Source organism: Bos indicus x Bos taurus, chromosome 11, assembly GCF_003369695.1.
Source record: "Bos indicus x Bos taurus breed Angus x Brahman F1 hybrid chromosome 11, Bos_hybrid_MaternalHap_v2.0, whole genome shotgun sequence".
Lineage (NCBI taxonomy): Eukaryota > Metazoa > Chordata > Mammalia > Artiodactyla > Bovidae > Bos > Bos indicus x Bos taurus.
This window is the reverse complement of record NC_040086.1, coordinates 70,928,696-72,064,457: the sequence shown is the minus strand read 5'-3', so window position 1 is coordinate 72,064,457 and position 1,135,762 is coordinate 70,928,696. Positions and strand designations below refer to the sequence as shown.

Genomic DNA, 1,135,762 nt, shown 5'->3' with positions numbered 1-1,135,762 from the left:
CAAACACTATTCTAGCGCTTTACAAATATTAACATTCTTTTTTTACTTACACTTACTCTTGGATGAACTCTTTAAATACATACCTCTGTGAAAAACAGGTCTAACCTAATGTATTCCCTTTTTTCCTTGCAAAATCATTTCCCCAAATTCTTCCCTATTGCAGTGAAGAAGGAAATCCTCTCATAACAGGTATTCAACTTAGACCATCTTCATCCCATTCCTGCCACGTTTCACTAATGACCTGCAGCCCTAGGCAAGTCAGTCGGTGCCCCAAGGCTCTAAGTTGAAAGGGTAGAGTTGGAAGTTCCCAGTGACATGCGGATTGCAAGTTGTTAGTGTAGCATCAGTGAAGTGAAGTGACAGTCACTCAGCCGTGTCAGACTCTTTGTGATCCCATGGACTGTAGCCTGACAGGTTTCTCTGTCCATGGAATTCTCCAGGCCAGAATACAGAATGGGTTGCCATTCCATTCAGGGGATCTTCCTAACTCAGGGATCAAACCTAGATCTCCCCCATTGCAAGCAGATTCTTTTCCATCTGAGTCACAGGGGAAGCCCATTGATACATGTCTGTAATTCTGTAACAACATCCTGTGGACTGTGGGGGACACTGCTGGTGATGGTGCAGGGCTGAGACGGAGTGCATTAGGAAGACTAGTCTGGAGGCAGCACCTGGAAGAGACGGGGGTAGGAGCCATTCCATCATCAGCGAGTCCAGTTAGGATGTGTTGCAGGATCTTGGGATTGGGAGAACAGGGATGGGTGTAGACAGGGAGCCAGCTTAGAGTGGGGACAGGTGAATTCTGCTCGGGCACAATACTGTTCAGCTGCTGTGGGACATCTGTATGGAGATGTCACGTCCGTAACAAAGCTGGGGAATTGGATCAAGTGCGACAGAGGTCACTTGTGTTATTTATACGTGATAACAACAGCAGGCTTCTCAGCTGGTGCAGTGGTAAAGAATTCACCTTCCAATGCAGGAGGAGCAAGAGCTGTAGGTTCAATCCCTGGGTCGGGAAGATTCCCTGGAGTAGGAAATGGCAACCCACTCTAGTATTCTTGCCTGGAAAATTCTAAGGACAGAAGAGCCTGGCAGGCTACAGTCCACAGGGTTGCAGAGTGGACATGACTGAGTGCGCACACATACGTGAGAACATGGATGTTACTAATATACCCCAAGCACCAAGCACCTAGTAAAGTATTGAGCACATAGTTGGTGCTTAAGTAACATTTGTTGATGACAGAATCATCAACATAAAGATAATGAAAACTCTTTAAATATGTGCCTCTGTATTAGTTCACCAAGAGAATGGGAGCAAAAGCAATCAGCTAAAACCTGAATCTCAGAAAGGGTGGAGAAGAACTCAGGAGAAAGCTCTCAGAGAGGCCCAGGATTTCAGGCATGTTAGGCATGCAGAGAGGTGTGGACAGATTCTGCAGGAGACCACAGAGAATGAAATCTGAGGCATGGACTTAATCACAAGAGTTATTACTCTGATGCTCTGTGGGAAGAAGGTGAGACACCAAGTTCGTGGGCTTAGTGAGTGACTGGCTTAGAAGCTGAGGTTGTTTGCCAAAGGATAAAAGATCTTGGGATTAGGACCTGAAAGTCTAGAAAAGGCTGGGAAAGTTGTGATGGATCCTCAGGAGATTAATTAATGGGTCATCACCTTGGGCTCGGGGAAGCTAGACACGATGAGTTTGTGGTAGGGTTGTGGGGACACAGTGTCCAGGCCGGGCCATGGCACCCCACCCACCCTGGACGACCCTTTCTAGAAATATCAATTACTTCCTTCTTGAAGGCACCTGATTAGTTGCCACCACAGGAGAAGGGGCAGATAAGGATTGTTTACCATCCTCTGCCACTCCCTTCTCTTCTCACCAAGGAGAAGGAGGTGGCAGAGGATGAGATGGTTGGTTGGCATCACCGACTCAATGGACATGAGTTTGAGCAAACTCCTGGAGATGGTGAAGGACCCGGAAGCCTGGCATGCTGCAGTCCATGGGGTTGCAAACAGTCAAACACGACTTAGCTATGGAACAACAACAAAATTGTGCTGCAAATTTATCCTGCGGAGTCAGCCTGTAAGGCACGGGCTTGCTGAGACAGGGATGGGGGCCTGCCTGAGGACTAAGAGGGCACTTTACTGGCTTTGTATTGACCCCACGCCCATTCCTTCCCCCTCCTTCCATCTATCAGTTCGGGTGCCAGGCCGTGAGCTTGGTGCTGGGGAGACGAACACGAGGAAAGCAGTGCCTTCCCTCAGGGGCTGTTATCAATCTACCAGGCAACCTCAGCCCCTTGCCACTCCTCTCAGAAATCCTGTGCAACCAGGTCCAGATCTCACCCTGCTCTGGTGCAGAGGTGGGCGAGATGCAAGGGAGCCAGGAGGTGATCTCTGGGCAGACTCCAAGGTCAGGGAAAGGCAAGTTTGCTGTTGTTAATGTCTGAAACCTGCTTATTTGGGGAAGTTCTAGCTGTCTTTTATTTCCTGGATTTGGTTCTCTTTCGTTCCTCCCTAGGCTTTTTGGCGACAGTCCTTTTAAAATTTTTAGCCTGTCTTGGTTGAGCCAAAGGGAATCAGAGAATGGAAATGGATGCTCTGACTGTTTGGGTTAGAGAAAGTCAGGCAGTAAACCCTGGGACCAGGTGCCATGAGCACGGTACCAGAGGAGAGAAGAAAACTCAAAAGGGGTGCACCTGGAGATCACCTACACAGAGCTTTCGTGTTCTAGTCCAGGAAGATTTTTTTTTTTTCCTTTAAGAAAGGAAACCCGTCCACACCCCGAGCCTACAGTCTCCCTCAGGAGCATAGCTCTAGATTAGGATGGCAGAGGCTGTCGCACTTGTCTCCAATTGTGAGGAGAATTAACTTAGGAATTAACCATAAAATCTTCCAGGAGGATCTGGGTTGTCATTTGCTTGTTTTAATTTTATTTTTTTTTAATTATTACCTTTGCTTCCGGGGCTTCCTGGGTAGCTCAAACTGTAAAGAATCTGTCTGCAATGCGGGATACCTGGGTTCAGCCCCTGGGTCCAGAAGATCCCCTGGAGAAGGGCACAGCAACCCACTCCAATATTCTTGCCTGGAGAATTCCATGGACAGAGAAGCCTGGTGGGCTACAGTCAATGGACTCACAAAGAGTCGGACACCACTGAGCGACTAATACACATATATTACCTTTGCTACAAATTAAGAAGGTTGCCTATAGCCTAAAATACACAGGATAGTCTCAAGGTTCTGATCTTTAAAGATTTTAACACTTTTCCATTCACACAGAGATAAAAAGTTGCAGAACAGAGAATAATATTTGTCTTGTTGGAGGTTTATAGGAACACTGTGACCAGAGCTACCTAAACAGCTGCCAAGAACAAAAGATTCCAGCACCAAGAAGTCTGTAACAACCAACCACGTGTCTTCCCCTTTTAGGACAGAAGAAGTCAGAGGGACTTCTCTGGCAGTCTAGTGGTCAACACAAGGGACAGGCGTGGGCCCTATCCCCAAGGAGCTCAGACCCCACACCCCATGTGGCACAGCCATAAACAGTAAACACGACCCAATTCTAACTCCAGTGTGATGGTTCCTTGGGACGCCAGCCCACCATCTTCTCAGTCTTCGACTTTCCAAGTAAAGTCGCTATTTCCTGACCCAGCAATTCATTGCTCAATTTTATTGGCCTGTTGTGCCGCGAGCAAGTAGGAGCTTGGTAACAGAGGGACTGGGAGTTCTAGCTCATGAGGAGAGGCCAGGAACAGCCCATGGGTGAGGTGTGAGGGTGGCCCAGGGTGGCCACCATGGCCTCTAGGTTGGTGCCAGGTGCAGAAGTTCAGCCCAAACAAGAGGAGATTTGTCCTCTGAGTGAGCACCACCCACACAAGGGGCTGCAGATGCTATAGCCAGAGGGCAGCGGGAGGAGGGCTGGGGCAGAGGGAGGGTGGGGAGTGCAGCTGCAGGCCTGGAACTCAGGCTCTGGCAGCCCTTGGCCCCTCCTCCTCCCCATGCTCCCCACCCAACTCTCTCTCACCTGTCCTGCCAACAGGACCCACTTTGCGGGAGCCTTTGAGATCAGGGCTGCATGTGTAGACCCGGGCTCTGCTCCACGGGCACTTGGGAACTGCCCAGCACCCTTTGGAAGGTGTTGATCAGGTGCTCATGGGGATGGTCTGGGGGTTCAGAGCTGGGACAGGGAGGCCCAGGGAGCTCTCACAGTTGGGGAGGAAAAGTCTTTCAAATATAAAAGAAATTCTCTAGGGAATTCCCTGTTTGGCCTAGTGATTAGGACTTGGCATTTTCACTACTGAGACCAGATTCCATTCTTGGTTAGGGAACTCAGATCCAGCAAACTGCATGGTGTGGCCCAAAAAAAAGAACAAACCCCCAAAATCCCCTAAAAAACCATAAAAGGAACTCCATAAGCAGTTCCCCACAGAGGTGGGGGAATCTGCCAGGAAGAGGGGCAGGGGTCTTCCCAGCGTGACTTGGGATCCTGCCAGTCCCTCCAGAATCTTCCGGCTGCCTGGGCTGCTACCACAGGCCACAGGGGGACGCTGCTCCCTCTTTTGTTACAGACAGCGTGGCTCAAGGCAGCCAGGGTGGGCCCACATCTTAGGGAAGTGCTGGAAGGGGCAGCAGGGTCGCCGGAGGGAGGAGAACACCCTTTATCACTCTGAGCTTGCTCTTGGCCACAGACAGGCTGCCCCCTGCTCCCTGAGTCCTCAGCCCTTGCCCCTCAGACAGGAAGGCCTGGTCCCGCCTGCGGCCAGCTGGTCCGGCTGCCCCCAGGTGAGCAGCTCTGTGAGGAGGACAGGGCCAGCCCAGCTGCCGCGATCCCGCCGCCCCCGACCCCCCCCACCACCACCCACCTCCCCCTCGTGTCTCCGAAGCATGAGGCCCTTCAACCCACCGCCTCCCCTCTGGTTTTTCCTTCTAGCTACTTGGCCTCTCTCGAATTCTCCTACAACGGCACTCTAACCCTCCGGTCCACCTCCTATTCCTCTGGTTCTCCCTTGTTCCTGGTCCCTCTGGGCCTCCAGAGGGGCCCTCTCCCCTCTCCTCCCCTGGTATTATTAACCAGCCGTGTAAAGAGCTGCCAGGGCTGGGCTGACGGATGGCCCCTCCTCTGCTTTGCTCTTCCTCAAGCCTCCCCTTGGTCCCCGCCCCTCCCCAGCCCTTTCTCCTCACCTCTTCCTCCACCATTCATTTTTATCATCAAGGAAGGACACCGAGAGGAATGGGCCTGCTGGGTAAGTGAGTGGAGAGGTGGGTTGGGGAGATAATCGGGAGGACAGGCAGCTCCTGCAGATAAGGATTTCCTGGACTCCCTTGGGAGTGCCCTACAAATGGGCAAATGCTCCTGATTGTCTGTCCTTCCCTGTCCCCGACAGAGCAATGCCTGGAGGAGGGGGGTGGAAAGGCAGGGTGGTGTGGAAAAGGGCTGGGCACTTAGTGCAGCCAGCACAGTCACTCTGACAGTGACTAGCTGCATGGGCAGGGTCAGCCTCAGTTTCTCCATCTATAAAGCACAGATCACACTTTCTGCCTTGCAGTGCCTGGCACCAAGGATAAGCTCAATAAATGCGGGCTCCTATCTCCGCTGTCAGGGTGCCAGGTCACCCTTTGCCCTGAAATCCTCCCCCTGATTCTCAGATTCCACACAAAAGATAATCTTTTCCTCCATGCCCTCTCTATACCAGACACACTCACACCCACAACGTCACGTCACCCCTCTTTCAGTAATTAGGAAAGCTGGAATGCAGCGGGGTTACCAGTGACCAGAGTATGAGCAGAAGGCGGAGGCAGAACCAAGGGGTCTGAACGCAGAGTGCCAGGATGGGCGAACTAGCAGCAGCAGGTTGCTGGGAGGGAGTGGGCAAGAGTTTTCCTGAGAAACTCAACTGGGTGAGAGCTTCCAAGGGCCTGGATGGGAGCGAGCGAGAGCCCAGGCTCTGCACCTGCCCCAGTCACTTGCTGGGTGACCTTTCTAAGTCCCATTCCCTCTCTGAGCCTCCGTTTTCTCTTCCTCTGTTTTGCAGGAGTGGATGGGTGAGGGGCTGAGATGGATTGCTTTCTGTGTGAGGTCTGTCCCCTCCCCTGCAAGGGGACTCAGCCTGGTACATATAGGGCAGGGCTGCTGTTTAAGGCTGTTCCTAGTGTAAAAATCTAGTCCTCATTTCCTCCGCTCTTCATTTCCTCCCTCTTCCCCACCCCCATCCTGTCACTTGGGGCCTATAGTCAATGAGTCGTAAAATGAGAAAGTATCAGGAACTAGCAAAGCATAGACTGCAGCTGGGGCAGCCTTGGCGCCAAGTGTGATGGACTGCCAGCCCATCCTCCCATGCTCGACTCAGGCTAGCCGGCCAGCAGTGAACAATTCACCCAGGCTGGTCCAAAGCCCGCAGCTGGAGAGCAGAGTGAAGAGGCCTATCTTCAATGGGTCCAAAGGCCACACCTTAAAATGAGTGATGAAATCTCTGTGTACTGACTTGGAAAGATGCACCCAGATGGACAGCTGAATCACAGAAGCAGGTTACATGTTCTCACTGTAAAGTAATCCTTTTATGTTCTTGTAGAAGATGAGAAAATGTGAGCAGACTCCAAACTCCAGACTCCATTCTCCCTGGGAGTAAGATTTTATGGGAAGCATTCACTGTATACATTTTCCTCTGATAGGTTTTGATTTTGGACTGGGTCACATGGATTGTGGGATCTTAGTTCCCCAGCCAGGGATGGAACCGGTGCACCTGCAGTGGACGTGCAGAGTCCTAACCACTGGACCGTCAGGGAAGTCCCTCTTTTGATAGGTTTTTAAAGCAAACGTGGATTGCTTTCCTGATTGTGAAAAATCAAGATAACTTAATAATAAAGATATTTCCATTGTGGGGGAGAAGCCTTTGAGAAATATACATGGGCTAATGAAATTGCTCCAGGTCTCAGCTGCAGGTTGGAATTTATATCAACCTAGGATGGGAAGGCTAGTGGACTCTTGCTCTAGATCAAAATCAAAGTATAGAGTTTGATTTTTTTTTTTTTTTAAAGAGAAAATGAACAATCCCTTAATGAGACTGACTTTTAAGGTCAAATCTTTCAAAATACGTGATTCTTAAGGCAAAGGAAGGGTAGTGATGAATGAGGTCCTTGGGGTCCCCAGCTTAAACCTGGACTCGAGTTGGTTGCTGGGAGTCAGAGTTAGGGCAGCCAGGACTGGGGGCTGCTCCCCAGCACCTCCCACAGCTTGAGCACACAGCCAGGTCAGCACTGTGGTCCAATCACTCCCCGACATGGCCACAGCTTCTGGCCCGCCAGCCTCCCCTGTCAGAATGACTCTCTGGGATCTCCTGGCCCTCGCCATCTGGCTTTCTCCTACAACCAAGCTCAGAATGTGTGGGTGTCCCCCTGTGTCAAGGACCCAGATTCCATGCTGCCAAGTAAGGGAAGGTAGTAAAGAGACTGGGGGGTTTTGGCCTACACGGCATTGCAACAGATCTTTGAGGGTGGAGGGGCTGGGAAGGGGGCGGGGGGCTGTGCAAGGTCACTCTGGACGAGGGATTCCCTCAGTTCCCAGATGACAGATTCTACGTCCCCCTCCCGAGGAGTCGGCACAGGGCTGAGAGGTGCAGTTGACACAAGTTTATTGGCGGAGCTTCGGCGGAGTCTCCCTCTCTCTGGGACAGCCGAGGGCACAGCACCAACAGAAGGATGGACAGACAGAATCCCACACAGACACACGGATGGTGCAGACTCATAAAGATCACAGCACAGCCACGCAAGGCACAGAGACACACAGGCCACAGCACCAAGAAACACACACAGACACAGAACCACAGGGCTAGAACACACGGACAAAGTGCGGGCTTTGGGGCTCCTGCATAGACAGAGCGAGGGCCACATGGGGAGGGGGCCCCTGCTGACCTCCCCCAGGCATAGGCACATGGACAGCACACAGACAGGCAGTTGCCCCCAGCCAGCCAGGCTGCCACGAAGACAAATGAACTGCACAGAAAGGACACTGGGGATTCCCCAGACCATGGGGAGTGGGAACCATAGGACTTCTACCCACCCCCACCACCACTGCACTGATTTCCCTGCTCAGCCTGACTCTGGCCTACTCCCTGACACACACACTTTGGTCTTGCCCACTGGGGCTGGGGGGGCAGGTGGTAGGTGGAAGCAGGGGAGAGGGGAAGGGTGCGGGCCAAGCTCTGTCTCTTCTCCGTGAGCAGGGAAGCAGGAGAGTCCAGGGCAGAGCCTGGGCCTGGCAGTGGGGTATGGCTGGGGCCGGGGCTCAGGCTTGGGGGGGCTCCTGGCAGCGCAGGCACTGGGCCATCTCAGGCTGGTATTGCTCGACCTGCAGGGTACAGCTGGAGAATCCAAACCGGGAGTGGAGCCGGGATGTAGCTTCAGCTAGGACAGCTTCGGGGTCGGCCGTGGAATCTGCGGGGGAGTGATAAGAAACAGCGAGCTCCCTGGGGAGTGGGGAGCCAGGCCAGGGTCCAGATAAGGATGGGTGAAGGGGAACCCAGGGGTTTTGCATGGCATGAAAGCCAGGATTGAATGGGACCTTTATTTTCTCTCTCTGTTGTACGAACAGTGTACAACTGTTCAAAGAAAAGCTTGGGGAGACTCATCCCTAACTGACTAGCCTAACACGCTAAACTGTTCTTATTTTGCTATTCGCTTCTTCTCTTTGGGTGTCTGTGTACAGCTGTGTATTTCAGCAGCCATACCACCCGATTTTTCACAACGATCCAGATGTCAAATATTCTGTTCCCATTGTCCCTCTAGAGTTACCATCAAATATCCTACAGAGTATAATATTTTTGGCATCCAAATTGCAAGTCTCTGATTGCTTCTTGCATCTGGAAGAAACTCAAAAATCCTTTGTCAGCTTGTGAGTCACCCTATATATTTTAAATAGTTGAATCATAATGTGGCTATAATTTTATATTCAGCTTTCTCTCTTAGCATTATACCATAAACATTTTTCCTAGTTGCCATACAGTCTTCATAATCATCATTTTTAAAAGTTACATGGAGTGAGAAGCCACAATTTACCTCTCTGTGCCCCACCACTTAGACCTGTGGGTACCAGTGATCTTTTAAAGGATTACTGGTGCCCTGTACTACTTTAAAGAGGGTGAAACTTTCCCCGGAACACCTTGTCTAGGGCGCCAACATGCATGAGAGAGAGAGAGATACAAAAACAGAGCTAGAGGTCGAGAAAGCCAGAGAGATGGGAACAGTCCCAGTAATTCAGACCAGCTTCCTGTGTTTGGAGGGTGGGAGGGGAAAGGACAAATGTTTCTGGGAAGTAACTGGCTGGGGCTAGCGTGGACTCACCAATGGCCAGGTGTGCGGAGGCGACGTAGTGCGTGAACGTCAGGGACCACAGGTGCAGCTCATGGATTGCCCGGACTCCCGGCACCGACAACAAGGTGTCCCGAACGGGTTCAAAGCTCACACTTCGGGGGGTCCCTGCAAGTAGCACCCACCACGTCTTACTGCCAAAGCTGCTCCTGCCCAGAGGTCAGGACCCCACCTCCCCCATCCTGTACCACTCACCCTGATCCCCACAGTTCACCCCATCCCTGAATCCTCCTTCCAGCAATAAGCCTTCTCTCCACACACTCTTCAGAGGAAAGAGGGGTGCCTAGTACTGGAGTGGGGTCAGGGAGGGCCCGGTGTGGGGGATGTAGGAAAGCGGCATCATCGGACTCACCTTCCATGAGGACACGGAGAACATCTCGCAGGGTGGGAGCTGTGGATCCAAGGGCACAGATGGAGAAGAGGAAGGTGCTGATGGGGTCAGCTGCTTTGTACTGAGGCTGCACAGAAAGAAAGCCCTAAGAGCCTGGGAACTGGGAACCTTTCAGGGGAAGATCTAGGGGCACCCTGGACAAACAGGACCTGAGAGGGGAAAGGGACCATAACCCTGGGCCAGGGGTCCTATGGAGCTGGGAGGTGGAGTAGGGTGGGGATGGGGACCCAGGGAAGGCAGGGCTGGGATGTAGAGAGGCGAGGGCAAGACTGGGCAGGCTTGCACACATGGTACCTTGAAGTAGATGAGGATGGAGGCAATCAGCACCCCAAGGCTCTGCAGGAGGTCTCCCAGCACGTGCACAAAGGCCGCCCGGACGCTGGTGTTCCCCAGAGGCAAGGGCTCCCCGGACCCCTCCTCCAGCGGTGCATACTCTGCCCCTCTAGACCCATGGCTGTGGGGGGGCCCAGCCTGGTGCAGCACAAAAGCCATTCTGAGGGGGAAGCAGAGCAGCTTAGCCCAGGTGGCCTGCTCCCAGCATCCTCCACCCACTTCCATGCCCCCTCCTCTCACCTCCCAGGAGCCCTTTCTCTACCTGTTTTCTCCCTATTTTCCCAGTCCTCAGAAGAAAGCAATGCTGTCCAAGAGAGACAAACAGAGCCACCTGGGGGGAGGAATACTTGGTACTAGAGATGTAGATTCAGATCTTGGCCCTGCTACTGAAATTGCTACATGTCCTGGGCAGGCAAGGCCCCTTGTCACCTCTCGTTATTTGTTTTGGCCACACCGGGTAGTTTGCAGAATCTCAGCACCCCGAACAGGGATCAAACTCCAGGCTCTCATCCATGAGAGCTGGAATCCTAACCACTCGACCATCTCTCATTAACTGAATGTCAGGGGTGACACTACCTACCTCGTAGGGGTGGTTGTGTGCTTTAAATGGACAACATTGATGATGGTCCCCAGCAGAGGGGCCAGTACCCAGCAGGCCTTTAACCAAGGTCTGTTGACCCTGAATTTTAGGTCTCCCCCCCAACCCCCTCTCAGACATCCCCAGGGCAGCAAGGCAAGAACTGTGTGCATGTGCTGCGGGTCTGCTGGGTGAATAGTCTGCTCTCCAAGCCTGCAGGAGGACCCCTCACCCCCACTCCGACATGGTGCCTGCTCCATACTGGAACGTACAGCAGATTGGCACAGACCGCAATGCTGGCGGTCAGCAGCATGGCACCCCCCTCGATGTGGTAGTCGCTGTGCAGCAGACGGATGAAGGCCAGGTACAGGAGGATGCCAGTGACCATCCAGAGGGAGACCACAGAGGCCAGAGCCCCCAGAGTCTCTGCAGGGGGAGACAAGCTGTTAGAGAGCGGCCCAGGACCCTGAGAGGTACCTTCTGGCCAGGTCGAAGGGTTCTCAGGCCATGCAGGCACCTTACCTGAGCGGTGCCAGCCAAAGGTCATGGTGCGGGTGGCTGGACGGGTAGAGAGCCAGAGGGAGAAGAGGCTGCCCATCATGCTGCCCACGTCCGCCAACAGGTGGGCCGCATCAGTCATAATGGCCAGGCTGTGCGCCAAGTACCCACCTGCAAGGGTGAAGTGACGTATCATCTGGTTCCATTAAGCAAATATCATGCTGTGCGTGTGGAGGCATGGAAAAGAGATTGGGGGGGACATATACCAAAATGTGAATGGTGGTTTTTCTCTGGTGATGGGATCACACATCTTCTTTTCACTCATTCGCGTTTTCTAGTTTTTCTACAATAACAGTTTCTTTTAAAACATTCAGCTGCACCAGGTCTTAATGGCAGCACGCAGGATCTTCCATCTTTGATGTGGCATGTGGGATCTTTAGCTGCAACATGTGGGCTCTGGTTCCCTGACAGGGATTGAACCCAGGCCCCCTGCACTGGGAGCGTGGAGTCTTAGCTACTGGACCACCAGGGAAGTCCCAACAATAACATGTTTTAATAAGCAATAGGGCTTTTAAAGGACCAGTTTGTACTGATAAGCCAGTCCTGAGTCCCCCTGGTACTGCCTGTCCCTCACCCTCTCCTACTTCCCGAGTCCTGGACACCCGGCTCCCCCGTCCCAGCCAACCCCATCTTGTCTGCATCTCCACCCAGGAACTTAGGCAGGCATCCTGCGGATGGAGTTGGAGGAGCTGCTCTCTAACTTACCAACCACCTCCCCGGCCATGAAGACGCAGCACACAGCACAGGCGGTGCACAGCTGCCTCTGCGCCTGCATCCTCTCCGGGGTGAGACCCGGCTGAGGCAGGGGGTCCCGGTGGCAGTGGTGGAAGGACATCTCCACAGGTTTGGGCTCCTCGGGGAGGGGCTCAGGAGCCTCTGTGAAGAGACTGAGGCAGGCAACACAGTTCAATCTGGGGCCTGGCTCAAGGGCTCGCCTGCTCCTTCCTCACTCCCAGGTCCTGGGTCCCCTAGATTAGCTTCAGCAGATGTCCCATCTCTCTCTCCTTTTCCCAGTCCTGGTCAAAACCAGGAGCCTTGTACACAGAGGGCCACAGGAGAGATGGGGGCTGAACGGACGACTCAGATCGCAGCCTCCCTTTTCCTTTCATATACAGAGCCGCAGAGTCTCACAACACAAAGGAAAGCACCTTAGAGATGAGCTAGTCTACCGCTTACTAAGGAATTAGACGGACAAGGCTCAGAGAGGGAGGGGACTTATGGAGGCGACACAGCTAGTTAGTGGTCGAGCTGAGATTCGACTCCAACCAAATCAAGTCATTATGACAGGCATCACAAGGAATACAAATGAACTGAGTATCCTTTCTAATCTCTTGGAGCCTTTGGTGAACAAGACAAATGTCTACCTAAGTACTGTGAGATGTTTTAGAAGGTAGCTATTGCCTTAGAGCTGGAGAAGGCAATGGCACCCCACTCCAGTACTCTTGCCTGGAGAATCCCATGGACGGAGGAGCCTGGTGGGCTGCAGTCCATGGGGTCGCTCAGAGTTGGACACAATTGAGCAACTTCACTTTCACTTTTCACTTTCATGCATTGGAGAAGGAAATGGCAACCCACTCCAGTGTTATTGCCTGGAGAATCCCAGGGATGGGGGAGCCTGGTGGGCTGCCGTCTATGGGGTCGAATAGAGTCGGACACGACTGAAGCGACTTAGCAGCAGCAGCAGCAGCAGCATTGCCTTAGAGCAGCGAAAACAAAGTGCTATCAGGGTTCAGATAGAGGGATACACTGACTCTAATGAAGACACCAGGGAAGGTCCGAAGGACCCGAAGGCCCAAGGACACTGAAGGAGGCCCCTGAGAAGGGCCTGGGCAGATAGAGAGGCTTTTGATAAAGAGGAGGTGCATGTGCCGGTGAAGGCAGTACGATGGGGAAGTGGTGTGAAAGTGCTGGGTGGGGCTCAGACCTGCCTCCTTCCTGGACCTACCTCCGGGTGCCTCCATTCCCGGTCCTTCCACTTCCCTCTCTAGACATGCAGCTGAATGTGGCCCTTTAAGAGAGGAGTAGAATGTGGGGACCCAAAAAGTCTGAAGTTCTTGGCACGGAGAATTACTGGCCAGATTCCAGAGCTGGGTTGTCATGGGGAGGAGACAGTGCAGACTGCTGTGGCTGGGGTGGCAGCAGCAAGAGCGCTGGGTTGGGAGTCTGTCATGCGTTAGTGGGACCAGTGGGACCATAAGCATCCAGCAGAGGCCGCCTTAACTGCACAGGACCGTAAGCCTCCCTAGACCAGTGAATGGGTCTGGGGGGCCTCACCTCTAGCATCACCTGGGGATGCGAGAGGCTGAGCTCAGACTGACTGAATTTTCAGTCCACTCTGCCCTAATTCTCGACCCTGATACCACCCAACCTAAAGTCTGAGGGGTGGCAGTGGCAGCGGGGGGGTGGGGGTGGGGGTGGGCGGGGAGAATAGAACCTTCCACAGCATAAAGGACCTAAGTAGAAAAGTACAGTCCTGGGAATTCTATGGAGGTGTGACAAGAAAAACCTTGAGAGAAGATGAAGGCTCCAGATGATAGAAAGGCAATCCCAGTAGTAAAGTGGGGAGGGGTGCCTGGGGGTCTTCTGGTTGAGGAAAGCTCTGCCAATGGGTGAATTTAGGTGGGAGGGAGGAGAGGGCACATTTGGTGCTTCTAGGGAAAACTGGCAGGTAGATTAACTTCTTGGAATCCCCTTCTAAGACTTAGAATCTAGATGGGTAGGATACAGGTGTGTTTCCAGAGGAGACAGGAGATGAGGGTGGCTTTGAAATCTGTCCTCATTCTTCAACAAGATATACCGGGCAGTGTAGCAGTGTACATGTACTGAAGCTCAGGCTGGTGGGAGACATGTGTCACAAATGACTTACTATGCAAGGAGAAGCTGGGGCTGGAAGGGTTATGAACAAAGGACTTCATCACAGGGGAAGGAGTGACCAACTCTAATGGGAATAAGGAGAACCTCACAGAGGTAAACAAAGGGGCTCCAGACATGTGGAATGACAATGACAAGATATGCAGCTTGGAGCGTAAGTGTGAGGAATCAAGGGAAGGACTGAGGAAGAAAGTGATGGGCTCAAAGGAACGTAAAGGGAGATGCGCTGATTGATTTGATCGTTCCTGAGCCGTGAGATGAATGACCTTGCTGATGCACTAGTCTGGGAGGAAGAGAGGAGAGGAGATGGAGTGGTCCAGAGCAGACCAGGCCAGAGGCTCCCTGCGCAGAATTTTAGAGGAGGGGCAGGCAGGTAGGGAAGAACCTCTTTCAGAAAATACTGCAGGATTTGGTGACTAATGGTCATATGAGAATGAGGCGAAACTAGGAGTCAGAGATCCGGGTCTGAAGAACAAACAGAGGGTAAGTGGCTTTGGGGCAGTGGGCAAGATGCCCTTCCTGGCCTGGGGAAGACACAGTGCAGCCAGGCATCAAGGTAGTCAGCCATCAACAGGCTGCTCCCTTTTGTTTGGCATTAATTGGGCACTAAAGAAGCCTCATTGTTGGTGTGTGGGTGTAGTGGGGCTACCTGCTGTTTAGAGAGAAAGAAAGACAATTCTCTCTCCCTGGCCCTCTGAAACCCCGGACTAACAACAAATAATATTGAGTGGGGTAGAGGGGACAGGTAGAGAGGGGAGACTGTCTTGAAGCAGAGTCAAAAGGGATGTGAAGACATGCTAGGGCCACGGCTGGAGCCCCCACAACTGTGGTCCTCCGTGGGAGGGATTCAGAGGGGGGTCTTCCCTCCCTTCTGCTCATCCACTCGCCCACCCATCCAGGTTTACGGCCTCCACCCAGAGAAGGAGCGAGAAATACACAGAGGCACCGCATCAGAGACAAAGGGACAGGGGTTGGGAGGGAAAAGGAGAGATGAGGAAAAAGAAAAAGCCGGAGACTCTGTCAAATTCCCGAGATAAACGGACGGTGGGCCAACAGACAAAAAGGCCGGCGGAGGTGACCAGGGAGGGCCCAGCGCGGCCGCTAGGAGGGACAAGGCGGACGAAGCCGGCGGGACGCGGAGGCGGTTCTCCGGCCGCCCCCGGCCCGCTGTCCCGACTGCTCGGCGCGCCTCATTTCACACCTCGCCGCCCCCGGCCCCGTCTGTGCGGAGCCGGGAATACCCCCGCCGCCCAGACCGCACCTGCTCCTTCCTTACCGCCCCCTCGCTTCCCCGCGGCCGCCCGCCACTCCAGGAGCCGACAAGACCCGCTGCGGAGCCCGGGCCCATCTTCGGCCTGGGTGTCCACAGCTGGAGGCTGCTCCCCGAACCCGGGCGCTCGGAGGGTAGGGCCGGGGGCCTGCAGATGGGACTCCGAGGGGCTCCCGGAGCAATGGGTACATCGGGGTTCCTGGAGCGGATTCCGGCCCGACGGAGGGGCAGTCGCTCGCGGGAAAGGTCGAGGGGCTTGGGGGGACGGGCCCGGGAGCAGTTTCTCGGGACCGGGAGGAGGGTGGCCGAGAGGAGCCAGAGCGGGGTGTCCGCCTGTAGGGGCCGGGGCTGGCTGTGCGAGCTGGGGGCGTCTGCGCGGCCAGAGAGGCAGAGCCCGGCCGCCACGAAGCCAAGGGGGTCGCGGTGCGCTGGGAAGGCCAGCCGGCCGAGAGAGACAACGAAATAGAAGGAAAGCAGAAGGGTAGCGCCCCTCCTCAGCCGAGGGCGGACCCAGATCCGTCCTACCTCTTCAAACGCAGGCCGCCACCAGCGCCGCCGCGGTCTCGGGGGCCCACCAGGCGAGTGGTCTCCGAGCCCCCCGTAGTGGGAGACGGCTCCATTTCTCCGCGGCCCCCGACCGTCTAGGCCCCACCGAGGGAGGGAGAGGCGTGGCGGGCCCCGCGCCAAGTCTGAACGACGGGCCGACCCCCAGACTCCCCGCAGGGCCGCGGGGCCACCAGAGTGAAGGCAACTGCGGCGGCTGTGGCGCTGGGAGTCCGAACTGCGGCTCCCGCGGCTGCCGGAGCCCAGCCCCGCGTGGGGAGAGCTCCCCAAGCCCCGCCTCTAGGCTCCCCAGCCTCTCCCCTCCACGCCTAAGCCCCGCCTCCGGGGCCCTGTCCCCATAGACGTGGCTCTATTCCCGGCGCCAGAGCCAGGTGAGGAGGTGGGAGCTCTCTAAGCCCCGACCCTGTTCTAGAGAATGCTAATCTCCATAGCCCCGCCCCTAGGCTGACTAGTCCCGCCCGTGGCCCCGTCCACCAGCCCTAAGCGGAGCTCCTCAAGCTTGGGGGGCTTCCCTGATGGCTCAGATACTAAAGAATCTGCCTGTAATGCGGGAGACCTGGGTTCGACCCCTTGGTTGGGAAGATTCCCCTGGAGGAGGGTACAGCTACTCACTCCAGTATTCTTGCCTGGAGAATCCCATGGACAGAGCAGTCAGGTAGGCTACAGTCCATGGGGTCACAAAGAGTCAGACACGACTGAGCGACTTTCACTTTCAAGTTTGGGGACCTCCCAACCAATCTTCTCCCAAGGAACACCGACTTGTGCAGGTCCACCCCAGGGCATCTCAACCCCTCTCCACTACCCGTCACCTCGTGGCCCCAGCTCCCCACACACTGAGGCAGAAACAGGTGTGGAGGAGAGAACCAGAAAAAGGACGTGGGGTGAGCAGTATGACAAATCAGGGAGAACTCCAGGGACTCTGGCCAGAAACCCCTCTGTGAAGCATGTGAGGTCGGAATTCACAAGCAAAGTCGGCTGCCAAACGCTGTACCGCTCATGATTATTTTTATACAGAGACATGGGGTGACAAAAAGTTTCCAACTCTCCTTCAATTATTATCCCTATTTTTTCAGATGAGTAAACTGAGCCCCAGAGGAAGAGGTGTCCAAAGTCATGCGACCAATGAATAAAGGACCGGGACTGGAACCCCATCCTCCCTCCCTCTCGGGTCAGGGCGCCGCACTGGCGACTGGACAGAGACTGGCCGCAGTTCTGTCCCTTAGAGGCTGGGGTAGCCGGAGGGAAGAGCGCGCCACCTCTCAGTGGTCACAAGCCCCACGTTCATGGAGGCAGCGCTCAGCTTGCCAGCAGGTGTATTCCTTACTTTCAAAGCTATAGCACCTTCCCAAGCATTACCTCATTTTGCCTCATTTAAACTAAAGGCCAGGGTAAGGAGTGGCTTACAGCGAAGTCGGTGGCTGAGCTGGGAGTTAAAACTTCAAATGCACACTGTTCCCTGCCCCTCACACCTGCCGCCAGTGTGGAATGAAAAGGGGATGGTGCTGGATTGTGCACTCCAAGCTGTGACATTCTCTGAAGAGGAGGGTTCGTCGGAGTGGGGGAAAGAGTGAGCATGGATGCGGAAGGTGGAGGGTAGGAGTGGTTAGTTAGCCCAGGCAAGAAACCCATCAGACGCACCCTTCGGAATACACCGGACTTGTGAACACCTGTCAGAATGAATTTAGGGTTCTGATGATAGACATCTAATCCCAATATTGTTTTTCCAGACAATGAGACTGCGTGTGCGCTTCCTAAAACAACAACAACAAAAAAAACTGGAGTACATGCCAGACTGAGTGGTTGGAAGTGATGGGGTTAACCCGGGAGAGCTTCGCGGAGGAGGTGAGGCTTGAACGGATTAGGCAAACTGGGCGGCGGGCTGGCTGTTCTGGCGGGGGAGAGTGCAGCTCGTGCCAAGGTTTGCGGGCGGCGAGCGCTGAGGGATTGTACAGCTCTGGGGAGCGGTGAGGAACGGAAGCACTAAAGGGTCTGCGCGCGCCCTGGGCGCCGCGCCTCCACCCACGCCCTGCGCGGGGCCCGCGCCAGCCTCTCCTCCACGCGCTCGCCTCTCCCCAGCTCTCCGCGCGAGACCCAGCCCACAGTCCACGCGCGTCAAGGGAGCGAGGGTGGGGTGGCTTTCTTCCCTCGATCTCTCCGAGAAGCATGGGGCCTCAGCTTCCTCTGTGAGTTATGGGGAGGCAAACTGAATCGGCGAGAGGGGAAGCCACCTGCCAAGGTCACCTTGTTCGTCTGTGTCATAATCAGGGTGCAGATCACGTCCTAGCTCAGGTCCCCGGGCAAGTCTCGCCTGGCACCGTCGGGGTTTTGTTGTTGTTGTTGTTTGTTTGTTTGTTTGTTTTTGAAGCTCCGCACCGGGCCTGGGACTTGGCCAACTCTGAGAGCCTTGGAGCAGAGACGCGGGGGCCACCGCTCCCTCCAGGGCTCGGATGCTGTAGCCTCGCCCGGAGCGGCCGGCTCCAGCGAGCTGGAAAATGGGCAGACACCGCGGGAGCCTGTGCGGGACAGGGGCCGCTAGGCACGCCTCAGCCAATGACGACAACAGGGGAATGTGATAACAACAATGGCTTCCTCCGGGATTTCCTTTCCTGGGCAGCCCCTGCTAGGCTCAGGGACAGCAGCCCCGGGTGCCCGGGAGGGGGCGCAGACGCTGGCATGTGCTCACCGGCCACCCGGCAGGGAGCGAGAAGGCTGGAAGGGAAAGGGGCGTCGGAGCAGATGGATCACTGGGCTGCCTTTCCCCTCAGCTCCCTGGCCTTAGAACATACTGCCTGGGGAAGCTGAGTGCAACGGGTTGGGAGAATACCAACAGTTTCTTTTGCTTGGAAATTTATGCAAGATAAGCTTGGCTTTGAAAAAGACAGCTTGCACCTGTTTCTCAAGAAACCATCAAGTGGCCCTGTGAAAATCTTTGCAAAGTGTCCTCTTGAATGCCAGGTCTGAGGAAGACATTCTGCACCTGGACAGGAGATGGGAAGACTGTGCAGGAGTTAGGACAGCTTAGGGCTGGTGCCCTGTATGGAACACTTCATTCAACCTTCACTGAACAGTAATTTCCTGCCATGCACCTTGCTCTCCCACCTGGGGATTCCTGGTGAAAAAGATGGACGTGTTTTCTCCCCTCCTAGCTTTGACTTGATTTCTCTTCTGCAGTTTTGGGTTACTGATGTACCCACTCTTGATGCTCTTCTTCCTCAGATACTAATTTTCCCTAAGGTGTGTCCTTAGGCTATTCTTAGTCCCAAAGGAGATGAGGCAGGGAGCCCTGGAGGTTCTCAAAAGAACAGGTCAGTGCCAGCTTCCAGAGCACACAGTGACAGAGCAGCTCAAAAGGGGGCTTCAGGGGGCCGGACCAGTTCACATTGGGAGAAAAGGGGAGCAAGGCCCAGTGCTGAGGTCAGCATGTAGGCTGAGCCAGAGATCTTGGGCAAGATTTGGAGTCCAAGCCTGTGGACAAGGGTTAATGTGTGAAAGGGCCATGTCAGGCTGAAGGGTACATACAGAAGTGTTACCCCCAGAAAGCCTTTCCTGATCCCGCCATCCCCTGTCCCAGGTGGGTTACCTGCTCTTCCCTGGTGATCTCAAGGTCCCACAGTGCTTAGGTGCTGGGACCACTCACCACACGATAACAAAATCATTTGTTTTTCTGTCTCTTCACTAGAGCAGGAGCTGCCTGAAGACAGGTGTTGTCTTTCTCACCACTGTGTCCCCAGCTTGATACACAATCCCCCGTAAAGCCATCCCAGAAAGGAAGACCTGATTGTCAGAGTGGAAGCAGGATGGAGGAAGCAGGATTTAGTTGGAGACATAGAGGAAGAAGGAAGGCTGCAGCTTAAACGTCACCTCCTCAAAGAAGCCTTCCCTGATTCCCCCAAACCAGGCTAGTGCAGGTTATACATTCTCATTGCACACTTCTTTTTCTTCCTTAGCACTTATCATACCATAATTAAATTATTATTCAGGGATTATTTATTTCTTCACTTGGCTTTCAGGATGCCATAATCTAGTTTTCCTCTTATGTCATTGACTGCTTATTTTCAGTCTTTGCTGGTTCCTCCTCATCTTCCCAACCTTTTAATGCTGGAATAGTCCAGGACTTGGTCACCCTCTTCTCTTACCTTTCTACACTCAGTCCCATGGAGATATCATCCAGTCTACAGGTTCTAAAGACTACCTGGAAACAGCAAGAAATGATTGTTGAAGCTGGGGTATAGGTACATGGAGGATCATTGGACTACTCTGTTTTTATATGTGTTTGAAACTTTCTATTAAGAAAAAACTTTAAAAAATAAGTGGCATCTTACATGACGATTCCCAGATCTCTCTCACTTGAACTCTGATCTCATATACCCAGATCAATTTGACTTCTCCTCTTTAATGTCTAAAAGCGTCTCAAGATTCATCTAAAACCAAGCTCCTGATCATCAACCCATCCCAAACATTCCCTTCTAGCAGTCCTCCTGGGGCAGAACATGGGAACTCCATCCTTCCACTTGCACAGACCAGAAACCTTAGAATCATCCTTGACTTCTCTATTTATACTCCACATCCAATCTGTCAGCAAATCCTGTTCCCATCCTTGTCCAAACCACCTTTGTCTGCCTTCTTGATTATTGCAGTAGCCTTCTAGTTGTCTTCCTTTTTCTGCTTTTGTTGCCCTGTCATCTAGCCTCAATCCAGGCTAGGCAACTAGACCTGTTTCCTCACTCTCCATCTCACTCAGTATCAGCCAAAGGGCTTCCACTGGCCCACAAAGCCCTATGCAGTCCAACTCCTCTGATCTCATTTCATACTACTCCCATCTCAATCCCCAGCCACCCTGGCCTTTGTGCATGTGGGTCCTACAGCACACCAGGTACACTCTGCCAGATGTCTTCACAACTCACCGGAGGACCTGCTTCAGGTCCTAACTTGAATATCACTTTTACAGGCCTTCTCTGTTTTTCTTTTTAAAAATTGTATTCTTCCCTCAAAAATTTTCCATCTCCATCCCCTGCTTTATGTTTCTCTATAGTGATGATTACCACCCAACATACTGAATATTTTACTTGTTTACTGTCTATCTCCTCTCACCAGAATTTAAGCTACATGATGTCAGAAATTTTTGTCCGTTTTGTATGCTGCTATATCCCCGGTACCTAGAAGAGTATCTGGCACCTGATAGCACCTAATAAATATTTGTTGAAGATATTAATGAATGTCTGTCTTCCATAATAAGCCATAATCTATGAGAACTGATTATCATTGTATCTAAGGTACTAGGCATAGAGCAATGCTAAATAGGTATTTGTTGAGTAAGTGAACTGACTAATTAAAAGGACAGTTCATGAGAGGAACTGGTGTGAGGGCAACGGTATAGAGGATAGAAAGAACAGGGAGGGAAAAAAGACTGATGGTTACAGAAGGTTTAGGGCCAATAGCACGCAATGCATTTGGATGGGCAACTTGGTAGCAAATCGAAGCGTTCATTGCCATAATTTATAGACTTCTGTATTTATTTATTTGGCTGCACTAGGTCTTAGTTGCAGTACAAAGAATCTTCATTGGGGCATGCAGGATCTTTTAGTTGTGGCAGGTAGGATCCAGTTCCCTGATCAGGCCTCTGCATTGGGAGCTCAGGGTCCTAGTGACTGGACCACCAGGGAAGTTCCCATTGTCATATTTAAAGGGTTGTTTTGCACCTTGTAGGCTACGAGCAAAGGAGTAGTAATGATGGAGGCACTGCTTTACAAAGATCTGGTAGCAGTATACACCATGAGACTGGCAGTAGCAAGAGCAGTTAGGAGGCTAGGACAGCAGTTAGTGTGACATGGAAACCCTCTAACTGAGGTGCTTCAGCATTGTGGAAGCTGAGAAGAAGAAAAAAACTAGAGCAATTTTGAAAAAAGAAATGATTAAGAACTGGGCTCCCCGGATGGCTCAATGATAAAGAATCCACCTGCCAATGCAGGAGACATGGGTTTGGTTCGTAGTTTGGGAAGATTCAACATGCTGCGGAGCAACTAAGCCTGTGGGCCACAGCTACTGAGCCTGTGCTCTAGAGCCTGGAAGCCACAACTCCTGAGCCCCTATACCACAGCTGCTGAAGCTCAAGGGCCCCAGAGCCGGGGCTCTACAGCAAGAGAAGCCTCTGCAACGAGAAGCCCTCACACTGCAACTAGAGAGTAGCCCTGCTTACTGTAACTAGAGAAAGGCCCACACAGGGATGAAGACCCAGCACAGCCAAAAATAAATAAATAAAAATTTTAAAACAAACAAAAAAAAGAAACGAGTAAGAATTTTTGGCCCGAATCTGGGGGAAATAATGGTCCACAGCCCACTGATGTTTGGGTTTTGAGCAGCATTGTTGGAAAGAGTCGTAACATTACTGCAAATGGAGAAAGCAAGAGGAACAACCAGTGTGGGGACAAGGTCATGAGCTCAGATTGCAGAGTGTGGTTTTGAGGCAATGGAAGACTTGTGTGTGGATGGCTCTAAGGTGAGCTAAAACGGAGCAGTGCCAGCTGAAGCCACACCCACAGACTGCATCTCTGAAGTAGAGAGGAAAGTGCAGAAGCAGGAGCTTAAGGACCGAACCATACAGAATACCCACAATCAGGAGATGAAGGAAGGGAGAGGAGCCAGCAAAGAGGACAGGAAACTTATTGGAGATGGAGGAGGAGACTCAGAACAACACAGAGCCCCAGAGTTGAAAAGACATGAAATTGGTAGAGTTGAACAGAAAGAAGTGATTTAAGGCCCAAAGTCACCTCCCAAAACATAGCCTGATATTTTTCACTTCATTCAGTCACACTGCCTGAAACTCTGCCAGTTATTCCTTTTGTGTTAATAAGAATTAAGGGGATGAGGTTCTAATAGTTGCTCTCACTGTAAGCTGAATTACAGGGTTTTAATCAAATTGCTTCCCACCTAACCCTTAGGGATGAGATCATTTTAGGGAGGTGATCGTTTTTATTAGAAACATTTAAAGGAGAGAAAATGAGAGGGGTAATTTTGGAGTTTTGACTGCTTGGGGAACACTGTGGCACTGTGGGGGATATTTTGGATAGCCAGAGGGCAATGGGTAGAGGAATGAGAAAATAGAGTTCTGAGAGGCTGAGAAAGGATGTAGAAAGGGAATGGAAGGATCCCAATGGCAATTTCCAAATCTTCTTAGAGGGAGGATCTTGATTTACCCCTTATTCCTAGAGACAGAATGAAAAGCAACTTCTCTCTTTACAAAATTGGGAGGAGACAGGAGAGAAAGTACCGCAGTGATGATGATGACAACGATGACATAGCACTTACCACGTGCCAAGCATTGTTCAAATTAAATGTTTAATCTTCCTAACAACCCAAAGAGGCAGACTATTATCTCCATTTTACAGGTAAGGCAGGTGTGCCCTGTTAGTGTGAAAGTGTTAGTCTCTCAGTCATCCAACTCTTTGCGACCCCGTGGACTGTAGCCCACCAGGCTCCTTTGTCCATGTGCCCTGTTAGCCGGCCCTTATGTCTGCAGAGCCTGAGGCTGCAGGGCAGAGAGGACAGGGGTATAAAGCAGCTTCTCCAGTTGGAAGCCCTCCACCTCCCACCATGAGATGTTGGGAGGATGGGCGATGGCCCTGGGGAGGACCAGCAAACAAACTGGGCCAAAGGTGTTTTCAGCCACATGTAGTACATGTGCCTTCAACTGGGGGGAGCGAAAGCAGGACATCACCTGCTTTAACATCATCATGAAAGCAAGTGAATATCAACTACAACTTTAGTCCGTTTCTACACCTAGATTTTAAAGTGGGGAGGGAGCTGGTGTGTATAAGGAGCCAACGTGGTATATGAACTGAACTTGGAGTCAGAAGACAGGTCTAGAACTCACAGATTGACCTTGTACAGGTTAATCCTCTCTGGGCCACACTTTTATTAAAAAATCTAGGCATTGGTTAAGAGTTAAGTCTCTGAGGTCCCTTCCAGCTCAAAATCTGTACAATTCTAGAACCTGGGAATTGGGTATGACAAATTACAATCTCTCTCTCCCACCACATATGTTCGAGAGCGTGATATTTTGGGTATAAATATGCCAATGTGTGCTGTCTGAATGAGTATATTCCAGCTATATGACTAAAACTTCAGTTGTTTGTGGGTAAATAAGGGATGCTTCTTGGTTTTCCCCAGGAAAGACCACATGGCTCTATGAGGTAGTAAATTTCTAAGATCATTGACTCAAGATATGGTGGGAGGGCAAATGATTTCAGAAAAAATTTGAGTCCATCATCATCCTTTAGCGGTTATTTAAATTGTTTCCATTACTTTTTACAACCAAATTTAACTTAAATTTAACTTAGTCTTGATCTCAACCCTGTGAAACAGCCCAGGACTTCACAGAAGTGGGAAGAGACTCAGAGATTAAGTGACTTGTCCAAGATCACACAGCCTTTTAGAGCCAGAGCCAAAACGAAGACCTAGGGCTTCAGACTCCTGGCTTGAGTGTTCTTCCTAGTTCTGTGCTGGGTGTTAGAAGAGACCCCGTACATAGAAAAGAGAGTCGGAAGGGCTCTGTTTCTAGGGGAGGGCCCCAGGCCAGAGAGTGCCAGGCCAGTCTGACTGCTCTGTTCCCATCTCTGCAGCCTGCTGGCTGCCATATCATCTCCTTGAGAGCAGAGGGCTTAAAGATAATGGCTATTTCAAGAGCCACAAACTATGATTAGAATTAATTAGAATGTCAGAGGGCAGTGATAAGAAGTAATAACATTCTGGAGCCTCTGACAAGATGTGAAAGTGTTTACTAACCCTTCTCCGAACATAATTTGTCCTCTTTCTCAGGCTCACTTCTATAAAGCAGGGATGTGATCACACCACCTCCCAGGGCTATGAGGATCAAAGGAGACAATAAGGTAAAAGTGCTTTGAAAAGGTACACAAGTGTGTTTGTTCATTCAATTTAACCAACATTTACTGAGCATCTACAATATTCCAGAAACTACGTTAAGAACTGGAGGAAAACTAAGACAAATGAGAAACAAGGAGCCCAGAATTGCCATTACTCTCTCCTAATGCTTCAGTCTCTTTACCCCTCATGTGTCTGTCTTCTTGTCTCAGGCTGTGTGAGGAAAGGCTGACTCTGAGTCCTGTCCAGTTCTCCAGCTAACCGTTTCTGTCCCAGGGATTTCTTGCTATGGCCCAAACTCTGGACCTCCATTGGACCAGCAGAGGGCTCCCTCTGCTATTGCTCATTCAGCAAATCATTAATTCACTTACTATGAGCAGGCATGGTTCCAGGTGTTGGGGACACAATGGTGAACAAACGGACAAGGTCCTGCCCTCGTGGAGTTCACTGTCTACTGGCGAAGGCAGACCTGAAATCAACATACAAATAAATATATATTCACAAATGATGGTGAGGGTGTTTTGATATGGGGAGAGAGAAGTGGAACTCAATTTAGAAGGACTCTCAGCCTTCTAAACTCAGCCATGCATGTAGCCTGGGGAGGAGTTCTCCACGCAGAGGAGGGGGAAGGAACACAGTGTCTTCAAAGAACTGACAGAAAAGTGGTGCGGCAGAGACCTGGGCAAGCAAGACAGTGGTACTCATGGAGCTGGAGGGAGAGGCAGGGGCCAGACCACACTGGGCCTGTAGACTGACAGGAGTTCGAGTAAGTACAGTGGACTTCCAGTGCCTTCTGCTCTCTTCCCAAGTGCTGGTGAAGAAACGACTTGGGCTGTTCCACTAGTTCTGTCATCCCATGATGGTGACAAAAAGCTGGAGGTTAGTTAGAGAACAAACCATCAAAAAATTGCCAACTTTATCAATGTTATGTGCCAGCCTGGATGGGAGGGGGACTTGGGAGAGAATGGATACATGTACATGTATGGCTGAGTCCCTCTGTTGTTCTCCTGAAACTACCACAACATTGTTAGTCAGCTATACCCCAATACAAAATGTTTTTGGTGTTAAAATTTTTTTAATTAAAAAAAATTACAACAGTAATAAAATAGAACAATATATTGAAGCAATATACTATAGTAAAAAAAAAAATTGTCAATTTTAGCTCCTTTACTTTGGGTGACTAACCTCTAAACTCATCTAACCCAGAACCTATGAACTGGTGCGTGATTCCAAAGGTTTTCATCCCCATGCCTACACTGATCACAGATCTACAGAAATAGATTAATCCAGTGTTCCTTGTGCATGTTGAACATGGGCTCTTAGTTTGCTCAGATGACTCACATCTTTGGCGTGCAACTGAATCCATGTGCAACCAGCACAATGACCACTGGATTAATATCTGTAGAAGAGGAGGTAAATGTGCATAAGTAACAGTAATAAAGGGAAGAGATAATAAAAGCCAAAAGACAGGTGACAGAGATAGTATTGAAACAATAAAGTTCTTTCAGTTACACATTACAGGTACCACTGGTGTTCCTTAGTTATGAAAACCAACATCATGAAGTAGTAAGCTTCATGCAAGCCTGGCGGAGATTACAGGAAGTGAGGCCAACCACCCATAGGTGCCCTCATGCCCTGCAAGTGGCATGCAACTTAGTTGAGGTAAATTGGTACTTTTGGTAACTTTCTAGAAAGAAAGTTAGTGATACGGATCAAAAGCCTCAAAACAAATTCGCTTTGACCCAATAATTCCATTTCCAGAAATCTACACTAAAGAAAAAAAAAGATTTTCTTAAAGATTAAAGATAATTTTCATAAGGTCATTATACTATTAATATGATTAGAAACAATTATCCCATCTGGATTATGTGATTATATTATGGTACATCTTCCTTATGTAATAGTATTTAAAGGGTTTCTGAAGAACAGGCAGGACTTTTGGAAATGTTCAAGACATCATTTTAAAGGAAGATGCAAGATAAATTACAATACGATAGGATAAATGCTTTTATAGAGGACGGTGGGAACAATTGAGGGAATGAAGGAAAGTTTCTTAGGAATACTGACATTTGATGTAGATCTTAAAGCATGTGTAGGAGTTTCCCGTGGACAGGAAAAGAAAAAAGACCAAGTGGCGACCTCTAAATTCTGTGAAAGAAGACTAGGAAGGTAATACACATCTTGAGAAAGGTTGGAAGCAACCATACAACGCATACAGCCACGGTCTGCAAGCCCTGTTATCTTTCCTTAATTGAGTCGATGGGTCAGGTCCCCGATCAGGATGAATGATTCCCCCTCCCACGGGAGAAGGGACGCCCCTGGAGGCTGCACCCGCGGCTGGGGCAGAAACTGACACCCCACAGCCTTTGGCCACGGGCACAGGCAGATCCCTACGCTCAGGCTTCCTGTGAGCAAAATAAGTCCCACCCCAGCCCCAACCAAGACCTACCGGCAGCGCCAAAAAGTGACCTGTAGTGTTGACGCAGTGCGCAGGCTCGGTTGGCCACTGGACCGCTGCCGTGTTAAGTTTCACACCTTCATGGAGATCGCGTGAGGCCTCCCGGCTGAATAGAGCGACTATGAGGTAGATGCCAGGCCGGATGAGGGGTCCACACAGAGCCAGAGGGGACCTGAGGAACCAGAGCACTCCCTTCTGAGCTGTTGCCTTGGTTCTCCCAGACCACGGCCTCCCAGGCTGTCTCCCACTCCCTGGGGTGCGGCTCCCTGCTCCCTCTCTGGTCAGCCCCAACAGCTCCGGTTTTCACTTCTTCCGTCATCCTTGAGTCATCTCCCTGTTCTCCCTGAGAGACAAGGGTGAGATGGTTTGAGAGGGCAGGCTAGGAGGGAGAAAGTGTCTGGCCTAGGTGCAGGCACTGCCTTCCGGCCTGGTTTCTAGACGCCTGGCTTCTCTTAGGCAGCTCACAGTTTGGTCTGACTTGTTCTTCCCTTGGAGATTGTGGACCGCCAGGATTCCCCACCCAGCCTGTTCTGAGACTGGGATCCTGTTGGGCTTTCAGACCCAACAAGGACTTGGACAGGCTCAGGGCTCCTTCTGTACAGTCCTTGTAGCTCTGGACAAAATGGATCTTTTTGCAGGGTTTAGACCTCCTCTTTGCCTCTGTAGAATGTGGGGTGTCTGAGCTCTGTGGATCTGGTGGGCGCTGGGGAAGCTGAGGAGAAGACGTTTCCTCTGTAAAATTTGAATTCAAATGTCTTGTCACCTGTGCTTTCCTGCTAGTCACAGGTGCCACTCACCATTGTCTGATATTTGTCCCATGGTAGCCCCTTTCCTGCCTCGCCCCTGAAGGTGATGAGTTTCCTGTCACTGGAAGTTCACTTCTCTGTGGCCCCCACCCGGGAAGTTCTCACAAACGCTTCCCTTCCTCCCACCCAGATCATGGCTCATGTGGACGAGGCCGCCCGCCAGTTGTCCAAGTCTGGGTCAACCCTCTATGCAGTGCTGGAGCTTAAGAAGGGTGCCTCACCTGAAGATGTCAAGAAGGCCTACAGGTTCAGACCTCAGCCCCTTATTAAATCTCGCAATTCTTCCCTTTAAACCCTTCTCCTCGTACCTTGCTTTCTCACCCCTTTTTTTTTTTAAATATTTATTTGGCTGCATCAGGTCTCTGTTGTGGTATGTAGGATCTTTCATTGTGGCATGCAGGCTCTAGAAGGCACTGGCTTAGTTGCCTAAGTGGGATCTAAGTTCCCTGACCAGGGATCAAACCCACGTCCTCTGCATTGGAAAGCAGATTCTTAACCACTGGATCACCAGGAAAGTCCCCTGACCCAATTTTTAAATACCCAGACCTCCACTTTGGGGCCAGATGGGGCCATCATCCTCTTCCGTGTGGAGGAATGCAGATGTGGGCTTCTTGCCTCCATCCTCTCATGCATTCTTTCTTCACCCTCTAGAGACTTATCCCTGTCATTCATCATAACCCTCTCACCCCTACCACTCCCATCCTCTGCCCACCCTTCTTTTGGGTATTGCCTGGCTAGGAGACTGGCCTTGAAGTATCATCCAGACAAGAATCCAGGGGACGCTCAAGCAGCAGAAATCTTCAAGGAGATCAACACAGCCCACGCCGTACTGAGTGACCCTAAGAAGCGGAAAATTTATGACCGGCATGGCTCATTGGGGATATATATATACGATCACTTTGGCGAAGAAGGCGTCACATACTATTTTACAATGAATAGTTGTTGGTTCAAGGTACACAGTTCTTTCTGGTCCCTTAAAAATAAGGAAGGAGGGGCAACCCTCCACTCTTAGGATGGCTGATTCTCCTCTCCTAGAACAAATGCTTCTATTGTCTCATACTGGGTGCTGGAAGAATTGAGGCTGGGTGGAGCTTGAATGGAAATACACAGTAACTGCTGGATTGAAGCCATTCTTTCCCACCTTGTAGACACTTGTCCTCCTGTGTGCTCTACTCACCTGTTGCTGTTGTTGCTGCTGCTGCTGCTTTTGCTGTGGAGCACTTAAGCCACCACCTGAGGAAATGGCTAACAAAAAAAATGCGTCAAATGTCCAGCATCAGCCTCCCAGGTCAGGTGAGAACCACAGGTAGGGACTGGGGTGAGAGCTGAATTAGGGTTGTGGGTGAAACCCTGAACTCTCAACTGTGAACCCCCAACTCTCAAGTCAGTATTGGGGCCAAGTGAACAAAGAGAAGAGGGTACGCTTGGTTTCTGAGGAGCTTATGCCCAAAACTGACAGTTTAAATGTAATGTTCGCTTTCCATGACTGTTAAGCTTAATGGATGGAGTGAGCATTAAGGTAGGGAATGGGGTGGGAGACTGTGCCTAGAAAAGGCAGTAGTTGAAGACAAGTTAGAGAATGCAGTTCTTTGCATTTACGCAAGAAAGGTAGTGTCTGAGATGATCCACTGAGGTGTGGGTTGACTGAAATTCACACCAGTGCCATCTAGTGACAGGAATACATAACTGCAAGGTAACCCTTTTCTCACCAGTGGACTAAAAAATGGGCTTCCCAGGTGGCTCAGTGGTAAAGAATCTGCCTGCTAAGGCAGGAGACTCAGGTTGATCCCTGGGTCAGGAAGATCCCCTGGAGAAGGAAATGGCAACCCACTACAGTATTCTTGCCTGGGAAATCTCAAGGGCAGAGGAACCTGGTGGGCTACAGTCCATGGGGTCGCAAAAGAGTCAGACATAACTTAGCAACTACACAACAGACCAAAAAATTGTTACCAGATGTCTACATATGTGTTTTTCAATCCATCATAGGACACAGAGAACATTTTAGAAGAGGGGAAGATGGTTCTAGTGATGATAATTAGTAAAAGATGAAGAGTGAGGTATGAAAACTGAAATGCGGCAATAACTAAAGGGTAAGGAAAAAATACACACTAAAAACAATTCAGCTGAGTCTTTAATGGAAAGTTATGTCTTTATAGTGTGGACTACAGGTATTGTATCCTTCCCTGTAGGGGGTTTGCTTTAAATTCTGCATGATCATTCGTTCTAGTTAATAAGATGCCATCTTCTTCTGCCCTTAGATGCTGAGCCAGTGAGGGTGACTTCTGCTGCCCAGGCCACTGGACTCGGAGAAGAGAGGAGCAAGTAGCCCTGTCCTGACATTGACCCTGATTTGCCCCTTCTGCGTGTAAGACTCCCGTCTTCACAAGCACTGATGGCCTCCATCCCAGTGAGGACCCCATCTTTGTCCTTGATGCTGTCACTGACCCTGGCCGTACAGGGTCACCCAGCTGTTCTTCCTTTTAGCTCTAGTCCCAATTTTAACCTGTTAGAGAGCAGCCCGCCTACCCAGCCCTTGTGAGGTCTTAGGCAGGGGTGACAGTCTTCCTGAACATTGTTTTTCCTGTGCCTTCCTTGGAACTTGAGCCAGTGTCAGCGGTAGTGTCAGCCACTTATGAGACTTCCTTCTGGATCCTGAACACCAAGCAGGATGGATCCTGTCCTGGAGCTGCTGTGTCAGGTGACCCGCCTTTGTTGCAACTCTGTGTGCCAAGAACTCTTCGTTCAGCCTCATTCCCCAGCGAGTTCATCTTTCTGGGAGCTGGTCTCATCATCTTCTGGTGCCCGTGCCCTTGGCATTGCCAGCCTCATCCCGTACCACCATGAGACAACTCAGGAAGAGCATAAGTGCGTTTGAGGCTTAGAGGCCGTTGTCCCGCCTTTCAGTTCTCCCTGGACTGCAGCTGCTAGCACAGCATCCATGAGCATGGGGCCTGTGGGTTGACCGAACAGCACAGAAGTGCCTGCCGGCTTCCATCCTTCTGGTCTCATGTTGTACAAGCTGATCACTATATGTTTTGCGCTTAAAGTAGGGGCATGAAAATGTGATAGGGTGAAGACTGAATGTGTCCAGGCCCTTTCCCCATGTGTGCTTCATTGCACTGTCTGTCTGGTATCCTCATCACACCATTCCCCATCTTCGCAGGGTCAGAACCTAGGAACTCCTCAAACTTCTCTCTCCTGACTGGGAGAAGGGCTAAGGAATATCAGTCAATAAAAGAGCTTTTTAAAATCCAAACCCAGTGCATATGTTGGGCTCCCAAAAGACAAATCATGCCTGGGACAGAGAAGAAGAAGGAGAAAAAGGTAGAGGACAGGTGGGCATATCTGAGACTAGCCTGCCTCAGGGAGCCAGAGATCAGGACATGTGTGGAGCTGGGGCAGAGGCTTCCCAGAGCCTTGTGATGATGACTTTGTCGGTGCTCTAAATTTCTCCTGGAGACCAATTTCCTCGGTGCCCAAAATAGGTCCCTGGCATCCAGGTCCTTTCTGCCCAACTCCACTTCTCTAGATTTCCTAACAAATCAAGAGATGTCCTTGGCGTGGCTCCAGTGATGTGTTCAGGGACCAGAATCCTGTGTTTTCTCAGGGATATGCTCATGAGGTCGTTTCAGGCCCTGGCGCACCTGCCAGCTCCAGCCTCCTGGGCTTCTTTTCCTAGGGCAGGGGGATATAAGAAAGATCTGGGCAAGTACAAAAAAAGAGCCTCTCTCTCATCTCTGGTGCTCTTGTTTTGAATCATAGGATTCAGAGGAAGATGGTCAGAATCACTGACTAAGCCTTGGAGGCAACAGATTTCATTGTCTCTATCTATAGGTCCAGCAGGATGTCTCCTTTCACCCAGGCCATGTATGGTGCCTGTCACACAGGCCAGTTGAGATTCTGTGCCGCTACCTGGAAGAGGCACCCAGGCCCAAGCATGGGGGTCGGGGGCTCACAGGAGCTTCTGAGTGAGAGCACCTCTGTTGCCCACCTCGGCTTCCACCACAGCAGTGAAGTTCACCCCACTCTTGCTCTGGGGAGTCACCCATTCCCGAATGAGTCAGGGTCACTCACTCGGTGACAGCTGTGGCTCGCCTTACAGGAGCTAAATCGGGAGTTGGAATGTCACACACACATGCCCCTTGTTCCCCACCCCCACGTTAAAAACTAATCTCCTCTCTGGGGAGTGAGAGACAAACAGCGCTGCCCACAGAGTGGACAAGAGGGGTTTGGGAAACAGAAGGAGAAGTTTCCAGGGACAGAGCCATTCAGGGAGAGAGGACGAGAAAAAGCTACGTGTGCCTGGCCAGGGTACAGAGCAGAAACTAAGGCGAGGCAGAGAAGTGTCTGAAAACAGCTATCTAAGGACAAGGCAAATTGTTTTGAGGAAGGGACAGGAGACGTAGAGCTGTTTCAGGAGTGAGCAACAGAAGGGAACACAAAGAGTCGGAAGACTGCCGAACATACACGAGGAAGGGTCCAGAGGCAGTGAGAGAAGGCCGAGACCAGGGCCGAGGCCAGGGCAGGCACAGTCGCCGAGGGGATGAACTTCACGGTGGGTTTCAAGCCGCTGCTAGGGGATGCACACAGCATGGACAACCTGGAGAAGCAGCTCATTTGCCCCATCTGCCTGGAGATGTTCTCCAAACCGGTGGTGATCCTACCCTGCCAGCACAACCTGTGCCGCAAGTGCGCCAACGATGTCTTCCAGGTGGGCCGGGGCAGGGCCGGGGCAGGGCGGGCTGGTGAGAGGCTTGTCAGGTCAGTGCCAAGCGCCCAGAAGGTGATGGGAGGAAGGCGCCCCAAGGAGGCTGGTGGTGGCTGTCCTGGCTGAAGGGCAGAAGGAGAGCCAGGGGTCCTAGCAGATCCCAAAGTAAGCATGAGTCAGCAGCCGCTCTGCAGGCTGATGAGCATACAGCCTGTGCATGGACAGCCCTGGGATGCTGGTCTCTACAGAGAAAAGGAGACCCACATGGAAACTGGACAGGGAAGTGATCCTCTAACCAGGCTGTGTGACAGTCTGTGCTGTGACTCTGCATTCCAGCTTGGAGTTGAGATTTCAAGAACAATATGGAAAATCTGGAGAAAATAGCAATGAGATAATGAAACATTAAAAAGTGGACTGTGAGAAAGGTCCATGATGACAGTGACATTATTTGTATTTAAAGCAAAAGACTGAGCGCATCCATCTTGGGACGGGGGCAGGCAAAGTTAGTGGACAGAACACTGGGAATTCACCCCCACTAGAGGTGACACTTGTGTCCTTCCCCAGATTGGTGAGTCAAGAGACCTGCTGGTTAAAAGGGATCGAGGTCACTTAAGCAGGGAGAAGGCAGAGAATACATTTTACTTCCTCCAAATGGAACCAATTTTGGCTTGTGTGTGGTCACAGAGCAAAGCATAGCTAATCAAATTCACAGATCTCATTTTAGCTCCTGGTTTCAGAACTAAAAGCAGCACGTATCAGAATGTTTTATATAAGTGGGCTTGCTTTCTTGCCCCATGCCCTGGTGTAGGTTCTAGTAATCTCTAAAATGTAACAAAGATCAGGGAGAGTGAGGGATAAAGGCGCGTGCACACACACACACACACACGCACACACACACACGTGTCCTTACCAATGAAGTAAAAGCTCAGAATAGACCAGAGCTGGCTGACTTAGTAGGCATGGCAGCGATAAGGAACATCATGAACATGCAGTCTTCATCTCTGTCAGAAATTATGGGGAAATGTGTTGAACACAGTGATATTAACCAAGAGAATGCTTCCCTTTTAAGTTCTTTAGGGGCAGCATGTTTGGGGGAAAATAGTGGGCTGGCTAATTCAGGTCATTCTACAGCTGCGCCCACAGCCCACTGTTTGTTGTCTGCTGTCTTCGCTGAGCTCCATGGTCTCTCCTGCCATCTTCCCATCGAGGCCTTTTGCCATCTCCCATTCCTGTCAGTGTTCAAACCTGTCATTATTTGGCTCCAGACAACCTCAGAGCCAGTGGTTTTCCCTCTCTAGGGTCTGATCATCCCAGGCATTCAGTCATGTGCAACCCACCATCTTGGGTTTTCCCTTGGTCTGATTAACTCTGAACATCCTTCAGGCTGAGATGCCCAGAGGGGAATGACAGAAAGGTTTTGCCATCCCTTCTCATGAATTTGTAGTTAAACATTCTTTCATTAGAGCCTGAAATATGTGAAAGCAAAGAAAACTTTTGAAAGTGAAGGTAACATGTTCTCTAAAAAAAAAAAAAAAAAAGTGGTCAGAATATTAAAGTGCATGGCACACAGTATCACTGGGCAGAGGGATGCAGGGAGAAGTCCTACATATGGAGGCTAGAAGATGTTCTTCCCTGGGTCTGGAAGATCCCCTGGAGACGGAAATGGCAACCCACTCCAGTATTCTTGCCTGGAAAATCCCATGGACAGAGGAGCCTGGTGGGCTACAGTCCATAGGGTTGCAAGAGTCAGACACGACTTATTAACTAAACCACAACCAGAAGATGTTCAAGTCAGTTTTCTGTATCCAGACACACTGTTTTGGTTCCCTGAAGGTCTGGAATACTGATCTGAGCCCAGAGAGACTTGGGAATTGTTTGGGTCGAACCCTGTGCAGAATATTTGGGAGATAACATGGTTCCCGGGGCTTCGGGATGGTTCTGTGGATCTGGACTAATGTGTGTCTTTTGAAGTACAGGGCACCCCTGGCCCTCCAAGGAGAGGAGTGAAGCAGTTCATTTCCTTGCTGCTTTATTTGGGATGGCCTGGTGGGAGGCTGACCCAGTTCTTTGGCTGCACTTATGTATATACATCTCAGCAGACCTCCCTCTGAAAGATGAGCATATTTAGTTTTTTCACACATTGCCTCCACATTTTGACAACTCGAGGCATAATCAGATTGTCTGTTTTCTAAGTATGGGGACGAGAATAGGACTTCTATATCTTGAAACTACTTAGGAAGAACACACTTAGAACATTGCCTAGAAAGTTAATAGGACTTAGAAAAGTGATACCAGTATATTACACACCCACACACATATTTTTTTCCAACACTATAAGAATTTATATTATGAAAAGTGAATCTTCACCTTGGGCCCTCTCTAATTCCCTTCTCCAGATGGAAGTAGCCATTACCAACTTTCTTGGGTACCCTTGCAGGAATTTTCCATAGTTAGGTACACGTTTGTGTGTGTGTGTGTATGTGTATGCACGCATTTAAATTTATCCTATACCTGCCTTGGTTTACTCTCTTGGCTGTCGTTCCATAGCCACACATTCCAACACGCACCTTCCTTTTTAATAGCTATATAGTGGTCCCTTGTCATGACTGAGCCACAGTCTATTTCACCCATGCTCTGAAACATTTAGATGATGCTCAGTGTTTTGCTGTCCTAAAAAAACTACTGTGATGGACAACAAAAAGGAATTTGGAAGGAGGAACTTCCCTGATGGTCCAGTGGCTAAGACTCGGCACTCCCAATGCAAGGAGCCTGCATTTGATCCCTGGTCAGGGAACAAGATCCCACATGCCACAACTAAGACCCATCACAACCAAATAATTTTTAAAATACTAAAAAAAAATTAGTATTTGGAGGGATTGTGATCTTAAAACATTAGGTTATAAGAACTGACTCATTTGAAGAGACCCCGCTGCTGGGAAAGATTGAAGGTGAGAGGAGAAGGGGATGACAGAGGATGAGATGGTTGGATGGCATCACTGACTCAATGGACATGAGTTTGAATAAACTCTGGGAGTTGGTGCTGTATAGGGAGGCCTGGCATGCTGCAGTCAATGGGGTCACAAAGAGTCGGATGCAACTGAGCAACTGAACTGAGCATCAGGTTAACAAAAGAGGAAACAAAATTTTTGAGGTAATTACTTGCCAGTCCAGTGGTTAGGACTCCACTCTTTCACTGTTGAGGGCCTGGGTTCAATCCTTGGCTGGGGAATTAAGATCCCATGGTGGGACCAAAAAAAAAATTTTTTTTCATTGAAAATGTTGACGAGTATTAAAGGTTTGGGAGGAAATCATCCATAATCTCACCTTCTCCAATGCAATTGTTTTCATGTTTGCATATTATGCTTGTCTCTATACATATTTTTACATAGTTGCCATCACAATTTAACTCATTTTCTTTAGAGCTGTGATACAGTTCTCTTTCTCTCTCCCTCTCTCTCTGAATTTAAACAGAATAAAACACCAAAACACCACATTAACCCCCTTTAATTTCTCTCTTTCTCTTTCCCCACACTTGCACCCACTCAGCAACCAAGCATTTTGGCTAGGGGAAAGCTGTCGGTGTGGGAATTTGACATAAACATCTTCCCATGTGTTTCTGAATTTGTAAACTCTATTCCTTCCTAAACTGCTTTAAAACAGCCTGTGGTTTATTTTTATACCTGCCCCCACTTCACTGTGGGCACTTGTTTATGAGCTGCAACCTGTTGTAATTTAACAGACAACTAGAAGGCCTTATGAGAAGGTTGTTCAGAAACAGCTTTTCTGGAGGGTGTCCATGTAGGGAGAGAGTTACAGAGATGGGAATAGCAAGAAAGGGACCTCCTCCTGTCATAAAGGGCAAACTGGGAAAGAAATGACCTCTTTTATTTCATCCCAAATTCAAGTTCCTTTTTTCTTTCTTTCTTTCTTTTTTTTTTAGTATTTAGGTTGCTTTGGATCTTAGTTGAAGCATGTGAGATCTTTCATTGTGGTGCACAGACTCCCCATTAGTGGTGCGCAGGCTCAGTGGTTGTGGTTTGCAGGGCTTAATTGCTCCATGGCGTGTGGGATCTTAGTTCCCTGACCAGGGATCAAACCCTTGACCCCTGCATCGCAAGGTGGATTCTTAACCACTGGACCACCAGGGAAGTCCCCCAAATTCCAGTTCTATACAGTCTAATTGTTAGGGCTGCTGCCATCAAGTACAGGCCAGCTGGTGAAAACCCTACACAGCCTTCCTCTTCAGCCACTTCCACCTGTCACTGAGGGCACTGAGATGTCCCTCCCCGGCCCAGACTTGGGCAGGTCTCTTTTATGGGAAATTGGTTGATTGAAATTTTATGAAGTATGTTAATCTTGTAGCTGGCTTAGGATCTTATTTGAGGAAAGAAACTGGATTTACTGGGAAACACAATCATAGACCGAGACTCAGCACTCCTGGGCTCTAGTCCTACCGGTTTCTTCCTTAATTGGCCATGACTGTAAAGCAGGTTGTTTCACTTCTTCAAGCCTGTTTACACACACATGGATAAAGAGGGGCTTTAAATTGCTGTTTAACATCCTTGTAATTCTAACAATCTGATTTCACAAATGGAAGAAACATCATCATATATTTCCATTCTTTCAGGACTTTGCATTCAGTTACTAGTTACTAGTGTCCTATCTTGGCTCACTCTTCTTTTTGTTTTGTTTCTTGTTTGTCCTGGCTGCACCACTGGCATGTGGGATCTAAGTTCCCCAACCAGGGATCAAACCCACGCCCCCTGTATTGGCAGCATGGCGTCTTAACTGCTGGACGGAGTAGGGAAGTCCCATGGCTCACTCTCCTGCTTACCAGTCCTCCTCTGAGCCAGCCTCTTTTCACAAATCCCTGTGTCATGCTCACTGCTAGGTTCTGTTGGGCAGAGCAAGCTCTCCCCTCAAAACCCCTCCCCCACCCACAACTCAGCTTTTGCTGCCTCCTGGATTCTTCTAAAGGTCTTCAACTTGCTTCAAATGTGTGGTCTTCTGGCCCGTTTTCCCACAGTTTCTCTAGTATATTCTGAGGTTCTGTCTCAGAGGACTTGCACGGTCCACTATTCATCATTGGCCAGGCCAACAGTTTAGGGGAGATAGCTGCCAACAACCCTCCTTACGTCCTGGGCAAGTATCCCAAATCAGCATCACTCTGGGTAGCCAGGAAAGAGGGAAAAGATTCTGAGAGAAGTGTAGATTCAATAGAGGAACTGCATTCACAGAGCATCTTTGTAGATGGAATGTTTCCATTGGAGGCTGCACACCATTACCAAAGAAATATAGCTTAAAAGAGAGACAGCTCATGGCTTTGGCAATGTTTCCCCCACCCAATTCCACACCCCACTTCCTACCTTCATAATAAAGGAAAGTGCTCAATTTCTAGATGTTAGTGAAAATAAAGATGTCATTTTTCCCATCAAGGTTCACAGAACCCTTGAATTCTACTCATCTGGGGAGCAGTGTCCCCCAGGTTTAAGTTCTGCAGCATCACAGGCACCAATGTCTTCCCAAGCACCAGCCTCGAAAGGTCTGAATTTTTTTTTACTCCCTCCTCTCGCTGGCAGCCCACTCACATCCACGCAATTGGCCAGATTCCACCTCTGGCATCCCTGGTCTTTGCAGGGTTTTCTGTTTCTGTCTGAGGGCAAGACGGTGACTTGCTTGTGACTTGCTTCTGATCTGTGTGTCTAGCCGGATGGAGGCGTGGGAGACCTTACTTCCCTGACCAAGGGCGCCCCCTGCAGTGGAAGCGCAGAGTCTTCACCACTGGACCACCAGGGAAGCCTGGGCCTTTACATCAGAAGCAATGGCCAGTCTTCTCTCCCGTTTATCCAAATCACTTCTGATTAATATTCACTCTGATTTTCTCTTGCAGTTTAGAAACTTGGCCTACAAAATTAAGTTCAGCTCTTTACCCTTGGATTAAAAACCCTCTAAGGTTTTACAATTTTTTTTTTTTAAAGCCCTTCATGGTAAAATCTACCTTTCAACTTCCCTCTGTCCCATGACTCCTCTATCTGTAATTTGAACTCCTCTAGTATCTTTGGTTTCCTAAAACTCTTTCTAATAACCATCTCCTGCTTCCTGTCTACCCTGTCTTCAAGTGGTATTTTCTTAAACACTTTCCTTAAACTAAGGGTTTTCCTTAAACTAAGGTGGTCCAGTGGTGAAGACTCTGCGCTTCCTCTGCAGGGGGCGCCCTTGGTCAGGGAAGTAAGATCTCCCACGCCTCCATCCGGCCAGATAGACACACAGTTCTTTTTTTTTTTTTTAGATAAACCCTTTTATTTATTTATGCTTCTCCAGTTTGTTTAAAACAACAAGAACAACCCTCTTAACATAACTGACAACCCTTCTCCCCTTACCCTTCCTTGGGCTGAAGGGTAGTTAATGGGGAAATGGCCCCCAGGGATGAGGCTGAACATAAGAACCCCTTAGGGAGGTAATGGAGTGATGGAGCCTGAATTCCCCGCCCAGGAGATAGGGCAGGAAATGGCAACCCAATCCAGTGTTCTTGCCTGAAGAATCCCAGGGACGGGGGAGCCTGGTGGGCTGTCGTCTATGGGGTCAGACTTAGCAGCAGCAGCAGTGTATGACCTAGGGAGTAAACTAACATAGGTCTGCTAAGTATCTTTTCTCCTGTTAATGCTTCTGGCACTCTAATACCCCCTGTTCATTCACAGCAGGATTGCGCATTGTATTTTTAAAAAGTAAACATTTATTTCCCCAAACACGAGGTCCTTGTACAAAATTTCAAAATTATATTTTTTTAAAAAAGAAGGAAGGAATCACCCACAATTCTATCACTCAGTGGAAATTATTGCAAAAAATATTTAGTTTTTATTTTATGCATTTTATAAAGTAATTCATGGTTTATACAAAGAAATTTGGGAAATGTAGATGAATACAAATAAGAAATTTTAAAATCCTATAACTCCCATCACCCATTTCAAAATCTGGATCCTACTGTCTATATAGACTTAGATCCTGCTTTTTTCATGAGTCTCTCCCCATGTTAAGAACATGTTAAAGATAGTTGCATTGTAATACCATTGTAACTCATTTAGTCTTTACTATTAAATAACCGGGCTTCCCTGGTGGCTCAGGTGGTAAAGAATCTTCAGGCAGTTCGGGAGACCTGGGTTCAATCCCTGGGTCGGGAAGATCCCCTGGAGGAGGGCATGACAACCCACTCCAGTATTCTTGCCTGGAGAATCCCCATGGACAGAGGAGCCTGGCAGGCTGCAGTCTGTGGAGTCAGACACAACCGAAGCAACTAAGCATCAGCATTAAATAACCAGCATGTTAACTATCTGAAAAAACAATTTTACTGTTTATTCTGGTTAAAAAAATAATACAGGTGTGTTGTGAATTTTTTTGTGTGGCTGCGCTGGGGCTTAGTTGCAGCATGTGGGATCTAGTACCCTGACCAGGGATGGAACCCAGGTCCCCTGCATTAGGATCTTGGAGTCTTAGCCACTGGACCACCAGGGAGCTCCTGTATTATGTAAATTTTAAGCCTCATAAATAATATAAAATTATAGAATGTATAAATCCATCTAAACACACTAGGGCTATTTCAGAGAAGATGGGATTTCAAGAACTTTTAATATCAAACAGGAAGAGAGCATTCGAGGGACAGCTAGAGGGAGGCACAAATGAGAGATAGTGGATTCAAAACAGGGACATGGTGACCTGCAAGATGTGAGAGGAGAAGGTTGCTATAAAAACTAACAACTCCCTTCCCCCACACTGGTCAGTGTTCTTACCATATACATATCCATTAAGGCTCATTGCTCAGAGAACATCAGCCTTTGAATGGAGCTACTGCTAAGTACAAATCCTCTTTTTAGATCTGAGGAAATGTGAGCCATAAGAGAAATTGTTTTCCCGAGGTCATAAATGGCAAATCCCAAACCACATCTTCAGATCACTGCTACTTTCCCTATATCATCTTGCATTAAATGCTCTCAATTAAAATACAGAGATGCTACCAAGAGTGGGGAACAATTTTATCTGCATGTCTAGTACAGATGACTTTCTCAAGGTAGCCGCTTCGCATTTGCAAACTGTTTAGGACAGAAGACATACAAGTTTTGATTAGGGGAGGGAGTTAGGAAAGGGTTAGAGCAAATGTCTCAAACTTCATTCTCTGTCATCTTCCTGATTTTTGCCAAAACTGTATACGCCATTTGTACTATGCTTAAGTATTTCTACTTAAAAGAACTCACTTTGGGGACTTCTGTGGTGATTCAGACCCAGGGCTCCCAATGCAGGGATTCCTTGGTCAGGGAACTATATCTTGCAGGTACCAAGAACCTGCATGCCCCAAACAAGATCTGGTACAGTCAAATAAATAACTCTGTAAAAAAGAACTCACCTTCAAAGATGAAATATTTATAATTCTAAATGACAAAATCCACAAAAAAGCACCAGTTTTATAGGCTGGTTATTTTTTTCTAATATAGATTAAGGTAAACACGTAAGAGGGCTTCCCTGGTGTCTCAGTGGTAAAGAATCTGCCTGCCATTGCAGGTTCAATCCCTGGGTTGGGAAGATCCCCTGGAGAAGGAAATGCCAACCCATTCCAGAATTCTTGCCTGAAAAATCCCATGGACAGAGGAGTCTGTTGGGCTACAGTCCATGGGGTCACAAAAGAGTCAGACACGACTTAGCGACTAAACAACAAACACCTAAGGAATTCATATGTCCATCCCTGTGCCTCCTGAAATCTTCATACCTGTCCTCAGTATGTACACCACATTTTGGGAAACAATGCACACTTGGGTAGCACAGTGAGGGAGTCTGAGCTACATAAGCTAGCAACATGTCATGCCATGAGCCAGAAGCCTCCAAAAATCCAAAAGAAAAACTTTACTGTTTATTAGTAGTCAAGTTTAGCTCTAGTACCCAAGGACACATATACACACGTATGTGTCTATATATATATATATATACACACACACATATACGCTTCAGGGTCTACTCTAGCAAAGGAAGTTGGATGTGGAGTTGGGTAGGGGAAACATTGCTGAAGCCATTACAAAAAGGAAGAGGTGCCCTCGAGGTTAGGTGGAAAGTCAACCGGAGGTAGAATATGGCAGGAGGAGTTGAGCTGTGGAAGAGGGGAGGACTCTGGGACCCAGGGATGAGTGGCAAATCTGGGCTCAGCTGTGGCATCTACTCCAGGGAGCAGCACCAGCCTGTGGCCAGAGAGGAGTAACCCTCCCCCTTGCCTGCCCTGCGTGCTCTCCAGCTTCCAAGAAAGGTGCTCTTCAAACAGGAGACTGAGGTTGACTGCTTAAGCATTAATTGCTTCTCAGAGCCCCTGGTCCTGGGAGAATGGTTTAGCCAGGATTAGCCAGTGGGATGAGCCACCAAGGAAATTTCTCTGGCAGGTGTGGAAGTGGTGATGAGGCACCATGCCTCGCCAGCCCACCTCAGGTCAATCTCTGGGGTGAGTCCTCACTGTGGGGAATCTGAAGTAGGACCCTTGACCAAGATAACCCAACAAGTCTTGATTACTTTTTCTTCTCTTTTGTAGCACTGTGGTAAAGTAAAATATTTACTGTCTTAACCATTCTTAAATGTGCAGTTCAGTGGCATTAAGAATATTCACGTTGTTGTTCAGCCATCACCACTATCCATCCCAGAACTCTCATCATCCCCCAAATGGAAACTCCGTACCTATTAAATAATAACTCCTCATTTCCCTTCCCCCAACCCCTGACAACCACCCTTCTATCTCTGTGAGTTTGACCGTTCTAGGTACCTCATATAAGAAGGGTCATACAGTATTTGTCCTTTTGTGACTGGTTCTTCTTTAATCAGGGAGACTATGCTTTCTTCTTAAGTGAACAGTGCAAAGAAATAGAGGGAAACAGTAGAATGGGAAAGACTAGAGATCTCTTCAAGAAAATTGGAGATACCAAGGGAACATTTCATGCAAAGATGGGCACAATAAAAGACAGAAACAGCAAGGACCTAGAAGAAGCAGAAGAGATTACGAAGAGACGGCAAGAATACACAGAAGAACTATACAAAAAAGGTCTTAATGCCCCGGATAACCACAATGGTTTGGTCACTCACCTAGAGCCAGACATCCTGGAGTGTGAAGTCAGGTGGGTCTTAGGAAGCATTACTATGAACAAAACTAGTAGAAGTGACGGAGTTCCAGCTAAGCAATTGAAAATCCTAAAATATGATGCTGTGAAAGTGCTGCACTCAATATGCCAGCAAGTTTGGAAAGTTAGCAGTGGCCACAGGACTAAAAAAGGTCAGTTTTAATTCCAGTCCCAAAGAAAGGTGATGCCAAAGAACGTTCCAAGAAGCGCACAGTTCTATTACTAGCAAGGTAGTGCTCAAAATCCTTCAAGCTAGGCTTCAACAGTACATGAACTGAGAACTTCCAGATGTACAAGCTGGATTTAGTAAAGGCAGAGGAACCAGAGATCAAATTGCCAACATCCACTGGACACAGTAAAAGCAAGGGAATTACAAAAAAACATCTACTTCTGCTTCATTGTCTACACTAAAGCCCTTGACTGTGTGGATCACAACAAACTATGGAAAATTCTTAAAGAGATGGGAATATAAGACCACCTTACCTGCCTCCTGAGAAATCTGTATGCAGGTCAAGAAGCAACAGTTAGAACTGGACATGGAACAATGGACTGGTTCAAAATTGGGAAAGGAGTACATCAAGGCTGTATATTGTCACCCTACTTATTTAACTTATATGCAGACTATATCATGTGAAATGCTGGACTGGATGAAGCACAAGCTGGAATCAAGATTGCTGGGGAAAATAGCAACAATCTCACATATGCAGATGATACCACACTAATGGCAGAAAGTGAAGAGGAACTAAACAGCCTCTTGATGAGGGTAAAAGAGGAGAGTGAAAAACCTGGCTTAAAACTCAACATTCGAAAAACAAAGATCATGGCATCCGGTCTCATAACTTCACGGCAAATAGATGGGTGGGAAATGGAAACAGTGACAGATTTTATTTTCTTAGGCTCCAAAATCACTGCAGATGGTAACTGCAGCCATGAAATTAAAAGACGCTTGCTTCTTGGAAGAAAAGCTATGACAAACCTAGACAGCATATTAAAAGCAGAGACATCACTTTGCTGACAAAGTTCTGTTTAGCCAAAGCTATGATTTTTCCACTAGTCATGTACGGATTTGAGAGTTGTTTTCATTTCTTTAATTGAAATTGAACTGTTTGTTGAAGCAGTTCTTCCAGAAGGTATCTTTGTCCCTTGATCATCATGCTTTCTTTTCCATTTCCTTTTTGGATTATCTTGGCTTGCATCTCCTGTTGCATCTCCTCTGTTTATCAGTCTTCTTTAAATAGGGGTAGCTTTATCTGGTACTGAGGGTAAATTCGTCACTCAGCCCTGTTGACCTTGGCTTCCTTCCAAAAGCAGACTGGCTCTCTGACTGTTGCCATTGGTTTGTAATCTCTGTTTACCTCTTTGGCTTCTTGGATGACTAGAGGGGTATGACCTGGATTAGTAGGCAGTTGAGTGTCTCAGTTTGGTTATGTTGCCTCAGAATATTTTTCACACGAGTCTGATGAATTATGATAAATTATCTACCATGGGGGCATGTGTAGCCATGGGAGGAGTTCTCCTGTGAGATTTGAACTATCTCTCCACAGACAAGAAGGCCACTCTGGTTGCCAGCTAGCACTCTGTGGCACACGGGGTTTTGGTATGATGAGTCATCTTCTGTTTATTTCTGTTGAAATAACTTCAATCCACAGTTGCACAGTTGACTTTTAGGCTGTCCTCTCTTTCCTATGTGAAAGGTTCCTATATGAAAGGATGATGCTTGGTCCTTCATGACTCTTTCACTAAAACACTTCACCTAAGGCTCAGAGAGAAAAATGTTAGCTTTGGGCATCATTCTTCAACGGACCTAAATTTTATTGTATCTGACAATGTAGTATAATGATTATTCTGAGTATAATGATTACTCTGACCCTGAGGTCAGAGTGCCTGAGTTCAGATATTGATTTTGCCACCAACTGGCTGATGACCATGTGGAAATTTATTAAACTTTTCTGGGCTACAATTTCCCATCTTTGAAATGGAGCTAATGATATGAAATGAATTGAATACAAATAAAAGGATTTAGAGCAAAGCCTGGCATAAACTAAGTGTTCAATAGGTGTTAGACTTGTATATTTCTTACAATATTTCTTGTAGTCCAGGTTAGAGGGTAAATGTTCATCTCCTCCACCATCTTTTTAAAAAAATATTTATTTATTTATTTGGCTGCTCTGAGTCTTAGCTGCAGCACACAGGATCATTCAATCTTTGCTGGGGCATGTGGGATCTAGTTCCCTGACCAGGGATGGAACCTGGGCCCTGCATTGGGAGCTCAGAGTCTTAGCCACTGGACCACCAGGGAAGTCCCTTTTCCACCATCTTTACAAGAAATTCTTGAGGGTTAAATTCAAGAATGTGTGGAAAACCCCTAGCACAGTGCTTGACATGTAATAGGTCCTCAAAACATGTGCTGACTGTTAAATAATGAGTATGGAGGAAGGGTGCATTGTGAGGGGCAGAGGTTAGCAGAAGCTTTAGGAGTCTGTCTTTGCTCTGGGCCAAGACTTTAGAATATGCCCCCTGGACTTCCCTGGTAGTCCAGTGGTTAAGAATCCACCTGCCAATGCAAGGGACACGAGTTGGATTCCTGGTCTGGGAAAATTCCACATGCCACAGGGCAACTAGGCCCATGCTCCACAACTATTGAGCCTGTGCCCTAGAGCCTTCGAGCTGCAACTACTGAAGCCATGCACATACAGCCTGTGCTCTGCAAGAGAAGCCACTGAAATGAGAAGACCACACCACAACCAAGAGTGCTCTGCCCTCCGCAACTAGAGAAAACCCAAGTGCAGCAGTGAAGACCGAGCACAGCCAAAAGTAAAATAAAATAATTTAATTATATACAAAATAATACGCCCCCTTTCCTCCCACTCAGACACCAAGCATATTTAAATGCTTGCCACCAGCAAATCAAAGAGAAGTAAGATTCCAGGAGTTTGCAGGTTTAGAGTTTTCCTAACACCACCTTGCTCACTTGGATTCTAAATACTGAAAGATAATTGTATCAAGCAAACAAAAGCCCAGCGATCTCACACTTTAACACAGTCTTTAAGCTAAACTTAACAATATTCATACAATTCCAGTTACTAAGAAGGATTTATGTTTATTTACCCAAACACAGCCTTGGGATAATCTCAAGCTAATCTTTTTTAGCTTTATGATGGGCTAAAGTGTTAACTTCTTATAATTTTCAAGAGATCCCACCAAGGGTTTCCCTCAAGGCTCAGTGGTAAAGAATCTGCTGGCCAATGCAGGAGACTCGGGTTCAATCCCTGGTCCAGGAAGATCTCACGTGCTTCTGAGCAACTAAGCCCATGCGCACAGCTACTGAGCCTGTGCTCTAGATCCCGGGAGCCACACCTACTGAAGCCCAAGCACTCTAGAGCCTGTGCTCTGCAACAAGAGAGGCTTCTGCAATGAGAAGCCTGTGCATTACAACTAGAGAGTAGCCCCTCTTGCCACAACTAGAGAAAAACCTGCACAGCAACAGAGACCCAGCAAACCCCAAAATAAATAGATATAAAAAAAAGAAATCCCGCCAAAATGTGATAAGGATTTGGAGAAGTTTATAGAACCCAACTGTGGGAAATACATGTAAACACACAAAGTCACAGATGAATACCCTCTCCATCACTCTCTAGGAGTGTTCTTCCAGTCAATTAGGATTAGGTTCAGCTGTAAAAGACAGAAAACCAAAAATAACAGTGACTTCAAGTAGGTAAAACTTTTTTTCTCTCCAGTGAAAGTGGGCAGTCCAGTTCTGCCTCATCAGAGACTCCTTTTATCTTGCCATTCTCAGCATGTGGCTACTGCATGGCTCTAGATGGCTGCTTCAGCATATGCCATTTCATCTTCATTCCAGTCAGCAGGAAGGAGAAAAGAGGAGAAGTAGGGCATGCCTTTCACATTGAAGATACTTCCTAGAAATTGCACAAAACATTTCTATCTATATCCCACTGGCCAGAACACAGTCACCTCGTCACACCCAGCTGGAAGGGAGGCTTTGTTGCATGGTCTTTATTCTGTGTGTCTTACTAAAAATCTAGGGTCTCTATTACTGAAGAAGAAGAAGTGAATATTGAGGAACAACAAGCAGTCTCCACCAGTCTTTCATCTCTACTTCTCCCCCCAGATCGATTCTTTCTCTTCCCTGAAGACCAGGCTTCTCTATTCACAGTGTCTGACCCCTCACAGTGCCCACTTGTACAGATTTCGGGATGGCCACAATGTCGGCTCTTAGCTCAACTCCACAGGTCTTTTTTCAGTTCAAAAGCTGCACCTGGTCTAGTCACCTCAGCCTCTGTGTCTCCATTCCGATTTCCTAGAGAGAAAAACTGATTGGTCCTATTGGGTCAGGTGATCGATCACGTCCTCAATTCTGAGCCAACCCTCTGTGGCCTCAGCCATGGCAGGGCTCTCCTTTTTAGGACGGGATGGAGCAGGTCCTCTCAGGGGTATAAATGGGAGGAACTGTTGATCCCATCTGGTGAGTCCTCCTTCCAAGCTTCCTCCTGTCGTAACACCCAGCCCACTGGATGGAGTTGTGAGTTTGCTCTTCCTGAGGGCAGGGATAGTCATCTTTTCCCCAGAGCCTAGCAATTACCTGGCACACTCAATATTTGTGGTAGAGTGAATAATCCAGTCTAGTCCTTAATTGTGCAGAGGCTGAATGCTTGCCCAGACATGCACAGTAGGGCACTACAGGAGCAGCATGAGAACCCAGGAGCCCTGCTTCCCTGTGCCTGGAGAGATTTCCCTGGATTATCTGGCTCTATGTGTCTGCTCTCTTGTTCAGCATTTGTCTCTGTGCCCCTGCCCGGGGTTGCAAAGAATCTCCCCCACACGTGGCCCACGAGAGCCCTAGGCTGGAGGCTATTGGCTGCACCACTCAGAGACCATTTCCCTTCTCGGTCTTCCTGCTGAGGTCAATGTCTCCCCACAGCCCCAAGCTGGGCCCCTTTGAGGAGGTCTTGTCCTGACAAGGCCTGATCAAGCTAGGCTCTGGATGCAGCGACACTCAAAGGGGTGGGCTGAGTAACGAGACAAATGTGGGAGAGATTTCCATGGCCACCCACCTGGGGCTGCTCTCAGAGGAGCGCCCAGCCGTAGAAAAGAGTGGGTGGGAACTTCCTTGGCGGTCCAGTGGTTAAGACTATGTGCTCCCAGTGCATGGGACACAGGTTCAATCCCTGCTTGGGGAACTAAGACCCCACATGCCATGCAGCACACCATGGCCAAAAAAAAAGAGCTGCTGCCTCCCCCTCCATCACTGTCCTACTCCCCAGCCCCTGTGACTTTCCCTCCCACCCCCTCCAGTTCCCCCATAACTCACTGGGCCCTCCTGTCATGCTCTCTGCACCCACAGGCCTCGAACCCTCTGTGGCAGTCCCGGAGCTCCACCACCGTGTCTTCGGGGGGCCGTTTCCGCTGCCCATCTTGCAGGCACGAGGTGGTCCTGGACCGACATGGCGTCTACGGCCTGCAGCGGAACCTGCTGGTGGAGAACATTATCGACATTTACAAGCAGGAGTCCTCCCGGTGAGCTGTTAGGGTCTCATTTCTCTAAAGTGCAGGGCCTGGGACATAGCCAGGGAGCCCATCAGGGCCAGCAGGGAGAAGCTGAAATAGTCAACCTGCCCCTTCAGTTTAGTGACGAGAGGAGTGGACCTGAGAGGAGGAGGGACTTGCCGCCAGCTCGGCAGGTTGCCAGCTCAGGTGGCCTCTGATTCCTGGCCAGCGCTTCCCCCTCTTCACCTGGGGGTGCTGGCCATCCATCAGCAAGGTCCTCGTCAACCCTCCATGACCTCCCTCCCTGTGGGACTTCCTGCCGCCTGGAGTAGAAACTACTCTTGGATCTAGGCCTCCTGTACCCTGTACATAGCTCTGTCCCTCAAGTGAAGAGGAAGTCACCCACCTGCCCAGCCACAGCAGCAGGTGTCGGGGCACAGAGGGTGGCAGGGGCTGGTGGAGGCTGAAGAAAAAGTGCTCAGGGGGCCTCACACACTTGCCCCCCCTGCCTGCTCCCACACTGCCCGCCTCCCCGCAGGCCACTGCATTCCAAGGCTGAGCAGCACCTCATGTGTGAGGAGCATGAAGATGAGAAGATCAATATCTACTGTCTGAGCTGTGAAGTGCCCACCTGCTCTCTCTGCAAGGTCTTTGGTGCCCACAAGGACTGTGAGGTGGCCCCACTGCCCACCATTTACAAACGCCAGAAGGTATCAAGCAGCAGAGGGAGCAAGCATGGGGGGGTGGGGTGGGGACACAGGATGGGATCTCAAACTGCAGCCTCTTACTCCACTTGACTTCAAAGGCAGGCAGATCAGGGCTGAAGTCCCAACTCAGTGTGTGACCTTGGGTAAGTCACTTGAGCTCTCTGACCCTGACATTCTTCCTCTCTTGTAAAATGGGGATGAAAATGCTTACACTTGAGAGTTATAAGGATCATACGAGAAATGGATGCAGTATGGTGAACTCTCAAGGCCATCTCACTGTCATATAAGTAGATTCTACATAAAACATTAAAAATGAAGGGACTCCTCTGGAGGTCTGGTGTTTAAGCTTCCAACGCAGGCGGCACTGGTTCAATCCCTGGTTGGGGAACCAAGATTCCACGTGCCATGCAGTATGGCCAAAAAAAGAAATTAATCAGTTAATTTTTAAAAAATAATTGAAAAAATAAAATAAAAATTAAATTGATAGACAGGTAGAAAGTAAAGGAAAGCTCCAAGTGTGGGTAGGGAGAGAAGGAGGGGGAGTGAGATGTGAACAGAACCCTGAATGATAAGCATGGGAAAGGCAGGATTTCCCACAGGGCAAATTATTACTGAACTAGACAGATGAGACTATGCCTACAAACTCCTGAAACTTGGGGGACCTACAACAAAGACCCCCAAGGACCACAGGATACACTGGAATCCCAGGAATCCCTAAAGTAATCAGTTGTGCCACCTGGCTTTTGACAAAAGCAAATGCAAATTCTGCCTGGTGGAAAAACCCTCAATTTAGGCCTTGGGTTTTTCTTAGATTAAGATCAACATAAGATGGGCTCACGATTGAAGATACACAAAGAAACGTACTCATGAGTGAAGTCAGCAGAAACAATATTTTCAGATTTAGACCCTCAAAAAATTAAGATACTAGAATTATTAAAGAATGTAAAGTCAGCTTTGTATAAAATGCTTTAAAAATGGAATTTAAAAATAAGCAATAATAGACTATCAAAAGTGCAGATTTGACGAAGAACTGAACAGAGCTTTTAGAAATGAAAATATAATTGTAGAAAACAAAACATTCAAGGGATGAATTAAATGACAACTTTCTCTCAGTAAGAGAGGACTAAGGATTCCCTGGCTGTCCAGTGGTTAGCACTCTGTGCTTTTGCTCTCGAGGGCCTGAGTTGGGGAACTAAGATGCCACAAGCCACACAGCATGGCCAGAAAAAAAAAATTTTTTTTCACATAAAAAAATTTTAAAAAGGAAAGAGAGGACTGAAAAAATAGCTTAGAATATAGCACTGGGAGATCAGGAGGTTGGGAATGAGAAGGTCTAACATATTAGATATATGATTAGATATATCTGATACTCTAGATATATTAGATACTCTGATTAGATATCAGAGTCCCAGAATGAGAGAATAAAGAGAATGGAGAAGAGGCAATATTATCTTAATGGATAATCCTGAAGACCTTTTCAAAATTGATGGAAGATAAAGCATGCAGCCCAGTGCCTGGCGTTTGGTGGATATTTGGTGATGTCTCTTCCTCACTTGGTGGTGGAGGACTTCCTCTCTCCACTTCCTTCCAGAATTTATAGAATGTGCTTCCAAACTTCTTGAATGGTTCCAAACTCTCTAGATCTCTGTCAGAGTTGCCCTGAGGATGCCCTGATGGTGGTAGTGGAGGGGACAGTCCTCTCCTGGGTAGCCCTGGCCAGGGAGGGAGGAGCTTAGCTCCAGACCAGGTCCTCCAGCCCTGAGTGCTAGCCTCTGTGTGTGGCAGAGTGAGCTCAGCGATGGCATCGCGATGCTGGTGGCCGGCAATGACCGTGTGCAAGCAGTGATCACACAGATGGAGGAGGTGTGCCAGACCATCGAGGTGAGCCTGGAAAGGGAGGGAGGGAAAGTTGCTGGGCTACTGGAGGTAAATCACAAATAGTAGAATGTGCTTACCCAGGCTGCTAGGTATGAATCCCAGCTCTGTCCTCCTCTGTGACTTTCGTCCAGTGACTTAAGTTCTCAGTGTTTGGGTTTGCTTGTTTTTAACTACGTAAAAGAGTGATGATGAGAATGATATGATGGCTACCTCCATGGATCTTTTTGAGAATTAAGTGAGATAATACAGATAAAAACCAGAGTCAGAGAATTCGGCAGCAGCGCTCATGAAACTTTAAATATATAGTGTTGTTTTCTGAGAGAGTAGATCTTAAAAGTTCCCATCACAGGGAAACATTTTTGTCCACTATGTATGGTGCTGGATGTTAACTAGACATATTGTGGTGATCAGTTCACAATATACACAAATATTGGATCATTATTGTGTACATCTGAAGCTAATATGTTATATTTCAATTAAACCTCAACAAAGTATATATCAGTATTATTACTGAAAAGATCTGGGAACCAACAGCCCTTGGGTGGAGTCTGGTCTCTGCCACTAATTTGTGGTTGTACTTGACAGGTCACATCTATTCTTGGTTCCTCGTGACGTCCATTAAGTGGGGAGTGGGACAAGGCTACAAGTAGCCTGGTACTCTCCCAGCTATGAGGTCTCATCCTTACTCCCGGTTTTTCAGGAAAACAGCCGGAGGCAGAAGCAGTTGCTGAATCAGAGGTTTGAGGGCCTGTGTGCAGTACTGGAGGAGCGGAAGGGTGAGCTGCTGCAGGCGCTGGCCCGGGAGCAGGAGGAGAAGCTGCAGCGAGTCAGGGGCCTCATCCGCCAGTACGGAGACCACCTGGAGGCCTCCTCTAAGCTGGTGGAGTCTGCCATCCAGTCCATGGAGGAGCCGCAGATGGCGCTCTACCTGCAGGTGGGCCCTGGGGGGAGGGGGGCGGGCAGTGGCAGGCCACCTAGTGGCTGGAGTGGGGGCCTTTGCACTGGGATCAGATCAGATCAGTCGCTCAGTCGTGTCCGACTCTTTGCGACCCCATGAATCGCAGCACGCCAGGCCTCCCTGTCCATCACCAACTCCCGGAGTTCACTCAGACTCACGTCCATCGAGTCAGCGATGCCATCCAGCCATCTCATCCTCTGTCTCCCCTTCTCCTCCTGCCCCCAATCCCTCCCAGCATCAGAGTCTTTTCCAATGAGTCAACTCTTCGCATGAGGTGGCCAAAGTACTGGAGTTTCAGCTTTAGCATCATTCCTTCCAAAGAAATCCCAGGGCTGATGGGAAGCCAGGTTCAAGTCTTACCTCTGGCTCCTACTTGCCCCATGGCTTTGGGCAAGTCACCCTCTCTATCCATTTTTTTCCTTAACAAACTGGGACATGCATCCCCCCCTAACCCGCAGGATAGTGGTGGGCATCAGAAATGGGATATTGCCGGAGGTTGGCACAGTGCTTAATCTCACCCTCCTTTCTTCCCTGCAGCAGGCCAAGGAGTTGATCAATAAGTGAGTAGGTGGAGCGGGGAGGGAGAGGAAGGGGTGGGCGGGGACTCCACTGGCAAGGGTGGGAAGCGGGGGCAGTGGTGCTGGGAGTCTCCAGCTGAGCCTCTGGGCTGCTGCAGGGTCGGGACGATGTCGAAGGTGGAGCTGGCTGGCCGGCCAGAGCCGGGCTATGAAAGAATGGATCAATTCACCGTGAGCGTGGAGCATGTGGCCGAAATGCTGAGGACCATCGACTTCCAGCCAGGTGAGGAAGCCAGGATCGGAGGGAGCGGCCGGCCACTAGGACTGGGCGTCCAGACCCTCTGGGTCGGGGAGGGATGGGGGTAAGACGGCCAGAGAATAAGGGACCCCAACTCACCCAGCCTTCTCCTGGCCTAGGCACTTCTGGGGAGGAAGAGGATGAGGAGGTCGCGGTAGAAGGGGAAGAGGGCAACGCAGGACCAGAGGAAGAGCGGACCGATGGGCGGGAAAGTGAGTGTGGACATCGGCGGGGCCTGGCGGGGACCCCCTTCCACCGTCGGGCCATTGTACTCTCAGGGGCATCAGGGATCGCTTGGAGCCCCTACTCCCAACCTCAACCAGGAGGGGCGCGCCCCCTAGCGCGCCGGCCGAAGTACAACTTTCTTTAACACTATCCGTCTCTCTGGGCTGGTGGGAGACCGGGTTAGGTGGGGAAGTGGATGAGAAACCCTCCTGCCTAGAGAAACAAGTGAGCTGGGCTTCGGAATTGCCTTGTTTCTTGGGAGCGCCCGCCCACTGAGCTTGCTTTCCCAGGCACAGGCCAGCACTGACTCGCTCCTGTTGCGGATCCTGCGCACCTGGGTCCTGGTGCTCGGATGGTAAACGACCTGAGCAGAGACCACCGTACCACCCAACCCGGCGCCCCGCCGCGGGGGAGGGGCTCAATAAAGAGCTAATGCGTCCCGACCCGCAGCTCCTTTCACTGCTCACTCTGAGTTTCTGCTTCAGAGACATAGCATCACCATCCATCCCGCTCTTCTCCAAATCTGGGACCTCTTGGGGCGGGAACGGGTGGGGGTGGGGGGTGAAGCGGAACGAACCCTTTTGGGGCACCTCCTTGATATTAGGCATGTATTCGCGAGCCCAGTGCCAAGAGAAGAGGGTCGGGGGTGGTGCGGCGACACTGGGTCTTGACTTCCTGGAGACTTGGAGACGATGGGGACCCCAGGACCCTGGCAGAAAGCGGTTCTCACGGAGCCCTCCCACAGCATTTGGTTCCCTCTCGCCGGCCTGGGAGACCCCACTTTCCCATGGGCTCACACCCTTCTGTGGCTCCCCGCGCCCCCATAACAGAGGCCAACTGCTCTTCAGCACTTTTATTAAAAACCGGTAACGCGGATCGTGCTCAGGGTATCCCTAGGCCGCTCTAGCCCTGTAGGACTTGGTCAGTTCCTGTCGCTCACGTCTCAACCCTGAGGTGGAGCATTGGGGGTCAAGATTCTCGGGGCCCCAGACCCGCTGATCACTTGCCCACCGAGTCGAATATGATGCGGTTCTGCTCGGCGCGCTCCCTCTGGCTCTGCGTCCGCGCGAGTTCCAGCAGGGTCCGTAGCAGGTGGAAGGTGAGGTCAATGGACAGGGGAGGGTCGTCCCGTCGCGGCCGCTCGCCTGCCGTCCCGGATCCCCATCGGCCCTGCTCCGCCCGGCGGCGCGGGAAGCGCTCTGCCAGCAGCAAGAGGAGCGCGCGGGCCCCGCCGCCGTGGTTCCGTGTCCCAGGGCTCCAGCGCAGCCTCGGATCTCGGACCCCGGCGGCCGCCGCCTCCTCCTCCGGGCTCCACTGGCTGCTTCCCGGGCGCAGCTGTGCCAGGAGCAGCAGCGCGGCCAGCAACGCCGCGCGTCCCGCCGTCTTCATGGTCCCGCCGGCCCTGGACACACAGGCGCAGCGCAGTGTGAGGTGCGCCTCGGGCAGTCTCAGGGGACGCCGCTCCCCTTCCCGAGCAAGTCCAGCGCCCCTGCCCGGCCCCTGCGACTGCCGTCCGGTGCTCACAGCCTTCCCACCAGCCCCAGCCGCTCCCAGTCCTGTGCCACCCTTTTCTCCCTCCCTGCCTCCCTCTTGGGGTGTCGCGTTGGGTGAGCTGAGCGCTGTCCTGGTGCTGAGGGAGTCTGGGCAGACGCGCAGAAGCCACTCACAGTTCGCAGGAGAGCAGAGCCTCTGCACCCTGCAGGATAGAGCTCCAGTCTCTGTCCCTCGGGGAGGGCTGAGGGCGCCTCGGGGAACACGGGGTCTGTCCCGGGACCTTCGCCAGCCTTATATAGCGCCAGAACAGCTCCGGCTGACGTCAGCGAGGAACATGCACTGATTGTAGAGCAATGACGGCCGCAACTCTGAGTCCGACCCTATGGCTGCGAGACCCCAGGAGCGCGCCAGAGGACACCAGACTTTGTGTCTCTGGAAATGACACCGGACTCAAGAGAAAGGGAAGCCTTCTTGGGCTTAAAGATTGTTCTGGGAGCCACGAGAGTCCTTCACTCACTTAGAACAGCCATCAGGGACTAGGGGGGGCGGCAAGTCCCCAGACTAGTCCAGATCTCCAGCCTTCTCTGGAACAGGAAAGGGAGGCAGGACTGTGGTGCTGTCCATGGTGCTGGCTTTGTGCTCAGCCTCTGAAAGGGGCCAGGGACCTTGGGGAAAATGCTGTGCTGCTCAGATCCAGTCCCTTGCCCCAGCTATCTGTTCTATAAATGAAGGCAATCAGGATGGCACTGCTGGCATTCAGCTACCACCATGGTACCCTACCCAAGAGACAGTTTGAGCTGCCAGGATTCTTGATCTTCTTCCCGCCCCAGGATCTAAATCCTAGGGCTGTTTGACTGACGCGCCAAAAACAGAGGGCCTCTTGAGTCGGGGTGCTTTCAGATAACAAAGGCTGGTCCATCTGCTTCTTGGTTTGCCTCAAAGCTGAAGTTTAGCCAAGTTAAATTTTCTCCTGGGAATCAAAGCAGCAATATTATTTTATCGCTGACCTCCAGGTTAAGATCACTGAGTAGGAAGTAAGAAAACTTGGTTTCTTAGTCTGTTTGAGCTGCTATAACAAAAATACCATAAGCTGGGTGGCTTATAAACGATAAGCATTTATTTCCTCACAGTTCTTGAGGCTGGGAAGTCCAAGATCACGGTGCCAGTAGGTTTACTGTCTGCTGAGGACCTGCTTCTTGCTGTCTCCTCAGGTGGCCTCTTTTGTAAGCATACAGATCCCACCAGGTCCCTACCCTCATGACCCAACCACTTCCCAAAGGTCTCACCTCTGATACCATCACCTTGGGCATTAGGTTTTCACCATATGAACTTGGGGAGATACAAACATTCAAATGATGATAGCACATGTTCGTGTTTCTACTCTGCTACTAACTCACACTGTGGACAGGTCACTTCACTTCTATGGACCTCAGTGTCCTCATCTGTAAAAGAAGATTGGGGTTTGGGGGTCTCCAGACTTCTTTCCAAACCCTGGAAAATGAGACTCCCCAGTCATTTTCTGCTGGGTCTTACTCATTGCCTCTGCAGCTTCCAGATTACCTACTTAGAAATATACTTACAGAGGCACCATATAAAGAGTTTGAGGGGATCTCCCCAAAATTGGAGCTGTACTGGGGCTGGGAAGGGTTAGGAAAACAGCTGTCTATGAAGAGTGGGAAAAAGTGGCATCTGCCAGGATGTGCGTATAATCTAAAGTTGACAAAATGATATGTTTCAACAAATATTTATGATGAATTTTTATGGTGGGTTTTAGCCATTTCAATAGGAGTCAGGTTACATTAAAGAGTCAAGTGGGCCATTTCAGGGTGCTAACCCCATTAAGTTCTGACCAGCCACCGAACCCTGGGAAGATCAATGTGCCCACTTTGAGGAGGTGGTCCAACCCTTCCAGGGTCAAGGTGCATCACTACAAGGCGGAAGTGATGGGGTGAAGCCGACTTAGAGCCGATGTGCCTTCCAGGACAGGTAGGAGTTCCAGATAACAGCAACACACTGGACCACAGCCAACCTAAGGAACAAGGACGGTGCCATGAAGAAGAGGAAGTATAAGGAGGAAGCCAAGGGGAGAGGAGGGAAAGGGCAGCAGACAAAGAGCGAATATCTCCAAGAGTGTCCAGATCTAGGTCTCCTTCCTTCAGCCCCATGGAGGGACGTGTGGCTCAGATGAGACGACAACCAGCTCAGGTGCTCGTGCTGGCCCAGAGCTCTGTCTCTTGGACAAGAGCCTCTAAGTTAACTGCCCCCAGCAGCCATCTTGCCGTGCATGGCTCCTTATCCATACTCCATCCAAGCTCCTTCTAAACACACGTTTGTCTTGTATAGCTGAGATCTCATCTTCCAAAAATGTGCTGCCTGCCATATAAAGCAGTACCTCCTTCTCTTTACTTTAAATATACTTCACTCTAGTTTCAAAGAGCATTTCCATGACTCTAAAGTTTGATTTGGTTCATAAGTCTGTATTCCTTTTAGTTATTCATGTCCATTCTGACCTTGTCTCCTCTGAAGAGTTTCATGATTTCCCCTGTTCCCAAAGCCCCCTCACCTCCAATAATTTTAATCACTCATCTTGTTTTCACTATATTTATTTTTACTGAGTTTTCAGCCACTACCCTGATTATTTAGGGTAAAACAATATTTTTCAGTGGGCTAACCTGACCATGTTCCTACTTGACTCTGGTCTACCTTTCTGCCTAACTTAGGCTGTAGTACTGTCCCTACAGTCAGGCCATCAAAGGTAGAGAGCCCAGGTGGGATGGAGATGAGGGCTGTGGAGCAAGATCCTCCCTAGGAAGATGAGAGGTCAGCAGGCAGATGCTCTGGGACGTTCTATAACATACGAGATTCTGAACAAAGTGCTCAGGAGTCTGAGGAGCTCTGACCAGGGCAGGGTGTTCTGGGTGGGGGCGGGGGGGGGGGTGTTCTAAGGTAGTTCAAGGTTAAAAATGAGGATCACTTTGTCTCCAACTGTTCATAATATGCATCTTCCTTGAAGGGTGGGATGGGGATTTGCCATACCTGTAATGAAGAGGAACCAGGTAGAAGTTGGCCAACTGCACGGCAGGCCAGAGCTACGAGAGAGAGAAGGGAAAGGTTGGGGGGCTGCCTCCATCACCCAACGCCAGACTCACGGCCTTGCCTGGTCTGACTCCAGCTTCTTCAGACAGAAACACATGGCACTGGGTGAGTGCTTCCCTGATTATGGTGCCCACATGGGCATGAGGGAGTAATCCCGATGGAGGGATTTGTGTCAGGAGAACCCCTGATCCCTGGGCATTTCTGGACTCAAGAAAGCAGAAGAGGCAGCTGAGGTGCCAACTCTTACATAGTAGTTGGTGATGAGAGCATCAGGAAAGTCCTGAGGAGACAAGAGAAGGAACAAGTGAACACCGGCACTTCCGGGCACCTCAGACCTCCTGGTGCCAACTGCCAACTGGCATGAGTATCACACACAGATTTCTGCTCAGAGAAGACACCACTGCACCACAGCCTCCCAGCTCCTCTCCTCCAGAGCTGGGCTCTGCCTGCATCTCCACCCTGCCCTGCATCATTCCCCCAGGTCTGCCGGTCCACCAGCCAGAAAGCATCCCCACACCGGGCCAGCTCACCCGCTGGAGTTTGGCCCAGTTGTCCTGGGCTGACAGTCCATTGAGGGTCCCAACCAGTGGGAGGAAACAGCCCAGAAAACACGGGGCAAAGCCCCCCTAGGGAAGAGAAATTAAAGTGCTGTGAGCTCCTAAATCCTCGCCCTCCTGCAACACAGCTCACCCTTCCCAAATCCCTTTGCCTTCCGCTCACCTGATCCAGCAGCATCTTCTTTAGTGCATCCACCTTGGTGGTGCCAGGAATGAGCCGGTCCAAAACTCTGTACCAGCCTCCTACCACAGGGCCCTGAAAGGAACTCCCAGAGAGGTGAACAGGGATGTGGAGGAGACACCAGGATTTTACATCACAAAGCTGCGCCCTCAAGTATTAGAAACCAACCCCCAGGGGGAGCAGACACTCAGGGCTGGCTTAGATGTGAGAGGGTCCAATGGAAACCAAAGGATGACAAGGAACTGAGACCACTGTCCAATCCACCGGCAGCCCTGCTGTTGGCAAAACTTACCACAAAGCCACAGCCCAAGGAGGCCATTGTCAGGGTCCGGCCAGCTTGGTGTGCCCGCAGACCTCGCCTCTCCACCAGCTGCTGTGAGATCACGTCACCCAGGCCCATCAGAGACCCTGTGCGGGGTACACAGGTGTCATCAGGACACCTCCCAGGGACAAGCTGCCATCCCAAGGAAGGAGGTAAGTCTACTGAATGAATGAGGCTCTGGCACTCGGAGGCCAAGGGCTTCAATCTGGGGGAAATGGCCAGTCCCTTCCCACTGCTTCTAGGATGGTGACACCTCCCCAAGGATGGTGACACTTCACATGTGTCCTGTTAGAAACTGGGATGAGCAGCCTGGAGCAGGCCAGGGCCAAGAACTCTGCAGTGAGCAGTGAAGGGAAGTTAGCCTCAGAAACCGCAGGTAGAGGAAGGAGAATCCGAGGTGCTGAGGGCTGAGAAGCACTGACTGTTGGAACTGGAAAAGCCTTCCAGATATTTTTGTGCAAACCCCTTATTCCAGAGGCTTGGAAATGAAGGCCTAGGAAGTGGCACATAGTAAGTGGCAGAGTCAAGAAGAACCAGGTGGCTTGATTTCCTAGATGGTATTCCTTCCAGAATGCTGTACTATGAACAGATCATGTGCAGAATGGTAAGGAATCCTGAGGATTTTTCTCCTCCACTGAAGGCAGGACCCTGGCCAATGTCCTTCATCTTGGTTTTGGGAGTTCTCTTTGTAGAGAATAGCAAGAATAACTCTTTCTAAAACTGAAGTACTCAAATGATCCCAGGGAGGGGATGACTGGCTGAGCTGCTAAGAGACCCTGCAAGGAAGGGTCTGGTCACCTCCCAGCACAGGCAGGTCGACCCAGACTTCCTATTCACAGGCTCAAACCGAGCTGCCAACAGGCACGAAGGCCATCTCTCCTCAGGTCTTTGCACCCACTTGCCCTCCCCTCACTTGCACAGACACCCAGCTCCAAGCAGCCCTAGTTGGACGCCTACACCCAGAAACCAAGACAGAAATCATCACTGTTTACAGAGCCCCCCCATCGGTGATGGTGGGTGATGGTTTATAGCAAACACACACTTCTAGGGCCACTTGCGAGCAACCGTATGACCTCCAGCTTGCCCGTCCATCTCACTGAGTAATGAGAGCCCCCTCCAGCCCCGCAGCCACCACTTTCCCTGTGCCCTCAATTAGCCTTGGGCAAACACATCCTCATCCTTCAACCCCACTCCTTGGCCCGGAGCTGGTGCTGACGTCTGTGCTGGCTGCATACTCACTGCTCCCCACCCCACGCACCCCCGGAACAGCCCTGCCCATGTAGCCTCGTCAGAGGCAGCTGAGTAAGGCTGAGAGCAGGGGCACCCACTGTGACCGAGGCTGCTGGCCTCAGCTGCTGGGACCCCAAGCATACCCATCAAGGCAGCCCTGCCTCTCCTCTCCCTGAAACTCCCGAAGTGGTAGAGGGTCTTCCCAAAACATGGCTAGCAGGGACAGAATCCTAGATGTGTTTGTTCTCTTATTCCTCACCACATCAAGCCTGGCAGGGACTCAGAAAATAGCCAAGGAGAAATGTCAAATGGACCACCCCAGACAACAGGACTGCCCTGGGAAGGACATGGAGAATGCTAAGTCTGGCCTGAAGGGTGCACAACAGCTCAAGGTGTGAGAAGCACTGGGGCTGAAGGTTTCTTCCCCTCCATGCAGTTAGCACTTAGCTCCCTGTCCCCTCTAACAACTTGGGGTCACCAGCTGAACACTAAGGGAGAGGAGGGAGCTGCTATGGCCACGTGACCCTGAAAAGGCCCAGGGAGGGTGGAACAGGAATAGAGTCGCTGCTTAAATAAAAGGACTAAAAGTTTGACATTCTACTCTGGCAAGATGTTTACAGTATACAAAGGACTCTCACACATTTAATCTTCACAAACGGTCTGGAAGATAGAGGTTACCTCTCCACTGAATGTCTTTGAGAGATGAGGCGACTTAGTAAGGAAGGGAGCTGGGGCCTGAACACAGGCCTCCTCTCAAGGGGAAATGGGAGGCCAGGAATTCCCAGCAGAGGCAGAGACCTGGGCTCAGATGCCAGTGGGCACAGAGAGGCTCCTGTGGCTTCGACTCACAGAAGCTTCCTGCCCAAACAAGGGCCCAAAGGCCCGCATATCAGACATTTCCTGGATTAACACACTTCCTGTCTGCTACTCCCCAGAATGTGATCACCTCCGCTTCTTGTCACCCTGTGGGGAGGGAAAGCAGCAATACCCTTGGGAAGGGAAGAGTCGCAAAGAGACATCCGTTTTCACTCTTTGTGGCTTACCACAGTCACACAACACGTTAAAGGCACAGCAGGAGTGAAAACCAAAGTCCCTGACTTGCAGCCAGGTCCCGGAAGCCTGCAGCCTTGGAGAGAAGTGGATTCCAGGCCCCCAAACCATGACCATCAGGCCTGAGATATTACCAAGTGAAAGGGCAGCAGCAGGAGTGAGGTGGTATAGAGCCTGTAGCCCTGTCTGTTCAGTCCATTTCAGACAGAACCATGCCCAGCTCCTTCTCTGCCTACAGATCATCAGGCCCCCTGGGCCAACAGCAGCTCTAGCACAGTCTAAGGCTCTGGTCTAAGCCTGCATTTCTGGTCCAAGTGATCGTGTGAGCAGGAAGGGCTGGCATTTCAGATTCCTCATCCCACCTTCCCCAACCCCAAACCCAAACAGACCCAAACCACCCTAGGCTCAGGGAGTCCTCTTGGACCCATTTGGTTGGTCTGGACCCTCCAGTGCTCTGGCTTCCCTTTCCTTGGATTTGTTTCAGGGGTATTGGAGCTGGAGGCCTGCAGAGACATAATGCCTGAGCCCCAATGGGGCAGGACAAGGGGCTGCCGGGCAGTGATGCCCCAGTGCCAGGCTGGGCGCAGAGCCCAGCAGGCAGACGCTGGCGCGGCTGTGACATCATGCCCCTGGGTAGGTGCCAGTTCTCATGCCGTCACTCACCACCAGATTCAGCAGGGTGAGGGGGTAGGGGTTGGGAGAGCCTGCCTCTGAGCACAGATCTATCTGGGACCACTCTCTGCCAGGGAGTGGAAAAGCCCCAACTTCCCATGCCCACTTCCTAGGCACAGGTGGGGGTAAATTATCTACTTCCCCTGTTTTGTTCCTTTCCTGGCTTTTGTGTGTAGAATCTTAGATGCAGGAAACTAAAGTATGAATGGAAAATGAAGAAACCGAGGGGCAGGAAGTTGGAATGAGGAGCAGGAAGCTGTCCTTGACTATGAGAGGCCTGGGTTGGCAGGTGGAGCTGCTGGCAGGGGGCCCGAGGGCCGTCTCACTTCTCTCCAGGAGTCTCCAACAATTAAATAGCTGCCTGGGGTAGGGGCTTGGTCTGGCAGAGCCCCGAGGGAGCTGAAGCCCAGCAGCGAGAGGCCTGAGCCCTTCTCACTGCTAGAAAATAAGATAACATGGAGAGTTCCACAGCTTCTCAGGTACCTAAGCCCAGACCAAGCAGGGTTAGTGCCCTGGGGGCGCCCTGCTTCTAATGGCAGCTCTACCACTGACCACAAACCTAAACGCATGTCACTCCTCTCTCATGCCTCAGTTTCTTTCTTGGTTTCAGGGGCCGGGCTGAATGGTCTCTAATGTCCGCTGAGCTCGCACATTCAGACTCCAGGGAAACCAGTGTCTGCAGAAGCTTCCATAGCAGCACTAGAGTGGCCTGAGATGGATGGAGCGGGGCCCTGGGCCCACTGGAGGCTGGAAGGGCCCTCAAAAAAGGAGGGGAGAAGGCTGATTCAGACTCTGCCCTGGCTGCCCTGTTCCTGACTCTGACTTGGCCCATACTGGGTGTATCAGACACTTCTTTTGAACCAACTCAGATCTTTTTGATTCAATCATCTGTTTCAGTCACCACTGCAGTTCACCTGATGGGTCCTTGTCCTGAGACAAGGGGCTCACATCTGAGACAAGCCCCATACTTCGGGCAGAGCTACTGCTGGGGATCATCATGCCTGGGCAGTGTGGTAGAGCACAGAACACGGGCATCCATACTCCATGTGGCAAACCTCTGGCCAATGCAGGATGGAGCTGGTGGGTAAAGGTTTCTCCTTGTTTCCAGAAAAGACTATTCACCCACAGACCCTAAGAGGCATTTCAAAAGAGCCTCTCAGTCAGTTTTAAGGGGGTGAGTAGCCATGGGCCCTAAGCAATGTCCATTTGATAAAGCATCCTTATATTGACTGTCCCTTTTTCCCTTCTCCTCCCATGGGATTATTTCCTACCAAACTACCTGCCCTGAAGCTGCAGACTCTACTTTCTGGAGAACCAAGGTAGATGGCTATCCAAGTCCAACTTTATGGCAAGTGGAACAAACCCAACCCAAACACCACTACAAAAAGAAGAGCTTGTTGTGCTTGGCTTGCCAACACTCATATATAAAGGCCCAACTCCTGGAACCTTTTAAGTTTCTTGAACACTTTTTGATTTCTAAAGCCTTTTCACAGAGATAATCCCTACACTGACTTTGTGAGGTCATATAACTTAATTCAAATTCTAAATGAGGAAACGAAGGCTCAGAGAGGTTTATCATCTTGTCTTGATTCACAAAGCTAAGAGTTATGGCTTGGAGATTCAAATCTTGGTCTTTGAGCTCCAAGTCTGAAATCTCTATTCTGTTTTCCAGTGTGATGAGCTATCCCAAGGGACCTTAGGAACTACTGTGTTGGGATCTAAAAACAGCTCAGTGAGCTAAATCCACCTCCCCCCTTTATTTGCAGTTTGATTTGAATACACTGAGCTGCAGCGAAGGAAGATTCTGAAAGGTTTGGGAAAGTCTGAGAAAAGTGTTAACTAGAGGTTGCTTCAGGTTGAGATGTTGGTACAGCCTCAGGAAGATTGGGAGTGTGGAGCCCCAGGGCTCCAGCACCAACCACCAGTTCCCCCAGCTCGGCTACATAGCTGCACTTGGACCTCTTGGAGCTCTAGCTCCTACCTTGATCCACTGCAGATCCCTTGGGGAGGGAAACACAAGGACGGTCCTTCCCCTCCCTATTCCTGATGGCCACGAGGGAGAGAGGGAGAACCTTCCTTCCAGCAGTTAGGGTCCCCAAGGGAATCTGAGGCTGGGCAAAGGGCCCAGCGTGTCAGTTCCCATCACAGCCACCCAGTCCAGCATGAGTCACCGCATGCGCAGCCAGGTGAGTCATGCCGGCTGACGGACACTCCGAGGACAGGATGGAGGGTAGCTGGGCACAGGAGGCTGGAGAGGGGCCCAGGGAGGGGCAAGACTCCTTGGCCAGTCACTCAATGAAGCTTCTAGTGCTGACATGGGGCTATTCCAGTAGAAGGATTACTGTTGTACTCTGGCTTTCAGTAGGCCTCCCATCCCTCACCACTTTTAACAATCTTCCTCTCAGAAGCCCACAGTCCTCATTAGAATCTTGTTCTCTTCCTCTAAACACAGGCAAGACCTCACCATAGCCTTGTGACCCTTGCACTGCCTCGACAGTCACAGGCCTTCCAATCCCTCTCACTATAAAACAAAGCTTTATGACATCTCCTCTCATGGCAGCTAATCTGCAAAATAAAGATGATAACAAATACAGGTAAATCACTGGGTTACCTTTGTGAGGTCGCTACTCAATCACTGGATTTAGAGCAATAATAAATCCTCGATTAGTATATTGTTTGAGGATACATCCATAGACAGTAAAACTATAAGACAAGCAAAAGAACGATATTAAACAAAATTCAGGAAAAGTAATTATCTCTTGGGTGTATGAATTAAGGACAGGCATTCAAGGGGTCTCAAAACTGGGTACAGATTCAGGAGTTTTCAGTTTAGTTTTATTTAAATGTTACACACATATATCTTCATCATTCTTTTGTGTGTTAAGATATATTTTCCAATAAGAACAATACTAACAAAAATAAACTGGGGTAAGAGTCTGATTCCAGCATTTATTAGGTGTGGGATCTAACATGGACTTAAGTAATCTTAACACACTGACTTTATGTGTGTTGAAAGTGCTTTGCACACTGTGAATTGTTAAAGGAGCCTTTGTTACTGTTCGTTTTCTAAGTTAAGGGCTCCTGGGGCCAATGCCTTTGTCCTAAAGGGATGACCCTTCAGGTTTGTGAGGGCTTTCAGATCCTATGTTATAGCGAGGTCACCTATGCCTACTCCTTTCCTTATAAACAGCCTTGGGGACCCTCCCTCCAAAACAGACTGGGGTGAGAGCCAATCTTTCAAGGACGTTGAATAGAAGCAAGAAATGAGGGGAGGGAGTGTGTGCAGCAAGCTTCTGCCTCCCAAATCAGCCTGCTCTGGTATCACCTAGGTCCCACAGGACACTCACCAGCTGTCAGGACCTGTACCTTCCACGGGTGAGCAGTCAGAGCCCGCTGGTAGGCCCGCCAAAGTGCCATTTCCTGCCAAGCCGAGAGGAGAGGGAGGTCACTCCCACTGCCCCTCCTCACAGTTAAAGAGACTTTTGTTTCTCCCTTGTGCCCACTCCTTCTCCTTCCCGCTCTAAAGGGGCAGAGGCTTCCTGGACAGCTTCCTGTCACAGGGGTCGCCTTTGACAATCGGCCAAGAGAAGAATCCCGGGGGCTGCCACCCTCCACCCCACCCCCATCCCTGGAGCAGAGCTATCTGTGGTCTCCGTCCGGACCACACAGGACACGTCTGCTCGGACTTTCACCCAGAGCCTTGTGGGTCCTCAGATTCAGACTTTTAGTTGGCACCAGCCCGCATCCTTCCAGAGCCTCGGCACCAGCCCGCATCCTTCCAGAGCCCAACTCCACGCCGGAAATAAACTCCCTGACTCCCTAAACCTGCAACGGTCCCACGCACCATGGGCGCTCGCGGGACACGTCTCTTTAAACCTGTGACCGAGGATCTGCAGCTACTCACCTGGGCGCGAGCGCGGCCTCTCCCACGTGACCCGAGTGCGCGGAGGGACTTCCGCCCCAAGTCCCGCCCTGTCCGCTCGGCTGACTGTTAGGCTTTCCCTGCGTCCAGGGCCAGAACAGGAGTGGACCCAGCCTCTGAAACCGCAGAAAGGGGTTCCTTCTGGTTCTGCGCCAGGTCTCGTTGCTGAGCCCGCTAGCCCACCAGGGTCCCTCTACCTCCTTCTGCCCCTTCTCTCCTCGGTGTCAGGGCCTCTTAACTTGAATTGACCCTCACCTTTCCCGTGTCCTGGAACTGGCCAAGGTTCAGACGTAGTTCTAGGTCTCAGGAATCAAGAGTTTGGAAACTTGCTAGCCGTAATTATATGTGCGTGTTACTTTTTGAAAAATGTAAGTTCTTCCTAGCCTCAACTGTGAGCTCCTGAATGGGTGGAACTGGGTCTTGTTTCGGGTTTGTCGTCCTCCTAGCCGACTAGTTCAATGTTTTGTCCACAATAGCCTTTAGAACGGAGAGGGCAATGGCAACCCACGCCAGTACTCTTGCCTGAAAAATCCCATGAACCGAGGAGCCTGGTAGGCTGCAGCCCATGGGGTCGCGAAGAGTCGGACAGGACTGAGCTACTTCACTTTCACTTTTCACTTTCATGCATTGGAGAAGGAAATGGCAACCCACTCCAGTGTTGTTGCCTGGAGAATCCCAGGGACGGCGGAGCCTGGTGGGCTGCCGTCTATGGGGTCGCACAGAATCGGACATGACTGAAGCGACTTAGCAGCAGCAGCAGCCTTTAGAAATGCTGCGTAAAGAGGACTCTTCCAGAACGTCAGGTTTAGGCGCTGGTTTCATAACTAAGCGGGCTTGCAGCCTTGGTCATCTCTAGACTTGAAGTTCCTCATCTGTGAAATGGTTTTCATACTGGGCTCCTCAGTTCAGTTCAGTTCAGTCGCTCAGTGGTGTCCGACTCTTTCCGACTCCATGGACTGCAGTACACCAGGCCTCCCTGTCCATCCACCAACTCCCAGAGTTTACTCAAACTTATGTCCATTGAGTTGGTGATGCTATCCAACCATCTCATCCTCTGTCAATCCGTTCTCCCGCCTTCAATCTTTCCCTGCATCAGGGTCTTTTCAAATGAATCAGCTCTTCGCATCAGGTGGCCAAAGTATTGGAGTTTCAGCTCAGCATCAGTCCTTCCAATGAATATTCAGGACTGGTTTCCTTTAGGATGGACTGCTTGGATCTCCTTGCAATACATGGGCTCCTCAGTTTTAGGGATTTATAGATGTTTGGGGAGAGGGTTATCACAAGCTGTTCTTCATCTCAACTTTTAAAAATATGTATATATTTCTAAGGGCTTTCCTGATAGTTCAGTTGGTAAAGAATCTGTCTGCAATGCAGGAGACCCCAGTTCGATTCCTGAGTTGGGAAGATCCGCTGGAGAAGGGATAGGCTACCCACTCCAGTATTCTTGGGCTTCCCTTGTGGCTCAGCTGGTAAAAGAATCTGCCTGCAATGCAGGAGAACTGACTGGGTCTAATCCCTGGGTTGGGAAGATCCCCTGGAGAAGGGAAAGGCTACCCACATAAAAATATGTATATATTTCTAGAAAAACCCACATTTAAATAAGGAGGCCCACAACTACAAGTGTTTGGAAACCAATAGATTAGGTGATTTCCTAATCCATTTCCAGCTCTAACATTTGTAACAGTTTGTGAATATACTGCAACATTCTTTCTAGGGTAGTGGAAACTTTTGCAAGATCCCTGGCAGATGTCAGCCTGGCACCCTTTGCTTAATTATCCCCAGGGAGCTCACACTTCAGGAGGCAGCCTTGTCTGACTCAGGCTCTTTATCTGACTAGTTCCAGCCCCCCATTTACACAATTCCTGTATGATTAAGGCAGGGAGAATCCTATAAGAGATACTGGAGAAATGCAGTTAGGAAGCAAGAGAATTTGATATCACAAACTTTTAACTAAAGGTTTCTATACACAAAACACCATGCTAGAGTAAATTTACACTAGTAAATGTAATAGGAGACCAAATGTGCCAAATTGGAAAGTTGTAGTTTGAAGTCAGACTACCACCACTCAGCAGTTCTATGACGTTCTTCAGAATGCTTAAACTCTCAGAATCTTTGTCAAGTAAATTGGGGCAATGTTGACTTTTTAGGGTTAAATTAAGTAATATGTTAAAGTTCTTGAAAGTGCCCAATATATATTCCTTTAGCCTCCTTTCCTTCCTCTTGGGAACACATGGGAGAGAATAGATTTTACTGGAGAAATCTGGGAAGCCCTTTGGTGAAGGTTAGAATTTGCGCTGGGACCTTGAACAATGAACAGTACTTAGGTGGAGATGGTGGAAAAGGACGTTCCAGGAGGAGGGACTAGTAAGAGCAAAGGCACAAAGGAAGAATCGCACAGGAACCCATGGACGAGGAATGGTTGGAGGGGAGTGGCCTGGGGAGTAAATGGTTTATGGGAGAGAAAGCAAGCAAGGGCTGACAGCATTTTCCTGATTTTCTTTTGGAGGCTGAGATGAGGGCAGAACGGGCAGCAGGGCCAGGGCTGCCAATACCAGCCTACAGCCTCAATGACATGGGTCCCCAGGCCCCATCTTTCTACCACTGAAAGTGGGATTTCATGATGCAGTGCCAAGGGGCTGCTGTGTAGAATGAGCAAAGCAACACTGCAATGGAAAGCACTTCCCTACCAACTGTCACAAAAACAAACTGGCACCATCTGAGCTAGCACAATAGGATGGTGCAATACTTGGCACTGACGTGAGTTGTGGTCCCTCTGCTGCTAATGGTCTGGGTTGCCTCCAGGTCTGTTTCCTCTTCTGCACAGGAAAGGAATTGAACTACTTGATTCCTTTCCCCTTAAAGGAAATTTTCTTGACATAAAATTCTCCACTGAAGAGGCAGAAAGTTCTTCCCAGATATTTGGCCAATCAGTCTAGAGTGCCAGCAGGTTTTGTTCCAAGAAGGCACTGAACTAATCTCCACTCCCTTCAATAGGAGCTGGCTGTGTGCTTTTCTCTACTTCCTGAAGTCATCTGACTCTTGCCCTGCTCCCCACAACCAAACCTCAGGTTATACTCATACATTTGAAGACTATTGTTTGCCTAGTTCTCCTTGGTGGCGGGGGTGGGGTGGGGTGGGAGGGTGGTCCATCCTTGCTTAACAGGCAATATTGCAGTCACTGTGAGTCTGCAACATCCCACAAGATGAGATATATTACTGTGCTTGGATTTTACATACCTCCTATACAGAGAATTGAAATAAAGTAGCTAAATATGTTTAATAAGTCAACAATGTGACAGAAGGATCAAAAATCATGACGTGTAAAAGAATGGTTAAAGTAATTGATGATATTTAATCTAGAGAAGAAAAGACTTGGGAAACACATGATAGCTATTTTTAAATACTTAAAAGAGCAATCACAGGGAAGAGTGACTAGATTTCCTAACACCCATGGTAAAATGTATAGAGGTACTCTTTGACTTGATATAAAGGAAGATTTTAAAAACATGACTGTCTAGGAGTGCTCAAGAAGGGTCAGATGACCAGTGATTGGGAATATTTCATAAGCAGGAGCAAGTAAGATCTGAGCCACTCTTCTGTTGGCAGGGCGTCTGTGGTGTGTTCCTTAGTTAAGGAAGTCCTATAAGCAGCTTCAGTCCAATGAGTTACCATCACCTGCTCGTGGGCCTGTGTGTTGGGTACTCTAAAGAGGAAGTTAGGAAGGCAGTAATATTGGATCCAGAACATAGTCAGACAGGAGCCTTCATGCAGATACCCTTTCCAGTTCTCCAAACACCCACTCACATGTGGTCTCAAAAACACCCAGTACCTTTACTTAGCTTTACCCACTTCACAATATGCTCAATATGAGCAATTTGACTCCCAAGCCTAGGACAGGCTGAGTGTTTCTTGTGAGTCATAGTTTTATGCTGAGACTTGAGAGTTTGTGGAGGGAGAACCCCCCTGCCCGCGGGGGGCCATGATGACAGGAGAAGTCTGTGGAAGGAGAGGGATCTAAGGGGTCCTGGGGAGGCAGGTCTAAAGATCCAGGCCTGGCAGCATCACTGTCCAGGAAGGCCCCAGTTCCTATGGCTGTGTGCTCGGAGCCAATTGTTCTCGGCAGACTTCATTCCAAGGGTCCTGTGGGGACCATGACTAGGGACCGGGCAGAAGGCAATGGCTGGTTGGAGGAAAGCCAGGCCCTGGAGAGGGGGAGGCCAGCTGGAACATAGCACTGAAATGGGCTCGGCTTTCAAGCTGCATACGGTGGCCCAGTGGACAGGTGAGTCCACGGACAAAATGGATCCGAACCAGCCCCGACTGCCCTCCAGAGACCAGCCATCCGTAAGAGTCCAGGTTTGGACTGAAACGTACCTGTGAAAAGAACAGAAAACAAAAGCGATGCTCAGAGTTGGTACTTCAGGGTGAGTCCTAGCCGTAAGAGCAAAAAGAAGGGCCGCAATCTGAAAGAACAGGACCATGATGGGGTGAGAATCAGGATGAGAAGACCATGAAGGAAGTGTCTGTCGTGCTCTGGAGGATGAGGGTGTGGAGCTATTTCCCCTCCTTTGCCATCTCTGTTACCTTTTCCTCTCCGATTTCATGGCTCACAGGCTCAGAGTTGGGAGGAGATGAGAGCAAGGATGGGAAGATGAGAGGTAAGGTTCCTACCTTATGAATAGCTTCCAGCTGCAGCCGGTCCAGGCAGAGCCGTGTTTGCCCCTCTCCCTCCTGCATGCGCAGCATCGGTTCTCTGTGGGGCAGACCGTGGAACGAACGCTGGGGAGGAGGGTATGAGAGGAGAGAGAAAGCGAGCAGATTCTTAGTTTTACATCTTTCTGCTGCAACTCCTCCAGATCCCCTGCTATACAAGGACTCACGTCGTCTACGTTTTCTAATGCTGCACCCATTCTCCTGGCCTCAATTTACCAAATCTGTGTCTTGAAACAGCAAGTAGTGATGGTTGACCGTTTCAGCATAAGTTCGAGCCTTGGGAGGGTTTGGGGCCCCAGATGAAGCAGAAGTGTGGTCTTGACCTTCAGGACTGTCCTGATATGGTATCAGATCTGCCTTATATATAGGCTAGAAAAAAGAATGAGATTACGACCTGTAATACTGAAGACCAAATAAAAGGAAAATAGAGAAAATTGGTTTGGAGCAGGAAAGACTTTAAGGTAGAAGAAAAGGGTATGTTTAAACCTATGTTCAGATACATGAAGGTAGGGGAAATTATGTACAACTCTATGCTAAGACTTCTAGGGAGAATACTGGGGTGGGGAGACTCTTCTGCTACTTGGCAGCACTAATTTGGGAGGTCAGGTAGATTAGGACCCAACAGATGGTGCTATTAAATATTCATATACGTACGAATCTTCGATCTAAAGGTCGCTTGACATTTGTTGGGTTCAGTGCCATATCAGGCAATATAGCTGCAATGAGCTCTCCAGATATATCTCCTGCAGCTATTGTCCCGAGCCAGTCAGATCCTGAAAGACTCTAATAGGAAGAGACAGATATTTGTCATTCACTCACTCACTCATTAATTCAGTTCTGTGAACTGGTAACAACTGCACAGTCTGAGGGGGGAGAGACATATTCACATAAACAAGCATAAATAAGTTTAACATAATCCATATCCTTGATGACAATTACCACACACCTATCTTCTCTTTCTTTCCAAACCTATGGCCTCTTTCTGACTACCACTAGGAACTGTTTGCCTGTGTACTGAAGGTTTGGAAGAGAGGGGCTCACCCAGACAGTGCCTTTTCGAGGAGCAGTGAAATAGGCCTTGAAACCAAGGTAACCAGCATCAATGTAGTGAATTCCACAGAGTCCATAACTGTAAGAGATAAAGAAAAGAAAATCTTCCTTTTTCTAAGATTAGACTCTTTTCTTCCCCCAGAATCCAGACTCCCAAAGTGAAACAACCCTCCTCTCCCCACAATAATCTGGCACAGTGCACCCCAACCCCGAGGGCCTGTCCCCAGAGCTCATCCTCTCTCCATCCTGCCGTACGAGGCATAGCAGTTGTCCTGAGCCACAGTGACACCATTGTAGGGGAGCAGCCAGGCCAGCTCTGTACTCAAGAAGCGCTTGATAGAGTTTATTGGTTCATAAGGTCGTCGAAGGTCCCAGAATTTGATTTTCCGGTCACTCCCTGCAGAGGCCAGGAAATGACTGTGGAAAGATGAGAGAAGAAGATCAAGTCTGAACAACTCTGGAAGAGTCAGCCTGTCCTCACCTCCCACCTCCACACCCCCCTGTTCAATACCTGTTAGCTTTGCACCACTGAAGAGTACGCACAGCCTGGTCATGGGCTAGGAAACACTGGAACGGGTAGAGCTTCAAGGAGCCATCAGAGAGCCGTATCCGCTGCAGGGGTGAGTTCGTGGGAAGGTTCCATAAAACCACCATGCCTGAGGGTCAGGAAAGAATGTGTAGGTGTTAAAGTCAGGTTATTGCTTCCCTGGTGGCTCAGTGGTAAAGAATCCACCTGCCAATGCAGAAGATGCAGGTGACATGGGTTTGATTCTCTGGAGGAGGAAAGGGCAACCCACTCGTCTTCTTGCCTGGAAAATCCCATGGACAGAGGAGCCTGGTGGGCTACAGTCCATAGGGTGGCAAAGAGTTGGACACGACTGAGCACAGCACATAGTAATCTCTTTTCCTTGCTCTAATTTCTTTCTCTGGCTCCTAGGACCTATGTCTTCTACTCTCAGATCAGATCCCTTATGAAAGACTGGAGGGATTATGATTAGCTAGCCAACATTCCGTCCATGGTTTAAAGACTCAACCTGATATTTTTAGTTCCAGTGCTCATCAACATAAAAGTAATAGCTTAGTTTGAGATCTATCATTGAAAGACAGGTTGAATGCACCCAGTAAATAAAAGTCAAGGGTATTTTTTTTTTTTTTTAAGGATAAACCCTTTAGGACAAGGGTTGGCAAACTATAGCCCGTGGGCCAAACACAGCTTGCTGCCTGTTTTGGTAAGTAAGTTTGACTGGAACACGACCACACCCATTTGTTTCCCTGAGGTCTGTGGCTGCTTTCTCTTTACAATGGCAGACGTGGATAGTTCCAACAATGGCCAAAGAGCCCACAAAGCATAAAATATCCACTGTCTGAACCTGAACAGAAATGTTTGCCAACTCTACTCTCAGGCCAAGAGAACAGGCAAAGAGCCAAAAGCAACATGTAGAGGAATAGAAAACAAATGGACAAATAAACTAACTGGGCTGATCCAAAGCAAGCTGACCAGCCTGGCAGAGGATGAGGTAATCACAAGTATAACTTTGATCAATGTAAAAGACATCCCCTTTTTATACAGAAACTCAGTAAATGTAACACTTATGAGCCTTTCTTGAAAAAACTTGACGGTGAATTACAGCTAAGCAATTTAAATAACAGAGCCACGGAGGGGGAGCCTGAGATGAAAGGTCTGGTGGAGACAGGCACTCTTTTCAATATAGAGTTAAGATTAGGTAATTCTGGGAATTAAGATGGCAAAACAGCATCAAGTATCACATACCTTGACAATGTAAGAATAAGACCACCAAAAGGGACACAGGAGATGGTGAGAGGGATGAGAAAAAGCAGGGTAAGAGCGCTAACTTCCTCATCCCCAGCAGAAAGTCTACTGGTGTGCCTAAAAGTGAAACTGTTATTTAAAACCAGTAACAACTGGGACTTGCCTGCTGGTTAAGGATTCACTTTGCAATGCTGGGGATTCAGGTTTGACCCCTGGTTGGGGAATTAAGATACCACAAGCCACAGAGCAACTTAGTTGGGCCCTCCTGGCACAACTAGAGAGTCCGTGCACCACAAGGAAGGATCCCACGTGATGCAACTAAGATCTAATTCAAACCAATAAAAAATTAAAAACAGTAACAACCTAATGATACCAATTAATGTTATTTACAACTTTTTATTCTTTTCCTTTTTAATCTTAAAAGGATCTTTATGATCCCATTTTTATAGAATTCTTTCTCTTTCCATCCAATCTTTTTATACATGCATAGAGAACAGCAAGAAATGATGTTTATCTATTCTTAATTTTTTTTTTCTGAGTGGAAAAAGTCTAGTGATATTTTTCTCTTCTCTATATTTTTTCTACAAGCACGAATTTTTATAACTCCATAATGTTGAACACTGAACCAAAAGGGAAACAACAACCAAAAAACAAGCACATATAAAAATTTAAAGAGCAATAGTTCCCTATGTTTTGTTTTTTACCATTGTAATATCCAGCAGCCAGGTGGTGGTGGGGCCGGGTGGGCATCCAAGCCAGGCTAAGGCACTGACCACACTCAGAGGGTTCTGAAGCTTGCATAGACCCTACCTGGAGGGTTGCCACACAGTGAACCTGCAGGGACAGAGAGACAAGACCAGGATTAGGCATAACTACTGTCTGGAATGAAGGCTCAAATCAGTGTTTAGTCAGCACGGGGTGGGAGATTTTCCAGAGGTGGAAGGAGACTCACTGTGGAATTGGTAAGGGAGGCTCTAGAAGATGGAGCCTTGGCTTAAGGGAGCAGGCTCCTCACTCACCTTATAGATGGCAGGCTTCACTGCATCTGTGAGGAAGAAGGGCAGAAACTGAAGTTCTAGATCCAGACGGCTGGGGTCCCAACCAGGCTGAGCTCGCAGACCAGCACCCCTGCCCTCTCAACAATGCCCCTCCCTCTCACTTTTCTCTTGCCACCATCAATGTGTGAACTTGCCTCTGCCTGCCCCCAGATCCTTCTTCCTGTTCTACTTGACTGTGCCCTTCCTCCTATGAGAATGCCTAATCTCTCCACTCTGCTCTCTTCTCAACTTCGCTTTCCTTGTCCAGAGCGTGGCTCATCTGATCACCCCTTCTGCACTCTCCACTTTCTCTCCTGCTATTGGGTCACTCGCAAGCATAGAAGTAAAACATGCACTCTTGTCTCTGGTTAATCAAGTGAACAGACCAAAGCCTTCCTTTACCCCTTATTTTGGCCACACCTTGTGGCATGTGAGACCTTAGTTCTCTGACCAGGGATTGAACCTGTGCCCCCTTGCATTGGAAGGGTGGCTTCTTAACCAGTGGGCTGCAAAGGAACCCTCCCCCTCTACCCTTCATTCACTTCCAGCCACCGACCTCTTTATTATGATCTCCTTCACAGACCAGCATCCTGAAAGAATTGTCTGTACACCTCTGTCCTAACTTCTTAATTCCCACTCCCTCCTCAATCCATGCCTAACACCAGAAACCACTAAATAGGGAATTTCTCAGGGTTTAAACCCAGGGGCCCTCTTCTTTAAACATGCAGTACTGTTGAAAAACAAGTAAATTTAATCAAATGGGAGCTGCCTTTCTCTGCTCCTTCCTCTTCATGCTCACCTTCAGCTCCATATTCTCCTTCCCTTCACAACAAAGAGAGCGTGTTCTCCTGTATGTTTGGTGGTGAGGGGAGGAGAGGTGAGGACAGGGTTGGGGGAGGAAGAGGAGTATGGCAGGAGACAAGCTCCAGGCACCAGCCTCAGCCTGTGGCAGCTCCTCACACAGACAGTTAACTGGGGCAGTGAGAGGGGGAAGACCTGAGAGCACAGGAGAGCATGGAAGTGGGGAGATCAAAGACAATGTGCTCAAAGAAGGCAGTTACAAGACTGAAAAAGAGAGAAGTAAAAGAATGGGGAAGAGTGAAGTCAGAATGGGAGGACTGACTGGGTAAGTAAGGCTCTGCACTGGAGACACTGGGCCTGGAGGAGTTTCGGGGTGCGGGGGGAGGGGGTGGACAGGCCCTTCTAAGCTCTGGCCACAACTCCAGCAGCCCCATCCTCCTTGCTGCAATACTCACCTAGGGGCTGCTGAGCCAGCAGGGCCTCGGGATGGGGCAGGCTGAACAGCAGCACCTTCCCATCTGAGCAGGCAAGAGCCAGGAGACCCAGTCGGGGCAGGAGAGGAGCCTAGAGGGTGACACCAGATCTGCACTGAGACTTGCTGCTGGAAGGAATGTCTCAGAAAATGCGTGAGCTTCTGGTCCCTGAAAATCTGATATGGAGCTGCTGGACAAACTCCACCTCCCACTCTCCAACTTCCCTTTCTCCAACTCTGGGAAGACCCAGGGCCCCTTTGTTCTGGCTGAGGCCAAAGGCCACCCCACAGTCAAGTGGGAAGTACCTTCCGAGGGGTGCCTGGAAGTTCCCATGCTCCACTGGGGCAGAACTTGAGGTCCCAGATGCAGCCGTGGTCACAAGCTATCCCGTAGACAAAGTGGGCTCTGTTGCCAAGACTGAGAGAGAGAGCATGTGCAGAGAATGGGTAGGAAGGAAGGGTCTAGAGCTTCCAGAGCCTGTGTTCCCCTTGTCTCAACCCAGTCTGAGCCTTCCCCTGCCCCCAGCCCAGACCCACCCTTCTTTCTTCCTCCACCACTCTCCCCTGGCAGTGTCCCAGCCCCACCTCACCAGCTTTCTTGCTGCAAGGTCCCAAGGTCCCAGAGCTGGAGCAGCCCAGGGCCCGAATACAGCTGGCTCAGTGAGTGTGTCTCATTCATGTCAGGGCTGGAGAAAAGAGCCACATACTGCGAGGCTGCTGACCCCTCTGGCACTGGGCACCAGTCCAGAGCCCAGAGTGGGCCCCCAGTGAAGAAAGACACATCCAAGCGCTCTGGGTGTGCAGTGATAGAGCTAAATCTATAGAAAAGGCAAAGATGAAAAAAAGAAGCTAGTAAAAGGCAGTAAGGACTTCAGTAGATGAATGGATCAACTGTGATACATCCAGACAATGGAATATTACTTGGCACTAAAAAGAAATGACCTATCAAGCCATGAAAAGGCATGAAGGAAACTTGAATGCACATTACTAAGTGAAAGAAGCCCACCTGAAAAGGCTACATACTGTATGATTCCAATTATAAGACATTCTGGAAAAGGTGAAACTATGGAAACAGTAAAAAGATCAGTGATAACCAGAGGCTGAGGAGGGGAGAGGTAGGGGATGAACAGGCAGAACACAGAGTATTTTTAGGGCAATGCAAATACTCTATATGATACCATAATGATGGATACCTGTCATTAAACCTTTAACCAAACCCATAAAGTGTACAACAGTAAGAGTGAACCCAAAGGTAAACTATGGACTTTGAGCGATTGTGATGTGTTGGTGCAGGTTCATCGATCGTAACAAATGCGCAAATGCGCCACTCTGGTGAGGGACTGTTGATAATGGGGAAGGCTGTGCGTGTCGGGGTCGGGGTGGAGCGGTGGTGGGGAGAGAGGGAGTATATGGGAACTCTCTCTACCTGCCTCTCAGTTTTGTTGTGAACCTAAAACTGCTCTTAAAAAAGAAAAAAAAAAGGAATGCAGACAGAATGGGAGTGCCACCTGGAGCTCCTGACCTAAGCAAGCACCAGAGCATCACTCACAGTCAACAAGCGAGACCAGTCCTAGCCACCATGTTATCTTCCTCCTTCCCTTCCCCAGGTCTGTCTAGCTCCAGGCTCACCTTCAAAGGTGACAGGCCATGCATTCTGATTCACTACAGTGTTCACTCTAGGGCCAGTCTGTCCACGTCTAGCTGAGTAGATGTGACCTTGAAAACTTGTTCCACCCTCAACCTCCCTAGGCTCCCTCAGTCTGGCCAGCAGAGAGAAGCACTGCAGATTAGAGGGGGCTGAGCAAATATAGGTAGCTCTCCTAGCCTTGGGACCAACTGGACCAGCATTCAGGGAAGAACAGGGCCAATCTCCCATCCCCTTTGACATCCATTTTTCCTACTTCTGTCTCCCAGAATCACAAAAAAGAGATGCGATCATCACCTGTTTATTCTGTAGAGGGTGCCATCTTCAGGAAGTCCTTCACGTTGTACAGAAAACAGCGGGGACTTCTCCTCCTGGGGCAGGTAGGGAGCTGCCTCACTGGGGGATGGCAAAGGGAACAAACAGTCTAAATGAGGAAAAGTTTCACCTATACTGGGATTCCCATGATCAATCTAGAGTCCTCAGTTACCCTTCTGCCTCCAGGGGTGTCACCCGCTCCTAGATTTCAAAGATGCCCCTTCAACTTACAGTTCAGATAACAAGCGCCACTTCCACGCTAAAGGAATCCATTCTGCAAACTCCCAGTATGAATGCTTCTGATCTCGGCTGGAGGAGCAGAAGTAGCATTAGTGAAGGAGAGATTCCAGAGCAGCACTGCCCCATAACTTTCTTTGAGGATGGGAGCAATCTGTTATCTGTGCTAATCTAACACACAAGCTGCAAGTAGCTATTGGGCACTTAAATGTGGCTAGAGCAACTGAGAAACTGGACTTTTAATTATATTTCATTAATTTTAAATGAAATTTAAATGGCTTCGTGCAGCTTGCAGCTACCAAATTGGACAGCACAGCTTGAGAGCTTCTGCCTTTGGAGCAGGACCTTTGAGTTACAAATGTCTTCCCCCTGTTCTACACTGCGGGTGCTTGCCCCTACTTCTCACGGCCCCACTGCTAGGCTGGGTCCTCGGCCTTCCTTTGTTCTCCACCCCTACCTTTCATCCCCAGCTCCCGTTCCCCAAGTCTCACATATCCTTGGTGAGATGAAGGCACTTCCAAACAGGGGCCATGATGTGATTTGGTAAGCCATTGTGAGCCATTCCCCGAACGTGTGGCTTCTGCTTCTGAGGATCAAATTGAAGAAAGTGTAAGTCAGAGAATTTTACAGGCTAGAGAAAGTCCCCAGGAGAGAGCTTTCCCAGCTTTTTCTTCTTCTGGTACTACTTGCTCTCTAATTTTTCTCCTATCGGCATCTTAAAAGATTTGTATCTTAACCATTACAATGACCTCTCCATCTTTTGCTCTTACTTCTCCAGCAAAACCTGCTCTCTATTTTCTGTTCATCTTCCTTGGTGTGTTTCTACAGCACTTAATTCAGAGCACTCCTATTTGCTTCCTGAAGCTCCTGCCCTGGGGGTAGCCTCCCTCCTTTGAGGGTTAGTCACTGAAGGTATTTCCTAGAGTTCCTGTGTCTTCTCAACCCTCAATACATGTACTCCTGGTAATCTCATCCTTTTGACTCATGGCTTTGACCCCCATTTTTATGCCTGACTGCATCTTAGCAAATGTAACCTTTACTCAGTCTCAACTTTTCTACAAATCTAGACTCATACAATGTGGTGCTGAGCCATATTAGAACTTGAGGCAAAAGTGAGTATCACTAGTATACTTCCTGCCTTTATTGAAAATTTTGTATTTTCTTCAACATAGATTTGTTGCATTAATTTTGATTTTTAAGATGTTGCATTGAGACATTTATCTTTACTAGAGGGTTCTGGTGCTCCCTTAAATGCCCCTGGGAGGAGTAAAGCACTGGTCCTATATATCTGACTGGCAACCAGACGTCTCCAGAAGGACGGCCCTTGACCCATTGGCCCCTCCAGCTCGACATGTCAGAAAGTAAACTCATCACTTCACCTGCCCACCTTCACCCTTCCTGCATCCCCCACCCTTTCTGTGTTCCCAAGTTCAGTGTATGAGAGCACCATCAAAGTTGGAAACTCCTGCCCTTTCCTCTCCTTCAACTCCCAACTGCTATTAATCCTCTTATGTATCTCTTATCTCTGTCTCCTGATCTTTTCTTCCTCCACTGCTTAGTTTAGGCCCTTACCACCTCTCACCTAGAGAAATGAAGCTGCCTTCTCATTGTCAACTGCAAATTAACCTATTTTCCTAACCGATCATGTTCTTTTCCTACCTAAAAACCATTGTTGTACAGAGTTTCTGTTTGGGATGACAAAAGTTTTAGAAATGGATAGTGGTGATGGTTACACTACACTGTGAATGCATTGAATGCCCCTGAATTGTACATTTTAAAACAGTAAATTTTGTTATATCTATTTTACCATAATTATACACGCACATACTCTATTGGCTCCTACCAGTTTCATTTCTTTCATCCTCTCTAGTCTAATCTTCCCCACGTTAACCCAGGCCCTATGCTGCAGCCATAACCAGTTTCTGGGAAATCATCCTCTCTGACAAACTTCAGTTCCTTTCTAGACCTAACTCAACGAGCATTTCTTTATAAAGTCTAAGCAGTTAACCACCCTTCCTCTATATGCCTAAAGCATTCTGTTCCCTCCTGGTGCAGCATTTATTATACTGTAAGCTTTGTACGGGAGGACCCTGTCTTATTCATGATTGTGCTTCCTAGCTCAGAGGAGATGCTCAATGTATGAACAAATAATCTTGTTTAGTTACACCCTCAGCTTCCAGAATCTCAACTGTGTTTGAAGTTGCTCTTTCTTAACTTTCCCCTGTTTTGGCCATCCTAGTTACTAGGCTAAAGCCTTCCTTCTGGGCACCCTGCTGATCCTCCCAATAATGCTCCTATTTCTCCCTCCATGGTCTTGTCCACTCAGGTTACCTGAGTAGATCCTCGGGTAGTGCTTCGGGGCGCTGCAGGCTCGGGGTCAGAAGAGTTCTCACTTGGGGCCTCGCTTTCTTCTGCTTCTTCAGCCTCAACCTGGAGAACAAAGTCTTCATCCCGTGCGGTGTTATCCCCTTCTCCACGGAGACAGGCTGCCTGCGGCTGGATTATCTTCGGCTGGGTAGGGCTGCTCACCTGGGGGCCCTCAGGACAGGACACTGGAGTAGGCAGCGCTGTTGAGAGCTCCTCCGCCAGTTCCTGAAGATACAGAAGTGCCCTGCAGGACAGGGCAGAGTCAGAGCCATAGCACAGCCACTTCACCCAGGGCCCACTCTGCCTGACGCTTGGCCAATTCTCATCTCACTAGATCCTCCCAGTGACCGTGTGAAATGGCTATTACTTTCCCTCCCCCTTTGATAGATGTAGAAACAGAAATCCAGGAAAGTTAGGTGACTTGGACAAGAGGATTCAGATCACATATGTGGAATCTGAACCCAGGTCTTCTGAGTCCAAGTCTGAAGCACTACCACAGTCAGAGATCATTGAGGGAAAATGGAAAGGATGGAAGGACATATATATGCTGACGTATACAGCACAGTAAAACTGCAGTGAAGACTTGGAGGAAATAGCGGAAAATGTGATAGGATGAGGTACAGAAAGAAACCGCCCACAGAATTTAACCAGACAGAAACTGCTGTTGAAGACCTAGAAGACTGCTCAAGTGCCCAGAAGCCAGCACCACCCCTGCTTACCTGACACCTCACCACAGTCCACTCATCTCTCCAGCATCTGCTCCACCCCCACCCCTTCACCCCAGCCCCCCTCCACCAAGCTGCGCCCCACAATCCTTACACTTGGGCAGCCCTTCGGCGGGGTCGTTCCCCAGGAGGGGTCTCAAAGTCCTCAGGGGGCATCTTTGGATGTGGAGACTCTGGCTGATCTAGGCCTTTGGACAACTTCAGCAGTAGCAGATCTGCCTTGGACTTTCGACCTCGTTTCTTAGGCATGGGGGTGGACAGAGGGTTGGATTGATCTAAGAGACCAGGAACCCGAGGGGCTGATGGAGAATTAGGCTGCTGGGGCCTTTTGGGGCCTTTCCGTGTCCTACCACCTCTCTTCGGGCCAGGCTTTGAGGCCCTAGGCTTTGGGACCTTTGACATCTCTGAAGAAAGATCTGTAGAGAAGAATATGGGTCTGTGAGATGGGACCAGAGCTCAAACCTTTTTGGAACAGATTACACCATACCCAGGTTGTAAAGTCCTATGAGCTTGACCTGCTCTCGTTCATCTTAAGCTGAGCATGCGGGGCTAAAAGGCTGAAAGATCAAGGGACACACCTTGCTGTTGCAGTCTGGAGAGGCTTTCCTGCTCTGGAAGGAGCCTCCTCTCATCCAGAGAATCCTCATATCCAGGGAAAGGGGTAGATAATGGCATCTCTATGGAAGCCTCCACACTGGTTGTTTCTGAGGAGGCCTTGACGTCAAGCTGGTTCAGCACCTCTTGTCCAGGAGAGTCTACCACAGTCATGTTCCCCACGGGGCCGGCCTCCTCCAGAGCCATATAGCCGACCCCGTAGGTATCCATTAGCACCCCCAAAAATGGCTGCCCCTGCATGCAAGAGACATACAAATGACGAGAAGGAAAAAGCTCTGGTAAGAGCTCAGATTTTTCCACCTCCTGTCTTTCTCTTCTCATCATTGTTCCTCCAACCACCCCCACCACCCCACCTTCCCAACCAACCAGAAACCCAAACTCTGGTCATTCATTCATTCAGCAGTAATTCCTAAGCATCTTCTATATAACAGGCACTATTCTAGGATCTGGTAACATGACAATAAGCAAGGCAGACAAGGTGCCTGATCTCATGGAACTGACAATGAACAAACAATAACAAGCTACCATTTAGTAAATGCTTACTACATGCCAACTACTATTCTAAGTGCTTTATTCAGATGATTTAAAGTGAATGAACAGTTATTTAACCCCTTTCCCTGAAACCTAATGAAATGAATCATTCCTCTCTTAAAAAAAATGAGAAAGAAAAAAAAAAAAATCACCTGTTATGAAGCAGGGAAAGGCCACAAGTTTCTAAAATAAACTATAAAGTATAGCTGCCAGATACTATACAATTTAGATCAAACTGAAGGAGAACAGGATGACTAGAGCTAACATCCATCTTTGTGAATATTAGTCAAGGTGCAGATTTATTTAAGGATAGGTAATTTCTAGTGTCCTGCTAGCAATCTTTCAGCTGGATGGGGAGGTGGTAGCCTATGAGACAATTAAGGAACATCCCACTGCATTAAGAAACTATTTAGACATTGAAGAATAGACTGAAAGTGTCACGGATCTTCATTTTCTTCAAACCCAAAAAGTCAGCTATGCAACTACGGACCAAAGAAAACTGACAATGATAAACAAAACAGTGACCGCCACACCAAAAACCTGAGCAACAGAGAACTGCAAGGGCCCAGTTTGCGACCAGAATAACCTACCTGTCTGTGACAAAAGGGAAGAAATAACTCAGATCCAAGGAGGAATCCCTCCATAGATCTGTATATGTCTTAAGGATGAAGAATTCATCAGCCTCAGTGGAAAGTGTGTTAATACAAATACCATAAGAAATATCATACAAATTAAAATTTCCTACTGTCTCTTTTCAAGAAGATATCCTTATGAACTATAACAACAGCCGACTCTCTAACTCAGGTGCTAAGGATACATTATAACACCATATGCTAAAGATACAACATAACAATATCAAGGTAAATAGAGGTCAATGAAACTCCACCTACATTGTTCTCTTTGTTGCTGTTTAGTTGCCAAGTGGTATCCTGTTCTTTGCAACCCCATGGACAGTAGCCTGGCTCCTCTGTCCCTGGGATTTCCCAGGAAAGAAGACCAGAGTGAGTTGCTATTTCCTTCTCCAGTGGATCTTCCTGACCCAGGGATTGAACCTCCATCTCTAGCACTGGCAGGTAGGTTCTTTACCACTGAGCCACCAGGGAAGCCCACATTGTTCTCTGGTAAACAGCAAACCCGGAGAGAACTACTCCATTCAAAATCAGGAATAAGCAAAAAGGATCCAATGGGACCTACGCCTAGTTGCTATAGAAAGAATAAAAAGGACTCAAATGAAAAAGGTGAAAAGTACTGTTTCAAAGAATGTCTCCAGAAAACAAGAAATTTTCCAACAAAAACTTCTATAGTTTCAAAAAAGCCAGAGACTGTGAAATCCAATAAGAGATCAAAGAAGAGATAAAACAATGGCAAGGCAAAAAAAGAGCTGGTAGTCATAAGGAAAGAAACTGAATAAAAGAATAAAATCAAAGAAATGAAAATCAGAGGAGAAGCAAAATGTTGAAACTACTGAAAAGACAATCAGTGGTATGAAAGGCATTTGAGAGAAACCATGCAGACTATAAAGAGATAACGGTGACTAGTGGGGAAGGCAATGGCACCCCACTCCAGTACTCTTGCTTGGAAACTCCCATGGATGGAGGAGCCTGGTAGGCTGCAGTCCATGGGGTCGCTAAGAGTCAGACACGACTGAGCGACTTCACTTTCACTTTTCACTTTCCTGCATTGAAGGAAATGGCAACCCACTCCAGTGTTCTTGCCTGGAGAATCCCAGGGATGGGGGAGCCTGGCAGGCTGCCATCTATGGGGTCGCACAGAGTCGGACACGATTGAAGCAACTTAGCAGCAGCAGCAGCAGTGAGAAGATGGTATGAGCGAAAAGAGAAAATGGGGAGCTAATATATGAATAATTGCTATTTCTAAAGAACAGAGAAGAAAAATGGGAACAGAAAAAATGTTCAAAGACCTAACAAAAGAAAATTTCCTGAAATGAAAAACAGAATGTGTACTTTCCTGAAGTAAAGGAAGATCTCAGCCTAAAGTTAAAAGGGCTTATCATATAAAAAGGACACAAAAATCAATAAAGACTCATTAAGAAATATCTGAATGAAGACTAAATTTCTCCTACAAATGGGGGTGGGAGGCAATCAGGTCAGCCTGGGAGTTCTTAGAAACATTTGATGCCAGAGGATAAAGAAACAAAAGGATCAAAAGAATTCTTAATTGTCATTCATGTAAAGGTAACAGGATGACATTCTAAATACAGAAACTTCTACAAGTTTCTAGAAATTACAGAAGTAATCCCCAGAATAGAGGAAGGGTTAGGGGGCAAAAAAGTTTAGGAATAAGTACTTATCAAACTGAGAAGTGGTTCATAGCTGCTGGTTCAAGAACCACCTGGCCTCTCCTCTGCCACGGTAGGGAGTCACAGCTGAACCAAGAAGCCCCTGCCATAGGTGATGGCTCCATAAACAAGCTGCCTCTGCAATAATCAGAAAGTGACCAACTGAGGCAGACTCTTCTCTGGCTTGCAGATCCAGAACTGTGTCACTGCCACAATCTGCAAAAGCAAAATGCATGCCCTCTGGCCTGCCTCCTCTCTAAACTGAAGTCTAAATTTGAGTTCTTCAAGAGCATATTCGATTTGTAAGACCTAAATCATATTCAGAATCTTGAATGGAAAAATTCCAGGAAATGAAGTTTCTAGCTTTCCAGGCTCTCAAGTGGAGGTTGCTCATTCTCTCGAATCCCACTTACCCCAGGGTAGAAAGTGGGATCAGTGTTTTCTCAGTTCTTCTCCAGTGCCAATTCTTGACCAAAAAGTCCTCCCCATCTTGTAAAACCTTGTTCCTTCCAAGCCCGTAACATTTGGCTAAATCACTGGTATCCACTCCACTGTCACACCCGGGATGCCAACATATAAAACCTTTTTTTAACCTCCAAAATCACTAAGACACCCACTGTCTGATCACGACCTCCCATCATTACAGCCAGGCTGCCCAACTATGATCACTGTATCTACTCTTCACCATGTTAATTACTCCACTATCCACTGATCACTCGAGTTTCTCCCTATGTCAGCCATATCCCATGTAGTTTAGACTCCTTTATTTTAATCAGATTCTTATTGATATTACAAACTTCCTTTCATCTTTTTGTTTCACAGGCCTGGCAAAACTCAAGTCCTGGATGAACCAATCCCCCATTGCAACCAGTACATCTAAGCTAGCTGGGCACTAAAGTCACACTTTCTTTCTGTCAGCTCCCACACCCTCTCCTTTAGTGTCTAATCCCATAGTCTTCAGCAAATGACTAAGTCTTAGATTTCTGAAACAAAAACTAAAAAACTAAAAACCAGTGGTCAAGAATTTGCCTTGCAATGCAGGGGCAGGTTCGATCCCTAGTCAAGGAACTAAGACTCTCGTGTCACAGAGCAACTGAGCCCCTGTGCCACAACTAGAGAATCTGTGCACCACAAAGAAGATTTTGTGTGCTACAACTAAGACCTGACACAGTCAAATAAATATTTAAAAAGAAAAAACCACCAAAAGCCATACTTCAATTTCTTGTCAAATAACTAACACTCCCTGCTTCTGAGTCCGTCGTCCACTCTGAAGTCAAGCTTTCCAGTTATGTTCTCGCTCCATGCCCCCTCTGGGCCCACCCAAGGGAACTGGTGATGCTTATCCTTTTCCTTTCCCTTGCCTCCTTCTAAACTGCAGCAAACGCCTTCTAAAATTTAACAATTCACTTGTTTCTTGTCTTTACACGTAGTTGGCAGCTTTTTGCTTATTTGCAAACTCACTGCTTTTGTCCTTCCATATTCAATTCAGTTTGCTTTTTCTTTTTTAGGTTTGTATAAAACCTTTAATTGATACAAAATACTTATAAATATGTGTAGAATGTAAATAACAATAAAACACCTGTGTATCTGCCATATTTCAACTCAGTTTTAATAGAAATGTAACTTGTACATACTCAATTTCCTTAAAATTTAAACATGTCACAAATATATAAATATAGTGACAAATCAATTGACATTAAAAATGATGGGAAACAATACAATAACTCTTGGCAAGCATTCAGATCAACTAGTGAGAGTAATCAGACCTACAGGAAAAAAACCTATAGGCTTCGAGAATTCAGTGTGCCATGGGCATCAGTTTGTATGCTTTATAGACGAAAAGGAGAATGTCAGTTAACAGAGGGAGTTAGTTAAATGAAGATCAGTTAAGAGAACTTCTGTATGTCTTGAAGATTTCTCCGTATCTGTACACATACATCCATCTCATTCTTCTGGGCTACTATGTGGTGTTCCATAGGATTATAGTTTATTTGGGTATTTCCCTTTTAATGAACAATTGGATTACAATACTATTACAAATACTACTGCAATGAATATTCAAGTATAGATCTCTTCAGTAATGAGAAATTATTTTTCTAGAATAATCAGCTGAAGTGAAATTACTGGATTAAAGCGTACACACATTTCAAAATTTGATACTTCCAAACAGGTCGCCAAGATGAAAATCAATTTATACTCCCATTAACTGTAAAAATGGGTATACGCATTTTACTACCCTTGTCAATCTTCGATTTTTGCCAGCCTGATGGGTGAAAAAATTCCTCCTTGTGTGTGCTTTTAGTCACTCAGTCATGTTGGACTCTTTGCGATCCCATGGACTATAACCTGCCAGGCTCCTCTGTCCATGTGGGTTCTCCAGGCAAGAATACTGGAGTGGGTTGCCATGCCTATCCTCAGGGGATTTTCCCGACCCAAGGACAACCCATTTGAAGTCTCCCTCATTGCAAGCAGATTCTTTACCCACCAGGGAAGCCCATTTATTTGCATTGTCCTGATAATAACTGAGGTTAGCAACTTCTTTTTTATATGTTGGACATCTATGTCTTTTATGAATTGCCCATTTCTGTAGGACAAATTGATCATTTTCTTATTGATCTGTGGAGTTATTTATGTTGTGAATATTTTCTCTCGGTATCTACCTTTTTTAACTTTGCTTATAATGTTTCTTGCAAAACTAAGGTTAAATTTTATGAGTTAAATTTCTCAGTCTTCTCCTTTATGGCTTCTGTGTCTTTGTGGCCACCCTGCCTCACATAGGATCTTAGCTGCAGACCAGGGATTGAACCCCTGCCTCCTGCAGTGGAAGTGGAGAGTCCTAACCACTAGACCACCAAGAAATTCCTGTGTCTTTAAAAAAGGTATTTCCTACCCCATTGATAATATCAGAATATAACATATCTTATTTTTTTCTAATGATTTTTCTAGTTTTAGATCTTACATGTAGCTGTTTAGTCCATCTGGAATTTTTTAATAAGAGATATGGATATTTACTTATTCCATAGTTATTTTCTTTATAAGTTTCATAAGATAGGGACCTTGTCTGATTCATTATTGTATCCAGAAACTAGTACATGGTAAGTGCAATAATTAACCTTTGTTGATTTAAGGACTAACTTCTCAAGGTACAAGAATCTCTATAAGGATTCACTTCTCAGAGAAGGCAGGAGCAGGGTGTAGTGGTTAATTTCCATTTTTGACTTTACAATACAAATTTTGGACACAAGCAAAAGAGGTTTAGTAAATTTGTACCAGGATTTATAAAATTTTAAATCTGCACCCCAAATTGTCTGGTTCCCATGCTGCTCCAAGGCCGCCAGCCTGATCTCCCCAACCACAGAAAATGATTAGGTAACACTGTTCTGCAGGTATGGAATTATTTTACACACACGGCATGGTCTAATACATTATTTCCAAAGTGTTCCCATGGTACAACTGGTGGTCTGCAAGATGACTTCTGATACAAAATTGAACAATTTTATTTGATTAATTATGTTTTTATTTTAACTTGTATTTAAAAAAACTGTAACTAGTCCATGAAATCCCTGGACTAGTTAGATCAAGACTAAAGCACTTAAACCTTAAAATTAAATCAATTTAAAGAAAACAATTAAGAAAGTACTACAGATGATAAGAAAGGGTGGCAAAAAGGAACGAAGGCACAGGAATGAGGTTTGTGTAACAATATGCCGCTGGGGCCCTCGGCTTGCACCCTGCACTTTTAACAAAGTGAGTTTCGCGGGTGAAGCTCAAGTCGCCACCTCTCCCTTTCGGAACAGAAAGCCAAGTTGCTGCGTGATAAAAGGACTAGATTGGGAAACATAACTGGCCCCTGGCTGCGCCAATGGGGTTGCAGCGCGCGGGGCACAACCCCCAGGGTTACAAGGACCTCGCCGAGGAAGAGGCTGAACACACTACAATGAGAAGACTGACCCGCCACCACCCTAGGGGTGACCGCTTGCTCTTTCTCAGTCCTGGGAGTGGGGTTAGCTTTCACCACTAGCCTGTTCGGGAAGTGAGCCGTGAGTTTCCTAAGGCTGAGGACTACAGTAGGTTCGCAGAGTTCGAGGTTTGCAATGTTCGCAGCGCCGGGGCCCGGACACAGGATAAGATGTTACGGACACCTCACTGGGAAAGAAGGCGAAACCCGAGGAGATCAGAGATAGGGGCTGCCACCGTGGGTTAGGGAGGTGGGGAGCACGGCGGTTTCCGTAGGAGCTCGGGGGCTGGAGGTCGCGATGCTGAGCAGAGGCGGAAAAGCGGAGCCGGAATTGGTTCCCAATGTCTTAGTGCTATCAAAAAAAGAAGGGGGGGTAGTAATCGTGGGGCCCCTCACACCCCGCTGCGGTACACTCACCCTCACCAAAGTCCTTCCGGAAGTCCAAGTTCGAAGATGGCGCCGCCTGTCTGGTCGCCGTTTTATGACGAAATCTAGTAGCTACTCTTCATTGACGTCCCCCCCCACCCCCAGTGCACAAGGTAAACACGTGGGCTTGGCCGGGAATTTGTGCCCCAGGACGTTTTCTATTAGACTATGTATTCCATAATGCAATGCGGCGAGCGTCCCCAAGCCCGTCGCAGCGGGCGCCGCTCCCGGGCCTCCGAGGCGCGGGGGACGAGGCACGGCCTTATGGGAATTGCAGTGTCCCGAAGGGAAGACTGACGCCTGCGCGTTGACGGCCGTCGCGCCCCCGCGGGTTCCCACGCGGCTTCTATGCGAGCCTCGAGAGTGCGGGCGCCCAGGCCCGAGTGTCGCTCCCGAGCGCTGAATCCTGGCTTTGTGTGGAGACTACTGGCCCGTGGCTGGCAGGGCCGGGCAGACCAGAGAGTACTTACCCGCAACCCCCGCGCCGTCGAGCGGAAGCCTGGGAGACAAAGGAATCCGTGCCTCGGGCCGCGGGGGAACGACTCCGGCTTCCGCCCCAAGGGCAGCCCCCAGCAGATCCAGCCACTAGTGTAAGCCAGGGATGGACCCGAGACCGAAACACAGTGAAGGGGAGGAGCAGAAGAAAAGCCTGGCTTGGAGACGCTCTACTCAAATGATCCTCAGGCTTGGACCCTCCCCTTGGTCGTAGGCCTCTCCCCACTCCCTCCCTGGGTGGTCGGTTGTGGTTGGAGAAAGAATGTAACAAACTTCTGCCGTTTCCTGAGGCATTTAAAGCTGTAAATCACACAGGTCTGCATATACCGAATAGGAGAGTTCAGGATATACAAAAATGGACAAGAAAGGATGGGGTAAACCAGTCTTTTCCCAGATAATCTCATCTATTAAATTCCCTTGGTTACCCAAAATATTTATGAAAAACAAGGGAGAAGCTGCTGCTGCTGCTGCTAATCGCTTCACGCTAGCCAGGATTTAAAAGCTAGAGCAAGGGGACTCCCATCCCATTCGTCTTAAGTGGCCTAAAACAAGCTAAGGCTGTGCTGTGGCTTAGGGCAGGCTTTGTGAGGGTGCTGAAGTGGGTGCAGTGGAGGCTGTGGTTCCTCTCAATTTCAAGCATTTCTCTCTTCATTAAAAAACTTGTTTCAAGCATTTATTTCTCTAATGAACAAACCTCTTTGCCATTCCTATTGCCTCAGATTATCTTTGACTTCAACTATTGCAAAATCTTTCTCATATTAATAATTGTATCTATTTGGGGGATAAGACATTCACATGATTCGAAATTCAAAAGATGCATAGGGTATAGTGAAGACTCTTTTCCACTTCTCTCTCCGGTCTCCCGGACCACATCTACCTAGGCAGTTTTTTGTTACAAGTCCAAGACATTTTCTGTATTTATACTCATGCAAATACATATATATCTTTCCCCATTTTAATTCAAACAGCATCTACATTGTCCTGCACTTTACTTTTAACTGAGTGTACCTTGGAGACTATTCCATTGCTATATATAAAAACCTTCCTTATTGTTAGATTTCTTGTGTGTGCTCAGTTGTTAAGTCATGTCCAACTCTTTGAGACCCCATAGACTGTAGTCCACCAGGCTCCTCTGTTCATGGGATTTCCCAGGCAAGAAATACTTGAATGGGGTTCCCATTTCCTTCCCTAGGGAATCTTCCTGACCCAGGGATAGAACCTGCAGTCTCCTGCACTGGTAGGCAGATTCTTTAACACAGAGTCACCTGGGAAGCCCCTATGACTGCTTAGTATGTAATTATATAAATGTAATGTTAGTTCTTATTACTGATGGGTATCTAGGTGGTTTCCAGTCTTTTGCTAATACAAACAATGCTGCTCTATGTGTTAGTGCAAGTTCATGTGCCTGATACACAATGAAGCCAAACAAACTGAAACGTGGGAGTTTGGAACAAAAAAAGGTTTACAGCAGGGCCATACAAGGAGCTGAGTGGCTCATGCCTAAAGGCCCTGAATGCCCCAAAAGGTTTCAGCTGTGTGCTCATGGTAGTTAACATCTTCCATCTGTTGGAGAGGGAAGATGTTTTACATCTGCAAAACAACTTGGGAAATGTGCATCAAATACTACTATTGAATTACCTGAGAGAGGAGCTAAAGCAGAGGATGCAGGGGAAAGCCTGTCTAGGAAGGTCCCATGGTGTCTTGCTCTGTTACATATGGACTTCCCTGTTGGTCCAGTGTTGAAGACTCCCTGCTTCCACTGTAGGGGGCACGCCTCACAGGGGCCAAAAAGGGTGAAAATAAGATGCTGCTGTAAATAACCTTGTATCTAAGTTACTTTATATGTATAAATTCCTAGAAGCAGAATTGCTGGACCAAAATTTAGGCGCACTTGTGATTTTGATTGATGGGCAATCTTTTTTTACTGATCTGTTTCTCCATCTCTAATCTCTACCAGTTAGCTTTCTAAAGCACAGAGCTGATCCTGTTGAACCTCTGCTTAATTTTGATGATTGAGTGGTATGCTCAATATAAAAAAAAAAAGAATTCATGATTTTTATAGAGAAAAAGCAAAAATTCAACAACTTCTCATTGCATGGCATTGGAAGTAACTAGTGATCAATGCCTGAAAATTGACAATTTAAAAAATTAAGCATTGATCTTGCCTTTCCAGCATGAATTAGTAATTCAGAATAGTAACTGATGACTAATGCCGAAGCTGAAGCTCCAATACTTTGGCCACTTGATGCAAAGAACTGACTCATTGGAAAAGACCCTGATGCTGGGAAAGATTGAAGGCAGGAGGAAAAGGGGACAACAGACAGAGGATGAGATGGTTGGATGGCATCACCAACTCGATGAATATGAGTTTGATCAAGTTCTGGAAGTTGGTGATGGACAGGGAAGCCTGGCATGCTGCAGTCCATGGGGTCACAAAGAGCTGGACACGACTTAGCAACTGAAATGAACTGATGAGAGACAGTTTTTTTATAGAAGATTATCAGCTACTAAGCGTGGAATGATGTAATTAGGGGAAAAATTTACCATGTTGCATCCTCTAATGAAATAATTCAGGCAACAATCAAAAACGGATCCATTCATCACTGAAAATAGACTAACCAACCTGATGTGAGGCAGTATGAAACACAATCAGCCTGGTTCCTGGAACAAGTTAAATGTCATGAGAAAAGAAGGCAGGCTGAGGAGACTGCTTTTGATTCAAAAAATTCAAGACATAATAACCACAGATAATGTATGGATCCTGATTCAACTGTAAAAAGCCACTTTTGAGACAATGAAGGAAATCTGATTATGGATTAGACAAAGATAAGCAAGAATTTAATAAGTGTAATAACATGGTAAGTTTCCATATTTTTTAGAGATATGCTGATGTTTGGAGGAGTAAAATGATATAATGACTGGGATTTGCTCTAATGCAACTTCTGCAAGGAAAAAAAAAGGAAACAGAAAGCATTCATGGGAAATCTTGATAATTACTGCATTTAGTGAGGGGGATTCTTTGAATAGTTCCCTGTACTTCTATGATGCTTGAAATTTTTCAATAAAACACACACATATACACACACAAAATGGATGACTCTTCTGTTTTTTAGGCTAACCATAATGGTCAGACTCTCACAATCTGAACCTAATCCAACCTATGTTAACAGCTTTATCACTAATTCTCCACACAAGCCTCCATTCTAGCTTTACCGCATGACTTGACACTTTGGAACTGGCTGATCATTTTAAGGCCTATTCTGTAGTCTAAATTATTCCCTCTGCCGATCTGCCTTCTCATCCTTTTTCCAATTGGGAAATTTCTTCTCCTTCAAGGCCTAGGTCAGATGTTAGCTGTGAAGTCTTGCTCAACCTCACTAGATCTCCTGAGTTGCTTCCAATGAACTCTGTTCATTACTACTAGTAGAATTTATCTCATACTGTAGACACTGTCTGTCTTCTTCCATCATGATGAGCACTCCCTAACAGCACACAGCATAAAAATTAAAGGCACAGACTCTAGACCCAGAATGCCTGAGATCGCATGCCAGTTTACTTAGCATTACATTGGGCAAGTAACGGCAACTCTCTGTGCCTCAGTTTTCTCATCTGTAAAACCTCACTTCATAGGATGGTATTAATCTCTGTAAATAAGAAAGGGCCAACAGTTTCCAACACATGTTAACTACTGAGTACTAAGAATATAAAATATTAATATATTAATTGTAACATTATTTAATACAAATACCACTGTATTTGTTTAACATTAATATAATAATAACACTAAATACTAAGGGTAGGACTCCTACTTGTCCTTATTGTACTGCTCCTTATATCTAGCTCAGTGTCTGGCACATAGATGCTCAATAAATGGTTGATGACTTGGGATAATTTTTGGTCTCCATACTGACCTTCACTTTGGCCCCAAAGCACTGGCATGGACCTAATCACCTGAGAACATTTCCATAAAGTTTTGTCTAGAGGTTCGCAGCAGGTGCTAAGAGGGACTGGGGAGTCTGGACTCCTAAGTGGTGGTGATGCTAAAAGAGATAACAGGCAGCAGAGTTGCTGAGTGTAGGGAGTATGTCATTTATTGACCCTGTGTTCCGCCACTCACTGGTCACTACTCTTGACTCGTAGGACAACAGGTACAGAACTGCAAGGGATCATCCCCAGCTCTGTGATCACCAGGTCTACCAGTTCTGGGGGGGTCACATCATAGACCAGATTCAACAACCGTAGCGACGAGTGGTTCTGCCAGTTAGCCAGGGCCACATGTTCTCCTCGCTCACACAGCAGATCATCAGGGTCATCTGCAATGGGAGGTACACCCTTTTATGTACTTTTAAAAAATAAGTTGTAGTTCAACCTCCCTTCTCCCTCCCAAATCTTCTCAGGTCCCCGGAACTTCCTCTTCTGCCCGCCTGGGCCTCCTTACCTAGCTCATTAGAAACAAAGGCATCAGTCTGCACACGCTCACAGAACTTGTATGTTTCACAGCAGACCAGCACTGGTACATTATGGGCCCGTGCCACCAGGGCCAGCTGTGCTGTCCCTACCCGGGACATCACAGACCCATTCGCCAGGAGAGCATGAGCTCCCAGTAGCACCTTAGAAACCTATTTTGAAGAGTAGAGAGAAGGAAAAAAAAAATCATGTGTGACCAATACAGAATAAGGTTTCCAACTCCTACCCAGGACAGCAACATTAAGACAATGAGTAACAAATCGAAATAATGGCCCTTGGAAAACACCTGACCACTGATTCACTGCACCACCCACAGGAAGACTAAACTCTGAAGTTACTTTTGTCTGGTTCCCTGGTGGTGGCTGCTAGTTTAATATAAGGTTCCTGTCATAGCTAGACATGCTGTGTACTGTGCTAGAGATGTTCTTCCTATTAGCTATCAACAAGGTTACAGAGTTTTAGGATTTCTAGGTAAGTGCAATGTTGGGAAGATGGGATTACATCTTTACTACTGCACCCTTTTACTCCACTTTGGAGTCCCTTTACTCTGCCCTCACCTCTGGGAGCACATAGGAAGCTGCAGGAATCAGCAGGTAGGAGGCAGGGACCCCAGCACGGACCAGAGAACGTAGTGTGTGCTTTGCCTCCAGCCGTGGCCGGCTGTCCACCACTACCACGCGAAATTGCCGGCCCTTAGCCCAAGCCTCCTGAAGAATGTGTGATACCAGAGATGAGCTGGAGCGAAGGGAGAGGAGGATTCAGTTATAAACGTCACTGACTGATGGTCAGCTCATTCCTAAAGGGCAAAGGGGCAGTCCCTTCTTCAGATCATTTCACTTCCCAGTTTTCTTGGTCGTAGGGTCTGGCCCATACCATCCATATACCAGGATCACATCTCCATTACTGATCTTCTTATAAGCAAAGCGTGAGATTGCCTGAGCTGCAAGCACAATCTTCTCTTTTATATATCGGTCAATAGCTGCTCGTAGTTCTGACTTGGCCTAATGGAGTAAGACACTTAAGGAACAAGAAATGGACATTTTTTTCCTTTGATTATCATGCCAGATACTTGAACATGTGTATAACAATGAGACTAAAGGGGGCCCAGGTTAGACAGTCCAACCACCTCCTTAACCCCTGCCCAGGCAGACCAGATAGCTGCCCTTCCTGGGAGTCCCAAATATGTTTCTAGCTCCATCCTCCCATGCATGCCTTGCTCATGCCTCATACTCATCACCTCCTCTTCCCGCTTAGAGCCGCTCACACCCGTGATCTCCTTGTTAAGGAACTTGATGGCGTTGTACATGCTGGCTGACAGGGGACGGCATTGAGTCAGGAAGCTACAACAACAACAACAACAACATCTTGCATCCATGCAACGCTTCACAGCTCACAAAGCTTTTATATTTCAAAACATCTTTTGAAAGAGAAGACAGAAAAATTAAAAACAGAGATAGAAGAGCAAGAAAAAGGGTTCAAGAAAAGGACGGAACAAGGTAAAGAGTGGGAGGAGACATGCAGTGGTCATCCTTACCTGAAGTAGGGCTTTAGTTTATTCACTAGGTCCCTTGACAATTCTTCACTGGGAGGTGTTGTGTAGTCCTGAATCACCTATAGGTACACAGGTTGATCAGTAAAAAGGCCCCCTGACAAGTCTCTGAAAGGGGAATAGGGTGAGCTTCTCTGAGGAGAGTCTTCTAGGATGGTGTCATTTCATCTTCCCCTAGAAATGACTCTGGCTGAGAGAAGCTGGGGTAGTGTTGGAGAAGGTGAGGCTAGGTCATAAGAGGGAATAAGATGGGACATACCTGCTGCAAGGCACGAAGCAGGGCGATGCACCGGGCATTGGAGCCACTGACCAGGCCCTGGGAGTACTGCAGGCCGAGCCGCACCATGGCTGGGTGGATCACAGAGGATGGGATGCTGATGGGATGGCGGTGTCACACACTTTGCAAGGGAACTTGAGCACCTACTGCCCACCTGCCTCTGATGAAAATGAACCTCCTTCACTAGCACAGACACCCCCATTTCCTCAAGAGTTCTGCCTTGTGTTCATACTTCTTTCCACAGATCCAACCTCCAGGTTCCAGTCATTTTGAAAACAGAATTACTAAAACTCCTCAGACTTAAAAGTTATGACAGTTTCATAAAATCCTACCTCATAAACTGGGTCAAAGAGTTTTGTCTGCTGTACTGGGGTAGGTGGGAGAAGAGACTGACTTTGGATCCATAATCCTTTCGTGTAGGAACCTTGACAAAACAAGGGGACAGGACCAAAGGCCCAGAGTTTAAAACTGTGGGATGATGCTGGGAAGGAAAAAGACAGTGAGCCCGCTTTGACCCAAATACTCATCATTTTCCAAGGTCTCACTTTGCCCCGAGCAACTTTCCTCCCTCTATTCCATCTCCCTAGGCTCTTTCTGGCCATACTCCAAACCCACTTCTTACCTGCTGTCGCTCTGGTTTTTTCACAAGCCTTCTCAGAAGTGTGGGGTCATCAACCTGACTATGCTCAGGCAGACGCTTCACTCCTAGAAGATAACAATCACGTCTTCAAGACACTGTAGGTGATAAAGAGAAATCTGCTTTCAGGGCATAAGGGACATCAAGAGAAATTTGAGGCAGGGTAGAAAACTGGAGAAAAAAGGTAGATGAAGAAACAGCGGTAGGAAGAGGCTGACGGGAGAACCGTGAACTCTGGGAACCAAGGTAAAAACCGGCAGCTGTTCTCTGGTGGGACAGCCTGAGCTAATATAGGCCTTTGAATCAATGGAGATCTTGAAATGAAGGGACAATACCTGAGGGGGTTTCTCCAGCTGTGCTGGGGCAGGCTTGAGGAGGTGGCCCTCCTTGGTCCCCTTTTCTTGCCTGCTTCAGGGCCCGTTCAGCCTCTTGCTTGGCCCGCCGTTCAGCTCGAAGTTCAGCTTTACTCCTACCTGCTGGAACTTTCTCCTTGGCAGTGCCCAACTGACTGTCCGGTCCTGCCAGGTGTTTGGCTGGGCCTACTAAAGGTAGAAGAGGCAGGTGCCCAAGCCTCTTGGGCAGGTAAGTAATAGCTATGCCCAACCAAAGCCTCTTTTCCTTTTCACTTGTTCAAATCAACTTTGTCCTGTCTCCCCCACTTTTTTCCCACCACATCCCTTTACCAGTTTCACACCCCAGCCCTTTGAAAAGCCCCCACACCTTGACACTGGGCTGCAGATACAGCGGAGCCAGTTTCTGTTTCTGTCCCCTTTTCCTCTTTCCGTTTCTTCTTCTGCTGTTTCTTTTCTTTCCGAAGCTGCAGCTTTTCTTCTTGGGTCATCTCCCTCCCCTCTGCCTAAGACACAGACACACAATACTGCTCTTCCCCAATAATTCCAAAAATGAATAAACACTACTGGATACTTACTAGACTCCCACACGGTCCCTAATCCTTCCTGAGTTTCACCAGCTCCTTGTTACAAGCTAAGAGCCTACAGAGATAGAAGTTTCTCCTTCAAGTCAGAGTCACACTACCATAAGGCTGACAAAACTCTGTAAAAATCTCCTGGCTTTACCAAAAAATAAAGTGGAACAAGGATGGAGGCTGGGATGGAATGAAGTTGATACAGGCTCCTGCGTACTGCCTGACAGGGTAGGTAGCTTGTGCGGGCACCCTCACTTACCCCAGGCCGAGGAGCAAGCTCCGCCTTCATCCCAGATCCCGAGTCTGCATCAGAAAACAGGGCACAAAGTGAACTAGAGAGGCTCCGGGAGGGTTTGGGGGGACTCGTACTCGGCACAGCTGGTTGCTGGCTCGGCATGACCAGAGCTCGGCTCCGCCACCAGGCGGGAGGTGAGCCTGGGATCCGCGTGGGGACGCAGTGCGCGGCCGGATCAAAGGGAAGCCGGGCGGGGGAAAGAAGCGAGCACGCACTCTTCCCGGAGAAACAAGCCGGTGCGCGGCGCAGAGTGTGTCCGAGGCACTGCCAGCCAGAGTCCGTCGTGGCGCGGGAACCAAATGACGGGGCCCAAAAGGACCCAGGGCCCAGCAATAGCCTTCTGGAGCCGTTGGCTCACGTACTTATTTGTGCGCCCGGCCCTTCACTCACCCTCGCGAACAGCCACAGCCGCGGTAGCCATCACCCTTCGTTCTAGGCTCCGCCCGCCGGGGTCACCGCGACTAGAGCGCCCCCTGGGTAGACAGCCGTGTCGCGCAGCTCCAGGCGGACTACAAACCCCTGCATGCACTGGGGCCCCGCCCCGGGCTACGGGTCGCGATAAGGGCCATCGCAATTTCAGGCTCCTAATCCCTTAGACTACAATTCCCAGAATGCCAGGCGGCGCTGCGTCCCAGAGCGGACGTTCCCAGCCCTTCCCATAGCCGATCTCGCGCCCACCCCCACCCCCCAAAATGGCGAGCGAGACTGCGGGGACGCGCTGAGAAGCGGAGGCGAGCGTGCAAAGCCGCTGCGGCCCTTATAGTCCGGAGCCCGGCCGGGCCCTGCTGCAGGGAATATGCACTTTTCCATTCCTGAAACCGAGTCCCGCAGCGGGGACAGCGGCGGCTCCGCCTACGTGGTGAGGAGCGGCCGGAGCCCAATCGGGCAGGGGCGGGGATAACGGGCCGGAGCCTCTCCGAGCGGCCTCCGAGGTCTGGCTGCCACCTTTCAGGCCTGGTCACAGGCCGCCGACTCCCGACGGCCTCGCTGGGAGCTTATATTACGTCTGAGATTCGTCCAGAGGTCGCCCCAGCTCCTGTAGGTCCTTTGTTCGGCCGCATCGCCTCCCTCGGCTGGGCCGCGGCTACTCTGGTGGGCGTCACTGGCCTCTTAGGGAAGAAGACTGCAGCCTGAGCGCTCGAGTTTGCCCCGACTGGCCCTTCTGCTTTGGGACCTGGCTCTGGGGGAGATGGACTGGCAATCCTCGGAAGATCTCGGCGCGTTCCTCAGCGCAGCTGTGCCAGGCCACTTCCGGCCAGGGTTCGCAAGGGGACCGCCCAGACCGCGACCCTAAAATGCTTGCCTGCTTTTGTGTCCTCAGGCCTATAACATTCACGTGAATGGAGTCCTGCACTGTCGGGTGCGCTACAGCCAGCTCCTGGGGCTGCACGAGCAGGTGGGACTGGCACCCCTGCCTTGAGGCAGCGTCAAGCCCTATCCTCCACCTGGGCACCAGCGTCTCCATTTCCCGCCTCGTCGCTTATCCGTAGGCTGTAGTTCCCTTTTAATCACAGCCGCAGGGGAGGATTTAGTGCTTTATCTGGTCGTGTGACATTTCCGGGGAACTCCCTAGGAAGCTTACTGTCTGCCACTCTAACCACCCCTGTCTATACTCACATTCTCCTTCCTGCTTCTCTGCCCCCGTCTTACACAGCCTGTACACTGCCTGTGCCTGTGCATGGAGAGATCGCCCACCCTTTCCCCTCGGCTGCCAAAGCACTTTCCTTCTGTCAGCTGAGCTGCAACTTGAAATTCTTTTCCCGGTTCATACAAACCATTCATCAGTTTGGGTCTGTGTTCCTTGATGCACCTGACTGGGTGTAGCTGTTCCAGTTATTCTGTGTCTGTGATGTAATGTTTCTGTTCTCACCAGATTGTGAGCTCTGTATTTAATTCAGTAGAGTCTTGATTATACTGATAACTAGTTGTGCAACTCTAAGCAAGCTGCCTGATTTCTTTGGGCCTTAGCTACTCCAATTGAAACATGGATTCATTGATCTGCAGTGTCCCTTTAAATCCTAAGATGCTTTGTGAATATACTTAGCTATTACTTGACTGTGCACATAAACTCTCCTTACAAAACCCTTTGCTTCCTGTAGGGGTTCAATGAATACAGCCTTGCTAGATAATCAAGGGGCTCACTAGGCCCTGGCCCTATATAAACCCTTCCCACCCTGTGAAGGGGCTGACTCACACACTGTAAGATTGAAAAGGACATATATCTAGGATAGAGGAATGGCTGCCCCTGCCAAAGGAATCATTTCCTGGGTGACCAGGGTCGGTAGGGGAGCAGTGATTGAGGAAAAGGAAGGGGAGCCCAAGAGAACATTATGAATGTGGATTGCCTCTTGTCACTTGTGATGTTTATGTAAAGAGTTGTATCTCTTTCTCCAAATAGCTTCGGAAGGAATATGGGGCAAATGTGCTTCCTGCGTTTCCCCCAAAGAAGCTTTTCTCTTTAACACCTGCTGAGGTGGAACAGAGGAGAGAGCAGTTAGAGAAGTACATGCAAGCTGGTGAGTGGCTCAAGGGAACAGAGGCTGACTCTGTTGAGGATTATGGGGAGAGTCAAAACAGCTGATTCTATAGAAGGCTCTGCTGGGAAGCCTCTTGTTTGATTTAATAAGCAAAAGTAAATAACATGCAAGGATGCTCTAGTATCTGGGTATCAGAAAAGCAGTTTTGGCCTTGACGTCTATAAGAAGTACTGATACGGCACTAAACAGTCTTAAAACATTTTCAGTTAATCGGGAGAACTTCATACTTCATTTGTGTCTGATGTGCTTTAGATGAACATTAAGTTCTATAGATAGTACTTAACTAGATGGTAGCTAAGGGTAGGGCAGGTGAGGAATTTATGCAGGGGACTTCCCTGGCAATACAATGGTTAAGACAGCACTTCCAAGGCTGAGGGTGCCAGTTTGATCCCTAGTCGGGAACCCAAGATCCCACATACTGCACGGTCAGCCAAAAAATAAAAATTAAGTTAAAAAATTATGCGAACAGTGAGTGGGGTGAGGCCAGCTGGGATATGTGATAGGCCACCATCAGCCAAGGAAAGGGAGCCTACCAAGAAGAGAACTGGAAGGAGCCAAGAGGAAACCATAAGTTACTAAAACATCATTCTCTTGTCCCCACAGTTCGGCAAGACCCATTGCTTGGGAGCAGTGAGACCTTCAATAGTTTCCTGCGTCGGGCACAGCAGGTAAGGCTTTGGGGGACCAAGATTTAAGGTTGAAGCACCTTCCTGTAGGGCCACGTCATTTTAATCAGGTCGGTACAGAGGAGTTATTCTGGCACCTTTTCATGGAAGGGGGCTTCTGCTGTACCAGTGAAATCACGGAAACACAGCTTATAATTAAGCAGCTGAGAATAAAGGCACTGGAGGGACCTAGAAATACATAGTTGGGAAGGGGTCAGAGCTGGACGCCGGGCATGTAGTTAACAAGGAGGTGCTCCCATTCCATTCCCATGTTTGTTCACAACCAGGAGACACAGCAGGTCCCCACAGAAGAGGTCTCTTTGGAAGTGCTACTCAGCAACGGGCAGAAAGTTCTGGTCAACGTGCTAACTTCAGATCAGACTGAGGATGTCCTGGAGGTGAGGCACTTGTTCTGCACTGGTCTTCCTTCCCCTGTGCCCCCTGCACTCCTTCCCAGGCTTAAGATGATTGGAACCACCCCATTTGAGGAGTTGTACTTCCTTCCTTGTCCCCAGGCTGTGGCTGCAAAGCTGGATCTTCCAGATGATTTGATTGGTTACTTCAGTCTCTTTCTAGTTCGAGAAAAAGAGGATGGAGCCTTTTCATGTGAGTTTCTCTGGACTTTACAACTTCCCTCTGTTTCGAGTAGTGAATTTGCCTCCCTGTCTCCCCCAAGAATGTGGCAGTCATTTCCCCAGGGCTTTCCCTGCCCTGAGTCTGACATTTTCATTTTTTTTTTAAACCCATAGTTGTACGGAAGTTGCAAGAGTTTGAGCTGCCTTATGTATCTGTTACCAGTCTTCGGAGTCAAGAGTATAAGATTGTGCTAAGGAAGAGGTCAGGGGTGGGCTGGGAGGAGGGAGAGTGCTGGGTTGGATTATGGGGCCATGTATTGAGACAGAGTGACCTGGGCAAGGGGGTAGTGTTGGGTTTTTCTACCAGGCCTCCCAAGCTTCCTCCGACTTTATCAGCCTTCACCCCATAGTTCCCGATTGCTCCTGTTTTGCCCCCCTTTCCTTTCTACCTCTTGCCTTCCCTCAGCTTAGCCCCATTACCCCTTTCCACCCCTTGGCCTCACAGTTATTGGGACTCTGCCTATGACGACGATGTCATGGAGAACCGGGTTGGCCTGAACCTGCTTTATGCTCAGGTGAGCTTGGAGCTGCCTCAGAACCCTTCCCCTGAAAATGGCTCTGGTGTCCCACTCTGCCGAAAAAACTCCTTTCGTGTCTTTACTGCCAGTTCACGGGGAAGTTCCTAGCATACTCTGAGGGCATCTGGCACAGCCTGTACTCTCCCTGCTTTGTAAGCTGATTGGTCAAGAAGACTCACTGCAAAGAGCTGGCTCAGATGTGGGGCTAGGGGTCAGGCTGGACAGAGGTAACTGGACATTTTCTTTGGACCCCTACCCCTCACACTATGTCTCCACTGTAGACGGTAGCAGACATTGAGCGTGGATGGATCCTGGTCACCAAGGAGCAGCACCGGCAGCTCAAATCACTGCAGGAGAAGGTCTCCAAGAAGGAGGTGAGCCTTGCCTCCCCATCTCCCTCCAAGGGGTTGCTTCCTCTGGGCTGTCCTGCTTCCCCTCCTGACTCGCCCACATGGTGACTGGGTTTCAGTTCCTGCGACTGGCCCAGACACTGCGGCATTACGGCTACTTGCGCTTCGATGCCTGTGTGGCTGACTTCCCAGAGAAGGACTGTCCGGTGGTGGTGAGCGCAGGCAACAGTGAGCTCAGCCTCCAGCTCCGCCTGCCTGGCCAGCAACTCCGTGAAGGCTCCTTCCGGGTCACCCGCATGCGGTGCTGGCGGGTCACCTCCTCTGTGAGTTGGGGTAGGAGGGGGGGCCTTTGGGATGGAGGCCTGGCAAGCCTTGAGCTTTGGGAATGGGCTGGAGTAGGTCAAGGCAAGAGGCACAGTCTCTTAGGCTGAGAACGAACTCAACCTGATCCCCCTTCTTCTCCAGGTGCCACTGCCCAGTGGAGGCACAAGCAGCCCCGGCCGGGGCCGGGGTGAGGTGCGCCTGGAACTGGCTTTTGAATACCTCATGAGCAAGGACCGGCTACAGTGGGTCACCATCACCAGCCCCCAGGTGTGAGCCCACCCTCAGGCCTCCTCTGGAGCCCATTGCACCGTCTCTCTTAGATACCCAAGTCTAGGGCTTCCAGGACTCCATGTGAGTGGGAGCCCTTGTCCTAGGGGTGCTGGGCTCAGGGTGACCACTCTAGTCAGGCTGAGCTCTCCCCTTGTCCTCAGGCTATCATGATGAGTATCTGCTTGCAGTCCATGGTAGATGAACTGATGGTGAAGAAATCTGGTGGCAGTATCAGGAAGGTACGCGGTGGCTGTGCTCTCCCTGCCTTTTGTCCTAGGGCTGACGCTTCTGAGAGGGAGGGAAAGGCTCAGGATTCCCATGGGAGTGATCCTGCCCTTACCGGCGCCTCACGTCTCCATCCCCAGATGCTGCGCCGGCGGGTGGGGGGCACCCTGAGACGCTCAGACAGCCAGCAAGCCGTGAAGTCACCACCGTTGCTTGTAAGTACTGCTCCCTGATCGGTGCCCCAGCCCCCAGCCCTTGCCTGACCTCCCCACAAGGTCTCTGATGCTGCTGCCTCCTCTTCCCCAGGAGTCACCGGACGCCAGCCGGGAGTCCATGGTCAAACTCTCAGTGAGTTTCCCACGAGGCTTGGTGAGGTTGGTGTATGTAGGGGATCTCAGGGAGGCTCAAGCCCTCTGACCCCCAACCCTCCCTTTATTCCAGAGCAAGCTGAGTGCTGTGAGCCTGCGGGGGATTGGCACTCCTGGTACAGATGCCAGTGCCAGTGACGTCCACGGCAATTTTGCCTTCGAGGGCATTGGAGACGAGGACCTGTGATCTCCAGCGCTTGGATGTCTGCCCTCTGCCCTGGGAGAATGTTCAGAAACTTGCCCTGTGCCTGTATCCCGCCCTGCCTCCCAAACTGGGGGCATTTTCCTTTTTCTTGTCTCCTTTTCTCCTCTCAGCCAGGGGCCTCCTAACCCACCTCTCCCTCCCCCTCCCCCCAATCCTGGGGCTGGCTATACAAAGGATCGCCTAGAGCTGGCCCTCAATGCCAAATTAGCATTTAGTATTTTGCACAAAGTCCACGGGACCATGGCTACCTGCCTGGGGAGGAACCACAGTTCCCTCCAGGCTGCTTCTGGCTTCTCAGGGCCATGAGCCAAGGGGATGGGCAGAGGTCTGTGTACGGTCTGGCCCAGCTCCCCATCATTAAACTCAGCCTGATTGCTGCCTACCTCTGGTTCCCTCTCTGCCCCTGCTCCCCCCATCACAGCATGCACTGCTGTGCTAAGGGTGAGCCTGAGCCGTGCTTGTCGCTGCCAACTCAGCATAGACATGGCTTTGTTAGTGTTTCCTTTATTATAAAGCACTGAAATAAGTTAAATAAACAGGTGTGAGGCTGGACAGTCCCCCAGCCAGTTCCTCCACTGCCCCTGGGAGCAGTGGAGATGAATACAGGGCCCTTCTCACTGAGCTGATGAAGTGCATCAGTCAAGGCAAGGCCCCCTGGTCCATATGGGTCCCCTGCCCATGGGGTTTGGGCTGGTCCATACAGTGCCTAGGTGAGTCAGTGTGGAGCCCCCTGGCCAGCGGGGGAGGAAGGAGAAGGTGGCTTCTGGTCCGTCTGTATAAAACACAGGAGGGTCAGGACTACTGCATGGAGCCCTGGGACAGAAGGACCTAGTTCAGGGTGAGTCTGTATGGAGAGCTCGGCTACTGGTGGCGCCCAGGGCTGTCGGGCCCCGAGAGCTCAAAACTGGGGGAGGACTGTGAGGTGGGGCCCAGCCCTCAGAAGCAGAGAGGCCAGGCCCTCCCGCCCCGCCATGGCCATGCACCTTCTGGTGGCGCTTGTAGTTGTCCCAGTGGCCCGTGGTATAGGCGCAGGTGGCACAGCGGAAGGGCTTCTCGCCTGTGTGCCGCAGCATGTGGCGTTTGAGGTTCATACTCTGATTGCAGCTGTAGTTGCAAAGGCTACACCGAAAAGGTTTGTCCCCAGAGTGGATCCGACCATGACGTTTGAGGTTGGCCAGGTTACCACAGGCATAGGGGCAGAGGGGGCACTTGTAGGGTTTCTCTCCCGTGTGGACGCGCTGGTGCCGTTTCAGGTTGTCCAGGTGAGCAGAGGCATAGGGACAACGGGCACAACGGAAGGGCTTCTCACCACTGTGCGTCTTCATGTGCCGAGCCAAGTGGTTGGGATAATGAGTGGCAAAGGGGCAGAGGCTGCAGGCGAAGCCTTTGTCACTGGGGCCCTGGGGTCCCCCACTGGCACTACCGCCAGTCTCTCCTCGCATGCAGCGCCCACACGTGGCTGCTCCCAGTCGACTGCCCTCCCCCTCCTCCAGCTCTTGCCCACAGTTCCGGCAGGTCCAAGGGAACAGCAGCTCTGGCAGTGGTTCTGACCCAGTCCCACACAGGCCTTCCCCTTCACCCCGCAGCTGCCCACAGTCCGGCAGGAAGCTGGCACCGCCTGGTGACACATGGAGGCTCAGATCTGGAAGCAGCAGGGCATCTGTGGGGACAGTGAGACCTGGGCTATGAACACAGGTACCCCCTAAGGCCACCCACCCGTGTCCCAGGTCCTTTAGTCCTGGCTTTTTACCTTCGGGTCGCCGAGGCACTGCCCCCTCCTGCTCTGTGGGACTGGGAGGCCGGGCAGGACGTGGAGCACAGCAGCGGAAGCCACAGGTTGGGCAGGGAGGGGTGGGGGGCCCTGCATGGGTGCGCTGATGCCGCCTCAGGTTGCCCAGGCTGCTGCAGGCAAAGGGGCAGTGGGGACAGCGGTAGGGCTTCTCGCCAGTGTGGGTGCGGGTGTGTCGTGTCAGGTTGACGAGCTGGGCTGAGGCGTAGGGGCAGCGGCCACAGCGGAACGGCTTCTCCCCGCTGTGTGTCTGCATGTGCCGCTTCAGGTGGCTCGAGTAGTGGGACACGAAGGCGCAGAGGCGGCATGAATACAGTAGACGTGGGGGCAGCGGGGGCCCCCCACCCGGTCCTGCCCCACAACACGGCCCCTCACCTGTGGGCCCCCCACACAGCTGGCAGGCTGGGCCTGGCCTCTCACCCCTGGCCTCCCCTGGACCCCTGGTTGGCTCCTCAACTTCACTCTCCGCACTTAGTGCGCGGCCGCCCCCAGACTCGTCGTCGCTCAGCCCGTAGGGAAGCCCAGGCCTGGCCCCCAGAGAGTCTCCTGGTGAGACAGACAGAAGAGACATCAACACAGGGCAGAACCAGACTCAAAACTCCCTTTTTCTCACTTGTAGCCTCACCACTTGCTGGGCTCCACCCTTCTCTTCAATTCAGTGACCCTAAACAATCAACATGAATTAGCTACCTCTGAGCCTGGACTAACCCAGTGATGACAGAGTTGTACATAGGTTCATGGAATGGAAGAAAATGTGTGCTTCACAGTGGACCACCGATTGAAATCAATCAACAAGTAATTCTTGGGATAAGAAAGCAAAAATACACAAGGCAAAGGCCTGAGACGTTTTTCTAATTCATCCATCAGTGAGGACTCAGTTTTTAATTTATAATCAGCTCCATACTACCTCAAGAGGCAAAATTTGGAGTGAAGAAGAAACAAAGTAATGCGTGTAATACTACTTCTAAGCCTAAAGGATGGATTCCCTTTTATGTGGATCCCTTCAATGACTTTCAAAAGCATCTTCCAGAAGTGACATTAAGTGGATAGATAAGTAGTGCAGCAACTTAGGATGGGGTGATGCTAAGATCACAGGGAAGACTGTGAAGGATATTTGAGGGTAGAGATTAAAACCTCAGTACAAAAGGAGTTTATGTTGCAGGTGAAATGGAGTCAGAAGTACCAGCATGAATGAGGTTGCTTCCCTAAACCTCTTAAACTCCTAATGAATGAATGGGCTAGGGAGCAAGACAAGGTTATTAAAAGGGCATTTACTTGTAGTCAGTCGCTCTTTGTGATTCCTCCACTGTACTATTCATAACATCTTTGAACCAGGCCCCAAAACTTCACATCAACAAAGTGAAGGACCATCAGACAAATGAAGAAATCTAGCTCAAATCTAAACTTACACTAAACCAGTCGCACTGGCAGGAATGCGTGTTTTGCTCACAAGCACTAAACCTAACCCACCTTCTAAAGGCTGGGGTTCCAGCGGTCACTTTCTTAAGTGCCCCCAAACCCACCTTCAGAGTCTCTCTCGAAGCCCATGAGCTGGTCGCTGTTGCGGTCACCTTCCTCCTCTTCCTCTTCCTCCTCTTCTTCAAACTCCAGATCCTGGCCTAGTAGCAAATCACTCTCCAATACCAGGGCCCCGGGTCCTTCGTCGAGGGAGTCTTCGGTATCCACTGAACAGGGGAGGGAGCTTGTAGATTCTCCCTCAGGAACCGAGCCCATCATCCGCACCCGGGCAGACAACCCTCACAGACCGTGCTTCCCGCACTCGCAGACCCTCTAGGGTACCTTGATGGGAAGCTAGGAGTCCAGATCGCCCACCCCATCCCTCAGGAGTCGCCCTCCACCCAGACCTAAACCCTCGCCACTGACCCCACCCCCGCTCTTCCCCACCTCACGGCCCCTGACCCCTGACCTTTGACCCCCTCGCATTTCACGGGCTGCGGGTGGCTTTGCTTCCTTCGGGGCATCGTGACCGGCTCCAGCCCGACGCGCCTCCGGCCTGCGGCCGCCCGGCCCCGCCCTCTAAATTCGTTCCGCCCGCCCTTCCTCTCAGGGCCCGCAGTCAGCCCCCATACAACGGCGCGGGCCCCGGGCAGCCCCCGGCCCTGGCCCCGGCGCCCAGCTCAGGCCGCTCCCGCCGCCGCCGCCGCGTCCATTCATGGAGCCCCCTACCCCCCTACGGAGACCAGCTGGTACCTCCGTACTCGCTTCCGCTTCCGCTGCCGCAGAGCCACACGGGACGCGTAGTCCGTGAAAAGTAGAAGCAGCTAAAGCGTCCACAGTGTGACCAGGAAGTGATTGTGACGAAAGCAAGCGGAAGAGCCAGTCAGGAATCAGGTGGAACCTGGCCGGCAAGGAGGGCAGGTCGAACCCAACCCCTAGCTTTAGACTTAAAGGCCACCAGCCTTTGACTCCTCGCAGGAGGAACAAGGAAATCATTCCTAACTCTAGGAGGGGGTGAGAAGAGCTGCGACAGCAGGCCAGCCTGTCAGCAGCTCAGGGAGTTAGAATACCCAGGCTGCTTCTCCCCAGCTTACACTACAGGCAGGCAGGCGCGCGCGCGTGCACACACACACACACGCACGCACGCACGCACGCACGCGCTAGCTGTTACTCTGGTGGGAATTAAGTACGGAGCCAGGGCACCCTGGGTGAGTGAAGATGGCAATAGAGAAAAAAAGGACACCATGGGCACGATTAGGTTTTGGCCTTTAGTCTGAAAAAGTTGATTGAAAGTGTACAACAGAGAGCAGGTGCAAGCGGCTAGGGGCCATGGAGCCGCCAATAAAAAAGAATGTCCTTAAATAAAGTTCACAGAGTAAAAACCAGAACCACCAGTCCTTCCCTCCAACACAACAGAGCACAGGCACAGAACCGGTGATGAGCCCCAAGGAGCAAGGAGGCTGGGGAGGACAGCAGAGGCTCCCAGGCTGCTGTGTGGAGGGAGAGCCCTCTTTGGAATGGGCTGAGCCAAGCCACCCAGCTCTCCCTGCACACCTGATAACCACTGCTAAGGCTAAAGGAAAAAGACAAAACTCAGTCTCAGTCTGGAGGGCTCAGAAAACAGTCTAGGTGGGCAGAGATCTGGACAACCGCTAGTCCCGCTTGGCCTTCTTCTTGTCACTGTTGCCATTTTCTTCAGCCCCCTCGGTAGACAGCACCTCCTCCAGTTTCCGCTTGCCACTCTCTGGCTGAGGCGCTGCTGTATTTCGGGGCTTGAAGCAAATGATGATGCAGGTCATGTTGTCACACCCTGTACCGTCCCCAGAAGTGTCTGGTGCCAGGCATTGATCCAGCAGCTACAAAAGGGAAGGGGCAGCTCAGCTGCAGGGTTTGAAAACTTTCTGGGAACCTAAAATCTTAGAGGGCTGGCCTTGCTGAGACAGGGTGGCAGAAGGAAGGGAACAGGCAACAGGTGCCACAAAACAGGCTACATGCTAGTCCATAAGGCATAAGGATAAGTCAGGGAAATGAGGGAAAGTGGATCTTTCTAGTCAGAGTTTAGTATGTCAGTAAATAGTGATATTCCCAGGCTCTGATTTTAACTCAGGCTAAAAGAGAAAATTTTGGATACACAAACCAGACACCCTCTTTCCACCCTGGGACTTACCTCTTCCACAATGGATGACAGTAACCGAAGCTCCCCATTTTCATCGCGCTGGCTGATCTTCGATTGAATAAAGTCTATAACTTCCTGGCTGCTCATCACATTCCTGGGGTCATAAACAACAGTAAGAATCTTTTTTAGTCCCACCAAGGCAGAGTAGAAGAATATGGATAGAGGTGACAAATGCCCCATGTGTGCGTGCTGAGTTGCTCAAGTGTGTCCAACTCTTATGGACCCACCAGGCTCCTCTGTCCATGGCATCCTCCAGGTAAGAATACTAGAGTGGGTTGCCAATATCTCTTCCAGGAGTATCTTCCCAAACAAGGGATTGAACCCGTCTCCTGCACTGACAGGTGTATTCTTGACCACTGCGCCACCTGGGAAGCCTGACAGATGCCCCAGGCCAATGTAAACACCCACAGAGACTGCTGTCAGCTCTGCCTTCTGCTTGGGGATCTTGACACCAAGTTGCCTATATAGGCTCTAATTTTAGAGCAATCCGAGAAAAAGGGCGGACTACAGTCATTAGTAAGAAGATAAAGAAGCTCAGAGCCCCACATGAGAAGTAACGCTGCAGGGAAAAAAGGGAATTTTAGGGTGTTCTGCCAGTGCTCACCATATGCCATCACAGGCAATGACCATAAACTCATGATCATCTGTGAGAGTCAGCACCTTGATGTCAGGAAGGGCCGAAATCATCTGTTCCTCTGGTGGCAAGTTCTTGTTTCTCTTGTAAAAGTGGTCTCCTGAAGTAATGGAATGGTTGGTTGATGAGTAAGTAGTCTGAGCACCTCCCACAGATTTGTGTTTGAGGCCAGTCAAACCCTGTCATTCATTTCTATTCTTTACAAAGTTCTATTATCTAGTGGCATGAAGTGAGTTCTAATTTTTCTGGTTTCAGGCCTGTCTTTAGGTCAGTCCCTAACCTGTCTTTTTCAATACCTATCTTACCTATTTCACAGAGATGTTTAAGGGACACAGACAGTAGATACAAAAGTAGTTTGAAAAATAAAAGAGCTATGAAGGTTAAAGTTTGCTATAGGCGTCTGGAACACAGAACAAGACCCCAGAAGTCTTTCCCATAGTTTCTTGGCACTTACCAATGGCTCTGGAGAGGTTGAGGCCACCGTTGACTCGCCCATCCATGGTAACCTTGCCCCCAGCATTCTTGATGCGTGCTAGCTCCACTTCATCCTCCGGTTTGTGGTCATAGGACATGTCTAAAGCTTTGCCGGCCTCAGACACCACACAGCGGGAGTCTCCTGCATTGGCTACAATCAACTGCTTCCCTCGTATCAGAGCCACCACTGCTGTTGTACCACTGTCAGAGCCAGGCTTAAAAGAAGAAAGGGAGCATCATAGGAGCTCCTGGATAACAGTTCTTATCATTCTCCTGTATTTTCTCCTCTCCCTAGGACCACCAAGAGGGGTTTAACAGACAGGAGGAGCATAGATTTAATCTTTCCAGAAACTACAGCATGCTCTCCCCCTTTTCTGAGACAATTCTACTCAAAAGACCTAGTTCCCCTTGTAGAGTAAATCCCCCCATGACCACTGACTTCAGTGCTAAGACAGAAAGGGGACCCTTCTCCCAAAATCTCAGAGAACTCACCACACCTAGCCTCTTGGCTTTCTCAGACTCACTGCACACCCTCTCCCCACACACCTCCTCTTTGCCTTCCATCCCAGGCACCATCATCTCTTCTTCTTCATCATCCTCTTCAGCCTCCTCAGTGTCATCCTCGTCTTCCTCATTCTCTGCCTCTTCACTGCTGTAGCCATCTTCTTCCTCACTGCATTCCTGCCAGAGGGACGACCCCAGGCTACTGAGGCTGGGGTGACCCCCTTGCCCCTCCCCCTAACACACTCAGAACCAAGAGGCCTTTACTGAACACAGATTCTCAAAACACTAGTAGATGCATATATATAAGATCCTGATGGAAAAATGTGGTGGAAGGGAGAGAGGGCTAGCATGGATATACTGGTTTCCTGAACTAGGTTCAGTGGTCACTAGCAGGAAACCTTGGACAAGGCCAGGGCTGCTAGCCAAATGCACCTTCCAGCAACATGACCAGAGAATAAGCTGCCCAGAAAAAAGAAACACCCAACTATCCAAAAGGAACACCATCTTGTTATCTCTCTAGGAGACAGACTCTGAAAGGCTAGAACTAAATCTATTTGTTACAATGTCAACAAAAGAAGAGGTAAGAGGGCGCTAATGGTACCTGTGTTAGCAGAGATAATGAATTTTTAAAAAGCTTAAACTATATTTGCCGGATGCTGTCAAAATAGGAGACAGAAAAGAGTAGAAAGCAATTATGCACGGCGATCAACCAGGCCCTCTCTGCAACTTCAGCATCTGTCTGACCCCATGGGCCCTTACCTCGCTGTCTTCCTCTTCCTCCTCCGCCTCATCTGACTCATCCTCACTGTCCTCAAAGAACTTGGACTTAGCAACTCGAGGCAGCTTGTCGGAGGCTGAAGAGCAGGAAGGCCCAGCCTCACCAGTGGGAGTGCCAGGCTCCCCACCTTGGCCTGCCTCAGTCCCACATTCCGAGTTGGAGGAAAGGCCTGTGTGAGCCTTGGCTGTGGGGCCATTTTCCTCTGCAGAAGTTTCCCTAGATGGGTCCTCAGGTCCTGCCTCCCCATTGAGGCCCTGGGACCCTGGTTCCTCGCCTGTCCCAGCTCCAGATTTGCTGTGGGGAGCACCCTTGTGACAGTTCTGCCCGTAGCGTGTCAGCAGCTCTTCAATAGTCATGGTAGCCTCTTCATGCAGCAGTGCAGCCTCCTCATTGTCCACTGCAGGGGAGATGCTACATCAGCGCCCCATGCCAGACTCCTCCGGGAAGCAGTCCCTTACTACCTCCACGGCCCTTGTGACCTGAGTTCCAACTTACTTGCCCACCACCTCCCCTTCTCAAGTAGCTCCTGTCTCTTATCACAACTCAGAAAAACAGCCCTTTGCTTCCTTTTCCTCAACCAACATTAGCCTCCAGATATTTCCTTTGGTCTTTGTGTTTCACTCCCTTCTTAGTCAAAGGAATACTAGTCACTGTATGTGTCACCTATCACCTCTCGTGTTTTATGGGTAAGCTGGAAACCCTATTCTGACTGAGGACCCAGGAAGTCCACAACGCCAGTCCAGGCCTAGGGCCCAGGCTTAATGACTGGCTGGTATGGCTAACAGCCGTTCCAATCTTAAAAGAAAAGATCACATAAACATTAAAGGAACCAGAAAGACCCCATCACAATGACAAAAGATAATGTATACAAAAATGCTTACAACTACAACACTATGAACTCAACAAAGGTTAATCCTCTCTCTCCTGTTCATTACCACCTGTAGTACAGGGGATTCTTTAACATACAGGGGATTTCCCAGTTCTCAAGGAAGCCATCTTCTCTCAGAGTTGACACGTAATTTATATGTATATTAAAGAACAGTTCTTTAATATGCCGATTTCCTCTCAAACAAAAGGTGCCACACTCACCATCATCTTCATCAGCAACTTTTTCTTTTTCATCCTCGTCTTCAGTGGGTCGCCCTGCAATCTGTGCCAGCTCCTTAATGACTTCCTCAGTGGTTAGCTTGGCATCAATAGCCAAGAAGGCATCTTCCAAAGCCTAAATATAACCAAAATAGTATAAAGCCAAGTGTAGAAAAACTATGCAGGTACAAAATGAATTGCCTATACACAATCCTGGGCACAAGAATGGGATGCAAATCAGAGTGATCCACCAAGCTGTGAGATAACTCAGAGACAAACAGTTCAGAGACTTGGGAATCAATACGACACTCTAAAAAGGACCAAGTGGGAATAAGCTCATTTTAGGCACAGAATTCTTTTAAGAAATTAGGTACAGAATTCTTTAAGAAATATAGTAAGAAGCAGCTGGGTAGCAATCAAAAAAGAAAAGCCAAGGATGGGGGGTGGGGGGGGAAGAAAAAGAGAAAGTCTGCAGAAGTGGACAAGGAACAGTGTGGGAAGACAGACCTTCTGTAGCTTGCCTTCTTTGTAGGCCTTCTGATCTTTGATGATATCAGGAAGATATTTGGCACAGTACAAGGCAACTTCCTCCCCTAGAAGAAAGGTAAAGTCACCCAGAGCACAGCTTTGCACACACAGAAAGTGATACAATATCAACACACCAGTGAATCCCAAAGCTTAAGGAGATGAATATCTTAGCACATCTGAAACCTATCTGAACGACAATGTTTTGGGATGTTCTGACCAAGAAAATGGATTTCACCATCACCTCTCTCCGGGCTATGTTAATACTGCCCATGTGTTTTCTCACCTGTATACTTAGTTTTCAGTGAAAAAGAGACAAATGTTAATATAGGGAAAGGCTTCTTGTATTAAAACAAGGCCTGGTGAGATTAAGAACAAATCAAATATCCTACTGGGAAGAAGGAATGGCAGAATAGAGAAAAACAGCACTAGGCAGGAAATGGTATCTGAGGACCAGAACTCTGGAAAAGAAAAGAACAAAGGACCTGGAACTGGGGTTCCCAGAATGTTACCAATACGATCTGCTAAAGTTACCTCCATGTCCATCATAGACAGAAAACATGGCTGTCTCACTGTCCAGCTCAGGAATACAGTTGTGAGCATCCTACGAAAAAGAGCATAATTAGCATTTCTTAAGGTCAAAGGATATTCTTCCTTGTGCATCTCAGGTCAGAAGGGCTGCCTTCACATCTTAATCTCACTAAACCCTTCCCTGGCTGACCTACATGGCCTAGAAACAAGAAAGGAAGATGGGATGATAAGAACAGCACAAGGGTGGGAGAAAGGAAGCGGGGAGGAAGGAGGGAAGGGAGGGAGAGAGCAAAAGGAAAGGAAGGCGAGAGGGAAGAAGGGAAGAGATGAATCAGGTCACTACCTCTGCAGTCTAGCAGCCTCAGCCTAGGAGATCTCAGTCTCAATGGCAGAATGTTTGGCTGCTGGAACTCTAGACCTGACCCTTTTGGATTTGTGGCAACTATGGGAAGAACCAGAATAAAGGATCTTTAAATTCACTTCCAGACCCATTCTATGACAGTGAACTTCAAGGAAGAAAATGATAGGGAGGACAGCAAAAAGTGACAAAGTGACCCGAGATCCTTACCTACTTGCAAAATTTCTAGGAGAAGCCTAAGACAGCCTGAGTGGAAGCATCCCCACCCCACTTCCCACCCCCAGAAAAGCACCATCAAAACAGATTACCCCACCAGGCTAGGTAGAGGATACAGTTACAAAAGAAAATCTTTCCAACAAATAGTTATTAAACTACACTGTATGCAGTACTTGTTCACTTTCCCAGGTGGCTCAGTGGTAAAGAATCCGCCTGCTGATTAAGGAGACGTGGGTTAGATCCCTGGGTCGGGAAGATCCCATGCAGAAGGAAATGGCAACCCACTGCAGTATTCTTGCCTAGATAATCCCATGGACAGAGGAACATAGAGGGCTATAGTCCATGGGGTCACTAAGAGTCGTCCCACCTCCCACCCCCAGCTGGAACTGAGACATCATTTAATTCTGAAGGCACAGCACATCTGAAAAGAAATTTGCAATGGTCTTATAGGTATATTCTCTACAGACAAAAAGGATGTAACTATTTATTCTGATTAATTAGTAAAGTTAATAGTTCTCCTTTGTCTTTCAGGTATTTAGTATTTACATTTTTAAAATTATATTGATAGAGGAAATCTGAGTGTATCAGTTCTGCTGTCCCTAAAATAAGACTATGCTGTCATTATACAAGTCTGCTAGAAAATTAAACTTAGGGTTTTAAGACAGGCAAATGAAAAGGAGGGACTCTTTTATTTCCCTCTGATTGTCTCCAGGAGAAAGGGCCCCAGAAGCTAATGGGCATCCTCAGAAGGCCTTTGATGACCTGTGTGGTCATCGACACAACTGCCTCTTAGCCTCATCCCTGAGATCTGGAGAACCCCACACCAAAGTCATCTTCCTCCTCTCCCCGACTTTACCAACGACTCTACCACCAGCCATGCTGACCTACCCATCCCTCTAAGCCAGGGTTTATCATACTGCCCCCTCCTCTCCTTTCACCAACATCTTTCTTGCCTTTTATGATTGTTTCTACAGTGGTTCTCAAACTTTAACGTGCCTAAGAATTCATTCATTCGTTCGTCCATTCATTCATTCAAATATTTGAGTATCCATTATGTGCCAAGATGTGCTGTGTCTGATTAGTTTCAGCAAAACAGCTGTGTCACATTAATGCTGATTTTAGTTCTGCTGATTTTGCAGTTTGGTTTGTTGGCATGGAATTTATGTCCAGGTCTATGTTTGTACACATTAAAGTAACAGTAAATTAAAATCATGTTAGTGAATACTGCTGCTGCTGCTGCTGCTAAGTCGCTTCAGTCGTGCCTGACTCTGTGCGACCCCATAGACGGCAGCCCATGAGGCTCCCCCATCCCTGGGATTCTCCAGGCAAGAACACTGGAGTGGGTTGCCGTTTCCTTCTCAAATGCATGAGAGTGAAAAGTGAAAGTCAGGTTGCTTAGTTGTGTCCGACTCCCAGCAACCCCATGGACTGCAGCACCAGGCTCCTCCGTCCATGGGATTTTCCAGGCAAGAGTACTGGAGTGGGGTGCCATTGCCTTCTCCAAGACCCACAAATACTGATTTCCTTAAAAAAAGAAAATCCATGGACAATCTCCAAGATATTTTGTTAAACAGAGCAAGCAAAGCATATAATAATGTATTTATTTAGTAAGCCGCTTTTTGTGTAAGAGGGAGTACAAGAATAGACATCTGTCTTCTCATACTTTAATACTACAAGGACACACAGAAAACTAATAAAAATAAACTGCATGAGGGTGCAAACAGATGAATGGGAGCAAGAGGGACCATGGGAATGTTCAGCTTTTCAAAAGTAAATTAAATGTCTTTTAATTGCACCTTTTTGGTAGAGGAGTTTAGCACTCTTCCTGTCTACTACTTCCCAGTGGACAAGAGAATCAACTGGTCTTTCTCTGTCCTGCAACACTATTCTAAATCACAACTGTATTGTCTCTTTTGAACCCACACCTCTATTTAAAAAATCTCTGACTTCTCATTGCTCCTCACAAGATCATGTGGTTTTGAAGCAGAAGATCTAGCTATCAGTGAACACTGGAAAAATAATTACCCTCTACAGTAATCAAATGGACATTAAAAAAAAAACAAGGAATTATCTTTTTGTGCAAATTAGAATGATGAAAAAGATTAACAGTATCCAGTAGTAATAAGAGTGAAGATAAAAACACATTCTCATACTCTGATCAATAGGAATATAAATTAGCAGTTTTCCTGGAAGGCAATTTGGTAATATGTATTAAAATGCACATGTCTTTTGATCTAGAAATTTGACTTCTAGATTTATGAGAGTACTAACAGAAGGATAAAAAGATACAAAGAATGCTCATTATAGCATTACTTACAGTAAAAAAAATAACCATCTAAATTTCCATGAATAGATCACAAATAGTACATCTCTCCAATGGAATATATGCAGTTGTTAGAAATGATGAATATGTGTTCATTTAGAAATGAGTTCACAACATATTAAGTGATAAAAAGCAAAACATAAATTATCTGTATGTAAGAAATCTGTAAGATTGCATACCAAACAGTGGAAAGTGAAATCTGGGTAATAATTATTTCTATAATATGGAATGAGAGTATCTGCATTATTCATATCCTCACAGGACAATCATGATGATGATGTAAAATGTGTAGAAATTCTTTGGAAACTGGGATGTAGTACTTAAGTATATACATGTATCCTGCTCTGAATGTTGTACCCGGTTCACATTTGTCTTCTCTCCTTTTGCTCAAAAAGGAATGCCCACAATAAAGATTCACTTCCTGCCTTAGGTTTGTTCTCCTCCACTTTTCAGTAAGGCTTTGGATCTCCATCACTTGGAACTGTTCTACCTTCTCTAATCACTTCAATTCCCCCCTTATATCTTCAACCATAGCCTCCCTATCTTTACCCTTGTCTTTCTGTCCCTTTCTGAGTCAGAGCTAAGCATTTCAACACTGTGTCTTAGCAATCTAGAAAAACTCATCCATCCTTGTATAACCCGACCAACTGCTTTCTTTACCCTTGAATCTGAGCCACTAAGTATTGCTAGTCATAAAAATGTCATGAAATCATGTTGACTGCAGTGACTACTTCCATTTAGAATTTTTTTCTCTATTCGCACTGACTCTTAAATATATGAACCACAGTTAGTCACAAACATTTTCCACACTACTCAAGTTCTCACGGATATTTTCTGTTCATTCTTAGCAGAAAATAGGTTTCCCTGGTGGCTCAGCAGTAAAGAATCTGCCTGCCAGTGAAGGAGACACAGGTTTGATCTCTAAGTAGGGAAGGTCCCCTGGAGAAGGAAATGGCAACCCACTCCAATATTCTTGCCCAGGAAATTCCACGGAGAGAGGAGCCTGGTGGGTGGGATACAGTCCATGGGGTTGCAAAGAATCAGATGGGACTTAGTGACAAAACAAGTTAGCAGATAAGCTAACCTCTTACTTTACTTAGATTGAGGTCTTATTTCAAGATATATCTCATCTTCCCTAGGAAGATTTCTAATTTCTCCATTGCAGTGTCTAACCTCTCCTTCATGTCTTCCTCAGAAGCAGTATTTCTTCTCTTTCTAGATTAACATTTCCTCTCAAACACAAACCCTTCTCCCTCAAGATCATATGTCACAGAACAGGCAATAACCATAACAGCAACCCAAACGGCCATTTTGCAGGCTTCATTCTCCCCAACCACTGTATGAAACTAAATAGTGCAAACCATGTCAGCTTTCTCAACAGTTCTCTTGGGTTCTGTGAAGAACTGTAATTCTATACCTCCAATTGTCTGTTTCCACAGGATGTCCCTTCTCCACCTCAAACTTAACATATGTAAACAGGAACTTAGCAGTCAGTCCCCCCCCCACACACAAAAATCACAGCTTCTCCTACATGTCTTATTCCTGTGGATGGAATCTTAACTCTCCTAGGCAACACCTAGTATCAGTCCTCCCTGACTTCCATCTGTCAACATCTATCACTGAGTCCTGCTAACTTCCCCCTCATAACTATGATCCTGGATTACTTTACTCAATATTTTAACTCCTTTCCTGTCTCTACTCTCTATCTCCTGTAATCCAGCCCACATACATCCAGTTGCCAGATTAATCTCCCTAATGTGACGTTTTACTGTCGGGCCCTTCAGTGAACCCTACTGCATTAGACTAATTCCATACAACTTACTGGCAATTAAAGGCACTCAATAATCGTTTCTATTCATCTCCATAACCTATAGTCTCTTTAACTCATGCTGCTGCTAAGTCGCTTCAGTCATGTCTGACTTTGTGCGACCCCAGAGACGGCAGCCCACCAGGCTCCCCCGTCCCTGGGATTCTCCAGGCAACAACACTGGAGTGGGTTGCCATTTCCTTCTCCAATGCATGAAAGTGAAAAGTGAAAGTGAAGTCGCTCAGTCCTGTCTGACTCTTAGGGACACCATGGACTACAGCCCACCAGGCCCTCTGTCCATGGGATTTTCCAGGCAAGAGTACCGGAGTCAGGTGCCACTGCCTTCTCCGTTTTAACTCATACCATTCCCCAAAAGAAACTACTCTTGACACTTTTGATACTATTACACTCTACCCTGGCATAGTAAGCATGCCTACCTCAATCTTTCCTCCTATCTCTTCTAATATTTTTCCTTCTCTCACTTTTCTCCTCCCCATTTGTTACCATTTATACTGTTTCCTAAAGGTCCAGTTAGTCTCACCACCTCCCAAGAGATCACACCAATACTCTGTGTGATCATTCCTCTTCTGAACTCTCTTTAATATTGACTGTATCAGTAATTTGGCATTCAGCATATATTATCTTGTATTGTTATCCAAATCCCATAGGGGAAAAGTGTTGTAGGTCCAAAACAGCATGAAAACAGGCTGTTTTACAAATATCTTAGGGATAACTCCTCCTTCGTTTACTATTCTAAACCTAGAGATGTGTCCTAACACGATAACCGAGATGATCTGAAAGAAATGATGTAGAATACACACAGGTCACCTGAATCAGGACTCTCAGGTCTTGCCTTATTAGATCATATATCACACAGCCCCTCTGACCATCTAGACAAACAATGGATCTGTTTTTAATAAACTCCTGCTTACCTTTCCTGTGGGCTTCCCTACTGGCTCAGACAGTAAAGAATCCACCTGCATGTGGGAGAGTTGGATTCGATCCCTGGGTTGGAAAGATCCCCTGGAGAAGGGAATAGCTACCCACTCCAGCAGAACTGCCTGGAGAATTCCATGGACAGAGGAGCCTGGCAGGCTACAGTCCACATGGTTGCATAGAGTCGGATACGACTGAGCAATTTTCACTTTCACTTTATTATTCTTAAGGTTACAAATACATCCATGAATGCTCCTTTGTTACTGGATCAACCATTTAGATTTCTGATACTTAAATTTATCTAAATCTTCGCAACTCAAGGAAAAAATTTTCAAAGTGGCTGGAAAGAGAACTACATTTTTTATTTTTAAAAGTCATGTATTACTGTCTGATTGTAAAAATCATATGCACGTATTACCACTGTGTTACAGACTGAATGTTTTATGTCCCCCCAACATTCATATATTGAAATTTCATTGGCAATGTGATGGTATTTAGAGGTGCAGACTTTGAGAGGCAATTAAGTCATGAGGAAGGAGTTCTCATGAATGAGATTAGTACTCTTATAATAAGAGACACCAGCTGAGTCCTTTGCCTTGTGAGGACACAGCTAAACACAGCCACTGTGAACTAGCACCAAGTGGGCCTTCTCCAGACAACTTGATCTTCATCTTCCCATTAGGGTCTCAAACAGGTATTGACACACCTATGTTCACAGCAGCTTTGTTCACAATAGCCCAAAAGTAGAAAAACTCACGTGTTCACCAACAGATGAATGAATTTAAAAAATGTGGTATATATGGGCCAAGGAATATCATTCAGCTTTAAAAAGGAAATTCTGACATATGCTACAACATGGATGAACCTTGAGGACATGATGCTAAGTGAAATAAGCCAGCCAGTACTTTGGTATCCAGAGCAGTGAAATTCATAGACAGAAAGTAGAATAGTAGTGGTTGCTAGGGGCTGGGGACGGGGGTGGGAGGGGGATGGGGAGTAGTTTAGTGGGTATAGAGTTTCAGTTTTGAAAGATGAAAAGAGTTCTGGAGACTGGTTGCACAACAAAGTGAATTTACTTAACACTACTGATCTGTATATTTTAAATGGTTAAGATGGCAAATTTCATGTTATGTGTATTTTACCAAACAAACTTCCTACCAAAAGCCCATGCTCAGATGGCATCACCAGTGAGCTCTACCAAATATTTAAAAAATTAGTATGAATTCTTCACAAACTCTTCCCAAAATAAAGAGGGGATAACACTTTCCAACTCATTCTATGAGGCCAATATTATTCTGATACCAAAACCAGACAGACATCACAAGAAAACTACAGGCTTAATACCATTAAGATAGTTCAGTCACTCAGTCGTATCCGACTCTTTGCAACCCGATGGACTGTGCTTCCCTGTCCATCACCAACTCCCGGAGCTTGCTCAAACTCATGTCCTCTGAGTTGGTGATGCCATCCAACCATCTTGTCCTCTGTCATCCCCTTCTCCTCCTGCCTTCAATCTTTCCCAGCATGAGGGTCTTTACTCATGAGTCAGTTCTTTGCATCAGGTGGCCAAAGTATTGGAGCTTCGGCTTCAGCATCATTCCCTCCAAAGAAATCCCAGGGCTGATCTCCTTCAGAATGGACTGGTTGGATCTCCTTGCAGTCCAAGGGACTCTCCAGAGTCTTCTCCAACACCTCAGTTCAAAAGCATAAATTCTTTGGCGCTCAACCTTCTTTATGCTCCAACTCTCACATCCATACAGGACTACCGGAAAAATCATAGCTTTGACTATACAGACTTTTGCCAGTAAAGTAATGTCTCTGCTTTTTAATATGCTGTCTGGGTTTGTCATAGTTTTTTTCCAAAGAGCCAAGCGTTTTTTAATTTCATGGCTGCAGTCACTATCTGCAGTGATTTTGGAGCCCAAGAAAATAAAGTCTGTCTCTGTTTCCATTGTTTCCCCATCTATTTGCCATGAAGTGATGGGACCAGATGTCATGATCTTAAGTTTTTTGAATGTTGAGTTTTAAGCCAGCTTTTTCACTCCCCTCTTTCACTTTCATCAAGAGGCTCTTTAGATAGCAATACTCATTAACTGATCTACAAATTCAGATTAAGCCCTATCAAAATCCCTGGTGCCTTCTGCAGTGAAACTGACAAACTGATCCTAAAGTTCATACAGATATACGAGGGACTCAAAAAGAAGAAATGAAAAAAAAATAGCTATAGTAACCAAGACAGTGTGGTACACAGATCAGTGGAATGGAATGAATAGTCCAGAAATAAACCCTTATACTTATGGTCAACTGTGCCTCTTGAGAAACCTGTATGCAGGTCAGGAAGCAACAGTTAGAACTGGACATGGAACAACAGACTGGTTCCAAATAGGAAAAGGAGTACGTCAAAGCTGTATATTGTCACCAGGCTTATTTAACTTCTATAAAGAGTACATCATGAGAAATGCTGGGCTGGAAGAAGCACAAGCTGGAATCAAGATTGCTGGGAGAAATATCAATAACCTCAGACATACAGATGATACCACCCTTATGGTAGAAAGTGAAGAGGAACTAAAAAGCCTCTTTATGAAGGTGAAAGTGGAGAGTGAAAAAGTTGGCTTAAAGCTCAACATTCAGAAAATGAAATTAAAAGACGCTTACTCCTTAGAAGCAAAGTTATGACCAACCTAGATAGCATATTAAAGAGCAGAGACATTACTTTGCCGACAAAGGTCTCTCTAGTCAAGGCTATGGTTTTTCCAGTGGTCATGTATGGATGTGAGAGTTGGACTGTGAAGAAAGCTGAGTGAGAAGGAACTGATGCTTTTGAACTGTGGTGTTGGAGAAGACTCTTGAGAGTCCCTTGGACTGCAAGGAGATCCAACCAGTCCATTCCAAAGGAGATCAGTCCTGGGTGTTCATTGGAAGGACTGATGTTGAAGCTGAAACTCCAATACTTTGGCCACCTCATTCGAAGAGTTGACTCACTGGAAAAGACCCTGATGCTGGGAGGGATTGGGGGCAGGAGGAGAAGGGGACGACAGAGGATGAGGTGGCTGGATGGCATCACCGACTCGATGGACATAAGTTTGAGTAAACTCCGGGAGTTGGTGATGGACAGGGAGGCCTGGTGTGCTGTGATTCGTGGAGTCACAAAGAGTTGGACACGACTGAGCAACTGAACTGAACTGAACTTAAACAATGATGCCAAGATAATTCAAAGAGGGAAAAGAATAGGATCCTAAATAAATGATGCTGGGACAAACACATATCCAGATGCAAAAGTATGAAGGTGTACCCCTTCTTTACACCATACACAAAAATTAACTCCAAATGGATCACCTAAATGGACTTCATCAAAATTTAAAACTCTGGTGCCTAAAAGGTCACCAACAGGGGCTTCCCTGGTGGTCCAGTGGTTAAGACTCTGCAGGCTTCCATGGGGCACAGGTTTGATACCCGGTTAGGGAACTAAGATCCTGAATGCCTGCATGCCACTAAGCATGGCAAAAAAAAAAAAAAAAAAGACAAAGGATATGAATAGACATTTCTCCAAGAATACCTAAATGGCCAATAAGCTCAAGGAAAGATGCCAAACATCATTAGCCATCACAGCAATACAATCAAAATCACAAAGGAATATCATTTCACATCCATAAGAATGGCTATAATCAGGAGAAAAAAGCGCAACAGGTATAAGGAGGAGGTAGAGAAACTGACACCCTCATATACTGCTGGTAGAAATGTAAACAGAACCACCACTTTGGAAAGTAGTTAGGCAGTTCCTCAAAATGTTAAACATGGGAGTTACTATGCTATGCTATGCTATGCTATGCTATGCTAAGTCACTTCAGTCATGTCTGACTCTGCGCGACCCCATAGACGGCAGCCCACCAGGCTCCCCTGTCCCTGGGATTCTCCAGGCAAGAACAATGGAGTGGGTTGCCATTTCCTTCTCCAATGCATGAAAGTGAAAAGTGAAAGTGAAGTCGCTCAGTCGTGTCTGACTCTCGTGTCCGACTCTTAGCGACCCCATGGACTGCAGCCTACCAGGCTCCTCCGCCCACGGGATTTTCCAAGCAAGAGTACTGGAGTGGGGTGCCATTGCCTTCATTGGGGAGTTACTATATGACCCAGCAATTCAACTCCTAGATATACACTCAAAAGAAATAAAACCTATTTCCACACAAGTTTGAACATGATTGTTCATTGCATCATTGTTCAAATAAGTCAAAATGTGAAAATCCCAATGTCCATCAACTGATGAATAAACAAAATGTGCATACAATGGAAGATGATTCAGCCATAAAAAGGAATGAAGTAGTGATTGACTCATGTACAACCTGGATGACCGTTGAAATGTATACTTTAAATGGACATGGCACAATAAAGTTGTTTAAAAAGAACCTGAATATACATTTTCAAGGATTACACGTGATTAAAGCTGATATACTCCATCTCTGAACTAGATCTAGAGGGAAACAGAAAACTCCACTGTAATTGGTACTGAGATGACAATGTGTCACTAAACATCAGAGATGTTATTAGTTCAGTTCGAAAGATCTGTGCTTCCAGACAGCACAAATTTAACAATAGCTAATAACAGCAAGAACTACTAATCCGATCTTATTTCTACACTCAAATTCAAGCTGTACAATTCTAAGTAGATAACCCAATAGAGGGTGGTCAGGGGTTGAGAGTGGTATTAATTGCCAGAGGACTGGGCAATAGAAATAATTTATGTAAAATATTCTTGAAATCTTGAAAAATACATTCTGACTTTAACTTACGGCTGTTTTGAAAACTTATAAAGGAATAGTAGGAAACAACTTCTCTGTACTCAAGGGCATACATTTGATATCATTTCATACTATCTTTGAATTGTGAAGAAAAGGTACTGCATGCTGATCAAATGAAAAGAATGCCCTTCTATGAAAGTTGCTTAACCATGTCCTAGACAAAGGAATTCTGATCTGGTTCAATAAGTAAAAAGTGCTTTAAGTCACAGAGATGAGACGCTAATCTGAGGATCAAACAATAAATGCTCCTCAGCTTCAGATGCCCGCTCTTCAGTGGAAGCCCACAGCCTGTGATATTTCACTTTATATTCCTCCTATTAATATAATGATTGAAACTGTCATGCATGTAGCTTAAGAACTTTCTGCTCAACATTACTGCTAAGTCTGCTAAGTCACTTCAGTCGTGTCCGACTCTGTGCAACCCCATGGACTGCAGCCCACCAGGCTCCTCCGCCCATGGGATTTTCCAAGCAAGAGTACTGAAGTGGGGTGCCATTGCCTCTCCGCTGCTCAACATTATGTACATTCAATTCTAGATGACCCACTCTGACCATTAATAAGCCAGCTTCTATATGGCAACAGCTATCCAACTCAAAATTATGTTATGCATTGATGCTGCCTTTAAAAGGGGGTAAATATAAGTGCTTATAATATACACATGCATACTATATATATATAAACATATACATCTTAACTTCCTAACTGGAAACAATCTTGTCACTTCAGAGACCCTCATAACCAAAAACTAAAATTACCCTAGTCTCTTTGACACCGGAAACTCAAGAGCCTTTCCATAAATATTTCTCAGGCACCCTTCCACAACATACCTGTTAACTCCCAAAATACAAGCTGGAATCAAGGTTGCAGAGAATAATATCAATAACCTCAGATATGCAGATAACACCACCCTTATGGCAGAAAGCGAAGAGGAATTAAAGAGCCTCTTGATGAAGGTGAAAGAGTGTGAAAAAGCTGGCTTAAAACTCAATATTCACCTTGGAGAAGGAAACAGTAACCCACTCCCAGTACTCTTGCCTGGAAAAGTCAATAGACAGAGGAGCCTGGAGGGCTACAGTCCATGGGGTTACATGGCTGAACATGCATGCATGAGGGTGGAGGGAGATGGGTTGGTAGCAATAAACTGGTAGAATTAAAAAAACAAAAAAACAAAAACTCAACATTCAAAAAACTAAGATCATGGTATCCGGTCTCGTCACTTCATGGCAAATAGATGGGGAAACAATGAAGACAGTGACAGACTTTCTTTTCTTGGGCTCCAAAATCACTGCGGACGGTGACTGCAGCCATGAAATTAAAAGACGCTTGCTTCTTGGAAGAAACCAATGACAAACCTAGACAGTATATTAAAAAGCAGAGATATTACTTTGCCACAAAGGTCTGTATAGTCAAAGCTATGACTTTTCCAGTTGTCATGTACAGATGTGAGAGCTGGACAATAAAAAAGGCTGAGTGCCAAAGGATTGATGCTTTCGAACCATGGTGCTGGAGAAGACTCTTGAGAGTCCCCTGGACAGCAAGAAGATCAAAACATTCAATCCTAAAGGAAATCAACCCTGAATATTCACTGGAAGGACTGATACTGAAGCTGATGGTCCAATACTTTGGCCACCTGATGCGAATGGCCGACTCACTGGAAAAGATTCTGATGCTGGGAAAGATTGAAAACAAGAGAGAAGGGGATGACAGATGATGAGATGGTTGGATGGCATCACCGACTCAATGGACATAAGTTTGAGCAAACTCCAGGAGATGATGAAGGACAGGAAAGCCTGGAGCGCTGCAGTCCATGCATGCAGTCGCAAAGAGTTGGATGCGACTGAACCACCACCACCACCACCAGCTTAAGGGTCCCTCCAAATCATGGAGAAGGAAGCAGGGAAGGGAACATCAACTGTAGTAATCTGATTACCCCTCCTCAAAACACCCTGGTTCCACAGAAAGAGGGGCTAGAGAGGGGCAGAAAGTATAAAATGCCAGCTACTGGTAGCTGCCATCTTGCCTCAAGAGAAGGGATAAACAGTACTCTCTAAGGCTGAATCTATGCATCAATCAGGATTTCAGTAACCTTTATTATGTGTGCCGCTATGATAAACTCACCTCAACTAAATCATTAGGACTAGGCAAATAAGGTTGATAGAATTAATAAACTGGTGGAATTAAGCCCCAAAGGTTAAGAGGAACAGGAGTATACTTTCTGAAAAGCTAAGAGGTAGCTCTTCACTCAAGAGGTTGAAGTCAAAGTTCTTTTCTTGCCATAGCAAAGAAACTATTATACTTTGAGAAAGGAAACAAAGCCAGAAGCAAATGTTATGGATGCAGCAGAACACGACCCCAAACAGGACATCAAGAGGATTTGATTAGGTATATTTAACTATTCAGACAAATGGAAATTCAGAACCAGCAAAATAAGATTTTAAAACCCTAAGTGGTTATCTCTCAGGAGGAAGATTAGGATTTAAGGAATAGTCTAGTAAGATTTCTACAAACCAAACAGCCTCTCATGAAACACTTATATTCCAATTACCAGAGAGAAACCAAAAATAAAAGGAAATGCCCTACAGAGAAGCAAACAGTACAGAATCATTGGACAAATGACTTGGAAAATTGAATATCCAAGCAACTCAATTCATGAAGAAAACTAGAAAGAATATCAGAGAAGTGGAAAAAAACCACAGCAGAGAGGAAAAGAGGAAAATACGGAATGAGAAACTCCAAGGAAAAGCCTTACTCTGAGACAGTCACCTCAAATCTTACAATATTAACAGAAAATGCCATAGAACTGGAACCCCAAATTACCAACTAACCCAAAAACAAGATTGACATTAAGCCTTTCCTTTCAAAGCTCCATCAAGACATTTCCACCAGCCAGATAATTACTTTTTTCCAAGCACCCAACTGAATTGGTAAGCTCCATACAGTGCACCACAGAGAAACATAAATGCTTTATTTCAGGTTGACACAGATGAGAACGTGTCAAACAATTTCCATCCTACAGATTCTTTCCACCAAGGCACAGCTATCCTAATCTCTTTGGGCCTCAATTTCTAAGTTGTAAAATCTGGGAGCCAAACTTGGTGAGACGAACTATAGGATCCTCTCTGTTTTTCAAGATTTTACACCTAATGATAAAGTCTGCTAGAGGTATAAAATTTGAGTCTGAGAACAAACCATTTAAGTTTATGTTGTCATTCCAGAGCTAACCACAGGGAGGAGCGAGGGATTTGAAGAAATTCCCAAGGGAGACAGTATTTGGCTGCTACCTGAAGCCCACCTGGTTTAAGTGGATAAACCCTCCATTCCAGACATAATTAGAGCATTTCCCCGGCTCCTCTGCCTAGACCTCACAATACTCTTCACAAAAACAGGTCTTAACCATGTCTTTCTCCCTTTCCCTCCTACTACAGTTTTCTCTGTTCTCCTTTGTAGTTTCGTATCCATTTGCCCAACACTATTCTTTTTAATCCAGAAATTTTCCATTTTATCAACAGTGCAATTTTCTATAAAAGGATGTTTTCTGTAGATTAAGATTAAAAAAAGTTTTTTATAGAAAATAAAGGAAATTATAAACTACAACAAGCACAGGCAAATGACAACTACTAAGCTGTAGAGGTATTCAGAGTAAGAAAAAAAATAATTAGGCATAATTTTTAAAAAAATTAGAGTGACTGACACAATTCAAGTTTTCCAAAGGCTAGAAAAGGCACTGAGGGAAAAAACAAACGAGTGACAATTCTTGGAGGTCAAGTCAAACCTCTGAAATTAACATGTGGTGCCCAGAACCAGGCAACTAGGTAATATGCATTTGAAACAGACCATTTGCCTGGCTTCCTTTCACTGTCAAACTCCTCGTCCAGAAAGAGCTCTCATACCACATTTTTTCCTGAAGTACAGTCATTCACATGTATCCGCCTCTCCCGAGCAAAAGTCAATGGATAAACAGTCCCTCTCTTCTTTACTCCTACACTAAACCTCACACCGTTTACGAGCCTGGAAAGCTGGGTTGGCACGAGACGATGGCGCGAAGGCATGGGGAGGTCGGTCAGTTGGCGGAAGGTGCCTCTCCCCACATGGCTGAGCGCTCGCCGCCAAGCTGGCCACCGTCACACGGTCCCCTAGCACCGCAGGTCGTTCTCGGCCCCGGCCCAGCTCTCGCTGTCGCCTCACAAACTGCCGCTGCGGCCACAGCCTCCCGTTTAGGACCCTCCCCCGGGGATGACCCCATCCCCCCGCTCCCTTTCTCCGTCGGGTTCCCGCCCTGCAGCCGCCAGCCTATGGGCCCCTCCCGCCTCACCTCCATGGAGACGCGCCAGCCTTGCATGGCGGAGAAGCCGTAGGGCAGCGGCAGGCGCGAAGCGCCGACCCCGTCTCCAGAGCACTTCACCGTGTTGGGCTGAGAGAGGTAGGCACCCATGGCGGCGGCTGACCGGCGGCCTCAGGGGCAGGCGAACGAAGCGCGACCCGTGCCGGCGCTGGAGCCGGGGCCCCGGGTGCGCGCGTGGCAAGAACTAGCTAAACTGCACGGCCGACGCAAGGTACCGGTGAAAAGGCGCGAGGCGGGCCAGGAGGCGGTAACGGGACGGGAGCAGAGAGGGAGCGGAAGCGGAAACGGCGCCGCTTCAGACCCCGCCCGGCCGGCGCGGCGCGGCGCGGCGCGGCGCTGCGGGCAGTCATTTCCTTAGCAACTCGCCCCGCCCGCGGGGACAACGGCCCGCCCAACCGCCGCTCCCGCGAGATTGGCGTAGTCACGCCCACCAACGGCCGCGGCCCGCCTGGGGCGGCCTGCTAGGTTGCTCCTAGCCAGGAGCTCTCACTAACTGTTCCCCGCTGTCCCCCGCCTCCGCACTCCTAGCCTGGCCTCTCGCGTTTTGTCTAAGGCTCTTTTGTGTGGAACTGGGCACTTCCGGTTCATCCTCTAAAGTGTCAGCTCTCTCTCCGCCGCGCCCTCGGACTCCCACAAATCCTCCCGATGCGGTTCAATTAGAGTTAACTAGTGATAATTTGTTCTGAGAGCATGAAGTACCCTTGTAAGGCCTATGCGATTAGGATGTGAGATAGTCTTTCTGACCAAAGAAAATGAAGACCTCTCTCTGTGACCCAGTCTGTGCGGGTGGAGAAGAAATGAAAAGGGAGTGGAAGAGCTATTGCTTGAGGTCCTCAGGATGCCCCAGACGTGCATTGTGCCCGGGGAGAAGGGAAAAATGTTATGGGGTTGCTGGGGTGAAGAAAGTGAACTGCTTTGGGGAGGGTTTTTGAGGAAGCTGCTTGCCTCGTTGGAGAGTGATTTTAAGTAGTAACATTAGATAGGATAGAGAATGGTCGTAAGTGCCAAAATGGGTGGCTTGGACTTCAGTATTATCCTGGTGGAGCCTTTGGAGTTTATTGGTCTAGTCTTTGTGCGCAGTGTGTTTGGAGAGAGAAGGCCAAAGGGCTTTAAAGGGCTCTTAATCTAAGCATGAGAAAGGCTGGGACTAAATTGGTGGCAATGGGAACAGAGATAAAAGAACAAATTAGACAAAAACAAATGGACAGGATTTAGTAATAGGCTGGATTCAGGGGATGGTAGAGAAAGGAAAAATTCTCGAAGGATAAACAGATTATTTTAAAATACAAAATTAATCATGGCTTCCTCCTGCTCTTCAGAAAGTTCTAATGCCTTAACATAGTTTCCCAGACCTTTCATATTCGATTCAATCACTGCATGTCTCTCCCACTTCCTCTGTTTCTGCCACCCAGTGCTCCAGCAATATGTTTTTGGGTTTCTCCATGCAATGGCACCCCACTCCAGTACTCTTGCCTGGAAAATCCCATGGACGGAGGAGCCTGGTAGGCTGCAGTCCATGGGGTCGCTAAGAGTCCGACACGACTGAGCGACTTCACTTTCACTTTTCACTTTCATACATTGGAGGAGGAAATGGCAACCCACTCCATTGTTCTTGCCTGGAGAATCCCAGGGACAGGGGAGCCTGGTGGGCTGCCGTCTATGGGGTCGCACAGAGTCGGACACAACTGAAGCGACTTAGCAGCAGCAGCAGCAGCATGCTTTCTCTTCCTATGCTTTCACCCATGGAATACACCTCCCCTCACCCACCCCCATCTTTTCTTCCTTTAGGAATTCTTCTCTAATATCCCTACATTGGTTTGGATCCCCACTTGTCTTTTCCTGATAGACTATAAGCCTTCAGGAAGGCAGAAACTCTTGTCAAACTTTTGACATTCTAGACCCCAGCATCCCTAGCACACTTATCTGTGCTCAAAAGCAATTAAATACTTGTTGAATGAATGAATATAACTAAGGTTTTGACCCTGGATGACAAAAATTGGTGCAGCCACTAACAGAAAATGGTGTGATGGGGAAGAAGGGTAGTGCTAATCTGGGGAGAAAATGGTTTGATTTAAGGTAATACTTTGCCAACAAAGGTCCGTCTAGTCAAGGCTATGGTTTTTCCAGTGGTCATGTATGGATGTGAGAGTTGGACTGTGAAGAAAGCTGAGTGCCAAAGAATTGATGCTTTTGAACTGTGGTGTTGAAGAAGACTCTTGAGAGTCCCTTGGACTGCAAGGAGATCCAACCAGTCCATTCTGAAAGAGATCAGCCCTGGGATTTCTTTGGAAGGAACGATGCTAAAGCTGAAACTCCAGTACTTTGGCCACCTCATGCGAAGAGTTGACTCATTGGAAAAGACTCTGATGCTGGGAGGGATTGGGGGCAAGAGGAGAAGGGGACGACAGAGGATGAGATGGCTGGATGGCATCACTGACTCAATGGACGTGAGTCTCAGTGAACCCCGGGAGTTGGTGATGCACAGGGAGGCCTGGCGTGCTGCGATTCATGGGGTCACAAAGAGTCGGACACGACTGAGTGATCGATCTGATCTGATCTGATCTGTATAGCACAGGGGACTCTAATTGATAAGAAGGCTGAGCGCCGAAGAATTGATGCTTTTGAACTGTGGTGTTGGAAAAGACTCTTGAGAGTCCCTTGGACTGCAAGGATATCCAACCAGTCCATTCTAAAGGAGATCAGCCCTGGGATTTCTTTGGCAGGAATGATGCTAAAGCTGAAACTCCAGTACTTTGGCCACCTCATGCGAAGAGTTGACTCATTGGAAAAGACTGATGCTGGGAGGGATTGGGGGCAGGAGGAGAAGGGGACGACAGAGGATGAGATGGTTGGATGGCATCACTGACTTGATGGACGTGAGTCTCAGTGAACCCCGGGAGTTGGTGATGGACAGGGAGGCCTGGCGTGCTGCGATTCATTGGGTAGCAAAGAGTCAGACATGACTGAGCGACTGATCTGATCTGATCTGAATGATCCATATGGGAAAATAATCTAAAAAAGAGCGGATGTATGTATAACTGATTCACTTTGCTGTACAGCAGAAACTAACACAATATTGTAAATCAACTATACTCCAATAAAAATTTTAAAAGAAAAAAAATAAAATTCTTGTAGAAGACTCAGAGTGCCTTGAAAATTCAAGACCCCCAGATGGTAACAGACCACAAATTGAGAAACCTAACCTGCATATGAAAGATGTTTAGTGAGGGGAGAATTAGAAAAAAGAAAGAAGTTGAGACATAAGTTCTCTCAGGCTAAGCCACATCCAGGCTTTTCTGGGGGATTCTAATTCTACTTTTGACTGTTCATGTACTTCCTTCACATCCAGTTTCTGATGACATTATACTATTGATAAAAGATTACCTTTGGAAGCTCAACAGATTTTATGCTACATTCCTTCCTATGTGTGATTTTTTAAAATTTTTAATTGGAGGATAATTGCTTTACAATGTTGTTTGTTTCTGCTATACAACAGTGCAAATCTCCCCTTTTTCTTGAGCTTCCCTCCCACTTCCCCCCATGTGGGATTAAATGTGAAAGATTGGTCCATGGAGGTGGAAAAAGGTGTGGGGGCAAGATTTAAGGCTAAGAAAAAAGAAACACAGATATTTTGAAGTTAGTAGAAAAGAGGAGAGAAGGAGTCCATTTCTGAGATCTGGTCCAGTCTATGCTCCTAATTGTACTCATAAATTTTAAAGGGTGACCAATAAATGAAACATTTTTTAAGGTCAGTTTTTAAAATTTCAGTTTCGTTTTCTATTTCTAGAAGGCAAGATGTAAATTCATTTTGAAGCAGTCTGCCTTTACTTAGGAAAATCACCAGGATGGGCCCACTACACATAATAAAGCAAATACTCACTTTTATCCTAAAGAAAATCATGAAATTACCATTAACCAAAATCCAGATATTTCAGACTGAGTTGCAGGGATTAATTTATTTGTGTTATAAATTATGTCTTTCACAGGATTGCACCCTTGTGGAGAGAGAAATCTGTTTCCCCCTAAATAAGAATATAAACTCGAATATTTCTTAAAATCCTTATTTGTTCTTAGGAGACCATTGTTTGTTTTTATCCAGTGTTTGCTCACAGGTAATCACAAAACTGGAGCCACCCTGAGGAGTGTGCCAGTCTTTTCTTTGTACCTCACACAGGACAGACTGGTCTGAACAACTGGTATCTTACAAAGTGGTGGTAGAGCTGGATTACCGAAGTCTGGAAAGTGTCCATGATTCCTGGGACTGTGTCAACCAGGCCAAAGTGGAGGTGAGTGTTTCCCCCTAAAGAAAAGGATAGTGCTTCAGTCAGACGTTCTAAAGTGAACATAAGCAGGCCTTGAACTGGAAAAGAAAGATTCTCTTCAGACTCGTGCCTCTTGCTGGCATGAAGACTCCAAGATGTGGCACAATCTAGAGATTCCTGTCGGGGAATATGGGTAGGCTGAGCTGGCTCTGCCTTATCGGGAATCTGAAGAATAGCCACTTCTAATGGCTTACTCCTTGGAAGGAAAGTTATGACCAACCTAGACAGCATATTAAAAAGTAGAGACATTACTTTGTCAACAAACGTCCGTCTAGTCAAGGCTATGGTTTTTCCAGTGGTCGTGTATGAATGTAAGAGTTGGACTATAAAGAAAGTTGAGTGCTGAAGAATTGATGCTTTTTAACCGTGGTGTTGGAGAAGACTCTTGAGGGTCCCTTGGACTGCAAAGAGATCCAACCAGTCCATCCTAAAGGAGATCAGTCCTGGGTGTTCATTGGAAGGACTGATGTTGAAACTGAAACTCCAATACTTTGGCCACCTGATCTGAAGAGCTGACTCACTTGAAAAGACACTGATGCTGGGAAAGATTGAGGGCAGGAGGAGAAGGGGATGACAGAGGATGAGATGGTTGGATGGCATCACCGACTCAATGGACGTGGGTTTGGGTGGACTCCGGGAGTTGGTGATGGACAGGGAGGCCTGGTGTGCTGTGGTTCATGGGGTTGCAGAGAGTCGAACACCACTGAGCAACTGAACTGATTGGCAGTCATGGACTACTCCTTGTGTTTTTTATCTGTGCCTCTGTGTCTGGACTAAACTGAGCTTTGAGGAATCAAGTGAGAAGATATGTATTCATTGGGATGGGGCCATGTGGGGAGACTGAAGAGGTGTGGTGGTAAAGTTCAAGAGCCACAGTGGTTTGGAGCAGGGACAGCTGGCAAAAGTGACAGTAATTTCCAGGGAGGATCTGTGTCACACTTAAACATTCCTTAGAGATTCCTCAGTATCCTTTAAAGAACTCCTTTGCTCTGTTGGCTACTGAGAACTGAGGACTTACAAGCTGAGTCTGACAGATTGGCCCAAGAGTACCAGAGTGTTACTTAGAAAAGTCCTGCTGGTTCTTGTAGTCACCGTGAGGACAGGAATTCTTAACTGAGACTCACAAGCAAAGTAACAAATGACCTCAATGTTTGTAATCTCTTGGTTCTATGATTTGCTAAGAGGCTTTCCAGGTAGCACAGTGGTAAAGAATTCACATGCCAATGACGCAAGAGATGTGGGTCTGATCCCTAGGTCAGGAAGATCCCCCCGAAGTAGGAAATGGCAACCCATTTCAGTATTCTTGCCTGGAAAATCCCATGGACAGAGAAGCCTCGTGTGGGCTACAGTCGCAGAGTAGGACATGACTGAGTGATTGAGCACACACACACATATACACCCAGTATTAATAGGAAACCTGCCAGCTGGAATCCTGCTACCCTCTCCACCAAAATGGCTTTCGCACCACTGGAAGATTCTTCCAACTCCTACTTTCAAATGATTCTTTCCTCAGCCTTGATAGTTTAATCTTGAGTATGTTTAGCCAAGATCTTGAGAGGCTCCTGCAGAGCTCCATAGTTCTCTCCGTGTTTATCTCCATGCTTTTAGGCTCAAGTACTTCCCTGAAAATGTTACCTACCTTGGCTTCCCTGAACTCCAGACATTCCCAATGCAGTGAGATTGTCAGGCTTTGTTTGGGTTTCCTTTTTCTACAAAGTGGCCTGAAGTGGGGTACCCATAGGATTCGTTTGATTTGTTTCCTTTCTCTCAGGGATCAGTGTCCTGTGCTGCCTGTTGTCCGATGTCTGAAAACTGCTGCTTCATATACTTTGTCCAGTTTTCTAGATGATTAAGGCAGGAGGGTAAATGTGGTCCCTGTAATACCATCATGGCCAGAAATGAGAGTTTCCCAAGCAGTTTTAAACTTCTGTTTAAAATCTTTTGGCTGTGCTGCACCACATGTGGGATCTTAGTTCCCCGGCCAGGGATTCAACCCACACCCCCTGCACTGGCAGCACAGAGTCCCAACCAGGGAAGTCCCCCAAGCAGTTTTATAAATTGTCATTTATAGTTTTCAGTGAGATTGCATGGGTGGTTTTAAATTTTCCTTAATTCTTTCTGGTATATCAAAATGTACTTTGCTCCCACTCTTTAATGATATCTTGTCTGGGGATAAAATTCTAAGTTTATAGGGAAGTTCTTTATCAGTCATTACTGTTGTTTCATAAGTAATCTGTTTTGTTTTGTTTTTTTCCCCTCTCTTTGGTAGCTTTTTATAATTTTCTCTTTATCTTTAATGTTGTATAAATATTCCTATAATGTGCCTCAGCATGTGTTTGTTTTATTAATACTAAACGCTTATTTTTAAAATTTGGTGACTGATGTCTTTCATCGATACTTAAAAATTTTATCTCTTATATTTTCAAACACTGTTTCACCATCATTCTGCTATTTTCTTCTAGAACTCTCAATATACATGTTGGGGCTTTTCATCTACCTGCCCTCTCTCTTAACTATATATCCTTGTGTCTGTGCTATATTCTGGGTAACTTATTTTCTATTCAATTATACCCAGTTTAGAGCTCTTTCTAACTTTTTATTTTCACTATCTTGTTTCTCTTAGTCCCAAACAAATGAAGCAAGGAGTCTCTTTGCCTGTTTTTGGAGAGTGTTTTGTCACTTTCTTTCCAAGCTTTCTCCAATAATAAACAAGTGTCCTTATCAGATTCTCTAGTCTTTTCATTTGCTCTCTGAAGAATGTTTCTCTTAAAGTCTCCTCTCTCTGAGATGTAAGAAATTTTGCAAAAACAAAGATTAAAATTCAAACTGAAAAGCCAGAGGTGATGTGAAGGGAAGAAAAATAACACCTATGTTGGAAATCTTTTATTCTTACTGCTAAAAAATGAGGCATATGTCACAAAACTCGGGGTGGAAAATCATAAATCTTACGGTCCAACTTCCTATCTTCTGAGACTGGAGAGTCAGATAAAAGGAGGGTTCAGTCTTCTTCAGACTGTTCTACCTTCTCTTTTTTTAAGATTGATGGCTGTACTAGGTCTTTGTTGTCTTGCATGGGCTTTCTCTATCGCAGAGAGCGGTATTTCTCTATTTCTCTTGTGCGGCAAAAGCTCTAGGTGCTCAGGCTTCAGTAGTTGCAGCGTGTGGGCTCAGTAGTTGTGGCACATGGGCTTAGCTGCTCCTTGGCATGTGGAATCTACCCAGACCAGGAGGCTGCATTGGCAGGTGGATTCTTATCCACTGCGCCACCTGGAAAGTCTCTCTTTCTTCTTTTAACATTCCTGTTCATCCTTTAAAACCCAGGTCAGGCAGACATCACTCTTGTTCTCTGGGAAAACTTATGTACTAGTTTCCTATGACAGCTAAAACAAGTTATCACAAACTTGGTGGCTTGAAACCCCACAAATTTATTCTCTTACAGTTCCGGAGGTCAGATGGTTGAAACTGGTTTCACTAGTTTAAAGTTAAGGTGTCAGCAGTCCCGGTTCCTTCTTAGGGCTCTAAGGAAGAATCTATTTCCTCTCCTTTCCTAGCTTTTGGAGGCTGCTTGCATTCCTTGGCATAATAACAATCTCTTGCTTCTGTGGTTACATATTTTTCTTTTCTGTAGTCAAATTTCCCCCTGCTGCCCTCTTTAATGGGCACTCGTGATTATATTTAAGAGCCTGTCCTGATAATCCAGGATAATCTCTCCATCTCAAAATGTTTCATTTAATTGCATCTAAAGTAAAATTTGCCTTATGAGGTGACATTCACAAATTCCAAGGATTAGGACCTTGGCATCTTTGGGGTCATTATTCAGCCTTCCACAACTTCCCCTGTATTTTCCTTCTGTGGAGTCAAGCAGGTCTTCTCTATTCAGCCTATGGAACTTTATACATACTTCTGTTGTACCTGTTAAGTAGTCACTTTTTTGTTTACACAGATATCTTCCTAAGTATATCTGAGCCCTTTAAGGATAGGAACTTTGTCTTATTCATTTGTCTGCCTCGGATGGCACCTGGCATGTACTGTTACAAGCCAATAGATATTTGCTTAGTTAAATTGAATTTTGTTCTTTGATTCCAGCCTAGTTGTGAGCTGTGAAATAATGAAATCTATTTTACTAGTGCTAAAAGGGATCTCCAAAGGTCTTTCCTTAAAGTCAATCTGTTTTTTCAGGAAATAATTTTAGATTTAGAAAAGTTCTCTCTATTGCTACAACAAAGGTAAATTAAGTGTATGAAAACAAACAAAAGGTTTACATTAAGAATTTTAGCCCAGAAAAAGCTATGGAATGACTTGATAATTATTTTAAACTCACAACATCCCTGTGAGATAAAATAGGTATTACCTTTAGGCCAGTAAATCATAGAGCAAAATAAATAATAAACTTGATTTGAACATAATTGAATATTAGTTGCAGACATCTTATAATCACAGATGAATTCTTAATTTAGATGAGCTGGGGTTTTTTCCTTTATTTCTCAGGGCCCTATGTTTATTTTAGAAGTTGACTCAATTTCTTATGACATGATGTGAAGGTGTAGAGCTAAATCATGTTTCCATTTCATAACTTAAATAATGAAGCTCAGAGGCCTAAGTTATGAGGCAATGTCTCCAGGAATCATTCCTGGACAGGAATAAACATGAGCTGGAATGATGGTTACCACCCTTTACCCTAGTGATGAGCCAGGCTACCTACATCAGAATCACCTGGGCAGATTCTTAGGTATACAGATACTCAAATCCTCCCTGTCCTCTGGATTCAGATTCAGTTGATTTAAGTAGGGTCTTGGGAAGGTGTATGTTTTAAACCACCTTGTGTGTGCTCAGTCTCTTCAGTGATGTCCAATTCTTTGCAACCCTATGGACTATAAGCCACCAGGCTCCTCTGTCTGTGGGATTCTCCAGGCAAGCATACTGGAGTGGGGTGCCATTCTCTTCTCCAGGGGATCTTCCCTAACCAGGGATCGAACCCGCATCTCCTGCGTCTCCTGCATTGAAGGTGGATTCTTTACCTGCTGAGCCACCTGGGAAGCCCTGCTTAAACCACCTTAGTTCAGTTCAGTTCAGTTCAGTCACTCAGTCATGTCCGAGTCTTTGCAACCCCATGAATCTCAGCACGCCAGGCCTCCCTGTCCATCACCAACTCCCAGAGTTCACTCAAACTCATGTCCTAAGTATAAACCACCTTAGGTCATTCACAATTATCACAAAATCTAGGTTTATAGTTAAGAGGTCCTACAGAAGTGTAAGTGCCAAGACTGAGGCAAAGGAACATTTCTATACCTTTGATTATGCCTTCATTTTGAAAGAGGCTCTTTTGGAAGAAAGAATCTACATCACATCCCCAGAAGAATGACCAGATTGGAAGTGTGACCAGTAAGTTGCACACTGAGGAAGAAAAGCTTTGAGCAGAAACCCAGCTGATTTTCTAATTGCCCTGATCTATGGAAACCAAGATCTGAAAGATTCTGGACAATTTTATTGAGTTACGATTTTCACATTTTAAGATTCACTCATTGTTAACTCAGTGATTTTTTTAGTAAATGTACAGAGTTGTGCAACCATTGTGTCACAATCCAAGCTATAGTCCACTTAGGAGATGAGGTTAGTAGGTCATTTGGGAAGCTTAGATATGGATAGTCTAGAGGCATTGTCTTTCTTTGTCCCACAATTATTTAATAAATTATTTGTTAAATATTCTTTTTTGAATAAAAAAGACATACATATGAGGATTTCCTTGGTGGTCCAGTGGTTAAGAATCCACTTGCTAATGTAGGGGACACGGGTTCAATCCCTGGTCCAGGAAGATTCCACATGCCGCAGGGCAGCTACCCCTGTGCGCCCCAACTACTGAAGTCCGTGTGTCCTAGAGCCCATGCTCTACAACAAGAGAAGTCGCCACAGTGAGAAGTCCACACACAGCAACAAAGACCCAGCGCAGCCAAAAATAAACTAAAAAAAAAGTACATATGGTGCAAAGTTCAAAGGCATAAATGATCATACAAGAAGTTTCCCTCCCACTCTGTCACCCAGCCATCTCGTTTCTACTCCTAATAAATTAGTTCTTGAGGTGGATTACTAACCTGAAATAAAAATCTTTAGTTAAGTCTTTAAGAGACAGTGGAGCATTCAATATTATCTTGGAGGTTGGGCACGATAACTGTCATCCTGGTTATATGTTAGAAGCTCATCAATGGACGTATTTTCTAAAGGATGGTGTAGAGAGAACAAAGAATATAACTTTGGACACACTGATAGGCACATTAATAGTTAACGAAGGGGGATTTCCTGGCAACCCAGTAGTTAGCACTTGGTGTGCCCACTGCCAGGACCCCAGGTTTGATCCCTGATCAGGGAACTAAGATCCCACAAGCCGCATGGTGTAGAATAAAGAAAAAAAAATAATAAAGTGGGAAGAATAGAAAATAAAGGAGAAAAAGAAGTTGAGAGAGAAATAAATTAGTATTATGAAAAGAGAGGCATTTTAAGAATGTGCTATTCAGTGGTCCAATATGCTAAAGAGGTCATGTGAGTGAAAGTCACTCGGTCCTGTCTGACTGAAATTCTCCAGAGCAGAATACTAGAGTGAGTAGCCTTTCCCTTCTCCAGGGGATCTTCCCAACCCAGGGATTGAACCCAGGTCTCCCACATTGCAGGTGGATTCTTTACCAGCTGAGCCACAAGGGAAGCCCAAAGAGGTCATGGAGAATGGGAAATAAGAAAGGGCTTTTCAAACACAAGTTTATAATAAACTGAGTGTAAAGTTTCAGTAGAGATAGAGAAAGGATGGGATTCACATTGTAGAAGATTGGGAAAACATTAGGATTTTCCTAATATACAAAGAGCTCTTAAAAGCCAATAAGAAAAAAATGACCAATGCAGTTAAAAATAACTATGCAAAGAACATATACAGGCAAGAAACTGAAAATGAAATGCTTTTGGGCCGTAAACACATGAAAACAATGGTATTGGAGCAACTGGACATCCACATACACACATGCAAAAAAGTGAATTTAGACCCAGGCTGTATATACGTCACAAAAATTAACTCACAGTGGATGACAGTCCTTAAGTGAATTATAAAACTATAAAACTCCTAGAATATAACATAGGAGAAAATCTAGATGATTGTGGGTGTGATGAGACCTTTTTTAGATGAATTGATAAGCTGAACTTCGGTAAAGTTAAAAATTCCTTCTCTGTGAAAGACAGTGTCACGAGAGTAAGGAGACAACACAAACAGGGAGAAGATATTACATGGTAAAGACACATATGATAAAGGACTGTTATCCAAAATAAACAAAGAACCCTTGGAATTCAACAATAAGAAAACAACTTAACTGAAAAATGGGCCAAAGATCTTAAGAGATATCTTAGCAAAGAAAATATACAGATGCCAATTAAGCACATGAAAAAGATACTCCACATCATATGTCACCAGGGAAATGAAAATTAAAACAAAGAGATACCACCAAACAACAACACAACAAAAACCAAGGCGATACTACTACACACCTACTGGAATGGCCAAAAACAGAACAAAAGACAAATGCTGGTGAGAATGTGGAGCAATGGGAACTCTCACACATTCCTGGTGAAAGTGCAAAATGGTGCAACCACTTTGGAAGACTGTTTGGTGGTTTCTTATAAAACTAAACACACTCTTAATGTATGATCCAGAAATTGCACTCCTTGGTATCTAAGGTAGATGAAAACTTATGCCCACACAAAAACCTGTATACAGATGTGTATAGAGAGCTTTATTCATAATTGCCAGAACTTAAAAGAAGCAACCAAGATGTCTTTCAATAGGTACATGGATAAACAAACTATGGTTCGTCCAGACAATAGAATATTATCTAGCACTAAAAAGGAATGTTCTATCAAGCCCTAAAAAGACATTGAGGAAACTTGAAGGTATATTACTAAGAGAAAGAAGCTATTCTGAAAAGACTGCATACTGTATGATTCCAACTCTATGACATTTTGGAAAAGGCAAAACTATGGAGACAAGATTAGTGGTTGCCAGGAATGGGTAGGCAGAGCACAGAGGACTAGGGCAGTAAAAACACTCTGTATGCCATTACACACTTGTCCAAATCCACAGAATGTACACCACCAAGAACCTTAAGGTTCTATGGGCTTGTGTGATTATGATGGATTCATCTTTGATACAACATATACCACTCTGGTGATTTGATAATGGGGAGGCTGTGCAAATGGATTGGGGGTATGTGGGCAGTCTCTGTACCTTCTTCTCAATTTTGTTGTAAAATTGTTCTAAAAAGTTTTTATAGACGAATGTTTAACTTCACTACTAATTAAGTATATGTGAATCAAAACAGTAAGGTATCTGTTTTTCCCTTAATCTATCACAAAGTCGAAAAGATCAGTAATACCCAATGTTGGTAAGGATGGTGGGAAGCAGGAACCCTAACATACTCTTGGTGGTATTATCATTTGATATCTTTCTGAAGGGCAACTTGGCAATATCTACTCAAAATGTTCTTAGTCTTTGACTTAGCAATTCCATTTTTAAGAATTCTGCTGCTGCTAAGTCGCTTCAGTCGTGCCCAACTCTGTGAGACCCCATAGGTGGCAGCCCATCAGACTCCTCTGTCCCTGGGATTCTCCAGGCAAAAATACTGGAGTGGGTTGCCATTTCCTTCTCCAATGCATGCATGTGTGCTAAGTTGCTTCAGTCGTGTCCAACTCTGTGCAAACCCATGGACAGCAGGCCACCAGGCTCCTCTGTCCATGGGACTCTCCAGGCAAGAATACTGGAGTGGGTTGCCATTTCCTTCTAAGAATGAATGAAATCATTTTCACAAGTAGGCAAACATGTATGTAGCAGAATATTCATTACAGCTTTATCTAAAATAAGTAATGTTGGAAATAATGTGAAAGTTCCCTGGTAGTTATGAATCAAACATGGCATATTTGGATAATGGAATACTCTACAATGGTTGAAAAATTAAAGTAATGCTATATGTGCTGCTGTGGGGAAAATAGTAAAAAGATTAAACTGAAAAAGATTATGTGGTATAAGCTTGCTTTTATTTTAAACTATATATATTAATATACACATAGGAAAATAAATATGGAGAAATATACATCAAAGTCTTTTAATTATTTTGGTGAAAATAAGAGGTTTTCACTTTCTATAGCAATTAATTCACAATATTCATAGGATAGTTGTATTAAATGATTTAATATGTCATAAGGAATTAAATGATATGTCATAGGACTTCCCTGGTGGCTCAGACGGTAAAGCGTCTGTCTACAATGCAGGAGACCCGGGTTCAATCCCTGGGTCGGGAAGATTCCCTGGAGAAGGAAATGGCAATCCACTCCAGTACTATTGCCTGGAAAATCCCATGGACAGGGGAGCCTGGTAGGCTACAGTCCATGGGGTTGCAAAGAGTTGGACACGACTGAGCGACTTCACTTTGCCTTTGCTGAGGAAGGAATTAAAAGACTGGAATATAGCACATACAAGCAACTATATAGTTACTTTACACTGTTATTTTTGAAACACTTTATTACAATAAGTACATATTATTTCTTTAAGCAGAAAAAAAGAGATAATAAAAAATAATGTGGTATAAACACGGGCAACATTTGACCATTTTTATTTTGGCAGCACGGCTGCAACACGATGGGAATCTTAGTTCCCTGACCAGGATTGAACACATGCCCCCTGCATTGGAAGGGCAGTTTTAACCCCTGGTCTGGCAGAGAAGCCTCCTGGGGCATTTTAAATATGAATGAAAATGGACTTCCCTGGCAATCCAGTGGTTAGTACTTCAACTTCCTCTGCAAGGGCAGTGGGGAATGCAGCTGGGCAAAAAAACAAAAAAACCAAGAATGAATGGTTAAAAACAAATAAGAGCTTGAGGATGCTTAGGTCCTTTATGCAGATTTGAAAGGAGCTAGTTGAAAGGTAAAGGTCAATGATACTAAGACCTAGACAGGAGACAACGGGAAACTGCAATAGTAGTATCAACTGATATTTAATGTTTACTGTGGGCCAGGTATTCCGTGCTTTGGAATTTACAAAGTGAAGAGATTAATCTGGATAGGAGGAGGAACATTCTTTCTTTGAGATGAGAACAGAGATTCTTAACCTCAACTCCCTGAAATTATATGCTAAATTTGGTGGGCAAATGCTTTCTTAAAATATCCAAAACAAGGTCCAGATTTCTAAGCGTGCTGGAGCCCTCTCTTTCAAAGATGAAAGCATCAAGGAACAAAGAGTGATTTTAAAAATTTTGAGGTGAAGAGATGGAAAATGAGAAGACTTTTGCCAGTCTTCTATCAGTTAAACAGGACTACAGATGTCCTTTAAGGATAGTGAAATTTGGTGATTATGACATTCCCAAGTACTGATTGATTCACCCTTCTCTCTCCGCAATACGTGTCTAAGAGCCGAGTTCACTTCTTTCCTTTGGGCTCTCTTCAATCTGAATTTTTTCCAAACATCTTTTCAAGGAAATCTGTGGTAAACCTTACTGTTTCGGATCCTAATTTAGTTCTTACCAACTTTCGGTGAATAGCTTAATGCCTCTGATTCAGTATTTTTCCATTTGACAACTACTGCTTAAAGAAATTTTCAATTTCTTATGAGGATCAAAAGAGATAACATCTGTGAAAATCTTTTGCGAAGTTTTGGCCAACGTCAGTACTATCCACTTACGAAGCGTTAACTATTAATTTTCAGTTTTAATGTACACAGTAATTCAAAGAAAGTTTTCTGAATAGGTGTCCTGCACAGTCTCACCCCCAAATACTGAAAGCGGGTGGGCGCTCCTCTCGGATTGTGGCTACGTCTTTCGCTCCTTTTGTTTTCAGTCGTACTAGAACTGTCATGGCGCCTTCAAGAAAAGGGGCAAGGCCTTCCTTTCGCCCAGCAGAATCATCCGGGGCACCAGGACCGGACCGAAGGGTAGACAGAGAGACGAGCCTCACTGAGACCGAAAATACCGAACCCTCCGAGAGGTCTCAGCCGGACAGACGCAGCGGGAGGAGACCCGGTTGAAGGCTACCTCTACGAGCGACTGTACACCCGGGGCACCGCCCACCCTGGCCGCCCTGTCCAATGGAAACCCAACGGCAGTGGGGCACCGCCCACTGTTGGTCAGGACGCCGCGAGGGCGGGGCCCGCAGTTCGGTTGCGCCGCGGAGCGCAGCTGTGAGCGAGTCTTTCTGATCCGGGGCCCCGGAACCCGAGCTGGAACTGAAGCGCAGGCTGCGGGGAGCGGAGTCAGGAGGTGAGTGCCTAGGGGAGGGAAGGTTTCAGCGAGAGGACTGAAGGATCGGCCTCTAGGGCCTGGATCTGGGACCCCAGCAGGCGAGTGTCTGGAGGAGGCCCTGCTCACTCGGTGGCCAAGGCCCGGCCCGCCGGAGCCGGGGGGCCGCCTCGGCCCCACATTTTCTGCCCGGCCCTCCCCGACTGCCCCCGAGTGGCGGCAGGGCGCCCGGAATTCTGCGGGCGCGGGGCGCCAGGCCCCGGCGTTCGTGTAGAACTCGGCCTGACGAGAGGCGGGGCCGGCGGCGGGGGCGGGGGCGGGGGCGGCGGTCGCAGGCCCGGAGGCCTGCGGAAGCGCAGCGTCGGGGCCGCGCCTGCTCCCGGGGCTGGCGCGCCGACTGCGCGGGGGCGTGGCCTGCGCCCCTGACGGCGCCGCGGGGCTGGCCTCTGGTGAGGTGGCCGCCGCTGGCTACAGGGCCTGCTTAGGGGCCCAACGCTCCCTCGCAGTCAGCGGGCTAGGCGACCTGTTGGAGTGCTAAATTCCTCCTCGAGTTTATATCTATCTGAATGGTCAGTCCTGCAGGTCTCAGGTCCTCTTCGGTCCGCTCAGGATGAGAGCGGGCGAGAGGCCTGTGTCCTGCGAGCTGTTGCTCAGGAGTTGAGATGCTGAGAAACTGAGATGCTGAGAAGCTGCAGTCGAAAAAATGAAAAACTTTGCAGGAAAAAACTTGGCAGTGTTTTACCTGCACGGCTCAGAAGTGAACACTGTGCATCTTGGGGTGGCTGGAGGCGGCGAGGAGATTCCCTTTTTCCGTCTGTGGTCTTATTTAAATTTCTGAACGACTGACCCTGAGACAAAACTCCCAGTGTGGCAAAGGTTTCTTCATCAGCAGGAGGGGTCCTGGGGATTCTTGGGCATTGCCATCATCTTGCCTACTGGGGAGAGATTGGGGAGGGAGAAGACAAGCACATTCGAAGAGCGTCTATGACTGATGAAGGTCTGGCATCTCCTGCCATACTGTGGATTACCTGTCTGTGCCCTAGGTCCAGAAGTTTCTTTAGAGCCCACTGGCCACAGGCTTCCTGTATTACAATTCCACTGATATTTCTTATAATGTAGCTGGGAACTTTCCTTAGCTGTTCAGATTCAGGATACATTCTACAAATACTCTAGAAAGTAATCCCTGTGAGCTTTTAGCTACTTTTCAGGAGAAGAAAAATGATCTGTAACTTGAATTTTCTGGTAGATTACTAAAACTGTTGATTGAAATCCATGATAGGCAAGGACTGAGAAAAAAAACAGATGAAAAAGCATCTTGCCAGATTTTCTCTGTAGTGCTTTGTTGCTCTCTGATATTTACTGGAACGTCATCTAATAAAAATCTCCTCCAAAATGAAAAAAATTTTTTAAAAAGTCCAGGGAAATCTCCTGACTTGAGTTAAACATAGTGCAGGTTGATGGCAGAGATGGGCAGAAGAGGGCATCTGAGTTCTAAAAAGAAATGAGAGCTTTTCAAAAGATCCTGATCAGAAGCTTCTGTATTTTGAACTGACTTACAGGAGCAAATCTACAGGATATTTTCATCCTGAGGAGCATCCCCTTTAGCCCAGCACACATAGGTTCCAACTTCTTCACAGCCTTCATTCTTAGAGATATGGAATAACATTCAGCGGTTTTCCTATGACTCTCTGAAGTTTGTGACATTTAGCTTTTAAGAATTCTTTTTTCCCAAGAAGCCATGTCCATGTATAATACTATACACTATTTAGTGTAATATAGTACTTTTCCTGTAATGGCTTTGTCTTGAATTATTTGTGCTTAAAAGGGATACCTGTGTCAGATCCAGTGCCTCAGAGGATGGAGCCTTTGAGCCATGTGAATGAAATGAAAACTGGAAGATTAAAATCTTAGCTGTGCCTTAAATTTAGGCTTTATGAGTGTTGGCATCTTATTTATATTGTTCACTATGGTATCTCAAGCACCTAGCTTAGTGCTTGGCCCACAATAGGCGCTTAATAAACATTTGTTGAATGAGTGAATAGAAAAAAAATGTTGCTAACCAGGACCCACCCATTTGCCACACTCACATCACAGGGAAGGTGAGGTCATCAGGAATGAAGTCACTAACCACTACCAGTTACCTGGCCCAAGGGTAGCCTCCTCTTGGACTGGCAGGCTTATTCTGTGCATAGGAGGGATGGAGAGTGGATGCCAGGGTTATTCCAAGTAGAATAAATCAGCTTAGGGTTTCAGTTGGACAAATTGGTTGAGAATACTACAGCTCTAACTCGAGCTGGTTCATTGGAACATTTGGGGATCTGGAGTCATCTGCCCTGCATAGTGCCCTTGAAGCTTGGTTCTTGAGCATAGTGCAGATGAGGTAGATGAGAATTCAAAGGGAAGGCTATTGGGTAGGTATTTGCTGAGAAAGAATGAGGGCCCTGATTTTGCTGTTCCATTTGGACCTTACTAAACATGAGTTGTACAACCATAAATCTTTTGTTTGCCAGTCTTGGGTGAATCATCTTTTTACATGATAAAATATGTTTATTAACATGTTTATGCATAGAAGCATATTCTTTAAGCTTGATGTGTACTTCAGTTGGTCACTGACCTGGGTGAGTCATCTTCAGCCGAGATAGCTCCCCTTCTCCAGACTAGGAGAGTAGTTAATGTTTAGGGTTCATACAGGACTAATTCTGATTTTGGACTTAAAGGAAACAAGGGAGCTGTATGTTTTATTTACTTTTAAACCCCAGATTAGGTTATTAGGATGGAATCTATAGAATCTATTCTAACCCTCTCTACCTTCTCCTTCACCCTTGCTCCAACCAGTGCAGGCCTGAGTGTTTGTTCCAGCATGTCGGAAGGCGAGCCCCAGACAGTACTCAGCAGTGGTTCGGACCCAAAGGTAGAATCCTCATCCTCAACTCCTGGCTTGACGTCAGTGTCACCTCCTGTGACCTCCACAACCTCGGCTGCTTCCCCAGAGGAAGAAGAAGAAAGCGAAGATGAGTCTGAGATCTTGGAAGAGTCACCCTGTGGGCGCTGGCAGAAGAGGCGAGAAGAGGTAAAGCAGTAGGAGTGTTTAGTGGGAGTGTTGTTTCCCTGGTAACTCATCTGGTAAAGAATCCGCCTACAAGGCAGGAGACCCCAGTTCGATTCCTGGGTCAGGAAGATCCCCTGGAGAAGGGATAGGCTACCCATTCCAGTATTCTTGGGCTTCCCTGCTGGCTCAGATGGTAAAGAATCTGCCTGCAATGTGGGAGACCTGGGTTTGCTTCCTGGGTTGGGAAGATCCCCTGGAGCAGGGCATGGCAACCCAGTCCAGTATTCTTGCCTGGAGAATCCCCATGGACAGAGGAGCCTGGCAGGCTACAGTCCATGGGGTTGCAAAGAATTGGACACGACTGAGCAACTAAGCACAGCACAGTGTGAGTGTTACTTCACAGTGAATTCTAAGAGGTGAGAAGTGGAGGGACAGAGTCTCAAAGGGGCAGACCAAACTTGAACAGGTCAGAGGCAGGGAGAAGATGATCGTATGGAGTATTACAACAGACAGTTCATGTGGTAACTTTAATTCCCTTTCATTTGAATTTCTTCTCAGGTGAATCAGCGGAATGTACCAGGTATTGACAGCGCATACCTGGCCATGGATACAGAGGAGGGTGTAGAGGTTGTGTGGAATGAGGTACAGTTCTCAGAGCGCAAGAACTACAAGCTGCAGGAGGTAAGCAATGGTGAAAGGATGCAGCCTGTGGGTTGTTAGAATGCTGGTGTTAAAGAGGAATTGATGTTGGGAAGCTACTAGGAGAAGAGTATGTTGGGGTTAGATCATTTCTAGTGGGGATAGGAAATGGCTTTTTAGGATGATAATGCTTTCTGAACATTGTAATCCCAACGTCTCTCCTGCTTCCAGGAAAAGGTCCGTGCTGTGTTTGATAATCTGATTCAGTTGGAACATCTCAACATTGTCAAGTTTCATAAGTATTGGGCTGACATTAAAGAGAACAAGGCCAGGGTAAGAACTTTTTCCTGAGCTTACTTGAAACAGACTAGCTACATTTATTGTTCTTTTTACATTCAGAAAAAGGTAGTATTGAAACAGAGCTGGAATCAGCTGGTGTTGAGTCAGTGATGCCATCCAGCCATCTCATCCTCTGTCACCTCCTTCTCTTGGCATCAGTCTTTCCCAGCATCAGGGTCTTTTCCAGTAAGTTAGCTCTTCACATCAGGTGGCCAAAGTGTTGGAGCTTCAGCTTCAGCACCAGCCCTTCCAGTGAATATTCAGGGTTGATTTCCTTTAGGATTGACTGGTTTCATCTTGCATTCCAAGGGTATGCCTATGACTATTACCTGTGCCTTTTGTCTGGTTATAGTCAGGGCAAAAATGAGTGAATTTTTGTTTCTTCCTTGCCATAACTCATATTGTTCAATAATTTTCATTGCCCTATTAAATCTAAGGAAGTAATACTAAGAACAAAAGAGAGAAACTTTATTAAAAATACAAGGCTTCCACACAGACACAGAGAGCAGACTGGTGGACACGGTAGGGGAAGGAGAGGGTGGGACAAATTGAGAGAGCAGCGTGGAAACATACACATTACCATATGTAAAACAGGTAGCCAGTGGGAATTTGCTGTGTGACACAGGGAGCCCAACCTGGCGCTCTGTGACAACCTAGAGGGGTGGGACGGGATGGGAGATGAAAAAAAGAAAAATACCAGGCTTCCAAATTTTATGTTTATGTCATATAAAAGTTACCCAGATAAGGGATCATTTCTGTTGTAAAGCTTTATTTGTGTGTTCTGCCTCTCCAGGTCATTTTTATCACAGAATATATGTCATCTGGGAGTCTTAAGCAATTTCTGAAGAAGACCAAAAAAAACCACAAGACTATGAATGAAAAGGTACAGAGAGAGAGCAGACAAAGCTTTAGGCTGGTTTGGAAGTTTAAAAAAGATTATGAAGCTGATCAGGAAAGGGATGGAGGGAACTGTGGAGGGTGAAGAGAGTGGATAACTGCTGACCCCTGGATCAAACTCTGTTCCAGGCTTGGAAGCGTTGGTGCACACAGATCCTCTCTGCCCTAAGGTAAGCAAGATCTGGTAGTGTCTTTTCCATATTTATTCCTGATTAGTTCCTCCAAACAAATTTCAGGGCACTACTCTGCTGTTCTTTTCTGCCCCACTTCTTTTCTTCCCCACTTTCTTTGAACCATATTCTCAAGATTAGGCCCCTATGGATCTTTTAAAGGGTTCATTCCAATGGCTTGACCATGATACTGTCTCCCACCTCTTTCTCCTAGTTCTTATCCAGCTATTTAACTCATCAGGCATAATGGAGATTCAGAGTGTGGGTATTACCTTTGTGATGACCAGCAGGAGACCAGGCCCTTGCTCTTCTTAACCCTTGGGTTCCCCCTGCCCTAATTTCCCACTGGCCCCTCTAACAGCCCAGTGCCCCCACAGCTACCTGCACTCGTGTGACCCCCCCATCATCCATGGGAACCTGACCTGTGACACCATCTTCATCCAGCACAACGGACTCATCAAGATTGGCTCTGGTGAGGGGAGGGAGAGATTCTGGGCAGGGGAGCCTCGGGAATTTGGGAACCATGGGGGTAAGATGAAAGGAATGGGGGAAAAGAGCAAAATTCTGAGGTGTGGGCTGGTGATAAGAGAAAGGACCTTACTAGGGGCAATTTATAGAGAGGCCAGTCAAGTAGTGGAAAAAGGGGTAGGGCCTAATCTTGAACCTTTTGGAGTGAATTTGGGGTTAATACAGAGATCTCAATAGAAGGTTGGGAAAGGGCAAGAGTTGGGTGTAAGGTCTGACTTGAGCCCCTGGGGCTGGACCTACCATCAGAGGTTCCAGGCTGTGCCTGCTGTGAGTGCTTTCATTTGCTGTGTACACGTGTGCAGTGTTTAACATTTTTGTGTGCCGTGTCTGTGTGTTGTTGTGTGTCCATTTGTCTGGGGCTTGGCTGCTCCATCGCTCACAACTTTTCTCTGTTTTCCTCCCTCCCGCTTACGGGCTGCTCTGTTCCCAACAGTCTTTCATAGGATTTTTGCTAATGGTGAGAGCTCCCTCTGCCCTGCGTGGGGCGCTGTTTGTGCTTCCCCTGCTCCCCTTTGCGGCTGCCCAGTGCATGCAGTCGTGGGAGCAAACCCTGTCCCGCTGCCTAATTATGCCTGCTTGGCTTCTGCCCTACCAACCCTTCGCCTGCTTGCCCTTCCATAACCCGCTTGTTTCCTGTGGATTCTGCCTGGCTGGCCACTTATGTCCTGGATTCTTACTCCCCCCTCATCATCAGGCTGGTTCCTTAAGTCATACTGTGCTCCCAGACCCTCTGTGACTTGTAGTCATTGTTTATGATCTGAGTGAGTCCAAACTGGGCCCGGCCCTGGTTCCTCGTTCAGCCCTGTGGCAGGCAGTGTTGAGGAATGAGAGGGTAGAGCAGGGGTCTAAAGTTTTTGGTGGATTCCAAGTGAAACTGATTTAAGGGTTTTGGTTTAATTTTGAGCTCGTTTTAAGTTTCAGTCAGTTAAGGTGGATAAGAAGGAGGCTATCCTTATGGTTGTATGTTAATCCTTCTTACCCATCTTCATCCAAGTTTCTGAGGTCTCTTAATTGTTCCAGGTTAGGAAGGGCTGCCAGTGTTTTTATGCTGTATGCAGGATGGGTGAAAGAACTAGACCAAACATTTTCATGAGATCAGGGGGTAGATGTACCTGGGCTTTGGGGCAAGTAAGCAGGTCACAAGTGAAAGTTTTTCCTTAGGCTGTGTTGTACCTTGCCAGCCCAAAGACCCTAGGTACCTGTTAGTTTAGTGTGGAACCTTTGTTGCTACTGAGTTAGGGACCTTAGATAAGAAGTGGTAGATTGAGAAAGGGGAGGCAGGTGGTGTTCATGTTTAGTTTGGACTTCCTGATGGGAAAGGGCTCAGTTTATGCCTGTTGAGGGTTAGAGACTTCAGGAGAGAATTTGTCTTTTGGGGGCCTCTCTCTGGAGCAAAGCTGTGCTTTGTTGACGGTGGTCAGATTGTGGGTATCTCCCCTACTCCCAGTGGCTCCTGACACTATCAACAATCATGTGAAGACTTGTCGGGAAGAGCAGAAGAACCTCCACTTCTTTGCACCAGAATATGGAGGTAAGGCATCCCAGTTTCTCTGCCCTGTGCCCATCCCCCAGATTCTCCAATTTATAACCTAAGGGTCAGCGGTAACATAACTGAAACTGCTGTCCTTCTCTACTGACATGTGCAAAGTTTTAAGACATCTCTGCCATGCCCTGCCCCACATCTCTGATTCACCAAAGCTGCTCTGTTTTCCCTAGAAGTCACTAATGTGACAACGGCAGTGGACATCTACTCCTTTGGCATGTGTGCACTGGAGGTGAGGAGACCAGAGGGGTGGGTAGTGGAAAGGGGTGAAATTAGAAGATAGAAGGGGAAATGGAGGGTTGGCAAGTGAGGTAACTGGTCTGGGGGAGTGATTGTGGAAACACTGAGGTTTCTTAGGTCTCTGTTTTTCCTTTTTATTCCCCCTCTCTGCAGATGGCAGTGTTGGAGATTCAGGGCAATGGAGAGTCCTCATATGTGCCACAGGAAGCCATCAGCAGTGCCATTCAGCTTCTAGAAGACCCATTACAAAGGGTGAGGATTCTTAGGATCACTTCTCCTTAACAGACTTTGAAATGTTTTTAGGTTCTTCTTCCTTCTAGCCACTGGGAGGGCTTCCCTTGTGGCTCAGCTGATAAAGAATCTGCCTGTACGCCTAAGACCTGGGTTCAATCCCTCAGTTGGGAAGATCCCCTGGAGAAGTAAAAAGCTACCCACTCTAGTATTCTGGCCTGGAGAATTCCATGGACTGTATAGTCCACAGGGTCGCAAAGAGTCAGACACGACTGAGCAACTTTCACTTCACCCACTGGGAATATGCTCTCTTCTAAGAGCAAGAGAATATAAAGCAGAAAGGCAAAGTAGCATTTCCCTAGGTGTTTTTGATACACACACACATTCTGTCTCTCTCAGGTCAGGGGTTTAAGATGGGTAATAAGGTTGAGTCTTACGGTTGCATGTTAACTTAGGTGTCTCTACATGAAGGCAGACTAATTTGATGGTTACCTCAGGTAATTGATACATACTCTTAAACAACCATCTTGATATTTTTAAACAAATTAATCAAGCCTTTGACTGTGTGGATCACAATAAACTGTGGACAATTCTGAAAGAGATGGGAATACCAGACCACCTGACCTGCCTCTTGAGAAACCTATATGCAGGTCAGGAAGCAACAGTTAGAACTGGACATGGAACAACAGACTGGTTCCAAATAGGAAAAGGAGTACGTCCAGGCTGTATATTGTCACCCTGCTTATTTAACTTATATGCAGAGTACATTATGAGAAACGCTGGGCTGGATGAAGCACAAGCTAGAATCAAGATTGCCAGGAAAAATATCAGTAACCTTAGATATGTAGATGACACCACCCTTATGGCAGAAAGTGAAGAGGAACTGAAGAGCCTCTTGATGAAAGTGAAAGAGGAGAGTCAAAAAGTTGGCTTAAAGCTCAACATTCAGAAAACGAAGATCATGGCATCTGGCCCCATCACTTCATGGGAAATGGGGAAACAATGGAAACAGTGTCAGACTTTATTTTTTGGGGCTCCAGAATCACTGCAGATGGTGATTGCAGCCATGAAATTAAAAGACGCTTACTTGTGGCTCAGAGGTTAAAGCGTCTGCCTCCAATGCGGGAGACCCGGGTTTGATCCCTGGGTCGGGAAGATCCCCTGGAGAAGGAAATGGTAACCCACTCCAGTATTCTTGCCTGGAGAATCCCATGGACAGAGAAGCCTGGTAGACGACAGTCCACGGGGTCGCAAAGAGTCGGACACAAGTGAGCGACTTCACTTTCTTTTCACTTTACTCCTTGGAAGGAAAGTTATGACCAACCTAGATAGCGTATTCAAAAGCAGAGACATTACTTTGCCAACAAAGGTCCATCTAGTCAAGCCTATGGTTTTTCCAGTGGTCATGTATGGATGTGAGAGTTGGACTGTAAAGAAAGCTGAGCGCCGAAGAATTGATGCTTTTGTACCATGGTGTTGGAGAAGACTCTTGAGAGTCCCTTGGACTGCAAGGAGATCCAACCAGTCCATTCTAAAGGAGATCAGTCCTGGGTGTTCATTGGAAGGACTGATGTTGAAGCTGAAACTCCAATACTTTGGCCACCTCATGTGAAGAGTTGACTCATTGGAAAAGACTCTGATGCTGGGAGGGATTGGAGGCAGGAGGAGAAGGGGATGACAGAGGATGAGATGGCTGGATGGCATCACCGACTTGATGGACATGAATTTGGGTGAACTCTAGGAGTTGGTGATGGACAGGGAGGCCTGGCGTGCTGCGATTCATGGGTTCGCAAAGAGTCGGGACGTGACTGAGCAACTGAACTGAACTGAACTGAATCAGTGTGAATTACTCAAACCAGTCATTTGGGGTTGTATATTCATATAGTTTTAGTTAGGGAAAGTGCCCTGAAATAAATGAGCTAAGATTGAAAGGATATAAGGGTTTTGAATCAGGTAATAAGATATGGTTAAGTAGAGTCTGGAAATAAAGAGGAGGTTAGTTTGTAAGTCATTACATGCATTTAAAAGGGACTGAAGGAGAAAAGAAGGAAGACTAGTGGGAATCTTGAGGGTACTGTGGAATAAGTTTCTAGTTCAGATTCAGGGTGCGATGTTCAAGTAAAAGATGAGGTATATGGCTTTTTGGCCTTCCACAGGGAAAGGAGGAAAGCAGGTTAATTGTCATGGGACCTAGGAGAGGTAAATAGGTAGGGGTTAGAGAAACAGAGGGAAATCCAGTGAATAAATGATGTAGTGGACAAAGAAAATTGTGATAGTAGGCTTGGGAAATAAAAAGATGGTGAATATTACTGTCCACAGTGGATGAGTTTGGGAAGAGAGAGGTAAATTTGGCAAGAATTGGAGAAGGTAGGCAGTGAGTGGGCTAATAAAGCAGAGAGATAGAAAATAAGGAAAAAGATATCATAACTTTGAACAGCAAAGGAAAGAGAAAGCTTGTGGCTAGGAAGCAAAAAAATAAAACAATGAAAGACAATGAATGATATTTCATATATAATACATTATAGTTTTCAAAGTCTTTTCAAATACATTTAGCAATCTGTTGCCTTAGCCATTGCTGAGCAATTAGTATGAACAAAGTCTTGTGCTGGATACAGTGAAAGAGATAAACACAGTGGGCTGCTTACCAGATGCCTGCTCCACTCCCTTGTTCCCTTTTCTAGGAGTTCATTCAAAAGTGCCTGCAGTCTGAGCCTGCTCGCAGACCAACAGCCAGAGAACTTCTGTTTCACCCAGCACTGTTTGAAGTGCCCTCGCTCAAACTCCTTGCTGCCCACTGCATTGTGGGACACCAGCGTGAGTCCTCTTGACCCTTCTAGAAATTTTTTTCCAGTCTGGAGCCTTGTAACTCTGACTGGTGTGTTCTCTTTCCTCTTCTACTTCCAAAAGGATTCTTTCCCACCCTCCCCCAGGACCCCTGTGCCCTCTATAATATTAATCTGAACTACCCTTCCATAACTTCCCATTCCATCTTGCCCTCTAGACATGATCCCAGAGAATGCTCTGGAGGAGATCACCAAAAATATGGATACCAGTGCTGTACTGGCTGAAATCCCTGCAGGACCAGGAAGAGAACCAGTTCAGACTCTGTGAGTAACTAACTGAGAGGTTCTGAAAGGGACAGAATGGTCACTCCCACCTGGAGGTTTCTGTCAACTGTCCTTTGGGAATGGTTGAACCTGCTGTTTCACTTCTTTCCTTCCATATTCTTTTTTTTTTTCCTCCAGGTACTCTCAGTCTCCAGCTCTGGAATTGGATAAATTCCTTGAAGATGTCAGGTGAGAGAAGAATAAGAAAAAAAACTTCCTTTAGGAGGTAGGGGTGGGTGTCTGAAGGCATCTAGAGCCCATCTGACCTGTCTGATCTCCATTTAGGAATGGGATATACCCCCTGACAGCCTTTGGGCTGCCTCGGCCCCAGCAGCCGCAGCAGGAGGAGGTGACATCACCTGTGGTGCCCCCATCTGTCAAAACTCCAACACCCGAGCCGGCTGAGGTGGAGACCCGCAAGGTATGGCTGGGTGGATGTAGCAGAGAGGGACATCTCAAATAAGGCTTTGTCCTGTAAAGACAGGAATGTGTGTCTGCTCCCTGGCACCCACGTCCTGTGGACTGGAAACCCCAGCTCTTGGGGGCTTTTTGCTCACTGGTCTCTACTCTTGTGACACTCTCTGCCTCCTCTCCCTAGGTAGTGCTGATGCAGTGCAACATTGAGTCGGTGGAGGAGGGAGTCAAACACCACGTAAGGCTCAGGGCCCAGGGCTGTGTAGCGCTGGGTGGCCAGAGGGTGGGGAAGGGGAGCCTCATTTTCTGACTGTCCTATTCTCCAGCTGACGCTTCTGCTGAAGCTGGAGGACAAACTGAACCGGCACCTGAGCTGTGACCTGATGCCAAGTGAGTCTCTCCTGTCCCTCAGAGGATGGAGAGTCTGTGAGCCTCACCTGTGAGGGACACTTTCAGGGGTGGGGAAGGTGACCTGGCAGCAACACGCGGACTCACTTAGAATGAGTATCTTCGCCCCTAAAACTGGAGGGTGGATCTGATTTGACAGTTTTGCTTGTGTCCCAGCCAGGGTCACCTGGCCGGGGCTGTTGGAAGGGTTCCCGTGACCCTCAGTCGCGCACTGTGCTCACCCTCTCCTGTTTCTCTGTCAGATGAGAACATCCCGGAGCTGGCGGCTGAGCTGGTGCAGCTGGGCTTCATTAGTGAGGTGAGGCATCTGCCTTCCGCCGCCCGAGGTAGGGCGGCTCCTCCGCTCTCTCGTCTAGGCCAGATCTCACTGAGCCCTTCCCCTCCAGGCTGACCAGAGCCGACTGACTTCTCTGCTGGAGGAGACCCTGAACAAGTTCAATTTTGCCAGGAACAGCACTCTCAACTCAGCCGCTGTCACCGTCTCCTCTTAGAGCCACTCGGCCCGGCCCCTCCTCCGCGCTGTGGCCTCCGGAGAGGCTGCGGCTCCCGCCCCGCCCCCCAGTCAGTATTACCCCGTGAAGCCGCGCTCTCCTGTTATTCAGGAGGGCTCTGGGCTCCCTGGTTCTGAGCATCACCCTCCCCAGCCCCCCCACCCCTTTCTCTTCCATCCCTCTGCACTTTGTTTACTTGTTTTGCACAGACGTGGGCCTGGGCCTTGGCCTTCTCAGCAGCCGCCTTTTAGTCGGGGGCTAGTAGCCGAATTGCAGCTCCCGCCCAGCCTGTGTGGAAGGAGGCTCACGGGCGCGGGGAGCTGAGTTCTACCATCCCGCTGGGGCGGACGGGGCGGGAGAGAAGGGTGGTGCTGCAGGGGTGGCCCCAGGGGGCCATTCGATTCGCCTCAGTTGCTGCTGTAATAAAAGTCTACTTTTTGCTACGCGCGTAGTGTGTGTGTGTGGTGTGTCCCGCTGTCCGCCAGGGGGCGCGGAGGCCGGACCGCAGGTGTGCCGGGCGGGCAGAGCCCGCCGGGGCGCGGGGGCGGAGCCAGGGCCGGCAGGTAAGAGCTGCCCCGCGGCGAGCGCCGACGGACGGGATGAGGTGCCGCCGCCTCTGCGCTTTCGGTAATTTCCGGCCCCTCCGGCCTTGTTTTCCCCCGAGGGCCCACCCTGGACCCGCCCTCGGGCCAGTGGCCGACCTGGGGTGGCCTCCGGCTCCTCAGCCGGCTCAGCGCGCCCCTCGCCTGTGCCTTGCAGACGCGGCCCGGGGCCCCCGGTGGCTCATGCGGGTGGGCCTGGCGCTGATCCTGGTGGGCCACGTGAACCTGTTGCTGGGGGCCGTGCTGCACGGCACCGTCCTGCGGCACGTGGCCAACCCCCGCGGCGCCGTCACCCCGGAGTACACCACCGCCAATGTCATCTCCGTGGGCTCAGGGCTGCTGGTGAGCGCGGCGGGGCGGGGCGAGCCGGGGCAGGGGCGCGGGCGGTGGGGGCCGCCGAGCGGTGCGGGCCTCAGGTTTCGTTTCTTCCAGAGCGTTTCCTTGGGACTTGTGGCCCTTTTGGCGTCCAGGAATCTTTTTCGCCCACGATTGGTGAGATTTCTGGAGCTTTAAGGAGGAGGCCTGGTGCCAGGGAAGCGGGCAGGGTGTGTGTGTGTGTGCCGGGGGTGGGGGGCGGGGGGAGGCGCCTGATTCAGCTTCGTCTTTAGTGGGAGAGCGAGCCCCAAATAAGAGTAACCGAGGTGTCTGGTCAGTGGGCGAGGCAGCCACCCCCCAGGCTGCTCACCCTGACCTCCTTCCCCTGCCAGCACTGGGCCCTGCTGGCGCTAGCGCTGGTGAACCTTCTCTTGTCTGCTGCCTGCTCCCTGGGCCTCCTCCTCGCTGTGTCCCTCACTGTGGCCAATGGCGGCCGTCGTCTTATTGCTGACTGCCACCCAGGACTGCTGGATCCTTTGGTACCGCTGGACCAGGGGTCTGGACATGCTGACTGCCCCTTTGACCCCACGAAAATCTATGTGAGTCCAATTCTCTCCTCAGCCTTTTTGCAGTCCACAGAGCCTGGGTCCTGCCCTTTAATCACCCGCACTTGCCACTCCTGCCTGACTTCCTCTCCTTGTCTCCCGCCCTTCCTTCACCTTTTAGGACACAGCCTTGGCTCTCTGGATCCCTTCTGTGTTCATGTCTGCAGCCGAGGCTGCTCTCTCTGGTTACTGCTGTGTGGCTGCACTCACCCTGCGTGGGGTAGGGCCCTGTAGGAAGGATGGGCTACAGGAGCAGGTAAGGAAGATGAACAGGAAGGGCTCATTCTACACAGATTGTGTTGAAGAGACGCTGGATTATATAACTGAGGGCTGGAGCACTAATCCCACCCTTTTGTGTAGCTGGAGGAGCTGACAGAGCTTGAATTTCCTAAACGTAAATGGCAGGAAAATGTGCAGCTACTGGACCAAACGCGAGAAATCCGGACCTCACAGAAAAGTTGGGTTTAGGGCCAGGTAATGGGCCAGGAGGACTGTGGCCTGGGAAAGGGCAGTGGTAGGGAGCACGCCTGGAACTGGGTTGAGTCCTTTGCTATGCTGCTGGCCCTCTGACCAGGCTCTCCCTTCTGTCAAGCAGGTGCAGGTCCGAAGGCTCCGTCCACAAGGGTTTTCCATTGACCCCTAGGATATGTTTATATAGTAACAGCTATAATAAAAGGACCTCTCTTCTACTTGATTATGTTTCCTTTTTGGGGAAAGGGGTGCTGGGCTAGTGTTGGGGGTGACCTTGTTCAAAGAATACAGTGGTCTCGGTTACTTACAAGACTTTAATGAAGGATGGAACCTACTGACTCTCCCAGTTACTGGAAAGAGAAGCTGGTGCTGGGCAGCCCCCCGCACCACTGACTGATGAACTTCAGCACATCTTGGCACATGGGGCTGTGGGAGGTCTGTGAGCAAACAAGAGCAGGAGAGGGACTCAGCAGTACTGGGAAGAACATTCCCGATAGAGGGAAAACCAGCTCCATCTCAGTGTGGGGAGCAGGCTGTGGGGCCTGCACCTGCCTTCTTGACAGTCCACCCCCAACACATACACACCACCCCAGTGGTTGGTGCTGGTTGGTCTTCAGTGTTCTCCCTGCCCTCAGCCCTCAAGCCTTCCTCTCTAACCTTGATAGCCATAAGGAACTTGTTCCAGTTCTTCTTGTTAGCTGCCTTCCCTGGCCGCTTAAATTCAATTTTGTTCCTCAGAATGGGGTATCCTGGGGGTTGGAGGGAGAAAAAAGATGAATTGGAGTGTGAGAGGGATTGAGAGGGAATAACAAAGAGCAAGTGAGGGGCAGAAAGTAGGATGTTCTTGTCTTCTGCATCCTTTACTGAATCACAGTAAAACAGGATCTTGATCCTGCTGTTTCCCCCTCCTTTCCACCCAGCACAGAATATGGTGCTCTAGGGTTCTGTACCTGTAATGAGGCAGGGCAGGGCCCGAACTCCAGTGCTGGCCGCCACCAGGGAAGCCTCGTAGGCCCCACGCTCATCCCGAGGTAGAACCTGCTCCAGCCGCTGGTCCATTGAGACTGTGAGAACCCAGTCTCGAACCTCTTCTCGCTGAGCCTCCTGGGAAGAACCGAGCAGCTTCACGCAGGGCAGGGCAAGTGGAGGGTGGTAAGGAAGGGGTTTGCTAAGCTGTCATCCCATGTACCATCTTTCACCCACGAATGAAACTCCTTGCACTGGCGGCCAATTGCAGCCTTAGCTTTTTCCTCTGCTTCTACTTTCACTGAAGGGATAGTGAGAGCTGGGGCCCCTCCAAAGACATCGCTGTCTGATGCCATCAGAGTGTTGGGAGGACCATCCTTAAGAGTGTCCTCCCTTCCAGTGCAGTCATGCTCGAGAGGCCTCCTGTTTCTGTGCCCTTACCGGGACGTGCTGCTTGGCTGGGAGTGGCACCTCAAAGGGAATGTCTGTGTCCTGAAAGTCAGAGTGGTCAAGGGCATCCAGGGTCCCTTCTTCAATTGCCTGTGGCAGAGCGGGCAGCCATGAGATGGGCACAGCTTGTGACAGGCCAAACCTTGCAACTTCTGGGCACAACTGCCCTACTCACATCAGTCAGATCCAAAAAGCGGTTGAGGAAGATGAAGGCCATGTTCTCCCAGCCAACTGCCTGTAACAGAGAAATGTCAGTAGGAGTGAGCAGCTGGCCTTGGCTGTTGTTTTTCCAGGATGCAGGGGGGAGAATCCAGGAAGATGGAGGAAAATGATATCCTCCACCACATCAGCCCACACTCAGCTCTGCTCTAACTTGAGCAGCTGGGACAGTCTACCTTCCAACTTTTCTTCCTTCTCTCCTCGGCCCCACCCTGGGTTGGCCCCGTTGCTCACCTTGGCAGCAGTGCCTGCTTCATAGAAGGCCTTATCTGCAGGTAGTAGTTGGGTGTGACGCAAGAGTGAAACAGAAAGCCTGGCAGCTACAGTTTCCTGTGGATTAAAGCATTATGATTCTGGCCCTATAGTGACTGAACTACCAGACTAATGATCTTATAACTAAAGCAGCCATAGAACCAGAAGATCAACGATCAATATTAAATTGCTCTGAGTCATGGTCTGAGCTTTTTTCATCTGCACAAGAGAACTAGGCCTAGGTTATTTCCTCCCACCTCTAGAATTCCATCATCCAACTACAGTAACTCAATATAGTATCATGAATAAGCTAAAAGTATGTATCTTTTATAAGAGGTCAATGTAGAAATCATGGAATTAGAATGTTTGAGCATAAGGAGGCTGGAGCTGTGTGGGCACAGAGCCCTAAGAAGGTCAAAGGGATGCAGAAAGGAAACCATCTCAGCAAGGGCTAAAGATTTCTTTAAATGGAAAAGAGACTAGGGGAGAAGTGGGCCAAGCTTGAGACTGTCCTGAACTTGCATTCATTCAGGTTCACGCATGTGAAGCTCAGTGCCCCTCCCTGCTCCATCTCACCAGCTCTTTGACGCTCTGGGCTGCAGAGCGGGTGGCGTAGTAGTGAGCAATCAACAGCATGGTCTCGAACTCCTCGTGGGCTGGAGAGTTGGCCTCACTGGACTTCACCAGGTTTTCACACTAGAGTGGGAAGAGCACACAGCCTGGGTCGGGGGTCAGAGGAGTGCCAGGGAGGGCCAGAGTGGTCAATGGATGGCTGCCCAGAGGAAGGCAGAGCTCAAGGGTGAGTCTGGGTGTGAAGGGAGAGACGAGGGCAGGGCCAGGTGGCCCGAGCAGCCCTCCAGCTCTGCTGCCCGCCTGGCTTCCTCACCAGGTTGAAGAGGACATCCCGGAGGTCAGCCCAGCTGTGATAGGCCTCAGCACTGTTGGTCCCAGGAGAGCTCACCATGTCAGTGAAGATCCTTTTGTAGATGTTGAAGTTCTGGAGGCGGAGAGGGTAGGGGAGCTGAGCGAGAGGAATACAACTACGAGAGAAAAGGGGAGTGGGGCCAAAGAAGAAAACCGGGCTGGAAATGGCATGTGGAGGAGCTGTGGGACGCTGCTGGAGAAAGTGCTGTGTTTCAGGGAAGAGAAAGAAGGAGGGTAAGAAAACACCCATCTCTTCCTAACTGGTGCTCTGTGGGTGTGGGCAGATGTGTGACTGTGAATGCACAGTCACAGTGTTAACGGCATAACACCCGGAGAGCTGTGCTGCTCAGACAGGAGAGGGGTGTTCACACTCTGGAGGAAGTTAGTCAGGCCCTCAAGGTGTGTGCAGGGCTCAGCTCTGAAAGACTGTTTCCTGTGTTAGCCTTCAGAGGGTAAATCCTCCAGAGAGGCTGTACAGTTCAGAAGAGCCTGGGCGGAGTCTCTAGGCACAATGCTCTCTAACGAAGGAATTCTTTGAGAAGACAGATCCTGAGTGGTGTGAGCAGCTGTCGAGGAGAAGGTAAGAATTTCTTTGGGGAAACATTCACTCTGAGGAGCAGGCTGGTACCTGTGGGTTAGCAGGGGCTCCATGCTGCACGTACAGGGCCAGTGCCTGGGCACAGCCACCCTCCCGGATCAGGTGAGTTGCATACAATGCCACGTATTTGTGCAGAATCTTGTAGTTCTGTTTGAGGGGTGCAGGAAAAGCAGGGGGAGGTTGGGGTCAGACCAGGCTGTGAGGGTGGGGTCCTGACTTGAGGCCATGGATTTGTTTAGGAGGCGAAGGGCATGTGCATGCCATGCTCTGACCTGATGTCAGAGCGTGAAGACTGAGCTCTCTGATGCTGATTAGGGATCTTTGGGGTTTGGCCTTTGGAGGAAGAGAGAGAGATACTCTCCAGGACAGGTTGGGAGTCAGAGGAAATACCCAGAGGGGCTGGCATGGGAGGAAGGGACCAGTACCTGCTTGGTGGCTGTTTCAATGCACTTGTCCCACTGGCCCTGCTCCACATAGAGGTCCAAAGCAGCCACCACGTCCACACCCACTAGCTACGGACCAGTTAAAAAGACAGTTACACGAGGGAAGAAGAGGGAAAGTCTCTGAGCCTCCCTGTGCTCGCCTCCTGCTGCCTCTGCCAGTCTCACCGAGTCCACTTTGCCCTGGCTCTTGAGGAACTCTTTATAACACTGGTCCACATAGTCTTCATACCTGTGAAGGCATGCAGAAAGCTCGCACATCAAAGCCCCAGAAGCACACCCTTCCCATGAGAACTTCCTCCCAGTCTTTACAAAAGGAAGTAAAATAATTTCTAGTGAGAAGGGGTCATGAGCTTACCGGGGATCTAGCTCCTTAGCTACACGCTTGGCCTTGTTCCATTCCTCACCCTCAATGAAAGCATCGATTGCTTCCTTGACGAGGTCCAGGTTCAGATAGAGCTCTGCAGCCTACACAGGGGAAAATCTGAGACTGGAGATGTCTCTCTCCCCTCCTTCCCGCCTCTCCCTCCTGGGAACTCTGGGGAAACAGAAATGCATGCCGAGCCTGCCAGGAGACCCCCCTCCCGACTTCACACGGCTTCTACCCATCTCTGTAGAATCTTTCTGTTCAGTCCCAGTGCCCTACTTACTGCGCTGTGCTTTCCAATTCCAATCAGCTGGGGTCCCACAGCCCGAACTACTTCCAGACTACGTGGGGGAGGTAGAAACTTGATGGAGAGTTCAGCTGCCTGAGGGTTGAGCAGAAGATGGAAGTGGGCTGAGAGACAAATACTGCCCGGGGGTCCTCGACCTGCTCTATTTTTACCTCCAGATGCCAACTTTCTTGCCTTCTCCCTCACTTTCCACCCTCTGGGGCAAATTCTGCCTCATGGTCCATCAGAGCTTTTACATGACCATCAGAGGACCTATCTGTTCCTTTCAGCTCTTCCTCTTTCAGACACTCACTGCTGCCTGAGAGCACTGCATTTGGTTCTGTCACCTTTCACAAACTGGTTTCTCAAGGTCTTTGTCACAAACAGAACCCTGGTGGCATGGTGTAGAGAAAAAACCCCTAAAGCAGGAGCCCAGGACATTCTGCAACTATTTGTGTTGGGCATTTCTTTTTTTTTTTTTTTAATTTTTTGCCCCCGCCGCCGCTCTCGGGGCCCGAGGCCGCGCGAACTCCCGGGCTGGGGAGGGGTGGCGCGCGGCGGGGAGGGGAGCCGTGCGGGGGAGGCGGGGGCGCCCGCGGTGGCAGCCTGTGTTGGGCATTTCTGAGTTTCAGTTTCTTCACCCATCAGAGTGATGGTTGGTCTAGATTCATACTGTCCAGAACAGCAGCCACGAGTCACATGTGGCTAGTCCTGAGATGTGCTGTAACCTCACATATTTCAAAGACTTAGTATGAAAAAAGGAATGTAGACGACCTTGATAGATTTTTATATTGATTTTGTGTTGAAATATTGATAATAGTTTTGGTATAATAGGTTAAGCAGAATATAATTATTTTCACCTTTTTCTTTACACTTATTTCAGTGTGGCTACTAGAAAATTTTAAGACTACATATATGACTTAGACCTTTGTGACCTGCATTGTATTTCTACTGGATGGTGTTGGTTTAGATGACTTTGGAGACCCCTTTCAACCATAAAACTCAGTAATTCTACAAATCCAAGTGTTCCATGAGCTCACTCTGTTTATGCTGTGATGCTGACATCCTCACCAGATTTTAACTTCCACAGAGTCTACTTCAGCTATAGTCTATGTGAATCCTCCTGGTCTTTCCCCACCTGTTCTTGCCTTTCTTCTTTACCTGCCAAACCCTTCAAGGCTTATAGTGCTCCCATCCAGAAAGCCCACCTAAAGAAGGTATAGTCATGCACAGACCTGGGTAAATAATGCCCTAGAGTAAGGTACAGCAGATGCTTCAGTTCAGTTCAGTCGCTCAGTCATGTCCGACTCTTTGCGACCTCATGAACTGCAGCATGCCAGGCTTCCCTGTTCTTCACCAACTCCCGGAGCTTGTTCAAACTCATGTACATCGAGTCACTGATGCCATCCAACCATCTCATCCTCTGTCATCCCCTTCTCCTCCCGCCTTCAATCTTTACCAGCATCAGGATCTTTTCAAATAAGTCAGTTCTTTACATCTGGTGGCCAAAGTATTGGAGTTTGAGCTTCAGCATCAGTCCTTCCAATGAATATTCACGACTGATTTCCTTTAGGATTGACTGCTTGGATCTCCTTGCAATCCAAAGGACTCTCAAGAGTCTTCTCCAACACCACAGTTCAAAAGCATCAAAGAAAGTTCAAAAGCTTTCTTTATAGTCCAACTCTCACATCCATACATGATTACTAGAAAAACCATAGCTTTGACTAGATGGGCCTTTGTTGGCAAAGTAATGTCTCTGCTTTTTAATATGCTGTCTAGGTTGGTCATAGCTTTTCTTCCAAGGAGCAAGCATCTTTTAATTTCATGGCTGCAGTGATTTTGGAGCCCCCCAAAATAAAGTCTGTCACTGTTTCCATTGTTTCCCCATCTATTTGCCATGATGTGATGGGACGGGATCCCATGATCTTAGTTTTCTGAATGTTGAGTGTTAGCCAGCTTTTTCACTCTCTTCTTTCACTTTCATCAAGAGGCTGTTTAGTTCTTCTTTGCTTTCTGCCATAAGGGTGGTGTCATCTGTATATCTGAGGTTATTGATATTTCTGCCAGCAATCTTGATTCCAGCTTGCAGATGCTTAATACCTGATAAAACTTGCTAAACTCTCAAAACCAACCTCAGTCCTTTCTACTTCCTTCCCTTCCAACTTCAAGGGACTATTCAATGACAAGGCCTCACAAACTTTTGGGAAATTCTGCAGGGGCATCTGCACAACATTTTCAGGGACTGATCAGTCTCACCCCTTCATAACTTCTAATACCCTATTTCTCTGCATCTGAGGCACATCATTAAAATATACATGTATCCCCATCACAAAGACCCTAAGAATCCATCTTAGAATTGATGAAACATACTAGCTTGGCTTAATCTGCCAGAGGCTTTTTTTCAGGAGTTGCTGAGTGGAGGAGGGGCCTCTGCTTTTCTCACAGCCTCCATCTGGCCCAGTTTCAGGGTCTGGATTTGCCCTTCCAACTCTGGCCCTAGGCCTACTCTTCCCTCACAAGGCCTTCCTGACCCCTCCAGGCCACAGAGATCTCGCTCTTCTCTGAACTCTACTTGAACTTCACTAGTGAACTTCCGTCTTCACTAAGTTGCAGTATTAACCAACTGAGCCATGTGTTAGTCTACCTTCCCCCAATGTCTGTCTCTCCGGGTTCTGTTTTATATCCCTTTTTATAGCCTTCATAGATTCTGGTCTAGTATCCATCAGGCACTCAGTAGACACCTGCTACCTGACTGAAAACAAAGACACGGGAGGAAAACGCTGAATGACTGAGAAGGAATGCTGGGTGTGAATGGAGGCGGGGAGCAGAGCCCGGCGGGTGTGGCACCTCACCTTCAGCCAGCACTTCTCCACCAGGCTGCTGCTTCCTGCGTCCCGCACTTTGAGGTAGCAGTCGACTGCACGGCTGTACTCTCCAGCCTGTTCCCACTGTCGAGCCTGTTCCACCAGACCCTCCATGCCCCTGTGTGGACGAGAGCCCTTGTGACCAGGACAGGGAAGGGGCAGTGTGGCTGAGCCTGTGTGCACCTTCTGACCCACCCTCAGTCCTGCCAACATTTCCTGGTCCCCTGGCTTCATACCTGGCCCCATTCTTTCCTGGAGCCCTGGCTTCATACCTGGCCCCTTTCTTGGTAGCTTCCCGTTCATACTCTTCCTGCAGTGCCTCCAGCTGGCCGGGCACGTAGTCCTTGCAAATCCGCAGGGCATCGCTCCATAGTCCGGCCTCCTGCTCAGATTTCCAGGTATCAGGATGGCATGACAGCTTCCCACTGCACACAGGCCCACCACTATAGCCCACTGGTCCCTGGGTCCTTGGACCTCTTTTCCTCCTTCCCTCTGCTCTTCCCCCTTCCCCAGGGTTAACCTTCTCAAACACAGGGTTCATTGTAGTGTGCTATGGGCTCTCCTACCTCTCACCCTTCCTCATGGGATTCCTCCCCTGAATCTGCTGCCCCACCTTATAGTAATTGAGGGCCAGGCCTGGTCTCTGGGCCCGAAGCAGCAGCCCTTCTGCTTTCTGGAAGTCCTTCTCCTCCAAGGCCCCCCGAGCCTGCCCCACGAGCACCTCGGCGACACTATCAGGGTCATGGGCCTCGGCCACACGCTGAGCTGCCTCCCAGTCCTGGTTATGGACAAACCTGTTTCCAGATGAGGACAGAGAGGAGGCTGCGTATAGGACTGAGGCCTCAATGATGAGAGGCAAACAACCGTGTCACTGAGGGGGGATAAGAGTTATTGGTACTAGGTTTAGATGAAGGTGAAAATGACAACGAGAGGCCCTGGGGCTGAGTCTGGGAGGACAGGATTAGGGAATTTGTGGGGTAACTCACATGAGGACTGCTTCCTTGGGTTTACCAGCCTTGATAAATTCAGCTTCAGCCTCTTCAAATTTTCCCTGGAGGGAGAGGGAAACAGCCATACACGATGAGGACGAGACTGGCACCCCAGGCAGCCGTGAGACAGGAGATCTGAATGCCTGGCAGGAGTGGACCAGGGCATGGGAAGGAGGGCTCTGTGGTCAGAGTCAAAAGCAATGGGGAAGAACCACATCCATACCTCATCCTCCAGGTACATAGCGTATCGGAGATGGATCTCAGGGGTTTTGTGCTTGAGGGCCAGCCGGGAGAGTTCAAAAGCAAATTCAAAGGAGCTGAAATGGGAGGTCCAAACAAGGTTTGTCTACACTATACTTCCTTTTATAAGAGAAGAGAAACGGAGGGCACAGATTGAGGGGAAGAAAAGGGGCAGATTTTTAAAAATCAACAAAATGATAAGAGAAGCACAGAGAGTGCAATACCAACAGGCAGGAAGGACCCCTGGTGCTTCCACCACCTCCCACAGAGCCACATCTGCACTAGCAGGAAAACAATCTTCCGGAAACAAGTAAAACCACCCAGAGCAATTTGACTCATTGCAGGATTCCTACTGGTGTTCTTAAAATTTGCTTAAGAAAACCTCGCTTTTGGGCAGAAGTCTTGAATAGATGTTTGCCAAAAGAGGATATACAGATTGCTAACATGAAAACATGAAAAGATGCTTAACAGCAATAATCATCAGAGAAATGCAAGTCAAAACCACAATGAGATAACAACTCACATCTGTCAGAATGGCTATCATCAAAAAAGATCTACAAATAACAAATGCTGGTGAGGATATGGAGAGAAGGGAACCCTTATGAAATGTTGGTGGGAATATAATTTGGTGTAGCCACTATGGAAAACAGTATGGAGGTTCCTCAAAAAACTGAAAAACAGAACTACCATAAGATCCAACAATTATACTCCTGGGTATATAGCTGAAGAAAACAAAAACACTACAGATACAGGAACCCCAATGTTCAGAGTAGCATTATTTGCAATAGCCAAGATATGGAAGCAACCAAGTGTCCATCAACAGATAAATTAATAAAGAAGATGTCTCACACACACACACACACACACACATGAATATTCAGTTCACTTCAGTTCAGTTCAGTCGCTCAGTCGTGTCCGACTCTGTCATAAAAAATGAAAATTTGCCATTTCCAACAACATGGATGGACTAGGAAGATATTATGCTTAGTAAAATAAGTCAGACAAAGACAAATACTATAGGTTATTACTTATATATGAAATCTAAAAAATGAAACAAACAAATGAAAATAACAAAACAGGAACAGACTCACCGATATAGAGAACAAACCAGTAGTTACCAGTGGGGAGAGGAAAAGGGGGAAGGGTAAGACGGATAAGGAGATTAAGAGGTACAAACTACTCGGTATAAATAAACTACAAGGATACATTACACAGCACAGGGAACACAGCCAATGTTTTATAATAACCTTAAATGGAGTATAATCTATACAAAATACTGAATCACCACGTGGGACACCTGAAACAAATATTGTAAATCAACTACACTTCAAAAAATTAATAATTTAACTTAATTAAAAAAAAGAAAAGCTCATTTTGCATTTAATGGAATCACATTTCCATTGTGTGTGTATTGCTTAGTTGCTCAGTCATGTCCAGCTCTTTCTGACCCTATAGACTGTGGCCCACCAGGCTCCTCTATCCATGGGATTCTCCAGGCAAGAATACTAGAGTAGGTTGCCATTTCCTTCTCCAGGGGAATCTTCCCAACTCAGGGATCAAAACCAAGTCTCCTGTATTGCAGGTAGATTCTTTACCATCTGAGCCACTGGAGAGACCTACACTTTACTCACATCACACATTACTCAGCAGTAAATTACAGGCTTAGAGCATTTTAGCTTTAAAAATTGTTCTCTTTCCTCCTTTCTCCTTAGAACAGCCAAAGATTAAACACCCTTCTGAGCCCCCAGGGGAACAGGAGCAGAATTACTAATTCATTCTTGCCTCTCTATCAAGCTCTTCCAAGGATCTCTCCTTACCACATTTCTTCACTCTTGCTTCAGCCTCTAGAAATGCTTTTAAGTTATACATCAATTTTCTTTCTCTATATAGAGGCTGTCTGGAATGGGGCCCCCAGAGAGAAGGCTTGGGGCCTCACCAGTTGTCAGCAGCATGGTCAATAGCAGCTTCCAGGAGTCCCAGCTTGTTGAGCAGTCTCACGGCAGCCTCTCCTCCTAGGCTTTTCGCCCACAGATAGGCCACGTGTTTGTGGGCATTAGCTCCTCCATGAGCCTTGGCCACCTGAAAAGCAAAGCCCCTTGGCAACCCTCCAACACAGGGGTACATGGCTGCTCCCTTGTCATCTCTGACTTGACCTCAGCTTGGAAAAAGATCAGGTACCTCTCCAGAGCAGTAGGAAGAGGGCTAAATTTCAGCTCTATTAACCTGATTAGGGTCCAAGGATGGATTTCAGGTCGTTCACAAACCATTAAAATTGTATGTGAAATTTTGTGTGTAGGTGTGGACTTTTTTCAAAGACACCCACGACCAGTTTAAAATTAGACAGTTACTTGAGCGTGGGAAAGCAGGTTGGAAGGACCCTGTACATCCTTACCCAGTAAGGTGAAGACCTCCTTACCCGGTAAGCCTCTTCCCAAAGCCCATTGGACCGGTACATGTTCACTGTCGCCTTCCACTCCTGGGCCTCAAGGTAGTGATACTCAGCCTCCTGGAGTCGGCCCTCGGCCTCCAGCTCCTGGGGAAGGAGAGGCAAGTCAGGATGGGGAGAAGGGCAGATGGAGCCTCTTTGGGGGAGAAATGGGCAGCAGCAGGAGAAGGGCTCACCTTGCCCAGATGCAGGTGTGTGTCACTGAGGAGGTCTGGGTGGTGCTTCCCTACTAAGCGGATCATATCATCATACAACTTGTGCTTTTTGAACATGGTGATGGCAAGATCAGGCTCTTCCACGGTCACATATAGCCTGGGGACAGGAGAAACACCTGTGGCCTCCTAGACCCAGATTCCTGCTGTAAGAGTCGTTCCTAAGGGATTCTGTCCCTGTCTTCTGGGCAGAGGGCATATATCTGCAGACCCCAGCCCTCAAGCCCCGTATCCCGCTACACCTCTCCTGGGGCCATGGCTCACCTTTCAGCCTCTCGGTACTTGCCCTGCTTCTCCATCTCCTGAGCCTGAGTGATGTACAGCACCGAGACATCTTCTGGTCTCATGCACTTCATGGCCAGCTGTGCAGACACAGAGGGTCAGGGCAGCCTCAGGCACTAATTCCCAAGGGAAGCAGAGGGCAACACAGAGTGGACAGGGAAGTGGGGTTTCTTCAAGGAAGTCTGTTTTCACAAGAACTCTGAACTTTCCCAATAAGCACAGGAGTTTGGTTATTGCCACTCTCCTACTCAGCTCAGGGATCCCGAGTCCATAAGGAGCAGAGTAAGAACTACATTCTGCTAAGGCAGGAGGGTCAGAGATGCCCTGTGCTGGGTGGGGGCACCCGATCCCACTAACTTACTCCTATTGCACCCACTGGGCTCTGGGAGCATGAACGAGAACAGTTACCAGTGTAACTAGAGCTCCAGCAGAGGTATTTCAGATTCCCAGCTCCCAAGGCCATCTGCTCTCTTCAGAATTGCAGGTTTGGGAACTAGAGCCTCTCACGATCCTTGCCTTTCCTTTTGGCTAGGCATCAGTTACCCAGACCGTACTCTGGTACTCTTCCTTGGCTTGCAGGGAGCCCAGTGAAGTGGGGAGATTAGCGACTAGGGGAAGGGACAACACAGCCATGAAGGTAGCATTCTCTTCTCATGAATGTCACCCATTGCCCACCTTGTGGGCTTGCTCCCAGCGGCCAGCCTGGGTGTACATGTCTATGGCGTCTTTCGTCCGGTCTCCCTTAGTGTAGAGCTCTTCCGCAATCTGCAGGTGAGACAGGGAGAGGCACAAGGTCAGAGTGACAGAGTGAAAGCAGCCTGGAGGAGGAAAGAACAAACTTCAGCTGGGAGGGAGCAGAGCCTGGAACTCCATTAGCGTACAGTCACAGAGAAGACAAGGTGACTGTAGGTGTCTCAGGCTTTCTTCTGTTTCGATAAAAGACCAGCCCCAAACAGTATGAGGACAATACAGTGGGAGTTTAAGATTACTTTGCTAACAAAGGTCTGTCTAGTCAAAGCTATGGTTTTTCCAGTAGTCATGTATGGATGTGAGAGTTGGAATATAAAGAAAGCTTTTGAACTTTCTTTGATGCTTTTGAACTGTGGTGTTGGAGAAGACTCTTGAGAGTCCCTTGGACTGCAAGGAGATCCAAGCAGTCAATCCTAAAAGAAATCAGTCGTGAATATTCATTGGAAGGACTGATGCTGAAGCTCAAACTCCAATACTTTGGCCACCTGATGCAAAGAACTGACTCACTGGAAAAGACCCTGATACTGGGAAAGATTGAAGGCAGGAGGAGAAGGAGATGAGATGGTTGGATGGCATTACCAACTTAATGGACATGAGTTTGAGTAAACTCCAGGAGTTGGTGATTGTCAGGGAGGCCTGGTGTGCTGCAGTCCGTGGGGTTGCAAAGAGTTGGACACAACTGAGTGGCTGAACTGAACTTAAGATGGCCTCATGTTTTTGCAGTCCATGATGATTCTATACTGTAAATATGTTGGTGATACTCTTTTTTTTTTAATTTAAAAAAATTTTATTGAGGTATAGTTAATTTACAATGTTGTGTTAACTTCCGCTTCAGTTTTATATATATATATACACACACACACATATATATATATATTCTTTTCCACTATGGTTTATTACAGGATATTGAATATAGTTCCCTGTGCTATACAATAGGACCTTGTTTATCCATCCTATATATAATAGTTTGCATCTGCTAATGTTGAAGTTATTCTTGAAGCATCTCTCATGCTAGAGACCTGCTTTATATGTCTGGGAGAGGGTTCTGTGTCATGTCAGAATGAAACGGTGGTGTGTTTCATTTAGGGTGGTGACACTGTTGGGCCCCAGTAAGAAGGATCTAGTGAGGTGGTCCTTCTGGGCTCTCTCCTCATCCTCCTGTACTATACTGCTTCATGCTGCAGAAAGGGGCTGTCCCTCACCTCATACTCCTGCAGCGATGCATAGTGTTGGGCCACACGAGGATAGTATTTGGACGCAGTGTTCCGGTCCTGCAGATCTAATATATAAATTGCCTTCTTCCACTGGCGGGCACCCAGGGCAGCCTCAATTGCTTTAATGGAGCACCTGGCATAGTTGGAAAAGGGATAAATGTATATGAGGAAAGAGGAAAATGGATGGAGGTAGAGATGCCTCAAGCATACACCAACCCACATTTGGGGATCTCCCTTGTTTTAGTGAGGCCTTGGTGCCCTTGCTGTCCCATCACCTCTCACCTCATGTCCAAATGCCCTCTGCACCCCTGGACCACCACACCTGGCTTCGATGTAATGATTAATGGCCGCATCAAGCTGCTTCTGCTGCACCAAGTGGTCCCCCCACGCCTCCTCTAGTCTCACCACTTCCACTGGGAATGCCAACCGAGCCAGCTCCACCGCTGCCGGAGACAGAGAGGGCATTCAGTGCAGGCTTCGGGTACCATGAGGCAGAGAAGTGAGGCGTGGAGTACAAGAGAGAAGTGGAGGGATGGGGGATCCCTGAAGCCAGGTGTCAGGGGACTGTTAAGGCAGGAGTCCGCAATACTGTGGACTGGCCAGTACCTTTCATGAATGCGCTGCCTTTACAGTAGCACTCCAGAGCCCGCTGTGGATTTCGAATCTTCTCAAAGAGATCACCTGCCTGTTAACACATCCCATGTTACTTCAAAGACACCCCTACTACACAAAAATCAACTGTCAGTCCCCAGCGTGGAGGATTCAGCCAGCACTCAGGGAGGGCTGTGCACTCCAAGACACCACTGCGTAGGAGAGGGCACTGAGCCCTGGGGGCTACGGGATGGGAACTGGAAGCCAGGGTACCCGTTCATACAGCTCGCCCTTGATCAGGGCAGCAGTGATGTGCTCCACCAGCTCCGTGTTGGCCAGCAGTTCCTCTCGGTTCAGCACCAGCCGAGCAGCCTTGGCGGGGAGCCCAGCTTTGAGGTAGAGGCTGATGGCTGCTAGCCCATCCCCTTGGCTCTCCTGAAGCTCGCCTGCCCGCTCCTCTTGCTGTGTGTCCATCAGCCACTGGTAGTAACCCCGACGCAGCTTCTCTAGGGCTGGGTGCCCCTGACATGCAGCAGAAGAGAACCAGGAGTCACGCCCCTCCTTCCTGCCCCGCTGCTTCCCATCATGTCCAATCCCACTGTAACAGCCGAAATCCTCCCAGTCACCAGCGGCCCAACTCCCCGCACTATGAGGTCCAGCCCCAACACTGTTCCAGCTCCTGCAGCCTCCTTGACAAGAAGGGGTTTCTGATACTGGTGGGCCCTAGTTCTGAACAACTGTGGGGAAGACAGAACCGGTACCTTGGCCTCAGCCACAGCGATACATTCATCCCAGCGGTGTAGCTCCTGGTACATGTCCATGGCCTCCTCAACGGCGTTCTAGGGGAGGCCGGGCAGAGGGAGGAGGGACACCAGGAAGACACGAGGATCAGAAATTAGCAAGCGCTCCTCAGCCTGGCTGAGATGCCAGTCTGTGTGGGTTGAAAGCTTCATCCTTAGTATGAAACTAAAAGAAGCATAAGCTTCAGGGCACCTTATTTGCACAGGCTCCTTCCAAAGCAACTTTTCTTAAAGAAGGCTTCTCAAACTGAATAAGCATTGGGCCTCACAAAATTGGGATCTATCTCCATGCACAAGAATTGTGGAGAACAAAGGGAGATGGTAGACTTTCTATGAAGTAAAGAAGTGATTGTCAGAATGAACCCAGAGGAGGAAATTATGGAGCAGTGAAATTCACTGTATAAACCTTTTTAAAGTTTCTCTCCAGGCCTCTGATAGCCCAGCTGACCAGTGCTCATTCTTCCTCTGAGTTTGCTTCACTTTTTTCCTCTCTGATTCCCTCTTCCATCCAGCTCCTCTGCTCCTATTACCTGTTCTAAGAAGATCATTTCCGCCAGCTTGTAGTTCTTCTCCAGCATGGCTAGTCGTGCTCGGACCTGATAAAAATCTGTTCCTTCTCCACCCTGTGGGAAAAAAGAAGGTTCTGGTTATTCTGTTGGTGCCCACGAACAATTCTGTCTGTGTAAGTGGAGACAGGAAGGTCAGAGAGATGTGGAGGCTAAAGGCTTAGGAAGCTGAAAAACTTGGGGCTTAGAGGCTTGAGGTTGGCAAACAACTCCAAAATGGCCTGACTTGAAGGTGGCGATGGGGAGGGCAGGGTAGAGGAAATTAGCCATGGCTGGAAAGCTAAGAGTCGTGGGTCTGAGTGCCAAGAGAAATCTCAGCTCAAAAAAGTGAACGAATCAGGAGAATACTTACATATTCCCGAGACACTTGATCTGCAATCTCATTGGTTTCATGGAGGAACCGAGCTTTTGCAACATGTCCCAGAGCAGAAAAGCACCTAAAGTATGGAAGCAATAACAATAACAATATTATTATAGAATCATAATTAATTCATTGGTTTAGCAGATATACGATGAGCATCGTTATATGCCAGGCACTTGTTCTTGCCACTGGGGACACAAAAACAAAGATGAGGGCCTGGCTCTCAGGGAACTTACTTTCTAGTGGAAACAGATAATTAGCAAACAAATAAACAAAGATTAATTGAAATAATGGAAAATGAAACTGAGGGGACTATTTAAGTTGGTTGTCAGAGAAGGCCTGTTCCAGGAGCTGTCATCTGAGCTGAGACCTGAATCCAAGAAAGAGCCCATCATGGCAAGATGGAGGAAAATTACTCCAGGCAGAGGGAGAAGCTAGTATAAAGGGCCCAAGGCAGGAGTGAGCTTGGTGTGCTCAAAGGGACAAAGGATGCCTGTGTGGCTGGAGACTAATGGGCAAGTACCTGATATGAGAAGGAAGCGGGGTCAAAGCTTGTGGGGCCTTAGGAGTTTGTGTTTTATACAAAGCACAAGCAAGAAAATGATCTAACTTATGTTTTTAAAAAATTCCCATAGCTGCTATGGTTCTAAGGATTGTAGGGGTCTAAGTAGCAGTTTCTAATTAATTAAGAGCCTAATTAAGAGGTTTTTGCACCACTGTATGCAGGAGATGGTGGTGGTCTGTTCTAGGGTGGAGACAGTAGGGTTGAACAACTAAGAGATTTGGGGTACGTTATAAAGACCCTGGCTTATTGTCCCTATGACTTGAAGTGAGTCTAGCTGTGGGGGGATGGGATAAAAGGGACCAAGGATGAATCTTTGCCAAAGCCACACAGCTGACATTTAATGAGCATTTCTGGTCTGTGCCCTTTGCACGGATCCTTTCATTGAGTCTCCCCTATCACTGCCACTCTGCCACTCTTCTTTACCATACTGCAAGGTGAATACTGTTATTATCCTCATAATGGAGAAGCCAAGGCTTGAGAAGGTTAAGTTAATCTCTCTAAAGTTACACAGTTGGTAAATGGAATCAAGATTTGAAACAGGAGAGTCTGGAGTCCCATGTTTTTCCTGTAAATTACACTCCTATAACATTATTGGAATATACACATCAACACATAGATTGTAGGGTAGGAGCGTTAAACACTTGGAAGCAGCACCTAGTTACAAGGTGGGGGAGTGAAAACAATAAAAGACATACTCTTATAGGAAGTCAGATAAAAACAAATATCATACAACATCGCTTATATTTGGAATCTAGAAAATGGTAGAGATGAACTTATTTGCAAAGCAGAAATAGTCTCAGTTGCAGAGAACAAACTTATGGTTGCCAAAGGAAGAAGAGGGGATGGGATGAAGTGGGAGATTGGGATTGACATATATACACTACGAATGTATCTAATCAAACAGATAACTAATGAGAGCCCACTGTACAGCACAGGGAACTCTACTCCGTGTTCTGTGGTGACCTATATGGGGAGGAAATCTATAAAAAGGGGATATATGTATATGTGTATGAATGCCTGATTCACTTTGTTGTTCAGCAAGAAATTAACACAACACTGTAAAGCAACTATAGACCAATAAAAATTTTAAAAAATAAATAAAAGCCATACTCTCATACTCTAGGATGGGAGGATGTTTGGAATAACTGCACTGTGGAAGGGTTCCATGACATCTGTTGGCATGGGAAGGCAAGAGGTGCCCCAACCCTGGGGAGGAGCAGCCCACAGGGAAGACACTGTGCGGCCATCTCTCCCTGTGAGCTGCCTGGCACCTGGGTTCCACAGCCCGGCTCACCTCTCAGCAATGTGTAGCTGCTTTGCTTCCAGTGACAGCTTACTCAAGGTTTTCCACATTGCTTCTGTTTCTGGGGTCATTTCCAGAGTTTCCAAGAAGGCTGTGGCCCTGCAGAGGGAAGGAAGCAAAGCACAAGGAATGAGTCCAAGGTCAGGAAGACACTAAGGAATATTGGCGATGGGGCAGCAAGAGGATGGGGGAGGCAATTATTTGCCCTTTTTGTCTAATCTCCCAGGACCACCAGGTCCTTTTCAGACATGGCTGGTTTTGCTGTCTACCTCAGGCAGGTCCTCAGACCCAGACTTCCCCACCACCGTGCTGGTTATCAGCCTCATGTCTCACCGGGTGTAGTTGCCGTCATCAATGGCTGTTCCAAACTCAATAAGGCCCTCATCCAGGGTGTAGGCAACTGTAGTCACACCTTCGGTCACCATCACCTCCGTCTTTCCCCCGCCTCGCTCCAGACCTACAACATCACCCTGTAAAAATTCAATCCCCCCACCCCACCAGAATTCCAGGTGAATGTTGACACAGGCTCAACTGCAGAAAAGACCCACCCTCATCCAACCCTACTGCTCACACTCTGAGGGAATGACAATACTCTGTTTTTCTGACACTTCCCTCAAGCATATAAAAATTCCCCATCTGTGGGGTTAAAGTACATCCTTGGGTTAAAGTACACCATAGCTATGATAGCACTAGTGGCTAGGGATAAGCTGACAAAGTGTGGCATCCACTTCTGCTGCCAGCAGTACCATGACTTGGTATTCATTTAGCTGGAGAACCTTGGTAAAGGTTCTCCAGCTAAAATTCAACTTGAACTTGGAACATCCTTTTTAATGTATTGCTGAGTTCAACTGAAGAAATCACTAGGAAAGCTTCCTGCTCCCTCTCCCACCCTTCCCCTCCACAAAAAGAAAGAAAGGTCAGTAAGTTAAAACCAAAAGAAAAAAAAAGAGAGCAGGAAAAAAATGTAAGGTGAGCAGATGGGAAAACTATAGTTACCCTAAGGCAAACACAGTATTAGGAGAGTAAACTTTGGGTCCTTCAGCAGAATGGGGAGGTCAAATCTGAGGATTTCTCATTAAACGTGGATCCTCTATTCAGTAAAGGAAACCAAAGGAGTATATAGATCATTAACATGCCTGATTCCTGCATAAGCAAATACAGATCATCCCTGGAGGAAAGCACGTCCAACTAAGGCCCTCAGGATTCCAAAAGATGACATTCAACGTAACATGAGCTCACAATTAAAAACTAGCAAAATACCACTTAACAAACCACTAGCAGGGAGTAAACAATAACTACAGACAAGTTTCAGACCTCCAGAGATCTGGGATATAAAAAATAACAGGAAAAAAGACAGTTATGGAATATAAAATAATTATGTGTGAAACATTAGAGACCCAAAAGATGAAATATTAAGACAGGAACAAGAGACTATCAAAAAATAGTCAGGCAGGTTGGAGAAAGAACCAAGTAAAGCCTTTAATTTTTGAAGTGGAAAAACAATACAATAGATGGTTTAAATAGTAGATTAGACAATGATGAAAGTGAACCGATGAACTGAAAGATGTATTTTAAGAAATTATCCAGAATGGGAGGCGAGTTTGGGGGAGAATGGATACTTATATATGTATGGCTTTGCTATACACCTGAAACAATCACAACATTGTTCATCCAATATAAATCCAATATGAAGTAAAAAGTTTTTTTAAAAAAGAAATTATCCAGAATTTACCATGGAGCTAAAAAAAATTTAGCATGAAAAGGCACAGAAGACAGGACAAGAAATCTAACATATGCCTAATTAGAGTTTTGATGGAGAGACTAGAGAATATGAGAGAAGAAGCAATGTTTAAATAGATTATGGTTGAGAAATTTCCAAGACTGATGGAAATATACTTACAAATATAGGAAGCACAATATACACCAAGCAAGATAAATAAAAAGAAGTTTATATCCAGACATATTGTAGTGAAATTTCAACACATCCAAAAAAAAAAAAAAGAGATTAAAAAAGAAAGATTTTTAAAGCAACCAGAGAGAAAAGACAGACCATCTATATAGAAGGGGCTATTTAGTAAACCTGCCAGAACAAAAGAGGTCATTCAATGGGAAAACATTTGTAAAAGGCTAAGAAAAATTAACTGTCAATCTAGAATTGGGTAGTGAGCCCAAGTATCTTTCAATAGCAAAGCTCTAAGTAAAAATAGTTTCAGATAATCAAAACCTGAGCATTTTATCATCAAAAGACTTTAAGGAATCTTCTAAATGTTACACTTCAAGAAGAGGAAGAAAAATAACTCCCGAGGGAAGATCAGCAGGTTAAAGGGAAAGGTGAATGGGGAAACTGGCACTATGATGGTAAGTCTAACCAAATTCTGTCTGTGTAAAACAGTAATGTCTAGCTTTGCGGATGACAGAAAGGAACAGAATACTAGACAACAGGGTCTTCCCTGGTGGTCCAGTGGCTAAGACTCCACATTCCCAATGCAGAGTGCCTGGTTTGATCCCTGGTCAGGGAACTAGATCCCACATGCCGTAACTAATAGTTCATACGCTGCAACTAAAAGATGCTGCAGCTAAGACCTGGCGCAGCCAAATAAGTAAATAAAATAAATATTACAAAGAACGACAACACTAAACAACAATGGCAAAGGGGAGGGAATCAAAGTTAAAGCCTTGTATGGTCCTTGTCTGCAGTGCAGTGGAGGGTGGGTGGATGCTGCTTAAATTCAGACTTTGTTAATTTAAATACATAATGAACTTTTAAGGGTAATTACTATAGAAACAGGATATTTAATCTTCAAACCAAAAAAAGGTATTTACAAAAGGACAAGCTCCCACCCCCACAATCAAACCTTAATCAGTCTAATATGAAGCAAAAAAGGAGGGGAAAAAAAAGAGATTGAGAAAAGAATAAAAAGAAAGCATCAAGTGCTCTATATACACCCGTGGCAGTCATCCTAGCCTAGCACACGGGCCTCTTTTCTGTTTCCATAGGCTCCTCCCATATTTGGGATATTACTGTGTGTATGAGGTTGTCATGGGGTAGGACAGAGGGTGTGATCAGCAGTCTGAAAAAAACAGAACTCTGAATGGCTTGTAACAGAGAATCAGCACATAAGGAGGTGTGATATGGAATTCCTCCTCGACTGGGGATCTTCCAGTCTAAGGGAACTCCACAATTCGACTTGGTGAATTCCCACTATAATAGGGACCAGTACTCTGAGGGTCTAATATAATGTCAGAAATTTGAACAAGGATGGCTCTGGGGCCCAGACCACTGTGGGAAGCAGTCTAAGTGTCACCTGCCAACTCCATCAGAGAGGTTATGGGTGGCAGGCAGAGAAACCAAGCAGCCTTCCCAGTTTCCTTGGGTTCCGATTAATCAGCCCGACACTATGTGTGAGGGTGCCCTGACGTGGACATACCCTGATAGACGACGTGGTGACCCTCTCGGGTGCCTCAATGTTGTACCACACACACAAGTTGTTTCGGTTCTGAGCCACCAGCACATCACTTCCTGGGACCCACTGCACGTAGGAGCAGAAGTTGAGGATCATCGTCTTAGAGCAGCTTTCAATATCGTATAGATGCAACTGGAGGAGGAAGAAGTAGATACACAATTAAGAAAAGATGTGGGTGTCTTCCCATCTGGACCATTTCCTAATGGGGAAATGTGGTGAGCTAGCCCACTAGTCAGGTACATGCTGAATTTCAAAGCTTACTGAACTTCGACCATAAACCCTTCAAGTTCATGCTCACTTGGTATATTCTGACACTGGCCAAATAAGAGATGACCAAAAGAGCAAAGGGCTACACCCTAGGAATTTAAGTTAGGTGAAGGTCAGACTTTCATTCCTAGAATAACTCTGGGCCAGAGTTATCAGTCTGGATTACAAAAATAAGGTCATGAGACAAATTAAATGGCCTGGAAATATGTGATGTGGCTTTTACATCACAGTGAAAATGAAATAAAAAATCACCAGGTAGTCCCCGAGGTCGAACTCACTGGCGATACCACACTGAGATCAGAATCAATAAAGGGCTGGGGGAGACTGTCCTCAAGTCAGCGTCAGTGCTAAGTGTGGCCGAAGAGCACTGGAGCAGTAGGTGTGGTAAAGGTCAGCTGGGCGGTGAGGAAGAGGAACGCAGGGGTGAGGGTGGTTCATGAAGTCACAGATTTGTGAATAGTAAGAGACACACCAACTCCCAAATTCCCCTCGTGATTTTGGTGCCTGCATGATACAATCTCTCAGGGTAAAATGGGATGCGTGGTGATATTAGATTTAGAAAATGTTGATCCTTCTGTGCTGTTCATTATGCTTATGGCATAGCCCCAAGAAATCACGTCCCATTCTGCCTCCCACTTCCCCTGGTGGCAGCTAGTACCACATCCTTTACGGACCAGTCAGTGGTTAAGGCCTTAGTAACCCTTCTCACACGAAGTTTCCGGTCCCTGAAGAGAAGCTTGTGCCCAGTCTCATTAAGTTCCAGCCAATCCACACGGCTCTCATGGCTGATGGTACCAATGTTGTAGCCGCCAATCAGGTCCACTAGAGAGTAAAGGAAACAGGGTGAAAAAGACAGATTCCACATAATTACGTACAAAGCATGAGGTGGCTTATGAAAGTTTGGTTTTAAGAATGTTGCATTAGTCTAGAGCACATCACTCAGGAGTACAAATGGTCAGTATAATATAGTTTTGCTAAGTTGTTTCAGATGCCGTGTTTCTTCTAAATTTACAGAGATTTCATTTAACTCCAGAGTTAAGTTAGAAGATCCAGATCCACCAAGAAATCTGATTCCTCTCTGGGACTCTGGGATTCGTCTCATAGCAGATCAGAACTGTGGCTTCTGTTACTCATGATAAGCCCCAGTTACAGCAAGCCTACCAATGACAGAAAGCTGATGAACGAAATGACCTCAGTGATCACAGGTGCTCCAAGGAGTTACCTGTACACCTGCGTAAAAACACAGAGGGTCCATCAGTGTTGAAGGTGCACAGACACAATAGGAGGAACCTCTGACTAAAGTTAGGTGGGTCAGTGTAGAGGATAAATATTAGCTGGGTCTGAATTTTGTAGATAACATTAAGAAACAATCATGTTTAGAACAGACCACTCAGGGTTGGCTAGGATGCTTTCAGGGAGTCTCCTGAAAAAAGCCCATTCACAGCTCCTATATATTATCTTATGCATTGTGATCCACACAGTCAAAGGCTTTGGCATAATCAATAAAGCAGAAATAGATGCTTTTCTGGAACTCTCTTGCTTTTTTGATGATCCAGCGGATGTTGGCAATTTGATCTCTGGTTCCTCTGCCTTTTCTAAAACCAGCTTGAACATCTGGAACTTCACGGTTCACGTATTGCTGAAGCCTGGCTTGGAGAATTTTAAGCATCACTTTACTAGCATGTGAGATGACTGCAATTGTGTGGTAGTTTGAGCATTCTTTGGCACTGCCTTTCTTTGAGATTGGAATGAAAACTGACCTTTTCCAGTCCTGTGGCCACTGCTGAGTTTTCCAAATTTGCTGGCATATTGAGTGCAACACTTTCACAGCATCATTTCTGCTTTACTGACTATGCCAAAGCCTTTGACTGTGTGGATCACAATAAATTGTGGACAATTCTGAAAGAGATGGGAATACCGGACCACCTGACCTGCCTCTTGAGAAACCTGTATGCAGGTCAGGAAGCAACAGTTAGAACTGGACATGGAACAACAGACTGGTTCCAAATAGAAAAAGGAGCACATCAAGGCTGTATATTGTCACCCTGCTTATTTAACTTATATGCAGAGTACATCATGAGAAACACTGGGCTGGAAGAAGCATGAGCTGGAATCAAGATTGCTGGGAGAATTATCAATAACTTCAGATATACAGATGACACCACCCTTACGGCAGCAAGTGAAGAGGAACTAAAGAGCCTCTTGATGAAAGTGAAAGTGGAGAGTGAAAAAGTTGCCTTAAAACTTAACATTGCTGGACATGGAACAACAGACTGGTTCCAACAGGAAAAGGAGTACGTCAAGGCTGTATATGGTCACCCTGCTTATTTAACTTCTATGCAGAGTACATCATGAGAAACGCTGGGCTGGAAGAAGCACGAGCTGGAATCAAGATTGCCGGGAGAAATATCAATAACCTCAGATATGCAGATGACACCACCCTTATGGCAGAAAGTGAAGAGGAACTAAAAAGCCTCTTGATGAAAGTGAAAGAGGAGAGTGAAAAAGTTGGCTTAAAACTCAACATTCAGAAAATGAAGATCATGGCATCTGGTCCCATCACTTCATGGCAAATAGATGGGGAAACAATGGAAACAGTGTCAGACTTTATTTTTCTGGGCTCCAAAATCACTGCAGATGGTGACTGCAGCCATGAAATTAAAAGACCCTTACTCCTCGGAAGGAAAGTTATGACCAACCTAGATAGCATATTCAAAAGCAGAGACATTACTTTGCCAACAAAGGTCCATCTAGTCAAGGCTATGGTTTTTCCAGTGGTCATGTATGGATGCGAGAGTTGGACTGTGAAGAAAGCTGAGCGCCGAAGAATTGATGCTTCTGAACTGTGGTGTTGGAGAAGACTCTTGAGAGTCCCTTGGACTGCAAGGAGATCCAACCAGTCCATTCTGAAGGAGATCAGCCCTGGGATTTCTTTGGAAAGAATGATGCTAAAGCTGCAACTCCAGTACTTTGGCCACCTCATGTGAAGAGCTGACTCATTGGAAAAGACTCTGATGCTGGGAAGGATTGGGGGCAGGAGGAGAAGGGGACGACATAGGATGAGATGGCTGGATGGCATCACAGACTTGATGGACGTGAGTTTGAGTGAACTCCGGGAGTTGGTGATGGACAGGGAGGCCTGGCATGCTGCGATTATTGGGGTCACAAAGAGTCGGACACGACTGAGCGACTGAACTGAACTGAACTGAACTGACTGAAGCTAAAAACCAAATGCCAGCTGATATCCACAACTGGGACGACCAACTTAAAAATGAATTTTTCTTTAATTCAAAAGCAAAATCAGTAAATCCATGTTTTAACGCCTCAATTATAAGTACAATTAGAAAGTGCTAAAGCTGTGGGGACCCTATTTCTATGAGCACCCTGAAATTACATACAAAATTATGTGTGTAGATATTTTTCTGGGAAAGGATTTATGCTTTTAATTAGACACTCAAAGGGGTTGGTGACCCAAAAAAGTTAAGAGATAAACTCTGTCAGTGTACATTGAAGATGAGACCTACAGAGTGAGGTGACTTGTCCAAAGTCATATGGCTCACTACTGCTATTAGAACTTAGGCCAGTGGACTGTGTTATTATTTGCATTATACTTATATTTCTGAGCTCAGAAACCTCATATGAAATATAAAACTCTAGAAATGTAAAAATATCTTAAGGACAGACCCATATGTATATGGAAACTTGATTTATGAGAGATGACATAATGTATTACTGGGTGAAGAATGGATTTTCAATAAATAGTTACACATATGGAAAAATAAAATTAGATTTCTACTTATATTATGCACAAAAATAAATTCCAGGTAAAAGGCAAAAATTTTAAGTGCCAAAATATAGGAGGGAGTAGAAAGGGATTTCCTAAATAAGACCTCAAAACCTACAAACTATTTATTAAAAAGTGATACACAACACTGTAAATCAACTATACTTCAATTTTTAAAAAGTGATGAAATGAACTACATTAAACTTAAAAATGTCTAAACACTAAGAGATGCTGAAAAGGAGAGAAAAGACAAGCCACAGGCGGAGACAAAATAACTGCAGCGCAAATAACCATCAAAGTCTATACCTGCACACACAAAGAACTCCTTCAAGTAAACAAGAAAGAAAGTGAAAGTCACTCAGTCATGTCAGACTCTTTGCGACCCCATGGACTACACAGTCCATGGAATTATCCAGGCCAGAATACTGGAGTGGGTACCCTTTCCCTTCTCCAGGGGATCTTCCCAACCCAGTGATTGAACCCAGGTCTCCCGCATCTCGGGTGGATTCTGTACCAGCTGAGCCACAAGGGAAGCCCAAACAAGAAAAAGACAATCTAATTTTAAAAAGAGGCAATGGATATAAACTGGCAACTCATGGAAGAAGAAATCCAAAATGCCAATAAACAAATGAACAAAAAATTAATACAATGAAATATATTTTCATATATTGAACACATCAAATTGAGCCAATTATGAAGTCAGGCAATTTCAAGCATTGGAGAGGATGTGGAACTGTAACTGCTGGTGGGACTGTAAACTGGTACAACCTCTTCAGAGAGCAATTTGGAAATATTTAGTGAAATTGAGGATGTACCTCTTTTATGATTCAGCAATTCCATGCTGGGTGTAAACCTTAGAGAACTGAAATACTGCAATAGGGAAAAACCAACAACTTAAATGTCCACCAATAAAAGAAGAGAGAAAAGATCCAAGGAAAATATAATGGAACGTTAAGGATTTGACAGAATTTGGTATGGGTATAGAGCTCTTCCCTGTCACTAAGTCATGTCTGACCCTTCTGTTACCCCATGGACTGTAGCCTGTCAGGCTCCTCTGTCCATGGGATTTTCCAAGCAAGAATACTGGAGTGGGTTGCCATTTCCTTCTCCAGGGAATCTTTCCAGCACAGGATTGAACCCCTGTCTCCTACGTCTCCTGCACTGCAGGCAGATTCTTTACCCACTCAGCCATCAGGGAAGCCCATGGGTATACAAGTAATAATAATAAGAAAAGCACTTAGACTACTGTTTGGTATATAGTAAGTATGTAACAAATGTTAGCTATTCATATAATATTATGGGTATACAAGTAATAATAATATTATTATTATCAATAGCTAACATTTATTACGCACTTATATACTAGGCACTAGTCTAAGTGCTTTTCATATGAAGTAGGTGCTATTTTTATCCCCACTTTGTAGATGAGGAAATTGAGATACAGAAAGGATAAGTAACTTACCTGAAGATCACACAGGTAGTAAGTAGACAAGTGGGGAGGTTTGACTCCAGAGCTCTGCTGTTAACAACTACACTACCTGGATATGTTATTCTCTAATAAGCTTTTTAGAGAATATCATGCTATTCTTTATACTCTTTCCCTATGCTTGGAACATTTCATGATACAAAATTAACTATTAATATATAAGTACGATTTATAAATGTGAACACTTGTGATATGTATATACAATGTGTCATCACTACTTATTAATGACAAACTATACAGAAAGTAAGTCCCCTTCCTAAGGGGACTTACCAGTTCTAAGAATCTGTGATCCTATGAAGTCTAAACAGGAAAATTCTTAAATTTTCTAATGGTTCTTCTCTACAATTCACAATTTCCCAGCCCTAAGATAAATGCCTACAGAACATGAATAATTATATGGGCAGGCCTATACACACCAAGGTATCTATATCTAGACTTCTAGACACAGACACACACGTGAATTTAAGCATTTCACATATCCACTGTAAGAATGCAGACGCACATTTACCTGCTGTCTCTGAGAGTCTTGGATTCTCCACTGCATACAATCCTGTGATATGGAAGTGCTTTATAAACATCAATTTTGTTATTACAATTATGAGGGAGTCTTACTCACCTATAGCAATAGTCTTGATATCAACAAGATAAGCCAATTTCTTATTATCCTCCATTCCTCGCTGACGCCTCTCATTAATACGGACACTGAAACATGAAAGGTCAGGTAAGGCAAAACGGGCTTAGGTAGCTAGGATGTTTAACAATAGCTCTGAAACAAGACATGGGATGAAGGTTTTAGATTAACTCGAGGATACAGGGGTTAGAAGTCAAAAAGGAAATCTTTTGGGTTTCAAAAATTTAGAGAACTAGGTGGGGTTACCTGATGAGATGGGGGTTCATGAATTCAGTACGTACAGAACCCAGGGTATCATTACTCCCATATTCCACAAGGGTGAGCTCTCCAGCATTGAAGATCATGCACACCTGGGGATGAATGGGATTGTTATATGGTGGAAAGATTGCATGAAGAAAGAGACAGTCGAGGGAGGTACATTGCGAGTTTATAGCAAAGTCCACTTTTCTCTTTATTCTGTTCCTCTATTTCACCTTCCCATTTTATCTGCTGTTTCCTCAACCCCTTACCACTTGCCATCCTATGACACAGAAGCTAAAAGAAGGTTTATGGTGAATCAAGCTCTACTCACATTTTCATTTTCAAAGAAATACTTCTCATTGCCACCAGATCCCTGCCAAGCTACCTGTTAAGGGGGAAGAAGACATAAGGAACCTGTGGATAACCACCTGAGGCAATGCTGCAAGAACAGCAGGGTGGGACGCAGAGAGATTGATCTGGGGAGGTCTGACATTGCACAAGAGAGATACTATGTCAGATTCTGCCTTGGACCCTGTGCTTCTGGGAGAAGGTGTTAACAAAGTCCAACAGCCGTGATTCATATTCCAGGATTCTAAACCTGGATCTCACTCCCTGAAACCAGGTCCCCAACACAGGAATGTTAGAGCATCCCATGGAGACCTTCCCCAGGGACCCTGCCTCATCTGGGCAACACCTCAGGATGCCCCATTCCCCACCTCTCCATGTTTGGTTCCTACCTCACTAAGGCGATTTGTGGTCAGGTCCCCCAGCAGCAGTGTGTCTGACGTGTGGGCCACCAGGTAGCGTTCCTTTCCCAGGATTTTCACTTCTTCCACCTCGTAGCCATAGTGTGACTTGAGTACCACTCGGGTCCCCGATGAGAGGTTCTTCACAATCACCTTGGTAAAAGAGGAGTCTCAGCTCCCCCAGTCCGAAAGTGGGGGGAATGGGCTGTGTCCTTTGCCTACCGCCACAGTGCTAAGCAAAAGCACATCTTGTTTCCTTGCCTGGCCTGGGATATTCTTAGTAAAAAGGACATCTCACATTTATAATGCTTTTACTATTTATAAAACGCTTTCATCTATTATCTCTTTCAATGCTTATAATACAAATGATTCTGAAAGTTCCACTGGGTTAAACTAATCACTCACCCTATGTTCCTGTAGCTCTCTCTACAAACTTTTATAACTTTACCATGTGTGCTATATTATTTTTTGATACATGTGTCTCCTTCACTAGAATGATCTCAATTAAGGGACAATGTATTACAGATAACCATCTTTGAATTCTCAATGCCTAACAGTGCTGACAGATAAAGAAAGGACAAATATTTCTGGAGAAACTGAAAGACTGAAGGAATCAATGAATAATAAATGAAGGAAAAGAGGGTAGAGGTAGAGAAAAGATAAAACTGGGTTCAGGACCTAAGGCATGAGCTTGCAACATCATATACAATGAGTTCAGAGGCCCTAAAACAAAGGAATTCAGAATTATAATCCTATTAATTTCCCCAGTTGACATCCTATAGGGAGTCAAGTTTTAAACCAGGAAGATGTAAATGGCAATCTCTGTACCCCTTAAACCTGGTATTTTTAATAAGAGAAGAGAAGAGAATAATCCTTCTCTTACAATAGGCTGGAAGACCTACTGTGGGAAAGTTGTCAGACATATTCTGTTCCTCAGAACAGCTCTGCCAGAGGTTAAATTTGAGTCTATGTTGTGGCCAGACCACAGGGTAGTACTGCAGGGATGAATGAGCCATGGCATGACCTCAGTGTGGTAGGCTATCAGCTGCTTACCTGGCTAGGTCCCACATAAGTCAATTCAAACTTATTCTTGTAAATGCTCCTTCGGAGGCAGCAGTCAAACTGTTCCACTCCACCACAGAGTGTGCCCTGGAAGGGAAAGTGGCAGCATAAAGGGTAACACACACAGCGTAGAGGCGTGAAGAGGGTATTTAGAGACACTCTCAAACCCTAGGTTCTAGAATCTACAGAAGAGTCGGCAGTGAAAGGGTTGGTAGGTTTTGGAAGTATCAGCAGGAAAGAGGTGCACTTGCAGGACTCAAGAGCATCACGTAGTTAGTGATGGGATATGAGGGAGAAACTAGCCCTGCCTATAAACTCTTGACCCATGTGACCCCCAATAAAGTATGGATTTCTCTTTCCTGCCTGCAACACTGGAGTTTTAGACTGCGATCAAAAGGGAAGAGGAGTTTCTCCAGTGTCAGGAGAGAGTGCTTTAAGATAGGTGGGATTTTTCTTAATTTGAAGAAGTCACCAAAGCAGAAAGGGGTTACTAGTTGCATACCGCACAGAGTCGTGAGCCATCCCGCTTCCAGGCCAAGGCAGTGATGGTGTATAAGTTGGCAATCTCCTTGGGCTTTGCCTCTTCCCAGATGTTTCTCCGAGGACTCCAGTTGAGCACCCGAAGTCTGAAATTAAGTATGTGGCTTTTAGAAGAGATGGAGGCTGAGAAAAAGTGAAAATGGGCTTGTAATGGAAGGAAATGAGTTTTGCTATATCAGAGAACAGAGGAAGTAAAAGAAAACAGACAAGGTGGCGGGAGGTGGGGGGTCTAGTAGGAGAGGACAAAAATGTTCGAGGGAAGTAAACTGGGAAAATCAAGTCAAAAGTAAAATAGAGTAAGAGAGATAGGAGTGAAAAAATAAAAAGGGACTGTGGATATTTAGAAAAATGAGCTGTTAGTATAGAGAAATACAGAAAACGAAAAGAGAATTGCTAGGAGTCAGAGAAGAAAGAAAGGAAGAGACATACATGAGACTGAAAGGGACAAAGACAGCACTGACAAAGCTGGGGTTAAAAGCACTCCAGGAAGAGATGGGACCTAGACTCCAGCTGTTTATGCACCGTCCCATCATTTATACATTCACAAACATCTGAGCACCTATGATATACTAGATGCTAATCTAGGCTCTGGAGACTTGAAAAAAAAAATAATAGAGGCTCTCTTCTTAAGGGCTCTTCAAATTAGCCCATTAGATACAAACACCAAAGGATAATACAGTGTGATAAACACAAAGCCAGTAGTCTGAAAAGGCGCAACGGGAATACAAAGAAAGTAGAGATAAAGTCTGCTGTGGAGTCCTGGGGAGAGACTGAGACACACGACCAGAGCATGGTGAATCTTGGAACTGATGGCATGCTAGTGGATGGTGGGAGCAGGAAGAGGAAAATGTGCATGAATTAAAACTTGAGAATCACTTGATTCTGACGCTCAACCAGTCTTCCACTCTGGTTGGGAAGCAAAACTGGGCTAAAGAAGAGTGTACACAGGGAAAGTAGGCAGAAGCCACAGCTGGACAGGGACCCACCTGTCATAGCTTCCCAGCACAACCGACTGGCCCCCAGGACTTGCTGCAGCTGTGGTGAACTCCCGCTCCAGAGGGTCACGGCTGTAGTCAAAAGTTTGTAGCACATGGCCTTCCTTTCCATAGGCCACAATCCTCCGGTCACAGCCTGCAGCCACAATGCTGTTGGTTGCCCACGCCAAGGCATAGGGTGGGCATGGATGGTTCACCAACTTTCCCTAAGAGTAGAAGAGGGTTTCTGTCACTCTGAGGACACCACCTCAGAAATTTCTCATTGCTAGCACCTGACACACTCCCTTGGACAATTCTACTCGAGGAAATCTTTTCCCCAACATTTTCCTGCCATAACACATCCTAATCTGAAGACTTCACAAATTATCTGTCTTTACCACACACTCATCTTCTATGACATTTTAATATATATGCATTTATCAATTTTATGTTCAAAGTGAAAGTCGCTCAGTCATGTCTGACTCTTTGCGACCCCATGAACTATGCAGTCCATGGAATTTTCCAGGCCAGAATACTGTAATGGGGAGCCTTTCCCTTCTCCAGGGGATCTTCCCAACCCAGGGGTCGAACCCAGGTCTCCTGCATTGCAGGCGGATTCTTTACCAGAGGAGCCCCAAGGGAAGCCCTTATGTTCAAAAGGAAACCTCAAAATACTTGTTTGGAGATCTTCAATACTCACCTAGTAAGGCTCCCAAAGGAAGCTGACCTACACATCAACCAACACTGTATAGGCCCACAGGGAATATACGACTTCTTTATTTTAGGAAGGGCACGTTTAATCATGATACAGATAATTCTTATTGTAAATGATTCAAACAATAGAGGATTAAAACATGAACCTTCCTTTATTCCTCTATATTTCCCTTTCCAAGCATAAACAACTCTTTTGTTCTTTGAATTTATAAATATATGTAAAACATTTTACATAAATGAGAATAATTTTTAATTTTCATTTCTCTCAGAGTCTTTATTTCCCTTCGCCTCAAGGTTCCTTCCACTTGATTCATCCTTTCCTATAACTATTAAGCTTTGGCCTCCTGAAAACAAATCCTCTTCTGCGGCCACATCCAGGTGTCTCTCTGCCTGAGGCCTCACCTTCCAGCCTCCTCCCTGAGCACCATAATCTAACTTTCTTAGATGTCCAACCTCCCCTAGGACAGTGCTTGGGATTTCCTTCTCCCCTTTCCCAGAGCACCCTTTATTCATACCTGTGACTCTCCTGAGCCTTCATCATCAAAGAAATACCTAACAATGGTGCCATCTGCATGACCTGAGAGAATTCCTTTCCCAGAGCAACTAAAAAAAGGAGAAAAGAAAGAAAGGAGAGACATAAAGGAAGCAGTTAGAACATCCTGTCTCCCCAAGAAAGTCCCCTTCCTCATCAGACTACTCTACCTGTGGTTCCCGCTCCCAGCCCTCCCCATCGTTCACACTATGGTCCCTCAAGCCAAGACTCGAGCTTTTCCTACCATTCCCAAGCTTCTGGGATACCATTCTTCCTTACTCACTTTGTTGTCAAGGACACCACATAAGAATCTGTCCCATAGATGGTAGATGATTTGTTAGTTTTGGTGTTTGCTAAACGAACCTGAAAATGGGAGAGTGGACAGAAGTCTGGTTAGGCTACTTTCAACTCTATCCAGGACCTAAGGGACAGAAATAAAAACACAAGAACTGTTCCCTGTGTGGTCTCCCCCCAATACGTAACTTGACCCTCAGGGAGAAGATTAACCATATACCTCTTTCCAGAACCATTATCCCCATCCACAGCCTCTCCTGTGCTTCTCTTCCCTCCTTTACCTTTCCTTCAGCCAGCCCAAAGACAATGATGTATTCTGCTGGCCACTGCAGGCAAGTAACAGCACTCTGGAAGAAAGCAAGAATGAAAAGGATAAGCCTATCTATGTATATGAGCACACAGATAGACAATCTAAACCTGAACAGCCTACCACATGCCACCACCCCAACCGCCGACAGGGAAGGAGAGGAGGGGACATGACTGGGCTCTAAGGAGGAAGGCACAGGCGGGTAAGCAGCCAGGCAGCACCATTCATGCAGCAGGAAAAGTCAGAGACAGATATTAACAAATGCCAACTTCTGGCTGTATTTATAAGCAGATATATTGATATATTTGTTCCTCCTGATCTCTCAGGGATTGGTAAGAACATTACCGTCTGGATGAACTTGTTACAAATGACTTTCTTGTCACCCCTGCCAAATAAAGGAGAGAAGCATATTAAAAACCACATCCATGAATAAATGCCACAAATGATGCTGGGGGAGGGGAAGGAGTTGCAGACACCATCCTTGGCCCACCAGTGTTGCCTGTCACTCCACGGAAGCCCTCGAGGAGGCATAAGAAGGAGCCAGAGTAGCTTTGGAAGAATAATAAAAACAGAACATCACTCCTGGCTCCCCAGGATCTCAGAGGGCCTCCTTGTTGATCTAAGACTGATTCCTCCAGGGATGGGATCACAGGAAACACAGTGCAGGCAAAGGGAAGGCAGCAACAGACTCCAGAAGGCCCCTGCCTTCCAAGCTCCAGCACGGCTCCTTATTTTCTCCATTCCCCCTTCCCAGGGAGGCATTTCTTCCTGCCTTTCCCTTCTTCTCTGGGACACCCCATCTCCCAATCTCTATCCTCACCAGTCTTCTCCAATCTTGTAGACATAGATGATGTTGTCAGTCTGTCCTATGGCAATCTTAGTGGAATCAGGAGAAAAAGCCATGCCCTTCACCATATAGCTCTTCCTGCCATACTAAGAGTCAAAAAAGAAAAAAAAAAAAATAAGAAAGAAAGAAAAGGACAGAAAAAAGAAGTAGTGAGTATACTGAAAAGAGAAGAACAAGTGCATATTGATGGTAGCGGGCTTGAGGGCTTTGTACTAAGAAAAGGAAGTGCAGGCCATTTCCTATGCCTGTGGCTAGGAAGCAGGTTAGGAAGCCTTCTAGGTTTATAAGGTCCCATCAACAGATTAAGGTACACGTGAGTATTCCCTTCACCTTCATGTCGGCTGGTTTGGTGGAGAATTTATCTCTTCGCTCCCCATGTTCATCATATAGTAAGACCACACGGTCCACTGTGCAGACAGCAAATTTGGCATTGTTCTGGGACCATGCCATGCAGGTGACCTTTGCAGCTCCATCCTGCAGAGGTAAAGGGGACAAAAATAATCCAGATGCTGGCGGAGAATGCTATTAGCATTTCTAGTTCCATTACTTCTAGTGTGACTTTGGTCAATTTTCCTTCTAGCACAGTCCTTAAAACAAAGAGATGCCCATGATCTATCCAGGTCTCTGAGGCCTCAGAGCCCTGGATGGTGGAATAAACTGCTTCTAGAAACCATAATGCAAACGCACTAGGAAGTGACACAATGAGTAAGTACCGGTGTGTCCCTACAGTGGCCTTCTTATTCCCTCATTCTGCTACTGAAATAAATGCAACTGGTCTGATTAAGTTTTGGTCTTTAGCCATTAATTCAATTAATGTTTTTGAGTACCATACTGAAAAAGGCACTTGGCCAAGGGCTGAGAGATAGAGACAAAGAGCAAAACGTGGTTCCTGCCCAAAGATCTAAAAATGGGAAAACTCCCATAAGGGAGGCACATACAAAGCACTATAACTGTTTGGAAAAGCCCGAGATAATTTTCCATTTAAATGATCAACGCTAAGCTTTGAAGAATGGAGACAGTTACGTAGGGAAATTCTCCGAGGTAGAAGAAATGGCATAACAAGTTCTGGTGAATAAACAGTCATTTAATTTAGCTGACACTACATTGTTAATAGCAGAACAGAAGGGGGAAGGCACGAAAAATAGATGGAAGCCAATTCAGGAAGGCTCTTTTAAGCTAGGCTGAGTTTGGACTTATTTGGGAGAAAAGGGAGAGACAGTAAAAGTTCTGGAATGGGAAGTAAAATAATTACAGTTGAGACTTAGGATTCAAAAAATGCCTTTGTTTTTTATTTTTATTTCTGTCGTTGTTGTTTTTTTTCCCTTAACAATCCACTTCACAGAGGCCCAAATTAGAAGTGATCAACTCCTGGTGAATTATTCTTGCTATGTCTGTCCCTTCCACCACCAGCCCTGGTGGTCTATGCAGCAGGTTCTGCACTAAGGATTTCCCTCCTAGAAATTGAAAAAAAAAAATCTAGTTTCTGCTCCGTTTGATTAACTACTTGGGCTGTAGAGCCCTGGCTTAAAACATTGTTAATTTTTACTTCTAACCTACCCACTTTCAACGTCAGAGGTAAAAAGGGCCTTTTTCCCATCAAAATCCTCAAACCAGAATCAGAAAATAGTCACCCCACCACCTTTAGCCTTCTCCAACTCTTGACTAAATTAGGTTAGGAGTGTTGAGGGCTCCTCATTAATTGTTGCTGACCATCTTCCTTCATCATTTTGCCCCATCCTGGGCACTCAGTCCTTTCCCGCATCTGACATCACCTTATTTTGAAAGATTGAAGGGAGATTTCATTTCCAATTATTCCATTAGGGTAAAGGAATTTTCAAAATACAGATTCAAAGCAATGAGTACACCTCTCTTTTGTTCTAGTTTCCTTCTATTTTCCTAAAGCCACATGCTCTGTGAAGCCTTCCTGATTCCCACAATCAATCAATTCTCCTTTCTCTACAATATGTACCTCACAGGACTGTTGTGAGGATTAAATGAGGTAGAGATAGAGGATAATAGCTAAGTTTTAACGAGCACTACAGATTAGGCACTTTGCTAAGTGTGTGATACACATTATATCACTTTATCTCATTACTGAGGTAGGTGCTACTCTTATTCATCTTTTCCAGATGGAGGCACAGATAGTCTAAGTAATTTGCTCAAGTTTACAAACACAGTTTAAGTGGCAGTATCAAGATTTAAATCCACGTGTACCTGATTCTATAATCCACAACCCCAACTTCTTTATTTATGCTGCCCTGGTACACATTAAACATTCAATTATGACAGATATTCTTGCTTTGTATTATTTTGTCCTTTGAATTTTGAATATCGTTCTCTCTTGTCTAACAGTTTTCATGCTGCTTTTTAGTTTACAAGGTTCTCTTGTGTATACTACTGCCTTTAACTCTTTCCCCTAATCCCCTAAAGCTGCGATTACTATTATTCCCATTTACCAAATGTAGAAGTTTGGATGAGTGCTTAAAGAGCCTGTGCGATAAAGGCTAAAGTCAGGGGTATCCGGTCATTTATTTAAAGTAGTGGTGACGCTAGGACTTGAATTCTGGTCTCCTAACTCCAAAACCCCGCCTTTCTTCAACATGTTCTACGGTTACATCCCTAGTGCCCAGCCTCTTCTGAATCTGAGATTTTTACCATCAAAACGAACGGTGTGGTCGCCTGCACTCCCTTCGGTGGGACATGCACCTAGAGCGCTCATTTAAGCGATGTAGATTATTGTTAGTTGTTTACACACGCGTTTCTTCCTCTAGTACGAGCCTCTCGAAAGCAAAGGCAACAACTGGGGAAGTTCTGGAGCCCCAGCATGGGACCTGGTACACAACTGATCCGTTAAATGAAATGAACGGAAAGCTACGGTGCTCAGCAGCCCCTCTCGCCTACTTCACACTCTATCGACGGAGCAGAGTCCGTATCACCGCTAAAGCCTTCGGTCTTCTGCACACAGTAGGCGTTCACCGTTTCCAAACTTCAATCCCCCACTTTCCTTGGAACACTAAGGCGGGCGAGGGAGCGAAGAGGCACGCGACTCCTCACCTGAGGGCTCAGCAGCGTCCTCAGGTGCTTCAACTGCATGACGAACACCTGTCTCTCAGATGCCTACAGACAGCGACAACTCCCGTGGTTACCTGGACAACCCGCCACGCAGCCGCAGCCACGGCCGCTGACGCACTAGCGACCTGAGCGCGACACGCGTCGCAAGGTCACCACGCAGTTTCGTAGCTTAGCAAACAGAGCGCGCGCAGGCGCGTTGAGATCTAGGGCGGGACCCTGAGAGGGTTTGCAGACTTCTCTTCTCGACCAATCCCGTCGCGGCATGCAAACCCAAACTCCAGCCACGCCCACAAGCCTTCCGCAAACTCCGGGGTTCTACGTAATCGTAGTCTCTCTCGGTGTTTGATGTACGTAAACGCGGCTGAGCGCTTTCTTTTAATCCTCACAACCCTGGAGGAAAGCAGGGCAGTTGCTCTTATAGGCCTTTTACAGTTGACAGAATTGAACCCAAATAGGTTATATAACTTGCACAGGATCACAAAGCTAATAATGAATACTCAGTATGTGTCTGCCAGGTACCGTGCGAAGTGTTGTACATGTCTCACTTAATCTCAAAGCCACCTTTTGACAGTGATAACATTATTAGTCCCACTTTACATAATAGGAGACTCAAGATTAGAGGGCTTACTTGTCTAACCTAACACAGAGGTTTAAGGACGAACTGGGATTCAAGCCAGAGCCTGGTACGTTTATACACCCTTTGAATTCCTTCTCAGTGTCTAGCTCCTTATTTCCGTGCCATGCTACTATATACCGTGTGACACTCTCATCCCCAGAAATGATGTATCCAGAGTCTGAGAGAAATGTGCTTTGGAACCAGTGGTCAGAGGGAGGTAAAGCACCCTACTTTTGAACTGAAAAACGGTGGGGTTAAGACTGCTGCTTAGATCAGGATGCTTTTATGGTTTAGGGCAGAGGGCAGACCAACCCTTGGCTCACCTAACAGATTTAGTCTTGTGATAACCGGGGTTGGAGCTTGGATAAGTATCAAAACTACTTCTTGACTTTGGATTGGGGTTCCTTTCAGAGGATGTAATTAATGTAACTTCTTATAACAAAGTAGAGTGATCAAGATGCAGAAAAGGGAAGTTATTCATAAGTTTCCACGGGAACTGGGAGGGTCATATGTTGACTGATCACATGAAGACGGTTACCTTCCAGACAGTGTAGCTTGTGCTGCCCAGAAAGATTCTGGGTTCTGAAGTCTTTCCCCCTTAGTGGTCACAGATGTCAACAGGTATTTCTTTCACTGGCACCAACCTCCCCTTGGAACTTGGGAAAAAGTGGAGGACAGTCCCTATTTTCACAGGAAACAAGTAGGCCCCAGAGCCCAAATTCTAATTCTTTTGACAGGAGAGTTCCAACCCCAGTTTTATTTCCAGAATGCTCCTCTGGATATAATGGCAGAGGGTAAATATAAACTCATTTATTCTTTATAATTATTATTGGCTTTGACTGAACGAACGGAGAAGGCAATGGCACCCCACTCCAGTACTCTTGCCTGGAAAATCCCATGGATGGAGGAGCCTGGTGGGCTGCAGTCCATGGGGTCGCTAAGAGTCGGACATGACTGAGCGACTTCCCTTTTACTTTTCACTTTCATGCATTGGAGAAGGAAATGGCAACCCACTCCAGTGTTCTTGCCTGGAGAATCCCAGGGATGGCAGAGCCTGGTGGGCTGACATCTATGCGGTCACACAGAGTCAGACACGATTGAAGTGACTTAGCAGCAGCAGCAGAACGAACAGAGAGACATACAGACAGACAAAAGGGAAAGCAAGGACAGGGAAAAATAGGCACAGAAATGCACAGGAGAGGAACACTTTGCCCCCCGGGGATCCATTAATCTTTCATTTGTTCCAAAACCCTGTTCAGTCCTTTACTGATTACTAGCTCAGGGTTGATGAAGTCAGTGGAATAAATGATGAAGAGTTGGGCTGCCAATGTGGGCAGTGAAGATAAAAAGGCTCCTGGCCCTCTCATGTAACATAACTTTATTTTCCACTGGTGCACAAAGAATTTATATCCTCCATTTTTGTTCCCTGCTCCTCCTTCTTACCCAATAAAGCAAAAGAATCGAGGGCCCTAGTTTTCTATGCCCCTTTCTGGCCCCTCTCCACCCATTCTAGACTGAAGAATCAAAGCAAACACCTTCAAATAAGAGTCTGCTCCTGTCAAGTTGGTAGTGGTGGTGTGAGAGGCCCTTGTGGTCAGGGGAGAGGCAGTGGAGAAGTGTCTTTCAGCATACTAGACAGTATTGCATACAGTCAGCTGCAGTTTGTCCAAGAACCTTTATTGGAAAAATGTCCAAGGGGTGAGACCACCAGCAGCTGGAGGGGCTGCCCGTGAGAGGGGGAGCACCTGAGGCTCCATGGAAGACGTTGGAGTAGTGCAGTGCAGCGTCTGCCTCCAGACCCAGACAGTTCTTTTTATTTTCTGGGGGAGGGGGAGTACCCACAGAAATACTGCTCTCTGAGACCCGGAGGCAAGATGTGGGGGCAGCTGGGGATGCCAAGGGTCCTGATGCAGGTGAAATGGGGGCCCCATTTGGGACCTAATGGGATAGGGTTGAACAAGTGACTCTCCTCTGGACCTGGGGGGTGGAAGGATATATCCCATCTGATATCCACTCCCCAGGTCCAGGGGCTCAGAGCCTAACAGACCTACCTTCTGGCCCTGCTCACAGTGGAAAGAGGATGGATACCAGGCCTGAGATTGTGGGAATGCGATTACCCTCTGGGAAACTGTGGGATCCTTCAGTCTTGGGCAGATCACCATCTTGGGCTCTCCCTGACCCCAGCCCCAGCCCCAGATTATTAGTGCATCCGTCTTCTGGTTCTGCTTCTTCTCTCATACGTCAATAGTATTGATGGATGGTGACTTTTTCTGTGAAAGAAGATGGCCTGAGTCTCTAATTTCAGGAAAGTGATAGTTTCCTCCATCCCAAATTTCCATTCTCCCTCTTCTCCTGCCCCTCTATGACCCTTCTCCCTTTCCCTCGATACTTCTAGACACAACCCCCAACCCCCTTCCCGCCCTCACTGGCCCCACATCACCTGTCTTGTCCCCACTGGCCTTCCCTGAGGACTCTGTTCCGGTCCCTTCCCCTTCTCCTTGGGGTTGTTGTTGGAGTCATTGTCCTTGATGATGTCATACTGACGGCAGAATAGCCCGATTACAGCTGAAACACAATCATACAATCTGAGCCTTGATCCTGACCTCCCCACTCATAGCCCTGAAGGGCAGTGACATACCCACTGTTTCTAGAAAATCAAAGAAGAAAATCTTTGAATTCCTGTTTCCCATGCACATTACATTCTTCATCATCCTCTCTGGGCTCCCAACAGCCTCCTCTCCCTTTCTTCAAACTTTTCCTGCTTATCTCCCCACACCGTTGTTCTCACCCTGTTTTTTCCTGACAACCTTCACCAACTCCCACCTTCACTCAGCCCCACTCAATCCACTATGCCCCATCCAGCTGCTTACTCACCAGCCCACATGAGCAACACCACCACAATGATGACCACCTCCCCCGTCTGCAGTGGTCGCTCTCCATCCAGACCCTCCACTGTGATGTCACCTGAGAAGGAAAAGAAGACAGACCCCAGGTTCTGGGGAGCAACTAGAGAGCTATGCCTGTGTAGACAGTTCAGGATGGAGATGCTGGGGATTAGAGCCAGTGTAGACCTGTCGCAGCACCGTTGCTGGTAGCCGCTCTCTGGGAAGCTGCTGGTGGACAGGTGGTTAGAGACCAAACAGCAGGAGGGCTGCAGGTCAGGTGCTCACTCATGCAGGCTGCAGCTGCAATGAACTGAGGCTGGGTAAAAGGAAGATTTAAAGCCCTTCCCCCCAAACAATTCCTTACCAGCCTGTCTAAACTCAGTCTCCTGCCAACCTGCTTTCCTTCCTTTCCTGGCAGTACAGTGAATTATATCATCCTTCTACTCATCTAAGCTAGACTGCTGCTTGCTTTGCGGAAGTAAACAGGAGGCCAAAGACCAGGTAAACACTCAGAGAATCCAAAGCTTTAGGGGGTGAGGAATAATCGAAACTCTCACCTGGGCTTGAGCTGTTGGAGGGTAGCCGGTCAGACCCCTTGAGAGTTCGGAAGTGCACCCGCGGCCCTGGGGGGCTTTCTCCCCGGAGGCCGATGCTCCTGACCTGCACTGTGTAGTCACTGTCTTCAGCCAGGCCCCAGAGAGCACAGGCCCGAGTCGTGGTGTTCACCTCTCGGATCACACGTTGCCCAGGGCCATTCTGTCGCTGCAGGGAGATGATGAGAGAGGAGGACAGCCTCACCCTGGTCCCAGGCCACAAGGCTTAGCCCAGGATTCTTGAACACCCAAGAACTCTGGAGGACTGGGGTGGGAAGGGTAGCCTGAGCCAGGGAACCCCAGCTACATGTCTCCCAGGGCAGGGAGGGGAGCTGGTGGGGGTGGGGGGCGGTGACCAGAGGGAATGCTCAGAGATCCAAGGACACAGGTTGGGGCAGCAGAAGGGTGATTCATACTTGCTGGGAAATGGAGTAGCCAATGACGATGTTGCCTTCTGGGACGTCCCAGGACACAGTGGCCGAGTTGGCTCTGAGGTGAGTGACTGTCACATTCACAGGAGACGGAGGCCGGTCTACGGGCGCCAGTGTGTGAACAGGTTACCAGGGTCCACCCCCAGACTAGCTCTGGTGACTCCTCACCTGCTCCCCTTTTACTCACCTGCTCGCACAAAGCCCAGGTCGCAACTGACCAGCAGGAGGACCGTGGGGCTTAGATATGGGGAGAGGGGCATTAGTGAAGCCATGGTCCCCACCGAGTCCGCTGGGAGGCACCCGGGCATCCGTTTGACATTCAGGCGGGGCTCCTGGAGGTGGCAGGAGTTGGGGGGGGGAGGGGGGCGGGGGTCAAGGACTTGCCAGAAAGCACAAGCGGGCAGCTGCTCTCCCTGCTCCCCACACCCCACAGCAGCCCCAGAACCCCCCTTTCCCCTTGCCTTGCCCACCCCCGCAGCACCCCGGCGCCCTCAGTTCGCGCCTCTGCTCTGCCCACACCCACCTCCGCCGGTCCTCGCGGTGGGTCAGGCCTCGGGGGGCTGCTCGGTGCCCAGAGGGCGGCCCATCGCGGACTCCGTGGCGCTGTCCCTACCCCATCCCGGCGCGGGCCCGGCCAGGCGGGCAGCGCGGGACCGAGCTGCGGGCAGAGAGCGGAGGCGTAGCGGGTGCGGGCCGCGGGGCCCCGGAGCCCCCAGAGCTCCGACCGGCCGCGCAGTCTGTCCGGGAGCAGGGGGCGGTGCCCTCGCGGCCTGGCAGCTGGCCTGGGTCCCCGGGGCGCGAGGCAGTGCGGCTGCCCCCGCCGGCCCCTGCAGCGCGATGTGACCGTCCCGGCGCGCCAGCCGCCGTCTTCTGCAGAGCTGGCCTCGGTCGCTCAGCCGCAGCCCGGCCGGGACGTGCGGGCCCGCCCCGCCCCGCTGGGGTTCTCGCCGCCGTCATCACTGCCCCCCCAACCCGGTTCTTTCGGGGCTCCTCCCACGACCCTCTCATTGGCGGCCTCTAGGGCCCCCCATCCCTCCTGATCCCGGCTCCCGCCTGCTGAGCCCCCGCAGGGGGGTCGGGGGGAAGGGACGTCCCTCCGGACGCAGGTGCGAGGGTCTCGGGATCTGAGAGGCCCCTCCTCCCCAGATGGAATTAGCCAAGTTGGGAAGAGGAACTCCACCTTCGGTGCGCGAGGGGACAGAGTCATGGAGATAATAATTATTTTGACAATCTCCTACTTGTAGACTGCGTCAGCTTTTAAGTCTCTTCCCCATTCATGATCTGATATTGATTCCCTTCCTTCTCTCATTCATTCTTCCACTTATTAGGCAAATATTTATAGAGCTTTCTCTATGTGTCTGACATGTTAATAGCTGGAGATACAGCGATTATTAAGGGTTTTGGGTTTATAGGGGAAATTTAAAGAGCGACGACCTGTCTCAGCTCTGCGACTTACTGTGTGGTCTTAGGCAAATAGGTTAATCTAAGTTTCAGGTTTCCCACCTGTAAATCAGAGGATGCAAAACCTCACGGGGCTGCTGTGAGGATCAAATGATACAATATTGGGGAACGATCTTTAAAAATCTCATAACACTGTGTGAAGAGAGATTATTCTTAATTTGCACCAATTTGTTAGTTACTTCATTTATTCAATAAACATGTAAATCCTTAAATTATTTCATGCTTTGGTTGAGCATGAGACCTGGAGTGAGAACCTGGGTGTGAGTCCCAGTTCTCTCTGCTGTGTAATCTTTAGCAACTAACTTAACTTCTCTGAGCTTCAGTTTCATCATCTAAAAAATGAGCATGTCAATATCACCTTTTTTTTTTTAATTGAATTATCAGTTCAGTTCAATTGCTGAGTCGTATCCTACTCTTTTCGACCCCATGGACTGCAGCACGCCAGGCTTCCCTTTCCATCACCAACTCCCGGAGCTTGCTGAAACTCATGTCCATATAGTCGGTGATGCCATCTACCCATCTCATCCTCTGTCATCCCCTTCTCCTCCTGCCTTCAATCTTTCCCAGCATCAGGGTCTTTTCCAATGAGTCAGTTCTTTGCATCTGGTAGCCAAAGTATTGGAGTTTCAGCTTCAGCATCAGTTTTTCAATGAATATTCAGGACTGATTTTCTTTTGGATGGACTGGTTGGATCTCCTTGAAGTCCAAGGGACTCTCAAGAGTCTTCACCAACACCACAGTTCAAAAGCATCAATTCTTCGGCACTCAGCTTTCTTCACAGTCCAGCTCTCGCATCCATACATGACTACTGGAAAATCCATAGCTTTGACTGGATAGACCTTTATTGGCAAAGTAATGTCTCTGCTTTTTAATTCGCTGTCTAGGTTGGTCATAGCTTTTCTTTCAAGGAGCACGCGTTTCTTGATTTCATAGCTGCATTCACCATCTGCAGTGATTTTGGAGCCCCTGTTTATTGTCACCCTGCTTATTTAACTTCTATGCAGAGTATATCATGAGAAACGCTGGGCTGGAGGAAGCACAAGCTGGAATCAAGATTGCCGGGAGAAATATCAATAACCTCAGATATGCAGATGACACCACCCTTATGGCAGAAAGTGAAGAGGAACTAAAAAGCCTCTTGATGAAAGTGAAAGTGGAGAGTGAAAAAGTTGGCTTAAAGCCCAACATTCAGAAAACTAAGATCATGGCATCTGGTCCCATCACTTCATGGGAAATAGATGGGGAAACAATGGAAACAGTGTCAGACTTTATTTTTCTGGGCTCCAAAATCACTGCAGATGGTGACTGCAGCCATGAAATTAAAAGATGCTTACTCCCTGGAAGGAAAGTTATGACCAACCTAGATAGCATATTCAAAAGCAGAGACATTACTTTGCCAACAAAGGTCCATGTAGTCAAGGCTATGGTTTTTCCAGTGGTCGTGTATGGATGTGAGAATTGGACTGTGAAGAAAGCTGAGCGCTGAAGAATTGATGCTTCTGAACTGTGGTGTTGGAGAAGACTCTTGAGAGTCCCTTGGACTGCAACGAGATCCAACTAGTCCATTCTAAAGGAGATCAGCCCTGGGATTTCTTTGGAAGGAATGATGCTAAAGCTGAAACTCCAGTACTTTGGCTACCTCATATGAAGAGTTGACTCATTGGAAAAGACCCTGATGCTGGGAGGGATTGGGGGCAGGAGGAGAAGGGGATGACAGAGGATGAGATGGCTGGATGGTGTCACCGACTCAATGGACATGAGTTTGGGTAAACTCCGGGAGTTGGTGATGGACAGGGAGGCCTGGTGTGCTGTGATTCATGGGGTTGCAAAGAGTCGGACATGACTGAGCAACTGAACTGAACTGAAAAATAAAGTCTGTCACTGTTTCCATTGTTTCCCCATCTATTTGCCATGAAGTGGTGGGACCAGATGTCATGATCTTAGTTTTCTGAATGTTGAGTTTTAAGCTAACTTTTTCACTCTCCTCTTTCACTTTCATCAAGAGGCTCTTTAATTCTTTGTTTTCTGCCATGAGGGTGGTGTTGTCTGCATATCTGAGGTTATTGATATTTCTCCCAGCAATCTTGATTCCAGCTTGTGCTTCATCCAGCCCAGCGTTTCTCGTGATGTACTCTGCATAGAAGTTAAATAAGCAGGGTGACAATATACAACCTTGACATATAATAAAATCATCTTTTTTTAATTGCATTATAGTTGACTTACAATGTATTAGTTTCAGGTGTATAACAAAGTGATTCATATATATATATGTATATGTGCCAGTGTGCTCAGTCACTCAGTCAAGTCGTGTCCAACTCTTTGTGACCCCATGGACTGTAGCCTGTCAGGCTCCTCTCTCCATGGAATTGTCCCAAGCAAGAATACTGCAGTGGGTTGCCAGGAGAAGGAAATGGCAACCCACTCCAGTACTCTTACCTGGAAAATTCCATGGAGAGAGGAGCCTGACAGGCTACAGTCCATGGGGTCATGAAGAGTTGGACACGACTGAGCAACTTCATTGTGTCACATTAATATATATTCCTTTATAGGTTATCACAAGATATTGAATATAGTTCCCTGTGCTATATAGTAGGTCTTTATTGTTTATCTATTTTATTTACAGTAGTGTGTGTCTGTTAATCCCAAACTCCTAATTTATCCCTCCCCTCCTTTACCCTTTGGTAACCATAAGTTTGTTTTCTTTATCTGTGAGTCTTTATCCATTTTGTAAGTTCATTTGTATCATTTTCTTTTTAGATTCCACGTATAAGATTCTATCTTTGTCTGACTTACTTCACTTAGTAAGATAATCTCTAGATGCAAATGGCATTATTTCATTCTTTTCAATATCATCTTCTTAACGTATCAAATGAGATACTGTATGTGAAAAGTGCATTGTTCAGTGTAAATAAATGTTGGCTAAACTTGTATTTAGGGCAGATACTTTGGTTTTTAATTCTCACTGCAGTATTTCTATTTCTGTGGCCCTTTCCCCTGTAATATCCAGTTCAGCGTGTGCACCCCTGGGGCTCTGAAGCTTCTGTTGCCTTCTTTCTGAGAGGAGAGTGAAATGGAGTATGTGGGGCAGGGAGGACTGTGTGATCAGGGAGGACTGTGTGACCTGGTCTTCTGACCTTTGCTGACCCTGAGGACCCTGATCTCTGGCTTCCTGATGCACCTAGTTCCAGAGCACTGATGCCCAGGAATTCTCTCTGCCCTGGGCCTGAGTATTGTCCTTCCAGGCTCCAGGCCCTCCCAGAGAAGAGGCCATTGTCTGAAGGGCAAGAGTAATGAACCTTGGGTCTTCCTCTTCAGGAGCAAAGCAGAGGCTGGGGACTCTGGGTGCCTCTAGAGAGGGACCTGGGGAGTTCCCTGGGGGTGACCAGAGGGCTGGGGGACTAGTGATCAGGAAAGGATGCAGGCAGAGGTGTTCAGAGGAGGGTGTTCAGAGAGGCCAGGGTACTGTGCCTCATTATCACTGTGCCTGATGAGATGGTCGGATGGCATCACTGACTCAATGGACCTGAGTTTGAGCAAGCTCTGGGAGTTGGTGATGGACAAGGAAGCCTGGCATGCTGCAGTCCATGGGGTCACAAAGAGTTGGACTCCACTGAGCAACTGAACTCCACTGAGCAACTGAACTGATTGTGCTTCAGGTAAGGCCCTGCCAACTGGAAGAACAGTCAGTGTGACACAAGGGGTTGTGTGGCTGAAAAGGCACGCAAGACAGTGTGTCCACAGCATCAGACCATGCCGGGCACAAAATGGTTTCAACTTGTGACTGAGACCCCGGAGCCTGGCAAGTGGGAGGTGAGACACTTTCCCCATGTTGGCCTTCTGTGCTGATTCCTAGAATCCTGTCTGTTCTAGGCTTCCCTTCCCCCTGAGTTTCTGCTGTTCCTGCCCTCCTTCCTGTCTTCCTCCCTGATTTTCTTTCCTTGATAGGCCCAGAGTACCAACTGCCGGCTAAATGCTGTGTGCGTGCGTGTGTGCGCGCGCGCACACACACGCGCATGTGTGTATGTTTGTCTCAACACTGTGCCTGCAGCCACTCCCACCTCCAGCAGGCGTGAATGAAGCTTTGGCTCCCTGCCCTTACCCTTGTCCCCGCTTCCCTCTCCTCGTCTGGGTATGAGGCAGCCCTGCCAATCACAGCGAAGTCAAATCATTGACCCGGGATCTGGACAAAGCTGATGCTGAGCAAATGCAATGTGATGCTGAGCTCTTCCAGGAGGAGGGGCAAGTCATGCCCACATACCAGGTGACCCAGACCCACCCCCTGGACACTGCAAATAAAGACGCCAGCCCCAACCCCACCTCAGCCTCTGCCCTCTCAGGCCATGGTTCCTTATTTTTGAAACCCTGAGAGCCTCTCCACCCCCCACCCCCAGTCCACTGTCCTTTCTTTGGCTGCTGATGCCTACCTGTTGCCTCCAGCGACTTTACAACGAGTCAACTCTGACCACCATGGAACAAGTGGCTGAAAAAGTTCAGAAAGTGCTGAAGGTACCAGCTTTCCATCTCCTCCCTGCTTAAATCTGTGTTTCCCTCTACATTTCTATTTTCTTGTTTCACTTTTATAGACTTTAGTCCTCCTTTCTTCCAGTCCTCCCTCTTGGATCCTTATTGTCATCTTATCAATCAATAGTAATTATAATAAATATTGTTGCATACTACTTTATGATTGACCATGCACTTTCACATCCATTAGCTTCACAAAAACCTGTAAAATTGGTGTTATTATCTCCATTTTTTTTTCAGATGGGAAAACGAAGACTTAAGATAATCATAGTGGTCGTGGTTTAGTCTCTAAGTCATGTCCAACTCTTGTAACCTCTTGGACTGTAGCTCACCAGGCTCCTCTGTCCATAGGATTCTGTCCATAGGATTTTCCAAGCAAGAATGCTGGATTGGGTTGCCATTTCCTTCTCCAGGGGAATCTTCCCAACCCAGGGATTGATCCCAGGTTTCCTGCACTACAGGCAGATTCTTTACCAACTGAGCTACCAGGGAAGCCCATAGTAGCTTGCCCAAATACACCCAACTAATACTTGCTGGATAATGCACTTCTATCTACCTACCTACCTATCTAGGACAAAGCTGCTTTCAGTCCTTTTTTGGATTAAGTAAGGGTTTGAATAAGTAGCTAAGCAAGAGTTTTGGGTCAGAATGAAGTTTCTCAAATCCAAGGTTCTTTCTACTGCACGGCACTCTGTGTGTTCTGTTCACTTTTGTGATAACAGGAGAGTTCTCTTACTGACAAAGAAGAAAGCATACTTTCCCCAATGGGCTGGGGCCGGGAGACCTAGGCGTTTTTCTTTTCTCAGGAGCCTGGGGTGGGTGGGGGGCTGGTGGTGCTGAGTGGAGGGGGCACCTCTGGCAGGATGGCATTCCTCATGTCCGTGAGTATTTCAGTCCCCGGTTTTGCTCTCTCTGCCTTCTTGGGGTGACCCTCAGGACCATAAACCTCATCATGGCTCAACTCCCAGGCAGACTCCCTCCAGCTCTGACTCTCTTTCTTCTCTGAAAGCTAGATCTTGCTACAGAGCCCCATTTCTTCCAAGCCCATCTGAGCCCCACCAGTCCATTGCCAGTGTCTCTATGGCCCACACACCCCCAGTCAGTCGTCTCCAAGCAGTGTCTTTAAGTGTCAGATTCCAAGCAGCACTGGCTAAACACTAACCTAAGAGAATCATTATACAGCCTCTCCTTTCCAGGTGTTGCGAACCCAAGATAATTGTTCCTTCCCTGTCTTTACTACTTCATGTTGTCTCCCCCTTGGCAGGTCTCCTTTAACCAGCTGATGAAAGGTCTAGGATAGAAACCTACCTCAATGCAGGAGGCGACAGGTAAGCCAAGTTGGCCTATGACTACTGTGCTTGACCTGAAGAACGTCTTTTAGAAATTGAATTTGAATGCTTTTAGGCAGAGATTGTGTCAGTTTGCTTTCCACTTTGCATTCTTCTGTTGCCTGACTAACCCTCCTAGGTATTTCAAGCTTTTCACCCCTACCGAGTGTTCATCATGGTGCCCAACAAATAGGAGGTGCTCCTCAGTGGTCGTTTCCCCTTCATTTCCTCCTCTCCGGAGCAGCCTTAATAAACCATAGGCTGCTGCTTCCCAAGCAGTGCCACTGACCTTGCATGTGTCCTTTTAGGTCTGTGGTGGCCTCTAGGGAGGGGACAGAATATAGTGCCCTGGACAGGATTGAGGAACTGAAGAAGGTCTGTGTTTTCCACTGACACTCAGCCAGAGACCTCTGTCCATTCCTTCCCATGGGAACATCAAAGCCCCAATATCCAGCCAAAGCCCATCCCCCACCTCTCCCACCCCTCCCCCACCCAAATCCCTGCCCTGACATCCTCACAGTAGGTTTGTATCTGGAATCCTCTTGGTGGCCTCCCCTCCTAGGTGGCTGCTGGGAAGAAGAGGGTGATTGTCACCGGCGCTTCGGTGGGACTCTGTGAGTATGAAGATGGGTTGTGTGGATCAATTTTACAGGAAAGCAGGCATAGGAGTGGAATAGCATGGAAGAGACATTGACAGGATTTATGTAGATTTAGCTCGAAAACAGAAAGGATTTGCATAAAGAAGTTTGATTTTATGATTAATTAGGATCCAGTTGTATGCATGTGGATCAAGGGGAAGGGATCCTATCTTAGAATAACTGTGTACCAATCCCTTCCACAACCAAAACAGAGAAGTCCAGGGGTCAGTCAACTATGTTGGTAGGTCAGTCCAACTGCTGCCTGTTTTTGTAAATAAAGTTTTATTGAAACAGCCATTTATGTTTACATATTGTCCATGGCCACTCTCATGCTTTAAAGACTGAGTTGTGGAACAGAGGTCATAGGGCCCAGAAAGCCTAAAAAATTTGCCTTCTGGCTCTCTGCAGAAAAAGCTGACCCAGGACTAGTCCCTTGCTACTTAAAGTGTGGTCCTTACACCAGCAGCACCAGTATTACCCAGGGTTTGTTAGAAATGCAGAATATCAGGCCTCCCCACCTGGGATTTACTGAGCCTGATTCTGCATTTTAACAAGATTCCCAGGTAGTTTGAGAAGCACTGGGCTAGAGGACCCCAAGTTTCCTCTCAGCTCCACAGCTCTGACTCTGACTCAGGATTCACTCAGCAGAGCCTGGACCCCAGCAAGGGCTGGATGTGAAATGAGGTACGTGAGGAGAGCAGGACACTGACCTCATGAAGCTTTCAGTTCAGTATGTTCAAACTTTCCTCCAGATTTCTCAGGGGAACTTGTTAAAAATGTTAAGTCCAGGGCTTCCCTGGTGGCTCAGTGGTGAAGAATCTGCCTACCAATGCAGGAGACGTGGGTTAGATCCCTGATCAGGGAGGATCCCAGTGCAGCGGAGAGGCTGGGCTTGTGCACCGCAACTGTTGAGCCTGTGCTCTGGAGCCGGGAGCTGCAGCTGCTGAACTCATTTGCTGCAATTACTGAGGCCTGCAAGCCCTGGAACCCGTGCTCCCCAACCGGAGAAGCCACCATGGTAAGGGGCTTGTGCACTACAACTGGGGAGTAGCCCCTGCTTGCTGCAGCTGGAGAAAAGCCCTCACAACAACAAAGACCCAGCAGAGCCAAAAATAAATAAGTAAAATTTTAAAGAAAAAGAAAATTAAAAAAACATAGGTCCAAAGGATTCCCTGGTGGTCCAGTGGTTAAGACTCAGTGCTTCCACTGCTGGGGGCCGCAGTTCAGTCCTTGGTTGGGGAACTAAGATTCTGCAAGCTACATAGTGCAGCCAAAAATAAAAATAATAATACAAAAAAGTAGGTTCATGGGGTTCTCTCCTTCAAATTCAGATCCAGTAGATTTTAACTGGGCCCAGGAAATTGCATTTAAACAAGCATTTGGGGGTATTCTGATGCACATGGGCCCCGGGCAGCGCCAGAGTAACCCCCTCATGGTGCCCTCCTCCCTCTCTAGGCTCCTTTTTTGGCAGGCCAGATGAACTACTGCGTGGATAACCCAGACTTTTTTGCCAGTCCTGGTTGGTTTCAACCCATTAAGCATGGCCAGGTGAGCCTTCTGTAGTGAAAAGTCATGTCCAGAGCCCCGGGGGAGGTTGGGAGGGAACCTGTGAAAATTACAGGACGATCACAAGAGAGGGCAGGGCGAACATAGCCTTGTTCACCAAATCTCAGAATAAAAAAGTAAAAAAAGGGTGTTTCTAGCTTAGAAAGCTTTTGGTTGGTCGGTTGGTTTGTTCTCTCATTTCAGAAAGGACTGAAGGCAGCTTACAAAGGATAGATAAGAAAGCATACATTGAAAGCAGAGTGAAGAGGTAAGAAAAACACAGGTCAGAGGACAGAATGAGCTCAGGAAAATGATCCCACAAAGACCAGTACTTTCATCTGCTGTGGGCCCCAAGCCTCTTTTCAAAGAAGAAGTAGTGAGTGCTGACTAGCCGCCTACTCTCTCTCCTTTACCTATTTTGATTATTTTAGAGCCCTTTCTCCTTCATTCCACAAGCCCCTTGGGTCCCTCTCTGGCTACTCACATCCCCATCCTGTTCCCCTTTCCCGAGATCCCTGTGCCTCCAAATGACCTCCCTCTTATTCTCTGTCTAAACGGCCACTTTGAGCTCAAGAAGGTCAGCATATTAAACCAATAATGCTTAATTGTAATTCTGTGGATGCACTGCCTTGAGAGTATTAAAAAAACGTAAGAGAGATTTTTGTAGGAGAGGTCTGATGTAGGCTTGAGGTAAGGTCCTGAAATATCTGAATTTTGGAAGCATCCTTGGAGATTCTGATGTACAGCCAGGTTGGGGAAACTCTGCTAAATAAACCATTGGAGTGGGCCTCTTGAAGAAGTGGAGGGTTTCCTGTCACTGGAGGTATTTTAGCAAAGGCTTGTTGATTACTCAACAGTTGCTTTGTGTATCTGGTGGTGGTCTTGGGGAGAGGGACAGCTGAGTTCTTTTGGAGACTTTTTCAACTCTCAGATTCCAGGCATGTGGTGTAATTCACATGAAGGTATAAATGATCTCTTTTAATGGAGGACCTTCCTTTACCAAAAATGTTTCTGCTGCAGTGGATGCTAATTTCAGGCACTGTGACTAAGTGAAATGAAGGATTTCAAACAATGTAGGCGTGGAGATCTTCCAGTTGTTCCTTAAATCAGTGGCTCCCAAACTTGGCTGATCTTCAGAGTCGTCTGGGAAGCTTTTTAAAATACAGATTTGGAGGCTCCACTCCAGAACTTCTGAGGCAGATTCTCAGAGTGGGCATGGAATCCAGAAATGGGTAATTATTAAAAAAAAAACAAAAACAAAAACAAACCTCCCCAGGTGATTTTGATGATCAGCCACGTCTGGGAATCTCAGTTTTCAACCACACAGTAAACACTCTCCTCTCTCTGCTTAGGTCTCCTCTGTCTGAGGTCTGTAGAAAGTTTCAGAAGTAGTTTGAGGACAAGTTATAGAAAACACTTTACCCAGTAGGTATATAACATATGAAACTTGTTTGACCCAGAAGTAATGCAGATGAAAAAAATATTAAAATAGTTCAAGAAGGGAGGGAACCTTTCTGGAATGCAATGAAAAGAGGAAGTTAGGGAAGCCATAGACAGAAATAACTTTTTGAGTTCTTGCCATGGTGAGTAATTCCCAAATTATCCCCTTTCAAAGCCTGGAGAGCCAACCACAGAAGATCCCCATTCTTTGAGATTCTGTGGTTGCACCTAAGCAGATAACAAACCTGTTGCTCTCCTCATCCACTCTTTGTCTTGTTCCTGATTAACTTATTCAAGGGAGGTTCCCAACTGTTAGGTGCTATACTTCAGACCTTGTAGCTTGGTTCTCTCAGTAGGAACTTCAGCTAGTGAGGGGTTCACTATTTGGAGAGATTTCCAGAATATATTTCCAGGAATGGGAAAAGCTTCTGATGGACCCTAAAACTGAATAGGTGGTGATTATGACATTTGGTTGATGGGCATTCTCTCAGGTACCTGCAGAGGGTGTAGCTAGTGTGGTCATGGCAATGAGACCTGTGGAAGGACCAGGTCATGAGGAAGTTCTGGTCTCAGGCTGGAACTTTACACCGGAGTGTCGGTTTTGTTCTGGGCTTCAGTTGCTGAATGTTTTAACCCTCATCCTTGAGGTTCAGGGACACAGTGCTCCTGTGGGCATCAAAGCACATCTCTCTAGGAAATTGTAGACCTCTGACCCCAATCCCAATGTGGTCTCTGATCTCGATTCCCATCTGAGGTCCTTCCTTTAGGTTCTTACAGACAATCCCCCCTCTGTCTCTCTTTGGGCCCTAAAAATGATCCCACTGAAGACTGGAGTTCAACATTCTGACAAATAGCAGAGCAGATGCAGAAACTGCAAGAGAAACAGGAAGCTTTTGTGCTCAATCCTGCAACTAGGGTGAGATCTGCCACTGCCCCTACCTCTTGCCCCCAACTCAGGATGGTTTGCCATCGAGGGCCTCTGATTTTAGCTTCTGTTACATCTTGTCTGGATTCCTGGCATTGTGTGTCTACTGAAATGTTGTAAATCACATCCTATTTTCTCATTTTGTTTTTCGTCTTAAGATGTGTTATTTCCGTTCTGGCCCTGTCTCTTAAATCAGTAATTGTTAAAGACCTAAATGGTCTAGGGGAAGTTTCTATTTAAAGACATTCTTTTGCATCTGTGTGTGTGAGTGTTGTTTTGCTAAGTTCCTTCAGTCATGTCCAACTCTTGGCAACCCCGTGGTTGTAGCCTGCCAGGTTCCTCTGTGGGTATTCTCCAGACAGAAATACTGGACTGAGTTGCCATTTCCTTCTCCAGTAGATCTTACCATATAGAAAGTATCAAGTAGACTGGTGAACTGCTTTATGTCTCTTTTATATGTTTAAATTTCAAATATGGGATTTTAAAAACAATGGCATGCAGTTTCATTCTTCTGCCTTTCTAAAAGTCTCCAAAATTGACTTGGACTTTCTAAGTCTCCTGTGCTCCTGTTCCTTTTGTCTCTGGATTGTGACTGCATCTCACTAGCATCATCTCCTCTTCTTTTCACCTTACAAAGTACCTTAACCAAATCCCTGATCCTCTCTGCCAGGGATGGGCACGTCTGTGACATTTCCTTGACCTTCCTTCTGCGAGATTGGAAGGCAGGAATTCCATATCACCCACAAGTTCTGGATGTTTCATCTCCCAGGGACTCATCTCTCCTCCTCTCTGCAATTATTTACTTTTAATCTCCTTTTCTCAAACTCTTCTTTTTATCATTCTCTTTGCTGTTATCTCTTTATCTGTTTGGTGTGTCATGTCACATATCATGTTATGGCTGCTTCATCGGTCTGTCCAAAGAACAGGAAATGTGGTGTCTGGATTAGTAAACTGCTATTTAAAAAGGGGAGGATGTAGTGGGGAGAAAGTTCTTGGGAAAAAGAAAAATCCTCTCTGAAAACCCTTATCCCCAAGTAATGGAAGACTCATTATTCTGGCTTTGTCTCCAAAGTCCTGAAAGTACCATAGAAATGACCAGAGTGGGGCTCTTTCTCTCTCCTCTTCTCTCAGTTAAGCTCTCAACCCAGCGTTCCTCCTCACAGCACACTGGGGGCCACTAGTCCTACAAATACCTGTGGAGTGGCCACTAACCAGAGCACATGTCCAAGAGCCACTGTAAGCAGACTGCACACACAGTGGTCACTAACTAATAAACTCCAGGACCCTCTTTCCACTCCCAGATTCTCCTGGGTGCCATCATCACTCCCCAACCTGAGGGCCTCAGTGACTCCTTCTGGATGAAAAGTAGAAGCACCACTAACATCCTTCTGGAAGCCCTGTTGCCAGCAGCCCACAAGACTGTGGACCATTGTAGATGGGGCATTGCAGCATCTCCAAGGTAGGGAGGATCTGGACCAGAGACAGATGAGAGTCGGGCAGCTGGGGGGACAGTGCAGATGGAGGAATGGCATATCCAGACCTGGAGACTGGGCTTAGCACCAAGACTGGGGCCCTGTTGGTCCTTCCCTGAGAAGGGAGCTGGATGGGGACACTGGTGGTCCCATGACACGGTCACGGCACCTGGCTTGTTCCCAATGGACCCTGGGTTTCTCCTGTCCAGACCTGATCCCTGTGCCCACCTGGGACATCCAAAGCTAACGTGGCTTCTGAGAATCTTTGCTTTGGGGATGGTCCAGGCCATGTGGGGTAGAGGTCATATTGCTGTGTGCCTGCTCCCCTCCCCAGGGTCTCTTGCCTGGCTTCCATGTGGTTCACTTACCTCCTCGTCAACTCTCTGATCCCATCCTCCTCTCAGTGCTCTGGATGCTCTCTCCCACTCTCTGCTCTTTAGTCTTCCCACCAAAGCCCTTCCTGCCCTTCTTGAACGCAATCTGGCCCTTATTCCTGCACCTCCATCAGGGACCAGCAGAACTTAGTTTCAAGGGAATTGTGCCTTCCCTTGAATTGCATGGGAGGGACCTGGGTTTTCTGAAGGGTGCACTGGGCCTGCCCTGGGAGATGGTCACCTTTCTCCCAGATGCCTTTTGGAAATCCTGCAGACATTTAAGTGGGCTTCTCAGGTGACCTATGGTCAAAGCCCCAAGATCACCACCCTGATGAAACAGGCCAGCAGCAGGTATGTAGATATATATTTGGAGGGGGGAAGTGGCTTGGGCAGAGAATGTTCTGAAAGCAGCGGAGACTCTATGGGATATGTTAATATGAGAAGTTCTAGGGATGGGGACCTGTGTGTTAGAGGGTCAGGATAGGCTTTTGGCTCATTTATTCCTATGCTCTTCCATTTGTATTTTTCTCTGATCTCTGAACTTTTTTCACTGTGATCGCTCCTCTCACGTCCTGACCTCTGACCCATACTCAGCCTGGTGAGAAAGGCCAAGTGTACCTGGTTGGCTGGCAGACCCTGGGCATCATTGCCATCATGGATGGAGTAGAGTGCATGCATACCTTTGGTGCCGATGGGACTCCTGTCCAGACTTTCCTCCTGATTCTTCCTGATCCAAACCAATCGGTCTGCTATCCAAATTCTTTCCTACTCCAACCCATGGCGGGGCGCCTTATTCAGTGTTCATCCTGCTCTATCTAGATAGGCATTCAGTCAAATGCTCCTTCTTTTGAACCTTCACTCAGTCCTTGATCCCTTGCTTAGCTATGGCCTCCCATGTGTGTTACTCCACACCCTGCAGCCCGCTTGCCACTTTCCTCCCAGTCCCACTGACACCTTCCAAGCCTGGAACCTTCCTCTCCTATGAAGCCTCTCACTCCTCTCTCCCTGATTTCCTAGATTTCCGAGATGTCCATGGCTCTCTCATTGCTGATCGCAGTGGCATGTTTAACCTGGCGGCTGAGCTTATCAACCAGGTGGAAAGATGATGGGATGTGGGGAAGTTGGGAAGATAACTAGTGTGCAGAGGGTGGGAAAAAGAGGAAGGTGGAAACAGATAGGGGAATATTATGGGATTCCTTTCTAGAGAAGGGGAAATGGGTTAAAGGTCATGAGGCTTTGGGGCAGCATGGAGACAGTGTGGGAAGCTCTGAATTCACCCCCGTAACCTGGCTCTAATCCAGAGCTCTTCCATCAGCTGCGTCATCTTGAGCAAAACACTTTTTACTTCTTTGAGTCTTGGTTTTTTATTGTACATCTGTAGATAAAAGCTCTGGACTCAATGTCCTCTAAGGGCCTCTTTGGTCTCCAAGTCTGTGTGCCAGAGTTTTTCATGGGAGGGATTCTCTCCTCTTTTTCTGCCCCAGGGTCCCCATTTCTCCTTCTCCCAGGAAGACTTCCTGACTTCCATCCTGCCGTCCCTCACAGAAACTGACACTGTGCTCTTCATTTTCACCCTGGATGGTGAGAGGGAAGATAGGAATGGTGGGGTGAGTGGCTGGAGGCAGCAGAATGACTCAGAGGAACTATCACTTTTCCAGGTCTTAGGCTGTCTGCCCAGAGGTGGGGGCAGCAGTATGTATCCTGACTGGGCCCCAGGGCAGGAGGAAGAGCTGCCAGAGAGCTGCCCTTCCACTCTGATGGCCTCTCCCTCTCCTTAGACAGCCTCACGGAGGTGCAGACACTGGTGGAGCAGCTGTAGGAGAAGACCTCCAACACCCAACATCCAGGCCTTGGCACACAGCACCATGGGGCAGTCCCTGCCAGTGAAGGGCCAGACTTGAGGAGGGGACCCCAGGGAACGGTGACAGCCAGGTCTTCCTGGAGATGCTGCTCCTGCTCCTCTCTCTCTCTCTCTCCAGATCCCTCTGAAGAAGCCCTTCCCCTCCATCATCAGCATCACATGGCCACTGCTTTTCTTCAAATATGAAGGGAACTTCATCCAGGTATGAGGGATGAGGAGGTAACGTCTACAGTGGGGCACAGAAAAGGAGGGATCCCAGGAATTAGAAAACCCAGGGCTGAGACTTCCCTGGTGGTCCAGTGGCTAAGACTCTGCTCTTCTACTGCAGAGCACAGGTTCAATCCCTGGCTGAGGAATCAAGATCCCACATGCCGTGTAGGTGGTGCCAGTGGTAAAGAACCCGCCTGCCGATACAGGAGACGCAATATATGTGGGTTTGACCTCTGGGTTAGGCAGATCCTCTGGGGAATCGACACGGAACTCTACTCCAGTATGCTTGCCTGGAGAATCCCATGGACAGGAAAGCCTAGTGAGCTACAGTCCATGGGGTTGCAAAGAGTCAGACATGACTGAGCCATTAACACTTAACTTATGCTGTGTGGAATGGCCAAACAACAACAACAACAACAAGGAAAACCCAGGGCTGGAGGGTAGAAAGGGTTATATGACCTCCACAAAGCCAGCTGGGCAAGTTCTTGTGTTCAGTTCAGTTCAGTTCAGTCGCTCAGTCGTGTCCGACTCTTTGAGACCCCATGAATTGCAGCACGCCAGGCCTCCCTGTCCATCACCAACTCCCGGAGTTCATTCAGACTCACGTCCATCAAGTCAGTGATGCCATCCAGCCATCTCATCCTCTGCCATCCCCTTCTCCTGCCCCCAATCCCTCCCAGCATCAGAGTCTTTTCCAATGAGTCAACTCTTCACATGAGGTGGCCAAAGTACTGGAGTTTCAGCTTTAGCATCATTCCTTCCAAAGAAATCCCAGGGCTGATCTCCTTCAGAATGGACTGGTTGGATCTCCTCACAGTCCAAAGGACTCTCAAGAGTCTTCTCCAACATCACAGTTCAAAAGCATCAATTCTTTGGCGCTCAGCCTTCTTCACAGTCCAACTCTCACATCCATTCACGACTACTGGAAAAACCATAGCCTTGACTAGATGGACCTTTGTTGGCAAAGTAATGTCTCTGCTTTTGAATTGCTATCTAGGTTGGTCATAACTTTCCTTCCAAGGAGTAAGCGTCTTTTAATTTCATGGCTGCAGTCACCATCTGCAGTGATTTTGGAGCCCAGAAAAATAAAGTCAGCCACTGTTTCCACTGTTTCCCCATCTATTTGCCATGAAGTGATGGGACCAGATGCCATGATGTTAGATTTCTGAATGTTGAGCTTGAGGCCAACTTTTTCACTCTCCACTTTCACTTTCATCAAGAGGCTTTTTAGCTCCTCTTCACTTTCTGCCATAAGGGTGGTGTCATCTGCATATCTGAGGTTATTGATATTTCTCCCAGCAATCTTGATTCCAGCTTGTGCTTCTTCCAGCCCAGCGTTTCTCATGATGTACTCTGCATAGAAGTTAAATAAAATAAGCAGGGTGACAATATACAGCCTTGACGTGCTCCTTTTCCTATTTGGAACCAGTCTGTTGTTCCATGTCCAGTTCTAACTGTTGCTTCCTGACCTGCATATAGGTTTCTCAAGAGGTAGGTCAGGTGGTCTGGTATTCCCATCTCTTTCAGAATTTTCCACACTTTATTGTGATCCACACAGTCAAAGGCTTTGGCATAGTCAATAAAGCAGAAGTAGATGTTTTTCTGATGATCCAGCGGATGTTGGCAATTTGATCTCTGGTTCCTCTGCCTTTTCTAAAACCAGCTTGAACATCTGGAATTTCACAGTTCACGTATTGCTGAAGCCTGGCTTGGAGAATTTTGAGCATTACTTTACTAGTGTGTGAGATGAGTGCAATTGTGCAGTAGTTTGAGCATTCTTTGGCATTGCCTTTCTTTGGGATTGGAATGAAAACTGACCTTTTCCAGTCCTGTGGCCACTGCTAAGTTTTCCAAATTTGCTGACATATTGAGTGCAGCACTTTCACAGCATCATCTTTCAGGATTTGAAATAGCTCAACTGGAATTCCATCACCTCCACTAGCTTTGTTCCTAGTGATGCTTTCTAAGGCCCACTTGACTTCACATTCCAGGATGTCTGGCTCTAGGTGAGTGATCACACCATCATGATTATCTTGGTCATGAAGATCTTTTTTGTATAGTTCTTCTGTGTATTCCTGCCATCTTGTGTTCTTGTGTTACCAGGTCACTAAGCAGAGTTCTCAAGTCAATGGGCTGCTCCATTCAGTTCTCTTGAGAAAAATGCAAAATATAGGATGGGCCACCAATCAGCTGACAGATATTCTTCTGTCCTTTTTCACAGGTTAATTATCAATACTAGAGTCATCTACACTATGCAGAAGCCTTTGAGGCATATTTTTTTTGCAAGTTTTCCTATGAGTTCACTGCAGATAACAGTACACTGATACAGTCCCTGCTCACTAAGGAAATTATGATCAGTACAAGCGCTGGTAGTAACTGTAGCAATAATAATCACTTTGGGTGCACTTTGCAGTTTAGGGTTTGGAGTGAGCACCAGGATGTCTGGATGCCACTTCAGCTCTGCTTTGTGGCCCAAAAGAAAAAGCAGTTTTACGTATCTCTGGTCCTCAGTTTTCACACACAACATCCCTTATCCTCCAGGAGGCAGAACCAGGCCCCTGAAAAGTGGGGCTGGACAGATGTGGCCTCATCCATTATTCAAACCACCTTCTCCAGGAAGCTTCCCAACTTGACCAGACAACAGCTGGTGTGCTCCTTACCTGCCTTCAGAACTCAAAGGAAGTCCCTCTCCCCCTGAGCAGGGAATCCACACTCCTTTCAAAGTATATCTTTGTCTTTCCTTCTAAATGGTGTTCATTCATCATATCCCTATTTCTCTTGGCATGCTTTCCACATTCACTATTGCTTTTGAGCTCTCACATCTCTCAGAAGTCTTTTCCAATTACACCCACCTTGTCTAGACCCCTTCCTTTTATGCTATATACTTCTTCACACTTATAGGTTCCATTTCATAGTCATAATACCTCATACACAGAGGCCTTTGCACTTTACAAAATATTTTATGTATGTTTTCTCAATCCTCTTAACAACCTCCTAGGGATTGTGTGTTCAATGTCCCCATTTCCCAAATGAGAAAGTTGAAATGAAGACATTAAGGGATTGTAATCATGACTACACAACTAAGACAGAAATCAGGCTTTTTAAAAATTAATTATTATTGCTTTTTGCTGCACTGGGTCTTCACTGCTGCAGGCGGGCTTTCTCTAGTTGTGGCGAGTGGGGCCTACTCTTCATTGCCATATACAGCTTTCTCGTTGCTGTGGCTTCTCTTGTGTAGCATAGGATCTGGGCTTGTAGGCCTCAGTAGCTGCAGCGTGTGAGCTCTAGAGTGCAGGCTCAGTAGTTGTGCCGTGAGGGCCTAGAAGCTCCACAGCCTGTGGAATCTTCCTGGACCCGGGATCGAACCCAAGTCCCCTACATTGGCAGGTGGATTCTTATCCACTGCACCATCAGGGAAGTCCAGGAGTCAGGATTTGAACCCAGTTTGAACCCAGGTTTTGTGACTCTAAATCCATGGTTTATTTCACCATATGGTATAAATTTCAACCATGTCCATGAGTTGTGTGAGACTCTTTTATTCATTCATTCAGCAAATAGTTTTAGAGTACCTGTCACATACCAGGTACTATCCCAGGGGTGGGGGATATAGTAGGGAATGATAATCTGTGGTATTTTAAAGCACTGTATTTTTAAAGAAAATTGTAACTATGATAGCAATATATTTTTTTATTGTCAAAACTTTCAGAAATACAGAAATCAAAGAGGAAAGAAACCATCCATAATTCATCTTCTTCCAGGAAAACCCCTCAGACAAATTTTAGAGAATATCTCTCTATTTTTTAGTGCATATGTAAAATATTTATATAAAAATAGTATACTCGGCATGCTGTTTTTAACTTGCTTCTCTTTATTTAAAATTATAAACACCTTTCTGTACTAATGTTATTTACCTCATAATTTTATTTACTTACTTATGACTGTGCTGGGTCTTGGTTCCTTTGCATGAGTTTTCTCTAGTTGCGGCGAGTGGGGCCACTCTTCGTTGTGGTGCACGAGCTTCTCACTGTGGTGGCCTCTCCTTTTGCGGAACACAGATTATAGAGCCAGGCTCAGTAGTTGTGGCCCATGGGCCCAGTTGCATCCATGGCATGTTGAATCTTCCTGGACCAGGGGTTGAACCTGTGTCCCCTGCCTTGGCAGGAGGATTCTTATCTACTGCACCACCAGGGAAGTCCCTACCTCATCATTTAAAATTTTCTTTCTTTACTTATTTAGTTATTTATGGCTGTGCTGGGTCTTCTTTGCTGTGTGCAGGCTGCTCATTGAGGTGGCTTCTCTTACTGCAGAGCACCAGCTCTAGGGCACTCAGGCTTCAGTCGCTGTGGCACATGGGCTCGGTAGTTTCAGCTCTGGGCTCTAGAGCACAGGTTCAGTAGTTATGGCCCACGGGCTTAGTTGCTCTGAGGGACATGGAATCCTGACCAGGGATCAAACCCATGTTTCCTGCATTTGCAGGTGGATTCTTTACCACTGAGCCACCAGGGAAGCTCTCTGCTTCATCATTTTTAATGTCAGTATAGTATTCCTTGGAATGGATGGACCATCATTTTTTACTCTAACCACAGTCATTAGATGTTATAGTTTCAACATTATGGCTTTTATTAAAGTGCTGCACAGAATATCCTTATACACATATTTGACACTCTCATTAGTATAAACCTCCAATAGTGGAATCACTGGGTTAAAGTATGTCTAAAATTTTAAAGGTTTTTTGATGCATATTCGTACCTCCGAAAAGGTTTATGAACAGAGGGTAAAATTGGTTGTTCCCCCACACCCTTAAAATACTGGGTAGCATTGTTCTTTTGAATCTTCGCTAATCAGCAAAGGGAAAAACAAAAGGCATTGAAGTGTGAATTTATATTCCATTACTATGGAGATTGGCTGCTTAAAGATATTTGTTGGCCTTTGAATATATATATATATATATATATATATATATATATATATATATATTTTTTTTTTTTTTACTGCACTCTGCAGCGTGTGGGATTTTAGTTTCCAGACCTGGGATTAAACCCATGCCCCCCTGCATTAGAAGCAATTACTATTGCTTCCTGAATATATTTATCTTTTTCTATTGCTTCTTCATATCTTTTGGGCATATTCACCCATTCTTTTTTAGGGTATTTTTTTCTTACTAATTTATAAGAGGGAGTATATATAGCAAGGATGGTAGCCCTTTTTTCCCGTTCTATATTTTCCCCTGGTTTATTATCTTTAATTTCTACGTTTCTGATGTCGAGACACTTTATTTACACCTTTTTACATGGTCAGATCTATGAGTTTTTGTGTATGTGTTTGTGTGGTTTTTGTCTTTTGCTTGATTCTGGTTTTTTATCTTTTAAATGTACTGACATTGTTTAAAATAAGGAGGCTTCTTTTAAAGCTTATAAATCTTTAGTTGTAGAAATATTTTTGATGTAAAATCTGCCCACACTTTTATTTTGAAAACTTTTAAATCTGCAGAAAAATTGCAAGAATAGTACAATGAACACCCATATGCTTTTCGCTAGATTACCAGTCATTAACATTTTGCCACATCTGCTTCATCTCTTTTTTCCCCTGAATCATTTGAAATGTAATTGGAGATATGATACTTGACACAAATTACTGTGTTCCCTAAGAACAAAGGGCATTTGTCTCCATAATTACCACATAATTATTGCTCGAGAAAATGACAATTAATACAACATGATTATCTTATACAGACTATATTCAGATGCCCCCAATTATTCTTGTATTGTTTTTATCTTCCGGATCCAGGATCTGATCAAGAATAATGCGCTGCATTGCATTTCATTATGTTTCTTTAGTTTCCTTTAATCTGGCTGAGTCCCTCAGTCATTTTTTATGTTTTTCATCAAAACAGTAATGTTTTAGAAGTCTAGACCAATTGTTTCCCAGTATGTGCCTCACTTTGGATTTGCCTGATTGTTTTCTCATTATATTCACCTTAAATTTGGGGGCAGGATCCTGCATAGATGTGGCTGCTCCTTTATCATTGTATCACATGGGGAGGTTCCTGATGTCAGTTTGTCCCTTTGTTTGGTGGTGCTATGTTTGATCATTTGGTCAAGGTGGTGTCTGTTAGGCTTCTTTTTATCTTATTCCTCAGCATCTTTCACCCATGATTTTAGCATCCGCTAATGATTCTTGGTTGAATCAATTATTACTGTGAAAGTTTTCAAATGGTGATTTTTCTGTTTCTACCCTTCTGTCTACATTTATTAGCTGGCATTCTTCTGTGAAGAAAATCTCTCTTCTCTCCCCATCTTATCTACATTTGTTTAGTACTGATATGAACTCATGAATTTTTGTTGCTCAGTGTGTTTTAATCTATTCCTGTTATTACTCATTTTAATGCTCAAAATGCGAGCTCATTCAAGCTGGCCCTTGTGTTCTTGTGACATATCTATCCACATTAGCATTTAAACACTCTACTGTGCTGCTTTTTGCAAAAAAAATTTTTTTCCTGTTCTCTTATGCAACATCATACACTCTTTTATGCCTTGCATTTTTGCTTAACAAGATATACTGAAAATCTCTCCAGTTTATAAATCTCTTCTTCATTATTTACATTTGTGTGTGTGTGTGTGTGTTTATGTACCCAGGGGAGAATAGTATGACTTACAGTTGACTGTCTGTATCCATGGTTTCTCCCTATCTACATGTTGTTGTTAGTCACTCAGTCATGTCCGACTCTTTTGTGATCTTATGTACTATAGCCTGCCAGGCTCCTCTGTCCATAGGATTTGCCAAGCAAGAATACTGGAGTGGGTTGCCATTTCCTTCTCCAGGGGATCTTCCCAACCCAGGGATCAAATCCACATCTCCTGCATTAGCAGGCGGATTCTTTATCAATGGGCCACCAGGAAAGCCCCTCTCCACATGTAGAAGCACAAAATGTAGGGGCACAAAAATGTTGGCCCAAGTTCACCTTATACTTCTCCTGGTTCTGGCCATGAGATCAATCATTTTCCAAGGAACCCTGATTGTCAGTAGAAATTGATATTTAGAGAGCTAGGTACTTGGTATGCTCACTGCTCCTGGCTTGTTTTGCCTCCAAGCCCTTTCAGTAGAAAGAAAAGGAAATATATAAAGACATATGTTTTCAAAGACACATATATATACATGTACTCTGCTCCAACATCATCAGTATACTTATGCACCTGTTCAGTCCTGCAGTGAATACCAGTTTCGGAACTGCTACCCTCGTACCACTGTCACCAACAAACTTACCAAGAAGTGGTCAAGATTTTTGCAGTTCTTTTTGTCCTTTGGTCACATCCCACTCAAGGTAGATAAAATGTTCAAAAGTCACTTGTATTAATTTTTTTCTTTGTGGTTATGTTATTAATGTGAGATACAGTTAGGTTCATTTGTTTTTGTTTTCAATTCCAGATTTTTTTTCAGTGTTTGATCTAATTTTATCTTTTGAACGTGTAAAATGTGAAAGTAAAAGTCACTCAGTTGTGTCTGACTCTTTGCAACCACATGGACTATACAGTCCATGGAATTCTCCAGGCCAGAATACTGGAGTGGATAGCCTTTCCCTTTTCCAGGGTATCTTCCCAACCCAGGGATTGAACCCAGGTCTCCTGCATTGCAGGCAGATTCTTTACCAGCTGAGCCACAAGGGAAATATAACATGATTTAAAAGTCAGAACTTAAGAAGTTGTCTTCTTCTCTATTCCTTCCCTCCCATTCCTACTCATTCCTGCAAGTAACAATTTCATTTGTGACTGACTTCTCCTCCTGTGTCTTTTTTTACCAAAAAAGTGTGCGTGTGCGTGTATGCTTTGCACTTCTTTCTTATACAGGAAGCAGCTTACTATATATACTCTTTTGTGCTTTTGTGAGGCACACTGAAAATAACTGCACTTTGGTTTATAGAACTCTGTTTTGAAAAGCATCTCTATTTTTATTTTTTTAAAGAAAGTGGTTTATTTATAAATTTATTTTTTAACTATTTTGGCCATGCTGTACGGCTTGTGGGATGTTAGTTCTCAGACCAGAGATTGAACCCAGGCCCTTAGCAGTGAAAAGCATGGAGTCCTAACCACTGGACTCCCAGGGAAGCTCCTGTAGAACTCCTCCTCATTGTTTCTCACGTTCAGGTGTGCTCTACATGTGCAAGGTCATTTGGGTAGTCTCTTCTGCAGGGCATTTGACTGTGTGTTTATGTATATACATGCTGCTGCTGCTAGGTCACTTTAGTCCTGTCTGACTCTTTGCTACCCTATGGACTGTAGCCCGTCAGGCTCCTCTGTCCATGGGATTCTCCAGGCAAGAATACTGGAGTGGGTTGTTATGCTCCCCCCTCCAGGGGATTTCCCTACGCAGGGAGTCTCTTTTGTCTCCTGCATTGGCAGGCAGGTTCTTTACCACTAGTGCTACTTGGGAAGCCCTGTAAAATATATGAAATACACTCATTTTCTAATGATATGGTGGTCTTGATGATCCCTTGATTGTGAATTCTTTTTTTTTTTTTTTGATTGTGAATTCTTTATAAATTTGAGATATTAGTCCTTTACTTCGGATAAACAGGTAACAATAGAACAAGGCAGTGGTTAGGGGCACTGATCCTCTGCACAGTGGAACATGGTGTAACTTATAGTTGACTCTGTGTACCCATGATTTCTCCTTCTCCACATTCCTGGGACAGGAGCATTGTAGTACTGTGTACTTACCATTGACACAATCCATGTATAAGTGGGCCCTTGCAGTTCAAACCCATGTTGTTCAAGGGGCTCTATATATTATATTTTCTATGAGTTTTAACAATACAAAAGTCTTTGCTTTAATATTTCTGGGGTAAAACTTAGCAGTCTATCTTTTATTGAATCTGTATCTTGAGAAACAGAAAGCACCCCTCACCCTACCCCCACCCCCAGACTGGAAAGGAACTCCATCTGTGTTTTCTTTTAGTACATGTTTTCTTCTAGTAAAAATGGTCTTTCTCTTGCTCTCTTTTATTAACACCATTTTTTAAATGGAAGTCTGTTTATTTTACAATGTTCTGTTAGTTTTGGGTGTACAACAAAGTGATTAAATTATATAGTATATATGATTCCTTTTCAGATTCTTCACCATTATAGGTCATTATAAGATATAAGATACAGTAGGTCCCTGTTGCTTATCTGCTTTATATATAGACATGCCTAAATGCTAGTCCCAAACTATCATTAGGAGCTTATTCTTGTGTATAGGGTGAGGTATGGACTCAATTTTATATTTTTCTGAAGACTATACAATTTTCCCAGTATATATTTTTAAATTTCATCTTTTCATAAGTGATATGAGATGCGATCTGTATCAAACACTCAGTTCCCAGGTGCAATGGTTTATTTCTGGAAATTTGTGTCTGTCTATTGATGTGCTAATATCATACTGTTTAAATATAGATACTTTATGGTATATTTAATGTCTGATAAGGGCTAGTCCTTGCTTCAATACTCTTCTGTATAACTACTGCCCTTTTTCCACATGAATTTATTTTTTATAAGGTTTATTTATTTTTATTACTTTGGCTGTGGTGGGTCTTTGTTGCTATATGCAGGCTTTCCCTAGTTGCGGCAAGCTGGGGCTACTCTTTGTTGCAGTGCAGGGCTTTTCATTTTGGTGGTTTCTCGTTGCAGAGCATGGGCTCTAGAGCACAGGCTTAGTAGTTGTGGCACATGGACTTAGCTGATCCGAAGTTTGTGGGATCTTCCTGGACCAGGGATTGAACTAGTGTCCTTTGCATTGCAAGGCAGATTCTTAACCACTGGACCTACAGGGAAGCCCTCCACATGAACTTTAAAATGAACCTGTCTAGGTTCAAATATGTAAAACTTAGATATTTTTATGTTTGTTTGTGTGTGCTCAGTCCTGTCAGACTTTTTGTGACCCCATGGACTGTAGCCCACTATGCTCCTCTGTCCATGGAATTTCCCAGGCAAGAATACTAGAGTGGCTTGCCATTTCCTATTCCAAACGGTTAGTGATATAACTCATATTTGATTGATATCTCCCCAGCTGCATAGTCTGACATGTAGCCAATAGCATCAGTACTGCATACTGGCCAGCTTTATTCTGATTGGTCAGATTTCTATTCTTAAACTCAAGAGTGTTTGTTGATCACTTGTCAAGTATTTTCAATATAGGCCTTGCCAGGGGTTTGTGTGACCAGCTATTTATAGGGCTGCAGAACAAGGAGGTGGTAGTAGTAGTATCCTGTTTCCTCAGCCTGGTTAGATCCAAGTACTTAATACCCTCAGTTCCTTTACTGGATGCCTGGTACCCTCAAAGATGTTACAAATGCAAGATATGAGGGCCAGGAACAGGTGATAATTAATACAGTCCCATGTATTTGTACAACTTTTCAATTTCATTGTGATTTCATATCCAAAAAATGATTGTGGCTTATCACTAAATCAGAAGACCTGGATTTAGGTCCTGATTCTATGTTTCACTATTGTTATTTTACTTCTGACTTCTAGTTTCCATATATGTAGAAGTGGTACAGAAAAAAATCTATTTCATAGGATTGTTTTAAGAATTGAATTAATTTTTTAATAAACATCACAGTAACCATGGTATTGATCAGTAACCATGTATCAGCCATTACCAAAGCAAATTTTGTCTGCACTTTTGATCCCTGGATTCCTATCTTATAATAAGGCCCTGTTTATTCTGCTGCTTACTGATCCCTCATTTTCGATATCCCCATATATCTGCCATATTTAGAAGTTCCAGCATGAGCTAAGCACCAAGTGGGTGCTGAATACAATGAGTATAGGGGCCCATGTGCTTCTTGGGCAGATTCTCCAAAACCACATATTGGACCTCCTCATTCATAACTCTAAGCTCTTCTGGTGAGCCCTGGCCATCTGCAGGTAGGATGTGATGGGGTGGGGCTGGGTGGGGCCTGGCCCCAATGCCTAGGCTGCCATAAGAAGCATATTTCAGAGGAATGGAGATGTGTAGATGTGAGGGCTGACTTTTATTCTGTGCCTCTCCTCCTCCTCCTATCAAGTCTGTCCTCCTCTCTAAGAAGTCTGTGTGCACACATAGATGTGTGTTTGTGAAATTATAACTATTAGGCAAGAGTCCCAAGGTAGCTAGATCCAGATACGCAAAATGATGTGCTCTAGAACTTTCAGCATTTTCATACTGTTCATGGGGTTCTCAAGGCAAGAATATGAAGTGGTTTGCCATTCCCTTCTCCAGTGGACCACATTCTGTCAGACCTCTCCACCATGACCTGCCCATCTTGGGTGGCCCCACAGGGGATGGCTTAGTTTCATTGAGTTAGACCAGGCTGTGGTCCATGTGATTAGATGGAATTCCAGTTGAGCTATTTCAAATCCTGAAAGATGATGCTGTGAAAGTGCTGCACTCAATATGTCAGCAAATTTGGAAAGCTCAGCAGTGCCCACAGGACTGGAAAAGGTCAGTTTTCATTCCAATCCCAAAGAAAGGCAATGCCAAAGAATGCTCAAACTACCACACAATTGCACTCATCTCACACACTAGTAAAGTAATGCTCAAAATTCTCCAAGCCAGGCTTCAGCAATACGTGAACCATGAACTTCCAGATGTTCAAGCTGGTTTTAGAAAAGGCAGAGGAACCAGAGATCAAACTGCCAACATCTGCTGAATCATCAAAAAAGCAAAAGAGTTCCAGAAAAACATCTATTTCTGCTTTATTGACTATGCTAAAGCCTTTGACTGTGTGGACACAATAAACTGTGGAAAATTCTTCAAGAGATGGGAATACCAGACCACCTGACCTGCCTCTTGAGAAACCTGTATACAAGTCAGGAAGCAACAGTTAGAACTGGACATGGAACAACAGACTGGTTCCAATAGGAAAAGGAGTACATCCAGCCTATATATTGTCACCCTCCTTATTTAACTTATATGCAGAGTACATCATGAGAAATGCTGGGCTGGATGAAACATAAGCTAGAATCAAGATTGCCAGGAAAAATATTAATAACCTCAGATATGCAGATGATACCACCCTTATGGCAGAAAGTAAAGAAGAACTAAAAAGCCTCTTGATGAAAGTGAAAGAGGAGAGTGAAAAAGTTGGCTTAAAGCTCAACATTCAGAAAACGAAGATCATGGCATCTGGTCCCATCACTTCATGGCAAATAGATGGGGAAACAGTGGAAACAGTGTCAGACTTTATTTTTGGGGGCTCCAAAACCACTGCAGATGGTGATTGCAGCCATGAAATTAAAAGATGCTTACTCCTTGGAAGAAAAGTTATGACCAACCTAGATAGCATATTCAAAAGCAGAGACATTATTTTGCCAACAAAGGTCCATCTAGTCAAGGCTATGGTTTTTCCAGTGGTCATGCATGGATGCGAGAGATGGACTGTGAAGAAAGCTGAGTGCCGAAGAATTGATGCTTTTGAACTGTGGTGTTGGAAAAGACTCTTGAGAGTCCCTTGGACTGCAAGGAGATCCAACCAGTCCATTCTAAAGGAGATCAGTCCTGGGATTTCTTTGAAAGGACTGATGCTAAAGCTGAAACTCCAGTACTTTGACCACCTCATGCGAAGAGTTGACTCATTGGAAAAGACCCTGATGCTGAGAGGGATTGGGGGCAGGAGGAGAAGGGGACGACAAAGGATGAGATGGCTGGATGGCATCACCGACTCGATGGACGTGAGTTTGAGTGAACTCTGGGAGTTGGTGATGGACAGGGAGGCCTGGTGTGCTGCGATTCATGGGGTCGCAAAGAGTCGGACACAGCTGAGCAACTGAACTGAACTGAGAACTTTCAGCCCTTAGCTCTGCTTTCCTCTGGGTCACTCTAATTCTCAGGCAGGTGTTCTCCACTAGGTGGCAAACTGGCCACCAGCAGTGCCAGCTTAACATCCTACCAATCCAGCAACCCTGGTGGAAGGAGAGTTTATCTGTCCCTGTGATTCCTGCAAATACCTGAGGGAGGGTTCTCATTGACTTGTCTTGGTTCACATGCCTATCCCTTAGCCAGTCACTGTTCTTTGGGGGAAAGCAGCCCTCTCTGCCTAGGCCTGGGTCATGTGTTCCAATGGAGGAAGGGGCAGGAAGTGAGCGTCAATCAAACATATGTCACATGTAGCTATGAGAATGGGGGAACAATAATTCCCCAGAGGAAAATCAAGGTGCTGATGCCAGGAGGAGGAGAAACGGATGCTGAGCAGATAGCACAACAGATGGTCCTGAAAGTAGGGTTGCTAGATATAGCAAAGAAAAGTACAGGACACTGGTTAAATTTGAATTTCAGATAAATAAAGAATAATTTTTAGTGTAAGTATATTCCATGCAATATTTGAGACATACTTACTCTCTCTCTCTCTCTTTATATATATATATATATATATATATATATATATATAATCCATCTGAAATTCCATTTAGCTGGATATCCAACATTTTAATCTTCTAAATCTGGTAGCTCTACATGAAAGGGATCAGCCAACGGTCATTTAGTGAGCAACCACCAGGGCCCCAAAACAACTTTTTTTTTTTTTTTTCAAAACAACTTTTTTAAATGAGTAAAACCAACCAGTCAACTGGGAAAAAAAAGCCTTCATGCTTTTCTTGTTTCCAAAGTTGGGGCAGGTCAGGGGGGCCAGAGTATACATGATCCAATCCTTACCATCCCAGTATGGCCCAGCTAATGGAGGAGAGACAAAACCAACACTTGAAACAGAGAACAATTAAGTGTCAAATTGCATGATCCTTACTGCGGTCCAGTAGAATGTCAGAGAAAATAGAATCTAGGCACTATAGCAAAGCAGAAGGTTTCACAGAAGAAGCGATGTTTGAGCTAGGCCTGCAGGTTATGGCAGGGAAAGGTGAAAGGCAGGGCATTCTTATGAGAAGGAACATTAGCCGAGGCCCAGAGTAGGGATTAGGCATGATATGTGGGGGAAAAAGATCTGGAGTCATTTTCACAGAGTGGTGAGGGGTGATGCAGGAGCAGGAAGGTGATAAATTATGGAAGATTAAAAACCAAACAGGAATTTAGACTTGCCAAATGTAGCTAGATCTGTGCTGTCCAAGATGGCAGCCACTGGTCATCTGTGACTACTGGAGATCTTGAATTGAACTGAACTCTACATTTTGTTTAAAAAGTGAAGCAGTGTAATTTTTTTCATTAAATACAACTTTATTCTTTTGGTAGGACTTTATTTCACTTTTGCATTGAAATTCAGCACTTGACCTGAAATGTGCTGTGACTATAAAATGAAAACTGGATTTCAAAGACATGGTACAAAAATATTATAAAATATCTCACTCATAGTTAATTTTTAATACTGTTTATAAGTTGAAATAATATTTTGGATATATTGGATGAAATAAAATGACCAAAATTTATTTTACCTGTTCCTTTTTTAATGCAGTACTAGAAAGTTTTAAATTACATATGTGACTCACATTTTACTTCTATTGAACAGAGCTGAACTACATGGAGAGGAGAAGGGTGGTGAAAAAAAATAGAAGCAAAGTTTTCAGATGAACAGTCTTACAAGCAGCATAAAAGATGGATGTGGTTTGGTAGGAAACCAGAGGGAATGAGTTCAGTTTAAGATGACCAGCCTCTGGGGTTGGTGGGATGTGGCCAAAAATGTGATCAATTTGCTATTAATTCTCGAGTTTAACCCAGCCAATCAAGGCCCACCACCAACGCTTTTAGCCCAATTTTCCTTTATATCTGGGGATTTGAGTTTGGGATTGCTTACCAGGATGAATTCTCTGACTGGTCTTCGAGATCCCAGCCTCCCCATCTCCTGATTGCTTTTCCTTCCTTGACCCCATTCGCAGCTCCCCTGGCCTTCTAGCCCATCATTGACCTTCCCGCTTCTTCCACATCGGTTCTCCAGACAGCTGAAGCATGATGGTTTGAGAGCCTCCTTCAGGTGATCCACTTCCCTCAGCCGCTTATGCAGGAAGCTCCCATCTTCCGTGTCCAGGTTTCACACGAGAAGGAACAGGTAACTCACCAACTGCTAGTCATTTAGGAAACACCAATGGCAACCCACTCCAGTATTCTTGCCTGGAGAATCCCATGGACAGAGGAACCTGGCAGGCTACAGTCCATGGGGTTGCAAAGAGCCGGACACGACTGAGTGACTTCACTTTCACTCTTCTGAGTGCTTGCAGTGTGTCAGGAACTTGACTTGGCACTGAATTTACAAAGCTCAGTGACACTCTGCCAGGAGTTCCCTGTTCATGGAGGCAACGTGGGTTGTGACAAGTATCACGGAAGTGTGAAACAGGTACTACAGAAGTGCAGAAAAGGGGTCTTCAGTTTTGCCTGGAGGGGAGTTAGGAAAGAGAGGGAGAAGGGGTCTTTGAACTGGGTCATGAACCAGGCCTGGATTAAGTTTTCTGGGTCAGGATGAAGGCTTCTCTCTGCTCTTGACCCACCTCATTCTAACTTCTAGTCTTTGGAAACTCCCTTCTATTCTTTCATCCAACCTGGTAGCTTCTGACTCCCACACTGAATACGTGAGCTCCTCCAGGGTTCTTCCTCAGATGACCTCGTATTCTCAGGCTTCAGTTCTCCCTGCCTCTTCCCTACAGGTGATCCCCATAGCCTTGCTGAGCCTCCTCTTCTAGTGCTCCAGTGCTCCATCCCCGAGGCCCAGGCACACCTGGCTGCAGCTCCATCTGTGGGGCTGTGAGGAGCGCCCTCTCTCGGCCAAGTCGGAAGCGCAAGGCGGACCCCCCTGGAGACCCTCAAACCTGCCCGGCCTTGAACTGGTGTTTCTGGGCGCGTGGAGGGGGCAAGCCCAGCCCAGTCCACCCCTTGGAGACTTGCTGGACCAGCAGCAAGTGTGGTGGGAGGAGAGGCCCATTCTTCAGGAACACCAGCTGTCCAGGGTGGGGAGACAGTTTCTCTCCTGGGGGAGAGCTTGCTCTGCAGCCAGTGGTCTCCACTTCCCCTGGCATATTCCGATTTCAGAAGTAAAACTGAATGTCGTCTTCTGAAAAGTTAACTTTCCACTCTCAGTTGATCAGAGTTAATAGATCAAAGTCAATAGATCAGAGGGGAACAGGAAGAATGGCATATGTTGGTCCCAACAACAGGCTTGTTTCTGTACTTCTCCGCCTACCTCCCAATTCCATTTTCAGTGGCCACTGACCCAGATCTTATTCCAGCTTCTTTATATTCCCCCATCTCCAACATGTAGGTACAAATGTGCACACACACACACACACATACACACACATATATTTCACTCCTACACAGGATCACACAAGGAAGGAGCAGTAGGAACTTAGCTAATTCCAAGGAAAGAGAGAAGAAATTGTGTCCCCAACAGAGGACATCCAGAAAATAACAATCCCGACACGACAGGATCCTCATCACTAGAATGAATGCTACATCCACACATTTTAACATGAAGTGAGCATTGCATCTCCTAGCCAGTGTTTGCAAAGGAATGTAGGGAACTCTGGCAGAGTTGAACACCTTTCAGTGGTGGACCCAACACACACTAGAAACCCCAGTACATTTCAGACCTCAACTATCACCTGTTTTGACAAATCAGAGGCACCCTGGCCCATCCCAGACCCCTGCCAGCTCTTCAGTGCCTACGAGGTATGATCCCTGTAATAGAGAGCTGGCTCCCCCTTGTGGCCAGAGAGTACCTTGGTGCTAGATACCCAGGAACTCTCAGGGGACAAAACTTCTCTGAAGCTCACTTGAAACTTTTGGTACAAGGGTGACTGCTAAGGAGCCAAATAGATTTCAGTTTTATGAGAACAGAGTATTCAACCCTTTAAAGACAGCCATAAGGGCCCGCTCTATACCTGTGGGCCTCCAGCCTCTATTTGAACTCCCTTTTCTTGTTCTACATCTACATTTATGTGGCTACCTCGGGTCTTTAACCAATGTCCCCTTCCTCAACATCATTCCTATAGGGCCTTCTGATGGTCATCCATTTGGTTTTTATCCTCCACAAACACCTTTTCCTAACCCTACAAGTCAAGATGGGTAAAGTCAGGAAAAGGCCCTGCAAAGGCTTTCAGTTTCTCTTTACCCACAGCTCTCCCATGCACTCCGTTGGGTAAATTCTTCTCTCCTCTTGGCCTCATGAGCAGGGTCAGGTCAGAGAAGATACCCAGCTTTCCAGGACTGGAGGAGGCAAAGCCAACATGTGCAGTAGGCCTCCTCCCACATGTGGAATGGATAGAGTGCAGGGTCAGATTTCCCCAAGGCTGAATGCAGGACTACTCTGGAAGTCCAGAAAGTTTTCCTTTTTGTGTTTTTAGTTTACTTGCCAAGTGCTTGGATGGCGCAAAGACAGCAAGTGAATTCATTACATGTGCAGCTGCATGTGACACGTGTTATGAAAAAGGTGGACGACGACTCACCTTGGGAAACTTTAGTGGCTTGGCTATACTCTGGCACTGTAGAGCAGACAAAGACTAAGGTCCTATCCCTACCCTGTAGGAACTCACAAGCATATATGAGCAATTCCAGGATAGGGCAGAGATCACTGAAGTGGGTTAGACTACCAGGCTAGGTACAGAGAACTGCCAGAATTATTCTGAGGAGATTACAGAGTAGGCCAAGAGTCAGGGACAATATTGAAAGAAGATTGGGGTGGGGTGAGGGAACATTCCAAGAAAACCTAGGAAAGTCTGGAGACTTGCATGGGTGTGTAGATCCAGTATCAGAGAGTCAGGTCGTTGTCAGTGGAACCTGAGTTCTAGGAAGAGCTAAAGAGATTCACAGATCTTTTTTAGAACTATCCAGAAACAAAAGATAAGATGATAATTTTTACCACTGTATTTTAAAAAAGCAAATATCTGAGGTCAGGAACAGCTGGAGAGTAATCTATAACACAAGGCAGTAATTTATCCTGAAATGACTAAAAGAGTCTATCCCAGAAGACTGGGTTGGATTGTGGAAGATTATGGGGAAACAATTTCCCACTACATCAAAAGTACTTACTTTTGCTAGATCAAAAGTAAGAGGTGAGGAGGCAAAATATATCTGGACATTGCATATACTTCATATTTAATATATTTAAAAATTGAACTCATGATTAACATATTTTAAATCAACTATACCGCAATAAAACACAATTTTTGAAAAAGAAACAAGAATGTAAACTATCAGAAAAAATAAAGTCCATCACAAGGCCAGAAGAGGTAAAGGGGGCATGACAAGTTAATACAATATAATGCCTTGGGTGTATCCTGGGCAGAAAAGGGGCATTAGTGGAAAAACTGATAAAATTCAAATGAAGTTTGGAGTTTAGTTAATAGTGAATGTACCAAATCACATAGTTTTTTTGAATGTACCAAAAAAATGAGATGAGATGAGATGTTAACATTCAATGAAACTGGATACATGCTATATAAGAACTCACTGTGCTATCTTTGCAGCTTTTCTGTAAATTTAAAATTTCCAAAATAAAGTGTTTTTTCTTTTAAGGTCAAATTTATTGTCATAAAATTATTTGTAATATAGTATTATTCTTTTCTGTGTTGGTTATATGTTTTAAATATAGCAGTGTATACATGTCAGTCCCAAACTCCCACTCCATGCCTCCTGTTCTCCCTCCCCCAGAAACCACAAGTCTGTTTTCTATATCTGTACGTCTATTTCTGTTTCATAGAAAGTCCATTTTGTCATATTTTATTAATAGTTGCCACATATAAGTGGAGTAACAAGTAACATATTCAGATTTTGGTTTATTTTATATCCAATATTACAACAAAGGGATAGAGAAAGGTTGAAAGTAAAAGAGTGGATGAAGATATACCATGCAAATATCAACCAAAATAAAATTGCTATAGCAATATTAATACCAGACCCAATAACTTAGGGCAAAAAGCATTACTAGAAATGGAGGGTCTTCATAGTGATAAAATAATTCACCATGAATAAGTTATGATTTTAAATAACAAAAAATATTGAAACCAAAAACTACAGTACTCAAAAAAAGTACAGTACAACAGAGGATGAGATGGCTGGATGGCATCACTGACTCAATGGACGAGTTTGAGCAAGCTCCAGGAGCTGGTGATGGACAGGGAAACCTGGTGTGCTGCAGTCCACGGGGCCACAAAGAGTCGGACATGACTGAGCGACTGAACTGAACAGTACTCAAAGGAAAAACAGATTCACAATCCTAACGAGAAACTGCACACATTTGTCTCAGTTGTTGTTATTCACTCACTAAGTCGTGTCTGACCCTTTGCGACCCCATAGACTATAGCCCGCTAGGATCCTCTGTCCATCAGATTTCCCAGGCAAGAATACTGGAGTGGGTTGCCATTCCCTTCTCCAGGGGATCTTCCTGACCCAGAGACTAAACCCACATCTCCTGCATTGGCAGGGTGATTTTTACCCCTAAGCCACCAGGGAAGCCCCTTGTCTCAGTAGGTGGTGGAAAATAGCAGCCAAAAGCTTAGGAATAATATGAATTTGAACATTAAGATTAGCAGAATTGACCAAATGGACATAGAGGGACACTATCCTCACCACCTCCCACCCCACCCCTTGTCCCATATGCAGAAGAGGAAGTTCTAAAGAGACACTATTTTTAATACTTGCAGAATATATCTTATCTTTAGGCACATATGGAATTTTTAAAATTGACCACAAACTGGGAATAGAGTCTTAAAACATTTCAAAGGATTGAAATTAAAGTACATATTCTAATCACAATGCAACTATTAGATAACTCTTTGTTTAGAAATGTTTAAATGAATAAACGTTTTAATAAACTTAATAAACATAAATAATCCATGGATGAAATAAGAAATCATGATGCAAATTAGAAAATAGTTAGAACAGGATGATAACAAAAATTCTATATATCATAACTTGTGGCATGAAGCTAAAGTAGTAAGTAGGACAAAATTTATATCTTCAAATGCACAATTAGAGGAAAGGGGCTAAAAGTGAATGATCAAGTCATTTATCTTAAGAAGCAAGTTAGAAAAAAATTCAGCAAAATGAATTAAAGAAACAAAGAAGTCATTATATGTCAGTCAGTCAGTCAGTCAGTCGGTTCAGTCACTCAGTCGTGTCCGACTCTTTGCGACCCCATGAATTGTTATATGTCAGTTATATCTTAATAAGGCTGGGGGTGGGTGGGTGGCAGAAAGTAGAAGTAAGGAAATAATAATAACAAAATCACAAAATACTGAAATAGAATACAAACATTCAGACAGTTGGTTCTTTAAAGAGATTACTTGACAAATTTTTAGCAAGATACATACAGGAAAAGGAAGAGGGGGAGAGATAGGAGGTACAAATAACCAATATCAGAAACACAAAGGAGACACTACTATATTTGAATAGCTGTATGTCAGTACACTTGAAAGAGTAAATTAAATAGAAAAATTGCTAGAAAATACAGCTATGGTTTTTCCAGTAGTCATGTATGGACGTGAGAGTTGGACTATAAAGAAAGCTGAGCGCCGAATAATTGATGCTTTTGAACTGTGGTGTTGGAGAAGACTCCTGAGAGCCCCTTTGAACTACACGGGGATCCAACTTGTCAGTCCTAAAGAAAATCAGTCCTTAATATTCACTGGAAGGACTGATGCTGAAGCTGAAACTCCAATACTTTGGCCACCTGATGTGAAGAACTGACTCATTGGAAAAGAGCCTGATGCTGGGAAAGATTGAAGGCGGAAAGAGAAGGGGATGACAGAGGATGAGATGGTTGGATGGCATCACTGACACGATGGACATGAGTTTGAGTAGGCTCTGGGAGTTGGTGATAGACAGGTAAGCCTGGCGTGCTGAACTCCATGAGGTCGAAAAGAGTCAGACACAACTGAGCGACTGAACTGAACTGAACAGCTCTCCAAAGCTCAGTAAAAAAAAAAAAAAATCCCCAAATTCTCAGTTGTATTATAACCTTCAAATAAATTGAATCTGTAGTCAAAAATCTTCACTCACAGAAAACTCCAGGCTTGTATGGCTTTGCTGACAAGTTGTACAATCACTGAAGTATCAAATAGTTCCATCTCATACAAACTCTTTCAGAGTATAAAGAAAAAGGAAACATTTCCCAAATCATAAGTCTAGCATAACCTTGATATCAAAAGCCTTACAAAGACAGAACAAGAGAAGAAAATCACAGGCTGGCCTCATCCTTGCAAATAGGTCACAAAAATCCTAAACAAATTCAATTGGAATACAGCAGTACATTTAAAGATAGAATGCTCAATTTACTTATGAAGATGTGTTCACAAGTTAGTTAGTAATTATTACTAATCAGGAAAATTTGAGTTATAACCACTATGAAATATCATTACCATATACACCTAAATGGCCAAAATTAAACAGCCTGACAGTCACAAAGAGTCAGACAAGACTGAACAACTGAAATGAGCTGAAACAGCCTGACTGACAATCCCATGGACAGAGAAGCCTGGCGGCCTATAGTCCACAATATGGCAAAGAGTTGAACATGATTGAGCAGGAGACAAAACAAAAACAGCTTGACAATACCACATGTTGTCATGAAAAAGAGAGCAAGAAGAACTGCCTTTCACCACTGGTGGAACTATTAATTTACATAACCACTTAGCAGATCTTCCCTGGTGGCTCAGACAGTTTGGCACTGTCTACAAGGTTGAGTTATACCTACACTATAACCTGGAAATTTCATTCCTAGATCGATACTTTGATCAGAGATCCTCAAAGTATAGTTCTTGGACCAACATCATCAACATCACCTGGAAACTTACTAGAAATGCCAAATTCCTGGGCTCCAGTCCAACTTAATCTGCAATCAGCATCCCGAAATCTGTGGTTTAACAAGCCCTTCAGATGATTCTGATACACGTTAAAGCACTGCCATGCTGCTGCTGCTGCTGCTGCTGCTAAGTCGCTGCAGTCGTGTCCGACTCTGTGCGACCCCGTAGATGGCAGCCCATCAGGCTCCGCCGTCCCTGGGATTCTCCAGGCAAGAACACTGGAGTGGGTTGCCATTTCCTTCTCCAATGCATGAAAGTGAAAAGTGAAAGTGAAGTCTCTCAGTCGTGTCGGACTCTTCGTGACCGCATGGACTGCAGCCCACCAGGCTCCTCTGTCCATGGGATTTTCCAGGCAAGAGTACTGGAGTGGGGTGCCATTGCCTTCTCTGAAACCACTGCCAGAGAAACAGAAATATATGTTCACTAAGACACATGGACAAGGATGTTTTTAATAGCATTGTTGATAATGGCCAAAATGGAAAACAAGCCAAATATCCATCAACATCAAAACGGATAAAAAAATTATGGAACAGCTATATAATGCTATATATATTATCTATACAATAATAATGTGAATTAATCCCAGTTTTACAAAATAGCATGAATGACTCAAAATGGTGTGTGAATATTTAAGACACAAAAATACATTTTTATAGAAATATATTTATATAGAAAAAAGTTCTTGTTGAAATATATACATGCTTTAAGACCCCAAAACTGTACCTCTACCCCTAATCTTTTTTTTAGAAATGTAGTACCTGTCATGTAATGTGTGCTCTTATGACAGGCTTCATTCCTTATAATCTTTATGGTGACTGCAGAGTATTTCATAATACGGATATATCACATTTACTTAACCAGGTCCTTGTTGATGGGCCTTTCAAGAATATTATTTTGGCTGCCTCAATAGACTGAAAATTCTATGAGGTGAGAGACCATGTCTGTTTTCTTTTAAGACAGTGCCTACCATTCAACAGTTATTGCATTGTTTTTCCAAATGAATTTTCCTATAAGAAAAAATGCCCTGGCCAGTTTTATTTATCTTTGTTATCTACTAGACCATTCAGTGAAGTGAAGTTGCTCAGTTGTGTCCGACTCTTTGCAATCCCACGGACTGTAGCCTATCAGGTTCCTCCATCCATGGAATTTTCCAGGCAAGAGTACTGGAGTGGGTTGCTATTTCCTTCTCCAGGGGATCTTCCTGACCCAGGGATCGAACCCAGGTCTCCCACATTGCAAGGAGATGCTTTACTGTCTGAGCTATGACCTAAATCAAATTCCTTATAATTATACAGTGGAAGTGAGAAATAGTTTTAAGGGACTAGATCTGATAGATAGAGTGCCTGATGAACTATGGATGGAGGTTCGTGACATTGTACAGGAGACAGGGATCAAGAGCATCCCCAAGAAAAAGAAATGCAAAAAAGCAAAATGGCTGTGTGAGGAGGCCTTACAAATAGCTGTGAAAAGAAGAGAAGCAAAAAGCAAAGGAGAAAAGGAAAGATATAAGCATCTGAATGCAGAGTTCCAAAGAATAGCAAGGAGAGATAAGAAAGCCTTCCTCAGTGATCAATGCAAAGAAATAGAGGAAAACAACAGAATGGGAAAGACTAGAGATCTCTTCAAGAAAATTAGAGATAATGGAACATTTCATGCAAAGATGGGCTCGATAAAGGACAGAAATGATATGGACCTAACAGAAGCAGAAGATATTAAGAAGAGATGGCAAGAATACACAGAAGTACTGTACGAAAATGATCTTCACGACCCAGATAATCACAATGGTATGATCACTCACCTAGAGCCAGACATCCTGGAATGTGAAGTCAAGTGGGCCTTAGAAAGCATCACTAGGAAAAAAGCTAGTGGAGGTGATGGAATTCCAGTTGAGCTATTTCAAATCCTGAAAGATGATGCTGTGAAAGTGATGTACTCAATATGCCAGCAAATTTGGAAAACCCAGCAGTGGCCACAGGACTGGAAAAGGTCAGTTTTCATTCCAATCCCAAAGAAAGGCAATGCCAAAGAATGCTCAAACTACCGCACAATTGCACTCATCTCACACGCTAGTAAAGTAATGCTCAAAATTCTCCAAGCCAGGCTGCAGCAATACATGAACCGTGAACTTCCAGATGTTCAAGCTGGTTTTAGAAAAGGCAGAGGAACCAGAGATCAAACTGCCAACATCTGTTGGATCATCAAAAAAGCAAGAGAGTTCCAGAAAAACATCTATTTCTGCTTTATTGACTATGCTAAAGCCTTTGACTGTGTGGACACAATAAACTGTGGAAAATTCTTCAAGAGATGGGAATACCAGACCACCTGACCTGCCTCTTGAGAAACCTGTATACAAGTCAGGAAGCACCAGTTAGAACTGGACATGGAACAACAGACTGGTTCCAATAGGAAAAGGAGTACATCCAGCCTATATATTGTCACCCTCCTTATTTAACTTATATGCAGAGTACATCATGAGAAATGCTGGGCTGGATGAAACATAAGCTAGAATCAAGATTGCCAGGAAAAATATTAATAACCTCAGATATGCAGATGATACCACCCTTATGGCAGAAAGTAAAGAAGAACTAAAAAGCCTCTTGATGAAAGTGAAAGAGGAGAGTGAAAAAGTTGGCTTAAAGCTCAACATTCAGAAAACGAAGATCATGGCATCTGGTCCCATCATTTCATGGCAAATAGATGGGGAAACAGTGGAAACAGTGGCTGACTTTATTTTTTGGGGCTCCAAAATCACTGCAGATGGTGATTGCAGCCATGAAATTAAAAGATGCTTACTCCTTGGAAGGAAAGTTATGACCAACCTAGACAGCATATTAAAAAGCAGAGACATTGTCAACAAAGGTCCATCTAGTCAAGGCTATGGTTTTTCCAGTAGTCATGTATAGATGTGAGAGTTGGACTATAAAGAAAGCTGAGCACCGAATAATTGATGTTTTGAACTGTGGTGTTGGAGAAGACTGTTGAGAGTCCCTTGGACTGCAAGGAGATCCAACCAGTCCATTCTAAAGGAGATCAGTCCTGGGTGTTCATTGGAAGGACTGATGTTGAAGCTCGAACTCCAATACTTTGGCCACCTGATGTGAAGAGCTGACTCATTTGAAAAGACCCTGATGCTGGGAAAGATTGAAGGTGGGAGGAGAAGGGGATGACAGAGCATGAGATGGTTAGATGGCATCATTGACTCAAAGGACACGAATTTGGGTGGACTCTGGGAGTTGGTGATGGACAGGGAGACCTGGCGTGCTTCAGTTCATGGGGTTGCAAAGACTCGAACACGACTGAGCAACTGAACTGAACTGAAGTGAATAGCATAGGTTGATTCCTTGTAAATTTTGTTTTCAGTGAATTAGCTCTAGAAAATCCAGTCCGTTCTGGATGTGATGACAAATGAAAGTTCTAGACTTGGAAAATGTTATAGACTTAGAGTAGAGTGATTCTCTAAGGTCATTTAATTTCTCTATGTGCTATCTTTTCTCCGTCTCAATGCAATAACAACTAGGAAATGTGTCAAGCATCGGATTAGGAAATCATATATCACACATTTTCTGAGAGTACCTACTTAAAGTATTCTAGCTTTCTTAAATGTACTTGACCTTATATTCTAATGTCTGGTTTGAAACATATGGCACCATACCTGGACCTCTAGGAAGTGACTGGCTCCAGAGAAGACACTTACAGGGCAGGGGATGCCTTTTGGAAGGCTTGCTCTTTTGAAACCTTGCCACTATATTCTCTGGCCTATAACAAATGGTCCAGTCCAATTCTAGAAGAATCATAAAGGAGCTTCCTTGAGCATTGGCTGTCAGAGCAGGGCACAAAGGCAGCTGCAGAAAAGGGCAGCGACTGTATGACTCAGAGAAGAGACTCAAGCAGCAAGCACATTGGCTGGACTCTTGGGATGCCCATTGTGACGTCATATGGAGTTACAGCCTTGAAGGATAAAAGTGTTTGGCTGAGACGGGCATGGGGTTGAGTAATGGCTCCAATCTGGGGGCTCACCATCCCACTGCCACCATATGTCAGCCTTCTACTATTGTTTGGTTTCCTTGTCTGGGGGCTTTGGATGCTGTTTTCTGGAAAACAGAATAGGGAACAGGTGGCAGCTAAGACATGCTCGGAGGTATGTGATGCAACAATCTCTTGAAATTATCTGCTCCTTGACTCTGCTCCTGGAGACATAGAAACTCCTAATCTTGGCCTGTGGGAGGAACTGACGGTGGAAAGAGGGGGGTTGAGATAGTGCCTATGGATGTCTTCCTATAAGTCATTCTCAGTCCTTTTCCTTTCAATTCAACAAACCTTAAGCACCTATTATATATGGCAGCATACTGAGCATTGAAGAAGAATAAAGTACCATCTCCACCTTTTCAAGGTGGGAGAGACAGTCAGACAGATATACATATATACACATAGCCCAAGGAAAGAGAAAGGGATGAGTTAATAGATGTATAAATATTGCTAAAGAGATGGGAGGTAAAGAGAATTGTAAGATCTATAAAATATCTTTGGGGGGAGCTTAGGTTTGAATTGTGTTTCAGAGGAAGGATAGGATTTTAAAAGTGGATAGGATGAGGGGAGGAGAGCAATGGATGACTTTCTGGACAGAAGGAATTGATTGGGAGAAAGCAAGGGAAGCAGAAGCGTGTTGGGAGTGTTTTGAAGAGAGGGGAAGACGCCTACCTGGATGGAGTGTAGAAGTGTAGGGAATGGTTTGGGGAAAACTGAGAGGAAAAGAGGTTAGAATGAGGAAAGAGGTTAGAAGTCCCCTTGTAGAGGGATTCAAATGCCAGACTGAATAGTTTGCATAAATACTACTCTGTCTGCAATTGAAAGATATTAAAGATTTTAAAGCCAGGTGAAAGTGTGCTTAGATCTGTGCCATCTAAACAGAATTTAAACTTAAAAAAATTTAAACTTTTTTCCTCAAACTTATCATTTGGGAGTCTAATTAAAAAGCAGATTCTGATTCAGTAGTCAGGGGAAGGGCTTGAGAGTCTGCAATTCTAAGGAGCTCCCAGGTGATGCTGCTGCTGTTAAACTGAGCACCATACTTTGGGTTGGTTGGTTGTATTTGTACTTGTTTGGTGTTTTGTTTCGTTTTGGTTTTTGGCCACACTGCCTGGCAGAAATCTTAGTTCCCTGAGCAGGGACTGAATCCTGGGCCGTGGCACCAAGTCCTAACCACTGGACTGCCAGAGAAGTCCCAAATACCATACTTTGAATGTGAGGCTTTACATACCTCCAGTGAGTGCTTCCCTACTGGCTCAGCTGGTTAAGAATCGGCCTGCAATGTGGGAGACCTGGGTCCAATCCCTGGGTTGGGAAGATACCCTGGAGAAGGGAATGGCTACCTACCCCAGTAGAATTGCCTGTAGAATTCTAGGGACAGATGAGCCTGGTGGGTTACAGTCCATGGGGTCCCAAAGAGTCGGACACAACTGAAGCGACTTAGCACAGCACAGCACAGTGAGTGCCTACGGTAGTTCTCTAGCTTGGTTAAACCAAAGGAGGCTACGTTAAAAATGTAGTTGAGGAGAGAAAAGGAACTGAAAGAACCAGAGCAGCAAGATGAGAAAGAGGACCTTGATTCACTTCCCCAGTATTTATCACCTGCCACCAACACCATGTACAAGGCATTCCTCTGGGGACCATGGACGAAGCACTTAATGGAAGGAACAAAAATCTCTGCCCTCTGGGCTGTAAAAGGATAAGGGCCTTGGGTGAAAATTTGGATGTAGGAAGAAGGCAGAAAGAGTGAAGGGGAAATGCCAATGGTTAGGACTCTGAGCTTTCATTGAAGGGAGCATGAGTTTGAGCCCTGGTTGAAGAAATATGATGCTGCCACACTATGTGACAAAAAAAAAAAGGGCAAAGAGAGAAAGCAAAGACACTGAGTCTTTTTTCCTGATTGGACCTTAAATACAAAACAGTTGACTATAAACATTATCATTTTCCTACGAGGACTATATTCATCTTTGTATCCTCTATGCCTGGTATACTACCTTTCATGTAGTAAGCACTCCACATAGGCTTGTGAAATCAAAGAATGGCTTCTCAGTTTTAACCCTGAATGATTGAAAAGATGGCATTTTAAACAACAGAGGAAACATCTGACAAAAGTTACAAGTGTGGCAGGAGGCAGAAAATGTATGTAATGTGGAGATATTAATCAAGCTTCTCAAATTAATATTCTAGACTTGGGCTATCCAGTCTAATATCTGTTGGCTACATATGGCCATTTAAATTTAAATTAACCAAAATTAAATAAAATTTAAAATTTGGTTCCTTAATTGCACCACCTACATTCAAGTGTTCATATAGGATGATTTCCATCATCATAGAATATTCTGTTGGGTGGCACTAACTTAGACTTTAGATCTTGGAGATAGATAGTGGCTATGTATTTGGCCACAAAGTCCTTTTAATTTTTTTTCTCAGAAACATTTCTCAAATGTGGCAATCCAGATTCAGTGTCAATGTTTTACCTACAATTCCTCTTGAACTGTTTTCAGTCTCTAAGTGGTCTACAAATGTTTTACAGCCTAAGAGCATAGACCCTGGCTCTATAAAACAACACAACGGCACACACAAAACCTCCCAAAGCTAATTGTGCCACTCCACTAAAAGTAACTAAAGAAACTAATAGGGACTTCCCTGGCAGTCCAGAGGTTAAGACTGTGCACTTCCACTGCAAGGGGTACACATTTGATCCCTGGTTGGGGAACTAAGATCCCACATGTCTCCTGGCATGGTCAAAAACAAACAAACAAAAAGAAACTAAAAAAAATTTCTCAGCATCCCACTGCCTGCGGCATTTCTTAAACTTTTTGACTTTCAAACTTCTTTGCCAAAATTTGTCAATCACCTTAAGAATTAAAAAATTGTTTCATCACTTTTTCATAATATTTAAGCGATTTGGGATAAATATTTCATTTTACAACACCGTGTTTTTTTTAATTGCAAAGTTCATTTTAATATCATCTGTAAGAGATAAATGTTTACTTTTTTTCATGTAACAAGAGATGCATGACATTTAATTGACTTTAACTTAACAGATATGAACCCCCCCAACATTTAGGCATGAAAAATGGCAAATGTATTTCTTTGTCTACATCAAATATAATCTGGCTTAAACTTCCTATCACCTGCGTTGGCACAAAATCTAGTATCTGTTTTTCTTCCCATATGAGAACCCTGGAGTGGGTGCAATTTATCCAAAATAGCAGAGGGCAGGTCCTTAGCTATGGAAACAGCTGTTGCTTTTCTTCTTTGCCATCTGAAGGCAAAAATCGCAGTTGTGTGCCAAGCTTGGTCACAGAGACCTTTGCCAAGGCCCCCAGTCCACTATATCTGAGCTCTTAGGAGCAGGAGGAATAATTTGCATCAGGCTGAGGGCCTCACTACCCAGCAAACCTGTAGTGTCCCTGTTGCATCCCAGTTTCAGTAAGTCAGCTCATCTCTTCTTAACTCCAGAAGCACCAAACACTAAACCTCTGGCACAGTTCAGCTGAAAATCCTCCACAGGCCTAGTCTTGTATGAGGGTTATCTCACATATTGAGATATAGCATTCATTGGAAGTTCCAACCAATCTTTTCAGCACCCAAAAACTAGCTCCCTATTTCGGATTAGGCGAAATAAGACTGTAAGAACACCGTCCTGGCTACCTTTTTTGGTGAGGGGAAACATTAGTTTCTCTCCCAGAAAAATGCAGCAATAAACACAAAGTGGAGTGTAACTTATTCCATGCGGCTCTTCTACATAAAAAAAATTCTCATTACATATTTATGTAATAAGAAGCTATTTTTTTTTTCAAAAATCCTACTTTTTATTCAGGTACACAGGTTCCCCTTGACTTTCACCACAATAAAAAATTAAAACAACAACAAAGAAAAGCAGAATGAGTCTATGAAACCTTTTATAAGCCAAAATGACACAAAGAGAAGCGATAACCTTAGCACATATCTTTCTAATGGATGCATAGTATAAATTAAGATAAAGCGCAGATGCTCACAGACACATTTCAAAGCTATGACAGCCTGATGCTGAGATGCTGAGTATAGTTCCCAGGGAAGCCGTGTGGCAGGGCCATTCTTGCTGCTGGAGTGCGTGCTGCTTCTACAGTAACTCACCGCAAAACGAATGTTGAATGCTTTTTGCCTTTGTTTCCCCCATAAAAATAAAAATCCTCTGTAGATTTCTTTCAGCAAAAACATACTAATATAGGTCTTTCTTAAAATGGAAGCAGCATAAAGCAAATTTTCAAGAAGTGGAGGATACTTGTAGTTACATGCAGTAAAATGCAAAGATACTAAGTGTACCACTTGATGAATTTTGATAAATTCATACACCCATTAACTAACACCCCAGTCAAGGTACAGCAAGCATTGCCATAATCCTGGAAAGTTCCCTCATGTTCTTTTCTACTCAAAGGAAACATCATTTCTGATTTCTATCATCATGGATTAGTTTTGCCTATTCTTGAAACATGTTTAAATACACAATGTTTTAATATACAATGTATATTCTTTACTATCTGGCTTCTTTTTGCTGAGCATATTTTTGAGGTTCATGTATGTTGTCAACAATAAATTCTGAAGTGCCATTATGTCATGCTTATTAGTTTGGGGACCTAACGTATATTGAAATATAGAATGATATTATTTAACTACCTGTTGGCATAAAAAATAGACCAAAAATTTTCATTTCATGATCCAGTGGCTATAATTCTTACATATTGCATTTCAAAAATCCAGTTGTCATTTTATACTTAAAAATGTATATTTATTTGACAAAGTGAGGTTTCAGGATGTTCACTGCAAATGACACATTGTTGATATGGAACCCTATTTCCAGTAGGAGACAAATTCCTTGGGAAAGTGGTAATATGTTTAATTTTAGTAGATGTTGTTGAACAGTTTTCTAGAGTGATTATATCCATTTACACTCCCACAAGTAGGATACGAGTGTTCCAGTTTCTCCACATTCTTGCCAGTACTTGTACCTAAGTTCAGTTACTCTAACGAGTATGTATGGTATTGCATTGTGGTTTAATGAGCATTTCCCTAATGATTAATGATATGGAACAACTTCTCAGGTTTATTGGCCTTTTGGAAATCCTCTTGTGAACTGTCTGCTCAATTCCTTTGTCCATTTGTAAGGACTGGGTTTTCAGCCTTTTAAATACTTATTGACTTTTAGGAATTCTTTAATTATGCATATGAGTCTTTTGTCATTTATCGGTATTAAAAACAAATCCTTACTCTGTGGCTTACCTTTTCACTCACAATGGTGTTAATAAACAGAAGTTCTTAATTTTAATGAAATCTAATTTATCAATTTTAGGTTTATGTTTAATGATTTTTCTATTTTTTTCCAGTGTGAAAAATCTTTGCCTTTTGCTAGGCTATGATGATACTCTTTCATGTTTCTTCTAAAAAGCATTTTTTTCCCCCCTTTTCACATTTAGATCTATGATCCATCTCAAATTACTTTTTCTGTATGATGTAAGGTAGGGATAAAATTTCTTTTTTGTTCTACACAGATATCCAATTCCTCAGTAGGGCAGGGAATCGGTGCAATTTAGTTGCTCAGTCGTGTCTGACTCTTTGTGACTCCATGGACTGTAGCATGCCAGGCTTCCCAGTCCATCACCAACTCCCGGAGCTCACTCAAAGTAAGGCAGGGATGAGTGTAAAATAAATGAGGCACTCAACTTGGGGACAACATTTAAGGTCACCATAAAACTTTGTGATTAAGATAATATTTAATGCAATATTGTTAAAAAAGACAAACTTAATGTGGAAAATCTATGATGAACAAAATATTAGAATTTTAAAACTGACTCTGCACTTACATGACCATACCTCACCACCTCACTCTAAAATCCTTTCTTCCAACACCATTTATTGAAATAACCATCATTTTCTCATTGACTTGCATTGGTGACCCTGTCATAAATTAGGTAATTTCATATAAGTGTGGTTCTGTTTCAAGAGTCTCCTCTTTGTCACACTGGTTTATTTTCTATACTTGCACTGACAACTGTTCTTAAATATATAATTGTTTTGTAGATAGTCTTGAAATCTGGTCTAGTAAATATTCCAACTTTGATCTTCTTCAAAATTGCCTTAGCTATTCTGGGTCATTGAACAAATTTTAAAATCACTCGGTTAATTGTCACATAAAGACATTCAGGATTTTGATTGAAATTGCATTGGATTTGTAGTTCAAATTAAGGATAACTGAGTTTCTAAAAATAATCAGTCTTCTGACCTATGAATGTATTTGTATCTCCATTTATTTAGGTCTTCTTATTTCTTCCAATAATACTTAGTTTTCAGTAAAGAAGGTTTTTTAAAATTATAGTAAGTGATTGTTTTTCATTTTTATTAGGAAAATTTTCAAACAAATCAACAGCATATAAAGTATTTAATGAATTTTCATGAACCCATCACCCAGGTTCAACTCTCTTACCACATAATTTTGTAGCAAATCTCAGATAATATAATTTCATTAATAATTAAATATGAATATCTAAAAATTAAAGGCTCTTTGAAAATACTTAATAATGTCATTATTATGCCTAAAACTTTAATAATAATCCTTGAATACCATCAAATATCATCAGTATTCAAATTCCAATTGTCTCATAAATGATATAAATTATTGTTTACGTTTAACTCAAGATCAAATAAGGTCCACATGTTGAGATTGGTTGGTGTGTCTCTTAAGTTCTTTCTAATTTGTGTTAATAGATTCTCCACCTCTATATTTTTCTTTGCATTATTTTTTTCTTTCCATTTTTGTATTAAAGAAAGATTGGTTGGTGGTTTCTTACAATCTTTCTAATTTGTAGATTCCCCACCTCCATGATTTTCTTTCTTTCCATTTTTTTGTATTAAAGAAAGGGATTATTTATCTTCTAGAGTTTTTCAAGCAGAATTTTGCTTATTAAATGCCCCAGTTGTCATTTATCATGTTTTGTTGTCTTCTGTGTTTCCTATAAATGAGGAAGTTGGATCTAAGACTTATCAGAATTAGGTTTGTTTTTGGGGGGCAAGATTATTTCATAGATAATGATGGTTATCAGGAGGTTCAGAGCGTTTGGTTTGGTATAGTATTTGAAGTGTCATCTTCTAAATGATGCCAATGCCTGGAAATAAGTAGATGTTTTTATATTGATCTTCTACTCAGTGAAGTGAAAGTTGCTCAATCGTGTCTGACTCTTTGCGACCCCATGGACTATACAGTCCATGGAATTCTCTAGGCCAGAATACTGGAGTGGGTAGCCTTTCCCTTCTCCAGGGGATCTTCCCAACCCAGGGATTGAACCCAGGTCTCCCCCATTGGAGGTGAATTCTTTACCAGCTGAGCCACAAGAGAAGCCCAAGAATACTGGAGTGGGTAGCTTATCCCTTCTCCAGCGGATCTTCCTGCCCCAGGAATTGAACCAGGGCCTCCTGCATTGCGGGCGATTCTTTACCAACTGAGCTATCAGGGAAGCCCCTTATGCTCAGAGACTTTGCTAAATTTGCTTATCACTCCTTAAAACTTATCTATATATTTTTGTTTGAAAAGTATATTGTGATATTCTACACAATTGTATTGTCTGAGAGTGATAATTTTATATCTTCTTTTTCAATCCTTATGCCTCTTATTTCTTTTCCTTGCTCTTATGCACTGACTAGAACTTCAAGTACATTGTTCAACAGAAGTGATGCTAGTGGAAATCTTTATCTTCTTTTTATTTATTTAAAAAATATATCTGTGTATCTGTTTCTTTGGCTGCACCAGATTTTAGCTGTGGCACCCGGAATCTTGGGCAGAATCTTCTGTTGCAGTGCACTTAGTTGCTCTACGGTATGTGGGATCTTCGTTCCCTGACCAGGAATCAAACTCTCATCCTCCAAGTTGCAAGGCAAATTTTAATCACTGGACCACCAGCGAAGTCCCTTTTTCTTTTTTTTTTTAATACAAAAGGAGGTTTTCCTTACCTCATCCTTCATGTATATTGTTTTCTATGTGATTTTTGCAAATGTTCTTCATTAGATTAAGAAAGCTTTCTTTTATTTCTAGTTTGCTAAGAATTTTAGCATGAATGGGTATTGAATTTTATCAAGGCTTTTTCTGCCTCTATTGAGATGCTCATATGCCTTTTCTTGTTTATTCTACTAATGTGCTGCATTACAATTAATTTCTAAAATATTAAACTACCTGTGAATTCCTGGAATAAATATGACATGTTTGTGATGTTGTTCATGATCCTTTTTATGTATTAATAGTTTGCTGATATGTCATTTAGAGTTTTTATATCTGTATTTTTAAAAGTATCTTAGAAAACATTTGCATTTTTTGTAAATGTTGTAATGATGAAACATTTGTATCATCACTTATAATGATGAAAATGATTGACCTGTAATTTTCCTTTCTAGTACTATCTTTATCAGATTTTAGAATCAAGGTAATTCTAGTATTAGTATAGTATTAGTCGCTCAGTCGTGTCTGACTCTTTGCGACCCCATGGACTATAGCCCGCCAGGCTCCTCTGTCCATGGAATTCTCCAGGCAAGAAAACTGGAGTGGGTTGCCATTCTCTTCTCCAGGAAGGTTATTCTAGGCTCCTACAATAAAGGGAGAAGTAATCCCTTTTGCTTTTTCATTAAAATAGCCAAAGCATTTCTATTACTCAGGAAATTCCAAGGGTTTTTGGACCTTTGGGCCAGGAACCCAAGACAAACACCAAATATATTCTTTATTATTACACACAACACTGCTGTGTGGTGTGTTTAGTTGCTTAGTCATGTCTGACTCTTTGTGATCCCATGGACAGTAGCCCACCAGGGTCTTCTGTCCATGGGGATTTTCCAGGCAAGTATACTGGAGTGGGTTGCCATGCCCTCCTTCAGGGAATCTTCGCAACTCAGGGATTGAACCCAAGTCTCCTGCATTGCAGGCGGATTCTTTACCATCTGAGTCACACACAACACATGCACACCTGAACACATATGTGAGAGCGAGAGAGAGAATTGGCTTACCTAATTATATGGGCTGACAAATCCAATATTCTTATGGCAGGTTGAAAACTAAGGGTTTCTATTTTTCAATCTTAAGGCAGAATTCCTTCCTCTTCAGGAAACATACCTCATTCTCTGCTTTAAGGCCATCAACTAATTGGATGGTGCCCACCTACATTATGTAGGGTAATTTCTTTTACTTAAAGTCTACTGATTTTAGATGTTAATCATATCTTAAAAATACTTCTACAGCAACATCTAGACTAGTGTTTGGTCACAATCAGGGGTACCATTGCCTAGCATATAAAATTAACCATCATGACATAAAATTAACATAAAACTAATCATCACAACCTTTTTTTTTTTTCTAAGAATGTTATAGTTTTGGCTCTGCAGTCTAAGTCTTTGATACATTTTTAGTTAATTTTTGTAAATAGCATGAAGGGTTCTTTTTTTTTTTTGGCTGTGCTGGATCTTCCTTGCTGTGCGGTCTTTTCTCTAGAAGCGGTGAGCAGAGGCTACTCTCTAGTTGTGATGTGTGGGCTTCTCATTGTAGTGGTTTCTCTTGTGGCAGAGCCAGGCTTTAGGGCATGTGGGTTCAGAGCTGTGGTTCCCAGGCTTGAGAGCACAGGCTAAATAGTTGTGGTGCATGGGCTTAGTTGCTCCACACTACGTGGGATCTTCCCAGAGCAGGGATTGAACCTGTGCCTTCTGCAATGGCAGGCAGATTCTTTACCACTAAGCCACCAGGGAAGTTCCACCCACCCCCACAACTTCATTCTTTTCTATATGTTTATTCAGATGTCCCAGCACCATTTGTTGAAAGACTGGTCTTTCCCTATTGAATGGTCTTGGTATCCTTATAGAAAATCAATTGGTTGTAAATATGAGACTTTATTTCTAGACTCTCAGTTCTATTCCATTAATCTATATGTCCATCCTTATATTAGTACCAAACTGTTTTTGACTACTGTAGCTTTGTTGAAAGTTTTAAAATCAGAAAGTGTGAGTAGTTCAACTTGCTTTTCTTTTTAAGGATTGTTTTGGCTATTTAGGGTCCCTTGTAATTTCATATGAATTTTAGGATCAGCTTTGCCATTTCTGCCAAAATGAGAAATAAAAGGCATCCAAATTGGAAAGGAAAAAGTAACTGGGATTTTGATAGGACTATACTGAATCTGTAAATTGCTTAGGAGTATTGCCATCTTAACAAAATTAAATCTTCCCATCCATTATTAAGGCTGTCTTTTCATTTAAGTCTTCTTTAATGTCTTCAACAATGCTTTGTAGTTTTCAGTACGTAAGACTTACATCCCCTTGGTTAAATTTATTTCCATATAGACAAATACTGTATGATATCACTTATGTGGAAACTAAAAAAATAATACAAACAAATATATATATAAAACAGTGTCACAGATTTAGAAAAAAACGGTCATTACCAAAGGGGAGAGGGGAGGGGGAAGATCAAATTAGGGGTATGGGATTAAGAAATACAAATTACTATGTATAGAATAAGATATATATATCATATAGTAATATTTTATATTACTATGTATAGAATATATACATTGTATATAAGGAATTATAACCATTATCTTGTAATAACTTTTAATGGAGTATAATATATAAAAATACTGAATCACTATATGCTGTACACCAGAAACTAATATTATATTGCAAATCAACTATACTGTGGTAAAAAAATCATTCTTAAGTATTTTATTTTTTTAATTAAAAAATTTTATCCTTTATGATACTAAAAATGGAATCATATTCTTCATTTTCTTTCCACATTGTTCACTGTATGTAGAAATACAACTTATTTTTGTGTGTTGATGTTATATCTTTTAACTTTTAGAGGTAAATTTATTTATTAGCTCTAATAATTTTTTGTGTATATGTGTTCTTTAGGATTTTCTGTAAGTAAGATTATATCATCTGTGGACAGAGATAATTTTACTTTTTCCTTTCCAATTTGGGTGTCTTTTATTTCTCTTTCTTACCTAATTGCTCTGGTTAGAACTTCCAGTACAATGTTATGAAGAAGTAGTGAAAGTGGGCATCCTTTTTTTATTGAATTATAATTGATTTACAATGTTGTGTTAGTTTGACTGAAAATGTCTCTTTTTCATCTTTCACTTTAAAAAAATTTATTTATTTTTTTATTTGAAGGATAATGCTTTACAGAATTTTGTTATTTTCTGCCAAATGGATAGTTTCACTGAGTACAAAGGTCTGGGTGGTTATTTTCTTTTAGCATACTGAGGATGTTATTCCACTGTTTTCTGGATTCCACTATTTCTAAAAAGATATAAACTATTAATCTTATTTCTCCTTTGAATGCTATGAGTCCTTCATCTTTGGCTCTTTTAAAAATTCAGCAACTTTGATTTTCAGCATGTACTTTCTAATGTACTTAAGTTTGGCTTTTCTTTGTCTTTACATTGCTCATAATACTTCTTGCATTTATAGCTTGAATCTCAGGCTTTTTCAGTTTTGGAAAGTTCCCAGGGATAAACTTTCCCCCTAAATTTAGGTTTTAGTTTTTAGAGCAGTTTTTAGGTTCACAGCAAATCTGAGCAGTAAGTACAGAGACTCCCCATATATCCACTAAACTATTAAATTTCTCAAATATTTTTCTATTCTCTCTCTTTCTCTTCTGGAATGCTTACCAGTTTGTCCTTCACATTTCTTGGTTCTTATATCTTTTTTCTCTTTTTTTCCTCACCATGCTTCAGTATGAATATTGTCTTCAGATTTCTCTTCAGTTAGGTGCATCTAATCTGCTGTTACACCCATTTTAAGTTCTTTGTTGTTGTTCTAGAATTTCCATTAGATTTATTAAAATAGATTCTAGTTCTTTGTTAAGATTCTCCATCTTGTCACTTAATTTCGTGAAGACATAAAGCATGTATATTTTAAACCCCATGCCTTTTTAACAATATCTGGATTGCCTGAGAGTTTGTTTGTAGTGCTTGTGTATGTCTCTTAGTTTTCAATCATTCAGTTTTATCTTCAAGTATACATGGCAATTTTTAGTTGAATAACAGATATTTTAAAAGTAAAATTTAAGAGATAATTCAAAGCTCTGGATAAATTTACTTTCCTCTAAACAGTAGAATTATTCTTGCTTCTGGAAGTCATCTAGAGTAAGGAAAGATGATCTTAATCCAATCAAGTATTAGACTCACTGAAGGCTGATCTTCAGTTTTAGAGACTAGTTTATTTCAGGTTTATTACTAAGCTATGGCCATTCGGAGGTACCAACTAAAAGCCTGGAATTTCTATTAAGGCTCCTCCTTCTTGGTCCCTGAAGTCAGTTTTTGTCCATTAGCCATATAAAACTACTGAATGTTCTGCTTAGACTTTTTTACATAATTTTAAAAATAATTTTATTTATTTTTGGCTGTGCTGGGTCTTTGTTTCTGGTGGGCTTTTCTCTAGTTGTGGTGAGTAGGGGCTACTCTTTAGTTGCAGTGCAAGGGCTTCTCATTGCTGTGGCTTCCCTTATTGCGGACAGAGTATAGGCTCTAGGGCACTCCAGCTTCAGTAGTTGTGGCACATGGGCTCAGTAGTTGTGGCTCCCGGGCTCTAGAGCACAGGCTCAATAGTTGTGGCCCATGAGCTTAGTTGCTCTGTGTTTGTGGATTCTTCCCAGAACAGGGATCAAACCTGTATCTCTTGTATTGACAGGTGGATTCTTTACCACTGAGCCACCAGGGAAGCCCTTGCTTAGAGTGAACATCGACATTTTAGCAATCAGTGAACTAAAATGGACTGGAATGGGTGAATTTAATTCAGATGACCATTATATCTACTACTGTGGGCAAGAATCCCTTAGAAGAAATGGAGTAGCCCTCATAGTCAAAGAGTCTGAAATGCAATACTTGGGTGCAATCTCAAAAATGACAGAATGATCTCAGTTCATTTCCCAGGCAAACCATTCAACATCACAGTAATCCAAGTCTATGCCCCAACCACTAATGCCAAAGAAGCCAAAGGTGAATGGTTCTATGAAGACCTACAAGACCTTCTAGAACTAACACCGAAAAAAGACATCCTTTTCATCATAGGGGATTGGAGTGGAAAAGTAGGAAGTCAAGAGATACCTGGAGTAACAAGCAAGTTTGGCCTTGGAGTACAAAGTGAAGCAGGGCAAAGGTTAACAGAGTTTTGCCAAGAGAACGCACTGATCATAGCAAACATGCTCTTCCAACAACACAAGAGACAACTCTAAATATGGACATCACCAGATGATCAATACTGAAATCAGACTGATTATATTCTTTGCAACCAAAGATGGAGAAGCTCTATATGGTCAATAAAAATAAGACCAGGAGCTGACTATGATTCAGATCATGAACTCATTATTGCAAAATTCAAACTTAAAGAAAGTAGGGAAAAGCACTAGGCCATTCAGGTATGACCTAAATCAAATCCCTTACACTTAACACAGTGGAAGTGACAAATAGATTTAAGGGATTAGATCTGATAGAGTGGCAGAAGAACTATGGACAGAGGTTTATAGCACTGTATAGAAGGTGGTAATCGAAACCATCCCCAAGAAAAAGAAATGCAAAAAGGCAAAACGGTTATCTGAGGAGGCCTTACAAATAGCTAAGAAAAGAAGAGAAGCTAAAAGCAAAGGAGAAAAGGAAAGATATGCCCATCTGAATGCAGAGTTCCAAATAATAACAAGGAGAGATAAGAAAGCCTTCTTAAGTGAACAATGCAAAGAAACAATAGTCTTTCCCAATAGAATGGGAAAGACTAGATATCTCTTCAAGAAAATCAGAGATACCAAGGGAACATTTCATGCAAAGATGGACACAATAAAGAACAGAAATGGTAGAGACCTAACAGAAGCAGAAGATATTAAGAAGAGGTGGCAAGAATACACAGAACAACTATACAAAAAGATCTTCATGACCCAGATAACTACAATGCTGTGATCACTCACCTAGAGCCAAACATCTTAGAGTGCGAAGTCAAGTGGGCCTTAGGAAGCAGCACTAGAAACAAACCTAGTGGAGGTGATGTAATTCCAGCTGAACTATTGAAAAATCCTAAAAGGTGATGGTTTTTAAGTGCTGCACTCAATATGCCAGCAAATTTGGAAAACTCAGCAGAGGCCACAAGACTGGAAAAGGTCAATTTTTATTCCAATCCTAAAGAAGGGCAAAGCCAAAGAATGTTCAAACTATCCCACAACTGTACTCATCTCACATGCTAGTAAAGTAATGCTCAAAATTCTCCAAGCTAGGCTTCAACAGTATGTGAACTGAGAACTTCAAGGTGTAAGCTGGATTTAGAAAAGGCAGAGGAACCAGAGATCAAATTGCCAACATCTGTTGGATCATCGAAAAAGCAAGAGAGTTCCAGAAATGTACTTCTGCTTCATTGACTATGCTAAAGACTTTGACTGTGTGGATCACAAGAAACTGTGGGAAATTCTTCAAGAGATGGGAATACCAGACCACCTTACCTGCCTCTTGAGAAACCTGTATGCAGGTCAAGAAGCAACAGTTAGAACTGAACATGGAACGGACTGGTTCCAAATCGGGAAAGGAGTATTTCAAGGATATATTTTAACACCCTGCTTATTTAACCTATATGCAGAGTAAGGATATCATGTGAAATGCCAGGCTGCATGAAGCACAAGCTGAAATCATGATTGTGGGGAGAAATATCAATAACCTCAGATATGCAGATGACACCACCCTTATGGCAGAAAGCAGAGGGGAACTAAAGAGCCTCTTGATGAAGGTGAAAGAGGAGAGTGAAAAGCTGGTTTAAAACTTGATAGTAAAAAAACTAATATCATGGCATCTGGTCCCATCACTTCATGGCAAATAGATGGGGAAACAATGGAAACAGTGACAGACTTTATTTTCTTGGGCTCCAAAATCACTGCAGATGGTGACAGCAGCCATGAAATTAAGAGACACTTGCTCCTTGGAAGAAAAGCTATGACAAACCTAAACAGCGTATTAAAAAGCAGACACATTACTTTGCTGACAAATGTCTATCTAGTCAAAGCTATGTTTTTTTCAGTAGTCATGTATGGATATGAGAGTTGGACCATAAAGAAGGCTGAGCACTGAAGAATTGATGCTTTTGAACTGTGGTGTTGGAGAAGACTCTTGAGAATCCCTTGGGGTGCAAGGAGATCAAACCGGTCCATTCTAAAGGAAATCAGTCCTGAATAGTCATTGGAAGGACTGATGCTGAAGCTCCAATACTTGGCCACCTGATGCAAAAAGCCAACTTATTAGAAAAGAATCTGATGTTGGAAAAGATTGAAGGCAGGAGGAGAAGGGGATGACAGAGAACGAGATGGTTGGATCGCACCACCAACTCAATGGACATGGTGAGTTGGTGGAGGACAGGGAAGCCTGGCATGCTGCAGTTTATGGGGTCGCAAAGAGTTGGACACAACTGAGTGACTCAACAACAACAATAGTCATGGTAGTTTTTTGAAGCTTAGGATGAAGCTCTTTCTCAGAGAGTATCTCATCTGTTTTAGACTATGGCACCATCAATCCAGGATAACTTCAAAATCATGGTTTGGGGACCATGCAGATGATGTGAACTTGAGCTGCAAATTATACAAAAAGTCAACCTGTAGTTACAACTTCTCAGATACTTCCTTCCAGTCCTCTTAACTTCTCAGTGTCAAGGCAACTTTCCCTTCAGGTCTCTGATGTTAGAAGTGGCAGATTTGTCATTTTGTTGTCCTAGTTGAATATGGTAGTCTTCTATGGATTTTTTCCCCCTCATGCTGGTATTTTTGAAGTTTTCTTTAAGAAGTTATTCTGTGCCCTAGGTCACAATGGTTTTTTCCAACTTTTTAAAAATTTTCTAGTCTACCTTTCACATTTTAGTTTTTAATACATTTAGAGTCCATCTCCATATGCAGTATTATAAAGTGATCCAATTTTATTTTTCTCTTTATATTGAGCCAATTTTTTCATCACTATCTGCTAAAGAATCTTTTTCCCATTCATTTGTAGAATTCCTTTTTTTCATTTTAAGTAACCATATATATAGGAGTCCCTTTTGAGTTCTCTATTCTGTTCTATTGGCTTACTTGTTTCTGTTTCTATTACCATAGATTGTAGTGTGTCTTAGCTTTTGGTACAGCAAGTCCTTTCTTCGCTCTTCTTTTTAAGGTTGATTTAGCTGTAAATAGAGAAGGCAATGGCACCCCGCTCCAGTACTCTTGCCTGGAAAATCCCATGGATGGAGGAGCCTGGTAGGCTGTAGTCCATGGGGTCGCTAAAAGTCGGACACGACTGAGCGACTTCACTTTCACTTTTCACTTTCATGCATTGGAGAAGGAAATGGCAACCCACTCCAGTGTTCTTGCCTGGAGAATCCCAGGGACAGGGGAGCCTGGTGGGCTGCCATCTATGGGGTTGCACAGAGCTGGACACGACTGAAGCGACTTAGCAGCAGCAGCAGCAGACCTTTATTATCCATACAAATTATAGAGATTTTTTACAAGTCCTTGAAATAGTCCAACTGAAATTTGAATTGGGAATGTATTAAGTATAATTTAATTGGGGGTATACTGACATTTTTATAATCTTAAATTATTCCAGCCAGAGCCTAGAATGTCTCTCCATTTATTCAGATCATGCTCTATGTCCTTTAATGGAGCTCTAATAATCTTTTACATGATGCTGTTCTGTCTTTTTGGTTAATATCTTGGTACTTGGTCATTTTATTGCTATTGTGAAAAACATCTTTCATTATTTAAAATTACATTTGTCTAGATTTTTTGCTACAGTAGAGAAATGCATTTATAAGACATTTATAAGTTGTGCTTGTATTCAAAAACCTTGGTGAGCTCTTTCATTAGCTCTGATGGAGAATGTCTTTGATTATCAATTGCTTTCATGCTTACTGTTCTACTCAAATGATCTATTTTTTCCCCAATTTTGATGTTATATTTTTTTCTAAGAAGTTAACCATTTCACTAGGTATTTCACATTTATTATTATAGTTATTCAAACTATTTTTCTTCTCTCTCCTCTTCTACTTCAATTTTCAAGGAGCTATTTATATTTACTTTTGCCTTTTGCCCAGGGTCACTTTTATTTTCAGTTTGAGGGCTCCTGACTACATAGGGTGTATAAATTAGAATTTTAAATCAGTATGAGGGTAGATTCTTGGTTGAAAATTTCAAAGAAGGCTTTTTCCCTACCCAGAGTTCAAGCTTCCTTGTTTGGCAATATTTTCCTTTTTTCTTTTTTTGTCTGTGCTGGGTTTCTGTTGCTGCTCAGGCTTTCTCTACTTGCAGTAAGTTGGGGCTACTCTCTAATTGTGGTGCAATGGGTTCTCACTGTGGTGCCTTCTCTTGTTGGGGGAGATGGAGCTCTAGGCATACAGGCTTTAGCAGTCGTGGCGCTTGGGCCTAGTTTCCCTGAGGCATGTAGAATCTTACCTGACCAAGGATTGAACTGCATTTTTCGAGGAAGGATTCTCCTGCATTGCAAGGCAGATTCTTAACCACTGGACCACCAGGGAAGCCCTGGTGGTATTTTTTTTCTAGCTACTTTTTTTACCAAGTGTGTAGCAATTTGTGAATCCTGGCTTTTTTTCCCTGGGGTCTCATTTAAATACCACTTCACACAGGCCTTGTCTTTGTCCCCACCTTGCTGTTTCCTCAGTGGCTGACACTGCAAATGACCAAGGGCATTTAAGTATTAACAAGTTTCCATTCTTGTTTCTCAGTTTTCTCCTGATTTTTGGCCTGGAGATTTTCCTTACTTTCTTGTAAGGAGCTACATTCTGCATTTAAAAAGATGTTTGTTGTATTTTATTCAGCATTCCCAAGTTTTTATAATGGGAGATTATTTTAGGTCTATAATATGTAGACATCATTTTGAGATAAAAATATAGAAAGGTTATTTGTAAATATATCAACTTGTATTTCAACATTAATTTTCCTTTTGCTTATGTTTTAATCAATAGTCCATTATGGATGTAAATAATATATCATGAAGTATAAAATCAATTTTAAACTGTCTAAAAGTCAAAACTACCACTGTATCTAGGGTTACTCTACTGAGTAATAAACTGAGTTTCTTCATCATCAGCATATTCATGAATTCCCAACTAACTGTTGTAAGCTCTTTCAATACACTTTCAGAGACTGATTTCCTAATTTAAAGAGAATAAAAAAAAAAGTTTAGTTGAAATTGTAACAATGTCACTTCTGCTTTCAAAAGGACCTGGAACACCCTTGCAGAAACACTAGTTTATTACATACTGAATGGGAAATTCTGACCTGCAGGATGAAATGAAAATCCCATATAATCTGGCTTCCCACTTACTTTTTCAGCTTCATCTTTCACTACTTAGCAAAGATGCATCTGACAGGGACTTCCCTGGTAGTCCAGGAGTTAAGAATCTGCCTGCCAATGCAGGGGACACAGGTTCGATCTCTGGTCAGGGAAGATATGATATGCTGTGGGGCAACTAGGCACATGTGCCACAACTACTGAGCTCCTGCTCTAGAGCCCACGAGCTGCAACTAGAGCGAGAGTAGACTCCACTCTTCACAACTAGAGAAGGCCTGAGCACAGCAACAAACACCCACCACAGCCGAAAATTAATTTATTTAAAAAAGTACCCGACAATTGTGATGCTCAGTGATAGTCCTGCTTGCCTGGAAGGCTCTTTCTTCACCTAAAAACCTTCTGTTGATTCTTCAAACTCCAGTACAAACAGTAACTTCTTTGAGTAATTCTTCCTTTCTCTCCCAGGCAGTTAATCACTATCCTTTTTATGCCCTCACATTTCTATTTGTGTTACAGCATTTACCACGTGATATTGTAACTTACCTGTTTAGACTTCTCTTTTCCCTACTAGCATAAGTTCCTAGAACACAGGAATCATATTTATCTCTACAGTTCCAGCACCCCACACATCACATTGAACATAGTAAGTACTCAATAAATGATTCAGTATTAAATGAATGAAGTAACTGTTGCTGTTTTTATGAATGCCAAGTGTTTATATTTATGTCTATGAGGTGAAATGTGTTATCAATAAAGTCTTTAACCTAGAGCATTACTTGATTTTATTTGTTCTTTTTGTGCCTTTCTAGACTTCAAAGCAGCATATATTGAAAAAGATCCAGAAATTCACAGGTCAGAAAGATCTTATCTTTTATTCTTCAGTTTAAGACTAATGACAAATCAACTGCAGGGTCTGCTTTAAGACTTTAACCTGTAATAGCAGGTAGAAGGAGGAAGGTTGAAAAGATTGTTATATGAAAGAAATATGCCTACTCTTTCTAGCAACTACACTTCTGAAGAAATGTAAATGGCTTCATAATTCTTTTCATGAATGAAAAGAATCATGAATTCTTTCATTCCTATCCTCGTACTTCCTTTTCTAATCTCCTTTTGTGCAAAGCTTAAAGTATCAGGAAAGAAACTCTGTGAGAGGGGTTAACTATGAAGAGTTTGGTGTAGGAAGTTTTGATATCTTTTTTCTCTACCATGTGCTCAGTCACTTCAGTCGTGTCTGACTCTCTGCGACCCCATGGACCATGGCCCGCCAGGCTCCTCTGTCCATGGGATTCTCCAGGCAAAAGCACTGGAGTGGGTTGCCATTTCCTTCTCCAGCGATAAAGTATGAAGTGAGTGAAGGGAGTAAAGTGAAGTCGTTCAGTCGTGTCCGACTCTTTGTGACCCCATGAACTGTAACCTACCAGGCTCCTCCGTCCATGGGATTTTCCAACCCACTCCAGTACTCTTTTCTCTACCACAGAGACTGAATAATACTTATCTTTTCCTCCAAAGATATGTATTTCTCTGTTTTCCCTACTTCTTCTCCCTACCGTGATTATTCCTGCTGTTTCCAATGGCTTACATTTACTACATGGTGAAGACAGCACACCGTAGCTAAAAAAAGAGAAACAAACAAAATGAGATGTTGGTTAAATCTAAGCTCTACCACTAATTAGCCTTTTGATTTTAGGCATGATTTTGTCTTTGTTTCCTTATTTGCAAAATGAGGGGATTGAACTAAGGTAAGGTCAAGAGTCATAATTCTAATAGATTCTTCACCTCTACTTCCAGATTCACAGTTGGAAAAAAATCTCAGGATGGGTTGCATTGAAGATAACCTGAAACGGTGAGTAAAATCAATCTTCTCTGTGTATATTTTTTCTCTCTCTACCCTACTGATAAATCCTGTGAAAGTTGGGAGTAATATACCTGGGATTCTGTTTCACTTTCCTCACTATGATAGCTGTCTTCTTTCTAAGTCTCTCTTTTCATTATTCTTATCAGTTCAGTTCAGTTCAGTCACTCAGTCGTGTCCAACTATTTGTGACCCCATGAATTGCAGCACAGCAGGCCTCCCTGTCCATCACCAACTCCCGGAGTTCACCCAAACTCATGTCCATCGAGTAGGTGATGCCATCCAGCCATCTCATCCTCTGTCATCCCCTTCTCCTCCTGCCCCCAATCCCTCCCAGCATCAGGGTCTTTTCCAATGAGTCAACTCTTCGCATGACGTGGTCAAAGTATTAGAGTTTCAGCTTCAGCATCAGTCCTTCCAATAAACACCCAGGACTGATCTCGTTTAGCATCGATTGGTTGGATATCCTTGCAGTCCAAGGGACTCTCAAGAGTCTTCTCCAACACCACAGTTCAAAAGCATCAATTTTTCGGCACTCAGCTCTCTTCACAGTCCAATTCTCACATCCATACATGACCACTGGAAAAACCATAGCCTTGACAAGACGGACCTTTGTTGACAAAGTAATATCTCTGCTTTTTAATATGCTGTCTAGGTTGGTCATAACTTTCCTTCCAAGGAGTAAGTGTCTTTTAATTTCATGGCTGCAATCACCATCTGCGGTGATTTTGGAGCCCCCCAAAATAAAATCAGCCACTGCCTCCACTGTTTCCCCATCTGTTTGCCATGAAGTAATGGGACCAGATGCCATGATCTTAGTTTTCTGAATGCTGAGTTTTAAACCAACTTTTTCACTCTCCTCTTTCACTTTCATCAAGAGGCTTTTTAGTTCCTCTTCACTTTCTGCCATAAGGGTGGTGTCATCTGCACATCTGAGGTTATTGATATTTCTCCCGGCAATCTTGATTCCAGCTTGCGCTTCTTCCAGTCCAGCATTTCTCATGATGTACTCTGCATAGAAGTTAAATAAGCAGGGTGACAATATACAGCCTTGACGTGCTCCTTTTCCTATTTGGAACCAGTCTGTTGTTCCATGTCCAGTTCTAACTGGTGCTTCCTGACCTGCATACAGGTTTCTCAAGAGGCAGGTCAGGTGGTCTGGTATTCCCATCTCTTTCAGAATTTCCCACACTTTATTGTGATCCACACAGTCAAAGGCTTTGGCATAGTCAATAAAGCAGAAGTAGATGTTTTTCTGGAGCTCTCTTGCTTTTTCCATGATCCAGCAGATGTTGGCAATTTGATCTCTGGTTCCTCTGCCTTTTCTAACACAAGCTTGAACATCTGGAAGTTCACGTTTCACGTATTGCTGAAGCCTGGCTTGGAGAATTTTGAGCATTACTCTACTAGCATGTGAGATGAGTGTAATTGTGTGGTAGTTTGAGCATTCTTTGGCATTGCCTTTCTTTGGGATTGGAATGAAAACTGACCTTTTCCAGTCCTGTGACCACTGCTGAGTTTTCCAAATTTGCTGACATATTGAGTGCAGCACTTCCACAACATCATCTTTCAGGATTTGAAATAGGTCAACTGGAATTCCATCACCTCAAGTAGTTTTGTTCCTATTGATGTTTTGTAAGGCCCACTTGACTTCACATTTCAGGATGTCTGGCTCTAGGTGAGTGATCATACCATCGTGATTATCTGGGTTGTGAAGATCATTTTTGTGCAGTTCTTCTGTGTATTCTTGCCATCTATTCTTAATATCTTCTGCTTCTGTTAGGTCCATATCATTTCTGTCCTTTATTGAGCCCATCTTTGCATGAAATGTTCCCTTGGTATCTCTAATTTTCTTGAAGAGATCTCTGCTGCTGCTGCTGCTAAGTCGCTTCAGTTGTGTCTGACTCTGTGCGACCCCATAGACGGCAGCCCACTTCTCCAGGCAAGAACACTGGAGTGGGTTGCCATTTCCTTCTCCAATGCATGAAAGTGAAAAGTGAAAGTGAAGTCGCTCAGTAGTGTCCAACTCTTCATGACCCCATGGACTGCAGCCTACCAGGCTCCTCCATCCATGGGATTTTCCAGGCAAGAGTACTGGAGTGGGGTGCCATTGCCTTCTCCAGTCTTTCCCATTCTGTTGTTTTCCTTTATTTCTTTGCATTGATTGCTGAGGAAGGCTTTCTTATCTCTCCTTGCTATTCTTTGGAACTCTGCATTCAGATGCTTATATCTTTCCTTTTCTCCTTTGCTTTTTGCTTCTCTTCTTTTCACAGCTATTTGTAAGGCCTCCTCACACAGCCATTTTGCTTTTTTGCATTTCTTTTTCTTGGGGATGCTCTTGATCCCTGTCTCCTGTACAATGTCACGAACCTCCATCCATAGTTCATCAGGCACTCTGTCTATCAGATCTAGGCCCTTAAATCTATTTCTCACTTCCACTGTATAATCATAAGGGATTTGATTTAGGTCGTACCTGAATGGTCTAGTGGTTTTCCCTACTTTCTTCAATTTAAGTCTGAATATGGCAATAAGGAGTTCATGATCTGAGCCACAGTCAGCTTCCGGTCTTGTTTTTGTTGACTGTATAGAGCTTCTCCACCTTTGGCTGCAAAGAATATAATCAATCTGATTTCAGTGTTGACCATCTGGTGATGTCCATGTGTAGAGTCTTCTCTTGTGTTGTTGGAAGAGGGTGTTTGCTATGACCAGCATGTTCTCTTGGCAAAAGAGTGCCAAACAAAGAGAACACAAAATAGTGCATTCTCTATTAGCCTTTGCCCTGCTTCATTCCGTACTCCAAGGCCAAATTTCCCTGTTACTCCAGGTGTTTCTCGACTTCCTACTTTTGCATTCCAGTCCCCTATAATGAAAAGGACATCTTTTTTGGGTGTTAGTTCTAAAAGGTCTTGTAGGTCTTCATAGAACCGTTCAACTTCAGCTTCTTCAGCGTTAGTGGTTGGAGCATATGCTTGGATTAGTGTGATATTGAATGGTTTGCCTTGGAAACGAACAGAGATCATTCTGTCATTTTTGAGACTGCATCCAAGTACTGCATTTCAGACTCTTTTGTTGACCATGATGGCTACTCCATTTCTTCTAAGGGATTCCTGCCCACAGTAGATATAATGGTCATCTGAGTTAAATTCACCCATTCCAGTCCGTTTTAGTTCACTGATTCATAGAATGTTGACGTTCACTCTTGCCATCTCCTGTTTGACCACTTGCAGTTTGCCTTGATTCATGGACCTAATATTCCAGGTTCCTATGCAGTATTGCTCTTTACAGCATTGGACCTTGCTTCTATCACCAGTCACATCCACAACTGGGTATTGTTTTTGCTTTGGCTCCATACCTTCATTCTTTCTGGAGTTATTTCTCCACTGATGTCCAGTAGCATACTGGGCACTTAACGACCTGGGCAGTTCCTCTTTCAGTATTCTATCATTTTGCTTTTTCATACTGTTCATGGGGTTCTCAAGGCAAGAATACTGAAGTGGTTTGCCATGCACTTCTCCAGTGGACCACATTCTGTCAGACCTCTCCACCATGACCCGTTCATCTTGGGTGGCCCCACATGGCATGGCTTAGTTTCATTGAGTTAGACAAGGCTGTGGTCTGTATGATCAGATTGGCCAGTTTTCTGTGATTATGGTTTCAGTGTGTCTGCCCTATGATGCCCTCTCGCAACACCTACCATCTTACTTGGGTTTCTCTTACCTTGGACATGGGGTATCTCTTCACGGCTTCTCCAGCAAAGCGCAGCCGCTGCTCCTTACCTTGGACAAGGTCGCCCCTCCTGATCTTGAATGTGGAGTAGCTCCTCTCGGCCCTCCTGTACCCACGCAACCACCACTCCTTGGACGTGGGGTTGCTCCTCTCAGCCGCTGCCCCTGACCTCGGACGTGGGGTAGCTTACCAGTACATTAATATCACTTCAATTACACTAACACACTCTGCTGCATCTAGTTTTTCAGAACTCCCTGTGGGATGGACCCAGGAATATGTACTCTGGTCAATGGACAGGAATCTTCAACAGATCTTCAAACACCTGGAAAGTACAAGGTCAGGTGGTTTCTGAGTGGAGGTTGAAAGTGGTAGAGCTTTTAAGAGGGAGGAAGGGAGGGAGTGAAGGAGGGAGGGAGGGAGAGAGGGAAGGAGGAAGAGAGAGGGGGAGGGAGAAGAAAGATGGTTAGTTAGTTTTTGTAGTGGGGCAAAGTTTAAGAACCACTGGTCTGTGAATCATTTCTGATTAGAATGGGGACAAATGCCTCCCTTTTTCCTGGTGGAGGAATTCTTTCCATAAATAAGCAATTGATGTTGGGGAAAGCAAGCTTTTTTGTTTTCCCTCAGTCCAAAATATTTTGCATTCAAAATGGCCATTGTCTTTCCATTTTCCTACTTTTTCCTGTTTCAAAACAAATGGGAACTTTTCTCTTTATTTCTTAGATCAAGTCTTATGGAATTGGGTTTGCCTGAACCACAGGATATGATTTCTTCTTCCACCTCCTCTGTTTTTGTGGCTCAGGAGCCTGTCCTACCCTGTTGTGACTGTAAGAATGCAGAACATTCTACTGACAGTAGCATCTCCTCTGGATCATCCTACAGCTCGAGCCTGTCTCACCTTCCCGTCTTTTCTGAAGAAACAACTTGGCAATTCCGGAGCCATAGTTTACCTATTTTACCCCAAAATCAACCTCCTGTGTTCAGGAACCAAGGCACATCTCAGCCTTCTTTTATGCTTTCAGAGCTTGGGAAATCAGAACTTTTTCAGAATTTGGAAACTCTTTCATCCTTAAGCCCTCAAAGCACTTTTATCAACTCTCTTTTTGAATCTCCAGATCTCCACAGACAAGAAGAAAAAACAAAGGATAAGAGAAGAAGCAAGAGTGATTTGACATCAGATCATAAGCCAAATATTATCTTCAAAGAGAGACCACTATTGTCAGGGTCAGCTCCAATCCAGCTCTCTCCTTTGGCTAGGTGGGAGTTAGAGGGACATATGGCTTGGAAGGTTTGTACTTTGCGGGAACAAACAGTGCCTCTGCCTGTGAGGGAATCATGGGCAATGCTGAATTATTTAACTGAGGTGCAAGGAGGAGTCCCTGAACCAGAGAAACCCCAAATCCAGTTATCTATGCCCATTCATCAAAGCACTGAGCAAAATATCAACAATGAATCCCCAGACCTTCCATCTCTTCAGCTCCAAAGGAACACTGGGGTGGAATCTGGATTAAATAGAACAGAAACAAGAATTTCTCAGACTCTTATCTCAGGTAAGCAGTCACAACCTGGAGATGGCCCCCAAATCCTTGAATCCAGGCCATTAATGACATCAATAGATATTCTACTTCCCAAAAGCTTAGGAGCTGACATCACTCAAGAGGAAATGACTTTACTGAAGAAGGACCCAAAACATGTGCTAGAGCTTAATATAAAGCAGAGGGTCTTAGGTCTTCCAGAAAAAAGGATACAACCGCAACAGACCCAGGTGCCTAATATGGAGCTGACCCCACAGCTACCATACCAAGTCACAGATAGTGTGAAAGTTACTCCACTGGCATTACTTCAAGTCATGGATTCAATGGGGATGATTCCAGATTCACATTCAGAAGTGATAGAATCTGTGGGTTTGTTCCAATGGCCACCAAATGAAGTTGAAAAACCAATGGAAGCCATGGAAACAGTGCATGTAAGCCAAAAACCATCATATCAAGTCATTAAATCAGTGGAGGTAACCCCAAGACCTCAGCAGCAAGTTATGGAATCAAGAAAGATAACTTCAAGACAGTTGAATCAAGTAATAGATAATGTGAAGGTAACTCCAATAGCATTGCTTCAAGTCATGGATTCTATGGGGATGATTAAAAAATCACATCCACCTATCATACAGTCAATGGGAATGACCCCAACAATGCAATATCAAGTTATGGAGTCAGTAAAAAGGAGTACATTGTTGGACCATCAAGTCATACAACCAGGAAAGATGAATCCAAGACTACAACATGCAGTCATAGAAACTGTGGAAATAACCCCAGGGCCACATAAAGTTATGCAATCAGTTCATGTAACATCAAGGCCACAAAGTCAAGTCGCAGAATCACTGAAGATTACTCCAGGGCCAATATGTCAAAATATGAAATCATTTGAAACGATCCCAAGGCCATTGCATCAAGTGATGGATTACATGAAAGTGACTCCAATAGCACTATTACAAGCTATGGATTTTATGGGGATAATTCCACCAACAAAGTCACATGTTATAGAATCTGGGGGTTTGATCCCAGATACACAGTCTCAGATTGCAAATTTAACCCCAAGGGCAATTCAATCAGATTGTTTGACTTCAAGCTCTTTTACTACTATTGGTACATTTGGAGTGGTAGAATCTGTGGGCTTACCTCCAAAGCCACCACATAAAGTCATGGAATCAGGAGGAGTGATTCCAATATCTCAAGCCAACTCCAGGAGTCTGGAGTTGACTCCTGGGTCATGTATTCAAGTGCCAGACTTTGAGGGGATGACTCCACAACCATATAATCAAGGCACAGAATCTATGGCATTAACACCAGGGCCATCTCATCAAGTCACAGAGTCTTCGAGGTTGACCCCAGGGCATCAAATTCTGGAGTATTCAGAGATGAGTCCAAGGCAAAGTCATCATGTAATAGAAACTATGGAGTTGACCTCTGACCCCTGGATAAAAATGGAGAAATCTGCAGAGGTGACACATTCACATCATCAAATGATGGAATCTTTAGGGACAATCCCAAGGTCACTGGGTACAGGTACAAAATCTATGGGAATGAGCCAAAAGGCACTGCCTCAAGTCACAGAATCTGCAGAAATGTCCACTACATCAGTTCCAGATGTGAACTATAGAGAGATGAAATCAATTCCACAACTTAAGGTTATGGGTTCTATGACGTTATCCCCAAGACTGCAAAATTTGAAGTCTGGGAAACTGGTTTTGGCACCAGAGTCACAAAATATAAAATCTGTAGACATAACCACAGGTTCAGTCCCAGAACTGGGAAATTACACACAGCCAGTCTCAACTGTGAACTCTATAGAACTGGCCACAGAACCAGAATGGCAGAGTGTAAAACCTGAGGAGTTGGCCACCACACCACAGGGGCAAAATGAGAAATCTGTGCAGTCAGCCCCAGGGGCTCAGCTTCATGGTGTGAAATCTATCCAACTGATGCTGGGACCCCAACAACAAAGTAAAAAATCTACTGGGTTAGTCCCAGCACCACAGTTGCAAAGTAAGAAATCTATAGATCTGGTCCCCAGTTCACAGTTGCAAGGTATGGAATATGTTCATTTGGCTCTACCATCAGAGTTTCCAGGTATAAAAACTGTGGAATTGTCTCCAAGAATAGTACAAAAAGATATGAAACCTATGGAGTTGGCCCCAAAGCCGTGGTCACAGGATATAAGATCTGAGGAGACAGCCCCAATACCATTGCGTGAAGATGTAAAAACTCCTCAAATGGTAGAAAGTACAAGACTGACTCTTGAGACAAAGGTAGAAGGTATGAAATATGAAGAACTGATCCCAGGAGCACACATTCAAGCAGTAAAATCTGTAGAGGTAGACTCCAGACCAAATCATCAAGTCACAGAACCTGAAGGGATGATCTCACGGTATCAAGCTTCAGAATCTTTAGGGATGATCTCAGAACCAGGATATCCAGAAACAGAAGCAAAGCTAACCCCTGACACTGGTCACCATGGGAAAGAGTCTATGGGGTTGATACAATCATTTTTAGGAAGTACCCCCAGGTCACTGAGCCAAGCATCTATGCAGATGAACTCAATGTCATTCAGGAGCACTCTTGAGCCAATGTTCCAAAGTGTGAGAGCCATGGACAAAACTCCAATGTCACAGCACATGACACAAGAATCTCTGGAGTTGGTACTAGGATCAGAGATGCAAGGTATGAAATCAAACATGTTGACCCCAGAATCTCAAGATATGAAGTTTGTTCATCCAAATCTAGGACCATATTCAGAAGTTATGAATTATGAGAAGCTGATCTCAGAACCACAATTTCAAAATGTGAAATCTGTGTCATTGACCTCAGAACCACAGTCCACAAGTATAAAACCTGAGGAGTTGACTCTAGGGCCATTAAGGCATGATGATTTTGTGGATTTACACGTACCACTGGAAGAATCTAGTAGGTTAATTCCTGAGTCACAGTTACAACATGTTGAATCAAGGAAAGTGACCATGGAATTACATTTACAAGGATTAAAATCTGTGGGTCTAACTTCCAGACCAAGGCATCAAGACATACCATCTACAGAGTTAGCTGCTGAGATCTGGCCACAAGAGGAGGAATCTGTAGTCTTGAAACCTGGTGGTGTGATGCCCAGGCCGTATTTTCAAAAATTTTCAGAGTTGACTCCAGGTCAAGACCATCAAGACACAGAAACTGTAAGACTGATTTCTGAGGCTTTGCCCCAAGTTAATTTGCCCCAATTAATGCAAAAACCAACAGATCAAGTTATAGAATCTGCAAGAATGACTCCTCTAAGGCCACATCTTCAAGATACAGAATCATCTGAGATACCCTTAAGGTCAGAATATGCAAACACAGAAACTGTGGGGTTAGCAACATTTCCAGTTGAAAACATCCAGGAGGTAATACCAGTACAACCATATTCAGAAAAAGGATCTCTGGAGTTGACTTTAGAACCAAGGATGCAATATGAGATATCAGAGCCACTACTACAAAATTTGAAACATGTGAAGCTAACCTCTGAGTCATCCCCATTAGTGGTGGAATCTAAACAGTTTATTACAGGACCAAAACCACAAGTTACAGAGTTGACTCCAGAGCCACAGCTCCAGGAAGTAACATTCAGGCAGTTGGAGTCAGAGCCAAAACTACAAGACGTGAAATATGTTAATTTAATTCAACAGCCAACTACTACCAAAATGGTAGAATCAGAGAAGCCAATACAAGAGCCAGTCCTACAAAGTATGATACCAGAGGAACTGACTCAGGAGGTACAGCTCCAAGGTGAGTCCCTGGGACCACAGTTGCATAGCGTAAGATTTTCAGAGTTACGTCCTAAACCACCACTTCAAGGAGAAAGACTTTTAGATTTAATCTCAGGGTCTCCACATCACAGTGTGACATCTGATGAATTGACCCCAGGTTCCCCAATGCAAGAAATAAAATTGTCAGATTGTACCCCAGGACCAAAGCATCAAAGTGTTGTATCTATACAGTTGATGGCAAAACCACAAACTCAAAGTACAAAATTCATGGAACTAAGCTCAGGACCGTGCTTACAAGGTGTTAGATTTTCTGATCTGACTCCAGACCCAAAGCATCAAGGTTTTGAACATGTACAGTTAATGCCAGGAACACAGCTTCAAGATACAAAGGCTGTAGGATTTGTAACAGAGTCATCTTTGCAGTTAAGTCAAGGGCTCCTGGTTGAAAATATGAAACCTATTCTGTCTGTTGAAGGGTCACAGTTTAACAGCATGAAATCAGTGAAATTGACCTCAGAACTTCAAGATATGAAATCTGAGGAACTGAACCTAGGGTCAAGGCAGCAAGATGTCAAATTTTCTGAATTGACCTCAGGGCCAAAGCTTCAAGGTGTCAAATTTGGGAAGCAAATCCCAGAATCACCATTTCATAGTGTGACTTCCATGGAGACAGCTCTAGAGTTAGGGCTTCAGGATTCTAAATCAGCAAAGATGTCTCCAGGGCTTCAAGGTGTGAAACAGGTGGGGCCATGGCTACAAGATGTCAAATTTTGTGATCTAACATCAGGAGTTCAGTCTCAAGGTGTGAAATCCTCTGAGTTAAATTCAGGGCCACAACTACAATATGTGAAGATTTTTGAGTTAACTCCAGAACCAATGATGCAAGGAGAAAGATCTATGAAGTTGGCCTCAGGACCTGAGCAGCAAGGGGTTAAGCCTGAGATGTTAGGGCCAAAGCCACTGTTTCAAGGCATAAAATGTGAAGCATCAGACCAAATGTCAAGCTTTGAAGGTGACATTTCTTATAAATTAGTTTCAGAGCCACAGAGACCAGATGTAAAATCTATGGAGGTGTCTCCTGGACTCCAGTTGCCAAGTGTAAACTTTTCTGAGTTGACCAGAAGACCACTGTTACAAGTTATGAAATCTTCTGGATTGACCCAAAGACCACAGATGCAAGATGTAAAACCTGCAGCAAGGACCCCAATCTCAGAGGTTGAAGGTTTACAATCTGAGGCACTAATGCCAGAACCACAGCTGGAAGATACAAAATCTGTGAAGTTAACCCCAGGACCACATTTAGGAAGTATGAAATCTATTCAGTTAATATCAAAGCCACAATTGGGAAATGTTAAATCTATGGTGTTAACCCCTGGGTCACAGGGGGAAGATGTGAAACCGGTAGAGGTGACCCCAGGCTCAAAACTTCATGGTTTAATATCTGAGTTGCTGTCCTCTGAGTCAGAGTTTAAAGATGTAAACTCTGCAGTCTTAACTCCAGGACAACATCCAAGAGGTATGAAATCTACATTGCTAACCCCAAGTCCACAGCCGGAAGGTAAAAAATCTGTGGAGATAACCTCAGGACCACCGAGAGAAGATGTCAAATCTGTGAAACTCACCTCAGACTCCAAGCTTCAAGGTGTGAAATCTGATGTGTTGGCACTGTCCTTAAGAAATCAAGGATTAAAAACTGTGACGTTCATCCCAAGAACGCAACTGCAAGATGTGAAAGCTGTGGAATTGAAACTTGGGCCAAGGATGCAAGATGAGAATTCTGTGTTTTTGGCACCATGGTCATTGCTGCAAGGGCCTAAACTGCAAGGTATGAAACCTCAGGAATTGACAAATTTGACAAAGCCCCAAATGCAAGATATGAAAATTCTGCAGCTAACCCCATGTCCAAAGCTTCAAAGTTTAAAACCTGTAGAGAAGACTCCAGATCAAGAGCTGCAATTTGCAAAACCTATGAAGTTGACCTCAAGGCCAAAGAAGCAGGTAGTAAAATCTGTGAATGCAAGCAGAAGACAAAAGTTTCAAGGAGTAAAATCTGTGGATTTAGCCCCAAAGCAACAGTTTCAAGAGACGGCAATTGTGAACTTAACTCCTGGGCCAAAACAGGTTGGTGAGATATCTGTAATCTCATCAGAGCAGCAATGTGTGAATTCAGAGTCACTGAAGAGAGGGTCTAAGTCAGAAGATGGGATGTCTTTGGAGTTAATTCCAGAGCTAAAATTTAAAGATGGAAAATTAGTAGATCTCAACTTTGAATTACAGTTGAAAGGTAGGGAATCATCTGAATTGACTCCAGAATCAAATATTCAAGGTATAAAATCTAAAAAGTTAAAACTTGAACCACAGTTGCAAAGTATGAAGTCTCCCAAGTTGACCCCAGGACCACAGTTACACCAAGTAAAATCCTCAAAGTCAACTTCAGAGCCACAGCTTCAAGGTGTGAAAACCACTGAGTTTAAACAAGAGCCACAGCCTGAGACTATGAAACATATTCAGTGGATACCAGGATATGAGTTCCAAGACGTGAAATCTGCAGGGTTAAATCTTAAGCCACAACCTCAAGGTGGCAAATTTGTAGAGTTGAAATATTCAACACAGTTAAGAGATGTGAAGTCATCTGCATTGCATCTGGGGCCAAAAATTCAAGGTGCAGCATATATGAAGTTTAACCTCAGGCCACAGTTGAAGAGGGTGAAAACTCCTGAGTTGTCTCCAGGACCACAGATGCAAGAAGGAAAAGTTTTGGCATCAACTTCAGAGCCACAGTTTCAAGGTATGAAAATTGTGGAGCTAAACCAAAAGCCAGAGTTTGGAAGTATGAAAACTGTTCAGTGGATGCCTGCACCAATGTTTCAAGGTGTGAAATCTCTGCTAAATCTTGAGTTGCAACCTCAGTGTGTCAAACCAACAGAGTTGATACAGTTGAGAGATACGAAGTCATCTGTATTGACCCCAGGGCCAAAGCTTCAGGATGTACAATCTTTGACATCACTCCAAGAGTCTCAGGCTCAAGGTCTCAATGTGAAACCCTGTCTACAGTTTAGCAGAATGAAATCATGTGACTTGACTTCCAAGTCAAAGCTCTGTGATATAAAATCTATGATGTTCAAATCTAGGCTTCACTTGCAAGATGGCGAATCTCCTTCATTGACCCCAGGACCATGGCATCAAGAAGTGAAACCATTACAGTCAGCCCCAGGAACACAGCTTCAAGGTGTGAAGTCTCCACTGCTTACACAAGAGCCACAGTTTCCTGAGGTGAAATCTGAGGTATTAAGCCAAGGGTCACAATTACAAAGTGATAAAACTATAGAGTTGAACTCCCCACTACACTTGAAAAGTATGAAGTCATCTGAGTTGACTCTTCAGCCAAAGCTTCAGGGCATGAAATCTGAGGATTTCAACACTGGGCCACAGTGGCAAGGTCTAAAATCTTCTGAGGTACCGTTTGAGACAAAGTCCCAAGACAAGAAAGTTACTGAGCTAATCCCTGGCTCACAGTTGCAAGGTACAATGTTTTCTAAATTGACTGTGGGGACAAAGACTCAAGGTATCAAATATACAGATTTTGACCCTGGGTCACTGTTACAAGGTGTAAACTCTTCTGGGTGGACCTCAAAGGCCAAGCTTCAAGATGTAAAACATAAAGAATTTAGCCCCCGTCCCCAGCTGCAAGTTCTAAAATCTTCTGAGCTGATCCCGGCATCAAAACTTCAAAATGTGAAATTGGTGTTCAACTCTGAGTCACAATTTCAAGGAGAGAAATCTTCTCAATTAATCTCAGACTCAAATTTACAAGATGTGGAATCTGCAAAGTCCAAATCTGGGCCACCATCGCAAGGTGTGAAATCTGAGTTGACACTGGGGACAAAGCTTCAAAAAGTGAAATCAGTGGAATTCAAGTCAGGTCCACAGTTGCAAGATATAAAATCTTCCAAGTGGATCACGGGTATAAAGCTTCAAGGTGTAAAATCTATGAATTTCAGGTCTGGATCAAACTTGCAGGGTGTGAAATTGTCTGAAGTTATCCCAAGGGAGAAGCTTCAGGGTGTGAAGTCTCTAGACCTGAAACCTAGTCCAAAGTTACAAGGTGCAAAATCTGATTTGACTCTGAGGAGAAAGATTCCAGTTGTGAGATCAGTAGAGTCAGACTCCGGCCAACACTTAAAAGATATGAAATGTTCTGAACTGATTATGGGTCTAAAGCTTCAAGATGTAAAATCTAAAGGGTTAAATTCTAGACCACACTTTCAAAGTATGAAATCTTCTGAAGCGGTCTTAGGGACAATGCTTCAGGAAGCACAATCAATGTTCAACTCTGAACCACAGATACAAAGTAAAAAATGTTCTGAATTGATTCAAGGGACAAAGCTTCAAGATGAAAAATTCTTAGAGTTCAATCATGGACTGAAGTTACAATGTGGGAAATCTGATTTAACCCAGAAGAGGGAACTTCAAGGTGTGAAATCACTGGAGTTCAACCCTCAACCACAGAGACAGGGTGAGAAATCTGATTTGGGGCTAGGGTGGAGGCTTCAAGATTTGAAATCTGTTGTTCCATGTCTGCAAGGTGTGACATCCTCAGAGTTAACACCAAAGACAAAGCTTCAAAGTGGAGAATCTATAGAATTCATCACCAGGCCAATGTGGCAAGATATGAAACCTTTTGAATTGACTCTTGGTACAAAGGTACAAGATGTGAAATCTTTGGGGTTCAACTCAGCTCCACAGTTACAAGATAGAAAATTATCTATGTTGACATCAAAGGCACACCTTCAAGGTGTGAAATCTATGGAATTCAACCCTGTGGCAGAGTTGCAAGGTGCAAAATCTTCTGGGCCTATAAAGCTTCAATTGATGAACTCTATAGAAGTCAGTCCTAGCCTAGAATTTCAGGTTGCAAAATTCTGTAAGTTGGCCTTGGAATCAAAGATTCACAGTGGGATATCGTCTAAGAGCAATGCTAGAAAGCAAAAGCAAGATGAGAAATCGTGTAAGTTGAATCCATGGGAAGAGCTTCAAAATGTAAAAGTCATGGTGTTCAGTCCTAGGACACATTCACAACATATAAAATCTTCAGAATCATGCAAAAGGACAAAGCTTAAAAATGTGAAATCTTTGGAATTCAATCCTGACCAACAGCTACAAGATATGAAATCTTCTGATTTGAGTCTGGGAACAAGTCACCAAGGTATTCAATCTTTAGAGTTCAATCCTGGACCACAGTTGCAAGAGGTAAAATCTGAGTTGAGCACAGAAACTAAGCTTTCAGATGAGAAATTGCTGGAATTCAACCATGAGCCTAAATTACAAGGTGGGAGATGCTCTAAACTGAAGCCAGGGCCACAACTTCAATGTGTGAATTATATACCATTCAACACTGGGTCACAAGTGCAAGATAAAAAATCTTCAGAGTTGAATCCCAGTACGGAGCTTCAAGGTAGAAAATCTAAGGTGCTCTGCGTTGGGCCAGATTTGCAAGGTGTGAATTCTTCTGCATTCATTTCAGAACCAAAACTTCAGTGTGTAAATCCAACTGGATGCAAGCCTGGGTCACATTTGCAAGGTACAAGCTCTTCTGAATTAACTTCAGTTTCAAAATTTCAAGGTATGGAGTCTTCTAAGTTAAATTCAGGGACTGAGCTTCAAAGTGAGACATCTATGGTGTTCAACCCTGGACCACATTGCCAAGGTCTGAAAGGAGCAAAATCATCGGAGCTGACTTCAGGGAAAAAATGTCAACATATGGGATCTGAGGAGAGACTAAGCACAAAGAATCAGTGTGAGACATCTATGGTGTTCAACCCTGGACCACACTGCCAAGGTTTGAAACCTGAATTGAGTCCAGAGTCAAAGTTTCTAAATGTAACACCCAAAGAATGCAACCCTGGGCCACAGATGCAGTGTGCAAATTCTGAGTTGAATCCAGAGCCAAAATCACAATGTTTAAATTCTATGGGTTGCAAATGTGGGCCACTCTTGCAAGGTATAAAATCCCTTGAGTTGACTTCAGGGGAAAAATGTCAATATATGGGAACTGAAATGAATCCAGGCACAGAGAATCAATGTGAGACATCTATGGTGTTCAATCTTGGATCACACTGTCAAGGTCTGAAATCTGAATTGAGTCCAGAGTCAAAGTTTCTAAGTGTAGCACCCACAGAATGCAACCCTGGGCCATGGATGCAGTGTGCAAAGTCTTTTAAATTGAATTCAGAACCAAAATTACAATGTTTAAATTCTATGGGTTGCAAATGTGCGCCACCCTTGCAAGGTATAAAATCCCTTGAGTTGACTTCAGGGGAAAAATGTCAAAATATGGGGTCTGAAGTGAAACCATGTACAGGGAATCAATGTGAGACATCTATGGTGTTCAATCCTGGACCACACTGCCAAGGTTGGAAATCTGAATTGAGTCCACAGTCAAAGTTTCTAGGTGTAACACCCACAGAATGCAACCCTGGGCCACAGATGTGGTATGCAAAGTCTTCTAAGTTGAATCCAGAGCCAAAATCACAATGTTTAAATTCTATGGGTTGCAAATGTGGGGCATCTTTGCAAGGTATAGAATCCCTTGAGTCAACTTCAGGGAAAAAATGTCAAAATATGGGATTTGAAGTGAAACCATGTACAGGGAATCAATGTGAGACATCTATGGTGTTCAACCCTGGGCCACATTGCCAAGGTCTGAAATCTAAATCGATTTCAGGGTCAAAGTTTCTAAGTGTAACACCCATAGGATGCAACTGTGGCCCACAGATACAGTGTGAAAATTCTTCTGAGCTGAATCCAGAGCCAAAATTACAATGTGTAGATTCTATGAAGTACAAATGTCGGCCACCCTTGCAAGGTATAAAATCTCCTGAGTTAACTTCAGGGACAAAATGTAAAGGTAAGAAATCTTCTGATTTTAATCCAGGGCCAGAACTTGAAGGTATAAAATCTATTATGTTCAATCCTGTGCAGGATTTACAAAACATAAAATGTGAATTGACTCCAGGGACAAAGTCTCAAGGTAGAACCTCAACAAAGTTCAACTCTGGCCCACAGCAGCAAGGTGTAAATTCTACTGGGTTGAATTCAGGGATAGAACTTCAATACTTAAGTTCTGTAAAGTCTAATCCAGGGCCACAGATGCATGGTATGAAACCCTCTGGGCCAGAATCTCATGGTACAAAATCTATGTTGTTCAACCTGGAATCACACTTGCAAGAAGCAAAATCTCCTGAGTTAACTTCAGGGACAAAGTTTCCAGAAGTCCAATTTTTGGTCAATCATGCTGGGTCAGAGCAACAAGTTGTGCAGTCTGTGTTCACTTTGGGCCCTCAGTTAAATGTTATGAAACCTATGTTATTTTTACCAGAGCAACTGTTTGAAGATATAAAATCTATGAAGATGAACAAAGAGCCACTGCTTTGTGGTACCAATTCTACAAAACTGATTTCAGACTCTGAGCTTCAGAATTTGAAATGGAATGTGTTTGCTCTAGAGCCATGTTTTCAAAAAGTGAAATCTATGGAATTAAATTCAGGGCCACATCCTCAAGGTATGAATTGTGAGGAGTTGCCCTCACACCTCAGGCAGCATAGTATAAGATCTGTGGTCTTTGCACCAGAGCCATGTTTTCAAGATGGGAAACCTCTGGAGTTGAAACCAGAGACACAACCTCAAGATGTGAATTCTAATAAACTGATTTCTTGCTTCAGGCAGAAATCTGTAGTGTCTGTATCAGTGCCATGTTCTCAGGATGTGAAATCTATGAAGTCAAACCTACTGCCCCAATCTCAAAGTGTAAATTTTTTAGGATCATCATCATGTCTCAGGTCACAATGTGTTAAATCTGAGATCTCTGCACCAGAGCCATGTCTTCAAAATATGAAATCTGTAGAGTTGACACCAGGGTCTCAAGAACAAGGCATGAATTGCCAGGAGCTGACTTCAGGATTGCAAGGTGTCAAATCAGGAATCTCGGCACCAGAGTCAACTAAGAACTTCATACCAGGACCAATGTTGACTAGTGTCAAATTTTCAAATTTGTCTCCAGAATCACAGCAACAAGGTGTGAAACATTTGGAGTTTACTCCAGAACCAAAGTTGCAAAGCACAAGGCATGCAAAATCATCTTCAGTGTCTCTGCAACAAGCTATAAAACCTGTGGAGTTAGCATCAGAGTCACTGTTTCAAAGACCAAAATCTGAGGATCTAACTCCAAGAACAAGCTCTCAAATGATGGGCTCCTCTGAAATCATCCCTAGGCCAGGGCATCACTTTATAGAACATGAAGAGATGATTCCAAAGCCAATGCATCGAGTCCCTAAATCTGTTAGTTTGACTTCAATACCAATTTATCAAGTTACAGATTCTTCAAAAATGGCAAAAAGTTTGGCACATCAAGACACAGAAACTATAGAGAAATCTGTGAAGTTGACCCAAAAGCCAAAAGGAAAAGCCATGAAAGCTTCAGGAATGCCTCTGAAACTAGATCTTCAAGTACCAGAATTTGTTGATCTGACTCCAGTGCTAAGGAATCAAGATTCAAAATCCTTAAAATTAACACCAAAGAAAAGCCACCGAATCCTGGAAACTCTGGAGTTGCTCTCTCAGTCAGGGTCCCAAGTTAAGGAGTTACATACAGGGCAGCTGCAGCAAGTTGTGGAATCTGAAGGGATGACTTCAGGACCCAAGGATCACACTACAGAAACTATGGGGTTGACCTTCAAGACAAAGCTGAAAGGGGAGGAATTTCTTGGAAGGAGTCCAAAACCAATAAATAAAACCACTGATGCAGAGAGATATTCAAGGCCCTACCCTCAAGCCCAGGAATCTGTGGAGGTGATCTCCGCGCAAAAACTGCCAAGGGGAGAGTCTATAGCATTGATTACAAAGGCATTTCAAGATGTCCCAGAATCTTCAGAGATGACAGAAGGGATACGATATCAAGTTCCTGGGTCTATAGGTTTGACCTCTAAGCGATTCCTAAAGGCAAAGCCAACAGGTCAAGTTGCAGGATACGCAGAATCTGCAGAGGTCACCACTGAGACATGGCAACAAGGGGAGGGAAAAATGAAGCTTACACAGTCACAGAATCAAAGTATGAAATATTCAGAAACAGCCCCAGGACTACTGGGTCAAATTACAGAATTCATGAGGATTAGTCCAAAGCCACTAGAACAAGTCACAAACTCTACAAAGACACAGCTTCAAGTTGCTCAAGCAATAGGGGTAAAGCCAGTAGCTCCCATCAGAGTTGCTACACCTGTGAAAGTGACTCCTGGGCCACCATATCAAGTTGTGAAGTCTGTAACGTTAACATCATGGCCAAACTCTCAAATGGTAGACTGTGCTGAGTTGACTTCAAAACCACAAGATGTGAGACCTTCAGAGTTTACCTCAGGCTTAAGGTTGCAAAATGCAAAATTTAAGAAATTAAGCACAGAACCAAAGTACCAAACTTTGAAAAGAATGGATTTGACAGGGTTTCAAATTGTAAAGACTATGGGGCCACCACTGCAAATTGTAAAATCTGAGGAATTAGCACCAGGGCCAATTCCCCAGATTGCAGAACCAATAGGAGTGGGGCTTAAGGCAACAAATTACTTGGATTTATTCCCAAGGCTACATCTTCAAGAACCAGTAGAATCTATAGAATTAACTCCAAGGCCAAATACTGAAGTGAAATCTGCAGAATTAACCACACAGCCAACATCTACACTTGAGGCACCTACAGTGTTAAATCATAAACAAGGGCTTCAGGCTGTGAAATCTACAGGGATAAAAACAGGGCCTCCTCAAGTCATGGAATCTGAGGATTTGAATTTAAGTGAGGTGTGTCAGAATAAGGACTCTGAGGAGGGATCATCAGAAGAAGAGTTACAAATAGGGAATTATTTCTCTAGGTTTCTAAACAACTCTTCAGACTCACTTAGCTCAAGTTCTGTCAGAACATCTGAATTAGATCTTTGGGATTCTGAGATGCCACAAGTATCAAATGTGTTGGATATAAAAAACCTTGTGACAGATATTTTGCAACCTGAGGAGTCTTTTATAGACCTTGATACGATACAATCTTCAACTTTTTCCTTATCCCTTCATAACCAACCCCTTGCCGAGACAGCTATTACTGTAAAAAACTCAAATTCTGAGATCCCAGGAGTGGATGTCATACCTAATGAAAGGACTAAGAGGAAACATGTGGAGGAGTCAGAGAGCTCACTCCAGAGACTCTCACAACATTCACCACAAGACTGGAGATCACCACCTAAGTTTTTCCAGGCAGAGTCAGGGGCTCAAAGAGCCCGTTCCTGGCCTGTCCTGGGCAGGCAACGGAATGTCTGGGAGAGTCGCTCCTCGAGGCCACGACTACCTAGAAAATACCTCTCCAATATGCTAATGATGGGGAATGTCTTGGGGACCACTATGGAAAGGAAGCTTTCTTCTCAAACATCTTTAACAGCAAGAGCCACTGAAGATACCTGTCAATCTATTCAGAATTTATTTGGGGTTCCAGCTGAATTGATGACATGTTCTGAGAGACTGCTTGAGAAGGGTCAAGGTACTATCTCTCAGCCTTCAGTGGTCAAAAACTACATTCAGAGACATACTTCATGCCATGGTTATGAGAAAAAAACACCTTTAAGGATATGGACACGTAGTTCCATGCCCTCCATAATACAGCACTACTCTGGGAGTAGAAAGAGAATAAAGAAAAAGTCAAAACCCTGCGATATATCTCAGGAAGTCATTCAGTACATGCCTGTTTCATGCACAGGGAGTCAGCCTCCTGCCCCAGCAAAGTCAGAGTCTTCCCTCAACATATTTTTTGCCAGGAGAGATTCTGTTCCAATGGAAGAGACTGAGAACTCACACAGTGATTCACAGACAAGGATTTTTGAGTCCCAACACTCCCTCAAGCCAAGTTATCTTCCCCAGGCCAAGACTGACTTCTCAGAACAGTTCCAGCTGCTACAAGATTTGCAACTAAAAATAGCAGCAAAACTGTTGAGGAGTCAAATACCCCCCAATGTACCTCCACCTTTAGCTTCAGGTCTGGTCCTAAAATATCCTATCTGCCTACAGTGTGGCCGATGTTCAGGATTTAATTGCTGTCATAAATTACAGGCTGCTTTTGGGCCTCACCTTCTTATTTATCCACAGCTTCAACTTGTAAGCACTCCTGAAGGCCATGGAGAGATTAGGTTACATCTTGGCTTTAGGTTGCGAACTGGTAAAAGACACCAGCTCCCAAAGTATCACAGAAGAGACAGACCAGTCACACCAAGGAGCCTTAGATCAACATCATTAAGGAAAGCCAAAGGTTATACACGAGCTTCCAAGAGTCCTACTTCTACAATAAATTTCCAGTCTGGGTCGTCCCAGGCTCCTGCTCCTATAGAAGTCCGTATCAGGCAAAGGCAATATGACAGCTCTAGCCTAATAGAAAAGACAGAAATTAGAGAGCCTGGACACTATGAGTTCACTCAAGTTCACTCTCTATCAGAGAGTGACTCTGAAAGCAATCAGGATGAAAAATGGGCTAAAGTGAGAACCAAAAAGACCTATGATTCAAAATATCCAATGAAAAGAATCCCTAAGGAAGTTAGATCACAAAATACAAAGTTCTACACAAATGGTAGAGCTATAATACAGAGTTCCTCTAGGGAATTACCAAACCAGTTAAGAAGGAAGAGGACTGGAGCATCTCAGACAACGGCCGCCTCTTTAAAAAGACAACCTAAGAAATCCTCCCAACCAAAATTTATTCAACTACTTTTTCAGGGCCTAAAGCAGGCAATTCAAGCAGCACACAGAATTATGGCTTTGGCTGGGCAGAAGCCTGAGGACACAACAAGGTCAGACTACTTCTGGTCAAGCAAAACCTACCTTCCAAAACAAAAAGCCAGAGACTACTGCTCAACAAAAGACAGCAAAAGACACAGGATGCCAACTCTCAAGCTAAGGCATTCAAACTCAGTCACCAAGCAGGAAAGCACGCAGTGGGAAGAAACAGACCAATTCAGACCAGCTCAACAACCAAAAAGGGATAGCTCTTTCCAACTCAGACCTAAGCAATTACCCAAGCCCACAGTTTCCCAAAGAAGTACCACTCTCAAAAACATCTCAACCAGCCAGTGTTTGGGTCCTGTTCAAAATGAGAGTAGTAGCAGAGATAAGAAAAACTTTAACAGAAATGAAATCTCTAACCAGGAGTCCAAGAACTTCAAACCAGGAATCAGAGTTCATGCTGCAGGGAGACTCTTACAACCTGGTTCTCTTATGAAGAGGACTTCACATAGTCACCTTAAAGGGAAACCCACACACAAGGAACGAAACCACCAGAGCTTCGGCTTCAGTAGGGAAAGAACCCCATGTTACTCTTCTGGAAGAAGCCAATACAGTCCCTCTGAGAGGGACCAGCACAGTACCTCTGAGAGGAGCCATAGAAGTACCTCTGAGAGGAGCCATAGAAGTACCTCTGAGAGGAGCCATAGAAGTGCCTCTGAGAGAAGCCACCGCAGCGCCTCTGAAAGGAGCCATCGCAGTGCCTCTGGGAGAAGCCATCGAAGCGCCTCTGAGAGGAGCCATCACAGCGCCTCTGAGAGGAGCCATCGCAGCGCCTCAGAGAGGAGCCATCGCAGTGCCTCTGAGAGGAGCCATCGCAGCGCCTCTGAGAGGAGTCATCCAAGCCCTTCTCAGAGGAGCCATCACAGTCTCTCTGAGAGGAGCTATCGAGCTCCCTCTGAGAGGAGATGTCGCAGTCCCTCTGAGAGAAGGTGTCGCAGTCCCTCTGAAAGAAGGTGTCGCAGTCCCTCTGAGAGGAGCAATCGCAGTCTCTTTGAGAAACTTCGTCGCAGTTCCTCTGAGAGGAGAGGGCACAGTGCTTCTGAGAGAAGACAGCACAAGCCCTCTGAGGGGAGCAGACAAAGTCCCTCTGAGAGGAGCCACAACAATCCCCTCAAGGAGAGACTCAAACACAGCTCCCCTAGGGAGAGGCCCAGGCATGGTTTGAGTAAAGATTTCAATAGTAACTCGAACACGTCTCCTAGAGACCACACCAAAAATCCCCAAAGGAGGGCAAGTTTGGAGGCCTGACGCTAGTAGATGGAAGAGACCCGCCCCCGTTATTCATTGCCTAGCTCAAGTCTCCCCTGAGCGGCTCTGGCTTCTTTCCTACTCGGCCAAGGCCTCTACTTCCTAAGCCCTCAGCAATGAAAGAGTTTCTTCGTCTCTCTACCTGGGGGGAGGGAGAGCGGGAATGGGTCTGTCATTTCCCTAAGATAAATAAAGGGGCAATAATTGACCTTCCTGTGCATCAAGAAAGACCACTCTTCTCGCGGGGTGGAGCCTGGGGGCGCCGGAAGGGCAGGAGAGGTTGTGCAAACCGAGGGAACGAAAGGGAGGGGCTCTCAGGCCAAAGTTGACGCTCCAAACCCCACCCCCAGTTTCCCGGGTCCCACCGCGCACTGCCGGGGCGGGGTCTCAGAGGAAAGGGGGGCTAGTCACGTGACTCGCCCCTGCCGCAGCCCCCTCGGAAGCTGCTAGGCGGAAGTAGACGTTCGCCACCGGGCTCGCGGACCCGACTCCACATCCGGGAGCGGAGAGGAGAGCGGAAGTGGCGTTGGTCTGGCCGGAGCCCTTGGGTGAATTTGTTAGGCGTGGAGAGGGAGTGATGTCTTCCAGACTCGGTGCAGTGCCCGCTGTGAGTTTCTCGGTTTGACCGTTACGCTTTAGGGGTAGCGCTGTCGAGCGCGCCACACGCGGTGCCTCGCTTTTGTCCCCTGCTCAGAGTCGGTTTTCTCAGAGCTCAGCGTAGGCCCCACCCTTCTAGGTCAGATCTATGAGCCTCCGTATTTCCCCCCCACTTCTGCTGCCCGTTCCCTACCCCCCTTGGACTAAGTTCCTCGTCAGATTACCGTTAGTCTCTATTCCTTTTACATCCTCAATGTCTCCCATATCCTTTGTCCTGTCTTTCCGCCTCCCGCGTATTCTTGGACCAGGGCTTTGAGAATGGAAGAGATGAAGGCTCTGGTGTTGTCACCTGCCTTGACCCCGTAGGTAGGGCGGCGCACTTTTCCTAAAAAGTCTTGCCTTGTTCGTTTTGCAGTAGTAGCCCCAGGAGAGCTTCAGTTCTTGGCGAAGGGGGATTCATCTTTTTGTGGTCAAGTTTCAGAGGTCCCTAGCATACACTCACTCATGTGCTTACCATTTGCTAGACCCCGGGACCCACACCCTTTAAGCAGCAGAGGAGCACGAGGATCGTGGGAGCTAAGAAGTAAGTGAGGTTTTCTGCAGTCCATTTATAATTGTATCACCAGCGTTGTCCAATAGAACTTCCTGTGATGATAAAAATATTCTGTATTTACACTGTCAAGTATGATAGCACTGGAAATGTGGCTAGTAACAGTGAGGAACTGAATTTTAAATTGTATGTTGATTAACTTAAATTTAAATAGCCACCTGTGGCTAGTGGCCATCTGATAAGACAGTGCAGGTCTAATCTTGGTGTGGGGGAGGAAAAGGTCCCTTGCAAAAAAAAAAGTACGGATTATAATAAAAATGGAATGTGACTCTGTAGCCCTGCATTTCTTTAGACGTCATATATGTACTCATGAATACATTGATGAACTTGGGAAGGACTGATGAAAATGAATAAGTACTTATATTTTCAAACTACTTGGCTTCAAGACTAGTTTATTATATTGTATACTGAATGCTCTAAGCTTTTCCATATTTGTTAATACAAAAAAAAATCTTGTTCAGGAGATACTCAGAAAGGATTAGTTCCTTCATGTAACGTTTACTAAATATCTGCTTTGTGCCAGTTGTCTGATAGGTTAGATACACAGACATGAAAAACACAAGGAGATCAACACAATAATGTGTAATGAAATATTTTTATTTCAAGAATTGTATATAGCCTTTTGGGAAGGGGAGTGATGTTTGGAAGGGAAGGGTTACCGGAGCAAATCACTCCTAAACAGACTTTCAAGTCAAGGAATAATGGATTTAACCATAAGGAAAAGGATTTTTTTGTTGGCTTTTCAGAAGAAATAACAATGTGAATTTGTAAAAGGTTTTAATGGAATAGCAAATGGGTAATTGTTAGGAAATGTAAAGGTTAATAATGGCCTCTCATCCATTGATAATCAGAATCATCCGGCATCAGAATCCCTATTTTTAACTGGTCTAGGATATTGTGAAGTTTGAGAATCACTGGTGAGAATTGAGATTAGAAAAGTAAAGGATGAAAACGTGGAAAAAATCAGTGTTTAAGGTTTGGGTAGAATAAAAAAAGGCTGTAGATGATACTGAGATGAACTTAAAATATTTTTCTAATAAAATATAACTTTTCACCTAGAGAATGAACTAGGGGCTCTTAAAAACTCTTGGTAGATCAGAAAGGAGTTGGAAATAGGTTAAACTTTTCATCTTCGTGATAAGAAGCCAAGACTAAACAACAAATTATTTTAAAGTCCCTACCATTATGATAGCCATTGTTGGAGCCAAAAGCTTTTTCTTGTCATATTTATGGAAAGTGAGTGAGTGAGTGAAAGTCACTCAGTTATGTTCGACTCTTTGAGACCCCACGGACAGTAGCCCACCAGACTCTTCTGTCCATGGAATTCTTCATGCAAGAACACTGGACTGGGCTGGGTTGCCATTTCCTTCTCCAGGGGATCTTTCCGACCCAGGGATCAAACCCGGGTCTCCTGCATTGTAGACAGATTGTTTACTGACTGAGCCACCACAGAAGCCCCAGGAAAAAGAAGTTTGATATTAATCTGGTTTTTAATAAATAATAAAAAATAAATAAACCCTGAGTTGATGAGTACTGTAAAATACTTGAGAATTGTTTTTATTGAGTGCTTTAAAAATAAGAGACCTGGAGAGAGAATTCCCTATCCACATTGACTTAATCCTCAAGGTGTTAATCACACTGACATATAAACTATTGATATTTCACTATACTCATGCTTATTCATGAGCAGGGAGCTGGGTATGTCTGAGTCCAACCTTGATAGTATAGAAATTCCTATGAGGATGTTTCTAAGAGGAGTCATATGGGACTTGACTCTTTATAGCCTGTTGATACTATCAAGTCTTTCTGGTAGAGATTATTCCCGTTGTTTGGTATGGTGGGTTTTGGCCCTAGAGGACTGGCTATTCCCATTAAATTTTTTTTTTATACCTTCACTGAGGTATAATTGAAGTGCAGTGGCTGCATATATTGAAAGTATACAGTACCTTCAGCTTTGACATAATGTAAGTACCCACGAAACTGTCACCACAATCAAGATAAGTTTCCCTGTCTCCCATAAGTTTTCTCATGTCTCTTTGCAATTCATTCCTCCCTCTACTCCTGTTGCCAGACACCCACTGACCTGTTTGCTGTCACTGTACAGTGGTGTGCATGTTCTAGGATTTTACATAAATGAAATCAGACACTATGTCCTCTTTTTGCATGATTTTTTTCACTCAGAATAATGATTTTAAGTGAAAAATAGTTTCTGTTGCTAAAAAGAATTCCATTATGGATATACCATAATTTGTTTAGCCATCTACCTGAGAGATGTTTGCATTATTTTCAATGTGGGGGTGTTAGAATAAGACTGCCATGAACATTATGTGCAAGTCTCTGTGTGGAAAAATATTTTTGTTTTCTTGAGAAATAGTTAATATATATTTATTAAGATGGTATTTACCATCTTAGGTTGATTAGCTCATATGTCAGGAGTATGTTTAACTTTTTAAGAAGTTATTTTGCAAGTTGGTGGTAGATTTTACATTCCTACCAGCAGTGTATGAAAGTAAGTCTCTAATTTTAGCAACTTTAATGGTGTATAGTGGTGTTTCATTTTGGTTTTAATTAGCATTTTCCTGATGAATAATGATGTAAAACATCTGTTTATGTATTTTATTGGTCATTCATATATCTTCTTTTGTCAGATGTGTGTTCATGTCTTTTGCCACCAAAAAAGAAAAGTTCCATCTCGCTATTAAATTGTACTATTTAATTAAAAAAATTTTTTTTTAATACAGTTCATTTGTTACATATATCTTGACTATTTCTTCAAGTCAGTGGTTTGCATTTCATTTTCCTAATGATATCTTTTGAAGAGCAAAAGTTTTAAATTTATCATTAAAAATAAAAAGAATTTTATCATTCTTTCCTTTTATGTTTTGTGCTTTTTGTTTTATTTAAGGAAACTTTGCCATCTCTAATTGCAAAGATTTTTTTCCTGTGTTTTCTTCCAGGTGTTTTATAGGTTTTGCATTCAGATCTATGGCTCATTTACAGTTAATTTTTATGCATGGTGTGCTATAAAGATCAGTATTAATTTCTTATATATCTAGTTGTTGAAAAGATTTTCCTTTCCCTATTCAATTGCCTTTGCACCTTTGTCCAAAATCAGTTAAATGTACATAGGTGTGGGTTTCCTTGGTGGCTCACTGGTAAAGAATCCACCTGCCAATGCAGGAGACATGAATTTGATCCCTAAGTCAGGAAGATCCCCCTGGAGAAGGACATGGCAACCCATTACAGTATTCTTGCCTGTAAAACACCATGGACAGAGAAGCCTCGTGGGCTACAGTCCATGGGGTCACAAAAAGAGCCAGACACAACTTAGTGACTAAACAACAACATATATAGGTGTGGGTCTGTTTCTGAACTCCTGTTATCCTATTCCACTGATGTATATATATGTTTGTTTTTTTGCTAATGCTGAACTGTCTTGATACTGTAGCATTAGAGTAAATCTTGAAATCAGTTGTCATGTACTTTCTTGTTTTTTCAAGATTGTTTCAGCTGTTATATTTTCTTTGCTTTTTAATATAAATTCTACAGTTTGTCATATCTATAAAAAGAAGCTAAAATAAAAATAAAAAAGGAAGCATGCTGGAGTATTGATTGGTATATATATTGAATCTGTAGGTAGATTTAGGGAGAATTGCCGTTTTTAACAATGTATTTTCTGATTTATGAGCATATTTTCCATTTGTTTCGGTCTTCATTTTTTCTTACCATTGTGTTGTAGTGTTCATTGTAAAAGTCTTGGATAGCTTTTTTAAAAATTTTAATTGGAGGCTAATTACTTTACAATATTCTGGTGGTCTTGGATGGCTTTTGTTAGATTTGTTTTTAGGTTCCTAGATTTGTTCCTAGATGCCTGTGTTTTTTGTTATTGTCGATGCTATTATTTTTATAAGTCTATTTTCTAGTTGCTTGTTGCTAGCAGCTACGAATACAGTTGAACTTTTGTACTTTAACCTTGTATCCTGCCACTTGCTAAATTCGTTTTTAATTCTAGTAATTGTTTCATATATTTCCTTAGATCGTCTTTGTAAACAAACTGTGAAAAATCTGTTAAAAAAAATCTGCATATCAGTTCAGTTGCTCAGTCGTGTCAGACTCTTTGTGACCCCATGGAATGCAGCACACCAGGCCTCCCTTTCCATCACCAACTCCTGGAGTTTACTCAAACTCATGTCCATTGAGTCGGTGATGCCATCCAATCATCTCATCCTCTGTGTCCCCTTCTCCTCCTGCCTTCAATCTTTCCCAGCATCAGGGTCTTTTCAAATGAGTCATTTCTTCTCATCAGGTGACTAAGATTTGTAGAATTCTCTGCTTTTCTTTTTCTGTCAGTTTGATTTTGTATACTTTGAGCCTCTGTTGTTAGACATGTACAATGAGTAATTATGTCTTCCTGATGTTATTTTTATTATGAAGTGTTTCTTTTTATCTCTGGTAATACTGTTTGTCTTGAGTCTATTTTATCTGATAGTAAAATAGCTACTCCAGCCTTAATATGTTTGCTGATGGCATAGTATAATTGTTTTATACCTTTACTTCCAATCCACATATGTCGTTTATATTTAAAGTGTGCCTCTTGTGGATAGCCTATATTAAAATACTTTTTTATTTACTCTCTCAATGTCTGACTTTCACCTGGAGAAATTAGGCCGTAAACATTTAAATTAATTATTGACATGATTGGATTTAAGTTTGCCATTTAATTATTCTCTCTACCTTGTTTTTTTATTCCTGTATACCTTCTTTTGGACTATTTAAATGTTTAGTCTTCCATTTTATTTTATTTAATTTTTACTCCCCCCCCCCTTATTTTTGGTGGGGGAGAGATTTGGTAATGGTTGCTTTCAGAATTACAATATACATACCTGTCATTTCATCATCTACTTAAAGTTAATATCCAACCATTTTGCTTAAATGTAGAAGCCTTAACAACTATATAGGTTGCTTTAACTGCCTATTGCTGACTATTAAATTATAGCTGTTGTATATGTTACATCTACATTTACCTTACTAGATAATGTTAAAATTTTGCTTTAAACAGTTTTTAATATCTATCCACCTATTTACCATTTCTCTTACTCTTTCTTCAGTATTAAAAATCCAAATTTCCCTCTAGTGTCATTTTTTCCTTCAGTTGAAATTATTTCCCTTTGCATTTTTCGCAGAGCAGGTCTGCTGGTGACAAATTTTCTTGGTTTTTCTTCATCTTAAGGGTATTTTTCACTGAATATGGAATTTCAGGTTGATGAATCTTTTCTCTCAGGATCTTAAAGATGATGTTGTGCTGTCTTCTGTCCTTGGTTTCTGTTGAGAAAATCATCATTTGAATCATTGTTCTCTGTAATGTCATTTTTTTCCTAGCTGCTTTCTGGATTATTTTAATCTTCAGTTTTAAACAGTTTCATTAAGATACATCTAGGTGTGTTTTTCTTTGAATTTATCCTATTAAGTGTTTGATTTACAGCTCCTTGAATCTGTAAATTTTAAGTCTTTCATTAAACTTGGGGAATTTTTCCACCATAACCTTTTAAAAAATATTTTTTCTTAGTCTCTCTCTTTCTTCTTCTGTGATTCCAACTATATCTAGGTTAGATCTTTTGATATTGATCCACAGGCTGTTGAGGCTCTGTGGACTGTTCTTCAGTCTTTTTCCCTCTTTGTTCTTCAGATTGGATAATTTCTCCTGATCTGTCTTAAGTTCATAGATTCTTTCCACTGTCATCTCCCTTTTGTTACTAGTCCATCCAGTGAGTTTTTAATTTTTTTTTTTTTTGTTATTTTTCAGTTCTTAAATTTCATTTGGTTCTTTTTTATGATTTTTATTTTTCTGCTGATAATTCCTGCATTTTCCTTTATTTCAAGTGTGTTTTCCTTTCATGAAGTGTAGTTGTAATAGCTGCTTTAAAGACTTGGATAGTTCCATCATCTGCATCACTAACATCTGTTTATCATCTGTCCTTTAAGAATTGCTTGCATTTTACGGGTTCTTTGTATGCTGCATAATTTTGGATTTTTATTCTCAAGATTGTGAATGTTATTTGTGTAGACTGGGTCTTTTTAGAATCCTCTGGGGATTGTTGCTGTTTTTATTTCTGTTTAGGTTTAGACCATAAATTCTGTCTTGCTTCCGAAGGCATTGGTTCAATCTTAGTTCCTTTGAGTCTTTTTTATGATGGTTTAGAGCTAAGGGGTTAGTTTTAGACTTTTTCAGGTTTTTCAAATCTTGTTTTCAGTTTTCCAGTCTTTTAATACATTGGTTTGGATCTGTTTCACACTGATAACACAGGGGTTAGTCTGAGACTTGTGTGCTTTGTTCAAATCTTATTACACTTTTCAAACCCTTTGCTAAGCTGGTTTGACTATGTTCCGTACATACATAGCTCAGGTTAAGCAGTGATTTGTGTGGATTTGTACACAGAATTATGAGATTACCTTCTTTGCCTGCCTTTACTCCGTGATTCACTCACATTCTCTGGTATGTAGAGACCCCTTTTCATGGATTCTAAGGCCAAAAAGTTTCTACTGGAATTTAAGCTGTCCATGCCAGTCTGCAGGTGGAGCCCATCATATTGCAAAGCCACTTGTGAGAGGGAAAAAACTAGAAAGCATACCTGTGTAACTCACTTCTACCAGTTTTAACTCTTCTGCACAATCCACCTGCTTTTGTTTACTTTTTGAGGTCCAGAGTTTTTAGTTGTAATCAGCAGGAGGAATGGGCTATAGTGGGCGTATGCCACCATGCAAAAGTGGGACATTTCTATATTAAAGCTGTAATATTGGACCTCATGTACAGAGAGCTGAGAATCATTTTTCCCTTTTTGTGGCATACTGACATTGTAAGTCCCTGTTATTTTTCTGTTTTTCCAATCCCCATGTCAGTCCCCATCCTCCCAGAGACAGCCGTACTAACAAGTTTGATATTTGTCCTTAAATAGTTGAGTCCTTGTAAAATAGCTAGTGCTGTTTGTGTATTTGATAATTTACTGAATTGACATTGTACTATAGATCTTGTTCTGTTTCTTTTTTTAAATTTTATTTTATTTTTAAACTTTACAATATTGTATTAGTTTTGCCAAATATCGAAATGAATCTGCCACAGGTATACCTGTGTTCCCCATCCTGAACTCTCCTCCCTCCTCCATCCCCATACCTTCCCTCTGGGTTGTCCCAGTGCACCAGCCCCAAGCATCCAGTATCGTGCATCGAACCTGGACTGGCGGCTCATTTCATACACGATATTATACATGTTTCAATGCCATTCTCCCAAATCTCCCCACCCTCTCCCTCTCCCACAGAGTCCATAAGACTGATCTATACATCAGTGTCTCTTTTGCTGTCTCGTACACAGGGTTATTGTTACCATCTTTCTAAATTCCATACATATGCGTTAGTATACTGTATTGGTGTTTTTCTTTCTGGCTTACTTCACTCTGTGTAATAGGTTCCAGTTTCATCCATCTCATTAGAACTGATTCAAATGTATTCTTTTTAATGGCTGAGTAATACTCCATTGTGTATATGTACCACAGCTTTCTTATCCATTCATCTGCTGATGGGCATCTAGGTTGCTTCCATGTCCTGGCTATTATTCCACAATATGCTTTTTAGTTATGTTTGTAGATGTGTAGAGATGGTTTCTTGCTTCTAACAACTACATAGTATTCTGTAGTAAGCATGTATCACATTTTACTTTTTTTCCCCCTAAGAATGGTCACCGGTGTTACTTCTAACTCCCTGCTACCACAGACCTCTGTGTGTAATTCTTACCAACTCTACCTCTAAAGTATTGTCTTGAGTTTGTTGGTTTGCCATCTCTACTGCAAAACTTTAGTTCAAGTTCAAGCTTAAGCTTTCGTCATCTCTTACCCATACTGTTGCAACAAACTGCCAACTCTTCTCTTTTCATTCACTCATCCTCTGTGGGTCATTTTTTTCATACAGCATCCAGTGTGGCCTTTCTAAATCTATCTGCCATAAATCTAAGGCAGGTCTCACACAGTTGGTTGGAAAAGGGGTGTCTCAGAGATCCTGGACGACAGCTTGAGAACTGCTACTCTACCACACTTTGAGCCACCTAGAAGATACTGTGTTGCTACTAAGTAAAGTTTGTTAACTATATAAGTGACTGGTCTTAGATTTGGAAATTTGGATCTAGCTGTATACCAGATTTCTGGCCGGTGTAACTCAGATAAGATAGTTCCCTTCCTTTAGCTATGAAATCTAAGTATCATGTTGCTTAAGTAAGACAGGGTGCTCTGACATCAAGGTTTAGGGCTGAGGCTAAGGGAAAAGGAAGATGGATCAGACTAGAGCCTACAAACTGTTCTTTTCCTTCTTTATTCTCAGGGGTACTATTTGGTTACTGTCCCTCTGCCAGAGAAATAGAGAAGCCTGGATATACCTTCCAATAGACCAGGGGATCTTCTGAAGGGTCATCAAACACCCTGTTACTTTTACTACTTTCTTTTATTTGATGAATTTAGGAAAGAATACCTATTTTGGCTATAAAGTGATCATTATGGAGAGTGTTTATTCTTTCTGATTACAGTAAAGTATAATAACAATTTTATGTATTGTATCAGGCCAGCTGTTTTGTTAAAAAATTACAATCTAAATTGTTTTTGTTATCAGGCTTCTTAGTTTTTTTGCACAGGTAACCAACTTGATTATCTTCTTAGGATATAATACAATTAATAGGAACTTTATCCCAGACCACCCTTTGTGGTATTTCTCTTTGTGTCATGTTAGTAGCAGGACCCAATGCTCCATAAAGGATAATAGTTTCCAGTACACTATCCCTCACGATGACTCCTTAAGCGGCTCATCATCTGCTTCTTCATGTGAACCAGTGAGTGATTTTCCAGCATCTTTCCGAAAATCTACCTACTGGATGAAGATGAGAAGGATCAAGTCAGCTGCTGCTTCCCATGTAGAAGGTATCAGTATTGTTATCTTATTCTATCTTATTCCAAAGACAGAGAACTCTCTACTTACATTTTGAGGTCGTGGTTTAGTCGCTAAGTTGTATCTGACTCTTTGTGACCCTATGGATTGTAGACCAGGCTCCTCTGTCCATGGGATTTCCCAGGCAAGAATACTGGAGTGGGTTGCCGTTTCTTTCTCCAGTATTTTGAGGTAGCTATTGTAAATGACTTTTAAAGTATTAAGTACCACATATGTGTTTCTTATTAGTGATTGAATTTTCTTTTGGCTGTGCTATGCAGCTTGTGGGATCTTAGTTCCCCAACACAGGATTAAACCCGGGACCCAGCAGTGAAAGCACTGAGTCCTAACCACTGGACAGCCAGGGAACTCCCTTGAAATTTTTTAAGGTGTCAGGCTGTCACATATTATTAGTTTCATGAACTGTTCCTCTATTTTACTAAGTGAAAGTCTGCAGATCTTATTTCTCTAGGCTATACTGGTATCACCTTTCCTTTTCATATGAATTGAACTTTTTTTTCCATTGTTCTAGAGTGATCCTCTGTTGAAGGTTTAGGGGCAGGTGGTAAAAGGGCTATTCTAAGTAGAATTTTCTTAGTGGTTATAGTCTGAAGGGTTCTTAGGAGCCCTTTATCTTGGACAGTTAGCCTCAAATCAGGATCAAACAAATCACACTGCCTAAAGGACCTTATTATTCACAGGGAACAATGAATTACTTGAAATGGAGAACAGTACAGAAGGAAAAGGGGAGGTTGAGTCAATTAATGGAAAGTTATATCAACTTCCCTAAAAAACTTCTTGAGGCCTCGCTCGCTGATGATCTTTTTCCTTTCATGATCTTGTGATAGATGATTTAGCGGCAGGCCCAGATGTTCACATATAAACCATACTAAGATTTTGTTTTGTTTTCTTGTGTTATTTCAGGGCCAGGTGGAGTGTCAACCAAAGGAAAAAGGAAACCCAGGCAGGAAGAAGATGAAGACTATCGAGAATTTCCTCAGAAGAAGCATAAGCTTTATGGTAAGGGAGTAACTTTGCTAATTCTTCTTCCCTGGGTGCCTAGGTTTTGTTCTTTGAAGGTGAAAGGAACCTTAGGTTTTGGCCCTTAAGCACTTCTGAGCCCTTTGAATTTTTTGGCAAGGAATGGCCTCCAACTTGCCTTATTTTTTACCCTTTTCTTCTCTCTTGACTTAAGGGAGTCAGTTGATTGAGGGAGTGGGGCAGAGCATGTTGAGGAGGGAAGAGATTTTGGTGGTAGCGCAGGATCAGCAGAGGTGATGTGTCAGGCTTCAAGTTTCTGTTTTGCATCAGGGAGGAAGCAGCGGCCTAAAGCTCAGCCTAATCCCAAAGCCCAGACTCGCCGTATTCGGAAGGAACCACCAGCTTATGCAGCAGGTATGCTTTCGGAAGCTTTGTGAGATCTAGTTCTCTCATTCTGTCTTTTTTGTTGTTGCTGTTGGTAAAGGAATGATGTACCAAAGCATTTCTTTAGGAGGCACTTACTAAGGACATAGATTAGAAGATAAGTCATGTTCGTTCAAATTTTGGCTCTTTGTTAATTCTTTGACCTGTGTCTTAATTTCTGCAAACTTCAGTTTCCTTGTCTCTAAATAGGAATAATAAAGCAGTCAGAATTGTGAAAATTAAATGGGATAAAAACATTCACCAATCTCTGGCACATACAAACACTTAGCACACTGATTGTTACATATCTCAGTTACATATCGCACTTTTACATGCTGCTATGAAAAATGTTACTCATTGTCACTTATAGGTCAGTAAAACTGGGGAAAAAATTATTGTCCATTTCTATAAGCCACTGGGCTTGGGAGTGCTTCTTGGATGGTTTGTGTCATGGGAATTGAGTAGGAGTTTCGGAAACTCTTCACTGTCTGAAAAAAATTATTTCTAGAAGTTATATACAGCAAGAGTCTTTCCCCCAAGAAGAGAAAAAGCCACTTTATGATACTTTTCCTCGAGTCTGAGATTGTGCTTTTTGTTTCTGGAGAATACTGCAAATTTTAAGTGTTCCTTTCTCTCCTTTGTAGGCAGCTTAGAGGAGCAGTGGTACTTAGAAATTGTGGATAAAGGCAGTGTCTCCTGTCCTACCTGCCAGGCAGTGGGGAGAAAGACCATAGAGGGCTTAAAGAAACACATGGAAAACTGCAAACAGGTTAGATAATTTGTGGCATTTCATAACTCTTAGGAATTTTTACCCAAACTGAAACCTCCGACACTGTGTTGGATATGCTGATTATTGTGGAGAAGAGGCAGCATTGTGTCATAAAGAGTCTGACAGACTTTGGTTTGAATCGTCATTCAGCCACTTACTTGTTGGGTCATTTAGCTTTTCATTTGTGGACCTCAATTTTCACATTTATAAAGTAGCTACCTGTGTAAGTCGTGAGGATAAAAAAGAAGTACTTGATGCTAAGTGCCTGTCCCATTTCTGGACAAATACTGGCATTCAGTAAATGGTAGTTCTTATTATTTTAAAAATGCATAGCTGTTACCTTTTTGCCCTTGAGGACATGACAGTGAATTTGGGGCATTTTGAGATTCATTATTATTATATAATTTGGGAAATGAAGATATAGATGAGACCATTTGCATAAGACTTTGTGACATTCTGTTTCTTTGTTGAACAGTTTGGCACTGAGCAGCATTTTTCCCTTGTAGGAAATGTTTACTTGTCATCATTGTGGGAAACAGCTTCGTTCACTAGCAGGGATGAAGTATCACGTCATGGCAAATCATAATAGCTTGGTAAGAGTGTCTTCTGTCCTTCATGAACATGTGATATTTGGATGTCTTTACTTGGATGAGTGTAGATACCTCAGTGGAGATGGCTGAAGCTCTGGGACTTTATAGGGTTGTAAGGAAGAAGAGATCCTTTTGATAGAAGAGTTACACACAATGAAATGTGGATATGGAAGTATTTGAGGTATTTGTGTGTTTAGGGTAGCCCAAAGGTTCATATCCTGGGAGATAGAGGCTTTTAACTCTTAGTTCCTTTACATTCACTTTACTGTTAAGGAGAAGATGAAGAAAGCCAGGAGTCAGATAACTTAGATTTCGTGATCATCAGCTTAGGTTCTAGTCCAGTCCTTGATTCTCCTCATGGAATTTTTTTCTGTGAAACATCTGCCTGTTTGTTTCTCTGGTTTTCTAGCCCATTTTAAAGGCTGGAGATGAAATAGATGAGCCAAGTGAGAGGGAACGTCTCCGAACAGTTCTCAAGAGACTGGGAAAGCTGAGATGCATGCGTGAGGTAAGAGCCCAAAGACAGCAACTCCTTCTGCCTGGAGCCTCAGGTCAGTGTCTTTCTGTTACTTGCTCCCATGTCTCCTCCTCCCTTACAGACCTAGTTTTGTGTCATCTTCCAGCATCAGACTGACTTCTGATTTTCAAGGTCTCCTGAACTCATTAACAGTTCTTTATTTTCTTTCTCATCTCCAGAAATGTGTGTGTCTCCCTTTTCCTTTTGTTTGAAGGAGTTTCTTTGTCATCCTTTCTTTTGTGTGATAAAGAGGATCGTAGTAACTTCATGTGAGAAACTTTGATATTGCTGGGTATTTGGTATTGGGATGGAGTTCGATAATAGATCAAGGAGGAAGCTCTGACACAGAGGAGGTATACAGTTCTAGTTTGTTGAATGCTTACTAAATTGGTTGAACTTCATGCTTGGTGGTAGAAAGGATTGCAGTCGGGCCAGGGAAAAAGGAAGGGTTGTGCCAGTGGGGAATGTTGGAGAGGGTCTAGTAATATCAGGGTCTAGTTGTGTGATATGGCTCTTTAGAAATTAGAGGTCATATCAAAATATGTAAGATTAAAATACAGGCCTTTCTCCTGTGTTCAGAGTTGCTCTAGTAGCTTCACCAGCATCATGGGATATCTGTACCATGTGAGAAAATGTGGCAAAGGGGCTGCTGAGCTGGAGAAAATGACCCTGAAATGTCACCACTGTGGAAAACCGTATAGATCGAAGGCTGGACTTGCGTATCACCTGAGGTCAGAGCATGGTCCTGTGAGTACTGATTACTTTCCAGACCCTGTTTAGGGGTTTATTCTGTGGTGACTGCTTTGCTGCTACATCTTTGTATATCCTTGGTTCCTCATTTGTAGTTCCTTTTATTCTGAATGTTTTTGTTCTCTTTTTCCTTGTTTCTTGTGCTCTTCTTTCTGCTGTTTGATCACTATTAGGTTAGAGAAATCAAAGTTTATTGTATAGTCTGGGTTGAAGTAAATTCAATACTATATTTTTAAGGCATAAGGCATTCTCCCTTAGCTAGAAATTTTATGGGACTCTATCCAGCTGGTTCTGTCCCTCTATTCCAGTTTTCTCATCCTGACTTTTTCTTTTCCTCATTACATTTCTAGGCTCCCCCACCTCTTGTTCCTTTTTAGCACTAAGTTTCAAGGTATAGTTTAGATATGGTAATTAATATTCACCCTTTTTAGTGTACAAGAGTTCTGAGAAAAACATATATAACTACTACCACAATCAAGATATAGAACAGTTTAATCATTCCCCCCAAATTCTTTTGTGTACCTTTGTAGTCAGTTGTTCTTCCCACTCCCAGCTGGCTGACCACTGATATATTTCATGTCCTTATAGTTTTGCCTTTTTGGGAATGTTATATAGATGAAGTTGTACAGTATATACCTTTTTGAGTCTGACTTCTTCCTCTAAGCATAATACACTTGAAACTTGTCCATGTCTTACATGTATCATTAGTTTTTTCTATTTTGTTTCTGTCTAGGATTCCATTCTGTCTAGGATGTTTCACAAGTTGTTTATCCATTCACCAGTTGAAGAGCATTTTAGTTGTTTTTAGTTTTTGGCAATTAGGAATAAGCTGCTGTAAATATTTACATAAAGGTTTTTGTATGAAAATAAGTTTTAATTTCTCTTGGGTAAATAAAACCTTAGGAATGGGATTGCTAGGTCATATGATAAATGTATGTTTACCTTTATAAGAAACGGCCAAACTTTTCCAAAGCAGCTGAGCCATTTTCTCACCAGCAGCATATGAGAATTTTAGTTGCTTTACATGTTTATCAACTCTTGGCTATTGTCAGGTTCATTTTTGAAATCCATTCTAGTAGAATATAGTGGTATTTTACTGCTGTTTTTAAATTTGCACTTCCCTAATGACTAGTGATGTTGACTGTCTTTTCATGTGCTTATTGGCAATGTCAGTCTTTAGTGAAATTTCTTCTTTAGTGAAGAGTCTATTGAAATCCTTTGTTCATTTTATTGTTGGAGTATTTGTTGTTTTACTAATAAGTTTTAGGGCTTCCCTGGTGGCTCAGAAGGTAAAGAATCCACCTGCAATATGGGAGTTCTGGGTTTGATCCCTGCGTCGGGAAGATCCCCTAGAGGAGGGCATGGCAACCCACTCCAGTATTCTTGCCTGGCTTCCCTGATAGCTCAGTTGGTAAAGAATCCACCTGCAATGCAGGTGACCCCAGTTTGATTCCTGGGTCAGGAAGATCTGTTGGAGAAGGGATAGGCTACCCACTCCAGTATTCTTGGGCTTCCCTTGTGGCTCAGCTGGTAAAGCATCTGCCTGCAGTGTGTGAGACCTGGGTTCAATCCCTGGGTTGGGAAGATCCCTTGGAGAAGGGAACGGCTACCCACTCCAGTATTCTGGCCTGGAGAATTCCATGGACTGTATAGTCCATGGGGTCGCAAAGAGTCGGACACAGTTAAGCAACTTTCACTTTCATTAAGTTTTAAATATATTTTGAATTAAAAAAAATAGATTCTGGACACAAGTCTTTAAGCAGATACATGTTTTACAAATATTTTCTTCTGGGCTTAGTTTGTCTTTGCATTTTTTATAGTGTTTTTCAAAGGGCAGAATTCTTAATTTTCATAAAGTTCAGTTTGTCTTTTTTCTCCCTTCATGGATAATGCTTTTGTTGTTATAGCTAAGATATCTTTGCTCAGTAGGATGTATAATTTTCTTTTGCTGCAGTAAAACAGTCATCATAAAATTAATGGCTTAAACAATTTAAGTGTATTATCTCACAGTTTATTAGGCCAGAAGTCCAGGCTCAGCTGGTTCCCCTGCGTAAAACCTCATCAGACTGGACTCAAAGTGTTAGTAGGACTGTTCCTTTATGGAGGCTTGAGGGGTGGATCTGTTTGCAGGCTCATTAAGCATTAAGCTTAATTAAGAATTCAGTTCCATGCAGGTATAGGACCTTATTTCTTTGCTTGCTGGGGGATGTGCTCAGCTTCTGAAGGCCACCTGCAACCTTTGGCTCATGGGCCCATTCGTGTTTGAGTCAGCAACAGTATTGAGTCTCTCTCACCTTGGGAATCTTTCTTGTCTCTTTTTTTCTGTCACACCTGTCTTACTTAAAGTCAGCTGACTATGGAGATGAATTAGATTTACCTTAAAATTAAAACTAGATTAATGTTTGATTGATTAACTGATGACAATAGCCTAACGAAGTGGACGCATAGAACCCTTCATGCCCAGGATCATAAGAATGTTCTCCCTAGGTTTCTCCTAGAATTTCATACTTTTTATGGTTTATATCTAGGGCTATGATGCATGTTTATTTCTTTTTATATGGGTATGTGGGTATGTCTTGATTTTTAACCACTTGGCACAACACAAGAGATTTTATCCTGCTAAGAAGCTTTTTTTACCAGTAAAATATGCAGTAAGATGATGGAGCTTGATACTCCATGTGGTTAGCAAGCTAGTAAAGAATTATTTTGATTTTTAGGGCAGGAAGGACAGCCTTTAATCACTGGCTCTAATGGAAACCATTTCTCAGGCCTGTGTTTTACCATGTCTTATTCTTGCAGATATCCTTCTTTCCAGAGTCAGGACAGCCAGAGTGCTTGAAAGACATGAGCTTGGAGTCAAAGAGTGGAGGCCGAGTTCAAAGGCGTTCTGCCAAGATAGCTGTATACCACCTGCAGGAACTGGCCTCTGCTGAACTGGCCAAGGAATGGCCTAAAAGAAAGGTGCTTCAGGATCTGGTACCTGATGATCGGAAGGTGAGGCAGAAACTTGTATTAATTTTGAACCGTTATGTCTGATATTGTGCTTACTACGTGCAGAAAGGTAAACACATTTGAATTACGTGACAAATAGTATTTTGCTCCTTTATCCACGGAGATGGAGTACATATGATCCGGCTTCAGTGTTTGAATTCATGTAGGTCTTAGAGTGACAGTCTTTTTCAGAAGTTCTTTAAGGAGCTCTCTTAATTTGAGACTACTTCCAGGGGAACTTGAATTCCCAGATTTTTGTTTGGTCTTTGCCCAGTGTGTTTTTACTTTGTTAGTTCATATGTAGTAGTTTAATATTTAGTTTAGGTAAGAAGTCCTCTTATTTGTTTCAGTTTGTTTTTATAGCAGTAGACCTCCTCTTGCCACCTACTTTCTTTTCCCAAATAAAAGCTTATGCAAAACACCATTTTATATGCTAAAAATAGAGTTGCACTGACTGGGGGTAGTGAGCCCAAAAATGAAAGAAAAAAAATCTTAAAAGCAGCAAAGCAACAGAATATGTACAAGAGAACTCCCATAGGACTATCAGTTGACTTTTCAGCAGAAACTTTACAGGCCAGAAGCGGGTAACATAATGTATTTAAAACCATGAAAAAACCTACAACCAAGTACCCTACCCAGCAAGGCTGTCATTCAGATTTGAAGGAGAGAGAAAAGATTTTACAAGACAAGTAAAAGCTACAGGAGTTCAGCACCACTAAATCAGTTTTGTAAAAAATGTTAAAGGGACTTAAGGATATATAAAATAAAAAGATGTAGAATATGTCTAAAACATTTGATGGGGATAGAATAAAAATGCAGGGTTGTTAGAATGCCTTCAAACTCAAGGGAACAGCAAGTACGTATTTATATGTGGCTTGCTATTGGGTTTCCTCTGGCGGCTCAGATGGTAAAGAATCTGCCTGAAGTGCAGGAGACCTGGGCTTGATCCCTGGGTTGGGAATAGCCCCTGGAGAATAGAATGGCTACAACACTCCAGTATTCTTTCCTAGAGAATTCCATGAACAGAGTATCCTGGCTTGCTATAGTCCATGGGGTCCCAAGAGTCAGACACGACTGAGCAACTGACACTTTCAAGGTTGCTATATGTAAACCTCTTGATAACCACAAACCAAAAATCTGTAATAGATAAACATGAAAAAGAGAAAGGAATCCAAAACTGTCACTAAAGATAGTCATCAAATCACAAGGGAAGAGACCAAAAGAAGAAAAAGGAACAAAGAAGAATAGATAACCTGAGAACAGTTAACTAAACACAGTAAGTACATATCTGTCAATAATTACTTTAGATGTAAATGGACTAAATATTCCAATCAGAAGGCAAAGTGACTGAATGGATATGAAAATAAGATCTGTATATATGGTGTCTAAGAGAGACTCATTTCAGATCTGACTGACTGAAAGTGAGGTGATGAAAAAAGGTATTCCATGCAAATGGAAACAGAAAGTTGTTCAATACTTATATCAGACAAAATAGAACTTAAAGAGTATAGCAAGAAACAAAGTACATGACATAATGATAAAGGAATCAATCCAACAAGAAGACATAACAATTAAAAATATGTATTCGCTCAGGGTGCTCATGCTCAGTTGTGTCCGACTCTTTGCAACCCTTGGACTGTAGCCCACCATGCTCCTCTGTCCATGGGGTTTTTCAGGCAGGAATTCTAGAGTGGATTGCCATTTCCTCCTCCAGGGGATCTTCCTGACCCAGGGATTGAACCTGCGTCACCTGCATTGCAGGCAGATTCTTTATCCGCTGAGCCATTGGGGAAACCTGTTAAATACATGAAACATACAAATACTGTGAATTCTGTTGATTTTGGATGGAATATATATATTTAGTATATTAAGTCCATGTGGTATAATGTGTCATTTAAGGTGAATTTTCCTGGTTGATTTTCAGTCTGGATGATCTGTCTGTTGATGTAAATGGGGTGTTAAAATCCCATGCTGATACTGTGTTACGGTCAGTTTCTCCATTTTTGTTGTTAAATACATAAAGCAAATATTAACAACCAGTTCTGTACTCTGATTTATCAAAGGTTCTTTAGTTTACTTTCCTTACTTCACCTATTACCTCTACAGACTTGGTTCTGTCTTTCTATCTCAGAGAATCAGCTTCCTTTCAGATACTTTTGATTTTTCAAGTAGGAGGATTCTTTACTCACCAGAAATGCAACTATCTGTTACCAATGGTGAACTTTGTAAGAACTATCTCTGCAGATGTTACAACTTTTTTCTGTAAACTAGTTAACAGGACTTCTCTAGTGGTCCAGTGGTTAAAACTCTGTGCTTCCAATACAGGGGGTTTGAGTTTGATCCCTAGTTGGGAAAGTAAGATCCTGCATGACTCAAAGCATGGTCAAAAAAAAAGTCACTGGAAACTAGTTCTAGTTGTAAGAAGAGACCAACTGGTGTCAAAACATGTGAAAGAAAGTGCTGGGAATAATTCTAATTTTGTAGTATAAGGATATACTAGGTGTTCTGTTCTCTGAGTCTTCTCACATTCTTTCAGGTTGAACCTTAAGTTTTTGGTGTTAGAATTTTTTGAATATCAAAAATTAACATGATTTCAGTGAAGAAAAATGATAAATGCAGATAAGCAAAATAAAAATCACTCAAAATTCTAGCACCCAGAGAATACTGCGGTTAACATTTTGATTTCTATCTTTTGACCTATATACATATATTTCTATTCAGTTCAGTTCAGTTGCTCAGTCATGTCCGACTCTGCGACCACATGAATCACAGCACGCCAGGCCTCCCTGTCCATCACCAACTCCCGGAGTTCACCCAGACCCACGTCCATCGAGTCAGTGATGCCATCCAGCCATCTCATCCTCTGTCTCCCCTTCTCCTCCTGCCCCCAATCCCTCCCAGCATCAGAGTCTTTTCCAATGAGTCAACTCTTCGCATGAGGTGGCCAAAATACTGGAGTTTCAGCTTCAGCATCATTCCTTCCAAAGAAATCCCAGGGCTGATCTCCTTCAGAATGGACTGGTTGGATCTCCTTGCAGTCCAAGGGACTCTCAAGAGTCTTCTCCAACACCACAGTTCAAAAGCATCAATTCTTCGGTGCTCAGCTTTCTTCACAGTCCAACTCTCACATCCATACATGACCACAGGAAAAACCATAGCCTTGACTCGATGGACCTTTGTTGGCAAAGTCACGTCTGTGCTTTTGAATATGCTATCTAGGTTGGTCATAACTTTCCTTCCAAGGAGTAAGCGTCTTTTAATTTCATGGCTGCAATCACCACCTGCAGTGATTCTGGAGCCAAAAAAAATAGAGTCTGATACGGTTTCCACTGTTTCCCCATCTATTTCCCATGAAGTGATGGGACGGGACGCCATGATCTTCGTTTTCGGAATGTGGAGCTTTAAGCCAACTTTTTCACTCTCCACTTTCACGTTCATCAAGAGGGTTTTTAGTTCCTCTTCACTTTCTTTCATAAGGGTGGTGTCATCTGCATATCTGAGGTTGTTGATATTTCTCCCGGCAATCTTGATTCCAGCTTGTGTTTCTTCCAGTCCAGCGTTTCTCATGATGCACTCTGCATAGAAGTTAAATAAGCAGGGTGACAATATACAGCCTTGACGTACTCCTTTTCCTATTTGGAACCAGTCTGTTGTTCCATGTCCAGTTCTAACTGTTGCTTCCTGACCTGCATACAGGTTTCTCAAGAGGCAGGTCAGGTGGTCTGGTATTCCCATCTCTTTCAGAATTTCCCACACTTTATTGTGATCCACACAGTCAAAGGCTTTGGCATAGTCAATAAAGCAGAAATAGATGTTTTTCTGGAACTCTCTTGCTTTTTCCATGATCCAGCGGATGTTGGCAATTTGATCTCTGGTTCCTCTGCCTTTTCTAAAACCAGCTTGAACATCTGGAAGTTCACGGTTCATGTATTGCTGAAGCCTGGCCTGAAGAATTTTGAGCATTACTTTACTAGCATGTGAGATGAGTGCAGTTGTGCAGTAGTTTGAGCATTCTTTGGCATTGCCTTTCTTTGGGATTGGAATGAAAACTGACCTTTTCCAGTCCTGTGGCCACTGCTGAGTTTTCCAAATTTGCTGGCATATTGAGTGCAACACTTTCACAGCATCATCTTTCAGGATTTGAAATAGCTCAACTGGAATTCCATCACCTCCACTAGCTTTGTTCCTAGTGATGCTTTCTAAGGCCCACTTGACTTCACATTCCAGGATGTCTGGCTCTAGGTCAGTGATCACATCATTGTGATTATCTGGGTCATGAAGATCTTTTTTGTATAGTTCTTCTGTGTATTCTTGCCATCTCTTCTTAATATCTTCTACTTCTGTTAGGTCCATACCATTTCTGTCCTTTATGGAGCCCATCTTTGCATGAAATGTCCCCTTGGTGTCTCTAATTTTCTTGAAGAGATCTCTAGTCTTTCCCATTCTGTTGTTTTCCTCTATTTCTTTGCATTGATCACTGAGGAAGGCTTTCTTATCTCTCCTTGCTATTCTTTGGAACTCTGCATTCAGATGCTTGTATCTTTCCTTTTCTCCTTTGCTTTTTGCTTCTCTTCTTTTCTATTAAGTATATATATATTTCTTGAGTGTAATGTATACATATATAGAGAGAGGACATATCTGTATTGCTTTCTCTCTCTCTTGTAACAAATATTTTTACTGTGTAATGCTCTGTCACTAGCTTTTTAATTTTCAACTTTAGATGAAATGTTATATCTGAAAGTCTCCTGTCTTCTGTTAAAAGTCAAACTGTTTTAAGACAAAACAGTAGGCGATGTTTTGAAACATACATAATATGTTTCAGGAACTTAAAAGGATCTTAAGATCCTTAAGATCTTAAGTTGGATCTTAAGATCCTTCTTGATGAGCATGAGTTTGAGCAATCTCTGGGAGTTGGTGATGGACAGGGAAGCCTGGTGTGCCATGTTTTTTGTGTATGAAAATATACTTCTGAAAAAAAAAAAAATATACTTCCGTAACTCCAGAATTACATGACCTGAAGAGCTCACATAATTCTCTTACTTATGGGATATTTTGGTTGAAAGTTGTTCCTCCAATAAAATGTTTCCTGTCTTATAGTTAAAATATACTCGTCCTGGGCTACCGACCTTCAGCCAAGAAGTACTACACAAATGGAAGTCAGATATCAAGAAGTATCATCGCATTCAGTGTCCTAACCAGGTGGTTCTTTCTCTTTCATCTAGTCATTAAATGTTGATCAAATATCTGCTGTTGTTTCAGTTATTTATTCCTTTGTGACAAAGCACGTGAAAGAGTTAAAACATTGATTACTTTATTAACAGTTCTGTAAATCACCAGTTCTATCCACACTCAGAGGGCAGTTGTAGTAATACATGACATCAGCTGGAATCATTTATGGGTTGCTTTTAGCTGGAAGTTCTGAGTGTTGAATGGCTTCTAAGCAGCCACTTCACCTGGGATATTGGCTGCCCATATGGCCTCTCTATCTTGCATTGTAGTTGGGTTACCACCAGGATACATGGTGACTGAATTCTCAAGAAGAATATTCCAAGAACATAAAGGAAAAGCTCAGATGTCTTAGGCCTAGCTTCAGAATTTGTTCAGTATCATTTTCATAGCATGCTGTTTGTCAAAAGAATCACAGGACTTAACGCAGTTTCAAAGGGAGGGTTTATGACTCATTTCCTGATTGGAAAAGTGGCATAGAATTTCCCGCCATCATTAATCAACTGCAATTGTATATGCAGTGCTTTGGGGAGGAGTAGATATACGAGAGACATTTATACTAGAGAAAGTTAATTTTTGTAAAACCTGAGCATACGGTTTTTTGTGTTTCTAAGTATTGGAAAGGCACCAGAGAAGAGAATGTTTTAAGTTTTATTAAGCAGCTTGCTTATCTCTTTTTCTTTTACCTCTTGTTCTCTGGCTTGCATATGTTTCTGTGTGGTTGTGGTACAGTTTATTTGACCTCTTCCTCCCGAGGGTAGAGTGGGTTAATGTGAATGGCCAGATTGCTAAGAAAATGATGCTATTTGGTGTCATCTTCACATGCTTTCTTCTTCTCTTTTACAGGGTTGTGAGGCTGTCTACAGTAGTGTATCTGGTCTTAAAGCTCACCTGGGCTCTTGTACATTGGTTTGTAACATTCTGAACTATTTATCTGAACATGACCTCTAAAATAGTCTGACATGGAAGAGAATTCAGATTCGGTGAACAGCTAGTTATCCTATTGTCTGTTACTTCAAAGACTGGTTTACTTTTTTTGTGTGTATCCCAAAAATTCTTGGTCTGTTACTAGGTGGGATACCAGGGCATGCCAAAGATGCAGAATACCCCAAAATAGCCATAAGTCATATCAATGAAAAAATTTGGAGAAAAATACATAGTTCTCAGTGCCTATCAGGGATTTAACTTTTTCCACCTGAGCCTGTGCTACACTGGGCCTGTCCTGCTTTGCTGGGCCTTCAGCTTCCTAGAATCAACTTAACATGTGTTTATCTAGATTGGTGAAGATCTCCAGAGCCATCTGAACTATACTGTCTTTCGGGGATGGGAGATGGGATCCCTGGATGTCAGGTTCACAGCCATTCACCTCACTGAATCTTTTCCATGTTGACCCAGGGGTCCTATAGCCCACCAGCCCTGGGATTGTTGCCACTTTCCGTTCCTGATCAGCAGTATCTGCTCACACAAAATGAGCACCATGGAAACCTGAAACTTCAGGAGGGGAGAGAAGTCTTAATTCAAGGCAACAAGGGAGTGATAGGCTCCCAAACCAGACCTGTGCAGGAATGCTTAGGGATTTGTCACCTTGATCCTAGTTTGAGTCATTCAGCTAGGTCTTATGGAGGGTGCTCTTCTGATTCTGGATTCCCAAGGCATTCTGTACAGCAGTGGATTGATTCTAGTGGGAAGAATTACATGTTGGTCCCTCATTGAACTTAAGGCGTTTGATCATTTAGGGGGAGAAACCTGGAAGGAAGTGGAAGACATAGGGAAAATAGAAGAATGTGACATCTTACATAATAAAATCGGGAAACTTTAGATTGTGTTGGGGGCTTAGTGGGGCCAGTGTTTGGTATAGAATTGCATTAGAATAGATGTATTATGGCGATAATATACCCAAACAAGTTTTCCTAAATATATTGCTGTTCTTCACTTTGCTGAAGTCATATTTCCTCTTTTCATCTCTAATAGTCCCTACCCATTGCCCAGGTAGCACATGTGGCTTGTTGGAAGGGTAGTGTGAACTATCTAACGTGTAATGGTGTACTTTAACTTTTACCTAGCATGCTGTCTTCTCCGTACTTTGAGGAAGGGAGGGTCTCTGCTGGCACTAACTTGCTTATCTCCTGAATTAGCAGTTTACTTGTGCTGTAACCATTATTTGTAGGTGTGACTTAGGTTAGGCTTAAAGTGCTCGGTGGTGATTTGAGTTCAAACAATAAATTGTATTTTTTCAATATTGTAAATATATGTATGTGTATATATATGTGTGTGTATACACACACACACACACACACACACACACACACATAGATACATACATTACTGTTTGGGATTTTCGTAAATTTGTTCCTAAATTGACCAGTCATGCTTTTTTTCTTTCTTAAAAATAGGGAACGTTTGTGGCTGGAAAATACAAGTGTCTTCTCTGTCAGAAAGAATTTGTGTCAGAGAGTGGTGTCAAGTATCACATCAACTCTGTCCACGCTGAGGTGAGGGTCCTTTTTTCCCGTAACTTCATAATCTTGTGGACCCCATGACTGTGCCACAGGGCACGTGGATTTTGTGACTCTTACTATGGGCTGGGACTGTCAGGAAAAACTAAAGGGTCCACTGGACTCATTAGAATTAAAAGACGTCCTTAAATCAGATGTAGACTAGTATTTTTCTATGAAAGCATTTGGGCTTCCTTGGTATCTCAGCTGGTAAAGAATCTGCCTGCAATGCAGGAGACCCTGGTTCGATTCATGGGTCAGGAAGATCTCCTGAATAAGGGAATGGCAACCCACTCCAGTATTTTGGGGCTTCCCTGGTGGCTCAGATAGTAAAGTATCTGCCCGCAATGTGGGAGACCTGGGTTTGATCTCTGGATTGCAAAGATCCCTTGGAGAAGGGAATGCCTACTGACTCTAGTATTCTGGAGAATTTCATGGACAGAAATTGTCCATGGCATGCTACAGTCCATGGGGTCACAAAGAGTCGGACATGACTGAGTGACTTTCACTCACTCACTCATGAAAGCATTTGAAATAACTGTGGCTATGAGCAGCCCTGATTCTTCTAATTAACTTGTGTGCACGGGCTCAGTCGTGTCTGACTCTGTTGTGAGCTCATGGAGTGAGGCCCACCAGGCTCCTCTGTCCATGGGATTTCCCAGGCAAGAATACTGGAGTGGGTTGCCATTTCCTTCTCCAGGGGATCTACCCGACACAGGGATTGAACCATGTCTCCTGTGTCTCCTGCTTTACCACTGAGCCACCTGAGAAGCCCTCTGATTACCTGAAGTCTAGTTAAACTAGGCATTTGACAACCAGGCTGCATTTACACCTTTGGAATTCTTGTTTCACAGCAATGTCTATACTCCTGTTTTCTGGTATTCCAACATCTTTGAGCAACCTGTTTTGAATATTGTTGAAATACCGCATAGAAACAATGTAAAAGATGTTATTGAGAGAACTGAGGTAATTTGAATACCAACTATACTACAAAGTGATAGTAATGAGTCATTGTTAATATTCCAGAATGTGATAACTGTATTGTAGTTATGCAGGGAATGCCCTTGTTCTTAGGCAGATACATGATGTTTTTAGGAATAAAGTATCATGTCGGTAACTAAACTGAAGATGGTTCAAAGGAAGGAAGAGAGAGTTGGAGGGAGGGAAGGAAGGGAAGAGAGATTAACATTGGTCAGTCTAGGTATTCACTGAACTATTGTAACTTTTGTGGAAAGTCTGTAAATTTTCAAAATTAAAAAGTTAAAAGTTGAAAATGCTTTAAGTTCAGAATGTCAAGAGTTTTCTCTTGGGGAAAGTCTTTAGGAGTTCAGATGAACAGAGAATTTGTTTACTATAGAATAAACCCCTTATTGCAAAAGCTCAAGGAGTAGTGTGTGCATTCTCTTGGCATATTTTACTGAAGAAACTATTGTTGCTTGCTGGGGAAAAATAGCAAGCCCCTGCAACAGTTCTCTGCCCTCAGATGTAATAGTTCTTAGCCATGTGGGCTTCAGTTCAGTTCAGTTGCTCAGTCGTGTCTGACTCTTTGCGACCCGATGGACCGCAGCACTCGAGGCCTCCCTGTCCATCACCAACTCCCAGAGTTTACCAAACCCATGTCCATTGAGTCGGTGATGCCATCCAAGCATCTTATCCTCTTGTCGTTCCCTTCTCCTCCTGCCCTCAATCTTTCCCAGCATCAGGGTCTTTTCCAATGAGTCAGCTCTTCGCATCAGGTGGCCAAAGTATTGGAGTTTCAGCTTCAACATCAGTCCTTCCAATGAACACCCAGGATTGGTATCCTTTAGGATGGACTGGTTGGATCTCCTCACAGTCCAAGGGACTCTCAAGAGTCTTCTCCAACACCACAGTTCAAAAGCATCAATTCTTCTGCCCTCAGCTTTCTTTATAGTCCAACTTTCACATCCATATATGACCACTGGAAAAACCATAGCCTTGACTAGACGGACATTTGTTGGCAAAGTAATGTCTCTGCTTTTCAATATGCTGTCTAGGTTGGTCATAACTTTCCTTCCAAGGAGTAAGTGTCTTTTAATTTCATGGCTGCAATCACGATCTGCGGTGATTTTGGAGCCCCAAAAAATAAAGTCTGACACTGTTTCCCCATCTATTTGCCATGAAGTGATGGGACCGGATGACATGATCTTAGTTTTCTGAATATTGGAAGCCAACTTTTTCACTCTCTTCTTTCACTTTCATCAAGAGGCTCTTGAGTTGTTCTTCCCTTTCTGCCATAAGAGTATTGTCATCTGCATATCTGAGGTTATTGATATTTCTCCCAGCAATCTTGATTCCAGCTTGTGCTTCCTCCAGCCCCGCGTTTCTCATGATGTGCTCTGCATATAAGTTAAATAAGCAGGGTGACAATATACAGCCTTGATGTACTCCTTTTCCTATTTGGAACCGGTCTATTATTCCATGTCCAGTTCTAACTGTTGCTTCCTGACCTGCATACAGGTTTCTCAAGAGGCAGGTCATGTGGTCTGGTATTCCCATCTCTTTCAGAATTTTCCACAGTTAGTTGTGATCCACACAGTCAAAGGCTTTGGCATAGTCAGTAAAGCAGAAATAGATGTTTTTCTGGACTTTCAGTTCGTTTTTCTGGGCTTCAGGTAGTGTCATCTATTGTGGTTCCTGTTGCTTTACCAGTTGAAGCTTTGGGAATCCCTTTCCACATCTGAGATTTCTTCAAGAAGGCCAGTCCTTATTTTCTTTTTTAATAATACTGTAACTTTTTATGCTGCAGAAAGTGTTTGAGAGATAATTATCTCCTAACAAAATATGGTTTTGTGTAGTTCACTTGTTTCTCCAGTTTCTTCCTCAAAAGTTGGAACCAGCGAATTTCACTTAGTCTGGGACTTGCTCCCAAGCATTTGTTCAATGATTTATGATGGTATTTATGAACTCTGTACTGTGGTAAACATGTTCACCTTGTTCATACCGTTTTGCCTCACTTTCTTAGGCTACATTTTTTTAAACAGACATTCAGAAACATGTAAGTGCACAGAGTAGTGTAATGAACAGCTTTCACAGTCCTCTGTGTGGCCCATCTTGTGTCATTGGTAATTGCATCCACTTTTCTTGTCCTTTTATGCTTATTTTAAAGCAAATTCCACATCACATGTTAGCTGTCAATACTTCTTTCAACCTGTGTCTAGAAATATGAGGACTTTTAAAAATACATAACTGCAACCATCATCACACGTTAAAACTTAACAAAATTTCCTTATATCATCATATATGTACTCATTATTTATACTTCCCTAACTGTCTCATCATTTTATTTCAGATTTGATTTATTCCAATCAAGATCTAAAACTGGACTTCCCTGGTGGTCCAGTGGTTAAGACTCTGTGCTTCCACTGCAGGAGGAAAAAAAAGGAAGTAAATGAATGAATGAATTAAAATAAAATAGACAAATGCCGTATATGGACCTTTGTTTTAGATTTTTTTTTTTTTTGGCCTCATCACATGGCATGGCGAATCTTAGTTCTCCGAACAGGGAACCAGTGCCCCTTGCATTGTGAGTGCCGAGTCTTAACCACTGTACTGCTAGGGAAGTCCTTGTGTTTGTCTGTCTTAATCTAGAGTAGTGCTATCTAATAGAAATATAATGTGAGCCACATGTGTAATCCAGATTTTTCTACTAACTGCATTTTTAAAAAGTATAAAGATAACTGGTGAAATTGACTTTAATACTGTATTTTATTTAAACACAATATATCTAAAATACTATCTTTTTAACATGGTAGTCAATACAGAATTATTAATGAGCTACTTTACATTTTTTTTCACAGAAAGTCTTTGAAATTTACTGTGTGTTTTACATAGCATATCTTGATTTGGATTCAGCATGTTTCAAGAGCTTACTAATGACACATGGCTAGTGACAATCTCATCAGGCAACGTAGGTGTTTCTTTTCCCCTATTATTGAAGAAACCAGGCCCTTGGTCACCTATGTTTACTCACCTTCTGGACTTGGCTGTTTGCGTTCCTATAGCAGTGATTCTCTATTCTGTTATTTCCTATGAATTGGTAGTTAGAGCTAGAAGACTAAGCAGATTTCTTGATTTACGTTGACATTTTGTTGATTTTATTTCTGTGTTTTGTTTTGGATTTTTTCTTTTGCAGGAATACTTCTTCATTGGGTTCCAGTTCTCCAGCCCTTAATTTTTTAAACTGAGACTCAGAGAGGTTAAGTAGTTTTCTGATGGTCACATGGTTAGAAACAGAGCTGAGATTTATACTTAGGTGGTCTGGCTGCAAAATTAAAAATTGAAATAAAGATCTCCTATGGCCAAATGTTTTATGTTTCATGAGGAGATCTTCAAAAGGAGAGGAATGGGTGGGATGATGCTAAGTAATCAGGCTTTGTAGATCCCTTACAGTAGTACCTGAAGTCATGTCTTAAACAAGAAATGCTTGTAATGACTGCTTTGTACTGAATTTCTCCAGTTTATAAGACACAGTTCTAAGCTCTAGTTTCATATCTGTTTCCTCCTTATTGTGTTCTTCCCTAATCCTACCTTAAAAAAAAAAGTCTTCCATACCGCTTCCTCAGGCACTGTATTTTGACTGGATGGTGTTTCTGTTTTGCCTTTGTAGGATTGGTTTGTTGTCAATCCGACAACAACCAAGAGCTTTGAGAAGCTGATGAAGATAAAACAGCGACAGCAAGAAGAAGAGAAGCGGAGGCAGCAGCACAGGAGCCGACGGTCTCTAAGGCGGCGGCAGCAGCCTGGCATTGAGCTTCCTGAGACAGAGCCAAGTCTTAGAGTAGGGAAGGATCAGAGGAGGAATCATGAGGAACTGCTAGTGGCGACATCCCGTAAAGAACCAGAGCAGGAGCCAGTGCCAACACAGTTTCAGAAAGTCAGGTCCCCAAAGACGAATCATAAACGAGGAAAGAAATAGGCAGTCAGTGTGAAAGCACTCCTGGGAGAGTGGATGGGAGGCTGTGGTTACAGGGACCTGTGTGGAGAGGCCTGAGTCACGGGGGCTGAGTGAAGAGAAATTTACTCTTTCAGCTGTTTGTGTAACGCTGTGACACACTCAGCTCCTTCCTCCTGTGTAAATTTCACTGTTTTCCCTACTGATTCTTGTGAACCCTCCACCACCCCCACCCCCATCCCCTTTTTGGTAGATTTTCCTGCTATTCTCATTGGAGTCCCCCTGTTTTTCTCTCATCTTGCCCAAAGAGCTCCCCCTTAAGGTCCACTGTAGGCCCTCTTGCCCTGTACAAGACTAAGAAACCTGTTTGATTATCCTTCCCATACTGGGGTATAGAATGTTCTTGGAAACGCCATTGATTTCGTAGTTACTCCATCATCTATCTTATAAAATGATTCCAAACTAACTTTTTAAAACCATATGATTGATGATTTTGTATTTGTGATATAACAAGCCTAGAACCTAGAACTGTTGTCACTCCTTTAATAAGGGTCCCCTGTCTGCTTGGGTGACAGAATTTCTGGAGGCTGTTTGTTGTCTCATTATGGTTTTAGGATTGAAAGTGAGAAGATACTTAGAATAATAAAGCTAGACCCTCTGGACGCAGGTTTTCCTGGGAAATACTTCATCCCAGGTGGCAGTAAGTAACTAGATGCACAGGTATGATACGCAGCCTTAGGAGGAATATGTCTCACATAAAATGACTGGAAAGAAGAAGGCAGCAGAAATAAATACCACCTCAAATGAACTTCCCTGCAGTTTATTTTGTTCCTGCAGTTTTGAGGATTGAGAAGTAATACCCTTTTACCTCTGATATTTGAAACAGAACCCTAATATTGCTGGTACTGCCATGAAGATTGGTAGCCAGGGTGCACATTCCTTCTTCCCTGGACTTGACCTGATGGTTAGTCTGCACTCTGTTAAGTCCTTGTATCTCCCATTTAGCCAAAGTCTGTCTCTGAATTTTCTGAGAATGTTGTTCTCTACCCTTTTTTAGATCTTGTGTTCTGCCCTCTTTATAACCTGAGACTTTGACACCAGGTGTAGATACTTATCTGGAGTTGGAAAGAAAAGTTCTTTTTCTGATACTCATGCCTAGCTGATAGTATCTGTTAGGCTGTTCTCCTTGAGGCTGGCTTTCCCTGGAGCATTAATTAGAGCAGCTCTGTTATTGTATTTCTGAATTCTCTTCCCCCTTTCCATAAATATTGGTCTTCTGTATTCTTGCCAGTTTTTGTGGCTTATGCCGCATAAAAAGCCAGAGACCCTTAACCCTGATGTGGACCAGTACTGCCTTTTCAAAATCTAAAAGGCTGTTACCACTATTAACTGTTCTCTGTGCTCCTCCATATAGCCTTAAAATGTGGGCTTTTGTGAAGACCACTTTGAAACATAGGAGCATTGAAACTTGGTTGGGATACTACCAGAACAGGTAGTTTTGAAACGAAGGACATGGTCTGTCCACTCGACATTGTCATTGGCAGTTGCTCTCTTAAAGCCCTTTCCGTTCATGAGGATTGTCAGGGAGGAAAATGGAGAAGCTCTTGTTAATTTCTGGTGAGTAAGATTTGGGGAATGTTTGGCAATGGCAAGAAAAATAAATGACTGTGTTAGAATGATGTTTTCCATTGTTCATTGACTCCAATGTGCTACCTGTCTCCTTGCTGACACTGTGTGTGAAGGGAGGGAAAGGATGACTAGAGATGGGAATGAGTTTTGAAGAAGTAACATACAGTTTCTCAGTTGCTTAGGTCCAAAATTATGCTGGTTCAAATGAATCTACTCATACCTTGCTTTATTGCTCTTCCCTTTACAGATACTGATTTTGATTGAAGTATGTACAGTTGTTGCTTTAGACATAATGGCATTGCACACTATAAAGCAACTACAATGTAGTGTAGTCTACATTGCATACCTTTTATATGCACTGTTCAGTTCAGTTCAGTTGCTCAGTTGTCTCCGACTCTTTGTGACCCTATGAACCACAACATGGCAGGCCTCCCTGTCCATCACCAACTGCTGGAGTCCATCTAAACCCATGTCCGTTGAGTTGGTGATGCCATCCAACCATCTCATCCTCTGTCGTCCCCTTCTCCTCCTGCCCTCAATCTTTTCCAGCATCAGGGTCTTTTCCAGTGAGTCAGCTCTTCGCATCAGGTGGCCAAAGTATTGGAATTTCAGCTTCAACATCAATGAACCAGTCCTTCAATGAACACCCAGGACTGGTCTCCTTTAGAATGGACTGGTCGGATCTCCTCACAGTCCAAGGAACTCTCAAGAGTCTTCTCCAACACCACAGTTCAAAAGCATCAATTCCTCTGTGCTCAGGTTTCTTTATAGTCCAACTCTCACATCCATATATGACTACTGGAAAAACCATAGCCTTGACTAGACAGCCCTTTGTTGGCAAAGTAATGTCTCTGCTTTTTAATATGCTGTCTAGGTTGGTCATAACTTTCCTTCCAAGGAATAAGTGTCTTTTAATTTCATGGCTGCAGTCACCATCTGCAGTGATTTTGGAGCCCAGAAAAATAAACTCAGCCACTGTTTTCCCATCTATTTGCCATGAAGTGATGGGACCAGATGACATGATCTTCGTTTTCTGAATGTTGAGCTTTAGGCCAACTTTTTCATTCTCCCCTTTCACTTTCATCAAGAAGCTCTTGAGTTCTTCTTCACTTACTGCCATAAGGGTGGTGTCATCTGCATATCTGAGGTTATTGATATTTCTCCCCGCAATCTTGATTCCAGCTTGTGCTTCCTCCAGCCCAGCGTTTCTCATGATGTGCTCTGCATATAAGTTAAATAAGCAGGGTGACAATATACAGCCTTGACGTACTCCTTTTCCTATTTGGAACCAGTCTGTTCCTTGTCCAGTTCTAACTGTTGCTTCCTGACCTGCATACAGATTTCTCAGGAGGCAGGTCAGGGGGTCTGGTATTCCCATCTCTTTCAGAATTTTCCACAGTTAATTGTGATCCACACAGTCAAAGGCTTTGGCATAGTCAATAAAGCAGAAATAGATGTTTTTCTGGAACTCTCTTACTTTTTCGATATGCACTGGGAAACTGGAAAATTCATATGACTCATTTGTTGTGAATTTCACCATATTGCAGTAGTGTGCACCCAAGCCCCCCAAAATAGATGTGTGCCTGTAATTGGTTTGAGATTAAACTTGTCCAGTCTCATCCAGGGCCCTCACAGGGGATCCTTTTATTTTTGCTGTCTGAGCCAGGGATCAGCAGGACACACTAGAGAGTGTTCTAATCATATTACCGAGTGTTTTAAGTTTTTAAACCAAATTCATTAGAATAATATGTCCTGAAGTTGGACTGTATCAAGTCCAGCTAGATTTTGGAGCAGTGTGAACTCCCTGGACTTGGGAACGGACATTGGTACAATCAATTTATAAACAAATTGGCAAGGTCTCTTAAAATTGAAGATCTGCCCTGGGACTCAGCACACCCTAGGGCTATATAGATTCCTCCTGCTCAGGGGTTCCAGTAGACATCTATAAGAATGATATTCCAGTCTAAAATAATGATACTACAATCTTATTCCCAATTCATATTGGAAGCATCCTTGTACCAGACTACTGGCTGTCCAGCAAAATTGGACAGGGTTGCACAGTTACAGGGTTACAGGACAAATGACTACACTTCCCAGGGCTCCACCCAATCCCCCTATAGTGATAGGCTAACTAGCTAACTTCTCTAGTGGAGTGTGAGTAGAAATGTATCAATTCTGTGCCAGAACTTTTAAGAGGGTGAGTGTACCTCCATGCTCACTTTCCCCTTCTGGTAGATGCATATGATAAGGCATCTCTAGGGCGTGGTAGAGCACAACATGGAAATATTTGATTCTCTGAATCACCTCAAGAAAGACTATTGGCCCTTCAGGATGACCTCAGACTATTATATGGGGGAAAAATAAATGTTCTTTGAGACATGATACAGTCTTTGTTTTTTTTTTTTTTTTTCATGATACAGTCTTGGGTCTGTTCGTGAGCCTAGTCTCCTGTATAACCTATTTGTCCCCTCCCACTAAGAGTCAGCTCTCCCCTATGTCTAATGTTCACTCCCATATTTGCCTTTCCATTCAGAACAGTCATCACCTCTTGCCTTTTCAAGAGCTTCCTAACTGGATTCCTTTTCACTGGCTTGGTATACTCCACATACAACTGTGCTGAGTTTTTTATACTATAAATCAGACTTCATTCACTTGCTCAAAGCCTAATGATTTCCCAGTGCACTTAGAATAAAATTCATCCCACTTTGTCCTACAAGGCCTCCTTGCTGTCACCATTAACCTTTTTAACCTCCTTGGTCTCTGCTCCACCCTTTTTCTGTCCAGTCCCCAACTATACTTGGCCACATTGACTTTTGTTCCTTAATCCTCCCAAACTCCTTCCCATCTTGGAGCCTTTGCGTTCCCCGTTTCCACTGTCTGCTGCTGCTGCGGCTAAGTCGCTTCAGTCATGTCTGACTCTGTGCGACCCCGTAGACGGCAGCCTAGAATGTCTTTTCCCCCAATTGTACTGCAGGCTTCATTTTATCATTTAAGTCTTAACCTAAATTTTACCTCTGAGGTCTGTTCTAACACACTTTCTGTAACATCACCCTCTTTCCTTTCCAGCATAGGAAAGCAGACAAAAACTAGACTGAAATCTTAGTTGGCCAACCTACTGCTGCTGCTAAGTTGCTTCAGTCGTGTCTGATTCTGTGTGACCCCATAGACGGCAGCCCACCAGGCTCCCCCATCCCTGGGATTCTCCAGGCAAGAACACTGGAGTGGGTTGCCATTTCCTTCTCCAATGCATGAAAGTGAAAGTCGCTCAGTTGTGTCTGACTCTTTGCGACCCCATGGACTGCAGCCTACCAGGCTCCTCCGCCCATGGGCTTTTCCAGGCAAGAGTACTGGAGTGGGTTGCTGTTGCCTTCTCTGAACCTACTGCTGGCTTGCTGTTAAGAATTTCCAAGGGCCTTTATCAGATGACCCACCCCTTAAAGTCTTCAAGTCTTCAGAAGCCTCACTCCCAACAGAGAAGGCCAGAAGTACTATATGAAATCACATCCGTTATCTGGGATGAGAGGAATTCAAAATAGACAGGATGGAAATTATTCAGTCCTGAATTAGATCATCAGGGTAGCACTGGCAGGAGGGGGAATTAACAGAATAATAAGATTCTCCATCCATCATCCATTCCAACTCATTATCCTTAGTTACATGTTTTCCTGTGGTTTTTGCATCCATAGAGAATAAAAGTTTCAAGTGTGTTTTGGATACCACATTTTAAGAAACAAGCTCTATTTTCAGCTCCATTGACAAACTCTTTTAGGTTAAGGTTTTTGTGTGCTACCTAACATTTGACTTTGTACACTAAAACTGCATTTTTATTTTATGCACACCAGTATGAGGAAGACATTCAGAGTTGGTAAGAAGTGAGGAAAGATATGAGTAGAAGGTATATTACATTGGAACAATAATGAAATCACTGGGTAATCTTTAATTTTTTATTTTCAATAAAAAATTAGGAACCAAGACATTACACATTTAACAGCAAAGTTGTTAAAGCTAGAAGTAAAGGCACATGGAGGCAGAATCCTTTTCTGAATCTAAGTACAAGAATTCATTTTACATATGAATGAAACTGAAAACTGGGAAAATCATTCTGAAGGTTTTCATCACTGACAGTTTCTTAAAAACATAAAGTTGATTCTATTTTTTCATAAGGGAGTAATGTTAAAATATGAAGCTATATTTCTACCAGGATTCAGCATTCAAAGAAATCCCCGATCTGATCATTAGTATGTCCTAAGTGCCAAAAATGTAACTATCCTACAAGTCTAAACTAATTTAAAATACTATTCCTAGTTCAATTGAAGGGGCATAGATGTAGGATACACATGACCTAAAGCTAAAGTGCTCTTTCTATTAAAACCAGTCATCTTTGTAATCTTAGAATTTGAGGATATTGCTAGGGAACAAGATGGCAAAAGAATCTTCAAAAAGTTCTCCAAATATATGATCACTTTCTTTTGATACATTTTTCTAAAACAGGCAGAAGCAGTCAGTCATCTCACAGGTTAATGGTATTTCTCCACAGAAAACGGACTATACTGTGCCCTCTACCCTTCCTTCACAGAGTTTGATGGTATAAGTGAAAGTGTTAGTCGCTTAGTCATGTCTGACTCTTTGTGACTCCATGGATTAGAGCCTGCCAGGCTCCTCTGTTCATGGAATTCTCCACGCAAGAATACTGGAGTGGGTTGCCATGCCCTTCTCCAGGGGATCTTCTCAACCCAGGAATTGAACGCGGGTCTCCTGCATTACAGGCAGATTCTTTACCATCTGAGCCACCTTCGTAAAGAATCTGCTTGCAAGCAGGAGACCAGGTTCGATCCCTGGTCAAGAAGATCCCCTAGAGAAGGGAATGGCTACCCAATCCTTGCCTGGAGAATTTCACGGACAGAGGAGCCTGGCGGGCTACAGTCCATGGGGTCACAAAGTGTCAGATACCACTGAGAAACTAACATCCCACAGTTTACGCAAAGTTAAAATTGTACGGGCTGAGCATCAGACAGCAGGTCATCCTGTTTACACTTGCTGTTATTAATCTTTCAATCATGAGAAAACTACAGAAGCAGCTACTTGATCACTAGCACAGACTTTATAAAGAAGCTTGAAAACATCGCACATGTGTGCTAAGGTGGCCAAAGAAGGGAGGATACATGGACATTGATTGTTTACAGAGCACAAAGCAGAATCTAACAATCTGAAATGCTATTCCTCAGGGGTTTCTTTTTCTGTAAAGAAACCTAACTTAGCTAGGTGGAACACACCACACAACTGTTCCTCTGTCACTTTCTCAAGGTGTTTTCCTGAGGTGTTTTCACAGGTGGAATTTTGGCAAATGTTACTGGGTTATCTGGAGGTATAAGGAACAGCCCAGTTATTACCAGGAGCTAATTAAAGAAAAACCTAACTTAACGGGAAGCCAGTGCTACCAATAATCTAGCAGTACTGGTAGAGAAAAACACCTAATCCTTCACATTAACACATTATAATGGGTATTTTACTATAGCAACCTGAGATCTCAAAGCCTTCCTAACCAGGGTTATGTTATATAGCACCTAAGAACCCTTGCTTCAGTCTTGACTTAGTGTTATTTTAGAAATTTCTTTGGATGCACCTTTGATTTGGTGCCTAGGGCAGGGTTCCTTGTGGTCTTTGGAGAACCCTGTCCATTTGGGCACCGATTACGCCTTTCTTGCAGCTGGTGCCTCCCTCGCCTTAAGCACTCCACGTACCAGTGCTCCTGCTGCAGCAGCTGCTGCTTCTTTTTTAATTGGCTGTGAGTATCCTCCAACTGATGGCATTTCTGAACTAGCTCTGGAAGTTCCTTCTGTAACTGTTGGTGCTGTCTGTTGATGTTACTGTGGAACTCAGAAACGTGCTGCTTTGCTGCCTTCTCCAAGGCCTGGTTCTTGCTTTTCAGCTCCTTTGTTAGCTTCTTTCCCGACTGCCTTGCCTCTAGCTCACTCAGCTGTGCCTCCAGTAATGCTTTGTCCTGGAAGAACTGGACGAGCATCGCCTGTTTCTTTGCAGCTGTCTCATCGTGGGTCTTCTTTATCTCCTGCTGAAGTTTCTCAATTTCTCTGTCCTGTTTTTCCTTTATCACTGAAATGTCCCTCATTGCCTCCAACTGCTTATTCAAATTGGATAGAGTGTTTTCCTTCTCCAAGAGCTCTCTTTTAAGCGCTGAATTTTTGTTAGCATATTTGGAGGTTAATTCTTGTTTTCTTTGTTCAATCTTCCTGCTTTGTTGTAGATAGTAGTTCCACAGCTTCTCGGTTCTCTGTCTAGACTCCTCTGTTTGCTTGGTCAGGTATTCCTGAAAGAACTGGTTTTCCTTCTGTATGTGATCTTTTTCCTCCAGTAGCTGCCGGGTTTCCACCACTAAGGGCTCTAGCCGAGTTTGAGTTTCTTTGATTGCTTTGTCCAGCTTCATCATTTCCATTACTGCTCTTCCCTTAAACCTCTTCTCAACCCTTGTTAGCTTCTCTGGCTTGAGAAAAGTATTTATGAAATTAACATCTGGTTGAAGGGAATTACTGGTGTCCTCAGCCAATCTGAAAGAAGAACAAAGGAGACATTTGCTCATGTTTTTCATGAGAAATTAGAAAATAATTTTTAAAATGCACACTTGTACTGTAAATCATATCTCAAGTATTTGGGAGGACAAATTGATGTCCCTCACACAAGGTAAGTGGGTAGGAGTGGTGGGGGAAGAGTGGTAGAACTAGGGGTGAAAACAAGGGAGTGTAATTTACAACTGACATGTCTTCGCTGCAACCCTGAGAGGTAGTATCTCCAGCTTAAAGAGGAGAAAACAGGTTCAGAGAATTGAAGTGACTTCACTACAATGTACACCCCCAGAAATTCCTAGTTTCTCTGAACTAGTCTCTGCGGATCTCGGTGTGGCCCAGCAACTCTGGGGCAAGGATCCTGCCAGGGTCCGGAGTCCTGCAGTCCTAAGCCGTATAACGTCCTCAGCTGATGGCCAGCCCTCAGTTCAGTTCAGTTCAGTCGCTCAGTCTTGTGGGACTCTCTGCGACCCCATGGACTGCAGCACGCCAGGCCTCCCTGTCCATCATCAGCTCCCGGAGTTTACTGAAACTCATGTCCATTGAGTCGGTGTCCAACCTCTGTCGTCCCCTTCTGCCTTCACAAGTTAACTCCGCGAGTGTACAATGTACAACAGAGCCTGGGTGTAAAACCCACATCTCACAGCTTATTGAACACTACAGCCACTCCAAAGGGCCATTGGAGCCAACTGGGTGACGGAGGAATACACGCCTCAGCTCTTCAGCTTTCCGGGTGCCAAGGGAGCTAGGGTGGAGGGAGGTGCCCCTTCAGTACCTACTTGACAAACTTGTCAGCCGACTGTTTTCCCCCGGTGTCACGGTTCTGTCCCTTTCGGGAGACCATCAGCGAGCGAGAGCTATTTTGGGGGGCCGGCAACACGCGGAAATAGCGTGTCATTACGGGGGTTGTCCCCAGTTTCTCCGAACTAGGCTCTGCGGATCTCGGCGTGGCCCAGCAACGCTGGGGCTCGCATCCTGTCAGGGTTCCCTGTCGTGCAGTCCTAAGCCGCCTAACCTCCTCGACTGACGGAAGAGCTCTGACGGCCGCTTCTCCAGAGGCTCGGTTCCCAGCTCCCCGGGGGCTGACAGGAAAACGCACTCTCTTCACTAACGTAGCGCGGGAATCCCTGGTCGTCCCTGGGGTCCCTGGTGGACCCTGGGGTCTCTGATTGTCCTGCCCGCCCGGGGTCCAGAGCTTTGACCTTCCCAGGCCCTGCCCGACGACCGTGAGCAGCTCTTTGGTTGGCCTTTTCCAGCCGTCCTCCCAGTGCCTCCACTTCCCCGACGGGGTCCCTAGTTGGGCCCCCATCCGGGTCGCGACGGACAGAAAAAGGTGCACGCCTCGCCCCTTGGCCCTGCCCTTTCTGGCCGGTTGGGTTGGATTCGATTGGTTTTGTTGGGTTCTAGTCTCATTCAGAATCCGGAAAGTCGCGGGTGTCTCTCTAGCAAGTAGCGTCTCTATTGTCTAGTGGGCGGAGCCAGGGACAAGATGGCCGCGCCCGCATCTGCCACGGAATCTCAAGCATCAGGGGGTCCTCGGCCCCCCGCGTGTCTGTTGGTGTTGGGAATGGCGGGGTCTGGGAAAACCACCTTTGTACAGGTGACCTACATGGCGCGGGCGTAGTCGGGGCGCGCGAGAAGTTGTCTGTGGTGGGAGTAAGGCCAGGGGAAAAAGGGAGGGAGGTCTCTCTGGGGAGTTGGAAGGAACCGATGCCTGCTTTCAGGGACATACCGGCAACTCCGGTTTCTTTCTCCGGGAAGCCTTCTCAGATCCTAACCTGGGTTCATTTAGACTCTTCTACGCACCCTCAGTGCCGATTTGGTACGACTGTAGTTGGTTTAGGAATTGTCATGTTATTGCCAACTCCACAAGGCAGAGGCTTAAAGGAATTCTGGCGGTTAATAGAGAGCTGCGTTTCTAAAGTGTAGATTTCTAAAGAATTCTTTCTGGGATGCCTGCAATGTTTCAGGCACTGGGGATACGGCAGAAATGACAAAGTTCCCGCTTAGGTGGAGCTACTATTTTGGCGGGGAGATAGAAACCCCACCCCCGCTCCAAGTTAAGTGATGGAGTGTAGAGGAGACTCTTGGATGTGTGACGAAGAAAGGTAGCATTTCAACTGAGAGTGAATGTTGTAGGTGGAGATCAGAGACGAATAAGGTAGAGGGAAATGGAAGTACAATTCTTCTGGTAAGTTGGATAAAGGAGAGGAAGTTCACTCTTGTCCCTTTGTCCTGCTCTTGGTCTCAGTCTATCCCTCTCTCCATGTCACTGCAGAGGCTCACAGGATATCTGCATAGTCAAGGGTGTCCACCTTATGTGATCAACCTGGACCCAGCTGTGCATGAAGTTCCCTTTCCTGCCAATATTGGTGAGTAAACTCTGCCAGAACTTGTGTAAAATTTCTTAGAGAATGGGAAGCTGTCAACCTATCCTACCCATCTTCAATACTTTCATTTTTAATGTTTTCTAAACTGCCTGATTTCATTTCCCTTAGATTTGCTAGTATCCTGAAACAGCCTTTTTCCTAGTTACCATTTTTTCCTTTGTTTACTCCCTCCCCTTCCTTGTTATTGTTGTTCAGTCCTTCAGTTGCTCAGTCGTGTCCAACTCTTTTAGACCCTATAGACTGCAGCACGCCAGGCTTTCCTATCCTTCACCATCTACTGGAATTTGCTCAAATTCATGTCCATTGAGTCAGTGTTACCATCCAACCATCTCACCCTCTGTTGTCCCCTTTTCCTCCTGCCTTCGATCTTTCCCAGCATCAGGATCTTCTCAAATGAGTTGGCTTTTCCCATCAGGTGGCTAAAGTATTGAAGTTTCAGCTTCAGCATCAGTCCTTCCAGTGAATATTCAGGGTTGATTTCCTCTAGGGTTGACTGCTTTGATCTCCTTTCTGTCCAAGGGACTCTCAAGAGTCTTCTCCAGCACCAGGTTTGAAAGCATCAATTCTTTGGTGCTTAGCCTTCTCTGTGGTCCAACTCTCACATCCGTACATGACTACTGGAAAAATCATAGCTTTATATGGACCTTTGTCTGCAAAGCAATGCCTCAGCTTTTTAATATGTTGTCTAGGTTTATCATAGCTTTTCTTCCAGGGAGCAAGTGTCTTTTAATTTCATGGCTGCAGTCATCATCTGCAGTGATTTTGGAGCCCAAGAAAATAAAGTTTGTCACTGTTTCCATTGTTTCCCCATCTATTTGCTGTGAAGTGATGGGACCAGATGCCATTAGTTTCTGAATGTTGAGTTTTAAGCCAGCCTTTTCACTGTCCTCTTTCACCTTCATCAAGAGACTCTTTAGTTCCTCTTTGCTTTCTGCCATTAGAGTGGTGTTATCTGCATATCTGAGGTTATTGATATTTTTCCTAGCAATCTTGATTCCAGCTTGAGCTTCATCCAGCCCAGTATTTCTCATGATGTACTCTGCATCTAAGTTAAATAAGCAGGGTGACAATATACAGCCTTGATGTACTTCTTTCCCAATTTGGAACCAGTCTGTTGTCCCATGTTCAGTTCTAAATGTTGCTTCTTGACCTGCATACAGGTTTCTCAGGAGGCAGGTAAAGTGGTCTGGTATTCCCATCTCTTTAAGAATTTTCCAGTTTGTTGTGATCCACACAATCAAAGGTTTTAGCATAGTCAATGAAGCAGAAGTAAGTGTTTTTCTGGAGTTCCCTTACTTTTTCTATGATCCAATGGATGTTGGCAATTTGATTCTGGTTCCTCTGCCTTTTCTAAATCTAGCTTGTACATCTTGAAGTTCTGGTTCCATACTGTTAAAGCCTAGCTTGAAGCCTTGCTAGCATGTGAAATCAGTGCAATTGTGTGGTAGTTTGAACATTCTTTGGCATTACCCTTCTCTTTGGGATTGGAATGAAAACTGACCTTTTCCAGTCCTGTGTGCTGAATTTTCTAAATTTGCTGGCATATTGAGTGCAGCACTTTAACAGCAACATCTTTTAGGATTTTCAGTAGCTCAGCTGGAATTCCATCACCTCCACTAGCTTTGTTTGTAGTAATACTTCCTAAGGCCCACTTGACTTCACACTCCAGGATGTCTGGCTCTAGGTGAGTGATCACACCATCATGGTTATCCAGGTCAAGACTCTTTTGTACAGTTCTTCTGTGTATTCTTGCCACCTCTTCTTAATATCTTCTGCTTCTGTTGGTCCATGCCGTTTCTGTTCTTTATTGTGCCCATCTTTGCATGAAATGTTCCTTTGTTATCTCTGATTTTCTTGAAGAGCTCTCTGGTCTTTCCCATTCTATTGTTTTCTTCTATTTCTTTGCATTGTTCACTTAAGAAGGCTTTCTTATCTGTCCTTGTTATTATTTGGAACTTGAGCATTCAGATGGGCATATCTTTCCTTTTCTCCTTTGCCTTTAGCTTCTCTTCTTCTCTCAGCTAGTTGTAAGGCCTCCTCAGACAACCATTTTGCCTTTTTGCATTTCTTGGGGATAGTTTTGATCACCGCCTCCTGTACAGTGTTAGAAACCTCCGTCCATAGTTCTTCTGGCACTCTATCAGATCTAATCCCTTGAATCTATTTGTCACTTCCACTGTATAAGTATAAGGGATTTGATTTAGGTCATACCTGAATGGCCTAGTGCTTTTCCCTACTTTCTTTAAGTCTGAATTTTGCAATAAGGAGTTCATGATCTGAGCCACAGTTGGCTCCCCATCTTGTTTTTATTGACTGTATAGAACTTCTCCATCTTTGCCTGCAAAGAACATAATCAATCTGATTTTGGTATTGACCATCTGGTGATGTCCATGTTTAGAGTTATCGCTTGTGTTTTTGGAAGAGTGTGTTTGCTATGACCAGTGCGTTCTCTTGGCAAAACTCTGTTAGCGTTTGCCCTGCTTCATTTTGTACTCCAAGGTCAAACTTGCCTGATACTCTAGGTATCTCTTGACTTCCTACTTTTGCATTCCAGTCCCCTATAATGAAAAGGACATTTGTGTGTGTGTGTGTGTATATGTGTGTGTGTGTGTGTGTGTGTGTGTGTGTGTTCTGGAAGGTCCTGTGGGTCTTCATAGAACCATTCAACTTCGGCTTCTTCGACTTTAGTGGTTGGGGCATAGACTTGGATTACTGTGATATTGAATGGTTTGCCTTGGAAATGAACAGAGATCATTTTTTCATTTTTGAGAATACATCCAAGTACTGCATTTTGTACTCTTTTGTTGACTCTGAGGGCTACTCCACTTCTTTAAGGGATTCTTGCCCACAGTAGTAGATATAATGGTCATCTGAATTAAATTTGCCCATTCCGGTCCATTTTAGTTCACTGATTCCTAAAATGTTGATGTTCACTCTTGCCATATCATGTTTGACCACTTACTATTTACCTTGATTCATGGATCTAATATTCCAGGTTCCTGTGCAATATTGTTCTTCACAGCATTGGACTTTACTTTCACCACCAGACATATCCATATGCTGAGAAAGATTAAAAGCAGGAGGAGAAGGGGACAACAGAGGATTAAGGAAGACCTGGTATTAAGAACCAGAAATCATTATGAGAACAATTTTGGAGAAAAAATGTTTCCATCTTTTCACTTAAAGGCTCAGTTCAGTTCAGTCGCTCAGTCGTGTCCAACTCTTTGTGACCCCATGGACTACAGCTTGCCAGGCTTCCCTGTCCGTCACCAACTCCCCGAGCTTGCTCAAACTCATGTCCATTGAGTCAGTGATGCCATCCAACCATCTCATCCTCTGTCATCCCCTTCTCCTGCCTTCAGTCTTTCCCAGCATCAGGGTCTTTTCCGGTGAGTTGGCTCTTCCCATCAGGTGGCCAAAGTATTGGAGTTTCAGCTTCAGCATCAGTCCTTCCAGTGAATAATCAGGACTGATTTCCTTTAGGATGGACTGGTTGGATTTCCTTGCAGTCCAAAGGATTCTCAAGAATCTTCTCCAACACCATAGTTCAAAAGCATCAATTCTTCGGTGCTCAGCTTTCTTTATAGTCCAACTCTCACATCCATACATGACTACTGGGAAAACCATAACTTTGACTAGAGGGACCTTTGTTGGCAAAGTAATGTCTCTGCTTTTTAATATGCTGTCTAGGTTGGTCATAGCTTTTCTTCCAAGGAGCAGTATTTGTTGGTGTAGGTCTACCAACTGCTGCATAGGTCTAGTTAGATATTACTGAATAAATCAATTTCCTTTTTATTTTGAATTCCATCCAAATAAATTTTTTTCTAGTTCTATTGAGATATAATTGACATACAGCATTGTATATGATTAAGTTGTATAACATAATGGTTTGATTTACAAACCCAGGAAGTGATTATCATAGTAAGTTTCAGTTCAGTTCAGTTGCTCAGTTGTGTCCTACTCTTTGCGACCACATGAACTGCAGCACGCCAGGCCTCCCTGTCCATCGTCAATTCCCAGAGCTTACCCAAACTCATGTCCATTGAGTCGGTGATGCCATCTAACCATCTCATCCTCTGTCATCCCCTTGTCCTCCTGTCGTCAATCTTTCCCAGCACCAGGGTAGTGAACATCTATCGTCTCATATAGATATAAAATTAAAGGAATGCAAAATCTTTTTTCCCTTGTTATGAGAACTCTTAATAGCTTTCACATGTAACATATAGCAGTGCTTGTTACATTTATAATATTGTATATTACATCTCTAGTGTTTATTGGTGTTAGCATTGGAAGTTAATACCTTTTGCCTACCTTCATCCAATTGTTCCCTCCCTCCGCACCCACTTCTGATAACTACAAATCCAGTCTACTTTTTCTGTGTGTTTGTTTGTCTTTCAGTGTAAGTGACCTGCCAAAGTATTATCATTAGTTCCTGGTACACAACATACTAATTTGAAATATCTGTAAACATTTCAGAATGATTGCTATGACAAATCTAGTTAATATCTGTCACCATACAACAGTACTATATTATTATTGACTATATTCCCCACACTGTACATTTCACTCCCATGACTCATTTGTTTTGTAACTGAAAGTTTGTACCTCTTAATCTCCATCACTTATTTCTCTCCCTGACATCCACTCCCCAAGTTAATGCCTTTATAAAAATGTTATCTGCTTTAACTTAGTTACCAGTAAGTGAGGAGTAAAAAATAAGCCTTTTTTCTTGATTTAACTCCCTTTTTCTATATATATGGTCACTGAGAAAGTATTTAAGTTGTATAGAACTTTTCTTTTCATCTCAGACCATCCCTACTGTAACCAGAGAGCTCCTAGCCTAGCCTTCTTCTTGGGTTACTTGGCAGTTATCCTTGGCCATAAGGAAGTAAACCAGTGTGAAGCTGGAGAGGTTACTAAAAGACAGTGCTGAGCATAGAAGCTTCAAAAGCTGGTTTCAGTTTCTTGTTGGGAGGGAAGATACTTCCAGGGTACCTTTTGTCCTCCTAGTCTGTTCCTGAACTTGCTTCTTTTGCTATCACAATCAGTGATCTTAGCTTGAAAATTTAGGAAACAGATTTGAAAAGTGACTTGGATGCTAAGAGAGAAACTGATTTATTTCCTCAGAGGAAGCAGAGATGACTTGAGAGGTCAATTGGCTTAGATATTAAGAGAGTCTCAAATTGTATTGTTTCTTATGTGTTAAATTCCATTTCTTTGTTTTTTTTCCCCTCACAGACATTCGTGATACTGTGAAGTATAAAGAAGTCATGAAACAGTATCCTTTTCCACATCTACTTTGATGTTGGCTCATCCCTGGTTAGTTACTGTCTGTGTATTGTGTAGCTTTGAAAAAATATCTGTGCCTTTCCTTGTGAAGTATACTAGCAAAAGCATTTGATAGCTTTCAAGTAACTTTATAAAGAGGAGGGATGATGAATATGAGGAGAGGCATTGTAGGTGGTTAGACATCCTATTTCAGTTTGTGAGTTCCATTTTATGCCTTTGTCCCAAACTGCAGGATGTTGTGATTAGCACAGAGGATGCACGGCTAGCTGGTGGTGTGCCTGGGTCCACAAGGTAGTATTGCCTTGGATACAGCTGTTGGTCACCATCTCTTTAGACTGGGAAACTCAAAGGTTAGTAAGATCAACTCTAAGTTTTGGGTTGGTCAACTCTTAGTACATTGCCCATAAAATGTGTACTTTCCCTTTAGGTCCTACTGAGTAGGAAGACTGACTCCAATCCTCAGGTGACTTGAAGAGTGAGAATCAGAGCAAGGAGTGGTACATAGACGGTCTTCATGGCTAATACTCTCAGGCTGTCAATGCCTGAAATGTCTGTCCATTCCATTTGGCCCCATTTTATGTGGCCATTTTTAAACAATAAATGAATGAGGTAGACATCAATAATGAATGTTTCCCTATGAGGTTAAGATTGTGTGGTTCATTCTAGTCAATGGAACACTAATGTTATGCTGGGTTTGTATGTGTGTGTGTGTGTGTGATTGTCAAGATAATAAACTTTATCATCTAAATTGATCTATAAGCAATTTAAATCCTTAACTTAATGTCTAGGTATGGACTTGGACCTAATGGTGGCATAGTGACCTCACTCAATCTCTTTGCTACCAGATTTGATCAGGTATATCTGTCTCTATTTACATAGACATGGCTGTGTTAAAACTTGTGACTCTTAAATGCCTTAGCTTGATCACATCGGGAAAGAAGGGCAATCCATCTGGATGTCCATATAGAACATAAGGAGGCATTTTGGTGGACAGAGAAGTAGGCAATGTGAGGATGATCAACATGGCGAGAGACTTCACACTGAATGTTTGTGGCAGCCAACAAAGCAGACACCTAAGAGGCTTGAGTTCTTTTGCTCTTTCTCTTTTTTTTTTTTTGGCCATGTGGCTTGCAGGATCTTAGTTCCCCAACCAGGGATTGAATCCTGGGTCTTTGGCATTGAAAACACAGAGTCCTAACCACTGGACCTCCATGGAATCCCCCTGGGTTCTATTCTTCATCTGTGCAGTTTTACCCCAAGGATGGGTTGGAGGGATGGGGAGTGGGAAGGTCTGCCAGGCAGAGAATGGAATGATTATGGGGCTTTTCACTTGCAGCAGATAGTTGTCATCTGTTAGCTTTTCTCTGTCACATTCCACTTCCTTAAGAGAGTTTTGCATCACTATTTTTTTTTTAACCTCGGTTTCACTCAGTGAGACAAGCTGTTAACACTTTACCAAAGCACCAGGAAAGAGACTTGGTACTGACAGATCAAGTCTTCAGCTCCTCAGGCCCTTGCCCTGTGCTCCAGGGTGTTGTGGTGCTGCAGGTGTGGCTTTGTTTTTTTAGTTCCATGAGCATGTTAGTTGGTGTCCTCAGATGCAGAACATAGAGATTCAGTTGTTAATGGTGCCTGTGAGGTGGGCCACTCTGGACAGGGCCCTGTAATTTTTTTTTGTTGAACTTGGATCTTGTTGTAATTGACATCTTTCTCCTTTAGGTGATGAAATTTATTGAGAAGGCCCAGAACATGTCTAAGTAAGTGATTTCAGTCTAATGCCTATTTATTACTCTGTGGTAGATGTGTTTCTAGGTTTTTTTGAAAGATTTTGGGATACTATCAAGTTTTGAAAGAGTGAAGTTTGAGATGAAACCATGACAAGTGAAAAAACTGTGGGCAAGAAGACCAGTCATTGAGATGCTCTACAGTGTGGAGCTCAGTTTAATAGAATCCCACCCCCAATCACTTTGGAATATGGTTCTGGCTTCTTAGGAGATATCTTTAGAATTTGAGTCAACTTACTTGTTCAGTTGCCTTCTCTTGCTTGTTGGCATTAAAGTGTCTGAAATACCGTTCTAATCCTTGATTAAAGTAATATAATTCACATGATTCAGAGAGACTATTTTTTAACTAAAAAGTATTTAAAAATAAAATAGAGTAGTATTCTTATTATCATTGTCTGTGATTAACTGTTGTTAAATTTTTAATAGGTTTGCTTTTTTAAAAGAAAGGAAGATAATTTGTTTTTGTAAAGAGTATAGATATTACTGTGACTATTTCATACCATGCATAGATTTAAAATAGGAAGCTATCACCCTTCTTATCATTAGAAATAACAATCATTTTTATCATTATTGCTACTATGAGGATATAGTAGCAGTGATTTATCATCCCAGGTGTTTCTGTTTATATGTACATAGATAGAAGGATGGCTGGATAAGGTGTTTTTACAAAAAAAGGATCATATAGGAGTAGGTTTTCTTTTAAAGTAATAGCTTTATTACAGTATGAATTCACAGACCATGAAGTACACTCTTTAAAAGTATACAGTTTAGTGGTTTTTGGTATATTCACAAAGTTGTGCATTGATCATAATCACCTGATTTCAAAACATTTTCATCTCCAAAAGAACCCCATTCTCATTAACATTCATTCTATTCCCTGTTCCTCCAAGCTCCTGGTGGCTGCAGGCACCATTTTACAACATACATGCATTGAGGGTTCCATTTTCTATACATACTTATCAGTACTTACTACTGTTTTTGATTAGAGCCATCTTAGTGGGTATGAAGTGGTGTCACATTGTGTTTATGGTATGTATTTCCTAAATGATTAATGATGTTGAGCATCTTTTAATGTACTTCTTAGCCATTGGTATATATTTGGAGAAATGGCTATTCGAATTTTTTGCCTTTTTTTTTTTTTAATAAATTTCCAGTACACATTATAATTTAATGTCTGTGTACACTGCAGAGTGATCACCCCCAAAGGCCAGCTATCATCTGTCACCATAGTTGATCCCTTTCACCGCTTTGATCCACCCACAACCCCTTTTCCCTCTGGTAACCACTGATTTGTTCTCTATCTGTGAACTTGCTTTTGGTTGGTTTTCTTTTCTCTTTGTTTCATTCTTTCTCTCCTTTTCCCAGATTATTCCACTTACGAGTGAAATTGTACAGTAGTTGTCTTTTTGCTTCTGATTTGTTTTACTTAGCATCATCCATGTTGTCACAAATGGCAGGGTTTCATTCTTTTTGTATGGCTAAATAGTTTTCTACTATGTGTATACCACGTCTTCTTTATCCATTCATCCATCGGTGAACACTTAAGTTGCTTCTGGGTCTTGGGTGTTGTACATAGTGCTGCAATGAACATACGGGTGTGTATATTTTTTCTAATTAGTGTTTTTATATTCTTTGGATAAATACCCAGAAGTGGAATTCCTGAATCATATATGGTAGCTCTACCCTTCAGTTTTTGAGGAATCTTCCTACTGTTTTTCATAGTGGCTGTACCAGTTTATACTCCCACTAACAGTGTACAAGTGTTTCTTTTTTTGTACATTTGCTTCAACACTTGTTATTTGTTATGTATTCGATAAGTAAGAGCTGTTCTAACAAATGTGAGGTGACATTTCACTGTGGTTTTGATTTGCATTTCCTTAGTAATTAGTGATGTTGAACATCTTTTTCATGTGCCGATTGACTATCTGTGTATCTTCTTTGGAGAAATGTCTACATATTAGATCCTCTCTCATTTATGAATCATGTTGTTTTGTGAATTGTATGTGTTCTTTATGTATTTTGGATACCAATCCCTAATCAGATGTGATTTGCAAATATTTTCTGCTGTTCAGTAGGTTGCCTTTGGGTTTTTTTTTTTAGCCATGTCCAGTGACTTGTGGGATCTTAGTTCCCCAGCCAGGTATTGAACCCTGGGCCACCACAGTGAAAGTGCCAAGTCCTAACCACAGGACCACCAGAGAATTCCCACCTTTTAGTTTTGATGATGTTTTCCTTTGCTGTGCAGAAGCTTTTTCATTTGTAGTCTCATCTTTTATTTTTGCTCTTGATTTCCTTGCCTTTGGTGTCCAATCCCCAAAAACTTCACTAAGACAGATGGCAGTGAGGCTACTGCCTCTGTTTTCTTTCAGGTGTTACATTCTAGTTTTTCATATATTTTGAGTTAATTTTTGTATGTGGAGTGGTCTGGTTTCATTCTCTTGCATATGACTGATTTTCCCAACACCATTTCTTGAAGAGACTTCCCTTTCTCCATTGTATATTCTTGGCTCCTTTGTTGTCAGTTAATTGTCCGTGTATGAGTGAATCTTTGTTCTTTTTTACAAACAGCTTTATTGAGATATAGTTCATGTGCCATACAGTTTACCCATTTTAATTGTGCAATTCTGTGGCTTTTATGGTAGTTATAGAATTGTACAGCCATCACCACAAGTTTAGAACACTGCATCCCCTCAAGAAGAGACCCTCTTCTTTAGTTACCACCTTCTTTTTCTCTTCTTCCCTTTCCTCCATTTTCCTCCAAACCCACCGCTAAGTAAACAGGTTTCCCAAGAGATTTACATACTGGTTTTGCTTCCTGGTGGCACAGAGGTTAAAGCGTCTGCCTGCAATGTGGGAGACCTGGGTTTGATCCCTGGGTTGGGAATATCCCCTGGAGAAGGAAATGGCAACCCATTCCAGTATTCTTGCTTGGAGAATCCCATGGATGGAGGAGCTTGGTGGGCTACAGTCCACGGGTCGCAAAGAGTCAGACACGACTGAACGACTTCACTTTTACTTTGCTTATCTCTCATTTTTAATGCAGTGTGTTTCTAAAACTGTCAGTTTCCTCTATGACTGTTTGCAGCACTGATATATTGCTGCTCTTGCCAATGAACCTGAACACTGGACACTGACCAAAGCCTGGGGGAATGTGGTCTTCACTTTAATGGCAATGGGAAGATGTGAGACTTGGCATGGGAGGTTATTTCTTGTCTTAAATGCCCAGATGTTACTGTTTTGTGGTCTGGAATATCTTTCAGAATGCACAAGTAAAAACTTCTTTTATGACCTTTTTTGACACAGGTATGTCTTGATTGACACACCTGGACAGATTGAGGTATTCACATGGTCAGCTTCTGGGACAATTATCACTGAGGCCCTGGTGAGTATTCTAGGACTTGTTACTGAGGGTTAAGTAGAGAGCCAGACAGAAAAACTTCATCGTTCTGCCTGGGAACTTACGTGGGATAGAGTCATAGAGCTCTGCACACCCTCCTAGAGTGGTTCTTCCTCTCCACAGAGGGTAGGAGAAGAGTTTGGGGACAGGTCAAGGACCTTTTGACTAAAGCTGTGATTATTCTGTGGCTTTAGGCATCCTCGTTTCCAACGATTGTCATTTATGTAATGGACACATCTCGAAGTACCAACCCAGTGACCTTCATGTCCAATATGCTCTATGCCTGCAGGTAATACATTATTGTTGGGCATAGTGTTGTGTCAAGAAGTGAAGTCTCCATTACTTCTTTTCCTTCATTTTTGAGTCCTGAGTGCTTCCCTCTCGGTTTGTGCTGCCCACACCCTTTAGTGTTTCTGGGTTGGTAAGGGAAGAGAAGCACATATGCCTTGGCATCAGCCCCTGGTCGTCTTTCTCCTTTGCTTATTACAGAACAGGTGATGAATGAAAATGCACCTTCTGGTAGATGCATTGCCCCCAGTTGAATGAAATCCAGTTCTGAATAGAATAGAGGCTCTGGTCTAAATGCCTTTTTTTTTTTTTTTTTTTGTGCTAGGAAAAATGAGATTATAACATGAGGAGAGACTGAATTAAAAGATTCATCCGTGATTCTGCATGCACATATTTTCTCAAGCGTGGGGCTATTAGGAGAGGAAGGGCATGCCCTACTAGGCTATGTTAGTGCATTAGACCTAGGAGCAAGGTGGGCAATTATTAACACTGAGTTTAATTTTAGGCATTTGCAAAAAGCAAGCACTCCACTTTGTCTCTTCTAATGTGACCAGGGATATTCCTTCCTGTTAAACACAAGAAATCCTGGTCCAAATAGAAATCTGATATTTGACAGCATGATTTTATCTTCATAGTAACTGTTTAATAGACAGTTAATTTGGTGAAAAACAACACACATACATACACACATAAACATACCCAGGATCAGTACCAAAGCATTATTACTCCAAGAATAGGAGAGAGTGTGTATGTGTGTCAGTTGCTTAGTGGTGGTGGTTTCCTGCTTGGGATGAGAGCACACGTGAGTGCCGTGTGAGAATGGATACCTGTGTTTAGAGTCTGAACCCCTCTCCCTTTTAATTACTCAGCTTCATTGGATTAATAACACAAGCAGGAGCTTAAGTGCTTTTACTAATAATGCCTTCATATTTGATTTTCAGCATCTTATACAAAACCAAGCTGCCTTTTATTGTGGTCATGAATAAAGTAAGTGGAGTCTTCTTCCAGTCTTGCCTGAATATTTCATCAGAACCTTGTGTTAGAAATTTGGTTAGGTGAGAAGGATGATTTCAGATGCTGCAGAGCAGATTGAAGCTAACTGAAAGCAAAGTTGTGAGCACTTCTCAGAAATGGACTCAATTAAATTGAATGAATACACTATATGTCACTGATTCTTCTCCAAAGTTATTTTAGGCTAAATAGAGTAACTCCTGGTCCATAGCATATGGGTTATCCCTCAAGATCAGGACTCTGTAAGTGGGGGAGGGACTGCCAGCCTGTGGGGAGTGGCAATTAAAACAAAACCAAAACTTCTCTGTGGTTGGTTGTTGGCCAGAATGCAAGAGACTGTGTACTTGACTTTGGAGCCTGGAAAATGCTGGCCTCCACTGTGGCCATGGTCACTTGGCAGTGGATAGTAAAGGGTCTGTTTTAACCTGGAATATACAGATCTTCATTTAATTATTTATACTGCACAGCATTCTTGGCTCTTTGTGGCTTGTTTCAGTGGAGGAGGAAATGGGGGAAGCAGAGAAGGAAAATCTATGAATGATTGCTCTTTGTTGTCACCACTTAATTAAAAGAAATTGGGAGAAGGAACTTCCCTGATGGTCCAGTGGTTAAGACTCCATACTTCCACTGCAGGGGATAGGTTCAATCCCTGGTCAGGGAACTAAGATCCACATGCTGTGAGATGTGGCCAAAAGTTTAAAAAATTTTTTTAATTAAAAATAAAATTTTTAATTAAAAAATTAGTTAAAAAATTTTTTTTAATAAAATTTCCCATTGTTTGGGATCTGACCTCATCTCTGGTTGCTGTTAATTGTCTTCTCTCTGGTACAGACTGACATCATTGACCACAGCTTTGCAGTGGAATGGATGCAGGATTTTGAGGCTTTCCAAGATGCTTTGAATCAAGAGACTACATACGTCAGTAACCTGACTCGTTCAATGAGCCTGGTGTTAGATGAGTTTTACAGCTCACTCAGGGTAAACTTTCTCTCTTGTTTATGCTGTCCATCTCTCCAGTTAACCTGTTAATCCAAAGGACTGGCTTTGAACATATCTTTGGAGAGGAAATTCATTACCTTCCGAAAAGTAATTTATAAGGCATTGCTTATTAAAAACTGGAGATTTAATAGATAAATATGATAGAGACCCTACCTTCAGAGATTTTATGGTCTAGTTAGGAGAGAAGACTAAACACAGAGTTGAAATATAATGTATTGTAACTCATATTGTGATATCTTAAGAAAGATATAAAGTTGGCCTGATAGTGGTTAGGTGGTAGATCACTTTTGAAATGAGGGATTTTGGAGGATATAGCACATATAGGTGTGCTTTGAAGGAAGGGTAAGATTTGTGTAAGCAAAAGAGGGTATGGGTAGCAAGGAGTATGTTCACTGCCCAAGCAAAAACATTGAGATACTAATTTTTATAGAGAACAGACTGTCGTTTGATGTGATAGGGAACAGATGAAAAGAACTGCTGCTTGTTTGGTCCTCATTTTCTTTTTCAGTTCTCTACTTTCCATGGACTTATTACCATGACTTTTAAACTTAAAAAATTAAAAAATTTTTTATTTCCATGACTTTTGAGTAAGCATGCTGTTCTGTATTCTTTTAGCGTCATTCTTTGCCAGGGACTTCTTAACATATCCAAACTTCTTCTATGAAGATTTTATGAAATTTGAACCAAATAATGTACACTGTTTAAAAATATGCTGTTGTTTCCTCAGTGGCATTAATGATGCTTTTGGCAGGTGGTGGGTGTGTCTGCTGTCCTGGGTACAGGTTTAGATGAACTCTTCGTGCAAGTTGCCAGTGCCACAGAAGAATATGAAAGGTGAGGACAAAAGAACATTTAATTGATGGCATTCTTAGTTACTCACAATTCTGATATGACAGCAGTTTTGTCAGGCAAAATGTTTTGGTTTTCATAATGTTTGTATTATATTTGCCATGCAGATGTGTACTGGGTCTCATCACATTTAGGGTTAACAAGTACCCATTAGATTAAAAAAAAAACAAACAATAATATAAAAAGACCCCACAATAATATAAAATCTTCACTTTATTGAATGATGAAGAGCAGGAGTCATCAGACATTGTAAAAGTCAGATATTAAAATTTTTGGCTTTGTGGACCGTAATAACTCTGTCATTGTGATGTAAAAGCACCTATAGACAATTCCTAAACAATTGGGTGGGGCTGTGTTCCAATAAAACTTTATTTATAAAAATAGACAGTGGGCTGGATTTGGCCTGTTTGCCACATTTGTTGACCCCCGATTAAGAACATAGACTTTGGAGTCAGATAGACATGAGTTAGATTTTTCCTTCATTTAATAAATGAGTAACTGTAGCATTTATTGTTAAGATTGGTCATTGTGAGGATTATTTGAGATTATTTGAGATGATATACCTAAAGCACCTAGCATAATTGCCAACAAATGGAAAACATATTTCTTTATAAATGATTGTTATAACTGTTGTCATGGTTAATATTCGAGTTCTAATTTATCTAAAGGAAAGTGGAGTCGGAGCACCTATACACTTTCTTAGGCCTGATAACTGGCTGCTTTCTAGCAAGCTTCATACTTAGTAAGATCCTAATAGCCACATTATTATTTTCAGACACATTATTTTTTGTTCATCAGACAAGCGTTGTGGGTTGTTGTTTTTTTTTGTGTGAGTGTTATCAAAGCCTCAGGATAGGCTCTTTTCTGTATCCTTTCATTGTTGCCCAGATGAACGACATAATTTATATACTGCTTCCTGAGTAGGCCTACCTTCTTTTACTCATCATTTAAACATCTTTTATTCATGTTCATCCAAGTGTATGATGAACTCATCAGTCATGGTCTCTCCAGAGTTGATCTTCCCAGCTCAGCAGTCAGTCTTTTGTCTCTTTGCTGGTTTCAGGGTGGGGGTCAGGCACCTTGCTTTTAATTCCTTAGGGATAGAGTTTTAGTGACTAAGAGTTGTTACATCTGATGTTTGGTAGCATAAGATCTTTTGTTATCGTCAAAGTACTAGGAAAATAGAAGTGACATGGGAGCAGGCAGGGCCCACACTGCTTAGTGTTTCTGTCATCATTCATCTTTTATCTCCCTCATTGTTTAAGTAGCCTCTAGTATTTGTATAATTTGTCAGTATTAATCAAAGGGATTTAGAGTGTTTCTCTTTCCAGAGAGTATCGTCCTGAATATGAACGTCTGAAGAAATCACTGGTAAGATAAGAAGCTGTTTGTGTTTTAGGGCTACTAAAAAACAGTCGCAACCCATCTATCATAAGTGATTTTGTTTTGGTATATCCTTTAGATACTTGTAAGGTCTTCCCTTGTAGCTCAGCTGGTAAGGAATCCGCCTGCAATGCAGGAGACCTGGGTTTGATATCTGGGTTGGGAAGATCCCCTGGAGAAGGGAAAGGCTACCCATTCCAGTGTTGTGGCCTGGAGAATTCCATGGACTGTATAGTCCATGGGGTTGCAAAGAATCAGACACAACTGAGCGACTTTCACTTTCACTTAGATACTTGTGAAGATACTTGTATCTTTTAGATACAGTGTATCCTTTAGATACTTGTTAATTTGACCTGTAAATTTGTATGTATGCTGTCTGGATGCAGAAAGGTCTCTTTTTCCCTTCTCTAAATTTGAAGTAATAAAAATCAGGTTTTTCCTGTTATGTGTGCTGAGCCCTTCTAGTGCTACACCTCTACCCTGACTCCAAGGTCCATTTAAAGGCTGTTGTAGAATTTTGTTTAACAGCAGTTCATAACTCTTACCCCAAATGATCAGGTGTCCTGTCCCCATTGGCTCCATTGAACATCTTATCATTTAGCCTTCCTGCTGTGTCTGCTTGAGGGTTCTTTTGAAGATTTTGTGTTGAATTTCTGAAACCTCTAATACAGTCTGCAGAGCCCTCTGGAATGAATTTATGCTAATATGGGCCCACACTGCTTAGTGTTTCTGTCATCATTCATCTCTTACCTCCCTCATTGTTTAAGTAGCCTCTAGTGTTTGTATAATTTGTCATTTCCATTAGAAGTCTGGCATCTAACTTGGGCCTTCTTTTTTAATATAATGACATATTTTTCTATGTATATAGGCCAGTGCACAGAGCCAGCAGCAGAAAGAACAACTGGAACGCCTCCAGAAAGATATGGGCTCTGTAGCCTTGGACACAGGAACTGCCACAGGTACTGGAGGGTCTTCTGGTGTTAGGAACTAAAAGAAGGGTACAGTTGTCTCCACTTAGTAGTTAGGTGCTTGGATTTAAGGGAGAGAAAGAGAAAAGGATAAAGTAAATGTGGTATTTTATGTCAGTCAATCAATTTAGATAAATCCTAGATCCAACAAGTAATTGGCTACCCTGTTTCCCAACTGAGCTTTTTTAACCCTTTTAGGCTCCTGAAGAGGGAGTGGTCATGACATCCCATGGCCTTAGGGTACATGGCTTGATGTTAGGTTCTCCTAGAGACCATTCCCTAACAAGCTGAATCCTCTGCTCAGGACTCAAACCCACTTGATTAGACTTTCTCCTGACTATTGGAGCTCAGCCCTTATTTAGTTTCCCTGTGTAGGGAGCTTACTTCTATTAGTATATTCAATTTTCCATTTTTTTCTCCTCTTTTTCTTTTTTTTAAATTAATTTATTTTAATTGGAGGCTAATTACTTTACAATATTTTAGTGGTTTTTGCCATACATCAACATGAATCAGCCATGGGTGCACATGTGTTCCCCATCTAGAATACCCCTCTCAACTCCCTCCCCATCCCATCCCCCAGGGTCATCCCCGTGCACCAGCCCTGAGCACCCTGTCTCATGCATTGAACCTGGTCCAGTGATCCGCTTCACATATGATAATATACACGTTTCAACCCTACTCTCTCAAATCATCCCACCCTCGCCTTCTCCCAGAATGCGAAAGACTGTTCTTTACTTCTGTGTCTCTTTTGCTTTCTCGCATATAGGGTCATCATTACCATCTTTCTAAATTCCATATATATGCATTAGTATACTGTATTCATGTTTTTCTTTCTGACTTACTTCACTCTGTATAATAGGCTGCAGTTTCATCCACCTCATTAGAACTGATTCAAATGCATTCTTTTTAATGGCTGAGTAATATTCCATTGTGTGTATGTACCACAGCTTCCTCATCCATTCATCTGCTGCTGGACATCTAGGTTGCTTCCATGTCCTGGCTATTGTAAACAGTGCTGTGATGAACATTGGGGTACACATGTCTCTTTCAATTCTGGTTTCCTTGGTGCGTGTGCCCAGCAGTGGGATTGCTGGGTCATATGGCAGTTCTAGTGCCAAATTTTTAAGGAATCTCCACACTGTTCTCCATAGTGGCTGTACTAGTTTGCTTTCCCACCAACAGTGTAAGAGGGTTCCTTTTTCTCCTCACCCTCTCCAGCATTTATTGTTTGTAGACTTTTTGATAGCAGCCATTCTGACTGGCGTGAGATGGTACTTCATTGTGGTTTTGATTTGCATTTCTCTGATAATGAGTGATGTTGAGCATCTTTTCATGTGTTTGTTAGCCATTTGTATGTCTTCTTTGGAGAAATGTCTGTTTAGTTCTTTGGCCTATTTTTTGATTGGGTCATTTATTTTTCTGGAATTGAGCTGCAGGAGCTGCTTGTATATTTTTGAGATTAATTCTTTGTCAGTTGCTTCATTTGCTATTATTTTCTCCCATTCTGAAGGCTGTCTTTTCACCTTGCTTATAGTTTCCTTCATTGTGCAAAAGCTTTTATGTTTAATTAGGTCCCATTTATTTATTTTTGCTTTTATTTCCATTACTCTGGGAGGTGGGTCATAGAGGATCCTGCTGTGATTTATGTCAGATAGTGTTTTGCCTATGTTTTCCTCTAGAAGTTTTTATAGTTTCTGGTCTTACGTTTAGATCTTTAATCCATTTTGAGTTTATTTTTGTGTATGGTGTGAGAAAGTATTCTATTTTCATTCTTTTACAAGTGGTTGACCAGTTTTCCCAGCACTTGTTAAAGAGATTGTCTTTTCTCCATTGTATATTCTTGCCTCCTTTGTCAAAGAAAATGTATCCATAGGTGTGAGGATTTATCTCTGGGCTTTCCATTTTGTTCCATTGATCTATATTTCTGTCTTTGTGCCAGTACCATACTGTCTTGATGACTGTAGCTTTTTAGTATAGTCTGAAGTCGGGCAGGATGATTCCTCCAGTTCCATTCTTCTTTCTCAAGATTGCTTTGGCTATTCGAAGCTTTTTGTATTTCTGATACAAATTGTGAAATTATTTGGTCTAGTTCTCTGAAAAATACCGTTGGTAGCTTGATAGGGATTGCATTGAATCTATAGATTGCTTTGTGTAGTATACTTATTTTCACTATATTGATTCTTCCAATCTGTGAACATGGTATATTTCTCCATCTATTTGTGTCATCTTTGATTTCTTTCATCAGTGTTTTATAGTTTTCTATATATAGGTCTTTTGTTTCTTTAGGTAGATTTATTCCTAAGTATTTTATTCTTTTCATTGCAATGGTGAATGGAATTGTTTCCTTAATTTCTCTTTCTGTTTTCTCAGTGTATAGGAATGCAAGGGATTTCTGTGTGTTAATTTAATATCCTGCAATTTTACTATATTCATTGATTAGCTCTAGTAATTTTCTGGTGGAGTGTTTAGGATTTTCTATGTAGAGGATCATGTCATCTGCAAACAGTAAGAGTTTTACTTCTTCTTTTCCAATCTGGATTCCTTTTATTTCTTTTTCTTCTCTGATTGCTGTGGCTAAAACTTCCAAAACTATCTTAAATAGTAGTGGTGAGAGTGGGCACCCTTCTCTTGTTCCTGACTTTAGGGGAAATGCTTTCAATTTTTCACCATTGAGGATAATGATCGCTGTGGGTTTATCATTCATATATGGCTTTTATTATGTTGAGGTATTCTTTCTCTGCCTGTCTTCTGGAGGGTTTTTATCATAAATTCTCCTTTTCTTGAAAAATACTCAGCTCCTCTGTCATTTCACCCTCTGTTCTCTTCAGACCCTCTCTGAACTTAAATTTCCATCAGGAAGTTTCCTGAACACTCCACACTTTTACTTTGGACTTACCAGCACACTGGGTCTGCTCACATGTCTTTAGCCTTCATAGGAAAAACCATAGCTGCTTTCAAGCTGAGAGCTAGTAAAAACAAATGACATTACTACTAAGACAAGCTTCTTGAGAGTTGAGTTTTTCCTCAACTTAAAAATGAGACTTCTTGGGTTACTGGCACTTTGTGAAATAAACTAGTGTAGAAATGTTTAATGGTATGAACAGTACATTTAGAAGAGAGAAGATACTGCATTTTATCATGATCACTTTCATCCTGCCAATTTTTAATCATAGTTACTTACTGATTCAAAATTACCCTTTTGAGGAGGCCTGTGTTCCTGATATGCTGCTGATAGTATTTTACATGCAGGCAGCTCATCTCCTGTGCTGGACCCTTCTGATTTGATCCTGACTCGGGGAACCTTGGATGAAGAGGATGAGGAAGCAGACAGTGATACTGATGATATTGACCACAGAGGTGAGAGGTGGCTGAGGTGACTCATGAAAACAGAACAACTGCTTATCCTCTCATTGTTTGCCTGGAGCTTTCTGTTATTGAGAGACTTTAACCATGCAGCCAGTAATAGGGGAGAGAGGAAATGGTAAAGGATATAGCACCAGAAAGGAGTTCCATACACTGAGAGTTCCTGGCCTTCCACAAGAATGGTTAGTACTGAGCTTGATTATGGCCTTTTCTTAGTCTTGTGTCTTCTCATCTTTAGGTCCTAACTCAATTTTGAGGAACCCAGGATTGTTTATTATAATTGTTTTAAGAATACAGGAGGCCTTAGTGAACCTAAATTAGTCAGAAGGGACTGTAACATTGAGGAGAGAATGGCTTTGGAAACCCTAAAGGGTTTTATGTGGCATAGTTTTATAGACTGTGGACAGAGTCTATTTCTTGAAACAACCCTTGTAGGTCCTTGCTGTGCTCAAGGGTAAACCTCTCTTTATTTCAGTGTGCTGGATGCTAACATGTAAATTGCCTCATTTAATACTATTTATTGAGGTATAATTTACAAATAATAAATCCCACTCCTTTAAAGTGTATAGTTCAGTTCAGTCACTCAGTTGTGTCTGACTCTTTGCAACCCCATGGACTGCAGCATGCCAGGCTTCCCTGTTCATCACCAACTGCCAGAGCTTGCTCAAACTCATGTCCATTGAGTCAGTGATGCCATCCAACCACCTCATCCTCTGTCATCCCCTTCTCCTCCTGCCTTCACTCTTTCGCAGCATCAGGGTCTTTTCCAGTGAGTCCATTCTTTGCATCAGGTGGCCGAAGTATTGGAGCTTCAGCTTCAGCATCTATCCTTCCAGTGAATATTCAGGGTTGATTTCTTTTAGGATTGACTGGTTTGATCTCCTTGCACTCCAAGGGACTCTCAAGAGTCTTCTCTAACACAAGTATATAGTTAGATGAATTTTAATACATATAGTCTTATAGTAATTACCATCATAAGCAAGAAACACAACACTTCCATCACCCTAAAAGTTCGCTCATGCCCATTTTTATTTAGTCCCTTCCCCTACACCAGTTTCTGGCAACCACTTATATGATTTTTGTGCCTATAATTTTGCCTTTTCCAGAATGTAATGTAAGTGGAATCACAGTATTTAACTTGGCTTTTTTCACTTAGTATAATGCTTTTTGTGATCCTTCCATGTTATTGCATGTATGAGTAATATGTTTTTTTAAATTGCTTAGTAATATTCCATTATGTGGATGTGCCTTTGTTTATCCATTCACAAGCCAATTGACATTTGGGTTGTTGCCAGGTTTAAGCTGTGGTAAATAAACTCCTATAAAGATTGGTTAATAGGTTTTTGTGTGGACACAGGTTTTCATTACTCTCAGTTAAAAATATGTAGGAGTGGGATCTCATTTTAGTTACTTTACGAGGGAAGCATCTCCCCACCTATTGGTCAAAGAAATTGTACATTTTGGGCAACATGATAAATAGAACCTGCTTCTAGGAAATACTTCCTTATTGGGAGAATTGAACATGGAGTGTCTTAGCAAGAGTACAGTTGACTCTTGACCAACTCAGGGGCTGGGGTACCTATTATCCTTGGTACAGTTTTAACAGTCCTCATATAACTAACTTATAGTTGGCCCTCCGACTCTGGTTCTGCATTTGTGGATTTCATCAACCGTGGATTATGTAATACTGTATGTACTACTGAAAAAAGTTTGTGTGTAAGGGGACTCACGCAGTTCAAGCCCATGTTGTTCAAGGTTACATGTACTATTTCTGATAGATGGGAGACAGTGGCTCTAATCCACTGGTCTAATGGGGAGAGTCTGAAAATAACTCACCTTCTTTTTTCCTTATAGTTACAGAGGAAAGCCGCGAAGAGCCAGCATTCCAGAATTTTATGCAAGAATCAATGGCACAGTACTGGAAGAAAAACAAATAGTTTCTAAATTTCAAAATTTTGGAACTCTGTGTGAAGGACTATCTTTAGCTCTGACTGGGGGCTACAATCTATAAAGGATGGTTTTGTTCAGAATAGCAGTTTGTCTTACTAGTGAAACTTCCTGACTCCGATGAAGCCAGAATAGATTATTTGGACCTGCTAATAATTCCCATTGGCCTTCCCCTCGGATTTATGCAAGGAAGCATATTCTGTTTTTGGACACTGATATCCCTTTGAGCCTAAAACCGCAAGTTGTATCATTTGAACTCACATACTTTTGCTACTGATGGATGAAACAGAGAACTTAGTAGGCTGGATCTCTAGCCTCTACTTCCTGAGCATTTGCCTTTGAACTTGTACCATGAGTTCCCTTCCTTTTTATCAGAAGGTGAGAGGAAACAGGAGCTTGTCCAGAATGACAGTGCAGTCTCCTTGGCAACCAGTCAATGTTAGTATGAAACGTGCCTCCCACTGGGGAGCTCATTATAGAACATCAGGTTCACTGAAGAAAGTGGGCAACACATAGTTAGTAAGAATTCTACTTTAGATGGTGGCTTAGATAAAGAGTTTTTAATTTTCACTCTGTTGTAAGCCTGCTTGTCATCATTTCAAGTAAGAAAATCATCACAAATAGTCACTTCAGTTCAGAAGAGAGATTTAAAGCCACATGATGTTTACTGAAGTTCTGTGTACACACCACACCTAATAATGAGCAATGAAGCCAGGCCCTGTTTGTATTGTACTTTAATGCAGTGTGTCCTTCCTTAGTGATTTACTCAAAGGGCATGGGTTTGGGTCAGGTGCACATTCCACACATAATAGCCCTGGTAAGGGTTTGCTTCGCCTCCACATTCTTCACAGTATCTTAAAACATAGTAATATTTCTCTTAAGACATTTTATTCCTGCCTAACCTGTATTTCAGTTCAGTGGCTCTCAAAGTGTGGTCTCTGGAACAGAAGCATCAGCATCATCTGGCAAGTTACCAGAAATGGGACATTCAAGACCAAAATCAGAAACTGGGGGTGGGGCGTGGGGCCTAGCAGTCTATTTTAAAAAGGCCTCCAGGGGATTCTGATGCATGCTAAGTTCAGAACAGTGCTCTAACTCAAACAGCCTATGGCATAATTCCAGATGAATTCCAGGTGAATCTCAGGTATCAATGCTCTTATGACCTTCTTTATCAGAGTACCTGAACCTTGGCCATCTAGTGCCTATTCTTCAATTTAAATCTTCTAAAAATAAGAATATTTTGTTTTACATAAAGTATTAATTTCAATACTATATAACTAATGGGAACCACTGGTCTAAGAACTTGAATTTGTTCTTTAAGAGGGAACCACTTGGACAGCAAACTTGTACATACCTGTTTTTTTCCCTAGTGCCTTTGAATACTTTTTCATTAAAGAGGAAATCATCTGGCCTAAGCTCCATAACAGCAGAGACAGTCTTACTCATCTGTATATCCCTTGCAAAGGACCCAGTACATAATGGGTACTCAATAAATGTTTGCTAAGTGAACTAATTAAATACTAAGTGGCTACTTTCTGGAAACCAACCACCAGATGTGTACTTTCATCAGTAAATAAGGGGAAGTGAAGTGAAGTGAAAGTTGCTCGGTTGTGTCCAACTCTTTGTGACCCCATGGACTACAGTCCATGGAATTCTCCAGGCCAGAATACTGGAGTGGGTAGCCTTTCCCTTCTCCAGGGGATCCTCCCAACCCAGGGATCGAACCCAGGTCTCCCGCATTGCACGCGGATTCTTTACCAGCTGAGCCACAAAGGAAGCAAATAAGGGGAAATAAAACTAAACCTGGAACAGGAAAGGTTTAAACATGCCAAGGATGTCCAATTAGCAAACTTATAAATGCTTTGGCAACAGTTTAAATCATAACCTTATTTTGTTGCTGTTGTATTCGTATTTATTCCCAATACCTGAGACATTGAAGGCACTCAGTGATATGGGCCTTGATTTCTAGTCTACTAAAAGAGTGCTCTAAATTTCACAAGACTTGTATTCTGCACCCCCAAACCAAACTTCAGCAGTACTTAACTTGCACACATTTGCTAATTACTCCTGATTATTCCAGTGCTACATCAAGTATTTAATAAATAATGATTGACACTATCAGATGCCAAGTAGGGCAGATACTGCGATGGATGAGTAACAGCAGTCAATCTGTTCAGGACATGATGTAAAGCAGAATGGTGCATATTGTTAGCCTTTTAGAGGCTGCCCATCCAGTAGAAGTACAATGTGCAGATGTAGAATTCTGGTAAAGGAATGGACCACTGTCCTCTGATGGCCAAGCAGACGCAACAAATGAAACAGGCACAAGTCTGTCTACGGACAGGTCCTGTTTGCTTCATTCACAAAGTGGAAGTGTTAGTCGCTCAGTCGTGTCCCAGCTTTTTGCAACCCCACGGACTGTAGCCCGCCAGTCTCCTCTGTCCATGGGATTTTCCAGGCAAGAATATTGGTGCAGGTTGCCCTTCCCTTCTCCAGGGGATCTTCCTGACCCAGGGATCGAACCGGGTCTCCTGCATTGCGGGCAGACTCTGATGAGCCATCAGTTAGTTTCATCATTCAAAAAGGAGAAAATGAAAAGAGCTACTGAAAAATGTACATGCTGAAAATACTGGGTTGCCCAAAAAGTTCGTTTGGGTTTTTCTATAGCATATGGAAAAGCCTGAATGAACTTTTTTGGCCAACCCAATGTTAAAAAAAAAAAAATCTGACTGGAAATAAAGAGGATTGGAATACATGGACTAAGTCTAGAGAAGGAAGAAGAAAAATATATGGTTGAGATGGGAGAGGGCTATTTGGATAAGCAAAAAGGCTGTTCACAGACTGCTGTGATTTCACAGGAGATTCTGTGGGCAGCAGAAACAGAAAAAAAAAGACTACTGATAGATAAGCTGTGCAATGTTTAGCTATTTCCATTGGATTCCCAATGACTTGAACCAAAAATGAAGCAAGTTAAAAGAAAAAAATTGACATCTGATATCAGCATATATGTGAGTCTGTTCAAGCACAGCTGTGAAGCTTAATAACATCTTCATCTTCATAATATCCCTGCAGTGTAGGCCAGACCCAGTGTGATTCTTCTTGGTTGTGCAAGAGAAACAGCTTGAGAGAAGCTAAGTCACTTGTCACATGGTAAAGACAAGTCAGGGACACTGTTTTGGTCTCTGGATCACCATCCCGGTGTGATATCTGTGAAAGGTGGCTTGGTTGTGGAAAACAACAAAAACTAGATGCAAAAGGTAAAAGTAGACTTATTTGGTTAAATCCAGCTCCACTGATACCAGGAAAACCCGTTGTGTTTTAAGAGTTCAATCATTATTTGTGGAAACAAATTAGAATCCATCAGAGTTTCTGTTGGGTCTTCTAAGTCTGAAGAGGTCTCCCTCTTTGCCTTTTATATTTTCCTCATCCTCTTTTTGCAGCGCTGGTTGAAAACAGGGGAGGAGCCCATGAGGCTGTCAGTGGAGTGGGAGCCGTAGCTGCTGTCTGAGTCATCAGGGCTTTGGGGGATTCCAGCTTCACTCATGCCTGACATTGGCTCCTCGAACACATCGCTGCCCAGCACGCCGTGCCCAGAAACGTTGCCTTCTTCACTCTCTTGAGGCTCCATTTTCACGTGGGCCAAGTTCCAAAGAGGGGAAGCATTTACCTCTGTACCTGGGAATGGAAAAGAACACAGAACTAACTAGCAGCAAGAAAGGCTGGAACAAAGCAGGTGGCATACACCACCCAGGGCTGGCTGATGGCCTTTGAGCTCAGTTTTCATTCTGATTCTCTACTTGCCTAGAGAATATATTGTTATTCTCTGCTCAAAAAGTTACCAACTCAAAATATCTTCTTTTCCACTACCTCCCCTTCCTTTACCTCACCTCATCCATCTCCATTTCCCCTAAACCAGGGAAAGTAAAGCTACGCAGGTGGAAATATTCATGGTTCAAAGGCAGGCACAACCATGGGTTCTTGGGCAAGTGTTACATTTGCCTGTCCTTTTACGCGGCTGTCTTGTTTTTCTGCCTTGTGTTTGGGTCCCTGGTTCTCTCTCACATTATGAAAAGTTAGTGATCACTACAAAATGGTGGCAGCAGTTCTCAGACTGCTGAAAAGAGACATGACCCCTATGTCTGCAAGAATTTCTTTCTGGTTCTCCTGCCTCTGTGTCTTCTAGCAATGCTGTTCTGTGGTTATTACATCTCCCATAGTGAAAGGCTCTCTGCCCAGTACTTTGAAAATGTGGCCTAATTCTGTTTAGGCCACACTGAAGGACTGGCTGTTTGCCTCATTACTTCACTGATGACATAATTTATATTTCTAAAGAACTGGGACTTCCCTAGAAGTCCAGTGGTTAAGACTTCCACTGCAGGGGGCTCAGGTTTGGTCCCTGATCGGGGAACTAAAATCCCACATGCTGCATGGCACAGCCAATAAATAAATAAATAAACTGTAAAGAACTGAGCGTCTAGCATTATTTGCAGTCCTTCTGACTTAGGGACCATTGAGCCATCGGGTTCTAAAGGGAATCACAGAGTCTATCTGGAAGAAGCAGCCAGCTGCCTATAATTGAGTTGCCCTATTTTAATCCCTTTCAGGTTCAACTTGTTGGTACTACTCTGACCAAGGAACCCCAACTATTCAAACATCCTTGAGCAATTAACATTACTCCACCTGTCTGGAAGTTGCCTTAATTAACTCAGCACAAGCATCAGGAAAGACCAGAATACAGAGAACAGGAGGCCATCTGTCCACCTAGCTGGGTCGGCTGAATTAACTGTCATCAAGAGAGTAACAGCAAATTTGGAAAACTCAGCAGTAGCCACAAGACTGGAAAAGGTCAGTTTTCATTCCAATCCCAAAGAAAGGCAATGCCAAAGAATGCTCAAACTGCTGTACAATTGCAGTCATCTTACACGCTAGCAAAGTAATGCTAAAAAATCTCCAAGCCAGGCTTCAACAGTACGTGAACCATGAACTTCCAGTTGTTCAAGCTAGATTTAGAAAAGGAAGAGGAACCAGAGTTCAAATTGCCAACATCTGTTGGATCACTGAAAAAACAAGAGAGTTCCAGAAAAACATCAATTTCTGCTTTATTGACTACACCAAAGCCTTTGACTGTGTGGATCACACAAACTGTGGAAAATTCTTAGAGATGGGAATACCAGACTACCTGACCTGCCTCCTGAGAAATCTGTATGCAGGTCAGGAAGCAATAGTTAGAACTGGACATGGAACAACAGACTGGTTCCAAATTGGGAAAGGAGTATGTCAGGGTTGTATATTGTCACCCTGCTTATTTAACTTACATGCAGAGTATATGAGAAATGTCTGGCTGTATGAAGCACAAGCTGGAATCAGGATGGCTTGGAGAAATATCAATTACCTCAGATACACAGATGACACCACCCTTATGGCAGAAAGGGAAGAAGAACAGCCTCTTGATGAAAGTGAAACAGAGTGAAAAAGTTGGCTTAAAACTCAACATTCAGAAAACTAAGATCATGGTATCTGGTCCCATCACTTTATGGCAAATAGATGGGCAAATAGGGGAAATAGTGTCAGACCTTATTTTTTTGGGCTCCAAAATCACTGCAGATGGTGATTGCAGCCATGAAATTAAAAGACATTTACTCCTTGAAAGGAAAGTTATGACCAACCTAGATGGCATATTAAGAAGCAAAGACATTACTTTGCCAACAAAGGTCCGTCTAGTCAAAGCTATGGTTTTTCCAGTAGTCATGCAGAGATGTGAGAGTTGGACTGTGAAGAAAGCTGAGTGCCGAAGAATTGATGCTTTTGAACTGTGGTACTGGAGAAGGCTCTTGAGATTCCCTTGGACTTCAAGGAGATCCAACCAGTCCATCCTAAAAGAAATCAGTCCTGAATATTCATTGGAAGGACTGATGCTGAAACTCCAATACTTTGGCCACCTGATGTGAAGAATGGACTCACTGGAAAAGACCCTGATGCTGGGAAAGATTGAGGGCAGCAGGAAAAGGGGATGACAGAGGATGAGATGGTTGGACGGCATCACTGACTCAATGGACATGAGTCTGAGCAAGCTCTGGGAGTTGGTGACAGACAGGGAAGCCTGTTGTGCTGCAGTCCATGAGGTTGCAAAGAGGAGGACACAACTCAGCGACTGAACTGAACTGAAGAGAGTAACATTGCATGTACATCCTAACTAGGAATAATTTCAAAGAATGTCTGTAAAGCTGTGCTAGTTCCCTCTTCACTAATTAGGACGAGAATGTTTGTATCTCTAGATCAGTGACACTATGCTTCTTTTTAGACTTTCCATTCCCCTGCCCATCCCTACTTTTGCTCTTTCATCTCCAGCCTTTGAGTCTAAAATGCAAGAAGTACTGAGGCTGGCACATCTCCCAGAATCAAGATGGGTAGGTTGTTCTCTCTTACTTGAAGCCTGTGGTGAAGCCTCGACTTCCAGGTTAGATGGGAAGCGCTCGGTCTGAGTGCCGAGGACTCCCATGGGCAGCGACTGGTCTCCAGAAGCAAGGTCGGCCTCCAGTTCTTCACTGACAGGGAAGGTGATGTCGCTCACAGGTTCCTCCTTGATCTTGACAGGCTTCGTGTCCTCTGTGGCCTTCTCAGGATTGACGATCCTCTCATACTCTTCAGAGAGCTGCTTACTAATCTGTTGGCAAGCAAGAGTCAATTTTCCAAAGGAATGTTAAAAGCAAGTTGGATAGTCAGCTTGTGGCATCTGGTGGAAACAGAATATGAATATGAATAAAGCATCACTGCTAATGGGAAGAATTTGAGTTTGAAATTCATAGATGACAGGGACATGTAAAGAAAACTTGTTTGGCAGAGAACATGTATGTGATTAATTAAAAGGTACATAAAGGTAAAATATTTAAATGTATTATATCAGAACTGGGACAAAGGTGACATTTTTGGCTATAAAAACTAACATTTGACATAAATACAACAGGTGGCTAATGAACACTGTAGGACATCTGGATCACTTAGCAAAGCCGACTGGGTGTTATGAATTTCTTATATTTCAGATTTGGGGAAACCAGAACAGTGAACAAAATGCCTAAGGCCACAAGGGTGGAAGAGATTAGATAGTTCTGGTTTTAACCAAAAACGCTGTCTCCCCCATCCCACACTATCTTTGAGGGCAGTGTCATCTCACTGTTTTGCTCCTGGTTCATAGCACTTAACGCCATCTGAAATGATTTTGATTACCTGTTTTTGTCTCTCTCTCAACAAGAATGCAAGCTCAAGGAACTTGTCCTATTAAACTGCTGAATTCCACAATAGGCACTCCACAAATATGTGTTGAATAAAAGCAGGCTAGCCACATGCTATAATTTCACTGACTGAAGAAGAACCCTGGGTCTGGCCAGGTCAGTGTGGGTCACAGCCGGGGCCAAGAGGCAAGTCAAGTTAAGTTCACTCTATTCCAGGCCCTGTGCTCTGCACCCTAGGCCAAGTGTTAGGGATCCTGCTGAACACCCCTAGATCACATATCCTTGTGCACCCCTCCTCGGGATCCTCTCACCTGCAGCATGTAACTGTGATAGTCCTTGATGCGGTGCTGCCAGAATTTCTGGAGGGAGAGCACGCTGCCGATGCCCACTTCATGGAACACCTGCTCCATCACATCGGGGAAAGGAGTCTGCCCCAGCCGGGATTCTCGATCCACAGCAAAGCGCAGCAGCTTGGTGAACTTGAGGCAGTACTCGTGGGCCACATCAGTCAGGGTCTCCAGGACGCTCTCGTTAGCACACTCAAAGCCCGTGTGGGCCAGGATTGTGGCCACTGCCTGGTAGAGGAGCTGTCGGCAGGAGTGCCAGCTGAGTTCAGTCACAGGCTCCCCTTTCCCCCTGAAAGTGGAGACACGATGAGTGTCATTGGTTCTCTTGCAAAGGGGTGACCTGTCGTGTCTTCCTAGGCGGTTTACAATCCTAATCAAATGTCTGGCTCAGTTTTCCAGGAGAATTTCAGGCAGGTTATATAGTCCAGTTTTACCTTGCTGCCATTTCAGGGCATGTCTCAAGGACCCACAGTCATATCCCTGAGCAGTTCCAATTACATAAAGCTTGCATAGGTGATATGTGTTTATAGTAAACAGTATAAAAGGGTATCTACTGAAAAGTAAGTTCCCATCTTCTGGTATCAATTGTGTGATTTTGATCACTTTTATGGAGAAGGAAATGGCAACCCACTCCAGTACTCTTGCCTGGAAAATCCCATGGATGGAGGAGCTTGATGCAGACTACTGTCCATGGGGTCACAAAGAGTCAGGCACGACTGAGCGACTTCACTTTTAGGATCTGATTAATTTTAAGAGCACAGTGGTGCACATTTTCAGCATAGCATAGGTTCCTCACATGCTGGGCAATATATGGACCTCTAGAATTTAACTGCAACAAACCGTTTGTAAAATAGGAAAGCAATTCAATTTTTAAAAGCAGTTTAAAACATATATTGCTTACAAGCGACAGAGGATGAGATGTTGGATGGCATTACCAACTCAATGGACATAAGTTTGAGCAAACTTCGGGAGATAGTGAAGGACAGGGAAGCATGGCTTGCTGCAGGGTGGGTCGCAAAGAGTCAGACAGGACTGAGAGACTGAACAACAACAATCACTTACAAAGCATTTTTATCCTACTTTATGCTGTGAAATTGGTAGGGGTCCATATTATTATTCCTATCTGGCAGGTGAAGAAACTGAAGTTCAGAGGGGGTGATTTGCCAAATGTTTTTGTAATATAGAGCTTCTGACTCTAGATCCTGTGTTCTTCATGATACTCATTTTTACACCTAATCATTGTGGCAAAAATCCTATCTTTCTAAAACAAAACAAAAACTTCAAAAGTTGTCTGATTTCCTTAAAGTAACTTTTAATGAGCTCCTAATAATTTACCTGTTCTCCTGAAATTTCCTATCTTCTGCCTTCCCCTGACAAAGGAAGTAAATAGATAAAAATAAAAGAGGGTACAGAAAATGACTCTTCCCTGCACACACTTTGCATTTGTCACCCTGTGATTGCTGAACAGAGTTCCTGAGGAGCTATTCACCCACGCTGCTATTATCTGCTCAGCAGCAACTACTGCAATTCACCTAATAATTGGAAAATAAGAAAACCAACTGTCAAGTAATTTTTCATTTACTGTTTATATCATCATTTCCCATGACCAGTTTCTCTGGACCAAAAGCTAAAGACTTCAGAAGTGCCTAATAAACAGAGCTAAATCAGTACTGTTTTACTTAATATGTGGACCCATTTTAAAGGAAAATAATTCTTCCTGCAGCCCCATACCTGATGCAAAATATTTTTGTAACAGTCTCTTAAATATATATAAAATAAACTATGTGTAAACTTCTGATGTTCACAGAATCTTCCTAATAATTAAAATTAGAAAACTGACACAAAACTACAAATTCTAAATAATAGCATCAATTTAATATGAGGGACAGTATTATTTTGTAAAAGCTAAATTGCTCTCAAAATGTAAAGCTGGTACTGAGTGTTACAGAGTAAGTATTCTTAAGTTGGGCACATCTATACCAATATGTGCCAAGAATGTGATGACACATTTCTCATTCCCTTTTTCACTATTCCAGTGTCTTCGAAACTTAGACAACACACCATGACATCATCTTGCCTTAATCTGGGCCAACTGCAAACCTTACATAAGTCTATTTCTCTTCTTTTTTCATTAGTTTGGGACAATTAAAATAGTAGCAACTATCATCATCAACAGGCAGATGCAGTAAGTGACGTACAACACAATTAGTTATGAAGCATTTTTACCAAACATTTAATCTGAATCTTATCTTAAGAAAATAATCAGCAAATCCAGTCTGATTTGGAACAAATGACCTGAACTCTTAAAAAAGATTAATATCATGTATTATAAAAGGGGAAAGCTATTCTAGCTTAAAAGACACTAAAGCAGAGAAAGACAAATACTGTATATCATTTATACATAGAATCTAAAACAAACTAGTGAATACAACAAAAGAAGTAGACTCATAGATATTGGGAACACACTAGTGGTTAACAGTGAGGAGAGGGAAGGATGGGGCAAGATGGGGTAGATTAAGAGGTACAAGCTACTATGTATAAAATAAATAAGCTACAGGAATATATTGTACAGCACAGGAAATACAGCCAATATTTTATAATAACTTTAAAAGGAGTATAATCTATACAAATATTGAATTACAGTGTTGTACACCTGAAACTAATATTGTAAATCAACTATACCTCAAAAAAAAAAAAAAAGACACTAAAGAGGTATAACAATGAAAAGGAATACATGGTCTTTATTAGGTCCAAGACTGGGGAAAAATATACCTAATAAAGGATATTTTGGGGACAATTGGAAAAATCCGAATACAGATGTATTAAATGATAGTACTTAATTTGTGTTCACTTACTTTGATGTAATACTGGTTATTGGGATTATGTAGGAAATTTCCTTATTTTTAGGCTAAGGTGAATAATTTAGGGGTGAAATACTGTGATATCTACAACTCTAAAAGATTTGGCAAAAAAACCGTGTGTGTATGTATATATGTATACATAAATGTTTGTATATTTGTGAGTAAATGTGTGTATGCACACTTATACATATGTGAGAGAAAGTAAATGTACTAAAATATTAACAATTGTTGAATCCAGGTGAAGGGTATTTGGGTTTTTGTCATCCTATTATTTAAACTTTTCTGTAGGTCTGACAAATTTCAAAATGAAAAGACAAAAGTACTTATTTGGCATCAAATGCAAACTTTCATACTGAAATCCAGTAGTAGCACTAGCTTTTAAGGCAATCAGAGGATATGCAGCAAGGCTTCTCAAATTGAAATTTACGTGTGAATCTCTGGCTGCTGCTGCTGCTAAGTCGCTTCAGTCATGTCCGACTCTGTGCGACCCCATAGACGGCAGCCTACCAGGCTCCCCTGTCCCTGGGATTCTCCAGGCAAGAACACTGGAGTGGGTTGCCATTTCCTTCTCCAATGCATGAAAGTGAAAAAATAAAGTGAAGTCGCTCAGTCGTGTCCGACTTCTAGCGACCCCATGGACTGCAGCCCACTAGGCCCCTCCATCCATGGGATTTTCCAGGCAAGAGTACTGGAGTGGGTTGCCATTGCCTTCTCCAATGAATCTCTGGAGATCTTGTTAAAATGAAAATTCTGACTCCGGAGGTCTGGGTGAGTCTGACACTCTGCATTTCTAACAACCTCCCAAGTGATGTTGATGTTGCTGATCTCGGATCAGATTTTGGGCAGCGAGGATCAGGAACATTGTTATACTATTATTTCTTGAACTGTGTTATCAAAATGAAAATACACCGTTAAAAAATTCTTGTATAGAACTCGTGGATTCCTAATAGTAAGAGAATAAGTCCATAAATCTCATCTTGAGGACAATGAGCTAAACCCACAGTATATCTTTTAATTAACAAGAAAAACTAGATTTGGAGGACTATAAGACCATGGCCTCTTTTACAAACCAGTGTAGTACTTTGCTCCTAGTAAAGTGCTTGGCATATATTAGGTACTCAAGAAATATTTGTTGCACCAGAAAATAAAAAAATACAGACTCTGGATTTGGAAGAACATGGTTCAACTCTTAAACTTTCCACTAATTACCTGAGCAACTTTGGCCCAGTCATTTACTCTCATCTTAAGTTTCCTCCTGGAAATGTGGTGACATGCTTAACAGGGTGTTGGGAAGAAAAGTAACATATAGCAAAGCCTTGTCTTACCGATAAAAGTCACTCTCTGGGTCACTGTGCCAGACCTGGAATGGTGCACTTGGATTCTTACAATCTAAAGGAAGGAGATCATCAGGAAGAGGAGGTGACCCAGGGCAGGACGGAAGAGGTTCAGTCTCTTCAGTCTTTACACCTTCTGTCTGTTGCTGATTCTGGGCCTGTGCCGTGGCAATGAGGTTACGCAGACGTCGGTTGTGCTGGATCAGCTGAATGGTGTGGATGGTGAGGCTGCAGGGCTCTGAGGGGATGTCCAGCATAGTGGGGGGCTTGGGCTTGTTGGCTGAGGGTTGGTGCAGAGGCGGGTCATGGACTTCTACCAGTCGGAACTCTCGAGGGAGCAAGTCAAAAGAACTTCTGTTGGTCTGGCTTGACGAGATTGGTATCTCTCCCCAGTATCTCAACATTTTGGAATTACAAAGGAAGAGCTCCCAAGTTAAATGTGGATGGTTATCCTAAAGGCAGTGTTTTAAAATCTCTAGCAACTGCAGGTTAAGGGCTTCCGTAGTGAAGAATACGAGGTCTAGCCAGGTATTGACATAAAAACTAGGCAGTTCAAGACCACTTAGAAAAAGTCAGTGTCAGCAACACTGTTGGACCAAGGACGTTCTTCCTGAAGAAATTAAGAGAAATATAACTGTTAATATCACACTCATACACTGTGACAATTCCTACCGGACTGAACCACAAGGTAGAGTTTGGGTTTTTAGTAGACTAATAGCTGCAAGAGTATGTTAGGCTCTATAGTGTCCATATTTTCCAACTCACCCCACTAACTTATTACCAATCCTGAATGATTTGCAAGGCAAGACACTTAAATGAGACATGGAATATTTCTCAGAGTATCTTGACACATCTCCCCTGGATCCGCAGGAGAAAAAGGAGTAGAGTTAAAGATAGGAAAAGGTTCTTCTTCTTTTCTTTTTTTTGCTGTGCCATGCAGCCTGTGGGATCTCAGTGCCAAGTCCTAACCACTGGACTGCCAGGGAATTCCTGAGGTGGTTATTAGTCTGTGAACGCTTCCCAGGTGCACTAGGGGTAAAGAACCTGCCTGCCGATGCAGGAGTAAGAGACATGGGCTCAATTCCTGGGTCAGGAAGATCCCCTGGAGAAGGAAATGGCAACCCACTCCAGTATTCTTGCCTGAAGAATCCCATGGACAGAAGAGCCTGAGGGGCTACAGTCCAAAGGGTCGCAAAGAGTCAGACACTACTGAAGCAACATAGCATGCATGCATACATGCCAAACATGGGAACCTTTAACTAATCCTGGTGGAAAAATTTATGAACCACTATCCTAAACAGTCTTATGCATTCAACTTCTGACATTCATAGGGAAGAATCTCAGATATCTGCTATCTCTTAAATAATATCCCTTCCTTTAGTCTCTCCTTGTATCAAATCTACTCTCTACAGTGATGCTGTGCTTAATTGCTCAGTTGTGTCCAATTATTTGTGACCCCATGCACTGCAGCCTGCCAGGCTCCTCTGTTCTTGGGATTCTCCAGGCAAGAATACCAGAGTGGGTTGCCATGCCCTCCTCCACAGGATCTTCCCAACCCAGGGATCGAACACAGGTCTCCCACACGGCAGGCAAATTCTTTACCAACTGAGCCACCAGGGAAGCCCAAGAATACTGGAGTACCCTATCCCTTGGCCAGGGGATCTTCCCAACCCAGGAATTGAACCCTTGTCTCCTGCACTGCAGGCTGATTCTTTACCACAGCTGAGCTACCAAGTAAGCCTCTGTAGTGAGGCTAGACTTAATATTTTAAACTTAAACCTAATGACTTCCCACTGACTACTGGAAAAACGTCAGTCAAATTTTTTTGATTTACCATTCAACACCAATTACAATCCAGCTTCAACTCACCTTTCCAGATTCATTTCCCATATGTCTCTTCAAATTCAATGAATTTTTATCAAATGCCAAGTGTCATGTGAGGATATAAAGACTAATTCAAGGTCCTTACCCTGAGGTGAGGGAGAAAAACATGAATGTTTCAACATTAAAGTGTGTGGTCAGTGCTGTTCTACTAGAGACACAGACCAAGTTCAGTGAGAAAACACAAAGGAGGAACTTCCTGAAGAAAGTGACCATCTTAGTTCCAACAGTACCAGACTTCTCTGGTTGCAAATGCCATGCATTTCCACAGCTTAATGACATGATCTCTGCAGGCAATGCCTTGCTACCTGCCACATCCCTGGAAGACTTGTATTCATCCTTAAGTATGATTTAAGTCACCACCCTATCACCTCCCCAACACATCTCCCCTTGTTAAGTCTCACATCACTTTCTATGTTTCCATCACAGCATTTATACCTGTATTTAAACTAGTACTTGTTTCAATTTTATTCTTCCATCTGTCTCTCACAGCTGTGATCTTGGTGTCTAAGATTTGAGTGCCTACTACATGCCAGGCTTTGCCTCTACTGTCAATTCAATTTTCCCAACCTTTCTATAAGTAGGTATCTTTTTTTTTTTTTTTTTAAAGTAGATACTATTATTACCCCACTTTTCAGACGTGGAAGCTGAGGCCTTCTGTCTTGCCTAATGTCGGAAACAGCTGAGAGGGAAGATCGAGATGGTCAGGATCCAGGGTGTGCACTCTTAACAACTACACTATGCTGCCTCAATTGGTTTCAGAAAGAATAAAAGAAGGAACGAATACATGAATGAACCAAGTGACAACAAAAATCGCCCTCTCCCCTAACTTGACCCAAAGGAGCAGGAAGGACAGGCATCAAGCAGAGCAATGCCAACATCGCTACCAGGGCTCCTCCCTCACCATCAGCGGACTCGGGCGCCAATCACAGTGTCCTGGGGTCGTCTAATGCTGGGGCAGCCCAGACACAGGGAAATGTGGACCTGGACCGAGGCAAGGAGGCTCCACTATGGACTGCCACTTCGCAGGTACTGAACTGGGCGGCTGATGGGCTCCGAGAGGCCTGAGATACCAGGTCGTATCAGGTCCGGAAGGCTGGTGTGTTGACCAGCGGTTCAAGGCTGCCGGAAGCGCGTCTTCTCAATCAGGCTCCGCTGCAGGAAGTCATTACGACTCGGTTGCAACCTCTAAAGATGTCCCCATTCTGACAGCACCCCGACCGCCTTTTTCTTGTTTTCCTCTTACTACAACTTCCAGGGATAACTCTCGTCTTCACAAAGCTCTGGGTCGTAAAGGATCAACTCCACTGTCGCTGCTAGAGAAGCGTCTGGAGGCTGGAGAGAGGGAGACGTGGAGAGGAATGTAGAGACCCGAGGAGGGTGAGGTTTCCCAGGGACAGATTTTGAGGCTGCTCCTAATTGAGAATGGCTGATAGTCCCTCTCAGTCCGAACCGCTGGCTTCGCCGGAACTCGATGACGACTTCAAGAAGCCATCCCTGCCGATGCCCTCGGCGGCGCGGAGTAAGGCTCCGGCCAACAATCCTCCAAACCCGGAGGAGGTGAAGGAAAGGTCCACGGCGCTGCCGGACTCTGATTCCGGGGAGCCGAATGTCCCGCCGGCCCTGCCGGACAGCGGGGAGAATAGGGGTCCAGCGGAGGAGCAGCCGCGACCCCACACGGCAGCTCCTTCCCCTGGCTGCCCGGCCCGGGCTCCCCCATACCGAGAGCCGCCGTGGGGCGGCCCCACCACGGCCCCCTACAGCCTCGAGACACTAAAAGGCGGCACCATCCTGGGCACCCGGAACTTGAAAGGACTGAGTTGCTGCCTTTTCGGGAGGCTCCCTAGCTGCGACGTGTGCCTGGAGCATCCTTCGGTGTCTCGCTACCACGCCGTACTGCAGCACAGGGTGTCCGGCCTCGATGCAGAAGGCGACGGCCACGGGCCTGGCTTCTATCTCTACGATTTGGGAAGCACCCACGGCACTTTTCTTAACAAAACCCGCATCCCACCCCGCACCTATTGTCGGGTCCACGTCGGACATGTTCTTCGCTTTGGAGGCAGCACCCGGCTCTTTCTTCTTCAGGTAAGTAGAAAACCCTAGAATTGAAATCTCTGGAGCCCACCTGGGTGCGTTCCTGAGCTCCTTAAGTTTTCCCTGAGAAAGGAGATTGTCCTTTATGAAAGTGCGTTCCTCATCACCAGACGTCTGTACGCATTGCCTTGTTTCTGAAAGTGACTTCAGCTATCCTAAACTCTAAAAGAATTCTTTCGCTTGATTCATCAGGGACCAGAGGAGGATCGAGAGGCAGAATCCGAGTTGACAATAACGCAACTGAAGGAACTGCGCAAGCAGCAACAAATGATGTTGGAAAAGAAGATGCTGGGAGAAGACTCAGATGAAGAAGAGGAAATGGATACCGCTGACAGAAAGAGAAGTACTAGTAGTCAGGACGATGAAATGGGCTGCACCTGGGGAATGGGTAAGGCATTAAAACTGCTGCCAGAGGTTAATAAATCCGTTTCTATTGGTACAGTTACTTTTTAAAAATCATGCAGCTTTCATGACTCTTTGAGAAAGATAGGGCAAATACAGTTTGCACATAGGTTACCAAAACTTAGATTTATTAACTTTTATGATGCCAAAAAACTGAATTATGGGCCTAATTGATTTGTCTTCATGTGTTTTACAGTGCACTCCCTTGTTCAAAACTTTTAGTGTATAGTTTAACAATTAAAATTTATTTCATTAAGTACTGATTATTGCTAGAGGGAGTGAAACTACATTCAATCAAATAAAACGGGATATTATCTAATATAGGAGTTCTGTCAAATTTTTTGTACTTTGTGTAAACACCCTGAAATGTGAAATACCTAATCAGAGGGATAAATTGAATTTTCTGTAACACCAGACATTTTGGCAGAAAGGTATTCAGGAGTGGAGTCTGAAAAGCTGGATGACCTTAACTGTGTTGTGGGGAAGACAGATAAATCTTACGAAATTACTTGTGGTAAATGCCAAACAAAAGCTGGAAACCACTAGTATGCTGGAGTAAGGGTTCAGAGAAGGGAGCAGCCCCTGAGTACCTAGACCTGCACTATCCAGTGTGGTCATCATCAGTCACACTGGGCACTTATGGGGTGGCCAGTCCAAATTCACAAGTGCCGTAAAGGTAAAACACACACTGGGTTTCAAAGACTTAGTGTGAAAAGAAATCAGTCTGTTGGTGGACATGATAAGTAATGGAAAATTATATTGAAGACAAAGTATAAGTCCTGGCTGTGAGAGAATGAGAATGCAGGACTGAAGAGTTTAGATTTTTCTTTTTTTTACATAGAGAATGTGGTAGGCAGTCTTGCTTTTAAAATACATATAGTGATGGAGAACAAAAGTAAGGTGCCATGAAAACAAGTTTTAACTTGTCACACAATGTAGAAAACCAAAGATGTTCAGACGGATGGTTTTGTGCTTGTTCTTCCCCACCTCCACCTTTCTTTTCATCATTGGTAACTTATCTTTGTGCAGCCTAAAAGGATAGTGAGTGCCAGTCAGATAGTCTCATGTCTGATTGTCTTTGCTTTCTTTCCTGTATCCTATAGGAGAAGATGCTGTAGAGGATGAGGCTGAAGAGAACCCCATTGTCTTAGAGTTTCAACAAGAAAGGGAGGCTTTTTATATAAAGGATCCAAAAAAGGCTCTCCAAGGTTTTTTTGACCGAGAAGGTATGTACATAGATTTTGACCCTGTTGGTAAAAATGTATCCACAAGAGGGTGCTTTTCTAGATCTTCAAGTACTTAGAAATGCTGTATTTTATCTATTGTCCTCCTTGTTCGGTTCTTGGCTGTGTGGTCAGTTGCTTCAGGTTTGTTTTGGAAATTGTAAAATTTCTGTTGGTCTTTTTTCACATCTTGGAAAAAATGTGAAATGTTTTTTCCAACTCATCTCATCCTTCTCAGAAGATACAGGACAGGAGTGGTTGGGAGACGCACCCAATTTGTTACAATTTCTTTGTTTCTAATTCCCCTGATCTTTTGTCATTCTTAACATGGATTTCCACTTTATGTGATTTAAAGATTGTTTCCATTAAAAAAATAATTAAAACTGGAATAAAGCCTTTGAGATAATAATTTAAAAAAATTTTTCTGCAGAGAATTGTTTCAGTAGATAAGCTTTTAGAGAACACTTATATGTATGTGTGTGTATGAGTATAAATATATACATATGAACTGTTTGCATTTTTCACTTAATAGTTACACTTCTAAAAACTAAGCAACTGTGACAAGTTAACAGCAAGTCTACAACTTACAAGTGTGAAAGCTTCTATTTAGTGGACAAACCTGTGTGTGGAGACACGATTGTTTTGAGTTTGCAGTTCTCTGTCTCAAGCTCATCCTAATTTTATTATCAGATAATAATACCTAGGAATAGGAAGTGAAATGCTTTGAAATTTAGTGTTCGATGTGGTTTGAGACATTTGTATTATTATTCAACCTTTGCTCTCTTTTCCCTTTGTATCAACTGGTAATTTTCAGATGCTATTAAAATTGTTTTGTCTTTCCTCCTCCCACAGGAGAAGAATTAGAATATGAATTTGATGAACAGGGTCATAGCACTTGGCTCTGCAGGGTGAGGTATGTTCTTTTGTCATAGCATCCATTTCTGGAAAGTGGCTAATATCAAGTTTAATTTATGGTTACAGACAACAACCCAAAGGGCAATTTTAGTCTTTTTGAGACTATTCATGAATTTGGGGATTGATAGTTATTAACACATTGGGGTTATAGAGGGATGGGTAAAAGGTGTAAGGAAAAGAATTGAAATTCAGCTTTGGCAAGATAGAACAAAATGAACTGAGAGATTAAAAAGCTATCTCAAAAATATGACTGTTATCATAAAATATTAATGTTTTTCATGAGATTGGAGCTTAGGTCTGTGCTTAAATCCCTCCCATACCAATGCAGATTACCTGTGGATGATTCAACTGGAAAACAGCTAGTGGCAGAGGCCATTCACTCAGGAAAGAAAAAAGAAGCAATGATTCAGTGTTCACTGGAAGCTTGTCGAATCCTCGATACTTTGGGATTGCTGCGGCAGGAGGCGGGTGAGTATGTGGGGACTCTTTTTCCCTTTTTAAAAAAAAAGATGGATAGAAGGAAGAAAGATTGAACACATAAAGTAATAAAACCTTTTTTTAGGGGAAAAATGTAAATTGTACAGAATTCTATGAAATGAGAAGAAAAACATTCTCTATGTCTTTAACCAAAGGTAACCTTTGTTTATTTATATTCTCCCAGACATTATCTACAGACATGTGTTCAGAACTAGAACCTTTAACAAAATACAAACACTCATAGCAAATGCATTTATAGTTATATTCTTTTGTGACTTAAAAAAAGTTTTATTTATTTTTGGCTGCAGTGGGCCTTTGTTGCTCTTCGCGGGCTTTCTCTAGTTGCAGAGAGTAGGGGCTACTCTATGGTTACAGTGTGTGGGCGTCTCATCACAGTGGCTCCTTTTTTTTGCGGAGCACTGGCTGTAGACTGCTGTCTAAGTAGCTGTGGTACACGGGCTTAGTTGCTCCATGGCATGTGGGATCTTCCAGGACCAGGGATCAAACCAGTGTGCCCTGCGTTACAAGGTGGATTCTTAACCACTGGACCACCAGGGAAGCCCCTTTTGTGACTTTTTAACACAAGAATGTATCATGGATAGTTTTTATATTGTTGCGTTATTTACCTTATTTTGGTAATTTTTATATTATTGCATTAAATTTGCCTTATTTTTTTAAAAATTGGGTGTGTAATTATTTTTTTTATTCCAAAGTTACTTTTTATTATTGCAAAGTAAATTACATATACTTTAAAACTACCAAAGTCTTAGAATATACCTGTTCTTGTCTTGCCCCTCTACCGTCTTCGACTGTAGAAGACCTTTACCTCTTTCAGTTATTTCTTCTGGCATTTAAATATATCCATATGTCTAATGCAATATCTTGTAATAACCTGTAAGGGACTATAACCTGCAAAACAAAAATTAATTACTATGCTGTATACCTAAAAGTAATGCAGTGTTATAAATCAGCTATACTTCAATAAAAAAAAGTTTAAAATTTTTCATATTTATAAAAAGCATGAGCATGCTGTTATATTTTTAGTCATGTAAACATGACTACTTTTAGTCATGTAAACATTAACAAGTATTTAATGTTTATAAGGTTTTGTTTATGCAAATATTAATTACAGCTGAGCAGTTTTGAGTTAATAATTGTATTGTGTGTAGTGTGTTTGATTTTTTTGGTACCTCTTTCTCATTCTTCCCGCACATATCAATAACCTTCTAGTGTGTTTTTCCATATGGTCAATTAGGTTAAGTAATTTATCAGTAATTTATCTGATTTTTTGGGAGACATTTCTCCTGAAGAACACTCTTCTTTTAAGGATGCCTGCTGCAGAACAGTAATCTAGGGCTTCATTTGCTATCTTCCTAGAGATTTCCTTTCTTTTTCTCTAGGGTTGGATTTTCTGTTTCATGATACTCATATTTCTCGGTTTAGTCGTTTGTTTTAGTGGAACACATCTTTCTGTAGTTTTGGCAGGTTAGGAAGCTGGTACCAACAATAAGGGCATGGATGGTAATAATCTTCAGTGGAGTTCACGTCTTTCATTTTTCTTGCTCTACTGTTGTTTTGGTGGACATCCTCTGGTAGATTCCTAAGAAAGGATAGATAGCAAGTCAGCTTTATTAAACTCTCCACTCTGAATGTAAAATTATTCTGGCTTTACTTTTGGTTAATAGTTTAGGAATAGAACTCTCATTTGGAAGTAATTTTCCTTCACAACTTTGAGGGCATTGCTCTTATATGACATCCAGCACTGCTATTGAAGTCCTAAACTATTCAGGTTACTGATCTATCATATGTTATCTTTTTTCCCCTCCCTCTCACTAGAAGTTTATAAGAGTTTCCCTTTGTTCTTAAAGTTCTGAAACTTAACTATGATGTACCTTTCTGTGGGTTTATTTTTATCCATTTCCCTGGGTACTTGTTGGCTCTGTTTGATCTGGAAATCTGGACAGTTCAGGAACATTTTGGGAATTGTGCCATTCCCTCATTTTATCTTTCTGTTCTCTGGAAGTTTGTTTGTAAGATATTGAACCTCTTGGGCTGGTTGTCTGTGTTTCTTTTTTCCCTTCTCTGTCCTGTTTCTGTGTCTCTCTTGTTCTTTCTGGGATATTTCTACAACTTTCTTTCTGTATTTTGCTATCAAGATTTCAATTTCCACAGCTCATTTTGTTCTTTGGATATTCATTTTTAAAACATAATATGCCATTGTTGCTCATGGATTATTAATGTCTCATTGGTCTGCTGATCTCTTTTCTCCAGGTTGTTTTTTCTGTTTATTTGATGTCTATCCTGCATGGTAGAGGTTTTTCTCAGGTGTCATGTAGTTCTTAGTTGTAAAAACTACTTAGGGACAAAAAGGTGATGAGCAGCTTGGAATATATAGATGGGGCTATTTAAGTTTGAGCAACACTATAGAAGGATGTGGGTGGGCATTTTGCAGGGGAACTCCTGATGTAAGTATCTGTAGATTTTCATTTTTCTGCGGGCAAGATTCTCCAAAGAGTACTCCTCGGTCTCCTGCCTGAAGAGAGAGGACTGGCTGCCAGCATTCCTGGACCTATGTGGTAGAGATAGCTGAGCATGTTCTCAACATTTAGCCATTTTCAGGACAGTGCTAGTTTTTGAACATAGTACCCATGCCCTCAATTGTACTAGTCAATCCATAGTTCAAAGACTTTCTATCTTAAACTCGGGGTTTTTCCTGGGGGTGGGAAGGATGTGAGTAGGTGGGATAGATGATCTGTTTCTCCATCAGCTTTTACTCAGGCCTCTTTATTTTGTCACTGCTATCTAGCCCCAGTTCTAGACCTTTTGAGGATTCTGTAGTATGATCAGATTGGTTCTGTTTTTTCCCCCCTGTTGGGTTAGGATTCTTCTTCTTTTTTTTTTTTTTTTTAGTTTTGCTAAGTTAGTTTCCACTCATCTGTCTGCTTTCTAATTTCCAAAAATGTGGTGGTGCTGTCCCCATTCCTGTTCTTCCTGTCTTTGTAGATTCAGTTCAGTTCCGTTCAGTTCAGTTGCTCAGTCATGTCCGACTCCTTGTGACCCCATGAATCGAAGCACGCCAGGCCTCCCTGTCCATCACCAACTCCTGGAGTTCGCCCAGACTCACGTCCATCGAGTCAGTGATGCCATCCAGCCATCTCATCCTCTGTCGTCCCCTTCTCCTCCTGCCCCCAATCCCTCCCAGCATCAAAGTCCTTTCCAATGAGTCAGCTCTCCGCATGAGGTGGCCAAAGTACTGGAGTTTCAGCTTTAGTATCATTCCTTCCAAAGAAATCCCAGGGCTGATCTCCTTCAGAATGGACTGGTTGGATCTCCTTGCAGTCCAAGGGACTCTCAAGAGTCTTCTCCAACACCACAGTTAAAAGGCATCAATTCTTCGGTGCTCAGCCTTCTTCACAGTCCAACTCTCACATCCATACATGACCACAGGAGATTTGGAAAACTCAGCAGTGGCCACAGGACTGGAAAAGGTCAGTTTTCATTCCAGTCCCAAAGAAAGGCAATGCCAAAGAATGCTCAAACTACCGCACGGTTGCACTCATCTCACACGCTAGTAAAGTAATGCTCAATATTCTCCAAGCCAGGCTTCAGCAATATGTGAACCGTGAACTTCCAGATGTTCAAGCTGGTTTTAGAAAAGGCAGAGGAACCAGAGATCAAATTGCCAACATCCACTGGATCATGGAAAAAGCAAGAGAGTTCCAGTATTTCTGCTTTATTGACTATGCCAAAGCCTTTGACTGTGTGGATCACAATAAACTGTGGAAAATTCTGAAAGAGATGGGACTACCAGACCACCTGATCTGCCTCTTGAGAAATCTGTTTGCAGGTCAGGAAGCAACAGTTAGAACTGGACATGGAACAACAGACTGGTTCCAAATAGGAAAAGGAGTACGTCAAGGCTGTATATTGTCACCCTGCTTATTTAACTTCTATGCAGAGTACATCATGAGAAACGCTGGACTGGAAGAAGCACGAGCTGGAATCAAGATTGCCGGGAGAAATATCAATAACCTCAGATATGCAGATGACGCCACCCTTATGGCAGAAAGTGAAGAGGAACTAAAAAGCCTCTTGATGAAAGTGAAAGTGGAGAGTGAAAAAGTTGGCTTAAAGCTCAACATTCAGAAAACGAAGATCATGGCATCTGGTCTCATCACATCATGGGAAATAGATGGGGAAACAGTGGAAACAGTGTCAGACTTTATTTTTTTGGGCTCCAAAGTCACAGCAGATGGTGACTGCTGCCATGAAATTAAAAAACGCTTATTCCTTGGAAGGAAAGTTATGACCAACCTAGATAGCATATTCAAAAGCAGAGATACTACTTTGCCAACAAAGGTTCCTCTAGTCAAGGCTATGGTTTTTCCTGTGGTCATGTATGGATGTGAGAGTTGGACTGTGAAGAAAGCTGAGCGCCGAAGAATTGATGCTTTTGAACTGTGGTGTTGGAGAAGACTCTTGAGAGTCCCTTGGACTGCAAGGAGATCCAACCAGTCCATTCTGGTTGGATCAGAACCAATCAGATCTGGTTGGATCTGGTTGAAGGAGATCAGCCCTGGGATTTTTTTGGTAGGAATGATGCTAAAGCTGAAACTCCAGTATTTTGGCTACCTCATGCGAAGAGTTGACTCATTGGAAAAGACTCTGATGCTGGGAGGGATTGGGGGCAGGAGGAGAAGGGGACGACAGAGGATGAGATGGCTGGATGGCATCACTGACTCGATGGACGTGAGTCTGGGTGAACTCTGGGAGTTGGTGATGGACAGGGAGGCCTGGCGTGCTGCGATTCATGGGGTCGCAAAGAGTTGGACACAACTGAATGACTGAACTGACTAGACGGACCTTTGTTGGCAAAGTAATGTCTCTGCTTTTGAATATGCTATCTAGGTTGGTCATAATTTTCCTTCCAAGGAGTAAGCGTCTTTTAATTTCATGGCTGCAGTCACCATCTGCAGTGATTTTGGAGCCCCAAAAAATAAAATCTGACACTGTTCCCACTGTTTTCCCATCTATTTGCCATGAAGTGATGGGACCGGATGCCATGATCTTCATTTTCTGAATGTTGAGTTTTAAGCCAACTTTTTCACTCTTCACTTTCACTTTCATCAAGAGGCTTTTTAGTTCCTCTTCACTTTCTGCCATAGGGGTGGCATCATCTTCATATCTGAGGTTATTGATATTTCTCCCGGCAATCTTGATTCCAGCTTGTGTTTCTTCCAGTCCAGCGTTTCTCATGATGTACTCTGCATAGAAGTTAAATAAGCAGGGTGACAATATACAGCCTTGACGTACTCCTTTTCCTATTTGGAACCAGTCTGTTGTTCCATGTCCAGTTCTAACTGTTGCTTCCTGACCTGCATACAGATTTCTCAAGAGGCAGGTCAGGTGGTAGATTAGTGTCTTTAAAAAAAAGATCTCTTTGCTGCGGTCTTAGTGGAGTGTGGGGAGAGAATGAAATTAGATATGTGTGTTCAGTATACCATCTCAACTTGGAAATTACCAGGTTTATTATTAATAAGGACTGTTTTGTTTGCAAATAATAGAAACCTAATGAAAACTCATATGGGGAAAAGGTTATTGGCTGCAGAAGCTAGAAAGAGTAACTCACAGGATTGAAGAAAGAACTGCATGAACCAGGACTGCAAGTTCTGGAAGCAAAACTTAGTGCTGTGAAACCAGAACTCGGTATTCTGAGGACACATGCAACCTGTATATGTGTATATGTATGTCTGTCTCATGAGTGCATGGTTTTATTTTGCAGAGAGATTCTAACCCCATATGGAAAAGCTGGATGCTTACAGCCCTGGATTTGTATCTTCTGTTTGTAATAACCTCATTGGAAAGAGAGCCTCTTTTTCTCCTATATCTAAATATAACTCTGGGGGAAAGATTCTCATGAATCTGGCTGTGGTCACATGACTATACCTAATCTAGGTGGAATGGGAGAAAAATTTTCTAAAGAAAGAGGGTACTTTTACCACACCCAGGGGAGTTAAATGATATAGGATAGATAGAAACATAATGGCTACCATAGTCCCCTGCTGATGGACTTTCTAGATTTTCATTGTTACAGTGTTGCATTGGTAAATATGGTATGCTGCTGCTAAGTCACTTCATTCAGGTTGGATTCTGTGTGACCCCATAGATGGCAGCCCACTAGGCTCCTCTGTCCCTGGGATTCTCCAGGCAAGAATACTGGAGTGGGTTGCCATTTCCTGCTCCAATTCATGAAAGTGAAAAGTGAAAGCGAAAAATGAAAGTGAAGTCGCTCAGTCATGTCCGACTCTTCGTGACCCCATGGACTGTAGCCTACTAGGCCCCTCCATCCATGGGATTTTCCAGGCAAGAGTACTGGAGTGGGTTGCCATGTCCTTCTCCTTACAAATGGAATTGCTGAATTAATTGCATCTTTGATGTTGATGGATGTTGTAAGATTGACCATCAAAAACATTGTGTCAGTGTGCTTTCCCACCAACTGTTTGAGAGTGTGTTTCCCCATATCCTTACCAAGTGAAAGTGAAAGTGTTAGTTGCTCAGTTGTGTTTGACTATTTGCGACCCCATGGACTGTAGCCCACCAGGCTCCTCTGTCCATGGTATTCTCCAGGCAGGAATACTGGAGCGGGTTGCCATTTCCTTAGACATTATTAATCTTTTTATGTTCTTTCCAGTCTAGTATATGCTTCCCTTGTGGCTCAGCTGGTAAAGAATCTGCCTGCAATGCGGGAGATCTGGGTTCAGTCCCTGGATTGGGAAGATCCCCTGGAGAAGGGAAAGGCTACCCACTCCAGTGTTGTGGCCTGGAGAATTCCATGGGGTCGTGAAGAGTTGGACAGGACTGAGTGACTTTCACTTTGAGTCTAATATATATGAAATGGTATCTCATTATTTTAGTTGGTGTTTTTAATTGTTAAAAAAATGTTTGACATCTTTTTAAATGTTTGTTGGCCATTTGTATTTCTTTTCTGTGAACTACTTTGATTATCTTTAAGATTTTCTTTTGGATTATTGGCCCTTTCCTCATTTATTTTTTTCCTTTTTCACTAATTGATTTTTGAGAGCTTTTGCTCATTAAATAAATTAGCTCTTCCTTTGTTTAACTTTTTTATTGTGGTAAAACATACATATCATAAAATTTACCTTTGTAGGCATTTTTATGTATACAGTTCAGTGGCATTAAATGCGTTCATGTTGTATAACCATCACTACTATCCATCGCAGAACTTTTTCTTCATCTCATACTGAAACCTTGTACCCATTAAATAGTAACTTCCTATTCTTCCTCCCTCCAGCACCTAGTAACCAGTGTTGCTCTTTGCCTTTATGAATTTGACTAGTTTAGGTACCTCGTGTAAGTGGAATCATGCAATATGTGCCCTTTTGTGTCTGGTTCATCTCATCTTTGATAATGTCTCCAAGGTTTTCTCATTTAGTCGCTAAGTCTTGTTGGATTTTTTGAGACCCCCATGGACTGTAGCCCTCTAGGCTTCTCTGTCCATGGGATTTTCTGAGCATGAATACTGCCCTTTGTTTTTATATGTATTTTGGCAGCTTGTTGAGTCCTCTCTTTTAATAATTGGTGGTGGCATTTTAAGCTGCTTGCCTACTTGCCTTCTTTCTTTTTATTTTATTTTTTAAATTTTATTGTTTATTTTATCTACCTCTAGTATCTCGGAAAAGGAAAGCCAAGAACTGGGAAGATGAAGACTTTTATGACAGTGATGATGACACATTTCTTGATCGGACTGGCCTGGTTGAAAAGAAGCGTCTGAATCGAATGAAGAAGGCTGGGAAGGTTGATGAGAAGCCAGAGACCTTCGAATCACTGGCAAGTTTTAGTTATAGAAGTAGCTGTGGTAGGATTATAAATAGTGTATTATTTGTGTTTGTTTTTTAATTTTTAAAGCACTAGCATTGAAATCTGGTAGTGAAGTATTATTTTTGTGATCTGTAAGTTTGATGGTAATAAACAACCATTTAGTCTTATCCAAGTTGGAGAAAAGTTTGGCTTGTTGCTAGAAACTGTATCTACCTCTAGGTGGGTTCAGTTAAGTTCAGTTCAGTCGCTCAGTCCAACTCTTTGCAACCCCATGAATTGCAGCACGCCAGGCCTCCCTGTCCATCACCAACTCCTGGAGTTCGCTCAGACTCACGTCCATCGAGTCAGTGATGCCATCCAGCCATCTCATCCTCTGTCGTCCACTTCTCCTCCTGCCCCCAATCCCTCGCAGTATCAGAGTCTTTTCCAGTGAGTCAAGTCTTTGCGTGAGGTGGCCAAAGTACTGGAGTTTCAGCTTTAGCATCATTCCTTCCAAAGAACACCCAGGACTGATCTCCTTCAGAATGGACTGGTTGGATCTCCTTGCAGTCCAAGGGACTCTCAAGAGTCTTCTCCAACACCACAGTTCAGTGATCCATTAATGAGCATTCTTTGGATATTATCTTACCATATCTTTGGATATGATCTTTGGAAAAAGAAAAGGAAAAAGTTCCAAATTGTGACATTCTGAGGTGCAATTGACCTTGGCTTTTGGTAGTCAAGAATTGTGAAAGGAATTTCTGAGGAGTATAGTTCTGGTAATACAGGCATACCTCAAAGACATTGTGGGTTCAATTCCAGACCACTGCAATAAAATGAATATTGTAATAATATGAGTCACATGAATTTTTTGGTTTCCTGGTGCATATAAAAGGTATATTCACACTGTACCGTAGTCTCTTAAGTGTATAGTAGTAGTATCTCTAAAAAAAATAGTATATATTTTAAAAATACTTTATTGCTAAAAAATGCTAACCATTGTTCTATCAATGCAGAGTTGTGACAAATCTCTAATTTACAATATCTGCAAGTTGCAAGTAAAGTGAAGCTTCATAAAATGAGGTGTGCGTATAGTTTTAAACAATGTGTCCTTCATGAAATTATCATAAGATGGCCTGCATTTTCACCATATTAATTAGTATTCAGAGTTTAAAACATTACTCAATGTCTAGCTTTTTGATTCATCAGTGAAAACATGCTTTGGGTTCTTTTGAATAAAATAAAGTCTGTGTTTTGTATATTGCTTCTATTTAATTCTTGGTTCTTTAATTCAGAAATCACTTCAATTAGAATTAAATAAATGAAAAATGTTAACTCCATGAGGAGCAGATTTAAATGCACTTCTGAATTAATCCTCTTAAAACTTGTCACAATAATGAAAATAAGAGGAAGAAGAAAAGGAAAGCTACCATATTTTGAAAGATACAAAACATGCTAACCCTGTTAATTTGGTGTTATAGGTTGCGAAGTTAAATGATGCTGAAAAGGAACTCTCTGAAATTTCTGAGAGACTGAAAGCCTCCAGCAAAGGTAAGGGAGTGACTCATTAAAAAATGTTTATTGAGTGTCTACTGTGTGTAGTGCACTTTGCTAGGTACTAAAACTGTATTGGTTAGTAAGATATAATAGATATGGAGCCTTTCTAAGGAGCAACATAGAATTTTAGAACTACAAAGAATATTATAAAGTATTTGTTTCAGCCTTTTTATTTAATAGATGAGGAGAATGAAGCCCATTGAGGCAAAGTGACATTCTAAGATCTGGTACAACCAGTTTCCTTATTCCTAATATCAGTATCATCTTCTGTCCAGCTTCAAGTTAGTGACTTTTCTATGGAAACTTGGGCCGAATTTTAAAATATTTTCAGCTGTCTTTCTGAACATGTATTATCCCTTTCTTGGACAGCTCTGTCAGAGTCTCCGTCTCAGGACTCTTTAGATGCATTCATGTCAGAAATGAAGTCAGGGAGTGCATTAGATGGTGTGTCCCGGAAGAAACTTCACTTGAGAACTTTTGAACTGAGAAAAGAACAGCAGAGACTTAAAGGGTTGATAAAGATTGTAAAGCCAGCAGAGATTCCAGAACTAAAAAAGTAAGTAAGTCTTGGTTATACTTGAAATTTTAAATAAGCATGTATTACATAGATACCATTCTGAATTATATCTTTGTTTCATAGCTAATCACTTTGGACTAGAAATAGATTATAAGAAACTCTTTAAAGCACAAAAGGCAGTGGTTTTGAAATGGGTAAAAAAACATTTTATTTGTGAAATATAAACTGCTACAAGATTTTTAAAGAAAACTATATTGATTCCAGTTTCATTGGAGGGCTCTAAATTTTTACTTAATCTTTTAGTGCAGAGTAAACTTCTTTAAAAAGCAGAGACGTTACTTTGCCAACAAAGGTCCGTCTAGTCAAGGCTATGGTTTTTCCAGTGGTCATGTATGGATGTGAGAGTTGAACTATAAAGAAAGCTGAGCACCGAAAAATTGATGCTTTTGAACTGTGTTGTTGGCGAAGACTCTTGAGAGTCCCTTGGACTGCAAGGAGATCCAACCAGTCCATCCTAAAGGAGATCAGTCCTGGGTGTTCATTGGAAGGACTGATGTTGAAGCTGAAACTCCAATACTTTGGCCACCTGATGTGAAGAGCTGACTCATTTGAAAAGACTCTGATGCTGGGAAAGATTGAGGGCAGGAGGAGAAGGGGACGACAGAGGATGAGATGGTTGGATGGCATCACCGACTCAATGGACATGGGTTTGGGTAGACTCCAGCAGTTGGTGATGGACAGGGAGGTCTGGCGTGCTTCAGTTCATGGGGTCGCAAAGAGATGGACACAACTGAGTGACTGAACTGAACTGAAACTTCTTTAAAAAACAACGTGCACAAAAGGCTAATTTCCCTAATATATAAGGACCTATCCACCAAAGAGACAAATGGGCAAAGGGTATCAACTGAAAGTCCACTGAAAAAGAAATACAAATAACTCTTAACTATATAAAAAGAAATACAATTACTATACTTATAATAAGAGAAATACAAACACTACAATGTATTACCATTCTTATCTATGATTTTAAAACCACAGAAGAAAAGATATGAGTACAGATTGTCATTTTAATGCCTGTATCTGTCATTCTCAAGAACAAATTGATAACTCTTTAGTATATTTAAATACTTTTTAAAAGTGGAATCTGTTCCTTTAAAGGTGGGGAAAAAGCACAGTCTCCTGAAGTTGATTTTATCGTTAACTTTGGTTTCAGGGGAATTATTGGACACAAATGATATTTGAATTATGTTATTGATAGATGGTAGATTAGCACTAGAGTTAGACTTCCTAGGTTTCATTCTCAACTCTGTCAATTACTTTTTGGGAATTTTTTTTTAATATATATAAAGTATCATTTTGTTTATAAAGTAGATTTGGAGTCTGTCAGTAGTTTAGCTTGACAGTCGGTCATAAATTGTACATAAATGTTCTTTTTTTTAAATTCATTTTTATTTGGAGGATAATTGCTTTACAATATACTTTTTGGGAATTTTAAAGCAAGTTGTATAACTTCTTTGATCTTTACTTTCCTCTTCTGTAAATTAGAAGAAATGATGTTGCAAAGATTAACTGAAAAGCACTTAACAATGTGCTGGCATATATGTATTGTCATCTTGTCATAATTTTTACTGTCACTGATATACTTAGCAGCTATTTGTGGAATTGTTTTTGTGGAGCAAAGGTAAAAACTCAGGAACCATAGTCCAGAGCAAACAAATTAACAGTGAGTTTCAAATCCAATTCTGTAATCCTTTAATCTGCGAAGTAGTCCAAGCTAGAAGACAAACATCAGCTTCCTCCAGAACCTCCCCTCCTGCTGTCTATGTGTCTTCAGTTTCTCCTCCCTTTCTTACTTTAGAAAGTAAAGTAAGAAAAAACTGCTTTAGAAAGCATCTGGCCTTCAGATGCTGTGTATCTTCTCCTTCCTCTTCTCACTTGAGGGTTGAACTTCAAAACTTCCTACCTAATTCCATTCCTCCTCCACCCACAGCAACTCTTGATTGTGATCCCATCTTCTACTTTTCATCTCCTTTGGGAGTCTTTGCGTGTCCTCCAGGCCAGCCAGGCTCTTTAATGGAGCTGAGAAATGTCTGTGTTGCTCTTGCCTTTGCTTTCCTGTGCTTCCTGACGCTTGTGGGGAGGGGATATGAGGGATGTTTGACAAAGCATCTTTAAGGGCAGGCAGGCAGGATTTCCTCCGGTGGCCTTATCAATGCAATGGGTCTGTCTCAGTAGAGAAAGGGGGAGAGCACCTCTGAGCGGGGAAGACTAGGTAAAAGAAGGCAGGATTGGAACTGGGGCTTCAGTCGAGCAGAGTAATCAGTTTCTTGTATGGGTCCCTGTGAATCAGAGTGCCAGTGCTGTCCTTATGTTCCAGAATGCAGGGTTGTCCTCTCGTCATGCAGAGAAAGCATAGGGCTTTCTTCCTTCTGTCTCCTCGTGCTATCTTGTCCCTGTCACTTATGCCTACTCTGAGTGTCTTGTCAGCTCAACTGCTGTCCTTTTTGTTTTGCTTTGTTCTTTTTTTCCTTGCATCTTTTCTAATTTTTACAGTCTCTTCTTTTTGCTCTTCCTTAGCTTTACCCTCAGGTGCTTAGCTTTTAAAACTATATTCAGCTAGTGAGAACATTGACAGCTCACCAGCTGTGGGGTCTATCATTAATTCTTTGTCAGGATATCCTGCCTCCCACCCCCTATACACATACTTTTTTTTTTTTTTTAACTTCTGTGCTCAGAGCTGTTGTGTGTGGTTATGATAAGTGTGGCCTCCAGGTAAGTAAGGTATTGAGTCCTTTTCAGAGGTTGGTAGAAAATAGGGCTTTACACCATGGATCCATCTCCTGCTACTTAGTTGGAATGGATCATGTCTATGTGTACTGGCATGTTATGAATAAGTAATATACAGGCAGTACCCAGGTCAGTGTCCTTTGCCACTGACCTGTGTACTGTATGTATCATTTTATGAATGTGAAGTCAGATAGCATGTTGTAAATTAAGCACCTTGTAAATTACTAGACTGTGGTAGCAGCTTCATCTGACCCTTAATAGCTCTGTGTCAGTGTTGTCCATTCAAAGTCTGCTGGCCTGAATCCCTCTTCATTGGTGTATGCGTAAGTGTTTACTTTATGGAAAGTTTTGTTTTGCCAAAAGTTTCTTTCTCATGGTATTTTTAGATAAAACCTTAGCCTCACAGAGGATGAGATGGCTGGATGGCATCACTGACTCGATGGACGTGAATCTGAGTGAACTCCGGGAGTTGGTGATGGATAGGGAGGCCTGGCGTGCTGCGATTCATGGTGTTGCAAAGAGTTGGACACGACTGAGCGACTGATCTGATCTGATATACGTATATATATAAAATTATTTTTTCTTCCTAGAATTGAAAGTCAGGCTACAGATGGAGAAAACAAAGCTAAAAAGCTCACATTGCCTCTCTTTGGTGCCATGAAAGGAGGAAGCAAATTCAAATTAAAAACGGGAACAGTAGGGGTAAGTTGTAGGTCAAGGTCTTAAACTTTTAGCTCTTGAGTTATCCTGAGTGAATTTTTCTCTTTTCTTTTCAAAACTCAATGACTCATTGCACAGTAATGTGAAAAGAGGCTGTGGACTTGGTACGATCACATCTTTTCCAGGATGTGGTTCTTGGATTTTTCTCTTCAGCCTAGGGTTATCAAGAATTGATGAATCGGGACTTCCCTGGTGGTCCAGTGGTTAAGACTCTGTGCTTCCAATGCAGGGGGTGTGGGTTCAATCCCTGGTTGGGATCTAATATCCTACATGCTGCCCAGCTGAAAAGAAAATTGATGAATTGATTCATGCCAATTTGCATGTAACCGATTTGTGAATTAGAATACCAGTTTATTCATTTGTGAACAATGTTGCATTTAAGAGAGAGTCTCCTGTGGTTTTTTGTTTTTTTTTTTCCTGGTGGATAGATGTTATAATATTCAGACTCAGCTAACACTTGTTAGTAACATAATCTATACACCTGGTTCTGCCATATGGTTTTTCTTCCTTCATTTAATCCTTCCACCACTTTATGAGACCTTCCCTGGTGGCTCAGATGGTAGAGGATCCCCTGCTAATGCGGGAGACCTGAGTTCCATCCTGGTCATACTGTAAAGCTACTTGTTCATGGATTTTTTTCCCCCTCATAGAAGTTACCCCCCAAGCGTCCAGAACTCCCTCCAACTCTAATGAGAATGAAGGATGAGCCTGAAGTAGAAGAGGAGGAAGAGGAGGAGGAAGAGGAAGAGGAGAAAGAAAAGGAGGAGCATGAAAATAAGAAAACGGAGGCTGGAAGCAGTAGGCTGCAGCAGGAGACAGAACCGGAAGAAGCAGCGCAGGAGACGAGTCCTCCCACAGACTTCACATGTTCTAAAGAAACAAACCATGGTAGTGTCTTCTCTCTCCTTCCTATGCTGTGCAGTGGGCATTTACATTCATCATGCATAGGTTTGAAAAAGCAAAGCCAGTCCTTGCTTATGCATTTTGACTTTGTGACACTTTGTGATAATGTGATACAGCTGACTGTAACCTACCTTCCTGGTCTTTCTTTGATTGCCAGTTATTATTTATTCTCACTGCAAAATATGGGCGAGTATTTCCAGTGTGTTCCAGAGTTACTGAAAGTTGAAAGCTGTGGAATCTGAAACCTCAACGGCTGTGGAGCAGTCCTGAACTGCTGCCACTCTGTGACTAGAGGCTGGTGGAACAGGGTGGATGACGGGGCCTGACCAGGTGGTCTCAGAGAAAGCCTTCCCTTAGTCATTTTTCCCCCACAGAGGCTAAATATAATTGTATCTGCAGCTTGTACTTCTCAGGAAACATCATACCTCATTCATCTTTTTGCCACAGTACCTGGCCGAGAACCTGACATGTAGTTTTCACCTACCTCAGCAAAGGGCTAATGAAAAATGTAAAAGAGGAAATTGATTGGTTTTTAAATATTAAGTATAATTTCTTCTGCTTATAAAAGGCATATATGTTCATTTTAGAAACTTTGGATCATACATAAAAGTCCAAAGAAGAAAAGAGTAATCTGCCACCCCTAGATATTATTATCTTTTTAGTAGCCCCTTAACCCTTGTCAACTGTGGGGGTTATTTTCCTGCAGGTTTGTTGAACTGCTTTGCAAGATTAAGACTGCAGAGAAAAAAGGGAACATTAGGGAAAACAAAAAACATTGGCAGTAAGCTATGTGTGGAAATGTGTGCGTATGGACTTCCAAAACCAGGCATGTCCATGTGAAAACACCAGGCCTGCCTGGTATTTTTAAGTTACTTTCAGCTGTTTTAGGCACAGAAAAGTGACTGTTTGCTCATCTTTGAGAAGTAAATCTTTTGTTTTTGCATTTTCCTTTGTTACTGGCACCATGCTTGGCCTTTTCAAAAAAGGCAGTTATACATACTTTTTTTAGCATCTAGTCTTTGATTCATTCATTATAAGGATGATACATAAGCAGCATTATAGGGGAGCAGTAAGTATTGTATTTTTTTGTTTGTTTTAGGGCCTGAAAGCAAATGTGTGTGTCTAAAAATAGCCGATTAAAAATTTTGGTTTGTAAGATGCATTAATTAGTAAATGCACCTGATTAGGGGTTACTCCAGGCATTCATTTATTTATTAATTTACTTACTTATAAAACAACATTGGGATCATATTGTACATGCTATTTTATAATCTATTTTTTTCTATGTCTTAAAAAAATACTCTTTTAAGTGTGGTTTTAATAAGGGGCAAAGTGGCCCATCACGTGAATGTGCCATAATTCATTTAATTAACTATTATTATGCATGTATATTTTAATTAATTTTTGCTATTATAAACATGCTTGTATGTAATAAATCTTGGTGCTCATCTTTGATTATTTTCTTTGAATATATTCCTTGAAGTAGAATTTTTGGTTAAGGAATATGTCCTTTTTTCAGGCTTTCAGTAAGTATTGCTAAAAAGTTTTGCTTCAGAGGTGGCCAGTTTTTGAAGTAGAAAATTGGTGGTTCTCTGTTAGACATCTGGAGGCACGTTTATTGAAAACCTAATTAAGCTTATTGAAGCTAATGATAGGAAAACTGGATGATTATGTATGTACTTAGCTTTTCTTGCTTTTGTTTTCTTGGGTCCCCACCGCAAATTAAGTTAATACAGTATGCTTTGGTTCTGCATTTTATAGAAAACATGTCTCAACTCAGCCAAGTGGAACAGAATAAAGATTGCCAAGAGATTAGTGAAGCAGCTGCATCGTGTGAGGAGCCCTCAGGCAAGTGGAACAGTGACTCCTCCGCTGCTCCTCACACTGGCAGCCAACTGGTGTCAGAGATAGGGTGGGAGCTGAGCTGCGGGGTGCAGACCTGGGGTCGATGCTGCTGCCAGGGCCATGGACAGAGTTGGAATATATGAGAGATGTCTGTTTGGTGCCATCTCACTTGTCCTTCTTTCGTCCTCTGCCTCCTGGGGTTCCCCCGCAACCTACAAAGCACCCTAATACCTTCGTTTTCCTCTGGTTCTGCAAAACCCTCTACAAATTTACCTCTCCCAGAGTTGAGTATGTGCCTATCATGAGGGTAATTCCAACATTCTTAAATTGGTTGAAAGATTGGCCTATTAAAAGGACTGTTTTGTTTTTTTTTTTTTTTTTTTCTGCTTTTAACTATAATGATTAAATTGTAAAATAGTAAAGTCACTCCATTTTCCTTTACCTTTTCAAAAGGTGTGATTAAATTCAAGCTTAGGATTTGAAAACTAAGGTTATTAATGAAGGGACAGTTCTCTCTTTATATAGTCTTCACGGTAGTCAGAGTTTTTGAGAATTAGATTGTGGTGTTTTCTTCAATAATTATAATACTGTTTAAGGAGGAATTTTTCTTTTCTATTTTATTTTTCTGAAATAGCCATAGCCTCTTTTTTTTTTTTTCTTTTTCATAAATTAGCATCAAAGAATGAGAATGAGAAAAGCAGAGATGAATTCAAGAAAAAGAAACCTCCTGGTCCAGGCAAAGTAAGTATTTTAGTCATAATCTTCACTTCTGAAAGTAAAAATGAATCCCTTTGTCATGAACCATATCCAGAAGAGTGAATCCAGGGGCTGTCTTAGCAGAATTCCCAGATGTCTACTACTCTTTCTTCTAGAAATCTGGGCTCTTTTATTTTTGAATTTTTATTTTTTTAACCTGTGGTGGAAATCTTTGTATTAATATATCAGTGCAGTGAGAGCTTCCTACCATGTGAAGTGAAGTGAAATAAAAGTTGCTCAGTCATGTCCAACTCTTTGCAACCCCATGGACTGTCCATGGAATTCTGCAGGCCAGAATACTGGAGTGGAAAGCATTTCCCTTCTCCAAGGGATCTTCCCAACCCAGGGATCAAACCCAGATCTCCCGCGTTGCAGGTGGATTCTTTACCAGCTGAGCCACAAGGGAAACCCGAGAACACTGGAGTGGGTAGCCTATCCCTTCTCCAGGGGATCTTTCCGACCCAGGAATTGAACCAGGGTCTCCCGCACTGGGGATGGATTCTTTACCAACTGAGCTATCAGGGAAGCCCTCCTACTGTGTGGGTGTACTCTGTTGAACCAGTTTCCTACCGATGGACACTTGGGTTCTTTCTAGTCTTTTATTATAACAGTGCTATAGTGAATAACCTTAGTGTATATATAATTGTGTTGCTGCTGCTAAGTCACTTCAGTCATGTCCGACTCTGTGCGACCCCATAGACGGCAGCCCACTAGGCTCCCCTGTCCCTGGGATTCTCCAGGCAAGAATACAGGAGTGGGTTGCCATTTCCTTCTCCAGTGCATGAAAGTGAAAAGTGAAAGTGAAGTCGCTCAGTCATGCCTGACTCTTAGTGACACCATGGACTAGAGCCTACCAGGCTCCTCTGTCCATGGGATTTCCAGGCAAGAGTACTGGAGTGGGGTGCCATTGCCTTCTCCGTATAATTGTGTTAGGATAATGTAAGTTCCCAGAAGTGGAATTGCTAGGTTGTGTCAGGAGGTCCACCCTCAGGCTGGGTAGTTTCACAAGAGGCCCAGCATGTGATGGAATTTACAACTGTGGTGTCATCATTCACATGAATACTGAGCACAGCCAGCAAAGGGAAAAGGCACGTGGAGTGAAGTCTGGGAACCAGGTACAAACTTCTAAGGGTCCTTTTCCAGCAGCCACATAGGCTGTGCTTAGTTCCCTTCACAACAGGTGACAACTTGTGAAACCGGAGAAGCTCATTAGAGACTCAGTCCCCAAGACTGGTACTGGGGACTGATCACATAGTAATCCTGCCTGGCATCTACCCAAATTCCATTGTCCTAGAAGGAAGGCAGGTGTTTGGCATAAACCACGTTGTTTTTATAGTTTTGGCTCAGTGGGCCACTCTTGTCAGGTAGGGTAGTGGGAACTCTCCTGAAATCCAAGTTCCCAGATGCCAGCTAACAAGTCTTTCACACAGGCCCTTCAAAGGGTAACAGTTAGGCTGCTTTGTTAACTTTTTTGCACCTGTATCAAAAGGCAGATGTCAGATTTTCCTCTCTGGGGTTAGAACTCTGACCTGCATTGACTGCCTCTTTTAGAAAAAAGTGCCACTCTCAGTGGCTGACAATAAGCTTGTTGAAGCTTTATGGGAAAAAAAAAAAATCAAGATTCAGAGAGAGAGTGATCCCCCATTTTTGGTTACTTATGTCAAGATCATTAGTGGAAACTGTTCTCTCAATTTTTGTTTGCTAACAAAGATAGGGACAATAGTTCTTAGACTTAAATTCTTTTGAGTAAAATAACATCTTTTCTTTGCAGGTTCCACTGATACTTTCTTCCAAATATCCAGAAGATGACCCAGATTACTGTGTGTGGGTCCCACCTGAAGGTAGATGGGTTTTACTTTTCTTTAAGATTCATTTATTTAGGTTTCAGAATAGGTAATATGTACATAAGTATAAGAACTTTACAAGAGTATATAGTAGAAAAGTCTCCCTTCTGGAGGAATAGGTAGATATTTGATGATACTAGGAAATTATTGTTAATTTTTTTTAAAGTATGAGTGATATTGAGTTATCTTTTTTAGAGAAAGTCCTTATCTTCCAGGAATATTGTACTGTATAGAAGTGTTTGCAGATGAAATGATAGCTGGGACTTGCTTAAAATAATCCCGTGGTGGAGGATGAGGGAAGATAGAGGAGGGGCAATAGATAAAGCAGGATTTGCCACATACTGATAATTGTTGAAGCTGAGTTCTGGGTACATGGAAATCCATTATATTTTTCTCTTTACTTTTATGTATGTTTTAAATTTTCTGTAAAGTGGCAAAAAAAAAAAGTCTTCTAGCTGTGCTTTAGCTACTCAGTTTTTTTCCTTTAAAGACAACCAAATATCAGTTTCTTACCACTTCTTATATACATTATATAAAATGATTTTGAAAGCAATAAAATTTCATCACTTTTTTTTTTAATGTAAATGGAAGTATATCCTATACCTTACTGTTTTGCACTTAATAGTATATGGAAATCCTTCCATAGCTGCTTACAGATTTCTTTTCTTTTTTTTTATGGTAACATAGTTCTTTTTTTATGGTATGGATATATCGTTACATATTTAATCAGTTCTCTCAATGTATATTTTCGGTCTTTCCAGTCTTGTGCCATTACAAATAAGTCTACAATAAGTAACTTCTAATAAGTATAATTTTGCAAGTGTAGACGTGCACTTGTAGAAAACAAACTCATAAAAGTCAACATATTGGAACAGAGGCTATGAACATTTTTAAGATAGTATAAATTGCGTTCTATAGGGATTGTACTAGTTTATGTTCATACATACACCCTTAAGGCAATATAGGGCTTCCCTGATAGCTCAGTTGGTAAAGAATCCAGCAATAAAGGAGACCACGGTTCGATTCCTGGGTTGGGAAGATCTTCTGGAGAAGGGATAGGCTACCCACTCCAGTATTCTTGGGCTTCCCTTGTGGCTTAGCTGGTAAAGAATCCGCCTGCAATGTGGGAGACCTGGATTCAATCCCTGGGTTGGAAAGATCCCTTGGAGAAGGGAAAGGCTACCCATTCCAGTATTCTGGCCTGGATAATTCCATGGACTGTATAGTCCATGGGGTCCCAAAGAGTTGGACACGACTCAGTGACTTTCACTTAAGGCAGTATATGAGATAATTGTTTCCCCATGTACTTACCACAAGTTGCTTTTTCTGTGGGTTGGATTTCTAATATGCTAGCAATTAATAGAAATGTAGGTACTAAAATGCTTGCTTTTTATTTGCTAGTAAATGTTAGAGTAGTGGTGAAAAGACTGTAGTTTGAAATTATATACAAAAGGTCATATTTCTATTTGTTTTACTTTTTGGCCCACTGATGACTGGATATCTTTTCCCTCCTGACTTGGAAATGTGAATTATCTATTTTTCTTTGTTTCTTTTTATGCTGATATAGGCCAAAGTGGAGATGGCAGGACCCATCTTAATGACAAGTATGGGTATTGATTGCTTCTGAATCTTAAAGGAAGACCTTGTGGACCATGTGACATGGGATATTTAGGATAATATATCAAGTTGAATGTCCGGAGAAGGAATTCAGATGCTCATTTGTAAAATCTGGTGACTGGCATTTTCTTCTGTACTCCTAGCTTCCTAAATTTACCTACCTATCTGATTCTCTTGAATTTGATATTTATGTTTAAAAGTGTTTGTGTATGTATGTAAAAAGGAACCATATATTTTGAGAATTAGTAAAGTGAGAGACATGAGTCTATTAAAGTAAGAAGCTGAAAATGTCTCATGTTTATTTAAGGCCACAATGTCTTTCTTAAGCTTTAGGGACTATGCTTTTACTGAGCAATAGGGTGTTTTTGTCAGATGGGCTCTAGGATTCACTGATAATTGCCTTCTCAAGTAAGTGCTGAAATAGGAGGTCATGCCAGGGCATAACCCTGGGTTCTCTGTCATTTTTGGAACTAAGAATAGATACACAGTGGGGGTTTCCTACTCCCTCCCACTGTAAGCCTCCTGCCAAGTTTGAGGACAAACCCTGGCTTACCAGGACACAGTTCAGGAACACATAGCACACCTCATGCACTCAGGCACCAATGCTGATAGAAACTCAGCCCTTTGAATATCCTGGATTCTGACCAATCGGGTTAGTCACTCCTCCTGTGGAAAGGTGCAAATAAGGTCACAGAATGAAAAGCTGGATGTCTTCTGCCCCCTGTGGGGCTTCTCACCTCTGTAACGAGGGGAATAAAAGTCCCTTCCTCTCTGGAAACATGAAGAAATGCAGAACTATGTCTATTTCCACTCCCGCTTCCCATCATTAGTGCCTCTTTTCCACAGGAAAGGAAAGCCTAAGAGTGGAAGCAAGGTGGAAAACCTGTGGATTTGGCTGGAGGCAGACATAGTAAGCAGGCAGGAGAAAGGCTGTGGCCCAGCGAGAGGGAGTGGATGAGGTGTGGATTCTACGGGATGATGAGGTGGGCAGGAAGCAGTAACGAGAAACTTCAGTTACCCTGACAGATGTCTGGCCTGCTAAAAATAAGTCTGACTTCTCAGAAAACAATACCAATATTGGCATTAAGAGAAACTACTATTTTGGACTTCACTTAGACCAACAGACAAGAACTTGATGTAAGGAGTGACTGGAATTTGGGGGCAGAGTGGCCATGCCACTGTAGATCTAAATAGTGGACTAATCCGGATCACTGATCTTCAAAGGTAAAACTCTTTATTTAAACAAAATTGCATGTGCAATCCTAATACTTGAACAGTTAAAAATATACCTAACTCTGGTTGAGTTGAAGGCATCAGGATTGGATGTACACACATACATACACCTGCATGCATATCTTCCTCTCCTCACTCTACTCTCACAGTGACCTTGAGGAATCCTAGGTGCTTCACAGAGCACAGTCTGCTTTAGGAAGGCAGATTTCTAAATGTTCTGGGAATAGTATGTACAATCCTATGTCTGGAGAGCATGAGAGCAAGTAGGATTCCATTGGCCAAAATAAAATATAAACATGTAACTTGTACAGTTAACATCAGTGTTTAAAAGACCAGCACGTGGATCTTAGCTTCTTTTTATCAAATAGGAGGCTTTGGGGACATGACTTATATTCCTTGAGCCTCAGTTCTGTCCTGTTTGAAGCCAGGACAGTAATGCTTTTAGCTCTTTGGATATCGGGTTTATTCTAGGATCACATGAGACCATGTAGACAGATGTGCTTTACACAGTTTTGAAGATACTAGTAGCTGTTATTCACCACAAAAAAGATCATAACATCTGGGCTGACTTACCTGTGAGAGACTGGATTGTATCAGTGATTCACCACTGTAGCTGCTTATTAAAATTACCTAGGGAAATTTTAAAAGTTTTTGATTCTAATACTTGGATCCCATGTCAGATCAATCTAATGAGAATCTTTGGCTTCCCAGGTGGTCCAGTGGTTAGGCTGCTGCACTTCTGCAGGGGACACGAGTTCAGTCAGGAACTGAGATCCCATATGCTGTGTAGTGTGGCCAAAAATAAATAAATCAGAATCTCTGGGTCAATCCCTTTTAAAAGCAGTCCAGGTGATTTTAATGTACAACCATAGTGGAGAACCTCTGAAGTGGAGTTGGCAGACCTTTTTTTTTTTTTAATTAATGGCCAGGTATTTTAGACTGGCACGCCATACAATCTGTTGTGTCTACTCAGCTCTGCTGTTGGAGTGCAAATGGCATAGACAGTATACAATGAATGAGTGTGACTGTTCCAATAAATATTTACTCATAAAAACAGGTGGTAGGCCAGGCTTGGCCCAACCTCAGCTCTAGGCTAATTCACTTTTCAGGGTCTCATTAGATTCAAGATGTTCCTTAAACTTCTTCAGGATATTTGAAAAGTTTCTAATCAAAAGGCTAATTACCTGCTCCTGTACTATGTGGTTGTAGTTTTTTGGTTATCCAAAATCTAAGTGATCCAGTGTCCTTTGCACAGAAATGGAGGCAAGGTTATTAGACATTACAAAAAATATTGTTAACACCAAGAATTCAACAGGTTATCTGTGAGCAGGGTGTCCCTGGTCTACTCTCGTGGCCTCCTTAGGAATTCTGCATCACATCTGCCTCTGTATTTAAAGAGCAATGGGAAGCCACTGGGATGTCAGTGATAGTGAAATGGTCAGATTTGGGTCTTTTAAAGAACACTCAAGCTACCGGTGGGAGGAAGGATGGAAGAGGAAAGAGGATGCAGGAAGACCAGTCAGGAGTCTGCTGCAGATATCCAGCTGAAAGACGATGGCAGCTTGAATTAAGTGGAGATCAAGATGCAGAGACAGAAAGGGGTCCTTGCAACAATTTAACGAGTAAGATGGCGGAGACTGAGTGATGGATTGTCTGGGAGTAAAGGGGGAGGAGGCTGGAGGGTAATTCCTCAGTCACTGGCTTGTACATCTGAATGGCTGATGCTGTTTGCTGAGATGAGGGGATACTGGAGGAGGACCTGCTGGAGGTGGAGGATATCATAGATGTCATCTGGACAAGTTGAACTTGATGTCCCTTTAAGACATCTAAGTAAAGATATCTAGAAAACAGTTGGATAAAGAGGTCTGGATCTCAGAAGAGGGCTTGAGAACAATTTCAGTCTTCACCAGCTGAGCCTAAGATTCAGACCAGGTGGCAGGCAGAAATTTTGCAGGCAGCCTCCAGTCTTGGACAACTGGTCTCCAAATCTTTGGTATGGGGAACAGTGTTTTTGGCTACAGGTACTCATTTATTTGGGGAAAAAGTAAGTGCTACAGTGAGCAGCATTCTGGAAAGAAAAGGTCAGTGGCATGAATTTAAACAGAATCTCTGTCTGCTTTTGGACATTTCTAATGATTTTGCACAGTACCTGGTATATGCAATAAATGTTTGTTGAGTGCCTGCTCTAAAAATTTCCCCTGGAATTGTCCCAATCTAGGATAGAAAGTATGAAGTCCCATTATTTACCTGTAGCCCATTATGAGCCTTTACCCGTTACTACTTCACTGGAACTGGAAGGAGTTAACTATGTGGGAAATAATGACACAGTTCCTATCTATTGAACTTTGAAATCATCCACAGCCTGGGGGATCTGTTGCTTTACCATTGAAATGCTGCCACCTCCCAGAAAGGGTGTGACAAGTGACCAGCAGCTGTGGACGGCTTCCTGAGAATGGGAGCCAGGGGGAAGCCTGCCAGCCCTGTGGCAATCAAAAGCAGGAATCCAAACCCCTGTTGAGGCTGAGTTCTCATGCAAGGTTTGGTCCACCCCTGTTTGGACCCAGCAGGTTTGATGAACTGTTGGGAAATGACGTAAAACTCTCCTTGACCTTTCTGGAGGGTGGGTCACAGCATCAAGCCAGTATGGCGTCTTCTCGTGACAGGTTGCTCTTTGATCCTGAGATGCCTCACTTGATGTGGGCATTGAGAACCATTTTTCAAGATTTCTTCTCAGCAATCTGAGAGGACTTTGCCCTGCTTTGTTTTAGAGATTTGGTGCAAGCACAGTCCAGGGTGGGACTGAGAGAGACTTCTATTATAGGGTCATATAATATTATATGGGTCCCCCAAAATTATAATATATATTATATATTATAGGGTCCCCCAAAGAGGACCCAGCATGGATGACAGGTTTGAGGGCTCAGCATATGATGGGAACAGTGGTTCCCACTGAGTGTAACTCCACCTTCTTCATTCCCCAAATCAATCTTTATTTCGAGTCTTCATAGAATTTGTAATTCATTTTAATGAGATATCAATAGAATTGATGGTATGACTTTGAATAGATTTCTATTTGGAAAATGGGAAAAGATTTAAGAATAACTCTCCTTTTAAACTTAGTCCACATCCTTGGTTCTGACTGTGCTAATTGCCAATTTGATATGGAATTTTAAGTGTAGCATTTAGAGTCCTCATTTATCCTTAAAAGTAAAAGTCTATTTACTTCCTGCAGAGGACAATTTTTCTTGCCATCTAACCCGTGAAAGAGCATCTTATAAATCAAGTGTATATCTTATATCTCTTGAGGAAGCATTTCTGCAGGCTTCATAAGCCTTTAGTGGAAAAGGATTCTATAACCATCGTGTCTAAATGTTTGTAGTAGAGGGTAGTATATAACATGAAACATGTATCTCTTGAGGTCTTTGTCTGAAACCAAACACTGTGATTTTGTTTTGCTCAGCCATTTAAAGTACCTTCTTTTTTTTTTCTTTTAGCATTAAAAAAAGACTGACCCCAAGTCAATCTTAAAAATTTCTCCATGTAGAGGTTTTAGGATTCATTCCTCTGTATCACCCCCTGCCCTGACCCAAGCTCCACTCCCCTCATGATTCCTCCCAGATTTCCCTTCCTTTAGTCTGTGCCTCATCCAGCTCTTGTCAACACCTCTGAGCTCTCCTAAAAAGAGAAAAACCCAAAAGAACTTCTTGGCCAGTACATCACTGAGCAGAATCCTCATCTCTGAAACCTCAAAAGCCTCTCCATTATCCAAATTCATTTGAGGCTTTAGAATCTGTATTATAGGGTTCCTGTAATTTTTGATCATAACTGATTCCCATATGCTCTTATCGCTTCCCTTTCTGCCACCCAACCACCTGTACCCTATACTCTAGTAACAATAGATTTGCCCTGAACAGACCTTTTACTTCTAACCATATTGTCCATCAAGCCTTGCTGTACATGGCCTTGAGCCTCCGTTTCCTTGTTTATTAAATAGAGAAAATATGAGCTACCTCAGAGTATTGTTGTGGAGATTAAATAACTGAGCTGTCTATAAAAACTTTAGCCATTCTTGATACATAATCAGCTCCCCAGAATGTGGTCCTCTTGGGCTTCCCAGGTGGTGCCAGTGGTAAAGAACCCGGTAAAGAATGCAGGGGACGCTAGGGACTGGGGTTTTATCCCTGGGTGGGAAAGATCCCCTGGAGGACGGCATGGCAACCCACTCCAGGATTCTTGCCTGGTGAATCCCATGGACAGAGGAGCCTGGTGGGCTACAGTCCATGGGGTCACAAAGAATTGGACATGACTGAAGCACCTGGGCATGCAGCATGCAGTGTCCTGGCTTGTGTCTACTGGGTAGAGTCCTACCCATTTTTCAAAAGTTCAGCCTGAGTCTCACTATCTTCAGGAAACCTTGATCATCCTGATTGTCACTAAACCCCCCTCTCCTCAGCAGCCCTACAGACTGTATTTCTGCTTCTGTGATGGCTCTTGCTTGGATGGCCTGACAGCTGTTAATTATGTGTGTGCTTGGGCCATTTACGTTTGTAAGCGTTATGAGTTGAGGACAGGAACTATCTTATTTTGTACCCCACCTGCACCTCATGGAACTTACCAGTTCACAAAATAGGTGCTCAGCTAACTTGCTTTACACGACTGAGGGTTGGAGGGCAAGTTCAAGTCCTGGCCCTTCTTACCATTGGGTTTTCCAGGCAGAGAAGGGGCCTTAGAGCTCTTTGTTTCCAGAACTTTTGCAGACAAGCTGGATAATCTCAGCACCTACCATTTTAGCAGTCTTAATGCAGGCAGAGGCCTGGATTCCTGTCCTACTTGGGGAAAAATCGGGCAGAACTACCCCTTCCCATCAAGGAGTTCTGGGTTACAGCAGCTGGCTTTAATTTGGGCTTTAAGTCCTCTGCTGGCCCTGGAAAATCTTGATCTGGATGGTTGGCTCTGGTTTCTTCAGGCTGTCACGCACAGCCCTTCAAAAGTCAATGCAACTATGTCAGGGAGTGACCACAAGAGGGCAGTAAAGCTCCATCGCTATACAGGAGTTGAATGCCAGAAGACAAACGTTTCAAAGCAGAAGAAAGAATAAGAAGATCCTGAACTCTTTCACAATCAGGATTCTGAAAGACTTCAGGGCAGCAAGCTGGTTCAGGTCACCAGAGTCTTCCCAGGCCTAAGACCTGGAAGCAGCAAATTAGGGACTCTGACAAGCTCCCCAGATCTCTTCCCAGCCTGTTATTTTTGGTGCTTCGTTTCACCTGGAGAAAGTCATCCTCCAGTCTTCATGCAAATATTCTATGGAGGAGTTTGCTGCTGCTGCTATCTGTCTTAAAAGTAAAAAGAGGAGCTATTAGCACCTTTTGTCTAAGGAAACTGAGGCTCAGAAAATGAAGCAACTTGCTCAAAGGCATGCCAAGTTCATGGTGGAACCGTAGTTCCAGATTCTTTGCTCATTCCTTCTAGTTTTCAGTTGTTTATATTTGTAAGGTTTGTGAGTTTCTTGAGCAAAGACTACAGCTCATTTGTCTTTTTGCCTCTGCATGCTGCTCCCTTAACCTTTAGGACTGTGAATGGGTGTGCTGTATATGACTCTGTCCCTTCGGAGTTGGATTCTATGACCTGTTTTATCCCCTCTGTCTTAGTAGTTCTGTGATTTGGAGGCACAGCCCTAACAACGACAGTGGTGGCCCTGAGTGATCCTACTGGCTGAACATTTCAACAAGGGCAGCCACTTGGCTGCCAGCCTGTGACAATCCATCATTAGTAATGCAGGGAGGGCGGAGGACAGTTGGACAGTTTCTCAAAGTGTGCACCAGCATCGCTGGCATTATGAAAGTTGACTTTGGGGGAGGAGAACGAACATGTTTAATTTTAGTAGTTGTGAATATAAATACATGCATTATTATTTATACACACATACACATATGTAATGTTGCATAGAATGAGGTCAGCTTTTAAGGTAGTTTATTTAAAGAAGAACATTAAGTAACAATATGGTGGAATGAAACAGGTATACCATTGAGTGAAGTTCAAGGAACTGTGGTGGGACTTTCCTGGTGGTTCAGTAGCTAAGACTGTGTTCCCAGGGCAGGGGGTCCAGGTTTGATCCCCGGTCAGGGAACTAGATCCCAGACTACAACTAAGATCCCACATTCCGCAGCTAAAAGATTCTGCCTGCTGCAGTGAAGACTGAAGATCCCACATGCTGCAACTAAGACCTGGCGCAGCCAAATAAATAGAGTTTTTAAAAAGGGACTGTGATGAGGTGGGAAGATGCTGAAGTCACAAAACTATTTCATATTTGGCTCTGTGACCCTTAAGCCATGAAGCCCTAAGTTGCTGACCTTAAACAAGTCTTGGTTTTCTCATCTGTAAAGTCAGAGAAGAATTCTTGCCCTCCTTAACTCAAATGAGAACAAATGAAAGCACAGTGAAGTCTGGAAAAGTGTCCAGTGGTGCTGTATCACGATTCCCACTTGCACCCAGCTCTCCCTGGGATCTCCTCTTTACCACCACAGAGGGGGCCCCTCAACTAGCATCCGGTTCCCAGATCCCAAGGACCGAGTCCAGTCCTGCTTGTTGTCCACATCTGGGCCTGCCATTCTGAGGAGGAGGAGGAAGGAGGGGCTGGAGAAACCCTGGAATCAATCCAGGAACAAGTCCCAACACGTCACTGTTTGCTTTGTCATCCTGATTCAATGACCTCATACAAGGAAGGGAGGGAGCAGAAGGAGCTGTTCTCTCCCAGATACCTAAGGAGGCTTCTGACATCTCCTGTTTTCCTTGTCATGAGAAGAGCAGGCGCCAGGCTGTGATTTTTAAGGTCTGAGCTAATGCTGGAAGCGAAGGAGAACAGCACCTCCCATAACTGGCCAGACTCTGCTTCTTGGGGAGCTGCTTGGAGCAGAGGGGCAGAGGTGGCTGCGATGGGCATCGGAATCCAGGCTGTTGCCCCTACTCCCCGGAGGGCTCGAGAATACACAGCCTTGTCCCCGGGTTCTGAGCAATCTCAGCGCTACTTGGGTGAACCCTAAGGATTGGCAGTTAGCTGTCCCTGAGGCTAGGACAGCTCCTGGACTGGTTTTTTATCTGGTCCCCAAGGGACAGCCACTAGAGTTGACAGAGGCTTCAGTGACCCTAGTGTTGTCATCCTCATATACGCTGCACCTTCACGTACAGTATCCAGTGAATACTTTCTGAGCATCTACTGTGTACCAGGCCTTTTGGGGAAATGAGACAGCTGTGTGTATCAAAAGGCTACATGGGACCTTAGACTCACCTTACCATGGAGCTTGCTGTTGTCCTTACCATCTTCTCTGGTGGCTCAGACAGTAGACAATCTGCCTGCAATATAGGAGACGGGGGTCCGATCCCTGCATCGGGAAGACCTCCTGGAGAAGGGAAACGCAACCCATTCCAGTATTTTCGCCTGGAGAATTCCACGATGGAGGAGCCTGGTGGGCTATAGTGCTTGGGGTTGAAAGGAGTCAGACACAACTGAGTGACTAACACACGCACACACACACACACCAATCTCTTCTGCTACCCTGAACTTAATATTTAAATGAATTATCTTGTCAGCCAAACAAACTGCATTTGTAAGGTGTTCATTTCCAAGTTTTTTGTAATCAGACATTTATGTAACTGCAAATAAGTGCTTCTGATCAACACAAGATAACATTATGACACTGAATATCTAGTCACACAAAAGCAAAGAGATTCAGCATTTTTGCTATCCTATTTATCCTGGTTGGGCTTTTTAAAACTTGAAAAGTAGCTGGCCGTCCACCTGGGGAATCAGTTCAAGGTTTTTGAGGCAGTGACATCTCAATTTGGTTTAGAAAGATAAGCAAGCTGTCACAGGCAGGAAGAAAGAGATCCCTGCAGGCAGAGGGCGCAGAGCGATCCAGGTGCTGGGCCCAGCAGCTCCATCCCTGGGCTGGTCAAGGGCATCAAGCTGTGGCTTGAACTCAGTGGGGTGGAAGCTGCGGTTTGGGATGGAGCTGATGAGGGTGGAGATGGGAACCAGGAATCTTATAGTTGAGTCTAGTCATGTGATGGTCCTGGAGAAACCGAGGCAGGAAATACCACTGGAGTCCCTTTGGTTCCCAACGGCAGGAAGGAAAAAGATAGCAGAGGTCAAGCCAAAACTCTGCCCCAGAGCTGGCTGGAACCCCATCTCCCACCCTGGCTGCCCCGCCCCTTAACTCCCAGAGCAAACCATTTTTCTCTGATTTTTTGGCTCATCTCTTAAATGTTCCAGAGTCAGAACAGGCTGTGCCATGGTTGAACAAACCTGTTGAACAAATAAACAAGGCAGGCTGTGGGGCTGGGAAAGCACCAGACATGGGCCCCCAACCAGACCCATGACTTCGGTAAGTCTGTCCCAAGCCTGGGCCTCGGCTTCTTCCTTCAGCCATGAGAGGTGGGAGCCTGGCAGCTTGAGGGGTCCCTCCTAGCTCTGTGATATAAGCAAGTTGCCCACAGAGAGGAAAACTCCAGAGCTGCGAGTTCAAAAGAAGCCTCCTTTCTTCTCACTACCCAATGCAGCTGAGGGCAGAGAGAGGGGAGATCTGCTGCTGCTGCTGTTAAGTCGCTTCAGTCATGTCCGACTCTGTGCAACCCCATAGACGGCAGCCCACCAGGCTCCCCCGTCCCTGGGATTCTCCAGGCAAGAACACTGGAGTGGGTTGCCATTTCCTTCTCCAATGCATGAAAGTGAAAAGTGAAAGTGAAGTCGCTCAGTCGTGTCCGACTCTGAGTGACTCCATAGACTGCAGCCTACCAGGCTCTTCTGTCCATGGGATTTTCCAGGCAAGAGTACTGGAGTGGGGTGCCATTGCCTTCTCCGAGGGGAGATCACCTCGTGGCAAATATTGAAACCAAAGGACATCCGTTTACTCGTTCACTCATCAAACACTAACCGAGTGTCCAGTCTGCTGGGTGCTGTGCTGCCTGTCCCTTCCCTCCAGGAACATACTAGGGCTTATAAATGCTCCGGCTGAGGAGACAGGGTCACAGTTCTTGTGTGTAACTAGTTCTCACCACCTCAGGGCCTTTGCTCCTGCTGTCCCCATCCCCTAGACCACCAACCCCTCCTTCCTCCTCCTCCAGGCTCAGCTTCAGCTGCATTTCCACTGCCTACCCTCTAAGTGATAGGCTTCCCCATTTCTCCGTGTCTCTCAGGCCACACTGCATCACCCTCATAGAATTTATGGCAGTTTGTATGCATGTCTGTCCTTCATTTAGTCATTGATTTTTTTCACCTTTTTGACTTGAGTATCAGCTACCTGAGGGCAAGAATTCTGTGTGCATTTTTCTTTTTCATTTTTCATGTGCATTTCTGTTTGCATTTAGCAGCATATACTTGTGGAATTTGGCATGGGCTGTATTTTTTTACATGGACTACCTTATTTAGTCCTCTAGATAGCCCTAGGGGAGAGGCATTGCTGTTCTCTACATTTTGGAGTGAAGAGACAGATATCCAGAGGATGTTAAGTATCTTGCAGTTGGCAGGGCTGAGTTTGGACCTCATCTTTTAATTTTAATTCTATTTAATTGTTACATGTCTTTAGTTGTTTTATGGTATACATTTTAAGACTTTTTTTGATGTGGACCATTTTTAAACTCTTTCTTGAATTTGTCACAACATTGCTTCTTTTTTATGTTTTGTTTTTTGGCCTTGAGGCACATGGGATCTTAGCTCCCTGAGCAGGGATTGAACTCACACCCTAAGAAGGCAAAGTCTTAACCACTGGACCCTCAGGGAAATCCCTCAGTCATTTTGTAGAATGTCCTTTTGCTTGGGTTAGTCTGATGTTTGTTAGTGATTGGATTAACGAGTCTCAGTTGGCAGGAGTCTCACAGAAGTGCTACTGTGCATCTCAGTGCATTGTATCAGGAGCCACCGTGATCTCTGTGTGTCCCGGAACTGGTGACGTTAACTTCCATCATTTGGGTAGGGAGGTGTCGGCCAGGTTTCTCTGTGGTAAAGTTACTGTTTTTCGCTTTGTAATTAGTAATTTAAGAAGAGATACTTTAAGCCTGCCCTCAATAAAATTTTCCATCTATTTTTTATTTATTTGATTAGTTAGTTATTTGATTTTGGCTGTGCTGGGTCTTCTTTGCTACTCGGCCTTTTCTCTAGATGCGGCGAGAGGTGGCTACTCTCTAGTTCTGTGTGAGGGCTTCTCATTGCTGTGGCTTTTCATGTTGCAGAGCACAGACTTAGGGAGCTCGGGCTGCAGTATTTTGGCATGTGGGCTCAGTAACTCCAGCTCCCGGACTCTAAAGCACAGAGTTGTGGCACAGTGGCTTAGTTGCTCCACGGCATGTGGGATCTTCCCGGACCAAGGATCACACCCATGTCTCCTGTATGGGCAGATGGATTTCTTACCACTGAGCCACCAAGGAAGCCCCGAACTTTTCCACCTGTTGATGATTGTTGACTGAATCAAGAATTAGTTGTAAAATCAAGATCCTGGCTCTGATTTTAAGGCTGGTGTCTGTATTTCAGAATGATAGCATAGGATGGAAGGGAGGAGGAAGCAAGAGACAACATCTGACTCTGTAAACTGTTTCTCAGATGTCTATCATGGAGAATGGAAGGTGACTGATACTGACTTTCTAACCCTATTAAGAAAAAAACTGAGGGGGTGGAGGATTGGGAGCTTAGGACCAGTACATAACCACTATTAATACTATGTATAAAATAGGTACTAATGAGAACCTACTGTATACTGCAGGGAACTCTACTTAATGATCTGTGGTGACCTGAATGGGAAGGAAGTCCAAAAGTGAGGGGATATATGTAGATTCACTTTGCTGTACAGTAGAAAGTAACACAACATTATAAAGCAACTGTGTTCTTATAAAAATTAATTTTTTTTTCTTTTTTTTTCTTTTTTTTTTTAATAAAAATTAATTTTAAAAAAGGAAAAAAACGACCTGGGAAATCAGACTGGATTTTAAGCAATAAAAGCTTTTAATTCCTAATGGAATGGCTGCGATCCAAAAGTCTACAAATAATAAATGCTGGAGAGGGTGTGGAGAAAAGGGAACCCTCTTACACTGTTGGTGGGAATGCAAACTAGTACAGCCACTATGGAGAACAGTGTGGAGATTCCTTAAAAAACTGGAAATAGAACTGCCTTATGTTCCAGCAATCCCACTGCTGGGCATACACACTGAGGAAACCAGAAGGGAAAGAGACACGTGTACCCCAATGTTCATTGCAGCACTGTTTATAATAGCCAGGACCTGGAAGCAACCTAGATGTCCATCAGCAGATGAATGGATAAGAAAACAGTGGTACATATACACAATGGAGTATTACTCGGCCATTAAAAAGAATACATTTGAATCAGTTCTAATGAGGTGGATGAAACTGGAGCCTATTATACAGAGTGAAGTAAGCCAGAAGGAAAAACATAAATACAGTATACTAACGCATATATATGGAATTTAGAAAGATGGTAACAATAACCCGGTGTACGAGACAGCAAAAGAGACACTGATGTATAGAACAGTCTTATGGACTCTGTGGGAGAGGGAGAGGGTGGGAAGATTTGGGAGAATGGCATTGAAACATGTAAAATATCATGTAAGAAACGAGTTGCCAGTCCAGGTTCGATGCACGATACTGGATGCTTGGGGCTAGTGCACTGGGACGACCCAGAGGGATGGTATGGGGAGGGAGGAGGGAGGAGGGTTCAGGATGGGGAACACATGTATACCTGTGGCGGATTCATTTTGATATTTGGCAAAACTAATACAATTATGTAAAGTTTAAAAATAAAATAAAATTAGAAAAAAAAAAAATTCCTAATGGAATAAGAATTTCTCCTTATCTAGCACTAAGTCCCAAACACCACACCAGCCGTTAAGCAGACACAATATTTTTAGCCCTCGTAACCACTCTTCGAAAGAGTACTATAATCTCCAATTTATAGTTGAAGAAACTGAGATCAGAAGAGTGGAGGTGTATGCCTAAAGTTATACATCTAGGAGTGGAAGAGTGTGGATTCTGACTAAGATCCGTTGGGCTCCACACTCTTACTCTTTTTAGAGGGAAGGAGCTTGGGGTCATGTCATGGCTTGCAGCCTCAACACACATCCCGCCAGTGCCAGTTTTCAATGAATTCCCAGCTTAAGAGTAAGGTAATTCCCACTCCCCACGTGGATGTTAAGCCCTGGAGTCCTGCAAAGAGGCTGATGAGGTCCCATTGCGGTGATCTTCTGGCCCCAGCCAGCTGGTCCTTGAACCCTAGCAGCCCCCTGGCTGGAGTGTCCTGAGAGGACCTCCCTCAGCTCTGCTACTGCCCCTGCGGCCCAGGTGGCAGGGCCATCCAGACATTGACTCAACAGTTCGCCTTGCCTGCCCAGCACGGCTGCATGTCCCGTGCTTAGAAAGGCAGGAAACTGAACTCCGGTATTTTAGAAAGTCTTTTAACAATAAGCTTGATTAAAAGGGGGTTTTCCAGTTAACCCTGGAGAATTTCAGTTAACCAACGACTTATTGTGTTCTAGTTCTTTGAAATGTGGTTATCTATGTTCATTGTGTATTTAGGGTAAATCTCATTTGCCAGACGATTCAATTAAACAGGATTTCCCTAAAGAGGGAAATCCTAAAATTACCGTTTGGTATAAGCCACAGAACCAGAGAATAACTATGTTGAAAAGGTTTTAGGGATCATTTAATAGGATTTTTTTATTGTTCAGATGAGGAAACTGAGGCCCAGAGAGGACTATAACTTACCCAAGGTCACATGGCTTATTATTGACATAACTATTAACTAGAAACCTCACATCCAAAGTGCTTTCTGCCACATCAAGAATAATTACAAGGCAGGAAACCTTTATGTCTAGGGTTACCTGCAGGCTGAATTTATCTTAAGGTTGTGTCTTTTGTTTGTCCTGCACAGTGTTCTAAAAGTTGGGACGTTTCCTGTAAGAATCCACATTTGGTGTTTCTTTGGGAAAGCTGTACAATCCGGCCACACTGAGCCCAGTGGCAATGAAGTGGGGGCTGGGCTGCAGCAAGCCTTCTGGAGTGGGGTCATGGGATCTACATTCCTCCATACCCTGTCAGCTCACACCTGGGTAAGCTGACATTTCATGACCTGCTGGTAGCTCCAGGCATTGGGATTTGGGTTCTCTGCTTTCTGGTGGAAGGCACTCCTTAGTTAATTAAAATAAATAAATAAATAAAAGAGGGCTGGAGTGGCCAGACTGAAAAATAGGGGGACAATGAGGGATCAGAAACACTCGTGTTACATGCCAGGGTGCAGTGCCGGGCATGCAGCTGGTCCCAGGCAAGCTCAGATCAGGAGCTAGAAAGAGCTCCAAGAGCTTCTCATTACGGTGAAAAAGGTCAAAAGTTCAACAGCAAAAGGAGGGACTTCCTTCAGGGTCCAGTGGCTAAGACTTTGTGCCTCCCAATGCAGGGGGCCCAGGTTTGATCTCTGGTTGGGGAACTAGATCCCATATGTCTCAAAGGAGTTTGCATGCTGTAACTAAAGGTTTTGCACGCTACAATGAAGATCAAAGATCTTGTGTGCCACAACTGAGACTTGGCACACCAAATAAATAAATATATATAAAGAAAGAAACAGCAAAAGGAGATATAGCACCTGGCAAGATAATATGTACTGATAAAGTGAGTGGAACAGGAAAGATGTGCTAGAGTAGTTCAGATGGTCAAGGAAGTTCTAGTAGAGGTGGAACCTGACTCAGAAGTTGACTTATTTTAAAGAATGGAGACACTGTGGGCAGAACAACTAGCCAGGAAGCTATTTCAGCCATCAGAGCCAAGAGCCAGGGTTAGGTGAGTGGAGACAGAGAGGGAGGGAAGAGGTGGAGGCCAGAGAGACATCCCCCAGTGGGGATGGACAGGGTCGGATGCCTGCATGGAGGAGAGAGAAAGAGAACAGTCAAAGCTGGTGGATCCTTTGTGCCTGGGTGACCAGGAGGAGGTCATGACCCAAACAGAGAAGGGGAGCTGGAAGGAAAAGCTGGATGGGAAATGATGAAGAATTTATTTCTAGACATGTTGAGTTTGAGGTGATAACAGGGTCAGGCAGGTCCAGGTGAGGAATCAGAATGCAGACCCAGAGCATGCCCCCAACCCCCAGTAAGCACTTTACAATCTAGCCTCCCTTTGCCCATTTGGGAGTGAAATCCTTAAACATATAGACACACTGATTAAAAAAAGGAGGCCTACGTAGGGGAGGGGAACAGCAGAAGGGAGTGGTGAGCATGGTTGGGAGGAAACTGGTGAGAAGAGATACATCTATGAGTACTCAGTTCTTTTGTGCTGGAGCTTTTAATCTGGGGTCTTGGGACACCTAGGGTCTCATGCACAGCCCTGTCCTTAGAGGCAGAACTGAAGTGTGTGTGTGTGTGTGTGTGTGTGTGTGTGTGTGTGTGTGTGTGTGTGTGTGTGTGTGTGTAGTGGAGGGATGGGAGTTGCCACCTAGGGTCTCATGCACAGCCCTGTCCTTAGAGGCAGAACTGAAGTGTGTGTGTGTGTGTGTGTGTGTGTGTGTGTGTGTGTGTGTGTGTGTGTGTGTGTGTGTGTGTGTGTGTGTGTAGTGGAGGGATGGGAGTTGCCACCTAGGGTCTCATGCACAGCCCTGTCCTTAGAGGCAGAACTGAAGTGTGTGTGTGTGTGTGTGTGTGTGTGTGTGTGTGTGTGTGTGTGTGTGTGTGTGTGTGTGTGTGTGTGTGTAGTGGAGGGATGGGAGTTGCCTAAGGACATTTTTTGGAAAGACGGTGCATAACTTTCATTAGATTCTCAAAGGGGACTTGTCTCCCTGGCAAAGTTGAAAACCACTGAAATGGAAGCCCCTGCAGTCCCCCTGGTGGATCTGGAACACAGTGGTACCATTTATCCTGGTTCCCTGTCATTTTTTTTTTTTCCAGATCCTTGCCTAGAAGTGTATTCTAGCCGGCCTCTCTCACCCGGAACAGGGGAAATGTCCCTCCTCCTTAAAGGCCTCTTTTTTGGGGTGGGCGTGGCTGAGTGAGTCCCCGAAGTCCCTGGGGTGCAGCGGAGAGGGGTCGAGGAGGCACAGCTTCCAGGGGACGGGAGGGGGAGGCTGCGGGGAGCCGGAGCGGATGTCACGGCTTACCTCAGAGCCTGAATTAGAAGGCTGAAAAAATCACAGCAGGAAATAACGTGGTGCCTAAAATAGAAGCATCAACTGGGAGAGAGGCCGGGAGTAGGTGGCATTTGAGGCTCCCGCCGCGTCCTCCCCAGCGGCTGCCTGACAAGCGCGTCGGAGGAGGAGGCGTGCGGATGAGCAATGGGGCCAGAAAAGGCCAGAAAGGCCGAGGCCGCGTTTCTGCTGGGGAGGAGGGAAGGAGCCTCGGAAAACAGCCACAGTCTGAGGAGCAGAAGGGACCCTGCTGTCCTGGTCGTCTTCCCGACCCCCGCCCACACACCTCCACCGTCCCCCTAACCTCCCCCGTCCCCCTAACCTCCCCCTTCCTTCTCACCACCCCCTAACACACACACACAAAGCCCCCTCTCCCCTTCCTCTTCCTTCCAGCACCTTCGGTCTCTCACCTTGCCCACTGCCTCAGCCTGGCCACCCCCTCTACCTTTTCAGCACCCCTCCCTCCTCTGTCCTTCCCCCAGAGTCCCCTCCAGGCTTGTCACCTACAGCAGCGCCTCCACTTCCACCCCCTCCCACTGGCCCTGCCCCTCTCCTCCAAGCCCCTGGACTGCAAGGCCTTGGTCTCCAGACAGGAAGCTGCCCGCAGGTCCTTGCTGCCTTCCTGGGCCACGTAATCAGAGGTCATTCTAGGAGCAGCAGTGCTCAAGGTCAGCCTCCCTCTGCCTGACTGTAGTAACCCCTCTACCACCCCAAGCCCAGCCCCTTTCCCTCCTCTATGAGACTGCCAGGGCCTGGTGCCTTGGGAAAGGCCCCAGGCAAGGGGTGGGGGTCCTTCACCTAGACTCTGGCCTCAGGAAGGTTTGAGACCACACAAAACCTTTGCCTGCAGACCTGGGCTGGCCCTCCTTCCATGGCCACGTCTATAGAGAGGACTCTCAGAACTGTTCCCTGACTGTTGGTTCTCCCGTGCATACATACTCAGAGCAAACAGCCAGGCACAAAAACAGTAATGGCCACACTACTTATAGAGCGTTTATGTGTACATATTAACTCACTAATCCTCACAACCCCACGAAGTAGGTATCTTTATCGTTCCCATTTTATGGATGATGAAACTGAGGTTAAGACTCTTTCCTTCCACTGCAGGGGGCTTGGGTTTGATCCCTGGTTGGAGAAGTTCTACATGCCTTGAGGAACAGACAAAGAAAAACAAAATTTTTTTAATTATGTAAAAAAAGAAAATGATGAATTAACTTGGCCATATTCACGGAGCTAGTCAGGGGAAGGGCCAGGCTTTGGGCCCAGGGGGTCTAACTGCAGGTCCTAACTGAATTTCACACACCATTGCCTCTCAGCTTAGTGCTGTTCTACGCAGCTCTTTTTTTCTAAAAAAGTGGATTTTTTTTTTTTTTTTCTGAAAATAAGCATAAGGTATTTGAGATTCTAAGCATGATGAGTGCTTGGAAATTTCAATTTTTTAAAAAATCAGATAGTTTTATTTTTACTTCTCTGGGTTGTTTTTCCCCCCAGCTGTTGCTCTTCTGAAAACAAGTGTTCTCATTTTTGCCAGTCTGAAGTGCTGAGCGTCCTCATCACCATCTGGAATGAAGGGGCATTCATTCGCGCTCAAGTGCACTGCCCACACACATACGTGGACCACTCGCTCCCTCCCGAATCACGCCTTTGTGTTGTTCTGGGGTTAATGGCTGATGATTTGCCAAACAGAATTCTCAGGGAAGGTATGTGGCTAACGTGGCTTCATGCAGGCTTTGTTCCCTGGAGGCTGGGAGTTATTGGAATCTTGGTAAGAAACAGTGGCTAAGGTTGTGGGTAGGGGACTCAAAAAAATGTCATAAGGAAATAATAATGTAGTTAACATTTATTCATACTTACTAAATGCAAGGCTTTGTGCTAAACATTTTACAGGAATGATCTCATTTAAGTGACACAATAACCCTATGACATTAGTAGTATCATTACCATTTGACAGAAAATTTGAGGTCATGTAAGGCTTAAGGGCAGAGGTTCTGATATACTGAACCAGCACTTACTGCAATGAAAACTTGGTGGTTTCTGCAAGGTTTTTTTTTTTTCTTTCCGATATGGAAATATCTTTGTCATTGCTAATTATAAAAGTAATACGTGCTCAGGACTTCCCTGGCAGTCCAGTGGTTAAGACTCTGTGCTTCCAATGCAAGGGGCAGGGATTTAATTCCTGTTGGGAAACTAACATCCCACATGCCATGTGGCTCAGCCAAGAAAATAGAAAAAAAAAAAAAGTAATACATGCTCATGGAAGAATTAAAACAACACAGAAGTGTTTAAAGTAAAACATTGACGTCTTCCCCAATAATGCCCCTCTGCATAGACTTTTAATGCACTTCTCCATTTTAAGATACCTGGTATCTCACCATTATACTCCACAGTGGACAACTTTGCACATGTCAGTACACACTAGATGATTTCCTTAATTCTAGCAGGGGAATTGGTGAGTCAGAAGGTAGAAACATTTACATTTTGGTAACTTGTTGAAATGGATGAAGTAATTTATTTTAAGCCATGGTATTAAATGGAGGGTAAAGAGGCAGGGAAAATAGGCCTTTGTTCTGCTGGCAATAGTTTAACTAGTGCAATCTTTCTTTTTAAAGAAATTTTGTTTATTTATTTATTTGATTGTGCCAGGTCTTGGCCGCACGTGGGATCTTTGATCTTTGTTGTGGCATGCAGACTCTTAGTTGTAGCATGTGGGGTCTAGTTCCCTGACCAGGGATTGAGCCAAGGCCCCCTTGTTGGGAGCATGGGGTCTTAGCCACTAGACCACCAGGGAAATCCCTAAGTAGTACAATCTTAAAGAAATATGTTAACATATATTTAGAGACTTAAAAATGTTCACACTTTTTACTTTAGAGCAACTTATGGAAGTCTATTGAAATCAAGGAAATAAGTGGAAAAGTAATATTTAGCATGATGATAGGCAAAATTTGGGTATGACTTAAATGTCCTTCAATAAAAGAATGGTTAAACAAGTCTTGAAAAAAATTATGACCATCTTCATGCTGGAATACTATATAGTCATTAAAAATGATGGTTTTGAAGACTCTCATAACATGGTGGAAATGCTGAGAAAGTAAAGTCAAGTGAAAAAGTAATATACAAAATTATATGCATGTATGGTTATAGTTGGAAACCCTCTGTAGCTCAGTTGGTAAAGAATCTGCCTGCAATACAGGAGACCTGGGTTTTATCCCTGGGTCAGGAAGATCCCCTGGAAAAGGGAATGGCAACCCACTCCAGTATTCTTGCCTGGAGAATTCCATGGACAGACCATGGGGTTGAAAAGAGTTGGATGTGACTGAGCAACTTTCATTCATTCCATGGTTACAGTTGTACAAAAAGAAACAGTAAAGAAATAGTAGCAAAATGATAGCATTGATATGTTAAGAGTGTTGGGATTAATGCAGTTTTTCTTTTTCATTTTTTTTGGTAATATGGTTTATTTTTGTAGTAAATGTTATATTCATTAAGAACTGTGGAATCGTTGGAAATTATCAAAAGACTTTGCTTCCTTTTTCCTCTCTGGATTTGAGTTCTTACCTCTATAAATGAAGCAGTTAGATTGAAGTTGATGACTTCTAAGTCATCCCAGTCCTGTTATTGTATCTTCTCTGATACAGGCAAGCTGTTCTTTCTGTTACAGATTCAAAGCCCAAAGTCAGTCTTCATACTGAAAATGGACAGATCAGACTGGAACCTATTTTGTGACCATGAGCTCAGGTTATGCTTACATGTGTCAAAGCTTCCATATGAATTTGAAGAAGAAAACAGAATGTTGGTAGAATCTTCATAGATACATCTTTAGGCTCAGTGTTTCCCCCTAGGACATGGGGTATTCGAGCAGTGACTGCCCAGCTTGTCCCAGTGTTGAGGGGCTGTGTCTTAGACCAGCTCCCTCCCTCATTCCCCCTGCTGTGAATCTGTTACATTGGAGACCAGTAGGATTTCACTGACCCTGGGAAACAATGGGAAATAAGTGAGGCTAGCAGTCAGGGGAGGCATGTTGAGTTGATCTGGAGAAATCCAGTTGATCTGGAGAAATGTGTGTGTGTGTGTGTGTGTGTGTGTGTATGAAGGGACAAGGCTGGAAGAATGCCACTCTGCTGGCACAGCCTTCGTCAGAGCCCTGAAAAGGGCTGAGTGGGCTCTGACTCAGCTCTGTGACTCACCCTCTGTACTGCCGTCTCCATGCTCTGGGCACATCCTCTGGACCATTTCAGCCCAGCCTCCAGTGGAGGAAGGTGAGATCTGGGCCGGCAGCTCCGGATGACTCATCCTGCTGAGCTGGAAGGAAGGGGCCACAGCCCCCTCTCCTACACCCCTCATCACCACCCTGCCTCCCCAGGAGTCCCCATGCAGGTCCAGACCCCATGTGGACGTTATGGCTGCTCTACTAGCAGCCCCCATCGAGGCTCAACCCACCCACCCATTCAAATACCTGCTCCATACCATCACTTCCTTGGTCCCTTTCCCTCGTTGTCCCCTGTCCTTCCTGTGGGCATCTGAGGTCAGCTTATAGGGAGGCTTGTAAGCCTCTCTGGATTACCCGTCATTCTGTTCTTTGCATCTCACAACTTCCCAGCTTACAAAATAGTTTTACATCCCTTTTCTCATTTGATTCTCTGGGACTCTAAGAAGCCTGGCAGGGTAGTAAACATCACCATTCTACAGGGAAGGACATGGAAGGTCACAGAAATGAAGGAAATTTTTAAAGGAATTCATGAAGAGCATTGAGGGCTGTGATGCAAGAGGCTTGCTGGGGAAGGGCAGAGCTGTTAGGGCAACTGCAAGGCTTTTGACTGGACAGTGGGCTGGGGAAGAGGGACAGTGCTGGCCACTTTGTGACATGACAAGAAATGTGCCTGCCTTAGAGCAGAAGATGGGTGAGGTGTTTTGACTTTATCCCAAGACCAATGAGAGGTTCCAATGAGAGGTTTTAAGTGGGGGACCTGAGGGTGGCATGCCAAGGAGCCAGGAGGCTATTTCCATGGTTCAGTTGAGAGTGGATGATCTACCTGTGAGCAGTGGCTCCTGGGATGATGTCAACCCTGAGAAAATTGTAATTTATTCCTGTAAAGAGGCCTGGAGCTCTCTGTAGATGGTGACTGGAGCCAAGCAGAGGGTGAGATGGCTTTTGGGGAAGAGGAAGGGACACAGGGGACACCACACTTAAGAGCTGAGCCAGGGAAGGAGTGCTTTCCCTGCTTTCCCTGAACGAAGGCATGTGTGGCCCCTGCAACAACAGCCGCTCAGGAAGAGGGCTTGCAGTAAGTGAGAGCACTGCCCACCTTGACCTCCATCCGTGTGGACAAGACCCTGTGAAGGAGACGTGCCACTGTCACCTCACAGAGGCAAGCATGAGCACCCGAGGGAACCCCTTGCTCCCCCTTCTGTCGTGGTCCTTCTCCTCTTCTGCCCAGTGCTGGGCTATGCGGGTCACCAACTGAGGACACAGTCTTGGCAGGCAGCCAGTGAGTGGCCTCTTGGGAGAGTTCCCGGAACCTCCAGTGAGCTGTGGCTCCAGGCTCTGGGAAGGGGCCGGGCTTCCTGAGCCGTTTTACCCTCGGGCATTGGTGGAGGTGACAGGACTTCCAGATAAAATAGGGAATGTCCAGTTAAATTTGCATTTCAGATTGAAAAAAAAAAAAAAAAAATTTTTTTTTTAGTATATCCCAAACATGAGATATACTTATATTTTTAAAGTATTTGATGTGTATCTGAAATTCAGGTCTGACTGGGTATCTGTCCTGTATTTTTATTTGCTAAACACAGGACAGACATCCATGGAGGTGCCTCACTACCTCCTGCCTACTAAGGCCTCAGGGATTTTCCTTTGTCTGAGGTCACGATAAGACCCAGCCTCTGCATCCCTCAGCCTCCCCTGGGACTTCATGTGGGGCTCAGGGTTGCATGGGGAGACATGCCTGCCCTGATGGCCTCCCACCTTCTGGTTAACTAGCATCGAACCCAAGCTACTGTGACCTTCCACATGTCTGTGGCTCCCCACCTGGATAGACAGCTTGCTGCCTCTGCTTGTGAGGCCTAACTAGTGAGGGGACCGGGGCTCTCCTGCTCCGGCCATCAGCATCCCCCAAGGTGTCAGTTGCATCCAGGCCCAGTTGGTGGCCCCAGGAGCCTACCGCTCCCAGCCACCAGCAGCTTGCACAGTGGGGCCCAGGCTGAGGACTGGAGGAAAATGAAGGTATAAGCTCTGCACTTGGGGTAGTGTAGGTGTGTGTTTGTTCAGAGGCCTATGTTAGAAAACAGCAGCACCACATCTGGCCTGGGCTTTAGAGTTCAAGGTGCTTTCCCATGTCTGAGCTCATTTGACCCTCACCAAGTCACGGTCAGGGGTGCAGAAAGGGAGCTGCCTCCTCCTTTATGGATGAGCGACCTGGGGCTGAGAGAGGTTAGGTCTTTGCCCAGAGTCACCTATCCTAACACACGTGAGAGTGGCTGCTTCACCCTGGCACAGAGCAAAGTGCTACAGCTCGGAGTTGGTGCTCTGGGCGAAGTTCCTTCGTTCCCACAGTAGGGGGCAGACCTGAGGCCTTGCATTGAGAACCAGGCGGACCAAGTGGACAAGTCCTCTGTCCTGCCCTGGCTGTAAGCAAAAAAGGTGGGCCTCCCCACCCCACCCCCTGCCCCGCTCTCACTGGCAGAGCTTAGAGAGCTTTCTCGGGATACATCTTATCTCCCAGCCTCTCCAACAGGAGAGGGGAGCAGAAATCTTGGTGAGGACCTCCCTGGGGCAGCAGGGCTGGGCACTGAGTGCTCTGAGTGAGGATCTGGCTCAGTCACAGCAGAGTCTTGGTGAATGCTGAGCAGACTTTGAAGGAGGAGGTCACAGTGAAGAGTGCGTACATGAGGAATGGTATATATCTACTCCACAAATATTTTCTGAGTATCTGCTGTGTGCCAATCACCATTCTAGATATTGGAGATACTTAGTGAAAGTCACTCAGTTGGGTCTAACTCTTTGCAACCCCGTGGACTGTAGCCTGCTAGGCTCCTCTGTCCATGGGATTTCCTAGGCAAGAATACTGAAGTGGGTTGCCCCTGGAGAAGGATCTCCAGGGGATCTTCCCAACCCAGGGATTGAGCCCAGGTCTCTTGCATTGCAGGCAGATTCTTTAGTGTTTCTTTACCAAGGAAGCCCTGGGGATGCTTAAGGATAGAACAAATATGCATACACTGACACCTCACAGATTGCCTTCTCTTGCTTGTGAGCTATCTTGACCCCAGCAAATAGAATGTAAAATTCAGCCCCTTTACCAGTTTCTAGAAAAAAACTTTTTCCTCCAGACATAGGGGTGGGGTAGGGCATGTGTGTATAGGGTAGTGGTATTGAACTAAAGATTTATGGGGCCATGATGAGAGGCTGTCAACCCCCTCACAGGCTCTCACTCTGAATCAGTCCTCAGTGTAGGACACCCTTCTCCCAAGTCCCTGTTTTGGCCCTGCAGCCATCCTGGGGGTGCACCTGCCTCCCACTGCTCTGCCTCCCACCTCAAGCTCCCAGCCTAGCCAGGCTTTCTCCGGCAGTTTTCTCTCAGATGTCCACTCTTGGGAGGGAGGGCTTTTGAGTCATTCTGCTGTCACTGTTTGGTCTCAAAGGACACAGTCTCTTTCTGCAAGGTCCCTACTTTCTGACATGGGGATGCTGTCCCTATTCCATTTCTGCTTCTCAGAATTATTCCAGGGTGAAATGACCTTGTATCTGAAAAGAATTGTTCTCAGAACCCTCCGGCACCGTAGGTCATGTCAACGAGAAACACACTTGACAGCGGCTTGCTCTCAGTGGTTGGGTCAGCCAGCAGAAGAGCAAGCCCAGCGTGTTTACAGGAGGAAGGCTTGAGCTGTGCCCCTCTAGTCCGAATCAGATGTGATTTAGCATCTTATTCTCACACTTTTGTTAATAAAACAAAACAATAAACACATACTACCATCAAAAGAACATTGACAGCCTGTGTTTATGTGTTTATGCTGTATCTGTCTCTAATGCAACCACTATGTAGATTTTTTAACAAAATGAGTTTTCACTCACTGTTGGGGGGTATGTTAATTAAACCAAAGAGGGAGAGCTGATCCTTTTACTGTGTCTTTCTTTCTTGCTCTTTCTCTTCCTTTCTTATTTTTTTACTTTCTCCCTTAAAACAGAGATGTAGGCCCTTCCATTAACGTTGATTTTGGCCATCTCTGACAAGGCTAAAGCAGAGAAACTGGGTTCTGAGTATGTCGGTTTTCACTCTGCAAAGACTCCAACCAGTCAGGCAAATACTCTACATCTGCTGTTCCCAGATAGGGTAGCTGCTCTACCCTACCCTTCCTGGAAAGGACCTTCCTGTGAGATCTGGATACCTGAATATGGTGCCTAGGGCAAGAGATGTGTGAATGAGGAGAGCAAGGAGAGAGGAAAGGAATGGAAAAGAAGAGAAAAGAAAAAAGGAACATTGAGAGAGACAAGAGAATTAGTGTAAGCTTTGTGAACTCAGTGACAAAAATAACAGACACGATGGCCATCTATACTTTTTAATGAGGAGTTTGATCTTTTGGCTCAAAGTAATAGAAACACAGCTGTAATTAGCTTGGGCCCCAAAGGAGGAGGCATTAGTTCACTTAAGCTGACTGTGGAGACAGCAGAGGGAACAATTGGGTTCATGGACGCCCTCAGGACTCACCCTCCTCTTTTGGGTGTTGGTTCCCTGAAGCTCTCAGGGCTGTGCCAGAGTAGAGAGAACTCCTCCCACCAGTGCCAGCACTGACACAAACCCCTGAGACATCTTGGCAAACAGCAACATACCATTTTTCAGTCGTCAGATTTCAAAAATGTTCAACTCTGATACTCTCAACTATTGGTGAAGAACGGGGAAAATAGAGACGCTAATGCTCTGATATACTGCTGGAGGGGGTGTAACTTGTCCCAGCCACTTTAGAGGGACAGTTGACTCTATTCTTTTTTTTTTTTTTTTGGCCTTGCTGTGTGACTTGCGGAATATTAGTTCCCTGCTGCTGCTGCTGCTGCTAAGTTGCATCAGTCGTGTCCGACTCTGTGCGACCCCATAGACGGCAGCCCACCAGGCTCCCCTGTCCCTGGGATTCTTCAGGCAAGAACACTGGAGTGGGTTGCCATTTCCTTACAGGGATCAAACCCATACGCTGGGTTATGGGGTCGGGGGCAGTGAAAGTGCAGAGTCTGAACCACTGAAACACCAAGGAATTCCCTCTATTGTGATTTTAAAGGGCTTCCCTGGTGGTCCACTGGTTAAGACTCTGCTTCCACTGCAGGGGGCGTGGGTTCAGTTCCTGGTTGGGGAAGTTCGCATGCCTTGAAAGTGAAAGTTCCTCAGTCGAGTCCAAGTCCAACTCTTTGTGACCCTATGGACAGGGGCCTGCCAGGCTTCTCTATCCATGGAATTTTTCAGGCAAGAATACTGGAGTGGGTAGCCCTTCCCTTCTCCAGGGGATCTTCCTGACCCAGGAATCAAACCAGGGTCTCCTGCATTACAGGCAGATTCTTTACCAACAGAGCTACCAATGCAGCCAAAGGGAAAAAAAAGAAAAACAATTTGCAAACTATAAAAACAAATGAATATTATTACTCTGATGATGCCACTTCTCAAAACCCTGACCAGTAACTCTCACACGTGTACATAAGGGAATATAGGCAAGGGTGTTATCTGAAGTGCTGTTTGTAGCACAAAATTAGGAATAACTTAAAGGTCCATCTTTATAGTATCTTTTATACTCTGAAAACATGGAAACTTAAAAAGAGTGAAATATACACTGACATAAACCCCTAAGATATCTTGGTAAATGAAGAAAGTAATTTGCAGAATGATACATACAATATGGTGTCACTTAAGTATAAACAAAAACAAAAGTTTGAAGGTATGTCTGTGTGTATGTTTATAACATATTTCTAAATGTGCCCAAATGCATAGAGAAAGTTCTGGTGAGGGACTAAGATTAGGGGTTGGGGGGGCGGTCACAGGAGACTAGCAGGCTTGAATTTTTTCAATGATAACAAATTATGTATTTAGACTTAATTTTTAAAGCTCAAAATGAAAAAGCTACGGAAGCATTCTGATTGGTTTAACTTTGGTCATGTGACTATTTCTAGACCAAGCTCTGTAGCCAAGGAGCTCCTAGGGTTCTATGACTGGCCCCAACTGGGTTACACACTCACCTCTGTGAACCTGGGCAATACATTTGATTGGCAGCTCTTTCCATAATTACATGTTGGAATGGTGAAAGAGGAGTTCCCCTAAAGGAGGGAGGTGTTGTTCTAGACAGGCAACATGATAAGTCCCTATAGTGAAAGCTTTTGAGCCAGCATTGTTGTGGATTTATGTAGGTGTCATCCAAGGCTGAAATGCTTCATCTGGTATATTTCTATGACAATATAGGATAAGGATTTGTTCTGCTCACTGAAAGTTCACCCATGGAAGTTCTGGGAATACAGTTGTTATTGTTCAGTTGCTTAGTTGTGTCTGACTGTTTGCGACCCTATGAACTGCAGTACGCCAGGCTTCCTTGTCCTTCATTAGCTCCTGGAGTTTGTTCAAACTCATGTCCATTGAGTCGATGGTGCCATCCAGCCATCTCATCCTCTGTTGCTCCCTTCTCCTTCTGCCTTCAATCTTTCCCAGCATCAGGGTCTTTTCCAATGAGTTGGCTCTTTGCATCAGGTGGCCAAAGCATTGCTTGGTATAATAGATATTTGTAGAATGGAGACAACACTACCATAGTCTATGGTTATTTTCATAGTAATCTACAAATGGACAGCTGCAAAGGCAGCTCCTCCCAATGCTCTCAGCAAGGGCAGAAGAACAAAGGAAAGGGAAGACAAACCACCAGCTTGGGACTTCTCCTAAGGCCAGGGAGTGGTCGTGACACAGGCTGGGACAGTTTGACGATGATGTGGACTAGGTGTGGGGTTGGGCAGGGGGAATGTCTTCAACCCAGTTGCTCACACCCACTCATGACTAAGTGGTGATTTCTTTCCAGGCTACTGAGAGTTTGTAAATGCTCCTTTAGCTGGTGTAATACCTCACAGTTCAGCTATGGGAGATGGAGACACAGTAGAAGAGAAGGTGGCAAAAAGGCCCAGGTCACCCAGGATGGGAGACCCTTGGGGGGGAGTCACCTAACTCATCTAGATCCTTTCCTCCTCTGCAAAGTGACGAGGATCTCCTAAACAGTCTCTCCATGACGCCGTGACCATGTTCCTTCACTATCCATTGTAAACATGGAGGCATCAGCCACAACCATAATGAGGGTGTGGTTTTCGAAGAGAGGCCCCTGAAGAAAGAAGAGCAGAGTCCCAAGGATTGAATCTTGGGGGGTAACCCCAGCAGGGAGGGAAGGGTTTGTAAAGGGTACCAAGGAAAAGAAGGAGTGGTCTCAAAGGAACAATGACAGACAGCTAGAGGTCAAGAAAACCAAGGGTACAAAAGCTTCTAGGAAGGCCTTCCCCTACCCCTGCAATGTTAACACTGGTGCTGTTGGAAGGATGCCTATGGGGCTTTGGAAAGAGAATGGTCCCAGAAAACAGGTGAGGCTAGAAGTCAGCCTGCAGAGGAGAAAGAGGGATATGACGTCCAGTTCTTCCTCAAAAACTTTCCCAGCTGTATCTAGCCTACGAGGTGAGCCCCAGGACAACTGGAGACCCCTTCCTCCTTCCTATCTTGCTGCTGGATGCTTGCCTCTGCCCCAGAGAACAACCGTTCTGCCCCTGGTCTTACAGGCATGGAAGCCTCAATTCTGAGCCCCAGACCTGACTCTAGCCATTGTCACCCCCTCTGCAAGATAACTGGATCCTGCTGGGTCCTGCGCCCACCCCACCTCTCTACTCCCTGTGGGCTGAGGTCCTCCCTGGAAGGGTGCAACCAGCTGGAACCTTTCTTCCCAGGACTGGCCTCCCAAGAGCACGATGGCAGAATGAGCTTCCTTTAGCCAGCTCCAGAGCATGCCTGCCCAGAACCTCGGTGTTCCAGGCCATGTGGTTTTCCTGTTTATAGTCTTCCCTGCCAGGCAAGCTGTTGAGTTCCCAGCATGCCTCTCACTTAAGCGCACTTCCTGAATGGAGAAATAGGGGAGAAATAATATGGTCTTAAGACACAGCACTGAAGTATTATAATATTAGACATATACATTAATATATAAATCATATAACATTGTAATGTATACAGCATCCATATTCCTATTAATATTAGTTTATTTTAGGGGGGTGAGGCTTTACTGTAGATACACAATTTGTATCTCTCTCTCTTTTTTTCCTCACATAACACCAAATCACAAGCATTTTACCAGGCCATAAAAAAACTTGTGAAGGCATTTTAATTAAGGCCAGGAGAGGCCAACGTAGAAACCAGTGTATAGTTGTAGGCAAAGGAGAAGGTGTGAGTGGAGAAAGAAAGCATAAAGATGCTACAAGGTGAAGGAGTTCAGCCAGGGGTCCCAGTGGGGCCACGAGGGTGGAGGCTGAAATGGCAAAGCTGGTGGTGTCCCAGATGAGGAGTTGGCTTGCCCCTGTTTGCTGACCCGAATTTGATCCCTGGGTTGGGAAGACCCTCTGGAGAAGGGAATGATGGCAACCCCCTCCAGTATTCTTGCCTGGAGAATGCCATGGACCGAGAAGCCTGGTGGGCTATAGTCCACAGGGTCACAAAGAATTGGACCCAACTGAAGTGACTTAGCACTCACTCACTGCCTTACTCTCACTCCTGCAGGTGCTCTAGTGACCCTCAGAGATCAGGCAGGGAGTCTACACTCTTTAGGTTCTATGGATTCTTCTGGTTGGAGAAACTTGAGAATTTTAATTGTGGCAACCAAACCGATTTAGTTGCTGTACGTTGGGTTGAGTCTAGCTTGGCTCAGTTTTCCCTAAGGAACCAAGAGGAGCTAGAGATGCGTATGTCTGGTAGAGATGAGAAACCCAAGCCAGATAGCCCACGGACTGTGCACAGTCTAGGGTGGGTTTTCAGATACATTTCTTTCGTTTCCCACCACCTTGTCCCCTCCCCAGCCTCGTCATCGCTGGCCACCTCAACTCACACAGCTGGGATTACACCCTGGTGAACACCTCCCTCCTTTGCTGTCATCTTTACCCAGCATTTCATTCATTCATTGGAAATATTTAATGAGCATCTCCTGGGTGTCAGATGCCATGTTATGCTGTTGTTATAAGTCACATCCTTGCCCTCAAGAAGCTTCCATTTACCTAGCAGTCAGCTCAAGGGACCACAGAGATCACCAAACCTTTTGTCTGATTATCAGACTTCTCCCCTCACCATTAACTGATGACAGCTTTGCACACTTCCCCAGAAAAATATGCACATGCATAGACATGTGCATGCAACTGTGGGCAGCACCAACCTCCTGAGGCCCATTTATCATTTAAGGATCTATGTTCCCCAAGTTGCAAACAACTGATCTAACTGTCTCACTTTATAGATCAGGAAACTAAGACCTAGAGACAGAAATGACTTGTCCATAGTGGATTATGGGCTGAGTCAGCCCTGGAAGCCAGGTGACTGGCTCCGCAGACACTGCTCCACTGGGCTCCTCTCTCTTCCCTGTTGGCTGGAGGAACCAGGCTAGAGAGGGGATGTAGGCCAGTTCCCTTTTCAGCTGCCAAGACCAGGGTGTCCAGCCTACAGGCTCTGGCTTTCACCAGCCCTCTGGCTCCTGGGGTATACGGGCTGGTGATCAGGAGCTCCCAGAACAGTCTCTCTGACCCTGACCACCCCAACAGGTTCCCCCAGACGTCAAAGGAAACGTGATAGAGGGAACAGGATGTGTTTTCCTGCAAAATCACTTGTCTCACAAGATGATTTGCATACTGGTGGGACACAAATGTCAGTCCCTGCCCATTTCCTCCCTAGAGAAAAGTGTTCCCATCACAGCTTTCCCTGCAAGGGAGGAGACAGCTGTGTGGGCACAGCCCCAGGCCCCTGGGGGATGACTTCCTGATAGAAGGGAATCAGACATGAGTGAGGACTCCCGGAAGTAAGGAGGCGCCTTTATTTGACTGCTTCCCACTCCCAGGGCTTGGCTGGAAGGGGCTCATGGCTCCAACTCTGGCAGTCAGCCTGCTTCTGTGATCCCTGGAGCCCTGGGCATCCCACCTTGCTCTATATTTGTTGTTGTTTAGTCTGTAAATCATGCCCAACTCTTTGTGACCCCATGGACTGTAACCCACCAGACTCTTCTGTCCATGAGATTTCACAGGCAAGAATACGGATCTTTCCTCCTCCAGGGGATCTTCCCAGCCCAGGGATAGAACCCACGTCTCGAGTCTCCTGCATTGGCAGGCGGCCTCTTTACTACTGTACCACCTGGGAAGCCCTATATTATTATTGGAGTTAAATAACTGGAGGTTCACTTGCTAAAAGAGAGGGTTGACGTAATGATAGGTAAAAAATAGTAATACTTAGTGTGTACTCTGTGTCAGACATTGCTCTAAGCATGTTACATGGACTGTAAATTCATTTAATCCTCACAAGGATCCATTGTGAGAAATCAGAGTTCAGAGAGGTTAAGTACCTTGCACGCATTGCATTTAGTTGTCATATTCTCTTCCAGTTTGGAATAGTTTCTCAGCCTTTGTTTATCCTTTAGTGGCTTTGTGAAATGCTCCTCAGTTCCGATTTATCTGCTGTCTGGCTGGCTGAGCTTGTATGGTCCGTTTGGTGGGCACCGAGGTCAGGTCCCGCAGCTGCAGAGAGGAGGAGCCCGGGCCAGGCACAACCTCCGGTGAGGGGCTCAGGGGAAGCCAGAGGAGGAACCTGGGCTGCCAGCTTCCCCACTTGGCGGATTTACTGGGAAGTGCCCCGAGAACGACAGAGGCTCTGTGGGGGCTTGTCCGTCACCCTTTCCCAGGAACAGCCAAGAGAGAACACGAGGGTGTGTCTCGAGGCCAAGTGCTTCCCGTTGTGGCTTCACTGAGGGCTCCACCAGCCCGGCCCCGCCTGGGAAAGGCAGCAGAGAGAGACGTCGGGATGTCCGGGAAAGGGCGGGTGGGGGGAGACCAGCAGGCCCAGTGCTAGGAAGGAGCTGCCCCTTTCTGGGAAGGACTTTGATGCAAGAACCCACCCCTTCACCCCTCCCTCCCCCACGCCCTGCACTCCAGCTTCCGGAGGTCCCAGCCCGGTTCTCTGGAAGGCTCTCGGGGAGGAGGCTGCAGCCTGATTCTAATCAGAGGCTGAAAGTGGAGATGGGGGGCTGGAAGGCGGCTGGCTTCACTTGGCCCTGAGCCTGTGTGTTCCTCAAGGACTCCCAGCGCAAGGCCCCGCCTACCTTTGCAGGAGCTCCATCAACAGGACTGAGGGCTGCAGAGTCTTTGATCCTGCCCCTCAGCTGCCCAGAAAAGTTCTGCCTTAGGCAGTAGTGGCTTGTTTGTTCGTTCATTCCTTCCTTCATTTTGTGGCTGAAGATCCATGTTCCTCACCTTGACCTCACCCTCCCGGGGAAGAAGCTTGGTGGGCCCTCCAGGTGGCTGTCTGGGACTGGGCCTGCTTCTGTTGAGAACATGGGTCCGCTCAGCTCCAGGGCCTTGGGTTCAGGCCACAGCCAGCGCTGAGCCAACCCCAGCTCAGTTTACAGTGTGGTAACTGTAACCACCTGGGGAGGGTGGTGCCTTAGGGAGCCAACCAGAAGCAGAGCAGGGAGAGGAGGAAGGAAATACAGAGTGAGCCCAGAGGCCAGCAGGCAAGTGGACATCACCTGAGTTCATGCACTGATCACCAGCAGGTATGCTGTGTTCTACCCTCACTAGCTGTTGACAATTGAACAAGTTCACATAAAAATCCAGACTTCTGATTTTTCTTGACAATTAGAAAGATTTGGCAACCCTGAGCCTGCCTTTCACGTTGGCAGCCATTATAAATCAGAAAACTTTATTGCGGAAACTCTCTTCACTAGTTCCATTACCTGCTTATTCCCCAAGGGCACCTGTGATCTCATTCAGGCCTCACCACCATCCTGCTGAGGCCAGAAGCATTAACCCCATTTTAAACGTGAAGAAAGCGAGGGGAGAGGTCGGTAGCCTCGCCCAAGGTCCTGGCCAGGGACAGGCAGAACTGGGCTTCTCATCCAGGTAATCTCCTCCAGATCTGGGCTCTCTGCATGCCCCTCAACTTTTCCCTGGTCAGAAGGCTGGTACTCCCAGCAGCAGCTGGGAGGACTGCAGATGCAAACAGAAAATGAAAACCCTCTGATTGTCCAGGTCTGGGGCCTCCGAGGCCTCAGCAGAGTCCTGAGCTGGGTGAAGTAGCGCTTAGCTGAGGCACTGGAGAGGCAACTCTTTACCCACACATGCAGCAGGAAGTGGCTGGTCATTGGTCCCACCTCCTCTCAGACAGGCAAGAGGACCCGGGCACCTCTGGTCAGTCTGGGTGGTGTCTCCCTTCCTGGCTTCTCTCCCTTTGCTGGAAGCTGTCTCCTATGGCAGGATCTTGCTCCATTGGCCTTTTTACCACACATGGTGCAGGCCAGAACCATTGCTGGTTGCGAATCACGGCACAGTTCAGACCAGTCAAGCTTCCCTGAGCAGAAGCCCTTTTCCTGGTCGGTTGTACGTGTTCCTTCCTTCTGGAGAGGCTTGCTGACCCTTTTCCTGGAAGGGTTTGTCCAGTGTTCCTGGCAGTTTTTGGGAATGAATGGAGGAGCAGTGCCTGAGGATGGCAGGGCGTCAGAGGAGGAAGGGTAACTGCCTTATAAAAATAGCTCCACTGTGTATGGCACTCTATAAATCCATTCACATCCACGTATAGTATTTGGTTCTCACAACTTGATGAGTCAGATAGAGTAGCAATTGGCAAATAAGGCTCATCTAGGAACAGGCACGGGATTCTGAGTTCCATTCTTAATCATGCAACTTACCTTGAGCAAGTTTATGCCTTCTCTTTCAGCTTTTATTTCCTCATTGACTAAAAAAGATAACAGTTTCTTTATAATGGGTGGTTTTTTGTTTTGTTTAATTAAAAAAAGATGCTACTCTCTCCCAGCAAGGCTCCTCTGCTCTATAACTTCCGGGAGTATTGTTCACACGGACTACCATGGATCCCCTTGAAACTGTGCCACCCACGGAACTCATGTGTGTGTCTTGATGTAATCTATGTGCTAACACAAAGCCTGGGAGATAGTAGGTGACTAACAAATGCGTATTGAGTGGATGAACTAACTCACTCTGTCAGGATGGATTTTGAGGGGAGCTCACAGGAAGAAGGAAGTAGTGCTGGCTCCCTGTGGCTGGTATTGCATTTCCTGCCCATTTTTTTCTGTGACTTTTGCCAAGTTGCCCTTTGTCCTAGGCCTCTGGGCTCCGAGCTGGCTGGAGGCACAGACTTATCTGTGGGGACTGGAGAGCTGGGTCTGGACTGGGTAATGACCAGCCTTCCGCTCACTTGAAGTTTCCGCTGGGGGGACTGGAAGCCACAGCATCCAGATGGCTAATTGCTTTGTGCCTGTTTCTGCAAATCACAGTGATTCACTGTCCCTGCTGAAAACACGCTCTCGTTTCAAAGATTTAATGGTTTCCAAAATTAATTTAGCCTCATCTGTTATCCCCCTGCCCTTCTGCATTGTCCCCTCCCCCCAGTATCCTCCCCCATCCCAGGATGGAGTTTTCCGATCCAGAAAACCCGCTTTCACCCTGCAGGGCATAGTGGAGAGGGGTGGGGAAGGCAGGCTCCTTTCCAGGGTCACCTGAGCACATACTGAGCGTGGATTTTGGGGGGAAGAAACCTGGGAGGACAGGGCTAATGTTAGGAACACACTTACCTCCCACCATCCTACATGCTTTTGACCACCCAGCTCACTGACTCTCCTAGATGAAGAACTCCAAGAAGCTCCCATTTGCACTGCTTTGCTTATAAGACTTCCAAAAATCATCTTTTTTTTTTTTTTTTTCCTTCGCATGTGAGAGACATGGGCAGCTCTGTTTTAGGCAACTCTTTATGGTTCCCTGAGACCTTAGGGCCAGAGCTCTGGTTAAGAGGCCAGACTTTAAGAAGTTTTCCTCCATCTGATTCTGAATTGTTTCTTGACCATCTTAAGACTTCTGTTCTTCCCCGGTAATATAATCCCTCCCTGTGCCCACTATTCATTTATTTAATAAACAGTTATTGAGCTTCTCTGTATATCAGGCATGTGCTAAGGATTGAGAACACAGTAACCAAAAACCTCCACAATCCTGGCCTTTCAGGATTAACTTCCACTCTAGAGTAGAGAAAGAAAAGGCCTGAGGCTAGCAGGCTGATACATTCTGTGTTAGGGAACAGTGGGGGTAAGGGAACACCCCATCTGGAGGAGCCAAGAAAGACCACTGGACAAGGTCATGCCTGAGCTGAGCCCAAAGTGATTAGAAGGAGTTATCCTGAAGAAGAAGAAAAAAGAGCGGGGAGAAGAAGAAGAGGACAGATGAGCAGTGTCCAGGTAGAAGAAATAGCATGAAGTCCAAGGCGGGAGAAACCGTGGTTCATGCTGAGGAGCTGCACACCTGTGCAGCATGACTGGTGGGAAGACAGGGAAAGCAGGAGTGGTGCGAAAGGTGGCTGAGGACACACGTGGAGCCAGAGCAGCAAAGTCCTGTTAGCACCTGTGGAGTCACTGCGGGATTCTAAGCATGGTCCAGTGTGTGCTCTGGAGAAAGCAGTCTGGCTGCAGTGTGGAGAATGGATTGGATGGATAAGACTAGAAGTAGGAAGTCAGTCTGCAACGGCTGCATCTTAAAAGCATTCTGAGACCCTGGGTGAGATATTGCTAACCATATTTTATGATACAAATCGAGAAAATATCTTTATGGACTTGTAAAATTCTCTCTGTGACTCTTTTGGATTTTGCTTTATATATTTTAAGACTGTGATGTTGAAACCATTCAGATTCCCAGTTATCACATCTTCTTGGTAAATTGTTCCTTTTATCAGTATGAAATGTCCCACTTTTATCCTTATAATGCTTTTTACCTTGAATTCTATTCTGTTTTGTCTGTCAGTAAGAGAGTCATTGAATCAATCATGGTATATCTATGGCCAATAAAGTCACAGAGAGAGGCATTCAGATATAATATGCCTCCTGATGAAAGTCTACAACACTGTCTATTAAGTATTCTGGTCAAAAGCTGAACCTGAATCAGATAAAAATTCTATATCTTGTTACTGGTTCACAGGAAATACAGGGTCCAGAAAAAGATGTAAAGAATACACAAAGAGGCAATCATAAAAATCCAGACCAAAATCCAGAAATTCTCAAAAAAAGATACAATTCAATAGATATAATAGAGAAATAGAATTTTAAATATATTTAACATATACTAAATATAATATTTAATATACATAATGTAAGTATATATGAAGAATAAAAAAGGAAGAACCTTACAAATTAAAAGAGACTTAAAAGATATATAGAACAAATACAATTGGATAAAAACAAACTTGATAAAAACATTTTCAGTGTGATACAATAGCCAAGAAGTGGAAGCAACCCTAATATCCACTGACGGATGAATGAATAAACAAAGGCGGTATATACACAGGTGGAATATACAGTGCCACAGCATGGGTAAACCTTGACAACATTAAGCTAAGTGAAGTAAGCCAGTCACAAATGGACATACACTGTATGATTCCACTTATATGAAGTAATTAAAATAGTCAAATTCATAGAGACAGTAAGTAGACTGGTGGTTACCAGGGATTAGCTGTTGCTTCATGGGTATAGAATTTCAGTTTTGTGAGATGAAAAAGTTCTGGAAATCTGTTTATAATAAGGTGAAAATACTTGACGCTACTGAAATGTATGCTTAAGAATGACTCAGTAAATTTTATGTTACATATTTTTTTAACCACCATTTTTAAAAAGAATAGGTTCAAGGCAAAAAAAAAATGTGTGATAACGACACTGTGGTTATTTTTAAAGAGAGTCCTTAGCTGTTCTGGACGTGTACTGAAATGTTCACAGCGTAAATAATAAGGAATCTTGGACTTGCTTCAAAATAATCTAAGACAAAGACGGAGGAGTGAGTGGGGATAGAGCTGAAATAACGTTCCTTACATGCTGCTGCTTATTGAAGCTTCTATAATGGGTATAGGGAGCATCATTATATTATTTTCTTTATTTTGCTTACGTTAGAACATTTCCATAAAGTATTAGTCAGCTTTTCTGTGCTAACAATTCTTTAAATCTCATTAACAAAATTTAGAGAGGCACTCACTCTCTGGTGTGGACTCAAAGGACATTTTATATCCTAAACTGTCACAGTTTCTTTTTGTACAGGTTGGTAGTTCTTTTGGTGATGCAATTTTCTCAAAAACTTTGCCTTTTTTTTTTTTTTTAAAGAACTGTTTGATTTCAGTCAACTCTGTGTCTCCAATGTTGTACCCATAATTCTTTTGGAGACTTGCCTCTCTTTCGTGACTTTGTTACAGATCTGCTCCTGTGGAAGGCTGTGCATACTCCCTTTTTAAATCCAACTGAAAGTATTTACTAGGGGCCATCTCATAATGAGCTTCCCTCGTTGCTCAGATGGTAAAGAATCTGTCTGCAAGTTTGATCCCTGGATTGATCCCTGGGTTGGGAAGATCCCCTGGAAAAGGGAATGGCTACCCACTCCAGTATTCTTGCCTCCACACCCCCAGGCTTTAGGTAATCAGTTCTTTTTCTGTCTTGACTTCAAAACTTTAAAATTTATTCTTGATATTCTCTTGATAATGTTTTTGATATCTCATTTGTTATCTCATTTCTGGAAAATTCTCACATATTCTTTGAAAAAAATTACTTTTTGTCATCCTTTTCACTTTCTTCCAGAATTCTTACTATCAGACTCTTGTCACTTCTTTCTTATCCCATCTTTTTATCTCTTTGATGTTTCTGGTTATGATCTAGAAAACAGTCCTTACTTCTGTTTTCTAAATCACTCAAGTGTCACACCTCAGAATAGAGCTACAGATGGTGTAAAACTGCTTAGCCACAGTCTAGAATTGGCCCCACAGTTAATGCACACCCCACAATTCATGTTTCAGTCATCCAACCCCCTCTGTTTCAGTTTGTTTGACTGGTGTATGGGACCAGGAGCACAGGGAACTGGCACCTTTGGCTTCTTCCTTTGCTGTCTATGTGAGTAAAACATTGTCTAAGTCTCAAGGTGGCTAATTACATCTTTACTAGTTAAATCAGTTAGGTCTTGACTTTGCTTTGCCTTATATGCATGGACTTGACAGATAGTATCTGTTGATTTTCTCCATGGTAATTGAGGCGTTAGTTCTCTTATATTTCCCCTTTCTCATGTTCCCATATAGGTGTAGACATGATTTTAAAAATTAGTAGTCAAATGTGAAACTGTACAACCATACAACACTGGGACTTGACTCACATCCTGGGACGCAGCAGAGCCTCCTTCCCCCCTGTTGCAAATGCTTATCTTATGATTTTGTAAATATAATTTACTGCTGAAAAATAGTATTATATAATTATATCCCCTCTGACTTTGTGATTTTCTTGCAGTTAACACTTGTCACAGTTTTTATTTTGCTTAGTTTCTTTATAATAGCTATTGCTTATGTTCAAAATGTTCTTTCATTTCAGTTCAGTTCAGTCACTCAGTCATGTCCAACTATTTGTGACCCCAAACATTGCAGCACGCCAGGCCTCCCTGTCCATCACCAACTCCTGGAGCTTGCTCAAACTCATGTCCATTTGAGTCGGTGAGGCCATCCAACCATCTCATCCTCTGTCATCCCCTTCTCCTCCTGCCTTCAATCTTTTCCAGCATCAGGGTCTTTTCAAATGAGTCAATTCTTCACATTAGGTGGCCAAAGTATTGGAGTTTCAGCTTCAGCATCAGTCCTTCCAATGAATATTCAGGACTGATTTCCTTTAGGATGGACTGGTTGGATCCCCTTGCAGTCCAAGGAACTCTCAAGAGTCTTCTCCAACACCACAGTTCAAAAGCATCAATTCCTCTGCGCTCAGCTTTCTTTATAGTCCAACTCTCACATCCATACATGACTACTGGAAAAACCATAGCTTTGACTAGATGGACCTTTGGTGGCAAAATAATGTCTCTGCTTTTTAATATGCTATCTAGGTTGGTCATAACTTTTCTTCCAAGGAGCAAGTGTCTTTTAATTTCATGGCTGCAGTCACCATCTGTAGTGATTTTGGAGCCGAAGAAAATAAAGTCTGTCATTGTTTCCATTGTTTCCCCATCTATTTGCCATGAAGTGATGGGACCAGATGCTATGATCTCAGTTTTCTGAAGTTTTTAAGCCAACTTTTTCACTCTCCTCTTTCACTTTCATCAAGAAGTTCTTTAATTCTTCCCTTTCTGCCATAAAGGTGGTGTCATCTGCATATCTGAGGTTATTGATATTTCTCCCAGCAGTCTTGATTCCAGCTTGTGCTTCATCCAGCCCAGCATTTCTCATGATGTACTCTGCATGTAAGTTAAATAAGCAGGGTGACAATATACAGCCTTGATGTACTCCTTTCCCAATTTGGAACCAGTCTTTTCCATGTCCAGTTCTAACTGTTGCTTCCTGACCTGCATACAGATTTCTCAGGAGGCAGGTCAGGTGGTCTGGTATTCCCATCTCTTGAAGAATTTTCCACAGTTTGTTGTGATCCACACAGTCAAAGGCTTTGGCATAGTCAATAAAGCAGAAGTAGATGTTTTTCTGGAACTCTCTTGCTTTTTCTATGATCCAACAGATGTTGGCAATTTGATCTCTGGTTCCTCTGCCTTTACTAAATCCAGCTTGAACATGTGGAAGTTTACAGTTCACATACTGTTGAAGGCTGGCTTGGAGAATTTTGAGCATTACTTTGCTAGCATGTGAGATGAGTGCAATTGTGTGGTAGTTTGAGCATTCTTTGGCATTGCCTTTCTTTGGGATTGGAATGAAAACTGACCTTTTCCAGTCCTGTGGCCACTGCTGAGTTTTCCAAATTTGCTGGCATATTGAGTGCAGTACTTTCACAGCATCATCTTTTAGGATTTGAAATAGCTCAACTGAAATTTCATCACCTCCACTAAGTTTGTTTGTAGTGATGCTTCCTAAGCCCCACTTGACTTCTCATTCCAGGATGTCTGGCTCTAGGTAAGTGATCACACCATTGTGATTATCTGGGTCATGAAGATCTTTTTTGTGTAGTTCTTCTGTGTATTCTTGCCACCTCTTCTTAATATCTTCTGCTTCTGTTAGGTCCATACCATTTCTGTCCTTTATTGTGCTCATCTTTGCATGAAATGTTCCCTTGGTGTTTCTCATTTTCTTGAGGGGATCTCTAGTCTTTCCTATTCTATTGTTTTTCTCTATATCTTTGCATTGACTGCTAAGGAAGGCTTTCTTATCTCTCCTTGCTATTCTTTGGAACTCTGCATTCAAATGGGTATATCTTTCCTTTTCTCCTTTGCCTTTCGCTTCTCTTCTTTTCACAGCTGTTTGTAAGACCTCCTCAGACAACCATTTTGCATTTCTTTTTCTTGGGATGGTCTTGATCCCTGCCTCCTGTACAATGTTACAAACCTCAATCCGTAGTTCTTCAGGCACTCTGTCTATCAGATCTAATCCCTTGAATCTGTTTGTCACTTCCACTGTATAATCATAAGGGATTTGATTTAGGTCATACTTGAATGGTCTAGTGGTTATCCCTACTTTCTTCAATTCTTCCCTACTTTCTTCTTCTTTCTTCAAGTCTGAATTTGGCAATAAGGAGTTCATGATCTGAGCCACAGTCAGCTCCCTGTCTTGTTTTTGCTGACTGTATAGGGGTTCTCCATCTTTGGCTGGAAAGAATATAATCAATCTGATTCAGTATTGAGGTGATGTCCATGTGTGGAGTCTTCTCTTGTGTTGTTGGAAGAGGGTGTTTGCTATGACCAATGTGTTCTCTTGACAAAACTCTATTAGCCTTTGCCCTGCTTCATTCTGTACTCCAAGGCCAAATGTGCCTGTTACTCCAAGTATTTCTTGACTTCCTACTTTTGCATTCCAGTCCCCTATAATGAAAAGGACATCTTTTTTGGGTGTTAAGTTCTATAAGGTCTTGTAGGTCTTCATAGAACCATTCAACTTCAGCTTCTTCCGCATTCCTGGTCAGGGCATAGACTTGGATTACTATGATATTGAATGGTTTGCCTAGGAAACGAACTGAGATCATTCTGTCATTTTTGAGATTGCATCCAAGTACTGCATTTCAGACTCTTTTGTTGACCATGATGACTACTCCATTTCTTCTAAGGGAGTCTTGCCCACCGTAGTAGATATAATGGTCATCTGAGTTAAATTCACCCATTCCAGTCCATTTTAATTCACTGATTCCTAAAATGTCGATGTTCACTCTTACCATCTCCTGTTTGACCACTTCAAATTTGCCTTGATTCATGTACCTAACATTCCAGGTTCCTATGTAATATTGCTCTTTACAGCATCGGACTTCCATCACCCGTCACACCCACAACTGGGTGTTGTTTTTGCTTTGGCTCCATCTCTTCATTCTTTCTGGAGTTATTTCTCCACTGATCTCCAGTAGCATATTGGGCACCTACCGACCTGGGGAGTTCATCTTTCAGTGTCCTATCTTTTTGCCTTTTCAAACTGTCCAGTGGAGAAGGGAATGGCAAACCACTTCAGTATTCTTGCCTTGAGAACCCCATGAACAGTATGAAAAAATGTTCTTTATGTATCTGTTAAATATCTAACAATGTTTTTCCCCCCAAATAAATAAATATATGAAATAATCTATCACTATTCTCTCTCCACTGCCCCACCCCTCAAATTCTCTGTTTTCCTGCTTCAGTTTGAATGGGTTTTTCTCTATACCTGGGCCTCAGATGTCATCTTAGGACTTCCTTTTATCAGTCTTCTCCTTTGAATTGTTCTTCTGTTTTCTGGTATTTCTTTGTTCCTCCTTCTTGGCTTAATCTTGCATTTCACTAAATCACACCCTTCACTATCTTCCTAAGAAAAGGTATGTGGGAGGTAAAATTTTTTAGTTCTTACATATCTGAAAATATCCTTATTCCACACTTAACACATAGCCTTTATTTGGGTAAGTATAGAACTCTAAGATTAAAATAGTTTTCTCTCAGAACTTTGGGTTCCCAACACTACTATCCTCTAGTATCTTGTACCACTGTTGAGATGTCTGATGCCCCAGCTTTTTACTCCTTCACATACGATGTGATTTTTCTCTCTAGATGCTATGATGTTATTTCTTTTATCTGGGCATTCTGAAATTCAAGTTATTCCTTGGTATTTTCCCTCCATTCTACTGGACATACAGTGGGTATTTTCAGTTTGGATATTTCTCTCTTTCACTAACGGGAAATTTTCTTACATTGTTATTATTTTTAAAATAATTTACTATCCTTTGCTTTCCTTTTCCTGAAACTGCATACAGATGTCAGAACTTGAATAATCCTCTAATATTCTTTCTCTCCTAATTTTCATCTGTCTTTCTCTTCTACTTTCTAGGAGATATCTTCAAGTTTATTTTCCTACTCTTTTGTTTAATTTTTAATTTTAGCTATCTATTTAAAATTCCTAATTGCTCTTGCTCATTCTCTGATTATTCCTTTTTTTACAACATGGCTTCCCCAGTGGCTCAGTGGTAAAGGATCTGTCTGCAGTGCAGGAGACCTGGAGACTTGGGTTCAATCCCTTGGTGGGGAAGATCCCCTGGAGGAGGAAATGGCAACCGATTCCAATATTTTTGCCAGGAAAATCCCATGGACAGAGGAGCCTGGCAGGCTACAGTTCATGGGGTCGCAAAAGAGTCGGCCACAGCTGAACAAGTCAACCATTCTTTTTCATGGATGTGCATCTTCTTTTAGCTCTCTGAGGCTATTAAATATATACATAAAATTTTAAAATTCAAAAAATCATTTTCTTAAATTATCTCTATTTCTTCTGAGTTCCTTTTTTATTTTAATGTTTGTTTGCTTTAGTCTCTCTCTTTCATGGGGGATACTTTCTGTAGATTTCGGGTGATTTCAGGCTGTCTAGTCCTGTGTAACAGTGAGGATCAGTGTGATTGACAGCTGTGTGTGTGGGCAAGGATTTGACTGGTGGGCTTCATCCTCAGGCCATTTCATTGGGGAACCCTGAAAAGCCAATACTTGGAGGATTTCTCTCGGAGGCAGGTAAATTTTTTTCCAGTGAATCTTCTATCCAGGGGACATATGCCTGAAAGTTCCTTTCTGGGAAGGAGTCTGGTGGAGGGCCCTACTATTATCATATGAACTGACACTTAATCAGACATCTGCCCTTTTTTCTTGCTGGAATCCTGGAATTTGGGGATGCTCTGATTCAATTTCTCTAGAGAAACCTCCACTCTCTGGTAGGAGCATGGTTCCTGACCATGTGATGGAAGGGTATCTAGAGTTGTAATTTCATCATATATCTCTTCCAGCCAGTTCCCTAGAGTCTTGCAGAACCTGGTGCCTCTAAGTCTCCTGCCTCTCTGGGCTCTGTGGGGAGAGTCTGCTCACTAATGACTATCAGTTCTTCTCCAGGTCCTTCAAGTCTTAGTTTTCTCTATTCTGGCAGCTCTGTTACCATTCTCCAAGCCACTTTCTTTCTTTTAAAAAACATTTATTTATTTGGCTGTGTCATGTGGCACACAAGATATTCTGTCTTCATTGCAGCTGCAAGATCTTTAGTTAGGGCATATGGGATCTAATTCCCTGACCAGGGATCAAACCTGGGCCCCCGTGCATTGGAATAGCAGAGTTCTAGCCACTGGGCCAGCAGGGAAGTCCTTTCCAGCCCCAAATTACTGAACTCACTCTTGTCCACTGATGTCCTCATTTCCACCCTCTGTATTCTCATGAGTCTATACTTTAAAAAGAATTTTGTGGAGTCTGTGGAGGAAGAGGAGATAAAGATACATGATCAGTTTGTTATCTCTAACTGGAAGTTCATACCTACTTTAAAAAATGGTTTCAGATTATATAAATAGTACATACTTTGTAGAAAATTTGAAGCAAACTTGTATGATCCTACCATCCAGAAATAATCAATATTAACATTTTGGTGTATGGTACCTTTTTTTTTTTAAATAAACTTTTTGTTTTAGAATAGTTTTAGATTTACAGAAAAATTACAGTGATGGTACAGAGTTCTCATCTACTCCTCACCCAGTTCCCTCTATTACTAACGTCTTACGTTAGTGTGGCACATTTGTCACGATTCGTGAGCCAGTGCGGGTGCACCGTTATTGTTGTTCAGTCTCTCAGCCGCGTCCGACTCTTTGTGACTCCATGAATGCCAGAGTCCAGTCTTTATTCAGTTTTCTGTAGTTTTTCTCCAATTTCCCTTTTCTGTTGTAGGATTCACATCCAGGATACTATGTTATCTAGTTGTCATGTCTCCTTAGGCTCCTCTTGACGGTGACAGTTTCTTGGAATTTTCTTGTTTTTGATGACTTTAACAGATTGACAGTTAGGTATTTTATAGAATGTCATTCAGTTGGGATTTGTCTAATGTTTTTCTTATGATCTGACTGGGGTGTGGATTCTGGGGAGAGGAAGACCACTGTTATCATATCAAGAACACATATATCAGCATGACTTCTCCATCTCCTTGAAGGCAGAGTATCTATAATACACGAGTTATTTGGAATTCTTCTATATGGAGGTTCGTCTTTTCTCCCTCATTTATCTAATTATTCAATTTTTTATTTCTATTAGTGTGCACTCATGAATATTCATTTCATACTTTGGGTTATAATACAATAATACTTAATTTTCTTGTTCAAATTGTTACAGCTTTAGCCCTTAGGAGTTGTTTCAATTGGCTTCTGTATTCCTTTGTGTTATGTACCCACTCCAAACCCCATCATTGTGGAGTTTTGAGCTTTGTAAGATGCTCCTGGATCATTCTGTATATTTCCTGCCTCAGTTCTAGATCAACCATTTCTCCAAGATGACCTAGTCCTTTTTTTGAAAAATGGTATTAGAAACCAAGTTCTGGGCAGTAGGTGTGCTTGTTGCTACTGGGATTTCATTGCTTCTCGATCCTGTAGGCTGACATAGCAAGGAAATAGATGTGTCTATACTAACCTATGTATGTGTACATATATCTATAAACATTTCCATATGTAACCATCTGTATTATATCAAGTTATACATGATTTCCCACTTATGTCTCTAAGTCATTACCACATGGATCATTCTACCCTGCTCCTGTTTGTCTGTAAACACCTACTCCAACAATAAGAAACCTGGCTCTTACCATCTGCCATTCATTTACTTAATTATTCAATTCCAGTGTACATGTGTTGTCAACCACCTGCTTTTTAAGGTAGGAATTTAATTATTCCCAAACTACTTATTTAACATGTCAAGATTCCATAAAGGACTTTATGCACTCAGTCCTTATCGTCCCTGATCTGCTGCCAGTCTTCAGTTCGCCAGTCCAGGTCCTATGCAGGATACAGGAAGCTTGGGGCTGGTGCACTGGGATGACCCAGAGGGATGGTATGGGGAGGGAGGTGGGAGGGGGGTTCAAGATTGGGAACAAGTGTACACCCACGGCACATTCATGATGATGTATGGCAAAACCAATACAATATTGTAAAGTAAAAAAAAAAAAAAACTTTATGAAAAAAAAATAATAATAAAAAAATAAAATAAAATGCCGATTCTTACACCGATGTCCTCTCCAGGCTTGGGTTGACTGAGTTTTTCCTAGTCTCTCTCCAGCTAAATGTCCTTCTGTAGGTCTGCTGACAGGAATGCATCATTTCAGACAATCCCCGAGTAACAAACTCTTATTCTACCAAATCTATGCCTAAATGGTTGACCAGGTGGTATAAAAGGCAGAGCTTGCCTTTGCTGCAAGGAGAGGAGTACGTTCTCTACATTCTTCCTCACTGTAGACAAAGTTCTCAGAAGCCACTTGGGCTGCAATGAGAGAGACAAGTATCCCTTAAATGGTGTGTTCCCACATCACCACACACCACACTGCCTGAGGAAACACTGCTATAAATAGCACGTGGTCTCCTTACCAGTCGGCCACAGCCGGGTTAACCCAGACATGATGGAGACTTGGTAGGAAGAGGAAAAAGCAGAAAACTAGATAAAGCAAGAAGTGGGGAGGAAGAAGGATGATGTGGAAAGGGTGGTGATGATATTAATAATACATATAATTAATGATTTTAGTAATCACTGATATTTGCAGAAATCTTCCACATGCACGGTCTCATTTATTTCATAAAGTATAACAACTTGAGAAAGTAAATATTTAGTTCATTGTAAGGTATCTTATAGGTTAAATTGACTTTTGTGGGTTCTAAATTCAGGGTTCCTTGAGTCTAGAATCCAAGCTGGGCCAATGAGAGTTGGTCCTGGGACCATTGCTATTAATAGAACTATTGGAAAATAACATGTTCTCTTTTCATTGGAATTATAAAATAAGCATGGGTGGATGTTCAATATATCTAGTTATCTGTTTGTTTGTTTGTTTATATGCATAGAGGAAGATCTGAAGATAGTATCCCAGGTGTTGACATCGATTCATTTTGGGGGGGTTAGGTAATTGGTAATATTTATGGTTTTTACATGTTATGTATTATTTATATTTTCTATAAAGTAGCATATTACTGTATATTATCATAGATTTTTCTGTTGTAAATTATTGTTTTAAATTTTATACTATATGTATGTTAAAATATAAATATAATATATTTATAATGTTTTCTTATTAATAGAGGAGTATAATTTTTATACTAATATAAGACAGAAGTCCTTTACCCCCCATTTTTTAAGAATCATTTTGCACCTTCATAGGTGTTATTTTTTAAAAAATGTTTATTTACTTGGCTGCATCCAGTCTTATAGTTGTAGCACGTGGGATCTTCGTTGTGGCACATGGGCTCTATAGTTGTGGTGCATAGACAGGCTTAATTGCTCTGCTGCATGTGGAATGTGGGATGTTAGTTCCCAGACCAGGGATTGAAGCTGTGTCCTCTGCATTGCAAGGCAAATTCTTAACCACTGGACCACTAGCGAAGTCCCCATGTAACCTCTTAATGCCCACTGATTCCTTCCCTTGGTTACTGACTCAAGCCCAGTTCCATATGCCTGGTAGGACACGCACTCTTAATCCCAGGATGATCCAGTTCCCTAGAATAACTTTTTCAAAATAAAGTTTTTTACCTTTTCAAAGTAAAGTATTTGTAAAAAAGAGATTTTTCAAAATAACAATATTTAGGGACTGAGAGGTTCTGTTGGTTTTGGCCGCATTCCATCAGACACTGCTGTTGCTGCTGCTAAGTCGCTTCAGTTGTGTCCGACTCTGTGCAACCCCATAGATGGCAGCCCACCAGGCTTCCCGTCTCTGGGATTCTCCAGGCAAGAACACTGGAGTGGGTTGCCATTTCCTTCTCCAATGCATGAAAGTGAAAAGTGAAAGTGAAGTCTCTCAGTCTTGTCCGACTCTTAGTGACCCCATGGACTGCAGCCCACTAGGCTCCTCCATCCATGGATTTTCCAGGCAAGCCATTGCCTTCTTTGCCATCAGACACTAGGCCTCATCAAAGAGCAGAGTGGAAAAGTGGGTGAGGTTCTGGTGTCATGGAGGTGCTCCTGCTTGAGGCTGACAGTGGCAGGGGTTTCAGGGGTGGATGGGTCAGTTTCACTTGGATTTGTAGTCATTTTAGAAGAAGCTTGGTTATTTTTCTGTAGCCCTGCCAGAGGGAGGAACAAATCACAACCCCCAAACAAAAGAGAAGCAGCGCCAGTGGCCACGATCTTGCTGGGGTTCCCTCCTCCAAATTTGTGAGAAATCTGGGAATTGTACACAGACCTGCCGTCCCTGCCCAACACCCACTCAATCCAGCTCTCTCCCACTGTAGACACAGGCCCCACTCTCAAGTCCCCAAAGCACAGCTAAGGCCAGGCTGCAGCATTCAGAAAACTCCCCATAAACCCTGACGAGATGCCACTCATTCCATAAGAAAACCACCTTTTACAATTACGATGCAGAGCCTGTAGTTTCATGTTGTTCAGAATTGCATTGTCTCTTTTCCAGAATAGGTTTACATTTTATCCCTGCATAACCCCAAATCCTATTAAAATATTTGCCTAAAAACAAAAAGGATTATTCCCACAAGAGCAATTTGCTTCCCCCTCCACAGGAGATAGAGGAACTGGGATGAAAACCCAAACCCACACAGTTTAGACTAGCGCTTTGTTCCCTTTTTCACCATTGCAGTTTTCAAAAATAGTAGAGACCACTTTCTTCTACACATTTCAGTATCTACCCATTTGGAAGCAAAAGCCTGGGTCTAACAAGGGTCAGGGGCTTGGCTGGGGGACGGGGTGGGTGTGGGTGGGGAGTGTGGATAAATCCCAGGGGTGGGTGCCCTGGGATTGACTTTAGGAGGAGGGAGGGAGGTCAGGACACAGAAAGTACCAGATTCCCTTTGGCTCAGATTTTACATCTTGGAGTCAGAAGTAGGGACAGAGGGATAGACAGCCGTCACGGGCAGTTGACCTGACCACTGAGTGTTTATTTCATCTTTAAAGGAGGCACCTGGGATACAGGACCTCTCAGCCTCCTTTCAGCTCCCGAGCTCTCTGGACCTCAGCCAGGTCAGTGAGGCAAGGGGCTTGCTACCCACAGACCTTTTCCTGGATGGCAATCAGCGGCTGCCTGCCCACCTGCCCGGGAGCACTCATTCTCCTGATTCCAAGGCACCTACACTTCCCAGACTTCTTAGCTTGAGATAACAGCCTGTTGTCCTCTCAATGACTCCACACCCAAGGGGAGAGGGAATGAGGAAACCTTTGGGACAGTGGGGCCTATCTGATGAACGTAAGAGGTGGGAGGCTGCCCCATTGCTCCTCGTGCCTTCCAGGTTCCCAAGGGCCCCCACCCAGCTCAGGAGGCATTTCTGGGCTTGGCTTCCTGGCAGAGGAGGTTTGCAGGCACTGGGGGAGCTGAGGAGGGTGGTGAAGGCCCTTGGCTCATAAATCTTCATCTTGGGGATTCATTAGGGATTTTTTCCAAGGACTCTTCCAGGGTGGAGGTGGGTGTCTTCTAATAGGTTCCCATCAGACTCAGGATCAGGTCCCAACTCCTCAGCCTGGCATCAGGATTCTGCAAAATCTTGCCTCAGCCTTCCTGGCCAAACCTCTCTTCTGTTATTTTTCCCAGACCCACTGAGGTCTAGCGACATAGAACTACACTATTTCCCTGGACACACCATGCATGCTCACATCTCTGTGGCTACTTTGCATATTGTTTCCTCTGTCTGAAGTGCCCACTGACACTTCTCAAAGAACTCCTATTCATTCTTCAAGACTCTACTCACTGCCTCTTCAAAGCCTTACTTGACTCCTTACACAGGGTTGATTGTTCTGTGCTCCAAGGGATAGGGTTCCTTCCCTGGCTCATCACCCAGTACGGTAATTATTGGGATTTGCATGTTTATCTTCCTCCTAGTGGCTCCTCTAGGGCAGGGAGCGTGTCATTTACTTTGGTAAACCAGTGCCAGGCTAATAATTCTTCAGGCAACATTTGTGTTAGAATGAACACCATTTCTTCTAGATTCATGGTATTTTGAGTAGCATTAAGAGAATGCTTCTGGGGACTTCCCTGGTTGTCCAGTGGTTGGGACTCTGTCCTCCCAATGCAGGGGGCATAGGTTCAATCCCTGGTCAGGGAACCAGATCCTACATGCCAAACTAAGATCTGGTGCAGCCAAATTAAATAAACATTAAAAAAAAAGAGAGAGAGAGCAAGAGAACACTTCTGTTACCATGGCCATTTCTTGGCCCACAATGCTATTTCTCCAGACAGAGGTCATATATCTGTTAGTCTATGTATTCACACAGCATCAGTACAGCACTCCTCAGGTAACTTTATATCTGATTTATTTATTTTATGCATTTACCTGATGGGTGGTTATTATAGTTGCCATCATAAGATGACGAGACTGAGATGCCAAGAGATTAAGCAACGTCATGTTCAATGTTACAGTCTGTGTATGGCAAAGCTGAAACTTGAACCCCGGTATTCTTACTGCAAGATCTCTGCCTACACCAGAGATTCTCAATAATCTTTGGATCAGCATCACCTGAGAACTGGTTAGACACGCCCATCATTGGGCCCCACCCCAGACCTACAGAATCAGAAACTTCTAGGGTGGGCCCAGCAATGCTTTAACCACCTGCAGGTGATTCTGTTCCACACTCAACTCCAAGCACCCAGGCCTACATCCTCAGAGCTACTCCAGTGGCTGCCCAGAGCCAGAGGAGGGCGCTCCAAGGCAAACTTTTACCCCTGAATAGTCATGGCTTCTGTGATAGAAACCTAGCCCCTGGGTAAAGGGGAAGGAAACAGGTTGACTGGGAGTTAGGAGCCAGAGTTCTAGTCCCACGGGTTCTGCAATTACTGACCTTACTGACCGTGATTTTGAGCACCTCCCTGGGTCTCAGTTTTCACATCTGTAAAGTGAGGACGTTGACTAAATGCTCTCGTCTCTGATTTCCCTTTGCGCTGTTATTTAGCTCTCCTTTGCACTGTGTTGTCCATGGCAGGACTGCGATGAAGATGGAGTATGTGTGCTCATGTTTCAAGACTTTTCCCCGTCCTTGGAAATTGATCATTCCCAAATTCCAGATCCTTGGGCCAGCTATCCTCCTGTCATCTTCTTCTTTGGCGGCAGAAAATGGGAGCAAACATTTGAGTTGACTCATGAAACTTAATTAGGCAAAAGGTAGGAAACTGTTTAATGATGTTGGATTGGACCCCCTCTGGTTGCCCGAGGCTCCTCATCTGAGCCTCTCCCCTGATTCCTCTCCTGTCGCCTGCTTCCTCACTGTGACTGTGCCAGACGCTCTTGCTCACAGGAACATCTCCTGTCCCTGTCCCCGCTGTGAGCTCCTATGTGTCTCCTGTCCCCCTCTGTGGGGTTGCCTGGTTCACAGGCTCTTGGTAACTCCCCATCCTTCTGAGGAGGGGTTAAGGGTGATGTGTCAGGGTAACTTCCTAGGTGCACCAGCGAGGGGCTAGGTGACCAAATGGGGGAGCCCCATGAACGCAGTGAAGCCCTGTCCTACTGTTTCACGTGGACCTCATGGCTCTCCCAGGAGCACACCTGATTGTGGATGTGTTGTGCTCATTGGTACCTGCGGGGGCCCAGCATTTAACCGGCAGCTGGCAAATCTCCTGTGTGCAGAAGGCTGAAAAGAAGGAAAAATGCCTCTTGCCCCTTTGAGATAATGATAAGAAACTCAAGGTGAGTAATTGCACTGTAAGAGTAGAGCCCTAAGGGATGTCCCTAGTGGTCCAGTGGTTAAGAATCTGCCGTCCAGTGCAAGGGACATGGCTTCGATCAAGGATGCCCCGGTCCCACCGCAGGGCAACTAAGCCCACACACTGCAACTAAGACTCAGTGCAACTAAAAAAAAGGAGAGCCCCCCTGAATCAGAAAGGTGGATTGAAGAATTTTAATCTCTCAGGACCTGGGTGTCAGCAGGAGAACATGGCTGAGCTCTCAAATCCTGAAGGGCCCTGAGAATGTGGGCAGTTCTAGAAGTCAGTTAAAGAAGATATTGCCTTCAGCAGAGGCACAGGTGCCAGATAAATAGCACAGGTGTCTGTTAAATTAGTGTCAGGCTCAGAGAGAGACTCATCATGAGGTTTCCAGAGTCCAGGAAAAGCCTAAAAACTGCAGGACATCACGTGTTGCTGGCAGCCTTTGGGTTAAAAACCAAAAAAGGTGGTTCTTAAACGAGGTCCCAGAGAGAGCAGGAGCCGATGATGATCCTTCATCAGCTAAAGCTCAGTGAGGCTGCACTTCTCAGCTGCAAGTAACCCAGGAAGCTGGGCTTCTCTTGGACTGAGCATTGGTGGAACTACACGTAGATAAAGAATATGTGTGTATTCCAAACTCATCAAATTGTGTACACGAAGTATCTTCAGCTTTTTGTGTGTCAGTCATACCTCAATAAAGTGATTTTTTAAAAAGAATGTATATGTGGATTTGTGTGTAGCTCTAGCTTCTGTTGTTGTTGTTCAGTCACTCAGCCTTGTCTGACTCTGCCACCCCATGGACTGCAGCACTCCAGGCTTCCCTATCCTTCACTGTCTCCCAGAGTTTGCTCAAACTTGCGTCCATTGAGTCAATGATGCCATCCAACTATCTCATCTGTCACCCCCTTCTCCTGCCTTCAATCTTTCCCAACATTAGGGTTTTTTCAAATGAGTAGACTCTTCACATCAGATGGCCAAAGTATTGGAGCTTCAGCTTCAGCGTCAGTCCTTCCAATGAATATTCAGGGTTGATTTCCTTTAGGATTGACTGGTTTGATCACCTTGCTGTCCAAGGGACTCTCAAGAGTCTTCTCTAGCACCACAGTTCAAAAGCATCAGTTTTTCAGTGCTCAGTTTTATGGTCCAAATCTCAATATACCCTTTAAATCAGGATACATTGTCAGTAGTTATTGATCTCCACCCAGTGCCCTGGAGTCCCATGCTCATACCTTCAGCTGATGGGTGCTTTCTTTGTGCATCCTGGGCCCCCACAGTGGGCCTGGTAGTTGAGTTCAACCTGGAAGCTAAAGACCTGCCTTAGTGGACCTGAGACTTCCCAGTATTCCAGGGACTTGAAGGCTGGGGGAAGAGCCAGGCATTGGTTAGGCTTTCTGGGACTGCTCCAGAATGGGTCCCTCCCTTCCCCAGTCTGCTCCTGTCCAGCTCAGTCTAAAATTGGCCTGCTTTCCTGCAAGACTTGGATTAAGGGATTCTTCTGCACAGGTTCAGAATGGATTTCAACCTCACTCATTAGAATCTCCTAAGCATCCTGCTCTCCATCTTAAATGACTTTACAGGTCTCAGAGCACTCATTTCTGGTGGTGTCTTCCATTCAAAGATTTCTCAAGTCCAAATACTTTGGTCCTTTGTTTCTGAGGTTGTGCAAGGAGAGAGAGGAGATGTGAGCTTTAGACTCACAAGCTGATGCAATCTAGCTGTGGGCTCTTTGGCGAGTCATTTTGCTTCTCTGGGCCTCAATTTTATCATCTGTAAAATGGGAATGTTGGTTCAGGTGCCCTCTGAGGTGTTCCAGCCCTAACATTCTGAGATTCTAGACCCCACTTTGACCAAAAGAGAAGGCTCAGAAGTCCTGTCCATCACTGCATGATGTCCAGGTGGAGGTAGAAAGGGCTAAGTGTAGTGTTAGGACAGCTGGGAGGACTCCGGGCCCAAAATGTGCTTTCCCTTCATGGACTTGGATTGGGAGTGCCTGTTGGGTGGTGCCTGGCTGGAAGGAGTGAGACAGTCTCTTCCAGACGTCCCCCTGCCTGAGTGGTTGCCTCACAGGCTCTCCCTACCACTTTCCAGGGTGGGGCGGGGAAGGGCAGCTGGGGAGCAACTGATGCAATAGGCAGGCTCAAGCCTGTGTTCTTCGAAGACTAAGCAAAAGTCGGCTGGCTGGGCTGGGCCGGGCCGACCTAGGCAACAGCTTCAGGGCCCTACTCTTTGCAGGGTTTCAGCTTCCTCTTCTCTGCCTATAATTGAAATGGGGTTCATTCTCTGGTCACCAGAGCCAGTAATTGACACTTTGTATTATACGTTTACTCCTGGAGCTCTTTAATCTTATAGCTTAAGAGAATATCCTTCCTTGCTAGGAATGGGGACATGCACGAGTACACATACACAGTGTGAGGACACACACACACATACAATGCAGGGACATTCATGGATGTGTGCGCGCACACACACACACAGAGTGGGGGCCTCCAGAAGTAGGATCATTGTTTTGAGAATCTGCTCCCACCAGACCATGCTTCCCACCAGCTCTTCCAGGAGGAAGTGGATCCAGTCAAAAGGATCAGAGAGCATCAGAAGATGGGGAAATTGCCTTTGTATAGCCAAAGCCTCCAAATATGCCCCAAGGGATGCCATTTCTATTCAAGGCCCATCTATCAAATATAAATGAGTCTCTGGGCTACTTTCCATCTCCCAGGGATCTGGATGCCCAGAACACAATAACTAGTCTTTTAAGTTAGTGAAAAGGAAAAAAAAGGAAGTGCATCAAGTTCTCAACAAAAGGAAAATGGCTAAATATTGCACTCAAACTATGCCTCCATCATAAATTCCAAGGAACTTTGTCTTACTAAACCCATGCTTCAAGGCTCTGTATTCCCTGCAAAAGGCTCAAGAAGGAAAATTGAAGTCCATTTGGGTTCTATGTCCCTTGTAATTATCATAATTTACTTTGTACTTACTATGTTTCAGGTCCTATGCTACATGATTTATGTGATTTATCACATTTCATTCTCACAAAAACCTTATGAGATAGGCTACTATAATCTCCATTTTACAGATGCAGAAACTGAGGCACAGAAATTTATGTAACTTGCCCAAGGACACAGGGCTAGTAAGTGGTAGAGTCAAGGTGTTAACCTGATTCTCCTGACTCCAGGACCTAGGCTCATAACAATCTGAAAAACCCACATGTACAAATAGAGAGTTTAAGTCGCATAGACTCCTTCACATTACAAAAGGATTCGTCAGAATGTTCTCTAAATCCCAAATTCCTCTATAGCTTTAGTCGATAAAATCCATAATTTTATTTTCCAGGGTTTGTTTTATGTCCAAATTTTTAGGAATGTATTGTTTTTCTTTTTTAAAGAGTGATTTTTGTTTATGCTGGATCTTTGTTGCTGCATAGGCTTTCTCTAGCTGTGGCACGTGGGGGCCCCTCTCCAGTTGTGCTGTGCAGGCTTCTCATTGCAGTGGCTTCTCTAGTTGTGGCTCCCAGGCCCAGAGTGCAGGCTCAGGAGTTGTGGTACTTAGGTTTAGCTGGTCTGCGGCATGTGGAATCTTCCCAGACTGGGGATCGAGTCCATGTTCCCTGCATTAGCAGGCAGATTCTTATCTACTGTACCACCAGGGGAGTCTAGGAACATATTTTTTAACTTAACACACAGACTTCTGCTCTTTGGGAAGTGTCACTCCTAGACTTTCATCAAATCAGTTCATTCTGTTAATAGTTAACAACTGACTTGCTGTCTTATTGACACTGAATACATTTAGAAAGGAGCTTTGGACAAGGTAGTTCTAATTTAAGTATGAATTGTATAATTATACATTTGAATATATTCACACATAATCAAATTTAATCAAATGGACAGCTCGAAAGAGTGAAATTGGAGTGTTTTCATGGTGGAGCAGGAGTTGGGGGCTTTCTTCTTGATTTGGCCGTCATCTTGATTTATAGATGTTTTATCTCATTAACCTTAATGTCACGGAGCTAATTAGTAACTCTGAAAACTGCAAAACACACTTGAAGCAGTCCTGTAGCTCTTTAACTTCCCCATGCACCAGATTAAACTGGACTCAGTTATTCTGAATCACAGAAGACATCTTTCAAAAGGTTTTGCCTCCTTCATTTGGAATGGCTTACTGCCATGAAGATCAAGCTGGATGTGGATCCCAGTTTTCCCTTTTGGCTGCACATCACATTACATCAAAACCGTCTGAATCCTTCAAATCCCTTGCTTCACAGAGAGACACACATATGCAGATTGCTGTGATTACCTCTGTTTGGGTTAAGTACTCCCAGGACCCTGCGGAAGGGCCCAAGGATCTCACTGCCTGCCTTCTGCCTGCTGGTGAGCATCAGGGCAGCTGTGTGGGGACCCAGCCCTGTTCAGGAGGCTGCCATCTTCAGGATGCAGAAGGTCCCTTGGGTCCTAAGAGCACTATGGGCATCCTTTTCCTTCTTTCCCTCTTTTCACCTCCGGACCAAGACCCTGAGGCACAGGTAGTTACAGTCTTTCTTCCCTTATGACTTTCTATGGGAGGACTCTGGGCTGCTTGGCAAGTCCTCCCCACCCCCTCCCTCCCTTTTCTTATGGCTGAATTAGATGGTTGCTAGGATAAAGGATGGTAGACATCAAAGAGGCTAAATTAATCTACAAGATAAAGGGGAAAGCCATTCTCTGGAGAGTGAATGGGCTAGAAATGGCTGTCGAATGGGACTTTGGGTGAGAAAAATGGCCACTTCTCAGGAAACTTCTCAAAGGTTTCCATGATTTTTAAGGCATTTGGAGTTCAATTTATGTTTCTTTGAATAGGATACCATGTGAAGATGGAACTACATAAGGGAGGAAGGGAGCTCAGGTTTATTCAAGTTACATTTCAAATAATTTTTTTGAGAAAGGAAAGTGATTCAGGTAGCAAAATCTAAGATGATGACTTGCAGTGGGGTTTTCTGAATTTGCCTGGTCCTGGAACAGGACTGTGAATTGTAGGAGTAATAGAGAGCAGCCTGTGATGACATATTATCAGGTGGGGAGCCTTGGATCTGTGGGTGAAGCTGAGGTTTCTCCTAGGAGGATTTCACACGAAGGACAAACTCCAGTGCTGAAATAGGTGATAACAAGTGAATCTCTATTCTTGATTTAGTTTGAAAATGGACTAGATTGTTAACATACAGACGAATTTTTGTGTGGGCCCTTGTTCCTTAAGTGCCAAACTAATGTTCTAATGCCGTTTGACATGTCTCCCTGCTGCGTGACTCAGCGCTGGCCTCATGGACCCTCCACAGGCTCTCCCTCCCTCAGGGGCGCAGGTGTGTCCCCACCTCGGTCAGAGGCCAGGAAACTAACCACAATCTCCTGGCTAGAGACTCAGGCTTCTGCCTTGGAGGCAAAACAGGGTGAAACACAGGCAGGCAGGATCCCAAACCACAGAAGCTCAAGTTAGGTCATCCTTGTGAACATGACAACTCGCTGTCGTTCTCGATCAACAAAGAAGAAACACAGACCCATTCAAAATGGCCCTAAAAGACAGAATTTGCATGACTATGGCAACTTGCCATTGAATGCTATTCCTAAACAACTGAAAAGTTAATTAGCCATTCTTTTCACAAGGCAAGAAAGGTGCAATGATACATTCACACCAGAACAGGGGAGTACAGGAGTTTAAATCACTTTTCTGGCAGCCAATGAGTCCAGTGTCGGAGTTCACGATCCCTCCTTATATGCACCTGGCAACTTGGGGGACTGGGTGCTGGGCAGGGACCATCCTCCCAGGAGATGCTGCCGAGACATTCAGAGGATTGTCCCTCTGTGGGACCCGCCTCTCTGGAACAGTTAGAAATTAGGTTGAGGATTGGGTTGAAGGGGAGGAAGTCATAATGGAAAATTATTATTCTTTTGAAAACAGTTATTCATGGGGACTTCCCTGGTGGTCCAACGGCTAAGACTCCATGCTCCCAATGCAGGGGGGCCTGGGCTCGATCCCTGGTCAGGGAACTAGATCCCACATGCTGCAACTAAGACCCAGGGAAGCCAAATAAATAAATAAACGTTTTTTTTAAAGGAAGGAAAATAGTTATTCACGGAAACTTTGCCATGACTGGTATGGCCATTACCGTGGTCATTTTACTTTACCTTAAACATGGACCCCAGTTCAAGACAGAGGTAGACGAGCCCTAGGGAATGCACAGTTACTATTTATTCAATTCATTTGCAGGAATCAAGCAAATGAAGTTGATGATAAAAATGACGTTGCTTTAGAAGGCATTCTCTCATGTTCACAGTATATTTAAAATAATCATTAGGAAAAAGGTTACGGTGTTTTGAAGAATCTGTCAGAAATCTTCAGCCCAATTTGTTCCTAGGGCAGGATGAGAATGGATTTCCTTTGGCTGAAATCCTAGCTTCTATTGTTAGGATGATGCAGAAATTTTGGATAATAGTACACATAGGAAAAACAAAGAGAAATATTTTCTCTTCTAGACTGACACCCTTGAAGACTACTTCAAATATGAATTATTGTGCTGTTCCTCTAAGGCTAGTTAAGAACAAACACGTTTGTCTTTCGCAGGATCTACTATTTCCCCAACTCACAAAAGCCATACTGGTTGCCTTTGACTCTGGGGTAGATCTTACTGACATCCATTTTAAACAGAGGAAAGAGGAGGTATATTAGAACTGTTGCTGAGTGTAATTAAATTCTACCCACTATAAACATGTTGGAGGCAGCTTCATGGATTCCCTCCTCCAGACCAGAAGAGTTATTTCTGGAGCTGGGGCTCCTTTGGCCACCCATACCCCACTGGTTGGCTCAGCCCCTGGTTCTTGTAGCTAGGTCCTACTTGAGAAGACCAGTGTATTTTTTGGCTGCAATTTCATATAGCCTTTTGGTCTTCACAGATGAGACAACTAAATACATTCCTGCCTCACATGGCCATGAGTTCTTCTCTGTGCCAGCATTAGACCAATCTTGTCTTGGACAGAGGGCTGGAAAGACTTAGACCCTAGAAGTTGGCATCTAGTCATGGTGATTACTGGCCCCACTCTAGCCTCATACCTGGCCCCAGAAACTGGACTCTTAGCTCATCCACTCACTTTACAAATATTTATTGAGCTCCTATCATGTGCCAGGCCCACAAATATGGCAGTAACTAAAAGAGGTGAAAATCTGTGCCCTTCTCTAACTTAGACTCTGTTTTAAAGAACCGAGCCTTGTCTTCCCATTCCTCTTCCAACCTTGGTTCCCTGATCAGTTAGTCACTTCTTCTAGAACAATCTTCCTCAAACTTCAAGGTGCTTATGAATCACTTTGAGTTGCAGATTCTGATTCAGTGGGTCTAGGGTGGGGACTGAGATTCTGAATTCCTCACAAACTCCCAAACAATACTGCTGCAGCTGCTGGGGGTGTTGCCTGGATTACGCTATGAGTGGCATTGATGCACAGCCAGTAGCACCATCAGTGAGTCTTTCAGAAACACAGAATATTAAAAAAAAAAAATAAAAATCTCAAGCCTTACTTTGGACCTCATGGCTGAGATCCCCTTTTGACAAGATCCCCAGGCGTTTCTCCCCATGGTCTAGAACAGTGATTCCCAAAGCACATGAAACAGCAGAAGCACCAGGTGAAAGTTACAAACCGCCTGCGGGCCCTCATCCCCCACTGAGTTGTATTATTTGGTGTTGAACACCCCACGTGATTCTGATGGATAGTAGGTTTGAAAACCTCAAAGAGCATTTTCGGAGGGCACTTTCCTAGGCTCATGGGACCTCATAGCGAAAAAAGCCTTTGAGATGACCTGAGGATAATCGTCTGAGATTGTGGTCTTCTCTGAAGTTACTGTCACACAAGTTCCAGGTAAGGAACTGAGGCCAAGTCCTCGAGCAGGGCCCCTGGCTGGCACACGGTGGGGTCAGGCCTTACACCAAGTTCTCCTTCCACCACAGCTGCCTCTCCTGCTGCTGTGATGCAGAACAGCTCCCACCCACCAGCATCCCCAGATTGCTTCTCCTTGACCACACCCCAAATCTTCCTTTCCTCCTGCCAAGAGTTTCAGCCCATTACCTCCACACCCTCACACCCGCTTTATTTCAGCACCCACAGTTGCCCCCCTCTCCCGACCTGTGTCACCAACCACGTATTTAACTGGTTGACTTTCCCCAAAGGCCGATTCTGCCCACCCTTTGATAATGTTTGGAGCTCTTCTTGGGGAGGTGCAGTGTGTGGGTGGGAAGGGTGTTGTCTGCTGGCCTTCCATCCATCTCTCAGGAAGGCAATTAAGCTTCCTTCTCTTTGTCTTCAGTTCCAGCGCCTTTTTTGCTAAGTATTCTGCAACCTTCTGGAATGCAGGTGAGCACCTCTTCTCTTTACTGACAGCCCCAAGACTTCCTCATTCTTTCAACCTGGCTACATTCTCCCCTCCCCTGCCTGCACAGGTAGGTGCTGCTCACCGTCAAAGTTAAATGGACACACATGGAATTTATGGTCTACGCTAGGGGCCTTCACTTGGAGTCCACAAATCCCTAGCCCAGTACTTTAAAAATTTGAGTGTACGCTAAAATCTCCTAGGGAGTTTAAAAACCCAGACTGCACTGAAGTCAATTAAATTAAAAACTCTGGGGGTGGGAGGCAAGCATCAGTTGCTGATAAATCTCCCCAGGCATTTCTACTGTGCAGCCAAGGTTGAGAACTACTGGAAAGTCCAGGTAAAATTGGACAAGTATATGTCCTTTTGGTGGAAAAACTAAGCCACAGCTTTTAGCAGATTCTTAAAGGCTCCAATGACACTCTTCTACTTCCCTTTCTTCCCCTTTCAAAAACGGTGAGTTGACTGGTCTAAGATAACAAGCAGGAAGAGCTTACCAGTTATTAGAGAAACACCAAATATATGTGTTAACTAAATAAGCAGGTATTAACATGTAGGGCAGAGAAAGCGCCTACTGTTGCTTCACGAAGTGAAGGGGGCTTGGGAATATTGTGTTTGGTGAGATGGGTTGATCTCTGCCTCTCTCCCAGTTAACAGGAAAAAGGTGTGATTTCAGATGCTACCACTACAGAGATCTGATCACATCACTTAACTCCCCTGCTGCCCACAGAACCAAGGCTGCGCCCCCACTACATCATCTTGGCTCCTTCCTTCCTGGTTACCTAGCCCCAGGGATCCTTTCTAGTCACCATGCTCATTTTTTCACACACTCTAGCCCCAGAAGGATGTGCACTGCTTATTTTTTTTTTTTTTGGACAAGTCTGTGCCCTTGCTTCTATTCTTCTCTTGGTTCCTCCCAATCTCCCTGTCTCAAGTGGACCTGGGAGGGGAGGTAGGATTGAAGAGACGGAGAATGGCTCAAGGCAAGGTAACCTAGTACAGAAGGTGCTCAGTTCATACTTGTCAAAGTTAGTGGGGCACCGCTTTGTGTTAAGAGCTCCTGCTGGTGGGGAGTGGAGGGTGACACAAGTGTGGGAATGGGAAGATATACAGAGACTCGGAAGCTCTGGCTCTCAAGGGACACAGATGCCAGTAGGGAGGCAGACCAGTGATCCAAGGAGGGAAGGAAACATAACAAGTGCTCTTAGGGGAACCTGTGGAAGGTAGGATGGGAAGTGGAGGGGAAGGAGAGACTTCCTCCAAAGAGTGACTGTTATTCTTCCAGAAAGGTCAGGCTCCATGGAAGAGAGATGGGGCTGAATTAGGAGAGTGAGGCCAGACTACAGAAGGCACTTAATGCCAACTTTAGGATACTCTGCACACAGATTAAACCTGGTTGGTGCCCCTAGGTCTTGCCAGCCTTTAGTCTTGCTCCCTCAGGAAGTTTTTGCTGTAATACTAAGCTGTTGAGGTGGAGGACCCGATTTTGAAACTGTCCAATCTGCCAGGAGGTGCCTGAGCTGGTGAAGTGAAGTGAAAGTCACTCACTCTCTGCTACCCCAGGGACTGTAGCCTGCCAGGCTCCTCTGTCCTTGGCATTTTCCAGGCAAGAATACTGGAGTGGGTTGCCATTCCCTTCTCCAGGGGATCTTCCCATCCTAGGGATCAAACCCAGGTCTCCTGCATTGCAGATGGATTCTTTACCATCTGAGTCACTAGGGGAGTCCCTACAGATGCGAGAGCTGGACCATAAAGAAGGCTGAGTGCAGAAGAATTGATGCTTTAGAACTGTGGTGTTGAATAAGCCTCTTGAGAGCCCCTTGGACTGAAAGGAGATCAAACCAGTCAATCCTAAAGGAAATCAACCCAGAATATTCATTGAAAGGACTGATGCTGAAGCTGAAGCTCCAATACTTTGGCCACCTGATTCAAAGAGCTGACTTACTGGAAAAGACCCTAATGCTGGGAAGGATTGAGTTGGTGAAGGTAGAAGCTATTCTCACCTTGTCCTGTAGTCTCCCTCCCTCAAATGCCCATGTGCCCAGGCCCCTGGGATAGCCAGGCAGCCGAGATCACTGACCCTGTAGACAAGAACAGTGGCTGTACTTCCCAACTGTGGTCAGGCAGGATGTAGGTAGGACAGTGGGCTGAACAAATAGGCAGTTAGGGGCCTCTCAGCACAGCAGAGAGGGGAACAGCTGTGATCCTAGATCCTCACGGTCGAATCCCAGTGCTAAGCAATGTGGGGCCGACCAGCACAATGCAGACACTGGCTAAGGCCCTGCGAGAGCAGATATTCAATAGATGTTGTTTCCCTCCATCTATTTTTCTGGGCTGAGAATCTAAGTTAAATAGCTCTACCTTCTCCCAGGTGCCAAAGAAGGATGAGTGCCCCTCCCCTAAGGACTATACCCTTTCTATTTGGGCTGCCAGGATGCTCTAATTGTTCTGCACTTTAATAAGACACAGAGGGCTCATTATGTAAATTCAGACAAATATACACAATTACCCCAGATCATAAATTACATCTATATTAATAAACATTTTAATTAACACTTACCAACTGCCAACAAAGTGTTAGGTGTAAATAACAGGTGGATGTAGAGTGAAGTAATAAGACTAGAAAGCCACTGCTTCTCTCTACTCCATACAAGAATATCAACAAACAGTGTACATGCTCTTTTTAAAAGTAAGCTTATAAGTTTGCCTGAAGCCTGAAACAATCAACAGTATACAAATTCTTATCACTGTTTGCCATTTAAATGTAAGTATTTATTAATAATTTAACATTTGTATGGTGTATCTCATTCCAGAGTCATTCATTCATTCATTGAACAGATATTTAATAGAGGCAGCAAGCATTGTTCCAGGCACCAGGATACAGGAGTAAAGAAGACAAAATTCCTGATCTTAAGATGTTTACATTCTGGTGAACAAAGATAGACAATAAGGAAATTAACCAGTACACAAGTAATATTAAATGATAATAAGAACTGTCAGAAAATATAGTGGGGTAGAGTGAATAGGGAGTGTGTGCCTGTGCATGCATGTGCTTGCCCGCTGCTTTTTTACATAGAGTGGGCACAGAGGCCTCACAGATTAAGTGAAATTTGAGTGACAGGACTTGTTGATGGGTTAGATATAGGGTGTAATAAAAAGAGGTATCAAGTTGGCCACCAGGGTTTTCATATTAGCAACTGGAAAAGTTAAATTGCCACATACCGTCACAGAGGAAGCCTGTGGGGTACAGTGCAATTCTGGGAATTTGATTTTGGATGTGTGATGCCAAGGAGGCAATTAAATGCACAAGTCTGAAATTTGGAGAAAAGATTGGGACAGGAGACATAAATCTGAAAGTGTTCAGCGTGTAGATTAAAAAATATATATTTATTTATTTGACTGACAAAGGCAGGATCTTTGTTGAATCATGTGGCGTCTTTCTTTACGGCCCACAGACTCTCTAGCTGTGGTGTGTAGGCTCAGTAGTTGCAGTACACAGGCTTAGTTACTCCACAGCATGTGGGATCTTAGTTCCCTGACCAAGGGTCAAACCCATGTCCCCTGAATGGCAAGGTGGATTCTTAACCACTGGATCGCCAGGTCCCAGCTTGTAGATTTTTAAAAACATAAGCCAGATGTGACCATCAAGGGAATGAGTGTGGACAGAGAAGAGATCCAAGAACTGGATCTGCCCTCATAACCTCATCACCTCCCAAAAGCCCCACTTGCAAGCACCATCATGTTGGGGATTAGGTTTCAACATATGAATTTGGTGCAGGTGAGGGGATACACAAACATTCGGTCTTTGGCAGATACTCTATAACTGTGGTCCTGAATTGATTCTGAAGTGCTGTTTCCTATCTCTGAGGAGGTGTAGGTTTTGAGTGGTCTTCTGCTCCAGGCTGTTCCTGCTGCTGCCAATGCGCCCATAAAGCTCTCTCCTCCCTGGACAAGGCCTCTGCATGGTCAGACAGTTTGGGAAGGAAGACAATGGAAGTATGACAAAAGGCTGCCGGGCCTGTGGGTGGGATTTGAAACCTCAAACTGGAATCCAGAGCAATTGGGACTGGAAGAGAATGTGGCCATTTCCATAATCCAGAGTTTCCTTGACTTGTGGAGTCCAAGATTCTGAAGTCATCCCTCAAGAGATGATGCTTCATTTTACACTGTGAGCTCTGAGACAGATTTCATTTAAATGAAAATTCTATGGCTTAAAATAAAACTTGAAATCCCCTAAAATCTAGTCAAGTGCTGTGCATCAGATGGTGGCTTCTATATATCACTTCCTTCCAAAAGAACCAGAGTACCTTGAAGACATGGCTGATTCCATGTTTGGGCCAGGGAAAGTACAAGGTTAACCTGAGATAGCTGGTGACAGAAAGCAAGGAAGGAAATGCATTGAAAAAACACTGGACCAGCTTGAAGGGACTCCTAATGACCTCCTTTGGGAAACTTTGAACATCAAAAATAATGATGACCATGTTTGATTATAAAACAAGGGAAAAAATCCATTATAGTGATACTAAAAATTTAAAGAAAATTACACAAAGGGGAAAATGTCTTTGTCACCATTGGAAGTGACTCTTATGTTAATGTCTTACTTGAATATTAGTAATTAAAGAGAACAATTAGCATTTATCTTGCCTTTTTAGGAAGAATTATAATTCTGCCTCAATTGATTATAGAAAGCCTTTCTTTACAGAAGAAAACTAACAAATGAATAAGGAATGTAATGTTAGAAAAATTACCACTGTGTACCCCAAAACATAATTCCTGAGTAAAAACAAAGATCAACAATGATTGTTAAAACCATTGAGGAAAGGTTGATGGGGAGCAAGATATTTTCATATGCTGAAGTATCACCATACAGAAAACTTCAAAGAGTAAATCTACTTTTACAATGAAAAGGAGGGAAAGGTTGTGATGTCTCCAATTTGCTTTTACACAGCTAGCCAAAAACCCTAATCAAATATATATATATATAACATATATATGTTAATATGCATATTAAAAATTCAATATACATAGAATCTTAACATTTACTGGATTGCGTATACAGTTTGTTCATTATAATACCTTTTCTACTTTTTGATATATTCAAAATGCTTCTTCATAGAAAATTAGGGAAGGGGAAGAAATACTGTATAGACTCTGGGCCTCATCTCTGCTTTTAAAAGACCCCAGATGACTGATACACTCTCAGGAATGAGAATCACTGATTCAGTGCCCACATTCAGCCTGAAACTGAGGTCTGGAGAATTGAAATGACTTTCCAAGGGACAGAATAAATACTAGAATTCATGTCCCTTGGCTTCCAATCTTGTGTTTTTTTCTTATAAATCTTCAAAAGGAATTTCTTAAATAAGAAACCTTATCCTCTTGAACACCTGAAGCTCTTGTTTGTCAGCAGCTGAACCACACATAGTAAGGAAGGATTTGGCCACCTAGAGCGGGCTCATTTGTTGGAATCTAGGTATGGGGAAAAAACCATTAGAGGTACCCAGGGCAAGGACAGTCCTAATTTTAAAAATTGAGTTGTATTGTATAACATTTTCTCTTTTTAATAATTTTATTACCTTCAGTGAGGATAATCTATGAGAATAAGTCTTTCACTTGTTTGTAATATTTAATATGTAGATAAAACCACAGATTAGAAAAAAAAAATCCCTAAAATCCTGATTATTAGCTGGGAAATGAGGTTTTGGCTGAAGTACCTGGTGTTGCAGGACTTGCAGGTTTCTTGCAGAGAGATGAAGATTGGAAGATGGCAAAGTGGTTAGGTCCCAATGCTAGTGGGAAAGGCATGAGTCTTTGCAGTCAGACAAACTCTGGGTTCAAATTCTGACTTTGCCATTCACTAGTTTTGTGACATTAAGCAAATTATGTGACTGCTCTCAATCTCAGTTATTTGCCCCCTATTGCCAGGTAGGTGCTTAGATACAGCAGTTAAGATTCCCAGGGCCCAGCCCTCCTAGAAATCCAACACATAATCAAGGAATAGGGATATTCAGGTGGAGTTCTTAATTCTGGAGAGACTGAGAGTAGATCTTAACCAGATGGAGATGGAGTTGGGCTGGAGGAGGAAAACGAAGGCAACAATTTAAGGAAATAGTGCAGAAGCCTGATAGTCTGGAATGGGTGAGGAACATGGAGTTCCTGTGGCTTTAATGTAGTCGACTGCGATTATTTAGTGAAATATGTATGGAAAACATCTAACTTTGACCCAGAAGTAGGAGTTAGGGTCTGGGGCACGAACCCCTAGCGATAACAAAGGTCCTCTCCAAAAATAAAAAGGACTCCACACTCCAGCACCACATAAGAGACACCTGGACTGTAGAGGCCACAGAAAAGAGGCGGTCTCACCTGAGGTTTATGTAGGGGGCGTGGCTGTGGAGAACTTCCGGACTCCTTTTCCGGAACAGGCCTGTGCCCCGGAAGCAGTTGTTTGTTGCTGGACCTTTGGGCCCGTTACCGAGGCTTCAGGGGTACTGTCGCCATGTTCCTGTCGGCGGTTACGTGTAAGTGGGGCTGGAGGCGGCGGCGGGGCTTGCAGCGCGGGCGGGATGTGGTGACAGGTGGGCCTTGGGACATTGCAGGGTGGAGTGCGCACGCCGGTGGGGAAGCTGCCGCTGCGACATCCCAGGCCTTCAGGACTACAGCACCCGGCATGCCCCGCGGCATGCTCCCTGTGGGGCGAGTGGGTCTTGGGGGTCTTCGGCGCAGATTTTGGGTCCGTTGCGGCTCATTCGGACGGTAGAGTCTGGCCGGCAGAAATGGGGCTCTCCCTCGCCCTCTGTAGCGGTGTGTCAGCAGAATCGCTGGACGTTCTGAGAAAACTTCAGAATATTTAGTTCACTCATTTCGAGTTCGCAAGGTGAGAAACAGTAATTGATCCTAGGTGGTACAGCGGGCTGGGAGAGAAGCCCACTGCCTCCCAAGACAGTGTTCTTTGGTGCACCAGGCTGACTTCCCGGATGGATTTAATTTCCTTTCTCCACCTGATGTGATGGTTGTTGAATTTGCATGGGTTAATTTACCAGACAAGAGGCTTGTTCTAGTGCAAATATTTGCACCTTAGAAGAGGAGCAAATGGAGCAGATCTTTGGGAAGATTTAGAAGGTAGTCAGTTCAGCTGAAAAGAGATTGTGTAGAGCATTCCATCCAGAATTGTGGTGGTCCGATTGGATTTTTAAAAAGCATCTATAAAATCCTAACGGGAACCCCCAAAGCTCGGGAGTAGTTACTTGAGTGACAATTTATGACATATTTCATGACTTAAATATTTTTATTATAATCTTAAAATTTGAGCTTTATTTGAATTTTGCATAAGCAAGATAATAAATTGTTTTTTTTCCTTTTCTATCCGACTTTCCCTGCCTATGAAAAAGTTGCCAAGAGCAAGTCAAAGTAAGTAGAAGTTTTTCTTTTTTTTTTTTAAAGCTTGTTTATGTTAGATTCATTATTTCAGCTACTCTCAATGAATCCTTACGTTAAATTAAGCATTTGGCTTCAATTTTCTAAAGTCTGATTTGAGAATTACACTCGATGAATTGTTTTGGCCCTATGAACTGTTTACTAAAATATTTTCCCTCCCTCCCAACTGATCTATTTAAGTGAGCTTTCAGTTAATTTACTTAAAAGTTGCTTTTGCTGTCTTGTTCCTAAAGAAATCATCAGGGTCCCCATGTTCTTTGGACTACTACTGCAGTTGTGTTTCCTCAAATTGAGGACCAGGGGCCATTTGTCTGGAGCTCACTACAGGAATATAACAAAAAAAGCTGTGACTTGACTATCCACAGAGCCATTGTTGAGTTTTGTAATCTTTTGCATTCATGGTACAAGCATTTCAAAAATAGCAAAGGCTAAAGATTCCATGCTGTACCAGGGAGACTATTAATACCAAACTGGTATTTCAAAAATAAAATTTGTAGACAATAACTGAAGTAAGATGTTCTGTGTTAAAAATAGAAAAATTCTACAGCAGGCAGCATTTGTTTATAACCCAAGACATATAATAAATCCTTAAAGCTAGATTAAAGTTAATGGAAAACATGTATGCTTATATTCTTCCCTCAATATCTTTTATTGCTTTATATAGCTTTTCACACAATCCAGTTAGCTTGCTTTCCTTCTTCACATTCTGTGGGAATCGCCTGTGTCTTCAGTTTCTTTAGAGGTGTGCCCTGCGTCTCATGTTCTTTATGTCCTTCTGGTGCCATGTGTCATATGTCTTGCCTTACAGACCTTGTGTACACAACGCGCCTTCCATACTGTTGGTGTTACGTCTCCAGGGTGCAGATGTAGACTTAGAGGGCCTTGCGTATTGTGCTTGCCATGGCGCAAGTACTTAATATTGTATCACTCTAATGCATGAAGCGCTATGCTGAACATTCAAAGGGATGTAAAGGTGTATAATATATTTTAGGTGCTTCAAATTCTTTTTGGAATTAGATGAGAAATCAAATAGCATGATCTACATAGGAAGATAAGACACCTGAAAAAGTAACAAACAGTATGAGGTATTAAAAGGTCCAGTGGGACAAAACATGAACTTTCTGCTTTGGATGATTGTAACTTAAACTGTGAAAGGGAGCAACAAGGTTTTACACATTGTCAGTGTGAAAATTCCAGTCCCTTTATTCTGTAACTTCCTGATTTCACTCTCACTGCTCATACGTGAAAGATAAAGCTCTTCCGAGACAATTTTCTTCCTGACTGGCCTGCTAGGGTCACCAGAACTTGTGTATTTTCCTTGTCCTGATTTCTCCTCCTGAAATGTGGGGGTCTGAGTCTATTCCCACAATGCAGTTTGATTAGTCTTCTTGCTTTGGTTAGGTCATTTCCAAGTCACTCTGTGTAATGGAACAAATATTGGGAATCAGAACCATTCTAAGATATAGACTGTCTTAAAACTGAACTTAAGGTTTAATTGATGTCCCCACAAGTAATACTACTTGTATAGTGTTCTTAGAATGTGGCATCCCCCTACGACTGATTTTAGTCTATTTCCTTAGCTTGTAACAGCTTGCTTTTAAATCTTAGAACAATTCTGGTGAAAATGGTGAGCCAAGCTGGAACAGGTTTTTCCTTCAACACTAAGAGAAGCCGACTATGGGAGAAACTGACTCTACTGCATTACGATCCAGTAGGTAAGATTCCAGAAAAGTTGCTCCATAATAAATTCAAATGCTTTCAAGGCCTGTTGCCCTTTTCAGATGATGATAAACAAAGGCAGTTTTGTGACCCCTTTGTCACTAGAGCATTCATTCCTAGTGTATATTGAAAGTTACTTTAGTGCTAGTTACTGTCCAAGGTGCTGGGATATTCATGCACATAAGATAGACTCACTGCCTTCAGTCTTGATGATCAAAGCCTGGTTTTGGAAGGGAGAGGAAGGAAGACGACAAATGCTCAGTGCTATGCGAGAAAAAAACAGGATGCTGAGATACAGGATAGAGTTGCAAGGAGGTAGATCCCATCTTCATTCTTTAGGGAGGATAGTTCAGGGAATGTCTCTCCGGTAAGAGATAGTTAACTGAAGATTTGAAGGGGAAAAACCAGATATGTAAAATAGAATAGGCGATACTGTTCGGTAAACAGAAAGAGAAGTATGTCAAGGTTGAGTTGAATTCTAAGACACTTGGTTGGTGTTTAGAGTTGGAATTGGTGCTAGAATCTTATTTCTTCAAATTAATCCATTACATAATGAAATATAGGCAGTTAACGTCATAATCCCTGAGGGAGTAAATGGCAATCCACTCCAGTATTGTTGCCTGGAGAATCCCATGGACAGAGGAGCTTGGCAGGCTTCGTCCATGGTGTCGCAGAGTCGGACATGACTGAAGTGTCTTATCATGCATGCAGCATCATAATCAGTTATTTCGTTAACTAAGAACAAGGCCTGATATACTCACTTCTGGCCAAGATGGAGCAATGGGACTGAATTTACCTTCCCTCCTGAAACAACAACCACAGAAGGACAATATAGGCAACAGAAGGCAGTGACCCTCGAGAGAAAGGAAACAAGTGCTTGTGAATAACCAGACAAAACGGAAGATTCTGTCTTCTTTGTTTACCTGCCTTCAGTCTTTAGATACATGAATGCGTCACGACACAAGCACCCGTACTCTCCAGGCAATCTGAACCCCATTTTACAGATGATGAGCTTGATGCCAAGGATTTTAGTTAAGGACACGTAACTAAAATATGTGACAGAATAAAGGTTTGAATTTAGGACTGTCGGACTCCAAAACCTAGGCCCTGAGTCACTTTACATATGAACCTCTTATTGAGAGAGGAGGCTAAAACTTGCTCACTAGTGTGTGACCTCTGGTTGGGCACCAGTACGAATCTGCCTGACAGCCATCTTAATAGCTGCTTTCAGAGTTTGTAAAGAAGATCTTACAAACTGTTCATTATGCTGAATTCATCAAAATAAAAAATAATATCACCTTCAAAAAAATCGGGGCTGTACCAGTGTAAGGAGGCATTCAAAAAGGGCTCTGAGAGGGATTTCCCTGGTGGTCCAGAGGTTAAGACTGTGCTTCCACTGCAGGAGTGAAAGTGAAAGTGAGAGTTGCTAAGTCCTGTCCGACTCTGCAACCCCATGGACTGTACAGTCCATGGAATTAGCCTTTCCCTTCTTCAGGGGATCTTCTCAACCAGGGATCGAACACAGGTCTCCCTCATTGCAGGCGGATTCTTTACCAGTTGAGCCACCAGGGAAACCCAAGAGTACTGGAGTGGGTAGCATGGGTTTAATTCCTAGTTGGGGAACTAAGATCCTGCATGCCATGTGGCCAAAAAAATATTGTTATGAATTCCATTCTTTAACAGAAATAAAATTTCCTGCTGTTTTTATGATGTGAAACTTCCTGGTCATTCTTTAATAAAATGGGAATTCTAGGTTTATCCCTGATGATTAGCAGTCTGAATTTCAGGATATATATCTCAAATGATGGAAAATTATTAGAATGATAAGGTATAGGTCTTAGTCTGGGTTGATATAACGAAATACCACAAACTAAATGACTTATAAACAGCACAGTTTTATTTCTCACAGTTCTGGGACCTGGAAAGCCCAATATCAAGGTGCCAGCATGGTGACTTTCTGGTGAGGGCCCTCGTCCTGGTTTATAGGAGGGGGTTCTTGCTGTGTTCCCACATGGTGGAGGGGCAGGCAACTTCTGTGGGGTATCTTTTATGAGGATTCATCCCATTCACGAAGGCTCCACCCTTGTGACCAAGGCACCTCCTCAAGGCCCCACCTCCTAATGCCATCATCTTTGTGGGTTAGGATTTCAACATAAATTTGGGGGAACACAAACTTTCAGACCATAGCAATATGATATTAGATTGATGTGGTGGTTCTCTCTCTGATTTCTTTGTATCAGCTGGTGAAAACCTAAAGTGACGAACTTTACAATAGAGTGGTTTTCTACCATTTTAGCTCCTTTAGAGCTTTTTTAGGAACTTGTACAATGTTAATAAATGTTGATTGAATAACCTTCTCTGAGATTTTAAGCGTGAAAATGTACTGGAATTTTCAGTCATAGTATGGAAATATTAGGAACTTTCTGTCAGATTGATTTTACATTTTGAGGTCAGGAAAGGATACAACCATAAACAGTTCCAACCATGAGCTGAAAGTGGAAGAAAATATTCATATCTATATTTCAGACAGACGATTAGAGCTTTTCTGAGAAGGGATCATTGGAACCTTGACAACACAACTTTGTCTCTTCTGAAGAAAATGTTCTGGGATAGCTGACTGCTTGGCATTCTGCCCACCTACCGAATGCCCTGTGGGCTTGCATGATGTTTGCCTTGCGGCCTGCCCCATTGCCCAGGGTACCAAATAGCTTGGCAGTTGTCCTAGCATGTTTTACTGCAGTGAGAAAATGGTTTAAGGGTTTAGTTTAAGGGTAATGTTTTGCTTGTCTGCTTTACAAAGAAAATCAGGCAAGTAAACATAGAAAAATTCCCAATTGTTTGAGGACTTCATGGTATATACTCTATGGCTAGAACCAGCCTATGTCTTTTCAAACTCCTTTTCCTCATATGAATCTATATGCAAATTTCCCAGGAGGAAGGATTAAAGGCTGAGGCATAAGTGTATTAAACTCTGTTAAATATATGAAGGTTTATTATAAAGAAAATGAAAACTTGTCAGTTTTAATTCCTTGGATGACTAAACAAGACAATATTGACTTTAATTGAAGCAGAATAGATTTAGGTTAGATGTAGGGCAAGAACTTGACAGATTCATTCTTCTATGAATTAAGCAGCGAATATTTTGACAGAAAATTAATTTATTGTTTATGACTGAGGATAGCAGCGTGTCATCTGGACTCAGCTAACACATAGTGAGTGAGTGCTCTCTGGCAGCCCTGTGAGGGAGATGGAGTTAGCCCTCTCATGGGGAATAAAACTGAAGGAAGAGTATTTTGAGAAATTTTCCCAAGAACTTACAGTGGATAAATGGTGGCGGCAAGGCTTGAACCCAGTCTTTCTGATTCCAGGCCCCCTATTTTTTCTATTACATGGAGCCAGTCTAGTTTATTTTTTTCCTTTTTTAATCAGGACCTTCCCCTGCGATCAGCACTGTTGTTCTTATCTCCTGCCACCATTTGTCTAAACTAGATGCTCTTCCCTGTTAGTTCATCCAAATGCTGCTGCTGCTTGAGAACCTAAACTTGACCCTCCTTGTGAGATGTTTGCCTCACCATTCCAGTCCCTTTTAGTCTTTAGGTTTCTGTGGGGCTTACTGGATGTTCATACAGGTACCTCATGGTATATTGGTACTAAATCAGGGACTCTTCTTACACTTTCATAAATCCCACATGGCCTAGCACAGTTATGTGGACTTAAATATTTATTCTTTGAATTAAGGGAATGAACGCAGCAAGTATATCAAATTTTCATGAATAGTCTTCATCAGTTATTCCTATCCGGGGTCACTTAAATAATCTCCTGACCAGTTATCCATGAGACAAGTTCTTTTTTTAATCCATTTTTTAGTTTCATGTAGAAAAACATGGCGAAGAAGGCAATGGCACCCCACTCCAGTACTCTTGCCTGGAAAATCCCATGGACGGAGGAGCCTGTTAGGCTGCAGTCCATGGGGTCGTGAAGAGTCGGACACGACTGCACGACTTCCCTTTCACTTTTCACTTTCATGCATTGGAGAAGGAAATGGCAACCCACTCCAGTGTTCTTGCCTGGAGAATCCCAGGGATGGGGGAGCCTGGTGGGCTGCCGTCTGTGGGGTCGCACAAAGTCTGACACGACTGAAGCGACTTAGCAGCAGCAGCAGAAAAACATGGAAATATTTTTTGCAGTGAATAACAATGGGAAATTGTTTGGGTTCTTTGCTACTGTCTTACAATGCTTTGTAGTCTTCCTTGGAATTTGAAGGAGCACTGGTCCTACTTGTTTAATACTAGATCTTTTGAAATATATTTAAAATACTCCTATGTACAAAGTAGTAAAATACATTATTAATTTTGTAGATAAGTTTCTGTTGACTGGTTAATGGTTATTAATTTTAGCTGCCATCAGAATCATCCTAAGAGTTTAAAAAAATACAGACTTCCAGTCCCACTCTAGTTCTACAGAAATAGAATTAGGGTAGAGATGGAGGTAAAAGTAGGAATGTATTTAAATAAGCTCCCTAGCTAACTGTTGATAATAGTTTGGGGATCTCACATGCAGGGTATCCATATTAATTATAGAAGAATAACAAAAAACAAAGCTAAAATTTCTTTGTGTGGTAGGGACAAGTGAGTTGCTGTCATGTCATACATAGTCTTTGGAGTTCCTGGCTCTTCCTTGGTGCACTGTTCTTGTTTTTTTGCAAAGAAAAATTTAGGTAGGGTGGTTTTGTGTGTGTGTGTGTGAGAAAGAGAGATGTGTGATGTTAGTGGAATGCTATATAGGGCATTACAGGAACTATCAAAACCTTATTGCCTAGTATCTGGTCTCTAATCTTTCATCCCGGCAGTGAGCGCTTTTGTTTGGTGTGTTTCAGAGAACTATACTCTGTTACGATATTCATAATAATAAGATTTGGGTTATAATAGTAAATCTGTACTTGGATATATGAAACCATTTCTGGAAAGTACAAGGTTTAATGTATATTTACTCTTCAGCCAGACTTCCTTTTCTTCTGTGGTCTGCTCAGTTTTTACCACTCTTTTTCTGGAGTCCAGCTTTTTCCTACAATCTCTCCTTGCTTTACCTCATACAAGAGTGGGCATTAGCTGAGTGAAAAAATTTTTTTGCCTGTAATTTTCTTTTTTTAATTTGAATGTTTCACATTGGTTATATGTGACTTTGTGGGGTATCAGGGTTGCCACTGGTTGGCTGGTGGGCCTTCCCTGTTTTCCTTACCATTTTCTGCAGTCCTCTCTGGTCTCTGGGATCAGTGAACTGAATTTGCAAGTCAGCTCCATCCACATGACAAAGGAAAGTAAAAGAAGAGAAAGGAGAGGGCTCATGGTCTGATGTGTATTTTTATTAAAAAATGCTGATGATAAACTTTTTAGTTTTCTGCTACAATCCTTTTTTCTCCTCCTACAGTGAAAAAAAAAGTCCTCTTTGTGGAACAGAAAAAAATACGCTCCCTCTAAACAATGGATTGAAAATGAATTTGATTTATAAATGAGAAGATCGAGGGTGGGATACTGATTCAGAAATCTGCAGCGTGTAATAAAAGAAGAGGAAATGGCATGGAATCACTGCCTCCTGTGATTTGAAGGCCATTGTGAAGGAAAACAATGCAGTGAAAACAAGTTCTTCATATTAGGACATATACCATTGCATCACATTTATTTATCTTTCTGGATATTTTTATAGCCCTTAATAAAATATATTAAAATAGCCTGTGCTATTGTCTTTTAGTGATGTTTTCCCCCACTATTTGAAATTTAAAAACTACAGTACTAAAAAATAACCATTGTTTCATATAAGAAAAGAAAATTTTCCATAGTGAGATTTGTGCAAGAGTTTCCAGTCTGCCCTCACTTGTACTTCATAGAAAAGGTAGGGTCATGGTCCAGAGAGATCTTGAAAGAACTCCTGTGCGATAACACAGATGGCAGAGGTGAGCAGGAGTGAAAGTAGGAAGCCAGCCTGTTAACACAGAAGAAACCAAGAGAACTTCTGTTTTTGATCTGTGCTTATATAATTAGAAAAATGCCATTGGTCCACACACTCAAACTCAGGTCACCAAAGCAGTATCTAGGATTTTCTAGGAACGGTTTGGACTACTAGAATTTTTTTTTTTTTAATAAGAGGTGCTGTAGTGTATTTCCATAAAGCTAATGGCTCAGCTCTTGGGGCAGTGGTACTACACAGCCAACCAGCTTGGAAATTCCACTGATTATCCCTAATGTACAGGTAAGAACTCCTGCACTCCCTAGATCTGTTACGCTTTCCCACCCAAGCTGTTGTTTACCACAAGTTTTCAAAATTGCCCATTTCTCTCCCTGTCAAATTTCTCGTTGAAGATAAGGATCAGCTCATATTTTGAGCTCTGCTGGTATGTATCACAAAGCATTTAAAGCATTTATAGGGGAGAAGGATGGAGTGTCCACCATGACCACAAGCATTAAGAAACCAGTGCTGTTCCTGAGTAACAGGTGTTCCCTCCCTGTGGCCCAGTCTTGTCTCCTGAGGAAATGTGAGAGCGCCTCTCTGGAAATGGAATTAGACAGTTGTTGAGTCTTAGAGGCTTGTGGCATTACAGTCAGCTCTTTTTCTGGCATCTTTTGTTAAAGCTCTAATTGAAAGCAATAATAGGTGAGATCTTGGCTATTTTTAGATTGAAACTCTACATTGTGGTATTGGGTTACAAGAAAAATACTTCACTTGATTCTACCTAAACCCAGTGTAAAGGGTCTGTGACATGCATGAATCACTAAAAAAAAAAAAAAAGAACAACTTAAAATCTGGCTTAGCAAATGACTTGTCTATTTAGAACATAGGCTAAAAGTGGCCCACAGGTGGTGTTTACAATTTTAAAAAACTCAGTTGCTGATACTTAAATGTTGAAAGATTTCAATAAACATCTAAACTTCTGGCTTCTCTTGCAGAACCAGAAGCTCTGACAACACTCAAGGCAAAGCTGAACATCAGCTGCCCTTCTTAGGAACTACTTGTGTGACCCAAGTCATACCCCTCTTTCCCTTATTTAACATTCTCTGCTCTGATTCTAGACACTGTTGCTTGCAAATTCTGCTCTTTGGTGTACATAACGGTATTCATGATGTGTTGGCAGTAGAGTTTGCTGGTTCCTGAATGGCGGGGTTGTTTGTACGGGTCTTTGTTGTAGTATCCTTAATTCTGTCTAGTTGACTTTGGCATGAAAAGCAAATCATTATAAAGAAATAATAGAAGGCTTGAGGATGACTTGGTAAATGAACATAATATTTGCAAAGAAAGGAGGTGACATTTTATAGTAAGCTGCTAATTAACAGTGCTCATCCTTAAGTACATTTTATTTCCAGGTATATTTGCTTTGGAGTTAATAGCAATCAAAACAGATCAAGGGGCAGGTCTTTTTTGTATGGATAAGATGACTGTGTTCCTGTGACCTGGACACTGACCGCTGCGATGAAATTAGATCTCTTGAGCATTTCTTCCAAGGATAGATGTGAGTAGTAAGCCAGGTAGAAGGCCAAAGCTCCCACAAAACTGTCACCAGCACCCTGTAATTCAAAGCACATTTGTAGAGATAAGCATATAGTCATTTGTTGCCCAATCTGTGTTTTCAAAATATTTAAGTATACTTTTAACTTTAGTTTTAGGTTTACAGAAGGGTACAAGGATAGTAGAGATTTCACATAGCACACATCCAATTCTGTAAACATCTAACTTCACTAGGGTACGTTTGCCACCACTAATGAAATAACAGTGTTATAGTATTAACTAAACTCCGTTCTTCATTCTGGCCTCCCCGATGGCTCAGTGGGTAAAGAACTGCCTGAAATGCAGGCAATAGAAGAGATGTGGGTTTGATCCTTGGATGGGGAAGATCCCCTGGAGGAGGAAATGTTCATCTTCTCCAATCCTTGCCTGAAAAAATCCCACAGACGGAGGAGCCTGGTGGGCTACAGCCCAAAGGGTCGTAAAGAGTCAGACACGACTGAGTGAATACACACACACACCCATACTTCATTTGGATTTCATTAGTTTTGCTTAGTGTCTTTTTTCTGTTCCAAGATCTCATCCAGGATACCTAAATTACATTTCATTGTCATATTTCCTGAAAGTCCTATAGCTTGTGACAGTTTCTTAGACATTCTTTGTTTTTGATGACCTTGATAGTTTTGAGGACAGGTTGAGTACTTTGTAGAAAGTACCTCCATTGGGATTTGTGTCTGTTTTTCTCAAGATTAGACTGTGTTTATGGTTGTAGGGAGGAAGACCACAGAGGTGAAGTGTCATTCTCATCAGAGCATAACGAGGGTACATACTGTCAACATGACTTACCACTGATGTTGATCATGATCGCTTGGCTAAGGTAGTCTTTGTCAGCTGTCTCCACTCTAAAGTTACTTTGGTCCCTCTTATCACACTGTGTTCTTTGGAAGCACATCACTAAGTGTAATCCACACTTAAGGGGTGGGGAGCTATGCTCTACCTTCTTGGGGGTTGAGTATCTCCATAAATTATTTGGAATTCTTCTCTATGGAAGATATGTTTCTTTTCCCTCATCTATTTATTTAACTCTTTATTTATATGAGTATGAATCAGGGATATTTATTTCATTCCTTGGGCTATAATCCAACACTACACTATTTTGTTGCTCAAGTTGTTCCAGCTTTGACCATTGGGAGTTCTTTCATCTGGCACTTGTGTTCTTCTGATAAACTCTCATCATTTTGTTTTTTGAGTGCTTTCCTTATTTTCTGACATTATAAGATGCTCCAAGCTCATTTTGTATATTCTCTGCTCTAGAGCTCGAATTAGCTGTTTCTCCATTAAAAATTCATCAAGGAAGTGGTGAGAGGCATTCAGATGTTATTTTCAAACTAAATGTAGGGACATATAAGGCTTATTCCATTTTTCCTGAATTTCCAAAGGCCTGCATTGGTGAAGGCCTTTGGAAACAAAAACCACCAAAGAAAGTCTGTTGACCTCGCCTTCAGATTGGGCAATACTTAGTCATGTGTTCATCCAACAAATGTGTTTAAAATAAATCTGATGACACAATTTCACTTGAAAAATCACTCTGGTATTTAACGGCTTTCAGGGTCATTGTCCAGTTTTCCCCAGTTTGTTGCTTCCTTAATCCCAAGGGCTTTCATAACAAATCTTGAGGCTCTACTCGAGCCTTTACAAAGAGCCTTGGTATGCAGTACTTTTTCAGTTGCAGTTTAAGTATTTAATGAGCTATGTGCCTAGCACAGTGATGGGTATTTGAAAAACAGTAAAATCCATTGTGGATTAAAGGCTAATGTGGCAGTACTTTACACATACTGTTGAACTACAAGGAAGGGTTTGAGGAAAGCCTGCTTAAGGGGAGTCCTTATGAAATGGGACAGATTTATAGGGAGAAGGAAGGCCTTAGAACAAAGATATAGGAGGCGGAAGGAACTGGGTGAGCTCATGAGACAGCGAATGGCTTTAAGGAGAATGACATTTCCCCTTGTTTATACAGATAAGCCGTCAATATTAAACTTGCCAAGGAGTCATAGTAACACAGGTGTGAATTCAACACTTTCCTTCCTCCCATAATGTTTTCTGAGTACCGAAAATATGTCAAGCACTATGCTAGGTGCCTTAAAATTGTTTATTAGTGTTTCCTGATGGAAACAATGGAAAAAGAGACAGACATGCCCTCCCTTAGTTTGGAGCACAGCAGTGCGACAATAGACAGGTCTGAAAGCAGAGAAATCATGAGCTAGGTTGAGGGTGTATTATGAAAACATGGGAAATACTACAATATATGAAGAGTTATGGCAAACACCCCCCCCCTTTTCTTTTTTTTTGGCAAACTTAAGATTTCACGTTCTCATTCCTCCTTATATTGTACACAAAGTTAAACTCCTGGTAGGTTAAAGGCTTGAATGTAAAAAAATAAAACTAACATAATATGAAAATTTAAATGAATATTTGAATAATTCCAAGTAAGGAAACCATAAGCAAGTCACTAAACCCCAAAACCATAATGAAAAAAAGAATAGATTTAATTTATAAAAATTAAAAAAAATATATGTCCAAAGACACTGTAAATAAAGTTAAATGAGGGACTTCCCTGGTTGTTCAGTGGTTAAGACTCTGTGCTTCCTCTGCAGAGGGCCCAGGTTCAAGCCCTGGTAGGGGAACCAAGAACCCACATGCTGTGTTGCTCAGGCAAAAAAAAAAAAAAAAAAAAGCCAAACGAAAAAGTACAAATTTGGTGAAAATTCTTTTAGTATATATGACATATTCCTAATATTCAAAGAACACCTTCAAATTGCTGGGAAAAAGACAAATCCAAGATAAAAATGGACAAAAGATACAGGTTTGAAACTTCAGAAAAGGAAAAGTAAATTGCCAATAAGCAAACAAGAAAAGTTGCCACATTATCAGCTATTAAAGAAATTCAAATCAATATTTTTTACCCATCAGACTGATAAAAGAATAAGATTGATAGCAAAAGCAGCAAGATGAAGATAGAGAGGACAATGATATTCTCATATAATACATTTGTTGGTAGGAATGGAAAAGAGCAATACAGTATTTGTTAAAAAATGTGTATGTCTTTTGACTCGATGGTCTTGCTTCTGGAAATCTACAAAACTGAAAGCTCTTACATATTGGGATATATGCCCAAAGATGTTGACTGCAGCATTGTTTCTAAAGACAAAATACTAGAAATAATGTGATTTTCTATCAAATAGGAGAATGGATGAATAAACTTATACTTTTGTATTATGGAAAAAATATGCAGCTGTTAATAAGGAAAGGTTAGCAGTATATGTACATACCTGGAGGAATGTCCATTACTTGAGGCAAAAAAGATTTCAACATCATGATTCCATAGAGGGTTAGTGGGAGAAAAAAGAAAAACAGCTGTGCCTAGAGTATGTGTGTATTTAAAAAAAAAATACAGAAAAAATGAAGGATATGTATCAAATTATTAAAATTTATTTTTCTTATCTGCAAAGAATGGCAAATTCTTTTTTTCCTACCTACTTTTATATTATTGTTTAACCTTGTTATTTAAGCTTACTGTTTTAAACTTATAATACTTTTCCAAAAAATTTTAAGGCAATAAGCATATTTAATGAGAAGTTAAGTCATGCCTCTATGCCTTGCTCATTTTTAACTTGCAGCCTAACCAGAGCAGAGGCACAGGGCTGACAGGAAACATTCTGGCACCAGTGAAGACATTAGGCTTACATACTCCAGTCAGCTAATACGCCATTTGACTGCAAAGGGGATTTTTAAGGAAGTTTAAAAAATACTATACCTATATCTGAAAAGACTCTCCTAGATCACTTAAATTTTTCCCCACTATAGCCAAAGTCATGGAAACACAGTGCTTGGTAGAACTGTGTGTGCCAGAAGCATTATTTTGGCACCAGCAATTTTTACAGCTTGATTTCCATTTATTCTCAGTGCTATACAGTTTGTTGGTAGATAGCAAAGGCAAATCCTTTCTGTATTAAAAAAAGGGATTTTTTTTTTTTTTCCCCTGCAAAGAAAACTCTAGGCTAGATGAAAGAAAACTGAAGTCTTGATGACTTCACTGGAGAATTCTAGCAAGTGTTTAAGGAAGAAACAATACTAATTCTACATAAATTCTTTCAGAAAATAGAAGAGACAAGGGAACACTTCCCAAGTCATTTTATAAGGCCAGCATTACTGTGGTGCCAAATTCAGACAATGACATTACAAGGAAAAGCAAAACAAAACAACAGATCAGTATCTCTCATGAATACAGGTGTATAAACCTTAAAATTTTTAGCAAATTGAATATATATCATGACCAAGTAGGGTTTATCCAAGGAATGCAAGACTGGTTTAACATTTTAAAAAAAGGAATTCACTATATTAAAAACCTCAAAACATTGTATATTACTTATACTCCAAAAAAAAAAAAAAAAAAAGAAGCAGAAAAAGCATTTGATAAAATTCTACATTCATTCATGATAAAAATTCAGTTTGGAATAAAAGTATAACTTAATCTTCTTGATAAAGAACCTTTATGAAAAATCTATAGTTAACATCATTCTTAATGAGAAAGACTGAAAGCTTCCCCCTCTAATACTGAAAACAATTCAAAGATTTGTTCTCACTGTTTGTGTTCAGCATCATACTGGATTTCCTTGCCAGTGCAATCAAAAAGGAAAAGCAGGAAAATGTATACAGATTTGAAAGGAAGAAGTAAAACTCTTACTATGCAGATTGCATAATCACCTATGTAGAAAATCCTGCTACTGCTGCTGCTAAGTCGCTTCAGTCGTGTCCGACTCTGTGCGACCTCATAGAAGGCAGCCCACCAGGCTCCGCCATCCCTGGGATTCTCCAGGCAAGAACACTGGAGTGGGGTGCCGTTTCCTTCTCCAATGCATGAAAGTGAAAAGTGAAAGTGAAGTCGCTCAGTCGTGTATGACTCTTAGCGACCCCATGGACTGCAGTCTACCAGGCTTCTCCGTCCATGGGATTTTCCAGGCAAGAGTACTGGAGTGGGGTGCCAGTGCCTTCTCCGATGTAGAAAATCCTAAGAAATCTAAAAAAGTTACTAGAAATAGTGGTAACCAATAACTAGTAACCAATATTTAAAAAAATCAATTTTATTTCTATGTACCAGCAATTATTAATAATAAGAAATTAAAATTATCAGAGCAATACCATTTGCAGTAGCATAAAAAATATGTTGTCAGTTCTCCCTAAACTGATCTACAGATTCAATGCAATTTCAATAAAAACCCTAGCTTGCAATTTTTAGAAACTGGCAAACTGAGTCTAAAACTAATATGGAAAAAATAAATAAATAAAATTAATATGGAAGTGCAAAGGACCTAGAATAGACAAAACAATTTTGAAAAAAGTAGAACGAAGTTGGAGGATATCAACTATCTGATTTCAAGAGTTACCATAAGTTATAATAATCGCAGATGTTGATGTAAGGATAGACATGAGATCACTGGAACAGAAAAGAGAATATAGAAATAGACCCACAGATATATATGGTCAACCTGTTTTTGACAAGGCAGTTCAATGGATGAAAGGACAGTCATTTCAACAAATGGTGCTGGAACAAATGGGAATCTACATGCAAAACATGAAACTTTACCTCACACCGTACACAAAAACCAACTTCAAATGAGTCAGAGACCTAAATGTGAGCGTTAAAATGACACAATATCCAGAAGAAGAAGATACAGGAGAAAATCTTTGTAACCTTGTGTTAGGCAGATTTCGTAGGACACCAAAAGCATGAAATATTAAAAAAAAACTGATAAACTGGACTTTGTCAAAGTTAAAAGTTTTTGCCCTTCAAAAGAATATCAAAAGGCAAGCCACAGACTGGGAGAAAATATTTGCAAAACATATGTGATAAAGAACTCATAACTTGATACTAAAACTCAATATGACAAGCCAATAAAAATGAGCAAAAGATTTGAACAGAGGTGTCTTCAAAGAAGACATAGATGGCAAAAACAGTATATATAAAGATTCTAGACATTATTAGACACCAAGGAAATCCAAATTAAAAAAAATGAGATAATACTACATACTCATTAGAAAGGATAAGTTTAAAAAGACTAAAATACTGACTTTTGGTGTAGATGTGGAATAATCTCATTCATCGTTTGTGGGAATGCAAAATGACATAGACACTTTGGAAAAGAGTTTGGCATTTTCTTATAACATGTAACATACACTTAACGTATAACCCAGCAGTTCTCCTCTTAGGTATTTACCCAAGAGAAGTGAAAACATATATCTACATAGAGACCTATATGTGCATGTTTATAGCAGCATTATTTATAATTGCACCAAACTGGAAACGATACAAATGTCCTTGAACTGATGAATGGGTAAACAAACTGTAGTATATCCATATAATAAAATACTATACTTAGCAACGAAAGGAAATGAACTGCTAATACAACAGCATGAATGAATCTCAAAAGTATTATGCTTAGTGAAAGAAGCCCGTCAAAAGACTACATAGCATATTGTATGATTTCATTGATATGAAATTCTAGAAAAGGCCGAAGTATTGAGATAGAAAGCAGGCCAGGGGCTGGAGAATATCAACTGCAAAGGGACTGCATAGAGAGCTTCCTAGAGTGATAAAGTTCTATATTATGATCATGTTGGTAAATGATTTTTAGCAAATTGAATATATATCATGACCAAGTAGGGTTTATCCCAGGAATGCAAGACTGGTTTAACATTTTAAAAAAAGTTTGACATTTGTCAAAACTCATTAAATCATAAACTTAAAATGGGTGAAATCTTATTGCATACTAAAATGATATCTCCATAAAGCTGATATTTTAAAAATAAAGACTGGGATAGGGTGGGGGCATTCAGACATGCAGGGTCATAAATTGTGAAAACCTTAACTTTCTTAAGCACACTGGGCTTACTACAGATTTTCTCTAAAGTGCATGGTTGGGATAATTACTGAGATGTTATGACTGTCACATAGGAACCTGTCTTTTTATATTGAGAGCCCTAATTCTATCACTGCTCTTCCACTACAGATGTGTCTCTTTCTTTTGACAGCGTGGGCTTTAAAGTTAGATAGATTTGTGTTTAAATCTTGGCTTTAAACTTAGTATTTTGGGGACATTGGGAAAATTAAATTCTCTGCGACTTAGTTTTCTTATAAATAAAATGCAACTATTAACATCTTCCTCATGGGGATTTTAGGAATCTGTCATTCCCTGCTGCTCAGTATTCTTACCCAAAGTCATCAAATAGAACTCTTAAGTACTTCGCATACCTTTCCACCTTACTCCTTTGACCTCCGTTGCTCTTCTGCACACTCTACCCTCAGACTGGGCATATTAATTCCACCTTTGGTTCTTTCCCTGCTCTTTCCCATCCTCAACATTTCTGCTGAGTCCCCCTTTCTCTGTGTCTAGTCTGAAAGACATTGATTGTACCTTCTCTCACCTGTCTGTGGAACCCCTTTCCTTCCATTTTCAAAAAGGCCTTCCAGATTACCCCATTTTGCCACAGCTGTTCAAAACACTTCAGTCACCTATGTGTTTAAGCTTAAAAGTGCCATAAACGTTTTCTACTTCCTGTTCACCTTTGCACATACTGGGGTGTAGATTAAATGTTCAAGTTCAAATAAAAAAGAGATCCACTTGCAATTAGGTTGACCTAAAAAATGGAGACGTAGTTTATCTAAGGAACAGATCCCAAATATAGATAAGTTGTTAACAATTCCATTAAAATTTATTAAGGGAAGACTTCCCTGGTGGTCCAGTGGTTAAGAATCCATCTGCCAATACAGGGGACGTGGGCTTGACTTGTGGTCCAGGAAGATCCCACATGTCGCTATGGAACCACTAAATCTGTGCTGCAACTGCTGAGCCCACGTGCTGCAACTGCTGAAGCCTGTGCACCCTCGAGCCCGTGCTCCACAAGGAAGCGTAGCCCCTGCTCACTTCAGCCAGAGAAAGCCTGAGTGCAGTGAAGACCAGCACAGCCAAAAATAAATAAATAAAAAATTTACTAGTAATCCATAAATCTATACTGATATTAAATAAAGGGAAAAAAAACGCTAGTAAATACAGAAATCTGAAAAATCACCATTTTGAACCCAGAGTAATAATAACTAATTCAGGGAAGAATCATCAATGGATACATTAAAACTGCTGAATAAAGGTCTGATGAAGGCAGAATATTTATAAGTTTCAAAGTCTCTCCCCACAGATTACCTATTAATTACAAAAGGGAAAAAGAGTAACTCTACATGGAGAAATCTGGTGGACAGCACCTTGACCAAGGGATCAACATATCAGTAAAGAGAGAAACGGACATCACACGCTCCATGATGCGGGGCCTCGGAAAGGAAATATGGCCACTTGTGTCATATTCCTGCCCCAAATGCATAACCTAACGTGGATTATGGGGAAGCATCAGACAAACCTAAACTGAGAAAAACTCTATAAACAATGAGGTTGTGCTTTTCAAAAAAAAGATCAATATCAAGAAAGGCAAAGGTTAAGGACCTGTTTCATAGTAAAGGAGACTAAAGCAACATGACAATTCAGTGAGATACATAATCTTGGACTGGCTCCTGCACAAAAAATTTATAAAGAACATTATTGCACTGTGCATGGAAGATAAGATTATCTCAGTGTTAAGTTTCCTGAATTCAGTAATTACATTGTAGTTTTTTTTTTTCATGTCCTTGTTCTCAGGAGATATATCCTGAAGTATTAATAGGTAAAGAGTCACCGTGTCTGCAACTTACTCTCAAACTGTTCATCAAAGGAAAAAGTATCTTTATGTATTTTGAGAGACAGCAATAAAACAAATTGGCAAATTTGTTAGCATTGTAAAAATGTTAATAATTGGTAAAACCGTGAAGAGTATATGGGAGTATTGCAACTTTTCTGTTCTTTTAAAAATTAAAATTTTTGTTAAGAGAAGTTTTTAATAAAAGAAATTTTACTAAAGAAGTTTAAAAAAATCAATGTTGGTCACTCTTGAATTTTTAAATGGTCCAATTTCAGCCTCTGAATGATTTCCCTCTTTTTCTAAATTCAATCAAGTGGACATCTGAGACAAGCTGGAGCGAACTGAACTGAGCAAACCTCTTTCCTGCAATTGGGAATACCCCATCTCATTGAGGCAATTTCCTTTGCAACTGAGGACTAGGCAGTGACACCCAGCTGCAAGTCCAGGGGACTGGAAGGAACATTTTCTGGCTGTGACGCTGACTGCAGAGAAACTGAATTCTGCGATGTCAGTGGTAGCACTGTAATGGTGTCCAGTGCTGCATGCCAGTAACACAGCTGGTTTTCAACCAGGAGCTTTGACTGAGGCAATTCCATGTGTCAAAACTCCTCTGAGAGGCCAGAAATCTTATCTGGTTCTTCCCGATCTGCTGACTCCCCGGAGTTACACAATCCTTAAAAGTAGAATGTGCTCAATTAATGACTGCTGATGGGCCAACTCTCAGCTGCCTGGGTCTCCACCTTCTCACCAGAAAAGAGATGGTGGGAGTCCGGGGTGGTGGTGGACTACATTCTTCTTCACAAAGAAGGCAGCTGTCTAGCCTCATTCCAAAAACAGTACAAGAAAGCAGGGAGGCTCCTGGCTGACAGGGGGCCGTCAGCTCAAAGACATGAAGGCCAGTAAATACTATCTTAAAAGTCACATTGCATCAAACAGTGAAAAAACTCTGAAATTTAAGCATGAAGGGGTGGGACAGTACTACTTACGTAGAAGAGTGTTAGGGAAAGGAAGGGAGTGAACTTCTATTGTCTGCTCTGCATCCATCAGGAGGCCGCAAATCTGGGTACTTTGATACACCCGAGACTGACCTCATTTCATTTTACAGTGACGTCCCCTGCCCCCAACCCCCCCCACACACACCCCAAACCAAGCTGAAAAGAGTCTCCCTCCCTTTCGAATATTTATTTGGCCGCACAGGTCTTAGTGTGGCACTCAGGATCTTTAGTTGTGACATGTCAGCTCTAGTTCCCCAACCAGGGATTGAACCCGGACCCTCTGCCTCTGCATTGGGAGTGTGGAGTCTTGGCCACTGGACCACCAGAGAAGTTCCTCCCTCCCTCCTGATGTATTTGTTTGTACTTCTTTAGGACACTTAAAACACTGTAGTGACTATTTGGTGTACAGGCCTAGAGTCTGGGACAACTTGAAAACTCCTTGAGGGCAGAGACCATATCTCTGTCCCTTCTGTCTCTGACTGCCTCACTCAGCGCTGACTGGATGAGCTGACCTGAGTCTCGATCCTAGCTTCACTGTGTTTTTCTCTCCTGGTGCTCTCTTCCAAGGGGGCCAGATGTCCCTCACTGAACTATGTGTGACTTTGTTTTGTATCAGTGAAAATGGAGGTTAGGTTGCCACAGCCCAGCTACTTGATAGTCTCATTGTTGAATCTATTTATACCACAAGGCTTTCAAGTGCCAATAAATTACTCGGCTGTTGATTCACATCTTCAGTATAACTATTTTTATACATTGGTATAATTTTTTTTTTAATGGAAAGTGCTTTAAAAGTAGAAGCTGTATTGTATCACTGTGATTTTCCTGTAAGTAACGTTCTTTCCAATCAATCATTCTTGGAATAATGGAATAGTTCTCATTGATACAACATGATGGTTTTAACCTTTTACTGAAAATTATTTTTGTGCCAAAAGGGGTGATGGCATAATTCATCTATCTTCAATAAAAATACCCAGGTGGCTACTATTCATTGCCTTCTCAACAATAACTTCCTCTTAAGGAAGAGCTGCCCTTAGAGAATGGACGTGCCATTCTGAAAGTCCTGCTCTCCCGAGGGCCTGCCACTCCCGGATATCCTGCCACAGCTGGAGTATCCATGAAGTGGAAGGAGCAAGACACGCCTGTGGAGAACCTGAGGCCTCCAGTGGGGTGGAGGGTGGGAGGGCAAGGCACTCTGCAGGGCTGGTGGGGTAGAGATAACACTCATGAGCAGCTGATGAGAGGAACCCCAAGAGGAGAATCTGAGAGGTGGGTACTCCTAAGGACAGCACCCAGAGGTGGCTTGGGGAGGGGACAGCCTCTGGCACCAGGACTCGATGCGATGTGGCCCTGGGGAGGCTGGTGGCTCTTTTCCCTTCTCCTCCCTTTCAGACCATCCTCTCTGTCCACCTGCCCCCGCTCCCCATTCCCTCCCACTGCCCCTTGCCTGCCTGAGTCCTTGACTGTGACCCTGGTCTGCTCCTGCACTGAGCTCACCGGCTCAGTCTCTCAGGGCTCTGCTGTCTGACAAGAGACACAGTGATAAACCTCATAGGTACTGATGGGGCTGTAGAGTCTGGTTATACAAGGTGGTTCTGCATGAGGGTGCCCAGGTGACAGGGTGACCCTGGGTCTGCAGGCCAGGCTCAGCACTCTGAGCTGCGTGCCTATTCAGAGGCACCTTCTGATTTGCACAAAGTGCCTCAGGGGTTGGCAGCAAGCCTGGGGGATCCTTACTTTAAAACAGAGGAAACTAGGATTTAAGGAGGTTAAGTAACTTGCCCACGGTAGGAATAAAGGAGGTAGATGGCAGTAAAGACTGTACCAAGGACATCTGGGTGGAAATGTAGCGGCAGAGCAGGTGGATAAGCTATTTTGGGACTGAGATTGGGCTTCTGGCTACTGCTCAATTTTTCCTGTTTCCCCAGGGAAGGACTTATGTTTTCTGTAGTGATGAAGAATGCCAGGAGTGAAGACCATGAATGTCTTCTGGAGACATTCCAGAAGACCAGAAAGACCATGATGTCCCTCTGGAGGGGGTCCCGTTTCTGCATGTTTGGAGCAGGAGCAGAGAAGAGAATGGGAATCAGAGTTACCCTGAGCAGGTGTGGTGGAAGAGGGCGGGTCTAAAGGGAGCAGAGATTTCAGGAAAGGATAACCAGATAAATAATCAGTCTAGCCTGGGTAAGGAAGGAAGAGGTCAGGAGGGGTCAACAGGTCAGAAGAAAACAGGTAACTAAGGAATATGAGAACTAGTGTAGGAGAAGAAGGGTGAGAGCTGGTTGTGGGATGTGAGTTTATTCCCACAGAACAGAAGCGGTGCCAGGTATTAACCATTTCCTGGGAGTCGTCATGGGAGTGGTAGGCTGGAGTGGAGGTGAAGAGTCCCTGGAGGTAAGGGCATCTAGGAACTATGGGACTTGGTGATGGTTCATCCTCGTGGTACTGGAGTCATCTTATGTTGGTAGCATTTCAGGGGTGGGAGGGGGATGGAGAGAGAAATGGTGATGTGGATGCCAGGGTCTTAGATAAACAGATAATGACCAGGAAAAGAGGTCCAGGCTTTGTAATTGAATTGCATGAGCCTCGAAGATGCAGGAATCTACAGGAGGGGAGAGAAGGGGCGGCTGGAAGCCACAAGAATGTGCCTTAGGACCAGGAGCAGCTTTCACCTACAGGGGCTGTGTGGGGAGTTAAGGATGTGAAAGAGTTTACTTATGAAGAACAGGACAGCCAGAGGTTTAGCGGGCAGAGACGTGCAGAGCAGTAAGGCACCCTTTTGGGGCCCTGTGGCTCTGTGACCCTCCTTGGTCTCTGCTCTGGATCTGTCTCCCCCTCCAGCACCGTGGCTGTTGGTATTCTCCCAGGTTCTGTCCTTCACCCGCTGCCTTTCTCGTCCTCCTAGTATCCCGGGTGTGTCAAATACTGTGCTGTTACGGTCTCGACTGCTATGAACCTGAGGAGTCCTCAGTCATTACGTTTAGCCCAGATTCTCCTCTGTCTTCAGGCTTGTGTATCTTACCTACCTGTGAGTCAGCTCAACCAGCCTCATGTCTCTGGCAGGCGACTCTAACTCCACATGCCCGAATCAAACTCCTAATCTTGACCAAACATGAGCCTTTTCTTGTCTTTTCAGTTTGTGGCACTTCCACCCTGAAAATCTTGGGGGTCTTCTAGATAGCCACCAGCTGCCAAGTTTAAATTCTAAATATTTCTTTAATCTGTCCCCTCATCTCATCCCTACTCCATCCCTACCACATGCTCACATAACCACTGGAGGACCACGTTCACTTCCTTCGCTATTCGCCCTGTCTCTGATCTGGCCCCTTCTATTCCATCCTCCATACTGCTGTACATCGGGCCACCTCACTTCCAGCTTAAATCCCTTTGAACATTTCTCATCTTTCTTGGGATAATGTTTTAGCTCCTTAGCATGGCACACGAGGCTCCCCCTGCCCACCTCCCCAGTTTCATCTCTTACTTTTTCCTACTCACACATGTAACCTTGGGTCTTCATTCATGGAGATGTCTGTGCTTGACCTCATTCCTACATTAACTCCTAGACTCAACTCAGCTATGAACTTAGTCATCACATATTTATTGACTGGTACCATATTCAGAGCGCTACATTTTCCTGGATCCCACAAGTCTGGGTTACATACCCTCCTACACACCCCCGCCCTCCTCTGTGGTCTTCATCACTTCCATACCCTCGCACTAGTGCAAGGCCAGGCTCACTGCTGAAATATGTGCTGACTGAATCAAGGACTGTCAGGAGGCTGGGTGCTGAGTGATTAGGTGAGGAGCACACGCTGTCTCAAGACTGCCCTGTAGGAGGGATGACAGTGAGACAGACTTGTGAAGGTCCTAGTTTGCCAACTTCCAGTTGATAGAAAAATGGAAGAGTTGTAAGGCGTGATGGGTATTAAGTGTGGCTAGAAAAAAAAAAAACACCATGTGGTGAAAATCCCCAAGGTAAGAACTGTCAGGCGCCTACAGCAGAACCTAGATGATCTTGCAAGAATGATGTCATCACGAGGGTTCATTTGTTAGGAATCTGTACCCACACGGGATGATTCATCACCCAAACTGCAGAGGGACCCTAACAGTTAAAGTCCTTGCATTCCTGCCCAATGTGTTAACACATTCCATCTGACAAGCAGATACCACTTTCCTTTCTTCTCAGAACCTCTCCCTACACAAAGCTATTCAAAGCCTACACTGTGGACCTGAATTCCTCAGCCACGCTTGTGGTTCTTGAGGCCAGGGAAAAGGCAAATGGGATGAAACATGACTAAATCCCAAATCAAGGCGCTACTTCTCCTTCATAAAAAAGAATATTGCAAGGGGCTCAGGAAAGGGACAGAGAACAATGGAAATGCACCAGGCTCGCTGCTCCATCCCATCCCTGTGCAGGCAGGGCTGCTGAGGCAGCACTGAGCTGGCTCACCCTCAGGCTAGCTTGGTGGCAAGTCCTGCTTTGCTCTTGCTCCCAGGTTCCAAGAATGGGGCTTCTGCCTCATTCATGTGTGCTGGAGGTTTAGGCATGAGCATCTGGTTAGACCTGGGAGAAGAAACGTCATCCTTTGTCCTTAAAGGGCTAGTCATGGATGGACAGGAGACCTGGTGTCATGAACTTTGGTCTTGGCTTTGAAGGAGCACAGAGGGAACACACACATGGAATTAAATCCCACCTTCTTCCCTCTATGTTTCCTCTGTCATCATTTGGGAATGGTAAACCTACAGTGAAGTCCCTCTGTACACAGCTGGGAAAAGATGTGTTTCTCAAGTGGAAACATGTTTTCTCAAGTGGGACAATGCGGTAAACGGTGTGGAGTCACACAGACCTGACCTGAAGCCCTGATTTCACCACTTTGGCGAGTGGACTCAACCTCTCTGGTAAACACTGAACTGGATAACGTATGTGAAAAGGTCTAGCACGGTGCCTGGAGCACAGACAGTGCTCACCAAGGTGGGGGGTACTGGGTGGTACCATCTCAGAGGCCCTTTAACTTGCTAGCGTTTTGGGAAATGGAAGCCTGTGATCTAAGTAGGAAGGTTCTAAGGGACAAAGAAGGTCATGTTCCTGTGGATCCCACGGCTGGGGGTTTCTGCTGTGCCTGGCGTTATGTCCCCAGCTCCAAGCAGAAGAGGGCCTCCAGAAATGCTCTAAGAGTCAGGGAAGGCAGAGGAGGCAGAAGCATGTCCTGCAGCTTTTAATTACAAGGAGGCTAGGCTCCAGAGAGTTCTAGCAGTGACTATCCATGTGTGCTGGGGTCTCTGAAATCCATTTCTCTGTGGGGGCAAGGGAGATCTTTATGAGGCCTTTAAAGAGTTTGTGAGCAGAGACTAAAGAGTGTAAAACGAGAAGCAGAGAGGTCAGCGCAAGACTGGGGAACCTGGTAAATCTCCTGCTTTTATTTGGATGAAGGAACAGAGGGAGAACAGTGAGCAAGGGTTCCAGGAGAGGCTAGAGCTGGGAGGCGCTGGAGGACTGCCCGGGAGGGAGGGGCCCTGCTGCACAGAAAGCTGTGCATCTCCACCTGCGCTGCTGCTTTGATGGAGGAACTGCCTGCGTCCCCACCAGCCGGTCACTGGGCAGAGGGCTCCTGCCAGTGAGAGGAGGTGGTGGCAGAGCCCCGAGGGTGGCAGGCAGGCTGCATGGATAGTTGCGGGGACAGTGTGACTCAAGAGGACAGTCCTCAAGCTGTGCTGGAACCTGATGTCAGGGCCTCTCCTGGTTAGTGATGGACACTGGGTCACCTGGTCCACCTTCTCTGTGTCACTGACCTTACCACTCCAAATGTGAGCAGAAAGAGAAAGGCCCTGTTAGACTCTTCATTCCCTCCAGGGCATGCATTCTTAATGGAGGGTGAAAATTCATTCTTGTGTGCATGGGAGAACCACAGTATGTAAACAGACACACACATATATACACACATGTGTATATATAATATATACATGTGTATATATTATATATACACACACACTTATTTATATATATATACATACACGCATACACAGAGAAAAAATATGAATGAGTATCTGTGGTGTTAAAATTTCATGGGAGAAGATGACAATTAGGAAAAAAAAATCTCTTAAGAGGCTCCTTGGGGTGGTGGGTGGTGATTAATGATAAAAAAAAAAAAAATGTTTGAGATACTCCAAAGTAGGGCCTCTCACCACAGAGAATTGCCAGTGGCCAGTCATACGCTTCCGGTGCGATAAGGAGCCCTAACCAACAGCCTCCAGACTGCAAGGCTTGCTAGGCAGGTGTTGGTAACTCCCTGGTTTCTTTCCACTGAGCTAGAAATTCCTCCATCTCCCAGCCAGTTCCCTTCCTGTTTACCTCATTCGACAGTCTCCATGGACACCAGTGAGCCGAGGGCAAGCCTCAAACCCTGGAGCGAGGACTTACACGAGGAGATTAGAACTAGTGTAGCCTGGCCTATCTTGCCAAGGCAGGAAAAGGGCAAATGTTCTCCTGGGCAGACAAAACTGAAGCTTAGACGATAAACATACCACAAGATATGATGCTGCTTATACAAGAGCCCCATTTCATAGCTTGAATCTGAGTATTTCTAATTTCTCTTATCAACACATATTCCCATCATAAGGATGAGATCACATCCTTTCCAACTTCAACCTTCCAGCCTTCCCTAACCAGATCAGCTTAGGGATTCATGATGGATAGTGAGAATCCAGTCTTCTTATCATTATTGTGTAAATGCTGCTGATTTTTATTCTAAATAAATCTTAGGGAATATGGACTAATTATTCTGTCATAAATGATTTTGGTTTCAACTACTGGTCACCTTAATTTATTACATTTAAATTTCAGTTAGTTGGCTGAGATAGTCTGCTTTTAAAATAGTGTGATTGAAAGAAAGCAAATATTTTCTGCCTTAATGTATTTCAAATGATCACTATTTCATATTTATCAAGTAGGAAGCCACATGCAGCAAAGTTTTGATGTGATTTTTATTTCTGTCTTAAATAGACACAGCATTTTCCTTGGCTCCACAATTTATTAGCAATTTGACTTAAAAAAAAAGCTTGGTTGCGATATAATTCATATTCCAAATAATCTGTCCATTTAAAGTATACATTTCAATGTTCTGAATATTCAGTTCAGTGTTCAGTATATTCACAGGGTTGAGCAACCATTAGCACAGTCTAATTTTAGGAACTTTCATCTCCCCTAAAAGAAACTTTGGACCCATTAACAGTTACTCCTCACTCCTCCCTACTCCCCCCAGACCTAGGAACCACTAATATACTTTCTGTCTCCACAGATTTATTAAATAGGCACACATTTGGAGCAAAATCATTTCCTTTTCTAATTTCATAATTAACCAACAGCTTATTTTCCCATAATTAACCAATAATTTAATCCTAATTAACCAGTTAGATTCCTATAGAATCTCTTGACTTTAGCTGCCACTGTGTGTGAGAAGTAAAGCTGATGTTGGCCTAGTGGGAACTGTTCTGTGTCACTAAAACTGAATTCTCAGTAAGCACTAAGGCCACAGATTTAGCTTTCTTCCTGCCCAGATATGGTCTCTTAGGAGTCTGTAAAGTTTTCAAGTTAAGTAATAAACGCACCAGGAGCTTGGTGTTTATGAATTCCTATGGTGAAGCTGTTTGTAAGTGCTAACCTCTGAGGGAAAAATCCACCCACACTCTCTTCAAGCACAGACACATTAACGGGTCTGTTTTACAATCTTGGTTGCTCTAGATTTGGTTTGCTGGAGGGAGCTTCTCTTTGGTCCTCTTGGCAGTGACTAGGATGTAGCAGTGGACACTTAGCTTTCTTTTTGAAGGTCATGATTCCCTTGCACAGGGCTGATGTGGGTGGTTTCAGCGTAGACCCTTTCACTGCTAGTGTGTGACATGTTCTGGCATGAGCATGCAGTGCCCACATACATCATCCATCCATTCGCACCATCACTCATCACAGAGCTTTCCACAGAAAGTAGCATGTCTGAAAATGAATGTATTTTCCTTGCCCTTTGTGGCCACTAGTCAGGCAGTAGTTTCCCTCTCTTAACACCAAATAAATCGGTGGGTTGCAATGGCAGAATCTTAGACATATCTACCAAGGTGATGAATCGGTCATAAAATGAACAAAAAGGTGGATCTGGCCAAGTGAATGATAACTACAGGCCTTTCCCCAACTCTTTGCCCTGACATAACGCCAGGATTACCAGATGCATTTCCATAGTACTTTCTGGTTTCCAGCGCATATTTGTAGTTGTGACTCACTTTGAATCTCATTACAATCCTGTGAAGTAGGTAGGGTGGGCCTTTCATTTTCCAGATGAGAAACCAAGTGTTAAGAACTTGCTCAAGGTCAAATGGCTAGGTGGCAGACCTGGAACGTTTCAGTGGAAGACCAGTCTCTATTAAAGCAGTCCCCTGGAGAGGCATACATGTATTCCAGCTATGCTCAGAAAGGTTTTGAAACCCGTTCTTTGGAATGTCTTAAAAAAGCAGTAGCACATCTTTGAATATCCTCAATAAAGGCAATAGTTCATCTTGTAAGCCAGTGGTTCTCAAACTAGGATTGCCTTGCTAAATGCAGATCGTTGAGCTCCACCACCACCGTTTCTGATCCATTAAATGCCCAGAGAATCCCATGGACAGAGGAGCCTGGTGGGCTACAGTCTATAGGGTCACCAAGAGTCAGACATGACTGAATCGCATGCATGCGTGTGTTTCTTATGAGTTCCCAGGTGATGCTAATGTTACTGGTCCAGGGCCACACTTTGCGAATCACTATCCTCAGGAATTTCTTTCTGGAAAGAGTAAATCATTTAGAATCAAGTCTAGCAATTAAGGTGGGGGATCCAGCTAGGAAGTCCCACCAATGGCCAGAAACAATGGCAACTGTAAAGAACAACACTGGCTATAAGGGAGATCTGAATGAGAGCTCCAAAAGGTGCTGAGTAACGGCCGCACACTGGACTGACCCTTCTGGATGTATGCTAAAGAACAGTTCTCCTAAGTGTTAGGAACACCTCGTGCAGTCGTACATGTCTGAAATGTTCATTATCAACCTTTTATTTTCCAGCTTTAGGAAAACAAGAGAAACCACGGACGAAACACCCACATTAGAAAGAATCCATATTAAGGAAGAATTAATAGCTATTTACAGCAGCTGAACTAGTCAGACTGGTAGAGTGGGGTCCTTTCTGTGCTGCAAACGTGATGGGTGTGGAAGATGAGGGGAAAACTTTGAGTATTCCTACTCTGACTTTCTGTTGAGATCAGGATGGAAAAAGTGAAAAGATTTAATTCTGGATGCCAAAGATAAACAAGCAACATGTTATGGGAAAAAAAATACCAGCAGAAAAGAAAAATGAACTGCATTAGGTACTTAAGCTGGGAGTCAATCCTTCATGTCACAGTAGGGAAGAAAGAGGTAGAGAACTGCCTAAATATTGCTTCTAATTTTATTTTCAATTCTATATTACATTAAACTCTCCATGTACTTGTCTTTAATTTACAGCAACTGCTGACACAAATTGGTGTGCCTTCTCTTCTTTGACATCAGTATTTCTCTTGAATTATGCATTTCCATCTGGAATGAGGTTTATGGGGCTGAAGGCTTCTTTCATTTAGATGGATGAAAAAAGAGAGGGATCAATGGGGGGTCGAGTGCAAAATCTAAGTAAGGTGGGGCCAGATATGTTCACGGCAGCATTTCATGCTCCCCAAAGGTTGTAAGTGGTGTTAAAAAATGACTCTGGTCTTTCAACCTTCAACATATTGATTAAAATTCAACTACTAGAGAACAAGAAAAACTCTACCAACCTTCATCCCAGAACTGCCAGATTCTTTATTTATTGGTACCCTACTAATATTTAATAATAATTTGTAAGAGTAGGGTGATCATAATAACTGCATCACTTTGATCTGATCTAAAATTGAGTCAGGGACTTCTGCTCCCAATGCATGGGGCCCGGGTTCAGTCCCTGGTCAGGGAACTAGATCCCACATGCTGCAACTAAGAGTCTTAGCCTATTCCAGGGCAGGGGCAGGGGCATGGCCGGCACGTGCCCAGCATGCTAAGCGGCACAGAATGGCCTGTGGAGACTGAAATTGATTAAAAACTCCATTCTGCCCCAAATGACTGTGGTGTATTAATTTATGCTATAATTTAAAGAATTCCACTATTAACGAGAGAGAAGTAAAATCCTGAATATAAGCTAAAACTGGAATAAAAAAGGCCCATTCTTCAGGCACTATTAATGGAAGCTTTGTATATAAATAACTTTATATATTGATGAATAAATGGCACTGACAACTAAAATGTCTGTTCATCATTCACTGGGTTCTAAGACTGCCCTGGCCTTCTGTGGTCAGTGATCTTTCTCCTTTGTGACTCCACCATTCGAGACAGAACACAGTTAATCCAATATGATTTAGTATCTCAGAGAAGATTCTTCTACAACATTTTCTGCCAAATGTTCCTCTTCTAACAGCTGCTTTTTTATTTCAGTGAAAGCTACTTGAAATAAAATCATTGTTCTCTGTGAAAACTGCATGCTAAATAATATAGAGCTACCAGATTATTAAACAGCAAAGGCATCTGATAATATTAGCACCAACCACAGGTCCCACTTCTGCTGATGCACAACATTTTGAGTAATTAGTCATTGCACAATATTGTATTTATATCCTTTTTTTTTTTTTTTTGCTTGAGCTGTTAGGCCACAAAATCAGCAGGCAGTTGCTGTTATAAAAGGGTTCTCTGGGTTATTTATAATGTTTCTGCTTCCTTACAGTTACTGCTTCACTCTTGGGTCTTGGGCTAGGTCTACACCGTGAAGGACCTGAGCAATTGTTCTGTGAATCTAACTGCTGAAGCTGGTGTAGGTGATTCACAGTGGGCTGTGTGGGCCTTGGCTGGAATACCTGGTATTCTTGTCTGCCTAACCCAGATTCATCACATACTGGCTGTTGTGTCACTTCATCAGCGGGGAGACTGTGTAGTTTCATGAAGGCTGTGTCTTTATCAGGAATCAGCTATTGTCTAGGGCACCGGTGGTAGGGCGAGATAGGTGAACTAGCATCCTGTTGCAAAAGAGTTTCCTTCAAATGTTATTTACTTTAAATGAAGGATAAGTTTTTCTTCCAAATGTTTCTCTGTTGCATAGACCAGTGATTCCCCCAAATGGTGGCAGGCAGCCAGGCCTGCCCAATAGAAGGGCACAGAGGAATCAACAGAACATTTCATTGTCTTTTTTTGTAAATGACAGAGGCGTCTTCAGTGCCCTATGCAGAGAATCACTGATGATATGAACTGTATCTAATGGGAGGAGGTCTGAGCCTTAGGTGAGTCTGGGCTCAAAAAGAGCTGAGAACCAGAGACCAGTAGAATGATCTATTTGTTCTGACAATGAAATAGGCATCTTACGTAGCCCCCACCCTGCCACCCCCATTTGTAAAAAAAAGGAAATGAACTACCATTATGTCCTCTGAATTCTTAAGAGCTCTCAAACCCATGTCTCCACATCCCTCGTTGCCTTGTTTCCAGTCTAGGCTGCCATAATCTCTCAGATCAACGCAACACTCTTTGGATGGTTCTCTCTGCCTCCACTCTTATAATCTCCAATTTATTCTTCACTCAACAGCCACGTTAATCTTTTTATAAAGTACAAATCTGATAAAATCTATCCCTGGCTTAACCTCTTTTCAATGACTCTCACTGCCGGCCAGAGAAAGTGCAAATTCCCAGGAGTGGCAAACCAAGGCCTTCACAACCCATCCCCATTCCAGATGTGTGTGCGTACATGTGTGCTCAGTCATGCCCAGCTCTCTGTGACCCCATGGACTGTAACCTGCCAGACTCCTCCGTCCATGGGATTCTCCAGGCAAGAACACTGGAGCAAGTTGCCATCTCCTCCTCCAGAGGATCTTTCCAACCCAGGGATCGAACCCGTGTCTCTTGTGTCTCCTGCACTCACAGGCAGATTCTTTACCCCTGCACCATCTAGGAAGCCCTGTATTCCAACTGTATCTCATCCTTTCCCACTCTTCTTGTACTTTGACCTCTTTACAATCAGAACTACTTAAAAAAGCACAAGCACGACCTGTTCTCTTGCTTCTGGGCCTTTTCATGAGCTGTTGCTATAGATCTTAAAGGAAAGAAAGTAGGAGGTGGGAAGCAAGAGCGACTAGTTATCCCTTTAACCTCTGTCCCACGGTAGTACATTTCTCACCCCCCTGCCACACACACACACACACACAAACACATGGCATTCATGCAACTCATCACTCACATGGAGCACACGTCATCAACACTGAAAATACACAAAGCAGACATACCACTAACCTAACACACTCACACTTTATAACACACTTACACACAAAGGGCAGACAGATGGTCAGCAATCTGTACCCCACACAGCTGTTTTCTCACGTCTGTGTCCCCCTGTCAGCCGCCATGGGCACCAAGGGCAGTGGGTTCCAACTCACTGGGCTCTACAGTTTGGCTCCAAATGGATTTTTCAGCTCCTTATTCCAAGCCTACCCAAGAAGTGTCCTCACACGATAGAAACCTTTTAGGAGACCTACAGTACAGTCCTGGGAGCTCTGCTCTTGGGGATACAACCGCAGCATCCTAGAAAGATGAGCAAACAGCAGACTGCCAGTTCACTGCTGTGCCCTCACACTGATGTCCAGGACACTGAAGGAGCAGGGAGAAGGGGAGCTTAGGCATAGGAAGCTAAGAAGACTTAATCATGGATGGGTAAGCAAGCTCCCACAACCTCATCCTATCCTTTCTTACACGGAGAGGGACTGTTTCCTGTCCCTTCTGTTAGGGGCCTAATGGATTTAGATTTTGCTCTCCTGACTTTTGCTAAGGCTATAACAGTTTTTTTCCCCACTACATCCTACTTCCACACCCTTGCCCCTAGTATCCCCACCACTGCTCTTCTTTAGTCTCTGGCCATTATGGCTTCTGAAGCAGGGCCAGGGGAGACACTTGGGAGCGCCTAAGATGTCCAGCTCTAGGCACATGTACCAATACATGCAAGTCCAGTTCTGGCCATGGGATGGTACTTTAGAAAAATGGGGAAAAAACCTCACAAAAAACAGCCTTGTATCTGGCCCTGGTTCAATTCTTCAAAGTGAAGATGACATTTCTGGTAAGCAGTTACAATTAGATTTTTAGAGCCCTGGGTTTTCAAATGTTCACATGCAGGATTAAGGAAGATAATTTAAAATGTTTAATTCTGCCTGATTAGCTAGTAAATGAGGTGATCTGCTGATGTGGAAATAATGTAATAGAGTTAATAAGGCCCCCCGGCATGACAGATGTCTTGTGCCTTGTCGATCAGTCTCCTCAGCAATTACCTTGTCCTCTGTCCTTTTTTACTTACTTTTTTTTTTTTTATAGTCAGTGAACTTTGTTTTGTCATCTTCATCTTTTATGGCAGCCAGAGTCTGCAGAGTTTGCACAGACATCATGCCCATTTATTAGTATCATTCCTAAGGTGAAGATGACTATCTCAGAGCTCATTTGGATGTAGGTTTTCTTCTATGATGCTGATTTCATTTAGCCTCTAACTTTTTTTGGGGGGGACCTGGCCTTTCTATGACTGGAGGTAAAACAATCAAAGGGTATGTTTTAAAATGGGAAACTGGGTAATTATTTTGTTTGCAAATCATTAAAAAAGAGCATTTGTACCTGAGATTGAGTCTCTCCGTTGGCATACTCAATGTGGCATTGAAGTACTGAAAGGCATCCTGTAGCTTCTAGTACCCCGAGAACACAGGGGGTCAGCAAGGCTGCATGCGTGCATGCTAAGTCACTTCAGTCGTGTCCGACCCTTTGCGACACTATGGGCTATATAGCCCACCAGGCTCCTCTGTCTATGGGATTCTCAGGCAAGAATACTGGAATGGGTTGCCATGCCCTCCTCCAGGGGATCTTCTTGACCCAGGGATCAAACTCACATCTCTTATGTCTCCTGCCTTGGTAGACAAGTTCTTTATCCCGAGTGCCACTGGGGAAGCCACTCAGTGAGGCTAAGTGACTTACTACTTTCCCAGTAGGAGCTGGAACTCTTTCCTTATTTCAGGAGGACCAAGCATTGTACTGAGCACTGGGATGTTAAGAGTCAGACAGATGGGCAGGCAGACCTAGAACCAGTTCCTGACTCTTCCGACTAACAAGCTGGATGACTCTGGGCAAGTTGTTTACCTTCGGGAGTATAACTTTCTTATCTCTAAAGTGGCATCAGCCCATCTTGCAGGGTTGTTCTCAACATGTGAGAAAATGCACAAGGAGTGCAGCACAATGCCTGGCCTAAAGTAGCACTCCGCTTTTCATTATTAGTCAAAGGGTCCTCATGTTCCCAAGAATCTGCAAGAACCAAGGGACTTCAGAGGCTGAAGACACCTCCGAGATTGCCCACTCCAAACACACCATGTTTGGATGCACCACCTGGACCCCAAGCATAGTGAGTCATTCCCCCAAACTGTCTGCTAGTCACTGGGTAAATGAGGATGAGAACCCAGGACTTCACCTGCCCCTAGCTACTGGGACCAGTGATTCCAGTTAACCCATAGGTAATCCTCTTGAGATATTTCATTAAAAAGGTGTTTTACACTGACCCTAAATTTAGGGTTAGTTAGTTTGCTTCAGCTTATTTTTTCCTCACAGAACAGCTGACCTTTTGAGATTCAATCTCGGTCACCTCTGAAGCATGCTCATTTGCTTTCTTGTGCCAGTTGACTTGGGTCAGTTCGGTTTAGTTCAGTTGCTCAGTCGTGTCTGACTCTTTGCGACCCCATGAACTGCAGCACGTCAGGCCTCCCTGTCCATCACCAACTTCCGGAGTCCACCCAAACTCATGTCCATTGAGTCGGCGATGCCATCTAACTATCTCATCCTCTGTCGTCCCCTTCTCCTGCCTTCAATCTTTCCCAGCATCAGGGTCTTTTCAAATGAGTCAGCTCTTCACATCAGGTGGCCAAAATATTGGAGTTTCAGCTTCAACATCAGTCCTTCCAATGAACACCCAGGACTGATTTCCTTTAGGATGGACTGGTTGGATCTCCCTGCAGTCTAAGGGACTCTCAAGAGTCTTCTCCAGCACCACAGTTCAAAAGCATCAATTCTTCTGCGCTCAGCTTTCTTTATAGTCCAACTCTCACATCCATACATGACTGTTGGAAAAACCATAGTCTTGACTAGACAGACCTTTGTTGACAAAGTAATGTTTCTGCTTTTCAATATGCTGTCTAGGTTGGTCATAACTTTCCTTCCAAGGATAAGTGTCTTTTAATTTCATGGCCGCAATCACCATCTGCAGTGATTTTGGAGCCCCCAAAAATAAAGTCAGCCACTGTTTCCCCATCTATTTGCTATGAAGTGATGGGACCGGATGCCATGATCTTTGTTTTCTGAATGTTGAGCTTTAAGCCAACTTTTTCACTCTCTTCTTTCACCTTCATCAAGAGGCTCTTTAGCTCTTCTTCACTTTCTGCCATAAGGGTGGTGTCATCTGCATATCCGAGGTTATTGATATTTCTTCTGGCAATCTTGATTCCAGCTTGTGCTTCATCCAGCCCAGCGTTTCTCATGATGTACTCTGCATAGAAGTTAAATAAGCAGGGTGACAATATACAACCTTGACGTACTCCTTTTCCTATTTGGAACCTGTCTGTTGTTCCATGTCCAGTTCTAACTGTTGCTTCCTGACCTGCATACAGGTTTCTCAAGAGGCAGGTCAGGTGGTCTGGTATTCCCATCTCTTTCAGAATTTTCCACAGTTTATTGTGATCCACATAGTCAATGGGTCACCATAACATAAAACCACAGTCCAGGTGGCTTAAACAACAGAAGTGTATTCCCCACAGTTCTGGAGGCTACAAGTCCAAGGTCAAGGTGCCAGGAGATAAGTTTCATTCTGAGGCCTCTTTTCCTGGCAGGCAGGAGGCTGCCACCTTGCTATGTGCTCACATGACCACTGTGAATGCACACACAGGAGAGTGAGCTCTCTGGTGTCTCTTCTTATAAGGGCAGTAATCCTACTAGGATCAGGGTTCCACCCTTATAATCTCATTTAATCTTAATTGCCTCCTTATAGGCTCTATCTCTAAATACAGTCACTTTGGGGGCAAGGGCTTCAACATATAAATTTTGGAGGAAGCACAATTCAGTCCAAAGGCTTGTATTACATATGCTCCTCCATCTCTCATGAACCCTTCCATTTAGGTTGCTTTCTTTTTTTCTTTCTTTTTTTGCCATACCATGGTGGCATGTGGGATCTTAGTTCCCCACTGAGGGGTTTGAACCTGTGCCCCTTGCACTGGAAGCGTGGAGTCTTAACCACTGGACCACCAGGGAAGTCCCTCAGGTCCGTTTCAAATAGAAGGTGCACGAACAGTGAAGTCCATGAACTAGTTAGTACCTCAACTGAGGCATCTCTTATGGCCTGGCCCCTTTTACAGCTCCTCCAGGTCATCCATTAGCCAAAGACCAAGAGATGTGGTAAAGCCAAAGTCTGGATCATTCATTCTGATATCAGTTGTGAGAATGAGGGTTAAAGAGTTAAGCTGAGATATATAAGCAGACTCATTCAGAAAGAAAACCTGAACATGAGTGAAGTTTCTCTGAAGATCTGCTGTGCATTTGAATGACAAACAGGCACAGTGCAGCTCTGACATTTATTCTGATATTTCCAAAGGAAACTGTATAAAATAACATGTTTTTGACGGAAATTGTTTCTTTAGAAAGATTAAGGAAAAAACTGTCAAAAGTGTGTAGTGAAATATCCAGATTTATGGAGGCTCAAGTACAATGGATCTGAAGGACATGCAAATCTACATGTCCATATATAATCAGGACTATCCATTCAGAGGTCATCCTAAATCAAGGGCTACTCAACCTACACATAGAGACTTGGGAATGCATGAGAGGTTCCTTATGAGACTGGGAGTGAACTGTGGTCCCTTTGTGAGAACAGTGCCCAGTTTGCCTCTTGAGAAATATTACCTATCTTACTTGCTAGATGTGGCTCCAAATAGGTTTTTTGCTATGTCTGAAAGTCATATTTATTCCAAATTTCAAAGTAATACATTAAAAATACAGGTTTATGGAAAAATTGCAAACAAGTAAGAATGTGGAGTAGAACATAGAAGTCCTCCTTTATAACACTTTCCTATCCTTCAGTTTATTCCCTTTCCCATGAGTAATGGAAAACAGTTTGGTGTTTTATCTTTTTCATTTTTATATTTCTTTTAAATTATACTTATGGATAGCTAGAGTTATTTTTAAATCAACGGCACCATACTATATCATTTGACCTTCTTCTTCTGATGATTATGTAAACCTGTCTAGTCAGTTTTTTGGTTATAGCAAACAAAGCTAAAATAAACATTCTAGGACAAATATTTATATATGTGATCAATCCTGTAGGACAGATTCTTAGAAGGAAATATACTGGTTTAAAGGCAAAACATGTTTTAAAAATTGCTATTGTCAAATTGCCTTCCAAAAACATTCTGTGAATTTATACTCCCACCAGAATTACATGAGAGCATGTGCTTTCCAATTTATTTGGACTTTGATATTAGCAATTTTTTATTTTTTGTGACCTAATGGGCAGTGAAGGGAATCTCACTGTTATTTTGATTTGCATATTCCTGATTTCTTGTGGGGTTGAACAGTGTCTAATTTCTTTTTCTTTTGTATTTCTTCTTCAGTGAATTGTCTATTTACATTATTCTAAAGAAATGTTTGATTTTTTTGAGTTGTAGAGCCTTTGCATAATAACACATTCACATTTGCTGTTAACAGATATTCAAAATTATGCATAGAAAAATCTGGATGGATTTATACTAAAATGTTACAGTGGTTACATCTAAGTGGTAGGATCATGAATATCAGACTTTCTTTTTTATACCTCTCTATGTTGTTTGTTCTTTTCTCATCTTGAACACTAAGCATGTATTAATTTCAGAAAGTGGAAAAAAGTGTGATTGGGGGGTAAAGGTGATGAAGGCTCTCAAGGCAATTCTAAAAGAGCATTTCCCAAGGTACTCTGAGTATTGGCAGTATCAATATAGATGTAATTCACCTAAGGTCAAAATTTGAAAGAAATAACAGTCATTTCTTAAATAATAAATTGATAGTTAAAGTTAGCCTTATTATTTTATAGTAACCTCTTTAGCACCCAAGATCCTGTCATTCAGGATGTCATTCATTCATTACCTACTGTATTTTATGGCCCAACCCTTTCCAAAGTATTGGCAATCAACAGTGAGGGGCACGCAAACATTTTGGCTCTAACAGAAGTTTCTGGACAGAAATGTGCAAAGTTTCTATTGAAGGTCAAAATGGCTACTAAGCTTCAAAGACCCCTTAGAAACTCTACCAATTATTAACAAGTGCAAAGAATGTACATGTTGATCAGAAAGAAGGAGGTGGGAGAACGAAAGGGTTGCTAGCGAAACACAGTTCAAGGAGCATCACAAAAACTGCCACTGGTGGGGCCACATGAGACTGGTGAGTCCCCAGTCCTCTCAGCAAGACTGTGGCTCAGGAGGAAACAGAACCTAAATCTGCTGGAGTTGAGAAACACCTCCTGAGAGCACCTAAATTCAGTGGTCCTAATTATATCTGACAAATGGCCAGGTGGCTGGGGATGGGAAGCAGATGGAAACTGGGGACAAGGTCACACCAAGATGGAAATAATGATCTTTCCGTTGTTGGATTTTCAAAGACTGAACTACCATTCTGGATGACATCTCAGAAGTGGGTCAATGGGAACCTATGCTTGAGAGCTGAATAAGCCTGTGCTTGGATGGCTGAAGGCCAGACCCCAGGATGAGGGCAATATACCAAGGAGGTTACCTTAGAAAGCTGTGGGTAGCCCACCGGCCCCAGCAATCTCCCCACCCTCATGAACTGGCTTCCAGATCAATTTTAACAGAAACAATTCCACTTCCTACTGGTACAGTCTCCAGTTTGGAGCTGATTCTCCAGCCCTGTATTGTCCCTTGGGGATATCCTAGCTGGGCTGATGCTGTCTAATGCCTCATCAACAACTGTGAATACCACAGGACTCAAATGGATAGAAAGAAAGAGGAATAAAAAATAGGGAAGATGAATCCCTCATCTCACTGGCTTCTGATTTTTCTCAGCTTACTTATATACCCTGAATTATGATGATTTATTATAAAGCGAGTGATTATTGAAAAGACAGATTTAGCCTATGGGCTGAATTCTTAAAATTAAGAGTGTCAATGTAGCTTCTAGGACTCAACCATTTACACATGGAAACTTGTAAATCAGGAATTTTACAGAGTCGACAGAACAAGGATAATTAATGTTACAGTATGTTATTTCACACGGTCACAATAATCCTACAGTATCACCATGCTTATATGTGTGTAACTCTGACAGTGGAGTGAGTGTTCAGTGCAGTCATGAACACAAGAAAGCAAGCTCCTGACCTTCAGGTTGGAAGGACCTGAGCGAGGACATGAGTGCCAGAGATGGGAAAAGAGACACATCTGTCACGTCTTCCAAACTGAGCTGAGGACATCTGCAGCTATTGCCACCCTCTCACTCTAGTACAACGGGAAAAACGGATTAAAAATAGAAGCGATACATCCAACTATTAACATTGAGGCAAAACCGAACATAGCCTGCAGAGGCCTGGTGTAGAGGGGGCGATGGCTCCTTCTAGGGCTGGCTGGCTCCAGTGGACAACGTGCCTACTAACTAGAGAGGTTTCCACCATCCATGCCATTCCTGATGTACTGAGTTCCCCCCAAGATTTCCTGAGATATGACTGGAAAATAAAAAAGTTGGCTATATTTAGGTTGCACAGCAGGAGTTTTTGCTAAGGTGTAATGGATGAGGAGGAGGAGAAAAGGGAGGAGGTTACAAACTGCCTGAGAGCCAGTAATACCCTCCTGACATGAAAGTGAAGGAGCCCATTTGTTCAGAAGAAAATGCCTCCCTGGGAGTTCCTCACCTCACCAGGTGAATTAGCTCATCTTTACCAGGCTTATGAAGAAGCTGAACAGTTGTGTGCAGAACAAGCAAGAGGTTTAATAATGAAAGTGCTGGATGAGAGGAGAAAGACAGCACACAAAAGCCTGAGGGAGATTCTACGCCCAGAAAATAACTACCCTTGTTTCCTGTGGCACCTCCGTTGCTCGGGGTTGAGGAGGGGGATGTTGAGTGCCCATTCAGTAGATTTAGTAGAGCAATTAAGTGAAAGATTCTTTATCACAAGAGTATCCATTAGTGAAGTAGCTTTTTGTTATTTTTGTCTGTTCTTTGTTTTCTCAATTGAGAGATAAATACACACACCATGAAATTCACCCTTAAAAAGTGCACAATTCAGTGATTTTGAGTATATCCGCAGGGTTGTGCAACCATCAGCACTATCTAATTCTAGGACATTTTTTATCACCCCCAAGAGGAACCCCTATGCCCATTAGCAGTCACTCCCCTTTCTCCCCCATCTAGTAACTGTCAATTCACTTTCTGTTTCAACAGATTTACCTACTCTGGATATCTCATATAAATTGAAGTGAATTTATATGAAGGCTACAATATGTAGCCTTTTATGCCTACCTTCTTTCACTTAGTATAATGTTTCAGATGTTTATCCATGCCATAGCATGTATCAGGATTCCTTTCTTTGGCTGAATAATATTCTATCATATATGTCCACCACAATTTGTTTATCCATTTATATCAGTTGATGAAATTTGGTTTGTTTCCAATTTTGGTCTTTTATGAATAATGCTGTGTGAACACTTGTAGATAAGGTTCTGTGTAATATAAATTTTTATCTCTTTTGGCTATATACCTGGAAGGAGAATTGCTGAGCCTGTTGTAATTCTAAATTTAACTTTTTGAAGCACTTCCATAGCGTTTTCCAAAGTGGCTACATCATCTTGCATTCCTGCAGGCAATGTTTGAGGCTTCTGATTTCTCACATCTTAGGCCAGAGTTGCTATTATCTGTTTTTGATTATGGCCATCCTAGTGAGTGTGAAATGGTACCTCATTGTGTTTTGCCATTAAAAAAAAAAATCCAAGCCATCCATATACATAGTGGATGTACGGTAAAAGACAAAGCTTAAAGTGTAAATGCCCCATTCCTCTCCACTCTCATGTCTATGAAGGAAATACTTTAAATTCTTTTATTGCTTTCCTCTGTTTTTATCTTCTATTTCTTGGAGTGTTTATACTGTGTGGTTTTTTTTAAAAAATCTGTTTTAGATATTATCTGTTGAATTCTAGCTAAGGAAGATAAGCATTTAGTTCTCTTATCTTCCCTGATATGCACGCAAATACACACTCACTTTATCTTTCCATTTTCACGATATGATCATAATCTCCATGTTTGGTTAATTAATTATTGTTTCATCCTCAAATTCTGCAAGAGAGCTAAAAATCTCTGGGCATATTCAAACACACTGGATAGTTCGATATTCCACTATTTCTTTCTTTTTCCTTGTTTCTTTTTTGTTTCTGGAAGACATTCCTTCCAGAATGGAAGAGCCCTCCAAGCTCCTGCTCTAATCTGGACTGACTGAGGATGGGGTTTCTGCATAGCTACTGTCCTGGAACATTTCTTCATTGTCACTGACTTCTCTCTCTCTCTCTTTTTAATTAGTTTATTTTTTAATTGAAGGATAATTGCTTTACGGAATTTTGTTGTTTTCTGTCAAACCTCAACATGAATCAGCCATAGGTATATCCTCTCCCTTTTGAACCTCCTTCCACCTCCCTCACCAAACCCACTCCTCTAGATTGATACAGAGCCTCTGTTTGAGTTTTCTGAGGCATACAGCAAATTCCTGTTGGCTCTCTATTTTACATATGGTAATCTAAGTTTCCATGTTACTCTCTCCATACATCTCACCCTCTCCTCCCCTCTCCTCATGTCCATAAGTCTGTTCTCTATGTCTGTTTCTCTATTGCTGCCCTGCAAATAAATTCTTCAGTACCAAGTTGCATCACCTGTTTCTTGGACCCTATATCTTCCTCGGTCTTAGTTTTATCCCAGTTTACACCAGCATATCTTTCAGTATCTTTATTCCTCTGTCCCTCCATTACTATCTTCCTTTGTGCTTAATAGATATTTTCTAGTGTACCATTTAACTATCTTGATTTTTTCTTTTTTTTGTTCTTAGTAATTGTAGTTAGTTGGTGATTCCAATTAACAACTTAACCTAGTTTAGATTAATATTAACTTAATTTCAGGAGCATACAAAGCTATTTATGGATGCTTTCATGTTACCACGATAGTGCTGAGTGGTTGTAACAAAGCATGTATGCATATGGCATATAAAGCCTAAAACTCTACCATCTGGCCCTTCACAGAAAAAACTTGTCAATCCTGATCCAGCACCCTGATCTTCCTGATCCCATCTTCTCTCTCTTGCCTCCAAGTATTAAGTAATCTGTTCTCTCTAAACTGTCATTGCCTCTCACCTTTCCTGAACCTTAAGAATTAACTGCAGGAGCTCAGAAACCAAACGAAAGGGCACAAGACGATATCAGTGAAGTGTGAAAGCCTCCTTGGTGCACACGGCTGCACGTAAGATGCTCAAAGTTATTATCCACCCTGATCCGTGAAAGCCAATCCTTCAACATGAAATTACTGAGCATTATTACTATTGATTCCAATTTGAACATTTCCAAGGCTAGTTTCTCCAATCAGTCCTATACCCAAGCAGTGCATTTCCACATGAATGTTCTGTGGTGGGCGCAGGTGGCTTTCCCTGATCAGTATCCACTTCCCATCCTCTGAAAAGAGCTCTTTGATTTTTATTTGACATCGGGGATGGGATCATGATGTGAGACAGTGCGGGAAGGGGGCTGCCAGGGGCTACCACCCAGAGGGTGCCGGTCTGAGCTCAAAGCCCACCACAAGGCAAGCAGAGTTGACAGGGCAAGGGTGAACAAGTGAGTCCTGAGGACACGGTTTAGTCTCTGCGTTCTGCCGTACCTTTGAATGTTCTACTTATGTGCACCAGATACAACCCTTGTTTGGAATTAAGTCATTTAGGTTGTATTTCTGGTTGGTAACTATGAGCAAAAGGAGTTGTGACTGACACAGATGCTGAAAGCGGAGGCTGAGCCACTTCTCGGCAGCCACAGAGGTTCGACAGCTTCACAAGGACCCTTCATTTTATTTTCAGCAAAAGAGAACAAACTCTTCTGCTCTAGTTCAGGACCTAGAATCAGTTCAGTTCAGTCGCTCAGTCGTGTCCGACTCTTTGCGACCCCATGAATCGCAGCACGCCAGGCCTTCCTGTCCATCACCAACTTCCGGAGTTCACCCAGACTCACGTCCATCAAGTCAGTGATGCCATCCAGCCATCTCATCCTCTGTTGTCCCCTTCTCCTCCTGCCCCCAATTCCTCCCAGCATCAGAGTCTTTTCCAATGAGTCAACTCTTGGCATGAGGTGGCCAAAGTACTGGAGTTTCGGCTTTAGCATCATTCCTTCCAAAGAAATCCCAGGGCTGATCTCCTTCAGAATGGACTGGTTGGATCTCCTCGCAGTCCAAGGGACTCTCAAGAGTCTTTTCCAACACCACACTTCAAAAGCATCAATTCTTCGGCCCTCAGCCTTCTTCACAGTCCAACTCTCACATCCATACATGACCACAGGAAAAACCATAGCCTTGAATAGTTTTAGTCTAATGGAGGACTTCCCTGTTGGCTCAGATGGTAAAGTGTCTGTCTATAACGCGGGAGACCTGGGTTCGATCCCGGGGTTGGGAAAATCCCCTGGAGAAGGAAATGGCAACCCACTCCAGTATTCTTGCCTGGAAAATTCCATAGAAGGAGGAGCCTGATAGGCTACAGTCCATGGGATCTCTAAGAGTCAGACACGACTGAGCAACTTCATTTACTCAATGGAGGACTGAGTTCAGAACTAATAAGGAGTCTCTCAAATGCAAGTTACTGTCTTTCTCAACAAAGCAGAAAAATGAGTGGTTTCAGAAATAAGTAAATATGATGAGAATAACACTGCCAAGTATAGTTTATCAGATTCCTGATAAAGCACATTTTAAAAAGCATTCAGGATGTAATTTTATGTAATAGAAGTACTCCTTGCACTTATGTATTTCAATGCATATTTGTATCTAAAACTTTATCAAATGCCCATAAGCTTCTTTTTTGATAAATGACCCACATTTTAAAGTCTTTCCTAAGCAACGAAATAAACAAACATACTGTATAAATATAATAAAACATACAATATATAATATAATAAATTAAATATATTATCTAGTATATATATATATATAATACAATAGTAACTAGTGCTCCTTGCTATTTCATTCTAGGCAAGAGGCTTGTAAGATCCGGCAGTGTGCTTATTGTTTAAAAATCTGGCCCCATGAGGGCAGAGACTCTGTCTTGTACATCACTATATGCTGCTAAGTCACTTTAGTCGTGTCCAACTCTGTGCGATCCCATAAACAGCAGCCCACCAGGCTCCCCCATCCCTGGGATTCTCCAGGCAAGAACACTGGAGTGGGTTGCCATTTCCTTCTCCAATGATGAAAGTGAAAAGTGAAAGCAAAGCCGCTCAGTCGTGTCCAACTCTCAGTGACCCCAGGGACTGCAGCACCAGGCTCCTCCGTCCATGGGATTTTCCAGGCAAGAGTACTGGAGTGGGGTGCCACTGCCTTCTCCACATCACTATATATATGCATGTAATACATGACTGGCATATAGCAGGTATTCAATCAAGGCTTATTCAATGAATGAATGAATAAAGGTAATATGGGTATAATTTTACTGATATTCCAGTTTTATGGAGGAAACTGATTCAGAGAGGCTAAGGGACTTGTATAAAGTCCCACAGTGGGCTAGAGAGGGTTAAGATACAGTTCTCCAACCTGATTGATTGTTCTTCTCTTCCAACATATTACCTCTTAGGGCCTCTACCGCATGATCCAAAAATTCAGGTGCAGTATCTCAGTTACTAAATGATGATTTTCAAAGGCCAAAAGGATTCTGAAATTGAAAAACCTACCGTAGTATCCACAGCCTTGACCTTCTCTGTGGGAATGTGCTTTGGGACAGGTTCTGTCTGTGACAGCATCACACATCCTTCAGCACCTAAGGTGATGATTACGACCTGGCAGCCCCTTTCCAGGAGCACCAACGCAGCCCTCCCAGCATCTGTGGGGCTGCAGACCTCAAGGCCGGTCAGAATCTCAGCCTGAAATACACAAAAGAGAAATGAAACAGTGTTGAGAATAAGTGACTGGGTCCACTTCTAGATTAGATCTGTTTTTCTAGGAGATATCTCCCTTCTTTTTCATAACAACCAAGGTCACGGCAAACACTGGTGGATACTGGCTCAGGAAATAAATAATAACAGTGACAACAAAAAAACTATGAAACATGTTCCTGGAACAACTGGGAAAATTTAAATGTGGCCTGAATATTAGATGATAGTATAGAATTACTGATAATTTTCCTAGGTGTGATAATAGTATTGTGGTTCCTCTTAGGAGATGCAAGCTGAAGTGTTCAGGGTTGAGGGATCATGTCTGCAGTTTACTCTCAAATAATTCAACCAAAACAAAAATAAATACACACAGGGGAGAGGGGAAGCCAGTGGAGCAAAATGGTAACAACTGATTAGGTGGAGAGGATATGAGTATTCATTGCCCATTTAGCTTTTCCTTATTTATGATGATTTTCATAATAAAGAGTTAGAAAGAAGGGAAGGGGGAGGGAGGAAAAGAAGGAAGCAAGGGGCCACTGCCAATTATTTTTGATGTAAATCATATCCATAACTTTCACACCTAAATCCTTTTAGTCCTCTCTTGGGCCATAATGCCTTTTTCATATTACTAGTTTGCAAACCATTCATTTCTTCTGTTTGTTTTGCTTGAGAAGATGGAAGCAGAGTAGGAGAGGCTCTGATATATAGCAGAAAAAGTAATGCACTGACATTCAGAGACCTCCACTGCTCACTCACTCTGGAAACTTCTCCAAGTCACATAAAATCTGTAAAATGTGGGGCTTGGACAGAATCAGTAGTTTCTCCCAGAATATAAACAAGTCTCTAGCTGAAGTAGGGGTGAAGGGCTGCAGTCCTGCTTCCTTGCCCGGCCAGCATCTCCGGGGAACCTTTACGGTTTTGAGATAAGCAGCTGAAAGTACACTGGACTAGATGAATCATGTGATGCTTTTTGACTTAAAAAGTTTATAGCCAGATTCTGTCTTTTCTGTGTTACAGTTTAATCATATGCCATATTTACTTAAGAGTGGGTCTGTCCCTTCCTGTGCTTACTCCAAATGTGCCCAGATTAACCCTTCTTGCTGCCTATAAATCATCTCAGTGTCTGCTCATTCTTGGTGTCAGTTTTCCCAAGAGCACGGGTTTTACTAACCTCACCATGTACCCCCCAGCTTGATCTTTTCCATAGACCCTTTCAGCATGAGTGGTTATACTATGAGGCCACTTTCCTTTTTCTTTTTATAAAAAAGAAGGTTTGCATTATTCTTCATTACTGGGATCACTTATGTACATTGAGCTGGATGGTTCATTTTCAGAAACATTGATTTCTTGTGGTTTTTAAAAAACCTTTTAAACAGCTATTCTTTAATGAAAAAATCTTGAACATGAAAAATAATGCATAAACACTCATGTACATACCACCCACCTTTAATAAATTTTACTTAATTTTATTAAATTGTACTTAATTTGCTTCTAATATTTTTCTTTAAAAAAGTTAAATGATATCTTCCACATATATTATTTAGCAATGTAGGTTTCCTCTTAACATTTAAAAATTTGTGTTGATATATATAGCTTAAAAAAAAAAAACTGCTCTGTATTCCATACTGCAAATATGCTACAGTTTAAACAAAATCTGTTCTCTTTTTCATGGACACTTTCATTTTTTTCCATTTTCCCCCTTTATAAGCAATGACATATCGGATATTCTTGATATTTATATGTAATCTTTTTTCCTCTAGCTGTTTAAAAATATTTTTATCTTTATTAAACCCCTTGATTTTATACAGTTCCAGTAAAATGTACATTAGTAGAAAGTTATATTTATTTACTTTATATGGTGCTTTTAATACACTTTTGATGTTTTGAGGGCTCATATCTTTTCTCAATTCTACAAAACACCCTGCAGTTTTTCCTCTAACAGAGTTTCTCTTCAGTTCCATTTTCGTCTTCCTTCAGTGCAGTTTGACACATGTTGAAGCCTCTCAATCTGTCCTTCATTTCTCTAATTTCCTCTTTAATAGTTAACTATTTTTCTTTCTGTACTATTTTCCAGGAGAATTGAGTTTTCTTCCTCCAGGTGAACTGATCAAGATTCTCTTTCAGTTTGCAAATTCTTCATCCCACTTTAATGTTTATCTTTCTATGAGTGCTTTAAAATTTTTTTCAATGATTATTTTTTCATTTTCAAGACTTCTGATTGGTTGGTTTTCATATTCACATACCATCACTTCAATTCTGTTTTTCTTTCACAATTTCTTCTTTTTAAAAAAATTTTATTTTACATGTTTCAATGCCATTCAAAAAAAAAGAGAAAAAAAAAAAGAAAAAAAATTTAATTGGAGGATAATTGCTTTACAGTGTTGTGCTGGTTTCTGCCAACAACAGTGTGAATCAGCCGCAAGTATACATTATGTTCCCTCCCTCTTGAACTGGCCTTCCATCCCACCCCATCTCACCTTTCTAGGCTGTCATACAGCGCCAGGTTGAGCTCCCTGTGTTCTCCTTTTTTAATGAATGAGAATCTTGATCATACTTAAAGTCTTTTTTGCACTGTTTTATTATTTGGATTTCATCTGGGGCAAATTCCTCTTCAGATTGTTGATTCTGCTGGATCTGTCGCAGCAGTACCTTTCTCCGTCTGTAGGCTCACTGCTCGCTGTGAGGTGGAGAGTCTGCAGATTTCACTCCCACTGGGTTTATCCCTGCCTTTCTAGTGGTTTAATGGCTACATCCACTAGGTCCCAGAGTGAGATGTTACATTGACAACAGGGAGTTCTTCTTCTGGGATACTTGGTGATACTGTACTGCCCGTCCAATCTCTACGTCATCAGTTGGCTTGGTTTTCTTTCTGATCTGAGGCAGTCTCTCTGTTCTCCTATTTCCACATGTTGGGAGCCTTCTACGTGTTCTTGGCATAGCAGCTTCCACCACTCTTTTTCCTTAGCAGGGAAGCCTTAGCCCAGCACTTCTGGTTTCCAGCCATGGGCACTGCTCCATGCTCCCATGAGTGGCACCCTTTCAGTGCCCATTACCCATCCAGCCACCAATGCCAGCTTCTGGGGCTGGAGTACAGCATACCCAGGGCTAAATGCTCTGTGATTCTGTTCCATTTCTGATTTGTAGAATTATTTATCTTGTTTTTGAGCTTGTAAGTATGTTTTCGTTGTCTCTCTTTATATTTATGAATCAGTGGTTTGTGTGTGGTGCACAAGGTGTATCTTAGGGCATGAATTTACATTGTTATCATGATTAGAAGTCATCCATGATAATGTTAAGTTAAAAAAATTTTTTTTATTCCATTAAGTTTTTGAGGTCAATTTCCTTAAAGACCAGAGTTCAATTCATTTGTTCATTCATTCCATAAAGATTTACTAGGTACCAACTATGTTCCAAATATAATATAAAAGGTGAAAATTTCCAAAGATAACTATCAATATATTATCACATTGTATATGCTCTTTTCACACTGTGACAATGAAAATCTTCTGTTGAGAGGGTACCAGGGTGTACTTTCCTATGTCAATCATTAGAATGGGCTAGAAGATACACTGTGTGACTTACAAAAGTCACATAAAAGCTACCATGTCTTCTGCTGGGCTCTTCCGCTCTCTCCTTCACCCTTCCTTAGGAGACTGGATCTAGTGGGAACCTAACTTCCATATTGTGAGGAAGCCCAGGCCACAAGGAGAAGCCATGTGTAAATGTTCTGGCCAACAGCCAGCATGTGAGTGAAAGAAGCTTTAGATGATTCCAGCCCTCAGTCTTTGAGTCTTCTAGCTGAGACCCCCAGATATTGCAGAGGAGAAACGAACCATGCTGTAACCTGTCTTATTTCCTGATGCACAGAAACCATGATGGACATAAACAGTTACTGTTGTTGTAAGTCACTGGATTTGGGGGTAATTGATTATGCAGCAATGATAGCTATTGGGATACAACAGTGAATAAGAGATGTCCATGCCCTTCCAGGAGAAGACGGAGGTATTGAATAAGGAATCTGAGCTGTGATGAGTGTTTGAAGAATAAACAGTGATGCTCTGTAAGTGTCTAACAGGGAAATCTCAACCAGTTTGGCAGTTGAGGTTAGTCTAACATCTTATTGTGAAATGGCCACTATCTCCCACAGTTTCTTTTTCCCAGCACAATGCTTGGCTGTGATGGTTGCTCAAAAATATTGCATAACCTACTGCGGCTTCTTGAAATTATTCTCCTTGTGGCAGTCTTCTTTCTTGTTTCCTTTATGTTCTTGAGAGATGAACTTAACCAAAAGGCAGATCAGGAAATCCTAAAAACCTTCATTCGGCCTTTGTACCAAGCGGAAAACTACTATTACAGTTTATTAATTATAAACTGTCTTTCTCTGTATGTTGCATTGTATAATACGTCTTGCCTCGCAATGGTGGGGGTGAGTGCTGGTCTAAAACTGTCTGGTCGATAAAAGGGAAAACATGGAAATTTTTTCCCTACAATACTTCAGTGGCATGATATGAATCTATATAGACATTTTATGCAGATATATACATTATGACCCTGAGATGGACTGAGAGGGTGGTTCCCCAATGGAGTGGCCACCAAGGGCTTCCCATGGCATCAATGGAGAACCTGTGTCTGTCTACCAGTGCAGTCACAGGGTCTTCACAACAGAATGTAGCAGATGCTCCAGAGTTATATGTTAATTATTAAGAGCACTGCTTGATAAAATATAGGACTTTCAGTTAAACTTGAATTTCAGATAAACAACAAGTAATTTTATAGTATGTTTAGTATATTATTTCTTGTTTGTCTGAAATTCAAGTTTAACTGGGTGTCATATTTTTGTTTGCTCTCTCTGGCAGTTCTAATGGTAATTAGTCCATAGACTATGGAATGATTAAATAAGAAAACAGAACATGGGTATGACTCAGGGAATCCTTTTTCTTCTAGGACTGACTACTTTCCTTTTTTCTACATCCCAGTCAACCAAAAAAATCTGTTTTCGTTATGCCCAAGAATTCACATGCATTAAAGTTCATGTGGTTAGTCCTGGATTCTTTGCTTTATCCACATACATGAAAGTCTTTTGGTCTCTCAAGGAATGAGCACAACCTTCCATCCTTACCTCACTTTCATTGCAGCAGAACACATCCGAGAGGGTGTAGAACTCGGGGTCCAGGTCAGCAATGGCAGGCGCCGGATTGAACAATGTTTTCACTACAAAGGAGTGAAAAGGGAGTTCCGTGGTTATCATTTTTAACATGGTGCATTTGTGAACATTCAGTAAGGGAACCCCCCGAGTACAACCATTTTCCCCAGCAGATTAAAAAAATCAACTTAGTTATAGATGTAGAAAAGTTTGGATTGTCAATCTCTGTGATAGCCTAGTATCAATTCCTTCTTATGTCCATTTGGTCTGCTTTTTACTTTACAACATTTCAGCCCCAAGGGCAAGCATCAGTATTTACAACTAAGGTGGTAACAAAGTTCTGGCAAAGAGCAAGAAGAACATTAAAGAAGAATTTGAATGATGTGGCATGAAAGGACATGTGCAAATGTGAACATCCAGGCTGGTGAACATTTTTGCAGATTACTTTAAGCACTCAAGTCGCATGGCTAGTTCGTAAATGCATTTTCCAGGAAAAAAATAAAGACATGATAGAAAGGAAACAATGAACAGCTCAAAAATTTCCTGGTAAGGATAGTAAGTAGGAGGATCATGTACATATGCATGTTTTGAGCACCTATTTTTTAAATATCTTACAAATATATTCCATGTACTCACGCAACCATGCACATTCACACAAAAGCTTACAATCTTGGCTTCTATGGACAATCTGGGAACATAAAGTAAAGATTGATAAAGGAGGAGAAATTCAATCAGAGGCTGAGAGCTAGCTCAGAATAGGAGACTCCAAGAGGAGAATGGATGGGGACAGCAGAAAGAGGAAAAATGAGAATGTCACAGCCATCACAGTGTCAGAAATACATTTTTCAGAGGAGGAAAGTTAGCCTCAGAGATGAGGTCAGCCTGAGGACACACACTGGGAGATGGTTAAGCAGGGTCCCTACCCAGGGTCCTCTAGCTTGAAGTCTAGGGTTTAGTCATTTCTCAAGTGGTTGCCTCTCTAAGAGGACAGGACTCTGTCCATAGCAACACAAGCCCCCCATGCCAATGCACAGTATTTAACAATAGTCTTTGTTGTGGAACTTTGTAAACATTTTTAAAAAGTATTTAAAAATTATATTCACAGGAAGTTCTCCTGTCAAAACACTTATGTATCCACCAGAATACCTGACTAGATTGGTCGGTTTGTTTTTTAAACTTGTTTTTAATTGGAGGATAGTTGCTTTACAGTGTTGTGTTGGTTTCTTGGTTGGTCGTCTTTTCCTTACCCAGGTCCACTGACTTATGTGTTTAGTAACTCTAATTTACTATAAACCTGCAGAGTAAAATACTCTAGCTGCAGTCCTCAGAGACTCTTCTAGAACAGTGGTTCACAAACTTGGCTGCATATCAGCCTCGCTGGGAGAGCTTATTAAAATGCCCGATTTCTGGGCTCCACCTTCACTGAATCAGAATCTCCGGGGCTAAGGTCAGTGAGTGTGCATAGTAACAAGTTCTGCAAGTGGCTCTCCTGTGGTTAATTTGGTGCAGATCCATCCACGTTCCTGGGGAAGATGTGTATCTGCATGTAGCTAGTGAAAGCTGTCCACTCCTTCTGCCTGGGGAAGTGAGCTGGTGTATGGCTGCACCTTCTTTGGTCTTACTCAACATTTTGGTTTGGTCGGTGGATGTTGACCAGAGGTTTGTAGGCCAACGCTATTCCCACATTTTCATTATTTTAGAATCTAGAATGTCCACCCAGAGAAATTCTATGGTATATTTTTGGCTGCTCATATTTTTGCACAGGGCTATTGTGAAGCTTAAATTAGAAAATGGATGTAAAAGCCCTGTGTAAACTGTAAAGTGTTGTACAAAAGTAAAGGATTATTACTATTATTGTATTGTCCTTTAGCCATAGCCCCATACTCCCGCCTGTCCACCCATCTTGTCTGCCTTCTGTTGAAGTTTGGATCCTGGCAAAAATCTCTCTCATTGGTTTTCCTGCTTCAGCAAGGTCTCAGAGATGTCAATTATGCATAAAGGCTGTAATTGCCCAGCATTCTAAAACACCCATTTAGTTTTTAGGTTTTCAAAACAAATATGTTGTTCCCTATTTTCCACAGACATAGAGTTGAAACACCATTGCTCACCCTATCTGATCCTCAGTTCTGCACCCAGCAGCTCTGAGCACAGGTTAGAGCAAGCTGTCAGGATGGAACAATGGGACAGAGTCATTTTTCTTATAAAAGTTCCATTTTATTGCAAAAGAGCCTTGATCTAGCAATTCCTTTTCTAAACCCGTCCTACACACACATACCCAGGCCTGCAAAGATGAGGCACAGTAGTGTTCATTCAGCTCTGCTGATAACAGAAAAAAACAAAAGAAACTAAGTATCTATCAGAGTAGATAAAAAATTATGACAAATACTCCCGGCTGCTACTCAAAAAAATGAAGCAGATCTCTGTTTTGTCATAGAAAGACTTCTATAATTTATTTATAAGTAAAAAAGTATTATAGTAAAGTCTGTGCTAAGATTCCCCTCTTTTTTTAAACAAAAGAAATAAAATATAACTATATGTGTATTTATATTTATACACCTACACAGAAGAGAAAAAAGTCTGAGAGATTACTCACTAAATTAATAAGTGATTAGTTACAAAAGGCTGAGAATAAATCTGACCACAGATTAGCTGCTATATACCATGCAAAGACAAAATTCTTAAAATATATATACTATCTCACATCAAAAAACAAGTACACTCTGAGCGAAATGATATAATGTCTTGGTTTCATTTCAAAATAATCCAAGGGTATAAGTGAAACAAGACTGGCCAAGTGTTGATAACTGTTGAAGCTAAATGACAGTATATATGGGTTTACCATACTATGCTCTATATGTTCACATATATTTGAACTTTTTCACAATAAAAAAACAAATTTTAAAGAAACTGTGGTGGATTCATTTTGATATTTGGCAAAACTAATACAATTATGTAAAGTTTAAAAATTAAATAAAATTTAAAAAAAAAAGAAAAAAAAAGAAACAGTTACATTGAATTTTAAGCAATAATTGCTGGATTGAGAAATTCTGCAATTTAATTTGACTGTAAATACTGTATAAAAACCAGTCAAATCTTATTTGCCTATATCTTACTAAGGGGAAGCATTCTTACCAAAAGAAATTGAATACATGGGATTAGAGTCCAACTAATAACTAAATTTAGGAGAAAAGTGAAACTACCATAAAGAAAGGATCCTCTTTGGCTCATGCTACCATAAATAAGCATGGATATTTTACCGTGATGACAAAATGAAGAATCAGTAGATGGAGCTCATCAAAGAAGAATGCAAATTTGTAATAGTCAAGATGGAAAAAAAAATGATGTCATCCTGGAACCATGCGAAACTAGAGAACACAGGATGTGCAACGCCTTGGAGTCACTTGGAGCTTCAGAGGTGACAGACGGTACCCGACAGTAATTATTATTCATTACCATGTACAATGGACTGAACTCCCGATTGTCTTAGCCTGTCGATGGCTGGCACAATAATATCAGTGAGGAACTGGTGAGGCCCAGGAAGGCAAATGTACAGGCAAAGACAGGAAAATGAAGCTGACTCTTAATGATGTCAGCATGAAAGGCAGAGGCTGGATAGTTAGAAGGCCCTATGAGCGAGCTCAGAGAAACAGAAGACATCACCCTAAGTAAAGAAACCATGGGAGAGTTGGGCTACCCAAAACACCGGCTAACCAGTCTCTCACTCTAGAGCTTCCTCTCTGTGACTTGAGCAGCAAAAACACCCAAAGCTTGGGTGATGTGCTGAACTATGTCATCAAAGTCAAGGTGGCCAGCCAAGAAGCCTGGTTTGCTAAATGGAAAAGGACTAAAGTGGCATTAAAAGATATTTTGTATCCTACCTAGAATTTAATTTCTTGGCGATCTTACAATTTCAATTATTTATAATTGTTCCTGTAATGTTCCATTTGCTTTAAAATGGATATAAAGACCAGAACCAACATGCATAATTTCATCACAAGCAGCTGCAGCACCAGCTCGGCTGTGGGCCTCTCTTACAACACTGTGACCTAGACAGGAGAGGGCTGCGGAGGGATCTCACGTCATTTTTGACATTGCAGGTGTTGCGTAAAACCAATGCTTTCATTTTGGTAAATTCTGAGACAGTATATACAAAAATGTAGCGGGGACTTTCTTCTCTGTATTTTAACACCTGATATATAATCCAGTTGTACAATGTGTTTAATTCAAACCTCACTGCTTATAAATATAGAGATAAGGGAGTCGTGAAATAAACCCATGGCAATGGGTTTATTGTCGTCAATGGATGACGACAATGATTTTACCATCTTTGTTGTAGATGAATAATGCTGATCAGCACCTATGCCAGCCCTGGACAATGGACAGGACACTCAGTGCTCAACAGATCTTCATGCTCTGCCTGTTCTACTCTGTGATCAGCCCATTCTCACATTACAACATTAAAGGAATGTGAGGGCTCTCAGTCCGACTCCCATGTTTCACGGAAGAAACTGAGGCCCAGTGCGAGGAACTGACATACTTGCACGAAGTCCTCCATTTGGTAAGTGATTTGACTCTGAATTCAAAGCCATACGTCATGACTCCCAAACCAGTGCTACTTCTATTGTACTATACACTTCTCTCAGGTGAGAACGAAGACACATTAAATTCAAACACACACACACACCACTCATAGTATAGAATCTAAGCTATGTCTGACTGATAAGTACCAATTGGAGACCAGCTGGATACTAGACAAAGGCACACGTGTGCACGGTTGCTTGTGTATGTGTTTTATGTGGGCAGGTAGGGGACACACTGCCGAAAACACTGTAGGGTCTTGTCTCTGTGACTTAAGCAGTAATAACACTGAAAGCTTAGGCTACATGTTGGACAGTATTACAATTCATTGGTTTCACTTTTCTACAGATACTCTTCATAAAGGCTCAGTTCCTTGAAATCAATGGGGCACGGCAGTTTCTTTATTTAAAGTTTGCCCTAGGACACAGAACTTGGGTCTTGGAGTCTGGAATTGTGGTTTCTACAGTGACCTTGGTTGAGCCAATTACTTAACCTCTCCGAGTCTATCTTCTCCTCTTTAATCTGGGAGAATGATGTGTGCCTTACTTTGTCATAAGGCTTTTCTGAGAATCAAATATGTATGAAAGTGCTTTCTAAACTGTAAAGTACATACAGGTGCAGGTATTACTAGTCCCAATATTACAATTTAAGAAAGATCATGCAGAATTTCCTGAGGCATGCTGGCTCTCAGGGAAAATGTGAAGTAGACTAGGTGGACTGTGGCCCTGCATCACCTACTCCTGCCCATTCCTGATGCCCCAGGTCCTCCAGCTCCTCAACAGAAAACTGCCTGGCAGATAACAGAGGAAACACTGCTGGACCCCAACCAAATGACCGCCCGGGTCAGGCTGCCTGCCCATCCAGATAACTCTAGCCTCACCTGTGAAAGGTTAGCTCTTCCACTGTGGTTGCTGTACCTTTCTCTCCTCCACAAGCTGGGTAGGTAACAGGCTATTAGACTAGGACAGAAGAAGAGTCATCTCTGAGAAGCAAGGGATAGCAGGAAAAAAAGAGAAGTTACATGAGAACATGCTTTGACCTATACAAGGAAAGATAAGAGCTTGAATGAAGAGGCTCATTGTACTCACATCACCTGATTATGATGTGCAGTGTGGAGAATGTTTACCATAAGCCTTAGACTTTATCTGTGACACCCTAAGAAAACGTAACCAAATGAGTTTTGGCTTAAAATTCTTTCTGACGGCTTCATGTCCATTAGAAATACATTAAATGTCAGTGAGAATTCGCCACAGCATATTGTTTTGCCAAGAGGAAATTTGTTAAATCAGGACATACGTTTTAAAATTCTCCACAAAATCATTTCGATAACTTATTTTCCATTTATTGCTATGTAGAACACTTATACTTTGAGAGAAAGCACTTATAAACATACACACATACAGACACACACACTTTTCCTTTTCTTTTTTTCCTTTTTGTCTTGATGAGAAAGTTTGATCTGGAAAAGTCAGTGTGGTTCTCTCCCTATTTTCTTCTTAGTATAAGTCACGAAACTATGGCCACAATATCAAGAAGCCACTGTCTCAGATAAGTGGCTACTTTTTATTTTTATTTTTTTCACCAAAGGGTGCTGAGATCAGGATATTATCCTAATTTTAATTTAAAAAAAGAGGTGAAAGAGGGAAGAAAATTGGTGTCTACTGAGAAGTACTACACCAAACTTGGCATCCTATTTTATTTCATTCTTAGAACAATTCTCCAGTGTTCTTGCCTGGAGAATCCCAGGGACGGGGGAGCCTGGTGGGCTGCCGTCTATGGGGTTGCAGAGAGTTGGACATGACTGAAGCGACTTAGCAGCAGCAGCAGAACAATTCTGTAGGGGAGTATGTCTATATGCGTTTAACAGATATGGCTCAAAAATATCAGATAATTCTGCTAAGACTATAAAGCTAACAAGGAACAGAAATGGGATTCTAACTCAGATGATTTCCTATTAGTCAGTGGTTAAAAAAAAGAAGCAAACAGAAAGAAACTACTTAGATTTTTTTCAAGTTTGTTATATGTTGGGGCGAGAGAAGGGGAGTGGGCGAGAGAACAGATGAACCAAGATTAACCATGAGCTGACAACTGTTGAAGCTGGGTCATGGGTTTCCTTATAGAATTCTGCCTGCTTTTATGTGTTTGAAAACTTCCAAAGCCTAAGATAAAACAAAAAGAGCTACTTAAAGGACATTGAAACATAGAAAATATTACATATAAATAATCTTTTGTTGTTTTTAGAAAAGATGATAAAGTTTTACAAAAAGGAGGAAGATTTAATCTTCAGTCCTTGAGATGTTTATCCAAGTGTACCTGGGCAGTGATTATCCAGGACCTGAAGCTTAAACTCTGCTTCTCAGAATGGAACTTATTCTACTACTTAAGAGTATATCTTGGACAAGGAGCTCTTTCAAAGATTCCAGTTACTACATGAGTTATTTCTGCTACTAGACTCGAGATTTATATTTCAGAATATCAGAAATGCTACTCATGTTATTTCTCCCCTCCCCATTTGTAAGGTTTTCTAACATTATTGAGAACTACAGGAAGACAGTGAATCTCAGATGGGAGAAAATATTTTACTGCAGAAAAATATGGCATTGCTTAACTTGAAAGGTTAACTTTCACTGAGACAGTGATAAAAGCTTTATAGAAAGAAGGACAAATGTGTAAAATTACCTCCATTGCTGTGGGCTATTCTCAGGGCTTCCAAAGAAGTTGCAGGAGTTACTTCTAGCTGGCAGATCATCACTTTGGCTCTGCTGATGGCACTGGCTGCTTCCCTCAGGTCTTCTGTATTCAAAAGTAAATTTGCTCCAGCTACTATAACGATGATATTCTGGCCTATAAAGAATTTCTAGATGTTTATATTAAAAATCAAGCAAAATCAAGCAACAACATCCTGCAGTGTTACATTCACCCTCAGAAAACCATTATATAAAAAATGTGTTATAAGTATCAATTTTAATATTTCTAAGCCATTCAGGTTAAATTTTGTATTCCCCATGGATCTTCTTTTATATCTCTGTAGGAATCATATTATTCTTATCATCTTGAGCAAAATCTAAAAAAAAAAAACAGATTTCCCTTTCAATATTCTTATGTACACAGAATATTAGCTGATAAATTATACATAACATTTTGTTTCTCTTATGGGAAATGGCTGATACAATGTATATGGTAAAGATTCTGAATCCTAAATGACAGATGTCATAATGATGAGTATAAGCAGGAAGAAGCTTGCTTAATGCTAAAAACTAATGCTCTGTAGTATGCAGTCAGTTTACATGTATGTCCCAGGGTATTCTTAAAAGTGATTTTGTAAATCAAAATGCATTTTATAATATTAAACAGATAAAAGCTGTACTAGGTAAGTAGGGAGACAGTGGTATCTGGCCTGTACTGTACTAGATCAAACAGAAGCAGGACTGAGGAATCTTGTATGCACATCACTTGGAGCCACTCTCTACAGTCCAACCCAAGCTGGGGAGGGGTGGTGGTGCGTTTTCTCTGTCAGGTGAAGTCTCCGGAGCTGTGCCCTCCCCTAGGGTAGTCATGAGTACAAGCCATGTGTGGTGACTGAGCCCTTGAAATGTGGCTCGTCCCAACTGAGATGAGCTTCAATTGCACAATACATAGCAGATTTCAGAGACTGAGTAGTAAGAAAAGAAGGTAACATCTCATTATTTTTAAAGAACATTTTGATTACATGTTGAAAGGATAATATTTTGGATTAAGTCAATATATTAAGATTAATTTTACCTGGTCCTTTTTACTTTTTAAAATGTGGCTAAAAAGGTGGCTCAGTGGTAAAAAATCTGCCTGCCAATGTAGAAGATGTAGCTTCAATCCCTGGGTCAGGAAGATCCCTGGGAGGAGGCAATGTCAACCAACTCCCGTATTCTTGCCTGGGAAATCCCATGGACAGAGGAGCCTGGTGGGCTACAGTCCATGGGGTCACAAAGAGTCAGACATGACTTAGCGACTAAACAACAACAGGGCAAAGTGTAAATTTATGGATATAATTTGCATTATAGTCTATAGGACAGCCTGACTCAGAGGGATGGGCTGCAGCAGTCTTCTGTGCTCTAGGCTGCTTGTGCTGATCGTGTATAGACATGACCTAAAACCTCTTCCGACTACAGAACACGTGCCGGCCTGTCATCTTACCACAGGTATGTGTGTTGACCAAGGAGGACCTGATAACATGGGGGTGGTTCAGGGTAAACCCAATCTCAGTACTGGAAAAATTCAAAGTACCTGCATCCTGGAAGACAGCATACCTCCTCCTCTCTCTCCTCCAGTGACTTCATTCTCTCGGCCACAGTCCACTGCTGCTCTGTGTTGCTGACGGGTTTGGCCTGGCTTTGGCTGATGTCCAACAAAGCCCAAGACTACAGCTGTCTGGTGGACACTGTCATATGGCTAGCTCATTCATACCTTAAATTTAACTTGTCAGAACCACTACTCATCCCTCCACTTAAAGATGCTGCTTGTTGCCTCTCTGGGTGTCTGTGTTAGCTCTTATCTCATATGCTGTACTGGAGAAGGAAATGGCAACCCACTCCAGTGTTCTTGCCTGGAGAATCCCAGGGACGGGGGAGCCTGGTGGGCTGCCATCTATGGGGTCACACAGAGTCTGACACGACTGAAGTGACTTAGCAGCAGCAACAGCAGCATATGCTGTAAACCAGACAAAGTTTACTGTAATAGGCAGCCCATACACAATATTAAATTGTATTTTTGCATGGAAAACGTGGTATTGTGTCACCCAGATAAGGAAGAAATAGAACTTGACGATACCCCTAGAAACCCCACCACCGAAAAAGAGGATTCAGACAGGGAACGAGCTGTTGTTGGAAGTGATAATTACATAAGATATGGCTTAAAGTAATGGACACAGACTGCTGTTAGAATGAAAACTTTTGTCTACTGTTTTTAATTGGAATATATTTTTTGGGGTTGTTATTGCAACTTTGAGATCACTAAAGTAGACTAAAAATACCATAATTTCTGTGATAAATGATTTTGTGAAACTGCATTATAAATAAAAGACATATTGGGACAGTTCAGTTCAGTCAAATCCTAATTTAACACAGTGTACTCTGACTCCTGACAGTATAGTAGGTTCTTCTGTCCTAGGAGCTCCATGAAATGCTTGGTCCTTCTGAATATTGTGTGTGTGTGTGTGTGTCTGTGTGCCCAGTCATGTCTGACTCTTTGTGACCCCATGGACTGTAGCCTGCCAGGCTCCTCTGTCCATGGAATTTTCCAGGCAAGAATACTGGAGTAGGTTGCCATTTCCTACTCTGGGAGATCTCCCCGACCCAGGGATCGAACCCTTGTCTCCTGCATTGGCAGGTGGATTCTTTACCACTAGCACCATTCAGAGGGTGGTGGGAAGCTCTCTGAATATTAACTCTGATTAAAAAAAATCTTATTTAGGAGTTTTTACACTTAAAATAGTTGGCAGAAATTCTAAAAACCTTCCTTGAGGGTAAAGAGAAGTTACTGTGTTTTTTTGACTGCACCTTGTGGCATGCGGGATCTTTGTTCCCCAACCAGGGATCGAACCTGCACCCTCTGCAGTGTAAGCATGGATTCTTAACCACTGGAACATGAGGGAAGTCCTGGAAGGTTACTGTTTTTAAAAGACACATTTCAACTATTGCAAGGTCCTGTGACAGACATGGTTGTATATATATACTTTTGAGATTTGATTGCTGTTTAAAGAGCAGACAAAATTGAACATTAACGACGAGTTATAGGCAATTGGTTGCTGCCATTTGCTCAGTAAATATTCTATAAATATGATTCATCAACTTTCCTTTGCACCTATCTATTTACATGTATTTACTTAGTAACTGAAGTGACAGATGAATACTTAACTACTTTTAGAGATAAATATCAATTCTGGGTTCACATGAAGGGTAATGGGATGCTACAGAATATAAGTATAATTTTGAGGCAACTATATCACCTCATTTGTATTGGACGGACAATTTTGTATTTGAGCAATCAACTTGGGAAGTATAAATAAAGGGAAACATATATATTTAGATTGGAAAGACCATACATTAGGCCTTGGAGTGGTGGGTATGGTAAGAGATCCACAGGAATAGGGTAAAAAATGGATGTTTCTGCTCTAGTTCTGGAAACGATACTCCAACGTGCAAAACATATACCTTCATTATCGACAATGATAGAAGCAGCTCCGGTCGCAGCATCTTTAGTCTGATATGTAAATTCTAAAAGAAAAAAGAAATCATCACGTATGTACAGCCTGGCAGGGATAATCTATTTTTTAACAATTTCAATGCAACACTAATCCTTGGAAAACTTTTTAACCTTTAACCATCTGGAATGATAAAAAAGAAATAAGTAATTAGTGCTAATTTATACCCATCACCTACACAGTGAGGAACATACAAGTCTTCACACTTAGTTGTGCCTTTTTTCTACATTAGTGGCAGCCCAGTAAACCACCCCCGCTCCCAGTTCCTTCAGATTATTCACAGTGGTACATGTGCATTTTCCTAGACCACCATATTTCTTTTCTTTAGTGAAAGAAATGACAGACTTGAGATGAAAGACTAAAGGTCAGACTCATAAAATGAACTTGTTTGATTCTCTTCATTTTCATAAGCTTTGCATCTCATCAAGGATTATGGTCTGGCGCGTAAATGGAAATGTTGATCAGGCAGCCTTTGGCAGCAGCAAAAAGCCCTGAACTGGAGCCAAAGACCTGCATTCTAGTCCTAGCTCTGGCTCCAGCTTAGCTGTGTGCTCTTGGACACATTCAGAACCAATCTGGCCTTCAGTTTTCTCTCTTGTGAAATGATGGTATCAGCATCAGTGGTTTCTCAGATCATTTCCAGCTATGACATTCAATGACTTTTCTTAAAATATCTTCTGTGAATGCAGCACCTGTTTTCTCTTGTCACCTACTTTTGAAACATTTCTACGAGATGAAGGTTTGTAACCTCCTACCATTTTATTCCCATCTGGAGAAATGTATATGAAAGAAGTAACCAAAGGGTAATCAGGCGAGACTAGACAAAGCTGAGCATAAAAATTCTCTGGCCACCAGGGGAGGATCTAATAACTCTATTCTATATTTGACTTTTCTTATAACCAGATTCCAGAAGAAAGTTATAAAAACTAACTTTAAGAAAGATGAAATTTTACCTGTAGAAATATCATTCTGTTTTAAGTTTTCTATATAATCATTGCCAAAGGAATCTTTGCCAACCTGTACCAAAGAAATGATGAACATTAGATGTTTTACACTTAGTAAAATGCTACAATGTAGTTTTTAGAATACTTAGCATTTTAAAAGGGCATATCTGCACGGTACTTTATAAACATTAACTAATTAATCTTCTTAATGTAAGATGCTAGACTTGATTTCAACCCAAAGAATTGTTATATATTAATGTTCCATTTATATCCTGCCTAAAATGTGAAGCATTTAATGACTGTCACAAGTTCCATAGCTTCATTCTCATTTTGATCTGTTCATACGAAAATTCCCATTGAGACAGAGCTGTCCACCATCAACAATCCTCAATATTAATGAAGAATCTGTTATTCATACTATCTGTACTATCTATAGATAGTATATATCTATATATACTATAGAGATACTATATACTATCTATACATAGTATATATCTATATATCTACACTATCTATAGTATATATTGATATACTATAAGTCACTCTACATGAAGACAACTTTGGAATGACCTGCCTGCTGTTTGAGAATCTTCTTTATCTTCTCCTCTGACCCTGACATAGGGAGCAAAGAAGAGAGAATTTAAAAAGCCCTAGCTAATTTGGGTAAGTTGGTACAGTTGAATTCTGTTGTTTAGCATCCTAGCATGCATTCTGGTAATGATACTTCAGTTTTTCCTTTGGATTCTTCCAGTCATAGACAACATGAGTAGGGTGGCCTATTTGTGAATCTGTATTGACACATCATTATCACTTAAACCCCACAGCTTACATTTGGGTCCACTTGGGTATTGTACAACCTTTGGGTTTTGACAAGTGTATAGACATGTATCCACCATTATAGTCTCATACAGAATTTGTTGTTGTTCAGTCACTAAATTGTGCAGCCCCATGGACTGTATCACACCAGGCTCTTCCGTCCTCCACTATTTCCCGGAATTTGTTCAAATTTATGTCCACTGAGTCGGCGATGCTATCTAACCATCTCATCTTCTACCACCCTCTTCTCTTGCCTTTAGTCTTTCCCAGCATCAGGGTCTTTTCCAATGAGTACACTCTTGTACTCAGAATACACACACACACACACACACACACACACACACACACATAAAGCTATGTATCTTATTCCTTTCATAAGAACAATATAGTCAACTGGGAGCATATCTATGCCTAGGTTCCAATGTTCATTGTATTGAAATGTGGACAAAAAGCAATGGAGATCTGAGTTCTTTTTAAAGGGACTTTAAAAAGTCTTTTATTTGTACATTACAGAGTTGCACAGATGACTTGTGCAATGTTTTGTTGTTGTTGTTCAGTTGCTAAGTCATGTCTGACTCTTTGTGACCCCATGGATGGCAGATGCCAAGCGCCTTTGGCCTCCACCATCTCCCAGAGTTTGCCCAAATTCATGTCTGTTGAGTTGGTGATGCTATCTAACCATCTTATCCTCTGCTGCCCCCTTCTCTTTTTGCCTTCAGTCTTTCCCAGCATGAAGGTTTTTTCCAAAGAGTCAGCTCTTTGCATCAGGTGGCCATAAAAGCATGCCATCTTCCCTATTTCCTCTCCCACAAAATCTCTTACACATTCATTCTTCTGGATTTACTTTAAAAAAGGATGAGAGAAGTGAACATCTTCCAATCTCATTTGTTTACTTCTGACTCAAATATAAGCCTCCTCCCCAGCAACTGGAAGTTGATAACCAGAAGACCACTGACAAAATGTGGTCCAATGGAGAAGGGAATGGCAAACCACTTCAGTATTCTTGCCTTGAGAACTCCATGAACAGGCAAAAAGATATGACACTGAAAGATGAACTCCCCAGGTCGGTAGGTGCCCAATATACTACTGGAGAAGAGTGAAGAAATGACTCCAGAAAGAATGAAGAGATGGAGCCAAAGCAAAAACAACACCCAGATGTGGATGTGACTGGTGATGGAAGTAAAGTCATTGCATAGGAACCTGAAATGTTAGGTCCTTGAATCAAGGTAAATTGGAAGTGGTCAAACAGGAGATGGTAAGAGTGAACATTGACATTTTAGGAATCAGTGAACTAAAATGGACTGGAATGGGTGAATTTAACTCAGATGACCATTATATCTACTACTGTGGGCAAGAATCCCTTAGAAGAAATGGAGTAGCCATCATAGTCAACAAGAGTGTCTGAAATGCAGTACTTGCATGCAATCTCAAAAACGACAGAATGATCTCAGTTCATTTCCAAGGCAAACCATTCAATATCACAGTAATCCAAGTCTATGCCCTGACCAGGAATGCTGAAGAAGCTTAAGTTGAATGGTTCTATGAAGACCTACAAGATCTTCTAGAACTAACACCCAAAAAAGATGTCCTTTTCATTATAGGGGACTGGAATGGAAAAGTAGGAAATCAAGAAATACTTGGAGTAACAGGAAAATTTGGCCTTGGAGTACAGAATGAAGCAGGGCAAAGGCTAATAGAGTTTTGTCAAGAGAACACATTGGTCATAGCAAACACCCTTTTCCAACAACACAAGAGAAGACTCCACACATGCACATCACCAGATGGTCAATACTGAATCAGATTGATTATATTATTTGCAGCCAAAGATGGAGAAGCTCTATACAGTCAGGAGAAACAAGAGCAGGAGCTGTCTGTGGCTCACATCATGAACTCCTTATTGCCAAATTCAGACTTAAATTGAAGAAAGTGGGGAAAACCACTAGACCATTCAGGTATGACCTTAATCAAATCCCTTACGATTATACAGTGGAAGTGACAAATAGATTCAAGGGATTAGATCTGATATAGTGCCTGAAGAACTATGGATGGAGGTTCATGATATTGTACAGGAGACAGTGATCAAGACCATCCCTAAGGAAAAGAAATGCAAAAAGGCAAAATGGTTATCTGAGGAGGTCTTATAAATAGCTGAGAAAAGAAGAGAAGCTAAAGGCAAAGGAGAAAAGGAAAGATATACCCATTTGAATGCAGAGTTCCAAAGAACAGCATGGAGATATAAGAAAGCCTTCCTCAGTGATCAATGCAAATAAATAGAGGAAAACAATAGAATGGGAAAGACTAGAGATCTCTTCAAGAAAATTATAGAGATACCAAGGGAACATTTCATGCAAAGATGAGCACAATAAAGGACAGAAATGGTATGGACCTAACAGAAGCAGAAGATATTAAGAAGAGATGGCAAGAATACACAGAAGAACTATACAAAAAAGATCTTCATGACCCAGATAACCATGATGGTGTGATCACTCACCTAGAGCCAGACATCCTGGAATGAGAAGTCAAGTGGGGCTTAGGAAGCATCACTACAAACAAAGCTAGTGGAGGTTATGGAATTCCAGTTGAGCTATTTCAAATCCTAAAAGGTGATGGTGTTAAAGTGCTGCACTCAATATGCCAGTAAATTTGGAAAACTCAGCAGTGGCCACAAGACTGGAAAAGGTCAGTTTTCATTCCAATCCCAAAGAAGGGCAATGCCAAAGAATGTTCAAACTACTGCACAATTGCACTCATCTCACACGCTAGCAAAGTAATGCTCAAAATTCTCCAAGCCAGGCTTCAGCCATATGTGAACCGTGAACTTCCTGATGTTCAAGCTGGTTTTAGAAAAGGCAGAGGAACCAGAGATTAAATTGCCAACATCTGTTGGATCATTGAAAAAGCAAGAGAGTTCCAGAAGAACATCTATTTCTGCTTTACTAACTATGCCAAAGCCTTTGATTGTGTGGATTGCAACAAACTGTGAAAATTCTTCAGACCACCTTACCTGCCTCCTGATAAATCTGTATGTAGGTCAAGAAGCAACAGTTAGAACCAGATATGGATCAACAGACTGGTTCCAAATTGGGAAAAGAATGCATCAAGGCTGTATATTGTCACCCTGCTTATTTAACTTATATGCACAGTACATCATGCGAAATGTTGGGCTGGATGAAGTACAAGCTGGAATCAAGATTGCTGGGAGAAATATGAATAACCTCATATATGCAGATGACACCACCTTCATGGCAGAAAGTGAAGAACTGAAGAACCTCTTGATGAAAGTGAAAGAGGAGAGTGAAAGAGTTGGCTTGAAACTCAACATTCAGAAAACTAAGATCATGGCATCCAGTCCCATCACTTCATGGCAAATAGATGAGGAAACAATGGAAACAATGACAGACTTTATTTTTGGGGGCTCCAAAATCACTGCAGATGATGACTGCAGCCATGAAGTTAAAAGACTCTTGCTACTTGGGAAAAAAGCTATGACCAACCTAGACAGCATATTAAAAAGCATAGATATTACTTTGCCAACAAAGGTCTGTCTAGTCAAAGCTATGGTTTTTCCAGTAGTCATGTATGGATGTGACAGTTGGGACTATAAAGGCTGAGTGCCGAAGAACTGATGCTTTTGAACTGTGGTGTTGGAGAAGACTCTTGAGAGTCCCTTTGACTGCAAGGAGATCCAACCAGTTAATCCTAAAGGAAATGAACCCCGGATATTCATTGGAAGGACTGATGCTGAAGCTGAAACTCCAATACTTCGGCCACCTGATGTGAAGAACTGACTCGTTGGAAAAGACCCTGATGCTGGGAAAGATTAAAGGCAGGAGGAGAAGGGGACGACAGAGGATGAGGTGGTTGGATGGCATCACCGACTGGATGGACATGAGTTTGAGTAAAGTCTGGGAATTGGTGATGAACAGGGCAGCCTGGTGTGCTGCAGTCCACGGGGTCACAAATAGTTGGACATGACTGAGTGACTGAACTGAACCAGAAGTCACAGGAATAGAAGCCAAGTAAAGGAGTCATTCATTGCCCACCACTGAGAGCTAAGTGAAAGTACCTTGAAAACCACAGTGAATGCTACAAGGGCAAGGCCCCTGGAATAACGACAGTTACAAAGGAATCCTCATGGGTATTGTTGGAGGCTTTCCCATTTTCCCTTCACACTTTGGCTGTCAAATGTGTGAAAACTTTAAATGTTCCATGAGGCAAAATGGCGCTTGTGTGAATCAGGGCATATGGAACTGAATTTCAGTTCTGCTATTATCCTAATTCAAAGGCTTTGCAGTTTGCTGTAAACTGTTCCACCTGAGCCAGGCTATAGGGTGGGACTTGTATGAGTTATCTCAGGCAGGTAGGAAACCAAGATTTCTCAGCCTGAGGATGCCCAGGTTACACCCCAGACCAATTAAATCAGCCCCCGTGGCAGGTGGGACAGTGGCAAGGTCCCCAGGTGATTACAATGTGTGTAATCACTGAGAGCTAACCTCCAGTCAAGGCTGCTGATTGCATGGTTAGAGCTGGGAGAGTGTCCGGAAAGCTGTGTCTGAGTGGAAATGAAGAGGGGGAGCATGGTCTTGCTTGGTTTCTATTGGGAAGTCAGCTCAGTGGGAGCCTGGTGGGACCTGCAGAATCTGCTGGGGGCAAGGGGCCCATCAGGATCCAACACTGCATCAAGGTACTGTAGAATCTGAAAGCTTTCTTTGGCTTGTGTTTGCTGACTCCAGATTGATTTTGACGTGGCCCAGGCTTGCTTCCCCTGGCTTCTATTTCTCCAAAACTCATAATTGGCAAAGTAGTAGGATTTCTGTTTTTCAGAGTGGTCAGTAGAGGCACTCCTAACTTGAATGGTCAGTGTTTATATTAAAAACATGCTGTGAGTACAATATATTTATGCCTATTTCCTTGCCTTCTACTTACAAGAACTAAGAAGTCCTTTCGTCTCTCCTCTACCTAATCAAACCTCACCTGTTTCTCAAGCATCAACTTAAGGCTTACCTTCTCGATTCTAGCCCTTGATATTCCTTTTATTTCCAGAACTCCTACAGCATTCCTCATGGATACCATATAATTAAACACTTAATTGAATACCATCTTATCATGTTTGCCCAGTCTTAAAGTCTAGTCTTCCTAAAGGCTTACTGGAGACTCTAGCTTAGCATATATTTATCCCTCCCCCAGTCCTGTGCACTAAAGGTGTTCTGTAAATATTTGATCATCTTAATTGCTTGTCAGTTCATTTTCCTTGAATCTAGCTTATCATTCTTAAAGGGACATAATTTACAGGCATCCAGACTATGCTGGTTATGGCTACAGAAAGCTTCTAGCCAAGGTTTTGCTTAGAACAGCCTTCTTGAAGGCCCCCTCATATTCTTTTGATTGCAGCACTGAAATACTTTTGGGAAGAAAGACTCTGGGAAAACCACATAGTCTGAGGCAGCCTGTGTCAGGCTGTTGCAGGTGAGAGAAGCCAAGTCAGCAGCAACCAGGGACAACCACTCACACGTAAGCCAAGGCAACTTACGGAATGCCAGGTGCCCTTCAGGAAATCCCAGGTTTCAGCCCTACCTGAACACTGTAGAGTGGAACTTTCTGCAATCATGAAATGTTCTATATCTGTGCTGCCCAATACAGACACTTGAAAATGTAGCCAGCATGACTGAGGAACTCAATTTTTTTTCTTTATTTTTAATTGAAGGATAATTACAATATTGTGTTGGTTTCTGCCATACATCAAAATGGATCAGCTATAGGTATACACACGTCCAATCCCTCTGGAGCCTCCCTCCCACCTCCCTCCCCATCCCACCCCACTAGGTTGTCACAGGGCCCTGGTTTGAGTTCCCTGAGTCATACAGCAAATTCCCACTGGCTATCTACTTTACAGATGTTCGTGGTTATGTTTCCGTGCTACGCTCTCCCTTTGTCCCAGCCCCTCCTTCCTGCCCTCTGTCCCCATGTCCAGAAGTCTGTTCTCTTACGTTTGCGTCTCCACTGCTGCCCTGCGAACAGGTTCCTCAGTGCCATCTTTCTAGACTCCACATATAAGTGTTAATATACAATACTTGTTTTTCTCTTTCTGATGAAGAACTCCGTTTTTAATTTCACTTGAATTACATTGAAATATAAATAGCCACATGTGGCCAGTGGCTAGTGTAATGGACAGTGCGGCCGTGGAGAGATGTGAATTAGGATCATGGAAAAGTAAAGGGCCGGATTGTGTTGGGAACAAGAGCAGTTCCTCATGCTGAGGGCACCGAGGTGCTTCCTTCACTCCGAGGACTGGAAAGATCTCTCTGCATCGAGGGAGAGCCACTCAGTGGCTTCCACCGTCCAGAACTATGACCAGTGTTGAGGAGAGTAACTACGGTCATGATAACCAACATTGTCAAATGGGTGAGGAATGATGGGCTGCTTGGCATCCTTGAATGGCAGAAAATATCTAGGAATTCCACCCATCAACATATACTTGAGGTAAATGAAACAGGGGACCAAGATAGCATACCCAGGGACACATGAAATGATCTATACTGCTAAAAAAATGATCACATGTATTAAAACAGGTTCCTGAGTTTCAAAGTTAGAATACATGAAGATACAATTAACAGTAAATCTAAGTTGAACATAATTTAATCTTTATGATTCAAGAGATTTTGTGGCTTTTCAGTGCCTGAGGGTCACAATGAGCAGCACGTTGAAGAGGCTATAAGCTGCATTTGTTGTCACATAACAAAACTCAGCAGTTGCTTTTTTTGGAGGAAAACCCTCATGGTAATTTTATAACTTGTCATTTGTGGCTTTATCATAAAAGATGAAAGAAGAATACGTAAAATTCCAGTTCATGCTGTCTGGTTGTTTAAATCCTAGATAAATGGGTGTTTACCTTACTGAATGATGGCTTTTAACATGCAAAGTTAATGTTTCAGTCTCCATTATCAGGCCTGCTTATCTGAGAGTGGTGGTGGGTTTGTGGTAATCCAACTGTTTCTTCCATTCTTCCTGTATGAGGCATATTGGTTAGGGTCATAGGATTCTAGTGTTTGAACATGCATTTCTATCAATACAGCCAACTAGTTTTAGCTAGTCATCTTTCAACAGAGTTCAGAAAAGAGATTTCACTTCATTATGTATATTATCTATAAAGGCCTGGTGACTAGTTTTTGATCTTTGAAGATTAAAATCTCAGTGCACAATCAGTGGATTGTCCCACAGTAATCTAACATAGAGGGCTTTCCAGGTGGCACTAGTGGTAAAGAACCCGCCTGCCAATCCAGAAGACTTATATAAGAGACTCAGGTTTGATCCCTGGGTCAGAAGATCCCTGGAGGAGGGCATGGCTACCCACTCCAGTATTCTTGCCTGGAGAATCCCATGGACAGAGGAGCCTGGTGGGCTACAGTCCATAGGGTTGCAAAGAGTTGGACATGACTGAAGCAACTTAGCACACGATCTAACATTTAGAAGGGTACTTTTATGGCTAACGTGATGGATACATTGCTTTTCAAGTTTTTTGTGGTGAAGGATCAGGTTTCTGTTTTATTTTTTTCCCTTTTTTTCATTTTCTATACATTATAGACTAATAATTTTTAAAATACAACAGTAAAATAAAAATACAAGTCATATAAAATACAAGGCCTAATTTATTATTGTTACATTCAGCAGCTATAAAGGTACCTTCAGATTGCTGAAAATGCTCCTAACTGCTTACTCTCAAGTTTCTGTACTGTCCTGATCAGTGACAGTTTGCCCTGAGGACCAGATTTTGAGTGGAACTGCTCTAACATACTGCCTCTGTCACAGACCTTTATGCCTTTAAAAAATTAAAAAAAAATTTTATATTGGAGCACAGTTGATGTTCTGTGGAAGAGGGCAAGGGCGGGATGATTTGGGAGAATGGCATTGAAACATGTATAATATCATATGTGAAACAAATCACCAGACCAGGCTCGATGCATGATACAGGATGCTCGGGGCTGGTGCACTGGGATGACCCAGAGGGATGCTACAGGGAGGGAGGTGGGAGGGGGGTTCAGGATGGGGAACACGTGTACACCTGTGGCGGATTCATGTTGATGTATGGCAAAACCAATACAATATTGTATTTAGCCTCCAATTAAAATAAATAAATTTATATTAAAAAATGTTGTGTTAGTTTTAGGTGTACAGCAAAGTGGTTCATTGTATACACATACATGTGTCTATTCTTCAAATTCTTTTCCCATTTAGGTTATTATAGAGTATTAAGCAGAGTTCCCTGTGCTGCACAGTACATCCTTGTTGGTTATCCATTTTAAATATAGTAGTGTGCATATGAATCTGACCATTCTTAAGAGAAAATAGATGACTGCTTATATGACAGTTTAGACTATCCCATTGTGTGAAGGAGGCGAGACCAGGTAATTTTGTGAAGGTCCTCCCAGTTTGCTGATTTGCTGTGTGGGCTGTCAGGGTCCACACCTGCTCATGGCTTCTTTCTGCCCTCATGGGAAACAAGGACCCTGGGCTTATGCTGGGTCACTGAACCTTGAGCTGTTTATGCTATCATTCTCCTTCTAAGCTGCTGGTTTTTGATATTTAGAAATAACTTCCTTCTAACGTTTGGCTTCAGTGAAATGGAGGAGGAGGAAATACTTAATTCGGGTGAGGTCCGATGCAATGTGTCCTAACAGGCTCTTTGCCCCGCCAAGTAGACCTCCATTTTCTATATCTGCCTGAATTTTTAATGTTAAAACATCACCTCCAATTATGCGTGGACCATGACTTTGGCTCATGACTCAGTTGAGTACTGCCTGCACAGCTCTTAACTTCTGGAAGTGTCTCATTACGCATGTATCACTGTACACATGTTGATGGACTCTTGTTTAGCAGCCCTCATCACAGCTGACAGACATTTCTCCTGAGTTCAGTGCAAGATGCTGTACCTGTATCATCAAACAGTGTTCCTTCATCAGAGCTCGAATCTGAGCTTGTTGCAAGGCAGTAGTAGATAGGTTAATGTTGCTAAGAAAGCCATAGAACATTTTCTACCTGTTTTTCTTTTGCTTCATCTGTTCATTTTTATCTTGAGTAATTTAATGATTTTGGTTTTCTACTTGGAATTTGTTATCTTTAAGAAACGGAGAAGGCAATGGCAACCCACTCCAGTACTCTTGCCTGGAAAATCCCATGGATGGAGGAGCCTGGTAGGCTGCAGTCCATGGGGTCACGAAGAGTTGGACACGACTGAGCGACTTCACTTTCACTTTTCACTTTCATGCACTGGAGAAGGAAATGGCAACCCACTCCAGTGTTCTTGCCTGGAGAATCCCAGGGACGGGGGAGCCTGGTGGGCTGCCGTCTATGGGGTCGCACAGAGTCGGACACGACTGAAGCGACTTAGCAGCAGCAGCAGCATAAGGCAGTTAGGTTAATTTGCTCAATAAAAATATACCTCACAATTGAATGAAATATTATGATTAATGGTTAACAATAACTCTTATTAAAAGATATTTTATTTTTAAGAAGCCTAAGAATATGATGCACTTTGTTTAAGCTTAAATAAATCTATATCTAAAGGTGCCTCAGGGTATCTAAGCAAAGTAAACTTGTACAGGTTTTAGATGAGGCCATGTTTCCATGTCCTTTCAGTACAGATAATCAGGGTAAATTTCACTGTGGGGCTAAACCACAGACGACTAGATCAGGCACTGTAGACATAAAGAACTTTCAGAATTGTACAGGTGCTCACATAGCCATCACACACAGACCAGAATAAAACAAACAGCACAGCTGTTTAATCAACCTCCTTACTGGAGCATTTCCCAAAATACAGTCCTCTGTCTTCTATTCTGCTCACCTCCACTCCTATGGTTTCATGATTCATTTCCCAAGTTCAATTCCACAATTCAAATATTAATATTTTGCATTTCTCTTTGCCTCATGTTCAACAGACCTAAAAGAAAACCAACCTCAAAATCGTTGAGTTGGATGACATTGCAGGGGACATCCATTTTTGACTTTAATGGGCTACAGGAATGGCTTTTATAAAGCTTCCAACAGGGGGTTCTCTAACTCTCCTTTCACATCTCCAACTCTAGGGGACTCCCCTCTGCCCAGGGCACCCATTTTTGGTACCTTGCTTCCAATACCAGTACTAATTCTCTGTCCAGGTTTCCCAGCCAGGAAATGATAACATCTTCTTTTCACTTCCCAAGCCCCGCTTAAAGCCTGCACCATCTGATTGTTCCCCAAACCCCCATTTATAATCAGGTATAGGATGGGTCAGGCCTAATACTTTTAATCAGCTCCTTCTCCCAGTCCCATAATTCTTAGCACATAATAGGTCATCAATAATTAATTGCTAATTGATATTTTAAAAATATTAAGAGCTCAACCTTAGCAAGTGAAGGTTTCTTAATTTGAATTTTGTGCTTCATGTGATGTTTTTGACCAAATAGCCAGGTGAGAATTATATCATCAATTAGAATAAAGATACAGTTCCTTAGCAGATGAAGTGATAATTGTATAGTTTATACATCATTTAAAGACTCCTGTGGAGAGAAAAGTGCTGTATATAATGGGAAATGACATTTCAGAGAAGTTTTGGTAAAATCTACCCAGCTCACAGGAGAGAGATTATTCTTTTAAATTTCTCATGTTTTTCTTATCCTCTACTGTGCAGACCCTAGCTAGCTTTCCTAAAGCAAATAAATGATTTTCCCCATTATACCAATAACAAATACAAATAACGGGAATTTTTCCCGTTATACCAATAAAATTTCATTAAAGATGCAAAAATTGAAACTTTGGCAGCCAATTTTGTTTTATTTTCAAATAATTTCAGTAGAATGGATAGAAACAAGATTTCCATATTTTACATGTCTTGTCTTAACATACCTGAAAACAGAACTAAAGATCAGTTATGTGCAGTTCATTAAGGCCCAGATTCCTTTCTGATCTGAGATACAGCATTAGAAGGAAACAGCTTAGAGGAGAGGCAACCACCAGTTATTAGATCAAATTTCCAAAAGCCATGCTGCTGGAGTGAAACTTGCTAAAAACAAGATGATTCATGCTGTTGTTTAGAAGCTGGACCACAGGAACCCATCAGAGTAGACTAATTCCCCTCACTTCTCACACTCCAGTTATAAACCTGTTAAATTCAGGGAATGCAGCATTAAGTTATTTGAGGACTGCTACTTCCCAGAGGATTCAGTGAGGTAGAAATTAATACAAAGGACAAGGAAGATTACTCTCTCCTATTTAAATCTTTAAAAACAATGAGCCTCTCAAAGGCTCACACAGATACTTAAACAGGCATGTACATGTACTCGTTTATAGCGGCACTGTTCACAATAGCCAAAAGGTGGGAACAGCCCATCAACAGATACATGGATAACTGGTATATACAATGGAATATTATTCAACCACAAAAGGAATAAAAGTACTGATACATGCTATAAGGTAGATGAACCTTGAAAACATTATGCTCAGTAAAACAAGCCAGACACAAAATGTCACATATCATATGATTCCATTTATAGGAAATATCCAGAATAGATAAATCCATAGAGACAGAAGGCAGATTGGTGGTTGCCAGGGGCTGAGAGGAGGGGGAATGGGGAGAAACTGCTTAATGGGTAAGGAGTTTTACTTTGAAATGATGGAAATGTTCTGGAACTAGATAGATATGGTGGTTGTATAACACTGTGAATATACTAAATGCCACTGAATTGCTCATTTTAAATAGTTTATAAAAAAATGAGCTCATGTCTTAACCAGGTTCTTGCCTCTAGAACCCTCTTCACTGTACTTTGTGCTTACCTTGCACACCATGGATGTCTTTGCTCCAAGCCTAGCAGCTTGGACACACTGGTTGGCACCTTTCCCTCCAAAGCCAATAAAAAACTTATGTCCATGGATGGTTTCTCCAGTTTTTGGCAGACGAGAAGTAAGGCTATAATTTAAAAGAAAAAGAGGGGGGAAAAGCACATTGGAAACTGCAGTCAATTTGAGTTTTTCAGAAGACAGAGGGAAGTTTATCTGATGGAGCCCTGGTCTTAGCAGCCAGAACTACAAGCAGGAGCAAGAAGTATTCTCTTTTCCTTGAAGATAATATTCAGTAGTTTGTATCACTATCAAGAAGTCATCTGTTTGACAAAATTCCTCACTCTCATACCACTGTAGCTCTACTTCAGAGCACAACTCTTAGCGTCTGTACTGCATCAGGGTTGTTCATGGGTGCCTCTGTTTTCCTTCTCGTGGAACTCCAAGAGGGAAGTAACTTCATATTCTCGCTTCCCAATGCCCAGCACAGAACTTTATTCACAGTGGGACTTAAAAAATGGGACCAAGTTAATGTGTTCTGTTCAGGTTTATCTAGTCACTTACAAGAAGGAGGAAGTGTGCTATAATTCTGGTAACCATGTGTAAGACCTAAGGAGAAGAGGGAAGTTGCAAATCCAGGCATGAAACAATCTTATTTGTTTCCTTGGGGGTGGGGTGGAAGTAGGGTATTTAGATGGCAGGATTAGGTTTTAGTCCTAGTCCACCTGTATACCATCCATTTCATGCACTGACTCAAAAAGAGCATTAATCAAAAAAAAAAAAAAAAAGGATTCTAAAGATCTTAGTTTACAATTTTTACTATAGAAAATTCCAAACATAAAACTATAGAAACTGTTATAGTGACTTCCCCTAGCCCCATGTACCTATCACCCAGATTTGATTATTGTCAACTCAAAGCCAATCTTTTTTCAGTTTGTACCTTCACTGACATCTCCAAGTGCTAAGGATTTTTACTGACATGTTACTGCCTAGTGAGGATAGTATTAAGTGAGGCAGAAAGAGTAAAAGACTTTCTCTAGGATAACATTAAAGATATAAGATGTGAGGAAACAGTACCTTTGAAGAATAGACAACTTTAAAAGGAGAAAGAGTTCTGGGTATAGGGACAAGTGGAGAAGATGGACTCCAGCAGCATGAGGACTGCTCAGCTGGCCACAAAGAAGTGGGCCAAGGGCTGTGCATGTGTGTGTGCTAGGTCGCTTTAGTCATGTCCAACTCTTTGTGACCCTATGGACCGTAGCCCAACAGGCTCCTTTGTCCGTGGGGTTCTCCAGGCAAGAATATTGGAGTGGGTTGCCATGCTCTCTTCCAGGGGATCTTTACACCCCAGGGATTGAACCTGGGTCTCCTATATTAGCAGGTGGATCCTTTACCACCAGGGCCTGGAGCCAGTGGAGAGATAGCAGGCATTAACTAGCTTTAGACAAGAAGGAAAGGCCAAGAGATAAGTCCACAATAAGTCAACTGAGAACCTACTCTGCTTTAGCAGGTTAGAAATTTATATTCATTTCCCACATAGGCTGCAATCTAACAGAAGACAGTATCTTACTGTATTAGAGTAACAGAACAGTGCCAGTTCCTACAGGTCCCTAACAGCCTATTTGCAATGACTGATGCCAGGAACACATGATCATGTCAATAAAAACCAAGTTTGACCTGTGAACCTCCCTTATGAAGTTATAAAAGTCTCAATAAATTGGGCTAAAACATTGCTCGGTTCCCTAGCAATGCCCTGTCAAATATGGTTATTTGAGATTCAAAAGAGATTCATCAATAATTTGAAAACATCCCACTCTACTCCTCCCCTTTTCAATTCTATTTTTATCTTGGATTCTAAACGCATTTATAGTACCGATGGAAAAAATATACATCTACAAGGTTCACTTCTGAAAAAGGTACTCAATCAAGAGAAAAATGCTCTTAATGTAATGTTATTATCCTGTCATTTAATTTAGCAATGACAAGTGATGATGAGAGTTTGATTTGCATCAGAAATCTTAAGCACTTTAGGATTCTGTTATGAACAGGCAATGATGAGTAATCTGTGTGATTGAGTAACTGTGTGAATTCTTGGCTTATTGATGCTGCTACAAACAACATTCATAACAACCTTAAGAAGAAAAAAGTATCCAATGTGGCTAAAAACAGGCCGAAATAACTTAATTAGTAAGACTGTCACTAAATAAACTTATGACTTCCACTATATTTATACTTAGATCTGGGTCACAATTCACTGGTTTGAATTAAGTGTATTTTTTATTATCAACTGTGGGAAATCATGAAAAACATATCACCAGATTATTATTGGGATGTACGTGTTTGTGGGGGAGGAGTGAAGTCAAGGGTACAGCGTGTATGTGTTTGACGTGGGAGCAGATGGCTGAGATTTAAACTCATTTCTAAACAACTTATATTAACACAAGCACTGTACTGATTTAGCCATCACTTAAATTTCTCACTCCTTTGGAATGCTACTATTTTCTTTCCTGTCTGCATCTCTGTTCTACTCTTATCTCTTCCTCCCCTCAGTTGTCGCCTTTTCCAGTACGAGGACAGGGACCAATGTCTGTACCATCTTATCCCCATTTGCTAACTGGATGAACCTTTGTAAGAGTCTCTTCTTGTCTCTGAAGAGCAGCAGAACATGCCACCCCAAAATATGACTGTAGGAGTTGAGGACATGCCACTGCAAAATGTGCTGCTTTGGCATATTATCTGGAGTTGTGGGCACTTGAAAACCAGCAGATGCAGGGAGAGGTTTGCTCTGAACGCCCTTATAGGAACTCAGCTGTCATCAATCTCCTTCCTGGAATTTGATCAACCAGACGGGATGACTCTTGTCACAGGAAAGGAGAAGAGAAGTCAATACCACGCCTAGACAGCCTTTCTTGCAGACTATCACACCTCTCATCTATTTTTCTAAGGGCCATCAGTTCAGTTCAGTTCAGTCGTTCAGTCATGTCCGACTCTGTGACCCCATGAACCACAGCACGCCAGGCCTCCCTGTCCATCACCAATTCCAGGAGTCCACCCAAACCCATGTCTATTGAGCTGGTGATGCCATCCAACCATCTCATCCTCTATCGTCTCCTTCTCCTCCTGCCCTCAATCTTTACCAGCATCAGGGTCTTTTCAAATGAGTCAGCTCTTTGCATCAGGTGGCCAAAGTACTGGAGTTTCAGCTTCAACATCAGTCCTTCCAATGAACACCCAGGACTGCCGTCAGTCTGTCCTAAAAATCATTTACTGTCCCCTAAGGGTTCTACCAGGCTTCCCAGGTGGCTCAGTAGTAAAGAATACACCTGTCAATGCAGGAGACATGGGTCTGATCCCTGGTCCATGAAGATCCCCTGGAGGAGGAAATGGCAACCCACTCCAGTATTCTTGCCTGGAAAATTCCATGGACAGAGGAGCCTGGTGTCCTACAGTCCGTGGGGTTGCAAAAGAGTCAGACATGACGTAGACTAAAAACAATGAAGAGACCTACCACTCCCCTCTCCCTTCCCCATTAAGATGTTATTTAATCCCAAATTCTAAGTCACCTTGTGGATTCATTTCTTCCCCTGGATATCTCCCATGTATATCTGAGGGATACATGTTACTGAATTTCTGTTTTCCTCTTGCTAATCTGTCTTTCATTACAGGGGTCTCAGTCAAGAACTGAGAAAGGTAGAGGGAAGGTGGTTATTTCCTCCCCTACATCTCTTTTCCATGTCTCCCTTGTATGGCATCCTTTGTTTCTTCTTATTTGAAGATGTGGAGGTGTTGACAAATGGGGAAGAGGAGGCTGGGATGACTGTTCAATTGTCTGGCAATTACAATTCCATGTTTTCAAGACCTTGTCCACTGCATTCCCAATATCAGCAGCATTCCTTTTCTATTAATATAAGCAAGAACTGTAACTATCGTTCTTACATTCAGACATTAATTCAACAATTGTTAAATCAGTGTTTTCCAATGAACTTCTTACAGGGCAAAATCAGCTTGCTGACAATAAGATAAAATCTAACCATGATGCAAATAACAGAGGAGTGAAAAAACATGTTACAGAATAAGATTAGTATAACCTGATTCATGTTTCTTAAAAGGAAAAAGATACTATGTATATATCCTCTTATGATATGCAAGTGTATAGAAAATGAAATGTTAATGACAGATATCCATGAGAAAGATGGGAATGGGGAAAGTACACGGAAATGTATGTACCAAGAATATCTTTGTGTTTTATGGGAAGCCACTTGTAACTATTTCAGATTTATCTGGCCTCCCTGCATCCCAGCACCAGTTGGCTTCTTGCAGGTGCAACCTAACAGAGCCTTGCCTTGGGCGACCCTCTCACCATTTCAGGGTTTCTGTTTCTGTTCTGGCTGTCCTGCAGGACAGAGAAATCTGTTAAAATACATCAAGTATCTTGGTATAGACGCTTCTGCTTCTTGGCTTCACTTTCTCTGGCTCTTGCTTCCTGGATTCTAGTCCAGCATCGAGGACGTGCACTCAAGCCTTTGTCTTATTGATCTGCTTTCTGCTGAACCCAGAGTAAGGCAGTTTATTGCTGATTTATTATTTTTTAAAAGTGAATGAGTTAAAGAGTGGAAAGTGGACTGGAGAGCAACTAAAAAATTAGTTATAAATGGGCAGAAGAATTTCTGAATTAAAGATCCTAATTTACTTTGAATTAGGTTTTTCTATCTTTTCTTTTCTTTATTAAAGCCATGAAGTTAAGGTCAGGTTCATGAAAGAACCTGCACAAAGTACTGTCCTCTGTATGAAAGCATCACCATGATTCTTCCCAATTCAAACATGAGCTCTCAGTAGGGTGTCAAAGACTGTACTCAAATAAGTACTCAAAGGAAAAAAAAAGGAAGTAGGACTGGTAGAAATATGGGCATCCCAGGTTGCTCAGTGGTAAATAATCTGCCTGCCAATGTAGGAGACTGGGGTTCAATTCCTGGATGGAGAATATTCTCTGGAGGAGGAAATGGCAACCCATTCCAGTATTCTTGCCTAGAGAATCCATGGGCAGAGCAGCCTGGCAGGCTACAGTCTGCAGAGTCACAGAGTTGGACACGACTGAGCATACACTGGTAGAAATACACTGTTGCTACCATTTTAATTTTTAAATAGTATAAATTTCTGAATGAAGGAGAAAACCAGTTATAAGAAATATATTTGAATTTAAAACAAATTTGTAGCTTTAAAATGTCATGATATTTCAAATTTGGACAGAAGGAAGAACCAATAAATGTTTAGAGGTTGTCCCCCAGTCTCCTGGGCCGTGAGAGGCCATGCAGTTAGAGCTTAGTTGTACAAGGCAGGAGGGCTGAGCCACTTACAGACTGCGTTACCTTTGACAGCTTTTCCCTCTTTGAACCAGATTTTTCTCTTGCAAAACAGGTTTAATAATACTTGTCAACTCCTTAAATGCCTGGGTTTTGTACTCTGAGTTATTTCACTGACAGGTATTATCAGAACAACTTATCAATTGCTTTTAACTTCTTGACAATGACGTCCCTGTTAAAGATTCTCACAGATGATTCATATTGAAGGAAGGAATGACCTGGTGAAACAGGGATGAGAAGTGTTTTGACCAAAGAGGTCACACTGATACTGACTCCAGCCAAAAGTTAAAGGATGTGCTGCTTTTTGGCTTTTGAATTCCATCCTTTCTTCTTTCAGGCTGCAAGCTTCTGACACATGGTATACCCCTGTAATGGGGGATTGTACCATTCGTTTTTACCCAGTTAACATTCATTATGCTCATTTATTATTCCTACAGCCTGTATTTTTCACCCATATCTATTCTTCTCAGCATTTGTGTATGTCACACTTACAAGCATAAGAGTAATTCCCAAACCAAGCTGGTGACAGCTATTTCTACCTTGTAAAAAGAACTTAGCCTCAAAACTAAAACTTCATTTTGTGGAGCCTAACCCTACATTTTCAGACATACACTTAAGATTTAATTTAAGGAAATGAAACATGAATTAGGCTTTAAGTGCGTCTTAACTGATTTCCATTTCTAACTCTTTTCCTGGCTAAACAAGCCTGTGGCTAAAAAGTCATTTTCTCTGAAGATACAGCTACTCTTGAATCAATATAGATAAACAATATTCTAGTCAGAAGTGGCCAGCCTTTCAGCGTGTCATATACTTGACCCTTATTTATTTAAATTTTGCTTATGTGTGAAAAAGCATGCTAGTCATTGGAAGAGCCAGTAAAGCTTTAGCATGTTATGGTCTTCTTCCGTGTTATGGTCTTCCATGGCATTTCATTCACTACTCTGCTCAAATGTTACCTCCTCGGAGGGGCCTTCCCAGACCACCTTACAGGTGAGATACCTGTATCTAACTGAATTTTTGTGAAGTATTCATTCATTCATTTTGACAAGAAGCACTAAGTTTTTGAACCAGATCCAGGCTTTTAATTACTCATAACTGTGTTAGTTCTCTGTGTACCAATCCCCCGTGGGGTGAGGTGATGAGAAAAACCTTTAAATAGTGAGTTTTGGGAGCTGATGCAGGACAACCGCCACAGCTGCTGCTCCTCCTGCCCTCTAGGGTGGGATGGGCAGAGAGCGAGGGTGGGAGGGAAGGATGGGGAAGAACATGACCTACTGACCTTTGCTCTGCATTGTGAACCAATCCTCTTAGGGGAAAGGAGGGGGAGGTCTCTAGCTTTATAACCCCAAGAATGTAAATAAATGTATCCAAGGAAAAGTCTAAATCTCTCCAGAGGTCTCTGACTTTTAGGCTTTGTTTGGCATTCAAAAACAGTCTTTAATCCAAGTGCCAACAGACTTTCTCAGAAAGTCCTGATCGCACAGCAACGTGAAAACATTTATGGAGAACTGCTTCCCAACAATTTTCTTCATAGCAACACCACTGCCCAACATTACAGCACTCACTTCTGTCCTCTTGCCGTAGTTTCTTCAGGATTAATTGTACTCTATTTCTTCTTCACTATACTTCCCTGGTGGCTCAGTGGTAAAGAATCCGCGTGCCAACGCAGGAGACACAGAAGACCTGAGTTCAGTCCCTGCGCTGGGAAGACTCGCTAGAGAAGGAAATGGCAACCCACTCCAGTATTCTTGCCTGGAGAATTCCATGGACAGAGGAGCATGGTGGGCTACAGTTCATGGAGTCGCAAAGAGTCGGACACGATTGAGGGAGTAACAGTGATGTGTTATTGACTCTCTCTTTCTATTTTTAAAAAAGTGACTGATCTAGGATTTACAATATGCAGTTTAACTTGGTTTATTTCCCAATGTTACTAAACTACTTTACTTATAAATGTAATTTATAGTAGTATTCTTCCATTTCCCCTTCTTAACCTTTGTGCTATTCTTGGCATACATTTTACTTCGACATGATATAAACCTTACAATATTGTGTTATTTTTATTTGTCAACTGCCTTTTAAAGAAATTAAGAAATGAAGAAAATAACTCTTTGCATTTACCCAAAGATTTACCACTTTTGGGGCTTTTCATGCCTTTGAGTGCATCTGAATTTCCATTCAGTATTATTTTAGTTTCCCCTGAAGAACTTCCTTCAGTATTTACTGTAGTGCAGGTTTCTAGGAAGAAATTCTCTTGGCTGTTGTTTTTGTCTTTATTTTCCCATCGTATTTGAAGGATATAGATTTTATGTTGACAGTTTATTTTCCCAGTACTTGAAAGATTTCTTTTTTTTCTGGTTTGTATTGTTTCCCACAAGAAGTCTGCAATCAATTTTTGTTCCCCTTATGTAATGTGTATTTTTCCCTCTGGATACTTTTAGGAGTTTCTGTTTATAATTGGTTTGTAGGAATTTGATTACACAGTGTCCTTTGCTATGGTTTATATTGTTTATTCTTCTTTGGGTTCATTGAAATTATTAGATCTATGTGTTTATAATTTTTATAACATGTGAAAAAAATTCAGTCATTATTTCTTTAAATATTTTTTGTGCCTCTCCCACTATGTTTTTCTTCTTAGATTCCATTTACATACATGTTACACTGCTTGTCTCACATCACAGAAGCTTGTGCATTTTGCTCAGTCATTTTTTTCCCTCTATGTTTCAGTTTAGGTAATCTCTATTCTGTCTTCGAGCACAGTGATCCTTTCTTCCGTAATGTCTACTCTGCTGATAAACCCCTCCAGTGAATTTTTCATTTCAGATATTGCATCTTTCATTTCTTAAACCTCCATTTGCTTCCTTTATACATCTTCCACTTTTCTCCTCACTATATTCATGGTCCTCTTTAAATCACTGAGCATATTTATAAGAGCTCTTTTAAAATCCCTTTCTGCTAATTCCATTATCCTTGTTGTTTCTGTGTTGGTTTTGACTTTTATTTCTTGGTTATGCATAACATTTTCTTGATCCTTTGCATGTCCAGTGACTTTTGCCTGAATGATGAACATTGCAACTATTGTATCAATGAGTATCTTAATTTTGTTGTATTTTTCCAAAGGGTTGAACTTTGTTTTTGCAGGCAGCTAAGTTGTGAGTCTGTTTGTTCCTTTGAGGATTGTTTTTAAGAGTTGTTACACGGAGTATCAGATCAGATCAGATCAGTTGCTCAGTCATGTCCGACTCTTTGCGACCCCATGAATTGAAGCACGCCAGGCCTCCCTGTCCATCACCAACTCCCGGAGTTCACCAAGACTCACGTCCATGGAGTCAGTGATGCCATCCAGCCATCTCATCCTCTGTTGTCCCCTTCTCCTCCTGCCCCCAATCCCTCCCAGCATCAGAGTCTTTTCCAATGAGTCAACTCTTGGCATGAGGTGGCCAAAGTACTGGAGTTTCAGCTTTAGCATCATTCCTTCCAAAGAAATCCCAGGGCTGATCTCCTTCAGAATGGACTGGTTGGATCTCCTTGCAGTCCAAGGGACTCTCAAGAGTCTTCTCCAACACCACAGTTCAGAAGCATCAATTCTTCGGCGCTCAGCCTTCTTCACAGTCCAACTCTCACATCCATACATGACCACAGGAAAAACCATAGCCTTGACTAGACGAACCTTTGTTGGCAAAGTAATGTCTCTGCTTTTGAATATGCTATCTAGGTTGGTCATAACTTTCCTTCCAAGGAGTAAGCGTCTTTTAATTTCATGGCTGCAGTCACCATCTGTAGTGATTTTGGAGCCCAGAAAAATAAAGTCTGACACTGTTTCCCCATCTATTTCTCATGAAGTGATGGGACCAGATGCCATGATCTTCGTTTTCTGAATGTTGAGCTTTAAGCCAACTTTTTCACTTTCCACTTTCACTTTCATCAAGAGGCTTTTTAGTTCCTCTTCACTTTCTGCCATAAGGGTGGCGTCATCTGCATATCTAAGGTTATTGATATTTTTCCCAGCAATCATGATTCCAGCTTGTGTTTCTTCCAGTCCAGGGTTTCTCATGATGTACTCTGCATATATATAAGTTAAATAAACAGGGTGACAATATACAGCCTTGACATACTCCTTTTCCTATTTGGAACCAGTCTGTTGTGCCATGTCCAGTTCTAACTGTTGCTTCCTGACCTGCATACAAATTTCTCAAGAGGCAGATCAGGTGGTCTGGTATTCCCATCTCTTTCAGAATTTTCCACAGTTTATTGTGATCCATACAGTCAAAGGCTTTGGCAAGAGTAGCTTTTACTTCAGGACAAATTGATCTCTTTTACTAAATCCAATAAATGGTCCTTATTGGGTCTCTACTGAATGCTCCAGGAGTTCAACAATGTCTCTGGCTGGGCAGAACTCAACACCTCCCATTCCTGTATAATCTCTGGGACATGTTCAGTTTGCAGCTCTCCAGTAGGAGCCCAGTTTTGTGGCATTTCTTTTTTTTTAAACATTTATTTGGCTGTGCCAGGTTTTAGTTGTGGCACACAGCATCCTTAGTTGGGATGTGTGGGATCTAGTTCCCTGATCGGGGATCCAACCTGTGCTCCCTGCATTGGGAGCACAGTGTCTTAGCCATTGGACCACCAAGGAAGTCCCCAGTTTTGTGGAGTTTCTATGTATGTCCACTGAGCATTTAGTAATAAAATCAAAGGGACTCCTATGCAGATTTATGGACCTTTCTCTGGTTAATTTCCTCCTTCTCAGTATGTGTTGCCATAAATTCTAGCCACTGTAGTCTTCCTAAATTATAAACTCAGTTTTCTCAGCTCATGAGAAAATGCCACCATGCTTTCCTTGAACTCCTCCTCTTTGTGCCATGGTTGGTAACGTGCTTCCAGGGCTCACCGTATTTGTTTCCTTAGTCTTCTGGATAATACTCCTGTTTGTCCAGTATCAGAAACAGTTGCTTCATAGGTTCTGTCCCATTTTCTAGTGGTTTATAGTGGTAAGATAAGTCTAGTATTAGTTATTCTAATATGGCCAGAAGTAAATATTTTTGAACGAATGGTCTTTACCTTAAAAGGTGCTTAGATAGTTCTTCCAATGTATACTGAGTCCTCTTCCAATAGAGGACCGAGTACAGAAGGCACCAGGAGAGGCACACAGGTCAAAGTATTAAAAACTTTAAAGTACCAGCTAATGTCAACTATTCCTATTCATATATGTGTGTATATATATATATATATATATGTATATATATACACACAACACATATATATGGCTTGCGCCTGCAAATGCCAGAGACATAAGAGATGCAGGCTTGATCCCTGGGTCGGGAAGATCCCCTGGAGGAGGGGATGGCAATCCACTCCAGTATTATTGCCTGGAGAATCCCTTGGACAGAGGAGCCTGGTAGGCTACAGTCCAGAGTTGCAAAGAGTTGGACACTACTAATGCGACTGAGCACACATACAAACACACATACATACGTAGCTCCTTACTCCCAGCTGAGAAAGTCCTGGAGAAAGAAGAAAAGCTTGGATAGGTAGGTGCAGAATGAGCTAATTTTGGAACTACAAGGTGCAAGAGGAGAGGACAGGAGAAGTACATACATGTCTATATGAGAGATCAGTAAGGGGGGACTGGACAAGATAGGATAGCAGAAAGGTATGTAGGATGAGGAAAGAACTATTGAAGCCAAAGCATTTATCAAAGTTCCTAATGAAAATGTTTTAATTCTTTGAAGAAGACAAGCAAAGTATGATAGTGACAAATAACTATAAAACCAATATTTTCTATTTTGCCAGTTAATTACAGTACATTTTAAATTTCAAAATGACTTCTGTCACCACCATTGTAATTTCTTGCCATCTGCTGCTGTGTATGCTAAGTCACTTCATTCGTGTCTGACTCTTTGCAACCCTGTGGACTGTAGCTCTCCAGGCTCCTCTGTCCATGGGATTCTCTGGGCAAGAATACTGGAGGGGGTTGCCATTTCCTTCTCCAGGGCATCTTCCCAACCCAAGGACTGAACCCATGTCTGCTGGGGCTCCTGCATTGAAGGCAGATTCTTTACGGCTAAGCCACCATTGTTTACCGTCTCCTATGAGTCTGCATTGGCAGGTGGGTTCTTTACCACTAGTGCCACCTGGGAAGTCCAGCTGTTAGGGGGATGAGCCTAAATTATAATTCCGGACTTAGAAATCCACTGCCGTGGTCTTTAAACCACTCAATACTACTTTGTTTCACAATCAACTTTCAATTTTTTAAAATGAAAACTTAAAAAAAATACTCTCTTAGCAATATAGTATTATTTCCTATAGTCACCCTGTTACACTACATCCTTACAACTTTTTTATAAGGGGCAGTTTGTTCCTTTTGAGCCCAGACCCATTTTGCCCACCCCTGAACCCCACCTCTGGAAACCAATAGTCAATTCTTTGTATCTATGAGCTTAGTTTTTAAATTAAAAAAAATTTTTTTAAAGATCCCACGTATAAGTGATATCTATTTATATTGTTGCAAATTTTAATTTTTTTCTTATGGCTGAATAATATCCCATTGTATATATGTATAACCACATTTTCTTTAACTGTTCATACATCAGTGGGCCCTTAGGTTGTTAGTTCTATTTTTAATTTTTTGAGGAACCTCCATTCTGTTTTTCAGAGTGGCTGCACCAATTTACATTCCCACCAACAGTGCACAATGGTTCCCTTTTCTCCAATGCTTATTTCTTGTCTTTTGATAATGGCCACTCTAACAGGTGTGAGATAATCCATTGTGCTTTTGATTTGTGCTTTTGATTTTCTTCATGATTAGTGATCATCATTAGTGACTGAGCATCTTTTCATGTACCTGTGGATCATCTACAGGTCTTTGGAAAAATGTCTGTTCAGAACTTCTGCCCATTTTTTAGTTGTGTGTTTATATATATATATATATGCTATTGAATTGTGTGACTTCTTTATATATTTTAGATATTTTCCCTCAATTTTGACTATAATACTGGACATTCAGTAGCTATAACATATATTTAACATTTTTATGAACATAGAAAACAGCAAGCTCTGTATTCAAAAAGACTTGTAGTTCATTGCATTCCTCTACTCCCTTTGACTGTGGCACCAAGTGATATTACACAGGAGAACAGTGGCCTCCACACAATGTCATAATAGATAATTGTTCATTCGGCTGCAGGATCTTCACTGCGTCATGAGGGATCTTTCCGCTGTGGTGCACACTCTCTAGTTGTGAGACGTGGGCTTAGTAGTTGTGGTGTGCGGGCTTAGTTGCTTCATGGCACGTGGAACCCTAGTTCCCTAACTAACCAGGGATCGAACCTGCATCCCCTGCATTGCAGGGCAGATTCTTAACCACTGGACCAGCAGAGAAGTCCCGATAAATGTTCATGCTTAAAATTTAACTTGTATGTTGAATCTCTTTGCATACGCTATTCCCTATGATTGGAAATTTCTTTCCCCTGCTTCTTTTTGGAGCCAGTCTATACGCGTCCTTTAAAATTCAACTCAGTTATTACGCCCTCTGGAAGTCTGAATGTAACTGTGTGGGTTAGCTGCCCTGCCTCTACTGTCTAGCAGTCTATGCATGTTATCTCTCATAGACTGTATCCCATCTGCTTCTGTATCACCATGGCCTAAGACTTTGCACATAAACACCAAGTGTCCAATAAACAGCCATTAAAATATACGTACATCGATAGTGCCAGATACCATTTCTTCTTCTTTTAAAAATATATTTATTTATTTGGCTGTGCCAGGTCTTAGTTGTGGCATGCAGGGTCTTTGATCTTAATTGCAGCATGTGGGATCTTTGTTCCCCGACCAGGGATGGAACTGGGCCTCCTGAATTGGCAGCATGGAGTCTTAGCCACTGGACTACCAGGGAAGTCCTCAGATACCATTCTTTGAGTGTTTGTAAGACAAACAGTGCACTAAGCATCTTAGGACTGCTAAGTCACTTAATCCTTACAATAACCCCAAGACAAGGTTATTATTTTCATTTCCATTTCACAGATAAGAAGAATGAGAATTAGATTAAAAAACATACCCAAGTTCACCCAGTAAAAGACAGAAGAGCTAGAATTCAAACCAAGGTTGGTCTGACTCCAAAACCCATATAAGATATTATGTACAAATGTATTTAATGTCCCTTGGAATTATTTACATTTCATGTTTTTATAATTTCTCACATAATTTTTGGTAGCTGTACTTTTGAAGAACATTGGAATTTTGCAAGCTGAACCAAGATGGTAAGGTGGGAAAACCAAATAATGGTGTTCTTTTCCTTAGAGTTCAGAAGGAATTAAGTTGATGGATCAAAGAAGAAATCCAATGATATTTAGGAAGTAATAAAAACTAAGTTATAACAACAACAAAAAGTTACAAGCATACCTCAGAGATATTTCTGATTCAGATCCCAACCAGCACAATAAAACAAATATTACAATAAAGTGAGTCAGATGAATTTTTTATTTCCCAGTGCATGTAAGTTACCTTTATATTATACTGTAGTCTATTAACGTGCAATAGCATTACCTCTAAAAAAAACAATATACCTACCTTAGTTAAAAATACTTCATTGCTAAAAAATGCTAACTATCATCGGAGCCTTCAGCGAGTCATAATCTTTTAGCTGGTGGACTGTCCTGTCTCGATGTTGATGGCTGCTAACTGATCAGGGTGAGATAGCTGTGGCAATTTCTTAAACTAGGACAACAATAAAGTTTGCCACATCAATTGACTCTTCCTTTCATGAACGGTTTCTCTTTACAGTGTGCAGTGCTGTCTGATAGCATTTTGCCCTCAGCAGAACTTCTTTCAAAATGAGTCAATCCTTTCAAACACTGCTGCTACTTTACCAGCTAAGTTTATGTAATATTCTAACCCCCTTGTTATTGTTTAAACAGTCTTCATAGCATCTTTACCAGGAGTAGATTCCATCTCATGAAACCACTTTCTTTGCTCATCCACAAGCAACAGCTCCTCATCTGTTCAAATTTTGTCATGAGATTGCAGCAATTCAGTCATATTTCAGGCTCCATTTCTAATTCTAGTTCTCTTGCTATTTCTACCACATCTGCAGTTACTTCCTCCATTGAAGTCTTAAACCCTCAAAGTCATTCATTAGGGTTGGAATCAACTTCTTCCAAACTCCTGTTAATGTTAATATTTTGACCTCTTTCTATGAATCACAAATGTTCTTAACAGCATCTAGAATGGTGAATCCTTTCCAGAAGATTTTCTATTAACTTCGCCCAAATTTATCAGAGGAGTCACTCTGGCAGGTTTAGCCTCATGGAATGTATTACTTAAATAATAAGATGTAAAAGTTGAGATTACTCCTTGATTCATGGGCTGCAGAATGGATGCTGTGTTAGAAGGCATCTCGAAACATTAATCTCATTGAAAACAACGGTAATCTCAGTGTATATCTTCATCAGAGCTCTTGGGTGACCAGGTACACTGTCAATGAACACTAATATTTTGAAAGGATTTTTTTTTTCCCCTGAGCAGTAGGTCTCAATAGTGAGCTTAAATAGATGTTGTAAACAGACGTCCTGTCATCCAGGCTTTGTTGTTCCATTTACAGAGCACAGGCAGAGTGGATTTAGCCTAATTCTTAAAACACCTAGGATTTTCAGAACAGTACATGAGCACTAGCTTCCACTTTGAGTGGCCAGATGCATTAGCCCCTAATAAGAAAGTCAGCCTGTCCTTTGAAGCCAGGCATTGACTTCTCTCTAGCTATGCAAGTGCTAGATGGTATCTTTTAACATGCAGCTCTTTTGTCTGCACTGACAATCTTATGCTTAGTGTAGCCACCTTCTTATGATCTTAGCTAGATCTTCTGGATAACCTGCTGCAGCTTCTAATCAGCACTTGCAGCTTCACCTTGCACTTTGATGTTATGGAGATTGCTTCTTTCTTTAAACATCATGAACCAACCTCTCTGCTGGCTTCAAATGTTCCTTCTGCAGCTTTCTCACTTCTCTCAGACTTCATAGGATTGAAAAGATTAGGGCCTTGCTCTGGATTAGGCTATGGTGTAAGGGAATATTGTAACTGGTTTGATCTTCCATCCAGAACACTAACATTTTCTCCATATCAGCAATAAAACTGTTTTGCTTTCTTATTATTTTATGTGTTCACAAGAGTGAACTTTTAATTTCCTTCAAGAACTCTTCCTTGGCAGTCAAAACTTGGGTAACTTTTTGACACAAGAGGACCATCTTTCAACCTCTCTCTGCTTTAGACATGCCTTCCTCATTCTGCTTAATCATTTCCAGCTTTTGATTGGAGCCTGAAATATGACAGAGAGATGTGTGACCCTTTCACCTGAACACTTGGGAGGCCACTATAGGGTTATTAATTGGCCTAATTTAAATATTGTTGGTTGTCTCAGGAAACAGGGAGGTGTGAGGAGAGGGAGAGAGACGGGAGAATGGCCGGTCAGTGGAGCAGTCAGAACACACAAAATATTTATCAAGTTTGAAGGCTTATATGGATGTGATTCAGCAGCTCAAAACAATTACAATAGTAACATCAAAGATCCCTGATCACAGATCACAGTAACAAATACAATCATAATGAAAAAGTTTGAAATAGTGCAAGAGTTACGAAAATGTGACACAGAGACATGAAATGTGCAAATGCTGTTTAAAAAGTAGCATTGACAGACTTTCTCCACACAAGGTTGATATAAAATTTTTGTTTGTGAAAAACATATCTGTGAAGCACAATAAAATGATGTTATACTTGTACTGAAGAACTGCTTATAATCTTTGGAAGCCTGAAGGACTTTAGAGTTGAGTTTAAGAGTTTTGGCAGAGTACAGCTGACCCTCGAACAACTAGCTTGAACTGTGTGGGTCCACTTATAGTCAGATTTTTTTCACTAAATACACACTGTTGTGCCTCATGACCTGTGGTTGGTTGAGTCCACGGATGTGGAACCATAGATATGGGGCGGGGGTGGGGGGTGGGGTGGGGCTTAACTCCTGCAGTATTCAAGAGGCAAGTGTACTTATTTGCAAACAGGTAACTGACAATTTAGATATGTTATTTCTCACTTGAAAAATGAAGATTTCTAATTTAGAAAAAAATTAATATTATTGCTATCACAGTCTATGGATTATATAGCATTTTAAACTAGTGGTAAAAATCAAGATGTAAAATATAATATGTAAAAGGTTCTTAAAAACAGCTGCACAAGTTACTTTCTGCAACATTACGGAAGAGTTGCATTAGAAAAAAATTTTGGCCACAGAGGAAAAGCCAGTATCTAAAATGTGATATATTTGGGAAACAAACTAAAAACAAAACAAAACACCTCCAAGCCCCCCAAAAATCCAAACCCCAAACAAAACTCCCAAATTTTGTTTAGAAAGCAAATTGACCATATACATACAAAGATCATTTATACCTGCCTGCCTTCTGCAAATATACAAGAAATGCCCCAAGTCAAGCTAGTATTACAAAAATTGTGAAGAAAGTAAAGATAGATGGAGACATTTAAAGTGCTCACATGAAGATTTTAAGAAGATAATCAGTTGTCATAAGAACTTTGCACAATTCAAAGAAATCCTCCCCTGTGACCTTTGTTGTATGACCTTATCCTACAACGAAAAGGGTAACTCATCACCATGTAGAGAATACTAACACGAGATTAAAATTATATCCAATGAGGCAGACTTTGACTTAGTAGTATTCTTGCCTGGGAAATCTCATGGACTGAGGAGTTGGCGGGCCACAGTCCACGGGGTCACAAAAGAGGTGGACATGACTGAGCAACTGCATGTAACTATGGAAGAAATACATTGGAATCATCTCAGACCTGTTTGGGATACTTAGTTCAACTGTCAGCACACATTAATTATGTTATTATATTCCAGGCTCTGTCTTGAGGTTCTGGGGACATCCATACCCTGTTGTCACCGAGCTTACAGTCAAGTGCTAACACTGTAAGCTTACTCTCAAAATGGAGGAAGATCCAGCCACTTAACTACGAGGTAACTATCCTTAGCAGAACTCATGTAATTCAAGAACTGATATCCATTGTGTCACTGTTCTGTGACACAATGTGTCAGGAGTTAACACTCTGTATTATCACAGCTGAGAGACTGTATAACCAGGTATTTGCTGTTATTTAGTTGTTAAGTCATGTCTGACTCTTTGCGACCCCACGGACTGCAGCATGCCAGGCTCCTCTGTCCATGAGATTTCCCATAACCAGGTATGGTGTCACTTAAAAACTGATGTGCTCATCTGTGCCAAGGATGACTCCCCAGGGTCAGGAATAACCCTACTCCCATTCTCTCAAAGGGTAATTTCTCCAAAGAATTGAGTGTGTTTTTCCACATTCACATGACTTCACAGTTCCTGGTTTTATTGATTAATCACTATTCTCTACCCTGGTGGCATATAAAAATCTATGGTGGTAGGATGGGAGGGAGAAGGGAGGCTCAAGAGGGAGGGGACATATATATAATTATGGCTGATTCACGTTATTGTATAGCAGAAACCAATACAACATTGTAAAGCAATTATCTTCCAATTAAAAAATAAAAACATATTTTTTCTCTCTGCAAAAAAAAAAAAGAAGTTAAGATAACTGGGCTTCCCTAGTAGCTCAGACAGTAAAGCATCCACCTGCAATGCAGGAGACCTAGGTTCGATCCCTGGGTCAGGAAGATCCCCTGGAGAAGGAAATGGCAACCCACTCAAGTATTCTTCCCTGGAGAATCCCCATGGAAGCTGGTGGGCTACAATCCATGGGGTCACAAAGATAATTGTAAAGATGATTAGTTATTAAATACTTCTCTATCTTTATTGATCACCTTAAAAAAAATCTATGGGAGCAATTTATTTAAAAAATTTTTGATAACTGGGCCCTATCCCTGGAAGTCTAGTTTAATTGATTCTAAGGGCAGCCAGTGTTGAGACCTTTTTCTTCTTCATTTCCACAGTGTCTTATGCTAGCTGGAGTCAATTTTCTAGCTCTACTTTCACTTTTACTCTGTTCCTTTGCTAGAGAAAGAACTCTCTTTCATTTTAGACTCCTCACAATTTTTTTTTTCCCCTCTGAACACTCTCATTTAAAATCTCAAAGGGAGGGCAACAGAATAATGGACAAAAGACATATGGACGGCCAATTCTCGAAAGAAGAAGTACAAACCAACAAACATCTGAGAAGAAACTCAATCTCACTAGTAGTAAAACAAGAGAACATTTATCACCTTTCATACCAGCAGTGTGTTGGTTAGTTTTCTAGGAAATAGGTGTTTCTCACATTGCTGGTGGGAGTGTATTTCAGAACACTTTTTATGAAAGCAAATTGGCAATATATTACAAAAATATTATTTCCCTTGATCTAGAGATTCTACATATAGAATTTTCCTAAGGGAAAGGAATCAAGTCCAAAAGATAAGAGTTCAAAGAAGTTTATCAAAGCAAATAGATCAACTAACAGATACAAATTTAGGACACTGTATCTTCAAGTAATACAGTGGTGAAACCATGCTGTTGCTGAGTGTGCGGCTAGTGGAGAAGGTGTGAGGTTTACTGAGCTCCTCTTCTGCACAGACATCCCCTCCCCCACCGAGCATAGACTTGTAACATGTATGCATGCACAAGGGAGATACATAATCGCATAAGAGGACACAAAAGAGGGATTACCAGGCAGGACCTGCCTCCTGAGAAACCTGTATGCAGGTCAGGAAGCACCAGTTAGAACTGGACATGGAACAACAGACTGGTTCCAAATAGGAAAAGGAGTACATCGAGGCTGCATATTGTCACCCTACTTATTTAACTTATACGCAGAGAACATCATGAGAAACGCTGGGCTGGAGGAAGCACAAGCTGGAATCAAGATTGCTGGGAGAAATATCAATAACCTCATATATGCAGATGACACCACCCTTATGGCAGAAAGTGAAGAAGAACTAAAGAGCCTCTTGATGAAAGTGAAAGAGGAGAGTGAAAAAGTTGGCTTAAAGCTCAACATTCGGAAAACTAAGATCATAGCATTCAGTCCCATCACTTCATGGCAAATAGATGGGGAAACAGTGGAAACAGTAGCTGACTTTATTTTTGGGGGGCTCCAAAATCACTGCAGATGGTGATTGCAGCCATGAAATTAAAAGACGCTTACTCCTTGGAAGGAAAGTTATGACAAACCTAGACAGCATATTAAAAAGCAGAGACATTACTTTGTCAACAAAGGTCCATCTAGTCAAGGTGATGGTTTTTCCAGTGGTCATGTATGGATGTGAGAGTTGGACTATAAAGAAAGCTTCTGAGTGCCGAAGAATTGATGCTTTTGAAGTGTGGTGTTGGAGAAGACTCTTGAGAGTCCCTTGGACTGCAGGAGATCCAGCTAGTCCATCCTAAAGGAGATCAACCCTGGTTGTTCATTGGAAGGACTGACGTTGAAGCTGAAACTCCAATACTTTGGCCGCCTGATGCGAAGAGCTGACTCATTTGAAAAGACCCTGATGCTGGGAAAGATTGAGGGCAGGAGGAGAAGGGGATGACAGAGGATGAGATGGTTGGATGGCATCACCGACTCGATGGACATGAGTTTGGGTAGGTTCCGGGAGTTGGTGATGGACAGAGAGGCCTGGTGTGCTGCAGCTCATGGGGTCACAAAGAGTCAGACATGACTGAATGACTGAACTGAACTGAAATGAATTAGGCAGCAGCTAAAAATAAGAGACAAAAGAAAAAAATCTTACCCAGATTTTATAAACTGGAATAGAAAAAGGAGGCTTAAACAGGTAAGATGAAAAGTGGGCAGTTTAAAAAGAAACGCAAGATAGGAGAGGAAGTGTACAATTGCTATAGAAAATAATATGGTTCCTCAAAAAATTAAACAGAATTACCATATGATCCAGCACTTCCAGGTACATACCCAAAAGAACTGAAAACAAAGGACTTGGAACAGATATTTGTACAGCCATATTTCATAGTAGTAATATTTACAGTAGCAAAACTGGAAGCAACGCAGTGTCCATCGATGGATGAATGGATAAACAAAACGTGGTGTCTACACACACTGGAATATTATTCAGCCTTACAAAGGAAGGAAATTCTGATACATGCTAAAACACAGATAAACCTTAAAGATGTCATGCTAAGTGAAATAAGTCAGTCACAAAACGACAAATACTGTATGATTCCACTTATTCATGAGGTACATAGAAAAGTTGAATTCATAAAGAAAAGTAGAATGGTGGTTGCCAGGGGCTGGGGGGGGAGGGGCGGTGGAGTTATTATTTAAATGAGTACAAAGTTTAGGTTTGGGAAGATGAACAGTTTTTAATTATGGGCTTTTTGAGTTAGTGGTTCTCAACCCTGATGCATATTAAAATTATCAGAAAGTAATCCAAAAAAACCCAAGGGGGACTCTGTCTAGCTGGAGGAAATCGACCAGGTAGGGTGGGTCTATTTTTAAATTTTCCCTGCTGCAGCTAGGGTGGCAAAGACTGGTGTAGGCCAGAGGAAATAAAATATTGTGATTTTTCTATAACTTAAGAAAATAAGTTCTGGAGATGGATGGTGATGATGGTTGAATGTACTTGATACCACTGAACTGTGTACTTAAAAGTGGTTAAAATAATTTTATGTCTAGTGTATTTTACCATAATTTAAAAAAATCTGAAGAAAAAAAAACCTCTAAAGGACAATATTAAGCCCTTTGATACAGGTAATTGCATTATTTGCTTTTTCTTCCTTGCAAGGAAACTGTTCCCTAGTAGGATTTTGAATTCCTCCTTATCTCTTGCAAATATATGTCAAACTGCTGAAATGCTACTCTAACCTTCACGATAATGTGTTAGTATCTGAGAGTCATGGAGAAGGCAATGGCAACCCAGTCCAGTACTCTTTCCTGGAGAATCTCATGGACGGAGGAGCCTGGTAGGCTGCAGTCCATGGGGTCGCAAAGGGTTGGACATGACTGAGCGACTTCACTTTCACTTTTCACTTTCAAATAGGTAAATTTTAATCCTGGCTCCAACCTTTATAGGTTGGGGCCAGATCACTTAAGTCTTCCCAAGTCTTGTTTCCAATAATTAAAATGAACAGGGTAGCAGACAAAAAAGAACTGACTCAAAGTCTCTAGTTTCATGGTATTTAAGTTTCCAAACCACACTTTTGCTACATTACAAATATCTCTGTTACATGGGTAGTTGAGTTTGTATAGTTTCTGTGTTTTTAAAATTATTGGTGTATTTACTATCTTAGTTTCATTATCTCCAATAAGCAGTTGTGAATTTCCTGAGCCAACTTTGTCATTAATTTCTCCATTATAATTATAAAAGCCTATCAGTGTTTTTTCTTAAATCTCAAAGCCAAATTTAGGATTCACTCACTCCCACCCCCTGCCCCCCTACTCCCTGCCAGGAGGGATTTGACTGCCTTATAGTTACTTGATAACACTTACTTTGATTTTTTCAGGAGTAGAATCCTTTTCCCTGCTAAAAAGCATGAAACCTAGAATTCTTTCGTTCCACAAAGTGCGATTCTTTCTAAGAACTCCACTTTCCAGGTCTTGTCAGTGTGGGAAAGCTAACAGGGTTTGCTCATAAAGAAGAAGCTTGACTCATGCCCATTTTACTTAACAGATGTTTTGAAGTCTTTTACTCCCCAAGTATTTAACTTTTTTCCTCTTCTTTACTTCTCACTACTGTCTTAGTTAAGGCCCCTATCAACTCTTGTGAAGACCACTGCTTTCCCTTGGGTGTCTCTTGTCTTCAGGGACAAGATCTTTGATGGCTTCCAAACATTGCCTTTTTTTACATCTGCCTTTGGCACTGAGTAAGCTAAGTGAAATGCAAACCTGACCTTGTCATTTCTATACTTTGAATCCTTCACTGGCTCTCCGAGCCTACAAAGTAAGACCCAAGCACCTTAGCATGGCTGATGGGGCCTTTAATTGACACCTTTTATCTGATGCTCAGTGTACAGTGAACAGACCCAGTGGTTGCTGTCCCTGGCACACCCATGCATACCCACAGCCATGACTTCATTCCTGTGTGACCATCCCAACTGGCCAGGATGTCCTCCCTTTTCAAGACTTGGCTGGGGAGGCATCTTATCCAGGAACATTCCTCTGTGCTCCCACAGAACCTGCAGGTACTGAGCCCATCATACTACAATGATCTGCCTCTGTGTCTGCCAACTTCTTTGGTCTGTAAGTTCTTCAGGAACCTGTTACACTATGGCCATGTTACACCAATTGCAGTATCCCCAGCACTTAGCAGTCTCAGCATTTCAATATTAAATATAAGTAATCAAAATACTGGAGCACATTCATCACAAAGCCCACCTCACTGTGCTCTCCTCACCATGCAGACACTAGGGCATGAAGAGCTGGCCAAGGAATAGATCGCTAAGTGAAAGTTGCTTAGTTGTGTCCGACTCTTTGCAGCCTCATGGACTATACAGTCCATGGAATTCTCTTGGCCAGAATACTGGAGTGGGTAGCCTTTCCCTTCTCCAGGGGAATCTTCGCAACCCAGGGATCGAATCCAGGTCTCCTGCATTGCAGGTGGATTCTTTACCAGCTGAGCCACAAGGGAAGCCCAAGAATACTGAGGTGGGTAGCTTGTCCCTTCTCCAGGGGATCTTCCTGACCCAGAAATCAAACCAGGGTCTCCTGCATTGCAGGCGGATTCTTTACCAACTGAGCTACCAGGGAAATCCCAAGTATAATAATACCAAGCAATAGGTGCTCTTTCTTTGTCACATGCAATTTACCTTTTAACATGTATTTTCTTTGAAGGGACCAAAATTTGCAAATTTCCCATGCATGATTGCTTTTGAATTTAGAGAATTCAATTGACAGAAACATGTTCAATGAAATTTTAATTGAAATATTGATTTGTAACTGATAAGCAACTTTCAAGGCCAATTTAAGGAGCAGAAAGAATAATGATGATATGATATTCTTCTTATATTGGGAATGCACGATACTTCTTGGACCAACATTACTTTGGCTTTTACTTTCCTGAAAATGTGACTGCTAGGGAGATCTTTCTGTTCTAAATACAAGAAGGTTTTGTGGAAGGCAGGTTAGAAGGTACTATAATTCGCCAAACACATATAACCTTTCTAGGTATAATATAAAATTTTGCCTTTTTTTTTTTTTTGTAATCGAGGTCCAGGATTTCATCCACTTTGGATCTAAAAAGCTTCTAAATTCACTTCTGCCACCATCCAATTAAAATCTTTTGAGAATTAAGCAATCATTTCCTGACTTGCCAAGGATTAAATTTAGATGCTTGGTTGAACATGAGCCTTATCTCTCCAGCCATCACTTTTAATTGGAGCATGTAAAAGGATAACATAGGGTTTTAGTTGACATCATAGTCTATTGCCATGGAAATGTAAACATGGGTTTGTATTAAACTTGTCTCCAAGCAAGTTTTAGGGGTACAGATAGACTGGGAGACAGGAGATAAATTATGTAAAACAGATCCTCTCAATGTTGGAGTGCCCCAGGAGCACAGACCTGGGTGATGTCATCTTGTCTCATGGCTTTAAATACCATCTATACACTGATGACTCTCAAATTTATATCTCCAGCTCAATCTTTCCTCTGAACTCCAAACTCATATATCTGTCTTCTTGACCACTTCAGCTGGATGTCTGACAGGCACCTCAAGTCTCACACATCCAGCCTGAGCTGTTAATACTGCCCTCTCTCTGTGCAATTTGCTCTATCACCATCTCAGCACATGTCAATTTCCCCTTCCACTTGCAGAGGGCATAGAACTGGGGGTAATCCTTGACCTGTCTCGTATTCCTCTGCAAATCCTGTCAGCTCTACCTTTAAAATACAATCAGAAGATGCTCACTTCTCCCCACTTGCACTGTTCAAACTACCATCGTTTCTAGCCTGGACTATTAATTGACTCTTAACTGGTCTCCCTGTTTCTGTTCTTACAGGTCACATCATGTCACTTGCCTGCTCAAACCCTCCAGTGGCTTTTCGTTTCATCCAGGGTAGGACCCACTGGCCTTCAACCATCAATTATCTCCTCCTCTCCCTTGTTTTCTTCTTCACACTGGACTCCTGGTAGCTCACTGATCCTACGAGGTGCGCTCCTGCCTCTGGGCCTTTGCCTGTGCTCTTCTTCTGGGGATCTGTATGGCTTGCTTCCTTTCTTTCGGTAGGTCTTTACTCAAATCACTTTCTTGCTGAGGCTTTCTGTGGCTAACGATCTAAAATTACTCTTTCCACCCCTGTTTCATGCTTTATTTTCCTCCTTAGCAGTTCTGTAACAGGCTGTGAATTTCACTTATTTCTACTGATATTGTTTGTTTCTGCCACTAGAATGTAAGCTCCAAGTGGCAGGACCTTTGGCTGTGTTTTTCATTGCTGTATCCTCTGCCTTTAGGGAAGTGCAGAGGCACACGGTATAAAACCAATAAATATTTGCTGAGTGAATCATTTTAAAAAACGGGTGATACATGTCATAAGAAATAAAGACTAGTGAAAGCATGATTAACAAGTGTCTAAAAAAATTCATCCGTTATTGGGTTTTCATGGGAATCTGTCTTTGGTGGAGCTCTAACTTAATTTTCCACAAGAACAGACTTGATTTCTCTTATCTTTGCCATTTGGAACTTCAGAGATGATTGTTCAAGAAGGAAGAGAATAATTAAATAAATACAGGTGGGTAGTAAATAATGTTCATTGTTTGCCATGTTGGATGAGCTAATGATTTTTAAAAATTATTAGCACACAGAGCTTACTATTCATAGTGGACTGAAATTAGAAATGAAAAAAGCTGCTCATTGATTGCATTAGCAGTGTCTGGCACCCAGTAATGTAATATATAAAGTGAGTTAGACTTGGATACTATCCAAGAGGGCTTAGTTACTGAAGTAGTTTCATTTCTAAAGTGATTCTACAGTACAGGCATTGGTGTCCAGGTTGGTTATAGTTAAGCTTAGACAGAAACTAAGAAACAGTAATGGAGATCCTATCTTTAGACCTGAAAATAATAAATCTTTAGTTGCTATTCCTTGCCAACTTATAAAGTAAACACTTAATGAATGCACAGACTATAAGCCCTTAAATGAACTGTAGATGAAAAGGGCAATAAATATGTGCCAGAGCTAGCGGTACAATGATATAATGGAAAGATAAAGGTTGAGAAACCCAGGTTCCCACTGACTGGCTCTATGATTTGGGGTGAGTCATCTAACCTCTCTTAATTACCTCATCTGTAAAATGTGGAGGATGGACTGATAGGCTTCAGTGGTCCTCCAAGCTCTACATATTATAAGATTTTTTGACTTTAATCACTGTGGTAGGCAGAATTATGCCCCACCCCCACCTCAAGAATGTCTACATCCTAATCCCTAGAACCTGTGAATATGTTATATTACATGGCAAGGGGGAATTAAGGCTGCTAATAAGCTACCTTAAAATAAGGAGATTATCCTGAATTATCCATTTGGGCACAATGAAATCACAAGGGTACTTAAAATGTAGAAGAGGGAGGCAGAAGAGTGAGTGTGAGAGTGAAGCTATGTGAGAAGGGCTTCACCGACCATTACTGGATTTGAACATGGATGGGGAAACAATGGAAACAGTGAGAGACTTATTTTGGGGGGCTCCAAAATCACTGCAGATGGTGACTGAAGCCATGAAATTAAAAGACGCTTGCTCCTTGGAAGAAAAACTATGACCAGCCTAGACAGCATATTAAAAAGCAGAGACATTACTTAGCCAACAAAGGTCCATCTAGTCAAAGCTATGGTTTTTCCAGTAGCTATGTATGGATGGGAGAGCTGGACTATAAAGAAAGCTGAGTGCAGAAGAATTGATGCTTTTGAACTGTGGTGCTGGAGAAGACTCTTGAGAGTCTTCAAGGAGATCCAACCAGTCAATCCTAAAGGAAATCAGTCCTGAATATTCACTGGAAGGACTGATGCTAAAGCTGAAACTCCAATACTTTGGCTACCTGATGCAAAGAACTGACTCACTGGAAAAGACCCTGATGCTGGGCAAGATTGAAGGTAGGAGAAGGGGACAACAGAGGATGAGATGGTTGGATGGCATCACCGACTCGATGGACAAGATTTGGGAGTTGGTGATGGACAAGAAAGCCTGGTGTGCTGCAGTCCATGGGGTCGCAAAGAGTCGGACACGACTGAGTGACTGAGCCAGTTACTGAGCTGAAGAGGCCATAAGCCAGAATGTGAGCAGCCTCTAGAAGCCAGAAAAGGCAAGAAAACAGATTTCCCTTAGAGCTTCCAGAAAGGAATGCTGTTCTACAAAAGACTTGATTTTAGCCCAGTTAGACCGGTATCAGACTTCTGGACTTCCAGAATTATCAGTATTCAATTTGTATTGTTAAAGCCATTAGGTTTTTGGTAATTTGTTAATGGAAGGGATAGAAAAATAATACAAGCAAAATTGGACCCAAGTTTATTACAGATGCAGGCTTTAAGTAAAAATCCTATACTCTGGTATTCTGTAAAGATCTTCAGAAGTAGCAATAATCAGAAACCATGAGAAGCCTGTTAGAAAAATTGTGGGAGAGTATATGTGTGTGTGTGTCCATGTGTACACTTGCGCTAAGTCACTTGAGTTGTGTCAGACTTTTTGTGACCCCCATGGACTGTGGCCTGCCAGGCTTCTCTGTCCAGGGGCTTCTCCAGGCAAGAATACTAGAGTGGGTTGCCATGCCCTCCTCCAGAGGATCTTCCTGACCCAGGGACTGAACCCTCATCTCTTACATCTCTTGCATTGGAAGCCGGGTTCTTTACCACCAGCACCACCTGGGAAATTTACCAGCAATTCATGTGAAGAATAGAAATCTGGGTATCTTATAAAGAAAAGAAAATGTCAAGAGAAGAGAGATCAAAGATTACCCACAATGTAAGAGTTTCTTCTCTGGATCTCACTGTACTCATCTATAAGTATAGGGAAGGACTGGGATAAATAATCTCTAAATTTCTCTAGCTCTGAAATAAGCTTTTAAATGCTGATAGATGCTAACATGGGCTTTTGAGACCCTCCCCTCCCCAAAGTTTGAAGAGTATTCATTTTAGAAAGTAACTATAATTGTCTTTAATGTGTAATAGTCAAGCTTCACAGAAAGCTCTACTTAGTTTAACAAGGAGGGGGCTCTGAATTCTAACCCTGACATTCTTATTCAGGTAGATTGCATGGGGAACTTGTTCAGCTTTCCTTCTCTTCTGTTACTTCCCCTATAGAAGTATGGTAAAATTTTAGTTAGATGGATTTTCTAAAGAATGAATTATTTCAGATGTCTCAAGGTTTAGTCCTTTATGTATTGAATAACTAAACTTTAAATATATTTGATGGAACTATATCTAAAGTAAAACTCATGCCCCATTTTTATATACAATTTAATGATTACCATATTCCCTTCTCTTGAAAAGAGTCATGACTAATAACATCAATTACTAGAGTAATGCTCTAGACAGCAGTTGGCAAGCTATGGCCTGCAGGCTGTTTGTAAGGTGTGCTGCTGCTGCTGCTATTGCTAAGTCGCTTCAGTCGTGTCTGACTCTGTGTGACCCCATAGACGGCAGCCCACCAGGCTCCCCCGTCCCTGGGATTCTCCAGTCAAGCACATTGGAGTGGGTTGCCATTTCCTTCTCCAATGTGTGAAAGTGAAAAGTCAAAGTGAAGTCGCTCAGTTGTGTCCGACTCTTAGCGACCCCCATGGACTGCAGCCTACCAGGCTCCTCCATCCATGGGATTTTCCAGGCAAGAGTACTGGAGTGGGGTGCCATTGCCTTCTCCGTTGTAAGGTGTAGTTTTTTATATTCTGTACATGTTAAAAAAAAAGGTGTGTGGGGGGGATATATGACCTTAGACCCTATGTGGCTCAAAAAGTCTAAAATAAACATTATCTGGCTCTTTGCAGAAAGGTTTGCTGACTCCAGCTCTAGAGAAAGATGTGTAGGCCTCTTCATCAAATGTCCAAAACTAGACTGAACTTTCTTATGTCACTAAACGAAAAACATTCATCTTGGCACAAGGTAGCTCAAGTATTTGTGGAAAAATAAAGGCTCCAGGCATTTTTTTCTTCTTGGCTGAGCTGCAGGACTTGTGGGGTGTTTAGTTCCTGAACCAGGACTCCAACCCCAGGTCCACATCAGTGAAAGTGCAACAGTTCTGTCCACTGGACTGCCAGGCAATTCTCCAGGATCTTGGCATTTACAATTCTTCTGTTGCTTGTTGATACACTCTCCTCACTTTCAGGGTTTTTTTTTGTACTTACTACCTGCCCCTGGCACTCTCTCCCCCTTTCTAATCTCAGTCTGGAAATTTGATAACCTAGCTTATAAACATTGTAAACGATGTAAGATTTAGTCAGTTATGTGAATACCCTAAAACTAGTTTTTAAGTAAATCACAGGTGGTTTAGTGCAGGGATTTGGTGACTAATTTTGCTGGTCCCAAGACCTTTATACTTATTTCCAGGTTCTCAGCTGTCCTTTGAAAAGGCAAGGTGTCAGGACAGATAAGGTCTTACTGTAGTGTGATCATTTTTTATTTTTATAATATAAAAATAGCAGTATATCTGAAAAGCCACTCACCAAAAAATTAAACTCAAGCAATCTAAATGGTAGGATTTTCTTGGAACATTTTTTTTTCTTTAAATAAACATTACTTTTACAATCAAAAAGGCGATTTCATTAAAAAAAAAAAAGATATCTTGTAACGATCTCTCCATCCAGTCTCACTGCCCTAACTCAACAATTTTCATCTAGCGTATTTTGTTTATTCAATGACTTTAAAATGGTTGTATATACTGGCTTTTTAATTTTACTCACATTTGGTTTGCCATGGGTAACCTATGGTTACTCTTAACACTGAAAAATAAGCGGTAAATATGAAATGCAAGAAAGCTGACAATCAATATGGTGAAAGATGACTGCCTAAAATTTTGGCTTCGGCTCCACCCATTTTTCTACACATTCACACATATAATACCCAACCTGGATAGTGTTACAGCTCAAAACACTTTCCTCCATTTAGTGTGCAAAAAACAACTCTATTAAGTGGGCACATTCTCGGAGATAAAATGACTTGGCCAAAGTCACTCGGCTAGCCAGGGAACAGGTTTAGCAGCGTAGTCAAGAAAATAGGAGCAGGTCTTTGGAGGCGCTCCTAGTTAAACGAGAGCTTTCACTACACGCTGGCCTTTATGTTCCCTCATCTGACAATGACCTTTACAAACTCAAACCTGCCTCTTCTACCCTATCGAGGCACGTGAGGCGGGCTGCGGAAATCTGTGGGCTAGTCGCTCAGTTGTGTCCGAGTCTTTGTGACTCTATAGACTGCAGCTCGCCAGGCTCCTCCGTCCATGGAATTTTCCAGGCAAGAATACTGGAGTGGGTAGCCATTCCCTTCTCCTGGGGATTTTCCCGATCCAGGGATCGAATCCGGGTCTCCCGCACTGCGGGCAGATTCTTTACAGACTGAGTAGCTCACATCCCAAGTCAACACTCCATCCCCAAAGCCCTAGTTCCAAGGCAGAGAGGAGAGAGAGCACAGTTCGCCCCTCGCTGGAGGCGCAGCTTCTGCGCGCTGGTCCCGAACTAACCTGACCAGGTCGGTCATGCAGGAACCCACCACCACCACCGCCGCCGTCTCCGCCTCCTCCTCCTGCCACTGCCTCCCAGGGTCCCCAGACGCGGCCATTGCTCCGAGTCGGCAGTGTCCAACCTGGATGCTGCCCTTTAACCTTTGCCCCACCCCGTAACCAGAGACGCCGCTCCCACGTTCCCTAACGACGCGGGCCTTCCGGACGCCCGGGTGGGTCGCCCACCTGGGTGCCCGAAATAACCCCATCCACCAACTGCCCCCAGTTCTTCCAGGAATTATCTTCCTGCACAGCCTCTCGTAGCTGAGCCATCCTACGAGTTCCAGACTCCGCACAGCTCGCCGCGCACGAGGTAGGCGCGGAGGTAGGAACTTTCAGGCACTAGGGGGACGCCCTTCCGAGCGCCCGGCCTGGCGCGGCCGGGGACGCGCACGCCGCCCGGCTCTAGGGCCGCCGAGGGGGCGGGGCGGGGCGGGACGTCCGGGGACGCGCACGCATCCGGCCCGCGGTGCGCGCGCAGGTTGGTGCGTCGGTCGGGGGCGCGCTCGGGTAACCTGTACCCCACGTAGTCGCCGGTTACCGATCCGACTTAAGTTCCAGGTACCTGGACTGGGGCTGGTGCGGGGAGGTTGGATCCCGAGTTGCACAGGTGGCGCTGAGGACCGTGGTTTACATATATCCAGGGCTCGCCTTCTCTTCCTATAGAGAAGGCCCCTGTCCCAAAGATGCCCTACTCATTCCCGTCACCCTGGTCCCCTCAAGAACGAGCCCCCAAGGCCAGAGGCTGCTCTCTCTCCACACCTAGCCCGCCCCCTGGTTCCTGATTAAGCTCAAGACTCTTTGGTTTTTCCTGCCTGATTAGGGGATCTTACAATTTGGGAGAAGGTGTCCCCTTTTAGAGCGGGGTGGTCATTCTTTGGGTTCGAGCTGATTGTTTTTCTTGAATGCTGCCCCTTGGAGAAATTACTTCCCCTGTGTACTTCCCTCGTGCGCCGTATGACGTCGACGTGACGCATCAGGACGCCACCCCTTTCCGTTCCATGACGTAAGCTGGGCACGTGTTTCCGTGTTTGTCATCCCATCTTAATTGCGAGAAGGTAGACGATGCTTTAGACGTGTTTGTATTCCCCAGACTGCCCATTGAAGTACCTCATGTGACCCTATCTTGAGGCAGCAAAGCTCTGTAAAAATTGTATTTCTGCATTTCCTTCTGTATATTACACGTCAAAATCAGGAAATAGAAATTTCACAACTAGCTTTCAAGGGAAACGGGCCACAGTAAATTGTTGCCTATCTGGGAACGATTATTGTGCTTTGTTGTGTAAAAAATACTACTGGGAGATCATCCCACATCTGTGTACCCCGCTCAGAAGCCAAAGAACGCTATTCGGTGACCTCTGATTTTGGAGTCAGGTTTCCCGCCCCCCCCCCCCAATTGTCTAGAGAAAGTCACAGCAGCCGTGCTTGTAACATTTTAATGCTGCATAAAATCTTGCACTGTCAAAAGATAGTATTATGGCTGTTCAGGAAACAAAGACAGATTCATTCCTTCAGGTGTCATTCTAAGGTCATGACAGTTGTTGAATTGGATGGGGTGTTGTCACCTTAAGTATAGTTTGGTTTCTGGAGCAGGTTTGTTCCCTGTAGCATTTTACCTAGTGAATCACTTAGGCCAGCTTCAGCAGTAGGCCAACATTAGTCTAATTTGTTTCTATTTGTCAAGCAACCGTTAGTCTAAATTCATGACTTTTTTATTCATTTTACTAGATGTATACTTTTTACAAAAACAAATTCACTTTGATGCTTTTCTCTTTGGTATTTATTTGAGAAGAAGTTAGGTATAGTGGACTTTGAGGGAGATCTGGATTTAAATTCCAGTCCTGCTTGGTAGGTTTGTGACTTTGAGTAAGTTACTTAGTCTTGCTCAACATTAGTTTTCTTATCTTTGAAATGGGAACAGTAATATTAAACAGAGGATGAGTTAGTTGTTGGGAAGTAAATGAAATTTCAGCTAGAGATGGGTAGTATAGTGCCTGATATTCAGTAGATTTTGAGAATGTCTTGGTTCTGTTTCCATTTTTCATAGAAATGAGTGATGAAATAATAATAGGTATTATGGGAAAACACATGGAAGAATAATTTTGTAGTGTAGGTAAGGTCCTTTTGCTTTTATCCAAAATGACTATTTCTGTTTTGCATATGATCTAGATAAGCATCCTTTCAAGAACTGTGACATCAATAAGCAGAAATAAAAGTGGAAATGTTGCAGAAATAGGAAAAAAAATAGACTTCAAAGGGATAATAGGTCTAGTATACTATTCAAAGACAAATTGTAAGTTACGTCATCTGTAAAATGGGAATTCTAATATATGCCTTACCATCCAGAATTGTGGAGGTCAAGTGCACTAATGTTTATGGAAGCTCTTTATAAGTGATAAAGTGTTATAAAATGTACTTGATTTTTATGACTGATAATACAGTGCATTAGATGTTTACTCTTATTTTGTGATGACATATTGAAATGGTGGTGGGAGGCCATCTATTAAGTGGTCAGAGGAGGACCTTGTTTTATATTTGCAGAAAAGATGATTTGAACACTAAAGTATAAAGCTTTTTCTACTTCAGAGATACTTTTGGGTGTCCTCAGTATGTAGGGTCACAGTGGGTTTTTTGTTATTATTTGTTTTTATGATTGTTATTTATTTTTTTGCCCTTTATTACTCTGAAATGTTTAAAATGGGTACTAGTTTTCAGCATTTATCAGGGAGCTGTAAATCCTCATAGGGCATAGTATATGAAAACTAGAATGAGCACATCATTTACTTGCAATTGTAACTTGCAGGAAATTAATTTGCTTTTGATGTGGGATTATCCTTTCAGATTGAGGAAGAAAATGATCATTTAAATTGACTTATTCACCTCTGAAAGTGGAGGCTTTCATTTAGAAATCTATTAAGAGGAATTCATGTACTCCCTCCACCAGCCCCATGGGTTTCCAAGTAATTTAGAGATGATTTATTGGTTTTACTTTTGTATTTTCAAGTGTAAGAATTTCTTAGTGCCTTAGAGTCAAAAACTTTTAGATCTATGATAGTTTGTGCTGCTTAATATCTGGATAGGTGTGTGTTTTCATGATTTAATGGTTACCTAGATTTTTGCTACATCTCACATATGCTATTTTCTACAAGATTTTTTGAGGGCATAATATCTTTTCTTCATACCTAAATATTTCTGTAGCTCTTGTCTCCTTATTCATCTTTATTAAAAGATGCTTCTTGATGCTTATGGTGTACTAGGTACTTCTGTTAAGCACTAGAGAGTCAAGACAGTTCTGCAGGGAATAGATCACTAAGCAGGTAATTATACTGTGGAGGGGAAATAAGAAAGAGGTGTATCAGTAAATACACCTACAAGTAAATACCTTGTAAGTAATAATTGCAAGTATATTTGCTTCTTCTGAAATTTTGCAGTTTTATCAATCAAGTTCTTTCTCTTTGTGGGGACACAGAGCGGGGACTCCTAACCTAGCAGCATGTGTGTTTTTTGTGTCAGGGGAGAGGATTGTCAGTAAACCCTTCTTGAGAAGGAAGGACCTGCCAGTGGTAAGACAGAGTAGGGCAGCTTTTAAGTAGAGTGTGGCAGCACAGAAACTGGCTTTGAAAAGGGGGAGGCAGTTAGATTTCAGGGGTTGCTGCTCCTCCTGCAAAGTCTGTGTCTTGAGTAGGCGAGCAATAGTGAGCTAGGCTCTTTTGGAGGGTCAGTGCAAGAGGCTACCATAAGACAGGAGATGAGGTATCAAGCAGGAGACACTTCTGTGTACTGCACCAGTTTCCAGGAAGGTTGTTATTCTAGTTCCTTTGGATATTCTGATCATCATTCTTTCCTTCTTCTTTCAGTGGTGATTTGCAAGGCAAGTTAAAATGTCTCCAGAAGTGGCCTTGAACCGAATTTCTCCAATGCTCTCCCCGTTCATATCTAGCGTGGTCCGTAATGGGAAAGTAGGACTGGATGCTACAAACTGTTTGAGGATAACTGACTTGAAATCGGGGTATGTACCAGAACCAATTCATCCATTTCCTCATAACAGACCTTTCTCACCAGGCTTGTAAAAGTTGAACACCACAAAAATTCATCAAGTCATGCCCTTATGTGTTAAGTTGGTTTTGTCCAGTTGTTGACATTTTATGTTTCAGGTTATTTAGTTGTGCTGTGGGCCATTGCCTCATGATCAGAATGGTGTGTGTGTGTGTGTGTGTGTGTGTGTGATTAAGGCATATCTCTTTGTTAACAGTGTGCCATGTGGTTTTTAGCTAGTGTGTTTTTCATCATTGACTTGTTTTCTTGTTCTGTGTTCTGTGATTCAGTATGCACTGTAAGAGTTGGGATTTGAGATTGTGAATCTGACATTATTTGATAGTCTCTCCTAATAGGAAAATTATAATTGCTAGTCCAAAATGAGTCATTTTTCACAATGGAGTTGAAACAGTAATATCTCATGCCTAGAAATGTTGCATTAAAAAAAACCAACTTTTTATTTGGAAATAGATTTACTTAAAGAATAGTTACAAAAATGCTACAGAAAATTAATGCTGTTACATGCTGATAATTGTTCTATAAGTCTTATTTGAATTTTACCAGTTTTCCTGTTAATGTCCTTTTTCAGTCCAGAATCCAATCCATGATACAGATTGCATTTAGTTGTGATGTGTACCTTATCTTCCAAATCTGTGACAGTTCTTGTCTTTCATTGTCTTCCATGATTTTGAAGCTTTTAAAGATAGCATTGGTTAGTTACTTTGTAAAATATTGCTCAATATGGGTTTGTCTAATGTTTTCCTTTTATCAGAGTGAGTATTTCTCACTCTGATACCCGCCCTCAGTATTACAGAAGGGATGTATGATTTTCAGTACATCATTAAGATTGTGTGTACCAGGTTTTGCCACTGTGAAACTGATTTTCCCTTTGTAATTAGTAAGTACATTGTGCAGTGTGTTTGACATTGTGCAGATGTTCTGTTTCTCATCTTACTTTTGTCTGTTAATTTCAACCTCCATTAATGGTTCTTGCCTGCAATAATTGTTATAGTAGTTCTTGGATAAGAGTGATTTTTAATTTCCCTTTTCCTCCTATACTTAGTCATTTAATTCTTCTGTAAAGAAGCATTACCCCTTCCCTGCCAATTATCTGTTTATTTATGTCAGTATGAATTTTGAGGCATTTATTTTATTCTTAAGAGTCATAATCCTCAATGAACTGTGTTCATTAATTCTTTTGCTCAGTTGTTCTAGCCTTTGTCATTGGGAGCTCTGTCAAGTTGTCTTTGGAGCATATCCCCATCATTTTTTGAACATTTTCTTACTAGAGATACTACATTCTTGATTTAGCTCTTCTTTTAAAAGGTCTTTTATTTTTACTTTCTACAAATCTTGCTATTTTCTGACTAAGCTGAAGACCTGGATATAAGTAAGATAGAGAAGACTAGGTTAGTTGGACATTTCATTGGAATGGTACTATGCTTTTTAAGTAATCAGTGGGTAGGGGTTTCTTTTTGAGGTGATGAAAATGTTCTAAAATTAGTAGTAATGGTACATGACTCTCTATTATTCTAAAAATGACTGATTTATGCACCTATAAGGGTGAATTTTATGGTTTGTGAATTATCTCTCATTAAAGTTGATATTAAAAAGACAAACCTGTGTACCCAGGGTTATTTACTGGCTTGAATGGATAGGACATGGAAAAAGATCTTTCTTCTTTAGTTTGTCACAAATATTCTTTTCAGAGATATTGAAGATGTGACAGGACTGATGGCAGAGGACTGGGAGCTGGTTTATGTCAGATGGTAAAGCACATAAACCTGAACTTCCTACTCTTTTGTTGGTATCCTGAGAGCACAGTTGGATTCACCCAGATAAAGTCACTTTACTTCTTCTTTGTAGACTCCCTCTTTGGTGCTCCCAAATTCCTGAATGTTTAGTTGAGTGTTTAGGTACAAATAGTGGATCTGATGATTAATTTGAAATGAATCAACTAAACCTGGCCCTGTCTGGACTAAGTCTGTAAAAAATACTTGAAAGGGTGTTTAATGACTTGTAGTATTTATGGAGTTTACTTTCTTTAGATTTAGAAAAGGAATAAAATTATCTCTACCTACATTAACAAACCAGCTACAGATAAAATGATGTGAAAAGCCTTATTAATCTAGAGCATTATTGATGCCTTTTATGTAGTACTTAACCGAAAGATTCATGCAAGTTCTTTTGAAGCTCATTAACAATTCTTTCCTCAGTGTTTCAACCAAAGTATGAATTCCTGAAGTTTCTATAGCAAAACAATGGCAGAGTTAGAGAAAATAGTTTTTTTTTTTTGGTGTGTTGCTTTTGGCATTTCCCTTTCTTTTAGACCAGCAGCCAACTGGTGGCTCAAACTGTAAAGAATCTACCTGCAACTCGGGAGATCTGGATTCAGTCCTTGTGTCTGGAAGATCCCCTGGAGAAGAAAATGGCTACTCACTCCAGTATTCTTGCCTGGAGAATTCCATAGATAGAGGAGCCTGGAGGGCTAGATTCCATGGGGTCACAAAGAGTCGGATATGACTGAGTGACAGACACTTTGATTTTTCAGTCAGTTATCAGAATTGGGATCCATGTTTGGAATTTCTCTTAACTCAAATGTTTAAAATGAGGAGACTAATTTTTATAGATCACAAGAGCCAGTATTGTTACCATAAATAGCTACTTGCTCTTGAAGAGATGAGGTACCAGGGTTTTTGTATTCTAGGTCTGACTCACAAAAGGACGAGTTAGGCAAGAATCTATGCAAAGTAAGTTTTTTGTTTTTTTTTTAATTTTAAATAGCAATTCACTTTTCTTTCTCTTATGGTAACTAAATCTCTCTACCTTATGTAAGATTATGTGTGTTTCCAAATTCCATTGCTAGGCTGTCAGTATCAAGGACAGGATTCTTATTTAAAATATTTTTATGCCTCTGTATAAAAACAAAAAATATTTTTATGCCTTGAGAAACCTGTATGCAGGTCAGGAAGCAACAGTTAGAACTGGACATGGAACAACACACTGGTTCCAAATAGGAAAAGGAGTACGTCAAGGCTGTATATTGTCACCCTGCTTGTTTAACTTATATGCAGAGTATATCATGAGAAACGCTGGGCTGGAAGAAGCACAAGCTGGAATCAAGATTGCTGGGAGAAATATCAATAACCTCGGATATGCAGATGACACCACCGTTATGGCAGAAAGTGAAGAGGAACTAAAAAGCCTCTTGATGAAAGTGAAAGTGGAGAGTGAAAAAGTTGGCTTAAAGTTCAACATTCAGAAAACGAAGATCATGGCACCCGGTCCCATCACTTCATGGCAAATAGATGGGGAAACAGTGGAAACAGTGGCTGACTTTATTTTTTTGGGCTCCAAAATCACTGCAGATGGTGATTGCAACCATGAAATTAAAAGACACTTACTCCTTGGAAGGAAAGTTATGACCAACCTAGATAGCATATTCAAAAGCAGAGACATTGCTTTGTCAACAAAGGTCTGTCTAGTCAAGGCTATAGTTTTTCCAGTAGTCATGTATGGATGTGAGAGTTGGACTATAAAGAAAGCTGAGCGCAGAAGAATGGATGTTTTTGAACTATGGTGTTGGAGAAGACTCTTTTTTTTTTTGGAGAAGACTCTTGAGAGTCCCTTGGATTGCAAGGAGATCCAACCAGTCCATCCTAAAGGAGATCAGTCCTGGGTGTTCATTGGAAGGATTGATGTTGAAGCTGGAACTCCAATACTTTGGCCACCTGATGCAAAGAGCTGACTCATTTGAAAAGAGCCTGATGTTGGGAAAGATTGAGGGCAGGAGGAGAGGGGGACAACAGAGGATGAGATGGTTGGATGGCATCACTGACTCAATGGACATGGGTTTGGGTAGACTCAGGGAGTTGGTGATGGACAGGGAGGCCTGGCATGCTATGGTTCATGGGGTCGCAAAGAGTCGGACATGATTGAGCGACTGAACTGAACTGAACAGAATGCCTCTGTAAGTTCTACCATGGTGTCTTTCTAATGTAGTAAGTAAAGGTTGAATGAATGAATGCATTAACTGTTTTCCCAGAGCAGTTGCTCTGTTTGGGGATCAGAGTAGTTTGGACATGTGGTTCAGAACATGTTTGTTGGTCTGAGAGTTGCTCACTTAAATTCTGTTATGCATAATCCTTTTAAATGACATTCCCTGGCAAATGAGTTGGTTTTAGAGATTATGGTCAAGTGTGTTACAGTACTGGGTTTACTTTTCTAGGTGGAATTTATATTGAGACCTGGAGGGGCTGAATTTTTAATGTTAGGGAATTATTCCTTGAGCCTACTGAACGTTTATTAGCTCTCTGCCCTATATTAATTTGATCACAAGCATGTGTTATTTATAAAACGCTATATTTTGTCTTTTTTTAGTGATTTGCTAATCTCAAAGATGTCTAAGTGTTCCACATTCTGGAATGATGCCTGAGAGGAAAGCAGGGGAGGGCTCACTGCAACCTGTGACAGCTGAGCCTTAATATCTTTTTTCAGCACATCACAGTGACTCAACCTTACTGGCACATGGCTGTGTTTGGGGCATCTGCTATGACATCTCATCCACCCACAATTACCTGTTGCATTTTTTGGGTCCATGTTCTGAATTTCATTACTTAGTTAAAAATAGATACTCAGGGTAGTTGATTACTAAATGGAACAGTTTTGAAAGATGAGTGTTGTCGGCTTTGAAGACTGATCTCAGATTGGCTGCTTTACTCTCTAGCTGGCAGGCTGAGCTTCTTTAGCCTCATGTCTAGAAGGGAGTTGCTGCCCCGAGAAAGTGTTAGTTGCTCTGCTGCTGTTGCTGCTAAGGCGCTTCAGTCGTGTCCGACTCTGTGCGACCCCATAGACGGCAGCCCACCAGGCTCCCCCGTCCCTGGGATTCTCCAGGCAAGGGCACTGGAGTGGGTTGCCATTTCTTTCTCCAGTGCATGAAAGTGAAAAGTGAAAGTGGAGTTGCTCAGTTGTGTCCGACTCTTAGCAACCCTATGGACTGCAGCCTATCAGGCTCTTCCACCCATGGGATTTTCCAGGCAAGAGTACTGGAATGGGTTGCCATTGCCTTCTCCGAGTCGCTCAGTTGTGTCTAACTCTGTGACCTCCAGGTTCCTCTGTCCATGGAGTTCTCCAGGCAAGAATACTGAAGTGGGTAGCCATTCCCTCCTCCAGGGGATCTTGCCAACCCAGGGATCGAACCTAGTTCTCCCACACTGCAGGCAGATTCTTTACCATCTGAGCCACCAGGGAAGCTTCCCTGAGAGGCAGTAGTTTAATTTTGAAGATGAGCAACTTAGTTAACAATTTAACTATCTAGCTGTTCACTTGGTTTTTCCATTTTACTTGCTTTTTCATACTCTTCTGTGATCTTCTTCCTTTTTCCCTGTGCATATTCTTATACTTTATTCATTATGTATAAATGTATCTCTAAATAATATGTAGTATTGTTTTATATGTTTAAAAAGTTTATGCAAAGGATACCATACTGGATGTATTCTTCTGCAACTTGCTTATTTTGCTTAGTGTTAAATTCATCAGATTTATTGATAATTACATTTAACAGTTCTCATTCTTTCATTGCACTGCTGTATCATATTCCATTGTCTGAATATGTCTCCAATTTTTTAATTCACTCTCGTGCTGACTGACTTGTATGTTATTTTGAGTTTCTTTTGACAAAGCAAGCCATGATGAACATTGTCCCACCTTTGCTCAAGAAGATATTTTGAGATTATTTTCTGGGGCAAAGGTTTTTGAATTGGGTATGGTTACCCATTTTTGGTTGTAGAATCAGTGGAATGAGTCACCCCAACATTTAACAACTGAATGAGAAGAGAATGGAACTATCAGAATGTGTCACACTTAATAAGAATAAGCACCATTTTGTGAATTTTCCTTTGAGTTGTATGCTTGAACTGGGTCACAGTATAAAATGTATGTGATGATCAAAAAAGTTTGAAAACTACCCCTTTAGGGTATATTCATAGAAATGGAATTGCCAGCTTTTAGGGTATTTGGTATTTTATTCCATTGGATATTGCTGGATTGTATCAATTTCCTTCTACCAAAAATGAATGAGAGTTCTCATTTTTCTATAGCTTTCACAATACTCTGTGTTGTCAGACTTAATTTTTTGTGAAACTGATGGATGTGAAGTGGTATCTCATTATGCTTTTAATTTGTGTTTCCCTGATTACTAGTGTAGTGAAGAATCTTTTCATTGATTTCTTCTTTGGGAATACCTTTGCTCATCTTTTGGGCTTCCCTGGTGGCTCACATGATAAAGAATCTGCCTGCAATGTGGGAGACCTGGATTTGATCCCTGGGTTAGGAAGATCCCCTGGAGAAGGGAATGGTTACCCACTCCAGTATTCTGACCTGGAGAGTTACATGGACAGAAGAGCCTGACAGGCTGCAGTCCGTGGGGTCACAAAAAGTAAGACACGACTGAGCGACTTTGACTTGCCCATCTTTTAAGTGGATTGTTTATATGTGTGTATGTGTGTGTATATATATATATATAGAGAGAGAGAGAGAGAGAGAGAGAGAGAGAGATCTTAAAATGTTGTTTATGTAGTTTGGATACTAATCTTTCAGCAGCTACATATATTACAATCTCCATTTAGTTTGTGGTTTATGTTCTTAATTTGGTACTACTGATATCTAACAGTTTTAATTTAATGAAGTCATTCATCAACATTTTCCTTTTTAGATTTGTTCTCTTGTGTGTGTGTGTGTGTGTGTGTGTGTGTGTGTGTATTTGTAAGAGAGAGAAAAGAACCATTTCAGGAAATTCTGTCCTACTCAAAAGTTACATGTCTTTCTCTCAGAAATTTAAAGTTTTCCTTTTTGGATCTTTAAATAGGCATTTATTTTTCTATAAAATACGTTGTAAGATAGGAGTATAGTTTTTTCCACCAGTGGATAATTGGTTGTCCCAGCATCATTTATTGAAAAGCTCATCCTTTGCTTGTGGCTCTGTAATGCTGTGTCTCTTATTATGTCAAGTTTACATTGCACATGGATCTATTTCCAGGCTTCCTGTCCTGACCAGTCAGCCTCCTTGTCCTTGTGCTAGTTTGTGCTGTATTAACCATTACAACTTTATAGTGTATGTTGTGATAGCTGGTAGGAAAATTGCTCCTCATCCATCTTGTTCTAATTCTTAAAACTTGTCTTGCTTAACCATATATCCTAAATACTCTTTTTTATAACCTCATTTATTTTGTTTGTTTGTTTTTTGGCCACGCCATGCGGTTTGCAGGATCTTAGTATCCCGATCAGTGATTGAACCCAGGCCCATGACCGTGGAAGTACTGAGTCCTAACCTCTGGAACTCCAGGGAAGTCCTTCACTGAAATGGTTGCATATGTAAAGAATCTGCCTGCAGTGTGGAAGACCTGGGTTCAACCCCTGGGTCAGGAAGATCCCCTGGAGAAGAAGACGGCAATCCACTCCAGTATTCTGGTTTGGAGAATTCCATGAACAGAGGAGCCTGACAGGCTACAGTTCACGGGGTCTCAAAGAGTCAGACATGACTGAGTGACTTGCACTTTCACTTTTCACTTTCACACTGTTCTTTAAGGATATACCGTAATTCACTGAACAAAACTCCTTCTTTTTGACTCACTGAGAAAGGAAATGAAAGGAAACTGACTTGGTGAGGGGCTAATTGAGAATTGACCATCAGGAAAGCTCTCTCTGAGGAAATGACATTTAAGGTGAATCATGAAAGATGAGAATAATTCAATGTGAAGACCTGGGGAAGTTGTTGTAAAAAGGGAATATCATGTTCAAAGACAGGAGAAAGCTTCCATGATCAAGGATCTGCAAGGCCACTGTGGTTGGACTGTAGGGAGGGAGTGGGAGAGGGATATAAGGTGAGATTCTAAAGATAGTCAGGGTCTAGATTATGCAGAGTCTGGTGGGCTAAATTTGGGAACTTGGATTTTATTCTGGGTGGAATGAGAAGCTATTGAATGATTTTAAGCAGAGTGACATGGTCTTATTTATATTAAAAATATTACTGGTTGTTACATGGAAAATGGTTTGTGCAGGATAAGGTAGAGTAGTTAGCTGTCCATTACAATAGACCAGGTGAGAGATAATAGAGTCTTGGAATATGGTGGTGCCAGTGGAGATGGAAAGAAGTGAATGTATTTATAAGTTATTTAGAAGGTAAAATCAAGAATATGTTGAATTTGGGTTTTGAGAGGGTCAGGAATGACTTCTTTGTTAGCTTAAGTGGGTAGAGTAGATGGTCATGTCATCTGCTGACATGGGAAGGTGAGAAGATGGATGGAGGAACTGCTTTAATCTGGATTGATTGTGGTCTAGGTCTGCCAGGCAGCTCTCATTGTATCATGTATCATTCCCTTTACCTCTTTCCTGTGTTGAATCTCATATCTTACTTGCTTGTTTTACCTTCTAGCTTTGTTGGAGCAAGTACTCCAGTAGCATCCTAAGAAAGAGAGAAGAGGAGGTTCCTTTTTGAGTTCTTGGAAGTCTAGAAGTGTCTTTATTCTACATTAAACTTGGTTGATAATTTGGACAAGTACCAAAGTGTAGGTTGCAAGTTATATTCCCTGTGAAATTTGGGAGGCTTGATCTTGGGGACTCCTAACACATATTGTAATTCTATGGATGGAGTATTCGCTTTTCTGCAGGGATAGTAATTGTAGTTTTTTTTTTTTTTTTCAGTTGAGGTATAATTGACTAAGTGTTTAAAAAACACTTCTTCTTTACCTTGTAGTATCCCTATTTTCTCTTTCATCTTGGTAGCTTTCCTTAAACTGATGATTCTTGGCTGTCCATGTCTATTAAAGAGTGTGAGGTTCTGAAATGTGAAACTGAAGCTCTTTGAGCGTAGGTGGGCTTGTCAACTACTGAGCCTCACTGCAGTGTTATCAGGAAGTGTGGTATTGTGGTTTATATTTATCTCCTATATATTTGGTCTTCATCCACAGTTTGAGGCTCATAGCTCCCCAATTCCTTGGAATTTCCTGAATGATAAGAGCAATGGGATAACATTTGGTCTCTTGTCCTCAGTTCCTGAACCTGCTTCAGGGAAGGTGACTATTCGTTCCCACCCAAGGTTGGGAGCTGGCCCCTTAGATTGTAGTTTTACAATATTGACTATTCCTGCTACATATTATTGAGTATACCTCTTCAGGAATATGGTCAATTTCTCTTCTTCACATCTGTTTTTGTATCTGTGAATAAAAGTTTGTGTTTTCTTCATTTTGTTCCTGCACATTTACTGTTAACTTATTCCTAGGTTGTTTATTCTTTGTTGTGCTATCAGATAGAAATTCTTAGTGGTTTTTTGGCATATATGAAAGCTAGTACAGAAGTTAAAGTGAAATCAGGAGATGTTTGAAAAATTTAATAATTCAGAAATCTATTATCAGAATACTGAAGAATACTTAGGGAGAATTTGGAGAAAGGAAACATAACCGTGAACAGTCTTTGCAACTTTGTCAATTATCATATATTATGTTTGTGTTTATTTCTGTATGAGTTCTATTTCATTAGTCTTTATATCTGTCTTTATGCCATTACCCACAGTTTTGATTATAGTAGCTTTGTAGTTAATTATGACAGCTCAAATTGTGAGAAACCAAATTCTGTTCTCTGTTTTTTCTTTACTTTCTATTTTCCAAGATTTATTTCTTCGTTTTCAAATTGTTTTGTCCAGTCAGGGTCCTTTGTAATTCCAGATGCATTTTAGGGTTAGTTTTTCTACTTCCCCTTCCTCCAATAATGTTGGCATATATAAAGTTCAACTGAAGGTGTAGATCACTTTGATTAGTTTTTTGTTTATGAGGGAAAGTCAGTCTTTTTAACAAACAGTGCTGAATAAACTTCACATCTATATTCAAAATAAAGAAGTTACCCATTAACTTATATCACACACAAAACCACACACACACACACACCAAAATGCATCAAAGACCTAAGTATACAAGACACAAATATGAAACTCCTGGGAGAAAAACTAGAGGGAAGGCTTCAGGATATTAGATTTGATGTTTCATAACAAGCACAGGCAGAAAAATAGATAAATAAATTTTGTCAAAATTCAGAATGTTTTTGTATCAAAGAAATTATCAAGAGACTCAAAAGACAATCCACAGAAAGGGGAAAAAAACTTTGCAAATTGTATTTCCAATAAAATTGAATAGCATGGAACTTCCTGGAAACACCCTAAAAATCTAATTTTCAAATTGCTTGATTCACCAAGGTCTCTTGGTGATCTTTATTTTTTATTCTTTAATATGTTCATAATTAAACTTTTGATTATCCCTGCCTAGTGAAAAAAAAACCAAAAACATAACCGTGACTGGAAGAGCTGAAGCATGGCTGGGGAGTGGGGCTGGGTGGGCACAAGCCAGAAGTCAGGGTGATGGGACTGGAACCCTCTGAGCCATCTTTAGAGGTGTTGGGTAGCAGCATCATATAGTGGTGAGTATGCAGGTTTTTCAGCTGGTGAGGTCTGAGTTTGAATCCTGACTTTACTGCTTAGTAGCTTATGACCTTTGGCAACTTACATACCCTTTCCGTGCTTTTTCTTACACAGGGATGATGTTAATAATTATTAGGTAGTTATGAGAAGGCTTGTGGAGCCCAAGGTGCTGCTATGGCTTCCAGTGGGGCTGATGTGAACATTTTTGGCTGGGCAAATGAAGCTCCTGAAATGCCAGATTACATGGATGATTGGCTTGAGGGCATCTACTGCCTCATCACTGATAGGAATGCTTTTCGAAAGAACTTAGTTTGGGACTTTTTGCTGTGGGAATGTGGCTCTCCAGGAGTTTGAGTGACATTGATCTAATGGTACCTCAGCTTGGGGTGTAGCCAAAAAAGCACATAGAACCTCTGTGCTGTACTCGAACCTTCTAGAAACAGAGCCTCCAGTCTATGAGTGTCACAAGAACTTGCCCAGAGGGGCACCTTTCCTCCTCTGCCTGATTTGCTTTCTCCACAGAGTCTACTCAGAATACCATTCTCTGGTCAGCAGTCAGGTTTCAGCTACAGTGTTGTTTTCTGTAAAGTTCTGTACGTGGTTTCTAAGTTTCTGTAGGGAATTATCTTTGCTCCTGTCCTGTGGAATGACCTAATGGTATTTTAACAAATACGTGAAATAAAGACTACTCATAAAATAATTATAGAGATGAAATGAGATAACTTATGTAAAGCACTTAGAGTAACTTGGTCATAGTGCTCAGTAAATGGTAGCAACTATTATATTACTATTGTTATGTTACATATAGTATATATATATTTTTCATAGTTTATATATTATATATATTTATTATTTCACTGTATTATTGTTGTTTGGTAGTTGGTAGAGTCACACTGGCATTCCAGAATCAGGGACTCTGTGAAGAGTGAGTGTCCATGTGAGTGGTATAAAGGAGGATAATAAAACCCAGGTGATTTGAGCAAGCTAAGAACTCACACATGTATAACAGAGATCAGAAATCATAGAGCAGAAAAGCACAGGAAAGCCAGAGACTTTTGTTTCTAGGGTAACTTTCTGTAACTTTCTATCTTGTTCATTGCTTTTTGGAGTTCTATGGAGGGAGGAAAAAGTGTGGCTAACTGAGACCCAGCAGGGGGATATATTCATTTGGAATATTTGATTATGTTGAAGAATGGATGGGTGTGAAGATACAAACTTTTTTTTTTTTTTTAAGCAGATGGAGCCTAACAGTTTTAAACAGCTGTTAGAGACTGAACATTACTTGTCCTGAGCAGAGACAGCAACAGTTTTTAGCAGAGGGTTAATAAGCCTGCCTAGCAAGGCCTGTTAAGATGGTGTGCAGGCTAGATTAGGGAGCTCTGTTGGAGGGTGGAGAGTTAGTGTGGGGAGTGGGTGGATGGTGGTGAGGATATTACAGAGCAGATCTTTGGCCACGGTTCAGGGTGCTTATCGGGAGAGGGCAATGGCAACCCACTCCAGTACTGTTGCCTGGAGAATCCCATGGATGGAGGAGCCTGGTAGGCTGCCATCCATGGGGTCGCTAACGGTCGGACACGACTGAGCGACTTCACTTTCACTTTCCACTTTCATGCATTGGAGAAGGAAATGGCAACCCACTCCAGTGTTCTTGCCTGGAGAATCCCATGGACGGAGAGGCCTAGTGGGCTGAGGTCCATGTGGTCGCACAGAGTCAGACACGACTGAAGTGACTTAGCAGCAGCAGCAGCAGGGTGCTTATCTAGGTACCGAAGCATCTAGAAACCTAGTGAACGGTGCATGGTGTTGATGTTTTGAGTGCTGTCACCATGTTCAGGTAATCCTCTAGGAATTAGTCCTTGAGCTGTTTTAACCATTAGAAGCACATCCTCCTCTGCCCCAGCCCCATACTCTGTACTTGTCTAAGATCTTTGTCCTGAGCAGCCTGCTTCTGATCATAATAGTATACTGCTGCTGCTATTGCTGCTAAGTCACTTCAGTCATGTCTGACTCTGTGCGACCCCGTAGATGGCAGCCCACCAGGCTCCCCCGTCCCTGGGATTCTCCAGGCAAGAACACTGGAGTGGGTTGCCATTTCCTTCTCCAATGCATGCAAGTGAAAAGTGAAAGTGAAGTCGCTCAGTCGTGTCCGACTCTTAGCGACCCCATGGACTGCAGCCCACCAGGCTCCTCCATCCATGGGATTTTCCAGGCAAGAGTACTGGAGTGGGGTGCTATTGCCTTCTCCGATAATAGTATACTACAGTAATATAAATAATGTCAATGAAACAGTTAATGGGTCTTTTTAATGTTTCAAAGAGCTGTCATTTATTTTATATTTTGTACTTAGGATTTTTGGGGAAAAAGTCAGAGTGGTGATACTGTCTTTGACCCAGTGAACTCTGCCATCACTAGCCTTGGGAACTTTTGCTAGGATTCCACAGTCTTCCCACAGAGTCTGGGGTGGTGAGTGCTAGGATAAATCTGAGTCTGGAGTTTTAGATGATTGTTAGTCTTGGGCTTTTCGTGCGTTATAGTGACTTCATTTCAGGGTGGCTTCTTTTGGGTAAGGGGAATAAGTAGAGGGAAGTAGCCAATTTAATGTGCGAAGGAAAGAACAGAAGATTCATTTAGTCAGTTCCTGGCTCTACTTTGTATTGTTCAAGGGAACAAAAAAATCACTCCTACCCTTATTTTTGTCCTCTGTGTTATGTGCAATTTTAAGGTAGTATTTTTTGACTAGTTTTTGTTTAATTAAAATGAAAAATTTGTAAATTGCTTGATTAAAGTGAGGCTCTTTCAATACATGCTAATAGGCACATCAGTTTGTTTTAGGGCTCCAATTAAGTGTTCCTGTGCCATCACTTACATGTTAAAGGACCCCTTATGTCCAAGTAACACAGCCCCCTTTTTAAGCTTCCATGTTGTTTGAATTATCTTGCTTTTTGATGCCATGGTCTTGAGAAATAATTTTGTAATTTTCCTTTCCAGGGCCACATTTCCTGAGTCATTTAGTTATCTTTCTAATGGCATGTTATGAAAGTTGTTTTTCCCATTGACCTTGCTTCTCTTGACTTTTTGAAAAACGTATCCCTTTTGTTTTCTGAAAAGGTTTTTTATCTCAAACTTGGCTCTTGCCAACTTATTGATAAGAGATCTTGAATCAAGTAGAAGTTTTGGGAAACATTTTGATGTTCTACCATTAAGTAGATATACTGTCCTCAGAAAAATTGCTTGTTTCATCTGTAGACACATTTGTAGCCTGCTAACACTTCTTCAGTTAAAAAGGATTATTTAAAAATTTTTGTGTTTCAGTAAAGTATGAACATGTAGGTTCAATTTGGGACTTAGCACATACTTTGTTTTTAATGTGGTGAAATATACATAACATACATTTACCATTTTCACCATTTTTAAGTGTACAGTTCAGTGTCATTACATACTTTCACATTAAACAAGAGCTGCCCATTCCGCCCTTCCCTCGGCCTTGGCAGTCACCATTTTATTTTTTGTCTTTGAATCTTACCACTTGAGGTACCTCATGTAAGTGAACTCAGGAAGAATCTGTCTTTTTGTATCTGGCTTATCTCAGTTAGCATAATGTCTTCAAGTTTTACCCATAGCATGTGTCAAATTTTTCTTTTTTTTGGCTTCATCTTGAGGATCTTAGTTCTTATAGGATCTTAGTTCTCTGGTTAGGGATAGAACCTGGGCCCTTAGCAGTGAGAGTGCAGAGTTCTTACCTGGAAATTCCCAAGATTTTCTTCATTTTTAAGGCTGAATATATTTCATTGCATGTATATGCCACATTTTGTTTATCCACTCTTTCATAGATGGACATTTAGGTTGCTTCTATCTTTTGGCTATTGTGAGTAATGCTGCTATAAACATGGGAGTACAAACATCTGTTTGAGTCCCTATTTTCAGTTTGGGAATATACCCAGAAGTGGAAGTTCTGGATTATATGATAATTTTATGTTATCACCATACTGGTTTCCATAGTGTGCTTTATGTTCAGTCACTCAGTGGTGTCTGACTCTTTGCGACCCCGTGGACTGTAACCTTCCAGGCTCCTCTATCCATGGAATTTTCCAGGCAAGAATAGTGGAATGGGACACCATTTCCTCCTCCAGAGGACCTTCTAGCCAAGGCATCACACTGGTGTCTCTTGTGTCTCCTGCTTGGCAGGTGACTCTTTACCACTAGCGCCACCTGACTGTTCCCACAGTGGCTGCTGCCTTCTGCATTGCCCCTAATGCACAGGATTCCAGTTTTTCCACACCCTCACCAACACTTGTTGGTTTTTAGAAAAAAAATTTTTTAAATAATTTCCAAATGTATATGAAGTGGTATCTCATTATGGCTTTGATTTGCATCTCCTCAGTGATGTTGAGTATCTTTTCATATGCTTATTGGCTATTTTATATATCTTCTTTGGAGACATGTCTGTTCAAGTCCTTTGCCTATTTACATTTTTTCATTGATGTTGTCTAGGAGTTTTTTATGTATTCTAGATATCAAATTCCTTATCAGATATTTGATTTGTGAATATCTTCTCCCACTCCAGGGGTTGCCTTTTCACTCAGTTGACAATATCCTTTGATGCATGAAGTTTTTACTTTTGTTGAAGTTGAGCTTATCTGTTTTTTCTTTTGTTGCGTGTTCTTTTGGTGTTGTATCCAAGAATTTTTTTTTTCTCTTTTAAACCAAGAAGTTATTGCAGAATCCAGTGTCATGAAGTGTTACCCCTGTGTTTTCTTCTAAGAGCTTTATCATCTTAGCTCTTGTAATTAGGTCTTTGATCCATTTTGAGTTTTGAATTAAATATTTTAGGGTATGGCGTAAGATTAGGGTTCAACTTATGTTTTTCTTTGCCCATGCATATCCAGTTTTCCCAACACTGTTGAAAAGACAATCTTTTCCCTATTAAATGCTTTTGGTACTATTGTTGAAAATCATTTGATTATATATTCAAGGGATTATTTCTGGGCTCTCTGTTCTGTTTAGTTGGTCTGTATGTCTGTCTTTATGCCAGTACCACACTCTTGAGTCCTATAGCTTTGTATTAAGTTTTTTTTTTTTTTTTCTGGCTTAATTCAATCTGTATTAAGTTTTGAAGTTGGAAAGTATGAGACCTTCAACTTTGTTCTCCTTTTTCAGGATTGTGTTGGGTATTTGTGAATCCCTTGAGTTCCCATTTGAGTTTTAGGATAGCATTTTCTGTTTCTGCAAAAAATGTCATTGAGATTTTGATAGAGATTGTGTTGAATGTATAGATTGCTTTGGATAATATCAATATTTTAACAATAGTAAGTCTTCAGTGAACATAGAATGTCTTCATTTATCTGTGCCTTTAATCTCTTTCAGAAATGTTTTTTTAGTTTTGAGTATTCAAGTCTTTTGCACCCTGGTTAAGTTTATTCTTAGGTATTTTATTCTTTTGATACTATTATAAATGGGTTTGTTTTTGTAATTTCCTTTCCAGATTATTTATTGTTAATATATGGAGCTGTAACTGAATTTTGTGTGTTACTTATGTATTCTGCAACTTTGATGAATTTATTTATTAGTTCTAACAGCTTTTTTTCTGGTGGAATCTTTAGGGTTTTCTAAATGTATGACCTTGTCGTGTGCAAACAGAGGTAGTTTGCTTCTTTTTCAGTATGGATGCCTTTTATTTCTCTTTCTTGCCTAACTTCTCTAGTTAGGACTTTCAGTACTATTTTGAATAGAAGTGGTGAAAGCAGGCATCCTTGTCTTGTTCCTGACCTTAGAGAAAAGGCTATTAGTCTTTCACCATTTTTTTTCCCCTTCAATTTATGCTTTGATTTAAGTCTTTGGCCGAGAAGGCAAACTAAATTAAATACTGTGAGGAAAGCTACAACAGTACTGAAGTTGTGAACTTATTTTTGAACTGTAAATTATTATGAAACTAGCTTCTGTAAAAGAGGCTGCCCTGATTTATTATTAGCCAGAATAATAGCAAGGGGAACACCTTCATAGTTTTACAAACAGTTGAGGTTCTTAAAACTCAAAGAGGCTTTTTTTACCTTTCAGTCTGTGCAAGCACATAGGTTTGTGTCCACACTGTATTTTTAGCTTTATGGTGTAAATGTGGCTGAGAACATACTGTTCTGTGTAGGACTGAGGGATACAGTCAGGAAAAATAGAGGGGATGAATGTGTTGACAATTTGGGCTGCATATGAGTGGCTTTTAGTGGACTTCTGTCTATAAAATAGTCACAACAATAGTAGCAACAATAGTAGCAATAATAGTAACAATAATCTTGGGTAGGCAAGTTAGGTATATAATCTCTTGCACATCACATCACTGCATAAGGTGTAGATATTAGCATCCTCTTGTTACAGGTGAGGAAGCAGTCCTGAGAGGTCAAGGTAAGGGTCTCAAGCTGTTACATGGCAGAACCAGGATTTGACACTAAGTCTCTGATTTTACAGCCCTTTTGCTTTCCCCTGAATTTGTTGTTTTTGTTTGATTTTAGTTATGCCACCATATCTTTAGTATGGACCTTGATTCATTGTGGTACCAAGAACGTACCAGGTGATAAATGAAGGTACTGCATATATTTTCTTTGGTTGGTTAATTTGAACTCTGAGGTGATGTCACTTGTCTCGCCTTCTCCTTTCTTAGCTCTGTCTGTCTGTGCTTGCTTCTCTTTAAAGGCTAGAGAGGGCTGTGCTGAAATTGAGTCAGGCCTTTGTGTCAGCGCTTCTTTAGAGGGAGTGGAGAGCCTGTTATCAATACACTTGCTTCTAGCTAGAATAGAAGCCCTTTAATTGAGAATTAGTGACCTAGAAAATACTGTTCCTTGTTATTATTACTGTATTAGTGTAGACCAGGCTGGGATTGGTTAACTCAAGCAACTTTATATTGAGCATGTACATGCTAAGTCCCTTCAGCTATGTGTCTTACTCTGTGTGACCCTATGCACTATAGCCCACCAGGCTCCTCTGTCCATGGAATTTCTCAGGCAAGAATACTGGAATGGATTGCCGTTTCCTTCTCCAGGGGATCTCTCCCCAACCCAGGAATTGAACCCTTGTCTCTGGTGTCTCCTGACGAGACGAGTCTTTGCCGCTAAGGCGAGTCTTTGCCACTAGCGCCACCTAGGAAGCCCCAAAGTGTTAGTCTCAGTCTGACTCTGCCACCTCATAGACTATAGGCCACTAGGCTCTTCCGTCCATGGGATTCTCCAGGCAAGAATACTAGAGTGGGTAGCCATTCCCTTCTCCAGGGGATCTTCCTCACCCAGGGATCAAACCTAGGGCTCCTGCATTACAGGCAGATTCTTTACCATCTGAGCCACCAGGGAAGCCCTCTTATATTGAGCAGTAAGGACAGTAATATGATAAGAGCTGTTATCATTAATAATGCTATCATTACAAGTGCTTTGAAAGATATTATCACATTTGATCCTTACAATAATCTCTTAAGGCAAGTGAGGTAATTGAGAGATTCAAGTAAGTTAAGTGACTTGTTCAGGATCATCTAGCTAGATGATACCATCAAAAGCAGGTCTCGCCTCATTTTCTCCATTACAGGATCTGCCTTTTTGCTAATTTCAAGCATATATATATATACACACACACATACACACACTCAGACACACATAAACTTGAAATAAATGTATATACACACATGTATTTGTTGCCTCAGAGAAGGCAGGCTTCTCATCTGGCATCACAGCTGTGTCCTCAGTGCCTAGAATAGGACCCAGCCCAGTAGAGGAGCATTAAGTATAAAGCTGGGAATCTGAGAGTGGATTTCATGGTTCCAGGTTCAGAACCACATCACAGTTGTCTCCTGGGGTAAACAAGGTAAGTCATTAGGATCTTGAGGTTCTAATGATCCATGAGGGCATCATGGGTCAAAAAAGTGGCTAGTTGTTGCTACTGCTCACTTCTCCTGGACATTAAAGTTTTAAGCTCATTGATTTAAAAAACTTTTATTGAAGTATGGAATACATTCAGAAGACTACACTTAATCAAATGTGAATATAACTGTGAATTTTCACAAACTGAACACATTTGTGTAATCAGCATCCCCCAAAACAGAACATTACCAGCTCCTTAGACATCCTCCTGGCGCTCTTCCTTCTCCATCACACACAAAACTACTATCCTGCCCTCTAAAAGCATAGATTAGTTTTGCTTTTTTTAAAAAAAAATTTTGGTACAAGTAGGATTTATATTCCACAAGATACCATTTTGTGTCTGGTTTCTTTTGTTCAATGTTACATTTGTAAGATTCTACATTGTGGTGGGTATATTGATTCTCCTGGCTGAGCAAAGAGTATTCCATTATTTGAACACATCTGTTTATCTCTTTGGCTGTTGGAGGATATTTGGGTAGCTCCTTGTTTCTGTCTTTTAAAAAAAAAAATTATTTAATTTTTGGCTCTGCTGGGTCTTCCTTGCGACATGGGCTTTTCTCTAATTACAGTGACCGGGGGTGCTCTCTAGTTGCTGTGTATGGGCTTCTCTTTGCAGTGGCCCCTCTTGTTGTGGAGCACAGGCTGTAGCGCTAGTGGGCTTCAGTAGTTGTGGCGCTCAGGCTTAGTTGCTCCGCCACATGTGGGATCTTCCCAAACCAGGAATCGAACCTGTGTCTCCTGCATTGGCAGGCCGATTCTTTACCACTGTGCCACCAGGGAAGCTCCTAGTTTTGTCTTTTGTGAATAGTGCTGATGTAGACATTCTGGTACATGTCTTTTGGTGAATGTGTATAAACATGTTTGAATCCTCCAGATTTTAAATTAAGAACTGTTCATTAAGTAGAATAGATATTTAAAAATGATTTCCATTTCATATTGTATCTAAATAAGGGAGGAGGTTATGGAGGGAAAAAAGAAGGGCTGGAAAGGAGGCAGAAGGACAATATGGGGAGATTAAATTGGGAGAGGGAAAGATCAGAGAGAAGAAAGGGTGAAGAAAACCAGAGGCCAGTATCCAGACATTGAGAAGGGTTCCTATGTAAAGGGAGCTACTGAAACAGACCCCTAACCCAACCTTGAGTGTGGACTTCAAGGTTACTTTACTTCTTTTTTATTTTTTTCAAGGAAATTAAAAAATTTTTTAAAATTATTTTTATTTGTAGGATAATTGGTTTATAATATTGTGTTGGTTTGCGATACATCAACATGAATCAGCCATAGGTATACATATGCCCCCTCCCTCTTGAAATTCATCTCTTTTTAGTCTCATCAACTCTTCTCAGAGGCTATTTGATTTCGTCTACCCATTTCCCTCCATCTACGTTGTCAGCATCAACTCTTATCTAACTAGTCTCTTCATAAGTGCTCTAGGTCTTCTCTGTAATTCTAATGAATTTAAGTTAAAAATAAAAAATAGATCCTGTGACTCATTCAGAATTATTGAACAGCTTCCCTTTGCTCTTAGAATAAAATCTCCAAATGCTCATTGATTTGCCATGTGGTTGGGCTCCTCTCCCCTGTTCTGCCTTATCTTGTGTTGCTTTCCTCCTTGTTCCCTTCCCTGAGCTTCGCTGACCTCTCTGTTCCCAGAAGGCCCCAGACCCTTTTCCAGGTGGGGCTTTTGCTCACCTTCTTCCTTTTTCTGATTCATTCTTTGCCATTACTGATTATCTGATTTTTGTAATGCTTTAGATTTATCTTGCATGCAGCTTTTTTTAGTTTCAGAGGAGTCCCCCAGCCCCTGTCTGAATTAGATCTCCTGGCTGTGTTCTTCTGTAACATGTTATTTTAGCACTTACTGCCATTTGAAATTATGTGCACAGCTGATTATTTAATGCTGTGTCTTGCCAGACTTTTAGCTCTATGAGGGCAGGCACCATGCCTGTTTGTTCAAAACTTAAAACCCTGCAGATGGCACAAAGTAGGTGCTTGGTAAATACTTGTTGAAGCTCTAAGAAACTGTGCTGTGAGTGGAGTAATCTCAGTGGCTCACCTCTGGGAAGTATTGCTTGTACTGTCAAAGTGCCACTAAAGGAATGTTGATCAGGACTGAATGCCAAGTAGGTTAAGTGTCAGTCTACAGCATAACAGGTACTGTATGACTGTGTTATACCTGCATGCATGTGTAAACAGGTACTATATGACTGTGTATACCTGCATGCATGTGTGCGTCCTAATTTGCTCAGTTGTGTCCGACTGTCTTCGACCCTATGGACTGTAGTTCACCAGGCTCCTCTATCCATGCAATGCTCCAGGCAAGAGTGTACTGGCATGGGTTGCCATGCCCTCTCCAGGGGATCTTCCTGACCCAAGCATTGAACCTGGGTCTCCTGCATTGCAGGCGGATTCTTTACTGCTGAGCCTTCAGGGAAGCCCTTATGTATACCTGTGAATTTCTAAGTGTACACAGGAAGTTTTGGAAGGATATTAAACAAACTTTTTTCAGTGTTTAACTTAGGAAAGGGAAGGAGTGTGAGCAGTAAAGGGATTCTTGGTACTTTCATTTCCATATTATTGTAGTTTTTTAAATAGTAAAAGATTTTTTTTTTTTGCTTGTGTTTATTTTTAAAAAAAGGTAGATTTGGCTTAAGAACAGTTTCTGCTGTAGGAGCCCAGTGGGATGAGACAGTAGCAGGAGATATTTGTCTTAGTATTAAGAAATGGAACTTGAGGAAGAATGAAGTTCTAGAAAAAGCGTATTTTTCACTTTTTGCTTTTCCTGGTGTAGGTTTATCATCAGGATTATTGTGTGAGTATATATTTTATATTGTAATAATGACAGAACTTTCAGTAGTATTCCTGGAAAGAATATAAAATTTGTTTTATTGTGAATTGAACAGTGGATTCAGAGCTCTAAATAGACAATATCTTTTTGTATATCTGCCTGTCTTTTACCATAAAGAAATGGGTGATAAATGTATTTAGCATTTGTGAATAGTATAAAGCTCTCTTTTCATTGGCTTTCTTTGTCTTCAGTAAATCCATGAGGAATGTTTTTATAATCATCCCTTAAAATTTATGTGTATATATTTTAAAAACATGTGAGGACATAAGTCTCAGAGAGGTTAAGCAACTCATTCAGGGTTACTTAGCTGATAAGTGGTGGAGGATAGGACTGGATCCCGGGTCTTCTTTATCAGATGTTATTTATTTTTCATGAAAGCATTGGCCAGAAAAAGATAAAAATCACTTATTAATACAGTATGCTGGGGAACAGGTGTTTTGACCATCTACATTTGTGAAACATCTTTATATATGACACTAAGAAAACCCATTTACTGGATAGATTTTAGAAATTGTTAGACAGTTGAGACTAAAACTTAAACATCAGAAAGAGGTCAGTAGTTGAAGTTATTCAGAAAAAGCTGTCTGAAATAACATTTTCTAGGCAATAAGTTACTACAAATGAGCTAGCTCTCAGCATTTTAGATAATTTGACAAGAGTTTGTAGATGTCTACAAATCAAAATGACTATGGGGAGAGAATATAATTTTATAGTTGAAACTGGAGCAGAAGTTAAAAACATGTAGTTTTTTTTATTAAGACTGTCACTGATTCATTCTTTGACCTAAATCTCAGACTCCTTCGTAGTTCCTTTTTTTTTTTTCTTTTGCTTTTTACCATTATTCAGGTTATTGAACAGTTGGAAGCTTAAGTGATATTGCAAATCTTAACTAAAAGTATGTAATTATTGGCATCCTGGAATTTTCTTATAGTACAGCCTTGTATATTTATTCAACTTTTCCTCAGAGTAGTATTGATCATATTTTTGTGTAATATAAATATCTTCGGGAATTGTTTGTTCTTGGCAGGTTTTTATAACTACAGCAGTTCCCCTCCTCTCCTCACTTTATCCACGAGAGATACGTTCCAGAAACCCCCAGTGATGCCTGAAACTACAGATAGTACTGAACTCTACATATATGGTTTTCTTTCTCTACATACAGATTTATGATAAAGTTTAATTTATAAATTAGTCACAATAAGAGATTAACAACAATAATAACATAGACCAGTTATAACAATGGGGCTTCTTGGGTAGCTGAAACCGTAAAGAATCTGCCTGCAACGCAGGAGACCTGGGTTGAATCCCTGGGTCTGGCATATCCCCTGGAGAAGGGCATGGCAACCCGCTCCAGTATTTTAGCCTGGAGAATTCCATGGACAGAGGAGACTGGTGGGCTATAGTCCATGGACTCGCAAAGAGTAGGACACGATTGAGCAACTAACAAACACACACAGTTATAAAATATACTATAAAAAGTTGATGCTTTTGAACTGTGGTGTTGGAGAAGACTCTTGAGAGTCCCTTGGACTTCAAGGAGATCCAACCTGTCCATCCTAAAGGAAATCATTCCTGAATATTCATTGGAAGGACTGATGCTGAAGCTGAAGATCCCAATACTTTGGCCACCTGATGTGAAGAACTGACTGTTTGGAAAAGACGCTGATACTGGGAAAGATTGAAGGCGGGAGGAGAAGGGGACAACAGAGGATGAGATGGTTGAATGGTATCACTGACTCAGAGGACATGAGTTTGAATAAACTCTGGGAGTTGGTGATGGACAGGGAGGCCTGGCATGCAGTCCATGGGGTCGCAAAGAGTCGGACACGACTGAGCAACTGAACTGAACTGAACTGCAAATTAAGTGCCTGCAGTGTGTCTCTCAGGATATATTGTGAGCACCCTTTTTCATCTTAGGATGATGTGAGACAATAAAATGCCAGCATGATTAGGTGAATTGAGGTGAATGATGTAGGAATTGTGACTTGGTGTTAGCTTCTCACGACCTTACCATTTGTCAGAAGGAGGATCATGTGCTTGGGGTGATCCTGGATCATTGAATCCTGACAATGTCAGTGACTGGATGTCAGGAGCAGACTGCGTTGATTGTTGGGAATTCCTTATGGGATGGCCGAAAATTTCATCCTGCTAGTCAGAAAGGACATGCAACTTAAAACTTATGACTTGTATATTTTTGGAATTTCCTGTTAATTCCTTTGGACTTTGACCATTGGTAACTGAAATCTTGGAAAGGGGAACTGCATTTAAGGGGGGACTTGTTGTTATTGTTGTTTAGTCACTAAGTCATGGCTGACTCTTTTGTGACCCCATGGACTGTAGCCCACCAGGCTCCTCTGTCAATGGGATTTCCCAGTCAAGAATACTGGAGTGGGTTGTCATTTCCTTTTCCATTAAGGGAGACTCTATATGTATTATATCCATCTTTGTACTTATTTGTGTAAGAAATGAAAGAACATGTAAGTCAGGAAAGAGAGTTCTGGGGACCAAAATAGTTCAAATGGAGAATTGAGAGTCCAGGTAGATTGGCAGAATTGCAGAGGTATCAGATCTTTAATCATGAGTTCAGGATGCAGTAGGCCACTACTTCAGGAGTGGAGGCCTAGGATTTAGACTTGAGCGATACTTGCTTTAGACTTTCTAAAACATTGTGACTTGCTGCCACAGATTCTGCCAGCAGTCATATTATAAGATTGGGTGATTTCCTTCAAACTGGATCTCAAATTACTTAATATCTTTTTAAAAGGAATGAATCCAAGAACATGTTGGAACTACATCTGGATACAAATGAAGTAGTGTTACAAATTCTGAGCAGTCAGATAATCTGATGATAAATTATAAGCAATGAGCTATATTGATATTACTGTCAGTTTAGCAGAGATATCAAAAGAACACTTGGCAAGGAATAAATTAATAGTGTTTGTTACTATAGTGGGAAAACCAAAGTGAGTGGAGGGACTGGGGGACTTCAAAGTAAAGCAGTTTATCTTTATAATCAAAGACCTTCAGCATTTAATAAAGGATATTTAGCTAAATGTTTCTCAGTTGTCTTTGGTGAAGGACTAGAATTTTAAAAAGCTTCCAGTCTATCACCAAGTCCTACTTTTATAAAATATAATAAAAAGGAATTAGTAAAAAAATGAAATTAAAAAAGACACATGAAATACAAGGCATGGCTTTTTTTATGTTAAACTCACCAGACTTAAAACTGCACTTGTAAATTGTTATAAAATTTTCCAAATTCTTACCCTCAGTATCTATTCTTGTCTCATCATGGATTAGTAATAGTTTGTAGTCTAGTACTGGTCCATGGGTCTCACTTTGAGTATCACTGTTCAGGGGGTTTCTGCATTGTAACAGTCTAAGAACTGGCCTTTTCAGAATTCTGAGCGGTGAGACGGTGGTACACTAGTGATAAGTAATTGCTAGCTACACATGGGATAATCTGAGATAATTTTTTTTCCTTTTTAAACAAATACAATAGAAAAATATGGTAGGAGGTTGTAAGAATGCAGACTTCTTTCAAAATTACTAAAGTTTTCAATTAGTGGGTCAGTGAAAACTGAGAGCATCCTTACTTTATTTATGTTTTCTGCATATAGACCAAAGAAGCATGACTTTTGATTAAGGAGAGAATGTTTACAATATAGTTCTTTTTTGGGAAACCTTCTTACTTTATTCCTGTACATTTTAAAGACTTTTTTTTTTCTTTTTGCTTTTTGCCTGTTAAAGCTATGTATAGATTTATATTTTCTAAGTAGGTAAACATCTTAACACTATGCCAGTGACTTGGGTGGTAATTCAGTTTTTCTCTCCTTGTAACTGATGAAGGTTTTTATTGACTGGGCTAGGCACATTTTGGAGAAGGCAATGGCACCCTACTCCAGTACTCTTGCCTGGAAAATCCCATGGGCGGAGGAGCCTGGTAGGCTGCAGTCCATGGAATTGCGAAGAGTCGGACACAACTGAATGACTTCACTTTGACTTTTCACTTTCATGCATTGGAGAAGGAAATGGCAACCCACTTCAGTGTTCTTACCTGAAGAGTCCCAGGGACAGGGGAGCCTGGTGGGCTGCCGTCTATGGGGTCGCACAGAGTCGGACACGACTGAAGCGACTTAGCAGCAGCAGCAGCAGCAGACACATTTAATCAATTTTTATTACACTATTTTTTGTTAAAATGTTAACATTTGCTATTTCAAGTTCGTTTAATGTAGTTCATGGTAGAATTTGTTTCTTTATAAAAACTTAATATAGTTGTAAAGAGAAAAACAAATATATTAATGCATATATGTGGAATCTGGAAAAATGGTACAGATGAAAGTATTTGCAGGGCAGAATAGAGACGCAGATGTGGAAAACAGTCGGGTGGACATGGAGGGGAGAAGAGGGAAATGAACTGGGAGATTGGGGTTGATGCATGTGCACTGCCGTGTGTAAAACAGGTGGCTGGTGGGATCCTGCTGTATAGCACAGGGAGCTGAGCTATAGCGCAGAGCCATGCTCTGTGATGGCCTTGATGGGTGGTATAGGGGGCAGGGAGGGAGGTCTAATAGGGAGGGGCTGTATGTATACATATAGCCGATACACTTTGTTGTACAGCAGAAACTTACATAACATTGTAAAGCAACTATATCCCCCCCACCCCCCGCCAAAAAAAAAAAAAAATTAAGAACTGGTGTTGGCTTTGGGGTCATATTATAGTTTAACATTACCTTAATCTAGTCTGGAGTTAATAGAATTTAAGGATTGGAGGCATTAAACCCTAACATCCACCATGTGTTCTATTAGCCCCTCCTGATGCTTCCTTGCTAAATACCTACTCAGGCTGTTCCTTAGTATCTCCAGTCACAGGAAATCTCGAGTCCCAAGGCTACTCACTGGGCACCTGTGCTGTTAGAAAGTACTTTTGTGTCACTTCTGCTTACTGACACACAGTAAGGAACGAACTTAATCAGTCCTCCACGTGACAGCACTTTGAATAAAGGAAGGTAGCTGTCGTGTATTGTATTCTTCTCTTCTGTAGACTGGCATATAACCTCTGCTTATACCCTATGATTTGTGTCCTTTTACCATTCTTGTTAGCTTTTCTGAAAGTGATCCAGTTAATCTCTCTGCTTCTTAAAGTGTAACACCTAGAACTGAGTGACTTGTTCGATGGATAGCTTTGACTGCTGTGTAGTATAGTACTGTTGTCTTCATTTTTCTGGAAGCTACATTCTTGGAGGTTGTTTTGGATAGAGCTTTGGTAGCAAACCGTTTGGTAGGTTGTAATCCATTGGTGTGTTATAAAATCATGTTAGTGGGTCTTGATCCATATTTTAAAAAATATCAAATACGATAGAATTGAATAAAAAATTTCAGTGCATTTCGTGTAGTATTATAGCAAAAAAATTTTCAATTTATGTAGACACATACACACTCTTGTGTACACTTGTATGTGTACATACTCAGCACATGTGTGTGTATTGGGTGGTGGTATAAAGTGGTGACATGTAAGTTTCTTATTGTGTGTCAGAAACGTGTGTATGTCTCTGGTCTTGACTTGAGGCTTTCTTCCTTGCCTCTCTCTGAGGGCTGCTTCCGGTCTCTTCTGGCTCTGCCACCACTTAGATCTTCCAGCTGATACTCTTTGTTCTGCCATGGGCCCTGCTGTGCAACCTGAGGGGCATCCTGGGCTCCATTTGAATTGGCACCTGGAGAAATCCCAGCTCTGATTCAGTCTCTGCACAGTGGGACTACTTCTGATAACTTTTGTCTGTAGATTAAAGAAGGCGTAGTAATGAGGTGAGGGGGTACACTGAAGGTTTTTTAGGTGGTTGCTTTAAATTCTAAAAATTATTGCCCAAGTGAAATTAAGGCTTTAATGAAAATAATGTTTGAGACAATCTTTCCTTCTCCATATTTTTGATTTTGCAGTTGTGCAGAACTGTTTTGCAGTACTTTTAATGGTGAGTACTTATTCTGTGCCAGAATCTGTTCTAAGTACTTTATCTGTATCATGTCAGTGGATCCTCATAACAACTCCATGAAGTGACTGTCATCCCCCTTTTACAGATGAGGAAATTGAGGAAGAGACAGACTATTTAACTCACACAAGGCTTTACAATTCATGGTGTTTAACTGTTATATCCCTGATGGCAAGCTAAGGAAAAAATCCTCTAAAACAACCTAACAATGTAAAATACATGGATAGTGTGTTTATCCCATTGCCCTGTAGTTCTTGATACATTTATATTAATATTACTAAGTCTTCTCATAATCACTTAGAAGAATTTGAGAATTAAAATTTTTTTTCATCTTTAGAAAGCACCTCTCACCAACAGTACTGGGAATCCTTTAATGACACTGCAGTCTGTTAATTCCCCCGCTTCCCTTCTTCTCTGCTCTCCCATTCTATCCTCCATTTTTATCTCTGCCTTGTCTGTCTCCACTGCAGTTCACTCTTCTACTTTTTGCTTGTTGTTTTTTCTTCTCTCTGTCCCCTGCCAGTTTCCCATCTGTTTTTTTCTGTACCTTCCCTTTGCACTGTTCATGTTCACTCAAATTTATTTATTTTTTATTAGAAAAGCATATATTGAGCAGCTAGTAAGTGTAAGGCACTGTGGAGATACAAACATAAATAAAATGAGCATCATGGAAAATCAGTGAGAGAAAGATCAAGGCTCTGCTGGTTCATTCCCTTGAGAATCTGAACCACTGCAGCCTGCCAAGATAAACACTCTCCAGTCCTTTCTTGTAAGGAGCAGGAATTGAGATTGAGATCTAGATACATAGGATATAAATGATACAGAATATAAAGCCGAGTTCCGAGAATAGGGAATACATCCATTTAGGTCATGTTTGGGGTCAAGGATTGAAAATGGTGGCATAAAACTGTTATAGGAATATTTTTATTGAACAAATTAAAAGTGTTTAGTGTAAAAACTGCTTTTTCTAAATTTATGTTGTATAGTACATTAAATGTAAAGGAGTAGTATGTAAGTTGGCCTTGTCCCTGGGGATTTCTTATTTTTTTTTTTTTAGTGTAAGAATTAACGGCATTTTCACAATTGGAATAAGAATCTGTCTAGGACATTTATGTAACTTATTTGACTTTGACATGACCTTGAAGTGTGCTTGTCATCTCTGGCTCCACTTGCTCACCTGTACTATATATGCAGTAGTTATCAGGTACCTCCTGTGTGTTGTCGGGTATGCTGCTGAGCACTAAGGGATCAAAGTTTTAATGTACTCTAGTTCATTATAGAGCTTTTATTCTAGCAGACTATTTGTGTCTTTGGTTTTGCCCTGTTAAGGACACTTGCTGGTAGGTATTTTTCCTTCCTCTGTCTTGATCAGACCCAACTTATTCTTTGAGGCCAGTTATATTCCAGTGAACCTTCTTTGATTACTTCTGCTGAAAGTGGTTTCTCTGCTCCCTCAGCTTCTATTGTGTTTATTTTCTTTAGCCACTAATTTGGCAATTAATCATGTTAATTGCTTTGTGACTTGTATCTATTGTTGTCTTGAGTTGTTATTTAAGTTGTGCCTTGTTTGACTTTCACAGATTTGATTTTTGTCTTCTGATTACAGTTCAAGGTTCTTGAGGAGAGAGACTCCTTTCTGTAACTTACAGCAGTGATCTTGTTCAATCATGAACCTCAAATAATTTGATTATGAACCCCTAATACATGCAAGTTTATTTAATTATAAAGCATGCTTGTATATTATAAAGCAAATATAAAAAAGAATGATATATCCACTCTATATATAAAATAGATAATCAACAAGACCTACTATATAGCACAGGGAACTCTACTCTGTATTCTGTTATAACTTTTGTGGGAAAGAATCTAAAAAAGAATACCTGAAACTAACAATACACTGTAAATCAACTATACTCCAATATAAATTAAAAATTAAAAAATGATATAAAATGGAATAAGCATTACTGTAAATGTAATTTATATAGTTGAAAAATTGTTTTTGGCTGTGGTGTGAAAAATGCAGGATCTTAGTTTCCCTCAGTTCAGTTCAGTCGCTCAGTTGTGTCCGACTGTTTGAGACCCCATGAATCGCAGCACGCCAGGCCTCCCTGTCTATCACCAACTCCCGGAGTTTACTCAAACTCATGTCATCGAGTCGGTGATGCCATCCAGCCATCTCATCCTCTGTCGTCCCCTTCTCCTCCTGCCCCCAATCCCTCCCAGCATCAGAGTCTTTTTCAATGAGTCCACCCTTTGCATGAGGCAGCCGAAGTATTGGAGTTTCAGCTTTAGCATCAGTCCTTCCAGTGAACACCCAGGACTGATCTCCTTTAGAATGGAATGGTTGGATCTCCTTGCCATCCAAGGGACTCTCAAGAGTCTTCTCCAACACCACAGTTCAAAAGCATCAGTTCTTCGGTGCTCAGCTTTCTTCACAGTCCAACTCTCACACATCCATACATGACCACTGGAAAAACCATAGCCTTGACTAGACGGACCTTTGTTGGCAGAGTAATGTCTCTGCTTTTAAATATGCTATCTAGGTTGGTCATAACTTTCCTTCCAAGGAGTAAACATCTTTTAATTTCATGGCTGCAGTCACCATCTGCAGTGATTTTGGAGCCCCCCAAAATAGTCTGACACTGTTTCCACTGTTTCCCCATCTATTTCCCATGAAGTGATGGGACCAGATGCCATGATCTTCGTTTTCTGAATGTTGAGCTTTAAGCGAACTTTTTCACTCTCCTCTTTCACTTTCATCAAGAGGCTTTTTCGTTCCTCTTCATGTTTCCCTGGTGGCTCAGAGGTTAAAGCATCTGCCTGGAATGTGGGAGACCTGGGTTCGATCCCTGGGTCAGGAAGATCCCCTGGAGAAGGAAATGGCAACCCACTCCAGTACTGTTGCCTGGAGAATCCCATGGACGGAGGAGCCTCGTAGGCTATAGTCCATGGGGTCGCAAAGAGTCAGACACGACTGAGCGACTTCACTCACTCACTCATCTGCATATCTGAGGTTATTGATATTTCTCCTGGCAATCTTGATTCCAGCTTGTGGTTCTTCCAGCCCAGCGTTTTAACCTGCACCCCCTTGCAGTGGAAGCACGGAGTCTTAACCACTGGACCAAGAGGAAAGTCCCAGGTGTAACACTTTATATTCATGTTTAACAAATACTTATAATTTGATTTGGAGTAAAGAAAATGAGTATTCCCAGTTACAAATTTTTAGAAAACTTACTGGCTCCATAAGAGTTAAGAAAAATTCAATTAAAGAGGAGATGAAGATTATGAAAATAAACTATTTCAAAATGATTTGGTATCATGGGAAAGGAAAATGTGAAGTTGCATATGCAGGTGGCTGTGTTGATCCACTGACAATAAAAAATCCGGCTCAGATTACTGTGATCAGTACTAAGCCTAGACATGGTACACATTCATAGCAGTGGTCAAACTGAGTGTGCATTAGAGTCTCCTGGAGGGCTTATTAAACCATAGATAGCTTAAAACATATTCTTACAACTTAATGAATATTAAAACATGAACGTCTGAGTTACCACTACCCCAGTCAAGAAATAAAATGTTTGGCAATGCCCCAGAAACCCCTTATGTGCCTCTTCCCAGTCACCACCCCATTCTTCCCTCATTGGTAGACCACTGTTCTGACTTTTGTAGTCATCACTTTCTGCTTTCTTTGCACTATTTTTATCAGTATACAAACATTATAGTTTTTTTTTTCTAGTTTTGAATTTCAAATAAATGGAAACACACAGTATGTATTCTCTCTTTAAGCAATATGTTTGTGAGATTTATCCACCTTGTTGCCTGTAGATATGGTTTATTTATTTTATTGGTATATAATATTTCTTTTGATGATTACATCCTAATTTGTCTTCCTAGCTTCCTGAGCTTCCCTGGTAGCTCAGCTGGTAAAGAATCTGCTTGCGGTGCAGGAGATCCTGGTTTGATTCCTGGGTTGGGAAGATCCCCTGGAGAAAGGATAGGTTACCCACTCCAGTATTCTTGGACAGTGAAGAATCTGCATGCAGTGTGGGAGACCTGGGTTTGATCCCTGGGTTGGGAAGATCCCCTGGAGGAGGGCATGGCGACCAACTCCAGTATTCTTGCCTGGAGAATCCCATGGACAGAGGAGCCTGGTGAGCTACAGTCCGTGGCGTCACAAAGACTTAGACATGACAGAGCGACTAAGCACATCCTGTAGCTAATAGGCATTTATATGGTTGTTCAGTTTGAAATTCTAGTTTAGTTGTTCAGTTTGGGGCTATTTTCAAAGATTGCTACTGTTATTGACATTTTTGTATTCTTTGGTGAGGGCTTACCTGGTGGCTCAATGGTAAAGAATCTACCTGCCAGTATAGGAGATATAGGTTCAATCCTTGGGTTGGGAAGATCCCCTGGAGAAGGAAATGGCAACCCACTTTAGTATTCTTGCCTGGGAAATCCCACGGACAGAGGCATGGTGTCACAAAAGAGTTGGACACAACTTAGTGACTAAACAACAAATTCTTTGGTGAGGTGTTGTTGGTGGTGGTTGAGTCGCTAAGTGGTGTCTGACTCTTGCGACCCTATGGACTGTAGCCCACCACGCTCCTCTGTCCATGGGATTCTCCAGGCAAGAATCCTGGAGTGGGTTGCCATGCCCTTCTCCAGGGGATCTTCCCGACCCAGGAATCGAACCCAGGTCTGCATTGCAGGCAGTTTCTTAACTGACTGAGCTGTGAGGGAAGCCCCATTTTTGGTGAGGTATATGTACACATATCAATTGGGATCATTTTAGGAGTAAAATTGCTAGATCGTAGGGTTGTATATGTATTTAGCTTCAATTACTACTGTCCAGTGGTTTTTCAAAGTGGCTGTACCAATTTATACTTCTGCCAGCAGAGTATAAGAGTTCTTGTTTGTCTTCATCCTTGTCAGTACTTGGTTGAGATTTTAATTTTAACTACCGTGATGGGTGTGTTGTGGTAACTTATTGTAGGTTTAAGTTGTATTTTCCTGGTGACTAATTCAGTTAAGCACATTTTCATGTGTTTATTGACCATTTGGATCCCCTTTTATGAAGTGCCCCTTTGAATCTGCTAACTTAGTTGCCATTTTCTTACTGACTATACAGGAGTTCTTTATATATTCTGAATATGAGCTTTAATCAATTTTGTATGTTGTAGATATTGTTTCCCACTCTGAGGGTTGTCTTTCACTGCCTTATGTGTGTGCTAAGTTGCTTCAGTCGTGTCCAACTCTGCGACCTCATGGACTGTAGCCCACCAAACTCCTCTGTCCATGGGATTCTCTAGGCAAGAATACTGGAGTGGGTTGCCATGCCCTCCTCCAGGGGCTCTTCCAGACCCAGGGATTGAACCCACATCTCTTATGTCTCCTGCATTGGCAGGCAGGTTCTTTATCGCTCACACCACCTTCACTCCCTTAATGGTATTTTTTGATGAACAGATCTGTAATAATATTAATGTGATCCTATTTACCCATCTTTTCCTTTATAGTTAGTGCTTTTGGGGAATTTTGTTCACCCCAAGTTCTTTTATTAAAGGTTTTAATTTTGTTTTGGAATATAGCTGATGTTGTAATAGTTTTGGGTGGACAGCAAAGGAACTCAGCTATGCATATACATGTATCCATTCTCCCCCAAACTCCCCTCCTCTCCAGGCTGCCGCATGACATTGAGCAGAGTTCACTGTGCTTTAGAGTAGGTCCTTGTTTGTTCACCCCAAGTTCCTGAAGATATTCTTCCATTATCTCCCTCCATCCCAGGTTATCTTCTTAAAATATTTTTTTTCCTTTTTTTTTTTTTTTCCAACTACAATTTTATTTTATTTTTAAACTTTACAAAATTGTATTAGTTTTGCCAAATACCAAAATGAATCCGCCACAGGTATACATGTGTTCCCCATCCTGAACCCTCCTCCCTCCTCCTTCCCCATACCATCCCTCTGGGTCGTCCCAGTGCACTAGCCCCAAGCATCCAGTATCGTGCATTGAACCTGGACTGGCAACTTGTTTCATATATGATATTTTACATGTTTCAATGCCATTCTCCCAAATCTTCCCACCCTCTCCCTCTCCCACAGAGTCCAAAAGACTGTTGGACTTGATTTTTGTGGAGTGTTATGAGGGTAGGCATTGGGTTTTGTATTTTTCACTGTAAGTATCAATATGTCCAGCTGACCCAGCATCATTTATTGAAAACACTTTTCTTTCCTCACTTCTGTGTAGAGCTACCTTTGTTAGAAATCAAGTGTTCAGGTATGTGAGGGTCTTTCTCTGGACTGTCTCTTCTGTTTATTTGTTCTTTTTGTCTATCTTTGTACCAATATCAGTACTTTAATGATTTATAGTAATTTTTGATAGCCAATAGAGCAGGTTCTCCTACTGAGTTTTTTTCTTATTGTGGTAAAATATCATACAAAATTTACCATTTTAATCATTTTAAGTTTATGTTCAGTAGCATTAAGTATATTGATGTTGTTGTGCGGTCATTGTCACCATCCATCTCTATAACTTTTTCATCTAGCAAAACTGCAACTCTGTACCCAGTAAACACTCTTTCCCTTCTTTCCTCAGCCCCTGGCAACCATCATTCTCTTCTCGGTCTCTCTGACTTTGACTACTCTGTATACTGCACATAAGTGGAATCATACAGTATTTGACCTTTTGTGGCTGGCTTGTTTCACTTAGTGTAGCATTTTCAAGGTTAATCCATATTGTAGCATGTGTCAAAATTTCTTTCCTTCCTAAGGCTACTGAATAACATTCCATTATATGTGTAGACTACATTTTGCTTATCCATTCATCAGTTGATGAGCACTTGGATTGTTTCCACCTTATGGCTATTATAAATAACTCAAGTTTTTCTTAGTCAAGAGAATCTAGTCTATTCTTAGTTCTTAATATTCCATTTACATTTTAGATTCTGCCATTCGGTTCCAGATCAACTTAAGAACTGTTGTCTTTTCATTATGTTTCTTTTAATTTGTGCACATGGTATCTATGTTCTTTTTTTTTTTTTCTTTATTTTCTTCTTAATAATAGCTTTTCTATATAGTGCTCTTGTGCACCTTTTGTGACATTTATTTCTATATATTGATTGTTTGATGTTATTTTTAATGGCATCTCTCTAAAAGTTTTTATTTTTTAACTGACTATTGATGGTATATCGATATACATATACAGTATACAGTTGATTTTGTGTATGTTCTTTGTCTAGCAGCTTTGCTAAACTTGAATGTCATTTCCAGTGATAGATGTGAAGATTTTAAAATGCTTTCTACATAAGGCCATATTACCTACAAATAAGTATAGTTTTATTTCTTCCTTTCCAATGTTTATACCCTTATTTCCTCATATTGCAAACTTTGTACTAGCCAGGATTTCAATTTCAATGTTAAGTAAAAGTGGTAACAAAGGATATCCTTGTTTCATTCTGTCTCAAAGGTAAAAATTTAACATTTTGTTACTAGTATAATGTTGCTGTAAGTTTTTTATAGATGGCTTTTACCATATTAAGGAAGTTTCTTTTTTATCCTTGTTTTCAAAGAGTCTAAAAAAATATGAATGGATATTTAATTTTATCAAACACTTACCCTGAACTTACTGAGATAATCCTCTTAATTTTCTTTACTGTTCTGTTAACAGAGTGAATTAAATGCATATATTAGAAAAGAAGAAAGGTTGAACAGTAATGAGCTAAGCATCTATCTCTAAAAGTTAAAGGATTTCCCCTTGCCTACTTAACTGTTAAAAATAGTATTTGAGCCCATCATTCCTACTGAAATGATATTATAATGTAAACCACATTTTTGCTATAGAACACCTACTAAGATTTAAAAATACTCCCCACTCTAAAGTCAAGTTGAAACCTCTCATTTGTAAATGGAGATACAGCGGAGAAACTGAGAATAACAGTTGATGCCACATGAACTGGCAAACACATATTTTTGAATATTTTAATTTTATAATTTTTAAAACATTCTGGGCTGAGTCACTTATTTTGGTAATGGCATTTTGGATTCCTATGCTATGAGTTACATCCCTCACTTTCTAGTAGGGTTCAGAAATAGATTTTAGACTTTAGAGATGTAGAGGATGTACTTGGTATATCAGGAACATCATATGTCATCAAGTGGGTAGTTGAGTCTCCTAGATAATCATCTGAAACATCTACCTCAGTGTGATTTTGCTGCTTTCTTTTACCAATTTTAATTCATGAGTCTTCTTGTAGAAAGGCCTAAGACTTGCCCTAGTGGGTTTTGATGTAGTCATCTAGTTGTACCATAATTTCCTTCCAAGACTGAAGGTGAAAGATTCTGTGAATCAGAAGTTCAGATACCGCCACAGATAAAATGCCCATTTTATAGATTATTTAGATGGCTGTTAAGATATCCTACTTCAGGCTTCTAGCTTCTTTATTGCTGAATTTCAGTCTGGAAACCATGATAATTTTGAAAGTGCTTTAGTCTGAGTGGAATTTTTGATGTTAGAGTTAATTCAGAGAAAATTAACTCTGTAAAATGAAAATGTGCTGAATATCAACTCACAGTAATTCACTCTAATTTATGACTTAATAGTTATTTAAAATGCAGTTATTGGTCTTTGAACCTGTTTTTGCTTCATATTCACCTGGTATTTTAGGTTGCCAAAGCTGAAGACTTCCTTCTTAGCTGATGTTAAATATTGTTAGTTAAGCACACACGTCATTATCAAGAAAACAGGAAGCTATGTAGGAGAACATGCCAAATGGTGAATTAATAGTTAGAGTAAAGGAAACTGACGTCTACTCAGGGAAGGAACCCTAGACTCATCTACTTTGTTCTTTTTAGGTGGCTTGAGGAATAGAAATGGTTTGTCATTACTTTTTTCCAGAAAGTATGTCAAATAATAGGTTTAGCTTTAAACTGGAAAGCATATATTTTGCATTGTCTTAAAAATGCTGATGTCTTAAAGGTTGTACAATATCTTCATTTAAATTTGTTAAATCAAGATTAATTCTTGGCTGTTACTCAGATCGTGTGAAGTCTTGTGAAATTGCCTACCTTTTCTTCTTTATAGTGAAACTCTCCTTATTTGAGTACGATCTCAGTAATTAGGAACAAGTAATGATTTAAAAAGGATTCAAATCTAAATTTACATTTCACTATTATTTAAAGACTTTGTTGAATAAATCAAGAGTGTCAACACTGCAGCACAGATTTAATCAAATACATTTGTTGAGAAGAATTATAATTCACATTTTTCATTAATTCTGATGGTTTTCTCTTTAATTATTGAGAGACGATTTAGTTTGGTGGTTAAGAAAACGGGCCTTAAAGATGAAAAGAAAATGGGCCTTGGAGCTAGATATCCTGGGCTTGGATCCCAGGTCCGTCACTTACTAGCAAGTTATATAGCTTTTATTTGCCTCAGTTTCCTCATCTGTAAAATGGAGACAATAATAGCACCTATTGCTGAAGGTTGCTGTGGGCTTAAATAATTTAATTAAAGAACTTAGTGCCCTTTGCACAGTATATGCCCAATAAATGTTAGCTGCTATTGTTATTATTTATTTTGAAAATAGAGTAATTTTTAGGTTATGACTTTAAATTCTGAGTTGCACGGACAGTTCTTCAAAGGGAGGACCTTCCACAAAAAGTCACTTTTAACTTTCTCAGAGGTGCAGATGAGAATGGCTTCCCAATTCCAGTTAAATCATTGGTTCTTGCAGGAAAAGAGCACTAGACTGAGAATCAAATTTTACGCAAACCTTTCATTCAGCAAACCGTTACCTCCATGCATAGTTGTTGGACTCTCCATGTCCTCGACATAAGTGCTGCTGGATTCTGAAGATTAGAGATGATTTAAAGATGCTTAGGTCAGGGAGACTAAGATGTGACTAGAGTGCCTTGGAAGTAGTTTCTAATCTGTTGTCTATAAAATGACAATTTTTGAGTTTAGTTGATGATTTCAGTCATCAGTACTGGGTTCGTAGCACTCTGCTGGATTGCTGTACTAAGACATTTTGAAAATGGTAAAGCAGTTCTTGGCACCAAGAATCTTAGAACTGGTAGGAAAAACAAACCAACATTAGAAAATAGATAAAAGATAATATCGAGAGTCATGTGATTAGATGGGAAATAGGAAATTGTAGGGATGATAGTTTGAGAAGATTATTATGCTTAGCATTTTATCATGTCAGTGGTTAGCTCCAATTTCTTAATAAGGTACCAGAGTAAACTGCCTGATTTGATGTTAACTTGAGAGGAACCTTCTTTTTCTCAGAGTACATCATGAGAAATGCTGGGCTGGAAGAAGCACAAGCTGGAATCAAGATTGGCAGGAGAAACATCAATAACCTCAGATATGCAGATGACACCACCCTTATGGCAGAAAGTGAAGAAAAAGAGCCTCTTGATAAAAGTGAAAGAGGAGAGTGAAAAAGTTGGCTTAAAGCCAACATTCAGAAAACTAAGATCATGGCATCCAGTCCCATCACTTCATGGCAGATAGATGGGGAAACAGTAGAAACAGTGGCTGATTTTATCTGGGCTGCAAAATCACTGCAGATGGTGATTGCAGCCATGAAATTAAAAGACACTTGCTTCTTGGAAGGAAAGTTATGACCAACCTAGACAGCGTATTAAAAAGCAGAGACATTACTTTGTCAACAAAAGTCTGTCTAGTCAAGGCTGTGGTTTTTCCAGTAGTCATGTATGGATGTGAGAGTTGGACTGTAAAGAAAGCTTTCGCCGAAGAATTGATGCTTTTGAACGGTGGTGTTGGAGAAGATTCTTGAGAGTCCCTTGGACTGCAAGGATATCCAACCAGTCCATCCTAAAGGATATCAGTCCTGAATATTCATTGGAAGGACTGATGGTAAAGCTGAAACTCCAATACTTTGGCCTCCTGATGCAAAGAGCTGACTCATTTGAAAAGACCTTGATGCTGGGAAAGATTGAAGGCAGGAGGAGAAGGGGACAACAGAGGGTGAGATGGTTAGGTGGAATCACTGACTCATGTCTAATGAGTTTGAGTAAACTCTGGGAGTTGGTGATGGACAGGGAAGCCTGGCGTGCTGTAGTCCATTGGGTCGCAAAGAGTTGGATACGACTGAGTGACCAAACTGAACTGAACTGAAGTGTCACTTGGGAATTCCCACATGCATAATCTTTTTAAAAGGGAGCTCAACACCCTTTGTTTTCTTACCTGTTAAACTTTAAAATAGTGAATCCCCAGTATAATGAGGTAATTAGAATTTAGTGGAAGATACATTTTTAGAGCATGGTTCATCCCCAAACCCTTTTTATGTTATAATGGTAAGATAATGTCTTTTTGTTCTTGTTGTTGCTGTATTCCCAGCTTCTAGCACACTGCTTGATGTGTAGTCGACACTCAAGAAATATATTTGAGAGAGCATCCTGCAGTGATCCAGTTAACGTTAGGCCTCTATACTTTCATTGCTGAGGGCATGGGTTCAGTTCCTAGTCAGAGAACTAAGATCCCACAAGCCTCCACTTGGTGTGGCCAAAAATGAAAAAAAAAGTAAGAAAACAAAAATATCGTTGAAAGGCAAATTTGAAGTTACATTTGAATTATCAGCAATTTCTAAGTCATTAAAATTATTTTATTATTAAAAGATACTGGTCTTTTTAAACCTTAGATCTAACTATGTTAGGGCAAGTTGCCATTATGCAAATATAATTTTAATGAAGTTAGTAGCTTCTTACTTACTAGCTTTTTCATACTTGGGTAAGGAGATGTCTTTCTAGGAGAATGAACTTGCGTATTGTATTAGTTCTCTGTTAACTGCATTTGACCGCAACTTCATAGGAGACCTTATGCCAGAGTTGCCCTGCCAAGCCATTCCTAAACCCTGACATGTGAGAAACTGTGAGAGATAATAAATATTAGAAATGTCATGTTTTGTGATATCATAATATAAAGAGTTTCATACATCTCATTTGAAGACTGTTCATCGGTAAATCACCCTGCCTTATTTCCTTTTGAAAAGGAGTGAGGCACTTTAGAAGAAAAAGATAAATCAAGCCATCATAGCCAAGTTTCCTGAGTCAAGATATAAAAGAATATGTTTAGCTTTAAAATATTTAATTGTAGAATAGTTCATGTTCATTATTAATCAAAACAATGCAGAAGGTCATTGAAGAAAGTTCTAAGGATCACCCCAAATCCTACTACATTTGGTGATGCTCTTTTTGAAACCTGTTTTTGTACATGGACATAAGCACACTTAGATCTTTCTTTTCCATATGTGGAACCTTTCTTTTCATCTGTGTTTTTCAGTATTTTTTAACCCAAACGTTTTTTTTTTATTAATTGAAAAACTATTGGCCTCCTTGAGTATGGTTTGAAATTTCACAGTAAATTAAACATGACCAAAACCAGTTTTAGACGGAGGTAATTTAAAAACAAAACAGTTTAATCTTAAATGAACCATTAGGTAAGATGACATTGGCTTGTTTCCCATCAAGCTGTTTATCCTAAGAAATATGGAAGACAGCATAACAAGATATTTTAAATAATTTGCTCAATGTTTCCTTGGAGGAGAAGCTGAGTGCTGTTTAGGAGAGAGAGACAGCTTAGCCTTTCTTCTCTGCTCCCTTGAATAGTTTGGTTCTTGGCCCCAAATTTGTGTATACCTCTCAGCCAGACAGAAGCCCTGCAGTTAACTGGAGATTAGCTGATGTAACCCATGTATAGTCCTGCTTGAGGACTTTTACCCCTGCCACCATCCCCACTAAGTAAGTGATCTTTCCAACAATAGACAGGGCTCTTTTTTGATGAGTTTTTCTTCTATCTTCTTTTGTGTGTGTGTGCTGCTTTAGTGGCTCTTTTAGAATGGCTATCCCTCCCATGGATCTGCCTCTGTTTCCCGGAAGAATTGGCTGTCAGCTGACACTCAGCTCTTGACTTCCCTTCTCCCTCAGCTTGCTTCTCTCCTAGTTGTCCCCGTTGAGTAAATCCTCTCGTCTCCATTGCCCCTAGTCTTTCCCCAGCCCAAGGGCCCAGCATCTTTCTTGCCTGTAGTGGATTTGTCTCTGGTTGCCTGGTTTCTCTTTTACCTTTTCACAGTCCCCTTTTCCATACAGTGTACTGGATAATCTTTTAAAAACATAGACTCAGATAATAATACTCCTCCTAAAACCCTCCTTTGTACTCAGAATAAAACCTGAATTAATCGCCACCGCTTCCGTGGCTCTGCGTGGTCTGTCCCTTGTGTATCTCTTGTCCTGATCTTTTGCTGTTCTGATCTCCTGCCGTCACTCTGCTCTAGCGGCATTGCCCAGACTTAGCAAGATCCCTTCCCCCAGAAATACCCAACTTGTTCCTGCCTTCACGCCTTTGCACCAGCTGTTTTCTCTGCCTGGAATGCTCTTCACCAGAACTGTGCATGGTTGGCCCCTTTGCATTATTCAGGTTTCAGATTTCACCACCTCCAAGGGTCTTTCCCAGTCTTCCAGCATCCTGTGGCTCCTGTTTTATTGCAGCTCCCTGTTTTATTTTCTTCATCACATTTAGCAGTCTTAAACTATCTTTGCACATTTGTCGCTTCTTTTTATTTTTTAAATCATTTCTCCTTCCCTTGCCAGAATTTAAGTATCATGAGACTGTAGCTCTTGTCTATCTTGTCCACCCTCTATTCCTAAGACGTGGAGCAATGTTCAGTCAGTCTTAGCTAAGTGAAAAGAATCAGTGAGTGAATCACTCAGATGGAGAAATGTATTTTTTTCTGCCCTGAGGTGGCTGGGACCAGCCATTCAAGTAGAAAAGGAGGAAGGTGAAAAGGCAGAGCACAAAGACACTTTCCTAGTCCTGGTTTAAGCCTAAAGTGAATAATATAAAGTGTGGCACCACAGTGACTGTAATTATTTCAAAATTTAATTCACATAGTAGAAGGATGAATTTATTCAAATTAGAATCAGATTAATCTTGAGGATTTCCTGTACTACTAATAACTTCAGTCATTAAGTGATGTAGGTGATTTGATCTTCAAGCCTCCAAAGACACTTGATTGTATGGTTATTTGTTAAATTATTTAAAAACATTGTTGAATATAATGTAAGAGAAAAAAATTCTTAGTGTTGCTTGTAGAGTCATTTCTGTCATTAGATTATACTTCATATTTTATAATGTTAGTGTTTAAGTGTTTTCCATAAGTGTTTTCAAAGAACTACTATGTTGTAGGCTAGAAAAGATGTTACTATGAGAGAGAGATTTTAGTACCTTTAATAAAATGTGCCCCAAAGAATTTTTTATATTGAAAGGTAAAGGAGACTGTGATCTTAAAACTTGTAAAAAAAAATTAAAGTAAGTTACTCTGTAATTACTAGTGCCGTTTTGTTGTTTAGTTTATAAACTAATGTTTTTATTGACCCCTAAGGATAAAGAGGAATACTCGACCTGGTGTGCGTGCGCTCAGTCACTCAGTCTGGTTTATGCTAAATATGTTAAAGTTTCTGTCTACTTTTCTCTTTCACATTTATAGGGTTTTGGGAAAAAGTAATAGTAAATCTCATATGAGCTCTGAGTTAGTGTTTTTAGAGTCAGCACTTCTCAAATTTCGTTTCACGTGCCGGTTGCCTTTCACAGTGGCCGTCTAGGGAAGTGGCACATTTGTTCCAACAGTGCTTCCTTTCCTTAAACCACTTAGGTAGGTTCTTTTTCAGAAATGTTTCATAGGCAGTTTTGGAATTCTGAAAAAAATCCTTCTTACTCTACCAATGAAATACTTTGCTTATTTTTTTGACTAAATGAAGACATACAACTTCCTCAACTGACTTCATATTAATATTTTATTAATTTATGAAGCCAATATTGCTGTTACACAGTTGAAGTTATGACTCAGAAGATCATGAGAGAGAGTTTACAAAGTAAATCTGTGTAAAGAACAAAGAACATTGTATAACCTTGCGAAGTAATAGATTTAAAAATAAAACAACAAGCTGTTGAGACCTGGGTGACTAACTCACCCACCCCCCCCTTTAAATTTGCATTTTATCTGAAACTGAGTGCAGAGCATTGTGCTCTGCTACAGATATAAGTTATGGGGTGCCAAATCTAGAGGAAGCGCCTTGTTTTCGGGGAAAGAGAGAAAACCATCTGGTACCAGAAAAAGGCCAAAAGTGGGCTCTTTTTAGTACTAACTGAGTGAAAACTAAGAGTCTATATATAAAATATGACCATAAAACTACGCTTCTTTTACAATTCTTGGCATCAAAGACTACAGACCTGTTTTGGATCATGTACCTGTTTTCAAAGTTGAGATACACTTCTTTGAGAGAAGTAGCTGAAGCAGTGTTGGTATTTAATGTTAGAAGGCATATAGGTTTTCTTGTGAGATAAACGAATTATTTCTTTGAACACAGGTCTTATTTTGCCTTAGCCTCCATGACCATTAAGGGCTTTTATTTTGGTCTATAAGTCAGTGTTTTAATCACTGGTCTGTAAGGATTACTTTTAATTAACTTTATTTAATATTATAAATATGTGGGGTTTTGAGAAATGTTTTTCATTTCTTTCTTTTTTAAAAAGCTGCACGTCATTGACTCCTGGACCCAACTGTGACCGATTTAAGTTGCATATACCATATGCTGGAGAGACATTAAAATGTAAGTAAATGATGACTGTTTTACTGAAAATGTAGATTACAGTGCTAGCTATTGGACTTTGTGCTTTAGTGTTTTTATTTCTGGCTTTTAAGTGTTATCTCGTAAGATATCAATCAGAAGGATTTACCATTTTTTGAAAATTTGTCTTTTAGTCCTAGTTCTAGTCAAAGTAAGACAGTTGGCAGGCAGTAAGTTGTGGTCAAGTGGGCATGCACGTGTTTTTTATAGCAAAGATCAGAAATATAAATGACTATAAGGCCAGACTGGTAACATGAATGAGGGAAGTAGGCTAGGGGTGGCAAGTTGGAGCACTCAACCCAGTTTTGAGGGGTTACCATTACTGATTCATTGAGAAAAGGTGGAAATCTGCATTTTTATTTGAATTCTCTCAGTTTTAGACATTGGCCACTTCTTCAAAATTACAGTGTGGGCCAGCGTTATGTAGGCCAAACCAAATGTGTGTGTGTGGGCTGCCTTGAGCTCTTGAAACTCTGGTTTGTGACCTCGATGAATAATATGCAAGACCTCCTGTTGGATTTAGTCCACCATCTGCAGCACTTGCCTGGGTTGCGTCAGCACTTCTCTGCCGTAATCACCAGGACTAAAGCTGTAGCCTGTGATGATGGAGATGATGATCGCTTTGGTTGGGTAGTATCAGTACTCTCATCAGGAATTTTCCCTTGAAACCATTCTACTGAACAGGGTATGAAAGTCTGACTTGTCTTACAAAGAGGAATAAAGAACAAAGATATTGAAGGTGGGACAGATGGGCAAACAGTACCTTTCAGACCATGGATTGTGTGTTTTGGCATTTTAGACCAGGAAAGGCCACATCTTAATATTTGTAGAATCACTCTATATTAATTTACCAATTGAAACATGAACTGAAAAATTTGTGACGTGCTGACCTGTTAACCTTTTATTGTTAGATCATTCTCTGGAAACCATTAAAATAGAAAAGAATTTCACCTGCCTGAGATAGTAGGACAGATCGGATTGCTACTCTTTTGGGGAAAAATATTATTAACTAAATTTGAAAGAAATGATCAAAGTAAATCATTAATGTGGTAAAAAATGTAAGTAGTTCAGAATTTTTTAACATATGAAAGCAGTGGTCCTCTGTCCCATTTCTCTCCAATCCTAGACCTATGTCTCAAAGGAACCACTTAAAACCTTAAAAAAAATTGTTTCAGTGTCTAGTTCTCCTGGGGATGATCTCCATATATCTAAGTAATATGCTTATGCCTCTGTTTCTTGGCTTATCAGTTTTAGATGTTACTATCTTTTGACTTCCTGCACTGATGAATGAGGTATTGGCCTGTTTTCATTGTACCATTTATCTCTCTCTTGTCATCTTCATCTTATAAAGTTACATTATTGTGATTATATCACCACTGTTGGTTCCTGTATTGGGAAACAAGGGAACAGTGAGAGACTTTATTTTCTTGGGCTCCAAAATCACTGCAGATGGTGACTGCAGCCATGAAATTAAAAGACGCTTGCTCCTTGGAAGAAAAGCTATGACCAACCTAGACAATGTATTAAAAAGCAGAGACATTACTTTGCAAACGAAGGTCTGTCTAGTCAAAGCTATGGTTTTTCCAGTAGTCATGGATGTGAGAGTTGGACTGTAAAGAAAGCTTTCGCCAAAGAATTGATGCTTTTGAACTGTGGTGTTGGAGAAGACTCTTGAGAGTCCCTTGGACTGTAAGGAGATCCAACCAGTCCATCCTAAAGGAAATCAGTCCTGAATATTCATTAGAAGGACTGATGCTGAAGCTGAAACTCCAATACTTTGGCTACCTGATGCAAAGAACTGACTTATTGGAAATGACCCTGATGCTGGGAAAGATTGAAAGCAGGAGAAAAGGGCAACAGAGGATGAGATGGTTGGATGGCATCACTGACTCAGCGGACATGAGTTTGAGCAAACTCCGGGAATTGGTGATGGACAGGGAAGCCTGGCGTGCTGCAGTCCATGGGGTCTTAAAGAGTCAGACATGACCGAGTGACTGAATTGAGCTGATTGGTTACCCTGTAGCTTCAATTTTTTTTTAAAGATTGTTTGATGTGGACCACTTTTAAAGCCTTTATTGAATTTGTTGCAGTTTTGCTTCTCTTTTTTTATGTTTTGCTTTTTTGGTCCCAAGGCATGTGGGATCTTAGTTCCCTGACCATGGCTGGAACCCCCACACCCTGCATTGGAAAGCAAAGTCCTAACCATTGGACTGCCAGGGAAGTTCCTTCTTTTTTTTAAAGACTCATTTAAAGCATTGTATTGTATAGTTAAATGAACAGCTCCTGAAAATTCTTAGTAAATCCCTGGCACACAGTTACCACTGTTGGTTCTTAAGCAAAATCTCTGTGCAATAATGATGCTCACTTAGTGTGCTTTTGTTTAGTTTCCCATTAGCCAGTATTCTTGCCTAGAGAATCCCATGGACAGAGGAGCCTGGTGGGCTGCTGTCCATAGGGTCACACAGAATCGGACACGACTGAAGCGACTTAGCATGCATGCATGCATGCGTTGGAGAAGGAACTGGCAACCCACTCCAGTATTCTTGCCTGGAGAATCCCAGGGACAGAGGAGCCTGGTGGGCTGCTGTCTGTGGGTTCGCACAGAGTCGGATACGACTGAAGTGACTTAGCAGCAGCAGCAGTAGCCATAGACTGTGTCTTTTGGCTCCCCACTGTGTAAGATGATGATATTAACCCCTGTCCTCCTTCACCTTTCAGTTTTTGTCTTCTGTTATTTTCCTTTTGCATTGTCAAAGTTGATAACTTATTGTCTGTTCTAAATCTGTAATTGCCGTATGTGCTTTGTCTATAAATTGCTTGACTGATTACCTTGCAGGCCTGCTCCTGTGGTTATCACTGTAGGATTCACCTTTATTCTCTTGGGTTTGACCTTGCGTTAAAAAATTATCTGAAAAACTCTCAAATCGATACCCTTTGAGGTGCCTCAGCGCTTCAATATGAAGGCCAAACTAAAACCTCTTTAGATTTACAGATGGAAATTGTTTTTTAATATCTTTTGATGTTAAAATAGGATAGAATCATCAAAATAACTGAAACCAACTGCATAAATTTTGAAACAAGTTATTGCTGTCTGATAGTATAAACTAGAAAAATTTATATACATAAAGTCAAAACAGATGAACAAACTCTTCAAACACCTAGTTAAAATTCAAGTGATGATCCATTGAACTTATTGGACTGGTGTTTTGTGAATCTGCCCACCTAATGTCCGTGATTATATAGCAAGGTTATTTTGCTTTCCTTAATTTGTGTAACTTTTAGGCCATGGCAATTAAAGTTTCTCTCTTTGTAACTGTACTTATTTAAATTATTTCAAAATTAAATCTCTTTACAGTATTTTATACAGTTTATCCCTTGGTATCGATGGGATTGGTTCCAGAAGCCCCTGCAGATACTCAAGTCCCTTAGATAAAATGACATAGAACATTCGGTCCTCCATAGTCATGCGTTTTGCATCCATAAATATGGAGGGCTGACAGTAAACGTTTCTAAGCGGAGTTTGTTGAATTATGATGCATCAATGGTAGTAGTAATGTAAAAAGCTTCTTTATCTAACGGTTCTCATTTAAAACTTGTGGTATGAGATTTAAACTATAATTTTAACCAAGGCTGAATCAAAGTATTTGGAGTTTACTTATTACATAACTTTAAACTCAGAGAAGTTAGAAATGGAGACCTTTTTGTTTATTTTGTTTATCAAATTATATCTTCAGACCCTAGCACTGTAATGATATTCAGTTAGATATTTATTGAAGGAATGTGATGAATGCATGCATGAATTTTTGAATCTTAGTGTTCAGATTTTTGTTGGTTGAAGTATAGTGTAGTAAAGAATGTGACATTCTGTTACTTGTATCAGCCAACAGAATTCAACAGAAATTCAATCTTTAGAAGTTATTTATTACACAAGGAATTTGTAATTGGAACATTGCTCATAACAATTCAGAAAACGGGAAGGACATACAGTATTTTGCAGATTTGGAGTCTGTTTCCATTTTCTGTATATATTTTACTGTGCCTTCTCAAAACAGATTAATGAAAATAATGTGTGACTAAATTTTATATTTTGGAATATTTTATGTACTAGGAAATAGTTCTTCTATAAATGTTTCATCTGGAATAAAGGAAGCTGAATAAAGGAAGCTTTGCAGTTAATAATAGTGAAAATGAAAGACAAAGGAGAGGGCATATTTCTACCTGTAAATTTATGAATTGATTCCTAAGAATTACCTGTATGTATAATGAAATAATAGACATTAAAAAAAAAAAACCACAGAAGAGTGTCGTGCATTAAGAATGACGTTTCCTCAGCTCTTTTTAATGTGAAGAGAAAACTGTTGGGTGTTGAAAGAGGTGCCAATTTGTGTTAGATTCTCATGGAAAATATCAAAGGATATCTGAATTGAAGAGAAGTCCTTGAATTGCATGATTGTAGAAGAAATAACTAGTACTTACTTAAAGAGGATTGGAAAAGTGACTCTTCAGTGATCAAATTGATTTAAATAAAACAAATAGTAATGTCTAGGATAGTGCCACTGAAATGACTCAAAATATGCAAGGTACAGCCAAATTCACAGAGGAAGATGAGAGTCATGTATATGTGTATTTGGAATAACTGTCATGCTCTATAGCACTTAACTCTTGAAAAAATTATTGTGTTTGTGCTTTTGTGTATCCTATTTAAATAGGGTGGTAGTGAGGCTGTTTTGATCATTTTATTTCCAGTCTGTACCTGGCATTTAGAGGGACTAAATACATGTTTGTGAAATGAATGAACCATGCTCATTCTTTGGATATAACACTGAGAGGTTTGATGAAGTGGCAGAATCCTGAAATATTCTCAATTTTACAGGTTTTTTGAACAGCACTATTTCATAACTATAAAGAGAGATAATGGAAATATTTTAAGTTTTATAAAGCAAATCTGTGGCTAGTAAATCAAAAGATTTCCTAACATTGGTTTCAAATATGAAATTATCTTTTGTTTAAAATTGCTGTTTTTAATACTGACAATTTGTTTTAATCAGGGACTGTTTGGTTATAAGAAACCCATTGGAACAAACATAAACTAAGGAGTTTGTTTGTTTGTCTTTATAAGGATTTAAGTGAATTCCATGGTGCCCACGGACAGGAAGTATAACCAGGCCTTGTAGGGACTGGAAGGATGGTGGGCACAATAGTAACCAGGCAGTATCTGTGTTCTTGAGTGTCTTTGTCCTGTAACATATTTTCTTGTCATCATATTCACTTTATTCTTTATAAAAAAATTTATTTATTTTTAATTGGAGGATAATTGCTTTATAATGTTGTGTTGGTTTCTGCCATACATCAACATGAATCATCCACAGGTATACATATGTCCCCACTTTACTCTTTTTCCACCAAATTTCTGTTTCTCCTCACAGAGAGTAGAAATGACTTCCTGAGCTCCCCTAGGACATGGTGACTAAGCTCATGGCCAGCAGAGACAGCCTATGGTCTAAATTCCTGGGAGAGAGGGTCTGATTGGCATCTTGGGCTGGGTGTTCACTTGTGATCCAGTCATATGGTCAAGAGTTTTGGTTAATGGCTTGGGTACTAGAGGCCAGTTTAACACAAAATGAGCATGGGGTGGGCAGGTACCCAGGAACCTATCTATCACACTGTTTCAGGAGTTCTTTCTAAAGAGCTTCCAAGTGAAACTAGAGACATTTTCCCTTTGTCTTTAGCAACCGAAGCAATGCCATTGTTTATCATCTGAGAGGAATGATGAATATTTCAAAGCCATTTGTGACAGAGTCAAGAAGTCATGCCAAAAAAATTATCTCCAAAGGTTTTGAAGTTGAAAGACTTTCCCAGAGGAAAAGCTTTTTTTCCCACAGGAAAAAGTGAAAAAAAAAAAAAGATAATGATTTGAATAATATATTATTATCCTCTTCCATGTCTTCAGAGGAACAGTATAAAATTACTGTTCGTTTCCAAAGCTTTGATACTACATCACTAAATTTAAATTTTTTTTGAGAATTATTACAAGAAAAAGAAATCAATCTCAGAGCTCCTATTTCAGTAGAATGCACCATTTAATTGAACAATAGTCAGACACATACAAAAATTTTTATAGGCAAATTGCAAATAGTGTTCCCGAATTTCTGCTTTACTGAATCTTGAAATTCAGCTTCATTTTTGATTCTGTCTCAAGTAGTTTGGCTGCTTTATGTGCGTGTGTGTGTGCGTGTGTGTGTGTGCTTCTTTCATCTCAGGTCTATTATATATTACTTTGTCTTAGCCAGTCAGCATAGTAAACTCAGAATACTCTCTTTCCCTCCTCTTTGTCCTCTAAGACTTCACTTATGTAGTACTGTGTAGAGACACTCAAGGTCTTCATACTGATGACTGTCAAACAGAAACTAAACCCCAAACTGGTAACACCAGAAGGTCCCAGTGGTGTTGTGGAGAAGTTTGTTGCCTCAGCTGAAGGAGATACTAGGGTTCTGTTGATATATCTAAAAGAATCTTGCACTTCCCTTAGGTTTGTTCTCATACCTTGTGTTTTGAACTTTGGTACATCCAAAGGCTGGCTGCTGTGGCTGCAGCTGTTGGCAGTTTTGTTGTGATGACAGTGTTATTTTATGAAAAAGTTCTAAATAATCTGCTTGGGAAATGTTAACCACGTAGTCTTTCCCCTCTTCCCTTCAATATTTTAGCAGCCAAATCCCGCAGCCTAGCATTAACACTGTCACAATCTGCCCTTCCAGCCCCTCCATGGGCCCCCTTCATGGACCTCAGCTGATGACAGTCCCAGTCAAAAGCCTGTACAAATGATTTGCTTGTTGTCCTTCTCAGATATCCTGCTTGTCCTCTTTCTGCCTTTGTTCACACTGTTTAGTCTTCAGTGTTTGTGCTTAGTTGCTCAGTTGTGTCTGACTTTGCGGCCCCATGGACTGTAGCTTGCCAAGCTCCTCTGTCCATGGGATTCTCCAGGCAAGAATACTGGAGTGGGTTGCCATGCCCTCCTCTAGGGGATCTTTCCAACTCACGGCTCGAACCCGCATTGCAGGTGGATTCTGTATCCTCTGAGCTGCCAGGGAAGCCCTTTAGTCTTCAGTAGGACTTCCTGATAGCTCAGTTGGTAAAGAATCTGCCTGCAATGCAGGAGACCCTGGTTCCATTCCTGGGTTGGGAAGATGCCCTGGAGAAGGGATAGGCTACCTACTCCAGATAGGCTTCCCTTGTGGTTCAGCTGGTAAAGAATCCGCCTGCAATGTGGGAGACCTGGGTTCGATCTCTGGTTTGGGAAGATCCCCTGGAGAAGGGAGAGGCTACCCACTCCAGTGTTCTGGCCTGGAGAATTCCATGGACTATACGGTCCATGGGGTCCCTAAGAGTTGGACATGACTGGGCAACTTTCACTTTCAGGACGGACCAAAGAAATAGTAAAATGGCCTGACAGTTCTGTGACATATTTGGTTCTTCACTCGCACTCACCAGCCTGCCTCTCCAGTGGCTGTACTGTCTACAGGGCTCCTTGGCCAGCACTCTTCTTGTCTTTAGGATCACCTGCAAGGAGAGGAGGAGCGAACCAGGACTTTTACTAGGACTTATAACAGTTGCGCTAAGCAAAAAGTTGGATGTACAGTCCAGGGATTTAGTTTGGCATCATGCTGAGAAGCATTATAATTTTCCTTGGTAGCATAGTTCATTTTACTTTATTTTTATCTTTTTAAAAGATTCATTTACTTAAGGATTATTATTATCTAGCATTCAAGGTATTTTTAGAGGCTAATTAGGGAGGCAGGTCACCTTTGATTTAGTGACTGTTCTAAAAAATGCTCATTGAAAGGCAAGTAAAAAGTGCTAATTTTGTGGATTAGACATTAACTCTCCCTTAAACTTTGAGGATTCCTTTGTCTTGGTATTTCAGAATGTTTTTTCTTGAAATTCATGGAATGTTAGAAGAATTTTTAAGAATAGCAACTAACATTGTTAAAATTTTGTAAAGTGAACTTAGTTATAGCTAACTGTATATGTTTAAATCTGGTTTTGATGCTGATTATTATATATTAAAAATGATATAATTGTTGAAAGTAACTTATTGAACATATATTTTATAGAGTATTAGACTTATTTTTATACATGTTCTCATTCAATCACACAGTAAGTTTGGAATAGAAATTTATATCCCACATTTTTGTATTAACTTTATAGAGGTATAATTTATATAAAACAAAATACCCATTTTAATGTACAGTTCCATACATTTTGGCAGTTAGAAATAGCTATTTAACTACACTACAAAGTGTAGAACATTTTCATCCTCCAAAGATAATAGAACATTTTCTTTCCTCCCTGTCATTCCCTTCCACCATCATCCCCCAACCCATGATCTTTATCTTCTCTCTGAAATTGTAAAACAGTCCTTCCTAATTTAGTTAGAATTTCATATAAATGGAAGCATATACTATGTAGTTTTTGGTGTATGGCTGCTTTTATTCAGCCTGATGTTTTTGAGATTCATCCATATTATTCCTATATGGGTACTTTGTTCCTTTTATTACCAAATGGTAGAACATTGTAATTGTATGGATATACCACAGCTTCTTTTTTTTTTTTAAATCATTCATCAGTTGAAGGTTATTTGAGTTATTTCTAGTTTTTGGCTAATATTCATAACGGTGCTGTTAAATTTTTGTTCACATCTTTTTGTTGAGATACGTTTTTTCATTTTGGGGGGTAAATATCTAGGAGTGGTATTGCTGTATTGTAAACTCTGTTAATGGTTAAACTGTTTTCTAAAGTGATTATACTATTTTGCATTCTGGTTACGAGCAATTTGCAACCATATTTCATAGTCATGCCAATGTTTGGTATTGCTTGTCTTTTAAATTGTATCTGTTCTGGTGGATGTGTGTAGTGTCTCCTTGTGGTTTTGATTTGCATTCTCATGTGCATATTGGCTATTCATATATCTTTTCTTAACTGTTCAGATGTTTTGCTCAATGTTTTGATTGGATTGTTGGTCTTTTTGTTGAGTTGTATGTTCTTTATATAATCTGGAAAGAAGTTGTTTGTCATCTTGTCAATATTTTCTAATAGTATGTGGCTTTTCTTTTCATTTTTTTTATGGTATCTTTTTAAGAGCAAAAGTTTTTAACTTTGATGAAGTCCAATTGAACAGTTTTTTGTTTTATTGTTTATGCTTTTGACTTCTTGTTTAAGCAGTCTTTGTCTACCTGAAGGTCTTAAAGGTTTTATCCTAGAAGCTTTCCACTTTTATCTTTAACATTTTGATCCATTTTGGGTTAACTTTGACCATATCTGTGTTAATCAAATGTGGGCCCATTTTTGAAGTTTACGTTGTATCCCACTTATTATGTCTGTTCTTACGTGAATATAACACTGCTTTGATTGTAATAGCCTTGTAGTAAATCTTTAAATCAGGTACAGGAATCCTACTTCTACTATTTCTGTTTCCATAGAAATTTTAGAATCAGTTTGTCAATTGTCTACAGAAATCCTGCTGAGACTTCCTTGAATCTGGAGGTCGATTTGTGGACCTTAATAACATCAAGTCTTCCAATGGATGAAAAATGATAACCTCTTCATTTATTTAGGTCTTCTTTAATTTTTTTAAGTATTTCATAGTTTTTAGTGAACAGGTCTTATACAATTTGTGTTAAATAAATCTCTGAATATTTCATATTTTGATGTTAATTTGTAGTACACATATTTAACTTTCTTTTTCTCTTTATTGCTCATCTATTGAAAATAAAATCCCCCCATGTTTCTTTTTCTTACTTTAGTGCATTGACGAGAATCTTGTTGGATTCAAGTGATGAAAGCATATATTCTTGCCATGTCCAGATTTTAGGGGAAAGTGTAAAGTCTTTCACCCTTAACTATAATGTTGGCTATATATTTTTCACAGATACCCTTTATCAGTTTAAAAAGTTCCTTTCTATTCCTAATTAATTGAGAGGTTTTTGTTTTGTTTTAAAATAAAAAAATGGATGTTGTATTTTGGCAAATACTTTCTTCATCTATTGAGATGATCATGTGATTTTAAAAAAATTTTACTAATATGGTGATTAACTTTTGAATATTCAGGTTATCTTGCATCTCTGATATAAACTCCAATTGGTCATGATGTATTAGCTTTTTAATATGTTGATGATTCAACTTGCTAAAACTGTTTAGAATTTTGCATTTATGTTCATGAATGATACTGGTTTGTAGTTTCTCTTATGCTTTTTACTGGTTTTAGCATCATAGCAAAACTGATTTCAGAATAGAATGAGTTGTGAAAGAATAGTGAAGGAAAATTGTGAACCATTTTCCTTAGTATTTGGGAATGGTTTCTGAGGAATTAATATTATATCTTCCTTAAATGTTTGATGGAATTCTCCAATGAAACTACTTTCAAGTACAGATTAAATTTCCTTAATAGACATAGGCTTAGGTCATCTACTTCTCAAGTGTCAGTGGTTTGTATCTTTAAAGAAATTTGTCTGTTTCAAACAAGTTGATGAATTTATTGACATAATTTTTATTTATTTATTTATTTTTCTTATTTGTTTGGTTATTTTTTTTAAATAATATATATATATTTTTAAATATGTAAAGTCTGCAGTGATGTCACATTTGTTTATCCTGATGTTGGTGACTTGTTTCTTCTCTCTCTCTCTTTTTCTTTTTTACCAGTCTGGCTGACTTTTTAATTTTCTCTTTTCAAAGAAACAGCTTTTGACTTCATTCATCTTCTCTGTTGTATTTCTGTTTTCTATTTTATTGATTTCCATTCTGATCTTTAATATTTCATTCTTCTCTTTGATTTTTCTTGCTCTTCTTTTTTTAGTTTGTTAAGTAGAAGCTGAGGTTACTGATTTGAGATCTCTCTTTTTCTACTATCAGTATTTAATGCTATAAATTACTATCTAAGGACTGCTTTAGCCTTGTCTCAGAAATCTGGACATGTTATATTTTCATTTTAGTTCATCATATTTTCTTATTTCCTTTTTGATTTCTTTTTTGACCCATGGGTTATTTAGAAACATATCATTTAGTTTCCAGAATTTTCTTGATTTTCCAGATATCTTTCTTTTAGTGATTTTGAATTTGGTTCCACTATGGTCAGATAACATATTTTGTATGATTTACATCCCTTTAGAATTGTTGTGACTTGTTTTATGGGTTATGATTTGGACTGTCTAAGTAAATGTGTAGTGTCTTGTGAGGGTACAAAGTTGTTGTCAGTTCAGTACATGCTTACCTTAGTTATCTTTGGGCAATTTCCCCCCGCTCTCCTTTTTGGCAAGATTATGGCACTGGCAATAGTGTCTTCATATCAGAAAAGAGGGACTTGAAGTTTTTCAGAGTAGGTAAAGCAGAGACTTTAAAATTCTGGTCTGACCTAAGAATTAAAGGAAGCCAGTTAGAACCTTACATGGAACAACAGTGACAGATTTTATTTTCTTGGGCTCCAAAATCACTGTGGACATTGACTGCAACCATTAAATTAAAATAGGCTTGCTCCTTGGAAGAAAAGCTATGACAAATCTAGACAGTGTATTAAAAAAGCAGAGGTATCACTTGGCTGACAAAGGTCCGTATAGTCAAAGCTATGATTTTTCCAGTAGTCGTGTATGGATGTGAGAGTTGGACCATGAAAGAAGACTGAGTGCTGAAAAATTAATGATTTCAAATTGTGGTGCTCAAGAAGACTCTTGAAAGTCCCTTGGACAGCACAGAGGTCAAACCAGTCAATCCTAAAGGAAATCAACCCTGACTATTCATTGGAAGGACTGATGCTGACACTGAAGCTCCAGTACTTTGGCCACCTGATGTGAAGAGCCAACTCATTCAAAAAGACCTTGATGCTGGGAGTGATTGAGGACAGAAGGAGAAAGGGGCAACAGAGGATGAGATGGTTGGATGGCATCACCGACTCAGTGGACATGAGTTTGAGCAAAGTCCAGGAGATAGTGAAGGACAGGGAAGCCTGGCATGCTGCAGTCCATGGGGTCACAGAGTCAGACATGACTGAGCAACTGAACAACAAGAAGTCAGATTCTTAATGGAAGTTTATGGAGGGCCTGGGTGTGCTCTGTTTGTTTTGAACTAGTTCTTTTTCTTCATTATTTTGGTCCTTAAGTACATTCAACCTCTCACCTCTAGGATATTTCTACAGAAGGTAGTATAAGACCTTTTGGGACATTTGATGGGCATTCCAGATGACATAGGCACTCCAGATCACTGTAGGTTGGTTGCATGGCGGGATTTGTGTGTTAGTCACTCAGTCATGTCCAACTTTGTGACCCCATGGGACTCTCTTAGGTGGCATTTTCTGATTGCTGATCTCCATTGATTTTCATTGGGTCATTAGTCTATTTTAGAGGAAATAATTGAGATTTCATATTTCTGTTAGGTAGAAAGTTAGGCATGAGCAACAAGGGTTGGCCTAGCTGGAAAGGATGCAAGCTGATCTCTAAACCCCACCCCAGACACACCCAGGAGAGCTGCACAGATATGCTACAAAAATAGCCACAGAGACTTCCAACTCCTGCACTTGCTCCCTAGGCATGCAGTGGATACAAACTAACCACAGGGGTTTCTCCAACTTGGTCACATGTGCCCTTGATATACAGCTATATCCTCAAGTAACCTTAGGCAGCCTGGAGCCCATTAAGGGTTCCATGTATGTATAAATACTCTATACATACATACATCTGGTTATAACAGACTGAATTATGGGAAAGGCACGTGCAGCAGAGCCTGTTGTTATTAACTTGCAACTGTCAATCAAAACTCTCAGTCCAGGCCCACCTGGATGAATATGTAAAAGACCTAATTTGCATATACCCAGACACACCCCTTCCCTGATTGGCGTTGAGCACACACCTATTTGTATTCCCTTTCCTGATTGGTGGTGGGTACAGGCTGTATTTTGCACAGGGCCAGAACCAAGAGTTGGAAGTATAAAAGGGAAGCCAAGAGGGATCATGGCCTCTGCTTTGGGGTTTGCCTGCTCCCATGTCAGGAGTGTATTATCTGCTGTCAGTTTAATAAAAGTTCTGTCTACTTGAGCTGTAACTGAATTGTAACTAGTCTGTTGTTTCAAATCCTTGCTACCGCTACAAGAGCCTAGAAATCCTGCCTAGTTGAGCTGTAATTAGGCCCTCTTGCCCTACTAAATCTTTGTTACAACAAAACAAGAACCAAGGCAGAGAAATAAACCAACCTGACATTTCCATCCTCCCGAAGGATATACTGCTGCTGCTGCTAAGTCGCTTCAGTTATGTCAGACTCTGTGCGACCCCATGAACCATGTCTAAATTTCCTAGTATGTGATATCATTCATATTAACTTGTATGTGTTGGTTCTTAATGAATCAGTCTCTCTTTATATACTTGTTTGTGTGGTAGATATGACTCTTCTGTTTCTACTGAAATTAAAAAGTGAGACTTCTCTCTGATATAAGAAGCCTAACTCTTCATAGCCTTTTAATACTTTTTCCAGGTTGCTGTCAAACTTCCGATTTATTGAAAGCCTTCTTCACATTTCCAGAATCAAGCAAAGTCTTTTGATTCTTCTACAGGTTCTGTATCAGTATATAAAAAAGAAAACCAGCAGTGACTTTATCCTTCCCATTTGATGCCATTCATGTTAATATCATTAGTAACCACCCCACCAGAAACAAATAAATAAAATTCTTGTTTTTCTTCTGCTTTTGGCTACAGGCTAGGTTGTAAAAAGAAGAGAACAAAATGTTTTAGTATGCTCATGTCTTTAGTGATGGGGAATTAGAGCCATTAAAAAAAAATAAACAAGTTAACCAAAAATACGGCAAAATAGGAAGGTAGATGCAAGAGGATTTCAGAAGTCCCAGAGCGAAAAGAGTTACAGATATGGGATTTCAGGTGAAGACCACATACATCCAACTTTTCAGGGAGGTGAAGGGACACAGGAAGAGAGTTAGCTTGAGGAGAAAGAAAGGAATTTTTAAAAAGTTTTCATGCGGTCTAAATAAAATTTATAGCTTCTCCCTCCCCGGGCCTTAGAAATTAGACTCTTTTCCTATTATTGTCACTCTGTATGAGAAACTCTGTTTGATAGTGGTGCTGTAAAGCTGAATTGATGTGGCTGCAGTCAGTGTATAGAAAAGTTCCAACTCCATCTCTAGTTAGTTCTTCCTTTGTACTTATGCCTAAACCTCTTCATCTGGAGAAGTGCCAATTTACCACTACATTTAAATAAATAAGAACATTTCTCATCAATAGGGGTGGCAAATTTAGCCCCTCTTTAGAGCACTGAGCAATTTATGACCATATGTTAAATACCATAAAACAGCTTTAAAGACTTGGTCCCTGCCAATTGCCAGATTGTACCGTAGGAGTAGGCAGCACTGCGAGGAACTGGGAATGTTTCCTCCGGCCCTTGGAGGCCTCAGTAACTCACTGATGTCACAGCCAGAGAGGCCTGTTTTCAAACATTCCCTTTATAAAGGTGAAATACTAAAAGATTCCATTTTGGCATTTGGGTGCAAAGAAGGCAAGGCTTCTTTTTTAATTTTTAAGGGTCGAAATTAGTATGGAAAGTGTTGTGTGGGAGAATGAGTAACTTGGCAGCAGCGAGTCCAGAAGGCAAGTCTAGGAATAGGTAATAGATATCCTACTCATTCTTTTTCTTGGAGCGTGAACTGGACTTTTATAAGGCGTAAGCAAACCAAATACCACGTTTCTCAATCGTTTTCTTTTTGCCAACTTTTATGGAATTAATATTAATGTTAAAAACAATTTTGAAAATTTCGTCCTATAGGGCTGCCAGTTCCAAGGATTTCTTTTCTTCCAGGAGTGTGACTCATTATTTGGTGAACTCCAAATATTAGTTTTTATTCTTACCATCATCACAGCCTGTGAATCATTTATGGCATTCTGTGGGCTCATGGCTGAGAAAACGAAGATGTGTGCCAGCAAGCATGGGATTTTTTGGTCAAGTAAGTGCCATAGGATCTTTGATGGACTTCTGACACGTGAGGAAACCACTGGTTCAGGCAGGGGGACTTACTAAATAGGAATGGGCCTCAAGATGCTTTGTCTAAGATCTTTCTGACTGTTCTCTCTGATGGATAACTCTTCCTACAAAGGAAGATGATGAAATTGGGTGTCAAAGGTCTAGGAATCCTAGCCTTCTTAAATGTGTCAGTGCCAGCCCAAGGGCTGACTTCCTGTCAGTTCCTGTGTGGTTTGCACTACATCCTCTTTGCACCAGATTAGTGTTTTAGATCATCTATCATAACTGCTATCCTGTGAATTCTTGGCAATCTGATCTCACTCTGCAGAAGGCAGCTGGCACCCTTGTCTAGGAAGTGCAACTGGAGAGCTCCCGTCTCCCTCTTCCTCAGGCCAGGAAGTACACTATTGTTATCCATCGGTGCTTTCTTCCTTTGAAAGAACAAAAAAATCTTCAAACTTTGGCAACTCCTAAAAGTGCTGGGTAGCAGTTTGAAATGACCCTTTCCATTTTGTTGGTCTAGGGCAAAAACTTGAGTGATCTTTGACATCACTTGTAAATCTTGTCTGTTTGTCCCTGAGGCATGTATATGCATTAGTGGACATTTTCCCCCATTGTGAAGGAAGTCATGCTTAAGTCTTCAGACTCACATCAGAGTGCTTTGTTTTATTTTGGGCTTTGATTTTCAAGGATATTCTTTTGACTTAGGCTATGTTGTTGCCCAGTTATTTCTTCTCTGTGTGTCTTCTTAACAGTGGGAATTTTCAATTCCTGTTACCAGCATTCATTAAAGACTATTCACTTTGGATATGACTTCAGTATTTGCATTGGATTTTCACTCTTTGGAATAAGTGATAATTTAAAGCACATTTCTTCACTATTGAATGTAAAGACAAATGTCATCTTAGTTGTCCTGATTTGTCATGCCATAGTTTGGCATTTGTCATGCCGAACATGACATGGTTCATGTCATATCATGAGCTATATTGTGGATCTTAAAATAGTTTTTTTCCTTTCTCATGACTCAGAGGTCTCATTTGGGCAACTTGATTTTATTCATATAGAATAGGAGTTACCTTTAGCTCAGGTCATCTAAAGAACTTGTTTATAAGGGAATATAAACCCATGGATGAGTTATTTTAAGTGGCATCCTTCAGTCTCTCTTGGCACACATCATTTTTACTTCTGACTCTTCTTCATCTTATGAAAACCCCATCTTCTGTAAGGTTTCAAAATTGATGTAGCTCTTGGTTTCTTTTGTGTTCTGCTTCTTAAGATGGGTGAGGGGAAAGGAAAGATAAATTGTGCTTCTTTACAGAAAAAAGGTGAACTTTCTGAAGGTGGATTTTATATTTATGGACATCAGGCAGTATCATCATATAAAGAGCCTGAATCCTACTAATGCACTAAGAACAGCATGAAGGGAGAAATTTGGATTTCAAGACGTGGGAGAATTTGTTATTCAGATTATTTATATCCAATCAAATCTGTGGTTCCTGAAATAATACACTGTTAAACTCTAGGGGTGGTATCCCTGAGATCTGTAAGGTCTATATACCTCACACAGTAGCTGATAAAGAAATGCTTGTTTATTAAATGAGACCAGAGCACTAAAAGAATTTATGTGGAAAGTCTCAATTGGAAGAATACTAAATTTCAGAGGGACTTTAAGTAGGACGTGGGTTATCTAAAGATATTTGAGAAAGAGCATCATGGTTTCTGCATTGAAGACAGGGAAAGAGAGCTCTGAAAGTTTATATAAATCTACCAGGTTGACATGCATATTTAGAAAGAAACAGGAAAAAGACTCACAAAGGCAGTTTTGCCAACACTTGGCTACAACAGGACTAAATGACTTAACTTTGTAAGAACAACTCTTAATCAATGAATCTCTTATTTTAAAATGATAAGTATAGTATATTGGGAAGGAAAGAATAAATTGACTTTGTCCTGTGGGTAGCAGCGCTTTTGATTCTATCTTCAGAATGGATCGGAGAAGCAGATCATGAAATGATTAGTGAGACATTAAATACATTGCTTGACAGTATGCCTAAAGCCTGTGACGAAGAATGAATGCTCCTTATTGTTGAAATCAGACAATTTGGTCATCCTAATGTAGAGCAAATTGCAAAATGGTTTGTTTTGCAGTTAATTTTTTATTGTTCTTATTTTCCTGTTTCTCCTTTTTCTGTTTTTCTGAGTATAATTTCACTGCTCTTGGGTAAGACAAGTTCCAGGCAGTCGTCCTCAGACATCTGACTGTTTACCAGCTTTCTCAGGGTTGGCCGTCTCCTGTAGAAAGGAGAGGTAAGGATCCACGAATCTCAAAGCACTTTCGCCCATCCACTCATCCAGTCCGTATTGAGCGCCTCCTCAGTCCAAATTCGGAAGCCCGATACTTGAGGGCCTCCACTGTTTGGCACCATCATAACGTTGTTCATATTCTCTCTTTACCCACTTTTTGACTGTGAACAAGACTGCTTGAACAATCTCTCCCTAACCTTCATTTTCATCTTTTATCTGCCCTCTCCCTTCTGAACATCTCTTTCTTACCAGTGTAATCTACTTGCTATCCCCTGGGCACATAATTTGCTTTCTGCCCCCAAGTTTCGCTCATTCTCTTACCTTTGCCAAATTTCTCTGTTTTTTGAAGCCTACTATGGACAGCCCTCAGCAGTCATTTTAAGAGAGATTTGATTAGACTGAGCATGATTTTAAACTGAAGCAAAGCAGGCAGTGAAGTGGGAGGCTGTGGCAGGTTGTCTGTAGATGGTCATGGCAGTGTCTCCTGCTTTGCATGCTCTTCTGTACTCAGTGAGACCTTGCCACCTCTCCTTCAAGAGTTGGAGTGTAATTTTCCTCCCGTTGAATCTGTGTAGGCTTGTGACTGTTTTGATCAGTAGGGTATGATGCAGATAATGGTGTTTGACCTCTGAGGCTGGGTCATCAAAGATAATTGAGTTTTTGTCTTACTAGCAGGGACACTTGTGCTTGGCGCTTTGAGCCACTGCCTGAGAAGTCTGACTGCTTTGAGGTTGCTGTGCTGTCTGGTAGCCAGGCCATCTGGAGACTTCACATATAGGCACTGCAGTTGGCTGTTCTTGCCTTGGGATTATCCCAGCCCAGATATTGGACCCTTCAAATGAATCTGTCCACTAGCTGAGTACCACTTGGCGATATCAGTCAATGCTGTGAAGAGTAAAAGAATCATTCACCTGCATTCTACCCAGGTTTCTTTCTTGGTTTCTCGCTTGCTCTCTTTTTTTTTTTCATTCTTCTTGTTGCTGTTTTGGCTGTGCTTTGTGGCTTGTGGGATCTTAGTTCCCCAACCAGAGATTGAACCCACACCCTTGGCAGTGAGAATATGGAGTCCTAATCAGTGGAATTTTCTCTACCCAGGTTTTTAACCCACAGAATCTGTGAGCATAATAAGAAAGTTGTTGTTTGAAGCCTTTGAGTTTTGGGGTAGTTTGTTAGGTAGCTTTAGTAATTAGAATACAGACCCTGATGAACAAGAATGGATTAAGAGCCTGTAGGAGGGCGGCAGAGGTGGGACCCAGGGCAGAGACCAGAGGTGAGGTCTGCAGAGGGAAGAGGAGAAGACAAAACGATTAGGAGAGAAATGGGAAATTACTTTTCATTTTATATTGGAGTATAGTTGATTAACAGTGTTATGATAGTTTCAGGTGGACTGAATCAAAGTGATTCAGTTCTATTCTTTTTTGAATTCTTTTCCCATTTAAATTGTTGCCCAATACTGAGCAGAGTTCCCTGTGCTATACATCGGTCCTTGTTACCCCTCTGTTTTAAACATATCAGTGTGTACACGTCAATCCCAAACTCCCTAACTCTCTCTCTCTGCTTCCCCCCAACCATAAATTCATTTTCTAAATCTGTGAGTCTGTTTCTGTTTTGTAAATAGGTTCATTTGTATCATTTCTCTTTAGATTGCTTATATAAACAATATTGTGATATTTCTGTGACTTAACTTCAGTCAGTATGACAGTCTCTTAGTCTACCCATGTTGCTGCAAATGGCATTGTTTCCTTCTTTTTAATGGCTGAATAATATTCCACTGTATATATGTGCCGCACCTTCCTTATCCACTCCTCTGTCAGTGGACATTTAGGTTGCTTCCATGTCTTGGCTGTTTTAAACATTGCTGCCATGAACACTGGGGTGCATGGACCCTTTTGGATGTTTTTCTCCAAATGTGTGCCCAGGAGTGGGATTGCAGGATCATATGGTGCTTCTCTTTTTCATTTCCTGAGGAACCTGTATACTGTTTCCCATAGTGGCTCCACCAGTTTACATTCCCACCTACAGTGCAGGAGGGTCCCCTTCTCTCCACACCCTTTCCAGTCTTTACTGTTTGTGGAGTTTTTGATGATAGCTGTTCTGTCTGGTGTGAGGTGATATCTCGTTGTAGTTTTGATTTGAAATTTCTCTGATAATTAGTGATGTTTAACATTTTTTCATGTGCCTCTTGGCTATCTGTATGTCTTCTTTGGAGAAGTGTCTGTTTAGGTCTTCTACCCATTGTTTGATTGGGTTGTTTGTTTTGATGGTATTAAGCCACATAGCAATGGGTAAATTTTGAGGGAAAAAGGTGGGGAATTCACATCGATGATCTATTATTATTAATTATATATGTATATATATTAAATTTGTCTTTGAATTATGTTAACTTATTTTCATCTCTGGGTGAGGTTGGAGTTGAGGTCATCTTTCAAGAAGCAGAAGCTCTGGAGAGGGCCTGGCTGCCTGATAGAGAGCACTGAAGACAGCTGACCTGCTGTCTGGCCTTTGACAGGTATCTGGTGAGGAAAGACAGAAGCTTGGTGTTTAGTCATTATGGTGTGCTTTCCTCAAGTGCATACTGTCGGTGTGAAGTACTTGGAACCCTCAGAAGTACAGGAGACCCTCCCCAGAGGGGTGCCTCGGACCTCTGTGGCTGTGTGGGAGTTCTGAACCTCAGCATGGCTCTTCGGGATTAACAATAACACACAGCTGCCTGTGGTTTTGGGGAATGAAAAGGATCCTACCTTTGCCTGGGGACATTGTTTTTAAGTAGCAACTTTCTTGAGAGAAAGGGGGAACACACCTCCAGTTTTAGGTAAGGACCTTCAGAGGGCTTTTGTCCACACTGAAGACTCAGCACGTGTTATGAATTGAGTGTTGGCATTGCTTTCATAAAAGAATTGTTTTCTGTATCCATCCAGCAGTCTGGCCGCCAGCCACATGCAAGTCAGTTTATTTCTGCGAAGAATTACATGCTCCCTGTCTAAGTGGACTCTTAAGAGTCTGGGAATCTGCAAGTTTTAGACAGCTTTCCATTTAGTAAAATATTTAATTCGTAGTTGGAATTTTTTAATTACTGTTGTAAGGAGAAAGATGCTATAGCCTCACTGAAATACTATTACTGGATAAAAGAGTGCCACTTTCGTGACAAAGTAACCATGATGTATCAACCCTTTGCTTCATGTATTATGGTCAGGATAGAATTTGCCCCTGTGCTGTAAAGGATTCTACTGTGTTTCCCTTGGTCTCTGTTAGGTGCTTTTAGATTTCACTATTTCTTATCCCAGCTCCCCACCTCCCCCCGACTGTGTTGGAGTGACCTTGGCACTTCTGAGATGTGACTTGTTTTTGTGTACCACTCTAACCCTTCCCTGAAAATGGCAGGACATGTAAATAACTTGATCTTACAGATCCTGCTTGATCTGTTTCTTTTTGACTTGTGAAATTTTCCTGTCTGGAGCTTGACTGTCTCTGTCCTTTGTTATTATCAGTTTGAATTTAAATTAAACAGAAAATCTGTCATGATACCATTGCTTAAAACTGTTCATTTTCTGTTGCTTTATTTTTCAGTTTTCGTGTTTTTTAGGGGGTATTTTGTTTGAATGTTGGCTAGAGCTTTAACTGTTCTTACTTTGGTAGTGGTTTTATTTTTATGAATTTTATCATTCCTTGCTTTCTGCAAAGCATTTTCTTTTATCTACTTTTGAAGAATTTTATTTAATTTGTTCATCTTTATTGTTCAGCATTCTAAATTTTCATTCATTTGGATAGATTCCCCCCCTACTTTAGCTTCCGTGGATTACACGACTTGCTTTTGTTCATTGTTAGACTTGTTTGACTCTTGTCGTGTGTGAACTCAAAGGATCCTTCACTATTTATTTATTTATTTATTTTTAGCATCTTTTTTGGTCCAGCTGCTGGGCATTTCAGAGTTATTTGACAGTGAGAAGTATTATTCTGTTTTTTTGTTTTCATTAATTCCACAGGCTAGTCCTTGGTTTTCACAGGGTTTCTGAAAGTTTATGAGTGGGCTTTTGCACAATCTTCCAAGCCCTGTTCTGTGGGAGCTGAAGCACAGGGCCCGGCCTGAGATTGTTCTTTGTGTGCTTGTTTGATTCTGCCACTGGTGCTCTGGTTTATGCCAGTGGGTGCAGTCAGCAGAAGACACATTGCTAAACAGTGAACTCATAACTGAAAGAAAGATTGGTGTGGTTTTTTCCTCCCCATCTAGCATTCTGTGGTTATTTCTCCTGATTTTTTGGCAAGTGTTATTTGCCTTTGTCAAGCTGTGGCCACATCAGCCTTAAATTTCTGCTTTGTATAATTCAGCTAGGAATTAGAAAGAAGTATTTGCAATTGTATAGCATTCCATATTTTTTGAAGTATTTATACTTAAATGATCTCACTCTAATTGCCCGACAGCTCTCAGAGGGCCAGTGACTTTGCTTCTTCACATACAAGAGCGGACTTACAGAGTCTAACTGACAAGGTCACATAATTGGGAAGTCAGGGACCCAAATCCAAGACTTCTGAGTACAAGCCCGATGCTTTTCCTGCGGTTAACATGCTGGGAAAGAATTACTGTCTTTATTACCATACACTCATAATTGGCTTTTCAAGTAGACTCAGATAAAGGCAAGTCGGCGTGGTGAGAAAGTCATGCAGGAAATAAGGACAAGCAGTGGCATTGGTGAATAGGAAGTAAACACAGCATCGAACACTCATGCCTTCTGTCATACCTCAGCTGGGAAAGGTGTGGTGGTCAGTTTGACTTATACCTGATTGGGAAACTAACTGACATGCTTCCACTTTTGTGTGGATCTCTCTTGGACACTTGAAGAGTAATAGCTCATGGCTGGATATATTTGTTTTGTTTGTTTCTGAAGGCAGAAATCACAAGCAGAAGTTGCTGAAAACAGAATGAGAAGTGAATCAGGTTTGTGAGAGATAAAGGCTAAGTGTCACCCCCGAGATGTAGAGAATAGTCTGAAACGCTGATTTTACTGTGTGTGTGTCTTTAAGCCTGTGATCTTCAGTTATCTTATAGACCTTGACCTGGCAACGTAGCTTTATGATTCAGATCTATTATCTGGCCTAATACATCTTTCATTGTCTTAATTGTATCTTTGTGATATAATAAAATCTGTTGTTTAATTTGCAGTCAGATCATAAATTAAACAACAATTTTAATCAACTTTTCAAAATCACTTGGATGGTTTCTCTTTAATGTGGGAAAGATGAGGGAAGAAAATTTAAAGGTCAAGATAACTTAAAAGTCAAGATAATAAAATGGATCAGTTATGTAGAGCCAAACTCTTTGGGTCTTTTTGAATGAAATAATTGGCTTTTCATTTAAAAATGTACTTAACGTTTATTTAGAAATGAAATTATCAAAAGATTTTGACCTTAGCATAAGCTTTAAATATCAAATACTCAGTTTTATTTTATGAAACAAAAGGAATCTTAAAGGAGTTAGATATGATCAAAAGCAAATTTAATTAAAATGGAATATTCTACCCTCAACCTATTAGTCTTGCTGTAATTCCTCTTATGAGACACATTGTATTGTTAAAACTTATGTCATCCTAATAATTAACTGAAGTAAAAGAATTTTATTTTTAGAGCTGTAGACTCTTTGATGTCGTGTAATCCACTACCAGTTGTAGCAATTTCTTTGGTAAGTGGAGATACGGCTACTGTCATCAATGGGAATCTTATCATTCATAAGACAGCACTGCAGAGTGCTCTTCAAAAAATATTTTTTGTCCCAGAGACAAAACAACTTTATTTCCTCATCTGTATGACAGTTTCCTGGTACTAAAAGGAATGCTTAGAGGAATTCTTGTTTGAATTAATTAGCCAAACCAAGATTCTTTTTATAGTGGTGATCTTTTTTTGAAAATGGAATTGCTGGAATTACTAGAATTACCAAATAATTATTAGGGTTGAGAAATTGTGGGTAATAAGCAGACTACAGATGAGGAAAATCATGGACCCAGTATTTAAAGAAAAAAGAGAGATATATTCTTAAAATGACAGATTAATTTTTATGTTGATGCTGGTTAAGCTTCAATAACTGATTATTTATTTATTTATTTTTGAGCTGATTGTTAAGCAAATGGTTTGAGAGCATTTAAAACATGTTATGTTTTTAGTAGCCAGCACAGGTTTACTTAGAAACAAGTTGTGCCAAACTAACTTATTTCTTATTTTTGGTACATCAGCTGACCTAGGAAATAATTTTAGCGAAAGTCTGACCATATCTCTGTGATGTCCTTCTGGATATATATATTAATAAACCAAAAATATGGTTAAGTAAATTTTCAGTAATATGTACAATCACTGAAAAGTCTCTAAATGAAATACTCTAGGGTTGTATTTTTGACTGTGTTTTAAGATTTTTATGAATGATACGGGCTTACGTGTTCAACTTGTGGGAGAACGCAAGTTTAAAGAGGCTAATACAATCTTTCATTACTAGGCAGTATTCAGATTTCCCTGAGTCGATATATACACACAGACACACACATACATATGTAAACAAAATGTATTTGTGTGTTCACAGTTTGTTTGGATAGTGAGAGTGTATGCATTGCAATGATAGGCTGGTGTGTTATTTACAGTCGTCTCATCTCCCATCCTTCCTTCTTTCTCGTTTTTCCTTTTTCTCTTCATGGTCTTTTATGTCCTGTTCTCTTTCCTCTTCTTCCTCCTTCTTCAGTTTTCTTTCTCTCTTTCTTTTTCAGTCTATTTGTGAAGAAACTAGGGCATTTTGTCCTATAGAGTTTTCCCCCATCTGAATTTTGATGATTTTAGCCATGTGATTTAGCATGTTCCTTCGCTGCTGTGTATCCTGTATGAATTGGTTATCAAAATGAGTAGTTTCCTTTGCATTTTTCAAAGATAACTTGATTGTTTTAGTGTTTCATTGTTAACTCATGGTTAACTGGTTATTGGAGTTTCCCAGATGGCACAGTGGTAATCTGCCTGCCAATACATGAGACACAGGTTTGATCCCTGGGTCGGAAAGATCCCCTGGAGGAGGAAATGGCAAACTATTCCATGTTTCTGCCTGGGAAATCCCATGGACAGAGGAGCGTGGCAGGCTACCATCTGTGGGGTCGCAAAGAGTCGGACACAACTGAGCACACGGGCCTGACTAACTTAACTGGTTATTAATGTGTTTAGCCCATTACATTTATTGTTGTTGATGCTTGAAGCAACCCATCTTTGGCCAGTGAGAGCCTCTCTGTGATGTTCCTGTCTTTTCAGTATGACCCCCAAAGCTTTGATAGCTTTCTTGCTTGCTGGCATGACCAGATGTTCCAGGGTCATCTTGTACTTTTTTTGCCCTGGGCCTCCAGCTAGCCTTTTCACTCTTCCTCTCCTTCCAGAGAACAACTGGGAAAAGAGTTTTTTTGTAGGAAATTGTTGCACTTTGCAAAGTTGTGTGTCTGTCTCTAGTGAGTTGCTGAGCCAGATTCTCTCAGGTCTCAACCTACACTTTGGTTTGTTAAGTTGGTAGAGGTAGCTTTAATAGTGTGAACCATTCTCCTCTGTTTGAAGTAGCTTGGTTTGATTGTTTAGCCGACTGTTCCATTTTTTTGCCTTTTGGGTACAGGGATTCTACATTCCTTTTCTGGCTGTGGATTAGAAGTGGAAGGACTGAAGCCCAGTCTCATGACACTAAACTGTAGGTACTCAGACAGAGCTCTGAGCAAAAAACTGTCAGCAATGTGGTAATGGAAACGCCCACCCAGTCATGGTTAAACATTTCATTTTTCCAGGAGGAACATACCTTTCTTCTCTGAACAGCCACATGTTCTGCCTTAAGTTTGGATACTTAGAACAGCGGAGCCTGAGACAAGGATTTGGGTACAAATAGTTTATTTGGAAGGTGATCCCTGGAAACATAGTGAGGGAGTAGGGAAGAGAGACAAGGGAGGCAGAAAAGCCAGAAAAGGGTGTATAAATGAGTGGGTTATTGCTGTGGGCAAATGGGGTTAAACCGTATTTCCAGTCTTCCAACCGTAGAACTCTTCCATACTGTCCCAAGGAAGGGCAAGGAGTGTTTATATATCCATTCTCATCCTTTAGTCTTAGTGTCATTCACTTTCACTTTTTGTAGCCTTTGTTTTTTGTTTTGTTTTTTGGCCAGGCTCTCTTTTAGGCCAGAGAATGCCCTTAGGGAAATAGGTGAGGTTACTTAAGCTGGGTGGGATTGGGGGCAGGAGGAAAAGGGGACCACAGAGGATGAGATGGCTGGATGCCATCACCGACTCGATGGACGTGAGTTTGAGTGAATTCCGGGAGATGGTGACGGACAGGGAGGCCTGGCGTGCTGCGATTCATGGAGTCACAAAGAGTTGAACACAACTGAGCGACTGAACTGAACTGAACTTAAGCTGGGTGGCTGTTAGTTTATAGTGTGTGTGTTTGTGTGTGTGTGTGTAGGGGGTGTGTAGCAGGATTAAGAGGTGAGGTAGGGGAATGGGAATGGGGTCTGGGGCGGGGAGGTTGGTTTGCTCCCCAGTGACCATTTGGCAGTATCTGGAGATAATTTTGATGGTCACAGCCAAGGGTAAAGGAGAGTACCACTGGCTGGTATTTAGTGGGTAGAGGCCAGGGATATTGCTAAACATCCCTCTCATAGGGTTGCCCTGTGCAGCAAAGTATGGAGCTCCAGATGTCAATGGGACTGAGGTTAAGAAGCTCAGGTGGAATCCAGAGCTGCAGTGAGTGCTGCGGTGGGGGACCAGGGGGTGTGTTGGGAGCACTGGAGGTGTCTGCTACATTTCTCTTCATGTGCTTTGGGTTTCCTGCGACTCTGCTTTTTGCTCATGATGCTCCCTTCGTAAATTCATTTTTAAATCTTTTTCACTCTTTAATTTTTTGGTATAAATTCTGTTGTTATTTCACTTTTTATAAGAGAATATATTAATGTATTTTGTAAATTTTTTTTTCTTTTAGAGCCATTTTTGTTATCTAACACACAGCTCAAGTGCCACTTCTTTGATGAAGCCATCTCTTACATTCCTTATTAACTCCTCCATTTTCAGAATTTCCGTGGCATGTTATTTGTCTGTTTACTGTGACACTGATCTGTTTTAACCCTATACCATTTTTTCTGTCAAATTTTTATTTTTAAAAATAACATCTATAAAAATTTGAAAGAACTGTGTGATGAATATCTGTAAACTCTTTAATTTGTCAGTTGTCAACATTTTACCATATTTATTTCTCTCTTTACTCACACACATGTACAGATGTATGAAGTTACAGATTTTATTTATATCTGTATGTCTTCATTTTTTGTAGAATCATATTAAAGTGAGTTGCAGACATTTTGATACTTCACATGTAGTACTTCAGTATCTCTAATGAAAAGGACATTTTTCTTCTACAGAATCTCATGCCATTATCATATTCAAGAAATTTAACATTGATGCAATGATATTATCTAATATGTGGCTCATATTTATATTTTCAGTTGTCTGGTGATGTCCTTTTAGCTTTTTTCTGCTGATCTATGGTCCAAGGAAGAATCATCACTGTTCTTACTGCTCATCTCTTTTATTTTCTTTAATCTTGAAGAGTTCTCTAACCTTTTTTTGTTATTGTTGTCATTGTTGTTGTTTTCTTTTTTCATTCATGATATCTATGGTTTTGAAGACTCTAGGCTGGTTGTTTCGTAGACTATCCCGCAATTTGGTTTGTCTGATTATTTTTCTTCATGATTCCATTTAGCTTAAACACATTTGTCAAACTTTGTAAACCAGTGACGTTATGTCCTCAGTGCGGTCTTCATAAGGTCCGTGTTGCCTGTTCCATTGTTGGTGTTGCTGAGCTTGACCACATGGTTAAATTAAGGTAGTATCTGCCAGGTTTCTCTGTTATAAAGATAGCCTTTTTTCTATTGTAATTTATTAGTAACCTGTGGGGGTGATGTTTGAGACTATCCTGTTCCTCAACAAGATTTTGTAAAATGGTTTTAGTATCTATTGGCTAATCCTATACTGAATCAGTAATTTATCAGTGTTTATAGTTTTTCAGAGAAGACAATGGCACCCTACTCCAGTACTCTTGCCTAGAAAATCCCATGGACGGAGGAGCCTGGAAGGCTGCAGTCCATGGGGTCGCTAAGAGTCGGGCATGACAGAGCGACTTCACTTTCACTTTTCACTTTCATGCATTGGAGAAGGAAATGGCAACCCACTCCAGTGTTCTTGCCTGGAGAATCCCAGGGACGGGGGAGCCTGGTGGGCTGCCGTCTATGGGGTCGCACAGAGTCGGACACGACTGAAGCGACTTAGCAGCAGCAGCAGCAGCAGCATAGTTATTTTCTATTTTTGTGGGGGGTGTTCTAAAAGGTCTTGTAGGTCTTCATAGAACCTTTCAACTTCAGCTTCTTCAGCATTACTGGTTGGGGCATAGACTTGGATCACTGTAATATTGAATGATTTGCCTTGGAAACGAACAGAGATCATTCTGTCGTTTTTGAGATTGCATCAAAGTACTGCATTTCGGACTCTTTTGTTGACCATGATGGCTACTCCATTGCTTCTAAGGGATTCCTGCTCACAGTAGTAGATATAATGGTCATCTGAGTTAAATTCACCCATTCCAGTCCATTTTAGTTAGCTGATTCCTAGAATTGCCAACATCCGCTGGATCATCGAAAAAGCAAGAGAGTTCCAGAAAAACATCTATTTCTGCTTTATTGACTATGCCGAAGCCTTTGACTGTGTGGATCACAATCAACTGTGGAAAATTCTGAAAGAGATGGGAATACCAGATCACCTGACCTGCCTCTTGAGAAACTTATATGCAGGTCAGGAAGCAACAGTTAGAACTGGACATGGAACAACAGACTGGTTCCAAATAGGAAAAGGAGTATGTCAAGGCTGTATATTGTCACCCTGCTTATTTAACTTCTATGCAGAGTACATCATGAGAAACGCTGGGCTGGATGAAGCACAAGCTGGAATCAAGATTGCCAGGAGAAATATCAATAACCTCAGATATGCAGATGACACCACCCTTGTGGCAGAAAGTAAAGAGGAACTCAAAAGCCTCTTGATGAAAGTGAAAGAGGAGAGTGAAAAAGTTGGCTTAAAGCTCAACATTCAGAAAACGAAGATCATGGCATCTGGTCCCATCACTTCATGGGAAATAGATGGGAAAACAGTGGAAACAGTGGCTGACTTTATTTTTTTGGGCTCCAAAATCACTACAGATGGTGACTGCAGCCATGAAATTAAAAGACGCTTGCTCCTTGGAAGAAAAGTTATGACCAACCTAGATAGCATATTGAAAAGCAGAGACATTACTTTGTCAACAAAGGTCCATCTAGTCAAGGCTATGGTTTTTCTAGTGGTCATGTATGGATGCAAGAGTTGGACTGTGAAGAAAGCTGAGCACCGAAGAATTGATGCTTTTGAAGTGTGGTGTTGGAGAAGACTCTTGAGAGTCCCTTGGACTGCGAGGAGATCCAACCAGTCCATTCTGAAGGAGATCAGCCCTGGGATTTCTTTGGAAGGAATGATGCTAAAGCTGAAACTCCAGTACTTTGGCCACCTCATGCAAAGAGTTGACTCATTGGAAAAGACTCTGATGCTGGGAGGGACTGGGGGCGGGAGGAGAAGGGGACGACAGAGGATGAGATGGCTGGATGGCATGACTGACTTGATGGACGTGAGTCTTGGTGAACTCCGGGAGTTGGTGATGGACAGGGAGGCCTGGCATGCTGCGATTCATGGGGTCGCAAAGAGTCGGACATGACTGAGCGACTGAACTGAACTGAACTGATAGTTATTTTCGTATCTCCTAGATTGCAAGCTTTATTGAAATAGAATTTCTTGGTTCTTTTTCTGTTACTGACATGACTCAGAGTACTGTATATGGTTAATGTTTTTTGAGTATTGAGTGAATTAATAAGTCAAGATTATCTCTCTAGAAAATGAGAAAAAAATCCTTCTTTCATTCTGTCAGTTCAAGCTAAATCTTTACAGTATGTAACTACTTCAGTGGTTACATACTTTTTTTGTTAAGCTTCTTCAAGTATAGAATAATCAGTTACTCTTTTGTTTGGTATTGCTTCACATTTCAAGAATTTTTTCTATAGTGTCCTCCAAAGGACAGTGTTTCTTATTCTGTAAGTGCAAAGTTACTTGCTCTTTACTTTTAAACTAACCTTTTATTCACCCAAATATGATATTTAGTTCACAGAAAGTGAAATGTAAATACGTAGCAGTTTAGAGGCTATACTAAATTAATTAACATCAGTGTTTCACTATTCCATGACAGTCATCATTACTGACTGTTTAAAAATTATATTTGATTCCTAACTACTTTTAAAAACTATAAAAGAATCATAGAAAGGTTGAGAAAGCTTACTTTCTTTGTGTGGTGTCAGATACATTATAGTCATTAAAAAAGATTTGGTAATAAATTGTATTAATGAAACATTTTGTGAATATGCATTAGAAAATTATTATGACTAAAATTGTCTGCAGTAGAATATTTATTACTCAATAAGTAATGCTAATTCACAGCGTTTGGCTTAAGGTATTATTTTATGTGCTGAAATAAGAACACAGAAATTCAAGGGTAAAGGTTCATTTAAAACATATTATAGCATCTGAAGACGGGACATTATACTACTAATTAGCCTAAGTTTCTAAGAATCAGCAACATAGCAAATTCCCTTTGATAACCTAAGGATTATGTAGCTTAGGCTTAATTTCCTGAGAACTGTCTCTTATTGTACAGCAACCACTGAAAGAACTGGCATGTTTTATCTGAAGAAGAGAAAACTAAAAGAAGAGGTCATTTGCAGATAGATGATTTAGGGACTGCCGTGTAGGATGATGCTTAGGGTAGGATTTCCATGAATGGGTAAAAGTGATATACAGGCATATATATTCTTCCTATATAAGAAGGTACTTTATCCATCAACTAATAACTGTCCAGCAACAGAATATGCTGCTTATGAAGCTGTGAGCACATTTTACCTGGAAGTGGCCATGGAAGGTTGGGTGACCTCTCCTTCTTGATTTCCTTTCATTTCCTTTGTTCTCTTCTTTCCTTTTATTTGTTCCTCTAGCTCTCTGCTGCTCAGTGTGGTCACTGCTAGCCACATATGGCTGTGGAGTACTTGAAATATGAATAATCTGAATTTGAGGTGTGATGTAAATATGACACATCAGATTCTGAAATCTTAATACTAAAAATAATATAAAAATCTCACTAATTACCTTTATATTGATTATGTATTGAAATGATACTATTTTGTATCTGTTGGCTAAATAAATGTTAAAATTAATTGAGTTTACTTAATTATTTTATGATTATTTATTAAATATTTATTTCTTAAGATTATCAATTACAGATAAGAAGATGTAAATGTATTCCACCCAATCTCTCTCAGTGGTTGCAATTAAAAACCCTAGAATACCTAAAGAATGTAAATAGCAACTACTTGAGGACTCAGAAAAATAAATAATAGATACTAAGAAGAGAGATACGAGCTTAAAGAATGGCCCATATAGAGGTAGAGGTTAATTTCCTGCCCCCCTCCCTATCTTTCTTCCTTTCCCTGGATCCTGGAACCATGCAGGGTGTGGACAGAAGAAGCTTCAAGGAAAACCCTTTCTCTTGGGTCAGAAGATCAAAAGGATTGAGTGGGGGTTAGGATGGAGCTGTTTTTAAACTGCTGGCCCTAATCGGGTAATGAAACCGGACTCCTGCAGCAGCCTCCATAACTCTTTTCTTTTGTTCTTTCATCTTTAGGTGGACATAGACATAAGAAGTGCACTTGGGGAGGCTATAATACCTACTTGCTACCATAACACCAGGCAGATGCACCCCTAGGAGCCAGAGAGTATAGAGAGAAATCGTGAAGCGGAGGGAGCTGGAGAAAAAGCATCCTTTAGTTTGTGTGTGGAATCTCAGACTTATCCTCAGGCTGCCCGTGTATGGAACTGGACAGAACCAATAGGGCAAAGTCTTTGAGAACTGGACTGTAGTGTAGCCTCTTGCCCAGGTCCTAAACTGGTTTCTGGGTAATAAACACTTGGGGAGAACCAGGATAGCATGAAAAGGCTTTGAAAACTATACTGACATTTGAACGAAGCCCACAGAATGTAGTTCTGCACTTTTAGTCTGAACCTAACTTTTTATCAACTCATTTGACAACTTAAATGAACAAATTCCTCAAAAGACTTAAATTATTGAAATTCACTCAGGAACAAGTAGGTAGTCTGAAAAATCTGATATCTATTAAAACAATTGAATTCATAGTTTATAAAAGAAATATTTCAAAAGTAAAACTCCAGGTCCAGATTGTCTCAGGAGAATTCTACTAAACATTTAAGGAAGAAATAGCACCAGTTCTGTACAGTCTCTTTCAGAAATTGAAGTGGACACAGAATTTACCAACTGATTTTATAAGGCCACATTTTCCTGATAGCAAAACCAGTCAGAGAAAGTACAGGAAAAACAAAGCATACTATAAACCAGTATCCATCATTTAAAGAGAGAAACCACTCTTCAAAAAATTACCAGCACATTGAATCTGTTCTGTTTTGTTCAGTCGTCAGTCATGTCCGACTCCATGTTGCGACCCCATGGACTGCAGCACACCAGGCTTCTCTGTTCTTCACCATCTCCCAGAGCTTGCTCAAACTCATGTCCATTGAGTCAGTGATCTAGTGGGAAAAAAATGTATCACTACCAGGTGGGTTTTATCCTAGAAATAGATAACAGGTTCAACATTTAAAAATCAATGTTACTTCCATTGTTTACAGACTAATATAAGCTATATGATCATACCAATAGATGCAGAAAAAACATTGAACAAAATAAAAAATCTCTTAATGATAAACCTAAAAATATTATGATGGACTGTAAACTAGAGAGCTAAATCTGACAAGTTTGAAGTGGAATAGGGGTAAATTTAAAATCCTGAAATGGCTTCTGAAATTCAGGTGTCCAAATTAAGACCAAGTCTTAGCATTAGTGTATATGTAAAAGTTTGGGGGCTTTTTTAGTTGACAGGAAGTATAACATGAGTTAACATTGATACGGCTACCAAAAAAGCTACTTCAATATGCTATGATATTTGTTGGTACAAATTTAGTGTCTAAAATGAAGGCATGGATTTTTATTTATTTATTTATTTATTTTACTTGATCTGTGTTCTTTAGAGCATACCTGAAATCTTGTGTTTGTTTCTGGGTATTACCCTCAAAGAGGACTGTAGACAAACTGGTACACATGCAGAGAAGAGAGAGGAAATGGTAATAAAGGAAATGAGACCAAGTCATAAGAAAAGTAGTGGAAGAAGCTGGGATACTTAGCCTGGTTACTAGATGACTCTTGGTAGGGTTGAAAGAGAGGTCATAAGAACTGCCTGCGAATAATTGAAGGGCTATGATATTAAAGTGAAACTATACTTGTTCCATAAATTTCTAAGAACCAGTGGATGAAGTTTTCAGAGAAAGAGAGATAAAATTTTCAGAGAAAGGTAGGTTAAATTTCAGTGTAAGGAAACATTATATCAGGAGTTAGAACTAACTCTTGGAAAAGTTACCTCTCCAAAATCTTTGGTAAAACTATTGCCTAAACCTGCCTTTCCAATGAAAATTTCCTTCAACCTGGCATTTCCACAAGACTCTTGTCTGACCCTTACTTCCTATAGTTGAGAGTTTCAGTAAATAATCATTTTATGTAGCCACTGAAAGAGTATTTCTTCCATCACTTCCCTGGACTTCCCTGGACACCAGTCATTTGCCATTTGAATTGTTTCTTTGAAACTGTGTTTTCCTGGCAGTTATTTCAGCTTTAAGGTAGACGAAGTAGCATGATACTATTCATTGATGAAAATAAGGAAGGAGCTTGGGGACAAGCTGCATTCCTTCTATAACGGGAGCAGGACAAGTGACCCACTCTGCAGCTCTGGTGACTGGGTTTTCCTGAGATGGTGCTCATATGTTCCAAAGAGTGTCAGCTACCAAGACACAAGAATGTAGACAAAAACTTTCTTGCTCCTATTGTGCTTTTTATGAAGAATTATAGACATATTTTCAAAGAGAAGAATTTCTGCCCCATTGGTCCTACAGTTGTAGTGCGTGAATTTTCAGGGAATCATGAAAATTAAGACTTACAACAGCTCCATTTTGTTGTTAGGTGTTTGTTATACTTCTAGCCATTCTAGGAGTTTTGTTTCTTTACTTACTTTTTTTTTAAACTTCACCTTATATCGCCTCTGATTCTATTTTTATTTCTTTGTTCTCTTGCCTGCTCTTCCTTTTTATGAAAAGTTGGAGCAAGCAGTATCCAAGGGATCTGTCCTCTGAGTTCCTATCATCTTGTCCAGGGTGAAATAAAGGAAACATGATGTTATTGCTCTTCTCCGTGATTTGTGTTGGTCTTTTCTCCACCATCTCTGCCTTGAGGTCAGGGACTGTGCTTTCTACTTCCTGTATATCTCCCCAGGTGTCCAATATGTGCATCTGTGCATGGTGGGTTTTTAATAAATGTTCTTGACTGATTTACTGACTGTTCTTCCTAGCAAGGAAACAATGCTGCATTTTATTCCAAAGAGGCTGTACAGTATTAAGGTAAAGTATTTTAGGAGTTCTTTGAGGTTGAAGGTAAAGAGTTTGAGAAATTCTGAAATGTTTAAGAGTGTGAGATTCTGGAAGACATTTAAATTTATTTTTTGTTTTGAAAATTACTTGTATTTTGCTCTGTGTAGTATGGTAATGTCTCTGCCTCTAAAAGAGTTGTTACAGTTGAGGATGTAATCATTGGTATACATTGTTTCCTTGAAAAATTTTTTTTGTATATTTAAATAATTTTGGCAGCTTAAAAATTTTTTTTAGATTAAAAAAATTAACACCCCCCAGTACTCTCCTTTAAAAAACCCATTGGGAAACTTCTTGAAAAATAAAGATCTTTGTAAGTATTCATCTTATAAAAAGAGTATTTGCTTTTAAAAAGGACTCATTGCAGAGTTTTTTTTTTTTTTTTTAATGGAGAACTATACAATTGAATTTTCAAGATGATTTTATTTATAAAAAGTAATTTACTCATAACCATTGAGTAAACGCCTTCTAATTTATGTGTGTTTAAGTTCAGATTAAAGAGGTGAATTTTTGCATCAGAGTAAAAAACAACAATGGCCTTATTGAGATAATTCACATACCATGCAATTCACTCTTCGAAGTGTATAGTTTAGTGGTTTTTAATACATTCATGAAGTTGTGCAATCATCAACACTAGTTCCAGAACATTTTCATCTCTACAGAAAGAAACTTTGAACTCATTACCTGCTGCTGCTGCTAAGTCACTTCAGTCGTGTCCGACTCTGTGCGACCGCATAGCCAGCAGCCCACCAGGCTGCCCTGTCCCTGGGATTCTCCAGGCAAGAATACTGGAGTGGGTTGCCATTTCCTTCTCCAGTGCATGAAAGTGAAAAGTGAAAGTGAAGTCTTTCAGTCGTGTCTGACTCTTAGCGACCCCATGGACTGCAACCCACCAGGCTTCTCCGTCCATGGGTTTTCCAGGCAAGAGTACCAGAGTGGGTTGCCAGTGCCTTCTCCGGAACTCATTAGCAGTAACTCCCTATTCTGTCCTTTTTAGGCCCCTGGCAACCATGGATCTACTTTCTGTCTCTATGGATTTATATATTCTGGACATTTCATAGAAGGGGAATAATACAGTAATCATATAATATATGGTCTTTGGTGTTCGGCTGTTTTCACTTAGCATAAAGTTTTCAGGGTTTATCCATATTGTAGCATGTATCAGTATCTTTTTTTAAACTTGAATAATATTCTGTTATATGTATATACCATATTTTGTTTATCCATTTATCAGATGAACATTGGATTGTTTCTGCTTTTTGGCTATTGTGAATGATACTGCTACAAACATTCACGTGCAAGTTTTTGTGTGGACATATATTTTCATTTTTCTTGGGTATATACCCAGGAGGAGTCATGACCTAACTCTAGCATTTTGAGGACTTGCCAAACTATTTTCCAAAGTGATGGCACCATTTTATATTCTCACCATCAGCAAATGAAGGTTCTGATTTCTCCACAACCTCACCAACACTTATTATATTCTCTCTCTCATTTTTTTTCTTTAGTCTCATCCTTATGAGTATCAAATTATGAAAAACTCTTTTTACTCCATTGAGTTGTCCTGGCACACTTGCCAAAAATCAGTTGACTATAAACAGAAGATTTATTTTCAGACTCTGAGTTCTATTCCATTGATCTGTATGTCTGTATTTATGTTGTTGCCACACTGTCTTAATTACTGTGGCTTTGTAATCAGTTTTGAAATTGGGACGTGTGAGTGTTTCAACTTTGCTCTTTTTCAGGATTACTTTCTGTTCATACAGAATCCCTTACATTTCCATATGATTTTTAGGAGTGGTTTTTCAGTTTCTGCCCAAAGAGAAAAAAGCCAGCAGGATTATTTGAAATCCGTACCTTAATTTAGGTAGTATTGCTATCTCACCAATATTGTCTTCTAATCAGTGTACAAGAGATATTCATCTCCCTTATATGTAGGCTTTCTTAAAGTCTTTCAACAATGTTTTGTAGTTTTCAGAGTACACATCTTCACACTTCTTTTGTTAAGTTTATTCCTAAGTATTTTATTCTTCTTGATATAGTTGTAAATGGAATTATATTCTTAACTTCATGTTTGGATTGTTTGTTGGTAGTGTATAGAAAAGCAATTGATTTTCTACATCCGTCTTGTATTCTTGGAACCTTGCAAAACTTGTTTATTCTCATTGTGTGTATGCATGTGTGAATTCCTTAGGCTTTTCTCTATGCAAGATTATGTCATCTATGGATAGAGATAAGTTTGCTTTTTCTTTCCAATATAGATGCCACTCATTTCTTTTTCTTGCCTAATTGCCCTGCCTAGAACCTCCAGTACAGTGTTGAATAGAATTGGCAAGAGTAGATATCCTTGGATCAGATTCATAGTATTTAGTGGTTTGGAAATATGTATTACTGACAATGCTCCTTTGAGAATTTGAAAATCCAACTTTGCGTCCTCCTGTAGTAACAAAATTTCTTCTATTGGAGTTTAGCATGCTATTTATTTTTTGAGCATCAATAGATTCTAGCATGGCCTTCCCCAAAACTTCAGTGCCTCTGTTTTATTAACTTGTGAGTATAGTTGAGTAAGAATGAATAATTAGAACGTTCATATTGTCTTTGACTCCTAGTCTTAGCTTGGGCTAATGCTTTATAGTTAGCACATTTGAAAGAGGTTTATAATTTGTAATAGATATAGTTAAAAACCAGAGATGGTGATAGTGGTAGGGTGAAGGAAAGGTAGTGCTTTTATTACTTTTGATAATTTAACTCTACACCCAACTTCTGATGAGTGTATTTCCTTGTTCAGATTTATTCACTACAGAAAGTGGTAGAAGTAACTCTTCTGTACTTTATTCCTTACTGTAGATTTTGTCGGTACTTAGATATCCAATTCAGAGAATAGGATTTCTTTCATATATTGAACATTTCTTGAATATATTCTCTATGTGTTGTATTTTGCCCTGTCAAACACATGAAGTCAGTATAAGAGCATGCTTATTCTGACTGCGTGTGAGACACGTAGGAAGGTCAAGTGTATGTACTCACTTTGTACCACTGTGGATTTGTGCTTCAGTGTATGTGTTCTGTCCCTCTTACTAAATGTGAGCTCCTTGAGGTTAACCATCCTTGTATTGAAAGGCTGTGTATCGTAAAGCCTCACATATACCATGTGTTTATTATGAATTTTTAAAATGAATGGAGCCACTTAAGTATAAGCCTCCAGTTAAGTATTCTCACTCCATGGCATGACCAATCAGTATTGTTGAATGTCACAAATAACAAGGATCAGTGTGTCCTGGATTTATTAGGGAAGGCTTCATACAAGAGAATGTAATTAAAGGGGCTCACACAGGATGAATAAGAACTCAGCAAAAAAAAAGAACTGAGCAAAGAGAAAGAGCATTTCAACTAGGTGCCATAGTTTTTAGTTCAGTGAGTAGATTGTGTTGATTGGAATAGAGAGTTAATATTGGCTTTTAGATATCTAAAGAAAAGGGTAGATAAATAAGGAACATTGTGGTTTGGAGGCCTTAAATTCCAGTTTGAAAAGTTTGCTCTTACTCTGTTAGAGAACCATTTGAAATTTTTGGAGGCACAGCAGTACTTTAAGATTTGCTTTTTGATAGTATGTGTTATGGGTTGGAGGTATTGGGACAGCACTTAGGAGGGTATGGTAATAATTCTTCTAGTCTGTTGCTTTTTTAAGAACAGAGTTCTTCATTTGCTTTTTAATGCTCAGCATAGTGCCTAGATGAGAGTTCAAATATTTGTTCTTTGGATGCACGCATATATGGACTAAGTCATCTCAGCCTAGGTTGAGCAGTTAGCAGTAGGAAATAGCATATGAGAAACACTTTGGGGGAACCATTGAGATGATTTGTTTTCTAAGGATGTGGGTCAGGTCAAAGATGACATTGAAGTTTCAGCCTGGGTGATTAAGGAGTAGCAGTGCCATCCTTAGAAATAGGGAAGTCAGTTAGAGGAAGAGAGGAGTGAGAAAGTGATAATCATGGGCATGTTTTTAGACTTGGTTGAGTTTGAAGTTGAAATCCATAGTACACAGGGTTAGTTAGGCTCAAACGAAAACTGAAGTCTGAATGTTTAAAATTAGAAGTCACTACGAAGATATTATTGTTTGAGTAGTAAAAATGATTGGACTGATATAATGCTATGTGTGTACAGGGGTGCAGAGGTTGTGTGCATGTATACAAACAGATACAGTCTTACACACTAGAACCCAGTATGTGATTTAGAGTGTGGATATGCTAATCTGTTAGTGGAATGATGAGGACTGATTCTTTGTGTGAGCAGAGGGGAAAGAAAAGGAAGTTAAAGAAGGAGAAAGGGGAGGAACAAAGAGGTAGAACTTACAGCACAAATTTGGCAAGGAATTTTTGTCTTATGCTTGAATGTAATACTAGTAATAACAGTAGTGGTACTCCTGTATGACTTGTTGAGTGCTTCCAGTATGCCAGACATCTGGCTAGACATCCTATCTTTTTTACCCTCATAACAAATCTGTGATGTCAGTACTATTATATCTCCTTTTTAACTGATGAGGAATCTGAATACTGAAGAAGTTAAAACTTGCCCAAAAGACTTGAATTAATAAATAATTAGGAAGCTTTTTGGGTTCTGAGCCAAAGGTTCTTTCCATTATACCAAAGGTTTGTATGTTTAATTTCTTCAAGGCAAGGACTTTCTCTTTAGAAAATCAGTCCTTGATAAAGGCTTATTAATTAGCAGGCAGTGATTGGACAGTCATGTTTGCTATTAACAAAATCTGCATGTACTGTGGATGTAGTTGTTTCTACTTTTCTACCTGGGTATTTATATTTATGTGCTTCCCAGGTGGCACTAGTGATAAAGAGCCTGCCTGGGGTTCAGTGCAGGAGACAGAGGCAGGTTTGATCCCAGGGTTGGGAAGATCCCCCTGAGGAGGGCATGCCAACCCTCTCCAGTGTAGTGTATTAGGAGGTCGCACTTTTGACTGCTTGTTGTGAATGTTAATTTAAAAGAAGGTATCAATTCTTTTTGTTTCTGAATGAAAGTGCTTTTCAGTATTTTTGTTAAACTACTATAAACTTGTTTTAGAAGTTTTTCTGATGCACTGCTCCGATCATTCATACATTTGCAAGGAGATAAGAACTGACATTTTCTGTATTACAGGGGATATAATTTTCAATGCCCAGTACCCAGAGCTGCCTCCCGATTTTATCTTTGGAGAAGATGCTGAGTTCCTGCCAGACCCCTCGGCTCTGCATGTGAGTACTACAGGCGTGTTCTGTGTTCGGATGATCTTTATTTGTTGAAAGGAAATAAAGTTGCCTGTTGACAATTCTTTAACAGATACATTTGCTGAACACATAGATTTTTTCCACCCCTTTTTTTCCCTCTGTCCTGTGAAATTAGTACAACTCCTTTTGTGCCAAAATTGTTTAAATAAGAGTTGTTTTTTTTTTTTTTTTTTCTTCCTTCATTGCAGCTTTACTTGCAGACTATTTTGAATTAAATAAAGTCTCTAGCCTTTTGGTTAAAATATTGTTGCTTCAGCTTAAGGAGACATGTTGAAAACATTTTCTTTGTTTTAACTTAATATTTCATGCCTGCAATCAATTTTCTAATGTTTACTAACACTTCATCACAGGACTTGTTAGGAGAGTGTTTCTTGGCTTTTCAAGAGGCCTTTTTCTGTATAGAAGTGAAAGTGGCAAATTTGGACTTGTATGCGCATTATCTCAGTCTTATTATCAGAAGGGTAAAGACCAGATTAAGTGTTCTTTATAAAGCAAGACCAAAAACTGTGTAATTGAAGTAAACTATTTCTGGATTTAAAGCAGAGAAAGGGGTGGTAGAATTGATAGTTGTCAGAGCACATGCGGTTTGTATAAAAAGTGTGTTTTTCATGGCTGGTGGAGAAAAACATATGCCGTTTTGTTTAAAAGGTCTGACCAGACAAAATGTCTGTTTCTTTCCTTTCCCAAGTTTTGGTTTTGCTATGATGCTTGTACCATAAGAAGTTCTATTGTTGTTGAAAAACTTTGTTCTTAGTTGTGTTTTTTTGAAAATTTTTTGCTGCATTGAAGTTTTGTAATTAAAAGTTTGAGAATTTGCTTTGAAATCTTGCCCTCTGTCCCTTTTTTAAAAAGGGAAGTATTAAACAGGAAGTATTAACCCAAACCTAAAGAATTTTCTTAAATTTTGGAACACAACTGTGTAAATACAGTTGACAAGAGTAGAATGGATTTGTTACTAAATTTCTAATATTTACACATAAACTGTTACTTTAGGTGATTTTTTTTTAAATTGTAGTTTATCTGTTCAATGTTATGTGGCAGCCTGGATGGGAGAGAAGTTTGGGGGAGAATGGATACATGTTATGCATGGCTGAGTCCCTTTGCTGCCCACCCAAAGCAACCATCACATTGTTAATCAGCTATACTCCAGTATAAAATAAAAAATTTAAGAAAAAGAGAGAAAAGAAATGCCAAAAAAATTTAATTGAAGCTTTGTAAAAAGAATTTCAAGTTGGGACCCTTTAAATGCTTCCCTGATAGCTCAGTTGGTAAAGAATCCGCCTGCAATGCAGCAGACCCTGGTTCGATTCCTGGGTCGGGAAGAGAATCCGCCTGCAATGCAGCAGACCCTGGTTCGATTACTGGGTCAGGAAGATCTATTAGAGGAGGGATAGGCTACCCACTCCAGTATTCTTGGGCTTCCCTTGTAGCTCAGCTGGTAAAGAATCCACTTGCAATGTGGGAGACCTGGGTTTGATCCCTGGGTTGGGAAGATGCCCTGGAGAAGGGAACAGTTACCCACTCCAGTATTCTGGCCTGGAGAAATCCATGGTCTGTATAGTCCATGGGTCACAAAGAGTCAGACAAGATAGCAATTTTCACTTCCCTTTAAATGCTTTGTATTACAAATTCACCCCATGTTGAAGCTGAAGGACTTACCTGAAGAAAATAAGGCAGAAGTACCCCTATAGATGTCTCCTGTATTAAACCTGCCCAGTGGAAGTAGCATATGCTAAATGCCAAAGTTATATAACAGGCTAAGTGCTCCAGAAGTTTAAGGATACTTGTCAGAAAAGGCTTTGTTGTGGAGATGAGATTTGTATCGATATTTGCAGAATGGAGTAAAAGTGTGGGCAGTATAGTGGAAAGTGTTTCAAATGAAGGGAATGACATAAACAAATGATAGGTATAATATATTGTAGAATAAGGTGCTTGACAGGTTTGCTGAAGAGTAAGTATAAGGAAGGGCTAGAAAAGGTTAAAAAGATAAAGTAGGGTGAGATTGTTGAATGCGTTGAATTCTAGATTAAGCGTCACTGAAAGAAATGAAACATGGAGAATTGTCTAATAGTAAGTAGTGTGGTTAATATACTAGATTAGAAGAAATTGAGGAAGAGAATTGAGAACTGTTGTATAGATCTAGGTGGAGGTGGGAAAGGGGCTTTAAGCTAAGATGATGCAAGAGGAAACAGATGTAAGCGATAAATACATGTATACAATTTATTTTTTTGGAATTGCCTTTAAAATTTGCAAGGCACATCTTCACTATTGGCAAGGATTGTGAGTGTATTAGACTTTGTCTTTCTATTTATTTATTTATATACTTATTTATTTGTTTTGATTAGAGTGTGGACTTTAAAAGCTGTAAAGGGCTTTAAGTTTTATCTTATTCCACTTTTCGGTTTTAGTATTCAGGAAATTGACCTAGATTTATATTGTTGTGTTGGAGTTTATATTATAACTTCACTTATCTGATGTTTAGTTTTAAGTGGAGTTACCATGAAACATTTTTGGGAAATTAGCTGCAGAAGAACAGCCCAAAAAATCAAAGCACTGTGTCTAAAAGAAAGATCCCAAATCTAGGGGAACACCTGTCTCTAGCTATAGTTAATCTCAGCCCTCAAGCAGTCTACCCAGTGCTTCTTCACAGACTAGTGAGTGAGCTGGGAAAGCCTAGAGAATCAACTGGATACCACCTTCCCTAGTTGGGTGACGTCTACACAGCTCTGGAGGGTACCCTGTATCTTTCCAAACAGTACTTTGAAGTAGCTTATAGGATACACAGAGGGTTAATAAAAATATATGAGGTGGTTATATATATTTAAATATTTTCTTTGGAAAAATGTCTATTCAAATCCTTTGTCCATTTTTAAGTTGGGTTATTTGTCTTTTTATTGCACTTTTTCACCATTTGATAAATTTGGGGCTATGTGAAGTCAAGTGGGCCTTAGGAAGCATCACTATGAACAAAGCTAGTGGAGGTGATGGAATTCCAGTTGAGCTATTTCAAATCCTGAAAGACAATGCTGTGAAGGTGCTACACTCAATATGCCAGCAAATTTGGAAAACTCAGCAGTGGCCACAGGACTGGAAAAGGTCAGTTTTCATTCCAGTCCCAAAGAAAGGCAATGCCAAAGAATGCTCAAACTACCGCACAATTACACTCATCTCACACACTAATAAAGTAATGCTTAAAATTCTCCAAGCCAGGCTTCAGCAATACGTGAACCGTGAATGTCCAGATGTTCAAGCTGGTTTTAGAAAAGGCAGAGGAACCAGAGATCAAATTGCCAACATCCACTGGATCATGGAAAAAGCAAGAGAGTTCCAGAAAAACGTCTATTTCTGCTTTATTGACTATGCCAAAGCCTTTGACTGTGTGGATCACAATCAACTGTGGAAAATTCTGAAAGAGATGGAAATACCAGACAACCTGACCTGCCTCTTGAGAAACCTGTATGCAGGTCAGGAAGCAACAGTTAGAACTGGACATGGAACAACACACTGGTTCCAAAGGAGTGCATCAAGGCTGTATATTGTCACCCTGCTTATTTAACTTCTATGCAGAGTACATCATGAGAAACGCTGGGCTGGATGAAGCACAAGCTGGAATCAAGATTGCCGGGAGAAATATTAGTAACCTCAGATATGCAGATGACACCACCCTTAGGCAGAAAGTGAAGAAGAACTTAAGAGCCTCTTGATGAAAGTGAAAGAGGAGAGTGAAAAAGTTGGCTTAAAGCTCAAAATTCAGATTACTAAGATCATGGCATCCAGTTCCATCACTTCATGGCAGATAGATGGGGAAACAGTGGCTGACTTTATTTTTCTGGGCTCCAAAATCACTGCAGATGGTGATTGAAGCCATGAAATTAAAAGACGCTTACTCCTTGGAAACTTATGACTAACCTAGACAGCTATTAAAAAGCAGAGACATTACTTTGCCAGCAAAGGTCTGTCTAGTCAAGGCTATGTTTTTTTCAGTAGTCATGTATGGATGTGAGAGTAGGACTATAAAGAAAACTGAGTGCCAAAGAATTGATGCTTTTGAAGTGTGGTGTTGGAGAAGACTCTTGAGAGTCCCTTGGACTCCAAGGAGATCCAACCAGTCTGTCCTAAAGGAGATCAGTCCTGGGTGTTCATTGAAAGGACTGATGTTGAAGCTGAAACTCCAATACTTTGGCCACCTGATGTGAAGAGGTGACTCATTGGAAAAGACCCTGATGCTGGGAAAGATTGAGGGCAGGAGGAGAAGGGGACAACAGAGGATAAGATGGTTGGATGGCATCACCGACTCAATGGACATGGGTTTGGGTGGACTCCGGGAGTTGATGATGGGCAGGGAGGCCTGGCATGCTGCAATTCGTGGGGTCGCAAAGAGTTGGACACGACTGAGTAACTGAACTGATTGAAAGTGAAAGTGAAGTCGCTCAGTTGTGTCCTACTCTTTGCGACGCCATGGACTGTAGCCTACTAGGCTCCTCCCTCCATGGGATTCTCCAGGCAAGAGTACTGGAGTGGGTTGCCATTTCCTTCTCCAGGGGATCTTCCCGACCCAGGGATTGAACCTGGGTGTCCAGCATTCCAGGCAGGCGCTTTAACCTCTGAGCCACCAGGGAAGCTCAAGGACTGAACTGATTAGTTATCTATTTCTGCTCAGGTGACCAAATGCCCATGTTCAGGAGAGAGGGATTTTCTGGGATTTTTATGTTCACTGTTAAGATAGGACAGTCCTGGGGGAACTGGGATACTGAACATCGTTGTTTATTCACTGGACTGGAAGCTTCTTGAGAGTTTGTTTTGTTCCCTGTTGCATCCTATGGTCTACAAGAGTGCCTAGTGCATTGAGATTAGATGAACAGTTTGCCTTCAAGGTTCTGTATTCCTTAAGGGACTTGTTGGTTTCCAAGACTGAAATGCTTTAAATGAAGAATTCAAACTAGAAGAAAGATTCAAGTTTTGATAAATTTGGGGGATAAAAATCAGTTAACAGAAACTCTGAAGCAGTGATTTTTCAGCCTTGCTTTTGCAACACCCTGTGGTGTGTTCAACTGCCTCAGAAGGTATTGTGAAATTCTTTCCCCTCAGAGTAACAGTGATAATTCACTTTAATTAAAATAAAATTGCATAAAGGAGGAAGGGTGGATCATATGTTTAAATGAGAAGAATGTGTTGCAATTATTGTGTGTTAGAAACCACTGATATCTGACTTCCTAATTTAAAGAAGGTGACGATCTTATGTTTGGGACAAGCATTTCAGGGTAGGGAACCTGATGCTACTGCAGGTAGTACCTACTGGTTGTGTAATTCCTTCACTGACTCTGTTCTGCTCGCGTGGAATGTGACTGTATAAAGAGTATTGTACTAACATCTTGTCATGTCTCCTCCCCTGCTCTTCTCTGTGCTGGAAGACATGTTTTGAATGTATCCATGCAAAATAGTTCATATCTGGTGTACATAAAAAGTATTTGAAATACATGTGAAGAAAGCACTAAGCTGAGATGGACTGCATGGCCTATTGAAAAATGCCATCCAGGTGTGTGGTGCTCCCGCTCCTGGACACGTCCATTGCCATGGCCACTAATGTATTATAAAATAGGATGCTCTGCATTTTTTAAATATCTATTTAATGTTTCATTGGAGAGCTATAAAAGAGTCATCTTTCACCCTGAAGCTGGACATAATCCTCAAGATAAGTAAGTGAACAGAATTGCAGCCTTGGGTGATATGAACAGGAATAGAGGTGTATGCACAGGGTGCTATGGGACATGTAGGGGAGAAGTTTATCAGATCCACGGATAGTTAAGTGTCGGAGACTTAAAAACATATTATTTGGTTGTTTATGCTCTCTTCTTCTAGAAGGTTCATCGTTCCCATCTAGAAGGTTCATCATATCATAGGCAGGTACGCATTGATGGATCACCTTAATCTGGATATGGATTCTGCTGGGTTGAGGCTGATTTATGGCTCTCGTCAGGATGTGTCTACCTCTGGTTTGCTGTTGCTCTTGAGGTAGAGCTCTTCAGGATTTTTAACTGAGAATCTGGCGTGGTCAACATTCCTAGACCCTTCAAAGTGCTTGGGCCAATAAAATATTTTAAAATATACTGACATGTTATTTGGGCTTCCCTGATAACTTAGTTGTTAAAGAATCCGCCTGCCATGTAGGAGACCCCTGTTTGATTTCTGGATTGGGAAGATCCTCTGGAGAAGGGATAAGCTACCCACTCCAGTATTCTTGGGCTTCCCTTGTGGTTCAGCTGGTAAGAATCTGTCTGCAATGTGGGAGACCTGGGTTTGATACCTGGGTTGGGAAGATCCCTTGGAGAAGGGAAAGGCTACCCATTATCCAATTATTCCAATACCCACATGGCATGGATCTTTTCTTAAATTTATTTAAATTGGAGGATAATTGCTTTAAAATGTTGTGCTGGTTTCTCTGATATATCAACATGTATCAGTCATAAGTATACCTATGTCCCCTCCCTCTTGAACTTGCTTCCCAGCCCTCTAGGTTGTCACACAGCACCAGGTTCAGCTCCCTGTGTCCTACAGCAAATTCCCACTGGCTATCTATTTTACATACGATAATATATGTTTCAATGCTACTCTCTCAGTTCATCCTTCCCTCTCCTTCCCTCACAGTGTCCACAAGTTTGTTCTCTATGTCTGTGTCTCTATTGCTGCCCTACAAATAGGTCTATCAGTACCGTTTTTCTAGATTCCATATATATGTGTTAATATACTATACTTACTTTTCTCTTTATAACTTACTTCACTCTGGAAACAGGCTCTAGGTTCATCCACTTCACTAGAACTGACTCAGATTTGTTCCTTTTTTTGACTAAATAATATTCCATTGTCTATGTATACCACAACTTCTTTATCCATTCATCTATTGATGCACATCTAGGTTGCTTCAACATACTGGCTATTGTAAATGCTCACAGCATGGATCTTTGTCCTGACAGATGTCATATTCTAAATTTTGTTTTGTAAGACTGCTGATAACTCTGCTCTGCTTTTCAGAAGTGGTTGCTTAATTTTTAACTTCTTGCCCTGGGCTGTCCAGAACTTATCAGATGTTTTGAGGAGAACTGGCTGCATGTTTGAGGTCTCTCAGGACTCTGTTCTGATGATTTTTTAGAGTCCAGCAGCAGCTTTGTGCTGTGCAAAGCTTGGTTTATCAGTTTGCCTCCTTTGCCCCGAATTTGTAAATGTCCTAGAGATACCTTTCCCTAATGCTTTCTCCTCTGAATTCTCAGCCCCTCCAGTTCTCATTGCTTCAGCAGATGTTGAATACCTTCAGATATCTGGCTTTCTGTTGTTTTGTTGAGAATGTTGGTTTATACAAAGCCATTCCATCCTATCTGGAAGCAAAAGACAGTTGTCCTACATATCATTTTGTCCTTTACTTTAGAAGCAAAACTAAAAATCTTTCAATTTAGTTCAGTTCAGTCGCTCAGTCGTGTCTGACTCTTTGCGACCCCATGAATCGCAGCATGCCAGGCCTCCCTGTTCATCACCAACTCCCGGAGTCTACCCAAACCCATGTTCATCGAGTTGGTGATGCCATCCAGCCATCTCATCCTCTGTCGTCCCCTTCTCCTCCTACCCCCAATCCCTCCCAGCATCAGGGTCTTTTCCAATGAGTCAGCTCTTCACATCAGGTGGCCAAAGTATTGGAGTTTCAGCTTCAACATCAGTCTTCCAATGAACACCCAGGACTGATCTCCTTTAGGATGGAATGGTTGGATCGTCTTGCAGTCCAAGGGACTCTCAAGAGTCTTCTCCAATACCATGGTTCAAAAGCATCAATTCTTCAGTGCTCCGCTTTCCTCACTGTCCAACTCTCACATCTATACATGACTACTGGAAAAACCATAAATCTTTAGTGGACTGTAAATACCACTTACTTTCTTGGTAAGAATACAGAATTAAAAAATTATTATTCATAATAAAAATACTTAATAAAAATTTCAGTAACATTAATAAAAATTAATAAAATGTTAAAAACAATGTACTTTTTTGTTTCTTCTAAAAACCTAGATTTTAAGTTCCAATAGATTTTCCTAAGGTGGAAAGAAGGAAGGGTAAACATTAAATAGAAATGGCATCTCTGGTTCTCTTGGGTTGTTCAGCTTGGATTCAAAGGGTACATCAATGTATGGTTTCAAGTGAATATGAGAAAATTACCAGAAATTTCAGTGTGAACTTGGTTTATATGCTGATGAGTTAGAAACTCTATATTTACACCATGATCTATTTTTACTTACCAGCCATGGAAGCATTTTATGAGGTAGGAAGATAATGTTGTTCTTTGTAAAATGTACCTCCTAAGGGGAGAGAGTAGAAAGGTCCCCAGTCTAAAAATGACAGTTTGTATAAGTTCATCTATTTTTTTCAAAGGTGTTGCTACTATAACAATTGTGGATTAAGGAGAGGAGTATTAATATACACACATATGCATACACACACAATTCTGAAGGCATGTGTTATAAACAAGGCTTTAAAAGCACAGTTGTAGAAAAACAGAACATCTTGAAAGTACAAACAAGGTACATTTAAAATGTTCACTCTCATAAGACAAATGAAAAAAAGGCAAACCAAGTTATTTTTTGAAATCCAATGGCAAATATAACATTTAGCAGATGTTGCCAGTTTTGATTTACTCAATTGAATTTGTAAAAATGCTTTTAGGAAAATGAGGTACTGAATTGAATATGAAGCATTTCCGTTCAAAAATTGCTTACTCAGAGGATTATTTAATGATCGGTTTTGAAGATTATTCATTGTCTTTGGTTGGTCGGTCGTCTCTCTTCATCATCCTCTCTTTTTTTAATTCATTCTTTTATATATAATTTTATTTATTATTTTTGGCCTTGCTGGATCTTTGCTGCTGAATGGGCTTTTCTCTAGTTGCCTTGAGCAGGAGCTATTCTCTAGTTGCGGTGCATGGCCTTCTCATTGCAGTGGCTTCTCTTCTTGTGGAGCACAGGCCCCAGGGCACATGAGCTTCAGTAGTTGCGGCACACGGGCTCAGTAATTGTGGTTCCCGGGCTCTAGAGCACAGGTTCAGTAGTTGTGCCACATGGGCTTACTTGCCCCGTGGTATGTGAAGTCTTCCCAGATCAGCGATCAAACCCATGTTTCTTGCATTGGCAAGTGGATCCTTTACCACTGAGCCACCAGGGAAGCTCCATCATCCTTTCCTTATCACTTTTCTTTCTCTCCAGCACTCTCCTCAAAGAGTTGGATTTTTAAATTAAAATAATGTATTTTTTTTAATCATTAATGACAGATTGTATAGAATACAGATAAGTACCAAGAAAAGATACCCTTAGTCACACAGTTAAGAGATGAGTATTAAAATGTTAATTATTTTAGTGTATTTACTCCCAGTATTTTTCTGTGTCTCTGTCACATACATACATGTCCTTTCCACTTTTCAGCAGTTATTTTTTTACTTTACATATTATTGAAAGCATTTTTCCTTTGATGTTATGAATTCATCTGAAACATCTTTTAAAATTGACTTCTGTTCTTCTGCCCTGGAGAGGTTAGTGCCTTCCCAGGAAAATAAATATTAAAGTCACTCTCTGAAAAACTAATGTATGCATATTAATTTCTTAACTATTCCCAGAAGTGCACCCCCCACAACAGGTAGCTAAAAAAGAAAAGCATCAAAAATCTGTGGAATTCTTAAGACCACAGGGGTATGTTTTCTTACCCCTTTCTGACAAGATATTTTATAGCATGTCTCTCAACTGGGATTTGTCTAATATTTTTCTCATGGTTAGACCATAGTTATGGTCTTTTGGTAGGAAGACCTCAGAGCTAAAGTGCTGTTTTCATCACATCATGTTTAGGGTACATGCTATGAATATGACTTATCACTATTGATATTGACCTTGATCACTTGACTTGAGAGAGTGTTTGTCAGGTTGCTTTACTGTAGAGTTACTCTTTTCTTATCCTTTCTGTACCGTCCTTCTTAGAAAAGAGTTACTGTGTGTAAGCCACACTTAAAGATTAAGAGGTATGATCTATCTCTTCAAGGGCAGAATACCTGCATAAGTTATTTGTAATTCTTCTGCATGGGAGATTTGTGTGTTCTCCCATGTCACTTATTTATATCAGTATGGGCTGATAGGTATTTGTTTTATACTTTGGTTTACAATCCACTGCTGCTGCTGCTGCTAAGTCACTTCAGTCCGACTCTGTGCAACCCCATAGACGGCAGTCCATCAGGCTCCCCTATCCCTGGGATTCTCCAGGCAAGAATACTGGAGTGGGTTGCCATTCCCTTCTCCAATGCATGAAAGTAAAAAGTGAAAGTGAAGTCGCTCAGTCGTGTCCGACTCTTAGTGACCCCATGGACTGCAGCCTACCAGGCTCCTCCAATCCACTACTGTATTATTTATTTTGTTGCTAAAATTGCTCCAGCTTTGGCCATTGGAAGCTATTCAGTTGGCTCCTATCTTCCTTTGACATGCCCCCATTATTATAGATTTGTTTGTTGGAGCACTTTCTTACTTTACAGGACTACAAAATACTCAGTCCCAGCTTATCTAGTTCCTGCTCCAGCCTTAGAATCAACCATTTCCCCAAGAAGCCCTAGTTCTTTTATTTTATTGGAGAAAGGTATTGGAAACCAAGATCTGAATGCTAAGTGTGCTTGTTGCTACTGGGGTGTCCCCTTTTGGGTCCTCTCAGCATATAGATCAAGGAAATATGTATATATAGAAATATATGTATATATTAGCCATTTGTATCTATATTAAGTGAAACATGATTATTACTGATGTCTTCAACTCTAATTCACTACCACATGGATCATTCTAGTCTCTGAAAAGTGTTATTTCAAGATACCGTTTGAACGTGTCCTGATCTCTGCTTTATTGAAATACTATTTCCAGCTGCTTATTTGTCAGTTAATTCCTTCTACAAGCATGTATTGAGTCTGTAGTATATTTAAGCCTTTGTATTAAGTATTAGGAATGTAAAGATGGATGGTTTAGTCCCAGTTTCTTCAGTATATATTTATCCAGTACCTCTCTTGTCAGCACCTGTGCTCCATGCTCACAGTTCAGTAGCGGAAGAAATCTGGCTGTAGATAATTATGATATAAGGTAGAAAGATAATAACAAAATTCAGATGAAGAAATGCTTCAAGAAGGGAAATCATATGATGAATTGTATCAATTAGATTCTGGTAGCATTCAAGTGACAGAAAATTTAACCTAACTGGCTTAAGTAAAAAGAGGATTTATTGGCTCAAATAACAGAGAAGACCGGGGTGGAGCTAGCTGGGGGCATGGCTGATTTTAGGGTCCAATACTTAGTAGCATCAGGGCTTTGTTCCCCCCCCCCCCCTTCTGGCATTGCTCTCAGGTTCTTCATAGCATCTCCTAATACCTCTAGGTCAACATCACAGTACCAGAGTAAGAGAAAATCTGACATCATGAACAAAAGTCTTAGAATTGAGACTTGTTAGTCTTGATTAGCCTCACTTGGGTCATCATATCCATGAACATTGTTGCTCTGGGGGCTAGAATGTGCTGGTCAGCTTAGCTTTGTACATGTGCTCCATTCCTTTCACAGATGCTGATTTTATGATTATTAATTGAGCTATATACATTTTTGTTTTGTGACCTTGTCTATGTATGTATTTTATAATAAAATATTAAAAAATTGAATTCATCACTCAAAATTAGCATAATCACTCAGATTCAGAAAATCCAGTTAGAAGAAAAACACTTCTAGATTCATGATGTCAAAATTACAGATAACTAGGCAGTAAAAGAAGTCTAAGAATAGCTAGAGAAAACAAAAGCATGACTTATTAGACTGTTAGCTGACTTCTTATGGCAATATGGATGATAAAAGACAGTTAAACAATATCTTTAATGCAGTTAAACAAAACCACAGTCATTTAAAATTTGTTGCTAGTAAATATATCCTTCAAGAATTTAAGTGAAATAATTACATTTTTAGGTAACAAAAACAGAGAGTTCATCATCAGCAAATCTTTAATAATTCTTCAGGGAGAAGAAAGGTTTCACTTCGAAGATTAGAGATTTATTAGGAAGATTAGGATATATTCCTTCGGAAAGGAATGAAGAGCAATAAAATATGATGAAGGGAGATAGCAGTAAAGAAAGTATAAAATTACACATCATCCAGAAAGTATTTCATCTGCAGTTGTCTTTTATATTTTGGTGGATGTTAGGATTTATGTTCCCAATAGACTTCATATGTGCATGCTAAGTCACTTCAGTCGTGTCCGACTCTTTGCGACCCTATGGACTGTGGCCCACCAGGCTCCTCTGTCCAAGAAATTCTCCAGGCAAGAATACTGGAGTGGGTTGCCATTTCCTTCTCCACACTTCACTCAGGCAAATATTAAAATTAAATGAGTTTTTCTTGGTATTTACTAATTTGGGAATGAGGACGTGGATGTATGTAGGGTGAGAAAAAAAATGGCATTAAAGCTTGCCTTTACAATTGGTTGGCTTAATATTGCCATCCTTCTTGCTAACTCTTCTGTTCTTATGTTGCTGCTTTGTGTAATACTGTGATTCTTTCATGGGGACACTGGAAATATACCGAACCTCCTATCTCCTAAAGATACTACCTTAGTCTAGGTTAGAGCCGGGGTACCAGTGGTTTTTGAAAGCTCATTCTCGTGTACAACCAGAGCTGAAAACTAAGGTTACTGAAAACGAATATGATTGAAACAGATCTGAATTCTGGTTTCAGCTCTGTTGATTACTATGTGGACTATGCTGACCAGGGTACTTAACATCTCTGTGTTTATTTATTAATAAAACTACTAATATTAGTACCTATCTCACAAGGCTGTTGTGAAGAATAAAGTAACATTTGAATGGAAAAATGGAAATAAAAATAGAGGTGGAGAAACCAAAATGACCAAGGGCAACGTATAATCTTAACTATAGAAGGTTTAGCAGATGTTTGTATTTTCAGAGAAGCCCTCTGGTTTCCCTTTATAACTCAAAGCAGTTTATTCTGATCTTTGAGTTTGCATTTTAACTCACATCAAAGTGAGGTTTTGTACTTATTGAACGTCATTAGGTTTGGGATTATTTTACTATACTTGGGTTATCTTTGGGGATAAGAACATTAAAAAGGGAAACAGTATTATAAATTTGAAACTAATTCTAATGTATGCTTTCTCCAACGTTTTTAAAAAGAAAGAAAAAAAAAAAAAAACTTTAGCCATTTAAAAACGTTTTTCGGATAAATTATCTGTATCCGGCTGAGAATTTTATGCCAAACTGCAGCCCCCACATAAGCTTGGAAGAGCCAAGATATTTAAACCTGCAAAGTAAAGTGCCAGCACAACCTTTACACTGGTCTGATGTAATCATTTAACCATAGAATGGTTTGTAGCCTTGAACTGACAGTGACTCAGTAGATCTTGTATACATTTAAAAATGTTTTTAAGTTGTTGGGATTATGAAAATACCATAGAAACACAATATTATCATAAGTAAAACACTTAACATGTTTAATGAAGCTTCTTGAATATGTTTCAAGAACATTTATGAAGAAGCCAGATTGAAAAGTAGAAAGTCTGGATTATAATAGATTTTTAAAAGAAGGTCAGCTCATTACTTATAGTATCTAAAATATAGCATACCAGAAGTGATCAGTCACATTTTTAAATCAAAGGAGTTCTTTAGAAGATTTGAAAAAATTAATTGGTAAGAATAGTGATTAGTATAACCATTGTATATAATTTATGTGTTTAAAGGTACATTTTAAAAGGATTTATTTCTTTTATTACTTTGGAGATGTTTGCAAGGTTAACATGAACTTTTAGCACAGCCAGGTTCTATGAGAATTATTTTAAAAATGTAAAAATTTGTCCCAGTGAAGTTTGATTTAATGTAAAAACTAGTATATTATTTTTGTGTTATTATATGAAAGGTGTATGTTAACCATTTGTTTTACTTTCAACCTTTACCTAGGTAATACTGCTCCTAAAACCAAATTAACTAAATCCACCCATGTTATATTTAAAACATTTTAGGGTCAGAAAAATATGAAAAACTGTTTTGAACGTTTGAGTTTGTATGTTTGTCTTGATATATGAATAGAACTGACTAGAAATAATTTTGGTAATAGGTGTAGATTTATGTTATAAATGTTTCTTTTGAAGTTCATAGTGACTATATCATAGGAACCCTTAATTATATTCTTACTGAATCAGAAAATCTGTAAATAGTAATTTTCAGGCTTTTAGGACTAAAAATAAACAATTGAAATATATCCATTAACCTAATAACTTTAACTTCCTGAAGAGAGCAAAGGATACGTTTCTTAGTTTTTGTTGGTACTTTTTTGTACCTTTGTATTTATGACTATTAAAATTGTGATCTAAAATTTCATGTTGTTTTGCAACATGTCCTGTGAGAATTCATTTCTAAGACAGTAGTGCAGTGTAAAATGTTAATAACATTTAAGGTAAAGGATGAATGAAGATTTTGAAAACTGAGAAACTCTTTTAACTGGATTAAAAAATTAAGATTACTGATATAGTTTCTTTAACTTTTAGTATGAATTTTTAACTAGCCATTTTTAGAAATCAAAGCAAAACAAAATTCTAACTATAGAGTTGCTTTATTTTAAAAAGTGCTTCATTTAAAAAAAAATTATTGTGGAAAATTCCAAGTATATACAAAAGTAGAAAGTATTATATAGTAAATCCTCATGGGTCTGTCACCCAGCCTCAATAATTGTCAGCCCATGATCAGTCTTGTTTTATCTGTACTCTCACCCACTTACTCCCTAGCATATTATATTGAAGCAAATTCTGTACATTTTATCATTTCATCTGTGAATATTTTCTTATGTTACTAAAATGATAAGGAATCTTTTAAAACACATAACCAAAATATCATTTTCTTGTCTAAAAAAAAAAAAAACAGTAATTCTGTAGCACCATGGAATAACCAGTGTTCAAATTTCAAATTGTCTGAATCAAAATCTGTGCATTGTAATTGTTACGTCTTTTAAATATCTTCTAACTTGTCAGTTTTCTCCATCTCCCCCCCCCCATTGGCAGTTTATGATGGAAGAAGCAGATCTATTTGTCTTATAAAATTACCACAGACTAGATTCTGTTGATTATATTCCCGTGGCACAGTTTAACATGTTCCTCTGCATTTCCTATGAATTGGTAGGTGGAAGTATGTCCCAGATTTTGTGCACCTTCAACCACCTGGTACATAGTCACAAACCAAAAATAACCCCACCCTCCCAGAGAAAGAGGTTCTGAATTTTATGATAGGGACTACATGCTGTATTTTATATATGAGCTATAGAAGCATCTTTAGTTTTCATTTAGATAATTGTGTATAATGTATGACTGAAGATTAAAATTTACAATGTCACTGGATATAGCAAAATGAGACAAATGTTTGTATAGTAGATAGAAAAGAACTATCAAAAGCAACAGAAGGATTATTAAGGTAAAGTATCCTGGATGAGTTCATTTTAAGGACAGCCTATTCACTTAAAAACCTCTAATGATATCATTGTTTTTTAAAAACATACTGTCAGTATAATACGCTCTCATAAAAATGACCTTGGTTCATCAGGAAAGGTGAATTATATTTAATATGGCTTATTTTAAAGAATAACCACAACTAGAGAGTCAACAGTTTGGCATTTAAAGGACTGAAGAATTACCATGGCCATAAAATATGGTGTTGTGGTTAATCTGCAATTCCTGTTAATAATGTATGTAAATATGTACATTTCAAAGATAAGAGTCATATATAAAAATTATAAAAATTCTGCTTTATCAAGAATAACTGGGAAATATGTGTACTGGTTAATCAAATATTCATAATCATAAAAATTTGCTGTGGACGTTATATATAGATCACCAATTCTTTTAAAATAATTGATTTTTGATAAAATTACTCTTTACTCTTAAAGTAAAAGATAATTTGATCTTTTTTTTGATGATTCACAAGCTTTTAAGGGACTGTTTATAGCATCAGAATTATTATTCAGCTTGATTGTCATATTGTAGCTGCATCGTAGAGTTGATTAATGCAGATTTCCAAAGTAATGTTAATTACCAGAGCATTATCACTGGATTCAGAAAGCCCAAATGGGCTTTGCGTCTGTGGTGTTCGCCGAGAGTCACGTGGAGAGACTTGCAGGAACCAGTGTGCGTGCGTTTGTGTGTGTGGCTGCGTGTATAGACGTTTACACATGTGCACGTGTGTACATATTACTGTTAGATTTATAATCTATATTGTTAAACACATAACACATATATACCGACTTGTGACATGTGTAGCCATTACTAGTGCTGAGGAAATTGCAAATTGAAGGAATTTGATCAAAATTTACCAAGAGGAAATTGGCTCCAAGGCATAATGATTTTGGCTGGAGGAGAGAGTGATCCTGGCACAGTATGCTCTCTGTTTCCTTGTGAGGGCTCCAAGATGATAAGAATTAGCTACATAGAGGCAGATGCTTGGTAGTTTTCTGGAAGCACAATTATAAGGTTTATGAAAAACAGGAAGATCAACATCTCATGCAGGTTTTTCTGAACGGAGAACTGATTTAATGTGCTGTTTTGTACCCCTTAGACCTTGACTGTTGGACCATGATAATTTGATTTTTAAAATAATTTTTTTTCTTATTTTAAGTGTGCTAGCTTTTGGAGAAAAATTGTGTCTTAAAAATGCTTTTAGGATAATATTTTTCAGATTGTTCAAACTTTTAATGATTGATGACTGTAATTAGTCATATTGCAATATTGTATTTTCAGAATTGCTGTCCCATTTCTTTTTGTCTACTTCTTCTCATAACCACAGATTAACTTGGCTCCCAAGAGCCAGTATCTCTATTGACACTGGAAAATTTTCAGATCCTTTAACTTGGTTTATAATGAATTGAATAGTAGTGGTCATTTGACAAATAATTTTGAGTGCCCACATTGAGTAGCCCATGATGTCTAGCACTCCTCTTGCACACAGATGAGTAAGATACTGTCCCTGCTCTTGGGTAGTTTATAGTCTTATAGAAGAAAGGTAATATGAAAGAACTGTAGCACCCATTCTTCATGAACAGTAGTGGGTGCACTGAAAAGGAGAACTTTCTTTTCATCTTCAGTTTTCAGTGTCTGAGAAACTTTAGCCATTTGTTTTGCATTTTGCTTACATGACGCCAGTAAACACCTTATGTATCTACTGTAAGTGAAGGGACCAAGGAAGGAACTAAAAGTTAATCTTAGTAAATTCCCTAAAATCTGAATTTAGGTGTTGCAAACTCAGATACCTAGAGGAGCCAGCCAGGCAATACAAATGAATGAAAAAGGTCAGTATATAGCAGTTGTAATTGGTGGTGGTTGTGTCCTGCTGAAATGTGTATGCTTTGTCTAAAGATTTTCAAATAGAAATTTTGTGTAGGTCAGAGAAAGTGTGTCTGCAGGCTGAAGCTGCCAATTTGCAATCCCTCTGTAATTCCTTTCCATGAAATGTTCCTTTGGTATCTCTGATTTTCTTGAAGAGATCTCTAGTCTTTCCCATTCTGTTGTTTTCCTCTATTTCTCTGCATTGATCACTGAAGAAGGCTTTCTTATCTCTTCTTGCTATTCTTTGGAACTCTGCATTCAGATGTTTATATCTTTCTTTTTCTCCTTTGCTTTTCACTTTTCTTCTTTTCACAGCTATTTGTAAGGCCTCCCCAGACAGCCATTTTGCTTTTTTGCATTTCTTTTCCATGGAGATGGTCTTGATCCCTGTCTCCTGTACAACGTCACGAACCTCCGTCCATAGTTCATCAGGCACTCTATCTATCAGATCTAGGCCCTTAAATCTATTTCTCACTTCCACTGTATAATCATAAGGGATTTGATTTAGGTCATACCTGAATGCTCTAGTGGTTTTCCCTACTTTCTTCAATTTAAGTCTGAATTTGGCAATAAGGAGTTCATGGTCTGAGCCACAGTCAGCTCCTGGTCTTGTTTTTGCCGACTGTATAGAGCTTCTCCATCTTTGGCTGCAAAGAATATAATCAATCTGATTTTAGTGTTGACCATCTGGTGATGTCCATGTGTAGAGTCTTCTCTTGTGTTGTTGGAAGAGGGTGTTTGTTATGACCAGTGCATTTTCTTGGCAAAACTCTATTAGTCTTTGCCCTGATTCATTCCGTATTCCAAGGGCAAATTTGCCTGTTACTCCAGGTGTTTCTTGAGTTCCTACTTTTGCATTCCAGTCCCCTATAATGAAAAGATACCAAAGGAACATTTCATGCAAAGATAGGCTCGATAAAGGACAGAAATGGTATGGACCTAACAGAAGCAGAAGATATTAAGAAGCGATGGCAAGAATACACAGAAGAACTGTACAAAAAAGATCTTCACGGCCCAGATAATCACGATGGTGTGATCACTGACCTAGAGCCAGACATCCTGGAATGTGAAGTCAAGTGGGCCTTAAAAAGCATCACTATGAACAAAGCTAGTAGAGGTGATAGAATTCCAGTTGAGCTATTCCAAATCCTGAAAGATGATGCTGTGAAAGTGCTGCACTCAATATGTCAGCAAATTTGGACAACTCAGCAGTAGCCACGGGACTGGAAAAGGTCAGTTTTCATTCCAATCCCAAAGAAAGGCAATGCCAAAGAATGCTCAAACTACCGCACAATTGCACTCATCTCACATGCTAGTAAAGTAATGCTCAAAATTCTCCAAGCCAGGCTTCAGCAATATGTGAACCGTGAACTTCCTGATGTTCAAGCTGGTTTTAGAAAAGGCAGAGGAACCACAGATCAAATTGCCAGCATCTGCTGGATCATGGAAAAAGCAAGAGAGTTCCAGAAAAACATCTATTTCTGCTTTATTGACTATGCCAAAGCCTTTGACTGTGTGGATCACAATAAGCTGTCGAAAATTCTGAAAGAGATGGGAATACCAGACCACCTGACTTGCCTCTTGAGAAATCTGTATGCAGGTCAGGAAGCAACAGTTAGAACAGGACATGGAACAACAGACTGGTTCCAAATAGGAAAAGGAGTACGTCAAGGCTGTATATTGTCACCCTGTTTATTTAACTTCTGTGCAGAGTACATCATGAGAAACACTGAACTGGAAGAAACACAAGCTGGATTCAAGATTGCCGGGAGAAATATCAATAACCTCAGATGTGCAGATGACACCACCCTTATGGCAGAAAGTGAAGAGGAACTAAAAAGCCTCTTGATGAAGGTGAAGGAGGAGAGTGAAAAAGTTGGCTTAAAGCTCAACATTCAGAAAACAAAGATCATGGCATATGGTCCCATCACTTCATGGGAAATAGATGGCGAGACAGTGGAAACACTGTCAGACTATTTTTCTGGGCTCCAAAATCACTGCAGATGGTGACTGCAGCCATGAATTTAAAAGACACTTACTCCTTGGAAGGAAAGTTATGACCAACCTAGATAGCATATTCAAAAGCAGAGACATTACTTTGCCAACAAAGGTCCGTCTAGTCAAGGCTATGGTTTTTCCTGTGGTCATGTATGGGTGTGAGAGTTGGACTGTGAAGAAGGCTGAGCGCCGAAGAATTGATGCTTTTGAACTGTGGTGTTGGAGAAGACTCTTGAGAGTCCCTTGGGCTGCAAAGAGATCCACCCAGTCCATTCTGAAGGAGATCAGCCCTGGGATTTCTTTGGAAGGAGTGGTGCTAAAGCTGAAACTCCAGTACTTTGGCCACCTCATGCGAAGAGTTGACTCATTGGAAAAGACTCTGATGCTGGGAGGGATTGGGGGCAAGAGGAGAAGGGGACGACAGAGGATGAGATGGCTGGATGGCATCACTGACTCCATGGACGTGAGTCTGAGTGAACTCCGGGAGTTGGTGATGGACAGGGAGGCCTGGCGTGCTGCGATTCATGGGGTCGCAAAGAGTCGGACATGACTGAGCGACTGATCTGATCTGATCTGATCTGATCTGTAATTCTTTAATATAAATGAAACCATCATAAAAACATTTGAGAGAAAAGAAGTGGTTTAAAATTAAACACAAATAGGGACTTTCTTGGTTTCCAGAGGTCAAGACTCCTCACTTCCTCTACAGGGGATAAGGGTTTGATCCCTAGTCAGGGAAATAAGATCCCACTTGCCACGGTGTAGCCAAAAAAAAAAAAAAATAAACAAATAAATACTTCCAATTTAAGAATGATTGCACCATTTAGTAAGCTATTTGGTGCTTTTATTCTGGGGCATGCTGCTGCTGCTAAGTCGCTTCAGTTGTGTCCAACTCTGTGCGATCCCAGAGACAGCAGCCCATCAGGCTCCCCCGTCCCTGGGATTCTCCAGGCAAGAACACTGGAGTGGGTTGCCATTTCCTTCTCCAATGCAAGAAAGTGAAAAGTGAAAGTGAAGTCGCTCAGTCATGTCCGACTCTTAGCGACCCCATGGACTGCAGCCCACTAGGCTCCCCATCCATGGAATTTTCCAGGCAAGAGTACTGGAGTGGGGTGCCATTGCCTTCTCCGATGATGATGGTAAAGAATGCACCTGCAATGTGGGAGACCTGGGTTTGATCCCTGGATTGGCAAGATCCCCTGGAGGAGGGCATGGCAACACACTCCAATATTCTTACCTGGAGGATCCCATGGACAGAGGAGCCTGGCGGGCTACAATCCATGGAGTTGCAAAGAGTCGGACACGACTAAGCACAGCACACAGATGGCATTAAATTAGGGATGATGTGTTCTCAGGAGGAGCCTGGAAGATAGAAATCTAGGCAGATGAGGGGGATCGAGTTTGTAGGAATTCACAAGAGTGATGTTGGTTCTCCATCGTTGAAGATTTTCTTTTCTTGATATAGACAGCCCTGGATTTCAAATGTTAGTTATTGTTAAAAATAGGTCACAGGTCTGAAGACACATTCTGTTATTCCTGGGAAATGTTCAGGGCAACTCGAATGGAAAGCTCTAGTGGATGGAGCCTTTAGCCATCATTTAAACAGTGGTTCTTATGTGAAGGATCAATGAGTTTATATGAAATTATTTGGGTCTTTGAGCACAATAAGAAAATTTGTCAGAAAGATGATCTAACTTCCTGGGTTTCTGCCTTGATATCAGGATACCTGAACATGACCCCAAAAATTACAAAACAGATTCTCTAGGGCCACGAAGTGGGTGTCCCTCCAGGCTTACTGAATCACTGTCTAAGTGTGTTATTGTTGTTCAGTTACTAGGTCATGTCTGACTCTTGTGACCCCATGGGCTGCAGCATGCCAGGCTCCTCTGTCCTCCACTATTTCCTACAGTTTGCTCAAATTTATGTCTGTTGAGTTGTTGATGTTACTTAACCATCTCCTCCTCTGCTGCCCAGAGTGCAGGATCTGTGAGTCTGTCTTTTTAATGGATACTTTTACAGTTATTCTGGTGATAGACAGGAGGGGAACTAGAGCTGTAGGTAGAAAAGGTTTCATATATTGCTAAGAATACCAGGTTTCTTTGCTCAGTGAAGATTGTATACCGACAGACCTTTATTAAAGAATTTTTTTTAAAAGTGGTGTTTATTGATAGAAAGAACCCCATTCTGTCTGATAAAGTGTGTTGATGGTAATAGATATTGGTGGCTTAGGTTATAAGGGCATTGTTAAGATTCTTGAGGTACATCGTTAGCAGGGTATGTATTTGTAATTATTTACGCTGAGACCCAGGGAAGATTGTTTGGGTGGTATAATTTGAAATAGACACTTCTCTTTAGTTGACTGTGAGGAGCACCACAGTTTTGAAAGAAGTGGTTAGAAGAATGGCCTTGGGGACTGGAGAGGGATGTTGAGTTTAAGGAACTAAAAATTGATGAAACTGAGTAATAATCAGTGTGCATTGCTGAGTTGACAAATGGCTTGGGGCCATCAATGTGGCTGCTATTGTGGGGACCTATTTTTAATCTCTCTGGAGAGAATCTGTAGAAAAGATGTAAAGGCTTATTAGTCAAAGCTGCACACTTCAGGCTTGGCATGGAACCAGCATTCATAAGACACCTAGTACAGTGCGTCCATGCTGATTGTTTCACTCAAGTGGAGGAAAGGTAAAAATACCTCCTGTTTACAGGACCACGAAGTAAAGGCCTCTCTGAGCTCGTGTTAACGAAGTGCTCCCAAGACACATGTTACTAATCAAAATGTTCTTATCTGGTTTGAAACAGTTGTTCACTTTTCTCCCTTGCAGCCTTCAACAGCCTATTGAGTTTTTCAGAAATCTCACTTTATTAGTGAATCAAATACCTTACTGGTATTTGAAAAGCTCTGGGATGGGAAACATCTCCGATACCTATTTCAGATTCATTTTAACTTAACATGTACTGAATGAGCTGTAATATATAGCAGTAGAGTCTTCTATCTTTCCTTCTTTCAATTTACTTTTTCCTTAAGGGAAATTATTTTAATCATTGTTGGGTTTGTGGAAATAGATTAATCCTCTGTGTAGATTTTCCTGCAGTAATGTAAGAAGCTTTCTTTTTCCCTCTGGCAGAAAACATAAGGACCCATGTCAAATGTATACTTCAGATTAAAGGGCTCTCAAATAATGATCAGAGTTTATGAATGTTTCCCTCTTTTCTTTGTCTTAGGGAGGTGAAATAGTGACATGGTGTATCGGTACTCTTTTATTTCTTCTCTCCCTCTCCTTTTCCTCTTCCTTCCTCATTTTCTTACAACAGAAAATCTGATTAAAATTAGCTTAAACAATAAAGGGAGAGTTCATTGACTTACAGAACTTAAAAGACCAGAGGTGGGCTTCAGATAAGGCATGGTCCAGTGGCTACAATAATGTCATTTAAGGACCTAGTTTCTATTCCTTTTCTTCTCTGCTCTGCCTTCCACTGTGTTGACTTTATTCTTACTCTTCATATTCACCCAGCAGATCAAGTCTTTTCCTTAGTGAATATAAAATTGTTACTCAAGTTCAGATGGAGCTTGAAGTAGAAGGTCTTACTCAAAACTCATGCCTGAGAGTGGGGAGGGGTGGTTTCCCAAGGAAATTTGGGTTTGTCTTACCAGAAGGGAAATGGATGTTGGAAATCAAACAATAGATGTCTACTAAATGTGGGTTTAGGCCAAGGACGTTGTATGGACCTGGGGTGAGGTGGAGTTTTTAGGGGGAAGGATAAAGACATTGAAAGCTTTACTATCTTGTGTGTTACATTTTTTGGGTATCTCTTCCTTTAGTTGATGGTCTACTTTACATTGCTTTTTCTTCCTTTCTCTTGTAGTAGTTGCATGTGGCTGGTGTAACAGGAAGAGCTTGAAGAAGAGCCTTCTTTTCAGTTGGCGTTTCCCTTAATTACTTATATGCACACTGTGTTACTAGGACTTTGGTTGCTTCAAGACCGCTGGCCAGAAAGGCCCAAGACTGGGATTTTGGCTAAGAGGACGAAGGTCTGTCAAATACTGCCAGTCTGGAATTAAGTCCAGGGAGCTCGCTATGGTGAAGAGAAGCAGTGGTGTAGTATAAATCACTGTAGCCCAGGGGCCAAGTCTAGCTAGGGAAATCATTAATAGGGCAGGGGTCAGAAACCAGGCGTCGGAGCTTGCAGGTGTTTGTCTGGTTAACAATAACAACCTGGTTGAAGCTGTTTGTTCTCTTGTTTTGTTCCATATGGCTCATTCCTATATGTCTCTCTGTGATTATCATAGTTGGAAAGAAATGAGAATCTACCCTGAGGTCTGGTCCTGACTTAAGTGGAGAAGAGATTATTGTCTTGACAGGGGAGACTGGGTAGGATTCCTGTGGTGTTATGACTCACCTATGGCTATAAAACACTCAGTGCCAACAAAGGCTACTAAGTTTGAATCATCTTCTTCCATTATTTAAATAATTTGCTCCAAGTTTAAAATCTCTGTGCAGAAATTGGGGTTCTTCATCTTTTAAGTTTAAAAGACCCCTGAAGACATTTTTCTAATGAAAAGTGAAATCCTAACAAAGTGTTTGCTTTAACTAAATGATTGCAGTTAATTTCTTGTAAAGAAACACAGAAGCACACTTTAACTTAAAATAAGCTCACACTGTTGTTTCTTGTAGTACAGCCAGGAAAACCAGAAACAAGCTGTTTCCTTCAAAATCACATCCCTGGATGATATTCGAGCAACCTGGACAATTTAAATGCATCCCCAGGAAAAACAATTTGAGTCAAGTTGGAAATCATATTTGCTAATTTCCTTTCTGTCATGGCAGTGTTGCCTTTTATTCTCAGAGTCCCAGTAGGCTTGATTGAGAAGGTGCATGGCATCCGCGGCTCAGGTGAATAGCAACAATCACTTTAGAGCCACAGCCAATCTGGGGTCGTGAAAGGTTTTTTTTTTTTTTTAAATTGGGGTTTTGGTGAACTGGATACATGTACAGCCTAAAGGAATTTAAATTTCTTTGAAACACTTTGCTGGCCGGACAGAAGGATTTCTAAATGTTTAGGGATCACTAGTCAAATTCACTTTCATGCATTGGAGAAGGAAATGGCAACCCACTCCAGTGTTCTTGCCTGGAGAATCCCAGGGACGGGGGAGCCTGGTGGGCTGCCGTCTATGGGGTCGCACAGAGTCGGACACGACTGAAGCAACTTAGCAGCAGCAGTCAAATTTTAGTCTACACTGACATTTTGTTCAAATATTGAACTTAATAATATTATTTATTTATGCTTTTTAAAATTTATTTGAGAAGCATTTTGGCCCCAATAGATTTGATTTTGTATTTTAAAGATAGCACCTTAAAGTTGTGTGTGTAGAGACAGTATCTTAGGGAAGAAGTAAGAGTGGATTTGGTCATTATTAAATTCAGCAGTTAGTGATTTTAGTGTTTCCAGTCTTAGTTTATATTCATTTTGGAAAAGATGCTGGTCCTGTGCTCTAAATGGTTGTACTGTTAAGAGAAGAAAGGCTCATAAAGGCTCTGTGGAGCCTCTTTGTTTTCAACTTTGTTCCACTTGGAGCAGGGTTTCCAAGATAGAAAAGAATCTGCTCTTTACTTTCTTCCTCTTGATAGACAAAAAACGCTGGGTCAACAGATGTGGTTTGAGAGTCCTTTCTTCCCCTGGTCTCTTCCACCCTAGGTTGCTCCCATCTCTTCAGTCCAGCTCCAAAGAAACAGAACTTAGAAATGTGCCGGGTGATCCTAGAGACCTATTTGAAGTAGCAGTTTAGCGTGTCCTGGGGTTGCATGCTGGTCACTTTCTTTTTAGAGGGGCTGAAAAGTCATTTGTAAGCAACTTCTCATGAGCAAGAAGCGATATTACAGGGTTTTTTTTGGGTTTTTTTTTTGAGTTTTCTAAATGGAGCTAAAACTCTATTTTTGAGACATATTGTGCTGTGCTTAGTCACTCAGTCATGTCCAACTCTGCGACCCCATGAACGATAGCCTGCCAGGCCCCTCTGTCCATGGGGATTCTCCAGGGAAGAATACTGGAGTGGGTTGCCTTGCCCTCCTTCAGGGGATCTTCCCAACCCAGGGATCAAACTCAGGTCTCCCACATTGCAGGTGGATTCTTTACCATCTGAGCCACGAGGGAAGCCTGTATTTTTGAGATACTTTTGTATATTTTAGATTAAAAGCATGCTGGCCTGTGGAAGAAAGCAAACCTGTATGTCAGTTCCAATGAGTCTGCTGAACATAAAACAGGGATGGTAGAGAAATTCTGGTGTGATGCACCAGTAGGTGGTGGATATTTGAAGATTCCCCAGAACTCCTCTGTTATTTGGAAGTTTTGCTTACCTAGCAATTGTTGGTGAGGCTGCCCACTGAATGGCATTTAAAAAATTCAGATTTAGGATTTATTTTTCCTTTTCTCATTTGTGAACCTGCAAATGAGTGATCATGCGGAAGAGTAATTTTTTCAGAAACCAAGCTATTTGTATATTTTGCCCAACACATTACCTTTGTCCTTCTCAAAGATGTTTATCGTCATGTTCTATATTGGCATAGGGTTAGTATCACATTACCATTAGTATCCAGAAGATTTAAGCCAGAAAATGGACTGCTATCTTTTTTATTTTTTTTCCTGCAAGGCAATAAATCAGACCTTTTAGAAAAGCCTAGGTCACAGAAAATCCAGGGAAGTTAGTTGTTGATTGAGAGGGAGGTCAGAACCTTGGAGAGCTCTAGAGAGAGCAGGGACAGAATGCAGTGGAAGCTGCCATGGCTGGCCCCAAGCAGACTAGGTTTTTTTGAGAAGATTGTGATTCCACTTTGTTTATTGTTAAGATATGTATGATTTAAGGAGATAAACCCCTTTTACTCCCAAGCCATGAGCGCGCACGCACACGCTCTCTCTCTCTCTCTCTCTCTATATATATATATATATATATATAAAATCTATAATTTCATGACTTGGGGCTACAGCCTTATAAACCAGAGAAATGCTTTTCTTCAGCACATCTGGAAGACCCTCCAGGCCATTGTATGATTTCATATTCCTCCTGGGAGGACCTCTGGTATCATGATGAAGATGGTCACAAATAGGAAGGATAAAAGAAGCATAAGATTTTAGTGAAGTGTTTACTACTTACTAGACTAGATCCACTTCCCAAAAAATAAAATTTTTTTCCAAATGACATGTTAGGTAAAACTTCAACACAACCCAAACTCAAACCAAACCAAAACAACCAACCAAACAAAAACCAAAGGCAGAATGACAGAGGTGTTCTGGTTAAAGCAGGTTAAGAGGCTGGGATGCCTCTACTAGGATTACTCCTGGCTCCATCAGTAGCCACTGAACACAGGCTGCAAATTGCCACATTTGAGCAGAGTACTTCAGTTTACTTCTCAGACATAGTTCTTAAGCAAGTGTGAGAATTTAACTTAATTGTACTTATAGGAATATTTTTTACTAGCCCGTATTAATCCCAGAAATGGCCGTATGTTGGTCGTTGTCTTAGCTATTCATTTGGATGTCACAGATTTGCATCTCTTTCTAATTAGCTTCTGTGCTTCCAAGAACCCACTGAGTTTTCAAGACTGTAATTAACAGCAACTTCAAAGAACATGGCAACATTCTCAAATCTCAGATTCAATAGGCTCTGCTTATAAGAACGAAGAAAATTATTAGACTATTTGAAAATAAAGCCATTGAGGATTATAAAACTACCCTAATTAATTTTTTGCCATACCAATATTTATTTCTGTGAGTATTCTTATAAATTATAGAGGTCTCAGTGTGGCTCCATCTGGGGGATAAGAATAGTCTTTCTGGAGAGTAGAGGGATCTGATAACATAGGTTGTGAGGAAGACTTACCTTTGTTCTTTATTCTCTTATGCTATCAGAAAAAAATGCTATTTCTCTTACCATGTGTATATTACTGTTTCAGTGAAACATTAGTTTATGAAAAAGAAGAAATCAATAAAATCACATTTATTTGCTTATTAGTAAGGTTATATACTTTTCACACATTGTTTTTTAACTTTTTATCAAGATATAATTGACATACAACATTTAGTTTTAGGTGTACAACATGTTGATTTATGTATATATTACGAAATGAATACCACAATAAATTTAACTTTCATCACCATACAGTTATAGATTTCTTTTTCTTGTGATGAGAACCTTTAATATTTACTCTCTCAGCAGTTTTCAAATATATAGTACAGTATTATATGTTGTGTACAGTACTAGATAGTTGTATGTAATTTTGTAATGTTTCAGATAATTTTAAAGAAGTGTTTCTAATTTATATCTATACTTTATCCTCTTATTAAATAACAGTTTTTATTATAAGCATTTTTTAAAAGAAATTTTTCCCCCATATAAGATTTTTTTCCCCCTTCTTTATTAGTCAATGATGGTTCCAGGGCTCAATTACTAATTTGCTTGTTTCTCTTCTTCATCTCCCCTGTGAATCTAGTACATTGTTTCCCAACTCTTTTCATATATTTGTGTCATTGTGAGTGAATTTGCTTTAGTATGACTGAGAAGCCTTGTTTTGAATAAGTGAGATGTGATTTGGGGGTGAAGTGAGTTAGGCATTTGCAAGAGTTATAATCTGCTGTGTTCTCACGTAAGGAAGCTCACATAAGAAGCTGAGGATTGGTTGTGCTTTTTCAAGTCTGCAGGGCCATCGATTTGGGAGTATAACACGTGTGGTAGAGTGTATTGATGAGAGAGACGTGGGAAGGTTGAGGGTCATACAAACAGGAGCATCCCTCAAATCAGGCAGCCTGTACAGTGAGCCAGAGTGGGGAATCCAGAATTACTGCTAGATGGGAGACAGGTTGTGACTACAAAGAGGCAGATGCCAATTCTTTGGTTAGAAACTGATACTTTAGTGAATATCATGTCACTGAGGGTTGGCAGGTTTACATTCTACACTCTCAGTTGTCTATACTTGAGTATCATCAGAGTTGTTCAACCTCTTTAATTAACCAGCATTTAAAAAGCACTGGCATGATATCTTCCCTGAACTGCTTCATATGTGTTTGGTAAGAATGAATAAAATTTCATGATAGTAGTTCATTTTTTCACTTTTGTCTGTTTTCTCTTATTATACTTTTATCACTTTCTCCTAATGCATTTTTACTCCTTTCTATGTTGATATATTACATGTCTCATGCCTACTTTTCTTGACCATCCTCATTTAAGACTTCCTCTTTCATAAATCACCAATAATAAGTAAAATAAGAACCTTGTGCATAGAGAGAAAAACTTACTTTTCTCTTTTTCATGAAGAGGCTTCTTAACTTATGTTCCCTCACCCTTTCCTTGAAGAAGCTTTATCTCTATCTCCTTCTCAAGAGGGTGGAAAACCCCAACGTCTTGCATTGTTAGACCTGTTTTTAAAATATGCTTTCATCTTAGAAAGTGACCAAAATCTTGTGTATCTTCTATGTTCTCCCTTTCTAGGCCAAGTAATTCAAAGCACAAATGACTTCATATGTAAAAGTGGTCATGCAGCAGCAGTAAAGGAATTTTTATCCCAGTGAACATATCTCTGCTTCTCTTGATGGGAATGTTTTTCAACTAAGTTGTTTTCCACTGAAGTGCACTTTGAATGGCCAGAGAGGTCAAATGCATTTCCATGTATTGGGAGGTTGTATTTAATGGAAAGGGACTGCTTGGCATGTCGTTACTATGCATTTAATAATTAGATTGAATAACTTGAAATGAATTCAAATTGGTAATAGATGTTTGCCAGCTTATATGCTTTCATAATTTAAAAAAATTTTTGTAGATATAGGCTGTAACTTGCCAAATAGCTAAAGAGAAATGATAGAATTAATAATTTAAAATGAGAGACTTTTCTGGTGGTCCAGTGGTTAAGCATTTGCCTTCCAGTATAGGGAACACTGGTTTAATTCCTTCCAGTGCAGGGGACACTGGTTTAATCCCTGAACTAAGATCCCATGTGCCACGGGGCAGCTAAGCCTGTGTGCTTCAACTGCAGGCCCACATGCTGCAGCTACTGAAGCCTGAGTGCCCAGAGCCCGTCCTCTGCCACAGGAGAGGCCACTGCAGCCAGGGCATGTGGCACAACCACCAGAGAGCAGCCCCTGCTCACCATAGCTGGAGAAGGATTGCTCGTGCAGCACAGAAGAGCCAGCGCACCACAACAAAGACCCCGTGCAGCCAAAAACAAGTACATAAATGAGGGGAATAAAGAGTTTAAACTGAGGCAGCTGAAGCTTTTTCTTTTTGTGTTGGAAGAAGGATTTGAATACTTGACCAAGAAAGGAAAGATTGTGTATTTTTTCTATATGTCAGTGTTTAATGATGATTTCTGAAAGAAATGCATAGCCAGCTATATAATGATCATTTTGAGTTTTATACTGTGTTGTTATATCCTGTTGATACTTTAAATGTGGTCTTTAGTACCTCAAAAGGACCTCAGGCTCTTGAGATTCAGAGGTTTGCCAGTGAGGAGTTCATACTCTTTTTGTTCAGTCACTTCATAGCAAAGGGCTCTCTTTGATTCACTGTACAATGCTGAAGCTCCTGCTTTTTCCTCTGTTCATCGAGTCTTTATTGGATATTCCTGAAGAGCTATCTTTCCTATAAGTGAAAGAGCATTTAGTGACTTTTCCATTGTCATTTATTCCCTAAGTCAACCCACTCATTGGGGAAAAATCATTATTATTCTTTTAAAGGATGTATTTCTTTACCTTCTGTTTGTTTTCTTTTGATAGAAGACTTCTCTGGTGAGATTGGTCATGCCATTAATGAATGTGATTTTTTGGTATTATATAAATGAAATGTGTTAACATTTGGAATATCTCCATAACTCAGTGAATCAGTATTTTCTAAATGACCAATGAATGATGGTGCAAAGTCATGCATGAGTAAGTTTCATTTAAAGTACAGGATAGACAAATGGAATTTAGGGTAAGAGTGTGAAATATTTATCAATATAATTTTATCCTACTGATTAACACAGGGAATTGCATTCAGTATCCTGTAATAAACCATAATGGAAGAGAAAAAAAGTAGCTTTAGATTCCACGTTACAACTAACCTTTAAGAAACCACCACTTGTTGAGTTTTGGTGTAGTATCAAAGAAGAACATCCAGAATTATTTGGAAAGGCTGTGGAACTACTCTTCTTTTTTCAAAGTACGTATTTGAATGAGGCTGTATTTTCTTCATATACTTCAGCCAAAACCACATATTGCAACATTGAATGTAAAAGCACATATGAGAATCTAGCTCTTTAATTAAATCAGACATCAAAGAGTTTTGCAAGAATATGAAACAATGCCATGCGTCTCATGATTTTTTGGGAAAATACAGTTTTTTCATTACAAATGTTTTTATGTTAACGTAGTAGGATTGTTATTTTTAAATGAATTAGTATTTGAAACTTTGTTTTAACTTTTACTATAGTAAATTGAATCCATATAATTCATATATGTAGAAGCTCCTTGGGGTCCCCAATACATTTAAGAAGGTTCCTGAGACCAGAGTGTATGAGAACCTGTGCTGTAGTGCTTAAGTGGGGACTTGGAGCCAAATTGCTTATGTTCAAAACTCAGCTTTATTATTTAATAGCTCTGTGACCTTGGACAAGATACCAAACTACTTTTGGCCTCAGTTTCTCATCTAAATAAAATGCTATAGTAATGTAACTTGTAGGTTGTCTTAAGGATTAATTTGAATATATGAAAAGTTCTTAGAATTTATATAGTACTCAGCAGGCTATATAATTATCACCTTTTGAGCATTTATAATGTATTGGAGTTTTCCTTTATAAATGCCAGATTTCTAAATTTCTGGAGATTCAGTGTTTTGCGGTATTAACATGGTCTGTCATCAGTAAAGTCCCAGATACCCTTAACTTCTCTACACCATTCCCCCCGCCCCAACCCCATCAAAGTCAGTGGTTCTCAACCTTTGCTGTATTTTAGAATCACCTGGGGAGCTTAAACAAACAAACCCTCAGTGCCCAAGACACACTTCAGACTGACTCAGTTAAACCAGAATCTGGAGGTGGGAATAGGGACCAAACATAGTATTTCTCACTCCTGAAGCCTGAATATTCAGATCCTCTGCCCTGAGATTCTGTCTTTCCTTCCATGTTCTCAAATAATTTATTTATTACAGCTGATTTCTCTCTCATCTTTTGTATCACTACACTTGGAGGGGTGGTAGGTGTTCTCCTTGCTCAATGCTGCTGCCAAGGAAACCATCGTTCCCTTTTCCCTGACACCCCATCCCCAGCCTTGAAACTCAGCCCATCAGACAGTAGGACACACCCCTCCCTCCTTGTTATCTAGAGACATCCTTTGAAGATTTTGGCGCATGGCTCACAGTTATTTTCTCAGCACTGTTGATTGCTCTTTTTGTGATTGCAGGTGATTTAATATTCACATAAACGCTCCTTCCCACATGTGGGCCTCTCAGTCCCTGACTTCCTTTCCTGCAGGGATCTTGTCCTTCCTCCACCCACCTCAGCCAGACACATGCTCATCCAGTCCTTGTCAGTACCCATTACAGATCAAACATCCCGTTCTTTGACCACACCTCCTGTCTTTTAGAATTCATTTTTTTTAGAATCTCCCAGCTCACCAGGACCATTGTTCCTGTCATTTTCCCGCTAACTCTCACTTCTCTTATGAACTTACTTTGCTTTTTCCTGGCTTAGGGAGTCCATGTCCATAATTACAATCATTCTTCTGCAAGCCCTCAAAGATCTCTTGCCCCTCTTTCTTTCTATTGTACTTATCTAGCAAAATCCCAACCTTTGTTAAATCTAAATTCCTCCCACTCTACATTGCACCCAGGCGAGGGAATTTATGCTGATTGGTCTCACTTACAAATCATACCTCAAGCTCAATGGGGCTTTTAGTGCTGTCTGGAATTCCTCCTCCATTTCCCCAGTTCATTCATTGTTTATTGTTCTAAATGACTATTGCATACTCTCTTCTCAAACTTCCTGTATCCCCTCCTTCTTCCTCACTCTCAGCTGATGGCCTTGTTTCTAGGAGAAAATGTAAACTCTTAGGAGAGAACCACCACAAGCTTCTATCACCGCATAGAGCAACCTGCCTACATTTGTAATTCTAAGCTGGCCTTTTCTCTTATACCTACAGATGGATTCTCTGTGCTGGTTTCTAAGGCATCCCTCTTGGAGATCCCATTCTGCCTACCTAATTGTTATCTTCTCTAATGGTGTTCTGTGCCCACTTCCCTTTACAGCAGCATGTTCCCCTCTCTCTATGGGGATATTCCCTCAGACTATAAACATCTGAGCAAAACTTTCTCTTCCCCTCTGGTTACCAGTTTTCATTGTCTGTATCACGTTTCTAATTTCTTTCTACTCATTCTCTCTTAAAGCCTCTACAGTCAAGCTTCTGCTTCACCAAGATAGCCCTTGTGGAGCACACTGCTGACCTGTGTGTCAACAATACCCAGCTGTCAGTTCCTAGGCCTCCTCTTACTCAGCAACGCCATTTGGCACAGCTGATCACTTCTCTCTCTTGAAGCTCTTTCTTCACCAGTGTTCTCAGTAGCATTTATTACCATCTGATTTTGTTGATTATTTATTTTGGCCAATGAAACTGTAAGCTCCTTTAGCAAGGACTCGGTTTATTCCTGTCACTGCCTGTAACAGTGGCTGATACGGAATAGGCACTTGATACGTATTTGTTGAATACGTATCAACATACGTATACTGTGAGCTTAAAATATGTGACTGTGAGCTTAAAGCAGCTATATACTTGTCAGATCTTTCCCATCTCCTTTCCTGGTCAGGCTATCACAGCCATGTCCTTTCTCTTTTTCTCCGGACCTTGCATTTCCTAACTGTATTTTCTGTCATCTCTACTCCAGTCCTATCTTTTTCAGGCTGAACCACCACCATTGTGCTTACGTGTCTGTGGGGCTCTAATGTTTACAGAGCGTTCATTTATATCTGGTATTATAGATGCAGATGGTCTGTGGATCTGAGTTGAATGACATTAGCATTTAATGCTGAATTTAGGTGCAGATGGAAGAAATTAAAATTATGAAAAAATAAGAAACAAGTCTTTAGGGCTAAAATTATGGTCTTCTTAGGATGTTTTGGTTTCTTGTTTTGTTACTACCCTACTTTACACTTTACTATTTCTGCCTGCCCATAGTGGAATTCTCCTTGATTGTCTGCAAGAATTTTTAGAAAGCAGGAGAAATCAACAAGTTCAAGAGGCCCTTTTGACTTCAGCTCTGAGCTTATCATTAATTAAGAGTAGTGTGTTTTTCTCTTAGATTATTTGTGGGAATATAAATTGGTTCAGCTTCTATGGAAAACAGTATGGAGGTTCCTTAAAAAAATAAAAACTATAGAGTTGCCACGTGCCCAGCAATCTCACTCCTGGGCATATATCCAGAAAAACTAATTGGAAAAGATACATGCTCACCAATGTTCATAGTAGCACTGTTTATAATAGCCAAGACATGGAAGCAACCTAAGTATTGCTTAGGCAGCATTCATTGGCAGATGAATGCTAAAGAAGATGTGGTACATACATACAATGGAATATTACTCAGCCATAGAAAGAAGGAAATAATGCCATTTGCAGCTACTTGGAGGTTAGAGATTATCATACTATGTGAAGTAAATCAGAAAGAGAAAGACAAATACCCTATGATATCACTTCCATGTGAAATCTAAAATATGATAAAAAGGAACTTATTTACAAAATAGAAGCAGACTCACAAACTTAGAAAACAAACATGGTTACTAAAGGGAGAAGGGTGGGGGAGGGATAAATTAGGAGTTTGAGATTGGCAGATACAAACTACTCTATATAAAATAGAGATGCAACCAAGTCCTACTCTATAGCAAGGGAACTGTATTCACTATCCTATAATAAACCATAATATGAAAAAGAATATATATATACACATATATATATCTGTGTGTATAATTGTGTCACTTTGCTATACTCCAGAAACTAACAAAACACTGTAAATCACCTATACTTCAATTAAAAAAAAAAAGTAGTCTATTTCTCTTAGATTTTCATCCCTCTTTCCCTCTATATTGATGAGTCAGTATGATACTGGATTTGTGTGAAAACTCATTTGTTACTGGGCTTTTCTTTTTGGCTTCTACAGAACCTTGCCTCCTGGAATCCATCAAACCCTGAATGTCTCTTACTGGTGGTGAAGGAACTTGTGCAACAGTATCACCAGTTTCAGTGCAGCCGCCTTCGTGAGAGCTCCCGCCTCATGTTCGAATACCAGACGTTACTGGAAGAGCCACAGTATGGAGAGAACATGGAGATTTATGCCGGGAAAAAAAACAACTGGGTAAGGTTTTTCGAGAAAGGGAGAAAAAGGTCACTTTATCTGTAATAGAATAAAATAATCAATTCCAACATTCATTTATAATAAACCCTGGCCATTTCCTTAGATAAACATGATTGAGGATGCCCGGATACTCTCTCAGTCTCACACCCACAGCCCCTGACTTCTGAGTGTCTGCAGCTGGGAATATGAGTCTCCAAATTTTACAGACTTCCCAGCCGATATCTTTGAGAAACCACATAAATATTAAGGTCTCTTCAAAACTCTGAATTATGAGAAAGTATATTGTATCTCAGCCAGACAAGAGAGGTCAGTAACTCTGGAGCTAACTAGCTTATGTGGAGCCTTTTATAATTTCTTTTACATTGTGTGATCCTTTAAAGACACAAGTCAGAGTGTATCACTTCTCTGCCCAGAACTTTCATATCCCTCTCTTTTTCTCTCACAGTAAAAGCCACCGTCTTTCCAGGGGTGTAAAAGAGCTCAGCGTGATTCCCGTCACCACCATTCTCCATCCATCGTTCCTGCTCTCTCTTCATCTCCTGCTTTCCTGTTCCAAATAATCATCTCAGCCACACTAGCACCTCGCTGTGCTGCAGACACACCAGACATGCCCCTGCCCTTGGGTCTGTGCATAGCTTTCCTGTCATCTGGCTTGTTTCCCCTGTATAATCACAAAGCTAATGCCCATCCTCCTTAAAGATTTTACTCATATGTGACTTTCTTAGAAATGCCTGTATTAAAACCCCCAATTTTTTTAAACAACTTTTTTTGAGGTATTATTTTGATATCATATATCCACCCATTTTAAGTGTAAAGCAAGTTGAACAACCACCATCAATCCAGTTTTTGAATGGTTCCATCATCCCAGTGATATCCCTCAATGCCCATTTATAGTTAATTCTATTCCCACCCCCAGTTTTGGGCAACCACTAATCTAGTTTCTGTCTATATAGGTTTTCTTTTCTGAACATTTCATGTACTTGCATACTTGGGAAATACTGTGGGTTTGGTTTCAGACGACTGCAAATAAGCAAATATCAAAGTGAGTTACTTGAATTTTTTGGTTTCTGAATATACATATGAGTTATATTTACACTACACTGTAGCCTCTTAAATGTGCACTAGCACCATGTCTATAAAAAACTTTTGATATGTTCTGCTTAAGTCCAACGTATACACTGAGGAGGCATTACGTAAGAGTGAATACCCCCAGAGATCATCGGGAGCCTACCACACTTCCTTATTATGTTTGTTGTTTGTCTCCTCCCAATGGAACGTAAAATTCCACGAAAGCAGAGATATTTGTTCACTGTAAATATCGTAAATACTTAGAACAGTGCCTGGCATATTGTTTACATTCCATAAACATTTGTTGAGTGAATGAATGAATGAGTAAACTCTAGTTTATCTAAGCACAGAGTAAGTTTAGGGTCCCTTCTCTGTGTTAAGCCTTTCAGATTTCTCTCACTCTTTCTTTTTTTAGTTAAACATACCTCTCCCTTTTTGCTCTTCAGCTCTTTCTCAAAGGACATGTTTTCCAAGGTCTTAGATGTGATTAATGCCTTTGAATCAGTAGGACTAAAATTTATCCTTGTTACAAATCATCTTGTTTGTTCAGTTCAAGGTTTTTTGGTTTGTTTGTTATTTTGTAAATTTATTTTATTTTATTGTGGTAAAAGACACGTGAAATTAAATTTGCCGTCGTAACTGTAAGCGTACAGTGCAGTAGTGTTAAGTTTGTTCACATTGTTGTGCACTCACTCTCGAGAGCTTTTCCATCTTGTAAAACTGAAACTCGGGACCAGTTTAAACACTAACTCCATTTCCCTGCAGCCCTTGGCAGCTACCTTTCTACTTCCTGTCTGTATGATTTTGACTCCTTTAGACACCTCATATAAGTGGAATCGTCTAGCATTTGTCTTTTTGTGATTGGCTTATTTTGCTCAGCATACTGTCTTTGAGGTTCATCAGTGTTGTAGTCTGTGACAGGATTTCTCTCCTTTTTGAGACTGCTTGGTATTCCAGTGTACACTTATGCCACATTTTGTGTATCCATTCATCCATCAGTCAACATTTGTGTTGCTTTCACCTCCTGGCTATTGTGAATCATGCTGACTACACCTGAGTACGTACAAAGACACTCCTTTGAATTCTTTTGAATACATCCCCCAGAGTAGGATTGCTGGATCATATTGCTAATTCTGTTTTTAATTTTTTTTTTGAGAAATCTCTGTAATGTTTTCCATAGTGGCTGCACCATTTTATATTTCTACAAGTAGTGCAGAGTTCAAGGTTTTTAAACTGTTATTTTGAAACTTTATTCATATGGATAGTAAGGAAAACTTTACTGAACTTAGTTTATCCTCTAATCCAAGCATTTCTCATATTAAACAATCACCTTAGTTGTCCTTTCAAAAGAGTTGTTAGGTTAATTTGGCATGACTTCTTGATGAATCTGTTTGTGTTGTCTTTAGTACTGATAGATTCCTTTAAAGACAGAATCACTGTCAAACTAATTGGTCTTTAGTTTTTAGGATTTTCCTTCCTACCTAATTCCCCCTTTTAATATTTATCCAGTTTTATGGTGCCATTTCTGATCTAAGAATGTTTGAAATTATGTTCATTGGCCCAGCTAATACTTGAATTGTAGTTCTTCTGAATGTCGGAGTATAGTTAGGTAGTTTGAATTTATAGTATATTTAAAACTTTCAATTTAATGTTACTGATTCTCCATTCTTTACTTATAAAACCTACTACTGCTGTGTTACCCCCAGATTATTTTCATATGCTGTTGAGTAGTTTGTAAGCATCAGGGCAACAATGATTAAGGACTGAGGGGAAGTAAAGGAACTGAGAGCCCTGTAACAAGACAGGGTGGACAATTGGAAGCTAAGCTGACAGCAAATCAACCCAAGGAGGAGATCAACAGAAGTAGGAGCTGAGACAGTAGAAGTGAAAATATAGGTACATGAGTTAGTTCCTGGTCCAAAAACAGAACATAAAAGTGAGTCTTGCAAAATGAAACACATTGGAGCTTGATGTGCTGCTTCAGGAACATGGTAAAGGACAACTTGCTACTGGAATTCAAATACACCCCAAGAGTTTGGTTGACAAATGTGGGACCCTAGCAGAAAGAAAGGAGTTTGATTTTGAGGTGAGATCTTTTAAATCAGAGGCTTTATTAGTATCCTACTGCTGCTGTAACAAATTACCACGATCTTGGTAGCTTAAAACAACACAGATATATTACCTTATAGTCCTGGTGGTCAGAAGTCTGAGGTCAGGCTCCCTGGGCTAAAATGAAGTTGTTGGCCAGGCTGTGCTCCTTCTGGGGGTCTGTTTCAGGGCTGAAGAAACCAAAGAAATGGGCAGATGTGCTTCAGAGGAATTTGAGAAATGGAGAAGCAGAAAGATCCTCAGGGCTGTAGAAAGTAAAAACATTCTGGAGATTTTTAAAAGAAATTGCACTCAGGTCTTTAAGTGGATGATTTGCAGGCATTTAAATAAGAATGCAATAGTCAGTTGGAAGAATAGTTAGGTAACTAAGAAACAGTTATGGCAAACTTATTTTATCCTTTTAAGGAAGGTTAGATTGTCTCATTTTCAGTAAAGCATTCAGTCATTCTCTCTTAGTATTCTACTGTGTGCTCCCTTCTTAGTTGTCTGAGTCTCTGGAAGAGCTACATCTAAGAGATTGGATGTACGTCTAGTTTGCCATCAGATGTCTTGTGAAATGTCACAGAGATGCTCCTTTGATCCTATTTTGTTCCTTCTTTTATTAGGTAATTGAAAGGCATGCTTTTCAGTTTTTCTGATAATACAGAGCTTGGAAAGATAATTATTTTGAAAGACTACAGAATCAGTATTTTAAATGATATTTATACGCTCTGGAATGCTGCACCATACCTGTAAGATATAATTCAACAGGGCTAAGCCAGTATACAAGTGATAAAGAAAGTCTACTATGCTGCTAATGGTTGGATTAAAAAAAAGCAGTCCTGAGGGGGAGGAGCCAAGATGGCGGAGGAGTAGGACAGGGAGAACACTTTCTCCCCCACAAATTCATCAAAAGAGCATTTAAACGTCGAGCAAATTCCACAAAACAACTTCTGAATGCCGGCAGAGGACATCAGGCACTCAGAAAAGCAATCCAACTCTTCGAAAGGAGCGCGACTGAACAAAGAGAAGAAATACAGTTCCACCCATCAGAACACTGACACAAGCTTCCCTAACCAGGAAACCTTGACAAGCCACCTGTACAAACCCACACACAGTGAGGAAAAGCCACAATAAAGAAAACTCCACAAACTGCCAGAATACAGAAAGGACACCCCAAACTCAGCAATTTAAACAAGATGAAGAGACAGAGGAACAGCCAGCAGATAAAGGAACAGGATAAATGCCCACCAAACCAAACAAAAGAGGAAGAGATAGGGAATCTACCTGATAAAGAATTCCGAATAATGATAGTGAAATTGATCCAAAATCTTGAAATTAAAATGGAATCACAGATAAATAGCTTGGAGACAAGGATTGAGAAGATGCAAGAAAGGTTTAACAAGGACCTAGAAGAAATAAAAAAGAGTCAATATATAATGAATAATGCAATAAATGAAATTAAAAACACTCTGGAGGCAACAAATAGTAGAATAACAGAGGCAGAAGATAGGATTAGTGAATTAGAAGATAGAATGGTAGAAATAAATGAATCAGAGAGAATAAAAGAAAAACGAATTAAAAGAAATGAGGACAATCTCAGAGACCTCCAGGACAATATTAAACGCTACAACATTCGAATCATAGGGGTTCCAGAAGAAGAAGACAAAAAGAAAGACCATGAGAAAATACTTGAGGAGATAATAGTTGAAAACTTCCCTAAACTGGGGAAGGAAATAATCACCCAAGTCCAAGAAACCCAGAGAATCCCAAACAGGATAAACCCAAGGCGAAACACCCCAAGACACATATTAATCAAATTAACAAAGATCAAACACAAAGAACAAATATTAAAAGCAGCAAGGGAAAAACAACAAATAACACACAAGGGAATTCCCATAAGGATAACAGCTGATCTTTCAATAGAAACTCTTCAAGCCAGGAGGGAATGGCAAGACATACTTAAAATGATGAAAGAAAATAACCTACAGCCCAGATTATTGTACCCAGCAAGGATTTCATTCAAGTATGAAGGAGAAATCAAAAGCTTCTCAGACAAGCAAAAGCTGAGAGAATTCTGCACCACCAAACCAGCTCTACAACAAATACTAAAGGATATTCTCTAGACAGGAAACACAAAAATGGTGTATAAATTCGAACCCCAAACAATAAAGTAAATGGCAACGGGATCATACTTATCAGTAATTACCTTAAACATAAATGGGTTGAATGCCCCAACCAAAAGACAAAGACTGGCTGAATGGATACAAAAACAAGACCCCTGCATATGTTGTCTACAGGAGACCCACCTCAAAACAGGGGACACATACAGACTGAAAGTGAAGGGCTGGAAAAAGATTTTCCATGCAAATAGGGACCAAAAGAAAGCAGGAGTAGCAATACTCATATCAGATAAAATAGACTTTAAAACAAAGGCTGTGAAAAGAGACAAAGAAGGTCACTACATAATGATCAAAGGATCAATCCAAGAAGAAGATATAACAATTATAAATATATATGCACCCAACACGGGAGCACCGCAGTATGTAAGACAAATGCTAACAAGTATGAAAGGAGAAATTAACAATAACACAATAATAGTGGGAGACTTTAATACCCCACTCACACCTATGGATAGATCAACTAAACAGAAAATTAACAAGGAAACACAAACTTTAAACGATACAATAGACCAGTTAGACCTAATTGATATCTATAGGACATTTCATCCCAAAACAATGAATTTCACCTTTTTCTCAAGCGCACATGGAACCTTCTCCAGGATAGATCACATCCTGGGCCATAAAGCTAGCCTTGGTAAATTCAAAAAAATAGAAATCATTCCAAGCATCTTTTCTGACCACAATGCAGTAAGATTAGATCTCAATTACAGGAGAAAAACTATTAAAAATTCCAACATATGGAGGCTGAACAACACGCTGCTGAATAACCAACAAATCACAGAAGAAATCAAAAAAGAAATCAAAATTTGCATAGAAACGAATGAAAATGAAAACACAACAACCCAAAACCTGTGGGACACAGTAAAAGCAGTCCTAAGGGGAAAGTTCATAGCAATACAGGCACACCTCAAGAAACAAGAAAAAAGTCAAATAAATAACCTAACTCTACACCTAAAGCAACTAGAAAAGGAAGAAATGAAGAACCCCAGGGTTAGTAGAAGGAAAGAAATCTTAAAAATTAGAGCAGAAATAAATGCAAAAGAAACAAAAGAGACCATAGCAAAAATCAACAAAGCCAAAAGCTGGTTCTTTGAAAGGATAAATAAAATTGACAAACCATTAGCCAGACTCATCAAGAAACAAAGGGAGAAAAATCAAATCAATAAAATTAGAAATGACAGTGGAGAGATCACAACAGACAACATAGAAATACAAAGGATCATAAGAGACTATTATCAACAATTATATGCCAATAAAATGGACAACGAGGAAGAAATGGACAAATTCTTAGAAAAGTACAACTTTCCAAAACTCGACCAGGAAGAAATAGAAAACCTTAACAGACCCATCACAAGCACAGAAATTGAAACTGTAATCAAAAATCTTCCAGCAAACAAAAGCCCAGGTCCAGACGGCTTCACAGCTGAATTCTACCAAAAATTTAGAGAAGAGCTAACACCTATACTGCTTAAACTCTTCCAGAAAATTGCAGAGGAAGGTAAACTTCCAAACTCATTCTATGAGGCCACCATCACCCTAATACCAAAATCTGACAAAGATGCCACAAAAAAAGAAAACTACAGGCCAATATCACTGATGAACATAGATGCAAAAATCCTAAACAAAATTCTAGCAATCAGAATCCAACAACACATTAAAAAGATCATACACCATGACCAAGTGGGCTTTATCCCAGGGATGCAAGGATTCTTCAATATCTGCAAATCAATCAATGTAATACACCACATTAACAAATTGAAAAACAAAAACCATATGATTATCTCAATAGATGCAGAGAAAGCCTTTGACAAAATTCAACACCCATTTATGATAAAAACTCTCCAGAAAGCAGGAATAGAAGGAACATACCTCAACATAATAAAAGCTATATATGACAAACCCACAGCAAACATTATCCTCAATGGTGAAAAATTGAAAGCATTTCCTCTAAAGTCAGGAACAAGACAAGGGTGCCCACTTTCACCATTACTATTCAACATAGTTTTGGAAGTTTTGGCCACAGCAATCAGAGCAGAAAAAGAAATAAAAGGAATCCAAATTGGAAAAGAAGAAGTAAAACTCTCACTATTTGCAGATGACATGATCCTCTACATAGAAAACCCTAAAGACTCCACCAGAAAATTATTAGAACTAATCAATGATTATAGTAAAGTTGCAGGATATAAAATCAACACACAGAAATCCCTTGCATTCCTATACACTAATAATGAGAAAACAGAAAGAGAAATTAAGGAAACAATTCCATTCACCATTGCAACGAAAAGAATAAAATACTTAGGAATATATCTACCTAAAGAAACTAAAGACCTATATATAGAAAACTATAAATCACTGGTGAAAGAAATCAAAGAGGACACTAATAGATGGAGAAATATACCATGTTCATGGATTGGAAGAATCAATATAGTAAAAATGAGTATACTACCCAAAGCAATTTATAGATTCAATGCAATCCCTATCAAGCTACCAACAGTATTCTTCACAGAGCTAGAACAAATAATTTCACAATTTGTATGGAAATACAAAAAACCTCGAATAGCCAAAGCGATCTTGAGAAAGAAGAATGGAACTGGAGGAATCAACCTACCTGACTTCAGGCTCTACTACAAAGCCACAGTTATCAAGACAGTATGGTACTGGCACAAAGACAGAAATATAGATCAATGGAACAAAATAGAAAGCCCAGAGATAAATCCACGCACATATGGACACCTTGTCTTTGACAAAGGAGGCAAGAATATACAGTGGATTAAAGACAATCTCTTTAACAAGTGGTGCTGGGAAATCTGGTCAACCACTTGTAAAAGAATGAAACTAGAACACTTTCTAACACCATATACAAAAATAAACTCAAAATGGATTAAAGATCTCAACGTAAGACCAGAAAGTATAAAACTCCTAGAGGAGAACATAGGCAAAACACTCTCTGACATACATCACAGCAGGATCCTCTATGACCCACCTCCCAGAATATTGGAAATAAAAGCAAAAATAAACAAATGGGACCTAATTAAACTTAAAAGCTTCTGCACATCAAAGGAAACTATTAGCAAGGTGAAAAGACAGCCTTCAGAATGGGAGAAAATAATAGCAAATGAAGCAACCGACAAACAACTAATCTCAAAAATATACAAGCAACTCCTACAGCTCAACTCCAGAAAAATAAATGACCCAATCAAAAAATGGGCCAAAGATCTAAATAGACATTTCTCCAAAGAAGACATACAGATGGCTAACAAACACATGAAAAGATGCTCAACATCACTCATTATCAGAGAAATGCAAATCAAAACCACTATGAGGTACCATTTCACACCAGTCAGAATGGCTGCGATCCAAAAGTCTACAAATAATAAATGCTGGAGAGGGTGTGGAGAAAAGGGAACCCTCTTACACTGTTGGTGGGAATGCAAACTAGTACAGCCACTATGGAGAACAGTGTGGAGATTCCTTAAAAAACTGGAAATAGAACTGCCTTATGATCCAGCAATCCCACTGCTGGGCATACACACTGAGGAAACCAGAAGAGAAAGAGACACGTGTACCCCAATGTTCATCGCAGCACTGTTTATAATAGCCAGGACATGGAAGCAACCTAGATGTCCATCAGCAGATGAATGGATAAGAAAGCAGTGGTACATATACACAATGGAGTATTACTCAGCCATTAAAAAGAATACATTTGAATCAGTTCTAATGAGGTGGATGAAACTGGAGCCTATTATACAGAGTGAAGTAAGCCAGAAGGAAAAACATAAATACAGTATACTAACGCATATATATGGAATTTAGAAAGATGGTAACGATAACCCTGTATACGAGACAGCAAAAGAGACACTGATGTATAGAACAGTCTTATGGACTCTGTGGGAGAGGGAGAGGGTGGGAAGACTTGGGAGAATGGCATTGAAACATGTGAAATGTCATGTATGAAACGAGATGCCAGTCCAGGTTCAGTGCACGATGCTGGATGCTTGGGGCTGGTGCGCTGGGACGGCCCAGGGGGATGGTATGGGGAGGGGGGAGGGAGGAGGGTTCAGGATGGGGAGCACGTGTATACCTGAAATTAAAAAAAAAAAAAAATTAAAAAATTAAAAAAAAAAAAAGCAGTCCTGGCTTTTGCTCTTGAAGGTGTTAAAATCCAGTTAAGAAGACTAAACACGTATTTGTAAAAGATGAAATAGCAACGCTAAATAGATTGCCTCAAATGGGATGGACAGCCTGTGTATGAATTCAGAAGAAGACCCAATCACTGAGAAATGAAGTAACTATGGAACCTTCACTGGTGAACCGGAATTGACCTAGGCCCTAAAGGAAGGTGGAGATAGGTAGCACTATAGGTAGAGGAGGTCAGCGGGTTATGTAGTTGCAGAGAAACTTGAGGGAAATTCCCCAGTGTTCAGTGATTAGGACTTGCACTGCAGGGGGCCCCGGTTCTCTCTCTGGTTGGGGAACTAAGATCCTGCAAGCCATGTGGTGCAGCCCCCAAAAAAGAAAGAAAAACTTACAGGCGTAGCATATGTGGGAGACAAGAATTATAAGTATTCATATGACTGGTTTACGGATCAGTAAATCACATCTCTAATGTCTTACTGTAGCAAGAAAACATTTTAATATGAAATAAATTGATATAGGAAATAAAATATGAAAACTAATATATTCTTTTAATAAAATAGAGCAAGAATCAATATGTTCTTCCTGGGCTAAATGTGAATCCATGTATTGTGGTTCTCCTGATCCTACTAGTCCACCTGATAAATATTTTCTGTAAGGAATCTAAGACTGTGCATAATGACTGAAGACCTTTGGATTACAACATCCTGTGTTCATTTGAGAGGATGGTGGCTTTCTATTCCCCTTTCTGTTTCCACTTTTGCCATTACTGAAGTTTTCTTTCTAGAACATATGTTTACATTCTTAACCTTCCATTTCTGCTCTAAAAGTACAAGGCTCTAAAAATCCTGAGATGCCTCTTCCGTTTTACCATCAGTTGGCAAAAGGAAAAATTTAAAAACAATGTAGAAGAGAGAGCGAAGGCTCTCGTCTCCTGTTAACCTTCTGACAAGCAAGTTAATTTGAAATACACTGCTTTTCCATGTCACTGCAGACACTCTTCTTTTTTCTCCCCAGTTTCCAGTTAGAGGATTTCACAAAGTGCACATTTGAAAGTAAACACTAAAATTAAAAAAAATATATCAGCACAAACTCTTTATTATTCTTTGCCATGGTCTTTTTATGAAGCCATCTCTCTTATTGCTTTGTCCATCTCCTTTAATGAATAGAGTTTTTAATGAGTAGAGTTTTGAACACTGTTTTCTTAGTTTGTGCTGGTTTTATAATTTTTAATAAATGCCATTTTTTTTAAATCGAGAGAAAACAGATGATACTTTGGGATGCAAGGTTACCTGTTCAGAATGAAGAATTCTAATGTTCCTGCATGATCAGAGTAATTTTAAGAAGATATATTAAATAGTTACAGATTCACAAGAAGTTGCAAAATAGTACAGAGAGGTCTTATACCCCTTCACCTGGTTTCCCCCAGTGGTTATATTTTATAAAACCAAGAAATTGACATTGATACAAAGTATGTGTATGCCATTTTATCACATGAGTAATTTCCTGTAATCACCACTGTAGTCAAGATTCAGATTACCACAAAGACCTCCCTCCTGCTATTTGAGCAGTTATTTTTAAGATTAGAATTTTAATTTTGATGAATGTCCCAATGTAAGCTATAGATACTAAAATTATATATACTGTTTTAATACAGTATATCAACATAAAGGTACATTATAAGTTTTCTCAGTGGACAAAATTTAAGGTCTCACTTTATACTGTAAATAATCAACTGCTTTCCTGTGTCAGTAGTATCTAAAGAACCAATGTCAGTTAGTAGTAACAAAGCACAGTAAGCAAATTTGTGAGTTTTTCTTTGGCTTTTAATTACCAGAGCTCAAAGTTAGTTTATCATCCCTAATATTTTGATCAAAGGCATTTTTCTTTCCTGCTATGAAAAGAATGTTTTGAGATGTTCTAAAACCACATATTTTCACATATTTTACATATTAAAGAGCACCAGTGGGTGATCTGTGAGATAAAACATTTTTTTAGCAACTGATTTTTTCCTTTTGTGGGAATTTTCTTAATAATGACATATGATGGAGACTGAAACAATTACCCCCGCACCCCCCTTTTTTTTTTTGCTGTACCTGGCCACAAATCCCAGTAAGATTTTAAGAATGTATGGCTTATCAACTCTGGCGACATTTTAAAATACCGTGCAGAGAAGAAAGGAGCCATTTCATGATAGCTCTTCATCTGAATTAATGACATGATTTTGTCACCCCAGCTTGCTGTGATATTATGTTTGAAGGAAAGTATATGAGCAGTGTTAAAAGATAAACTGAGACATAATAAAATTTTTAAGTTTATTTGAGCAAATGTTGATGCATAGTGGTTAGGAGCATTCTACTGCTAAGAGTTATGGGCAAGGGATTTAGAGAGAGGACTTGGAAGAAAAGCAAGGCAGTTGTTTGGCTAGAGCTTGAAGTGGTTGCGTTATTTGGAAAAGACTAGTTGGCTGTTTGTGACTGGCTATTCTTAATCTTAAGGCATTTACAGAAAGTGATTCTGGCTTAGGTTTCCGTTTGCTTAAGTTGGCTACCAAGGCATTAGAGTCATCTCATCCTTATGGTCTCCTTGTTTGATTAATTTTATAACAAGGTGGTTCGAGTGTAAGCTCCTTTAGGGCAGAGGCTTCAACAATACGTGAACAGTCAGATGTTCAAGCTGGGTTTAGAAAAGGCAGAAGAACAAGAGATCAAATTGCCAACTCCATTGGATTATAGAAAAAGCAAGAGAATTCCAGAAAAACATCTTACTTCCGCTTCCTTGACATTGCTAAAGCCTTTGACTCTGTAGATCACAACAAACTGTGTCATACACTAGTCATATAACACACATGAGGCTACTGAGCACTTGAAATGTGGCTGGTCTGAACTGAGATGTATGCAAATGTGAAATACAGAGTTCAGGAAACTGGCACAGAAAGTGGTCTCATTAATAATTTTTCATGTTGATTATATGCAGAAATGATAGTATTCTAGATATACTGGATATATATTATTGAAATTAATTTCACCTTTTTTTTTTTTTTACCTTTTTAAATATGGCTATTCAGTTCAGTTCAGTTCAGGCACTCAGTCATGTCCGACTCTTTGCGACCCCATGAATCGCAGCACGCCAGGCCTCCCGGTCCATCACCAACTCCCAGAGTTCACTGAGACTCACGTCCATCGAGTCAGTGATGCCATCCAGCCATCTCATCCTCTGTCGTCCCCTTCTCCTCCTGCCCCCAATCCCTCCCAGCATCAGAGTCTTTTCCAATGAGTCAACTCTTGGCATGAGGTGGCTAAAGTACTGGAGTTTCAGCTTTAGCATCATTCCTTCCAAAGAACACCCAGGACTGATCTCCTTTAGAATAGACTGGTTGGATCTCTTTGCAGTCCAAGGGACTCTCAAGAGTCTTCTCCAACACCACAGTTCAAAAGCATCAGTTCTTCGGTGCTCAGCTTTCTTCACAGTCCAACTCTCACATCCATACATGACCACTGGAAAAACCATAGCCTTGACTAGACAAACCTTTGTTGGCAAAGTAATGTCTCTGCTTTTGAATGTGCTATTTAGGTTGGTCATAACTTTCCTTCCCAGGAGTAAGCGTCTTTTAATTTCATGGCTGCAGTCACCATCTGTAGTGATTCTGGAGCCCAGAAAAATAAAGTCTGACACTGTTTCCACTGTTTCCCCATCTATTTCCCATGAAGTGATGGGACCAGATGCCATGATCTTCGTTTCTGAATGTTGAGTTTTAAGCCAACTTTTTCACTCTCCTCTTTCACCTTTATCAAGAGGCTTTTGAGTTCCTCTTCACTTTCTACCATAAGGGTGGTATCATCTACATATCTGAGGTTATTGATATTTCTCCCAGCAATCATGATTCCAGCTTGTGCTTCTTCCAGTCCAGCGTTTCTCATGATGTATTCTGCATAGAAGTTAAATAAGCAGGGTGACAATGTACAGCCTTGACGCACTCCTTTTCCTATTTGGAACCAGTCAGTTGTTCTATGTCCAGTTCTAACTGTTGCTTCCTGTCCTGCATATAGGTTTCTCAAGAGGCAGGTCAGGTGGTCTGGTAGTCCCATCTCTTGAAGAATTTTCCACAGTTTATTGTGATCCACACAGTCAAAGGCTTTGGCATAGTCAATAAAGCAAAAATAGATGTTTTTCTGGAACTCTCTTGCTTGTTCGATGATCCAGTGGATGTTGGCAGTTTGATCTCTGGTTCCTCTGCCTTTTCTAAAACCAGCTTGAACATCTGGAAGTTCACGGTTCACGTATTGCTGAAGCCTGGCTTGGAGAATTTTGAGCATTACTTTACTAGCGTGTTAAATAATGTCAAATTGCCTAGAAGGATCAGAATAGCTGGAGGGTCTGGAAAAGGGTGACCCTTTCACTGCTGGCCACGATGATGGAGTGGATATTCTGGTGACACCATTCTGCCACATGGAGCAGGGGATACAAGGGGCTTCTCATCATCTCTGTTTAATTTATGCCACTTGGGAGTTAAAGTCTGATGGCATTTCACCTGTGGCAGGGATAAACTTGTTTTTGCGCCTTTGGAAAAATGTGTATCATGGTAGTGAAATCTATTAGAGTCACTTCTTATAACTGTCCAGGTTTGTTTGTTTTTGTTTTTAACCGCATGGAACTATTGGGAGTTGAACAGTATTTAAAATAATAGAACCAATGACAGGGGCTCTAAAATTTTCATTGTTTGTGTAATGGAATTTGCTATATTGGATTTTGACCTGTATGTCTCTAAGAGTACTTAGGATCTTGTCACAACCGTTTATTTGTCAGGTTTTTACTTTATTTACTAAAAGTGGTTGTGTGCATGTATGGGTGTGTATGTTTGGGCCTAAATTTCTTTATATCTCAAGATGTTTAAATATGGTAGGTTTTTCAATTTTACTAATCTTTAAAAGGACCTTTATTATTATTATTTTTGGAGGCCTGCGATTCATGGGGTTGCAAAGAGTCGGACATGACTGAGCAACTGAACTGAACTGACTGATCAGTAGAAAATTCCAATTTTCCTTTAGCAGCAGGGCCCATCAAGTAGAAAAAACCTGGTTTTACAGAAACATATGAAGCACAGAGGAAATCCTTTGCCCGCACCTCGCAGAGCAACGTGTGAGGAAGGACTGGAATTGTGTCACCTCACTTGTATTTGTGATGCCACTTGTTGGTTCTGAAGTCTTGGGTGCCTTGCCACATTCTTGGTAGTACTTAGCTGTTGGGGGCACCCCTTGCACAGTTTCCTCAGCGTGAGGAGAACGTATGAGTATCTTCAAAGAACTGACTGAGTCCAGTTTTAAAAAGCTTCTCTCTACATATAAAAGGAAGAAGATCAAGAATCTCGTATTTGAAGTGTTCTGTAAGACAGGTCCTCAGACTTTTTTTTAGGGCCTTGGGGAAATGTATGTATAACTGTACCCTACCTTTCCCAAAGAGTTGCCTGGTTTTCAATTCTTTTCAATGAATTTGTGGTAACAGTAACTTTTTCATTGTAAAAACTGTGGAAGTAGTGTTGATTAGATCAGGAGACACCTGAGCCAAGCAGAGTTCTTGCCTAGGAGTTTGGAGTTAGTTGTGAGAGTAAGATTGGTCTTGTTAGGAATAGCTGGTCTGTAACATGTATATCTAGGACCTTTTTTCCCCTCAAATTATCTAGTCAAAAGAATCAGAAAGTGGTAAATAGAGAGTAAGATGAAGCACAGAGAGAGCAGAGATAAGAGACAGAAAGTCCTGGGGGCATTAGAGTTCTTTGAACTGAGGTTGGACTGCTTTTAAAATATTAGATTCCCTGAGATACTGCATATCTTTAAAATAAAGTATCTTTTATTTGCTCAGTTTAGTTTGAATTAGAATTCTCTCACCTGAAACTAAGAGTCCTAACTTAGTTACCTCCAATGCATCTTGTAAATATCTCCCTCCAAGCATCCCTTTGTAATATTTTGTCTGTCTGTCAAGATAGACTTTAAGCTCTGTGAATACAGAGACTGTATTTTGTTGATCTTAACATCTCTATTATCCAGCCTGGAACTTGGCATGGTGGGTGCTCAATAAATGCTTGTTGAATACATGAATGAGTATATGATTATAAGCATCTCATTATATATACTTCTAGTTTTATTTTTCAAATCTCTAAAATGTTTTTGAGTGGGTAATATATTCTAGTGTTCAGAAATCAAAATGTATATAGTAAAAGGTCTCCCTCCCATCATTGTCTTGTGTCCACCCAAATCAAACCTCCTTCCTTTCTTTTTCCTACCCCAAAAAGCGCTGGTGTAGCTTTTATCTAGTGTAGTTTTTCAGGGTTTCTTTATGCACATATAAGCAAATACAAATACACACATACACATATATACATACATATATGCATGTGTGCATGCAAAGTTGCTTCAGTCATGTCTGACTTTGTGCGACCCTATGGACTAGCCTGCCAGGCTCCTCTGTCCATGGGATTCTCCAGGAAGGAATACTGGCATGGGTTTCTTTGCCTTCCTCCTGGGGATCTTCCTGATCCAAGGATCAAACTTGCATCTCTCCTGTCTCCTGCATTGGCAGATGGGCTGTTTACCACTAGTGCCACCTGGGAAGCCCCTATATACATAGATATTCCACCTTTTTATGCAAATAGTAACATATATTACATACCCTGTTTTGCAGCTTACTTCTGACTTTATATAGCTCAGATCTTTTTTCCATATAAGCATTCCTTTAAAAAAATGATTGTATATTACTACACTGAATAATTGAACTGTAATTTATTTAATATGAATTTATTGTTGGGCATTAAAGTTGTTTTAAATCTTTCACTGTTACAAATAACACTGTGGTAAATAATCCTGTACATCTGACTTTGCCTGTGTTCCAGTATGTCTATAAGATAAATAACTAGAAATGGAATTGCTGGATTAAAGATTATATGTGTTTATAATTTTATCACCAGAATGCCCTCAGAATGTTTATACCAATTTATTAACCCAGCAGCAACATATGAGAGTGGTTGTTTCTCCACAGCATTGCCAGTTGTAAATTAAGCATATTTGCAGATTTCTGTCATGTTCCACTTTGCATAATGGCCAGGTAGCTCCTGTTAGACTAACTTATCCACAGATACAAAGCCATGTGCCTTAAGGCACTGGAGAGTGATCAAAAGCAGGCAGATATTAGATGGGAGGTTGATACTTAGAAGGGAAAGCAGAGCTTATGGGATAAAATCTAAATATCTAATATGTGTGAAAGAAAGCAGGCAAATAATTTGATTAAGTAATGCCCAGATATTTTCAAATAGAATGGAAGACATGCATTTACAGATCTAAGAATCTCAGCACACCCCAAACAAGACAAATGCAGGGAAAAAACAAGGCACGTCATAGTCAAAATACTGAAAATCAGACATAAAGAGAAAATCTTAAACCACCACAGAAAAGAACACTTTACATATAGGTGAAAGTTATTTGTGTCACCACTAACTTTTCATCAAAAACAGTGGAGATCAGAAGACAGTGCAGTGCTATCTTTAAAGTGCTGATAGATTTCTCCCAGTCTGTTTGGTGAAAAATGATACTCAATTTAGTTTTAATTTGTATTTCTTTTGATATGAATGAGGTTAAGCATATTTTCATATGCTTAAGAGTCTCTTGTATTTCTTTTCTGTTTATCCTTTCTTTTTGTTCTCTTGGGTTTTTAATCTCTTCATTAAGAGCATTGTTGTTTGTGATGGAGTTGCAAATATACTTTCCTCAGTTTGCCAGTTGTCTTTTAACTTTGTTGATGGTGGTTTTTATCATCCAAGCAATTTTTATGATCAGGTAGTCCAGTTTGTCTATCTTTTCTTTTGTGGCTTTTGAATTATAAAGTCATTCCCTGCTGCCAGCTTGTATAAAGACAGTTGTCAGTGTTTTCTTCTATATGGTTTCAATTTTTACACTGAAATCCTTAGTCCACTTGGAGTTTTTCCTTATATATGATGTGAAATATGGGTCTAAGTCTTATTTATTTCTAGATGACTACCCAGTTGTCCCACATTATCAGCTAGGCACTAAATCTTCTGGACTGGTTTCCTGTCCCATTAGTATGTCTGCTGATGTAACAGCAGACTATCCTGCTATAATTACTTTGTTTTTATATGATGCTTTGCTGTTTGGTATAGCTAGCCTCCTTTCATTGCTTTTCCTTTCATTGCTTTTCTTCTTCACAGTTTTCCTGGCTGGTATTTAGTCTTTTATTCAGAATAGAAGACGTTTATCAGTTCCTGGCTGGTATTGATTGTTTATTTTTCCACACAGTCTTTTGACTCAGCTTTTTAAAGTTCCCTCAAGTAATGAGCCCCAAAGCCTGGACAGGGGCTTCAGGCCAGGTCTTCCTGAATATGCTCTCAGAGCTCTCTGCCCTTTTATGGATATTATTTTTTGGGGATTTTAAATTATGGGAGTATTATTTTATTTTGGATTAATGACTGACTCACTCACTAGAATATAAGCTCCAGGAGGGCAGGAATCATGTTTCTTTTACTCACTGTATTTGTAGTGCCTCATATAAGGCCTGGCACATGTGAGGCTCTTAATCCACAGTAATGAATAGGTGAATGACTTTTGAATCTTGAGGTTGAGTTTTGACTCTCTCTTACACTCTCAATGACTTCAGGCAGGTTTCTTGACTGTTCTAAGCCTCAGTTTTCTCATTTCTAAAGTCGATGTAAATGAATTATTCCTACTGAACTGGGCTTTGGGAATAACTAAATGATATATCTTAGAAAACATTTTTGTGAAGTGTGAGATGTTCTAATTAGACTAACTTTGGCTTTCCTTCTCACCTGTGGTAGATAATTATGCATTTAACAAGGAACAGTCTCTAGATTTAGGCTGTTGGTTCTGAGTCCATTTGAAGATTCATCTACCAAGCTGTCACACAGCTGAAGTTAGTCACTCTTGAGTATTTCTTAGCTTTTAGCCACCTAAGCATTAAGACAGTCAATTTCAGATAACAGCTTGTTTGTTGACAGCAGACTGTCTCTAAGAAAGGAAATACAATTTCACTTTGCAGAGCAACCTTGTTTTGGAATCCATTCTGCACAAGATGTCTACCTGCCACTTCTGAAAGGAAAAGAGAACTATGACGCAGCTGCTGTTACCAGAAGAAAAGCTTAGACCTAATAAACTGCCAAAACTCAGCGTTGTTAGTTTAAGTTACTTGCCAATGTACTATAACTTGAAGGAAAGAGAGGATGTGCATTTTTATTGCTAATGCTGGGGAGATTGCCATTAAAGCAGTTGGCAGAACGGCTGACATTTTAACGGTCGTAGATCAGATCATCTTCTGCGTCTATCGAAGAGAAGATTTGACCAAGGATTGACAAAAAGGAAATCAGATGATTCTGTTGACTTGGCTACATCTAAATGTCTCCTTTTCGGCTTACAGGAAAGATTGCTATGGAAGCAGTCTTTGATGTTGCAACAGAGTGGCTGTAAATTGCTTGAATAACTCTTGGAACTTCAAATATAAAAACACAGGAAGAGTCACTGTCTGAGGTCGAACTTGAGGAGTTTTCACTTGTGTTATGCTCCTCATGTAATGTTTGGGGCTCAAATTTTACATAAGATATGTTTTCAATCACTGTTTACTCAGTTTCCCAAAAAAGGGTTCACTTACAGGTTGCAAGGAAAATCCGTGGCAACTGAAAACTGAATTCTAGAACCTTAGTCTCCAACGTTTCTGACGCTATTAGAAACAAGTGCAAAATTTTCTTTGTTCTCTCAAAGGCAAAATAAAGAATGTATAGTAGGCTTGAAAGTTAGAGATCATAAAGTACTTTTTATGGTTTCCAAAAAGTTCAAATTCTTTACACACTCTTAAGGTTTTTTTTTTATTATTAATTTAGTTATGTAAATCAGCCCTTTTCTGATAAATAATATTAATCCTGAGATCAACATTTCTTTTATTGTGAATTTAGCTGTATAAATCAGTCTTTTGCCACCAAACATAAATTTATATTAGTTCTAGGATCAACATTTTGAGAAGGGATAAAATAGGGATCGTCTGAGCATTTTAAAAAGAATGTTGGGCAAAAATAGCCAGTGGAATAAAAATACATTGTGCAAGCTAAAATAGGGCAAAAGAGCTAAAATGCAGCCCATGGACTAAAATAACTGGCAGTTCAAATGAGTCCAAGGGCTAAATATGTGAATATCTTCCGATTACCTTATATATAGAAGAGTTTTTAATTTTTTAAATTGCACATTTCACTTTTTGTTGTTGTTTTCAAAAATACTGTAAAAGCCATTGAGTTTAATAAACTAAAAGATCGGAGTTTGTTAACATTTTAACCTACAGGTTGACATTTTTAGGCTAGTAGGTAGAAATGGCTATTGATTGATTGGTAGGGAGTTTATCTAGTAGGCATTTAATGTTCACTCTTTTTATGAGTGAGTCTTGCACAGCCTACAGGGGTTTAGCAGTGGTGCACACTGGGAAAGTTTCTAGGAGACCTGAGATCAGTGTTAGTGCTTATTTGTGCCAGAGACACTGACCTTGTTGCTGTTTCTTGAACATCCAGGTGGACTCCTGCATCAAGCCTTTTTACGCTTGTTCTCTTTACCTGAGATATTTCCGCCATGTTTCATATGGTTTACTTCCTCACCTCTTTCACATCTTTGATCAGTTGTTACCTTGTCAGATGCCTCTATGAAGAAGCTAAATCACTACCATCTGAGACTTTTGAGCCAAGGAGAAACGTAATCTGACGAACATTGAACGGATCTGTCTTCCTGTGGTGATGGGAATCAGTTGCACGTGAGCGATGGCTGAAGCGTTTAGGTGTGGTTGCAGTCATCTGGGCTGGAGATAACAATGGCTCAGGTCAGATGGCTGTGGAGGTGGTGGAATGTGGCTGGACTGAGGATATAAATTGACAGTAGAGTCAGCAGGATTTGCTGCCACTTGGAATGTGGACGCAAGAGAAACATAAGAGTCAAGAGTGATGCTGAAGTTTTTTGGCTTGATAGAATGAAATCGCCATTCTCTGAAACGAGGAATGAATATCAAAGGGAAAGTACAAAATCAAGATTTGGGTTTTTGTTGTCATAGCTGGATAAATGAAACTTGAAGTAGAAAAATATCTGAGATGGAGATAAAATATTTGAGAGTCATCCCGGCATAACATCAGGAACCTGGATGAAGTAACCTGGTCACCTGGGGAGTGTAAAGAAAAGAGGTCTTGGGAAGAAGTGCTGGTACACAACAGTATTAAGAGGTTAGGGAGACCAGAGCGAGGGCCAGTGAAATAAAAAGCTCAGAGAGACTGGCTCTTGGAAATCAAGTAGAGAAGTTTCCAGGAAAAGAGTGATCAGCTATGCTGGAATGCTGCTGATAGAACAGCAAGAAGATAAAGACTGAGAAAGGACATTAGAGTTGGCAATGGTGTGGTCACTGGTGACCTTCGTGAGCTGTTTTGGGAGAGGGATGTGGTGGCAGGGCTGACTTAAGAGGCTTTTGGAGAGAAAAATAAAAGAGAAAATGTAGACGTCAAATATAGACTAATCTCTAGAGAAGATAATTTTGTATAGTAGAACAGAGAAATGAGATGGGACCTGAAGAGGGTATGAAGTCAAGAAAGACCTTTCAAATGATGTTTGCATGCTGATGGGAGTGAGTGGATAAAGAGGAAAAAATAGAGTTTACAGAAGATGGAAAAGGGGGACATTGCTGGGAACCTGTATTCTTTGATGAGTCTTCCTCCCTATATAGCCTTGTATGCATCACTCAAGGGAGACTTTTCTGTTCTTTCCAAAATCTCACTGGGCTGGATTACCCTCTTATGTGTTAGTTGCTCCGTCATGTCCAATTCTGCGACCCCATGGACTGTAGCCTGCTAGGCTCCTCCATCCATGGAATTCTACAGGCAAGAATACTGGAATGGGTTGCCATTTCCTTCTCCTGGGGATCTTCCCGACCCAGCAGGGATGGAACCCAGGTCTCCTGCATTGCTGGCAGACTCTTTACCCTCTGAGCCTACAGAAAAGTCCCATATTCCCCTCTTATAAGTTCCTGTATAATTCTGTTTCTCCCATACATACCCCTTTCAAAGTATGACCTCCTGTACTTACACTTCACGGGGTATGTTAGTCCTCTAGCAGCTTCAGTTCAGTTCAGTTCAGTCGCTCAGTCATGTCCAACTCTTTGTGACCCCATGAATCGCAGCACGCCAGGCCTCCCTGTCCATCACCAACTCCCAGAGTTCACTCAGACTCACGACTAAAACCACACTTTCTAATAATCTGGGACTATAACAGAAGATAAGAATTTTATCAGGCTCTTTCACAAACCTTCTCCTCCTGTCCATCATGACGAAGTGTTTATAGATCCTTAAGTGGCTCTCAACTGTTCTCTTAAGTGTTCGGTTGTTAGTAGCCTGTGCGACTGGGGTTCCATACTGTGTCAAAGATGATTCTGAGGTTTCTGGCTTGAGAGACCAGAAGAATCGAATTAGTATTTACTGAAAAGAGGAATAAATATCAAAGGAAGAGCACAGCTGCTGAGCCCTAAGGAGTAGCATCATTTCTCACCATTGGCATTCCTGGTGGCATGATGACTTCTGGGACCTCAGCATTGATTCTGGCCATTTGATTCTCTGTTTTCTGCCTTTTCTGTCATGGGATTAGGCTTGTGGGGTTGAAGAAGTACTCTGTCCTTAGCCAGAGGTTGATGTTAGTGAAAAAATGTTGCATGCAGTAAAACAAACAACACACAACTATGTGGATGGTAGCTATCATTTTTATCTTTTGAGCTCAAGGTTTATATTTCTGTTTGCATTTTCAAGGTTTTAGGTCACAGTTAGGGCCAGGACCTTGAAGCCAGTCACTTGGGTGTTTGTAGAAAGGAGTGGTGACTCTTGTGAAATCTTATGTAAGAGGTGTGCATACATCCTTAAGTGTATTCATCCACCCATCCATAAAAAATGTTTATAAATGCTTGCTACATTTAAAGATGTGTTAGGGAGTTTGAAGTGCTTGTTTTGTCAGGAGGGAAGAGGTAGAGATTCAGGGAGCTCTTTAGAGGTCATAATGTGAAAAAGGCAGAGACCACTCCTTAGAGTAGTTCTAGCTCATCCCGAGAGTTCTTTGTTCAAACAGCACATCGTAAGAAAACCCATGGTATCATAAGGAAATCCCAAGCTGCACTGCAGGCTTGCTGTCAGAGAGGCTGAAAGACCTAGACCCTCCTACCTCAGCACCCCTCTTTGTTGCCTTTGCAGAAGTTTCTTCGAACTCTGAGGTGTCTGCATAGCACAGGTGGAAAAACCCCTCCTTCTAGACCATGACAGAGTTGTTTCTCTCTTTTTTTTTTAATGTCATTCCTTAGTCTTTCCCATCATAAAAAATACAATAAATTATGATGATTTCCCACTTTAAATTGAGAGGGAAACTTTTACATGAGTTTTCTGTTTTAGAAAAAAAAATAGAAGTTATTATTTAACTTGGTTAAATGTTTTAAATCACAAAACCTCTGTACATCTTTCCTATAGAGACTAGTTCATAGAACTGCTGAAAAATTTTAGTTGATGATGATGATATTAACAGATCATCAGGAGTTTAGAGTCTTATTTGGGGTACCTGCTGATATACTCCTTTATATACGTGGATAGAAGTTTGACCTTTGTTCTTACTTCCAGATGTAGTATAAAAGATGGTGATTTATGTCAGTAGCCCATGGGTTATAAGTGAAATGGTCTGAATGCTTTAGTAAAATCGGGTGAATCGAATGGGCAGGTCTGTGCCTATTGTTTGGATTTTAAAAAAATCACACATTCATGTATTCTTTTGATACTGTTAAAAAACAGAAAGGTAGTACTACTGCATTATAATTCTAGTGCACATTTAAAATGCAGATTAAAAATTCTAATTGTATTTTTTAGTAACTAATAATTTAATAATGCTTTTTGATCCTCCCCTGCTTTTCCAACTTTCTTTTCTTGCTTGATGTTAGGAAACCCAAATTGAAGATGCCTACAGTTCAAATAGGTTGAACTTGTGGCCTTGGCTGTAATTGTCACTTCATAATCTATTTTTTATTTTAATCTTATTATTAAACCTTTTTTATTTCTTGCAGACTGGTGAATTTTCAGCTCGTTTCCTTTTGAAGTTGCCAGTGGATTTCAGCAATATTCCCACGTACCTGCTCAAGGTAAAAATGTATGATTATCGCTATAAGAATGCAGTTGAGCTTTTTAAGTCATTATTTAACTTTGAATATTTGTATAGTTTGCCAACATTTTGTTTAGATGATGAATTCTATTAAAAGTTTTATTGCATGAAGATCCAGTGAGTTAGTTACCTAACAGCTAAAATCGTAGCCCTAAAAAGTAATTTCAAAATGGACTTTCCTTATAAGATAAAATTAGTGTAAACAAATTAAGCCTTGGGAAAAAGACTGCCTTTAGTTAATGATCTTTTGGAGATGAAAGACTCTTAAAAATTACCTTAATATTCATTTTGTCTTTAAGTAGGATTGCATATTAACTATTTTGTGTTACAGGGCATTTCATTCTCTTTATTTATGTTAACACTTGATCTCAGGCATCTTCAAAGTTGGACTGCCCTAGAGAGATCTATAACTGAATTAGGTCAGTGTATATGGTACTTTAAAATACAGCGAGGGCAGGGGATGGCTTGGGAGCCGCTGCTTTGGGAAGGGGTCTGCAAAATGCTTTGTAGAGGAGAGGTGGAACCCAAATCCACACGAGGCTGTGATTGTTGTTGTTTAGTAGCTCAGTCGTATCTGACTCTCTGTGACCCCATGCACTGTAACCCACCGGAGTACTCTGTCCATGGGATTCTCCAGGCAAGAATACTGGGGTGGGTTGCCATTTCTTTCTCCAGGGGATCTTCCCAACCCACGCATCGAACTTGGGTCTCCTGCATTGGCAGGTGGATTCTTTCCCACTGAGCCACCAGGGAAGTCAGGTGAAAGAAACTAAATGGACCAGTGAAATGGCAAGTTCTGAACAGGAACTCTTGAGACAGGGGCCTAAGTTTATCGTGGATGTGGTTTTGGGTATCGCCTCAGCCACGTTTAGCCTGTGGTGATAATAGCTTTGCTGTAATGTAAGAAAAATTTCTGCCTTCCAAATTTGATGTTATTCAGAGAGTTAATCATATTTACAGTCTAGAGAGAAGACAAAATCCTCGTGCAAGTATTCCTGTGTATTATTGTAGTCATAAATAACATGAGATTATTCCTGATAGTGATTGGAATTAAAGTATAGTCTGATAGAATATAAACTGTAGACCATAGGAAAAATTAGGGCTTTTTTTTTTTTTTAGCATTCTACCCATGGGATTTATTAGTTTTTTCCCCCCTAAGTAAAACATGGGATTTTTGTGCCTCATTAAATTTTCATTTTTTATTTCTAGTTGACTGTTTTCCCACTCTGTATCCAAGAGTTGTGAAATCCAAGTGAGAATGAAAGTTAGCAATTTATATTAGTTTCTCAATACTTCTGTTGTGGAAAATATACATATTAGACCTGTAATTACCAAGCATAATTAATTTGGTTTCAACAGTTACTGTGCTCTATTAGAATAACAAAGTCTCCTTGGAGACTCTTACGTAACAGACTCACTGACTTCCATATGTCCAGTTAAAACTCTATTTCTGCTCATTTAAAACAAAATTTAATAGTATATGAGAGGATTATTATTCACATAGTCACTTTAATCCTTAGTGTATAGTTACAGTGTCTTTGCTTTGATCTGTTGGGCCTTATCAGTTTGAATGGTTATCCTGTTTATTTGAACTTTGTGTTGCCTCTGCTCATGTTCTTGAAGGTCAAATGAAAAAAAAAAACCCACTTCTTGGATCATAATCTATGTAATTTTTTTCCCTCTTCAAAATCAAATTTCTGTATTTTCTGTTCTAAGAATTCTATCTTCAGATTGTTATGCCCTTACTTTCCTTGCCAGTCAGATAGGAAAAAGGTAGAACCTATTTGGCAAAATTGGAAAGTGTTTTTTTTTTCCTCTCCCAAAGTACAATGAAGTACTTTTTCTACTCTAAGTAAAAGACCTACCTTGCAACACTAATATCTTTCTGGATCTTTTAGTTCCTGCAAAGAGAGTAAAACAACAGGACAAAAAATATCAGTATAGGCAGGTTCATTTTTCGCCATACCCTCTCCAGCATTTATTATTTGTAGACTTTTTGACGATGGCCATTCTGATTGATGTGAGGTTATATATTATTTTAGTTTTGACTTATATTTCTCTAATAGTTAGCAGTGTTGAGCATCTTGTCATGTACCTGTTGGCCATCTGTTTGTGTTCTTTGGAGAAATGTCTATTTAGATCTTCTGCCCCTTCTATTTAGGTCTTTTTTATTTGATTTTTTTATTGAGTTGTATGAGCTATTTATATGGGTTTTTTTTTTATATTGGGTTATATGAGCTGTTTGTATATTTTGGATATTAACCCCTTATTGGTTATATCATTTGAAAATATTTTCTCCCGTGTAGTCGATTGCCTTTTCATTTTGTCGATGGTTTCCTTTGCTGTACATAAGCTTTAAGTTGAATTAGGTCCTGTTGATTTATTTTTCCTTTTGTTTTCTTTGCCTTAGGAGACAGATCCAAAAAGTATTGCTGTGATTTATGTCAAAGAGTGTTCTGCTTATGTTTTCTTGTAGGAGTTTCATGATTTCAGAGCTTACATTTAGGTCTTTACTTCATTTTGAGTTTATTTTTGTATATGATGTGAGAAAATGTTCATGTTTCATTCTTTTACAAGTAGCGTCCAATTTTCCGGGAGAAGGCAATGGCACCCCACTCCAGTACTCTTGCCTGGAAAATCCCATGGATGGAGGAGCCTGCTAGGCTGCAGTCCATGGGGTCGCTAAGAGTCAGACATGACTGAGTGACTTCACTTTCACTTTCCACTTTCATGCATTGGAGAAGGAAATGGCAACCCACTCCAGTGTTCCTGCCTGGAGAATCCCATGGACGGAGAAGCCTGGTAGTCTGCAGTCCATGGGGTCTCACAGAGTTGGACACGACTGAAGCGACTTAGCAGCAGCAGTAGGAGTCCAATTTTCCAAGCACAGTTTATTAAAGAGACTGTCTTTTCTTCATTGTATATTCTTGCTTCCTTTGTCATAGATTAATTGACCATAAGTATGTGGGTTTATTTCTGGACTTTGTTCTGTTCCATTGATCTAAATGTCTGTTTTTATGTCAGTACCATACTATTTTGATTACTGTAGATTTGTAGTATAGTCTGAAGTCAGGGCATATGATCCCTCCAGCTTTGTCCCTCTTTCTCAAGATTCTTTTGGCTACTTGGGGTCTTTTGTGTTTTCATACAAATTTTAGAATTCTTTGTTCTAGTTCTGTGGGAAAATGCCATTGATATTTTGATGGGGGTTGTAGTGAATCTGTAGGTTGCCTTGTGTTGTATGATCGAGAATTAATGATATTAATTCTTCCAGTGTATGAACATTTTATATCTTTCCATCTGTTGTGTCATCTTCAGTGTCTTTCATCAGTGACTTATAGTTTTCTGAATAAAGGTGTTTTACTTCCTTAGGTAAGTTTATACCGAGTTATCTTATTTTTATGGATGTGATTATAAATGCAATTGTTTTCTTGATTTCTTTTTCTGGTAGTTCTTTGTTAGTGTGTAGATATGCAATGGATTTCTGTATATGAATTTTGTGTTCTGCATCTTTAGTGAATTCATTGATGAGCTCTAGTAGTCTTTTTCTGGAATCTTTGGGATTTTCTACGTATATTATCATGTCATCTGCAAACAGTGACAATTTTACTTCTTCCCAATTTGGATTCCTTTTATTTCTTTTTCTTAGCTGATTGCTATGGCTAGGACTTCCAGTACTGTGTTGAATAAAGGTGGTAAGAGTGAGATGCTATCATTCTTTTATATAGTAGGGGGAAAGAGATGATAGCATGATCATTTAAAAAGTTTGTGTATGATAGTCACATTTTGTGACTTGTCATCGGAAGACTGAATGTTAGTAAATTTGCAGTTTTAAAATTCCTCACTCTTCTTACCTTCCCTTAGGAAGAGGGGAGGCTTTTGCATTCTGTGCAGCCAGAAAAAGGATTAGGCTGATTAATCTCCCTGGATTTTTTTTTCCTTTGGATGAATACTTGCTTTGTCCTTTATTATGCAGAATTGTTTGAAAGTCCATTTAATTTTACATATTTGCTAGGAAGGAAACTGATAACTTCCTCCAAATAGTTTCTTTTTAAAATTATAGCAAGCTTGTTAGGGTGATATGTAATATATTGATTGTAGTTGTTTCTCAGAAAGCATAAGATACCAAATATTAAAAAACCCACTGACCCTGGTAAATGAATATAAATTCAATGAATTTTTATTTAGTGAAAATAAATTTTATCCTTATAAAATTTTTTTCTCTGAACCATTCATTAGATGATGCTTCAAAGTTTGAAACTTTTTAGTTTATGAAATTTTTTGGATCCAATAAAGTCACACTTAATAAGCAGCTTTTATAAATAGAGACTGCTTTAATTCACTCCTGTGAAATCTGGTCTTAAAACAGTTGTCTGGTGCTTGAAAGACCATAAAAAATTCCCAGGAAACCCTCATCTTATCTGAAAGGAAAGAGTTTCTGTCTAATCAAATAGGAGTAGGCATACCTTTATAAAAGCAGGAATGTGTACCTGGAAGAAAGTGCCATAAAAGTAGGGTGCTGTTTATTCCAGTAATAATTCTGATTTATCATTGCTAAAATTGAGCCAAATTTGCATTTGAGACTTAATCATGTGGAAAGTAGTGAGATGGTCTAGAAATAGCCTGCAGGATATTTCCCTTTATTCCTTCATTAAGTAGGAGACAAATGACTGCTTTTAGTTCATTGTCCTTGTCCCACCTCCCTTCTGTAGAGAATCCGGGCTTAGAGAAAAGCATACTCTAGATCAGGGGCTCTAGATGTCTGCACTAGAGGGCACGATAGTAAAATTTTAGGCTTGCAGGCCATGTGGTCTCCATCACCACTACTTAACTCTGTTGTCACAGCGTGAAAGCAGCTATGACAGTAGCTAAATGAATGATTATGTCTGGGTCCCAATAAAACTTTATTTACAAGAAACCAGACATTAGATTGGCTTTAGACTGTGGGCAGTTGTTTGCCAGTCCTCTTTCCTAAGTTGTAGGATGGAAAGTGGGAGAAATATTGTTTCACAGTATCATCGTAGAAAGATGAGAAAAAAAAGATTTGGTTCACAGAGTTCAAGTTGTTTTTTAATACTGTGGTCTGTTTGTTTTTATTTAACTAGTACCTTGAGCTTGGTTGTAGTCTCCCTCCCTCTTTTCTTCTTCCTCTCTTCCTTTCCTTCCTTATTTTCTTCCTTCCTTTATTGCACCTTCTCTCTTATATTTAAACAGTCTGTTAGCAGCATATAATTTACTAAGTTCTCTTCCAAGTCTTAGTTCCCCTAACTGTTAAAATGTGGTCAGGCTATTGCATACCATATTGGGTTGTTGGGAATATCAGTGAGATGATGAAGATGGTAGTACTTAATACACTTCTGAGCTTGGAGTAAGTGCAGAATAGAAATGGTTTTGATTTTATTTAGTCATTAATTTATATTTCAAAGTATTGAACTTATTGTGTTCTAGGAAGAAAGTAAGCACTTCATTGAAATTAAGATAGAGTTATAGTTACTGCTTCTTTTTTCTTCTGTCCTTATTTTCCCACCATCTAGAATACAAAACCCAAATTTTCACTTGCCCCAAATTTTTGTATATAATTTATGGTAATCTGAACATAGTATTTTTCCCTACAGAAAATGAAGAATAGTCACAGGCAGCTTCTGTGAAATTTCTCCTTTTGGTTTTGTTTTATTTTACTGTTTTCTTTTGCTCTTATTTTTTTATGGTACGCTTTTGTTTTTTCCTCTAAATTATAATTTTATAGTGGAGCTGTGTCTCAGATCACTATTAGTTGACTAGCTTTGTTGCCTTGTCCCCATATATCTTGTTAGTTCTTCAAGTAGAGTGTATTCTATTACATACAATGCTTTAGTATCATGAATTAGTTCATACATGATTGATAAATAGTGGAAGTATATCAGTATAAGGCAAAAATTGCCATGGTTTATAGTTAATAGGTTGACCACCAAATAACAGCTGAATGAAAGTTCACTAGTGCAGATAAATTTAGCAAGCTGTGAAGGGTTCTTGTGGCACACAATGTCCATTCACTTCATTCCTTCCACTTGGCTCAGTTTTGCTGTACATTCTGTTTTTAAGTATTTACTGCATAGCTTCTTCCCATCTTTGTGGAAAAGAAACAAACATAAGACAATAAGCCAGAGCTCTTTCTCTCTGGCATCATTACATTTTGTCCAAAACCTGCTTCTCCGCTGTAACTTCTAATGATGATGTCCCTCTACGCTTTCCTGTAACTCAGCTGTTTCAGGCTTTCCTTGTCACCCCTTTCATTAAGTTATCTTCAGCTTTTTAAAAGTCCTATACTTAGTATAATAGTTCTTTGTTTATTACAACTATAGCATGTCATTTTAGGTATATTAGTAGTTTCACTGGATATACTTTGGTTTTTGTTAATGCTATAGTTACAGAGTTGTACAGGCAACTGTAAGGTAAAGTCTAGACTTGCCATAGTTTTCTCATAAGCCTCTTATTTTTAATGTGTGATTTATCAGAATGCAGTTTTTTTAAAGGAATGCAGTTTTTCACTTTATAGCAGAAGCAGTTATATTCAAACAGCCAGAGATTCTGTTCTTTTGTAGGCTAGGCATCTTTTGTCCTTTGTGCTTATATGTCATAAGTCTTTAAATCCTTCTCTATCCTTGTACTTGTCTTCAGTAGGTATTCCAGATTGCTGGCATCTCTCTTAAACTGTGGTGCCCAGAAATATGCACAAAGCTTCAGATAGGATTGATCAGGGCAATGTTCATTAGAACTCTGATCATCACCATTAATTAGTATTTATTGAGCTTGTGAAGAAAAATTAAACCTCCTTATTTTACTAATCCTGTTTTATGTAGTTGGTTTTTTAAGGCAGAGTATAGATGAATCCCGTAATATTGATTCCTTTTTTTCCCCCCAGTTCGTTTATGGGGGAAGTATTGCCACCTGTAATTCAGAAAGGAAAGTGTGGATTGAAACCAGATAGTTCAGTGAGGGTAACAAGAATTATAAGATACGATCATTACAGGTTGACCCTTTGTTTTTTTGGAGCTGCTTTCTCAATGGTGGCATTTCCCCTACTCACATCATAAAGTTACTGCCTGGCACTTGACAGGGGTGGTGTCAGTTTATCACTGTCATCTGTTACTGTTAATGTGTTTTCATCAATCAGCGGACGTGCAATTCAAATAAAAGAAAAATCTAGTTCGGTGTGTAGGATGATTGCATAGACAATAGTAATGCAAGTCATAATAAATTAAGTACCATAAGAGAAGTACAAAGTTCTTTAGTGGATTGGTGAGAGATTACATCTAGGTAGAAAAGACCTTTATAAAGGAGGTGATATTTGAGATGGGCCTAGAAGACTTGTTTTGATAAAGTATGAGCATGGTTTTAGGTGGCAAGGAAAGAATATTTGGAGAATAGTGGAACAGTTTAGTTTGCTTAAATGACAGAACATGTGTACAGACTAGTGAGAAATAAGAAAGGAAAGGCATTTTTAAACATGCATAATGATATAGAAAGTGAAAGAAGTGAAAGTGAAGTTGCTCAGTCGTGTCCGACTCTTTGCGACACTGTGGACTGTAGCCCACCAGGCTCCTCCGTCCATGGGCTTCTCCAGGCAAGAATACTGGAGTGGGTTGCCATTTCCTTCTCCAGGGGATCTTCCCGACCCAGGGATCAAACCCAGGTCTCCCACATTGCAGGCAGACGTTTTAACCTCTGAGCCACCAGGGAAGCAAGGGAATGATATAGATAGAGTCTTAAATATTCAACCATGGAGTTTAGTGACTGTTTTAAGTAGTACTATGATTGGGATTGTATTCAGGAAGAGAAATCTGCCAAGAAACAGTATATAAAATGGGGAGAAGGAAGAGGGAAATGAGGCAGGTAGGCAGGGTTCAAGGAATGTAGAACTGAATATTAAGGCTCATGTTTCAGACTCGATGAAGTTTTCATACATGTAGGCGGTGTGCTTACCCACTCCAGTGTTCTTGCCTGGAGAATCCCAGCGACGGGGGAGCCTGGTGGGCTGTCGTCTCTGGGGTCGCACAGAGTCGGACACAACTGAAGTGACTTAGCAGCAGCAGGTGGTGTGCTTACTCACCTAACTCAATGATCAACCTGAGAAAGTGGAGGAGAGGAAACGGTATAGTCAGAACCTTCTAGTCAGTCCTATCCAAAGTGTATGTTTTAACTCATGAAGAAATAAGTACAGAATTGATAGTCTTTAGAAGCATTTAAAGCAATTTGACAGAATAATCATATGTCTGTTGACTGTAATGATAAAAATATTGGGTTTGCGTTTTGATGTTTAAATTTTTTTCTCTTTATAATAACCCATTTTTAATGTATCTTATGAAGCCATCAATCTGTGAAGGATTAGAAAAAAAAAACAAACAGTAGTGTCTCCTTTATCGTAGATATTTTGAGAAGTACTGTTCTGGCTCATACCTTGTCTTCTAGAACCCTGGCTGCCCTTGCCTCCCTTATCCTGAGACACAGCAATCTCTTAAGTATCCTTGGGGGTTTTCAGTTTTGTCCTTTTTTGCTGAGCTGGGTGTTGTGTTCACTGTTAGACAATGTTCCAGTCTCCTTTTTTTCTTTATAAACGCACCACCAAGACTTGGAGTAGCAAAAGGAAACTTTAGCCCTTGATTAGGATGGCATCTAATACAGAACTGGTGGAGAGGGATTTTGTTTTTTTCTTTTATAAAATATTTTAAAACAAATTTTAACAGCACATTTATATTTTGATCTTAGTTTCATTACAAAATAATGTCACAGTGATATTTGCCCTCTTTCTACTATTTTTCTGAAGATCCCATTCCTTTCTTGAATCTATTTACCACAGCTTTTTTTTTTTTTACATGATGACCATATTGTTGAAATGGGTGACCCCCAGAAACAATGTTGGTGTCATTCTTTGTTCCAAGGGTGCTTATAAAATGCTTTGGCTCCCTTGAAGCAGGATGGACAATAATTTAGGTTTTTCAAACTTTGTGCTAACTCTGGAACAGTAGTCTATACTGCTTTGAGTATCTGTTCAGTTTGTGGCTACTTCATGAAAATAGTCTTTAACATAAAATCCTGGAATATTGATGGTGATGGTATTCTTAGCCTCTATTGCATAGCCTAGTACTCAGCACAAGTGTGGTCCCCGGACTCCTGGTGTCACCAAGACCATTTTAGAGGGTCCATGAAGTAAAAACTATATTCAAAATAAAATTAAGAATTTATTTACCTCAAGATTGAGTAGTGAAGTTTTCTAGAGGCTACATGGTGTGGTAACATGTCATCATCACTCTGATGGGCAGTGACGTGTTGGCTTATGTGTTCTTGTATTTTAAAAAATTTTCAGTGTTTACCAAAACACATTCAAGAAGAAATGGCTAACTGGAATAGTCTTATGTCTGTCATAGTTAAATGGTTAAATACCTTCCTGTAAAGGAAACTATAGGCACATGATGCCTTCACTGGTAAGGTTCATCAATTATTTAAGGAAAAATAATACAAGAATTCTACACATTCTTTTGGAAAATTGGAAAAAAGAGATTTTGTGAGGATATCATTACCTGATCATTATCATTATCAAACAAAGATATTACAAGAAAAGAAAAATACAAATGAATGTCTTTCATGAATATAGATGCAAAATTCAAAATAAAATTTTATATTGTATTGAAATTCAATACAGTAATATATAAAAAAAGGTAACATATATCATGACCAAGTGGAGTTTATCCCAGGGGTGCAAGATAGGCTGCATGTTTAAAAAACCAACAATATGATTCACCATATTACCAAGGAAAAAAAGAAAGACTGTATGATCATCTTACTAGGCACAGAAAGAACATTTGGCAGAACCAAACATCTGTTCCTGATTAAAAATCTCTAAATAAAAACCCAGGACTAAAAAGGGACTTCCTCACCTGGTAACTTGTATCTCTGAAAAGTCTATAGTTAATGTTATACTTAATGGTGGAAAAGACCACTGTGTTTCCTCTAAGGTTAATAGCAAGGCAAGGATGTTTACTTTCACCAATACTGTTCATTACTGGAGTTTCTAGCCAGTGCAATAAGGCAAGAAAAAGGAATAAAAGGCACACAGAGTAGAAAGGAAGAAGCAGCTGTTTTTATGCACAGAGGATATGATTATTATGTAGAAAAACCTAAGGAATCTACAAAAATGTTTCTAGAACTAATACATGAATTTTGTCATGTTGCAAGATACAGGATCAATATATAAAAATCAATTATAGCACTTTGACTTTTTTTCCCCTACCAACAAATAATTTGATATAAAAGCTGAGAGAAGTTAACTGGGTTATGCAGGTTACCTTATCTGTATGTGGCAGAGCACAGGGTTTCCATTCAGGTTTGTCTCACTTGAAAACCCAGGCTCTTTCCACCATGAGAGATTGTCATGCAAGCTAGTGGTAGAACAGGCCTGTTTCTTGGCACAAAGGGGAGGAACTTTATTGTTACACGTTTGTAGATCAACATAGGTCTCTCTAGCCTCTGATATAGTAGAATTATGAAAATACTTCTGTTTTTGACAGGAACTTTTTGGGGCGAATACATTCCACCTCTACCCCTCTCTAAAAAGTTACTTCAGCAAATCACTTGGCTGTGAATGGAACCTGCTTCAGTCTTGCATATCCTGTGGTCACGTGTCCTGCTTTGTAGACTGGTAGAGTCATCTAGCCTTGTTTCATTTGAAATCTATTATAGCCTGTCCAGGAAACTTTATTAGTACCTCTAAACAATTACGTCATTAAAGAGCAAGACTTACGAGCCCTGTTAAGGCTGCGTAACATCTGTTTTCCACCCTGAATATAGTTAAGCAAGTTCCCACAGTAATTTCAGAATGATTCAGTCTTTTCTAGGTTCCATAACTGATGTTGCAAAAAAAATTGGAAATCAACATGAGGCTATTCTTTTTCAGTTTTTCAGTCATTTTGAATGATTACAATACTCTACTGTTTAGTTGACAGTTGATCTCTTTTAGGAAATTTGTCATAATCCTATATGCAGAGGATTAACAGGCACAGAGCTGAGATTTTATGCTAGAACATTCAGGCAATCCATAATCTCAGTAAAAAAAAAATTTATACCTGAAATTCAACTTATTTACCTTCTTAGCACACTATCAGCTGTTTCATTATTAGACAATAACACAACAGTTCAAGGCAGTTTAATTTTAGTGAATAATGTGGCATAAAGCTCCCTAAAATTAAAGTCTACAAAGCAAGAGTGCTGTCTGATTTACAATGTGAGGTCTGGACCTGCTACCACCATTACATCTCATTCAGGAATTCCATCCTTGCCTCTTTTATGCTATGTATTAAAATTTTAAGGAAGAAAAGACAATAAATTGACATTAAGGGGCTTCCCATTCATGATCCTGTCACACAGCTCTTGCTTCTCACCCACAGGTTTTACAGTTGGCAGCCAGGAACTCTGCTCATGAGATTCTGGCTGCTCATGAGATTCTGGCCATGACGAGATCACCCCTTGGATCTGATTCTCTTTTAATCTCCTCTCTCTTTTCTAAGCATAGATAGTCTGGTACTTTCCTTGCTTAGATATGGGATGTAAGGAAACTATGTCTGCACACATGCTCTGTTTGGAGGGGCTCTTGGGATAGCTGACAAAGTTCTATTTTTTGACCTGGGAGGTTCTTTTGAGGGTGTTTGTCTTTTAGTAATTCACTAAGCTATAGATATTTTTGTGTGTCAGTTTCTGTACTTGTAGTTGTATTTTTTAATAAGAAGGGTTAAAAAAAAAAAGAAACCCAAAAATATTGAATGTAGAGGGTTTTAAGGAATTGTATTCTAACTCCATTTGTCATGCCTAGTCTTGTCTTTTGCTAAGAAACTCAGGGCTGTAAAATCTATTATACTGTAAGAAAATCTGCTTCAGAGCCATCCTCAGAAAGGGGTCCATCCATTCAACAAATATTATTGAATTGTTACTGTATTAGGCCTCCATACTTAATACTGAGGATGTGTATGGGGGAAACCTTGATAAATATGATCTGTGTCCTCACTGTGCTTTCTAATTGTATCACTGATACCACAGGTTAAGAGGCTATTTATTCTTTGGTATACTGTTTGGGAATATTGTCATAAAGATTTATATTTTTATCTGAAGTCATTATTCCTGGTAGACATTTATCCCATAGGTAGTATAGCAGTTATTTACTATTGCATAATAAATTATTCCAAAACTTAATGCCTTGAAACAGTGAACATTCACTGTGTCATAGTTACCCTGGGTTACGAATTTGGGAGTGACTTAGCTGTGAGTTTCCAGCTTAGAGTCTTTCATATGGTGGCTGTCAGGATGTTGGCAGTGATGTAGTCATTTGAAGGTTTATCTCTACCTGGAGCATCCACTTCCAAGATGGCTCACTCACAGGACTGTTGGCAGGAGAATGTAATTCCTCATTTAGACGGACTTCTCTATAGGCTGCTTGAGTGTTCTCACAACATGGCACGAGACTTCCTCCAGGGTAAGCACTCTGAGAGAGTAAGAAGGAAGCTTCAGACCCAGTGTCTAAAGTCTCACAGTGTCTCCTTCATTCACTTAGATAGAAGTGGCTGAAGTCCAGCCCACAAATAGAGGACTTTCTGGTAGTCCAGTAGCTAAGACTTGGCACCGCTAATGCAGGGGCCCTGAGGTTCAATCCCTGGTCAGGGAACTAGATCCCACATGCCACTACTAAGAGTTTGCATGCTGCAACTAAAGATCCCCCTTGCCGCAACTTAGACCCGGTGCAGCCAAATAAATAAATACATATGTTTTTTAAAAGATTTATTGGAGATGGCACATGGAAGCCAGAAGTGTAGGTTAGAGGAGACAGCAAATGTCTAGACGTGACATGATACAGTAGTAGTGGTACATAGAAAGGAAAGGATCATGTTTGTGAGCTTAAGCTCTTTATGGCAGAATTAGTATTCTCTTTATATTTCCCTGCATTCTAGGGTACTGTCCTGAACACAGTATATACTCTGGAAGAATTTGCTTAAAAAAAAAATGTGTTTGTGTATATCTCACATGCTAGTAAAGTAATGCTCAAAATTCTCCAAGCCAGGCTTCAGCAATACGTGAACTGTGAACTTCCAGATCTTCAATCTGGTTTTAGAAAAGGCAGAGGAACCAGAGATCAAATTGCCAACATCCGCTGGATCATGGAAAAAGCAAGAGGGTTCCAGAAAAACATCTATTTCTGCTTTATTGACTATGCCAAAGCCTTTGACTGTGTGGATCACAATAAGCTGTCGAAAATTCTGAAAGAGATGGGAATACCAGACAACCTGACCTGCCTCTTGAGAAACCTGTATGCAGGTCAGGAAGCAACAGTTAGAACTGGACATGGAACAACAGACTGGTTCCAAATAGGAAAATGAGTGTGTCAAGGCTGTATATTGTCACCCTCCTTATTTAACTTATATGCAGAGTACATCATGAGAAAAGCTGGGCTGGAGGAAGCACAAGCTGGAATCAAGATTGCTGGGAGAAATATCAATAACCTCAGAGATGCAGATGACACCACCCTTATGGCAGAAAGTGAAGAGGAACTCAAAAGCCTCTTGATGAAAGTGAAAGAGGAGAGTGAAAAAGTTGGCTTAAAGCTCCACATTCAGAAAACGAAGATCAAGGCATCTGGTCCCATCACTTCATGGGAAATAGATGGGGAAACAGTGGAAACAGTGTCAGACTTTATTTTTTTGGGCTCCAAAATCACTGGAAGTGGTGATTGCAGCCATGAAATTAAAAGACGCTTACTCCTTGGAAAGAAAGTTATGACCAACCTAGACAGCATATTAAAAAGCAGAGACATTATTTTGTCAACAAAGGTCCATCTAGTCAAGGCTATGGTTTTTCCAGTGGTCATGTATAGATGTGAGCGTTGGACTATAAAGAAAACTGAGTGCTGAAGAATTGATGCTTTTGAACTGTGGTGTTGGAGAAGACTCTTGAGAGTCCCTTGGACTGCAAGGATATCCAACCAGTCCACTCTAAAGGAGATCAGTCCTGGGTTTTCATTGGAAGGACTGATGTTGAAGCTGAAACTCCAATACTTTGGCCACCTCATGTGAAGAGTTGACTTATTTGAAAAGACCCTGATGCTGGGAAAGATTGAAGGTGGGAAGAGAAGGGAACAACAGAGGACGAGATGGTTAGATGGCATCACTGACTCAATGGACATGAGTTTGGGTATACTTTGGGAGTTGGTGATGGACAGGGAGGCCTGGCATGCTGTCATTCACAGGGTCGCAAAGAGTCAGACACAACTGAGTGACTGAACTGAACCGATATAGTATCTGTAGAATGACAACATGACAGTGTAGATGATTTCTTTTATTATTTTAGCAAACTCTGCTTTTTCTGCTGATTTTTTTAAAAAAACATTATGATCCACATTATAGCAATTAAAATCTTAAATCTGAAGAAAACATGGAAAAGGATATATAATTCTAGAACTCATTCTATTTTTATTTGGTATATATATTTTACTTGGTATGATGAGACTAGTCTAATAAAGGATAGAAACAGACTCCTGATTATGTAATAGCCTACAATTATTTTTATGGCTATTGCATTCCAGTCTTCTTATGCAATATTTACAATGTACATGTGTAACAAGGGCACAATACAAGTTCTAACAATCTTAACCGTAAATCAGAATCAAGTCACGCAATGTAACATCTGTGAACTTGCTTGGCTGATGCAGACAACCTTTGTTAAGAGTACATAAAATTCTAAGTTTACAACTCTGTAGTAGATTTGGGGTTTTAAGCTCTAAAATTTAATTACCCTTCCCACCCTATAATTAATTCTGCCAAGACATTTTGATATTGGTTTAATTGTGAAGATGGGGAAAACTCATATATTACAGTTTGAAAAAAAATGAAATGTTTTAAATATTCTATGAATGTGATGAGAATTTCAGCAGATTATGGCTACAAAAGATTATGATTCAGCCTGAAAACATAACCTATGGAAAATCATCAACTGTGCAGAATGAGCTCTTCCAGATGACAGATCTTACTAGGAAAACCTGCCAATAAAAGAGAGAACGCTAGAAGAAAAAGAATCCTGTTGACTTTCAACATATGGCCTCGACACTGACATTCTTATAGCTTTTAGTGAATAGCAACCCAAAATAACTGGGTTGATAAAAATCAAAAAAATAAAAAAAGAATGCATGAATTAAAAAAAATTCTGCTCTGATTTTTTTCTTTACTTTTAGTTCAGAGGACTTAAAAAAATTTTTTTTAAGTTGAATATTGGAGTATAGTTGATTAACAGTGTTGTGTTAGATGTACAGCAGAGTGATTCATATACATATACATGTATCTATTCTTTTTCAAATTCTTTTCTTAGGTTATTTGAGAGTATTAAGGAGAGTTTCCTGTACCATACAGTAGGTCCTTGTTGTTTATCTGTTTAAAATATAGCAATGTGTACCTGTCAGTCTCAAACTCCTGATCTATCCCTCCCCCTTCCCCTGGTAATATAGGAAGGTGATGAAGTGGTACATCTTCCTTATAGTTTCACCTTTCAGGATAATAGTGACTCCTAGCAAACTGAAAATAAAAGACAAATATCCATATATATTTAGGCATTAGTGAGAAAACCTGAATCATCGCGTATTACCCTCTCTATTGGTTCTCTTGGCTACATACTCCTTGCATTGGTCTTTTTCTTTCCCACTCTTCTTTCCAAGGATCCTGCTTTTTACCCTTTTTTCAGTTCAGCCTTTTGAACTACTTAAAAAGAAGTAGGCCACTAAAGATGATCAGTTTACTTCTTTGGAACTATGAAGATTATACAATGTGTCTCAAAGTTTTGTGATTGTTGACTCATGTATTTGTTTTCACTTTCATTCAATACTGAGTACCTACTGTGTGCCAACAATCACTGTAATAGAGAAATCTATAGTTTATAGGCTAAATCCTGTCTGATAATGAGTCAAAGATTTAGTTATAGCAAGTTAAGCATAGAGATCAAGTGTACCTCTAATATTTCCTTCCCTGAAATAGAATGGACTCAGATTATTTCCTCTAGAGAGCGCTTAGTTTCTTCTGAATTCCATTAAGGTTGTACCACTACCATGGGGATTGTGGTGCTAATTTAGAGCAGTATTGGCCCAACTAGAGGATTAACTGCCAGGTAACTGCAAAGCAGTGCATAAATTAACACACAAGAGCCATAGAAGTCTCGGTGTTCCAGGTCTGTGGCTTACTAGTTGTGTGCTTTGGTACATACAGAATTGCAGCCTACTTCCAAGAGTGGCTCTGAAGAGTAAATGAGTTGATGTCTGTAACTGGTTAGTTCAGGGACTACCACAGAGCCCTCTAGGAATGTTACTTACTATCATTACTCCTATTGTGATTGGTATAAAAACTAATTCTTAAAATAACAGGACAAATATTTACTACTATGATTTACAAACAAATCCAAGGCTAGATGTTACACTGAATATATGCAAAAGAGCTAGACCTATTTTAAGGTACAGTTTCAAATAGTTGCATTAAACCTAACTGAAATCAAAGTACTTTTTCATTCTAGTTTTCTTTATAGTTTTAAGAAAATTTTTAATTTGCACAAATCTTTCTGGTGTCTTTTTATGCCTGCTCTGGAGATGCTATGAAAGCTTACCCCTTTATTGCTGCTGCTGCTGCTGCGTCCCTTTAGTCGCGTCCGACTTTGTGTGACCCCATAGACGGCAGCCCACCAGGCTTCCCGTCCCTGAAATTCTCCAGGCAAGAACACTGGAGTGGGTTGCCATTGCCTTCTCCAATGCATGAAAGTGAAAAGTGAAAGTAAAGTTGCTCAGTCATGTCCAACTCTAGCGACCCCATGGACTGCAGCCCACCAGGCTCCTCCGTCCATGGGATTTTCTAGGCAGAAGTACTGGAGTGGGGTGCCATTGCCTTCTCCGAACCCTTTATTAGCTAACCTAAAAGTTTATGTCCACGGTAGCCCTTACTCTAATACCCCATGCCTGTCTCTTTTTTCTGTGGAGAGAAAATACTTTGTCATCTCTTACTTCCAGTGAAGCCATACCTTGGCTTTCTTCATAAATCCCTGGGAAGTATTAATTGGTCAGTAAAAAAAGAAAACTGAAACACTAGATCACATAGGAAGCATCGTCCTATCTTATCCCCAGTTCCAGGAAAAGCTCACTTATTGCTGTGGTCTCTGAAGTACCTTTCTTGTTAATCTTAAATTGTTAACAACTTGGTTTTGCCCTGGCAAACATATTTTCTTAAAGAGATTATGCATTTCTCTCTTTAAATGGATATTAAAACGATCAGAAGAAAGCAGTGTTTCACATGTAAAGTTCATTGGGCTTTACTCTCAAGTACAAGTTATACTCCAAGTGTATGCACTTTAGTTTTTGTAAGTTAAACTTAAAAAAAAAAGATGCTAAATTACAGATAAACCCTGCAGGAGCTCAAGTCTGTGGAGCTCAAGCCTGTAGTCAGATAGTCTGTGTCTGAGCTACAACTACACAACCACCGCTTACTGTGTTACCTTGGTGAGTTGCTCAAACCCACTAAGCTTCAGTTCCCTTAATTATAAGATAGTAATATCTGTCCCTGCTGCTGCTGCTGCTAAGTCACTTCAGTCGTGTCCAACTCTGTGCGATCCCATAGACGGCAGCCCACCAGGCTCCTCTGTCCATGGGCTTCTCCAGGCAAGAACACTACAGTGAGTTGCCATTTCCTCCTCCAATATCTGTCCCTAACAGGTGACATCTCTCTAATGTCACCTGTTAGCTCTCCATCGAATTTCTGTGCCCCATCTCAGTCACAGCCTTCTTCCTCACATCAAGGATAAACACTACTCTGAGTTTTAGGAAAAACCATTGAGATTCTTTATGGTTTCATTAACCAAGTGCATAGCCTTCAACTATGTAGTGAAAAGTGAAAGTCCCTAAATGGTATACGACTCTTTGACTCCATGGACTGTAGCCTGCCAGGCTCCTCTGTCCATGGGGATTCTCCAGGCCAGAATACTGGAGTGGGTAGCCGTTCCCTTCTCCAGGGGATCTTCCCTACTCAGGGATCGAACCCAGGTCTCCCTTCTGCATTGCAGGTTGGTTCTTTACTGTCTGAACCACTAGGGAAGCCCAAGAATGCTGGAGTGGGTAGTCCATCCCATCTCCAGGGAATCTTCCTGATCTAGGAATTGAACTGGTGTCTCCTGCATTGCAGGTGGATTCTTTACCTGCTGAGCTACCAAGGAAGCCCCATCCTTCAACTATAGTTGTGTCTTATCTGTTGTTTTAAATTTGATGTGTCTTCATGTACCCCCAGAGAAGGCAATGGCACCCCACTTCAGTACTCTTGCCTGGAAAATCCCAGGGACGGGGGAGCCTGGTGGGCTGCAGTCCATGGGGTCGCCAAGAGTTGGACACTACTGAGCGACTTCACTTTCACTTTTCACTTTCATGCCTTGGAGAAGGAAATGGCAACCCACTCCAGTGTTCTTGCCTGGAGAATCCCAGGGACGGGGGAGCCTGGTGGGCTGCCGTCTATGGGGTCGCACAGAGTCGGATACGACTGAAGTGACTTAGCAGCATGTACCCCAGTGTTCATTGCAGCAACATTTACAATAGCTAGGACATGGAAGCAACCTAGATGTCCATCAACAGACGAATGGATAAAAAAGTTGTGGTACATATACAAAATGGAATATTGCTCAGCTATAAAAAAGAATGCATTTGAGTCAGTTCTAATGAGGTGGACGAAACTGGAGCCTATTATTCAGAATGAAGTAAGTCAGAAAGAGAAACACCAATACAGTATATTAATGCAATTTAGAAAGACGGTAGTGATGACCCTATATTCAAGACAGTGAAAGAGACACGGATGTAAAGAACAGACTTTCGGACCATGTGGGAGAAGGCAAGTTTGTGACGATATGAGAAAATAGCATTGAAACATGTATATTACCATATGTAAAATAGATGACTGGTGCAAGTTTGATGCATGAAGCAGGGCACTCAAAGCTGGTGCTCTTTGGACAATCCAGAGGGATGTGGTGGGGAGGGAGGTGGGAGGGGGGTTCAGGATGGGGGGGACACCTGTATTCATGTCAATGTATGGCAAAACCACCACAAAATTATAAAGTAATTAGCCTCCAATGAAAATAATTAATTTAAAAATTTGATGTCTTTTAAGTCTTCTTCCTTTTATTTGGCGGGGGGGGGGGGGGCTACAGGTTCCTCCTTTATTCCTTTCCTTTCATCTTTTCCCCCCTGAAGAACACAGGTCACTTACATTTAGAGTTTCCCACAGTCTAGAGTTTGCTGATTGCAGACTCATTGTCTGTGAAGTATGTTCCTATGTGTTTCCCTCAAATTGGCAGGTAAATCAAAAGGCTTAACCAGATCTGGGTTTAATTCCTTTGGCAAAACTATAGGTGGTGGTGTGTTCTTTTCTCAAGAGGCACATAAATATTCTTTTTGTGATGGTAGCAACCATTGGCACTTAATGCTTAGATCCATTAATTCATAGGGAGTTGCAAAATGGTGATGCTTAATTTTATCATTGTCTTTCTGTGGATTAGCTGGAATAATTGAATAAGGAGATACTTTCTCTCATCTGCAATTTGGTTATCCAGTGATTGAGTTCATATGGGAAAGGCTGGTCCAAAAGCACTGAATCCTAACCCCTCCCCCCATTTTTGTTTCTACAATGCAAATCTGTTTCTTTGACTTTAATTCTTAGTCTCTTCATATCAATTTACATAATGATTAAATTCCTGAAATGTAGTTAAAATTTTCTCATATATGTTGCAGTAGTTTGAAGGGGAAAACAGCTTGGGTTTAGTTTTTTTGGTAAAACTAGAGGTGTTTCATGCATTGGAGAAGGAAATGGCAACCCACTCCCGTATTCTTGCCTGGAGAATCCCAGGGACAGAGGAGCCTAGTGGGCTGCGGTCTATGGGGTTGCACAGAGTCGGACACGACTGAAGCGACTTAGCAGCAGCAGCAGCAGAGGTGTTTTTGCCTTTTCCTTGAACAGTGAAGACAATCTGTGGGAAATGTACCATGTTGAAAACTTATTTATGCAACACAGTGATTTATAATGTTCAGTTTTGCTCACTCCCAACCCTGACGCCCGCTGTAAACTTGGCGGTGCCGTCCCACTGTGTTGCGTCTGATGTCACTCTCTGTGGAGCCTGTGGCCGTGCCGGTCACCTTCCCTTTATCTTCATTGCATCTGAGGACCACCTGCCCCCCTAGTTTTACTCAGTGGTGATAACCCTTTGCTGCTGCTTCTCTGGCCGTGATTTCTCTTAGAAGTGTAACACTCCCTCACCCGCTAAACCACAAATGAATTCAGAGCATAATCTTGGAATTTTCTTTCCAAGCTAGAAAGTTGCGTATGTGGTGTTTCTGTTGGAGCTGAAGCTGGTGGAGCTGATAGAGACCAGATCTTGAATGTTGTAGAGAGCAGACTGCGTTTCGTCAGTTTTACTTTTCAAAATGTTTGAAGTGGTATGTAAAGAAATAAGAATCATTTGTTACCACAGCTTTACTCTTGTGACAGGAGCCATGACAACAGAGTCCTTCTCTGACCCTGAACTCAGTTCCTGCCTAAGATTTAGGATTGCAAAAGTGTGTCCTAATAAAGAGCTAGTTACGGATTTAGGAAGATGCTTGAAGTGGGTGAAATGTCCACTTGACCTTCAGATTCCCCCTTGACTCAGTTAGGAAAAGTTGATGGTGTGCTGTGCTTTGATGTCTCCCCTTGTTACTGTCTATTAATGTGAACCTTAAGTTCAGAACACTTTTTGGTTGTTCAGTTTAGCATCTCTTAGGGCCATAGCAAGTTCTCTCTGATCTCTGGTCGAAAATCAGATGCTACTGGTATCATTTATATTTCTTTATTCAACAGATTCACAGAGTGCCTTATTTCTGAGAAAAGGGGCTAGGACCAATGCTTATGAGGCAGAAGTGAAATTTTGTGCTTTGTAGGTTTGTGTCTGTGTCTATAAATAAAACAGGATGTTGACTTCCTCAACCCTTCCTAAGAGTGTCATACTATTGGCAAATCTTCAGTAGACCCATTTTGCTCTCTCTGGACTTTCACATTTTCTCTTCTTTACTGTTCTCCATGGCTTTAGTACGGGTAGGGGAAGATTGACAGTGTGCAGTATTTATTTGAGGGGATGGTCGTCCAAGCAGATGAGGACCAGTGGATGGCACTTGTTTATCATCCATAGACACCCCATTGATTCAGATAAATTTGGATTTTCAAACTCTTGTTTGAAATGTAGACTTTCCTTGAGAATAGTGAACTTTATACTCTTAGTGTACATTTAACCTAAATAGTTATTTGAGATCATGCTTCTGCCAAAAATCTTTGGGAATTGGGGAGATTGCTACAGACCAGGAAAAGGAGGCTTTTTTTTTTTTTTTTTTTAAAGAAGCTCCCCTAGGGCATGCCTAAGGTAGTCACAGACTTTCCCAGTTCATGGACCATCAGGACCACATCTGTGTTGAACTTTGAAGATTTTCTATACTACTTAGTTAAGAAGTCAGCTGTTGTCTTTGCCTCCTTCCAGTTTTAATACAAAGTACACCCAGTACAGTTAATACAAGTTCTGACAAGCAAGCTTTTTTCTTGATCACAATGGAAACTATTTGAATCTAGCAGAGTATTCTGGGACACACAATTGTCTGGATTGGACCACACCTCTGGTCCAAAAAAGCTGAGAGGGCTGTTTTTTTAATTTCTTCTTTAAAAAAAAAAAAACAAAAAAAAAACATGCAGGTTAACTTGGCCTGCAGGCTCCTAACAAGTTAGTGAGGGAGCTGTACAACTGTGGGGCCCCATCTCTTTAGTAAACAGTGGCTCCCTAGTTCATAATGGCATTCCCTTCTAGGCAAGGAAAATTGGTACTTATATAAGAAAGGATGAAAGTACAGTCATCTCTCAGAATCTGTAGGGGATTTGTTTCAGGACCCCGGGAGGTTACCCTAATCCTTGGGTGCTCAAATTCTTTATATTGCTATAAAGTGACACAGTATTTAAATATAACCTGTACACATCTTTTAGTGTACTTTAAGTCATCTGTAGATTACTTATAATACCTAATACAATATAAGTGCTATGCAAATCATTGTAAATAAACACTATGAAATTAGCTTCAGGGCAAATTCAAGTTTTGCATTTTAGAGCTTTCTAGAATTGTTTTCCCCCAAATATTTTTGGTTTGTAGTTGGTTGAATCTGTAGATCTAGAACTCTTGGATACAAGGGCCAACTGTAAGGTTAAGTTTGAAAAGGCATTGCATTTTCTAATTACCATTTCAAATTAGAGCTACCTTAAAAACAAAGTACGTTAGTATGTATGTATGTGTGTGTGTATGCACCGACCAGCCCAGCTTTTTCCTCAGGTCCATCACTTGTATTTGTTTACAAGTCTTTGTGTTCTGCAGTTTTTGATAGATACGGAAAATCACTTTATTTGTTCAAATACAGCGTTTGTATACAGCGTTTTTTGTTGTAGTTCAGTTACTGCAGTTACTGTAGGCAGCTAATCAAATAGAGTGCTTTTGGCCTGTGATTCCTATAACTCTAATAAAATCTTTATTTTCACTTCATTTGAATAAGACTGTCTACTTCCATATTGTCTCATGGCTTTTTCCTCATTTGCTGTATATATTTTATAAATTACATATTATAGATTATTACTGGAGAAGGCGATGGCACCCCACTCCAGTACTCTTGCCTGGAAAATCCCATGGACAGAGGAGCCTGGTAGGCTGCAGTCCGTGGGGTCACTAAGAGTTGGACACGACTGAGTGTCTTCACTTTCACTTTTCACTTTCATGCATTGGAGAAGAAAATGGCAACCCACTCCAGTGTTCTTGCCTAGAGAATCCCAGGGACGGGGGAGCTTGGTGGGCTGCTGTCTGTGGGGTCTCACAGAGTCGGACACGACTGAAGTGACTTAGCGGCAGCAGCAGCAGCAGCAGCATAGATTATGACATTTAATTAAAATATTAAGGTCAAAAATTTCATCCCTGTTTTTTATAAAATTTTATATTTGAAATGTTTATGGAGATAACTCCTGTTTTAGTAATTTAACATACAGTTTAATTGGAGGTCATTTCAATCCTAGATGCCCACTTAACATTTTTAATAAAATATCTTATCATTTCATTTTTTATGCTATGTATCTGTACCATGAGCTTGCAAAAGATAGATTCAGTACTTTATTTATCTTTGTATCATCAGTACCTAATTTAGATGATCAGCAGTGTTTTTCAGCTCGACATATTCTTTCATTAATTGCAAATTGGTAGTGGGAGTAAATGACTGAGAAAATCTATAAGTATTCTCTCAAATACTATCATCTTTCATTTTCAGAACCTGAGCAAACCTTTCAGCCTTTAGGTTTTGGAGACAAACACTAAAATTGCCCAGAGTTTTGTCTACTTACTGACAATAGAATTAAATATAATTAATGGGAGTGGAGAGACTAGTTAATTATAAAAGTACAAAAATGTTTGTAATACAAAGTTTAACTTTCTGTATTTGAATATCTTCTTACAGCATATATAAGTAAACTTTTTGCTCTTTAAGGACGAGATCCTTAAGAGAAGACTGCTACTCTTTGTTCCTATGTTTTATGAATTTAAAATACTTTTATAGAGTATATAAAATGCTATTAAAATTGTAGTAACTTTTGGTTTTTATGCTGTGGTATAATTATCCTTGATTACAGACTTCACAAGAGGTAGTGTATGGAAGAGCTGTTTATCTCACAAACATTTTCACATAAGATTCTAGAACTTACATTCTAAGAATAAAGGCTCTTCTTTTTGAGGTAATTTAAACCTAAATGAATATTATTTCAGAGAAAGATGAACTTTATTTTAAAAAAGGACAACTGTCTTTGGTTTTGAAGTACAAATATTTGTTAGCATGGATAGTTCTGAATACCCAGAATGCTCCCAATGTCTAATTTGATCATATCGCTTCAATTCTTTTCCTAACCTCCCTCCCCCTCTTTAATCCCACCCCAAAGAAAATGCTCAGAAAATACAACAAAGGCGCCAGACACTATTATCAGACTTCTTTTCTTTACTTCACTAGAGTTTCAGTATCTTGAGAAGGAAGGACAGTCTTAAGTGCGGTTTTCATCAGATTATTTGTTCAGTTTCTCAGTCGTGTCTGACTCTTTGCACGGACCCCATGGACTGCAGCACGCCAGGCTTCCCTGTCCTTCACCATCTTCCGGAGGTTGCTCAAACTCATGTCCATTGAGTCGGTGATGCCATCCAACCTTCTCATCCTCTGTCGTCCCCTTCTCCTCCTGCCTTCAATCTTTCCCAGCATCAGGGTCTTTCTAATGAGTCAGCTCTTTGCATCAAGTGGCCAAAGTGTTAGAGCTTCAGCATCAGTCCTTCCAATGAATATTCAGGATTGATTTCCTTTGGGATTGACTGGTTTAATCTCTTTGCTGTCCAAGGGACTCTCAAGAGTCTTCTCCAACACCACAGTTCAAAAGCATCAATTCTTGGTGCTCAGTTTTCTTTGTAGTCCAACTCTCACATCCACACACGACAACTGGAAAAACCATAGCTTTGACTGTACAGACCTTTGTTGGCAAAGTAATGTATCTGCTTTTTAATGTGCTGTCTGGGTTTGTCATAGCTTTTCTTCCAAGGAGCAAGTATCTTTTAATTTCATGGCTGTAGTCAACATCTGCAGTGATTTTGGAGCCAAAAAAATAAAGTCTCTCACTGTTGCCATTGTTTACCCATCTATTTGCCATGAAGTGATGGGACCGGATGCCATGATCTTAGTTTTTTAAATGTTGAGTTTTAAGCTAGCTTTTTCACTCTGCTGTTTTACTTCCATAAGAGAGGCTCTTTAATTCCTCTTCACTTTCTGCCATAAAGGTGGTGTCATCTGCACATCTGAGGTTATTGATGTGTCTCCTGGCAGTCTTGATTCCAGCTTGTGCTTTATCCAGCCTGGCATTTCACATAATGTACTCTGCATGTAAGTTGAATAAGCAGGGTGACAGTGTACAACCTTGACATACTCCTTTCCCAATTTGGAGCCAGTCCATTGTTCCATGTCAAGTTCTACTTACTGCTTCTTTCCCTTCCATTATTAAGTCAAGACAGTTCATTACTAATAGAAAGCAAGGACGACTACTAGGTTTCTGGCTTGGGTAACCGGGTAGATAGTGGTGCCTTTTACATAGATGGGGAGGATAGGGAGGGAGAGGGGTACAAGTTTGGGGTGGGATGCAGAGGTGAGGGGTTGACTAAGAATTCCAGTTCTGACACGTTAATTTGGAGCTGCCTAGTAGATGTTTGGGCTTCCCAAGTGGTGCAGTGGTAAAGAATGCACCTACCGATCCTGCCAATGAGGGAGACACAAGAGATGCAGATTCCATCCCTGGGTCAGGAAGATCCCCTGCAGTAGGAAATGGCAACCCACTCCAGTATTCTTGCCTGGAAAATTCCATGGATAGAAGAGCTTAGTGGCCTACAGTCCAGGGGGTTGCAAAGAGTTGGACATGACTGAATGACCGAGCACACGCACACAATAGATATTTAGGTCAAGATATTCAGTAGACAGGATCTGTAAGTTAAGTCTGGAGTTTGGAACAGAGGTTGAAGTGGAAATGTAAACTTGGAAGTATTGCCCAGATGTATTGGTAATTTGGATTGTTAAAATAAAATTCCTTTCCAAATCTCTTGATACTTGAAAAAATAAAACAACTTGGAAGTTTTTAGCACGGAGACATTGCTTAGACGCATTGGAATGCCTGGGGTCATCTGAAGAGAAAGTACAGAGACTGAGTAGTCCAAGCCCTGAAGATTATTTAGAGGTCTTGCAGAGGAAAAGCAATCAGTAAAGGAGACTGACAAGGGTGGTTAGTAAAATGGTAGAAAACCCAGGAGAGAGTGGCATTGCAGAAGCTGAGAGAGGAGATGGCCCAGAAGAAAGCGCGGTCAACTGTGTCTGTTGCTGCTGAGCACTGACTGAGAGGAAGATAGTGTTAAAATATGATGGCTACATTGCTTGTTCTTCATTTATTCATTTGTTCACTTGTTATTCATTAAACAAATGATTTTCAACTCAGATCTTAAAGTTATTAATATTTGCAACTTGAACCAGTTTTTCATCTCTTATTTTTGTGTCAGTTGAACATACAAATTGACATATACTCTCAAATAAATTGGGGAATATTTATCTCAATTTCTCTATCAAATTATCAATATTTTCTAAGCAATAGAAATTTATAGAAGGGAAAAATGACAATAAAAACCATTACTCAAAAAGGCATCAGGCGTGCCAAAGTGGCCTCAAAAAATTTCAGGATGTTGGATAATTGAGAAAGGTGATAGGCGGATGGAGGGTGGAGGATACACAGGCACTTCTTTTGTATTTTATGTGTTTCTTTATATGCATAATTGATAAGTTGGTGTTAATTGTATCTGTCTGAACTACTTCATTAAATGGAAAAAAAAACCTTTTACACGCACGTCTAGAGAAAGTCTTCAGAATTTGATGATGGCTTCAGTGACAGTGTTTCTTCATTTTCTTTTTTGTTGTCATAAAAATAAGGCAGGAATTAGAATAAAAGGTAAATAAAAGCTCTTTGTTTCCTTTATTAGGAAATATAGCTTACTAAAGAAAAGTTTTATGATTACTTATTGAATTGCAGTACAATTTTATTTATGTAAACTTTGTTCTGTATAGTAAGTACATTATTTCACTGTTGATAAGTATGACCAGTGTATTTGTTTTTTTTTTTAACAGGATAAAACCACAAAAAAGTTCAATAATGTGTACATGGGAGAGATCCAGGAAATCTGAGTAACTCCCTTTGTATATATTTCTAAATAAAAATTTGAGCTCTAGATCCTTGGTCAAGTATCTTTCCTTCATAATTCTTTTCATGGGAAATTCAGAGTCTAATTACATTATTTGGATTTACAGTGCTTATTAAGGAATATGATTCTCTGAGAATGTAAGCACCCCCTTTAATTTGCAGTAAAGATGGATGGATTTAATTTTATTGATTGAAACAGTGTCAAAGACATTAGAAGATAAAATGCTTTACTTTTTTATTCTCAGATGGACCCTTTTGAAGAAAGCAGAATTATCCTAATGTTTTGTTCACAACAGCATAAACAGTAAAAGTTATCTTCTACTGTTTTACAAATATGTTACCCAAAGATCAGTCATGAATCTGGGCTGATAGTTAACTATGTACTAGAGGTATATTTCTATGGATTTATTGTACATTTATTTGCATAGTAAATTTTTAAATAGCTCCTAACTACAGGAGCTCATTTTTTAAGGAACCCTTCAGCAGTCCTTTTATAAAATGAGTAACTTTTTATAAGTACCAATTTTTAGGTTGGATTTTTCAAAATAGTTAACATTGAATGCCCTGTATTTTATTTGTCCTTAATTAATCATGTTTTCTGGGAATGTTAAGAAACCTGTCTGAGTTTCAGCCTTCTTATTTTTAATTACAGAATTTGACTAGATAATCTCTGAGGTTCATCCTTAAAATTCTGTGATGCTCATTTAAAAATAACTGTGTCATACAGCATTTAAAAAATTATTAAGGGCCTGTGAATTATTAAATGAAAACAATATTGGAACATTGCGGGGAAAGTGAGTGTGATCTCAGTTATGTAGATGGACAGTTACATAGTCTGTCTATTGGGCAGACTACTTGGATGAGGCAGAAAAATCCATAAACTCCTTGCCTAAGAGGGAGAAAAATCTCCAGAACTAGTGGAATAGATGGTACTGTTTATAGATGAGCTATCTATCAGCTGATGGTTTTTTAAACAATTGTGGTAAGATATATATGACAAAATTTTCCATCTTAATCATTTTTAAGTAGTATAGAGTTCAGTGGTTTAAATGCATTCACATGGTTGTGCAGTTATCACTGCTATCCATCTTCATAACTCTTTTCAAGTTGCAAAAATGACACTGTGCTCACTAAACAATAACTTCCCATTCTCCCCTCCCTTCAGCCCCTGGAAATCATGGTCATACTTTCTGTCTCCATGATTTTGACGACTCTAAGTATCTCATATAAATAGAATCATATAGTGTTTGTCTTTTTGTTAACTTGCTGATTTTACTTAGCATAATGTCCTCAGAGTTCATCTGTGTTGTAGCATAATGCAGAATTTCGTTCCTTTTAAAGGCTGAATAATAGTCTAATGTATATATGTGTGTGTTTGTGTGTACACACTATATTTTGCTTATCTGTTCATCTTTCAATGTATACTTTGGTTCTTTCCACATTTTAGCTATTGTGAATAATGCTGCTATGAAAATAAGTGTACAAATATCTCTTCAACACCTTGCTTTCAGTTCTTTTGGGTATATACCAGAAGTAAAATTGCTGGATCATTCAGTAATTCTATGTTTAATTTTTTGAGGAACTGTCATACTGTTTTCCGCAGCAGCTTTACCATGTTACATTCTTACCAACAGTGCACAGAATTTCAGTTTCTCCACATCCTTGCTAATACTTGTTGTTCTCTGTGTTTTAGAGAGCGGCCATCCTAATGTGGGTGAGGTGGTGTCTTATTGTTTTGATTGGCAGTTTCCGTAATGATAAGTGATATTGGACATCTTTTGATGTGCTTATTGGTCTTTCATATATCTTCTTCGAGGAAATGTCTGTGTAAGTCCTTTGTCCATTTTTGAGTCAGGTTATTTTGTTTTTTTGATGTTGAGTTTCAGGCATTCTCTCTATATTCTAGACATTAGTCCCTTATCAAATGTATGCTTTGTGAACATTTCTTCCCTTTCTCTGAGTTGCCTTGTTATTCAGTTGATGCTTTTGATGCAGAAAATTTAAAAAATTCCTTATGGAATCAGATTTGCCTGTTGTTTTTTGTTATCTGTGCTTTTGGTATCATATCCAAGAAATCATTGCCAAAGCTAGTGTGAAGCTTTTGTCCTGTGTTTTCGTCTAAGAATTTTATTGTTTTAGTTCTTACATTTAGGTTAATTTTTTGAGTTAATTTTTGTATATGGTATTAGGTAAGGGTGAAACTTCATTCTTTTTCGTGTGGATATTCCATTTTTCCAGCACTTTCTGTGGTAATGGTTATGAATAACAGTAAACAAAACAAGTGATCCTGTTATGAGAGACCAATCCATGCCCTTGATTTTCAGGGCCCTGTAGACCACATTGTTTAGAGCATGGTTCAAATAAAAGAAAATTGCTTTTAAATCCTTGTAAAATTACCTTGACATTCTCATTTTTAGTAGCCCTCAACAAGCATATCAATTTCATTATTTCAGTGAATTCCCTGGTTGATTAGCTGGTGACTTGATTTAGTAAACATTTGTCAGGATATGTCTTCCCTGGAGATATACTAAGCTCGGAGTATGTAAGGCATCTTTTCCTCATCCAACAGTGTTAAGTTAGGAAAGTGTTGTGGTAATATTATGAGTACAATTGTCTAAGAACATTAAGAACCTTAGTCTGGATCTTTTGTAACCATAAAAGGCAATGTGTCATGCTTTCCTGTTTTGCATGGATGAGAAGGGAGTAAAAAACACCAAAAGAATTTTTATTGCATAGAAATATTTCCTTCCTAGCAAGGAGTGTGTGAAGCAATAATGAGCCTAAAAAACAATCTTATATATTAATAGTAAGGGGAGAGAAAGGCAGGGAAACACAGTACAGCCACACAGACTCGAGGGCTGATCATGAAACTGCTGATTCCAGCCAGGGTCCCTTCTCCCTCCCTGCACAGCACTTTACTTTAATGTGCATCTTCTCACAGCCCTCTTAAGATGGGTTGGATAAGTTGTAGCTTCCTCTGTTTAGAAGAGGAACTTGTCAGAGTCTGTGGTGCAGATAATTGATGAAGACAGGCTAGAACCACACTTCCCTAATTGCCAATCTGTGGCTAAGACCAGAGGAGTGTCCTTTGTGTTGAGAAATTGTTTTCCATGATGCAGATTGCTCAGTACAGAAGATGTCATTTTTAGTGTATTCAGTGGTAACTTGATCATCATAGACTGTCCCCACGAAATACCATCAGTCCACCTGAACTGAGGGTTTGAGCACAGCTTGACGTGGTCATCACACCTCAGCACATCTTAAGAGCACACATTTTCCACCAGACTGATTCACACTGGGCCCTTCTCACATTGTTAATGACATACTGCTCACACTTCTTTTATTACCATTTCCTTCATCTCGTTCCTAGAAGAACGTAGGTTGCTGAATTGAAATGACTGTGAATCTCTGTTTACACCGAATTAGAAGAGGCCAGTGGCTTCCTGAGTTTGTTTCAGACCCATTGCCTTTCGGTAGACAAATCTGCTTCGTTCTCTGGGTTGGAAATGATACAGCTACTGAAAAGGTACAGGAATTCTGTCAGGTACTCTTCTAAAGATGTGTTTATGTGCAGTTTATTTTTTTAAACAATTCTGCACTGTGTATAAGAATTAAGGTAATAATACCTTAATATATGTTCTTACATATTGTTGTTGTTTAGTTGCTAAGTTGTATCCAACTCTTGTGACCCCATGGACTGTAGCCTGCTAGGCTCCTTCTGTCCGTGGGATTTCCCAGGCAAGAATACTGGAGTGGGTTGTCAGTTCCTTCTCCAGGGGATCTTCCTGACCCAGGGGTCGAACCCATGTCTCCTGCATTGGCTGATATCTTTTTAGTAATGTATCTTTTTAGTAATGAGTTATAGTAACAAAGTGAAGATAATCTAAAATTATTTATTTTCTTCTGAGATGAGGAAATAAATCTTGAGACTAAACAGAGCTGCCTAACATTTTGTTGGTGTGACGGTGATGTGTCCTTGGGACATGATTGTGGAGGAGAAAATAAAAACCAAGCCATTCACTCTGATACCAGTGATTTGAAAGTGGAGAGCAGTTGTTCTTCAGCATAATGCATTTTTCTGTTTTAGGTTAGAAGTGTCGCATTCCCCGGGAAGATACTACAGTGCATTCTCAATGCAGTGCAACTGTGTGGTGTGAATTCTCTGATGTGGTTGAGAATTGGTATTGCATAGCTTTAAAAGACATGTTTTAAAGATAAAAGAATGAGGAACAGAAATGTGGGAAGAGGGAATACTTTATACCATCTTAATTCTGTTAGTGGTTAAGAACAGCAATGGCCCAGTTACCCCTGGGTTCCAGTCCCATCTTTATCACTGACTCTGACCATGGGCAAGTTATTTGACTTATTTATGCATTTGTATCCTCTTCTCTAAAATGAATGTAATATCTCTTTCATAGTCCAGTTGTAAGGATAAAGTTCGATAACTCATGTCCACTTCATTATAGTCTCTTACATGTAAGTCCTCAGAAAATTATTCTTAAGTCATTTCTTCACTCCTTTATGTAGTTTCCCTCCTATTCTTAGCTTCTCTCATAGCTCAGGTGATAAAGAATCTTCCTGCAGTACAGGGGACCCAGGTTCAATCCCCAGGTCGGGAAGATCCCCTGGAGAAGGGAATGGAAACCCCCTCCAGTATCCTTGCCTGGAAAACACCATGGACAGAGGAGCCTGGTGAGCTGCAGTCCATGGGGTTGCAAAGAGTCGGGCACGACTGAGCGAATAACACTCTCCTCCTATTCTAAGTGAAAATTGATTCTTCCCTCTTCTGTGGAGGTCTCATTTTCCCCCCTTACCTTGACTTGTTGAAGAAGTATTAAAATGCAATCCTTTGTCAACCTGTACCATTCTCTTCCTCCTTACCAACTTTGGATGTGAGATGGTGATCCACCCATCATTCTTCACCCTACTATAGTCTTTCCACCTTCATCTCTGCTTCCACTGCCCCTTTTTGCTGTGCCTTATACTCATCATTGCTTCTCTGCTTCTAAGGTTCTCTCCTCTGTTTGCAGAGTCTTGAGCTACTGCCTCTTCCATCCAGGTCTGTGCCTTGAGCCATTCACTCCCTGTTGTTGTTGTTTAGTTGCTAAGTCATGTCCAACTCTTTTGCAACCCAGTGGACGGTAGCCCATCAGTCTCCTCTGTCCATGGAATTGCCCAGGCAAGAATAATGGAGTGGGTTGCCATTTCCTTGGGGATCTTCTTGACCCAGAGATCGAACCCACGTTTCGTGTTTGGTAGGCAGTTTCTTTACCACTGAGCCACCTGAGAAGCCCACTCACTCCTAGACGCTAATCCCCTGCCCTTCCTGGTCCCCAAAACCTGCTTCACTACCACCTCCTGCTTCACTACCACTTCACTATCACCTAGCCATGCGCTTGGTCTGCTGTGTGCTTTCCCCCTTTTTACAATCTGATGGTAGAATAGTATGGGAGAAATTTCCAGAACCATGCTGATTTGGTCCACTACCAATTTGTGATTCTAATTTCACTTTGGGCCCTTTTTGTGGCTCAAAAATTTATCAATTCTTTAGCATATTTTCTGCAATGACTGAAAATATATATTCCATTTTCTCTGTGCTTCCAGTTCTAAGTAGCCATCCTTCCTCTTGGGAAATGATTTTACCTGTTACTTCATGAGATTATTGATGTTTCTTGCTACTGTGTATGTACGGTCATGATCCCTGGAAAACTTATAACAAAATGTTACCTGGCAGCATTGTATCTCTGAGGTCTGATTGAACCTTTAAGTAACCACGTATCTAACTCTTACCTTTGTCTTAGCTTTAGAAAGTGGCCATCTTTGACATAGACGATGTTTCCTTCCTTGTATGTGTGTATTCAGTAATTTGATGAACTGTGTTTATTGAGGGCACTGTCCCATGTTCGGTAGTAAGAGATGTTAAAAAGAGAGTAAAACACATGCAGTTTTTACACTTGTGCTAACACTTAGAGAAGGTCTAAAGACAGAAAAGTCACAGAAACTACCAAATTGACTAGAATAAGGGTCTGAAAAGGCCTCTGAAAGGGTGTTAAGAGGGAACTCAGAGCTGGGCTTGGAAAAGAGATGTGTCATTTGATGAGAAGGTCTTGCGGAGGACATCTCAGGGATGTGAGTGGCATTCTTGGCTGGAACAGCCTGAGAGCAGGCCTTGACTCTGTTGAGAGATGCGTGCAGATAGGCATTTCTCTAGCAGACAACATAAATGTAAACCCTTGTAGAAGCTTGTACATAGAATGTACCCATCATTTTTTTCTGGGTGTGTTGAATTGTATTTGAAAGTAGAACTTGGAAGGGCTCCATAACCTAGGCAGTTCCTTTCCTCCCTTCTAGTTATAGGTCTTGAGGGAGCCAAGGGGTATGTGGAGGGGAGGATGTTTATTTTGGTTGTACACCTTGGGTGTCTCCATTTCAGGTGGTTTCCTGAAGAGAGAGTGTTGATGCCTTTTCATGTGCTGTTGACATTTTAGTCTGTTGCTGAGGAGAATAATCCTAGAGATTTGATCCATTGGAGGAATCCAGGAAGCCTAAGTGGTGGACTCTGACAGCTGGTCTAGACCGGTAGTTTAGGGGCCGTGGTACATGAAAACAAGGCCTAAGAATCCCTTCTTCTCATAGTCTGTTAGGAAACCATGATAAAGAAAGAAACCCAAGGTAAACTTTAAAGTGTCCCCATTTTTGACACCTTCCCAGTCCTGTGTACTTTATTTTAAAAGATAGACTATGTATTTGGGCTTGCTGGTGTCATTTTACTTAGTGTAGTGTTAGAAGCACACCAGACTAATCTCTTTTTTATTTTTGTTTAAAAAAAGAAAAAGAAGGTTGCTCTTACAGACTGAAGAATAATAAATAGTACTAGGACCAATAAAAGGAAGACATTTCAGTCCATTTTTACAAGAAATAACACTTTCAACCTTTCCACTTTGTGTATTTCCCAACTTGAATACTGCTCTTAAATGTCATTTATAATCAGCTGTAACATAGGGAATGTTTTAAATACCACATTTCAGTTGGAGATGAATAGAAGATAACTTATATTGTGTTAACAAATACATAAATTGCTCTAAGGTGCATATTAAGCTTTAATGGGCAAAGAGATAAATATTTTGTGTCTGTTAATGTTTAACTCAAGTAACAGTAAATCTCTAAAGTCTACCAAATCATGAAATCATTGCACAATGCATGGTGCATTGTGAATGTATTCTTCAGAAGTGATTTATGCATCTGACTTTTATGGCACTGAATTTCAAAACCTCATAAAGAAGTCTTTAGAGAAATGTCATGCTGACCTGTGTTGAGGGAGAGGTAAGATTTGCCTGTGTGATCAGCTTCATACCAACTTCACTTTCAGAATTATAGATGTAGTTGAAAAGTTACATATTGCTGATATTCAATAAGTATTTGTTAAATGAATTAATTACTTGAGTCATGTGTTAATGATTTCTCTAAAATTTGAGCTTTTTAGCCCCAATAACTGAAAGTTTATTTCTCGTATATCATATTATCATTCTTTCCTTCCTGTTGGGCAAACCGAAGAGAATCTTAGTGTTTCTGGGACTTTGCCTCAGGATCATCACAAACTACTTGTATGTACTTTAAAAATTCATATCATGGCATCTTTAATATATGGCAGTTTTAATATTTTGGCATCTCCTACACATTGATTTATCAGGGAAAATTATGTCTTTATTTTACTTTAAATGAAGTACTGTTTTCAGAGATGATTTCCTTAAATCCATCTGCACTGAAAAAATGTAATTGATCTGACATTTTGTAAAGGTTTCATTGAATTATATTCTTGTCTTATGCTGTGCAAGGATACATACGTATACATTTTCAGCTAAGATTGGCTTTAGGATGTGTTAAGGAAAAAAGATAACAGTACATATTTTATGATCAATATATTTTAATTAGTCAGTTTTCAAATGAGCTTGTCCATCTGTAAATTGTAGATAGGATATGCCCAACTGCAGGAAAAAATGATTTAGCACTTAGACAAATAGAAGAAAGCATTTTGGATGTATCTGTGTGAAGCTCATATCCACATGGATATGGCTGGTTTGTGTATGACCCAGTGTTCTAACACATTGACACAATCCCCACTACAAGGAAAAACTTGACTTGGGCTTTAAAACACAAATACTCTTTGAGTTCATAATACAATTTTCTTTTTTTTCCCCCTTCCTAACTAAATTAATTTAATTATTTATTAACCACTGTGAGTAAATTTGGACCCTGGAGTAAACATGCCTCCATTTTTGAGGAGCTTACATTTTCACTTTACCAGTGGAAGGGTTTATCAATGAATACTTGTTTAATGCATGTGGACACCTGTTTCAGGGTTAACAGTTGTTTTTATTTTAAGTTTAGCATGGCATGGCATGTAAGTTCCTTTTGTGATTGATTGAGGTGTTTTTTTTTTTTTTTTTTTTTCTTGCCTGAAGGAAAGCAAATGTTTAAATATGCTTTCAAGGGCCTTATCTATTTTTCTAGTCTTGTGATTTTATAATTTAACTACTGTAAAACTTCTTTGAAATAGTAAAACAAGTACTTTGGTAGAGATGTATTTTTCTCCTCTTCAAATGAATAATTTCAAAAAAGTTCTTAGGACAAGCACAAAAATGCACCTATAAGTCTCAAATAAATTGCATTTTCCTTGATTCCAACATGGTTTCTTGAATTGTTTCTAATGGCTTCATATATCTTAAAAATATCTGTGTAGTCAGCCTACTCTCCAAATTGTTGTTGTTCAGGTGCTCAGTCATGTCCAGCTTCTTGCAGCCCAGTGGACTGCAGCATGTCAGGCTTCCCTGTCCTTCACTATCTCCTGGAGTTTGCTCATACTCATGTCCATTGAGTTGATGATGCCATCCAACTATCTGATCCTCTCTCGCCCCCTTCCCGTCCTCCAAATTAAGAGAAAACAAATGTTGACTTGGTTTTCCTCTGCTCTGCCACTGTACTTTAGCAACTTTTTGATTTATTTTTCTTTCAAGAATGCAAAATTAATTTTAGTATCTGTTTAAGCAGATCTTCTCTGCAAATTAGCAGAGAAGCAACCCTGCTGTTCGAACAAAACAAAAAAGTCTACTCATGTAATTCATCATAATATAGTTGCCTGTTCATTTTGTCCTTCTTCAGTGTGGATAAACAGAAGGTGAATGTGTAGGCAGTTGGGACCCTTTTGGCATGGAGACTCTTATCTTTCTAGGAAATTGTCTTATATTTTTTCTTTGAAAATGTACTCCATTTCATTTTCTTTGTTCTCTTTCTCTAGAACTCCAATTTATTGGAAATTAGACTTCTGGATTATATTTCTTTCCTTTTTTTTGGTTATGCCTCTCCTGATTCTCTTTGCTTTTCTTCATTCTACTTTCTGGGAGGTTTTGTTTTTTTTGTTTTTGTCGTTATCTTTTCCATTGCTATTTTAAACTTTGCTATCATATCTTTAGGATATTAATTCTGTGTTTTTTTAATTTCAGTTTTTCTCTGAGTTCTTTCTTGTTTATGTTGGAAGCTTTCCTTGAAAACCTGGTAGTTCTTTTATATTTAAGAATGAGATATTAAGAGTCTAAACAGAAGCTGTGTCTTGCAGTGGGTGGTGGGGGGGGAAGAGAGATTGACTTTGTGTTTGTGTGTGTGTAGGGAATGCTTCGGAGAAGGCATTGGCACCCCACTCCAGTACTCTTGCCTGGAAAATCTCATGGGCGGAGGAGCCTGGTAGGCTGCAGTCCATGGGGTCACGAAGAGTCGGACATGACTGAGCGACTTCACTTTCACTTTTCACTTTCATGCCTTGGAGAAGGAAATGGCAATCCACTCCAGTGTTCTTGCCTGGAGAATCCCAGAGACAGAGGAGCCTGGTAGGAGGCCGTCTATGGGGTCGCACGGACTCGGACATGATTGAAGCGACTTAGCAGCAGCAGCAGTAGCAGGGAATGCTTATTGAGGACTCAGCTGTGGAAAAGATCAGGCAGTGAGCACTCTTTTTCACTTGGAGATACTCAATGGCCAGAATCAGTAGGTGCTTCTGGAGGAATTTTTAACTTCTCTAGAGGGTAATATTTTGTCTCCTGCCTAGAGACAGAGGAGAGGTGTGAGAACATAGAGACCCGACTGCTGACATTCTAGGAGTGAATTTCTGGTTTCAGCTCTGTGATGTGAAGAGTACGAACAGCCTAAGACCCATCCTTACCACAAGAAAAATGCTGGACAGACAGATTTTTGTGAACCTATCAAAGAGCCAAGGTCACAAAACAAATGACCACCCCCAAATCTGGAAAGAGACAGGGGCCTTCAATAGATAAGAACATAAGCATTCTCTTATCTGAAGTAGAAGTCACTGCATGGTGGTAGGACGATGGAACTAGAAATTTTGATGAATTGCTGGAAGCCAAGGCTGTTGAGAACCTGATGTTTCTGGGGCCCACAGCCATAGAAGAACTCTGTTCCTCTTTTGCAATCTTATACTTAGAAGATTCTCTCCTTTTCTTTTGGCTTGTTCTCATCTAGATGTTTAGGATCATAAATGGCTAGTATTCTACTGAAACTTGTCGTTTGGGTGCATAAAGTGGTGACAAGCATAGTTCTTTATAGCTGGACCCCAGTGATGGCCCTAAAGCTCTTTCTTAGGGTCCCCTCCCAAGCAGCAGGGCTTTAAATTGAACTGCTCTGGAGCTGCACATGTGGAAGACGATGGCCCGTGAACTCCTGCAATTATTCTTTCTCCCAGGTGAGGAAACTTTTCAGGGCAGGGTGACTATTGAATTCCCAAGAGATTCTGAGCTCTTTGATGCCAGTGGTGCTCAACCCTGGCTACATTTGAAGAGCTTTCACAACTCCTAATTGCTTAGGTCACACCCAAGACCAGTTAAATCAGAATCTCTGGGGCGGGGTCCCAGACACCTATAGTTTTTTAAACTCTCCAGATGATTTCAAAGTCACTGTTCTGAAGGACAAATTAAATCTTTTCATTTCTGAGTAGCCCTCTGTATCTTCAGAGACAACCTGGAAAAATAATCTCTGACTGACTGTATCTCAGTACACACCTGGTAGGATTCTGTAGCCACTTTATACCCTGTGGCTGATAGGCCACACTCATTGTGTATCTGTGTGTGTATATCTGCCTCAATGTGACAAATCTTCTGTTTTATTATTGTATCCTAAGTATCCAAAATCACTGCAGGTGGTGATTGCAGCCATGAAATTCAAAGATGCTTACTCCTTGGAAGGAAACTTATGACCAACCTAGACAGCATATTTGGAGAAGGCAATGGCACCCCACTCCAGTACTCTTGCCTGGAAAATCCCATGGACGGAGGAGCCTGGTGGGCTGCAGTCCATGGGGTTGCTAAGAGTCGGACACAACTGAGCGACTTCACTTTCACTTTTCACTTTCATGCATTGAAGAAGGAAATGGCAACCCACTCCAGTGTTCTTGCTTGGAGAATCCCAGAGACAGAGGAGCCTGGTAGGAGGCCGTCGATGGGGTTGCACAGAGTCGGACACGACTGAAGCGACTTAGCAGCAGCAGACAGCATATTCAAAAGCAGAGACATTACTTTGTCAACAAAGGTCCGTCTAGTCAAGGCTATGGTTTTTCCAGTGGTCATGTATAGATATGAGAGTTGGACTATAAAGAAAGCTGAGCGCCGAAGAATTGACGCTTTTGAACTGTGGTGTTGGAGAAGACTCTGGAGAGTCCCTTGAACTGCAAGGAGATCCAACCAGTCCATCCTAAAGGAGATCAGTCCTGATGTTCATTGGAAGGACTGATGTTGAAGCTGAAACTCCAGTACTTTGGCCACCTGATGGGAAGAGCTGACTCATTTGACAAGACCCTGATGCTGGGAAAGATTGAGGGCAGGAGGAGAAGGGGACAACAGAGGATGAGATGGTTGGATGGCATCACTGACTCAATGGACATGGGTTTGGGTGGACTCCGGGAGTTGGTGATGGACAGGGAGGCCTGGCCTGCTGCAATTCATGGGGTCGCAAAGAGTCGGACATGACTGAGCGACTGAACTGAACTGGAGTGTCTAGAACAGTCCCTGTCCTAAAAGGTTATCAAAGATATTTGTAAAATTAATGAATTCAGCTTTTTTTCTTTAAAAGGGGGCATAGACTGTTAAATGGTCAAAACATCATTCCACAGTCTTGATTGTTAAGGGCTGTACCAGCCTGGACTGTGTGGCCTTCAGTGAGGAAAGACCTTTCCTTTTCCCGTAATGTGTGTTTTGAATACCCATGGTTTGCAGAGGGCTATGACGGCTGTGATAAAACACATACCTTTGACACTGTGCCTCGGAAGAACTAAAACTCAGAGAGCCAAACCTTTAGAGAAATAACAAACTTCTCAATACAAAAGTGAAAAATCACTGTGAGCTGGATTCATTTGTCCATTTAACAAGTGGGTTTTGACCATCTCTATCTTGTACTCATTGTTCTAACTATAGGAGGCCCTGAGGTCAGTTTAACAAATTCCCTGATATTGGTCAGTAATTTAAAAACGTAACTTTAGGGCCTGATTTTCATTCTTTTCATAGTCATATTTTGGACCAGAGCCCAAATAATGGATTTCTGGCTCTTATAATAGATGATGAAATCTGTAATTGCACTTGTAGTTTATAGTAAACAATCTGATAAGAAAAAAAGTGGATATTTTTATTATCCTTATTTTATAGATGAGGAAACACTTTTTAAAAATTATTTATTATTTATTTTTGACTGTGCTGGGTCTTCGTTTCTGTGAGGGCTTTCTTTAGTTCTGTGAGCGGAGGCTACTCTCTCCTTTCTATAAGCAGCCTTCTCACTGTGGTGACTTCTCTTGTTGTGGAGTAGTAGCTCTAGGTGTGTGGGCTTTAGGAACTGAAGTTCCTGTGATCTTGGAACAGAGTCTCAGTAGTTGTAGCGCACGGGTTTAGTTGCTCCAAGGCATAGGCTGCTACTGCTAAGCTGCTTCAGTCGTGTCCGACTCTGTGCGACCCCATAGACGGCAGCCCACCAGGTTCCCCCATCCCTGGGATTCTCCAGGCAAGAACACTGGAGTGGGTTGCCATTTCCTTCTCCAATGCATGAAAATGAAAAGCAGCCCACCAGGCTCCTCCATCTGTGGGATTTTCCAGGCAAGAGTACTGGAGAGGGGTGCCATTGCCTTCATATGGGATCTTCCCGAATTAGGGATCGAACCTGTGTCTCCTGTGTTGGTAGGCAGATTCTTTACCACTGAGCTACCAGGGAAGCCCAAGATGAGGAAACACTTTTAATGTACTTCGAGTAACTTGCCCAGGTTCATAACCAGTAGTAGGACAACGGATTTCAATCTAGGTCCTCCTGTATCTTCAAATATTCAGAGTAAGAAGCTTAGTATTTTGCTTGTTACATTATGGCAGATTGGATTAACTTTGTACTTAGTGCAATGAAGTTACTGTTAAAAATTTAGTTACAATAAATCAGTTTCAATGCCATTAATATTTGTTTTGAAATCACCCAACAGCTATCCCTTTTAAGCTCTGTGGTGTTTTTGTGTGCATGTGTGCGTATGTTTAATGAGTTAGCATTATTTTACAGGAAGATGTGACCTTTTGAAGGTGCCTTCAGATGAGTTGGCAGAGCCACTCATTACACTTAGGAAGGGTTTTTCAGTCTCCAGTGTTCAAATAATCTTGGAATAATTTTTACCTGTCTTTGTTAACAGGGATTATACTTACAACTTCTTAACTCCTAATACACGATTAAAAGGTAGTAATCAAGAGATGGCCAAATGACAGAGAACTTGTATCTGGCACAAAGAACTTAGGTCATTGAGAAAAGTAAATTGCCTCTTCCAGTTTCTATTCTAGCTGTTTTCATGTTCTCATTGTCTTTCCTGAAGATTTCACCTATCAGAATATTTAGTTTTAGACTTGAAATAGATAGAAATGGTTCTAGCTCAGGGTGCCTCCAAGGGGGTTGTTTTTCTTTAAGATCTCTATTCTTTAAGACAGATGTATCTTCTGGTTTATCTCTGGAAGATATTCATGTGTAAATTATACATATAGCCAAGCAAAGGACCCACGGCCAAGTAGAGTCATTTTGTTTCTGGAATTGGAGGGCAAGGGTAAAAGCCCAGACTTGACATTTGCTGGGAGCGCAACCTTGAGCAAATTACTTAGCTTTCTGAACCTGTTTTCTTACCATGAAGATTAGGATTGTACAATTTGGGTTTCTGTATTCCTGGGTTTTGGGAGAATCAAGTGAGACATGTGTAAACACACATTCTTAACTACCAAGTGCTGTGTAAATGATGGACTTCATTGTTTAAAATCTACCATGGTGATCATGTCGTTTTCCTCACTCTTTAGCCTTAATAAAATATTCCCCCCCTGATACTACCTTTATATTTTAGTTTTTCAATTTCATGTAAAGATATGAAAGTAGTCAATTTGTTTTCACGTACGTTCTGCTCTCCATCAGTACTTCTTGTTTTCCAGTCCTAAAACAATTAAAATGCAGCCAAATGTCAATTAAAACCTTGCTTTGATTAAAAATGGTGTAAAAAATGCTATTTTCTTTAATTGAGTTTTTTTTTTTTGTAATCAAATGGATACATGATACTTAGGTGTTACCTGCTCGGAGTTTCAGTGTTTTCTGTTGAACTTGCCTGGGAAAGTAGGGGTGCCCTTCCTGGTAGGGGTGGGGTTGGGGTAGGGCCAGGGAGACTAGAGTGTATCTTGGATGACTGTAGGAATGGGAAGTAGTAGAGTTTCATTGCTGCTTATGGTGTGAATGGAGCAGTTTTGTTTCTCAGAGTCAGGGAAGCATGTGTAAAGATACAAGCAGTAAGTAAATACAAATCTCTGATGTTTAACATCATCCTGAATTGCTTCCTTGTCTCTGAAAGATAAATTATTAGGACTAGGGAATATGGAGTTAAAGTGAAATATGGCTTAGTTTTCTCCTTATGCTACCCTGGGAAAATAATTTTGTCAATAAAGGTGTGTGTGTGTGTGCTTTAGTCACTCAGTCGTGTCTGACTCTTCGTGAACCCATAGACTGTAGCCCACCAGGTTCCTCTGTCCATGGGGATTCTCCAGGCCAGAGTACTGGAGTGGGTTGCCATGCCCTCCTCCAGGGAATCTTCCCAACCCAGGGATCGAACCTTGGTCTCCTGCATTGCAGGTGGATTCTTTACCATCTGAGCCACCAGGAAAGCCCAAGAGCACTGGAGTGTGTAGCCGATCCCTTCTCCAGGGGGACTTCCTTACCCAGGAATCGAACTGGGGTCTCCTGCATTGCAGGTGGGTCTTTACCAGCTAAGCTACCCTGGAGGCCCCAATAAAGGTGTACAATATGCTTATATAATAATTTCTCTAATTGTCTTACACGTAAAATTTAGCAACCATTCTCTGAATTTGCCATTTTCAATCTATGCGTTGCTAAAATCAGCTGTAAATTTCAGCCCATCAGTGTAGTAGTAGAATTGGTTATTATGAGGCCAGAATAACTCTACCAAAACCTACTAGGATACTGCAAGAATAGAAAATTATAAACTGTTATCCATCATGTGTGAGCACACAGAAAGCTTTAACGAAATATTAGCAAATAGAATTAAATATTATATTTAAAATGATAATAATACATCATGACCAAGTAGAATTTTTCCCTGGAATACAAGGTTGATTTAACTTCCAAAAAGCAATGTAATTAACTGTGTTAACAAAGAATAAAAATATGATCACTTCAGTAGAAACAGGAAACACATTTGACAAAATTCAATACCCATTCATAAAGAAAAGGAAAGCTTAGTGAACTATTAAGTATTAATAGAAGGTAACATCTTCAGTCTGATTCAGGGCATCTGTAGGAAAACCGTAAGTAACATCATACTTATGATGAAATGTTGAACGTACTAAGCATCAGGAAAAACACAAGGATGTCTGCTTTTACTACTTGCATTCAACATTGTATGGGATGTGCTAATCTGTGCAATAAGGCAAGAAAAATAAATAAGAGACACAACGATTGAAAAGGAAGAAGCAAACATGTATTTGCAGACATTACAACTGTGTGTGTAGAAAATCCAATAAAATCTACAAAAAGGCAATACCTTTACAAAGGGTGAATTTAGCAAGAGCATAAGATACAAGGTTAATATTAGAAATAATTTATTATATTTAAATACACTAAGAGAAGAACTAGAAAATGTAATTAACAACAACTTCATTTAAAGCAGCATCAAAAACATAAAATAGTTAGCAATAAAATTAATTAAAAATGTAGAAGATCTCTACACTGACATCTATAGGATATTACTGAGGTAACTTATAGACCTAAAAAAATGGAAAGATAAAACATGAGGTAGACCCTGGGAATCTTGAAAATACCCCACGATGCCTTGAAACGGGCCTGGGGGAAAAATAGGTTAGAATGGGTTCCTAAAACTGCCATAGTACTCTGTACCTAAGCAATCAGTCTTAATCATTATATGGAGCCTCCCTCAGCCCCTCCCTCTGTCCCTCCTTCCTTTTTTCCCTTTGTTACACACACGCGCTCACACAGACGCACACTATCATACCTTAATCACTTGTACTTTTATTTCTGCCATCCTCGTGGACTGTGAGCCCTTATAGGTTCAGGATCATAGGATCTTATCTTCTTTGTCTTCGTATTCTCAATATCGGGCTTAGTCTCTCTGACACGTGTTCCCTGAGTAAGCTGTGCAAAATACGTTTTGCTGGTGTCATCTTCAGGCCGTTCTTTTTGGTTTCCATTGAAGTATAAAATGGCAACTTTTGAGGAACTTAGTTTAAGATGTGATTTGTCCCTGTTGTATTTAGTCTCACTGAATTTTAATCATTAACAGATCTTTGGGCTATTTTGATCCAGATTTGAAGAGTAATCTTTCTATCCATTGTCTGCATGTACTTTACCATCATGAAACGCTCATAAAGAGTGTTTTCTGTGTTAATCCCAACAATTTCCCTGTGGTAGATAGGACATATACTATATATATATATATATATATATATATTTTTTTTTTTTTTTTCCATTCTCAGGAGGAAATTGAGCCAGAAGGTAAACAGCTTGCACTGGGTCTTGTGGCTAGTACCTAGTAATGCTGGGAGGGCTGAACCCATTTCTTTTTTTAAAATAATTTTTGACCACACTGCAGAGGCATGGGGAACCTCCCTGACCAGGGATCAAACCCATGCCCCCTGCAGTGAAAGCGTGGAGTCTTATCATCAGGGAAGTCCCTGAACTCATGTCTTTTTATTTCAAATTCATTTTTCTTTACTCCACCATATCACTCACCACCATCTTAGTTGAGCCATTTGCCCCTCTTTTGGAGAAGACAGCAAGTCAGCAACATGGTGTCAGCACTCTGCTTACTTTATTCTCTGCATAACCACACCTTGCTTTGGGGATCAAGAGCCAGCTATTGTGTATACTTGTAATGACAGTAAATATAGAACATTAATTTCCTTGTGGTTTCTTTTCAATATTTAACTTCTCCGTAATTTAGTTTTTTTGTAGTGTAACCATTCCTTTGTTTGTTTACTTGTTCATTCTTTTATCCGTCCAGCAAATGTTTATTGACCATCTACTGTGTTTTTCAGGTGTTGAATAAAACTGGGGCTGAGCCCTCAAAATGTTCACAGTTAGTGGGGAAACAGATAAGAAATCAATTACTATAATAATTAAGAGAGAAAAGCAGACTACCTTGTGAAATATTTTAACCAGTCTGAGAATCAAACATTAATACTGCTATTAGAGATTGACAACATGAATCTATGGCAAACTAGGGGGTGGGAGGGCTAACTTACGAAATGATAACCAAATTCTTATCTGTCCTGAGCCAGGTTGAGGAACACATTGAAATATCCAGCAGTATTTTCTGGCCTGTTCAGGGCAGGCCCAGGTTAGATCACCAGAACAATGAGCTGTCTCTTCTCAAATTTAATTTAAGTTTTAAATCAGATTTGAGAAAGTTTTCTATAAAAAAATTAAAAGCAACTCAAATATCTATTTTTATGTAGAGAAAGAAATGACAACATTATATTTAAATTCAGTATTAACATCTGTAATGAGGATAATTTAAGGTCTGTACAGTAAATGCTTTGTTAATTCAGAGACCTACTTTTTAGTCTTGGTCATAACTATGCCTGGCCCACGTAGGTACTCAGTAAATCTTCATTAAAGATTTACTTTAATTAAAATTTATTTCATAAAATAAATTGAAATTTCAATTTATTTCAATAAATTTCCATTTATTTTTCAGTAAATTTAGAGGCATTAAAAAAATCTAAATATAAGTAGAAAGAGAAGATTGTGTTAGTCACATAATATAGTGTTTTAAGATACTCCTCTTGGTCTGACGTAAGTATTCAATTTTTAAAAAAATAATAAGCTTTAAGCTTTCTTACAAATGAAGAATCTGATGAATATTTGGTTATAAGTTAAATGTAGGTTAAGTCATATAATTACAGAATGTTAAGAGTAGAAAAGCTTTAGAAATGATCTAGTCCAATTTTAAAGTTAATGTAAATAAATAGATTCTGAGTCATTTACATGACTCAGAAATTGAAATATATAAACAGGTACATGTTGATAAAAAACTCACTGCCATCCCATTTTCCTGAGCCCCATTCACCTTCCAGTTCTCTATAGACAATCACTTTTATTACTTATTCTTATATATCATGGACAAGAGGAACCTCGTGTGCTATGGTCCATAAAGTCGCAAAGACTGGCACACAACTGAAGCAACTTAGCACAGCACAGCACACACACGTTTCCTTCCAGGATGTCTTTATACCAGTACATGCATGTGCATATATGCAGTCTTACCTATCCTTCTCATACAGGTGTCATACCACATACACTACTCTGCATTTCAGAGTTTTTTTCCTTAACAAATGTATTTTGGCAGTCTTTTTATGCTCCCGTATAGCCCCCTGTTTCTATGTTTTTCACACATGCCTAGTAGTTTATCATGTGAATGTATCATGGCTTCTGTAATCATCCGCTGGAGACACCTGATTGTTTCCAAACTTTGGCTATTATAAATAAAGCTGCAGGTGAATAACTTTGTATATGCGTTATTTCCTGTATTTGCTGGTATATTTGTAGGCCAAATTCCCAGAAGTAGGATTTCCAGGTCAAAGGATAAATGCATTTGTTATTTTGGTGGGCAATGGCGAGTTTCCTCCATAGTCATCACTCCATTAGGAGTGACAGAGTGAGGACATTTCTCCAGGAGATCTTTCTAGACCAAGTTTTGGTCAGGTGCATGTCTTCTGAGCTCCCATAATACCTTTTGCCTCCCGTAGCAAAGCCTTTATCACATGTGCTGTAATTGTTGATTTATTTACCTGTCTTCCTGACTACATGTTCATTACTATAGTTTTGATACTTAACACAGCACAGAGCCTGATGCAGAGTTGATACTCAATAAATATTTGTTGAATGGATGAATGGAAACAAGTTCAGTCTTTTGATTTATGGTCCTCCTTCCTTCCTACTTTCATTTTTTCTCCTTCCTCCCTCTTCTTGACCACATGAAATCAGGCAGGACCCATATCATACACTGAAAAATCTGGGACTAGCTGGGGAGATCAGTGGGGAGATGGGAACAGGAGGCAAAGCTTTGTACCCAACCCTGGCCTAATTGGATTTTCATAATTTATTCTACTAAGTAGTTATGGTTGTGATACCTTAAAATGGTCTTTCATTGCCTAATTAAGCTATATATATTTCCAGGGTTCATTTTTCTTGGACCACTTTTTCAATTAAATTCTGTTGATTGACTCTTTTTCTTGATATGCTATGGGTAGTAACCTTACATCACATGCATCACATCTCACCAGTCTACTCTCTCTGTCTTTAGATGTCTAATATCATATTGCATTCTATTGGTATGTTTGATATTTGATATATTTAGGGGAATAGATATTTTTATCATGGAAAGTGTCTTGTCTGTGATAATATTTTACTTTTGGGGGAGCAGTTTTAAAGTTCTCTCTCTTCCGTAGTTGGAATAAATATGCTATTCTAGTTTCTTCTACGTGTATTTTCGCTCTTTAGCTTACATGTATGAATGAGCTTAAGGCTCTAAGTTACTTCTTTGCATTTGGGTTCACTTCCCAGTTGCTCAGTAGCACCTTTTCCTCTCATAGGATTGCTTTAGCCTGGTCATTATTTATGAATTCTATTCTGAGTTTTTTCTGCTTCAACTAATACCCTGTCTTTCTTTAAGAAATAATTTTCCTTTTGTAACAATTTAAATAGTTGGAAACCACTATCATAACTTCAGTGTTTTTCTTTTGGTGTTTTTCCAACTTTTCAGACAGATGTGTTTTAGTACCAATATCAAATTCTGTAAAATCAGTATTTTATTTAATCTACATAATAATTTGGGGAATGTTGTCATCTTTACTATATTTAGTTTTCCCAGCATGGAGCAAATTATATTTCTCCATTTATCCATCGTTCTTTAATTCAACTATCAGACCTTATGTCATTTTGAATAAGATGTCTCTAATTTTCTGATTTAAATTAATACCCACTTACTGAAATTTTTGTCATCGTTATGAATGGGGTCTCTTCCACTGCATTTTTTAGCTGTGGCCCTGTTACTTAGGCCTGTAGTAGTTTCAAATGGCTTTTTATCCTGCAGTTTTGCTGAAGTTGTTACTTTAAGTAATGACTTAGTTTTTTTTTTAATTTTAAATATTTTTGTGGATTTTTTTTTTGGTTCTGATTTTTGTTTTTTGGCCATGCCACACAGCATGTGGGATCTTAGTTCTCTGACCAGGGATCAAACCTGCACCACTTGCACTGGAAGCATGGAGTCTTAACAACTGGGCTGCCCGGGAAGTCCCAGCTAATTTTAGATTGATCTTAGTAAGTTGTATAACCATGTAATTTCACAACATGATGTTGAACTATGTCATATATAAAACATTTCTTCTTACCTTTCTATGTTTGTACTTTTTAATCCTTTTCCTAATACCTAATGGTTCATTCAGTGAAGTAACTATTAATATCTTCACTTCCCTAAGAACTAGGAAATAGGGGAATCAAATTACCCTGTGAAAGCTGTAGCCAGCACATAAACAGATGAAGATATTAACATGAGATATTCTCTTTGGGAGGTGAAATGGACCCCAGATGAGCGATATTACACCTGTTTGAATGTAATCATGTATCTGGAGAAAGAGTATATCAAATGAAAACTAAGGAAAGAAGAGGAAAAAAAGATTACTATAGAGTCAGTTTGGTAGTAACTGTTCCAGTCTTATCCAAGATAAAGGAATGGGTGAATTTTGAATAATCTGAATTATTGCAGGATAAAAGGCTATTTGAATCTACTACAGACCTATGTGCCATGGGCCACAGCTAGAAAATGCACTGGAAGAGACCCCATTTAGAGTTGGATGCAGGAGGATGTTGCTCATAGTCTAAGCACTCCTAGTATCCCACTGGCCCCACTGACAGGATTATTCCTACGGTGAGCTTGACGCATCAGGCTTTATTAAAATGCAGTTCCTCTAGCTCACCTGGGTTGCCTGGCAGCCCACATGGGTCTTTCTCATGCAAAGAGCATGCGGTGATAAAGGGGCTTGAAATATTCCATTCCCTGTGACTAATTTATCATTACAAAGCAATGGACTGGTATTATGGGGATAGAACACACTAACCACGTGAACTTGGAATATTTTAGTACCTAATTTCCCATAGTAAACTAACAAGTTAGCATTCTGGATGTATGTCACCTACCCCTGGGCCCTGGCCCTGCAGTTGGTGTGCAAACAAAATTGAGTTTCTGAGCTCAGAAGGCTCAAAAAGAATATAAATGTGCTCCTGAGGTCTCTTGGAGAGAGCCCGACAACCTGGCTGTGGTGTTTGCATTGGCAAAAGGCTGAGAATGAGTATTTTAGTTTTCTATGAGCACTTACTGCAGTGATGCTGTGATTCTTATCACTTGTCCTTTTCATGTGATGAATTTTAATATTTTCCTTGTGTCCAGTCATGCAAGTGTAAACTTTGCTTGTTCATAGTGGAAAATTATTTTAATGTTGTCTTATATTTTATTTATTAAGATTTTTATTTAGTTATTAGAGCCATACTCATAAAAAACTATTGTGACTATCTTGTCTGTTTATGGGAAATAAAACCATATTTCCTTTTATTTCATAATGTATATAAATGTTGAATCACTGCATTATGAAACAAATGTAATATATGTTAGTTATACATCAAATAAAAAATTATATTTGCTTTGTGAAGTAGATTGAAAAGTATAACATTCTTATCTATTTTTGGAAAATTTAGAAACATTCTGCACCAAACTGATTGGCCAGAGGCATTTTTTAAAACGGTAGTTCCTAATAACATTTCTTTTTTTGTAATTTTTTTTTTCATTTTTCTTTTCCGTTTGCTGTTTCTGGGTACTTCTTTTTTGTTCTCCAGTTATTTTGAATTTTTATCCATGTCTGTTTAACTACTAAATTTATTAGCAGATAACTAAAATTTATATTGCCCCAATTAAAAAAATACTATTTTCTAACGTGTAGTCTTGATTTAATAAAATGATTTTTCTCTGGATTAATATTATATTTTGCTTGTTATGTTTTTTCTGCTCTTGGTTTTATTTTTGCCTTTTCTGATTTTAATTTGATATTCTATTTTCTTTTCCTAAATTCTTTTAGACAAATTCTTATTTGTTTTTATTTCTTTCCTTGGTAATCTATACAGGTGACAAGCCTGATTTTCCTTAAGATGGCTACCTGACTTTTGAAAGTCCTATGAATTGAAATGCTCTCTTTATGGATATACATGTAGGGCCATACCTGCAGCCACTAGTAAATCATTTGAGAATTGCCTTCTTAGTCTTCACAGTCAAATGATTTTATTACCTTTCATTTGAATAGAGATAGGAAGCACAAACAAGAAGGCACTGGAAAGGAGACTATAACTAGAAGAGAGAAAATATTATCTGTTGATTTTTTTTTTTTAATGCCACAGAGAGAAAACAGCCAGGAAGTGAGCTGTCAAATGAAAGGGCAGATGAAGGCTGCTGGTCCACGGAGGTGTAACCCTGAATTCAAAGTCAAGGGGCTGGCCCTCTGCCAAGCCAAGCAGGAAGTGGCTTTAACATCATCAGTTGTGGGGCCGTTCGTTTATCCTGGTTAGAAGGGACCAAACTAGAAACTGATGCTGCACAGTCAGGCCAGAATTTGCCAACAAAGAGTTTATACACAGAGAAGGCAACTGACAGGTGTCATTTCCAGGTGCACGAGCCAGGATCAGTGTGTGCAGGAAACAGGTGGGCCAGGTGTTCCAAGGTGATCTGGGATAACAGTGACAATGATGGTGGCCACAGTGATGGCCACCCTTTATTCATGGTGTAACTGATACCGTCATTTTGTATAACTACTCCCATTTTACAGTTGAGGAAACAGAGGCTTATCCAGGTGTTAAATAACTTACTCAGCCAACTGAACATAGCAAGCAACCAGGGGGAGAGCCTGATTCTCACTAGCTTGTCTAATCTGGAAGCCTGCACTCTTTCTACCTTTATCACATGGTCAGGAATCTAACATGCACAGACACATTCACACATGATTCAAACGACTGACACAACAGGATTACAGCTGCTGAACCTAGGATGGAGTTTATATGTTTTTCCAAGTGTGGTTTTTCCATACTTGGTGTATGTCAACAAGAGCTGGCAGGTATGTGTGAGGCAAGGTCTCCTGAATTCCTGCCACTGAGATTCTAGTTCTAATGCCCTCTGCCTACTTCTCTCCCCTGTGCCATAAATGAGAAAGTGTAAGTTTTCAGAGCAGAGTGAGGGCTGAGGTAGAGCCTGTCTTCCAAGGCTGTGAATCAAAGGGCTTCGCCTTCAGTTGCCCTGCTTCCCAGTCTGTGTGTGAGGACTCTGCTGGCCTCTTGGTTTGCTCCACTTCATAAATTGCAGCCTGTGCAGGCAGACAGCTGGGTTGGGAGAAAATATTTGTTTATATTTATTTTTATCTCACCTTCCTAGAATTTCTACTGTTTGTACATGTTTTATGATATTTGTAATGTATTAGCATAGCAGTCTATGTATATAGCTTTTCAGTAAATACATAGAAGATATGTTGATCTGAAGCCCAAACTTTAAGAAAAAATTTTATTGAAGTATAGATTACAGTGTTGTGTTAATTACTGCTGTACAGCAAAGTGTCAGTTTATACACACACACACACACAGGCTTCCTTGGTAGCTCAGATAGTAAAGAATCTATCTGCAATGCAGAAGGCCCAGGTTTGATCCCTGGGTTGGGAAGATCCCCTGGAGAATGGAATGTCTTCCTAGTCCAGTATTCTTGCCTGGAAAATTCCGTGGACAGAGGCTGGTGGGCTACAGTCGGTGGGATTGCAAAGAGTTGGACACAACTGAGCAACTAACACACATACACATATATACATACACACACATCTCTTTTTCATAATCTTTTCCATTGTGGTTTATCACAGGATATTGAATATAGTTCCCTGGGCTGTACAGGTTATCCATTCTATATATTGTTTTTAATCTATTCTCTATGTAGTAGTTTGTATTTGCTGATTGCAAACTTCCAGTCTATGCCTCCCGCCCACCACACCCCCAGCTTGGGAGCCACAAGTCTGTTCTCTCTGTGAGTCTGTTTCTTTTTTGTAGATAAGTTCCTTTGTATCATATTTTAGATCCCATATATAAGTGACATCTTTTGATATTTGTCTTTCTCTTTCTGACTTATTTCACTTAGTATGATAATCTCTGGTTGCAACCATGTTACTGCAAATGGCATTATTTCATTCCTTTTTATGGCTGAGTAATATTCCATTGTATATACATACCACATCTTTAGCCATTCGTTTGTAAATGGACATTTAGGTTGTTTCCATGTATTGGCTGTTGTGAATAGTGCTTTTATAAACCTGGGGGTGCATATATCTTTTTTTAAATTAGAGTTTTGTCTGGACATATGCCCAGGACTGAGATTGTTGAACCATATGGCAGTTGGCAGTTCTATTTTTAGTTTTCTAAGGAACCTCCATACTATTTTCCATAGTAGCTGCACCAACTTACATTCCCACCAGCATTATAGGAGGGTTCCCTTTTCTTCATGCCCTCTCCAGCATTTGTCACTTGTTGACTCTTTAATGATGGCCATTTTGACCTGTGTGAGGTGGTACCTCATTGTAGTTTTGATTTGCATCTCTTTAGTAATTAGCATAGAGAAGGCAATGGCACCCCACTCCAGTACTGTTGCCTGGAAGATCCCATGGACGGAGGAGCCTGGTGGGCTCCAGTCCATGGGGTCGCTAAGAGTCAGGCATGACTGAGTGACTTCACTTTCACTTTTCACTTTCATGCATTAGAGAAGGAAATGGCAAGTGTTCTTGCCTGGAGTGTTCTTGCCTGGAGTTCCAGTGTTCTTGCCTGGAGAATCCCAGGGACAGAGGAGCCTAGTGGGCTGCCGTCTGTGGAGTCACACAGAGTCGGACATGACTGAAGCAACTTAGCAGCAGCAGCAGCAGTAATTAGCAGCATTGAGCATCTTTTCACATGCCTACTGGCCATCTGTATTTCTTCTTTGGAGAACTATGTCTTTAGGTCTTCTACCCATTCTTTGATTGGGTTATTTGTTTTTTTGTTGTTGAGTTGTATGAGCTGTTTGCAAATTTTAGAAATTAAGCCCTTGTTGGTTACATCATTTATGAATGTTTTCTTCCATTCTATAGGTTGTCTTTCATTTTGTTTCTGGTTTTATTTGCTGTGCAAACGCTTATAAATTTGACTAGGTCCAATTTGTTTATTTTTGGTTTTATTTCTATTGCCTTGGAAGACTGACCTAAGAAAATATTGATATGTCAGAGAATGTTTTGCTTATGTTCTCTTATAGGAATTTTATGGTGTCACATCTTAAGTGTTTAAGTCTTTAAACTATTTTGAGTTTATTTTGTATATGATGAGAAGGTGTGTTCTAACTTTATTTACCTGTGGCTGTCTAGCTTTCCCAGCACCACTTGCTGAAGAGACTGTCTTTTTCCCACTGTATATTCTTGCCTCCTTTTTCGAAGATTAATTGACTATAGGTATGTGGGTTTATTTCTGGAAACCAAATATTTTAAATTGATATTTTTAATTTAATGCTTTTAAATGTTTGGAGGTCAGTATTCTAGGGCAGTAGACTCCAAACCTGATGAGCGGTTCAAGCTCTTGATAAGTTGAAAAAAAAATCCATTATTTTTGTATCCATATTTTTGTATCTGGGCCACGTATCCTTGGCCCAGATACGTGTACTGAATCATAATGGCCAGGGGTAGGGCCCAGTAATGTGCTTTTAAATAAGGACCAGGGTTGGAACCACTGCTCTAGGATATGGTTCCTAAAAACTATCTTATTGCTTATAGTTGCTGGGAAAAAATCTTAGTGCCAATGGTATCAAATAGACAGTTGGAAACCTATAGTGCTTTGAAGAGTATTTATGAATAGGCTTACTTGTTGTTTGTTTTCCCCTGTGGAAAGGTAAGCTCCAAGAGGTGGTCATTATCTTTCCTGTTCCCCACTTGTTCCCAGAATCGTACTTGACACATAGAAGTGTTCAGTAGTAAATATTTGTTGAGTAAATAAAGAGACCCTTTCCCTACTGTAGTTAGTATGTGTCCCCGCTTTCAAGTACCAAAGAAAGAATTGGTTTCAGCTGTGCTGCTGTCAATTTGAAGTAATCTGATAAAGTCCTTGGTTATTCCACTCTTATTGCAATGTTTTAATGTTCAAAAATTTTGTAAATTCTCATATTTTATTACATTTGTAATGCCATCAAAGAAAGTAGTGGAGGTTGGAAGGTGACACAGAGAATCACTTTGATTTCATTTCTCACTTCAAATCCCTGTGTCTTTAAGGAGCGGGCTAAGCTACAACTTGGTCCTTCTCCAGATCCAAGAGGAAATGGGTTGTAGCAGTTGTGCCTTTGTAGAGCAGATGTTTTGGTTGGAAAGACTGTCAGCCATCTGACTCATAATAAATCCTCAATTCCAGTAAATTCCCAGTTTTCAGTTACAGTAGGTAGGATGCAAGAAAACAATGTCTTCCACTTTGGGAACTTGGAGCTTGTTTCACATATTACCACTACCCCCTGTGCATTATTGTGTGTGAAAGGATGAAATACTAGGGGAGGTTAAGAGCAATTCCAGGAATAGACTCAGTTGGTGTTTGTAATGGAGACCATTGGAGGTAAACCAAAGCCACGGACTTGCCTGACATAATACTAATGATGAGAAACATGATAGCATTGAGTTTTCTTACATATTCCCCTATTAAATCATTTTTAAATTATACTGATTTGAATAATATATAAATAGGCTTATAGTTTCCTATTGTCTTATGGGGAGGATTCCCTTTTATTTTTTTCTCCATATAACTTTGAAAGTAAATATATGATTACTTACATGTTATCTTGAATTTTAGAAATTTGTTTTATGGGGAAATCTATTCATACATATAAGCTTCTCAAAATTCTGCCAAGACCTATATCCAGTGTTTTATATGGATAAATCAAGATTACAGAAATGATAATAAACATTTCACTTTTGTATTATGAGCTTGGTGGAGGGAATTCATTATTGATGAAGTAAACTGGCATCTCATTGTCCTCCCTCTGCTTTTATATAGCAGTCAGTTTCTTTTTAACCATCACTAAAGTGAGCAGAATACCATGATCTTCATAGAGATAAATGAGGAGTTCAACATCTCATTGCTTCCTCAGAGAATGACAGTCCAAGCGAGAGCACCATTGCTCTAGTCAGGAGCTTGAGATTTCTGAAAGCTCCTTCTTTTTTTTTTCTTAATATTTATTTATTTATTTTGGCTGTACTGGTCTTAGTTCCAGCTCGTGGGATCTTCATTGAGACATGGGGGCTTCTTAGTTGCTGGGCATGAAAACTTCTTTGTTGCGGCATGCATGTGGTATCTAGTTCCTTGACCAGGAATTGAACCTGAGCCCCCTGTAATGAGCGACCAGCATCTTACCCTCTGGACCATCCAGGAAGTCCCTCTGAATGCTTCTTAGGTGACCTCTTCTACCAAGTAAAACAATAAAAGTTTGGAAGGAAGCAGTTCACTTGTCCAGAACTCCTGACATTTCCTGGATTGGTCTTTGGCTTTTTTCTTACCTAGTATCACATTATTTAGAAGTAATACTATTTTCTTTATACTCCTTCTGTATTCTTTTGTTCTTTCTGTTTTTAGCTGATTAAGTGGTCATTGTATACTCAGAAACCTCATTTAACACAGTATGTTAAGTGCTCATTTTTTTGGTCTTTATATTCTAAGGCACATTTGTACATCTTCAGAATTGCTGTCTCATCTCTTCAATGACAGAAAAGGTAGAGAAAACAGTGTTCCTGAATTCACCCACTGATAAAATCTGAGACGTGGGAGAGTCATAGCAGGAGGCAAGAGGCAGACGATTCTGACTGCGACATAAAGGGGAGAAAGCAGAAGTGGTTAGTTCTGTGAGAACATGTCTTATTAATCTTGTCTCTCCTGTGGTGAATCACATGATGCCTTGCACGTAGCAGGCTACTGGATTGTAGTGGGAAAAGCAGGGGCTATGAGTGAGAGAAATCTGAATTTATTTTCTGATGCTCCACTTACTAGTAGAAGATTTTGGACATTTTGCTTAATCTCTTGGAGAAATTTTTAGATCTGCAAAATAGAGATGACAATGTCTATCTTGAGGGTTGTTGACAATGTAAGTTTAGGTATGATGTGTGGTACCCAGACAGAAATCAGCCTTATTAAACTATTTTCTGTAAGAAACTGGAACTACTTTAGGTGTCAGATCTTGACTCCAGGATCAAGTGGAGGTCAGCCATTCCTGGTAGATAATTGTAACCATACCTGGCAAAATTCCTTAATTTGGGGGAAAATGGCAGTATTTGGAGAAATTACTTAACTGTGTTGTGATTTGAGAATTATATATATTTTATTATGCAGTTAAGCATAAACATGTACCATAAGACTTTAAAACGTGTATAATGGGTTTCTAATTTAAGATTCCAACTCCTCTCCTCCTTTTTCTTCCTAAAGAACAGTGTCTTTGTATGGTCTGGTCTGGATTTTTATCATCTATTAATTCTTTCCTTTTTTATATTTGGAACAATATCAAATTCATACTAGAAATGTAAGAACAATACAAAGCATTTTTTTTAACCATTTGAGAGTAAGTTGCAGTGTGATGCCCTTGATCTTCATATACTGTAACATATTTCTTAAAAATAAGTACATTTTCCTACACAATTCCAGTATAGTTATAAAACCGGGAAATAAACATTGATGTAGTACTACCATCCAGTGTAAGACCTTATTCAAATTTTGCCATTTGTCCCCCTGATTTCCTAATGGAGAGAAGGATTCCACTTAGAATCATGGATTCTATTCTTTTGTCATGGCTCTTCAATTTTTAATAGTTCCTCAATTTTTCCTTGCCATTCACAACCTTTTTGAAGATTATAGACCAGTTTTTTAAAATGTGTGAATATGGGTTGTCCGATGCTCAGCCATGATTGGATTCCATGTATGCATCTGTGGCAGGAATAGCACAGAAGTGGTGCTGTGTTCTCACTGCACCTCAAGTGGCACATCTGATCTGTTTACTGATTGATATGATCACCTTGATGACTTGTTTAAATTGGTATCTGTAAGGCTCTCTACAGCAAATTTGCTTTTTTTTAAAATGTAATCAGTAAGGATTTTGTGGGGTTGTCCTTTGAAACTATACAAATATCCTGTTTTTCATCTAACTTTCTTTACAGCAGCATGGACCCATGATTTCCTGTTTGAGTTAATGGGCTATATAGTCAGGTAGCATCATTGTTTATTTTGATGCTCAGTGTTATTTCTGTATCTAATCTGTGTGTATTAACCAACCATGTTCATACTGATACCTCCATTTCCAATTTAATATGTTGAATTTGTTTATACATATTTGTATCTTTCTTCTTTGAAAGCGATAAATCCCATTATCCATAATATATTTTGGATATACTTCCCATTGTCTATAATATATTATAGCTATATTACATTGGTTATATATGTAACCAATATGTAACCAATTGGTTACATATGTCCCAGTGTTTCTGCTGTCCCTCCGTCATGTGGGCACCTTCTGCGCTCCACTTGGGCTCAGACATCCTGCACCAAATTGCCTTTCTATGGGGACATCCTTCGTGTTCTGCTCTGGCCCACTGTAGAGCTCCCCCTTCCTGCATTTAGTCTCGCCCTGCAAGCTGCTAGAATGTTCTTTGTAGAGCAATCTGATCATGTCATTACTTTGTTTGTAATCCATTATTGCCTTGCCCTTAAAAAAACAAACTCTTTGGTTGTGTTGCTGCCTGAGAACTGGAGAAGGTCCTTGATTCGGGGCTGCAGCTCTTCAGCCGCCTGACAATGTCACCTCATTTAGTAGAACAGCCACTGCCCCTGCACAACAACAACTGTGAGAGAGGTGAACAGTCTCTGCCACTGCCTGCTGGCCTCAACAGTTCCTGGGTGGAGCTCCCCGTGAATAGCAGCAATGGCAACGATAATGGCAATGGGAAGAATGGGGGGCTGGAGCACGTACCTTCCCATACTCCATCCATAGCGGGGACATGGAGAAGATTCTTTTGGATGCACAGCATGAATCCAGACAGAGCAGTTCAAGAAGCAGTTCTCACTGCAACAGCCCTTCCACAAGATGGGCAGGTCATGTTTGATATGGAAATGCACACCAGCAAGGACCATAGCTCTCAGTCAGAAGAAGTTGCAGAAGGCGAGAAAGAAGTGGATGCTCTGAAGAAAAGCATAGTCTGGGTGTCTGACTGATCCAGTAGACCTGAAAACATTCTACCCAAGGAGTTCCACTTCAGGCACCCTAAACATTCCATTTCCTTAAGCATGAGTTAAAGTGGGGCCATGAAGAAAGGGGGGATCTTCTCTGCAGAGTTTCTTAAGGTATTCATTCCATCTCTCTTCCTCTTCCATGTTTTGGCTTTGGGGCTCAGCATCTACATTGGAAAATGACTGAGCACACCTTCTGCCAGCACCTACCGAGGGAAGAGAGGAGCCCTCAAGCCAGTGTGTGACTTGTAATGTGGTGTCTTCTCACAGTAATTCATTTGAACTTGAGACCATTGTAAGCATGACCCAACCTCCACCCTCTTTTAACATATCCAAGTTCCAGTAATTCTCAAATCCAGTATTTTATTCCAACTTTGTTGAGGCATTTTACTAAGCTCATTCCCTTTTTGGCCTGTAAAACACTTTAGAATTTTCTAATAAGAGTTTACTCTTGTTTAGAAATTCGCAACGGCTTCTTTTCTGCAGATGCCACCAGCGGATTGTAATTTTGTCAAGAATGCCATTGTCTCCTCTCAGTACCACCAGACCTGGAACTGCATCCTTCATGGTATAAATCTTACTCTTGCAAGATAACTCCCACCTGTCTCTTCAAACTAGATCAGGTTGCAAATGATATGAAAGCTTTGGTGTTTTGTTTTTCAAGACAAAGACAAGCTTCACTAAACTTATGAAAAAAGAAAACAAAAACAAATAAAACAGACAAAATAAGACACAAGGAAAAAAATATCCTGGGCACTAAAGTTATTAAAAAAAAAAAAAAAAAACAACTCCTTGGCTGAAATGGATCGAAGTCGTTTATGGTCAGACCCTTAAACTTGTCCCAGAACTTTCCTGTGGGCCAGTGGGCCAGTGGCTAAGACTCCACAGTCCCAATGCAGGGAGCCCAGGTTCCATCCCTGGTCAGGGAACTAGATCTCACATGCCACAACTAAAGATCCCACATGCTGCAACTAAAACCCGGTGCAGCCAAATATTTATATATAGACTCATTCAGCTTCATCTGTCACCCCTCCTCACTAGTATCCGTTGTTTCAGCCTTTCTGAACCCTGCCCTGGGTGTGCCATATGCCTCTGTACCCCCATATCTTTCCACGTGCTCTTCTTTCTTCCTTTCACTTCCTTATACTTTCTATTCCTTCAGAGCACTGTGATTCCTTCCAACTAAAAGCATTATCTCCTTGATGTCATTTAGTCACTAAGTTGTGTCTGACTCTTTTGCAACTGTAGTCAGCCAGGCTCCCCTGTCTGTGGGATATCCCAGGCAAGAATACTGGAGTGGGTGGCAGTTTCCTTTTCCAGAGGATCTTCCCGACACAGGGATCGAACCCCCGTCTCCTGCTTGGCAGGGGGATTTTTTACCACTGAGCCACCCGGGAAGCTCAACGTTATCTCCTTAAAAAGCTGCATGTGACAGTCAGTTTTGCCCTTTCTTTAACTCCTTTCCTTTTTTCTACCAGAAGTTCACACCTGCATTATAATATACCTTTATTCTAACAGTTTTAATCAAATGGTCGGTTATTATTTTTTTATTGTTTATTTAGTTTTCCTACTTATCTCTGAAGATTTTGAGGGTGTGTGTTCCTAGCACCTTCTGGGTGGTGCCTAACACATAGTAGGGCATTAATAACATGTTTATAGGGATGAATGAATGAATGAGTCCTGAGGTCAGCACCAAAGATATAATCAGTATAGAAGGAGAATGTGGCGGATTCATTTCGATATTTGGCAAAACTAATACAATATTGTAAAGTTTAAAAATAAAATAAAATTAAAAAAAAAAGAAGGAGAATGGAACTAATTGAAGGCAGAAGAAAATAAAAGAAATCTGCAATATATTTTGCCCATGGTGCATAGGCTATAGTAGGTCCAGTCATGGTTTATCTTGGGGAGAAGCCCAGTTTAGTTTGCTGAGGCATTGGGAAGGTGTTCTGTCTGCCCTTGTATTTTTTTTTAATAGTTTGATTATTTGTTTTTTTAACATAGTTCATGAAACCTGTTTTGGGTTATTGTGCAGGTTTTCTTGTACACTTAACCAACATTTGATTCTGTAATTAACAGGCCCAAGAGAGCCTGGAACTTAAAGGGTTCAACCTAATCTGCTTAATAACATTCTTTCATGCTTATTTGATATTAATATAAAGGTTTTTTTAGTAAGTTTAATCCACATTCCAATGTGAACCAGAAATGTTAAGCTGTTAATAGCTTCCCTGGAGAATTGCAACTTGCTTGGATGCTTCAGTACTTTGATCATCATTTATGCATCGTGAAATGTCACAATTTCTTTTCATAAGCACAAAACTGCAAATGTTCATCAATTGGTCTATCTTCAACCTGTTATTAGCTTAGAAATGAAGTATTCTTCACTAACCCAAGCCAGTGATAAAGTCTAACTCAATTTTTAGTTGATCTAAATCTAGTCATCAGCATTTCTATAATTAGTCAAGTTCTAAATAACAAAGCCACATACTCAATAGTTATGCTAAGTCCAACATTGAGTTTTTCATTTTGGGAACTTTTTAGTATAATATGTTCTTCATAAGAAAATTTCCACTCTTCATAACTTCCTCCTCTTTGGGGGTCTTACATTTTCTTTTTGGTTCACACAGACCTCATTTAGTAAGTGGCACAGTTTTTGAAGCAGATTTGGATGTAGTAGATTGATGTAGTGAAAAGAAGCATTGAGGCAAGAATCAGCAGTCATGAGTTTTGGTTTCAGCCCTGTGACTAATCAGCTCTACACATCAGACAAATCACTTCCCTTATCTAAGTTTCTCCATCTATAAATCTACGAAGTGTGGGTGTTGGGATCAATGGCTACGAACTCTATTTTTAATATAATAGAAACCTTCTTACAAGTGAAATCTTTCTCCCGGTGCCCAGTATGCAAAACACAGTAGTGGTTGCTCTTAAGACACTTGTAGGTACACATGATCCCAAGTTTTCCTCAGAGCACGAGGTTACAACCCCTGGCCCAGATCTCTAAAGGTTTTTTGTTTTTTTTTTTAACATTCTCTGATTTTATTTACCCTTGACTCGAGTCCTTTCACCTTTGGCACGTTACCAGTATCATTGACCCAAAGGGGATAGTGTCCACAATACGAGCTCTCTTGATCTGGCCCCTTTCTCTGGCTCCTCCATAGCTTATGGATGTGGCCAGTTAGAAGAATTTTTGAGAAATATCTTATTGTACTTTTCAGCTTCTACCACAGTTCTTTCCTCCATTAAACTCTGAGTTTTTGGAATATGCCACAGAGACTTATTTTTAAATCCTAAACTTTGTCTACGATACCTTCCACAGCCCCGTGTGACATCACAGTTCCTCTGTGTTCTGTTTAATCACAGGATGAATATCTCAGTCCATTGCTTTTCAGTTCTCTCTTTATTTTTGAACCTGTTTTCTCTTCCTTAAATGTCATTTCTCTAAGTCAGTGCTTCTCAGACTTTAATGTTCTAGAGATCATCTAGTCCTTTGTTAGAAGTGTCCCCAAGGTGAAGCTGATGCTGTTGGTCTGATTAGCGAGGCTCCACCCACATAGGCTTCAGCTGCTGGCTGTTCAGGAAGGTAATACCACACCTGCATTTGGGATCTGGAACTGGTTCTCTGTCTGTACGAGTTTTGAACTAGATAACCTGGAATACCAAAGTGGTAGAACTGTTTTCCTGGGAAAACACCAGGACTTGCTGTTTAGCATCTTCCAGGCTGGGAAAGTTAGAGCTCCTTTTCCTGCTTTTTACTACTTGTAAAAGTTTTGCATTTTTTCACTTAGGATGCTCATTACTCTCCTGCTTTATCTCCTTATAAAAGTCTAATGTCAGAAAAAGTCTGATGAATTCACTCTTAACACATAGAAGAACTGATGAGTTTTTCAGCCTTACCTTATAATGATTAATCATGTCTTATCTTACTGGATCTCTTATTTAAGAAGGAAGAAAAAAAAGTTTCTCATCTTCATGTTTTTACATATGAAGTTGGGAGATGGATTCTTGCCATTTTTTCCCTTATTGTTTCCATCAAAATGTCTTGCACATGGTAGGTAAATAATAAATGAGTACTGACTTAGTGATAGCACATGGTGTGTTATTTGGAAGTTGATTAGAAATGGCAAAAAGATTGCTTTTGCCTTTTTATCTTGTAGGGTTTGATCTCTCAGTCAAGTGTTAGAACTTGAATTTTCCTATTATTCTAGAGGATATCCTGAATCCAAGGATAATGGCTCATTCTGCCCAAAATTACACCTACTAATTTATATTGGAAGGTCAAATTAATAAGAAACATAGACCTCTGCTATTTCTGCAAGGGAAGTCTGCTTGTGGAATGCAGTTTTGGATCAGTAGTTTCCTGGCAAGCATATGTAGTCATTTTTTTTCATACATATATTCATACATTTGTTCATCAAATATTTACTGGGTGTCTACTTTTGTGGTAGGCACCTATATAGTAGGCACTGGGAATACAACAGTGAATGCGACACTGCCCTTAAGGAACTCAGCCAGATACATGATAAGAGCACACATGTAAGTAACTTTAAAACACAGACAAAACAATCAGATGTTATCATATGAAGGGTGTAGCTAAACATCTGTAGGATCCCAGAGGAGAAACCATTACATCAGAGGGCAGGGCCAGGAAGTCTTGTGAGAGGACATGGCAGCTGAGTGTGACATCAGAGAGCAGATAGAATTGGGGGGGTTTGGGGTTGAGGGATGCAGGGTTGGAAGAAGGCATTCAGAATTGAGTGGCAGGATGGTGTGTGGGCAGCTGCTGCAGTTAGGGTGTGTCAGTGACGTGTGGAAATGAGGTTGGAAAGATACCTTGTAGAGGCTGGAATGCCAGGGGGCACTTTTGAGTCTGAGAGAAAGATGTAGTATTTACTTCTCAAAGCTCTTTTCCATTCTGAAATCATTCATCCAGCCAGTTCCAGAGGGATATGGCTCCAAGCCACTAGATTTTTTCAGAGCTCCTAGCTGCCCTTTAGTTTCTGAAGATAACATCAATATGCAAATTAGAAGATCTCATTATAATACTTTAAGGAGAGAGTGTCTAGTAGGTTCCATTTTCTGTGCTAGCACCTGTGGTTTTTGATTGTCGCCAATTAATGAGGGTGCGGTACCAGGTGGCTCAAATCACGTGGAAGTAACCAATTGCCTAGTTGCCATGGGCACCAAACAGTTTGTGCGAAGAGACTGGCTGGGTGGGTGGGTGCAACGGTGTTATGCGCTTCTAGGGTGCCTTTCCCTTCTGTCCTCACTCACAGAACCTCCCAGGAAGAATCTCTAAGCCCCATAACTCAAAGCCACCTACAAGGAGAGGAAAGGGTGGAGCTTTAACAGTAGGAAGAATAGCATGGCAATGGATATGATCTCAGACCCGGAGTCAGGGAGGAAGGAATAAGAGAAATGAAACAGCGTTTAACGAGGCCCTTCTTCATGCCTGGTTCTGTGCTCAGCTACGTTTATACACTTTTGCCAACGCCATAAGAACCTGTTGCTAAAAAAAAAAAAAAAAAAAAAAAAGAACCTGTTGCTTCCTGTGATGCCCACATTTAGCACGTCTTACTGAAAAAAATACAAAAACATGCAAACTCTTACAATTTTTATTTATATTTCTGTAGGAGGAGGCAATGGCACCCTACTCCAGTACTTTTGCCTGGAGAATCCCATGGATGGAGGAGCCTGGTAGGCTGCAGTCCATGGGGTCTCTAAGAGTCGGACACGACTGAGTGACTTCACTTTCACTTTTCACTTTCATGCATTGGAGAAGGAAATGGCAACCCACTCCAGTGTTCTTGCCTGGAGAATCCCAGGGACAGGGGAGCCTGGTGGGCTGCCGTCTATGGGGTCGCACAGAGTCGGACACGACTGAAGCAACTTAGCAGCAGCAGACAGCATATTCAAAAGCAGAGACATTACTTTGTCAACAAAGGTCCGTCTAGTCAAGGCTATGGTTTTTCCAGTGGTCATGTATAGATATGAGAGTTGGACTATAAAGAAAGCTGAGCGCCGAAGAATTGACGCTTTTGAACTGTGGTGTTGGAGAAGACTCTGGAGAGTCCCTTGGACTGCAAGGAGATCCAACCAGTCCATCCTAAAGGAGATCAGTCCTGATGTTCATTGGAAGGACTGATGTTGAAGCTGAAACTCCAATACTTTGGCCACCTGATGCGAAGAGCTGACTCATTTGACAAGACCCTGATGCTGGGAAAGATTGAGGGCAGGAGGAGAAGGGGACAACAGAGGATGAGATGGTTGGATGGTCAAATATGGGTTTGGGTGGACTCCCCAGGAGTTGGTGATGGACAGGGAGGCCTGGCCTGATGCAATTCATGGGGTCGCAAAGAGTCGGACACGACTGAGTGACTGAACTGAACTGGAGTGTCTAGAACAGTCCCTGTCCTAAAAGGTTATCAAAGATATTTGTAAAATTAATGAATTCAGCTTTTTTTCTTTAAAAGGGGGCATAGACTGTTAAATGGTCAAAACATCATTCCACAGTCTTGATTGTTAAGGGCTGTACCAGCCTAGACTGTGTGGCCTTCAGTGAGGAAAGACCTTTCCTTTTCCTGTAATGTGTGTTTTGAATACCCATGGTTTGCAGAGGGCTATGACGGCTGTGATAAAACACATACCTTTGACACTGTGCCTCGGAAGAACTAAAACTCAGAGAGCCAAACCTTTAGAGAAATAACAAACTTCTCAATACAAAAGTGAAAAATCACTGTGAGCTGGATTCATTTGTCCATTTAACAAGTGGGTTTTGACCATCTCTATCTTGTACTCATTGTTCTAACTATAGGAGGCCCTGAGGTCAGTTTAACAAATTCCCTGATATTGGTCAGTAATTTAAAAACGTAACTTTAGGGCCTGATTTTCATTCTTTTCATAGTCATATTTTGGACCAGAGCCCAAATAATGGATTTCTGGCTCTTATAATAGATGATAAAATCTGTAATTGCACTTGTAGTTTATAGTAAACAATCTGATGAGAAAAAAAGTGGATATTTTTATTATCCTTATTTTATAGATGAGGAAACACTTTTTAAAATTTATTTATTTATTTATTTTTGACTGTGCTGGGTCTTCGTTTCTGTGAGGGCTTTCTTTAGTTCTGTGAGCGAAGGCTACTCTCTCCTTTCTATAAGCAGGCTTCTCACTGCGGTGACTTCTCCTGTTGTGGAGTAGTAGCTCTAGGTGTGTGGGCTTTAGGAATTGAAGTTCCTGTGATCTTAGAACAGTCTCAGTAGTTGTAGCGCATGGGTTTAGTTGCTCCAAGGCATAGGCTGCTACTGCTAAGCTGCTTCAGTCGTGTCCGACTCTGTGCGACCCCATAGACGGCAGCCCACCAGGCTCCCCCGTCCCTGGGATTCTCCAGGCAAGAACACTGGAGTGGGTTGCCATTTCCTTCTCCAATGCATGAAAGTGAAAAGTGAAAGTGAAGTCACTCAGTCGTGTCCGACTCTTAGCGACCCCATGGACTGCAGCCCACCAGGCTCCTCCGTCCATGGGATTTTCCAGGCAAGAGTACTGGAGTGCCATTGCCTTCTCCGGACTGAAGCGACTTAGCAGCAGCTAAAACATCACCATTTTTGTGCCAGTTGTTAAGTTGTGTGATAAACTTGGAAAGCAGTGTATGTGTTCAAATAGCGAGCCGCTATGGTTTGACATCCATTAGCATTGGCACCCCTGATCCATTTTCCTTCATTGGGTGAGGTTAGGGAGGCTACAGAACAGTGAGGGCAGGCTGTTCCATCCAAGGCTTGGGATGGGTTACTCTGCCGTTTCAGATCTTCCCGGATGAGAAGCAGTAAGTGCGGGGAAATAGCCTAGTTGCAGCCGTAGCCTGGTGCTGAGGCAGATTGCTCCAGTAAAGCTTTCTTCTGGCACGTGCAGAGGCATGCCGCACCTCTCAGTCCTAAAAGCCCTTTCCAGGTTCTGATTAGAGCCTGGCATTTAATAGTATGCATCAAGTATTTAGATAACTCAAGGATGAAAGTCTCTTTTTAGCACTTAATTCTGTAAATTTCCATTTGCCATGGTTATCATCTGTATGAGTCAGTTTAATCATTTACAAGAGAAAATGTTGATTGTACATGAAGGAAAACTACCTCCAACCAGCTGAAGCACGTAGGCAATTTATTGGCTTTCTGAAGTCAGAAAAAGGTTGAAGGCAAACAACAGGAGGAGCAGGACACAGCTGGACCAAGCACATGGGTGTGCGTGCTGCCAGGACTCTCTTTTCTCTCAGCTCTCCTTCTCTTGATTGTCATTGTTACTGTTCAGTCACTAAGTCCATGTCCGACCCATGGACTGCAGCATGCCAAGCCTCCCTGTCCCTCACTATCTCCCAGAGTTTGCCCAAGTTCATGTCCGTTGAGTTGGTGATGCCATCCAACTATCTCATCCTCTGCTGCCCTCTTCTCCTTTTGCCTTCTCTAGGGTGTGGGCTTTGTTCTCTCACGATAGCCTGGCCTCTTTTGCGGATGGGGAACATAGCTACTGACAGTTTCTTTTGCCTCTGCAAAAGAACTAGGTCACTCTTCTAGGGACCCCTCAGCTCTTCACAGGGGGTTGGAACTGGTATCTCTGCCAGGTACTGTAAGGATTGGGGTCTAGGAGTGGGGACTGGAAGAGAAAAGGGCTTCCCAGGAGAAGAGAAGGTGTCAGCCAAGTAGTATCACAGATGTCCACTATATCAGCTTTCATTTCAAATCTGTGTTTTCTATCCTTTACAAAGAGCCATATGAACTCCTATGTAAAAGCTTTATCTACCTTTTTGTTAAGTTTTGGAGACATACTGAGGATGTGGTAAATGGTGTTCATATTTGTTCCATGTGTGCTTAAAGAAAACTCACTATTGTTTTAACTTGTTTTCTTGGGCTCCTGGAGAACAGTCTGGCACAAGGTTTCTATCAGTAGGTGTGCGTAAAATCACAACTCAGATGTCTGAGGATGTGGTTTGGTACAATTTGTAAAACAGTTGCAGAAACTGATGCTTATATAAATAAGCTTAGCTTCTTATCAACTCATTAAGAATACATTTTTACAGTAATAGAGGAAATCCCACACTCCAGGTTCTTTCTCTAAAAATGTTGGTGAGGAGAGAAGGTAGTGGAAGCCAGGGAATATTCTGTGCTTCTAATGAGGACCTTGGCTGTATTGCAACTCCCCACCCGCCCTCCTATCCCCCCAGCCTCCAGCTTTCTAGAGAAAAGGCTCCATTTCACACACCATTTAGTCAGAAGGTTGGTGTTCTGAAGACTATGTCTGTTAGGTATAATAACTGTTGAGACAGTAGTTGACTAGTGAAATCTTCATTATGATTGTTTTGAAAGAACCAGGAATTCTTTTTCCCCAAAGTTATTTGTACAACATGTGTTTCAATTTAGTTTTATAAACAGAAGCTATAACCAACATATTAGGGGTGAGTACAGCTTCACAAGCAGATTCCTGCATAAACGAGGGCAGTAAAATGGTTTCTGTTTATGAAAATAATAAGCAAGATATAAATTAGAAAAACGCTAGACCTATACTATATCATGACATCTCATAGGAATGAACTCAAGATGTCACTTTTAGGAAACACGGTGGTGACAGCAGCTCCATCCTGGTGTTTGGGACTCCCCCTCTTAGAGCTGCTGTTTCAAGAATATGGCAGTTATCCTTTCCCGACCTGATGATCAGCTCTTCTTATTTCCACAGAGTGTAGTTAGTTAATCATGTGCTGTGCTGTGCTGTGCTTAGTCACTCAGTCGTGTCCGACTCTTTGTGACGCCATGGACTATAGCTGGTCAGACTCCTCTGTTCACGGGGATTCTCCAGGCAAGAATACTGGAGGGAGTTGCCATGCCCTCCTCCAGGGGATCTTCCCAACTCAGGAATCGAACTCAGGTCTCCCACATTGCAGGCAGATTCTTTACTATCTGAGCCACCAGGGAAGCCCTAGTTAATCATAGAATGTGCGTAATCGTACATACAATTGAAGGAAGGTTGATATTATGCCTTAGAACTCCACAGCCCTCATCAGTGTTCTCAGAGAAGCCATCCTTCTTCCTTCAATGAGTCTGTGTAAAGATGTCAAATGAATACATTTTGTTTGGCATGGTGATCTTTATAGCTTTTAGTCTTTGTACTCTTAGAATTTTAAATTTCTTGCTCCACAGTTTCTAAAAGTAAACATTAAAACACATAAAGCATATACTCTCTTCAATTTGCTTTGAATACGTATTGATGCAGTCAGGATAGTCTTCTTGGGATAAAAAGGGAATAGGGAGTGGTGCCTTAAGTTTCTCATGGTTGTTTGAAGCACACAGGATTTAGACATTAAATGGAGAACGAGTACATGTACAGCAGATCTCTGCTACCTTTTCTGCATGTGAGTTTCCACGGTTTTTACATTTTTCTCTGAGCACTGATACTCTCTTCTTTGTGCCCAACAGCATGTCAGTGGGTATAGCATTGTGGCTAGGAGTCTGGGTTCTGAGTCAACATACATGACTTCAAAATGCATTTTCACCGTTTAATCACTTTCAGCCTCAGTTTCTCCATCTGCAAATGTGTAATAACAGTACCTACCTTATAAGGTTGTCATGGTGATTATATGAGAGAATGTATATAAAACACTAAGCAAAGTGACTATTGAGTAAACCCTTAATAAATGTCACCTGTGGTTGTTAGACTTAATAGGAAGTAGATCTCTACCCTGCCCTCAAGAAATTCACAGTCTATTTGAAATATAAACTCTACACTGCTTAAATAGCATGAGGAATTCATAAGGCAACATGTAAAAACTACCAAGAGTAGACATAGATCACAGTGCAGTTGAAAGGAATCTTAATGAAGCGAGTGAATTTACAGAGTTAAATTAAAATCACACCACTTAAGAAAAGGAGAGAAAGAGCATTTTTAAATTATACTTTATTTTTTGATTGAAATATAGTTGAGATACAATATTATGTTAGCATCAGGTGTACTACGTAGTGATTTGACATCTGCATACGTTAAGAAATGATAACCATGATCAGGCTAGTAACCAACTGTCCCCACACTAAGTTATTGCAATATTATTGACCATATTCCTTATTCTATATATTATATCCCTATGACTGACTTATTTTATAACTGGAGTTTTGTACCTCTTAATCCTCTTCACCTATTTTGCCCTTCTCAACAATCACAAGAGAAAGAACTCTTTTTTTTTTTTCTTTTTCTTTTTGGCTGCATGGCATGGCATGTGGGATCTTAGTTCCTCAACCAGAGATTGAACCTGTGCCCTCTGCATTGGAAGTGTGGAGTCTTAACCACTGGACCAGGGAAGTCCTGAGAAAATGTTTTTTTATAAGGGGAATGGCAACTGCAAAAGTGTTAGTCAGGGAAACACATGAGAAGTAGCCCAGTTTCTCTGGACTAAGCAAAGAGAATCGTTTTATTCTCATCTTCATTTGGTGAAACCAGATCCAAAGTAACTCTCTTAAATGCTGTCTTCACACGATATATCAATATATTGAAGTGAGTGTTAGCCAAGAACTCAGTATGTGGTGAGATAAGCTGTAACTAGACTTTCAGAATCCCGACCCCAGTGCTGCAAGCCCTGCTGCATGGAACAGAGGGGCCCAGGGTCGGGAGCCAACTAGCAGGCCAAAGGGCCCAGTATGATGCCCATTGATTCCTTACTCTTGTATCCATTTTGCTTTCTGACTGAACTGCCTTTCCTTGCACTTATATATTTCCCAGCACTTTGATGAAGAGAAAATGACCTGATTTCCAAAACGAGTAGTGTCATTATTGGACAGAGACTTCTTAGCAGTGAGACCAAGGTCTTCCCTTAGATACATTGTTTTTCTTATTCTTCCATATTTCTTTTGCTGTTGTTCAGTCGCTCAGTCATGTCTGACTCTTTGCAACTCCATGGACTGCAGCACGCCAGGCTTCCCTGTCCTTCACCATCTCCTGGAGCTTGCTCAAACTCATGTCAATTGAGTCAGTGATGCCATCCAACCATCTCGTCCTCTGTCATCCCCTTCTCCTCCTGCCTTCAGTCTTTCCCAGCATCAGGGTCTTTTCCAGTGAGTCAGCTCTGTGCATCAGGTGACCAAAGTATTGGAGCTTCAGCCTCAGCATCAGTCCTTCCAATGAATATTCAGGATTGATTTCCTTTAGGATTGATTGGTTTGATCTCCTTGCAGTCCAAGAGACTCTCAATAGTCTTCTCCAACACTACATTTCAAAAGCGTCAATTCTTCAGCTCTCAGTCTTCTTTATGGTCCAAACTGTCACATCCATACATGACTACTGGAAAAACCATAGATTTAACCATATGGACCTTTGTTGGTAATGTCTCTGCTTTTTTAATACACTGTCTAGGTTTGTCATAGCTCTTCTTCCAAGGAGCAAATGTCTTTTAATTTCATGACTACAGTCACCATCTGCAGTGATTTTGGAGCCCAGGAAAATAAAGTCTGTCACTGTTTCCATTGTTTCCCCCATCTATTTGCCATGAAGTGATGGGACCAGATGCCATGATCTTAGTTTTTTGAATGTTGAGTTTTAAGCCAGCTTTTTCACTCTCCTCTTTCACCTTCAAGAGGCTTTTTAGTTGCTCTTTGCTTTCTGCCGTAAGGGTAGTGTCATCAGCATATCTGAGGTTATTGTTTTTCTCCTGGCAATCTTGATTCCAGCTTGTGTTTCATCCAGCCCAGCATTTTGCATGATGTACTCTGCATATGAGTTAAATAAGCAGGGTGACAGTATTTCTTTTGCTTAATGTCTTCTTTTGACTGCAATGCATCTTAGTTGTGGCAGACGGTATCTTCCTTCCATCGTGCAGGATCTTCGTTGTTCTGCACCAACTCTCTAGTTGAGGTGCATAGACTCTCTAGTTGAGACCCTTGGACTCAGTTGCCCTGGAGCATGTGGGATCTTAGTTCCCTCACCAGGGATCGAATCTGTACCCGCTTCATTGCAAGATGGAGTCTTAACCCCTGGACCACTGGGGAAGCTCCTTGTTGTCATGTCTTAATGCTAGTAGAATCCAATTCAAATTTTAACTGGGGCTGCTTATACTGATATGTAACAGTGAATCTAGAGGACATGTTATTGTAAATCTCCTGTCTCAAGTAATGAGAGGCCACTGCTGAGTCTCCATAAGCTGTCTTGACCACTCTTGAAACTTCTGTTCCCTCCTTTATATTTATATATCTTTATCCCTTTCTCCAGCTTTAATTTTCCTCCATAGTATTTGTAACATACTATATGTTTTACTTACTTTGTTCCGTGCGTGTTAAATGAATGGTAGCATTGTGAGTGTCTCATTCTCTTACTTGAAAAAACTTGACTTGGAAAAACCTAAATTTATGTAATCTGATGACAAATCTATACTGTCAAAATTCTGGGGCCTCTAGAGTACAAACCTCATTTAGTATATTTTAAAATAAGGTTCTGTTTTGGAAAATTTTAATTTGCTTATATCTTTTAAAAAACTCATACCTTTTGTATAATGAGGTGCTTACTCAGACGTAGTTTTTAGTCACCCTAGGAATCATGATTAATCCTGGGTCTTATTTAATATAATTTTAAATACAACTCAAAGTAGTTCTTACTCTGTTTTTGACAGACGGGATAATAGCTTCTTTATAGTCTTTATATCCACAAACTGGTTTTACTAGTAATGGTTATAGTTTTGTTGTAAAACTTTTAGAAGTGAGCAATGCGGTTTTTTATTTTTTTACAGTCTTCCTATGTGACATGTGGTTTGTAATATATATATTGTCCAGCTAATATTTTCTGTCAGCAACTAGTTAATTGATGGTTTGATCCTACATATAGGATCAACATATAGGGGCTTGTTTAATGCCTGCTTTCCTCATTTGGAAAATTAGCATATCAAAAAAGTATAGCATAATGATAAATTGTACTTGTGTCTACTTTCATTTCCAAGGCTAATTATTGTCTTTTTTATACCCTTTTGATATTGCAGTGAGCCCCAATGGATAAAAGGTGTATAAATAAACCATTATAACCTAAGCAGAGTGTTAACTTTTATTGGTCAGTATATCCTTCGCTTATGTATGGTTCAGATTTGAGTTTTCTTTGATAAAATCTGAACTAGTTGTAGATTTAAGGCACAGAAGAGATAAATATTGAGAATCTTTGTAACAGAAAGCATTTTCTGTTTAACTCCATCATTTACTTACTCTTACAGTCATTCCTGTGCTAATTCAGTTTTTTTCAACCAATTTGCTATATATTTACTATGTTCCAGACACTGGGGATACAAAAATGAACAGGAAAAACTCCCAGCCTGCAAGGAACTCACCATCTAGTGACTATTCACTGCAAGCCACAGGAAGCCCTTTCTGCTATAACCAAATGCCATGCCAAATCCACTGATAATTCTCAGCAAAATATCACAGCCATGATTGCCTCGCCATATGCATATCAGTGCCTGACGTGCTTTTGTAAAGGTGTGAGGCAGTATTTTTGTTTCAGCTTTAGCAGATTCGGCATTGCCCCCCACCCCATTTTAGTCTGCTGCAGTTTCAAATGGCGCAGATAGGAAGCCCTGAAAATGTATACTTGTACATTTTAAAATTTCCCCTGCTACACTGTTGCCACCCCCTGTTTTCCAAATGCTGCCATTAGTGGTTACAATAATCATCTGTAATGTTAGCTTCTAAGAACCATGGGACAAGAGCTTCTTTTATAATTTCCCAGATGGGAAGGAACACATGTACAAGCCTGTTAGAGCTGCAGAAACTGGAAGCAGCACTGTGTAGATTTGTATTTTTGGAACTCTTTGGGCTTATTTAAGCTCTCAAAGTCAAACTTACGTATCCATTAGAAATCAAATACCAGCTCGGGGGAAACTCATGTGCCACACCGAGGGGAATAAATCATATTAAAGAAGTTCGTAAAAGGAACTCCTAGAAACAGCTATTTTCATACTCAGACTAATGTTTCATGTACTTTTTGCAGGATGCCAGATAATAAATGTTGATTATGTAAACAAGGGTCATCCTGGTTGTTTGGAGGACTGTCTCTGAGCATTTCTGTTCTTTGCTTAAATAGTAGTGAAATGCAAAGTTCAAAAGCAGGAAAGGGAAATAATTATAAATTATTCATAGGCATATGAAATGAAGCTGCTAATTAAAAGGATTTTTAGTGGCCCCCATTTTTTTCAGTTTTTTTTTTTTTTTAATTTTAACAGAGTTCTGTGACTTGTAGTCAGAGACCTTTAACAAGGAAACTCAGTTGTTGGGCAAAGGTATCTGAAAGTCAGTTCAATGTTAATTCTTTTTTTATTGTCTCTCTGAAGGTGACTACCCTAACTCCAAAGGGAACTACTTTAGCACTTAGATTATAAAATGAATTTGTCTCTCTGAATGTGAATTTTTTCAAGCTCAGCTTCACCCTTAATTTTAGATATTTTATGAGTTTTAGAATCATATAATTACATAGTTTCTATTTGCTGAGGCTATAAGTATTTTTAAAATTTTCCATCCTTACTTTATAGAAAGGAACATACAAAGTTGGATTCTTTCTCATCTATAAAAAAGTAAAAAGTGATAGATAAACTCAGACTCCCAGTCTTGGCTTTCCTTTTAAAACCACTAGTTCTGGGGACTTTGGTTTACTGGGGAGGGGAGGTAGAGGAGAGGACAGGAGCCAGGAACCAGTACTTAGTTACCAGACATCACTGGTGACAGCAACTTTTATAAAATCACTAGGTGTGGAGGAAGAAGGTTAGGAATTAACATTAAATTGTTTATTGATTTATCCATTCAGCAGACACTGAGTGGCTTCTGTGTTCCAGGCACTGCGCTACTTGTTCCTTGTATACACTTCCTCTGTCAGCCCACCTAAGGATATAGTCCAGATAATACTTGCATTGCAAATCTGCGTGTAAAAATAAAAAAGTGTAACAGTGTTAGATGAACAACTAAGAAAACGGTTAAACAACCTCTGAGTTATTAGCCAGATTTAACCCCATAGAATTCTCAATTTTCTTCTGATGTCAGAAGAGCCCCCAGACAAAGTCCGAAGCCAAAAAGAGAAAATATTTATAATACATGGGATAGACAAGGGTTAGTAAATCTAATAAACAATAACAAAAACAACAAAAAAGCCCAAAAACCTTTAAGCAAAATGGGCAAAAGATTTGATAGGAAAGTTTATAGGAGAAATGTAAATAATCTATAAACAAGTGGGAAAAAATGGCCCAGCTTCATTCATTGAATATAAATTGAGGTACAATTTTCCAGCTATCAGATTGCCAGTGTCAAATGAAAGAGAAACAGCCAGTATCATCTAGTTACTCAGGATGAACGGAAAGAGGCTCTTTCTCATATTGATGCAAATTCATGGGTCCAAATGTGAATTTTAGAAAAACAATCTATTAAAATGTAAAATGTTTATAGCCTTTGACCCAGCAAGCTGAGTTTTAATTATCTCCTAAGAAATAGAAGTCCCACTACTAAAGGGTATTTATCCAAAGATACTTACTGCAGCAATATCAAGTGGCTAAGAACTACAGGCAACCTGAATGTCTGTTGCTAGGGAAATGGTTAAATACAAAATAAATCCATGACGTGAAATATTATGTGACTATTTAGAAAGCCAGTGGTAGAGTCCTGTGTATAATAGGACTCTTATTAGGGAAAACAGAACACACAGTTAAAGAGTTATTTATATGCAAGTGTGTGTATGTTTTTATGATCATAGAAAAAGCTGTTTAAGGCCACGTACACGGTTACTGTTGGTTACCTTGAAAAGCAAGGATGGAAATGCCTTTTTAAAACAACAACAACACAAAAAAAGCTTCTGTATCATTTGAATTGTTACAACAAGCCTGAATTTTGTAATGTAAAATGAAAAAACAATTGCGAAGTTAAAAAAGAGAGGAAGAAAAGAAAGGAGGAAGTGGCCAAAGAGACAAGAGAAGACCCGGAACATATAGTTTCTTAGAAGCAAGAAGGCATATTTTCAGAGGAGAGAGAATTCCATGTCAAATACTGTTTAGAGATTGAGTAAGATGGGGACCGAGAGGCATTTGTTGTCTTTAGTGACTGTCCTGGTAGGAAGTAGGGTCAGAAGGCTACTAGAGTGGGCTAAGGGGAGGTTAAGAAGAGGGGAGGGAGTGAGACAGGGAGTGTGGAGCAGTCTTTCAGCAGCAGTCTATGCAGTGGAGGAGGAGAGATGTCAGAACGCAGGGAACTAAGCAGAGACCAGCATGATTTCTTTTCTTTCTTTTAAAAATTTTTGTATTTTAAGATGGGAGAGACTTTCAGTCCTTGTCCCTGTGTATACTTGCCACAGTGGTGCATCCTGTAGACACAGTAGAAGGCAGAGCAAGGAGATCAAAGATGCTTGAGGTAAGCAGGTGAGTGTGAGGACCAGCTTCCGAAGATGCAGGAGAAGCTGGGCTGAGGCCTGTTTAGACCAAAGGAAGGACATGATGTCTGAGATTCCCAAGTATCACGGGCAGTGATTCTTAAAGTCTGGGTTGGGACCCTCCTAGGATGTCTGCTGAGAACTTGTGATCTGATTTAGAAATGTGGGTTGGCTCTTAGCAGTGCCTTAGTGTGAAAAATGTGCAATTCTATTAAGTTTCTTAAAAACTTGTATTTGATTTGGAGCCATTTGTGTGTGTGTGTGAGTCACTCAGTCATGTCCGACTTTTTGCAACCCAGTGGACTCTAGTCCACCATTCTCCATCCATGGGATTCTCCAGGCAAGAATACTGGAGTGGGTTGCCTTTCCCTTCTTCGGGGGATCTTCCTGATTGAACCCGGTCTCCCACATTGAAGGTGGATTCTTCACTGCCTGAGCCAACAGGGAAGCCTTTGTAGCCACTTACCAACCAGAAATAAATTGTTAAGGGTTATTAAAATTTTCTATTCTCAAATTGAAATCACCATGCTATGAGAATTTATTCTAATTTGGTATTTGCTTCAGAAGTCTGCCAAATAGTCAGTGCTTGGCAGTGCTTGTAAAGTACATTCATGTAGTGGTAAGTCCCACAGTTTTAATTCAGAACAATTTAGTATATCACCAGTTTGGCTTCAGTTGATTATGACATTCGATTGTTGCTATTCTTATTTTTTAATTATAAATTACAGTAAGTTTAGCTTTATCATTATCAGTTCAACCTCTCAATGTTTCTATGTTTTTGTCTTATAATATTCTTATAGTTCAGTTCAGTTCAGTTGCTCAGTCGTGTCCGACTCTTTGCGACCCCATGAATTGCAGCACGCCAGGCCTCCCTGTCCACTAACTCCCGGAGTCCACTCAAACTCATGTCCATCGAGTGGGTGATGCCATCCAGCCATCTCATCCTCTGTCATCCCCTTCTCCTCCTGCCCCCAATCCCTCCCAGCATCAGAGTCTTTTCCAATGTGTCAACTCTTTGCATCAGGTGGCCTAAGTATTGGAGTTTCAGCTTTAGCATCATTTCTTCCAAAGAACACCCAGGACTGATCTCCTTTAGAATGGACTGGTTGGATCTCCTTGCAGTCCAAAGGACTCTCAAGAGTCTTCTCCAACACCACAGTTCAAAAGCATCAATTCTTCAGTGCTCAGCTTTCTTCACAGTCCAACTCTCACATCCATACATTACCACTGGAAAAACCATAGCCTTGACTAGACGGACCTTTGTTGGCAGAGTAATGTCTCTGCTTTTCAATATGCTATCTAGGTTGATCATAACTTTCCTTCCAAGGAGTAAGCATCATTTAATTTCATGGCTGCAATCACCATCTGCAGTGATTTTGGAGCCCAGAAAAATAAAGTCTGACACTGTTTCCACTGTTTCCCCATCTATTTCCCATGAAGTGATGGGACGAGGTGCCATGATCTTCGTTATCTGAATGTTGAGCTTTAAGCCAACTTTTTCACTCTCCTCTTTCACTTTCATCAAGAGGCTTTTTAGTTCTTCTTCACTTTCTGCCATAAGGGTGGTGTCATCTGCATATCTGAGGTTATTGATATTTCTCCCGGCAATCTTGATTCCAGCTTGTGCTTCTTCCAGCCCAGCGTTTCTCATGATGTACTCTGCATAGAATTTAAATAAGCAGGTTGACAATATACAGCCTTGACGTACCCCTTTTCCTATTTGGAACCAGTCTGTTGTTCCATGTCCAGTTCTAACTGTTGCTTCCTGACCTGCATATAGGTTTTGCAAGAGGCAGGTCAGGTGGTCTGGTATTCCCATCTCTTTCAGAATTTTCCACAGTTGATTGTGATCCACACAGTCAAAGGCTTTGGCATAGTCAATAAAGCAGAAATAGGTGTTTTTCTGGAACTCTCTTGCTTTTTCCATGATCCAGCAGATGTTGGCAATTTGATTTCTGGTTCCTCTGCCTTTTCTAAAACCAGCTTGAACATCTGGAAGTTCACGGTTCACGTACTGCTAAAGCCTGGCTTGGAGAATTTTGAGCATTACTTTACTAGCATGTGAGATGAGTGTAATTGTGTGGTAGTTTGAACATTCTTTGGCATTGCCTTTCTTTGGGATTGGAATGAAAACCGACCTTTTCCAGTCCTGTGGCCACTGCTGAGTTGTCCAAATTTGCTGGCATATTGAGTGCAGCACTTTCACAGCATCATCTTTCAGGATTTGAAATAGCTCCACTGGAATTCTGTCACCTCCACTAGCTTTGTTCATAGTGATGCTTTCTAAGGCCCACTTGACTTCACATTCCAGGATGTCTGGCTCTAGGTGAGTGATCACACCATCGTGATTATCTGGGTCGTGAAGATCTTTTTTGTATAGTTATTCTGTGTATTCTTGCCACCTCTTCTTACTATCTTCTGCTTCTGTTAGGCCCATACCATTTCTATCCTTTATTGAGCCCATCTTTGCATGAAATGTTCCCTTGGTATCTCTAATTTTCTTGAAGAGATCTCTAGTCTTTCCCATTCTATTGTTTTCCTCTCTTTCTTTGCATTGTATAACTAGACTTTTAAAATAAATATGTCTTGTGGTTCACATATGAATCATCCATGATCATTTTGCTTAAGCAGATATGTATGTAACACCCTGCCATTTGCATGTACAGTGGTACACTTCATAGTAATATGTTTCTTGGCAATGTTTACTAAATAACTTACAGTATATTATCAAGATAGATATAATAAAATTCCTAGGGTATTTTAAGATTTCGTTGTTGTCTGGTGATATAAATCATGTTTATAATGCATCTTCTTCCTAGGAAAAGTAAATTTTAAGCCATTTGTATGTATTATATAAATTATAAGACATTATATATCTTGCTAGCTACTGTAACTTCACTACGTTTTCGTCTAATCCTTTATTAACACCAGATTCACTTTTCCCTTCTTGGAATGTGGAAACAACTGAAAGATTGGTGGGGATCTTTTTATTACTATGGTGGAGTTTGATCGGAATGTTTGAAAGCTGTCACTGTTAAAAAGTGACTAGATATGTGGCAAAGCATGTATGGAGTCTCAAAACTTGAATCCAGGTGACCCACACTTCTGGCCTTATTGCTGGCAGACAGTAAGCTGGTCACCAGAAAAATGTTACGAGAGCAAGTACTAATGCCATTGTGTTTTTCACTAACTGTTTAAGGATGTGAATGAAGACCCAGGAGAAGATGTGGCCCTCCTTTCTGTCAGTTTTGAGGACACTGAAGCCACTCAGGTGTACCCTAAGCTGTACTTGTCACCCCGAATTGAACAGTAAGTATCGGTGTCATAATTTTATGTAGCCTGATGATTCTTCTTGTTAATGAGACATGATTGCTACTTCTTTGGCCAGTCTTAAATTCTTAGAATGGTTTCTCTTTATTGACTTTTGTTTTCTTAAAATGAATTGTATTCAACGTTTAGATTCCAGATTAAATACCGACAGTATTTGCCATGGTGATCTTTGGATAAGACTTAGCTCTGCAATTTGTGATGTGAATACTGTGCCTGAGTCCAAAATTGTGACTCCTTATGAATATCCCTGCGTATGTGTGGTTGGGCTTCCCCTGATGGCTCAGTGGTAAAGAATCCGCCTGCCAAGTAGGGTTGGGAAGATCCCCTGGAGAAGGGAATGACAACCCACTCCAGTATTCTTGCCTGGAGAATCCCGTGGACAGAGGAGTCTGGTGGGCTACAGTCCATAGGGTTGCAGAGACAGATACAACTGAAGTGACTTGGCACGCATGCACTGGCTAGTGGAGAGAGGGAACCATGCAGACATTGTCGGGGCGGATCTTTCAGCCAGGGGAGAGCATTCCAGACAGCAGGAGGGAGGCTGCTGGGGACTGGGAATCCCAACTCTGGGGCTGGTGCCACTCGTATGAGCTCCTGAAGCACTCCCCTGCATCCCTAGCAGAGTGCACCCTAATAGTTAATGCATGCAGGTTAACCCGTCTGTCTCCCCTCCATTCAGCGACTCTAAGGATTGTGCCCTGCTTGCCAGACTAATAGCTTAGCCCTGTGTCCCCTGGCAGTCCATGGGGTTGCAAAGAGTCAGACACAACTGAGCAATCAAACTGAACTGATGTCCCCTAGGGCTTCCCTGGTGGCTCAGTTGGTAAAGAATCTGTCTGCGATGCAGGAGACCCGGGTTCGATCTCTGGGTCAGAAAGCTCCCCTGGAGAAGGGAATGGCAACCCACTCCAGTATTCTTGCTTGGAGAATCCCAAGGACAGAGGAGCCTGGCATGCTATAGTCCTTGGTTTCACAAAAGAGTCAGACGTAACTTAGCGACTAAACAACAACATGTGTGGTTACCTTAAAGAGGACCGCTGAACAGCATCCTACTCAGTTTCTTGTGTATTCATAACTCTTCTCATTGTTTGTAAAAATGTAACCAGTAACCTGACAGTATTAACTTATTCAGAAGTTAGTGAAGGGAATATTAGAGGCAGGTAGCTTAAAAAGATGACATATTTTTTGCATTGAAATAGTTCTGTATCACTTGACACAGCATTCAGACTATGTGGTACCAGTAGTTTGATATTACATTTGTGTTTTAACTCAGTAACTTTGTTCATCAGTAATGAATCTTACAAGCACTAACCTCACAATGTGCTTATTGTTGGCTAAAATGCTTTAGTAGCTTATTCTACTTCAAAGGAAGTTGAGGTTCATTGAAAATGGATTGTAAGCAGATTTGGTTGGGAACTTCTGACAGGACAGATTTTTCATCAGCAGAGAGAGTTTTTACAGACTCTGCTTGAAATGTATTATTAAAATTCTCTGTAAGTCATCTAGTCAGGGTTGGCTGATTTCTGTCTGAGATGTGGTCACCATCCACATTCATATACCAAGCTCTTTCACCCCCCGTCTCCTTAGTTGCTCTTAATTCATGAATCATAAACATACCATCTTACACACTGATAAAAGACATGGCTCTTTATATTCAAATATGGAAGATTATGAGCATTAATAACCCACAGGCATTCTCTCATCTATTTATATACCTCTGACAATACCTGGAACAGGATCTTACAGTAGCAGTCACTCAATGAATATTTTAATTTTTAATTGAAAATACTGAACCATAGCAGTAAGTGGCCAAAGGGTACTGGAGATAATAGTGAAGTGGTAACAGGCAAGGGTTCCGGAGTCAAGCATATGTGATTTAAACCTGGATTCTGTCACTTACCAACTGGCAAAATAGTTAACATCTCTGAATTTGTTGCCTCATCCGTAAAATAGGGATAATCATACCTTTTTCATAGTTTTGTTTTGAGGATTATATTGAATAACTGTTCATAAAGCATTAATTGCAATGCCTGTCACTATAGCAAGTTGGAGCTAGTAATGTTATTATTATTGATAGTGTTTACAGGAGAAGAGCGAGTGACTGAGTGAGTGGTTGGTAGGACAGATTGGGGCAGAAAAGGAGAGGATGAGTAACCATGTGAGCAAATACTAGTTCCGGAGTAGCTACTCGGTACATACAGAATGCATTAAACCTAAGAAGGTATTTTGATGATGCGAAAAGAGAGTTGTAAAACAATCACAAGATATAGGTAATAAGAATATTATCAGTTCAGCTGCAGCCAAGAATTTGCCAGCATTTACATTATTTTTCTTTGAAGTGACTGCTCCTAGTTTGCAAGTAAACTTGCTAATAAAATATTTCTCACTCTAAAATCAAAGATATGGTGGGAAAAATTATTAGTAAAGGGTATATTTTAAAAGTGATTTCCTATTTCTAAAATCTAGCTTTCTACACCCCCAACCCCTTTTATGTTAAGAACTGGCCACAGCTTACTTTTCCAGATCAGTTTCCTGTCATTTCTCCCCATGTATCCTGTTTTCCTGTCCTTCAGCTGGACTCCTTCACTTGAAGTTTTCTACATTCACATGTACTCTCTTTCCTCTGTGCCTTTACTAAAACTGTACGTCCATGTAAAATGCCCTTCTCTAATGCTGTCTTTGTGTTGAAATATTATACATTTTCTAAGGTTTTTTTCAAATGCTGTCTACCACCCATTTTCCCTGGGAAAAATTAATCTAGCTTTCCTCTAAGTTCTTACAACACTAAATTTATATCATCACTTATAATCTGCACACCATAGATTTAGTTAGTGTTGTGCTTTTCTTTTTTCCATCTTTTATCTATATCGCAAGCAACTCACGGGCAAGGAGCAAGTCTTTTCATTCCTTTAATGCTTTTACAAATGCAGTGCAGGGTAAATAATATCAAATAATAGTAAATAATTGACAGTGTTCTAGGGCAGTAAGTAATTTTCACAAGAAAATGTGAAAATGCATCATTGAGAGGTTGTACGTTTTTACTGTTTGATACAAGTTCCCTTAATAGAACTGCATGTGTAATACCAAAGAAAACGATAAACGTTCTTATACCCTTGAGTAAAAGTTGTAAAAATGAGCTTTTAGAGAAAGTTAAAATGGAAAGTGGTCAAACTGTGGTATGATCTTCTAAGGGCTTACATAGTTGTTAAAGTTATTCATATCTTTGGCCTGACTCTTACAGAGATCAGAGCGTAGAAAAGAAGTAATGTCATTTCACTAAGGTCAAAGTCACAGGATAGATTTTAGGAACTGAGAGAAGAGCGGTTGCCACTATCTTTGATATTGTGTTAAGCTCTCGTTTCTGTGTTTCATACAATCTGTCAACTTTTAACTGTTGAGGCATTGATTATAGAGTCAGACTTGGAGAGTTCTTTCAGGAGTCATGGGAAAAGCATCCTACATGGACCCGCCCGAAGCCAATGCCAGACGCTTGCCCTAGCTCAGGCTTGCACACTTTTTGGCTTCTGCTATGGCTCTTTCGAGGAAGTCCCAAGTCCCATGCACTGTATTTGACAGGCAGAAGCCCTGGAGATCGACAGCCTGATCCACAGTAGGTAAAAATTGATAAAAGACTTTTCATGGCATAGAAAGCTGTCTTGAGCCTGGGAAATACCCTGTTTTAGTCTGGCTGATGTAATGTCTCTGCCCCAGCTAGTCCATGCAGTAGGCAAGGGCACTGTGCTCACATTAACTAGTCTCAAAAATAGGAAAAGGCTACTCTGGGGTCTTGTCATCACATATAGGAAGGGGGATAAATTTACTTTACCCTAAAGATTTCTAGGGATATGGATACCAAATGTCCCCGAATTAGAGGCTCCCACAAAAGAGAACATCTGTCAGAGACACTGGGTAGAAAACTCCCAAGTGTATTATAATTTATGAAGCCCTGCAATGCGGTCTCACTTCAGAAATCTGTCCTGGAACGGTTGTCCGGTGTTTCTAGCAGTGCCGGGACGCATGGCTGACTGAACGCCTGTATAGTGTTTAGATGCTTGTTGTTTCCTGGTCTCTCGCTGTGTTATGTATATGGCTTGCAGAGTAAAAGGTTCTGAGGACTTTGTGTTCTTATCCAGCAAGGGACTTTGATAAAATGCACATGTTTCTGGGTCCATACATTTGTTTTCAAAGGAACCCAAGCCAGTCAGTTGAATTAGACACTAAGTAATGTTCATTAAAAAAAAAAACAAAAAAAACAATGGTGAGGTATGCAAGAAAAGCTAATGGTCTGTTATGTAAAGTAGATTTTGGTTGAATAACAGGAGAAGTGGGGTGAAAAACTGGATTCCAAACCAGTTGCCTTTTTTTCCTGGCAGGAAAGCTGGAATCGTAGGGTTACGTCATCAGAGCTGGCACGAATCCTTCCTTGCCTGCACCTCCGCCCCAGACTGTGGCAGTTCCAGCGGTGACACCAGAGGTCAAATGGCAGCAGAGGCTGCACAGTTCTCTTCCCCAGAAGGTGTGGGCCTGTCCTTGGCTGCAGCCGGTTAGTGGGAGTGGTTTGAAGAAAACCAGCTCGTCACTCCCTGTGCTGTTCCCACTCCATGCATAAAAAGAGGACTTCAGCCCCTGAGGCGGACCAGGTGGCATCTTTCACAAGTACAGAATTTGTTTTTAGAACTTTGTGTTGTTGAGTTACAGTCCCACCTTGGAAATAAATACTCAAAGCTTACCAGCCCACAGACATTCACCATTAGTGAGGCCTGTGTGCCTGCGAATATCCATGCATGCCTTCTTTCAAGCAACAAAAACACATTGAAAAGTGACCCAGTTAAGGTCCTTTACTAGATGCTTCAGAGAATGTCAAGAAAAATGAGATATGGCTTATGCCCTTAGTTTGCATATAATCAGTAAGGGAGATCAGAACAAATATGGCAAGTTCCAACTTGTGTGTAGAAATAGCACAATAAGACTTGGCATGAGAAGCCCTCTGTTCCTCCACTTGCTAACTGGCAGTCTTGCTCAAGATACTTTAACCTTTTTGAGCCTCATTTCATCTTCTGTAAAGGGAGATAAATCTTGAGCTTCGGTTTCATCCACTCCAAGGGGATATGGAAGTGCCTACAGTAGTGTTTGACTCATGGTTGATGTTCTGTTAGTGCTTCTCTAGTTATATAAACACCCAAGAAAAGATATTAACTACTGAAAGACTTCAGGGAAAGAGAAGGAGATCAGTTCCAATCAACTTGTTGAGGAGGGGACTTTGGAAAACTTTGGAAAATATGGCTCTGCCAATGTGACGTGGCTTTTCTAGAGATTAGATATGGTAATACTGTAGCAATAAAAATATATTTGTTTAGTGTTTTGAAATGTTCAAGTTGCTTTACAATTTACCATCCCATCTAATCTTCATGGTAATATTCCTGGCTTGCATTTTTTTTAATTGACGTATAGTTGATTTACAATGTTGTGTTAATTTCTGCTATACAGCAAAGAGACACACTTAAACACACACACATTCTTTTTTGTATTCTATTGTGTTTTACCATAGGATATTAAATATAGTTCCCTGTGCTATACAGTAGGACCTTGTTTTTTTCATCCATTCTATGTACAGTAGCTTCTATCTGCTAACCCCAGCTTCCCACTCCATCCCCCCAGCCTCTTCCCCTTTGGCTACCACAAGGCTGTTCTCTTGTGTCCATGAGTCTGTTTCTGTTTCATAGATAGTTTCATTTGTGTCGTACTTTAGATTCCACATGTCAGAGTTATCATATGGTATTTGTTTTTCTCTTTCTGGCTTCATTTAGTGTGGTAGTCTCTAGTTGCAGCCATGTTGCTGCAAATGGCATTATTTCATTCTTTTCATAGCTGAGTAGTGCTCCATTGTATACGTGTACCACGTCTTCTTTATCCATTCATCAGTAGATGGACGTTTAGGTTGCTTCCAGGTCTTGGCTACTGTGAATAGTCTAGCATGAGTTTCATAATACATCTTCTCCCCTCTAAAAGCTGGATTTCTTAGATCCTTCCTGGTGTCCTTCACTGTCTTTACTTCCTTTCCAAACACTTTAAATTATGCTAAATTATGTTTCCCGTGATTCCACCCTAGGCCTCTTTCATGGCCTCACCTCTTTGTGGACGACCCCCAAATCCCCATTTCGAATCCCAGCTTTCCTCCCTGTCTACAGGTCTGCTTTTCTAGCCATTTGATAGATTTTGTGTCTGTGTGTTCAGCTGACACCTCAAATTCAAAGTGTCTGAAATGAAACTCATCATTCCTCGAGTAGATGTTTCTGCTTTGCAGCCTTCTTTCTGTTCACAGCGCTCTCATGGTCTTCAGTGCCCAGTGCTGTATCTCAAGATCAATAGTCAGCCCATTGTTTTATGCTAGAAACCCTCTCTCCACAGTGTCTTTATTTTTGTCACTCTTCCTGTCATTTTAGTTCAGGTCTTCAATTGCCACATCTCCTGATAGCCTTTTAACTTTCCCTGCTATTTCAGTTTATTTAGCACAAAACTCTCCTGTCTTCTTAAAGTAAGTTCTAGTCATATCATGTCCTTTCCTTGCTCCATCCACACCACCAGTGCCTCCCTGTTACCGACTGAATTAAGCACATCTCTCTCATCATCCAGAGTATTCTCTCTTTTAATCCCATCTGATCTTTCTACCCTGATCTGGCCTCGATGTATTTCCTGTTGTTCAGCCAAACTGGTTTTTTGTGTGTGATTTCCTGTGAACACAGTTTTTATTTTTTCATTGTTATACCTTACTACTTCTTATACTTGAACGTTAAATTTATTTCCCTCTCCTGTAGGGTCTGTCCTCTTAGGCCTTCTCCCTCACCACCTCCTTTGTGGCGTGTTCGTGACCACCACCGTCTGTGTCCCAACATGACTGTACTCTCCCCTATTTGTGCCTCTGTTGTCATATTGTTTCCCTGAACTATAAACTCCTTATGGGTGGGCTTCTTCTTCCAACAGTTGTGGCCTGGCGAGCCACAGCCTACCTCCTGCCAAGCTGGCCCTGCCCTTAGTCCCCACGTGAGTTCAACCACAACCCCCACTGATTAGACTCCCTGTGGGGGCAGAAAGCTCTGAACTCCTTATATCCTGTGCCTGCGAATACAAGTGGTTTCCATCATTGGTTTCCATCTTGGTGTACTTTGTGACCAGCCAGCAGGCTTTTTCCCCTTGTGGAACCTGGCTTTGTTTGGAGAGGTGGAATTTATTTTGTAGAGGGGCTTATCAGCTGAATCCTGGAAGTGGTGCATATGCTTGTGATCGCATATAATATACACAGTATGAAGTGTTAGTCGCTCAGTTGTGCCTGACTTTGCGACCCCATGGACTGCAGCCCACCAGGCTCCTCTGTCCATGGGATTTTCCAGGCAAGGATACTGGAGTGGGTTGTCATTTCCTTCTCTAGGGGATCTTCCCAACCCAGGGATTGAACCCAGGTCTCCTGCACTGCAGGCAGATTCTTTACCATCTGAGCCACAAGGGAAGCCCATGTGATCGCATATGACCTGTCAACTCCTCCTCCTGTGGCCTCTCCAGCCTCCCCTTTCCCTGTCTTTTCCCCATGGTGTGCCTAGCCACAGACATAATCACTGTGAATATTTGGCTGGCCTGTAATCCACAAAGGCTGGGATAAACTGAAATTTGACCAAAGAGACTAGAGAAAAAGGGGATGAAGAGAACTGAATATTAGTACTTAGGGGTGAGAGTCAGTGAGATTGTGGATATTAAATTCAGATAAACCAGATAAAATAAGTTAAAAGCAGTAAGCTAATTCAGTATTTTGTGAGTTTTATTTAAATTTGATACTGAATACAACATCTTAACAGGATGGGAAATTTTCATTTTAGATGCTAAAAAGATTTTTTAGAATAATTGAGGAGGCGTGAGATTAAACACAAATAGATTTAAAAGAAATCTTGCCCTTTAACTTTTAAAACTGCATCAGTTGTCTCAAGAAATGGACCCCAAATCTCTTGCGGTGATTTTGTGTCAGGATTTAAGTAATAGAACATCATAGTAAACATGGTTTAATTTAGCTTTACTTATGTTTACTTGAGTCACAGAGATAATCCTGTAATAAATATTGTGCTGCAGGAGATTTTTTTTTTACCTTTGATAAATACATAGTCCTGAGTATGCTAAGACAACCAGCTGTCAGAAGATGCATATTTGGTTTTAGTGGAGCAAGCTATCTTCGCCTCTGGGGACTTGAGATGTTCGTTTTACTAGTCTGGGAGCAGGGCCAGAAGGGTTCTTCGTGACTTAGAATGGAATTCTGAAGAGTAAGTTCAGCAAGTTTTCATTAGCGAGTTTGGCCTTTTGTCTTGCCGGTGCCTCCCAAAAGATCAAGGGCTCAGCCTGCACTTTGAAACATAACAAAAAAGAACCAGAACAGAATTTAGTTCTGGAAGAAAAATCAATCAGTCCCCAAATAACTATATTTTTTGAAACATTCTGGTGCAGAACTCCCACCTCCCCAGCCACCCAAGCTAGTGATAGATTAATGTTTTTAATCTAGCTTTCTTTTCAGGCAAACAGTAGACTTTCAGAAAGAAGATGTATATAAGTCTGTGATAGCTTAAATCTCACTGGTACATGGTTCTTAAACTCGTTTGACCTTTAAGCTCTTAGATTTGTTTTGTGTCTTTGGGCAGTTCTCAGCCTTGCTTCTTTTAAATGCTTTTCTCTTCTCTATAGTGTAATGATTAACTTACATTCTTACAACTTAGCTTGATATCTTTAAACTATAAGATATAATGTGTCCTCACTTAAGAGTGAGTGAAGCCCCTTAGTCATATCCGACTCTTTGTGACCCCGTGGGCTATAGCCCACCAGGCTCCTCCGTCTATGGGATTCTCCAGGCAAGAATACTGGAGTGGGTTGCCATTTCCTTCTCCAGGGGATCTTCCCAACCCAGGGATCGAACTCAGGTCTCCCTCATTGCAGGCAGATGCCTTAACCTCTGAGCCACCAGGGAAGCCCGGCTCACTTAAGAGCTGAGGCCAAGCACCTTTCAATTAAATAGCTCAAAGATTTTGTGCCGAGTTTTTTCTGTAATGAAAATGAGAAGTTTATGATTTTCGATTTAAATGTATATATCTCAACAGTGAAGCTCTGAGCACTGATCATTACATATAGCCAGTGTTCATTTATATTTCACAAGTAGGAAAATCTTCCTCAATGAAAGGTCTGAGATAAACAGTGGATAGTTCTTGAAAACATTAAGCTGTTTTCAAGAGGCAGGAGCAGAGAAATTACAAAGCAGAAGAGAAAATGGTCTAGAATGTTCCAGAACTGATGGAAGACACCAAATAAAGGAAATACAAGGAATCTCAATAGCCTAAATAAAACAAAATTGACATCTATACACATCATCTGAATAGCAAAGATGTAAAGTATCTGAAATAGACACATCATGTGTAAAGGAATAGCAGACTGACACAGACCTCTTTGAAAATCTTGGAGAGCCATGGACTTTATCCAGGGAAATATACAGGTGCAGAAAGTTCAAATGCAGTTTTGAGAATACCACACCTGCCCCTAAAATCAATTCATAAACTTTGTTTAAGAATCATTGTTCTTGGTTTCATTTCTGCATTGTTAATTACCTTCTACAGTATCTCGTGCTGGAACAATCACTGAAGCTTTGAATTTAATATCTAGGGTGTAAGTCATCATCTAACATTACCCATTTTCTCTTCCTGATAATCTGCTTTTTTTCTATGTTCTTATTTTCAGTAATGATTTAACTATCCTTCTACTGACCTTAGCCATGAAACCTAGGCATCCTATTTTTGACCTTCCTCCCGCCATTGTTTCCTGAACTTAAAAGCTAAGTTCATTCTCTTGTCTCATAAGTGATCACTCACCAGTTTTATCCAACTCGTTACTTTTCCTTGTATCTCCCAGGCATATTCCTTTTTAAAAAAGAACTATCTATTCTACTTTATGCTCAAGTTCCAGCATTTTTTCTTTCATACTGTCTTGAAGTCTGAACTCCTCCAAGACTGTTTCTTCTTATCCCATTGTTTCAGCTACCTTACCCTTTAATCCTTTTGGTCAAGAACTGAGTGGAAGTACAATAGAAACCCGTGTGTAAAAAAGGTGGCATGAAGGTATGAAAAAGTTGATCATCGGTGCTATGAGGCACTCATCCTCATTCTTTTTAAGTGTGAGGACCTGTTTTTAATGTTGAAACCTTTTACACAAGGTTGACTACAAAAAGTCAACACAAGAAAATTTTAGTATGATGGAATTGTTCTGTATCACGATGGTGGTAAGAGATATACAACTCTATGCGTTTATCAAAGTTCAAAGAACTGTGTGTCACAAAGAGTGAATTTTACTGTGGGTAAAAAATAAACTTAAAAAACATTTCACAGACTTGAATAGAAAATAGTAGTACTTTTTAGCATTTCACGTTATTGCTGCTGAGTCACTTCAGTCGTGTCCGACTCTGTGCGATCCCATAGACAGCAGCCCACCAGGCTCCCCCGTCCCTGGGATTCTCCAGACAAGAACACTGGAGTGGGTTGCCATTTCCTTCTCCAATGCATGAAAGTGAAAAGTGAAAGTGAAGTCGCTCAGTCGTATCCGACTCTTAGTGACCCTATGGACTGCAGCCTACCAGGCTCCTCCATCCATGGGATTTTCCAGACAAGAGTACTGGAGTGGGGTGCTATTCACGTTATTAGTGATGAATTCAATGCCTTTTCAGTGACTTACATTTTATTAATCATAATAGGTTATATATTGGAAATAGGTTATATTTAGGTTGTATAACAATAGGTTATATAAATTGGAAATGGATATATATACACATACACACACACACACACACTTGTATGTGCTGTATATTTGTGGATAATATATGTATATAGGTATGTGTGTGCATATATGTATCAGTTCAGTTTAGTTGCTCAGTCATGTCCGACTCTTTGGGACCCCATGAACTGCAGCACACCAGGCTTCCCTGACCTTCACCAAGTCCCAGAGCTTGCTCAAACTCATGTCCATTGAGTAGGTGATGCCATCCAACCATCTCATCCTCTGTTGTCCCCTTCTTCTCCCACCTTCAATCTTTCTCAGCATGAGGGTCTTTTCCAGTGAGTCAGTTCTTTGCATCAGGTGGCCAAAGTATTGGAACTTAAGCTTCCAATGAATATTCAGGGTGGATTTCCTTTCGGATTGACTGGTTTGATCTCCTTGCTGTCCAAGGGACTCTCAAGAGTCTTCTCCAACACCACAGTTCAAAAGCATCAATTTTTCAGCACTCAGCCTTCTTTATGGTCCAGCTCTCACATCTATACATGACTACTGGAAGAACCATAGCTTTGACTAGATGGACCTTTGTCAGTAAAGTAATGTCTGTGTTTTTCAATATGCTATCTAGGTTTGTCATAGCTTTTCTTCCAAGGAGTGAGCATTTTTTAGTATGTATATGTATATATACATTTGTGTATATATACATACATATACATATTTTTTTATATGTGATACCACACACAGCATTTACATAGCATTTAATTGGAATTCAGATGCTTCAGTTCAGTTTAGTTCAGTTCAGTCGCTCAGTCGTGTCCGACTCTTTGCAACCCCATGAATCGCAGCATGCCAGGCCTCCCTGTCCATCACCAACTCCTGGAGTTCACCCAGGCTCACTTCCATCAAGTCAGTGATGCCATCCAGCCATCTCATCCTCTGTCGTCCCCTTCTCCTCCTGCCCCCAATCCCTCCCAGCATCAGAGTCTTTTCCAATGAGTCAACTCTTCGCATGAGGTGGCCAAAGTATTGGAGTTTCAGCTTTAGCATCATTCCTTCCAAAGAAATCCCAGGGCTGATCTCCTTCAGAATGGACTGGTTGGATCTCCTTGCAGTCCAAGGGACTCTCAAGAGTCTTCTCCAACACCACAGTTCAAAAGCATCAATTCTTCAGCGCTCAGCCTTCTTCACAATCTAACTGTTACATCCATACATGACCACAGGGAAAACCATAGCCTTTACTAGAGGAACCTTTGTTGGCAAAGTAATGTCTCTGCTTTTCAATATGCTATCTAGGTTGGTCATAACTTTCCTTCCAAGGAGTAAGCGTCATTTAATTTCATGGCTGCAGTCACCATCTGCAGTGATTTTGGAGCCCAGAAAAATAAAGTCTGACACTGTTTCCACTGTTTCCCCATCTATTTCCCATGAAGTGATGGGACCGGATGCCATGATCTTCGTTTTCTGAATGTTGAGCTTTAAGCCAACTTTTTCACTCTCCTCTTTCACTTTCATCAAGAGGCTTTTTAGTTCCTCTTCACTTTCTGCCGTAAGGGTGGTGTCATCTGCATCTCTGAGGTTATTGATATTTCTCCCGGCAATCTTGATTCCAGCTTGTGCTTCTTCCAGCCCAGCGTTTCTCATGATGTACTCTGCATATAGGTTAAATAAGCAGGGTGACAATATACAGCCTTGACGTACTCCTTTTCCTATTTGGAACCAGTCTGTTGTTCCATGTCCAGTTCTAACTGTTGCTTCCTGACCTGCATACAAATTTCTCAAGAGGCAGATCAGGTGGTCTGGTATTCCCATCTCTTTCAGAATTTTCTACAGTTTATTGTGATCCACGCAGTCAAAGGCTTTGGCATAGTCAATAAAGCAGAAATAGGTGTTTTTCTGGAACTCTCTTGCTTTTTCCATGATCCAGCAGATGTTGGCAATTTGATCTCTGGTTCCTCTGCTTTTCTAAAACCAGCTTGAACATCAGGAAGTTCACGGTTCACATATTGCTGAAGCCTGGCTTGGAGAATTTTGAGCATTACTTTACTAGGGTGTGAGATGAGTGCAATCATGTGGTAGTTTGAGCATTCTTTGGCATTGCCTTTCTTTGGGATTGGAATGAAAACTGACCTTTTCCAGTCCTGTGGCCACTGCTGAGTTGTCCAAATTTGCTGGCATATTGAGTGCAGCACTTTCACAGCATCATCTTTCAGGATTTGAAATAGCTCAACTGGAATTCCATCACCTCCACTAGCTTTGTTCGTAGTGATGCTTTCTAAGGCCCACTTGACTTCACATTCCAGGATGTCTGGCTCTAGGTGAGTGATCACACCATCGTGATTATCTGGGTCGAGAAGATCTTTTTTGTACAGTTCTTCTGTGTATTCTTGCTTAGTGTTCAGTAAATTAGTAAACCTTTAAGTCTAAGGTCGCATAGTGTCTTGAAGCCAAAAGATTGAAAAGGCTTGCTACAAGGGGTGTATAATGAATGACCATTTTTCTAAGAATGATAATGTTCATGCTTATCAATATTTGCTTCAGTAAGAGCAAATTTTAACTTCCTTCTTGTTCTCAAAATAGCTAACATAATCACTAAGTTAGGAAGCAGTTTTTAACCTCATTGTTTTGGCTCACGGTGGAAGGACAGATTCATGAAGACCTGCCACTTGCATTCCTCTCTGCCCAACACAAGCACCTAGGCTTCTGAGTTAGGCTTACAGTGGAGAGAGAAGCTCCAGGAGCAAGGATCCAGGGGGCTGAGCCCTGACACTTTGGGGCTTTCTTCTGATGTTTGGGCCTTGATTTCCAGGAAACTCATGGGTTCACAGCACTTCTTTCCCAGGGCTTCCAGCTCTCGGATATTCCACTGGTTCTCATTTTTTCTCAATGTTTCCATCTCCACAAGGATCTGTGAATTGGTCCATTGTTGTTTAGTCACTAAATTGTGTCTGATTCTTTGTGACCCCAAGGAATGTAGCCCTCTAGGCTCCTTCTCTGTCCACAGTTCTTTGGAGTGGGGGAATCGAACCTGCATCTCTTGCATTGGCAGGCAGATTCTTATCGTTGAGCCACCAGGGAAGCCAAATTGGTCTATGACATTAATATGAATATAATAGCTTTTCCTTAGTTTTCAGAGCAGAGTGTGGATGTGCATAGGGTGATAAGTCAGTTGGGTTTTAAAAATAAAGTCATTCTATCTCATCTTCTTCATAAAAATGTATATGATTTGTTATGTCTACAACATGATTTCAGTGGGTAATTACTTAATACCAAAAGGTAATGGCATGGTTCTTGATTACAAGTGTTTGGTAGGAGTGGGTAATGACTAAAGCTCTTAATGTGTAAAATTAATGTATAAAGTGGAACCCTTATATTGTTGTTGGAGGAAAGGTTGAACACCAATGTTGTCAGATTTTACTGTGTGACCTTTTATTAAAGAACATGTAATTTGATCCTGGTATGTCTGATTTTGAGTCTTATAATATAGGGCTAATAATTATATTGGACTTTTTCTGCACTGGTTAAAATTCAGACATGCTGTCTTTCACTAGCAGCACTAATGACTTTAATGAGTGGATAAGCCTTTAGTTTAAAACAAAACAAATGATGAGTTAATATAATATTGTAACTAGGACCGTAACAGGGAATGGACATCCTGTCTGTGAACATTATCTTTTATAGACAGCTTCAACAAAATAGAGGTCATACCTGAAAAAGACTGAAATCTGCTACCTTGCCAACTTTAAACTAAAACCAAGCCAGTAATTTGAAGAATTTATATATCAGTGGAAAATTTATTTTACCAACAACCTTTTTTTCTCTTACATGTAAAGAGCTTTGCCCTCCTGCTTTTTAATCCCTCCCATCCCTACTCCACCCCAATCTTTGAAAAGGATGATGTAAGATTGGGTTATTTTGTGCCAAGTTTTCATCCTGAAACACGTTTTTATAGCCCTGTTTCTCTGAGAAAAGTTTGTGACCAAATGGCAATAATGTTTCCATGTTTCCATTTCCTCCTCTGATCTTGTGCTTTTGTGCAAACTTCAGTTTTGTCAGAGTTTGACATGACCAGTATAATATGTGTGCTAAAGAAAATTACATTGAAAGCTTTTGAGGATTTATTCATTATACTCAATATGTATTGAGTATATGTGGTTCCTTGGGAAAAACATTCAATGTACGTGGTTCCTTGGGGAAAAAAAGACTGTAGAGGGTATTATCTTTAAATTTTAGATTCTTCTGTTCTTACAATTAAAAAACCCTTCAAAATATTTGTTTGTAGGTATCATTTGTTTTAGTGATTGGTTTCTGTTATTTCTATTCTATTAGTGACTCTTCATTTACTTTTTGCACATACTTTCTTAAGGACACAGATAAACTTTGGAGCCCTGTTTTTTCTTGGTCAGTAGAGAATTTAATATTAAAGGTCCAGATGGTAGAAACAACTGAAATGGTTGTCAGTAGGAAAATGACTAAAAATACTTTGGCATAGAATGAAGCAGTAAAGGACCAGGTAGATTTCTGTTTACTCACATGGAAAGTTTTCTGAGTTAAAAAAAAAAAGCAAATATCAGAAAGATGAGCAGAATTGTACGTTTTTATGTTTTAAAAAAGCTAAAGATCAAAATCATAGTATATATTCTCTACAAGGGAGTGTGTGTGTATGTGGGTGTGTATATGTGTACTGGATACTAATGGTAGCTGATACTTAATGAGTACTTGGGTCACATGTTTTTAGTATGCTGTACCCATTAACTCACTCAGTCCTCACAGCAACCCTATAAAGTTGGTTACTACTGTTGCCCCCATCTTATAGATGATGAAGCTGAAATTCAGAAAGGGGTCTCTTCAGTTCACTGTCTGTCTGCCTCCTGTCCTCCCATAATCTCAGGAAGAAAGCCCATAGCTTTTTACTTGGTACCTTATTTAAAGTGTGTTTCTTCATTTGTAGCTTTGATCTTTTTCCTACTTTCCACTCCATACTCAGTACAGACAGTATTTCCTAGTCAGTCTTCAGTTTCCTTACACACTTTGTTGATCAGAGCAGTTTTGCATGTATACCTTTCTGGGCTGATTTTTATAGACTGTTTTGGAAGGATCCCCCATCATTTTAGTTCCAAAGGCTAACATAGCTTGAAGACTAACTGGGTCCAAGGTCTGATTCAGCCCTTTTGCCCAAATTCTCAATTCTCGATAAATGTAGCTGAGCCAAGGCATACTCCTCCCCTCTGCTCTCAACAGCCACTTCACCTCTCTCCGGCCCAGCTGCCCTTCCCATCAGGAGCAAGTCTCTAGTGAAACACCAAGGCAGAGCACTGCTTAGCCATAAGACAGATGGCGGTTTATGGCCTGACTGTAACTTTCTGGTTCTGTTAACCTAGTGCAAATTACATCTCTGTGACTCAGTTTCTTTATCTATAATCCTCATAGAAATTTTGCTAAGATTGAATGAGAGAATGTATATAAATTGTTTTAAGATCAGTTCAGTTCAGTTCAGTCGCTCAGTCATGTCCGACTCTTTGCAACCCCATGAATCACAGCACGCCAGGCCTCCCTGTCCATCACCAACTCCCGGAGTTCACCAGTGCTTGGCATATTGTAAACACCAGATACCTAATAAGTGGCTGTGTTATTATGACTGTCATCTCAATCAATGTCATCATCTTCCTCCTCCTCTTGAAATACTTGGAGATCCCGATTTTTGAAAATTCTACTCCAGATACTTCCCATCAGGACCAGAGGTATTATCAGTCCCCTGAATTCATTTAGGATAGGCTGGTGGGGGAAATACAGGAATAGACATGAGAATATCATGGTAACTATGACAACCATGACCATCAGTGGGCAACCTCAGACTGCTGACAGGCTAGACCTATTGAGTATTAAATCTGGATACTGCTCAGCCTCTGAGATCTTCAGGCTGAAGCAGGCTTTCAGTCAGAACGAGAAGGTCTGGAAAGTCTTCAGCGCTCTAGTGAATCCATACTGATTTTGGGTTGGGTCTTAGTCTTAAGAACTCTTACATGGATCAGATTTCCAGCATTTTTAGGAATTTTAAGAAAGGTCAGTATGGGCTTTTCAGTTCAGTCCGGATTTAGAGGTTTTCAGGATTCCCAAAGGAAGTCCTGGAACTAAGGAAGTCTTCTTCTGTGTTGACCAGATTGTCTGGGTCCTGAGTTGGGCTGGTTACAGAATGAAGTGGGATCTGAGGATCTGCCTGTCATTTGGGCCTTTCTGGAGATCTGAAAGGAGGCTTTTGCACATAATCCCTGTTCCTCTGCACGATCACTGTTGCTTGCATACACGACAACTAGAAAGTTTCAGTTACTTGCAGAGTGAAGAGAGGGCCTATCCGGACCCTGACCTTGGACTGACGAATTCTGAACGCAAAGATTACAGTAGGCCTCAGGGCAGCTTTACCCTGTTAAGCCTGGCATGGAGCCTCTTACTCCCACCAGCTTTTTGGAGCCCTGTCTGTCCTTTCTTAGAAATTAAAGTCGCTTCCTTCTTCATTTTTTTTTTTAATTAATTTTATTCTATTCTCAAACTTTACATAATTGTATTAGTTCTGCCAAACATCAAAATGAATCCACCACGGGTATACATGTGTTCCCCATCCTGAACCCGCCTCCCTTCTCCCTCCCCACACCATCCCTCTGGGTCGTCCCAGTGCACCAGCCCCAAGCATCCAGTATCGTGCATTGAACCTGGACTGGCATCTCGTTTCATACATGATATTTTACATGTTTCAATGCCATTCTCCCAAGTCTTCCCACCGTCTCCCTCTCCCACAGAGTCCATAAGACTGTTCTATACGTCAGTGTCTCTTTTGCTGTCTCGTATACAGGGTTATCGTTACCATCTTTCTAAATTCCATATATATGCGTTAGTATACTGTATTGGTGTTTTTCCTTCTGGCTTACTTCACTCTGTATAATAGGCTCCAGTTTCATCCACCTCATTAGAACTGATTCAAATGTATTCTTTTTAATGGCTGAGTAATACTCCATTGTGTATGTGTACCATAGCTTTCTTATCCATTCATCTGCTGATGGACATCTAGGTTGCTTCCATGTCCTGGCTATTATAAACAGTGCTGCGATGAACATTGGGGTACACGTGTCTCTTTCCCTTCTGGTTTCCTCAGTGTGTATGCCCAGCAGTGGGATTGCTGGATCATAAGGCAGTTCTATTTCCTCAATATCCGCAAATCAATCAATGTAATACACCATATTAACAAATTCCTTCTTCATTTTAACAAGTCATTTTTAACTTTTACATCATTGGCTTAACACACTCGTCAAACAGATTAAGAACTTTAAAAATATTATTTAGATTTTTTTGCCCCCTTCCTTTTTATCTTTCATTTTTTAAAGAGAAAAGACAAGTGGTAACACGTACATTAAAAAAATTTAATTTAAAAAAGAAGTACATTAAAAATTGATTATTTTTCTCATTAGGAACTTCTTTTGAGAACATGACGCATTTTCTCATGTGGATGTTATGTGGTCCTGTCCGGTGCAGGGCACGGCATTTAGCATCCTCAGCCCCGCCTGTTGCTTGAATGACCCCTCAGATATTGAGACCATTTCATGGTGCATGTCCCCATGCATTTCCATATCCCCCTAAGAGGGTGCTGTCACCCCCATTGAGAGGGAAACTAATAACCTTTTTCCTTTGAGTTCCAGATTATAAAATGAGCACTTTGTTAGACTGTTTATTTGAGAACCTTAGTCCTATTCTTAGCAGAGATTTCTAGGAATCCCAGAAGTACTTTACTCTTACTCTGTGGTTGTCAAGCCTCTTCTTTCCAGACCAGGATCTCATCTCTTGGGACGTAGCTTCCGCAGAAACAGTGTCACATAGCTCAGGCTGGCACATTTCAGATTTGGCCTTGCCCTTCTGTGTTACGGCACCCTTCAGATTGGGCTGCATGGAGACGTCTGCTTTGGGGCTGCAGTAAGGGTATCATGACTTTTTAAGATTACTAATTTTTCCTAGTGTGACCAGCCCCCTACTAATAAGTTACATTTCAAATTGTATGCGTATGTTGATTATTTGGACTCTGGGACATGCTTTGCCATGGAAACCATTCAGTACATAGTTAGGTTACCAAGGAAACTAGATGTTCTCAAGCCATAGTGCCTGCCGTGTAGAGCAGCACATTTAGAGGGATAGGGCCCAATCCTTTTATTCCTCTTCAGTGGCTGTCACTTGTACAGCTTGCCTTGCTGGGCAGTGGCAGGGGGCCAGCAGTGATCCAGTCACAGCAGATTGGGCAGACTCAGTTCAGCCAGTACAAGTCTATATACCATCTTTCTAAATTCCATATATATGCATTAATATACTGTATCAGTGTTTTTCTTTCTGACTTAGAAACAATGACCCTATATATGAGACAGCAAAAGAGACATAGATGTAAAGAATGGACTTTTGGACTCTGTGGGAGAAGGCGAGGTTGGGATGATTTGAGAGAATAGCATTGAAACATGTATATTATCATATGTGATATAGATCATCAGTCCAGGTTCAATGCATGAGACAGGGTGCTCAGGGCTGGTGCACTGGGATGACCCTGAGGGATGGGATGGAGAGGGAGGTGGGAGAGGGGTTCAGGATGGGGAACACATGTATACCCATGGCTGATTCATGTCAATGTACAGCAAAAACCACTACAATATTGTAAAGTAATTAGCCTCCAATTAAAATAAATAAATTAATTTTTTAAAAAGTATATACCAAGAGGTCTGCAAACAAAGCTCAGGCATGTCTTCTCTATATAAAGTATAAATGCAGGGCAAACCACAGCTGAGCTGTCGCTTGGCCCTGGATTGTTGTCTGAAACAGTGGTGATCACCTTTCCTTTATTGCTTGTGAAACCCCCTGTGCATCCCAAAGCCAGGGCAACTGGAGCCAGAATGAACACAGAGCGAATGGGGTACTTTTTTTTCTTCCTTGTGTTATCAAATGTCCTTGCAAGAAATTACTATTTCTGAGCCTCCATGTGGGCCCTCTGTCACCCAAAGAAAGCCAGCCAGCTCAAACCAAACAGGAGTCTGTCCACAAATGCTTATTAACCCACGATCTAGGTTCTTGAGTATTAACCACGTTTCTCTGTTATTTGCCACTTAGTCCAGTAAAGATAGGAACCGAGTGACCTCTAGACCCATTGTAGTCTTCTAAAGACAGGGGTGGTAAGAGTATTAGTGCTCTCCTGTTTTTATGGCCTGTTTTGAAATTAAGCTGAATTTGGCTTAAATGTTTATGGTGCCTGTTTATCGCCTGCCCTAGCATGGTGGGTTAGGGTCGCCTTGCCAAGCAGTGCTGAGCCCTTCCGTGTTACTCCTGGGCCTCTTCACTTTGTGTCCTCTAGTCAGGGAGATGGCTGCCGTCCTCCTGTCTTGTCATCACCCTTTGGGCCTTCCTCATTTTATAGTCTGTTATTTCTCATCTTTGTATGCTGTCTTACTCAAAATATTTTCACTTTACATACATATTGCACTTCCGACCTTAGAAGTATATTCTCCACATTTACCTTTGCAGGCTAGATAGGACACGCATGGCCATCTCCATTTTCCAGAGTTAAAGTCACAGCTCAGATACCTTAAAGGCCTTGCCCAGCTCTCCCCCTTTCCCGACAGGTCTGGAGCTGGACCTCAGGGCTTCTGAGGCCCAGGTTTCTCATGCTCTTCCCACCGTGGCAGTCTGCGTGCCTGTGCTGTTGCTGCTTCCTGCAGCCCTGGCTAGATGCTTAGTTGCTCAGCAGACCCCATGGACTGCAGACTGCCAGGCTCCTCTGTCCATGGAATTCTCCAGGCAAGAGTACTGGAGTGGGTTGTCATGCCCTCCTCCAGGGGATCTTCCCAACCCAGAGACTGAACCCAGGTCTCTCATATTGCAGGTGGATTCTTTACCGTCTGAGCCACCGGGGAAGCCCGTGAATACTGGAGTGGGTAGCCTATCCCTTGCTGTTTTCCTGCTTTGGGTTTTTACTTCAGTGCTAACCATCCCTGGTAGAGAGCTAAACTTCCTTCTCCAGCTGCTCTAGACAGAGTTCTTGGTGCTTTGGCCCTGCTGTACCTCTTCAGCAAATTGGCAGTCTCAGACTGCCATGACTCCTGCCATGACTTATTTATTGGTGAATTAGTACCTTTGCATATTTTATAAAGTGAATTAATGCCTTTAGGTATTCATCTTGATGGTTAATAATCATATTTTGTTTTTATATAGTGTCTTTTCATCAGAAGCATATATTATCTTCCATTATGTAGGGGAGGTTAACTAGTTAATTACTTGTCTAAAATCTTAATAGTAAGAGCAGAAGAGGGGAAAGGGAACTCATTTCTTTGAGAAGCTCGTGTGAAACAGATGTCGAACTAGGAACTTTAAATATATGATTTCATTTCTTCTTCACAAAAGTTCTGTGATGTTTCTGTAAGATGGTATAGAAAAACTCAAATGAACTTTTTGGCCAACCCAGTATTTTGAAAAAACTGTAGGTCACACAAGCCAAGTAACTTATACTGCAGGGAAAAAGTAGATGAAATATTGAAATCTAGCCTTCTCTGTTCTGAAACTCACGTTCAGTCTACTCTCCTGTGTACCTTCCTCTTGGGCAAAGGGCTCAGTTTGCAGGGCTTACAGTAACAAACAGAAAGGTGCCTGGGACACTGGGTGACACAGAGGGGGAGGAGGTAAGCTGGAGGACAGCTATTTCTTTTTCCTGATAACTCCCAGGAAAGAGCGAACTCACTCCTTTCCTTTTCCTCTGAAGATCATGAATGTATTGACAAATGCTCCGATACAAGTTTGAGCTTGTCACTTAGTTGAACCAGATGGTAAAGAGTCCATCTGGAGTGTAGGAGACCCAGGTTCAGTCCCTGGGTTGGGAAGATCCCCTGGAGAAGGGAATGGCTACTGTAGGGGAAGAGCAAATTAGCCAAAATGGCTCTCTGGCACCACATCTCGCCCCCTGTTTTGTAAATAATGACTTTGCATGGTTATGCAACTGCTGAGATAATTTGTAGACCTATGTAAGCACTACCTGAAAAGCCCTTGTGGCTGTATCCGCTGGGTCAACCGCAAGAGAATACAGCATGTCTGCTGCTTATCTGCCTTGCTGCTGTGGCAGTCAAGAGAGAATAAAACATGTTTGCAGTTCTTACGGCTCCTCACATCTTCTTCCAGCTTCCCCACTTGCTCCTTGCCTACCCTGGGTTAAGTGATCAGCGATGCAATTGGCATAGTTGGCAGGATACAACGAGACAGCTACCCACTCCAGTATTCTTGCCTGGAGAATTCCGTGGACAGAGGAGCCTGGTGGGCTATAGTCCATGGGGTCACAAAGAGTTGGACATGACTGAGCAAGTAACACTTCCAAAGTAATCAAGAGCAATGAGTCAGTGTTTTAGGAGCTGTTCAAGGAGGGCCCATTCAGAAACATCACCCACGCCAAGCAGTTAGAAAGCTGCTTGGAAAGAGTGGTGCTTCTCTCCTAGAAAGGCAGTGAGACCTGGGGGAAAAAGGGCCAGCCTGGAAGGCAGGAGTACTGTGTTGTGGTTGTATGACCCTAGGTCAGTAAGTCACCTCACCTGGCTGGGTTCCAGTTCCCTTAGCTGTGAACGTGGGAACTGAACTCGATGGGCCTCCCAGCAACTGCAGTTTTATTATCATAAACATGTCTTTAGCATATTTGTAGGAAAAGAATCTTTAGAAAACAAGACTGAGAGAATGATGAAAAACCTCTTGCTACTCAATGTCCTTGCCAATGACAGTTTTTCGTTGGGAACCTAGTGTCAGTAGCTCCCGGGGTCTGACTCTTTTGCAGAAAATAGGGCACCACTGGAGCAGCGCTGCAGTCAGACTTGTGGGTGAGACGTTATTGATTAGTGAGTGACTGGGGCTAGTATTTAAGGTCTTCAAAGATACCTGTGATTTGAGATTTTGCTCTGTAGGTTTTAAAGAAAACATATCCCAGGCTTTGAAATTTCTCTTGGACACTATTTACAGCTCTTCTCGCTGACTCCAGATGACTTGTGTTTATGCCCATGTGCTCCAGGCAGATCGGCTGCTATGGAGGTGTGTAATCACTAAGAAAGGAGGATAATGGCATACTTGTTCACTGGACAGTCAAGTGTTCCTACAGTAATTCTTAAGTAGCTAAAGCTAATAGCTAATTACTTATATAATAAGTATGAAAAAAAAAACTATAATTTAGAGCAAGATAGTTAAAAATACTTTGGTCCAATTTGATCTCTTAATAAACTACAAAAAATTTAACATTTGTGGTTTAAACTGCCTCTGGCTTTCTTTCCCTAAATAGAAAATTCAGTTCAAATCCTTTCTTGGAGAAAGACAGGAGAATTTCCAGAGCTTTCAGGGGACCTTCCATCTTCCTTGAATCTAGCGTGGGCCTTTTTTTGGTCTTGGCGAGGAGAGGGGACTTTGCAGGAGCTGAGTAGCAAGGAGGAGCTGGGAGGCTTCCCTGCTCTACCATAAAGGTGTCTGTGGTTGGAGGTTGGGGAGGCAGGACTGGACAGAAGGAATTGCAGAGAACCAACAATTGAAAAAACCCAGGATGAATGATGCTGCCTGGCCCTTGTGGATTCATGCTGGAATACCAACAGAAATATCAGTATTTTGATTTGTAAAAATAGTGTGATACCAGAATACCAAAACTAGTAAAATTTCCCTTGGTGGAGTAAGGAAGGGAAGACTTCACAGAAGAAGTGTGATTTGAGCTGAGTTTTAAAGGACAGTCACTAACTACTAGGCCTTGAGCCCTAAAAAAACATCAGTTGATTTGGCTGGTGACGACAAGAAGAGTTTCACGTGGTGTTCGTTGCTCTGTTGTGTCTGGCTCTCTGCGACCCCATGGACCATAGCCTGCCAGGCTTCTCTGTCCATGCACTTCTCAATGCAAGAATACTGGAGTGGATTGCCATTCCCTTCTCCAGGGAATCTTCCCAACTGAGTTACATGCTATTCCTTGCAGGAGTTCAGTCTGTAATTTAGCTGGGGGGCAGAGTGGGGAATGGTGTAGATAGCTCTTCTGTTCTTTAGTTCTGTTCGTTTATAGTTCTGTTCTTCATTCAGCTGCATCTTTTCTACCCCTTCTCCTCTTTGTAATAAAAGCTTCCAGTAATCACTTGAGCAGTTCTGTGTGTTATTCTTAGTGGGTAACACTTTGATACATTAACACCTCATAACATTTCACATAGAGTTGTTTTTTTCTCCCCAGTGACTTTAGCATTTAAGAATGCAAAGACACATTAGGATTTTGGATCCTGTTTCTTGGATGCTCCTCTTTTCAGAGGCTTATTCACAAATGGCTTTTTTTTCCCTCATACTTTTTCTTTAATGGGCATTAAATTGGCCCATTGTTTGTCACACCTGTTTTCTGAGCTGCTAGTTGGTGTATTTGAAAATGCAAAGCCTGTAGCAATCACTTTTTCTATCTAAAGGCTTTTGTTCTGCTTTATTCTGTTCATATACGTGAGTATTTCTTGAGGTTGCGTTTTTGGAACAGCTTTTCAGTTCAGCTTCTTTTTGGTCAAGATTTTAGAGATTCTAGTCTAAATCTTAGCCACTTACATTGCTGTTTAATTAAAGCTGTGTTTCAAAAAAAAAAAGTAGTTCATTCATTTCACTTGTTTTGCTGTCTCTGAGACCTCCAAGTCTTTGTTGAATGTGTTGAATCAGAATTTTGCTGTTTTATTAGATGGCTTTCTGGAACCCCAAAGAAGTGCTTTTCAAAAGTGTGACCAGAAGACTGTTCATGTGTAGTATAGATTTCCTGAACTCATCCCAGGACTACCAAGTTAGACTTTTGAGGGCTCTGAAATCTAGGCTTTTAAAAGCTTCATAGGTTGTGCTGTGCACATAAAATTTGGAAAGTTCTGTCTTGAGCATTTATTTATATATTATATTTGGGATTTATTACCTAATTGTCTTTAGGACATGCTTGAGTGAGGTTTGGACTTTCTGCGGATTCTCTTTGATTTGACTTTTGTGAAGCATACTCCTCAGAAAGAGTAGGGTCATGCTTTCCCTGGTATTCAGGAGCATTACAGAGAAAATCAGGCTCCAGCAGTGTTATCTAAACCCAAGTCACCATAAGGCCTCTTGTTTGTGTGACGCTTTGATACGTACAAGGGCAGCACACCTGCACGTGATGCTTGGAAATCACCCTCCTGGGTCACAGAGGGCCACATGGCACATTAGACATTAGAATATAGCTAGTCTAAGCTCTGGAGCCTTGTAATAATAGTAATTACCATAATGATACTTTGTATTTCTCAAGTGTTTCTAAGCCGAAGGCCTTCAAGTGCCCTGTTAAATATGGTATGCAACACCCGGGCAAGAGAACTCAGTGTTAAGTTTCTCATTTTATAGATTCAGAACCTAAAACTGAACAAGAAAGTTAAGCTTTGACACTTTGACACTTCTTTGGGATAATGACACATTCAACTTAGAGAAATGGGACTCTTTCCAAGAAAACGTTTGTGATTTGGGGGGAATTGGAGGAGCAGTAGTGGTAGGATATTTTGGTGTTCCAGATTCTATCCTAAGTGAAAATGTTTTTTGGTTACTTTAATTAATGCCTTTAATAACTAGAGGTGTTACCTGGAAAACACCATCATTTTATTAGAATTTCTGTGCATCTTATAAATCATATGTTCCTTTGGGCTCCTTCATCTGCCTTTCCTTTACTGAGTCTTCTTTATTTTCAATCATTTATACAAGTCAGAATATTAAAAATAAAATAAATAAAACCTTCTAGAAAGGACCTTAAAGATCATATGATCAGGCCCCTTTGTTTTATACGACGAGATACTTGAGACTAGAAGCGTTAAGTAAAAGACTCACCCAAAATGGCCCAGAAAGTTTGGATATGAAAGATATGAACATTTAAATTCTATAGTCTTAACAAATCTCAGTAGTGCTCTACTACAGCATTCTCAACTATAGTCACCACATTTTACATTAGACCCTCAGACTTTATTCATCTTACAGCTAAAAGTTTGTATCCACCTCCAACAACTTTCCTTCTGTTTCCAGAGTTCTTACATTTGTGTGTTTTATTATATCTCTGTTCTCAAATGAGCTGGAATATACATTAAGTGAATACAGTATAGGGTTGGGAGTCAGTCCAGGTCCTTCAGAGTCCCTGTATAGTTGTCACCTTTTTTTTTTTTTTTTTTGCCATTTTTCTTTCTTTCATGTTCTTTTTAAGTTCACCTTTGGAGCCTACAGTATTTCCTTGCTATTACTACCTTTTACATTTTCTCCCATTTGCTTTTCCTGTGTTCTTCCCATCATCTCCCTTCTCTTTCTTCTGCTTTTGTGAACTAATAATACTGTTGCATTTTAAATAGTTAAATATCCCAGAAACATAAAATTAAGTTTTTAAAAAAAATTCTGAATATGTTTATCATTTAGAAAAGGCAGACTTAATTAAAGAAAAAGTACTGAGAGACTTCTGGAATATTTGAGGTTTTTTTTTCTTAAGCACTTTAGCAACTGTAGAAATAAATCATTCTTAATTATCTCAATCTTCAGCATTCTTTAGCTCAGCAACAAGTGTATGCATAACTAGCATTCCTCTTATGGGTGATTTCTGGTGACTTTTGCCTTACAAATAAAATGAAGAACAATTCCTAAGATAACAGATTAAGAGAAGATAGGAAATTTATTCATCAAATAATTGATTGATAGAGAGGGATCATCTCCTTATAGCTAGAGTGCAGTGTAAAAATCTCAGTGCAGGCTGAGAATGCTGGTGACTTATGCAACAGAGTTCTTCATCTTCATACCCAGATGACTGAGCTAAAGGTACACAGTAAAAGTACTTGGGAAAAATGGAAAAGGTCTTACAAAAGTGTTAAATTAGGAACTTCTTATTTGAAGCAGTTCAGCTCTGTAAATATTTATTGGGAAACTGAAGAATAAATATTAGTGTACTAAAATCCAGGTGCTGGAGATACTGAACTACAGAAAGAGAAGTAGGAACAGTGAGGGAGCATAGTATTTATTCTTCCCTCTGGGAAAGGAAAACAGGGACAGAAATACTAACCACATAATTCCCCATCTTGACCACCAGAGGGGGCTGTCAGCCATAGGCAGCTCAGTTGCTGTTCCATCACGCTTCCATTTGGAAAGCAATGGGGTGAAAGAAGTGTGAACTAATTGTTATATATCTGGATAATTCATATCATGAGATACCCCTGTGTTACGTTTACCAGAATTTTCTACATCACTTTCCTGTTTTTACCTCCTGGTACCTGAGAAGAAAATGAGAGTAATCTGATGTGATTTGTTTGTAGAATAATGTTAGTTATTATTGACTCCTCTTTTTCTGAAGCTTATAAATTTATTTGGGGGCACACGTATGGATAGGTTTTTTTAAGTATATGTACCCACACTTAAGAGACAGCATGAGAAAATTTATTTCCTACTTTTTTCTGCCTGTAATCTTGCTATCCTAGTCAGTTTTTAGTCTTCCTTCAAGATTCAGATTAAATGTCATCTCCTCTCCAGAGCCTTTCTTGGCACTATTCTGTATAACAGAGCTAAGTGCTCTCTTTCATACTCCTGCATGGCCTTTATGCTCAATCAGGGTTTTTAACTTCATCGAATTAAAATTTCTTCAGTTTATCTCTGTCACTAGTTGGAAGATCCTAGAGACTACATGGTATTTATATTTCTTTTCCCATTGCTGTGTACAAAACCAAATACAAAACCTGGTGAGTATCAGTCACAGAGTGAGTACATTTTAAAATATTTGTGAATTACAGTTCTCCATGGACTATTTAAAGAATATTGTATTATATATTAGTAGTTATGGAGCCTTTCCCAGAATTATAAATAAGCTATCAGAAATCATCTTACAAAATAATTGATTTTAGAAGACATTTAGAAAGTAGTATTTACCCTAAAAGGGAAGAGGTTATAGGGTTAGCTTTGCAGACCAGGCCCTATATGTGCTTTATCTTTTCTTCCTGTAGTTTGCTCCCAATGCAGCAGCTTTATGAAATTTTGAGACCTATTTGGAATTTTGATTTTGTGACTTGTTTGAAATGCATTTTTTTATTACTTTGATTAGAGAGAAATAAGTATTTTCTTTAAATGAGTTTAGGTAGTCTAGGGACATCTTTGAGTAGCAGGCCAAATTTGATTCAATATTATAAATTTTAAAGTGGAACTTAATGGGAAAATGTGATTCACTCCATTCAATTCAATTGATAGAAATCTTTTTCATTGCCAACTTTTCTTTAAAGTGAATTATGTGTTTCTGTTTAGAAAACAAATATATTGATGTATAATTTTTAGATTTCTATAAGGATGAAAATAGTAAGCTCTTTGACTTAAAATTGTAAGACTTTTTTTTTCCAGAAATAACATCCCAGTTACTTCCCTGTATATGGAAAATTTCCATTTCTCTTATCTTGACTGGAGACGTTTCTCCTGGGCAGTTTAGAACTCTAAAGAAAAGTATTTCATCATCTTAAATGAACATTTATCAAGTGACTGCAATGGGAAGGTCATACTACAGTCTCTTGGAAAAACCCCACTTATCCAAAGGTGAGACTCCTGGTAACCCCCAGGAAAAGAGCCATGCTCCCTGGACTCAGAGAAAGGGAGTGAGTCTGAGTATTGAAGAGCCTATTTTATTTTTATTTTTTAATTAATTTTTATTGGAGTATAGTTGCTTTACAGTGTTGCTGAAGAACCTGTTTTAAGGACAAACTCTGATTTTGTTTTATTAATATACTGACCTGGCAAACTTGGTCAGCCTATTTTTACACCCTCAGCATATATGAAGTAACATACATGAAGGTAGGTAGGCTGGTCTACGTATACTTTTGGCAGCAGCAGCAAATACAACTTTAAGAAAGCAGGAAAAAAAAACAAAACCTAAATTACATTATATCAACTGACTTCTCCAGTGTTGGTTCCACATCATCAATAGAGTTTAATAGTGTAAAATTAATTCTGTTCAGCAGATTATTTAAGGACATGAGTGGGGAGATCAGACAAGCCTGGTTTCTAATCTCAGATACATTCACCCAGCCATTCAAGCTGAACTTTTCTTCTATGTCAGGAATATCATGAAAACAATTTAAAAACAAACTGGAAAGTTATCTGTCACAAATATAACAATAATTAACATCATTTCTGTATAAATGATCAGAAGAACACTTAAGATCCCATTGTAAAAAGATAAAGAATAATGTCTTTCAGTTTCCAAAAGAGGAATAAGACAACAAACAAATATCAAACCATGTTCAGTGTCTGCTGATGATCTAGAAACTCAAAACAAAATCAGCAGAATACTTGCATCAGGTTTAAGTCTGCAGGACAGTAACCTATACAAACAAACTCAAAATGAAGAAGGGAGAAAAGACACAGATCTAGAGGAAAAACAAAAATGACTTTATATTATATAGTTTCATCAGGAAAGTTTAAAAATGCTGATATACACACAGTTATCTTAATAAGGTGGCTCCCACTTCATGCCTCACTATGTGATCCTACAACTATTGGTAGCAAAGGTACTTTTGGTAAAGGACTCCCTGTCTCTATTCTGTATCTCTGTGCTACTACTGTTTTACCCCACTAAGAGGGTTTATCCCTTAGGACTAGAGTATTCACTCTTACATTTGTATTTTCCTTTTTTCAGACCTTTCTGGTCTGTCTCCTTCATTATTTAGAAACCAATTCTTACTCTTTCAACATTACAAAAGAGGCGGTGAACTCAGCTTGAGACTTCCACCCTACTCTTGATCCTGCGTGCCTAAGGCAGCTTTCGCCTGCATTATTATTATTTATTATTGCATGATTGACACTTTGACTCTTTAGCTAGGAGTTGTGGGAGGTTTTTTCAATAGAAAAGAAGTTGAAGTTGGCAGAGTAGGAAATCTTTGTTTATTCTCATTAATGCCTTTGTCATTTCTTTCTGTTTCAAGTTATCACCTGTGGTTTAAGCTATCTGGCAACCTCAATTCTGCTTTTAGTTCATGCCTGGAAATTTTATTGGTATGGAAAACATATTTTGGAGCCTTAAGTACCATCAACAAAATTGTCTTTTCAGTTGAGTGGGTGAGAGAAGAAGCTTTTGTTTGATCTGAAGTTCCTATGTTCTGAGTGAATTGATTTATGTCAAAGTATTTCAGGATTTGTTTGTTTATTTGAAGAAATGAAAAGTATAGTAACCAGTTTTTGAGTTCCTGTCACATGCCAGGTGGGCTTCCCTGGCGGCTCAGTGGTACAGAATCCACCTGCCAAGCAGGTTCGATTGCTGGGTCAGGAAGATTCCCTGGAGGAGAAATCGGCAACCCACTCCAATATTCTTGCCTAGGAAATCTCATAGAGGAGCCTCGTGGACTACAGTCCATGGGGTTGCAAAGAGTTAGACATGACTTAGCGACTAAACAGCAGCAGCCCACGCCAGGCACTTGACTAGCATTGTTTGGGTCGGGGTAGGGAGTTGTGAAATAAGGATAAAGATGTCACTGCCTCAAGAATGAAGTCTCCTGGTAGAGACAAGCAGAGCAGTAACCAGCTGGAACAGTGTGGTCAGTCCTGTACTGGAGGTGAGCATGCAGAACTGCAAGAACCCAGCTGGGAGAGCCGTGCACTTGGTCTTCTGGAGGCCCAAGGACTCACGGAAGGTATGGCTCCTGACGTGGACATTGCAGAAAGAATAACAATTTTCCAGGAAGGGAAGGGCAGCCAGAAGGGATGTGTGAACTAGGCCCAGGTGGGAGAATGTGCCTGGCATTTTCAGACACTGTCAGGGAACCACTATGGATGTTTAATTATGTCATCCTGGCCGTAGCTTAATCACGTGCCAGAATTTAGTTAGGTAATACATGTACCCAACTAAAAGTTAATGATCCAGAAGGATTCTACATCCTCCAAAAAAAAAAAAAAACCCACCAAATTATTCTTTTGTTCTGGGCTCTATGCACAGAGCTTACCGTGTGTTCAGCTGGAGCCAATGTCTATCCAGGTCCCTCAGCCCCCTAGCCTGCTGGGTTACTGTCTGTCTTCATATATTATGTGGCCAGCATTTCCCCGTTCACTTGGCCAGGGCACTGGGCTGTGGAAGCAACAGTTTAAAGGAGCCCACACACGTGCCCTTGCGTGCTTAAGCACCACCCACACAGTCACACAGATATGCTTTTGGTATTCCTTTCTATTATTCCTAATAGAAAACTGAGCTCCCAGAAGGTACTTTCTAAATATTTGGTGGCTTTTTTTTTTCTTTTTCTTTTTTGGCACAAGCACTACATTTAGCACATGCAAATATCACATACACATTTATCCAGAGGACTGAATTAAGTGAACTGGGAAGGGACACAATTGTTTAATAAAAAAAATAAAAGCAGTGGTAGGTGGAACTTCAAAGGACTTCATAATGAATAGTGAGTGTGGGCCAGTGAGCAAAGGGTGTGATCTGGTGGCTATTGGTGACAGTGGTGAATAGGAGAGTTTGGAAAGTATAGAAACTTGTGGTCTAAGAGTTGTCAGAATCTGGTACATGAAAGATTTCTGCTATCCATGCTTTTTTCCCCTTTAATTTAAGGCTATTTAGTCAAATTTCTGGAGACTACTACAAAGTTAAAACTATTAGTGTGGTTTTTCATGAATTTATTAATGATGGCTCATAACTGTGGTGATAGCAGTTTGCAATTGTGAAGAGCCAGCTTTCCAACAGATTCCCATTAGAGGAAAGGCTCATAACTGAGGAATTAGTTAAACCAGCCAGACATCTTCAAGGAATTATGGGTAAGCAGTTTTCTTTTCAAGTGGTTTATAAAACATCTGAGAAATGGCACTGTGGGGCAGAGGGCACATGTCCAACCATTGCCCTTCTGGGGGAAGGGACACTAGTTGGCACTTTCTTATCTTTAGTTGCCTGAACCCCAGGACTATTCTGTGACCCCTAGGGTTCTTGGGGTGACTCTAGGGCTTGGGGCTGGTGATGGAGGAAGCCGAAGACCTGCCTGCTTGAGCAGGTTTCAACAGTGCACATGACCCCAGAGTTTGTCATAAGGATGAGGACAAGAATTGGGTTGAGAGTAGGTGGAAAGTGGAAATTATATATAGGTTAGATAAGAATATGCCAATTTTAATTTTCCCCATTTTCAAAGAGTGTCTGATTTGATCCAGCCTCCCAGTGGCTCAAAGCTCCTTCTTCCTTTTATTCTGAAACTGTTTAGAACCCAGATTCTCCTTCCACTTTTCAAGCAAGGATTAGCCAGAGCTCTGTGGCAGACCTGTCCCGGATATTATCCTGAAGCCCCTTGAGCAATGCTGAGCCCTGCATTCATAATGTAAAAGGGAACACAAGTGGGTGTGTCCCTTCTGGCACTTGTCCCCTTCCAGTTCTTTTGTGGTCAAAGAGTCCTGCACAGCAGTTGCTCAATGCCAGGGTGGCACAGCTGCAACTCATTTAACCACTCATCTGTTGAGTGAAGGACTGTTTCCTTTCTACATTTTGGGTAAACTGAGGGATGAGATGGTTAATTGTTTAATCTAAAGCCAGAGATAGACTCTGGTGGATCTTGGACCAAACATTTGGACATCCCTTTGGCTTGCTTTCAATTTCAAACATAATTCACTAGGTTATACTGTTTCCTATACCTTAATTAGCATAAGTTTAAATCTGAGCAATGGTAAACATCTCTTCAGATCAAATACTATCAAAAAATGAATACCATTGGTTTCAAATAAAGCCTTTTGAATTTATACTCAAGTGGTTAGGGGATTGGCAGTTAGTTGTTGAAGCATAACATTTAGAAATTTGAAACGTTGAACTTTTCCTGTTCGATGCTGCCTTTAGGAGGTGTTCAGGGCAAGATGAAGAAGGTGCCACCTTTGGACTCTGAGTACAGGGCTCACACCTGGGCAGTAAAGATACAGGACGCTTGAAATGTACACCACTTTCTGCAGAGGGGCACAGTGAGAAACTAGAACCTGCGTAGTGGTTAAAGCATGGGCACCAGAATCAGAAGGACCTGGCTTTGAATCCCACCTTTGGTGCTTACTAGCTGGTAATACTGGATTAGTTCCTTAACCTGTCTATGAGTCAGTTGTGTCCCCTGTAAACTGAGCATAAGGACAGTTGTGGGGATTGAGTTCCAACACATAAAGCACATAAAGTGTCTGGTATACACAGCCACACACACAAAGCGCTCGTGCAGGAGAGCTCTTCCTGGCGCGACCTCCTCTGTTACCAGCCTCTTTCCTACCTGAGCACTGTTATGCTCATTAACGCATTTCATTTTCCCCACCAACCAGCCAGGTAATCCTCTTCCTTCTGCAGCTAGAACAGTGTTAGCTGAACATTTGCATTTTGAAGCATCTTGACTGAATATGACACTGCATTGGTGACATTTTGATAGCTGTCACTGCATGGTTTAGTTCCAGCATCTTTCAGCACATTCAGAAGCATCAACCTTTACATGTTGGGGCGTCTCCAGCAGCAATTATAGCCACAAATGAAGAAAAGCTATACATGTTCCCATAAAATATCGAGATTTGTGTCACAGGCCTCTGGTGACAAAGACTTGTTGAACTGCTAGATGTCAGCTTTTTTCCCCCCTTCAGATAAAATTAAACTGTGGCGTAACCATCCACTCCATTAGAATAAATTGGTTTTTCAATCACAGTTCTATAGAAAATCAAATGTGGTACCATATGTATGCATAAGCATTTTTTATTGTGTGTGGACAGATAGAGGGGGTGTCCCAAAGAAAAGTTGGAATTGTGTTTGAGGGCAGGCTTATGGCATGCCCCACCCTACCTCTGACCCCTGTGAAATCCTTGCTGTTCTCTACATGCCTTCCCAGCCTCAGCTACTCTGCTTTCTCCATGACCTTCTTCTGAATGTGAAGCTCTGAGTGCTGGTACTTGTTCCAGCCAACTCAGTAGGTGGACTCTGGTAAGTTTTATAATTAGTTTTCTTAACAGCCCCAACTGGCCACTTTCAAAGTGATTCTGTTAAATGCAGCCTCTTTATGTTGTATGGCATAAGTCAATAGCTGGCTCTACCAGGAGACTTCAGAGATACAGAGAGGTATATGCCTAGGCCGGGGGCGCCGGGATGGGGGGAAGAGTTTTTTTTCTGGACTTGAGGCAGGTCAGAGCAAAAAGATATCTGGGGGGAAAAAAATCCCATATGACTTAGATAATCAAGGCACCATGGTTATCATGACTTAAACTCCTTGTGTAAATAACAGAGCCAGGAACAAAGGTCAAGGAAAGAAGCATAAGGCCGTCACCCCTGCCTGGTACTTAATAAAATGCCAGATTTAGACATTAATGCCATAATGAAAGAGAATCATAAAAAGCCTGTGCTCGCAAGGCGTTAGGAAGAGAAAAGGCAAGTAAATTGAATGTCAGTACAAGTTTTGACCACAGCCAGAAAGAAGGATGGAGAATGAGGCAAAGTCTGTCTTCATCTTGACACGATGTACAGTTCAGAGTAAAACTTGTGTAAGATGGGCTGGGCTGACAGACTGGGTCAGAGGGTGCAGAAGTGGACCTACGTGGCCCAAGACACTGAGGTGAAGTGATCTACTGTCTTGAGGATAGGAATTAAAGCCACCCAACCCTCCTTGGGGGTGTTTCCCTCAGGGCACTCACTGCCCACTGAAAATTGTTAGTGTTCCCATCTAATTTCACCTCTCGGCCCACAGCTACTCACTTCTACTCTGTTAGAGAGGCAGAAACTAACAGGTGATCCTGGAGACTGGAGAATTTGCCCAAGGATCTCTCTCCTTAACAGAAACTCTCAGACTCAGTGACTGATTGCAAGGGACACATCTGGCACAAGCAAACAGGTGCTTTCAGCGTATTGTACTGAGTATCTTGATACCAGGAACCATAGGGATGGGAAACAAATGCCGATCCCCCTGCATGTGACATGTCTGGTGACTTTAATGGAAACAGTGAAAATGGAGTGTTGGGAGAAACCCGTACAAACAGAGCAAGGCAGTTCTGTACGTACACGTGATTGGTGTTTGCCCTTCCCTCCTTCTGTGTGTTTTTTGCCATGTCAAACACACTAAAGGAGAGCTGCCCCCAGCCCCAGCCCTGACTGGAGAGAGTGGAGTGTGTGCTAGCCTGGAATAGGCCTCTTTCTGGGCCACTCTCTGGGCTGTCTGCACAGAGAAAACACAAATAGAAACCTCGGGCACGTAAGGACACACACAGGCCACAGATCCTGTCAAAGGGGCTCCATCGTGTTCCGAGTGAACAGATGTTTATTCCACAACATTCTCCTTGGGTTTTGTCCAACGCATTAAAAAAAAAAGCAAAACAAAACAGTTTACACTAATTATTCCCTTTTGCTGCCTTTGCTTGTTTTGCTTTGCTCTTTTCTTTTTCCCATACGTTAAAACTATTCGTGTGAGGAAATTCTGCCCAGCTGCTTGCTGGAACAGACCCTTCCATAGCTTAAACCAGGAACCCTTTGTTCTTGGATCGGAGTGGAGCTCAGATTGCCTTGTCACATGTGTCTTGGCGCTTCTTCCCTGAAGTTTATAGGCTTTTTAAAATCCATTTCCTTTTTACTCCAAAGATGATCGGCTTTCATAACTTTTCTTCAAGTGAATTAATCCAGAGCCCCTCATTGTTTTGGGTTTTCTTCCATGGTTCAGTCAGTATTTTACTCAGCAATCATGTATTAAGCACATCCTAAGTTTGGGGACTATCATACCACTATACTGGCTATTAAAAGAGGAATTAAACACTTTTCGCTGTCACTAATTTGTTCGTATCTTCATTTCATTATTCATTTCCTTCATTCAAGAAATATTTTTTCCGCTCTTGCTGTGCACCAGGTCTGCACTGGGTGCAGAAGAATCAGTAATGAGGAAAACCAGGCTTGGTCCTTGCCTTCAAGGAATTCCCAGTGTAGTGGTGGAAACAGACATGGAGAGAATTAATTGCAGTTCAGGGTGATGCATGCTGTAATAGCAAGGTGTTCAGGATTCTTTGAGGAGTGGGAAGAATGTAATGGGCTCTGCCTCAGGCATAGAAATTTCAGAGCATACCTGATATGGGAGAGTATTGTAGACAGAGACAACAAGATATTCAGAGTCAAGGAGGTATGAAAGAGTATGTTTGGAAAATGAACATTGGTTCAGTGGGGTCAGTATCTAGGGTGCAAAACCAGGAGATACAGCAGATGAAGCTGGAAAAGTAAGATAGGCATCCAGGTTGGTAAGGTCATTTTACACGCCACATTTAGAAATCTGGAATATGTTATATAGAAAACGGGGGGAGAGAGCAGCAAAGGCTCTTAAGCAGAGAAAACATATACTCGTTGCCATGGGCTGAATTGTGTTCTTTCCAAATTCATATATTGAAGCCCTAACTACCCCCCCCACCCCATATGTCAGAGTGTGACTATGGAAAGAGGATTTTTAAAGAGGTAATTAAGTTAAAATGAGGTCATCAGTGTGGACCCCGGTCTGTATGGCTGGTATCTTTGTTAAAAGATGAAGTTAGGGCACAGATACACAGACGGATGACCTTGTGAAGACACAGGGGAAACTGGCCATCTACAAGCCTGAGACAGAGGCCTCAGAAAAAACCCAACCCTGCCAATACCTTGAGCCTGGACTTCTAGTCTCCAGAATTATGAGAAAATAAAGTTCTGTTTTTTAAGCCAGTGACTAGTGAAACACTTTCAAAGAGAATATTTAAGTAACTTAACATAGGAAAATATTTTTGAGACTTCTTAAAGATTTCAGAAATATATTTATTTTTAAGTACAGTTGGCCCTCCATATCCAGTGGTTCTGCATCTGTGGAGGTGGCCAACCAGGGATTGAAATACTCCGGGAAAACATCTCCAGAAAGTTGTGAAAAGCGAAACATGAACCTGCTGTGTTCAGGCAACTATTTACACTGTGTTTAAACTGTTTACATAGAATTTAATTGTATTAGGTATTATATGTATTCTAGAGATGATTTAAAGTATGGGGAGGACTCTGCCATAGGTTTTATGCAAATATCACACCACTTTATAGCAGCCATAAATTTTGATATCTGCTGAGGTCCTAGAACCTACTTCTGACGATTGCTAGGGAACAACTATAATCTGTGTGTTTCCAGTTCCAGTTCAGTTGCTCAGTCGTGTCCTACTCTTTGCGATCCCATGAACCACAGCACGCCAGGCCTCCCTGTCCACCACCAACTCCCAGAGTCCACCCAAACCTAAGTCCATTGTGTTGGTGATGCCATCCAAGCATCCTCTGTCATCCTCTTCTTCTCCTGCCCTTAATCTTTCCCAGCATCAGGGTCTTTTCAAATGAGTCAGCTCTCCGCATCTGGTGACCAAAGTATTGGAGTTTCAGCTTCAGCATTAGTCCCTCCAGTGAACACCCAGGACTGATTTCCTTTAGGATGGACTGGTTGGATCTCCTTGCAGTCCAAGGGACTCTCAAGAGTCTTCTCCAACACCACAGTTCTAAAACATCAATTCTTCGGCGCTCAGCTTTCTTTATAGTCCAACTCTCACATCCATCCATGACTACCGGAAAAACCATAGCCTTGACTAGACAGACCTTTGTTGGCAAAGTAATGTCTCTGCTTTTTAATATACTGTCTAGCTTGGTCATAAGTTTCCTTCCAAGGAGTAAGCGTCTTTTAATTTCATGGCTGCAACCACAATCCACAGTGATTTTGGAGCCCAGAAAAATAAAGGCAGCCACTGTTTCCATTGTTTCCCCGTCTATTTGCCATGAAATGATGGGACCAGATGCCATGACCTTAATGACAGGTTATTTTCACTATTTGTTAAAGCAGTGTAAGTCCCTTTGATAGACAACATTTTGTTGGTTGAGATTAGTTACTCTATATATTCCAAGGTAATTAACCTGTGGTACCTATAACAATAATGTTCACATATTGAGTGTTTTTCCTGTGCTGTCTTATTTAATCTGCATTTTTACCCCATAAGGTGGATGCCATTAATATCTTTCTTATTACTGATGATGAAACAAAGTCTTAGAGAAGTTAGTAATTTTCCCAAGACCACACCACTACTAAATGTCAGAACTAAATTATTTTATCTATCTAACTAAATGAGAGTTTTCATTTATACTTGGAAAGACTTTTTTGGACCCCGTCCAAGAGCTTTTTGTTACAGAAGAACTCAAGGAACCCAATGTAATGTATTTTCACCTGAAAGGTGTCCTTGTGGTCTAGACTTGGAAGATATTTTAAAGAAGATCCAGCACAGAGGTGAACCATTTTATTATAAAGGGTGGATTGAAAAAAATACATCTTTTATCTCTTTGGCTATTGTAAAAGTTTTATCCTTTGTACTAAATTAAGTAATTTAACCAGAATCTGATTTTGTTGGAAGACCATTATTCATACTTTGAATACTGTTATCAGAGTATGCTTGATTCTTTTATCAGCCATGGCCTACTACTTCTAGAAGTCTGCACATGGCCTGGTTTGGTATCATGGGGGTTCGTTTCTGCTTTGTACAGGTAATAACCACTTCTAGTGGCCGTGAATTTTTCTCCTTTCATTTACTCCAAATTCTACCCCCTTTTTAGGTTTTGAAAGGTGGGACCATGCAAAAGCTGAAATGGATTGGGTTTATGACCCAAGGCCCTTTTTACCGTTTTTGCCCAATTCATGGTTGAAAGTTATCAGCATGGTTATAATTCTCAGAGGACAGGAAAATTAGTTCTGAGCAAGATTGTAATATCTGAAACTTGTTTTTTAAATGGATTTGAAGGACGTGCCTAAAAGTTGAATGGTTTCAAGTCATACTGGAAATGCAGACAAGAAGTTATTAGAATCTTCACACTTTCTCCCTTTGTCTTCTATCTGGGTGGGCACAGATCTGCTAACTTCCTCCATGGTGTGAGATAGTTAGTCTCACTTGTCCCCAGATCAGTTACTTCCAACTAAACTTTCAAAAAGACAGTGACACTAGGCGTAAAGCTTCAGTCTTATTATTCAGTCATTTATTGGTTTAATTCTAATACTCTGCTTTTTTCCCCTCATGGTGTGGTGGGACTTCTGAGCAAACTATAAAAGATGTAGCTTACTTCCAATATGTGGGCTTCTGATTATCTTCCTGCTCACACTGAAGACCTGATAATGGAATTTTAGTATGGATTTATTTAAACCTTTACTTCTTTTTAAACCCTAGGAAGGACTGTGGGTTGTTTTTTAAGAGCAGTTCTGAGCTCTGTATTGGAATTTTATTTCAAGCTGTGGTAACAACACTTGAAACCTGTTACCTTAACTATTCTTATAGCTGTCTTTGGTTCAGGGAGAAAAATCACGTTTATTTTATGTGTATGATAAAAGACATTTTTATTTTGCTCTAAATATGTCCAGTGTTGTTGGCATTGTTGCTTCTGGAAGATAATATGAGAATATTATCTTGAGAATATGTGTTGAAAACTTTTAAAAGGTTCATATCAATTGTTCAGGATTTCACTATGTTAATATAATTCTAACCTGGGTCTAATCTAACATGAGGGCTTTTTAGCTGACATTTTTATGTTCTTTGTGACCTCTTCAAAGAAACAATCTAAATATCCAGGAATAAGGGACTAGCCAAGTATATGGTGACGTATCAGTGTAACAGAATCCTGTTATCCATTTAAAAAATATTTAATGTCATGAAAATATATTTATAATACAGGGCATTCCAAAAGTCTTCAGTTCAGTTTTAAGCTTTAACAACCTTAGAAGTATAAATGCTTCAGATTTTCAAAAAGCATTCTTTGAAAGTTTAATTATGTAAATTTCTTTTATACTGGTTTCACTTTGTGAATTTTGAGTCATTTAAATTTTTTTGATTTCAAGTAATATTTGTCAAAGAGACTAAAACAAAATTAAAATTAAAATTAAAAATTTATCTGAAACTTTACAAGTAATGCATATTTTATAATCTTAAGCACAAAAATTATAAAACAAAAGATAAATAGAAGTGATAATTTATTAAAGTAGACTTTTAAAACAATTAGTGCAGCTTGATTCCAAGTATTTAAAATATATATACTTGAATGCATTGAAAATAGAAAAGGAAGGCTATACATCAAAACTAAGAGTAACTTTCTCTGGGGTAGTAGGATAATGAATTGTTTTAATATTCCTTTTTGCTTTTCTCATTTTTCAAGTTTTCTACAGTGAGCATGCATTACTTTCTTATTCAGAAAAATGTTATTTAAATACTTTAAAGAATAGAACTAATATTTTGACTTCTCTGAAACCCAAAGGTCATAGTTAGTATATGTAAAAAGCCAGGAAATATTAACTCCATCCACCAATTGTCATTAAAGTAATTAACTTAGCTATTAATTCTGAAAATAAAGAACAACTATAAAATATAAGAAAGAGTCCTCCCTAAAATAGCTAAAAGCTGTGTTCCAAAGCTTTTTGTTTGATTGAAACTATCATATTTTAAGATATTTTTAGATGTTTGTGAACTACAACAGAATCATACAACTGAAAGTGGGAGATTAGAGGGCATTTTGGTTATCATTGTTTTGTATTTTATGATTCTAAGAGATCATACAAAGATTAATGAATAGAAGCTACAAAGGAAAAGAATTTAACTTCACAAGAAGAAATTCATTTCTCTTTCACATTTTAAGACATTTTTTAAAGAAAAATCAAGCAGTATATCCATAAAATGAAATTAAAATTTAAAAAAATTTAAGCAAAGAAAATGATATAAAAGGATATACAATGCAAAGGACATTTTCTGCATTCCCAGACCACCTAGACTTCCAGTTTCTCTCCCCCATTATAGCCAGTTATAAAACTGTTCTTCATGAGTATAAAAGTATGAAAGTATTTTTTCTGTCACTTGTATATCATACTATACAAAGTATGCTGCAACCTTTTTTTTTTTAAAACTACACAATATATCATGGAGATTATTCTGTATTAAGCCAGGTGGGTCTATTGAATGTTCGTAACATAGTTTATTTAACTAAATCCTTGATGATGAACATAGCAGTTTTTATTTTCATTTTTCAGCCTTTTGCTACTCTCCTTAACACTGAATATCTTTATACATACCTTGTGGAATACTGTTCTAACAATCACATATGTCAATGAGAGATGATGGTGGGATTCTCATATTCCTATAGTACTGATAGTTTTGAAGGCTTTTCCTGTATATCTTCTTCTTTGCTTCATTTGTTTGCCTTCTGAAATGATTAGCTGTCCGCTGCTGGAAGTGGGCGACTGTCAGGTGCATCCAAGGTTGCTGTGGAGAGAGATCATTCATTTAATGGTTGGGAGTGCCCTCTGGTTAAGGAGTCAAGAAATAAGACAGTCCATTCATGTTTTCCTTTCTAATGGATCTTCCCAAAATAAAGGCTTTCCCCCCAACCCCCACAGTTGGTATTTTCTTATTGATAGCAACTGAAGGCAAAGGAAGGGGAATCTCATTGTCCTTTAATTGTTCTTCATGTTTTGTGCCCTATGCTCATTGTTAATTGGACTACTGTGGCTGAGAATTTCATTTATCCCTTGTTGGAGGCACCTCTTAATTCCATATTGAAAGTGAAAGTTGCTCAGTTGTGTCCAACTCTTATGTGATCCTATGGGACTATACAGTCCATGGAATTCTCCAGGCCAGAATACTGGAGTGGGTAGTCTTTCCCTTCTCCAGGGGATCCTCCCAACCCAGGATCAAACCCAGTTCTCCTGCATTGCAGACGGATTCTTTACCAGCTGAGCCACAAGGGAAGCCCAAGAATACTAGAGTGGGTAGCCTATCCCTTCTCCAGCGGATCTTCCAGACCCAGGAATCGAGTCGGGGTCTCCTGTATTGCAGGCGGATTCTTTACCAACTGAGCTATCTGGCACCTTGAAGCCAGGGATATGGAATTAGCCCTAATTCCATATTAATGAATAAATCATGTCATTGACACTAGGACTGACTCTTCTAGGATAGGTATAGCACTTGAAATGTTTAGTGATTTGTAGGAGACATGTCGAAGTTTGTAGATTGGGACCTTATTTTCCTCAGATTTAAAAATTAATGTGTCTTCCTTCAACGGCTACTTGATTTCTTTGTGTGTAAATTTTAGAACAAAAGACTTTCTTAACATGTTGTATGTTCTTTAGAGTTTAGTTCAGGGATGTGATCAAAAGGGAACAATAAAGTCAGAGGTACTCAGGAAATGCAGCTGTACTAGAGGCTCCCTACCTCTGCTGTGCTTTCTTTTCTTGCGAGGGGTGCATGTGTGTGTTTACATTGTCTGGCACACCATCCTTAATAGAATTGACCAGTCCTTTTTTTCTGGCATCTGATAGCAGGATCAGGTAAGTGTGTTTGTTCAGGGCTTTGAAGAACAACATCTACGATACTATGCATGGGTTTATCTCCCTATTCCTAACTTGGACATTCATTGTGTTAATTTTTCTCATCAAAAAGCCAAGAACAGATTCGTGTGCGAGTTTGGAGGAGCTCCTCTGAATGGTTGCAGAACAGGGACGATGCAGCTGTGCATTTCATGCCTCTGTGTTTAGCCCTAGCCTGCATTAGCCCCAGCCCACCTTCTGTGCATTTGCTTCCCTGTCCTGCTTCTCGATGCCTTGGATAAGAAGAGCACTGAGTGGGTGGGGGCCAGGGCTCTGGGACCCTGCCTTGACATGTCTTTTTTTCACTGGGACATTCTGGAATTGTTCTTTCCATCAGCTTATGGTTCCCTGTAAAGAAGACTTGTCTCAGCATGATGTGGCTGCTTTCAGAGTAGTGTGTGTGTGTGTGTGTGTGTGTGTATGTGTGTGTGTGTGTGTGTGTGTAAGAGGGAGGGAGGGAGAGACAGGGAGATGAGGATGGGCAAAAGTATTCCTATATTCTCCTGTAGTGAATAGCAGAAATCAAATTTAGAATGTTGTCAACAAGCATTACAAATATGCTTTCTGAGACTTGGCAATTTAATGCAACTTTTAAGATCTAAAACCTCATGTATTAGTCAGCTCAGGCTGCCATGACAAAACACCATAGACTGGGTGCCTTAAACAACAGAGTTTTATTTCTCACAGTTCTGGAGACTGGAAGTCCAGGTTCAAGGTGCCAGTCTGCTCAGTTTCTGGTAAGGGCTCTATTTCTGGTCTGCAGACAGCTGCCTTTTCACTGCCTTCCTCACAAGGCACAAAGAGCAAGCCCTCTGGTCTCTTCTTCTAAGTGTGTTGATTGCGTTGGTCCAGGGCTGTACCATGACTTCTTCTCACCTAATTACCTCCCAAAGGCTCCATCTCCAGATACCATCACACTGAGAGTTAGACCTTCAGCACATGACTTTGAGGAGAGCACAAACCTTCAGTCGTCACCTAAGGAAGCCTTGGTGGGTGGGGTGCCCTGGCACAGGTTAGCATCTGCTTTTGACAAGACCCTAATTGAGCAAAAGCTGACTGATAATACATAAATAAGTGACTCTTTACTTTCCCCACTTTGGTGCATACAAATGGCAACCCACTCCAGTTCTCTTGCTTGGAAAATCCCATGGACAGAGGAGCCTGGTAGGCTACAGTCCATGGGGTCGCAAAGAGTCGGACATGACTGAGCTACTTCACTTTACTTTACTTTCCCCACTTTGGTGCATACAATTCACAGCTTGAACTCAAGCCTCTAGGCCTCATAAGACTTCAGGCAAGGACCAGGTGGGGTGCCCATATCCCTCAAGTCCACACAGGCCCAGGAAGGCATAAGAAGGGTTTTTGTTATTGTTAGTTATCTGGGGTGTCCTAGGATTCAGAGCAGCAGGAGGATGTGCTTTAAGTCATTAAAAGCAGCTACGGTGACCCAAGCCAGCTCCAGTGATCTGGCTCCCAGATTGTAGAGTGCAACAGGGGCGAGGCTTTGGATCACACTGAGTGTGGCTTTAATGCGTGCAGACTGACTTCATGCCAGGATCACAGCGTCCCTAATCTTTCCTTGCTGTTTTTAGATTTTTAACTCAGTCAAATCTAGTTGTTGGATTAACATGATGTCATTTCTGTTTGATTTATCAATGCATCACTTGACAATGTACTGCCAAGAAATCAATGACAGTTCTGTATTGCCAATGAAAATTTCTGGCAGCTTAAAGCATTCCGTGGTACAGGTTGATACATGACCTTTGGGTTTGCAAGCCTTGGATATAATCCAGGAGAAAACGAAAAATAAAGATGAGATTGAGAAGTTGAATTTACAAAGTTTAAAGAATTAGGAGAATGAAGAAAAAGATTAACCATAAACTCCTTTAGTATATAGGAATTTGAGTAAAAAAAAATTATTAAGGGGCAGAATACCTTGCTTGAAGTCATTAAAAGCAGCTAGGAATGCAGGGAGATCAAACCAGTCAATCCTAAAGGAAATCAACTCTGAATATTCATTGAAAAGACTGATGCTGAAGCTGAAGCTCTAATACTTTGGCCCACTGAGACTAAGAGCAGACTTATTAGAAAAGACCCTGATGCTGGGAAAGATTGAGAGCAGGAGGAGAATGGGGCAACAGAGAATGGGATGGTTGAATGACATGACCGACTCAATGAACATGAGTTTGAGCAAAATCTGGGAGACAGTGAAGAGCAGGGAAGCCTGGCGCGCTGCAGTCTGTGCGGCTGCAAAGAGTCACACATGAATTAGCTACTAAACAATGACAGTCCCTTGCTTTAGAGTAGAATGGTACTTTCTAGCCAATTTATTTGTGAAATACCTTTCACTAAGAAGTTTTAATTTTCCCATTAGTCTTCATAATAGAAATCAGAAGTATAGTTTTGCATAGGACTGTGTTGTAAACCCTTGGGATGGCCTATTTGCCCATTCATTCACTCATTAAACAAATATTTATTCTACATTTACTGGCAGTGTTCTAGACACTTGGGGATACAGCAGTGAGCGGAACAGATGAAGTTCCTGTCCTCATGGAGAGCACACTGGAGCTGGCAGAGACAGACAATAAAGTAAACAAGAAATATTCAGAAAAATAAAGCTGAGAAAAGGGGCAGGGTGTGTGGATATGGGTAAGGGTGAGAGATGAAGTTGCTGTTTTGGATGGGGTGGTCAGGGAATGCCTCCCTGAGAAAGCAGCATTTGAGCAGAAGGAAGTGTAGGAGTGAGCCATGCATAGATCTGGGTGAGAAGCACTGTGGGGAGAAGAGTCAGCAAGCATGAAGGCCTGAGATGGGAGGCTGCTGAGAGTGATCCAGGATCAGCCAGGATTCCAGGGAGGCCAGGGCACAGCCGGGCAGTGGGGAAGATGAATGATGTGCTCTGTCATTTTATCCAGATCACTCTGACTGCTGTCATGTGAATGGATGAAGGGGATCAGGGTAGGAGCCAGGAGACCAATTAAGAGGCTCCTGCAAGAATCCATGGGAGAGACGATGGTAGCTTTGAGTGATAGCAGCACAAGTGATGGTGAGTGGCAGGTTTCTGAATATATTGAGGCAGTTGAGGATTCGCTGGTAGACTGGATGTGGACTGAGAGTGGAATTATTGGAATTAGGGGTAATTTCAGGGTTTTTGGTTGGTTGGTGGGTTTTTATTGGTTTAATTTGAGAAATTAAATAGCCATTTACTGAAATCAAAAGCACTGTGGATAAGTGCAGATAGAGGAGAGAACACCTAATCTGAGTGCTGGAGCTCTAGAATGAACCAGCCCAGGGCAAAGGTGAAAGTCTAAGTCAGAGGTCAGCAGATTTTTTCTGGAAAGGGCCATATAGTCAAGAGTTTATGCTTTGTGGGCCAACAATTCAGCTGTGCCAATGTATCAAAAAAGGAACATAGACAATGTATAAAGTAAGGAACAAGGCTGTGTTCAATAAAACTTTACAAAGCTAGGCAGCGGGCTGCATTTAGTCCATGAACCATAATTTGGACCATAATTTGCACATCCCAGTGTTTGTCTCTATGCCAGGAGTTTCCTTTCTTTCTTTCATTTTTCTTAGACCCTGGGATTTTCTTTTATTCCAGGCAGACGCATTACCATCTGAGCCACCAGAGAAGCCCCTTTATTCCAGGAATCCCTTTTAATTAGATAGCCATACTGTGTAATAGAGCCAGGATCTAACATTACACTTTACTGTTAAATTGGTCTGGCCTGATTCAGTCAAGAAAAGTCCTAAATTCAAGATACTACTTTAAAGTTCTGTGCCTTATTATTTTTTAATTCGCTTATATGAGGAGAAATACACAAAAATTACTGATGATGTGATGATGGATAATCAGTAAAAGTCAGTTACAGAGAAGGAGACAAATTTGCAGCAGCAAAGATTTAGGCTGTATATAAGTAATAATATTTTGATGGTAAAATTTGTTAAATATTTTGCCCAATACAGTTCATGGGATAACTGTCTTAAAAGATGTTAGTTTTCTTAGGATTTTGCTTTTTAATGTTATTTGTACAATTTGAAGTAACCCACTGCAGATGCTGATTGCAGCCATGAAATTAAAAGATGCTTGCTCCTTGGAAGGAAACTTATGACCAACCTAGACAGCATATTAAAAAGCAGAGACATTACTTTGCCAACAAAGGTCCGTCTAGTCCAGGCTATGGTTTTTCCAGTAGTCATGTATGGTTGTGAGAGTTGGACTATAAAGAAAGCTGAGTGCCCAAGAATTGATACTTTTGAACTGTGGTGTTGGAGAAGACTCTTGAGAGTCCCTTGGACTTCAAGGAGATCCAACCAGTCCATCCTAAAGGAAATCAGTCCTGGGTATTCACTGGAGGGACTGATGGTGAAGCTGAAACTCCAATACTTTGACCGCCTGATGCGGAGAGCTGAGTCATTTGAAAAGACCCTAATGCTGGGAAAGATTGAGGGCAGGAGGAGAAGGGGATAACAGAGGATGAGATGCTTGGATGGCATCACCAACTCAATGGACATGGGTTTGGGTGGACTCTGGGAGTTGGTGACGGACAGGGAGGCCTGGCGTGCTGCGGTTCGTGGGGTCACAGAGTCGGACACGACTGAGTGACTGAACAGAACTGAACTGATGTACGTTTTATATAGTCTGAGGACAATGGCATAAATGCATGGCTTTGAGTTCTCTTTTTGACCATTAATAGTAATTAATCTGTTCAGTTAGTAATGTGTGTTTAAGGTTCCTTTGTGTCTTATTATGGCATGATCATTTATTTTTAGTGCTGAATAATATTCTATTGTCTGGATGTACCACAGTTTCATTTATCCGTTCATCTACTGAAGGACATCTTGGTTGCTTCCAAGTTTTGGCATATGAATAAATTTACTGTAAACATCCACATGTAGATTTTGGTGTAGATCTAAGTTTTCAGCAGCAGCTAGTAGCTCAGACAGTAAAGTGTCTGCCTGCAATGCAGGAGACCCAGGTTCGATCCCTGGGTCAGGGAGATGCCTTGAAGAAGGAAATGGCAACCCACTCCAATATTCTTGGCCTGGAGAATCCCATGGACAGAGGAGCCTGGTGGGCTACAGTCCATGGGGTTGCAGAGTCAGACACGACTGAGCAACTAACACACACGCAAGTTTTCAACTTTTTTGGGTAAATGTACCAACCTAGATAGCATATTGAAAAGCAGAGACATTACTTTGCCAACAAAGGTCCGTCTAGTCAAGGCTATGGTTTTTCCAGTGGTCATGTATGGATGTGAGAGTTGGACTGTGAAGAAAGCTGAGCGCTGAAGAATTGGTGCTTTTGAACTGTGGTGTTGGAGAAGACTCTTGAGAGTCCCTTGGACTGCAAGGAGATCCAAGCAGTCCATCCTAAAGGAGTCAGTCCTGGGTGTTCATTGGAAGGACTGATGTTGAAGCTGAAACTCCAATACTTTGGCCACCTGATGCGAAGAGTTGACTCATTGGAAAAGACCCTGATGCTGGGAGGGCTTGCGGGCAGGAGGAGAAGGGGACAACAGAGGATAAGATGGCTGGATGGCATCACTGACTTGATGGACATGAGTTTGGTTGAACTCCGGGAGTTGGTGATGGACAGGGAGGCCTGGCGTGCTGCGGTTCATGGGGTCGCAAAGAGTTGGACATGACTGAGCGACTGAACTGAACTGAACTGAAAGGCACACAATTGCTTTTGTTTGTTTGTTTTTTTAAACAAAAACTTTTTTTTTTTGGTGTTTAAAGAAACTGCCAAACTGCCTCTCCCAACGTGGCTGTTTCATTTTGCATTCCTGCCAGCAATGAATGAGAGTTTCCGTCGCTCCGCTTGCTTCACTAGCATTTGATGTTGTTGATGTTCTTATATTGGGGCATTCTAATAGGTGTGTAGAGGTGTCTTTTTCCCTGATGACATGTGACATGGAACATCTTCATGGAAGATGCTTATCTTCCATCTGCTTATCTTCTTTGGTGTGGTGTCTGTTAAGGCCTTTGGCCCACTTTTTTATTTGGGTTGTTTGTGTATTTGGTTTTCCCTGGTGGCTCAGAGGTTAAAGCGTCTGCCTGCAATGTGGGAGACCTGGGTTCAATCCCTGGGTCAGGAAGATCCCCTGGAGAAGGAAATGGCAACCCACTCCAGTATTCTTGCCTGGAGAATCCTATGGATGGAGGAGCCTGATGGGCTACAGTTCATGGGGTCGCAAAGAGTCAGACACGACTGAGCGACTTAACTAACTTGTGTATTTGGCATATTTGATTGTTTGGTTGGTTGATTGGTTGGCTGGCTGGTTGAGGAGGCAGAATTAAAAGTGTATTTCCAAAGAATTGTCACTCATGTGTAAACAATCCTAACAACCATCTAAAGAAAGCAGAACTGTGGAGAGTCAGTGTCAGAAAGGATTTGGAGTGTTTGTGTTGTAGTTCCGGGTTCTTAGCCTTTAAACAGAGGACCCAAGTTGGGGTGGGTGTATCTGCTGTGAAATTATTGCAGAGACGACAAACTCATATGAACACTCACTGTTGTTTGTAGACTAAATAAATAATGTCCAACATCTGTATACCATTCCTTTAAAAATCAATGCAGACTCTGCTGTGATTAGTAAATTGGAATTTTATTTTCAACTGTCACTGTATTGAGAGTTTCTTTTTATCATTATTTATTGCACAGATTTTTGAAGTGTAACTGCTTTCTAATTGCACAGATTCTTGAAGTATAACTGCTGCCATTTGATTAGGCTGAGAGAGATTTTGATGTGTTAAAATGCCCCTCATGCCTGAAAAGTTTGAGAAATGCATTTCTAGTCCAAGTGCTCAACTTACTTTACAGCCTGGGACACTGAGATCCAGAAGATTTACCTGACTGCCTTGGGGAGGTGGAGATTGTCAGCAAGAAAGTAAGGACTAGATCCTGGTTCTTTGGGTTCCAAAAGTGAGTTGTTGTTTTTTTCAATAGGTCATATATGGCTCCCGTTAATCCAAAACATCCCTTTGAATCACACAATACACTTCTTACACTAATTACACTTCACTACACAATCACACAATACAATTTACCAAAATATACTTCTCCCCTGAATGTAACTGAAGGTTGTATAATAACGAGGCATGAAGTAAGCAAGCCACAGCAACACAGTGTGGCACATGGCAGTGCCTGGGCTCACTTTAGAAGAGATGGCATTTCTGCAGCTCAGCAGCCACCTTGTCATGGAGCCAGTCACCAGTGCAGACAGCATCTAAATGAGCCTGCCAGGTGTTCGCCCCCTTATCATTCTTAGGCAGATTCCATAGACACACTGTCAAACCAGCCACACAGCTTTTCACATCTCTTTTGGAGAGAAGATGCTGCACAAAAATCAAGTGCACTGATCTGTTTGTGAAAGCTGAGAGCAGACGCCAACATCTGTTAACCAAATGGTGGTGGTGTACAAAATGCGTCTCCTGTTGATGTTTGTGTGTGTTTTTTCTTTTTCCTTTTTTTTTTTTTTAAAGAAGGGACTTATTTCCCTTGGAAAAATCTTCATATCAGAGAGCCAAAAAGTAGTTATTTGATCACAGAGATACATATATAACGCTTCCCTCTGTGCTCTTATTCATACAAAACTTAACTCCTAGTCTGTTGAAAGTTTGCGTTTGGACACAGGAGATAAGTGTGCACTTGCTTAGTTGGGTCTCCAACTCCTTTCCTGTTGTTAGCTTTCTTTTGTAAGTGAAATAAATTCCAGGCTTTCTGTGAAGCTTAACCAAAGTTTCAGGGCTATGACTTAAAAAGATTATCTGCCCTGCCTTCTATTCAATTCTCTCTCTCTTTCTCTCTAAGTAGTTTTACAATTCATGAAACAGTTACTGTGCACTGCCTTTCCATACAGGACATATTTAATATTAAATGCATCATTGGATGGCATCCACACACTACTTCATGAGGTGGTTTTAATTAAGTCACTTATTTTCTTAAGACGTCATCTTGATAATTTTCTTTCTTGGTTCATAATGAGATGGAAAATATTTCTGCCTTTACTGTCCTGAAACCTTTGTACTCTTGTCTTATGTTTATTGAGACTGAAAATAAGTAAGGCTGTTTAAATTATGGGTGTCTGTAACCCATTTATGTTGAGAAATGGATCTTGGAATAGATTAAAAAGAACATAAAGGCAGGTGTAGAAGATGCTTGTCAACTGAGAAGACCCACCCACTTTAGAGTAGTATAAATGCTTCAAAACCTCATTTCTTATCAGAACACAGTTATATTAGAACAAAACTCCAGAGATAAATTTATCTGCCTGCAGACAGAGCCATACACCTGAGCCCCAGGTGGGTGTTTGTGTTTGGGTTGTTTCTAGGTAGAATGATCTCATGTTCTGCCCTTACCGCAGGATTGTGCAACACTGATACACACCTGTGTTTTGATCTTTAAAATCTGTCGTGCTTACATGTCAAGCAATTGTAAATAACTCATGGATGATCCAGAACACACACCTGCCAGAAACAGCACTGGGCACAGTTTTGGAACTGGCTTAGACTCCTGTAATATTAAACTCAAGTTATACTGAAAACATATCAGGTCTCAAGTTCCAGTCTTCTGCCTGAGATTCTTGTCTCAGTGTGTATTGGTCCACAAGTGACCCCAGTGCAGGGGTCGGGGCATGAGGCCTTTCCAGATACTCTTAAAGAGAGTGGGACAGACTACCTAGAAAGTAAGGCAAAGTACCGGAACCACCACCTTTCTTTTCTTTTCAGTATTTATCTTAAATACTTAAAGTATTTCTGACCCTTTTAAATACATCTTTATTTTTAAATGTGACAGTTTAAAAATGTGTTAGTCGCTCAGTTGTGTCTGACTCATTGCGACCCCATGGACTATAGTCCACCAGGCTCCTCCATGCATGGGATTCTCCAGGCAAGAATACCGGAGTAGGGTGCCATTTCCTTCTCCAGGGGATCTTCCGGATCGAGGGATCAAACCCAGGTCTCACATTGCAGGCAGACTCATTTCTGTCATATCTGCAAATCCGTGGTGAATTCCTACCTTAGCCTACCACCACATTTTCATACTCTCCTTTCTGGGCGTCTTATCACTTTCTTCATCCTACTTCCACATTCCCCTGTGTGACAGTGGCCCAACATCCCAGCCATTCAACTGGCTTGCCACTTAAAAAACACCGTTGATGACTTCCTTAAACTGTCCCGCATTCTTTGTGGCAAATAAGTTTGAAACTGATTTATTATGTGGATTGGGGGACCCTAGAGTTCAAGGGCTTGAAAACAAGTTGGTTACAACCTTAAATTCTGCTGAGAAATAGTTAGGGCCAGGAACCGGAGTTCAGTAGTGGGCCCAAAAACACTGAAATAAATTCCTGGATATTGGAGGGTAGAGTTTGGCCTGTGTCTTGTAAACAAACAACTGCCTCTGTATTGTAAACAGACTCAATCAGATGCTAACAGCTATTTGTCAAAACTGTACATACCAGAGACTGAAATGGAAAGTGGACAGGAGCCTCCATGCAGCTAGGCTTCCCCTGACAACAGGCCCTGAGGCCCTTTTAGAACTGCCATCTAGGTATGTAGCGGGATGGTCTCTTCAAGTGCTTTCCTTCCTAGTGAGCTCCCGAAGGACAAGAAAACAAATCTACAGTTCCTTGAACCCCTTAGTGTCCAGGCTGTGGTTGAATATAAGAAACACATTTAATATTTGGTTTTTTATCTGCTTAACTGTAAGGTAGTACTGAATACAGGCTAGAGTTTTAGACAGGTTTTGTTTGCTGAATTTATGAGTGCCTTCACTAAAAAAAAAAAGATTTATTTCCTATTTGCCTATCAATATTCTAAGCATTGTAGATTTATAATTAAGTATAAATTATTGTTGTACTCCCAAGGGGTTTGCAATTTAATTGGGCAGATAAGGCATATACAAGAAACAATTAAAGAATACAACAACAAACATAACAATGTTGTGTGATGCAGTTAGAATAAATGTACTGTTTGCATATTATAGGCAGTGAGAGCAAAAGGGAAGAGATCAGCATGGGCCAGAGTCTTCAGATCCTGGTACATGGATTGCACAGAAAATATCGGTTGTACAGAAGGACAGAAGATTGGAGATAGGCAGAACAGAACAAAAAAAAGAAAAAATCTTTTCTTTGAAAAGGAGCTGTTTTTGTTACATACCATCTACAGTAGTATCAAAAATAGGAAGTACTCAGGGATAAATTTAACAACAAAAAAGGTTAAAAAATCTAGATGCTGAAAACTATAAAGGAGAAGTTAAAAAAGACATAAGTAAGTGAAAAATATATTATCCATGGGTCATAAGGTTCAGTATTAAGATGTCAGTTCTTACCCAAATTGATCTTTAAGATTCAAGGCATTCTCAAGCAAAAATGTCAGCAGACTTTTTTTCACAGGAATTGACATCCTGACCCTAAAATATATATTTAAATGCAAAGGACCAAGAGTAGTCATAACAATTTTTAAAAGAGCATAGTTGGAAGAAAGACTTACACTACCTGATTTCAATACTGACTATAATGTTATAATTATCAAGGCAGAGTGATCCTGATATAAAGAGATAAAAGTAGATAAATGCAACAGAGTACTGAGTCCAGAACTATATCTACATATACATGAACAATTTGATTTTTGACAGAGGTGCCAAGGTGACTCAACAGGGAAAGGATAATCATTCAACAAATGATGCTGGAACAATTGGAGCCATAAGCAAAATGATGAACCTCAGTCCTTTCCCCATATCAAATACAGAATTAACTCAAAGTGGATTTTAGACCTACGTGAAGGAGCTAAAACTAGAATATTTAAAAGAAAACATAGGAAAAAAAAATCTTAGTAACTTTGGGTTTGGAAGAGATTTCTTAAGGATGGTACACAAAAAGAAAAAAATATTAATAAGTTGGACTTCATCAAAATAATAATGTTAGCTCTTCAAAGGCACTATTACTAAAACAAAATGGCAAGCCAATAGGCTAGAGAGAAAATATTTTCAAAACATGTATCTGACAAAGAACTTTGTCAACATATACAAAGAACTGTTAGAATTTAAAAAGAAGAAGACAAACAGCTCAATAAAATATAGGCAAAAAAAATATTTGAGCACATACACAGCCTTTAGGGAAAGATGAATTAAAACCACAATGAAATAACACTATACATCCCCTTTAACTGCTGAAATTACAAATACCAGCCAAACCAAGTGTTAGCAAGATATAGAGAAATTGGAACTTTCATGGGAATATAAAATAATATATCTACTTTGCAGAGCAGTTTGGCAGTTTCTTACAAAGTAAAGCATACACCTGTCAAATGACCCACTCATTCTACTCTCAGTACTTAGCAAAAGAAACAAAAACATATGTCCACAGAAATATTTGCACATGAATTTTCATAGCAGCTTTATTTTCAGTAGCTAATAGGTGGAAACAATTCAAGTGTCCATCCAGCGGGTGGTTGGATAAATATATATTGTGGTATGTCTATACAATGGAATATTACTCAGCAGTTAAAAAATGAATGTACTGTTGAAACATCCAGCCATTCTGGGTGGGGAAAAAAACTAGATAAAGAAGAATACATACTGTATGATCACATTTATATAAAGATGTGGAGAACACAAACAAGTCAACAGTGACAAAGCTAATCAGTGGTTGCCTGGGGATAGGAGTGATGTACTTACAGGAGGGAGAGATTACAAATGCAGGAGGAAACTTTGAGAGATGATGAATGTGTTCATTATCTTGATGGTGATGATAGATTCCTGGGTGTAGTGTATACCTGTGTCAAAAGTCTCTAACGTTGTATGCTTTGAAAATGTGCAGTTTATGTCAGTTTTTCCTCAAAGCTGTAGGAACAAAAAATATTGATTGCTTAATATGATCATTTTCATCTAACTGATGACATCACTCAAAGAGATATTTCCGACAGGAGCAAAGAGTCCCACTGATGTTGGCAGAAGATTATACATGACGCCAGGTAGAGAAGCTAAAGCATCACAATTTGTGGGTTTCTATCTCCTGTCTCAGTTTCCTCATGTGTGAAATGAGAAGAGTCATAATATCTGTCCAGCCTGCCTCCCAGAACTGATATAAAAATCCTGTGACTATTCCTAAAAAACTGTAAAATAGCATAAAACTACAAGGGGTTATTGCTACTTCTGTTGTATCTTGCCTGGGATCTCATTGTCAGCATATTCATTGCTCAGGAAAATCCAAGGTATGTCAGTCACCCTTGCAGTTTACAAGAAGGAAGAGAAGGCTATGTCATGATCACTTCTATGTAGAAACAGATGATGTCCCTAAACTTATGACATGATTGCCATGGACACCCCACCCTGCTCCTTCGGAAGCAGTGCTCTCTCTTCCCTTTTTCCTCTTCCCTCCTCTGCTTCCTCATTTTGCTTCATTCACTTAGTCAGCAGATAATCTCTGAGCACCTGCCAGGTGTCAGGTCCTGTAGGCAACAGAAATAAAACCAGGAAGAAAACAGATGAGTCAGTGCCTTTGAGAAACTGCCCTTATAGTGTGTGTGTGGGGAGAGTGGAGGGTAAGCAGTTTGATATGTATTCTGAGAGGAAAGAAAGGGGTCCTGTGGAGCACTTGAGAGGACCCCCTAACCCAGACTTGGGGTGTCAGGGGAAGGAGACATCTAAATTGAGACCTGAGGATAAGTAAGGGTCAGCCACGCAAAGAATGGGAGAGAGAGTTCCACTCAAAAGGAACAGCATGTGCAGGGGCATAGAAGAAAGCTTAGTATGACTGGAGATGAGAGTGGAAGGCAGGTGGGTGAGATGAGGATGCTTTCTGGGGTTCGTGGTAAGAGCAGGGAGCCATGGGTCAGCTTGCCCACTCTCTGGCTCCTACTTGGTGGCCCTCAAGATTAAGAAGGTTGCTAGGCAAGATTTTCTTGGATAGAACTAAGCTTATGGTGACCAAACTGACTTTGTTTACATTGTTTTCTGCCAAGAAAACAGAAACTTCTTTAAGTAAGCAGCAACTATCACTTATGCTGGTTAGTAAAACCATACTTCTCATTGTCTTCCTCACAACGTGTGATATGTTTGCAACATAGACATTTTAAATGGGAATCCTATACCAGAGAGAAAAGTGTGCTCTAGCAGGAACAACTAGAAAGATTTGAGTACAAGGAAAGCTCTGAGGTTAAATGCAAAGAGTTTATTTTTTAACAGTAGAATAGTTTCTGTTTCCCCTTTTCACAAATGTCACATTGGCACTTTTAAACACCTTGGGAGAAAGGCATGCTAACTTTTGCAAGTTGCAGCTTGCTGTTAAGAATTCATCTTCAGTTTTTGCTTATTGGTACTTGCATTGGTCTTCCCTTTATCTTTTTACTGTATCATTTTATATTTGTTCGGACAGGGTTTCTTCTCTACTTTCCAGATTCCTTAGTCTCTTCCAGATAGTAATACAGACAACCTTTATAGAATTTTCCATAGTTGTCAGGGTATTCTATTTATTTTTATATCCATGATATAAGAATTCCAAAGGGCAGAGGGCATGGACCTTATGAAGCAAACTCCTGGATTCAAACTGCAGCAACTGAGCAAAATTCATCCTTTTGGGTCAGGGGCAGTGAGGGGCAGGGTGTGGCTTAGAAGGCCAGAGCCTCTAGGTGCACTAGTGTGTCCTGATTGACCAAATAGTGTTAACTGTTTACGTGTGTGTGTGTATGTGAACAGCCTATGTGTGTAAAAGTGGCTCCCATTGGACATAAGGTCTCAGTCAGTGTATTTGACAAAGACCATTGGTCCACATACTAGCAGAAATGAGTGTGCCAGGTGAAAATAACACATTTTCCACTCAAAATAGTTAAAAATTCAAGTCTGTCTAATACAGAAGTAGCTTTGGGCAAGTCTAACACACACATAAAATATTAGCTTGAACAAGCAAAGACAGAATCCCATCCTAGAGGCACTGGGGTTGTAACTAGTGCCAACAGGTTTGAAGGTGTTGCCCTGTGAGCCGCCATACTTGAGAAGTAAGCATCAGCTTCCACCGTAGTGAGCAGAGTGCCTCTCACCATTGTGCATAATTAATCCAAAGTTAAAGACTTTTCCACAAAAACAATTTTACATTTTTTTTTTTTTTAAGTTAAGCCTGGCGTTTGCGACCAGGGACTCAGCAAACAGTGCCCGCTCCGCCATTCTCTTGGACTGTGTCTGTCAGCCTGTCCCTGACCCTTTTTTTAACCTTAGTTCCTTCATCTCTGAATTGGCACACTGGTTGACCAATGGAAATGTCAGCTCCAGGAGGACTTGAGCCTTTATTTTCGACTCCTCAGGAACAACATTAAGGGAGGGGAAAAACACATCCTTTTGAGTCACACTGACTCTTGGCTCAAAGCTTCATGCGTGTGTGTCCTTGACCAGTTTGTTTAGCTTCTCTGAGGTCACTGCTTTATCTCATAATACTTAACTTACTAGGTTGAAAGAAGAAGTCAAAGAAATAGTGTGTGTGAAATCAAAAATCAGAAGACTTTTATGCTTTTCAAGTGCTCAGAATATGCTTTCCTCCCTTTTACAAGCACCACAGATACTCGCAATAGAAAGTGGGCATGGCATATTAGAATGCTTAGAATGTTTCCTCTTTACAGTTGTCTACACATCCTACTCTTTAAGCTAGATGGGAGATGAAGATGGTAAAAGAGATTAACCAGATAATTGCTATTTTTGTTAGAAGGAATCAGGAAATTATGTCTACTGCAGCCATGGTTGAGAGCTCTCGTAACCACACCTGATGGAATCAGGAATTCAGACGTGGACGTCTGAATCATTGGGGGAACTTTCTGACACAAAATACACGTCCCAGCTTCTGTTTCTCCTGGTGTGCAAGATTAAGTACCTAAACAACTCTGACCAAAAACTCTGGAAATGAAATAAAATAAAAACTTAAAGAAAGTTACATCACTTCAAAGGCCAGAAATAATGTTTAAGCAGAAATAATAGATTAGCACTCAAGTCGGCTTTCAGTCCAGGGACATCCACTTAACTATGATGCCCTTGGGCTTGGGTTCTGATAACTTGTTGGATCTGGGGCTTCCCAGGTGGCGCAGTGGTAAAAAATTCACCTGCCAATGCAGGAAACACAGGTTTGATCCCTGAGTTGGGAAAATCCCCTTGAGGGAAAAATGGCAACCTGCTTCAGTGTTCTTGCCTGGAAAATCCCATGGACAGAGGAGCCTGGCAGGCTACAGTCTGTGGGGTCGCACAGAGTCAGGCATGACTGAGCATGTGTGCACACACACACACAACTTGTTGGATTTAGGGGACAGGAGCCAAATCCAAGGTTTTGTCCAAGGTGAGGAGTCTAATAAGAGGGACCTGAGCAAAACTGGGGCCCCAAAGTACAAAACTCTCCATGTAAGGCTAAATGAGAAATCTGTAGTACAGAAGGGGACAGTAAGGAAACCTGTCTCCCATGACCTTGGGATTGGGTAGCAGGGAACACAAGCTCTTTCCTGAGAATTCACAACTTCAGGCAGCCTTCAGGCAAGTTTGCACCTGCATTTACACTGTCAAGAGGGTCTGAAAGCCTTTAGCGAAAGCCTTTCCTTTAACATAGTATTTGGTTGTTGGTACCCAAGCTGCCTTCCTGCTCCACATCCAAAGCACCTGCCCCTCCTTAACCTTCTTGCCTTTAGCTCTAGTGACTCAATACTGGGAGACTGGGTCTTCTTTTGACCTTCAGATATTGGAGTTTTTAGTTGGCTGCAGTATTAATATCAGTCTTACCTCAGGCCTTTAGGTAAGCAGAGACCCCTGCTGTGATATCCACAGTCTTTGGTCTTTACCTGCAGGATGCAAGTAGGAATGGGGAAAGAGAAAGGAAGAGATATTTTTTTTATGCCTTAACTGTATTAAAAATCATTTCTGATTGTAATAAAGTCCCCAAAACAAGCAACCCTAAAGCAGGCCCTTTGTGGGCTTTAGGAAGCCAGGGGGTGTGGATTAAGAGTGTGGTCATTTTGGCAGCAGGACAGAGAGGGGAGGATTTCGACTGTAGCAAGATCTCCTAAGGCAGCCAGTGGAGGAGAAAGTGGGTGACTGGGCCTTAGGTCCCTCAGGGCCACTCCCACTAAACAGCCTGGAAAGGCAGGCTCAGGGTGCCTGCTGTTTAGGTGTGGTTATTAAAAGCTAGAATTTGGGCTTTGCTGGCTCTAGCTTGTGTACTTGTTCCCATGGTTCCTACCTAGCATATCTTTTTAGAGCCGCCTTTGTCTTTGCGATTCTTGGATTCATTGTTTTTTGTTTTTTTTTTTTTTTAATAATGCAGTGCTAATCTCTTTGCTGGGCCAGTATTGGGGAGAGACAATTGATTTTGGAAGCATCATGCCAGTTGGTGTAATCCCAGAAGCAAAGTGGCATGCGCTACATTACATGCTGAATTGACTTCTTGGCCGACTCACAGCCTCTGCTCTTTCATTACATGCTTGTAGCAAGTTGCATGTTTTATGTGTGTATTCTTGGCCAGGCTGGCACAGGTTAGTGCCACCCAGCTCTTCCTGTTCCCAGCCTGTATTTGCTGCTCGGGCAGCTGTGGGTTTTTCTAGAAGATGGCAGTCTTTATTTCCTCAATGTAAAAGTTTAACAAATGACTTTGTCCACTCCTATACACCCAGCTCCTAGAACTGTGTTTGGCAAATAGTGAGCACTCAATAAATTCTCTGAATGAACTCTTATTTTTGTATCAACGGCAGTTAAAGTACAGAGGATAAAACGGAGACTAGGTATAAGCTAAAGAGATTAGGGACGAGTGACCTAAGGCAGGATTGGAGAAGAGCTCAGGAGCTGTGTTGTCCCATTAGTTGGCAGTAAAGCAGGTGAGGAGCGAAGAACCAGCTAGAGTGCTGGGTCACATTGGCAGATTGGGTTCTGGGAAGCTTAACAGTGTGTTTCTGGCCATAATTTAGGAGCCACGGTGAGGCATAGAAGAAAACACCCTGGACAGTAAGACAAAGTAAGTGCTCTGTAATTGACATTAAAGCAGGGCATGGGTAGAGCTGGTCTGTGAAGTAAATATTAGGAAACCCCTTTCCATTTTGTGCGTGTTAATGAAAATGAACTGTTAATCACAGTTAGCACTGCTGTCTTCTCTACTAAATGTGTGAAAGGTGCCTTTTAGGGAAATATGCGTTCTCTTCTTGTTTACCTTCTTCATGGTTGATTTAGAATCTACTTTCTGAATAACCTTCCTGTCTGCTAGACTACTGACAGTGCACAGCACTTAAAGGAAAAGGCAGGACAAAAGACTGTGGTCTTTGCACTAAATTCCTTTCTCTCATCAGTCACTGATGAGTCTTCTGTGTTCATTTTTCACGGATCATCATTCAGTGTTTGCCTCTCACTAAGTCCCAAGTGTCCCTCCACTGAATGTTTTTGGATATTATTACTGTCTACTAATGAAAGGCTAAAAAGGCTAATTTGTTAGGGAAGTGAATGAAATATAAAGTAATTTATAGATATTAACCCTCTTCTTCATTCCCTGTTAATAAAATCAGTGTATCGTTGCAGGTGGAAGAAGGGACCGCGAACTATCCATTTGTAACCACACTCTGCACACTCTCAGTTGGCCAGAAGGGTCAAGTGTATATTAGTAAGCAGCTGGGAGTTTGCTGAAGCAATTAATTGGACTTGTCATCTATAAATAATAGTTTAAATAACTTCCTCTTCTTGCTCACTTGACTGAAAGAGCCATTCAAATTCAAATCATCAATGACCTTTCCAAAAATAGACTAGAACTACAAGGTTTGGCTGTTTTATTAAAAACTCTATTCAGTACTCTGTGATGGCCTACATAGGAAAAGAATCTTAAAAGAAAAAAAAGGAGTGGATATATGCATATGTGTAACTGATTCACTTTGCTGTACACTTGAAAAGAATACAACATTGTAAATCCACGATCAGTTCAGTTCAGTTCAGTCACTCAGTCGTGTCCGATGCTTTGCGACCCCATGAACTGCAGCACGCCAGGCCTCCCTATCCATCACCAACTCCTGAAGTTTACCCAAACTCATGTCCATCGAGTCAGTGATGCCATCCAGCCATCTCATCCTCTATCGTCCACTTCTCCTGCCCTCAATCTTTCCCAGCATCAGGGTCTTTTCAGATGAATCAGCTCTTCGTGTGAGGTGGCCAAAGTATTAGAGTTTCAGCTTCAACATCAGTCCTTCCAAAGAACACCCAGGTCTGATCTCCTTTAGGATGGACTGCTTGGATCTCCTTGCAGTCCAAGGGACTCTCAAGAGTCTTCTCCAACAACACAGTTCAAAAGCATCGATTCTTCTGCTCTCAGCTTTCTTTATAGTCCAACTCTCACATCCATATGTGACTACTGGAAAAACCATAGTCTTGACTAGACGGACCCTTGTTGGCAAAGTAATGTCTCTGCTTTTGAACATGCTATCTAGGTTGGTCATAACTTTCCTTCCAAGGAGTAAGCGTCTTTAATTTCATGGCCGTAATCACCATCTGCAGTGATTTTGGAGCCCCAAAAAATAAAGTCAGCTACTGTTTCCACTATTTCCCCATCTATTTGCCATGAAGTGATGGGACCAGATGCCATGATCTTAGCTTTCTGAATGTGGAGCTTTAAGCCAACTTTTTCACTCTCCTCTTTCACTTTCATCAAGAGGCTTTTTAGTTCCTCTTCACTTTCTGCCATAAGGGTGGTATCATCTGCATATCTGAGGTTATTGATATTTCTCCTGGCAGTCTTGATTCCAGCTTGTGCTTCTTCCAGCCCAGCGTTTCTCATGATGTACTCTGCATAGAAGTTAAATAAGGAGGGTGACAATATACAGCCTTGACGTACTCCTTTTCCTATTTGGAACCAGTCTGTTGTTCCATGTCCAGTTCTAACTGTTGCTTCCTGACCTGCATACAGGTTTCTCAAGAGGCAGGTCAGGTGGTCTGGTATTCCCATCTCTTTCATAATTTTCCACAGTTTATAGTGATCCACACAGTCAAATCCACTATACTCTAGTTAAAAAAAAAAAGACTCTAGGCTGTTTATAAGTTTACCAGGTTTTTTGGATTTTGTTTTTTGATGGGGTGGGGGGTGGTAAATTTCACTAATAACCAAAGAGTTGTAGCCTGTATAGAAAACAAACTATGGTTACCAAAGGGGAGAGACAGGGGGTCGTGGGTGGTGGGGGGAAGAGAGATAAATTAGGAATGTGGGATTAACAGATACACACCACTATATATAAAATAGATAAGACAACAAGGACTATAGCATAGGAAACCATATTTAATAGCCCATGTAAACCATAATGGAAAAGAATATGAAAACAGACACATATATATGTAACTGAATCACTTTGCTGTACAACTGAAACTAATACAATATTTCAACTGCAGTACAGTTTTTTTTCTAAGTAGGAAAAAAATAGAAAAAAGGAATTATGTCCTGAGTTCTATTTTTTTATGTTTAAGGTTTTTTTTTGTTGTTGTTATTAAGCATTTAACTATAAGGAAAGGAATCCTAGTATTATATAATGAGGATAGCAAAAATAAACAAGATACCAGATTTTAGAGATGAATCTGAATGTCATATTCCTTGGTTCTAGTATCACATAATGATTGTTTTTACCCCAAAATACCATATGGCTAATGTGGACCCAATCTCCTCGACATTTGCTGTTCTATACACACATTTTCATTTATATTTATTTTTTATATATGAGGCTTTGAGGATGCCAAGAGAGATGATATTTTTGGAGGAAGTCAGTGCCCACTCAGAGAGGCTGTGGTGTCAGCATGGGTGTTACATGGAGCTCTAAATCTCAGGGTGCGTAAGAAATAACCTTCAGCTTGTGGCTTTCATTGTCACCAAGGGACAGATCATTGGAAAGTTTGCTTAAAAGTTCTTCTGTTGTGTATAGGTGGGTTTTTAATATGAAGGGAAGGAAGGAAAAAACAAAGAATAAGCATGACCCAACTCTTGAGATTTGGCCCTACCAGGAATTTCATCTCCATTTTGTAGCCTCATCTAACCCTCTCCAGCTTCTTGCCAGGGATTTCTTAAGTCTTGAGACGCACAAAGATCCTGGCTGGCAAGAAACTGCAGTGCATCAGCAGGAACAGGTTGCAAAATGAAGACAAAGCCTCTGGCAAGACACGAGGGAGTGGTAGAGGCCTGGCTGCAGAATGAATATGAAGGCCTGGGTGGTGAAAGATCACCGTGGTCACCGCACACATGCAAAGACGGGCTGTTCCTCCCTCAGGGGAGTCATGTAGGGTGAGCCACCAGGAGGGTTGGCCAGGCCAGCAATTGGGAACAGCAGGCCAAAGGCATCCTTTGCCAGAGCAAGTTAAAAGCTTTAGAACTGAGGGTGCTCCCGGGTCTCAGGACTGTCTCTGGGTGCAGTTCACTCCTCCATGCTGATAAGGAGTGTGCGACTGGTTGGAAAAGCACTTCAGGGTCAGAGAAGGAAAATAAATCATAGAGAAGATACCAGAAAGGTTTGGTTAAATACTGCTTAATGGAGTACAACTTGTGACCAGGGTGCTTACTGTGTTCCCAATACTGGATTACTTTAACCCTGCTCTGTTAGTTGTCCTCAACTTTGACCTTCCTCTCCCCTTCCTTGGCTCCTACCCCACCCACGTGTCCCCTGCTTCCTGTTGCCTCCCCTCCCCATTCCTCCCTTTCTTTCTCCCTCGTTTGTACACTCTTCTTTTTCCTCCGATTTAAGAAGTGACTCTTCTCTCAATAGCTTTATCAAGAACTGCTTATATTCTTACAGTGTTAAGAAGTTCCTTGGAGGATAGAAAATTTAAATTAAATTAAATTAAATTAATGCTTTAATTCCAGCATCTAGTTGCTTCAGAAACAGCAAGGTGAATTTGACTTGCCAAAGCTGAGCTTAGTGTTATTGTTCTGGTTAATGTGATGGGAACAGTTTAGCTGGAGGCTTTTGTTAATTTAAGGCTTGCAGCTAGGGAAAGAAGAGAGGACATGGCATTATTTAACTTGTCCATATGTCCGAAAGAATATCTTCAAATGTTCAAAAGAAAAAAATTGAACCTTTGAGTACAAATCATCAAAAAAACTCTCATCCTTTCTTTAGAGGTATTTTTAAGAGAAAATCCAAGCGAAAAAAAAAAAAGAAGAGACTTAAACTTAATAAAAATCTTCAGTTAGTAGTACAAAATACAGTCTGTAAACACAATATAGGGCTTCCCAGGTGGCTCAGATGGTAAAGAATCTGCCTGCAATTCGGGAGACCTGGGTTTGATCCCTGAATCAGAAAGATCCCCTGGAGGAGGGCATGGCAACCCACTCCAGTGTTCTTGCCTGGAGAATCCCTATGGACAGGGGAGCCTGGTAGGCTGCAGTCCATGATGTCGCAAAGAGCTGGACACAACTGAGTGACTAAACACACAACACAACAGGCAAACACAATACAGATGTGTGTTTTTAGCACTTCAAACATGGGGGGAAATTCTTCCCTTCTTTTACTACCGTTGATTATGGCAAAGCATCGGCAGGTATTTTGTACTTTAACCTCCTGAGAAAGAATACGTTCTTATCGCTGAATCTTTGTGGGACACTTCCTGCCTTGTGTATGGGTAGTCATGTCTCAAAATTAACCCATACCAAAATTAGAAAAGTCAAAATGAAGTGTCAGAGTGAGCTAAGGTGGCAGGTTGGACTTTGAACCTTTGTAATGAATTCACTTGGTTTACTTCTGTTTTTAAAAATTTATTTTTAATTGAAGGGTAATTACAATATTGTGTTGGTTTCTACCATATATCAACACGGATCAGCCATAGGTATATGTATGTCCCCTCCCTCTGAGCCTCCCTTCCACCTCCCACCCTCTCCCACTCCTCTAGATTATCACAGAGCGCTGGTTTGAGTTCTCTGAGTCATGCAGCAAATTCCCACCGACTGTTTTACATATGTTAGTGTTTATGTTTCTATGCTACTCTCTCCATTCATCCCACCCTCTCCTTCCTACCTGCCACCCAGTGTCCATAAACCTGTTGTCTGTGTCTGGTGTCTCCACTGCTGCCCTGCAAATAGGTTCATCAGTACCATCTTTCTAGGTTTCATGTATATGCGTTAGTATACGGTATTTGTTTTTCTGACTTCACTCTGTATAATAGGCTCTAGGTTCATCCACCTCACTAGAACGGACTCACATGTGTTCCTTTTATGACTGAGTAATATTCCATTGTATAAATGTACCATAGTTTCTTTATCTGTTCATCTGTCGATAGACATCTAGGTTGCTTCCATGTCCTGCTGCTGCTGCTGCTAAGTCACTTCAGTCATGTCCGACTCTGTGCGACCCCATGGATGGCAGCCCACCAGGCTCCCCCATCCCTGGGATTCTCCAGGCAAGAACACTGGAGTGGGTTGCCATTTCCTTCTCCAATGCATGAAAGTGAAGAGTGAAAGTGAAGTCACTCAGTCGTGTCCAACTCTTAGCGACCCCATGGACTGCAGCCTACCAGGCTCCTCTGTCCATGGGATTTTCCAGGCAAGAGGACTGGAGTGGGGTGCCATTGCCTTCTCCGGCTTCCATGTCCTAGCTGTTGTAAATAGTGCTGCAGTGAACATTGTGGTACACGTGTCTTTTTCAGTTATGTTTTTCTCAGGCTATATGCCCAGTAGTGGGATTGTCTCTGTGACTATATTTCTCCAGGGCTGCCTTTTACTTTAGAATCTTGGTTTCTTATTTTACAACATCTGTCAGTTCATTAAGAAAGGGACTTACTTGTAAAGGCTACTGTGAAACAATCTTGATCTACTCTAGCTGTTAAAAAGCAAGTAACAACATCAGTATTTTTCATTTGCTTAAAGTCTTTTATATTCAGATCCCCATCACTCCATAGCCCATTTCATTTTATTTGTCTGCATACTTTAATCAGTAATTTTAGGAAGAACTTCATGAATGGTTATCATCTAACTCTTGCCAATGCTTTTCTACTTTTTGTGTATGGTGGTGGTGGTTTAGTCGCCAAGTCGTGTCCAACTCTTGCGATCCTGTGGACTGTAGCCGGCCAGGCTCCTGTGTCCATGATTGTCCAGGTAAGAATACTGAATTGGATTGCCATTTCCTTCTCCAGAGGATCTTCCTGATCCAGGAATTGAACCCAGGTGTCTTTCATTGCAGGCAAATTCTTTACCGACTGAGCTGTGAGGGAAGCCACCTTTGTATGTGGGTATGAGTATCCATGGAAACTTGGGGTGGAAAGTTGAATTCGTCCTACTGCTAGGTTAATATAAGCACAGTACCATGACCACCAGTCTGTTCAAGGATTACTTATTTTCTCTGTTTACTTCTTACCCTCATCTCCATTTTATTCTCATTCCCATGAATAATGTTCGTGATATACCCTTAAAAATATATTGTGTTTTTTTGTGGACTTTACAGAAGTGATGTTTTTCATTCACATAGGTGATTACTAAAGTTCATGCTCTATTTCTTACATTTGCTAGGCTTTATTCTTTTAAGATCTTTCCTTTATATCTAGGTTGTTGAACTTGATTGCCATGTGGGGTTCCATATCAGGCATCCATCACATTTTCCTTTTCATCCCCATAGTGACAAACAGCTAAGTTGTCTCAGTGTGCTGTGTACGGTGAACATTCTTACAGCACGGCCAGGTTGCTCTCCCAGAAGGGCTGTGCCACGTTAGAATCTCATCAGCAGTTCCAGAGATGCTTGTGGTCCCACAACCTCACCAACACTTTGTATTATACAAATTGATAGTTTTTGCTGATCCTTATGGCATTTTGCTTTAATCTTTATTTCTATGATTATTAGTAGACTGATCATCACTTTGTTTGCTCTTACACATTTAAGTTTCCCCTTCTGTGAATTGCCTGTTCGTATTTTTGCCCATTTTAACATTTTTTCTTATTGATTCACTAGAGTTCATTACATATCTTAGTTATTAATTCCCTATTATAATCTTTGCCATTATCTTCTCTCTGTGTGTTACCTATCTGTTCATTTTTTCTGTTGTGCCCATCTTTGAATGGATATCATTGTTTATTGTATTTAAATGTTTATAGCTTTCCAGGAAAAGTATAATTTTCTATTTCCATTGAACTAGAGATTGGCAATAAATGGTATAAAAATTATGATGTTTAGGCCATGACTTTAGAGAATTCAAGAAGCAGCCTGATCTCTGGGATGAGAAGCAGTGTGCAGAATGTATTCCCTGGGAACTTACAGGGAAGACCAGGACTCCATTGCGTGCTCAGTCACTTTAGTTGTGTCTGACTCTGTGAACCCATGGACTGTAGCCCGCCAGGTTCCTCTGTCTGTGGGATTTTCCTGGCAAGAATACTGGAGTGGATTGCCATGCTCTCCTCCAGTGGATCTTCCCGACTCAGGGATCAAACATGCGTCTCCTGAATTTCGGGAAGATTTTTCACCGCCAGCTGAGCCACCAGGGAAGCCCCAAGACACCATTAGAGACATGGAATTCAGGAATATTAGAAAGATCAGCAATGGAGAGTAACCAGAATTGCTGACGTCTTTTTTGAGTCTTCATTTTTCATCTGGATTCTTGATAATGATGATGATGAAGATGGTGCTGATCCATGAGATGATGATCGGCGTCTGAGATCCCACCACTTGCCCAGCTGCTCTTGTTGCCAAACCAGCACTTTGGCACATTTCTCAATGTAGAGGAAGGGGCATCTTTTTGTCATTTATATTTTGGGGAGGAGTATATCTTTTTAAAAATTTCTGTAAAGATTCCTTATATGCCTGCAGCAGCCCTGATTAAGTAGCAGTGCTATGATTTGACTGCAGCCCTACCTAACTACAAACCTTGGTGACTTTGCCACAATTTACTACTATTACAACAGCTGCCCCTATTACTACTACAGTTACTAGGGGAGAGAGGGAATATAGCATCTGATAGTCCTTGAGTGCTTGCCGTGTGCCAAACACAGCATTCAGTGGTGTACACATATTATTTTATTTGATCTTCACAGTCTCCCTGTGAGGTGAGTCCTGACACTAGCTATCTCACTGGCAGAATGGGGATTGAAGCCAATCTTTCTCACTCCAAATCTGAGGGCTCACCCAGTATGGTAGTAGCTCCTCTGAACACTCAAGGATGAAGTATCTCAGAAAACAAAATCGCTGCACTACTAGAAATCAAACAACAAATTTTTTAAAGCAAAACTTGACCAGGGGATAGCATTAGTTCAGTACTCTGTCAATAAATGTTTCACTTAATTTATACACACAACCGTCTTGAATGCTGACACTTGAGGAAAAAAATATCAGGTTAAAGTGGAGGACACAGTAAAAATAAAGATTATTGTGAAAACTCTGATGGGGAATTTGGGATATTTCCAAGAGAGTTTAAGTTTGGTGGTATAGGCTGCCTGTTAATCAGGTCTAATTCTTCTACTTTTCCTTCATATGAATAAATGCCTAGTTCACTGTTAAATCCTGGTAGCTTCTCTGTGATTTAGGTCCCTGGTTTCCGCTATTATTGTTTTCATTGCTGTTTTGTTCCTTTCCTTTACAAAGGGAACAAACACAGAGAATACGTTTTTCTTGAGCAATTCATCAAGCATTGTTAGTGAGAGGGGAGGTGTTAAAGGCTGTGTGCGTTTGTGTGTGTGTGTGTGTGTGTACACACCTATATGAATGGAACAGCCCATCGGCAGTAGGTTTCACTGAGCTCTGATAGAAGATCCCTGCCTGCAGGTAGTTAGCTCCAGGTACCGCTCTCCAGAGTTCATACTGCCCAGCTGCGATGAGAACAGACTCAGGGTGGGACAGAGGGAGCCTGGCCCAAGATGTTGTGTCTGTAGCCGGCCGTGTATATTTATGGAACATTTCCTAACAGGGTGTTGCTATTTGAAAATAAAAAAGCTTACTTGTTGAGTTTGGTACTGTAGGACAGTGGTTTTGAAACTTTTAACATTTTTTTTTTAAAGTTAACAAATACCTCCTTTTCCAACCCCCATATTTACAACTTAGAATCAGGACCCAGCCTGGTGGAACTCTATTTACTCAGTCTTTGGTATGTCCAAAAAGGGGCCCCTGAGGCACTGCCTTCTAGACAAATTCTTCTTTTTGTACCTTTCCCACAATTTTGGTTTCCCTTTTTTTTTCTTTTCCTTTGCATACCTGCCTGAGTGTTCACCCTCTTCTATTCTTCAGACCAGTATGGGAGTTCCTAAGCAGCCCCAGGGACTTGAGAGTCCCTTGGACTGCAAGGAGATCAAACCAGTCTATCCCAAAGGAAATCAGTCCTGAATATTCATTGGAAGGACTGCTGCTGAAACTCTTAATACTTAGGCCACCTGATGTGAAGAACTGACTCACTGGAAAAGACCTTGATTCTGGGAAAGACTGAAGGCAGGAGAAGGGGTTGACAGAGGATGAGATGGTTGGATGGCATCACCAACTCAATGAGTTTGAGCAAGCTCCAGGAGTTGATGATGGACAAGGAAGCCTGGCGTGCTGCAGTCCATGGGCTCGCAAAGAGTCAGACACGACTGAGCGACCGATCTGACTGACTGAAGCAGTCCTATGCTATTAACAGTTTTATCCTCTGTTTAGATAGGATATGACAAACCTACCAGGTGAGCAGGGGCTCTGGACGAAACAAGTTGGGTAATGCGATAGTGATCTCTAATAAAGTGTTAGGTGGGCTGATTGATGATAGGTTTTACCTGCCTTTCTCTTGGTCCCCTTTCTCTGCTGGAAGGTTAGAAGCACGGACAGGTGATTCTAGTTATAATGCTGCCTCCACCGGCTCTGTGATCTCAGGCAAGCCTTTTTACTTATCTGGGTCTCAGTTTCCTAAAATGTACACGGAGGCTAAATTAGGTCTGAAGGTCCATGAGAAGTTATTTGCAGTAATAACTTAGGATATTCTCGGCTGGCTGAGTTGGTCATAGTTGCTGTCATGCCACATTCCCAAAGCTCAGAGATCCTTTACTGGATAAATGTGGGCCCCCAGGCTGCATGTGTCCATAGCAGGAATCAACAGCTCACTGTGTGGATTCTTCCACTTAAGGGTGGAGGTGGAGTTGGGTGAGGATTGCTTTGTTTATCTCTGAGGCAGTGTTTCCTGTCATGGCTGCATTGGGTGGAGAAGGTTCTGATTACCTATTAGCTATCTGCCTAGGATTGACATCCCACAAATTGGGGGTGGGGACTTGGCCAATAACAGAAACTTTGGACTTTAACCTGATCTTCAGATTCCCCGTAAAAGGTGTGGCCTGGAGGAAAAGAGTTACCTTGATAAGGAACAGAAAACATTTTAAGGTTTCTACACATTGACTTTGAGCATTGCCAACTGAGAATAGAGAAGGCCTGCCAGGTTAGTCGGAGAAGGCAATGGCACCCCACTCCAGTACTCTTGCCTGGAAAAGCCCATGGACAGAGGAGCCTGGTGGGCTGAAGTCCATGGGGTCGCTAGGAGTCGAACACCACTGAGCGACTTCACTTTCACTTTTCACTTTCATGCATTGGAGAAGGAAATGGCAACCCACTCCAGTGTTCTTGCCTGGAGAATCCCAGGGATGGGGGAGCCTGGTGGGCTGCTGTCTATGGGGTCGCACAGGTCGGACACGACTGAAGTGACTTAGCAGCAGCAGCAGCCAGATTAGTAGATGATGTGTGTGCTATAATCGTGTTGTTACTGTTGTCACGTTATTCATTCATTCAACATTCATTCATTCAACATACATTCACTGAACAGCCATGTGGCAGATACTTGTCTGGCCACTGAGGGCTCTTTTTAGTCCTAAGGGCCAGTACTGAGAACTGTTTTTACTTATACACATTTGCTCTGCAGTTAGGGTTTCCTGCCATTAGGAGGTAGTGATTTCTTTTTTTATACTACATAATCCAGTCCTAGGAACTGAGATATTAGACATAGTTTATGTGAAATAGGGATTCTAGTATGATTTTCCTTTTTCAGTTCAGTTGCTCAGTCATGTCCGACTCTTTGTGACCCCATGAACCGCAGCATGCCAGGCCTCCCTGTCCATCACCAACTCCCAGAGTCCACCCAAACCCATGTCCATTGAGTTGGTGATGCCATCCAAGCATCTCATCCTCTGTTATCCCCTTCTCCTCCTGCCCTCAATCTTTCCCAGCATCAGGGTGTTTTCCAATGAGTCAGCTCTTCACATCAGGTGGCCAAAGTATCAGAGAGTCAGCTTCAACATCAGACCTACCAATGAACACCCAGGACTGATTTCCTTTAGAATGGACTGGTTGGATCTCCTTGCAGTCCAAGGAACTCAAGAGTCTTCTCCAACACCACAGTTCAAAAGCATCAATTCTTCGGTGCTCAGTTTTCTTTATAGTCCAACTCTCGCATCCATACATGACCACTGGAAAAACCATAGCCTGGACTAGATGGACCTTTGTTGACAAAATAATGTCTCTGCTTTTTAATATGCTGTCTAGGTTGGTCATAATTTTCCTTCCAAGGAGTACACATCTTTTAATTTCATGGCTGCAGTCACCATCTGCAGTGATTTTGGAGCCCAGAAAAAGAGAGTCATCCACTGTTTCCCCATCTGTTTGTCATGAAGTGATGGGACCGGATGCCATGATCTTCGTTTTCTGAATGTTGAGCTTTAAGCCAAGTTTTTCACTCTCCTTTTTCACTTTCATCAAGAGACTCTTTAGTTCCTCTTCACTTTCTGCCATAAGGGTGGTGTCATCTGCGTATCTGAGGTTGTTGATATTTCTCCCGGCAATCTTGATTCCAGCTTGTGCTTCTTCCAGCCCAGCGTTTCTCATGATGTACTCTGCATAGAAGTTAAATAAGCAGGGTGACAATATACAGCCTTGATGTACTCCTTTTCCTATTTGGAACCAGTCTGTTGTTCCATGTCCAGTTCTGTTGCTTCCTGACCTGCATACAGGTTTCTCAAGAGGCTGAAATAAAATTATTCCACAAAATAGGCAACTTTAAACTCACTTTGCCAACAAAGGTCTGTATAGTCAAAGCTATGATTTTTCCAGTAGTCATGTACGGATGTGACAGCTGGACCATAAAGACTGAAAAATTGATGCTTTCAAAGTGCAATGCTGGAGAAGACTCTTAAGAGTCCCTTGGACAGCAAGGAGACCAAACCAGTCAATCCTAAAGGAGATCAACCCTGAATATTTATTGCTGAAGCTGAAGTTCCAATATTTTGTGGCCACTTGACGTGAAGAGCATACTCATTGGAAAAGACCCTGATGCTGGGAAAAGTTGAAGGCAGGTGGAGAAGAGGGCAACAGAGGATGAATGATTGGACGACATCATCGACTCAATGGATATAAGTTTGAGCAAACTCCAGGAGATAGTGAGGAACAGGGAAGCCTGGCATGCTGCAGTCCATGTGGTTGCAAAGAGTTGGACACGGCTAAGCTATTGAACAACACCAGAAAACTCTAAGGCTTGATTCTATATTTTAAAGTCATTGGTATGGAGAGAAAGCAGAAATCTGAAGTATAATTATGTACTTTGTTCACATACCTTTAACTTCTGTAACTGTTAACCCTGTGGTTCCATTTCCCTGGTGTCTAGAAGAGGAACTATTTATTCTTTTCTTGCACCTCCTTTCTTAAATGTAGAAATCCCTGGACTCATCGGCTCTGTGGGTTTGAATAATGCCGTTCCATCTCTGCAACATTATTAGCCTCTTGACAAAGTAAAGCCTGCAGGGGGAGCAGAGCCAGAGGAGCTCCTCTCTTCTATGATTCTCCTCCCCTGCTTCTTGCCTTTTATTAGTTTATAAGGTATTTGGTACCTCTGCCCACAATGCAGAAAACCTGGGTTCAATTCCTGGGTCAGGAAGATCCTCTGGAGGAGGAAAAGGCAACCCACTCCAGTATTCTTACCTGGAGAATTCCATGAACAGAGGAGCCTTGGTGGGCTACAGTCAATGGGATCGCAGAGAGTCCGACAAGACTGAATGACTAATACACATGTGTCTAGGATGGAGCCAGGGCCTACAGCTCTAAAGATAAATAAGAGGTGTTTTCCACTCTTGAGCTGCTCACAGTCTGCGAGGAAGAACAACATAGAAAATAGTAGATTATGCTATACCGTAGAATGTACTGTGGTTTTTTTAACTTAAATTTTTTTAATTAGAAAAACTTTATTGTTAAAATTGTTCTTTTTCATTGTTGCTTTTAACTTTTTATTGAAATACAGCTGATTTACAATGTTGTGTTAGTTTCAAGTGCACAGCAAAGTTTTTCAGTTATACATATATATGTATATGTATATCTATAATACACATATACATATATTCTTTTTTAGATTCTTTTCCATTTTGAGTTATTGCAAGATATTGAGTATGGTTCTCTATACTATACAGTAGGTCCTTGCTGGTTATCTATTTTATATATCATAGTGTATATATTTTAATCCCAAACTCCTAATTTTAGAGTACTTTTAATGCATGTAAAGAATTACCATAGCACTTGGCACTATGGTGCTATTCAAAATATTTAACAACCAATATAGCTCTGGCATTGATCAATCAGAATTCATGGAGCTCCATCCTCAGAATGGAGCCAGCTAGTGCTGTTGCTCTGACGTGTACAGGCTGAATATCTGTGATGCCTGGCACACACAAACTAGGATTGTGGTGCACTGACTGATCAAATCCAGTCTTTATCCCCTTTCCCTCGTAGAAAGTGCTGTGTTTGCAGTATACCAGAATAGGAGAGAGTGCTGCTGACGTCCTGAAAGACCAAGGAGTAGGACTTTCACCAAGGTATGATAATGGATGAGCTGGGCATTAAAGAGGGCCCTGAAGCATGCCCAGTGGCAAAGGTGGTAGCAGGAGATAGTATTTCACCTTCAAGCCTCAAGAAAAGAGAAAGATACCAAAAGCATGTGCTCCAGTGACTCTTATTTTCAAAGAAAAAAGGAAGTACTTTGTTTTTCCCTTAAGAGAGAGTTATAAAATGCAAGAGAAAGGAAGAGCGAGGGCAGTCAAGATTCAGATCAGATCAGATCAGATCAGTTGCTCAGTCATGTCCGACTCTTTGCGACCCCATGAATCGCAGCACGCCAGGCCTCCCGGTCCATCACCAACTCCCAGAGTTCACTCAGACTCACGTCCATTGAGTCAGTGATGCCATCCAGCCGTCTCATCCTCTGTCATCCCCTTCTCCTCCTGCCCCCAATCCCTCCCAGCATCAGAGTCTTTTCCAATGAGTCAACTCTTCGCATGAGGTGGCCAAAGTACTGGAGTTTCAGCTTTAGCATCATTCCTTCCAAAGAAATCCCAAGGCTGATCTCCTTCAGAATGGACTGGTTGGATCTCCTTGCAGTCCAAGGGACTCTCAAGAGTCTTCTCCAACACCACAGTTCAAAAGCACCAATTCTTTGGCGCTCAGCCTTCTTCAGAGTCCAACTCTCACATCCATACATGACCACAGAAAAAACCATAGCCTTGACTAGACGAACCTTTGTTGGCAAAGTAATGTCTCTGCTTTTGAATATGCTATCTATGTTGGTCATAACTTTCCTTCCAAGGAGTAAGCGTCTTTTAATTTCATGGCTGCAGTCACCATCTGCAGTGATTTTGGAGCCCAGAAAAATAAAATCTGACACTGTTTCCCCATCTATTTCCCATGAAGTGATGGGACTGGATTCCATGATCTTCGTTTTCTGAATGTTGAGCTTTAAGCCAACTCTTTCACTCTCCACTTTCACTTCATCAAGAGGCTTTTTAGTTCCTCTTCACTTCAAGATTGCCTCCTCCTAATACTTAGTGCCCGTAGATGCTCCTGGATTAGGTGTTCCTTGAAACTGAAGTAACAGTAGCGGAGCTTAGTCACTGAGTACTTTTGGCCAGCCCCTCACAAATGAATATCCAAAAGGAAAGAAAAAAGTACTTCCTCAGAGCAGATCCCTTGAAAAGATTATATTTCTTTAAAGTAAAACATTTAAACAGAACACTCAACAGAGATTTTGGAACAGAGATATAAAGTGATTTCATCTCAGCATTAAGTGTTAATTTCTGGTGCAAATGAAGACAGAGGTAAAGACAATTCAGATATTTTAAATCTGTTTTCAGAATGTGGTTTATATGATTTGGTTTACCAAGTTTACCATGATACTTTTCTTGGCTCAATAATAAAATTCTCATTCCCTATAAATGGGGCTAATAACTGTCTCATGTTGTTGTGAGGATTAAACGAGGATTATATATGTATATAGATATACATACATATATATAATGCTTAACAGATAATAGACATTTAGTAAGTGCTGGCTATTGTTTTTATATTGTTCTTACAGTATTTGTATATTTAACAGTACTTTATTAAGCTCTCTTTAGTTTGTGATAGAGTTAAGTGTAGATTTTCTTATAAGAATGTACCATTTAACTTTCAAATATTCCATATATTTGAATAAAAGAATAAGCGATCTACTCTTCTGTCAGTCCAAGACCAGTTAGTGTTTGGTCCTTACCCTTCCACTCCTTTCCTTTGCACATGTCCTCTTTTTCTTCCTTTCTCCTTCCTCTTCGTTTCCCTGTTTTTTGGTCACAACCCAGCTTCCCAAGTGGCGCTAGTGATAAAGACCCTGCCTGCTAATACAGGAGATGAGGGCTCAATCCCTGGGTTGGGAATCTGGGTTGAGAAGGAAATGGCAACCCACTCCAATATTCTTGCCTGGAGAATCCCACGGACAGAGGCGCCTGGCAGGCTGTGAGCGAGCTATGGTCCGTAGGGTCACAAAGAGTCGAACAGTACTGAAGCGACTCAGCGTGCACACACACAAACTATTTGAGGTGAGCCAATTTCTACCCTTCCACTCTAATGGGAATTTCTTCTTCTCCTCTTCCTTCATTTTATTTTTTCAGTTTTTCATAGTTCCCATAATTGTATTTTAGGCTGTCTTTCTCTTTAATCTCTTAGTTTCCTTAGAGAACGTCTAGATGGCCCAGCAACCTCAGGACAGCCACTCCTCATGGTTTGCTCTTTTATTTCTGAGCCCAAAACGACCGTGATCATGACTAAGCTATCTCAGAGATACCTGAATCCAAAGTAATAATAATATAAAATTAGTGACATTAATGTCTAAAAGCCTTGACGGTGCCCAGAATTCCTTAATAGAATCTCTTCTAAATTTTCCATTTCTCTACTCATTTTCTTCTAATTAAACCTTCTTTCCCTCAAATGACAGTATGAAGAAGAATTAAAAGCTCCAACTTAATTTTTGTTTAATTGCCACATTTCAAAAGAATTCACTTCTATTATTTTCTCAATGCAAATTTACAGTATTTCTGCCACTTTATGAATTTTAAAAAGCTTTAGTGGATTGGCCTGAGTCTAACCTCCTTTATAACATTATTTCTAAAGGAGGATGCATTCCCCAAACTCCTCACAAACAAGCCAAGTTTAGGAACCCACTTTGTTGGTAATTTGGGCCCTCCCTGAACTAAATGTTTGAACTTGTAGAGGATTGCAGTTCTCAGGTATTGTAGAGAACCAAATCAGCCTATAAGTGTATTACTTGGTTCATCCTCCTTGGAAAAAAAAACCATCTAATTAGAATTGTCATGACAACTCTGTTTTCATGCGGTAAAATAGACTTACTGACCTGAGGTCAAGGTTCTTAGAGTCAAGGTACATGATGGTGACAGAAACCATCATTCATGATCTTAGAGTATTGGCTCCATTTCTCTCCTAGCTGCTTTTCTAATTTTTGCCCCTAATAAGCATTTATTAAGCACCTATTGTATGGAGAGTTTATATAAGTCCATGAAATATCTACCATAAGGAGAAAGAAACAATGTAAAACCATTTCACAGACGTAGAATCAAGTCCAAATACCTTACCGTCACCTTCATAATCTGCCCTCTGCCAGCACGTTTGACCTTCTCCCACCTGCCCCTGTGCCCTCTGCTTTGTCCTCACTTGTTGACCTCTTGCTCTGCTTCGGGCCTGCCAGGCTTCTTACCTGCCGTTTGAGCTTTTGCACTTACTCTTGCCTCTGTGAAAGGGACTTTCCCCCCAGAGGTTTACTTGCTTGGCTCCATGTTACCATTTGGGTGTCAGTTTAAATTTATTTCCTCAGAAAGCTTTTCCTTGATCTCACTGAAGTTGCCCCCCACATAAATAGTTATGCTCTTTAACATTATGATATTTTCTTTCTTAGTGCTTTCTGTTCTCTTCAATTACTCTATTATCATTATTGTATTGTTTGTCTCTTATTAGAATGTAAACACTGTGAGAGAAACAGCAGTATTTGTCATGTTCCCTGCCATGTGTGTTAATATTTGTTGAATGAGTGAATGAAGAGAGATGGATGATTGAGTTTCATGGGGGTCAAGAAAGGCTCCGTGGATTGGCACTTAATTGTTTCGGTAAAGGCGATAAGTATGATTGGGCAGAAATAGTGGCCAGAAAGCATTTTATGTGTGAGGATTGATCCATACGAGTAAGTGCTGTGTGGAGGTCAAAAATCATTTGTTCGGTAAGAGCATTTTTGAGTGTCCAGATCAACTGTGGTGATGGGACCTCTTAGAGAGTGAGTGTGAAGGAAGCTGGATCAATGAAATTCAGAAATAAGAAAGTAGTTCAAATTTGACCTGAGAAACACAGGGACTCATTCCAGATTCAAGAAAATAAACAGCAGACCTACAGTAGAAAAAGCAGAAAGCCTTACGTGCTTAAGCAAATCTCTATTTGAAGAAACATGTCTAAAGTTGTACAGCCTCGGAGGAGAGGGGAGGTAGGACGAGTGAGACTAGTGACCTGGAAAGTTTACAAAGAACCTTTAGTTGCTGTTTCCTCCAGGATAAACTGAGTTTTAAAGTTCATTAAAAGCATGATTTTTCAAACATTTGACAGTGGATACCCACAAAATGAATTTGTTTTTTAGCTTGGTTTGAATGTTGATTCTCTTTCCTGTAAAAGAAATAATTAAACAAGTACAGAAGTAGTAGAACTCAATGACAGTAATAAATAACATTTAAAATTGTGGCTGAGGCACAAGATTCTTTACTTTTCACAGTAACCCTGTGAGCTTTATTATTATACTCATTTCACAATGAGCAAAACTGAGGCTTGTGTACATGCGTGCCCAGTTGGTTCAGTCATGTTCAACTCAGCAACCTCATGGACTGTAGCCCTCCAGGCTCCAGTGTCCATGGGATTCTCCAGGCAAGAACACTGGAGTGGGTTGCCATGCTCTCCTCCAAGGGATCTTCTCAATCCAGGAATCAAACCCGCGTCCCCCACAACTCCTGCATTGCAGGTGGATTCTTTACCTACTGGGCCACCTGGGAAGCCCAAAACTGAGGCTTAGAGAAATTTTAAACAACTTGCCCTAAGGTCAGTATACTATATGGATCAGTTCAGTTCAGTCACTCAGTTGTGTCCGACTCTTTGCGACCCTATGAATTGCAGCACGCCAGGCCTCCCTGTCCGTCACCAACTCCCGGAGTTCACTCAGACTCACGTCCATTGAGTCAGTGATGCCATCCAGCCGTCTCATCCTCTGTCATCCCCTTCTCCTCCTGCCCCCAATCCCTCCCAGCATCAGAGTCTTTTCCAATGAGTCAACTCTTCGCATGAGGTGGCCAAAGTACTGGAGTTTCAGCTTTAGCATCATTCCTTCCAAAGAAATCCCAAGGCTGATCTCCTTCAGAATGGACTGGTTGGATCTCCTTGCAGTCCAAGGGACTCTCAAGAGTCTTCTCCAACACCACAGTTCAAAAGCATCAATTCTTCGGCGCTCAGCCTTCTTCAGAGTCCAACTCTCACATCCATACATGACCACAGGAAAAACCATAGCCTTGACTAGATGGACCTTTGTTGGCAAAGTAATGTCTCTGCTTTTGAAAATGCTATCTAGGTTGGTCATAATTTTCCTTCCAAGGAGTAAGCGTCTTTTAATTTCATGGCTGCAGTCACCATCTGCAGTGATTTGGAGCCCCAAAAAATAAAGTCTGACACTGTTTCCACTGTTTCCCCATCTATTTCCCATAAAGTGATGGGACCAGATGCCATGATCATCGTTTTCTGAATGTTGAGCTTTAAGCCAACTTTTTCACTCTCCACTTTCACTTTCATCAAGAGGCTTTTTAGTTCCTCTTTACTTTCTTCCATAAGGGTGGTGTCATCTGCATATTTGAGGTGATTGATATTTCTCCCAGCAATCTTGATTCCAGCTTGTGCTTCATCCAGCCCAGCGTTTCTCATGATGTACTCTGCATAGAAGTTAAATAAACAGGGTGACAATATACAGCCTTGACACACTCCTTTTCCTATTCAGAACCAGTCTGTTGTTCCATGTCCAGTTCTAACTGTTGCTTCCTGACCTGCATACAGGTTTCTCAAGAGGCAGATCAGGTGGTCTGGTATTCCCATCTCTCTCAGAATTTTCCACAGTTTGTGGTGATCCACACAGTCAAAGGCTTTGGCATAGTCAATAAAGCAGAAATAGATGTTTTTCTGGAACTCTCTTGCTTGTTCGATGATCCAGCGGACGTTGGCAATTTTATCTCTGGTTCCTCTGACTTTTCTAAAACCAGCTTGAACATCAGGAAGTTCACAGTTCACGTATTGCTGAAGCCTGGCTTGGAGAATTTTGAGCATTACTTTACTAGCATGTGAGATGAGTGCAGTTGTATGGTAGTTTGAGCATTCTTTGGCATTCATTGCCTTTCTTTGGGATTGGAATGAAAATTGACCTTTTCCAGTCCTGTGGCCACTGCTGAGTTTTCCAAATTTGCTGACATATTGAGTGCAGCACTTTCACAGCATCATCTTTCAGGATCTGAAATAGCTCCACTGGAATTCCATCACCTCCACTAGCTTTGTTCGTAGTGATGCTTTCTAAGGCTCACTTGACTTCACATTTCAGGATATCTGGCTCTAGGTCGGATTTCAAATCCTAGAGCCTATCAATTCCAGATCAAGGACACTTAACCTCCTCATTTTTCTGGCTCATTTACACTTTAAGCTAATTTTTTAAAAAGTTTTTATTTCATATTATGTATATATCTCCATGCTTTTATTTGGAGTGCTGACTTTTCTACTAAAAATAAATTACTTCTTTTTAGCCTGCAGATACATACTGCTTGCCTACTATAGTCATGGTATTAAATAACATATTAATATTCATTGAAAAATCACCTAGCCAGTTATATATTGTATTACTTTAGAGAAAATTAAGTTCATCGAATTCATATTTTCCTCCTCAAAAATTCTCTTTGTATGTATAATAGTATATCTAGTATAAACATAAGAATTGAAAGCATAATTTATATAGTTTGGGAATAGAGTTTTTTATGTTGATATCTAAAAAGTAAAAATAAGTTACTAGAGTGAGGAACTGCCTCATATCTTTTACCCATTTTCACCAATTGTTTATATTTTGCCCCAGTTGCCTTACTATTCTGTGTATTTCTATTTGTGTATTATGATTATCTTTTAACACAGCCATCTGAGAGTAGGTTGGAGACATGGACGCTACCCTAAATGCTTCCGAAGGCATTTCCTGAGAACATGGGCCTTCTCTTTCATAGCCACAGTGCAGTTATCAAGTCAGGAAGTGTATCACTGACACAGCACTATTATCTAATCCCCAGCCTGTATTCTAATTTCGTCAGTTGTTTCCCATAATATCCTTTTTAGCTATTTTTTACCCTGGTCCAGGATCCAGTCCAGGATCACATGTTGCCTTTAGTTGACGTGTCTCTTTATTTTCCTTTAGTCTGGAATGGTTTCTCAGTCTGTCTTTATCTTCCTTGACCTTGACAGCTTTGAAGAGTAGAGGCCAGATATTTTGTTTCTCAATTTGGGTCCCTTTGGTGCTTCCTCATGATTGGATTCAGATTATGACATTTGACTACAGACATGATAAGTGTCCTGAGTACATCATTCCGAGATGCATGTGATGTCAGTTTGTCTCCGGATTGGTGATGTTAGCTTTGATCACTTGCTTAAGGCAATGTCTACAAGATTTCTTTACTGTAACGTTACAAATTTTCTCTCTATGACTAGTAAGAAATTTATAAAGACCAGTGTTAAGACTATGTAAGTGTCCTCATCAGACTAACCCATTAGGTTTAACATCCATTGATGACTGATGATTTTTCTAGCTTCGTATTTCCTTTTACATTTATTAGTTGGCCTTCTACTGAAAAGATGAGTTTTTCTTATCTATTTATTTATCCATTAATCTATCAGTATAGGACATAGTGATTCTGTTTTTTTTTTAATTCTTATTTTTTTTTAATATAAATTTATTTATTTTTAATTGGAGGCTAATTACTTTACAATATTGTATTGGTTTTGCCATACATCAACATGAATCTGCCACGGGTATACACGTGATCCCCATCCTGAACGCCCCCCACCTCCCTCCCTGTACCATCCCTCTGGGTCATCCCAGTGCACCAGCCCCAGGCATCCTGTATCATGCATCGAACCTGGACTGGTGATTAATTTCATATATGATATTATACATGTTTCAATGCCATTCTCCCAAATCATCCCACCCTCTGCCTCTCCCACAGAGTCCAAAAGACTGTTCTATTCATCTGTGTCTTTTTTGCTGTCTCTCATACAGGGTTATCATTACCATCTTTCTAAATTCCATATATATGTGTTAGTATACTGTATTGGTGTTTTTCTTTCTGGCTTACTTGACTCTGTACAATAGGCTCCAGTTTCATCCACCTCATTAGAACTGATTCAAATGTATTCTCTTTAATGGCTGAGTAATACTCCATTGTGTATATGTACCACAGTTTTCTTATCTATTAATCTGCTGATGGACATCTAGGTTGCTTCCATGTCCTGGCTATTATAAACAGTGCTGTGATGAACATTGGAGTACACATGTCTCAATTCTGGTTTCCTCTGTATACCCAGTAGTGGGATTGCTGGGTCATAAGGCAGTTCTATTTCCAGTTTTTTAAGGCATCTCCACACTGTTCTCCATAGTGGCTGTACTAGTTTGCATTCCCACCAACAGTGTATTCCCACCAGCAGTGTACTGTTTGCAGATGATATGATCCTCTACATAGAAAACCCTAAAGACTCTACCAGAAAATTACTAGAACTAATCAATGAATATAGTAAAGTGTCTGGATATAAAATGAACACACAGAAATCCCTTGCATTCCTATACACTAATAATGAAAAAATAGAGAAATTAAGGAACAATTCCATTCACCATTGCAACGGAAAGAATAAAATACTTAGGAATATATCTACCTAAAGAAACTAAAGGCCTATATATAGAAAACTATAAAACACTGGTGAAAGAAATCAAAGAGGACACTAATAGATGGAGAAATATACCATGTTCATGGATCAGAAGAATCAATATAGTGAAAATGAGTATACTACCCAAAGCAATCTATAGATCCAATGCAATCCGTATCAAGCTACCCTGGTGGCTCAGACGGTAAAGTGTCTGTCTACAATGTGGGAGACCTGGGTTCCATCCCTGGGTCGAGAAGATCCACTAGAGAAGGAAATGGCAATCCACTCCAGTACTATTGCCTGGAGAATCCCATGGATGGAGGAGCCTGGTAGGCTACAGTCCATGGGGTCACAAAGAGTCAGACACGACTGAGCGACTTCACTTTCCTATCAAGCTACCAACGGTATTTTTCACAGAAATAGAACAAATAATTTCACAATTTGTATGGGAATACAAAAAACCTCGAATAGCCAAAGCAATCTTGAGAAAGAATAATGGAACTGGAGTGATTCTGTTTTATTTGGTGGAATATGCACCACTGTTATTATCTTGTTGCATAAGGAAAGATAAATTCATCTCATTGTATTTGCTTTAAAAAACAGTTGTATTTGGAGTTCTGTATTAGATTTCTACAGCTACTATAACAAATTGCCCCAACTTTAGGAGCTTAAAACAACATAAATATAGTTCTGTAGGTCTCAAGTCCAGTACAGTTGTCACTGGGCTAAAATTAAGGTGTTAGCAGGCTGTATTCCTTTTTGAAGGCTCTAGTGGAGAACCTATTCTCTGGGTCCCTTGGATTGTTGGTGGAATCCAGTGCCTTGCAGTCATAGAACTGACATTCTTGTCCTTGCTGGAGGTCAGCCAAGGGCCTCTCCCAGCTTTTCAGGGCTGCCTGCATCCACTGGTTCCTGGCCTTCTTCCTCCATCTTCAAATACAGCAGATCCAGTCCCTCTCACACTTCACATCTTTTCTGTCTCTTCATCGGTTGTCACATCTCTCTTACCTACTCTTTTGTTGCCTCTTCCACTTTTAAGGACTCCTGTGATCAGATTGGGCCCACTCAGGTAATCCAGGGTAGTTGTATTGAAGTCTTAACCTTTATTGCATTGCAGGATCTCTTTTGCCATGTAAGGTAACGTGTTTGCAGGTTCTGGCAGTTAAGGCTTGAACATCTTTGTGGAGCCATTATTCTGCCCACCACAAATGCTTATTCTTGTTCAAGGCTTATGCTGGAGACTTCTATTTAAACAGACAAAACATCAGGCAGAGGCTTGCAAGCAAATAAACTGTTTAGTGAGAGACTGAACAAAGTCTGAACTTTTGTTAACTGAACTTTTAGTTAAAAGTATAGGCTTGTGGGCTACTCCGGTGGCTCAGCAGTAAAGAATCTGCCTGCAATGTAGGAGATGCAGGATCCCTGGAGGAGGGCACAGTAGCTCATTCCAGTATTCTTACTTGGGAAATCCCATGGACAGAGGAGCTTGGTGGGCTACAGTCCATAGTGTTTCAAAGAGTCAGACACGACTGAAGTGACTGAGCATGCATACATGTGCAATAGACTTGTAGTAGTAATGGTCAAAAGTCAGAGCTGAGAAGAATATGTAGTAGCAACAGAGCCTCAACCACAGTCTTGAAAGGTTGGACAGACCATGTAGGAGCCAAGCAAGCATGTGGGGCTTCTTGTCCAAGTGACCCTGTTGCAAAATAAAGCCATGATGCTCCTGGCCACAGGGACTTCAAGTGCACCCAGGCTGGTGAGCAGAATCAGTTGGACAGTTGTGGCTCAGGGTTTCTGTTTCCTGGATTTAGGACCTGCCCTCTTTACAGCATCTAGACCATCTGTTTATGAATCGTGTGCTTTCCTCAACTAGTCACTATTTCATAATTTGGTGCCAGGAAAGTTTGGGCGTTAAGATTGGATCTTCCAGGTATTATAGGACTTCTTATAAAGCTTTCCTTAATGAGATACTCCCAGCTTTTTGAATCCAAATATCTACCTGTCAATCTGTACCACTGCATCAACCCAGAGTAGAATGAAGGAACCAAAAGAGATCTGAGAATGAGTTGGCCTCATCCTTGTGCATATAAGGAAACTGGACAGTAGAAGAGTTAAGTGATTGCTAAGGCCTCACTACCAGATGGTCTGTGGTAGGAGGCAGGGTGTTGGGTGGTGGTGAAATTGTGTGGCTTCAGGAATTAAATGGCCCAGCTCAATCCAGTCTCCGTGATTTACTGGATGAGTTAATTGAGTCAGTTACTTAACCTGCCAAGCCTTACTGTTTATCTGTAAAATATATCAACCTTATAGGGCTTTTGTAAGGAGTAAATAAACATAATAAATGAGAATTCTCAATACAATGCCTGGCTCACAGAAAGTGTTCAATATGTGTTAGGCATTATGACTGCTCTTCTAAATAGTGGTAGGAATCAGATCAATAATATGAAATCCCAAAGTCCTTGGGAATTTTAGGTTCCTAACCCCAGAACCAAACGATGAACTACTCTGCACACCCCTCAGGGGCTCCATCCATTGGGTCCCTGCCTTTTTCCTTTTCACCCTCACCTGTCCAAGTTCAGTACCTTCTCTTCTTTGCATTCACTTCTTTTTATATCCTGGTCCCCGTTACCCTCACAGGTAATAAATGACAATTGTAACTTTCCAATAGCACCAAAGAACCAAGTGTACAGGGTGAAATGTCAGAGCTGTGCCCTATTGCAGCTCCCCCTTGGTGTGCAGGTTGTTCTGCAGCAGCATCTCCTCAGCCCCAGGGGGAAATTGGAATAGAAACTCCTCTCCACTTGGATTTCCGTCAGGTGATCTGAGACTTCTAACCTCTCACCATCTCTACCCTGCTTCTCCCGCACCCACTTCCTCCACTTATTTCTTTTTCCCTGTCTGTATGTCTGTCTCCACACAGACACACGGAGGTCCAAGGCCGTTCTCTCAGACGCCCAGGCAGACCTTGTTTTCGCAGATTCTCTCCCCCTTCTGCTTCTGTTTCTCTTCCTTCCCTTCTGGCAGATATGAAATGGATCTAGCCATATTCATCCCTGAACTGGGGGATCGTCTGACCTGGGCAGGACCACCCACTTCCTTAGGACAGTCAGTGAGCCTCAAGTCTCCACCTCAGTGAAAGGAGAGGAAGTACAGATTTACTGGGAAGTGCAAAGTAGTTCGATTTTGTGTTTTCACAGTGTTGTCCCTGCTAGTTCATTTGGGGTTTTTGGAGTTATTGCTGTTGCTTTAGTCACATGGATGGTTTGACATCTTACAGACTGGTCTGTAGCTTGCTTTTTTTCCCTTTAACAACACATCATGGCCAATGTTCTCACTCAGGACCTTCTCATGGGGGCGCAGTACTGTGTCAGAAGAGTTCACTCTAATGTATTCAACTCTGCAACTGACAGATGCTTCGGTGGTTTGAAATTTGTTGTTTATGTCTGTGATTAGGTCCTACCCATATGAACCCGTCATTTCTTCTCTAGGAGTTGGCTTCAGTTCCCCCCACCCCACTCCCTGCTTCTGAGGAGGCCCCAGTCTCTCAGAATATGCCTACTGCGTGTATTGAGTCTGAAGCACAGTTGGTGTGTTTGCTGCTCAGGCAGCGAGCATGGCTGCAGCTTAGTAGTTTGGGGATGTGATGTGAGTGAGCACAAGGGCTCCCCTGGTTCTGAAATGACCTTGACCCCATTCAGTGAGAAAATACTCAGAAGAGACAGTTGTGTGGAATTTGTCATCACTAATACTGAGAAGCAGTCTTGGTCTGACTGGGAAAGAGAGGTGCTGCTGGGAACCCAGCCCCCTTGCAAGGGGCTGGAAGCTCTGTGATGGACCACTGAGCCCTGTGTGCTCAGAACTTGCCAGGTGGCCCCGAAGCTGTGGATCCCTCCCTACCTTTCTCCTTGAAGACTATAAATATCCATATAGATTTCTATGGGATATTATTCTTGGAGAGCACTTAGGACTCCGGAGGATTAAATCACGTCCTAAGCTGAATTCTTACATTGAGCGTCCATTTGGCATCTGTGTGACTCTCGGTGACACTGATGCCACGCATGCAGTATTGACACATTCACTACTGCAGGGTCACGATTCAATAGCTGTGGTTCAGCCACACAGCTTGTTAAGTAAGTCATTTTGACAGTCCCCTGTATGCTCTTAATATTGCTCTGTTAGTAAATTTTGAGTGTTTGATTTTAAAGATTTAAGAGAACAGTAGTAATAAAAATTCTGAAGCAACCAAGAAAGTGAGTTGCAAAGAAGTTACTAATAGGCCAACTTCAATTATATTTGACCAGTTAAATTGGCATCATCCTTATCTACCTTTTCCAGAACTGGTTTCCTTCCTGACACAACCTTTCTACTTCTGTTGCATCTTGTGCCACTGGGTTAAAGAAAGCAAACACATCTCCTTCTGGGGTTATTGTGTTCCCCCCAAACAGATTTCTCCAAGCTGCCTGGACCAGTGGGCTCTCCCAGGCTGCCTGCTGCTCCTCCTCAGGCCTGCCCGGCAGCCTTTGTCTGGGAGCGTGTAGACCTGTGTTTATTGTCGTGGCTGATTGGAATCATCTATTGCAGAGAGTCGGATAAAAATATAATTTAAACTGACGGAGGTATTTTTAAAGCAAAAGATGCAGGTAAATAAATTAAGATATTCAGAAACAGGCTCCAGTTTTGCACAGATGGGTGTTAACAGAACTGAACTCCTACTTCCTTCATTAGTAAGTAAACAGTTTATTTAGTAAGATAAAATGTGTTTTTAAATAACAGGAATCTACTCAATACTGGTTGTTTTTGTTAAAGTTCTGACTACGCCGATAGCCTCCTCGGTTCCTCACCTCTTCAAGTTCCCAAGAAAGGACTTTCCCAAGAGAAAAGACTTTCTTGTCATCTTTTCCCCAGTTTCCTCTCCCTAGTATCTCCAGAAAATGGGTCCTCCGGCTTCCCGGGTGCGTTTTGGAGTTCAGGGCCTGGCGGGCTGGGAGTCCCATAGAAGGGAGTAGTGTTCCCATCCAGCATCCGTGCCATGTTATAGTAGGATGATAGCACCCTGCATTCACGTTTGTAGGCATGTCCTGGGGCTGTAGCTGGCATCGGGGCCTGGCACCTCTGCGGCAGCAGCACAGTGTGGAACAGAAGTGGGTCTGCTGAGCAACAGCTGCCAGCGGTGTCCCCTTCCCTTCACTGCCTTGCATCAGTCACACACTGTCCCATTGGGCAGCCAGGGGTGTGTGGCAGAGAAGAGGGGCTGGGAGAAGGGCAGGAAGATCAGTGGGCAGCTGGAATGACATGGATGATTTGGCTCTTAAAGGGGTAATAAGGGCCAGACTGAACATTGCCAAAATTGGAAAACTGGCAGTTTCACCTGTTAGCTAAGAGGGTCTTTATCTCCTAAGGGTAAAGGACTCTTCCTTCTGTATGTTTGACATGTGATTTTTCTGCTGGTGCGAGGGTGGTTGAGAACCTATCCTATTCATTCACATCAGAACCAGCTACAGGATTTGCTTTTTCAAATCACACATTTTTCTAAGGTTCTAATATGCTACTCTACAACAGGGATGTGTGTGTTAGTATGTGTTAGTCATTTAGTCGTGTCCAACTCTTTACGACCCTATGGACTGTAGCCCCCCAGGCTCCTTTGTCCATGGGATTGATTTCCCAGGCAAGAATACTGGAGTGGGTTGCCATTTCCTTCTCCAGGAGATCTTCCTGACCCAGGGATTGAACCAGGCTCTTCTGAGTTACAGGCAGATTCTTTACCATCTGAGCCACCAGGGAAGCCCAGAACAGGGATTGGTAGAGATTTCTCCTCTCCCCAGAAGAATCTCTGGAGGGTATCACATCACTTGGGTATAGTGGGGAATAGGTAGAGAGTCACTGCATAGTGGCTTGTCTGTGGATGGCTCATGTCGAATATGCTAGAGATAATGTTCAAGAACGGACGAACTTCCAACATTAACCAGAATCGCATGCGACTATTGGCCAGCTGTTGTTAAACATCAGTGATGACCTGTATATCTTGAGGACAGGGAATAGTGACTTCCCAATGTTTGGAGATTGTGGCACCTTACTGTTGTCTCTAAATGGCTTGGATGTTGGGCATATGTTTTTAATTTTTTTTTAAAAAAACACTTTAACTTTACACAAGCCCTTTTGTGATAAGTACAGGTATCATGAGAGCCAGACCTGAGAATTGCTGTTGCCTGTAAGCTGAATGTAGATTTTCAATGTCTGCATGCAAATTCAACCCAAACTTTACTCAGCTTGCTAAAATTTGGGGTGCTTCGTGCTCCAGCCAGTGGTACTTGGAGTGGCTGCCCCCCTTGCAATGGCAGAAGGATGCCTGAATAATGCTTGAGGCCTCTGCTGACAACCCTGAGCTCTCACAAAACTTTGAAGGTTTGGCCCACATACCATCAAGAAGCCAACATCCCGATCCTAAGTACAGGCCTAGCCTAAGGTTAACAGTAAGACCAACATTTTGTTGCTTCATTTTCCTATTAAGCTCCAGATCGCTGATTGAAGCAGAATTCCAATGTATTGACACACCACCACATTGTTAACACGACAGGGAGGATTTGATTATGGGAGATCAAGTCCAAAAACGGTAAACTGGCAAAAAAAAAAAAAAGAGAGAGAAAAAGAAAAAAAGACTCTGGGGCCTTGCTTCTCAAGGCAGCTTTTGTGGTTGCATTCCTTTATTTGATGTGGTTCCCTTCTTCTCCTGTGCCAAACGGTGCAATATGGGAAAAATGATGAAGTTGCAAAAAGGGTGGGATGGCAGGGGGCAGGGGAGATAGGGAGTGAACCGTTTAGTAACAGGAGAAAGAAAACAGAGCTTAGGGATCAAAGACAGAAATACCTGTCTCTCCAAGCAGGAAGCAGAAAGAAACACAGGAGTCTTTTCCCTGTGCTCAGGGAAAGGCTGAGACGCTGTCAGCTGGCGCCTTTCAGGCCAACCCAGGCGGGCACAGTAGACGGGGTGGCCAGGAGCTGCCTGCAGGTGAGAAGAATCAGCTTGAGAAAGTCAAGGCTGAGCATGCTGTGCCTGCGTTACCAAGAACTGCGGGGTTAACCTGGGAGGGCCCCGGGGAAGAGGGGTGGGGACCAGAGGTTGCCTCCCATCAGCAGATTATGGGAATCAACACGTTTTAACACCAGCCACCCTCAGAGGCCAATCCTCGGACAGTATTGGAATCTAGATGAGGAAAAAGCTTCCATGCAGAATCAGAATTTTATTTATTTACAATTTTCAGGCTGGGCAGCCTTTCTGTTGTGTGGTTTGTGACTTCCCAAAGTGACATTTTCTGAGTTTTAAAATTATCTCTCTTTGCACTGTGAAAAGAGCATCTATGATTCATCTTAATATTTCTGAGGATCAGTCACCAACGAACAGCTAGTATTTCGGGTGGGAGGAAGGCTTTTGTAGGCAGCTTTTTCACCTAGCATAGAAGTAAAAGCACCAGAATATGCCTCAAGCGTCATTTGAGATCATATAAATAGTTCTCTCTTGCAGTTCTAATCCAATATCATTATGAGAACTCCCACAGTCCACGAGTTGCCTAATGTTCACCTCACCCTTGCCTGAAAAAGGCTAATGCTTGTGGTTTACCTGCTGATTGAATATAGTTTCTGAAAATGCTTGTGGTTTACCTGCTGATCGAATATAGTTTCTGAGAGGTTTGACCAAAGGATCTGCTTTTCATTTTGGCTGATCTAATCTAGGTCTTTTGGCCTGTATTTCTCCCTGGATATTTTCCTCAGCTTCAGCATCTGTAGAACTGTCAAGTGATCCTTTAATCCTAGTTCAAGAGTCAGCAAAAACTACAGCGGCCCTGGCCGTATCTGGCCTGCAGCCTGTTTTGTATGGCCTGGGAGCTCCAAATGATTTGTACATTTTTTAAATGATTAGAAAAACATGTAAAGAATAGTATTTTGTAACTTGTAAAAATTATGTGAAATTCACATTTCAGCATCCATAAATAAAATTTTATGGAAATGCCGCCACGCACACTTATTTACATATTTCGTCTGACTCTCTTCCTGCTACAGCATCAGACTTGAGTAGTTCCGACAGAAATCTTAGGGCTGCAAGGCCAGTGATATTTACTACCTGTCCCATTGCTGAGAAAGTTTGCCAATCCCTGTCCTCGACCCTTAAAACCTTTTTCACACTGACTGTTTCAGAAAAGATAGATACATTTATAGACTTCTCATGTCCATTTTAGAAATTAAACTCTCATCTTTCTTTATTCTTTCAACCTTAATGCCACAAATATTTATTGAGTGCATACAATGGATGTGGCCTTATTCTTATTTCTGGTGTCTTAGCAGTAAACAAAACAAATAATTCCCATTATGGAGAAGTTTACATTCTAGTGGAGGGTAATGGGAGAAAATGGTAAACAAATACAATATGGAAAAGTGTTTTATGGAGCTCTGTGCTGTAAACAAAGTAAAACAAAGAAGAGCGGTTACTGGAAGAGGAGGTGGATTGTTTTAAATAGGTTGTTGAGGAAGCTTTACTGAGAAGGCGGTGTTTGAGTAAGACCTGAAACAGGTGAGGAAGCCCCACACACAGCTGGGAAGAGAACTGCAAGGCAGAGGAGACAGTGGAAGAACTGAGCCAAGTGCACTGAGGTGGCATAACCCTTGCATATCCTTGGAGGCAAGACTCCAGACAAGAAGCTATTCTAGCTTGGACTGAGTCTAAGGAGCCGATCAGTTAGAGCTGGCTTGGGCTGAAATGGGAGAGCAGGAGCAGTAGGTTTTGCAGGCAGAGTTTGCTGATGAGCAGGTTAAGTTTGAGGTACATTTTATACACCCAAGTAGAGGTGATGAGTAGGCAGTTGGCTCTATGAGTCCTGAGTTCAGTGAAGGTCTAGCAAGGGTATAAATTTAGAACTTGTGGGTATAAAAGAGCTATGTTAAGCAGTGAAGCTGGCTGAAATTCAGGCTCAAACCCCAGACCCTTCCTTCTCTTCAGGACATCTCTCACTATAAAACTACACAGAACTTCTTTTTTAACCTTGAATTTTCTTTCCCATCCAGTTCACCATTGGCATGCCTCAGGATGGACATCAGAGCTTTTTTCCCCCTCTCTGGGTAGATGCCCTTTGATCAGTAGATCAGCTTTTCTCATTGGGGCAAAAAACTGCCTAGCGTGGTCCAGGCCCCACAGCTTGCTGTCCGTAGAGTTCTTAGCCTTTGATCACGTGCCTTACCTTGTTGCATAGAATCTGTTTCCTCCTTCCTTCCAGCTGCAGTCTTGATTTGACAACTCTTTGCTTTGCCTTTTGGTTACCTGCATGTAACTGGACTTCATTTTGCCCATGTACACACTTAGCTGTAATCACCTTTTTCTAGTTGTTTCCATAAATGCCTGCTCTCCCATTCTAGACTTTGAGTCCTTAAGAGCACATCTGTGTGTTGTTCTTTTCCTCTTGTCCATACTGCCTTTCAAATAGTCAGTGACCGCATGCCTTGGGGATGGAAGGCAAATTTCCTTTTGCCACACGCCTTCCCGTCCTCATCCCTGTTGTGCATCCTCAGGAGGTACAGGGCAGGGTGTGAGGACCACCTGCACCTGATCCACTGGGAACCAGGTCAGCCTAATCAGTCACCTTCTCTGTGGATGGGCCTTGGGTGTCTGAGTTATTAATAGGCTCCTTAGATCACTCTTATGCAATCATGAAAAGAGTGCAGAGGAAAGATTCCAAACCCACTTTGACTATTGCCAGCCTTAAACCCTGGACAAATTATGCATCTAAAGCCTCTGTCTTACCATGTCTACAGTGAGTTAACACTTGTTACAAAGCAAAGGAGAAAGGGAAAGATATAAGCATCTGAATGCAGAGTTCCAAAGAATAGCAAGGAGAGATAAGAAAGCCTTCCTCCATGATCAATGCAAAGAAATAGAGGAAAACAACAAAATGGGAAAAACTAGCAATCTCTTCAAGAAAATCAGAGATACCAAGGGAACATTTCACGCAAACATGGTCTCAATAAAGGACAGAAATGGTATGGACCTAACAGAAGCAGAAGATATTAAGAAGAGATGGCAAGAATACACAGAAGAACTGTACAAAAAAGATCTTCATGACCAAGATAGTCACGATGGTGTGATCACTCACCTAGAGCCAGACATCCTGGAATGTGAAGTCAAGTGGGCCTTAGAAAGCATCACTATGAACAAAGCTAGTGGAGGTGATGGAATTCCAGTGGAGCTATTTCAGATCCTGAAAGATGATGCTGTGAAAGTGCTGCACTCAATACGCCAGCAAATTTGGAAAACTCAGCAGTGGCCAGAGGACTGGAAAAGGTCAGTTTTCATTCCAATCCCAAAGAAAGGCAATGCCAAAGAATGCTCAAACTACCACACAATCGCACTCATCTCACACGCTAGTAAAGTAATGCTCAAAATTCTCCAAGCCAGGCTTCAGCAGTACATGAACTATGAACTTCCAGATGTTCAAGCTGGTTTTAGAAAAGGCAGAGGAACCAGAGATCAAATTGCCAACATCCGCTGGATCATGGAAAAAGCAAGAGAGTTCCAGAAAAACATCTACTTCTGCTTTATTGACTATGCCAAAGCCTTTGACTGGATCACAGTAAAGTGTGGGAAATTCTGAAAGAGATGGGAATACCAGACCACCTGACCTGCCTCTTGAGAAACCTGTATGCAGGTCAGGAAGCAACAGCTAGAACTGGACATGGAACAACAGACTACTTCCAAATAGGAAAAGGAGTACATCAAGGCTATATATTGTCACCCTGCTTATTTAACTTCTATGCAGAGTACATCATGAGAAACACTGGGCTGGAAGAAGCACAAGCTGGAATCAAGATTTCCAGGAGAAATATCAATAACCTCAGATGTGCAGGTGACACCACCCTTATGCCAGAAAGTGAAGAGGAACTAAAGAGCCTCTTGATGAAAGTGAAAGAGGAGAGTGAAAAAGTTGGCTTAAAGCTCAACATTCAGAAAACGAAAATCATGGCATCTGGTCCCATCACTTTATGGGAAATAGATGGGGAAACAGTGGAAACAGTGTCAGACTTTGTTTTTGGGGCTCTAAAATCACTGCAGATGGTGATTGCAGCCATGAAATTAAAAGACGCTTACTCCTTGGAAGGAAAGTTATGACCAACCTAGATAGCCGAAGAATTGATGCTTTTGAATTGTGGTGTTGGAGAAGACTCTTGAGAGTCCCTTGGACTGCAAGGAGATCCAACCAGTCCATTCTAAAGGAGATCAGTCCTGGGTGTTCTTTGGAAGGAATGATGCTAAAACTGAAACTCCAGTACTTTGGCCACCTAATGTGAAGAGTTGACTCATTGGAAAAGACTCTGATGCTGGGAGGGGTTGGGGGCAGGAGGAGAAGGGAACGACAGAGGATGAGATGGCTGGATGGCATCACTGACTTGATGGACGTGAGTTTGAGTGAACTACGGGAGTTGGTGATGAACAGGGAGGCCTGGCGTGCTGCGATTCATGGGGTCCCAAAGTGTTGGACACGACTGAGCGACTGAACTGAACTGAACTGAGATAGCATATTAAAAAGCAGAGACATTACTTTGGCAACAAAGGTCCATCTAGTCAAGGCTATGGTTTTTCCAGTGGTCATGTATGGATGTGAGAGTTGGACCGTGAAGAAAGCTGAGCTCCGAAGAATTGATGCTTTTGAACTGTGGTGTTGGAGAAGACTCTTGAGAGTCCCTTGGACTGCAAGGAGATCCAGCCAGTCCATCCTAAAGGAGATCAGTCCTGGTTGTTCTTTGGAAGGAATGATGCTAAAGCTGAAACTCCAATACTTTGGCCACCTGATGCAAAGAATTGACTCACTTTAAAAGACTCTGATGCTGAGAGGGATTGGGGGCAGGAGGAGAAGGGGACGACAGAGGATGAGATGGCTGGATGGCATCACCGACTTGATGGACATGAGTTTGGGTAAACTCTGGGAGTTGGTGATGGATAGGGAGACCTGGCGTGCTGCAATTCACGGGGTTGCAAAGAGTCGGACACGACTGAGCAACTGAACTGAACTGAACCTACCCTGTAGTGCTCAATCAGTTGAGTCCGACTCTTTCGCAATCCCATGAACTGTAGCCCACCAAGCTCCTCTCTTCATGGAATTTTCCAGGCATGAATACTGGAGCAGGTTGCCATTTGCGTAGTCCAGGGGATCTTCCTGACCCAGGGATTGAATCTGCATCTCTTATGTCTCCTACATTGACAGGTGGGTTCTTTACCACTAATGCCACCTGGGAAGCCCCACCTATTATGTAAGCCTGTTGTAAAAACCCAAATGAGGAGCACTTTGGAAACAAATTATAAAGTGCTGTGTACTAGTACCTTGGCTAACTGCATCTCCTGGTATCCTTTCAATCTTGGTGTGTGAAAGCCAGGCTCCAGCTCCCTACAGGTTAGCTCTTGGAGTGCAGAGACCAGTGCTATATGTAGGAAGTCATTTATGCTGTTTATAGGCCTATAGCATGTGTGCTTAGTCGCTCAGTCATATCTAACTCTTTGCACCCCTTTGGGCTGTAGCCCACCAGGCTCCTCCGACCCTGGGACTCTCCAGGCAAGAATACTGGAGTGGGTTGCCATTTCCTCCTCCAGGGGATCTTCCCAACCCAGGGATCCAACCTGGGTCTCCTGCATTGCAGGTGGATTCTTTACCATCTGAACGACCAGGGAGGCCCATTCATAGGCCTGAACCTTCAGTGAATACCAACAAACAGAAATCAAGTGGATACATTTCTCTACCCTGGTCAGACAGATGGTGTTTTTTTCTCTTTTGTCCATGATTAAAACCTGTGTACAATGAGGAGGAGGGAGTTATAAAAATGCTTGTGGGTTTAGTCTAGGGTAACTATTACATGCATTGATTTTTTTCCCAGCTTTATTGAAGTATAATTGACAAATTAAAATGTAAGATATTTACAGTGTACAATGTAATGATTTGATATACTTGATATGTATTGATTTTTCTCAGTATGTTTCAAAAGTAATTCATAGGAACAACAACCTCTACCTGTATAGTAGCAGAGCCATAAAGTCATTCATTGGAGTCTCAAAGTTGTAAATAACAAATTCACTCATTCCTAATGACTGGTGTTTGAGAAATTGTGATGGAATCATACTGCAGGTAACAGGCCAGGGATCAACATACAGTAAGAGGGGGAAAAGCTTTTCCTTCCCTTCGCCTGTTCATGTCTTGCGTGGCCAGGCATCATTATAAGTAGTTCATACCAGATCTTAATAGAACATCTGCTAAGTTCATTGTTGTTTTCCAGGGCTTACTTTAAATGCTTTTCCACATGCTAACAAAATCCTGATGGTGGACATCTGTTAAGATTGTCCCTTAAAGGCTTTTCTGAGATGTTAACAAACTTAAACACATTTCTGAACAAAAACTTGGTTAGTGTTCATGTCATTAGACAGACTCTGTTTGCAATTAAAATATTCTCATCTTTTGTATTTCTTGAAGTATAAAGTTTCCTTGCTTGTATTTCCCTTCCTTTCTCCTGGAAAGTGCCCATCAAGTCCTCTGGCCCTCAGAGTTTCTAACGGTTCATTTGCCTAGGATGAAAACATCCCTAACCGCTTCAACTTCAGGTACCTACATAAGTTTAATGAGTGTTCCTGGCACTGCCTCAGGGCTCAGTCAGCCCAGGCATCTGCCTGAAGACACCCAGGCCGGAAGGAGCCTGATGGGCCTGGCACACAGGGAACCGGATGTCAGGCCTACAGATCAGGATTCAGTAGTCACAGAAGTGATCAGTGAAGACCCAAGAGTGGTAGACTGAGGGCAGAGAGACCTAGATGCCAAAATGGCCACCTCTCCAGTATTCTTGCCTAGAAAATTCCATGGACAGAGGAGAGGAGCCTGGCGGGCTACAGTCCATGGGGTCCCAAGGAGTCAGACAAAACTGAAGCAACTTAGCACGCACACACTGCCTACCACCTGTGTGACTTCAAGGAGGGTTATGTGGCTTCTCTAAGCTTTAGCCTTCTTATCTGTAAAATGGGACAACACCTTTCTTGTAGATTGATGTGAAGAAGAAATGATATCATTCATGTAAAGCACTCAGTATTAGTGCCTAATATTACACATAAAACTTCATAAATGGAACAGTTATTCACCACACAATTCTGTGGAGAATTCATTTTACCAACTAAATCCTCCATATTACCTTTTAAATTCTCTTCTTTTATACTGCGAGTCAGCAAAGAATGTGTATGTGCTTTTTCGCTCAGTGCTGTCTGACTCTTTGTGACCTCATGGACTGTAGCCTGTCAGGCTTCTCTGTAAATGGGGATTCTCCAGGCAAGAATACTGGAGTGGGTTGCCATTCCCTCCTCCAGGGGATCCTCCCAACCCAGGGATCGAACCCAGATCTAGCAAAGACTACCTGATTCAAATTTGATCATTATAGTATGCCTACACCTTTTAAAATTACTCTATTTAATAACTCCATAACCTTCTAGGTAATTTAACTCAGCATTTCAACTTCTTTAGACCTTGCTCCAAATAGGAACATTTTCTGAGTGTTTAATCCTACTCACCCCATCTCAGAACATTTCCATTTTTATATGTTCCTCTAAAAATGGGAAACAACAAATGGAATAATAAGATCTGATTTTATGCCTTGAGGTACGCTTAGTGGAACTTTTTGATCAGGTGCACAAATGGAATACAGCTAGGCCCACATCCATGTCTCAGTGACGTCTCATCCAGCGTGACTCCCAGATTTTCTCCTACTTGTAGCTTGTCATGCCGATCTTTTATTTTATTTTCCTGTTATACTATTTTATTCTCCTGTTATAGTCATTGAGATTTTCAGTATTTTGAATTACACTCTGATTTTGTTTAACTGAGGGGTGGAGAGGCTCTTAAGTAAGGGCTCAAAGCTGAATCTATAAAATGAGACAGTGGCTAACAACAGCGGTAGAAAATGCTTTTCTAAGAAAAAGAAAATCCAGTTAGGAAAACAACAACAACAAAACCCAGACTCTTCGCTTAGTGTGGTTGTACTTTTGGAAACTACATATGATTTTTCTTTATCCTACCCAGGTAATAGCTTGTGACATGATATCTTAAGAAAAAGTGGGATAACAAGGTGATGAATTTCATGGATGAAGGCTTTCTGAGGATAATTTCAGCCACTTCTACTGCTGTTTCAGTATATAGGTAGGGATTAGTAGAGATTAGAGCTTTAGAAATTCCACACCATCCTTCTTATGAAAAAATTTCTAAAGAAGGGCACAGGCTTTGGAACCAGAGAGACTCGGATTCAAACCCTGCAACTTACTTGCTGCATAATCTCGGACAAGATACTTAGACTCTTAGAATCTCAGTTTCCTGATCTGTAAGTTGGGCTAATTAGATCTGCCTGGCAGAATTCTTGGGCGGTTTCAAGCTAATGAAACATTTAGTAGAATGCCTGGCAAAAGTGGATACTCAGTAAATAACAGTGACTTTTGTTTTATTGTAATGGCTTTCCTGGCACGCTACCAGGAAACATACTCTCTCATTATAGAGTGCCCTAGATTCTTGAGGTCCCTGGCATTTCTCTACCTTGAAAGGAGTTAAAAGTGGTGCCCGAGTCTTATATTCAGAATGGAAAACTCAAGTCCAGAAACAGATTTAGGCATATAGTTCATGTTTATTGGATTGAATTGAAGGCTCACCTTTCTCTAGGATTTCTCCTAACTTTGGGGCCAGTGGCGGATGGTGTCCTTCTATCATCCTTGAAGTTCTCCATTTTCAGGCTTCGCCCTCACACTCCCCTGAACCCTGCTGTGGAGGAGGCAACCAGGTCAACTTCCTGTCCCTCGGAAACCGGTTCAAAGGCAAAAACGAAACATCAAGACCGCTTCACACATCTCTGACCATGACTTGATGTAACCCTGGACATGAAACACTCCCACAAGAGGCATTCTAGAATAACATCTCTCTTGGAGTGTGTGGTGCTATTTTCATATTCAGTTCAGTTCACTTCAGTTGCTCAGTCGTGTCCGACTCCTTGCGACCCCATGAATTGCAGCACACCAGGCCTCCCTATCCATCACCAACTCCCGGAGTTCACCCAAACGTTTGCATGTCCATTGAGTCGGTGATGCCATCCAGCCATCTCATCCTCTGTCGTCCCCTTCTCCTCCTGCCCCCAATCCCTCCCAGCATCAGAGTCTTTTCCAATGAGTCAACTCTTCTCATGAGGTGGCCAAAGTACTGGAGTTTCAGCTTTAGCATCATTCCTTCCAAAGAACACCCAGGACTGATCTCCTTTAGAATGGACTGGTTGGATCTCCTTGCAGTCCAAGGGACTCTCAGGAGTCTTCTCCAACACCACAGTTCAAAAGCATCAATTCTTCGGCGCTCAGCTTTCTTCACAGTCCAACTCTCACATCCATACATGACCACTGGAAAAACCATAGCCTTGACTAGACGGACCTTTGTTGGCAAAGTAATGTCTCTGCTTTTTAATATGCTATCTAGGTTGGTCATTGGAGAAGGCAGTGGCACCCCACTCCAGTACTCTTGCCTGGAAAATCCCATGGATGGAGGAGCCTGGTGGGCTGCAGTCCATGGGGTTGCTGAGAGTCGGACACGACTGAGCAACTTCACTTTCACTTTTTCACTTTCATGCATTGGAGAAGGAAATGGCAACCCACTCTAGTGTTCTTGCCTGGAGAATCCCAGGGACAGGGGAGCCTGGTGGGCTGCTGTCTATAGGGTCGCACCGAGTTGGACACGACTGAAGTGACTTAGCAGCAGCAGCAGGTTGGTCATAACTTTCCTTCCAAGGAGTAAGCATCTTTTAATTTCATGGCTGCAATCACCATCTGCAGTGATTTTGGAGCCCCCCAAAATAAAGTCTGACACTGTTTCCACTGTTTCCCCATCTATTTCCCATGAAGTGATGGGACCAGATGCAATGATCTTAGTTTTCTGAATGTTGAGCTTTAAACCAACTTTTTCACTCTCCTCTTTGACTTTCATCAAGAGGCTTTTTAGTTCCTTTTCACTTTCTGCCATCAGATCAGATCAGATCAGTCACTCAGTCATGTCCGACTCTTTGCGACCCCACGAAACACAGCACGCCAGGCCTCCCTGTCCATCACCAACTCCCAGAGTTCACTGAGACCGACGTCCATCGAGTCAGTGATGCCATCCAGCCATCTCATCCTTCTCCTCTTGCCCCTAATCCCTCCCAGCATCAGAGTCTTTTCCAATGAGTCAACTCTTTGCATGAGGTGCCGAAAGTACTGGAGTTTCAGCTTTAGCATCATTCCTTCCAAAGAAATCCCAGGGCTGATCTCCTTCAGAATGGACTGGTTGGATCTCCTTGCAGTCCAAGGGACTCTCAAGAGTCTTCTCCAACACCACACTTCAAAAGCATCAATTCTTCGGCACTCAGCCTTCTTCAGAGTCCAACTCTCATATCCATACATGAGCACAGGAAAAACCATAGCCTTGACTAGATGAACGTTTACGTTGGCAAAGTATGTCTCTGCTTTTGAATATGCTATCTAGGTTGGTCATAACTTTCCTTCCAAGGAGTAAGCATCTTTTAATTTCATGGCTGCAGTCACCATCTGTAGTGATTTTGGAGCCCAGAAAAATAAAGTCTGACATTGTTTCCACTGTTTCCCCATCTATTTCCCATGAAGTGATGGGACTGGATGCCATGATCTTCGTTTTCTGAATGTTGAGCTTTAAGCCAACTTTTTCACTCTCCACTTTCACTTTCATCAAGAGGCTTTTTAGTTCCTCTTCACTTTCTGGCATAAGGGTGGTGTCATCTGCATATCTGAGGTTATTGATATTTCTCCCGGCAATCTTGATTCCAGCTTGTGCTTCTTCCAGCCCAGCGTTTCTCATAATGTACTCTGCATGTAAGTTACATAAGCAAGGTGACAATATACAGCCTTGACGTACTCCTTTTCCTATTTGGAACCAGTCTGTTGTTCCATGTCCAGTTCTAACTGTTGCTTCCTGACCTGCATACAGGTTTCTCAAGAGGCAGATCAGGTGGTCTGGTATTCCCATCTTTCAGAATTTTCCACAGTTTATTGTGATCCACACAGTCAAAGGCTTTGGCATAGTCAATAAAGCAGAAATAGATGCTTTTCTGGAACTCTCTTGCTTTTTCCATGATCCAGCGGATGTTGGCAATTTCATCTCTGGTCCCTCTGCCTTTTCTAAAACCAGCTTGAACATCAGGAAGTTCATGCCATAAGGGTGGTGTCATCTGCATATCTGAGGTTATTGATATTCTCCCAGCCAATCTTGATTCCAGCTTATGCTTCCTCCAGCCCAGCATTTCTCATGATGTACTCTGCATATAAGTTACATAAGCAGGGTGACAATATACAGCCTTGATGTACTCCTTTTCCTATTTGGAACCTCTCTATTGTTCCATATCCAGTTCTAACTGTTGCTTCCTGACCTGCATATAGGTTTCTCAAGAGGCAGGTCAGGTGGTCTGGTATTCCCATCTCTTGCAGAATTTTCCACAGTTTATTGTGATCCACACAGTCAAAGGCTTTGGCATAGTCAATAAAGCAGAAGTAGATGTTTTTCTGGAACTCTCTTGCTTTTTTGATGATCCAGCAGATGTTGGCAATTTGATCTCTGGTTCCTCTGCCTTTTCTAAAACCAGCTTGAAGATCTGTAAGTTCACAGTTCACGTATTGCTGAAGCCTGGCTTGGAGAATTTTGAGCATTACTTTACTAGTGTGTGAGGTGAGTGTGATTGTGCAGTAGTTTGAGCATTCTTTATCATTGCCTTTCTTTGGGATTGGAATGAAAACTGACCTTTTCCAGTCCTCTGGCCACTGCTGAGTTTTTCAAATTTGCTGGCATATTAAGTGCAGCACTTTCACAGCATCATCTTTCAGGATCTGAAATAGCTCAACTGGAATTCCATCACCTCTACTAGCTTTGTTCATAGTGATGCTTTCTAAGGCCCACTTGACTTCACATTCTAGGATGTCTGGCTCTAGGTGAGTGATCACACCGTCGTGATTATCTTGGTCGTGAAGATCTTTTTTGTACAGTTCTTCTGTGTATTCTTGTCACCTCTTCATAGCTGTGAAAAGAAGAGAAGTGAAAAGGAAAGATATAAGCATCTGAATGCAGTGTTCCAAAGAATAGCAAGGAGAGATAAGAAAGCCTTCCTCAGCTATCAATGCAGAGAAATAGAGGAAAACAACAGAATGGGAAAGACTAGAGGTCTCTTCAAGAAAATTAGAGATCCCAAGGGAACATTTCATTTTCATATTAGTGTAACTCTAATTGTTACTTTAACCCTTGAGAGAGGTGGGTCTTTTTGGAGTAGTAGTATCCCCACTGTACTCAGGGGAAAGTGGAGAAGGACCAAAGAGAGCAGACTTGGTAGAAGCAAGAACTGCAGTTGAAAATCAGTGACCCTTCTGGTTTTCTCTGGTGCTAAGTCAACGTTTTCTTCATTTTTATTTGGCCTATAGGTAAGGCCCCACCGGAACAGAGGGGAGTTACTATTTCATAATGGGTTAAAAACCCATTGTCCCAAGTCAAGCTTGCAGACAGGTTGATTGCCTGCCTTTTTCCACGCCAGAATGCCCCAAAATATTTCCTTATGCTATTGATTGTAGCCAAGTCAAGTCTGCAATATTAGAGACGCTTTGAATATTTGCAGACCGAGCAAGGTCCACAGAGGCTCAGTTAGCTGTATTTGCATGGAAACAATAATATTAGTACATAGACAGTTCTTATATTTGACTTTTAGAACCCAAGGAGGACAGACTTGGAATTGTTTTTCTGGCTACCTTTGGGTCTGTTTACCTCCACAAAAGGTGGAAAGGTTTCTCCAGCTCTGGCCTTGTCCTTGTCATTTCTGTCCATGGACTCAGTTTCAGTTCTATGAATTATCAGCTAGTTTCATGTTTCATTGCATCCCATAAGGAGATAGAAGGTACTTTCTCATCAAAGCAGCCCTTTTCACCCTCTCCTCTCAAGTTCAGCCTGAGACCCTGGCACACCAATTTAGTTTTTCCATCTTTTAACCCACCTTTCTCCCTGAACTGCTCCAGAGATCAGAAGAGTCAACAGCCCCAGTGGTCCCTTTGATCTCCCCATCACCCTGTCCCTAGCCCCTACTCAGCCACAGAGTGGGTTAGCGAGGCCCGGCTTCTCTCCAGCCAGCCCTGCATTCCTGAGAAGAGCTGAGTGAAGCTGGGCATGCCTGCAGAGAGGGAGTTTTCTCTTGTACATGCTCAGCATAGTATTTTTTGATTCATGAATATTAAAGGATTTGAGATCACAAGGCCTTACCTCCTCCATCTTGCACCCTTTGAAAACATAATAGCTCTTTTATTTCATGGCACTTGACTTTGTTTATTCAGCACGATCAGGGCAGCATTCAGGCTATAGCAAGCCTGTTAAATATTTACCCATGAGGCGGATATTTATACATGAATCAGCAGCACTTATCAGCATGCAATGCTGGAAGTCAGGTTCAGAACTCTCATGGGCTGAAAAACTACTGAGTTAAATAAAGAGTGCAGCGAGTTTCCTTTAAGAAATCAACTCTGATTTAAAACTATCCTTTGTAGTATCTGAAGTGCTTCACACATTGAGGCTTCCTTCCCCTGCACAGCTAAGTCGTTCACAATTGAACATGACAGAGTGGTTGGTCCATCACATCCGAGATGCAGTGAATCTGGTTGTTTGACCATCTGGGTATGAACAAAATCAGGAGGAATGCTTGCCCTGCTGCCATGTGGAAAGTTGCAAAGGGAGATGAGCTGTGCAGCACTGTGCTTCTGTGGTGGTCTGAGTGCTTCTGCTGCTGCTACTGCTAAGTTGCTTCAGTTGTGTCCGACTCTGTGCGACCCCATAGATGGCAGCCCATCAGGCTCCCCTGTCCCTGGAATTCTCCAGGCAAGAACACTGGAGTGGGTTGCCATTTCCTTCTCCAATGCATGAAAGTGAAAAGTGAAAGTGAAGTCGCTCAGTTGTGTCCGACTCTTTGCGACCCCATGGACTGCAGCCCACCAGGCTCCTCCATCCATGGGATTTTCCAGGCAAGAGTACTGGAGTGAGGTGCCATCGCCTTCTCCGCTGAGTGCTTCTAGAAGCCCTTTAACCTCATTGAAATCCTGACCCCGCTCACTGGTAGTCACCCCCAGTGTGTCTTTCCATCCTTGCAGCCCTTTCAAGATTATACTCCACCCCCACTTGGGTGGCATAGTGGTAAAGAACCCACCTGCCAATGCAGAAGATGTAAGAGACATGGGTTTGATCCTTAGGTCGGAAGGATCCACTGGAGGAGGGCATGGCAACCCACTCCAGTATTCTTGCCTAGGAAATCCCATAGACAGAGTAGCCTGGCAGGCTACAGTTCATGGGGTGGCAAAGAGTCAGACACGACTGAAATGACCTAGCACACACCCCCTCCCCAGGGAGGTGCATAATTCAGCAGTCACAGCAGCCTGGACACTAGCAACAGGCTTCCCTGAATTCAGATCCCAGCTGTACTATTTCCCTGTTGTGTGACTGCAGGGAAGTTTCTTCTGCTCTCTGAGCCTCAATTTCTTCACTTGTAATATCACAGTGATGATTTCCACCTCATTGAGTTGTAGAGAGGGTTCAATTAGATAATGGGAAAGCACCTAGCGACCAGAGTTAGTTCTTGATAATCACAGAAGCAGGGTGCAGAGAGATGGCCCTGGCAGTTGAGCAGCCGGCCTTTGGGTTTCTCCAAACCTCTGCTTCTTTCTATTGTTATAGGTAATTTTGTTAAATGGCTGTATCTCAGAAGCAGAGAGAGAGATTCAAGTTGATTTTTCACATACTGTTTTTACTCATTGTATTCAATGTAGTGAATGATTTAAAACTTACTCTGTAGTATTTTATACAGATCAAAGTCCAGTGCTGTCAATTCCAGGGAACTATCCAAATCATTTGGTTGGGGGGAGGGGGTGTCGGTTTATTATGCTGAAGATTGTTTCTCTAAGTAACCTATGAGAAGCCTGAATCTCAGTATTCTGTTATGCAGATATTTCACCAAAAACCACAGGCTATAGATACTGGATTTATTGTTCTCGTAATTTAAAATTTTCTTCTTAATCAGTTTTCCATCCTAATGGAACCATTAGACCCTTGGAGTGAGATGCGCACCCTCTGTGTACTTCTGCGTACGTAAGAGGAAACAGAAAGCCTTCCTCTAGTTCACAGAAAGTCACAGGAATTTTCCTAGCTTTCTTCAGAGTTGAGGCTAAATCTTGTCTAGTGTCTCTTCAGAGAGTAGCAAATGGAAATGACGTTCTTGCTAATTCTGTGCAGTTACAGGGTGTATGTGATTCATGAATGTCATACTTAGTCAAACGCTGTCTCAGAATCTTCTCAGTTGTCAGAGTAATGCGTTTTACTTATCTTCTGAGGAGGCTAAGTCAACAGTGAATGTTTCCACTCTGTGTTGAGTTACTTGCATCACCTGAAATTTTGTTTCTTGGGATTTTTCATTCCCATAAATAAACATAATATTCATTTTTACCTAAAAAAATTAATTTCAGAAATCTGTAGTCAACAGAGTGACAGGCTGGTCCTGGAGTCCTTTAGCTAGTTACAGATATTATTCCACAAACTCTGTGAGTGTGTGTGCGCTCAGTCACTTCAGTGACCCCATGGATGTTAGCCCACCAGACTCCTCTATCCTTGGAATTTTCCAGGCAAGAATGCTGGAGTGGGTTGCCATTTCCTCCTCCAGGGTTCTTCCTGACCCAGGTATCGAACGCGCATCTCCTGCACTGCAGACAGATTCTTTGCCACTGAGCCACCAGGGAAGACCACAAACTCTAGACTGAGTCTCTCTGCTCTAAACTATTTGAGAATGATTTTCCAGACCGTTATTGTCAAATATTTTGTTTCCATTTACAATCTCATTACTGTGGGGACTTGGATAATGAATAATCACAGCATTAAGGGATTGAGGAGTCTTTTTATATCCTGTTTGTCTTAAAGAAATGGTTTACGGGGTCATAGAAATATACACATTAAAATAAAATTCAAGTAAGAAAAACAAATTAGGACCAAAGAAGAGTAGGACAAAAGATGAAATCAAGATTAAGAATGATATACAAAATGCATGCTATAAGGTTCTGAACAATTTTCTTAATAATTCTATGCCAGTTAATTTAAACTGAAAAGAGAATCTCCAGGAAAGTTCTGGAAACTGTTTCTAGATCAGCAGTGTGTCTCAGTGCTTGGATTGATGATTTTTTACTGTCCCTTCTTGTTTAGATGAATCAAATGTCAGCGTTGACTGTGATTAGTTGCTCACTTTCTACCCATATTGGCCCACAGACTCCAGACCAGTATTTCAGAAAATGCTTAACTGCTTAACACCATTTAAAAATTGAGAGCTTAAATCATCTGGATTTCTGGCTTCAGTTGAAAAATTAGGATCTGATGAGACCAGGCGTGTGTTCCTTACATATTAGAAACCAGCCGAGGCTGAGCAATGGGAGCCCTTCCCACTGTGTGCAAAATCCCCAGACCCTACCTGGTTCTCTGCACTCATTTACAAAACCTGCCTGGGTTGCCTAACCACCGGGGTGACTGCATCCCCTTCTCTCAACCACCTACTTCACATGGCTCAGTGGTAAAGAATCCACCTGTAATGCAGGAGACGTGAGTTCGATCCCTTGGTTGGGAAGATCCTCTGGAGAAGGAAATGGCAACCCACTCCAGTATTCTTGCCTGGAAAACCCCATGGACAGAGGAGCCTGGCAGGCTATGGTCCCTGGGGTTGCAAAAGAGTCGGACATGACTGAGCGACTTTCACTCACTTCACTCACAAGAATAAGAAAACTAAAGTCCAAAGAGGCTGCTCAAGGCTGCCAAGCCGTGAGCTTCACAACTAGTCCCTTTGGTTCTCTATAACACCGGCACATCAGTTCAACATTTAATGAATGACGTATCTTTGCTTGGCTCAATTATGAATTGGGCATAATTAAGAGTATAAAAGTCTGTGTTTCAGTAACAGGTACAACCCATTCGTGTTGGTAAGACATTTACCTATGCCAATCAAAATATGCTTATCTGTACTTTTGTGATAGGATCATGAGTTGTCATTAATTGTTAGTTGTTTGTTATGTGAAACGTGAACATGCTGCTGTAACAAAATGGATTAAAATATAGAAATGGAATCATAAAGTGAAGCACCTAATTTCACCCTCATTGATTCAGGCAGTTGGTGGGCAGACTTGGACAAGAGAAACCAAGTGTGTTGGGAATGTCACGTAAGTTGCTTGAGCCCTAAGAGAAGTATCCACTGTACTCTTGTCCTTTCAGTGCACTTGGCGGCTCCTCGGCTCTTCACATCCCAGCTTTTCCAGGAGGAGGCTGTCTCATTGATTATGTTCCCCAAGTGTGCCACCTGCTCACCAACAAGGTAAAAGCAAGTCCCCTGCTTCCCCAGCCTTGTAAGGCTCCTTCCTCCACTGTCATTTCCCCAGCATCGTGGTGCAGACGCCATCCTCTCCACCCGGTCTTAGTTTCAGCCTCCATCTAACATGGCCTTTCCTGCTCTGAATAGATTTCATCAGTTTCTCTCCCACTTTGTTTGCCCTCCTTCCTTTTCTAAGGATTCTGACCTCCCTGTTCCAGTCTTACCTTCATCTTCTTTAAAATTGGAGGACAATTGCTTTGCAATGTGTTGTTTTCTACCATACAAAAACTTGAATCAGCCATAAGTATATGTATGCGCCCTCCCTCAAGAGCCTCCCTCCCACCTCCCCCACTCACTCACTCCTCTGGGTTGTCATAGGCACTGGGTTAAGCTACCTGTGTTATACAGCACTTTCCCACTAGCTATCTGTTTTACATGTAGTAATGCATATGTTTCAATGCTGCTCTCTCAATTTGTCCCCCTTCTCCTCTCACTGTCTCCACAAGTCTGTTTTCTATGTCTGTGTCTCTATTCCTGCCCTGCAAAAAGGTGCATCAGTACCATTTTTCTTGATTTCATATATATGCATTAATATGCGATACTTGTTTTTCTGACTTACTGTACTGTAAGTTTACAAACAGGCTCTAGGTTCTTCTACTTTACTAGAACTGACTCAAATTGGTTCCTTTTTATGGCTGAGTAATATTCCATTGTATATGTATACCACAACTTCTTTATCCATTCACCTGTTGATGGACATCTAGGTTGCTTCCATATCTTGGCTATTGTAAATAGTGCTGCAGTGAACATTGGGGTACATGTGTCTTTTTCAATTATGGTTTTCTCAGGGTATCTGCCCGTTAGTGGGAATGCTGGATCATATGGTAATTTTATTCCTAGTTTTTAAAGGAATCTCCATATTGTTCTCTGTGGTGTCAGTGTCAATTTACATTCCCACCAACAGTGCAAAAAGGGTTCTCTTTTCTCCACACCCTCTCCAGCATTTCTTATTTGTGGATTTTCTTGATGTTGGCCATTCTAACTGGTGTGAGGTGATACCTTATTGTAGTTTTGATTTACATTTCTCCAACAATGAGTGGGAGAAGGCAATGGCACCCTACTCCAGTACTCTTGCCTGGAAAATCCCATGGATGGAGGAGCCTGGTAGGCTCCAGTCCATGGGGTCGCTAAGAGTCGGGCATGACTGAGTGACTTCACTTTCACTTTTCACTTCATGCATTGGAGAAGGAAATGGCAACCCACTCCAGTATTCTTGCCTGGAGAATCCCAGGGACAGAGGAGCCTTGTGGGCTACCCTCTATGGGGTTGCACAGAGTCAGACACGACTGAGGCAACTTAGCAGCAGCAGCAGCAGCAACAATGAGTGATGCTGAGCATTTTTTAATGTGTTCATTGGCTATCTGTATGTCTTCTCTGGAGAACTGTCTTCTTAGGTTCTTCATCTTTTAAATATATATCTTCTTATTCTTGAATTTCCATTATGCCCTAAGTTTTTTCTTCTTCTTATGGTTTAAAAAAATTTCAACTCTTTCATTTCCCAATTATTATGTTCGTGTGTGTGTGTGTGTGCCACTAGTTAATATCACAGTGATCCTGTCGAGCGGCTCTCATCTCTTTCTGCTTTTCTGTACAGCACATTTTAATAGTTTGTTCCTGATTCTTCCTGTCATGCCCAGGAACAGTTTGCCAGAGTCCTGCTTGTTGGGACAGGGTTTCCAGGTCAGATTGGCTTATAGCCAGATTATACGGAGAAGGCAATGGCAACCCACTCCAGTACTCTTCCCTGGAAAATCCCATGGACAGAGGAGCCTGGTGGGCTGCAGTCCATGGGGTCACAAAGAGTCGGACACTTACTGAGCGACTTCACTTTGACTTTTCACTTTCATGCATTGGAGAAGGAAATGGCAACCCACTCCAGTGGTCTTGCCTGGAGAATCCCAGGGATTCTGGAGCCTGGGACGGATTATACGGAGAAGGCAATGGCAACCCACTCCAGTACTCTTCCCTGGAAAATCCCATGGACAGAGGAGCCTGGTGGGCTGCCATCTATGGGGTCGCACAGAGTCGGACATGACTGAAGCGACTTAGCAGCAGCAGCAGCATCCAGATTATAGCCAGATTATCTAAAGCTTTCCCTTAGCTGCGTTAATGAGCCTTTACACTGGCAAGTAACTGAGCTTACACTATTGGTTCTTATCAGGTATTTCTGCAAGTATAGAATATACTTGTTAATGTCCAGCCAACTTATTTAGCTAAAAACTGGAGCTATTAGTCCACAGACAATACTTTCTTTCTTCTCCCACATGGACTTAGTTTGCTTAATTCGCCAAATCCTATTTTCTTTGCTTCTGTTGACTTGTTCACAATGGCTTGGAAAATCAATCTTTTGTTTGTCTCTTTCATTCAAAAGATAGCTCATCTCTATATAGAAAATGCTTTAGAAATATAATATTTCAAAGTCTTCAGTATTATTTTTTAAATGTCAAAGGAACTAAAATCTGGCAATTCTGCAGTCTGTGGGCTTGGCACAGATTCTAGGGCGTTTAACTCTCACGGAGTGGTTGCTGTTCATTGGACCAGATTCCCCCAGCCCCTGCCCTCCCACAAAACTGATCAGAGGACAGCATTCTTACTTACAGTGTAGGTTTTACACTGCCTTCAAATCTGTGTCCCAGTATTATAGAGAAAAATGCAAATTTGGTCTTCCAGAACTGAGAAGAAAAGCCTTTTTAAAGCTCTCCAATTGAGATTAATTTCTAGTCATACATTCTCCTCAAAAAAAATTATAATACCATTTTCCCAGAAATACAAGAATCAGTCAGTTTTTCTTATCTGGTTCCCTTTCATTAATTTCACTTGTCTTTCAAAATTGATGTTCTTCTGCTTGCTACAAACGAGGACAGTATGGGCTGCTTTTAGAAACAATCTCTTCAAATGAATTTCCATAATTGCATTGGAATCTATCTTTATAGCCAGTTTTGTTGTGGGTTTCTGTTAAAATGGTTTTCTGTTTTTAAAATCAAGTATACAGAACTGTTTTCATCCCCTTTTTAAACAAAGCCACTTAAGCAAACTTATCATCTGTTTTTCTTTCCCCAAAATAACATTTCTGATCCTACGTTGAGCCTGCAAAGCAAGCACTGTTTTTATAAATTGACATAAAACCCCTATTATATAAATAGAATTGTTTTACTTTTAAAGGGTACAAATGGCTATCAGTACCAATTGTGTCAAGGTTATTTCAAGCACTTTATCTTGAGCTTTTGTTATCCATGGAGACTCAGTGTGGCTACAGCCAATATAAACTATTTGGGGGGTCTTTTTCTCCCACTGTTTCTTTCAGCCATTATAAAGACGTTTTATGAGGATTGTATTTTTTCGTTAGAAACTGATGGGTAAATGACTAACTTTCAGATGCCTAGCTTAATGAGTTCACAATTTTTTTTATAGAATCTGTCACTTGGTGTTAAGAAGGAAATATAAAAAGGCAAAATCGCCTGTTGTAACACTCCTTATTCTGAATGTTACAAACCTAAAAAGAAATAATTGAGCATTACTGTCCTTTTCAATAGGAGTTGTAGTTCAAGATAATCAATTAGGCCCATTTGATGAGAGGAAACTCTTCTTTATGGAGAATGCCAGCTGTTAAATGAGATAGAATGAGAAAATACAAACATACCATTTTTCAGGCCTCAGTTGAAGTAATTGATTCAGACAAGGATCTCCAACAAATACTAAAACCATTAAGGAACTTGATCTTCACATGCTTCGAGGAGTGTACCCCTGGATTACTCATTTTGGCAAAAGGGAACCATTCCCTTACAGTACCGTGGTCTGGCTGACGTCAGCTTAACCAGTGATCAAACTCAGTATCACCTAGGAAGTTTTCTTGCCAAAAATGTTTAACCTGGATCTAATCACACCTTTAGCTCTAACTTCCAATTCATAGGAAATACAGAAGGTAGAGAAAAAAGGAAGGAGACAATCAGAGAGTCTAGAATGCAGGATAAGACAGCCCAATCTCTAAAAAGTCAGTATTAGGCACACACACTCACATCCCAGGAGGTACTATTATTCTATAGTAAAAGACTTTCTAGATTAAATGCCTGATCCCTGTTTATATCCTTGCTTTTTTTTCAAACATATTTTGGGGACAGTTGGGAAGTTTGGAAAATTGTCAGGGTACTAAATAAATTCAGAGAATGAATTACTAAATTTTGTTGAGTGTGATAGCAGTATTGTGATTGTGTAGGAAACTGTCTTGTTTTTCAGAGATGCATGCTGAAGTGTTCAGGGGCACACTGTAATGATGTCTCTAATTTCTTCTGAAACATTTCAGCAAGATTGATTGACAGGTTGATAGATAGGTAGATGGCTAGATAAAGCAACTAGACAAAATATTCACAGTTATTGAAGATAGATGTGGGAATATGGGTGTTCATTTTACTATTCTTTCTACTTCTGTGAATCTTGGAAATTTTACATGATAAAGCATTTAATAATTCCCTACTGTACTCAGCTGTGGGTTCATGTTCCAGGTGCAGTATGTGATTCAAGGCTATCACAAAAGAAGAGAGTATATTGCTGCCTTCCTCAGCCACTTTGGCACGTAAGTTCTTCATTAAGACCATAAATCAGTGATGCCCTCACATCCTGAGGGGAGGGCTCAATGAAGAAAATAGCACTTAGTTCTTCCATATGATACCTTTCAGTGCTATTTTGGTTCTTCCTGGTGTGTTGCTCACACTAACGCTCCCAGAAAGACATTTTTTTCAGCTTTGTTTGGCAAATAGAGTCAAATATCTTCCCTGGAGCAGCCACATAACTAGCCCGGAACACCACAGTCAAAGTGGTTGCCATACCTGCTTCTTCGTGCACTCTTTACAGTCTACACAGTACTTTCACCTCCGTCATCACACAGTGGTCATGAGGTGAGCCAGGTGGGCATTCCTGGCACATCCTACAAAGAAAAGCCTATAAAACTTGACCAGTTCAGTCACCTGTGGAAGTCTCAGAGATAGCTGGGGCAGGAACCCTGTTCCTCAGAACTCAGGTCTCCTGATAAGACTCCCACTCCCCACAGGGCCGCAGAGATTCGGGAAGGAAATCTGACTTAGACACCAGTGCCATGACTCACACTTGGGATTAGTGTGTTGGAAGAAGGCCCTGCGAGGGAGGAGGGCAGTGTGTAGCTGCAGTCCCAGGGTGGGCGTCTCCTCTGGCCACCCACCCTGTGCTCTGGCCCTTTCCGTCATGCGGCCCGTGCTGGCTGCTCTGCAGCTGTTTCCTTAATGGTGGCAGAGCCCTTATCAACCTCCCACTTAGGGCTTAGCTTGGGGGGTGGTGGGTGGTTACCTTTTCCTCACAGTCTCTTTAAAAGGTGGAGCACACTCTGCCTAAGCACTAAGCATTTTAGTGCTCTCATTACCTCCCACCTCATTCCAGAGAAGATGTGTATATTAAAATTTTAAATCAGTAACTGAAGAAATTAAGATAAAAGGAATGAGAAGATGAAATCAAGAATAAGGTTAGGATATAATTTTTACAAATGTGGCATAATTAAAAGAAAATTTCTGACTCCTCAAGACAATTTCAAGAAATTTTCTTGTTATCCATCGTGGAATTTCTCATATTGCCAAAATAGAATAACGATATCTAAACAGCATAACTGTTAATGAGTCTCTTAACACTTAAGGTATTTTTCAGCTTTCTTTATGCGCATTTTGAGAAAGTGTTTATGATATGAACAGTGCTTAATAAATAACTCTGTTAGTCTTCTCATTTTTGAGTAAGATTATTTTTTGTGTATGTTACTGAAAATGAAGATGTTAGCACAGTGACCAGCAAAGCCAGGTGTGTGAACCTCAGGGGCATGTGCCTCCCCTCACTCCAGTGGTATTCAAGAAAAGGGTGAACAATTGCGTTTACACTTGTTAACAATTCTTTTTAAATCTCATTCTATGTATGCACATTTTTGTGTTTTATTACACATATAATATAGTAGTACTTGTCTACAACTGCAAAATCATATACAAATACTACCATATACTGTACTATATGCATGATGAGAAGGATTCTGTCAGTGCTTGTTTTTGCTTATGGGGTGCAGTATCTGAAAAGTTCAGATATCAATGTTGTAATATTGAGTAAATTACATATCCAGAAAAGAAATACAAACTGATGAATAAAGTTGTTGACTGAAGTCAGCAGACTTTAATGATGTGTCAACAGTCTTTGAGCAAATCACTCAACCTTCAGTGTCTCAGTTCCTTTACCTTCACAGTGGGGTCAACTGTTCCTTCCTACTTAAACCTGGAGGCCATCAGTATTAATGGTCTGTTTAGTCTGACTCAGCCAGGGAGAAGGCATTTCTAAGGGCAGCAAAGGTCTCCTTGTATGGATGAGAGAGAAAGTTATCCTTGTCCTCTCTGTGTGGTTAGTATTGGCACATTGTGGCCGTGTCACCTGCTGTACACTCAGCTCCAGAGGGAAATGGGGGAGAGGAGCCCATCAGAATTCAGTCTAGGCCCTTCTGTGTTCGGACACTGTTCTCCTTTGACACAGGAGGTATGCATCTCCCATCTGAACCCCACATCCACCCTGCTAATGTTGCTACTTTGTCTTGAGCCCAGTGGGGAAGATCGGGGGACACAAGAGAAAGGATGCCAAGTACTTTGGAAGATAGTCATCTATAATCCTGAACTTAGTAATATTGTCATTGCTTGTGACTGTTCAGTACCTGAATGAAAGTGAGACTGGACAGTCACTGTATAGACCTTGGGTCTTTGCTGCCCTGACTTCTTCATTTGTCCTTTTGCTCATCACTAGTGACTAACATTCGGAGAAGGCAATGGCACCCCACTCCAGTACTCTTGCCTGGAAAATCCCATGGACAGAGGAGCCTGGTAGGCTGCAGTCCATGAGGTTGCTAAGAGTCAGACACGACTGAGCGACTTCACTTTCACTTTTCACTTTCATGCATTGGAGAAGGAAATGGCAACCCACTCCAGTATTCTTGCCTGGAGAATCCCAGGGACGGGGGAGCCTGATGGGCTGCCGTCTGTGGGGTCTCACAGAGTCGGACACGACTGAAGTGACTTAGCAGCAGCAGTGACTCACATTTGCATAGTATTTTGTGGATTGTTATTGTTGTTCTCTCACTAAGTCATGTCCAACTCTTTGCAACCCCATGATCTGTAGCATGCCAGGCTTCCCTGTCCTTCACCATCTCCTGGAGTTTGCTCAAACTCATGTCCACTGAGTCAGCGATACCGTCTAACCATTTTATGGGTGGCCTTACTTGTTTTTCACAACTCCATGATGAAGTTTGCGCATATGATTATATTTGTTTTACAGATAAGGAAACTGAGGCTCCAAAGGCTAAGTGATTTGCCAGAGGTCATAATAGTAAAGCTGTAATTCAAACCTAGATGCTTTCATTCCAAATCCCACATCCTTCCTATGATAGCACTCACTTGTCTTAAATGTATCTTGGATTCAATAACCTTGCTTTATGAATATATTCTTTACTTGGTTCCATCTCTTTGATACCTTGTTTTTATGAAGGTTTTTTGTCTGTGTGTGTTTTTATTACTTAGGGGTGTCGTGGAATATGATGCAGAAGGCTTTACAAAACTCACTCTGTTGCTGATGTGGAAAGATTTTTGTTTCCTTGTACACAGTGAGTATACTTTTGCTATTAGCATGTCAACAAACATTTCTGAATGCACTAAACCACATGTAATAATGAATATAACAGCCTTTAGTGTCCTGACTTAGTTCCTTTTACTTTAGCATAAGTGTATTTACTGCATGATCTCAACCAGGTATAATTTGCTACTTGGGGGATGTATGGTAGTGTCTGGAAACGTTTTTGTTTGTCATGATGGTTAGGGGACCAGGGCTGGCTTTGTTGTTCCTGCATCAGTGGGCAGAGGTCAGAGATGCTGTTAAACACCCTCCAGTGCACGGGATAGGCCCCTAAAGCAAAAAGTTATTGAGTCCACAGTGTCAGTAGTGCTGAATTTAAGAAACCCTGTCCTAGAGAGGAGTCTTCCCCAGTGGTGCTAGGAGTAAAGAACCCACCTGCTAATGCAGGAGACGTAGGAGACGCAGGTTCGATCTCTGGGTCAGGAGGATCCCCTGGAGGAGGGCATGGCCACCCACTCCAGTATTCTTGCCTGGAGAATCCCATGAACAGAGGAACCTGGTGGGCTACAGTCCATAGGGTTGCAAAGAATCGGACACCCCTGAAGCAACTTAGCATGCATGCATCCTAGAGAGATTTCTATTTTCTAAGTATCTTTCCACATTCAGGCCTCAAAATCTTCAAGATTAGTCAAAGTGTAGTGCCTTGATCATTTGGTTATTCTTACTTTTTAAGGCAGGGGTTCCCAACCTCTAATCCATGGACCAATCCCTCCTGTTAGATCAGTGATGGCATTAGATTAGAAATACAGCACATAATAAATGTAATGCACTTGAATCTCCCCGAACCATCTCCTCCCTGCCCCCAGTCTATGGAAAAATCGCCTTCCACGAAACTGGTCCCTGGTGCCAAAAAGGTTGGGGACCACTGGCTTAAGGTATTTCCCAATAATAACTGCCTTGTCGGGCAGGGCTTCATATGGAGCTCCTACTCTGTATAACTAGTCTTACATGGGACCATCATTTCAAATGCGTCTGAAAAGTGCAAGCATATTGTCTACATTAATTATATGCACAGAAAAGCAGAGTTGGAGAGGTGACAATTTTCATCTTGGGTGTGCCTCTAACTAATTATATGACCTTGTTCAAATTGCTGGGACAAGCCTCCCCCTGCTTTAGTCTCCTCTTATGTCACTGGGGATCGGGTTGTTAAGTCTATAGAGACATCAGCAGACGGAGCTTATCCTGCAATATAGGACCAGGTGGAAGACAGAGTCCCAGTCAAGGCCTCCTGGCACTCTCCTCTTTGCTCACCATCTTCTGTGGCCCTACCCAGCTGAGCTGTATACTAGTGCTTCCAGCTCTTACTTTTGATTCTGACCTTTTGTATCACAGCTTTGGTTTTCTGTTCTGAGTGTTAATTCCTTTCTGAGATTTCACTTCCTATTTGCCATGTCCGCTTTGCCCCACCATCTTGATCCTGTGATTCTGTGATTCTGTTTCTAGCTTGGTAATCTGACCCTAGATCCTGAGTATATGCTTGGTTTGTCTTTCATGACCCTGGACAGCTGCCTGGGAGATTAGTCTGGTGTGTTTCCTCTAGGCCGGCTCAGCAAGAGGGGTCTGTAACCTGCCACAAATGGTGGTGGCTGTGGGCAGAGGCCTCCCAGAGGAGCTGTGAGAGGATTCAGAAGGAGGGACACATGGAGAGACAGTTAGAAACAGTAAATTACCAAAGTGGCGTGAAATCTCAACAGTCTTCCTGAAAACTTACTTTGGTCTCCTGGCCATGATTCCACTTTCAAAAAAGATGTTGTTCAGTCACTAAGTTATATGTATCCAACTCTTTGCAAGCCAGGCTTCCCTGTCCTTCACCATCTCCCAGAGTTTGCTCAGATTCATGTTCACTGAGTCTTTGATGCCATCCAACCATCTCATCCTCTGTTGCCTCCTTCTCCACCTGCCCTCATTCTTTCCTAACATCAAAGTCTTTTCCAGTGAGTCAGCTCTTCCAGGTGACCAAAGTATTGGAGATTCAGCTTCAGCATCAGTCCTTTCAATGAATATTTAGGGTTGATTTCCTTTAGGATTGACTGATTTGATCTCCTTGCAGTCCAAAGGACTCTAAAGAGTCTTCCCCAGCACCAAAGTTCAAAAGTAAAAATTCTTTGGCACTCAGCCTTCTTTATGGTCCAACTCTCACATCTGTACATGACTACTGGAAAAATCATAGCTTTAACTATACGGACTTTTGTCAACAAAGTGATATCTCTGCTTTTTAATATGCTATCTAGGTTTGTCATAGCTTTTCTTCCAAGGAGCATCATCAAAAAAGATGATGTCAGGTCATACCAGATATATGGAAAAAAGAAATCCTTGGCACTGATCTTTCTCGCTGTGTTTTCCACATGGGACTCAAGAATGGCTGCTCTGGTGGTGCTGGCCGGAGAGGTGTTCAGAGACAAAAGAGCGCCCGCCTCTCAGTTCCTGTTAGCTCTCTTCTCAGTGTGCTCAGTGTTACAGCAATTCCTGTTCCTTAGGAAGCTCTACTCCCCAAAGAATATTTTCTCCATAGTACAGTGTCCAGTATTTCTTAAAGCTCCTTCTCTATCTTCCTTTGTCGGATATGCAGAATTAAGTCCCAGAGTCATATTTTCAAAGTTACAGTTTCATTTAGTTTTGATTACTTCTTCAGAAACATAGAACCCCCAGACACTCATTAGAACAGGTACAGGGACCTTGAGGTTTGTATAATTAACTCTTTCCAAAGTGTTTCCTCAGGCTCTTACTCCTTTCTTCCCCAGCCCATTTGCTCCCTGCTCTTAGCATCATGGCCACATTCTTGGCTCTTTGGCAGGTAAGATCTTATACAGACAAGGGACAGAATCAAGGGACTTTGATGCTATTTACTACTTAAATAAGTTATTTCCACCCTTTTGCTTCTTATATCTAAAATGTAGGACTTGCTACCTCATCAGAGTGAAACTTGGTTGTTGTTGTTCAGTCACTAAGTCCTGTCCTGCTCTTTGTGACCCTATGGACTGCAGCACACCAAGCTTGATTAGGTAATGCATTTTATTCAGTCATACTGTTAAGCATCTGAAACTTACCTTCTTTGGGAAATAGCTGCTTGCTAGGTTTTAACCCCCAAGGGACTACTTGTTGCTTTTGTTCTTGCCATGAAGATGGGAGTTGAATATGAAGTGGCAGAGACTTAATGATAGAACATTGCAGTGAATTATTCTGAGACCCCAAGAACATGAAAAAGAAAGAAGTGCCTAGAGATGGAGCCAGTTTTCTGTGGCTGGCTCACTAATTCATGGAGATTGAAGAGCTGGCAGGACACGAAATAATGTCTCTGATCTCCCCCACCCTCTGTTCTGCCCAGGCCTGGGAAGAAGACTTTTGAGAGGATAGGTGCTGGCAGGAATTCTGAGCCTTTTGGATGCTATAGGAAAGAGGCACTGTTCTCTTGAGGCCAGTGGCTCTGACCTCAGCCTTTGCCAGAGCGCGGAAGCAAAAATGCCCTAGGGGAAAACATTGAACACATTCTTGGATCTCTCAGGAGACACTGCAACTTCCTGGCATTCTGGTGGTTCCAGGAGTGGGAGCTGTGGCCATGATTATGGCCAGGGAGTATTTTTATCCATTTATTCCTTCTTTCCTTCCTTCATCTAGATCAGTATATCACAAGATTTGGAACCACAGCAAGAGCAAGTACTTGCTCTCATTCAGAAACTGTTTTCAGAAAGGTTTCCTGGTCACCATCTAAGAATTATCTGTAGTGGTTAAATATGTAATTCTGTATTTGTCAAGCTGTTTTTACCTCTGGAGGTAGATGCGGTCTTTAAACCAGCAGCTTTTCAGAATGCTGGGCAACAAGGGAACCAGAGAGCAAGGCATAGTAATGCAGAACAAAAGTAACCACTGGGGAAAATTGACTCTTGGGCCCCTGTCAGCCACACTGGACGGAGGGCAGCTGCCTAACTTCACAGGGTTGCTGCTTGGAAGCAGAGGGTATTAGGATTGTGACAGAATGAGAAGCTGTCTTTTCCCATTGCCTGCAATCCCTGTAAATGACCCTTTGAGTCATTCAGCCTGGACCATAGGCCTTCTCTCCCTGCAAAACACCTATTAGACGAAATCTGACTGTTTTAGGTGTTCCATTTCATTTCATCTCTATGCCTAACCCAATCAATTTAGCCCAATGCAACTGAGTTCTGAGTTTATGGAGAACCTGCTGTGTGCTCAGTATTGTGCTACGTCCCAGAGGATATAAGTAAATAACTCAGGCTTGACCTTAAGACAGTTGGAGTCTACACAAGGGTTGACTGCCTACAGCCTATGGGCCAAACTCCACCCTCAGTCTATTTTTATATGGCCCTCGAGCTGAGAATGGTTTTTATGTTTTTAAAGGGTTGTTGAGGAGGGATGAGAAGAATATGCAACAAAAATGATAAAGTCTCAAATATTTACCCTTTGACTCTTTACAAAGTTTGCCAACCCCTGACCTAGTTAATGAGACAAGAGATCAGATAAAGGTGAAGTATACTGATACGCATTTTTTAAAAGCAAATATTTTGTGAGCTTGCTTACTGTATACAAGGCACAAAGTGATATATAGCCCAGAGAAAACTTCATGTATTTTATATATGAGAGAATTAGAAAGACACCCTCCCTAATGGAGTCTAATAAGAGAAAGAGACAATAAAGAAGTAAACTAACAAATATATGTTACAAATGGTCATAAATACCATAATGGAGCAAAACAGAGGTCTTTGAAAGAGCTTAAAAGGGGAGCTGTTGTTAGGATGGTCAGGGAAGCCTTCTCATAGGAGGTGACAATTCAACTGAGACCTTGATGAGCAGTTATTCAGATTCAGGGAGATTTCAGGTGGGGAAATGTCAGCTTCCGCAAAGAGCTACAAAAGGCAGTAAAGAATTCTGCATGCGCCCGAGTGGCTGGAGCACAGTGAGCAAGGAGAGAGTCATACAAGAGAGGTTAGAAAGAGAGTCAGGGCTGGGTACGAGTGCCTCACAGGCTGTATGTATCAGGATGGAGTAGCAGGTGCTTGAAAAACAATGGTTTAACCAAAATAGAAGTTTATTTCTTTCTTGTGTATAAACAAGCAGTCCAGGGCAGGAATGACAAATCCAAAGGACACGTGGGACCAAAATTCCTTCAGGCTTTATCCTCTATCATCCTTTGGTGTGGTTTTCTTGCTTAAAGTCCAAAAAAGCTGTTGGAACTCTAACCGTCACATCCATTATCCAAGTAACAGAATAGATAAATGATGGAAAGAGGGTGCAGACCTTCTCGTTTACTGAGACTTAGTTCATATGGCCTCAGCATGTGTGCTCAGGCAGACTGGGAAATGTAGTTCTTTTTCTGGGGCAACAAATGCCCAGCTAAAAATCAGAGTTCTTTTAACTTGAGTGAGAAAGAGAGAATGGCTATTGAGTAAGCAACTTCTAGTCTCTTTCAATCCAAGGCGAGGAATTTAGATATAGGTCAGATTTCTGTCAGAAAATGGATGGCACATCACACAGGTGGTGGTGGTTTAGTTGCTAAGTCGTGTTCGACTCTTGAGACCCCATGGACTGTATCCCGCCAGGCTCCTCTGTCCATGGGGATTCTCCAGGCAAGAATACTGGAGTGGGTTGCCATTTCCTTCTCCAGGGGATCTTCCCAACCCAGGAATCGAACCCAGGTCTCCTGCATTGCAGGCAGATTCTTTACTGATGGAGCTATGAGAGAAGCCCCATTACATCCCAGGGGTACCTAGGGAGAATTCAGTGGAACCAAAAGGGCTGATTAGCCGCAGCAATAGGGAGTCATGACCTTCCCTAGGACCCCTGGGGTGAGAGGAGAGTGTGGGTACCAGAAGCTGGAAAGAACTATAGTTGTTGCTGTAGGAAGGGGTTTTCTGGCAGGAACTGGGGACGGCCTTTCATTGAGGAGTGTGGATACTACTAACAGATGCAGGAAGGATTATTTCTACTTTCAGTTCTGTCTGTTTTGTTCTTAGGTACATGTCCATTCATAATTGTTTCATCCTCCAACGTTTTGACCTTTTTATCATTATGAAATATTCCTCTTTGTCTCTAGTGATATGTCTGAACTTAAAGTCTATTTCATCTGATATTAATAACCTGCTCTAGCTCTATTTTGTTTATTGTTTGCTTGGTATACCTTTTCCAGCTCACTGCTTTCAACCTTTTTTTTTTTTTTTCCCTAAATGCCTTTAAATCTAAGTGTGTCTCATAGATAGCATATGTTTGGGTTTTGCTTTCATATGCATTTAAAGAAACTCTGCTGTTTTATTAAGATAGTTTACTCCATTGACATTGTATGTAATTGTTGGTATGGTTGGATTGGGGGCTGTCATTTTGATATGTTTTCTCTTTGTCTCATTCTTTTTTTGTTCCTCTTTTACTGCCTCATTTGTGTCAAGCAGAATTTTTTAGTGTACTGTTTTGATTGTTGATATTTCAGCTACCATTTGGTTGTTATTTTCGTAGCAGTCTTTTCTAGATATCTCAGTATGCATCTTTAGCTGACCCAGTCTACTTCGAGATTAATGATGACTTGATTCTGGTAAAATATAACAATTTTGCCCCTCTGCCTCTCCCTTTATTGTGCTCTTATTGTCATATATGTTATAGTGATATGTGTCACTATGTAAATACAACAGTACAGCTTTTTGTATTATTGTTATAAATAATCTTATATTTTTCAAAAAAAATTAAAAGAAGGTAATAATTTTCTTTGTATTTTGCTCAGTCCATTATTTAAGGTACATCTTAGTAGGACCTTGTTACTCCATTTCATAGTTGTAGTAGAGGCAGAGGGAAGTGGCAGGGTTTATTTTTTCTAGCAGATGATGAGTTTTTACTCTGATTTTTTCCTTTATTTTAAATAATTAAAAGTTAACACAGTTTTCTTTTTTTTTTTTTATTTTATTTAACTTTACAATATTGTATTGGTTTTGCCATATATCAAAATGAATCTGCCACAGGTATACATGTGTTCCCCATCCTGAATCCTCCTCCCTCCCCATACCATCCCTCTGGGTTGTCACAGTTTTCTTAATATACTTTTCGTATTTGTTTTTATCTGTCTCTTTCCATTCATTCATTACTTTTAAGCTTACTTTTAAACTGTTCAGAAAACAGTTATTTTACTTTATAAAGAGCTCAGTTTCTGGTAAGTTTTTTTTTTTTTTTTTTAAGCTAGAGGAGATTGACATCTGCAGACTAATTTTGCTAGTCATTTAAATAATTCTTTCCTCATAGGCCTGTAATCAAGGCCAATAAGCTAGAAATCAGGACAGCTTTTGAAATTTTAAGTAAAAATCAGAGGCTTCTGTTTATTGTTGCAAATGCCCCTTCCAAGCTCTGATTGTGTTAGGCTGTGTGATTGCTGGTCTAACCAAGGAAATTATTTACATTGATGTATCACTGTCTTTTCACCACTCAAGGCAGAGCTATTAAAGTGACAGCTACTCATCTCCTGAGCAAAGTGGTGTGAACTCATCTCTTTGTCACAGAAACAAAGTCTTGTAGAATATTTAGCAGCAGCAAACAAGATAGCTACTAGATAATTTAGTAAAACCCCAACTGTGCGGTTTCCCAAACCTACTTACTTTTTGAATACAGATCACATTTTTATATAAATAAGCAGATTTGAAGAGTAAATCAGTCAACAAAGTGATTAAAACTAGGATATGCATGAGAATTCATTTCAAACCAGATTTATGAAAAGTGTAATATAATTTTAGAATTAGTATACTTAGATCAGGCATATATCAAACTTCATGATTTAATTTTATCATTTTGGTAGAAATAATAACTATCAAAGCAACAAGAACTAAAATTGATTATGAACAAAAGGCGAAACCAATCAATTCTCTGTACTGTTCAAAATGATTTAAAAATACAGAAAAAGATAAAATCTGCTATCTAATGCAAAATGCCTTTTTGCTTTGATTAAGAGAACTATGGGTCTTTTAGATACTTTAAACATTTGGGTTAATTTTTATCCTGGACTTCCTTGAAAGTGGTTAGCTCTGCTGGGCAAAGTGGTTTTTGTCTTTTGATTACACACACAAACACACCCTATTCAAGGTTTACAGCTCAAATAACTCCAATCCTTTAGAAACCACTATCACTATTTTGATTCAGATTGAAACTTCTGTTTCATGTTGAGAGTTTACTTCCAGAAAGTCTTTTTTTTTGTAATTTCTGACAATGATCTGAGAATTGTTTCATTAATTTTCATCGGGAATATTCTCTTCATTAGATTACCTTGTGAGACCTTTTCAGTGACTTTAAAGGACTTGTAAGGAAAGAGGTTGTGAATATCAGGTCAGTTCAGCTCAGTCGCTCAGTCATGTCCAACTCTTTGCGACCTATGGACTGCAGCACGCAAGGCTTCCCTGTCCATCACTAGCTCCTGGAGTTTACTCAGACTCATGTCCACTGAGTCAGTGATGCCATCCAACCATCTCATCCTCTGTTGTCCCCTTCTCCTCCCACCTTCAATCTTTCCCAGCATCAGGGTCTTTTCAAATGAATCAGCTCTTCGCATCAGGTGGCCAAAGTATTGGAGTTTCAGCTTCAACATCAGTCCTTCCAATGAATATTCAGGACTGATTTCCTTTAGGATTGACTGGTTGGATCTCCTTGCTGTCCAAGGAGCTCTCAAGAGTCTTCTCCAACACCACAGTTCAGAAGCATTAATTCTTCAGCGCTCATCTTTCTTTATAGTCCAACTCGCACATCCATACATGACTCCTGGAAAAATCATAGCTTTGACTGACAGACCTTTATTGACAAAGTAATGTCTCTGCTTTTTAATCTGGTGTCTAGGTTGGTCATAGCTTTTCTTTCAAGGAACAAGTGTCTTTTAATTCCACACGATTCCAAATACCTTCTTATATATGTTATAGTATTCTTTTCAACTGTAATTATTGGATTAGTGCAATTGCTAAAGTGAATTTATCTGATTTAAGAAAGGTCATGAAAACTCAGTGTTTTTAACTTAAAAATGTTTGTAACTGCTTTTGAATTAACAAATTATAACACAACAAGGCACCTAACTCAATGAAAGAAAGGACTCATTTTACAGAGAGTAACTTTTATAGTATCAATCTCATTTAGTATAACCTTTCCTTAGAATTAATTTTGAGATATTATTGAAACATAGGCATTATTTTGGTGTAAAACTTTTGGTGTTGTTGAAGATAATAGTTATGGTAACAGTAGGTAGCAGATATTAACTGTATACCATGCTCCAGACACTGTTCTCAATATTTGTGCATATATATATGTGTGTGTATGTGTGTGTGTGTGTGCGTGTATATATACATATATATATAAATATATATAGTTATTCTTCCTCTTCATCCTTCTGAGGATAATTACTAGTAGTTCCCCATTTTACAAATGACAAATCTGTGGCACAGAAAGAATAAATATATTCACTGTGACAGAGTTGGGATTTAAATCCACGAACCGATTCCAGAGCTCATATGAAAATGAACTGCATTTCTACAATGGCTTCATGTCATTGGTTGGCAGTGTCCCCACAAATGTGATGAATGTTGCAAGCCTTTGGAGTTTTACAGAGAACTGTGAGTCCCAGGAACTAAAGTAAAGGGTCAGTGTCCATCCATGCAGTGGGAGATAGGCATGTAGTGTCTCATCTGCCAGGAACATGGGTGAACATCTCACCAATGATGTTACTGATTTGAAAGCAGTGGGGTATAAAACTGGTGTTGCTCCTCAATGGTGGTAACAGTTTGTCCAGCTGTGATCCCCTGTCCAGTGGCACAGGTATATTGGCTCAAGAAGGGTTTCACTCTGTGGCCATAGGAAGACAAAAATAAGTGGTTTAATTAAGGAATTACCAGCTCCTGCAGCCACTATGAAAAACAGTATGGAAGTTCCTTAAAAAACTAAAAAAATTACCATATGATCCAGTAATCCCGCTACAGGGCATATAGCCAGAAAAGATAAAATCTCTTAATTCCAAAAGATATAATACATGCATCCCAATGTTCATAACAGTACTATTTACAGTAACCAAGATATGGAAGCAACCTAGGTGTCCATCAGCAGATGAGTAGATAAAGAAGATATGGTATACATACAAAATAGAGTATTACTCAGCCATAGAACAGAATGAAATATTGTCATTTGCAGCAACATGGATAGACATAGAGATGATCAAACTAAGTGAAGTAAGTCAGACAAAGACAGATATTATATGATATCACTTATTTGTGAAATCTAAAAAAATAATACAAATGAACATATTTAGAAACAGAAACTCATACATAGAAATCAAACTTAGGGTTATCAAAGCAGAAAGGGGGAAGGAGATAAATTAAGAGTATGGGATTAACAGAGACACACTATTATATATAAAATAGATAAGGGTTTTTACTGTATAGCATAGGGAATTCAAAAGCTTGTAATAACTTATAATGGAGAAGAGTGTCAAAAGAATGTGTGTGTGTGTGTATGTGTGAGTGTGTATGTGTGTATCTGAATCATTTTGCTATATACCTGAAACTAATACAATATTGTAAATCAACTATAGTTTAATTTTTTAATAATGAAGATTTGGAAAAAAACAAACCAAAATGAACAAAAAAGAATTACCAGTTCCTAATTATTAAAAACTAGATTTAAGCTGTTGAGACATAGTGAACGTGGTCAGTTAGAATGGTTCATTATATAAAGACTTTGCAAACCTACAAAGTCAAATGTTATGTGAGCCAAATAGGCAACACAGATGGAGTAGCCCAGGTTCTAAGACAAGAGGGTGTGGTAGGAACTCTGGCAAGCTGCAGACTCCTTTACATGATTTTAAAAACTTTTAATATATAGAGTACAATGCAAGCATTTCTGTGGGCTTGATCTATCCTGAAAGTCTATGAAACTTTTTTAAAAAAATATTTTTTAACACTTTTTATTATAAAAAATTTCAAACAAAACACAAAAAAGAGAGAAAAATATAATGAACCCCCATGTACCCATCATCCATATTGCAATTTTGTCTACCTTATTTCTTTTTTTTTAATTTTCTGAAATATTTTGCAGCATATGTGAAATATGATCTCACCTATAATTCAGCATGTATCTCTAGCAGATAAGAAAATTTTCAAAGAAGATGTAACCAAAATAACATTACATCTAAAATTATTTAACATTATCTAATAGCCAGTCTATGTTCAAATTTTCCTATTTGTCTCAGACATGTTTCTTTTTTGTTTTTTGTTCTTTTTTTACAGTTCGTTTTGTTCAAAGCAGGATCCAAATAAGTCAAGACCCATAAATCTTGAAAAATCTTTCTTTAGAAATGTGGGCCCAAGTAATGGGTATCACTACCCATTTTCCTTGCCCTAAATTTAGTTTAAAAAGCTAAGGAGTGAAATCGTTGAAGACATCACTTCACCCATGGGCCCATAGAAGACAGCTTCTCACAGTAGTGTACTACCTTCCAGTTTCAAAAGTGCTTTTTATCATCTTGTTTACAATATGAGCTATCTATCTCTATGCCAGTTTTGGATAGAATTCCTAGCACTTGAATGAATGGTCAGAGGCCATCTTGCCTAGGGATTTTTAATTTTTTTTATGCCAAAGACTCCTTTGGTGAACCCTATAGATTCATCCTTCAGTGTTTTAAAATGCATTAAGTGTATAGTATACTACAAGGAAACCAATTAAAGTGCTGTTACTACATCTTTAAAAAATAATAACAGAGATATAATTCTTTTTAAATACCTTAAATAACCATATCCACGGCAAATCTAATAATCACTGCAATTTTGAAGTAGTGACGAACATAGACTATTTTGAAAATATGAGCAACAACCACAATGTGATATAAAAATACCTGTGATTTTTCTTGATACCAAAGTCAGGGTACTGCTAACACTGCTACAGATGGTTGCCTGCATTCATAATTAGAAGAAATGCTAAATTTCAGTTAAAAGTAGTGAATATAAAGATATACATTTTTCCCATGCAAGTTCCAAGATGCCCTGAATTTTATCCAAGGACCTTTGTGGAAGGCAAGGAAGAGAAGGGGGTTGCATGGACCTCAGATTAAGAATCTCTGAAAACCTGTGTTACAGGAGTAGGATGTGGCTCAGTGGCTGACCTGGGGCCATGCATGATGTTAGGGGAAGAATAGGACTAGAAACCAGGTTTCCTAAATCCAGTTGTTTTTCCTGTGTTTGAATGGCTCAGTTCCAAGATACTAAGATAGGTGAGCACTTTTATAACAGTATGTGTTCAGTATTGTACTGCTGATATCTTAACACTAGCCTGAAGAACTAAATAATGTTCAGCATAAGGAAAATGCCAGAAAATAATGCTCAGATTTGAGGTTTAATGGCTTTTTCATTTACATATTGTATACTTCCTAACTGTACAAGTGCAACTTTCATAAGTCAGTGAGGCAGATTTTACCATGAGGATAGCAAGAAGTTACTGAAGGGACTTCCCTGGTGGTCCAATCTGCCTTCCAGTGCATTTGACCCCTGGGTGGGGAGTTAAGATCCCACAGGCCATGTCCCAGCTGAGCCTGTGTGCCAGAACTGGAGAGAATCTGAGCACCGCAACAAAAGATCCTGTGTGACATGACTAAGACCCCAAACCAAAAATAAATAAATAAATATATTTTTTAAAGTCATGTAGCCTTAAAAAAAAAAAAAAAAAAAAGTCACTGAAGAATGCCTAATAGAGAAGGGACAAATATTTGCTTTTCATAAAAACAGATTATTCTCATATATAGATGATTTGAAACGTGAACCAGGAAATCGGAAAGATAGATTAGGCAAAAGATGATTAGACCAGAACTAGAGCGGTCATAATAGAGATGAAGGGAAAGAAGATATTTCCAGAAATATTTTGGAAGTAAAACTGGCAAAACTGAGTAATTGCTCCCAGTGAAGGACTGAAAAGAAGTAGGATGATTCCCAGCTTTCTTCCATAAGCATCTGTTAGCCGATGATGCCAACCACTTGGAGCAGGGGTTATGTGAGGAGGAGCAGATTTGGAAATGCTGAGCCCAGTTTGGGATATGTTGAGTTTTATGAGCCACTGGATATCCAGGTGAAGAATCAATGAATGAACATTTACATAAAATGAATGTGTGGTGGAGATTCTCACGGGCTTCACCTGGAGTCCATCCCAAGCTAGAAACCTCTGGTCATCCCCAGTCTGGACGATTCAGAACTATTTGGCCTGATTGAACCCTTAACAAAAGGATTCAGTCATACGTCACACTGACAGAGTTTTGGTTTGAAACTTGAAACCTTGTTGGTAACTTTTCCTCCTATAGAGGTGGTCCAGATTCTTAACATGGTCTGGTGTGGAATGTACTGTAAGAGGCTTTAGGGAGTGATTTCTGAACTGAGAATGACCTTTGGGTAAATTTAAACCCTTGTGTTCAGATAGGTGAAGTGAATGTCAAGACACAATTGAAAGGACAAATACCGTGTGATTCTACTTGTATGAGGTACCTACAGTAGTCAGTGTCACAGACCGAAAGCGGAATAGAGGTTACCAGGGAAGAGGCAGACGGGGAGTGGGGCATTGTTGTTTAACAGGGAGAGGTTCAGTTTGGGAAAAGTCCTGGAGATGGATGGTGGTGCTGTTTGCCCAGCACTGTCAGTGTACTTAAAGCCACAGAACCGTACATTCAAAAATGGCTGAAATGGTAAGTTTTATGTTCTACCACAATTTGAAAAATGAAGAAATAAAAAAACCAATTCATTAGTAGGCAGGCATCTTATTGACCACATTTCTTCAGTCTTAGTTAACCTGGTATTTTTTTCTCTTCAATTCATTCTCAGAAGATACTGAGATGATAAGAAGCGCCTTCTGGTGGTAGGTGATGATGATAGTGATCATGATGATGCCATTGTCTTATTAATACATAAATAAAATCACTTATTGAATGCTCATTATGTGCAAAGTGCTGTGCTAAGTAGTACTTAACATTCCTAATTCCATGTACTTCTCTCAACAGCCTTATAAGATGGCTACTTATCCCCATTCTACAGTAGAGAAAACTGAAGCACCTAGAAATAAAGTAACTTGCCGGGGTCACCTAGCTAGTAGTTGAGGGAACAGCATTTGAACTAAGACCTTTCCAGAACTCTTGTTCTCCACATTCACTAAAGCTTCCCAGCCCATGTCCTGGGACACACTCATGGGGTGGGGACAAGCTCCAGGTAGCCTGCTGATCATTTCAGTCCTTGGAAATAAGGACTGGGCTCAGGACTGGCTCCTATAGTTAGTGATCTCTGTCTGCCTTACATAATTTTCCTGTTGTGCCATAAAATAGCTTTATATATTTTTCCTGTTCTGCCATAAAATCATACCACTTTCCGAGTTCAGTTCAGTCACTCAGTCATGTCTGATTCTTTGTGACCCCATGAGCTGCAGCACAACAGGCCTCCCTGTCCAACACCAACTCCTGGAGCCTACCCAAACTCATGTCCATTGAGTCGGTGATGCCATCCAACCATCTCATCCTCTGTTGTCCCCTTCTCCTCCTGCCCTCAATCTTTCCCAACATCAGGGTCTTTTCAAATGAGTCAGCGCTTCACATCAGGTGGCCAAAGTATTGGAGTTTTCAGCTTCAACATCAGTCCTTCCAATGAATGCCCAAGACTGATCTCCTTTAGGATGGACTGGTTGGATCTCCTTGCAGTCCAAGGGACTCTGAAGGGTCTTCTCCAACACCACAGTTTAGAAGCATCAATTCTTCGGTGCTCAGCTTTGTTTATAGTCCAACTCTCATATCCATACATGACTACAGGAAAAACCATTGCCTTGACTAGACGGACCTTTGTTGACAAAGTAAAGTCTCTGCTTTTTAATATGCTCTCTAGGTTGGTCATAACTTTCCTTCCAAGGAGTAAGCGTCTTTTAATTTCATGGCTGCAGTCACCATCTGCAGCAATTTTGGAGCCCCCAAAAAATCAAGTCAGCCACTGTTTCCACTGTTTCCCCATCTATTTGCCATGAAGTAATGGCACCTGATGCCATGATCTTAGTTTTCTGAATGTTGAGCTTTAAGCCAACTTTTTCACTCTCCTCTTTCACTTTCATCAAGAGGCTCTTTAGTTCCTCTTCACTTTCTGCCATAAGGGTGGTGTCATCTGCATATCTGAGGTTATTGATATTTCTCCTGGCAATCTTGATTCCAGCTTGTGCTTTGTCCAGCCCAGCAGTTTCTCATGATGTACTCTGCATAGAAGTTAAATAAGCAGGGTGACAATATACAGCCTTGACGTACTCCGTTTACTATTTGGAACCAGTTTGTTGTTCCATTTCCAGTTCTAACTGTTGCTTCCTGACCTGCATACAGGTTTCTCAAGAGGCAGGTCAGGTGGTCTGGTATTCCCATCTCTTTCAGAATTTTCCACAGTTTATTGTGATCCACACAATCAAAGGCTTTGGCATAGTTAATAAAGGAGAAATAGATGTTTTTCTGGAGCCCTCTTGCTTTTTTGATGATCCAGCGGATCATCAAATTTGATTTGGCAACTTGATTTCTGGTTCCTCTGCCTTTTCTAAAACCAGCTTGAACATTTGAAAGTTCACATTCTGTGAGAATGTGGTCCACTGGAGAAGGGAATGGCAAACCACTTCAGTACTCCTGCCTTGAGAACCCCATGAACAGTATGAAAAGGCAAAAAGATAGGACACTGAAAGATTAACTCCCCAGGTCGGTAGTTGCCCAATATGCTACTGGAGATCAGTGAAGAAATAACTCCAGGAAGAATGAAGGGATTGGAGCCAAAGCAAAAATAGCACCCAGTTGTGGATGTGACTGGTGATAGAAGAAGCAAGGTCCAATGCCGTAAAGAGCAATATCGCATAGGAAGCTGGAATGTGAGGTCCATGAATCAAGGCAAATTGGAAGTGGTCAAACAGAAGATGGCAAGAGTGAACGTTGGCATTCTAGGAATCAGCAAACTAAAATGGACTACAACGGGTGAATTTAACTCAGATGACCATTGTATCTACTACTGTGGGCAAGAATCCCTTAAAAGAAATGGAGTAACCATCATAGTCAACAAAAGAGTCCAAAATGCAGTACTTGGATGCAATCTCAAAAACAACAGAATGATCTCTGTTTGTTTCCAAGGCAAACCATTCAATATCACAGTAATCCAAGTCTATGCCGTGACCAGTAACACTGAAGAAGCTGAAGTTGAATGGTTCTATGAAGACCTACAAGACCTTTTAGAACTAACACCCAAGAAAGATGTTCTTTTCATTATAGGGGACTGGAATGCAAAAGTAGGAAGTCAAGAAACACCTGGAGTAACAGGCAAATTTGGCCTTGGAGTACAGAATGAAGCAGGGCAAAGGCTAATAGAGTTTTGCCAAGAGAATGCACTGGTCATAGAAAACACCCTCTTCCAACAACACAAGAGAAGACTTTACACATGGGCATCACCAGATGGCCAACACCAAAATCAGATTGATTGTATTCTTTGCAGCCAAATATGGAGAAGCTCTATACAGTCAGCAAAAATAAGACCAGGAGCTGACTGGCTCAGATCATGAACTCCTTATTGCCAAATTCAAACTTTCTGAGTACATGCTATCATTTGAAAGCGGTTGGGGAGCACAGTATATAAATTATATAACAGTATGTATGCAACATAATACTATACTGCCTCTTCTATAACAATCAAAAGACTCTGTGTGTGTGATCAAGAGAGTGCCTACCCTAGTGTACATGAGGGTTTGAATTCTGAGTCTTAGTTCTTTTCTGTAAATGAGTTATTTATCCCTGCGTTACTTCTGATGCTCCCAACTATGAATCTGTCTCTTTGTACTGTGAGTCTTTTGAACTCTCCCAAGTGTTGAAAAGGTGGATTAAGAGTTCCCTGTCTCTAGGGAGACCATAGTACCCACCAGTGATCAGCATTTTGCATACAGGGGAGCTTAGTGAAGATAATTACAGAAATGAATCTCTCCATGCGGCCATGGAATTAGCAACTACATTCACATTTAAAATGCCACGCACCCAGCAATCGCTGACCTAAACCCGTGTCTGAACTCAGTTTGTTTCCCAATAAAGATACAAGTTTAGTTCTGTGCATGTTTCTAGTTCGTCTGTTAGGCTGGGTCTTACTTCGCTTTATAGACCCTAACATTTGTGGAAATGGAGTTCGCCTTTTTATGTCCTCCCAGGTGGCAGCTGCGTGTAACTCCATGAACATTTAAGCATATTCTTCGTGACAGGCACCATACTGAATGCTAAAGATAGAGGGCTGAAGGGGACATGTTCATTTTCCAAAGGAACTCGCAGTCTGCTATACTCAAATTCCCTGAGGCTTTTCCTAATAAACACTCTTCTTTTTTTAAAATCTCTTCTGCTATGCTAATATTTCTTATTTTTCCATTTGGCTGTAGCATGGAAACCTCATATGTTTTGTAAACTGTCTCCTATGTCAGACAAATTAAAAGAATTTGCAAAGTTTATGCTTCGGTTCATGTTTGGTTGAGACCTCAGAAATGAACTGTGGTCTTAGCAAAGCATCTCCCAATGGCATAGCCTCTGTTTTATGTTGAAAGAATGGAGAGGGCCAAACCTTCTGTTCAAACTGTTCCACCACAGTCAGTCAATGAGAAGGTAGAAGCCATTTCGATTGGGACAGTGCTGGAACACTGTATTTACAAGAAAATGAAAACATGAGCACTTGGCCTTCAACCAAGAGGACAGAATACTTCAAAAGGCCCATTCTTCTGGAAGGTGAACAGCCCAAGATTGCAGGCTTAGTGGACTCCACAGAGAGTAAACAGAAAGAGACTATACACTCTAAGGTTCAAAGACGGTTTACTCCACATCATTGACTGTTTCCATTATTGTCGAGATGGTGAAAGCTGCAGAAAACCAACACAGTCAGAAAGAACTGCTTCTTGATTTCAGCTTTTCAAATTTAATTCTTGTAACAACTAGAAAGTCCTTTGAGACAACCCAGGTTTTACTTTGGTACCCTGAGAGCATTTGTGTTTTAAACTGCTTAAAACCCAGAGGAAGTCCTGACTGGTGGTTATAGAGCAGATATGGGAGGAAAGAGCTCAGCTGCTATTTCTAATCTCCTTTTGTCTGGTTGACTGAGTTAGGTCAGCCTCAGTTTCCCCATATAAAGTGATCATTTAATTAATTGGTGTTCTGAAACATTGTAATAAGCTAAGGAGCAGAAAATTGAAAAGCAAGAGTAGCAGTTCCAGTGGTCCCCTGCTCCATGATTCCTGGGTATTTCCAATTTGGAGAGACAGGAAGGAGGTAAGACCTCGTCCAGAATTCTCTGGCATGTGCAGACTTATACTAAGACACACACACTGGTATACACAAATACACACCCCAGTGATAACACTCAGCAGACTTCATCCTTCTGGAACTAAGGCTTTGAGAAAAACAAAAGTAACTGTCACACCCACACACACAAAATAGGAATCCTCCCTAAGAATGTCCCTTAAATGTTGTATTTTATTGTTTGAATAGGCAATATATATTCACCTAGTTTTAAAAAAAGGCACACTATGAAAAATCTCACCCCCTCAATCCACCCTGTTCGTCATCTTGTCGCTTTTATTATTTTTTAGATTCAGGCTTACATAGTTTCTTTATGCGAATAAAGTAAAAATGAGTATATACTGTTGATTTTTTTTTCTTTATTACATGAGAAGCAGTGTATTTCACACTCGGTCTGCACCTGGAACAAGGAGGACCTTTATCTTGTTACCACAAAGGCGTAGTCACTAACAGCCCCTCAGTCTTGGTCACTGAGTTCACACAAAGGCTCAGCGCCCACCGCTTTCCAGCGCTTATAAATGTAGGTGGGATTTGTACAATGCTTTGTCATTGCAAAGTTGTTACTAGAAATGAGTCTTCAATATCCTGTGTAAAACTTTTCAGTGTTTCAAAGTACTTTCCTATTTATCATCTTGTGTAATTTGAATCTGCCAAAACCCTATGAAGTTTTAGGGCAGGTACTATCCTTGTTTTTAAGGTGAAGAAACCAAGGGCATAGGGTGTTCCCTGGGGCACACCCCTGGGTCTAAGGGCCATCCTCTCTACCTGACACCACTTTATTTTGCCGTTTTCTGAAAAAAAGGGAGAAACTGCCTTCCGTCTTTTGTTTAATACTTCTCCATATTTATGATACTGTCTTTCACAGTTTTGTAAACTTTTTTCTTTTCAGATAATTCTATAATACCTGTGAGGGTAGCATGTAACACAGAGGGATGCTGGGTTCCCTTCATCCAGTCTCCTCCTTGAACACGTGTGGTGCGTTATCAGCAACCAGGATATTGACATTGACACAACCAAGACGCAGAAAGTCTCCATCACCCCATGGATTCCCTGGTGCCATTTTATAGGCATACCTCCCTTACTCCCTCCTCAACCCTAGCCCTGACCAGACCCCTTCTGACACATATACACACACTCTAATCTATTTTAATGGAGGTTGTATTAGTCAGGAAAGCCTTACAGATATAACAAGCAACCAGCCCCCATCTCTGTGGCTAACAGTAAAGGTTTATTTTTTGTGATATCACTTCACTGATGGTCATTGGGCAGTTTGGGAAGGGCCCTGCTTCTTGCAGGCATCCCAGGACCTGGGTGTTTCTGTTCAGTAGCTCCACCATCCCTTGTGGCCTCAGCATTCTCCACTGCATCTTCTGCCTCAGGCCAGCGTGTCCAGGGTTGTAGGGCCAGGTCTAGAAGGGGCATTTATCCCTCCCGTCCACAGTCCATAGGTCAGAATTAAGTCATGTAGCTTCACCTCATTGTAGAAATGCCGAGAAATTTTGTTTGGCTTTGCCCAGGAGGAAGTGTTTGAGGCACACGTGTACAAGAGTAGTCACGGTGGCATTGTTAGCTGTGGTATCAGCTAATGAGAGAGTGAGTGTTCACTCATAGGGGAATGGATAAATAATGTTAAACTCATCCCACAGAATATTACGCAGTTGTGGAAATGACAAAACCGTATCTGTACATGATGAAGATGAAATCTTAGAAACTCAATGTTGACTCAAAGAAGCCAGTTATAGGAGACACCCTAGGTGATACAATTTATATATAAAAAGCTCAAAAGTAAGCAGAACCAGACACTCTATTATTTAGGGATAGGGATATAGGCAGTAAAATCATGTTTTAAAAAACCAAGAAGGGACCTCCCTAGAGGTCCAGAGGCTAAGATTCTGTGCTTCCAGTGCAGGGGTCCCAGGTTCAGTCCCCAATCAAGGACCAGATCCCACATGCCATGCCACAGCTAAGACCTGGCACAGTCAAATAAGAAAGAAAATATTTTTTAGAAAGGAATGACAGTGGACAGTGGCTATCTCTGGGCAGAGAGGCAGGGGGTGAGTGGAGAGGGAGCACACAAAGGGCTTCCAGCTGTAGGTAATGTCTTTGTTCGGAAAGGGAGTGTGGATTCATGCACGTTCTGTTTTTTCAACATGTTGTATGTGTATTACAAGTATTCTTTGATATGTATCAGATATTACATAGTAAGTTTAAAAATGAACTGAAACACTATCATTAGTAGCAATACAAATAAAGCTTTATTAGTTATAAGAATGTGACAAGGAACAGACGCATCACTTGAAAAGGTGACATAGTAATTGGTGTTCCTCATGCAGTGAAAGCGACCCACTTGGGGGCTGGGTCCACTTGAGATCACAGACGTTGCTGGCCCTGTGGTTGGGGTCAGAGATCAGCTCCCGTGCCCTGGTTCTCCTTTCTGGTTCTCCTGTGTGGATCAGTCGTCATCACACTCTCAGCGTGTCACGTCACTTGATGTGTACTGTGGCAATTATTCCTTGCCATGAAAGGCAAGCTCTGTGTATCTAAATTTCCTAAAAACTGTCCCTTTAAAAGTATCTCCTGCCTACAAAGATGCAACTGAATCCTGCATCTCAGCAAACAAAAGCTGAGGCTTGTAACAAGCAGGAGTCATCACTAGAAAGTTACCACCACAGGTAAAGGCCCAACTTCCAGGGCAACCAAATGACTTAATAAACACATCAGATCTCCTTTATCGTTAAGTGAAAGACCCAAAGAAGCAGCATGGTAACAGTCGCCAGCCAGGATCCATCCCTTATCGAGCTGCTGGCAAACTGTCTTGTAAATAATCAATCCAGCTCTCTGGGTTCCTGTTTTCTCCACCCCTCTCCCTTCCCCCTTCTCCTCCTCCTTCCAAGTTTCACCCTTTGCTGTCTCCACCCTCTGTAGGCTCCACCCTCTGTAGAGAACTCTGCTCTCTGCACCCAGAATGAGTCAGCATATGGATACATAACCCACGTTTTCAGGAAAATGGACTGAGGTTATCAAAAAATGCAATCCCTCTAACCATAGATAAAAATCAAGGCATTTACAGCAGCCTGGAGAGTGAGTCCAGCAGCCGCCCGCACACTGGAACGGACAGTACATCTCCTTTGGGAAATACCTCCCTGGGGAGTGACTTTTGGTCTCCTGGGTAAAATGTTCACTTGTCAGACAGCAAGCCCTTTGTAAAAGGGAAACAGACTCCGTCAAAACTGGGTGGCGATGAGATAAAGGCAGGCCACTCCTGTTTGAATGTTTGTCCTGTTGGTGGGGATTTTGTTTAACAAGGTGCCTACCTTATCTGTCTTCTTTAAGATTTATAGCTTCAGAGCCCATAAAAGGGAGGCCACAGATATGACCGTGGGCTGTAGAAAGATTAAAAACAAACCTAGGCTATTCGATAAAAATAATCTTGAGATATTTTGGATTTTCTTCTTTTTTTCCCACTGAAGATCACATCAGAGGCTCTAACAGTACTTGACTAATAGTACTTAGCAGCACTTGACTAATATACATATTATGAAAGTGCTGGAAGGAGTACTGCCTTGGCACTGTTTATAGCACATGTGCTATTTTCCTCTACTCTGCCCTGGAAAATGGGGTTAAGCCCACTACTCAAAACTTCATCTTGGACCATGCAGTGTATCAGGTACACAAATAAGATATGATCCTTCCCTCAAAGGAACTTAGAATTAAAAATTCACCAACATATCCTACTGTTACAGAAAATGATGTTAAAATTGTCTCTTAAGAAAGGACCAGATCTAGGAACAAGCCCTTTTAGTGCTAATGTCTGACACCTGTGTTACCCATTTGTGGACTTTATGCTTTCAAGAGCATTTCAGCCACTGCTGCTGTTGGTCATGGATTTGATTGAACCTACACTGGAAACCACCTTCATCTTCGCATTCCTGAACCACGAATCCTGTTCTCCCGGATGGAGTTCTTTCTCCAGTCTCCTGATAGCTACCCTGCTGTTCCTATGGAAGAGAAAGTATCTGGGCCGGATAGTTGCCATGGACCACTCGTTAGGAGACGGCCACTGTGCAAGATAGTTTACGTGCATTGTGTCCTAATCCTTACAGCAGTCCTGCCAGATGAAACTCATGATTGCCATTCCCCGAATGGAAAGGTAGAAAGCAGAGAGGTTTACTAATGTACCTAAGATCCCATGGGTGGTAAATGCAGGATGATTAGATCAGGTTCCAGATGTTTAAATTCAAACTCTGAGCCCTTTCAGCTCTGCCTTGCCTTATCTTACTCACTCAGTGATGTAATGCTATTATTTCTTGATTATTGCAATATGCTCTTGCCCTGTTTCCATGGGATGCAGGCATCAGGTATGCAGTGGGTACATGAACACCAAGTTGACATATACAGAGTATGTGCCAGAGCCTTGAAGACAAAAAATGATGCAGAGCGTCTTATTTGGGTCTCCCGATGTAGAAGATAGCCATCCACAGACATACAGCTAAAGCTCAATGGAATGCTTTACTCATCTAACAGTGTTGAAGATAAAAGGAGGCAGCTGTGTCACATGTATGCAATTCTTCAGGAGAATACAGACCCAGTGTTCAAGTTTTCACTTCTCATCCAAACAGAAGAGGTTTTTGTAAATGCCATGGTGGTTGGCTGTGTTTGATTTGGTTGGGCCTCAAGCTGGACCAGAGCCACCAGGGCCACTTCCTGCTGCACCAGGGACGTTGTTCCTTCAAGGTCTCACCCACCTGGGGAGTGAACCAACATAACCTCCCCTCCTCACCACTTGGGCCCTCATGGGCACGACTGTGCCTCCAGCTGCAGTGATGTGACTCAGCTTCAGTCTTCAAATAGTTGCTGGTGTTCTCGTTCAAAGAAAGAAATTAAGAGTGACCTGTCAACATATTGTGAAGGAAGCAAGGCTCTTCAAGTTCCATGCCACCCTTCCCCCACCCTTTATTGAGGTATATTTGACAAGTGAAAATTGAGGTATATTCGACAAGTGAAAATTGTATATATTTAAGGTACACAACTAGATGTTCTGATATATGTATATACCGTGAAATGATTGTCACCATCAAGTTAATTCACATATCTAGAACCTCAGATAGTCACCTTTTTTTTTTTCCTTTTCTTATTTTTGTGTGTGGTGATAACATTTAAGATCTACTCTTTTAGCAGATTTCAGGTGTACAATGCAGCGTTGTTAACTATAGTCACTATGCTATCCATTAGATTTTCAGAACTTACTCATTTGGTATAACTGAAACTTGGTATCCTTGGACAACATCTCCCCGTTTCCCCCTCCCCCACAACCTCTAGCGACCACTGTTCTACTCTCTGTTTCTATGAATTTTACTGTCTTAGATTCTGCATAGAAGTAAGATCATGCAGTATTTGTCTTTCTGTGTCTGACTTATTTCACTCAACACAGTGCCCTCCAGGTTTATCCGTTTTGTCACAGATAGGAAGATCTCCTCTTTTTTGAGGCTGAATAATACTCCATTGCCTGTGTAAACCAGGTTTCGTTGGTCCTTTTGTCTGCCGATGGGCATGTAGGTTGTTTCCATATTTTGGCTGTTGTGACTACTATGACTGTAGGAATACAGATGTCTCTTCAAGATACTGGTTTCATTTCCTTGGATATATACCTTGGAAGCGAGATCACTGGATTATATGGTAGTTCTATTGTTTATTTTTTGAGGAATCTCTATATTATTTTTCATAATTTTGGAACCAGTTTACATTCCCATCAGTAGTTCCCTTTTCTCCACATCCTTGCTAACATTTGTTATCTTTTGTCTTTTTGCTAAGAGCCATTTCTTTCTGTGAGGTGATAGCTCATTGTGGTTCTGATGATTATAATCTTGAGCACCAGTTGGCCACTTGTATGTCTACTCTTGAGAAATGTCATTTCAGGTCCTTTGCCCGATTTTTATTGGGTTATTTGCTTTTTTGCTATTGAGTATGAGTTTTGTAAATATTTTGGATATTAACCACTTATCAGATAAATGGTATACAAATACTTTCTTCCATTCCATAGGTGCCACTTCACTCTGTTGATTGTTTCCTTTGCTGTGCAGTAACATTTTAGTTTGATACAATCCCTTTTGTTACCTGTGCTTTTGGTATTATATCCAAAAAATTTTTACCCAGACAAATGTCAAGAAGCGTTTTCCTCTATGTTTTCTTCTAGTGGTTTTATAGCTTTGGATCTTATGTTCAAGTATTGAATCCGTTTTGAGTGGGTTTTTATATGGTGTGACCTAAGTGTCCAGTTTCGTTCCTCTGCAATGGCTGCCCAGTTTTCTGAGCACCATTCATTGAAGAGACTATTCTTTCTCCATTGTGTGTTCTTAGTAACCTTGTCAAAGATCACTTGACTGTAATTGAATAGATTTATTTCTGGGCTCTCTATTCTGCTTCTTTGGTCCATATGTCTTTTTAATGCCAGTACCATACTATTTTGATTAGTATAGTTGTGTGATATATTTTGTAATCAAGAAGTATGATGCCTCCAGGTCTGTTCTTCTGGCTCAAGATTGCTTTGGCTATTTGGGGTCTTTTGTGGTTTCATATGAATTTTAGGATTTTTAAAATGGTAAAAATTACCATTGGGATTTCAATAGAAATTGCATTGAATCTGTAGATTGCTTTGGGAGTATGGTAAATATCCATGTATTTTACAGTAAGTATTCCATTAACAAAGAGAGAGTGAAGGAATCTCATAATATGGGGTAAGATTTTAGATACATACAGAAGCATGTATCACCTCCATATTCATCCTTTATTGAGTCATTTGCTAAAAGGGAAAAGGCCAACCAAGGAGGTTAACTGTACAATGTAATGTTAGAAGACTCTGCCTATCCATTTGAAATTGGTATTTATAATGGATTTTCTAGTTTCATAGATATGTGCTTAAGCTTGGTAATTGCCCTCAGCTTATGAAATTTATGCTAATTAGTAACATTTATTAATTTCAAATTATTCATGTAATTATATTCTAAGCACATGGTAGATTTTAGAGATGGTTTCTACTCTCAGTGGTATTAACTTTTGGTTGGCATGTTTGTAGAAAGTATAGATAGAGTGGGTAAAATTACCCTTTAAGCAGAAAGGAGAAGGGAGAATTATGTTAGCTGGTAGAGAATTGGGAGAATTCTTTTGGGAAAGCATCCAAGAGGTCTTAAGTTTCTCCTATGAAGTTAGGGTATGGTAAATAGAAGATAAGAGATTCTTTCTAGTGTTTAGACCAGTTTAACTATTCACAAAAGCATCAGTGGAGGTCTATGACCCAACTGTGTTCAGAGGTGTAATTCAGAAAGCCTAATAGAAATCAAAACTCGTGGTAAAGCTGTATCATATGGATATGTTTCATATGGATAAATGAAACATTAAATTTTTTGCTTTAGTTTGGAATTCTGTCAGTTTGGCCTAGTAAATGTGGCAGTTTCATGGGAAAATCATTGTTAAGGCAAAATCTCTTAAAACCTATAGCTTCAGGGAGGGAAACAGAGTGTAGGATGAACCCCATATAGTAAAAGGGGCAACCAGTTCCTTGGACAAAGGCAGAACAGTCCAGTGAAGACATGGTTTGATACCAGTTTGTGTTTGCTCCAGAGGATGGGGTTGGGGTGGGGGGGTAGGGTGAAGCAGGAAGCTGAGAATTGGACAAAATTTTATTCAGTTTGGTTTAGATTCAGTAGTCACACAAAGTAAGAGCTTCCCAGATGGCGCTAGTGGTAGAGAACATGCCTGCCAATGCAAGAGACGTGGGTTGGGGAGATCCCCTGGAGGAGGGCATAGCAACCCACTCCACTAGTCCTGCCTGGAGAATCCCATGGATAAAGGAGCCTGGCGGGCTACGTCCCATAGGGTCGCAAAGAGTCAGAAACCACTGAAGTGACTTAGCACATGCACGTGCACACACATACACACGCACAAAGTAAACCAATAGTCCCCAGGCCTCTCCTGTGTCAGGAAACAAGATGGTGCCCAACTGTGCGTGCCAGCAAGTGGTTCCATGTCTAGCAGGGGACTCTCTGAAACCAAGAAGGCCCACAGCAGGGTAGGAATTTCCAGAGTTCTGTGGAACTGGAGAAAGTTCTGAGGAAGCTGGGGAAGGCTTCACAAAGACCCCGTGTGGACTAGGAACTGACAGGGCTGACGTAGCAGAGGGAGGCATGTAGCAGAGGGAGGCATGAGCGATAGGAGATGGGGAGGCTGGGGCCCAGCGGCACCGTGCTCACTCAGAGCCGGGAGAGTGCAAGCCCCCGACACACAAGGTGGTCTTCACAGCCACTGCTGTCAGCCAGTCTTCTGGAATCCACAGGACCCTTTACTCTGACTGGTGAAGGCACAAGATAGGAGCTAAGACAGACACATGGAGCTGATAGACGGCATCCCAGGCTAGGAGACAGTTTTTACCAGATTCTCTGGATTAAACAGCTTCTGCCCCACCCAGCATTTAATGGCAGGACCAGACTCCCATGAACTGAGGCTCCAGACCTTGGAATGGAGGGTCATTTCTCCTCTTTTCTTACCCACTTTATCCACTTGGGCTGCACAGGGTTCCAGACCCAACCCTACGTCAGGACCCCTCAAAGTCTTGAAAAAGTCTGACACTTGAACACCTACCTCCCTGCCTCTGTCCTCTCCTCAACCCACCTCCCACCCCTTATTACTGAATCAGAATCCAGAATTGGTGAGGGGGAGATGCTGAACTTACATATTTTTTTTAAAACTTCATGGGTAAGCCTGAGGCATAGCTGGTCTTGAGAACCACACACATCGTAGAAGGAACCCTCACCTCACAGTCAGGAAACCTGGGTTGAGTTTCCAGCCTCACCTATACACTGGCCCTGAGACTATTTCCTCATCTATAAAATGGTATTGTTGCTTATCCTGCCTACTTCACAGGGGTTTTGTGTGGATTAAATCACATGATAGCCAACTGGAAGCCCTCCTCTGCTCTAGAAATGCAGGTGCGCCTTGGCCCTCTTTGCCCCACCCCTGCCTCCACCCCAGTTTACAGCCAGTCACCTCACCCCTGGATTGTTTCTGGGCTAGCTGGTTGGTTTGTAGCGCCTGCGCCCTGCCTCCGAGTTAATCCTCTTGAAACACCACTTCTGTTGTGTTTCTCTTCTGCTCAGCGTCACCTCTCTCAGGACACAGGCTCCCCATGCCCACTGTGCTTTCTCTCTCTTTCCCACCTTTAGCCTCTGCTGTCAGTCCTTGACCTCCATATATTTCTTGCATAGTTCGTTTCTGAAAACCTGTCCCCAGTTTTTCTAATCTGATCACCTCCATCTCAATTTGAATAACATAATTATGAGACTTTAACATATATTATATTGAACGGTTCCTTTATTGTTATGTGTATTTGCTTCATTATTCTGGTTGGTTTGCTTGCCAAGGTCCCAGACTACTAGGGCTGATTGATCTTTTAAATGATGTTATTATTATGTGCAGTGCCCCCCACGGTGATAGGCCCCGGGCCGAGCTGGGAAGTGCAGTGGTCAGAGCACACTGACCCGTCTGTAAAGCCCTTTCCTTTATAGGTCTCTTTTCATCTCACCACCCTGAGAGGTAGATAGTTATGCTCCCCGTTTTACAAGTGAGGAAAGAGAGGCTTGGGAAGGCTAAGTAACATCAAAATTGCAGGAAAAACAGGGAGGCGAGGGGACTCTGTGTCCTGAGGAGAACCAGAGCGGCTGGAGCCCACGGTAGGGTGCAGATGTGAGCGACAGCTCCTGCACGTAGTGCTCAGGCCACAGCAGGTGCCCAGGGCTGAGACTGAATTAGTGCAGAGACCTCGCAGAAGGGACCAGACCTGACAGGCTGCAGTAGGTGCCCCTGTAGGGGGCAGCTGCACCCCTGGGGTGAAGGTCAGGCCAGGGTGACCCCAGCTGGCCTCCTGGGGACAGGTCAGGTGATCGGGAGATGGGAAGGGTTTAATGTAACTCGGCCTCTACCCGGGTAGGAGCCAGGCAGTGGACTTTGTAGGCCACTTCCTGGGGAATTTTCAGATGGACCAGTGGTTTCATCTTCCTGTTCTAAAGCACCCCGGTACCCTGTGTGATTATCCACTTGTGGCCAAGTGGTCTGATATCTTAAAGGAGAAGCTAAAACAGCAGTGGAAACTTCCTAGGTTTCGAGGCATCAGTAATTCCATTCCTGAGTAAACACTGATGAGAAAGAAAAACCCTTCCAGTCTTCTCTGGCTTCAGCCAGAGTGTAATTTAACAGTGCTTTGATATTTCCAGATTGCTCCCTGACTTATGAAGGTATAAGCTCCTTGCAGGTAACATGTTCCCGCCCCAGGTTGAATTCCTTGCACTTATTGCCTAAGTGGGACAGGCCCGGGGTGGGGCAGCTGAGAGCTGGCAATGCCAGGCCACAAATGCAGGCAAGCAACCGAGAGGCCAGCAGGCAGGCCTGAGGGCTGGACAGCTATCCAGCAAGTGGGTGGAGTACTGAAGCTTAGTTGTGTGGCTGAAGAACCCAGGGCGTGGCAAAGAAATCGACTATGGAACAGTAAAGATGAATGCTTAATACCCATGCATTTATTAGCATGGCTGGGTCTTTTGTCAAATATGTCATACATTCACAGTTTAGGATTTTAGAATAAACAAGATTACTGATATTTCTTTCAAAAGCTGATAAGCACTCCTTACTAAAAGTTCAGAGTCTTTGATTAATCTTCAACTTAAAATATTAAAAATCTAGTTTTCATAAGCTATTAGAAATATTTTTCAAAGGAGTCCTTCCCCCATCCTGCACCCCAAAGCCCTGCCCATGTCAAAGGTTAGGAGTAAACCATATTTTCTGTAAGCCATCTGATGAAATTCTCCTCCCTTCCCCAAGTCTACCAAATTTTGATCTTTAAAAAAAAAACAAAAACAAATGGGGCTAATGTGACAGTAAGATTTATACCTTCACAAGTAAATATTACAGTTTGGCTGGGTAGCTTGTGGAAGCTTGTCAGGTCACAGTGACTCACTTGCATAGATGAAGTTATTTTTAGAGATGTAATTTGTACTGTTTAGAAAAGAATAAAGAGATGGTAAAAGGCTAGATCGCTCATTATAGTTTACAGAGCTCATGAACCCAGCATCCATGCGAAAGATGACTAAGCAACGGGTCGGTTGGTACTTTCTCTCAGAATTTTACAGGCATGAGTCACCCACTGGAGATTGCAGACACAGCACCGAGGTACCTGTGACTCAGCTCCCATTAGGACGAGCACTTGAATTCAATTCTGATACACTTTGGTAGTTAAGGACTGAGGAAATTACATAGCAAAGCAAAATATGCCTTTCTAGCACGCAGCCATCAGATGTTTTTAGCAAGGATTGATTTATCTTCAGCTCTGGCCTTTGAAAGACTCTCTGGTTTGTGTTGGGTGATCTGCCTGTTCTATCTGCTGCTCTCCATAGCAGTGCCACCTGACCCTAGGGCACCACTATCCTCACCCTTTCTGCACTGAGCTGTCCAGCATTCAAGCCCACTTCCTGTGTGTGTGTGTGTGTGTGTGTATGAAAGATCTTCAGCCTAACATGGAAATTCTAGTTTTCTTAAACTGGGAGAAATACCTTTCAAAGACTTGCTTCCCCCACACTGTGCCCAGGTCAGGGAGTAGAAGAAATAAATGGTATTTTCTTAGGGTATTTTTTTATGTTTTTTAAAAAGCCATATACACAAACCTACATATCCACGTGTGTGGTCACAGATCAATAAGAACCATCTGTGTACGTAAGCAGACTTTTTGAAGTGAATGCGTTATTCTCTCTTCAGGGCTGCTGCTTTGTTCTCAGGCACAGGGCTCTGCTGGCCCCAGGGTGCAGCCGCACACTAGGATTGCCCCCTGGTCATCAACACACGTGCCTTATGCAGCCCCTTTGGGCTGTTAAGCCCTCAGAACTTGACCCCTCCGTTCAAACACACAGAAAATGGTCCTTTGCAGCTTGTAGACATATCAGTAGACTATTCAAACCAACAAAGAATATTATGCTTGCTGCTGCTAAGTCTCTTCAGTCGTGTCCAACTCTGTGCGACTCCAGAGACGGCAGCCCATCAGGCTCCCTCGTCCCTGGGATTCTCCAGGCAAGAACACTGGAGTGGGTTGCCATTTCCTTCTCCAATGCATGAAAGTGAAGAGTGAACGTGAAGACACTCAGTCGTGTCCGACTCTTATTATGCTTATTACTTTTATAAAAGAAACACGAACATGGTTACAAAAGCACATACTCCAGAAAGAAATGCAGTGAAAAGTGAAAGTACTCTGCCTCACACCACTCATGGACAGTCACTGTTAACCACTTCTGTCACCTGGCAGTTACTTCTGAAACCATTGTATTCCTCAGCTGCTATGCCTGTAGCACTATTACTAAGAGCGTCAGGCCATGCAGCGGCTACGAAGTGGGCCCTGTTGTCAGAGAGAAAAGCCTTGTGTCCATTCAAGTCAACTCAGCAGACATTTGGGGATCTCCTATGGACTGAGCCCTCCGTCAGGAGGGGTGGTCACAGAAATGGGTAAGAGTTTACAGATGTGCAAATACATGAATACAACCACTGCACAAAAATGCTATAAAACAGATGTAAAATACAGGTGTATAAAACCCCTTCTGTGGGATTTTACAGAAGGATCCAAGAGCTGGGTCTTTAAGTGCTTAATAGAAACATCCTGTGGAGAGAACCAGGCGAGGATGCCCAGGGAGAGTAGCGTACTCGTGGACTGATGTGGAACATTCAAAAGACTGGGAATAATTCATAAACTTGAGTGTTTAGAGTGTATGAGTTAAGGGAGTGTTGGGAGATGAGGCAGGAAAGAAATGTGCCTGATGAGGAAGAGCCTTCCACTTGAGGAATTCAAAGAATGTCCTGTTCCTGATGGAGAGTCTAGGAAGGATTTTAAACAGAGCGGTGCTGTGATCTCACTTATGCCACAGGTCTGATGGCAGGGTGGAGTATGAGTTCTAGTGGGAAGAAGCCTGAGGTAGGAACTGCTTCTCCAGCAGGCCTTCGTGAACACTCAGATTTTGGAAACGAGGGGGAGTGGCAGATGGCTGTGTGATGCCTGGGGGGAAAGCTGAGTAGAGAGTGAAGGGTCCCAGAATTGAGGGGAAAGACTGAGCTTGAACTTGTTGAGTTTGAGGTGTTTAGGTGGTAAGCAGGTGAAGTCAATAAGTAATCAGCAATGTAAGGCTGAAGTTTGGGAAGAGCCCTCCTAGTTGATACAGACCTGTGATCCACGTAGCATGGGACGGGGGAATGGCCAAAGGACGAGCCTGTAACAGGAGAGGACTGAAAACAGCTGTGGGGAAGGCAGCAGCTGGTGGCAGTCAGAAGACTCAGGTGGAGACAGAGAAGCAGTGGCGAGGTAAAATGAGAACCAGGAGAGAGCGGCCCTAGGAAAGCAGGAGGTGCAGATGAGGTGGGAGTGAAAAACATTCGCTTTGGTAATTAACATGGACAGTGTCCCAGCTGAAAAGCAGTTGAAAGAAACGTCCATGTGTTAGAGTTGGCAGAAGCCAGGTGTGAATGGGTTACAAAATTAATTGATAATGAAGAAGGTGGACCAGTCGTCTTTATGGGGGTTTAGAGAATGAAAAGAAGAGCAGGTGGTAAGTAGCTAGTAGGGGTGGTGGTCACGAGGGGTCCTTATGCGAAGAGGAGGTTCTTCAGCATGATGAGAAGGAACCAGTGGAGAAGAGATTGTAATTTAGAGGGAAAAGAGAGAGAGAGATCTTTGAAAGAGCAAAATCCTAGAGGTGGTTTAAGAGTATGGAACCTGGAACATGGGTCAGGGAAGGAGATTTGGACAAGAAGGAACTGCACCACCCCTGAGGCAATAGGAAAGGATACAGATATTGGAGTTAATTCATCCCTCTATCACCACCACCCAGCAGTCCTGGAGTATAGTCATCACTCAGAAATGTTTCTGAATCAATGAATTTTTAAGTCATAGTATTTTAGAAGTTATTATTTTGTGGCTCAGCATGAATAGATGATGAGAAAGTTGGGGGTGTGGCCACAGGGAAATGGGTGCTGGGTAGGTTGCCCTTGTTAGATGCTGATGTTACACTGGATGGTTACAGAAACCCAAGTGGAGAGGAGGACTTGAGGCCATTGTAGACGTTTCTCAAGAAGTTAGTGTGTAACCAGGAGACTGAGTAGATAACACACAGTGAGAATCAACAGAAATGATCTAGCCAAATGGTAGAAGCTTCAAATAGGGTTGCTTTTCTTAGGGGCAAGGTTGATTGTGTAGGCAAGTCTGGGAAAACAAGTGGCTTCTACTCAAGGGAGTGGCCAAGGGGGAAAGCTAGGTTTCGCTTGGGACAAAAAGGTGGCAGGAACATTCTGGGAAGAAAGTGAGAAGGCTTATCTTAGAGTCAGAGCAGAGGTAACGGTCTGATACAGTGGGTATTTGTCCTGTGAGGATCCAGAGTGACAGGACATCAGGAAGAGTTGGGAGGATGGATTTTTTTTTCCCCCAACAAAAGATGAGCGTCACTGTGAGAGACTAATTAGCTAGGGAGGCAGTGGCTGAGAAAGACTGTATGCAGGGGCCTCTACACGGGCAGTGGGTTGCAAGGCAGTCCCAGCAGCTGGGAATGTTGTGGTGGAGAACTTGACACTGTCTGAAAGTCTGCAGACCCTCAGAGGGCCACAGTTAGTTGGTGGTTGGATGGTCCAGGATGCCACCTCCATGAGCCCACGTGTTCCAGGAGAGCTCCTCTGGAGGCCTGGACTGTCCCCACTCCAAAAACGCCTCAGGCATATCTCATGGCCTCTCTGACCCGAGGCTCAAAGTACGGTCTGCAGCTGATTACCTGACCATGAAGATGCATGGAGACATTGCGAGTAAACAGAAACTTTTATAGCTGTTTGAAATTGCTACGGCATCTGGGCATGATTCTTTTTCTAGTCGTTCAGTTTTATTTTATCAATCTATGACAGGTTGGAATTTAAAACGAAACACAGTAGGATGTCCCTGGTGGTCCAATGGCTGGGAATCCACCTGCCAATGCAGGCCATTATGCACACGGTCCATCTGTTATACCAAATCATAACTGATTCTTAAATACTTAAAATCCTATAGGTCTTTCTATGCTGTGCTAGAAGGTGCCCCAACTCTCACCAGTCAAGAATCCCATGGTTGGGAATGCTCATGACCACTATCTTTGAGTTTCAGACAAACAACTGTCTTCTCATTTGTACAAGTCTTAAAACTTTCGAGTTCTTTAAACCAAATACATGCACGTATATACCTGCATGTATTTAGATACGCATGTGTGTGGTGTTGTTGTTTTAGTTACTCAGTCATGCCCGACTCTTTGCAACCCCGTGGACTGAAGCCCACCAGGTTCCTCTATTCCTGGGATTTCCCAAGCAAGAATACTAGAGTGGGTTGCCATTTCCTTCTCCAGGGGATCTTCCTTACCCAGGGATCTCCTACGTTACAGGTGGATTCTTTGCCACTGAGCCACCAGGGAAACCCATATGTGTGTGTATACACACATAAAAGATGACATCTCTTGGTAAAGAATTCCTCTGGACCTGGGATTCCCACACCTCTCCTATAGATCCATATTGGTGCCTGCTCAGGGCACCCCTTTGCAGACTCTAGTTTAATCTAAGGGTAAGTGATGACTTAGCAAGTTGCACATTGAAAGAATCAAACCTGTTTTTCCATGCAGCCAATTAATAATATACCTAAATAATATTAACCTTTTGGCTTATGGAAACAAAGAGAATTCCATCACCAAGAGCATTGATAAGGGGTAAGAGAAAGGGTGGGGCAGGATAGAATAGCTATTGTGAGAGCAGCAGGCAGGCTGAACAGAAGGGGTTAGCTGTTGAGCCCAGATCAGGTTCTGTTAAGGTGTGCCCTGGTTTAAAGTACTTTATTTTAAAGCCCTTTGGATCTTCCCTCTCTTTTTTATTCTTAATCTGATTCTTTACATCTGTGCTTCAATACTCTTGTGTATATGAACTTCAACTTCTATATTCAAACCTTAGTCTTAACTGAAGCCTGATGGGCTGTACCACACATACCCTCTTAAGAAGGGCAGGCTGTGTAGGCCTTTCCTGACCTGCTTCACCAACATTTAAGAGTTATGTTTTTATCCAGGAGACCGTGGTTAGTCCCTATCAGCTGAAACAAGGGGGGAGAATTAAGGTAATCAAGCTGGCACCAGTGTGTAGGACAGACAGAGAAGCAATTCCTGGAGGCAGAGAAAGCTTATTGAATTACTTCAGGTGTGAATTGATTAGTACTTGGAGCTGACCTAAAACGATTGGCATAGGAGGCCTAACGTGGTTGTTCTTAGGTTTAAACGAAAGTATATTCAGTTGCATAAAGTGGGCTGCTATTTTTAAAAATACCCATTCCCACTTCTGTTTATCATGATGGAAGTAGATGGGCCTCCCACCCCATCAAGTAGGACAGTGCCTTGTGGACAGTCCTCTCCAGGGTGTGCTGCCAACAGTGAGCCTTTCAGAGCTGCAAACGGCAGGATGAAGAGTCAACGGTGACTCAAAGGTCCTGAGCTTGGCTGAATATTAGACCCAGCCTTTGTGGGTGAGCAAGCTTATGGCTTTTATTTCAGACGTGTGGTATGATTCTTCCCCTGTCGATAGTAGGACATCCTGATGATGTCAGAACCATGGGTTTAAAATTGAAGACCTGAATCCAAGGTCCAGCTCTGTCACATAACTGTAATTTTAAATGAGCTTCTTTCTGTTACTGAGTTTCAGTGTTCTTACCTGTAAATGGGATAATATGCCACCTTGAACATCACAGATGAGATATGAAAACTTTAAAGCCAAAAAACATATATTATGACATTCACCAGGCCTCTGGTCTGGAATTATCAGATTGCACAGGTGAGCAGTCAGAAGGATACGTAGATTTTGAAGACATCAGAGTGTACTGAGATGGAGCTTTCTGGGACTTTCTAAAGGAGGAAAGCTCAGGGCCAGCCCTTCAGGGTTAACTATCCCTTACCTCGGCTTTGTGGGGAGTTGTTACACGGATGGAGAAAGGAAACAGTAAATGTTTTAAAAGGAAAGGAAGTACAGGTCGATGTGGTGTCATGGAAACTATGGGAGAAGAACAGATGTGAGCACCAGGGTCTAAGGCCATTAAAATCCCATAGATATGACCGTAAAATATCTTCCCAATCCAAAAGAAAGAAAACAAGGAAATTGAAACATCAAAAATAAAAATCCTTAAAAGCCTGAGCTCATTGAACCCAGAGGAATAACTCGTGAGGTCTGGAAGGCAGGCACATTCTGTTCTTCCTCTTGGTCTGTGAGGACCGTGAGAGTCAGTCGCACTTTCTGATTCACGGCCAGAGAACGTGCTTGCCCATAGCAACCCCTGACTGAGATGGCAGACAAGCCAAAGTGTCCCTGAGTAGGAACTCCTTCCAGAATGTCAGAAACAAGCAGTAAATCTAATTTGCAGCACTTGTGATAGAAAGAACACGGACTCCAGACCCAGACTGGCCAGGGCTCACCCTGGCACCGTCTCTTCTTCCTGGCTGCAAGAAGGTTCTTGGGCTTGCCACAAGGCATGGGCTTCCTCCGTAGTGAAAAGGGACAAGAGAACCATGTGGCAGGAAGCACCCAGCACATTGTAGGTATTCAGCAAATGCTTGTTTCCTTCCCTTTTCTTAGCATTAAAAAAAAAGTACTTATTAGAATGGAACACAAAAATAAAACCCACCATGCCTAACTTTTGTGTAGTGAGAGATTTTTCAGACTTGGGTTAAGGGAGAACCCAGAGTCATACTGTGGACTTCCTTGGTGGCTCATTGGTGAAGAATCCACCTGCCAATGCAGGAGACATGGGTTCAGTCCCTGGATAGGGAAGATCCCCTGGAGAAGGAAATGGCAACCCACTCTAGTATTCTTGCCTGGGACATCCCATGGACAGAGGAGCCTGGCGGACTACAGTCCATGGGGTCACAAAAGAGTCAGACAGGACTTAGTGACTAAACAACAGCAACAACAAAGTCATACTGTAAAAGCAGCTTTGGTAGCTGTGGTCTACTTTGCTCCTGTAGGGAGATTTGCTGAGCCACAAGAGGCTTGCTGGATGGGGGGTCAGGACCCTGGGGTTCTCTGTCAGCTGCCCAGGCAGCTCACCACTCTACACCACAGGCTTTTCAGTTAAATGGATAGATGACTTCCAAGCCCTCTTTGTGAACTGTGGTTTAATGAGTTTGTCCTCTGTTGTGACAAGACATGGAGATCTTTAAGCACCTCAGCTCTTCCCTGAAAGCACATCTGTCAAAAACACAGCTGAAAGAAAGGGAATAGACTAAAGAGGTATTGCAGCGTTTATGTATTTCACTCACAGGGACCTCAGGCCTGACTCCTACACCTGCTGTTAAGCTTGGTGCATTAGTTCCCTGATTCCTAGCAGCCTAACTGCTCAGAGAAGGTCTGTGGTCTCTAGACAGCCTAACCTATAGCCTGAGCTGGGCGGTGGGCGTGGAGGGAACTAAGAAACTATAGACAGCAGAATGCTAGACACTTAGACACACACGCCTCATTCGGCCTGGGTTGTCATGACTGTATGGCCCACTCTGAGAGCTAATATTCATAATTGTGATTTAAGTCACTTAAAGGGGGATATGGAAGAGTAAATGTGAAGGCTACTTTGGAAGGATTTCAATCAAAAGCAATAGGGGAAAAAAGTTTTGGAGCTCGCAAGGAAGAGCTCTCAGTTACTGGGCGAAAGTCTGCTTCTCTTAGGAGAACCTTTGCTTGAAAAAGATTTTATTCCTTTACGTTTGGATGTACAAGTCAAGCAGCTAATTTAAGTCAAAGGCTTGCCTCAACATGCTCACCTTGTATTTATACGTGTGTTCTCTATAATTCAAGTTAGGAGAATATGACAGTTTAAAAACATCATTTTAGACAGCTGTCATACTTTCATCTGAAGTGAAATTTCTAAATGGAGTTGCTATTAAGGAAGAACATGAATTAGTTTCTCTTTTCCCACTGTATCCCCCTCCCATTCTCACAGAAGAAATAATAACTAAGGAGATGGCCAAAGAAACAACTAAACAAAAACTAGGCTAGTTCAGGGACCACATAGCAATCTTTAAATATACAAAGATTCATTATGTTTCTGGTCTTTTTTTTTATCTAAGCACAATGGAAAACTGTCTGACTGAGTTTTCAGTAGGCTTCCTCTCTGTTTAAATGTTTTATGGTCTTTGGTCAGCTCTTGCTGCAAAACCCCATTTGACCTTATACTCTCCAGAGCTGTTTTTTGTGTTTTTTTTTAATTTGAAGGAAGATGAATATAGAATTAAAAATGGGGAGTTCCCAAGGACTGTGAATTTGCCCCACATAAAATGATGGGCAGAACTAAGTTGGAAGCTTAATTGAAAGAACCTGGCTACCTTAATCTATGGGTTGGATTTTCTCAGCTGGAAGTCAGGTTGGAGAAAGAAATTAGGTAGACTCAGGTTTGTTTTAATTGCTTCTAAGAAAAAAGTGATAATAATAGGTATCATTATAAATATCTGCTAGGTGCCAAGTATTCTACATGTACTCATTATGTCTTATAAACCACCCAACAGCCTTGCATGGTAGGTACTATCCCATTTTAAAGATGAGAAAACCTAGACTCAGAGAGTTTAGCAAGTTGCACAAGGTCACCCAGGTCATAACCGGTTGAGTAGGAATCAAGCCTGGATCTGTCAAATTCCTAAGATCATATTCTCTCCACTATACCTGCCCGTTCTTACATTCCCTTAGGCTCCACCCTTTATGTATCGAGCACTTTCTACGCACCAGATGCTGTACCACATGCGTTATTTTGAACCTGGAGGTTAGAGTGTTTCCAGTTTTGCAATGAGGAAGAAGCTCGGAGAGGTCAGTGAATCTACCAGTGCGATATGATCACTAGGTGGAACCTAGGTCGCCACCTCCAGGGCACATGTTTTTCACGTGACCCTTCAGCCTCAATGAGATAAGCTCTTTCCTGTTCATCTCACCAGAGGAAACTGAACCTTAAGCAACCGAAGAATGGAGTGACTTATCTCTGAACATTTCCACAACCATCTAGTGGGTCAGACATTTTCCTGTAATTTTGATACCCCAGCACAGTATAAATCTGGAGTGGAGAATGCTTGGGAAGTGTAATACACAAAAAATAAGTTCATGCAGCTTTCTGCATAGGAGAGTGACAGGGTGGCCAGGGTTCTAACGCTGTCTTGTAAGGAAACATACAGTCACTCTTGAGGGTTCTGGTTTCCAAGCGCTGCCACATATTTGACCTAAACTATTTCCCGTCCCAGTCTTAAACCCAGTCCCAAATCTCAGGCTCTGTTGTAGAATTGTCCTCATAGAAAGTTAGAGTTGTTTGAGAGAAAACGGAAGACTCCTATAAGCTGATGAAGCCCATCACCAAGCTTACCCCTCATAGCCTCCCTCTGACCATAAGGGACACACTATTAAGTCTTAAGAGATGTTTTGTAAAGTGGAATCGGTTCACAAACTTAGAAGTGAGTGACTGCACTCCTCTAATAATAAATAATAAATTATTTGTGATTTGTGCATGTGTACCTTCTAAAACATTCTCCTTTCTAGAAGACTTCTACCATTTGAGGGTATTTAAATTACAGGAAAATTTCTGACCAGAGTGGGTGAAATGTTCAAGGATCTCACTGCTCATGGAAGAAAGCCCACACTGCTTTGCTTTGTGCTCATGACTCTCCACAGTTTGGAGTATTTATCCAAAGCGCCCCCGCACCAGCATTTTATCCTCTGGTCAGTGCTCCCTCTGCCCTGATCACCCTCATCCCCTCACCCTCCTCTCCTCTGACTGCTCGATGCTGTTCCCTCTGCCTGGAATCCCCTCACCTTTCTCTGTCCCTTCCCTGTCATAAGCCTCTCACTGCAACTGCCTATCCAAATCCTAGTGGTCTTTCAAGGTCCTGCTTATCCAGCAAACCTTCTAGAAGCCCTTGGATTATCTTTCCACCCCCACCCAGGCAGTTACTACCTCTATTATAACCCACCGTCATTTTCCTGCCTGAGAACAGTGATGGTCAGCGGGAAGGACCAGGCTTTACTCAACTTGGCCCCCTAGAGCTAGCTCATAGTAGATTCTCCAGGAATGCTTCTCAAATTGGATACTTGTTGCTATTTTCTCTAGCATATAAAGCTCATAACCAGACCCTTTCAAAAATAAAAATAACTAGTTTCAGAATTCTTTTTCTTCTTAAAGCCTAGTTAGTCATCCTTCACTTTGGAGTAGTTGCGTTATTTGCAAATTTGTGCCTGGCAGGATGTTCTAATTTTTTAAGACTGGAATTTAAACTGACCATTGTCAGTCCTCCTCCTTTTCAGAATTTGTCCTATTCCTTCTAATCATCTGCCTTTGGTAAATCATCCATGATATTTTGAAATTAGAAGCTTATGACTCTTTAAAGACTTTTCCCAGCTTTTAAATGCCAAGGATTTTGCATTTGAATATATTTTAACTTATTTAAGGATTATTCTAATCAAATTCTTCCTTAATTTAGCCAGATTTCTGTTTTAATCCTCCCAGGCCAGGAGTTTATTTATTGTGACTACATTCTTTTAAAGATAGAAGTTTAAATGGTATTAAATTATGTTGGACTATAAAGGAAGCTGAGTGCCGAAGAATTGATGCTTTTGAACTGTGGAGTTGGAGAAGATTCTTGAGAGTCCCTTGGACTGCAAGGAGATCCAATAAGTCCATCCTAAAGGAGATCAATCCTGGGTATTCATTGGAAGGACTGATGTTGAAGCTGGAACTCCAATACTTTGGCCACATGATGTGAAAAGCTGACTCATTGGAAAAGACCCTGATGCTGGGAAAGATTGAGGGCAGGAGGAGAAAGGGATGACAGAGGATGAGATGGTTGGATGGCATCACTGACTCAATGGACATGAGTTTGGGTAGGCTCTGGGAGTTGGTGTTGGACAGGGAGGCCTGGCATGCTGCAGCTCATGAAGTCACAAAGAGTTGGACACGACTGAGTGACTGAACTGAACTGAACTGAAATGCTATTTATGATTTTTCTCTGCATCTCTTAAAAACATGCTTCCTTCTTTATGTCTCGTGCCGTTGACCTCTCCTCACTTTTATGGTCTCTGCCAGGCAGAGTTCCTAGACATACATCAACTACCTGCCTTGTGTCTAGCCCAGTGTTCACATGTGGAGAATATAGAATTACGACGGGAACACTTCATTGTTAGTAATTCAGCCAAGACTATATCATGGGCACGTGTCACTTAGTGACAGAGTGGGCAAGAGAGGCTTCCTAGAAGAAGGCCGCAGAAGCAAGAGCAGCTTGTAGGGACTGAACCAGAAGCCAGGCCTGGGGAAATGCCAGGATCCAAATGGAACACATCCTCAGGGGACACAGAAACCAGAGGACATCACAGGAAGTGCACAGTGTTGCGCCTACCATTCATTTCCAGGAAGCATGGGTCCTCATGTGTAGCCTGGGACCTGCAACATGGGATGTGCTCACTCAGTGTGTGTTAGATTAGGGAATAGACAAACCTGGAAAAGCAGGGAGAGAAACACCAGGCTAAGGAAGGTTTCCCATGCGGGGGATCCCTCAGTCCTGGCCTCGGCCATTGGCTGCTTTTCTCCTGGGGAGGACAGCCCTGATGAGGCCTTGTTTGGAGTACAAGTTGAAAGCATACAGAGTTCTAGGACAGAGGCATTTCCAACAAACTGAGTCATGATGAGAGGAACCCCAGATAAACCTAGGGAAGGAAGGAGGTTCCTCCAGGAAGGAAGAGCAGCTTGGCCATGAGCTTCCAAGGGTGGCGTCCTTCATCTTTGCGTCCCCTGTTCCTCTCCACGTGTGCAAAGGTGAGGGCAGTGGTGAGAAAGAAAGTGGGATCGGTGAAATAGGACAGGTTATAGCTTCTCTGAATTGAATGTATACAATACGAAAAGAGTCAAATAAAAATGGAAAACCGATGACTTCCCTGGTGATCCAGAGGTTAAGACTCCATGCTGCCATTGCAGGGGTACCCAGTTTGATCCCTGGGCAGGGAACTAGATCCCGCATGCCCCAACTAAGAGTTCACATGCTGCAACTAAGACCTGGCACAACGAAATAAATAATTTTTTTTAAAAAAAAGAAAATTTTTACATCTGCACAACATCAAAGCTTTCTTGACTTCTTCCCTGTTTACGGAGTATCCCCCAGACTCTGGTTCTGATTCAGCCCTTAACCTTCTGGATCCAACTCAAAATCCATCTGTTCTGCAAAGCGTCCACCTCAAGCAGTGTCCCGTCCCTCCGCACCTCTGCTGTCACCCCACGTGAGCTGTGGGAACTTCTCCCCTTCCCCTGGGCCTGCCGGTGCTCAGGGCCCAGACACCTTCATTCTTCCCAGCACTCCGCCTTCCACTCAGCAAATCTGGGAGCAAAGGAGCAACTCAGTGGACCAGCTGACTGTGCCAGCCTGACAGTGTTCTCATGAGAGAATGTGCCTCTTCTGCAGTGCCTCTGTAAGCTGTATTCCAGGTTTTCTGCACCATTTTCTTCTATGTTATTTTATTTTTCTTTACAACTTGGTGTCTTATTTTTCCCTGAAGACCATTCAATTTTCTAAACTCTCTTAGTTTTATAAATGCTCCCATTTAAAAAAATATTTCTTTGAATATATGTACAAGGATCATAGAAAACATACCCATGTACTTTAAAGACTAATAAAACACCACCGACTGCAGAAATGGAACACAGCGCCAGTATCTTAGAAGCCCTAAGCGTGTCCCCCTCAGGAGTAACCACTCCCCTGAATTTTATGTTTACATGATACTTCTGTCACGTAACATATACCCATGAACAATATATCATTATTTTTTCCTGTTTTTGAAATTTATACAAATGGAATCATATTGATTGTTTTGTGCTGCTTTGAATATCAATGTCTGTCTGCTTTGCTTGAGTATATGCTGCTGCTGCTAAGTTGCTTCAGTCGTGTCCAACTCTACGACCCCATAGACGGCAGCCCACCAGGCTCCCCTGTCCCTGGGATTCTCCAGGCAAGAACACTGGAGTGGGTTGCCATTTCCTTCTCCAATGCATGAAAGTAAAAAGTGAAAGTGAAGTCGCTCAGTCGTGTCTGACCCTCAGCGACCCCATGGACTGCAGCCTTCCAGGCTCCTCCATCCATGGGATTTTCCAGGCAGGAGTACTGGAGTGGGGTGCCATTGCCTTCTTCGACTTGAGTATATAAAAAGTACCAAAACAAACACCATGTACCCACCTTAGCCAAATCTTAATGTTTTGCTGGTAATTGCTTCTGCTTTTGTTTTCACTTTGTTTTTAAAGAAAGAGCACATTACTAATTTGGTTACGTCCCCCTGAGGACCCCTCCATAATGCATTCCTATCCCTCTCTCCTTTCCCATTACCCCCAGAGGGAACTTCTTTCCTTAATCTGGTGTTTATCATTCCCGTGCACGTTTTTATACTTCTACTACATAGGCATTCATAAGCAGTGTGTAATACTGTATGCATGTTTTTGGACTTTGTAAGTTTATACTGAACACTGTTCATCTATAACTTGCTTTTTCCACTGAACATTATGTTCTTGAGGTTTTTCTGTGTTGGTACATGTAGCCCTAGCTCATTCATTTGAACTGCTGTAAGGTATTCCATTGAGGAATGTACCACAGTCTCCTGTTGATGGACACTTTAAGATGTTTCCAGTTTTTGTTATCACAAACAGTGCTACAGCAAACCTTCTCCTACCTTCTTATGCACTTGTGGCAGTGTTTTAGGAGTGGGAATGCCAAGTTATGAAGTCTATACATCTTCACTTTTACTGTACAGGAGGTTATAGAAATTTATATTCTCATTGTCAATGATGAGAAATTACAGTGTTCCACATCTTTGACAATACTTGGGGATTGCTGGTGCTTTTAATTTTTGCCAGTCTAATACGTATGAAATGGAATCTCCTTGAGGTTTATAATTTTGCATTTCCCTTAAATACTCCTTTAGTTCAACAAGCATCTATTGAGTATCTCTCCTGTGTTATGTCATGCCCTGTGCCAAGTGCTAAGAATATAAAATAACTAATTCATGACCCCTACCCCTAGGAGCACTCAACTTTTGTAGTAATTCCCAGCTGGGGAGGCATATCAGAGACACTTCAGGTGCACTTTCAGGAACCAGAGGTCTGAGATGGGGCCCAAAGGTTAATTCCTTGGTGATGCAGATGCTGACTTCTAGTTGAGACCCTCTGAGCTCATGGCAGAAGAAGCTTAGCTGATATGGTTCAGCCTGGGTTCATTTATGTGGCCAGGTGGGAGAACCTGGCTCTTGTGGGCCCACACTATGGCATCCCTTTCACAGTGAGATTCTTCCTGGAGTTTTGTGTGAATGGCTCATTGGGGGTCAGAAATATTAATTTGTCTCTAGAAAGTACCTCAAAAGCAAATGGTAAACAAAATGTAAGCAGGAACCAGATTTCCTATAACTTCACCTACCTGGGAAGTTAGCTGTAAACCTGGAAGGAAACGAACAACAGCAGGCGGAAGAGGAGGAGGAGATAGTATCTGAACTCCAAACAGTGCCCGAACCAGAGCTCACACGGCATCACTTCACATCATACGGCCCCTGCTCCACACCAGGTGCCGGCCTACGGATAGAGAATCAACCACGCTGACTCTTCAGGAGCTGAGATGCAGGCTGGATAAAGCAGACCAAAGGCAAAGAGAAGAGGCAAGAGAGAGAGACCATACTGAGGCCGGGCTGGCCGTGGTGAGAAGTGGCCAAGGAAAAGGAGCAGAAATAAATAAAGGGACAGAAATAAATAAAGTTTGTGATCAGGGGGCGAATGGCACACACATGCCAGTAGCACTGGGGACCTCAGCACCACCTCAAAGGCATGTCAGCTCCTTAACTGAACAGTTCTGGGGGTCTGGCTCGTGGTAGGAGGCATTTGTGAAAGAGCAAGTGAAGTCTTTTCTCTTTTTAAACTTTTTATTTTGTATGGGAGTATAGTTGATCAACAATGTTGTGTTAGTCTCAGGTGGACAGCAAAGTAATTCAGTTATATCAGTACATATACATACATCTGTTCTTTCTCAAGTTCTTTTCCCGTGTTGATTGTTACATAATATTCAGCAGAGTTCCCTGTCTATACAGTAGGTTTTTGTTGGTTATCCATTTTAAATATACCAGTGTGTACAGGTCAATCTCCAATTCCCTAACTATCCCTTCCCCCCCACCTTGTAATCATAAATTCATTTTCTAAGTTTGTGAATCTGTTTCTGTTTTGTAAATAAATTCATTTGTATCATTTCTTTTTAGAAGGTGAAGTCTTATTAACACTTGAGACTCTCGTGTATAATCTTTTCATGTGTTGTTTGTCATCAAGAAAAGGCTAAATTCTTTTCAGTATGTTATTTTTACTGAGATGTAAAGGTCTGTACACAGTTTAGAAAGAGATCCATCAAAATAGTTAAACACTGTGAAAATTTATGCTATAGGTAGAAATTTCACATATATAGAAGTGTATAAAACTAGACTGAAAGAAAAATACAAAGTAAGGAAAAAGGACGAGTCGGAGGAAAGAATGAATGTTTATTTACTACCTGTTCTGTTTTTGTTCAGTTCTTTCAACAATGCTATAAGAATTATTACCCTCATTTTTCAGGTGAGAAAAATCAAGATTCAAAGAGATGAAATATTTTGCCTATGGTCTCACCACTAATAAATGAATAGGGCTCAGAATTGAAACCCATTTTTATCAGACTCCAAAGGCTGTGTATACTTTTTCCATCATATCGTGCTGTCACCTCCCATACTAGGATTTTTAGCATTTACAGCAAAATCCGGGAAACTTCAGCTTTTAGTTTGTTAATATTACTACACCCCCAAAGGTCATCTGTTTACATGATCAAATCACACAAAAAAGTGAAAAATTGAAATCAATGTATTAAAATGTGGTTAATATTTGGTCTCCTTAGTCACTTAAATGTAAGGCAGTGATGATAAAAAGAGACTCCATTTGATTTTTAATGCCTTGAGTAGGGACACTTCTGAATTGGAAAACTTGTCTTTTCTGTTTCTTATAGGTGAGTATTTTGGATATGTGGTAGTTAACTTTCTAGTGGTTGGGATCCATGTGTCTCAGAGGTACGATCAGGGGTGGTCAGTCAATAAGTGGCAACTTCCCTAATTGGTTGTGTGCCCACAAGCCTGGGAATGAGACGTGTACAAACTGCTCTTAAGAAGAATGGACCTCAGATGGAATCATTGTCGGAAGGGGAGTTTACAGCCAGTCAACATGGGGTTAAAACTAGCTCCTATTGAGGCTTCGAGGAACTGGAGGGGCCTGAGAGGACTGGAAATCGGAACGTAACCATTGCCACCACAAAGTGAATCCATGAAGCATCTTCCCTACTAGCCCAAGCACACAAGAATACAGAGTTGGGAAGGTTTGGAGGAGTGAAATAATGGCTCACTTGTGAATAATGATGAAAATATTTGATGATGCGACTCCCAGGGAAGCAATTATGGTTAACCCCTCATTTGTCTGGCATTTTCAAGGATTGAACTGTCCCACATAACTGAATTTTCCAGACAGCTAAAACTTTCCTGTTTATGCGCCTTGAATGTTTTTAACCATGCTTGATGGAAATATTTCTGAAATAGATTATATGATTATCCTGCCTTCTTGAACAGAAGCTGCAAGGAATAACATTTCCTTTAGTTTCCTTGCATTGCAGGTCCAAGAAGACCTGATTTAAAAAGTTGAAATAGTTAGGTCTTGTAATGTCTGACATAACAAGGAATCCAGAGCTGGGCAGTACCAGAGAGAGATGAATTCGACAGCTCAGTGACGTCAGGCTGACTTTCCGCTCATGGTCACGAGATGAGTGCCAGCTCCAAGCCTCAAGATCTCACATGATAAGATCTAGGCAAAAATGAAATGGGGGCTTCTCCATATGTGTCTTAAATTAGGAAAAGGTTTCTCAGAGACCCCTGGCCGACTTCCACTCAGGTCCCATTGGCAGAACTGAATCACATTTCTTTGCCTTGGTTTTATAGAAGGTTGAGGAAGTAAATGCTCTCCGACTATGGGAGGAGGTGTCTGAACATATAAAAGAAGATGGAGAATGGCTGTTGGTTAGGCAACCAAGAGTGTTGGCCCCGTTACCAAGATTGGGAGTGAACATCACTATGTACGGTAATAGCTTGAGGGAACGATCAAGCTCTTTGTTCCTGCACTGAATCGCGCCCCCACCCCCCAACTGGGATGCTTTGTGATTTCCTAAGTCTGCTTTTATTTATTATTCTCTCTCAGTGCTTTGTGCCAGACTGCTAGTTATCACTATTTGCTGTTAATGTCCCTTGTTCTAATCTTGCCATAATTAGATTTTTTTCCTTTTTCCTGGAAAAACCATATGATCAAACTTGTTAGAACAAAGCCTGAAATGTTGAGTATCTGGCAGCTGTCCTGTGGATCGGTTACACAATGTGGCATTTTTCTTTTGGCTGTCCAGTGTCTTTTTTCCATTGTTGAGGTCTGAGGCTGGGAAGTGAAGTTTCTCGAGAGTCTTGTGAACTTAGATAAAACTAATGAAGTCTTCTGGTGCAAGGATGAGCACATAGGAGCAGTTAAGCATATTTACTAGAGAAGATAAAACCATCAGAACTTCAGCATGGTTTGGAGAGAGGCGGCAAAAGTTTCTCAGTGCATCCGGCGCCTCTCAAAGCTGCACGGCGGGCAGTTCTCTGGGACTGTGACCAGTAGAACCTGTCACTGCTGTGACTGTCCAGCGTGAGGCAAGCTGGTGCAGAACTTAATTATTCCTGCCTTCTGCCAGGGCGTCAGAGCCCTGTGAGCAACTCCTGTGAAGTGCCTAGGTTGAGCAGAATTAGCAGTGTTTGAGTGTGACTCGTTTCAACAAGTTCTTGAAGAAAATAATGCTTAGGAAATGGCTATTGAAAATTATACTGAACAAGGAGGGGACCATTTCTTCTGTGGCTCAAGAGCTGGGCAAAATTCAGTCTCTGAATCCAGAGAGAAGGAAATAGGAAGCACTTGTGAAAACAACGCTGACAATGAGTAACTGAATCCAATGAAATGATTCTACTCTGGGAATCAAACCTGAGCTAGTAGAGGAGTTGGATTCTAAGGAAGCAGATGTTCAGATGCTCAGATTTAACGTGGCTGAGACAATGAGCCCAAACTGCCTAGAAGCTTAGGAGTTTCTTAAAGGGAGTTAGCTGTTTGAAGGCTCAGCAGTCATTATTTTAATGTTCAGAAAAATCATGACGTAGCCTGAAGGCAAAATGTAGTGTCAGAAGCATTTGGGGATAAGGAAAACAAAAAAAATTTTTTTTAATTCTAACTAATTTGTACCATTCAAATCATTCTTATAAGAAAAATGCAAAGTATTTCTCATAGGTATTTTAGTTATTAACTCCTTCTTAGAACATTTTTAAAGAAGTCATCCTTCTACTGACTGCTGACTGATCCAGGCAGGATATGCCCTCGTTAAACTGAGCAAGATATTTATATTTTTTAAATTTTATTTTCTCATATGTGAATTAATATGTGGATTACCAAGTTTTATCTTTGAAGGACTCTGACCAGTCCTACCCCTTCTAATGATGTAGCCACTGTGTTCAAATTTTAGTATTGACTCCAGCTACACTTTTTAAGAAAAATCTCCATGGCAAAATAATTATGTAATCAAATACTTTTGGGGAAATCTTGGTACATATCAGCTAATAGGTTTTTTAAAATCAGAATAACTCACTCATTTAGGTAAATAAAATTTTGTTTATATTTTGAATTGTTCCTGGTCTTAATTGGGCATTAAGGGGGTCAGAGTGGATGTTTCAGGACTAGGTGGGAAGATCATTTTTTAGCCTATCAAAATACCAGCATCTAATTTTCTACAAAACAAAATAACAGGAACAAAAAATAGAATGCATTTCAAAGCCCCAGAAATCTGGTAGCTTAAGAGTCATGAAGCTTCTGATATTATGTATATTGCTTGGATACTAAATGATGACTGTACTTACTTTGAATTGGTAAATTATTGCCATTGAATTTTATTATTGAAAATTACTGCTGTTTTAAAGGGAACCTTGCATGTTAAATACTTTGCACCAATGCTATAGCTGTTGCTTTGGAGATTAATCTGAATCTCATTTTATGTATGAAACATATAAAATATAAACATGGTTGAAGTAAAATTAAAGTACATGTGAATAGGCATTTTTTTCTAAAATTAATCAGAGGAAATGAAATGAGTAATCAGAAGAGAGATAAACAGTTTTGGAAAATGATAGTTATTCCAAATGACTGAAGATATTTTATATCAAACTCTGTAAGATGAAGGGATTCAAAAGGGTTTTCTGAATCCAAGTACTTGTCATGTGAATTAGTCTGTTTTTCGTGTTTTGTATTATTCCTATATGTTACCAAATTTTTGCTTTGGCACAAACAGACATGTATTGAAACTGCATTGAGGCACTTGGAAAATGTGACTAAAGGATGGACATTCAAAATCTTGCCACTTTTCTTTGGTTGGGGGGTGATTCATCTGTAGAAACCCCCTACAGCACTGAGTCAGAGTCAGATATGCTCAGAGGTCTAAGAGGCCTTACCAACTGGACAGTTTTTTGTTTTTTAAGTTTGCTGCAAGCCTAACTTCCTTCAAAAAAATCATTTTGGGTACTTGGTAGTCCTATTCCAAGTCAAAGGTCACCCTAACTGACTTGGTGATACATGTATAGCTATCTAGTATGTCTTTTTCTTTCCTATATTTGCCTCATGGAGCCAAAAGGATGAACCCTGTACATCCTTCACAGCAGAGACTTTAGCTTACTAAGTTGTAATTTTAACATAGTGAGCAGTAAACCCAAGAGCAAAAGGCAACGTGAGCCAGTGGAAGGAGCTTAGGATTTAAATTACAGAACTAGATTTGAGTCCTGCCTCTGTATAGCTATGGTATGAACAAGTTAATAAACCTTTTGGAAACTCAAGTATGTCATTTATTAAATGCAGCTGGTGAAAATAATGTCTGCTTCAAGGAATTATAGGTATCAAATTAGATAAAGTATATAAAAGTACTCTGTAAAGCTAGAAAAGTCTATACACATTTTTCTTATTATTTTTTTAAACGGATGTGCCTATTCTGTGTCCTCAGAGTGAGTAACATTTACAGAAATACATGTTATATGCCTTGAGGAATTTGACATCAAAACAGTCTGTGTTTTTAGTGATAGTTTGCCTGAACTGAAAATAGGAAGTCATTTTATTTTTAAAAATGGAGTTAAAGGATCCCCAAATGAACATAAAGCACATAATATTTGTAAATAGCAAATATTAAAATCAGTATATACTGTAACAGTAGACATATGTAGTCCCTGTGGCATTCCATTAAGCAGCTCGTACTGATTGAGGAGATATATATGGTAACATATACGGAAAAATGTAAAACTGCTCAGTATCAAAGTTCACCGCTAGATTGAAAATAAAGTGATATACTTTGTTCTTTCCCGTGGCCCAGTTCACTTGCCCTCTTGATCCCCTTTCCAAATCCAATCTTTAAGAACAGTCTTCTTCAGATTCTGGATGAGAAAGACACTGCCCAGCCTTTGATGAGCTTATGATATAATAGGTACTTAGAAGAGATACACAATTAACTTCTCTGTGAATACTGGACAGGTAATTAGTGCCACAGCAGTTCAGGGGCCTGGGGTTGCCCAGTCTCTGTGACCATTTCCTAGTACTCTTTCGCACCTGTCTACACATCATGCCTCATATTGGTTTAATTTTTATTTATGGGTGATTTACCTCTCTACAGAAGAACTGTACAAAAAATATCTTCACAACCCAGATAATCACGATGGTGTGATCACTGACCTAGAGCCAGACATCCTAGAATGTGAAGTCAAGTGGGCCTTAGAAAGCGTCACTACAAACAAAGCTAGTGGAGGTGATGGAATTCCAGATGAGCTATTTCAAATCCTGAAAGATGATGCTGTGAAAGTGCTGCACTCAATATGCCAGCAAATTTGGACAACTCAGCAGTGGCCACAGGACTGGAAAAGGTCAGTTTTCATTCCAGTCCCAAAGAAAGGCAATGCCAAAGAATGCTCAAACTACCAAACAATTGCACTCATCTCACACACTAGTAAAGGAATGCTCAAAATTCTCCAAGCCAGGCTTCAGCAATACGTGAACCGTGAACTTCCTAATGTTCAAGCTGGTTTTAGAAAAGGCAGAGGAACCAGAGATCAAATTGCCAACATCTGCTGGATCATGGAAAAAGCAAGAGAGTTCCAGAAAAACATCTACTTCTGCTTTATTGACTATGCCAAAGCCTTTGACTGTGTGGATCACAATAAACTGTGGAAAATTCTGAAAGAGATGGGAATACCAGACCACCTGACCTGCCTCTTGAGAAATCTGTGTGCAGGTCAGGAAGCAACAGTTAGAACTGGACATGGAACAACAGACTGGTTCCAAATAGGAAAAGGAGTACGTCAAGGCTGTATATTATCACCCTGCTTATTTAACTTATATGCAGAGTACATCATGAGAAACGCTGGGCTGGAAGAAACATAAGCTGGAATCAAGATTGCTGGGAGAAATATCAATAACCTCAGATATGCAGATGACACCACCCTTATGGTAGAAAGTAAAGAGGAACTAAAAAGCCTCTTGATGAAAGTGAAAGAGTTGAGTGAAAAAGTTGGCTTAAAGCTCAACACTCAGAAAACCAAGATCATGGCATCTGGTCCCATCACTTCATGGGAAATAGATGGGGAAACAGTGGAAGCAGTGTCAGACTTTGTTTTTCTGGGCTCCAAAGTCACTGCAGATAGTGACTGCAGCCATGAAATTAAAAGATGCTCACTCCTTGGAAGGAAAGCTATGACCATCCTAGATAGCATTTTCAAAAGCAGAGACATTACTTTGCCAACAAAGGTCCATATAGTCAAGGCTATGGTTTTTCCTGTGGTCATGTATGGATGTGAGAGTTGGACTGTGAAGAAGGCTGAGCGCCGAAGAATTGATGCTTTTGAACTGTGGTATTGGAGAAGACTCTTGAGAGTCCCTTGGACTACAAGGAGATCCAACCAGTCCATTCTGAAGGAGATCAACCCTGGGATTTCTTTGGAGGGAATGGTGCTAAAGCTGAAACTCCAGTACTTTGGCCACCTCATGCGAAGAGCTGACTCATTGGAAAAGACTCTGATGCTGGGAGGGATTGGGGACAGGAGGAGAAGGGGACGACAGAGGGTGAGATGGCTGGATGGCATCACTGACTCTGTGGACATGAGTCTGAGTGAACTCCAGGAGTTGGTGATGGACAGGGAGGCCAGGCGTGCTGCAGTTCATGGGGTCGCAAAGAGTCGGACAAGACTGAGCAACTGAACTGAACTGAACTGCCTCTCTACCTAGATCATAAACTCCTTAAAGGCAGGGAAGACACCTTGTCTTGGATTGGCCAAAAAGTTTGGAAAACCCAAATGAACTTTTTGGTCAACCCAGTGTTTCCTGGGCTCTCTCTCCACACCTGTTACCTAAGCGTCAGCCAGTGTTCATGGTTTAAGGAGAGTCTTGTACCCACCATTCATATTTAGCCAAAAATGTGTATTAAGATGCATTTAAGCCCTAACTTCCTTTTCCTTTCTTCTGTCTTTACAGTTGACCTGCCCCTGTTTTTTCCTCGAGATCAGCCAACTCTCACATTCCAATCTGTCTATCACTTTACCAACAGTGGACAGCTTTATTCCCAGGCCCAGAAGAACTACCCATACAGCCCCCGATGGGATGGAAATGAAATGGCCAAAAGAGCAAAGTAAGTGAAGCATTGTTTTTGTTGTTGTTTTATTTGGCTGTGTTAGGTCTTAGTTGCGTACGAGGGATCTTCATTGCATCTTGCAGGATCTTCCCTTGCAATGTATGGACTCTCTAGTTGTGGCACGCAGGCTCGGTAGTTAGAAAGATGCTTGGACTTAGTTGCTCCACAGCATGTGGGATCTTAGTTCCGCAACCAGGGATTGAACCTTCTTCCCCTGCATTGCAATGTAGATTCTTAACCCCTGGGCCACCAGGGAAGTCCCCTGAATCAACTGTTGTTTCTTGCAAATAGGTAACATATTGTTTATCTAGTCCAGGGGTTGGCAAGCTACTGCCCTGTGCCTGTTTTTATGAATTAAGTTTTATTGAAACATAGCCATACCCATTTTTAAACTTATCTTCTGTGGCTGCTTTCATGCAACAACGGCAGGATGAACAGTTGGAACAGACCACATATGGCCTGGAAAGCCAAAAGTAATTGCTTTCTGGCCCTTTATAGAAAAAGTTAGCCAACTCCTCATCTAGCCTCATCAGGTAGATTGCCTTTAAAAAAAAAAATGGGTTACAGGATATCTCTGAAATCTACCTTTCTATTTAGATTAGATTCTATGTACTAGATGGGAATTGGAGTTATGGATAAACGGTGTCTATGATGAAAATATTGACAGCTGCTTTCACATTTTTTAAAATGGGAAATTTCAGCAGACAGTAAACAAATAGAATTTTGGTCTTGTTAGTCAACATGTGGATCCAGTACCTAGTTCTTCATATGGAACTGTAATGCCTTTGAAGGAACAGAATGAGTTATATTCCTCATTGCATCTCTGCAGCCATTGCCCAGAGTAGGGCCTGCATCATCTTTGAATAAATGGCTATACAGATAACTTAGAACTATTGATATCCTTAGGGAAATAAGTTGGGAATTTGAGGTTGAAGTTTAGCTGGAGTTTGGAATTTAGAGATATAACTATTGCACTTGAACCTCTCTATAGAAAGTGTTCCCCAGTCATATGGAATAGGTAAATATAAATGCAGAATGTTTTTTATAGGTAAGACTTTAGTATCTGGAGCACCAGTCTTCATGAACCATGGCCTTCCTAGACTGAAGCAACAGTGAGTGGGTCAGTGTCATACTTTCCAAAAATAAATTACAATGTGGCAGGTGATTATTACTTTATCATATAGCTGTATGCTCACACCTGTGATTCCAGCTAAAGGATGTTCAAATCCAAAGAATTACAGAGATGAAGAATATCGATGCAGCGTCCTCTTCATTGCTCATCCAGTATTCACTGAGCATCTCCCATGTTCCAGGCAGTGTGCCCAAGGCTGGGGTACGGTGATAAACAAATCAGAAATTTTCCATGTCACCATGGAATTTATAGCCCAGCAGGAGAGATCAAAGCCTTTATGATATCAAACCAACTTGTGATGGTTTTTTAAAGTGTATACTAGTAAAACCTGGCCTTCCAGACCTAGAATGCTCTTGATTGGTAAGGCTTCTTGCTCTTTTCTTCCCCACTGTGGGTTCTCTTTCGGTCCGCAGGTGTCCCCTGGCATCTCCTATACTTTCTGTAGTACAAGGCTTTCACTCACAGCAGAAGTGGGACTGTTTTAAATAATGACAGGACAATTTTCTCTAGAAACCCAGATTGCCTCTGATTCGTATGTGGAATCCAGAGCTGCTGTTGTCTGAACCTTCAGTGTGCCCTCCCTCCCTGTGTTTTTCCTTTTTGTCCACGATGCCCAAGTCTGAATTTCTATTTAAGAAAAAAAACAAACACACGCAAAGGTAACTAATGACGATGAGTAAGACTTACTTATCTTGAAATAAACTTGAAAGGGGGATTATGAAATAAGTTTTATGTTTGATGAATTGCAGTTTAATTTTCTGGGCTTTCCCTGGGTCTACATAGGATCTGTCCTTAAAAGATGGGCTGTTATTTGTGGTATGTGCTGTGGAGTCTAAACTAGACGTGTTTTTGTGGTTTCCATGGCAAAGTTATCTCCGTGTGTGTGTGTGTATGCACATGTGCGTGTGTATGCCCATAGACACACATGCTTTTTCAGTAAACATTTTAGCATGTATGAATTTAGTCTTTAAGGAGTTGCAGACCAAAGCCTATGATTTCAGTGTAGGCATATCGTAAGTGAAGTCTGTTTATCTTAATAGATTGGTTCAGAATTGCAAGAGACCTTTGCTTTACGTTACCACCAGCCTAAAGAAAACATCTGAGGTAGTGTTTAAAAAAAATCTGCCTCCTACCGTAGTGAAGATGGATCCATTTTAAGTGTAATAAAAGAGAAAGCCAGCAGCTCATGCTAGAAAGAAGTAGTTTAAAAACTCCCTTCTTAAACTGACCCGAGTAACCCTGAGCTGTGTCAGAAGTCCAGGTAGTGGATAAGCACAACCAGAGAACTGTCCTGCAGTACAGACTAGAGATTGGGGGAGAAGGTGAAGAGACAGGACAGAAAGAGACAGAAGCCAACTGCAGCCTTCCTTACACTCCCTGCTGCTTTGTCCTGTGAAGATACTGTCTGTACACAGTGCGCACAGGCTATAATTCACTAGGAGAGCTCTGCCCAGGACATAAACACTCTCATGGTTTATGAACAGCACTACAGCCCTTGGAGTGGAGTCAGCTGTTTATTCCTTCCCATAGAGCAAAATTCTAAACATGTGAACTCAGAAAGGCCACTTTCTGGCACTGACCAGGGCTTCTCCTGTGACTTGTACTTCTTGCTCATGGCTGTCCAGCAAATTCTGTCCTCACAAGTGAATCCCCTCTGCTGGGTGAGCACAGGCCCTGGGGTCATGTGCACCCCAGTTCCCATCACAGGTTCTAATCTGTAAGCTCTGTCACCGTGGGCAGGGCTATTAATCTTCCCAAACTTCCTCCTGTAAAACAAGACTATACTCCTCCCTATGATAGGCTTGAGGTGAAGGGTCAGTCAGGGGTTGGACATGGGAAAGACCCTTGGTTGGATTTAGCGTCTGCTTTGACTTACAGTGCCTTTGCCTGCTGCTTTCATCCTGCTCTCTTTCTGCTCCTGCAAATCTCCCCTTCCTTCCACACTCTTCCTTATGGTTTTCCATCCACGTTAAATTACAGGCAGTTCTTTCACCTCTCTCCAGTTTGGGTTGACTATTGGTCATAGACTGCTTTGAAATACCTTATGTATTGTTCTTTGCTTTTTCACATCTTTGTATACATCTCATTTCCTTCATCTACCTGTGACTCCTTTGAAGGCAAGGGTTTTGCATATTTCTTTTAAAGATATCTTTATCATTTAAACGTATTTATTGTAGCATAATTTAGGTACACTTATAGTTTAGCAGTGGCCACAGGACTGGGAAAGGTCAGTTTTCATTCCAGTCCCAAAGAAAGGCAATGCCAAAGAATACTCAAACTACCGCACAATTGCACTCATCTCACACACTAGTAAAGGAATGCTCAAAATTCTCCAAGCCAGGCTTCAGCAATATGTGAACCGTGAACTTCCTGATGTTCAAGCTGGTTTTAGAAGAGGCAGAGGAACCAGAGATCAAATTGCCAACATCCACTGGATCATGGAAAAAGCAAGAGAGTTCCAGAAAAACATCTACTTCTGCTTTATTGACTATGCCAAAGCCTTTGACTGTGTGGATCACAATAAACTGTGGAAAATTCTGAAAGAGATGGGAATACCAGACCACCTGATCTGCCTCTTGAGTAATCTGTATGCAGGTCAAGAAGCAACAGTTAGAACTGGACATGGAACAACAGACTGGTTCCAAATAGGAAAAGGAGTATGTCAAGGCTGTATATTGTCACCCTGCTTATTTAACTTCTATGCAGAGTACATCATGAGAAATGCTGGGCTGGAAGAAACACAAGCTGGAATCAAGATTGCCGGGAGAAATATCAATAACCTCAGATATGCAGATGACACCACCCTTATGGCAGAAAGTGAAGAGGAACTAAAAAGCCTCTTGATGAAAGTGAAAGAGTTGAGTGAAAAAGTTGGCTTAAAGCTCAACATTCAGAAAACGAAGATCAGGACATCTGGTCCCATCACTTCATGGCAAATAGATGGGGAAACAGTGGAAACAGTGTCAGACTTTATTTTTCTGGGCTGCAAAATCACTGCAGATGGTGACTGCAGCCATGAAATTAAAAGACGCTTACTCCTTGGAAGGAAAGTTATGACCAACCTAGATAGCATATTCAAAAGCAGAGACATTACTTTGCCAATAAAGGTCCATCTAGTTAAGGCTATGGTCTTTCCCGTGGTCATGTATGGATGTGAGAGTTGGACTGTGAAGAAGGCTGAGTGCCAAAGAATTGATGCTTTTGAACTGTGGTGTTGGAGAAGACTCTTGAGAGTCCCTTGGACTACAAGGAGATCCAGCCAGTCCTTTCTGAAGGAGATCAGCCCTGGGATTTCTTTGGAAGGAATGATGCTAAAGCTGAAACTCCAGTACTTTGGCCACCTCATGCGAAGTGTTGACTCATTGGAAAAGACTCTGATGCTGGGAGGGATTGGGGACAGGAGGAGAAGGGGACGACAGAGGATGAGATGGTTGGATGGCATCACTGACTTGATGGACGTGAGTCTGAGTGAACTCCGGGAGTTGGTGATGGACAGGGAGGCCTGGCTTGCTGTGATTCATGGGGTCACAAAGAGTCGGACACGACTGAGCGACTGATCTGATCTGATCTGATAGTTTACATACAGTGAAGTAGACAGATTCAAGTGTAACTTTTGATGGAGTTTTGACAGTTACCTTCTACCCCTTTCCAGTTAGTCTCCTCACTCCCAAAACAATGCTTTTTTCTATCACCATGTCTTAGTTTTTCCTTTTCTAGAAGCTTCTTTTAAATGGAATAATACAGATTATACTCTTTCACATCTTTTGTGTTCAACATAATTAATTTTAGACTTATCTGTTACGGCATTGCTTCTTTTTACTGCTGAGTAATATTTTATTATCTGAATATACTATAATGTACTAATCCATTCATCTGCATATGTGTGTTTAGGTTGTTTCCAGTTTGGGGATTTTTATGAATACAGCTGCTATGAACTTTCTTACATAAGTTTTTAATAGACATGCTTTCAATTCTGTGGGTAGATGATGGGGAGTGGGAATATGTGTATAATGAACTTTATAAGAAACTGACCACCTTTTTCATAATCGTTGTGCCAGTTTGTACTCCCACTATTAATATGTCAGGTCCCAATTGTTGCATATCCTCTCCAACACTTGGTATTGTCAGTCTTTTTAATTTTAGCTATTCTGGAGGGAGTGAAGGGATATCACATTGAGCTTTTAATTTTGATATTCTAATTATTACTGATAAGCATATTTTCATGTGCTTATTGTTATAAGTGTTTGTTCAAATTTTGTGTATTTTTAATCAGGTTGTTGGTCTGTTTATTATTAAGTTTTAAGAGTTCTTTATATGTTCTTTGTCAGAAATATGTATTAGAAATATTTTCTCCCAATCTGTGGCTTGCTTTTTCATTTCTTAACAGTGTCTTTTGATGAGCAGAAAATTTTTAATGAAATCTGTTTTATCAGTGTTTTATTTTTATGTTAATATTTTTGTATCCTCATAATTATTTGCCTTCCACAAATGCCTGAAGAGATTCTCCTCTTTCTCTAAAGCTTTGGTTTTGATTTGACATTTAGGTCTATAATCCATCTCAAATTCATTTTGGGGTATGGTATGAGGTAGAAGCTGAAGTTAATTTTTTTGTTTATATATCTCCAGGTATTTAAGCAACACTTGTTGAAAAAAGTTTTTATTTTCCCCATGGAATTACCTTCATGCCTTTATCAAAATAAATAGACCATATATGAGTGAGTCTGTTTCTGGATATTCTGTTTATCTAGTTTTCTGTTTATATACCAATAGTTCTTAAAGTCAGGAAATATAAATTCTCCAACTTTATTCTTTTTAAATATTGTTTTGTCTGTTTTAAGTCCTTTGTATTCCTGTATAAATTTTAGAATCAGTTTGCCAATTCCAACCCCAACCTTCAAAAAAGACCTGCTGAGATTTTGATTGAGATGGCATTGAGTCTGTAGCTCAATGAAGAACTGACGGACATTTTAACAATACTGAGTTTTCCAATCAACAACATGATTTTTGTTTAGATCTTCTATATTTTATCTCAGATATGTCTTAAGATTTCATGTGGAACTCTAGTGTTTTGCTTTTATTGTGAATGATAGTTTTTCAGATTTCGTTTTCCAGTTGTTGCAAGTATATAGGAATACAAATGACTTTTCTAGATTGACTGCTAAATTTATAATCCTACCAAGTTCTAGTAGCTTTTTTGTAGATTTCTTAGGATTTTTTACATAAACAGTCATATCATCTATTAACAGCTTTACTTCTTTCTTTCCAGTGTTTATAATCTTTATGTTTTTTTTGTTTCTTTTTTTTTTTTTTTTTAACCTTCTGTACTGACTGGGACTTCCAGTTCATTGTTGTACACAAGCACTATGAGCAGACATTTGGCTTTATATATCCCCTTAAGGTTAATGTTAGCATTAGGTTTTACTTAGATGTCTTTAGCAGATTAAAGAAATTCCCCTATATTCCTGCTTTGCTAAGAGATTTTTATCATGGCTGAGTATTAAATTCTGTAGAATGGTTTTGTATCTATTGACATGATTCTGTGTTTTTTCTTTTTTCTGTTAAAATGGAGAATTACATTCATTAGTTTTTGACTGTTAGACCAACCTTGCATTCCAGCAGTAAATAAACCCTTCTGAGTCATGATATTTTATCCTTTTTTGTATTATTTGATTCTATTTGCTAAAATTGTATTGAGAATTTTATATCTATGTTCATGAGTCATAGTGGTCAGAAGTTACTTTTCTTGTATTGTCCTTATTAGACTTTTATAGTAGCACTAAACTGGCTTCATAAAATGAATTGACAAGTTTTCCTTCCTCCTCTGTTTTCTGAAAGAGTTTGTGTAGGTTTTGCATTATTTTTTTTCCTCAATGTTTGGTAGAGTCTATTTGTGGAAAAAAATTAAACATCTGTACTACACACAGAGATATTCAGATTTTTACAATTTCTCCTTCCATTAGTTTTAGCAAGTTGTGGGTTATTTTTTAAAGAAATTTATCCATCATATTTAAGTTGTTGAATTGATTGGCATTAAATTGTTTATGGTATTGTCTTACTTTCCTTTTAATATCTGTAGGATATAGTGGTATAACTTCTTTTATTCCTTATAGTGAAAATTTGTATCTTTATCCTCTTATCCCCTTTTCTTTAAAAAAAAAAAAAATCTAGTTAGGGGTTTATCAGTTTTTCTAATCTTTTCAAAGAAGCAGCCTTTTACTTTGTTGATTTGTTTCACGTGGTTTGTTTTCCATTTTGTTCATTTATGCTTTTATCTTTATTATTTCCTTTGACTTATTTTCAGTTTAATTTCTTCTTTTTCAGTTTTAATTTCTCAAAATGGAAGTTTAGATCATTGATTTTAATCCTTTCTTCTTTTTTAATAGAAGCCTTTAAAGCTATAAATAAGGTTTGTTTTAGCTGTCTCTCTCAAATTTTGATACATTGTTTTTCTTTATCATTTTGTTAGAAAATTTTTTAAATTTCTTTTGTGATTTCTTTTTGAACCATGAGTTATTTATAATTGTGCTGCTTGAATTTCAAGTGTTTGGGGACTTTTCTAGTTGTTTTATTGTTACTGATATCTAATTTCTATTTTGGTCAATTATAATCTGTATGGCTTTAATCCTTTGAAATCTGTTGAGATTTGTTTTATGACTCAACATGTAGTCTATCTTGATAAATAGTCCATGTGAACTTGAAAAAAATGTTTGTCCTGCAATTTTGAGTATAGTGTTTTGGATACATATTAGTTACTTGTTAGTAGTATTCAGTCTTCTATATCCTATTTTTTGTGTGTTTATTATTATATCAGTCCTGAAAGGAGGTGTTAAAATTCCACCTATGATTTTGGATACGTTTATTTCTCCTTTTAGTTCTGTCATTTTTTTGCTTTTTGGATTTTGAAGGTTTGTTATTTACGTACATACATATTTGGAATTGTTACATCTTCTTGATAAATTGACCCTTTGACTCATGGTATTTCTGATAATACTCCTTCACTTGAATTCTGCTGGGTCTAACATGAATCTAGTTTCACCAGCATTCTTGTACTTATTTTTTGCATGGTATATCTTTTTTCATCCTTGTTCTTTCATCCTGTGTGTGCCTTTATATGTCAAGAAAACCTTTTATAGGTTGTTTTTTTAAATCTAGTTTGATAATCTCTGCCTTTTAATTGGAGTATTTCATTCATTTACATTTCATATTATTAATGAGCTGGTTGCATATGTCTGCCTTCTTACTATTTGTTGTTTAATTTCCCCTGTTCTTTGTTCCTTTGTTGTTCCCTTCTAAATCTTTCACTTGATTTATTTGAGTATTTTTTAGTATACCATTCTCTCTTCTCTTGGTCTTTAAGTTATCATATTTTAGTTTTTAACACACTAAAACACATTCTTAATTCGTCTCAGTCTATGATGAATTAATACTATAACATTTCAAGTATAATGTAGAAACCTAAAACAGTATAATTCTCTTTATACTTTCTGCTATCCTCTGATATATCTTCATATATCATGAATCCCACAATATATTGTTATTACTTTGGCTTTAAATAGTCAGTTGACTTTTAAAGAATTTTAGAAAAGAAAGAAAGGTTATGCTCCACTTTATTTGGTGATTTCCAAATAAAGGTAATGGAAAATATATTTCCCCTCCAAAAAAGAAAAAAAAAAAAAACACTTATTTTTAAATGTCTTCTTTGGAACAAGCCATCAGAGAGCCATGTCCAGCCTATATGCAGAAGACATTGAGACTCTCAGTCACCAAGAAAAGATACACCTGCATGATATCCAGACACCTCTGCCTTTCCTGTGGACTTTGCCATTTATCATGCACCCTCACATACTTTCTTGAAATCATCACTGTAGTCCTATGAGAAGATTAGTAAAGAAATTCTCACCACCCTTCATACGTATGAAAAATCCTGAGGCTCAGAGAGACTCAGGGACTTTCTTAAGGGCACAAAGGTAACTTATAGTGGAGTCAGGACTCAACATAGGGCCTCTGACTTTCTGTACATCCACACCTAGGCAGATGGATTAAGTTTTCCATTCTCTTTACCACTTCTGAGCCTCCTTTCTCAGAAGCCTGGTATTTGAGTAACATAAATATAGAGAAGAAATACATGTGGCCTTTAAGAGCACTGACCCTAAAGTCAAGAGAGAGTTGGATTTAAACCTGTCTCTGCTGCTTACTAGCTGTGTGACTTTAGGCAGATTCATAATCTGAGTCTGTCTCCTTATCAATAAAATAGGGAAGCTAGTTTAGAATATCAAGTCAGTTCAGTTCAGTTGCTAAGTCGTGTCTGACTATTTGCGACCCCATGGACTGCAGCACGCCAGGCTTCCCTGTCCATCACCAACTCCCAGAGTTTACTCAAACTCATGTCCATTGAGTCGGTCATGCGATCCAACCATCTCATCCTCTGTTGTCCCCTTCTCCTCCTGCCTTCAATCTTTCCCAGCATCAGGGTCTTTTCTAATGAGTCAGTTCTTTGCATCAGGTGGCCAAAGTATTGGAGCCTCAGTTTCAGCATCAGTCCTTCCGATGAATATTCAGGACTGATTTCCTTTAGGGTGGACTGGTTGGATCTCCTTGCAGTCCAAGGAACTCTCAAGAAGTCTTCTCCAACACCACAGTTCAAAAGCATCAATTCTTCAGCATTCAGCTTTCTTTAGAGTCCAACTCTCACATCCATACATGACTACTGGGAAAACCATAGCTTTGACTAGATGGACCTTGTTGGCAAAGTAATGTCTCTGCTTTTTAATATGCTGTCTAGGTTGGTCATAACTTTTCTTCCAAGGAGCAAGCGTCTTTTAATTTCATGGCTGCAGTTACCATCTGCAGTGATTTTGGAGCCCCCCAAAAATCTGTCACTGTTTCTATAGTTTCCCCATCTATTTGCCATGAAGTGATGAGACCAGATGCCATGATCTTAGTTTTCTGAATGTTGAGTTTAAAGCCAACTTTTTCACTCTCCCCTTTCACTTTCATCTAGAGGCTCTTTAGTTCTTCTTCACTTTCTGCCATAAGTGTGGTGTCATCTGCATATCTGGGGTTATTGATATTTCAAGTAGGATATGTGATTTTCTATTGTTGATGAACAACAGAAATTTAACATCTTATAACAGCACAAATTGTTATCTCATACTTTCTGTAGATCAGGAGTCCAGCACAGCCTTCCTCATTTCTCTGTTCAGGGTCCCAAAAGATTAAAGTCAAGCTGTTGGCTCAGGCTGTTACCGTATCTGAGGCTCAGGGCCTCTTCCAAACTCATTCAGATTGTTGGCAGAATTCATATCCTTGTGGTTGTAGGACTGAGGTCCCTGTTTTCTTGCTGACTGTCAGCTAGAGGCTTTTCCCTGTCGTGTGGGCCCCTCCATTGTCAAGCTTTTAGTGGTACATGAAATCCTCATATTTCCAATTTCTGACTGTGTCACTGACATCTAGACTCAGATTTAAAGGGCTTATTTGATTAGTCCAGGTTTACCAATTAATACTTCTTCCTTCAAGTCATCAATCCATTCCATGTAACATAAACCACTTGTGTGTGTGTGTGCTCTGTTGCTCAGTCATGTCTGACTCTTTGCAACCCCATGGACTGTTGCCAGCCAGACTCCTCTGTCCATGAAATTTTCTAGGCAAGAATACTGGAGCAGGTTGCCACTTTCCTGTTCCAGGGGATCTTCCTGGGATCAAACCCACATCTCTTGCATCTCCTGCATTAGTAATCCACTGACAGGAATGAAATACATCATTTTCACAGTCCTGAGGCTTATACAGGGAGTATACACCAGGGAGTGAGGACATAGGAGCTATCTTAGAATTCTGCCACTACACAGGTAATACATACAGGTGAATTGTCTAGCAAAGGATATGGCACGTTGCGACCATTCAGTAGATGTTAGCTATCAAAGTCATCATCCCTGAAGGAAAAACAGATTTTTCATTAGAAGGTAGCAGAGTCAGCATTGCTATCTACACATGTGACCCTGTAAAACAGTCCCTCACCTCAGTGACTTCACCAGAGATTCTTCAGTTCTAAGCTGCCCCATTCATGGTTGCTACCCTCTGTGATTGTGTCTTCTTGGTGTCAGTATCAGTTCAGTTCAGTCGCTCAGTTGTGTCCGACTCTTTGCAACCCCATGAATTGCAGCACGCCAGGCCTCCCTGTCCATCACCAGCTCCCGGAGTTCACTCAGACTCACGTCCATCGAGTCAGTGATGCCATCCAGCCATCTCATCCTCTGTCATCCCCTTCTCCTCCTGCCCCCAATCCCTCCCAGCATCAGAGTCTTTTCCAGTGAGTCAACTCTTCGCATGAGCTGGCCAAAGTACTGGAGCTTCAGCTTCAGCATCATTCCCTCCAAAGAAATCCCAGGGCTGATCTCCTTCAGAATGGACTGGTTGGATCTCTTTGCAGTCCAAGGGACTCTCAAGAGTCTTCTCCAACACCACAGTTCAAAAGCATCAATTCTTCGGCACTCAGCCTTCTTCACAGTCCAACTCTCACATCCATACATGACCACTGGAAAAACCATAGCCTTGACTAGATGGACCTTTGTTGGCAAAGTGATGTCTCTGCTTTTGAAAATGCTATCTAGGATGGTCATAACTTTCCTTCCAAGGAGTAAGTGTCTTTTAATTTCATGGCTGCAGTCACCATCTGCAGTGATTTTGGAGCCCCAAAAAATAAAGTCTGACACTTTCCACTGTTTCCCCATCTATTTCCCATGAAGTGACAGGACCGGATGCCATAATCATCGTTTTCTGAATGTTGAACTTTAAGCCAACTTTTTCACTCTCCACTTTCACTTTCATCAAGAGGCTTTTTAGTTCCTCTTCACTTTCTGCCATAAGGGTGGTGTCATCTGCATATCTGAGGTTATTGATATTTCTCCCAGCAATCTTGATTCCAGCTTGTGTTTCTTCCAGCCCAGTGTTTCTCATGATGTACTCTGCATATAAGTTAAATAAGCAAGGTGATAATATACAGCCTTGACGTACTCCTTTTCCTATTTGGAACCAGTCTGTTGTTCCATGTCCAGTTCTAACTGTTGCTTCCTGACCTGCATACAGGTTTCTCAAGAGGCAGGTCAGGTGGTCTGGTATTCCCATCTCTTTCAGAATTTTCCACAGTTTATTGTGATCCACACAGTCAAAGGTTTTGGCATAGTCAATAAAGCAGAAGTAGATGTTTTTCTGGAACTCTGTTGCTTTTTCCATGATCCAGCAGATGTTGGCAATTTGATCTCTGGTTCCTCTGCCTTTTCTAAAACCAGCTTGAACATTAGGAAGTTCACGGTTCACGTATTGCTGAAGCCTGGCTTGGAGAATTTTGAGCATTACTTTACTAGCGTGTGAGATGAGTGCATTTGTGTGGTAGTTTGAGCATTCTTTGGCATTGCCTTTCTTTGGGATTGGAATGAAAACTGACCTTTTCCAGTCCTGTGGCCACTGCTGAGTTGTCCAAATTTGCTGGCATATTGAGTGCAGCACTTTCACAGCATCATCTTTCAGGATTTGAAATAGCTCAACTGGAATTCTGTCACCTCCACTAGCTTTGTTCATAGTGATGCTTTCTAAGGCCCACTTGACTTCACATTCCAGGATGTCTGGCTAGATGATTGATCATACCATCGTGATTGTCTCGGTCGTGAAGATCTTTTTTGTACAGTTCTTCTGTGTATTCTGCCAGTATAGCTGGTTTGAAAAGTGGAAAAACTCCAGCCTTCAATTGTTTAATCTACACAAAACCAACAATCACTGAAAAAAAGTTGAACCCATTAGTTACCTACCTTTGTATCTTTTACATAGCTTTAGCTCTATCTAGAGGAATGAACTAGGTAACTTTTATAATCCTTCCTAGCTTGATAAATCTATGAATAGATGGCATGAGTTTTCCCTGAGTCTCATTGTATAAAGCCTTAAGTTGATTCTAGAGATCTGAGTAGGTTCTTAGAATAGAATTTAACCCCCAAACCACCTACTGCAATGGCTTGTCACACATTAAATCCATTATATAAATGGAATATTTTGAAAAATAGCTTCTCAGTCAACACATGGGAGTAATTCATTGTGAGCCATCTAAAACGTCTTGTTTCCCCCTTGCCTCCAGGTCAGAAAGAGATGTTAGTTTCTTATTTAGAAACTTATCCAAAGCTGTCTATATTTCGCCATATATGGCTTTTCACCATGCATACTCTATTATTTGTCATTCCATTGTCCTTGCAGAATAACTTTCTCTTTCAAGAATTTTTTAAATTTTACATTCTGGACTACTACAGTTATTTTTCATCATTAATTCCTTAGTATTCCCAAAGACACTGTTTTCTTCAGACTTCTCATTAGTGGCCAAATGCTTCAATCCAATCTTACACATTAGTCTTCTAAGTCAAACAGATAAAAACAGATCTCCTGTCCTCAAGAGAAAGGGGTTAGATGTCCCGTCACCTGATACATCCCCCATCCCATCCCTTACTGTGGCCTCTGGGCCCCTCTGGGATGCCATGGAGCACAGCGTAGAAGTCCCAGTACTAAGAGGGTACTTCACAGTATGCTTTCAGGACCCCTGAGGCCTGAGAATTCCTTGGAGACCAGGGTAGGGCTGGTGACGGGGAGGGGATGATCATGAAGTATAAGTGGTTATAATGTGAGCCTATTTATGTGTTTGTTTCTCCAGAAATTACTCACTCGCGTCTTCTGGTAAGGTTTAATTGTGGCATCAGGCCTCTCTCTCAGTCCCTGTGCTTGGCCAGCTGACCACAGGGAGTCCTGGCTGAACCAGCTTTGGGGCCCAGGTAGTCATCGCTCAGTGTTAGGGAAAACCCTGATGGGGACTTCACAGCACTCTTCTGGGACCACTGCCCCTCCCCTCTCCCCTTTATGGTTATATTTTTGGAACTCCCATCTGGCATCCAAGGGTAGGGGTTGACCAGGAAGGTAAGAATTGCGGCCACTATGATTTCTTACCCCCACAGCCCTTTTGGGAGCGGGGGGGAGGTGGGGGTGTAACTGCAGAACTGACCCACTCTGGGCACAAAGCTCCCTGGGCAGAAGGGAGAACCCTGAGCTGGGCAAAAGCAACCAAGCTTAGGCTCCCAGGAAGCTTAGCTTCAGGGGCCCATCAGGGCTCAGACCTCAGTGGCAGAGCCTGCAAGCCCAACTGCTGCTATGATTCATGTGTCTTTTGTTTTCTTTTTTTTTTTTTCCTTTGAGTTTCCTAGGAATAGTTCCCTTTAAAAACTCCCAACTTCATCTCAGCTGAACTCCCCCAGAGAGAAGGGGGAATTTTTCAAGCCCAGGCTAGCCTAGCTTGGGGGATGAGAGCACCCATTGAGGACAAGCGAAGAACCAGTGATGGTGCCTGCAGAGGAACTGGTCGAGGACCCCAAACCTTCCTCTCCTCCAACGTGCCCTGGGTTCCTGCATGCACATGCTTACCATCTCCCAGGTTTAGAGATAGAGAGCATATGCATGCGTGCTCAGTCATGTCCAAATCTTTGCAACCCCATGGACTATAGCCCATCAGACTCCTCTGTTCATGGGATTTCCCAGGGAAGAATACTGGAGTGGATTGCCATTTCTTCCTCCAGGGGATCTTCCCGACCCAGGAATCGAACCTGGGTCTCCTGCAGAAGCTGTGTGAAATGATTGCATCCTTGAACTTGCACAGAGATTCATTTTGAAAAGTATCTTCAAGGGATTCAGTTTGTTTTTCCTCTGAGAAGAGAGAGCAACAGAGATGGGAGGAATCCAAATGTGCCTGGCATCCAGGCCTCCTCTCCAAATTGCGTAGGTCAGAGAGAACATGTTATTTATTAGAACCTGACATCTGTTGCTGTGAAATGATAAGCTCCATTAAAAAGCCTGGCCATCAATTACTGCTAATACAGCCCTCATCCTGGAGTAGGCTGCTCACCATTCTTCCAGCCTGCACAGACCAGGCTGTACCAGGCACGGAGTGTTCGCAGCCCCGAGCAGCCTCCCCACTCCTTCCATATGACCCCACAGGCCATCTCTTCCAGGTCCTCCATCTGTGTTCCTGGCTTCCTTTGATTCCACTCTTTGGCCACTGTTTTGCGGACTGATCCCCCTGTCCAGGCTGCTTTCTCATTGGAAAACAGGGTGAGGCTTTACCCTCTGGTCTCAGTCATGCAAGCCTGAGTCACACCAGAAGCTGCAGGTGGAAGGGTAACGGAGTGATCAGCAGGTCTAATTGGAGGAATTCACCTAGTTGTCCTGCTGTGAAAGCTACTGATCAGCTCAGGCTTGGATTCTGATTATCCCTCCCAGATGGGAAAATGTTCATGATAACCAAGTACAGCTACTTCCTTGTTTGTGAGTTACACTCCTACATTTTCTTGGAAAAATAGACAGATGTCTTACAGAGTCAGAAAGGAAAGAGTCGGGGGAGTTGGTTTGGGATTTTTATAGTGTACCAAAGTAGAAACTTTGGAATTAAATACTTCCGTAATACTTATGGAATTAAAGTTGCCTTTGAATGGATGGAAGGAAAACCGTAAGTAATGAAAATGCAAAGAATAGTGGCCTGGGAGTTAGGAGACCTGGGTCGCATCTGGACACCATTATTAATTTCCTGTGTGAACTTGGAAAGGACACTTCACATTTCTGGGCCTCAGGACCCTCATCTGAAAGTATTGGGCAAGTAGCTGATGATCACCAAGCTCTAACTTATTTCTGGAATTGTAAATGAAAATTATGTTTAAGGTAATTTTACATATTTTTTTATTCTTGTTGAGAAAATTCCATCTCTGTTGCCAGAGGTCAGGCACAAATTGAAAACACTGCTAAATGGAATTAAGTACACTACGTACGTGATGCTTTTTTGTACAACCCGTATCTAATATTTATAGAACACTTCAGCTGTGGAACGTGCACACAGATGCCCTGAACACACACACCCAGTAAAATAATTCTCGATGTAATACTTTTTCAGATGTCAAGTTAAAACAGCTTCTTGGGAATTAGGCTTGACTGTTCAGATGTGTGTGTTGGTTTCTGACAGGTGCTGTTGGGGCTGCTCAGGGCTGTCACGTGTGATGTGGAGTCCAGCCAAGGCGAGAGGGCCAAGCCTCACGGTTCTATCGCTTCTCATTAAGGCATGAATTTTAGAAAAGGGGGGAAGCATCAAAGAACAGCCATCCAGTCTGTGCACATCATTAGTGACAAGCAGAGGCCTTGTTTCTGCAGAAATGAGACTCTGTCTTGTGTTTTGTCAGTTTCCTCAGCACAGGGGCCACCTGTGAAGATGAACTAGATTCATGACTTGTTAAAATCACAGCTTTATAGACGTGAGCAAAAACGGGGCACAGACACTGGGGTGCTTACCACTGTGTCAGTGACCTTCCAAATCCACAGCCAGGAACAGAGCTGAGTTAGGTGGCCAAGCAGGACTGCATCTAGGAAGGTAAGTTTGCCAGCAGTGGCCAGTCTCAGGCTGGGAAACAAGGAAGGCCCTCAGGGATCATCCAGTACAGCAAGGTTGAGTGTGGTCAGCATTTGCCATTGTGGCGCAGATTAAATGGAGTGATTGGTGTATTTAAAACCCTCAGCACAGTGATTGGCATAGACTTGACACTTCATTTTCATTTCCTGGAAGAATTTGTTCAGAGCCATACAGTACAGAGATTAGAACCCTGTGTCCCTGATCACTGGTCCAGGGCCAGCCCAAGCCATCTCTGACCTCCCCCATTTTCTGTGCCTGTTTCTTGCTCCCTTGCTCACAGGAGCAGCACAGTCGAGTCCAGGGCTGAAGGGTAGCATGCCTGCATTCACGTGCCCATCACCTTCCCATGGGGTGACCTGGCACGGAAACCTTCTTCCTAGCGGCTCACCTTGGAGGCTGAGGGCGTCTGTGGCCGTTGAGGCAGCCCAAGATATTCTTGAGCAGAAATAGCTCTTCTGAGAGTGTGGAGACCTGGCACTGAGCACCTTTAAGGGAGGGTAAACATTCCTGTGGCTTGACTTATTACTATAATCAATGGGCCAACGAAGAAAAGGGGTGTCACAGCAGAGCAGGCCAAAGGAAGGACACTGCTTCACAGCTGCCTGCAAACCAGCAGGAAGGCTGCACATCGAGAAAAGGACGAAAAATTCCAGTGACTCCTATCTTCCCAGACAGACAGAACCTCTGGCACTTAGTCATGCCTAATGGAAAATGGAAGCCGAGAAAGCAGAAGTGAGCCTGGAGTGATCTCAGGTAGTCCTTAATCCAGAGTCAGTTCTGAGGAAAAAAAATGGTTTGCTTCCTTTTGTGCCCTGGATGATCAGGGCTGAGTTGCCAGGTAGAGATGCCATGGCGTGGAGAAAACGGGCTTTAGGGCAACTGTGATTGTAAGAATCAAATGCAGCAATGGCTTCTGCAGTGAAGTTATTGCTAGTATTGCTAGTAAGTCATTCAGCAAACAGTTAAGAGCTATATACACTACAGTTGACCCTCAAACAATGCAAGGTCAACTTACAGTCGACTCTCTGTATCCAGAGTTTCTCTGCATCCACGGATTCAACCAACCACAGACTGTGGAATTTACAGTTGAAAAATATCCATGGTTAAGTGAACCCTCACAGTTTAACCTGTATACTTCAAGGGTCAACTGGATATACAGAGTGCAAGGCCCTGGGGACAGCACACACACACACACACACACACACACACACACACGCACAGGTCGCTGCCCTCCAGGTGCTGAAACTCATCTACCTGTCGTGTAGAATCCCAACTACAAAGCTTGCTGATTGATTTTTGGAATGGTCCATCACGGGGTGAGATTCCATTCCAGAGATGGGGCATCCATGGCATTAATTCCTCAGTATATTGAGTACAAGTCAGAATGCAAAGCAGGAAGCTCTGTAGCTCCTCTAAAACTCAAATTTAGAAAAACAAAATTTTCTGTTATTGATCATTTTTGGGATGAGATAACCCTTAAATTGTCATTATTTGAGTTGCCAAAAAAGTGAAATTAATGGGAACATGTATGTAAAGGCAAGATTATATTGTTTCTTTGTCAGAATAGGTGATAATGGATTGATCATTCAGTCGGTCCTGATCATCTTATAGATGATGATAATAACAAATATACATCAAGTACAGCGGCACAGCTGTTAACAGCTTATGTATTGATATTTTAACACTGTGGCTCTCATAACAACCCTGTGAGACAGGTACTGCCCTTACACCCATTTTACACATGGTAAAGCTGACGCCCCGCAAAGTGAAATGGCTTGTCCACTAGGTCATAGTGTGACATAGTGTAGGATCTGAGGATATAGTTTGGGTTTCCCAACTTTTAGACTGATATTCTGCTCTTATAACGCCCGGCCACTCTTCCACAAACTGATTGCCTGAGGTATCCCCAAATTGCCAGACAGCTGAGCTCAGCTGTCTGTTTGGAACTGCAGAGCTTCCGGGTGCTCGCTCAGGTTTGGTGAGCCATAGCATGGATCTGTAGTGGCAGACGTTTAGGTTAGGTTCTGTCCAGATCACCAGCACTCTTCCCATTTGTTTATTCATTGAGCAGATGTTTTATTGAATTCAAAGTAGGCGTCAGGCACCATGTTAAGTGATGCATGGGATGCAGTCTGCCTTCACTGGACCAGCTTTCTGAGCTGAAGTTTCTTCATAAATGACTTACCAGGCAGCAGCCTGTGCAATGTGCAGGTGAAACACCGTCGGCACAGTTGGGAGTCCAGAGGAAGGAGATGGTGTCTGTCTCCTGAGATTGAAGTGGCTGGCACTGGAGGTCAGAGGTTGGACAGGAGCTGATGTGCAGAGATGGAGAGAGGACGCTCCAGCCAGATGATGCTCAGAGGCCGGGAAGTACAGGGGTTCCAGGTAGGCCAGTCTGCTTTGAGGAGGGCTGCAGTAGCTGAGGCAGGAGAAAAAGAAAGAAAAGAGGCAGATAGCAGAGTTCTGCAAGGTGGAGAGAATGTGTGCTCTGGGCTCACCCAACCAGGATTCACATCCTGGTTCTGCCACTTTCTGCGGCATTTTGTCACCTCTGTGGATGTTGGTTTTCTCATCTGTGCAGGAGGGTGACAGTCCTCTCTCACAGGGGGCCGTGGATGTTTTTTGGTGTTTGTTTCGGGTCTTCATTGCTGTGTGGGCTTTCTCTAGTTGTGGTGAACGGGGCCTACTCTTCATTGTGGCGCATGGGCTTCTGATTGCAGTGGCATCTCTTGTTGCAGAGCACAGGCGCTAGGCACGTAGGCTTCAGGACTTGCAGCACGCGGGCTTAGTTGCTCTGTGGCATGTGGACTCTTGCCAGAGCAGGGATTAAATCTGTGTCCCCTGCACTGGCATGTGGATTCTCAGTCACTGGACCACCAGGGAAGTCGCTGTGGATGTAAAATGGGAAAATGATTGTAAAATGTCTGGGTTATTGTTGTGTGCAATTAATGGTAACTTGTTATTAACTGCTGTGCTAAGACACTTGATTCTCTTTTCTGTAGGCAATAAGATTTTCCTTAAATCAGCAAATTACATACTGATATGGTGACCTACCTTGGCATAGGATCACAATAGATCCTCCTTGCCTTGCAAATAATAAGGAAAGCAGTGAAAACGGAGATCTGTGGTCACACATGTCCATTCCTATAAAGGAATCCTTGTCCTGGGCCCTTTTGCCTTTCCTTTGCCGCCTCAATGCCCAAAGACCCAGTCCTACTCTCCAAGTTAGGGGCTCCAGTTACAGCAATTGAAAATACAAGTTGCCCAGGTAAATTTGAATTCTATAGAAACAACAAATACCTTAGTATAAGTATATCCCTTGCAATATTTAGGATATACTTATATTAAAACGTTATTTGAAGTTTAGTTGAAATTTAAATTGATGTGGGCATCCTATGTGAAGGGACAGCTCAAGAATCAATTGAACAGTCTGTCCACTGACTTGGGGAGGAGGACTCACCCATTTTCTAGTCCTCTCCCTCTGGTAATAAAGGCTCAGCAAGACTTTGGCTGTGCCTTCAAATCATTTCCTGGGTAGAGACAGTAAATGCTGACAGGTCCTGCTGTGTGTCTTTGGGGTGGGAGCAGAGGTGGGGGGCGGGGTGTAGGATGTCTTATACCAGCCTTCACATCTCCTCAGCCCTCTTTCTTCTGAACATTCTCAGAGACAGTTGGCAGAATAAAGACAGCCTTTGTGGTCTAGTAACTTGTCTCGTGAAATAAGGGCAAGCCCTCTTCACAGAGGTTCTTCTAGGAACATTGCTAAAAGTGGGGACTGTAGCTGCTCCTGTGATGTGACTAACTTGAAACAGCCAGAGCAGGCGTGATGGTAACCGACTGGATGCTCCTTACTCTGGGAAGTCTAGGGACTGCAGAACTGGAGCTTGGAGGATGATCCAGCTGCCTTACAGCAGGTGAAGTAAAGAAGACCCAGTGAAGGGAAGTGCTTTGCTCAAGGTCACACAGCTATCCAGAATTGGAGTCTGAACTTCAGTCTGGGTCTGCTGCCTTGCATTCTTCTGTAATAAATCAGGGGGTCTGAGAACTCCCCACACACTTGTTTGGCGGACTTGGCAATGTTTTCTCTGGATGACTTGATAACTCTCATCTCCAGATGTCAACTCAGTCGTGTGTCCTTCAGCACTGCCATGCTCAGCTTCATGCTTGCCACCCTTAAGAGCAAGATGGTAGAGAGCTCATGGCACTTTCTAGACCAGCTTGATCTTGGCCCGCCCCAACAGTGCCTCCTTGCTGATCCCTTTGCCCCACCCTGATCAAGTAGTTCTGTGGTTGAGATGGAAAAATCCACCTCAAAGCAGAGAGCTTTTAACCTCAGTTTCAGAGGAGTAATTTGTCCACATAACAGGAGGTGAAAATTAAAATAAAGCAGGGCGTAGGTTGGAGCAGTACAGCACTCCTGAGCTTAAGAGTGCCTTTGACCTGTCCCCCCGAGACTGGAATGATGATCTGGCTGCCAGAGAGTTCTTAGAGGACGCCCTCTGTTCAGTGGTGTCACTGGCGAGGTGGTATTAGCCCTAAGACCAGCTTTATCTGCACACTCTGAAAGCGGACCTGACGGTGCAGGCAGAGCCAGCCCACGTGGAAGCCCGGAGCGGTGATCATGGGATCTTCCACTCTTTTTATTTTCTTGTTCTTGCCACAACCTGTCATGAGACCAAGAAAACTTGTTTTGAAAATGCTTGACAGCCAAAACAACCTGTTCTCGGCCCTGGACGAGAGGGTTTGTCCTCTCTGACCATTTCTGTACTGTTTGATGTTTGACTGGCTGCTGACTGGAAAAAATGAAGTTGCTGTTTTCTTCTCATATTGTTCACAGACTAGGGCCGGTAGCTTGCCAGGTCCTTGTTTCCCGTTTTTTTCCCCAGCCCTTCACCAGAGAGATTTAAGACGGTGCCTGAGTTTAAGTGATGAATGAACGTTAGCAACATAAACTTATGAGGATTTAACCGATGGTTACATCTCTGCAAGCAGAGCTTGAAATATGGGTTGTCTTTCCCAGTCCCATTAGATTTCAACCTGTGATTTTCCACTTGTGTTTTGGTCCTCTTTCCTGAAGTTGAGCGTGTGAGTCAGAATCTCCAGTTATCCCGGTGGCAACTTTGGGCTTCCACACCGATGGCAGTGAGACAGCAGCATCTCTTCTCCCGGGGGGTCTTGGTTTTAGATGGTCTCAGGTGGGTCCTGTGAGTGGGAAGGAACCACTTCACTTCTATTCTGCAAATAGAGGGATTGGACTGGATAAAGTACTGGCAAACAGTTTGTTGTTGTCTAGTCACCAAGTCATATCCGTCTTCTTTTGCGACCCCATGAACTATAGCCCACCAGACTCCTCTGTCAATGGGATTTCCCAGGCAAAAATACTGGACTGGATTGCCATTTCCTTGTCCATGGGATCTTCTCAACCCAGGGATCGAACCCGAGTCTCCTGTATTGACAGGCGGATTCTTTACCACTGAGCCACCTAGGAAGCCCTTGACAAACAATAGCCAGAGGGTGAATTTTGCCAACTGCTTGTTTTCATAAATAAAGTTTTATTGGAACATAGCCCCGCCCATTTATCTTCATTTTGCTCATGGCAGCTATCACTCCAAGGGCAGAGTTGAATTGTAGACAGGGTATATGGTCAGCAAAGCTGAAAATACTTGCTATCTGGCCCTTTACAGAAAAACTTGCTGATCCCTGGATTAGTTGACCTTTAGGGTTTTCTAATCCAACTTTTTATGACTTTTGAACTCATAGCAGTTTTTTTTTTTCTTTTATAACAAGAACTCCTGAAGTAACTAATAAGGGGCTAACTAGAAGGGACTTCTCTCTTCCCTGCAGTAGTTACAATGCAAAAGGTTGGGACTTATTTTGCTTTGTTTTTAGTTTATTTTGCTGTGTGTCTGTATTTGTTTATTGGTCTGGCATCTTTGGTGTCCATCAATTTTGGTAAAAAGACACCAAAGCTGGGGTAGATCTGATTGCATTCAGTGGCATGGTTCAAGGTAGGACACCCGTTTGTACCCACATGGAAGAAAATGAAGATTTGTTTGCTTGATAACTATGGCAGGAAAGGGAGCCAGTGCTGCCTTGAGAACCTGTGTGGCTGCCCAGACCCACCCCACCCGCTGTTTGTGTTTGCCTGTCTGAGTCTGAGCCGTGAGATGGGGGCAGGAATAGCTCAAAGTGGTGAGGTAGGTTGGTGGCCGTGGCTAGAAAAACAGGAAGAAGCCTTGAAAAATGCAGAGACTAGGGAAGAACTAATCTTTTTAATCTTCTTCCCTCGGTGCCAGTCCAAACAAGAGGCCAACACAAAATTTGCATCCCAGTGACATGCATTCCATACCCACATTGCCAGTGCATAATAGGGGATCCCAGGCACAGAGCTGCATGGTCCTCCTATCAGGCCACCCTAGCCTAGAAAGAACTTTTGTACGAACTAGAAAAAAATGCCCCTTTGGGTTGGTGCAGGCTTGGCTAACAGCTTTGAGTAAGAAAACCTTGCCCCTTTCTCTTGGCATCTAGCCCTGGGTAAACTAGCAAGTGGGCAGGGGCTGAATTTCAGCCTCCACTTGGCCCCTTGGCCAGACTTCTTTTGCAGGACAGACACTGCACTGCCTAATGTAGCAGCCACTCCTGCTACCTGGCGTCTCTGACGTCTAGGCGGGGTGGGGCAGGGGTTCCTCTCACGGGGGCTTGCTGGCCAAAAACAGGTCAACTCTGCTTGACTTTGGTTTTTGAGACCACAGCAGCCTGGGCTGGACCTCTGCATGTCCATTAATACCCACTCGCTCAGCAGTGCTATGGAGCAGGGTGGCCGAAAGCATCGGGACAGGGAGCACAGAGATGTGGTCCCCCCACAGCTGCACCAGGGGCCCCGATCTGGTACTTTGGAGAGCCACAGCCTGGCTCTTCTTTGCCAACTTCTGACCTAAAACTGGCTCAGCTCAAGGAATGCACACAATTTTCCAGAGTTACATCTCAGAGGTAATACGCTGGCAGCACAAAGAAATGTGCTAAGAGGGCCAGAACAGACGAGCTCACAGCAGTAAGAACTGACCTCACCCCCTGGGCTCTGGGTTACATGTAGCCCAGGGTGCACAGTGACGACATTGTGCCAGGCCACCCTCCTCTGCAGGGTGTGTTGTTGGCGTGGTTTGAGAAGGCTGTTATGCACTCCCTGTGGGTGAGACAACTTTGCGGTCAGATCTGGTTTCCACCTCTCAGCTCACGTTGGAAATTGTATTGAGCCGGCCATGTGGGCAAATTTTGAAAGATCCCTAACCTACCCTTTTCATTTTGCGTCTATCAGCAGTTCCCAGCAGATAGTTCAAGGCTAGAGGATTGGGAAGAAAGCCTGGGAGCCCAGAGTAGCCAAAGACCCAATATCTACTTCCGGTCCCCTTTCTTGGTTCTTAAAAGGCTCCTGGGAATAAGAAGGAATGTAGTTTGTCGCTGTTCTGAGCCCCTTGCCAGTGTGGAATGCTGTGCTAAGGAACAGAGTCCTGTGGACCAGAGCGCTTCTCTCTGTGTGCAGGAAAGATGCAGTGGAGGGGAGAACGGGTGGAGTGTGGGCATCAGTGCTGCTGCACCCCGTGGGGAGACGGTGGGAGCCCATGAAGTTGACCCAAGAGAATAGCCCTGTACCTAGTTGCGGACCAGAGCCTCAGGGCTGAAAAGAAAGAAGTCTCCCAGTTAGGAAGTGTTCCCAATTTAAAATTTTTACTTTTCCAAGTCACCAGATATGTGATGATCCCCAGCACTTTTAGCTGCAGATGTTATGACCAGATATGGGGTGGGGAGCAGCACTCAGCAGGGCCCTTCTAGTGGAACATGGGTGCCCTAGAGCCATGCTCATCCCACTCCAAGCCTGTGACTACAGAGGGCCCTTGGAGCTGACAGTGTGCTGCCGCAGGGCCCTGGCTCATGTCTGAACCTCACTCTGCCTTTGCCACGCACCTGACCCTGGGTAGGTTATCTGCTCTCTCCCAGCCTGCCTCTTCATGTGTACAGTGGGAGCAGAGCAAAACTATCTATTTCATACACAGGACTGTTTCTTGGATTAAAATGGGGTTATTTTTAAAAACACAATATAAACTGTAAAATACTAAGGATCGAGTTAGTTCATTTACTTATCCAGTAACTATTAAATGCCTACTGCTGCTGCTAAGTTGCTTCAGTCGTGTCTGACTCTGTGCGACCCCACAGACAGCAGCCCACCAGGCTCCCCTGTCTCTGGGATTCTCCAGGCAAGAACAGTGGAGTGGGTTGCCATTTCCTTCTCCAATGCATGAAAAGGAAAAGTGAAAGTGAAGTCACTCAGTCGTGTCCGACTCCTAGCGACCCCATAGACTGCAGCCTACCAGGCTCCTCCGTCCATGGGATTTTCCAGGCAAGAATACTGGAGTGGGGTGCCATTGCCTTCGAAATGCCTACTAGGAGCAGGCATTTTCAGGCAGTGCCCCAGGTATTCCAGGCCCTCCCGTAAATAGGAGCTATTCAACACATGTGTGTTAAAATCGAGTGAAATGGGAGTTCCTCAGCTAGGTGATGGGAGGGAAGAGTGGGAGGAAAGGAAACTACTCGGGTGTGAATTCTGACTGTGTACCTGACACTGTTGCTTAACAGTTTCTCTCTGGCTTCATCAGAGAGAAACACGCAGAGACTCAGAGAGGTTAAGTATGACTTCCCCGAGACACACAGCCACCGAGTGACTGACCCACGTTAGAATTCAGTTCCCAGTGATCCCAGATGTTCCCTTGCCACAGAATGACACGAGCAGATCCCCTCTCTAGCCCACTTTTCTCCTCCCAAGCTTCCCTCAGATCAATGAGCTAGGCCAAATCCAAGCCAAAACCGACCACCCCCACCCCATTCTAGGCCAGTATAAGTGGGGACCATGTGAAATCAGGGCAAAATGAGGCTCTATCACCACAAGCCAAATCTCTGTTCACAAGGGCGCAGGTTTTAGGAAAACAACAGCCTTCGATGCATGCTCGGAATTCCTTCCATGGCAAGCCACTGTGAGAAAAATCTCACCCAAACAATGCACTCTTGGCCGCCAAGGGAGGGTGGCTGTCTTTTCAGGCTTAAAGCTACCAGTAAGGACCCAGAAGTCACCCCAGGGAGCTGTTGGTTTCCCTAGAAGATCTAGCTGTTTGAAATCAACTTAGCAAAGGATTCCATTTACCCCTCTGCCCAGCCTCCCAGTGCTGAGGCCTCCCTTGCCTCTTAAGTCCTGGGAGAGCAGGAGGGTCATGGAGCTCGTTGTCTTCATGTGGGTTTTCAGTTGAGCAGTCAATGATTCCTTTTCTCAAATGTAACACCGAGTATTTATTCTGAAAAAGGATTTTAAAGAAAAAAGAACTAAAGAGATCATTGTCTGGCTTGGTCTCCAAAAACCAATCCAGGTATTGTCTAGATTTAAGATGATCGATCTAGGAAAGACTATTCATTCATTGTCATTCAGTCATTCAACAGAAGTTTAGGGTATTTCTGGGTCAGTGAGGTGCAGCCCCCAGAAATGAACACAGGAAGCCTCCCGTGTTTACACCACAGCGGGAAACAACTAAGGAACTGTGTTTAAAGATGGACAGACCCAGGGCTCCAGCTGGAGGAGGGCATGACAACCCGCTCCAGTATTCCTGCCTGGAGAATCCCAAGGACAGAGGAACCTGGCAGGCTACAGTTCATAGCGTCGCACAGAGTCGGACACGACTTAGCAACTTAGCACACACAACTCCAGAGCCAGCAACATCCAGGGAATTCCTGCCCAGGAAGTCAGCCTGGCCCTGGAACTCAGAGCACACGGGGGAGGCCTTGACTGAGCTCCACCACTGAGTTCACAAGGCCTCCCTGAACCTTGGTAACACTGAGCCACCAAGCTCCACCCAAGGGTGACTATAGAAGTAGACAACATGTGTACAAGGGACAGCAGCCAGCAACCCCAGACAGTTTAGTTGGAATTGTTTTGTTCCAGAAGGCAAAAGTAGACTCTGTGGGTGGGGGTTCCCAGGGGACAAATTCCAGTTCAGGAGAAGGAAGACCATCATAACTGTTCAGTGCTGCAGGCTCCGCAGAGGGCCTGATGCTTATGCCAGGCCTTGAGGGTGGTTAAGTTTTCAGTAGATATGGAGGCCCTCAAAAAGTGTTGCGTGGTTCAGGAAAGTACCCTTCGCCTGCAAAGCAAAGGGACTCCTACTTAGCTGGCTCCCAGAATTGCCAAGGGGAATTAATTATTGTTTGTGAAACACTTTAAGATTCTCCGATGAAAGACCTTATATAAATGCAAATTATTATTATTGTCATTAAAAGTGCTAGACAGACGTCTGGCCTGCTGGATAATACGCTGGCATAGCTCTGAGCAGCAAAGAAAGTCAGTTCCAGGCAGCAAGTTTGCTCTAGTTGCTTCAGAGGAATAGCAGGAAGAAACAGTGGGCGGAGGAGGGCTTAGCCCCTGACTGTGAAGTGAAACCACCCAACTCCCACCCAGGCTGAGCAGGCAGCAGTCTGTCTGGGAGTTCAGGGCCCGTGTGTCTCCTGAGGGTCCCTTGCCCCTGCAGGAAACAGCCCTTGTGGAGTACAAGAGCTCGCCATGAGTGAGTGAATGTCTGGTTGTCTGCTAGTCTGACAGATGAATGCTGGCCTCCATTCTTGGAGTCCTAAGTCAGATCTGGAGACAAAAGAGAGATAGATAGAAACCTCTTGTCATGCCTTTGATGGTGCTTATTAAGGCTCTTGAGGGAACCCCTTGAGCAAAGCCCAGGGAGAGGTCATTTATTAAATTACTGCTTCCACTAAAGAAACTGTCTCTGGCTAAAGTGCTTGGATTGATACCAAAGCAATAATAATAATAATGGATAATAGTACAGTCGGCCCTTCATATCTGTGGGTTCCACATCCAGAAAATATTTTAAAATATTTGGCGGAAAAAACTCCAAAAACTTCAAAAAGCAAAGTTTGGATTTGCCAACCACCAGCAACTATGTACATAGCATTTATATTAGTATTTACATTGTATTAGGTATATAAGTAACCTACAGGTGATTTAAAGTATATGGGAATATGTCCATAAATTGTAAGCAAATTCAGTCAGATTTCCACATTTGTACATTCCATACCCACAGATTCAACCAGTGGAGGATAAGAAACCAGAGTTGGTTGAATCCAAGGCTGCAGAATCCAAAGATATGGAGGGCCAACTAGTGTACCACTTCCTATAAGGGACTCGAGCATCCTTGGATTTTAGTATCCGAGAGGGTCCTGCAACCAGCCTCCTGTGGCAGGTTCCACAGGATAACTGTATATTAGACCTGGAAGTAAACGCAGAGGCTATCCCCTCACTTTCCAGATGAGGCATCTGGGACCCAGAGAAGTGAAGTGGCTCATCCACGGTCACATAGCAAGAGCCAGGATCACAACTCATACTTAATTATGTCAGGGTAGTAATCCCTCCCACTGTATAGCATTTTACAGTCACATCACTTCTGAACAGCTCTGGAGAGTTTTCAGAAGCCCACAGACGTTACTGTTAAAGGAACCTTCTGGTACCTTTGCTCTTCTGGGGCTCATAATTTGGAGAACATTTCTGGTGCCTCCTGTGCCCTTATGGGGATTGCAGGTGCCTTTTCTTCTCCGGACAGTCGGACTAGGCCTCATTCTTCCATAGGATGTGTTGATACTTCCAGGAACAAGATGGGCAAGGGAGCGGGAGGTCTAGTTCCTCCCTTCCATCCCTTGTTATCACGGTCATAATTCTACTGGAAAGTCACCCAACGCATGTTCCTAGATGAGAGCTAAGGATACCAGTCAGCACCTCCGGACACACAGACTTACAGGATGGAGGAAACAGACGCAGGTGTAATGGGAGTTAGCAGTAAGCAGCCCTCGGCATTCATTACTGGGCCATTGGCAATTCCAGTATTATGGACTTTTAATGAAGGAGAATAAAAGATCCTAAAATGATGTTTGGGAGGGGAGGATCACCAAATCAAAGAAATTTAGAAATCGTCTCTTCCACGCCTTCATTGTGTGGATGAGGAAACAGAGGCGTGAGTCAGCGTCACACAGCAGACGCGGACGTGGAGGCCTCGGCTCTGTGCTTAGCCACCAGCACTCTTTCCACTGGAAATCCTGGCGGTGTGCAAAGTATGTGCACTCTGGAGTCGAGCAGCATTGCCACCTGTTAGCAGTGTGATCTTAGAAAACTACTTGGCTTCTCTAAGTCATAGGTTTCTCATGGGCAGAAATGGAGATATAGGCGTCCCCCTCTTCTGGAAAGTTCACTTTATGCCCTTCGCTTTTACAAAAGGCCTACATTAGTGCCTGTTTTCAGTGACCCAAAGACATCCAAAAAGGATTTTCACTTTTTTTTTTTTAAAGCAAAAAACAAAAATAGCTTTCATTGTTTGTTTTGTGGCAAGCCCTTGTAGAGGCAGCATACACCCCTAGCAGCTGGAGTGGCACCGCCAACCTCGTTCCCCAGGAACCACGCTCACATCTCAGCATCAAGCCACCATAGCTCACTTTCTGGAATTGCTGCGTTTCTATCTGGGAGCCCAGATGTCTGGAAATATCATTTTAGCTGCTGGACCAGGGGATTAGCCTGAAAAGAAGAGGGACCATAGCCCTCCTTGCTGTCCCTCCCTCAGATCTTCAAGGGGTATCTGTGAGCACCCAACTAGGAGGGCAAACACCCAGAGTATTGGCGTGACCAGGAGGTGCCTTCACAAGCCAGTAGACAGGGGCCCAGGCAGCTATGGAAGACAGAGCTTCGTCCTCTAAATGCTGCGAGTCTAGTGGGAGAAACCAAATTTACAACCAGGCAAACAACACTTAAAAGCCCCAGAGAGACTCTCTGGAAAGGAAGAGAATCGTTCATGCTCCAAGGAGTTGACATCCTAAGTGTTCCTTTGGGGTCCAGTTCTCCCCTGTGCCAGCTGATGCCTGGTGATGCTGAGTGGAAGCCTGAAAACACCGTCCCCCGCACGCTGCCATGGTCAGCTCCACCAGGACCCTGGGCACTTCCTCTCTGTGGGCAGTTCTTTGGTTTTTCCCCTCTTGCTGACTAAGGGGGAGAGGGTTGTCTGTGATCCTGAGGTGACTCACTACCATCAGACAGGCAGCTGGCTTCCCCTCAGCGGCCCAGCACAGGTGAGCTGCATGAGTAGCCCTCCTCCCGACAGGGCCTGCGGACGATCCCAGCACTCTCCACAGGCATCTGCCTGGCCATCGGCAGAGCCAGTGCTGGGCTCCTGCCCACACAGCCCCAGGCAGAGTGAGCAGACAACTTGAGATGCCCGTTGCCATGGCACCTACCACTTGAGATACGTCAGATGTAGGCGCAAATAGGGCAACAAAGTGGACACAGAGAGTAGCTCTGCTCTGGGGTCCCAGGCTTCAGGGAGCACCACAGTCCTTAGCCCCCTCCACCCACTATCTGGCCTAAGCTTAGCACAGCCAGGTGCACTAGGTCATCACAGCTTGCCCGCCCCCGCCTCCCGGGTAGATGGGGGCCAGCCTTTCTCTGTGGCCACACTGTCGGCTCCTCTTCCCAGTGTCTCATCAGGTTCACAGTGGAAAGAGCATCAGCCGGAGAGTAAGGAGATAGGGAGGACGGGCTCAGATTCTACCTACCAGCTCTGGAGCTTCAGGACAGCCCCTGGGGACAGCCATTCATTCGTTCATTCCTGCCTGTGAGGCCTATGGACGGTGAGCACCATGGGGCACTAGGGATGAACCATCACCAAATTCTGCCCTCAAGGGGCTTCCAGAGAAGAGCTAGGCCTTGTGAGAGGAAACCATTAACTTCTCCAGCCCTTAATTTTCCCTTCCCCATAATGATTGGAGTATACGGCCACTGAGGTTTCTGTTAAAAAATTGTATTGTTCTAAAGTACATCTTTAAATAAACCACGTGGTTATTACATCGTTTGCGAAATGTTTGTTGAGCTGCAGTGTGTCGGCACTAGACTTGAAGCTGGGCTGCAGAGAGGGATGAATATGTGCAAGAGGGCTTGCAGTTAAGGAGCTTCTGGTCGGACATGGCGGGGTGAATAGACAGATGCGGGCAGAGCTAGAGCCCCAGGGAGGAAGGCAGCCCTGGGGCTGGGGGAGCCCATGAGGACTACCCTGCCCCCCCCACCCCCATCCTGCCAGCTGGCCATCTCATGGCCTCCTCCTCAGACCCTGCACCAGGGGATGCTGAGGGGGCAGAGGCACCTACAGCTCCCCCCCACCCCACCCCCACTCCTGGGCAAGGACTGGCCCTGCAGTTGCAGAAGCTGGCTGCATGCTGCTTTAGCCCCAGAGGAACTGGCTAGGCTCCAGAAGGCCTCCTCAGAGAGTCTCAGAAGGAGGGAGAACCACTAGGTAATTTTGATCATTTCAGTACCCATTGACAAATACCCTATGATTTAGAAGGAGGCAGATTTCATCCCAATACTTTGATGTCTAGAAATGGATTCCAGTTGGTTGTTTGTCCTCGTAAAACAGCATTTTATTTAATTCAACACATACTGAGACTACAGCCAGCTTTCTCATGGGCGAGGAGCCCGAGCTGTATAAGACAGAGTCTAGACACCAATCTAAACATCTCAAACTCAAGGCAGACCATGGCTGGGCCTGAGGTTAGAGGCCAGTGTGCCATGGAACCCAGCAGAGGGGAGATTGATTCCAGCTGAGAGCGAGGGCCTCTGCCTGAAGCTGTGAGCGTGTTCTCAGTGTGATATCAAGCTTTTTGCAGCTCTTGGGTTAGTTTCCTTGCTTTGTGAGCTTAGATTCCTTAAAAACAAACCAGGCCTGCTTGAGGATTGGCACCTCTAAGGAGACTGTGTACATGAACCAGTTATAACCACTTGTTTGTTCCTAAAGCCCATACCAGCAATCCAGGCTGGCCTGGCAGGGCACAGCTACAGATTAAGCTCCCATCATGCCAGGCATTTGCTCACCAAGGTGCCCAGAGTCGGTGGGCCATCTTTACAGGGGCTTTTGGAGGGCTTGGGGTGATGGGCATCGAGGCAGAACCAGGTCTCTTTGTAGAGATCCTATTATGAGGATGACCCTTTGTCACCGGAGAGTAACCCCCGATGAGTCAGTCTTTACCATGGCCGTTCAGGACCATGAGGACAAGGCGAGACCACAAGGATGATTAGCGGGACTTGTCTTACCCTATTTACAGGACCGCTTTGATTTTCAGACCACAGTCAGCTTGCATATGACTGATTAAAAACATGTGCCAGTTGAAGTCACAGCTGCAGAAGAAAACTCGAAAAAAGAAAGGAGCCTTAGATGTTTAGGAACTCGCCTCTATTTGCAAAAATGAATTCTGACTTGATTTGTGTGTCTTTGATTTCCTGACAGTGAGGTTCGTGTCCCCGAACCACTTCTCCCACCCTGCCCCACCCACCCCCACACTGGCCTGACTTGAGCAAACATTGTAAGGCTCATCTTATGATTGCCCAAAGAAAAGCATTTGGGAATTCCAGAAAGAGACCTCAGAGTCCTATTTCGGAAGACAGCAGCTGTTTAGGCTTCTGCAGAAATAAAGGTCCCAAGTAAATGAGGCTAAAGGCAGCAAGATCCCAGGGGCTACTCTGTCAGGTCGTGCTCCCGTGGGAAGACGAGCTCTGGTGGGACTGGTATCAGAGGCTCTCTTGACTGAACTCGCTCAGCGTCTGTTTTCTCACCTGCAAAATGGGACCATGACTCCTGCCGCACGCGGCAGTACTGTGAGCAATGTTCAATCTGCTTTGTGGGTTTCCTTCCTCTTTCCCCGGAGTCTCCAACCTCTTGGGACTTTTTATTCTCTGTTTTTTGTTTTCATTTTCTTAAAGTGGTACTGATTCAAATGTTTAGATGTTAATTTCACAGATTTTTGTCCTTTTGAAAAGGTCCATTGAATAAATCGAGGCTTATAATTCCAGCAGGGAAAACCCCTTTTGGTGAGAAAGGCTCCTAATTGCCTTCATCTCAAGGTCTCTGAGGATTCCTCTCACAGCTCTCTGTCCCCACTCTCCTTAGTGTCCCCAGAGCCCCTGCCCAGGAGCACCTAGATGATGGATTTTCCAGGCATTGTTACCCCCTGATGACTTAGCTTGAGCTCCCTGACTCTGGAGCTCTGCTCAGTGGGAGGGCAGACATGGCCGAGAGAAACGAGCGTCCCTCCTTCTCACCACTGCCTGTGGTTCCCAGAACATGTGTTCGGAGCTCTGCCATGTTCGCAAAAAAGCATCCCAGATAATGATGAGCTCTGCCTCCCTGCACCACAAGTCCTTACAATGCCTTGAGGCTTGGGCTTGGCTGGTGCCTTGATTTAACCAGTGAAGGTCAAGACACAAAGAGGTTAAGTGGCTTGCTCAAAGTCACGTGGATTTCTCAGAACCATCACTGGGTGGCACCTAGAGATGACCAAGTATCCATCTGCCTTTTGGAGGTGAGGAGCCAGGCCTGGACTAGAGCCCATGACTTCTGCCTCGTGGCTCAGGGATCTTTCTGTTCACCCCGCTGCCTCTCCTTTTCAGTACTTGTCCTGGACAGAGAAAGGTCTGTTCGAGGACTGGGCCAACTGTGATACCCCCACTTCTGGTAGCCAGAGCCACGTGATTATCTTAAACATCTGTCAGGCCCACAGCTCACCTTCCCCCAACCACACTCTTGACCAGAACTGTGCACAAGAGCACACCCAGAACTCAGGCAAAAGCCAGCCAGGGGTGCAGGTGCCTCCTGTTGCAGAGCCCATCCTTAGATACCATGAGTCCACCTCCAGCCTCTCTGGGCTGCATTTCAAGAGGTTCACAGTGTCCTGACAACTTTGGCTGGTGTCAAGTCCTGAGACCGACTATCTCTGTGCCTCCAACTGCGAGCGCATATGATAAGTGAAAAGTGATCCAAGAAGGCCCAGAGGAAAGGATGATCTGGGACTTTTCCATCCACACAGGGTTTTTCTCTTTTGCAGCCACACATGCCCTAGCTGTTCCCAGGGATTCAGTCTTTCCCCCTCAAACCCAACTGGGTCCCCATGGTAATAGTTGACATCTATTGATCAAGTAGTATGCCAGGCATCAGGCCAAGTGCTTACTTGGAGCATCTCATTTAATCCTCATGAGGATTACTCTTTAAGGTAGGCATTATGGCTCCCCTTTTATAGTCGAAGAAATTAAAGCTGAAGAGGTGAGTCACTTGCACAGGTGGGACAGCCAGTAAGGAGCAGGGCCAAGCCTTGAGCCCAGGTGTGGCTGGCTCCAGAACACACAGTGCCTATCTTGCACAGCCTCCAGCCTGTGAGGCCTTGGAGATCATCGAGCACAGCTCCCTGCCTTGAAGATGAGGGATCTGGTGCCCAGAAGGGAAGAAACTTACTCGTGGACCCCAGACCCAGAAAAGCAGACCCACTGAGCTCCCCAACACCCTGATTCCTGACCTCAGGGAATTCCCTCCTGGCAGTGCCTGTGAGCTGAGGCCAGGAGCCAATCCTGCTTCCAATTCATGGAAAACCTACCAGACCTCGGCCTGGAGTCAGTTCTTTAAGTTTTATTCTGTTGACCTGAGACTCTGTGATGGACTAAGTTGTGATTTTATAAACCCAGAGTGAAGGAACTGAGGTCAGTGGAAAGGGTCAGAACCTGATGTCATCCTCAGGCATATTTAGCTCTAATCTGGTCTAAAAATAATTTCCCTTCCAGTGTGAGTAGAATGGGAGCTTGACTGACTCAAGGCCTCTATCCTGCAGGTCCTTTTGACCAGTGAAGGGGGATGTGAGAAGACCTTCCCTTCACCACCCCTGTAACACACTTACACTTTTGAAGCTTACCACACACTTTGTCTTTGGGTCAAAGAGTTTTTTTAAAGGTGACAGACTAGTGCCATTGGCAAGTGATACATTCTGAGCAGCTCTCCACTTTCTCTGATTAAAAAAAACTGAAATAAATGAAAACAATGCTTCAAAAATATATATAAATGGCTGGGAGCCAGTTGTCATTTTCCCCCTCCTCCCCCTTTCCCCGAGCTGACTTCGTGCGGCTCCGTGTTGAGAGGCGCTCACTGACAACAGCGGGTAGCATCATGCCTTTAAATAGCCCTGCTCCGTACTGCTTCCCCTTGGCGTCACACAGTTTGCCCTGGCAGGGAAAGCCCAGGACAGAACAGGAAAATTCAGAATTTTCTGAAGGAGGAAAGAGCTTGCTGTAAAGCTTTCTCCCTCTTGCCAAGACCTTTCTGTCGAAGGAGCTTGCACTGGTGTGGCCCCTTCCCCCAGAGCTTTCCAAGGAAAAACTGAGCTGAGGAGATTCGCTTCATCAGATTTGCCCCATGTGACACCGGGCATGAGGAGAGAGCACGGGAGAGAGGTGCCCAGCCTGGAGCCCAGGGCCCCATTTCAGCAGCAGTCAGTCCCACTCCCTCATCCGGCACCTATTGTGGGGCCGACAGCCTCTCTCTATAGTGTCCTCACCTGTGACCTAAAACAGGGGCTCCACCCCACCCAGTGCTCTAACTCCAGGTGTCCTTTGGGCAGGAAGGCAAATGCAGTGGAGGTTGGCAGCAGCCCATTGGTGCCGGACCCCCTGAAGAAGGGCCAGCAGGCCCCCCTCCAGCAAACACAAATTCTGCTGGGGAGATAGCCGCATGTGAAACACAGGGAAGGAATGAACAGCCCTCACGACTGGTGGCGGCAGCCAGTCAACAAGCTTCCTTCCCACACGTGGTCCTGTGAGAGCATCACATCAGGGTGGGTTTGTCTCCCCTTCTCACCCTGGGGAAACAGAACTTGGGGCGTCTCTTGCCTGGTCCACCTGGCTCTAGGTCTGGGGCAGCTCCTGCCTCATTGCAGTCCTCCTCCCCATAAGGATGATTGTGGGCAAGGGTTCCAAGGTTCTGCGGCTCAGAAAAGGTGGCGGATTGGCTGGAACCAGGATGGTGGAGGGTGTTGATCCTTCTCACCAACAGTCGGCGTAGGCTGAAGTTTGAGAATGGACAACACGTTTGCAGTTTTCTTCCTCAGAGTCTAAATGTCTCATCTGCCTGCTTTCTGGGCTTGCTCTGTTTCACCCCGAAAAGCCTGCAAGGGACCTGCTTTAACTGCTCTCACAAACCGGTGGTCATCAGTAGTTACCTTAATTACAGCCATGAAGTCCTCACCCGGCCCTCCGTACAGGCCAGGCCTGTGGGGTCACCGAGAAGGAGACTTGCTCCCTCCTTTCCGGAGCCGGCAGTGCCACCTAGTCCACAAGCCGTGTGCACACATGAGACATGCCCAGAAGAAGCACAGAGAATGTCTGCACTCAGGGAGAGAACCTTCTGGTGACCAGGGAAGGCTTGATGGAGGCAAGGGCATTTGGCCTGAGCATGACTAAAGGCCTGGGGTGGTAATGGCATGTGTGAGGAAGAGCAGGTGGCCAGACGGGAGGAAGTGGGAGTGGAGGTTGGCGTCTGGACCGTGCGTGGGCCTCAGGGGGCTTATGACACCCCCGATTGCTCTCTTCTCACGGGTGGACATTCCCTCGTTGCCTCTCACAGCTTCAGCACGTCTGCCATCTGCCTTTAAGTGAGCACCCTGACTCCTTAATGTGCTTCTGATCTCCTGTGACATCACAATGACTCATCTGTAGGTTTTCTGGAAGAGGATCTTCAGCTTTCTTAGCTTCTCAGTGGTGAGGGCAGGGCATGATCCCAAAATGTGACTGAGGAAAAGTGCAGATGACAATCACGGCACTCCAGGCTGCGGGTTTGGGCAGATGAAGGGTCTTGGTTGGGATAGGGACACAGACCCACGCTCAAAGAGAATTCATTTACCTGCAACAGGAAGGTGAAGCCTTGCATCCCAGGAAGAAATAGCAGTGTTGTAACAGGTAACAAGGCAGGGAGCCCAGGGTGTGGGGACACCAGGGAAGAAGAGGAAGAAGCTGCAGGATGAATTCGCTGCAGAGGTTTAGGGAGAAGTGGAAAGTGAGGGTTCTGTTACAGAAGTACCAGGGCCCGACGCACTTTCAAATGCGTAATAGCAATGAACACATCCATGTGGCACGCACTGGCTTGGATGAATGATAGACGTTCAGGTCGTGATATCCTGGTTGGAAATGTGAGACTGGCAGTTTGGGAGAGAAGGACTGGAGACCCAGGTCCCAGGGGTGGGGAGAGGTGTTCTCTGCTGAGGGTGTTTCAAGCCTGAGAGGAAGCGAGGGGAGTAGAGAGCAGGACTGGAAGAGGCCAAGGAGACATGTCACCTGGAGGTGAGGAGGAGCAGGGAGAGGAGGGAGGGAGCAGGTCTGGATGTTTAGTCCAGGCAGTAGCTTCCAGACGCAGGAGCCACTGCAGAGAGGCTGCCGAGGCTAGGACTGAAAAATCTAAGCAAATCCCTGAAATGTGAAAGAGGGCTTCCCGTGACTTGGCATTGCCGGGCGGGGATCAGGCAGGTGTCATCAGTGACGCTCTGTGTGGCTATCTCGTGGCAACCCTGGGGCTGCTGGGTTTGTGGGGCTCCTCGCCCAACATCGAACCACCTGTTTGAGCTTCTTGACTCCTGAGTGGTTCTCTGCTCTTTTCTCACGGGTGGCCATCACCTCGTCGCCTCTCACAGCTTCAGCACGTCTGCCTTCTGCCTTTAAGTGAGCGCCCTGACTCCTAATGTGCTTCTGATGTCCTGGGAGCCTGGAGCACCAAGTTTCCTAGGACTGTATCCTAAATATTAATAACATAGACTTGGGTGAGGTACCTGAGGCCTTTATGGTACCGATGGTGACAGGTCATCTAGCTCGTGTCCCAGGTCCGGGGGAGCCACTGCTGGATAAGTCAGCTGCTCTGATCTCACCGGCATCAGGGGCAAGAGAGGGGGGACCCGGAGCACACAGAGTGCCCACCCCAACCTCCCCGTCTTGCTGCCCTCCGCCTCCCACCGTGCCCTTTCTCCTCTGGAACAGTGTTGAGCTCCCAGCTCACGTGCAGCAGTCCCGTGCTCCCAGGCCTCTGCCCTGCTGTGTCTTTTCCTGGAACACATGTAAAATGCCTGCTTCACCTCCTCCTCCATTGATTGCCCCAGGCTGGTGCCTCATGGCACCTCCGTAAGCACCCGCACCACAGGAGTCGGTATTTCTTCTGTGTCTGCTGCTCCTCAAAACTGAGCTCACCTGCATGGGGTGCCATGTCTGGAGCATCTCCCAACCCCTGGCACTTCAGACAGTGCCAGGCACAGCCTCCTGCTGTTGAATGGAAAGTCTGCTTCTACAGGTTCGAATCTGGGTGCCAGAAGAACCAAATGGTCCGCCCCAGATCCTGTCACTAGTCTGAGAAGGCTCTCCTGACACCCAGCCTGATTTTCTTTTCAATAGATCAAACCACAAGCATGTTTGCAAATAAATGGAGACCATGGTTCACTTAGAAATTCCTCGTATTAGGCCTTGCTTATCTATACGCAGGAGACCTGGGTTTGATCCCTGGGTCGGGAAGATCCCCTGGAGAAGGAAATGGCAACCCACTCTGGTATTCTTGCCTGGTAAATCCCATGGATAGAGGAGCCTGGTGAGATACAATCCACAGGGTCACAAAGAGTCAGACACAACTGAGCGACCAGCACTCTTTTCTTGTCTTTGTCTGTATGAAGTTGATCCAACTGAGTGAAAAGTACAACCCTGTTGATATTTCAGATCACGAAAATGACTGGTTGCTTGGCTTGGTCACTCTCTGGCTTGTAGCTTGGACCCAACCTGGGAAAGGGCAGACAGAACCTGAGTACTGATGTCTAATGGGGATTGGCAGCCAGGAAGTTCTGAATACAAGCCTTTTAAGCATCCAGGAGAGAGAGCACGGCAGTGAACTGCATGGACCTCTCTTGGAAAAATCCAGAAGGCTTTGCATCAGCAGAGAAGGAAAATCCAACCCAAGATGCATGAACAATAAATAACAACTGTTCTGAGTTAGGTTGAAAGCTCTGAGTTGCACTTTTTTTTTTCAAGTTGTTTGTGCTAACCACAATTTTTTTTTCTCCCCTTTTCCCACCAGGGCTTATTTCAAAACCTTTGTCCCTCAGTTCCAGGAGGCAGCGTTTGCCAATGGAAAGCTCTAGGAAACACCAGTCTTGAGAGGTGGCCAGCCAGACTGCTCTGTCCACATGCGTGTCAGCACATAGGGCTGCTTCCTGGAAGCCATTGGAATGTCTTCATGGCAGCGTTTCGCTCACACAGCAGCTTTGCTCCACGACTGGAACCCAGACTTGAGCTGGCTGGCGGGAACCTGGGTCCCAGAGCCCCCGCCTCTGGTGGCTCCCTCTTTGTTTCCTGCAGTATATTTCTTAGTTGAAAGAAATAAAGTCACAAATCATGATGCCATATTTTTCCAGGGAAAGTAAGACATCCTGAATGCACACACCCTGATTCCAAAGCCTTTGTCTCTGAGACCTCTTTTTAAGTTTTCAGATTAAACACACCTTTGCTTTTCTCTTTCCCCCGAAATGAGTGCCTGTGTGTTTCACACCCCCGTGTGTCCCATTTTGGACAGTCCTCCAGAAGCGCTGCTGCCTGAATGAGCCTGACCAGCTGGCAAGGTTTCAGCCACTTCCCAGCCGGGCCCAGGACTGGCGCTCAGGAACAACCAGGTTCTAGCACCAGCCTCGCCTCCAGGCCCCTGTGTGTGCTCCAGGTACAAAGCCCGTCCTGACCCAGGAGGCGGTCATTAAAGTCATTAAAGCTTGTTGAATGCCTCAAGAAATTTATCTCTCTTCTCCTGTCCCTCCTCCCGATGCCATTGGGAGAGTTGTTTGAGCTTATGAAGCACTCTGTGAATTATACGTGGAAGACACAGGTAGGGTCCCGTGGGCGAACCCTGGGCTCAGGCCTGCCAGCTCTGCTGCCACCCAGGAACAAGACTGGGCAAGGCACCCTGAGCAAGCTCCATCTTACCTAAATTTGTGGATTATCAGAGCCGGGTGGGGTTTCAGAAGTCATCTGTTTCCACCCCCCGAATCCCTCTCCCCTGCTACTCCCTTTAAGGTCAGAAGTGAAAACCAAGGCCCACAAGCTAAAGAAATACTGCCAGTAAATTAGGGCAAACCTGGGAGCTGAGAGCCATCACATGACTTCCCTGAGCTTACACCCAGGCTGGCCACGGCCAGCTTGTCCACTCGACAAGGTCTAGTTTAGTTTAGTGGGGTTCCACCCTGAGGGCTTTCAGCCCCGGAAGTGGGACCCTGGCATGGAGGCGAGAGAAACAAGCTGACCTGCGTGGCCTGGGCTCCTTTCTTCAACTCACCTGCCTCCCACCCTCTGTAGGGCCTGCACAGGTGGAACCCGACCCCTCACTGTTCCCTCAGCTCCTCTTGTGGCTCCTGGAGCCCACGTAAACCTTAAAGGGAGCCAGCTCAGGGCCGCTGTGGGGGCTGGTGAGAGACACCCCTCCTTCCTGTGTTCTCTAGCACTCGAGAATGTTCTCAGGAGGCAGGGGAACCACTAGAAGAGACCTCTCAGCTTGGCTTCTAGCTGAAGGGCTGCCCTCCTCTGGGATCTTTCACCATGTGAGTACTTCACCTTGAAGCCTTGGGAATTCCTGTGACAGAGAACAGTCCGGTGTCCCATGTCTGCACCCCAGCTCTGCTGTCAGCCAGCTGTGTGACCCTGAGTAAGTCCCTTCCCTGTGTAGTCAGAACCACCCCGGGAGCTTTTTAAAGAACCACTGCGCAGGGCCCCACTGCCAGCCTGCTGAATCACATCTTGTTAGCTGAGGCTTGGGTGTCTGGATTTTGATAAAACTCCCAGGTGATGCTGTTGAGCAGGTGGTCATGACCACACTGGAGTCTCCTGACTGTGGCCAGCTGCCTGCCTCCTCTACGTCAGGCCAGCTGTGGGCCAAGCTCCACTCTCCTACTCCTGACACGGTCACTTAGGACGGAGGGCATGGATTGGGCTCGCTGCACACGGAACCAAGAGTAGACTGAGTCAGACTTTGTTTCAGAACCAATAGGGGCTTCCAGCTCCAGTTCTAGCAGGGGCTGGTTGGCAGGTATGAGATGGGTGCGATCACATGGCCTGGACCCTTGGCATTTCAAATATTCAGTAGTGGCAGCAGCCAGTACTGGGCAGACGGCTCAGGCTGGCCAGATCGTCCATGGTAGCCCACACATCTGTGAAGCACGCCCGACCAATCAGAAGTGCTATCTGTGCTTTATCTCAGCACATCTCTCTACAGCAGACCTGTGAAATAAGCAAGTGAGGAGGAAACAAGATCAGAGAGGTTAATTGAGTTACCCATGATCACCAGCTAGTCGGTGCCAGTCGGGACTCAGCCCATGCTCCAGATCCAGTGCCACTTCTCACTTTTGTCCGTAACTCTAGGAAACAAGGGCTTCCCTGGTGGCTCAGCGGTAAAGGATCTGCCTGCAGTGCAAGAGATGCAAGAGACTCAGGTTCAATCCCTGGGTTGGGAAGATCCCCTGGAGTAGGAAATGGCAACCCATTCCAGCATTCTTGCCTGGAGAATCCCACGGACAGAGGAACTTGGTGGGCCACAGTCCATGGGGTCACCAAGAGTCAGACACGACTGCGCAACTAAACACACATGCACACGAGTAAACAAACAGGTTTTTTCCCCAGTGAAGGGTGATGAGCTATGTGTAGCTTTGTGAGCACGGAGATGATAGGATTTTTGAGAAGACTTTCAGCCCTAGTAGCACAGAGGGAAGGTTTGGGCTGCTTTTCTTAGGGGCAAGCAAACAACAGAAGGTGACAGTAGCCACTTCAAATGCCAGGGACTCAGAACCAGTATTTGTGAGATTTTTATCTCCACCCCCAACAGCAACGGAAGCAAGTGGCACTTGTAAATGGGCGACAGTTGCCTGTGTGTTTTTTAAACACTTCTTGCTAGTTCGGCCCATCGCTGCATTGTATCTGCACACAGAGTGCAGCCCAGGACTAATTAGTAAATGGCTATAAAATGCTTTGAAGATGAAAAGTACCATATATGAGAGCACATTATTATTACCTCATAAATCCTGTCTCCAGCTTACTCAGCCCTTGTAATTTCAGTTGCATCTTTAAGCTCAGCACAGACAAGGAAAAGGTGTTATGAGTGTTTGCTGCTAATAGCTGGATCAGGGCATCTCCTCGGGTGCCAAGGAGGAGGCAGAAGAGACTGGAGAAGCAAGTGTTCATCCTTCTCCCAGCCATTTGGCTTCCTGAGGACCTACCACCAACAGAGAGATGGTGCTTCGTTAGAGAGAGATGGGGCCCATTTACTCCTCAGGATGAACTGGGAAGTGGGTGAGCTTGAGGAGGAGAGAGACTTATATTTGAATCCTGGCTCTGCCCACTGAGTCACTAGCAAATATATAACAAGCTGTTCTTCAGCAGTTTAAAAAAGAAGACGAGGGTAGATGAGGGTTGGGGGGAGGAGGAGCCTCCTTTTTATCATTTGCTGCTTTTCATGATGTGAACGCTCCCACCATGACCGATTCCAAGCTCCCAGCATGAGGTCCCTAGACGCAGCCTTGGGGAGAGCACCGAGAGCCGCATGGTGGAAGCCTCTTGGAGTGAGCAGACTCTGGTGTGGATCTTAAATCTCGCTGAGTTTTGTTATCCTCATCTGTAAAATGGGAATAAATACCATCTGCCTCCCGGGGTGGTGAGAATTAAATAAGAAAAGTACATGAAGCACCAAGTAAGGAGCTCGGCACACAGAAACGTTTGCTAAACCATGGCTATTACAGAGCAGAAAAAGGATTTTTTGATGTTGACTTTGGCCTTTTCCTAATAAGTCAGAATGTCCCTGCTTGGATTTCCCTGGCAGTCCAGTGGTTAAGACTCCATGTTTCCACTGCAGGAGGCATGGGGTTGATCCCTGGTCGGGGAACTAAGATCCTGAATGCTGTACAGTGTGGAGACCCAAAAAAGAGTTTTGCCAATGAATGTGGCCTTGGGAAGAGTGACCCTGTCTTTATAACTAGGAAGAGAAGATGATGTCATCCTGATTTTAATACATGAGGGATTAGATGTATCCATGAATGTTCCCTCCTCCCCTCCCCCCACACCAGTCTTGGTTTAACTCTCAGCAGGTCCCCAGGCACTCGAAGTGACCTGCTTTTTTGCCCCCACCTCCCGTGGGCAGGAGAATCAGAACAGCACAAGCCACTCTTGCTTCTGACTCAGTTTCGGTTCCTGACAGCTACAGGTCCTTGTTTTGGAGTCACAGCCTAGCCAGAGAAACGACCACACTCAGTTGGCCTCTTCCTTGGGCCTATAAATAGAAAGAGCCCAGAATCTGCCCCAGTTCATGGGGACTGGCCTGTCCCACAGTTCTTAACGTGAATGTTAAAACAGCATCTAATGGTAAGGTGACATCGAATTCTCTCAATGGCATCTTCTTAATTCACTGGTGCTTTTAAAAATGAAAACAAGAGAAGAAACATCCCCTTTATGTATCTTTGGTGTTTATGTGCAGTGGCAGGAGAATAAAAGCCAAGAGAGCAGACCAGCTATGTAACAGTCACAGTGTACTGAGTGGAGGTCACACTGATCACTGACCAGTGATCACTGACCACTTAGGGAGCTATGAATGATAATTCCATACTAGCTGCTTTCCTTTCTTTTTTACAAATATTTATTTACTTGGCTGCTCTGGGTCTTAAGTTGTGACACATGGGATACTCAATCTTAGTTCCAGCATCCAGGATCTTTAGTTGCGGCATGTGGGATCTAGTTCCCTAGTCAGGGATGGAACCCAGGCTGCTTGTACTGGGAGCCCAGAGTCAGCCACTGGACCACCAGGGAAGTCCCACTAGCTGCTTTTCTAATCCTCGCAACAGCTAAGCGAGGTAGGTGTTACGATCCCCATCTTATAGAGAAACTAAGCCTCAAAGAAGTTAAATAACTTACCTACAGACAGGAAACTGGTACATTTCCTTATTCATCCATCGTTTCTAACTTTCCCTCCCTGACCCTCATTCTCTCCCTTTCCATCCCCTTCCTGATTTCACAAAGGAAGTGAACTCAGATCTCTGTTTCTATTTCCTTTTTCCAGCTTCCCCAAATGAGAGATTTATTGAGCATCTATTGTGTGCATGGCTCTATATAAGACATTCATATACCTGTTTTCGCTATTTTCCCAAGGAGAAAGAGGGACTTGGATGGATGGGACTGGTCAGGGTCAGATGCCCAAGGCTGCTGGTTCCAAGGCCAGGCTTCACACACTGGTTCTGTGTGTCTGTCCCCCAGGTAAGATGCTCTGCAGCAGTCTTTGTAAACATGGATAGGTCTATCTATGTGGCTACCTAAATATATATATAAATTCCAGTTGATTTTCAGATGGTTGAACCAGGGTCAGCGTACAGTTTTAAAAAAAAAGTCCAACTTCAAAGCTTGTGCCATATTCTCAGGTTAAAGTCCAACACACACTTGGTTGAAATAATGGCCTAATATCTGGGAAAAACAAGATGAAAATAGTTGTTGTAATCATTAAGGAAAATTACCAAGGTATTACCAAAGACAGCAGAATCCATGACTGACTCCAGGTTAAATATGAAATAACTCCAAGGGTTATTTCCTAACATAACTCATGTTTTTTTCTTCAGGGTTCCTACATTGACTCCTTCATTCTTCTCTGATTCCCTGAGAAGAACCACACTTTACAAGCCTGCAAGGTCATGGTTGGGGTCACGATGAATTATGACTAATGGTGGCAATAAAAGTAGCCCCACAGGCCCCAGGAGTGACCAGATGGCCTTCCCTGCCCTGGGTCAGCTGCCTTGGTACTATCTTGGGATGAGCCAGATGGTGTGGGACACACTTGTTCCTCCAAAGCAGAGCCCACCACCCCCTTCTTTAAAGCCCCCAGGGGGCAGAGTCCATCTACAGAGGTCTCCTCATTCCAGGGTCTCTTGGAATATACCCTTGGAGCCGGTTTAGAAGCCACTCAAGAAAATTCATTCCTTTCGATTCCATGACCACATTTCTGCCACAAAATGGAACTCCCCAGCTCCCGGAGACCTGTGGCTGTTTGAGTAGGTACCAATAGAGTAGAAGCTAGGAGGGTACCAGGTACCTCTAGAAATAAGGTGGTGGATGGCTCTCAATAGTGACACTGTGAGTGGTATTCCAGGCCCTTGTTCCGGGTCCTTCGCATCCATTGCCTTCTTTGTCCTCTGACCCTTCAAAGCACTAGGAGAGGCCACTGCTGCAGAGAGGGAGTCAAAGGGAGGGGTCAGGGCTCTGCTGGCAATTCCTGAGAAGGTCAAGATCATTTGAGGAAGGCAGCGTCCCCCACCTCCCCAGGGGAAATTTTGAATGACATGGTTCATGCGGGTGCATGAGTTCAAGTAGGTTCTTGGAGGGGTTTTCCCTTGGAGTTATTTTATATCCCAGCTGGAGCCTGGTGTCATGCCATGCCTGGGAACACGAGGACTGGGGCAGGGGTCACTGACAGGCCAGACCGCCCTGAGGGGAGACGCAGTTCACCTGGAAGTGTGTGCACACCCCCACATGCACACAGCCGGTGACTTAGCTGACCTGACCCTGCTTATCCTGTCCCAGCGGTCACTCCCAGGACTCAGCGCAGGCCCGGGCCGGGGTAGACGCCTCACCCCAACTCCATGCCGTGGTGCTCGGCCTGTGCTGGCCAGTGGGTTGTGCAACCCAGCTATCTCCCCACTTGCCACCTGCGCCAACAGCCCAGGCTGCCCCCGGGCCACCCCGTTGCCTCACCTGCTGTCACCCTAGCCTCCGGAGCTGGTGGCGCCTCCCCCACCTCGCCCACTCCAGCTGCTGGCCGGTCAGCAGCCGGCAGCCACCGGGCAGTGACCCCTTCCAGAACTCTCCCCAGGCTGGAGCCTCGTGTGGGTGAAGCCAAGCCCTGGGCTAATTGGCTTGTTGTTGGAGTTGAGGCCGTGGGCTCTGGAGCCAGCTGGCCTGAGTCAAATACCTTCTCCACCACTTTCTGGAGGCGTGGACTTGAGTAAGCTGCTTGACCTCAGTTTCCTACCCTGCGAAATGGGGCAACTGCCTGTGTCCTGGGCCTGGCAGCGGACTCGGTGAATCCAGCCATGAGGGCCAGCGTTGGCAGAGTCAATGCCCAGACAAGGCTGTCTGGTGTTAGCCCGTTTTTCGGTCTGACGCAGGCTGTTCCTCGCCTTCTTCTTAACTGCTTCCTTTCCTTTAACATCCCTGCCCTTGAGCATCACCTGACCAAAAAAAAAAAAAATCCTTTTCTGCTCCTGCCATCCAGTCTCATAGATGCGGCCCCCTCCTCGAACATCTGGGAGCCCTTGCTGCCAGCCTCCTGCAGTCCCACTGGCCCACAGCCACCTCCTCCCCTCCCGGGGTCCCCAGCAAGCCTGTGCTGAATGAACCTGGGCTCCTCAACTTGTCACTTCTGTCAAGCTCCTAAGACCTCCTTTTTTCAGAAAGTTTTGCTTATTCCACTGTATTTCTTAAGGAATCATTTGAAACCAATGACTTAGATACTTGCTTACATTCCAGTGAGCACCAGAGACTGGAAGTTACCTCACTGAATGGGCACGTTTCCAGTCAAAACTAGAACACTTTACTAGCTGGGATTCCTGCTTGCTGGTAAACAGGCAGTAGGTATTAGCCTTCCTTAAAATCTTGACTGTTGATGGTGGACCTCTTTCCTGCCTTTCGGACCCCCGGTTGAAAAGCCTGGTCTGCCTGGGCCAAGCCCAGGGGTTAAATGGAGAAACAGAAGGAACTCCTAGTGTAACCATCACAGCTCCCTCTCTAGTACCCCCTCCTCCTCTCTCTCACATGTGAGCCACCCGGCTCTTGACAGGCTGCCCAGAGAGTGAAAAGCAGGTTTCCAGGGCCGGAGACGGTAACGTCATCCAGAAACCTTGAGGAGAGTCACACACCCATGGAAGGGTGGCCAGCCCTACGGAGGCTGTAGGAAGAGATGCCAGGGCCATCCTGGAACTGAAAGATGGACTGAGTTCAAGGAGGACACAGGTGATCCCAGGCTGTCAGTTTAGGATAAACAGATGTGAAGTAGAACAGAAATCAGTGCCCAGCCAGGTAGCCCTCCATCCCTTCCACACTTGTTTATTGAGTACTTTCTGTGGGCCCAGATGTGGGAGTTGCTTCCCCAGAAAGTAGGAATTGAATTCCGTCTGTCAGCACCCCACCCCTGATCCTGGCACTGAGGCTGTACTGATGATAAAACCAGCCCTGCCCCAGAAGAGCCAGGAGGATAAGGCAAGTACCAAAGGTCAGTCTATTCAAAGCTATGGTTCTTCCAGTAGTCATGTATGGATGTGAGAGTTGGACCATAAAGAAGGCTGAGCACTGAAGAATTGATACTTTTGAACTGGTTTTGGAGAAGACTCTTGAGAGTCCCTTGGACTGCAAAGAGTTCAAACCAGTCAATCCTAAAGGAAATCGATCCTGAATATACATTGGAAGGACTGATGCTGAAGCTGAAGCTCCAAAACTTTGGCCACCTGATGCGAGGAGCTGATTCATTGGAAAAGACCTTGATGCTGGGGAAGACTGAAGGCAAGAGGAGAAGGGGATGACAGAGGACGAGATGATTGGATGGCATCACCGACTTGATGGACATGAGTTTGAGCAAACTCTGGGAGATGGTGAAGGACAGGTGAGCCTGACATGCTGCAGTCCATGGGGTCACAAAGAGTTGGATATGACTGAGCGACTGAACAGCAACAACTCCCCTCACCCCCCACTGCTGACAGGGAAGACAGTGATGAGCTGTGTGGTGAAAGCAGATTCACACTGCTTAGGTCCAGGCCATGCACATCAGGGAGGGCTTCCTGGAAGAGGGGCCAGCTATGCACACATTCAGCCTCTTGGCCCCACTAATACTTTATCCCTTTACCTCCCCGTGATGTTCCAGCTTCCTGGCAGGCTCTGCTACGGGGCTGAGGAGCACATGATGCCTAGTTTGGATGCATATTCAGTTATCGCTTGAACATGTACTTGTTGCTCAGGCACTGTTCCAGAACAGCAGGGCATAGAGCATAACAGTCCCTGCTCTCGTGGAGGTTCCACTGCGGGGAGAGCACGAACAGGATACGGAGGAAGTGGCCCACATGGTAGACGATAAGAGAGGAGGAAAATCAAGCAAGGATGGGGAGGAGTGTGCTTTTAACCAGGGTGGTCAGGGAAGGCCTCACTGAGGAGGTGACATTTGAGCCAAGACCTAAAGGAGGAAAGCGAAAGGGGCAGGGCATGGTCCTCCACCTTCCCTTCCCAGAACCTGCCCCATCCCCAGGGCCTGGTGTGGACTTGCCTCGGGTCCCCTGGGAACCTACCCAGAAATTCAGGAACCCAGAACACCCAGGGGTGGCAGGCAAAGAGCAGTGAAGCCCTCAAATCTCCCTGGGACACAGGAGGTCTGGGCAGTGAGGAGAGACCCGGAGCCCAGCCCTTCCCCTGTTTCCCACGCCCTCAGCCCCTCTCTCTGCCTCTACTCCTGCCACTTGGTGGGAAAGGCAGGTGGCAGGGGGCCCTAGCAGGCAATGGGCAGCTTTTACTGTGGCTCTTGTTAGTGGGTCACCAATGTCTAGGCTTCTGAGGGCCATCAAGATCATCGGGGCTAATGCTAACTCAGGTGGGCAACCCGAGGCCCAGAGAGGAGCAGGGACCCAGCGTGAGGCTAAAGCCCAATCTGACTCCAGCAATTTTTCACCTTCCTCTTGAACTCAGCTGAAGTGCAGTGGCTCAGTTGTGTCCGACTCTTTGTGACCCCATGGACTGTAGCCTACATTTCCTTCTCCAGGAGATCTTCCCGACCAAGGGATCGAATCCGGGTCTCCCGCGATGTGGGCAGATGCTTTACCATCTGAGCCACCAGGGAAGCTCAGCTGAGGCAGAGGCCAAGCAGGCTCTTCCCCAGTATCATGGGGCCATGGTGATGAGGAGGGAAGGAAGATGCCCTGAAGGAAGGCAGGAGGGTCGTGATCTGCAGGGGGCCTTCCCCTGTCAGGGCCACCTTGAACGGGAAGGCTGGGGAGGAAGGCTGGTGAAAGTGCAGCACAACCCTCTGAACCTCCCACCCCCGCCCCCGCCACCTCCAGCTACTCTGCAAACCCGGGGGCAGACCCCGGGGGCAGTGGCCCGGGAGGAGCACCTTTTTTCAATTTTCCCTCAGGCCCTGCAGAGAGACCCCACAGCCCTGATGCAGGTCACCTGGCCTATTTTGGAAAGGCTCCCTGGCCAGCCTGGGCTGTAGCTACAGCTTGCTATTGGAGAGCCCGTGGGCCTGGGGGCGCCGGAGGGGACAGTGGTAGCTGGAATGCTGGCCCGGCCCTGGGCTGGTCGCCTCTTTCCTCCTGTCCCGCCTGGGAGCCACGGCGCTGCGTCTGTTTGGGGTACTGTTTTCTCACATGGTGTCCATTCCCGTCCAGGCTGGACGTATCTGCTTTGGGCTCCTGTCTCTTCTTGTGTCAGCCCCTGGCCCACCCAGAGCCCCACCAGAGCCACCCTTACCCCACAGGCGGGGCTGCCACACCTGTCCACTGAGGTGGGCCAGGGCCCGGTCCTCAGGGTCCCTGGCCTGACTCTGAGCCCCTAGGGACCACCCATGCCGACCGGAGCCCAGAGGCTGACAAGGCCGCACACACAGGGCCGCAGCTGACCTCCCTCTGCCTTGTGGTCTGCATGATGTCACCAAGACCGTCCCCTTGAGTCCGGGTGCTGGTGTCCACCCCCTTCCTCACAGGATGCCCTGAGCGGTGCAGCTTGTCCCCCCCACCCCACCCCCCCAACCCCCCTCCCACCCCCCGTCTCCATTAAGAGGTTCAGAGCCGTCTGACGGTGACCCAAGTCTGGGGAAGGAAGCTTCGTGTTTGGCGTCTCCTTTCTTCCAGGGGCTCAAAGCATTTTTATAAGCATTAATCTCCTTTATCCACACCGGCTGTTGTCTTGTTTGCTCTTTGTGTTTTATTGTTAGCTGACGTGTTTAAACCTTGGGCAGCCAGCGAGAGGGAATTCCCCAAGCCCAAGGTGGTGCAAGCACAGGACGCCTCCTGGCCAGCACGGCGGGGACCCTGGGGCCAGGTCCCACCCCGGCTGCTGGGCAACGCCTTCTCCCATACCTGCCTTTGGCTGGGTGTCTGCCTTCAGGATCTGTCTGGGCAGTGGGGAAGGTGTCCCTGTGAGGCCACTGCTGGACGAGCTGTGAGGTGGGGATCCCAGTGACCAAGACGTGTGGGAAAGAGAGCGCTGGAAGGGGAGGGAGGAAGCCTAGGCTCCACCAGGCGCTTGCTGCTGTGCGACCTTGGACCAGTCACTTCACTGCTGAACCTGGTTTTTTTGAGATATACAGCAGGGGTAATGAGACTCTGTGAGTATTGAGTTGGAGTCCGTAACAGTGATCTGTAAATGCTACAGCTCTGGGCGAACGTCCAGGGCAGGGCACCCCTTCTTCAGGACAGGTGTTTGTTGAGATGATCCCGTGGGGATGTCAGTCCAGATCCCACTTGGATTCTAAGATGAAAGGAGCTTTTACCCTTCTCCCCACACCACCCTGAGCCTGTGTCCCGGGGCCCAAGTGACCAGAGCAGAGGGCAGTGAGGAGAGGGAGGGAGATGTGTCAGAAATCAGCCTCAGATGCCCCCAGATAGATGGCCTGACCTGAGGGGGCTCCTTCCACTGCTCTGCGCCACAGGCAGCTTCTGTCACTCACAGCTCTTAGACATAGGTGAGCCCATGGCGTGAGGGTATCTGTCAGTGTCTGCCGGGGCAGGGCCACTCTGTTGGGCTGTGTGGTTTGCTGGTGTGGTGCTGGCCTGCCCAGAGGAAAAGATGCTTTCCCAGCTCACAGTCCGCTGTCTGTTGGCCATGTCTCACTCCCATGGGTGCTGAGCCGGCACAGGGGGATTGCTGTTGTTTAGTTGCTAAGTCATGTCCGACTCTTTGTGAACCCCTGAAACTGTAACCTGCCATGCTCCCCTGTCCATGGGATTTCCCAAGCAAGAATACTGGAGTGGGTTGCCATGTCCTCCAGGGGATCTTCCCAAGCCAGGGATCCAACCCGTGTCTCTTGTATCAGCAGGCGGATTCTTTACCACTGAGCCACCTGGGAAGCCCTGCACAGAGGGATGCTTTACTCACATTCACACAAAGGTGCCCAGTGCCTGGTGGAGGCCCTGCCTGACTGGGCACTCTCCAGGGCAGGCCATGGTGGGCGGTCCAGTGGGGCAGAAGGAACTGCCCTGCCACCCTTCATGTGTGGCTCCACGCATTGCCCGCCCTGTCCATGGCCCAGAGCCACCGGGGAGCCACCACAGAGCAGTGGAAAGCATTCCAGCATTTCCTCCTGAATCGACCAGCATAATAACAATACACTTCCCCCAGTCCTTCATCTGCCATTCCAAACTCCCCAAAGCACTGAAAACCCAAGGTTTTTTTTTTTTTTTTATAACTTAGTTGGCATAAAAATCTGGCCTGATCAAACATGAGACTACCTATAATTTTTCCCACTTAGGGTAAATAGTCATGGGCGTTGATGAAGAAATAGCAATGTGTTTCATCATGGGGTGCTGCCCAGACCTCACTGCATCAGATGAGGTTATTTATATTACCTTCCTAAAAATGCAATAATGTATAAACTCTGAAACTCAAGTGACCAAAGGTTCTAGGTAAGAAATTCCAGATCCATAATAACCAGCACTTGGTGTGGGCCTTTGAATAAGCTCCAGAGGGTGGTGAAGGCAGGGAAGCCTGGCATGTTGCAGTCCATGGGGTGGCAAAGAGTCGAACACGACTGAACAACAAAGGGTAGGCCTTGCCATTGCCCAGACATTGTGCAGAGAACTTCACTCATATAATCCTAACAACTCAACTTATTTCCATTTTACAGATGAATAAATTGAAGCCTGAGGAGCTCTGTAACATTCATATAGTTAACTGAGGGTGGTGCCAGGATTTGAATCCTGCTATTAACCCTCCACCGTAAAGATGAGGAGATTGTGGTCCAGAAGGAAGAGGGATGGGCTTGAGGTCATCCAGGGAGTCCTGGGTGGAGCTGGAGCCACCGACCCCCACCCCCACCACCAGCTGTGCCTGCTCCTCCTGATGGGGGGCTGGCTGGTTGGGGGAGGTGAGTCCCCCAGCAGTTGCTCAGGGGCTCACAAACCCAGCTCAGGCTGGGTTTGCCCAGCCCATCCGGGAGAGTTTAAAATAGAAGACGTTCCCGTGGAAAGTTGGAAGATTCCACTGGATTGAAACCAGATGATGCTGTGCAAACAGACCCCATCAGCAGGCGCAGAGTCTGGGCCTGCGCTGAGCCCCATGCCTATTCCCAGCCCAGGGCAGGGAGAGAAACTGCCCTGGGGCTTCAGAGAGGTCAACAACACAGGACATTGGACAGGACGAGCTCTGGCTGATGGGCAGGGGCAGGAGATCCTCTTGCCAGCAGAGAAGTGCCCCCAACACTTCACCTGCTCCATCTGTTTTCCAGTTTCTGAAGATGGACAGAGACTCTAACAAAGCTCATTTCCCCATTGCCACATGCTTCCAGTCATTTCTTTACTCCACCAACTTGTTCTCCTGCAAATTCAATCCTTTATTTGCATGCCCTCAGTCATGCCGCAAACATACGGGACTTCCCTGGTGTGATGGCTGCATGTGAAGCAGAGCACAGTGCTGCCCTTTAGAAAGCCCCAGACACACCAAATAGTCATCTTAACAGGGCTGGGGGCTTGAGGCTGCGGGCACAGGAGCAACGCCAGGCTGCTCAGGGAGGGCTTCTCAGAGCAGGTGATGAACAGGAGCCCTGAGGCAGGGAGAAGTCACGTCTTCCCGGAGCCAGGCTGTTCTAGGAAGACTCGTCTCCTGGCAGTGGCCACATGAAAGCAGCCTGAGCAGTTTCCACAACAATCTCTAGGTCATACTCCTTCTAGGAGCAGCAGACTGATTTCTCGGACATAGAAATTCGAGCTGGAGATTGTCATTCAGCACACAGATCATATCACGGGTCACCTCAGCTCAGTGATCTCTCCCTGAAGAACAGAGCTAGGAGCTAGACTACAGAGGTGACAAGGGCGGGCCCTGACCCAAAGGAGACTGATGTGGAAACTGCTCAGGTCACTTCCACGTGGCCCCTGCCAGGAGACAAGACGTACTTATGGGTAATAACATGATGTCTAGGATTATTTCCAAATATTTTTAAAAATTGGGCTGGGAAGTAGAGATTAGAAAATGTTGATGGGTATTGAAGCTGAATGGTGGGCTGATGGTGGGAGTAGGGGTGTGGGTCACAATACTTTTCCCTTCTTTTGAGTGTGTTTGGACTTTTTCATGATTTTAGTTACAAGTAGAGAGAAAGTTTGTGAGTTTTTAGAGCACTGACCCCATAGAGCAACTGAAGCCAGGCAGACAAGACCTCAGTCATCCCACCTTGGAAGCAGATGGGATGGGGGAGCCTCTGGAGTTAGAGGGTGACTACATAGGCCCAGAGGGGCTTCAGGCTCAGATGATGGCACCCCAAGTTGCCAAGAGACATCACCTCTACTCTCTCTAATCCCTCATCCAACCAGGCACTGGCCCTTCTTGAAAGTGAAAAAGTGTCACCGCTCAGTCGTGTCCAACTCTTTTGCAAACCTATGGACTATAGCCCTCTGGGCCCCTCTGTCCATGGAATTCTCCAGGCAAGAATACTGGAGTGAGTTGCTATTTTCTTCTCCAGGGTATCTTTCTGGCCCAGGGATTGAACCCAGGTCTCCTGCATTGCAGGCAGACTCTTTACCATCTGAGCCACCAGGGAAGTCCTTCTTACTCTACTTTCAAAACTGAAGCAGAGAGCAGTGCCTAGGAATGAGGTTCCCCTGAGCACCGTGCTCTTTGAGAGCAGAGGTCTAGCCGATAGCTTCCAGAGAAATCGAGGGGCTGGTCATTGGTGTCAGACCCTCACCATCCTGGCCACCTGCAGAGGTCATGGTGGCCACTGCAGCCACTACACACAAAGTGGCCTGAGAGCCTGTGGTGGCCACATCTCTGTCCCTGTGTCACCCAAGCTTGGCCTTTAAGTGGGCCTCACTGGCTCACTCTGGGGACGGCTACCATGATCTGGGGACCTTGCTCCTCCCGGGTTCCAGAGCCAGGGCTGCAGCAGGGCAGCTGAATGGCAGGTTAGTATGGAAGAATGCTGCCCACCCCTCAGAGAGGCTCTCATTAATTACCATGGCAGCAAGGAGAGCGAGGAGCCTTCTAAGGACTGAAGGAGGCAAACCTGCTTCCCCTGGGGGCCTGGCTGCCAGGCCAAGTCTGGATAATTGGAAAAGCCTTCCTGCTGAGTCCGTCAATCTTTACCCAGATGCCTAATGAAGAAAACGGCTTTTCCGTGCTTCTCGGGCCCCCACACACAGCCTGGGCGGGCCCCACAGGGCCATGCAGGCCCCACAACTTGACTTTCCCAGGCCCCTCCCACCCAGAGCAGGGCCCAGGAGGCAGCTTCTCAGTCACGAAGCAGCCTGTGAGGCCAGCTCTGAGCCTGGGCCTCCTGCCAGGAGTGTGAGCCAGGGGGAGCTGGGCTCAGACACCGGCCCAGTGCCTTCGTTCAGGGCTTGCTGCCCTTGGCCCTGCCCCATCCCTACCTCCCAGTCACCCTTGGGCCTGGCAGACCAGCCCAAGGTCCTGCCTGCTCTGGGGCCTCAGAGAACAGCTCCTGTCGATGGAGGAACAGACTGACGAGAGGAGTGGGTGTCCGAGGGCAGAGTGGAGAGGAGCTGCCCAGGATTGTGGCTGTGGAATTATCACCCCCTCCCACCCTCGGGTGCAGAAGAGACCTCCCCACCCCAACCAGGAGCTGCCGGCAGGGTGGGCGGGCAGGCAGTTATGGCTGCCTAAGAGTGATTCGTAATGACCAGCAATGATCTGGGGGACAGACTCCAAGGGGCCTGGAGGCCCTGCAGCCAACCCAGCCTGCAGTGTGGACGCGCCTGCTCCAGCTGAGCTCTGGGAGCCCAGGCCAAGGACAGAGGCGCCCCGCCTGGTTTCCTCCCAGGCTCTCCCAGAGACCACCCACGTGGGCGCTATCTGCTCCCATCATTGTCCAGATCTCCAGCTCAGCCCACAGACCCAGCAGTCTCTGAGTGGCTCAGGCTTTCCGCTTGCTCGGGGACAGCTTAGTCCCAACAGCTGACCCAGGAAGGCATCTGGGCCACAGGGAGTAAGGCGGGAGGTTGACACAGCTGAGGAGGGTGGCCCACCCCTGGAGAAGCTCCTGCCTGGACTGGCCATTGACCCCGAGGACACAAGCTTCTGCAAAGGGCTTAGGCTGCACCAGGGTGGGGTCTGTCCCCTAGCATCTACTTTGCTGGCTCAGTCCTTCATCTCTCTCCCCAAAGGCACCCCCTTCCCACGCCCAGGTTCTGTCCTAAGGGGACGATTTGTACCATGAACCTTGACTCAGGCTGCACCCCTCTTGAGAGTGCCCTTTGCCTCCTCTGTTCCCTTCTCAGGTCCCTGGCTCCCTTTCATCCCTCCCTCGGCACACTCAGTCCAGCTTTCTGGAATGGGGTTTCTGCTTCAGGGCAAAGTTATTGGAGCTTTGTGGTCAGGACCACAGTCCTTTAGTCTTGACTGTCCCAGATTTGAATCTCAGCTCTGCCATTTCCTAGCTGGGTGACCTGGAGCAAGAGACTGAAGCTCATTTTCCTCATCTACAAAATGGAAACAGTAGCCACTTTGCAGGTTTTTAAAAAATGCTGATGTACTTATTTATTTTTGGCTATACCGGTCTTCATTGCTATGTGGCCTTTTCTGCAGTTGCACAGAGCTGGGGCTACTCTCTAGCTGCAAGGCGTGGGCTTCTCATTGTGGTGGCTTCTCTTGTTGCGGAGCCCAGGCTCTAAGGTGAGTGGGCTTCAGTAGTTGTAGCACAAGAGTTCAGTAGTTGCAGTTCCTGGAGCACAGGCTCAGGAATTGGTGGCTCACAGGCTTAGTTGTTCCCGCGGCATGTGGGATCTTCCTGGATCAGGGATCGAACCTGTGTCTCCTGTGTTGGCAGGCGGATTCTTGACCACTGAGCTACCAGGGAAGCCCCTGCAGGTTGTTTTTAAACGGGTTCAACAAGAGAAGCGTGTGACATGCCGAGTGCGCGGCTAGGCCCCAGTCACACAGTGGTCATCACGCTGTGGCGGTGCTGGCCCACACCCTGTCATCATGTCTGCAAAGAGTGCAGGTTCCCCGAGGACGGGAACCAGGTCTCTGTGTCCTCTCCCTTCCCTTCGTTCCCTGCAGCACCCTGTGGAGTGAGCAGGACAGGCACAGGGTGGAGGCCCAGTAAGGATTTGGGTCAAGTAGAAGGAAATGGCCCCCTGGGAAGGCAGAAGGGCCATCATGCTCCCCAGCAATGGACAGGCCTGAACTGAGCTGACTCTGGGTCACTCTAGCCATCCCTGGCCCCATCCAAGCTCTTTCTGAGGAGGCCCTACTTAGCCAGGACCCCTCCCACCGTGGGTACAGGTGCCCCTGGAAAGGAACTGGTCTCGTCCTGGGAGTCCTGGAGACCTCTGCTTCTCTGGAAGGTACCATCGGGGCTCATTTCTATGCAGCAGACATTCTTGAACACTGACTGTGTGCCCATGGCTCACTGGGGCCTTGGGCAAGCCTCAAACCTCTCTGAGCTTTAGGTCTGTCATCTGTCACTGAGCGCTCTATAAACTACCTACTTCAAAGGGTGGTTAGAACATCACTTGAGATAATAGAGCACAGAGCCTGGGAGAAGGGGGATGTTCAGCAGACATAAGCCGCCCCTTCCCTGTCCCCCAGCCCTGGCATCCTCCAGACTTTGTGGGGCTGGCAGAGGGCAGGGAGGGGTTTGTGGCCTGGTATGAGGAAGGGGAAGGGTCCTCTGTGGGTCGTGGCGGGGGGGCCTGGTTCTGTCACCTGGGACCCTGGAGGTCCCAGCCCTTCCTGACCAGCCTCAGGGTCCCCAGCCCCTGCCCTGAGCCTGATTCCCACGTGTAGAGAGCTCTGTCCAAGCCTGTACCAGCCCAGGTTCTCGGTGCTAGAAAACCCGCTTTGGCCATCCCAGGTCAGCCTGGGGACACATGGCCTGGGGATGCCTTCAGCTGCCCTCTCTGAACCTTCAAAGGACCGTGCAGGCCCCATTTCCCAGGACCAGCGAGATTTTGAGCGGTAAAGTCTCTTCTGGTTTATCTGGAGGAAGGAAGATGACGTCATGAGGTAAACCGCACAGTCTCAAACCACGAGGCTGGGTGCCCCAGTGATGTTTGCTTTTTAGCAAAAGTTACTCATGTGCACAGAGGGACAGAGCTCGGGCCATTCTGGTCAGAGGAGAGCCGGGAAAACAGAGGGAGATTTCCAAACATGGAACCACAAGAAAGGAGAGGGCTCCCAGACAGGACGAACGTCAGAGGCCAGGCAGCGTGGCTTCCTGGGGTGCTGCGGGCAGGGGCCGTGGGGCGGGGCATCTCCTTGGCACCTGAGGCACCAAGGATCATGTTTACTGTGGTGGGTATAAAGAGTAATAATGATAATAATATTGACAGTAAGGCCCATTTGTGTGGGTCCCTGACCCTGTTACCTCCTCAACAGCACCCCCTGACTACCCCGTGAGGTCGGCGTGATTCCCACGCAGAGATGAGGGAGAGGGGCTGGTGGGCCTCTGCTGTGTGCCTCCAACCTTAAAACAAGCCTGTTTCCCTTCCAAGGCCGGGGTGGAGGCTCCCAGGTCCAAGCCCCAACCCCCTCCTAGTTATTAGGTTACCCTCGGAGGCTCAGCTTCTTCATTTGTTCCGTGTCCTGCTCATAAGCTAAGAGGTTTCCTCACATGAACCCCACTCTTCAGTCTCATTCCATTCCTTTCTCTATCCTTTGAGCAGCTTTCTCTGGAGAAATTGGCTCTGAAGGGTAGGCCTGGGCACTGTCCTGATGGGCTGGTGAGCAGGGATGGAGGGGGGTACCCTCTGTGTAGGAGAAAACATGGACAACTTGTATGAGGATAGAAAGCTGTCTGGGGAGGCCAGAAGGGGCTTCCACACCCCTCTCCAGGGCTGCATGAGTTGGGGAGCCAGTGCCTAAAGGGAATGTGTGGGGTCTGGGTGGGTCTGGGTGCTAGTGTAGGGGTAAGTGTGATGCCCTCAGGGGTAGGTGAGATCCTTGATCCTATGGTGTGCACTGACCTGCCCCAGGTCCAGTCACTCTACCTCAGGGAGGGGCCATTGCTCCAGCTTTGACCTACTCTGAGAGCTGCAGGGGCCGCTGTGTGGGGCGGGAGATGGGAGGGCTCTGTGCAGACAGTTAGCCAAGGTGTCTTCACTGGACTCACAGCTGTTTGGGTTGAGGCCCACCCTTTTCAGATCTCTTTCTTATAATGTAAATACACAATGAGAGAGAGAGCACTCCATCAGCCTCGAAGGTCAGACTGAGTAACGATGTGGCGACATCCGACAGAAGCTCGCTTTTTATAGAGGAGGACACTGAGAGCAGAGAGGGGACAGGATTTCTCCACAAGCACATGCTTAGCTATCAAGAGCCCGGGAGCCAGAACACAGTCCCACCCCCTGCCCCTACTCGCTAAGGGACTTTCCCTCCCTGGCACAGATGTTACCATCCCGTATAAAATACCCATCAGGTTCTTTCCAAGGCACCCCCAGCTTTGCGCAGAGAACAAGCTTGGGATTGAGGAGCCCTGGCATGCAGATGTGGGACTGGGGGAGGGTCCTGGGGGTCCAGGGCCCAGGGGAGGCTGCCAGAAACAGATTTAGCCTCCCTTGCCCTTTTCCCAGGGCCAACTCAGCACCTTAAGTGTGAGGATTAGTCATAAGCAACTGCTTGACCTCAAAAGTCATTGTTCACCGGGTTGGTGTCACAGTGATGCTTCTGTGACTCACGGCCCAAGGTGACACGAGGGCCAGAGGGACGGGCAGAGATCCCACTGGCCCAGCCAGATGCTCTGGGGTCTCTCCTGCCCGCAGCCATCTCGCTTGGCAGCTGGGGCTTTAAGGAAAAAGAACCACCGGCAGCGGAAGGTGGGCAGAAGTGGAAGTGGAAGAAGAGACAGGCAACTGGGGTCCAGCCCTCCATCTGCCGGGGCTTAGGGGTGGGCCTGCGGAGTTCTCTTCCCTTCCCCAGGATCAGTCTGCTTGTCTGTGCAATGAGAGGGCGGATTAGATGGTCTCTGGGTTTCTTCCCAGCTCTGAGAACCCAGCAGTTCTCCGGGAGGAGAGAGTAGTTTGGTCTTGATGCCTGGGCCCCGAGGCTATCAGAGCTTGGCGTCCTCGCGCCCTGCTCCCATGCCATCCGGGTTCTACTGGGGCCAGGCCGCCGACGCTCGGAGCTCACCCCTGCGCTGGCTCCTCTGTGGGGAGAGCCTCGGTGTGTCTCAGCTGAAAGGCCTCCCAGAGTCCTGAATCCCACTGTTTCCTAGATGGGCAGAGTGAGGCCAAGAGAGGGTAAGGAGCTTATCCAAGGTCACCAGTGAGCCAGGAACCAGCTTCCCATAGCACTAGCCGCCTTGTGTTTGCACCTGAAGGAACCCTCTCATGGGAGAGCTGGAAGCAGCCAGATTCCTCAGCAGTGCTCCCTGCAGCACCGCCTCCACCAGCTTTGCCAGCATGGGCTCTGACCCTCCAGCACCATCACCCCCGCCCCCATTCCGCTCCCCTTCCTCCACCTCTGTGTTTGTGGCTCTTCTCACTCATTCTCAGAGGCAGGATAGTGCCTGTAGGAAGGAAGATGCAGATCCAGGCAACCTTGAACTGGGGTCAGCTTTCATTCTCACTGTGCTTTAGTCCCTTGACTGTGAAATGGGAATGCTAGAAATGTCTTCTCAGAGGGTTGTTGGGAAGCTTACAGAAGTTGATACCATAAGGTGCTTAGAACAGGGCCTGGCATGTACGTAGGGACTGCTACCATCCATTCATTCATTCACTCAGTCTGTCCTGACTGTTTCCAAATAGGTTAGAGATGACTCACAATGGAAAATACAGGCATAAGAGGCCTTTAAAGTCTGGTTTCAAGGAATACAAGGCTGAGGTAGAAGAGGAGAGAGTTCTCCCAGAACCGCGGGCTGAGTGGCTTTGGCCTCAGAACACAGCTTCCAGGCTGGCTTGTCCTAAAGGTGATGCTGTTGGTGCCATGCTCTCTTTTCCTGATAAAAGGAAGCGCACCAGCTTTTCAGGAGATTTTTCTGGTTCAGCGTTTTAAATGGCAATGTCTTGGGCAGAGATTCTCCCCGGCCTTCCCGTTCCACTTTTTGAATCCACCCCTGAGAAACTCGGGGCTCCTCCTCATGCCATTCCACTCCCCACCTTTGGAAGCTGGGGAACTGGGGGCCCAGGACCACTGCCCTAAAGCGAAGCCATTGGCCGTCTCAGGAGCAGAGCTAGCAGCTCTGAGAGAAGCCAAGTCAGTGAGACGTGAAGGGCCTTCCCTCTGAGGCAGAGCGGCCCCTCCCACAGGCTGCTTTCCCAGCAGCCGGAGCAGCCAGTGCCCCAGGGAAGGGGGCCTGGGAACGGTCACCGAGAAATCCCGGAGCTGCCCACACACTTCCCCTTCTCTCAAATGCCAGGAGGCAAGGGGAAGGTGAGCGGGGCACTCCATACTGAGTCACTGGAAAGACTGGGGGACCCAGTGGGCAAGGGTCTCAAGGCATCTCCTCCAGGACCCCTGACGGGGAGTGCAGTCCTGGGTGTGGCCCAGAACCACCTGCACAGAGCTAGGTAGCACCAGGGGATGGAACCCCCCTCTCCCCTGCCTCCACATGTACACACACATGTTATGGGGACAATGGGAACTGCCCTCCAGTCCTGTGCAAAAGTCCTGTGCAAAAGACTTGTGGGGCCCCCAGCTGTCACCCACCCCTTGGCTGGAGGAGTACCCTCTTCCTAAGCCAGCCCCAGGGGTGTTTCCCCAGTGTCTCATGGGCTTCCATCCTAAGCTGTGAGCCTCTCTGCAGTGGGAGGAATCCCCCTGCTTGCTGTCTTCCCAGAGAGCCCGCTGAAGCCCAGCACAAAATGTACCAGCTCCTGGGGGCCCAAGTGCAGCCGACCCCAATCCCAGTTCCCCTGAGCCAGCGGGACCCCAATCCCAGTTCCCCTGAGCCAGCTGGAGGGAGCGGGGAAGCCAGCCCAGCAGCTGGCCTGGCAGCTCTCCCTCCTGAGGTGGTTGGGGAAATGCCTTTGGTACCAGGATGTAACCATCAGGATGTAATGATTTCCCCACATCAAGGTCTGTCCATGCATCGGTCACAAGAACAGTTTGTCCGGAGGGGTTTTTGAAGGCCAACACTAGACATGAGTGTGAGGGAAATCCCATCTGGTCCTTGGTCCCCTCCTATAGTTTATAGCTGGTATCAAGAGGCAGAGCTCAAGAGCTTCCCTGGTGGCTCAGTCGGTAAAGAATCCACCTACAATGCTGAGACCTGGCTGGGTTCAATCCCTGGGTTGGGAAGATCCTCTGGAGAAGGGAATGGCAGCCACCATCCCCCACCCACTTCCCTAGAAGGACCCAACCAAAGGCCTCGGCTCTCTTCCGGCTCTAGGCCTCTCCTTCTCCTGGCTGGGCCTCCGCTCCCTCCCCTCAAGGCGCAGCCCAAGCCCCACCTCCTCCAGGAGGCTTTGTCTGAAGAAAACACCCTATGAAATCTTGGCATTCACCTGTTGGGAAACAGCCCAGTTTTGGAGTCAGAAAGGTCTGGGTTAGCGTCTCAGCTCCCTTCTCATTCACTGATTCCAAGTTTCCATCTCCCACTCAGTAAGCGAGAACAAGCCCACCCTGGGAGTCCAGAGGCCGAGAAGCATCTGTTATCCTGGCCTTCCCAGGGTCCATTCCTTTTTCTTTTGGTGATATCATGGACTTGCACTTGGATGTGTGGTCCAGGTAGGGCTGACCTTACTTCCTGGTTCCCATGTGAACACATGGGAATCAGGATAGTCCATTGCCCTGGCCACAGAGATAGGTTCCCAGAGATGGACATGCGACTCACACCAGGCCCATGGGAATCCTACTTGAAAATTTACTGGAGTTACTGAGACTTCATTTCCATCAAAGTTCTAGGCTTACAGAAGGAAAACTGGAGCCTTTAGCCATTGTTATGGGTTGAAGTGAGTCCCTCAAAAATATAAGCTCAAGTCCTAGCCACCTCTAAAGGTGATCCTGTTTGGACAGAGGGTCTTTGCAGATGTAAAGTTAAGATAAAGCCATACTGGATGAGGTTAGACCCTAATCCAAAGACTGGTATCTTAATTATTGTTGTTATTTAGTTGCTAAGTTGTGTCCAACTCTTTTGCGACCCCATAGACTGTAGCCCGGCAGGTTCCTCTGTCCGTGGGATTCTCCAGGCAAGAATGCTGGAGTGGGTTGCCATTTCTTTCTCCAGGGGATCTTCCCAACCCCGGGATCTAACCTGTCTCCTGCATTGGCAAGTGGATTCTTTACCACTGAGCTCCCAGGGAACCCAGCATCTTTATAAGAAGAGGGAAATTTAGAAGTGGAGACACACAAGGAGAAGACCCCATGACAAGAGACAGCCATGTGAGTGATGCAGCTACAAGCCAAGGAGCACCAAGCGGCGCCAGTAGCCACCCGCGGCTGGAAGAGAGGCCTGGGGCCGGTTTTCCTCTCAGCACCTCCAGTGCGGACAGGCCTTGCCAACAGTCTGGCTTCAGACTTCTGGCCTCCACAACTATGGGAGAATGTACTTGTGTGTGTTAAGCCACCCAAGTTTGTGGTGATTTGTTACAGCAGCCATAGGAAACTAATACAGGCCCAGAGGAGAGACTGAGCCTGAGCTGAAGCCAACACTGGAAACAGGGCCACGAACCGCACTCTTGGCGCCAGCACCACACTCGCATCCAACGGGGGCTGAAGCAAGACGTTTACCGGACTTTTCAGTCGTGTGAGCCAATACATTCCCTGTTTTACGTAAAGCTGCTTCAGCTGAGTTTGTGTGTCTTTCAATGAGAGAGGCCTGGCTAATACAGCGATGGTGGATGTAAAATGCAGCAGTACATTTTTCATCCACCATCCTGGCCCATAGGAAGCTCTGTGGTTACTGTTACTGCTGCTGTTGTTTCTATTCCCAACTAGGTGGAGCACTCTTTAGAGCAAGGGTCATATCTCTCCTTGGCGTCACTGGCCGGGTTCCCCGGAAGCAGGCTCTGACACAGTCAGCATAAACCCCAAGGGGGCAAGGGGGCAAGCAAGCAGGACTTTGCAGAGGGAAGCCGAGCAGGGCTGCCCAGTGCCAGCCTCAGCCAACCCTGTGGGAGTCGTGGAACCAGAGCTGCTCTCCAGAGTCATTCCGAAGGGGTCCTTTATACTCTAGAATGCATCGGCATGAATCTGTGCAGCCCTAGGAAACATCAGATCTTGGGAGAGGTGGATCCCTGGAGCTGAGGCCATGCCTAAAGGGCCAGATGGCTGGCCAGCCCCCTTGGGAACCTGGGCAACAAGTCCTCACCTTAGGGGACCCAGCTGGGCCATCATGATGCCCGCCACACTTGGGGTATAACTCAGAGCCTGGCACCCAATAACTAATCGTTGTTGAAAACATTCCTTCATTCACTCAAACCCAAGGTTGACAGGGCAGAATCAGGTGTCCTGGTGGTCTGACACAGAGTCCTTGGCAGAGGGGTCCTGGTGGCGGTTGGGTCTGATGGAAGCCCCGTGAGGAAGCTGGCGAGAATGTGGTCAGGGTGATGTGACCATGACTGGTGGTAGGACCTTGCCTGGCACAAAGTAGGTCAAGTGAGTACTGAGGGATCAGGGTGCTGAGGCAACGTTTCCCGTGCTTAGAGCTTTAGGCTCCTGGGGCTGTAACTTGCTGCTTCCTTTTCTATGTTGATTTCTGTATGTTAGGGTGGAGTCTAGGCCAGCTAAGTCTTCAGAGTTTTCTTTCTTGTGTCTCTCCTGCCTCCACAGGCAGCTCTTCTTATAGCTGGGTATTCCCCAATCTCAGCCCCCAAGGGTGGCCTCTTGCATGGGCTCCATGGGCCCAGGGCCTTGGGATCCATGCTGGTGGGGTCGGGCCCTCCTGAGAAGCCAGGTGCTCCTTATCAGATGAGAAACCAAGAGTCAGAGAGAGGAAGCTTGTTGTTCAAAGTAACAGTCCGTGGTTGAGTCAGGAAGCAGGACCCACTTCTCCCTGCTCGGCCTTCCCCGTGCACAGCGCAAACCGCAGCTCTAGCCACAGCCCTCCATCTAAGGAGCGTCCGGCCCCTCTGCCCGCAGCTCCTCCTTGCAGAGGGCTACCTCCTTGGCCTGGCGATGAGGGGCAGGGGCTGCCAGCTGCATGTGCCACGGGGGTTAGCCCGGGGCCTGGGCTGAGGATCAAGAGGGTGTCGGGCCTCCCAGGACTTCTCCAGGAAGCAGGGAGCAACCAAAAGGCCCTCCGGGGCCAACTTGTCCTGCCCTGCCCGCTTCTCCTATCACAAGTGAATGGAAAGTCTTGAGGTAAATGATCTTCCTGAGGCCACACAGTAAGGGGTTGAGCTCAGTGGTCGTCCTGTTTTCTCGATAGTTACTCACCTCCCCAAGTTTACATAGAGCCCTTAACTCTGTGCTGTGGGCCAAGTTGCTTCAGTTGTGTCCGACTCTTTGTGACTTTATGGACTGTAGCCCTCCATGTTCCTCTGTCCATGGGATTCTCCAGGCAGGAATACCGGAGTGGGTTGCCATGCCCTCCTCCAGGCAATCTTCCCGACCCAGGGACTGAACCCATGTCTCTTCTGTCTACAGCATTGGCAGGCAAGTTCTTTACCACTAGCGCCAGCTCATCTTATTTCCAAGTGGTCTTAACAGAGAACAATGCAATAATACGCCAACTAGAACAAACACCCCTGAAGGGTGGGTCACCAGCAGGGAAGTATGTTGCTGATGGGAAGGGCAAACCCCTTCACCTGTGGGCCCTCCTTGGCTTAGGTGACCTAGGCTGCTGTCTAAGAAAGGTAGCTACACTAGATAAAGGGCATTTTGCTCTGTGAGCACCTGGCTGACTTGGATGTGCAAAGAATGGTCTAGAAGGAGTCAGGCAGGAGGGGATGGGGACGTTGGGCTGCCCGACAGAGGAAGAAAACCTGAGAGGGCACATCAGGAGGGGAAGGTGGGGCGAGGGAACGGGGAGCAGAGCCCGGGAGAAGCTGACTCTGGGACTCTGGGCCCTGCAGGGAGAGGCAGATGGGAAGTCTTGTGCCTGAAGAGCATTTGAAGAGCTGGAGGGTGCAGTGTGCATTTAGGAGTTCTTTGCTTCTCTGTCCTCCCAGGCCACTGTGCAGTGAAGACCTCTGGCTCTGGGTGTGGGAGAGCTGGCTTTTGACAGAGAGGAAGGGACAGATTGCCTGGGCTGTCACAGGGTGCCACACACAGAGAAACTCAGAGGCTGAGGGGTCCTGAACCTAGGTGCCCCCAATCTCACCCCACTGGGTGATCTGCAGACATCCTGAGGAGGGCCCTGGACTCCTTAGAGCCTGGTGTGGGGTCTCTCGCTGATTCTTGGAGACCTCTGGGGCTGGGGAGACCCCAGCTGACTCTGTTACAACTGCATTTTCTGATTTGTTCTTCTTCACCCCTCTCTGTGGGTGGTAACGTTCTACCCATTTTCCAGCAGAGACACCTGGGGCCCAGAAAGGTTCAGTAGCCCCCACCTGACCACACTCCTGGTCAATGGCTGAGCTCACCCCACCTCTCCAAACACTCATCCTCTGCACATGGAGGGGACTGAAGCTCAGGCCCCGGGCTCCATAGATGGCATCCAAATCCTGCTCTGACCTGACCAGCTTTGGTGCTGTAGGTAAATCAGACTCTCTGAGTTTCGGTTTCCTCATCTGTCAAGTGTGGCTCTGATTCAGGCACGCGGCAGATGCTGAATGAGTATTAACATCACCATCACTATTACTCAGCAGCCAGAGCCCGGGATGGAAGCCCTCCCCTGGGGAGAAGCTCATCCTGCTGAGGGGGTCCCATCCTCCCTGCCTCCTTTCTTCTCCATCCCCGCTCTGCAAGTAGGACAAGCCTCCAAGTTCATCCTGGCATTTCTGGCATGTCCTGTCCCTTGAGGAGTGAGGGTCCTACCCAGGGGAGAGGTGTCCCTAGCCATGACCCTGGGAAGGGCCTGTGACCACACAGAGTCCAGGAGGGGCCTTTGGGACGAGGAGCGTGGTTGGAAATGGGTGGGGTGGAGGCATGTGGTGGCGGCCGTTCTCTTGGTTCCCAGCTTAAATGGAGAACTACAGAGACCACCCACTGAACCACAAGCCAAGGGCCTGTACCTTCCCTGCCTCTCCGTGCTCCCCTGCCACGGAGTCCCCTGTGTCTGAATTCCGTTCCTAGATCCTAGGCCTGACAAATTAGCACCTGTCTGGACTGGAAAACCTGCTCTCGATACCCCCCACCTCTAACTCCACTGCAGGAATCCAGGCCCTCTCTCTTCCCCTTTCTGCCCGGGGATCTGCTCAGCTTCTGAGCAGCCATCAAACGTGCAGTGGTAGGTGGTCCTGGGCTCAGAGCAGGGCAAGATTCAGTGGCCTGTGGTCGTAGCACTGGTGCCCTGTTCCAACTTCAGGAGGCATCATTACCCATTTTCCAGATGAGACCCAAGATTGCCCAGGTCCACGGAACTTGTCATCGAGCTGCTGGGATTTGAGTCTAGGGACTGGCTGATGCTGACAGCTGCCGGGAGGATCTGGAAATGAGAAAGGGAAATGGAGGATGGAGTAGGGGTGGGGAATGATACCCAGTTCTGCCTGTAAGTAGAACATATCAATCACGTTTTGTGGGCACTATCTGCAAAAGCCATTTAGCATCTACTTGAAGATGTTTAATTACTTAGTGCAAACAATAATAAGAACAGTGGTTCTGTTGGGCTTTCTTTGTGCTAGGCAAGTCTATTAACTCATTGAACTGAATCGATCTTCACATTGAGATTAGGAAAGTCACCCCTCCCTTGGCAACAGTTCTGACCTCTGCCTGCTCTGATGCCTGGCCTCACAGAGCAGGCCGTAAGCTTCCCTCTCTCACCTCTGCACTTGAGCCCAGGAGAGGGCAGGACAGTACTCAGCCACCATGGTGTGTGTTGAGCCATTTCACCCTTTTTAGAAAGAAAAAGAAGTCACCTTCCCCTTGGGGGTCTTCTCAGCAAAGCAGGCCACCAGCCCCTCCGTGCTGTTGCAATCTCACCGGCTTCCAGGTCATGACCCCACTGGCCTGGGCACTGACTCTGCCAGTTACTTGGCCTCCACTTGGGGAGATTTCGACAGCCAAGTGGGCAGCCTATCCAGATCCTTGCCTCACAGTTTCTTGACCTTTCCAAACCCCATAACTTACAGCTTTTCTTCAGCAAGTCACCCCCTGGCCAAAATGTGGGACTTGACCCCACCGGAAAGGGCTCCATTCTTTAAATTCCGCTTTAGAACTCTCTGCAGCTTGCTGTGCATCTGTCTCTCCTGTGCCTTCCAGGGACATTCCCCCACCCCTGCCACCCGGCTTTTCTCTCACTTGCCCTCTGTCCTTTCCTCCCTACCTGCATCCTGGTTCCACCCCACCAGGACATCTAACCAAGACAAGAAAGAAAGGGAATACCAAGCTCTTCTCACTTATGAATATTGGATTCATAATTCCTAAATATTAACACACTGAATCAAGTATTCTAAAAAGCACATCCTGACCATATAGACTTTATTCTAACCACAGAGAAAGAGATGTGGTTTTAATACTGCTAAATTTGATACTATAACTCATATTAATATATCAAAAGAGGAAAAACAACTTGGCCATTTAGATGAATGCCAAAAAATCTACTTAATAAAATTCAATACCCATACCTCCTTAAAAAAAAAAAAAAAAAAACTCCTAATAAAATTGAAATAGAAGGATACTTCTTTAATGTGGTTTTAAAATATCTATGTCAAACCAATAGACAGTCACGTGTGATGCTAAAGCATCAGGGATATTGCTTATTAAATCAGGCATAAGGAGAGGGTGCCAGGATGTGCCCCTGTTCTTTGACATTATTCTGGAATAGACAATCAGTGCTATTGGTTAGAGGCAATTGCCTAGAGGCAGTGATACCCTGGTAGCAAGAAGCCATCAAGAACCCACTTCTTGGTTTTAAAATATCATTCTCCACTCGAAGGAATCAGAGCTAATAGCCAATCCCAGGGCTAGAACAGGAAAAATACAAGATGAGTTTAAAATACCTTTTTGTGCCAGAAACTAAAGAAACAGTCCAAAAATAATGGGAACATGTCAAAATGACATTGGAATCTCCTTGAAGGCTTAATTTTAAACAATCTGAGCATCACAATAAACAGTGATGGTAACAGATTACAACCTTTGGATTAAAATAAGAATCTGCGAGTCTCTAATGATATAAATGAATAAATGGTGGAGAAAAAAAACTTCCTTACAGTAGAATGCCAACTAAAATGTGTAGAATGAGTGATGGAAATAGATCTTCTCCATTTGGCAACCAGCAGCCTTGTGGAGTCGTCATCATCAAAGGTGGGTGGAGATTTGAAGAGAAACGGGATATTAGGGTAGTCTTGGAGTACCTCCCCACCACATAGGTGTCAAAGACCAAGATGATGAGTTTAGGGTGGAGAAGCCCAGCAGGCACCAGCCTGACCTGTGATCAAGATTAGCATCACTGTTGGTGGGTCAGGTCAGTGACGTATGCCCAGATGTGGAGCCCTGAGATGAGCACATTATCATTTCCGTGGGATTCTTACCCAGAATGCATGTCCTGAGAGTGGACATGAGGAAACCAGGACAGACCCACCCTGGGGGACATACTATAGACCGAATGACCAGTACTCTTTAAGACTATCAAGGTCATCATAGACAGAAAGATCAGCTTGCTCCAGATTGAAGGAAATTAATGAGGCATGGTAACTAAATGCCAGTCGGACGTGGACCCTGGGCCAGAAAGGCAAATGAGGCATTGCTGGATCAGTTGGAGAAATCCATCCAAGTCCATGGATTAAGGGGTGGCATTAAACTAATTTTGATTTCCTAATTTGGAGGGGTGAATGATGGTAACAAGGAGTAGGAAATGACAACCCACTCCAGTATTCTTGCCTGGAAAATTCCATGGACAGAGGAGCCTGGCAGGCTACAGTTCATGGGGTCGCAAAGAGTCAGACACGACTGAGAAACTGAGCACACACGAGCAGAGGGTGTTTGGGGGAAGTACAAACTGGAGTATTTGGGGCTCATGGGACATCCTGTCTACAAGTTTTTATCAAATGGTTCAGGGGAAAAAAGGCAGATCTATATGTACGTCAGAAAAGAGAGAAAGAAACAAATAGAGATTGCACAGTTGTGGTCAACCTTTATCAGAGAATCTGGGGGAAGGGGATATAGAAGTTCTTTGCATTGTTCTTGATAAGTTTCTATAGGTTTGACATGATTTCAAAGTAGTAATAAATGATCAGTGAATAAACCTCACACCGGTCATGGGGCAGACAGCTCTCACATGGCTCTGCTGACAGGTGCTGCCGCAAGCGTGTGGTACCTGATACTCAGGCACTTTTGTGTCCATTTAACTGCCCCTTTCATTCCTGACACAGAATCTCCAAACTTTTGCCAGTGACTCAAGCCCATATCTGTCTCTTTCTCCCTCCCATTTTGTCAGATGACTTATTTTTCAGAGAAACTATAGGACGTCATGAAGGGTGTCTATTAATTCCCCTAAACTTATCTCGGTATCTATCCTTCCCATTTATTCTCAACACACTGCAACATGGTTCATCTAACCTTGAGATGGGCTTCCCTGATAGCTCAGTTGGTAAAGAATCTGCCTGCAATGCAAAAGATCCTGGTTTGATTCCTGGGTGGGGAAGATCCGCGGAGAAGGGATAGGCTACCCACTCCAGTGTTCTTGGGCTTCCTTTGTGGCTCAGCTGGTAAAGAATCTGCCTGCAAGGTGGGATACCTGGGTTCGATCCCTGGGTTGGGAAGATCCCCCTGGAGAAGGGAAGATCCCCTGGAGAAGGGAATGGCTGGCCACCCCAGTATTCTGGCCTGGAGAATTCCATGGACTACAGTCCATGGGGTCACAAAGAGTTGAACATGACTGAGCGACTTTTTAATTTTATTTTATTATAACCTTGAGACAGAGTGTGAAAGCCCCCTCAGATCTGTGATTCATCAACCACATGGAAACCCCTCCCAGAGGCCTCCACCCTCAGGCTCTGATCTGGATGGGTCGCTCTCCGTGCCTGCAACACAGCTGTCACCTGAGATGTCTCTTCACCGCTCATTCCATTCCTGGGCTCCTAGCTCTTCCCCTTTTCACTTTGTTAGGGAAGCAACTCAAATAACAGCTTCCAGTGAAAGAATTCACAAGAGGTAACCTTTTTTGAGATTTTCCATGTCTGAAGATTGTGCATAGCTAGTTTTTGTATATATTTTTCTACCCTCACAGTTTAACCAAGTATTCATTAAAGACTGTTTTTCTTCACAATTTTTAAAATACAGCTTCCTTGTCTTTTTTGCTTTCAAAATTGCTCTTAAGAAGTCTGATTTCATTCTGATTCCTAATCCTCTTCATGTGACCTGCTTTCTTCCTATCCTGGAAGTTTTTAGATTCTTTTATTTCTCTCCATTCTGAAACTTGACAGTGATGGTCCTTGGCGAGGGTCTTTTCTCAGCTATCGTGTTAGGCGTTTGGTAGGTCCTTTCATATTGGTCACCTATTTCATTTCTTTGATTATCTCCCCTCAAATTTCTCCATTTTCTTTTTCTGAGATTATTTACAAGCAGATGTTGGAACTCTTGGATCCATTCTCTAATTCTCCATCTTGTACTTTTCCCCTTTTCTAATATTTTGCCTTTTTACTCAATTTTCTGGGAAAGTTTCTTGACTTTATCTTCTGACTTTTTCCATTAGATTTTTTAAAAAGGTTTTTTATCACATTAATTTCCAAGCTCTTCATTAATTTTCCAGTGTCACCTTTTAAACTGTCACCTTGCTCTTATTTCATGGATGCTTCTCCCATTTCTTTGAATACTGTAGGTTATTTTAAAGAGGCTTCTTCTGCTCCCTGACTAGTTAGTTGGAGGCAGAGGAGGCTCGGAATGCTGTGCTTGAGGCTCCCAGCCAGAGCCTCTGCCCTGAGGCCTCTCACTTTGACAGTCACCTGGACCCCTTCTAATTCCTTGCCTTCACAAAACCCACCCATCTTATGCCCATTTCCTTAGGCTTTAGCAGCCTTCTGCCACATCTCAAGAAGACACCCAGGGAAAGAGTCTTACAACCCTGGGAGTAGGTAGGTGCCTCAGCCCTCCTTCTCTCCATCTATGTCAGAGCTCTACTGGAATTGAAGGTTTCATAGGAATTTCTGGTGACAGAAGAATCAGTGAAGAAACCACTTTGAGTGAGAAGGACCTCCCGGTTCCCTCCCTATGGTACCAGTAAGCTCCCTCTCTCTCCTTGGGGAAATGGTCTCAGGGGATGGTGGTGTGAAGGAACTGGCTTGAACCAGCTTAAGAGAACCAGCTGTTAGGGTTTTGAGAGATGAGTGAGCTGATTGATGTTACAGCACTAGCTTGAAGTCAGCGATGGTATTTACACCACTGAAATTGGCAAAAGCTACATGTCAATCTTTTTTGCCTTTTTTTTTTTTTTGGCTTTGCTTTTTGAAAGGTTGTTATTAAACATTTAGAACACATCTCTGAATATCAGTATTGCTCACTCAGTGCTCTGGTTCCTAGGGAATGGAGCTGAGGAGCAAGACAAGGACTAGGAGTTGTGCAGCCCCAATGGGGCTTCATGCTCTGAGGCTGGATTTGCTATAGAATACCTCTTTAGCATGCCACCTTAAAGCACTGATTTTACTCCATGTACTTGGAATCATGGCTTGTTCTGCAAACTAGTGCAACCTGTCTTCAAACTACCAGCCTTGGGATACTTAAAAAAAAAAAATTACCATATCCATATAGCAGGGCACCAGGGAGCCAGTCAAAAGCACCAGGGGCTCCTGATTGTCTCCAGGAAGCAAATGGACTTCCCTCAGAAAAGGCAGATGGGGGTGGGGCTCTCTAGTCCAGTGAGTCCTCGATAGACTGACAGCCCAGAACCACCCACTTCATCAGTCATAGAGCCTCATGCTTCTTCCCCTTCTTGAATGCCCTTGGAGAGATAGCTTGGAAGACTGGACTCACGTTGGTTCACTGGAACTTGATGTGATCCCACTCTCCAGGTGACAAGAGGAATTTGGGGAGCTTCTGAACCCAGCATCCAAAGCAGTGAGCTGCCCTGCGTCTCGTCTCCACTCCCCCGGTCCCACTGTGCCCTCTGCTTTCATGGTCCTCCTTCCAGTCCCCTCAGTGCCAGCTTCTGCCACCCAGCCAGACTGGAGATGGGCTGCCCTGAGGGAAGGCTTAGAGGAACAGGTGAGGGAGTACCTCACCTGCCCCTCGTGGGCCCTGGCTGGCTGGTCCAAAGGAAGATGCTCAAGGGGACCCTGGGGGCTGAGGATATGAGCCAGGGTGGCAACAGATTCTAGGAACCCTGGGCCAGCTCTTCCCTTTTCTACCCTGCTCTGACTTCACTTCGCTCTGTGCCTTGGTTTTCCCAAATGTGAAATGGGACTAATCACCCTCAAAATATCCCTGCAAGGTACTAATTACCATTTGTAAGAGACTTGGAGATCTTTGGATGGACTATAACAGTACTAATAATGGATAATAATACTCTGCTCTTCTCTGGGGCCTTTCATCCATGGGTCTCAAAGCCTTTTACAAACCTTAATTAATTCTCCCTACATCCCAGTGCAGGAGGCTGATGGTCATTAGCCCGATTTTTACTGGTGGGGAAACTGAGAGAAGCCAGGAGGTTGGCTTGAGGCCACACAATAAGTCTGCAGCCCTGTGAGGGCTAGAACTCACAGCCCCTGGCCGCTGGGAGAGGATCGCATGATGTAGGCTCCAGCCCAACCTGCAGTAAGGCTGAGGGAGCAGCAACAGAGCCTCCTACCTGCCAGAGCCCTGGAGTGGCTGCCAAGGGGAGTCTGGGCCACTGAACTCTCAGAGGACGCGGGCAATAGGAGGAGGCCCTTAGGCATGGGTTTTACTAGCTGGTCTAGAGATCTGGCGAGAGAAGTAGCACTGATAGGGTGCCCCATGTGTGCCAAGCCCCTACCTAAGGCACTTGTGTCATTCGATTACATCCCACCTGTGATAGGCATAGTGTTCCCATATCGTTCCCGTATCACAGGTGAGAAAACTGGCTTGTTGAAGAATCCACCAGTTATGCTCAGCTATGTTGGACCGAACGACGTGCTTGTGCCTTCATCGTCACTCATACGGGCCACAAGTCATCCGGGTAGCAGGAAGCATAAGTAGGCATCATTTTAGAGATGGGGAAACTGAGGTACCCAGAAGAAAAGTGACTCGTTCAAAGGTGTGACCTCGGACAAGTCCTGTTCTTCCACAACCTCTCCCTACCCACCAAGTCCTCAGAGTTCCCCAGCCCTGACTCCCTCCCAATCCCAGCTGGCCGGCAAGGCTATGTGAGATCATGGCAGGAAAGGCTTTGAAGTGCTCTGAGGCAGCACCTAGGTCCTCCCAGGGGCAGATAAAAAGCCTCCTCCCCTGGGTTCTTTGTCATCCCACAGGAAAGCTCTCAGAAGATGGAAATGGCACAGTCACTGGGCTGACCAGGGATCACCTGGGGACAGTGCCCATGGGCTTCCCTCCAGACTTCTAGAGTGCACCCCCATGTCCTGCCTGGGGGATCCTCTGGGGAGGACCAGGCTTCCTGGGACAGAGGGCTGAGGGTGTCTCCCCCCTCCAGAACAGGCTAGGGAGAGTCTGAGGCCAGGGCATGTGACCGGACAGTTCCTGCCCCTCTTTGGGGCCCTGGTCTGAAGTCCCTTCTGGCTCTGATGATCCCTGACACCCTAACTTGGATCCATGCTCCCCAGAATCCTGTTTGTTAATGATTGCCCCACAGGAACCCAGAGAATTCGTTAGAGAGCAGATTCCTCCGACGTGACAGTGATGGGAGTTTTAGGTCTGAGCAGGGTGTCTGGGGAAAGATTGAAGGCAGGAGGAGAAGGGGACGACAGAGGATGAGATGGTTGGATGGCATCACCAACTCGATGGACATGAGTTTGAGCAAGCTTCGGCGGTTGGTGATGGACAGGGAAGCCTGGCATGCTACAGTCCATGGGGTCACAAACAGTCGAACAGGACTGAGCGACTGAACTGAGGGTGTCTAGAGACCTGGCTCTGGCCCCCACAGACAAGCTGTGTGGTCTGGACAAGGGTTTTCCTGATCCTTGCCTCAGCTTCCCTGTTGGTAAAAACAGCAGTGGGGGATGCCTGAGTGGCCTTTGAAACTGGAGGAAAGAAAGAGAGATGAGTCTCTGTCTGGGGTGGGGAGTGGGGGGCGGGGCACGCAGGGGACACAGTGCTCACTGAGTAAAATGCGTTGGAGGCGGGGGTGGGGTGGGAGGACCGTGGAGTGATATTCGGCAGCTGGAAGGGGGTGGAATGAAGCTCCAGCAGTGCTGTTGCCCACTGCCTGCTTAATCTCGATAGAAATTCTACCTAATATTTATTTATGCAGCCTTTCATCCGACTTAACAGAATGCTTTCTCCCCTGTTGTCTCTTTCAACTGCCCTCCCCATCTGTGGGAGAGGTCTACGAGCACTCCCAACCTACAGATGAGGAAACTGAGGCTCAGAAAGATGAAGTCATCTCAAGGATACCTAGGTAGTAAGGGGCAGACCCAGGCTTCTTGCCCAGGTCTGTCCCCGAGACATGCTTCTCTAGCAAGTTCCATACCACAGGGTCCCTTCTGGAACCAGTGCAAGGCAGCCTTGACCTGGGTTGAGGACCTTGACGGCAGAGTCCCCTCATGGGGCCCTTTTCCTCCTCCCAAGGCTCCTTGGGGGTGGCGGTTGGGTGGGTGGTGGGGGCTGGCCCTGAGGGAGGAATCTCAGATGGTGAGTCCAGGGTGCGGCCAGCAGTGGGCGGGAGGCACTGGAGGCTGCTGCTAGCTGGGCCGGGTGGGGCAGGGCGGGCATGGGAACAGTGTGACCTGGACGGTGTGACCTGTGATAATTGAGAGCTGCACGCAGTGGCTGCGATGGAGGCAGGGAGGCCCCCCTGTGCTTGAGGGTGGCCTCGCCATCAAGGCTGGGGCCTCCGTGCCTCCCGCCTTGCTTGTCCCCCTCAGCCACAGCTTGGCCGCTTCTAGGAGATGGTGCCGTCTCTCCCACCAGCAGGCTCTCCCCCGGGAGCCTGCTCAGACCTGCCTTCCTCACAAAGCTCGGTAGCAACTCCCTGGGGCAGAAAATGTCTCTTCTGAAAGCAAGACAAGAGTTTAATTAAGCCCTAAACGCACACAGTTGAGCCTGAAATTAGGGTGGTGATGGGAGGGGGAGAAGGCAGTCGAGGACGGTGGGTAGCGGGGTGGGCTTCAACGCACTTCTGGCCCAGCTGAGCCAAACAAGCCTACAAGCAAACATTTACAGAGCCTGTGGGCGTGGCTACAAAGCCTCTCTGACCTGGAGAGGGGAGAATGCCACGTTTCCTGTCCTGTTTGGGGTAAGTCTGTGGAGGACTTGGAAAGTGGGAGAAGGAGCAGGGAAGTGAAGCGAGGCCAACCTCTGAGAGCAGATTCTGAGGCTCTAGGGACACACCAGGGTGCCAGGGGCAGGGGTGGGGGGACGCTGGGGGGTCCTGTGAGACTGCAGCTGGGCCAGTGGGAACCCTCCCCACGCCCAAGGCCAGCTGGGCTCTGGGTGAGCCCAGCCAACCGCACGCGCAGGTGTGCCGGGGCTGGGGCTCCTGCCCAGCACCCCGCTTGGCTCACCCAGGTGTGCAAAGCTCATTCTGCTCCCTAAGAAGGCAGGCAGCAGCCAGCCAGGTGCCTGATCGGCTGGGCTCCCAGCTGGAGGACAAAGTCACTGACACTGGCTTTGCCATGGCTGCAGGCCTTGGGGGCAGTCAGGAGCTTTGAAGGGGGCAGAGGCTTCACCCTCCTCTCTCTCCTGTCCCCAGCTCTCCCCAGGTTGTTGCTCAGACAGTCAAACCACAGCCTCCTCCTCTACCTGGCAATTAATCCTGCTGTGCCCTGCAACCTGGGTTGGGTCTTACTCTGCCAGGGACTGAAGCAAGAAGAGACGGGCCGCCGGGCGTGTTATCGCTTGTCTCTGGGGCAGAGAAGCGGTTGCAACAGAGCCCCTGCGTGCGTGTGGACGTGCCTGCGTGGAGCAGTGAGGGAACAGGCTGTCCTCGGGGGGCGCCCTGTCCCCCTTCCCTGTGTGTGTGGCAGGCAACCCAAGGGCAGACCCCACTTGATGGACACAGAAGCTGCTCTCACAGAAGCCAACCCCCCACCCCCCTGGACAGGTCATCTAATCAGTTAGTGGAGATGCTGTAGGTTCTTTGATTTAAGGGACTCTCTGCTGAAGACACCAAAGTGGGGGTCTTTGCCGGGGCCGTAGGGAGCACCAGCCAGGGTGCAGCCACTAAGCAGCCCCCATTGGCTTTTCCTAACTCGGGCCTTATGCCCTGTTGGCTTCCCCGTCCCAGGGCAGATGGGGAAATCCTGGCACAGGCTTTCTGTCACTGAATCACAGGTGTCCTGGAGGTATGATGACCGCAGGGCAGAGGGTCAGAAGAGGCCCCAAGGTTCATTCAAGGAAGCCTCCCTCCACCCATCTGTGCTTATCTCCCCTTGACAGCATCTCTTTATCCTGTGGCTTATCCTTATCCTGTGGCTGCTGTGACAAATTACCACAGACAAGCTGGCCTAAAATGACAGAAATGTACTCTCCCACAGTTCTGGACGCCTGACGTCTAAACTCTGGGTGTGGACAGGGCCTCTTTCAGCCCCTGGTGGCTGCGGAGTTTTGTAGCCTTAGCGCATCTGTCTCCATGGTCTTCACATGGGCACCTCCACTAGGTGTGCCATCTCCTTCGGCTTCATTCTTATCCAGACATTTGTCACTGGATTTAGGGTTCATCCAGATAATCTAGGATGAGCTCCTCTGTTGAAATCCTTAATTTCATGACACTTGCATAAACCCTTTTTTCCAAATAACACATTCCTAGGTTATGGGGATTGGAACATGGACTTATCTTCTGGGAGCCATCTGTTACCCCACCCGGTGGTCAGTTAGCATGAGTTGGACCCCTCCAATGATGGGAAGCTTGCTACCCCATGGGTTGGCTCAGTTCATGTCTGCTGCTGCTAAGTCGCTTCAGTCGTGTCTGACTCTGTGCGACCCCATAGATGGAAGCCCACCAGGCTCCCCTGTCCCTGGGATTCTCCAGGCAAGAATACTGGAGTGGGTTGCCATTTCCTTCTCCAGTGCATGAAAGTGAAAAGTGAAAGGGAATTCGCTCAGTTGTGTCCGACTCTTAGCGACCCCATGGACTGCAGCCTACCAGATTCCACCGTCCACGGGATTTTCCAGGCAAGAGTACTGGAGTGGGTTGCCATTTCCTTCTCCCAGTTCATGTCTAGACAGGTCTAATTATTTTAAAGTTCTTCCTTGGGTGGAGCTGAAATTCCACTCAACAAGAACCTCTACCTGGCCCTGGTTCTGTCCTTCAGAGCATATATAATGTGCCTAAATAAATAAACTCTATTCCCACTGCCCCATGCCCTCGATTACAATGCAAAAACAAAATTAGAAAAAAATGACCTAGCTTAATCCTGGAATCAGAGACAGTACACAGACCCTGGGGTCAAGAGACCTTGACTCACTGAAGGTTCTCTCCCTAGAATCTTGTGCCTCAGTTTCCTCACCTAATGCCAAAGGGCTGGTGGAATCACTCTTCCCAAGGGATGCTTTTGGAAAATGCATCCTGGATATTCATAATTTGTACTGGCCTACAAAAGCCTCTGAGAAGCCCTGACTAGAGAAGCCCGCTGAATTCAGTCATTTCCAAATTTATTTGAAAATGGAGGCATTTTATTGACTACCATCTTTTTTTTATCACCCTGCCAGAACTTCTGTGTTGCTTTGGAAGAAGAACCGGTCTCTGTGATGCCTGGGCATCCTTTCAGCTTTCACAGTCTGTTAAGGTCAAACCAAAGAGTTGAGTTCAAGTTCCCATCCCTAGAGTTGTTGACAGGCATTTTGCTAGAGGTGACACACCATCCATTACAAGCTGAGAGTCAAGGATCTGGAAAATGAGAAGCCCCTCCCCTAAGCCACAGACAGCCTGGGTGAGGCTGTGGGTGGGGGTCTCCTCCCAGGGGCCCTGGGCCTGCGGGGGGTGCCCTGTGGGAGGAAGCCAGGAAGGGACGAGCATTTCTGCTGTTCTGCCCCCACAGGACCTCCTCTTCACATCCCCGGGGCCAGACTTTTCTGCCTCAGACTCCACCTACTCAATCCTCCTTCATTAGATAGAGCTACCTCAGAGCCTGGGGGCTTTCCAGGTGGTGCTAGTGGTAAAAAACTTGCCTGCCAATGCAGGAGACCTAAGAGATGTGGGTTCAATCTCTGGGTCAGAAAGATCCCCTGGAGGAGGGCATGGCAACCCACTCCAGTATTCTTGCCTGGAGAATCCCATGAACGAGGAATATGGCAGGCTACGGTCCACAATGTTGCCGAGTCGGACACAACTGAAGCGACTTAGCACGCACCTCTGAACCTGGCTCTTCCCAAGCTTTCTGCTGAGGGTGCCAGTGAAATCCCTCTTACATTCGCTGGGGGGAAGGGGGTGGGCAGGGATACCCCAGAGAAGTTGGATCTTCTGAAATGAGAGCAAGAAGAAACCTAGACCTCCCAAGGGAAAGGCAGGGCTGGTGGCAGAAGAGAAGGGCCTGCAGGTGTGTCCCAAGGAGAAAGGGGAGCTGAGGGTGGGATGGAGGGGGTGTGGGGCTCCTACCCTGGGAGCAAGAGAAGGATGGAAACATCGAAATGACAGCTAAACTGAAGATGATGATCGACTGAGAAGGCTACCAGGGTTATTTCTCTGGCCCCAGGTGAGATTACTTCCAGGCTATTATCTTCCCCAAGCAGGGGCAACCCAGCTCAGATCCACCTTGTATTGTAGGGAGTCCCTGTGGCCTGACAGTTTCATCTGCAGATACAGGTTCACCATGCTCTCAGACACAGCTCCGGGTTACTTGCTGCTAAGTCACTTCAGTCGTGTCCGACTCTGTGGGACCCCAGGCTCCGCCGTCCCTGGGATTCTCCAGGCAAGAATACTGGAGTGGGTTGCCATTTCCTTCTCCAATGCATCAAAGTAAAAAGCGAAAGTGAAGTCACTCAGTCCTTAGCGACCCCATGGACTGCAGCCTACCAAGCTTCTCTGTCCATGGGATTTGCTAGGCAAGAGTACTGGAGTGGGGTGCCATTGCCTTCTCCGGGTTACTTACTGAGCACCAATATATCAGGGACTATGCTAGCTGCTTTTACGTGTATACTATTTCATCCTTGCAACCCCTAATATTTTACAGATGAGCACACCAAGACAGAGGTTCAGTATCTTGCCGAAAGTTGAGAGGAGAAGCTACGAATAAGACCAGCTCTGGCTCCCAATCCACCCCACAGCTTTTGATGGTACTCAGTGGTACACCCTTGGACCCCGATGGTGTGGGCAGTTCTCCCACAGGTCTGGCCCGAGTCTCTCCTACTCTCGTCTGAATTGGATCAGATGGAAGGACCATGTCAGTAGGTCGGTTCTGCTCCCAACCCAGCCTCAAGAGACATCACCCATCCCTTGGTACAGGTGGTAGCCTTCCAGTTACTGGGGTGGGGAATGTTTGCCTTCTGTTAATGAAAAGAAATAGATGTGATAATAAATAAATGCCCAACCCAGTGCAGCAATCGATGTCCCTAACAATGAGGCTCTGTGTTTGCTCTCAGCTGTGGGTTATGTTCATTGGCCACAGTCACTGCTCAGGAGCCCCTGGGCACATCATCCTGGGTGGGTCCACAGGGGAGGGAGCAAACCTTCCTGCCTTCAGCTACCAGAATTCATCCCACAATGTGAGGTTCCTACAGACCTGCTTCCAGGCACCCCAGGCCAGAGTGAGGGGAAACGGGCCAGGTTCACAGAGAAAACAGAGCCCTACCCTTTTCATCAGGAAATGAGTCTGGCCCCAGCTCTGCCTCTGCTGCCCTGGGTGACCTGAGACCAGCCTAGTTCCTTCTCTGAGCCTCAGTTTCCTCATCTGTCAAATGGGGTAGGGGTAGAGTAGTAATACATGATATCTCATGTTCCTTCTAGCTCTGACGTTACAGGACCCTGTAGCCATGGCTTCTCCCAGAGCTGCTTTATGAATTAAGTATATAGGCCCCTAGCTGGTGCCCTTTGGGGCTCCAAGAACCCAAACTCTTCTGTTAGGAGGCCAGACGTCCATTCCTGCCTCAGCTTCCCTCAATCCTTTTCTTTCCCATTTTATCTAGCTGTCATGGGTCTGGAACTCCCCAGTTTGCAAGGCATTTTTCTGAAAAATTATCCCATTTGAGCTTCACCCCAACCTCGTGAGTTAGGCAGAGAAAGGGATGCGGGGCTTTCAGCACAACCAGGTGTCAGGCCTCTTCCTTGATGCTGCAAGGAATCTTCCCCATAGCTACAGAAATCCTTTTGGGAATAAGCAGAATATAAGTAAATAAACGGTGGGTGGATAATTAGATGAATGCATATGTGCGTGATCCTCACCACACCCTGAGGTCTTGGTGTTATGATGGTCATCCACATTACAAGGGAGGAAAGTGAGGCTTGGAGGGATTCAGTAACTGCCCTGGGTCCCTTGGCTCTCAGGCAGTAGAGCGAGGATTGGAACCCAGACCTCTCTGATCTAAGCCCACAGCCCTTTCTGAGCACCTACCTGTGCACAGATTAGCCTTTTCCACCCCACTTTGCAAATGAGTGTATTTGGTGTCTAGAGATGATGTGACTTTGTCAAGGGTTTGCAGCTCTGAGTAGCAGAACCAGGATGCATGCCTTGTCTTTTGCCTACAAACCTAGGGCTGTTTCTGGAAACATCTCAGTTGCCTCCAAAGAAAAACCAGTGGTGTCCCTTCCTCCCTCCCTTTCTGCCTCCCTTCCTTCCGGGAACATCTCTTATCTCTCAAGTGCTTCCTTGTCCGAGGCAGGGAATCACGTGATGTGCTCACTGTGCAGATAACAGGGCCACCACCCCCTGGGCTCGGTGTGTCTTCAGGGGTGTGGGTCCCCATGGCAGCCCATGTGCTCCGTGGCCCACATCAGCTGATCCACAGGGGTGCTGGGTGGGGTGTGCTGACACCCGGGGGCTCTCAATAGGGGTAGCGCCTGCACCCTCTCTATGTGTCATTCTTGGGGTGCCCATGAAACTGTGCATGGCTGCCCTCCCCAGGTGAGCATACGCTGGACGGCTGGAGTGCTGGGGACTGTGGGGGGTGGGCGAAGAGCACTGGGCACGGACGCTGCTCTCCCAGGCCCTTGCCCTCTGTGGTGCCCCCACCTCTCTCCTCTCGGTCTCCACTCCGGGCTCTTCTCACTCCCCCCCACCCTCTACCGTGGTGACTTGCTTAATGCTAGATTTTTGTCTTCCGGCTGCAGCCCATGATGTGTGTCTCTGAGTAATGCAAACACAAACAGAACACTTCTCCCTGAGGGGAGCATTCAAACTTGTTTGGAAAACTCAGGCTTAAGGCCACAGCTCACGTAGTGTCTTCTAAGAAATTATCAGTGGAGGAGTGGTGTGTGCTTCAGGCCGCTCTCCCTCTCACGTGTATATCACAGTTCTGGTCTCTGTCCCACGTATATGCACGTGTGTGTGCACACATGTATGTAGGGGTGGCATTTTGGGGTAAATTCACTGATGTATGAAACATACACCCAGAGGGAGGGGACATATGTATACTGTGGCTGATCCGTGTTCATGTGTAACAGAGGCCAACACAATATTGTAGAGCAATTGTCCTCCAATAATTGTATTTTGTTCTATACTGCTCCATATTGTACAATTATAATCTTTGATAATTATTAGTTACTCAAGAGTTATGTTTTATGAGTATTGTTCAATTGTCATCACTAATAGAATGATGGCATCACCAATGCGGTGAACGTGAGTCTGAGTGAACTCCGGGAGTTGGTGATGGACAGGGAGGCCTGGCGTGCTGCGATTCATGGATCGCCGAGTCAGACATGACTGAGCGACTGAACTGAATAGAATGATACTCAGAAAACAAAAACATCCAGTCAAGTACACAAATTGTGTGCAATTCACTAAGTTTTTACAAAGTAAACACATAACACACATGTAAGCCTAACCTAGCCAAGAAACAGGACTCAGCCCTCACACCCCTACAGTTTGCCTGACCTGCAATGACTTCTAGATTTGTTTTGTCTTTAAAAATTATATATTAGAACAACACAATCAGTATCACTTTCTATCTGGTATCTTTTGTTCAACATTATATTTGCTAATTTTGTGTATGTGTCTAGTATACATATACACACATATACATACACTTGTGTTTATCCACACATACACATGTATGTGTATGGGAAAAAATACATCTTTTCTGCCTCTTTTCTTGCTTAAATATTCTAAATCAAGATGCAAACATTATGTCCTTTAATACCTGTGTTCTTCAGCATACATCTAGAAAATATGGCTACTATCTTATATGAATGAATACCATTATCCCATCTAACAATAATGAAAAGTTTCTGGGGATCACCTCTGATCCCATTCATACTAAAATTTCCCAAACTGTGTGTTTACAAAAGAAAGTCACAGATACAGATATATCTCTGACCCCATCACTGTGCCTGCTTCCTTTCCTCCCTCTTCAAGTTGCAAAATATTAGCACTGCCTTTGAAATGAAATCCAAATCCCTCCAGTATCAGCCAGATTTCCAAGTCTGGCTCAGTATTCACAGAATGGTGAGGGTCAGCCAATTCAGACTCCCTTCTGCTTTCTGAATCCCCTTATAACACGCACCAGAGTCTGGCCTCTTTTTGAACATCTTCCCCAAACTTCCCATGATATTGACTGGCAGGGCTGCCTTCCTTAGGCTAGGGTTAACTCTGCCTCTCCCAATACCAGCATCTACCCTTCACCCTAGCCTCATCCTTTAGAGCCATACCAAATAGACCTAGTTTTTTTTTTCCCCCCACAGGGATGCCTTCATATATTTGGAAATAGCTCAAAACCATTCTGTCCTCACCACCCCCCAATACTATAAACTTTAGAACATTCCCCTGGTCTCAGTCAACCCCATCACTTGATTCTTGCCCCTGCATATGCATACTTCCCTGAACCTGGGCTCTTCCTAAAGCTGTCCACTCTGCAGCCTCCCCCACCTTCACGTGTAAGCATCTCATCTGACTCCTGAGGCCAGTGTCAGTGTCACTGCCTTCACAAAGCCTCTTCTCAGGTGTTCCACCTGATATGTTCTCACCCTCTGCATCAGCCAGAGAATCCTGGTGGCTGCCTTGTGGTGTTTACTGCTCTCTAACTTGTTTTAAAATTGTTTGAGAATCTTTCTCATGCCTCACCAGATTCCAGATACTTTGAAGACAGCCACTTCCTTACCTGACATTGCTTATTTCTGAAATGTCTAGAAAACAGTAAGTGCTAATAGTCGATGCTCTTTAGGTGCTCCCTGGTGGACTCTTTCACTTGAAACTGACAGATTTGCTGTTGTTCAGTTGCTAAGTCATATCCGACTCTTTGCGACCCTGTGGACTGCAGCACCCCAGGATTCCCTGTCCTTCACTATCTCAAACTCATGTTCATTGGGTTGGTGATGCCATTTAACCATTTCATCCTCTGTCGTCCCCTTCTCCTCCTGTCTTCAATCTTTCCCAGCATCAGGGTCTTTTCTAATGAGTCAGTTCTTCGCATCAGGTAGCCAAAGTATTGGAGCTTCAGCTTCAGCATCAGTCCTTCCAATGAATATTCAGGACTGATTTCCTTTATGATTGACTGGTATGATCTCCTAACTGTCTAGTCAGTCAGTTCAGTCACTCAGTCGTGTCCGACTCTTTGCTATCCCATGAATCGCAGCACACCAGGCCTCCATGTCCATTACCAACTCCCGGAGTTCACTCAAACTCATGTCCATCGACTCAGTGATGCCATCCAGCCATCCCATCCTCTGTCGTCCCCTTCTCCTCCTGCCCCCATTCCTCCCAGCATCAGAGTCTTTTCCAATGAGTCAATTTTTTTGCATGAGGTGGCCAAAGTATTGGAGTTTCAGCTTTAGCATCATTCCTTCCAATGAACACCCAGGACTGATCTCCTTTAGAATGGACTGGTTGGATCTCCTTGCAGTCGAAGGGACTCTCAAGAGTCTTCTCCAACACCACAGTTCAAAAGCATCAATTCTTTGATGCTCAGCTTTCTTCACAGTCCAACTTTCACAACCATACATGACCACGGGAAAACCATAGCCTTGACTAGACGAAACTTTGTTGGCAAAGTAATGTCTCTGCTTTTGAATATGCTATCTAGGTTGGTCATAACTTTCCTTCCAAGGAGTAAGTGTCTTTTAATTTCATGGCTGCAGTCACCATCTGCAGTGATTTTGGAGCCCCCAAAAATAAAGTCTGACACTGTTTCCACTGTTTCTTCATCTATTTCCCATGAAGTGATGAGACCATATGCCATGATCTTCGTTTTCTGAAGGTTGAGCTTTAAGCCAACTTTTTCACTCAACTCTTTCACTTTCATCAAGAGGCTTTTTAGTTCCTCTTCACTTTCTGCCATAAGGGTGGTGTCATCTGCATATCTGAGGTTATTGATATTTCTCCTGGCAATCTTGATTCCAGCTTGTGTTTCTTCCAGTCCAGCGTTTCTCATGATGTACTCTGCATAGAAGTTAAATAAGCAGAGTGACAATATACAGCCTTGATGTACTCCTTTTCCTATTTGGAACCAGTCTGTTGTTCCATGTCCAGTTCTAACTGTTGCCTCCTGACCCGCATACAGATTTCTCAAGAGGCAGGTTAGGTGGTCTGGTATTCCCATCTCTTTCAGAATTTTCCACAGTTTATTGTGATCCACACAGTCAAAGGATTTGGCATGGTCAGTAAAACAGAAATAGATGTTTTTTCTGGAACTCTCTTGCTTTTTCCATGATCCAGCGGATGTTGGCAATTTGATCTCTGGTTCCTCTGCCTTTTCTAAAACCAGCTTGAACATCTGGAATTTCACAGTTCACATATTGCTAAAGCTTGGCTTGGAGAATTTTGAGCATTACTTTACTGTGAGGTGAGTACAATTGTGCGGTAAGGGACTCTCAAAAGTCTTTTCCAGAAGCATAGAAACTGACAGATACTCAACTCAAATTGGCTCCAATGGAAAAGGGAATCTCTTTTAAAAATGGAAAGTCTAGGAGCAACCATTCTAGCCTTGCCAGTGTTGAGAAGGTGCAACAAAGTCATCAGAAGCCTGTTCTCTGTTGAAAAGAGAGGACATCTTTCCCAAAGGTTTCAGCCAAAGCTTCAGGTCTGCCTCTTAGAAGCCAGTTTTGTGTCATGAACACAGCCCTCAACTGTCGGTGCCTGTGGCCAGGGAAACGGGCGTTCTGATTGGTTAGGACTGCATCATGTGTCCTTGTGTCTATCCCTGGGGCCCAAGGGTCAGGATCAGTGGGAAAGTGCAGGCTCTCCCAGAGGAAAATCAGGGTGCTCCTACCAGAAAGGGAAGTGGGCGCTAGGCTGCCACCCGACAGAGATTCATCAGCACTGGAAGGAGACCTGTGACAAGCAATGAGGTCTCCTGCTCTTGGTTGTTCTATGAGCTCCTTTTGCATCCCCTGTGGGCCCCGTGTGTGGAGAAGGAAAGCAAAGGCCAGGCACATGGGAGTCTGAAGACCTGGGTACACTGTGCTCTGCCTGCAAGGTAGGTATGACCCTGAGCCCATGGCTCACCTTTCCTGAACCTCAGTTTCTCTGTTTGGAAAATAGGCCAATAACACAGGTCGTAGCTACTGCATACCCAAGTATGCAGAGATGGTTTGTCATGATTCCATGCCAAGCTAGGGGGAGATTCATTAACCCCTCCCATACCAAGAGTCTGGGGCCTAAATCAGTTCAGTTCAGTCACTCAGTCATGTCCAACTCTTTGCAACCCCATGGACTGCAGCACACCAGGCCTCCCTGTCCATCACCAACTCTCGGAGCTTACTCAAACTCATGTCCATAGAGTGGGTAATCCATCCAACCATCTCATCCTCTATCGTTCCCTTCTCCTCCTGCCTTCAATCCCTCCCAGCATCAGGGTCTTTTCCAATGAGTCAACTCTTCACATGAGGTGGCCAAAGTATTGAAGTTTCAGCTTCAGCATCATTCCTTCCAATGAACACCCAGGACTGATCTCCTTTAGAATGGATGCACTGGTTGGATCTCCTTGCAGTCCAAGGGACTCTCAAGAGTCTCTCCAAGACCACAGTTCAAAAGCATCAATTCTGTGGCGCTCAGCTTTCTTTATAGTCCAACTCTCACATCCATATATGTCTATTGGAAAAACCATAGCTATGACTAGACGGGCCTGAATACTCGTGTTCAAATCCCAGCTCTGTTTCTCTTTTGCTCTGGAATCTTGAGAGAGTTTACCTCTCTTGACTTCAGTTTTCCTCATCTGTTGAATGGGGATAATTGTAACTAACTCATAGAGTTGTTACGAATATTAACTCAGTTAATATATATGACAATTAAAACACTGTCTGGTATGGGGAAGCCCTATAAAAGGTTTGTATAGGTGTCACTATTCTTGTTGCTTCCTGCCCAAACTATTGTGCATGTTACTATTTTTCTCAGCTAGATTGTGAGCTGCCTGGGGGTAGGGTCCATCCAGGCTCCAGACTTCTACTCCCCCTTCCTCAGGAAGTGCTCAGCAAATCCTGGGGTCAGGCTGATGGACAGCTGCGAGAGCCGGGCAGGTCTTGGACTCTGACCACATTAGAAGTGGAGGGAGCCTGCCTGGAGCCTCTGGCCTGGGGTGGAACAGGAAGGGGAAAGCTCATGCTGGAGTCTGAAGAGCCCCTGGGTTTCTGTAGTCCTCAGGAGAGACAGGATAGATGTTTCTGTGTGAGACTTGAAGATGCCTGGCAGGAGACTCGTCCTGGATGGAGGAGGGGTGGGGAAAGTGTCTCCCTCTTTAGGGCTTCTCTGTATCCCTTGCCCTATGACAGGGCTTGCGTTCAGTCTAGCCTCTTGGTGGCAGATGAGGAAGCAGAGGCCTGGAGATGTCAAGGGACTCGGTCCAGGTCACACAGCCAGCCACAGCAGGGCCAGCCTTGGACCTCTGTTTCTCAACTCAAAGCCCAATCTGAGCTCCTCTCCTTGTGCAGATCTTGGATCCAGAAGAGGAAGCGAAGGAAACTGTCCTGTTCTTCCTCTCCAGACCCAACAAACATTCCTACCAGGGGTCACTTCTGTTCTGACTCATAAAGATATTTCTGAATAATAGCACTGGTCACCTTATCTCTGGAATGTATCCTGCTTACACACACACACACACACACACACACACACACACAACTGGGGAAGTACCTTCTTCCTGCCTGAGTCTTCTAAGGCAGTCACTACTCAGAGTCTCTCAGAGGCCACGAGCAGAGCTGGGACCAGAAAGGCCTCATTTGCATATGCTTTCTGAGAAGTTTCTTGCACAAACTTCAGTATAATACTAAATGTGGTCTAAATCAATCAAAAGGATTTGCTGTTGTTTGTTTGTGTTCTTTAAATTGGAGGTAACATACAGTAGAGGGCCCTAAGCTGAGGGCAGAGCTTGATGAGTTTGTCACATGCATGCAGATAAAACCACCACCCAGATGCAGAATATTCTGTTTTAATATTAATATTAGGATGGCCTCTAGAGCAATAGTTTTTGGACTCCCTTGCTTTCACATCTCCTCCTTGGTGTGCATCCCACACGTGAAATGGAACTCATTGTGGGTAAGGGCACGGGTCACGTCTCAGAATACTTCAGCTGGGTGGGCCCCTCTTGGAATGTAAAGGAGGTTGTGTAAGGCCACAGGGAGGAGTCAAACATTGCTTATTCACCCAGCTCTTTCTTCCAGATGCTGATCTCTTTTGATCCATGGTTCCCAGCCTTTCTTTCTGCCCCCACACCTGAGGGATACAACACATTCCCTTGGGATTAGTGGCTGAGTGTATCCCTGAGGTTTAAAGGGAGGGGAGGTGCAGCTTGAAAAGCTGTGTGGGTTATTCTGATGTTTACCCTGACTTGGGGTGAGATGTGAGAGTCACTGATGGACCGTATTTCCCCCATCCTGAAATGCCACCCGTAAGAAGATACATCTGGGTTTAACAGCATCTGTGCTGGTTCTTCCTCATTCGCTGAATGTGTCTTCCCCACCCCACCAGATCCACCATCACCCTTCCTTGCCCTCTCTGTACCCTGGGAGGCTGACAGGGGTGGGAGAGATGGGCTTGGGATCTTGTCGCCATCCTCTTCAGGGCTCTCTCTGGCAGGGGCTGCTTCTCTTTATCCTGCCGATGGCCTTCTTCCACGGTCCAAGGGTGCACAAGGCTCTTAATAACTCTATTTTCTTCCCTTTTCAACCCTGGGGGTGGTCAGCAGTTTCCACCACCTGTTACTAGGCCTGGGGTGCAACAAGGTCCCTTGTCACTCTCTTCGCCCTGCTCACACCTCTTTATGGAAACATTCTATTAAAGCCTCTTCCTTTGAACCATCTGGGCTGAAGTCTGTTTCCTGATGGACTCCTGACTGATCCAGAGATCTTGGGACAAACAGAAATGCTTCCAGGTTAGTCACTGATTATAACTTGCACCTGACTTTCAGAAATGTTCAAAATGTATTGTTTACAGTAGAGAAATGATGGCAGATTCACTCAGGCTTGGTGGATAGAGGACCGTTTATCATTAAGCCATGGACTTTGCGTCTGACCTGGCAAGGCTGGGAGCACAGGGAACAGGCTGTAATGAATGTAAAGCTGGGTGAGAAGGGTTTGTGTTCAGACTCTGGTTGGGAAATCTTGAGCAGGATGCCTTGCCACTCTGTTCCTCAGCCTCTTCTTTGCCAATCCAGAGTCACCCTGATTGTTGTCACATCCCTGGCAGGGATGTTGTATGAGAAACGAGACCATGTATGTGAAAGGGCTTCATGAACTGTCCAGCACTGAGACAGGAGGGCCAGTGCAGTCCAGCCAGGCAGTCATTTTGGTCAGGAGTCAAACATCAGAAGGGGAGGGACAGAGGAGGAAACACCTAACTTTAGTGCAGGGAGGTCCCAAGACCCAGAGAGGCAATGAGAAGGCAGCCCAAGTACCTTTTTCTCCCCATCTCATTTTATGATCTCGTCTTCTGGCACTTGACATGACCTTTCCTTAACCTGAGTGATAGTGGTGGGCGCTGAATTAAGGAGCACCTCTAAGTGTTGGACAGAGTCAAGCACAAGATGAATTCCATGCTTTCTGGGGACCAGTAAGAGAGAAACCTGACCCGTAGGAGGCAGGTCATGCATGTCCTGGGTAAGAGGAGGAGTCTGGTGTCATAGAGGATCAGCTGCACTTCCAGCTGGGTCACTAACCCTCTAACTAATTCTCCTGGGCAAGTTACTTCATCTCATTTTCTTGATCTGCAACCAGGGAATAATACCCACCTCAAACTTTTGTTGGGAGGATTGCATAAGACAATCCCTTAAAGTATTCCGCCTGGTAAGTGTTCAATAAAGATTGGCCCCTATTCTTCTTAGTATCTTATTCCAGGGAGTCAGAGAATCCTTTGTTACTGGGTGATCCTGGAATGATTCCCCACAGAGGGGGCCATGAACTGGGCTTGGAGGCTAAATTCTCGGCTTGGCATTCAGTTAGTCCGAGGCACCAGTTGCACCAGTCGGTCGGTCCCGCAGCATCAGGGCGCTTCTCTGTGCCTGGCGTTCAGGGACTGAGAGGTGAAGGCCGGCTGCAGATCGCGGGCCTCCCCGCGGACAGAGGGAGCCAGCACAAGTTCTGGAGCCGGGAAGGCCGGGATCAAAGCCCTTCGAGGCAGGCCGGGGCGCACCAAAGGAAGGCTAGCGACTTGCATCAGCACAGATTCCGTGATGCTCTGCAGACGTCTCGGGGCTGCTGGGCTTTACGGGAACCCACAAGAAAGGAAAGGGCTGGGGAGCAGGCAGGGCGGGGGCGGGCGAAGGCGCGAGGGTGCGCTCGCCCGCCCGCGCGCTCCCGGCGGCGCCTGCCCGGGCCTGGACGCGCCTGGGACGGCGGAGGCCACGGAGGAAGCATAGGCTCCCTTTCCCCCTCCTTCTTTCCCCCTGAATTACTGGAAGGACTGTGTGGGAGAGACCCAGAAGCACTGGATTTTCAAGCGCTGGGTGGGGGAGGGCCGGGTAGCCGCTGCAGCTCAAAGAAAAAAGAAAAGTGCGCCTGTTCGCGCCGCTTGGACACGCGGCTGCTCCCAGGAGGGAGCTGGACGCCCGGACCGCGCCTAACTTTGTAGCCCCACCTAGGAGTTCGCCAGGCCGGCCGAGGACCGTGCGGTGCGGGAGGCGATGGCGGGGCGAGTCAGAAAGTGTCACGATTTCTTCTCCTGCGCTCTCCCCACACCGTCCCCACCCCCAGTTTTCTGGGTTTTGCCGCTGCCGCTGGGGAAAGGGCTGAACGGTTTTGCGTCAAAGGACTGCATTTACTCAGTCCTGCTGGGAGAGGAGCGTAAACACACCCAGGCAGGCAGGACGCAGGATTAAAAAAAAAAGAGAGAGCAAGAGATGGCAAAAACGGCAAGACCCGCACTGGGTGCGCGCATCCATCTGCCTCGCACTTCTCGTCCCGACCCGTGGAGTTGCGGACGCTGCGCTGCAGGCGGCGAGGGAGGTGCGAGGAGCCCAGCCAGCCTCGCCTCTCCACGCGCGTCCTTGGGGATGGAGCCGAGGACAGAATGTGTTTTATAGTTGTAAACAATGACCCCGAGTATTGTTTAGGATTACCGTATCTTGGGGCCATTGGGGCGGCCAGATGCCGCCAGCCGTCCCGGAAACGCCAGCGCTTTATATAGAGCCCCGGGAAAGCTTTGAGTTCCCGGCTGGGTTCTATTTTTCTTTCCTAGCAACACCCCCACTTTACAGATAAGGAGACTGAGGGCCGAAACTGTGATGTTTTACAGTGCACAACGCTTCACAGCCTTCACGCATCTTCCTGCTGGTACATTAAGAGCTGGGTATGAGACTAAGGCAAAGCCTGGAGCAGAATTCGATTTCCTTGACTCCTAGTACAGTGCTCTTCCGGATCATCATCTCTGCAGAAGGACTGAAGTTCCAGAACTGACAAGGGCCTTAGAAGGTCATGTCTCAATCCCTTCGTTTTACAGACAGAAATTGAAGCCCAGAGAGGTTAAGGGACTCGCCCAAAGTCTCACAGCTCGTAAGCAGCACAGCCTGGCGTTCACACTCCAGGGCCTGTGCTCTTTACCCCGCACCTCGCCCCGCCCCGCCCCGCGAGGCAGGAGAAGCTAGGAATCCGGACTACCTACTGCCTGAACTTCGCTCCAAAACAGCTGAAGACAACGTTGGGGCACGCCCTCTCTCGGGCCTGCCTCTTCCCTGTTTTTTTTTTTCTTTCAAATTCCTAACAGTCGAGGTTGCTTATAATGCCCGATTACTCCTATTAGATGCGTCCTAATTGCCCAGCATAGAGGGCGGCCGGAATGTCTTGACTGGTTAATTTCGTCTTCAAGGCTACTCCTAACAAATTAATTGCAGGGCCGAAAAGAAAGGGGAGGGGGGCGGGAAGCAGTGGGGAGCCAGCCGCGGAAGGGAAAATAGGCAGGCCGGCCCCGCCCGGCTGCGCTGCGCCCCGCCAAGCTCCGGCCGCAGGGAGGCGCGGATGCCCAGGGCGCCCAGGGCGCCCGCTGCTCCGGGTGGCGCCGCGAAGGGCGCCGACGACCGTGCGCGGCCGCGCCCTCCCTGCGAGCGGCTCTGCGCGCCCGGCTCTCGGCCTCGCGGTGGCGCCGCACTGAACCGCCCGTCTCGCTCTTCAGGACTGTGATTATTTTCTGAAACACGGCGCCGAGGCCCCCGCGGCGGCTCTCAGGGGCCCCGCCCCGCGCCCCTTCGCCGGGCGGTGGAGAAGGTGGGGAGGCCGTGGCGCGCTCGGGAGCCGGCGAGGGAATCCCTCTCCCTCCACGTCACCCGAAAGCTAGGGAACCCGCACTCGCGTCCTCTAACGCAAATGACCATCTTTGGCAACGTGCGCCAGTGGAACAGACCAAGGGCGCGTGGCCCGGGGGGGTGGGGTGGGGATGGGCCAGGCTGCCTCGGCTCCCCCAGACCGCGCCAGCGGTCCGCTCCCACCCCCGCCACCGCCTTCCTTCCTCGCGCGGGGTGTGTGGCTGGCGTCAGCGCGGCCAGGAGCCGGGGCAGATAGGGGAGCGCTGCGCCCGCCTCCTCCCGCGCGTCTTCCTCCTCCTCCCCCTCCTCCTCGGCCTTCTCCCCCCGCCTCCCCGCGCGCTCCTCCCTGCAAGGTGGAGTCGGGTTGACGTGAGGTACAGGGGCTGGAGAATAAAGAGTGTGGAGTTGAAATCGTGCCATTGTAGTGACTCATCTCGGGCAGAGCGCTGGGGCTCCGAGCAAACCAGCGAGCAAGCGAGCGGCGCTCGGCGGGGACCGAGAGAGGGAGAGAGAGAGGCGCGGACGGGCGAGGCGGGCCCGTCCGGGAGCGGGCGCCGGGAAAGGGGTGCAGGTCCGGGCGCCGAAGCCGCGGCACCGCGTCCCTCTCCACGCCGGCTCAGCTGGATCCTCCCGGGCCGTGGGCCGGGCGCAGGCTGCCTTCTTCTCCTAGTCAAGTGTCCGAGCCGCTCCAAACTCCGGCTGCGAGTCGGCCACAGGAAGTTTATTCTCAGCTCCTTTTCTAAAAGGAGGAAATAGAAGTTTCTCCAAGCGGGCAGCCTTTCTTTCTGCCTTTTTTCCCCCCTCTTTCTTTTCTGCCCTGACATCGGGGGTCCCCAGACCTGGCAGGCTTGACCCGCCGGGTTGACTCCCATTCTTTTTTGATTACCGATTTTTGATTGAGCCGGCGGTCTCGGCTGGGCTCCGATTGCGCGCGGGGGCGGGAGGGCGCGCGCAGGGGAGGGACCGAGGGACGCGCGGACTTTTTAGAGGGAGGGACTGGGTGGACAACTGGTCCCGCGGCGCTCGCAGAGCAGGAAAGAAGTGGTGTAGCGCTCGGCGCTCTGGGGGCCCTGTTCCCGGGGTGCCTCCGCCGAGGGGGACAAGCCCGAGGCGCGGCCAGCAGAAAGCCAGCGCACAGCAGCCGGTGCGCGGCCGCGGCGAGGGCGGGGGAAGAAAAACACCCTGTTTTCTCTCGGGCCCCCACCGCGGATCATGTACCAGGATTATCCCGGGAACTTTGACACCTCGTCCCGGGGCAGCAGCGGCTCTCCTGCGCACGCCGAGTCCTACTCCAGCGGCGGCGGCGGCCAGCAGGTAGGTGCGGGCCCCGGGTGCACCTGGCGGCGCGGGTGGACCCCCGCCTTCCTCTCGCCGCCACTGCCTCTTTTGCTTTCTTTGCCCTTTCTCGGTTTGGTGAGAAAATACCTACGGGCCACCATTGTAAGTTCTGAATTCTCATCTCCTGCCCACACCTCCTTTCACCCCCTCTACCCTCGCCAACACTTTTTTTTTTTTTAACTGGAGCGGCGAGTGGGCTGAAAGAACCTACAAACCCTGTCCTTCACACTACATCGTATCCAGACAAGCTCCTGGAATTGCAGGTCCCGTTCCCAGAAGCCTGTGCCTCCCTCCTCTCCCAGGAATTCATCTCCATTCCCCTCTATCTCCGTGGTGGACCCCCCCTTCCCAAATTTTTCACGCACGGGCCCCTTCCGATATCTAGAGAACTTATTCCTGCGAAAAAGCCCTCTCCTTCTTTCCCCACCCCGACCCCGCACCTTCTCCCGCCGTTGGTCTTAGTTAATTTCGGAAAGAGGTTGGGAACTCGGAAACTGGTTGGGCTCCTTCAAGTGATCCAGAGTGAGGGCGAGAATTGTCACTCAGGGAGTCAGGTGCGAAGGTCAGGAAGAAGGAGGTCAGCCTTGATTGGCTCCGGCTGCGTGCGTCTATGTACCCTGCGCCCATCCACCTCCTGTTAGGGTCAGTCTAGGAGCCTGAACTGCCACCCAAAGGGGCGCCTTGGGGCCTGGGGAGTACCTGGGGCCAGGACGGCTGCACAGAGACGGGAAGCTGGAGAGACCTCTTCTAGGCTCCTGAATGGTTCTGGAAGCCGAGAAATAACTTGTTTCTAAAGCAGGCGGACTGGTTTGCACTGGAGAGGTTGTGCCTGCCATCTCTGTCTATAAATACCAGAATAAATACCAGAAAGTTGTTGCTAGGTTGGTGGTGCTGATGGGGTGCCTACCCTCTGCAACAGCCACCTCCCACCCCACCCCCACCCCCCACCCACCCACCCACCCAGAGGCTTGTGAGGAATCTGACTTAAACAAGGCTGCTAGACCCTGAAGCCCGTCTTGGTCAGGATCTGCCGAGTTTCTAGCCCAGTTGGCTGCAGCAAGAGTTGCTCTGGTTAGGCGGTGGCCTTGGCCTCTATAAGCCAGCCAACCAGGAGGGGCTGCGGTGGGCTTCCAGGGCGGAGGGACCCTGATGGAGAATAAAATGGAAACGTGGCTCTCTTAGTAACTGAGGATATCTTATTCCAAAGTGGTTCCCCATACCTGGTGGATCCTCAAAACGCTTTTCTGTGCCTCGCCTCTACCTGCCCTGGTATCCCCATAAGCACCCACTGTAGAGAGCCTTGTCAGTGCATTGAGGGCACAGTCAGTGCATGCACCCTTAATAATGAACACTAAGGTGATGAGTTTCAAATCTTGTCCCAAAGTGATTTTGTTTGCTTTCCAGCCCCATTGGTGGTTTCTATTGAATCCAACCATCATTAGGCAATGGGTTGGAGTCATTTGACATCTATTCCCTCATTCTCCAGTTCAACAGCCCCTCTGTTTTTGTCCCTCTCTGCCTCTCCAAATCAGGAAGGAATCTTTTGATTTCTCATTTGCTCCTTTGGCTGCTGTTTCTGCGGCAGTCATCACTGAAATGTTACAACCTTGCAGCCGGGCTTTACTCAGACTCTGGGGCCTAGATGGAAAATCAGACCGGACATCAGTGCCCCGATTGAATAATCTGTGTCACTAGGGCTTTGAGCCCAGGATGTGAGTGGAGGCAATTCCCTGTTTTGGAAGAAAATCAGACAGGAAACCAGAGCTAGGAAGAAGGAAGAGAACTCAGTCCAGCAGAGTGTAATGGGGCCTCATTACCGAAGCAAAAAGCAGCTGTTGGCTAATTCCTAGCGTGCTGTAACACATGAGGATTTTGCAATTAGTAATAACTGGTGCACGGGGTTCTTGCGTATGTGCCTGTCCATTCGGCCCAGCAGCTCAAGCAAGGAGCCTTTCAAACCAGAGGGATTGGTAAGGTAATGCCGCTTTGGGCAAGTTTCTCAGCCTGTCCACTCCTGAGGAGGGGAAGGGGTGGCGGGAGGACGGGAGAGGGTTTTTCCATCATCCCTGTGACTGGGAGCAGAGCTGTTCTGTGGTCCTAAGAGCTGACGTGAGAAGCTTTTGTTATTTCACATGTCTGTGACCCCACCCGGGCTCAAGGTAACTTTATTGCATACCAGATAAAACCTGTAATCACTTTATTTCTCTTAGCTTCCTTTATGGAGAGACTTTCCTGGCAGTTGGTGATGGGCCTTCCTCCTTTTGTGGCAGCTCAGTGTAAGAGCTCTGGTTTTACCTTGGGCAAGTGAATATTATTTTTTTCTCCTCTCTTTGTTTGTGGGGTCTAATATTCCTTAGAAATTTGTTGCTGTTTACTTAGCCTAGGACTTTCTTCTCACTTCATGAAGCTTGGTCTTAACACATGGCTGTGAGTTTCAGTGACTTGAGGGGGGGCGGCAGATAACTCTTTGTTAAAACCTCTGTTCTTGTATGTGGCAGGAACTTGAAGTATGAAAAATATTTCCTGTTCCAGTTATAGTTTTAATCTCAGACGTTGGTCATTGGTGATTTGATTTGCCCCTAATAGTTGCACACACACCCCCACCCCTGGCTTTTTCTTTTTATTGTTGTTTTCTCTCTTTCCTAACTTTCCTAGGAAAACACCTCCCAGATATATGCCCTGGCTGACTGCTCGACTCACGGTTTCAGGCCCTGAGCATTACGCAATCTAGCCAGTTACACAAACATAGGTCATTTCATAACTTGTTTTCATCAGCTTGGCCCCCTTTTAATGAAAAAAACAAAACAAAAACAAGACCCAGAACTTTTCCAAGGCTGCCATTTGTCTGTTTCTCAGATAACTTGTGAAAATAAATCAAAGGGGACAGTTCCTTTTTGGAACCAAGGAATAACAGAATAACTCTCTTCTTTGGCAACCATTCTTTTCCAAGAGACAGACAGACACACATACACGCACACACACACACACACACACACACACACACACACAAAATTCCCCAGAGTGAACTTTTGCCAACTGTACCAGGCTGGGACATTCCTCACATCAAAGAACTTTTACCAGAAATGACTGTGATTCCCAAGTCAGCCCCAATCGTGCCTCTTTAGTGCCCCCTACGGGACATTCTTAGAAGAACTATCTGGGGAATGTATTTTTCCAGCCCCAGAGAGTGTTAACTTGGTGAGTTTTCGAAATTCTTAGGACTTTTTTTTTTTCTTTTTAATTCAGGACAAATAAATGCCACATATTTAACAGTGGTTAACTAGGAGTTGCTTGACCTCGAAATGCAGTTTCTTTTCTAATTTTATTTTGTTCTAAATAAAGCATGGTTGAAAAAGGAGTGCTTTTTTCTTTCTCTATTTTTATATCTGTTCATTGGCAGCACAATGTCTTCAAATTCCGAAGGCTTGTTTTCTTGATATTGTTTGTAGCAGGACACTGGAAATTGTTCGAGGAGACGGTCTTCAGAATTGGTGGGAAGGTGGGAGGTGTATATTAAGGGTCTGGTACCCTTTTTTTTTTGTTTTTGCCTTGATCTCACAGATGTTGTAGATTAGGATCAAACAAAATGTTATCCCAGGAATTTGTCTGTTCCGCTGATTCTTGCTGGTGGAAGTCAGTGTCACTGGTTCATCAAAGTGAATGGGGTGAAGCAGCAGTCACGTATTGTCTGAGTGGCAGTTGAATTTTCCTATTCAAACCCCTGAGTGCACTTCCATTGCTTTATTTCTACCTGGCTCATTATTCAAGGTGAGTGTAGAGTTAGGAGCCTCTGTTTTTTTTCTTTCCTGTCTTAATACAAACACACCAGAACTTATGCATCCAAATCAGCTGTTGTCCCCTTCATAACCGTTCCTTGAGGAGACTAAATTCTTATTTGGATGCTGTGGCTATTAGTCAGACTCAGAAAGATTTTACAACATCCCTCTTTGGAATTGGCTTCAGCAAATTCTTTTGAAAACCCTCCCTCCTAACATATTTTTGTCTTTTGAGGGTGAATTTAATATTTGGAAGTTATCAAAAGATCTGGCATAGAAGGAACCAAGGGTGATGTGTGAGGTCTGGGTGATCTGGCAGGGTCCGAAGCAAGATGTGACCCCAAATCCTGCTGGTCTCCATCTCAAGAGTCTTCCTGGGAGAGCAGTCACCAAGACAAGGCACACCAAAGCAGGCACCTCTGCCACCTAGACCTTTCGATTCGCCCCAACCCCCATCCCGTTACAGGGGAATAAATGCACTGATTTTGAGAATTCAGGAGGCTAGGTTTCTCGTCTATCCATTGAAAGAAAGAAAAAGAATTAGTGTTTTGTGACTCCGTCTCTTCCATGCTGTGTGTGGCATCTTTTGTGGCCACGGCATTTCCAAATGACGGCAGCTGCCCTGATGGAGGCAAATAAATCTGTTCCCAACCCCAGCTGGTAACTCTGTCCCTCTTGGACTCGATGGGCCAGAGAGGGAAGGTGTAAGAGTCATCTTACCCAATGCCCCATCACGGGACAATGACTTGGCCATGCTCACCTGCTGTGGTTGTAGAGAGGATGAGATGGCATGCCATTCCCGTGGAGTGCAGAGCTGTCTTAGCTTGGTGGGGGTACAGAGTGGGGTCTACAGAAGGGTAGAGGGAATTCCCTCTTGCTTTGGAGTGGAATTTCTGTCCAAAAGGGCCCTGGAAGGCAAGACATCAGGGAACCTGGTGGACAACTCAGTATTGGTCACCTTCTTTTCCTTTCTTTTGTCTTTTCTTTGCTGTTCTTCACCCTAGCAGTTAGGTGAAGGAGGATAATGTGATTTGTTCAAGTGAACCTGACAGGAATCACTTGGAAAATGGGGGGGGGAGGTGGCGCGGGATTATGAGTTATTGATGACTATTTCCATGATGACATTAGTGCTGAGCCTCAGGAATGAAAGGTCAAAGGTCAAGGTGATGTCCCATATAGAATCTGTGAAAATTGGTTGAATTCCACAGAGAAGGCTTTGGAGAACACCCCACGTTTAGTAAAAGTACAGAGCATTTGAGTCAAACTGGACCTCAGCAGGTTTATTCTGGGGCATTTGAGGCAGCATTCGCCCTGCCCTCTCCTCTTCCCCCAAGCGAGTCTCCTGGGATGTTGGAATTTTCCTTTTCCTGTGCTGGGAAACTAAAAAAAGGGGGTTCTTAAGAGAGAGAACCCAGTCTCTTCTCAGACATGCATAATCATTTCTACCTGTCGAGGCAGGTCCCAGGTATTCAGGGTTTTGATGGCTTGAGTGCTTGGTGGCCCAGTCAAGAGTCAACCTCGTGGAGAAATGCCTGGCTGAGGGGATGGACCCTGAACACCAACTCTGATTCCATCTTAAATGCCACTTCTGGGCCCCTCACACCAGGAGTTTCTGGGATAGGCCCTGCCACATCCATGTCTGCAGGAAAGCAAACCCTGCTTCCTAGACCTTTCTGAACCTGAGGCCCTACAGAGTTCAGAAAAGTCATTTCCTCAAGTTAGCAATTTCTGGACTGAAGGGACCTCTCTGATCTGATGAAGCTGGGTAGCACTAAAGGCCCCTTGTTCCGAGCTTTCTCATAGGCAGCAGGACACACATACATACTGAGCGGCCCCAAGGCTCCCTTAAATTCAGGATAAGGAGGTTCTGCTGCCCGAAGACCCCCATCAAGGCTTGCAACCTCAACATTCGGCTTCAGGTTCTGGAGATTGACGCTGGCTAGTGAGAGTCCATTGCTTGATTCCCTGCGTTAGAAGAATGGTTCTGCTTTTTTGCTTTCTCATTTCCTCTCTTTATTCTTTTCCCCTCAACCTGAGCTTACTGAGATGAGAATAATCCTCTAGGACAGAGGTCGCCAAACTATGGCCCAAGTCTTTTTGTAAATAGGGCTTAAGAGAGTCCAGGCACGCCTGTTTGTTTACATCTCGTCTGTGGCTGTACTCACGCTACAGTGCCTGAGTTGAGTAGTTGCCACAGAGACCTTATGGCCTGCAGAGTCTAAAATATTTACTATCTGGCCTTTTACAGCAAAAGTTTGCCAAACTGCCAAAGGAGGTTGGGGGGAGGGGGGCAATTTGTCCTTTTATAGGCATTCTTGCCCACCCAGAAGTCAACAGGATGACACAGTTAAATAAAGCATTTGGAGGCTCTGCCAGACTGGAATACCACATAGCCATCCAGCACCTTCCATGCTGTCCTTAGAGGAGGAGTTTTCAAGGGAGTGGAGAGCTCCAGGGGGGTCAAGTGAGGGTCCTGGGTTACCTCCTCTAGCCCCCCACCCCCAGCACACCAACATCCCTGTTGGTGCTGCAACAGGGATCAAACCACCGTGTACCTGCAGCTGAGAAGCCCCATCTTGGTTTCTGTTCGGTGTTAACCCATTGGTAGAGAACTGTGATTTCTCCCCAACATGACATGTGACTGGTTCTTGGGTCCTCTTGGGAGAGAAAAACGCCAGGCTAACTTCTGGGACCACAAACTCTGAGGCTCACCTCTTCTCTCCAGCTCCAGTGTCACTTTCTGAAAAATACCTTCAGAGTTGACACAAAACACAAATCTGCCAGATCTCACTTAAACTTTTGTGTGTGTCTCAGAGAGGCTCCTGCTGGAGACAAAAGCCTCCTTTAGCAGTCCCCTCTGGGGCTGGGACATTGTTTTCCTTGCAGCTCAGAAGCAGTGTGTTACCCAGATGGCTTTACCTCCCTCTGAAACGAGTTGTGCATGCATTTAGAGGCAGTCATTACCTACTGCCTTGTTTTTATTGCGTCTTGTTTTGTCTAGACCAAGCTACTGCTGCAAGGAATCTGGCTGATGGCCGGGTATGGCCTTCTGTAGACCTGCCATCACAGACAGTGGACCGGAGGGCCTCCTGAGAGGGGCTGAGAGTCTGCCACTTAGTCCTAAGCAGAATTAGTCTTTCCAGCTTTGCTTCAGGCTTTTGGCTCCCCTCCCTTAGCCTGAAATGGGAGCTCTTTTTTTCTTGGAATGAGAAGTCAACTTCTTGGGTGCTCTCCTGAGAGGAAAGCTGACAGCCCCCTGCCCCTCGAAGGAAGGACGTTAAACTGTCCTACTAGATGCCATGGGTGTCTTTCAAACCCAGAACCTGACTCGGGGAGAGAAACAAGAAAAATGTTGGGTGCTTCCCAGGAATGAGAAGCTGGCAGTTCTCCCAGGAGCCACCCCTTCCCCCAGACACTTCCAATGACAATGCGTGTGGTGATGGTGATGGTGGCTGTGATGGTTGTCATTGTTGTGATGATGATGATGATAGCACCTTCCATTTATTTGCAGCATCATTTCTCAACCCTGACTGCACATTAGAACCTCCTTAGTTTTTTTTTTTTTAAACAGCTTATCAGAACACCACCCGAAAGCAGTGATTTTAGAACTCTAATGGTAAGGTTGGCTCCTGCATTGGTGTTTTTGAAAAGCTCCTCAGAATATTCTAATGTTGCAGCCAGGGTTGAGCACCACTGATGTGCTTTCATAGCCTGTGATTACAAGTAGCTCCTTATTTAATCCTTGTGATAGTGCAAAGAGTTTGGTGTTACTGCTCCCCTCTCCAGACAGGGAAACTGAGTCCCCAGTGATTCACCAAGGCCTCACATCCAGGCCTCCTGACTCAGATGACCTCCCAGCCTCCCTCCCAACGCAGCATCCTAAGAGAGACATAGCTGCCTGGGCTTTGGTGCTTCTGCACACACTCAGCTGCTCATGTGTTCCCAATGCCCTCTTCCTTAAGCTCTGGTTGTCTGTTTTTCCTCCTTGAAGATCATTTCCCACTTGTATCCTTCCATGTTCACTGCACCCAGCCCTCCTTCACACACACCACACATACTTAGGTACATCTGGTACTTTTCATTCAGCTCCTGATAAAAAGCCCAGTTGTCTTTGCCCTGCGAGATGACTCAGAATCCATTCTTGCACTGGGCAGCTCTCCTCATTGCCTCCCAGAATCCATTGCACTGGCAACTTCACAGAATCCCAGAAGACGTTTTATCCAGGTTAGTCTGGGAGGTGAGGCAGCCCCATCCCACCTCCTAGATTGGGGTCAGGCAGGGGAGTGAGCAAGGAAGGGTCCCCAGCTCCCTGAGCTGCAATGAAGGACTCTTAAGCTTCACTTTTATTTACACAGAGGAACACAGATGTCATCACCAGGGGCAAAGACCATGGTAGAGGCAGCTGCCATTGCTGCTGCTACTTCTAATCTTGGTTGGGCCGCAAGAGCAGGGATGCTATAGCATCCATGCTAATGTCAATGGGCTTTCATCTGGGGTCAAACAGACCTGTGCGGCCTCCTGGGTGAGGGACTGTCTGTAGGGATCCTGGGTGGGAATGACCCTGATGCTCTGTCCAGGTGCATTGGGGGTGGATACCAGCACTTGGGGCTGGACTTCAAGATAGGAAAAACAATTCTGCAAAGTGTTGCATTGTGTGGGAGAGACCTGGCCTCTCTGTCAGACCGAACTGGGTTTGAATCCTGACCCCACTGCTTATTAGAACGTGGCTTTGGATAAGTTACTTAATCTCTCTAAGCCTAAATTTCTGCCTCTAAAATGGAGATAATGGTAGTTCTTACCTCAGAGGGAGAATTAATGGGATAATCTAGGTTAAACACTACTGTGGTGCCTGTCATTTAGTAAGTGCTCAGTAAGTGTTAGTTATTATTGTTGTCATCTTTGCATCCCCCAAGTTAGGGAAGAAAGGATGTGCAGAACCTTTTGTGGGAACAGGAATCATCTGAGGCTGAGGGTTCCAGAAGGGGGGCTCTCCCCTGAAAATCTGGAAGTTGGGGGGTCTTCCCCTTCTCCCTCCTTCTCACTTTCTAGTAGCTGCTCTGAAGGAAGGTCAGGCCCAGCTGCTGAGGAGCATGGCCCAGTTTAGCTTTGGTACTCTGTCATCATGTTATATTTTAAATAGACTGCTTCCTGCAGCATGTTCCACAGGGCTCTGCAACGTGGTCTGGGCATAAATTAAGTGACAGGGAGAAAACCCAGAGCTAGCAGCGCTAAAGTTTCCCACAGACAGGCCTGTGAGCTCGGATAGATAGATACATGAATGGGTAGAGAGAGATGCAGGATCTCTCAAGATGGGGGTGAAGGTCAAGGAGGGCAAGGACAGCAAGGGGAAGCCTGGCAGCAAAGGCTACCGCTTTCAGTCTCGTGGGTCAGGGGACATCTTTTCATGGTCTCACCCTGATGGGATCACAGCCCCATGATGAAACTTTTTGGAACGTAACAGAAGCAGACACGATAAACTTCCTGGTGATCTTTGTTGCTGTAGAGCAGTTGGTCTGCAAATCTCCTCAAAGGATACTAAGCTGGTACCTGGGGAATAACAGCAAGTGACCCAGAGGCTTAGGTGGCCCAGATGGGAGGCCTGCTCTCCTGCAGATAGGGGCAGGCCTGGAGGGTTTCAGAGAGGGCCTGCTGGGATGTGAGCTGCTGAGGACCACATCTGTCCTGGCAGCCATTGGGGATATGACCACATCTTTCCTGAGCCGGTGGGGGATGGAGTTTCCAGGACCTGAGTCAGGGAGCAGATCTGACGGGGAAGAGTTAAGATCCCCTTGATTCTTGGATGTGCAGGAACCCCGCCCAGTTATCCTGACCTCGGCACTCCAGGCACTGACCCTACTTTCTGCTGGTTTTGGCCTTCTATCTCGGCTTGGCCTGTTTTGCAGTATTTGTTGGCTCAGTCCTATCTTCCTCTTCATTTCAGAAATTCCGGGTAGATATGCCTGGCTCAGGCAGCGCCTTCATCCCTACCATCAACGCCATCACGACCAGCCAGGATCTGCAGTGGATGGTGCAGCCCACGGTGATCACTTCCATGTCCAGCCCATACCCCCGCTCGCACCCCTACAGCCCCCTGCCAGGCCTGGCCTCTGTCCCCGGGCACATGGCCCTCCCGAGACCCGGTGTGATCAAGACCATTGGCACCACGGTGGGCCGCAGGAGGAGAGATGAGCAGGTACAGTTCTGTTCGGGAGCCACATTAGTGGCTTTATAGTGCAGAGTGTTTTCCTGCAGACTGGCGAGGAGCAGGGTGTGTGTTCTGGGAGCACTGGGGAGATGAAGGAACTCAGGACCCTCCTCCTTGGAGGCAGAGCATGTGACCTGAGAGTCAGGTATCTTGCCCATGTCCCTTAGAATCTCTGAGTCTCAGTTTCCTCAGCTGCAAAATGGGGATGGTGTCTTGCTAGCCAGGACTTGCTGCCACTGGAATGAGATCATGGTGGGAAAGCACGTGGTGAATGATGAGGCGTCAGCACACGGGCAGGACTGTTGGGACCTGCCTACAGCAGTATCCTCTGATCCTTGGCAGAGGGACCATGGGACAAGCAGCCGATGAACCCTGGCGGGGAGCCCTTTGTGGGCTTATCCCTTAAGTGTCTCCTAGTATCTAGTATGGGCAAGAACCCAGCTGTCCTAAAGGGGCCCACTTCCAGGCCAGTACTGCCTACGGTGTGTCCATCACCCCTCCATGTCCCAGGCCTCCAACTCGAGGCTGGAGCCCATTTCAAGTGCCTGGGATGCACATTCCGGAAACACATCTGGGACTCTGGGGTCTTTGGAATCTGCTCAGCTCCTTAAGCTCCAGGGACACATTGGGGAGCGGGGGTCAGACAACTGCAGCCTTTTTTCCCCTCAAGGGGCTTAGCTTTGAGCAGGAGCCAACCTGGCTGGGAGGGATGCCAGAAAGGGGCGGGGCCTCTGCTCTCTAGATAGCATCTACCCGAGCCTCCAAAGGTCTATCGTCTGTATTAGCGGAGAGTGGGGCAGTGATGGCCCCCCGCTTCCCAAAAGAGAAATCAGAGTCATGCATAATTCTAGAAGGGAGGGAATGAGCCTTGTAAGAGCCCCACCTGTCCCCCTTCGCAGATGACACAGCCAAACAGCTACCTGGGGCTACTTGGCCAGTGAGTGGGGAAGTGTGGTCTAGAACCAGGCCTCTGGGATTCCACCCCTCTGCAGTGCTCTTTCTACAATGCCATGCCACCGTGAGTCCAAGGAAGGGAAATACTTTAGTAGCAGAATCCCTTTTTCAACTGAAATATTAGCCTGGAGAATTACTTCGATTACAGCTTTGGAACCCCTTCCCATTTCAGTCACTGTCCACCTGCACTCTGGGATCCCCAGGCCCACAGTGTTCCAATACAAGGACCTTCCAAACGTGGTGCCAGTGGCTAACTGTGGGTCCAGTGCCACTAGTCCCTTTGTGTGTGCCAGGTCACTTCAGTTGTGTCTGATTCTTTGTGACCCTATGGACTGTAGCCCGCTAGGCTCCTCTGCCCGTGGAATTCTCTAGGCAAGAATACTGGAGTGGGTTGCCATGCACTCCTCCAGATCTTCCCCACCCAGTGATCGAACCCGTGTCTCTTATGTTTCCTGCATTGGCAGGTGGGTTCTTTTCTGCTAGTGCCACCTGGGAAGCCTGCCACGAGTTCCCAGGATACTTAGAATTACAAGGATCACTGCTTTGAGGAACCAGAAGCTTTTACACGAGTCCCGTTCCTCTGAGGACAAAGCTGGGCCTTGTATCCGCTACTTGTTGGCTTGTTCTCTTAATGGCCGGACCTTGTGCAGGGGCAGCATGGGGAGATGTGTGTAATAGACACTAACGGTTCCCAGGTCCTGTTGGGCTTCTGCTCCTGGGGCAAGTGGCCAATACCCTCCTCCTCCCAGCTGCTTCCATGCTTGTAGTTATAAATATGCAGTAGCAGTGATCCCAGTGTCTTCTATAACTGTGCTTCCTTCAGGGAACTCAGGGTACCAAGCTTTATCTCCTGGTATGTAAAGGACCCCTTATCCTTTACAAGCTAGGCTTGTGAGGGACTCCCAGGTTAGCAGGACAGCCAAGCAAGATGTGCTAAATACTCTTCATTCTTTTGTCCAACTCTTTGTGACCCCACGGACTGTAGCCTACCAGGCTCCTGTGTCCATGGAATTCTCTAGGCAAGAACACTGGGGTGGGTAAGCCATTCCATTCTTCAAGGGATCTTCCTGACCCAGGGATCCAGCCAGGGTCTCCTTTGCAGGTAGATTCTTTACCATCTGAGCTACCAGGGAAGTCCTTTTTCTGGACCCAGGTCACACCAAATTTGCAAGATTAGAGAGGAAGAGACTTTGGAGACTGGCTTTTCTAAATCTCCCTCTGCACCCATTTTACAGATGAGGAAACTGATGCCTAGAAAGAAGGGCCTTGCCTAGGCTCATGCAGTGAGTGGCAGCAGAGCCAGGATTGGAATCCATCCCCTTTGACCTTCAACCCTGTGATTTTTCCCATCACACCACCCAGGCGTGCCCTTGGAGAGTTTCCTTCTGTTTTTGAGATAGAAGGAGAGAGCCAGGAACATTTTATCCCATGTCAATTAGGAGTTCAGACCATCATGCAGCAGCTTAGAGGAAGCCTAGGCAGCAGCATCCTAGAACTTGGCTCCTCGGGTTGCTAGCTCTAGGGTCTTTTCTCTGAGGCTCACTTCTGCCTTCCCAGCCTCCCCCAGGGGGCAGAGGCTGTTATGGCGCTGGCCTGGTGTCTCATTGCCCTCCTCTGGGGCCTGCCCCCGAGGCTCCCTCTGAGGCCACCAGTGGCGGGGAAGGGAGGGTGTGTGTGGCTTGTGGGTGGGTACGTGGTGGTGTGACACACTCATGCTGTAACCATATTGTCACCGCCCCTGAACATTTCCTATGCCAAGAGCTCCCACAAGTTGCCCTGTACCTCACCAGACACTTCTTAGAAGAGAGAAACTTCTAAGGCACTGGGGAGGCCAGAATCTGTCCAGGGGGAATGGAGGCAGAAGTGGATCAGGACCAGCTCTCTGTCTTGTCTGCCCCTCATCAGTGAGGGAGCGGGGTGCTAGCTGGGCCTCAAGGGGAGCCCTGGTAGCCTTTTGATGCTGAGCCCTGAACCTGGGGCTGCAACAGGGCCATCAGGCTCTCTCGGTCCCTCTCGGGCTCAGGCTGAGATGGATTTTGGAGCGGCAGGTATTCAGGGCCTTGGCCAAGTGTCCTTTTGTGACCTCAGCCTGTGATCCTCTGTGATCCCACAGAGAATAGGGTGCCCCCGTCTGTGTTCTCTGGGTGTCTGGTTGATTTGCTGCTCAGTGAGTGCAGCAAAGGTATCAGAGAGGAGACCTCTGGACTGCGTTGTCTTCTTTCCAGCACTTTCTGGTTTAGAGAAGACTCACACTGCGTCTCATCTGATCCCTGCAGAAGCTTTGTGGGAGGCGGGGCAGGTCCTATTAACCCCACTTTCCAAATGAGGATCTGAGGCTCGGAGGGTCAGTAATCTGTCTGGGTCCATCCAGAAGTGCCACATCTGCGTTTGGCTCTGAGCCACCCGACACCTCTCAGGAGAGAGACCATGGAGCAATCAGCTTTCCCGGGGAGGTGGGGCAGGGGCTTGAGGAGGGAAGTGGAGCCAGGATCCAGTGTGGGCTCGAAGACCAGGCCTTTGTAAGAGGGTTGAAGACTAACAGGAATGTAATGTTACCAGCTGGATGGGCTCAGGTCAGTGTGCCCCACGTGGAGGCCGCTGCAAGGACAGATGGTGCTAGGGAGGGACACAGTGATGCTATGCCCTGCTCTGCAGGCAGCGTCCTGGGGACTCTGGCCTGGGCCCAGCCCGGGGAGTGGCTCCCTTACTTGCAGGCTGGCTGGAGGTCCAGGCAGCATCCCTCAGGGGGGCAGCTTCTCTCTCAGCCCTCCAAAAATGGCTTTGGCCTTTTCCCCACATGTCCCTTGAGGGGAGGACTTGGGCCTTACTGCCCCCAGAATCTTCTAAGCCCCCAGTACATCACTTGGCACTTAGATGGTGTGCTGTCAGGGTCTGATCACTGAAGGAGGGGGTCTTTCCTTTTGAATTCCTTCCTGCCTTGGCCCATAGCCATCTACTCACATCAACTCTGGAATGGCTCTATGTAAACAGAGTATCAGCCCTGGTGGTGGAGCAGAGTTCTTGCCCTCTGGCCTGAGCTGCAGGCCCCTAACCAGCTTCCTGGTGAGGAGCTAGGTCATAAGCTCTACAGGCGGATTTTTGTTCATTCGGTTCGCTGACAAATCTCTAACCCCTCAAACCATGCCTGGCATGTTGAAGGGCTGGTTGGTTGCATGAGTAGATGTGGTGGGCAGCAGAGTTTTAATCTGCTCCAGGGCTCCTCCTCCTCTTTGCCCGTTCTGCCCAATCCAGCACTGTGCCAGGCACACTGGTGAGTCCTCTGGGTTGAACTGCGAGCAGCCAGCACTCGAGGGCTGGCAGAGGGACTTGGGAGTGGGGTGGTCCTCCCTCCCGCCATCTGGCAAGAGAACATGCACCCCCCACTCCGGGTGGTTCTTACTCTGGGCCCAGCTACATAATCAAGTGGGGATAATAAGGCTTGCAGAGCAGGCAGAGTGTTGGGGAGGAGTAATTAGGCCGAGTTGGGAGGAAGCTGCTTAAGTGGGTGGGGCCAGGCCTGGCACAAGGGGACTCTCTGGGGAACGGTCCCAGCTCATTCTCTCGGGTCTTGGCACTGAATCAGGGCTGACATGTCACATGCTGCCATCATGCCTGGGCTGGTGAGTCTCTGACCCATGGCTACCCTGCTCTCCCTTCAAACATGTGACATCACCTTCTGGGGGCTGGGGTTTAGTTCTGAGTGCTCCCCCTACCCCCAGGCACCCAAACTGGGGTGAGGTACATGTTCTGGGGCCCCTGAGCCACGTTCCTCTTGCCTTCCTCCTTCCCTGCCCGGTCCCAGAAGGGGTTCTTCCCCTACTTACAATGCGGTTAAAAGCGGAAAAGCTTTGTGAGCCACGCACCCGAGCCTAACCGTGATCCTTGGCCCTGGCCTCTAGCTGTCCCCTGAAGAGGAGGAGAAGCGTCGAATTCGGAGGGAGAGGAACAAGCTGGCTGCGGCCAAGTGCCGGAACCGCCGCCGGGAGCTGACGGAGAAGCTGCAGGCGGTGAGGAGCCCTGCGTGGGGTGGGCGCACTCCTGGGTGGGCTGAAGCTGGGACCCCAGGGCTCCCGGCCCTCTCCCCTCCCTCCCTCACCCCTAGTAACTGACAGAGTTAGTATGGGCAGAAGCATTCCTTCTTCTGAGCACATGGGTCAGCCCTGCCCTGATTTGAAGGAGGTGGATGGGGAGAAGGGAGCTGGCCTTTATCACCCAGCATGGACCCAGAAAGAACTGGATAAGCTTCTTGGGCCTGGCACCCTGTTCACCTCAGCATCTGAAGGATTCTGTGCTGAGATCTGCTGGGGCTCCTGGGCGAGGGATGGCAGAGGGTGTCGCCGTTGCCGGCCAGCAGCCAGGCAGGCCCAAGCCTGCCCCCTCCAGGGTTCCTCTTCCCAGGTTCCAGCCGCCCCCATGCCTGCCTGCCTGCCGCCGGCAGGAGTGGGCCCAGCCTGGCTTCAGCCATCTGGTTCTCTGGGCTTCTCCACCTCTGCAGGGTCTTGGCGCTCCCTGGGTCTCATGGGTATGGATCATAGGCAGCTGAGTTGTACTATCTTGGGGTTTTCTCATATCCTCTGTGGGCGGGAGGGTTCCCCGCCTCTGCTCTGATCCTGAAGCTGTCACCTCATTGGTACCTCATTCTGCCCTGTGAGTCATTCTCCCCTGCTAGCTAATTGCCCCCACCTGGGGGCCCTCAGCCCCGCCCTTCCCTCCCCAAACCTTGACCTGACCGACATCACGTAACTCCCTCCAGAGCCCAGCCCTCCAGGAGGGGCCGTGTGCCGTGTGGAGGAAACCCAGAGCCAGGACTGACTCTTCCTGGGTGGAATGTTTTCCAAGTGAGGAGATGAGGTGAACTGTGTCAGTGGTCATTGCACTGAGCAGCCAGGTTGGAGCTCTGGAAATCGAAATGGACTTGCAAATCCTATTACTTTATTTAATCCTCCCAGCTACCATTCCCCTGCTTCCACTTCTCTTTGTCCATCCCAGAGCCCTTGTTCATGGGCCTTAAATGTGCACCGGGTGAATTCTATGATGCCCTTGGTAGTGGCCTGTGGAGGTGTTAGAGGCGGGAGGAGGAGTGGGAGCTCTCCGATGCCAGGTGGGGCAGATCCATTAGTGATCAGCACTCCCCGGGAGACACCCCGGAGAGCCCTCCCCACCACTAACCTTTCAGGGAGCCATATCCCCCTGGGTCTACCCCCAGGTGCTTCTGCCACCAGCCCCAGAATAGCCTGTGCCCCAAGGCCCGTCGGTTTTCCTCCCCTCTCTCCCCTTGAAGCCTCACACCCTACACCCCCGCCTCCCCACGACCTAGCCACCCAGCCTCTGAGCCACATCCTGCACAGGAAGCCTCTCAGAAGCTCATGACGTTCATCAGACCCTTGAGACAGATGGAAAGTTTTTTTCACTCCGGAATATGCTGTACTCTGCTTAGCAAAGCTCTGGCCCATGTCATCTCGTTCTCAAACAGGAATCTGTGTTCGGGAAAAGTGGGGAGGAGGCTGGTGACACATACCTCTCCGTAAATTCCATGACGACCCCCCCACCTCCCGCCACCACGTGCATCTGTTGCTTCTCTAGCTTTGTGTGAAAGGAAGGGCTGAGGTCCTTGCAGAGGGTCCCTGCCGGCCTCATTTGCCCACTCAGGCTGGCAGGGGTCTCATCTGTTGAAGCATGGGGGCTGAACTGAATGTTCTCTCGGGGTTCTGTGAGTCCTGAAGAGCAAAAAAAGAGAAGAGGGGCAGGGAAGATCCAGTGGGATGGATTGAGTGCTTCCTACAAGCCAGCTACTCCTAGGCTTGTGTGTGCAGACAAATATCCAGTCACGCAGCTCAGAGTTCAGTGTCGATATGTCCCTGGCGAGCTGGAGGGGCTTGAAGAGGCATGGGGGGTGGGGGAGGGATGCAGCTGCCTGTTCTGCTCCCTTCCCCCGCCAGGTCTCACTATTACTCACCCCCTCGGAGTACCAGGGGCAGTCCTGACAGAAAAGTGTAGTAGCATGTGGACTCTGCAATCAGATATATTGGAGTCAGATCCAGGCTACCCTATCTGCTTACTCTGGCATCGGGCAAATGGTTAAACCTCTTGGAAACTCAGTTTTATTATTAGTGCTCAGTCATGGCCACTACAAGGGTTAATTCACCCTTCCTCCAAGCTGACTCCCCTCTACTCTCAACCTGGAGTTCTGGAAACAAGGAATCCTGAACATGCAGGTGGCCCAGAAGCAGTCGGGTGTGAGCTCACTAGCTTCATGGTCAGCCCTCTGAGGACCGTGTTTGGTTTTCCCTCTCTCACCCAGATCTGACACCCCCTGGCCCATCTCCTACCATCCTTCACATCCTTCCCCTCTTCCCCTGCAGGAGACTGAGGAGCTGGAGGAGGAGAAGTCGGGCCTGCAGAAGGAGATCGCCGAACTGCAGAAAGAGAAAGAGAAGCTGGAGTTCATGCTGGTGGCCCATGGGCCCGTGTGCAAGATCAGCCCCGAGGAACGCCGGTCCCCGCCGGCCTCCGGGCTGCAGGCCCTGCGCAGCGGGGCCAGTGGAGGGGTCGGTGCCGTGGTGGTGAAACAGGAGCCCCTGGAAGAGGACAGCCCCTCGTCCTCATCGGCGGGGCTGGACAAGGCCCAGCGCTCCGTGATCAAGCCCATCAGCATTGCTGGGGGCTTCTATGGCGAGGAGCCCCTGCACACCCCCATCGTGGTGACCTCCACTCCTGCCATCACTCCGGGCACCTCGAACCTCGTCTTCACCTACCCCAGTGTGCTGGAGCAGGAGTCGCCAGCATCGCCTTCTGAGTCCTGCTCCAAGGCTCACCGCAGAAGCAGTAGCAGTGGGGACCAGTCATCAGACTCTTTGAACTCCCCTACTCTGCTGGCTCTGTAACCCAGCTCCCAGGGGCAGGGGTGGGGGTCCTCGTCACTGCCTCCTGCCCAGGGACCAGCACCTTCCAGCGCTCCGGGGCCGTGAGGAAAAGAGGGGGACCCTGCCAGAGAGCTTCCTGGCTCTGGGGAGACCCAGGTGGGATTTGGTGGTGAGTTGCCGGAGGACTTGGATGAGCTCTTGGAAGGCACAGGACCTCCTCCTCTCTCGTCCATCTCGCGAAGCAAATCCGTTTCTTGAAAAACATTGGAGAACTTGGTTTGGTGGACTCGGGCATCTCCCTGGCTTCTGAAGAGCCTGAAGCTGGTTTGGGCCATTCTTGTCCCTCAGTTCCGATGTGTCTCTGGAGTGATGGTGTCCTTCCCGCCCCACCAAGCATGCTCAATACCTTTTTGGTTTCACCTTCCCTCTATTCGCCCCTTCCTTCCCCCAGTGTCAATTTCACTCCCTCTTAGTTTTTTATCGAATTTGCCATGACATTTCATCTGGGTGGTCTGAATAGTAAAGCTCTTCATTTCTGAAGAGGGGGCAGCAGGGTGACTCTTTGGCTGGGGCTGACTTGTCCAGAAGGGGACAGTCCATGTGCAATACAGAACCTTCCCTCCTCTGACACTTCTGGTCTACCACCATCTCCGGAACCACCAGCAGGGCTCCTTGAACTGTCCAGGAGAGGCCACCATCGCCAGGAGGTTTGGAGGACCCTTCCTCCCCATCCTCGGAGACGGCTTTTGGAGGAGCAGCTTGGCCAGAAGACAGGGTGTGAGTGAGACAGCGGGGGCACGGATTGGGTTTGCCAAATGCCTAATTACCAGGCCAGGAATGGCCAGGAATAGTGCCAGCGGGCCACACGGGTGTCCCAGCCAGCCTCTCTTCACCCCGTGTCTTGAATAGGACGTCTCTTGTAATTACCGCCTCGTCGTTCAGCCCTGGACCCTTCTCTCCTTCCTTCCTCGGAGCCACACGTCACTCCAAGTCCCTGCCCGCTCCACCCTCCCCCACCCTGCCTCTCAGGGTGACGCCGCCCGTGGAGGTTTAATGAGCGTGGGCCTGGCCCCTCCCCAAGCCTCAAAATCGCCTCTGCTGTGGATGGAAAGGAAGGGGGAGGAAGGAGGGAGGCAGTCAGAGTGGGGTTTGCCTCGCAGCAGCCTGAGCGCCTGCTTCTCACCTCTCACCAAGGTGCTGGGCCATGCTACCCTCTGTGGTCATCTGCTACCTGATGGATCTCGCGCTTGTTCTCTTACACTCCCCTGCCCCCTCACCCCAGTGTGCTTCCCAGGTCCACCAGCCAGCTGTGAACAGCTGGCCCAGAGCTGCTGTTGTGGCTTGCAGCTTATGCGCCATTCCCCAGGGGCTGCTGAAATCAGAGATGAATCCCACTGCAAGAGAGCTGCCCTTTCCTGTGGGGTGGAGGATGGGAAAGGGGGTCCTCCAGCCGCCCCCCAACCTCCTCCCAGGAGCACAGCTCCGCAGAGCTCAGCGGAGTCCCCGCCTGCCACCCCTCGGAGACTTTTTTTCTCCCCAAGGCTGGTCTTCCAGCATTGGCCTCTGCTGGCCTAGTACTCTGAGGGAGGCCCCACTATTGTGATTCAGCTCTAGAGATCATTGTATGATAATTTAAAACTATATAGATATTATTTAAATCAACCCAGTGGGGGTTAAATCTCAAAGTTGGACTTGGGAGAGGGAGAAAAAGCGATGACCTGATTGCTCACCTGTTCCCTTCACAGACCCAGGCCTGGCATGCCGGCTGGTATTTAATGTTCATTACTCACTTGCCATGCCCTAGACACACAGAATGGAACAACCCAATGCCTAAAATACACAGCCCACTATGACCGGGAGTGATGTGTGGAGGGGTAGGACTTGCAAAGAGAGGAGACTAAAAGAAACAGGATTTTCCCCCCAGATGCTTTAAATATGTTATTTCCCACATTCCTTGGCTGTGACACTGCCCCCCAGTTCGCCAGAAGTTCTGGGAGGGGCGCTTCTAATAAGATGGGGCCTTTGGGTTTCTGGCTTCAGATTAATCAAGGACACAGAGGTCAGCTAGGAGTAGCAGGAGACAGGCAAAAAGAACTGGGGTGAACTCAGCTCTGAAAGACTTAATCATCTCAAGTGGTATTTGTGGCCAACTGGGAGCTATTTCTTTTTGAATATATGTATTATATATTTCTTAAATGAAGCTGCTCTCTGGTGTTTTGTTTCTAAAGTCCCTTTGTGCCCCACTTTGCACAGCTCTGATCCCAAGGCAGGCCCTGGCATGTGACGTGGGGCCAAGCTGGACATTCCTGAAATGGAGTCTGGCTTTAGTTCAGATTTCAAACTGCATTGGCTTTGGGACCAGCAGAAAGCAAGAACCCAGCCGCCTTGCAGGACTTCGAGGCCTCTGAGCTGTGTTTCTATTCAGGACCCTCTAACTTTGTTCTTGGAGGTAGTTTGGCTTCCTCAAAGCCAGAGGTTATTTGGAGAATTCACTCTTGACTCACAGGCATATCCTCAGTCACTGCCTTCTGGCTGGTTCTCTAAAGTTGCTGCCAGACACCAGGCCTGCTGCTTCCTCCTCCTTCCTTTCTCCTCCTCCTCGGGAGCAGCGGCAGGGGGAGCCTTTGGACTTGGGCAGGGAACCCCATGCCCCCCTGTGTCCCCAGCCGTGAGGCAGCTGGTGTGGACTCCAGTTGGGCTGCAGGCAGCTCTGGGACCACATAGGGCAGGCACTCCTTGACAGGCTGGTGTGAAACACACAGTCCCCTTGGCCACCTGGCTAGCCTCTTGGGAACAGCCCTCTTCCTGTCGAGTGGATGGGGACAGCTGCTGACACAGGACAGAGAGGAGATCCCAGGTGAAGCTTAGGCAATTACCAGAGCCAACTCAAAGCGGAGAATTCACTGGGGAAGTTTTCAGAAAGAAATCATTTTTCTGCCTGTGAGACTGGCCAGGTGTCTTCACTGTGGCCCATCCCACAGGCAACTCAAAGCCAGGAACCATCAGAGGCTACTGGTTCCCTTTCTCAGGCTTTGGGGAAGGGAGTCTCCTCTCTGTTCCCACTAGGCTCCATCTTAAGATTGAGCTCAACTTACAGGCGTTGGGACTTTTCTCCCTTTTCCTTGATGGACCAACAGTGCTTCTTGCAATCTCACCTTGTAACTTTTAGGTTGATTTCCTCCCTTGATCAGACATCCATGTGGCCTCTTTAAGAAGGAAAAGAATAGCACCTTCTATGTGCCAGGCACTGTGTTAGGCACTTTTATATATATATACTCTCTTTAGGGTGAGACTAAGTGATGAGGACTTCCCTTATTAAAAGCCCACCACTAATGGATCAACAAAAACACTTGGAGGTGAGAAGGTCTTTCTCCAAAGATCCAAGGCAAGATTGCCTTCAGTCTGAGGTTTGTTCTCAAAAGACCCACCCCCTACAATATCCTCCACCTCTAAATGTGTTTCCCCTGTGATGTGCTCCTTTGCACTCTTCAGATGGTTAACCTGAGTCCTTATAGACTTTGTGGACCAATAGGATATGTGGCGTGTGTAACTTTCTTTTAAAAACTTAAGTAAAGTGGTCTTGCTACTTTCTGCTTGTTGAGTCTTCTTGGCATTCAGTCTTAAAAGCCAGCATCTCACTATTTATTGACGGGTCGTGTGTATGTGTGCGTGCGTGCGTGTGTACATTTCTAGGTGTGCCCATGTCCTCCTGCACCTTTTAAAAAGGAAACCCAGTCACCCCACTACCTATGTGACATCTTCTCATGCTTCTAGTATATTGGTCATATATCAACAAAGGGTTTTAATTTTCTAAGGCTGACATGTTCAGGAGGAGCTGGGTCAAATTTTGAGCAGGGCATGGGAAGGGAAGGGGGAGAAGTAATTGACATTTATTTTATTATTTATTTTAAATGTTTACATCTTTGTGTTGTACCAAGCCTGAATAGAAACAGATAGCATTAAAATGCTCAGTTCCTCTCTCCCTCTCTTTCTTCCTTATAATTTTTTTTTTAAATTTAGGCTAATGATGCTTTGTTTCTAAAATGATTTGTGACTTGTGCTGTATAAACTGTATAAAAAAAGGTTCTGTTTTTAAAGATGGTGTGTCATTCCCCTGGGGACAGTGGTCACCAAGAACTCTACGTTAGAACACAAGGAAAGATCCTGCTCTGTTCATCAAAAATTATTTTCTGTGTATGATTAAAAGTTTATTCCATTTATTTTAGTTTGTGGTTACTTGATGTCGAGGAAGAAAAATGTTCACGTTTGTATAAAGAATAGGTATCAGGGTGTCTTTTCTGAAGTGACAGATGTATATATAGTATTTTGGTATATCGTGGCAAATCAAAAGCTTCGTGCATCTGTATTTGAGGTATGTTGATGATGTGGAATAAAGACTGCTCTAAGATCCTGGAGGTAAAAAAAAAAAAAAACATTGTACAAGATTCCTACAGCTTGATGGGGGAATTTAATTATCTTTCTGAGCACCTTGTCTTTTTTTTTTTTTTTTTTAAATATTGGTGAAATGGTCCCATTGGGAAGGCTTCTAAATAGGCCTCTCCAGGCAGGACTATGAGCTCAAAAATCTTTGTATAGTTTTGAAATTTGAGGAGTAGCTCAGCTCTGAAGCATCTCTGGTGGTGTTTTGTTGTTGTTTTGTTATTTTACTGTAATACAAGCCTACAGTATTTGCACTAAAGAAAGCTTGTTAGAAAAAGCTTGCTGCTATGGAAGAAAGAACATATTACAACTTTTTTTCCTTTTTTTTTTTTTTTTTTTGTTAGCTTTTTCACTTTCAATTGAGTAGCTTTTTGTAGAATAAAATGAATTAAGATTGAAGAGCCTCTGATGGTTGGTTTATTCTGTCTTTTCTTCCTATCTTTTCTGTCGCTTCTCTTTTTTCCCTTCTAGGCTTTTCTACCTTTGGCTCCGTGAGCAGAGTTGGTCTTTCTGTTGGGAATGGGGAAGCAGGGAACAGCTCCCTGGGAATCTCTTTCAGCAAAATTAGAAGGTGAGCTGCTGGGGGTGGGCTGCCTAGACCTTCCCCACCTCCTTTCTCATGCTTCTTTCTCTTTACCCTCTCCAACCCCTCCCAGTCCCATTTCCCACTTCTTAGGGCCTGATTCTCAGCTAGCTGCCACGTACTGCCAAATGCTAGCCACTAACAGTTCACAGGGCTGTCCCTTCCTGGGGGCACTTTGGATTTTGTTTCAATAAAATTGACTCTGGGGACTTGAGAATCTTCAAAAAGCCAATTTAAGGTATTGCTCAGAGGGTCCAGGTGGTTGCATGAGGTCATACGCAGGCCTCTGGAAACAACCAAGGCATGTACATAAGTGGGACAATCACATCCCGACGTCCTTTTTGAATAGACACAGGTTGGTGGGTGTGGAACACTGAGAAGTGTCAGCTGGACCCTGCCCAGGAAGCCGGGGGTAAATGAGAGTGTCGGTCCTGGGTGCTCTAGGGAGGCACACGTGTGAGTAGTTAGCAGTCAGGATGGTCGGCAGCAGCTGAATGTTAGGCACTGAGTTACCACTCCTAACCTGCGGAAGAGGAGCCCAGAGTGAAGGCCTCGTTCCTTGGAGGACCCAAGAGCTCTGGACTGTGAGAGTTACGGGCACTCTGAATCCTAGCCCTGCCTCTCTACTTGTAATCTCTCTGAACCAGAGTTTCCTCTCTGTAAAGGGGGAGGGTATTGATAGTGCTGTGGGAACCCCCATGTTTTATCTCCTTTCCCTTTTGAGAAGGCCTGGGGTGTGAGGAACCGGACGTTCAAAACTCTTGGCACTGGGTCTCCCAGCAACAACTTCTGCCTGAGGAGACAACACAGGCCATGGTACCTGGGGTGTCTCAGTGGTACCTGCATTTTTCTGAGCAGTTGATGCGGCTCTTTTCGGTGTAAGTGTCCAGGAGGCAGATGCTGGGAATGTTCACATCAGCTTCAGTCAGCTTTCTGGGTTATGCTGCCCTGAGAGAAGCATGTGTCTCTGCTTGCCTCTCATGCCTAGGCGCTTCCGTCACATTTTTCATCTTCCAGTAACACTTCGAAATCTCCTTCGTTTGTTTGAATTCCCACCTCTTCACCCACATGGCAATTAGAGAGGTTGGTGATTGCCAGGTGCTTATTAAGTGGAGTCATAAGTAGTCCTGCTTCTCTGGGCAGCTGTAAATGCCTTAAAAGCATGCAGAAAGCTTCTTAGTTTTGGTTGTATTTTTTTTTTTTTTAAATTGAGAAAAACAATAAGGGGCCACCTTCACTGGGTTCTAACAGGGTCTGTTGGGGAATTCTGCAATTCCGGCTGAGTCTAGGCTGTCTTGGTCCAAACTGGTTCAGTGATCTGGCTTGATGGTAAATGCTGTCGATTACATTTCTAACAGAGTTGGAGTTCTTTGGACTGAATGGGGTTCTCTCCCAGGAAAGGCATCTTGGTGAGGAACTCCCAGGACCTAGAGTTTCCCAAGTGGATGCTTGTCACTGGGCTTTCTTTGCTCACTGGACCACTGCTGGCTAAGGGAACAGGAATTTCCCCCGGAGTTGCTATTTTCCAAGGTGGTAGCTATGTTTGTTTCTTAGGCTAGTGAATGAAACGGTATGTGTGAAGGCACAAGGAAAGGTATCAAGTGCTAAAAAAGGAAAAAAAAAAAGGAGGAGACTTGGTTATAAACTTGACTGATGCAACTTGATTATAGCATAGCCCCTGGGTTTTGAGCTCCGAGCTGTGTTTGAAATGAAAAGGTGTGATTTCCCCTTGGGTCCTGTGTGTTTAAAGGATGGATGGGTACTTGTTCGTGGGCAGCCCAACCCCGCTGGCCCAGGGCCCACCGGGCCTGAAAGTCGAGAAGGAATGCTGATGGCCTTCCCTCCCCACCAGCCTCGCACCTGCCCTTGTTCACGAGTCTGTTCCTCCCCTGACACAACAAAAGGACTGTTTCCTGAGACACTGTGAGCTGTTAGGACAAGTCCACCCGCCCTTCTTCACAACTGGTCTTCTCCTTTTCTGGACCTGCCTGGAGTGGAGAGAAACTGACCCCCGATTCTGCCCTCTGGGATGGGATCATCCTCCTTCCTCCCCACGGGTCCCAGTGGACAGTCAGATGGCCCAGGAGAGCATCTGGGGCGCCATCCGCAGGCTGTGAGCTGTTGTCTCTGCGAAGATCCCCCTGGTTTAAAGGAAAAAATAAAGCCTGCTCCAGGCTCCACCTCTGGAACTATCAAATCCTTAATCAAACTAAGCACCTTCAGAAGTCCTTGTTAAGGACTCAGCCAGTGAAGTAACAAACCAAAATACACACACTCAGCTGGTTGGTAATAGTGCTCAGCTGAGTGTCTCTGAGGACACTTGGAGGTCATGCTTACACATGGGGGGACTCCAGTCTTGATCCAAAGGTGCAGTACAAGGTGCTATGGGACCTTGACTCTGGGGCTGCCCTGGAATATAGCACTGCCGTGCCCTTCGGGACATTTAGAAATGATTCAGTGTTTATGCAATTTTTTTTTTAATTGAGGTAAAATTCACAAAACTATAAAAGCAACCATTTTATGAACTTCTCTGGCAGTCCAGTGGTTGAAACTTCCAGTGCAGTTTGGATCCCTGGTCAGCGTGCTAAGATCCCATATGCCTCCTGGCCAAAAAAAACAAAACATAAAACAGAAGCAGTATTTTTAAAAAATTCAGTAAAGGCTTAAGAAATACTGGTCCACATCAAGAAATCTTTTAAAAAGTACCATTTAAAAGTGAACAATTCAGTGGCATTTAGTACCTTCACGATGTTGCGCAACGACCATTTCTGTCTAGGTCTAAAACATTTTCATCACTGTGAGAGGAAGCCCCGACCCATTACACAGTTGCTCCCTTCCCCCTGCCTCCAGTCCCTGGCAACCACCCATCTGCCTACTGTCTCTATGGATTTATATTGAGGTAGAACTTTTGAGAATCCCAATGACTCTATTTTCTGAACTAAAAAACAATCGTGAGACCTTAGCATGGAAAATAATAGCTATGAATAGTGATGTAGTTTCCTTCTTATTTTAGCGCTTTGTAGATTTTATATGCTTTCACTTACCTGGTCTTATTCAGAAGCCCAAGAGACAAATGTTGCTGAACATGTTGGAAATTATCAGCTCCAGGAGAAATTCCTTTTCCCTTACGCAGTGGTGTGTCTGGTACGCTGGCAAATACAGTCACCACCTTGATCTGCTGCATGAGGCATGCATTTGTTTCTCAAGGAAAGATGGAAAAAATCTGAAAAGACAGATTTTGTTCATGGATAAAAACAGGCACTCTTTTTGTGTTGTAAGCATAGGAAAACCACATTTAAATTAACTTAAAAAATTAATGTAGATGGAGACTGTCACCATCATATTCTTACAGGTATGATGGAGAAAATATTCATTCAAAATTATTTTTGTGTCCCCAACAAGTCCATGACACCATGCAGACACCACTGGGGATAAAGTTGTAAAAGACTGTTTATACAGAAGTTATATAAGGTGTTTCTTTGCCTCACAGTCGTGTTTTCATTTGAAATAACAATTACTACCTAGAGGTTTCCCTCAAGGTGGTTGCAATGTGATGGGAGGAAAGGGACAGGAAAGAGATATTCACAGTAGAATATGGTAAGTGGCTCAGCTTGTGGCTGGTGGGGGTTTCAGAGAAGATTCTGTAGTGGAAGGGTCCCTGGGCTGGGAGGGGAATGGAGTCTGTACAGAACAGAGTGGAGGGTGGGCATGCTGGGCAGGGAATAGTCTGAGCAAAGACCTGTGCGGAAGGAAAGCATGGGGCAGCCTTGGGAACCAGGAAGGAGTACCCAGCATCTGGAGCGTGGGCAGGTTTAGGGGATGCTGGAAATTTAACCTGAGATCTTAAGAGCCTCAGTGAGTCTTGAGTCTTGCTGTCAGTTGGTCACTCAGCCCAACGTAGTGCCTCTTTGTGCCAGGCTGTCCCCTGTGCTTTGGAGATAGAGGTGATAAGCACTCACATGCATACATACACACACACACACAGAGGTGATCAGTACTCACATGCACACACACCCACACGCACACACCAGCCATTGTCTAATGGGGCGGTCTGATCACATAATTACAAGGTCAGTGAGCACCTCAAAGACATATAAGCTGTTGTGGCTGTGGATTATCACCAGGACTCTCCCTAATCAGGGGGGCTTTTCCAGAACTAGCCCCACTTAAAGTGAGATCCCAAAAGTCAGCAGAAATGAGACCTTTGTTTTGAGGTATTGGGAGCTGTAAACGAAGGGCCAGTGGATGCGGCTACAGTCACTCTAGGAAGATTAAGGTAGATGTGCAGGATAGATGGGGGTGGGGCAGAAGGAGGCCAGGGGCTGGGAGCCCTTGAGAAGGCTCTGCCCACAGCCCAGGAGAGAGCCAGCCTGTCTCCCATCTGCCCTCCTTCATCTGCTTTAACAGAGAAGGGGTTCTCCTGCTCCCCAAAACTCATTCCTCCCAACTTCTTCTCAGGGATCCTCTTCAAGTAGCTTCTTCCTCTTCTTATTCCATCATTGACCTCTACCTCTCTAAGGGTCCTTTACTTTAAATGAGGTCAAGTTTTGCCCATTTAAAGAATAAGAACCCTCCATGACTCCACCCCTAGGTCAGCTTCAGAGGAGTTATCTCTCCGTGCTGGGCCCACTTCCTCACCTCCCACTCTTCCTTCAACCCACTCAAGTCTGCTTCCACCTCCACTGTCCTGAGGCTACTTCCTTGTGACCAAATCCTGCAGACTTGTCTCAGCCTGCATCTTCCTAGGCTGTAGCACCACTGACGGCTCTGCTCACTGCTCCTTCCTTGCAGGGCCATTTTCTTTGACTTCCTTCTTCCTGTCCTCGTCTCTTCCTCACCACCACCAACTCCTGTCTTACCTCCTAAGTGTGTTTCAGATCTGAGTGTTCTATCCAGCTCTACTGTTACCATCCTTGTACAAGCCTCTGTCATCCCTCACCCAGACAACTCCGGTCACCTCCAATTGCCTCCTGCAGCCAGAACATCAGCATTGTGTCTGCAGGTTTTGGGTCCCAACCACTAAACTGATGATGTAAGTCTCCCACCCAACCCCTGTCTTAGAGGTATATCAATTAGGATTACATTCAGCTGCCAGTGACAGAAAACCCAAATAAGCAGAACTGTGAGCACACAGAGCTTCTTTCTCTCCCTTAAAAGTCTGGAGTCAGAAGCTTGAGGGCTGGTCTGGTGGTTTCAGGAAGTTGTCAGGGGCCAGGATCCTCTTTCCTGTCTGTTCCCAAGGTATGGCTCTAATTTCCATGATCTACATTCTAGCAAACTCTAGCCATCATATTTGTTTTCCAAGAAACAGTATGGCAGAAAGGGAGGGGGGCTTCCCCTTCCATCTTTTATTTCAACTCCCATTTTACACAGACTTTCCTGAAAGTCCTTTAGACATTTCTGCTTATATTTTGTTAGCTAGAATGTATACACATGGTCAGAGCTAGCTGCAAGGGAGTCTGAGAAATGTAATCTTAAATACAGCCTTAGTGATATACAACCTTAAGGCATAAAATTGAGGGTTGTGTTATTGAGGCAAAAAGGGAAGAATGGGCACTGGAATAACCAAAGAGCAGTTTCTACCAAAGTCACCCTAAAATTCGCATGCCCCCTTCTTGTACATCAAATTCTTTCCTTTCCTCCCCAGGGGAGATGACCCTAAAACCTCATGCAAATCAAGGATCATCAGGCTATGTGCAACCCTCTTCATGGGCTCCATATGGTCTGAGCACATAGACACAAAAACCCTCCACCCCATGCTGACTATGGCAGGTGGAATAGGAGCAGGATAACTGCAATGAGGACTCCCATTCAGAGAAAAGAAGCATGGGAACCCATCTGGCACTGGTTCATGACAACGATCAGATGCTGATGGGCTGGAGGAGGGAGCCCCCCTACCCCGGCAGTGGAGCTTTGTCCATCGTCCATGTCTCTGGGCTTTTCCTTCTGGGAGGCTCATATCCCCCATGGCTACCCCTGAAACAGGCATTGGTGAGAGGGGCCCCTGGGAGCTTCAGAGTGTTCACCTCTACTTCCTGCTGCTGCAGATTGTAGATCCCAGTGATTGTATTAGGAAGTAATGGTCATAGTCAATACTTTTAATTGTTTGTTCAGTGCTTTCAAAAAAAAAAAAAAACTTAGCAGGCTTTCAATCTATCTGCTTCTGATCAGTTTCTTATATAAAATCCACAACTACAGACCTGCAGCCATCATTCTAACACTGCAGGGGAACCAGGGGGGACTTGAGAAAGTTAAATTCAAACTTGCCCTGTGCCTAACCACACTGCAGTTTACTTTGTGAAGTGAAGTGAAGACCTTTAGAGTGATATGTAAGGGCATCTCCTCCCAGAGCGCCCCTCTCCCTTTGCAGTCTGGGACTTCAACTGGAAGATAGACAATGAAGATACACACCTGACTTGCTCCCACACTTGCGTTCTTTCTCACCTCCTCCCCGCCATCCTCCAGACCTGAGATCAGGGCTCTCCTGTCTGTTCTCCTCTTTAGATAAAGCTCTAAGGTCAGTTCTGTCAGGCTGGCTTCTTGATATATTACAGAGAAAGTTAAAGACATCCAGAATATCCTTTTTCTTAATAAAGACTGTCTTTCAAGACCATTGTCTGGCTGAAGAATCTGATTTTGAATGTCTGCAGCTCAATACTCCTTATCCCCTTCTCTGAATATTTTTTTCTTTGGTCACTCTAACACCACTTTCAAGGCAAGCAGACCAATGCACTGACCAGGAAGGTCACATACACAGAAATGCAAAAGAGAAATGCAAGTGATCCTATTTTTCAAAATAGGATCCTGCTTACATCATTCAAGACTTCCTGTTTTGCTGAGGGTAAGTCCAAAATGTGTAAGAGTGTTCTGTGGTGTTTGATTCCTGCTACCTCCCCAGCTTCATCTGGTCAAACTTCCAGCCTCACATTTTCACAAGAACCACACTGGACTTTTCTCAGTTCCTTCAGCATGTTTTGCTGAGGACCTTCATAATAGCTTTAGTGTTGTCTGGAAAGCTCTTTGCCTCTCTCACTGACCATCTCCTGTTCATTCATTCCTCAGGTTTCAATTTAAAGGACCTGCCATGGCATCCCTTAGAGTACCTTGCGCATTTCGGACTATTTAATTATTTTAAATAACATATGATGTATCTCTGCTTCCCATTGGAAATCAGCTGTAGAGGGGGGCAAGAATGACCTCTCTTCTGTCTGCCTGGCACATCCTTAGGTCATCATAATCTCTAATCTACATTAGAACAATGAGTTTCTAAAATGCAAAGCTGCTTGTATTCCTTCTCTTTTCACTCAGGTTAAAATCAGTCTCCTTTATGCAGCTTCCAAGGCAAAGTGTGATGTGGCCCTATCTTTTCTCACTTGTCTCCCTCTCCCCTTCTGTGTTCATCTAGATTGAAGCATTGTTTAGGGTATTGTAGGGGCTGAACCTTTGCCTGCAAGTCTTCAGGTAAGTTATGCCGAACTCCTGGTATAAATGACTCTCATCCTTTGGCTCCTAGCTGAGAGAGCTGTATTGATGGATGGATGGACGTGCCATTCATCCTGTTCTAGGTGCCAGAAATGGTGCTAAGTGCAAAGGAAACAGAATGAACAAGGCAGACAGCATCCTCAGTCTATCTGCCCTGGGTAGCCTCACCCTGAGGCTGAGTTACCTGTCTTTCCTCTGGGCTCCTCTGGCTCTCTGAAAAACCTCTAGCAGTGCCTCATCACACTGCTGCAATGATTGCTACCTGTCTCCCCTGCCAGCCCAGAAGCTGTTTGTTGAATGACTCTGCTGCTGCTACTGCTGCTGCTAAGTCACTTCAGTCGTGTCCGACTCTATGTGACCCCATAGACGGCAGCCCACCAGGCTCCCCCGTCCCCGGGATTCTCCAGGCAAGAACACTGGAGTGGGTTGCCATTTCCTTCTCCAATGCATGAAGAGTCGGACTTGGTCATGTCCAACCCTCAGCGACCCCCTGGACTGCAGCCTACCAGGCTCCTCTGTCCATGGGATTTTCCAGACTCTAGGAAGCATCAAAGTCCTCTTCTGTGGGTAGTTACAAGAAATAGGAAATGGCATAGAACAGATGAGCTGGGCCACAGACACTGTGGGCAGGAGGTGCAGGGCAACATGGGCCGGGGGTAAGGATAGACACAAAGGAAGCAGAAATGGCCCTTGCTCTTCCTCCTTTCTTAGGGAGTTACAGAAAGCGGGGTCCCAGAAAGGTGTTTGGAGCCAGACACAAAAGGTCACATACTGTATGATTCTGTTTCTTCCATTACTGGAATAGGTGTACACCCACAGAGGCTGAACGTGGGTTGGTGGTGGCCAGGGGTTGGGGAGAGAGAGAGGATGGGGATGATGGGTGCAGGGTTTTCTTCTGGGGGCAGGAAAACGTTTTAGAACCAGGGAGAGGCGGCGGTCGCATGACACTGTGAAATGTGATAAATGCCGCTGAACTGTACGCTTTAAAAATGGTTGATTTTATTACATGAATTTCACCCAAAGAAGGGAGGAAGGAAGGAAGGACTTGGAAGCTGGAGGAAAGGAGAGAGCATTTCTTTCCCCTGCCAGTCCCTGATGAAGTCACAGAGATTGCTGGGACTCTGGGGCTTGGTCGGCTTTGACAGGAGAAAGAGTCTCCCAGGGCGTCTGGTTCTTCTCTAGGTACAGGTAAGCCTGGAACACCAGGACACTGGCCCCTATGCACCCAGGCATTGGCAAGAGTACCACAGTCTTCTCAGATGCAGGAACTAGAACAACAGGCTTTCCTCGATGCAGAAGAAAATGCTCGGCACATGTATGCACCAAGAACTAGGTCTCAAAAGCCAATGGTGAATAAGTGTTTGTGAGGGTGCGTGCTCAGCGTGTCCAGCTGAGGGGCAGTGTGGTCAAAGGGCAACCACCCAAAGGGGCACTGCCTTCGAGTCCTTCCTCTTTCAACAAATGGCTCTGTGATCGTAAGCAAGTCACTTTTCATTTCTGAATAAAAATAAAAGCCACAGCCATTGCTGCTGCTGCTGCTAAGTCGCTTCAGTCATGTCCGACTCTGTGTGACCCCGTAAATGGCAGCCCACCAGGCTCCCCCATCCCTGGGATTCTCCAGGCAAGAACACTGGAGTGGGTTGCCATTTCCTTCTCCAACGCATGAAAGTGAAAGTGAAGTCGCTCAGTCGTGTCCAACTCTTCACAACCCAGTGGACTGCAGCCCACCAGGCTCCTCCATCCATGGGATTTTCCAGGCAAGAGTACTGGAGTGGGAGGCCATTAAGAATGAAAAATGGTATGGTCACTTTGGAAGACAGTTTGGCAGTTTCTTATAAAACTAAGCACACTCTTAAAGTTTTTTCTTACTTTATTGAAGTATAGTTGATTTACAAGGTTGTGTTAGTTTCTGGTGTACAGCAAAGTGCCTCAGTTTTATATGTATACATAATGGTTTGCATTTGCTAATCCCAAACCCGCACTCCATCCGTCCCCCTTCCTCCAGCCCCTTTGGCAACCACAGTCTGTCCTCTGTGTCTGTGAGTCTGTTTCTGTTTCATAGATCAGTTCATTTCTGTCATATTTTGGATTCCACGTATAAGTGATAGCACGTGGCGTTTGTCTTTCTGCCTTCACTTGGTATGATGATCTCCAGATCCATACGTGCTGCTGCAAACAGCTTCACTTCATTCCCTTTATGGCTGAGTAGGAATCCATTACACACGCACACCCCCCACATCTTCTTTATCCATTCATATGTCAATGGACATTTTGGTTGTTTCCAACACATACATATCTATCAACAGTTACCTTAAGTGTCAATGAACTAAATACTCCAATTAAAAGACAGAATGGCAGGTTGGATAAAAAACAAGGGCCTACATTAAACATACTCTTTATGAACCCGCAGTGGTGCTTCTAGGTATTTTCCCAAGTGAGTTGAAAAGTTCTGTCCATGCAAAAACCTGCGCATGGATGTTTACAGCAGCTTTATTCATAATTGGCAAAACTTGGAAGCAACCAAGATGCCCTTCAGGAGGTGGATGAAGACAGAAACGCTGGTTTCCATCCAGAAAATGGAATATTATTCAGTGATAGAAATAAGTGAGTGATTAAGCCACAAAAAGACATGTGCAGGGTATTGTGTGGACATAGAAGGTGTGCTTTTATTCGATGAACTTGTTATGTAAAGGGTATGTGTAATAAGCTCTTGGAAAGAAGAGTTACTTTAAACCAAGGGCAGCGGCCTTTCTCAGACCTGTGGGAACAGGAGCAGGTGTGTGGGTTGTGGAGGTGCCAGAGCTCTCACTTCCTCTATGTTCTCAGGAGTCCTGGTGGTGACTTGGGTCATCCCCACCCACACTCTGCATACCAAGCCCAGGGTCCAGCCCTCAAACAGCAGTGAGATGGAGCATAAAGGAACCGTGGTGGCCCTTCTGGATTTTTCACACTCAGGATAGAGCCAAGAGCTGACCCTGAGGGATCTAGCATTGGGGTTAGCAGGCATTCAAGTCTTTAAAGTCCTATTGGGTGGCTCATTAGCTGTGTGAACTTAGATGAGTTACTTAACCTTCCTGAACTTCCATTTTCTTATTTGCAAGATGAGGCTAACCCTCCAGAGGATTATTGGAAGGATTATGTGAGATAACATACTTAAGGTGACTCAAACACAGTAAGCCCTGCATAATGATTTACACCATTGTTATACAGCCCTCCTTCCTTCTTACAACACAATGGAGGTGAACCCAGAGAGTGGAAGCAGCTGGTTCAAGGCTATACAGCTGGCTCATGGCTGTCTGGGGCTTCCTCTGAAATCATTTCCCTGGCTGCCTTGGTCGGGCCTATTCTGAGAATCCCTAACAGATAGGATGAATTGATAGCCTGCATTTCACATCATAATGAAATTACAAAACTATAGGCTGCTACTTTTTTCCAGCTCTGCCACTAGTTTGCAAACTGGGATGGTTTGTTTGAGCTCCTCTGTGCTGAGTTCCACCCACTTCACGGAGTTGGCCTCCCTGTGGGAGACAGCAGGGCTCCAAGGATCACACACCTCTCCCTCTGCAAGAGCTATGTTAGCATTCCAGAGCCCCTGGCCTGCTCATCCTGCAGCCAGACCCAGTGCCAGACACCCCACCCCTACCTCTCCTGAGTGGACCCAGACTCATCAGCATTTCCCTGACTTTGTGACACCTTATCCTCTCCTCAAAAGTGCTGCCTGACATACAGATCTTTTGTACAATTAAAATGAATCGAAAGTACGTTATTCTCTTTGGAACATTTCACAACAGCCCTGGACATAATGAAAGACATGTCGGTATTGTGAAATAGAACCAGGAGTTCCAGCTCCGTAAAGCTGTCTCTGACACCCCAAAGCCAGGCATTTGGTGACCGGCAGTGTCTGCCCTGGGCACATCTCCCCTTTGAAATCTCTGCTACTTTGGACCCCTCCCATCCCCTCCTCCCACCATGTCGGAGCTCCTGCCCCCATAACTTCTGTCTCAGAAGCCGTCACTCCTTCCCCTTCTCTGTGCTGCAGACCTTGCTGCCCACACCACCCCAAGGGCTGGAAGAGCAGGTGTGAGCAGGTTAGGGCCATGGCCAAGAAATGCAGGTGGCCTTTAGCAGCTGGAAAAGACAAGGAGATGGATTCTTTTCTGGAGCCTCCAGAAGGAATACAGCCTTGTAGAAACCTTGATTTTCATCCAGTGGGATATCTGATGTACAGAGTAAGATAATAAATATGTGTTATAACATATTATAACATGTTATTGGCCAGAGATGTATTAATATGTCTTTTGTGCAGTTCAGTTCAGTCACTCAGTCATGTATGACTCTGCGACCCCGTGAACCACAGCACATCAGGCCTCCCTGTCCATCATCAACTCCCAGAGTTTACCCAAACTCATGTCCATTGAGTTGGTGATGCCATCTAACCATCTCATCTTCTGTCGTCCCCTTCTCCTCCTGCCCTCAATCTTTCCCAGCATCAGGGTCTTTTCAAATGAGTCAGCTCTTCGCATCAGGTGGCCAAAGTATTGGGGTTTCAGCTTCAACATCAGTCCTTCCAATGAACACTCAGGACTGATCTCCTATAGGATGGACTGGTTGGATCTCCTTGCAGTCCAAGGAACTCTCAAGAGTCTTCTTCAACACCACAGTTCAAAAGCATCAATTCTTTGGCACTCAGCTTTCTTTACAGTCCAACTCTCATTTCCATACATGACTACTGGAAAAAGTATAGCCTTAACTAGATGGACCCTTGTTGGCAAAGTAATGTCTCTGCTTTTTAATATGCTGTCTAAGTTGGTCATAGCTTTTCTTCCAAGGAACAAGTATCTTTTAATTTCATGGCTGCAGTTACCATCTGCAGTGATTTTGGAGCCCCCAAAAATAAAGTCTGACACTGTTTCCACTGTTTCCCCATCTACTTCCCATGAAGTCATGGGACCAGATGCCATAATCTTAGTTTTCTGAATGTTGAGTTTTAAGCCAACTTTTTCACTCTCCTCTTTCACTTTCATCAAGAGGCTTTTTAGTTCTTCTTCATTTTCTGCCATAAGGGTGGTGTCATCTGCATATCTGAGGTTATTGATATTTCTCCCAGCAATCTTGATTCCAGCTTGTGCTTCCTCCAGTCCAGCGTTTCTCATGATGTACTCTGCATAGAAGTTAAATAAGCAGGGTAACAATATACAGCCTTGACATACTCCTTTTCCTATTTGGAACCAGTCTGTTGTTCCATGTCCAGTTCTAACTGTTGCTTCTTGACCTGCATACAGGTTTCTTATGAGGCAGATCAGGTGGTCTGGTATTCCCATCTCTTTCAGAATTTTCCACAGTTTATTGTGATCCACACAGTCAAAGGATTTGGCACAGTCAATAAAGCAGAAATAGATGTTTTTCTGGAACTCTCTCACTTTTTCGATGATCCACCAAATGTTGGCAATTTGATCTCTGGCTCCTCTGCCTTTTCTAAAACCAGCTTGAACATCTGGAATTTCACGGTTCACATATTGTTGAAGCCTGGCTTGGAGAATTTTGAACATTCCTTTACTAGTGTGTGAGATGAGTGCAATTGTGCGGTAGTTTGAGTATTCTTTGGCATTGCTTTTCTTTGGGATTGAAGACTTTCTTTGGGAATGAAAACTGACCTTTTCCAGTCCTGTGGCCACTGCTGAGTTTTCCAAATTTGCTGGCATATCGAGTGCAGCACTTTCACAGCATCATCTTTTAGGATTTGAAATAGCTCAACTGGAATTCCATCACCTCCCCTAGCTTTGTTCGTAGTGATGCTTCCTAAGGCCCAAGACTTCCCTGGTGGCCCGGATGGTAAAGCATCTACCTACAATGCGGGAGACCCAGGTTCAATCCCTGGGTTGGGAAGATCCCCTGGAGAAGGAAATGGCAACCCATTCCAGTACTCTTGCCTGGAAAATCCCATGGTCAGAGGAGTGTGGTAGGCTACAGTCCATGGGGTGGCAAAGAGTTGGACATGACTGAGTGACTTCACTTTCACTTTTCCTAAGGCACACTTGACTTCACATTCCAGGATGTCTGGCTCTAGGTGAGTGATCACACCATCGTGATTATCTGGGTCGTGAAGATCTTTTTTGTACAGTTTTTCTGTGTATTTTTGCCACCTCTTATGTATTTTGTTACCTGAACGTTATTGACCAGAGTGTTTCAACACTCACCTACATAACAATTTGTTGGCCACAGGCATTTCTTTCTGCAAAAATACCCCAGTCGATAATGTGTTAAGCCAGAATGTTTGAGATTATTTGTTACAGCAGCCAGTGAACCAGTGAAGTTGCTCAGTCATGTCCGACTCGTTTCGATCCCATGGATTGTAGCCTACCAGGCTCATCCATCCATGGCATTTTCCAGGCAAGAATACTGGAGTACTTTTTCCTTCTCCAGGGGATCTTCCTGACCCAGGGATTGGACCCAGGTCTCCCGCACTGCAGGCAGACACTTTACTGTCTGAGCCACCAGGGAAGCCCAGTTACAGCAGCAGTAGGAAACTAACATGGTGGGTGTACAGCTGAGATAAGCAACAATACTCATGGCAGTAATTAGTGTTTATTGAGTGTATATAATATGCCAGATGTTATTCTTCTGCTTTGGATCGTGTATTAGTGGGCTAGGGCTGCCATAACAAAATGTCACAGACATTTGTTTTCCTAGGGTTCTGGAGGATAGATGTCCAAGATCAGTGTGCCCACAGGGTTTATTTCTCCTGCGGCCTCTTTCCTTGGCCACCCTTTTGCTCTCTCTTCACGTGGTCTTTTCTCTGTGTGCCCATTTCTTTGTCTTTTCTTCTTCCCACAAGGACACCAGTCACATTGCATTAGGGCCCCACCCTAATGGCCTCATCCTAATGTCATCACCCCTTATAGGGCCTGTCTCCAAATAAATTCTGAGGTACTGGGGAGTTAGGGCTTCAATGTGTGAATTTGGTGGGGGACACAATTCTACTCATAATATGTGGATCATCTCATTCAATTGCCAAGTAACCCATGCGTTAGAACCCTTATTGTCATAATTTTACAGATAAGGAAACAGGCTCAGAGTGGTTAAGTTGCTTCTCCAAATTTACATAGCAAGTAAATAGCAAGGCCAGGTCTGAGAATAATCAGTTCATATCCTTTGCTCTTTGTTTCTATGAGAGAAATGTCTGCCGTTTGGGGTTTGCAGGTGCACGGGGGCTGAGGAAACATTGATTGATGAAGGAATGAGTGGGAGTCGCTCCCACGACTCCTAGAAGAACCCTGGCCAGGCTGGGCTGAGCCTGAACGCAGCTTGTGCCCCAGTTCCCCAGGTTGGCAGGGAGTGCTTCCAGGGGAAAACCAAAAACCAAGCAGGAGGTGGGTAGCCAGGAGGGGTGATGAGGGGCGAAAGGTGCTATCTGCTATTCCCCGATGAGCACACTCCTCAGAGGTTTTCTGGGTGAGGGGGTGGTCTGGTTTCTCTTAACCCTCAAAGAACTGTGGCAGTTTTGTAGCTTGAGGTATCCCATGGGCAGCGCTGGGATGCTAGTGTCAAGTCCCTCCACCTCTAACTCCAGATTTCAGGTATTCAGATGTCCCAAGAGAGCTCCTCTTCAATATGGACAATCGTGGCCAGCTGCAAAGGAGGGATGGACAGTGACACAGCCAGCTGTCCCTTGGACACAGGTGGCTGGCCAACACCCAAGGCTGAGGCTGGACTTGCCTTGACCTGGCCTGACAGCTCATTTTGGTCACTGTGGCAAAGGAGACAGCTGCCCATGAGGGCCAGGCAGGTCTTTGGCTGGTCGCCCAAATCAATGGGAATGGCCCAGTTACCTCTTGGGACTGCAGAGAACAATGGCCTCGGAGTACTCAGCTCTCAGAGCATGGAGCTCCAGCAGACCCTTCCCTAGTCAGACTCTCAGCTTGCTGTGGTCCAGAGCCCGCCATGCAGCCCACCACCCCTGCTCTTGGCATCTTCTCTCCATTCTATCCTAGTCTGTAACAGCATAAGGTAGAGACACTCTGCAACAACTTTATCATGATCCAATATGGCACTCATAGAGGGTCGCTCAGTCATGTTTGACTCTTTGTGACCCCACAGACTGTGGCCTGCCAGGCTTCTCTGTCCATGAAATTCTCTAGGCCAGAATGCTGGAGTGGGTAGCCATTTCTTTCTCCAGGGGATCTTCCCAACCCAGGGATTGAACCCAGGTTTCCCTCATTGTAGGCAGATTCTTTACTGTCTGAGCCACCTTGGAAGCCCCATAGAGGGGAAATTGAGGCCCAAAGGGTCAAATAGAAGCTAATATGGCTTCTATTTCATCCTAGGCTCCTGGTGTGGGAAAAATGTAAATATTGTGTAGCCTTATTCTTCCCACTCACCATGACAAGAGTTGAATTTCCTGTATAACATTCCCAGGGTAGAATGATTACCCAGCCTTTACTTGAACTCCTTCAGCGATGGGGAGCTTACCTTTTTGTAAAGCAGCCGATCACAACCCCTGACCAGGCTGGAGAGTTCATCTTCATACTAATCCTTCTCTACATTGTGTCCCATCTGCTTGCTGCTGCTTCCACCCGTTGTCCCCACCAAGATAGCCATTCCCTGTTCCTCACAGCTCTTCAAAGAACATCATGGGGTTGAGCAGGAGGAAAGAGATTCAGCCTTGTCTAGCCTCAGGCAAGGTCTGCCCTGAGATCTCAGGCACACTAGAGAATGACTTCACTTTTCTGACCTTCTCGATGAACCGGCGCTGCTGTGAAGGGCAGAAGCGTGGTGGGCCTCTGGGCCCTTTGGGCCACAGATACACAGCTGTGCTGGCTGGGAAGGCCTCAGCCCACTGTCTGAGTCCTGGTGGGGCTTTTCTGGGTCCCTAGGGCCTGGAGTGAGGGACACGACATCCCAGAGACAACGATGACCTTGGAATTTGACCATCTGGGTCCCTGTCCTAGATTTACTGCTTCCTAGTTGGTATCCTTTAAGCTCGTTGCTTAAACTCTGAGCTTTAGTTTCCTCCTCTGTAAAATGAGGAAATATTGTTTTGTTATGAAGATCAAGTGACATCACATGTGAGAAAAAGGTTTATCAACCAAAACAGGCTCTGCCAATGAGTAACCAGTTCTAGCCGTTAGCAAAGGGGCTTGTGGGGCTTGGAGATTTCTCTGGTCTGGGCCTTCCTGGGAGGGTGAATGTCTGAAGCAGAATTGGTTTAGACAGGACTTCAAACTCCTCCTCAAGCCCTGTGGCTGGTCCTTTGGCACCCTCATGGCCTCCCTGTGGCAAGGCATGATGACGGAGCTCCATGCCTGTGTCTTCAGGAGCAGACTCTGGCCCAAGTGCCTCAGCCCTGCTTTAGAGACCTGGAGAAAGCAGGTAAGCCTCACGAAGTCAGGGTATGGAGTGGGGGCGAGGTGGGAGGTATGAGGCAGGGCCCCCTCACCCCCAGCTTTCAGGTGATTCTCCTCTCCTCTCAGGAGACCCCAGGGCTGCCTGCCCAGAGCCACACATGCATGGCCTCTGCCCATCATGGCCTGTCATCCCTCCCTGCCCAGCCTTTAATATGCTCAGTCTCTTCAGTTGTGTCCAACTGAATGGACTGTACCCTGCCAGGCTCCTCTGTCCATAGGATTCTCCAGGCAAGAATGTTGGAATGGATTGCCACTCCCTGCTCAGTCTTTAATATAGACACAGGTTTATTCTCATTCCCCAATAGAAGGGTTTACTGAGGGAAGCAATTGAGGAGTGGGTGTGAGGCCCAGCCTGACAATAGTTGAAGAGCATGAAGTGAGGGGATCTCATCTAATCCCACTCCTCACTGGACAGATGGGGCCCTGGGAGAGGAGGGCTGCTCCAGCCCAGTACGAGGGGGCTAGTTTGCTGTGCTGGGGACTCGTGCGTCCCAAGCCTGGGTTCTTTCCTGGCAGCTTCCTTGGCTTTCTGCAGACTTTGAGCCTCCAGGCTGGCTTCTGCCAGCCCTGAGCCCCGTGACGGGGCAGAGATGGCAGTTGCCCTCACCCTGCTGATGTCACAGGAGCAGGAGGCCAGGATCCTTCACAAATAGCAGCATGTCACCACCCGCCTAACCCCAATCCGGTTTATCCTGAGTTAGCAGAGGCACCTGTGGGACGGACTCCCCAGGTGGGGCCGGCTGGGCGGCTCCAGCCTTCCTCATGTCACATGCCACAAACGTGGGGGTGGGGGAGCTAGGTCTGGATCATCTCGGGGCTGTGAGATGATGTGGGTCTGGTGGGTGGGGGCAGGCAACTTGTCTCAGTGGGGCACACCCCTGCCCCACAATGGCAGTGGCCATCCAGGAGGCTGAGGGCAGCGTGGGCAGGGCCAGTCCCCTGGCTGGTCCCAGATACAGGGTAGATGCTGGGCTGTGCCCGTGGCCTCCCCTCTCTGCCTGCTCATCCACTCAGCTTGGGCTCCCATGCTATAAAGCAGGAACAAGTCCCATCCCTTACCTGCCTGGGGGGACATTGAGCCGGAGTGAGATAATGTCTGCACAGCTCAGCCCTCCACCAAGGAAGGCAGCCTCTAAACACGAATCTATTTTTACTGCCTAGAGCTCTGCCTGACTCCTTCTGGGGGCCTCTGCTGCTGCCTGGCCTCCTGGAGACAGACACGGGAGCTGGGCCTGTGTGTAGGCCCTTCAGGCCTGTCCTAGGCACGGTAGTGGCAGAGGCAGCTCCAAGCAAGCACCCAGCCCCTAGCTTTCTGGGCCCCCTGGCCCTGGGGCTGGATTAACTCCTCACAGGCCATTGTTCAGGGTTCAAGGAGCCGCCCGCTCCTGGCATTCTGGTTCCACCAGGAGTCTGGGCGGACAGGCGTGGCCGGGGCCTAATGAGCAGGGTGTGCCCCGAGGAGTTGTTAGGAACAGGGTGACAGCTGTGGGCAGGTCCCCGCCCTCAGCTTGTGGGCGGGCCGGCTTGCACAATAGTCACCTGGGCTGGGGGTACCGCACGGCATCCTGGCCAAGTATTTATTTTTAAAAAACAAATACTCAGCTTTGGTGGTGGGGCAGAGAACATTTCTAAATATTTAAAGGACATCTTGCCAACACTTTTTAAACCCCCAAATCTATTGTATTAGGAAAGCTGATGCGAGTTTATAAAATTGCTCCCAACTACAAACTCCAGGAGATACTGAAGGACAGAGAAGCCTGGTGTGCTGCAGTCCATGGGGTCACAAAGTGTCAGACATGACTTAGCGACTAAACAACAACAAAATGAGTAGAACACCAGACCTATATCTGGGTTCTTATCTCCCTCAGCTTACCCCTTCCCCACCAGTTTTAAAAGGAAAGGGTTTCTGCAATCACTAGGCAATTGTGGGCAGGTGGCCTCACCCCATGGCCATCCTCCACGCCTGCGTCAGGATGGGTCTCCTGGTCTCAGTCCTCTGCAGGCATACAGCCTGCTGTTGTTTCCTGGGGTGAAAATCGCTGGTAGGAGGGTGGCTTCCTGGCCTTCCTGGTTTTCATGGTAGAATTGTCACCTAGATCTCCAGCAGCTCATGGAGTCCGGAATGAAATCAGTCCTCCAAGTAATAACCAAGTGGAAGTGGACTCAAAATGCTGAGTGTTTGTGTGTCTTCGGGGGACTGTTTCTCTGTTTTCCAAAGCAGGTCTCCTGCCCGGCAGCAAAGGTTAGTCTGTCTGTTGCATACGTGGGAGAGGGCCTGTTGAGACAATGCTGAAGTATGTGTGTGTGTGTGGAGTGGAGTCTTGCATCCCAGGTCCTGCTGTCGGCTGGGAGGCTTCTAGCTTAGAAATGGGACTGTGGAACCCAAGGGCTCAGTGGGAAATGCTGTGGGGAAGACGAGAGCAGGCGGGCCTGAGAACACTGTGGTGGTAGCAACGTGTTTTGGAAGCTTTCCGCGGCTGCTGCTGGGTCTAGCAACAGGGCAGACCTTGGAGACACCAGAATTTCTGTGGAGTGGGGCTCAAAATAGAGGCCGTTCCTCTAGAATCTCTTTCTAGGATCATAAGCACTAGGGCCCCAGTGAGGACATCTGCTACAATCCACCAGTCGGCCATTTCTGTTCTCAAGCAGCTTAGTCATTCACCGTGGCAGACTCTGAGAAGACCATGAGATGAACGAGCCTGGGGTGATCTCCCGTCAGCCCAGCTTCTGGTCTCACTCTAGCCTGGATCTCTCTGCTGAGCCCCAGACCCTGTGGACCGCCCACCCGACACTACTCATCCAGTCTTCACAGGGCTGCCGTGCGAACACCACGGTCTCTGCTAGGAATACCCAGGGGATTAAAAAATGCAAACCTCATCTCTTCCCACCTCCCCACCCCCCATGTCCCTGTGTTCCAAACAGTGGCTCCTTCAGCCTTGTGGGATGAGCTAAACTCATTCTTCCATTCACCTCTGCAACATACTATAACTTGTATCCTTCCCTCCATTTTTTCCAATTGATTTCAGAAAAATTTAAATTCCACCTCCCCTCTTCTGAGGAGCCTTCTTCAGCCAAACCTTTAAACTCTATCTCAGTAGAGGGAGTTTCCACCACCAGCAAGGGAAGAGGGTCACTGGAAAGAACTGGAAGTTGTTAAAGCAGATGATAGCCACTGGGGTGCAAGGAGGTCAGAGTAGAGCATCTAGAAGTATCTTCAGTCTTACAAATAAGATGGTTCTATGTTGTGATGAAGGGATTGAGGTAAGGGGGTGCAGGGGTGATGACTAATTTAGTAGGAGACCTTGAACAAATCCACTCCCCATTCTGAGCTTTCATTTCCCCATTGACAAAATGGGAATGATGAGTTCCATCTCTCAGGGTATATGATATACCCCTTATGAGTTTTTAACACAGATCTGACCAACAGGAGATGCTTGCTAAATGCCAGCTCTCCTTCCCCCTTTCACAAGGCACCAGTCTGCTTCAAAGGCCAGGGGAGTCTGGAAAGTGCCCCCAGAGCATTGACATCCCCCAGGGCACTCTTGGGAGATTGAGGAGGCCAAGGGACCAACCAGCAGGGATGACAGGGACTCTGAAAACTGGGAATCAAGACATTGCCAGTACCATGGCTGTCATGCTGGTCTCTTAATTAGCCTGGGTTAATGAACAGCATGATTCATGATTTGCTACTTCTCAAGGATGCCCTTTCTGTTTGCCTTCCTCCCACCTGGGCCCAACAGCTATTGCCACCCCAATTCCGCCGTCTACATCACCCGTCAGCCGTGTCAGGGAGGTGGGGTCTGTTCTCCTTGGTCCCCTGCGCCTCCGGCTCTGCCCCTGTCTGGTTCTTGGACTGGCTGAGCCAGAGGGGAGTCCCAGCCAGTGCTGAGGAACTTTGTGTAGGAGGCCTTGAGCTAGTCCCTTCAACACAGGTGACAGATGACAGACTTGGCAGAAACCGTACAGGGTGTTATGGGTGGAGTTCAGGCTAGCGGACTGAGGCCTCCTGGTGCAGGGACTCAACTCCTTCTCCTCCACCTACTTCCTTCCTTCAGCCCCACATGCACAACTGAGGCAGGGCCTTGCCCTTCTTGTACATGCAGACCTCTAGGGGACTGGCAGTGTGTGCAGTTCTCAGAAAATGCGTTCATGAGAGAGGTCTCCTGCACTTTCCAGCTCCATCTGTCTCTGTCCTCTGGGGAGCCGAGATGGGCTGAGACCTGGGAACTTTAAAGAGTCTGCCATGTTGCTCAGCTTAGAGCAGGGCAGCCTGCTCTAAGACAGAGAGGACTCACATCCTTCTCGGTGCCCACTCACTTGTCCACGGCCATCTGCAGCACCTTCCGTGCCCCTGAATTACCTTGCCTTCTATTTCAAGGACTACATAAATATTATGAAATTAACTTGCTTATGTTTGACTCTTCATGAGAGTTGGACTGTGATAAGCTGAGTGCTGAAGAATTGATGCTTTTGAACTGTGGTGTTGGAGAAGACTCCTGAGAGTCCCTTGGACTGCAAGGAGATCCAACCAGTCCATTCTAAAGGAGATCAGCCCTGGGTGTTCTTTGGAAGGAATGATGCTAAAGCTGAAACTCCAGTACTTTGGCCACCTCATGCGAAGAGTTGACTCATTGGAAAAGACTCTTATGCTGGGAGGGATTGGGGGCAAGAGGAAAAGGGGACGACAGAGGATGAGATGGCTGGATGGCATCACTGACTCAATGGATGTGAGTTTGAGTGAACTCTGGGAGCTGGTGATGGACAGGGAAGCCTGGCGTGCTGCGATTCATGGGGTCACAAAGAGTCGGACACGACTGAGCGAATGAACTGAACTGAACTGAGTAATATTTTTTAGGCTATATGTGGTAGAATATTTTGTTTTTTAAAATGTGGTATCGTGCTGTGCTGTGGTGAGTTGCTTCAGTCGTGTCCGACTCTTTGTGACCCCATGGACGATAGCCCACAAAACTCCTCTGTCCAGGGAGTTTTCCAGGCAAGAGTAGTGGAGTGGGTTGCTATGCTCTCCTCCAGGGATCTTCCTCACCCAGGGATTGAACCCAAGTCTCCTGTGTCTCCTGCACTGAAGACAGTTTCTTTACCACTGATCTACCAGGGAAGCCCTAAATTGTGGTGCAATACATATTATATCAAATATACCATTGTAACAATTTCTTGGTGTACATTTCAGTAATGATAAGTATTTTCACATTGTTTGCAACCAATCTCCAGAGGTTTTCTGTTTTGTTTTGTTTTTGCAAAACTAAAACTCTAGACCTATTAAATTGAAGAAAGTAGGGAAAACCACTAGACTCTTCAGGTATGACCTGAATCAAATCCCTTATGATTATACAGTGGAAGTGAGAAATAGATTCAAGGGATTAGATCTGACAGAGTGCCTGAAGAACTACGGATGGAGGTTCATGACATTGTATAGGAGGCAGTGGACAAGACCATCCCCAAGAAAAAGAAATGCAAAAAGGCAAAATGGTTGTCTGAGGAGACCTTACAAATAGCTAAGAAAAGAAAAGATGCAAAAGGCAAAGGAGAAAAGGAAAGATATACCCATTTGAATGCAGAGATCCAAAGAATAGCAAGGAGAGATAAGAAAGCCCTCCTCGGTGATCAATGCAAAGAAATAGAGGAAAACAATAGAATGGGAAAGACTAGAGATCTCTTCAAGAAAATTAGAGATACTAGTGGAACATTTCATGCAAAATGGGAACAATAAAGGACAGAAACGGTATGGACCTAACAGAAGCAGAAGATATTAAGAAGAGGTGGCAAGAATACACACATGTACTGTACAGAAAAGATCTTCATGACCCAGATAACCACGATGGTGTGATCACTCACCTAGAGCCAGACATCCTGGAATGCAAAATCAAGTGGGCCTTAGGAAGTATTACTATGAACAAAGCTAGCGGAGGTGATGAAATTCCAGCTGGGCTATTTCAAATCCTAAAAGATGATGCTGTGAAAGTGCTGCACTCAATATGCCAGCAAATTTGTAAAACGCAGCAGTCCACAGGACTGGAAAAATTAAGTTTTCATTCCAATCCCAAAGAAAGGCAATGCCAAAGAATGCTCAAACTACCGCACAGTTGCACTCATCTCACACGCTAGTAAAGTAATGCTCAAAATTCTCTAAGCCAGGCTTCAACAGTACATGAACCGTGAACTTTCAGATGTTCAAGCTGGATTTAGAAAAGTCAGAGGAACCAGAGATTAAATTGCCAACATCCGTTGGATCACAGAAAAAGCAAGAGTTCCAGAAAAACAACTACTTCTGCTTTGTTGACTACAGCAAAGCCTTTGACTGTGTGGATCACAATAAACAGTGGAAAATTCTGAAAGAGATGAGAATACCAGACCACCTGACCTGCCTCCTGAGAAATCTGTATGCAGGTCAGGAAGAAACAGTTAGAATTGGACATGGAACAACAGACTGGCTCCAAATTGGGAAAGGAGTATGTCAAGGCTGCATATTGTTACCCTGCTTATTTAACTGATATGCAGAGTACATCATGAGAAATGCAGGCTGGATGAAGCACAAGCTGGAATCAAGATTGCCGGGAGAAATATCAATAACCTCAGGTATACAGATGACACCACCCTTATGGCAGAAAGCAAAGAAGAACTAAAGAGCCTCTTAATGAAAGTGAAAGAGGAGAGTGAAAAAGTTGGCTTAAAACTCAACATTCAGAAAACCAAAATCATGGCATCTGGTCCCATCACTTCATGGCAAATAGATGGGGAAACTATGGAAACAACTCACTTTATTTTTGGAGCTCCAAAATCACTGCAGGTGGTGACTACAGCCATGAAATTAAAAGCCACTTGTTCTTTGGAAGAAAAGTTATGACCAACCTAGACAGCATATTAAAAAGCAGAGACATTACTTTGCCAACAAAGGTCCGTCTAGTCAAGGCTATGGTTTTTCCAGTAGTCATGTATGGATGTGAGAGTTGGACTCTGAAGAAAGCTGAGCGCCGAAGAACTGATGCTTTTGAACTGTGGTGTAGGAGAAGACTCTTGAGAGTCCCTTGGACTGCAAGGAGATCCAACCAGTCCATCCTAAAGGAAATCAGTCCTGAATATTCATTGGAAGGACTGATGCTGAAGCTGAAACTCCAATATTTTGGCCACCTGACGTGAAGAACTGACTCATTGGAAAAGACCCTGATGCTGGGAAAGATTGAAGGTGGGAGGAGAAGGGGACAACAGAGGATGAGATGGTTGGATAGTATCACCGATGCAATGGACATGAGTTTGAGTAAGCTCCGGGAGTTGGTGATGGACAGGGAAGCCTGGTGCATAGCAGTCCATGAGGTCACAAAGAGTCAGACATGACTGAGCGACTGAACTGATTAAACCCATTTCCCCCATTTCTCCTCTCCCAAGCCTCTGACAATTGTCTTGTTCTTTCACTGAGATATACTACATATGGTGAGATAAATAGATCTTAAGTGTAAAACCCATAAATTTTGACATATGTATGTACGTGTAAACATGTCTCCAAACAAGATGTAGCATCTTTCTATCACCTCACAAACTGGAGTTATTTTCCTTTCCTTTTTCTTTTTTTAAAAAATTTAGTTTATTAAAGCTAAAGCTAACAAAAAAGCCAGTTCATCTATTTCTCCCCGCTGTGCCCCTTTCCTGTCTGGCAACCACCAATCAGTTCTCTTTATCTGTTGGCATGGTTTTTAAATTAAAAAAAAATTTTTTTTTTAGAGTCTTCATATAATCCTTCTTTTAAGAAACAGTTTTATTAACTATAATCATATCACCATGTTGTACATTAGGTCTCCAGCATGTTTCTGTCAGTCCCCATTTGATAACTATCATCATAGATCAGTTTTCCCTTGTTCTAGAACTTCATGTAAATGACATCATACTGTATGTATTTTCTTGTGCTGACATTTCTTTCAGCATCATATTGTTGAGATTCATCTATGCAGCATCTATCAGTATAGGCACACCCCAGAGACACTGTAGGTTCCATTCCACTGCAATAAATCAAATATTTTTGTACTTAATTCTTTGTCTGATCTGACCTTTTAGACTCCTTTGTCTTGTTAATTTGATGACTTTTTAAAAACTTTTAATTTTATATTGGATATAGCCAATTAACAGTGTTGTAACAGCCCCAGGTGCTAAAGCAAATATTGTAATAAAGCAAGTCACAAACAATTTTTGGTTTCTCGGTGTTAATAAAAGTTACATTTATGCTATATTGTAGTCTATTAGGTGTGCAATAGCATTATGTCTTAAAAAACAATGTACATATCTTAATTGCAGAATACTTCATTGCTAAAAAATGCTACCCATCATCTGACAATACAAGGTTGCCACAAACCTTCAGTTTGTTAAAAAAAAAAAAAAGGACAGTATCTTCAAAGCTTAGTAAAGTAAGGCACAGTAAAGTGAAGTGCAGCAAAACCACACATGGCTATAGCTTGCTCATGTCTATTGCTGAGTAGTATTTCAGTGCACACAGATACCACAGCTAGCTTATTGACCCACATATGGATGGACGTTTGGGCTATTTCCAGTTCTTGTGGTTGTGAGTAAAACTGCTGTGAACACTTTTGGACAAGTGTTTGGTGACTATATGTTTTTATTTCTCTTGGGCATATGCTTGGGAATGGAATTGGTGAATTACAGGGCAGACGTATATTTAACTTTATAGGAAACTGTCAAACAGTTTTCCAAAATAGACCCTTTTACAGCCCCACTAACAATGTCTGAGTCCCAGTTGCTCCATGTCCTTGCCAACATTTAGTATTGTTGGTCTTTTTAGGTGTAGCTGTTCAGTAGGTGTAAAATGTGATTGTATGGTGGTTTAATTTGCGTCTTCTGATTAACTCAATGATGTTGAGCAATCTTTAATTGTTTATTGGCCAATCTTCTTTTGTGACATGTCTGGTCAAGTTTTCTGCTCTCTTTTATCTAATATTTCTTTATTTGGGGGGAAGTTCCTTTTTATTGGAGCTTCCCAGGTAGCACTATTGGTAAAGAACCTGCCTGCCAACACAGAAGATGTAGGAGATGTGGGTTCAACCCCCGGATTGGGAAGATGCCCTGGAGAAGGACATGGCAACCCACTCCAATATTCTTGCCTGGAGAGAGGACTCTGGCTGGCTACGGTCCATGGGATCGCAGAGTGGGACACGACTGAAACGATATTGATCTGTTGGTATTCTGTATATATTCTGGACACCAAAACTTTGTCAGATATATGTTTGGTGAATATTTCTTTGTTAGACTGGCCTGCCGATTTTTGTGACAATGTCTTTTGATTTTTAAAGAAAATTTTGATGAGGTCTAATATATAAATCTTCCATTAAAAAAATGGTTTGTGCTTTTCATGATCTGTTTAATAAAACTGTCTTCTGCAAGGTCATGAACATTTTCTGCTCTGTTTTCTTTTGGAAGTTTTATAGTTTTAGGTTGCCTGTTTAGGTCTATAATCCATCTTAGCATAGTTTTGGAGTATGATGTAACAGTCAATATTCATTGTTAAATATGTGAATATCCAGTTATTCTACCGCCATGTGAAATTAAAGACTTTTCTTCCCCATTGAATTACCTTGATTTGCTGATGATCAGTTGACTGTATGTGTGTGGATGTAGTTCTGGATTCTGTTCCTTTGATCCCATTGTCTATTCTTATGCCAAGATCCACCATTTGATTACTAGAGCTTTAAACCAGCTCTAGAAATCAAGTCCTAAAGCAGGTAGCAAGAATCCTCCATGGGGCAGCACAGTTTTGAAATATGAACCCATTTCCTCAAGTATGTATCCTCTGCCCTTTTCACCACAATTCTGTGCTGATTGCCAAAGGGAAATAAGCACAATCTCAAGAGCAGTCAAAAAAGGGAGACTTCCTGGCTTTGGTTTTGAAAGCCCAAGTCCTCCAAGGACTAGAGACAAAACATTTGGGGAACAAAGGGTGATAAAAAGTGGCTCATCCATCCACTTCTAGTTAACAATTCTTCTAAGATGAGAGAACCCACCCTAGGCTTGGTGGAAGGAACCAGAACAACCATGCATCCCTACCTTGGGGTTAGAATCTCAGGGAGGCAGGGGAACCCTTGCAGAACACCTCCTGTCTCTGATGGCCCAGGGAAGCAGAATGAATCCTGGACCCTCACTGTGGCCCTGGGGAAGAGCTGTGCCCTGAACAGCCTATGTATCAGAACAATGGCCATCCCAGAAGGGGGATGAAAAGTTACCCTAGTGCGTGTGGTTTTCTGTCTGTCCTGACGCTAAGAAAGGGGAGAAGGAATCATGAATTGACTGTAATTAATGTCCTGCCACTCTAGTAGCAAGGGGTCTGAGCTGAGTCATAGGGAAGGAAAGCAAGTAATATCCTGAAGCACATGAGTTTATTATTTAAAGTTTATCCTGCTTTAAATGGAACTTCTAACAATCCATATTTAAATAACTGAGGCTAATGATAATAAAGAGTGAAGGTGGAGGAGAGGAGCCCTCCTTTCTGCTGGGAGAGGGACTGGCGAAGAGGAATCAGGGGGGTGCAATGGCCAGTCCATTCGCCTGCCTCACCAATGTTTTAGCTCCTGCATCTAGGATCTCAAGATGCTGTGAAACAACTCATCCTGTATTCTTCTGAGATCTAGTGCCTCCTCTGTTCTGAAATGCCTTATTAAAATCCCTCCCCTTGATGCATCAATCTTGTCTTGAGCAATTCAAAAGACATCAGAGTGGGTCCCAGGTGATACCTCAAGATCCTCATGGGGCAACGCTTGAAGGTGAGTCCCATTTCCTACACGGAAGGACCATCTGGGGAGCCGAGGCTCAGAGTGAGGACACCGTCTTACCCTGGTTGCAGAGAACACCCACGTGGGTCTGCCTCCGCTTCACAGCCCTGCGTTGTCGTCCATGCCATCCATGCCGTCCATGTCCTGACCGCGCCCATGCTAGGAATGGGGAAACTGATGCTTCAGCACTATTTACTAAGTGCAGGAAATCTAGTTTGCATGTTGTTTTGCTTATAGTAGTATGTTCTGCTTGTACTTTAACTCCAAGAATGTAAAGCAAACATTTCAGAACATGTTGAATTAATACCTCCCCTTTGCTGAGATCCCATTTCCACCAAATGTCCAGAAATGGGACATGTGGATAATGGAAAACAGACCCAAAATATTTGCTTGACTGGCACCATGGATTAGGGCGTACAGGAGAGTGTAAACACACACACCCACTCCACGTACGCACCCTGCAGATTGAGCCCTGGATTAAGGTCCTTTCAAAGCAGCCAAGGCTAGGCTGCCAAGTTCAGGGTTGCCTGGGGCCTGGCTGTGCTGGGGTGAGGCTGGGGTGCTTGGGTCAAAGAAACACAGTGTCTTGGAACCCAGTGAGAGCCGCTGCACCCGCTGCCCAGAAAGGGGTGGGGGCTGTCAACCCATGTTGAGAAGGCTACTGTCACCTCACCCAAAGGTTGGCAGAAAGCCTGGGGGAAGGGGGAAAGGACTTCTAGCTTGTCCTGACTGGCTTTTCCTAGCTCCCATCTAGGGTCTTGTGGCCCCTTCTTCCAGCAGGACTCCTGGCACATGTTTAAGTGGCCCAGCTTGAGGGAGCATTGAACTCATTCACCCTCCCAGCAGTTGGGCCATGACGCGCATGGGCCTCTTACTCATCCCGAAGTCATCAGTCATGTTTCCAGGAGTGTGAGTAATTCAGGGAGGGAGGGGGAGGGGAGAGGACTGGCGATTGTGGGGGTGGGATGATGTTGAAGAGGCAACGTGGCCCCAAATGAGCCCTCATCCCTCTTATTCCAAAGCTGGAAATGTTACTTGTTTTGAGAAGTAATGCATCCTTAATCTGCTGCAAAGTGTGGTGTGTGTGTGTGCGTGTGTGTGTAATGCTGACAGTTTAAGGAAATTGGAACCCAAAGCAATAAGGACTTCTCCCTTCATTCCAAGGCAGCTGAGAAAGTGTGGTAGCCCAGAGAAGGGTTGCCAGTAGGATACCTCTGGGACTTATTGATAAAATATGAACTCACATTGTTCTAACACATTATCCCATGTGTCTCTCTGAGGGGAACGTAAGCTCAGAAAAGTCTTGTGAGTTGCCCACCATTGGAGACTATCAGAGCTGGGAATAGAACCTGGGTCCCCACACTAGTCCAGTACCCACCTCTCTGGACTGTGAGATCTGGTCTATGCAAGCCCCTGGACTTGTTTTCTCTGCCTGACCAGCTTCCATAGCTGGGTCAGCCTGGACTCGATGGTTGTCCTCACCCTTTCCTACATCACATTCTCACAGAGGTCCTGGCAGTGGGTACTGCTGATGAAGTTCAAGTCCAGATTGTTTTCCCCTCTTCTTGCTTTGGGGCCTGGCTGCCCCAGAAGAGGGTGGAATCTCTCCTAAGCCAGTAACAGGTGGAAAAGTCGGGAGACCACCTGTGGGGTGGAGAGCTGGTGAGCTGGTCAGCCTGGACTGTAAGAGGTGCCCAAGGAAGGGTCCTTCTGGCCCAAACCTGAGGAGTCAAGTACAGCAGTCAGGCATTTGGGCTATGGATCAGCTGAGGAAACTGACGTCTTAACCCTGTATCTGAGTTTCTTATGTTTCCTGGCACACTCCTCTCCAGGGAGCGAGAATGGATGGGATACATAGAATACATCTTTAATACTCTGGAAGAGGAAATCCTGCAGGAGATACACCTGGAAAAGGAACTCCCACTAGGTAAGCGGGCTTCCCAAGTGGACTAGTGGTAAAGAACCTGCGTGCAAATGTAGGAGACGTAAGGAACCAGGGTTCAATCCCTAGAGGAGGGCATGGAAACCCACTCCAGTATTCTTGCCTAGAGAATCCCATGGACAGAGGAGCCTGGCAAGCTACAGTCCATGGGGTTACAAAGTGTCAGGCATGACTGAAGCGACTCAGCACACATGTACTTAGTGAGTACTTACCGTGTTCCCAGACACTGTGTTATGTTTCACATGTATTATCTTTTTGGATCTTCACAAAAACTCCCTGTGAGACAGGCTGTATGATTCTCATTATACTGTGAAGAAGCAGAGGCATCAGAGCCTATGTAACTTGAGCTACATCAGCCAACTAGTAAGTGAGGGAGGCAAAATTTGAATTCCGATCTGACAGTTCAGTGCCTACTCCATAGAGTCATCCTGCCTTAGAAAGTCTACAACAACACAGGAAATACATCCTAAACCACCTCGTCTCAGGGCCTAACCTCAGATGGCAATCAAAGAGAAAGCTGTTGTCACAGGAGAACGCCTCGTTGAGACCAGAGCCTCTTATCAGCTGAATTGCGTTCCCCTTTAATTCATAACTCCAGGAGATAGTGAAGGACAAAGAAGCCTGGCGTGCTGCAGTCCATGGTGTCACAAAGAGTCAGACATGACTTAGCAACTGAACAACAACAAGATTCATAAATATTGAACTCCTAATATGATTGAATTTGGAGACAGGATCTTTAAATAGGTAATTAAGTTAAAATGAGGTCATATGGGTGGGTTAGGGTGGCTTTCATCAATGTGACCGGTGTCCCTATAAAAAGAGGAGGTCGGGGCACAGACACACACAGAGGGAAAACCATGTGAAGTCATAGGGAGAAGGCAGCTATCTGCAAGCCAAGGAAAGAGGCTTCAAAAGAAACCAGCCTGCAGACTCATTGGTCTTAGACTTCCTGCCTCGAGAATCATGGGAAAATAAATTTCTGTTTAAGCTGCTCCATCTACGACATTTGGTTATGGCAGCCCCAGTAAATTAATTCAGAACCTCCTTTAAAATTCACCTCTGTGTTCTCTGCACATGGTAGGCACAGCATCCACGTTGGCTGATGAGCTGCTGCTGCTGCTAAGTCGCTTCAGTCGTGTCCGACTCTGTGTGACCCCAGAGACGGCAGCCCACCAGGCTCCCCCATCCCTGGGATTCTCCAGGCAAGAACACTGGAGTGGGTTGCCATTTCCTTCTCCAATGCATAAAAGTGAAAAGTGAAAGTGAAGTCGCTCAGTTGTGTCCGACTCCTAGCGACTCCATGGACTGCAGTCCACCAGGCTCCTCTGTCCATGGGATTTGCCAGGCAAGAGTACTGGAGTGGGTTGCCATTGCCTTTTCCAGGCTGACGGGCAGGAGGAAGGAAATGCAGCTCCAACAGGCAGAGAGAATTCAAATTTTGACTTTTGCAACCAGCCTTTATCCTTCTGTTGAAACTTCCTGTTTCTGAAGAACAGAGATTTTTACAGATCCCAGAGGGCATCCAGTAAACCCAGCAGTGATTACCAAATAATTCTGGTTTTGATGAGCTCAGTGGGTATGAATCAGAAGCAGACAGAGAAGTGTTTCCCTTGAAATACACTCAAGGTTAAATGTTAGAGGGAGAAACAAAAATATGTTTGGGAATTTGTTGCCAGCCAGGAAATATGGTCAGTGTCGGCACCCTAGGCCAGGTGGAAAAGGTCTTTCCTTCCTTCTGTGCAGAACAGAAGCCACCATGGGCCTGGGCGAGCCTGATGCTGATGTCATTGCTCATGCCAGGGCCTGTCCTGGTGGTTCTCACACAGGTCTCCTTTTTGAAAAAGGAATTTCCGGGTTAAGAGTCCCTCCTGCAAGCCCCGTCATCTTATTAGGCCGTGGCCTAGAGCAGTGGTCCCCAACCTTTTTGGCACGAGGGACCAATTTCGTGAAAGACAATTTTTCCATGGACTGGGAAGTAGGGATGGTCTTGGGATGATTCAAGCCCGTTGCATTTATTGTGCACTTGATTACGGGCTTCCCTGGTGGCTCAGTTGGTAAAGAATCCGCCTGCAGGGTAGGAGACCGCCTATGACACAGGAGATGATGGTTCAATCCCCTGGGTCAGGAAGATCCCCTGGAGAAAGAAATGGCTAGCCACTCCAGTGTTCTTGTCTGGGGAATCCCATGGACAGAGGAACCTGGTGGGCTATGGTCCATGGGGCCGCAAGGGTTCGACTCGACTGAGCAACTAAATCACCACCTACTTATTTCTATTATTGTTACATTGGCTCCACCTCAGATCAACAGACATTAGATTCTGGAGGTTGGGGACCCCTGACCAGAGGATAACCTGGCTTCAGTTCCCCCAGGAGAGAGTCCTGGTAACTTCCCTGGAGGTGTAGAGGTTTGGGACAGGGTGGCAGTATGGGGTCCTCACAGCTAGGAGCCCCCCAGACCCTGACTTGGGGAGCCAGGGCTCTGGGTCCTGTGATGGGATCAGAAGGGGCATGGGTGAGAAGGTTGAGGCGGGGAAGGCCACACATCATGGTGAAGCCTGGCTGTTGTTAAGAGCAGCCTGTGAAGCTTCTGTACCTGGGGAGGAGCTGTGAAAAATCATGGAAAGTGAGTTCAAGCAGAGGTCCTAGGAAGGCCTTGTGGTAGTCGGGTTTGGAGTGGGGCTCGTGTGAAAGCTTCTGGTTTCTCAAAGCAGTGGTCCTTGTAATTCTAAGTGTCCTGGGGACTAGTGGCAGGCTTCCCAGGAGGAGCTAGTGGTAAAGAACCTGCCTGCCAATGCAGGAGACATAAGAGACGTGGGTTCTATCCCTGGGTTGGGAAGATCCCCTGGAGAGGGAAATGGCAACCCACTCTGGTATTCTTGCCTAGAAAATCCCATGGGCAGAGAAGCCTAGTGGGCTGCAGTCCATAGAGTTGCAAAGAGTCGGACATGACTTAAAGTGACTTAGCACGCAAGAGCTCAGAAGGCCTGGCTTCTGATTTTGGCTCTGCCACTTATTGGCTGTGGGATGTGGGCAAGCTTCAATGCCTGAGGCACCCCAGACCTTACATTCATCCACAGGGGAAATCGGATCTACCTCCAAGGGCCAGTGGAGGGTGGCAGCGGGGGATGTGTGATGAAACCTCCAACGCAGGCCTGACCCCGTGAGAGCACCGTACTGAGGCCAGTCTCTTCTGAGCAAGCCGGTCACCCATCTATCAGAGTCACTTGCCCACATCAGACATGGGGTCTCCTCTCCCAAGACGGGGCCTGATCCATGCTCTCCTGGGTTTACACCTTCCAAGGACCTTGATGCCTGGAAAGAGCATCTCAGCTCCTTCAGGATCAGCTGTGCTTAGGTCTTCAAGCTCATTTCTCACCACCATCCTCTGCACCCTTCTCAGGAACTACCTACAGCTCCCCAAACCTCCCCCACCCTGCAACCTCCGTGCCTGCCAGCACGGTGCTCCTTCCTCTGCCTGTAACTCCCTTCCCCCTCCCTCTGTCTGGCGACAGACACTACTCCTCCCACACCACGTCTCCTCCCCACTCTCCCCTTCCCTTCTGGGGGGCAGTCTTTCCTGCCACTCCCTCAGTGCCACCCCTGCCCTCTGGCCCCATCTCCCTCTGCCCCCTGCACACCTACGCTCTGCAGGAACTGTCTTTACTTCGAGGCTGCCAGCTCCCAGTGTCTTAGTTCTTGCTCCCTCCCCGCTGCCTAGTCCAGTGTCTAAAACAGGATAACAGCTCCATCGATGTATATTGAAAGACTTAATGACTTACTAAATGAATGACTTCTCCTGGGTATGGGGGCCAGACTCATGAATGAGTCACAGGGCTTTGCTCCCACCCACTGACCTGGGTTTAACACTCCCCATGATAACATCACTAGTTACCCTTAATTCTCAGAATCACCCATGCCTTCTTTCTTCTCCTTTTGGTCCTGTCATCCCCCTCCTCTTCCTTCCTCCTCTGGGAGCAGCACATCTAAATAAGGCGATGCTATTCTTGGGGCCGGCCGTGTACAATTACGATTTGCACCCAGTTATCCTCTGGGATAACTGTGAGATAGTCATGAGTTCGATCCCTGGGTGAGAAGGTGGGACAGACGACACAGAAACCCTGCAGCAAATGTGGGGCCTGGTGATCAAGTTAACTGAGTAGGAATCTGGGAGGACGTGGGTGGGGAAAGGAAGAGTGTCTGATGAGACCTGAACCAAGAACAGTGGGCACGGGGTGAGGGAATCTGGCAGGTTTGGGCCCCTTAAAGCCTCCATTTCCCAAGAAATTCCTGGTTCTGATTTGTGTGGCCGGAGGGGGACCACTCTTACCCATACTCTCATGTCTGGCCACCTCCAATTCCTTCTGGAGGCAGTTGTCCTCCCCTGACCCAACTCAGATGATCAGGCACGAGCCCAGAGGTTCTTGCCCCTGACATAAGCCCCAGCCAAACCCAGGGGTACCCTGCCCCTTTCCTCTCATTTCCCCAAGGCTTCCCCCAACTTCATTAAATTTCATGGAGGTGTTTCAGGCATGTTATGAGGGTTGGCCTTGCAGGGGGTACCTCTAGGTCACTGCCATTTTCCAGTTGTCTACTTTGTCATGAGAATGAAAAAATAAATTAGCACCCTGCTTCTGGAACATTGATGTTTACAGGATCACAAAGGAGCAGACAGGCTATCTGCGATTCTTAAAAAAGAATGCCCCACCATCTGAATGGAAGGCAGCTCCTGAGGCTGGTGAAAAATATTATAATGAATAAAAGGAATGCTACTTCATGTCTCTGGTTGAAAATGTATGGCGTGAAAGTTGGTTTGTAAATAAGTAAAAGTAAATTAACCCAAGGAGAGAGAAATCAAAGGAGGCTTCTCGGTAGGGTCTTAATGGGCAGAGGGGCACCAGCTGGCCACGCTTCTCCAATCATCTCATCTGTTTCCTCACTAGCTGGTGAGCCCTATATAAGGCTTTATAAGCCCAGTGGCTTTATATAGCATCCCTCTCTGTCAATCCTTAGGGCCTAGCACAGGTTCCAGCACACTAAGTAGGGTGATCATGTAGTCTATCACCCAAAGTAGGACACCTCAAGAGTGAAAGGAGGCCATTAATCATCATGTCAGGACAACAGTTGTAATCTGGGACTAATGCATGAATGAACAAATGAATGAATGAACAAATGATGCTTTAAAAGGTTGAGGCTGTTGGCACTGAGGCAGCCATGGCTTCCTACATCCCCTGATGTCACTGTCAAATAGAAAATTCATCCGCATGTACCATAGGTACCATCACATGTTTTATGGTCCATCTTTGTTCTTCTTTTGCAGACAAGGACTCCGGCTTCAGAGAGAGAAGCTGGGCTGGGACTGAGGGGCCCTGCTGGTGCTTCCCAGGGTCTCCTCCACCGAGGGCACTGTGTCCTCAGGTGCCAGGCACTGAACTAGGTGCTCTGTGTTCTTACTGCATTTAATCCTCCCACCACCTTTGCGAAATAGCTGCTCTTATAACCTTTGGTAGGTGAGTCAACTGAGGCTTAGAAAAGTTAATTAATGCGCCCAATGTCACACATCAACCAATATCAGAGCTATAACCCAGGCCCAAGTCTGTTGGAAGTCAAAGCATGTGGTTTTAACAGTCCCCAACCTTGCTTTTGTGTGGCCTTCTCTCTACAGCTTGGGGCCCCAGTAATATCGGGTTCATCAAGGAGAGGGGTCATGGGGGTTGGGGGCTGGGGAGAAGAACAGGAACAGAGAGTTTGCCTCCCAGGTGGCCGATCCTGTGTCCAGTTGTGGGTTGGATGGGGCAGTGGCCAGGTCAGGATGGTGAGCAGCAGGCTCTTGGCAGGTTATATGCCTTCCAGGCTCTCCACGGGAGAGGATGCCCAGACCCAAGTGTTGTGTCTGAGTCTGTATGATGGAGAGGGTGGGTTAAGGAAGAGAAAGCAGGCCCCTCCTACCTCCTGCCAGCCTCCTCCCCACCTTCACCCCTGCAGGGTTGTGGGGTTTCCTTTGACCTGGCCGGGCCATTTTTCCAGAATGGCCATCTGAAGCCAGCCCCAGCCCACTGGGAGAGGCCCAGTGGTCTGAGGCCTCCAGCTGGGGTGGACCATGCCACACCCTGGGGAGAGAGGCTAGCAGGGACTTGGCCAGGCTGAAGTGGAGGAGGGGAGGCAGAGTGGGTAGGGCTCAGCATTCTGCTGGGTGGATGGGGGCAGTGAGAGGGGTGGGTCAGGCTGGGTGCAAGCCAGGAAAGGGTGCGACTAGGGCTCTGCTGGGCACTCGCCCCCACCTGCACGTCTCTGCCTGAGATAATCTTCAGACAGGTCTTGGCCCCGGCTGCCAGTCCGGCCCATCCTGGAGACTTTGCCCGCCCAGTACAGCTAACTGGCGCCCTCTAGTGTCCACCTCTCTGGGCCCAGTTGCCCCCTCTTGGAAACCACACATCACACACAGCTCCCCTGAGCCTGTCCCTCAACAATCCCCCCAAACCTATCATGTGTCTTCCAAACCAAGACACCTCTAAGAGTGAGAGGGGGGCTCTGAGGATAACGAGGCTGGGACGACAGACATAAAATGGGACTGTCCCTAAGACAGGGCATTTGATCCCCCCAACCCAGGTCAGAAACAACCCCCCCACCCCGCCCCGCCCCACAAGCATTGTGGCTGCCAGAACCATCTCTGGGAGGCATCCCATCAAGGAAATGAGAATCTCATCAGCATGAGGCCTGGGAGAGCAGGTGATCAAGGACCGTGCGGTCAATACACAAGTAGTAGCTGCATGGGTGGTGGTCATCACCTATTGGTCTAGCTTGCCCAGTTCCAGCTGGGCGGCAGCAAGGGAAGCTGCATCTGAAGCTCCTGTGAAGAGGGAAGGAGGATCTGATTCTGGAATCCAGTGCACAGCAGGAGGGTGGCAGGTCATGGAGCCGGTAGACTGACCGAAACATCGGCCTATGAGTAACTGAGACATCCCTGCTCCTGTCATTTTGGGTGTTGCTGGGGCATCTGGAGAGAAAACTGCCCCTCCACCAAGAGAAGGACATTCTGACATGGCATCTCTTCTGGCTAGTTTTCAGGTGGGTCCTCCGTCTCCCCGCCCACCCCTTTTGGGGTGGCGTTCACCATGACCACATCTCTGCAGGGCAGGCTTCATGCCCTCAGTGACGAACACAGGCTAGTGCGTGGGCCGCCACCTGTCCCCACCCCTGTCGTCCCCCTCCATTTTCTCATCACTGCCTCGTGGCTTCTGGAACAAGGCTTCGGGGTGATATGATAACTGCTGACTCCCTGGGGCTCCCTGATGTGGGCTGATGTGAGTGGCTGGCATCCGTGACCCCTGCACCCAGTGGGGCCTGGCATCAGGGCTGCATCCTACCCTGGGGAGCCAGCCGAGAAGCCCAGGGGCCAGAGCCTGGGCAGAAGGACCAAAACAGGCTTGGGAGAGCAGAGGAGAGGAGATGCCTCAAGTCTGGGGAGGTGGGATGGGAGCAAAGGGTTTCCACAGGTGGATCTGGGGCAGGGCGGGGGGCGGTGCAATGCTGACTTGGGCTCAGCTTGGGGACCCCCAGGGGAGGGCCCTGGGGTGGCACTCTGTGTGTGTACGATTTGAAGAGACTCATGAGTGGCGTTGGTGAAGTCAGGCAGCTTTGGAGGCAGGACAGGTGTCGTTCTGGAGAATTCTTTGGCATAGGGATGACAGGGCAGGTCTGGTGCCTTGTGTGGGAAAGGGAAGAAAGCTTTCAGTTGGGTTTTTTTGTTCCTCAAACCAGTCTGCCCACATCCTTGGCATCTGTGCCCCAGGAAGGATCTGTTCACAGCCCTGCATGTCTGGGCCTGAGGGGCAGAGTGCCTACGTGAGGCCTGCGGTCTCTCCAGCCTCTCCCCCAGGGGTCGCGGCCACTGCTGGAGTGGAGGGAGCGTCCGGCTCTGCCTGTGCCCCTCCTGCTCCTCACTCTCTCCTCCCCCCACCCCATCCCCCAGCCAGTGGGCTCTGCTCTCTGTGCCGCCTTTTCTCTCCTGGGGTGCTGGCTCTAACATAAGGCTTCCTTCTCCCGCCACATGCAGGGCTCTGCACGACCAGCAACACACAGACACTGGGGCCGGAACAAAAACCAAGGGTGTGAGATTGGACTCTGCCATTTACCAGCTATGTGGCCTGGGGCAAGACAAACTCTTTGAACCTCAGTCATCTCATCTGTAAACGGGAGATAATAGCATTTGATGGTCCTTATCTCATGGGGCTGTCATGAGGCTCAAATGCATGATGCGTGAACACTGTGCAAAGGGCTCCGCCCATGGGAGGGATTATTATTACTGTTTTCATACCATGCGGGAGACCCAAACAGAACACTCATCCAAGACTGGAAACGCGTGCTGAGAGCTGGGCCTTGACTCATTCCTCACTGTCTAGTGAGCTTACGGTGTGCCAGGCCCTGTTCTAGGCACATGGGCTGCACAAACAGACGTGAGTGCTCACCATCCTAGAGCTCACATTGTGAAGGAGGAGCTCCCCCACACGCCCCTCTACTCGGCTCACACTCTGACCCATCTCCTGCATCTGCAGACCTAGCCTGAGAAGTCAGGAAACATCGATCGGCTTCTAGGAACTCCCTTCCTAAAGACCTCGCAGTCACCCAGTGGCCTGGCATAAGCCCTTGAGTGGAAAAACAAGGTCATTCTGATACTTGCTGGAACATTCAGAGCATTGTAGCAAGAAGAGTGCACAATCATTAAGTCTAATCACCCATTTTACAGATGAGGAAATTGGAGTCCAGAAAAGTTTAACTGCCTTGCCCTGGGTTATGCAGCTGGATACCCGATTACTCATTCAGTCAACAAACATTTTTTGAGCTCCTACTCTGTACCACCCACCAGGCACCAGGGACAAGGCTCTGCCTTAGTTTTGGCCTATGTAAGCAAATAAGCTAATTTCAGGTGGTAAGGAGGGCTGGGCAGAAAACCAGGCCTCCAGATAGGGAGGTGGGGTGACTAGGGGTTGGGGAGGTCAGGGGAGGCCTTGTGAGGGGTGACATTTAAGCTGAGGAATCAAGTAGAGGGCTTGAAGGAATCCCCTCTCCACACTTCCAAGGCAAAGGAGCACCTCTCCATCCCTGACCCTGGGAAAAAGAAATGGCATAGGAAAAGAAGATGGGGTTGTGAGCCCTCCTGCTGGTGAACACGTGTCTCTGAGCCTACAGCTGAGTCACTGTGTGTGAGGAGCGAGGTGGTAGCCCTCTCTGGTACCCAGATCTCAGGGTGTCTGGAGCTGCTGGTTTTTTTTTTTTAATAGACTTTATATTTTTTTAGAGTTTGAGGTTCACAGCAAAATGGAGCAGAAAGTACAGAGAATTCCCATACGCCCATGGTCCCCACCCCGCACGCGCACAGCCTTCCCCCCATCCATATCCCCCACCAGTGTGGCCCGTCTGTCACAATCCATGAACCTGCCCTGACATGTCATTATCACCCAGAGTCCATGGTTTCCCTTTTAGGGTTCACTCTGGATGTTGTACACTCAACGGGTTTTGACACTTGTAACCATCATAATAGCAGCATGCAGAGTAGCTGCACTGTCCTAAAAATACCTTGGGCTCTACCGATTCGTCCTGCCCTCCTTCCTAACCCCTGGCAACCACTGAGCTGTTTACTATCTCTGTCGTTTTGCTTTATCCAGAAAGTCATAGGGTTGGAATTGTACTGTATGTAGCCTTTCAAGCTTGGCTTCTTTAGTCATCTGTATTTAAATTCCTCTGTGTCTTTTCATGACTTGATGGCTCATTTCTTCTTCTTTTTTTAGAAATTTATCTTGATTTTTGGTTGTACTGGGTCTTTGTTGCTGTGCGGGCTTTCTCTAGTTGCGGTACCCAGACTTCTCACTGTGGTGGCTCCTCTTGTTGCAGAGCGCGGTCTCAATAGTTGTGGTACGTGGGTTTAGTTGCTCTGTGGCAGGTGGAATCTTCCCAGACCAGGGATCGATCCCTGGCATTGGCAGGCAGATTCTTAACCACTGGCCCATCAGGGAAGTCCTCATTTCTTCTTAATGCTGACTAAAGTTCCGTGTGGATATAGGGGCTGCCTTTCTTCGGGTTCTGGTTTTTATCTAGCTTTTCCTACAGTGGTTTCAGCTTGCAGACCTTTCCTTCCCTGGTGGTGGGGTTGCAGCAGGCATGTTGCTGCCTGGTGCTTGTGGCAGGTCCAGCTGGAAAGGATGGGGTCTCTCTCTGGGCCCCAAGGCTGCACCACCCCTGGTTCCCAACAGGTGGCCACACCACCCTGCTCTGGCCAGCTTCTAGTTGGCAATGACTGAGAGGGACAAGGGCATCATGGGAGACTGGGTGAGGGAACAAAGTAGAAGTGGTGGATGTCCCCATCGGCCACCTCTCTCCCCCTCTCCCCAGGCAACTCAGGTGGCCAAGCTACATTTCTTGGTTTGGGGCAGCAGAAGGACCTGGAGCATTTTGCCATCCCTGTTCTTCAACAAAAGACACAATACTGTCTTCTAGAAGACTGGAAACTACCACTGTTCTCATAATGGGATCTGATTCAAAGGTGGTAATTCCCTGTGCAAATAACCCCATTGCATGGGGAGAGCATCCCTGGGGTAAAGAACAAGGATGCTGGCACGGTCTGCTCTTGGAGCTGACAGTCTAAAGGGGGAAATATTTCAGGAGAAACAGGCTACTCCTTTTGTCAGCAAGACTGAACCACAACAACTGGGAATGAACACAGACAATGTGGTATTTAATACATACAGTTCAGTTCAGTCGCTCTGTTGTGTCCGACTCTTTGCGACCCAATGGACCACAGCACGCCAGGCCTCCCTGTCCATCACCAACTCCCAGAGTTTACCCAAACTCATGTCCATTGAGTCGGTGATGCCATCCAACCATCTCATCCTCTATCATCCCCTTCTCCTCCTGCCCTCAATCTTTCCCAGCATCAGGGTCTTTTCAAATGAGTCAGCTCTTTGCATTAGGTGGCCAAAGTACTGGAGTTTCAGCTTCAACATTAATCCTTTCAATGAACACTCAGGACTGATTTCCTTTAGGATGGACTGGTTGGATCTCCTTGCAGTCCAAAGGACTCTCAAGAGTCTTCTCCAACACCACACTTCAAAAGCATCAATTCTTTGCACTCAGCTTTCTTTGGAGTCCAACTCTCACATCCATACATGACTCCTGGAAAAACCATAGCCTTGACTAGATGGGCATTTGTTGGCAAAGTAATGTCTCTGCTTTTTAGTATGCTGTCTAGGTTGATCATGACTTTCCTTCCATGGAGTATGCGTCTTTTAATTTCATGGCTGCAGTTACCATCTGCAGTAATTTTGAAGCCCCCAAAAATAAAGTCTGCCACTGTTTCCACTGTTTCTTCATTTATTTGCTATGAAGTGATGGAACCGGAAGCTGTAATCTTAGTTTTCTGAATGTTGAGTTTTAAGCCAACTTTTTCACTCTCCTCTTTCACTTTCATCATGAGGCTCTTTAGTTCTTTTTCACTTTCTGCCATAAGAGTGGTGTCATCTGCGTATCTGAGGTTATTGATATTTCTCCCGGCAATCTTGGTTCCAGCTTGTGCTTCTTCCAGTCCAGCGTTTCTCATGATGTACTCTGCATAGATGTTAAATAAGCAGGGTAAGAACATACAGCCTTGACATACTCCTTTTCCTATTTGGAACCAGTCTGTTGTTCCGTTTCCAGTTTTAACTGTTGCTTCCTGACCCGCATACAGGTTTCTCAAGAGGCAGTTCAGGTGGTCTGGTATTCCCATCGCTTTCAGAATTTTCCACAGTTTATTGTGATCCACAGAGTCAAAGGCTTTGGCATAGTCAATAAAGCAGAAATAGATGTTTTTCTGGAAGTCTCTTGCTTTTTCAATGATCCAGAAAATTGGATTTGGCAATTGGATCTCTAGTTCCCCTGCCTTTTCTAAAACCAGCTTGAACATCTGGAAGTTCATGGTCCACGTATTGCTGAAGCCTGGCTTGCAGAATTTTGAGCATTACTTTACTAGCGTGTGAGATGAGTGCAATTGTGCGGTAGTTTGAGCATTCTTTGGCATTGCCTTTCTTTGGGATTGGAATAAAACTGACCTTTTCCAGTCCTGTGGCCACTGCTGAGTTTTCCAAATTTGCTGGCATACTGAGTGCAGCACTTTCACAGCATCATCTTTTAGGATTTGAAACAGCTCAACTGGAATTCCATCACCTCCACTAGCTTTGTTCATAGTGATGCTTCCTAAGGCCCACTTGACTTCACATTCCAGGATGTCTGGCTCTAGGTGAGTGATCACACCATCGTGATTATCTGGGTCACAAAGATCTTTTTTGTACAGTTCTTCTGTGTATTCTTGCCACCTCTTCTTAATATCTTCTACTTCTGTTAGGACCATTTCTGTCCTTTATTGTGCCCATCTTTGCATGAAATGTTCCCTTGGTGTCTCTAATCATCTTGAAGAAATCTCTAAGTCTTTCCCATCCTATTATTTTCCTCTATTTCTTTGCATTGATCACCGAGGAAGGCTCTCTTATCTCTCCTTGCTATTCTTTGGAACTCTGCATTCAGATGCTTATATCTTTCCTTCTCTCCTTTGCTCTTTGTTTCTCTTCTTTTCACAGCTATTTGTAAGGCTCCTCAGACAGCCATTTTGCTCTTTTTCATTTCTTTCTTGGGGATGGTCTTGATCCCTGTCTCCTGTACAATGTCATGAACCTCCGTCCATAGTTCATCAGGCACTCTGTCTATAAGACCTAGTCCCTTAAATCTACTTGTCACTTCCACTGTATAATCATAAGGGATTTGATTTAGGTCATACCTGTATGGTCTAGTGGTTTTCCCCACTTTCTTCAATTTAAGTCTGAATTTTGCAATAAGGAGTTCATGCTCTGAGCCACAGTCACAATACATCAGTGAAATATTATTCAGGCTTTTAAAAGAAGGAAATTCTGATAAATGTTATGATACAAATGAAACTTAAAAACATTTTGCAAAGTGGAATAAGCCAGACACCAAAGGACAAATATTGTTTCATTCCAAATAGGAAAAAGAGTACGTCAAGGCTGTATATTGTCACCCTGCTTACTTAACTTCTATGCAGAGTACATCATGAGAAACACTGGGCTGGATGAAGCACAAGCTGGAATCAAGATTGCCGGGAGAAATATCAATAACCTCAGATATGCAGATGACACCACTCTTATGGCAGAAAGTGAAAAAGAACTAAAGAGCCTCATGATGAAAGTGAAAGAGGAGAGTGAAAAAGTTGGCTTAAAACTCAACATTCAGAAAACTAAGATTACAGCATCCAGTTCCATCACTTCATGGCAAATAGATGGGGAAACAGTGGCAGACTTTATTTTTGGGGACTTCAAAATCACTGCAGATGGTAACTGCAGCCATGAAATTATAAGATGCTTACTCCTTGGAAAGAAAGTTGTGGTCAACGTAGACAGCATATTAAAAAGCAAAGACATTACTTTGCCAACAAATGTCCATCTAGTCAAGGCTATGGTTTTTCCAGGAGTCATGTATGGATGTGAAAGTTGGACTCTGAAGACAGCTGAGTGCCAAAGAATTGATGCTTTTGAAGTGTGGTGTTGGAGAAGACCCTTGAGAGTCCCTTGGACTACAAAGAGATCCAACCAGTCCATCCTAAAGGAGATCAGTCCTGAGTGTTCATTGGAGGGACTGATATTGAAGCTGAAACTCCAATACTTTGGCCACCTGATGCAAAGAGCTGACTCATTTGAAAAGACCCTGATGCTGGGAAAGATTGAGGGCAGGAGGAGAAGGGGATGACAGAGGATGAGGTGGTTGGATGGCATCACGACTCAATGGACATGAGTTTGGGTAAACTCTGGGAGTTGGTGATGGACAGGGAGGCCTGGCATGCTGCAGTCCATGGGGTTGGAAAGAATTGGACACGACTGAGTGACTGAACTGAACAGAACCACTTATATGACATACCTGGAATAGTTAAATCCATAGAGACGAAAAGTAGGATGATAATTACCACGGGCTGGGGATGGGGACAGAGCTTCAGTCTGGGATGATGAAAAGTTCTGGAAGTGGATGGTGGTGATGGCTGCACTATCTTGTGAGTGGACTTATTGCCACTCACAAGAGTACACTTAAAATGTACATTTTTAACTGTACACTTAAAAATGATTAAAGTGAAAAAAAAAAAGATTAAAGTGGTGCATTTTATGTCAGATATATTCTACTACCATAAAAAAACTTTGTAAAAAAAGATTGAACCAAGATCATGAGATCATAAAGTGCACAGATTCCATCATGTTCTACCCTGGTTCACATTCCTTCCCCCTGCCACCGCCCCCCCCATGACAATCCAACATGCAGCCCTACTGCCGCTCTCAGCCAGCACTTCAGGAATGGAGCTATGAGAGCCTCAGATGAACTCTGAACTTCAACTGAATGGACTCGAGTTGAACCTAATAGTTGAGTCCCGGCTGCCTCAGGTGTAAAATAGGAAAAGAATACTTGCCCTTTCCTACATTACAGAACTGTCACAGAATCAGTGAGTTTACGTATGTGAAAGCACTTGTAAACCCTGAAGTCCTCTGAACAGATAAGGAATCATTAGCAGTATCGTCCTTATTGCTTGCCTAGGTTGTTGGCTCCATCTGGGGACATCTCTGACTGTCGGAAAGGTCAGGCAGAATTGTGAAGTAGCAAAGGTTGCTCTTGCTGTCCCCTCCTCTTACATATTTCTTAGGATGTCCCTCTCCGTTTAGCAACTTCATCTTCCCTCCCGACCCCTTGATACTGTGAGCGATGCTAACCTCCTGCCTGTATCTCGTCTCTTGGGAACTGTGCAAGGAACACCCACTTCTCTGGTGTGTTTCCTTTGCTCTCATACTTCTGTCACACTCACAGCACTCCTGACACCAGATGTGTGGGGCTCAGCCCCACCCCCGACATCAAGTAAATTTGTGACACCAGCTGGTTGTCCTACATGGAATTTCATCCAGTTCTGACACTGTCTACCTGGAGATAACGTCAGATGCCACAGGTTAGGGCTTAGTCCCACAAAGCTGCCCCCTTCTACCTCACTTTCTTTTATCCTTCCTCCCTCCCTCCCCCTTCTCTCTTTCTTTCTTCCTTTCTCTCTCTCTTTCTGTCTCTCTCTCTCTCTCTCTCTATCTCTTACCATGCAGCATGCAGGCTCTAGTTCTCCAACCAGGGTTCAAACCCATGCCCTCTGCTATGGGAGCATGGAGTCTTACCCACTGGACCTCCAGGGAAGTTCCTTCTACCCCACTATATATTTTTTAAATTTTTAAGTTTTTTAGACTTAAAAAAGATATACTTATGACTGCGCTGGGTCTTCACTGCTGCACGCGGGCTTTCTCTAGTTGAGGCAAACGGGGGCTTCTCATTGCAGTGGTTTCTTTTGTTGTGGGCACAGGCTCTAGGGCGCTCAGGCTTCAGTAGTTGCAGCTCTGGGGCTCTAGTGCGTAGGCTCAGGAATTGCGGCTCATGGGCTTAGTTGCCTTACGGCATGTGGGATCCTCCCGGACCAAGGATCAAACCTGTGTCCCCTGCATTTACCATCCCCTGCATTGTAAAGTGGGTTCTTTAGCACTGAGCCACCAGGGAAGTCTCTCCCACTTCACTTTAGATGCCAATTTGCAAATCCTGGTTGCCGCCTATGCTGCTGACTGATTGACTATAAATCGGAGGAGGTTCAACTAATCTGCTGCAGTGGCTCACAGACCTCAGGAACAGTTTCTTTACTGTTTACTGGTTTATTATGCATGTGTGCTCAGTCATGTCTGACTCTTTGTGACCCCATAGACCGTACCTGCCAGGCTCCTCTGTCCATGGAATTCTCCAGGCAAGAATACTGGAGTGGGTTGCCATTTCCTTCTCCAGGGGATCTTCCTGACCCAGGGATCAAACCTGAGTCTCTGGTGTCTCCTGGGTTGGCAGGTGGATTCTTTACCACTAGCACAGCTGGGTGATCATCAACTCCATTTCCCCTCTTCTCTCTCTGGAGAATGTGAGGTGGGGCTGAAAATGCCAAGCTTCTAATCATGGCTTGGTCTTTCCAGAGACCAGCCCCCACCCAAGAACCTACCAGGAGCCACCTTATTACAGCAAAAGCATTGCTATCCACCCAGGAAATTCCAAAGGATTTAGGCATTCTGTGTCAGAAACTGGGGTCAAAGACCAAATATCGGAACAAAAGATGGTCCTAGTGCTCTTATCATGCGGGGAATTATAAGGGTTTTAAGACTCTGTGCCAGGAACTGGGAAACACATAAATACTTTTTCTCTTACCTCACAGGATTCAGAATACCACCTCCTCCAGAAAGTCTCTCCAGATACTTCTGGTCTCTCCCTCATCTGAGCCAGATAGGGGTTGGGGAGCTGTGTGAGGCAATGAAGGTATCAGTGAAATTAATAATTTCATTGTTGAATGAATTGCCGCCTTCACTTACTATACATGTGACCTTGGCAAACTACCTTTCTGAGCCTCAACATCTCTCTGTAAATTAGTGACAATACATGATTTAACAGGCTAGTAATGAAGATTAAATGATATAACCAATAGTGATAGAATATGAAGAATGCTCAGTTAATAATAGTTTCCTTCCTTTAAACTCTCATAACTCGTTATCTGAGCTTTCAGTCTTGTGTTGTAGGTATTTGCATCATTCATTCATTCAAAAAATGTTTAAATAATTATGAAGCCAAAACGTGTTATGAAGAAAAGTAAAAACAAAAGAGGCTGTTTAGGAAAGACTTTACTGATAAAGCATCATTTAGGCAGAAAATAGAGGGAGTGGATCCTGAAAATACCAGAGAAGGAGGTTGGGGCAAGAGCAAAGTCCCTGAGACAGCAACATGCTGGTGTGTTTGAAGACTGAAGGCAGGAAGAGAAGGGGATGACAGAGGATGAGACGGTTGGATGGTATCACCTACTCGATGGACATGAGTTTGAGTAAGCTCCTGGAGTTGGTGATGGACAGGGAGGCCTGGTGTGCTGCAGTCCATGGGCTCACAAAGAGTCGGACATGACTGAGCAACTGAACTGAAGGAAGCCAAGGTGGCCAGATCAGAGTGAGCAAGAGACAGAGGGAGGAGGAGCAGAGAAGGAGCAGGGACCACATCACGTGAGGTTTTTGTAGATGGTGGCAAAGACTCTTTTTGTTTACTGGTGAGATGAGAAGTCGGCAGACAGTGATGAGCAGAGAGTGAAAGAACTGACATAGGCTTTAAAAGGATCACTTTGGGGGAACTTCCCTGGTATTCCAATGGTTGAGACTTCTCCTTCCAGTGCAGGGGGTACAGATTCAATCCCTGGTCGGGGAGCTAAGATTCCACGTGCTTCATGGCCAAAAACCAAAACATAAAACAATACTGTAACAAGTTCAATCAAGACTTTGAAAATGGTCCACATAAAAAAAATCTTAAAAAATTCTTTGACTGCTATGTCCTGTGCCATTGACTGCATGGTAGCAAGGGTAGAAATAGGGAGATTGATTAGCAGGTTAGTGCAGTAACCCAGGCAAGATATGCTAGTGGCTTGGACCAGAAAGGCAAATGGGGGTAGAAAGAATGGTCAAATTCTGAATATATATTGATTTGAAAGGAGAGCCAAGACTACTTTCTGGGGAGTAAGAGAAAGGCTTAACACTAGTATTTTTGGCCGAGGAACTGTGAAGATGGAGTTTTCATCATCAAAATAAGGAACCTACAGGGAAAAGTGGATTTGGGTGGGGCAAAGTGGAAATTACAAATTTGATTTTGTATTCATCCAGTTATTACTATTTGCCATGGTCTTAATTTGTTTATAATAATCCACATTTCCTTATATTACTTTCCTTCAGCCTGAGAACTTCACTTAGCATTTTCTGTAGTGAAGATCTGCCAATGGTGATATTTTAGTTTATCTTTAACTGCTACTGCTAGGTCACTTCAGTCGTGTCCAACTCTGTGCGACCCCATAGACGGCAGCCCACCAGGCTCCCCCGTCCCTGGGATTCTCCAGGCAAGAACACTGGAGTGGGTTGCCATTTCCTTCTCCAATGCATGAAAGTGAAAAGTGAAAGTGAAGTCACTCAGTCGTGTCTGACTCCTCGCGATCCCATGGACTGCAGCCTGCCAGGCTCCTCCATCCATGGGATTTTCCAGGCAAGAGTACTGGAGTGGGGTGCCATTGCCTTCTCCTATCTTTAACTAGAGATATCTATTTTAACTTCAGTTTTAAAGAATATTTTTGCTGGGGTAGAATTCTGGGCCAAAAATTTTTACTTTCAGCACTTTAGAGATGTTTCTCCATTGTTTCCACTTCCCATCACCATTTTAAGTTTTATTAAGGTCAGTTCAATTAAGTTCAGTCACTCAGTCATGTCCGACTCTTTATGACCCCATGGACTACAGCACGCCAGGCCTCCCTGTGCATCACCAACTCCCGGAGTTTACCCAAACTCATGTCCATTGAGTCGATGATGCCATCCAACCATCTCATCCTCTGTCATCCCCTTCTCCTCCTGCCCTCAATCTTTCCCAGCATCAGGGTCTTTTCAAATGAGTCAGCTCTTTGCATCAGGTGGCCAAAGTATTGGAGGTTCAGCTTCAATATCAGTCCTTCCAATGAACACTCAGGACTGATCTCCTTTAGGATGGACTGGTTGGATCTCCTTGCAGTCCAAGGGACTCTCAAGAGTCTTCTCCAAAACCACACTTCAAAAGCATCAATTCTTTGGCACTCAGCTGTCTTCAGAGTCCAACTTTCACATCCATACATGACTACTGGAAAAACCATAGCCTTGACTAGATGGGCATTTGTTGGCAAAGTAATGTCTCTGCTTTTTAGTATGCTATCTAGGTTGGTCATAACTTTTCTTCCAAGAAACAAGAATCTTTTTATCTCATGGCTGCAGTCACCATCTGCAGTGATTTTGGAGCCCCCCAAAATAAAGTCTGCCACTGTTTCCACTGTTTCCCCATCTATTTACTGTGAAGTGATGGGACCAGATGCCATGATCTTAGTTTTCTGAATGTTGAGTTTTAAGTCAACTTTTTCACTCTCCTCTTTCACTTTCATCATGAAGCTCTTTAGTTCTTCTTCACTTTCTGCCATAAGAGTGGTATCATCTGCGTGTCTGAGGTTATTGATATTTCTCCCAGGAATCTTGATTCCAGCTTGTGCTTCATCCAGCCCAGCATTCCTCATGATGTACTCTGCTGCTGCTGCTGCTGCTGCTGCTGCTAAGTCACTTCAGTCATGTCCAACTCTGTGCAACTCCATAGATGGCAGCCTACCAGGCTCCCGCATGCCTGGGATTCTCCAGGCAAGAACACTGGAGTGGGTTACCATTTCCTTCTCCAATGCATGAAAGTGAAAAGTGAAAGTGAAGTTGCTCAGTTGTGTCCGACTCTTCATGACCCCATGGACTGCAGCCCACCAGGCTCCTCCATCCATGGGATTTTCCAGGCATATAAGTTAAATAAGCAGGGTGATAATATACAGCCTTGACGTACTCCTTTCTCAATTTGGAACCAGTGTGTTGTTCCATTTCCAGTTCTAACTGTTGCTTCCTGACCTGCATACAGATTTCTCAGGAGGCAGGACAGGTAGTCTGGTATTCCCATCTCTTTAAGAATTTTCCATAGTTTGTTGTGATCCACACAGTCAAAGGCTTTGGCATAGTCAATAAAGCAAAAGTAGTTGTTTTTCTGGAGCTCCCTTGCTTTTTTGATGATCCAATGGATATTGGCAATTTGATCTCTATTTCCTCTGCCTTTTCTAAATCCAGCTTGAATATCTGGAAGTTCACATACTGTTGAAGCCTGGCTTAGAGAATTTTGAGCATTGCTTTGCTAGCGTGTGAGATGAGTGCAATTGTGCGAGAGTTTGAACATTCTTTGGCATTAAGGTAGAGCTGATAAAATTATAAGATATCTAAAGTACATAACACAGTGATTTGATATGATATTTGTTAAGGTATAACTGATAAAATGATAGGATATCTAAAGTACATAACAGTGATTTGATATACGACCCATGGTGAAAGGTTGCCCCCATCTAGGTTGATTAGAACATCCATCACCTGATATATTTATCTTTTTTGGGGCTGGGTGAGAACATTTAAATTTTCCTCTCTTAGAAAATTTCAATTATACAATATAATGTTGTAACCTTTAGTCATCATGTTATACTGTAGACCATCAGGGCTTATTTATTTTATACCTGAAAGTTTGTATACTTTTACCAACTTCTGCCTGTTTCTCTGACATATAGCCCCTGGCAACCACTCTTCTGATCTGTTTCTATGGGTTTGACCCCTGCCCCCTTTATTTAAGATTCCACATATAAGTGTAAGTGATACCATGAAGTGTTTGTCTTTGTCTGACTTATTTCACTTAGCACATTGCCCTCCAGGTTCATCCATACTGGTGCATATGACAGGATTTCCTTCTTTTTTAAGGCTTAACAGTATACTGTTGTACATATATACCACATTTTCTTTATCAATTCATATTTTGAAAGGCACTTCAATTGTTTCCATACCTTGGCTATTGTAAATAATGCTGCGATGAACATGTGGGTACAGATATCTCTTTGAGATAATGGTTTTACTTCCTTTGGATATATATCAAGATGTGGGATTGCTGGATCATATGGTAGTTCTATTTTTATTTTCTTGAGTAGCCTCCATACTACAGTGACTGTACCAGTATACATTCCCACCAACATTGTACAAGGGTTCCCTTTTCTTCACATCCTTACCACATTCTTCTCTCTCTCTCTCTCTTTTTTTTTTCTCATAATTTCTCTGATGATTAGTGATGCTGAGCACCTTTGCATGTACCTGTTGACAATCTGCCTATCTTCTTTGGAAAAATGTCTATTCATGTTATTTGTTCATTTTAAAATTGGGTTACATGGTCTTTTTCTATTGAGTTGTACAAATTTTTTTTGTATGTTTTGGATATTAACCCCTTTTTGAATATTGGTGTCCATTATTTCTGGTGAGAAGTCAGGGTCATTTGAGTTGTTTTTCCCTCTATACGGGGTTCCCTTGTGGCTCAGCTGGTAAAGAATCCGCCTGCAATGTGGGAGACCTGGGTTCAGTCCCTGAGTTGGGAAGATCCCCTGGAGAAGGGAATGGCTATCCACTCCAGTATTCTGGCCTGGAGAATTCCATGGACTGTGTAGTCCATGAGGTCTCACAGAGTGAGACACGACTTTCACTTTTCCCTCTATATGTAAAACATCTTTTTCCTCTGGTTACTTTCAAATTTTTCTCTTTATCTTTGATTTTTGGCAATTTAATTACAGTGTGCCTTGGGGAAATTTTCTTTGTATTTGTCTTGCTTGGGGTATACTGGGCTTCTTGAATTTGTAATTGTATATCTTTCACTTTGAGGGAATTTTGGCTATTTCTTAATTCTTTTTTTTCTGTCCAGCAGTCTCTCCCCTTTTTTCCTGTGATTCCGGTTACATATGTTAAACATTTTGATAGTGTTTCTTACACTCTGAGGTGCTGCTCATTTTTTTTCAACTTTTTTTCCCTCCTTGTCTTCAGATTGGATGCTTTATACTGATCTAACATCAAGGTCATTGACTCTTTCCTCTGTTTTCTCCATTCTGTTGTTAAGCCTAGCCAGTGAAGCTTTTATCTCAAACATTACCTTTCTCAGTTCTAGAGTTCCCATAGCTTTTTAAAAATAGAGTTTATTTTCCCCCAAGGTTTTCTATCTCTTCATTTGTTACAAACACACAACCACTTACCTCATGAAGTATAGTTATAACAGCTTATTTTAAAATTATAATCTACTGATTCTAATGTGTGGGTCATCTCAGTTTTCATTGATTGTCTTTTGAGTATAGGTCACATTTTCCACATTCCTCATGCATTGAGTACTTTGGGGATATTCTGGACTTGTGATTAAGTCATACGACTCTGGTTTCTGTTGTACAACTCCCCCCAAAACGCTGGACTGTTTGTTTGCTTTAGCAGGCAATCAACTTGATTGTATTATCAGACTATAAACTGTCTTTTAGGCCACAGTTCAAATCTCAGTCCTTTTATTCTTATCTGGGCCTCTTAAGCCTGCCTCATGTATTACATTTCAGGAACTGTCCAGAGATCTGGACAGAGCTTATACATAAAAATGTATGGCTTTTCATCTCTGGGTCTCTTTTCTTGAATTCCTCCCATCATTTTCTACAGACTGTGGCTGCATTGAATTCTCTCCTTCGAATCGTCAGGCGAGAAGGACCACAGGTTTTCTATTATTTTAGCTGCCCTGTGTGACTCTACTGTGGCCTGCTTCAGGCTAAAAGCCATTTAAAAAAAAAAAAAAAAAAGGAAACATGCCCTATGCATTCTCTTTTTCCAAATGTTGATTCCTCTCCAGAAACTGCTTGCTTTTGTTCACTCTCCAGGGTAATTGGTAGTGTCTAAGAGTTCATAGTTGCTCTCTCCAGGAGTCTGTCTCCTATGAGCTTAACTGAACTATCCTGGAAACAGAACTGTTAATATTTTTGGTTTGGACACATTAAGTTGCAGAAGTCCATTAGACATCCATTCACTATCCAGTCAGAAATGCACCTGGAGCTTCTGGAGAGAAATTATTCAACATTTGAATGGATGGTGTATAAAGTTATGGGTGTAGGAAAATCAACCAAGATGTGAATATACCTATAGAAGAGGGAACCAAACCCAGTTGTGCTGGGATCCAGCCCCGGTGGATCCAGGGAATTTGAAGGGGGAGCTCCACCCGTGGCACAGTTGTATTCCAGGGCTTAATGATCAGTATAACGAGGAAGAATTAGCAAAGAAAGTCAAGAAAGAGTGGACAACAAAGGAAGAGAAAAACCAAGAGAGTGTTATCATGAAGTCCAAGTGAAGGAAAAATTTCTGGAAAAAAAAAGGCAAGGCAGTCACCTGTATCCAATACCGCTGATAGATTAAAATGAATAGTAAAAACTGACTTCTGGGGGACTTCCCTGGTGGTCCAGTGGTTAAGACTCCACATTCCCAATGCAAGGGACATGGGTTGGATCCCTGGTCGGGGAACTAAGATCTCGCATGCTGCATGGTATGGCCAAACAAATAAATAAAAACTGACTTCTGGATTTGGCAACAGGAAGGTCATTGGTAAACCTAAAATAATTGTGTTGTTCAAGTGGGGTCAGTTCAGTTCAGTTCAGTCACTCAGTCTTGTCTGACTCTTTGCTACCCCATGGACTGCAGCATGCCAAGCCTCCCTGTCCATCATCAACTCCCAGAGTTTACTCAGACTCATGCCTGTTGAGTCGAAGATGCCACCCAACCATCTCATCCTCTGTCTTCCCCTTCTCCCACCTTCAAATTTTCCCAGCATCAGGGTCTTTTCAAATGAGTCAGCTCTTCGCATCAGGTGGCCAAAATATTGGAGTTTCAGCTTCCACATGATTTCCTTTAGGATGGACTGGTTGGATCTCCTTGCAGTCCAAGGGACTCTCAAGGGTCTTTTTCCAACACCACAGTTCAAAAACTGTGGAGTCAGAATTCACTGAAAGTGGAGTCAGAACTCACTGAAATAAAGTGAGGAATTGAAGTCCAGGAGAACGGAGAAATCTACCAGGGAATTTTACCATCAAAGAAGAAAGAAAGATGTGATTGAAACTGGAAGGGGTTGTGTGACATCAAGAAATTTTGCTTTGCTTTTTGACATCAGGAAAAATTAGACCATGTTAGTTTGCTAAAGTAGAAAGTAGTTGAGAGGAAATAAGTGGTGTGTTGAGAGAGAGAGGACAGGCTTCTGTGCACATGTGGGGAGTTGGTCTTAGATAAAATCATGAGCAGCTCTTTCAGAGCAGCTGGAGGCAAGAAAGGAAGCTGTTAGATGTCGGATGTGATGGGGGTGGGAAGGTCTATTATGAGAGGACCCAGAAGAGGGACAAGTAGAAAGAGGCAGCACACCAAAAAGAAATCCCCTTCACTTCTTAAACCAGTTTGTGTCAGATTTTGTGTTGCTTAGGGTCAAAATTATCCTAAATGATAAATATAGTTCTTATGAATCTTTCAAAAATGAATTTTCATAGACCAGAGCATTACCGTTTATAAGAAATGACCACAAGGGACTTCACTGCTGGTCTAGTGGCTGAGAGTATGCACTGCCACTGCAGGGGGCCTGAGTTTGATTTCTGGTCAGTAAACTGGATCCCATGTGCTGCAACTAAGAATTCACATGCTGCAACTGAAGATCCTGCATGCTATAACTAAGACCTGGTACAGTCAAATAAATATCTATATATCTATAAAGAAATGGCTATAAAGTAATAAACTTTCTTATTAATGGACAGGTCAGAAGTTCTGAGTCCAAATGGGTATTTACTATGCTTTCATTTACTTCTGGGAACCAATTCCAAAGAATGTCACACCTCAAAATATCTTTGGACTCTATTCTATTTTGAATTCCTTTAAAAATCTGTTACACATTTTGAGTACTCTCAAAGATGACAGATTTGGTCTTTTGTTGGTAGATTTGGTGTTGGAAATATACATAAGCTATTTGGGGTTGAGTCTGGCAAAAACCTTTTTATTTTTAAGGTTTTTAAAAAATTTTGGCCATGCTGCACAGCATGTAGGATCTTAGTCCCCTGACCAGGGGTTGAATCTGCACACTCTGTACTGGAGACCTTCCCAGGTGGCACAAGTGGTAAAAAAAAAAAAACCAACAACAACAAACCTGCCTGCTGATGAAGGAGACATAACAGATGTGGGTTTGATCCCGGGAAGATCCTCTGGAGGAGGGCATGACAACCCACTCCAGTATTCTTGCCTGGAGAATTGCCATGGACAGAGGAGCCTGGTGGACCACAGTCCATAGGGTTGAAAAGAGTTAGACACGACTGAAGTGATTTAGCACACACACACTTAACTCTGCATTGGAAGCACAGAGTCTTAACCACTGGACCTCCAGAGAAGTTCCTGGCAAATATCTTTTTAGATCAAAACTTGTTCCATGGGAAGTCCAGTGCAACCTGGAGCCTGAGTATGGGAAAGAAAAGTCACTATCCAGAGCTTGTCCTTTTGGAGTAAAAAAGTCATCTCAAATCCTTCTTAGTTAGCCTGACCATTCAACCCTGTGGATTATTTTCTGCAGGCATCATACTGCTGATGGCAAGGAAAACAGCCAATGTGGACTTCATTTCTGATGTGCAGAAAGTTAAATTTTCTGCTTTGAGACAGGATTATCCTCAGATGTGTGTGAGGCAAGAGAGCCAAAGAAGGATCTCCTCTTCCCATTTATCTTTCACAGGGAGTCTGCGCCTTTCTTACTTCGCTTCCTCTCTCTCTTCTTCACCCCCTTTCTCGTTCTCATGCCCCTCCTCCCCTTTGTTATGGAACTGTAACTGACGTATAGCAATATAAGTTCCAGGCGCACAACGTTGTGGTTGATATTAATTATCACCACAGTAGGTCCAGTTACCATATGTCAGCATACAAAGATACAATATTATTGACTATATTCCCTGAGCTGTTCATTTCATCTCTATGACTCATTTATTTTATAACTGGAAGTTTGTACCTTCTAATCACCTCACCTGTTTCACCCATTCCCACCTATTCCTCTCTGCTTTAGCAACCATCTGTTTGTTTTCTGTATCTATGAAATTGTTTTGTCTATTCATTTGTTTGGTTTTTAAATTCTATGTACAAGTGAACTCATACAGTGTATATCTTTCTATGTCTGATTTATTTGACTTAACATAATACCCTCCAGGTCCATCCACGTTGTTGCAAATGACAAAATTTTATTTTTTGTGGCTGAATAGTATCCCATTGTATATATACACCACATCTTCATTATCCACTCATCTATCAACTGACCCTTAGGTTGCTTTCATATCTTGGTTATTGTAAATAATACTAGTATGAACATTGCGTACACATAACTTTTCAAACTAGGGTCTTTATTTTCTTTGGAAAAATACCCACAAGTGGAATTGCTGGATCTTATGGCAATGGCACCCCACTCCAGTACTCTTGCCTGGAAAATCCCATGGATGGAGGAGCCTGGTAGGCTGCAGTCCATGGGGTCGCTAAGAGTCGGACACGACTGAGCGACTTCACTTTCACTTTTCACTTGCATGCATTGGAGAAGGAAATGGCAACCCACTCCAGTGTTCTTGCCTGGAGAATCCCAGGGACGGGGGAGCCTGGTGGGCTGTCATCTCTGGGGTCGCACAGAGTCGGACACGACTGAAGTGACTTAGCATAGCATAGCATAGCATGGAAGTTCTATTTTTAATTTTTTGAGGAACCTCCATACAGTTTTCCATAGTGGCTGTACCAATTTACATTCCTACCAGCAGTGCACAAGGATTCCCTTTTCTCTGCATCTTTGCCAATACTTGTTATTTTTGTTTGTTTGTTTGTTTTTGATAATAACCGTTCTAACAGATGTGAGATGGTATCTCGTGGTTTTGATTTGCATTTGCCTAGTGAGCATCTTTGCATGTATCTGTTGGTCATCTGTATGTCTTCTTTGAAGAAATATCTACATATTCAGATCCTCTACCTATCTTTTAATCTGTTTTGGTTTTTGAGTTGTATGAGTTTTTGTATATTTTGGATATTAACCCCTTATCAGATATATAATTTGCAAATATTTTCTCTCACTTGATAGACTGCCTTTTTGTTTTGTTAGTGATTTCCTTTGCTGTGCAAAAGCTTTTAGTTTGATACGGTCCTATTTGTTTATTTTTGCTTTTGTTTCCCTTGCCTGCTGTGACTGATGTCAAAGGATGTACTTCATATGTTTTTTCCTAGGAGTTTCATAGTTTGAGGTCTTACATTTACATTTTTAATCCATTTTGAGTTTATTTTTATATATGGTGTGAGAAAGTAGTCCAGTAGGATTCTTCTGCATGTAGCTGTCTAGTTTTCCCAACATCATTTATTGAAGAGTCTTATCTTTTCTCCATAATATATTCTTGCATCCTTTGTCTTAGATTAACTGATCATGTAAGGGTGGGTTTATTTCTGGGCTCTCTATTTTGTTCCATAGATCTATGTGTCTGTTTTTGTACCAGTACTATACTGTTCTGATTACTATAACTTCATAGTATACTTTGAAATCAGGGAGAATGATACCTCCAGCTTTTTCTTCTTTCTCAAGACTGTTATGGCTATTTGAGGTCTTTTGTGTTTCCATACAGATTTTAAAATTATTTGTTCTAATTTTGTAAAAAAATGCCATTAGACTTTGATAAGGATTCCATTGAATCTATATATTACCTTGGATGGCATGGTCATTTTCCCAATATTAATTCTTCCAATCTGTGAGCACAGTATGTCTTTTTATTTGTGTCATCTTCAATTTCTTTCATCAATGTCTTAGAATTTTTTTGAATACAACTCTTTTACCTCCTTGGTTAGATTTATTCCTAGGTGTTTTATTCTCTTTGAAGGAATTTTAAAATGTGATTGCTTTCTTAATTTCTCTTTTGATACCTCATTTTTAGAGTATAGAAATACAACACATTTATGTATATTAATTTTGTATCCTGCAACTTTACTGAATTTATTTCAGCTAATAATTTTTGGTGGTGTCTTTAGGATATCCTGAATATTCATTGGAAGGACTGATGCTGAAGCTGAAACTCCAATACTTTGGTCACCTGGTGCAAAGAACTCACTCATTGGAAAAGACCCTGATGCTGGGAAAGACTGAAGGCGGGAGGAGAAGGGGACAACAGAGGATGAGATGGTTGGATGGCATCACCGACTCAGTAGGTATGAGTTTGAGTAAACTCTGGGAGTTGGTGGTGGACAGGGAGGCCTGGAGTGCTGCGATTCATGGGGTCGCAAAGAGTTGGACATGACTGAGCGACTGAACTGAACTTAGGATATCATGTCATTTGCAAACAGTGACAGTTTTATTTCCTCTTTTTCAATTTTGATTATTTTATATCTTTTTCTGTTTGATTACTGTGGCTAGGACTTCTAATACTATGTTGAATAAAAGTAGTGAGAGTGGACATCCTTGTTTTGTTCTTGATCTTAGAGGATATGCTTTCAGCTCTTCACTACTGAGTATGATGTTAGTGGTGGGGTTCTTATGCTGTGCTGTGCTCAGTCATATCTGACTCTTCATGACCCCATGTACTGTAGTCCACCAGGCTTCTCTGTCTGTGAAATTTTCCAGGCAAAAGTTACCTGATCCTACTCCAAGAGATCTTCCCAACCCAGGGATCAAACCCACATCTCTTGTGTCTCCTTCATTAGCAGGTAGATTCTTTGTTTTTCTAATTCCTTTATGTGTAAGGTGAGATGGTTTATTTGAGATATTATTTGCTGTTGTAGGTCTGAATCACTATAAGCATCTCTCTTAGAATTGCTTTTCCTACTTATCATAGATTTTGGATCATTGTGCTTCCATTTCCTCTTGTCTCCAGATTTTTAAAAATTTTCTTTTTTATATTTTCAGTGATCCATTGGTTGTTTAGTAGCATGTTGTTTAACCTCCACATGTTTGTGTGTGTTTTTTTTTGTAGTTTCTTTCTTATAGTTGATTTCTAATCTCACTTCATTGTGGTCAGAAAAGATGCTTGATTGATTTCAGTCTTCTTAAATTTATTGAGACTTGTTTTGTGGCCTAATAGGTGATCTTTCCTGGAGAACATTCAATGTGCACTTGAAAACAATATGTATTCTGCTGCTTTTGAATGAATATTTTATGTCAAAAGTCCTGTATGTATTTAATCTGTCTGATCTGTGTCATTTAAGATCAGAGTTTTCTTTGATTATCTGTCTGAATGATTTGTCTGTTGGTGTCAGTGGGATGTTAAAGTCCCCTAGTGTTACTGTCTTACTGTTAGTTACTTCCTTTATGTTTATTGATATTTGTTTTATGTGTTTAGATACTCCAGGGTTGGGTGTGTATATATTTATAACTGCTATGTTTTTTTGTTGGATTGATCACTCGATCATTATGTAATATTCTTCTTTGTCTTATTAGTCTTTGTCTTAAGTTCCATCTTGTATGATCATATTGATAGTGCAGCTTTCTTTTTGCTTCCATTTGCATGGAATATCTTTTTTCATCCTCTTACTTTCAGCTTGTGTGTACCTTTAGATCTGAAGTGAGTCTCTTATAGGCAGCGTATATATAAGTCTTTTTTTCTTTTTTAATTCCATCAGCCACTCTATGTGTTTTGATTGAAACATTTAGTTTATTTACATTTAAAGTAATTATTGATAGTTAGGTCCTTATTACCATTTTGTTAATTGCTTTCTGTTGTTTTTATAGTTCTTTGTTGTTCTTTTCTTCTTTTGCTCTCTTCTCTTGAGATTTGATGACTATCTTTAGTGTTATTTTTAATTTCCTTCTCTTTTTTGCATGTACATATTATAGATTTTTGGTTTGTGGTTGCCATGAGATTTATAATAGCTCTAACTGTGTATAAAAACCATATAACATATATACATGATTATTTTAAGTTGATCTCTTAAATTTGTACACATTCTAATAACCCTGCATTTTTATTCTCCTTGTCACATTTAATGTTTCTGAAATCATATTTTACATATTTCTGTTTTGTGTATCCCTTAACTACTTATTGTGGATACACATGATTTTTACTACCTCTGTCTTCTAACATTCCTACTAGCTTTATAAGTGGTTGATCTGCTACTTTTACTATGTATTTACATTCGCCAATGGTATTTCAGTTTATATTCTTCAGTTCTGATTGATTCTTCTTTATATTTTCTAATTCTTTGTTAAACTTCACACTATGTTCATCCATTCTCCTGAATTCATGGAGCATCTTTATGATCATTAACTTGAACTCTTTATCAGATAGATTACTTATCTCCACTTTGCTTAGTTCTTCTTCTGGGATTTTATCTTGTTCCTTCATTGAGAACATATCCCTGTTACCTCATGTTGATTTTCTGTTTTTATTTGTATGTATTAGGTAAGTTGGTTGCATTTCACAATCTTGAATAAGTGGCCTTATGTAGGAAACATCCTCTGGGATCCAGCAGCATACTTCCTTTTGGTCACCAGAGTTACATGCTCTAGGGGTGCCTATGAGCTGCATGGATCCTCCTGTTGTAGCATGTTGACTACCATGGCACACTGGTAGCTGGGGCTAGCCACCATCCCTGTTGGCTGTCAGGCCCTACTTTGTATAGAGGCTACTGGCTGCTACCTGGAGGGTAGCCTCAGGACTGGTGCCAAATGACTGGTGAGTGGTAAGACCCTGATGCTAATAGGCTAGAGAGTGGATTATTTGGGATAGAATGAGCTCCCCAAAATGCTGCCACCAGCATCTTTGTCTTCAGCAGGAGTCCCATTTGCCTCCTGCCTCTCTGGGGAGGCCCTCTAAAATCAGCAAGTGGATTTAACCCCAAGCTCCTTTCAAATTACTGCCTCTGTGCTTGATCTCAGAGCAGCTGAGATTTTGTGCATCCTTTAAGAGTAGAGTCTGTTTCTTACAGTCCTCTGACTCTCCTGTGTGCAAGACGCCCTGACCTTCAACACCAGGTGTTCTGTGGATACATCTTCCCATTGCAGGACCCCTAGGGTTGAGGAGCCCCATGTATGGCTCAGGCCCCTCATTCTTTGGGAGTAATCTCTGCAACCATGATTATCTCTCATTTGTGGGTCACCTACACAGGAGTAAGCGTCTTGACTACACTATATCTCTCCCTTCATACCTGTCTTTTGTAGTTTCTTCTTTACACCTTTAGTTGTGAAAAATCCTTCCTGCTGGTCTCGGTCATCCTCATCACCCTGTAAACAGTTGTAATTCTGGTGTACCAGTCAGAGGAGGAGCTCAGGGTCTTCCTATTCTGCAGTCTTAACCATAAACCCAAATCTGCATCTTTAGCTAAAACAAAGTCGCCAGCAGGCATTTGGACTGTTAATTTTCTCGAAAACTTTGAATTCCCCAAGGAAAACTACTCATTGGTCTTCCCTGGTAGCTCAGACAGTAAAGAATTCACCTGCCATACAGGAGACCCAGGTTTGATCCCTGGGTCAGGAAGATCCCCGGAGGAGGAAATGGCAACTCATTCTAATATTATTGCCTTGGAAATCCCATGGACAGAGGAACCTGGTGGGCTGCAGTCCATAGGGTTGCAAAGAGTCAGACATGACTGAGCGACTAAGCACACACAAAGGAAACTACTCAGGAAGTGTGGAATACAAACTAGAATAGGGGTCAGAAGCTACTGGCTCAGTTTCGGCTCTTGCATTTATTAGCCCCTGCAACCTTGGATAATAAACTCACGGGGCCCCCAGTTTCTCCATCTGTAAATAGCAGTGATTCATATTCAACCCAAGAAGGTTAAAAGAGGAAGGGTTTATGAAAGCACCTAGCAACATGCAATAAAGAAGTCATCTTGCTCAAGTTCAGATCCTGGCTCTATTGTACTAGCTATGTGACTTCAGACAAGTTACTTAGCTACTCCGCCTCAATTTCTGGGTAAACAGACATGATAATAATACCCACCTCATAGATTTTATATCAACCAGAGTTTAGTGCAGAAAACAGCAGAGAAACAGTTTCTGCCTTCCTTCTGTATTCCAAAATTCCTTCTAATTGGTGGAACCTATTTCATATCCAGAGCCTCAGCTGCAAGCTCCTTTCCAGCCTCTGCAGTAGGAAGGACACAGAAGGAGGATGCTGTGGGGGCTGAGGAAGTCAATGCACACATACCTCCCGAGTTCCCATGAGGATGAAGTGAAATGATGTGTATGAGGGCTTGGTAAGGGTTCAGTAAACACTAGCCACGGTTACTTTCAGCACACAGATAATGCTTGAAATATATTTCTTTATTCATTTGTAATAGATCAGAATATAATCTACTCTGTCTACACAAAGAGCAACCCTCTACTTCCATGTATTATGGACCCAGGTTTTCCCACAGCAAACTGAAGGTCTGAGTTTCCCTATTTCAATCAATATTATTCAGGCTTTAGACACTGGTGTCTACTGTGGACCGTTGCTGCCCTTCTTTGAGAAAACTACTGAATGATTTGAGATAATGTGTGTAGAATGTAAAATGTTCTCAATATCTTTGGAGAGATACTTAAGAAACTATGACAGTAGTTTCAATGGTGTATGCAGAGCTGGGGGTGGGGACTGGTTGCATGGGGAAAAGAAGGGGGAGATTTGCATTTCACTTTCAGTGAGAAGAGTTGACATTGTCTGGTTCCTTTGAATTTTGTGATATGTTTATATATTACCTATTTCAAAAATTATAGAAAAGGTAAATCTTTGAAGCATTTTCTGATTTATTATTGGCATTCCACTTCAGAACAAAGCCATCCTAGGATCAAGCTACTTGAGTCATAGCATCCTGGTTTTTAATGCCCATTTAGGGCACTCATCACAAATCAGCTGCCTGCAGTACAGGAGACCAGGGTTCAATCCGTGGGTATGGAAGATCCCCTGGAGAAGGAAAAGGCAACCCACTCCAGTGTTCTTGCCTGGAGAATTCCATGGACAGCTAGGCCACAGTCCATGGGGTCACAAAGAGCTGGGCACAACTAAGAGACTAACACATGCACTCATCAAAAATCAGGGTGGGTAGAAATGGATTATTTACAGAAGTTCCAGTGTGAAAGGCAAAAAGCAGTGTATAATTCTGCCCCAACTCCAGTTCTTTTTTTTATGATTTATAAAAAACCCATTTTACTTCCAATAAACGCTCTTATTTTGCAGAGGTTTTAACTTCTAATACATTTAAGGATAGTCTTATTATGGATAAAGATAGTGAAAATTTATCAACGTAAAATGACATCCTTTAGAATTTTCACGCCTTTAGAATTTACCAGGACTACTCATGCTCTTGCCAGTGTGTTTTTATTGACATCATATTTATTCTGTCTTGATCATCTTTTTCTGAATCAATGAAGGCATCTAGAATATACCACTGTGGCATAAAGATTATTTTGAGCTGAAGATGTCTAAGAAACAACAGAGGTTAAAAAAAAAAACTCCATCTGAACCGCCTCCCATCCCCACTCTCTGCCTAAAAGCAGACACTTCAAAAAGAATTCAAATGCCTCAAATCCTTTTTAAGGAAGATTTTCAGATGAGAAATTGCATTAAACAGGCATTGTCACAAGATTATCATAACTCCCATCTATTTTCCTAAAGGTCCATTATGTCTTCCCTAAAAGTCATTTGTATGACTGTTAAGTATCCTTTTCCCCCTCCTCTTCCCCTATTAAGATGGTATATAAACTAAATTCTAGCCATTTCTTTTTTTTTTAAATTTCAAGTTTATATTTTTTATTTTATTTTTTAACTTTACAATATTGTATTGGTTTTGCCATATATCAACATGAATCCGCCACAGGTATACACGTGTTTCCCATCCTGCACCCTCCTCCCTCCTCCCTCCCTGTACCATCCCTCTGGGTCGTCCCAGTGCACCAACTCCAGTTCTTGTGAAACGGTGTCTAAACAATCTGCTCCAGCCCTTAGGTAAGCCCGAAAGGGTACTTGTGTTCTCCAATTCGATGGCCAGGTACCTTCCAGCAGGTCACTGAGGACTAGCTGCTTCTAGTAGGCAGCTCCTGCAAGGAGAATAGCTCAGCATAAACCACACCATTGTGCTTCTGTTTTTTTCCCCCCTCTTTGGTCAGTTTCTTCAGTCTGCAGATAATAGTAAAGGAACATATTTAACAGATTACATAATTCAGGAAATGGGGAAGGGATACGGATTATGCAGCTAGTTCCTTGCCATAACTCGGGCACTTAGGTAATCTTGGGTGAAAGGTATCAAGGAGCTGAGGTGGAAGGGTCAAAGGAACAGACCTGGTCATGGGGCAGACTCCAGAGGCTCAGTGGCTGTAGAAAGAAGTTTCTGGCTTAATCCCAGGGTGAATTAAGGCCTGTGATCAATGAAATTACCAAGACAGTAGCTGTCATCATGGAGAGGTATTTCTCCAAGTGGCAGGATACTCAAGGAAACAATTTCATCTGAGAAGACAGACACCATCTTCCTGACCAAAGTCTGGGATCTGCCAGTGCATTCTGCCACTGCCTCCTTGATTTGTGTACAGCTGCTAGCATAACTGACGCCATCTTTGACCCTTACAGTTTCTCCTGTCCTTTGGCTGACCCTACCCAGGACTGTGCTGTGCATGAATCACTCTTCTGTCATCAAGGGCTTTGTAGTTAATAGATATTGCTTAATAATGATTAGGACTGAGTAGCCACTGTGCTCTGTTAGTCCCCAAACAATGATAAAGACCTTTGGTGACATATTCCTGGAGCTCATGTGACTTGTTACCCATCATAGGAATGTGTGTCCCATTTCCAAGCTCCTACCCCAACACCTTTCAGTCTTTTTGCAGTCCTTGCATCTCCATTGGACTGCAAGGGGATCCAACCAGTCCATCCTAAAGGAAATCAGTCTGTATATTTATTGGAAGGCTGATGCTGAAGCTGAAGCTCCAATACTTTGGCCACCTGATGTGAAGAACTGACTCATTGGAAAAGACCCTGATGCTGGGAAAGATTGAGGATGAGAGGAGAAGGTGGTGACAGGGGATAAGATAGTTGGATGGTGTCACTGACGCGATGGACATGAGTTTGAGTAGGCTCTGGGAGTTGGTGATAGACAGGGAAGCCTGGTGTGCTGCAGTCCATGGGGTCGCAAAAAGTCAGACACAACTGAGCAACTGAACTGAACTGAACCCCTACACCCCAGGTCAACTATAAAGTTGTCCCAGTGGTGCTTTGGCAGCACAGAGTGTAGCTGCAAGTGATTCTGGATCATTGCCTGCCTGATCAGATCCCACCCTGTGAGTAGGTTACCCTGCAACAAACTGATCCATGGATTATATGGAGCTGCTGCTGCTGCTGCTGCTAAGTTACTTCAGCCATGTCCGACTCTGTGCGACCCCTTAGATGGCAGCCCACCTCAATTTTCAGTCTCCAGATGCTGTATCAGTTTGGTGGGCACTTTTGTTCTCTCTGTCCTCCAACAACTGGGAACAGAGCCCATCAAAGTTTGGTCCAGGAGGTTGGCTTTTATTCACCAATTTCACATCATAAACCAGCACATGCACACATATTATATGTGGACTTACCCATTATTGAAACTAAACTTTAAAGAAATAGTTTGTAGTAAGTTGTGATGCACTCTCTTTTTTTTTTTTTAATGCTGGTCACAACCAATCAAATTGATTTCATAACCCACCAATGGGTTCCAACCAGTAGTTTGGAAAATACCACCCTAACCACATAAGCTAATCAGTTCTGGGTCTCTCTGTTCTCAAGGGTGGGGAGCCACACAAGATCCCAAGAGTCTCTTACACAACATATTATCTCAGTATATCTATCCATCCCCCACTATTTGCATATACAAACTTCAGAGTGCACTTATGTAAATGCACACTTTGTTCTCCTTGACCTAACCTCAAATAGCCTCACTCTCCTGACAGTGGAGCCACAGTGCTGAGTTCACCTCTTTATTCCTTGCTTCTGTCCTTTGAACCCAGCACTCCGCCTTTTCCACTCAATCCCCATGGGAGGTCCCGGAAGGTAAAATATTTGAGTCACAGAATGTCAAGGATGAAAGAGACCTTAAGAATCATGTAATACAACCACCTCTTTGATGTGTCTTGGTAGTCTCTGGTCTCTGCTTGCATTCCTCTAAGGACAGCAAGCTCAGTACTGCCAGGGACAGCCCCTTCCCTCCTCGGACAATATTAGTTAAACCAAAATCTGTTTACCTATGCTTCCATTTATTACTTTTTGTGTCAAAATTAGACTTCTTGGAACAGTGCCTGGCACAGAATGATAAATATTTGTTACTAGTATGAAAAACCTAGACAGTATGCTAAAAAGGAAAGACATCACTTTGCTGACAAATGTCCGTATAGTCAAGGCTATGGTCTTTCCAGTAGTCATGAACGGTTGTGAGAGCTGGACCATAAAGAAGGCAGAGCACCGAAGAATTGATGCTTTCGAACTGTGGTGCTGGAGAAGATTCTTGAGAGTCCCTTGGACTGCAAGGAGATCAAGCCAGTCCTTCTCAAAGGAAATCAACACTGAACACTCTTTGGAAGGACTGACGCTGAAGCTGATGCTCCAATACTTTGGTCACCTGATGCAAACAGCCGACTCATTGGAAAAGACCCTGATGCTGGGAAAAATTGAGGACAGAAGGAGAAGAGGGTGACAGAAATTGAGATGGCTGGATGGCATCAATGATACAATGGACATGAACTTGGGCAAACTCTGGGAGATGGTGAGGGACAGAGAAACCTGGTGTGTGGCAGTCCACGGGGTTGTGAAGAGTCAGACCTCACTAGACAAATGAACAACAGTGCAACTAGCAGTGGTTGTGTTAGTGCTATAAATAGTAATAACTAATCTCTAACCCTTTTCTCACACAGCTGCTCTTCACGTGTTCAAAGGAAGGCATTGTGTTGCCCGAGTCTTGTCTTTTCTCTGCTAAACACCCACAATTCCGTCCGTCCTTGCTGTAGTGTGCTTTCCTGTGCTTTCCCATCCAGTTCACTGTCCTCCCGATGCAGGTGGGTCTCTGACAGGTTGATGAAGTGAAGTGAAGTCGCTCAGTCGAGTCCGACTCTTTGCGACCCCATGGATTATAGCCCACCAGGCTCCTCCGTCCCTGGGATTCTCCAGGCAAGAACACTGGAGTGGGTTGCCATTTCCTTCTCCAGGGGATCTTCCCAACCCAGGGATCGAACCCAGGTCTCCTGCATTGCAAGCAGACGCTTTAACCTCTGAGCCAGGTTGATACTTCCTCTGAAAACACTAGCCTTCAGAATTAGCCCCAGGCTTCCCCAGTGGCTAAGAATCTGCCTGCCAATGCAGGAGACACGCAGGAGATGTGGAGGAGTCTGATGGGCTACAGTCCATGGACGGAGGAGTCTGGTGGGCTACAGTCCATGGGGTCGCAGAGTTGGACACGACTGCACACGCAGGCACTCCCCGTGTGGGGCACCAGGGCAGAGAACAGAGACTTGCACCTCCTGTGACCTGAGACCTTGGTGGCTAATTATGCTGCCCAGGATTAATTAATAGCCCACATCAGAGCAGAGAGAGCCCTGCACCCACAAATAATGGAAGAATGGGAGAGATGGCATCCCTCCCTCCAGAGCACATTCCCCTGGGGGAAATGTACCAGCTGCTGTCCTGGAAGGAATGAGGCCTGCAGGCATGTAGTGAGCCCACCCAGGAAGAATTAAACATCCCATGGCTGCCCCAGGGAGTCTCAGTGTGGTCCAGCGGTGGGGCTGTGATGATCTTGGGAGGAAGCACTTACCCTGCTCCAGCCAGTTATCACCATGCAGGAATGTAGGCCCTTGTGTTTCAGGATCATCCACCTTTTCTAAAAAGCCAGAAATATGAAGCTTTAAAATAGAATCATCCCACTTGAAAAAGTCAGCTAGTTCCAATTTCTTCCCCCCAAATATGGTGTGAGGCAAAAATGTCCAGGCTAGACCAAATGGTGTGACCTCAGCTCTCCTATTAGACTTCTGTTCTCTATCTGCAGAGCAGAGGGCTTTGGAGGGTGAGGCTGGGACTCAGTGGAGCCTGATGACTTCCAGGCTGGAGCCACCCTCCTCTTGCTTCAGTCTCTCCAGACAGTTTTTGAGCCACGTGGCAGCCAGGGCCAAACTTGGAAAAACAGCTCTGTTATCTGAGCAGCCCGAGGGAGCTTGCCTGAGTCTCACACAAGTGTTTTCTGGGCAGGTGGAGAGGGCAATTAAGCCTGCCATATGGGGTGGAGGAAGGTTTTAAATGGAATCCACCCTCTCCTCCTGCAAGAGGCGGAAACACTGCCACCTAGTCAACGTCACCTGCTCCATGGGGCTGGGAATCAGGCTTTCCTCGGCCCCTGGCTTCCTGAGTGACCTCATCTCTCCTTCCTCGTGACTGCAAAGTAATGAACATAAAAATGCTTTTGTGTGTTTTCAGGTATAAAGCATGCAAGACAGGGCCAAAATGTAATCGGTTTTCCTAAAATTTTTTATTCATTATGGGATCCACAGAACTATAGATTTTTAGGGCAAAAGGGAGCCTTTCAACTGGTGAGCTGGCCAGATGGGATAAACTGAGGCAGAGCATCATTTGCCTAAAGTCTTGCTGTTGGTTCACTAGTTCCTTTATTTCATGTCATCCTCCCTGTGATTTGAAAGAATGAACCCCAGTTTCCCCTCACCCGATCCTACCACTCACAGCTGGTCTGGTTAACTCACCTTTGCCATAGTATCATATCTTGTGCAGAGTATAAAATTTGGATAAAATATAAATAAATTTTAAGATATAATTTTATTTTAAAAAGTTAGTAAAATAATTAATAAAGCCTTTATTTATACGTAACACATGAAATAATGAGAGTCCCCAAAAGTTTTAAAAATTCTTCACCAATTGCATGATTTGAAACCTGGCAGGCCAAGTGAATGATAAACTGTTAATCCTACTACCATATGGAGCTACGGCTTCAGTGAGTAAACAAAAACTACTACCGGACACTGGCAGAATTGGTTTTAATTTGCATGAGCTTCAAAATGTGCAGGTTTCCAAAAGTCATGTTTCACGTACAATGAAGTGCCTGGTACTCCATTGAACAGGTTTTATTGTTTTCCCGATTGATGAAGCCTGCTCTGATCTGAGAGCTCTTGGTGATGAGGGAGACATTGTTGGCTCCCTTCCCAACAGCTATTCCTGCTTTTTATCTTGTGAGTAGAATCCCACTTTTGCTTAGATATTGATCAACAATATGTTCAAAGAAGGTGGTACCAACCCTAAGAGATGAGTCATGCTTGCTCTAGGCCAGACATGGTAATACCACCTCCCTTGCCAATGACTGATCCAGTTCTGCCCCTGAGGAGGAGTCAGCTGGAGACCTCTGGGAATGATTTCCTCTGACAAAAACCAGACATACACCAAAAGAGCCATGTTTCTGTCCTGCCTTTGGACATTGTTATACAAACATGAGATGCTTGGAGATGTGGCAGCTATTTTGCAACCATGAGGGAAAGCAAAAGAGACTTGCAGAGAACTATATGCCAGGCTGAAACATGTGTTTTATGGTAAAAATAAAGGGACAGGTAAGAAAAGGGAATAGACACAGAAATGTGAGGCATATAGGGCTGAGGCCCTATATGCCTCCCAGCAAGTCAGGACCAAAGCTGAGGTGACACTGGGCTCCCCCTCTTAGCCCTGGAAAGAAAGGAGCTCTTTTTCCTGCACCAGGGATATGAAAGAAACATATGTAACTGGAGTGGGAGTGAAGGGTTCTCAGAAGGTGTGGGAGACCCAGAGTGTCCTGTGCACCCTGAGGGGAGTGTGTGGAACACTCCTGCATGTGTCACACGCAAGGGGGCTCCAGAGAGAACATGAGAGGGTCCTTGTGCCCCATACTTATGTATGGAGTTGTGTGACAGTGTGGAAAATCTTCTCCCCTGGAAATGAAGCTATTCATCAATTCACTCAGTCATTTTATTAATTTACTGACTTTGGGTCATACTCTGTATTGCTTCTTTGTGGGATGCAAAAAAGGAGAACATAGCTTTGCTGCCTTTTTGACATTTGCTATCCTGCACAGAGAGACAGATTATGCTTGCAAATTCAGAACCAAAAATAGGAAAAATCAAATAGCAGGTGAAGAGCCCAGGCAACCAGGGCTTGAAGGTTGCCCTGGGGAATGGTCTCTGGGACCTGGGTAGTCAGGAAGGGCTTTGTGGTGGTAAGGACAAGAAGAGGAAGGAATCTGATGATGCAGGTTTGGGACCTGGAAGACAGGGAGAATGGAGATTCACAGAGTTTGGGATGTCAGAAGGAGGCTTCATCTTATTTCTTGGCATCAGTGGGAGAAGTTTAAATTCTAGGTCTTAATCTACATTCTAATTTGTGGTTTCATTCATGTCAATACATTTTCACTGAGCAACTGCTGTGTGCCAGCATGTGCTGGCAACTGGGGCCAAAGACAGGCAGATCCCTCCAGGAGCTCTTTGTCTATGATAAGACAGTCAAAGACAGGGGTGAAGCGCTGTTCCAGGAGAGACACAGGATGCCACCAGGCCTGGCCAGAGAAGGGACACCAAGGGGGGCAGAGGGGATGGCAAGGTGGTTTTTCAGGGGCACAGATGGAAATTTGTCTTGGGGCTCCAGGGAATCCGCTAGGCTGGGGGTTGGGCTGCCAGTCTGCTGATGAACCCATCCCCCACCTTACGGTTCAGTCCCTAAGGCCAAGAGCTCACCCTGTCTCTTTGTGCGGGTGGTACCCCTGGTCCATCTGATTGTTTTGGTCTCTAAACCCAGTTGTTGTTCAGTTGTTAAGTCGTGTCCGACTTTGCAGCCCCATAAACTGTAGCAAACCAGGCTTTCCTATCCTTCAATATCTCCCTGAGTTTGCTCAAATTTATGTCCATTGAGTCAGTGATACCATCCAACCATCTCATCCTCTGTTGTCCCCTTCTCTTGCCCTCAGTCTTTCCCAGCATCAGGGTCTTTTTCAATGAGTCAGTTCTTTGAATCAGGGGCCAAAATATTGGAGCTTTGACTTCAGCACCAGTCCTTCCAATGAATACTCAGGTTTGATTTCCTTTAGGATTGACCTGTTTGATCTTGCTGTCCAAGGGACTCTCAAGAGTTTTCTTGAACACCACAGTTTGAAAGCATCAATTCTTTGGTGCTCAGCCTCCTTTATGGTTCAACTGTCACATCCATATATGACTACTGGGAAAACCATAGCTTTGACTATATGGACCTTTGTCAGCAAAGTGATATCTCTGCTTTTAGGAAGGAGGTTGAACAAGGAAAGACTCTGCTTTGCCACATTGGGCAGATTCTCTTTGCCTTGAGTTATATGGATGTCTGTAAGTTGACAGCTGTTGTGCTGGGGTGAGGAAGTGCAGTGCAGACCCGTCCTGCACACATAGATCTCCGTAGGCAGAGCTTGAAGACTGCTGGGAGGAGATGGGCAGCTGTGAGCTGCCTCAAGGACCTGCTTCCAGCTCATGGAGCGGGGACCATCAACACCAACATTTCTACTGAAAGTGACTGCGTCTGAAGTCACCTGGTGGGAGACAGCACCAGGGGCCTTGGGAAGGAAACCTCTCAAGTGTGGTGCTCCATTGGCTCAGTGTAAAGACACGAGGCCATGTGGAGTGCCCAAGCTGGTGAGGCAGGAGCCCGGAGTGGGGGGACACAGCTTCTCCTTTGGCCCTTGTTAGGGGTCTTTTCTGCTCAACGAGGCCTATTCCTGCCCAAGGTCACTGTGTTGGAGGGACAGGAGAAACGGGGAGGTGGTAAAAGTAGTCCAGTGCCTTGGGATGCGGTGTAAGACCAGATGGGGAGGTAATTTGGGGATGAAAAGGCAGCCGCTGGCCTCTGTTGGTTTGGGGGCATCTCCAACCACAGGAAGTATTTGTCCTTCCCAGATTGGGTCCTTACTGGTCCATCCTCATTTCCACTCAACAAATTCCTTCTGTGTAGGACCCGCAGGGGCACAGAAGCAGTTTCTGTTTTAGGGAAATCTGTCACCTATAATAGAGGGCCAATTTGGGTGAGACCCCAAATGTGCCAGAGCTTCAAAGCAGGGTGAAGTCACAGCTGGTAGGAGGGGAATGGAAACAAGCTTTCCTGAGCCTCTGCCAGGAACCAAGTGCTGCCCTGAGCACCTTGCACACCTGGCCTCCTTTCATCCTTGCTTCACTGAGGGATGGATCAGCGCTTGCTTTTATAGATTGGAAAACAGACTCAGGAGACATGAAGTAACTTGCCCAGGGGCAAAGAGCTTCAAAGTGGCCAAGCAGAGATTAAGGTCAGAGGTCTCTGGCTCTAAAGTGCATAGTCATGTACATTTGCTTGGTTGCCAGATGAGACAGATGGGGTTTGAGATGAATCCAGGGGGGAAGGAATTTGTTAGATGGAAAGAGGAGGAAGGTAGTTCAGGCTGAAGTTACAGCCTGAAAAGAGGTGTGGAGGCAGCCTGGTACCAGTGATGTGTGGTTTGCTCAAAGGGAGTCTTTCAGGGCAAGAGAGGAAGGGAAGGTTTCGACTCATCATGGAGGGTATTGAGGGCCCCAGCCAGGGGCCAGAGGAATCCCTAGTGGAGGGAAGAGCCTCAGTGATGGAGAGAAGTAATGACAGAGAAGGCTGAGGGCTTTTTGCCCCTCCTTGTTCCTCCTGTTCCTCCAACACAGTGACCTTGGGCAGGAATATGCCTGGCTGAGCAGAGAAGACCCTTAACAAGGAAGGGTTGTTAAGAACCTTGGTTGAGGAGGAAGGAGGGCAGCTGGGCATGTGGGCTGAGGGGAGGGGACAATGGAAGAGGTTGCTTCCGTTGTGTGGGCAGTGGAGCTTCTCAGAGAAGAGAGCCCAGAGCACTGCTGTCTTGGGCTGGAGGTGCAGTGGGGAGACACCAGGAAGGAGCCTAGCAGCACCCACCACCCTGGGGAGGAGAACAAGAGGCCCGGCACGAGGCAGGTGAGCAGAGGGAGGAAAGGCTTGTGAATGGTCAAGGTGAGAAAGGACCCCCCCTGCTGGCTGGAGTGGGGGCATGAGGAAGGGCCAGGGTCTGGTGACAGCCACAGTCAGTTCTCCAATATTCTGCCACAGCTCTGGCTGTGACATGCCATGAGTCTGTGAGTTCATGTATCTTGGTCAGGGCTGAAGTCACTCTTTGGGGGGCAGGTCCCTATGGGGTGATACCTGTGTTCACAGGTCCCATGAGGCATTTGACCCATGGTGCTGGCTCTGCCCTGGGGCAAGGTCTGTGCCCTGGACCCAGACGGAAGCAGCCATGCACACATGTCCCCATCTCTGGGGATCCCCGCCCTGCCAGACCTGTCAGCCAACCTTTTATCAGTCTGCTCATGGCTCTCCTCTATGCCTTTGCCCAAGTTCTTCCGATGTGTGCTCATTGGGTCAAGGTTTGCCTACTCCAAGCAGCTTGCCCACAGGGACCCAGCCCTTATTTTCTGCTCGGTGGTTCGGTGTCCACCTACATGCTCTTTCCTTGAATTTACACAATCTCTAGGCTTTATTTTTGTGTATGTTCATTGTGCTCCCCAAAGAGATGATAAGATCATTGAGGGTAGGGATCACATCTTAGATCTTTTCTGTCTCCCTCATAATACCTAAACTTGACTCATGGAAGGCCCAGCACTCACGGAATGCCAGATGAATGGGAATTCCCTTCCACCCACATCTAGGTCCTGCACCTCTAGGAATGTAACCCTAAAACATACCCAGAGGATGCAGTAAGACGCAGGTGGGGAGTAGGGCCAGGCAGAAGCCGAGGCATGCCTCCATCATGATGTTTCTCTGGAGTGATGCTCAGCTGGGAGGGACCTTGTTGATGATCCAAACTTCTTCCTCCACTGACTGGTAAACAGAAGTCTCAGGTGGAGGCATAGTTCCCCCAGGGGCACAGAGCTGCGCTGAGACTCAAGGCACACCATGAAGACCAGCAACAACTCCCTCTGCTAGAACCCAATTTCCCAGGTCTCAGATCCTTGGCTTCTCAGCACCATCCCCAGGCTTCTCTCTGACACAAACCTTTTACTTCTCTGGCCAGTTTTTCTCTGGCTAATCTTTAAATAACTGGCAGTCTAATGATTAGGATTGGGATGCAGTCCTTGGAGTTTTCTCTTTTCTCCCTCCATCCTCTCTCCGTAGGCAGACTCATCCCACATCCAGAATGGCCATCTGACTCCCACATGACTCTGGTTCAGAATTCTCTGCAGAGTTTTCAATCCATTCATCTGCTGCCCTTCTGGCATCTCCTGAGTATCCAAAGTGACACTTCTGAAGACTTCTGAAGTCATCCCTCAGCATTCTTCCAAACCTTCCTCCCTGCCCCATAGTCCCTACTCAGCGTGTGAACCACTGTCTGGGCCAGTGCACAGGCCAGAAATGGAGACAGTTTTCCTCCCCTCTTGTGCATAATCTGTAGGTATGACTTCCTGAGCATCTCTACATCCCCACTACTGTCAGCCTGCTTCAGACCTCCTCCACCTCCCGCCCAAAGGCTGACAGCCTCCTGACTGGGCTCCCTATGGTCCCTAGTCCACTCAGCCATCAGTCCACTTTTAAAAACATTAGGTAGATTCTGTCACTTACCCATTTCAATCCTTCATTGGCTCCTGGTCTCTCTTGGGATAAAGGCCCAGGTGTGACTGAGGCCTGTGAGGTTTGAATAGCCCCTCCTATCTCCCCTGCCTCCGTCTCCCTTCTCTCCGCATTGCAGTCACCCAGGCTTTTCCCAGGATCCTGCTAATCACAGAGTCTTGAAATGAGCCCAGGAAAGATCCCCTGGCCACACGTTTCCATATTCTTATCTCACATGCATTTGTAAAATGAATTCATGTTTCCCTCTCTAGCTGCCTAGAATCTAAGCTTCCTGTGGCCTCCCAGGGCACACAGAAGTAGCTCAGGAAGCACGAGTTGGCTCTTAGGTCTCTCAGGGATGATGTGCCTGGGTTCCGGTCACCGAGCTGTGGGCAGATGTGTGCCGTCTTGTGCCGGGTAAGGTGTGAGCACCTGGGCTGGCACTGGGGGCAGTGGGCTGGGGGACAGGGGATGTAGAGAGGGCTTGGAGTACAAGATCCAGGGAGGTGATGGTCACAGGGAAAAAGGCATTCTGACCAAGGGACTTGGCTTTGAATTTGGGGAAGAATTGCTTTGTTTCCTAGCAATATGTGATGGGAGGAAGGAGAATCCTCTTGATCACAAGGTGGGCAGTTCTTGTTTTCTCTTTAAATCATTAGCACACACTGGAGACTCATGAGGTGATTTAGGGTCCAGAATTAATGGAACTCAGCAATGAATGATACATTGGGGCTGAGGAGATAAAGTTTTTAATAATATTTCTTGGATCTGTCTACAACCACTGTTGCCATTTGCTGTAGGAATGCAATTGAATGTGGGAAAATCATATGTTCAGTTCTCAGTTTCTTGAGTTTGAGGTCCCATAAAACATCACAGTGGAGATGCTGAGTCAATGAATCTTCATGGGATTTGAAGGTTGGAAGAGAGGACTGGCTGGGAATTGAAATGTGGGAGTTACCAATGCATAGATTTTAAATGAAGCCATGAGTTGGGGAGGAGGTGTACGTGAGATCACCTTAGGAGACAAGGAAAGAGACAGAGTGGGGTCCAGGCCAGCATCCTGAGAAGCCGGCAAAGGAAGCTGAAAAAGAACAGCTGGAGAGAAGAAACCAGGAAACTGAAGCATCGGGGTTGTTTTCTGAGAAGAGGGGTAGCAGTCAGGGAAGGAACAAACTGGAATGAACAAAAGCAAGGCAGTGCTGTGTCTAGGGTTTTGAGGACAGGCCTTTGGGGCAGAAGAATCAGTATTAAAAACCGGGCCTCATCATCTGTATTCTGTGTGATCTTGGGCAGATTTCTAACCTTTCTGTGGTTTATCAGAGTCTGTTTTCAGATATGTTACAGTATGAAAATGGACAAGGCTTAGAACGGAGAAAATCAGGAATTTGAAAATTCCTTTTTCTCAGGCTTTCTGTTTGGGTTATAACCAATTATAAACCCTCCAGTTATAAACAAGGTCCTTCTAGAATCAGAGAAATAAGAACAGGCTGGCCTGCCTCTGTCAACAGTGCCCTGAAGAGAGGCACACAGGTGCTCCCTGGAAAACAGAGTTTGCGGTGACAAAGTTCCTTGGAGCTAAGCCTGATCTAGGCCTGTCTGTCCTGGGGGCTGGAACTCACCACCGATCTGCCCAGCAGGGCCCCTGCATCAGCGCCCTGGGACGGCAGGGACCCCACCCACTCCCAGGCCACTCACACAGCCCTCAACCCAGGTGATGCTCATCAAAGGCAAACAGGGAGCCAGCCAAGCGGACACACTCGTGTATCATCATTATTACCAAAGCTATTAACACTGAGCACGGTGTGTGTGTGGGTGGCTGACGGCCCAGCCCCACAACAAGCTGGTGTTGCCAGACTGCAGCCATCCCCTGTCCCACAGCCAAAGGCCCAGAGGCCCCCTCCTGGATCAGCAGCGTGGATCAAAGACGCTGACAGCCGGTAAGCTGCCCTGATTCGGTGGTAGACAGGCTCTCTTCCCGCTCTGGCTCCGTGGTCTGGGAGACACCCTCCTGGCTGGAGGTCTGCTCTGAACACAGGCCAGGGAGGCATGTGGGGTCAGGCCATGATGGCTGGGGCTGCGGGAGCCAGGAGCCTCGCAGCATGGCCTTACGCATGTGAGATTCCCAGGAAAGACCAGGAGACTTTGGTTATACCCTTTAGATTTGAAGGATAGATCATAACTCTCCAAGGATGCAAAAAGGATCAAATAAGAGAAAGCTTAGCCACATAGCACAAGTCTGTGTGTCCCCCCAGCCCCACCCCACAGTGGGCAGAGTATTCTCACCACCACTTCTCTCCCCCAGGGCATTCCCTGACCTGTGCCCCGGGGACCTTGGGTCTAGAAGCTCCAGAGAAGAGCTTCTCCTGTGTTCTAGTGCCTACTGGCTATGTTGGCCAGCCTGTCTCCACAGAAAGCCCCTTCCCAGAAAGCCCAGAGGTGTGGGCCCTGGGTTTTAGTTGGTATCTGCTAGTGCGAGGTCTGTGCCGAGTCTCTCTGCCTTGAACTTGGCCATTCCTGGGCTGTGGTAGACAGGGCAAGTGCCCTGGGTTCTACCCTGAGTAGCTGAGCAACTGGGCAAATTCCTAATCCTCTTTGGGTTTTCATTTCTTATTGGTAAAACTGGCCTAAAATTTCCATTGCTGCAAGTGTTCTGGGGTGACTCAGCCCTACAAGATGAGTGGGAAAGAGCCCTGGACTTGAAACAGGGCCTACAAGCCCTAGCTCACAGTCACAGCCTGGCCCTCTACTTTCTTTGCCTCACTCTTCTCCACTGTACGGTGGGGGTGGAGGGGACTGACGAGATGGCTGCTAAGGTTTAGGTGCCCTCTGACCAGTTCTGACCTAATCCCTGCTGCTTTGCTGCCTCCGGGTGGGATCCTCCCTGGCAGGGGAAAGTACGTCACCAGCAGAGATGGAGCAGGGCATCCTTCTTTGGTCCGCTGGTCCTCCTGAGGTGGAGCCACGGAGGACAGCATCTCCCCTAAAGGTTAGTGGGTGCCCCAGGTCTGGGCTGTGAGGCAGTCAGTCTGGGTGGTCTGCTCAGACTCAGTGCCCAGGAGGGAATGGTCACGTTGCCAGACGCTCCTGCCAAACTGGGTGCATGCGCCAGAGGCTGCCCTCCACCAACTCACCATCAAGAACCTTCCTGGGTTTCAGTGGGCTCATCTCTCAGTCATGCCAAGGAGAAACTAACAGACATGGAGGTAGAAGCCTTGGGTCAGAACCTCCTGTTTACAACTTACTGGTTGGGTGACTTTAGTCGTGGCTTTTAACCCCCATGGATATAACTGGTATTAAACGAGATAACATTCATTTATGAGCTGGATTAGAAAGACTCCTGGCACCTAGTAGGTGCTTAGCAAATGCTGCTCAAGTCTTCACCTGGGTGTAGGTGCATATGGTGTACAGATGGGGAAAGGCATTGACGATCCCCCACGCCCAGCCCTGCTTGGTGTGGCAAAGGTGGAGGGGAAGGCGGGGAAGAGGTCTGGGAGCCGTCCTGGCTGATCATTTCAGGCTGCAGATTGCCCCATCGGCTCCCTCAGTGTTGTGCAAGTACTACCATCTTCCATGTGCTGGGAGGTGTAGAGGTTGGGAAGCACTGGGGGGTCTGGGGGGCTCAGCGTCTGGAGATGGTGGATGAGAGAGAGGAGAGAGGAACAACAAGTGTGTGACTTGAGGATGTCAGAGTTCATGCTGGGATGCCTCATGCTCCCCATCTGTAAATACTAGTCAGAAGATGCCCTTCTCTGTGCAAAGGGCTGTGTGGAAGGGGGTACTCTGTATGCTTGAAGGAGGCAGCTCACCGTTTCCCCAGTTGCCATGCTCCTCTTCTTTGTATTGCGTGTAAGAATG

At 43.2% G+C, this 1,135,762-nt stretch overlaps 26 protein-coding genes, 1 long non-coding RNA gene and 2 pseudogenes across 62 annotated transcripts; 16 read left to right on the top strand and 13 right to left on the bottom strand.

The window, feature by feature from the left end:
- Nucleotides 1-7,612: 7,612 nt before the first annotated feature.
- On the bottom strand, nt 7,613-16,185 carry SLC30A3 (solute carrier family 30 member 3). The gene is made up of 8 exons (XM_027555828.1): nt 15,890-16,185; nt 11,929-12,110; nt 11,188-11,334; nt 10,938-11,091; nt 10,050-10,248; nt 9,717-9,822; nt 9,338-9,472; nt 7,613-8,431 (listed from the first exon to the last, which is right to left on the bottom strand). The coding sequence occupies exons 1-8, from the start codon at nt 15,982-15,984 to the stop codon at nt 8,283-8,285; spliced, it is 1,167 nt and encodes a 388-aa protein (XP_027411629.1). The 5' UTR covers nt 15,985-16,185; the 3' UTR covers nt 7,613-8,282.
- Nucleotides 13,697-15,879, top strand: LOC113901458 (translation initiation factor IF-2-like). Its single transcript, XM_027555829.1, has one exon. The coding sequence runs from the start codon at nt 15,085-15,087 to the stop codon at nt 15,847-15,849; it is 765 nt and encodes a 254-aa protein (XP_027411630.1). The 5' UTR covers nt 13,697-15,084; the 3' UTR covers nt 15,850-15,879.
- A 12,017-nt stretch (nt 16,186-28,202) lies between the features above and the next one.
- On the top strand, nt 28,203-30,395 carry DNAJC5G (DnaJ heat shock protein family (Hsp40) member C5 gamma). Its single transcript, XM_027554462.1, has 4 exons — nt 28,203-28,315; nt 28,721-29,021; nt 29,218-29,362; nt 30,328-30,395. The coding sequence occupies exons 1-4, from the start codon at nt 28,203-28,205 to the stop codon at nt 30,393-30,395; spliced, it is 627 nt and encodes a 208-aa protein (XP_027410263.1).
- A 1,391-nt stretch (nt 30,396-31,786) lies between these two features.
- On the top strand, nt 31,787-53,448 carry TRIM54 (tripartite motif containing 54). 2 transcript variants are annotated; one of them, XM_027555823.1, is made up of 9 exons: nt 31,787-32,780; nt 48,279-48,451; nt 48,960-49,131; nt 50,914-51,009; nt 51,707-51,940; nt 52,505-52,524; nt 52,641-52,765; nt 52,900-52,992; nt 53,296-53,448. In XM_027555823.1, exons 1-9 carry the CDS (start codon nt 32,613-32,615, stop codon nt 53,310-53,312), a joined length of 1,098 nt encoding a protein of 365 aa, XP_027411624.1. In that variant the 5' UTR covers nt 31,787-32,612; the 3' UTR covers nt 53,313-53,448. The 2 variants fall into 2 exon arrangements, with proteins under 2 accessions (XP_027411624.1, XP_027411623.1); XM_027555822.1 differs by having other exon boundaries at nt 52,502-52,524.
- Nucleotides 53,449-53,843: 395 nt separating this feature from the next.
- UCN (urocortin) lies at nt 53,844-55,489 on the bottom strand. 2 transcript variants are annotated; one of them, XM_027555826.1, is made up of 2 exons: nt 54,673-55,489; nt 53,844-54,407 (listed from the first exon to the last, which is right to left on the bottom strand). In XM_027555826.1, the coding sequence occupies exon 2, from the start codon at nt 54,392-54,394 to the stop codon at nt 54,005-54,007; it is 390 nt and encodes a 129-aa protein (XP_027411627.1). In that variant the 5' UTR covers nt 54,395-54,407; nt 54,673-55,489; the 3' UTR covers nt 53,844-54,004. The 2 variants fall into 2 exon arrangements, with proteins under 2 accessions (XP_027411627.1, XP_027411628.1); XM_027555827.1 differs by having other exon boundaries at nt 53,844-54,789.
- A 105-nt stretch (nt 55,490-55,594) lies between these two features.
- MPV17 (mitochondrial inner membrane protein MPV17) lies at nt 55,595-65,582 on the bottom strand. Of its 2 annotated transcripts, none has more exons than XM_027555825.1 (8): nt 65,512-65,582; nt 64,955-65,027; nt 58,626-58,741; nt 58,316-58,408; nt 58,126-58,221; nt 57,843-57,875; nt 57,536-57,588; nt 55,595-56,528 (listed from the first exon to the last, which is right to left on the bottom strand). In XM_027555825.1, exons 2-8 carry the CDS (start codon nt 65,022-65,024, stop codon nt 56,459-56,461), a joined length of 531 nt encoding a protein of 176 aa, XP_027411626.1. In that variant the 5' UTR covers nt 65,025-65,027; nt 65,512-65,582; the 3' UTR covers nt 55,595-56,458. The 2 variants fall into 2 exon arrangements, with proteins under 2 accessions (XP_027411626.1, XP_027411625.1); XM_027555824.1 differs by having other exon boundaries at nt 65,452-65,514.
- Nucleotides 65,583-68,861: 3,279 nt separating this feature from the next.
- Nucleotides 68,862-89,334, bottom strand: GTF3C2 (general transcription factor IIIC subunit 2). Of its 5 annotated transcripts, none has more exons than XM_027555821.1 (20): nt 88,962-89,334; nt 84,116-84,245; nt 81,241-81,511; nt 80,757-81,078; nt 79,902-80,181; nt 78,062-78,156; nt 77,565-77,642; nt 77,316-77,414; nt 75,964-76,191; nt 75,680-75,791; nt 75,357-75,465; nt 74,083-74,108; nt 73,768-73,897; nt 71,804-71,948; nt 71,548-71,709; nt 71,284-71,371; nt 70,897-71,025; nt 70,459-70,611; nt 70,201-70,308; nt 68,862-69,903 (listed from the first exon to the last, which is right to left on the bottom strand). In XM_027555821.1, exons 3-20 carry the CDS (start codon nt 81,485-81,487, stop codon nt 69,685-69,687), a joined length of 2,730 nt encoding a protein of 909 aa, XP_027411622.1. In that variant the 5' UTR covers nt 81,488-81,511; nt 84,116-84,245; nt 88,962-89,334; the 3' UTR covers nt 68,862-69,684. The 5 variants fall into 5 exon arrangements, with proteins under 5 accessions (XP_027411622.1, XP_027411620.1, XP_027411617.1 ...); XM_027555819.1 differs by lacking the exon at nt 88,962-89,334 and adding an exon at nt 88,483-88,910; XM_027555816.1 differs by lacking the exon at nt 84,116-84,245 and having other exon boundaries at nt 88,483-89,334.
- Nucleotides 89,335-93,051: 3,717 nt separating this feature from the next.
- Nucleotides 93,052-97,607, bottom strand: EIF2B4 (eukaryotic translation initiation factor 2B subunit delta). 6 transcript variants are annotated; one of them, XM_027555807.1, is made up of 13 exons: nt 97,527-97,607; nt 97,101-97,144; nt 96,637-96,772; nt 96,252-96,455; nt 95,902-95,984; nt 95,612-95,703; nt 95,262-95,376; nt 94,988-95,064; nt 94,691-94,793; nt 94,327-94,454; nt 94,011-94,188; nt 93,425-93,605; nt 93,052-93,299 (listed from the first exon to the last, which is right to left on the bottom strand). In XM_027555807.1, exons 1-13 carry the CDS (start codon nt 97,555-97,557, stop codon nt 93,100-93,102), a joined length of 1,572 nt encoding a protein of 523 aa, XP_027411608.1. In that variant the 5' UTR covers nt 97,558-97,607; the 3' UTR covers nt 93,052-93,099. The 6 variants fall into 6 exon arrangements, with proteins under 6 accessions (XP_027411608.1, XP_027411607.1, XP_027411609.1 ...); XM_027555806.1 differs by having other exon boundaries at nt 96,252-96,458; nt 97,527-97,606; XM_027555808.1 differs by having other exon boundaries at nt 96,252-96,458; nt 97,352-97,588.
- Nucleotides 97,608-97,793: 186 nt separating this feature from the next.
- Nucleotides 97,794-103,615, top strand: SNX17 (sorting nexin 17). Of its 2 annotated transcripts, XM_027555814.1 has the most exons (15): nt 97,794-97,995; nt 98,458-98,532; nt 99,535-99,652; nt 100,277-100,341; nt 100,626-100,736; nt 100,854-100,944; nt 101,088-101,175; nt 101,419-101,488; nt 101,773-101,865; nt 101,961-102,164; nt 102,307-102,432; nt 102,597-102,674; nt 102,801-102,875; nt 102,967-103,008; nt 103,102-103,615. In XM_027555814.1, exons 1-15 carry the CDS (start codon nt 97,933-97,935, stop codon nt 103,213-103,215), a joined length of 1,413 nt encoding a protein of 470 aa, XP_027411615.1. In that variant the 5' UTR covers nt 97,794-97,932; the 3' UTR covers nt 103,216-103,615. The 2 variants fall into 2 exon arrangements, with proteins under 2 accessions (XP_027411615.1, XP_027411616.1); XM_027555815.1 differs by lacking the exon at nt 98,458-98,532 and having other exon boundaries at nt 97,801-97,995.
- Nucleotides 103,616-103,721: 106 nt separating this feature from the next.
- ZNF513 (zinc finger protein 513) lies at nt 103,722-107,294 on the bottom strand. Of its 2 annotated transcripts, none has more exons than XM_027555813.1 (4): nt 107,234-107,294; nt 106,546-106,707; nt 104,984-105,568; nt 103,722-104,893 (listed from the first exon to the last, which is right to left on the bottom strand). In XM_027555813.1, exons 2-4 carry the CDS (start codon nt 106,568-106,570, stop codon nt 104,067-104,069), a joined length of 1,437 nt encoding a protein of 478 aa, XP_027411614.1. In that variant the 5' UTR covers nt 106,571-106,707; nt 107,234-107,294; the 3' UTR covers nt 103,722-104,066. The 2 variants fall into 2 exon arrangements, with proteins under 2 accessions (XP_027411614.1, XP_027411613.1); XM_027555812.1 differs by lacking the exon at nt 107,234-107,294 and adding an exon at nt 106,950-107,181.
- Nucleotides 107,295-107,729: 435 nt separating this feature from the next.
- On the bottom strand, nt 107,730-128,306 carry PPM1G (protein phosphatase, Mg2+/Mn2+ dependent 1G). The gene is made up of 10 exons (XM_027555811.1): nt 127,934-128,306; nt 113,192-113,261; nt 112,640-112,725; nt 112,136-112,268; nt 111,028-111,443; nt 110,311-110,445; nt 109,745-109,979; nt 109,261-109,390; nt 108,648-108,750; nt 107,730-108,336 (listed from the first exon to the last, which is right to left on the bottom strand). The coding sequence occupies exons 1-10, from the start codon at nt 128,051-128,053 to the stop codon at nt 108,133-108,135; spliced, it is 1,632 nt and encodes a 543-aa protein (XP_027411612.1). The 5' UTR covers nt 128,054-128,306; the 3' UTR covers nt 107,730-108,132.
- Nucleotides 128,307-143,426: 15,120 nt separating this feature from the next.
- Nucleotides 143,427-156,041, top strand: NRBP1 (nuclear receptor binding protein 1). 4 transcript variants are annotated; one of them, XM_027555793.1, is made up of 19 exons: nt 143,447-143,561; nt 146,376-146,610; nt 147,148-147,270; nt 147,460-147,561; nt 148,361-148,450; nt 148,594-148,634; nt 149,012-149,106; nt 149,596-149,619; nt 150,610-150,693; nt 150,879-150,937; nt 151,099-151,197; nt 153,858-153,990; nt 154,178-154,283; nt 154,422-154,472; nt 154,569-154,704; nt 154,882-154,935; nt 155,024-155,087; nt 155,348-155,403; nt 155,492-156,041. In XM_027555793.1, the coding sequence occupies exons 2-19, from the start codon at nt 146,401-146,403 to the stop codon at nt 155,594-155,596; spliced, it is 1,632 nt and encodes a 543-aa protein (XP_027411594.1). In that variant the 5' UTR covers nt 143,447-143,561; nt 146,376-146,400; the 3' UTR covers nt 155,597-156,041. The 4 variants fall into 4 exon arrangements, with proteins under 4 accessions (XP_027411596.1, XP_027411594.1, XP_027411595.1 ...); XM_027555794.1 differs by having other exon boundaries at nt 143,448-143,561; nt 146,381-146,610; XM_027555795.1 differs by lacking the exon at nt 149,596-149,619 and having other exon boundaries at nt 143,427-143,561; nt 155,492-156,039.
- A 56-nt stretch (nt 156,042-156,097) lies between these two features.
- Nucleotides 156,098-157,807, top strand: KRTCAP3 (keratinocyte associated protein 3). Of its 6 annotated transcripts, XM_027555803.1 has the most exons (7): nt 156,098-156,223; nt 156,356-156,540; nt 156,631-156,690; nt 156,906-157,112; nt 157,240-157,374; nt 157,479-157,592; nt 157,714-157,807. In XM_027555803.1, exons 1-6 carry the CDS (start codon nt 156,196-156,198, stop codon nt 157,584-157,586), a joined length of 723 nt encoding a protein of 240 aa, XP_027411604.1. In that variant the 5' UTR covers nt 156,098-156,195; the 3' UTR covers nt 157,587-157,592; nt 157,714-157,807. The 6 variants fall into 6 exon arrangements, with proteins under 6 accessions (XP_027411604.1, XP_027411599.1, XP_027411600.1 ...); XM_027555798.1 differs by having other exon boundaries at nt 156,098-156,540; XM_027555799.1 differs by having other exon boundaries at nt 156,098-156,540; nt 157,711-157,807.
- A 78-nt stretch (nt 157,808-157,885) lies between these two features.
- IFT172 (intraflagellar transport 172) lies at nt 157,886-194,400 on the bottom strand. Its single transcript, XM_027555792.1, has 48 exons — nt 194,217-194,400; nt 191,493-191,636; nt 191,136-191,248; nt 190,661-190,700; nt 190,290-190,355; nt 189,998-190,077; nt 189,698-189,785; nt 188,481-188,695; nt 187,457-187,580; nt 186,946-187,041; nt 185,884-186,045; nt 185,478-185,531; nt 185,153-185,256; nt 184,892-184,977; nt 179,715-179,827; nt 178,703-178,870; nt 175,608-175,744; nt 175,266-175,373; nt 173,398-173,482; nt 173,010-173,102; nt 172,441-172,518; nt 171,953-172,201; nt 171,695-171,773; nt 171,411-171,531; nt 171,077-171,221; nt 169,800-169,889; nt 169,107-169,204; nt 168,807-168,942; nt 168,601-168,717; nt 168,121-168,263; nt 166,168-166,261; nt 165,942-166,006; nt 165,569-165,749; nt 165,228-165,337; nt 164,944-165,073; nt 162,089-162,187; nt 161,797-161,906; nt 161,607-161,670; nt 161,424-161,510; nt 161,029-161,145; nt 160,363-160,473; nt 160,053-160,172; nt 159,459-159,554; nt 159,181-159,240; nt 158,997-159,095; nt 158,540-158,693; nt 158,247-158,338; nt 157,886-158,026 (listed from the first exon to the last, which is right to left on the bottom strand). The coding sequence occupies exons 1-48, from the start codon at nt 194,253-194,255 to the stop codon at nt 157,937-157,939; spliced, it is 5,250 nt and encodes a 1,749-aa protein (XP_027411593.1). The 5' UTR covers nt 194,256-194,400; the 3' UTR covers nt 157,886-157,936.
- Nucleotides 194,401-196,506: 2,106 nt separating this feature from the next.
- On the bottom strand, nt 196,507-199,650 carry FNDC4 (fibronectin type III domain containing 4). Its single transcript, XM_027555791.1, has 7 exons — nt 199,283-199,650; nt 198,947-199,091; nt 198,745-198,860; nt 198,293-198,497; nt 197,725-197,814; nt 197,291-197,415; nt 196,507-197,120 (listed from the first exon to the last, which is right to left on the bottom strand). Exons 2-7 carry the CDS (start codon nt 199,065-199,067, stop codon nt 197,085-197,087), a joined length of 693 nt encoding a protein of 230 aa, XP_027411592.1. The 5' UTR covers nt 199,068-199,091; nt 199,283-199,650; the 3' UTR covers nt 196,507-197,084.
- A 4,163-nt stretch (nt 199,651-203,813) lies between these two features.
- Nucleotides 203,814-232,990, top strand: GCKR (glucokinase regulator). The gene is given in 27 exon segments (XM_027555790.1): nt 203,814-204,032; nt 204,344-204,384; nt 204,387-204,481; nt 204,658-204,726; nt 205,548-205,622; nt 206,006-206,036; nt 206,039-206,069; nt 206,378-206,444; nt 206,632-206,683; nt 207,171-207,172; nt 208,163-208,203; nt 208,205-208,255; nt 210,503-210,608; nt 211,919-212,076; nt 212,716-212,818; nt 213,058-213,152; nt 213,479-213,557; nt 213,948-214,044; nt 214,242-214,300; nt 214,302-214,346; nt 214,443-214,526; nt 225,287-225,442; nt 228,168-228,177; nt 229,432-229,538; nt 230,131-230,169; nt 230,172-230,220; nt 230,223-232,990. Coding segments are annotated over 27 exon segments (2,100 nt in total). The 5' UTR covers nt 203,814-203,970; the 3' UTR covers nt 230,519-232,990.
- Nucleotides 232,991-274,608: 41,618 nt separating this feature from the next.
- Nucleotides 274,609-282,978, top strand: C11H2orf16 (chromosome 11 C2orf16 homolog). Its single transcript, XM_027555786.1, has one exon. The coding sequence runs from the start codon at nt 274,658-274,660 to the stop codon at nt 282,593-282,595; it is 7,938 nt and encodes a 2,645-aa protein (XP_027411587.1). The 5' UTR covers nt 274,609-274,657; the 3' UTR covers nt 282,596-282,978.
- A 100-nt stretch (nt 282,979-283,078) lies between these two features.
- ZNF512 (zinc finger protein 512) lies at nt 283,079-314,096 on the top strand. 3 transcript variants are annotated; one of them, XM_027555787.1, is made up of 14 exons: nt 283,079-283,202; nt 283,717-283,775; nt 292,569-292,756; nt 293,688-293,783; nt 294,075-294,158; nt 294,812-294,936; nt 295,443-295,529; nt 295,936-296,034; nt 296,623-296,790; nt 299,593-299,787; nt 304,882-304,983; nt 305,857-305,919; nt 307,404-307,502; nt 312,133-314,096. In XM_027555787.1, the coding sequence occupies exons 1-14, from the start codon at nt 283,173-283,175 to the stop codon at nt 312,439-312,441; spliced, it is 1,704 nt and encodes a 567-aa protein (XP_027411588.1). In that variant the 5' UTR covers nt 283,079-283,172; the 3' UTR covers nt 312,442-314,096. The 3 variants fall into 3 exon arrangements, with proteins under 3 accessions (XP_027411588.1, XP_027411590.1, XP_027411589.1); XM_027555789.1 differs by having other exon boundaries at nt 283,105-283,202; nt 292,670-292,756; XM_027555788.1 differs by having other exon boundaries at nt 283,119-283,202; nt 292,572-292,756.
- Nucleotides 314,097-318,978: 4,882 nt separating this feature from the next.
- CCDC121 (coiled-coil domain containing 121) lies at nt 318,979-321,891 on the bottom strand. Of its 3 annotated transcripts, none has more exons than XM_027555783.1 (2): nt 321,404-321,891; nt 318,979-320,609 (listed from the first exon to the last, which is right to left on the bottom strand). In XM_027555783.1, the coding sequence occupies exons 1-2, from the start codon at nt 321,520-321,522 to the stop codon at nt 319,643-319,645; spliced, it is 1,086 nt and encodes a 361-aa protein (XP_027411584.1). In that variant the 5' UTR covers nt 321,523-321,891; the 3' UTR covers nt 318,979-319,642. The 3 variants fall into 3 exon arrangements, with proteins under 3 accessions (XP_027411584.1, XP_027411586.1, XP_027411585.1); XM_027555785.1 differs by having other exon boundaries at nt 321,640-321,715; XM_027555784.1 differs by lacking the exon at nt 321,404-321,891 and adding an exon at nt 320,818-321,111.
- A 190-nt stretch (nt 321,892-322,081) lies between these two features.
- On the top strand, nt 322,082-345,801 carry GPN1 (GPN-loop GTPase 1). 2 transcript variants are annotated; one of them, XM_027555781.1, is made up of 14 exons: nt 322,083-322,224; nt 322,903-322,996; nt 328,253-328,292; nt 329,092-329,158; nt 330,023-330,060; nt 333,391-333,469; nt 333,679-333,773; nt 334,714-334,759; nt 335,615-335,761; nt 336,534-336,616; nt 337,963-338,002; nt 338,883-338,973; nt 342,232-342,339; nt 344,200-345,801. In XM_027555781.1, exons 1-14 carry the CDS (start codon nt 322,114-322,116, stop codon nt 344,280-344,282), a joined length of 1,122 nt encoding a protein of 373 aa, XP_027411582.1. In that variant the 5' UTR covers nt 322,083-322,113; the 3' UTR covers nt 344,283-345,801. The 2 variants fall into 2 exon arrangements, with proteins under 2 accessions (XP_027411583.1, XP_027411582.1); XM_027555782.1 differs by lacking the exon at nt 342,232-342,339 and having other exon boundaries at nt 322,082-322,224.
- A 385-nt stretch (nt 345,802-346,186) lies between these two features.
- SUPT7L (SPT7 like, STAGA complex gamma subunit) lies at nt 346,187-359,082 on the bottom strand. 2 transcript variants are annotated; one of them, XM_027555779.1, is made up of 6 exons: nt 358,849-359,082; nt 357,933-358,033; nt 356,055-356,673; nt 351,833-352,157; nt 350,719-350,956; nt 346,191-347,967 (listed from the first exon to the last, which is right to left on the bottom strand). In XM_027555779.1, the coding sequence occupies exons 3-6, from the start codon at nt 356,465-356,467 to the stop codon at nt 347,705-347,707; spliced, it is 1,239 nt and encodes a 412-aa protein (XP_027411580.1). In that variant the 5' UTR covers nt 356,468-356,673; nt 357,933-358,033; nt 358,849-359,082; the 3' UTR covers nt 346,191-347,704. The 2 variants fall into 2 exon arrangements, with proteins under 2 accessions (XP_027411581.1, XP_027411580.1); XM_027555780.1 differs by lacking the exon at nt 357,933-358,033 and having other exon boundaries at nt 346,187-347,967.
- Nucleotides 359,083-359,182: 100 nt separating this feature from the next.
- SLC4A1AP (solute carrier family 4 member 1 adaptor protein) lies at nt 359,183-434,822 on the top strand. 3 transcript variants are annotated; one of them, XM_027555778.1, is made up of 14 exons: nt 359,183-360,029; nt 360,231-360,426; nt 361,544-361,666; nt 362,516-362,576; nt 362,907-363,046; nt 370,743-370,903; nt 372,355-372,424; nt 372,800-372,986; nt 376,325-376,436; nt 377,105-377,342; nt 379,119-379,205; nt 379,876-379,943; nt 381,730-381,799; nt 433,388-434,822. In XM_027555778.1, exons 1-14 carry the CDS (start codon nt 359,370-359,372, stop codon nt 433,396-433,398), a joined length of 2,184 nt encoding a protein of 727 aa, XP_027411579.1. In that variant the 5' UTR covers nt 359,183-359,369; the 3' UTR covers nt 433,399-434,822. The 3 variants fall into 3 exon arrangements, with proteins under 3 accessions (XP_027411579.1, XP_027411577.1, XP_027411578.1); XM_027555776.1 differs by lacking the exon at nt 433,388-434,822 and adding an exon at nt 395,597-395,672; XM_027555777.1 differs by lacking the exon at nt 433,388-434,822 and adding an exon at nt 383,370-383,711 and having other exon boundaries at nt 359,343-360,029.
- Nucleotides 408,353-419,117, bottom strand: LOC113901438. 2 transcript variants are annotated; one of them, XR_003513441.1, is made up of 3 exons: nt 415,138-419,117; nt 414,385-414,809; nt 408,353-411,915 (listed from the first exon to the last, which is right to left on the bottom strand). It is a non-coding gene; the product is annotated as an uncharacterized LOC113901438 (long non-coding RNA). The 2 variants fall into 2 exon arrangements; XR_003513442.1 differs by having other exon boundaries at nt 410,466-411,915; nt 414,385-414,556.
- A 14,086-nt stretch (nt 434,823-448,908) lies between the features above and the next one.
- On the top strand, nt 448,909-457,365 carry MRPL33 (mitochondrial ribosomal protein L33). Its single transcript, XM_027555775.1, has 4 exons — nt 448,909-449,000; nt 449,871-449,889; nt 451,525-451,631; nt 457,063-457,365. Exons 1-4 carry the CDS (start codon nt 448,979-448,981, stop codon nt 457,110-457,112), a joined length of 198 nt encoding a protein of 65 aa, XP_027411576.1. The 5' UTR covers nt 448,909-448,978; the 3' UTR covers nt 457,113-457,365.
- Nucleotides 457,366-458,889: 1,524 nt separating this feature from the next.
- Nucleotides 458,890-553,900, bottom strand: RBKS (ribokinase). The gene is made up of 8 exons (XM_027555773.1): nt 553,638-553,900; nt 523,672-523,804; nt 511,057-511,120; nt 510,054-510,116; nt 506,548-506,712; nt 499,267-499,358; nt 493,947-494,135; nt 458,890-459,191 (listed from the first exon to the last, which is right to left on the bottom strand). Exons 1-8 carry the CDS (start codon nt 553,883-553,885, stop codon nt 459,018-459,020), a joined length of 1,128 nt encoding a protein of 375 aa, XP_027411574.1. The 5' UTR covers nt 553,886-553,900; the 3' UTR covers nt 458,890-459,017.
- Nucleotides 503,641-981,748, top strand: BABAM2 (BRISC and BRCA1 A complex member 2). Of its 5 annotated transcripts, XM_027555768.1 has the most exons (13): nt 503,641-503,848; nt 540,928-541,044; nt 557,534-557,685; nt 600,450-600,526; nt 639,652-639,746; nt 674,344-674,538; nt 698,133-698,207; nt 776,624-776,733; nt 882,467-882,566; nt 887,123-887,193; nt 890,183-890,265; nt 942,308-942,461; nt 981,061-981,748. In XM_027555768.1, exons 3-13 carry the CDS (start codon nt 557,558-557,560, stop codon nt 981,122-981,124), a joined length of 1,152 nt encoding a protein of 383 aa, XP_027411569.1. In that variant the 5' UTR covers nt 503,641-503,848; nt 540,928-541,044; nt 557,534-557,557; the 3' UTR covers nt 981,125-981,748. The 5 variants fall into 5 exon arrangements, with proteins under 5 accessions (XP_027411569.1, XP_027411571.1, XP_027411568.1 ...); XM_027555770.1 differs by lacking the exons at nt 503,641-503,848; nt 540,928-541,044 and adding an exon at nt 553,904-553,989 and having other exon boundaries at nt 981,061-981,747; XM_027555767.1 differs by lacking the exons at nt 503,641-503,848; nt 540,928-541,044 and adding an exon at nt 554,127-554,237.
- LOC113901431 lies at nt 568,070-568,943 on the top strand (annotated as a pseudogene).
- On the top strand, nt 755,245-756,768 carry LOC113901430 (annotated as a pseudogene).
- A 52,729-nt stretch (nt 981,749-1,034,477) lies between the features above and the next one.
- On the top strand, nt 1,034,478-1,057,407 carry FOSL2 (FOS like 2, AP-1 transcription factor subunit). The gene is made up of 4 exons (XM_027555766.1): nt 1,034,478-1,035,365; nt 1,045,107-1,045,358; nt 1,050,224-1,050,331; nt 1,052,687-1,057,407. The coding sequence occupies exons 1-4, from the start codon at nt 1,035,264-1,035,266 to the stop codon at nt 1,053,206-1,053,208; spliced, it is 984 nt and encodes a 327-aa protein (XP_027411567.1). The 5' UTR covers nt 1,034,478-1,035,263; the 3' UTR covers nt 1,053,209-1,057,407.
- Nucleotides 1,057,408-1,135,762: the final 78,355 nt, after the last annotated feature.

Bases quoted from the DNA above. Each gene is read 5' to 3' on its own strand.
- LOC113901458 (XM_027555829.1), top strand. From the start codon at position 15,085: ATGAGGAAAAAGAAAAAGCCGGAGACTCTGTCAAATTCCCGAGATAAA.
- IFT172 (XM_027555792.1), bottom strand. From the start codon at position 194,255: ATGCAGTTGAAGCACCTGAGGACGCTGCTGAGCCCTCAG. The intron at 173,483-175,265 runs GTGAGCCGGGCT...TCCATACTTTAG, and splicing joins CAGCTACACATTGCTGAGAG to GTGCTTTTCTGCTCTGGGAC. The intron at 168,718-168,806 runs GTGAGCCCTTCT...CTCCTTCCCCAG, and splicing joins CACACCTGCATCTGGGCAAG to GAGCTGGAGGCCGAGGGCCG.
- SNX17 (XM_027555814.1), top strand. From the start codon at position 97,933: ATGCACTTTTCCATTCCTGAAACCGAGTCCCGCAGCGGGGACAGCGGC. The intron at 101,176-101,418 runs GTCAGGGGTGGG...TTGGCCTCACAG, and splicing joins AAGATTGTGCTAAGGAAGAG to TTATTGGGACTCTGCCTATG. The intron at 101,489-101,772 runs GTGAGCTTGGAG...TCTCCACTGTAG, and splicing joins TGAACCTGCTTTATGCTCAG to ACGGTAGCAGACATTGAGCG.
- RBKS (XM_027555773.1), bottom strand. From the start codon at position 553,885: ATGGGGTTATTTCGGGCACCCAGGTGGGCGACCCACCCGGGCGTCCGG. The intron at 506,713-510,053 runs GTATATGTTTTG...AATTCTTTATAG, and splicing joins TATCATTGTCGATAATGAAG to GCCAGAATATCATCGTTATA. The intron at 499,359-506,547 runs GTAATTTTACAC...ACTCCTTTGTAG, and splicing joins AATAGCCCACAGCAATGGAG to TGAAAACATTGTTCAATCCG.
- MRPL33 (XM_027555775.1), top strand. From the start codon at position 448,979: ATGTTCCTGTCGGCGGTTACGT. The intron at 451,632-457,062 runs GTAAGATTCCAG...CTCCTCCTACAG, and splicing joins ACTGCATTACGATCCAGTAG to TGAAAAAAAAAGTCCTCTTT.
- ZNF512 (XM_027555787.1), top strand. From the start codon at position 283,173: ATGTCTTCCAGACTCGGTGCAGTGCCCGCT. The intron at 292,757-293,687 runs GTATCAGTATTG...GTGTTATTTCAG, and splicing joins TGCTGCTTCCCATGTAGAAG to GGCCAGGTGGAGTGTCAACC. The intron at 304,984-305,856 runs GTGGTTCTTTCT...TCTCTTTTACAG, and splicing joins GCATTCAGTGTCCTAACCAG to GGTTGTGAGGCTGTCTACAG.
- CCDC121 (XM_027555783.1), bottom strand. From the start codon at position 321,522: ATGACACGCTATTTCCGCGTGTTGCCGGCCCCCCAAAATAGCTCTCGC. The intron at 320,610-321,403 runs GTAGGTACTGAA...TTCTTCTTTCAG, and splicing joins TCGGCTGACAAGTTTGTCAA to ATTGGCTGAGGACACCAGTA.
- TRIM54 (XM_027555822.1), top strand. From the start codon at position 32,613: ATGAACTTCACGGTGGGTTTCAAGCCGCTGCTAGGGGATGCACACAGC. The intron at 51,941-52,501 runs GTGGGCCCTGGG...TCTTCCCTGCAG, and splicing joins AGATGGCGCTCTACCTGCAG to CAGGCCAAGGAGTTGATCAA. The intron at 52,766-52,899 runs GTGAGGAAGCCA...CTCCTGGCCTAG, and splicing joins GACCATCGACTTCCAGCCAG to GCACTTCTGGGGAGGAAGAG.
- FNDC4 (XM_027555791.1), bottom strand. From the start codon at position 199,067: ATGCCCGGGTGCCTCCCAGCGGACTCGGTGGGGACCATGGCTTCACTA. The intron at 197,815-198,292 runs GTGAGAGTTTCG...TTTCCTTCTCAG, and splicing joins CTCCAACAGCTCAAGCCCAG to GTGACATCACAGTGGAGGGT. The intron at 197,416-197,724 runs GTGAGTAAGCAG...ATTGTGTTTCAG, and splicing joins GGTGTTGCTCATGTGGGCTG to CTGTAATCGGGCTATTCTGC.
- C11H2orf16 (XM_027555786.1), top strand. From the start codon at position 274,658: ATGAAATCTTCTGATTTGAGTCTGGGAACAAGTCACCAAGGTATTCAA.
- KRTCAP3 (XM_027555797.1), top strand. From the start codon at position 156,196: ATGAGGTGCCGCCGCCTCTGCGCTTTCGGTAATTTCCGGCCCCTCCGG. The intron at 156,541-156,630 runs GTGAGCGCGGCG...CGTTTCTTCCAG, and splicing joins CCGTGGGCTCAGGGCTGCTG to AGCGTTTCCTTGGGACTTGT. The intron at 156,691-156,905 runs GTGAGATTTCTG...TTCCCCTGCCAG, and splicing joins ATCTTTTTCGCCCACGATTG to CACTGGGCCCTGCTGGCGCT.
- SLC4A1AP (XM_027555776.1), top strand. From the start codon at position 359,370: ATGGCTGATAGTCCCTCTCAGTCCGAACCGCTGGCTTCGCCGGAACTC. The intron at 372,425-372,799 runs GTAAGGGAGTGA...TTTCTTGGACAG, and splicing joins ACTGAAAGCCTCCAGCAAAG to CTCTGTCAGAGTCTCCGTCT. The intron at 376,437-377,104 runs GTAAGTTGTAGG...TCCCCCTCATAG, and splicing joins TAAAAACGGGAACAGTAGGG to AAGTTACCCCCCAAGCGTCC.
- MPV17 (XM_027555824.1), bottom strand. The intron at 58,742-64,954 runs GTGAGTGTCCTG...TACCCCGCACAG, and splicing joins GGTACAGGTCCTGACAGCTG to GGTCTCTGATGGGCCTGGGT. The intron at 58,409-58,625 runs GTAAGTTTTGCC...AGTTCCTTTCAG, and splicing joins CCTTGGGCTGTGGCTTTGTG to GGCCCTGTGGTAGGAGGCTG.
- GTF3C2 (XM_027555816.1), bottom strand. From the start codon at position 81,487: ATGGATACCTACGGGGTCGGCTATATGGCTCTGGAGGAGGCCGGCCCC. The intron at 75,792-75,963 runs GTGAGGTGGGGC...TCTCTCTCTCAG, and splicing joins ACCTTGCAGCAAGAAAGCTG to TCTTGGCAACAGAGCCCACT. The intron at 71,372-71,547 runs GTACGGCAGGAT...TATCTCTTACAG, and splicing joins CAGGACAACTGCTATGCCTC to TTATGGACTCTGTGGAATTC.
- SUPT7L (XM_027555780.1), bottom strand. From the start codon at position 356,467: ATGTTGAGATACTGGGGAGAGATACCAATCTCGTCAAGCCAGACCAAC. The intron at 350,957-351,832 runs GTGAGAGGATCC...GCTTGCCAACAG, and splicing joins ATCACAGTTACATGCTGCAG to ATTAGTAAGCAGCTCTCTGA. The intron at 347,968-350,718 runs GTAAGAGAGAAC...TTCCATTCCCAG, and splicing joins GGCTTCACCACAGGCTTCAA to GTACAGAGGTAAATGCTTCC.
- UCN (XM_027555826.1), bottom strand. From the start codon at position 54,394: ATGAAGACGGCGGGACGCGCGGCGTTGCTGGCCGCGCTGCTGCTCCTG.
- NRBP1 (XM_027555793.1), top strand. From the start codon at position 146,401: ATGTCGGAAGGCGAGCCCCAGACAGTACTCAGCAGTGGTTCGGACCCA. The intron at 153,991-154,177 runs GTGAGTCCTCTT...CTTGCCCTCTAG, and splicing joins CTGCATTGTGGGACACCAGC to ACATGATCCCAGAGAATGCT. The intron at 155,404-155,491 runs GTGAGGCATCTG...CTTCCCCTCCAG, and splicing joins AGCTGGGCTTCATTAGTGAG to GCTGACCAGAGCCGACTGAC.
- DNAJC5G (XM_027554462.1), top strand. From the start codon at position 28,203: ATGGCTCATGTGGACGAGGCCGCCCGCCAGTTGTCCAAGTCTGGGTCA. The intron at 29,022-29,217 runs GTACACAGTTCT...CCCACCTTGTAG, and splicing joins TGAATAGTTGTTGGTTCAAG to ACACTTGTCCTCCTGTGTGC. The intron at 29,363-30,327 runs GTGAGAACCACA...TTCTGCCCTTAG, and splicing joins GCATCAGCCTCCCAGGTCAG to ATGCTGAGCCAGTGAGGGTG.
- BABAM2 (XM_027555768.1), top strand. From the start codon at position 557,558: ATGTCTCCAGAAGTGGCCTTGAACCGAATTTCTCCAATGCTCTCCCCG. The intron at 698,208-776,623 runs GTAAAAATGTAT...TAACTGTTTAAG, and splicing joins TTCCCACGTACCTGCTCAAG to GATGTGAATGAAGACCCAGG. The intron at 887,194-890,182 runs GTAAGTTCTTCA...TTTATTACTTAG, and splicing joins TTCCTCAGCCACTTTGGCAC to GGGTGTCGTGGAATATGATG.
- GPN1 (XM_027555781.1), top strand. From the start codon at position 322,114: ATGGCCGCGCCCGCATCTGCCACGGAATCTCAAGCATCAGGGGGTCCT. The intron at 328,293-329,091 runs GTATCCTTTTCC...CTTAATGTCTAG, and splicing joins TATAAAGAAGTCATGAAACA to GTATGGACTTGGACCTAATG. The intron at 338,974-342,231 runs GTACTGGAGGGT...TTTTACATGCAG, and splicing joins GGACACAGGAACTGCCACAG to GCAGCTCATCTCCTGTGCTG.
- ZNF513 (XM_027555812.1), bottom strand. From the start codon at position 107,004: ATGCCCCGAAGGAAGCAAAGCCACCCGCAGCCCGTGAAATGCGAGGGG. The intron at 106,708-106,949 runs GTCAGGGGTCAG...TCCCCTGTTCAG, and splicing joins GAAATGCGAGGGGGTCAAAG to TGGATACCGAAGACTCCCTC. The intron at 105,569-106,545 runs GTGGGTTTGGGG...CTGTCTCACCAG, and splicing joins CTTCGAGAGAGACTCTGAAG to GAGACTCTCTGGGGGCCAGG.
- EIF2B4 (XM_027555804.1), bottom strand. From the start codon at position 97,238: ATGCCGAGCCAGCAACCAGCTGTGCCGAGTACGAGTCCCCCCAAACCC. The intron at 94,189-94,326 runs GTATGGGCCAGA...CCTTCGCTCCAG, and splicing joins GTGATCCTGGTATATGGATG to CTCATCTCTGGTATCACACA. The intron at 93,606-94,010 runs GTGAGGGCAGAG...TCTTCAAAATAG, and splicing joins CTTCCTATGTGCTCCCAGAG to GTTTCTAAGGTGCTACTGGG.
- PPM1G (XM_027555811.1), bottom strand. From the start codon at position 128,053: ATGGGTGCCTACCTCTCTCAGCCCAACACGGTGAAGTGCTCTGGAGAC. The intron at 109,391-109,744 runs GTAAGTGCCAAG...CCATTACTTCAG, and splicing joins CAACCTCTCCAGAGCCATTG to GAGACCACTTTTACAAGAGA. The intron at 108,337-108,647 runs GTAAGTCCCAGG...TCCCTTTTGTAG, and splicing joins TGTCATCCATTGTGGAAGAG to CTGCTGGATCAATGCCTGGC.
- SLC30A3 (XM_027555828.1), bottom strand. From the start codon at position 15,984: ATGGAGCCGTCTCCCACTACGGGGGGCTCGGAGACCACTCGCCTGGTG. The intron at 11,335-11,928 runs GTAAGTTAGAGA...TCACCCTTGCAG, and splicing joins CATGGCCGGGGAGGTGGTTG to GTGGGTACTTGGCGCACAGC. The intron at 11,092-11,187 runs GTAAGGTGCCTG...CTCCCCCTGCAG, and splicing joins CTTTGGCTGGCACCGCTCAG to AGACTCTGGGGGCTCTGGCC.
- FOSL2 (XM_027555766.1), top strand. From the start codon at position 1,035,264: ATGTACCAGGATTATCCCGGGAACTTTGACACCTCGTCCCGGGGCAGC. The intron at 1,045,359-1,050,223 runs GTACAGTTCTGT...CCTGGCCTCTAG, and splicing joins GCAGGAGGAGAGATGAGCAG to CTGTCCCCTGAAGAGGAGGA. The intron at 1,050,332-1,052,686 runs GTGAGGAGCCCT...CTTCCCCTGCAG, and splicing joins TGACGGAGAAGCTGCAGGCG to GAGACTGAGGAGCTGGAGGA.